This window comes from Dipodomys merriami, unplaced genomic scaffold (assembly GCF_024711535.1).
Source record: "Dipodomys merriami isolate MVZ:Mamm:240054 unplaced genomic scaffold, mDipMer1.0.p SCAF_32, whole genome shotgun sequence".
Taxonomy (NCBI): Eukaryota; Metazoa; Chordata; class Mammalia; order Rodentia; family Heteromyidae; genus Dipodomys; species Dipodomys merriami.
In genome coordinates, this window is record NW_027204715.1 from 6,682,142 (window position 1) to 7,835,574 (window position 1,153,433).

Consider the following 1,153,433-nt stretch of genomic DNA (forward strand, 5'->3'; position numbering starts at 1 on the left):
GGTCCCTCCCATGGGAGGGTGACACCCCTCTAGAATGTTCTGGGAAACAGATAAGAGCACTCTGAGTTACAGTGTGAACCCTGCAGAGTTGAGCACAAATCTGCTGGAAGAACATTGAACAATGAACTTCCAACACATGGCAAAGTCACGGATGCTCTAGAACAGTCTGAGCTGGCCCTGGGCTATAGGGGAGGGAGGGAGGAGTGACAGTTGAGCAGGGTTTCTGGCCAGTAGCCAGGACTTGGGCCTCGCCCTGACAGCCTGACAGGATGGGGTGCAGGGAAATCATCTTATGTGGCAGAATCGCAGAAGAGAGAGGTGGAGACAGGAGACGGCAGAGCACATCCTCAGCAAACTTGGTCTGAGGGTGCCGTGAGCCTGGGCAGGTAGCGGAAGTCCTGCCCTTGGTCTAGCTGAAGAGCAGACAGCCAAGTCCTCTTATTTCTGCTTGTAGTCTCTTCCATAGCGTGTCACATAGCCACTGGAACCCATAAAGTAGGAAAGAGCAAGTCCCGTGTATTTTAGTAATATCACAAACGCAGTTTTACCCACACCCCCTCCCCTTTGAGGGGTCTAGGGGACCCCCAGGTTCTCCAGGACACACTTTGAGAACCACTGTTCTGGTTCACCCCTTAAACACTTACTAATCAAAGATCCAGAAGCAGAAAGCAGTGGATGCGTACTGTGGTGAGCACACCGCACACCGCAGATGGTGGCGCTGGGGACCAGCATCTCAGCGGGACTGAGGTCGCTCCCAGGTCCCCGTCAGCAGGTGGACTCGGGGCTCCCTCCTTGGTCCAGCTAATGGGCTCAGGACAGCCACTTTGCGTTGGCAAGAGGGACAGACAGCCGTTGTCCCTGCAACTCCAGGGCCACGTCTGTGCTTCTGAGAGCCACAGCTGTTTCTCAGTCCACACAGCCTTGGTAGCATGCTGGTTGGCTGGTGATCTCAGATCCTGGACAGTGTTAAGGACCCCATTTCCCCAAAGCGCTGTTCTGCACACAGTTTCCTCTCATACTTGGACTCCTTTCAGGGAAGAACATTGTATGAGCCCATTTTTCTGGTATTTAGTATGTCTGCTTTAGTTCTTAGAAATGAGATGTATATCTTAAGTGAATTGTTTTTTTTTTTTTTTGAACCATGTAATTTAGCACTGGCTAGTTACATTCTCCTCTTCCCTAGAAGGTTCTTTCTCACTCATGGAGATGATCATCCCTTTTTCTTTTGATTCAAACATTGATGTTCTGTCGTCTGTATTTCCAAAGTATTGCCTTCATTTACCCTTGAGTCCTGAACTTACTCCTAAAAAATGCAAAAGCAATATACCTTGGAAAGCATGAAAAATGGAGTCATGTCTAAAGAGCAAAGCCTACCCCCACTGCTCAACAACTCTCATGTGGCCTCTTGTAGCATTCCATGGTGTGTTCTTTAGACTTCATTCTGCACACTACCCTGAGTCTGGCCTCATGGTGAAACAGAGCCATAGGTTTTTGAAAGGAAGGCCATTTTGATAATAAAATGTGGCTATTTTGGAAGACTTAGCTGCATTGGTTGCTGAGTTCAGCTTCTTGTCATTGTGTATGGATACCATGCCAATGGCCCCAAGGCTGGCTGACGTGTCATCCCCACTGAGACTGAGGATAGAAATTCTGTCTGATTATAGCATGCAGGGATGGTATGCATCAGGGCATGACATCTGTGACTGGATCCTGGTGGCCTATACGAAGAGGGACAGACCAGACTGCCAGCCAGACTGCCACATGAGCCGTCTGGATCTTGTACTTCCAGAACTGTGAGCCAAAACAAACCTTTTCTCTTAATAAAGTAGCCTATTTCTGGCATTTCACTTTGGCAGTGAAAAAATAGACTAATAACGTTTCCTAGCCAATTGCCAGGAGTCCGTCTATATTAGTAGGCTGGACAGGGTCAGAGAGATATCTCTGTGCTCTTCCTACCTCAGTTTTATTGTCGATCTCTGTTCTATTTTTCTTGTTGAAATTATTTATGTTTCTTTCAAAGCATAGCCCATACTCCAATCCTGTCTTTACCATCAGGAATGGAAGCCTTGAACCTCATACCATGTGAAACTTCCATACATGTCAGAGTCTGTGCCGGGTCCTAAGCCTACCTCAGCAGGGGGCAGTTAGTTTATAAATGGTGTCTGTTGTTCATGACTGAAGCTGAAAAAGGACCTTTCTGGCCTTAGTTAATTCACCAGTAGATTGTGGGTGTAGTAGATTCTCTTGCTATTAAGAAGATTCTCAGGCCTCAAAGTCTAGATTTTCTCCTTGCTAACTTGTGAAGTACAAGCAATTAAAAAACAATCTGATGGGTTGTGTGTATGTGGTGTATGTGCATGCATGCACACATGCATGTATGTCAGAACCGGGGCTTTTGCTCAGGGCTTGAGTGCTGTCCCTTAGATTTTTTCACTCAAGGCTGATGCTCTACCATGTGAGTCACAGTGCCACTTCCAGCTTTTTGGTGGTTAGTTGGAGATAAGAGTCTGCACAGCTCAGTATAGTCCCTGAACCATCAGTGTTGGGAGGTGGAGCCTAATGCCAGGGATGAGGAAAGCAACGAATACCACTGTTATGCACCTGACTCATCATGGTGGGAAAAGAATGCGTTCACACTCTCAACTCATTTCCTCTTCCTTGTGGTAGGAAGGATCTTAACAGATGCTGGCCTCTTGATCCTGAACTTCCCAGCCTCCAGAACTGTAAGCCAATACAAGACATGTAGGATCATTGTAAGTCACCCAGTCTGTGTTAGCTGCACAAAACAGACTAAAACACGGTGAAAGAGGCATTGGAATACAGACCAAGCATTGCAGTGGCTACACGGGTGGTCTTGGAGGCATGTCCCCCAACCCAGGCTGAGCCTTCAAGTGAGGCTACATCCCTGATGGACAATTTGGCCCAGACCCATGAGAGACTCTGAGTCAATGGCATTGACCAAGCCACATCCTGACTCCACACTGAGAGGCTGTAAGATGAAAAACGTGCGCTGTTTTAAGTGACTGACGCTGGGGGGTAATTTGTTAGGCTGTTATAGACTATTACCAAGGGCCAGAAGGACCTAGAGACATAGGGAGTAAAGTAGCTTTCAGGCTGACATAACTTGTTCAGTCTCCCTTCTTCAGGTTAAAATAAATGGAGAGATGTTACAGGGACAGGAAATTCATCACTCTTTCAGATTATCGTCACCCCTTGGTACCTGGGGATTGGATCCAGGAACCCTGACAGATACATATATCATGGATGCTCAAGTCTCTTACATAAAAATGTGACACAGTATTTGCATATAACCTATGCACTCAAAAAGTTCTATTAAAAAATTAAATTCTTAAAAAATATCTTCACCCTGTGGTGTTTGAATCCACAGATGTGAGGTCTGACCATGTTAGCCCATATGCGTTCACAAGTCTACACCTATTCTTGGACACCTCCACATGTGTCTCTTCCCTCCCAGCTTGCCTATATCTCCGTCCTGGGCAGAGACCTCCGGTGAGACTTCACGTCTTCTTATGTCCAGACATTCTATCGTAGCTCCTGGGGCAAGGGCTTTTATATATAAGCATGGCCTGCATTGGGCCCAAGAGCTCTTTCTCCCCTGGAGAACAGAGCTATGGTGCATCACAGATGATGCCCACAACTGGACTTTGTACCAACCCAGCTTTGGCCTTTTTCCAGCCCATGGCCAGCACTGGGCTCCAGCAGCTCCAGCACCTGCAGTGGCTGGCGGAGTTGCTATGGGCAACCAGGCCTGAGCAGCTGCCACTATGGGAGTCCCCAAGCCGCCTGCAGAGGCCCCTGACAGCTGTGGCCGGAGGAGCTGGTAAGCTCTGTGGACTCAGCTGGAGCTGTGAGGGCTGGGAAAGCAGGCCTGGCTGGCTGCCAGAGGGTCTGGGTGGATGGAGGCTGGTTTGATCTGATACACACAAATCAAGCTGTGTCTTCTGGTAATGTTGGAGACAGTTTCTGCACACGAAATTGTGCTGAGGACAGTACAGACACCCAGGCACACAGACGCTGCTTCCTTCCCAGGCTCTGCTTCCTGTGGACAGCAGAGCGCTGAGAAATGCGTTCACTCTCATCCATCCAGCAGCTCACAACCAACCACTCCCATTCTGCAAACTGTGGCTGTTTGAAAAGTGCAGATAGTGGCCTCGTCTGGAGCTGGCATGAGAGAGCTCAGGATCTGTGTTTGATAGGTCCTAGTTCCATAATGACTTAGCCTTGGGATCATCTAGACCATTTCCATCATCCCTAGAGGAGGGGCTGAAACAGCATGAATATATGCTCTCACAGTTCTGAAGGTTGAAAGTCTGACTGCAAGGTATGTGATCAGCTCTCTACACTATGAAAAATGGCTTACTCTTAGGAAGAAGGCTTCTTTTGTCTGTGGTCGATAGCCCTTGGCCTCCTGCTTTGGGCCTGTGCAGCACAATTCATCATGGTGGGAGCCGTAGTGGAGAAGGCGGATTTTCCTCATGGCAGCTGGGAGGCCAAGGAGACAGACAGAAGGGGCCAAGGTCCCAAATCCCCTTCAAATCCACGCCCCATGCCGCCTCCCAGTGGTCCCGCTGGTTGGTGGACAAGCCTTTAACACAAGAGCTTTGGGGCGGGGGGAAGGAGGGTATTCAAGCCTCAGACACCAGCAGCAGGTTGGTTCTCTCTGAACCTGATCCGAGTCGTTCTCCATCATTTGTGGATGGTTATCTTCTCCCTATGTTTATTCTTACTGCCTTCCTCTATGCTGCATCTGAATTTCCCTGTTTTATGAGAACATCAGTCATGCTGAATGGGACTTCCTCCTCAATAACCAAGTTCAAGGTCTGACTGCCTCTATAAAAACCCTTGACAAATAAGCTCACATTCTGAGGTCCTGGGAGTCAGGACTCCAACCAACTCGGGGAGGGTAGGCACAAGAAAGCTCACACACAGGCCTTCACCTAGCAGGCATTAGAGTATTCTGTAATCATGCAATCCTCCTAGCTAATGTTGGTTGGGTGCTGATGAGCTATGTTAGGTACTTTATGCACATTATTTAATTTTAAACCTCCATACCTTTGAAGAATTTGCTATCATATATCCCAAATGAAAAGAAAATAAAATGGAGGTTACAGAAATGAGATAACTTGTCCAGGCAGCACGTGGCAGCCTGAGACTCCAGACCAGGCAGAAATGGTTCTCATATTTTTTCAGGAAACAGAAGTCCTCTTGTCATTTCACCGGTATCACCAGTGGTATCACAGCTGGTATCACCAGTCTAATCTTGTCTACTTTTGTACCCAGAGCAATAGCTTCGTCCTCCCTCTTAGTGGCTTCTAGAAGGTTCTTGGGAGACCTTGTTCTTCCTTGGGTGCCCTTACGTGTATCTTCGGTCTGCATGGGAGTGTGGTTTTCCACACCTCCCACTTTGCTGCTGTTCATCTTAAAAAGCGACGTTCCCAGGGCAGACCAGAACTGTGTTTTGGAGGCCATTTTGTTCCAAATGGCTGGCCAAGTATATTTTTGGTGCACAAAAGCTCTCATTTCTTGGACATGGGGGCTCACTGAGCCAGGTCACACACGGGTTCTCTTCCTCCCCTGGAAATCTTCCTTGTATTGTCTAAACACACATGATTTGAACCCGAGTAACGTGTTTCCTCTCTCTCAATGTAAAGAGAAAGTTTTCCATGGCCCAGGAGGAGTGAGGGCCGCGCCAGGGGTCCCTGCCCTGGGCTTCCGGCTGTGTCAGAACCACAGCGTGACCATCTCTGCTGCTTGCAGCAAACATGGCTCCTGGGCAGCTAGCAGCTGGGTTTTGTTGGTGGCGAGTGTTTGGCTCCTCCCTTGGGTGACTGTGTAAAGCTCCTCTGTCTGAAAGTAGGACCCGATGTCTCTCCAGTCTCCTCCTTCCTTTAGTCTCTGCAATTGATCTTCTGATGATTCCATAATCAGAGGGTAATTCTCCCAAATCCGTGGCTTTAAGCTAAGAGGCCTGCTACACTGCTGGGGGCCAACAGGAAGAGGCTGGTTGCTTGGGCTCCTCTTAGGGGTAAGTGACCAGCTGTCTCTTCACATGTAGTCCTGGGCCCTGGTTCCGGAAGGCTCCAGATCCTGGGGACTCCAGGGTGGAAGGAAGCGAAGTTCTTACTCTCAGGGACATGCTAGTGTCCAGAGACACACAAAGAAATCAGTCAGCAGACCCAGGAGAGTGGTTCAGGTTTGGCAATAATGACAGTGGAAATAGACCAGGAGAAATGTGTGCACCTGTGCGCATGTGCATGCAGGTGTGTGTGTGTGTGCATGTGCATGTGCATGCATCCGTGTGTGTGAGCAGCACAGCCCGGCTTCAGGTCTAGGCAGCGGAGGTGCGCTGTGTATAGTCTCTTGGACTTTGGGTTGATGGTTTTCCTGTGAAGCATCCAGTACATTTGATTCATTTTTATTTTTGGTGCTGGTCCTGGGGCTATCCCTGAGCCTTCTTGCTCAAGGCTAGTGCTCTGTCCCTTGAAATGCAGCTCCACTTCCTGCTTTTTGGTGGTTTACTGAAGGTAAGAGTCTCATGGGGTTTCCTGCCTAAGCTGGCCCTGAACTATGATTCTAAGATCTCAGCCACCTGAGTAGCTAGAATTATAGGTGTAAGCCATTGGTGCCTGGCTATTTTGTTCATTGGCTGGAGCACTCTCTCTTTCTTTTCTTGTTGTCTTGCTATGTGATTAGACCTGATGTTCTGATTTTCCTACTTCAGCCTCCTGAGAGCTGAGATTACAGGAATGTGCAACCAAGCCTGACAGAGGGAACTTTCTCAATAGTACAGAGACAATCTACTGTGTAGTTTACATTGGAAGTAAGAATTTCACCTCCCTCAAGAATATTATAATCTCTACTCATTGTTTGAGGCTCCATTGCTTTTGGATAAATACAGAATGTGTTTTCTCTTCCTCTATTCCAGTGGGCAGCTTTGCAAATGGACTGTAACCCAGGCTTTCTCTGTTTGCATCGAGAGTCATCTCGGTTTTACATCTAGAAAACCTCATAGAAATATGAGCCATGAGCAACAGGCTGGAAGCAGAGGAATAAACAAAGCATCGTCATGAGAATTTTACAGAATAACACACATGGCTGGCATTGCAGCCTGCTTCTCGTATGCCTTAGTTTGCTTCTTCTGTTTGCTCAGTCAGTCATTTGCGAGGGTTCGCATGGCCAGCAACCCTTCCCACGGCCTCAGCCTTTGCACACGACAGGGACAGTCCTTCCAAGATCTCTCCAAGTGGGGATGTGTTTCTAGTAAGAGCTCCTTTTTGCCCAATTCAGTGTGATATAAAGTTATTGTAAACAAAACAAAAACAAAGCAAACAAAAATGTCATGAGAGAGAACACCTCCCATAGCTTATCCAGTCCTGTGGATCATTTTGCCAGTTTCTGCCTGGAACAAATTCCATGTCTACATGGTGCCAAAAACCAGAGAGAGGAGAACCTCTTTCCTAAGGTTTTGCCGTTGTTTGGGACAGATATTTCTGAATGGACAAATAAGTTGGGGCCGGCAGATGGAAAGGTGTGTCTTCTCTGTTTCTGGCTGGCTTTTGCCATCCTAGGTTTTGACTTGGGAAGCCATTCCTTCTGTCCCCTTGATGTGTCCGTCGTTCTTTAGTATTGGAGCCAGCTGACTCCTGCTGACTCAGCTCGCATGGGCTGGGGTGTGGCCCAGTGGTAGAGCACTTCCGTAGCTGGGCAAAGGCCCAAGACCAGCTCCACATGGGCAGCTTGAACCCGACCACGAGGCAGTATTTCCAGCACAGAAATGCGCAAGCCCCATGCACACAGTGCCTTGCCCTCCCTCCAAGAGGGCCGACTCCTAAATGTTCACAGCCTTCCAGTGCCCTGGCTTCCAAACCTGAGAAGACAGGCGACAAATAGCGGACCGAAAGTCACTGTAGGGCTCCTCAGCCAGTGAGGATGAGGACTGCCATGGTGGCAGCTTTGGTCCGTGCCGCCGGCTGGGAGTTGTAGTTGTGCCTGTGTGTGCTTACCGTGTGGAGCCTGTAGACCCGTGTCTGACTCCATTTGTGTATGAAACCATACATGCACCTGTGCGTGCCCGCAGGAGGAACACACCATGTGTGTGCATGCGTGTCCTCACACCTAGGTGTGAATGTGCACAAGCACGCCTGTCTCAGTGTATGTGACAGACCACGCGTACCCATTGTAGACCCATATATGTATAAGCACATGTGTGTACCCGTGTACACACCCATGATTATATGGTGGATGTGCACGTGAAGGTGCATGGGTGTGTGCGGGTATACATGAATGTACAAGTGACACAAGGTTGCTACTGTGCATGCATGTACCCATGTGGGGCACATGTGTGCGTGAGCATGTCTGTGTCCTTATGTATGCACAAGTGTACGTGTGTGTGTGTGTGTGTGCACATGTGCTGTGGCTTCTGAAAGGAGGCTCCTGGCCTGTGTCCTCCCATGCAATCTGGTGTCCCTCCCCTCAGCCTGCCACGAGCACCGGGCTGAGGACTGGGAAGGCCTGGGCCATTCCTCTCGCATTCTCTCTCCTGTCTACCATTCCTCCTCACCATTCAAGCTCATGCTCAGCAACTTACAGGGAAAGAACACTGGGAGGAGGTGGGAGGGAGGGAGGAGGAAGAGTCAACACCGCCCGTCTACCCGGCACTGGAAAGGAGACTGAAGGGAATGGCTGCAGGTGCTTCTTTATGATCTTCCAAAAAGCCACTGGCTCACCAGCCCTCTCCCCCCCCCCCAGGTTTTATCTAGCTCTTACTTTCTATCTGGCCTCTGCAGCTACTGCAAGAGGTGGAGGCCTGAATCAACACTCAAAATTAGAGGTAAAGGCTGGAGCCCTGTTCTCCTCTTTGTGCGCCGAGGCTGGCCTGCTCTGTCCCTGACATGTGCCACTGTGCACTAATCTACAGTCTTTGTACATAATGGTCTCATTTGACCCCACTAGGGCCCACTGAGGAAAGCTACTGGTGTTTCCATTTCACTCTTCAGAAGACTGAGATCCCAAGAGGGGAACTTGCAAAATACCTCCTAACAAGCCAGTGGTAGAAGCAGGAAGTTCTAGGCTACGGGCTGAATCTCCCTCGAGGGCCAGACGTGACCTTCTGGCTTTTTGCTGAAGTCTGCCATCCCTCCAGTTGTGAAACTCATGTGTACACCCAGGCGAAGCTGAGGGCTTGACGCAGAATTGATGGTCATGGCGCTGTTACCCACCATCTTGTACGCCTGGCCTCCCGCCTCCCGGGTGAAGCCTAGGGCTTGAGACAGAGTGGATAATCATGGCGTTATTCATGATGGTGGTGTCTGACTGTGCTGGACTCAGAGCCAGACCCCTACGTGTGAGCCAGACCTGACAGTGTGAGGTCCAGCAGTGTCCGCCTGCTGACCCAGCCCCTTGCTCCCCGCCGGGGAAACGGAAGCCTAGAGATGGACCCAAATCAGAGGCCAGGCTTGCGCTTGGCCTCTGCGTGCTCCTCTCCGCCCTCCCCTCCTCGCCTGGCGTCTGCCTGCTGGGCGGTGGCACTGGCGTCCTCCCTGAGTGCAGTGTCTTCTTGCAGTGCCTCCCAGAACGGCATGGATGTGGCCGGGGTGCAGGCCTGGCCTGCGAGACCCAGTGCACACATCCCCACATCTCCTCCCTGGCTTCCCCACCAAGGATAAAGCCAGCCCCAAGCTGTCCCAGCCGGAGCCTGCCTCCCTGCCAGTGACACAAGCAGCTGAGAGCACCAGGCCTGGCCCTCAGCAGGACCCGTGCACCTGCCGCTCGGAAATGACAAAGGGCTGTGGCTCGTACACCCCAGACTTTGGATCACATTATTACTTACCAATAGAGGAAGGGAGGCACCCAGAGCATGGCAGCCATGCTGTGTATGTGGCTGGTTTTAGTTTCCCGTTCAGCTCACCAAATCAGTGCCCATTCCGCCATTGCCATTGTGCCCCCTCCCCCTCCCCTTCTCCCCCCTCCCCCTTCTGGAATCCCCCTTCTCCATCCCGTGCAGGACTCCTCCATGAGTGCTCCCCACCTTGTGCTGCAGGTGGGGCTCCCGACACGGCTTCCACTTTCTTCTCATTCCCGTTGTTCAAGGAACAACAGCAAAACTTGATAGAAGAAAGAGCGGATGATAGTACAGTGTGTAGAATGACCTTAAATCCACACAAATGAACACTAGTGTCAAGCCGCTGGCCGTTCCCTGTCCTGGGGAGACAGCCACCGTGTCCTCGCAGGGCTCCGGGTTAAATGTGTGTGGAGCACAGCTGAGCGAGATGGAGAGCGCCTTTGGTTCGTTCTGACCTCGGTTTCTACGGTGCCAGCCCTCTGCTATTTCACCTTGGCCATCCAGTTACCTACCGTAAGGTGTTTCTTCTTCTGTAAAACAGCAATCGTGTCTGCTCTCTTTATCCCACACATCACTGTGAGGATGGAGGAAACAAACCACAAAGAACTGTGCAGCACCATGTACGATTCTGTAACAACCATTCATATTTGGGCCCTCGGTAGGAGATGGGGCCTGGAAGAATGGCACACAGCCCAGAGAGGTGGCAAGGGAGGCCCACTTGCTTGTTTTAGCCGTAGGAAAAGCATTCTGGCACATATCAAAAAACAAGACTAGTACACATCAAGAAAATTGTGTGGAGAAAGCTGCTGAGCCTCAGCTGGCATTTGGACTCGGGGTTCAGAATCAAAGCACCAGGATGCTGGAAGGGCTGAGGGGTCTGGGAGAAGCAGCGTAACAGAAGGCCCAGCTGGGGAGAAGGCCTGGCTCCCAGGAAATGGCGGCTGTTTGCATGGGTTCTTATGTATCCAAACACAGTGGTTCGTGTCTTGCTGAGTGCAAAGCTGGAAAGTATAGCCAGATGATAAAAGAATGGAGAAAGCTTCGTTATTTGCAGCAAGTGAAAAGACCGTAGAGATCATTCTCAGTGTGGTACATTCTTGAACAAAGAAAGTACTAGATGGACTTTATGGGGAACCCTTACATCCACACAGTGAAAGACCCCTGCACATTGCTGCAGTTGCTCAAATTAAAGTCAGGCACAACATGTTTTGCTTTTCAGATGGACTAAACTAGTCCTAGTAGCGCATGACTGCAATCCCCGCGCTCAGGAGGCTGGGACGGGTGGATTACTGAGCTTTCCGCCACCCCTGACATATCTCAACAAAACAAAACAAGACAAAAAACAAAACAGGTGGACCTGACAACCTCCACGCGGAGAATTAAGTGCTATAAACGGACCAAGTTTACTCTAAGTTATTTGAATTGAGTGACTCAGAAGTTTTGGCTAATGAGTTTCTCTGGAGGGCCTTAGCAGAAACAGAAATAAAACAAAGCATGCTTTGAAGTAGAGTTAACAGCACTTCAAGGGGAAGAAGATTCCCTCCCTGCCCCTCCCCACCCCCAACCACCACCATGGAAGTTGGGCTGTGTCCCACCGAGTCCACTGGAGGGAGCAGCCGCTTCAGCCCACCCATCTTGCTTGCTGCAAGTAAACAACCATCTATAATCCTAGCTGCCCCAGAGGCTGAGATCTGAGGATCACCCTTCAAAGCCAGGCCAGACAGGAAAGTCTGTGAGGCTCTTCTCTCCCATTAACCACCAGAAAACTGGAAGTGGTGCTGTGGCTCAAGTGGTAGAGCTGAAGAGCTCAAGGACAGCGCCCAGGCTCAGAGTTCAAGCCCCAAGACGGACAAATAAACATAAAACAGCCATCTGTCTAGCACAAGGCTCAAGGTGGACTGATAGCTTATTTACATGAATGAAAGCTTCCCACCTGTGAACTTAAACCAAATCAGGACCGCCTAGACATGTGACTGCAGGAACCCCAGACCCCAGACTGGGGCCATGAACATCTCCCTCTCCCCACACACACATCAGAGCTGGAATGGTGTGGTTGCCACACTGATTGGTTTTGGAAGTCCTTTCAACTCTGCAGTTCAACTTGCTGATCAGACACCTGCGTGGAGGGCGGGCAGAGAGTGGGCTTGGAAACCGTCCGCTGTTAGTGCACTGTGTGGGTTTGCTCAGACCTCCTGCAAGCCAACCAAGCCCCCGAGGCTCCCACAACCTCACCCTTCCCATTTGTCCTATGGGCTGCTGTTAGGGTGAGGATCCTGATCAGAGGGAAAAATGAAAAAAACAAAACTAACTCCCCCACCCCCGCCCTACACAAACGCTACTTCACCAAACCTGCAAACTCAGTTAAAAAAGAAATGCTCTTCTCATTTCTGCCGGAGAAAAATGCAGTCTGATCCTCTGAGTTGTATACAGCCCAGGGACATGGGGGGCCTTTTGTTTTTCTTTTTTTGCCCAGCGACTCTTAGAAGCAGCGAGGCGTTCTTGTCTTTTCTTTTTCCTTCTTTCTCCTGGGTCGCATGGCTTGAGTGAGGTCTGTTGGAGCATAAGCTCCAGCTCTCCGCCGCCCCCCTCCCCACACACGGTGACATACTAAACTGGCTGGAGAAGTTGTCTGGGCTGGCAAAGTTGCTGTCCTATAAAATGCTCTGGGAGTGGCAGAGGGCTGGCGTCCCTGGGGAACAGTGGTTGGAATCCTGTCCCCAGTGCCTGCTGGACAGCATTTCCGGTTCCCTGGTTTCTGGGGCTTCCCAGGTGTCTCTGCTGTCAAAGCCACGTGCTTTCTGTGCTTTGTGGGCGGGAGGAGGTCAAGCTGTAGACAGGAGGAGGCTGGACCTGCTGAGTAGCAGGAGGAAGCAGATTGGCACGCTTTCCCAGAAGTCAGTGCTGGGGACAGGGAGTTATGAAGAAGAAGGGAGGAGACTCAGGAAAGGCCCTGCTGGGGCCAGAGGCTAGCGAAGGCAGGCTGTCCCCAGGGAGCCCCGCAGTGTGGCAGGGACCACAGGGGAGGGCCCTCTGTGCCTCGGTAGCAGGTCCTTCACTGGCCACGGTAGTCTGAAGGGTAACTGCTTCCAGACAGGAAGACAAGGAAGTCATGAAGGGTTGTTAGTTCTATTTGCCAGCTCAAGACCTTTGCTTTATTCGATCATATGTTTTTGTTCATTGTCCATAGGTAACAAATGAATGAAGCGTGGTTAAGACCAAGAAGAAAAAAAATGAATCCAAGGCATGTGTTTAGAACTGTATAAAAGCAGTGTGTGGCAGTTCATACCTGTAATCCATCCTGCTTAGGAGGCAGAGGAGATTGGGAGGATCCCAGTGCCAGGCCAGCCCAGGCAAAAAGTTCTTGAGACTCTATCTCAACCAATAAAAAGCCGGATGTAGTAGCATGTACTTCTCAGCCCAGCTATGTGAGAAGCATAAATGAGAAGATCACAGTTCAGCCTGCTGATCCAGGCAAGCAGAGAGAAATGAAAACCAAAAGGACTAGGGGAATGGTTCAAGTGGTAAAGCACATGCTTAGCAAGTTTGAGGTCCTGAGTTCAAGTTCTAGTATTAAAAAAAAGAAAGAACATTATATAAGAATGTTTCATATTACCTTTTTTATTGTGAAAATACCATGCAGAGGGGTTAAATTTACATGGGCAAACCTTTTTGTTTTATTCCTTTAAAAAAAAGCAATGTAGTCCACAGCATAGCTTATCCCAAAGATCATAGAATGTATGAAAAATGGTGCAAGTCTCCACTTAGTGGGCAGATCCAAAGTTGGATGAACAAGGTATGAACTCCTGAACCCCTGCCCTCCCTTCTCCTCCCCTCCCCTCCTTTCCCTTCCCTTCCCGAAGAGCCATCTGTGAGAACTGGAAGCAGACACAATGTAAGATTTCCCTTTTGGATTTTCTGGCATCTGACTTCCAGCTTGACTATTCAGTAACGCAGTAAAAGATGACTCCTCCTCCCCCATCCTCCTTACCCGTCCTCCCCGCCAGCCCCAGCCCAGCAGCCTTACAAACCCAACCTGTGATCAGAAAATCCAGCTGTGGCAGTTGCTATTTCTTACCTTATTGCCAAGAATAAGGATCCAGGATCCCTGCCAATGTGGTAATGCTGCCTGTGACACCCGAAGCCGAGCACAGACCAGCTCGGCAGTTCTGCCCAGGCTGAGCAGCTGTGGTGCAGCATTAGTTGGGCTAGGCCCTCGAGGCTGCTCCTCTTCCACCCGTGCTGCAGTGGCTGCTGGGTGGGGGCGGCATCCGGGCTCTCCCTGCGGTGAGTGTGGTCTCCTTTCAGCCCAACTATCCGGAGGCTGAGGCAGGCAGGTAGATAGCCAAGTTCAAGGTCAGCCTGCACTACCCAAGGGGTTCAAGACCAGCCTGGGCAACTTAACAACACCCTGTCTCAAAAGAAAATGTGAAAATGGCTGTGAACATGGCTCAGTGGGAGAATATTTGCCTAGAGTTCAGTTCCCAGTATTGCCTGATAATAAAAATACATTTCCTTTCAACAAGTCTCAGTTATTCCCAAGATTTAAGTCCTACAGTGATGCCCCTGCCCTGTTTGCAAACTGTGAAAGACACCCTTGTAGCCCCAGAAAAGAAGGCAGGACACACGGTCCCTGAGCGCACACAGCCCCTGGCTGTGCACTGTCCAAGAAAGGAGCTGAAGTCAGGTGCCAGTGGCATATACCTATAATCCTAGCTTTTCAGGAGGCTGAGATCTGAGGGTTGCAGTTCAAGGCCAGTTGGAGCAGGAAAGTCTGAGACTCATATCTCCAGTTAACTGTTAAAAAAAAAAAAAAGAAAGCCAAAAATGGGGCTGTGGCTCAAGTGGTAGAGTGCTAATCTTGAGCAAGTAAACTCAAGGCCCAGTCCCTGCCGCTGAGAAGTCTTGTAAGTTTATGTACTTCAAGTGAGCTTGGCTTGAATTTTGTGGAGTCCACAATGGAAACCAGCAGGACTGTACAACTCCTACATTACCAAGTCCGAGGTGTTCTGCTTGAGCTTGCATCCCTGATCTGTATGAGCACCCACAATTCCTCTGGCTCTACAGGTTAGAATAAACTTATCCGTAACCCATCCAGAAATATACAATGATTTCATTTTAGACACTTGGCTCTCAGCAAATGTGTTCTTCTAGCCATTGGAACTCAATTTCTTACTGCTATTTCTACAATCTGGGCACTGTTACCCACTGCTTTCCATGGCTTCTTCTTCACATGGCTATAAGTGCATGTGACTCAGTCACTTGTGCATTGATCCAATGAATACACAGATTTATCAGCTTACTGAAGGCCAGGTGCTAAAGAACCCAGCCTGGCCCACTCAGGCTGGGTCAAGGCACTTTGTTTCTATGTCTCTTGCTTTCCTAGTCGAGTGTCTTTGCTGTGATGAATTCAGTGTCTTTGAGAAGTCATTATAATTAGGAAATTCTTGCCTCTTTGTATGCATAATCCTACTTAGTAACCATGAATTCTTTTTCCCGTAGGGCACCAAAAAGAAAGAGAAATGAAATTATTTTGAATTTCTTTCTCTTTTTGAATATGTTGTTTGAGCAAGTTCCTCTGGGCTACAAAAACAGAAGGAATACTGGTAACAGTTTCTGAAGCAAAATTCAGGGCATGACTGCGGTATTAACAAGTTGGAAATTTCTACCCAGAATGAAACACACTTGGAACATGCAGCATTTAATCTGCTACGCAGATTTCACTTTTTAAAAAATCTATCCATCTCTTCACACATAACAGTTGAATTTACATATGTGCCTACCAAATAGGATGTAAAAGGAGGAATCGAGTTTTGGCCATTCTCATATCAATTCATTTTGTTAGTAAACATAGAATTTCTACAGTTCAAATTTTAAGCATTTATTTTGTGTGTAAAGTGTTTAGTCCAATGAAAACGATCATTTAGCTTGAAGTTGATTGATGTGAGATTTGGGAAGAGGAACTAAAGGGGTTGAAGACACTAGTACCTGCCCTGGTGAGAACAGTTGACTTAGACCTTCACACACCCTTCCTAACCCATCTTGAACCATCACACCTCTTCGGAGTCCTTATCTCATTTTCATCCGAGAGTCCCAGAGCAGAGCCAAGCATAGGGAGAGCTAACTATACTGTGTTTCACGTCTGTCATCTCTTAAACAAGGAGGCACCGAACCACGACAAGATGTTTTAGACTTGAACAAATAGTCTTACTGAGCTGGAGTGCCGAAGTCTTAATGCTGAGCAGCAGTCAGGCTGATCATGTCTCTTTCAGACTGGATTTCCCACAATTCCCCTGTTACAACACATTGTCTCCTCTAACAGTTGCTGGTGAAGGAAAACATTGGAGAAATCTTGAGTGACTAATCCCATATGACTGGTAACGTTAGAGAACACTGTCCAAACAACTTTCTAATGAGGAAGATGGAGACCGTCAGTCTAGATTAGATTAACAGGCTCATTTGAAGACATATTTTTGCACAGCCGTTCATCCATTACCATATATGACTTGTGCGTTGAGCACTGAAATCTGTGTATCCATTAAGATGTTTCTCAGTATTCTTAGAGCTGGTCTTGGGGGTAATTACCCGTGGGCTCTCAGGTCATTCCCAGGTACAGAACTCCTTTGCAGCTAGTTGATTTCTAGGAGCATCAGCCAGGATAACAACATTACATTCCATCAGATCCAGGACAAAGTCGACCCCTAGAGGTCTCAGCAGTCTCTCCTTTGCATCTCACTTGAGTGCTTTCTGAGTACACAGAAGATACAGGGGTGAGCAGGGAGCTGGGGACACTGCCCTTGAAGATGATGCCGGGTCACAGCACGTCCAGTCCCCAGTGCCGTACCCCACACCCAATAGGAGGGCCAGATGTGGTAGTTCCCATTTTCTTCAGCTCAAGATCACAACTAGAAATGACAAGAGGCCCATCTTTTCTTCCACACTCATGACTGGCTCTTCAAACCCCTGGTGCTGTTTTCTTGAGGCAAAACTTCTGCTTCGGTCCACTGGGAGAGACGTGTGGATGCTACCTACAGGAGCCTGGCTGGAAGAAGCCACAGCAGACGTCTGCACACATTAGTGTTTAAGAAAGAGCTCCCGGTCCTTTAAGAAAACCATTACTTGGCTCACTGCAGGCTAATTGCATTTGTTCAGTCATTGTGAAAACGGGCGCAGATGGGATGAGGTGCGGAATACCCTACTGTTAAATCACGAAATAAAGCTGCTTGTTCAGGAGATGCTGTGGCCCACGATGAGGCTGTTTTCACCAAGAAGTGGGAAATAGCTTGGTAGAAAAAAATCTCTTTTCTTGCTTCAGTAATTCTTTTAATTAATTTTTACTGACCTATTCCTCCTTCCACATAACAGGTGTAGCACAGATAAAGAACTGTTCTTGCAGGCCTTCTAACGCCGGGACTTGAGGCCAAAGGTGATGGATTTGCTCTCTTTCAGCTTGGACCAGGGTTTGCTGTGTCAGGGTCTGCAACTCCGATAATCAGCCCCAGCCCTGATTTCTAATTCTGTGTGCTCACAACTTATGTACAGATAAAACGCTGCACATGATGTGCATGATGTGAGTAATAACTAAGCTAATAAAACCCATATTTTAATGGGAACATGTGCAAACTAGCAGCTTGAAAACTGGGACATTGCTGTTCGAAGGAGATGGTTGAAACTAGAGTTTTTTCTAAGACAAGCTGCCTTGGCTTCATTAGATGCTGCTGTGTCTTCATCTTTTCATTAAGATTAAGTAGAAAGGTGTGGTGCCATTCAGTAACTTGCTTTCTTTCAGGTGGTGGAAATTCTAGTTGGTTCCAAAGTTTGGGAAAGACCGTGACTGCCGACAGTATGTTCTAGAACATGGCTGCTCAGTAAGTGTTTCATCCTCGTACACTCTCAGCTGGAAAGAAAATGTCCCATTGACTTTGTCTTGTTGTTGCATCCTTTTCAATGGTGGTGGAGAAAAATACACAAGACTATGAACTAGTGATTAGACACTTCAATGTAACGAGTCATTTATCTTATAAGTAATACTATAACTTTAAATCATCTGGATTTAACTGTGACACTGACCTCAGTATTAATCTAGATTTTGCATTCGTAAATAATACTTATCAGCATGCAGAACTCCCCCCAACCCCCAGTCAGGAAGCACACAGGTAATAAGCTGCTGGCAACCATGTTAATATATGAACAGGGCTCACCGCATGCAGCTCCGTGGGGGACAGTCCCGTCCTGGGAAGAGACTCTAATTGCAGCCTTCCCATTGGCTGACCAACCACAGAGTAAAGTGCTTTCTCAAAGCCAGACAACTGGCCAAAGCTGAAAAAAGAAAAGAAGCCAGAACTTCTCCAGAACCTCTCAGGGCTGTCCCCTCCCCCCTCATAGCTTTGCAGGGGGTGGGGCAGTGCCCCCAGCCTCCTCTATACTCACGTTTATGTGCAGAAATATGCATGTGCGTACACCGGTAGGCATATGTGAGTTTATGGAAAGAGAGCTGATTCAGAGACCTGATGTTGCAATGTCAGTTACCTTGTTGATTAGCCTGATGAAAGTATTTGATCACAAAAGGAGGAAAGGACTGTTAAAGATAAAAAGATTGTACTCTGGAAACACCTCTCTTCAATCTTTTGTTGCTCTTGTGTATCCTAACATGAGTCTGATGATGGTTTGGTACTGTGGACGGAGTTTGACACATAGCACTGACATATCTGAATGCAACAAGACACTTGGCCATTTTGGATGCTTTTAAGAATCCAGGAAAGAGAAAACCCATCTGTTTTTAACCAATGCGGGAGCGGCAGGTGCTCTCTTAAGCTGTTGCTTTACTTCAGCTGCAGCTGTGTGGGGAGTGTGGCATCCTTGCCAGCCCGCCTTCCCAACTGCTTCGCAGGAACTGTACCTGCTTCTTACTTGTGAAGTTGCTCGTGGCCCTCCCTCCACCTGATGAGTTTAGGGAGTCCATTTTTCTGCTCTATTTGAAAGCACCACAGTGGCTTGCTTTCTTGGATCTCACGTGTTCTGCTTCTCTCTTCCTCTCTCTCTGATGTAGGAGCAGATACACGGAATATTTGATTTCCAGCAAGGGGCAGCCAGTCTTGTTGAGAGGATGTCTTCTCTTTTCTTTTCTCTTTTCTCTTTCTTTCTGTGGGTCACCACTTGCAGTATCCATGTTGCTGTGGCCAAAATGAGGTCAAACAAGAGACTCGCAGACTCAGTGACTCGCCTGCTTTGTAAGGAAGCCTTTGCGGCGTCATTTCTGACTTGGTTCCCCGCCCTCCCTCCCCCCCACCCCCCAGGATCCCTATTCATTGACCTGGGCTGTGAGCCTGAGTGCACGCCTCACGGATGGAGGTAAACATTTTGTGGACCATGAGAGGCTCTTCACCTGTCACAGCATGGCTGGACCGAAAAGTAACAGCTCGAAATAAGGATACAGGTTGACCCATTGTAACAATGAGATGTCCAAGTCCCTATGTTGAAAATGAACTTTACAACTGCGGCGGAGGGGGAGGGGGATGGGGAGAGGAGGTGGGAGGGAAGGGATGGTAGGGGAACATCAAAGGAGGGGGTAACAATGCTCCATAGGAAATGGACTCATTACCTTACTCACGTAACTGTAACCCCTCTGTGCAGTATTTTTACAACAAAAAAATATACTAAAAAAATAGAAGCTTCTGCAATAGAAAAAAAAAAAGAAACATAAGAGCTCTTCAAGGAGAGATTCCGGATACATCCCAGAGCTTGAGCCTCATCCCGTGCTTTCCATCCAAATTTCCATACAAATGTGTTTGTCTTTTATGGACAGATGTTCTCAGTCAACACTCAGCTATGGTCTTCAGAAGAAAGAGTGAGCAACATTAGTAAACTGAGCATAACCAAAGAGCCTTGGAACTAAAGAAGATAGACACGTTACCTGCAAAGGCTGGTGCCTTCCCTTCTCTCCCTCCCCCGTGCCTCTTATTCCCTTCCTATCTGTCTGCTGGTTCCTTCCACTGTGGCGAGCTGGGGCAGAGCCCCCCATGCCTGAGGGGGATCAGGCAGTCTTCAGGAAAGAGGATAAGTGTGCTCGAGAGAAGACAAGGCAGAGCCCCGCCATGTCCCTAAACATGGATTTAGGGAAGCTCTCCTGAAACGGGCTGAAATCCCTTGTGTGTCTGGGGATGTAGGCACGCACGTGAACGAGATGCTGGAATTAAGCAGTGTAAGGTCCGCTCCCGAATGCCTAGCGGACTCCACCCTCCTCACAGCAAAGTCTCCACCCAGTACCTGTGTTACCCAGGCAACTGGGACACCTGGAAGAGGTCACATCTGAATTTGATGTGGCCACACCTTTCTCCTCCCATACCCTAGATAAGGCCTAGCCCAGGCCCAGGTGCCCGCTCTCTGCTCTCTCTCTCTCTCTCTGCTCTTTTCTAGCTCTTTTCTCTCTCTTTCCCAGCTCTCTTTCCCAGGCCTTTCCCCACCGCGTGGAGGACCAAGATGGCCTGGTGCCAGCCGGAACGATGAATAAACCTACCCCTTACCTGAATACCACGTGCGTGGTGCTGTTCTTACTCGGCCACCTCTTTTTAAAAACCTAACAAGCAGTGAAAAAGAGCAAGAGAAATTGTCTGCTGGAGATAACAGAGCACCAGGGCTACAAAAAGACAAATAATCACAACTTGCCCATGGATGGTTTAGCGTTTGCTCCTAATTATCAGGAAACCCAAATCACTTTTAGGTATGTTGATTCCCAACCGCCTTACAAGATGTGCATTCTGCCGTATCCGGCCTCTGTGCAGTGAGGCTGCAGTCTCCCCGACGTGTGGACGCCATTGGGATGGACCTGGCTGAATCACACACTCTGGGCCCTGGAACTCTGCGTGTGAATCCTGTCCCTGTGGGGCCTGTATTTGGGAAGAAGCAGTTCAGAGAGGAGAAGGATGGGAAATGGGAGTGGAGGCGGTCCTCGTCCACCTTTGTCCTCTGATTCAGCCCCACGGACTTCCCCCAAAATGGTCCTAGCAGGTGATTCCCAGGACAGAATCGGCCATCAGAAATCTGATTTGGTGAGCAATTGCATTCAGCCTTGTCTTCATTGTTTTATTTTAATTTTCTCTCTAAGATATTTTCAGCTTTAGATAAAATCCATTGCTTTTGAGCTTCTCTGCCTCATCTCTGTTGAATGGCAGAAATCTACAAAAAAGAAAACAAAAAAGGAGACGCACCACTGGGTGCCAGGAAGTGCAGGAAGATTCCCTCTTGGGTCAACGAGCAGTCTTTGTAGCACGGTAGACACCCCCGTAATGAGAACGCAAGCCTCGGCTTAAGCTCTCCATGCCTAAATCCTTTCATTTTAGGGTGATGATAGCTCGGATCGCTCTGCTTAACACACAGCCTGGAGAAAATAAAATGCAGAATCAAAAGGCATTGGCAGGTTTAAAAGTGCTGTACAAATATTAGATAGAATCGGACACTACATGTCTGTCAAAAATTTGTTAAATCGAGCACCAGCTTTATTGTGAAAGCAAGTTATTATTATTATTAAAAATGAATGATGATAGAAAACAAGAACAGAAAACAAGAACACTAGCTAATCATTTCAAGCAAAGGAGAATGGTTGAGACTTAGACTTCTCTAGGCATTGTCTGCCCTCTTGGAGTGTAATTGAGTGCTATACAACTATTCATTGCTCCCGATTGCTCTGGGTGCGGAGGGAGCTGACAGAGGGTTAGGGAGCCGCTGGTCATTGGAGGGGCACACTGTTCTCTCACCTCTACTGACCAAGATCTCCACCCAGGATTCCCACCATTTCCATGACTTGAACTCAGGACATGGTGGGATTGGTAGCTGTGGGGTGGCTGTAGGCATGTACACTTCTGAAATGTGTAGCTTATACCCCCCCAAGACACTTCATGCATGTAGGAACCTTGGGTTTCTAGAGCTGACTGAATCCTCAGATTGGATGGGTGGAATCTGAAATCCCGAAGGTCCCAACACAGGTCCAGTTGTTACTGGCTGGGCCGTCAGCTTGGTGCTATCAGAAGGTGGAGGAGCCAGGAAGAGGTGCCAAATTATAAATTAAGAACATTTCCCCTGGACTGTTGGGAGTTTGATGCCTTCAGGACAGAAATAACAACCTTCAGACTATTTAAAAATATTAACATCATCCTTCCAGTTTCCCACTTCTTATTTTTTTAAGCCTGATGTAATTTCAAACCTTCTATGATAATGTCATATTATACCATGCTGTGTAGTGTTATATTACATTATGTTTTCTATGTGCAAGGTTTTTCCTGATCATCTAAACTTGATTAATATTTCTGCAAATTTCAACAGTATTATTTCCTCTTTGAGCCTTGAAACACAAACAGGGATTGTGAGTGGGGAAGAAAAAGTAAACATTTCCTGAAGACAGATCTTTTTCAAGTGTCACCAAGTCTATCTTTTGTCCTGGTTTAGCAATCCTAAACTAAGGGGTCAGGGTAGAAAGGATTCCTGCAGGGATCCAAGAAGATGGAAACTCCTCAAGTCAAATGCAAAACTTAGAATGCTGAGCTAGCACTGCAAGGTGAACAGGTGCTTAGAAAGGGAGGGTGCAGTAAGAGAAAGAAAGAAAGACACAATGGCAATCTCAGGAACCAAAGCCAGGGAAACCAAGAGCCCTCATCTCAAGGACAAAGGCCCCTCGTTCACCTCCCAGGAGGTTTTTATTATCCAGCATGATGTAGTAGGAAAGGCAGAATAAACTTTATATGTAACTAGTGCTGAGTAAGTTTCTTCTCTAACACCAAGCGAGCATCATTCTGGTAGAAAACTAACTCTGAGCTAAACATGCTCTTCAACTAATATCCTTGAGCAAAGTAGTTACTTTTGCATCTTGGTCTGGGAGAAGGGTCAGGGAGCCAAGCCCAGCATAAATTCTTAAGCTAACGTTCTTTTTATTTATTTATTTTTTGTCAGTTGTGGGGCTTGAACTCTGGGCTTAGGTGCTGTTCCTCAGCTCTTCAGCTCAAGGTGAGCGCTCTACTGCTTGAGCCACAGCGCCACTTCCGGTTTTCTAGTGGTTTATTGGAGATAAGAGTCTCAAGGACTTTCCTGCCCAGGCTGGCTAAGAACAGTGATCCTCAGATCTCAGCCTCCTGAGTAGCTAGGATTACAGGCGTGAGCCACCGGCACCTGGCTTAAGCAAATGTTCTTGAGTCAACTAGCTAGCTCTATCTTGGTTTGGAAGGAGGGTCACTGGGGGGAGGGTGGCCCAGGCCACGGTTCTCCTGTGCCTGCCTCTGCCCAAGTGATCCTTGCCACTGGGCATGCCTGGCAAGGGGCCTTTGCCCGTCGCCAAGTGTACCGTCAGCCTTTATGAGGGAGATCAGGGGCGCCAACCATCTACGATGTTTCCATGCTTTATCTTGCTTGAAACTCAGTGTCTGAACAACATGCATTTCAGAGAACTGCAGACTTTGAAAATACTCTTTCTTCCCCCATTTTCAGCAGCTTTGTGGAGCTCTGTTGGGCCTTTCCATGTTCTTCTGTGTACCCCTTAGTGGTTTTATGTATGTGTGTACAGGTAGTCCCCAGTTTATGATGGGGTAAGTTGCCAACAATCAACCAGAAATCGAGACTATTGTAAGGTGTAGATACATTTGGTCCAGCTGACCTGCAGAACATTGTGCTTTAGTGACGCAGTACGCTGCGAGTGTGCTGGTCTCCCCTTGTGATCCCAGGTCGCCTGGGAGTTGACATGCTCAGCTGTCCAGCCTCATGAGAGAGGATCCTAATGTATATCACTACCCCTGGGAACAGTCATAATTCAAAGTAAGCTTTCTACTGAATACCTATTACTCTGGTGTCACCGTCAAGTTGACAAATCCTAAATGGAACCATCATGAGTCAGAGGTGCTGTGTGTGTGTGTGCGCGCGCACATGTGTGCACAGACTTGTACACCGTGTGTGTGTGATGTGCATGTAGTTGTGTCTATGCATATATACACATAATTTTGGCTTGATTTATTTATTTAGTGTTGGTTATACTGGGGTTTGAACTGGCATCCTCATGTTTGCTAGGCAAATGCTCCAGCATTCAAATCATGCCCTCAGCCTCTCTTGCTTTAGTTATTTTTATGGTGAGTCTCTCATTTTTACCTGGATTGTGATCCTCCTATTTGTGCTTCCTATGCAGCTAGGATGCGATTGGTTGAGATGTGATTTCACTGAATTGTTGTCTGGACCGCACTTATCTTTAATCTTCTTGATCTTTGTCTCATGCGTAGCTGGGATTTCAGGCATGCCTCTTGGCATGCCATCTCCATGCAAACCTCTTAGTTCCTGGGCACAAGGCAGAGGAGAAAGACCTACCTCTCCCTGAGTCCTGGGGCAGGAGTTAAGCATTGCTAGAACACTATTAAACACTGTCAAGCAACTGAAGTCATCACTAATGTTAATGATAACCTTTTGTTGTAAGTATCCCTTTAAATATTTATCTTTCCCTTAAATAAACTAAGATACTTGGAGTAGGGAGCAATTTAACTCCTTGACTGACAGCTATTAGCCCCTTCCCTGATGTCTTGGTTACCTTGAGCAAACTACAGTCAGCCAGCAGTCAGCTAGCTTGCTTCCTGCCAGGCCACCTCTTTGAACACTCCAGACTTGCCTTGGGGTCTCTGCAAGGCCATCACGGCTGCTGAGGCTGGAGCGCAGCTCTGGCTTCTGGAAGCCGCAGTATTCCAGCCACCACCGTCTCTAACAGCTTCAGCCAGACCTGTTCCATCACACCCTCCATCAACTCTAGTAGCTGTTTTTTTTACCCAGGCCAGACGGGGAGGATTGCCCCTGCAGATCTAGCAAAGAGCTTGTGATTGGTGCAAGGACTGTTTTACTTCCATGAAGGTGTGTTGTCATCCATCCTAAGACCTTTGTCATACCCGCTCTGACTGCTTAAGTGGGTTGGGCAGCTGGCTTGTGGAGCCAGCCAGAAGACACCTCCTGTATCGCTCCTTAGTGTTTCAACATAAGACTCCTCCTCCACTGTCATCTTTTGATCCTGATCGCTAGCAGACCTTCATCATTAGATGGCAGAAGTGGTGTCAGTGGTGAAGGCAGAAGCAGCGGAGGGGGTGGCAGCAAGGAGGGGCATCTGGAGAGTTCTGAGAACAGCTGGGGCAGAAGCAATGGGAGCAGAGACCACCGGGAATGGCAGAAAATCGACGACAAGAGAGATCACAGAGCCAAGCTGAAGAAAGAAGGCTCTGGAGAGCCGGAGGAGAGGCCCTGTATGCTCTGGTGACTGGAAAAGGTCTAGGAAGCTGACATGTCTTAAGAGCTCAGGTCTCAGACGTCGTAGGCCCAAGCACTGGAATGCTAGCCACCGTCTGGGCTGAAGGCCCTGCCACTGTGGGCTTGAGTGCGGGGACACGTGTGCTGTAGGACCGAGGGTTCCACCAATGGAGTGTGTGTGGGGGGGCGGTTTAGGGCTGCAGGTGTCCTTCAGGCTGCTGCCTACTACTTTCTGCTGTTCCTCATGCTGCTGGAAGCTGAGGATTACAGTAGCCCTGGCTACTGGCAGTTAAAGCCCAGAGCTATAACCTCCAACCTGAGCACCCTTCGCTCTCGGAGGTTCTGAGTGTGAAGCCCTGGGTCTGCCAGCCCAACCCTCAGCCCTGGGAACTCACCGGCTGGAACTGCCCGGCTGGGGAGAGTGTCCTCTCATCCACTCGCGTTATCTATTCAGATAGAGTGAATGGACGCCAGCCCACACATCGATACCAGCAGCACCTGAAGATTTCACTTGCTTTCGAGCTTAATGGCCTCTTAACTAGTATGCATATCTTTCCCAGGGTTTCTGTGTATCTTAGGGAGACGTAGGTGTTTCCCAACAGCTTGTTCTCCTTGTTGCCAAAATTAAAGTTGAGCAGAAGGCTCTGGACACAGAATAATTAAAAATCAAGAAGTCTCTGTATTTTAATTCTCAATGTTGGAACAAATTGATCTTTACCAGTTTGTTAAAAGGCAAAAACTCTAGTTCATAATCGAAGGGATCCCTCCAGGATGGGTACATTAGGACAATCTGGTGGCTTAATTGCTTCCTCCCCAATGACTTATGATTTGGAGCAGATAGAAAAGTAGGGTATCAAAACAAATACTTGAAGCCCAAAGACAAAAAATGTTAATAATTAGTAACAGCTAGAAGGAAAGTTAATTCTCAGTGGGCTCATGATGCCAGCTAATTAATGCAAATTAACAAATGACATTTTAATGTAAAGGACTTGGAAGCTAATATTCTAATTTTCCAAGTAAGATCAATAACTCAACAGACAATAATGTGTTCTAGAAAGGAATTTAGAAACAAGCCATAACTTTATGTGAGCTGATAAGTGAAATGCTACATAAGTTTATATTTGCAGATCCAAAATTAGACTAAATTAGAGTTAGGTGCCACGTGCAGGGGAAGATAGACCTCATAAAAATGAAAAGTGCAAGCAATAGCTGATTGCGGAGTGATAAAACTGGTCATATAACACGGGATAATGAGACAATCTCTTACTTCTTTGAAGGATTATGAAGGGTAATTCTGAATTAAAATGGTGTGATTTTTCAAGCCTTGATCTTGTGTTTTAAATAAAAGTTTAGAAAAGAATAGGGAGATGACATTCCAATTTCTGGTGCTAGGTGGCTTTACAAAAGACACACCCCAGCATTCAGACCGGAAGCTGTCTGGGACCAGGGGCAGCATGAATGTTTCATCTAGTTTGTACAAAGCAGTTAGCACCATCACACAAAGCCAATACCTCTGTGTCTATGGTCCCTCACAGTTGAGCATGCGTCTTACCTCATTCTGTCCTTATGTCAGGCCTGCATAGGCAGGTGATAGATGAGGTACTGAGCTAAGGTTGTGCAATTTGCAAGTGCAGGATTCTACTGAGTGTCTGCAGAGCCCCACTCTACTGGAGGGGCTGTGCTGCCCTTTCCTGCCTGTCCTTCAGTTCTGACTACATTCCTGATTTCTGTCATGGTTGGCAAAGCCAAATGAATTGTCTCCTTAATCAGTCTTCATTGTTCAAAGTGTGTGGGTTCTCTAGCATGTGTTTATAGTCTTTTGCTTTTAATTGGTCTGTCCCCTTCCTTCCTTCTTTCCTTCTTTCCTTCTTTCCTTCTTTCCTTCTTTCCTTCCTTCCTTCTTTCCTTCCTTCCTTCCTTCCTTCCTTCCTTCCTTCCTTCCTTCCTTCCTTCCTTCCTTCCTTCCTTCCTTCTCTCTTTCTTTTCTTTCTAGAAGATCTGACAATGTTGCTCAGGTTGCTCTTGAACTCCAGAACTCAAACCACCCTTCTGGCCTAATCTCCTGCTTAGATGGCACTGCAGGTATGCGTTGTGGCATTCAGCTTGAAGTTTGAAACCACATAAGGAGTGTACTTTTACATCTATGTATTAAGTGAATAATCAAAATCATGTTTTCTGGGAAGTTGACATCTCTGAAGATAAGCATGCCTCATTTGTTTCCGCTTCGTCCGTTTCAGGCTTGTGATAATTCACACTGGAACTGAACTGAAATCCTTTCTTTGTGCCCTGCCCACTGCTCTCTTTTTTCTTGGCTTTTGCTCAGGGCTGGCCCTCTACCACTTGAGCCGCACTTCCTCCGTGATGTTTGCTGGCTAATTGCAGAGGCAATCTCCCAGGCTTTTCTTTCTGGGCTGGCTTCAAACTGAGATCCTCACATCTCAGCCTCCTGAGTTGCTAGGATGACAGGCCTGAGCCACCAACCCCTGGCTAAATAATCTTTTCTATATTTTAAACATGTTAAGCTCCAAGAAAGAGGGACAAGAGGTGGGGTGAGGCCAAAGTGAGATGGGGAGAAAAATGAAGGGGACAAAGGGTGTATAAACCACAAAACTAAGGAAAGGAAGGGAAGGGTGGGCCGGAGAGCGGGAATGTTGAAGGGGGTGACATTGATCAAGATAGAGTGTACTCATAAACTGCTTTGTTAAATGACACTTCCTCTGCACAACTACTTAAAGATACTAAAATATTTCTAAAAGGCTGTTATCATTTGAGTATGAGGGGGCTATTTCAAATTCATCCAACATTTTACAAATTATCTGTATCTCTCACTATGTATCTACTATTTACTAGTTATAACTCATTGGATAATTATACTTAGGTCTCCTATAAAAATGCAAACAAGATACCTAAGGAAGTAGGTATGAACTTATTTTTAATATGTCTGAGTTGGCCATATGTAAATATAATAGACAATTTTATTCGTGACAACACATTCTGTCATTTCGAATCATCTGGCTTTCTACCTGCCCCTGGCCTTGGCATTACCTTAGCCGCACATAGCACGGGGTGTTCTCAGCAACTGGAGCTTTTCCCTCGGTTAATCAGGACATGGTGACATTAAGGAAATGCTAACTGTGTTCAGAGGTTCTGTGTGTGTGTGTGTGTGTGTGTGTGTGTGTGTGTGTGTGTGTGTGTGGTGGTGGTGGTGCCTAAACTCTGGGCCTGGGCACTGTCCCTCAGCTCTTCAGCTCAAAGCTAGCACTCTACCACTTGAGCCACAGCGCACTGCTGGCTTTTTCTGCTTATGTGGTGCTGAGGAATTGAATCCAGGGCCTCATGCCTGAGAGGTAAGCACTCTACCACTGAGCCTCCTTCCCAGCCCAGAGTTTCTTTAAACACTTTGTTCAAGGAGTCCTGGTGTAATCTGGAAAGTTCTCTGGTGGGGCTGTTTATACACGATGGTGCCAGTCAGGTCCTCTCCCTTCCCCACCTCATTCTTTTCTCAGTGCTTCTGCAAACACGGAGTTTGGTTATTTCCAACCTTCACTCACAAACCACACCCTTCCCCTTTGTTTAGTTTTCAGTTCTGGGCTGAGTCATTGCTCATGGGTTAAGCCAGCTTCTCACGTCCAAGGAACTCTCCTGTTGGCTGGGAGTGGAAGGACATCTGGGAGAATTGTTGCGGAAAAAGCGCTCTTTAGCCAAGGGCCGTACCCCTGGCATGCCCAGGGTATGGACGTGGTAGGGATTGGCTAGCTGGTGAGTTTGGGACAGGTGGAGGCAAAGTTAGGAAAGAGCTGGACTGGGCTCGGGACACAGGGCCTGCCTGGCAGAGCTTGTCAGAGTCATGCTGCACAGCCGCTGCCTGTACAATCCCAGCGCTGTGCTCCACTGAGTGCTTGTGGCTCACGCATCCGAGGAGTGCGGAGAGCAGGAGACACAGATTCACAGAGGGAACCAGCATCTTATAACCCAGGTGCACCTGAGAATGCAAACCCCAGGGGCAGGGCAGGGTCGGAGCCCAGAAGCAACGTCCACACCTGTTCAAGGGCCTCCTACGTGGTGCTTGGTCTCGGGCAAGGTAGCCACGCGCATCTTCATTTGTCAAGTGGAAAGAGTAGCAACACACAGCTCATACAGCCATCCTGAAGATAACTAACGTTCTGCTGAAAAAGCTAGACTCTGCATGGTCCCTAGCATGTAGCAAAGGTGAGGTGAATTAGTGAAACTTTTTTTTTTTTTTTTTTGTCCATCATGGGACTTGAACTCTGGGCCTGGGTGCTATCCCTGAGCTTTTTGGCTCAAGGCTAGTGCTCTACCACTTGAGCTACAGCACCACTTCCAAGAGTGAAACTCTTAATTGTACTTTATTAAGTTTTTCTCAAAGTTCCTTCCAAAAATTGGTCATTTAGAGCAAGGCTGATGTCTTAAAACGTTCAGGCAGAATTCTGTTTGCTGAAGGGCTTAATACATAGACATTTACACTCACAGCTCTGGAGACAAGAAGTCTGAGACCAGGGAGACAGCATGATTAGTTTTTCTGATGAGCATTTGCTTTCCGGTTATGCAATCAAAATGCATTTTCTTTATGTATGTGGAGAAAAAGAGAGAAAAGAAAAGAGGGAAGGAAAGGAGGGTGGGAAGAAGGGACAGAAGGATGGCGGGAAGGAAGGAGGGGGAGAGAGAATGAGAGAGATCGCCTGTCTTTAAAAAATATATTACTTTTTTTTAAGAAGTTGTACAAAAGTGTTGCCACTCAGCAGAGCAGTTTATAAATACAGTATATCTTTTTTTTTTGGGGGGGGTCAGTTGTAGGGCTTGAACCCTGGGCCTGGGTGCTATCCCTGTGCTCTTCAGCTCAAGGCGAGCGTTCTACCACTTGAGCCACAGCGCCACTTCTGTTTTTCTAGTGGTTTATTGGAGATGAGAGTCTGACGGAGTTTCCTGCCCGGGCTGGCTTTGAACCGTGATCCTCAGATCTCAGCTTCCTGAGTAGCTAGGATTATAGACATGAGCCACCAGCGCCTGGCTACAGTACAGCTTGACCAATGTCATGCCTTTGAACGTTCTCACCCATCTTCCCACTCTCCCTTCCCTCCCTCTTCTTGATTTTTGGGGTATCTGTTTAATGTTTTGCCATTTAACAGCAGCTTATGTATCCAGTGCCTCTTGATTGGTGCATTCCTCAGCATCTTCACTCCCCTCTGCCTTCCCCTCACTTCCCTCCGTTCTGTGGCATATACAGTGCATCTTGCCTGCATCTCATTCATTCCCCCTATTCCTTCTTCCCCCCTTTTTATAAAGATATTTATTTATTAAATCTTCATCGCCCCATTGGAGGACAAAAACCTGAATATAGCAACTGAGGACTTCAAACAGTACATTGAAATTCATCAAAGGCTCTCCTATGCTTCTTTAACCAGCACAATCATTTGGGTGGAACATAGGGATGAGGAAATGGAGGTTCAGAAATGTTCAAAGTTTCAAGCAAGGCTCCTCAGCCAGTTTGCCTCGCAGATGAACCTGTGTGCTGGCTGGAATGGAATCTCATTGGAGTTTAGAGGGTCGGGCTCCAGAGAGCCACAGGCCAACCTTTCCTTCAAACTCCACACAGCAGCGCCTCTGACAACCTGACCTCCCCTTTCTAACTGCGGGAGCCCGCGGGAGACACATGGCGAACCCTTTGTGCATCGTAATGGACCACGTGTATCAGCTGTGGACTGTGGCTCCGAGTTGTTGTGTGGTCTTAGGCAGCCAGTGAGCTTGGTTCACGCAGTGACTGTCAACTCCTTCAAGGTTTTTTTCTTTTTCTTCTTCAAGGTTCACAATGATATTTCAAAATGTCCTTCCTTCCTTCCTTCCTTCCTTCCTTCCTTCCTTCCTTCCTTCCTTCCTTCCTTCCTTCCTTCCCTCCCTCCCTCCTCTCTCTCTTCTTTCCTTCCTTCCTTCCTTCCTTCCTTCCTTCCTTCCTTCCTTCCTTCCTTCCTTCCTTCCTTCCTTCCTTCCTTCTTTCTTTCTTTCTTTCTTTCTTTCTTTCTTTCTTTCTTTCTTTCTTTCTTTCTTTCTTTCTTTCTTCCTTTCTTTTTCTTTCTGTCCTTCTGTCCTTCGGGTTGTATTCTGGGTCAGGGCACTGTCCCTCAGCTCTTCAGCTCAAGGCAAGTGCTCTACCACTTGAGCCACAATGCCACTTCTTGTTTTCTGAGTGGTTTATTGGAGATGAGATTTTCATGGACTTTCCTATTCTGGCTGGTTTTGAACCGCAATCCTCAGACCTCAGCCTCCTGAGTAGCTAGGATGTAATCCTAGCTGTAAGGTGTGAGCCACCAGTGCCCAGCTCAAAGTATCATAGGTAGAGAAAGGCAGATGTCATTAATAACACAAGTCACAAACATTTGGAGTAAATTGTATTTCTGGTTTTCAGGGCCCTTGATTGGTTTACTCATAACAAGCATTTGTCAAGGTACTTTGTGTTGTCTCTTTGAGTTGGAATAGGGTTGGACGAGTTAAATCTTCACTTTCTTTCTGGAGACAGGATCCCACTCTGTAGTCCAGGGTGTCTTCAAATGGATGATCTCTTTGTCTCAGCCTCTCAGTTGCTGGGATTATAGGTGCACACAGCCTCATCTAGCGAGACTTACATTTTAATAGACAATTTCCATACTTGCCTAAACTATGGGTGGAGAATGAGTTAGAGTGTATGTAAATGTGTGTTCATGAATAATAATGAATAATGAATAATGTGTGCGGATGTGTGTCCTGGGTTGCAGGAACATAGAGGCACGAGGAAGAGGCCTGCTGTTCATTTCACGTCTTCCATACCTGCCCTTCCTAGGTGGGCTGCTTTCATCGCTGTGACAAATATCTAAGAGAAACAGCATGGCGGAAGAAGGATTGTTCTGGCCTCTGCTTTCAGAGGTGCAGTCTTCTGAGAGCTCAGCCGACAAGGCTGAGCCAACATGGTAGCCAGGAAGCAGAGAGGAAGTGGCCAGGATGTACATTTCTAGGGCATTCAGTTGTGCATATTTATGGGCTATGTGCAATAGTCCCATCTCTGTGTACATATATGTGTGTTTATATAGGTAACATGGAGGGTTCAAATCAGAGTAATCAGTATATCCATCTCCTCAAAGCAGCCAAAGGCAAGCCATTTGCTGTGTTTTGTATTGACTAGGCTGAGCCACATTTTCCAGAATCTGCCCCTCTCTCACGTATTTTGGTCAGGGTGGAGCTCGAGGGAGATTGTTCCAGGAGCTTTGGTGGTCATCTGTAGCTTCCATGCGTCGCTCATCTGTTTGCTCATCGGCTTAGAAGCAGCAACCGGGCCTCCACAGCTCCCCTGGGCTAGAGGGTGTTCAGCTTCACGACAAAGGGGCAGATTTCTTCAGGACCCTGTGCATCAAGGCGAGATAAGATCCCGCTTGTGCCGGGATACAGTTTGTCTTGGGGCTCCTGCCAAGTTTATAGCCAGCTGCTCAGTGCTGTGTTTATAACCAGTTTCCCCAGTGCCGGCTCTGTAGACTTCAAGCTCTGTCAGCTACACAAAGTCTACGTGACTCCCACAATGGTGGGAGGTCAAATCCCTGTTGGTAATGTGATCTATTTACAGCCCATTTAATGTCATATTTATTCTATGTGTATTGTATTTATGAACTGTGTATTATTACTGAGGATATAATACACAGTTCAAAATGTATGCACTATTATATATGAATACAGTATGTTAGCTAAAACGTAACATGACATGTTATATATACATATACACTCATATACATATATATATATATATATATATATATATATACACATGTGTATGTGTGTACAACTCCTAGGTTGTGCTTCTTTGATGGGAACCTGAGAGATACACTTGCTAATTGCACCTGTCTGTATATCACTCAGTAGTGAGGCTTTCCTGCTTCTCTTCCTCCTCTCCCCTTTGTCAGTCACTCAGCGTCATTCTGCCTGGATATATCTAGATATATCTCTCAATAACGAGGCCTCCCCTGCTTCTCTTTTGCCTCCCGCATTTGTCAGCCACTCAGCATCGCTCAGCCTCTCACGTCTGGTTATCACGCGCAGCATCCTGCACACCTGTTCCCTGTTTACATGAGTGCGGCCGCAGTTCTCGCTGATTTGCAAATCTGAATACATTTCGATGATTTAAATAACCTTTGAATACAAGCTGTGAACAACCTTCACTAGTATATGGGAGTGGATTTCTATCTACACTAGGCCTGAAAATATTCACATTAAGACAACAGTTTGCTTCTTCTTTCTCATTCCTGAACAACTCTTCATCCAACTTTTTTTTTTTTTTTTTTGTTGGTCATGGGGCCTGAACTCTGGGCCTGGGCACTGTCCCTCAGCTCTTCACCTCAAGGCTAGCGCTCTACCACTTGAGCTACAACACCACTTCTGGCTTTTTCTGCTTATGTGGTGCTGAAGAATTCAACCGAGGGCCTCATGCATGCAAGGCAAGCACTCTACCACTGAGCCACCTTCCCAGCCTCTTCATCCAACTGTTTAAAGCGAGATATCTTCGCTTCTTCCTGCTGCTGTAACAAAATGCCATAGAATGGATGGCTTAAGGAATAGACCTTTATTTCTTAGAGTTATGCAGGCCAAAAGTCCCAAGTCAGGGGTGTCAGCATAGTTGGTTCCTGGTGAGGGTGTTTGTTTTGGTTTCTAGATAGCCCCTTTTCGTGTGTGTGTGTGTGTGTGTGTGTGTGTGTGTGTGTGTGTGTGTGTGTGTGTGTGTGTGTGTGTGTGTGTGGACATCTTTGCAATTAGGGATGTTCTAGAAGTAGACTTGAGGGACACTGTTTATAGTCATTGCAGAAGACGGAAAGCCCCCATGTGAACTGTGAAGCTTCCTCATCAAGACGGAGACTGTAAGTCAGGCTGTACTCTTAACTAGCTTGGAGAGGGAGATTTGAGGATCCTGGTTCAAAGTCAGCTCAGGCACAAAAGTCTGTGAGACTCCATTTCTAATTAACCAGAAAAATTTTGGACTGTAGGAAGCAAGAGGAAGAAGAGGAGGAGGAGGTGGACTACTGTAGCTAGGAACACTGGTGGAGACCATGTTGATAGTTTAGAATAAAACATGACAACTGTATTAAAAAATCAGTAACTCTATTCTCTGCTACTGTGAAGTCATAAGAAGACACTAGTCTTCCAGTTATCTATGGTTTTGTTTCCTATAGTTCAGTTCCTCACAATCACATATGAACCAAAAATATAGTGCAAGATAGTTTGAGGAGAACCAACATCGACATAACTTCTGTTACAGTGTATTATAGCTGTTCTATTTTATTAGCATTGATCTCTTACTGTGCCTAATTTGTACATTGAACTTTGCTATAGGTGTGGACAAAGAAAAATCATAATTGTTTTGTAGGGTTGTGTACTATCTGAAGTTTTAAGCATTCACTGGTGTCTCAGGGAAAATTCCATTAGCGAGACTCATCAGTGCAGCTCATCAGAACACAGAAATCAAGTGGGCAGACTCACTCTATCCCAGATAAAGAAGGGGCATCTAATTATAGAACATACTGGAATAAATGACATGTAAAGTAGGTCTTCCTAGATTCTAATAGTGCTTGCTCTCTTCTGTTGGGGCTTCTGTTGGGAAGCCCCATATCTGTAGTAGCAGTGTAAACCATTGGCCAAAGTTGGATGGACAAGTTGATGGACAACTCCTAACTCAGCAGTCCCTTCCCTTCCCTTTCCTTCCCTTTCCTTCCCCACCCTTCCCTTCCCTTCCCTTTCTTTTTCCTCCCCTTCCCTTTCTCTTTCCTCCCCTTCCCTTTCTCTTTCCTTTCCTTCCCTTCCTCTTTCCTCCCCTTCCCTCTCTGTCACTCCCCTCCTCTTCCCTTCATTTTCTCCCACCTGAGTAGTGTTTTGGTTTGCATTCCTTGAAGACAATGACACTGACCAATGCAAGGAGCCTTCAGAGCAATGGGGGTGGGATGGGGGAGGAGGGAGATGGGGTAGGGGTCTATCTGCCTGGGAAGGAAAAGCAATGGATCTATATATTGTAAACTGAGCAGCACACCAGAGACTTGCTCTTGCTACCAGTATCTTCTCCTCCTGGGATCCATTGCTCCATCATTCTCCAATGATGCATTCTGGGTAAAATGACTTATATTTAAGCCAATCAGCATGGTCTATCCTTCTGACTACTATGATTGGCTTCCTGGTGGTTACCTGACACAAATCCCACCACAGGAGCTAAGGAGAATAAATTTCTAGGTCCTGGTTGGAACTCTTAGGGAAACATACTTCAAGAGGACATAGCAGAGCTGGCAGAAGTTAAGCTAGGAGCGCCATTCCACCGGCTCTACTTGGTTTGAATCGGAAAGGATCGTATGGCTAGAATTGTGGCAGATGTTTAGTAAGCACATGGGTCTAGGGCATGGCCTAAGCCCAGAAAAGCTGGGCTAAGAAATCCTGAGATAGAAGATCCATCCTTCTGACATGATGTGAGTTCTGGATCAAGCTATACCTGAAACAATGGGCCCTCTGGACTCTTGAGTTGTATGAACAAAGAAATTTCTTGTACTTTTCTTAACTGAATTGAGTTAGGACTTTTGTCACTTTCAATGGGAAGAATCATAATAAAGTCACGAGAAGTTGGGTTTGTGGAAAGGAGTCAGGTAATCTATAAACCAGAGAGGTTGAGCTAGCAACAAAGCCAGATTTGGAAATTCAACTGGGCACACTTTCTCCCTCTCCAGAATTTATCAATCACAGTAGATAGGGCCTCGATCACATGTCTCCTTGAATTACAATTACAGTTCTCGCATGGTAGGTACAAATTTCACAACCATAAAACTCCGGTGTGCGGAAAACCTACTTTCTTTATTGTTTTATAATTGAGCTTAATTTAGCTCACCAACTCTCGTTTCTGCGAGTGGCAGAGAAGTTCATTTTGCCGCTTCTGGGCAGGGCTGGCAGCAGCTTACCCGTCTGCTTAGGCTCGGGAACTGGTTTCTCTCCCCGAGAGAGCGTGTGTGGCCTGGAGGGGAGGTGGCCTCTGGTGCCGGCCCAGGCAGGCAGGGAGCCGGTGGCACGCAGGCTCTGCCAGGTCTTCTTGCAGTCTCCAGCTTGGGTTGCCCAGTGCTTCCTGGGCTCATGGTAAACAAAGTCCCTTCACCCCAACTTCCCTCAGCACCCCAATCCAACATATGGTTCTCCTAGGGGCGGGAGTGATTGGATCACTTCAGCACTGCATCTGACCAGCCGAGTTCTGCTCCCCTTTCTCTGCTTTGGGAAGCCCCAGGCCGCTCAATTTTATGCGGCAACTGGACTGGACCAAAGGATGCTCAGATATCCAGTTGCGTATTGCTTCTGGGTGATGAGGGCATAGATTAGTGGAGCGTGTGAAGCAGATGCCTCTCCTCCATGCTGCGTGGGACAGGAGGTGCACCCCTCAGGGGCCGAGGGTTTTAACAGGACCAGAAAGGTGGGGGAAGAGAAGATCCTGCACTTGCTCCATCTCTCTGTCTCTTTACTCTTTCTCTGTCTCTCCTCCTCTCTCCTTCTGTCCCTCATTGCTTGAGCTGGGGCACTCAGCCTGTCAGATTGGATTGGAGTTTATTCCATCAGCTCTCTGGCTCTAAGATCTTTAAGCTTTCCTGGTTCTCTGCTGTGCAGACTGCTGATCCTGGGGCTTCTCGCCTCTGTAAATGATGACATTCAGGGCTGCTTTACTCTATCTATCTATCTATCTATCTATCTATCTATCTATCTATCTATCTATCTATCTATCTATCTATCTATCTATCGACTGTGCACTCAAACCTCTGGGTTCTGTTCTGTTTTAGTGCTGAGCGCTGGGCCTACATCCTCATGAAGCTCAAGACCCCGGGAGTCAGCTTCCTCCCAGATGTTCACACAGATCTACTCTGCTTTGGGGTCTTTGAACCTCAACCATCTGTGTTTGATATTTGCTGTGTCTGATTTGAAGCCTTCCCCCAGGAAGATTTTTCTTATCTTTCCCAGGTACTGTGGACTGAATTCTTGGCTCTGAGCCCTTGCTCTTGGCTTTATTTCGGATACATCAGGAAAATCTTTTCCCTCTCCCCATGTGGAACTTATAGTGGAGACCCCAGTTTATCAGACCATGACTGTTCTTGATTTCTAGAAGTTGTTTTCACAGCTCTCTCTCTCTCTAGCTCTGCTGGGTAAGGCATTGCTGGGTGATTCTGGAACTTTCCCTGCACACAGGTGACACACACCCAGAGGGCTTGCTTACACACAGCTCCCCAGGCTCAACATCAGAGTCTGGCTTTGAGCCTGAGGACTGGCATTTCTGAGCATCACACCCGAGCGCCTGGGCAGAGGGCACCTCACTGGGTTGGGTTGAGTCCCAACAGGACTTGAGGGGGTTAATGTGTGTTGGAAGAAGCTTTCAGCAATTAATTTGCATGTAGGGTTTATGAGGTTGGGCAAAGAGCATAGGGGACTCTGTGTGGCAGGCTGAGGAGTTGGCAAAATAGAAGCCAGGCTGATGTGGTTGCCAAGGTTGATACCTAAGCTCAGCCTTTCTGTCTATGTCTCAGCCCAAGGAACTGCTTCCAGAGGTCTCTCTGACCCAGAGAACTCCCCATGCATTCTGCCAGCAGTGGAGACAAAGCTTGATTCAGAAGATGAGAGAGCACGCTCACATGTGTATGTATGCATGTATGCATGCATGCACACACATGTACACAGGACACATTTCCACACATGGACACACACATGCGTGTCCATGTACAGGTGTGCACACACAGGGGTGATCACAGTCTTGTTACGTGCTTTACTTGGGCAAGACACTGCCAGCACCAGCATCAGCTTGCAATGCAAAGGCCTGGATACCCTGCCAGACCCTCTGCATGCCGCCATTTCTACCTCGATTCTTCCCTCCATTCTGCTGCGGTGTCCTTTTGTATGACAGCTCCCACCTGCTCGTTTGTGGGTCTAGAAAATTTCAGATCAGCTGCTCTCCACCTAGACCTCCGGCCAGTCTTGGAGCCCCCTCTCCCTGTTCTGCGAGAGTCGCTGTGGCTGTGCGGCTCAGCTCTGCTGGGCGCTGGCTTCGAGGCCTCAGATCCACAGATCCGCTGCCTTTGTGCACAAAGCTGAGCTCAGAGCCCCGGCCTGTGTGGGCTGTCGGCCAGCAGGTGGCGGTGTCCGCCCTGATGGGGTTTTATGCCAGATGCTGGTGCCTCCCCAGCCACCTCCATGGCTTAGCCCTGTGTCAGGGTGGAGGCTTGGGTTCCAAGGCTGAGTCCTGCTCCGGTGCTGTCGCATTGCCTTTCATTCTGTCCCGTCTCCCCAGCCCCCCTCCCGGATCCCATCCTACCTAGGACAGTGACAGCTGCGCCCAGAGACCAGTGCCCTGGGGACCAGAGACACCACACCCACATCCCTGCCACATTCCCTCCCGTGTTCTGTTCTGCTACACACACACACACACACACACACACACACTGGGATGCTCCCTCAGGACCTCACAGACACTCGAATCTTCTCTCGGGCTTTGCCTCTATAGAAGTGGTGTGTGTGTGTGTGTGTGTGTGTGTGTGTGTGTGTGTGTGTGTGTGTGTGTGTGTGTGTGTGTGTGTGTGTGTGTGTTGAGACTACTCAAATAGCATCTTTCCACGAAGCCACGCTGTCCTGGGTCCTTCAAGCACTCCTGTAGTACCTGCCGCCGGGGTGCTCCTGCGGTAGGTGAGCAGCCACTTCCCCAGCCTTGCACACGGCCCCCTGGTGGTGTGAGTGCACAGAGCGAGGCCCTTCACCAGGTCTGGCGGACGCCTGCCCCAGGGCTGTGCGGGTTTGCACGCGCAGTGCAGCGCACGCGTCTCTGCACGAGCCACGCTGTCACCTTTGCGAACAGCTCCGGTGTGTAACGTCACTGGAAGAACGTGGTTAGTTTGTCTCGACTTGCCGTTCGCTGCAGGACAGTGGATCAGGTCCTCCGCGGCTCCTGGCCTCCGGGTCCTCCCCGGTGGAAATCCGCAGGCGGCATGGCACGTGGCGAGTTCGATGAGACTTAGTTTAGATGCTTGGCATTTGGTGTGGCTTTGTGTGGCAGTCTCCCAGCCAGGACGGCGGTGGGGAGCCACGCCAACCTTTCTCACGGGTCCAGACGATGCCACGTCTGCACCTGGCCCTCTCCTTTGTGACTGAGAGGTCATTCCTGGAGCTTTCCAGATCCTCACTTGGAGATTCTGGGAACCAGGCCAGCCCCTGGCACCCTGGAGGCAACTGAGCTGCACAGAAAACACGCGTGAGCGCGCTGAGCCGCTCCCCACGCTGCCATAGGAAGCGCAGGGCGTGACCCCTCAGCACCGCCTTCTTCCTTCTACCTCCAGCACCCACCACCCCCGCCGCTCGCTGGGAAACTAGCAGCACCGGTGAGGGGCTGGGCAGCAAGGCCTGCGGAGAGGAGGCTGGGTGATTTTTAGTGGGTCCCCTGATGGGCCCCCACTGACTGCTAGGCACCCTGGGAGAACCCTCTCAGACAAAGAAGAGTTGGGGGACACCTACAGGGGAGGGCCGTCCATCCGCCTGGTCACCAAGGCTGGGGTTCAGGTGGGATGGTTGTAGCTGGGAGGGTCAGGAATCAGCCAGTTCACTCCAGTTCACTCCACAGAGAGCCTGATAGGAGCAAGTTAGGTTTGGCTGTCACGTAGTCTCTGTCACAGCGACTACACTGTCCGTGTAGAACAAAAGCAGCCACACGTCAAGTGCTGGTACTGTACATACACAATCTTAGCTACTCAGGAGGCTGAGATCTGAGGATCGCAGTTCAAAGCCAGCCTGGGGCAGAAAAGTCTATAAGACTAATAAATCACCCAAAAGCCAGAAACAGAGCTGTGCCTCAAGTCATACAGTGCTAACATGAAGTAAAAAAAAAGCCCAGGGACAGTGCCCAGGTCCTGAGTTCAAGCCCCAAGACCAGAACAAAAACAAACAAAACAAAACAAAAACTCAACAAAGCCCAAATTCCCAGCCGCAGACATTAGGTGAGTGGGTGAGAGGGCGGCATTCCAATAAAACTTTATTTACAAAGCCAGGCCAGCTTTGATCAGTAGGATGTAATTGGCCACACCTTGGCCTGTGCTAAGAAAAATGCCTACAGCGGGACCTGATGCTTTCAAAGGCGGTGAGCTGTGCTAGCTTCGCACACAAAAGCTAGGTGCTGAGGGTACTGGCAACGTGGTCATATTTATGATGCAGTCATTGCGCCTACTACATAATGAAGCACACGGGGCAAGACTGAGATGGGAAGGAGTGGGAACAAATCCCAGAATGGCAGCGAAGTGCATGTCTGTACTCCAGAGATAGGCCAGCGCTGCCTCTTCCCACAGCACACCCACGCTGCGTGATCTCATTCCTCCCCACTCCTCTCCTCCCTTGGGTCGCTGACCTGTGGAATTCTGGAGGGTCGACCTGGCCCACAACGCTGGTTAACACATTGACACCATATTCCTGGTACATTGTGGCCAAGTGGGCACCAGCGTGTGTCTGCTTTAGAAGTGCCGCGTGGGACTGTCTGAATGAAGGCGGATGTTGGATGGTCTGTGTGAGGGTCAGGTTTGACTGACACCTCCCAAGGCACGTCTAGGGGTCACTCTCTCTAATGGCATGGCCATTCTGACTTAACATGGACAAAAGATACTCCTGCAGTAATGTGACACTCCGAGGAGTTGCAAGCAGCCTTCTAGTAGTGTGAGCGTGTTTGAAGGTTTTCTCAACGTGAATAGGATATTCCCCGCACCCATCAGCTTTGCCACTCCTGGGGGTAGTCACGAGTCCCGGTCAGTTCAGGCTGCTCTAACATGGTGCTGTGGGCTGGGTGGTTTATAAAGAATAGAAGGTTCTCACAGTTCTGGAAGTCCGGGATGAAAGTACTGGTGGATTTGGCATCTGGTAAGAGCAGCTTCCTAGTCACATGACATCTTCTCGCTGTATCCCAGCTCTTCCCCATCATGGAAGGCTCAAGAGGCTCTCCCGGGCCCTTTTACAGGGACACTGATCCCGACAGCGACGGCTCTTAGTTTCCTCTCAAGGCCTCATTGATACCACGGCCCCTCCCATACCAGCTCCTTGGGGGGGTTGTAAGGATTTGAAGTGTGACATTGTGGGGGAATACAAACAGACCATCTATTATGACCGATAGGGATGCTTTCTTTTCACAATTATCCTGATTCTTTTATTTTTTTCCCCCCACTTTCCCAGTTGTGGGAAACTGACTTGTCATCTTGGCAGATAAGATTAATTTATATAGTGAAGAACCCAGGTTATCACGGTAGTTACAAACCATGGCCACCAGAGGGCGCACCAAGATGCAGACTCTCAGGTGCTCAGGATGCTGAGCTGGGGGTGATGGAGATCACACATCAGGCATTTTTCATAGATTGCTTCATTTACCCACCCTGCATGGGAGGCATCTCTAACTTTATGTTATAGGCATGGCAAGTAAGATTTTGCTCGTGAGCCGTCTCAAATCCTAGGTGCTTGTAAGAGATAAAAGAAAATTTCAAATCTGTATCTGTCTATGTACAAGGCTTTAAGGGGAGAAAGTTGACAGGAGAGCAGAGAAAGAAGCAGCCGCTTTGCTCTTAGGCAGGAAGAAGTTTTAGGGCCAACCTGGTTGCTAAGGGACAGCTTTGTTTCAGCTCCCGAGAGCCCGAAGAGTTCCTGTTCCTCAGCGAGAACCTTGTTTATAGTCGCATTGGCCCCGAGAGGCTTGGTTAGCTGCTGTAACAAGCATCCTCCAGAACCTAGGTGGCGTGAAATTGGAAAAGCTGATCCCTGCTCGTGTGTCGCATGGGCTTGTCGAGAACTTCTTCTTGACTTAGTCATTCAGGGTCCCTCACTGCGATGCCGAAATTGTGTCACTGATGGTAGAAGAGAGAAAAGGAGCTCTCAGGTCTTGAACTAGGAGCCACAGGTCACCCGGAGGTGGCACTTGTCCCTGTCTGGAGCACACCGGTCACCAGGGAGCGGGAAGCGCAAGGCTATCATGTTCTGAGTGCTGGTGATTCTCTAAGGAGCTGCAGGCCCCCACCAGGGCTGAGATAATACCATTTTGCTATTTTATTTATCATGGGGTTCTTTTCTTCACATTCATTTTACTTTTGAAAAGCATTGCCTTAAGATATTATTTATCTTGATTACTGTGGTCTTGTTTTTTTTTTTCTCTTTTGGCATGCTCATACATTTTGCACCCAGGTCCTGTTCTTGTTACCAAGAAAGGGTGGATTAAAAAAACAATCAGAGTTTTGATTGAACCTTTGTTTATATGTTTGGGCCCTGCAGAAAAGCAATACTTACAGAGAACGGAAAAAGCAAGAAGCCTACGCTAATAGAGAAGAGAAGACAAGGAGCCAATTTGAGATGGAGATTTCTGAGGTGTGGCTACCAGGATCTTTATTGAGTCAGCAAATCCTACAGGAAAGCTTCTGTGTGCAATTCCCCAGTGACTTTCCAAGTGCATTAGGGAGACAATTAAACCCCGGATCCCAGAACCACAAAGTTTCCTGCGATTGGGCCAAGGTTAATCAGGGTGAATTGAATGCTACAACTTGTTCAAGTCACATCGATTGGAATCTTGATGAGCAAAAGGAAAGATTTTTTTTTTTTACCATGGTTTTGCTTCTTACCTTAGGTTGTATAATATTTTTTTCTCACTACACTGCTGGAATTCTACAGAAGCTTCTATAAGAGACTGATGTTGGTAAAGACTTGGGATATTTTCCATTTATGGATCAGCAAACATATAGCAATTTAACTTATTGTGATACTTAGTGTGACTTTTCTTTTAAAAATGTCTCCCCTGTTTTGTACTTCTGTGGATTTCCTGTGGGTATGAATCTATGAAATTGACCTAGATCGTCTCTCAGCGGTAGAATTGATCTCTTTTTCTTTCCTTTTGGTCTGGGTACCTTATGAAATACTTCTCTGAACTCACCTGATACAAAGAGAACTTCTTTTCAGAAGAAACATTTGCTAAATGTGTCTCTGCTTTGAACAGGAGTGAATTGTGGGGTGGAGGGGAGAGAATCCTGACCGTGATGTCATTTCCATCTCTAGTGTTCCACGTTCTGTAGTGAGCCCTAACATCCTTGCACAACACCCCCCAAGAATCAATCATCCCTGCGCACCTCCCCCCACAATCGCCATCATTCCTTAATCATGAAAATTAAGATAGCTCGGCATTTTGAGAAACTTTCTTCAGAAAGCTTGTTGCTGTGGCTGGGAGTTATCTGGTATTTTATTAGTTAATTCACCGCTAGTAGACTCTCCCGCATCATCTCCGTGGGGATAATTGTGGTCTTGGTTTTTTTTTTGGGGGGGGGGGGGTCCAGTCATGAGGCTGAACTCTGGGCCTGGGCGCTGTCCCTCAGCTCTTCAGCTCAAGGCTAGTGCTCTACCACTTGAGCCACAGCACCACTTCCGGCTTTTTTCTTTTTGCTTATGTGGTGCTGAGGAATCCAACCCAGGGCCTCAGGCATGAAAGGCAAGCGCTCTACCATTGAGCCACCTTCGGAGTAGCAACTTAATGTCTGTTCCCTGGGATCCGTCTCACTCGCAAAGACACCCTGCTGGCCCTTGGGAATAGACTTACTATACCCATCACGGTAGCAATATAGTCTAGGGAAAGAAAGATTGTTAAAGGACAAGAGTCTGCACTTGGATCACCAACAACAAAGAATGTGTTGCGAACACCTGGGCAGTTTTGGAAGATGAGCAAGTGTTTAGCAGGATGACAAAGTGTGCTGGGAGTGGGGGGTGGGGAACAAAGGCGTGTGGGCTGTGGGAAGATGTGGAGCTACCCCGCCCCGCCCCGTGCTCCCCCCGGCTGGCTCGGCCTGCTTGGCCCCGCAGGCCCCCGGCTCTCCCAGCCCGGCCTCAGCTCTCTCCCACGGCCCCGGCTGCTGTTACCTGAACCTTGAGAGGATTTCTCTAGCATCCTCCCCTCTGGCCCAGGAACAAAGGGAGGTGCTGAATGTTTAGTTACCCACACTGCCCACAGGGGCAGCGCATACAGAGCTTGATTTGATGGTGGTTCTTCCACTTTGCTGGAATCCGTTTGCTCCAGGCTCAGTCAGTCATAAAAAGAAAAAAAAACAGATCTTGGGATAGCTGGAGAGCCCCTGTGTGCACACAGACATAATAAAGCCAGCGGGAAGAAAACCTAACTGATAAAACTCTCCCTATATCCAGCTAATTTCAGAATCATCATCAAAATTTAGTGATTTATTTTAGGGGGAGGAGGAGGGCAGACACTCAGCCCATTTATAACCCCTCTCCCCCGACTTACAAAACGACTATTATCCTAAAACTTCCCTCTCTTTTCTCCCTTTTTCCTGTCCTTCCCTTTTCCTTCTTTCTTTTGCTGTCTACTGTCTATTTTGTGTGAGGTTCCGGTATGAATTCAGAAGTAAATGTGCAAATTCTGTAAACAAACAATCACAACAATAAAAAATGGAATTAGCACAGCAAATAGAATTAGCAGGATGACGGTAAAGCTCTCCCGTAAGAGCGCGCTCTGCTCCTCGCTTTAGTTAATGCACGGGGTCGTGCTAATGGCCCTTGGTATCAAGGAGAGATTGAGTGTGATCCTTCCATGACAAGCCCAGCTCACTCAACTCTCTGAATCTCAGTTTGCTCAGGAGCAAACTGGAGGTAATTATGCCTTCCATGCTGGATGGAGGAGAGGAAGGAGATAATCCCCTAGCTGTGTATAAAGAGAGCTGAATAAAGAAGGGCGGGCCATCACTGCCACTGTGAATTTGGATAAACAAAGAGGTTAAGATGGGGAGCAGGAAAGCAAAGAGAAAGCTTTGGGGGGGAAATGGGACTTAAAAAACGACGTATTTACTTGTAAGTTTATAAGCTAAATCTAACTTCCACATATGAGGGAAAACATGCTTTTTTGGTCTCTCTGGGCCTGACTTATTTCACGTAACAAATTCTTTTCAGGTATTTCCTTTTTCTTTTTTTTCCCAAATGGTACAATATCATTCTTTCTAATGGATGAGTAAAATTCTATTGTGTATATATGCTACATTTTCTTGATCCATTTGTTCACTGAGGGGCATGTGGGTTGATTCTATACCTTGGCTATTACAAATAGTGTTGGCATAAACATGGTTGTGCTGGTGTCTTTACCCTGGTTTGTAATCTTTTGGGTAAATGCCCAGGAGTGGAATTGGATCATGGGGTAGTTCTATGTTTAATTTTTTTTTTTTTTTTTGGTCATGGGGCTTGAACTCAGGGCCTGGGTGCTGTCCCTGAGCTCTTTTGCTCAAGGCTAGCACTCTACTACTACTTGAGCCATGACTCCACTTCTGGTTTTTAGGAAATAAGACTCACAGACTTTCCTGCCCAGGCTGGCTTTGAACTGCAATTCTCAGATCTCAGCCTCTTGAGTAGCTAGGATTACAGATGTAAGCCACCACGCCCAGCTCTTAATTTTTTGGTGCTCCTCAACACTGCTTTCCAGAGTGGTTGATGAAGTTTACACCCCCCAGCAGCATATTGACTTTTATACCCCCCCCCCAGTCGCATCCTTGTCAGCATCTATCATTTGTTTTCTCGATAATGGCCATTTCTACTGGGGTGAGGTGGAATCTCAATGTTGTTTTGATTTGTATTAACTGAAGTATGGTTCATTCAAGGGCGATCTCAAATAGTGTAATTCCCTAGAAAGGTAAAATCGAAGTTCAGCACTCTAATGTCAGGAAGTGGGTAGGGTGGGGTCAAGGGAAAGGCTCATATAAAGGAAGAAGAGACGAGAGGAAGAAGGCAGTGAAGAACTCAATGCACATCCTACAGAATTAAGAAGAGCCAGGGAAGGCGTGGGGGAGTGGGTAGGGGAGGGGTGGGTGAGACTGTGGAAAGAGATGACATTGGTCATCATCATCATAACTAATAAATGATATAAATAATAAAAATCAAAAAGTAGTTTGTGAAGAACCATTGAAACTATTTCCTTGAGATTGCTGCTGAGAGAAAACAGCATAGAAGAGGGATTTGGGGGAACGACAGTGTTGAGACATGGAGGGAACTCCCCTGGGGTAGACATGAGACTTCACAGGGTAGCCATGCCGGGGCACTGGGCCCAAAGGCAGGAGCTCCTGAGAGCAGCAGGTGCTGTCCTCTCAGACACAGCTTTCTTCCCAGTTCCGTTCCTTCTCCCCTCTTCCTGCTTCTTCCTTCTGTCCTCTCTAGCTCTATCTCTCTCTACTTTGGGAGGCTATTTTAAGTAGATTTCCTTCTGGAAATCAACTGGGGTTGAGGAAGCTGCTCTGTTCTCTGCTGGGTGAGGTGGAGACACAGTGGAAAGAAAGCAGCCTCTAGACACAAATCTTCAGATACCTCTAGACTCCAAAACACCGCGGAACAAATTGCTGCTATTTATAAATTATGATGTTGTATTATGGCAGCATGAAGTGACGAGCACAGATTTGTGCCTTGAAAATTCTCTCTCTCTCTCTTTCCCTCTCTCTCTGTCTCTCTCTCTCTCCCTCTCCCCCCTCCTTGTCTGGGCTCCCATTCACAGTCTGAACAATGTGTGGTAATGAACAGTGAGTTTTAATTTCAATTGTCTCTAGCTTATCAGTGATTTTCTTTGTATCTGATGTACTTAGAGGCCCTGTGGGGTCCTTTAATGAAAGCATTGCGTGTGCCCAGAGCAGATGTGAGTTCTCCTGAGCCAGCTGCTACGCGGCCCTGGCCATTTGAGAAGGTAACTCACTCTTCACAGCCCTCTGCCGGGTCACCCAGGCCACAGGAGAAGCGAAGGCACTGCTGGGCTGAAGTTTTTCTTCTATGTTATTGGCTGTCACTTGGTTAAAAATTGTGGCATTGTAATCTTTTGTGCATCTACATACTTAGAGCAAATTTACACCTTAGAATCTCTCTTCTCCTCTTCCTCCTCTCCTCTCCTCCCCTCCTCTTCCTTTCCCCTCCCCCTTCTCTCCTTCCTTCCTTTTTCCTCTTCCCTTCCCTCTTCTTCCTCCTCTCCTCTCCTCTCCTGTTCCCCTCCTCCCCTCTCCCCTTTCCTCTCCTCCCCTCTCTTCTCCTCCCCTCCTCTTTCTCTCTCTCCTCATCTGTCTTCCTTTCCCTTTTCTTTTTCATTTCCATTCCCCTTCCCCTCCCCCTTCTGTCTCCTTCCCCTCCCTTCCCCTTCCCTGCCCTCCCTTCTCCTCCTTTTTCCTCCCTCCATCTCCCCCATTTCTCTCGGTGGTGTGAATCCAAGGGCTTCGGACCTGCTGGGTTAGTGTCTGATCACTGAGCTGCCCCCAGCCAGAGAACTTTGTTTTAGTGGCACCTGGCCAGTATTTCGAGTGCTGTAACTTGTTCCCTTCAAGAGAGGAAGGGCTCAGCTCATCCTGATTATTCCCCTGTCCTGTTTTCCAGGCCCAGGAGGAGATCAGGCAGCAATAGGTTGGGTGCTCACCGGAGAGCTCTGCAGGGGGGAGGCCTGGCTGGGCGGTGCAGGGCGGAGTCCGAGGCCTCAGCGGTGCAGGGGGGAGGCCTGGCTGGGCGGTGCAGGGGGAGGCCTCGGGGGCGGTGCAGGGGGAGGCCTGGCTGGGCGGTGCAGGGGGAGGCCTGGCTGGGCGGTGCAGGGGGAGGCCGGGCTGGGCGGTGCAGGGGGAGGCCGGGCTGGGCGGTGCAGGGGGAGGCCTGGCTGGGCGGTGCAGGGGGAGGCCGGGCTGGGCGGTGCAGGGGGAGGCCTGGCTGGGCGGTGCAGGGGGAGGCCGGGCTGGGCGGTGCAGGGGGAGGCCGGGCTGGGCGGTGCAGGGGGAGGCCGGGCTGGGCGGAGTCCGAGGCCTCGGGGGCGGTGGGCGCTGCTTCTGCAGTTGCTTCTCTGCCTCTGTTTCCTGCCCTGTCCTCTCCGCCCTCTTCCGAGCCGCACCCGCCCCTCTCCCGCTTGCTCCCTTCTGGAAGCCTCTCGGGTCGGGGTGGTGCCCGCCCTCGCCCTCGCCCTCGCCCTCGCCCTCGCCCTCGCCCTCGCCCTCGCCCTCGCCCTCGCCCTCGCCCTCGCCCTCGCCCTCGCCCTCGCCCTCGCCCTCGCCCTCGCCCTCGCCCTCGCCCTCGCCCTCGCCCTCGCCCTCGCCCTCGCCCTCGCCCTCGCCCTCGCCCTCGCCCTCGCCCTCGCCCTCGCCCTCGCCCTCGCCCTCGCCCTCGCCCTCGCCCTCGCCCTCGCGGCTCTCTGAGCCGCCTGAACCCGGAGCGGCCTTGCGTCTGACTCTCGCGCTGGCCTTCCTGCCGCCATTAAACAGCTCACGGGGCTGCTCTGCCTCCGTGCGGGAGCGCAGCGCCCTCGCCGACCGCACACGGCGGCCCTACACACGCGCGCGCGCACGCACACACACGCACGCACACACGCGCGCACGCACACACACGCACACACGCGCGCGCACACGCACACACGCGCGCACACACGCGCACACGCACACACACGCACACACAGCGGCCCACGCGCGCGCACACACACACGCACGCACACACACGTGCACACACACGTGCACACACGCGCGCACACACATGCACACACGCGCACACACGTACACACGCGCACACGCACGCACACACATGCACACACGCACACACGTACACACACGTATGTGCACGCACACGCGCACACGCACACGCACACGCACACGCACACGCGTACACACACGCGCGTGCGCACACACAGCTGCCCTACACACGCACACACACGTGCACATACACACACGCACACACGTGCACGTACACACGCGCGCACACACATGCACACATGCACTCACACACGCACGCACACACATGCGCACACACACGAACACACACGCACGTACACACACTTACACACACACATGCATGTACACACACGCACACACACGCATGCATACACACAGCTGCCCTACACACACGCACACGCGCACACACAGCTGCCCTACACACGCAGGCACACATGCACACATACACAGCTGTCCTACACACACGCACGTACATGCACGTACACACACGCGTGCAATGCACACACATGCACACATGCACACACACTCACACACACAGCTGCCCTACACACACACAGCTGCCCTACACACGCGCGCACGCACACACGCACACACACGCGCACAATACACACAGCTGCCCTACACACGCGCGCGCACACACACAGCTGCCCTACACTCACACACTCACACACTCACACACACACACTCTCACACACACTCACACACTCACACACACACTCACACACACACTCACACACACACTCACACACTCACACTCACTCACACACACACTCACACTCACACACTCACACACACGGAGGAAGGAAAGGCGTGCTGAGCAGCAGGGTGGCGTGGAGGGGTCTGGAGCACGTGCTGGGGGGCCGGGAAGCAGAGGAAGGGGTTCAGACCCCACCTGCCTTCCCGGCCGCACTGGAGGTCCGCTGATTTTGTGCCCCAGGACCTTGGTGCTGGCTCACTACACATCTTCGATTCGCGTTTCCATGGATCTGAGTCAGAAGTGTCGCCTTACACAGGCAGCTGGGGGAGAGCAGTTGACTGACTTATTTTTAGGAAAAGAAGGAAGCAATGGCGGCTCTGCTCCCTTCGTCCCCACGCTGCCAGGGAGCTGTGGGGAAGGGGGCAGGCGCCCCGCGGCCCCGGCTGCTCACGGACGGCCGTCCGCGTGGATGAACCGTGAGCCCAGAGCGGTGCGCAGACGCCCAGCGGGCCGGGAGCGGGGACGCGCAGCGGGCCGGGAGCGGGGACGCGCAGCGGGCCGGGAGCGGGGACGCCCAGCGGGCCGGGAGCGGGGACGCGCAGCGGGCCGGGAGCGGGGACGCGCAGCGGGCCGGGAGCGGGGACGCGCAGCGGGCCGGGAGCGGGGACGCGCAGCGGGCCGGGAGCGCGGACGCGCAGCGGGCCGGGAGCGGGGACGCGCAGCGGGCCGGGAGCGCGCAGCGGGCCGGGAGCGGGGACGCGCAGCGGGCCGGGAGCGCGCAGCGGGCCGGGAGCGGGGACGCGCAGCGGGCCGGGAGCGCGCAGCGGGCCGGGAGCGCGCAGCGGGCCGGGAGCGGGGACGCGCAGCGGGCCGGGAGCGGGGACGCGCTCAGCGGGCCGGGAGCGGGGACGCGCAGCGGGCCGGGAGCGCGCAGCGGGCCGGGAGCGCGCAGCGGGCCGGGAGCGCGGACGCGCAGCGGGCCGGGAGCGGGGACGCGCAGCGGGCCGGGAGCGGGGACGCGCAGCGGGCCGGGAGCGCGCAGCGGGCCGGGAGCGGGGACGCGCAGAGGCGGTCTTGGTGCTGGGGAGCTAGGTCACTTGCCCCAGCCGGATGACTCGGTGCGTCTGTCCCGGGGTCTCCACAGATGCTCTCGAGTCAGCCCCAGCCTGGCTCGTCAGGACGGAAGAAGGATTTCTGGTGTGTTTTCCCATTGAAGAGGCGTTTCCCCATACTTGAAAAGTGGAGGACATAAATATGGCCAGCCTGGGCTTCTCTCTTCTGGCAATTTCTAGCAAGGGCTCAGGGCAGGCATAGGACTTGCGTTCTGGTCTTGGGTTGCCTTGAGTCCTGCACCGATGCCCGTCAGCTGCTGATGGTGCTCCTTTCTGTGGTACTGTGTACCGGGAGCTTGCTACCACCATCTGCCGCTGCTGGCGTTGCTGTTTGCGGTGGTGCTGTGTACCAGGAACTCGCTACTCCTTCTCTCCCGAATCTCCCTTGAGTTCTAAATCCGAGAGGAATGGAAATAAAATGAGACGGCATAATACATTTCTGACAACAAAACTCAAGATCCCACAGCCCAAGTGTGTAAGTTCCTCTGGTGTTCTGAGTTCGAGTTCTGCCCGTGTTCCGAGAGCAGGAATGTTCTGTCCCACGAGAAGCACACTGGGCATACAAACCTTCTTCCTCATCTCAGACAGTGTGCCTTGCTCATCAAGGATTGCTGTGGGCAGGACTTTCGGGACCAAGGCTGGGTTTGGAGTATCTGTGTATACATGATGAGAAACCCTGGGGCTAGGCCCGTCCATGCTGCCCGGGCGCTGCGCAGCCGGGGAGGAGCTGTCTGTCGGCAGCACACCTTTGGTCTGGCCTCCATGTCATGTCAGCTCACACAGTTCCAGGTTTGGGGGCGTTTCTGATGTCAGATTGGGGGTATCACCGTGTGCAGCACATGTTGAAGCAGATCTAGTTGTTTATGGCTTTCCAGCATAATCAAAGCCGGGGCTCTCTGAAGGGTTCCTCAGCAACTTCATTGAACTGAAAATCCACAGCATGCCAGGTTACCCACTTTTTTAAGTTGGGAGAGGCTGCCACTTCTGGGATAACCTGGTGACCGAATAAAGCCTTGTGCGGTGGCCAGCTCACAAGCACAGCGGCAGTACTGCCTCAAAGGAGGGCCAAGGGAAACGCACATTATTTGTAAAGGTTTCGGGGTCAGTTTAAGACAATTCTGTTCATCCAGGGAAGGGAGACACTAATTGGGGCGGGCAGCATTTGTGACGGATGAGTTCAGGTACAGTGCACAGAGCGAGGCAAGTGTTGAAGCAGACTGAGGAGTCCGTAGAGGTATGGAGAGCTGAGAAATGGGTTACGACTTGGGCAGGGCTGGCTGAATAGTTCATCATTTGGATAAATACATTTTCATGAAATTCCTGAAACAAATGCTAACATCACCTCTTGCTAGGCAAGAATTCTCTGGAAGAGAAAACTTGTTACTTTGAACAGCCAAAACAGGAAAAAAATCTCTCGCTCGTAAAGTTACATTAATAGTTGGGTCCTGGTGGTTCACAGCTGAACCGTAGCTATGCTGAGATACTGAGGATCCGAGGGAATGAGAGCAATCCAGCCTGTGTGAAGGTCACACCACGGTGTGTATGGCTTTACATGAAGATTTCTTCTAAGCAATGGAAAAGTAAATGAATAGTCAAGCCAATGGACATAGGAAAGGCAGGCAAAATGGCAACATGAATGGATGGAAATTGGAAAAAATTACACAATTACCTTGTTAAGGCAACAGACAGGCCTTCATTCTGTCTGGCTGCAGGAAATACAGACACAGAAGACTTTAAGACAGGGCCTTTAAATGTGGTCAGAAGGAGAACGGATAGCTGGAAGGTTCGGAGCTTTTGAAGGAGGGGAGCTGGCGAGAGAGAGGCAGAGTTCAAGGTCACACAAGGACACTGGGTAGTCTGGGGTGGCAGAGGGGAGGCGGGCTTCTGTGGAAAGTGTGGTTTATAAGCCCCTGCTCCCACTTCTTGATGAGTTTTGTATTTCTTTAATTCTCAGCACACAGTGCATGCATGTATGTAAGCCTATGTATTTTTTTTTTTAATTTCCAAATACAACAAAAGAGAATCCAGGCATTCTAGGTGCTGTATCTCCCGACATGGAAAACAGCCAAGGTAAGTGCTGTAGAATGAAGAACCGGACGATCCGAGGGCTGGTGGCAGGTTGTGTGGAGTTCAAGAGTGTGGGAAAGGGGCTGAATTATATTCCTATCATCCCTATCTTCACCTCCCCGCCCCCATTTCTTTTCAGTGGTCTTAAGAGCTGAAAGACTGTTAAAAGGGAATGAGGGGAGGAGCTGACAAAGTGGAGGACCCAAAGTGGAGGACCAATAATCAGGCACAGGAAAAACAACCCTGGCATGTGGACATTTCTAACCAATGATTCTCCCCGCACCCAGGCCTTTGGTTGTGGGCACAGAGAGCGTGTGATGCGGCCCCAGACTCTGCTTTTCTGTTTTCCTTGCAGGAGGGCTTCCGTTCCAACAGCAGCGGCCACCCCTCAAAACCTTCTGTTCACAAAGTACTCACTTGGCTCCTGTCAACACCTGTCAGACCCAGAACATCCGGTCCTAAAAAGCAGAGCAGGAGACGCCTCCTGTTCCTGCCTGGCCCCCTGCGGGGAGGAGATTCTGTGGCTGTTGTACATGAAAGGCCCATCTTTGGAGCAGCAATTTCAGCTTGGATTGGTAGTTATCTGCCTTTCCCCTCAGAGGCTGGTGTTTTTATTTGTGGGAGCATGGGGCTCCTCTCAGCTCTGGCACCCCTCATGTATGGGCTGCAAACCCAGGGTGTGTAGCTCGTTTTCCCGCCCCCACCGAGTTGATTTGCCCCACTATTGCATTGTTGAGGTGCAGAGCGAGGGGGGAGAAGAGCTCATTTGCTTTGTAGCTGCTGTCTCAGTTCCTCTCTCTTGGTCTGAAGAGAGCCTTCTATCGTCACATTTTCAGACGAGTGCTTTCCATCGAGCTGATTCTTGAATGCTTTTAAATGGAGAGAGAGAGAGAGAGAGAGAGAGAGAGAGAGAGAGAGAGAGAGAGAGAGAGAGAGAGAGAGAGAGAGAGAGAGAGAGAGAGAGCAGAAAACAGGCCACTGTTGGGGCGATTTGCAAGTCCTCCGAAATTAGTGTTTTTCTGCTTCGCAGGCATGGTGACTGACAGCCCAGAGCCCAGCTCGGCCTCCAGGGCTGGTGCTCTTCACAACGACTTCAGTGGGGGTTTTTTCTTTTCATTCTTCGCTTAAATGTCACTTGCCACTGAATGAAAAGCATTAATTTTTTTCGTGGCTAATAGTTTTGCATGCCTACTGCATAGCTGTTGAGTTTATGGGTTGCAAACAATAGTTCGTCTCTCGCTTTGTCTTGGTCTCTCTCTGTTTCTGTCTGTCTCTCTTTGTTTTTCTGTCTCTCTTTCCTCTGTCTCTCTCCTGTCTGTCAGTCCCTTCTTTCTGTCTTCCCTCTCCCTAGTCTCTCTGCATGTTAATTTCCCATGGTTTTACCCCTCCCTGATATCTGGCTCCTTCTGATCAGAGCTGAGAAACCACCCAGTGCAAAGTCTGAGAAAATTCTCGCCCATGGAGTCTGGCAGCTGCTGGGAGTCAGGCACTGCACAGGACTGCTAAGTCTTTGCACGGCCCCCTCTGCCCCTCACTGTGGCTGGCTGAGAAGGCACCGGGCTCAGGCCACTGTGGTGCATTTTCCACTCTGTAGGACAGACCTGGACTTCCAGGCCTTTGTTGTGGGTTCTTTCCTGCGCTTTCTTGGCTATGCGACTGGAAGCCTGTTCTTAGGCCAGAGATGGGTGTACGGAAGAACACGTCAGCGGGAGGAAGCCGAAGGAGTGGAGGTGCAGAACATGAGGCTCAGGTTTGTGACAGTGTTGTCATTGTTGCCACAAATACATAGGTTCAAGGAGGGAAGGTTTAACTTTGCTCAGTGTTTCATAGGTTCCAGTCATTGTTGGCTGGCTCTCTTGCTTTGGGGCTAGGGTGAGCAGAATGTTATGGCGACGGGACTGTTGGACATAGAGGCTCTTCACATCAAGGCGACCAAAAAGCAGATGGTAGGAGCACAGAGTGGGAAGGGCGTTCCCAAGCACACGCCCACAACAACTTGCTTCCCCCAATGCTGGCCTTCCAAAGAGACACCACTGCCCAGTCCTACATTGAAATCCTGAGTCCTTCAATCGATGGCAGAGCCCTGCTGAGCCATTCACTTCCTCAAAGAAGCCCCCACCTCCCACACGCCTGCGCCAGGGACGGGCACATCCCGTCTGTAAGAGGTCTTGACACTTGGGCTGGTTCCTCTTCTGTCTGCACAGAAGGATTTCTGGGGAAGGGACGGACAGTCACGTTTCTTTGTCCCTTGTGTTTTAGTGAGAGGACAGCCACCTCAAATGATGCAAACAGATACAAAATGACAGACTTTGTGAGTCTTCACCACTCTGAGAGCTTTAGAGAGCTGGCAACAGATACTCAGGAAAGATGGTCTGAAAGGCCTAATTTGGCAAAAGGGTCCTTGGTTCTGTAATTACTAAAATAACACACTTCCTGTGCATATTGCCCTTTCCCTAGGGGCATAGGACAGGCAGCGATTTTCTCAAGGCTTTTGTTTTGTTTTCTTCTCACTTTCAAAAAAATATTTTCTGGGAACTTAACATGGGCCAGCCACATTGCATTAGGATCTAGGATGTTCTGTTTATTCATTTAAAAAACTCCATTGCTGTGATGATGATGATGATTGCTGTTGTTGTTGTTTTTATATACCTAGTAACATATTATTTCACTTGGAGGAAGACTAAGGCTTTGACAGGTCAAGTAACTCTTTTAACATTGTGCCAAGAGAAACAGAGATCTGAAGTTCGATGTCCTGTCTGGGTAAATTCTGTATTCAACTATTATCTGATAATCTGCCGTTTATCAGGAGGGCATCCTGACTTAGCACTTTGGATACATACATTCTAACAACAATATTAGTAGGTGATTTAGTCCCAAACTGAGGCTTAGAGAGTAATAGAGACTTTGCTATAATTGGGTGAGTGTGTCAGCGCCTTTGTGGTGATGGGGGTGGCACTAGACTTTGAGTCTGTCTGATTTTCTAAGCACATGTCAGTATTGGAAGGGAATTCTTGCCACACCTCTCTGGCTTTTCACTTAAGGTTTTTTTTTAAAAACAGTTGCTATGCATGTTATGTTTAATCCATGAAGTAGGGTGTTCTTCTCATTCCAAACAATAGAAATTTAAGATTCAGAGCTGCAAAGATTTTTTTTTTAAAACCAGGGTCATTTGCTAGTATAATGGATAGGATTTTAGAATCCAAGTGTGTCCAGTGCTACATATTGCTTTGTATAACCCTCCAGTGTTCATTGAGAATGCTTCCCTCTGTGTAGAAATTCCCACAGGCTTTCTGGGAGGAAGAGCTGGTCCGGCAGCCTGGCTGCTGCCCTAGGCACTCCCAAGCCCTGCTCAGAGACTACCTTCGCCTCTCTCTGATAGCTGTTCTATGGTGCTCATGTTTAATGGACTACGCAGTGGTGTTTTTAAAACTCCAATAAATTTAGTTTAAAGATGTAAGTGGTTTTTATTAGCAAGCCATGAATCTGTAGCATCTCATCTAAAAATAGACAGGTATTCAGCTGCACATGGAGACATGGTAGGGTTTTATTCGGTAGCTTGAGCAGCAACAAGACAAGAGTGTAATACAAAAAATAAACTGGCAAATACCAGTTTATTTTCCTTATAACATAAAAGCAGAGAGAGCTTCTTATTGTATCCTCTGTAACGGGCCTTTGGCTCTCATCATTCTCTGGGTTTCTCAGAAAGTCCAATCGACAACTTTGTGTAGGTTGGATGATGTCAAATTATAACGTAAGTGCATCCATTTCGGTGTGAGCTACTCAGGCCTCGTGCAGAAGCTCAGTTCAAATAATGGCTTTGCTGTAACTTTTCTTCAACCATGAGTAAAATAATCAAATTTAAAATTGTAGCAGTTTACTTGTGGGAAAATGTTTATTACATAATGTTGAGTTGGAAAAGCAGATGACGGAAAGTTCCTAATAAACATTCAGATGATGAATTTACCCAGAATCTGAAATGCAGCACCCAGGACTGGCTCAGGAAGAAGATGGGGTGATAGGTCATTGAAAATCCATTTTCTAAATTGTCTTTAGAATGTTGTTTTTCACCAAATACATTTTTTGGGGGGCGGGGGGAGGTTTGTTACCAAAGTATTATAATATACTAACACTGCATAAATCTTAGTGTCCAGATCTCTGAGTTCTCACAAACTTAACACCCTGTGGGATAAAGAAACAGATGAAGAAATAGATCATTGCCAGGGCCTCCAGATTCCTTCTTGTGACCCTTATCCCATCTTGTCCCGTGTTTTTAAATGCAAAGTTAGAAAAAGCCTGTAATGCGACCTCTCTGAGGACAGAAGGGACGACACTGATCTACACGATGCATAAGAGATGGGTTGTCAGTCAGACCCGCAAGGCTTGGGTGTTCTTGCGGTTGTGTATCCATTGGTCATCCTGAGTCTGGAAGTAACAGAGATAATTGAGGCCATTCCAGTTTTACCTTTAATGTTTATAGATGGGCTAGGTGAGCTGTCCCTCCCTTTATCTACTCAGGAAACACTCAATGAGAAGATAAGACAAGCCAAGGCCTCAAGAGAAATCAGCTTGCCAACATCTTGACCTGGCCGTTCAACTTCCCAGACTGTGAGTAAACAAATCTGTTATTTATTTATCTATCTGCTTTGTTATAGCAGTCACATCTGACTAATACAGGAGCCAAACATATTTCATTGTGCTTTCTAGGAGACCATATTGTTGATCTTTGTTTTGTTTTTGCTTTTACCAAGTACAGATGATGATGCCAATCCAGGGATACTATTAATTTTCGTGTTATAATTCTTTTATCCTACCTCTTCAGAAATTGAAAAAGAGTAGGCTTTAGTTTTCAACAGAAGCTTTGCCAATGCCACAGTATGGTCGTTTATTCTAGTGGTGTCAGGCAGAGAGACTTGTATAGACTTGTAATTTGGACATTGGGTTATTTTTTTTCTTAATTGAATAATTGATTCATTGATCTTGAGCAAAACTCATAACTAAACTAGACAATTCAAAATTGTTTTAGAATGACAAATGCATTTCTGTCTCAGCACTTGAAAAGAGCCTACTTTATTGGAATGCTGCAAGATCTAAACTCATTATTGGTTATGTGATTTAGGAGGGCTGGGAAGGTGGCTCAGTGGTAGAGTGCTTGCCTTGCATTCATGAGGCCCTGGGTTCAATTCCTCAGCACCACATAAGCAGAAAAAGCCGGAAGTGGAGCTATGACTCTAGTGGTAGAACGCTATCCTTGAGCTGAAGAGCCAAGAGACAGTGCCCAGGCCAGAGTTCAGGCTCCACAACCGACAAAAAAAATAAATAAAGATTTGGGAAAGAGGGCACTCTGAATTTCAGAGTTCTTTTCTCCCTCTCCCTCCCCCTCTGTGTCTCTGCCTCTGTTTGTCTATGTGTCCGTCTGTCTGTCTGTCTGTCTGTCTGTCTGCTCTCTCTCTCTCTCTCTCTCTCTCTCTCTCTCTCTCTCTCTCTCTCTCTCTCTCTCTCTCTGCTGGAGCTTGACCCAGAGCCTCATACAAGGCCTCTGAAATTCACTTTCCTTAGCTATGAAATGACACATATCTTACAAGGTTGGCATCAATGATGCCTGTAGAATGTTGGAGAGAGAAACTGTCAGCGCAGGACCCAGGCTGAAGAACCAGCAGTCATCTTGGTGGAGGCGTTTTCCCATCCTTGAAATGCATCTGATCTGCCTGTACACATTGGCACGGAGCTAGAAAAGCAAAACACAGGTGTTGGCTGGAAAAACTTCTGGTGAAATTTCCATGAGGTCTTTGGCCAGACTTAAGAACCAGAGACCAAGAACTCAGCTATTCATGCACCCAGTAGTAAAAGCAAGGCTGACAGGAGGCAGAAGAGGCAGGCTTCAAACGCCGTACGCCACGGCAACATTTCCAGAAAAGATGTGGGCATTTTGATAGGACTGCATCTGTGCTGACTTTATCTGCTCCAGAAACGAAGGCAGCTTGTACAGGGAGCTTCTAAGGCGGGTCAAGGGAAGAGTGGCCAGCCATCCCTGCGTGTGGATTCTCCGTGAGACCCCAGACCTCTTCTCTGATGTCCTTTCACTGACTCCCGTCTGGGCTCCTGTCCTGCCACCTCTTGCTGCATCATCTGCTTCATACAAGCATCATCCTTCGAACAAATGTGCTCTGGGCTGCAGTTGCCAGCCCCAGCCACACAGTGGATTTCCCGGGAGCTCAATGAAATGGCAGTACCTTTCCCTGGGCCACAGGTCTCCCCCAGGAGACCCTGTGCCTGAGGTCTGGAAGGTGGGCTGGGACCCCGTATTTCCACCAATACTCCTAGTCAGGTCTGGGATCCACAGGCCTAGGTAGCTAGAAGATAATGAGCTCTGATGAGGTCAAGCAGCCCCAGAGATGCCTTCACTGACTCCTCCAACCTTCCCATTGAGGGGCCCCTGGGAAGTGGGGTCACTCGGAGATGTCAGCTTCTCAGCGTCAGCTTTCTCGTGCCATGTTGTTGGAAGGGTTTGCTTGTGGAGTTTAGATGGAGACCCCGTGGAGACCCCGTGGCCTCGCAGGGAACCTGATGTGTGTGGGATCAGATTCGAGGTTAGTAACATTTTAAATGATTCATTTTGGGTGACTATGGGAGATCGGAGACATTCTTTAAAGAATAACTTGGGGAAAGCCTAATCATCATCATCATCATTGCCACCACCACCACCACCACCACCATCGTCCCGACCCTCTTCCTCCTCAAACAACTTTGCGTCTGTTATTGAACTGTGTGTTCTGAGCAAGTTAACTCATGAAGGAGGGAGTGAAACATGCTCTGGCAAAGGCAGGCTGTCTTCTGCACCCTGGCTCATCTCCTGGCTTCACACTCGCCTTTACTAGACACCAACTACTTTAATTGGTGTCTTTTCTTGCCAGTGCCTGTGGCATGCCTTAGTTTCCCCATCAATGCAAACCTTAGAAACATCTGGAGCATCCCAGAGAGTGAGAATTCAAGCTCTATCTTCCAGCTTCCTCCTGGCATCTCGTAACAGCCCAGATGTGACCATCAACAAAGTGACAGAGAACAGGACAGAGCAGGTGTTTTCAGACTACTTCCTGTCACAAAATGAGTACTTGCAAAGAGGTCTCTGAGGGTTGTCTGTCTGACAGGCGGAGGTGGGAATCCTGCTCCCTCTCTGATTTATGTTTTCAGGAGGCTGATGTAGTTTTATTTCTTGTAACATGATGACACTCTCCCTCCTTAACTGGATGTTTCATACTTCCCACACACTCTCTCCTTACTTATTTATTTCAGCCCCAAAGAACACCATGTTCCCTGCTCTGTCTTGTTTGTATTGGAGGAAAAGCCTCCTGCTGTTGGACAGAGGTGGCTAATAATAAATTTTGGATAACAAGCACAGAACTCAAACCCAAGGCTCCCTTGGGGAAATAGAATGGATGGCAGAAATAATGCCATCTTGGGGAGATGCGAGAGAGATATCTCAACTAGCCCAGCTATAAACATTAAAAAATAAAATTAAAAGAGATACTCAGTAAGCTCCTCAGCTCAAGAAGTAAAAAAAAAAAAAGAAAAGAAAAAGAAAAAGAAAGAAAGAGAAACTATCTGTAATTCCTAGCTGCTAGCTTGGCTCCAAAGACCGGCATCTTCCCTTTCATCCAGTTCAGCGTCCTTCCCAAACGTCACCCTCCTGACCCCAGCAGTCATGATGTGTGGGGTCTCAGGTCTCTTATCCCAGGTCAGCCAGGGCTGTGACATCAGCAGGAAGGGTCTACCCCAAGTTCTTGTGGGTCAGTGATGCAGGTCAGTTCCCAAGGCTCATCCTGGAAATTCATGCTGAGAATTCTCAAATAAGTAGGATGATTTGATCTTTCAGCTGAGATGTTGTGATCGTTTGTCCTCAAAAAGCAGTGTGAGGATTAATCCCCAGTGCAGCCTCGTTGGAAGCCATGTGGGGTCTAATGAAAGATGGTAGGGAATGGGGGCAAGGTGTATGTGTGAAGTGATTGTCACAGAGAGGGTTCTCCATAGAGAGAATGCCGTCCAGGGGAATGAGAGAGAGACATTTTCTACTCTCTTTCCCTCCACCACCACACCTCATAGCAAGAAACCCTTACCAGATGCTGTCACTTGGATTTTGTACTTCCCAGCCTCAGTACTATCAGAAAGCTAATTTTTTGTCTTTATAAATTACTCAATGTATGACAGCATGTTGTAGTAGCACGGATCAGACTAAGAGATATCTAGTATCGAGTTGGCTGTTAGTACAGTCTGCTTGCCCAGTTTCAAAGTTTGGGAGTATAATTTATTAACGGTTAGGAGTTCTATAATCTCTTTGGGCCCTGCTATGGTTTGGCTATGAAATACCCCCCCTCACCCCACAAAGGGCTCAGGCATGTCAAATCTTGCTTCCCAGTAGAAGCAGTGTTCAGAGGTGGGGCTTTGGGGAAGAGGTCCGATCATGGAGGTTCTGACTTCATGAATAAATCAATCCACGGATGGACTATAGGGAGACAATGGAAATGTTTGGAAGTGAGGGCTGGTGATGAAAAGGGTCGCTGACCATCTACCTCTGAAGGATGATCTGTTCCCTGACCCTTCCTCTCCATCTCTCTTTGCTGACTGTCAGGCATGGGGTGGCTGCTTTGGTGTTTCCTCTGCTTCCTGGCCACCATGAGTTGAGCCGCTCTGTTCTCTGATATTCATGGTGTTCCGCTTCATCTCGGTTACACAACAACGAAGTGAGTGAGCTGCACTGAAACCTCTGAAGTTGTGAATCAAAACCTTTTTTCCTCCCTTTCAGTGTTTCTCTCCGGTATTTGTCATAGCAACAAAAAGTCAGACCAACACAGCACCTCAATTTGCTCATCGACTCTACAGATGTGTGGAGAGGCTTACTGGCAGTCAGAGCTTATAAGTATCTTAGTTTTAAGCACAGATACCTGATTATATTGGGTATTTCAGACTCTGCATCTTGTTTTACTAGGAAGTATCATGATTGGATAGGAAGGAGGGTTTAGCCCAGATCCACTCTGCCCCAGAGTTCTGTGTGATCCAGTGGGTTTCCAGTCTTTTAGACCTCACATTGTTGACCTGTGAACTGGCAGACAAGGATGGTGGGCTCGTGTATGGATTCCCTCGGGTTGCCGTGAAGATAACGTTAGATGCTAAATGCTCACAGCTCAAAGCAGATGTTTGTGAGTTATAATTTTTCTGTTCTCAATCTCTGATTCATCTTTTTTCCTTCCTGCCAAGTGAATTACATCTAATTTTGTTATTCAGATATCAGACTGGATTGCTGAAGCCCAGACACTGAGCTATTAGTTCTTTGCGCTCACCATGACCCAGTCTACCAAACTCCATGTTCTTGGGATTGTTAGGAATCTCTCATGCTTATTATTCAATCTCATTTTACATGGACATGTTTGACTTTGCATTTCTGAGGAGGCAGTTGTCAAATAGCAAATGTGTGATACTGTGTCAGGTGGTGAACATGGGCGTGGGGGAGGGAGGAGTTTCTTGCTTTGTGGCCATATTGTCTCCTCTTTTGCTCTGTTCTGGAAACATCATGTGTTCCAAGGACTGGTTTAGCTCACTGCTGGGTCTCTAGTGCCCAGCAGGCACCCAGACACAATAGCTATTGTGTAGCTATTGAATGAATAGATGACTCCCAGCTCAGTGACATAATTGAAAGTCAGGGGCAAAGCTTGCATCAACAAAGTTTTAAGGAAGAGAAAACAAGACTTATGGCTTTAGTTGGGAGCACTGGACAGCGGTCACCTTACATGTTTGTGAGAAGTGGGGGACACAAGAAGGTTTAGAAACTTTGGTCCTGCTCATGTAGAGCTGAATATTGGGATGACAAGAAAACACAAGACTTAAAATCAGAGCTCCATGTACAAATCAGAACTCCATCTTGGCACTGGTTAAGAGGCAAAGAAGATAGAAGAGGAAGGGGCAGATTGGACAAAGGCAGACTAGGGAGGATATGTCAGTGGGATGGATTCCTGTCCTTGAAGAATGCATGGAATCAACGGGAACAAGGAGCCAAGCATCCTGGAAGGGAGAACATGGAGAGCCTTTGGCCTGTCTGAGCAGATCATGCCACTTGATGGACGCAAGCCTCACTCTGAGGAGTGAACAAAGGGGGAGGTGTGACTGGAGGGCAGCTCAGAGAGAGTCTGCACAGGCTGGCAGAGTTGTCTGGGCCGTGGTCAGTGTGGTTGTATGAATGTCTCAAAAATGCAAAAATAAAAAGCAACAGAACAAAACCCAAAACTCTGGACACTATTCCAGCCATCAGCCAGCACCTCTAGGATTCTGTAGCCAGATTTGGGATGCACACGGGACAGATAGACATGCCATGTTTCAGAAAGACTAAGAGAGGATTAATTTGTAGAGGAGCCTGGAGACTGGTTGGGAGAATGTTGGGGGAACTCTAGTACGTAGGAATTGGCTGGAACCACATATACAGCAGTAGGACTAGCAGTAGAACTAACATTCACAAGACAGAGTGAAGAAGACTTAACTTGGAGCAGCCAACGGGTGAGACCAGACAGAGGAGGGAGAGGAAGCCACAATGTTGTTGTTCACAATGGAACAAGTACCAGGAATGATGGAACCGTTTACAGGAAGTATAAAATCCAGGCAGGAGATGACTTCTCCAGCGAGGAGATGATGTTGGTCAGGGAGACAATGCATTTCTGATAATGGTGGATGTTTCCATGGAGTTGAATTTGTGGGGTTGGGGTGTAGGGGACAGTCAGGCCCGGAGATTTGAGGGGGCCCTCCTGGAGATGAGGGTTGGGTAGGATGCTGCCAGAAGAGCAGGTGGCCAAGCCAAACAAAGTACAGCAGAGCCAGAGGTCAGATTGTGCCCAGAATTTACTGGACACTCAGCCTGCTCAGGAAGGAAAGCATCTGAAGTTGCCAGTGTAGCCCAGTGTGCACTGTGTGTGCATGGTGCAGACAGCGTGTGGATTTATTTAGAGGCAGGTCGGTGTAGTTCATCTGGCCAGGATTTCATCCCCCGGCTGGCGTCCACATTCTGCCTTTCCTCTCCCATTCATCAGCGAATTCTCTCCAGGATCTGTGTCTTGGGCTTGTGTGTTCAAAATACATCTTTTTCCCTCCCTTCAGCAAAATAGGGCAGGGTTGACAAGAAATCCTGATAATTACTCCCTGAACAATAAATCACTCCCCGGCAGAGCCGTGTTACCGCCGCGTGGGGCTCCTGTCCCTCGGAAGGGGAATCCTTCGAAGACAAATGTGGCCCGGGCTGTGAGTACAGCTCCCAGACTCCCAGGCAGGGCTGTTTCCAGCTGGCACCCACTGCCCGGCTGGCAGCAGCTTTTGGGAACAGCCACCACGAGATAGCTGGAGACACAGAGTAGGAATCTGCTCCGTGCTCTGCTGCCATTTATCCTTGGGAGACATGGAGGAAAGGAGGTGTTTTCATCTTCCTCCCTCTCCTCTCCTTTATCCATCCATCCATCCATCCATCCATCCATCCATCCGTCTGTCCATCCATTCACTTTATCCACCCATTCATTTGTTCACCAGCTTCAGGCAGACATTTGGCTGACACAAGACTGTGTAGGTTACCAGTGTTCCCAGGCAGAATGTACTCTGCCACTGTCCTGTTGAATTGGATGAGGATGAATGGTCGCTCTGCCAGTCAAATTTAATGCAGTGAAAAGTTTCTGCTATTCTCGAAGCATAGTGGAGACACTAGAAATACACAAATAAATGCCCTGGTGCCTGACCTCAAGGGCTCTATAAACTAGGGTGGAAGGTATTGCTACTTAAAGGAAAAAAAAACAAAACAAACTCCTGCCCTTAGTATGCTGGAACAGATGAAGTACTAGAGTGGACTGTGGGAAGGTTTTCTAGAGCAGGGCTTAGTGAGAGAGGCTGGGAGGGGGTCACAGAGTTGTGAAGGGACTGGGCCTTTGTGAAAGGGTTTGGGTCTCAGTGTAGCCTGAGCTGTGCAGGAGAGATGCACACAGCTCATGGCAGGAGGCACACAGCATGCAGCACACGGCACATGAGTTTCAATGGATTCTTGCAGTTCCCCTGCTAAAATTCTTGTGTTTTTCTTTCCTGTGGGTCATACAGCTTGACTTCTGGGCTTTGAGCTTTTTGTTGGCTTTCTTGCTTGTGGCTGGTGCCTACCACTTAAGCCATGCCTCCAGTTCCAGCTTTTTAGTAGTTGATAGGAGATGAGAATCTCTTGGGCTTTTCTGCCTTGTTTGGCTTTGGACCTTGATCCTCTGATCTCAGCCTCCAGAGTAGATGGGATTACAGGGTTGAGCCACTGGTGCTGGTTCTTGCTAAAGTTCTTACGCTGCAGAGGCATGGGATCTTATCTGCAATTTAGCAAGACTTTCTGAGCTTGTGGGTGAAAAATATGTTAGAAGAGTTCCTCAAAGATAGACCATTAGAAAACACTATTTGTCCACTCATTCCTTCAAGAAATACTTTGAGCTTGATACCTGTAATGCTAATGACTTAGGAAGCTGCAATCCATAAGATCACAGCTTGAAACCAGCCCAAACAGAAACATCCAAGAGACCCATTATCCAAAATAACCAATGAAAAGCAGGACCAGAGGCATGGCTCAAATGGCAGAGCACCAGCTAAGTGGGCAAGCAAACAACCACAAAGCCCTGAAATCAAATCCTATAAACAAGCCAAGCCAAACCAAACAAATGAAGAAAAACATTGAAGTTGTGCCTAGTGGCAAGGCTAGGTGCTGGGGATACAGTACTGACTCACACAGCTTGCACTTTAATGAGAGAACTGAGAATTGGGTTTAAATAAATAGCTATCAAGGTCAACATACATTCATAAACAGCTAGGAATGGAATTCCACTTGTGCAACAAACCTGAGTGGAAGGAGGCTTTCCATTTTAACAAGCAAGAAGGTCAAGGCCTCTTTAAGGAGTTGGCATTTCTTCTGAGACTTACTTTGGCTACTGTGCAGAGAGCCCGTGGGCACGGGCCGTCTCACGGGAAGCTGGCTCCTCGGCTAGGGAGAGGCAGTGACATTGGAAGCGTGGAAGACAGCTACTGGAGATGTCTCTTTGGAGAGAGCATTGGCAGAGCTGCCAACAAGGCAATGAAACAACTCATTGGAAGGATGCATAGGCTTGGAAAAGAGTCATAGGACTTGAGGGGTGTACGTTGTGGGGGGGGGCATGGAGCTCACAGTGGGCTCTGGTTTTCTGACTCAGCGACTCAGGTAGGCAGAGGCAAGATGAGCCTCAAGTGCAGAAGAGGTGCTGGGGAGTGACTTAGATCTGAGCTGTGTCTGACAGGCCATGGTATGTCCTGGGAGATCTGGCTGCCTTGTGTGTAGACAGGGCTTGATCCAGGAACTGTTGACTGCAGGAACCAACATACAAAAGTGGTGGATGAGTTCATTCAGAATCTTCTTAAGATTTGAGTAAAACCATTGGCAAGTCTAATGTGTGACATGTGACCTAACCCTAAAGCAGTGAACATCATTCTGGCATCAAGCTCCATGACAAGAGACAGAAAGACATGGCAGCGTGTTAGCAACAGGATCTTGACATATTTCTTTGCCCCCAAATGACCCAGCGTTTACAGGTAACCTCAGATCAATGCCATGCTAGTTTTTCACTGGAATCTTATTCATTACCAAGATGTGGTTATCTCTGAGGAATGGGATGAGGGAAAGATTTTACTTTTTGCAGGGCTCTGGTGGCTCACGCCTGTAATCTAGCTACTCAGGAGGCTGAGGATCATGGTTTGCAACCTGCCTGGGCAATAAAGTCTGTGAGACCCTTACCTCTGATTAACCACCAGAAAATCAGAAATGGTGCTCAAAGTGGTAGAGTGCTAGCCTTGAGCACAAAATCTCAGGGACAACACCCAGGCCCTGAGTTCAAGCTCAATGACTGGCCAAAAAAATATTATTTTTTCTTCCTTTTAAAAATTTTTATCATGAAAATACTGTACAGCATAGTTACAATTACATTGGCAAGATAATGAGTACATTTCTTACCAAGCATTGTAGCCTCCTCCTTTGAAAAAAATTATTTTTAAGTGTTTTCTCTGCAGCCTCCCAATATGCCTTATTCTTCCATAACTGTACCATTACAATAAAATTAGGTTCCCCTCATATGTTAAATAAACTCAAAAGCATCTTATCTAGGTGACTAATTTCACATGTTGATTTGGCTACCCCAGAGGCCAGTGAAGTATCATTTCTGGGTGAGGTGTGAGGGTATTTGCAGGTGAGACTTGCATTTACCTTAGTGAATGAGGAAGGGAGGCTGCCCTCATCTGAGGTGGGTGGGCATCCTCTAATCAGAATAATGAGTTCTCTCGATTCTCTGGTGCTGGGAAATCTCCAGCCCTTGATATCATTGTGCCAGGTTCTTTAAGTTTGGAATCTGGAGCCTGAGCTGGAAGCCATCCAAGATTCTCACGTCTTTGGTTCTGAGGTCTGGACTTTGCTTGAGCTATACCACTGCTGAAAACACATGGTGGACAACTTAGCTTCCTGAACCTCATGAGCTAATTCTCCCCTTATTAATCTATCTATCTACCTACCTACCTATCTTCTATCCTCTCTTTTTACTTTATATTTATCATCTGTCTACCTTCATATCTATGATCTATATTTATGTATATATCTAAGTATATCACATCTATATATATCTATCTGTATCTATATATCTATCTATGTATGAGTATTTATGTGTCTGTCTCTATATATGTATGCATCTATCTTCCTCTCTGCTCTCTCAGTCTCTATCAAATGATGACCAGTAATGAGATCCCATCTGTGCCAACCTCCCCCCCCCAACATGGATGCATATTTATGGCATCTTTGCAAATAACACGTCACTGCAGTTAGCATGTATTTAAGTGAACCGTGAAAAGGTCCATGACGGTGTACATGTGCAGTGAAACCAGGAGAACATTCCAGGCCCTTCTTCTGTGGTGACTCATCTCTCTGTGGTGACTCAGGGCACCTTGGCCATCAGACTCACCTTCTGGTTCTGCTCAGAATTGCTGCTGGCTTTCCGGAGTCAAGGAATTGTTCTGAGGATCTCATTTCTTCAACTAACCAGAGGGGAATATGAAAAGATGGTGTCTGATTACAAAATTACTTTGTTATGGCTCAAACTCAGTAACATTCCCATGGAAAGACAAAATGTGCTAATGAGATTTAACAACAACATAAAAAGAGAAACCAGGATAAAAGAATGGTTTGCAGAACGGAGGTGAGGTGCGGGTTGGTTTGGAATGAGGAAGGGGGGTGCAGGTGTGAGCAGCCCCGGGTTCCACCCAAGCTGCGAGTCTCAGACGTGACTGCTCGTGGCTGAGTTCAATTGCACATTTTATTCTTAAACAAAGAAAAATGGTTAAAGAAGCTCAGGGTAAGGAAAAGGCATTAATTCCCACAAAAGCAGCCTTTTCTCTTTGGAACTTCACGGTGTTTTGTGGCATCTTGCTGGTGTGGGTGGAACATTCAGTGAATTACACAGACAAAAGAAAAAAAGAAACAACCAGGCAACTGGGTGCCTAGTGCCTTCGTGAATGTGATCTTCAGCCGTCCGATTTGTCAGGCCTTAGATGTATGTTAATAAAGTAGCAAACCTCTGCTATCGGTGAGACATTTCTCTGAGAAACAAGAGGAGCGAGAGAAATAAATCAATGCAAGATATTTCCTTCATTCACTAGAGAGATAAATTCTCTGAAAATGACTTTTAGACATTTCTAAAACTATGTCAAATGAAGTGGGCTGCTTAGGAATTGAAGCAGACAAATTTAAAAGACCAAGAAAGGGGTAAACTTAGCGTCTTTTTATTTCGGATTTAAACATAGGAGTTAAAGACTGACTCTTGAAAGATGGAATGTTGAATGAGGTCAACTATGAAGGGAAACCACTGATTGTTTCTACTCACCCTGAATTAGTGCCATCTTGCAAGGCTCTGAAGTCACAAAAGCTTGAGTAGGCACTGAGCTGGCTCAGTAACTCCTAGTCTAGGCCTCACGATCATGGTTTTGGCAGCCTGGGAAGTTCATGTCCATCCAGGAGTCTGGCAGCTTCCTGTCTACCAAGAAAGCTGGCAGATACTGCAGATTCACATTTGTTCCTAGAAGAGGTCTCTTGGGGCCACATGAACTTCCTCCACTATAATCCCTTTAGCCCTTATTTTGCATGGCTGCAGGAAAATCTATCCCATTGGCCAAGGTTGGAGAAAGCTTCAGGGATTGGGGGGCGGGGGGGGGGACGGGGATGATTCCCAGTCTCTTTTTAGTTATGAGCTAGCCGGCTACCACCAGGCTCAAGACCACACTCAGTCGGCCGTGTGCATGGTCTGGTCTGTGCTGCGGCTCCTGCAGCGTGAGGGCTCCCTCTGCTCGCTGCCATGTCCCCCTCTCCCTCGGTGTCACATGGGGCATGAGGCTGCAGTCCTCCGCTGTGCTGCCCGGAGCCTCCTCTGGAGCCCCTTCTGTAGTTCTTTAGAGAACGTTGAAGCTGAGGCCCCGGAGGTCATGGACACGGCTTGACTTTGACAGGAGATCATGTTGTCTTTCTCTTGCTAGCACGTGGCCTCCCTCCCCACTGCCACCAGCCCTGCTATCGCTGCCGCTGTCCCCCTCCCCCTCCCCAGCGTGGCCACTCACACTGACCCGTCAAGGCAGCCCCTCGCCTAGCTCAAGATGTTCTTTGATTCTTCCACCAGAAGTTGCAAAAGCAGGTTGTCCTCCACCTTTTCAGTTTGCCCACTTGACCTCCAAAGACAAGAGAGAGGAGAGAGAGAGAGAGAGAGAGAGAGAGAGAGAGGCAGAGGCAGAGGCAGAGACAGAGAGACAGACAGAGACAGAGACAGAGAGAAACAGGAAAACAGACAGACACAGATACAAACAGGCTGGGAGACAGACACAGACAGACACAGACACAGACAGACAATCAGATACAGACAGAGAGACAGACACAGAGACAGAGAGAGACAGAAAGACAGCCACAGAAAGACAGAGAGAGGGAGCTGATGTTCTGAATCGGAGTGGAATCTCTCGCCTGCTCTTGGAAGGCGTCGCGACATGTGTTTAGAGAATTAGGGGAGATGCCAGCACAGAGCGCGTGGCAGTTCAGGCTGTTCCCGTGTTGTCTGCCTCACGAGCCAAGATGCCAATTGCTGCCTCTCTCAGAGCATATTGTGGCATTCCATTTCTGGCAAGAATCTCTCCAGCGTCCTGTAGCATAGCCAAACTGTCATGCATCACCTTGGGGCTTTACCACACAGAACAGCACAGCTCATCGCCGTTTTCTGTAACGGGGTATGGTATCCGGGTATTTAGCCTATGTTTACTGGTTCCAGAGTCATTCATGCATGTACTTATTCATCCATTCAAGACATGCTTCTTGTGACTCTACTAGGACTAGACCGAGAGGTAAGGAAGGTGACAGTGAACTTGCGACATGGGTTGTTTCTTCTAGAAGCTTGCAACCTCCAGGGTCAAGTTCATGATTGAAACACTTGAAACTATTTCTTCTTCTAGCCTCACTGGGTTTGGGGGAGGCTTTAGGGAAATGTTTTATATCTTTAGGGTCTCAGTTTCCTCATGGGAAAATGGAGATTTAAAACGCTGTTCTACCTGTCTCCCTGTGTGCACAGACAAGGCGGGGTTCTGACTGGGCAGCACCAGGAAGCAGAATTGGACACAGTGGTGTCCATGGCGGATTCCAGGACAGTCTCAAGAGTGGCGAACTCCCCAGATATACCCGTCCCAGCATGCTTGCCTGCGCTCCAGGGAGCCGCCCACCTCTGCGGCCTGCACGCTGACCAGGCAGGGGCCTGGCAGACATGCTCAATCCAGCAGGACACAGTGACATGCATCACAGACAGGTTGACAGGTCAGGTAGCCAAGAGTCTTCTGATTGAACAGATGTAAAATCTGTGTTGGTGGTTGGGCACCTACTGCATGCGGAGCTCTGTGTGTCCTGTCCAGAGACAGACAGCAAAGAAGCCCTGGCCTCTCAGAGGCAAATACTTGATGGATAACATGGACTCACACAGGGATGAAGGATGAGTCTGGAAGGTTCTGAGTGACTGAGTGAGACTACCTAAGCCTCAGAAAGGTTTCTAGTGGGCTGAGGTGCAGGAGGCCACACGGATTTGATAAGAAACATCGCCCCATTATATTCTTAAGCATGAAATATATTGACCATGCCTAAATTCAACCTTAAAGGTTGGCTTAGATATTTATTTTATTATGAAGCTATTTAAAAGCTGATGTTAAACTAAGTATAAATTTCTTAGAATGGTAGTACAGCCTATTTGCAAAATGTGCAAACCACGAAACCAGTAATATTCACCAATCATATTCACAGTGTTTTCTATGTAACTCAGACTGGCCTCAAACTTGTGACCCTCAGCCCTAACCTCCCACATGCTGGGATTACAGGTGTGTACCATTATGCCTGACTGTCATTCACTTTTGACTGGGTCTGACTTGATGGATAGGCCTTTTCTTTTAAAAATCTATATTGCCTACAATGGTTCTTTTTTTGTGACGGTCCTAAGCCTTTCCCTGAGGACACCCATCATTGGAGTGACTGTCATCGTGAAAGTCCACCCCAGGGCCAGGAAAGTCACCGAATTCACACCTGAGGCTGCCCCCCAGGAGCTCTGTGGCTGGGGGATGTCACTTCATTTCTCTGTCCTTGACTTTCCTTGCCTGTAAAATGAAAATGAAACTACAGGACTTCCCTCTTAGAATCCAGTATGACTTAAAGGAGGTGTGTATGCATACATCATGTATCTAAAGCACTTAGTAGGGAGCTTAGAACCCAATATAACAGAGCAGTTGTGTGTGTGTGTGTGTTTCCAGTATCGGTTATAATTTTTAAGTGCGTTATTTTTGTTGTTGTTGTTGGTCGTGGGGCTTGAACTCTGTGCTTAGGCACCATCCCTCAGCTCTTCAGCTCAAGGCTAGCACTCTACCACTTGAGCCACAGTGTCACTTCCGGTTTTCTGGTGGTTTATTGGAGATAAGAATCTCTTGGACTTTTCCTGCCTGGGCTGGCTTTGAACCTCGAGTCTCAGATCTTAGCCTCCCGAGTAGCTAGGATTAATAGGCGTGAGTCATCGGCACCTGGAAAAATGCTTCTTTTAATTGTTGTCTCCTTTTAAATCTATGATTTAGTTTGATGATCAAATTAATGTAAAAGTGGTCCCCGGAACTGATAGTGAAATGGCTAATTACTATGCATTGAAGAGCATCATCACCATGCATTTCCCATATACCGTGCCAAGGAACAAGTACGGGGCGGTGGGGAGGGGGTGGGCCTGATTTGTTCCCCAACCTGAGGCTCAAGTAAGGGACCGGTGTCGACACCCCCGTTGAAGGAGCTCAATGCGGTTTGTTTACACTCCTAGGGGCTGGTTGGTGACTCCGTGCACCATCCATTTCTCTACCCAGTGCTGTGGGCCTCACCGTCCATAGAGATAAATGCACAGCATTTGCATGGTGTCTCAGTCTGTTATAACAAGATGCCATAGACCGTGTTGCTTATAAACAATAGAAATTTAGCTTTGTTATTCTGGAGGCTAGGAAGTCCAAGATCAAGGCTAGGGCCCCATCTTGATTTATAAATAGTGTCTTCTAGCAGAAAAGTCAACTGAGCAATCTGGAGTGTGTGTGTGTGTGTGTGTGTGTGTGTGTGTGTGTGTGTGTGTGTGTGTGTGTGTGTGTGTGTGTGTGTGTGTGTGTGTTTTCCAGCATTGGGGTCTGAATTCAAGGACTCTGGTTTTCTTGGCTTGCTCACTCAGGTGGTACCCTACCACTTGAGTCACACCTCCATCCCTAGTTGTTTTGCTAGTCATTTTGGAGACAGAATCTTAAAGACTTTTCTGCTCAAGTTTGCTTCACATTGTGACTCTGTGAACCCTAACCTCACTGCAAGGACTAGAGGTGTGAGCTCCTGGGGCCCAGTTCCAGTGTCTTTTTGAGAAGGGCACTGTCTTTCATGGGGGCTCTGCCTGCCTACAAAAGACCCCAACTCCTTGGAGGCTAGGATTTCAGCACGTGGGTTTTGGGGAGTAGAAACATTCTAGCTGTAGTCCATGGCCTACGAGTTTCTGGTCTTAGGTCATTATTATGACCCAAATCATGACTTTGTAAAAAAGATTCTAACTGTTACAGGAATAAAATATTCCTGTTGAACTCGACGCACATGAAATTCAGGAATTCAAGAAAAAAAGCAAATGACCTTCTTTGGAGCAATTAGTCAAGGCTTTTGAAATCATGGCAAAGAACCCTTTAAGATGCCAAATATACAAATAAACATTTTATAAATGGTATCTTGTCTAATCCTTAGAACTGAGCTATGCCGGGGAACATTTTCATGATACTGAAGTGTAGAAATCAATCTGCTCAGTCATTTAAGCAAATAGAAGAACCACTTTGATGAGTCCCTGGGAAGGACCGGAGGATTGTGAGAATGATCTTGGTTTGAACCTGTGGCCTCTGCCATGCTTGGCATTTACTAACTGGGAGGTGATAAGCATGGTGACCCTACAGCGTGGGTCAGATAAAAGCCACATAGCCCCCAAGTGGGGAGGAAAACCCAGGGAGTGTAATACAATTATGAACACATCCGATATTAATTCAGATCACATGGCAGAAACATATATTGAAAATACAATGAACGTTCAGTTACATGTAGTTAGAGGCTTAGGTATGGCTTTTTTTTTTTTTTGTCAGTCATGGGGCTTGAACTCTGGGCCTGGGTGCTGTCCTTGAGCTCTTCAGCTCAAAGTGAGCGCTCTACCACTTGAGCCCCACAGTGCCACTTCCAGTTTTCTGGTGGTTTATTGGTGATAAGAGTCTCATAGACGTTCCTGCCAGGGCTGGCTTCAAACCAAGATCCTCAGATCTCAGCCTCCTGAGTAGCTAGGATTACAGGCATGAGCCACTGTCACCCGGCATTATTGGCATTTTTTTTGCAACCACTAAAATAGATAAGGATTGTTGATACAGATTGACTGTAGGTAGATACTTATAAGTGATAACAAACTTTAGCTAGTGAATGCTGTGCTAAATCAATTGAAAACCATCTAAGAAGACTTAAAAAATTAAAAGTTGTCCAGGTACTGGCAGTTCATTCCTATAATCCTGGCTACTCAGAAGTCTGAGATCTGAGAATTTCAGTTTAAAGACAGCCCAGGCAGAAAAGTCTGTGAGACTCTTATCTCCAACTAACCACCCAAAAGTCAGAAGTGAAGCTGTGGCTCAAAATGGTAAAGTGCCAGCAAAAAATCAGTACGTAGGCCCTGAGTTCAAACTCCAAGACCAGCATGCATACGTGTGTGTGTGAGTGTGTGTGTGTGTTCATGTGCACAACTGTACATACACACATGCACACACACAAAAGTTAGAAGTTATTTTCTGCTAGGGTACAGAAAGACATTGTTCGGAATTACTTGTAAGCTGACTTTCACCCTGATACTATAACTAAGATATTGGGTTTTTTACTTCTTTGCCTAAAACTTTTCCAACCAATTTTAGTTGACCTCTAGTGTCTGCCTCATAACAGGAACATGTTAACATTAAGAAAGAAATACAGGGGATGGGAAGGTGGCTCAGTGCTTGCCTCACATGCCTGAGGCCCTGAGTTTGATTCCTCAGCACCACATAAGCAGAAAAAGCCAGAAGTGGCACTGTGACCCAAGTGGTAGAGTGCTAGCCTTGAGCTGAAGAGCTGAGGGACAGCGCCCAGACCCAGAGTTCAGGCCCCACGACCGACAAAAAAAAAAAAAAAAAAGGAAGAAAGAAAGGAAGAAAAAAGAAAGAAAGAAAGGAAAGAAAGGAAAGAAGGAAGGAAGGAAGGAAGAGGCATTGTTATAATTGTTCTCTTAAAATCCTGCTGTAAAGGAGACTATTTTCACTTTGTCTTTTATTTCCTGCCCCAGATCTTATTTGTGGTTTGGGCCGCCTGAGAGGGTCTCTCTCACTGAGGACATCTGGCCGGGGTCAGCACTGTTACACGTTGCTGAGAAGGTAAGTTTTTGTTTTTGTATTTGTTTTGGCTATCCTTTCTTTAAGTCTTCATTACAAGCATCCTTCCGCGGTTTGTTTTGTTTGTGTTTTCTGTGAATGAGTGGAACTGTTGGGAGTGGGCCATTTTATCTCTTCAATGAGGCCTGTGGACTCTTCTCTTGTGCCCAGAAATCCTGGATGAGTAACTGGCAACCAAGCAGCTCCTTCCTTGGCCTGCCCTTAGAGCAAGCCTCTTAGCAATCACCCTGAGAACACTCCAGGAGGAGAGGTGACACTACTCCAACCACAGGAGGCCTTGTTCCAGTCCCGACTTCTGCAGACAGCTTCGGAAGACACCACCCTCAAGTAAGCCTGGGTGAACTGTAGCTCAGCTGATGGCCCTGCCGCCATTCTCACTCAGCTGATGGGGAAACACTTCCCCCAGTGACCGCAGAAAGTGTGTAAGAACTTCAATGCCATGTCAGTAACTGAGCCCGTGACTGGTGGAACTAAGATGATTAGCGCAAATTGCAGTGCCATGTTTGCACCTCACACTCTTCCAGTCCCCTGTTCTCATTATGTAACCAGGCGATTTGGTGCACTTTTCAAGTTGGCTAGAGACGCCCTCCTTAGTTTTGCAACACCGAGCCAGGTAAAAGTTTTTCCTTACCTACTTGTGATTGTTGCCACGGGAGACTAGGCCAACCGGGGGACACGAAGAGCAGCTGGTGGCAGCGGTGGTAGCAGTAATGAAGCGTTCCGGAGAGGGCAGTGGGAACAAAGGATGATGGAGATATAGAACATGCACTGGAAGGCAGACAGCCAGACTGGTAGGATATAGGAGTCTGTGAAGAGCTAAAAATGAAGAAATGATGTTGGTCATTACAAGTTTCGGGGAGCTTGGGAAGCCTTGGGATCCTGAACTATAACACTATCTACTGCAATGGTCAAAGTTCTGATTCTCCATTTTCAGGAGCTATAACACTAGCCACTGTTTAGAAGCCATGGGTCTCAACCCACAGTCTTTGGGAACTGTACTGCTAGCTGGTGCTGAGTGTTGCTACCATTAGCTGCTGCTTGGAGCAGCTGATTTCACCAGTTTCCTGGTGCCAAGACACTGGCAGTTAGAGCCCAGAGCAGAAACCTCTAACCTGATCGCCTAGACTTATGACTCTCTGGCTGCTAGGGCCCAGTGCCATGAATATGTCGCTCTCAGACCTTCTGTTAACTCAGCTAGTCCTAAGGACCCAGGACTACCAATACTAGGATGAGCTTCTCCTAGCCTTGGATTTCCATGCAAGTAGAATAGAACGATCCCAGTAAGCACACTGCTAACAGGCTTTCCTTTCTAAATAAGGAGGTACTAGTCACTGTGATTTTTCTATGCCTGGTGGAAAGCGTACTATCTGCAATATTGAAGTTGTCTCAGATAAGAGATTGGCAATTTCTCCCTACCCCACTATCTTTCCCTTGGATAATCACATCAAGAAAGACCAAGAAAAGTGATTTACTTTTATTTGGAAGAGAAATCTGAAATGTAAGAAAAAGAAAATAAAAAAAAAACCCCAACCCACCCTAGTTCCTGCTCATCAAAGCCTCATTGTGCAGGTGGTGGCCGAATATGTCTCAGGCCACACAAGCATCCTCTCCTGTGCAGGGGGAAACATGTAAGATCATCTGATCTTGTCACTACAGTGGCTGAATTTCATTTCTAAAGATGGAAAAAATTAATAAAATGGTTAAGAAAGGGGTCCTTACATATCCTATCTCAAAATTCATGCTTTTCCTCGGAAAATTCTTTCATGTCATCAATAAACTAATAAATCCTGGGCTCTTCCTCCTGCACAGAAATAATGAAGCTCCCCTCTTGTTTCCACATGTCATTTCAACCCTGTTTCCTACAGGGCTGCACACAAATGAGAAAACTGTCCAATTCAATCCACCTCCGGTAGAAGCAATGTTCTCAATACAGCGGCACCAGATAAAGCACAAGTGAGCAGTTTTAAAAAGCAATGCCCAGAGGTGAGGCACCAGCAATATGAGGGTGGTTTCATATAAGAAAACTTGCTAATTTGGTATACTCCTTAATAGGTCAAATAATGAAAAAAATTATATAACTGTCTTTACATAAAAAACCTATGATTTTAACATATAATAGCCAACAATTCTCATGAAAATGGATAGAAAGTGGCCTTATAGGAAGATAGGAAATAAAATCCACAAAGATGCATCGTATATGCATACACATGACCACCACACATACGCATGCATTTATCTATACATTACACATGTTCTATCTCCTCTCTTTGCATTGGAGCATTACTTAGCATCATAGTTGATGATGAACAATAAAATAAACTCCTCTTATGAATATCCTCTTAAATTATTCTGAAAATGTTATAATAAATTTAGGGAAAAAGTACAATCAGAATTCTATACTTGGCTAAAACAGAGTATTTTCAGATGATGTTGATTAGTTTCCTGAAAAAACTAACTACATCCAATAAAAAACACTCTGAGAAAAAACAGGAAAATGAAATAAGCTCTCTGGTTATAATATTCACTTATAAAATTATAGAGCTTTACTTGTGAATTAGTATAAAGTATTTTTGACATACTGGACAATTAGAAAAGTCATGTAAATGGCCTGGGACTCACCATCTACAAAGAAGCCAAACGCTGCTAATGTGGTTGAAGCCCTGCGCGTTTCGTCCGGATCACATGCCTCCTTCAGCGGTCATCTTCATTGCCCCTGGCATTGACCATTTTCGTGCAGTTGCCTCTTAGTAGCACACCAGACCAATTCTTAGAAATACACTTTAAAGCCAGAGTGATACATCCAGGGAGTGCTAGTGTGCAGGAAATAAGCATTATCACCACATAGCATATTTTTGAGGGAAATTTGCATGTGTTTTCTTTTTTATTTATTGAAGGGTTCCAATTCCATCAGTCAGGTTATGAGTCTGATGCTTCTGGACAATGTCACTCCTTCCTTCCTTTCTTTTTCCCCATTTTCCTCCTCCCATCTCTAGCCACCAGTTACACAGTTCATCTTTTTTTTTTTGTCAGTATGGGGCTTGAATTCTGGGCTTGGGCGCTGTTCCTGAGCTCTTCAGCACAAGGCGAACGCTCTACCACTTGAGCCACTTCCGGTTTTCTGGTAATTAATTGGAGATAAGAGTCTCATGGACTTTCCTGCCAGGACTAGCTTTGAACCTCAATCCTCAGATCTCAGCCTCCTGAGTAGCTAGTATTACCGGTGTGAGCCACCGGCACCAGGCATAGTTCATTTTTTACAGTGTACACTGGGTACAATCACTGTATTTGTTCACCCCTTCTTGTGTACATTTGCAAAAGCCAGATTGTGAACACCCTGTGGCGCAGAAATGCTAGCATTAGAAATGTGTCAGGGCAATACAGACAGGAATGGGTGTATGGGGACAAAGTGTGTACATAAGGACATACCAGGAACCACATGGAATCACATCTGAACCTTTCTGAGCTGGGCCTTCCTGCAGATGGACTGATTGCAATTAATCAAGCCTCTGAAAGGACTAAATGAAGCAGCACAGTGAAGCACTTAGCACAACACCCCATGTGTTTACTGTAAGTGCTCTATAAATTTTTGCTACTATAATTGCTGTTACTATTTAGGTCTATTTGTTTCGTGTGGCCCTTCAGTCACTAAAATGACACTGCTAGAATTATATTTTTTGACAGAGTAAAATGCCTAAGGATGCAGCATTAGTAGAAAGTATAATTTGTTGATGATATTTGTCATATAAATATATATATATATATATACATATGAATCATATATATATAAAATCTCAGATAAGGAAGAGCAACCACTTAATATGAGTGGCCACTTCACATGCAAAGTCACCACTTAGCATGAATCTGCCTAAGTACTCTTTAGCTTCCTTTTAAGAATTACCCTTAATATGAAAACAGAGCCATTTACTATGGACCACAAAGTGGACACAAACATTTTTTTTTTTGTCAGTTGTGGGACCTGAACTCTGGGCTGTCCCTGAGCTCTTCAGCTCAAGGCAAGTGCTCTACCACTTGAGCCACAGTGCCACTTTTGGTTTTCTGGTGGCTAATTGGAGATAAGAGTCTCACAGACTTTCCTACCTGGCTGGCTTTGAATTATGATCGTCAGATCTCAGCTTCCTGTGCAGCTAGGATTACAGGTGTGAGCCATCAGGGCCTGGCCAGCATAAACATTTTATAGTAAAAGTAAGTAGGAGAAAGAAATGTACTTTGTGACTTTAGCTTAAAGATCAACACGGACCCTTATGGGAATGTTTGCATTTTATTCTTATCAAAATTTAAGATATAATGGCGATCAATAATTTTTCTTAAAAAGTGACTATTTTAAATGATTTTTTGACACGTACTTTCTTACCTGAAATGTGCATGACAGCAGGTGTAGGACACTGGCTGGTGCAGACACACCGCAGACAGAGGCCCCCGGCACACAGGACAGACCGAGGGCTGGCTTTGGGGTCTCGCTTTTAGAGGGGAGGCCAACTGGAAGGAAGAACAAAAGCCGAGGCCCATGCTTGAGGACTGACATGTCTCTGGGAGTGGAAGGAAGGGGAAAGCCCGGGAAGGAGGCTGCACGGCGGAGTGAGGGCAGCTGTGAACAGAGGGAGCATCAGGTACAAAGGTGAACAGGTGTGGCCCACATGCTTGAGAAGATGGAGCCAGTGCAGGTCTGAAGTGGAGGAGCCTGTGAGGGAGGAAAACCCAACAGCAGTCACAAGGATGCGGATCCAAGCGAGAAAAATGCTTCAGGAAGGTGACAGAAATGACCAGCACCAGAGATGAAAGAGTAAAGGATTAACAGGGAGGAGGAGGGAGGGGAAGAAGGAGAGAGGAGGGAGGAAAGGAAAGACGAAAGAAAGGAAGGAAAGAGAGGAAAGGGAAGGAAAGGAGGTGGGAGGGAGGGAAGGAAGGAAGGATGAAGGGGGAAAGAAAGGAAAGGAAAGGGGAGGGAAGGGAGAGAGAGGGAAGGCTCAGAGGAAGGGCGGGTAGGCGTGAAGGAGGGAAGACAGGAAGAGGGGGAGCTTCAGGGAGAGCTTCAGGCTGAGCGGGCATTGGGATCGGACTCGCTCACTGTGCCCTGAAAGACACAGTTACAGCTCTGTGCGTCTAAGACATGTTTAAATTCTTTCCCCATATTAGAAAAAATTCAATTAATGAAAAGGGTTCTAACATGATGTATAGCCGATATTTAGAGTTTAGACCAAGAGGGCTACAAGAATCCCACATGAATATGTTTTAAAATTTTGGCTGGCTCCGACAGAGGTAAAGATGGATTTTTGGGGTTCATTTTCAGTGTAATTTATTTTTTCTAGTCTCTGGTGTACAGTATGATTCATTTCAAACAGGCTCTATTTTAGGGAATGTGGCTTTAAGCAGAACTTACATGAAATAAAGTTGCTTCCTCTAATTCATCACCCAGGAATCCAAACTTTGTAATTATGCAGCAGCCGTTTCCAATCGTAAGTCAGCTGTGAGTCTATAAAGACTGGTTCGCCCGCTACAGTTACTGAAAGTCCCTCTTCTTGGGAAGGTCGGAATGACTTTGCCTGTCCCGAGCGTTGGCTCTGTCGGCATGCAGAGGGTCCCTCTGTCTGAGATGCACAGACACACGTCCAGCTCCACGATCTACTTGCTGATCCCACCAAGGCAGTGCAGGGCACCCCAGGACCCCAACCAGAAAGGCCCTCCTTGCCTGGTAGTGAGAAAGGGGCTCTGGCTTACACCTTCCATTGTGGTTCTTGAAGTATAGCCATCTTTCAGCTGATGCCCTTTGGTTTCAAGAGACCACATTTGCCATGGGCTACATATCTGAATTTTTATAGTGGCCAGTTTCAAGTGTGTCTCCTTTTTCTTTTCGTGCTGGTCCTGAGCTTAGACTCATGTCCTGGAGGCTGTCTCTGAGCTTCTGTTACTCAAGGTTAGCGCTGTACCTGGAGTTCTACTTGCAGCTTTTTTTGCTGCTTACTTGGAGATAAGAGTCTCTGGACTTCCCTTCCCTGGACTGGCTTTCAACCCATCCTCAGACCTCAGCTTCCTGAGTGGTTAGGTTATAGGCAGCGCCCAGCTAAGTCTGTCTACTTTGGTAAACATTATAGTTTCACATTTTTTAAAGTCAGTATTGGAACTTCAAAAGCAACACATGCTTCTGGCAAAAATTTGAGTACTGCAGAAGATTCTGAAATCCAGTTTAACATATTCCCCTTCCTCCTTCTTACTATACCTCTGTGTAACAATTTGTATGGTTTCCTCTGTCCTCTTGTACTTGTTCAACAAATGCATATATGTGTGCAGGTGTGCCTCTGCATGCATATATATATATATATATATATATATATATATATATAGAGAGAGAGAGAGAGAGAGAGAGAGAGAGAGAGAGTGTGAGTGTGTGTGTGTGTGTGTGTGTGTGTGTGTGAGGGTTGATTCCTTTTATGTGAAACATTTGGGTGCTGATGTGGATGTGAGCACACGTGTTTGTACTTGTGGGGTGATGATCAGGTTTTACCCCCTGAGCCTCTGAGCAAGCATCAGGATAGATAGATGATAAAACAAACATGATGGCACCAGATTGTACAGTAGACCTCCTGAGCTTATTTTTCTAAGTGAAATTGTCTATCCTTTGAGAACCATCTCGTCCTCTTCCTCCCTCTCTCCTCCCCCTTCTCCCTTTTCTCTGTCAACCACCATTTCACCATTTCCATGAAGTCAATATTTGCAGAGAATAACTTTTGAGATTGTAAAGGCAGTATTGATGGACTGTATTATTTCACAAATGAGTGATTTTAATCATGTTTATGTGTATGTGCTTTTAATTAAATACAAGGGCAAATGAATCTTTTATCTGAGAAAATTCTTATCCATTACCCAAAGGGAGAAGTCTTCCTAGGTTTAGTGGAAGCAAACTAAAGATTTCTCACATGGGGAGTCTATAGCTTGGCTCTCAGCCCCTAGCTCATCAGCAGGGTCTTAATAGCAGCTGACAAGGCGTCTTAACTCTCTCTTCTTACCCTGGGGCCTGGCCCGGTGGAAGAAAACAGACTGAGAGAATTCCCAGCAGCTTGGGGACCTAGGATAGAAGCCACTGGGGCCTAGTTTGCCCAATGGCTCCCTTGTCCATTTTCGTAACATTTTATGGAGAATCAAATGTGTTCAGTATTATTTGCGATGTGCTATTCAAATGTCAAGGATTATTACTTAGCGACTCCAGGATTATCTCATTTACCTCCCAAACCCTCTCCTTCCCACTTGATTAGCACCTTAGTTTACAAAAGAACATGGTAAATGATGACCTGCCTAGCAGAGGTCATACGGAAGAAGAAACCAGATCAAAAACAAAGAAGACCCTGGTAATTAGAAGCACAAAGCTGCTGTTTGAGCGGCAGAAGGATAAGAAGCCTGAGATACATTTATTTTCTTATTTTATTTTTTCTGAGATACATTTATGATGTCAAGAATCTGGATTTTGGAATCTGAAGTGACTTTACTATTTCTTTTCTTTTCTTTTTTCTTTCTGTCTCTTTCTTTTCATTGATTCCTTTCCTCCTTCCTTTCTCCCTCCCTCTTTCTCTTTCCCTCCCTCCCTTCCTCACTCTCTTTTCCTCTTTCTCTCTTTTTCTTTCATCTTGGAGATTGAATTCAGGGCCTCTGCTTGAACCACACCCTAAGTCTTTTTGCTTTTAGTTTATTTTTCAGGTAGAGTCTCATACTTTTGTCCAGAGACATGACCAGAATCCTCCAACCCCAACCTCTTGAGCTATGTACCACATACTCAACTTACTTTTGAAGAAGGATTTCACAAATTGTGCCTTGAACCACAATCTTCCTATCTTCGTCTCCTGAATAGCTGGCTTACAAGCATTTACTCCCATGCCCAATAATTCAGACAAGGAAGAAGAGTATTGGTAGAAGACACAGTGGCTCACCCATCACATCCCTGAAACACCAACTATGACCTTTAGCAGCCAAAAGTGCTTCAAAGAAAAGGAGCCAGAGGAAAGGGGGCAAGATGAAGGGAGACACAAGCAAAGAGCTACGGAAGTCAACGCTTGGTAAATGATCAGAGGGGCTGGAGAGTTTTTCTTTAGGTGGCTACTACTGGTTGTTTTACTCAGTCTCTCTGCCTGAAGTGTTTGAGTATCTGTCCTCCTACCAGATTCTCTTCAATGCGACAGATTCCAAGAATCCATGAGAAAAGCCTGGGAAAAGCATCTCCCTTCCTTAACTTCAGGGAAGATGGAAAACTAGTGAGAGGGTGTGGAAAGTAAATGACTTCACAGGGTAAAAGCTCCCTACATCTCTTCACAGCACAGATCTCCTATCTATCTATCTATCTATCTATCTATCTATCTATCTATCTATCTATCTATCTATCTATCTATCTATCTATCTATCTATCTATCTATCTCTATCTCTATATCTATCTATATTATATGTATGTATACGTGTGTGTATGTGTGCATGTATATAACGTGTATGTATGTGTGTGTCTGTATCTTGGACATCTGCTTGGATGTTTCCACCCTAATTTGTGTGCAAATGTGATAACAAAGCAAAGGCTAGCATAGAAAAGAAACCTCAGTCAAGTGTGGGGAACGGCATCCAGGTGTCCCCTTGGTTTTCCTGTGAACTCGAAGCCTTCGAGTTATAGGTGCGCCTTGCAGTCCAGGAACAAGAGAAATCGTGGATTCTCTGAGAGGAGCTCTTCCTGCCTGGGGGTCATCTGACCTTGTGTTCCACTACTTCAGTTCCCAAGGACTAGAGGTCCCGAGGAAGGATCAAATGCTATGTGAAATACACTTGCAAAAACACCTCACTTCTTTGATTTGGGTTGAATAATTTATAGCTGCCATATTTTAGTTTACTTTTTCTTTTCTTTTTTTTTTTGTCAGTTTTTGGGGCTTGAACTCTGGTTTGGGGCACCGCCCCTGAGCAGCTTTTGCTCAAGGCTAGTGTTGTACCACTTGGACCATAGCACCATTTCCAGCTTTTTCTATGATCAATTGGAAATAAGAGTCTCGTGAACTTTCCTACCTGGGCTGGTTTTGATCCCCAGATCTCAGCCTCTTGAAAAGCTAGCTGTGAGCTACCTGTGCCTGGCTTTTAGTTTACTTCGTGTGCAGTACTGGTGGCTCCTTGCTTTGGAGAAAATTCCAGGTGTGGCCCTCAGTCATTGGATGGACTTCCTTCCTTTTTTTGAACTCCTCTATTTTTTCCTTTGCATTCTGTATGTGTTTCCTGGGAACTCTTTCTGTTTTAAATGCTTGTACATAGAGGCTCTTTACAAACACCAACTTAATACATGACAACGTAACACCAGTCATCTATTCCCATCTGGGGGCCTTGAGCTTGTTAATATATCATGAAACTTTCCAGGGCTGTGGTACAGCTTGCCACACAGACTGACAATTTTTGCTGACTCAAGACGGCGTATAATTACAATTTTCAATGGGCATCAATATGGGACACACATAATATCATTAAGTGGTAAAAATCTGGAGCATAAAATTCTTTAGCTGATGTGAAAAATAACCCAGCTTTATCATGCTTTACCCATTTGTGACAGAAAGGCTGACATGAAGAGTGGCCAGGACTTTTCACAGGTGTCTCCTGCATTAAGGAGAACCTGACTGTGGCCGAGGTGAGAGGTCACCTTGCGGAGGGAGAGCGTCCTTACACCAGCTCCAAGATGCTCACTGGAAACGGACAGGCCACCGGGCTCAATTTCCTCTTCTGGTACCACACATCCCGTTTGTTGGCATGTTACTTCCTGGAAATACCAAGGAGACTGCCCTGCTCACTCTGACGCTCACACCCTTCCCTAGAATAAGGGGGATAAACACAAACAACACTTGTAATTGCCTTTGGAGGGGACCAAGGGGGTGTTGTGTTCTTCTGAGGACAACAGAGGCAATCATGGGAGTACCGAAGAGACAGAACTCTCCAGATACCATGTTGCAGGACTGTTCATCTTTCAATGTTCTCATTGGGGGAGATTGATCAGAGAGAGAGAGAATTGGGACTGTTTGTCTTTCAAAGTTCTCATTGTGGGAGATGAATCAGAGAGAGAAACTTTCTGCACAGCTGAAATTGAGTAGAGGAGACCGGCATGAAGCTACTTCTGTCGATAAACAAGAAAGAGGTGTGTGGCTTGACCAGCTGCAGGAGCTGGCTGCCAACAGGCCCGTTCATGTTGTGGACACCAGCTGGCCAGGCTCAGACCTGTGACACCCTACCTGCCTGGGTCCCTCCTGCCAAATAGTGGCTGCCAGTCCTGGCCTGACTTTAGAGTCACTGTGTAAGAATATGTATTTTTAAAGTAGGGATACCTAGGCCCTACTCCAGGTTTACTAAGTCAGAATATCCATGGATGGAGGCTTAGGCTTTGGATAATTTAAAAAAGTATCTCTGGGAGAGCCAAGAAAGAGTACTAACGTGAGTGGGCGTGATCACAGCACATTTTGTGCGTATATGGAAATGCCACAATGAAACTTTCCCCTAACCTTTTCCATTCCGTGGCGTGTCTTCCGGCAGAAGGAACGATTTGTCATTAGCCCCTTAGACATCCTCCAATAGGATACCAGTCTAGGGTCAGACGGGTGCGTTGACCTTGATGACACTTGAGGAAAATGCTGGTGATTTTAGGATGTCAGAGCTCCATAGACATAAAGGTGAAAGCCAGGGCTGAAACAGAGAAGGCTGCAAAAAAGGTCAAGAAGAGACACATGGAGGGAAAAAAAAATCTACTTCATAGTTTCCCAGAGTCAATGGATGACTGGCATTCTCAGGAAAGTAAAGGGAAGGGGAGCAGGCGGGGACAATTCACCCTGTGGAGTCAGGGGTTAGGATTCACCATGGTGGCTGAGGATCTGGGAAAAGAGTATCTCTAGAGATTAGTCTGTGGCAGGCCACCTGGGCAGAAACCTCCTGGTTTTCCAAGGGAATAACTAGCTGTTGTTAGTGCATTAAAATCTGGTGGCAAGGAAAAAATTTCCTTTCACCTAAAATACAGGCTTGATGAAAAATTCCCTCTGCAATACAGTCCTTGCAAGTCCCAAGCTCTGCATCGTGGAATTAACCCCTCTGGAGTCATTGAGAGCAGGTTGGTCATTTATTTTGTAAACGTTAACAGGCGGATGGAAATGTCTCTGGGGCATGCTAACATGGGAGGAGCAGTCGTCAACATTGACGAAGCAACAAGCTAAAATGAAGACGTTCTACTCTCCTGGTGAGAAGTTTCAGGTTGTCAGCAGATACGTTTTCCTTTTGTCTATTTGTTTTTCTCAAGTGCATAGGCCAGGCCACTCCTAGAGTGACATGAAAATACATGAAAAACAAACAAGGAGACTCCATGTCTAAGATAGGAATGTCTTCTATTAGGAGAAATACGGCTGCCCTCCCATGCTTCCAGTCGCCAAGGCCTTCCTGGTTCAGGATCCATTTTTACCCCAAACTGTCTGGAGGTGGCATGGACCTTGACCTCCAAGCTCAGAGAGCAGCAGCTCTCTCCTCGGGTGCTTTGCTCCTGTCCTTTGTCTGGTACAACTTGTCAAACCATCTTTATTCCACGTGCCAGGGAGAGCAGCCCCAGGTCCCGGCAGGGAGGGAGCTGGTGGGGTCTGGGTGGAAGGGCTCCTGGAGCACCCTGCTGACCTCCTTTTTCTATTTCAGAAGCATGCCTGCTCACTTCAGTTTAGAAGCTTCAGATTCTGTTAACCTTAGCCATCGAGATGGAACTGGCTTATGGGGGAAATGGGGAAAGTCCTCCCCCAGCGTCTGCAGCCATTGGCTTCTGCATGGGCACCACAATAGAGACCTCCCCTCCTTCCCCCTCTTTCCCCCTCTGTATCCTCCTTCCCCCTCCCTTCCCTTCCTCTCCTTCCCTTTCCTCCTCTTCTTCTCCATTCCTCTCCCTTTCCCTCTCTTCCCCCCCCTTCATCTCTCTTCCCCTCTCTCCCCCTTCCTCTCCCTCCCTTTCCATCCTCCTTCCCCCTTCCTCCCCCTCCCTTCCCTTCTCTCCATTTCCCTCTCTCCCCCTCCCTTCCTCTCCCTTCCCTTCCCTCCTCTTCCTCTCAACTCCTCTCCCTTCTTCCTTCCCCTCCCTCCTCCTCCCTTTTCTTCCCTCTCCCCTCTCCTCTTTTCTCTTCCCTTTCCTTCCCCTCTCTCCCTTTCTCTCCCTCCTTCCCCCTCTGTTTGTATTTCTCTCTCTATCTCGTCATCATCTCTCTTTCATGGTTACTTGGGAAGTGTTTCAGACAAGATGTGCTTGAGGCTAGACTAGGCAGCATTGTTAAGTTTGCAGTCCCCGGCAGGCCCTTGTTCCCGTGGTAACCGCTGGGGTGGCATTCAGGCCCCTGTGTGGTCTGACAACAGGGACCCAGCCCTTGAGGCCTTGTGAGCATTCTCAGGTCATCAGTTTTATTTCTCACTTCCTGTCATGCGTGCCAGCTCCTGTGTCTCCCACCACTGACCGGGCGCCATCTTGTACTCCTCTGCCCCCAGGCAGGGCCTTCATGGCTTCACGTGCTTCTGGTTTGGCGCTTTCTTTCATCTGCAAAGCACAACAGCTTGCAAAAGCAGCAGTATTTAAAATACCTGTGTGAGGTGGCGTCTGGCTGCTCATGCTCCCCTCCCTCTCGCCTTGCAGTGTATCTCAGGGCTCAGCTCTCCTGTGTCCACTCCATTTCATTCTCAACTCTTCTCCCTGAGTCCCAGGGGCCCCAGACACCCAGGGCGGTTCTCCTCCTTCCTCCATTGTAAGCGTCTCTCAAGATGCTTATGATCAAGTCTTTTATATCAACAAGATGAACGTCTCTTCAGTTCGAAGCATTAGCACTTGAAATACTCCCCAAAGATCAAGAAGAACAGAAGGAAAACAAATAAGAATTTCATGTAAAGCTTCCGGGATAAAATGATAAAAGTGAGACCTTCTTTTCCCATGGCAAATCCGCCCTGTACCCTTCAAGGTGCAGGCCACATATTTCCGCCATGCCGACCGGCCGCTGTGTGTTCCCGTTGCAGCTGTAAAAGGTGCCAACGCAGAGCTCCAGCATGGAAGCCCTCCACAACAGCACAGGCTACACGTGTGGAATGTACAGACTGCGCGGGAATATCATAAGATTTATGCTATGTGTGTACAGGTGCTGAGAGAAAATAATCACAGGAAAGAAATGCTCTTCTGTCCTGGGGAAATTTGGAGTGCATTTAAATAATGTATAAACGTTACGTATTCAATTTAATGTATTCAATTCAATTTATTCAATGCAAAGGAAATGTTGTAGTTTAGTCTGAAATCTGCTTTTCAGCATTTACCCCCTTAGCTTCTAGTGTTAGTCTATGGAATTAGGAATAGAATACACCAACACTTCCACGATCCTCTGTTCCACATTCAGACGTGTCAAATGGGCTTTCATCTCTCCAAGCCTCTTCTCCGAGAGAGTCAGCCTCAGTTGGTGAAACAGGCTAGGCCTTGTGAGGTGCTCCCCTACAGTGCTCAATTGTGTCTCCTCCATGTCTCAATTCAGCATGAGGCCCTCATTGGAAGCTGAGAAGATAAACCATAAGTTAAATAACCTCTTCTCTTTATAAGTTACCCGGACTCAGGTGTTTTGCTATAGTAATAGAAAATAGACTAAGAATCATTTGAGTCCCTATGGATGTTAGGATCCCATATGCTTCTACCACCTGGAAAATTATTTTATCTCATTCTTAAGTTCTGTCTGGAGGTGACCAATGCATGGCCCCCAGTCTACCAATCAGCATGCCAGGGAAATGGATGAACTGTTTCTAGTGATGACACTGTAGCCTGAGCGTGCACTGATCTTCTCAGCACATTAGTGATTGGATAGATGAGTGAAAGCCTTTCCCCTGCTTACAAAGCCTAATGCTTCATTAATAAATACAACGAAGGGCTGGGAAGGTGGCTCAGTGGTACAGTGCTTGCCTTGCATGCCTGAGGCCCTGGGTTTGATTCCTCAGCACCACATAAGCAAAAAGAAAAAAGCCAGAAGTGGCGCTGTGGCTCAAGTGGTAGAGCGCTAGCCTTGAGTTGAAGAGCTGAGGGACAGTGCCCAGGCCCAGAGTTCAGGCCCCATGACTGGACCCCCCCAAAATACAACGAAATAGCAGAAGATTGTAGATTAAAGGAATGTCATAGTTCCTAGCCATTCAGGCTTGAGGGCAGACAATCCATGCATTTCTTACATTTCCAAACGACTGCTGTGCTGACTGTCCTCGAGAGAGATCCCTGAATGGGACAGCAGAGAGGCCCAGCCTTATATTTCATAAGAATGTTTTGCTTACATGCCTCGACTCTCTAACAGATGTCCAAAGCATGACAAACCACAGAACAAAGTCCCTAGCTTTTCCATTTGGACAGAAGACTATACGTTTTTCCTCTTCTCAACATCGCTTTGAAATTTCCAGCTCCTGAGTACATGAAGACATAAATACATGATTTCCCATGTTAAGGACGGAGTTTGTTCCGGTCTTGACAACAGCTAACCATCTGCTAATGTTCGTATTTTCCCTGCGGTGATCAATCAAGGTTTGAATCAACAGTTGTTTCCACTGCTTAGTATTTAAGGGGAAAAACCCTCATAATGTCAATTTCCCCCGCTGTCACTCAAGCTTGGCAGAAGGGTAGCTAAGAGACTGCTATGAAATTCAGGCTTGGGCCTGTGGGAGGTCACAGCCTGTGAGCCATCACCAAGTGAAGCATGCCAAGGCTGAGAGATCTGAGGAGAGCACAGGGACCGGGATGCACTCCTGGGGGGGGGCAGGCCTGCCCCCTAGTGGCCAAGCTGGGCAGAGGCCTTCTGCAGGAGGCTCCTGCTTCTCTACAAGGCCAGCTTGGCCTCAACCCCAGGAGACCAGGCTGAACAGAGCTCTGTCTCTCTGTGCTCCATTCCACTTCCATCTAGATAACAAGGCCTTATTACTTCAGTGCAACGTAGTCTTGATGTATTCAGTGGCTCACAGGTCCCCCTCAGTCCTTACAGCTCAGCTTCCCACCACATCTAACTGGGGCTTGAACGCAGGGTCCCAAAATCTGGCACAGCTTTTTGCTCAAGGCTGGTGCTCTAACCACTTGACCTACACTCCACCTCAAGATTTTTGTGCTGGTTAATTGAAGATTAGAGTGTCTTGGATTTGTCTGCCTCCTGAGTAGCTAGGATTGTAAGCCTGGGGGTACTAGCACCAGGATAGCTTTGCATCATGACTTTTTTTTGTCGGTCATGGGGCTTGAACTCAAGGCCTAGGCACTGTCCCTGAGCTCTTTAGCTGAAGGCTAGCATGCTACCTCTTGAGCCACACCTCCACTTCTGGTTTGCAGGTGGGTTCACTGGAGATAAGAGTCTCATGGACTTTCTTACCCAGGCTGGCTTTGAACTGAGATCCTCAGATGTTAGCCTCCTGAGTAGCTAGGGTTACCGGCGTGAGCCGCTAGCGCCCGGCTCTGCATCACGGCTTTTAGGCTGACTTTGCCCTTTGGTCCATTCCCTCTGGCTGTAGGTTTGTTACATCCCACATTGAGCCTGGAAGTCTCATTTCCTGCTCGGGCCACGCCGAGGGTGAGTCGCGTGGCTCTGCAGGAGCGCGGCCTCTGCTCGCAGCGTGCTCTGTGCTGGCCGCGGTGGGGCAAGCCAGGCCAGGCCAGGCCACGCCAGCGGCCTCGCCTGGGAAGAGCCGGCCCCGCGGAGCGCGGAGCAGAGTCACCGGCTGCGCTGGCGGACACAGCACTCTGGTTCTCTAGCTTTGCGTTAGGACTGGGAGGTTTACTTTTTAAGACAGGTTCCCAGGTGGATTCTGCAGATCCGAGGGCCAGACGAGAATTGAGGTTCAAAGCCAGCCTGGCCAGATAAATCCCTGAGACTCTTATTTCCAACTAACCAGTGGAAAGCTGGAAGTGGAGCTGTGGCTCAAGTGGTAGGACAGCAGCCCTTGGCTCTGAGTTCAAGCCCCAGTACTGGTGAGTGCACACACATGTGTATACACAAGCAACAACAAAACCCGTGCATTTGGGAAGCAGCTTGTTCCTATGTCCATGGTTTAAAAATGGACATGTTCTGCATTCTGATACAGCTGGGGCAGTGTGAGAAGAGGAAATGAAACTGTATTTGGGCAAATGTGAGGGCAGAGGGAGCACTGTGCAGCCGCGAGGCTGAGGAATGACTCTTGGCAGTCAGTTCTAAGAAGCGTTTTCGGGGAGCAGCGACCTCCTTGGGCTTCCCGCAGCAGCCTGGGGCTTCCTTCATCCGTGGGAAGGCTTTGTGGGTGCGGAAGGGGGCCCTCTCCCCGCAGTGCCTCCATGCCTGGTGAAGACTGTCTCGGATTTGCTCTTTGGTTGGATGGCAAGCGGTGCAACCTCTTGCTCAACTGTGCTGAGCACAGATGGACGATCTCCCGTCCGCCGCCGCCACCTGCCAGGCACTGCACCTTTCAGACGGAGTCATTCCCGGATGCGGTGGATGAAGTGGCTGACGAAATGACGAGCCCTGGAGACCCGGCTCAGGGTGCTCTGATGCTCTCAGCCTCCCCATGAGACCCTTGGGAAGATCCCATCTGTTTGTTGCAGCAACATTTCTGGGAGAATTCGAACCCTGAACACAGCTGTAGGTTGGCCCCATTTGAGCCCAGATCGAGCATGTATTATGCCGTGCATAAGCGCCCGACTTCAGGTGCCCACTTTGGCATAAGACCAGCGCCGTGGAGCTGGGGGCCTCGGTGCTGCGCTTTCTTATCAATGTTGTAGCATGCTCCCGTTGTCTTTCCCACGCTGAAATGTATTTGTCAGGCATGTACGAGTCCTCAGTATGCGTTAAGCACAGAAAAGCAAATAGGTGGTGACTGGTGATATTCTTCCTAGGAACGTCAAAATGCGGTGGCATTCGTCTACCAGTCTCGTGTGTGATATGAAATTATGGATGCATCAGGTAAATGCAGGTGCTTGAGCAAAACAAAATGATGAGATCAGGATTTCAAAGGAGGTAATTCTGCAAAATGGAGAAGGTAAGACTTAATAAAGGCATTTTATTCCAAATGAGTGGTCATGTAAGCCCAGAAAAAAAAATATATTTTTTGGGTTCGGTCTTAGGGCCTGAACTCTTGGCCTGGGTGCTGTCCCTCAGCTCTTCAGCTCAAGGCTAGCACTCTACCACTTGAGCCACAGTGCCACTCCCGGCTTTTTTTTCTTCTGCTTATGTGGTGCTGAGGAATCGAACCCAGGGCTTCATGCATGCAAGCGAAGCGCTCTACCACTGAGCCACCTTCCCAGCCCCCAGAAAAAATATAGTCAGAAATGGGGAACATACCCAGGCCTTGAGTTCAAGCCCCATGACCACCACCAACCACGAAGAAAGCCAACAAAGAAAAGAAAGAAAGCAAAGAAGAGGAATGGGGAAGGAACCATGAGGGATTGCACCGATGGACAGTGTCCCTCTCCGGCTTTTCCTGTTCGGTCTTCATTTCCACCTTTGTGGAGAGAGAGGTGGCGATGGCAGTCCACACAAGGGACCGTGCTTGGGACCGAGTAGTTCTGCCGTGGAGAAGCCAGGAAAGCTCTGGTTTGAATTTGCACCATGGTACGTGTAATTTTAGCTCTGAAGAGTAGTCAGTTGCAGGTAAGTTAACGTACCTACATGCTTTTGGAACAAATTCTTCCTCTGGGTTTTGCTGTCTACTTGTCCCTGGGTAGCGTGAAACTGCCCCAGAGCCCTTGACAGGGGCTCTTCAGTTCAACGTCTCGGGAAAGACGATGGCAGGAGTCTCGCTAAGTACCCTGCTGCTCAGTGCTAGGAGAGGAGCCCGCGCTGGGTGACTGTGGTGAGGAGCGTGCCATGCTGACGGTCTGTGGTGCGTCCACGTCTCCGCTGTCAGATGGGACACGGAGCTGGTGGCAGGCTCTGACGCAGAAGCAGGTGCACAGGATAGTTCAAAAGAGTTGAAATTGCTTAATTGTCTTATAGTCGGAGAGAAGTTTCCACTCCCGTCAGTTTTATTCTTCCGTTTATAGATGATTCCTCAAACTCAGAGAGCGTTATTTAACCTGTAGAATATACAAAAGGGGGAGAGTAAAACAGATTTCTTCTGGGGGGAGGGGGAAGGGTGTCTCATTTCCACAGTGTAAAGGCACTGCTCTTTGTGTGTGATACTGACATTTAATTTCTTCCAGCTCCAAGTTACCAGCAAGGGAGTGGATGGGTTTGTAGGCAATCATTGAGGAGATCAGCCTTACTGATTTTTCCCTTCTTGACACACATGTGAACAGCTTGGGACAGGAATGGCCTGGGGTCTCAGTGAGTGGCCATGTCCGCTCAGGCCAGCACAGCATCGGACATTCACTCACCGAGCGCCACCTGCACGGAGCTGGTGTCCCTGTGGCACCTGGCGTTACAGACTCCATGGGAGGATTCTGCCGTTCGTGCCTGTGCGGGGTGCCTGGACCCGGGGTGGGGGTCGGTCCTCTGTGGCCCAAGGAGCCGCGGGTGGCCTCTGGCTCACCTCAACCCATTGCTTTCTTGATATCACTCAAATATTATCTTTTCTCTGGCTGTCATTACGAAAAGCCGTGTGGTGAAAGAGGTTCTAGCAGAAGACAATCGCTAATCTGAGGCCTCAAGTTCAGGAAAGATCATCCTAGCAGGAGACAGTGGCATAGGACAACATCAACATGGCGGCTTATGGACTGGATCAGAGGTGATCAATACTGTAGCCCTCAGGGCACTGCTTAGTGCTAGATGCAGCTGGAGCGGGAGGGAGCGGAGGAGCAAAGGGATGAAGAACTCGTAAAGCGCCTGCATTTTCTCCAACGATCTGAGCAGAGCCACTGAAAGCTCGCAGGCCGCGACAGGGGGCTGGAGGCCAGGAGCGGCTTGGCCTGTGAACTGACCAGCAGCTTCAACAATGAATCCAAGAGACTTGACAGAGATCTCAGACAGAATAATAACAATTATTAGTTGAAATAAACGTTTTCAAATTTCAGGAAACTGCACATGCTGATTATATATATATTATTTATATTACATATAAATTTATATATATATATATATACATACACACACACACACATTCAGATTACCTTTATGAATTGAAGATGAGATCTGTAATTATCTGCTAGGGCAATTGAACAACTCTCTTGATTCTTTAATTTCAGGCTATATGACTACATCATTACATGAAGTTATGAGAGTTTAGATGATATTTACAGATTAAAAAATTATCAAGGTAAATTTTGCTTGCAGGAAGAGAATTCTATCTCAGAGCCACTTGCAAGTGTGTTGTATGGACTTCCCTAGAAGTGACTGAAATGCAGGCTTGAGAAAGAGGAGGAGCTGCCTGGTGGGTGCTGGGTAATCTGTCTGGGAGCTTGAACGTGGCTGGTGATTCTGGCACGGTGCACTGACGTCCGTGCATCTCCACCCGCACCTTGAGCACTGCTGATGTGTGGATGTAAGCAGCCGCGCTCCCTGGGACTGTCCCGGAATGACCACAGTTCGGAAGTTTTAGGTCTTGGGCTACAATTCTGCCTATTCTGACCCCCGCTGTAGTGCAATCACTGAGTCTTGAGGAATGTCTCGACCACACCATCGTCAGTGTTTCTGGTGAGGTAGCGGCAGTTTCCTTGAGTGTGATCAGCTATGGTGTCCAAACCAAAGGGGGCCCTTGCAAGAAGGGGAGACGGCATGTGCTTCGGGGAGCCGTGCGGCAGGAGTGTCGGCAGCCTCGCAGGGAGCAGTGGCACGCTCTCCTAATGGGTCTCAGGAACAAGCTGAGGCCCAGCCCTTAGCGCAGAAGTGTTTTCCTCGAAGGAAAGGAAGTGGCCATGACCTCTGGAGTATGTTCCAGCCTTGCGGTTTTATCTTTCTGACTCTTATTCAGCTTACCACAGCCTTTTGTCTTCATCTTTTTTTTTTCTGCTACCATAAAGAAATGAGGTTTCACTGGATCAGTTCTAGAGGCTCGGCTGCAGAGCGCTGGCATCGCTCAGCTCTGCTGAGGGAGCGTCTTGTGGCAGGCGGCATGCACAATGGCGTGAGTGTGTGTGGAAGAAACTCTGGGAAGGTGCCCACTCCCTATTACAACCCATCATGCGGAACTCTTCAGGTCCCCCGAGACCGGCAGACTCCCCTCCGAAGGGGGTTCCCCATGACCTCACCACCATCCACCAGATTCCACCCATGAACAGGTCCCCCATTTTCCAATGTGGCCACATTGGACAGTGGGGAGCCCACTGAAACCAGATCCAAATGATAGAAGCCTCCCGCAGCACACGGCTTTCGAGAATGAAAACGTGAAATTGTGACGTTGGGATATTGCTAGAAGCTCTTTTGAGTCGTGACATTTTTAACTACCAAAGCCAGGAGTGAGACATCCACGGACACGCAACTGCCCGGCGGAGCCACGGCTCCTCCGTCGACGTGACGCTGCTGGTAGTTTAATGGCAGTTTTGGCCATGGGCTAATTAGTGGGTGGAAGTGGAGACTTGTCACTTTCATTATTCTTCTGGCATGCATTGTTCATTAACTTCTGACATTTTGCATCGGTATAAAGGGCACTTCAGTCAAGGCTTTGAAAAGAGGGCACGTCTTGGAGGTAGATTAAATTGAGGGGTTGCCTCTTTGCTGGGTAGAGATACGTATCATCTTCAAATGAAGATCATGCCTAGGGTTGGGGTTTATAATCATCTCTGAGTCAGGAGAACGAAGCATGGGAATAAGCCAATGCTGAAAGCTCTTGGAAGAGCTGATAATTAATTCTGCCCTGGAGTTAACTCAGAGCAACTTTTGATGTGGGCTTTGGAAAATGACAGAATGGAGCAAGAGATGGAGTCTGGGAGGGTAGACCAAGAGAGGAAAGGCCAGGGAATGTGAGGTGGTTTGATTTATTCCTTCTATGAATGTGTTATGTTCTACTGTAGGCCAGAGATGGTTTAAAGCTTTGGGCAGATTAGCAAACGCAATGGGCAGGTTCCTCCATGCCTGGTGCTCCTGTCCAGGCCGCCATGTTTTGTGAGCGTAGGAAGTAGCTTGATGACATTGGCACTGGACAGGTGATTGGACCCTAGGTGCAACAGTGCAAGGCCATTCCACACTGGGTCAGGGAACCTTGGCTCTGGTCTCTGGCCTCCTGGCAGCTGGGACTTGCAGATTACTGCTCTTCTACTTGGCTCTATGGACTGGCTCTTGAAGTCCTACTGTCTCACAGGATCTTAGTCCTTAGATAGCCCTGGTTATTGCTGGTAGCCAGCTCACTGGAGTGGCTGTCTCAGGTCTGCAGGTTTCCATCAGTGATTCCCTTGCTGTCTTCACCTGCCTTGGCCTTCGGGCTGCCCAGGCCTGGCCCACCAAGTGGGGAAAGACACACTCTGTCTCAGACCCTGTCAGGATGGGATAGGGGACTAAGCGGGTGGACATGGAGGAACTCTGAGCACTATAGAAGTTTCCACTCATTGGGGCATGAACACAGGGCTGGTTTCCCCGGGGGGCAGCTGTGCCCTCAGGACCATCTGTGGCGTGTGTGTGTGCGTGCGTGTGTGTGTGTGTGTGTGTGTGTGTGTGTGTGTGTGTGTGTGTGTGTGTGTGTGAAGTGTGGGGTCTGGTGAGGGCAGCCTGCAGCGAACGATGCTGGAGCTGGGGCAGGCAATGCAGCTGCTTCACCGTGCAGCAGTTTTGCTCTGGAGATTCCAACTGCTTGGCCTGTCTGAACTCTAACCTTGATCTTCTTCCTCCTTCCCCACCTTCTGTTTAGGAAGAATACACAGGATTGCGAAAGGGTTTTCGATCGTTTAAACCTCTTCAGGTATTGCAATATTTCCAGTATCAGCAATTCTGAGTACATTTTGCTTTTCTCACCAGAAGCTATTTTTAATTAAGTTACAGTTGTCTACTCTCTCAATGTTGATGTTCGTGTTTTTTTAATCGTGCAAGACCTTCCTGTAAGCAACTTTAGACTCCTCTCTTCTCACATTTAAGGCAGCAATAATTAGACCCAGTTTTGCTGAGCATGTGGGAAGCTTACCACCAAAGTGTTCCTAATGGTGTTTTAATGTCCGAACTCTTCTGCTCTGATGTGTGAGGTCACGGACTGAATGAAGGAAATGGCTTTGACATCCTGGTGTTTATTGATGTTTGGAAAATGCCCCTTACAAGTGGGAGGCTTGTGAATTTTTCCTTGCTAACTGAGAAACAGTGTGAGTACCCACAATGCATTTGGGGTTCTTTAGTTTCTTCCCACCTCAGGTACACTGAGACATTTGATAGAAAGTCTGTGTCAGGAGACAGTGAACGAATGGAAATGGTTCAAGGTCCATCCAGGCAGGTTGTTCTGTCTTTGCATCCTCCAATACGGTTGTATTGGGCACTGGTTTTAGAAGATGTTTCACCCATTTTATTACATTTTATTTTACTGTTTTATTGATTTTATCTTATTACCTTATAGTCTCATAAAATATCTACTTCATAGAATAGAGGACCCTGTTTTATTGTTATTACCTCCTGATTTCTGGTAGGTAGTCTAAGTAGATGGAGACAGAGCAAAATAAATAGTTACAGCTTCCATTTTAGGGACCCAAGAACCATCCCTTGGTCTTTCCCTTGGGAACTCTCTTTGTTAAACACCACTTCAGTCTCCAAACCTTGCGTTCTTCTCTTTCAATGCAATAATAAAAACCCTTCATCAGTTAGTTTCCTTGATGTGCCCGTCTTTTGGAAATGTGAGAAATTCTCTGAGTTCACTCTTACCTCATTATTATTGTGTAAACAGTTAATTCTCTTAGTAACTTTCCCTCTGACAGTGACCCACACATGATTAGGCCATCACATTTATTGATCACTCATTATTTGACAGGCGTGGTGACAAGAAGATGCCCAGGATACTAGAGGCATGAAGGAGGGGCAAGAAGAGGAATCTAGATCAGATCACAGACCCAGAGAACCTGCCAAGAGTTTACAACATCTGGCTGATGCCTTTAGGCATGTGTAGGAGTTCAAAGGGTCAATGGTGGCAGTACCGATTCCAGACGGAGAGACCAGAGGGTTAGTTATTTTTGAGATTGGTTTTAGTTTATGTCCAGGCTAACCTGGACTGCAAGTCTCCTGTTTGTGCTTCCTTGCATTGCTTTGATGACAGGTATGCATCACTGTGCACAGCAATTGGTTGAGAAGGTGTCTCATGGATTTTCTCTTTTGGTTTGTTACGGCCTTGATCTCTCAATTGCCACCTCCTGAGTAGCGAGGATTATAGTCTTGAGCCGCTGCACCTCGCTGAAATCCGATGTTTTTATCTGCAGAGATGACAAGGCTGGGTTGGGAGGCTTCTTACTTTTGAGACAGCTCCATTGATTTCAGAAAACTTCTCCTTTAAAGATATTTAACTAAAAGAAGACAATACGAAATAGACACAGAAACACAATCCCCACAATTCCTTAGTGTGTTTAAATATCCTCTACATGATGAGCTATTCATGTGCATAGGCATGCACCAGAGACCGAAGGCAGAATGGTGTCTGTACGAGTTTCCTCTTGCTGCTATGACAGTTACCACAGATTGTCTGAAAAAAGCAAAATCAACCTCCCCCCCAAACCTTTACATTTCCTTTCCTACAGTTTGGGAGGTCAGAAGTCTACTGTAAGTTCTTACCAGGGGTGCAGTGTGTCAGAGGGACCGCATTTCTTTTGTAGGCTCTAGACTCCATTTCCCCCCTCCTCTTGCTTCTAGAGGTGAGCTATATTCCTGCGCCCATGAGTCCATCTGGCCAGCAATTGCAGCCTTCCAAACTCGGGTTCCTTGATCTCTTCCTCTGCCGATCCTCCTGCTTTCACCTTTTGGAGACACGTGTGACCACATTTGGCCTGTAAGATCTGGACAACCTCCCCATCTCAAGATCCCTCACTGAAAGTCCTCTGTCATGAAAGGTCACACAGAGTCAAAGGTTCTGGGGACTAGGAAGTGGGCATCTGGAGGGGCAGCTCTCCATTTAACGGAGTCATGAGGACACCCCCTGGAACGAGGTCCCTGGGGGCCTGTGACTGAGCCTGGACAGGGCTGATTCCTCCTCAGTCTCTCTACCTTCCCCATATTCTTCATTTCCCCATCTCCGTGCTTTCAATTGTCCTCGGCTCTGCATCATCTGAAAAGGAACCAAGCAGGAGTAATGAATATGCACCTTAATACATCAAGGGAATATACAGCTTGTGCGCGATATCGCAAGCTCTGAGTTATGCATGAGTGATGGGAGGAGACAGGAGAGGATGCCGGGATGCTGGCAGCCTGAGAAATGCCCCACCGTGGGCCAGGTGGCAGCAGGACCGGCCGCTCCGTACCTCCGCTGCACCTGCGGCCCTGAACAAGGCATTGCATTGAGTTTTATGTTTAAAAATCACCATCTGCCCAAATAGCATATTTAATGCTTCAAGTACAGCCAAAATAAGCTAAGACTCCAACAGGCCAAGCCAGTCCTCCAGTGTATAGAGAACACTGTGGCAAATGGCGTAGCGATCTGCAGATTTATTTCTATACATATTGACTTCTCCGTTATCCTTTGTATCTCCCCTGGCTCTCAGTAAATAACATAAGTACTCTCATTCGATTTAAGGATGGTGGCTCTCAAAATCAGGCAAAAGCTTGTGCTGGGGGAATTCCTTCTCAGAATGATTATTGGAAGTTGTCAGAGTTTCTACCTGAAAGAGAAAGGCCATTGTTAAGCAATTGTTAAACATCATTTCAATCCACACCAGCAATGCTTGCCCTGTTTCTAGTAATTTCTATAAAGCAAGTGGACCTCAGCGATGATGGTGCAGATAGTTCTGAGCACGCTTGTGTGGGATTCCCCGGGCTGCCCTTCCCTGTCTTCCTGCCTCTTCTCTCTAGCTCCCTGGCCAGGTGCCCAGTGGTAGTTTCAGGCAGTTTGCAAACTGTCACCTGGACTCCTCTTTCCTGCTCTTCTGCTCTCTTCTGGCATCTTCCACGAAGCTTCAAAGAGGATCTTTGCATCAGATTCCTGCCAGTTACCCCACATATGATAACTCAGATCTTGAAAAGGTTCTTCACTTTACTTGTCTCTCTGGGGTTGCTGGGAAGGCAGTGTCTTAGCTAGAATTACCCAAAGTATTTTCTTTTTTTTTTTGTTCCCAAAATATTTCTCTCTCTCTCTCTCTCTCTCTCTCTCTCTCTCTCTCTCTCTCTCTCTCTCTCTCTCTCTCTCTCTCTCTCTCTCTTTCATTCCTTCCTTGCTTCTTTCTTTCTTTCCTTCTTTCTCCTTCTTTTCTTCCTTTCTTTTTCCGTCTTTTCTTTCTTTCGCTCTCCTTCCTTCCTTCCTTTTTTCCTTCCTTCCTTCTCTCCTTCCTTCTTTCCTTCTTTCCTTCCTTCCTTCTCTCCTTCCTTCCTTCCTTCTTTCCTTCATTTTAAAACTGGTCCTGGGGCTTGAACTCAGGGCCTAGATGCTGACCCTGAACTCCTTTCTGCTCAAGGCTAGTGCTCTACAACTTGAGCTGTAGTGCCACTTCTGGTTTTTTTTTTTTTCTTCTGAGAAGTTTATTGGAGATAAGAGTCTTACGAACTTTCCTGCCCAGGCTGGCTTCGAACTGAGATCCTCAGATCTCAATCTTCTGAGTAGCTAGGATTACAGATGTGAGCCACCAGCCCAAAGTAAATTCTTTCAACACAAATTTGCTACCATGTTAATAAAGCTCTACATGAAAGATGTCCCCTTGCCAATTATATCCATAATGTGTATCAGTATGTGTGAATGTGTCCAGTGTCATTGACATAGTATTTCCCATCATGTAGTCCACAGCAATGGGGGCTCTGGGACTACATTCAGAAGAAAGGGCTACAGATGAGCTATCTTTGTCAATTGATAAGCATTTTGGGGGTGATCAATGCCACGTGAAGCAGAGAAGGTATAGCTGGTGTCTGACTCAGAAGCCTTTCCCATAATAAGGCTTAGAAACTGAAGAAGAAGGGGAGTTATTGATTCTTTTCTTGAAACTGTTAGCTTTGCTTCAGATTCTTGGGGTGTGTATTTTGTCCAGTTTTCTAGATATTTAAGGTGGAGGGTAAATCAGTGATTCAGTAACAGGAGTTTAAAAAAGTCAGCTCAGATTTAAATAGAAAAAAGTATTTCATTGGCTCATTTACTAAAACTCCTAAGGTAAAGGTGACTACATTATTCTGATGTAACCATCGGAGCTGGGCACCTGTCTGTCTCCAGGAGTGGTGTCTGTCCTCTCCTGTCTCTGGCCTCTGCCTTGGTTTTATTCTCAGTGTGCTTCTTGTGACTTCTGACTTCTGTGCTTCTTGCTTCTTACCACTAGGGGACAGTCATATAGGTTTCCTGGCATTGCACTGGTTCTGATTGAATGAACTCATCTTAGTGACCGTCCTGATTGGTCAGGTCTGAGTCCTAATTCCAGGGGAAAGGCCAATACCACTTAATACACGGCAGGGGAAACTGTGGCACTGTCACTAGGAGCATAGTGAACAGGTGTTTAGTGGTCAGAATACAACAAAAATCTCCTGCAGAAGAGGCAGACATTGGCCATTGAATTGTGTGGATGAGGACAGTTATTAAGCCCAGTTCCCCATGTGGGTGTAGGTTAGGATGGGAACAGCCAATGAGATCTCCCGTCTGAAGGAACTGGTTGGGTGTGGGGGAAGACACTGCTCTCCCTGCGATGTGGAGCCCCGGCCCCCTTGGACCCCAAGGCTAGGCCTGGGTAAACAGAATCCTGCGTTCTGCAGGATCTTAAACACATAACTAAATCCCAAAGGGGCTGGGGGCCTGTCTCAAGCGCTGATGTGCCAGTACCAGGCCCTGAGTTCAAACCTCCACACTGCTCCCCACAAATGCTCCGGAAAGAAGCCAAGCCAGAGCGTGAAGATTCCTGTCTGACAGCGTGACCGCTGCAAGTGCACCTCCCAAAGGCTCAGAGCTTTGTTCATCGCTGGTGTCATAAGCCTCAGGGCTTTGTCTCAACCTCTCTCACCCTTAGCAATGCCGCTGACTAGATCACCATAGACTCCATCATTTAATCAACTTGTAGAAGTAACACAGACCGTCCAGCCCTGGGTCCTGAGGCTCTTGAGGTGCACTGTCCAGTCAAAAGATGAACATATTTTGTCATTGTTGTTGGTTGTGGGGCTTGAATTCTGGGCCTGGGCACTGTCCCTCAGCTCTTCAGCTCAAGGTTAGAGCTCTACCACTTGAGCCACAGTGCTAATTCTGGTTTTTTGAGTGGTTTATTGGGGATAAGAGTCTCACCGGGCTGGCTTTGAACTGAGATCCTCAGATCTCAGCCTCCTGAGTAGCTAGGATTACAGGCGTGAGCCACCAACGCCCTGCTTAAGATGAACATTTTTGAGGACCGTTCTGTGTTAAAAGAGGAACTCTGTCACTCCTAGATTGTTCCTTCCGTTGTGTGAAATGTAGGTAATGGTTCAGCAATCTAGGAAGGGAGGACAAAAGGGAACTTTTCAGGATCAAAGAGGAATCTTGTCCAAAGTCGACTTGGGCTGATACAACCGATGACTTTGGGCTGATGTCATAAACAACACTAGTTCTGCCTCTGTTTCTAGAGGCAGAAGCTAGACATCAGAGTGCAGCCTGCTGTGCTTCTGACAAGGGTTTTCTTCCGTGTCGCGGACCTCGCTTCCCCCGTGACTGCACACGGTGGAAGGAGCTGCGTCTCGCTGTGGGAACACAATCAGGTGAGGGCTCCATCTTCATGACCAGGTCACCAACCAAAGCTCCCACCTCTCAGCACTTGGAATCTCAGCCTGTGAATTTGGGCTGATCACAAACATAAGCATATCTGTCACACAAACTCATGCCCCTCAGTCGCCCCAGACTTTGTGCTTTCTCTTTCCTCAACTCAGGCAGTATGGGGCAGTATTGATTCCCAGGGGATTATCTGGGCCTTTCCTTGCCCTTGGGGACTATGATCCTGTTCAGGACTTCGTCCGGATTCTTAGGGTGTGTATTTTGTCCAGTTTTCCAGATAGTTAAGGTGGAGGCTAAAGCAGATCCTGCCACTCCATCTTGGCCCTTGGCTTTGTCCGGGAGTGAGGACTAGGGGATGCATGGAATGGATGCGAGAGGCTGATGGCGCTGGCTGGCTATGGAGTTCTTTATCAGATGACTGGGAGTATTTTCATAGCTTCTGGTCCTCTGATGAAATGTCAGAGGGTGTGATTTCCTCTGCCACTGAAAGGGGGCGCATCAGCAGCCCAGTTCCTGGTCTCTCCCTAGAACCTACCCATTCTGTTCCACCAGCCCTTCCAACAGTCCTGTAACACCTCCTCCCCTCCCCCCCCCCGCCCACAATGGTAAGCCAGAGTCAGCCACACTTATTTGAAAGAACCATTGTCTTTGTTGTGTTATCATTGTCTAAGGAATAAATTATCACCAAAGATGTGGCTGGGAAAAAGTGGGTATTACTTACATAAAGAAAGGTTCCATTTAAACAGCTGCTTCAAGTAGATCAAAGTCTTCACTTCACGCCATCTGTGTGTCACAAAATGAATATGTAGTGAAACCATTAATTATCCCAGGTCTCATTTCTTCCTACATTCAACTGTAATGCCTTTTCTTTCTGAAATAAAATCTTCATTAGCCTAGTGATCAATAGTGTCAGTACTATAGAAATCATATTTCTGCCCAGTTCTCTTCCTTACTTCCTTCCTTCCTTCCTTCCTTCCTTCCTTCCTTCCTTCCTTCCTTCTTTCCTTCCTTCCTTCCTTCTTTCCTTCCTTCCTTCCTTTCTTCCATTTGTTCGCTCCTTCCTTCTTTCCTTCTTTTTGTCTTATGGTACTTAGATTTGAACTTAGTATCTTGGCAGACACTCTACACCTGTGCCACATCCCCAACCCCTTCTGTTTGGGTTAGTTTTAACATAGGGTCCAGTCTCCCTTTAACCTCCCATTGGCTTTGGATTGTGATCCTCCTACTTACATCTCCTCATAGTTAGGAAATAACTGTGTACTACATGTCCAAGGATTATTGTTGTTGTGAGTTGAGGTGGAAATCTTATTTAATTTTTGCCCTCTCTGGTCTGGAACCATTATCCCTCCAATCTCTTCCTCCCTCATGGCTAGGATTGCAGGTGTGAATTACTGTGCCTGGCTACCAGAACCTTTTTTTTTTTAATGGATAAATGCACATTCTTTTAAAGCAGTGTAGGGAGTTCTGGCTTTACATGAACATCCTGTGGGTTCCAAGGTTAGTGCCAACTGTGTTATACCATGGAAAAGCCTCTCTGGGGAATCCAATTGGATAAGATCTGGGAACAGAAGTCAGGAAGTTTTAAGTCCCATTACCTCCCTAACAGAAAGTAACCCCTTTCTTTTTTTTTATTTAATTTAATTTTATTTGTGAACATACTGTACAGAGGGGTTACAATTACATGGGCAGGATAATGCGTACATTTCTTACCAAGCATTGCAGCCTCCTCCTTTGGTTTACCCTTCACATCCCTTCCCAGCCTCCCCCCTCCCCCCCAATCCCAATCCTTCTCCTTCCCCCCCTTCCCCCCCCCCCCCCCGCACTGACGTTGTAAAGCTCGTTTTGGACATGACAACTTGTACTTCTCATTGTTGCAACAGGTCCACCTGTATCCTTAAACAACTGGTTTTTCCCCCTCTCCTCCACAAGTTATACTGACATCAAATATAGTGAAAGCAGGGGTTATAATGTAACCCCTTTCTAACAGAAAGTAATCCCACTGCAGTCTGTCATGGCTAGCTCATCATGTTAGTTTCTGGGGGTGTTGCTCAGAGTAGAAGTGTGCATTTCTGGATGGTCCACTTCTTTCATCATCAAGAACTACTTGGTGAGATTGTTTTTAATAGGCCAGGCTACATAAACTTTGAAACAGGGTGAGGGAATGAAGACAAAAGCAAATAAGTAGATGGCTATGAACATGACAGAGAAAACATTGAGTTAGCTGTTGTCTATCCTTGCAAGAATGTTGAGTGTCTTACAAATAGTGTCTACATTGAGCTGGGTTGTAGCTCAGTGGCAAAGCACTTGTCTAGCAAGCACAACATCCCGGGTTCAATCCCCAGGAAAAGAAAAGACAAAAAGGACAGTAAAAAGTAGTGTTTACAATCTGACTTGGAACAATTACTTAAAAAATAGTGTTTAATTTCTGAGGCTTTATAGAAATAAGTTGAAACATCACTGAACTTTTTTTTTAATGTGTAAGAAATCGAACAGTAGCTATGAGGCTGGGTGCACTGGCTCACACTTGTAATTCTAGACACCCAGGAGGCTGAAGTTTGAGGACTGTGCTTCAAACCCAGCCCAGGCAGAAAAGTCTTGGAGAATGTATCTCCACAAAAACCAGCAAAACCCCAGACTGGAGGTATGGCTCAGAATGCACAGGAGTGTCATGTGCACATTGAATATACTGAAAGAAAACTTCAGCAAAATCAATGAGGCCCGACAACGGGAACGTGCAGAGGGATATAGATCAGGTTGAGCTAAAGAGGGAACTCTCTCGTTCCTCGTTGTGTTGGTTGAGCTGAAGGTCGTGAGTGGCTGGGTGAATGTCTGTTAAGGGTGCTGTGTGTTGGCTCTGCTCTGGACCCAGGGGTCCCACAGCTCTGCACTAACTCAACTGCCCACCAAGTCCTACTACTTGCTGTGGAACCTCCCAGATCCTCTCGTTCCTGGCTGGAAGATCAAGAAGATCAAAATGAATTTCCTAGGAATTTTAAACAAAAATTAATTTAAGAAATACAAAGCAAAGCCCCTAGTGCGGTACTTGTTACAAAAGAATTATTTTAAAAAGTGTTTATGTGATTGGGGTTTTCCATTCTCACATCTACAATGGAGCATTTGGGGTGAGCCTGAGACTCTGTAACAGCTAATGAGATACCCTGAGACTTTGCCGAGGCTTCCTGGAGTTATCCCTGCTTAATGCATTCAAGGCCGAGAGGACACACCTCCTGGAGATCTTATTACATCTTAACTCAGAGAGCACAACCAGGGGACAGGTGAGGGCTCGAGAGAAACAAGCCCAGCATGGCACCCCCGGAAGCCTAATGACGTCTCAACTTTTCATTTCCTGTGTCCGTTAACTCCGCGTTGCTTCCTGCTCTAGGTCAGAGTTTCAGTCACCTGCCACAAAAGAATCGTGAGCGATGAAGTGTTGAGAGACACCTTGCATCCTGACGGGCTTGCTGTCACGTGGATTCCCAGCCTGGCCACCTCTCCTCCTTTCTTTCACGCATGGAGCCGGGGACGCAGCTTTCCCTAATCATCACTGCTCTCAGCATCCCGAGCAGCCGGCCTGCAGACCTCAAACTGACCTGAAAAATCTACTTGATAGCTTTCCGGCGGCTCTCATCTAGGGGTGGTACCTTTAAAACCAAAGCTGCATCTTTTATGGTGTCCATTTTGGGTGCCCAAAGCCTCATCAATCATTAATGCCTAAAAAAAGTCTTCAAACTGACACGAGAAGATGGCCTGAGTGAGTGACCACCAAGTGCAGGTCTCAGGGTCAGCCGGAGTTGGAGCAGAAGCAGGAATGTTGGGATATGCCTGGGGCAGACTCACTGGACTTTTCCATTTTTAAACGTTCACTGCGCCACTGGCTGCTGCCAATGAAAAACCCTATCGAAGCCTGCTTAAGAAATTGGGCTAACGCCCTCCTTTTTGTTTTTGTTTTTCCTACTATGTTTGACAACAAATGTGCTCATTACCTTACTCATGCAACTGTAACCCCTCTGTACAGCATCTTTACAACAAAATAAAAGTTATAACAACAACAACAGCAAAAGAGAAATTGGGTTCAGGCTGTTGTGAGATAAACACTGAGGCTATGGTGCATCATGGAGAAAAGTTGTTGTAGGCCGTGCTCTGGCTCTTTCTGATACCAGATTCTCTTAAAGACCTCTAGAGAGAGGCTGGGAAGGTGGCTCAGTGGTAGAGCGCTTGCCTTACATGCCTGAGGCCCTGGGTTCGATTCCTCAGCACCACTAAGCAAAAAGAAAAAAGCGGGAAGTGGCGCTGTGGCTCAAGTGGTAGAGTGCTAGCCTTGAGCTGAAGAGCTGAGGGACAGCGCCCAGGCCCAGAGTTCAGGCCCCACGACTGGACCCCCCCAAAAAAGATTAAAAAAAAGACCTCTGGAGATTCTTCTGATGAGCTCTGAGGATGCACCTGGGTCTGACGGTGAACTTGAACGTGAAGGCTGATAGTCAAGATGCTAAGGGAACAGCTCCAAGGTTCTGTTGTTTTCCATGAATGTCAGTCATTCGAGGCTGGTGTTCTTTCCAGAGGTGCTTCCTTTTCTGAGTGTTGTACAGGTCCCTGAAAAAGCAGAAGGGACCCCATGCCCAGAATGTGGTTTGAGTATTGAGGTTCATGATCTCTGTTGTGAAAATTGACAGAGTTAAGATGGATTCACTAACAACATAAACCAATGTGCTTCAGGAGGGAAATCTCCTGCATGCATGCCTACAAATAGGAATAATCACAGAACTAAACATTTAACAACTATCACAAACGACTTAGCCAGAACCACAAATCCACAGTAATACCCACAATACACCTCTGCAAGTTTGCATGACCAGCAGCTGTTGTTCAACCTCACTCTCATGACACGCCGCCATCTTTGTAGACAAGAATAATTGTTTGAAAACAACATATATACTCTCTTTTTGTTTGAGCTACATCACTCTTGTCTTTCTCTACCTCCTCGCATAGGCCCATGTGTATTCTAGAACACATCAGTCTTCCTTGGGGAATGTCTCTCTGCTATGTAGGTTGACAGCACACATGAAGCTTTTAGAAGGTTTTTTACTTACTCATGGTCGCCTCAGCCGAGAGGAAGGGTTTGGGTCTAAGAGGTGGGACTAGGAAAAATTCCTGTTGGTGTTTCAACTTTCCTGAAAGTACTAAAAGACCATGTGAGCTCTGGGCCTTATTGCCAACTCCACACGTGGGAGAAGGAAGGGAGGGGGAGGCCCGGAAAGAAGTCAGTGCTGAAATAAGGGCTGACTCTTTAGCATGGTCAGATATAATCTTATCTAAACAAAGCACTTTATCCTCCAGGACAGCCATAGCACGTTGCCAGATGCTTAGTGGCCTAAATCAACAGAAATAGGTCCAGCCACTGCTCTGGGGGCTAGAAGCCAGAAACCAAAGCACGGCCGGGCTGGGTCCTTCTGGGAGATCTGAGGAAGAACCTCCTGTGCTGTCCAGGTGTCCCTTCGCCCTAGCCCCCGCCCCGTCTGCTTTCTTCTTGTCTCTGTCTTCTCTCTCCTCAAGCTCTTTGGATTTAAGTCCCACCCTCACTTAATATGACCTTTTCCCATCTACAGAAATTTGTTTTTAAATAAGATCACACCTGGAATCCAGGTGCTGGTGGCTCACGCCTGTGATCCTAGCTACTCCAGAGGCTGAGCTCTGAGGATCACAGTTTGAAGCCAGTCCAGGCAGGAAAGTCTGTGAGACTCTTCAATAAATTACAAAGAAGGAGCTGGAAATGCGCTGTGATTTAAGTGGTAGAGTGCTAGCCTTGAGAGAAAGCAGCTTAGGGACAGAGCCCAGGTCCTGAGGTCAAGCCCCAGGACTGGCAAAAACAAAGAAGAAAAAAGATCACATCTGGGCTTGTGGTGAGACATTAATCTGGGGATAAATTATTCAACTCACTATGCAAAGTGGATGCATTCCATCACAGCATTGAAGAATAGCATCGGCACCACATCCCCCATGTTATTGAGGTTTTGTTTGCCCCATGGGACTGCCCCGAACCTTGACGGGACCATGGGCTTCTCAGTATGCATGAGCCTTGAGGAGCACTGAGACCTCAGGAAAGGGCTCGCCTAAAGATGGCGCTGAAGGGCACGGAGAGGGAGCCCATGGAGGGCAGCTGTGGCTGGGGCGAAGAGCATGAGTGACCTGCCTTGGATGTTTTTGGGAGCAGAAACGCTGGCTGAGTCAGGAGTCCTGTGCCATTTGGTGAAGTGTCATGGCCACATGGTGAGCTCTTGCTAGAGTTTTAGTGGCTGGCGGCCCCTCTGGTGCTAGGGGTATAGGGTGGGATCCAGTGGCATCACCCCTGTGAGCGCTGGTTTGGGTTGCCATAGTGAAGTCACATAGTGCATGAACAACTGACATGCAGTTCCTGGTAGCGCTGCAGTTAGAAGTCCAAGGTCAGGATTCCGTCAGGGTTGGCTCCACTTGTGCACCCTTGAGCAGTATTCTGTGGGTCCTCGGCTTCCCTTGTCCCTGAATATGTCCAAATTTCATTTTCATAGAAGGACCCCAGCCTATCCTATTGAATTAGAGTGTACTTACTGATCTCATTTTAACTGGACTGAATCTCTTGTGAGGTCACTTAATAGGGTCACATTCTGGAGTCATGGGGTTAGAATTTGGGGGTGGTGAGGAACAAAAGTCAGCCCATATCCCTTTCACGTTTTTGTGCCAAGTCAACAAAATGCATTCCCTTCTTTGTTCATCCATTTCTGCTTCTCTGAGCTATGTGATTGTCTTCCAGGGAAATTTTAGACTTGTTTTAGGCCTTGCTATGTAGCTAAGACTGGACTCAAATCTGTCACCCTCATACCTCAGCTTTCAGGCAGAAGAACACTAAACCTTGGGGGTGGAGGTGTAGCTCAGTTGGTAGAGTGCTAGCCAGTGAGAAAAAGTGTCCGATACTGAGTTCCAGTCTTAGTGTAGGACCTAAAAAAAAGAAGGCGAACTATTTCAAACCTTTACCACAATGTGAAGTTTCAGACTTCATATGGCAGAGCCTTGAGGCAAAGCCAGGCTGGGGCCACAGCAGTCTCTTTCTCACCATGGCCTCTGAAACAGAGTGACTTGTACAGTTGTGTTGACTGATGGAATGCATCCTGACTGGCATGTCAGGTCTTTGTCTTGAGGAGTAGATGTGGGGAGGTTTGAAACAGCACATAAGAAGTTTGGCCCTCAGAGCATCCTTGCTGGAGAGGCCATGCTGGTGGGGACCTTAAGGATGCCTGAGGAATCTCAGCTGTTCCTGCCTCAGTTGTCCCGGTGTCCAACTTGTAAGTGACCAAGGCTCAGAACAAGTTGGTTCTAAGAGTACAGAGGTCAGTGGTTCCAAAGGAGCCCAGTCCAGATTGCAGTAAACAATGCTGGGAGTTGTTTGTTTCTGAGCAATTGAGTATCAGGATGAATCTAGTTAGAAGAAATGTATATGGGTTGGGAGGTGGTGGTGATTTTCAACTCTGTCTTTAGGACTGATTTGGTTGTGTAGACCAATAATCAGTGAATCATAAACAGTTTTTCTATTGATGGCAGGTGAGCTCAGCTAGTTTATAAGTAGAGTTTCCATAGGGCTAGTGATTTGCATTTCTGAAGGTCATATGAAAGCCCGCTCATGTTCCTCTGCTCTGTGACTTTGCTGTGTGATTGCCTCAGAGATGTCTGCTCTCAATTTTGAGAGCATGAAGATCTTTTTTTTTTTTTTTTTTTTTGCCAGTCCTGGGGTCTGAACTCAGGGCTAGAGCACTGTCCCTGAACTTCTTTAGCTCAAGGCTAGCGCTCTACCACTTGAGCCACAGTGCCACTTCTGGCTTTTTCTGCTTATGTGGTTCTGAGGAATTGAACCCAGGACTTCATGCATATTAGGCAAAGCACTCTATCACTGAGCCACATTTCCAGTCCAGAGAGCATGAAGGTTCTTGGCAGCCATTAAGAAATGGATGTCTGTTTTCCCGCAGAATGTGTGACCAGAGGAAGCTGTGGTGAAGATGTGGACATGCTCCACAAACTTCCTGAACACACAATGTGGTGTTTGCTCTGCCAGGGGAGAGGCTTTCTGGTTGACCACACCTGAGATGAATGAGACGTTGCCTGGAGAAACGGGATGAGCTGGGTACTCAGGTAAGAGATCTCCAAGAAAACTGTGGCACACATGTTTGAATGACAGGCATGCTGTGCAGGACGCAGGATGAACAGATGCTCGAGGAACACACAGCTAACCTGACCAAGACTAGGAGCAAACTCCTTCCCTGCTGCTCTACCTGGGCAGCAGGGCCCCGGGGAAGTGGTGGGCCAGGGGAAGTCATCCTTCTTTCTCCCGTGGTTCTCTGCTGGGAAGCCTCCTAACCAGGTCTCAAGCCGAAGAGCCTCGACTTTATGTCACAACTGCATTACCTTCTATTATTTAAAAAGAATTAGGTGTCCATCTATAGAAAGCAGAACAGAGAAGGAGTGATAAGGCGTGACAAAGGCTAGCTGGTGCCAGGCAAATCGAAGGGTCTGTCTTTGAATTTTTGTGGGTATGCACTTGAACCTCATTTGAGCCACTGGGTTTTTCCTGAGCTTGGGCCTCGTTCCCCGGGCGTGGGGGTAAGCTGACCCCGATGCTCACAGCATTCTTCACTCCGTGATACCAAGGCCAGGGCTCGTCTCCGGTGGCAGCCCAGTGCCAGCCTCCGCCTCACCTCCGCACTCACCTCACCTGCTGCGGGGTCCATGGATGACCAGCCCCGAAGACTGCTTCTCATGCTCTTCCTCCTTGTCACCCGCTGAGCGTACCGGTGACAACTGCTGTTCTCCTCACATGGAAGTCCCTCCTTGCCTGTCTGCGCATCTCGCTTTGCTTTCTGCCTCAGTCTCCTTGCCTGCATCTTGCTGCTCCTCCCGGGATCTGCCCCGTACCAGGTCTCTCTTTTCTTCATCTCTTCTCCATGCATGTGCTATCCCAGCTCACCGTTCAACTTCAACACAAGGGGATGTGTGTGACTCTCCATCTCTACTTCATGGTCTTCTTCTCCCAAGAAAGCAACCTGGCACCTCCCAGATTCTCCTGGCACTTCATTTCTAGCAGTTACAAAGACACGTTGCATGGGATTCTCTCCATGCGACACCGCCCTGCAGACCAGGGCCTGCAATGCACCATGGGAAGGGACTTGCTACTAAGATCTGATCTTTAGCTCTGGGACCCCTAATAAGAACTCATAGACTAGTTGACTTGAATTCAAGACAACGGAAAATCTGAGGGACTTGGAGATTTCTTGACGCACCCTGACATGCATCCTACATCTCCTGCACCCCAGCAGGTCCTGTCCTGTGAGGCCCAATCCACAAAGTGACATGGGGTCTGGCCCCTTGGCAAGTTGTGAAATAATTGTTGGTCTTTGAGATCTGGGGAGGGTAGAAGCTGGGGTAGATTCGCTGGGGAGCTGCTGTGGATTTCATCCTAATGCTGTTCTGACACTCGGGAAAGGCAGTGTACAGGCGCCCAGAGGAGCTGGGGCCAGCAGGCAGATTTCCCCAGAATCCCCTGTGGGGTGTTGGCCGGCAGATCGCTGAAGCACAGGGTCACTTGACTTGCTTTCTTCTCTGTGTCATTCAGAGTGCAGAGTGGCCTTGGGTTCAGAAGTAAAGCAAGCAGGCCGGGGGAGTTGCCTGCCACTAGACTAATCGCACAGCTTTCTCAGGTAGAGAGGTGCGGGGTTGTCTGCACTTTCCCTGGTCGGCCAGTGAGAAAGCTCCGCGGCCTTGGAGGAGCACCTGTGAAAGCGTTCACGCAGGTGTGAACAGGGTGCACCCAGGCGAGAGCTCCATCAGTCCCCCACGCCGGTGTGAGAACTCTGCAGCCCAGACCCTTAGTGTCGGGGCCTGAGTCCCTGGGAACGGGGGTCAGCGTCAGACAGTGAGGAGAGCTGAAGTCAGAGAAACAAGACAGGACAAATACAATGAAGTTTTGGGGGTTTTACTCTTGTTTTGTTACCAAGTCAAAAACACTTTTTCCTTAAAACGTAGCTTTTCCTAATGTGTGTCTTACTCATGCCTCCACCAAAGTTAGCACCAAGTGTGACGTGGCGTCTGAAGTCAATTGGCCTAATTCTAATGCATATTTTATTGTCATATTTCATTGTCTAACCTATGATTGTTAGCAAGGATCCAAGTATTCTTGTGTGGGAACAAGCCAGGTAGGGATGTACACCCCCGCAATTACAGCCACCTGAGAGACAGAGGTCGGAGAATCATGAGTTGGAGGCCAGCTAGAAAAGTTACAAAATGCCGATTGGAAAGATAGACTAAAAACAAGAGGATTGGCACATAGTTCAACTGATTCAGTGCTTGCGAAATGGGTGTAAACGGTGTTCAAGCCCAAGCACTACAAAAAGTAAAACACTGTAATTGAATTAATATGAAAAGATCTTATTTAAAATGTTAATATTATTCAAAATGACAATAGTTCATGTGTCCCTTAACTTGGTGAGCAGCACCCTTGAGTATATTGTCTATTTTTGTATGCAGAATGTCTGGATTTTTGTTTCCTATTAAATGCATGTATGTATGTTCTCTACCATAAAGAACAAGACATTTTCTTGTTTTCCCTTCTTATTTTAAGAATGCCATTCTCATCTCAGTAGGATGACCAAGGATCTGAAGACTTCTGAAGCCCAGGAGAGTCTTAGTTGGTCAGCAGCACAATGAAGGGAAAAATCAAAGATTTATCCCTGTTACAAATAAGCTAGCTACCGATCAACCTTCTTTGCCAAGGGAGCCTAGGGGTCATTCAGTTTGCGTAAAACTTCTGCCCATGTATGCATGCATATCCATCCATCCATCCATCCATCCATCCATCCATCCATCCATCCATCCATCCATCCATCCCTTTCCTTTTCCTTCCTCCCCCTTCCTTCTCCTCTCCCTCCATTCCCTTCTCTTTCTTCTCTCCCTCCCTTTCTTTTCTCCTCCCATTTTCTTCCTCCTTCCTTCCCCTTTTCCTTCTGCCTTCCCTCCCTCCTTCCCTAACCTTTTCTTCTTTTTCTCTCACCATGTATGGATGAAAACAAGATAAGCCAATTGGCATGAACAACTCTGATTTTTTTTCCTTTTGTAGCTCTGAAGCTGGAGGCTTGTAGATGGATGAGTTACTCACAGCCTGCCTCCAAAGGGTCCCAGAGGTCAAGGACAACCTTGGTCATTCAAGCTGCTGATGTGAACCATGAAGATCAAAATCATAAAGAAGCAAGTAAGTTCCTGCTAGGAAGGTGTGCACAGCAAGACATCCATCTCCCCTCAGCACACAGCGATTGCTGAGTGTTTGGAAAGGTAAAAACAGTTATTAGGTTACACAAAGGTAATGTCTATACTGCACTCTCTACTGTTACTTGATTATTTCATTCTACAAAAATCAATATGGCATTGACACTGTCCTCAACTCCATGTTTTTCTCTCTAGAAGGGTGGAAGCATTTCTTTGAGGAAATCCAAAAACACAAATCTTTTGGTAACGAAAACCAGGTCCAACGTGTACATGGAATTTGTAGGACAATTCAAATATAAACTTCTGCCTACTGCTCCGTGCTAGAAAGGAACCTTCCACTTTTAAAAATCTGCACGAATCAAGTACATTTTGATTGTTGTCAAACTTGAAGCAAGCACCGCTGTGTTTAGACTTGGAGCTGAGTTAAACTTTGGAGAGAGACAGGGAGCAAGTTTTAAAGGAAGATGGCAGCCAATTTCTTTCATGATTTATTATTTTTTATTTTTTCCAAGAACAGTTAACATTTACTAGGCACCTATTGGCCTTAGTCACTTGCATCTAAAGAGCAAAGCTAATTAACCCACAGCCCACGTTCTTTGAAATGGTTAGCCTCATTTCCTAGCTCTTTTCACCACTAGTCTAGCATTAGCTTCAAGGTCGTTTATTATCTACTGCTCCCTGTCAGATGAACAGAAAAGTCAGGGGGTGATAGGATCAGGTGAGCAGTTTACATCTTCTGTAGATACTTCAAGTAATTGGCCCCAAGGGGAAACTACTGAGTTGGCCATGGTTTCTCGTGTTCTGAGGACATAAAATGTGGAAGGAAATTGACCTGTAGAAAGAGTTAATATCCAAGAATGTGTGAACGTGTGAAAATCCTATAACTTCATCTCAGCTGGCCTAATATCCTGAGTCACTAGATGATCAGAAGAATACAGTACAAAAGGAATGGACTGATGTACATTGATTCTAAAACCCCCAAAACAGAAGTTTGTACAAGATGAACAAGTGAAATGAAGTCACTTCTACCGAAACAAAAATCTCACACAGGTCATTTCTGTTTTTTGTTTTTGTTTTTTTGTTATACGTACGTGGACATACACACACCCACACACGCACAGACACACAAGCAAGAATGTGTATTTTGTAAGATAAGATCCTTGGAAATAGACATTCTTAGCAAATGTGGATGACAGATCAATTGGAATTTATTTTCTTTTAACACTGGATCATCATAAAGAAAACTGGTATAAATGAAAAAAAATCTATCTCAAATATCTACATCTAAAATTTTTAGGCAGTGACAAAGCACTTCTTTGACGAGGAGGAGGGTGGAATGATGGATGTTAATTGTCCCAAAATGCTGGGTGCCGTGGTTAGTTTTCACAAATTCACATATCAGAACGAACAATACTGCTAAATATTCCTTTTTTTTTTTTTGCTTTTTGTTTTTGTTTTTGTTAAAACATACTGGGAGAAAGAAAAGAAAAGGAAAAAAACCTGGAAATCCATACATCTTTCAAAAGTCTGAAATTGAAGCAATATTTAGAACCATAGATGAGGGAACAGGGGAGCATTGGTGTAATATACACAATGCGCTTTTTTCTTCTTTTAATCTGTAATGTACATCAAATACTTTACAACAATGCTTTAACAAAAGGCAAGAGAACATCTTGCTGTACAGAGGAACCCGATGCAGCTTGTAGCCTAGAGTCACACGGATGAAGGGAGTAAAGAAAGTGTGAGCAGCCGTCCCCCATCAAGTGTGGAACCTCGTCTGCCCTGTGCTTGGAACCGCCCCAGGCCCTCTCCCCACCCTCCCCTCTCCTTCCTCCTCCACCTCCAGAATAAAGCACTTGTAAGACTCTACAGCTCACACTAGGTCGGTGCAGGGACACTGCCCTATTTAGGATTGCCTTAGCGTTCTACCGATTTCCAAGTTAGCCTTCCATTCAGTTTAGCTTTCTAAAATAGCTCTGGCTATCTCCTTATTGGTTATCACAGCCTTCCTACGGAACAGGCTTGAACAAACTAAAGTGGCAGGGAAAGAAGAAAAGAAACAGAAGTGTGTCGTGGTATGCATGCACATGCACTGTTCCGCAGCGCCTCCTGCCGCCTGGCCTCACACCCACGAGTCGGGCGAGGCCGGGTAGTGGCTCGTTTCATAGTTCAGTTCGCTGTAGGGGCGGGCGGCGGAGTAGAAGTCTACGTAGTTGCCGGTGGACTTGAGGCCCAGGTGCATGGTGTACTCGCTGGCCGGGGGGCGGTGGTGGACCTGGTCCTCGAAGAAAGACTCGTCGTAGTTTCTCGTGGAATTCTGAAATGGCTGGTAGGTCTCGTAGTCTTTCCTGCTGGGCTCCTGGGGGGCGGGCTGTGCTGAAACCTGCGGGGAACACAGGAGCCCCCAGTGAGCGAGTTCCACCTGCCGCCCTCCCTCTCCCTCTGGAAAGACACGGAACCCCCCAGGCGCTCTCCACAGCTGACCCACTGCGGTTGCCTTTCCCGAGTGTTTTCTGGTTCTGGTTGTGCATATTATGGGGTGTGTGTGTATGTGTGTTGGTTACTTGATTACCCCATGTGCACTCAGTGAGTGTGATGTGATCAGGGTAATTAGCACCTTACTGTTTCCTAGAGTTCGGGAATCTTCAACGTCCTTGTAGCTCTTCACGAAACCCAATAAAAACCATTGTGAAGAAGTTGCCCTGTTGTACTGTAGAACGTGGAGGCTTATTGGACCACAGTGGATGCTTCTTGGACCATTCTGGCACCCTTAGCTGACCTCTCTATAAAGCCTTCCCCCCTCCCCCCACCTCCTCTCCCCCTGTCCTAGGCTCTACTGACCACTGTTCTGCTCTCTACCTCCATGGAACCAACTTCTTCAGCTTCTACGTTTGAGGACACGCTGTATTTGCCCTTCAGGGCCAGGGTTAGTTCACTGAGTGGACTGTCCTCCAGAGCCTTCTCATGTTGTGACAGATGATAAGATTTCACTAAGAAACACGGCTGGCTAGTATCCTCCGTTGTGTATATCTGCCACATCTTCAAAAGTGCTCCTTCCTGGTCCATAGTTATCATTCCATGTAACCTTCTGCTTTATTATTAATAATAATCTTCTTATTATTTGACTGTATTTAATGTAAAACTGACTGTTTAAAAGCATTTCATTCGATGGTATTAGTGTCATACACACACCCACACATATGTACATAGCATCACCCAATTGTCACAACTTTTTGCCATCCTAAACAGAAACTCTGCGCCCATTAAACTTCCCTCCCTGTTGAGTACTCTGCTCCCGGCCCCTCCATTCCACTTGGAATCTCTATGACTTCGCCTCTTCTAGAAGGTTCATCTGACTGGCGTCATCCTTTTGTCCTTGGGGTCTGGTGTCTTTCATGGAACATAATGTGTTCACGGTTCAGCCATGTTCTTTGTTCTTTGAGACTCAATATCTGCTGTTCCCCTGTGGGGGCAGGACTGCATTTATTTATCCATCTAGGTGCTGAACTCTCTACCTTTGCTGGCTGATTTGAATCGCTGCTTTTGCTTCTTTCTGGTAGAGTCAGCAGTGAGTCAGGGAGAATTCTATGTTTAACCTTCCAGAGAACCACCAAATGATTTGCTCGAGCAGCGATACTATTTTACTGTTAGTGATCACAGTGTGTGTGTGTGTGTGTGTGTGTGTGTGTGTGTGTGTGTGTGTGTGTGTGTGTGTGTGTGTGTGTGTGTTTGCTCTGGGGGCCAAGGCTGCCCTGAGGTCAGGCCTCTCCCCCACACCAGCCTAAATGACTGTGACCCTGGATGGATAACATACACCACATATTTTGCCTTCTGGAGGACTGAAATACAGCCAAACTTGATGCCATCAAGGATAGATTAAGGGGGAGACTGGTGAAAGGGGTGATGCTGATTAAGATGCGTTATACTCACCACACAAACTACTGATTAAGATGCATTATACTCACACACACTGACATGTTGAATTGATATGCCATTGTACAACTACTTAAGGATAATAACAATAAGGATAACAGCAATAAGATTGGATCTGAGACTGCTGTGATAGTTTGAAGCCTCTGGTTAAAGAGAGGGCTGGAGCCCCGTCCCCCTCGGCTCTCCCCAGACTTGTGCGGTTGGATGGCAGGGCCGCGAAGCCCTCACAGGAGCCCTCAGGCACCAGGGGGAGTAAGGCGTGGGGCTTTGCTTGGCTCTGTGTGTTAGCGTGGAGGGGAGGCCGAGTGCTTCCTTTCCTTTTGGAGTCCTCTGAGATTTCTCTCCAGGTGCCTGCCCTCTAGACCCCTCAGGATGAGGTCGGGGTGGGGGTGGGAGGTTGGCTAGTGCCTAGATCTGGACGCACAGACCTCTGCGCCCATGCGACTCGGAAGGAGGTCTTGGGGTAAATGATAAAGCACTCTTCCAGAAATAGCATTTGATCACTTTCCAGAAGATTCCGAGATTCCCTATTAATTTAACTAAGGTTCCACATGGAAGCATCCTCGAGAAATCGGTCTTAGCTAATAGGTAATGATTTGTAATTAGCAAGTTGTGTGTAAATGAATGCCACGAATGGCCTGCACACAATTCTTCTCCCAAGCAAGTGAAAGTTCCTCTTTTATACGTAATTGATTTATACCAGTAATCGACCTGCTCGTCAAAGAATAGTGACCTTCTTCACACCGACTGTCCCATATGCTCACGTGTCCAGTTAGTGCTGGCTGAATGGGAGTTTTTGTCTACCTGTCAAAGTCCAAATGGGCATAGAAGTACCTTTGGATCGTCTTACAGCCTGCAGTATGGGGCATTGGGATTCTCGTGGAAGATGAGCTAAGGACAGATGTTCCTGGCTGCAGGCATGAGAAGGCGGTCCTTGTTCTTGTAATTGCTGTGTGCTCTGTGGAACTTTTCCTACCAGTGTCGGGCTACTGTTCAAGGGCAGTCCCCCCGACACACAGAAACTTACAGTCAGGAGGACTCTACATTCAACAATGAACACATTCTCTTGTCTATTGCTCAAAGGGAAATAAATAAAATTTTGAGTGTATGCTTATGTCTGTCAATAGCTGTACCTTCTGTCCATTCATCCATCCATCCATCCATCATCCATCCATCCATCCATGATCCATCCATGAGCCATCCATCCAGTCAGCCAGCCAGCCAAACAGCCATCCAGCCAGCCATCATCTCAATCTCGGTTCTCACAGTATTTTGTATCATCTCAGGAACCCATTTGAAACTCTTTTCCCTTGGTGGATCTCTTCCTCTTTTAAGGTTGACCACTGTCCGGCCTCCTCTTTGGAGCTTACAAGGTCCTGCTGGTGGGTGACATCCAGAAGGCTACGGGGCAGAGCTTGGCTGCTGAAACAAAATGATACCAGAACCTCCTTCTCTGGTAAGCAATCTGAGTTGCAAGTTGTGAGGTCACTTTTGTCCTAGAAAAGCATCCCCTGAGGAATGTCCGGTCCTGTCTGCCAGAGACATCAATCATGGGTGAATTCACATCACAAGGTCATCTCTAGAATCTTCTCTTGTAATGACTAAGAGGGTTTTACTTCATTGAGTCTCCAAGATGTAAAACGAAGACCAATTTTATTGCAACATAGCTGACTCCAAGTAAAACATTCTTTTTTCCTTATCTCCCAGTGACTGCAGTGTTACGGTTCCTTCTCTTCAGTGGATATTTTAAATGTAGCTTGCTGTTAAAACAGGATGAGCAGGAAGTGGCACTATGGCTGAAGTGGTAGAGTGCCAGCCTTGAGCTGAAGAGCTGAGGGACAGCGCCCAGGCCCAGAGTTCAAGCCCCATGACCAAAAAAATAAAAGAATAGGGTACGCAGTGTAGTCGCCTTTGCTGTTTCACTGGAAAAACAACCATGGCACCAGTGGTGCCCACAGCCTGCTGCTCTGCCGGAGCGCGCCTGGCATGGACCGAGCTCAGCGTGGGCTCTCACCTGCTATTTCACCCAGAGCCTAGGTGTCACACTGATCTTTTAGCTCTAGCGTTCACCTATGAGTAGTGCGTTGGTTCTAATTTGTGAACCTGCTCAGGTTATTCCCGGCATTGTGGCCACTGGGACTGTGTGGACTGTGTGCTCTGTATTTCGATAGCAGGCACTTCAGGCAGGCACTGTGTTCTCACGGTGTGATGCCACGGGCCTCTGGGCCCTTCAGGGCATGTCTTCATTGCCAGACAGGGGACTCCAGGGAGGAGTCTGGTGGGGAGCGTCTCTCTACCAGAGGAACCGAAGGCTAATCTGACGCTATGGATGCAAGCAGCTTGCTCACCGTACCCATAGGATTTCAGGGCATTTGCTCTAAGAAAAGGGGTTGATTTTTGTAAGTGGAGCCAGGTTCCTGAGCACATCCTACTCTATCCCCTTTCTGTTTGGGCAGGTGTGCTGGCGTGGGAATTCCGCTGGAGATGCGCTGGTAGTCTCTCTAGTGCTCCTGACCCAGGGCATTTATTCATTGCTATCTCTGCTTAGCAAAGACCACGCTAAGGGAAATCTGGTTAGCTGCTAGCAAGGTGTCAGGCAGGCATTTACAGAGCATTTACCGGGGGTCACGAACAATGCTGGATGGGTGTGAAGTAAAGTCTGAGATCAGGAGCCTTCGTGTCTCCTGGGTGAGTAGAGAGAAGAGATAAGTTCAGGTGCAGGAGAGATTCCGTGTTGTCTCTCCCTTCCTTGGAAATGTCCGCAGAGGACTCTGTCACCCGCTGGAGGGGAGATGCTGTCCCCGATGGGTGAGAAAATGTCCTGAAGCAGCACAGCTCCTCTCCAGGGTGTTGTTTTTTCCTTTCCGATTCGATTACTGTAATTCAGTAGCCAGCTTTGGAGTCTATCTTCTCTGCCCATGTTAGTGTGACAGGAGTGGAAGCCATCAGCACAGACGAGTCTGGGCCTCAGTACTCTGCTACGAGGGCCCACGCTGCTCTGGTGTCCACCAGGGAGAAGGAGGGGGAGCTGCTGGAGCACTGAGCATCAGCGAGGAGGCAGAGGCCTGGCTCTGTTCCCACAGAAACACAGAGGGGAAGAGCCTTCAGAGAATGCTTGCTGAATAATACACACGTGTGTAGGCCTGCACACACACGTACATACCTATGCACACACACTCTCTGACAAAAGTACACTCACATACATGCACACGGCTCCCACACATACACAAAGGCTCTCTATGTGCCCACATTCAGAGTTCCTCAAACCTGAGCATGTGCATGAAGCATTGGGACCTCCCCTTAAGGTGCCGCTCTGGTGCAGAAGAGCTGGGCTGCGTGAGGCAGAATCCAGAGAAGAGTCTCTTGCACTTGTAAACAAACTCCCAGGTGCTTCCTTGAGGGGACTTGGAGTAACCAGACACACTCAGTGCACACTATGCAGTTGTTTTCTCTGGAGTTGGTGTTTCTATGTAACTGAGAAGTACTGTGTATGATGGAAAAATTCTTCCTAGTGCGTGAGAGTGGGCTGGGATCCAGGAGCTGCTAATCCCTACCCAGTCATTAGTAACTGACATCTTAGACTTGCGATTGGGGAGCTTTCTTTTAGCTTTTAATCTATATTATGTTGTGTTCATTACTGTCAGGAAATACCTGATGCTGGATTACCTTATAAAGAAAAGAGGTTCATTTTTGTCATAGTTCTAGAGGCCCAAAGGCAATGTGTCCCAGTGTTAGCTGTGGTCAGGACATTATGGTAGATGGTGTGACAAAGCTCAGAGAGATAGAGATAAAAGGAGACAGGAAGAGAGAGGGGAAGGAAAGAAGGGAGAGTAGAGATGGAAGAGGAAGAAAGAGACTGTCAGGGAGAGGAGATACTGTAAGACAGGCAGAAAGAGGGAGGGAGAATGAAAGAGAGGGACAGAGAGACACAAACGGAATACAGAAAGAGAGACAGGGAGAAACAGATAGAGGCAGACAGAGAGACAGACAGGGAGGGGATATATTTCATCTAGAGACAGGGCACTAAAGAGAGAGGAGAGTCCTATGTTTATAACAACTCCCACTTGAAGGCAGTAACTCCAGGTCCTGTGAAAAGGGCCTTCATTTCTTTAGAGGACAACAGCTCTGGCATCTTTCCATTGGGTTCCTGGTTACAGGCCCCATCTCTTAAACATGGCCACACCGGGGACCCAGCCTCCAGCACAAGAACTGAGGAGGACACACATTAACATCAGAGCAGCAGTAACACAGGAAACTTCCACCCTCCTGTGGAATCAGGCCGCAGTAACCGGAGGATCAAGGGCTGTCTTGGAATTTCAGCTGTCCTGAGGACACACCCATGTGTGCCTTGACAGGTGCAGGGAGAAGACCTTGCACACCAGGGAGCATTTATTTCCAGTTCTTGATGAGTGTGAGACAAAAGTTAATCTTTTAAATTCTAAGTTATTTCATATGAGTCGAATGGAAAAATGATGACAGCAAACAAGCTGTGTCTACTTTACCTGGTTGTGTTTGATGTCTTCAGCGGGTGCACCGTAGGAATTCCTATACAAAGTTGAAATACCAGTGTTCTGAGCTACAAGCAAAAGGAGAGCACATGTATTAGCAGAAAAGCCTGATTCCAAGTGTGGAGTTGTAATGACTGTTAGAGCAAACACTCGCCCAGCAAAGCTTGGTTGTTCGGGGACCATTCCAAACAGAAGGAATTCTTTGGGCCCTGAGCACCCTTTTATATGCAGCGATTCAGGGGGAAGAACAGTTATTTTATAAAGTCTGCACAGCCTGCCAGGCTCTTCCAATAATTGCTCACATCCCAGACAGGGTCAGGGCAGGTATGACGCACACAGATGGTCATCTTGCAAGTTTTATTGCCTTCCTTTCTGGTGAAAACGGGCGGATAATAAAAGCTTGTCGGTTGCACTGAAGCATGCCCTCGTCTGTATCAGCAGCTTAGTTTTTTAGCTGGAGAATGACAAGAATAACACTTCTCATTTGAGCTCACAGAAGTGCTTGATCAGGGTTCAGACAGTTCATTTCTCGGAGGTCTACGGGCCTGGCAGAGGGCGCCACGGGAACGTCCCCTGCAGCTTTCAAGCTTAGAGGGGGCAGAGACAGAAGCCCCACTCTATCTTTCTGGCCTGCCTGGAGTCTGGATGAATGGAAAGAAAGCCTCTTCTACCTACCAGAAGCTTCCTTATTTTCCTATTGCAGGTGGGGGCCCTTTTTCCTGCCAAGGGCCATTTGAATATTCATCACCTCATACGTGGGTCATTTAAAATGATCATGGGCCATGGCAGCCAATGAGAAGCACACTGAAGACATCCATGTTTATCCTGTTGTGTACCAAATGATTTTGTGGGCCTGACAGCTCCCAGCCCTGGCTACTGGCTCTTCTGGGGCCCTGGAGGCCCATGCCAGCTACCAGGCTGCCTCCTTGCTACTGGTCAGGTGACAGCTCGGATGTCCCCTCCTTACCCCCAGCAGGCGAAGGCATCTTTCCTACCTGGCCTCCCAGCCTCCCAGAACTCTGCTGAGTCTTTTCATCTCACCCAACATAGTGGGGGCACTTATTCTATCAGAGAAGCCCCATGAAGACAGACATCTGCCCTGTCACAGAGGCTGGTCTCGGTGGCCACTTCATTTGATGGGTCTATCAATGACAGCATAAGCCTTAGAAAAACCTGCTTTCAGAGCTATAACTTACTGCTGAAAAATGTCACTTCAAGGACAAGATGGAATTTTGATCTTTCAGTGGTTTAGAATAATTTTTTTTCAGGGGGTAGGTGGGTAATAGAATAGTTGAACTTTTAGAGTCTTGGCTCTTAGAGTCACTCCATATGTTTGTAGCCTCTGAGCGAAAGATATTTCTCTTGGATGTTCTCTTTGGCCCAGTAACCTGTTTAAAGGAGACTGGTCGACATTGAACTACTTTCACAGCAGGTGTCGTCTTCAAGCATATTCTGCCCATGTGTCTGCTAAGAACAGGTTTACAGAGAAACACTTTCCCTTCTTCTGCATCATCCCACAAACATCTACTTTCCAACTGAATCAATATATTAAGATTCAAATGGCTTTAAGAAGGCATGAGAGGCTATGGGAAAAACACAGAGACCATCTGGTGAAAAGGCATTGGAGAAAGCCTAGAGGGGGTAAAGACCCTAGGGAAGACTTAAAAGTCAGCGCACGCAGGCAGGGACCCGAGGTCTGCCCTGAGCTTCTGCACACTAGAGACTCTGACATAGTCACAAGCACGAGGGTCAGCTGTTGAAGTTCAGCATGCCCAGGAAACAGCAGACATCGGCTTTCCAAGGCCACTCAGAAACAGACACTGAGGGGAGAAGGCACCTCAAGAAACGTCATCTAGGCTAGACAATGAATCCAGAAAAGGAAGGAAGTGGGGGTGGGATGAAAAGCAGGAGTTGAATTTCCCTATTTTTATCCTCCCTCCCCTTCTTCCATCCCTAGCGAGCAAAGCCTAGTTATAGTGTGTCCATCATCTTGGAATCTCTTCTACTATGAGTAGTGTCAGGAAATGAAGTCTGGGGTGAGTCCTTTCTAATTTGAAGCAATACGTAAGCTGGTCACATGAAAAGGAAAGATTAAAATAAATTGTGTGCAGACTATATTTTCTCTTGGCTGCTTCAAAGACTAAGATGCTGTTTTTAGACCTGTACCTGAAAGTCCTCATTTCCAGTTCCTGGGCTTGATGGCTCTGAGGATCCCAAGTGATCCAACGGCTAAGTCCTCCTGAGCCCCAAAGCATGGCTTACAGCTTGAGGCCCCAGCCCTTGGCCCCATCCCAGGTCAAGGAGGAAGTGCGGAACGGTGCTCACCTGTCATGGTGTCTTTCCTGGATGTGTGTTCGCCTTTAGTTCCGTGGTAAGTGGCATTGCTGCCGGTGGACTCATAGTCTGTTTTCCTTTCTTTGAGGCTGATCATTTCCCGAGGTGAAGCTGGGGCACTTGCTATGTAAAGCAATGAAAAGGATGATTTTCACATTCCATGGTATATATACACCTTTTCACACCAATGGTTAATGTCATAGATTCACACGGTCCCTTAATACATAGGCATGGTCTCCTGAGACTCTTTGTATGGGTGGGGGTATTCTTCTTCTTTTTCTTTGTCATTTTCCCTCACTCTGTGACACTGGTGTTTTGTAGTAGTGAGGATGTGTGTGTCTTAGAGAGAGAAATAAGGATTACATCCCAGGTTCCTCTTCCTTAGAGAGAAATCTTGGTAGGGGTAGGACCTGCCTAAGGTTTAGCTGGCAGTGTTAAAAATGAGAATGGTTTTTCTTTCTGTCTTTCTCTCTCTCCTTTCTTTCCCCTTTCCTTCCTTCCTTCCTTCCTTTCTTCCTCCCTCCTTCCCTTCCTTCCTTTCTTCCTGTCTCTCTCCGTCTCTGTCTCCCTTCTTTCTATTTAAAACAGAACCACTTCAGAGGACCCATTATGACTTTAAGCAGCACAAATCTGAGAAATCCAAATCTAGATGCTTCAAAAGCTGAAACTTTTTGAGTATGGGCATGACGCCAAAGTTAGAAACCTCTACACCATTTCTCCTGGGATGAGTTTCAGATTAAACACACAAAATGATTTGAAAATTGTATAAAGTTATCCTCAGGGTGTGTGTATAAGGTGTGTATGAAACATAAATGAACTTCAGGTTTTGACCTGGAAGCCATCCTCAATACAGCTTATTATGTATATGGAACTATTCCAAAATCTACAATTTATAAAAGGGAAAAAAGTCAGAAATACAAAATGCTTCTGGTCCCAAGCACTTTGAATAAAGGCTAATTACCTGTATTCATAATTAAATAATCCTTAATTTAAATGGGTACAACTTGGCTTAAGAAGTCACCCAGAAACTGCCTGAAGGAAGGCAGAGAACACAACTCTTCTGAAGAAGGATTCACGGGGCTGAAATGGTCAAGGCTACCATGCTTTGCTCCAGGGTGGCGAAGGGGCAGGCACGAAGACCTCTCCTTGTCCCTTGTAGATGATCACCCCGGCCATTCTCCATGCCTTACATTTTAGTCCCCTACTGCCTGCTGGACACAAGGAATGAGTTCTATCATCTCTGAGTCCCCAGTTCTAAAAAGATGTATCTAAGCCTGGGACAGCTCCCAGGAGTTCTAATGAGGGGAACCTGGGAGGTGTGGGTTGTTTTCTGGGAGACAGCAAACCCAGCCTGCCAGTGCAAGGGGTGGGAGGAGGGGAGAAACAGCAGTGCCCTGGGGCTGGGCTGGCGAGGGGTTTCACGATGGCCCTAGGGTGGCATCCGGCTCAGTAAGAGCTCAGCCATGATGCTGTTCTGGCTCTTGCCTTCCCCCATCTTCCTGCATCCTAAGGCAGTGCTGCATCAACCTGCTTAACCCAAAGACCCAGCTAAGATTTCAGGTACTGTCAGACCATCCCCTAGGCCACTGGAGTCTGAATTTGCAGTGGAGGGGCTTCGGGATCCCTGTTTAATGAGGATAATTAAGGCTAGGGCTCCCGTGGGAACTCTGATGTTTAGCATAAGGCCTTCCTTCCTTTGCTAGTGTCCTATCCCTTTCATCTGTGCCTCAGTTTACTGATCAGTGCATTATCTACATACTGTGTAGGGATCCTCAGCCCCAGAACTGGGCCTGCTTGTACCCAGAACATACCTCTTTTTCCACTGTTTGAGTCCCTGGATTCTTTTTGTCAGACTTAGTATCCTCTATTTGCAAATCCCTGTGCTAGGCAGTGAGGCAGACAGAGATGTGAATTCTGCTGCACTTCCTGGAGGGAAGTAGGGCTCTCAAGAGAAGTAGTGCAGAAGGAAGCACAAGCAATGTCATGCCAAGTGCTGGGAAAGGTCGCCAGCCTGAAAGGCCTGCAGCCCACTTCCCAAACTTATCAAAATCAGATCAAGACTCATTGCTCCAGCATTTGTAACCCTGGTTGCCCATTCAAATGAGGTACCCAGACTTCTTCTGAAACATTGATGCTTGAGCCCCATCCAACATCAGTTGTGTGGGAAGCTCTAAAGGGGAGAGAGGAAAGAAAACCACAGCAGCTGGCAACAGCCCACAGGGCCTGTGTCACTCCTGAGCATGCCTATAACTGTGATCAAACCCAGTGCCACAGCTCCCTGCTATACAGGAGCCTGGGCAGGCAGGGGAGAGAATGCCCCAGGTCTGTGGCAAGCGGGGAGAGGCTGGCAGGACAAAAGCCACTTCTGCTCCAGTGGGTAGAGCAGGGGGACATATGGCACATTACAGTGACTCTTGGGGTTCTAGAGATTGAAGAGGAACCTCTGTAAGGAAATTGGGGCCCATAGCAAGTCCCTGACTGTTCTTGGCTGTGTCTAGCTTCCGCCTGCTCTCAGAGCACTGCTTGCTGGTCTCGCTCACTTCCTTCATCCTGTGTCTCTCCTCCTCTCTGAGCGTCCTCTTTTACAGGAAGCCTCCCTCTCTCCTTGCCCCTTTGCTGCTGGGCCTTCCTGCACCGAGAATGGCCTCTTAGGTGTCACTGCCAGGTAATCACAAAGGCACAGTATTCTGAAGACTCTTGACCAAAGCTTTGAAAATTAGAGCCTAATATTGCACAGATGGCGATGTTTATTAAAGCACATCAAGTGTGTAATTATCTCCGGAGACCTCACACAGCGGTGCTCTGAATCTCCAATAAATCAGGATAAGCTCTGGCAAAGAAAAAAAAATCAAATCATGCAAACAGGCGTTTATTAGTGTCTGGATGTGACTGGCCTAGGAAGCACCTGGTCCTTCCTGAATCGCAGCTCACACCCGGCCCCGCCTGCCCTGGAGGGGGCTGCACCTTCCAAAGGAAGGTCAAGGATTGGCTCTCTGTAGTTCTTCATAATTAGACTCTCGTGGAATGGGGTAGTCAAACGGGAGAGGCCCGCCTGTGTGCTCCACTCACGGGAGGGTCTTGATTCTCCCCTGTCTAACCCGGGACACATAAGCTTCCCGGAGCCCAGGGAGGCCCAGCTATTCCAGCCCGGTGTTTCCCACCCACTCAGGCTGACAGGAAAGTCTGGGGTGAAATTTTAAGACAATCGTTCGCTCAGTGCCTGCTGCCAGAGGTGCTAGGATGACGTTCCAGAAAATACAAAATTTCCTCAGCAAGTGGAGGGCAGGGCAGGGAAGAAAGGTTGGCATAAATAAATGCCTAAGTGACTAGGTAGGTGTGGGTGCATAGAATTCATGTATTCTTCCTCCAGTCTCTGAACAGATATAAAATGCAGAAACCAAAAGAAAGGTTTTAAACACTTACATGTTGACTTAAACAACAGTGACATCCTGCCATGTCTCTTACTGAATTACGTGTTCATATTCAATTTACCTTTCGTCTTGCCTTAATCTTTGGTATTACTGAAAATGGCTGAAAAAGGATATAAAATAATGTTTTCTTTTAACAAATAAAAAATTCAGCTCAAAATTTAAGCAGTAGGAATATGACAGAATTAAAAACAAAGCCAGGCACTAGTGGGTCACATCAGTAATCTTAGCTACTCACGAGGCTAAGATCTGAGGATCACAGTTCCAAACTATCCTGGACAGAAGAGCCCTTGTGATTCTTATCTCTAAATAATCAGTAAAAAGCCAGAAATAGAGGTATGGCCCAAGTGGTAGAGTGCCAGCCTTCAGTGAAAAAGCCAAGGAGAATAGGAGGTCCTGAGTCGAATCCCCAGTACTGGGGCTTATATGGGAAAACTTGTAGTAATGGGATAATGGGATAATTGTAGTAGCAATTAATAATTAATTAAACCGAATATAAGTAGTTACGGAGCCTTCAATGGTATATGTCAAATTTATAATCACACCAGAGGAAGAAGCAAAACATCTTGTCTCCTCTGCTATAGTTTAATTTTCCAACTGCAAAGAAAATACAATTCAAACTCAGTCTTACAAGTTGCTCCATAGAGAACTCTAATGTGCAAGTTCTTCAGAGATTTTTCTTATACTTGCTCCTTGCTGACTACAGGTTCATGGTAGGCCTTCCCCACCCGGGAAGCCTGCTTCAGAGAGCCTTTCTCTGAATGCGTGTGTACGTTTTATCGAGTTACCACCATGATCAAAAGAAAGTAGAAGATGGCTCTGTGTCTCATGCTTATCATCACACCTACTTAAAAGGCTGAGTTCTGAGGATGGAGGTTTGAAGCCAGCTTGGGCAGGAAAGTCTGTGAGACTATTATCACCAATTAAGCACCAAAATGCCACAAGTGGAGTTCAGTGGTAGAGCACTAGAGATAACACCTAATCCCTGAGTTCAAGCCCTAGGACTGGTGCACACACACACCCACACACCCTCATTCATACTCTGCCCACAGGCCACATCTGGGCGGGTGTGTGGATGTGCTCAGGGGGAAGCTGAGGCCTGGGCGGGCCCTGGGCCATCTCTTACCTGAGCGGTTGTTGGGAGACACGCGCACAGGGGAGATGGAGGGTGTGCGGGAGGAGGAGTAGGGCCTTTGCCGATCCCTCTCGATGGTTGAAGATGAGGCTACAAAGTGATACTGTGACCATCCATCCTGCAAAGAGAGTGTGTGCCCATTAAACCAGCAAGGCCGGGCATTGCTGGCCTCCTGACACCACAGGGGGCCAAGCACCTGCATCCGCAGCACATTTCTGGAGGGTGTCGGGCACGTGTGGAGCCGTGCAGCTCATCAAAGGGGAAATGGAGACACCGCCTCCTCCTCAGACAGCCCATTCAGGAGGGTCTGCTCTTAGTGCTGCCTTTCTTTCCCACATGTTGATCAAATGGTCTCTTGGCCTAACTTGCTTTGCCAGAGGTTTCTATTAAATGCAAATGAGATGCTCAGACTGTCAGATGATCCTGAAACCGCCTGTCCTCCGCCTGCCCGCCTGCCTGCCTTCAGTTCTGCTTCCTCTCTGAAAGCCTCGGAGGCTCCTCAAGTGTGAAGCGTTTATTACTCTCCCTGTTTAGGAACGACCTGTGAGCTACTGGAGGCCAACCCCTCCCTTCCCGTTGATCTCCCTGTTGTGAATTCCTTCTTCTCAGCCACAAATGCCCAACCCCCCTCGTTCAGGGCCTTCGCAGGGCTGCTAAGCATTCTCACCTCCACCCTCTGGTGGCCCCAGGAAACACCCTGTCCATGAGCAAGGGCACAATGCACCTGGCCAATTCTTTAGCCTGCCCGTATCTAGCCCATGTGTGGAAAGCATAGGAACTGTTTTTATGGAGAAAACATGCAACAGACATCACGGATCAGTTTGTGAGTTTAGAAAGCATGAATATTAATGAAAACATCTCATGAGACCATACCCCCAGCCCAGAGATCTCCCATGAACAATACAACAGTCTTTCCTTCCAGTCTTCCTTTTAAACTTCAATTCTGTTTCTTTTTTTAAGTTTAAAAATATTATCTGTAAGTAGTTGTCCAAAGAGGTGGCCAGTGAATGAAGCCGTTCATGAACATATACCTGTCGATCCATGTCACCCTTTAACATTCTCACCCACTGCTCCCTCACAAGTCTCTTTCCATCAGAGCAACGAGTCAGTGCTGCGCGGAGCGTGACGGCCTGTGATGAATAGCCCACTGCCTGGAGAGCCATGGCAGGAGGACCAGGGGTTCGAGGTCAGCAAAACTATAGTGAGATTCTGTCTCAAAAAAGTCAAAGAGAAGCCCCAGTGTGGTGGCATCCATCAGGAAGTCTAGTGAATTGGAAGACACAGATCAAGAGGACGTGGTTCTAAGTCAGCGTGGGTCCAAAGTTTGTGGGTTCTAGTCACACAAACAAGGCAGGTGTGGCGGTGTGAAGGTCAAGTGACAGCAGGAGGAGCATCGCTGTCTGGCTGGCTGAGGAAAATGGTGTGAGATTCTGTCTGAATATTAACCTAAGAGAAAATAAAGCCTGAAGGTGTGGCTGCTGAAGTGCTTGGCCCCGAGTTCCAACATGGAAAACAGAAACTGCACCAAACTTCCCCACAAGTAAGTCGTATGTCTGGATGACAGCAGAAGAAGCACAGGCACTGACTTCCCGTATCTGCTTCATGGAAACATTTATTTCCAATTTTTTGAGGAGGGAGAGTGGATGATTTTTAAGGGTTTCAATGCACTGTAAAGCATGATCACAAATATTAATAGGAGAAAATGAATAAGGAACACAATTCATACGTATTTCTGCATTTACGTCTCTCGTTTATCTCATATTCATTAATCCTGCAGGTGACTGGCAGGACAAAGCCGAGCCTAGAAGCAGGTAACTTTAGAGGAGCTGGCAAATATTGGTGTTTACTATGTGACGAGAGCTGAGCTGTGTTACAATCTCGCTTTGCCCAGGAAGAGCCTGACCTTGTAAGTACAGGGGTCTCCACAGTCAGGACGGTCAGTGAGCAGAAACGCTGGGCTGGACACAGTGGGAGGTACCATCCACTCCTCAGAAGCAGGGGAGGGCAGGGAGCACAGCGCTGCTGTGGTCACTGAAGGGCTCTGAAGAGTGAGTGCTATAGTCTGGGCTATGGCAGGGGGCCATCAGGAGCCAGCAGGAAGGGCAGAGGAGTAAGAGAAGTGACAAGAGGGGCCGTGGGAGAGGATGATGGAGGGGTGACATGGACCAGGAAGCTCTCTGCTCCCAAGCTGACATGTCCCACTGAATCTCCTTTGTACAACTACCGAAGGATAGTGATAGTAATAGTAATTACTAATAATAACCAAAGGATTATGTGATTGAGGGGTGAGCAAGGGGACAGGCGTGGGGGCTGGAGTCCTCACGTGTCCAGGCAGCTGAGCAATGGGCAGGCGGTGAGTGTCTGGGAGAGGGAAGAGTGTGCAGAGACTCAGATGGGGCTGTGAGGACAGCACACGGGCTGAGGAGTTCAAGTCTTACCCCCAACTTCTGAGGTAGAACAAAGGGCGTGGAGGTGTCTCTCTCTACCCAGGCAGCCAAAGGGCAAGAAGCAATTTAGGAGATGGAAACCAAGACTGCCTTTGGGGCTTGTTAGGGCAGAGACACTCATAAGGCTTGGAAGAGAGGTGGAGAATTGAGCAGAATCTGCAGATCAGATCTCAGGAGCAAGGCCTGGGCCAAATAAAGGAAATCAGAAGATAGGGAGTCCAGGGCAAGCCAGCAGGTAGAGGGTGCCCAGAGTTAGAGACCTTCCAAGGAGGCGGAGAAGGAACATTAAGCTGGGGGTGGGAAGGGCAGCCTAGGTAGGGGTGACAACAGTAAGACTAGGAGAGCTGATGAATAAAGAAGACCAGCCAAATGAAGAGGACCTAGCACCTCCTTGGGTCCTGGGAAGATGGAAATCATGTGATGGGCAGGCACAAAGGTTCCTTATTTGGAGACACTGTGAAGGCTACTTCTCCACAGCTCGTAAGAATGGGAACCAGTGAGGAGGAGGCAGTCTTTGCCAGAGCTCCACATGAAGGGCAGTGGAGTCGTGGAGCCAGATGAGAGCGAGGATCCGAGATGTTTCAACAGACGCCCTGGAGGATACTGCAGTTCTACTGATGGAATGACTCAACATCAGGAGGAAAAACCTGGTGATTTCCCAGAGAGGAGAACAGTGGAGAGGCACAAAGGCTGACAGGATTCAGCGAGCAACGAGGTTCCTGGCCCCAGGACAGGAGGGAGGAGGGACAGGCTGTCTAGCTCCAGACACAGTGAGGAGGACCCTGACACAGGAGACCGAGGACATTCTCTCTTGTCATTTCATGTTTTCTCACAGAAGAGAAGTGAGGCCATCTACTACAAGTAAGCAGGGACTAGAGTTTAGAGAATAAGACAGAGGAGGAGGAGGCAGGAGAGAGGGGGCACGTAGAGTGATTCTGGAGACCAGCGGGGTTTACAAGTTGGCTGTGGCCAGGTGGTTGGGTGGCTCGGGGGAGGGGCCAGGTTGGGGGGTGGGATGCTGGGGTGGGACTTGGGGTACGTGGCAATGGATTTAAAGTGAGGTGACTAAGCAGCAGAATAGTTTGCATTTCTCCAGCCACCTCCAGCTGCTCTGTGGAGGAGCAGAGTGGGTAACACTGGATGGAAGTTGTCAGGTAGTAACTTCAAGAGGGACAGGGAGTAGGGAAAGTCATGGGGACCCACACCAGCTATGCAGAGGAGAGGAAAATAGGAAGGATGTGAGGGAGGAAACAGAGAGAAAAGGAGTCAGTGGACTGGAGATCCTACAAGAGTCAGAGACTGCTGGAGTGGGGGTACTTCACAGATTCTATGACTTTCCTGAGTCATAGAAGGAATAGTTCCTTCCTTCCTTCCTTCCTTGCTTCCTTCTTTTCTTCCTTGCTTGCTTGCTTCCTTCCTTCCTTCCTTTCTCCTTCCTCCTCCTTCTTCCTCCTCCTCTTCCTCTTTCTTCTTAAGGCTCTACCACTAGAGCCACAGTTTTTTGCTGGTTCATTGCAAATAAATGTCTCACAGACCTTCCTTTCTCAGCTGGCTTCAAAGCTCAGTTCTCAGGTCTCAGCCTTTTCAGTGGCTAGGATTACAAGTGTGAGCTGCCAATGCACAGTGAAAAGAAACTTCTTGAAAATACTGTGGCATGAAGAGGACATCTACTCTATCTGCAGGGCCAGTGACATGGGAAATGAGACAGCTCTTCTTGGAGAAGGCGTGAGGGAGCGTGTCCCCAGGGCCATGGAGTGCCGTTGGGATGCAGGGGACTTCACTGCCAACAGACCATGGGGTACCGAAGGAAAGGAGTGGGAAGGACGCTGCTGGGTGTCTGTGCGGAGTACGGCCTATTGAAGGCCTTTGAGGAGGGAGTCTAGGAAATGGTGGACAATCTGAAGAGCTTGGACACTGGTGGCAACGGAGGTAATGAAGAAAGAAGAGGCCAGGCTGCGAATGACTCCTGGGGCAGAGTGGGCATGTGTTGTGACGAAGGACAGGAATCAAGGTAGGAGCAGGAAATGTCCACATCGATTTTTTCTCAGTACTTTAGAGGGGAATGACATGTATATAATATAAGAGAACGAAGGGGTTTCAGTTCAGCACGTTGGTTTTTGAGTACAAGGTGTCTCGATTAATGTCACCCCTTCCATTAGTTCTCCCCATCTCTCCCAACTCCATCTACTCCCTCAGCTCCATTTTCACATCTGTACACTGGAGACGATGACTGCGTCCACCTACCCTTCCTCTCTCCATAGGGGAAGGGCGTTTGCAGGGTGGAACATGCTTCCAAGTTGTATACACCAATTACTCAGCCTGGGAATGACAGAAGACTGCTTAAAAATACTTCCATTGGTGTTGACAGCGAAATTCCTACAGACGACGAAACCCAGGCAGGCCATCTCGTCTCTGTCTCATCCATGACACTTCGCTGTTCTAAGTGGTGGCTGGGGACACAGTTCTGATCATAAACCTTGGCTACTTGGGGCATGAATCAATGACGGTATTCTGTATATCATTTAAGGTAAGCAAGGTATTTTACAGTAACAATGCTGGTTAATATTTGATATGTTCTAAGACCTGTAACTAGGCTACCATATAGTACCATGTATGGTCATGCCAGGAAAAGTGAATATGAAAGCAAAACTACATAGGAAGGAATTCTTACAAGGACATAAAGCTTCCAGATCCTTCAGCGCAGCCAATGCTGAGCATGTGACTGTGTGACAGCAGGGCGATTTGACATCCTTTGTCTGTGGATGAGGGAGTTAGACGGTACCTACGGATGTTGAGAGGGGAGTGTGGGTACTGAACATCTGTGCTACAGGTGATTACATGCCCCAGGAGTAGGCATTACGGATGAAGAGGGAGAGAGGAAGCCTGAGGACTGGTGCTAGCAGGACCCGATTCAGTCTCCTGATTTGAGCTGTTTCCTGAGCCACAGTAAAGACCCCCCCATTTGAAGAGTCAATAAAATGCACAGCTCTAGATCTCAAACTTCTGGGCACTCCAGAATGCCTGGGAGGGACCTTAAATTTCTGAGGAGGTATCTGTTGGAAGTTCATGGAAGGCAGAGGGATATCAGATGCTAGAGACAAGGGGCGGGCCCCAGGTACGGCTCAGTCACCCTCCCTGAAACCCAGGGTGCTGGATAAGGGGGTTACGTTGGGAGTATAAACCTCACGGCGTGCTTCATCTTTACTGAAGGAACGTTCTGGTCATTCCAGTGGAAAAAATGCTTTGTTTTCTTACGTAAGAAGGGAAATGAAGATAGACTTTCTCTGGGAATGCTATTGCTAAACTAATATTCCTTCTCTCCCACTAGCCACACACGGTATTCATTATCTAGCCAGTGAGCGATCAATTTATTATTCATTTACTTCCTGGTGTCACTCAGAAAGACTTGAAAATAGTTGACATAAATGTGTGCAACTCAAGCAAATATCTTCTCAAGCATTATTTGCTTCCTTGAGTGCTATTTTTTCCTTCTAATTTTAACTCATTGTTGGCGAGATACTTGTATGTGTGTGTGTGTGTGTGTATTCTATTATAGCGTGTATTTAAGCACCCTCTCTATGGCTTGGAGTGGTGAGATAAGAAAGCTCAAGGAAGAAGAACGAGAGTGAGGGACAGCCACAAGACCAGGATGGAAGTTAATCCTCAATATTGATGATAAGGAACTTTTTAAATGCTGGTGGCCCTGCAGCCCTCTGGCATCATGACCCTGAAAATGTGCCCTTCAGCTCCAGACCTGGCTAGGCTGTCAAAAACGTGATATGATATCTGCGCCTCAAATTGGTTTTTATTTTTAACACATTAAACTTAAAACTGGAGGCTGTTAAAGGTTTCCAAGTAGATAGAGATAGAAATCCAAAGAGAAGAGAAGTTCAAAGTCATTGAACTTTAAATTGCTACCAGGAGTCATCTGATTGTCTTTATCATCCCCTCTTACTGTCCTTCCACAAGTTTGGGCTCTTGTGCTAAAGCTTCTGATGTGTTTCATTGTGAACTTTATTATTCTCCTGAGGCCATAATCTCCCACATCAGCAGTTCTAAGGGTTCAAAGTACAGGGAGCCATGGGAAGGTCGTCACTGCCGTGGAACAAGGGCAGGCTTACTGTTCAGTTCCTGCAGAACTCAAGGATGCCGAACTTCTTACAATACTCTACACTTTGTCCTTTTGAATCTCCAGTAAACACGTGCAGTTTGAATGGTATTACTGGAGAGGCGTCTACTAACTGCTTGTGTGAAGGGAAGAGTGGCTTGCTCTCAAGTTGGCTACTACACCCCCTGCCCTCAGAGTGTCTTCCTGCAGTGGCATGAAGGGAACAGTTCTGTAAGGTGTGTGTGCACAGGAGCAGACAGAGACGGTGTCATGGCCTCGTCTACTCTCAGGACTTTGAAACTGTGGTTCTGACCAGACACCCTTCCAAATGTCAGGGAAAGCGGACAGATATTAGAGACAAGGGGACAGCTGGCTCCTGGTACAGCTCAATCACCCCCTACTGCTACCAAGTTACAGTGGGTAACTGGTCAGCTGGAGGATGCATCTCATGGCTTCTCCCCACTCTGCCTCTGGAGACTCAGGTGGGACTAGAAAGCTGCAAGGAATCAGCTTCTGCCTTCCAGCAGCCAAACTCTCCGTCTAGCTTCTATTTTTTTTTCCCTCCACAAATGAAGGAAAACCGAATTCGTGGGCATCATTGTAGTGAAAGGTCTCTGCACAGGCAGAGGTGAGCCATGATTAGAATATGTATGCTTGATCAATGCTAGCTCCCAGGAAGCGTGTAGGGCTTGGCTCCATTTGGGTTTGCCAGACAGGCACTTCTCAATGTTGACTTCTACAGCAATGAAAATATGTCACGACCTCAGGACAGAGAGATGCCATACTCACTCAAGGCCCCAATCACACCCGATCACCCAGCAGTCACTGAGTGTGTGATGTGACTGCACACGCATGTATCTTGGTATACAGCATGGAGATGCCTTTGCCTATTTACCTGTCTGGCTCGGCTCTGTGCCAGGCAAAGAGGAGGCAGACTTTGTGAGTCAGAGCACGGCTGCTAAATGCATGATCCCTCGAAGGTTCGGGGAACTGACAGTAATTCCCTAGTTTGCTTTTCCTAGCACTGTGTTCACCTCACTGTTGCTGGCTACTCTGTCTCTGGCTGGGAGGCAAGGATGGCGCCAGGTTTGTCTCTGAGCCCTTGGTGGAGAGGGTGACAGCTAAACACAGAAAGTGCCTAATGTATGCTGTTAATGATGGCATTAATAATTATAACATGGCCAAAGCCATCCCCAGCAGGAAAGTCCTCAAGACTCTGATCCCCAATTAATCACAGAAAAAGCTGGAAGTGACGCTATGTCTCAAGTGGTAGGATGTTAGCCTTGAGCTAAACCCCGGGACAGCACCCACCCCAGAGTTTGATCCTCCAGGACTGGCAAAAATAAACATTAAAACCTGAAAAATAATTATAACAATTATTATGTAATCAGTTCCATAGGTGTTACTGTAAGTTTCTACTGTTTTATGAAAAAGTCATCATTATTGTTTATTTTATTTTAGCATAGAGCAATCTCATCAGAATCTTTTGCTGTTGGTCTGTCCTTTATGACATACATATGGCTGAGCTCTGTGTGTGTGTGTGTGTGTGTGTGTGTGTGTGTGTGTGTGTGTGTGTGTGTGTGTGTGTGTGTGTGAATGAGTGTGCGGTAGGGGTGGACTCAGCTTGCCTGCTCCATTTTAATCTCTGTCAGCTGCCTATGTTTCAGTGCGTAGGAACATTGTCTCCTCTTTATTCAGTCTTGGGGATCATTTCAAAGCATCATTCCATCTGCACCTATGCTCCTGGATGGGTGCAGAGTCTGTGCACATCTCAGAGCACGTACCCTGGCCTCCTCCCTCCACTGCTTCTTGCATCCTGTGGCTCAGGACACACAAGTTCCTGCTGGTGGGAGAGCAGAGCACATTTGGTTTCCTCATTGTCTGTGCTCCAATTTCTTTCAGGATGGGCTATAACCACCCACATCTACTGCCAGAAGTGCCCAAGACATGGAGTGGGTTCATTCTGGAATGGGTCACTTTGTGAGAGAAAACAGACCAGTCATGTTCCAGAGAGCATGCTTAACAGAAAGCAGAGCTTGACAGTAAGAGGTGTGGAGAGGATTTAGGTGTGGTGGGATGAGATCTACTGTGTGGCACTGTGCCCAGGCTCCCGTCTGCCTGCCCTACCAGAAAATGTGTGACCGCTGCCCGTCGGGTAAGTGGTGTGCCCTCTGACCTGTGGAGCCAGAGACAGGATGGAGGAGACTATGAGAGGGAGAGGAGAAAAGCCTGCAGCAAAGACTTTACAAAGAAGGTAGGAAGGAAGAATGAACAACTCAAGGGCTTGGGAGATTGGTGATCAGGGACAGAGAAAATCAGTCAGATGCCAAACCTCCATTAATGAGATCAGGTCTAGCAGGCATTGTGATTTTGAGTTCCTGGTGGCAACTGGTGACCTCTGACCTCCACACCCGGAGTAAGCCACACTTTAGGGAGTAGCTCAGGGTGACGAAGGGTGGCATAGTCAGTAATCAGCAACAGTACAGCCAGTTCCACCAAAGATGTCTTCTCCACTTAAAAATTAGAGTTAGCATTTTGCAGTGTGTGTGTGTGTGTGTGTGTGTGTGTGTGTGTGTGTGTGTGTGTGTGTGTGTGTGTGTGTGTGTGTGTGTGTGTGTATGTGTGTGTGTGTGTGTGTGTGTGTGTGTGTGTGTGTACTGGTCCTGGAACTTGAATGCAGGGCCTAGGTGCTGTCCCTTAGCTTTGTTTTTTTTTTTTCCCTCAAAGCTGGTGTTCTACCCATTGAGTCACATCTCCACTCTTTTTTTTTGGTTAACTGGACTTAAGAATCTCATGGACTTTTCTGACCAGGCTGGCTCTGACTTGAGATCTTCAGATCTCAGCCTCTTGAGTAGGTAGGACTATCGGCATGACTTACCAGAGCCAACCACCAAGCATGGAACCAGTCTTTTCTTATGAAAAAGGACATCTCCCCTATGGCTAACACAGAAGTTTCAGTAAATAGCTAGCATTGACAACAAACAATGGTGGTTTATTTCCACTGGGGTATTACTTAGACCTCACCATAAATGGTAGGACGTGGGTGGGTGGGTAATGGATGGGCACTGGCCTTTTTCCTCCTTTTTTTTTTTTTTTTTAAACAGCTTTGGAATGTCTCTAATCCGTTAAGACTTACTTAGCCTTAAAACAAGGGTTTCCCAGTGAGCATACAGAAACTACTTGGGGCTGAAGTAACAAATACATGTTTTTTTTGGCCTCCTCTGTCCTTGAAGGCTCTGCAGCCCACAAAGCCTGTCAATTCTCATTTTCTCTGAGTGACCTGAGATATAAAGCAAAGTGTGGTGAAATCCTTTGGGCTTTTTGTCTTCTAAGCTCATCCACTCATCAACTGCAAGTCCTTAGAGCTCCTCCCATCCACCCACAAGACCACTTTCTTCAGGAACCTATTTTCCAGATGAAAATGAAAACAACACTGTCACCACCCTCTTCAAAAGGTAACTAGCTAAGTTATTCTCACCACATATAAAAAATGTAATCGTTCCACGTGGTGGCAGTTTCCCAGTCATTTCTAAGTAGAACAGATCCATTAATGTAATCACATTTGGAGGAGAAAGAAAATATTCCAAATGAGTGTGGTTAAATTTCTTCCTTATTTCTTATTCTGTAAAAGGCTTCAAATTGAAAAAAAAAAATAGCAGAATATTCCCATGCATGGTTTATGTGATATAAGACCATATCAGATTCTGCATATCAATGAAAACTGCAACTTTTTTTGCTATAATAAAACAAGCTTCCATCTATTTTTAAAGGTAAACTGTTAAAGATTCATTTAAGCTAATTCTACCAACAATTCTAAAAGCTATTAGAGTTAAATATTTAAACTGAAATTTAAGGGCCAAAAGGGAGTATTTGCAGTTTAATGTAGAAATAAATACCACCTGACATAACAGTTGCTTTCACGAGTTTGTTTCACTGCTGTTGCTTCTAATGAAGTTTAATTAAATTGATTTGGATACTTAAAGGTACAGTATGCATGAGAATAAAGATATTTTGCAGCACTGTGTTCAGAAGCAAATGCTATGTCAATGCATTTTACAAATTCAATTTAATTCACTTGGCCTCAAGAACCAACAGCACCAGGATGATTTAGCCAGTTTGAAAGAAATGTACATAATTTAGTTGAAGAAAGTAATATCGTTGTTAGTTGCCAGGAGTAAACTGCTACTAACAGAATGGATAAAAAAATAACAAACCAAGAATGACTCCAACACACACACACACACACACACACACACACACACACACACACACACACACACACACACACACACACACACACACACACACACACACACACACACACACACACACACACACACAGCTTGGGAAATGAAAATGAGACCAAATTTTTTTTCCTCAATGGCACTTTGAAACTTTAAGTCAAAACATCTAACTCAGAACATCTTTAGCCATGTCTTCTTTATTCTAATTAATACTGCACAATTAAATTTGGGATGAAATTGAACATGGTCTAGTCTTTTAAGTATACAAATCCAGAAGTCTGGCTTTTAGTACTTACATCATTTTGATGCTGTACAAATAATGTACATACATGCTCCCAAAGGGTCAGTAAGTTCAAAGTACCCCCCCCCCCCCCGGTCTATTGTCTGAGACCTCTGTATCCACTTACTGTAGAATGTTTCACACACTAGAAATGGAGGCAGCCCCTGAACACAGCTCTGCTGAGCCTAAATTTGGAAACAGTGACATAGGTACTTATAGTCAATATGTGCCGTGCTATGTGAAACTAGACCAAGAGGCAGGCATGGCTCCTGACAGAGATGGAGGAAGGAATGGGCATTTCAAGAAGGCTACAGCAAGTTGCTTGCAATCAGAACCAGGCAGGAAAAGTCCAGGTTATTGGAAGGCTTATGATTAGCCTTGTAGAGAAAGTCAGCAAAGCTTCCTGGTGGAAGTAACAACTCAACTGAGGCAGAGTGAACAACCTGATAGCCAGGCTGCAGGGAGAGGAGGAAGGCTGGGGAATTCACCTGGGCACTGGCCACGGGAAGGCCTTGGGGTGAACACAGATTAGTGCAGCAGAGCTAGAACAAGGAAGAGCGGGGCCGATAAGGGATGGTGATGGAAGGAGATGAGCTTCCAGAGGCCAGTGGGGACTTTGTCCTGAGAGAAATTAGGGTTCCGAGTGGTTTACGAGAAGACTGGCAAGGTCAGAAGTGGATTTTAAAATGTGTGTTCTGAAGGTTTAACTGAAATGAGAAGGAAGACGGTACAACCGACAAAACCAGAGGCAGCCTGTGCCAGGACCGTGGATCGTAGGAATGAAATTGGGAAATGCGGCTGCAGTTCGGAGATGCTGAGGGAACCAGACGAATTGGCGTGTGTATGCAGCAAAGATCACTCCACTCTGCACAGCTTGCAGCTTTCTGAAAACTGGTAGTTTACCACATGGACTAGAAGAGAGGAAAGATAGCTTTGGGGGAGGTAGGTATTCAATGTGTGGACAATTAGGGGCCTGTGCCTACCCACAGAGAGAAGTCTCACTGGTGGCTCTACAGTGGAGCTTTAACATGCAGTTAGCATACAGGCGTGAGGAGCAGACAGAAATTAATGTAGATACCAGTGGCATTCAGATGTATTTAGAAATGCTTGGAACAGATTCAACCGCATACATGCTGGGCTACGGGGGTGCAAAGCAAGGTGCCTTGGGGAAGATCAGGGTCTGCCTAAGATTCTGAGCAGGAATAATATGCAAGAAAGAGAAAAATGAGGGGAGGAGTGACAGAAAGCCCAGGAGGGAGCTGTTTACTGAGCAAGTATGTGGCAGAAACTGATCTCCCTCATCTGGTTTTCTTAATAGGTGGCCCACATGTGGTGGCTTTTTATGGCCACGTGACAGAGACCTGGAAGTGAGGCCCAGGCATTGCCACTGCCAGGTATGTTGTAGGCCTGGCAGCACCTGAGGGAGAAGTGGAAGGGTAAGTGTGTTGTTAGTGCTCACGGGGAGAGGAGCTGACTGGCTATTCAACCTTCCGGTTGCGCGCTAACCGATTGCGCCACAGAGACATTTGACTGGCTATTCAGACTGGCTACATGAGCAGAAGAGCACACTTCTCTAGAGTTTGAACATTAGATGTGGAAGTTCTCAAGTGGCAGCTGGACGCTTTCTCTGACTCACACTGGCCCCAGGACCAGCAGAAAGCTGCAATGAGGAGCAATTCCAGTGGGAAGTGAAAGTGTCTGCCAGGCAGAAGTGGGAAGCATGAAACGGAAGGTGAAGAAGGCACAGAGACTGAAGGTGGACACCTGCCCTTCCAAGTGGGAGGGGAAAGAAACTTGCAGGCCTCCTTTGCCCACCACACTGGCCTCTGCACAACACTACAGAACCAGTGACGTGAGCTGGTTTTCAAAGTCAAAGCCAACTTGGAATTAGAGAAGGAGCATGCTCCGTGATGTGGAAGCACTGTGGATCTCTCAAGTGTGAAAAAAAAAAAATTGGGACATGTTCAAAAGAGGTACTGGTGTTAGTGTGCACCTAATGTGTCTTTCTTAGTAGCCTTCTTGTTTAATTCTCCCACCTTGAACCACAGATGCTGCTTTTTGGTTAGGCTCCCAAGCAGGGATGTCTGGTCACATGATTAAGAGCTGGAAGCCAACTCTCCAAAAGGAAAAGGGACGTCCTCCTGCTCTTTCCTTTCCATGTATCCAGCACATGGACTAACTGGGTACAGCAGGCCAGACATGCTCTGTACATCATCTTTATAATAACAATAAAAAGAGCAAATACAGAGGGTAATAAACTTTGAGCTGTCCTTATAGGTTTCTAGACATAATGTACAGTGGGGCATAATATCTAATGTTTCAGAATTGTGGGAAACTTACAGATGTTAATGTTAATGTGATTTCCCACAGTGTCCCTATCCTCATAGGCAGTGTGTGTGTATGTGTGAAAGCGTGCGCGTGTGTGCATTGGGACATCCTAGCAAGCCATACTTTTGTCTCCATGAGAGCAGAAGCTAGTGTGTAGACATCTCTCACAGATATACTCACACTGGACAAGTCCAGTCTCCTCACCCCTTTCCATCTCTGCATACTATGGCTGTGGCACTAGAATGGGCAAGGGTGAAGCTGATGAAAGGGAGAGAAGATAGAGTTGGAAACTGAGACAAAACTCAACATGGCATCTCCTGAGATTGATTCTCACAGGTACACCATCATCCAATCTACTTGATCCATGGAAAAATAACTGAGTACACAGGCAGATAATAGCCCAACATGATCCACAAAAGTGTATATAAACTTACGTTCAACAATCCGAAGTTTTCTAGTTTGTGATTTAATCCTTTTTTGCCTGCTTCTGTGTCTTGGTATTTTTTTGTAGGCTCTGACTCTGGGTGTTGTGACATGGTGGACTTAATCACAAAGGAAATGTTCAGTTTGGGCTCTGTGCTGCATGCTACCCCTCACGTGAGGATCTACTCCAGCAACAGCTATAACTTAGTCACTTCTTGTTTAGCAGCAGTCACGTGCATCGATTTCCACTTTTGCACAATTGATTTTTTGCTTCTGTTCCCATTTGTGCATTTGTTTTTGGACAGATATCATATGATGAGTGTCTGGGAATTGTCTCTAAGAGAGGTCAGGGGAGTTGGTGAAGAAAGATCTTCTTCGTCAATAAGAACATCAACGGGCAAATGGCCAGATTTATGGAGAAGGAAGTGCTATGGCCGAGTTTAACCTCAGCCTTTACATTATTTACTCTAACTTGACATCAAGTGATTTGGACAGAAAACATTTGAGGAAATACAATGGTAAACTTTGAGGACACTAGCTTTGGTTATGTTGTTTTTCATTTAGTGAAAAGTCTTTGTGGTTTTGCAAGCATCTCTTGGTTAAATTTTTTTCCCCACATAGTAGAAAGATGAATAAATTCCTGTTGAACTAGTTCCTTGTTAAAATAACAGCTCTACACTTAGTAGTTTATTTCTATAGAGGATGTACTGTTTTTTTCAACATGACCTTAGTACCCAGCAAATAAAATGTATTAACTCCCCAAATGTCAGCATACTAAGTATTGAGCTGCTGCTTCATCTTCCTGTTCTGCTTTCTCCTCCTCCTCCTCCTGATTCATTTTCCTCTTCTTTCAGCAAGGATAAAAGATCAAAAATTTGAATCTTGGTCTCATTGTGGTTTTTCTCCTTAGAATGCTTCAAAAATGGATTTCTAATCCTTAGTGGAACCTAGCAGTCCTTGAACACCCACACCCAGCAGGTGATCATGATAAGAAGTGCAGGTGCATAAGGGCAGTTTACAAGGACCAGAGCTACTGGCTCATATGTGTATGGTAGTCTCCCACAGGCAGAGGCAGACATACAGGGCTAGCATGTATCACTTTATATACATCATAGCACATGACAAGGGTCTGAGAATGGTCTGAGAGCGGTCAGGGGATCTTGTGAAGAAAGACCTTCTTGTCAATAAAAAACATAAAGTCTTTCACCCACTACTGTTTGGATGGTGGAGGAAATCCGCAGCCATTCCCTTGCCTGTCCATAATTACTTATTGATTTCTTGTTTTGTCAGAGCAATGGTGGTCAGAACCAATGAAATGAATACAATGGCAGGAAGAAAAGAGGGCCGTGTGTGAGACAGGCTGTGAAGGGCGTGACTCCCCTCCTATCAACACTCATTATTCACTAGCTGAATGATGTCTGCAACCTGAGAGCCTATCTTCCCTGATAATAAAGGAAAGGACATCTAAAGATTACTTTTATGTTTTGTTTCTCACATCAAAATGTCAACAGTGCACATACGATATCATTATTCTGAGAAACATGACCTTAGTTTCTAGCACAGGCAGTCTGGCTTCTGGAAGACAAGAGCTCCTTGTGTAAGATACCAGTGATCTGTGTGGAGAGGCGAACAGTCCTAAAAGCATGAGGCCAAGAGTATTAGTGGGGGAAGAATCAGATTTCTAACCCCATTCATTGTCCACAAGAATTTGATTCCTGCGCTGGATCTTCGTATTGGTCCTTGCACATGTGAGCTAAGGGCTTTAATCCTCATAATGAGTGATGCTGTTTTCTCTGGAACTTTGAGCCTCAGTAGTATAATGCCCAATGTTAGGGGGAAAAACACTTCTCTAAAAATATAAAGGCTGTAAAAAGATTTAAGAGAACAGAGGCAAACTTCTGAAATTAACATCAGCAAAAAAAAATATCCACGTCTAAATGATAAGCTTGTTATAGTAACTGTAATAAACTATTATTTTAACTGCTATGTAAATACTTCTTTACTAGCAAAATGGACCATGTCAAATTTAAAACCAAATCCTGTTGCTGAATTTGTGTTCAGGATGGCCTGCTAAATTGTTCATGGATGCAATGCCCCAGGAAGACCCACAAACCAGAGCACCATACTGGTTAGAGATGAGATAAGCTTCAATTTTGCATTTTATTAAGCAGAAGGTTCTATCTTTATAGACCCTGGTATCCAAAAGTGGAAGCATGAATTCTGGGAAACTGAGGAATTGAAGTAGTTCAGATAAACTAGGAATGATGACTTAAAAAGTATCAAGTTGAAAAAGCATCTTTTTAATTTTTGCCAATGACACAGGTATGGATTCAGTTATTTAGTCTACCGAGTTCCTTTTTTCTAGCAAAAATGAATGACGTCTCTTTCAGGCATCATCTCTCATTCTGCCTGATACTCCTTGCACTGCTGATTAGGAATGGATACTAATTATGTCAGAGCTGCAGACAGGTGGTGTAGCAGTTTTTAATGCAAAAATAACTTGCAGGGCTGGGAAGGTGGCTCAGTGGTAGAGCGCTTGCCTTTCATGCCTGAGGCCCTGGGTTCGATTCCTCAGCAACACATAAGCAAAAAGAAAAAAGCCAGAAGTGGCGCTGTGGCTCAAGTGGTAGAGCGCTAGCCTTGAGCTGAAGAGCTGAGGGACAATGCCCAGACCCAGAGTTCAGGCTCCACGACCAGACCCCCCCCCCCAAAAAAAAATAACTTGCAATGTTGGCTCACAGTGCGATTTCTCCCACAATAAATATTTAAATCAGGAAAGGAAATTGTATTCCAATAAAAATGTAAATATATCTTACATATTCCTGAGCCATACTATTGCAATTCTTAGCTGTAGGTTTCAAGTATTTATAGTGCTATTCTTTCAAAACATGAATTAAATTTTTTTTGATTCATTCAAAGTCTATTTCAGATAAATGAGGAGTATAACTTAGTTCAGATGAAGGAGATAAGTGATTTTTGGTGATGGTAGAGATGTCAGTGGAATGGTGAGATGGAGGTAGAACGTAGGTAGAATGTGGGTGGAATGAAGATTGGGATGAGCTACCTGGCGGAGTGCAGACTTGAAAGGAAGGCTTTGTGAGGAAGGAGGAGCGTAAATGGAGGCACAGGGCAGATACGGCAGTGCTGGAGGAAGCAAGTGAGCAAGAAAGCAGGGCTGAGGCTGCTCTAGAAAGGATTCATGAGCTGTGCTAGGATGTTCCAACTGTGTTCTGAGGACAACAGAAGTCACTGGAAGGTGTGTCTTGAAGTAACCCATGTGTGCTCTTTAGAAGGTTTCCCTGGCTGTCCTCTGGGGAAGAGGTAGTGAGGAACAAATGCGAAGATGAGAAGTGCGTAAGGAGCCTGGAACAATGATCTAGCTATTCATGGCCAAGAATGTAGAAGGAAAGGGGTAGAGGCAGGTGTCTGTGGCTTTCTGGTGAACTGGAGTCACATATATGAAGGAGAGGCAGGAGCCTGGGGAGGCACCTGGGCACTCCTTGGCAACCTGTGCCGGGTCTCTGAGGTCCAGAAGATGAAGGAAGAGGAGCCGAATCTAGGAGAAAGCCTGTTTGGGATCTGATTTTGGTGAGATGTTTCAGATACTGTATTTGAACAGTCTGGGTAGCAGGTGGCTAAAGATAGGAGGATTGGCTGGGGCTAGGGAAATGGATAGGAGAGACAAGCACATTTGCTTGTTGACTGATGTAGGGGAAGATTTATGGTCACCCGAAGTAGGTGTGCCTGGAACGACCAAGTTCTGAGAATCAAGTCCTCATGGATGCCAAAACATAAGGAATGAGCAGGAAGATGAGCAGATGAAAGAGAAGGAGAGCAGAGAGCTTAAGGTAACAAGGGAAGAGCTCTGTCATGGGTGCTGGGAAAGACTTTTTGTGAACGAGGCTATTTTGACACATAATGTTTTCAAACTGGAAGCATACAGGGTCATAGCAGGAACTCTTTGGGGAAATAGGTCTTGCTTGATCTCACAGCATATTGTAACCCTAGGCCTCAGTACCATCCTCAATATAATGAATCTTTCACACATCTGGCTTGCTATACACACAGGCTCAGCACTGACATGAAAAGGAAGCAAATGACTTCTGAAACCAAGAGTGGGTTTCACTGCTCTGTATAAACCCTGCCTTTATGGTTTGGTTCATCATTCTCATTAGCACGCTATCTGATTGGCAGGCAGAGAGACACTTGCATAGAGATGAGAGGAGACAGGAGAGGAACGCAAGGGAAATGGAGCTGTTAAAATATTGGTGGAAGTGAACAGCCACAGGAGATGACAAGATGGAATCCTCAGCTCCAATCCTCTAGTGGCCTTGGAAAGGATGGAACAGGATGGCAGGGACAGTGTTTGTCAGGCAAATGGCGAGAGAAGCTGTTTTGAATGAGCTTTAGAACTCCTGTGGGTGTTTTTGCTTTCCGGCATACAAGGCATCTTGATGACTGCCGGTCCATTTGAGACCATCAGCAGCGTGGTGAGGCAGGTGTTACGGCGGTTACCTCCCACAGGAGAGCCTGCAGCACCGGGGTGGGGATGAGGGAGGACTCATGAGCTGTGCCAGTGATTCTCCACCAGAGCCCATAGAGGTTCTGTGATGCAAGGTTAAGGAACATTACCAACTCTGATAGAAGAATCACAGAGAGACATCAGTTGTGGAAACCCTGGCCTCCAATCCAGGACCCTGTGCCTGGAGAGTCCAGCTGCCTACAGAGAAGACTCTTCAGGTATAAGCACGGCCATAGACTATCCGCAAGGCTGCTGAAATCCTGGATGCCGTCATGAATGGATGAACAGCCAGCAGAGGGAACTGGATACAAAACAGCCTAGTAAACTGCTGAGTCTTAGCTATGAAACCTGGTCCATCCAAGGTCTATCACTGTTTCTCGTGACACCATTCAAAAAGAAATACACTCTTTGCCTGACTTATGAAACTGTGATAGTATGTACATCACCATTATAATAACAATAAAAAATAAAAGCATCACATGAAATATATGCTCCTTCTCCAGTTGTCTATTTTTTCTCCTTAGGACAAACATCAGAAGGGCACGCCTCCCTCAAGTTACAGGTTTAGATACCATGTGTGTTTGGTCTCAGATATGTCATGATCAACCATGGCTTTGTTGTGATCAGAACAGCCAACTAGAAGAAAGGTCCAGTGAATTAAATGTGTCTAAGTAAAATAAAGGAGCTATTATGCTGAGGATAGGGGTCCCTGGGTCCCTGTCCTCAGTTCCTGGCTGTAGTAGAAAAGAATCCAGTGACTGATGGCGCTGGTTCTGTCAAGTCACAAGCAGCTGCCTTTCCCAGGCCAGCCCCCGCCCCAGCTGTCCTCAAACTTCCCGTGTTCTCTAGGATTTGCTCTGTAGTTTTCCTTCCCTTACTTAATACTTTCAAACCTAAGCCATGTAATTCAGAATCCAATAAAGTCGCAATACTTGCTCCATCTTTCACTTTGGCCCATGTCTGAGATTTTTCATTGGAACTCTCTTCATTTGTTAAGCCTATAATAAGCTATTGCTGCTTAATAACTAGATTGGAAATGTGGATAATTAAAAGATATTGATCAGACAATTTTCCATGGTTAAAATTGTCAATGAAGAACAAAATAGAAATCTATTTCCTCACTGGTTAAAAATAATTCATGAAGATGAATGAAAGAGTTTTCTCATGGAAGGACTTTTCAGATGGGAAACTTTTTTTTTTTTTTGCATTTTGAGCTTGGCGATGAGCAGTCCTATGACACAGAGTACAAAGATGCTTCAGTTCACAAATTTGGAAATGATTAAGAACAGCTCTTTCTGAACATTTTAAAATCATGGGTCAACTCAAAACATCACCTTGATTTCTCCAGGTCATCCTTAGATCTCCTTATATGAAACACACTTCCAACCATCATTAGTTCTTGAATCTTAGTTCCATTAAATTCCTGTCAACACATTCTTATTTTCATGGAAATACAAAGACAATTATACTTTCTGAATTCTACTACCAACATAAAAAAGCAGAGAAAGTGGAAAATTCAGACTACTACTCAACAGACATCTTTCAGGGTCTCCAATGCACCTAAGTATGAGCAGAGGTATGCCAGCAAGGCGGTAGCTTTCGGGACACAGTGAAAGGGCTGTTTTCTAAGCAGTTCTATTTCTTGGAGCTTCTGGAGCTGCTGACTCAGAACCAGCAGCTCATGTCTAATTTACAGCATGATCTTCATGGCTGACTGTCAGTTTAGCCAAAGGATTCGTTCCTGGGAGAAGCTCCACTTGGCTTCCAAAGGAGTCTAAGAGGGAGCTCTGCAGGGATGCTGGGATAGAACTATTGTGCAAAACAGAATAGAACCCCAAAGCACTTGCTCATTGCAAAACACGAAAGACTTAGATGCAATTAATTGAGAACACTCTGCTAACATTTACGATGTGTTTCAACTCAGGCGTAGCACCTTTTTGGGAAGAAATGGCTAAGTTAAACTCTATAAACTCAGATAGAAAGCAGTGAATGCCAATGGGAAGTAGAAAGGCCTTGGGGAAATCTGGAAATAGATTATAAGTTAGTTGAGCCAGTTATTAAATATTTACTTTTTCCCACTGGCTGAGAAAAGACAAAGCTTCCCTGTGGCAAGACGGGTCTCCCTCCCTACCTTATGTGACCGACTATGGCCCCTCGTTCCTGCCCAGCGAGTCAGTTGGACACAGAGGGTGGTAATTGGGAACAAATGCATCACATACAATGACCTTGGTTCCTTCCTTCTCCACTGGAAGCCAGGATGCTCTTCAGTTAGTGGCTGATGGAAGCCCAGGTGCCTGTCCCCAGCCCTGGTTTTGCTCCCTGAGTCCTGATACTTCTCACTGTCCTCCATCTTGTTGTGTACCCCTGTTCATGAACGCTTGCTGTACTGCCAACAACAAAACAATGGCTTCTGGGAGATATCACTAGAACTATTTCCCACCCTTACCTATACCCCCTCCAAAAAAGTTGCGAATTCTTTATACAACAGCATTGGAAATGAAGTATGGAATCAAATCTCTATACATGCATTTGTCACGTTTTATTTTTGAGCCACTCCGGGAGGGATGCCTTCTTAGACGCACCGCTCCTGTCTGCCTGAAGTCGCATCGAGGAAAATGTCAGGGTCCCAGATGGCCTTTGGTGGTCAGTGGGACTGTCTTCTTTCCCAGCGCACAGCAAAGTGCTGAGGATTCAGGGGCTAACCCTGGCTCAGGTGTCTGTGTCTTCCAGCTACTCCTCTGAGCTGTGGTGATTCTTTGACTTCCTCAACTGTGTTTTATCATTTTCCTGATTCCTTTCTAAAATTACTTGTCAAAACTTGTTCTTGATTTTGTTTCCCCAGGATTCCTGAGCTCATTACCTTTTAGTCTATCATGGAGTTCAGAAGCTCAGAACAGGCCTAGATGATGTACTATCGTTTACAACATTGCTTCACTTAGTTAAAAAGAGCTAGAAGAATCTTGAGTATTTTCACCACAATAAAATAATAAATATCCAGAGCTGATTATTATACCATATATATTTTATACATCATACTGTAAATATGTAGAGCTATTATGTACCTATTCAAAACAAAAGAAATCATAAACTCTTAGCAAAAATAACTTGGGATAGGATTCCATGACTGTGGGTCTGTGGCCTAGAGACAGAGGCTCATGCATCTTAGAAGACATTAGAGACAAGGCCTAGGTCTCTTTCTGCTTCCTCACTGATTCCCTTGTTTCTGGGAATGGGAAGCTGGGGCTGTGGGACAAGTGGCCTCTGTACCTGAGATGCTTCTTGTTATGGCCAGAGGCTGGGCCGTGGGCCCGGGGCTGCGTGCAGCTCATGGCCAGCAGGGTGAGAAGACCTTACCTTCTTGTACAGGCTCCTCAGATCTCGGTACTGCCACATGCTGTTTAGGACCTGAGATGCAGCCTTGACCACTTTTGGAGAGTGTCTGATGAAGAAAAGACAGGAAACGCAGATGGTGAGTGACAGCTGGGCTTGGACCCAATTCCTTGTCAGGAAGCATCAAGATCTATATCCCCCTGGCTTTTCTGACTCTTTCTTGCCTCCAGGAGAGTACAAGGAACTGTCTATCTGTCCCCAACTGTTGTCATCCTCACCCACACATCCACAAGCCTGAGACACAGGAAGGCATTACAGTTTGGCAAAGAATCTTCTCATTGCAAATAGTACAGTAGTGACATTTTTGTGAGAATGCAGATTTGGGATTTGTCCGGCAAAGAAAGTAGAAAGAAGAAACACACTCAGGGTCATAGGTATTCATGCTCATGGAATATGTAAGCTCTATAATAGATGGTATATATAAGCTATGCAATATATGGCATAGGAGAGCCATGTAGTATGAGTTTTGTGTAAGATTAACACATAGTTTATCAAAATGAACACCAGGAAGCGGGAACATGTCATGGCAGGGGGCGGGGTAATGGATTGGTGTGTAAATACAGCCACAATAATCCATGTCTATATGTGGAAACAGAAGTGGGAACTCAAGGAGATGGTTGGGATGAGATAGATGAAGGACAGAACGATGGAAGGGATACTCTGGTCAAGACCAGTGTCCACACTAGTGGACATGCTTTAACAAAAAGAGGAAAAAACCTCCACGCAAGAAGTAGCGCTTAGAAAGGGCTGGATTCTGGGGACTGGGTAGTAGTGTAGGATGGCAGACCACACCTGCGTCATAAGGAAAAGACGGTCCCGGTCCCCACGAGGCCTAGGAGCACACGCTGCCTGCTCTGTGCACCTGTGCCCTCTGCCAGGGGCTCTCCTCTTCCCGCGGACGCCGTGCACAAACCTGGCTGGGAAGCCCCATCCGTGCAGGGCAGGTGCTCTTGAGCGTGCATTCAATAGGCCCATGCCAGGGCAGGCCTCTAGAAATAAAGCCCTGCATGCCCTGAAAGTGCTGTCCTCTGCACCACGGTGCACAGGGAGAAGTCAAGATCATAGGAACTTCTGGAAAGGGCTTCTTCATCTTCAAAAGCAGGTAGTAGGCTGGGCAGGGCCTATGGGGCATTTTGTGTGGACACCAGTGGTCCACAAGAATGGTCACTGTTTATAGCTCCCAGGTGATGACCCAGACTGAGCTGACTGGTGCTGCGTGGCTGACAGAACTGCTGGACACAAGATCTAAATTCTAACCAAAGGTGCCTTTGACATAAAATAGCTTTTGAAATAGAAAGTGGGCAGATGGAAGACGGGTCAGTTGAGGTTGGAGCGGAGAGGCATTTCAAGGACATGCCTTTTGTAATCAAATTATCACATGTTGGTCCACAGCTGACACAACGACTGCTTTTATTGTGGGCCTTCCTATTTAAAATTAGATAAATTTTAAGGTCTCTTCACCCATTGGCTGGAGGACAACAGAAACAGTCATCTATTATTTCTGAATTGGAGTTCAACTTGGGCTGCATGATATCAAGCATTTTAAACAAAACATACAGCTTTTATACAAATCCACATTGTTTTCTCTGACAGATTAGCCATATTAAGGTAACATTTATTTTATTTTTCTAAGATGAACCATTACAAAATTATTACCCAATTTATGACAGTATCATCATCTCAATGTAAGTTTAAATTCCTCTGACTTAATGACAGGGAATTTTAGGCCATTTTGTGGAGACAGATAAAGGTACACTTATTACTAGATAATCAATGAGAAACAAAATATGAACTGTTCTGCTTTGTTGTATTTAATCACTGTTAGGCAGAGATTTGTCTGTGACAGAGTTCGCTCAACCCTAGAAGAACATCTATTAGCATCTGGCTAGCGATAGTGTGGTGGAAACATTCAGTATGAAAAATTCCTCTGACAGAGGGCAATATTTTATTTCTACTCATTGTGTAGCTACAAAATAGACACTGTGAGTGTGTAATGAAGAAAAGAGTTCTCAATTTAAACACCAATGTGTATCAGTGTTACAATGACAGACAAAGGTCAAAGAAACATTGCTTTCTTTTTAGGCTTACGTTTGTGGTCCATCCACTAGATTGGTATTATAGAAATATCCACTTGAGAAACTGTAACTATTGATTGAAGGACTTGAAGAATTGAATCTTTCTAATGTGACAAGTGATTATAAGTTAAGCCACAACGTACTGACAAGGAACAGTTGAGACTGTTAATAGCTTTTCTGTCTCATGACAAAATACAATGACACATTCAGCACTATTTCCTATACAACTGTTAAAATTAGAAAAAAACATGTAGTTTTGAAGTGGATGAACACAATAGAGTGACCTTACTTGGTTTTAAAATTATGTGAAAAGAATAAGTTATCAAGATTTCAAATGACGAGTATGAGATTTGGGTTAATAACAATTATACTGTGCCTGATCTTCACTAGACTGTCCAATCACAGCTGCCCGGGGAACTCACGCATTGTATTTCCTTACGTCTGTCCAGTCCAGTCATGCCAGCAGTAGGGCCCCAGATTACCAGTCCCCTTGTCTGTGTGTCCTATACACTCTGAGAGGTGCAGCCCCACCAATAATGCCTGTAACTTGCTAGTTTGATTCATTCACGTCATTACACATTTAAGCATGTTCATATTTAGAAATAAAATAAATACATAAAATGGAGAGTCACAACTAAGCATTTTTTCCCCTTCTTGTGTTTCCCCACACTAGCTCAATCCCAAAGCAGCTTGACCTGATTCCCTGAAGTAAGTTTTCAAGAGCAATTCAGGGTGAGAATTCTATCAGTCAACCACATCGAATTGATAGCCCTGTCATGTCCAGTTATTGAATCAACTGCAATTCCAAGAATTCCATTTCCAATAAGGAGTTTTTATTTTATTAAAACATGTCTAGAGCTCGTGGAATCTCAATATCTGAAGTAATTATAGAATCATGACAAATGGTGAGTCTTGGATTTGTTTCCTTTTGACAACAGTATAATGTAATTACCAAATTGAAGAGGGGGTAGGGAAAGAGAAGTTATTTTTTTTAACTCATTTTGATTCTTGCATTAGTTAGTAGATACATAAAAAAAAGAGGAAAACGACGGGGGAAAAAATGTAAGTCTGAGTAAGCTGGATGCCTATAATTGGAAAGATACTGACCCAACTCAATTCAACAACACTTCCAGTCAGGTTTGACTTTTATTATTAAATGAACAAATCCAGCCTGCTGATACTGAAAAATATCTCCCCTTGTAATCAAATGTGGACCAGATCTAACTAGGTGATTTTCTGCATTAGCAAAAAGGGTATATACTATTTCATAGATAATTCCTCCCAATCACTTTTAAATAGTTTCACTAATAGTTTTCTTTGACCATAGGTCTGATGAAAGCAAGTTTTCTATCTTCGGCTCATTGGATGGTACCACTATATGAATGCTCAGATTGTTAAAGGAAGTTAATAAATGTCAAACCACTCCCCAAAAGTCAAATTTCAATGTACTTTAATATTTGAATGATTCATGACAATAAATAATGTAGTTTTTGTTCAGCATACTTTGTTTCTCATGTATATTCTTCAAAAACATTAATATATTAACCTCTCAATGCTCAAAACAAGCAAGCACTTTAATTCAAGATAATAAAGATCTACTAAGATCTATGAAGAAGAGCACTGCATAGCTTCCTGCCTGTGTGGTATAGTATTTTATTATAACACATCCTAAGACAAGCATAATTCAAGCCAACAATTTAAATCCCCAAATACTGCATAAATCCAATCAAGTTTCTCTACTTGATATACAGTGGGACCCATTTGGAAGTCTCAGGGTGCTTAAACAAAAATGCCTATTTTTAATACCCTGATAAAATACTGAGTTAAATAAAATAAAAGTGTATTTCTCAGTCTCTAATAACAAAAGAGAAATTACTTAGAATTCGAGATAAAAGAATGAGAGGCAGGGAATGAGAAGTCAAGAAGTAGGCAGGCACTTGTTAACAAAAGGTTTACCCTTTTAATCTTCTTTGATTACACTGAAGGATTTGTGAAAGGCAAAATTTAATTAAGGTGAGTGAAGGTTTCTGTAGGAATTGACAACCCAGCAATAGACTAACAATTTGGCTGGAGAAGATATTTTTCAGTTGCATGCAGTAAAATTCCCTGGATTCTTAAGTCACCCTGGAAGACTTCCATCTGGTGGTATGTTGCATTCATTTCTACTCCTACCTTTTCATTCCACTTCTCTGCAAGCTCCCCTTCATAACTTTCCTTGGACATTTCTATATGTTCTTTCAAATTTCATTAGTATTCCAGGACATATATTATATATGAAAGTTTTTAGTTTTCAGTTAGAAAACATGACCCCAGTGACTTGTTAAATTAAATGGTTTGCCCTAAATCTCACAGTATGAGAAGGTACTGGATTCTAACTGAATTCTCTCTGACCTCTTCCTGTCCTCTTGTCTTCCCTTATCCTTCCTGTTGCTAGGCAGAGGTGAAGAGGCACAGAACCAAAGAGCATTCCTCCATCCACACAGATTTGCAACTACACAGAGGGTCACTGCCAACAGAGGGATGCTCTCATGCACCCAGATGAGCTGGTTGTCTGCTCTGCCAGAGGAACATCGCACTGTGCCGGTTGGGAGTCACGTCTACTCTACTGATACTTCCAAACCAAGACTCGGAATCAAAATAGCTAGTGGGATAAGTTTGCTGTTTCCTTCCCTTGATTATCACTAACAGATATTTTCCAATGGCAGTATGCTACATGAAATCACTCATTGTGCTAATAATGCATGCCTGTAATCCCAGCTCTGAGACAGTAGGAGGGGATCATGAGTACGAGGCCAATACTGGTAAAGTTAGCAGGTCCTTGTCTTAAAACAAAATGCAATAACAGGGTGGAGATGTGGCTGAAGGAGTAGCAAGAATGCCTGGGGTTTAGATCCTACTACCACAAAATAGTTTAAATAATAAATAGTTAATGAACACATAAATAAATACAGGCATGCATGCATACATGCACACATACATGCACACACACATGCATGCACACATAATATAACAAAACCAAAAGAACTAGTCCTACCAACACATAGATATGAAGTCACCAGCTAACGTACTTATCTCCTTTGCTTTTGGAAATGCCAACCAACTTCTCGATGCCGCCGGCATCGCGTAAGGCTTTGGCGTTCTCCATGTTCTTGGTGATCACTTCGTGCAGGGTGCAACACACAGCTGTCACGGTGTCATCCGACATGGCCTTGCTCGCTGCGTTGTTGCTGTTGTTCCCGCCTGGGAGCCTGTGCACCAGGTCTCGCATGGCGTATTTGCCTTTGGAAAAGAAAACGAAGGGAAGAGGTGAGACGTGGTCAAGTGGAGGAAGGGGGTGGAGGGAGAAAGCCAAGAGGCCATGCCAATACTGTTCTGTCTGTTCCCCAGTTTCCCATCATTGAATGTTCTTCTGGGTGATTTCAAACACACACACACACACACACGCGCACACACACACACACACACACACACACACACACACACACACACACACACACACACACACACACACACACACACACACACACACACACACACACACACACACACACACACACACACACACACCTCATGCTTCCCAGTCCACAGGAGACTTATCCCACACATACTGCTCCAAAATCTATGGATGCTCAAGTCTCTGTATAAAACAGCATATGTACTTCTTTCCTCACACTTTTTCATCTGTGGATTACTTTCAATGCAGAATGCAAAAACATACTATTTAAATATTATACTACATTGTTTAGGGACTATAAGAAGAAAAAGAGTACATGATCAATATGATCAATACAGATGTAAATTATATATATGTACATATATCTGCAGTTGGTTGAATTCAAAGATGAGGGACCTATAGATATGGTGAGCCAACGCCATATCCTCATGGGAAGTCATTTTATGCCTCAAAGCTTCAGGTGTGTCCAAACTATACAGCAAGATGAATAATGGTACCTAACTTACAAGATTACTTTAAAGATTTAATGAGTAAGTGTATAGAAAGGATTTAACCCATTACTGAAAAGGACACAGACTCAGGAGACACTAGCTGTTGAATTTCTCTTGAAGTTCATGTACGTCAAGAAAATGTATAGCAATTTTTTTTTGTATAGCAATTGTAAGACAGCCCTCAAAAGTACCTTAATGGGAGCAACGTTGGGACCTATATTATTTTTATCAAGAGTCAAACTACAAATATGTGACCACACGATCACATTTGTGAGTTCTGACCCCTGTGAAGCAAAGGGAGACACTGAAAGCAAGAAGAGAACCGAGAAGAATGATCTAACTAAATACCCAGCATGCGAGCAAGCTTGCCCCCCTGCTGAAAATGTTATTGAACTCCTCTATAATACAACATTCACAGATTTGGCAAATTTTTCTTTATGTGAAAAATAAAAAAAATCCAACTCTACCTCTTTAATTCACTTTATTGCTCTTAATCTCACCATTCCTGGTAATTAAAGGTACTTAGCATGACATATTTATAGAGTACTTTCATTTAGTTTCCAAAGCATTACCAATAACCCAGCAGAACAATTAACTGATCCTACCTATAACCTCCAATTCTGTTTCTTTACTTGTGGAAGTGAGTGCCTATAGCACAACTGGATGTTCTTATTTTTTTTTTTTTTTGTTGTTGGTCATGGGGCTTGAACTCTGGGCTTGGGCACTGTCCCTGAGCTCTTCAGCTCAAGGCAAGCGCTCTACCACTTAAGCCACAACGGCACTTTCGGTTTTCTAGTGGTTTAATGGAGATGAGTCTCATGGACTTTCCTGCCCGGGCTGGCTTTGTACCATGATCCTCAGATCTCAGCCTTCTGAGTAGCTACAGGCATAAGCCACTGGTGCCCGGCTTGTTCTTAATTTTTTTGGTACAATTGTCAAGTATCTACTTGTTAGTTTATTTACTTATTAGTTCTTCATGAGACATAGGGCACTAGCTCCTCAAAGCTGTCTGAAAGATTTTACCTTCCATGTATCTCTAAATGCTACCTGCACTTGCTGCTAAGTCCTCTAGTGCTGGAGTCTGGGGGTAGAACAAAGAACCCTACCTGAGTAGGCAGAATCTTAATTTCAGATAGTAATACATAAAACACAGGCCCACTGATTTTGGTTTCTGCTTTTACCCACATTCAGATGACTTGTTTTAGCTTGGACAGAAAATGTTGATGTTGAAATGACTGAAATAAAAGTGTCTTCATTCACTTGATGAGCAGAGGACGTCTCTTGGGAAACTGGCTTGCCTGAAACCCCAAGTGTGGGGTATTTATTTTCTAACGACAGCACTCAGAACTGTTTGGAGAAAATGCTCAGTATACGCAGTCTTTGGAACAACATGCTCCATCTGTTTGTCATGAAGTCAGACTTGACTTTGGCTAGGAGTCCACTCCTGCCTCACTTAGCCATTACAAAACAAATGTGAGAGCCACAGAAATGAGAAGGTGAACTTGTTCTCTTTTCTCTGGAAGGAAAGTGATGGAGGAAGATCATCTTCTCTGTGCCCACAGGATAGAGTATGGGAGACCAAAGATATTCGCCAAGGTAGACAGCAAAGAGGACAGGGAGACTGGTGACAGTGTTCCTTGGTTTTGATTGATATTATGGCTAGTGATGTCAGATATTTTCACATGTGTGGTTTCATTCTGTCTCCTCAGGGAGTGAGAAGAGAGAGACCAGAGTGTTGCTGTCATGTTCAGGAAATGGGGACCCCTTTCCCCACTGAGTAGCCTCTCCACGTGCCTCAGCGTGCTGCGAAAACACCATGTGTAAAAGGTCAGGGGTCACATGCTCTGTGTGGCCTTGAGCAACTCAGCCGTGGGGGAGGCTCAGCGCATGGCGCCGTTCCCACAGGGGTGAACAGACCTGCTTGGCGTTGGAGACTTTTCATGTAGTGTACACTCACCAGGAGATACACTAAGGCTTGGACACGGTTGAACAAACAAGTCAGATAAAATCACTGAGTAAAGGGAAGACCTCTGGCAAAGTTTGCTAATTCCTTCAAAGACAAACATTCTTGTTTGTTTTATTTTTTAATGTATTTTTTTAATCTAATGAACGGAAATCTGTCTTTTTACATTGGAATCAGAATCCTGCCTTCTCTTCACAGGAAACTTTGAGCAGCAAGGAAAGCGTTGAGCCTTTTCTGGCATTTAGACTCTTTAAGGCTAACTGTGGTGGGGGTGGAGGGGTGAGTGGGGGGAGAAAAGGAAATGCAAGCAGAGAATGAATACAGGCACAAGGGATGTGGTATTGTGTGCCTGTAATACCACCGCGGGAAAGCGAGAAATCCGATTGGACTAGGGCTGTGTCAGAAGGCTTCACTATGAGGTGTTGAAGCCAGGATTGCTCTGCTGGTCAGGAAAGCAACAGAACCAAGTTGATTGTGACAGAATTCTGATATGTTCAACGGAAGGTTCCAGCATAGTAAGACTGAAGGGTGAGAAGTGTGGTCTTTTTCTAATCAATGAAGCTGTCTAGTCTGCACCTCTGGATCTATCAGCATTGTAACTCCAGTAGTGCTCGTGCCTTATAACCATTCCTTGTCCCCCAGATTCTTTTATCTCCAAGTTCCTAACACTAGAAAAAAATCTACAAAATGTTTCTTCCCTTTTTTTTAATCTCCAGCCCTCAGTCAGACTTGGGTCCCTGAAGGGTAAAGAGTTAATTCTTTTCTCCCCACACAGTGGCAATAAGGAGACTTTGTAAGGCTCAAAAATTTAATTTTTAACAGCTCAACACCACCAAGCTGATCAAGTTATTGATTTTCTTTTTTTTTAAGAGAGAAATGGATGGAGCTGTCTTGTATGTCTCCGAAGGGGCGGGGGAGGGGGACTGGGCCAGCCTCTCTAGGACCCAGGATGGGGAACAAGTGGGAAGTTCAGCAGCAGTCCCAATGGAGCTTGCGATGCTCTATGCAATCAGAGGAAACAGGAGCTTGGGGCTCACTGGGGCTGAGCCTGGCATGAGGCAGAGGAGAGTGAATTACTCTGGCCTGAAAAAAGAGACAGTAGCATCAGCAATCTGAAGACCAGAGTCTTCTGGTTTTAATTTGATCAAACAATCAGAGAAAGGGCTGGCACCAATTGAAAGTGATGGAGGGACTTATTCTGATATCACCATATGGAATATCCTGGGACACAAACAATGGAATTGGAGACTACAAAGAGGTCCCATGGGCTGTAGGAAGACAAGAGAGCAGCCATGATGGAATTCCGGCTTGAAGACCAGTGAAGTGCAGAAGTCATGCATGGCTCAGAAACTTCTAGCTGGACAGATGAAATAGGCAGAGAAGCAAATTTGGGCTTTCTTTGTTTGTAAAACAAAGAAAAAATACTCCAAACTGGGTATGTCATGGCTTTTTCCCAGCGCCATTCATGCTGAGACTGGATTCCCAACAGAATGGTCTTGAGGTGATGAGATCTCCATCTCTCGCGTTGTGTCTCTTTGCACAAGACCCTTTTCCTTTCTATACCTTCTCCTTTCTCCACCAAGAGTTACAGCATATTGCGCCTCACTACTTATCATGAGTTCAAGGCTACCACGGGTCAAAGTAATCAAACACTGTCTCATAAATAGAATAAAAATGAGAGGACTACATTTGTAACTCAAGGGTAGAGCAGTACATGAAGTATTGGAGTTCAATCCTGAGTACCACTCAAAGGATTACATTCATTCTATGAGAGAGTCACATGGGAAGGTCCATGGCAGAGGTAAACTGGTCACTGACGTTCATGGACTCGAGAGGTGTGAGGAAAAGCAGGTAGCTAACCTGGCCTTCCAGTGTGTGCATATGTGACTCCCACCTTAAAAGAAGAAAGGCTCGCTCAGAGGGAAGCAGAACTCAACACAGTACTGCACACTGCATTCCTCGGTCTCAGGAGAGTCCCTTGGGTCCTTTCTTCTAAGTTAGTTTTTATGAAAAGGACTTTATCTCTGACTTTTGCTATCCTAGGAGATGCCTGTTAGAAAGCTAATAATTATGTATAATAACTAATAATTGTGTGTAAAAGTTAATAACTATGCACAAACAACCATGTTTTATTTATACCCATAACAGATTAAATGCAGTCTTGTAACATTGCTGCCTTTTTCTCTGTTGGATATTTATCATAAACACTAAAGTACTTAGAGAACTCTTTTTTTATGTTCAGATTCTTTTTTATTTTTATTTTTTATTTATTTTTTGGGTCCGGTTGTGGGGCCTGAACTCTGGGCCTGGACGCTGTCCCTCAGCTCTTCAGCTCAAGGCTAGTGCTCTAGCACTTGAGCCACAGTGCCACCTCGGGCTTTTTTTTCTTTTTGCTTATGTGGTGCTGAGGAATTGAACCCAGGACCTCAGGCATGCAAGGCAAGCGCTCTACCACTGAGCCACCTTCCCAGCCCCTATTTTTATTTTTATTTAATTAATTAATTTATTTTATTTTTTATTGTGATTAAGTGATTACATAATTTCCCAAATTTCACAGTATTGTGGGATAGTGATGCTCAGTTAAAGTCACAAATACATTCTAACTTTGCTGGAGCAAATTGTCTATCACAGTCTATAACATTTATGACTTCTATGAGCTTTGCGATACAGTTATTTCTTCCACATTGGGTGATATGTACATTTCTTTTATTTTGCATAGCATCAGATGTTCCCTCTTTCCCATTTGTTCCCTCCCTCCCATCGCTGCCATTAAGTTGCTTAGTTCATTTTGGTCAATGTCCTGTGCAGCTAATGGGTCCTGCTGTTGTATGTTTTTCCCTAATTCCCTCTAGTTCTGTGTCATCTTCCTGGTTCCCCTCTGGTGTACACATATATACCATACATGTGATCAGCAGCATGGGGTTATTTAGTAGTAGTTCGACCAGATGAGTGGAAGTTCTTTGTTTCTTAAGTCCTGTTAATTTTGTCGTATCACCTATATGTTCAGATTCTTATTAAAATTTGCAAGTAAAATTAGTTTCTCTTTATCATGTTTCTTTCTTGGAGTCTTCTAATAAGAGGTGCCAGACACACCCATGTACTTGGATGGGCTCATGTAGGAGACCTCACAAACCATGGCACCCCGAGATGGTACTTGAGCCCAGAAGTCCACTGTGTATGCAAGGGTTGGAGGCTTGTTCTTGCTGATTACTTCTGTTGCCATGTTGGGTCTGTTGAATTATTTGTGGCTGTTTCTATTTCTCTTCTAAGTTTACTTCTGGTAAAACTGTGCACAGTGCCACTTAGTTTTCCCCCCTGGTGGCATCTGTGAGGTATGGATTACAGGGAAGACACTCCAGTCATTCCTCCATGGCAAGGCATTTCTTCTGATCACGGATAAAGTCCTCTCTGTCACTGCTTTTTCTTGTGCACTACTATAAACCCAAATGTCTCGAACTACAGGGGTGGAAAACCTCTGGCCTGGGGGCTGCAAAAGGCCCAGGGAATGGCTTAGTCTGGCCCTGCCAAGGCACCACAGGGAGCACTCAAAAATTCAATAGTACCAGCTAACATCACTGGATGGCCTTTGAAGCAAAAGGGTTCCCACCCCTGGATTAGGGAAAGGATTTTAAATATTGGAATCGGGCAGAACAGAACAACTGGACTGGAGAAGTCCACCAGGCTCTTGTCTTGGAGGTCTTAATACATCTTTGGCTTTCCTCTTCCTAGATGTTGAATCTGATCTATGAGTTTTTGCTGAGATGCTCTGAAATTATTTTCTCTTAACTTTCAAAAATTATGATAAAAAACACAAAAATAAGATGTGTTAATTTTAAGTGTATGGTTCAGCGATGTCAAGGCATCTATGTACTTATAAAACCACCACTGCCATCTTTCCAGAACTCTTTTCATCTTGAAAAACTAAAGTTTTAGAGCCAGTCAACAATTCCCAGTTCCCCTTCCCCGGCCCGTCAACCCAGTCTACTTGCTGTAACTTTGTGTTTTTGTAACTGGATCATTTCATGTAGAATGAAGTCCTTAAGGTCTATGTTCTAGCATGTTTTAGCACTGGACATTGGATTGGCTCTTTATTTTAGCCACTTTGAACAGCGTTGCTAGAACTGTGGGTGTACAAATATCCAGTCAGTTTCAGTGTATTTGGACCTTTGGATGCAGTTAGTCTCTACAGACAGTATGTAGTTGTCAATTTCTGTCTTTAATTGGAGGGTGTAATGCATCATACTTGCTGGTAAGGAAGGACTTCTGCCATTTCTTGATTTTTTTTTCCCTATGTGGCTTACTTCTTGCACTACTGAATGGCACCTGATGCTTTTGTGTTTGTTTGTGTTGTTTTGTATTGGAATGTCTTAATTCTATTCTCATCTTCTTTATGTATGTTTTTAAATTATTTTCTTATATGGTTACCATGGAGATTACTTTTAATATCATAAAACTATCACACTTTACTCTGAATTCATATTGGTTTTCTTCACCAACACAAAAAATTGCTCCTAGTTCCACCTTGTTACGATTTCACAGAATTACACCTTTGTACATTAAGTGCTAAAAATAAACTGATTATCACTTTTAAAATGCATCAGATTGTTCAGAGAACAAGATGTGGAGTTATAAGCCAAAGTCACCATACAATTATAGCTTATAGACTAATACTTGTTTCTTTTTAAAGTGTATTAATCTTTTAACTTAGTAGAAACTGAAAAAAAGTGGAGTTATAAATCCTTGTTACAATACTATTAGCGTTTAGAATTACCTATAAAAGCAGTTATGGGAAAGAATAAAAAGGAAATTTAAGGGATACAGAGAAAGAAGGAAGCCAAGTCAAAGGAAAATTATATAACCCACAGAAACTGTTCCTGAGCAAAGGCAGATGGCTGACCTATTGGATAAAGACTTTAAACAACTGTCAGAAAGATGCGCAAAGAGTAAAAGGAAGGCAAAAATCAAGCCGTGGTTTTCCATGTCAATCTACAGGGTACCATTCCAGGTCCCTTACAGGGCAGCTCTAGGAGTAAAGAACATTCTCCACCTTAAAAATTTTTTCTTTTAAAATCTTACTTTAAAAAATCTTAACTGTTTCCTCCCTCTGGAGACCATTTTTCCTGAATACAGGATTTTGGGATGATTTTTTTTGGTAGCATTGTGAATATATTGATACTTTGCTTTTTAGCCTCCAAATTTTTTTGGGAAATCTGTCGATAATCTCAGTGAGGATCTCTTGTATATGAAGAGTAACTGGTTTCTTCTTGTTTTCAAGATTCTCTCTTGAATCCTTTCTTTTGGCAATTTGATTAGGATGTGTTTTGTCATGGGTTTCTTGAAGTTTATCTTATGTGGATTACTTTCGCTGGATTTTGAGGTGACTTATTCCATGCCGTCCATCAGCTCGGGTGAGTGTTCAGCCATGATTTGCTCTGACAATCTCTAACCTTTGCTCTCTTTGTACGTCTCTCACAGTGCAAATGCAGGCCTTTTCAACGGTGTCACACAGGCCCTTCAGCCTCTCTGCCTTTCCTTCCGTCTGCTTTCATTCTATTCTTAGGATTTTGTGATTTTCACTTCAATGATTTTTATTATCTTCATGTTTGTTGGGTTTTTTTCCTTCCACCAGGTCAATTTTGCCTTTGAATCCCTGAAGTAATTTCTTTTTCATTTTTTGTTTCTTTTTAGTTCTCTAGTTTCTGTAATTACATTTCCCTTTGCTCAAGGATTGTTCTCTTGCCTCTTGTCTTCCTTTAATTCTTTAAGCATCTTTACACATTCAGCCATCTAGATTGTGTGTGTGTGTGTGTGTGTGTGTGTGTGTGTGTGTGTGTGTGTGTGTGTGTGTGTGTGTGTGTGTGTGTGTGTGTGACTAGTTTGGTTATTTTTTTCTACCCTTCTAATTCTCCAAACTGTGCTGTTTGTCTGAATCCACTGACTTTTGTTGTTATTGAAAACAGGAATTTTAATCTAATAATATAATAACTGTGGAAATAAGATGCTTCCCTCTCCCAGAGCTTATTACTTGTTGCTGCTTTTGTTGTTTTTGATTATTGTAGGCTGTCTCTGAACTGAAGAAACTTGAAATGAAAATGGAAAGTATTCACAGACTGCTTTTGAGACCGTGGTTATGCACAATGACTCTTTAATTTTCTCCACACATACAGCTGCACTGAAACACTCTAGTCTTTCATGAATGGCCTTCAAAAGAAACAAAAAAAATTGGGGGAAGGTAAATATCATCCCTTCAATCCTCTTGAGAATTACTTCAGTTAAAGAGAAGCTTGAGCCCAGTGTGTGTGTGTGTGTGTGTGTGTGTGTGTGTGTGTGTGTGTGTGTGTGTGTACATGTGCACACATGTACAGAATGGCAGGTGCCCATCTCTGTCTGTGTCTCTGTGATGAGAAGCAGTGATCAGCAGAAAGCACACCTTCCTGACCGTGGAAGGAAGGGTCCTTTGTGCTGGTCCTGGGTTCTTCGGTTGCACGTGCAGAGCTTCCTGGCCAAGTGGGATTCCAGATGTGTAGCCACCACTGTGCTAAGATCTGACCAGACTTACTGGTTGCAAACCTTTTGAAGTTGCAAACCTTTGATGCACTCCAGAGTTTGAAAATAGTGATCTGAGACAATTCTGTCAGTGTCACCGTGGTTCAGGTAGGGAGAGATTCCAGGAGTTTCCTCCTCCTCCTCTGTTAGGTCCAAAACGCTTCCCAACAATTCAAGTTTCCTTTTCCCTGTGGCCAAGGATATAATGGCAAAGGGGCGATTTCTGTGTGACTGGATATCTGGGTCACCATGTAAAGCATTTCTCCTCTTGCAGTAGAAGGCTGTTGCTTTTTTACAATGTTCTGTAGGTGAATATAACGCTATTTGTAATGCTGGCAGTACCTCTCATCTCTCCTCTTTGGTGGTGCTTATCATAATTTATCATAAAAATCAAACATTTGTACACTGCTAGGATATGCTACACAGATAAACCCTCTATCATTGAAAGGAAGCAATTGCATGTAAAATACCTGTATTTTAAGAATGGATTATACAGCTCACATACCAAATTGAAAAGCACTCAATATGGTATTTGTTGTGGTATGTAGATACAATGGAATTCTATGGCTCCATCAGAAAGAATGACACTGCCCCATTTGTTAGGAAATGGAAAGACTTGGAAAAAAATTATATTAAGTGAAGTAAGCCAGGCCCAAAGAAACATAGGTCCCATGGTTTCCCTTATTTGCAATAACTAGTATATGTCTGAGACAAGAACAAGAGGTCAAAAGTAATGTACATATGACCATATAAGATGACGTTAAGTGAAATGAACCCCAAGATATGGACACAGTGGTTTTTTCTTTCTTGCTATTGTTTTTAACGTATTTATAATGTACTGTGTGATTTTTTTGTTTCTCTTGTATGTTCTTCCCCCATGGTATAACCCCTGTTTTCACTGTATTTGATGCTGGTGCCCTGCATCTTATATATACATTTTTCTAATTTGAGGAGGGGAAATAACAAAATGCTGAAATAATGATACAGGTTGACCCATTGTAACAATGAGATGTATAAGACAGTATGTTGAAAACAAACTTTACAACTCTGCATGGCGGGGGTGAGTGGGAAAGAGGAAGGAGGAGTTGGGGAGGTCCGGAGGGAAGGGATGGTAGGGGAAATATAAAGGAGGGTGTAACAATGCTCAATAGGAAATGGACTCATTACCTTGCTCATATAACTGTAACCCCTCTGTACAGTATCTTTATAATAAAAATATATATTAAAAACAAAAAAGATGGTATTTGTTTGAAAAACATGAATGCTGTCAACATGAGAAAACTCTCATCTGGCTTCTGTAGAGATTTCTGACTTATGGGAATGCTTGGATTCAAGTACATGACTTTCTCCATTTCAACATAAAATAGATGGAATACTACTCAGCAATGAAATACATGCCACAACCCAAACTGACCTCCACAGCCTTGTGTATAACACAATGTCCCCCCCTCCTCATAGCCTTTAAGGGGTATATATTGTAAGATCCAATCTGTATAGCATTCTTGCAATAGCAGAAGTACAGAATTAGAGAAGCCAGAAGTCTGGGGAATGACTGTGCAGGGTGGGGCCACAAACACTGTTAAGTGGACAGAACAGATGTGTACATTGACGGCAGTGATACGAATGTGCGTGTGAAAGGATGCTTTTGTCGTACAGGTGCCATTATGATGTTAGTTTCCTGATTTTAGTATTGTATTATAACTGTGTGAGACGTGACCACTGAGCCAACAATACAGGGGGCATGGATACACTACCTTTGCAATTTCCCGAACACACATACTTAGTTCAAAATGAAAGTTGAAAAATGTAAGAACTCCAAGTAATTTTTAAGAACTGTGCCAAGTGAACATAAGGACAATAAAAAAATGTTATGTACTGACAACAAGGTATGCATAAATCCTAAAACTGATCAGTGGTTTCAAGCCACATTGGTCCTGAAAACACTAGCATGCTTTCAAGGAGGAAATTCAGTTGTAAATTCACTCTGAATTCTCCAGATGGTCCAAGACTTTGATAGAATTCTTTTATAAGTGTGTATAAACATTTTCTGTGTTGAGCAATTGGTGTAACTTTTATGTTCTCTGGATAAGGTTGTTAAGTGGGGCCTCTGATTTAATTGGCTTAGGTAAACAAATCCTTAAATGTAAAGTTATAATACGAGAACTGAAATATTACAGTAAAAGCATTGTTTCAGAGGGCTGTCAGTTGCTGGTTGTTTAAAAAAATAAACCATCCCTCTGAAAAGTTTTTGCAAAGTGAATCACAAAGGAGTTTAGCAATGAGTTAAGTTAAATTAATGTCTGTTTGCATGGTTAAAAATGTGAAGCAAAGGCTTATAAAGCTGTCAGATTGCCAAAGACAAAGAGAAAAATAATACTGGGACACTTAGGATCTTTAGGGAAATATGATGAGATCACCTTACTTGGTACCTAAAGTAGAAAGAGTTTGTGCTGTATTTTTAGGTAAGACAAATCCTTGTGAAAACTAGACTGATACATTTAGAGAAAAACCAGAGATATGACTTCACCATAATTTTATCTTCCTGTAAGTCTTTGGTTAACATGATTGGTTTTATACAAGACTATATTTTTCATCACTAATGAGTTAATATGAACTATGTAACTTTATAATTCTGGTTTGACTAGATGGCTTAGCTAATATTATTTATTTAAAATGATACAAGTAAACAGGTGTTTAAATGTGTTACATTTTCATAATTGATGTTAGCTAAGGATTTGGTCTTCTTAATAATATAATTCTACAGAACTGAGATATTCTACTTAAGTCTTCTGAGTTAAAATTTTTCTTTTGTTTTCTTTTTCTTTTTTGTGAACATACTGTACAGAGGGGTTACAATTACATGGGCAAGATAATGAGTACATTTCTTATCAAGCATTGCAGCCTCCTCCTTTGTTTACCCTTCACATCCCTTCCCAGCCTCCCCCCGCGCCCCCCCCCCCAGGTTAAAATTTTTCTAAAATGCTGGTCATGAAACCTATGTGCACATGTATATGGATAGACTCCAAAGGCCTGCAGACAGCAGTGGTCTTGCCTTATTAGTATGTACATCCATGATGCCACTTGCAAAGTACAAAATAAGAAGATGGGAGGAAGAAGCTGGGCACCAGTGGCTCACGCCTGTAATCCTAGCTACTCAGGAGGCTGAGATCTGAGGACTGCGGTTCAAAGCCAGACCGGGCAGGAAAGTCCGTGAGACTCTTGTCTCCCATTAACGACCAGAAAACTGTAAATGGCACAGTGAGCTCAAGTGGTAGAGCACTCGCCTTGAGCTGAAGAGCTGAGGCCCAGAGTTCAAGTTCCACAGCCAACAAAATAAAAAAAAGTTGGGAAGAAGCACAGTGAGGGATTGTGAGTCACACACCAATTTCCTCAATCTGGCTTCTAACAGAGTTTCCAGGTACTTTTCTTTGAGCCTTCTCTACTCACCTGAGGAAACAGAGCTCTGCTACTTAGTTTGAAAGTCATAACAAATATCAGTAGTATTAGTTTTCTACAACTGATCTATAACAAATCACCACACGCCGTGCTGAGGTACGCTTACAGCTCTCACTGAGCTGTTTTAGCAGGGCTGTATTTTGGAAATTGTGTAAGAACCTTTTCTTCCTCTTCTACCTCCAGCAGCCTCTGAAGGCCTCAGCATGTACCCTCCTCCCCAGACTAAAACCGAGGTCACAGCTCACGGGAGCCGAGTCCCTCTCTCAATGCCCTGCTGCTGCACCCTTTCCCTGCTCTCCCCTCACCCTCTTTGCGTCTACTGGGATGACCCGAGTCCTTCTCCTGAACTCAGGACTGGTTGCTAAGCAACCTTCATTTTCCTATGCCACCTGAGGCCACCTATTTCCAGGGCTTGGGGACTAGATGTTGGGCATTTTAGGGTATGGTTACTTTCTTTGCTCACCATCCTATCGTGCAAAGTAGTAAGAACGTGTTTAGGGACTAACAGGATGCATTCCTGTTTACAAGGAAGAGAACCTAAGGTAAAAATGACTATCTGAATACTCTGTTCTTACAGAGCAAAAACTTTTCTTATCACCAAAATACTTCCACTTGAGATCCTGTTACATTTTAGGTATTTTTGTTCATCTCCTCACTTCAGCAAAATTTCCTTACTTGTAAAAATGCTACACTTAGATATTTTAAATAAACATTTAGTTTGTAGTTCCTAATAAATGATGCTAGGCTTTGCTATCATTTATTTTTAATATCCTCACTCGGAACCAGATTACAAGTGACAACCTGTCTTTAGCAGTCAGATCCATTGGGGTCTCATCTCATGTTCCCCAAGAACCATTCAAAATCAGGCCTCTGCAAATCCACACCACATACCCAAACTAATACAACTTTAAAAAACCCAAAACCTTTTACTTGTAAAACATCTTTAGGGTTTTCAAACAGTAAAGATTTTTCTTATTTACCATATGCAATAAGGAATGTAAAACCAATCAGACAGGCATAGTATTCTCATTTTAAAAAATATGGCTCAATACTACAGAGAGAGCTGTTCCAGATATTGAGGATCCAACACAAAACCACCTGACAAAGGCAAGAAAGAGAACTCAATTTCCACGTGGGTGTGACGCCGTCATTATAATTATGTATCAAGGCGATGAGTCTTTCCCTTTGGATAGAAGCACACTCCCTTTCAGTAAAGAATGGACCATAATGACCACGATGGTCAATGGCTTGTTGTTTGTTTGTTTGTGTTTTACGGAGTCATTTTGGTTGGTGGTGATCCTCCCATGCACTGGGTAGAGCAAAGCTCTGGACTCTCAAGACTCCCTCCACGTGCCAGCTCTTGCTCTCACTGGTGGTAGCCATTCATCATGATGGGACACTCGCCTTGGCTTTGACCCCATTGTGAAGAGTGTGGGGCCACAGCTATTCAGCCCTATCTCCTACCTCACAGGCAGCTCCCGAATTTCTCTCAGGCCTGCAGAAGGAACCCCTATTAAGGCCACAGCTTAGCCATTCATGCTTGCTACAACAGCCAACGGGCTGTACAGGCATCCCTGGCTAAGCTGACAGCATGATCACTAATGAACATCTCTCACACTGTCAAGGATTGGGTCAGAATTTCCAGAACTCACCTACACCAGAATCAGATGGCTCGAGAAACCACATTGCTTACTAACGCAAGATCAACAAAACAAGGATTGATTTATGTAAATGAATCACATTTAATAGTGGTTAACACTATACTTTGAATTGGGCTTGTTACAAAAGTCTTCTTTCAAATACATGTATTTGAAGAACTATATATACATTTGAAGAATGTATATATAATATATATTATATAGGCTTCATACATTAATATTGGCTGTTTAACATGTTATACTTGTAAAAATTAGAGTGAAGCGTTCATCAAATTTTCTTCTAATTAATCTTCCAGAATTCATCAAAAAGATCCCAGATAATATGATAATACATTTTCAGGAAAAGCTAAGACTAATAATAGCCCTGTAAATATAAGGACGTCTACCAAATATTTACTGATCCTGTTAACAGAACTACACCCAGACTTCCTAGCTTAATGCAATATTTAAAGCATGTATAAGGAATTTTTATGGACCTGTGAACTTTCCTTAATCATAGATTGTCATGTTACAAAATGGACAAGATTCTGCCCTCCTTCTGACACCAATGTCATTGAATAAATCCAACCTGTAACCACGTCCATGGCAGAAATGCTACACTGGAAGGCAAATATAATTGAATTAGACATGACAAGCCCATTAAAGAACCAGTACATTTCATAGCAGAAACTAATATCTATTTATCCTCCTTGGCTCATGCCAAAAGGCCTAGAGACTCCCAGCCCTTCCAGTAGAATGGCCAGGACCCTGAAAATGTCAGGGCTCAGCTGGCGCACATAAGAAGAGGAAACTCTTACACCTCAGTGTTCGGGGTCCCTGATAGCCACAGAGCAGGAGACAGAAAATATTTCTACCGGGGAGGTGAGGGAAGGGGAAATGAGAAGGGATGGGAAGGAGAAACAAAGGAGGAGGCAACAATGCTTGATAAGAAACGTACGTATTACCTTGCCCATGTAATTGTAACCCCTCTGTACAGTATTTTCACAATAGAAAATAAAAAAAGAAAATATTTCTACCACATGAAAATGACCACAAAACTAAAGTTCACTCAAGATTTACTGATAAAAAGATACTGTTCTGACAACCACACGAAGAGGTCTTTGTGAATGAATCAGCGGAGATGGAGATCGCTTTGTCTAGACCATCTGATGAGAGAAACCATCAGATTAATGTTCACATAGAAACCTGCTAAATACACATCTGTGCTCGATCGGCATTTAGGGGCAGAACTTCAGCCCTGGAAAGAATTATTAGGGGAAACTTCATATCATGTTCATCAAGAAGATGGAACAAAACACAACACAGGGGAACAAAGCCAGAAAAAGAAAAGAGAAAGGAAAATCACACTGGAAAATGGCATCTGCAAATCCAGTTCTCTGTTGTGGTGACAGCAGCCCTCCCCACTATGCCCCCCTCCCTCCACCCCCACCCCAAACTGGAGTCCACTCAGCTCCATGTCAGCAGCGCCTTGTGGCAGCAGGACTAGAATACATATTTCATAAAATGAACCATTTTGAAAAACATGAACTTTCTTTTATGCACCTGCCCATTGCTTTAATTGATTAGAGATTTATTGAGGGGAGGGGACAGGGAGGGGAGAGATCACTTGGAGCCAGGAAATCCAATCGCAAATTCTAGACGATACGCCAAAGTTCTTTATGCTCCCCCCCCCCAATAACTATGATTTTAAAAAAGCAAGTAGTGACTTATAGATAAGAATCTATTTCACATGCCAGAATTGGCAAGCAGCTGGCCTAAGGAAGTGATTTAAAATCTAATTCAGCCTTCTGAAAAGTAACCAGTATTGAATGTAGCAGACTCTTAGAGGATGCATCGTGTATAGCATGCAGGTCTTTCAAGAGTTATTATCCACCAATAAATAACCTTTTTCATTCCTTTGGCAGACAAAAGGATGGTGGGTTTTGGCACCTCAAGGACTCACCTACAGGAATTCACTGAATTAGATTCTGAGAAATTCTTACACCGTTGAAGTGTCAAGAACTGTAAGAAAACGAGTAGAAATGCCAGCAAGAAAGCTGTTCAGATGTGCATACTTAACTAGCCTAAGAATGATTCTAAAAATAAAGATGGCAGTTAATTAACGAGAAGTTTGCTGAAACACCATTTTGAACTAGAAATAAATTGATTTTTGAGAAATATTGAAAGTGAGACAAGCAACTGATAAGACTAAAATTTTTTATTAAATATTAAGTATAATAGCAAAAAATCATCTCAACTTATCACCTAATTTTAGCTGAAATGAAGTAAAGATAATGTAAACTTAACTGGCTCTAGCTTCAGGGGAGAAAACCTAGGAAAGGATTTACATTTTTGAGTCAAGATTGCTATCTATCAAAGACTCAAGAATTTTCCTAAGACAAAAACATTGGAAAACAATTGTCAGCCTGAGACAGAATGAGGTCCAATATTTCCCTCAGAAAACCCTTTGCCTTTCCTTTTCATTTTTTTTTCAGAAATAGAAACTAGAAGTCAATTTCTGAGCTGAGCACACTGAGAAAATATACTGCATACTGCAGGTGGCCTAATGAAGAATTATAAAATACATCTCTTCATTCTTGATTTTTCAAACTGATTTACAAGCATGCTGAAATTTAAAAAAAAAGCAGTCTCAATTAACCAAGAGAGAATGTGTCTACTGTGCTTCCTTCCAATGCTACTTTTCATAGGTCTCCTTGTATAGTGGTCAAATACTTTCAAGAATTGACACCTGTCCTTTCCAGTTTTGTTTCACCTTGTCCTAAAGGTATAAGGAAGGGTGTAATTTCTAGTTTCCATGGCAGACCATTGTAGTCCAGATAGATTAGTGATGTGTGCCAATGCAGACTCGTCTCCCAAGCCTTGGTACCTGCAGGTCTCTTGGGCAGAAATTCCCCTGTATGTCCTGACCTTCTTCACTCCTTCCTCTGAGCTCTTTTTGTAGAATTGCTCACCTGGGACACACACCTGGGACACACAGCTCCTGCTGTCCACCTACTCAAGCCAGGCTTTCTACAAGCATCCTTCAAAGCTGCACCTTGAGAATGGGTAAACAAATCAGAGCTGTGTAACAATTTAATGTTTCTAAAAACTGGAATGGAATCAATCACTCTCACTATGAAAAAGTGATGGCAAGAGACAATGTAATGTATAGATAATCAATGCACTGATCAGGAGCAGTTCATCCTAAGCATGTCTGTCTTATTCTGATTTCATAGACGCACCTTTTTCTCTGATGTTACACATCTTGTTCACAGAGGACTTCAGAAACTACAGAGATAAAGAGCATGAAAGAAGGACATATCATCTGCCTAAAATTTTACCTTCCTAATTCAGCAGTAATATGTTTGCAGAATTCCCAAGAAGAGCTGTTCAAGTACTGAAAGCTCACTATTGCCGAAACTCAAAAGGCTGATTTTTGCCTAGTACACCAAACATCTCTAATTCTACTTTTAATTACTAAGCTATGAGTCCCAGGACGTCTTAAGTATAAAACTGTCATTTGAGGGCCAACTGTAGTGGCTCATACCTATAAATACCACTTACTTGGTGGGAGGGAGGGACAGAGAGGATCACAGTTCAGAACCCGCCTGGGGAAAAAGTCAGCAAGACCTATCTCAAAAAAGTAAGCTGGATAGTGGGCACAAAGGCCCATGCCTGAAATTCTACATAATTTGGAGGCCAAGTTAGGGAGGCTTGAGATTAAAGGCCAGCCAGGCTGGACGTGGTGGGGAAGAAAGCTCATGAGATCTCTTCTGGGCGAATAGCTAGGTGTGGTGGCACATGCTGGTCACAGGAGATGTATTGTGAAGTGTGTCTCAGGCTAGTGCCTAGACAGGAAACAAGCATATCTCAGAAATAGCCCATCAAAAAAGGGTAGGAGGCATGGCTCAGAGGTAGACCACCTTCTTAGCAGGCATGATGCTGTGAGTTCAAATCCCGGTAACACCAAAAAGAAGAGCCCAGCTGGCATTCTCATAAAAATTCTTTCCTCCCTTGGTCTCAGGGGGATGATCTCTTACTCTTGGTATAAGAGGATTTAGAGCAAAGTAAAATACTTGATCTTTTCCTTAACAAAATCTTCCTGTCATTCACCCTCAGTGTAAGATTGTTTTTTTTTTATTTATTATTATTATTTTTAATATTATTTTATTTTATTTGAGAACATACTGTACAGAGGGGCTACAATTACATGGGCAGGATAATGCATACATTTTGTAAGATTGTTTTTTAATGTTGTTAGTTTATAAAAGTCTAGGCCTATCTTTTTTTGGGGGGGGCCTATCTTATTGTATAGTTTCTGTCCACGGATATATTAACTGTCTTTTTTTCAGAATAAAAAGGGTTGCTATCTTCTGTATTCTGTGTTGTTCCAAAGAAACAACACCCAACTCCAAAGATATTGACAAATTATTTTAATAACAGTTGCTGTGTGGTTTAGCATTTTCCCCAAATCCCTAAGTAGTTGAAATAGTGCTCGCATGAACTGTAAAAACACCCTGAGCTATAAAATATTGCTTGCTTCTCTGTTAATTAATACAGTGGGTGCTTTCAATGGGTCCAGAATTCAAACTTTTTTTTGGTGGTTATGATATGTGTATAAAACTAAACCTGATACTATACTTGAAATAATCCACAGCCATTATAATTACACAAACTATACGAACTGGATTAATAGGAAAAAAAAGATAACGATGGAAAAATAAAGAATAAAAAGCAATCAGGTTGATATAAAAGCAGAAGCAACACATGAGCTTAGGAGACTAACATAATATGGATCAACATATATTTCCATCAATCCCTCGAAATCAAAATGGCTACATATTAGATCTGAACCCAGCTGATAGCCCGCTTATTATAAGAAATATTTAACCGTGAACAATCTAGGAAAAGAAATCAGGCAGTCCTGTGGCAATTTCATGATTGTGGTGGGACTTTGCTGGCTGCAAAGGAGAAAGGTATGATGACTAGAAGAAATTATATGAAAGATTAAAATGAGCAAGGAAATATTAGAAACTGGTTTCTGTAGATCAACTGCCCTGGACCTGCAAGATGATTAGTGTTTGAGTTTTCTTATCTGAACAGTCACAGCTTTTGAAAACCCTAAGTATGTATTTGTCTTGTTTACTGGGAGCTCAAGCAAGGGAGAGAAACTGCTCCTCGCAGAAGTGGCCGAGGAGGCATCAGTCTGGGGGTTTGTTTGGGGGCACTGGCCTCTGCTCCGCAGGACCGCCCGTGTCCTGGCTGGCTACTAAGGCTATACTGAGGGATTGTGACATATTGTACAATCTCTTGTTGAGCTGGTGACCCAGTGACACACCCTCTGACATATACACGCCCTGGGTGCAGTGCACAGTGTGTGTCACCGTAAGCCTACGGTATACAGCAGGGTTAGCAAGGTTAGCTGATGACTAGTTACAAACAGCTCAGTTAATATTATGTGGTGATTTGGGTTAGCACCATTAAATCGAAACCAAACTGTCCAAGTCCAAAACACTCAAAGCAAAAAGGCAAGTGTGTGTGTGTGTGTGTGTGTGTGTGTGTGTGTTATACATTTGACTTACATTTTATAATTCAATATGAGCAGCCCTGACCATCTTGTTTTTTTTTTTTTTTTATGAAAGTCATTAGAAACTCCAAGTGTTTGTTTGAAAGTCTGTAGGTTCAGGACTTTTGCTTGATCTGGCATGATTCTATAATTCCACTCACTAAGCGGGAGTTCAGGAAGCAACTGCCACCTTCTAATGACAAATTGCTAAGGTCGTATTCTGATGAGCATGTGCCTGACTGCAGATATGGGAGCTCAGGTGGATGGAAATGAGATAAATGCTGATATTGGAAAGAAAGAGCTGCTTGGGGAAACAGAACAGGACTGCTGCCCTCAAAGAAATGGGCAAGAGTCCAGGTGAGAGAAATGTGGGGGTTTAGGATACATCCCTAAGCTACATCGGGACTTACGAGGGCAATGCAAATGATAATTCTCTCATTCCTTCTGCATTGGTTTCCTGTAACTGTTCCAACAAATGACCAGAAGCTGGGTGGTCTAAGAAGTTAGAAGTAGCAGAGAAAACCCAAAGGCTCCTATGATTCTTTCTATCCTTATACACAGTAGTGAGAACAGCATTTCCTTCTCATGAGACTTGGGAAAAATGAGAAAGTGGGAAAACGGGGACAAATAAGGGTTCATCATTCACTTAGGATCAAAGTCTATGAGTCCTGAAGAACTATGACCTTTAAAGTCTTTAGAAAAAGAAAGGAGGCTGGAGGTATAGCTGGATACTAGCAAGCATGAAGCCCTGGAGTTCAAACTCCAGTACTGCTAAAAGAAAGAAAGGAAGGGAGAGAAGATGGAAGAAAGAGGAAGGAAATGAGAGAGGGAGGGAGGAAGAAAAAGAGGGAGGGAGTAAGAAAGGGAGGGAAGGAGGAAGGAGGAGGAAGGAGAGAGAAAATCTTGACCATGACCTTGCACTAATGCATTATGGCCCCTGGAAAGTTAGGTTGAGAGCATAGCTACATAAAATCTGAACCCCTGAGCCAGTCACAGTCCTTAGCACCAGCCTTTGTGCATAGCCAGGTGCATAAGCCAGGCCAAAGCCCAGCGAAGATAAGAAAAGAAACTAAAAAGAGAGAGAGAGATCAGAAGTACCCATGCACTAATGGTTCACACCTGTACTCTTCACTACTCAGGAGGCTGAGATGTGAGGATGATAATTCCAAGCCCTGGGCCTGTCACACAATTTACCACCAAGAGCAGTGACAGTAATTTGCATAAAAAGCATTGTTCTGGGTTGGTGTGGAGGGTTATCATTACTGTTATTGTTATTTTTGTGCCAGTCTCGTGGGGCTTGAACTCAAGGCCTTGGGGATATCTTCTTTTGCTCAAGGTCAGCACTCTACCAGTTGAGCCACAGCTCCACTTAGAATCTCATAGACTTTCCTGCCTGGGCTGGCTCTGAACTGTGATCCTCAGATCTCAGTCTCCTGAGAAGCTAAAATTGTAGGCATGAGTTACTGAGGTACCCACCTCTGGGCTGTGGGGTTTTACCAAGACAAACAACTATAAATTACAAGAGGTTTACCGTCTGTGTGAGGAGGGACAGAATATATATATATATATACACATACATATATATGTATATATACATATATACATGTATATATATACACACATATATACGTATGTATATATATGTGTATATATATATGTATGTATGTGTGTATATATATATATATATATATATGCTAACTATATGGAAAGAGTGGTGGGCTGGTGTGTGTTCGCTCTGTCTCTATCTCTCTCCACATCTGATACATATAAGATAGACACACACATGCTGTGACTTTGTTCATTGGGCAGCCAATACAAACATAGATCTATGTAGTTCACTACTTGCTCTGTAGAATGGGTCCAGAAATGTCTTTGTAAGCACAATTACTGGAATAAAACTGAGTGCAAGGGAGACAAGCATGTCACTCCTCTGCTTCCCGTGGGGGGCGCGCCTTTGCTTTGCCAGGTAAACAGCAGCTCTCTGAGATGTGGAGACGGACCACCTGGACCTATGGGGTTGGAGCCTTCCTCTCGTCCTCCTGCAGCGGGTCCTGCTCACTGGAGGCTGGGGGTGCTCAGGTGGAGCTCCCAATAGTCTCGCTTCTTCTCACCTTGGCCTGATTAAAGTTGATTTCTTCAGGCTCAGTCCTGGGAACCCACCATTTAGGAAGGGCTTCCTAAATCTCCTCATCACAAAGTTACTTCACCACCCCAGATCCAGGATTGTCACCAGCAGAGCTGGGTGGGGGGTCTGTGGTCTCAGAGGTGAGGGGCGCCAGCTTGCACCAATACTGATCATCCTCACACGAGGCCCTTATACATGCAGCTATCTAGCCACAGACATGCCAACCAGAGCCCCACCCAAACCAGAGCAAGGCAAGTGCCAGACAGGATCCTCGTAGTTTCTGAGACTCTTGAAGAGTAAGCTACTTTCCCATTGCCGGAAGCTGCCTTCAGAGATTTAAATGATCCTAGATACTAGTCAGAACTACATTTAATGTTATATTCATTTTCTCCATGGAAGTCTTGCATGCATGTATTTTTTGGGAATACGGTTCATTGCCTGGGAAAACAAAAGTGTTTTACAGAGAGAGTTAAGCACAGAAATGTGCCTAGAATAGTCTCTTGCAGTGCAATCTGCCCTACAACTGTGCGACAGCCACACCTGAGCTCCCGGGACGCCGCGTGCTGCACAGCTCCCATGGTGCACTGCAGGTGGAACATCTTTGTGCTGTGAACACAGGCTTGCAGGCAATCACCCCGCGGCTGTTTCTAGAGAATGTCACTGGACTCAATTACACAGTGAATGTCCATGGAGTTTCTAAGTGTGGCCATTTCCAGCTCTCTGTGGGCACACTTTCTGGACATGACTTTGGTGCTGAGGAGGTGTGGGATTGTCTAGGTTTTGCAGGCTCGTTAGGACATTTCTGGATATGATCTGGAGCTGGTTCCCTCAGCCTTGGCACTGGTGGTATTTTGGGCTGGGTCACGCTCTGGGGTGGGGACTGTCCTAGGTGCTGCAGGATGGTGACAGCACCCCCGGCCTCCACCCACTAGGTGGCAGTAGCAACTCTCCCATTTGGAGGCGCTATGCCCCTCCCCCCAGAAATGGGGACAGGCAAGTCCTGGGAAAAAGCCACAGGAGGAGTGCTAAAGGGAACCCAAGGGAGGATCTGGAGAAGCACGATGCCCTGATGTCTGCTCTGTACTTCTCACACCACCTCAGACACAAGCTTCACAGCTGGTGGGGTTCTGGAAGCTTCTGTGTGATTAGAGGGCAGACAGAGGATGTGATTTGGTATAACTGACATAAATACAAATTGCTTGTCAAATTCCTCTCTCACTTGTCTGCAGAGTGTAATTCTGGGAGCAGGTACATAGAGAAAAATAAATGTCTAAACATGCAATGGCACAGACAGCACACTCGCTCTGAACCTGACAAATGAAAATATAAGACTTGTCAAGTGTGCAGTGCTAACTCCCCATGGCTTCACCAGCCGGCTCCCGAATTCCCTGCTCATGGCAGACTGACCAACGCCCACACCATGGATTCTTGTGTTTCTCCCTCATCAGCCACGATTCCTGAAATTCCTTCACATCTAGAAAAATGTTGTCTATTCTTCCTGCTCCTCAATCAACATACAAATGAGTTCTATCCACTTGTATAAAAGTAACATAAAAAGCTTTTCCCCCGTTTCTTAAGAGGAGTATACTCATCAGTTTACACGTTGGTAGGTCATCATTCCATTTGAATAATAAATTTGCTCCCCACCAACAATCCACTGTATTTAATGAGGACACATTATGTTTTTGCTGCAGACCACAATTAACTCATCATAATGGAGAAATTTCTAGGGCCAGGCTAGTAGTAGGACCCAACAAATGTTCAGTGAAAAAAATCTAGCAGGTTGAGTAAAGAGTCTCTTCTTTAAACATGTCAGCAAGTTGCTTTAAGATGCTTTAGAACATAGGAATCTGTATGCATTTTTAGCCTAAGGAGTGTGAGTGTGTGTGTGTGTGTGTGTGTGTGTGTGTGTGTGCGCGCGCATGTGCGCGCACATGTGCACCTGCACATGAATGTTTGCACATCAGGACTGGGCTTAAACTCAGGGCTGTGTTGGCTTTTTCACTCAAGGCTGATGCTCTACTACTTGAGCCACATCTCACTTCTGGTTTTGTGCTGGTTAATGGGAGATAGGAGTCTCACTCACTTTTTTTTTTGAACTGGGGTCCTCAGGTCTCAGCTTCCTGAGTAGCTAGGATTACAGATATGAGCTATCAGGGCCTAGGTAGCCCATGGAATTTTAACTCTGGTTTTCCTTTTTCTTCCCCTACCAATCTGTGATATATTTCTTTCTTCTTGTAAGCCATATTCTGTGTCTACCAATGTCTATGGATCTACAGACTATGAACCAAGAGATCATGAATGCTTCTTTATAAGAGAACACTCAAAAGTATCCACCAAGTCAGGTTTCAAGATAAAATATATTCTGAAGTAGTCACTGAATTAGTTAAATATGCCACATTAGTTATCTCTGGTTCCTGTGTTTTCACAATGCTTTCCGTATTACACTGATTCCTATTCCTACAAACACATAACATATATATGTATATATTTTCAAGATTACTTTAATATGCTTAGTTTCATTACAATTATCTCTAAAAACTAATATATGATACAACGTTGCACTCAGAGCTCCGTTGAACTGAACATCTCACACCTATCTGGCCTGAAAGACTAACATACAAGCAGACAATGGCTAGACCTTGCAGAAAACCAAAACTTTGACCTACAGCCTGCAGCCTCATGACCAGGGAACTGTCACTGCATCTGTAATGAACAACAAGAGAGACCAGTCTGCTAAAAGTCAGTCTTGCAGAAAACCAGAATGCTATTCCTAGTGACAATTTCAGAACTTCTATTAATAACCGGCTTCAAATGACCAAGACTTGGTAAATAATTGACATCTTTATTTTCATCCCAAGAAAACCAAACAAATATACATGTGTAAATACTCCCAAGGATAGCCTGCTTTACTTTGGCCTTCTTCGGGTTCTGTAGACATGCATGAACGTTCAGTCAGGGCACAACTGAGCCTTCCTTGTTCTTCCACTGAAGTCTTCTCCACTCCTCTGCCTTTCAGTCTCTGGCACAGCCTGCTGTGTCTCACTGCCCTGCTCTAGCAAGCTCAGAATAGAGAACCTTTACTGTTCTCTACTCCTTGCTGTCCTCTTCCACAACACCTAGCTTAGTAACGTGAAAATGGATGCATTCTTTAGTATATGGTCAGACTGTCTGACAACTTTCCTTAATGGCCAGACTGACAGGAGCACCCATGAAGGGTAAAACATGCAGAGGGTGTCATGGCTACTGGAAATTGAAGAGAATTTTGGGTGGGAATAGGCAATTAGCTAGATGAAGTTGGCCAGGGCCATGAGCGTAGAAAAATACAACATGCCATGACTACTTGGTCAGTTTGACTAATCTTGGTAGGTATTTGAGATGAACTGACAAGAAGGTAGGCCTTCATAGTCAAAGACTTTAAACTACACTGTCTGTCACTATTCACTCTTGTGCATTTCTACTTGAGCATGTCTACAGCTCTTAGAAAAGATGAGAAGAATAGAAATACATAAATTGGATAGTGATAATTAAGTTTCTGTAATATGAGTGTCTTTACTGTAACTGGACAATCAGAATTGTAGAAGACTTTTGTAAGGGAATGGAGTCATTTCTCCCTTTTTTTCATCAGTAGATGTTTGTTTTTAGCTCTAGATACTTTTGAGCTTGCTTTCTATTAACTTAAAGCATAAACATCAACTACTTGCTCATTTAAAACATTATAAATCAACAGTCTGATATTTTGTTGGCTTTGGACTTATTCAAAAGGCAAATTGTAGCAACTTGATCAGACTTCATGTGGCAGAACAGCTAAGAAGAAATGCCAAAAATAAGTTGTACTTCCAAAATACTCAATTGTTATTTATTATTTCTTCACAACTTAAAGGTCTGCCTTTAATAGGCGCTGTCACCATGTTACATTTATCTTCTGTGAACTTCCACAGTACTTCAAACTGACATCATAATCCCTAAGTCTATGAATAGGGAAGTGTGGTTTCAAAGAGGCTCAGGATACTGTGAGTGACCCACTCCCTGACAGCGGAGATCCCAGCTCACTTTTCATGCCAAATTAGGAGGGAAGAACTAAGTGAGGGTGTAGAGGGGGTGACAAGGAGTCCATGCAATTGTTTACATTAAATGGGAATGAATTTTCGATGAGCAATTGCTTTGCATCATCCCTTCTGATTCCTCTCAATGTCATCTGGGCATTTATCTATCATGACACACAGTGTTTTTTGAGCAGTCTGTATGTTTTCATTCTGTGGAGAACTAACCAGTTCTACTTCCTCCCTCTACCCCAAAGGAAGCACGCAGGACAAGGAATAGGACTAGTTTAGACAGGTGGAGAGAGACATCAACCCGTCAATGGGAAGAATCAAAGGGCTCTGATGTAAGACTCTTAGAATTGCTTTTACCAATGCTGAGCAATGTGCAGTCCCAGAATGGAAAGATCTGCTTGTAAACCAGGCTTCAGACTCTCAAGCAAACCTTGGCTATTCTTCACAATGCTGCCTGAGCTCCTGTGAATGATGTCCTCCTCGACACATCGATAAGAAATTCAGCTTTGTTTTAGAAGCAACTTGTTCTGATGGTACTAGGGTATCCACCTTGGGTACTATTGGGGACTTAAAAAAAGTAATGTTGAAAACGAACTTTACAATTTCGGGCGGGGTGGGGGGAGGGAGGAGTTGGGGAGGTGGGGAGGGAAGTGATGGTAGGGGAAAATCAAAAAAGGAAGTAACAATGCTCGATAGGAAATGGACTCATTACCCTACTCATGTAACTGTAACCCCCGTACAGTATTTTTACAATAGAAAATATATTTTAAAAACAAAATCATAAATAGGTATAATTAAGTGAAAAAAATAATTCAAGCAGATATGGATATGTGAGACAGTTTTTATATTGGACCTTCATTATAGACTATAGAAATTATTGGATAACATGTAAAGTTTGTACATTTTCATTAGTAAGACATTTAATACTTTAATTCCCATACTTTAATTCTAATTTTTTTTCTTTTTGCGATAATGGGCTTGAACTCAGGGATTCAGCCGGGAAGGCTGATGATAGGCCAATCAAGTCGCACTTGTAGTCCTTTCTGCTGGTTAGCGAAATTTTTGTTCAAGCTGACTTCCTCCAGATCTCTTTTTCTGAGAAGATTACAGGCATGAGCTACTGGTGTCTGCTCTGGGTTGATGTACTAGTTAAGAGTTAGAATCTTTATGACCTAATATAGAAAAGTTAATTTTCAAAGAGAAATTTAGAATAAGATAAAGAATGATATTCAGGTCTTGCTCTAAGCTTACTGCCAAGACCAAGTTGATCTCAGATCACAAATCAATTTGGTCTTTTCTTTTTGTTTTCTACTATTTTTTTCCTTCCCAGGCTTAGAGGGTAAGTGGTGGTGAGTCTGTCAAGAGAAGTTTGAGAGGGAGGGGGGAAGCTTAATGAGTGAGTGAAACAGTTGGATTTCAACATCTCCAGGAAGAAGCTGAACTGTTGGTTTAGTGTATTTAGTGGTATTGACTGTTTAATCAATACCAGAGAAGGAACTCAAGTACATCAGATAACACACTCAAATCCACCCTGACAAATCTCATTTCAAAGGACTGGCCTAGAAATCATGCTTTTTACCTGAGGTTTTGCCTAATTCACTGGAGATACCCAGATATGTCTCTCTTCTTGGTGGGTACCATTAAACATCCCATTGTACAACAAAAGTATATTATAAAAAAGACAGCAGACCTCTACTCAAAAGACAGTCCCAGGGTCAGTGTGCATATTCCAGGCCTCAAAATGCATTTGAGGTTCTATTTGTGTTCCCATGTTTGAATTTGGTTAGGGCAAGCTCTTTGATTATTAAACCCTTGAGTTGTTGGCAGTTTTTTTCTTATTAAGATGAAGGAGCTGCCATTCCTCCAAGCCCTGCACATGTGCAGGCAAATATCATTGTAGGTACTTGAGATTCTGGCCACTCATGTCACTGTGGAATCCTTTTTATTGTCCACACTTGGCTTCATTCTTTCATTTATCACTGGTGGCTTCTTGGAAGAATAGAAATGTGATATCAAAATATAAAACCTTGGTGAAAGGAGCTAAGTTTTTTTTGCCCGGGGTGGGGGGAGGAGGTGGGAAATATAAGCACCTTCATAAAACAGATTTATGCTTACCATAAAACGAAAATAAAAATGTACACTGGAGAAAAAAGGCTTCGTCACAATGGACTGGAAGTAACTAAATATACTGGGCAAAATAAAACTCTCCCTCTTTGCAGATGACATGATCTTGTATTTAAAGAATCCCATGGACTCCACTCCCAAATTACTCAAGCTGATTCAAAACTTTGGCAAAGTAGCAGGTTATAAAATTAACCCCCAAAAATCAATGGCTTTTCTATATGCCAACAATGAGAAAAGTGTGGCTGAAATTAGGAAAGCAACTCCATTTGTAATAGCCCCACAAAAAATAAAATACCTAGGAATTAACTTAACCAAAGAAGTGAAGGACCTCTATGATGAAAACTTTAAAATCTTGAAAAAGGAAATCAACACAGAACTTAAAAAATGGCAAAACCTCCCATGCTCCTGGATTGGCAAGATTAACATCGTGAAAATGGCAATACTTCCCAAGGCTATCTACAAATTCAACGCGATACCTATCAAAATTCCACCCTCATTCTTCAAGGAAATAGAGGAGGCAATCCAAAAATTCATATGGAACAATAAAAGACCCCGAATAGCAAAAACACGCCTCAACGGAAAGAACACTGCTGGAGGAATATCAATACCAAATTTCAAACTCTACTATAAAGCCATAGTAATCAAAACAGCTTGGTATTGGCATAAGAACAGACCTCAGGACCAATGGAATAGAATTGAAAACCCAGAAATGAACCTACAGACCTATAGCCATCTAATCTTCGATAAGGAAGCTAAAACAATAGAATGGAAGAAAGACAGCCTCTTCAGTAAATGGTGCTGGCAAAATTGGTTAACTACATGTAGAAAACTAAAGCTAGATCCTTATATATCACCCGGCACCAGAATCAACTCCAAATGGATCAAAGACCTTGAACTCAAAGCAGACACTCTGAAAACATTACAGGATGGAATAGGAGAAACCTTAGGTCTCCTTGGCTCAGGTCGAAATTTTCTGAATAGAGACCCAGAAGCACAACAAATCAAAGAAAGGTTGGACAAATGGGATTGCATACGGTTGCAGAGCTTCTGCAGGGCAAATGACATAGCTAGCAAGATCAATAGAAAGCCCACCAATTGGGAGAAGATCTTTACTAGCCATACAACGGACAAGGGTCTCATATCTAAAATATACTTGGAACTCAAAAAATTAAACCACCCAACAACAAATCCTCAAAGAAACAACTGCCCAATAAATAAGTGGGCGAAAGACTTAAAGAGAAGCTTCTCTGAAGAAGAAAGAAGGATGGCCAATAGACACATGAAGAAATGTTCAACATCCCTAGCCATAAAAGAAATGCAAATCAAAACAACATTGAGATATCACCTCACTCCAGTTAGAACAGCAAAAATCAAGAACTCTAACAACAACAGATGCTGGAGGGGATGTGGACAGAAAGGAACCTTACTTCATTGTTGGTGGGAATGTAAACTTGTTCAACCACTTTGGAAAGCAGTATGGAGGTTCCTCAAAAGACTTCCACATAGATCTCCCCTATGATCCAGCAATCCCACTTTTGGGCATTTACCCAAATGTTTACAAACAAGACCACACTAAAGCTACCAGCACAACTATGTTTATTGCAGCATTATTTACCATAGCTAAGATATGGAACCAACCCAGATGCCCCTCAGTAGATGAATGGATCAAGAAAATGTGGTATATATACACAATGGAATTCTATGCCTCCATCAGAAAGAATGACATTTCCCCATTTGTTAGGAAATGGAAAGGCTTGGAAAAAATTATATTAAGTGAAGTAAGCCAGGCCCAAAGAAGCATAGGTCCCATGGTTTCCCTTATTTGCAATATCTAGTATAGGTATGAGTCAAGCAGAAAAGGTCAGATAATGTGATGTTAGGAAAATGAACCCTTAAATATGTATTTTAATGTTTTCGTTTCTTTCATGCATATGTTTCTAACGCATTTATAAGATTATTTCTTTGTTGCTTTGTATGTCCCTCCCCCACAGTGTAACCCCCGCTTTCACTATATTTGATGTCAGTATAACATGTGGAGGAGATGGGGGCAAACAAGTCGTTTAAGGATTCAGGTGGACCTGTTGCAACAATGAGAAGTACAAAATGTCATGTCAAAACCAGCTTTACAATGTCGGTGGGGGGGGGGAGGGGGGTATAATTGGGTGGGGGGAGGGGGGAGGCTGGGAAGGGAGGTGAAGGGTAAACAAAGGAGGAGGCTGCAATGCTTGGTAAGAAATGTATGCATTATCTTGCCCATGTAATTGTAGCCCCTCTGTACAGTATGTTCTCAAATAAAATAAAATAATATTAAAAAAAAAGAAAGAAAGAAAGAAAAGAAAAGAATAAACAGTGTTTCTTGAAAATGCAATAAAAAAAATAAATATACTGGGCAATTCTAATCTCATTTTTTACAGAACAGAGGTGCTGGTCAGCTTTGCCTGGAAGCCTCTGTGGAGCTTCCAGAAACCCATGGAAGTCTGCCACATGAGCAGTTGCTGTGAATGACCTTAAAGTGCCTTCTTTCTCAAATGGTTCTAGAAGGACACTCTACCATTCTCTCCATTTTAAAGAAGACACAAAGGTACAGAGAGAACAACTATTCTGTCCAAGGGATTCATGCTGTGAAACACACAATAATGCCCAACACTGAACCAGAAATACGAAGCAAAGGGGAAAAGCAGTGGAAGGAGATTCCTGATTTCCAGGGAGAGAGGGGAAAGCACGTGACCATGTTTGCAGCTTGTCCTGGTGGCTCACCCATCCTGCCCTGCTGACAGCTGCCTGGCCTCCACACGACGCATTTCTGGTTCTCCTTCAAGAGTAGGGTTTGCTTTCTGCCTGGCACTACTGTCACTGGACACTCTCGAACACTTTCTCTACAATCGCTGGTGATATAGTAGACAATATTTTCTAGATCGGTCAGCCTCTCTATGGGAGCATAGTTGATTTTTTTCTAGATTATAATCATATTCTCATCAAGAGTTCTGGTCTCACACCAACTGGTATCGGGCAGTTCGATGTTTAGATTTATATGAACTGTCATTACAATTCTGCCCTCTCCTTGGGCCTGCATGGTTTATTATTCTCAGCGCAAAAAAAATCTTGAGATACTTTCTGAGAGCAATGTACATTTTTATGAGAACTATGTGCTTGACTGAAACTTATCAATGTCGAGGGTCCTATTTTCTACCCGTCATGCATATGGTTGCTTGAAGTTTGGCAAGACTTATTAGCTTATTTCTTTGCATCCTAGGCTTCATGGAGGAATGAAAAAGGTCCATGAAGAGAGAGTTAAAAATGTAAGAACTGAAGGGCAGGGCTCTGTATACAATTCTTCTGAGTCTTGGAAAGACACAACAGAATAGCATAAAGATTAGACTTAGAATTCTGCCTCTTCTGAGCTTCTGTTTTGGAGTAAAGGCAGAACTTTTTGAGAAGAAGCTGTTTTAGTTCCCTTTGGGGAGCTCCCAGCCAAGAAGGAAACTGACCCTTAGCACTGGGAGGAAAAACTGAATGAGCTTTGTAAGAAGTACCCATGACTCTGTTTCATTCTTTCAAGCCCATTTGTTTGCAGAAAGAGCCTCACATACTTTTCCTACCCTTCCCTGTTTTGCTGGTTTAGAAATCATTATCACTAGCTAGCCAGCGAGTTTCTCATTACTGAGTTTACCTGCATGCATGTGAACAAACCTTGTTCCTTGTTCTGATAATCTGCCTACTGTCTGATAATTTTCAGTCCACTTAGTCCTCTCACCACCCACTATTGAGACAAGTTGGCAAAGGAAAACTTTCATTGTGAACAATCTGAATTCTGGAGTTGGGTGTCCAGAGGCCTAACTCACTCACAGCTGAGTTGCCATGCGTTAATTTGTGCTTGTGGGCACTGAGCAAAGTGGTCTTTGGCTTTAAGGAGAGAATTCACAGGCAGGGAGAAGCAAGAGACAGAGTTAATGAACTGCTATCAGCCTACAATGGAGATTACTGTGGATGGTAATGGAAGCAGAGCAGGGACTTCCCAGATGCACAGAAAGTCTTGGATCATGGCGGAATATCTGATGTACTGAAGGCAGGGAGGCCATCCTGAAATACTGAGTTAGGGTATGAACTTTTTTCTTGCTTGCAGAAAGAGGTCGTTTCTATGGTCACAGTGCATACGGCTATCAAGATTCTCAGTTACCCTCATGAATGAATGAGCAGAATTACAGCTGTTTCTTCAACCCTGGACTGTGGAGATAGTGTGGGGCATCTGCCACCACTGGGCTTTTCCTAAGCACACGTGTGAATCGGAATGACATGTTTGAACAATGACTTTCATGTCCAAGAATAAGTCTTTCATATCACTATTTGTGATCTTTTATTATTCATTTATTTATGGGAATTATGCTGACTGGCAGGAACTCTACCCTTTGAGCCTGTGTTAGTTTTTGGATATGATCTTGCATGTATGCCTGACTAGGCTAGACTAAATATGCCATGCTACATGCTTCCCATGTAGCATGGATGACAGATGCATGTCACCAAATGTAGCTACTGAGTGACAGTGTGACTCAAGTTTCTGTTGCCTGTCCTAGAATCACAATCCTTCTGATATTTCCCTCCTGAGGAGCTTGGGTATAGGTATGAGCCACCAGTGCTCAGCTGAAGAACACCTTTTGAATTAGGAATCTGAACAAGTGCCTGACATTTGCTCACAGCACCTAGCACAATGTTTTGAATACACTAATCACCCAGTTAACATTCGCTGAATTAACTTAGATTATTACTAAGGAAAAATTGCAGAATGAGATGCAGAATACATAAGGCGAAGTGAATCTTGAAGGTATTTTTAGCTTCATTCCTGAGTTCAGTGTATAACAAAAGTTGATACAACTCACATAACTTATTTCAAAATAATAACATAGATGTACCTCCATGTGGGTTAAGTATTTTAAGAGCATGAGTTCACTGAAAAGTGTCCTCCTCTAACCCGCTTTGGCAATATTGAGGTTTGAACTCAGGGCCTTGTGCTTGCTAAGCAGGCATTCGACTGTTGAGCCACACCCCCAACCCTTTGTTGCACAGCCATAATGACACTTGATCTGAGAATTTTGTGAAGACAGAAAACACCTCTGTAAACATTTTTGTGCTCAGTAGCAGTAGCCCCATAAGAGGGAGAAGGTCAGCATCACACAGAGGAGCCCCTGACCAAGTGTGGACTCACACTCCACGTAGATGCTGGATGCTCAGTCTATACCATGCTTTAGAACCACATGAAGCTTCTGCAGTGTCACCAGTGCTCAGGATCCTTGACAGAGACTCAGAGTTAAGAGGTCTGGCGTCAGGTCAGGGCATGTGTTAGTCTAGCTATTTCTGAAGGTGTTGAGTAATTTTTACTTAATCACTGTGTACAGAATCTTGCCGCATGCCATCCCGCTGTGACATCTGCTCTGTCTATGCATACATGTGGCTGCCTCTTGATCTCACATGCCTTTAACACCTTCTCTCCTGCCCCCATCTCTAAGTACACTACAGTTGTCCTGAGACAGACATCCTGTACTGTCTAGACCAGGGATGACCTCCAGTGGTACAACAGCTAGGCAGCAAGTGGGTGTGAAGGGGAGCAGATGGATTTGTTTAATGGGGTGCACTGTGTAGATCATCAGTGGCACAGAGCTGGCTCTCAGCTATGAGCGGACAACTGACAAATTCTGTTGGGAATATGAAGGCAAAACTAACATGGTTTCCCACTTTTTGTGAGTCACATTAATCTCTGAAAAAAAAAAAAGCTGGGGACAAAAATTCAGTTGCTTATAAAAACTCCTGTAGCATACAAAGGTATATGTCTGTCTGCCTGTCATATATGAATGATTAAGAAAATCATTCAGCCATAGGAAATACAAATGAATGAGATGCTGGAGGCTCACGCCTGTAATCTTAGCTATTCAGGAGGCTGAGATCTGAGGATCATAGTTCAAAGCCAGCCCGGGCAGGAAAGTCTGTGAGACTCCTACCTCCAATAAACCACCAGAAAACTGGAAGTGACACTGTGGCTCAAGTGGTAGAGTGCTCGCCTTGAGCTGAAGAACTCAGGGACAGCGCCCTGGCCCAGAGTTCAAGCCCCATGACTGACAACAAAAAAGAAAAAAAAAAAGAAAAAAGAATAACCTAGAAATTGTTTTGCATATGGTAATTTCGTTGTTCAAGACTTTCCTGGAATTGATAAAGACAGAAGGATTCAAATACAGTTTTCCCATAGAAAGTAAGGCAAGCTTGATGACCAGGTTGTCTCTGATGGTTCTCTATCAATTAGATTTATGTCTTCTAGATGCCTTTGCCTCTCTGCAGGCTATTCACACTTCTAAATGGCTGACAGAGTCTCCTGCCAAGGCCTGCACAGAGCTGAAAAATGGAAGCGAAGTTCACAGCCATGCATTTCATAGGGAGTCTGTGGAGGGGAGGTCACTACCCCCGCTGCATTTACAGAGGTACCAGCAGAAAGCATCTCCCTTTATTCTCATTACAATATACTCTACAAATAAAATAACCTGGTCATTCATGTATGGGCTACTAAAATACTTTCTGCCACTGGGAAAACTCATCAAGACAGTGTGACCAAGTTTACAGGGATGCAAGTCCCTGAAACAACAGAAGGATGACTCTATACACACACACACACACACACACACACACACACACACACACACACACACAAACATTCATGCATGGGCACACATACACACACTCACACATGTTGCTTGATAGATGAATATTATAAGTAAAATGTTACCATCCAGAATAATGAGTCTGAAATATAAAAATGAAACAAAATAGGTTCAACAAATAGTCAAGATGAATGGATGGAAATCCAGACTTCTCATTAGTCTCAGTTGACTGGCCATTGCTATCTCCATCTTTTCTCCAGGGATGAATAACAAGCCAGGGTGCTGTTACTTCTGCACACGCACAGACTCATGACTAAATGCTGTCCTTAAACAAAATACTTCACAATAAAACCTAGAGTCCATCTTAAAATGGTGCAATAGCATCTGCCCTCAGATTTTTCTCAAAGAATCAATCTCTCTTCTTTTTTACTCGTAAGGTAAAAAAGAAGAAGAAATTATGTAAGAAACCTGTCTTTGGTTAATGAGTCATGAAATGCTTGTCTACATATGCCTAGGCATTTTATTTTAAGATGAGGTTTCTTATAGATTTTTTTTTGGTATCTAGAGAATTTAGCTAATTGGCCCATGACTTTATCTTTTCCTTATTTCAATGATGTTTAATATCTCAGTCCTGAGTGCTACATTAATATGTTTGGTTTTCTATTTGGTTTACCCTTTCATGTCTAATAGTTATTTCAAACTTTCAGTCTACAACTTCTGCTTCTACCAACTCCTGCCCTCCTTTACCCTTTTCCTATGTACCAGGTTTTGTTCATGTATCAAGTATGTCCTACTAGTCTGACTCTCAAAAGTTCTGCCTCCTCCATCCTCTACTACTGTCTCTGTCCAACCCCTTTTTCCTAGGTTCAGAAATCCAGCCTCACTGGCTCCCTCCTTCTTTACATCCTTCCTGAATCCTTCCTCCCTAGATGCTAGTGTCAGTGTCAAGACAGCAGCCAGAGAAGAGCTTCGTGTCGGTCTAGCCATGGTCTCTAGCCAAAATGCTCAGAGGAAAATCACAATTCTTTTATAATTCTGGAATTTTGTCCAATGCATTTCATTTTTCTTTTTTATTAGCATGCATTAATTGTACACAAGGGCTTCATGATGATATTTCCATGCATGCACATAATGTTACTTGATTGAATCCACTCCATCTACTGCTCTGTCTTGAACCCATTCCAATCAATTTTAATAGGTTTCATTATTTTGTTTTCTTATGTACACAGAAAGTATTTCTATCATAGTCATCTTACCCTCCCCCTCTGCCAACACCCTCTCTTTTGTCTTCCTTTGTCCTACTGGTTCATTTCTCCAACTCTGGTCTAGATTCTGCACATGAGACATCATGTACAGAGCAGAAAAACCTGAATTCTTAACTGGGCTTAAACATCTTCCTTCTCATTTTCAGCATCCCAGGTTCCCTGTTGTACCAAAGTTGACTATATCCCTATGTTTGATGCATGCAAGTTCTGTGCTGCGATTTATTCCTCCTTGTTGTTTGTTTGCCCAGAAAGCTCTCTCCAAAATGGCTTAAGATTCCTCCTGACTACTGCTTGGAGCCTTCTCTTTCCTTGATGACTGCAGTCAAAGTTCTCTTCCCTTTGTCACACTGTATTATCTTCTCTTATTTCATGTTTGAAAGAAAAAGGTAAACATTGTTTCTTTACTTTGAGCATTCCTTCACCTCTAGACTATAACCTCTATGGAATGGAGATTTTGAGGTTGTATTGTGATTTTGAGGTTGTATTATAAGTGGCACACAGAATGCATCAATAAATATTAACTAAGTGAATGAATGAATGAGGGAAGTAAGTGAATGAGGTGAGTGAGTGAATAAAGAATTAAATGAATTCCATAATTTAGATGAGAAGATGTGTTATCAAACCCTTGAAACATTCAACCTATTCTTATTATAGTATCTTGGCAACTGTATTAAGCAACAGCACTAGACTTTCCTGATATAAGAACTGATTTGTGGTATTCCAACCTGAAAGCCAGACTTCTTTATATTGAATTGATCCCTAGGAAATTTTAAATACTATGCTCATTGTCCTAATAATGATCTTCCATGTGTAGATAAGAAATTATGATCTAGTATAAAATGCATACTCTAGTCTTAATTAGCACCCAGTGTAATCCTTAAATCGCACCTCCATGTAGGTGGCTGCTCTCTTTTGTGGTGAGCTCCCCCCTGGAGATCTGCAGCCCATAGATGGCACATGCGGACATGGCTTGTGAAAAGTCAGGGCTCTGTAGGAAAAACCTCAAGGACATAACTGACCTGTCAAGGTCAGGTTGCCCTAAGCCAGTGGTCTCCAAATGGAGCCTGTGTGCCCTGGGAAGCTTGTCAGGGGTGTTCATGACTTAAAGACGTACAGAACCTCCTCCTCATCTTTAGCTTTCCTCTGCATGGATAACAGCAAGACGATCTGCAGGAAAACATTTTGTGTTTGCTATTTCCTGCTTTCCCTTTCCCTACATGACAGAACAAAGCCAGTCTCTATCCTGCTCCTCTGAGATGTAAATAGCCTATTGCAGAAGGCCCATTGGTTGCTAAGGAAACACCACTGAAGATGGACCATTTGTCTTCCTTCCCAATAACGTACTTTCTAATTCTTTACTTTCCACAAACTTGAAGGGAGCCTAAATCAAGTTGTAAGTTAATAGATGATTAAAAATAACTTCTGGTTACTGATCCCAATGGAACTTTGGATACTTATTGTAAGAGAAGTTCAAAGAATCAAGTGGCATTGTTGTAAGGAAAAGCCTGTATTCTTTTCACCGTAGACTCCTGCATGTTTATCAGTATATAAATCTATACAAAAAATGAGAACAGAATGAATCTAACCTTTGTTTATTCAAGCAGGAGGTAATTTTCATTTTTTGAATATATAAATTGATTAATAAAAGAAGGCTCATCTGTCTAAAGGAAGCATTTCTAATACAATTTTACTTTGTGTATTTAATATTTTTAATCAAGATTGATGACATGCAGGTTATCCTGATCAATTTTGTTCTGTTAATATCTGTTAAGTGAGAACTTCATCCATAAGACAAATTTAAACCTAAAACCTGCCTGCTGTGAGAAGGATCAAACATTGAATTTGTGTGTATTTTGCAGGGAAAAAAGATTATGAAAACCCTTTAGAGCATAAGATACATTAATCAGAATAAGATTTATGGAGAATGTGAAAAGGTCATGTGTTAAAGAGGCAAAAGGACTGATGGAGACTTCTAACATTAAAAAGCTGCTCACATATCATCAAAGAAGAGGATGGATATGCGAACCTGAAGGGTCCTGATGATTGCTTGTATATAGTTAAAAAAAAGTGTCATGGCAGTTTTATTTTTAAAGTGCCACACAGGAAACTATACTCTTGGGAAAGAGTAAAATTTAAAATGCAAAGTGTGTGTGTATATTTAATAGTGTTGTAACAGTCTTTAGAAAGTTAATCAAGGCAAATTGGAATCCTCTGCTCTCATAATTCTGTTAATAATTCACAATCACTGATTGTATCAGTAAACTGATATATGCCCCAATCTACCTATGTAAGTCAGGCTATACTGTGTAAGAATGTGAATATTTCTCCCAAGGATATTAACAGGGAAGGGATACAGACCCAAGAGACACCAACAACAGTGCAAAATTTTCTCAGAACTAGAAGAAACAAGGTGGGGAGGAGAAATGGAATTCCTCAGCAGGCATTTCAAGAAGGCCTGGCTGTGTTTTCCTCCATTTTGTCTACTTCCTTCTTCCAAGTGAAGTTACCCAAACACTTCAGCCCTGTAATGGGGCTCTTCTTATGAAAGAAGAGCCTCTTTTTTGTGTTGAAAGCAAGGAATGTCATAGCTTTTGAATTTACAAGAAACTGAGTTTACAAGAAACTGAGCAGAGACTAGATAACAAATGTAGAGTGTGAAAACCTCTGAACCTGAAGATTCAGAATACACACAAGCTCACCGCATCACCTGTGGTGAGCAGAGCAGGATGAGAAGAGAGAGATGTCATCATGAGCTGTGTGCTAGGGTAGACAAGTGCATCTCCCACACCTGCTCACTTTTCTCCCCTACCATGCAATCCTGGGGACCTGACATTGTTCATCTATTCTCTGGGAGAATGAATCCTCTATCCAAAGGCTGTCTGCCTACCTCTGTCAGCTGAAAACTATCATTCTCTGTCTTACCAATGCAAAACAGAAATTCAGAGGATCAATTCCCGATAATTCAGAAGGTTATTCAAGGAAATGTCATGATTTCTAGCAAATGACTGAATGTCTTGGTAGTCTAGTTAGTGATTTGTTTTTCTGCATTCAGTTCAAGCAGGTCCCTCGATTTCCTTAAGGGTCCTGGGTAGTTCAGATTAACCAGTAGGAGGGAGCATTATGGCTGTCACTGTTGCTATCTCTGATGTGCAGATTGCTCTTGAAGCATCCGTCCCCTTCCAGCCAGGGTCTCAGTATGGCACTCATTAAGGTGACTTTTAGATCCATAGGGGAAAATGAAAAGCAGAGTAGCTAGAGGTATTGCCTGAAGCCAAAGTAGAAAGAAGACAAATGCTGATTTCCTCTGTTCTTTCTTATTGGGTCTAATTACTGAGTTGGAAATTACCGTTATACCAAGGAGGTCACTTGTGCATTTAAGAAGAGCTTTGTTACAAATTGGACTTAATTGCCCAATACGCCACACTTGTGGATTGCCACTCAGAAATTGTTACAATCCAATCCAGAGGAGTAGAATCACATACTTATAATTAAAATATTGACCTAGAGGAACTCCTCTGCTTTTGTAATTCAAATGTTTCCCACCAATTCTCATCCTTTAGCTAAAAGAATACAGAATACTTCTATTTTTCCCGATGAACATGCTTTAGAAACACCTTCCTCTTTCTTCATCCAACAAATGTCTCTGCCAATGTTCACCACCTACTGAAAGCGCCAGCCCAGAAAACCACGTAGATACACAGTCACGTACAGCAAAAGGATTTTATTGTCAGCAGGGGCTGACAAGGACACTTCTCTCACAGGAGATGGAGAAATGGTGTCCATCCTTTGTTCAGAGGCAATTTTATAGTCAGGGAACTAGTGGCGGGGTTTTCTGATTGTAACAGTTACAGTTAGGCAGCATTCTCTGGGGGCTAAGGATACCATGTGGTTGGTTGCAGGAAGTAAAGGGGGAGGAACAGCCAGGGCTGAAGGCCAGTTGTGGTTAGGCCTGGCTAGATCAACTGCTTTGGGGGAGGAGCTGAGGACCTGAGATAGAGAGCATGCTAACACCTACCCGTCTTGTTTTAAAATAGATTACCTCTTCTCGCTTATCCTTGACTGACAGTAAAAATCAGTGAGAAAGCAGAATTATTCTGGGTTTCCTGAATGTCTCTCATTGTGTGTGTGTGTGTGCGCGCGTGTGTTCATGCGCGCGCGCTCGCACACACACACACACACACACACACACACACACACACACACACACACACACACACACACACACACACGAGTATGTGAAACACATCAGTCCTGGGGCTTGAACTATGGGCCTGGGCATTGACTATGAGTTTTTTTGCTCAAGGCAAGCACTTTACCACTTGAGCCACAGCTCCACTTCCAGCTTTTTGGTGGCTAATTGGACATAAGAATCTCACAGACGTTCCTGCCCAAGCTGGCTTTGAGCTATGACTCTCAGAATTTAGCTTCCTCAGTATCTAGGACTACAGGCGTGAACCACTGGCATCTGGCTCTGTCCTTCTTTAATTTAACAGTCTCTTAACCTTCTAAAAAAGCAAGGTCTAATTAGCTAATTAAACTAATTAGCTTCTTTCAGTGTCTGAGTCAGCCTCCACACCAAACCCCCAAGATGTCTTGAATACAACATATGCCCTTATATCAGGAGATGGGAGAGAGGACAAGATGAAATAGCCTCAAAGGTTGAAAGACAACTAACTCACAAATACATGCAATCCATCTCTTTTGTATACCAGAGCAAACCATTCAGGTATAAGATGTAAGGGAGAATAGTAAACATGCACAGATTCAGAACCAAGAACTGAAAATATTAGGAAAAATACTACATTTGTACTGAATATAAGAAGATGTGTTCTCCAGGTGTTTTCATGTTTTGGTATTACTGGAGTTTGAACTCAGGACTCATGTCTGCTAGGCAAGCAATCTAGTCACGTAGGCCTTTTGTTTCCTATCATTATCACCTAAACAATACAATAGAATAATTAAGCACATAGCATTTGCATAGTATTAGTTATGATAAGTAATCCTGACAGGATTTGAAGTTTTACAGGGATGTATAGAGATTATATGTGAATGCTTTACTGGTTTCCTGGAGGCACTGGAGCGACCACAGATTGTAGTATCTATGTGGTCCTGGTACCAATCTCCTCCATATAGCAGGGACCACTGCACTGCAGAAGTGATGGGAAGCTTTGATTACATAAAGTAGCTCACAGATAGGTAAGGTCAATATTCTAGCAGCTTTGGAAAATGGTGGAGGCAGGGTTATACCTCAAAATACACATACAGATTACTTTTCTGGTTACCTTTCTTACTTTTCCTTGCTCACTGGAACCCTGAGAGCACCCTTCCCTTCTTTAACCACATTCAAGACACATCAAAGGAGCCATAAGTCAAAATATCAGAGGAAATACCTGGATGCTCTGTGAAGGACGACAGTTTCATTCCAGGGATGAGCTAAGACTGGAGCTGGGGGGGGAGGGGGACGGGGGAAGGGATTCAGGACTAGCCCAGCCATGCAGGCTTGCCATGCTGTCACCTGTGAACTCCTGAATGGGAAGAACTCGTCTGCATGGAAGGATTCAGATGTTTCCTGCCACCTTTCCATCTTTGCAAACTATTGTCAGTGACACCTTTGCACTTAATATTTTCAAAAAGCCCTTTTAGCCTGGCCTCTTGATTAAATGGATCTTTGAACACACAGAACTTTTATTAAGTGGAAAGGTAAAGTCATAATCCTTTGCTAACGTGAAGAGGCTCATGATATCTTTCTCTAGGTATGTATCATGAAAAATTACACTAAAATGAGGATATTGCCCACTTGATATGCTTACTTTATATATGCAACAAATTAAATAATGTTTGGACTTTCGGTATTAGTAATGCTGGCAGTTCGTTTGGACAAATTATCAATTACATACAATAATTAAGGTAGTTTGGATCATTTAAATTTCTGGAGAGAAAAGTTTGTCTTTTTTTCAAAGAAATGAAATTTTGTTACTTTGAAGTTTATATAAAATTTTACATACATCTGATCTCAGCTTTTTTGTCAAATTATTTTTAAATTTTTTTATTATCTTTAAGTAATTGTACAAAGAAGTTCTCATTCTACAAAAAAGTTTATCTTTTCCAACAAATGTCTCAGAGAAAAATACTTAAATTTAAACTTCAATCATTAAAAAAGATCCAAAATTGGAAGAAGACAGTTTCTACAAGATGAGTAGGCTGTTTTCAATCCATGATGGGTTTTTACAGACTCTAAATCAGTAGTTCTCAACCTTGAATATTTTAGAAGCCCTTAGGGAGTCTTAAAATAAGTCCTAATATCTAAGCATCTCTGGGGATGAACTCAGGTGATTCCAAGGTACAACCAAGGTTAAGAACCATGTTCTACAAAAAGCACAGTTAGTCTGCCCTGGTTTGCATAATAAAAATTAGGCAGTAGATCTATTTTTAGGGGTGGGTGGCAGTGGTGTGTTCAAGGTAAGGCAGGAGGGTAAAGATCAGCAGGTAGCAATTGTAAAATAAGCTGTGTGTGGTCATAATTGCAAAGTGATTTAAAAAATTAGAAAAATCTACAGATGACAATTAAAAACTTGGCTTGTGAACTCACAATATTATGATTTCATCTTATAATGTATCCACACAATATTTAGGAAGTATCTCTTGGATTCCAAAAGGGCCATGTGTGAGGGGCTGTAGTAGAATAAGAGCAAGTTACTGTGCGTGTTCACTCTGAGCTTATGTTCAAGCAGAGACTCTGCAACATGTGCCGTCATCATCATATTGCACAATGCCAGGTAGAGTCACAACTCTTAATGAAGTCTAAAAGGTTAAAAAAAAAAAAGAATGATATTCTTCCTTTTCTTAGAGAGTTACTAACTTTGCTGAGGAGATGACCTCAGCACAACTGAATCACATGGACTGATCAGTCTTGAAGTGCTAAATATACAGTCCACAGAGATAAAAGTGACAGTTCAGGGGCTGGGAAGGTGGCTCAGTGGTAGAGTGCTTACCTTGCATGCATGAGGGCCTGGGTTTGATTCCTCAGCACCACATAAGCAGAAAAAGCTGGAAGTGGGGCTGAGGCTCAAGTGGTAGAGCACTAGCTTTGAGCTGAAGAGCTGAGGGACAGCGCTCAGGCCAGGGGTTCAGGCCTCATGACCGACAAAAAAAAAAGTGACAGTTCAAAAAGGGCAAAAATTAGGGCAAAGGAGGACACTCTTAGGAGAGGAACTGAAAGTCACAATGTCTATGTGCATCTGATCATCCAAAATATTTATCAAGATAAACTCCAGGAAATGGATAAAAGGATTTTTCTTTTTGTTGGTTTTCTTTTCTTTTTGTCTTGTTTGTCTATGTTTTTGGAAATGTAAAGGGAGGCACAGAAATGGAAAGACAAAGGGCAAACAAATGCAAAATGGTACTTACTGGACACCACTTTGAAAACTATACCATTTTCTTGATCAATTCATCTACTGAGGGGCATCTGGGTTGGTTCCATATCTTAGCTATGGTAAATAACGCTGCATTAAACATAATTGTGCTGATAGCTTTAGTATAGTCTTTATGATGGTTTGGGTAAATGCCCCAAAGTGGGATTGCTGAGTCATAGGGGAGCTCTATGTGGAGTCTTTTGAGGAACCTCCATACTGCTTTCCAAAGTGGTTGAACAAGTTTACACTCCCACCAACAATGCAGTAGGGTTCCCTTTTGGCCACATTGATGCCAGCATCTACTGTTATTAGATTTCTTGATTATGGCTATTCTAACTGGGGTGAGGTGGAATCTCAATGTTGTTTTGATTTGCATTTCTTTTCAGGCTAGAGAAGTTAAGCCTTTCTTCATGTGTTTATTGGCCATTCTTATTTCCTTTTCAGAGCAGTTTCTCTTTAAGTCTTTAAGAAAATTACAAATACATGTGTATATATGAACATATATATATACATATATATATATATATATATATATATATATAAATGGAATTCTATGCCTCCATCAGAAAGAATGGCATTGCCCTATTTGTTAGGAAATGGAAAGACTTGGAAAAAAATTATATTAAGTGAAGTAAGCCAGACCCGAAGAAACACAGGTACCATGGCTTCCCTTATTTGCAATAAATAGTATATGTCTAGGACAAGCAGAAAAGGTCAAAAGCTATGTACTTATGAACATATAAGATGATGTTAATGGAAATGAACCCCAGGATAGGGACACAAGTGGGTTTTTTTTTGCTATTGTTTTTAATGTATTCATAATGTAGTATGTGATTTTTTTCTTTCTTTTGTATGTTTTTCCCCCATGGTATAATCTCTGTTTTCACTGTATTTGATTCAGGTGCCCTGCATCTTGTATATACAGTTTTCTGATTTGGGAAGGGGAAGGGAAATAACAAAATGCTTAAATAAGGATACAGGTTGACACATTGTAACAATAAGATATACAAGAACTATGTTGAAAATGAACTTTACAACTTTGTTGGTCTGAGGGGCTGGGAGGGAGGAGTTGGGGAGGTAAGGGATGGTAGGGGAAAAACAAAGGAGCAGGTAACAATGTCTGATAGGAAATGTATTCATTATCTTATTCATGTAACTGTAAACCCTCTGGACAGTATTTTTACAACAAAAACAAAAAAGAAAATGAACTATACAACCTGTGGATAGAATGGCAGAATGGGGAAGGAAAGCTGGAGAGAGCAAGGGAAGGTGTGACATTGTCTAAAGGGAAATGTACTTTTTGCCCAGGCTTATATGACTGTAACCTTTCTTTTTTTTTTTTTTGAACATTTTCAAATAAAAATAATAATAAAGGGTAATAATTACAGTCCTTGGTGAGTGAATAGAGCCTGGAATTCTCTTAGAAAATGGATACAGAGATGATAGGGAAGGAAGAGAAGGAGAAACTAGCATAGAGGAGATAGCTGAAATAGAATTCAATTGAGAATGGTGTCATCAAGGGTAGAGTGGACAGTGTCTAGTTATGTAGAAAGCTGTGAGGATAGATAAAGATGGTGGAACCAGCATTATTTAAAGCTTGAAAAAAAAATGTTACTGATGCACTGACCCAGAAGAGCTCACAGCTGAATTTCATCATATAGAAAGAAAGAGAGAAGGCAAGAGATTAGGGATGGGGAGATCTCCTAAGGTTCAGAAAAGTGTATTTGGTACAGAGACATCTTTGGAATCCGTAGGCCTTTAGTTTTCAAGCACAACCATACATTAAATACTGATCCTATATTTAAAACTGCTGAACTCAGTAGTAAACTAAATTTAACTGAAGTTCAAACTAGATTTAATTTAAATAATGCCAAGAATGAGCTAAAATCTTTATTTGAACATTCCAACCATCCACCTTTCTAAGCCAATAGAGAACATGAAGGAAGTGAACATTTAATTTAGTCTATTATATCCTTAAAACACCAACTACTTGGCCTACAATGGTAAGACATGCCAACAGGTAAAAATAGGACCACATTTAAGAGGGCAGATAGTCATAATAAGCAGATCCACAAGAACGCAGGTGTTAGAGCTGGAAGGACTTTATCTACAAATTGCACTTTGTAGGTAAACTAGTTGATTGTGGAAATCCACCAAAATGGACACAATTCGCAGAACAATGAAAACCGTAAGGACCAAATGGAAATTTTATTGCCAGAAAGTAAAATACCTGTAAAGAAAGATTTATACAATGACCTTTACAGAAGAGTGAGACTAATTCTTGAGAGGATAAGTGACTATAAAGATGGAGCAATGGAAATTATCCAAACTAAAGTACAGTATGGAAAAATCTTTAATGGAGTCACTAAGATTTATGTGATGGTGTTGTGCAATGAAACACAGAGGTAGCTAGAGTCCCAGAAAGAGAGAAAAGTAAGAATGGAGTAGAAGAAACACTAAAGTAAGCAATGACCATGTATCTTAAATCCAGAGACAGAATAAACACACACATTCAAGGGGACAACAACAAGAACAACTGACTTCTTAGCAAAAGCAACGGACACCAAAAGACAATAGAAAGTTGTATTTCTAGTAATGGAAAGATTCTCAACTAAGAATCCCACAGAAAAAGAGATAAACTTAAAGACCGAAAGAAAAAGAGATACTTTTTAACAAAAATAACAGGGGGGATGGGTATTTTCAGAAAGCTACATTATATAGGAGTAGTGAAGGACTTTCTTCGGGAAGAAGGGAAATTATACCACATTGATGAGAATTATTCTGAATTGACAGGAAGAAATTAAGAGCACGAGAAGCAAAATAGAGGTGACATCTTAGATGCGTTGAATAAGTGAAGAAAAGAGGATAGAAAGGAGGGGAGAGGGAAAGGGAAGGGAGCAAAAAGAAAAGCAGGGAAGAAAAGAGAGTGACAGAGAAAGGATAAGAAGGGAGGGCAGAGAAGAGAGAGAAAACTAGCAAATCTGTATCTTTGAAACCAAGATATATGATATATCAAATACTGCTGGAAGGTTCAAACAAGATAACAACTTTGGCGGGGGGGGGGGGTGAGGAGGAGGGAACTGGGGGGCAGGAGGGGGCGAGATGAGAAGGGATGGGAAGGGGAAACAAAGGAGGAGGCAACAATGCTTGATAAGAAATGTACTTATTATCTTGCCCATCTAATTGTAACCCCTCTGTACGGTATTTTCACAATAAAAAATAAATAAAAATAAAAAACCAAAACACAAAAACAACAACAAAAAGAAATGTACTCATTATCTTGCCCATGTAATTGTAACCCCTCTGTACGGTATTTTCACACTAAAAAAAAAAAATAGAGGAAAAGGAAAAAAATAAATGAATAAGTAAATAAATACATACATAAATACATACGCTTCTCAAAACAAAAAGATGAGAAGTATGACTACTGCACTAAGAAGCATGGAGGATTTTAGGGGAAACCCCAGATTTGTTGAATAAAAAAAGCAGTAGGGTTCATTTTTGAATCATCCACATCAGAAACCCCAATTTCTCATATCCTGGACCTCTTTACAAAGGGGATGGTGGCCCTGGTTCGTGGGAAATGGGAACGTGGGAAGATTTAGAAGGGCTTGAGGCAGGACTCCAGTGCTGTGTAGTGTGAACAATTCATTTGTTACTGGAAGATGAGAGCAGGCAGGAAACTAGGGTTTGCATTAGAATTTGAAATGCAAAATTAATAATGACTTGAGAGTTAAAATTACTGAGCTTCTAACATAATTTGGAGTAAAAAGGTCACTTTCACAATGGACTCAACTCACACAGACATTAAGTATATTGGTCTGTGAACTTAATATTGAATTAAAAATTTAATACCACTGGTTTCTATTTCATGGCTATAACTTTTCTTTCTGACAAGTAAGTTGAACTGTTCAAGTCTCAAGGTGAAGACCACAGGGATTTTTATCTTTTGCTCTACTTGACCATCATCAGTGTGGAAGTAGCAATATTACGGATTCCTAATTAAAGTGAGTATATTGCCCATTAGCATATGTCCACATGTGTCTGGTCCTCTTCTGTATTCCATGTTCAGGGCAAGAAAGATAAAGTTTGGAACTGTGCAGTGCACTTGGAAACAAGCCAGTTTTTAAATCATTGCACTCTTCAATATGTTCATTTGACCTGACACTGTTTAAAGATACTATAATCCATAAAATCAAACAGGAAAATTTTACTTTGAGTTAAAACTTAAAAAAAAAAAAAGGCAACTTTTCAGATAGACAGTAAGCCTTCATGACCGTTCTAGAGGACGAGAGAAAAAAATCTCTGAACTTCACCTAAGTTTTGTGAAGGGCCTCTGGACAGAAGCTGTTGCTCAATTCTTTGCCTCTCTTCTCTGCATATTCACTGTTACTATCTGTCCTCTCCACTCGCTTAATGTTCCTTTGACTCCTATCTGGTAGGATAAGAGGAATCTTTTCTTCAAGACCCATAGGTTTAGGAGCCAGTTCTGCACTTGCTGCTGGTGCCATTCATAGACAAGGATCTTGTCATGGTTGCAGACACCATGACACTGCATGGCTGCCTCTCTAAAATTCCAGCCTGGAGGACAGGTCATGGGTCATGCCCTACTATGCTCACTTCTCTAATGTCTGCTTCCTTATGTATTCTCCATGGTACGGCCACTGAGTTAGGTCACTGGCCTTCGACTTTCTTTTTATCTGAATATCCAGTAATAGCTGCCTGTCTTACTCAAATTCATTTCTCAAGATCAATTGATGAAAACTACAACCAACCATGTGCCAGGAAGCATTCAGATCTATACTTTAAACTGTGGTATTCTTAGTGAGCAAATAAAAATAACAAATTTCCTGATATGGATTAGAAGGTTTGTGTGGGGAGTGGGGGGAGTGGGGGAGGAAGCTGACAGCCCACACTTTGAATAGAATACAGTTTAAATGTATTATCCTATGGAATCCTCTTTTCTATTTTTAAATTTCCAAGATTTGATTAGGGTTTTTGAGGAGAGACTTCATTCTCCTGCATCATCTTCTCTAAACATTTTTTTCTGAAAGGGCTTGACCAAACACAAAATGAATGCTTAAACAATCAAAATAAAGTTATAAAGCTACAGATGGCCTCTCTGCATCTTCCTCTGTCTGTCACTCTCTCTCCTTCTCTTTTTGTTGTTCAAGGTTTGCAAACTGAGGTCCTGAATTGCTTTTTGCTTTTCCCCCCTCATGGAGTATTTCCAAACGATGCATCATTAAAGTCTTACTTAATCAAGTAATTATTGGCCGTTTGATTTATTTACAATTCCTCTTCCAAGGAATTCTTATCTGCCAGACCCAGCTGCCAATACTCCCCAATAGGTGTCCAAAGTTAATTAAGAAGGAAGGAAACATTTGTGAGATTAGGTTCTGGGTTAAGAGATGAGCACTCTCTCCAGGCCTCCAAACCAAAGATGTAAAGCTTCGCCCAAAGTACAGAGCCTACCTTCTACTAGAATCTGGCTTGTGAAACCTGGTTATGAGAACAAGCCAGTGCAGAGTGCTCTGGTAAATCACCTTGACTAGGAAATCAAGCTTCTTCTTCAAATACTAATTGAAATTGTGCATGTTTTAATTAAAACAACATCTGTCCTGGGCTGAAGAGCATGTTTTGAAAAGCAGAGGAGGTGTGCTTCTAAAATTTCCTCCTATCTACTTAATAAAGTGAAGTTTATGCATTCCCAGGAATAAAAATACCATGCTGTTTTCCTGAGTTGCCTACAGGTTACTCTGGAGCCATGTTTTCCCCTGGGGACAGACAGAGTTCGTCAAGGTCAAGAACATAGGTGAAGGAGGTGCTCATGGTGCCAGGAAATGAGGGACGTTCGCGAAGTCTGCTCGGAGACTATGAAGGCCACACCCTGGGAGATTTTGCCACACGCATAGCCCTTTGGCATGGGACAATCCTAAAACACGTTAATGGATATGAATCTCTTAAGATTTGACATCCATCTGATTTCCAGTTTTGCAGTGCATGCCAAACATGATATTGCAAACACACAGGATGTAGCTAGGAAATGTTTCAATTGTTGGCTGCAGAACTTAGACAAAGCTTGAAGAATGATTTCCTGATGAACATTTAGTGACTGCTCACGGATGCAGAGTTACAGCTGGAAATGTCTGTTTATTCCTCAGAGAATATGTGTTAAGTGATTGATTTAAGCAAAAATACATTTCAGGGGTTGAGTGAAGAACTCCAAGCCTAACATTCCATAGGTACATTTACTTGTCAAAAATTCAGCCGTGGATCGCTAAATGAAGGGGAATCTTTGTGGAGCTAGGAAACACCCAGGACCGTACCAACATAAGGAAGACTTATCTCTAGCTCTCCAATCCAGTTCTCCAAAGGAAAATGTATTTCTCACTAAGAAAGGACCTGGCATGGGAGAAGGGTGTGCTGACGTTTTGTGGACAACATTCTTTTTTCCATTGATCATTGTATATCTACTTTTTTTCTTTTGTTGTATTTTAGTTAAATACAGCCCATTTTATGTTGTCCTTTAAATACTCCAGCATCTTTGTCTATAAACAGTCATTTAGAATGGTAGCTACAAATCTTTTATCCAATTAATACACATTGAGGCAAGAAAAGAAAGTTAGGAAGAATTATTCTTTCCTCACTTTCTTACTCCCCAGAAAGAATGAACAGAATGATCTGAATACTCGTTGGGGATGAGTGTAGGAAGGCATTTAATTAATTTACTGCTTACAAAGTAATGAACCCTCAAATAGGAAGCAGCCTTTACTCTGTCCATAAATTCACTAGTATAATGGATTCATACTGCTAGGCACACAAGGAGAATTTGGGCTCCTTTCTCTTCCATCTTTTCATGAACCTATGGTAGGAAATAGCTCCATCCTGATCCCCAGAAAATGTCAGTATTTCCTGTTCCCCTTTGAGGTTGGGTCAGGGAGGGAAGGCAATGTCTGGAAAGAAATTACCTTTATTGATAAACTATATTAAAAAACAGCCTTTATAGTATTATCCCCACCTTTGGTCCTCAGCTGCACCCAGGCCTGAGCTCCTCTCTGCTCTAGGGTTCCCATCCTACATCTGGCCACTCCCTCTCTCCACCCAGGCCAGCACTTACCTCGCTTCCACCCTCACATCCACCCCAGACCGACTTGCAACTTGGATAGGGATGGATTCCATTCGTTCCCTCTCCTGGGAGATATGGGCCCTCTATTAAACCTTACATTAATGTTTCTCCTGTGCCTGCCTGCCTCTGCGTGGTCCCCTATATTTGTGAAGGATTCCTATATTTGGTGCTCGAAACCCAGGATAGGCTCTCTGGTGGATTTGCTCCCCCCTCAAGTTTGGACAGGGGTCTGACTAGGTGCCCCTGGACCTAGTCTGTGGTCCTACAATACTATCGCCAGAGGACCTCCAAGGTAACTTTCTCCTGACCAAGTGCTCTACCTCCTGTCCACCCAACACTAGGTAATTTGTTCCTACTCCTGGATAAGTGACCAGTAGACGGGAGATCTGGGCTTCCACCATATTAAGGCCACCTGAGCCTTTGTGGGCTACCTAGACCCCACCAAAAGAAAATCTTCCATCCAAGTGTTCAGATCTCACATCAAGGGCCTCTTATGGCCAAAGGAACCAGGGATCGGGGGACGGCTCAATCACCTGTTGATTTCCCTTTTTAGGAACCAAACTGCACTGCTGAAGATGTTCAGACACACACTCTGGTTCCAAAGGTCACTTACCATTGGAAGGACACAACTAAAATTCTTTGCAATCAAATTTGGCCCCAAATTTAAAACTCCACTTCTGTGAGTGCTCGGGCAAGTGAAACTTTCTCTCTTCCTCTCCTATTTGCCCCCTCCTCTTCTTCGCTCTCCTCCCTGGCTCTCTTCTTTCTCTCTCTCTTGGCCTTCCTAAACTGCCTGGCTGCCAGGTAAATGGCTGAGCTTAGTTTCAGGTACCCTCTCCCTTCTTCCAACTAAAGGTACTGGGTGGGATGAATTTAACTCCTGCATTCTCCAACAAAAGGTATTTGATATGCTAATATACCTGCTAGCAAGCAAGCCCTGGGAAATGTTGCCCAACTGAAGTAATTTGTTTAAAAGTTTGTCTTAGTAAGAGTGGCAAAAATAAATTATGCCACTAAAAATTCTGGAAAATGTAGGCTGGTATTCATTTTGCACACTTTAAGATCTTTGTGCACAAGAATGTTATATGTATGTAAACTCATTAAGATAAAACTGTCCCCACCTTTGGTCCTTAGCTCCACCCAGATCTGAGCTCCTTTCTGCCCCGGAGTTCCCACAGCTGGCCATTCCCTCTTTCTGCCCAGACCCCGCTGCACATGCATTTGCCTCACTTCCACCCTCACTTCTGCTCCAGACCTACTTGTGACTTGGAGAGTTCACGTGTGTTTTAAGTTTTTGTTTCATTGAACTTCCTTAGTTTGTTGTCAGCAATCCCACTCCTGTGCACTTATCCAAATGACCAAAACACACTAAAGCCACCAGTACAACCATGTTCACTGCAGAAATGTTGACCATAGTGAAGATATGGAATCAACCCAGATGGCTCTCAGCGGATGAGTGAATAAAAAAAAAAGTGGTATATAGACAGAATGAAATTCTATGCTTCCATCCAAGGGTAGGAATTTGGTAAAATTCCTAGCTAGCTCCAACAGGAACTGTCCAAGTGCTGAAAGGGATAGTATTTCACTAAACTTTAGAAGTGATGCAATATTCTCGGCTCTATTCACTGAAGCTAATTATTGCTGTCTTTAAAAATCCTTCCCTACTCAGAAGGATAATTAAGATTTTTGAAGGTTGCAAAGAAATGTATGGATGTGCAATAATCCCAGCCACTGTGCCCCATCATAAGGAAGAATGCAGTATCTATCTATAGCATGGTTATCACCAGTTTGCAGAGACACACACATAACCATGGAAACAGCACAAAAGAGAAGATAAGCGGATGGCTGAGTGTGCTCTTTTCCAGTTAGTGCCACTGTATGCTTCTCCTTTAAACCGAATGGCCAGCGTGACTATTCTTCAATAGTGTCTTTTGAGTTTCCTCAGAAGAGAAACCATCCCTAGGCTCAGCCATCCTCAGCCCCTAACTGAAAGATAATCTAAGGAGATGTGGAATTTAAACTGAAACCCCAAAGCTACCAGATGGAAAGAGCTAGATTGGTTCTGAAATTCTGAGGGTTTGCATGCATCTAATGCATTTAAGAAGGAAATAAACTGAATCATTTTTATTCATTAACATAAAACATCTCTTTCATTAGCATCTCTGTCTACTTCCATGTTGTCTTGAAGTGTTTTGCTTGTTTTTGGCAGCACTTGGTTTTGAACTCAAGGCCTTGTGCTTGTGAAGCAAGAACCCTACTGCTACTCTGTTGCTGAGTCACACCTCCAGCCCTGCTTTTATTGGCTGCTTTTAAGTTAGGGTCTCAGTTCCTGCCTGGATCTTGATCCCCCTATTTTAGGCTTTCTGTCATTGCTGTGGTGACAAATGTGTGTCACTGTTTCCAGCTTGGAGTTTGTTTTAAGATGATAGTTGGACAGGATAAGCCTATTTGAGTCATCCATACCTATCCTAGATTGCACAGTATTCAGGGTATATAAGATGTACCAGCAAACAAACACAAAAGAGCTCTGGCCCTTGTGGCTTTACATTCCAGTTGGGAGAAAGGATGAGAAATAAGATTGTTATAGTTGTACAGAGGTGCTCCCCCAACTGATCATGGGTTACATCCTGACAAACTATCACTAAGTTGAAACTATAAGTAGGTAGGTACCAGTGAGTCATTCTGTCAATCCTAGCTACTCAGGAAGCTGAGATCTGGAGGACTGAAGTTCAAAGCCATACAAATCTGGCTTAGAAAAGTCTGTGAGACCATACTTCCAACTAATCAGCCCTGGTTTAAGTGGTAGAGTATTGACCCTGAGCAAGAAAGATGAGCCAGTGTGTGAGATCTTGAGTTCTAATCGCAGTACTGGCAAAAAAGGGAGAAAACACTGTAAGTCAAAACTGCACTTATTACACTCAGCCTAAAGAGTATTACTGAGCTTAGCTATGCAAGACACTTGAGAATAAAGGTTCTTTCTATGACTGACTGAGCTGCTAGTTTCTGTTATTTCCCAGCATTCAGAATCATGTTATGCTGGGTTTATCTGTAGTAGATGCTGATCAATACTGTGGAGAAAATCAAGCAGGGAAGGTAGGTGAGGGGAATTTTAAGAATGGTATCCAGCTGACTTCTCTTGGATGAAGACCCTGAATAAGGGGAAGGTAGTGTTCTTGGATAGCTCAAGGAAGATTGATGGCAAAAGTCATGGGAATTAGATGAAACATAAGACACAAGACCAGATGAGGGCACTACAGCTTACAAGGAGAGCTTCAAGAGAGCCTAAGAGCTCTACCTTTAACCTTGTTCTTGGTTCCAAATCACTACATTTTTTTTTAATGCATAAAGTCTGCCATGGCATTTTTCTACAAAAATCACTACCTTGATACAATATTTAAAGTAAATGTAATTATAATATTGTTCTAAATATAATGCTTACATTTCAAGCTACTCAGGAGGCTGTGATATGAAAATCACAGTTCAAAGCCAGCCCCGAAAAACAAATCTGTGAGACTCTTATTTCTACTGGCAAAAAGCCAGACTCAAGGAATGGTTCAGGTGGTAGAGCACCAGCTGTGAGTGGAAAATCGCAGTGAGTGTGAAAAGCCCTGAGTTCAAGTTTTTGTTTTACTTTAAAATAAAATAAGACAAGTGTCAGTAAAATTTAATTTCTTCTAAATGAAATCTAAGGTTTTATGAAGTTCTTGGTCTTTTCATTCAACTAAAAAAAAAAAAAAAGAAAAAAGACTGCTTCTGTAAAGCCTGTGCTTAGGTATTTCTACTCTTGTTTCTAAGTAACTGGCTCCATTTCCTGTGTGGTGGCATTGGATACTAAAGGCTTCATTTAACATGGGCACTATGGAGATCTAAATATTCCTGCCTCAGTCAGAGTACTATATAAGTGGCTTTGGAGAAAGAAGAGATGCCCAGAAGCTATAAAGCCAATCAATAGCTCACTGTTTGTTATATTTTAATCCACCAAAAGAAATAAAACACACAAACACACAATACCTAGTACTTAGCATCCAGGCAGTAGACTGATTAACTATTGATTTTTTCCCTCCTGGTTACAGAGGAAAGATAGGCTTTTATTGAAATCCCCGTGTTGTCCTGTTTGATAGGACTGTGTGAGGAAAAGAAAAGTGTATATGGAAAGGGGAGTTTGACCCTTTGAGCTAATGACTTAGTTTAAATAGTTTCACAAATCAAAATTGCAAGTTTATTTCCTCCCTTATTATGAATGGTAAGTATTTATGAGACACAGATTTGAAGTCTGATCGCCAAGAAAATTACTTGAGTTTTCATTGGAAGATCTGAGAGATGTTGTGAAGTGGGAGGAAAAAAATATGCCTGCTTCCTGCATCATGAAAGTTTCAGTATATCCCTCCTGGTCTTCCATCTGCCTCCAGAGGGAGTCTTGTCCCTTTGTTCACTCATTTCTCTCTGTCCCTTAGAGATGCAGAAGAGCTATGCCTTTGCCCCATGGTTGTGCCAGCTTCCCGTTGCTCAGCTCCAGATGCTGTATATTGACACCTGTTGCATGTGGTCAGGCTGTGGACTCTGTACCCTGCTTAGCAACCATACAGGAATGAACTCCTGGATTCCAGACGCCTACCCATGGGGACAGTAGTTAGTAGGGGCTTAGGCCATTTCACAGGAGGTCTCTGTGCAGGAATCCCTCTCCAAGAATCAATCAGCTTGGGCCCAAGTGTCTTCCTGCCTACAGAGAGGGGCCCTTATCATTTGATCTTCCAGACTCAGGAGGCCTCTTGAAGGTTCGAGTCCACTGGCTCACATATAGTTCCCATTCCAGGGGGCCATCTGCAGAGGTTTCCTTGACTCCTTTCCCTGGGTTCTCTGCCTCCCGCTCTCCCCTCTCCGTAAATACCTGTGTACAACATCTTCATTGCCTGTTAAGTCTTGGCTCAAGGGTTGCCTTCCCAACCCCTCCTACCATGGCCTTCCACTTAAAGTCAGAACCTTAAAATGGATATCAATATGGAGAACCAAAAGAAACCCTTATCTCATATGCTATATATAAAATCCAACACAAATGCATTGAATACTTAATCATAAAACCTGACACTATATAACTTCTTGAAGAAAAATAAAGGAATAGCTATATAACATTTTTTGTGGAAATGATTTTCTAAATTCGACTCTAAAACTAATAGACAAAAATAGGCAGATGGAGCGACATCAGACTAAAAAGGCTTCTGCACAGCAAGGGAAATAATTAAATGAATAAGGAGGCCACCTATGGAGTAGAAGAAAATATTTTCAAGGCATTGATCTGACACTAGGTCCAAAATATATAAAGAAACAAGAAGCTAACCTGTTTTAAAAGATATGATAATTTCTCAAAGAGGACATATAAATAGCCAATGGGCATATAAAAAAATTCAAATTACTAATCATTAAAGGAATGTAAATCAAACCACAATATTATCTCACTGGTCAGAATAGCCTGATATAACAATGATAGAAGATAAATATTGACAACAATATGCAGAAAAGGGACACAGACAGCTTGTACACTGACTGTGGGAATGTAAATCAGTGCACTCATTATGGAAAACTGTATGAAGAGACTAAGAATAGAATTGCCTGTGTGATCCAGCAGTCCCACTCCATAGATGCAAAGTGTTGAAATAAGTCTTCGCAAACACATGTGCACCAGGCCTATGTTCCTAGCACTATTCACAGAAGACCAGACATGGTTCAACCCAAGTGTCCATCAAGGAAGGATAGATACAATCATGGTACAAAACAGCATACTATTGACAAACGGAAATGACATCATCTATGATAACATGGAAGGAACTGGAGGAGGGAATGCTATGAAATGAACCAGGCAGAAAGGGACAAATTATGTAGGATCTCATTTATATGTAAAAGCTAAAACAAAAGAACTCTTAGAGGGCTGGGAAGTTGGCTCAGTGGTAGAGCGCTTGCCTTGCATGCCTGAGGCCCTAAGTTCGATTCCTCAGCACCACATAAGCAAAAAGAAAAAAGCCGGAAGTGGCGCTGTGGCTCAAGTGGTAGAGTGCTAGCCTTGAGCTGAAGAGCTGAGGGACAGCGCCCAGGCCCAGAGTTCAGGCCCCACGACTGGACCCAAAAAAAAAAAAAAAAAAGAACTCTTAGAATCAGTAGAATAACAGCAGTTGGGGGATGGGGGTTGGGAGAAATGGGCACACATTTACAGTAGGAGGGAGGAGGTAGGTGAGATTTATTGCACAGCATTCTGCGTTTTACATTTCAAAATTGCAAAGAGAATAAAGTTTCAAATGTTCTCAAGCCAATAGTGGTAAGCATTGAGCTGGGTGTGGTGGCACAGGTTTATAATCCTAGCATTTGAGCGCATGTCAAGTTTAAAGCAAGTGATACAGAGCTACAGAGTGAGACTACCTCAAAAACAAACAACATGTGGGTGTTGGTGGTGCTCACACCTGTAATCCCAGCTACTCAGGAGGGAGAGGTCTGAGAAGCACAAGTCAAAGCCAGCCCAGGCTGAAGAATCTGTAAGACTCCTATCTCCAGTTAACCAGCAAAAAAGTCAAAAGTGGAGGTAGAGGTAGAGCACTAGCCTCTGAGCAAAAACACTAAGGGACTGTGCCCTGGCCCCGAGTTCAAGCCCCCGTACTGGCACAAATAAACCCCAAACCAAACAACAAGCAACAACAACAACAGAAAAGAGTTAGGTATTTGCAGTATTTAAGGATTGGCTGATTAGAGAAATTTAATTATTCCATATTGTATAATATTATATCATTTTCCACCTCATGAATACATACAATTATGACTTAGTAATATCTAACAAAAATAAAGTTATGGCTTTTTTTTTTATCGGTTGTGGGGCCTGAACTCTGGGTCTGGGAGCTGTCCCTCAGCTTTTCAGATCAAGGCTAGAGTTCTACCACTTGAGCCTCAGCCCCACTTCTGGGTTTTTCTGCTTTTGTGGTGCTGAGGATTCGAACCTAGGGCCTCATGTATGCAAGACAAGCACTCTACCACTGAGCCACCTTCCCAGCCCCAAAGTCATGGCTTTTTAATACTACGTGAATCACAAAATGTCATATTCTATGGGTCATACATGTACATTTATACATATATGTGTATGTATATACATACATACATACATATACATATATAAAAAGCCCAAAGAAGGGGATCCATAGGCAAAAATCAGCTTATTGGCTGTCAGAGGCTGGAAGGAGGAGGACAGAAACACATTAGTTAGTAGATATGAGGGTCTATTCCTTTGGAATAGTGAAAAGTTTTGGAATTGACAGGTGGTGACTAAATGACAGTAGAAATACATTAGATGCCATTGAATTTGTGCATTTTAGAATGACTGATCTTATGTGAATTTCACCTCAGTTTAAAAATGTCCAACTTCTTCATTACAGCCTCCTTTATCAGTTCCATTTTCCTCTCAGATCCTTCTAACAGGTATCATAGGATTATTTATTGTAGGTCTTTGCTCTCTCCAATATAAACTCCACAAACACAGGGGATAGCTATCTGTTTCACTCATTGGTGGAAATATCAGCACGAGTGGAACAAAGCTGGCTATGGATAAATATTTGCTGAATGAATCTGAGAAGACGTTACCTGTTCGGTACTTCATTAACAAAAGATCCTCAGTATTTGTTGGGACAATTTTTTAAGAAATTAGGGCTAAGGATCTGGTATGATCTCATCTAAAATAATTGAACTAGAGAGGAAGGAAAGAAGCAGACTTCCTAGAGGAGTTCTTGGTTCACCACCTGGTAAGCAAACAAACAACTTGACAAAGATCCAGAAGGCTGGGACAATAGGAATAAGTGCTGGGCCCTGTGGTTATTTTTAATTTGTGAGGATAGGAATTGTCAATAAACTTTCCTTTTCTCTAAATTCTAAAAGATCAGTTAATGCACTGGATTTAGGACTGAAGGAGAGATGGACAACACCACTTTCCTATAACTACACTGTTTTCTGCACACACTCATGCTCAGCATGCAGAATCAATGACATTCTCCCAGGAGAAAATGCTTTCACTGAAGACAACTTACCTATGAGTTCTTTATTTCTGACGTCCAAGGCCATGTTCCGGAGTGCTGTGGCCACTGCACATACCACACGGTCATTATCTATCCGGAGCAGCTCCACGAGAATAGGCAGGCCTTTTTCCTTTCGGACAGCGGCTCGGATATATACTGACCACTGCCAAAAGAGGGAAGGCAAAGGACATTAGGAACAGAGGTGGAAACCTCTATTGGCAAAACATATGGGAGGGTTGTCGGACGGCAGCTCGCAGGAGCCAAAATGGTTGGATTATCAAGACCTAGTTGTAGAACAGTTGAATATGTTAGACATGCATGAAACATTTTAACATTATTAATATTTTTTGATAGAGGTTTTAGGGTTAATCCATGAACCACACTTCGTTTCTCTTCTGACTGTGTTATGGGTACTTGTGTTTGAAAGACCTGGTGGGATGGGTGGATAGGGCACTTTAAGATGTGGAAGCTGGGACAGAAGAGTTTTCCACTGATATTAAGAGGAGGTAAAAATGTACCACCAATTGCAGAAAGTGACTTTATACAAGAGCTTTGAAGATGGTGGTTGGGCACTGCCATCATCTGCCAAAGAGGCGAAGGGTATATCCTTTGCCTAACAAGAAAGAGTGAATATAACCACCATGGGCGAACCTTATAGTCTTTCGAAAAAAATAATTTATGAATGTATTATATCCAGGACCCCAATTCAATGCCTTATTTGTAAAGTAAGACACACAGTGTGTTTTGATTTTGTGGTTCCTGACCACACTGCACACAGCTAATGCTTCATATTAAAATTTAGGCAGGTTAAGCACTCAGGTTCAGAATGAGGCTAGGTCCAGTTCCTCCAGCACACACACATGGTTTACTTAGGTTATATTATTCCACAGTGTCCCCAATTTTGCCACTGAAAAATGGACAAATGTTAAGGGTTTGATCTGAAAAAAAAAAAGATTCACGGAATGCGGTTTCTGGATTTGGAGGGAGAGTTCTCATGGGGACCAGTCCTTCCCGCCCTCCCCCACCAGGCCCGCTCCACCCCCTCCCCCACGGGGGCAGGCACCCCAGAGCTGGCTCTCACCTGTGGCAGGCAGGGAGCCCCCTCTGGCAGTGAACGTAGGGCATACGCCATGCCTGCCACATCCTCAGCCCAGCCCTGCATGAAATATGAGATTAAAAAAAAACAAACAACTTCATCCCATCCTAGTCAGAAGTCACATTTACATAGCTTCTTATCACCATCATCCCATAACACACACTTTTTTTCTCCTGCTCCCTTTTGTGCCTCAAGCTCAGGAAGTCTGAGGGAAGGGCTGACTGATCTGAACTCACTGAGGTATGCCTGGGCCGCGGGAACAGTCTGACAGCCCCCGAGGACTGAGTTGAGTCTTAGATGTGGGAAAGCATGGAGGTCAGCATTCAGAGCACAGGCACTGTCTCCTGGTGGTGCACACGCCTACTTCTGAGACCCAACTTGTGCCCTTCAGGGTTTCCAGACCCCAACCCAGAACAGATAGGAAACCTGAGCTTATGCAGCCTGCCCATACATGGGTTTGTCTCTAAAACTAATGGGGAAAGCTAGAAAAATGGAAAGGATGGAAATCAGTGTGGAGGGATAATGTGGACATATCGTAAGGTGCACATAACAGTACATTTTAACACCAGGGAGACCGTCTTGACCTTCTGAGACACGGCAGGGACTATTCCCGAGAAATTCAGTAGAATCTCTGGATCACCTCCTGTCCTCGGCTACTTCCTTCCCTGGCCCATGCTTTGGGCCTATGTGCTATGGTTTCTTTTAATTCTGCAAAGCTCAAAGAGGTCAGTTTTTAGTTTCTCTTTAAATGATATGGAAATTAAGACACAGTGATGTTAAATAACCATGCCATCGGAGTCACTTAAACCTGGATCCTGTTTCTTCATTTCTGCCTCTCTTTATGATGTTGGTCCCACTACCCATATGCTCTCTCTTAGGGACTTTCCTCCATTCTCACACTCAGGGAGAACTACCTGTAGCTGAAAATGATCCAAGAAGGAGACAGATATGACCCTGTCCTCCGTGGAAGTCCATCTTCATATCCCTCATGTTGGATGGAAAAATGCTCTGGCATTTGGAGAATGAGAATCCTTCAGCTTTGGTTTGAGAGTAAGTGAAAAACGAAGCCAGGTACATAAGGCCCCCAACATACACAGTTTTGATACGAAAAAATGACCAACATTGTAATTTCTCCCAAGATGGAAGCTGACAGGCAGACAGTAGATCTGATCATTAACTATTGAGCTATAAAATGATAACTTTGGTTTGAAGTTTATTTTAGTTTTGGGTGTGTTTCTGTTTGTATGGGAGATTTCCAACACTATCATAGCATATAGGATAGCATTACATTGTGGTCAAACAGAGTTCTAAACTTGCCTAACTTTCTTTTACATTCAGAGGCAGGTGATTATAATGTGCTTAAGATATCATTAACCTATCACTTCTGGAGGAAGATAAGTAGACCATGAGCAAGGTGATAAAGGAGAGGCAGGTATGCTACAGACAAATGTTTCACAGGTCCAAGTGTCATAGAAATGCAAAGTTCACAAAGAGAGCTTCTAAAAAGAGAAGGGCACTGCCTCAGGGAGCATGCTGGGCCCTGTTCTAGAAAGGTACGTCGGCTGCCAAGAGTGTTAGTTGAAACTACAGTAGTCGGTTCACATAAATAGAGTAACAGAGAAAAGTGTACCCAGTTCAGAGTGGCTCCAGTGGACACCCTGCGAGAGAACCTGGATGCAGTGCAGGTGGCATGCGCTGCGCAGAGAGGAGGGATGTGTCAGGTGTGGACCAGGAAGCCCTTGAGAAGATGAGTCCATGAGCTCAAGATAGGAGCTTGAAGATTCCAAAGAAGAAGAAGGAAGGGGAGAAGCAGGAAGAAGGCAGCAAAAATGAAGTAGAGGAGGACAAAGAAGAAGAGGAGGGGAAGAGGAGGAGGAGGAGCAGGATTTGACCCAGGAGAAACTAGACTTGCCTGCAGTCAGCCTGAAGATGCTCATGGTCCCCCACTCTGGCCTAGCAGTTAATCATTCACCGGGCACGGTTCTCAGCCCTTGTGTTTTAATCTTAATAGTACCCGTGTGGCAGGTACAATTGTGGTCCCTCCTCTACAAATGAGAAAAGAGAAGCCCAGCTAGGGCTTGCATCCGGCACATGCTTAACCAGGTCTTGAGTCCAGGAAGCATCTCCTGAGTCCTTGGGCTGGAGCTCCATTCTCTGCCTCCATAAAGTCAGCATCCGTTAAAGACATCTCTACTCATCGTTGATGGAATTCTTTACAAAATAACCCATTACCATCCGCCTTCTTGGTGTTTTGACCTCCATTCATCTGTTGGCATTCCTCTGAACTGAGTTAAAGATTCAGTGAGCACTATGAATGGAGATGACGGAGATTCCGATACAGTCCTGAGAACTGCTTCTTGCTGAGATTCAGTGGGTCTGACACTAGAAGCCAGATGTAGCCAGGAGTTTCTTGTCTGTGTCAGGAAAGGGTCTTGTGTTCACAGGTGATGGGGCAGTGCCTGGAAACATCACGGCTACATTTGTGCTTTTCTTCCTTGTCCAGGAATCCTCCTGGAGGGCTGCTTGGCTCACCATTTGGCCCCACAGGTATTGTCAGAGAAGAAAGAGAAGAACTCAGATTAGCATTCAAAACTAAAGGGCACAGATGCAGGTAGAAGCTGGGATATATTTGGAAGGGGATTAACAGAGGCAGGAAGTAATTTACCCTTCTCATGCAGAGCCTCTGAACTGGAGTTGGGGAGCAGAGTGGGGAGGAAGGAAGAGAAATGACACAGTGAGCAGGCTGCCACCTAAGTCCTGGACTCTGGACACGTCTCTGCTTGGGGTGAGGGGCTGATGAGCAAATGGTAGAGCGGAGAACGGTCAGAAAATCTTCTTTTCTTCCACTCTGGCAGTGGCCAAGTGAGATTCAGCAAGGTTCTGGAGTGGGGAGCAGAGAGCAGGGACAGCACAGTGTGCTTTGCAGGCTGCCGAGGGTGCCTGGCCCCAGCATAGCCCCGAGGGCTTTTGTGAGCTGCAGTGCACAAGTCCACTGTGGAATAGCGAAGGATGTGGAGCTGCAGAGAAGTTGCCCCACCAGAAGGCAGGTGACACATGGTGGAGGTGGAGAGCCACAAGGAGAGAGTCAGGAGCGGACCAGAGATGACCCTGTCACTGACCATCACACCCGTGTGTGTTCTGGACAGGAGGCAGCATAGGGTCCATGTATCTCCAACTGAGAAATGGAACCAATTCATAATGTAGTTCCACCTCTCTGCAGGAATATCTTGGACAATCCCAAGTTGAACATCAATTGTGGAGGTCAGGAGAGGGTGAGGGCTGGCACCATCCGTGCAGCCAGGCTCCACGCCAAGTTGAATTTGTCTAGAAATGATTCGACTGGTGTTCCCTCCCAACTTTTTTTTTTTTTTTTTTTTTTTTTTTTTTTTTTTTTACTAAAACCAGGCAAAGCTAGGGCTGAAATGTAACCTGAAGTGTAAACCAAAGGCACTTGAATATGCGTTTGGGTCTAACACTTGCCTTCGTGGCACTGAAGGCTTGCTGATGAAGTGAAGTCAGGAACCTTTGAATCCTCTAAAGCCAGGCTGCTTTACTGGGTTTCCAGAAGCCTAGCTTTTAACAGTCTCAGCCTGACTATAAACAAAACCAATGGCTATAATTTTTTTTCAAAAGTTTCTCCCCTATATACAGTGTGGTTATCTGTTAAAGATTATTCATATTTTAAAGGATGTGTAATTTAAAAAGATTTCCTCCTCTTGGAATCCTAGTAATTGGCTAAATGGCTAAAGATAATGTTCTCCACTAAATGCAAAAAGTCTCTTCTGAGGCTAAACCCAGAATAATGCTAAAATTCTGAATCTGACTACTGATTTTATTGAAAGTAGAGTGCAATTAAATGTTTTTCTGTTAGATGCCCGTCTTCCCACCGACATTATGACATTAGCCATTCCCCTTTTTCCTTTAAACATGATAAAGGTTATATTTTAAATACCTAACTCTTCCAAATATAATTTAATTTATAATTAATTAATTTATAATTATACTTCTGAGGCACTGTAGGAACATGTCACACAGCCACCTGTGTGTAAAGTCCCATCTCACACAATGAGGAATAGATACAGTGAATGTGGTAACAAGCGGGTGAGATTCTGAATTTATCTATAATACTGTGCGATTTACATGGTATCTGGTTCTCATGATGAGGGTGAATTGTATCTCTCTTCCCGAATTATTTGTTCAGCCTTGCTTTACTGGAAGGGAACCGTGTCTACTCCAGGATTTATGGCAATGGGCATGGTCAGTGCAAGGTGTTCCTCATGCAGGCTGTGTCTCTAACAGACTCAGCACTCAGATGTCAGCTTTTCAAATTCCATCATGTCCTAAGATCATACTTTTTTATTCTTCAGAGTTCCAAGATTTATTTTGAAAAACAAACAAACAAACAATGGTGTCTCCATTGGAGAATATTGTTGAAAAATTTCCTTATGTCACCAAAACAATCAAAAGTAAAAATGTGGATTAAGGTCATGGTAGCTATTATGTGTACGTTCTATTTTTTTTCTTGTCTGCCTGTAGGTTTTAAATGTAAGTCTGGTTATTGCAAAGACTGAATTTGGCTGCATGTATTCATACAGTTCTGAAAATCTTAACATTCAATCAGCAGAATTTCCTGGGGAGAGGGAAGGGAAACCATTTTGATGTGCTTTCAAGGTCAGAACAAGTGAAGAAGGTCAGGCTGAGGTGAAATGTGCTCCTTTCTTCACTAAATAAATGAACACACATTAGGTATTCTCCCAGCCCTTAAGCGATCTCAAGGACCAGTAATTTTCAATTAAAAATACCTGCCTTTGTGGACACAGGAAGGGTTGTGAATGTTATACTGGAGGTCTCATTTCTGTATGTGACTGGCAATTAGAAAAGCCTCTAAGGGAATTAAATGAGACCCTGTTGAGATGACGGGCCTCACAGAGAAGGCAATGAAGCCTTTCCTGGTTTTGCTCTCAGCCTTTTGCACTTCCGTAGTGGTGCTGCAGGACACGCCACTGACTTGGGGAGTCACTGACAGGATGGAGCTTCTGAATGGACCTGGCGACAGTTCTGGCCTCAATGCAGTGGGACCCTGATGGAAAGGCAGGCTCCCTCCTGGCCATGGGGCTAAGAGCAGCTCCAGTGGTATTTATATTTGGGACAAGACAGTAAGACTCATGCAGTTATTTAATCTCCTCACATCTTCTGACATCAAGTCAGGAAACTTTTCTATATCTACACTTATTTTCTTCTGGAATATGGTGCCTTATCAAAAGAGGAAATTACATGATTTCTTGTTGTTTTAGAGGGAGCATACATCCCATTTTGGAAATGTCACATGGTTTTTTTTTTCTGTAGGGTGATGAGATGGAGAAAATTTAAAATTTGTCCTAAGGGCACAGGCTGCAGCAACTGTGCTGACAGGGCATTCCGCCTTACAAGTGCACAGCACAGTTCCTGTGGAAACCATAGGAAGTAGGCTAACTCAAAGGCAAGTGCTTTTTTACTAAGATGTGTTTTGCAACACAGATGTATTAGAGAACCTTTGTCTTGTTAGTACAGAGTACAGAACTTTACTTTTCTTGAATCTGGGTTTAGGTTAACCTTATGACAGGCTCTTACTGTTGGCAGAGTCTGAACTCTCTGGCTCATTTGTCTCCTGAGAACCAGAAGAGGAGCTCAGACTATAAGCAGGGACCAGAGCTGTGATCTTGATCTTCCCAGGGAAACATCACTTGCTGTGGACTTGAGTTTTGGTTTGATTCTTGCTTGGTGCTCCCAAGAACAGCCTTGCTGAGTTGCATGCTGAAGAGGGCCCAACATCTCTCAGTTGAGGTGGGGAGGGGAGCTCCGTGTCCTTAACCCCTGCCCTTTACGGCCACAGCAGGCGAGAAGAAAAGAACTCTGTCTTCTTTCCTGCTCCACCTCTTGGGTATTTGGGGGTCTCTTTGTTATTGCAGCTGCCATTTCTTGAACATACAGTCTCCACTTAATGCATTCAAAGGAATTCTCCATCGTGAGTTCTGAAGATACTGGGAAATGAGCTCCTCCACCCCACTCCCTTACCACTTTCTGGTACGGACATCCTCCTATCACAGCATTAATAAGGACTTCTTGAACTTTTTATTTCCATGTTCATTACATTGCAAGCAAAGAGACCAACTCCTGTGTGCCTCTTCACTTCCATTGTCTTCTCCTTTTTGGCCCACAGTGGGAGATTTAAACATGTTTAATTGATGAGTGGAAAGGTCAGGCTGATTTGCAGCACTAAGGGCTTATTATTTAAATAAAGCATTCTCCAATGAATGGCTCTATGCAGAAAAGATCAAAGCCACGGCAATCGCTAATGCAGCCAGAGAATTCTAACCACTTCCACAAAAGTACCAGGAAGGTTTGAAGTGGCTCCTTGCTCCCCTAGGAGTCTTTTCAAAAGCCAAATGAATCCCTTAATCCTGGGGCCCCTCTGCCTGGTATTAGAGCCTTTGACTGGAGGATTTTGAGCATTTGTTTTCCTCTAGGAAGAGAAGAACCAAGGAAGTATATCTGAGCTGCCTTCACTCTAAACATGGCTTCAGCAATTTAACGAAAAATTTTATGATGCAATTCCTTTCTGGCCTGGCTGTTCAAGAGCAATGGCTCTTTCTTGAATAGTCCATGTCTTAAACAAGGCTCAGAAGGAGTTTCATAACAGATTCACAACTACCTATGCCTAAGGTTAAGTGTACATAGTTAAGTGTAACTGGTGGCCCAGAAGTTTTCTTTAGGGTCTTGTGTGTTTGCCTGATACCAAACTAAAATCAGTTAGTATGGGATGAAGCCAGGAGGGCCAGGGTTTCCTTAGTGCTTGACTTATGTCCTATGTCCTCTGTCCTCTCCGGGGCTGGTGTTGATGGGGAGAGGTGCTGCCCACTGTGCTGAGGAGAACACTAAGTCTTGCTTTGTGGGGAACATGTCTTCTCCCTCTCTAGCTGCTTTGAAGATAGACTCTTTATCACTGATTTTGAAAGATTTGGTTGAGGCAACCAGGCTGTACTTCCTTCCTTTTTCCTGTGCTTGGGCTTATTTGGGCTTCTTGCATCTGTGAGTTTATGGTTTCCTTCAAATTTGAAAAAAACTTGAATTATTATTCCTTCAATGATTTTTTTTTTGGTTTTCTTTTGCCTTTTCCTCTCCTTTACTTGGGAGATGGCACCTGGGCATATTTTAGGACACTGGGTGATCATAGAAGATCTGCATTTCTTTTTCTTTCCTGTTTTTCATTTTGCTAGTTTCTGATATTATCCTCTGGTCTACTAATCTTGTTGATTGTGGTTTAATCTACTGTTGAATCCCATATATTGTTTTTTTAAAACATTATACTTTCAACTCTAGATATTTTGTTGTTTTTTAAAATATTTTGTTTCCATAGAACTTTCTGAACATGTAGGAAACAATTATAATAATCTCCTCTTTGATCATTTTAACATCTGTGTCAGTTCTGAGCTGATTTAATACTCATTGTGAATGACTGTTTCCTTTTTATTTGCTTTTGGGCAATTTTCAACTTTATATCAGATATTCTTAATATGAATTTGTTGGGTGCTGGGTATACTTTCATTCTCACAGGCATTTTAAATCTTTGTTTTTAAATGCAGTGAATTTCCTTCAGACTTGAGCCTTACTTTTAAGATGTACCCCTTATAGGACTGACCCCCCCCCCCCGCTTCCTGTCTTTGGGGATCACTGTTCTTCTCTGACTAATGCTGAAGTCTTCCCTGAATCTGTTCCATACATTTCTTTTCTGCATTATGTGTGTGTATGTATGTATATGTGTGCGTGTGTGCATGTATATGTTTGCAGCAAAGGAAGGTAAATGTGGACTTTGTCTCAACATGTTGGCATCTTAACTGGAAGTGGAAATCTCTAGTTCAGTATTTCTACTCCATCCGAGTGGAGTTCTGAAATTCTGTAGACTTCAGAAGTCAAATTACCCAACAGTGATGAAATCAAAGCTATAAAAAAAATAAGACTATAAAATATAGATCTTTTCTACAGTTGATTTGTATGTTTAAGGAGTTTACAGTTCAGCCACAGTCTTGAGTTAGTACTATATTCTGGGTTTTGTGGGAAGAAACTTTCTAAGTCATGTGTACAAGGGCTACACCCTGTGGATGTCTTTCTTGCTACACCTGTTCCTTACCTGGCCTCTCCCAGTGCACTTGGCCTCATAGCCAGGACACACACATTTCTGTGGTCCTCATTTCCTTGGAGTGTACTGTTTCTCAGAGACTGCTGACTGATGCAGTTCTCAGCCCTCCAGGGGAAAGGTGGCGGGGGAGGTGCCCAATGTTTATTCTGGCCCAGTTACTAATTTGTGAGGCATGATGCTTCATGTTCCATTTTCATCATAGTCTTTCAAAACTCTGTTTTTCTGCATTTAAAACTTATGCTTTGTCTCACACCGTTAACAGGGACAAAGCCAATTTGCTTACTCTTAGATGCCAAATTATAATTCTTATTTTTATTTGTTGCATTCTACCAATTTACCCTGGTTTCCTCTTATGTGACATGGTAGCTGCTCAACTGTGCCAAATTCAGTGTCCTTCTCGTGGTCGGTCTCTAAAGCAAGTCTCTGATTTCCCAGTTCTCTTACATTTTTTTATTCAATTGGACTATATAAGCTAGAGATTCTTCTTCCTTCTTTATTACATATTGCTATGTTTGCTCATTAAATATTACTTGATCACTTTGTAGTTATCTTCACCGCATCTTGTTTTTAAAATAAAGAGGCAAACAACCCTCTGAAAATATTCATGTATTAGGGAGAAATTAAATATGAAGGATATCCAAACCATTTGGCCTTACAGCTAGTAGAGGATATTTCTACAGTTCAAATTGTGGATTTTCATGAAGCTCAGGTACACTAGAAACATTCCACAACGGGAGCTGAAGGATTATTCATCCAGATTTTGGAAATCTTCAAACTATTCTATTCAATCGTTTTAATATTCTGCAACACCCACAATCACTGTACTGCACATAAGAAGAATGTAACTGGAATCCATGTTGGTCAGGAGAAACATTCATCACTTTACTTTTGCCACAATGGCATTAGGTTTTTCTGATGCTCATAACCAAGTAATGACTGTTTTAAAGTTTAAAAAGTGTTTAGGGCTATTATGAAGATCTGGTTTTCTAGTCAATTTGTTACAGGAAAAGAGTGTGTATGCTCTCCCCATAAACAGAAGTTATTGTTTCAGAAGATGAGGTCCATAAAAAGCAATCTCCATGCAAAATTCTGTTTTTGTGGGCTCATAAAAAGTTAAGGACTACTAAAGAAATATACTGAATTTCCAGAGTTGCTTTAAAACACATTGTGAGATGCCTAGATTTCAGACAGTAGCATTGTGTGTATGAAAGTCAATGCAACTCTATATCCTCAGTCAGTATTTTAATTATCCCAAATTGTTTCTGTGAAACTGTCTTTTTAAAGTAAGAATTTTTCTACCCAGTTTCTATAAAAGTCATTTTGAATCTTCCTGGAATTGTGATAATTCATCAGCATTTGGTTTGGTGATAATCTCTACTCTTACCTCAGAATCATCTCCCTCCCTTTCTATGTCATGTAGTAAATGAAAAAAAAGTATCTATTTCTACCTCTATATATCTTTGTCATTTTTATATCTCTTCCATCTAACTAACTGATGGTGATTACATGGTTGATTTTGACAAGGATACTCTTGTAGACATGCATCTATTTATCACTATACAGAAATACTCCTTTGCAACCCCCCTTGTGTGCCTGAAGGTCTTCTCTTTTCTCTAGGAGTGCTAGGGAACTAAGACTTGAAAATACCACTGATACCCTAAGAATCAAAATTAGCCATTGCGATAGAAATGGTGCTAAAATACTTTCTATCTTCTAAATTGCTAGTAATAACTTGGCATTCTCTTGGCCACAGACGACCAGCTTTATGCCCGTCACTTACTAGAAGACAGGGAAGAGCCGAGACATTCAATGACCTCTGATAGCTTTACTTTCTTGCAGCCTCATATTTACTCTTTCTAACTCTTTTTCTATTCTCTATTTATGTTTTACCTTCGCTTTCTCTATTCTCACATCTTGGTCATGTCTGCTTATGAGAATTATTCCCTGAATTTTCTAACTTGTGGCCTATAGTCCAATATGGATGGATGTCCACTGGTCATAGTGTTTAGCTGTTGTCTAAAACACAGAACAGCTTCTCTTCTGTACCTCTGACCCTCAGGTCTTCCAAGCTTTTCTGCCTTATTCTCAATAGTCTGTTTCACTGGCAATAGAAAAATGTAGCAAATAAGTGTCCTTGGATATATGGAGAGAGATGTCACCCTGGGGATAACTGGGCCAAACTAATATATGTTTCTGCTGAAACAGCACTATGGCATTGCTGGAAAACATCCAATAACTAGTAGCACATAGCCAAAGTAGGAGAGAACTTAAACATATAAAAATAGCAAAGATCTATCAATTTCTTATTCCAATGACTTAAGTTTACATGCTCAGACATATGCTGAACACTGTTGAACTGACATGGGAAGACAACAGTCTTCTGTAACTCCTATGAATTTTACTTATTGCTCTCTGAATCACAGAGCCAAATAAAGGGTTATAGAATGCGTCTATCTGAGGATGCTCTGGCCCACAATATGAGCTAGGAAATCCTGAACAACTGAAAGACGTTTATAAGCAAAGAAGACTGTCATCTGCAGGAAAGACATGTGAACAGATACTGTTTGAATTAAACATGACCATTTTTGCTTAGCCAAGCACAGACCCGGCAGCAGGGTGTGAAGAGAGGTAGGGAGTAGCTTTGGCCCTTGGGGCTTACCAATCAGATGTGCTTCTCAAGGACAGCCAGTAGCTCAGCAGGAAGAAGGAATGGATGACTGGTGACATCATCTTGAATGTGGCATTTAAATAGAGTGCAATTCTCTTTTGTAACAAGTCTTATTCCTCTGCTTGCCTTGGTGATTTTCTCTTTATTATTAGTTCTGAGCACTTTGTAGTGATATCCTTTGTTCTGTCTCTTCTTGTCTGTTGTGTTGGTCTGGCCTTCCTCCAACTGCTTCTATCTTATAAACTGATGGTTTTCATTAAACGTGGAGAAACGCTCACCGTTATTACTTTACGTATTTTCTTTCCGTTCTCTCTGGTGGATCCGCACTACATTATATCACATGTAATGCTTGCACAGACAAGCTCTACATTTCTTCTTCTTTCTTCCCTGTATTTCACTCTTCTTGCTGTCTTCAAGTTCACTGATATTTTTCTTTTCTTTTCTTTACGGCAGTATTGGCTTTTGAATTTAGGCTCCTGTGCTTGTTAGACAGGTACTCTACAAGGTAAGCCACACTCCCCGTTTTTGTCTTAGTTGTTTTTCAGAAAGGATATTGTGGTTGTGCCTAGGGTTGCCTCAAACTGGGGATCCTACTACCTATGCTCCCCATGTAGCTAGGATTATAGATGTGAAAGAAACACCCAGCTTGTTGGTTCAGATGATCTCACTAACTTTTTGGCAAGGCTGACCTCAAACAGTGATCTTGCTGATCTCTGCTTTCTGAGTAGCTGGTGTTATAGGTATTACTCACTGTGCATAGCTCTATGAATTACTTTTTCACAGTATTTAATGTGCTTTTAATCCCATCCCCTGTAGTTTTTGCTTGAGACACTATATTTATGACTCCAGAAGTTTCACTTGAGCCTTCCACATATTTTTCCTTTCTTCTTTTTCTAGTACAGAGAGAATATGTAAAAGTTGAAATCCTACATTCATAATTGTCTATAATCCAAATATGTTTTACCATATTGCCATAGTAAGGACCTAAGATAACAGGTAAAATAGGAACACCCTATATTAAGATGTCATACTTTATTGTGTCCTTAATGGTGTCTAGATCTTTGTGCCTCTGTTCAAATCCAGTCAGGTAGGGCAGTGAGGTGAGGGGGCTGGCTGGAGATTTGCAGTACAGGAATACCTCCGGACACACCGGTGACACTCCTTGGGGTTTGATATCTTACTTCTGCATTTGCATTCAGCATTGAGATGGATCTGTGTTCAGGTGCGTGAGGCAGCTGTGATCTTCTATTTAAGGATGAGGCACCTCAGACACAGGAGGTGCTGTAATTTGCTCAGGTTCCCATGTGCAGAAAGGCGGGGGCCTAGGATTGGGGCCTCTCAAAGCTTTCAAGAGTGGGCTAAAATTCTTAAACTTTTTAAAATATTTTTTTTTTGGGTCAGGTCGTGGGGCCTGAACTCTGGCCCTGGGTTCTGTCCCTCAGCTCTTCAGCTCAAGGCTAGAGCTCTACCACTTGAGCCACAGAACCACTTCCGGCTTTTTTCTTTTTGCTTATGTGGTGCTAAGGAATCGAACCCAGGGCCTCATGCATGCAAGGCAAGCGCTCTACCTCTGAGCCACCTTCCCAGCTCTTAAACTTTTCTATGTCCTTCTAAACTTAAAAAAATTGTATTATAAAAAGGGTTTTCAGATCAGTTATCAGTTCCTTTCTAATTATATAAAATGACTCCAACTTTCTGCTTGGTGGAACTTGCTTTAGAAACTTTTCTCCATCCATTTCTGATTGAAAGTGAGGCATTATTACTTCCTGCCCAGCCCTACCTCAAATCTTTAAGTGGAAACATTGGTCAGGGAACAAAAGGGAGAATTGTGTCCATTCCTAAGACTCTGAAGAGAAAACATGTGAGCCTGAGTCACCTCACCTGGACGTCCCAGCTGAGGAAGAAGGGAATGCCGAAGGTCAGACTGTGGCAATGGGGAGGAGGAGGGAGGGTGGGGGAGTCACAGGAAGGCAGACACCATGAGGTATAAGCAAAGATGAGGGAACAGTTGCTTAGGAGGGTGTGTACACCTCGATGGTTCTGACCTGGAAATTATCTGTAGCCATGTGTCAGTGTTCAGATCATTTTGAAGAGAAAGAAACTCAAAGAAAAGATTGATTGATGACTATCCCAAATACCAGGCTTGGTTTTCAATAAATGATGATAACAGAAAAAAAAGAAAAAAAAACCCACTTCCTTGATTTTTCTCTGTCATTCTCCCCACCTATCTTCATTCTGCACATATTTATGGAACAAGTTACATGAGCACGTGTTACTATTAGCAACCAAAGTAATTCCTTCCTAAGGCAAACCCCTGTCTACCTCCTATGAAGGTCACGATGGTTTTTGTTGAGAATCAGCAGGAACAGTGTCAGTTTATAAGGACTTGGAGGGGAAGGGCCTGCTAATCTCCTAATGGCCACATCTACACTTCAGTATTACTCCCCCTCCTACCATAGCAATAGAACTTCCCTGTCAGTCTATACTACAATTTAAAAATTCACAGGTATCTTTTCTTTAGGAACTGATGCAACATTTTATGCATTTATGTACGTTTTTAGACAAGGTGTCTGGGGATTAGATCCCATCATGATCCGAGACAGTGCTGTGAAAACACCATGTCACTCCTTCCTGGAAAGCTTCGTAGCTCAGCTGTATGCAAGGAGGGGAGCCTCTTACAGCACTTTCTAGGACTGTACTCGCCTCTCGTGTTGCAGTGGTCTTCTAGAATCCTTGAGCCATTAAGAAGAAATTAGTTTTAAACCAACATCTTTCCAAGTCCAATAGCTCAATATATTTTTTCATCTCTAACATCCTAAAAAACAAACTTTCTTAAATTGTATTTCTCAAAACTACACTTGTATTGTTTTCCTAAATACTTGCTCATAATTCCAGATTGTTTTATGATAATGAACTAGCCATACCTTCCAGCTCCCCGCAGCCAGGTTCTGCAGGGCGCCTGCCGCCCCTTCCAGCGTGTCTGGATTTGAGCACTCAGAGAGCAGTGTGAGGTAGGGTTTGACTATGGATGGGTGCCACAGCATCTGGATCCCCTTGGGAGGTTCCGCACAGTCGGGAAGAGGTCCTACTCCATCCCACTGGTGGAAGAGAAACGAGACAGTCAACATCTGTAACATCTGCAACATCTGCATGATTCTTGATGCTACCTTTTATCATCGTCACCAACAAAGAACAAAAGCCAGGGTCATAACACTTGGTGTAGGGGACCCAGAAAATGGGAGAACCATTTCTGTCATCATGAGATGGAAGTTGGAGGAAGCTGGGATATATGCAGAAGGGGCTGTAGCTGGTAACAGAGGGGACAGGCTTTTTGAGAACAAGTCTAACACAACTGCTCTAAGGAGGGCGGAACAGAGCTGGGTACATTTTGACTGAGCACAGTGGAAGACGACTATATGTTTCATAGCTCTTACATCAGCTGTTGTATATCAGTATGAATATCCAATGCTTTCACTTCTTATGCATAATCATGATAACATATGAACAACTATGATACCTCCCTATATAACTGGTAAAAATATACCTTTATTTGCTTTTGGGTACCATCACTGCCTCTAACAAACAAATAACAAAATGAATGAAAGGGAAAAGATCATATGGTTTATGATATGTACTGATATGAGCTACATGCAACTGTAGCTCTTATACAATCTTGATAGTTTGCCTTGAATTAAATATTATGAATAACAGGACAATGTGTAGTTAAAATTAATTGTACAGAATTTTTATAGCTCATATTCACAAAGGAATATGAATCCACTATTAAAAACAGTAGTTATGAAGTCTTTATACCAGCTTGGACAAATGATAACAATAAAAGTTAAATGAACAAAGATGCAAAGCATCATGGGATTTGTGCAGTATCCCAAGTAAAGTGTATCATAAAACCTCTAATTATTATAACATGCATTAATAAAATGCTCGTGTTTCATTTTCTTTTCTACATTTTAAACCTTATTCTGACTCTAAAAATCATTAAAATTGAAATAATGATTCTAATCTTTGTTGCAAATAGCTTCTATATTTATTTAATACAAGAAAAAAAAGAAGCTGGGTACTGGTGGCTCACTTGTAATCCTAGCTATTCAGGAGGCTGAGATCTGAAGATCCTGATAACGTTAGCTCAGGCAGGAAAGTCAATGAGAATCTCGTCTCCAATTAACCACTAAAAAACTAGAAGTAGAGATGTGGCCCACGTCATAAAGTACTGGTCTTGAGCAAAAGAGCTGAGGGACAATGCCCAGGTGCAGAGATCAAGCTCTAGGACTGGCATAAAAACAACAACAACAAAAACCAAACAAAACCTAGAACTGTTGCTAGAGATTCCAATGAAGTTTTTGCTGTCACAATTTCAATATTGATTTTCCAGAAAAAAAATTAAAATCTCATGTCTTCCTTCTTCTCCATTATGATAAGCTTAGTTTTAGTTAGGGCTCTAAAGGTTAGAGATGAATGATAACCTATGGATGGCTGCTGGACTTCTGTTAAGAATCATTTTCAGTTCGTCACTGGATCGCAGTTGTGTGTGTGTGTGTGTGTGTGTGTGTGTGTGTGTGTGTGTGTGTGTGTGTGTGTGTGTGTGTGTGTGTGTGTGTGTGTGTGTGTGTGTGTGTGTGTGTGTGTCCGTCCTGAGGCTTGAACTCAGGTCCTATACACTATCCCTCAGCTTTTTTTCCTCAAGGCTAGCATTCTATCACTTGAGCTATAGCTTTACTTCAGCTTTTTGCTGCTTAGTTGCAGGCTGGCTTCAAACTTAGTCTTCAGATATCAGCCTCCTGAGTAGCTAGGTTTATAAGTGTGAGCACCAGCACGCAGTTGGACTGTATAACACTTTTAAGAAGAATGGTCAGAGCATGGAGCTTGATTTTTTTTTTTTTTTGGTAAAAATACCATACAGAGGAGTTACAATTACATGGGCAAGGTAACGAGTACATTTCATATCAAGCATTGATGGCTCCTCCTTTGTTTCCCCTTCCCATCTCCTCTCTCCCTGCTTGCCCCCGGCCAAAGTTGTAAAGTTCATTTTTCAACATAACATCTTGTACATCTCATTGTTGCAATGGGTCCACCTGTATCCCTATTTAAACAATGTTTTTTCCTTTCCCTCCACAAATTATACCAACCTCAAATACAGTGAAAACGTGGGTTATACCATGGGGGAGGGACATAAAATGACTCTTCTTTCTTGCGATTGTTTCATTTTTGTTTTAAAAAATTTATTTTGTGCTTGTTATCTTTCAGTAGTTGTACCAAAAGGTTTCACTCCAGTATGTCAGTTTGTGAGTGCAATGCGTGGGGATACATGCCATCCCTTCCTCACTCTCTCATCTCTCCCAACCCCCCTTCTTCCCAGTTCACCAGGTTCCATTTTCACATACGTATGTTGAATATTATCACTGCATTCTCACACCTCCCTCCTCCATTTGCCTGCCCCCCCCTCCCTTGCCCCACACTTGATCTCACCCCATACAACATACATTCCAGCTTCCTGGTATTCATTATGTTAAACTCATAGTTGTTTAAAGGAGTTACACCATTGGAATCCTTCCCTGAATATGTTTGCAGATTTATTCACAAGACGCTGTGTATGTTTATATATACATATATATATATATATATATATATATATATATATATATATATATATAATTTAGATGTAACTTCCACATATGAGAGAAAATGTGTCCTTTGTCTCTGAGCCTGACTTTAGGCAGGTGCTCAACCACTTGTGCCTTGCCCCTAGCCAGAAGTTCTTGTTCTTTTAACTAGAGCTGTTTCTTAATCATTCAGCGATGTTTCTGCGTCAGTAAAAGGCTTACCCATGAAACAAGCACATCTTATTTAAACATTCTGAAAAGCATGGAATGAGAGTCAGCGCTGCTATACTGCTTGGCAATGGCTTTGCAGTGATGGGAGGCCGCACTAGGGAAGAGCACCTTCTGATCAGGCAGGAGTCATATCGGCTCTGAAAGGAAAGGTGCCTACGGTAGCGACTATATCAATTTGTTGTTTTTTTCACTTTCTACTTTGTCATCTCCTTAAGCATGTTAAGCTATCATTTTCATACAAAGATCTAATAATATCCAAAAAATCAGAAGGCGAAATTTCAGCTCAACCTGGCCGAGACTGTCTCCTCCTGGAGGAGTTGGGCAGATGGCAGCAGGTACGCAGAAGCGACATTTCCTGATCGTCATACACTGCGACAGCATGAGTGGGCAGGAGGGAAACTCAGCTACCTTCTCTCTTGCTGGCTTTCATTTTACTCTTTCTTTAATTTCTTCACTATAAAGCAAGATACATGATTAAATCGGTCGATAATTTCCTTCTGCTCTGACAGATCTATGTAACTCTGAAATACTTTTTATTAGAATTTTTTTTGAAAAAACAACTACAGAGAGAACCTGGAGGAAATAAAAGGAGAACTGATGTGGAAGATAGATCTCCTTTGACGACAGCGAATGATGGGCTCAAAGGGGACTTTTGCTCCTCAGAACATGGATGGCAACCCGGAACCTGCACACTGCAGAACTATTTCAAAGTCAGACAATGTAGCTGACCTTTATCTCGGGACTTTATCCAAACTTTTATCGGGGAATTATCCATTAAAAAGAAGGTTTCTCCCACAAAATGATTTGAAATATTCTTTAAGGGTGATGTTAATATACTTGAAACTGTTATTAACCAATATCAATAAGACCATGGAGCAAAGTACGGCTAGGACTAGACTAAAGTAGGAGAACTCTTCTTTACATGCTCATTTCTTGTATAGATGAAGAGCCACGAGAAACTGTGTGATATGTAAGTTTTATCAAAACTTACTTATTCCACATCTATAAATTAAATATAGGATCCTTCTACCCTAATGTCTTTATAAAACTAGAACATAGGAAAGCAACAGCTAAATTGTTTTTTTTTAGGAAAAAAGGCATCCCAAGGTGGCTTTGAAGTTGTGATCCCTCTGCTTAGCTTAACACATCTCCAGTGAGAGATTTGGGAAAGCCTTGTCTGGTAGTCCAAGACAGAGAACAATGGTGTTAATACCAAGTGATGAAAGGGGTGGTGCTGATCAAGATGCACTGTACCCAGAAACAATATGTTGAGTTGAAACCCCTTCGTACAACCACTTAGAGATAATAATACTAAAAATAAAGAGTTTTAAGTCTGTGAAGTCACTTAAAGAGCAGCAATGTCAGGTACCATTGGAGGTGGGGAAGGAAATAGGAGAAGGATCTCATGCTGCTCTTCCTCAGTCTGTGCAATTTCATGCTTCCAGGACATGAAATATCATGTCATGAATCAAGCACCTATCATATGGAGGGGCAACGGCAGGGTGAGCTGAGGCTGGAACCAGCCGGGGGAGTGAGTGGCAGCTGAAGGAAGCAGATGGCTAGACAGGAAATGGTAAGAAGCAGCCAAAGAAAAAAGTGTGCTTATTAATAAGGAAAACTATATTTGGAAAAAAAACCCACATCTGTGATGTTAGGAAATGAAAACTTATGACTATCAATAGCATTGTGAAGGGCAGATTCATAAAGTGATTATTAAAAAAAAAAAATCAAATCCATGTACGTAGTTTTCACTAGCAAGGGTGATACAGATAAATAATGGTTTATGTAGCCAAAGCTTTAAAACATTAACTTGGTCTACATACTTCACTTTGAAGAAAATGTTCTTAAGCAGATCTGATGAAGGAAGGAGGTGAGTCTGACTATACAGATGTGTACTACAGTCTAGGTTAGTAACAAAAAGGGAGGGGAAGAACAAGGAAATTTTCTTTAAAAAGAGTTCTGGGTCACTGCGACAAGCCTGGCCCTAAAATGGGCATATTCCAGCCACTGGGCTATTCTCTTGCCTGCCAAGAAGAAAATCATGTTGTACAAGTGATAAAGTGCCACAGGCCTATCGACTTTCTCCATACCTGCTTCTGCTTTAGACGTGAGCCAAGCAGGCAGGGGTGTAGGTAAGAAGGGGCTGCACTGTTTGGATAGAAGGCACAGTGGAATGAATTTCAGTGATGAGGTAATTCAGAGACAGAAGACTCCTGATGTACTCCCTTAACAAACCTGACACCTCTTCTTTGGCAGTACTACACTTGCTAGGCAAGCCTTCTACCACCTGAGCCATCCTCTCTAGCCTTTTTATTTTTCAGATAGAGTGTCATTTTTGCTTAGGGCTTCCCTCAGACCTACATTCTCCTACCTCTACCTCCTGTGTAGCTACTAGCTGGGATTTACAGATGTGTGCCACCACTCCTGGCTTCCCTTCCCCACCATCCCCCCCCCCCCCTTTATCTAGATCATAGAAATCCTGACTGTCCCAGGAAAGGCTATAGCTATTCTTTGCAGACTCCCTTGCAGCTCAGATGCTACTAGGAGCCAGCGAAGTCTGCCTGGATATGATGGGTGCATATATTGGGTGGAGCTCTAACCAGAAGGTCTTCTTCTTTCCCTCATTTTTTACCACAGAACTGGAATGTGAAGAGCCACCTAGGAGGAGAAGGGCAGCATCTTTAAGAGAAAGCACCAGTCATGCAATAGCTCACACTTGTAATCCTACCTACTCAGGGGGCTGAGATCTTAGAATCCCAGTTTAAGGTCACATCTTCAATTAGCCACCAGAAAGTTGGAAGTAGAAGTATGCCTCAAGACGTAGAGCACCAGTCTTGAGTGAAAGCTCAGGAGCAGCACCATGAAGGCACCACTGACACAGCATCAGCATCATAACGTACGGAGTGAACCTATTTCTATGGATGTGGAGCAAATTTCTGCATCAGAAGGAAACATACTCTTACTAAAAGACTGTGCAAATTCAGCCAATGGAGTCTGTTCTCTGAATTGTTAAATGATTATAAACATATACTGAAACGATCTGAAAGGTTACCAATTGTGTCAACTTTCTACACAAAGGGAACAGTGAAGAATATATATTATCTTCTTGTAGCTCACTATTTTATGCATGAATTATTTACAAATTGAGTCATCCCTGGCTATCTTTAGGGTATGGGTTCCAGGACCCCAGTTGATGCCAAAATCCATATAAGGTCAAAGTCCCTCATAAAAAATCGTTTGGTATTTGCATATACATCATCTCTAAATCTCTTTAAATCGGACTGTTTTGGTAAATCCTGTGTAAACAGCTGTCCTACTCCATCACAGGAAATGGCGATGAGGAAAGCGTCTACAATGCCTAGTGTGGAATAGTGCATTCTTAAGTGTGACAAGTGTGAAAGGAGAAAAACAGGCACTGGATGCAAAACTGGAGGCTGGGAAGCACCTTGGGCGGCGCCAGCGCCCAGCGCGGGGCCGGGACCACAGCTGGGATTGGCTCCCGGGGTGCGGGGGCCGCAGGAGGCCGCAGGAGGCCCCAGGAGGCCGCAGGAGGCCGCGGGGCCGGCAGGTGCGGATGTGGAGAGAGGCTGCGCACGCAGACACTCCCACCAGGCCCTTCCCCACGCGGCTTGCCCTCCCTTGTCGCGGCAGGCGCACCTGGGCAGCACAGGCCCGAGCCCACCGTGCCGACCCGACCTTGGTGCCTGGGCGCCAGCCCCGCCCTATCGACGCGCGGCCATCCGGCCTGGGCCGCACAGCCCTGGTCGGCAGGAGGTCCCCGGGGAAGGAAAGTCCCGGGGTCCGGGAGGCGGGAACTTCAGTGAGGGGAGGTGGACACGTGACCGCGGTGTGAGGGGGGGGGAGTGTACACGTGACCGCGGTGTGGTGTGAGGGGAGATCTCAGACACGTGACTACGGTGTGAGGGGACGAGGGCACGTGACCGTGGTATATGTGTGTGGGGTTGAGGTGAGCACGTGACCGCGCTGTGGGGGGTGGAGGAGTGTACACGTGACCGCGGTATATGTGTGGGGGGGGTGAGGTGAGGCAAGTGTACACATGACCGCGGGGTGGCGGTGGGGTGTGAGGTGAGCACGTGACCGCGCTGGGGGGGAGGTGGACACCTGCCCGCGGTGAAGTAGGCACATGGACGCAACTGCGCTCGTGTGCGCACGCGCGATGGCTGGCGGGTCTCGTGGCCGCAGGCGGCGCCCCCTTCCCGTCTCCCCAGGGCGGGTCAGGTGGAGACCCGGCCGCACCCGCTGCCCGCGGGCTCTGCATTGACGCACAGAGCTGCTGACCCCCTAAAGCCGTCCAGTGGCGCTCCCCGCTTCTCCACAGCACCCGGATTACCCCACCATCCCCGCAGTGCTCCCCGCCGCCCCGTCCTTGCTCCCCACTCCTCCCCGCCACCCCTGAGTGCTCCCCGCCGCCCCGTGCTCCCCTCAGTGCTCCCCGCCGCCCCGTGCTCCCCTCAGTGCTCCCTGCCGCCTCAGTGCTCCCCTCAATGCTCCCTGCCGCCTCAATGCTCCCTGCCGCCCCGTGCTCCCCTCAGTGCTCCCTGCGCTCCCCTTAGTGCTCCCTGCCGCCTCAGTGCTCCCCGCCGCCCCGTGCTCCCCTTAGTGCTCCCTGCCGCCTCAGTGCCCCCGCCGCCCCATCCTTGCTCCCCGCCACCCCTCAGTGCTCCCGCCGCCCCCATCAATGCTCCCCGCAGTGCTCCCGCTGCCCCCGCAGTGCTCCCGCCGCCCCCGCAGTGCTCCCCGCAGTGCTCCCCGCAGTGCTCCCGCTGCCCCCGCAGTGCTCCCGCCGCCCCCGCAGTGCTCCCCGCAGTGCTCCCCGCAGTGCTCCCGCTGCCCCCGCAGTGCTCCCCGTCGTCCCCACGTTTAGGGACAAGAGCAAGACTGCAGAGCCGAATGCAGGGACACCGGCGGCCCCCACGCGGGACTCCCTGCCCTCTTCCGTGCCTCCCGCACGGCCGCGGCCCGGCCTGACCAGGCCCTCACACACTGGAGTCCACGCAGGACGCCGGCCCGGCCGCGCCTCCTAGAGCACGCCGGGCCTCGCGTGGCTTCTGCCTTGATTTGCCACTTCCTACCTTGGCTCAGCGGCCACACACGGCAGAGACCAGTTACCTTCCACCCGCTCAGCCACGCAACCCCCGCGAGAGAACTGCACGGGCGCGCTCGGCTCTCTGTGCCCCCCAGCACGCAGGCGCGATCACGCACTCACCACGCTCCCCTGCACGCAGGTGGTCCATAGGCTCACAGCACCTCGGCACACAGGCGCATGTGCGGCCTCACCGCGCCCCCTGCACGCAGGCGCAGGCGCGGCCTCACCGGGCCCCCTGCACGCAGGCGCAGGCGGGGCCTCACCGGGCCCCCTGCACGCAGGCGCAGGTGGGGCCTCACCGCGCCCTCTGCACACAGGCGCATGCGCAGCCTCACCGCGCCTTCTGCACCCAGGTGCGTCTCACCAGCGGAGGGGGGGAGGGCAATCGCATGCAGGTGAGCGCCCGCATCACCTGATCCTGGGACTTCTTCTTCTTCTTCTTCTTGCCCCAGCAGCCGGAGCTCTCGGCGTCCTTGCCGTTGGCCTCGCCGCAGAGCAGCCCATCCAGCTCATCCGTACCCATGTGCTGTCCCTGAGACGTCTCTGCCGCCAGCCGGTAGGAGAGGTTCCTTAAGATGCACACACAGTTTTCAACGGTCTGCAGGACCCCGAGACAAAATGGGAGACAGGAGGGGAATGAGCACACGCTGCACGGGGCGCGCCCGTCCGGGAAAGGCCTTCACCCCCGCGCGCTGGGCCTCTACAGCGGGCTGTAGAACGAGGTTCCCACTTAGCACGGCTACTTACGTGTCCAGTGCTTCTCGACCGCACCCGCCCTTTCTACCATTCTCCCCACCTTCCTCCCTTTCCTCCACCAGTCCAATCGTTTGTCACACTTCGTGTTTACACATTTCAGCCTCCTGATACTCACTGTTCCACCCTGTCTGTTAATTGTACAAAGGATGTCAGTGTTGCACAAACTATCCTCGAGTCAGCTTGGTCATGCATAAATCCGTGACCACTGTGTTTTGGGTCCAAGAGCCACATTGGGAAGAATCTAGAGAAGTTTTAAGGTCTTCCGGTTGGGTCTCTCAGCTAAGAAATGAATCATCATCACATCTATAAACATTGGCTATTATGGACTGAAATTCATATGTGAGGAGAAAGGCAAGTTCCAAAACTCATCTGTTTGTAGGAGCACAGATAATGGATTTCAGTTAGTGTCGGCAGTGACACCAACATGCACTGTTTGCCTAGCCCGGGTATCAAAAGGAGCAACAGGTGCAAAGCAGGGTTGTCCTGGACAAAGGAGGCACTGTAGAGTACTTGATTTTTTTTCAAGATGGCTTCCATCCTGATTTTCCTAGCAAAGGGTTAAGCAGAGATAAGGGTTCATGTGGAGGTGGACATCCGTGGAACCCTATCCTATCAATATTTCTTATATGGTTTTGGCAATGTACTTATCTCCACAACTCAGTATCTCCTAATATGATCACAACAGGAGCCCATAGTTGGCTGCAGCATGGATCAGTTGAGCTAATGTAGTACCTGGAAGGTAGAATAACACCTCCACATAGAGTAAGTGTCCCCACCTTCAGTACTTGCCCTATGAGTGAGTTAAATTCTGCCGACAAAGTGGAGATTAAGGCTGCAGTTGGAAATAAGGTTGATTATTGGCTGAATGTCTTGAGTGGAGATTATCTGGATTATCCATGCAGCCCATGAAATCACAAAAACCCTGTAAGTGAAAAAGGGAAGCAGAAGTGCCAAGTTCGGAGGGTGTGACAAGGGAAGCATGTAACTTTGAAGATGTAGAAGTGGCTACAAGCCAAGGGACGTGGCAGCCTTCAGGACTTGGGACAGAGAAGGAAATGAATTCTCTCCAGAAGTCCTGATGACACTTGGATTTTAACCTAATGAGACCAATTTCAGATTCCTGATCTCTACATTTGTAGGCTAATATGTGCATGAGGTTTTTTTTTTTTAAGTCACCAAATTTGTGTCATTTGTTCCAGCAGCAATAGGATATGAATACAGCATGTAAGCATTATAAAAGAGTGCCTGGGGCACAGCAAACACTACCCAGTCATTAACAAGGCTGGGAACCCGCCCAGTCTGGAGATCTGGGCATGAGATGCACTGTGGTTGCCTTGGCTTGGGTTTGAGTTCCAGCTCTGCTGTTGAGTGAGCTATGTACTTCATCTCTCTGTGCTTCTGTGTCCTCATTTGGGAACTGGAGGTGAAGAGAAAGCACTGGCTTCACAGGACTACCACGAGGGTTACGAGAGTTTACAGGCACAGTTCCTGCTAAATGGTGCCTGTTCAGAAAGTGTCTGCTGCTGTTATGGGAAGTGGAGTGTGGAATTCTGGAAACACGCCTTCCGGTAACTTCCCCCAGTGAGATGGGGGCTTGGTAAACTGCAGACAGCAAGCCAAAGCCAATGTATAGCTTGTAGTATGTAATGTGTTCTTGGTGAACGTGTGCCCCTTGTGTGTACGATCATCTCTGACATAGGTCTGCCAGCACTGACACAATGGGAGGGCTAGGACAGAAGCCACCCCTCTGTGCAGATCCAAGCACTTAGCCTCTGACCTGCAGAAAAGTTGTCTGCCCTTTCCACCTTCAGTAACCAGGGGAACAAGGAGACCAGATAATTTTATAAAGAGGCAAACCAATGAGAGGAAAAACTACTTAACAGAGCTAAGTTTTACTATGCCAATTTGACCACCACCATAGTTTTAATTTTTCTATGTGGCTACCACCACCGGAGGCAGATGACCCCATTGCACCTCACAGAGGCAGGAAAAAGGAGCCCCAGTCCAGGGTCAGGGCAGACACCAGGCTACCCAAATCCTGCATCTGGAAAAAGGCAGTCGCAGCCTGTGCCCTTTATCTCACGGAGGAGGAGAGGGATGGAAGTTGTGAAAAATCAACCAGGAAAACCAATTCTCAGGATCTATCTCCAGAGCCTTTGCCATTCTAGACCTTTCTTGTTGGCTTTTCAAGGTTTCAGGGCTGCTAATCCCATAGGCTTTGAGTCAACTTGATTTTCTATTTCAAGCTTCAAAAAGGGAACCCGGCATGAAAGCAGGTAAACACGGGCAGACGCATGAAAGACAGAAAAGTCTCTCATTGAAAGGAAAATGTTATGGCACAAGTCAGAACGATTTTCAAATCAGCTCAAACTGATTTTTCTTACATCAAAGACCTGGGAGAATAAACTTCTTTCTCATCCTGCTGTTCATCCTCCTGGGGGCTTTGCCGTTCCTCTGTTTAACAGATGACTACTGGGGAGTAAATCTGCAGTTTTGAGAAATGCTTTATAATCTCCCTGTGTCTGAGAGATGATCTGGGAAGAAGGTGGGAGGGGAGAGAGAAGAGAGAGGAGCAAGAAGAGAGAGAGGGGAAGGGAGGGAGAGAGGGAGAAAAAAGGAAGAGGGGAAGAGAGAGGAAGAGAAGAGAGGAGGAGAGGGAAAAAGGACAGGGAGAAAGAAAGTGTGTGTGTGGGGAGAGACAGAAAGAGAGAGAGAGACAGAGAGAGAGAGAGACAGAGAGAGAGAGAGACAGAGAGAGAGAGAGACTAGGACTGGGTGGGAGGGGAGAGAGGCCTTGGGATCAAACTCATATCTCTCATTAAGCTTCCTGGAGTGTTACAGTCTGGCTTGGTTTATGTAAGGTACTAGTTCAAGTGCTTTTCTCTCAAGGAATGGAGGAGAGGAAAAGAAAAAAAATAGACCAGGACACCAGCAGAAGGCAAGTGGCAGCCGGTGGCTTTGCTGGTAACACCCACTGCTGTCAACAACACTCTCAGCCATTCTTCTTGGTCACCAGGGTCATTTGGAGTCCTTCTTTTCTATTAGAAAGGGCCAATTCGGAAGTCATCTACAGAGTCTCTACCATATGTTACCCATTCAACACACTGTGCCAATTATAGCAGCAGAGCGGCAAGCCTGTGCGGAATCCAGACTCTTTTATTCATTAACTTCTCTAGCCTTAAGGAGCGTATGTTCGCGTGTTCCCTCCCCGTTCTGCCGTTGTTGTGAGAGCTCTGAAGTGGCTGAGCAGAGGGGCTGAGTGGAAAAGGGTGGCACAATAATGCCACGTTCAAACTCGATAGCCCTGGCTGGCCAGCAGGGACACGCATCCCATCTGATCACAGACGTGTTCTCAGCCAGGGCAAGGCTCTGTGTCAGGAGTTCAGGCCAGACATGGCATATCCCTCTAGCTGGTTGGGAAGGAAACGGGTACTGTCTGGGGCCCGTCTTGATGCCCTGACCATCTGGTCTTCTGAGTCTAGCCAGGGAAACTCCCGTTCATTACCTATTCTTTTTCTGGGAAAATGTGGATGCTAAAATAGATGCTCACCAAGGTCCCCTAAGAGCGTGGCAAGTCGGATCATCTCAAACAACAGAAAATGGTGCACAAACCGAGTTCCTGAAGACGGGTGAAATGTCAGAGGTAATGGCAGAGGAACTTGCCTGAGGCCCTGGCCTACCGGCTGGATTGTTCAGATAGCAGTATAGCTCCTTTGTATCCCCTCTGCGGTAGGCAGCAGGCGTTGCCTTCGGTGCCCTGGCCTCTCACTGCGGTGAATAGTAACATGCTCAGCCTTGCTGTGGCAGTGAACTTGTGTCTATTGTGTTAACCTGCCTCCGTAAATACTCTAGACATCTTGACTAGTCACTTTCTTAGGGATTCAATTTTCTTGTCAATGATTCTGAAAGGTTTAAAATGGTTACTAGGGCTTTTTACAACAGCGGCATGTTAAATCTTCACTGCATTGTGGTTTGTCTTTGGAGTTAATAACATATGGCCAGGGAATGGATGCAAGCCCAGCAAGCTGAGGGATGGGACAACAAGCAGCGCTCCAAGATCTGGGGTCCCGGGGGCCAGGACCCCAGGTATTGGGCTCCAATCTCCAGGAAGTCTCAGAGATCAGTAATTAAAAAAGAAATTCTTGGTAACTTTAATTTGTAGTCCAAGTTAATAAGTGCTATGCTTACCCACAGAGATTGTTAACAGAATCACTTATTACTTATCTTGTTAATCTAACTTTCCAACATTATATTCTGCCAGATTGCCAACTAGTGTACTGCATAGCTCCATCTGTTTAGGCAGGTACTTAATCCAAGATGCACACGGCGTCACCTGACCCCTGTGTCCAGGACAAGCCCTGGAGGTCGGGGTGGGCTACTCCCATTTAGATGATGGGAATGCCGGTAGGTCAGGGGCCACTGTGAGGAAGAGGAGGCAATCAGAAGCTGGGCATCCAGGCAGTGACCCACTGCCAGGGCTGAGTCTGCCCCCCACTGGACACATGGGGAGTCACGTCTGGGGTCATTTTTGTTCTGTAGAACTGGGGTGCCGTGTTACTGACATTTAGCCAGTGGAGGCCAACAATGCCACTCACCACCCCCAACGCCCAGTGCACAGCGCCTCACAACGAAGCCCCAGATGGCAGTCGGGGTGAGTGTGAAGAGGCCCATCAATCCCACCTGCCACTTAAAACCTCTGGTGACGTCTGTGTCCATATCAAGATAGTCAGTAACTTCTGTTGAGTATGAGGTGGAAACGAGGGAATCAAGACAAATGGGACAACAACAGCTACAACAACAGCGAAATAAAGCAGTTGCAATTTAACATGTTAACGGATTCACTGATTTAGCCTTTTGCCATTTTAAAAAAATCTTTTAGGCATTTAAAAATGGCAATGAAGGGCTGGGAAGGTGGCGCAGTGGTAGAGTGCTTGCCTAGCATGCAGGAGGCCCTGGGTTTGACTTCTCAGTACTACATAAGCAGAAAAAGCCAGAAGTGGCACTATGGCTCATGTCATAGAATGCTGGCCTTCAGCAAAAGAAGCTCAGGGACAGTGCCCAGGCCCTGAATTCAAGCCCCAGGACTGGCAAAAAAGAAAAACGAAAAAGAAAAAATGGCAATGAATACAGTTAGTTATTAAAAAGAGATTTTAGGAGAATATGTAATTATTCATATAGATTTGTTTTGGGGTTTTGTTTTGCCAGTCTTGGGGTTTGAACTCAGGGCCTGGGTTCTCTCCCTGATCCTCTTTGTGCTCAAGCTAGCGCTTTGCCACTTGATCCACAACGTCACTTTCAGCTTGTTCTTGGTAGTTTATTGGAGATAAGAGTCTCACCAACTTTCCTGCCCCAGATGGCTTTGAACTGTGATCCTTAGATCTCAGCCTCCTGGGTAGGTAGGATTACAGGTGCCAGCGGCTGGCACCTGGCTCATATAGATAGTTTTTAATATATATCTTTTGTAAAAGTTGATATTATAAAACTAGAAGACTCTGGGTACTGTGATGGGCAAAATTTACAAACCCACCTGGAACACTTGTGGTTTGAGTAACAAAACGCTGTCTAGATAAAACGTGGAGTTAGGACAGAGCTATGGTTTTTAGCTACGATTCAGTCTCATGGTTGCCTTTATTCTCTAACACACATAATCACCCGGACACTACAAACCTTGCTATCGATCTCACTGCTCCCCAACGCAGACTGAATCACATACAGCAAGGCATCGGTCAGCCCCTCACACTCCCGCATCCTCCGGCGGGCCTCTTCTCCGGCTGAACTCACATTCCTGCAACGTGAAAGGGACAGCAGTGACTTCCTCCGTGCTCACCAAGACACCTGTAAGAAATCCGCTTTCCTTTTTAGAAAGTTCACCAAGAATATTGCTTTAGTGAGTGGTTATAGCTTCAACAAGAATTAGGCAAGTCACAGATACCTGTGTTACAATTTGTGAAACAATGCAGAGGGATTTTTAGTTGTTGTTTGTTTTGTTGTTGTTTTCTTTCTTTTGGTGCTGGTCCTGGGGCTTAAACTCAGTGCTCAGGCACTGTCCTCAAGCTTTTGTGCTTAAGATAGCACTCTACCTCTTGAGCACGGCTTCACTCTGGCTGGCTTTGGTGGTTAATTGGAGATAAGAGTTTACAAACTTTTCCCAGGCTACCCTGGAACTGCGACCCTCATATTTGAGCCTCCTGGGTAGCTAAACTTAAAGGTGTGAGCCACCAGCACCTGGATAGGTTTCTAATTCAAGCAATTACTCCTAGATGCATGAAACATATCTTAAGAGGACCTTTGTATTTTTCTTGAAGTCAAGGAGGCTTTCTTACTCTCAGCTTCACCCTGTTCAACAGAAGAGGCACATTTTCATTCTGATAATCAGCTTTTTATCATTGTTAAAACTTTTGACCAAAGTAAGTCTGAGTTATGTTAGCTTATGATTAAGAGAAAATGATGTAAACAATAATACATGTTTAAGCTTCAAACATCACAGTCTTAACACAGCTCAAAGTTTTGTTCATGTTTATTATGAATCTTGAGGGCAGTCTTCACTGTTTAAAAATTAAGATCCTGAAAATGTTTTGCATCAGCCAAACATTGAGTGGCTAGTTGTAGCTGTGGTCTTAAGTAAGTATTTGACAGTGAACCAATGTCCAACCTAATTTTCTTCACTGTCATGATCCTGATGCCATCTTCTGCCCATCACATGGAAGACAACTTTCGTGTCTGGTTAGAAAATTAGTACATCAAATTTCTATGGAAAAGCAGCATTGGAACAATACTTGTAGACTATTCAAACTACAAATAAAGAGTAAAATAGATTGGTAGATTTGACTAAACTATATTATATGTTGCAAATTTCATAGTCAACACCCTTTCTGCAATTAATTTGCACTAGTTAGCTTTTTAAGCACTAATAGGTATATACTAGCTAAAAATCCTCTTTATAAAGATCTTGATTGCCTTTTCAGTTGAGAGAGGTCATCTGAAAGTTTCTCCTTATGGAGGATTCTGTACTCATTTTTTTAATCTAGTAGATGCAAAATGAAACCATTTCTACATTTTCCAATTAAAAGAACAATCTCTTCTATTCCAAGGCAGCCGGGTAAGCTGGACATCTCATTACTCTGAGCCTCCGTCACTCAGTGAGCTTATTTAAATTAAACTGAACACACAGTGCTCTCCAAGGATCCACAGTGGAACTTAACACCATATGTTCAATTGAACGACTATAATTTCACAGGAAAGATGTGTCTGTTGCAGATGGCCAGCATATGGGAGATCAAACCACAGGGAAAAAAATCCAGGGATGGGATTTCTGGGGACTCAATTTATTTGTGATTAGCTGTTCTCTTCGTACTCCCTTAGCTCTTGAAACTTCCATCATTGATCACTCACCATTGATTTTGTATTGGAGTTACACTGTAAACCTTATTACTCCAGAGGTACCTTCCCGGGCAGGGTGGGGGTGGAGTGGGAAACTGGTCTGCTGAGTGCCTGGCATGTCCATTTAGGTGCTCCATAAAAGTTGGCTGTTACAAGTATATGCAGTTCTTCCTTGGGATTAGAATTCAGGAAGCTGGGAGCCTGTCCACAACTTGTCTAGTCCGCCAGTAATTCTCTGTGCCAGATGCTTACTATATATAAGAGAGCTTTTAATCCATCAGAATAGAAGCTTCTTAGCTTTAGTTTGTATCTGACACAACAATCCCAATCCGGTATGATTCAGAGCAGGTGCAATATTCAAAGAAGCAAAAAGCATTTGAAGACTGCATGTAACACTGAGAGGATCATCATTCAGCTGGAGAAAGGTACTTTCTCCTGGTTGTTCATACTATTGATTGAATTCTGTGAGTGCTGGAGACAGTCAGGTAATCCCATTTCACACCATCTCCAGTCCTAAGTGGAGGAAGAGGTTTTACACTCAGGCCTGAGGCTAGTTTCCCGTCTCCAGACTCTGTTAGCTCCTTTCCTTCTACCTGACTCGTGTTTTGGCCTTTACAGTCTAGCTTCCCCTGTAATCAGTGCATAAGCACTCTCTGGAGGCCAGGTTCCATCGCTTCATGTTCATTCTTATGGTGTCTCAGCTGGGCCAACCCTGCACAGCCCTGGGCTGCTGCTCACGGAGCCCCTTTGTCTCATTTCCCAATTGATAATCGGCAGAGACCAGCCATGGGATCTCTGTGGGACCTGGGCCTGGTTTCTGAAGCCATGCACTAGATTTAGGGGTGGAGCTGTGCTTGCTCAGAGTGTGGCAAAGAGCAAAGCTGAGGTTATATCTAGAAGTACCAGTGATTTCCACAACAAAGCAGAAATAGGCAGCCATGTTTTTGTACAGTCTTGATAACAGCCTAGCAAGGCAGGCAGAAGGGGAGGCAGAAATCACCAGATGACCAGGGGTGCCAGACCTAAATGAGGAGGTGGCTCAGGATGCATGGGGAGGAGCTAAAAGCCTCTTGACTCTCAACCATGGCCACAGAAAGGTTGTCAGCTATTCCAAGGCTGTGATGACCCTTCCACCTGAAATCTCCTCTTTCTACATCCAATATATTAATTTGGTCTTCAGGACTTAATCAGATGTCTGGTGTGCACACCTTCCAGGCCTTGTTATTTCAGTTAGCGTTGTATTACTATGACAGAGTAACTGGAAACAACTTCAGGCAGGAAGGATTTATTTATCTCACCATTTTACAGGTTTCAGCCCATGGTCACTTGGCCTGTTTTTCAGGCCTGATACAAGGTATTCTATTAGGAATGGCAGAAGAAAATTGCTTACTTCATGGCAGCCAGGAAGCTGGGAGGGGCAGAAAGAGGAAGGGGAAGGGCTAAGATACACCCTTTGAAAGGATGCCGCTAGTGACCTGCTTCCTCCAATTACGCCCCCTCTCCTCATCTGCCACTCAGCTATGACCTCATCAATGGAGCTCATGAGCTTAGCACCCTCACCATATAGCCCCCTCTCAACAGGGCCACCAGCTGAGACCACACCTTTGACGCACAATCCATTTGGAGAGGACTCCATATTCAGTCATAAAACCTGGTGAGCCCTTCCATCCCCTCCTGCTTCCTAGCTTCAGGTGTCCTCAGTGTTCCATCTGGTTGCTCATCTGGGAGGACAGGTGGAGAACATCAGCTGACCTCACTGTTTGACCCTTCTACCCATGTCCTTGCTTAGTGCATAGTAAAAACTCATGGAGAGACCATCAAATGAAAGAGCACATGACTCCCCTCAAGCCCATCCCTTTCTGGATCGGGGATCTTAACTCGTGCAATACCCCCCCTCCCTGGGAACATGTGGCAATGTCAGTGTATTGAATGTTGAGAGGAGTAATGGCATCTAGTGGGTGGAGATGGCCAGGGTTGCTGCTAATCTTCCTGAAATACTTAGGAAAGGCATCGCAACCCAGATGCCAGCAGTGTGGTGGCCAAAGAGCGTGCTCTCCATGGCTAGGACCTCAGAGTATCTTATTTACATGTCCTGCTTCAACCTGTAAGGCATGTGTAGATCAGTGGTCCTTTGAACTCACCTCTATCATAATCAGTTTGAGTTTGATACAAAAATAGAGAGGCCCAGGTGCTCTCTGATCTCACTGCACCCTGTCCTCATGTTCTGCTGTCCAGATGTCCACATATGCATCACGAGAGAACTGTTGTCTGAGCCACAGCAGTAGATGCACATTAAGATATTTATTGACTGGCCAGAAGTCATATAACGGTCTGTTGTGTGTGAGAGACAATTTGTAGGCTGACCAGTACTGGGAAGCTCTGCCTAATAGGACTGGATACAGGGGACCCCCACCTCATTAACTTAGACAGCATTGAGACCACCCCCACCCACTATGGCAGCATGGAGACCAGTAGAAGGCTTCCAGAATGAATGTCTAGAAACAACAGTACATTTGTGAAGGGAGATCTGAGTACAATATAAGCATGGATCACCTTAATTATTTGGCCATGTAATTAACTTCTCAGCCACTAATGAATTTATCAGCAATTATCTGATGTGAGTGTGTGTGTAAATTGGAAATTACACCCAGCAGGGCTCTCAACCATGAAGTGTGCTTGGTTTTGCTGCAGTGAAAACCACTACATTTTAAAGAGACTTACATTGGGATCAGAAACTTTCCCTATAGTGGGCTGAGAGAAGATATTTTTGCTCTTGGAGCTACATAGGGGCTCTGTCAACTAAACTTACTTTGCTTTACTTGTCACTATATCCAGATAGTTTGTTAACTCGGAATCTTATCTGAAGGACTCAGAAGTGGCTTTTTTTTTGTCGGTTGTGGGGCTTGAACTCTGGGCCTGGGCACTGTCCCTGAGCTCTTCAGCTCAAGGCTAGTGCTCTACCACTTGAGCCACAGGGCCACTTCCTTGACTCAGAACTTAATTATGACTGCTAGTTATCCTATGTTGTTCCCATCACTGTATGTTGAAGACAGGAAACTTGGGTCTTCGTTCATCACAGATACAGAAGGACATGCCCCCAGAAACTGTGTTTAATTGATTTTTCATTCACACCTGATTTTAAGTGATTCAGATTTTGGACTTTTGGGCTGAAGAGATTGAGGATTCTGAATTAATGTTTCAATGGGATGGAATTTCATAGAGAGCTCTGGGTGAGATGAAAGTATATGGGATATAAGGGTCAAAAGGTCAAGTGCTGCTGGCCAAACACTGGCCTCTGGCCTATCGGTGGGAATCTGTGAAGAGGCAGCCTTCCACGGACTGTGGAGTTTTGCAGATGGGTTTAAGATTGTGGAACTTAGAATATCAAGATTTTCCTGGATTATTACTGTGGGCAGTAATTCTATTCACCTTGAAGTGGCTGAGATCAGAGCTATTACAAACATGATGGTACCACTCCTGTTACTGCTTCTGACAGGCAGGGGGTGGTGGGGGTTACATGTGCTGAGAGAGAAGGAGCCAAGAGCCATGGGAAAGAAGCGCTCAGCCAACAGCCAGACAGGAAACATTCAGACCCACATTCCCACAGACACAAGGAACTGGATTCTGCCAACAATGTAAAATAGCCAGCAGCCAGCACATTTCCCCGCCCCCCAGAGCCTCCAGAGGGAAACACAGCCCGTTGACACCTTGATCTCTACCTGTGAAACCAGAATCGGGACTTCTGACTCACAGACACTGTGAGATAATAAACTCAAGCTGGCTAGAGTACCAAGCTTGGGCTCACTTGCTGGCAGCAATGGGAAACAAATACAGAGCCTGTAGCTGGCGAAACTCAGGGGTGAATGGAAGTCTTCTTGTCAACATTCCCAGTGTTTTACATCTTATCTCCTTCTGGGAAGACAGCTTACTGACAGTACAGTCATGCAGGAGGGATCTCTGGACAGTTAGGTAAATATCTATACACAGATATATGTATATAGATGTGAATATGAATATGTATATGTATGCATATACAAAGTCAAGCCCAGTGTGTTCCATATGTCTGAATGAACATGCTTCTTAGGGATGTGTGTATAGAGGGGAGGTGGTGTCACATAAAGCACTTGGGTGCAGAGCCAGGCTCGAGGCGATGTAACCCAGAGCGTGCCAAGAACCTGTTGGCATAAGAGAGGTGGATGTGTTGTGAAAAGGTACTTTTTGAGGCAAAAGTCTATCACTTTAACATTTCTGTCCCTTCCCTCATCATATTAGTCTCAAGACATCCCCTAAACCTGCAGGCATCTGCCTGGTCTTAACTGCTCTCCCATTTAGTCAATACCTCCTACTTGTGCCAAAGCAGACCTCCGGAAACCTGTCTAAAGAGCATCTAGTGAACAGAAAGAGCTGTGGCTGAGAGGCTATACCTGCCTGAGCAATGGGTGCAGTGGTTACCAGCGGAGGAAAGTTGAGGCAGGGTCCTTGGCCTATTTGAGCCTGCACTGCAGCTTCAGTCATTGTAGGCATATTCCCAGAACATGAGCAATTATGACAGCCATAGGTGCCCAGCAGTGTTCACCACACCCCTGCATACTTCTTTCGGGCACAAATTGACTTGAAGAGCTCTTGACTTGTCTCTGCATTGCGTACAGAGCTGGTACCTCATTGCAGCCAAGTTAGAACTATTTCTAAAGAAATGCTTCCCTCTTTTTTGTGTGTGAAGATTAGCAGGGACTTGCTGTGTGGACTAGGAGGCACCTGACTGTCCTCTCCCAAGGAAGGCAATTTCTTTATAAATGAGATGATGACAATCATTTGGTAATTGCTCTGGTTGCTGCAGAGACTGAATGTTTTAGTGGCCGAAGACCAGCTACCTACTGTGGCTAGGAGCGGACCCTCAGTACATTCACTGCTGTGTTCATTCCTTGACCTCCCTCACACATGTAAGCTATCAGAAAGAAATAGCTGAGCGTCTCCTTCATTGACTACTAAACACTGTACCCTTTTTGAGTCTGCCTGAGTCCGGGTCTTTTGGTATTAGCCATGCATCAGGGAGCATTGCTCAAGAGAAGCCCCGAGCAGAGCCAGAAATACCTGAGTTGCAAGACACCCTCTTGCTGTCAAGTACTACCTGGGGCTTTAGCTACATGATTCCAATTAAAATTGATGGTCGCCACAGAGTTAACTGCTCTATGAAATGTCTGCTAAAAGTTTCCCATTGGGCTAAATTACAAGGAAGTAAGAGGGATAAAAAGAGTGAATGCTGAGTGGCTCAAACTACTGAGAACCTAATTGTGCATGTGGTCCTTTGTGTTCCACTAACGCTCACCTGCCGCTCACAGTTGCTGTTACCTGACAAGTATCTAAGGAAGGAGCTGCATCACTGGACTTCCATCTTTTCTTGACTGTTTCTGGAACTCCAAGTGGTGCCGTGTGCCCAGCATATGGCCAAACCCACTCACCCCCTACTTCCTAAAGCCCCCACGGTTTTCCTCTTGCCTATGTGAAGTACTCTGAAACTTGGGTGGGATGCATACACATCAGAAGCATCCAGGATTCAAACCCTGCACCCAGCACCTTGGCTCTGCCTCAGGCATATCAACCATGGCCATGGCTGCAGCTTTGCTGGGTCTGCGAAAGGAGTTGTGAACCGTGCTCCAACCATGAATGCAAAGACAACGGCATAAGACTAGCATGGGTGGGGTGGACAAATACAGCAGTGCTACTTACTAGACACTGTGTTGAAAAGGAACTACACAAATTGTGGGTGGGAAAAACTGGGAGAGTGAGGGAAGGAAGGGGTGAAACCACCCAAAAAGAAATGTACTCATGACCTGGCTTATGTAGCTGTATGTGACCTTTATAATAACAATAAAAAATAAGAATTACAAAGAGAATAGCATGGGTCAAAAGCAAATTTAGTTAAAAAAGGAAACACCCCCACCCCAGTATTTACTTTTCTTGTTTGCCAATTCAGATTGTTCATTAACAAAAATCTGATGTGTGTCTATGCACACACACATATGTAAAATTAATATGCTAGGAAATATTGCAAAAAAAGGAGTGAAATATTCAGTTCACTACACAGGAAGCTTCCAGAAAAACAAGCATTGCACGGTTTGACAAATCAATGCTGACAAGATCCAATTCTCTGCGTGTGGAGCCCTCCAGCCTGCGAGCAGTAGAGGAGCAAAACTGACTACTAAGGGACTATCAGTACCTGGCCACCTGCCTTCAAATGTCACATTGGAGCCTTGACAACCTTCAAGACTTGGCATCATGCTCTGCATTATTAATACTGATTAACACAATCTCCCTAGCTTTTACTTCAGTTCACCACCTAATTTTCCACAGGCAGTCAGGTAATCTTTCCATTTATTTACGTGTAGGGATTTTTAACAAACCATACTTCAAAGACTTATTAAAGCATAGAATCCAAGTGGTTTTTAAGAGCTTGCTTATAGCTAGATGGTAAAGATTTCCTTGAGGCATATTTGTTGTTCTCATGATTGCTTTGATCACTTACTGATAGCTTATCGAGCAGCAATAAACGACCCCCAAACTTAAAGTATATTTAGAAGCAAAGAATTACCATATACTCTTGTGTCTTATGTTTTCCTTCCATACAAATGCCTAATCTTTGCAACTATTGTTACACTCTGGAATTCTTAGTCTATGGCTGCAGCATTTCCCTGACAATTTCAGGTAGCGATGGAAGAACACAGGCTTCAGGGCTTGCTGATGTCCATCCCTCTTAGCACTTTCGCTCTTTATGATGCCCTCAGTCCATATGCTGAAATCCTCCCAATGAGATGGAATCAGGAGGTATGGGGAACTCATTAGGTCACAAGGGTGAGACCTTCATGAATGGAATTAGTGCCTTTATAAAAGATACCCCAGAGAGCTAGCTAGCTCTCTTTCTGCTGTGTGAAGACCCAGGAATGGTCATCTGTCTGGACTAGAAGAGAGCTTTCACAAGAGCCCATCCATGCTGGTCCTCTCATCTCAGACTTCATGTCTGGAAGAGCTGTGAGGAATACATTCCTGTGGTTTATAAGCTATTATTCAATTGGTCTGGGCTCCGGTGGCACAAAATGACTACAATGGACTTCTTAGATGTCTCTGAAAACAACGCTTCTGAAGTTTTTGTAGTGAAAAAAAATCAAAAACAAACAGTCCTGGCATCAAAATAACTTAAACTCTGTGTCCAAATTGGAAAGAATTCAAAATAAAAATAAAAAACCCTTTGGTTCATTCTCTTAGATATTTACTCCTCTCTACGTTGCTATCTCATAAACTTTAAAGTTTTAAAAACTCACTTTAAGGTCTTATTTGAGCTAAAGACATGATGAATAGTAGAAAAATATTGTTTCCAGAAGCTAGGCAAGAGATGAAAGTGTCGTTCTGATTGGTAAACTAACAGACTATTTGGTCAATGATTACTTAGAACTATGGAGAATGACCATGGTCCACTCTTGGAGGAGGGAAAGAAACTCCAGTCTGTAGATGGTGGGGTTGGAAAAAAGAAAAAAAGAAATTAAGACTACATCTATATTTCATGTAAGAGAAACACAAAAATAATAAAAGATGACCTTCTTTTCTGAAAAAAGTATCTGTATTTCATCTTAATTAAAGAAATATGTTTTAAAATTTCTGGATGGCTTATTGAAATAAAACAGGAGGTAACTTTTGTGAAGAAAGATCATAAATGGGTCTGAATTACTACTTTTGAAAACAGTTGGAAAAGCACAGTGACATCAGCTCAGCCCATGCTCAATCCAGGCTGCCCTGTGTGGTAAGTCTGTGTGTATAAGTCATGAGAATCTAGATGCAGAGGTAAAAGGGCTTTGAGGTGATATTGAGGTAACTCATCAGCTGACGCTAAGAGAGGGAGATATGGTCTCAAACGTTCCCACTAGGCTCAATGTACTCACACGAACTCTTGAAAGCAGAAAAGAAAGTCAGAAGAGCCAACTGAGTTTTGTGGCTGAAAAGGGAGGAGAGATGGGCAGCAATGAAGGAGAACCACCATTGTTTCTTGCAGGCTGAAGGAAGGAGACCAGGACCAGAGAACTTGATAACAACTCCTGGCCAACAGCCAACAAAGATAAGGAGTTCTCAGCCTGTGACTGTGTGGAATTCAATTCCGCCAACAATTAGAATATAGCTAGAAGTAGGATCTTCACAGATATTCTTCGTAGGAGCCCCGTGTCTCCATGATTTCAGATATGAGAGACTCCAAGAAGAGAAACCAAACCACCCCCTGAACTTCTAGCATACAGAATGCTGAGGTAATAATATTGTACATAGCCTAATTTGCAGTAATTTGTTATTGAAGCAATGGAAAATTACTATATTCACATAAAACCAAAACATGTTTTTTAAAAAAATAAATTGCTGTTCACAGTTCTGCCATTCGTTTCACAAACATTAGACAAACTTTCTGCTTCTTTCTATTCAGGCATTTTAGATGCTTTGAATAACGATATGAGATGTAGTCGGAAAGTAGGACTGTTAGGTGTCTCCTGCAGCAGGAATGGTAATCTAAATAAGGTTCTCACCAACTCCAGGTTATACCAAAGGGTGACATTTCCTGGTTTACTGCCAACAGATGGCTTTTCCCTTTGCTTGTGTGCTAGATAATGGCACCACTGGGTGTACAATTTCCTTTTACTGCTTCAATGGTGAGGGGGGTGATGTTTCAAAACCCAAGGATTATAAACCAGCATAGAAAGGGCAAACTTCAAAGGCACTTTAAGGAGCCACCAAATATCATTAAAAACAACCTCCCAGATATGGACCCAAGAAGTTTTCCTTTGTTGTGGTTGTTTTTAATGGACTATGTGAATTTTTTTGTTTCTTTTGTATGTTCTTCCCTCTATGGTATATCCCCTGTTGTCACCGTATTTGATTTTGGTACTTTGCATCTCGTATATACATTTATCTAATTTGGGGATGGGAAAGGGAATAACAAAATGCTGAAACAAGGACACAGGATGACCCATTGCAACAATGATACTCACAAGACACCATGTTGGAAATGAACTTTACAACTTCTGGGGGGAGGAAGTAGGGGAGGTGAGGGAGGGAAGGGATATTGGGAGAAAAACAAAGGAGGGGATAATAATGCTTGATAACAAATATATTCATTACTTTACTCATGTAACTATTACCCCTCTATACAACATCTTTACAATACAATAACATTAAAAACAACAACAAAGAAAACCCAGAATATGTTGGTAATGAACTTACATGTTGGAAATGAACTTTACAACTTGGGGGAGGGGAATTCGGGGGGAGGGAAAGTTGGAAAAAAATAAGGAGAGGTAACAATGTTTGAGAAGAAATGTACTGTCACCTTGACAATAAAATTAAAAAAAAACAAATGAACAAACCCAGGTCACAGGACAGCCATGAGGAGCTGAGGTTTCCCACCCCCCCCCCCCCCCCCCCCCGCACTGAGTTCAATGCCTCTGTCAAAGGGCTTTTAGTCCCTGAAGTACTTGTGTCACTCCTGGCTTTGAGCAGGTGTTGAGGATCATTTAAAAATTCTACCCTTAGCCAGTGCAGTGGCCATCCCGAATATAACTAGGAAACAGAAGACATCTGCCCTCCACTCTACGTCTGCCCAGACTCTGCTGTCACTGAGGTTTGATTGCTCTTTGCAAATGGTAGTAGAGCAGACTATATAAAACAACTTTATAGGAAACAGAAATGAAGGTATCATTACCTCAGAGAAACAATCTAAAAGATGGAAGCTAGTCACTCAAGATTTTTCTAAAGCTCATCTTAATGTAATTATGTAACTGGCCTTATGGCTAATCCTTTTATATATATATATATATATATATATATGTACTGAAATGGAAGAGATATAGAGATCTGTTCATCAGTACAGAAAAGACAGTCACAGAAAAGACAAGGGTAGATTCAACTTCTTGTTTAAAATACACTCAGAAAGCTATATGTACATATATGTACAAGTGAGACTAACAGATCTAGTGATCTAATGACTTCATTTAATCTGATAATAGACTAAAATTCTCCAGGAAACACAGTGTCATTTTAATGTTAAGTACAAGTACTCAGCAGGGAAAAATTTTATAGCATGTATAAAAAGAACCCAAATATATAAAGTTATTCCATGTTCAAGGACATCTTGAATTGCTGCAGTCTCAAAGCAGTGGTTGTCTGTCTCTTTTCCACATGGACATAGCTCAAGGGCAGCAGGACCATGACTGATGGTCCACAGCAGCCCTGGCCACATGCGAGGTGACTTATGGTGGGTTGGGGGTCACGTGCAGTGACAAGCAGGCCTGTCACTGTCATATCCCGTACTGTTAAACCTGGAACCCCCCTCCCACATCACCCCCTCTCCCTGTCCAATAAGTCAGCACCTCAAGCCAGCTCTACTTCCAAAGCATATCTGGAATTTTCGTTCATGGCCACACCATCAATCATGTCCCCACCATCTCGTCTCTTAAAAGACTCTCTCTTCTCTTTTCTCCCACCTATCATGGCTTACATGCAATGAGGGGATTTTTGAGAATGGACATTTGGAGCACAAGTCCTCTCTAGGACCTTCCATTTTGTTCTTAGTCAAATTCAAGACCTTATAATAGCATGGGATATTATTTCCTTCTTACACATTTGTAGAAACAGAGAGTGTGACCTTCCCGTCTACCGGCATCCAACACAGTGCCTTCCAGAGAGTGGGCACTTGTTAAACACTTATGGAATTGAAAATCCTGTATCTCTAGTCAAATCCAGAAATAATATATCTACTCCAGGGTTGTTGGAAGGAGAGGGCTGGATGACAGAGAAAGTGTGTGAGGAATGTATCCCCTCATGACTTGCATGTTATTGGTGAAATGTTGCTTGAAAGACAGGAACAGTACTAGCTTTGGTGCATACCAAATGCACAAATGTACAAATCTGGCTTTTTTGTTATACCAGTGTAGTCAAGATGTTGTATTACCTAATCTAATGTATGATTTGGGAAAGATAGTAAAGACTATACAAACTCCAAATTGTGCAGAGATTGCACTGATTTTTCTTGTTTATTCTATCTTTTAATGTCCAGGAACAATACTAAAGCAAATAAACTTACTAGAGTAATACTCTAAGCCCTGCATGACTCTTTATGAGGAGTTTAGAACAAGAAGAAGAGCAATAGGCCTGTGATTCATTCGCTGACTTTGGGCTAAGAGTGATGAACCAGAGCTGCTGTTAAGGATGCTGAAGACAGATCTTCTTACAGACATTGTCTATTGGATGGCTTTTTTTTACCCCTCAGATTATTCCTGATGTTTAGGATTATCTGTGGAAAATATCAGCACAATTAGGAACCTGTCCAGAGAAGAAATGGAAACTACTTAATGACCAGAACAGTTTTCTGTCTACTGCTGCCATGATCAGATTAGCGCAGAATGTTTCAGTTTACAACCTACATCTTTCTTCTTATGATTCTCTTTCCTCACAGATCAGAAGCCCAGTAGAGGTCTTCAAGGCTCATGGCCATGACTCAGAAAGACTAAATTCCATCTTAGAGGCCTTGGGGGAAAAGGCATGGCTCCCCTATCCCAGTAACTGGCAGTATTCACTTCCCTGTGGACTGACGCCCCATTTCTGGGCTGGCTGTGAGCTGAGGCCATCTCCCAGTGGCTGCTGGCAGTCCTCAGTCCTTAGCTTGTGGAATGACTCCTTCAGTACCAACAATGGCATAGTGAATACTTCATGCTTCAGATCTCTCTGAAGAATTCTCCAGAGAAAGTTAATGGGATTAAACATCCCAGGCAGATTAACATGCAATAATCTCCTACCTCTAGTCCCTGACTGCATCTGCAAAATCACTTTTCCAGTAAGGTGATGTACTTTCAGATTGCTGGGCAGAATACCTTTAGGGATTATTTTTCTGTAAGTAATGTAAGTGCTGCAAATGTGCTGAGTTCTTCGAGTTCACTTGTTACAATGGTTCAGTGGATATCTTAGCAGAACAATCCTAAGAGCTTCATCTGAGTTATAGGCATGGCCAGCCCTGTCCAGGGCCTGAGAATGGAGGGACTGTAGATCTCTGGCTGTTACTAATTGAATTAACCTTCTAATCTTTTAATTCTAATGATTGTGTTTACAAACCATATACTGATACTGTCTTACAACGTTGTATGTGCCAAAAAATTAAAGTTTACAGTTGCTTATAAATCTAAATACCAAGGGGAGATCTGTAACTGTATCTGCCAAGACTTCTAGTTCTTGGGAATGCCCTGGAAAGAAGGAGAGGAGGAAAACATATTCTCTCTTCATCACAAAACATGTTTTCATGACATGGATGGAAGGATCTGGAACTATAGTTATGCACTAGAAGGAAGGATCTGGAACTGTAGTCATTACTCGAAGTTCCTACAATGTACAAGGCAATCTATCACTGTACAGTGTTGAAAAGAATGTTTACTCAGATTTAAATTGATGCATACTCTGGGGCTGGGAAGGTGGCTCAGTGGTAGAGTGATTGCCTTGTATACATAAGGCCCTGGGTTTGATTCCTCAGCACCACATAAGCAGAAAAAAGCCAGAAGTAGTGCTATGGCTCAAGTGATAGGGCACTAGCCTTGAGCTGAAGAGCTGAGGGACAGCGCCCAGGCCCAGAGTTCAGGTCCCACAACTGGCAAAAATAAATAAATAAATAAATTGATGCATACTCAAATTACTTACTAAAAGAAAGGAAAGGAAAGGAAGCCTCAACAACAACAAAACACACCACACACACACACACACACACACACACACACACACACACACACACACACAAAAACACACATTGCACCCATGCACAATGGAATATACACAATGAGTAGTTAGCTTGTTTACCTCTCTAGGTTAGGATGAGGGAAGGAAGACAGACTCATTTGATTCCTTTTGTGTTGTTTGATTGTTTTAAAAGCACACACTCGGAAGACAGTTATTTTTTCATTTTGTTGAGTGCTAGTGGATACAATAATAGAAAAGGTCACAGTAATTAACTATAATTACATGTTGATATGACTGACTCGACCTCTTTCCTAAGGGCTCTGAGTTCCTTCTTGAAGATTCATGGTAAATAAAAGAGTAAACGCTGGAAGTCAGTGCAAGCTGAAAAAGTAAAGATGAACTCTCACTAGGGAAAAGAGAAACCAGGCCGGTGCCCTAGGCTGGCTGTGTCTGCAGCCAGGTGTCCAGAAGGCAGCAGGCAGTGTCAATGGGAACACGTTTTCCTCCACGGGTAACTCCCGTCAAGGAATTAATATGCATGGCTACTTGGTGTTTGACTGCTTCACAACGTGGTGATTGACTTCAGGTCAGCAAACACAATTCTTTTTTTGCTGTTGTTGTTGGTCGTGGGGCTTGAACTCCGGGCTTGGGTGCTGTCCCTGTGCTCTTCAGCTTAAGGCAAGCGCTCTACCACTTGAGCCACAGTGCCACTTCCAGTTTTCTGAGTGGTTTATTGGAGATAAGAGTCTCCTGGCCTTTCCTGTCTGGGCTGGCTTTGAATCATAATCCTCAGATCTCAGCCTCCTGAGTAGCTAGGATTATAGGCGTGAGCCACTGGCGCCCGGCTAGCAAACTCAATTCTTATCTCCTAATCATTACAGAAGAAAGGAAGTCTGGAGCTGAATGTTAGAGGGGAATGCACCAAGCGCACATCCATAAGCTACAGTGGACACATCCTGATCTTATGTAATGAATGCTTATTTCTATTGATAGCCACTTGTAAGGGATCAAAGTAGTGTTTACTCCCTAGGACAGCTAGGGGAGTGAACAGCTTTCGCATATGGTTTTGGACAGTACAAAACTTCACTGATCCTTTCTCTCTGGATCTGCAATGAGCAGAAGATTAGAGAGAAAGTTTGTAATGCAATCCATGGCTGACTCCTCCCATCTCTTCCCCCCTTAATTTCTGCTCATTCAAGGCCTATATTGCCACCTACATATCATTCAATATTTTATCTGGAGCTTAATGAGTAAACTCTTTTTCTACAAAGTCGAAAACCAATTCCAAGAAGATGAAGAAACCAAGGATAGAAAAGGGATCTGGAATTGGTAGTTCATACCTGTAACCCTAGAGACTGAGATGTGAGGATCACAGTTCAAGGCCAGCCAGGGCTAGAAAGTCTGTGAGACTCTTATCTCCAAGAAAGCATAAAATAGTTGGAAGTTGGGGCCCAAGTGGTAGGGTGTCAGCCTTATGTGAAAAAGCTAAGAAATAGCACTCGAGCCCCAGTAACAGAACAAAAACAGCAAGGAAGGAAGGAAGGAAGGAAGGAAGGAAGGAAGGAAGGAAGGAAGGAAGGAAGGAAGGAAGGAAGGAAGGAAGGAAAGAAGGAAGGAAGGAAGGAAGGAAGGAAGGAAGGAAGGAAGGAAGGAATGAGATGCCTAGGAAATGGGTGGCTGTGATAGTCACTAAGGCGTCCCCTCGGGTAGAGATCTCATTCTGCTTCCTGTTGGTCTCACTTTCAGAGAGATGGGATGAATGGGATCTCCATCATCTGTGCTCCATGGTATTTGACTTGTCCTGAATAAAATTCTTCACAGCTCAGTCAGGTTCCTAGAGGAAGAAGTCTGGAGGCTAACAGCGAGGGGACCTTCTTTCCTCCCATAGCATCCTTGCTCCGGGGAGGGCAGGGGGAGAGCTTGGCCACTGCCATCCTGAACAGATGCCACTCGAGTCCCAAGGGAGGTGCTAAGAGGGATTGTCACCCAGAGTCTGGCTGCTGGCTTGAGTGGAGGCAGGGGGATAAGCAGGCTCAATGATCTCCCTTCAAATAGGAGTAAGCCCTGGAAAATCCTAATAAACTCCAGCATCAGTTCCTCTGTAAGCTTATTACTGTGTCAGGACGTTGGGCTCCATCAGATTTGGGATGTGTTGTTTCCTTTTATCTATTTCAGCTCCTTAGGAGCGACAGGGGTCAAGGACAAATGACATTTAATCATGTTTGCTAGCCCTGATGACAGTGCTGCCGTAGAAGAAAAACAAGGACAGTTCCTTTCTGTTCTAGAAAGAAACTGATCTGCGCTGCTTTCCTGAATGCTAAGGGCAGAGTCTGCCCTTCAGCTCCTGTCAGCAAAGGATGGACTCAAGACCCCACACACCACGCCTCCTGGCAGCCCGCACAAGATCACATTGCTTTTTTTCTTTCTTACTCCATTTGTTCCAACTCAAGCAAACCAGACAGCTATCAGAACATGAAGTACCCAGTCCTGAGGGCTGGGCTTGGAGTGCCACCCAAACTCGTGCAGAACAAACAGCGATCAGAACATGCAGTACCCAGTCCTGAGGTCTGTGCTTTCATTTCACAGGACCCTTGTTTTGTTTATATAAATTAGGCTGCAATTAGCAATTACATGGTTGGTCCAAAATGAGGTCAGGTAAAATGTAACCCCAAAGAAAAACACTGATCTGTAGACAGGGAAGTCCAGATAGGATGATTATGAAGACTTACAAGGGATGATTTAGCAGCTTGCCCCTTCCTGGGCATTGCCATTCTCACGCAGAACCTTTGTGCTAACACAGCTACTTTCTGGCCATAAGTTACCTTAAGAGAAATGTAATTAGCTGTAAGAATTCATTAGCTCCAGTCAGTGTATCCTCCTTGCTGGTGCAGAGCTAATTAATGGGAATAATGATGCATTTGTACCGCTGTGGAACAATCTTGAAGGACGAGAGGTTATTCTGAAGTCCTGGGGAGTCTGTCCTGTTACGTAGCAGACAGAACCACTGACAGATGCATTCAGGGCACAGATAGAAAAAGCTGTGTCCCCACCATCCAGTGTGGAAGTGTGCCATGCCGTTCCCACCCATTATGACTAAAGGTTGCTTCTTTGTAAAAAAATCTTTCAGACACAAGAACATGAAACCTGTCCGGGGCTGCCTGTTGGCTCTTTTCTACTTTAGGAAAACTTTTTAATTGGTGCTTCTAGAAGCTTTTGTCAGCTCAGAAGAGGGACTTTCTGGTTAGAATTGAGTAAAAATGAGCTTTGCTTTCAGGAGAGCTTCCCAATTTGGTTACTAGATGAGTAACATGTTATGCAAAGATGACAATGCCATCACCTGCATGGTGCCTGGAGGGCAATCTCACAAGTCCCCTCACATGCCTCTGTGTACCCCTTGCTTCCCCTGTCACCCCAACAATCCGGACTCAGAGAGCCCACACCTCAGCCCTCCATATCACAGCTCCAAGGAACAATGTGAAGGAGGCCAGGGAATTAAGACTCCTCAGCAGCTTTTGCCTTAAAAAATGCAAAAGAACTCATGTGGAGTGTTCTACACTGACACATTGACACACGGGAAGGTCTTTAGTCCAGGGATGAGGGCCCCGGAGAATGAAATGGCTTCTGGAGGCTTTTTCTTCTTTGAATCCAAATGTACTTGGCTAACCAAGGAAAAATGTTCTTGGTGAGACTCTGGGAAGAGGAGGAGGGATAATAGAATCAAGAGACATGGCTACAGTGTGGGTACTGAGCAACTAGGTTTTCTCTCTAAAGTCACAAGATGGCAGCTAGGAGTCTGACCTCTGAACGGAGTGTTTTGTGGCTAGCATTGGTTGTATCGCCCTCCCTGAGAACCTTCATTTGGCATTATTAAGAGGTTCAGAGCCACAGATACAGAGCTCCTCTGGAAGGTGTGCCCATCACCTTGGATGTTTTGTCCGGATTCATAAGATGCTGACTTTAAAAAATGAACATAATGTTACTTTAACAAGGGAGGGAGAGGTGGTGTGCAGACATATGTGTTAAAATACTGCAAATGTATAGCGTGTAAGGGATATGGGAAAAATGTTTGGTGAGCTCTTTCTTCAATTTATGCTGAATAGACTCCTTTGATTCATCAGGGAACCTGGTCTTTCTGCAGTGTCATGTAATTTGGGAGACAGCAGGAAGAAAACTTATATTTTTAATATCTGCAAGTTATGAAGGATTTTAAGGATGGACTACTATTTTACTTATCAAGCAGCTAACATCCTGTAATCCAGTGTTACATAAGAATAAATATTAAACATCATGGCACAATAATTGGGCATTAGCTAATGCTCTTCACTGAATTTTTTAAAAGGAAGTAATTTGTTCATACTAACAGGAAGATCTGCATATTCATACTCTAATAGGAATAATGGTTGATTGCACAGAAAATATAAAATTTAATATTTGTCCTCTTAATAGAAGCCAATATTTACAGCCAAATTATAAAATATGTAATTTAAAACAAGATTTACTTCCAGCCTATAAATTTTCATAATTAAATAGATGAAAATGTGCAGAAATAAGTAGCAGGAACTTTAATATGAATAACATGATGGGGTAATTTATATTAATCATTTATAGTTAAGGTGAAATCATTAGATTCTCATTTTTCCAAGTCAAGGAAAACAGCAAGAGCGCATTGGAAGAAATGATTGACATGACTACTTCATGACATGGAAATGCTGGGGAAACGTTGCACAATTCTATTTAGTCCCTTTGGGGGTCAGAAAGGTCTTCTGAAATAATTGAAAAATAAAGCTGTCTGGGGCTTTTACTAATAGAAAAGATAAGAAAATGCAAAATCCCTTTTAAAATAAAAGTACAAAGAAAGAATGTATCAGTTAGAGGGAGCGGATCAGCCGTGAAAATGTGTCTGTGCTTATTTCTAAAAGATTGTTTTTTTAGTCATTAATCAAGAAAACGTCCCAGCTTATACACCCAGTGCAGCTAGGTCCAGTGTATCAGACTGTCTTATGCTAATGATGTCATGCTTCTCTTTGCTAGCCCATACCTACTACAGAGCTCCGCACAGGATAGATAGAACAAAACTTTCAGTTGCTATAACTCCCTGCTCTTGTTTGGATTTCACCCAGCAACTTCCTCATTATAAATGGTATCCTGTGCTATATGCTGAGGAGGGTTAGACTTCTGTTCCACGATGGGATTGTCCACTCTGATTACTTATTGTAAGACGCTCATTGACTGATGGAACCTGGCTGTTGTGTCCCCAAATCCATCTCTGCGTTTGCCTTGATGCTAACGCTTCATTTCCCATGTATGCTACCAGCCAGGAGCACTGGTAAAACACTATATATGGACTACTTTAACGGATGACTGGGCTCCAGAACTCCAGTGGTCTTATGAAATTCTGTGAAGAGTCTAAGGTACAGACCCACTTTCTTCCCTGCCTTCTTTCCTTCCTTCCTTCCCTACTTCTTCCCTTTCCTTCCTTCCTCCCTTTCTTTATTTCCTTCCTTCCTTCCTCACTAATTTCCTCCCTTGATCCCACTCCCTCTTTTTCCTCCCTTTCTCCCTGCCTCCTGTCTGTTACTTTCTTCCATCTCTTTTCCTTCCTACCATCTTTTTCTCTCCCCCAACTCCCGTTTTCCTCCTTCCCTTCCTCTGTCCTTTCCTCTCTCCCTCTCTTCTTCCTTCACTCCAAGTAAGAATGGGAAAGTGGCAACCTGTATGCAGGGCATTCTTTATCAGTTGATTTTATGACCATTTCCACTTGGAAATAGACTAAAAGCTAATGTTAGTCTTTTGTGTAGAATACCTATAATTTTTATTTATATTATAAAAATGAATCTGTTTCATACAAGTCATCATGCCCTTGTTATGAGAATGCTGATTTATTAAAAATTATTTCCCAATGTGAGAACAAACAGTGCAAGTGAACTATGACAGTACTACACTAGGCTGACTTATGTCTCCTTAAAATTCATACTGCAAGTCCTAACCCTGTCACTCAGGGATGTGACTAGATATGAAGGGTCTTTGAAAAGTAATCAAACTATATGTATTATATTTATAAATTGAATTATGTACTGTACTTTCGTAGAGCCATGCACAACGGCCTTGTTGAAGATCCACCTGATTGATGTCATTATAATAGGAGAAAATTTGGGCAGAGATGCCCTGAGGTAAGACCATGTGAAGACACAGGGGAAGGCAGCCAAGTCCACAGCCTGGGATTCTCTGAGGGGCCTCAGAGAATTGGCCCTGCAGACACCTGGCTGTCAGACTTCTGGCTTCACATTTGGGAGGACATAAATCTCTGATTTTGAAACTATGCAGTCCATGGTGCTATTTGTCATAGCAGACAAACAAGTTCAAACACTATCTCCTCCTGACTGAGTTGCTGGTAAAAGTGTTGGGACGCACTGTGGTTGGCTTGAGCCTTGCCACCTGCAGGGTTGCTGAGATGGACTTCAACTGCTAAGACTCCCTGTTTCTGCCTCCTCCCCCCGCCCCACCCTGCCTCGGGCCCTGATGTGTATTCCCTCTCATTTTAGCAGACTTTCACTGCTGAGGCATGACTCAAGAAAGCCATGTCACACCCACCCGAGACACACAGGCCAGGAGTGAATGACTGCTCAATGAGAGGCTCTCTGCTTTAGAAGCCAAGGTGTGGGAAGAGGAGAGTAACAAGTTTAAGTTGAGCACTAATGCTGTTTACACTCAAAGATGAAGTCCTTTTCTTGTCCAGAAACACAGATAATGAATACACGACGCAGTTCAGACCTGCGGTTCATATAGTAGAGGCAAGGGTAAGGCCAGTTCAGAGCTCCCCATACAATATTTAAACATTATTCTTTAATGGGCTACATACAATATTTAAACATTACTCTTTAATGGGCTTGCATCAGTGGTTCAGTATTATAATGTTAGTTACTTGGGAGGTGGAAATGAGCAAGATCACAGTTCTAGGCTAGCCTGGGCATTAAAATTCCAGAGACCACATCTTTGATAGGAAAAGCTACGTTTGATGGTGGTACATACACCTGTCATCCCAGCTGCAGTGGGAAGAGAAAATAGGGGATGGTGATCTAAGCCAGTCCAGGCAAACAAGACCTTGCTTAAAAAATAAGCAGAAGGCTAGGAAGGTGGCTCAGTGGTAGAGTGCTTGCCTTGCATGCATGAGGCCCTGGGTTGAATCCTCAGCACCACATAAGCAGAAAAAGCTGGAAGTAGCACTGTGGCTTAAGTGGTAGAGCACTAGCCTTGAGCTAAGAGCTGAGGGACAGTGCCCAGGCCTAGAGTTCAGGCCCCAGGACCGGAAAAAAAAAAATAAGCAGAGCAAAATGGGCTGGAGGTATGACTCAAAAACATTACCTAGGCTGGGCACTGGTGACTCATGCTGTAATCCTAGCTACTCAGGAGGCTCAAATCTGAAAATCATGGTTTGAAACCAGCCCAGGCAGGAAATTCTGTGAGATTTATCTTCAATTAATTACTAGAGTGCCAGCCTTGAGCAAAAAAAGTTCAGAAACAGAGCCCAGGCCCTAAGTCCAAGGCCCAGGACCAGTACAATATTAAAAACAGAACAAAACAAAAAGAACCTATCTAGCAAGTAGTTCAATCTCTAATTCTGTAAAAAAAAAAAAAAAAAAAAAAAGTCTTTAAGAAAGATTATTTTAAATAGGCGAAGAATAGTAGCACAACCTTCACATAAAGATAGCAATAATTTCTCTTCTTACTGGTGGCTAATATGCAAACTAGTTAATAAATGTCCTGAGAGTTTTCCAGCCACTGTGTGATGATCACTTGCTGCATTTTGTGACACATTTTCTCAAGGTCACTGTGGAACCAGTGGCTCTGTGGGACCAAGCACGCATCCATTAGATGGGTTAAAATGACTAATTGAGGGTCTGAGTTTAATTATACTCATAAGCACAGGCACAGTGCAGTTCCTTTGACAGGCTTAATAACATTCTGTGTACACAAAGATAGATGGAAAAATTAGAGTTGTATATTGTTGTCCTTCAGGACAAGATGCTGAAGTGGGAACAGAATAATAAAAATAAATAAACCACTCGGCAGGCCTGGGAAATGAGCTGTGGAGGTTACAAAGCCAGAGTTACGCCCATGCTTCAGCTAGAGATAAAGTCCTGAAAAAGACTCATGACTAAATGGAATGCAGCAATGTGGAGCAGAGTCAGCTGTCTTCCTGAGCTAGTTGCTAGATTAAAAGGAGAATAAGTTGACTCGGTAAGGCCTTCCCTAAAGTTCATTCTGAAAGGATGATAATGGCCATGATAGGGAGTTTTAGGATATTGATTTGTGATATTATAAATGGAAACACTATTGTGTTTCACAGTAAAGCCAAAAGTCAGTCATTCTTGTACTTGGCTGCTGGAAATAACTTCCAGAAAAAAACAAAACAAAACACTATTTTTAACCATTCAGCAAATCAGTTAATACATGTAATGTACCTGATCAATGTCACCTTTTTCATCATTCTTCCTCATCTCTCCCCACCCCACCCCTTCCTTCAATTTTCTGAATTTCGTAGGCTATGCATTGAATTTTATGACTTCATTTCCCCCACTCCTCTTTTCATTCTTTTTTTTTTCTTTTTTCGGTTGTGGGGGCTGAACTCTGGGCCTGAGCACTGTCCCTCAGCTCTTCAGCTCAAAGCTAGTGCCCTACCACTTGAGCCACAGTGCCACTTCCAGCTTTTTTCTGCTTATGTGGTGCTGAGGAATCGAACCCAGGGCCTCATGTATGCGAGGCAAGCGCTCTACCACTGAGCCACTTTCCCAGCCCCTCTCTTCATTCTTCTACCCTGCTCCCCTTCTCCTCTCCCTGATCCTACCCCTACCTTCCCAGAACCCATTTCCTGGTAATCATTTTGCTGGACTGTGAGTTAGCCTTTCTAAGGAATTACATCACTTGAATTCTCCTTTGAAAACACCCTATCTCCATTTATGCACTTGTGTACACTTGCATGCAAACCCAAAGTGTCTACTTGTACATGTATAAATTGATTCTAGCTTCCACATATGAGAAAAAAATTCATCTTTGGTCTCTCTGGGCTGACTTATTTCACTTAACATGATTTTTTTCAGGCCCATCCATTTCTTTGTAAATGATGTAATATCATTCTTCCAGATGGTTGAGTAAAATTCCATTGTGGATATATACCAAGAAATGGTGTTTTCGTCATGTTATGCTCCCTGTGTGGAAGTAGAATGACTTCTGACTGTCCTTAATGTGAGATAAATCCAAGCCATATGTGGAAGCTGGCTCAGCATCAGGAGAGCCCGTGAAGTGCACTCAGCAGTGAGCATTGCAGGAATCAGATCCACGTACAGGGAACCGCCATTTAACAACAGGGTTACAGCCGCATTTTCAAAGGCCAGCTCTGAACAGTCGCTGGTTTTCTATCTATGGAGGGAGTGGCCATTTGCACAGATAAAAGCAGATGCCTACCTGGGTTGTCTGTGCCATGGTGTGGGCCCCTCTTGGCGACAGGCAGCCTGCCTTGAGCTATTTACTAACTGTCCTCCCTACCCCGTGTCCTCAGATGGCACCCTGGCCTTGCACTCCCTGTCTGTTTCTCACCAGGGTGACTGCTTCATTTTCTGGGGCTGTCACAAAAAGCATTAGAAAATGTGTGGCTGAGAACAACAGAAATGTATTTTCTCATTATTCTGGAGGCTAGAAGTCTGCCCTTACGGTGTCAGCAGGGCTGAGCTCACTCTGAAGGTTCTAGAACCCATACCCCCTTTCCCAGCTGGTGGCGGTTCCAGCAGTTCCCCACATTAATGGTTTGAGGCTGTATCACTCTCTCATGTCTGCCTGTGTTGGTGTGGTCTTCACTGTGTATCACCTGACAGTCTCTCTGCTTACAAGAACATTATTCATTGGAGTTAGGGCCCACCCTAAATCCGGCATGACTTCACCTTAACTCATCATGACTCCAAAGACCTTATTTCCAATTAAGTTCCCATTCGGAGGTAATGAGTGGACATGAATTTAGGTCACACTGAGAGGTAATGAGTGGACATGAATTAAGGTCCCATTCAGAGGTAATGGGTGGACGTGAATTTTGAGGAGGTGCTTCTATAACACATCCCACAGACCTTGGCCATGAGCTGGTCCACAGTCTGGTCAATCTGACTTCTCACCTCAGTCTTCAGGTTGTTTCAGTTCAACGTGAAGGATACATTGGCCAAAGATTAAGGAATGAACATAATGACCCAGGGTGTAGCAAAACAGTCACAGGAACAAAACTGAATTCATTTAGAGTGCTGAACAGGTGGAGGCAGGCTATCTGAAGTCATTTTACTTATTACCAAGAAGGAAAAGATTAATGAATAACTCACTCATACTAATGTTCTCAACATTTCTAGCATTTTGACACTTTCGTTTTAGATCATACTTTAACTGACTTTTAATTTTAAAAATAGCTTGAATGTGGCCGAACTGGAGCAAGATATTTTAGAAGAAAAAAAAGAAAGGAGAGCATGAATATGTGGACAGGGAAGAGGGGCAGAGGAAGAGGAAGGGGCGGGGCAAGATGTATGAAGCAGAGAGCAAAGGGGTGGGACAGAAAGGGATGGGACAGGAAGGGGTGGAACAGGAAGGGGTGGGTCAGTGAAAGGCAGAGCTTAGACCTAGGAAGTCCTTCTCTGTTGTAGGTCCTGATGGTTCACATCTCTAACAACCACTGTCCTATCCTACGGTCTAGACCCCAGCATTCTTAGCAATGGGCTCATCCAACAAAAGAGATGCCCCTTCCCCCATTTCTAGTCTCTTTCTTCAGTGACAGATAGGTATTTCAGGAACAAATAGATAGATCTGATTGAGAAGAATTCTATTTCCTCAGCCAAAGTGAATTTTAAATGGAAAAGGACTAAAGGCATTAACTTTTCATTTCCTATTTCACATGTGCTTAACTTTTGACTATGTCAACATGCTCTGATTCTTTTCATGAAGGTTTACCCTGCCTGTCTGGGGAAAGGCACTGGGTGACCCCATGAGGCTGGCCCCATGCTGAGCCAGGGTCAAAGCTCTACAGTGTCCACTGCTGAAGGAAGCATGAAAGAAATGAAGAATCTCATAAGACTGTATAGTTTCCTAAAGCCTGATTTTGGTTTCCTAAAGCACAGACTTCTTTTACTCAAATTTCTCTCTGCTGAACTTCAGGATATTTAAGAGCAATACAATTTGCATTTAGAAAATGACTTTCTTTTCCGAAAAATAAAAAAGGCAATCTTTTTTAGAATAGTAATTTCTTAAATTCTAAATCTCAGCTTCTCATCCTGAAATGAAACAAACAAGTCTGCATTCCGCCAAGAGCAAATATCAAGAGTAATGATTTCCAATGATATGACAAATTTACTTTAACCTGCCATTTGCTTCTTTTATGGACTGATAAGCCACAGTAGTTTAGAAAATAGTCTCCTAGGAAGAGAGTTTTATTTTATATTCTATCTTCTATATATAATACTAAAATATAAAATACTAAAATATTATGGGAAAAACCTCAAAAATACAAGCTCATCTTAAAGTGATCAAGCAAAGAACGGGGAAGTCTCAGTATTGGGAAAAAAATCAATGTTATTTTCTAGGATATTTTTAAAATTACAGTCTTAAGTTTAAAGAAATGGCATCCATAGCTCTGACTGTGTAACTAAAGATTTAGGGTGGGGATAAGTGACTTTGTTCAAATCGTTTGACCATCTATTTTGTCCCATGTTAATCTGGCTTTTTTTTTGATGTTGTTGAAATCACAAAATACCTGATTGTTGGTACTTTATACAGAAAAAAAGACTACTGTCAAACAGATGGGAAGTGCTACCGATTTGTCCTTTGGTGATGGCCTCATGACAGATGGTCAGTGGAAGTGGTAACATGGAGAGAAAAGAAGCCAGAAGGATTCGGAGACCAGGATTACTGTTTGTGTAAGACAATCTCAAGAGAACGATCAAGGGGCCCTGCTGGAGGCATGTCCTGCGAATCGAAGTTCCCAATGAGGCTTCACCGCTTAAAGGTGCCAGCTCCTCTCCATCACCACAGAGTTTCCAGCATGTGAAATGCTGGGGAATAAATCACATCCAAGCTACAGCAAGGCCTCAGGAAAGGATGATGGGAAAAGAGGGGAGTTCAAAGGCAAATAAAAATGCCAATCAAGTGGAGAGCACTCAGTAAATGTCAAGAAACAAGGTGTTTGGTTGTTGCTGTGTGTGTGTGTGTGTGTGTGTGTGTGTGTGTGTGTGTGTGTGTGTGTGTGTATGCACGTACTGGTCCTAGGGCTTGAACTCAAGGCTTGGGTGCTGTCACTGAGCATTTTTCCTCATGGCTAGCACTCTAGCACTTGAGCCACAGCTCCACCTCTGGCTTTTTGGTAGTTAACTAGACATAAGAGTCCCATGGTCTTGCTTGCCTGGGCTGGCTTCTAAGATCTTAGCATCCTGAGTAGCTAGGATTACAAGTGTGAGCCATGGGTACCTGACTTGTTGTATATTGTTGTAAGCACAGCTCTGTTAAGGATTTCATATCACATAATTCTGTATGTTTTCTTTATGTGGTAGAATGGGGATGATCTGGACCAGTTTGTGATTCCTTTCCCAGATTTCCTCCTTCCTGCTCAACAGGATGAACGTGGCAGAGGTATTATGCCAGGGCTAATATTGGGGCATCACTTCTGAAGGGCAGAAGCCGTAGTCTGGTCTTTTGCCTTTTCCCCTCTGGCTCACCGTTCTCAGTCAACAAATGCTACCAGGACAAAGGTGTTCAAAGGCAGAAGCAAGCTAGGAAGCAGTTTCTTTAATGTAAATGAAGATCTAGGGGTCACTGCACAAACCAAGAATGGAAATGAACTCATATACTAACAGGTAACACCTTCAATCATGATGTAGGCACATGTGACTAGAGTGTCCCTGGGAGAAAAATGAAAGGCCTTGAAATCCCTTGAGTCTTTAATTCACAAATTTATTTCTGCCATTTTCAGGCCTGTTTTCTTCCTCTCCCAGTCAACCTTGTATATGGAGGTGAAATGATCATACATGCATTCAAATAAGGAAGGAAGACCTGTCTTTCCTTCTGTGGAAAGGAAGAAGTTGAGTAAATTAAAGAAGTTAAAGTGGGGCTGGGAAGGTGGCTCAGTGGTAGAGCACTTGCCTTGCGTGCATGAGGCCCTGGGTTCGATTCCTCAGCACCACATAAGCAAAAAGAAAAAAGCCGGAAATGGCGCTGTGGCTCAAGTGGTAGAGTGCTAGCCTTGAGCTGAAGAGCTGAGGGACAGCACCCAGGCCCAGAGTTCAGGACCCACAACCGGACCCCCCATACACAAAAAAAAAGGAGTTAAAGTTTCATTCGCTATTGAAGGTTTTGCTTTGTCACTCACATGATAAACACAGAAAGGAGCGAAGTTACTGGCCCTGCTTGTGTCTCTGCTGAAGAAACCTGACTGGTGACAATCAATTCTTTCTAAAGTAGATGTCTTATTTTATTTGCTTATTTTTTGCTTCCTGAGCTGTAGTGAGCTCTAGCCGGCATCACGAGGTCACTAGCAAGGGGGGAGTTTGTCCGTGGGTGAATAGAGAATGGACGAGGTTCACCTGCCCTGATCTCACCTGGCTCTATGTCCCACTCCAGACCTCAAACTCAGCCACAGGACTGACAAAGGGGTTGTGACAGACAGTCGCTGAGCTCTCCATCCATCATGCTGAATATATGTACATCGTGGCTGTGCCCTACATCCTGAAGGCAAACCTCAAGGCACAGCATGCTACTACGCAGTTCATGGAGAATGTCATCTGAGGAGCTGCCCAGGTCCTCCCGGACTCTCCTTACTACTGACAAAGAGGCACTGCCGCCATAGCCATTTGTTAGGAAAGATGACAGATGCTCTGAAGGTGGGGGACTACTGACAGTAGACGGAAAGACCTTCAACAAACAAATCAGGCAGCAAAAATCAGAAATGCCTACAGGGTTTCTTTTTTGCTTTGGAAGAGTTATATTCTTGTGGAAAGACGTTTCTGTAGGATAACAGAATTTAAGAAGTCATAAAATGGATGCTACAATACGGTCGTTTGGAGACCTATAAATTTGGCTTATGGTAGAGACTGTCCAGAGAAATTATGTAACAAGTTTATTATTTCGTGACCCGGAGGAAACACAAAATTCTCAGCGCATTCCCCTCTCTCCGGTGAATGCGTGCAGGGACGCATGGGGCTGATCCTCTGTTGCGCTCTGAGCACAGAGGTTTGTGCACCCACAGATGTCCTGAAGAGTGGAGGCTGAAAACATCGTTATGCATATTCATGAGACCGTTATTATTAATATCACCGAGGTGATTTTGGTCATTCTCAGCAGAGACTCATTTTTATACCTAGAAACTAATCAACCACAGGAGAAATGGCAACTTGAGCCAGCCTACCTAAAGCAATTCTGGACATTTAAGCTTTGAAATACAGATGACTTGCCTAGGCATTTTAAATAAACCCTTTCTGACCTCCAATGTGGCATGTGCTTCATCCAGTAGATTATTTCCAACTTTATTTCCAAAACAAAATGTCCTTGGGAGCAGAGGCCCTAGAGAACACTATTTTGATTATTACTTCCTTTCCGAAGAGTAAAAATTAAACATGTCATAAAGATGATTCTAAGATGATTCTCAATAGACTTCCTTCTAGGAGATGGTTTTGTAAAATGCTTTAGGAAAGAATTACCATTTATTTAGCACTTTTATTATTTTAAAAATATTTAACACAACGGGCCCATTGAAGACTCATTTCTAAAAAAACATAGACTCTGGCAGTCACATGGTGAATTAATAAAAAACACACAATGAAAGTAGCAAGTGATGTAAGCTGCCTATATCTCTACATGCATGTTACGGATTCTCCCCAAAGCAACTAGACCACAGGCTGTTAATTGTTTTCAAATGATCTTTAAGTAGTTAGGGTTTCACTTCAACATGTCAGTGTAAGAGTACAATGCGATTCGATCAATGTCACCCCTCCATCATTTTCCCTCACCTCTCCTAACCCAACCCATCCTTTCAATCGACCTGATTCCATTCAGTCATGTGAATTCCATTCCGCATTCATTGAATACTATGGTGATACTTGCCCACCCTTCCTTTCTCCATTCATCTGCCTTCCTTCCCTCCTCTTGACCTTACTCCATCCCTGACATGTTTCCGCTTCCTCCACATGACTATTTTCCCTGTGTGACAGCACACCAAATTACTATGAACTACTCTTTTCAATGAAAAGAAGTGGCTTTGGGGGCTGGAATTTTTCTTCTTGCCCTAGACCAAAGAAATCAGGTTAAATACGTAGGCACTGGTGAAGGTATAGGGTGGTGGAAGATACCTATAGCTCATAAATATGTAATTACAAATGTTTATACCCGATAACTCCATGAATATCAGAGTTGAGTTAACAAACACAGCATTAACCTTTGCAGAACAGCGTGATCTTCTAGAGCACCACAATTAAAGAGTCCTAGGAAGGAAGAGCCCCAGGGTGATGGGGGTGGGAGGAGGGTGTGGGGGGAGAGGGCAAGGGAGGAGGCCCTGGGGCCACAGACTGACCTTAGGCACCCAGTGGCATTGCGCAGCACCTGTGATGAATGCAGCTGTATTTTCCGATCATCCTGAAGAGGGGAATTCTCCCAGCCAGAGTGCGGGATGATCACCGCATTGGTCAACACTGCCAGGGCATCCTGGATGATTGGCATTTTGAGGGCATCACAGGACGAGAGGTTCCAGAGGACTCCTGCAAGAGACACACAAGGAGACTGTTGGATGGCCACCGGTTCTTTTCCATCTCCAATTATTTGCCCTTACTGGAGCTAAGGCACCGGCAGAAAGGAGTGAGACCATGTGGAAGAGGGAGTCCCACTGCTTTCACTTTAGAACTTCTGTAGCATATGACCGAGCTGTGAAAGTCTAATCAGTAAGCAGAGGAACTGTGCCATGATCATCAATTCTCTTCATTGTAACCACAGAGAATTCATTGAAGTTGCTTACCAGGTTTCATGGTGTGTGTGTGTGTGTGTGTGTGTGTGTGTGTGTGTGTGTGTGTACACATGCGTGCACATGCATGTGTGTGCTGGTAGTGAGGCTTGAACTCATGGCCTCACACTTTCACCTGACTTTTTCATTCAAGATGGGCACTCTTCTACTTGAGCCGTACCTATTCTGCTATCTTTTTGCTGGTTAATTGGAGGTAAGTGTCTCACATGCTTTTCTGTCCTGGCTGACTTCAAACTGTGATTCTCAGACTTCAGCCTCTTGAGTAGCTAGGATTACAGGTATGAGCCACTGCAGCCTGGCTAAATTCCTGTTCCTTTAAGACACTATTCAGTATTAATACAATATGCCCGAATTCTAGCCAAAATCAAAGGATATTGACTGAGGACTGCAGTCTACCTGTGTGGGCTTTGCCTCCACTTGTCTTCTGTTCACAAACCACCCTTATGAGACACCAGCATCAGACCTGATGACAAAGGCTCCTGAAGCAACTTAAACACTGACAGTGTTTCTCTAAAGTAATGCTCATGGAAGACCTACAGAATGCTCTCCCTTGAGGGATCACAAAGGGAACAGAACAGTGTGGAAGGCACCCTTGCAATGGATGAGGGGTGACAGTAATTTGTGTAGACAGAGCAAAAGCAAACATTTTGGTATACATTTTCTAAACAAGTCTAACTCTAGAAAAGGTCATGGTACTTACTGCAGGTATACTATGTTGTCATTTGAAAATGCTTGTAAAGTAATTGTTATGAGTTTCCTTCTTGAAAGTCTCTGAATTCCTTCCACATAAAGAAGGACTATCCACAGATACTAGGAATAAAGTTGTCCGTTTAGCTTCAGAAAACTGACTTCTAGCTTATTTAACAAGGTTTCGATCTATTTTAATCAATTGAAATTTTGTTTTATTTATTGTATGATAAATAAAATGCGTGGAGCAGACTTGCTTAATTTTTTAACTAGTTCCCTATCTTGCACACGGTAAACTAAACAAAGACATTCATAATACAATTCGGATTGCTAATGACAATAAATATCTAACAGAGTGGCTATAAAGTTCTATAAAATGTGACTTTGGAGATAAACTCTTTCAACTATCTTTTGGAGGAACATTTACAGAGAATTTTATTTGAGTGCAATAAACATATAAATGACAGTGCCTAGTATATATAAAAGTAGCCTTTCGTGCAGAGAGTTAACTTGAGAGTAAATCTAGTCTATTTGTTTTACAGATAAAGCTTTATTGGAACACAGCCATGCCTGGTCATTCGTATATTTTCTATGTCTGCTTTTGTCTATAAAGAACTATCTGATTGTTTGCGATAGTCTATATGCTCCAAAAAGTCTAAACCATTTGCTATCTGGCCCTTGACAGAAGCTTACCCAGCCCTTCTCAGTACTGACCATTTTCCATGTACTTTGTGTACATGCTTGCATTTAGAACTCTAAAATGAATGAACAAATACACTCATTGGCACAATAAGGTGTTCAGAATATATTCTGATTTGGATTGACCTACAACAATAGGAAAATTAAAACTATATTTATCTGCCAGGTGCTCATCGCTTCTGTCTATAATCCTACCTACATAGGAGGCTGAAGTCTGAGGATGGTGGTTCAAAGCCAGCTCTGGCAGGAAGCATGTGAGACTCTTATCGCCAATTATGATTGGTGATATGACTGAGGTAGTAAAGTGCCAGTCTTGAGTGGACAATGTTAACAAGAACCACGAAGCTCTGAGTTCAAGCCCTAGTATCAGTACATACACACTAGAGATAGATTTTATCTTCTTAAAAATGAGATATGAAAGTGTTGTGTTTATTCATCTTGGAAGATGTGTCACTAAGTTTTTGTGGGGGGGGGGCGGGGGGAGATGCTAATCCTGGGGATTGAATTCAGAGCCTGGGTACTGTCACTGAGTTATTGCTCAAAGCTAGAGAGGGATCTACCACTTGAGATACAGCCCCACCTACAGGTTCCCGGTAACTAATTGGAGATGAGAATCTCATGAACTTTCCTGCCTGGGATGGCTCTAAACTGTGATCCTCAGATTGCAGACTCCAGAGTAGCTAGGATTGCAGGTATGTGTCATAGGTGCCAGGTAACTTTATTGAATTTTTTTAAAGGTCAAAACAGTTACCCTCATTCATTTGCATTGCATTGTAGCCCCTCTGTACAGTATGTTCTCAAATAAAATAAAATAATATTAAAAAATATTATTTGGTATAGCAGAAATAATTCATCTTTTAGTTTAAAAAGCACATAATAAATAAAGTAGGCCTGGTTATTTTTTTTTAAAAAATTATTGTTATTTTAAGGAGTTGTACAAAAGGGTTACAATTGTGTAAGTCGCATTGTAAGTACAGTGCCGCTGGGGCAATGTCACCCTTTGCCTCGTTTTCCCATCTTCCCCCCCTTCCATCCCTGCCCAAAAGTTACATAGTCCATTTCAACGTTGTGTGTACTGAATACAATAAAAAGGTAGTAAGTTAAGATAGCGAATTTTATATTAAAAAAGTAGTTTCTAGCTTGCATCAGGATAACTTTGAAGAATATCACGTCAATGTATTTCTGTGTGTTCTTCTGAGTATTTCATACAGAAACAAAACATGTTTTTTTTCATTTTCAAATCCTGATTTTTCATATTCATATGCTGATTAGAAAATACTAGTATATGAAAACTGATGTTTGAAAATCACTGTTTTAAAATGTGAGTACTATGCTTTGGTGAAAGATGCCTAAGTTATAAAGGTATCCTTATACATACAATTACCTTAAAGAATCTGAAGTTAGTCTATGATAATAAAACATTTTTTGTTGTTCTCTATGAACAGAAAAGACGGTGAGAAAGGAAGAGATGAAAATCAAAGAAAAACAAAAGGATGAATCTGCCACTGGACAGGTGGTGAGAGGAGGAAAGAAGACTCTTCACTGGATGTCTGCCTCCCTTGCTTTCCCACAACTCCTATTAATAAGAGTTAATTAACTAATAGAGTTAATATAGTTAATTAACTGTATGGTTTTTGCCTCATTATTCAGAGCATGGAGAGAAGCTTTTGAGTTCACATTCATTCATTGATTCTGTGTGTGTGTGTGTGTGTGTGTGTGTGTGTGTGTGTGTGTAACATTTTAATGAACGTACTGCCTGTGACCATATCTCTGGGTCCTCTCTTTCAATGCACCTGTAGCCCAACATAGCTCCGTTTCCAGAGCTGTTGGAACTGCAGTGACAATGTTCTTACCTCCTGATGAAGAGTTGGCGAAATGGCTATGACATGGTGGAATGCTTTTTAGAGCAATTTGGCAACTCATATGAGGGAAAAAACTCAGAGTTTGAGTCTGGGGGAAAGGGGGCTGGGGATGTGACTTAGTGGTAGAATGCTTGCCTAGCATGCATGAAACCCTGGGTTTGATTCCTCAGTACCACATACACAGAAAAAGCCAGAAGTGGCACTGTGGCTCAAGTGGTAGAGTGCTAGCCTTGAGCAAAAGAAGCTCAGGGACCCTGAGTTCAAGTCCCAGGACTGGCAAAAAAAAAGTTAGTCTGGTGAGATTATTTGCATACAAGGACAGTCTTGAAGTAGAGTCAGTAGTTTCTGGGGACAGAACTGAGAAACAGCTGGGAACTCTGCATCTTTTCTGTCTCTCTCTCTGTCTGTCTCTCTGTCTCTCTGTCTGTCTCTGTCTCTGTCTGTCTCTGTCTCTCTCTTTCTCTCTCTCTCCCTCTCTCTCTCTCACACACACACACAAACATGTGTGGCCCACAGAGCTGCACCCCTGCTGGAGACTGGAGCAGGGATGTGTTTCCTTCTCTTGACAAACTTTTGGTGACTGGCTGCACTCCTGGGCTTGAGGTCTGGCAGCCATCTGACCTTGACTACTAGGCCACATTTCCTGAAATTCTGCTCTCTTCCCCAGCATTCTTGGGATTATACTGAACCCCAATCAAGCCAACCCTGCAAGGATTCCTGAAGCCTACTCCCACCTAGTCCCACCATTGAGGATAACATGTAGAGGCTCTGAGAATTAGGACCTGGAATCTTGGGGGAATCATTCTTCACTTCAACACAAATTACCTTAAAATATGATTATGATCATTTCCCCCTGAATTGCGGATTCGCTTATCCATTTAGTTATTCTCTCCAACATACTAAAGACCTACTATGCCCTGGGTGTAGATCTATCAGTCCATCATCTGGCATGCCCATTTCAAGAGCTCTAGTCACACTTGTTACAGGGGCCTTCATTCCTCAACTCGGCCCCGCAGCTGGTTGGCACACAAGCCCTTCCCTCTTGTTGGAGCCTCAATCGGAAGCACTCTCCCCAGACCTTCCCATGGTTAATTCTTCTGTCATCCACATGGCTCCTTAACTGCTATACTCAGAAAAGCTTTGCCCACACACTGGATGTCAGCTTTCCCATTTGAATTTTCAGCAGAGACCTTTATCTCCAACTCAGGTTGTCCACTACTGGTTGATTTTTTTTTTTGTCACTACACATTGCTCCTTCCCAATGCAGGGCCACAGCATGGAGAGGGCATTGGACCCATGTCCGTGTGCTCACGGCACACAGAAAAACTCAGCACACAGCACCTGCTGCTTACAGAATATTCTCTGATTCTCCACGTTGGTGCTGCATTAAAACAGGAATTAACTTTGTGGTGGAATGCCACAATCTCCAAGCATGGAGCATTTTCTGTGTTACAGGGAAGTGAGAGGGTATAATGACTAGACAGAATAAATAGAAGATGCACAATGTCCTCTTACAAATAACAAACCCAAGTAAGAATGTAAAAATGCTACTTCACTGGTATGCTATACCTTTCATCTACACAAATTCTACTTGTAGCTAAGGTGGAAAAGCGACACTGCTGAGAAACATTCATCAATTTACCATTAGACAGTTGATCTCTAGTATTTTGCTTGGTAAATTTCATTATATTAAGTCTGATAATTCTAAATTAGCAAAGGTAATACTAAACTCTCAACTAGTAGAAAACTAAGGAATAGACTCACTTCACCATAGTATTTAGCATCTGTAGCAAGCTACTCATTCTTACTTGAAGGTAGCATAAAAATGTTTTTGTAAGGTGGTTGATGGTCATTAGCAAATTTTAATTTACCCAATGAAGATATGCTAATTTCTTTCAGATTATAATCTGCAATAAAATTGCTTTATAGTATCTTTCCTTTAATTACATGAATTCAATAGCTTCCCTTTATCAGCATAAAATTATTCCTGTTCCAAATATAATTTTGACAGTAAGTTTAGTTGAAAAGACATTTAAATAACTAATTATGTATACTAAATATATTTAAAGATAGTTTATTTTTATTTCATACTAGCATGGCTCTTTTGCTTGAGACTATCCATATTCATGAGCAGTAATTGGTTTATTAAAATTTCTTTAATAAAATCTTAATTACTTTCATTTGAACCTTTATTTTGTCTTAATAGAGGGTAATTGTAGTTTCTTTTTCCTGAAGGAGATGAAGACTATCTCAGTTTAAAAAAAGGCGAACAAAAACCATACATTAATAATAGCAAGTCTAAATTATAGCATAATCAGACATTGCTTCTGGGCTTTGTAAGATTTTATTACAGTCTCCATTTGCTTTTAGCTATGTCTTTTCCATGCTTTGACCTAAAGCACAAACCTCTAACAAAGGGACTTTCAAATCAAAGTCCACAGGATGATTAGGCTTACTTCATATAAAATAAATATTGTAATTTTTTTATTTTAAATCATTAATTACTGATTGATATGACATAATTCCTTATTTAAAAGCACTGATATATTTATAAGAATTTATTTTAAGCAAGTACCTCATTTATCTAATGTAAGAGAGAAAGTTTTTGTATTTGAGAAAAGGGAGAGAAAAAAGACAAATGCAGGAAAAACGACCAAGTCAAGAGTTAGGCTTCACTGCAGGTCAGAAAGAGGGGGACAAGGGGACACCCACCATTCTATGCTAACCTCATTCATTCAGGCCTTTAGTCTGGGAGTGGGTTAGTTCCAGGAGCCTACAACCCCTTGTATTGAATGAGTATGAGCATGTGTTGTGCCCTGAACATTTATCATGTGTGCTTTCAGGGACACACACACACACACACACACACACACACACACACACACACACACACACACACACACACACACACACACACACACACACACACACACACACACACACACACACACACACACACACACACACACACACACACACCACTTACATAACCTTGGGAAGTAACCGCCCTTCAGCTAGGCCTGTGTTTGGACACTGTCTTGAGAGTTCTGCCAGATAGAAAAGATTCCTGCATAACATGCAGGCAGTGTTTTTTTTCTTTTTGTAATTGTAAAAATACTATATGGAGGGGTTATAGTTACATGAGTAAGGTAATGAGTACCTTTCCGGGCGAGCATTGTTACCCCCTCCTTTGTTTTTCTCCTACCATCCCTTTCCTCCCCACCTCCCCTCCCCACAAAGTTGTAAAATTTATTTTCAACATAGTGTCTTGTACATCTTGTTGTTACAATGGGTCATCCTGTATCCTTATTTCAGCATTTTGTTATTTCCCTTCCCCTCTCCAAATTAGAAAAATGTACATACAAGATGTAGGACATCGGAACCAAATATGGTGACAACAAGGGATATACAATGAGGGACGAAAATACAAAGAAACACAAAAAAATCACATAGGACATTATAAGTACATTAACAAGAACAGCAAGAAAGATAAAATCTCTTGTGTCCCTATCTTGGGGGTTTATTTCACCTAGCATCAGCTTATATGGTCATATGTACATAGGAAAGCACTTATCTTGATCTACGTTAATAAAGTTTACCACAATGTCATTCTCCTCATGGGTAATTCCTTAAGTCAATACCACCTCCTCAAACTTTCTCTTAAGTGTCACGGGGTTTGACCACTCAGAACCAATGACCTCCCTGTCTCCATCCTCAACATTGGGAAGAATAAACTCAGGGAGCATGCAGAGGGGTTTGGGTGACGTTGATGCTTTTGGATTTCAACTCACAGTTTTTCTTAATGGAGAATCTCACAGAACAAATGAGGAGATGAGGCTTAAAATTGTGGAGGAGGAGAAGGAGAAGAATATGTCATCTCTCAGATTGTAGATTCTCATTTGATTCTTGCCATAAAGCTGGCTACTGATCCACATACAGAACTGTTTTGAAACCATCACATGCAAAGCTGAGATACAAGCAGAATTGTGCTGTGTGTGTGTGTGTGTGTGTGTGTGTGTGTGTGTGTGTGTTTAACTGCAGAATGGATGAAGAGTGAATTGCTCTTTGCATTTGAAAGTAATGCAGACCTTTGTTATTACACAGTAGGCAGATTCTGGTTTAAGCTGACTAAATCTCCGAAGTTCCCATGAGATATTTTAATTGGTGAAGTTCTAAAGCAACTTTGTAGAACGACACAGCCATTGATATTGAAACTTCTTTGTTCTAAAGCCAAAACGGATCCACCAGCACTCAAATTTTGGCACTTCTAGAATCTATTCAAGTTTAGAGCAAGGTGGCATTAAGGTGAACTTTGGCAAGAGGCCCACAGTCATCGAAATTTCTGATTATTTCTTTGGAAAGTTATCTTCAATGTTGTTTTCATAGCCTGAATTAATTTAACCTAAAGTATTCTTTTTGTGTTAGTACTGGGCTTGAACTCAGGGCTTGGGTGCTATCCTTTAGCTATTTTGCTCAAGGCTGATGCTCTACATTTGAGCCACAGCTCTATTTCCCACTTTCTCATAGTTAATTGGAGGTAAGGGTTTCATGGAATTTCCTGCCTGGGCTATCTTCAAACCTTGATCCTCAGACCTCAGTGTTCTGGGTGGCTGGGATTACAGGTTCTCTAGAGTCAGTGGTGCCTGGCTATTAATTAATTTTTTTTAATGACTTCACTTGAATACAATTTGGATGTCAGTATCTGGTAGCAGCCACCTGTGAAAGTCATAAATTCATGTTTAATCACCGCATTTTATAAACAAGCCCCAGAATTTCATATTTCTCAAATCCCAAAGGGTTAGAAGGCTTCAGTTAGCTTTGCTTAAACTATCACCTTCCTTGATAACCCCCTGGGTCATGGTCAGCCACAATGCTGGCAAAATGTCACCAAAGTACCCTGAACTTTTGTAATCTTTGGAAAGTGGTTTTGTGACTTTTTTTCAGCTACAGCAAAGATTTTTGTCCTTTTAGCCAATCCATTTTATATCCATATATGTGCTGATTTATATCCGTAAGCGATATCTAATACACTGGTTGTGTTTGTTGGTAGTTTCAGGCCTCCAAACGAAGGAAAATCACTTAAGCCTTTTCCTTTCATAGGGGCATGGTAGAGGGAGAGAGAGGCAGAGAGAAAATGAAAAGGAGGTACACAGAAGAAGGCTGGAGCAGATGGAGAAGAGGAGAAGGAAACGGGGAGGTGGAGGAGGAAGAGGAAGAAATTGATTCGAAGACAATGTTCTTATGGTTAGAAGTCATGATCATTTCAACCCTCATTTGACACAGGGACAGATAGACTTTGCCATCCCTATGATGAACAAAGCTAAGACTAATTAAAAAACAAAAAAGAACCTCCTGTGTGCTTGAGGAAATCTCTGCCATGAACTAACAAAGGATTTCAGGAAGTAAATAGCTGGCTTCTCAAGAGTTCATAGAGATTCTGTGTTAAGACCTTCACCTAGTAACAGAGCTACTGATAGAGCTGTGCCCAACCACAATGTAATACCCACCTTAAAATTCCCCAGCAGGAGTCCTATTGATACCTTTGCAAATTCATCCCCTTGACACTCTTTTAGGATAAAGACCAAAGCCATATGGCTATATGTTTAATAAACTTAGCTTTGTTGGCCAACAGCTTTTTCCTATTCACCTTTGTGACAACTGACAAACCATACCAATGACTGAAAGCAGGTGGATAGATAACTTGTTAAACACAGAGCCTGGAGACTTCCTGAACGTGCGGGAGATCCACTTAACCACACAGTCAAGATCTCATTTGGAGGTGAGATTATAGGTGTCTGCAGCTCTACTGATTGTTGTAATCAAGAAGTTATATAGCTCACCTCCCACACACTGTGGCAATGCCCCAGGTGACCCCTCAGACTCTCTCTGCTAGAGTGAGAAGGTAAATATTAAATTATACACCCTTATGAAAAACGGGACGGATATCACCTTGAGGGGTGGTTTTTTAATACTCTGAATAGAATATCCACCCCAGTTATCCTGTTGATGTTGCCATGAAACTTGGGCTGAATGTATTGGCGCTTTCTTAGCTATGAATTCCTGTGCTATGGTTTGGATGTGCTTTGTTTCCCAATGGTTCCTGTGTTGGAACCTTGGTCCTCTGTGAGGTGGCTGCATCACTAAGTGAGAAAATCTGGTGGGAGGTCTTGCAGGCATCAGAAGCTTGACCTGGAAGAAATTGTGTGACCCTCAGGGACTTAACCTGGGAAGGAATTGTGCGACCCTGACCTCTCTGGCTTCCTGCCTTATGTGATTTCCGACATGCAAGCTCATCATGATGCTGGCCACTGTGAGTTCCTCTCTAGAGGCCTTCCCCACAAGTGGGTAAGTCTGGTGAGCTGTTTTCTTTGTAAACTTACTGTGCCTTGGGCATTTTGCTAAGATAATGAATAATGAACTAATACATCACTGGAAAGAGGAGAATTACACACAGTCTTGTGTACTGGGACCATGTTTCACAGTATCTTTGGTTACTATGGCTCTCAAAGAAAAGCAACTTAGATGAAGGTGACAGAATAAAACAACAGGTGTGAGTCAAAAACTGAAGTTTAAATTTTGGTTCTTACATAGACAGGATTTAAAAAAAAATCTAATTTTTAGTATGTCCTCAATTGGTGCCTACTGATTAGATATAATTAAATGGATGAAAGAACTGTTGGGTCATCTTCCTGCGAAAGTACAAGGTTTTCAAATGATCGCTGCAGATGGGTGATTAAAGTGTCCAAAATAAGATCATAATGAAAATGTTTAAAATAGCCCCAAATACCTATTTCCTTTTAGTTCTCTTTATATATCCTAGGCCGTGTTAATTGCGTTGTACGTAGTGATTCATGTGAACTCTCAACCAGTTACTCTTGAGAGATGAGGAAACTGAGAGAAGTTGAGTCACTTGCCTAAAGTCATTCAACTTGTAGGTGAAAATGAAGGTCAGATAAGAGATTGACTGTGATTCATATGAGCAATCAGACAAATGTCAGGCACATACATTTGCTGTTTGAAATTGGAAGGAGGTGATGGGGTCTGCCATCTTTTGAAGCAGAAGGCATGGGCGCAAGGGAATGCTCTGCTTTTCATCTCTTGCCAGTTTCTTTTTAGCCTCAGGTCATGGAACTTGAGAAATTTCAAGATGTCATTTGAGTTCATGAAATGAGGGACATTCAGGTTTGAAAAGGCCTTTACAAATAATTTTTCCTGGAAATATTTAATTATCCCTATGTCTACTGAAAATGAAACCAAACAATGACATCCCCTCCCACAAACACACACACACACACACACACACACACACACACACACACACACACACACACACACACACACACACACACACAACCCCTACTTATAACTTTCCATAGAGGAGAAAACCTGAACAAATACAAGACTGCATGAGAAATAACTTTAAAACTAAACCCTGCCTCCACCATCCACCAAACTAACTTCAGAATTAGATTTTATTTTCAGATACAGTTGTGTCAACATAAAAATTCCAGTGATGGTTGTAAGCAGTCATTCACTGAGCCATTACTATTTTATAATTCTGGCCACAAACATAGGAGAGATGCACAGCTAGAGATTTCATCTTGCAGATTTATAACCAGAGATTAAGGATTTTACAAAAACCTCCCAAGGACAGGTAACAAGTAGAAAGACAGAGCTGGGATGTAAACATAGGCTGTCACACTCCAAACTATATAGCCTCCTGAAGATACTCTTGGAGGTTATTTAGTGGAAAATATATGACACTGGATGAGAACATTAGCGCTCGACTATAATCTCTGCTGATCATCCTCAAAGTTATAATTCTCATCATTTCTATAACCACAAATATGAACCCCTCTTGCTATAAATAATCCTTCCAATTTATTTTTCTTCCTTCTTAGATGTTTTAAGCTAACATTCAAATCAGAAATACTTCCATTTTGCAGATACTCCATTCCTTGTGCCAATTCTTATGGTTTTACAATTTTAGCAGATAATTCGTGAATACCTACAAAACTACCAAACAAGATATTGCTAGTCTCTTGGATGAATTCTATCATAAATGAAGCAGAGGCCACCCAGGGAGATAGACTAGTAGTAAGCAAACTCACCAAGTGAAAAGTGGAATTTGCTCTGTCAGGTGTGAACAATAAAATCCATGAACTTTTAGAGCTGGCAAGCCATGAAAATACAGGTAACAAAAGATCTCGAGGGGAAGGAATCATAGAACATTCTATGGCAGGGCTTCACCTTGAGCTAATCCTGGAGGGCTGAGCAGGATTAGTCAAAGAACGAGAGACAGACATTCAGAAGTAACAAAGGAGAATGCAAAGGCTTACAGCTAATAATGTGTAATGGACAACTGTCTTGATGTCTATGGGCCTAATTGTACAGTAGATATCAACTAAAATGCTGAGTAAAAGAGTACATCCCTCACCAATCAAAGAGCTACCTATCATTTGGGCAATCATGGCCTCACACTAGAACACTGATTATCTTCTTTGCCACCAGGAAATTAAGGAAAACACTAGCTCAGTTTCTATCTGAGGAAATTCTGGTATACACTTAAGGGCCGAGTGTTTGGTACCATTTTTGTTTCTTTAGTAGCCACAGTGAAGAACCACTGGAATTGCAGTTGATTATATCTCAATCCTGGTTAAGTTAGTGCAGTGCTTTAACATCATCATGACCCAGTGACTCCATTCATTCATGTATTTGTTCGTTTGTTTCACTATTCACCCATCAGAAAATTCACTGGCTAACAGAACTGTCTGAAGCCAATGAGAAGCTGTTCAATAACTGAGCTCATAGACATTCAGTGATGTTGGGGCAGTTGTTCAATAGTACTTGGGGGCAGATGGGAGAAGACAAAAGAGGTGACCTCAAGGAGCTTTAGTGGAGCAGACAGAATAAGAGACTGAATGCATGCCGGCATAGTGAAAGACAAGAGGGCAGCCTGGAAGGGAGTCCACAGGGCAGGAGGCTTCTTCGGAAGGAGGATCCAGGCCCTGCTAGGGCTGGGATGTGAAAAGGGCGTTGTAAGTGGATCAGGCTCAGAGAAGGTGTGCAAGACAAGGCAGTGTCTATTGGCTGCTTCTCCCATGTGGTTAGATTTTTTTTTAATAAGAACTAGCTAGTTCATGTTAGGTAGCTACTCTGTGTGGGGTGCTCCAGAGAAATCCCGGTGCTTTGGTTTCTTGGAGTCTAGGTAGGAGAATAGTATTGGAGGCATAGGATTTCCAGTCTACTGTGCTTCAGTCCATGTGACTATGATGTCCTCTGTCTATAGTCCGGATTCTTACAGTTCTACTATATCGCCATGTCCTCATGAGAAACCACACCCTCATGTCCTCTGTTTATAGTGGGGTCCAGCCAATGGAAGGAGCTGAGGGCAGCCAGAGGGCATGCTGGGAGGGCGGAGATGGTCAGGCATGAGGGGAGGGCGGGGTTGAGGACCTTTGTGGTTACAGCCCCTTCTCCATGGCACCCGGTGTCCAAGGTCCTGAAGACTCTGTCTCTTTCCAGCATGAGCCCCTAGCTGCCTGGCTGCCCCAGGGCAGTCCCTCAGTTCTGCTTATACCTTTGAAAGGGGCCATCCCCCCTTGTGATTCTCTGGAGAATTCCAGTGAGTGGCACCTTTTATGTCCTGCTGGGATGTGTATCGTAGCCTTGAGTGTGGGTATATCCTACGAAAGGTCTTGGAAGTGTTTTCTTCAACTGGGACATCATTAATTAGCCAGATGTCGTGACTGGGTTTTTGTTTTTGTTTTCTAATGTTTCCTCCCTTCCTGGTGTGCATTGATCACAATAAATATAGGGTCAATATTGGATAAGGAGAGGCTAAATTCCCCAGTGATTACCTAGATCTTAGCTTCTGTAAAAACAAAAAACAAACAAACAAAAACCACATTTCTTTTTATCAAGATGCAATTTATACAACACACAACCACATCAAGGTGTGTAACCCAGAGGCATTGAGCATATTCACAGTGATGGGTAAGCATTACTTAGATCTTGTTTTAAGATGTGTTCAATCACCATGAAACGACAGTTGGTTTACAAAGAGCATTTCAAAAGCATTAAGCAGATCCGGGGCTGAAACAAGGTTAGCAGTGAGCAGAGCTGCCACATTAGAGATGGCAGAGATGGAAGTGGTTGAGTCTGAGACATAATTTGGATGTCTCACTGTCTAGCTGCTGGCTGAATGGGATGTGGGAAAGGACAGAAATAAGACATTTGGGCCTTGGGCTCAGCGGGGAGGAAAATAGGAAGAAGTGATCTGGCAGGAAACTGTGGGTTCCAGTTTGGGATGTGTTAAATCTGAGAGGCCAATTAGACGTCCAGCGGCGCTATCAGGAGGCAGCTGGATAGACAAGTTGGAAGCACAGTGCTAAAGATAGAAACGCACAGCCCTCAGCATTTAGGTGGTATTTAAAACCTCAGGCTGGATGAAGTCACAGAAATAGAGTTCAGTCACACTGCCAACAGCTGAGGGATGGTCCTATGTACATTTAAGACTGTGGTGGTGAAAGCAGTTTCACAAAATCAAAGCACTATAATTTTTTTTTTTCATTTCAGAAACCATTAACCTTAGGATGGCTTGTAACACTCGATTCTCAGCTGACACCTCCTATTAGTTGCTTAGATTTTTTTTTTAATTTTAATATCACAGGTAATTGAAAGCCCATGTTCTTCTATTGTGCACATTCGCCAAACATGGGAGCTGTGGTTTTCCATCGCAAATCATCTGTTTGAAGTTCATCAGTGGGTTGATTGAGGACAAAAGGAAACAAGTTAGCAGTCGGTCATTACCATGGGAATGCAGTGACTATAAGCAGAACAAATGACAGGCGGGGATAAAATCACTTATTTTTAGTCATTTCCCAAAGTAGAAGCAACATAACCAGAGCATGGCTGGGCAAAGAGAATGATGAAGCTCCTGTTATGATTGGAATGTAAAATGTAGTAGGATTTTCAGAAAACAATTTAAGAAGAGTGACAATCTTGCTTATTTAAATGCTAGGTGACATTTGACATTACTTCTCCAAGTAAAGTCACTGAACTGATAAAATGACTTCTAAAGATATTACTGAATATACCGAACACATGTAATACATTTATCTGTTGACTAACCCTTAGGTGAGCATTTAAAAACAAAACAAAAAAAAACCCTCATCTTTTTCCTGAGAATTGAAGGTAGCTTTTATTGAGTCATTACAATAAAATTTTTGAAGTTCTACAATGTCTATTTTACAATGCTGCTAGTTATTGACAAAAATAATCTCTTTGTATGGATGCATAAAGTATATAAAAATCCCATTTTACATTAGAATTTATCAAATTCCAAGTGTGCAAAAAGTGCATGGATTTGGTATGTATTGAACCTCTTTTAGGGTATCAAGTGTTATTTTTTCTCTTCTTTATAAGTTTAATACATGGTAACTTTTAATTCTCTAGGTTGGTAAAATTTGAATGCAGGTCAAAGTAAAACAAAAATAAGCCCGCAGATTTGGGGGCTCCTATTCATACTCAGTGTGTCATTATGCACAGGCTATTTCCAGAGAGAACTGTAGCATTCTATTCATGGTGCTCCTATGTAGCTTGTGTTTCTTTTGCAATTCACTGATCAACAATACATATTTATAGCAATAAATATCTAACCAAAATTTATGATTTACTGTCTAGTTAAGGACTACTTGGACCATTTGTACTGATGTGTATCGATGTTCATTTACATTGCTTCTAAAACTCTGGGAGACATTTTGTCTTTGGTAATTTTCATTGAACTGATTCTTTTATCTTGATCCTGGGTAGGAGCAAGATTCAGCATCTATAACCATAACAGCCACTGGGCAGAGAGAAGCATTGTTAATGACAGGAAGGTTCACTTACAAGTCAATAGCAAACCCCTCTGTCGTCAGCCTAAGCCTTGCAGAAATAGGGCAGCTTCTGTGCTTAAGAGTCCATTTGTATATTTATGACATCATTCACAGGGCATACAAAATTATACATACAGGCAGATGTCCATAAGCAGCCAACAAGAAACACAGAAGCATATGTGTCTTTCCTGTCATGTACCCAATGATTCTGCAGCCTTTGTATGGCTTGAGAGATGTGGCTTCACACCATTAGCTGGTATAAGTGTGTCTGATGGACTGTGTTGGGAGATTGGAGGAGGTAACAGTGTAATGACTGAAACTCCTAACAATGGGATAAGGTCCATCATGCAATGGGCTCTTCTTGCTCTAGCCAGTTCTTCCTGTTTGTCTCTTCACGCCACCCTATCCAGTAAAGATCAGGTTCTTTATCCTAACTTACCCACTGTGTCCCTGACTCCACTCCTTTGCCAAGACTGTGATTCATCCTTCCTAGTGTAAAATACCACAATCACCACACTGTTCTCATCATTTATTCCAATCCATCACGCCACCGCTGTCAGATGGATGCCCCTCACCTGCAGGAGGGAGCAGGTCACTACCCACTCCTCTGCCATCTGTTGGTCCCCATCATCTACAGATTGAAGACCAAATAGCACAGTAGAAGAGCATCTAGAAGAACGCATTCTGAGAATTTTCTGATGTGCTTTTCATATAATCTCGCATATAAACTGCTGGTGAGAGCAAGGGTAATGACATTAAAATATAACCTCTCCGGGAGCTAAGATAATGAGGTACAAGTACCCAGTCCTGTGATTATAAATGATAGAAACAGATGGAATCTGTGTAAACACCTGCCAAGATAGGTAAGTATTCGATCCCTTAGCTAAATACAACAAATGTCAATGTGTCTCAATTTTCAGCAGAAGACTATAGAAGTTGAAGCTGAGTCTTCAAGAGGACAGAGAGATGGAGACATTCTGGCTTTATACTTCAAGAATTGTGAGTATCATTTATAAGATTATTTCTTTACTGCTTTGATGTCCCTCCCCCACAGTATAACCCCTGCTTTCACTGTATTTGATGTTGGTATAATTTGTGGAGGGGAAGGGGAAAAACAAATCGTTTAAATAGGGATACAGGTGGACCCATTGCAACAATGAGATGTACAAGTTGTTATGTTGAAAACCAACTTTACAACTTTGGTGGGGAGAGGGGATGGAAAGGAATGGGAAGGGGAAACAAAGGAGGAGGCTACAATGCTTGATAAGAAATGTACTCATTATCTTGACCATGTAATTGTAACCCCTCTGTACAGTATTTTCACAATAAAAAAGAATTGTGAGTATATATACATTTATACAAATATATTTACATAAATATATATATATATATATATATACATATATAAATACACTGAGCATTGTAGATACAATGATGGTATGGAACTGATTTTGCCCTTAAGGAGCTCATCAATAATGGTCACAACACAGACACATGATATCAAATATCTGCAACATATCCTACATATCCTATCAACCTCAGTGGGAGGAGTATAATTAACAGTATCTCCTAGTGACATTGTCTCCTAGCACAAGGCAGTACTAACAAAATGAAGACAGGGGTAGCTGAAAAAAGCCTGAAATATTTGAAAAGAGAAAAGACAGTAAATTTCATAAAACTTTATTTTAAGGTATATATATATAAATTGCAATCAATGGCAGGTAGATTTTTGTTATTCAAATTAATTAGACCAGGAGGGTTCACAACATTTAATCATTTCAGGGTAGTGGTTGTTATCTGTTAATTATTTAAAAAGATGACAAAAAGAAATTTTTTTGGGGGGGAATAAACTCATGGCTTTGAACTTGCATGGCTGGGGCTCTACCACTTGAGCCATACCTTCACTTCTGTTTTTTTGTTGGCCAAGTGGGTACATTTCTGCCTGGGTGGGCTCCAAACTTTGATTCTTTGGCTCTAAACCTCCTAAGTAGCTAAGATTACAGTCATGAGTCTGGCTCAAAATCAGTTCCTGACCTTATATTTAAACATAGCCTTTATGATTTATTTAAGCATAGCTATTAGAAAGATCCAAGTCTTATTGATATTGTTGAGGCTTGAAGGACTATAATAGCTCATAACTGAAATGTTCTCATTAAAAATTTCCCCTATTGAGATGAGCTGTAAGCCCACATACCTTACAGCTACTAGTTGAGGAGATGGTATGTACAGAAATAACTAGACAATTTTTACAGCTCGAGTGAATTCTCTCCATTTCAGTTAGTTTTATTCTTCTCTATGGACACCTTTTAAGATAAGTAATATGGACATCTATTCTGAAAAATAAAATGGGCATTTCATTATATTTCTAAAGCAAGGTTATTATTAAAAATATGGATTATCCTTCAAAAAGTATATACATGTACTTAACGCTAAATTTGCAATACATCCAATTGTCAATTATATTTACTATAGAATTATTTGTTACCATAAAATATTTTATTATTGTAAATATGATCTTATAAAAGTTATGTTCTGATCTCCATCTGTGAAAATTAGAAAGTTGGGAGTGTGATAAAATATTGAATTTACACCTCTCATCAAAAGCTTAAATTATTTCTAGAACAGATAATTTTGGATAATATCTGATACCTAAATACACACACACATATATAATTTTCTAGAAGAATATTCTCAAATATTCTGTGTGTTGTAGCATGCACTTGCATTACAAAATGATCCTCTGTAAACCAGGAGGAATTTTTACTTTGAGACAGATGAAGATAAGTTTGTAAGTCTCTTTATCTTGTCACGGGAAAAATAACAATGGTACACTTTTTCTTTTCTAGAAATGATGAACTAAGTTCTCCATTCTTAGAGGAAATTCTCTACAGTACCATCTTTATTGAAGATAGAATAGAAATTCTGTAGCCAGCAAAGAAAGAGTCACGTAGTCTTAAAACACATTTTGGCAATGTAATGCCAAATAAATATATATTCTATATGTGTGTGCTTTTAGTATTATATGTATTAAATAATATAATAAATATCATTCATAGTTAACATTGATGTTGAGTTCAGAACTCCCTTTAAAATGTTAGCATTGAAGCAGAATGATACCTATGTGTTTTCCATGGTTAGAATTCAGGGTCATGATGCCTTCAAGGACACAGAATGGTCTGTTAATGCTGTATCCAGGCAGATGCGGGACAGGGAGGAACTGCCCTGGCCTGCAAGATGGGGCTAGTATGAAGGCCTTCTCTTGGTGCAGCCGCTTCCTAACCAACATTGGAACTATGACCTCGAGCCTTCGGAAAATATATGCTCTTGTAACAACCCAAGCTGGCAGCCTCCTGACGGGAAGCCTCGGCCCAAATGCAGAGATGACACTGCACACTGCTCCTGACAGACTCAAGACGTGGTGGGTAGCAGCGTGCACTGGGCCTCCGCAGGGTGAGCATACCCAGTACAAAATGCTCCAAAAATCTGAGGGTCAACTTGATGTCCCAAGAGACAAATTCCACACCTGATCTGCTGAAGCTGGTTGTGGTGAGCAGGTCTATAGCACAGTGCATTCAATGGCCCAGGGGAAAAATGACCACCCAAGTCCCCTTAGCTTTTATGTACAAACTTTGTATCGTGCACAAAATTATTACAAGTGTTGCATAGTGTATCTTCAGACTGTGTACATATATGCATTTATATTATATACATGTTTATATATAATGTATATTTAAAATCTTCAGGCTATATATAATACGTATATATGAAACATAAATGAATTCCATGTTTATATCTCTAAGATGCAACTATTCCAAAATCCAAAATATTTACAGTCAAAGGTGCTTCTTATCCCAGGCATTCCATATAATATATACCTCTCTCATTCTATGGGTCCACGGGCTCTGTACAAGAATGCAGCTATGAGACCAGGTCTTACCTGGGAAGTCAGGAAGCCTGGGTGTGGTATGCTGGGTTGGGGACTAGGCCATAACTGATCCTGAAGGAAATCAACTACCAAGGAGCAGAAGCAGGAAGCAGGAATGAGAAGGGTAGTTTCGAGGACCAGAACTGAATCTGTCCCAGCCTAGAACCAGGACACATGGCTCCATCTTTGGGACATGTACTGAGGAGGTGGGAAAGATTATTTCTGCATTGCCTAGAATGGGGGGGGGGGCTAAGAAGCACCTTTCAGTGATCCTAGCACAAACTGTAGGGTAAAGGGCAGTAGAGTATTCCTTCTGGGTCACACACTCCCTCACAGCTATAGCCCACCACCACTGGGGCTGCACAGTAGATCTGTGCAGACAGAGAGCAGCAGGTAAGACTATGACAGCACACAGAGCAGCATCAGCCATGCCCTGGGGAGGAAGAGGTATCAGCAAGGAGCAGCTCTTTGGGACACTAGAGGTTCTACCAGGCCTGGGGTATGATACGGATGCACAACTGAAAGTAAAAACCTAGGGGCATATGTTGTCTATGTGTGTGCATATGAGTGCATGCATACCCTACACACACACTAGGGCATACACCTGTGGCTTGGATGTATGCTTGGCCCCTGCACATGTACACCTGTGTTTTGTGTGTGTGTGTGTGTGTGTGTGTGTGTGTGTGTGTGTGTGTGTGTGTGTGTGTGTGTGTGTGTGTGTGTGTGTGTGTGAGCAAGCCAGGCATTTATTTTTGGAAGAGAGATACTGAGGTATTAAGTAGGTGATTGCCTTAGCTTCAGCCTCTTTCTTTATCCATGTCTAGATGTCCTTCCACAATCCACTGCCCCCTCCCCCCAAAAATACTGCCTGTTGTAGGAGATGGCCTTCAACATCCTGTCTTCAATTCTTACTGCTGGTGGTCTCCCCAATGTTATCTTTGTATAAAGCTTATGGGAAAAGCAACTATGGACAGTGTGTGTGTGGGAGTGGGGGGTATGTGTGTGTGGAGAAATACCCAGTTGTCTTTAGGCTGGAGTCCCTGGAAATGTCATTAATTTTAGTGACTTAAAGATTTGTTTTTTAAAAGTATTTTGCATAGATATAGCTAATTCCACAGCAACTTGAGTAGTGGAACACTTTGTCCCAGCACCGATGGGTTACCAAGTGATGGCGAGGGAACTTCCTGAAACTCTGAACATTTAGAGACTGATCAGCCAATGTCAGAGGAATCCCTGCCCCTCTACACTCCCTCTTCCCCCTCCCCCCGCCCCCAGCCACCAACTGTGTGGCTGATCTGATCAGTGTTAGTGCTTACTCCGGGAGTTTTCATTCTGGGATGATATTACGGGACTTTTATTTTTCCCATTCATAGTTTCATTAGTTTCAAGTTATAAATACTCCATCCAGGCTCAATGTGAAGTTTTTCCATGACAAGAAAAATCTCGCATCTGGGTTGACACACTCCAATAACTAAGTTAATATCCAAGACAGTTTTATAGAAAGTTATTAAATTGATGAACTGCTTGAAAGCCTAAATCATGCATGCTCATCTCAGAAGCCATGTATTAACTACAAAGACAGCTCTTCTTCCCCCTAATGGGATCAAGCATGAAGAGGTGTCCTGAAGACACACAGAAGGTAAAAGTTCCTACCACAATTGTCCTTAAGGGAGGATGGATGTGATCAGGTGTGTGTCACAAGGCAGAAAATAGCCCAGGTTCAAGTGCGGAGAGAAGGGCATCCATACTCACTGACTAGCTGGGGACACATGGCCCCCCTCCACCCGGTCCCTCCCCAGAGCTCCAGGTCTGTCACCAAAGAGGAGGAAACGAATAGATGTGGCCTGGTCTTCTCTCCCTCCTTCATTTCCAAAGTCTTTTTCTTCCTGAGCATGCTTGGACTGAATACAAAACTAAACATCTGGTACCTCAAGACGATAAGATCACATCAAAGCAAAAAAGAAAACAAAAGTAAATCTGCCAGACTTAATGTCCCTTTGCATTAAGAATGTCTTCTGAATGCTCTGGAATTGATAGTTCTGTCATAGAGTTCCGAGCGCATCATTGTCTCTTGCTAACTACAAAAGAAAAGAATTTTGATTCAAACTTTCAAGGTGAGAGGTTGATTATTTTATTTTTGAGACAAGGTCTCATGATGTAGCTCAGGCTGGCCTGGAACTCATGATCATGCTCAGCCACCTACGTGCTGGGATTACAGCCTTGCATCACCACACCTAGCAAAGATGCTATTTTTGTTTTCCATCTAAAACAAGTTCTCTTAATATAAAATGTGAGAAATGGAAGTAGACATTTTTTTTTACTACTGATACTTGTGAATGCAAAATGTGGTTCGCAATTAAGAATATCTGGAAGCCAGATTAGAGTGCATACTCATGTTTGCTTTTAATTAACTGCAGATAAGCTGTGGGAACTATTTGTGAACAGAGCAGAGAATGCCGCTGGAAAATAAAATCGAGCTGATAAATTAACATGTATTCTCTCCCCCTCCCCAATGCACGAAATCAAGTAAACCATAAGACATGTGAGTTTTGTTTTTTGTGCTAATGTATATCAACATTTTCCATCCTAAATTTGTTTGCGCTGGGATAATATAGTTGATGCACGAGATACTTGTATGCTGCGATGTTCCATGCCTTTTAAATTGTTTGAAAAACTTCCAAACTTTTCCATTGGACTACTTTCATTTACACAGTAGATTAATCCTTTTAAATTAATTAATCTTCCTTAATTAATTCACATATTTCTGCAAGTAAGCAGGGTTTTTTTTCCCCTTATTGAAGGAGACACTGCAGATGTTGAGACTACTCCTGGTAGTACCTGTGTAAATGTGTTACAGTGACAAGAGTTTTATATAGTTCCCTCCTACTTATTCTTTTTATCCAAAGGTGCGTGGAGTGTATCAGGTTCAAAGGAAAATATGGATGTCGAGAGCAAAGCAGACTAGACCAAGAGGGCAGTATCACTCCTTGATGCAATGAAGGTGTTATCATGGAGGAGGGACTGATATTTACTAGGAGTGCTTGTGCGTGTGTGTGAGTGCGTGTGACAGAAGGCACATATTCAGGCAGGCAAGACTCTGTTTAAACCCAATTTTGTTCAAGGAGTATGTTAGGGGGAGGGATTATAGCCACAGCGTTCTTGACTTCCGTTTCCTTCCCCTTCTCCTATGACCTCCAAATCTATGCTCATCTTCATTATCCTTTTCAACTCTTGCTTTGTTGGCCTTTCAATGGGAGATTCTTCCTCTAACCACCTCAGGTCTTTTCTCAGTGCTGTCTTGTGGAGCCACAATATCCTCTCTCCTACCCCCTCCCCCCGCCCCCCCTCCCCCGGCTACTCTTAGGACAGAGCTCACATCTGCACCATTTCTACAGCATCCTCTGCACCCCAACAGCAGTGTTGCTCAGACAAGCACAATTGCCAGACTTTTCTAGGATTCTAGGGTTCTGTGCTGAGAAACCACAGTGTATGTTTGGGACAACGGAAGCAGGTGAACTGAAGGGATGGGCGGGGCTGGGAGAGAGGAGCAGCACCATCCATCAAGATGCATTGTAGTCTCAACCCAACACCTCGAATGGAAACCCCTTTGTACAACTACTTAAAGCTAATTAAAAAGAGAGAGAGATCTCAGTGTGAAAAATGAACAATTTAAACTTAAGCAGCATTGAAAAGATCATTTCTGAGACTCTTCCCCTGGAGGCAACACTGGTGGAGGCCACAACTTCCATGATAGGAAATACACCATCAGGGAGGAAGGCAGTGGGCTGCAAGAGCGACTCCACCAGCAAAGCATTTTAGAATGCAGGAAATGAAAACTTCTCCCCTGCCAGGCTAGTCTCACACTCCAGGGAACAACTAAGAAGGAAGTTTATCCAGGATACTTTATCGGGAATAACAAACACAAGCAGCTGTTGGAAAGGAAGCCAGGTGTTCGGCTGCAGATAGACATTTGGTAATTTCCCCCTCACCTCCAGGATCCAGGAGGGATTCTGATGCTGTATTCGTTAACACTAGTTAATGTAATTTTTGTGATAATTGTAGAGCAAATAGAGCAAACTCTCAAATATAATTAGGGAAAAGTGTTTCTAATTAACTTGTAACTCATGAGTCGCAAAGTAGAGCCACAAATCAGTTATGCATTGTCAGACTTAACAAGTGAACACGTACTGTGCATTTCAATCTTGGCAAGCATACAAAAGCCAAAAGGGCCTTCACCACTACTTTCCGTGGGAACCTTTCTAAAATTATGTCAAGCTGTGAAACACAGACGTCGATGACAGTGGTTCTGTCTCATGACTCCACTGTCATGTCGCCAGCACCAGTGAGCAGAAAGAAGAGGAATGAAGGCATCTCAGATGGCTCAGGGAATCCAATATTTTGTCACGGTGGCCTGTCACATGAGTGATGCTCATACACTATTTTCTAATGGGGTGCATAAAGGGTTTTGATGAAACACCACGTATGCCACTGTTTTCTTCAAACAGTTGTACAAAGGAGTCTAGATTTAACATAGTCACTGATGTATTCAATGCAATCTTGATCAAGTCACCTCTTCCAAAATTATTCTCCTTTAATCCCATCCCCACACATTTACTCAATTTTCCTAGTTAAGTTTTCACATATGTTCATTGGAAACTCCAAGTTCTGTTGGGAGGTAGGAAACCATTAGAACTGTAATCCCCCTTTCAGAAAATATAATATTACCAGTAACATTTGCTTACTGTTAGTTGTATTCTAGGAATAGCAGACAAGTTCAGCCATATTCATTATAAGTTATTTCATTTTCTTCTCTTTCACTCAAAGAAAATAAACGATAAAACATAATCTTGAATTCATTCTAATTTGCAAAGGAAAAAAATGATACATGTGCTAAATATTTCCATTGGATAATTTAGTTACTATTAGCAACAAATTGTTCTGGCATCATTAAAACCACATCTATATCTCCCCACCCCCTGTCACTCTGCACCTACTGTACTTGCTTGGTGTGTTGGTGTCATAAGGGTAGAATATGGTGTTTCCCAGATGAGTATGGTCCTAAGAATCACCAGATGATTCTATTAAATGTGTGGATTCCCAGGCTATTTCCATAGAGATCCGAGATCCAGAAATCTCTATTTGGACCTGAGATCCAAAAATCTCCTTGCATCAAGTGTTTAAAAAAAATCTCTTATGACCTGTTTCAGAATGGAGAACTAGGAATGTTCACAGACCAGCTGTGATGTGAGCAAGCCCCAGACATCTGACCTCAGGGGCAATCATGTGTTTATGAAACATGAACAGTCATGAAGGCTAATGGGGTAATAATTGGTAAGTGTGGGTGTCCAGAAATGTTTGTTCATTCCTTACATTATTTTGTAGTTAGGCACACTGAAGAGAACGAGGAATGGAAAGCTCAGGAAAAAATGTGACACCTAGGTTCTACAAACATACACCATGCCACTCTTTTTCGGAGATACAACTGGCACACCCAGACATAGATGTCAATAGTCTAATCTTACCTTAGCATAAACTTGCACATACTTAACAGTTCATATCAACCTGTCTTGCTCATAATTAAAAAAAGAGTGATACTTAGGGAAAGACATGCGATGGATGGAAGGAATGTAGGTTCCTGGAGATTCATGGAATACAGTTTACTGCCCTAGAGCAATAACCACCAGACTTCCTGTATGGCAGAGGAACTCACATTTACTTTAACATGTCATTACATTAGTTGGGTTTTTCCATTTCTTCAAGCAGATTTTCATTCCAAGTAGGAAATTGCCATTCCTCTCTAATCTCAGACAAATAGCTTGCTTTCTTTTACATCAGAGCATTTGCCCCTCATTTAGTCTACAAATGTATTTTTGCCTTAGTTTCATTATTTTATTTTTTTTGGTCCATCATACAACACAAGCTCCATGAAAGTAGAGCTCTGATTTTTAAATCTCCCACAATGGTTCTGTTAACTGATTATGAAATACTACTTATAGTCTTGATATAGTCCTTGTCATTGTATTTGAATCTACTTAAATATCAACATTTCTTTCTACTCTTCTTTTCTCAGCCTTCTTGCATCTGGCTTGTGAAAGTAAGCCTCATGATTCTGGTCATTAAGAAGGAAACAAAACCCTAGCTGAGGCTGGCCTATGTCTAGAAAGTGCCTGATATTCTTTCCATGTACTTCTCATTTCCATACAGTAGATGCTCAACTGTTGACAGACTGACTGACTACAATGAGATCCATAGTCTTCAGCACTTCTATCACAAGGATTGAGGGGGTGGGGTTGAGCAGAAAGCTGATGGTGAGATCCTATTTTGATTAGACTCAGCCTGGTTGGGGAGGTAATTATAACTCAGAATATTGCGAAGGGTTCTAAGCTTTTGTCCCTTTTGCATATGAGTATATCTAGGTTAGCCATTGTAGAGAAACAACCCTAAAATGGTCACAGTGATAGTGAATAAGGATAGACAACGTTTCTATAAGTAATGTGTGAGCTGTTAGAAGATGGATTTCTTTCAAGAACAGACATCCGAATTTACCTTTCACCCCCCTTCAATGGTCCCCTGGAATTAATACAGTGTGTTAGTCAGGAGCGACTCTTCCCCAGGCCTGCTGTTTCCTTCCGCTGAGTGGAGACACTGGGCCTCTGACTTGGGCCTCTCCCAGTCCTTTGCACATTTATTTTCTGAGAGTAGAGGAATTTATCGTAGTCATCAGTATACTTGCTTAGCTGGGACCAGCTCTCACTTACTCCTTTTATGAGTAATTGGCCATAGGGAACTCTAGTTGTCTGGTCTCCTTAAGAGGTGCTCTAGGAGCTGGTAGGGGCGTAGGCGCCCTGCCCTAACTGCAGCCTGTGATATGTCATGGTGGAAAAACCTACCTCATTCTAGATATATGAGCAAACCTCCTGGCTAACGGCTCCACAACCTGATCTCCGGCAGGGATAAGTTGGTTGCATGTCTTCTACTTTACCAGAACTTTAGCTGTGCAAGAGAAGGTATAAGAGGCAGTTCTGATAAAGTGTGTCTGAGGGCCCGTAGCCTGCTTCTATAAATAAAGCTTTACTAACATATAGCCAAGCTCATTTCATTTATGTATTATATATGATGACTTTTCCCCAGTATAGGTAGAATTGAGTCATTCTGACACAGCCCTAAGGCCCACAAGGTAAATTATTCTCTATCTGTCCCTTTACAGAAAGAGTTGCCCAATTTCTCCTTTGGTACTTATGGGGATATTTTAGAAAAGCATTTTGCTTTTAGAACAACGTTGGTTTAAGAGCAAAAGCAAAGTAAAAAGCAGGCAGGACTCACTGCTCTACCTACACAGACTAGAAAGCAGAGTCCACACGTATCTGTGCCTTTCCGAGAGCTGTGGGGGAAGAGTGGAGGGAGCGCAGTCACGGCGCACTGTGGTCCTGGAGTAGGAGCTGCTTCTGGTGAGTCAGGATTCTCAGATTCTGGGACAGGAGCAATCAGAGACCAGGAGCTCTGGGCAGGGTGTGGTGAGGAGCCAGATGCCCACACATCTGCAGCATCAGGAGCAAGCTGACGGCAGCCTGAGAGGCCAGGAGAGCTGGTCAATCCCACAGGAAGCAGAAAGAACAGCTGCTGTGGCTCAGGGTGGAGGAGGCCTGCTAACAAGCGGTGCGACCCCGTGAGGCCTACCACCCAACAGGGCTCACTGGGGCCAAGATGCCTGACTTGAAAGAGTAAGTTCAAATCCCAAGATTTCAAATGCCAAGAAGGGAAAGACACTATTTCCTATAGGGACTGTTTTGGTAGATTCATCACAGTAGCTGCACTGGGCTGCACTGGAACTACACTTTCCAGAATGTTCTTTCCTGCTTGGCTCAAGTTGGGTCTGTCTGCAGAGAAATCCTCTGCTTCCGTGCGCATTCACTGCTCCTCTGCTTCACCTTCTGGGTGGGAGGTGGCTGGTGGCCGGCAGCTCCTCCTTCAGCTTCCCCAGGTCCAGGTCCAGCTGCCATCTGCTGTGCATCACTTCTGTGGCCCAAATGCAAACAGGAAGTGCAGAAGCAGTGGGTCCTTGCTTTGCCATGCTTCACATCCAGATTCCCTCCCTAACTGCAGCCATGTGGCCAGTGTAGACTACCAGTCTATCAGCACACACAGAGGCAAGGCCTTCCACAGCCTTCTGCTCCAGCTCCCGTGGCTGTGTCAGGTCTAAAGCCTGATAAGGAATCCCCAAGTCCAGGCCATTCATAGTGCTTCTGCCTCCCAGTCCAAACATGGCTGACACAGTGACAGGACCCCCATTGCCCATGTCTAATGCTGCAAGATAGCCGTGGCATTCAGAGTTCTGCTTTTCCAAACAGACACTGTGCAAAGATGAACCTTCAATGGGTAAATGCTTCAGGCCAAAACTAATCAATGTCTGGCCTTGGGCTTGAATTCACAGATTACAGACGCTTGAAAGCAGGCTATACCCAGACTTCGTATCATTCAACTAAAACTCACCGACTCATCGTTCAGGTATGATGGGAAACCCAAGGGTCATCCTACAGATGTCCACATCCTACAGATGTCGCACATTTCTCAACCTGTGAGTCTGCTCCTCTACATGACTAAAGAGTCTCTGTAGGTGATTTTCAGTTACACATCTTTTTTTTTAATAATTTTTTTTGTGAACATACTGTATAGAGGGGTTACAATTACATGGGCAGGATAATGCACACATTTCTTAGTTACACATCTTGAGACTGGAAGATTACCATGGATGGAAATCATTCAGTTTAATCTAGTGGGCCTAACCTATCACACAAGTCCTTAAAGGCAGAGAATCATTCCTTCAGTGGGAACAGGATAATGTGACTATGAAACCACTGGCAGAGATGTATGGTGGTGTCTTAGAAAAGGGGCCACAAGCCAAGGAATGCAGACAGTAGCTAGAAGATAGACAAGGCAAGGAAATGGCTGGTCCACAGGATCCTCTGTGCTATCTTTTAGATCTAGACACTGTCCCTCAGGGGCTTTTGTGTTGAAGACTTGGTTGCCAGTCAGTGGCTCTGTTGGGATGGGTAGAACCTTAGGAATTGGGAGCCTACAAGAAAACCATTGGGGGCATACCACAGAAGGGGAAACTGCTACTCCACACTCTTCTCTTCTTTCTTACTTTCTATCCCACCCCCTCTTTCTTCACTGTGGCTGGCGTGAGGTAGGTGTGTTTCCTTTGCCCATTAACTCCCGACCAAGATGCTCTGCCTCATCCCAGGCTCAAATGCGAAGGAGTCAAGTGACCATGGACTGAAACCTCTGAAACCATGAGCCCAAATGAGCGTTTCTTCCTCCTGGCAAGCTCTCTAGCCCAGGGATTCTGTCGCAGACATGGAAAGCTGACTGGCACATTCCAAAACGAAATCTAAGAAGCATCATTTTATTTTCACTCAGCGAGAGCTGTCTCAGACTGCAAGGTAGTAGTGGTGCATTGGTTTACATTGTGGCATTTGTGGTGATGGGCTACAGAAGCAAGTAGCTGGCTTCTGGGATGTGCTGGGATCGTCTCTCAGAGCTTATGATGGCCCATCTTCTAAACCCAACAAAGGGCGAGGGTGCTCCTGACTGATGAAATGAGTCCTACTTGAAATGAAATAACAAATCTTCTCAGGCCATGGAAGTGAGCAGCCAGTTCCAGAGGAAAGCAGCCCAGGCCTCTAGTATTGAAGGCCTGTACCCCACAGGGCACCAGAACCCCACTGGCTGAGCTGTGCCAAAGAAGAAAGTGGGGGAGAATGGCTTTACATTTAGTTAGCTTAGGATTGTAGACTTTGAACTTTAACACACAATGGCAAGAGATATTGATTTTTTTGCCTTTAATTCCTTTGAACTTTAATGTCTTTGGACTTCAACATGAAAGGGGATTTAAACTTGGATTTTTAATTTCTCCCAGGGAATTTGCTATTTGAAAGAGTTTATATTAACATTCAAGGCATCTCCACATGGCTGGCCTTTCATTATCAGACTGTCTCCACTTGGTTTTTTATTTTTTTTATCTTTGTGATGTTTAATCTTGCTCTAGAGATACTAACATGCATTAGACAACATGGTTGGATATAATTTTGGATAAGAAATGAGATTGAGATTTAATGTTAAATCTTGAGAAAATAGTGATCTTGAATTTTATTAAGAAATTTATTCCTAAATCATTTCAGTGATTCCTGGTATGATATATATATATATATATATATATATATATGATATGTATGTATACGACACATATAATATATTGTATATTCCTAGTATATATCATATTTATTATATATCATATATTCATAGTATGCATATGTGTTATATATATATATATATTATATAGGGAATTCTAGCTTCTCACAGGAAGCCCTACAAAGATGGAAGAATGACTATCTTGACCAACTACCTAGCTTCTCCTTTGGGAGGAACAGACATGCCTCTGTATGATCACCAAAGATAGAATAAAAAGAAACTAGGCCAGGGAAGAAAAGAGTGTGCTGGGAGTATTGGTGAGAAAATGTTTCTCCTCTGTGCTAATGGCTCCTTCCATGCAGGCATTCAACTAATGTTCTATCCAGGCTTCTCTTGAATTAGCAAGCTCACTTGGCTGGCAGACATCAAGTAGTGCCTCCATCCTGGCTTCCATCAGGAAAGGAGAGGATATTTGGTAACATTTACTGTTTGTTTTAGCTATCAAACTGTTCAGAACTCATGTAGGGCTGAAGAAACCTTCTACTGGGGAACAGAAGAAATCACGTAATGGAATAAGGTAGAGAAAGGAAGGGCAGGCTCAGCAGAGGAGACACAGTGGCACATTTCTGCAGCATGCTAACAGATGGAGGCCCCTCAGCCCGCGGGCCCGAGGGGAGCCTGGGGTATACACCGTGGGGCTCCATCGCAGCGCTGGCTCCTGTCTAGGTGGAGCCCTCAGAAAGATTCTAACTCAGAGAAGATGGGAGCAGGAGAAGAGAGGGGGTTAAGGGTTTGAATGGAAGCAGCGGCCTCGCCTTTCCACCTCCACTGCCACTGAAATGATTCTTTTTTATTCTTTTGTATGTTCTTCCCCCTATGGTATATCCCTGCTGTCACTGCATTTGGTTTTGGTGCCCTGCATCCACTATATACATTTATCTAATTTGGGGAGGGGAAGGGGAATAACAAAATGCTGAAACAAGAACACAGGATGACCTATCGCAATAAAGATACCCACAAGACACTATGTTGGAAATGAACTTTACAACTTGGGGGTGGGGGAAGAGAGGAGGGGGAGAGGTGGGAAGGGAAGGGATAGTAGAAACAAACAAAAAGGGGTAACAATGCTCAACAAGAAATGTACTCATTACCTTACTCATGTAACTGTAACCCCTTGGTACAACATCTTTACAATAAAATAAAATTTAAAAAACAAAAACAGAATACTTGTTGGCCAGGCAAGTTTTAGCTTCTCCTCCCAAGCCAGAGACAAACAAATGGCACAAATAAATACCTAAGAAGAATCTCCACATAGGAATTAATTGTGCAGTAAGGAGAACTAAAAAGCTTCCCTGATAGCAGATGCCGGAAGCAAAGTCCTAACTAAGGCACTTAAAAGAAATGTCAACCCCAAAGCTTACCTGGAAGTAAGGTTTTACTTCACCTGTGTGCATAGAGAGCAACTAATCTCATGCCCCCTCTGTCTCAGGGCACCAGTAGCTTGTGACCGTGATTCTAGCTGCTCAGGAGGCTGAGATCTGAGGACTGGGGTTTGAAGCCAGTCTGGGCAGAAAAGTCCATGAGACTCTTATCTCCAATAAAGTACTCAGAAAAGCCAGAAGTGGCTCTGTGGCTCAAGTGGTAGAGCACTCACCTTGAGCAAGAAAAAAGCTCAAGGATAGTTTCTAGGCTCAGAGTTCAAGCCCCAGGACTGGAAAAAAAAAAAAAAGAAGAAGAAGACGCATACATTTAAGTATTGCCACACAAGGTTCCCTTGTAGAACCAATGAGAAAGGTTCCTATAGAAGAAGTGAAACTAGGGCTGGGAAGGTGGCTCAGTGGTAGAGCGCTTGCCTTGTATGCATGAGGCCCTGGGTTCGATTCCTCAGCATCACATAAGAAAAAAGAAAAAAGCCGGAAGTGGCGCTGTGGCTCAAGTGGTAGAGCGCTAGCCTTGAGCTGAAGAGCTGAGGGACAGCGCCCAGGCCCAGAGTTCAGGCCCCACAACCGCCCCCCCCCCAAAAAAAAAAAAAAGAAGAAGAAGAAGTGAAACTAGAGAAAAGTGAGATCATCGATTTCAAGTACTGGCTGGTGCTACACAGAAATAACTGAGTATTTTGTATTCATAAAAAAAACAGAGGGTAGAAAAACATGAAAGGAAGTCCTTAGAATTAAAAAAATTAATTTTGCTGTTTTTTTGGTTTTTGTTTTTTTGCTGGTCCTAGGGCTTGAACTCAGGGCCTGGATGTTGACCCTGAGCCTCTTTGTGCTCAAGGCTAGGACTATAACACTTGAGCCACACAGTCATTTCCTGTGTTTTCTGAGTAGTTTGTTGGAGATAAGAGTCTCACAGACCTTCCTGCCTGGGCTGGCTCCAAACTGCTGTCCTCAGATCTCAGCCCAGAGTAGCTAGGATTACAGGCATGAGCTATGGGGTGCTCGGCTTAGGCTTATTTTTGCTTTTATGAGATAGGATCTCACTATATAGCTATATATGCCTGGAATTCATTCAGTTCATAGTCCAGGCTGTCTGCAAACTTGTAATTTACTTGCCTCCTCCTCCTCCTGTGTTTTGGCTTGTACTATAACATGTGGCTTGAGTTCTTAGAATTGCAGGGTCCCACTCTAGACCCCTGCTACATCCCTAACAATGATATTATCATATATCATCATAGAATTTTATAACATCAAGGATAAAATTCAATTCTAGAAAACACTCCTGAGAAAAGTAATTTTCTATTCAAAATTCTATAGCTTATACATATATGAGAACATAAACATAAATTGACTTTCCAAATTTTATCTTCTGGGACTGAAGTGGAAAGCACAGACAGAAGGGTCGGGCGTCCTGGAGACAAACACTCTAAGTGCAGATCTGCTGTGTCCAGATGGCTCTTACCCTCTCCCTTGCATCTAGCTAGAGAGAGGAGACAGAGGACACCGGGTCGCAACCTACGGAGGAGGGATCAATGACGACAGAAATCGAGAACAACTCTGGACTGGTGGCCTGTCTTTATAGTTTAAAGGAAAAAAAATCTGGGTATGCAAAGCACACTCTTAGAACAGTAAAGCTCTCAAAAACACCTGCTTTGAATCCAAAGGACATGCAACATTTCTCCTCGGTTTACTTGCTTAGGAGCATCTCAAGTAATGGCTAGCACAGAAGAGTTTCAACTGGGTTTAAATAAAATTCTGATCATCATCTCCCAGTAATTATTGCACGGGAAGAAAATTATTTATTGCGAAGCCAACAGGCACTGGCAAAACACATTGTGCTGTGAACAGATACTGCAGCGCAAATAGGCAGCTGGCTTTTTCAGCATGCATGTTTATGTGTGCAATGGAAATGTATGCAAATGCCTCAATTTTAACATTTTATTACTGTTCAAACAGTTTGCCAAGAACTATTCGATAAATTATTTATAGCTTGGCAAGATCATTTCTTTCTATTAGCCTTCAATTATTCATAATTTGGCATTCTGGATATCTTAAGACCTTATAGACCTTCAATGTCTCATCTAAAATTTAATTTACAAAACTTAAAAAAATCTCTAAAATTGTTCATTTTAAATTAAGCATTTGTTTCCAACATTTTGTGGAAAGAATGTTTCTCCAGTGGATACATATTACCATGCTGGAGCTAAGAGGCGGAAGGGAATGTGACAAGCTGGGTGCTGGTGGCTCACACCTGTAATCTCAACTGCTCAGGAAACTGAGCTCTGAGGAGCATGGTTCAAAGCCAGCCTGTTCAGGAAAATCTGTCGGACTCTTATTTCTCATTAACCATTAAAAAGTAAGTAGTAGAGCTGTGGCTCAAGTGGTAGAGTGCTAGCTTTGTGCAAAAAGGCTCAGTATTCAGGCCCTGAGTTCAAACTCCAGTAATGGCACACAAAAAAAAAGCAAAAGCAAACAAACAAAAGGAGAGACTGGATGGAAGTACTGGCCTGTCCCACCGCAGTGAGGCTGAATTCTGAATGAGGTCTGGCAGAGACGCACAGATGGAGTTACTATACTTCATCATGGCGTTAGTTAATTTATACGTGGATGTTGAACCTCATTCCTAGGGTATTTGTGGTGACTCTTTTGGACAAAAGAAGTAAAGCAAGTCTTTTTGCTTACATTCCATTCTGTTCCACCCCTCAGAGCCACTGGCTCCTTCCTTGTTCATGCAGTATGTTTCTAAAATACAGGCACATTTGTTGAGGATGTCTCTAAATATTCTGAGCAGCCAGTAACACGTAAGTGTTGACCATTCAGAGCTGGGCTTGACTGTGGTGGTGAGCCTGACCAAAGTATTCACAGGGCTTGGCACAGCACCTGAGGTCTATAGAAATTCAGGAATGTCTGAGGGGTGCATGACTTTGGAATGCATGAGGCGTCTGCATTCCCACAGGAAGACAGGCTCACTATTCTACTCTTGTCAAATATGCACCAAGACCAGAGTCCCAGGGGAGGGGTGGCAAGAGAATAAAGACAGGAGAAATGGAGGCTTTGCCGACCTTGTGGCTGAACCTAGTTAGTTGAACGAAAATACAGGATTCCCAGTGCGCTGCGATGAATGCCGACCCATAGAAGATGAAAAGGTTCTGAACTGCATTCACTCCGCCTCGTTTTTTTTCCCTTTCAGTCAGGTGGTGAAGTAAGCCTTGGCTAAATTTGTATCATTTCTGTAAAATCTAAACAGGTATCTGGGACCTGCTGATTCCTGGCTCTCTCAGACTTCTTTCACTACAGAAAGTTCGAAGGCACTGGCGCTACAGACTGGCTCCCAGCAGACATCCCTTCTGCCCCGGCATGTCTTCATGCCACACGTGAGCTCTGCCAATTGCTTTCTCTTGAGTGGCGGCTTAGCCCATGTACTTGCTACTGGGTTTTTGTTCATACCACAAGTCCTATCTTTTATTTCAGGTTAACATTCACAGAGGTAAATTGAAGGTCTGTTTGGCTTTTTCTTAATGAAGGACATACATAGGAAGTGTTGTGTTCATACATGAGGACATTTTGCCACATTTAATTCAGTAAACACCACCATGAAATAACTATGGGTGATTCAGACATGAGAGGAAGGAAGTAGGAAAGAATTTCAATAGGTGTTTCCATTTCTTTACAAAGCGTACAATATCATTCTTTCTAATACCACATCTTCTTGATGGAGCATGTCAACCACAAAGAGACAAAGGATGCATGATTTCCCTTATATGTGGAAGCTAGATTCAGCTTACAAATTCACAAGTGCATAGGTTGAGTGATATGCAAGTATATAGGAATGTATTAACTGAAATATGGCATCTACCCATCTCATGGAGATCTCAAGTAGTGTAGTTCCTTAGAAAGCCAAAATCAAAGTTCAGCAAATGGAAACTCCAGGAAGCAGGTATTTGAAGTGGATGGGGGTAGAGTCAGGGGAAAAGGGTAGATGAATGAAGAGAAGGTAGACAGTGCTAAACAGAATCCAATATATATATTCTACAAAATTAAGAAGAGCGAGGGAAGAGGTGGGGAGGGGAGGGAAGGGTGAGAATGTTGGAAAAGATGATGGAGAGAGCCTGGGCTACTGCATACACTGCTAATAAAACTATGGGCTAAGACCTGACCATGGGGGCAAACCTCCGTCCCTTCCATGACACGCAGCATGGACACTGTCTGTCTGCTCGCTGTGCATCGTGCTAACATGCTTCCTGCAGCCTAAGCTTCCCCAGGAACAGAATCTCCTGGAGCTTTGGGACAGACTGTTTGCCTTTGATGTGTCCAAATAGGGCTCACTTAGAACTTCTGGCCATTGCCCCAGTGTAGAATGGGTGGGGGGAGGAGGCTCAGGATCTGGTAGGTGACTGTGGCGTGGCATAACTGACATCACATCCTTTGCAGCCACCCCCGATGCAAACGGCAGCGGAGTCCAGTGTGTGCTGGACACTGGGACGCAGGACGCACCAGAGTGTTCTGCAGGATGTCACTGGGGGCAGGACCCCCATGTTACACCATCAAGCTTCTCCACATGGCTGAGTCTGACAACGAGATGAACCGCCAGGGAGCCTTCCACATGAGGCGAATGTGTGGAGCAAATACAAGGTTTAGTATAAATCCAGTCCTTTCCCAAGCATGAAATGAATGACAGTCGTGGATATAGAAGGTGCTCTGCAGGCCCGCACTTCTGCGGGCTTCAGGCATCCAGTACTGAGGTGTTCACACACACAAGTGCTTTGTTTCCAGCATACACATTAGGTCCTTTCCCACATACCGTCCATGAAGGAAAGGGTGCGTTTTCAAAACCAACTGACAAGGAATATCTTCAGTTATGTAACTTACCTCAGAATGATCTGTGAGACAGCACATTACTGGGATAATAATCATTTTACTTGCTGGATCTATGCTAACTTAGTATGAAATATTACTTTAATAACACGATAACCTTTAACAATTACTCTTTCAACAACAAAGACAATTCTCCACTTACATAAAGAGGAAAAAAGGATTTGTGTTTAGTCTGAACTCAGTTAAAATAGAGAAAGAGATGCAACAGTAATCTCTTTTCTCTTTCCTTCTTTTTTTCTAGTTGTGTGTGTGTGTGTGGGGGGGGGGGGATCCTGGGGCTTGAACTCAGGGCCTGGGTACTGTTCCTTAGGTTTTTTTCACTCAAGGCTGGTACTCTACCAGTTGAGCCAGAGCTCCTTAAGTAAGAATGTCCCAGACTTTTCTTCTCAGGCTGGCTTTGATTTATGATCCTTAGATCTCGGTCTCCTGAGTAGTTAGGATTATAAGTGTGAGCCACCTGCACTGGCTGCAACCATGATCATAAAAGATGAAAACATAAGGAAATATATTGATACTAGGAGGCTTGACTTGGGACTGGATAAATATTTATGATTGCCTGGTTTGAGTAATGTGTTATTTTAAATAAACACTTTTTTTAATATATGCTATCAGCATATTTAAAAGGACATTTTAGTCAGGACAGAAGGTCAGTGAGATCATGAAAAACTAAAAGAAAGTTTGGAGGAGCCACTTTGGTAATTCATTTGTCAAATTCTCACTTAAAGGGGTACTTGGATGAACCAGAATCAGAAACACCACCTAGTAAACATTAACATGTAACATCAAGACCGGGAAGCCCCGGTCTGTCCTTAGCAGTCTGTCCTTAGCACTTCAACAAGCAAACGGGCATGCTTAACAAGGAAGGGCTACGCCTGGCAAGGCGCCTCATGCCTGCCATCTTAGCTACTCGGGAGGCTGCGATTAGGAAAATCATGGTCCAGAGGGGTAGGGAATAAAGTAGGACCCTATAAAGCAAAAAGAACTGGAGGTGTGGTTCAAGCTACCTAGCAAGTATAAGTCTCTGAGTTCAAATCCCAGTGCTACATCCTACCCAAAGTGAGGCACGGTAGCTAATAACTGATGTTTACAGAGTCCATATTTATTCCAAGAAAGAAAGGTATACTGAGTTTTATACATGTTCTCATTTGTTCAATATTCATCATTATATCTTCATTTATGATCCTGGAAAGGCTTTTTCTCATTGTAGCTTTCAAAAATTTCCATAATGTGCAGTTATGTAACACTGAGTCTTTGAGTAGGCATAAGTATTTTAATCAGTAAATTAACTGTAAAGGTTAATAAACTCTGATTTTAACCACACTAAAACCTAGAATGGGTACCCTACTACCAATGACTCAATAGCATCATCTTTCTACCATTTTTTTTTAATGTTCTAATGGTGGCTTCTGGGTATGCTAAGATACTCAACTTCAACAACTTCTTCTGCTGCTGCTTTTGCTTCTCCTTTTTTTTTTTTTTTGGCCAGTCTTGGGGCTTGAACCCAGGACCTGGGTACTGTCCTTGAGCTTCTTTTGCTCAAGGCTAGCATTTACCACTTGAGCCACAGCACCCCTTCTGGCTTTTTCTGTTTATGTGGTACCAAAGAATCGAACCCAGAGCTTCATGCATGCTAGGCAAGCACTCTACCCCTAAGCCACCTTCCCAGACTCAACTTTTCTTAAGTCACCTGCCAAAGACTGACATATGATCACAGAAGTTAAATGAGGGTTCCCTTTGGATTCTAATCATTTAATATGATCAACCCACACCTGTTACACTTAATATTATTTTATTCACTTAAGTGAAAACAGAAATTGAGATGACCTGTTATCAGTGCTCAGTGAGGCACTGTATCTTGTTCATAATACCTTGTTCACACATTTGCTACTGGGCTGGATAATGGAACACAATGATTTAGGAATGACACTAACCTGTGACCAGCTCCCGGATCTCAAGGTCCGTGGTCTTGCGAAGCAGCCTCACCAGCGCTGGAATGCCACCGCAGTTCTTCAGAGCAATTTTGTTATCATCATTGGCTTTCCCGTACACCAAATTCCGCAGAGCTCCGCAGGCACTACGGTGAACTTCGGTCATCCGGTGATCGAGCAGGTCCACCAGGAGCTGGATGCCTCCTTGTCTCCTTATCTGAAAGAACAAAGGACAGGGCTGTGGCCTTAGAGAATGAGGTTCCACTAGTGAAGCTGAAACATGGTTTTCATAGGAAGAATCTGCTACGCGACTGTGCAGGCTGAATGAAAGTACCGAAGAGGAGGGAAGGCAATGAAGTGTTCTCTTTAGAGTGCATTGCCTTATTTACTTCAACATCTTACTAATAAAAGCCTAAATGTATTTCTTTCGGGTTACAGAATTGTGGAAAGGTGATTTTAACCTCAAAATGAGTGTTGGGACGTTTCTTTTTAAATTTACCATGTGTTGTTGGGAAGAGGAAGGCTGAGGGGAGGGGTGGGCAGAAAAATAGAGAGCAGAAGGGTGGGGGCCTAATTCAGTCATAATAGTGAATGTATTGTGAAAATGGGGTCAGGTAACTTAGGAGGGGTTGGAAGAGATGGGGGAGAGAGATGGAAGGGTGACATTGTTCAAGACGCACTATACTCATAAATCATTATGTTGAATTGAAATCCCTTAGTACAAAGACTTCAGGATAATGTGTTTTTTAAGAAAAAAAATCTAGAGCTGGATATCAGTGGCTCACACGTGAAATCCCAATGATGTAGGAGGCGGCTTTGCAGTTTGAAGCCAGTCTGAGCAGGAAAGCCAATGAGACTTTTTTCTCCAATTAACCACCAAAACGCCAGAAGTAGAGCTATGGCTCCAACCTTGAGTAATAAAAGCAAAGGACAACACTCAGGCCCTGAGTTCAAGCCTCAATCTATATTCTCTCTCTCTCTCTCTCTCTCTCTCTCTCTCTCTCTCTCTCTCTCTCTCTCTCACACACACACACACACACACACACACACACACATACATACACACACACATAATCTAGAGATAAATACTCGAGTATTTGAAAGAATGGGGTCAAAAGGAAAGGAGTAGATGAATAAAGAGGAGAATTCAGTCAAGAATCGAATATATATCCTACAAAATTAAGAAGAGTGAAGGAAGAGGTGGATAGGGAAGAGATGAGTAAGAAGGTTGGAATGGGTGACACTGATAAAGATGCATTGTATTCACAAATACATTGCTTTGTTAAACGGCAACTCCCTTGTACAATTACTTCATGATAAGAAAATAAATAAATACTGGCAAAATTAAAAAAATAAACTAAGAATTGATCAGCTACTCAGAGCATGAAGCTGCTGGGTAGCAAGGCATTGGAGCGACCCCACTCTGTAGACTTATAAATGTAACCATTGTCTTAAGGGTGGAAGAATTGGTGTGTGAAAGCTTAAAACTGCACTCTTTGTTTTTGTTTTCGTTTTTTGGGTCAGTTGTGGGACTTAAACTCTGCGGTCCCTGAGCTCTTCAGCTCAAGGTGAGAACTCTACCACATGAGTCACAGCACCACTTCCGGTTTTCTGGTGGTTAATTGGAGATAAGAGTTTCACGGACGTTCCTGCCTGGGCTGCCTTTGAACCGTGATCCTCAGATCTCAGCCTCCCGAGTAGCTAGGATTACAGGTGTGAGCCATTGGTGCCCAGCTTGCACTCTTTAGTAGGGACATACTGCAAATACTTCAAAGAAGCCCAAAGGTGAGTGAGGTAGAGGCACGGAGGTTTTCCCTGGGGACAGGTAGGAGCACAGGAATGTCACTCACCCTCCCGGTGAGGTCCAGGACATCACAAGCCTGCCATGCTCCGCTCAGATGTTTGATGAACAACAAAACCACATGACCTTTCCGTGCTGCTTACATTCAAAAACGAATTTTAATCTTCTACAGGAAAATGCAAAAGCTATTCTTGCAATGTGTTTCTAGATGCAGCTATTCAGTACTGCCCTTTGGTGCTGGGAGCAATTTGGAATTTTAAACTGGAGCCAAATGGAAGTGGCTAGCTCACACATGGACTGTTTCACAGAATGCTCCTAGAAAAGTTGCATGAGACTCACTTAACAATGCTCTCCTCTTTTTCTTAAAACCTCAGGGCTCTTTAGGGACCGGAGGATTGGGACCTTCTTTAACTTAGTTTTGCTATTAAAGAAAACTCATTCAATCCACACATGTGCCAAGACAAACAGCCCAGTGGTATTCAGGTGTGCCTTCTCTACACACCGCAATGCTTTGAACCATGTCACCTCTGCAGTCCAGCATTCCTGCAATGCCTTTGCCCAGTTTGTGTGTTGTAGCTTATTTTTTAATTTATTGTTATTGTATCATATTCTAATATTCTTGGAAGAGATGTCTCTTTTGCATAGTTTATAGCCTTACCTTTATCTCAATGCCAAGTACATAGTATAGGTTTATGAAATGTTTGCTGAATTAATGAGGAGTTAATGTATTACATGCTACCTTAAAGTTTCTGAGGTTTGCTTAGAAATGTGAAAACATGCCCCTTCAGAGAGAAGGAAACCTTTGTGCACAGCCAAGCATGCATGCATTCAGGATACAGGGGCAACACCGATGCCAGCTTGTGAACAGAACAACCTGTCTTTGCACCCAGGATGGACCGCCGACGATTCCCCATCTGCCCAGGGAAGTTATGTTCATTCATTAAAATTTTAAAAGCAAAAAGTGAAGAGGAAGAGGAAGAAGAGGAGGAGGAAAAGGAAAGAAGAAAGCAGAGGAGGAGGAAGAAGAAAAACAAAGAAGGAAAGGATGAAGAAGAAGAGGAGGAAGAGCAGGAAGGAATGAGGAAGAGGAAGAAGAACAAAGAAGGAAAGGAGGGAAAAGAAGAGAAAGAGGGGAAAGGAAGGAAAAACAAAGAGGAGGAAGGAATAAGGAGGCAGAAGAAGAATGAAGAAGGGAATGAGGAAGAGAAGGAGGTGAAGGAGCAAATGAGGAAGAAGAAGAAAGAAGAGAAGGAGAAATAGGAGGAAGGTGGCCTCACAGAACTCAAACACTGAAGACTTTACTTAGGAAAACATGGGTGGAGTGCTCTATGCATCCTGCCTCCCACCGGCCAGGCACCAGGGAAGGAAGGGAGGACTCAGGCACAGCACTGCCCATCAGGGTACTTGCTTCCCTGTGCTCCCTGCACTCCTGCAGGTTGGGGCCCTGGGACAGGTAGTTCAAGGGATCACTGGATCAAGTTACAAAAAGGAAAGAAGCTAGAAAAAACTTGGTCCAGATGTCAGCTGAATCCAGGGCTTCCCTGATCCACACAAGGGAGATGGAGCTTGTACTGTGATAAATCAGACACAACTAGATGTGTGCCTTCCACACATGAGTTAAGTCCACAGTGACTGCATTGTGATGTCTCAGGAGGGATGGTCCATTTGTTTGGAAACGTTAAATTGTGAAGGTCAGTTTTTGGTGTTGGTGTGTGTGTGTGTGTGTGTGTGTGTGCGCGTGTGTGTGTGCGTGTGTGCGTGTGTGTGTGTGTGTGTGTGTGTTACTTCAAAGTTATCTGGGTCTAATTTTTTGAATAACAAGGTAAATCTAATGTTACATTCTACTTTTGAATATCAATAGGTAAGTCTATTCTTCCAGTGAACCTATCACTTATGTATTAGAATCAAGAATAAATCTGCCAATTAATTTAGTCAAGATCTGTATATTTTAGCTATACTGGGTATTATAATTAATATTCTCAATTTATGATAACGTATTTTCCATTTACTGACTATATAAGTTAATATAAATATTATCTCAACTCATTAAAAGGGGAAATAATTTAAAAACAAATGTAACAAATTGTTGTGTAATGAGAATACAATATTTTCCAGGATGATGAAAATTAATGCCCCATAGCCACATTTGTAAGAAGTAACTTCTAATTTAATATAGAGAAACATGTTTTTTTCATTTTGATGTTATTTGGGACTCATCAGATCATCAAAATGACAAACGTTCATTTCCTTGAGGTTAGATTTGTCCAAGAATGTAAGAATCCTGTTTCTGTTTCTTGAAATATCATATGATACATGACAGCTCAGTGGTTCCTGCACTTCCTGGTTTCTTGTTATTTACCTCATGGAATGCGCTCTTCTGTTTATTTCCCTTAACTCTGGGCTAATCTGAACCTTTAAAAGTGGAGGTTTGGCGGAGACCTCTTTGGTTTTAACCATATCTGTCGGTCAACCCATTCCTTGACCCATGACGTTATTAAAAGATTATGAGGTATCACTTCATGGGCATAGTCTTCCTCTATCACCCCTGAATCTGCTGGTCAGAGTGGCCAAACAAGATGAATTCCATATTTGTTTCAATTGTGTATTACAGATGGGGTATTAAAATCATTGAAGGGCTGGCTTCAGAACCAAGGCTCCTGGGTCCAAATCATAGCTCCTCTTAAAATCTGTGTGCCCGCCAGCAAGCTTCTAAAATGTCTATAAAACCTGAACAAAATGTAAATCTATTTCATAGGGTTATTTGCAGGATTAAATGAGATCTCAAATGTGACTTGTTTCACAAAATGTTCAATAAAATATTATCTATCAAGAAAGGACCCACTGTAATAACTTGTTAAAGGATATTTTTAATTAACTTATTACCTGGTCAATATGTGAATTAATTTAATATGTTGGTGTAACATATGGCAGTCAGGGAAAGGAATATAATTCAGGGTTATACCTTCATAAATTGGATTTAGTGTGAAACTGTATATTATCTAATAGATCCTGGCTCCCATCTGGCATATGGCTAATGAGAATAAATAGGGGATGTGTTTATCCTAGAATAACTGTACAGATTTTATTGGCATTTGAGAAGTGATTTCAAAGAATGCTGCATTAATATTATAGCAGTGAGATGTATTTCTAAGGTAAGTACACTAATGTCACTTAGTTTTGAAATGGAGTTTATTTTTATTTCTTGTTATGATTACTTACTAAAAACTTAAAGTTTTTATTCATTTTTTATTGTAGAGGTGATGTACTTCTTCTGAGAAGTCTCTCTTTAGGTCTTTAGCCCATTTACTAACTAGGTTGCTGTTTCTTTGAGGATTTGTTTTGGGGGGTAATTTTTTTGAGCTTGAAGTATATTTTAGACATGAAGCCCTTGTCTGATGCATAGCTAATAAAGTTCTCCCACTCTGTGGGCTACTTATCTTGCTAGATATGTCCTTTTGCAATGCAGAAACTCTTCAGTTTGACACAATCCCAGTTATCCTGTCTTTCTTTGATTTCTTTGTGATTCTGGATCTTAGGAAGTTTTGACCTGTTCTAAGGAGCTCTAGTGTTTCCTTATCCCTACCTGTACTTCTTCCTTCCCTATGTGGATTCCTTTATGTTTTCCTCTTGCCTTTATGTTTTGCCTCTTGCTGGGAATTCTAGTACTATACTGAAGAACAGTGAAGAGTATACATCCTTGTCTTGTTCCTGATTTTAAAGAAATGTTTTTAACTTACCATCATTAATTACAATGCTAGCTGCAGATTTGTCTGATAAAGCCTTTATTATATTGAGGAATGTTCCATGGATTCCTAGCTTCTCCAAAGCTGTTTATCATACAGAGGTATTAGATCTTATCAAATGCTTTTTCTGCATTTATTGAGATGATCATATGGTTCTTCCCCTTGCTCCTGTTGATGTGCTCAATTACACTGATTTGTGTATAGGGAACCAGCTTTGCAACCATGGAATGAATCTCATTCGATCACAGTGTATATTTTTCTTTTTATTAGTTGGTGAAGTTGGTTGGCCAGAATTTTATTGAGAAGTTTTGTATCAATGTTCATCAAAGAGATCGGTCCATAGTTCTCTTTGATGAGTCCAGATCTTGTTTTGGGATGAGGGTTATGCTGGCTTCACAGAATGAGTTTGGTAGTGATCTTTCCCTTTCAATTTCATTGGAGAGTTTGTGAAGTATTGGAGGGAGTTCTGCTGTGAAACAGTATTTGGCTGTGAATCCATCTAGTCCTGGGCTTTTCTTGGATGGGAGGTCTTTAATTGCCATTTCTATTTCACAACTTGTTACAGGTCTATTTTGTTGACTTAAATCGTCATGGTTTAGTTTGGGAATATCAATAGTCTCTAGAAATTCTTCCATTTCTCCCAGATTCTCCAATTTGTTAGCATAAAGGTTTGCAAAGTATTCCCTTATAATGTTCCAAATCTTTCTTGTTTCTGTCATGATGTTCTCATTCTCATCTCTAATTTTCTTTATTTGGGTGCGTTCCCTTCTTCTTTTTTTTTTTTTTTTGGTCAATTTTCTTAATTTTTTTTTTTGTTTTGTTGATTCTCTTTTTTAAGTCTCTAATTTATTTATTTATAATTTAATTTTGATTTTTGCTTCCATCTACTGGCTTGGGTTTTGGCTTGTTCCTCTTTTTCAAGAAAGTTAAGGTACATCATTACATTTTTTATTTGATAGTTCTCCAATTTGTTGATGTAGGCACTCAGAGCTATAAATTTTCCTCTGAGTACTGTGTTTGCCATATACCAGAGGAGCTGGCATTTTGTGTGCTCATTTTTCTTAAATTCCATAAACGTTTGAATTTCCATTCTGATCTCTTCAATGACCCACTGATGACTCAACAACATGTTGTTCAGTCTCCATGACTTAGAAAACTTTCTGTGGTAGCTTTCAGTGTTGAATTCTAATTTCATTCTGTTGTGGTCTGACAGAATGCAGGGAATAATTGCACTTTTTCTGAATTTGTACAGGTTTGTTTTGTAATGTAAAAATGTGATCTATTTTGGAGAATGTTCAATGAGCTGCTGAGAAGAATGTATATTCTGATGCTGTTGGGAAAAGTATTCTGTAGATGTCTGTTAAATCTAATCGGTCAATGAAATTATCTGCAGTTTCTCTGCTGTATTTTTACCAGGATGATCTATCCCAGATGCAAGAGTGAGGAGTTGCTGTCATAATTTTGAAGTAATATTAGTTCCTAGAAAAAGATTTTTTAATATATAGAGAGTATTATCAGGTGAAAAGGAGAGAGTGCTTCTCTTTTCAGTTAACAAAGTAGCTTCTAAAAAGCAGATGAAAAAACTAAATTTACATTAGAGGATATAGATTTTCCCAGTGGACACTCAGGTGCTCCAGTGTGGGATGTGGAGGGTTTGGCTGCATCTCCCTGTGTCTAGCAGAAAGCTGTTTCACAAAACTCCGTGTTTTTGTCTGCCTACTTCAGACACTTGTCAGGTAAGGCAAGTGGGATGACATACAGGAGTGCAATTGGCAAAGGAAAACAAGCCTACAAATATATTATCATATAATTTTTCTTATTCTTTCCACATGAATATCTAGTCTAAAGTTCTCTACAATCTCTGGAAACTCTCATTCAGGATAGATTTCAAAACCCATGTGTGCATTTCTTCTTCCCCATCACCTATTGTATACCTATTGAAATATTAAAAGAAAATGTTTGGGGGCTGGTAAGGTGGCTCAGTGGTAGACTGCTTGCCTTGCATTCATGAGGCCCTGGGTTCGATTCCTCAGCACCACATAAGCAAAAAGAAAAAAAGCCGGAAGTGGCTCTGTAGCTCAAGTGGTAGAGCGCTAGCCTTGAGCTGAAGAGCTGAGGGACAGCGCCCAGGCCCAGAGTTCAGGCCCCAACACCGGACCAAAAAAAGAAAAGAAAAGAAAAGAAAAAACAAAGAAAATGTTTGGACAGCAAGTTGCTAGGGATTCTCATGCTTATTATCCTTAGGAGGCTGAAACAGGGAGGATCTCAATTCTAAGCTAACCCAAGCAGAAATGTCTGTGAGATTTCATCTCCAATTTACCAACAAAATTCCACACTGGAGTCATAATTCCAAACAGTAGAGTGCCAACCATGAACAAGAAAGTGAGTGAGAATGTGAGGCCCTGAGTTCAAGCTTCAGTACTAGCACAAGGAGAAGGAAAGAAACAAAGACAGGAAAATAATTAGGAGCCATTTCTACAATTAATCTTTGCTAATAAAGAGTAACAAATCAGAGAGAAAAAAGTGAATGGACCGTCATGGTAGTAACTTCAGAAATATGAAACAAAAGGAATATCTTACTGAGAATAATAGGTCATTTTTAATCTTTATAAACTAGCTTTTATGTCAGAGAAATAACTGAGACTGTAGTAAATATAAATATTAGTAAAAAATCATTTATAACTCTGGTTAGAGGAAACCATTTCTCATGGAAATCCCTGAAACGATCTATTTTGCTGCAGCTAGAACTTGAAAGTTCTTTTTACACTCACAGTTTCATCATTTAAGGAGATAAAAGAAAGTGAAAGAGGCCTCTTATTTTGGAGTGAACACGAATCATTATTTTCCCATATGATGCATTTTACCAGACAAACTCACAAAGCCTCTGCAACAGCACAAGCAAGCCACACACACCACAGTCCTTGGCCATTCCGTTCTCTGTTGCCAGTGGTGGTCATGAGGAGTGAAATGGTGTAGAAATTCTAATCATCTGAGAATGATGCCATCAGAACACCATCAGAAGGAATGAATACCATCAGAATAAATACAAGATTTTTTTTTTACTGAAAACCCAGCAGCCAGTCAGTGAAGTCATAGACACAGAGATCAAAGGCAACGCAAAGCCATTTTTGTGGGTCAATGAGGTCACAGACATAGGGGTCAGAGGCAACTCAAAACCACTTCCTGTGGGCCAAAGAAGCAGGCATAGGGATCACAGGCATAGGGATCACAGCTACTTTATGTACACAGAGAGACAATATCCTCTTGTAAACAGCACTCACAACTGCTGAATCCTCTTTTAAGAAGTTCCAGTGATCCCACAAGTTCCTAGGCCCAAGGCACCACGGAGGAAATGGAATCTGGGTAAGTATAACTGCATCTGTTTGCACTGGCCTCGTAGATGTTGAATACAAAAAAATCACAAAGCAATAATAATGATAGAAAATGCCTAGAGTCAGCCTCCCTCCCTTACTGCGTTCCAAACTCAACTCAGCTGACTCCTTCCTATTTCCATATTAGATGTTGTGTGATAGGGAAATCACATGGCTTTTCACTAAGTTACACAATGCTGCTGAAACCAGGCATTCAGGGCCTTGAGGGACTTGAAGACAGTTGAGCACTGGGAATGGGTGGGAGGGTTCCTCCTCCCCGGGCCATGTGCCTAGGTTCAAAGGCTATCCATGATTTCTCTCTAGTCCATACTGAAACCCCGTTTTCTGCAGATCAGCTCACACAATATATTCAGCATGGGATATGGATACATGTGTGTATTTTAGCATAAGACATTTTATCTCTTGCAAGCTGTATAACAATCAATGCAAGGCCTCATATTATTTCAGTAATTTATAGAAATGATCCATACCTAGTACTATTGTCTAAAGCCAATAGTCACGATCTATAAAAGGTGAATATTGATTAAAATATTTGAGGAGACCTCTCAATAGTCAAGATTGATAACACATTCGTTGTTTCAATTCCTTTGATCCCTTCAGCTTGTTTGGAAAGTTGCTTATCCTACCCAAACAAGCAAGCATCAGTCTCTCCTGTGGGGCCCTGATTGGATTCTTCCTCGGGACTTCAAATCTATATCCAATGCACATACTCGCTGAAGTACAAAGGAACAGATGAAGCACCAAATCTGCATTTCTTCATACTGCAAAGACTTCTCTTCGATTCCTGACACAGTTAAAAAACTGATATCAAGCTGAGTGCCAGCGGCTCATAACTGCAAGCCTAGCTACTCAGAAGGCTGAGATCCAAGGATTGTGGTTCAAAAATCTGGGCAGTGTGTGAGGCTCTTATCTCCAATTAAGCACCCAAAAGCTGGAAGTGGCTGTTCAGTTCAAGAGGGAGAGTATAAGGGGAGGTACAGAAACAGAAGGACTAACGGTGAACAAATGAAAATGAACTATAATGCAGCAATGCACTCACTGGATAACATGTTGAAAATGAACTATACAACCTATGGATGAGATGGGAGAGAGCAAGGGAAAGGGTGACATTGTCCAAAAGGAAACGTTATCTTTGCATGACTTATATAACTGTAACCCTTCTGTTTAATAAAGATTTTTTCAATTAAAAAAAAAAGAGGGAGAGTGCCAGCCTTGAGCAAAGCTAAAGGACAGCACCTAGGCCTTGAGTTTACCCGTTTCAACACAAAAAACAAAGACAAAAACAAACAAAACCCTGAAGCCATTCTAAAACCCAATGTTTTCATTTTGGATATGATGTCACACTGTTTTAGACATGTCTGAAATAGGACGCGGGTTTGTCTAGGAGAATGAACATAATGCAAAGAATTATAGGAGAAATGAGGACTTATGGAAAGATGAACATACTCTAAAGCACCAATAAATAGTACAATAATCCATGGACAACAAAGAGAAGAAAATCCTTCAAATTCAAACACTTGCAACATCTAGGAATCGAAGAGGTAGAATTATGACAACAGGCTCATGGGACTGGAGAAATTATTTGCTGTGTACAAGACAGAAAAAATGTTTATATCCCTCCAGGTGCCAGTGGTACAGGCCTGTAATCCTAGCTACTCTGGAGGCTGAGAACAGGAGATGTTATTCAAGGCCAGCCTAGGAAGTAAAGTTTGAAAGACGCCAGTCCACAGAGGGAGGTGAACACAGTGGCCCATGCCTGGCATTCCAGCAATGGTGGGAAGCCTGATGTAGGCAGTTTGTGGCTCAAGTGGTAAGCTTTGGCCTTTTGTAGCTTTTCAAATGCAAGCCCTGCATTAAAATATCACAGCCAAAAATTTTCACATGCTTCCTTGAGAGATGAGGAAACTGAGTGGTCGGCAGGACCAAGCCTTAACATCCTCCCTTCTGCACTACTGAGCCACATCCAGGGCTGCATCTACCACGTGCCCAGAGCTGCGTGCACACTTCTAAAATACGATGTAGATGGTATTTGCTGTACGTATGTCTCTCCATTTGCTTTATCACAACATTGTATTCATGATATTTTTCAAAATAGATAAATAATATTTATTCCCAAACCAAGTAAACTTACTCCTTCGAGGGCTGGGAAGGTGGCTCAGTGGTAGAGCGCTTGCCTTGCATGCCTGAGGCCCTGGGTTCGATTCCTCAGCACCACATAAGCAAAAAGAAAAAAAGCCGGAAGTGACGCTGTGGCTCAAGAGGTAGAGCGCTAGCCTTGAGCTGAAGAGCTGAGGGACAGCGCCCAGGCCCAGAGTTCAGGCCCCACGACCGGACCCAAAAACAAAACAAAAAACAAAAAAAAAAACTTACTCCTTCGCATTTCCTTGGAGGCCGTATTCCTCAGAGGAGCCCGGTATGTTCTTTTATGTACTTTCATTTGCATAGATCCTTGCTTGCCTCCATTATGATAGGAGCAGCAATGGAACTAGGTAACTTCTCATGCATGCAGTGAAAAATGTTTCTCTGGGATAAACACGTAGGATTGGTGTATTCAAGTACATGGTGCAGTTCAAAAAATGAAAATAATTTGCATTCCACTAACAGTGAGTAAAAGCCATTCTGCAGACAGGACACAATGTTAAATTCTTCTTTTAATTGAACTGGTCTATTACATGCAAAATGATCTCTCTTTTTAGATTTCAATTTGCATTTTCCTTTTTTTTTTTTTCTGAAGAGGTTGAGTCTGAAAAAACTCTTCACCAAAGAGGTGCCTAATCTACATAGATGAAAGTCAAGGGCTTTACTGGGCAATAGAAACCAACCTCCTAATAAATGGAGGGAGGTGCCCTGTTCATGAATGGAAGGATTGTATTGTGAAAAGGCTGTACAACCACTTACACTTAAAGATTTGAATCCACAGTCACAAACAGATACTTTTTTGACCATGACAAAATGATTCTTTTATCTATAATCTTAAGGCATGAATAAAAACAAAGAAAGTTTCATGAAGAAGGGGCAAGTCTGTCTCATATGTAAATACTACAGAGACCACATTCATTTTGGTACTGCTGAGTACAGATTCATAGTGGGAGAGAAGGAATGACCAAGGAAAAGATCCCATTGCACCGAAGACCTACTGTGTGGTAAAGGAGGCGCATTGCAAGGAAGACTGAAGAGCTATAGGCTATAAAGCTCACAAACCAGTTAATTAAATGTTCCAAATGAAGGCAAAATTAATTTTTATGATTATCAAGGTTGGATGAGGTACCCTGCCAAGAATGGAAACAAGTTATTCCTCCCAAATAATAATTGCACATGAAGCAGAGAGCTTGTAATCCTAAAGATTGCAGTTTGAAGTCAGCACAGGCAAGAAAGTCTGTGAGGCTCTTATTGCCAAATAATCACTAAAAAGCTGGACATAAATCTGTGTCTCAGGTGGTAGAGCAGTAGCTGCAAGCAAAAAAGCTTAGGGACAAAGCCTAGGCCCAGGCCTTGAGTTCAAGCCCCAGGGCCAGCGCACACATATACAAAATTATTATACATGGACCCAAGATTTTGTTCCAACGTCGGCATCCTAGTTACTCTTGATTTGAAAAGTCTGAACATGATTCTAATAACCCCCAAGGAGATCACAGGGAGCTGCTCAAGCTAGCATGCCTCTTCATCTCAGGGCTGGTTCAGATCCTCACTTCCTCGTCTGTCTTTCTCTTTTGCCTCCAACCCTCCTCACACCAGTGCAGCCTGTGGACATCGCCCAGGTTCACAGAGGGGATTCAGAGGAAGACGCAAGGTCGCCTGAAAACAATTGTTCTTCAGATTCTGGTCTGACTTTAAAAAATAATTTATGACTCATCCCCTTGAGTCTAAACATGTGTCCTTTTAGATGAATAATTACTAACCTAATATTTTATTCCTTTATTTGGAAAGGGTCTAATCTAACATTTATGTGTGGTAAAGCTAAATCCACGTTGCTCAACATCTAAAAGAGATTTTTGGATGAGCTCACATTAAATTTGAAAGCACAAATCCCACAGGGCAGGGGTATCGTATGAGAATTTGAGAATCATTCTGACATCTTGGCATGTGACTAAAGCAGGCCAACAACATTACTGTCCCAGAACTTCCAATCGAGTCACTCATGTAACAAATGTTTGTCCTGGGCCCTTGGAGGAGGCTGAAATGAGGAGTCCTCATACCTGTGCTAGAGGAGACAGTGCAAGTAAAGCAATCACCAAACAGTCACATTCTTTTCCCAGTTGAATCTACCGTATTTCAGTGAATACGTTTGTATATACTTGCAGACCACTCAATGCATTTACTCATATGTTTATAAATGAATGCTAGCTTCCACATTTGAGGGAAAATATGTGTGACCTCTGTCTCTTGGGGCCTGACTTCACATAACATGATTTTTTTTCTAGGTCCTTACATTTCTTTGCAAATGATACCACATCATCCTGTCTAATGAATGAGTATAATTCCATATTTAAACTCAAAGTTCAACAATATAAACATCAGGAAGGGGAGACTTGAAAGGGATAGGGTGGAACCAATGGGAGAAGGATAGACACATGAAGAGGAGAAGAGGTGTGAATGCAGCCAAAATTCAGCATACATCCTACGAAATTAAGAACAGCAAGAGAAGGATAGGTTGGGAGAAATGTGTGAAAATGTTGAAGGAGGTGACACCGATCAAGATGCATTGCACTCCTAAACTGTTTTGTTCAATGGCAATTCCTTTGAACAACTACTTAAAGACAATAACAATAGTAACAACAATAGCAACAACAATGATAAGAGAAACCACCAAAGGAGCTAATACCACTGTATCAATAGTGGAAACTAGAGGCAGTTTTATCTGGAAGAAGAGTAGCAATTTTCTAGTCATCATTTTGGATCCTTCTTAAAGAAAATCCATCAGATTATAAATAGACATAGATGAGGATATAGATACAGATATAGATTTCCTTATGCTTCTCTCAACACCTGTGGGATAGTGTCGCCAAAGGCTGCGTGAGGGGACGTGAGCTGGGAACCAATGACACCAGCTGTGGTAGAGGGTCCCAAGGAGACAGAAGTGATGTCCAGATGGTCACAGGTTGGATCAGGGGAAAGGTGTGTGGGAAGGAAGGACAGAGGTGGGAAGAGACAGGGAAGGAGAGCTTCAGAGCTGGACCTTAGGGCTTTGGCTATCAAATGACCCTGGGCTTACTGCAGGGATCCAGGAATCCAGTGTCTGCTGGGGTCACTAAAGTCTGCTGATGTGTAGTCTACAGAAGACAAAAGCTCCAGGCAGAGCCACTGAGGCTGGCTACCTGGGTGAGAGGCACTGGACTGACAGGAAGACAATGATCAAATTCCAGATCTGCTTTGCAGGCAGAGGGGGAAAAATGAGATCTGACCCGAAGAATGAATTCATGAATGATGGCGATTCTTGGGCTTTCACTCTTCATAAACACGTCTGTTGGTAACCACCACCACAGTAGTTTTTAGTTGACTGACAGATGGCCAAGCATTTATGAAAGATTCAGCACCTCATTTAAATGTCTATTTTATTGGCATTCCAAAAGCACAATAAAAAATGCTATTCTTTCATTCATACAAAATGAAAACATAGCATTTTTTGAAAATACCAAATTATGCTAAGTATAGACAGGGAAATAATAGAGAAGTTGTTTTACGTTTCCACTGTCCCACGATTGCAACAAATGATAACTATTAAAGTAAAAGTAACATATTTCCCTAATGGGACCCATAACAGATATGTAGAGAAAAAATTCCTATGCATTTATTTTATTTTAAAATTACATATCTGAAAAATTGTCACTTCAAGTAAGGCTTCTATTAAGCCAATAGAAATTGTACAGGATCTAATCCATGCTTTATTATATGAATTATGGGGTTGAAAGCGTCTTTATCTTGTCTTCCTGTTTTAGGCTATGAAGTGTCCTGCAAGCAATGAAGGCATCCTTCCTTTCATTGTAGTAATAACCAATACTTAGCAGACTAAACTCTGGCTGAGGGACAGAATCAGTCATTTTGTTCACTTGAAATGATATTTATTAAGCGTAAGTCATGTTTTCGAAGATTCTACAGGTTTTTGACAGAAGAAATAGATCCTACCAATCGCACAAAGAAAATGTCCTCCTTAGGAAACAGGGTGAATCAATACTTTAGAAAAAATAATAGTTGAACAGGAGACCTACATAAATAATGTAGCAAAAGATAAAGGGTACATTTTTAGAGTGCCCACTTTATTTTTCGTGTGTGTGTGTGTGTGTGTGTGTGTGTGTGTGTGTGTGTGTGTGCGCTGGTACTGGGACCTGGGTACTGCTCAAGGCTTGCGTTCTACTCCTTGAACCACAGCTTTGAGATAAGAATCTCACAGACTTTGAACTACAGTCCTCAGATTTCAGATGTCAGTGGTTAGGATTACAAGTGTGAGCCACTAACACTCAGCACTTAGGTGCACACTGGTAGAACTGGAAACAAACATTGGAATCACTGTTAGGCACTGCTATGTATACTGGGCCCTTAAGCCTTCCCCAAGATGAGGGATTTGTTTTGAACATTCAAATCTGGACACTTTATGGAGTAAAATACAAGATTCATGGGAACGATAAAGGAAAAGCATGGCCTTAAGGGTGCCATGTTTGGCAGCTGACACTCAGAAGGGTTGTTTGGAAGGAGGGAGAAGAATGGAAGGTGGGAGAAGGCGGGGAGTGTGGAGGACGTCTGCCTGTACAGAGTGGTTTCTAGAGGCAGAATCATGGAGCATCTGTGTGGAGATTCTGGACATGATAGAATGGCAGACCTACACCAGGTTTGTGTGCACAGGAATGACATGAGGAATTGGTATCACTGGCAAGAGAATGATTTTGAGGTGGGGTGGGGGAAAGCATTATGGATTTGTGAAAAAACATAAGCACATCCCAGATATCAAGTATATGTTACCTTTTGACATCTGGGATTTTACAGATCTTATTTTATGGAAGTGGAGATTTCTATATCTCTCAGTTGCTTACTTAAATTCACTTTGTTTAATTCTCTCAACGGTGGGCTCTGAGCTGTAGAATGTAACACTGCTGGGAACTTGAGGGTGGGGTTGGCAGAGAATCCCCAAGGCTGAGCACAAAGAAAAACCAGAGATCAAGCCACCCAATTTCCTCTGCGATTGGGAGCTGTGATGAGGGAGATGCAGCTGCAACTTGACATCCTGAAACATGGGGATTTCAATGGTGTTGCTCAACAGGCTCAATATTACTCATGTGACGCTTATATTTTGGTATAAATTGGCACTCTGATGGCTTTGGATGGACAGGGATCCTATGCCTATAATCCTACCTACTTAGGAGGCTGAGATCGGAGAACCCTGATTTGAAGCCAGCACAAGCAAGAAAGACCCTGAGACCCTTATCTTTAATAAACTACTAAAATAAAGCTGGAGGTGGAGCTCTGGCTAGGGTGGTAGACCACTAGCCTTGAGCAAAAGATGCTTGGAAATCAAGGACATGTCTAGGTGTTGTCAGGTGTCAGGACCGGCACCAAAAATTAAAAAAAAAAAAACATTATATATGAAATTCTGTTTTTTAAAAATAATTTTTAAAATCTCTTTCCCATTAGGTATTTGAAGGAATATGTTCGTAATAGTGACTTAGTTTATGTCTTAACTCCTTAAGTGTCTTCCCCTGACTTCTGTGTGCTAATGCATGAACTCTTCCCAGACTAGTAGTAGGAAACTGTTATGAGTTTGAACAGGTGGGTAGACTCGGAGGAGCCATAGCACAGCACAGCTGCAGGAAAGGAGTTACCGTGTTACTCTTAAATTCTGCATATGCAGTAATTGAGTTCTTCTTTTTTAAAAACAAACAAACAAACATAAATGGACTCATCAATTGCTGCTAGGTCCTTCAGTGATTCTATCAGGTTTAAAGCCAAGCATCACTCATCTTGGCCTTTGGTCCAAGGTTTTGTTGCTTCATCTGTCATCTCTCCCTTTCTGATTCACTTTTAGCTCTGTGGACTGGGCATCAGGGAGCTACTGAGCACCTGGTGTGTTCTCCTGAGTCTCCTAAGTAGCTTCCTTTGTATCAGACAGGCATCCCGACGGCAGATCAGCCATGGAGAAGCACACACCCAACGTTATACCTCTTCCCTCTGTTCTACAGCCATCTCCCACCCTTAAGTCCCATTTACCTCTTGAAACAGATGGTGGGCTTATGTACTAACCTTCTACTCCATGCACACTCTGAGGGATACGAGCACTGTCCCTGCCTAAATCTTGCCTGATTTGTTCAGCATGGATTTCCCGAGGGATGAGAGAAATATTGGATTAGTCTTACAACATTCTATGCCACATGTGACAAATGTAGCTCTGATTCTGAAATGTTACAGTAAGTCCAGTTTGTACAGTTCACTCTTTAGGAGATGTCATATGCCAAGAAAATCAGGAGTTAAGAATAGAACCTTCTGGTGCCTGAGGATATCTCAAAAACCTTAGAATATTATACAGTCATGAATATAATAATATTACACCAGGCAAACATTCTGCACATGTAGAAGATGTTTGTCTTAGAACCACCTTTGCATTTCATGAGGTAACAGAATTTTTCCCACAAGGAAAAGCCAATCTTCTGTATAAAATGCTGGGGCACCATGTACACCTGCAACTTGTTTATAGAAGGTGATGCTGAATATATTAGCTAATTATAGATATGCAGATGTCTTGTTTTCCTCCATGCAAGAATATATAAATGCATGTGAAATAGTGGAGCACTCAGGCCTATGGCTGAATATCCAATTTCCATTAGGTGTACTTGGGTTAAAAGGTAGAGACAGATAAAAGTCGGAACAATAAAGGGGATTATTCATAATTCAAACTCTTCACATTTTGCTGTCACTCTTCTGGGAGGAAGACATTAAAATAGAAAAATTTGAATTGCAAAACAAATTATCATCTATTGATTCATTTCTTAGGGCATTTGTTGCAGAAAAATTAAATACAGAGCTTGAAAGAGTATCAAAAGGTGGAAAAACATTAATTTTGGTTTCCCAGAGAGATGATATGAAAAACTGAGAGGTATTTATTTATTAATGTGGATGTGCTCACCATGGTGGAAAGAGGAAGATTTGAATGAAAAAAAATTAAGAAAATTGTAATTTACACTGAGAATTTTTGGAGGGGGATATTTGCAATACGAGATGGATCAATGCCCCTACGTTCAGGAGACTACAGGGTCCTGGGGATGGAATGGACTGATCATAACAATCACCTAGTTAGGGAATTGAATGTTCTTTGTTAGTGGAAGTAATGTGGAAGGGTGTCTGAAGGAAGATAACTTCCCAAAGGAGGGAAAATGTAGCTCCTGTTATCACGAATCTAGCTTTGCAGGATTCCTATGTCCTGGGAGGAACAGCTCCTCATTCTAATAGGTTGTGCTAGGAAGAATAATGTTCTCCACCTACAACAACTCCATGAGGTGCCCAGGTCCTGATTCCTGAGCGCTGTGAATGTAGAAATGGACCTAGGCAATGGAAAAATTCAGGTCGCAGAGGGAATGAAGGCTAACCTTAAAGTGAAGACATTTTATCCTAGATGATTATTTTGATGGTCCAAGGGAATCTCAAAGCCCCTTTCAATGTGAAAAGAGGGGAACAGACAATCAGAAAGATGTCAGTGCAGGGCAGATGCAAACGTGCCATTGCTGGCTAGGACAGGAAGCTCCATGGACTAGAGCACAGACAGCTGAAAAAGACAGTAAGTAGATTCTACTCTGTAACCTTCAAAAAGGAACACAATCCTGCTAACAGCTGGGTTTTTTTTTTTGGGGGGGGGTCCAGTTGTGGGGCCTGAACTCTGGGCCTGGGCGCTGTCCCTCAGCTCTTCAGCTCAAGGATAGCGCTCTACCACTTGAGCCACAGCGTCACTTCCGGCTTTTTTCTTTTTGCTTATGTGGTGCTGAGGAATCAAACTCGGGGCCTCATGCATGCAAGGCAAGCGCTCTACCACTGAGCCACCTTCCCAGCCCCTAACAGCTGGATTTTAACCCAATGACACCAACCTTAAACTTCTGAACTCCTCAGGTATAAGAGAGTATGTTTATGTGGCTGGCTTTGTGGTTATTTGTTTAAGCAACAATAAGAAACTGATACATGGGAAGTTAACCAAGTGTCAGGTTATGTCTCCAGGAACAGCACATTGGCCTTCACCAGGTAACAAGGAAGCTGTCTCTGTCAGCCCAGACGTGGACCCTATCTGAACACGTGATGAGTGACTTCCTAGAACTGACATTTTCCAGACAATTTAGGCAAAAGAATACAAAGCAGACATGTCTGGAGGTGGGCTCCACTGTTCCCGTTTTGCCTTTTGTCCTCCTATCAGCAAGTCGCCAGCCCCTCAGGAGGGAGGTAACTCTGAAAGCCTTCCTTCCATTTGTGCTTTGACCCATAGACTTGCTATTCTGGTAAGGTTGGGCCAATGCCTTCCCCAGAGACCAAGGAAAACATCAGAAAGGCTCAAGGGGGGCAAGGGTGTGGAGGTTTCCTGTGCATGTATTTAGTGGAAATCTCTGGTGAAATCGCATCGAACAAGTTCTTGAGAAAATCCTTGTATTTAATCAGAGAGCTTTAAGGAAGATTTGTTTTGATATCAAAATATTTCCAGATATTCCTCCAAGGCCAAACGTGGATTTCAGGGATTGCTAACAACGTCTTCCAGGGCACAAGAGTGGACAGTGAGGCACTGATCATCTTCCAGAAGGTAAGCAGGTGACGGGAAGTACATCGGTACTTGAAAGCCTTAAGGTTGCTACTTTCTTGTCCTTCCTGGCTTGGATCATGAACTATAATCTCGCTGGTATTTGTTACTGTTTAGATTTTTAAAAAAAACTGTAGATTTATACATCCAAGAATATGGCTGATATTCTTATCCACAAAAGATCCTGATGCCTTGTTCTTTGTGACCACTTTCAAATCCCCTCCTTCCCTCTTTCCATCCCTCCTTCCCAATCCCTCTCTCTCTCCTTCCCTCTTTTCTTCCTTCTTCTTTTCCCTTCTCCATTCTCCCTTCTCTTTCTTGTTCCTTTCACTTTATTTCTAGTAACATTTTTCGTAACATCCCCAGTCATACAATATGATTTCTGTAGAATCCAGAGTTGTACCAATTGTTATGATTTTTATCCATCGCAGGGTCATATTGGGTTGATTCTATTTCACTAGTTGAGAATTATTTTTTATTCTTTCAACTTTTCTTCTGTGGGTCAGTCCTCATAATTATTCAGAAAAGACAAGGTAGGCTTGTTGGTCACCTCGGTCAGGCTAATTCCCATTTTGTCAGACATGTCTTTTATAAGCCAGGTAATCGTTGTGTCATTGAAGCTGTATCTTGGTGTGTCTTTTATCACTAGTAAATTAGGGTTACCTCACAAAAGTGTTGGCCACCAGTTAAAAAATAACACATTCTTGTGTAAAAACTGTTTTTAAAAACAGATGAAATGGTCTTTCTATTGAAGACAAAGTTAAAATTGGCTTTTTTCTCTCCACAAACTAGAAATTAAAAAAAAAAAAGCAAAAGGAATTTTCCAGATTGATGACAGCCCTATAAACCCCTGGGGCCTATTGAGTTTCTTTATTAGCTTGAACATTATTGGAGATTGTTAAGAGTCACAGGGAGCTCCAGTCTAGTTAGAGCTTAATAGTCTATAAAGTCAAGCCGGATGAGCCGACTGGTCTAGTCAACTATGTCATTTGTAGTTAGGGAAGTGCTGTGGACCAGGGGACCAGCTTCTGCTGCTGTTGCTGTCAGCACTGTCCCAGAAAACATACCTTGCTTTTGTTTCAGGACTGTTGGATCCCAGCTGACTGGGGCCTCTTGCTTTGAGTACATAATCCTTGTGGCTGTACATTCTAGTCTCGGCCAGCTGGACGTCACAAAGAAACTATTCTTTTTGAAGAGTCCACTTGCCATTTTCTCTCCAAGTGATCTCTGATTCTTTCAGTGGAATGACACTGATGAAACCAAGGAAAGTAACTGCTCCATCAATTGGCACAAAACTGACCTCAGCACGTGACCTTCAATTATCTACAGTGAGTGATGGGTAAGGAGCAACTCCACCTTGTAAGCACTGGGGTCCTCTGGCTGCACAGCTCTACCTGTTTACAGTCCACTTTCTTCAACCTCTGTCTGCTCCTTCCAACATTACATAAACGGAATTAAAATCGGTCTCCAAGATCACCATGTTTCATCCTTTTTGAATCAGCAAACTCTAGCATCACTTCATTCAAATGTTCTAGAACTTTGTTGAGGGAGAGAAATCAATTCTGATTTCTTCCAAAGTATCTTTAGCTTTCCTCATCAGCCAACAAGAACTCGTGGTAATTCTCTTCCCCTAAAGATGTTCATGTCCTAATTCTGAAACCTGTGAACATAGACCCTTATATAGCATAGGAGATTTTTCTGCAGAGAGTAAGCTAAGGAACTATGAAATGGGAACATGATTCTGGATGATCTAGCTGGGTCCAGTGTCACCACACGAGTCTGCCTAAGAATTCAGAGAGGAGACATCTGTAGTGGAGCTGAGTTTTGAGGATGAACTCTCAAGATGAAGGACATCAAGGATGAGTCAGGAATAACATCCACCCTGGACAGGCCAGAGAACAAGCTCTCCAGAGCCTCCAGGAGGAATGGCTCTGATGATCCCATGACTGCAGCCAGTGAACTGACTTCTAATGAGAATCTATGAGATAAATAAAATACAAAGTCACTGGTGTTGGTCATTCATTCCAGCACAATAGAAAATTAATGAAAACCATCGTCAGTGTCCTCTGAGAAAGCACATTACTATTTCTTCTTTTTTAGAAAAAATTAATGATCATACATACTCCTCCCTAATCTGTCCTAGGCTGTCCTGTCCCATTTTTGGCTTAGCTTCTTTATCAGTAACTGAACTCTTCATTTGCTAATGGCTACAAGATTTAAACCAGTCTAAAGTATAAGGCAAAAAAGGTCTTAGTTTCCCCTTGGACATCTTATGGATAATTTTCACATTCAGAAATAATGAGGGTCTGCTCACAGGGTACTATGCAATTGCCATATTAACTGTTGCTTTAGTCTCTGTCTCTGGGTCTCTCGGTCTCTCTGTCTCTGTTTCTATCTATCTATCTATCTATCTATCTATCTATCTATCTATCTATCTATCTATCTATCTATCTATCTATCTATCTGTTTCCACTCAATTTAGGCATGATCACAGATCAATATAAATTGGCTTTGTTGAGCACTGCTGCCACTCTTTAAAAATAACGAAAGAGTTAAAGGCAGACTAACTAAGCCTCACATACCCGACTGTTCCCCAGGACAGAGGAACACAGACTTAGGTCAGATAAAAGTATCAGGCTACATAGTTACTTCCTGGAAGTTAGTAATTCATATTCCACAAAAAACCCAAAACATTCCGTGGTCTCCATTCATTGGAGAATAAAGGATTATTATAGTCTGTTTCCCTCAAGATATAGTAGTAGTATCAGTAGATATACTAGTACTTTACTGATAGCCTGGAATCCAGGAGCAAGCCACCATTGAGTAGTACCATCATTCCACCTGCTTCTTCCCAGCCTAGCCTGTCAAGTACATTGGACTCTTCACTGTATCAGAGATGTTCCTTTAGTACTTAAGGGTAATGCAAATAGGAGCTGGCATTCATTCTTCCTTTTCTTTATAGAGTTAACATAGAGTCTCAAAGATCACCAACATACCTCTTTATGGTACTTCTACCAAACTCTTGTTCCTTTTCATCTGTCTCCACTGCTCTCAAGCCCCTTCCTTAGACAATGGATTGCCTGTCTCCTGGGGTTCATAGAAAGCAATGATCCCTGCTCTCACTGCAAAGCCCATAAATAAGTCTTGAGGACATATGCCTTCATGAAGAAGCATGCTGGAGTTGGGTTCCCAGGATTCCTGTGCAAACCGTTTGACTATCCCCATGGAAGACAGAGAGTAGACGTTATGCTATTGGTCATGTGCTGCTAGAATTCAGAAGAATCTTGCACTGGGAATCTTTTCTTATATATGACTATTAACAAAGAAAATACATCTCAATTATTTTCAGGCCCAGAAATTGGAGATAGCCTGTACAGAACCATAGAAAACACAGAATACATCCAACATATGTAATTTTTTAAATACAAATAACAAAAGTTGATGTTTTACTTGTCATGTAAGATACAAATTAATTAAAGAGGATTGGACTGGGAAGGTGGATCAGTGTAGAGTGCTTGTCTTGCATGCATAAAGCCCTGGGTTCGATTCCTCAGCACCACATGAGCAGAAAAAGCCAGAAGTGGCTCTGTGGCTAAAGTGGTAGAGCACTAGCCTTGAGCTGAAGAGCTGAGGGACAGCGCCCAGGCCCAGAGTTCAGGCCCTACGAAGGTCAACATGTCAGTTGAACATGTCAACATGTCAACATTTCAGTGAACATGTCAACCAAATAATAAATAAATAAAAATAAAAAGGATCGTAAGTGCTGAAGAACTTTGAATTTTGAAGAGCTCTTAGGAATTAGATTTTATTTTCCTTTGCTTATATTCAGGGTTTGGTGAAGAAATGCACAAAGATTCCCTATCTGAAGAGTCATAGTATAATGACCAGCTATAGCTTTTCTTGAAATATTTGAAAACATTTAGATTGATGAGGCAGGTGTACCTATTAGAAGAGATGATATGACAAAACATTTGTGGGATACTTTGGGTACCAAGACACATTTCTTCCAGTCAGAATCTGATATTCAACAACTAATAAGGTTAATCCAGAAATTTGCCTGTACTTAAAATAGGTTAATTGAGAATCTCAGGCAACTCAGGGTAGCTCTTTGCCTCTGTGAGATCTGGCTTCAGAATTGATCAATATTTCCAAGATGGCCCATGCAGAGCCGATCTACAAGGCTACTAGGTTGACATCTAGTCTTTGGATTTACAATTCAAGTGAATAATAACATTGGTGGGATTGAAAGCATGGCCACAGGCTCAAGTAAAAGCTAGATGGAGACAATTGTTTAGAATGGATTAGTGACAACAGATGCTGACCTAACAAGTGAGCAGAGGAGTGAACTGAAACCACACACAGAAGCATACATTGTAATCTACGCGCGGATGTCCACGAGACACAGCCCTCTTACACTGCTGCCATCAGGGTTTTCACAAAATGTGCTCTCTAGCTCTGTGCACCAGGAAAATCTGGCAAAGCTCTGGAAGGTAGAAAAATAAAGAAAGATAACAGACTTTCAAGATGCTCCTCCCTTTGTTCAATGATTCTGAGACTGCTCACTTGGAAACAAGAGCTAAGGGTGGGTAGTGAACAGTAATAAAAATCAGAAGTGTTTCTAGGTGGAGCTGGGTTTATTTGTTCCTGCTACTTCTCCTAAATACTGAAGAAAAGAAATGATTGAAATGTTCACTGAAATGTTACCCTTGTGTTTAAAGTTGGACCATGTTCCTGACAGACAAGGTAGGTTTTCGGGCCCACGTCTTTTCTACAATAAGGAATTAGGTGTCTTCTAAAATGTACCAAGGAAACAAAGCATGGTGAGAAATCTCTACATTGCCACTAGGGATGCACATGTGAATGAACTGACATTTAGACAGGTCATTTATATACCTTGCCCTAGGTGGTCAAGACTTACATCCATTTCAGGAAGAGGTAACAATGATCAAGATGCACTGTATTCATAAACTGCTTTGTTGAATGGAAAATCCTTTGTACGACTACCTAAAAGTAATAAAAATGCGTTTTTAAAATTAAAGAAAAAGAAAAAAGATTTACAAGGCAGAAAGGGGCAGATTGCCAGGTTGAGGAAGTCAGAATCTTTGAATTTAGAATGAAAGAGGGAAGAGGAGAAGAGAGAGGAGAAAAGGCAGTCAAGAATCCGATGGGCATTCTACAAAACTAAGAAGAGTATGAGATGGATGGAATGTTGAAAGAGTGGCATTGATCAAGATGCACTGTATTCATAAACTGCTTTGTGAAATGGCAGCTCCTTTGGATAGCCACTTAAAGGTAATAAAAGTAAAGAAAGTAACAATTTTAAGGCAGGCACCAACCCAGAGCTCCATAGCTGCACAGACTTTGGAGGTTCACAATCAAAGATAAGTGATTTCACTGTTTCTCGCCTTTTTTGGAAATGAAAGTGTATCCACTTCCACACCAGAGCATAATTTTAAGACAAGCACCAACCCAGAGCCCTGTGGTTGTCTTAGGAGGTTCACAATCAAAGATAAGTATTTTCACTCTACCTCTCTTTTGGGGGATTGAAAGTCCCCCCCCAATTCCACACTAGAACACAATTTTAAGAAAAGCACCAATCCAGAGTCCTGTAGTTGCACAGACTTTGGAGGTTCACAATTGAAGATAAGTATTTTTTCATTCTATACGTCCTTTTTTGGACATGTAAGTAGGTCCAGTAACACCCCAGAGCACAGTTTTAAGACAAAATCCAACCCTGGGCCATGTGTTTGCAGCAATTTTAGAGGTTCAAAATCATGGCTAAGTATTCACCTATCTTTCTTTGCTTTTCTTTGATGTGGGGGCAGGCAATGGGGATTATATACAGTTGTAACCAGCGATCCAATCTATCATGAGGTTTGAATTAATCTGTACCAGAAGGATAACTCAATGGGCCACATTAACCCAGTCAAAATGAGTACAGATAGAGTCTAGCTCAACAACAAACCACTAGGGATCAGTGGACTAAGAAAATCGAAGGAGCAGAGGACCAGAAATTCAGAGGTATAAGGAGAATCATGGAAGCAACCCAGATGCCCCTCAGTAGATGAATGGATCAAGAAAATGTGATTGATATATATATTGTGTGTGTGTGTGTGTGTGGAATTTTATGCCTCCATCAGAAAGAATGACACTGCTCCATTTGTTAGGAAATTGAAAGACTTGGAAAAAATCATATTACTATTTGTAATAGTTAGTATACATCTAGGATAATCTTATCAGATGAGCAGAATAGCCCAACAGCTATGTACATATGACCATATAAGATGATGCTAAGCAAAATGAACTCCAAGATGGATATGAGGTTTTTTTCTTCATTGTTGTTGTTCTCAATATACTATGTGATTTTTTTTCTTTTGTGTTTTTCCCCTTATGGTTTATCCCTTGTCACTGTGTTCGACTTTGGTACCATGGGTAATATATATACATATTTACCTGAACTAGGGAAGGGAAAGGGAACAACAATGATGAGACAAAGGACAAAGGGGGACCCTATGCAACAGCGATACCCACAGGAGAATATGTTGGAAATTATCTGTACAACTTGAGGGGACAGATGGAAGGGAGGGGAAGGAGAAAAATGAGGGAAGGGGTAACAAATTAGACAAGAAATGTAATCACTACCCTACTTATGTAACTGTTTCCCCTCTGTGCATCACCCTGACAATAATTTTTCCCCCCAGGGCTGAGGACCGAACTCAGGGCCTTGTGCTTGCTAGGTGGGTGCTCTTCCGCTGAGCTAAACCCCCAGCCCCCAATAAATTTTTTTTTTAAAAAGAGAGCAACATATAATGAATATCCATGAATATCGACAGTGATTGTTTACATGGTAGATATTCTTATCATATAGTTAGTTCATGAGAATCTGAAACAGTAGAATCAACAACTGAAGACGTAAGCACACCTTCCTGCTGCCGTCAATAACCTTTGAGTCCTATGGTCTTAAATTCAATGAACTATCCAATACTGAGAAAACTATGTCTACCTAGCTAAACAAATGGGTTTCCTTTTACTCAAGGAAAAATCTCTCCCTGTACTTGAAGAGGCTGGGACTCCAGACACCCCTCCTGGGATGGACACTTCTTCTTGAATGTGAAGCTGTGCCCCTCACCCTCAGGCTGTGTCCCTGGGCTTCTCTCCCGCACATGCTTTTCCAGCTCATGACTTCTCTTTCAGCTCCCTAATGGGATCCTACGGCCACACATTTTTCTACATGTTTCTAGGGGAAATAGAACATATGCTCATAATTAAATACTGCCAGTGTGGAAAAAACAATAGAATGGAAAGGAACAATACGTTGGGGTTGTGAAAAGGGCCAAAAGAGTAAGAGGAAAAAATCAGGTATTTAGGATGAATGCATGAACATGGACACTGCAGAAATAACAGGTTAACACAGAAGAATGTGTACTGAGGGATGGCTGACCATGCATCCCTCAGTATACACTTGATGTAAAAACCACCACCCTAAAAGCTTGTGCGGTGCCTCTGTCTCTGCTGCTTTCTCTGTCTTGGAGAAGACAGTGATTCTGACATCCCTCCATGCTGATTTATACGTGACTGGAGCCACATTGGCCCTCTTTACTGTAATTCTGCCCCAGCCCATCAGCAATACTGCCTACCCATTATCTCCTCCACTGAAGGTGACTCACAGTCCTTTCTGCCTGAAGCATTGGCCTCATAACTCTCTTTTGCCTCCTCCATCTTCCCTCATGTGTGAAGGACCAAGCATTCAGGAAGAGAAAAGACATAGATGAGCCGTTCATTTATTCTGAGTTAGCTCTGGCTGTCATGGTGCTTGCTGGAGACCACCCACTCTATCCCTAACGCTGTGGTCTCTGGGCAGCTTCAACCTCTCCACAGAGCCGATGCCTCCTCTGACATTCAGCTCTCCAGCCCTTGCCTCAGTGCCACTTCCTTCCCCCTCCTGGTGTGATTACCTTTAAGCAAGAGCACAGATCTCCTTGGAAACAGGACTTGTAGCTCTATTTGTTAACGTCACTGCCTTTCTTTCAGCCTCTCTGAGCTGACACCAACAGATCTCAAGTGGCAAGCAAATAAGTAAAGTAGAATACCTCCAAGTGCTCTGGTTTGATAACCTACCTATTCGAAAGAGATTTCCCTAATTCATATTTGCAACAGGGACCAACAGTCACGCGTGTCCCTTAATCACTTGCTCAGCACAGCAGATCCCACGCGCTGTCCATGGGGACATGATGCTTCTCCTCTAAGGGCCTGAGTCTTGGGGAAAGAATGCAATTCTCTCAAGATCCCAGAGCCAGACAACAGGACAGCAGCCAGGATTCAAATGCAGGCAGCCTGGCTTCAGAGTCCTTGCTAAGGCACACTGTCTACTAATACAGCAGCTAAATACAGGCTCCTTAAAAAATATGTGATACAATCTACAGGGAAGGAAGAGAGGACATGATTCAGAGGCAATCAGCTGAGAAGATGGATAGCAGCTTCTCTCAAACTATATGAGGTGGAAAGAATCTAGAGTAAAATAGAAAATTATGAAGCACTTTAAGTGTAGTAGATGGGAACAAGTCTCAATTTTTTAACATATAAAATATTCTAAATGTGTATGAATAAAACCAAAATTATGGGTGAGGGGAAATATGCATATTTTAGGCAGAGAAATCGATTTCTATTTCTTATGAAAGATGATGCCAACTTGGAAATCTTCTGCTAGAAATGATGAAAATATATTAATACTTTATGGACACATGCACACACACACACACACGCACACGCACACACACACACACACACACACACACACACACACACACACACACACACACACACACACAAATATGCAACCATAGCCAGACCTGGTGACATACAAATGTATTTCCAACACTCTACAGGCTGAGGTATTGTGAGATTTTTGTGTCAAAAAAGGAAAAAAAATAAACCAAATAGGACACATGCACTGACACACATAAATAGAAAAAAAAAGACAGATACTTTAAACCTATGTCCTACTTCACCCATTCTAAAAAGGTTGTATGTTTTCTGAGAACTTCTGACTTTCCAAACTCAGTGTTGTGAGCACTGTGGGAAGCAGGCAGCTTTCCCTGTGCTTTCAGGGAGTTATTTTTTATCTTTTGTCTGTCCAGTAAGTTGTAGATATCTTAAAAGTTGGATCTGTACATTAGTAATGCTCAGATTCCCTACTAACACAGACCAAGCCACCAATAACCTCTCCTTATTCCCATTAGAACTGAAGATATTGTTTCTCTCATAAAGAAAAACATCCTCTAGGAGGTGGTAGGATTGTGAAGAGGTTTGTTGGAGGTAGGAAAATCCAATGGGGGTTGGCTTTCTAGAGCCGAAGTTTACTATATAATAGCTTCAGCTATTTCTGGTCCATATTTGATAATAAAGTGAAATTTTCAAATAACAAGAAGAAATCAGGTCAAAACCCTAAAGTAAATCTTCATCCCGGATGGTCACTTGCCATTTATGACACGAAAATGACAAGGAGTCAGTCCTTCCTTCAGGCAATGTTGTACAATATTTTCAAAGGATATTATTTAAGTGAATAGGCCTACACTTAAAATGAAAACATCTTTCCTAACTCCTCAAGAGGTTGAGATCTGAGATAGTGGTTTGAAGCCAGCCTGTGCAGGAAAGTCAGTGAGAGTCTCATCTCCAGTAAACCACCAAAAAGCCAGAAGTGGAACTATGGCTCAAGTGATCAAGTGCTAGCCTTAAGTTAAAAAAGCTCAGGGGCAGTGTTCAGATCCTGAGGTTCAAGCTCATTGTATATTGAACTGATCTACTAATGACTAATAGAATAATTCTGTTTTATAACTTAAAAATGTAAAAATTTTGGGGCTGGGAAGGTGGCTCAGTGGTAGAGCCTTGCATGTCTGAGGCCCTGGGTTCGATTCCTCAGCACCACATAAGCAAAAAGAAAAAAGCCAGAAGTGGCGCTGTGGCTCAAATGGTAGAGCGCTAGCCTTGAGCTGAAGAGCTGAGGGACAGCGCCCAGGCCCAGAGTTCAGGCCCCACGACCAGACCCCCCCCCCCCAAAATGTAAAAATTTTGTCACTCGAAAACAAAGAATTTCATTTGTATGTCTAGGAGATATATGTCTGTCAAGCCAGCATGCAGTACTAATGCCCATACATGTTCCTATTGTGGGGATGTGAGTGCAGTTCTATTACCTACTCTAGGGTGTGTGTAAAGAAGACATGGGGAGAAATGCAGTCATGAACAGCATTAATAACCTGAAATCTCACAGCCCAAGAAGGGCATTTATCCTATCCCTAAATCAATGAGACATTCTTAGCATTCTTAACTGAGAAGGACTTCCCAGAAAGAATGAGGATTTATGAAAAACACTTACGAGCTATCAATTTGGAGGCTTAAAACATGTCTGCAGTTCACACTTGTGAGAAAGTTTTCCCATTCCTCCAACGACAACTCAATTTACGAAGACATTTCAACAAGTTAGTAGACAGCATAGATGGCAGGCATCATTCAAATTTACCAACATCTGTCTTCGTTGTTCATGCTTCTGCCCATTAAACCATGACCCACTTACATATCTCTAGATACTCATTAGCTCATGCAAATAAGCCCCATAAACTCAGTGTGTTTGTGGCCATAAATTAGGCTCTCTCTCTGTATATATCTTTTCTGCTTCCTGTCCTCTCTTTAATTTCAGCTATTTTCTTCTGCTCACATCTTGGTCAGGCTCTGAACACTTGTGTGTTCCACTGTCATCTCTTCCAATTTTTAGGTACCATATAAGTAAATGTCCTGTCCTGGACACTCAGCATAATGATCAGTGCACCTTAGTCCCTGGAGATGGTCCAGCAGGCTTCCCTAGTCTCCCAAGTTCACCTCACTAGGAGGGAGTGTGTCAGCAAATTCCTCAAACCCAAGTGCATTAGACTGGCGGGAAATGTTAAGGAGAGGGCTTTTCCCTGTTGATTCATGGAAATGAATTCTTGACTTTGTACCATTATGATCCACCACTGGTTTGAACAACACTGAATTTCTTGGCTTTCTTATATGAAAACTATACCAAGCACCGTAATAAGGATTGCAAGAGGCATGATTTATAGCTCTCTGCATATACAAGATTTAATTCTGCCATTTGTGCAATGGGCTGTCCATTGTGTGAGCAAAGTCAATACCAATAATGAAATGTAGACTGAAGGGCTAAATCAATTCAATAAAAAGCAATAGAACGACTAGGGACTGAGTAAATTTGGAAAAGCTAGAACCTGCAAGATTAGTATTTGGACAACAGGTAATTACAAAAATCAATACCTGTGTATGAAAACATGACAGGCAGCCATCCATCACAAAGGGAGGACCAATTCCTAATAGTTTGTGCTCTGAGTTAGGAGGAGAGAACCAAGCAGGTTTGTGCAGAATCCTTATTGTAAGTGTGTGTGCACTTACAAGCATTTGTGACTTCAGTGGGCACAGCAAAGCCATCTCTGCACTCTTGATTCTGGGCTTTATTGTAGCTTTTGCCCTTCCTGTGTCCACGTGGCTAACCTGACCTCAATCCCCTGTTCTTAGCTCTGTGTCAGGCACACCTTGAGTCCTATACCACTTCTGCCTTCAGGCCCCAGGGATGTCCGTCGTGGGGTACCACTGGAGGGCGACAGGGGAGTGCTACAGATAATAGAAACCATCGACCGCTCAAGGACCAGCTGTCTGAGGACCCTTCAAACAGTAAAAGGCAATACAGACAACCTGGAGAGCATCTGCACCAAAGCAAAGCAAAATGAACTAAAACAAGCTCTCCCTCTCACACGGACATACAGGCACACAACACACATGTATGCATACACAGTGACGCATCTGTCTATTCATGAAACAGTAACTTAAGCGTCTCAACTGAGTTTCTGTCTAGAAAGACTATCAATGAGTCGATATTCTACCATTACACAGTCTGCATGCATTAGCTGTAGGGACTCTATCAGCATATCCGTTTTAAAGATAAGAACAGAGGCTCTGACAGACAACAGGCTAGGTCCAGAACACAGGCTGGGGTGCCGGGAGGCAGCACCGGAAGTGGCCTGGCTGCATAATGCATGTGGTGATCATCACTGTCCATTGCCTATGCAGTGTCTGTCCAGCAGAGAACAGAGAACAGAGAGAGACTGGTACCACGCCACAAGCTCTTAGCCAGCCTGGTGACTGAATGGCCTGAAGGCCGGAGTATGGAGCACAGGTACAGCTAGTTAGACAAGTGCTTTCAGACTTCCTCTGGCTGTGCTGCCTATACAGCCTGACTCCGTGACTCTCCAAAGTAAAGCCTGGTTCCATTTCTCTGATATCTGGTTTCTGACCATTGAATGGGTGTCACCTCCTTTTGCTCTTTCTTCCCCTCCTCTGAGCCACCCGTCCGAAGCTCAGTGTGTAGATGAGAACCTGCTACCTCACAAAATCCTAAGCTAGAATTCCCTATGGAGTGATTTTTGAGCTGCCTGGGAGCGACTCCAGTCCTTCCTGCAGGCTTAGCCGTGTTTGTCCCTGCCTCTTCCCACCCTCCAGGAGGGTGACATATGCCAGCCACTCCAATACCACACCACGTTTGGGGGGAAGATCATATTTCACTTTGGGGGCTCAGGGGACCAAAGTCAGCTTACATCAAGAGTGGAATGAAATGCTGTCATGGTCCTTGGAGAAACTCTCAAATTTGTCATTAAGACATTATATATTGGCAAAAGACTCCTGCATCAGGAATCAGTTTTCTATTTTACATGGTCATTTGATTTCCATTAAAAATGAAGAAATTGTATGATGGCTTCCATTTAGGAAATAAGTCACTTACTGTCATTCCATGTCTTTTTAGCTCATTTTAACAATCTGTTTATAGATAGATGCATCTATAGATAGATATGTATATAGTCTTTATATATGTCTATAGTCTATCTGTCTGTCTGTCTATCTGTCTGTCTGTCTGTCTGAACATCTGAAATTTACTCTCACTGGCTGATGTTTTTCTTTATCCAAATTCAGCACTATTGGCATTTGAAGATGAATAGTTCCAGGTTTTAGGGCGGCCCTGTCCATATCATGGGCAACACTCCTGAGCTCTATTTGCTAGATACCAGTGCCCTCACCATAAGTCCCTCTGATTGCAACAAATCAAAACATTCTCATGCCTCAAATGTGACTTAGGGACAAAAAGCATGCCTGGCTGAAAACCACGGATCTCTATTTTTTCCACAAAGAAACATGACTTTTCTGAGAACAGGTAGAAAGGAAAATCTTTGTAGTTCCAGTGTATGAAATACATCTTTTTTTGTTTTTTTGTCGGTCAGGGGGCTTGAACTCTGGGCTTGGGCACTGTCCCTCAGCTCTTCAGCTCAAAGCGAGTGCTCTACTGCTTGAGCCACAGTGCCACTTCTGGTTTTCTAGTGTTTGATTGGAGATAAGAGTCTCACAGACTTTCCTTGCCCTGGCTGACTTTGAACCATGATCCTCAGATCTCAGCCTCCTGAGTAGCTAGGATTACAGACCTGAGCCACTGGCACCTGGCCATCTTTTTTTTTTTTAAACAGAAAAGATGAAAAGTTTCTAGGCTAAACTCAGCCCAATGCAAGCAAGCAAAAGCTATAATAAATTGCAATTAGAGCCCTCAATCTCTTCTTTCTACTCTTAATTTAGACTTATCCTCAAAATAGCCATATGCTATGGAGATGACTCGTCAGAGTTTATAAAATCTTCTTTAAAAATGTGATAACTCTGCTGCTTGCATGCGAATGCTCGGCCCTTACATGAACAAATCCTGAGCTAGCTTTACTGACCACAGTGATTTGCCAGCCATATCAGACATCACAGTGCATTAGGTACTTTTCCAATAGCAGAACATGTTAAAATTTCTTTATGCGACGAACATAAATAATGGTCATATGAATGGATCACACATATGCACATCATATCCACAACTACTTTTGTAAATTACTCACTAGGCTTTGTTCGAAGGCAAAGCTAGTAACTGTCTAATATTCCCATCTTAGCAGTGAGTTCTCCAAGAAAAGACAAGCCCTCATAAACACTGACCAAAACTGGAGAAGATAACAAATGATGCTTTGCATTGTTTATAATATTTAGGAGCAGGAGTGCAATAGGGAAGAGGAAGACAAATGACAGCAAGGCACTGATACTGGAACACATCTCTGGTCTTGGAAGGGTGCATGTGCAGGCATGATGATTAATGAGATAAATGTACTGTGCTTCAGTCTCCAATACAGAACTAAGTGTTAACACTATGATTTAAGTTTCCCTAAATCTTTGCTTTTCAACACTCCTCTAAAAATAGCAACAACCCTCCAAGTGGTTATAAACCAACACCATTCATTTGATAATCTGAGTAACACTTACCTCAGCTTTAATTTTGTTGTCTCCAAAACAGAGGTGCTGTAGATAGGCTGCAGCGTTGGACTGGACAGACGGAAACTGATGTTGCAACATCTGGATCACTTCGGGCAGTTCCGGGTCTCTCCATCCAAATTCTCTGAACAAAAAGGAAAATAAAAGCACATGAGGAATAAACAAACAAATAAATAAACAAGTAAGTAAACTGTAGCAGACTGCCAGCACCTGGCAAGTCATTCATCAAGCACATGCAACACTTTATAAAGAAAAGGTCCCAGTATTTTCAAGCATGGCCCATTTAAGAGGATGTTGAAAAGATCTCCTTTCACATATCATTTTTAAGGGCATACACACATACATTCACATTTACTGATTATGCAGATTATATATAAGTGCATCAAAGTTCCATGCTTCTGAAGATTATGACAAACAACTGACACATGACTTTAATGATATGTACACTTTTCATTCAGGCTTAAATGGACAATTAAGAAGCCATGTTTTTCTAGTATATTATTTCAACTGACAGACTAACATGTACCATTTAGACTAATTATCAAATAGGAAAAATGAAACTAGATTGGAACAATCCAAAGTGTTGCAAGAGCCTGTGATGTTGGTGTTATTATTATTATTATTGTTATTGCTACTGTTATTTCCATATGCTCTGCTGACATAGATCAAGATGCATTATGTTCATAAACTGCTTTGTTAAATGGTGACTTCGTACAACTACTTCAAGATAATACTTTTTTAAAATAAAACTTATGTAAAGGTAAGATAATACTAATTTAAAAACCAACACAGACCAAACCCAACATTGCAATAAATAAATAAATAAAAAAGAACATATTTTTTAAAAGACAAGTGAATAAAACCACAAAAGAATAAATAGATTTCCTCAATGATTCTCTGGGGATAAAAGCAAAGCAGTAAGATACCTTTCTTTCTAAAAGGAAAATATTTATTGAACGAGCAGGCTTGTTCATATAATGTGCACAAACTTTATGTAAGGTACCTTCTTCTGTATCTCACTTTTCCACCTGAGCTACTGTAAAGAAGATACATATTAATAAATATGGCATAAAAATTTAAGTCTAATTGAAACAATAGTTTGGTCATAGCATCATGTTCATGACAACACTTCAATGCAATCCCCTAGCTCAACAGGACCAATTCTCAGTTCTATTCTTGTAACAGAGAAATAAAAAAAAAAGCAGCTTTTAACAGAGAAATAAAAAAAGCAGCTTCTGGGGCCACAGATAAAAACCTGACCCCACTAGCCACAAAGGGTGCTATTTATCTGAAAAATAGGCTAGGGTAGAAACGAAATGGCTTCTCAGAAACCACTCCTACTCCTTGTGAAATTACGCCGAAGCATAGATCCTACTGTTGCAGGTCAATACTGTCAGGTGGGCAGAGGAGCCATGAAGAATTGGGTGGACAAGGCCCAGTCAAAGGTTAAAAGTTTCCTCGTAGATTCTAACCTGTTCTCTTTATCTTCCCTTTATCACATCCGGTGTGGTTGTCAAGAAAATCCTGCAACATCTTCGTGCTCTGCAAAAGCAGTCGAGGATGATATGAAATAGGATAGCTCTTGAAGTGGCTTAGTTTTTATTGGAAAGATAAAGCATTCGACTTCATGTGCAGAAAGCATTTAATAAATTTACATGCCACCTTACACTATCACATATACATTTTTCCAAAAGACGTATAGCGCAATAACACACTTGCTCGAAACATAGTTAAGTGACTGCTGATATGGAATCCTTCTTGCCTATGTAATCTCAGTAGAAACCAATTAAGCAATAAAAAAGTAACAAGCAGGTCTTCTTTGTAATTTAATTTCCTTTGGTTACGTGATTTCAAACCTCAGCAACACAGAGGTAGTATAGTTCTTCTCAGAGTAGCAACCTCTAGAATTCTTTTCTTTCAACAAAGTAAATCATAATCTACAGATATCTATAAATTAAACTTGAAGGTTCCACACAATGACAGTGAATGGTTAGGAGAAATGTGGGTAAGCTTATGTTTCTGGAACACAATTAGGACAGAACTCACTTCTGACTATTTTATTGACCAGATAGAGAGTTATTGACCAGTCAGGTAATGACATAGGGCGAAGACCAAGAGCATCTTTTGAACAAGAGTTTAAGGACCCTTTGCACATATGTATGATCACACATAGACACCAAACTCATATAGGGCAGATGGACATTCCAAAGAATCCTGAGTCCAGATGTCAGCCAAGCATCGCAATGACCATTCAAGAGAGTGGCTGTTTCCAGTTACCTTTTCCTCTGCAAAGCCCTGCCCCCTCCATCCCCACTTCTGCCTTCACAGACCTACAACCTCATCTTCACTCCAATGACTGATCCCCAGTCTCTCTCACCTTACTGCTTTCCCCATACGGTTCCAAGAGGAACCGCATCCCTGCTCAAAGCCTCAGTGGATTCCACTGTCTTAGGACAGAGACCAAGATGGCCTCTAGTGCCTTGCTGGACCTGATCACTCCTGCCTGACTTGTGATGGAACTCACATTGGCTGGCACAGAGGCGTTTGCTTAGTGGATGCACACTGAGGTAATGGTGGCTAGAAATAACAGATACAGCTGGCACACAGTATAGACCTGCTAGAAATGTCAGATCCTAACTTGATGGAGAAGAGAACAATGAGAAATAAGAAACACGTGGAATTTCCCAAGCAAGCTGAACTCATAACTCTGGTTTCTTATTGGGCTTCCCTTCAGAAATGTAAATGGATCTGGGGAATATGCAAATGTAACCTTTTCTCCATTAAAACTTGTCGCATAGACCAACAATATTGTGACTGAACCTTCACTCATGTGTGGACTGTCTGTGTCCTTAAAACCACAATGCTCAGCACAGGGCTCAACAGCAAGCAGTTTGCAGTTCTTTGCTATGTGGCGCTGGCATGAAAGGCATTGGGAGCGTGGACTGTCCTAAGAGTCATAACCAGGTTTTCCTAAGGAAGACGGCCAAAGAAAACCCAGGGGCCTCTTGAATTTAACATGCCTTGTTCAGCAATGCCTCATTCAATGGGCTACTGTGCTGTTAGAACACACTCGACAGTTTCCGTTGGGGAACTATCCAGACATATTGTAAGTTTATGGAGATTCCGATTGCTATAAACGCCAGACTCCATAAAAAAGTTTTAAAGACTCTACTGACTGCTTTTTAGATCAAGGGTAATAAGGCAGACTTTTTTTTTAAAATTTTATGGTAAAGGTGATGTACAGATGGTTGCAGTTACGTAAGGTAGTGAATACATTTCTTTTCCATCAGTGTTACCCTTCCCTTGTTTTCTCCCACTTTCCTCCCTCCCCCATTCCCCTCTCCATCCAGTTGTAAGTTCCAAACCTAGTGTCTGTGAGTACCACTGCTGTATTGGTTTACCGGTTGTCCTTTGTCTCACCATTGCATTTTATTAATGAGTTTGAGAGGGACTGAGAGATGGTGGGTGTAGAAAGGTAATTACAGCAATGTCGTTAAAATGAAAAGGTGATATTGCAGTTTTTACTAAATGAGGAAACCTATTCAATGATTAAAAAAGAAAGAAAAGCACTGATGTCTTTAAGCCTATTCCTAGGTAGTGTTTAACCTCACCAAAACCTTCCCTAAGCTAGTAATCACACTTAAAAAAAAATCTTTTCTCCTCCTCCTCCACTTCCTCCTCTTCCTCTTCTGCCTCTTCCTCCTCATTATTATTATTATTTCCATGTATAAAATGCTCCCTCGATTTAGTCTAATGCTAGGTCAAGTAAGTATTTTTTTCTATTATGATTGCCTTCTTCCTTCACATCAAGACTTCTGTAATTAAAATGCAGTAGTCACTCATACAGTGACCTTTTATATTTCTGACTTTTATAAAGCAACAACACTGCTTACAAACAAACATAACCACTTACTGGAGCCCAGGAATAGAGGCCAGGGCACAAAATAAAGGTCCAGCCTGGGGAAGGGTCATACTGTCAACTAATTCTTTGACATCACTCCTTCCTCTTCTTTCATGGTCCTGTTTCAGAGTTGAACATGGGTCCACAGGAGGGCTATTTCTCTAAAGTCTTTCCTAATTTATCTTTTACATTTCTCTGGCTTTTGTAAGCCACTTGTGTTTCATTTAATTCATGACTTGGCATGCAAATAAGGTAGATTGTTTAGACATCTATTTCAATGAAAAGTTATGCAATTTCTTTTTATTTTTTTTCAGTCGTGGGCCTCGAATTCTGGGCCTGGGCGCTGTCCTTGAGCTCTTCAGCTCAAGGTGAAAGTTCTATCACTTGATCCACAGCACCACATCTAGTTTTCTAGTGATAAATTGGTGATCAGAGTCTTGCAGACGTTCCTGCCTGGGCTGGCTTTGAACAGAGATTGTCAGATCTCAGCCTCCTAAGTAGCTAGGATTACAGGCATGAGCCACCTGTGCCTGGCTGCAATTTCCTATTGTGGTAAATAAAATCTTCCAGGTAGAATACCTTTCCAGAATCTGTCACATTTACTAATTTAGTGTTTAAAGTCTTTCAAAAAGGATGTACTAATGCAGTTAGAACCTGCTGCTTTAATTTAACATGGATATTTTACTTCACATGACCTGTTATTAAACATCTTTCTCTACATCTGGTATATTAATTTATTTCCAGCTATTTATCTGGTATAATCTACTACCTTATCCTCAAACTAGATTTTTAAAAAAATTAATGTCTGCTGTGATAATCAGAGCAGACATTTAGGAAAGGACAGAGGTCTAGTCCCCATCTCCAGCAAACAACAAGTGAACTGGATTTTAATTGCTCAGATCACCCAACTTTTATGTGCTTGGCCTTAGAAGTTGCTGTGTAAGATTAGCAGTGAATTCACGTGTCTTCCTGATGTGCGGTGAGTCAGGTTCTGTGATTACTTCTACAGACAGACAGATGAAGAGCCTAAGCTTCAGAGAGAGCCACCCAGGTAGGAAGAAGCCCAGAGCTCAGGAAGCACGTCCTCCGGGCCCTGCTGGATCCCGCCCTCTGCTCCGCCAGGCGCAGCTGTGGCTTTCAGAAGGAGAGGAGAACCTGGACTCTGAGATTAAGGTCAGCCACACACACAACGGACTGACTGAGCCTCAGGCTGAGGCCAGAGCTCTGCCCCTGTGAGCCACACAGTAGCATTTCTCCATGCTCTTTACGAGTGTGTGGACAGCCATTTGACCAAGGATCTGATATGCAGATGGTACTTGGTGGCAGGATCTCAGAGAAAGCCTTCTGTACTGGAGCAGAGGAGAAGCGCGCTGTCCATTTAGAATACTCACATTCGCTCTACGGCTGTGGATATAAAAATGACAACGAAGATTCAACTAGAATTTGTTTTGTTTGTTTTTTTTTTTTTTTTTGGTCGGTCGTGGGGCTTGAACTCTGGGCCTGGGCGCTATCCTTCAGCTCTTCAGCTCAAGACGAGCGCTCTACCACTTGAGCTACAGCGCCACTTCCAATTTGTTTTGTTTTGGTGCAGGTCCTGGGGCTTAAACTTGGGGGGGGCGTTGGGTGTTGTCCCTGAGCTTTTGTGCTCAAGGCTAGAACTCTACCACAGCTCCACTTCTGGCTTTATTATGTATAATAGGAGAAAAGAGTCTCACAGCCTTTCCTGCCCAGACTGGCTGCAAACCACAATCCTCAGATCTCTGCTTCCTGAGTAGCTAGGATGACAGGTGTGAGCCACAGGTCCCTGTCTTCAATCTAGAACTTAAAAAAATCAATGAAGAATGTGAAATCTATAAAAAAAAATGTATCTGAGTAAGGGAAAGCAAATACTACATTGAAAATAGATACTGCATTGAAAATATTTGATTCATTAAAATATTGTCCTCATTTTGATAGCCTAGAACATCAACCATAAGGAGGTACTACATTAGGCCAGATAGTTCAAGACATCTTTTTCTCTGAGTACTAAGTCATTTGGGCAATTGTTGTTTTGCAAATTTGTATTCTGAATGAGGCCAGAACTAAAAGTTAGGGGTACATTTAAAACCACCATCCCTGCCTCTACTGTTATGTATGAAATGTGTCATCTGGGAGTTGTTTTCTCAATAGCCCTTGACCTATTTATGTTGAAGTCTTTAAATGCTGGGGATTTTCTGTTTCCTGCCTATCGTATGTGTTAATACTTAAAGAGAAGGGAAAGAGGTTTGCATTAATAACACAAAGGGAAAAATCTAAATCTCATTTCAAGATAAGTGTGGGTACACTGGGTTGAAGTGACAGCCTGCCATATCTGAGCTCCACTGGGGCTCAGAAAACGATGCCCCCAAAGTGAAGAGATCAGATGCAGGCTCAGAAGTACAAAGCAGGGTTTTGCAGACTCAGCACTGCTGACATCTTGAGTCAGATACTTCTGGGTTAGCGATGAGAGGCTGCTCTGCACTGTAACGTGTTCAGCAGCAACACTGGCGTTTACCAACCAGTTGCCAAAAGCATCCCCTGCTTATGTAGTGCCATACCTCTTCTGAGTATCAGGGCTGGGCATCCCAAGCTGAGAACCACTGAGGTGATGTTGTATTTTTGAAACAGCAAAAGATAAGTCCAGTGCCCATCACTGGGGACTGGATACAAAGCTGCCCAACAGAAATGCTCTCTCCTCCTTCCTTGACCTTACCATAGCACATAAGTTAATCATGAGGAAGAGTAAAATCATGTGGTTTGCAGGAAAATGGATGGGACTGGTGATCATCCTTTGAAGGAAAATAAACCAGGTTCAGAAAGATAAATATTACACATGTTCTCTCATCTATGAAGTTTAGAACTACAAAAACTACACATATATGTATGTATATATGTGTATACATTTATATGTACAGATAGATATATATGTGTATAAACATGTAAACATGTGTGTATATATGTGTGTGGGTATATATGGGGTAATAATGAGAAGGGAAGAGGGAAAGAAGAGAATGATGGGGAATAAATACAACCTATGTATAAAAACAAAATATTAAAAGCCACTAAAATGTAGATGCAGATGACAAATCAGAAAGAGTAACAGAGGGGATAAATTTGATTAAAGTAACAATCTGCATGTATGGAAATATAATGACGAACCTTTTTGTATAATTAATATATACAACAAGACAAAGAGAGAGAAGTCTAGAAACGAATCACCCTGGTTGTGTTACATAGGCCTCTGCTGAATCATAGTACTGCTAAATGGTAGCATAGATGTATTCTGATGGGTTTCAGTGAATTTGGGTTTAGAACCGAGGGCATGTGGGAGAGTGGGAGAGGGTGTGTAGAACTGACTTCTTGTTACCTTTGTCTTATGGACCCTGAGTCAGTGATCACCATGAGTCTGAGCATGGGGCTCAGCAAAGCAAAAGTGGAGATGTTTCTGGAGCTCGCCAGTCATCCTAACAGCAGCCTGATGGCTGAGGGGGCTTCTCAGAGCTCAGTGAGCCTTGTTCGGAGAATGAATGATTGATTATTTCATGCTTTCTTCTTACAGGGAGCTCTGCAGTACATGCACAGATCTGTAAGAAAAGGTACCTGGGAGACCCTGTGCTACATGACTCTTCTCACGCATCTCAGCATTGTTGTTATCGCCTGATTACCCCGTCAGATTCTCTTCCTCCAAGGAACTTGGCCTTGTAGAGCAGTCGTTACATTCCTGGGGTGAATAACGTGTCTCAATCAAATGTAGACTTCTCTGGAAGTCAGATCGTTTCAGCACAGTGTCTAGGAGCTCCTTGTTGGCAGGAAGCCAGTCTGGTGCCCTGGGCTTAATGGATTTCCTCTAATAAACCACAGACACCAGAGTGGCACAAACCTTTTCCCGCCAGGGAATCCGGTGCATGCTGCTTCCATGACAACACCTATGGAGGGGGGTGGAGGTGGGGTGGGGAGGCCTGGCAGGACTGGAAAGCCGGAAAAGTCTTCCCTTGGAGGAGCTGGCTTGGCCACACTCTCCCTTAGCTTTTCTCCCCAGTAGCATAATGGCTCCCAGCATTTGCCCAAATCCATTACCAAAAATCCAAGCGTCAACACTGCAAAGACTCTCCACCAGGGTTTGCTCAGGCACAATCGGAACAGCGAATTATTCAAGGTGACACAGAAAAATCTCACAAAAGAAAAATAGAAGTGGTCAGGACTTGATCTTTAATTACAGTATAATGACCCCATCCTTAAAGTTTCATGTTATCTATTCAATTTCACAAAATGTGTTTTCTTTTAAATTCAATAAAGCTATGAAAACCATGAAGAACTAATGTCTTAAAATCTTCTAGACTAGAAGAAAGGGGTTGCTAAAGTGGCAACCATTTAAAGCATTTCTGTAGTTTGATTTAAGAAAAAAAAAGTCTTGTCCAAGAAGCATTAAACAGAAAAGTTCTGAACAGTCTTATTTGTTTTTCTTCCTTTCAATTTTCTGATTTCTTCTTGCCTCCAAAAGATCAGCTAATTAAGAGCGTCTTGTCTCTCTCTCCTATTCTTCGTCTCTGCCCTGTGTATGAATCAGCATGTCCCTTTTTTAGAAGGTTCTGTTTCATGTGTCAACTTGACTAGGCTACAGTACGTGGTTATTTCATCAAACTCGAGTGTAGGTGTTGCCCTGAAGGTATTTATCCCCCTGAAGTGGGGACACCTATAATCAACTGACTCGGACAAAGAAGAGGCCTCAGGAATGGGGTAGGATTCATCCAATCAGTAAAAGAAAAACGGAGCTTCGGTGAAGAAAAATCATGCTTCCACAAAACTGCAGAGTCAATTTCTTCCTGAGTGTCTAGCCTACCAGCCTTCTCTACAGATTTCAGAATTATTAAACACAGAATTTAGTCATTCAACTCCTTAAAGCCTATCTCTATGCATATATCCATACCCACACATACATACGTATACAGACCTATATGCGTATGCGCACATACATGTATACATTCATCAATATGTGCACACACATATACACACATAGCTATATACATATATACAAAATACCTCCTATTTCTTTGATGTCTCTGGAAACATTAAGGAAAAAAATAGAAATCCTTTATCACAAATTTCAACAAATATTTCTGCTGCTGGTGGGTGTGTCTGGAGTAGGGAGAAGGCAGTGGCCCCTGGTCTGGCCTCACAACTGTTCCTCATATCAGGGCTGTTTTATGACCACAGCCCTGGCCATATTGCTTTGTCCTCATGAGGTTACTCAGGAGAGGGGTCTCCAGCTAAGCTCAGTCTACACAACTGAGCACTGAACAATTGTTCTCTCAAGTCACTAGGTCTGGGCTGGCTCATCATGCTGCAAAGGATGATCAGGACATGCACGGAGAGCTTTGGTTGATTATTCCTTAGCCATTTTTGCATTTGTTGCAATGTAGGATATTATTCACAGGCTTCAACAGGAAAAAATGTGTTCCTGAAATGATTTCATGAAGAAAATGCAATGTCTTCAAATAGCACAATTGTCTTAAATTTTTCCCATCTGGTAGGAAAAAATAAGGTCAGAAAATATCTACCTGGAGACCATCATTTATTTATTTATTTATTATTTTTGTTAAAAAGAAAACCCTAATACGAGTGTTGAATGGGTCCTGAAGCATGGACAATGGGCCCCCGGGCAATTCATCCTGTATGCTTGCACACTAACATTTACATTGGACCAAATGCACGTTAACCACTTGAAAAGCGTCCTAAAAAATGGAGCTGTTGAAAATACCTCATAATTTTCTGCCCCATCTGTGACTTTACTTAGGGAGTTTTGCATATTGAGAACAAACTATACCAATCAGGCTGTTTGCATTGTAGCTCTCCTGAGCCTTCAGTGAAAGCCAGGTTCAGGTCTCATGAACCGCCTTGAAAGGATGCAGGTTGGAATAAACAGCACACTAGCCAACAAGAGTACAAAGGAACTGCGGAGGTGACAGATGTGTTTTAGATAGAGAGGTAATAAAGATTCTTGCAGAGAGGTGAAAAGTACAAAACAGTATTTCTTCTGCTTAGTTCTTTGAAAGGCCTGGTTCATAAAGTGCTATTAAATGACAAGTTGTCCCTGTGAAGTACAAAATAATGAAACATTTCACATTTTTTACTTCTTCTCATGGACTAACTTACATACAGAAAAAGCAACCAAAACGCAGACTTAAAAAACACACTATCTCACATAAAATTAAGTGAAAAACACAATAAAATCAATTTTATAAAATTAAACCATTAAAATGTTGTGTCATATGTATTTCAATGTGTAAAAAAGTGGACAATCTACAACCTGAATAAAAAAGCAAGAGTAGCTGGGTGCTGGTAGTTCATGGCTATAATCCTAGATATTTAGGAGACAGATCTGAGAATCAAGGTTTGAAGCCAGTCTGGGCAAGAAAGTCTGGAGGCTCTTAGCTCCAATTACCTACCCCCGAACTGTGAGTACAGATATGGCTCAAGTGGTAGTGTACCAGACTTACGCAAAAAAAGCTAAGGGATTGTACACAGGCCCTGAGTTCAAAACTTAGTACTGGCGTGCACGTGCGCATGCACACACGCACACATACACAGTCAATATGACAAAGATGACCATTTTATTGACAATTATTCAAAAAAGGAACATAAAATTGAGTATTATTGGGAAGTAGATAAACTAATGGGTAAGGAATTAATCTGTCCAAACATTACTAAATTAATTCTGACACATTTGTAATTATAGTGCCCACAGCAAAGTTCTGAGGGTCTTAACTGTCACTAGCTTATACATCTTCAAGTGATGGTCCGGCTCTACATGTGCAGAACGCTGCTGGAAAGGGGTGGGATCTTTAACATGCGTACGCCTATGTGTGCTCATACTTGACCTGGGCCAGGAAAGGATTTCAAGGTGGTTCTTCCTTTAATAAACAATTAGTGATTAAAATATGGCCCTTGGTTACAGAGGCAAAATGCTACAGTGAGTATCAGAGACTGACCCTAGGCCAGCCCTCGCTTTTTGCAGCTCTAGGATGTATCTCTTGGTATTACATCAAAGTTAGAGCAGGAGATAGGCCTGGGCCTCTTTCTGAGAGTTCCTTCTTCTAGAACCTGCTGGCCGAATACTTGTTATTTGTCGCCTGCTGGCACCGTGCTTGGGATCTGGCGGGCTAGCCCATGTCCTCTTGGTGCTTTGTAATCAAGACTGACAAATACCCAGTTACAAAACGCACTAGCTGAAGCAGGCAGTCAGCTCTCCAATGGACAGGGTCCCTTCCCCGCAGCACCTGGCCTCCATTCAGACACAGCTGCTCAGCATCTGCTGAACGTTTCGAGCTCTGGCTGCTGGTGGGACATCCTGTGGGCGACAGCTCTGTGATTCCCATCTTCCCTGAGGCTGATGTTGGCTGAGAGGGGCAAGCTGCCGAGGCAACACTTGGTCTCTGCGACTCACAGCTAGTGCTGATGAGAGAGAAAGAAAAGGAATGCATGGGGGGGGGGAGGGGGCGGGGAGGGGGCGGGAAGGGCCATGGATCCCGGCTTTGTGTGCGAGTGATTGGGCGCATGATGTTTTCCATCATGGGAGTCAACTTGGAGCTAAAGTCAGGGATTGTCAGAGTAAACAACAGCTGGATTGCTGCCCAGCCCAACAATGTGAGATGATTATTGAAAGTTAAAATCTCATGTAAAAGGTATCATTGAATCAAGAAATTAAAGTGTTTAAAACATATCCATGCATTAGTGATGCCAGCCACAATTGGCTATGAATGATGTCAAGGGTTTCGTAGACGTTGTTAAAGAAAAGAGAGCTGGACCTAAATGAAGTCAGTCATGCTAAAGAGCCATATCATGGCTGGGTGCGGTGGTGTGTGCTGCCTGTAATTCCAGCCACTCAGGAAGTCGAGGCAGGAGAATCATGAGTTCAAAGCAAGCCCAGAAAACTTAGTATGGCCTAGCTCAAAAAACAAGGTAGGAAACGGATGCTAAAGAACTTAACTGATAAAGAGAGCTAAGTGGAAAAAGGAGAAGGGGGAAAGAAAGAGGAAAGAAGGAAGGGAGAAAGAGAGATTCAAGAAGCCCATCAAAAAGGCGCCAGTCAGGGAGCGCCTGCTGCTGGAATCCCCACGAATGATCCAGCGATAGCCAAGCCTCGGGCCAGGCTGCCTCCTGGTCTCAGCTGAAGCTGTCTTCCCAGTGCCGCTCCTGCTGCCAGCACAGCTCCCGGCTCTTTCCCCAAGTGGAGGTTTCCTGGTCCAAGAATTGATGCTAACTGCCAATTCGATCTCCTAAGTCAAACTTCCATTTCTTATTTTTTTGTGGAGACATTTCCTACATTCACAAGCTGAACTACTGATCTCATCGATTTCCTCCCGACTCCTGTGAGTCACACATGTTTTGAGAGTCCCTTAACGTACTCGCAGGTCCCCTGCCATGCCCGGGAGGAATCCCAGGTGACTCGGCATGGGAGGTGAAAGGAAACCGGATGTTCTCTCGATCACAAGGCTGTGTCCACATCATGGGCTATCTTCTAGCTGCTCCACTCCCTTACCAGTACGAGTCTACCTTAAAGTTCCTTCTTCCATTGACCCCACTTCCATGTTTCACCTTTTTATTTTTTCCCCTGACTTCTCAAACCTGTTGCAATATCTAACATCTCCAATCTCGGATACACCTCAGAACTCAATTGAGATTTGTATTTTAAATATGGCCATCAAGAAGGATAATTTAAAGGTGCTATATCTATACAGCACTTAAGACCAACATAAGTGATGCTTTGAGCTGGGTATTGGTGGGTCATGTCTGTAATCCTAGTGACTTAGAACGGAGGAACAGGGTTAGAAGTCAGCCTGGAAAGAAAAAACAATAAAGTTCCATCTCTAAAATAGACACTAAAAGGCCAGACTGGAGGTCTGTCTCAAGTGGTTAAGCATCAGCTACACAAACCAAGCAAGTATGAGGCCCTGAGTTCAAATGCTGATACCAGAAAGGTTAGAAATTGTGTTTGATAATATGAGGACAGTCTTGAGAATTAAAAAAATAAACATCTATGAGTGATAGAAGATGGCTGAAGAAAGAACGAACAAGAAAACTAGGAAAGGTGAAAAGACTGGGAGAATGAATGGGAGCACGAACAGTTTATTGGCGGCGCCACCGTGAGTCACTGTTTAAACATCCTTTCACTCTTGTCCAATATGTTCCTTGAGTTCATACCTTTATATTTACCCCCATGTTTTTTCTGTGTCCACATGTGCTCCACACTCTGCTCCTCCCTGGTGTGCTGGGGAGTGTTTGGCTCTTTCCTCTGAACACCACTTGGCATGTGCGTACACACGTCAGGAGCTGCCAGCGACTACGTACAGTGCCCAGATGTGATGTCAGCGGGTGACACTCTACCCTTCTGTCCATGTATTCCTTGTATTCCTCTGGCAGCACCTCAACTGTAACCACCTGTTCATCTTAGAATCAGCCCCATAGGAACGGTGACAAATAGAGAGGAAAAGCAGGCGAACACAGTCATAATACGCAATATGCCCATGTGAAAATGAAACTGGGTAGTTTGAGGAGCTGGGTAGGGTTGGGAGAGATGGGGGGAGAAAGATGGAAAGGGTGACATAGATCAAGATGCATCATACTTGTGTATTGACAGGTTGAATTGCAACCCGTTTGTATAACTACTTAAAGACAATTTAAAAAAGAAAAAAACAATCTTGTGCAAATGTCACCATGAAGATGGAGGCTAGTGCAAGGCAGACGCTGTAGCACCCAGTGTCATTGTTCCATGGAGTTATCTTACAGGCAAGAACATTTGTACATTCACTAAAGGGTATTGATTCAGGGGCTGGAGAAGTGGCTCAGTGGTAGAGCGCTTGCCTCACATGCATGAGGCTCTGGGTTCGATTCCTCAGCATGACATCAGCAAAAAAAAAAAAAAAGCTGGAAGTGGTGCTGTGGCTCAAGTGGTAGAGCGCTAGCCTTGAGCTGAAGAGCTGAGGGACAGCGCCCAGGCCCAGAGTGCAGGCCCTATGACCAACAACAACAACAAAGAGCGGTATAGACTAAGTAATGAGCTTTCAAAAACTCTGATATCTTTAAGGGTCTGGGCAAAAAGCAAATGTAATGGTGTGGGAAAGGCAAGGCAAAGGTAGCCCAAATGTGATTAAGTCAAAAGAGAAATGGCTGAAGTGTTGTAAGGAATTTGCATATATGTCAGGAAAGATTTAGGAAACTGAAATTAAAATTCAGAGTTATTGTGAGGGTTTTCAATATTCTTTGTATCAGACAGAGCAACGATATATTAAGAGAAGGAAGAAAGGCTCATGGGCAGCTCCATTTCCATGGGTTATTTAGCGGAGCAAACAGCGATTTCTTTCTAGTTCCTCAGAAACAAGGGTAATGTCCCACGGCATAGCTTGTCCAGCCACAGGGTAGTATATTAGTGAAGCTCCTCAATGCATTGTGGGTATGGCCTTCCCTCCTGGCCAAAGCAAATCCTTAGACCACTTGTATGCTTTGCTGGATCCTGACCGACTCAAGAAAATGTTCTCCAAACTCTGTTGCTATTTGACTGGATACCAAACCACCCTAAGAAAACATGTGAGTACTACATTTTCCAAAATTATCTGAAACTCATTTTGCGTCACCTTTACATGTTCTGGGTTTTTTTTTGGGGGGGGGGGTCCAGTCGTGGGGCCTGAACTCTGGGCTTGGGCGCTGTCCCTCAGTTCTTCAGCTCAAGGCCAGCACTCTACCACTTGAACCACAGCACCACTTGCGGCTTTTTTCTTTTTGCTTATGTGATGCTGAGGAATCGAACCCAGGGCCTCATGCATGCAAGGCAAGCGCTCTACCACTGAGCCACCTTCCCAGCCCCATGTGTTCTGTTTTTGATAAGTATCTTTCCTTTACTTGACTCTGTTGACTTTGACAGAAAACACAGGAAATCCACCTTCTAGACAGATATTAGAAATTGTTAAGTGACAGGCTTAAATAACTATCTCTGCCTTCACATGACCATCATAAGCACGATGATGATCCTTTGAATCTGTAATTTACCCAAAAGGATATGCAACTACCACTTAGGCTTGCTTTAATTCTAGGTAAATATAATTTATTTCCCAGAATACAGTTTTCATTGAACATGCAAAATCACACTGGGATGGATGGATCCCTACTTCATTTTCATAATTATTACAAATATACACAAAACCTAAAGTATAAGGAAATAACGTCACAAATCTACTTAGAATAGGACATAAAACGGCAGTGCGCCACAGCTTTTAGCTCTCTGCTGTAATAAACGCCACTGACTAACAGAGTTAAATGGGTTAATTAGTCAGCGGTGGCTATTTTTACTGCAGTACTGAGAATCGGACAGAAATGGAAGAATTTGCCTCGATAGATTACCTGGGCCTGAACGGTGGAGTTCACTGCAGAAGGCGGCATTTCTCAAACATCCTGTAACTGATTACAGCTCTTCCTCCCCTTTACCTTTCATAATTAGCTGCACACTATTAAGTTAATGCACATTTATCTACAACAATTCAAGTCAGACTGTGAGAGAATCTTCCTAGCCTATAATTACCCTCCAGCTTAATTAGCATAATTTCCATTGCACATATTTAATAAAGAAGCTGCCATTATGGGTTGGCTTCCCATATGGAAACTTCCAGAAAACATCAGGGGGAGACAAATGTCTCCTTGTCAGTGGCCACCACTGCACTCAGACAATCTGGCTTTTGGTGCTGGTGATCTGATGGAATCTCCAATCCACCATTGTCCACCAAGGCAGGGACAGTGGGAGAGCACCCCTCCATCAGTTACGATGACTGATGGGAGGTTTGACAGTGGCTCCAAGTGGTGCTGGTACATGACCATATCCATCCACAAATGTTTGACTGGTGAAGACATGTCTACTACGGCTTCTTCAGGCTCTGCCTCTTCAGGGGAGAGCCAACTGAGTGCCTGAAACAGAGCCACCACTAGATGTCACCAGTCATTAGCTGAGACACAGAGACGATGATTATTTTTCACATAAAAGACCCTAAAAACCTGGTCTGTTTTCTGACACTCCCTTGTGGATGCCCAACGAACAAGAGAGGGGAACCTATTTGTTCAGATCTGAAATGGCAAATCGGGAACACATGGTTTCATAAGACTGCAAGCATTTTGTGTATGTGGCAGACATATCCTGAAAAAAAAATCATCTGATAGGAAGCAAAGTCTTCCAGGTAGTAGTATATTGTATTTTGTAAGAATATGTAACCATTAAAACAGCATCACAAAAGGAGGTTCAATCAGGGGTTTGGTGGCTAACATTTAACTTCTACCAAAGTGTTAGTCATAGTAAAGAACAAAAGGTGTTTGCCTCCTTTGAGTTTGCCATGCTGATGGGAAAGTCAACAATGGCCCCTCACCCTGGAGGACAGGTCAGGTTAAAGGAACAGGAAAACACTGCTGGGTGCTGGTAGCTCCTGCCTGATCTCAGCTACTTAGGAGGCTGAGATCTGAGAAGCACAGTTCAAAGCTAATTTGGGGCAAAAAGTCTACAATACTCTTATGGTTAATTAACCAGCGAACAGGAAGACATGGAACTGTGGCTCAAGTGGTAGAGAAATAGCCTTGAGCAAAAATGCTAAGGAACAGGGCTCAGGCTTTGAGTTCATGCCCAGTACTGCCACAAAAAAATAAAGGAGACCTCAACTCCACCAGCCAGGAAAACTACTAAGGCATCATATGAATGAAACGAATTACAAAGTACCAGAAAATGCTGTATTGAAAATGAAAGTGGCCTTGCACCTTGGGAGACTCAGAGGCCCTGTGTGAAGTGCAGGCTTTTAAAGATGTCTGCCCCCAACATCAGTTCTGCAAAAGCCAAGCAGGTGCAGTGAGACACAGGACTCATGTCAAGCATTTCCCTTTCCTGATTATCTTGCAAATTTAAGTCAATGTGTATGAAGACAGGATAATGAAATCTGTAAACCATTGTTTTTTTTAAAAAAGGGGGGAGCCAAGAGAAAGAGTAATAAAGGGGTGAATTTGATCAAGGATGTTATATGTATATACGGAATTCTTACAATGAAGCTGCTGATTAGCAGTATGTAGCATATGCATGTATAGAAATGCCTAGATGAAGTCATTACTTTCTTCAACTAAATGTGAGCGTAATTACAATAAAAGAGCATGCTGAGTAATTTGAAGATTAATTTTAGTCAGGTATCCCATTTGCTTTCTCAATTTTAAAGGTATGACTTAAAACAGGGTAGGAGATGCATGGGATCTTCCTATCTACACTACAGTGTAAGACTGGCTTATGTGCTCTGGAGCTGTATTATCTTTCCACTGGAATCCTTTCAACCATGAGCCTCTGAACACTTACATTGGTGCTTTTGGCTTCAAAAGTACTGGTAAAATTTTTTTTTTCAAAATAAGACAGCTATCTTGGTGAGCAATTTACACTTTCACCAAGTTTTTCAAAAATATTTTCTTTCTTTCTTTTTTGGCCCATTTGAGTATAGTTTATGTGTGTGGTATAATCTTATTTATTTCTCCCAAAGAAGTTATATGGCATCCTACAATATTGAAGATGAGCTCCTATTTCAGTGGTATGAGATTTATTATTTTCACTAGAACAAAATAATCATAGAAGAAAGACAAAATAAATAACTACAGAAATATGACAGCACATTGAAATCTGTCCATTAGTACTTAGTACTATTATAGGTGGTTAAAGGAACCCGGGAAGTTAGTTAACAAAGCTGAACTCTCTTCACTGATAAAATGAATACTTGGTCTGTTTTGTATCTGTATTTCGGAAAAACTTTTCATCAAACAAAGATCTATCTATATCATAAAATAATCTATACGTATGTTTATATATAACTATATATAATATGTAATTTATAAATAATTATAAATATATGATGCTATATAATTATATCTATGCACGCACACATATTGTATAATTGGCTAAGGCTGTGGTCTATGGAAGCAGCCTGGCTGGAGTGGATCCTATCTCCTCTATTGATTGGCCGTAAGCTCAGGGATGGTGTTGGAGCTGCACAGAGTGGGTGAGAAGATGCCGAGCAGCAAGAGGGAGGCTGCATGCTTAGGGCAATCCCTCCTCAAGACAGCAGTACTGAGGATTCATTGCCTCTTACCTCTCAAAAATGTACAACACCTGTCTGACCCTTTGGGGGTCCTAGACTATGAGTAAGATCCGCATACCTCTCATTTGAAATCTCTTCTAATATCTTATGGCAATATTAACTTTCTCTGATTTGTTTGACTTGACCAAAATAGCTAGAGCTATCAGCTGAAAAGCAACCCATCATCTCCTTACTTTGAAAAAAAAAAAAGACAATTTCACACTGTGTCCGAACCTCATATTTAATCATCCAGTAGCACATTAGGAGCCCATGGTTCTGTGATACCGCGCGTGACACGGTGGTGCGTCTGGTGTCAGGGAATGAGAGCTGCTGGCCCCACGAATAGTACACGGAGGTGAAGGTGGCATCAACATAGACACTTACAAAAAAGGTGCCTCTTTCTGAGTTTGCTGCCAGAGTTCCTCTCTAGACTTGCCCTTTGGATGCCTGCAGAATGATTTGTACGGGAGTAAGCCCTCCCCCTCAAACAGGCAGGCTAGAATCAATATTTACACTGCCACGACATAAACCAAGCCACAAGCGTGCTCATAGACTGGACGTTTATCCATACATGCTAAGTGCCAAAAATTATACTCCTGACTGGAAATGATGGTAAATCATGGGCCTCGAGTGGCATAAGGTAAGCCTTGAGAACATTAATCACATGATAATTATTTCTCGAAACATTTTTCAATTCTAAACTCCAAGACAGAAAGCAAACTTTCTCAGTGAACTTGCATTGCATCTGTATCTTTCTATGCTCTGTTTTGATAAAACTTTCCATGCATGTTGGAATTTACTAGAATTAGTTCCTTCTAAAACCTCCTCCAAAGCAAGGCTTTCTTTTTTACTTTTGTGTTGCTCACAAACAAAATGTCTGAGTATGGTAACCCTTTCTCTTGCCCATGATTTCTAAGTTCTAACATTTAAATGCCAAGTTACATTGTCAGAGACCCACACATGAAGCAGTAAATTATATAATTAATATACAGTCACTAATAACACCTGGTGAAATACTTCATATAATAACATTGCAACTTGTAAGGTAGATGATCTTATTTCTGTAAGCCTATTAGTATACATTCACAGGCAAACAAGATAGTAAAAAAGAAAAAGCAAAAAAAATCCAGTCACTGTAATACTCAATCAGTGAGAATTCTCACAGTTTCCCAGTGTTGGATTTCTGGCTGAATTGATTTTAACTCAGCAGGGAGACAATAGAGAATGCAATACTCATAAAAAAAACACAGGATCCTTGTTTCATCACATGGTACCTCAGAAGCTGTAATAGAAAGGATCAAGCTTGGTTCTCCCTAAATTAGTGCTCAACCTTATACTTTGGGGCTGTGTTTCTTAATACATTCTTTGTTTGCCATTGCAGGATTACTGCAACCCAATCCCTAGCCTTCTTGTTGCAAGAAAACTTCAAGTCGCAGATAAGAAACCTAATCACAAGCAGATAGGGAAAGCTAACTAAATAATAGTTGGTGTGAAGGTCATGTGGAACCAAAGAGAAAAATATTTATTGAAATTAAATTGTATGGCATAGCTTGTTAATTCTGCCTTAACAATTGACCATAAGGTTCAAAGTATGTAGGAGCCTAATTCTCTTAGAGTATGTGGACCAGATGAATCACTCCTGCAATAATCACTTCCCAAGTCATACTGCTATGTTTCAAAATTTTAAGACAAGCTCCAATATGAAATAGTTGCAGTGCTATCCATCTCACACATATCCAATCAAATGCATATCTATGCACATAATTAAGTGTAAAAACTAATTATCCTTACTAAGGGAGATGCATTTTGATAGGTTCTGTCCTGTTAAATTTCATTTCTTTACTTCTAAAACACTTTATGATAAAAATCATCCTATTACCCGCTAACAGACTGAAAAAAATGACTATACACATATATATATATGTGTGTACATGTATGCATACATCCATAAGAATTAGATAACCATGCCTATCTCCACTTCAGATATAAAGTATGTGGCATACTGCTTGTCAAGTTATTGAGTAATAATTAGCTTTAAAAATTACAGTAAGATCGAGGCAGAAATGTGCCTTCTTTGATGATTTTAATTCATTTAAATTCCTGATTTGCTGAGCAGTTATTTTCCTTCTTCCTCTTCTCCACACACAGGTGAATATGATAAACAATGTCAGTGATCCTATTGTCTTCTTTCATCTGGACATTAATCTCAGTTCTAGGGAGGGGTCCAGTGTGTTTGTGAAATACTTTATATTCAATTGGAAACAGTATTGGGCTGAGAGAAAGAATCGGGATCATGCAATCCTTTTCAGTGTCTCATATTGTTTACATACTTGGCTCTACTTATGACAGAGAGAGAAGAGAGAATGGGAGGGGAGGAAGGAAAGGACAGGATGACAATTATTTTGTCCATATTTTCTGCTGAGACCCACAATAAAAATATATGAGTCCCACATATACAATCTGACACCCTACTTTCCAAATACCAAACCAAAATTTCCAGCCTGTGGATTTAAGAATCTATTCCATTCTAGCCAATCTTTTAAATAGTGGGAAAGCCATTGTACAACAATGGAACTAACTACTCAGTAAGGAGCAGTCGTCAGATAGAACTGTACTCATCTCATCAGTTCTGGGCACCTGAACCACCCTGCAACTGTCTTGTAATATTGTCCTCCAACTGACTTTCATGCCTTACTGAAACATCTCAGGGGAAAGTTCTTACTTTTCTAATTCAGAGATAAATACCAGAATTATACCCAGATTACATAAAATTAGTAGAAAAGGAAGGCTGGCCCCTGGGCCAAAGTGGTCATGCTCTCTTTTAAAATGGCCTGTGAGCTAAAAATAGCTTGGACAGACAAACACCGGTAATCTGTTTGATGGTTAAAAAAAAGCTTCTTTGAAGCTTGGTCAGGCAAAATATTCCCATACACTTTATCCCCTTTTCATGAGTAGGCCTGCATTACAAGTCACAATCATCTACTAACACTGCTACTTTTGTCAACTCCATCAATAATCACTCTGCGGAAATTTGCTTCCCTTCATGTTCCATAAGCAGCTTACATCAAATTGCCAATACTGCCTTTTGGCCCACAAAGTCTGAAGTATTTGCTATGGGCTCCTTCACAGAGAGTGTGCTGACTTGGATATTTGGGTGCCATTTGTCATGGTCATGCTTCTCATCCACACTTGTCAACTCAGCAGTGAGCTGACAAACCCACGCACTCAGAAGCTGAGGCAGCCAATGCGCACAGTAGGTGCTCGGCTGGCTAATGGCAGCTCCCCCCAAGAGGTTCCCCATGGCAAATTCTCCTCAGCTCCAGGGAAAACTCCTCTGAACAGGAGTCCTTCTCTTTAGCGAAGTGAATGCAGGAGTCTTTAAAAAAAAACAACCAGTAACTTTGCATTCATTTTATAAAGGGAAATTGGCCTTCCTCTTAATTTCCTTGATGCCAGGGGAAGGCATGTCTGCAATGGAGCCCACTGCACTAACCAGCATCTCAGCAACGTGAGGGATGCTGCCTTCCTGTTGACAACAGCTACAATTGGAAGAACTGCAACTTACAGACCCACGTACAAGCATGGTTACCGCACTGAAGACAGGCCACGTACATGCATGGTTACCGCACTGAAGACAGGCCACGTACAAGCATGGTTACCGCACTGAACACAGGCCACGTACATGCTTGGTTACCGCACTGAAGACAGGCCACGTACAAGCATGGTTACCGCACTGAACACAGGCCACGTACATGCTTGGTTACCGCACTGAAGACAGGCCACGTACATGCATAGTTACCGCACTGAAGACAGGCCACGTACAAGCATGGTTACTGCACTGAAGACAGGCCACGTACAAGCATGGTTACCGCACTGAAGACAGGCCACGTACAAGCATGGTTACCGCACTGAACACAGGCCACGTACATGCTTGGTTACCGCACTGAAGACAGGCCACGTACATGCATAGTTACCGCACTGAAGACAGGCCACGTACAAGCATGGTTACTGCACTGAAGACAGGCCACGTACAAGCATGGTTACCGCACTGAAGACAGGCCATGTACATGCATGGTTACCGCACTGAAGACAGGCCACGTACATGCATGGTTACCGCACTGAGGACAGGCCACGTACATGCATGGTTACCACACTGAAGACAGGCCACATACATACATGGTTACCGCACTGAAGACAGGCCACGTACATGCATGGTTACCACACTGAAGACAGGCCACGTACATACATGGTTACCGCACTGAAGACAGGCCACGTACATGCATGGTTACCGCACTGAAGACAGGCCACGTACATGCATGGTTACCGCACTGAGGACAGGCCACGTACATGCATGGTTACCGCACTGAAGACAGGCCACTGTGTTTTTATGTTGACATGAAACAGCATGGTTTAGCTACCCTGATACATATTTTCTACCAGAAAAAAATTTTTTTTGCTAGATCCTGATACACTTTTCTGTTTTTTCTTTTTTTAAATTGTTGTTGTTGTCTGCTTGTTTTGCTAGTCTTGGGGCTTGAACTCTGGGCCTGGGCGCTATCCCTGACCTTCATTGGCTTAAAGCTAGTGCTCTACACCACTGGAGCCACAACCATCATTTCTAGATTTGTCTGAGTAGTTTATTGGAGATAAGAGTCTCAAGGAGTTTCCTGCATGGGCTAGCTTCAAACCCAGATCCTCAGATCTCAGCCTCCCGAGTAGCTAGGATTACAAGTGTGAGTCATCAGCGCCTGGCTGACTTTTTTATTTTTATTTTTTATTGTGAAAATACTGTACAGAGGGGTTACAATTACATGGGCAAGATAATGAGTACATTTCTTATCAAGCATTGTAGCCTCCAAATTTTCCTAAGAAAGATGGTTTTCTCTTTTGAGTATTAAAATTTTGGAATTTAGTACAAGGGAAAAAACATAATTTGAATGAATATGTAGATTTCCTAGGGAAGATTTTCCCTGCCTTTTAATTTTTAGTATTTTTACCTGGAGAGTGCTTCCCTGAAACCTTCCTTAGACAGCAATCCAGACCTGTAAGTCATATTGGGCAAGTTTGTGAAAATGTAACTTTCATGGCATATGTCAAGTCTTGTTTCCTAATGCCTTTGGGTACATGTGTACACAGAGATTATTATGACTCTCTATATGCCTGTTGACTGTATGATTATTGTAGCAAATCGAAAACCATTTTCATGTGAAGCTACCATTGTATTAAATCTCCACTGTATTAAATTTCCACTTCATGTGATCTCCATTTCACATATAGTAAGTAACCTACCAAAAAAAGTTAAGACAAGCCTGAGGCAGGAAGAGAGGAAAACCTACATTTGCTATCACAGTAAGAATATTCTTTGGAGGGATGGGTGAGAATGTTGAAAGGGGTGTCGCTGATCAAGATGCAGTGTATTCGTAAGCTGCTTTGTTAAATGCAAATCCTTCCTATGACCATTTAAAGATAACAGTAAAAAAGAGAATAATTAGAAACCAAACCAAACCAGACAAGACAATTTCTGCACACCAGAAAAAGATAGTTGATCCAAAATGAGAAAATAAAAAGAAACCAATGCCAGAACACAATACATTAATAGGATAGGATTTTCAAGGCTGATTCAAATGGAGTTTTGTCATACAAATTAACTTAAATATGATCTAGCTGGAAACAGATAATAAATCCAAATAATCAAGAATAATAATTACCGATTCTCTTCTGTATGCATGAAATGGTAAAGCTCACTTTTGCTGTTAAACCCCCAATGAAAATAATGGCTTTTAATCTCCAGTAAAAGGTATTTATTGAAACAAAAATGTGCCTTTCAAGGACAAAGAAAAAGGCAGGCCAGAACTACAGATCTAAAAAGGAACTTCTAAAAATATTATGTTACAAAGGCATTAAATGTTATCTTTATCATTGGCTACTGGGCATTCCAATTTATTTTTTTCAGTTGGAAGCAAAACCGTGAGCCTGGGGCTTAACTCTGACTCTCTCAATAACTTTAACAATGTCATTGTGAGTGTCGGGTGGGTGGGAAGCTATAAGCGTTGACTCTCATAAATAGCCCTGTAGTGTCCAAGATGGTGGTAGCATCAGGTGTCCTTAACATGTTTGGCTGAGTGCAGAGCCCAATACAGGGACTGCATCTATGAATCACTTTGTTCAATTCACTCAGTGCTACAGGGAAGGTGCTACCACTGTCTTTGTTTCATAGATAGGGAAACTGAGGTGGGAAGATACCAAGTCATACAGCTGTGCAATCGTAGAGGCTTGCCATCTGTCAGCTGAAGTCCCAACATGGCAGGTTCAAATCTTGCCCTGTGGATTCCTAACCAGGTGGCTTCTATCTGGTGGTGGTTTCCATGCTAGAAAGGAAGAGAAGACTGGAGGTACCTCGATGGGCTGTACTGATTATGAGGAGATCCCAGAGCTGGAGGGCTTTTAATCAACCAGATGCTTCATGAACACCAGTTCCCTCCCACATAGCACCCACTTATAACCCTCCTGGGTTCCCTGTTATTTTGTAAACTCTGCAGCTCCACATTCAAAGGGAACTGTATTTTGAAACAGCTAGAATTAAAGACTGACATGACTTGAAATGAATCAGGATTGTCTTTTGTGCCAATCCATGGGGGAATGGCATTGAGCAACACGTATTTCTCCAACAGACATTTTAGTAATTGTGTTTTCTAGACAATTTAATGGCAGCAAGAGAAACATACAACTTGTAGATTGCTGAATATCTGCTTTGAATTCCCATGCCATCTAATTTTGGCATATGGCTTAGAAAATACAATTAAAACATGGTCTTAGTTGTTTCTCTGAAACCGAAAACAAGTTTATTTACATGCTTGTTTTAAATGGTGTCACTTTTCCAGAACACAAAACTACGATGTGTTGATTTAAAACAAATAATGTGCGTATGTGTGTGCACATGTGCGTGCGCGCGCGCGCGCACACACACACACACACACACACACACACTACGACTGTGTCATCCAGCCCAACTCCTCTTGCAGACTCCTCATGGCATCTTCCACTGTCAGGCGCAAGGAACGATGGAAAGGAAGGAATGTGACTGGTATATGGAAGTAGTCCTGGGGAGGAAATAAAACCTCACTCTAACCAAGACAGGAACAAGTGCAATTGGTTCATAGGGCCTAGAGTTAGGGACACCGAAGAAAAAGAAAAAGAAAAGACAGAAGACCAGAACTGATCTTCTTTGAGTTAGTGTGGAATGTAAATCTATGACTATGCAGTGAGTGTAATGCAGAAGATAATGTTAGCAATCGTTTTATCTCGGAATCTTTAATGAAAATGGTTGCTCCCTGGGATAAATAAATGTTTACTTTTTGGAAATAACTATAAAACCCTATAAAATTGGAAGGAGATAGGGTCAGCCAGGGAAAAAGAAGGCCAGATGTATTGGCATTACATGAGTTTTCCTGAACTGTTCCTTTACCTGACTGCAATTGAGGTAACAAGTCATTTGATACCGAAAGCAAACAATTTTAGGAATTGGTCGTAGCCAACAGCACAAACTTGACAGAATGCCAACTCTTGTGGACTAAATGAGTTTTGCTCTGGTGTGTATGAGTTTGTGAGGGCTGCCACAACTAAAATGCCACAGTAGGGAGGAAGGAAACAACAGGTATTTATGTTCTCACATTTCGGGAAGCCAGGAGTCTGATCCATGCCTCAGCAGGAGTGTTTTCTCTGTGGCATCTCTCGGGCTTGCAGATGGCTGCCTCCTTTCTCTTCCGGCCCCTGGCCTTCCTTCTGAGTGGGGACACTGCCTGATGTCTTTCTGTGACCAAATTCCCTTCTCACAAGGACATAAATCTGACTGGGGCCAGGTCAACTCCAACACATTCATTCTAACTTAGTCGCCTCCTTAAAGTCCTCATTTCCAAATACAATCTTATTCTGATGTGCTAGGGTTGGGGCTTACTGCAGCAATCTTGCAAAGACACAGTTTAGCCCATATATAATGTATTACTTAGCAATAGTAGTTAGTAACTACTCATAATACAAAGTTAATAGTTTGAAACAACAATGACTTGGCTGGAAAATCTACTTTGGGTAAGGCTAAGCAAGAACAGTTCAGCTCTGCCTAACAATGTAAGGAAACTCCAGTATCTCAGGAATCTTCTGCCATATCAGAATGGAACTAGCTCATTTCTGCAGCTAGAAAGCTGGTGATGGCTAGTAGTCAGCTAGGCACTAGAAAAAGAAGAATAGGGAGGTGTGGCTGGGTTCTATGCTCCTATCATTCTGAGCAGTCAGCATGATTGGGTTTTCAGAAGGAGGCAATTCACAGGTGATCTTCCTCACTTCCTCTCTATTTCTATCTTAGAACCCAGTAGGGTAAGAGGCATGAAAAGGGAATTCCACAATTACTGATTGAGACATGACCAAAGGGAGCTCTTCTGTACGGGAGATTCCCAAGAAGGCTGAGATTTGTAGCACTCTCCCTCCTACAAGAAAGCCTCTGATTCAGACATGGAATAGGAACGATGGACAAGTCTTGCTACTCTGAAAAAAAATCACCCCAAAATGGTTCTTCAGTGCTCCAAACCCCTTCATGATGGACGCAATGGCGTTGGCTTACGAAGACCGGACACTGCAGCCTAGGACCCCCATTCTGTTCGACACTGAAGGAAAGGCTGCTTTGTCACTACAGCCACTAGGTCACTAACATTGACTCCCAGCTTCCCAAGGGATGATGCCTACACTTTACACTGAATTGCTTAACTGTGATAATGATTAGATTTTAGATGTCCTGTATTTAATTTTTACAGAGTAGTGAACCGTGAGTGAACTCAAGACTTCTACATTCTTACTCTGTCCTCTTCAATTATTTAAGACAGGATTGGCTGCAATCAACTTAAATGACAACAAGTAACATTTTGGTTCTCACACTGTCCATCTACTGATAAATCTTTGACAGAAGACTTTGACTGCAGACTCAGGAAATCCAAAGGCATCTTGTCCCAACACAACATTCCCTCAGGTCTTGTTAAAATACAAAGATGGCAGATAAAGACCCTATCTCTACTAGATAGTCCAAAGTTACAGTTCCAGCCTGATTGTCTGCTCAGTAGCTGATTTACAGCCTTTCAAAATTGCTTCTATATATATTTTTTTAATTTTTTTTTTGTTAGTCGTGGGGCCTGGGCAGTGCCCTCAGCTCTTCAGCTCAAGGCAAGCGCTCTACCACTTGAGCCATAGCGCCACTTCTGGTTTTCCAATCATTTATTGGAGATAAGAGTCTCATGGACTTTCCTGACTGGGCTGGCTTTGAACCATGATCCTCAGGTCTCAGTCTCCTGAGTAGCTAGGATTACAGGTGTGAGCCATTGGCGCCGGGCCACTTCAATATTTTTGGTATTATTTCTGGTTTTTCACTGCTACCTCGATTCTTTAGCATATTTACTTGAGAAATTCTGGGTACTTTCTATTCAGACTGCTTAACCAATTAGTCAACTCAAAAAATGGAAATCCTTGAATTTTTGTAAGATAAGGAATTGTTTCTTCCAGTGATGGAACTGAAATCAGTTGGCCATGCCTAGAGTTCAAATAAACTTCTGTGACCTTCTAAGGTATAAGCAGTGTTATTAATCCAAGGAGGACATTGATTTTTTTTTTGCCACCATCAACATGGGAAGAAGGCTTCCAAAAAAGAAATAGGAATCAATATATTAGGAATTTTAGATGAAAAAACCAAGTTAAATAAATGCATGTTAGATTATGTGGACATTTCTAGAAGCCATAAAATATACTGATCACACATAAAAAATGCAATTCCTACAAAACTTAGAAACAACCCTCTCTTCAGCCATAGTAACTGTGCATTCTGGGTGGTACAACACAGGGTAAGGTTCTGTGGGTGTCCTCTGATTTGTATGGCACTTCTCATCTATGGAAGTTTCCAGAGGCTGGCTATAAACCCATTCCTCTAACACTGAGTTGCTTACGTTCCTGAACCTCCCAGGCACAGCTATGCGTCACTGTGGGGCACTGCCTCTCGTTGACTTGACTGAGCCTGAAAGTGAGTGGGCAGCAGAAATAAAAAATGAGCTTCTTCTATAGCACAAGGGTCTGGTGGCTTGATGAAGATCCTGTCCTTGACCAAAATTTGGTCAGGCACCTCTGAGCCTTCTCCTCAACTAAGCTTTGACCTCAGTCCTATCGTGTTGAACTCAGTGTTGACAAGAATCCTGTAAATCAATTTAGAAAAGACTCCCCCACCTTCCTGATCTTACCTCTCTGAATGTGTGACCAAATTCCTCCTCCTTCCCCCATCCCAGGTGGTGTCTCATCACCTCAGCCCATCTTCAGCAAGATTCGTGCAAGGTCAGTGCTGCGAACAGTAGATCTTAAGTATTCCGGGTTCATTTTCCATGTATGGGAAATCCCATATCCATTGAACTTATCAGGACACAACCCATTCATAAGTCAAGAAGCAACACTATTGGAAAAAAGGCACTTAAGAGATTTCAGAGAAGCACCTGCAGAATAGTGTTCCATGACAACTGACAACCTGTTAGAGGTTGCAGAACAGAATTTTTGGGAGTGTCCAAAAAGAAGATGCTAGTCAATAGTTGAAATGTCTTTTTTGGAAAATCTGATAATCTGATCAAATGCTTTTGGAATTCTAAACACCATTCTGATTCTACATATCAAGCACTTAGGAAACAGAACCACAGGGCTGAAGGGACAAATCGACACCATGTCATGGGTCAGCAACACTCCGGATCAAGGGCATGAGGTTCTAGAAAAGACCAGAAGAAAACTACAAAAGCATATGGATCTTGGTGTGAGATGCTGGTCCATATCTTCTGCTCTCTTATGTTCAAAGATCCAAAAGGCAAATGAAAGACAATTTCCTTCTCTTCCTCCCAGGTGTGGGCAGGTAAGCACCATGCATCAGTCTAGCCACACTAGAGAGGACAGAAGAAGAAAAGCAAAGGTGGGCAGAGGATCTGAGATAGGAGTCCCAGCTCCCCTCCCAATCCTTCTCTGGCTTTCCTTCCTCCCGTGGGGATAAAGGAGGGAAATAGTTGAGAATTGAAAAGCAAGGGTATATTTCTAGCTGGAAATGGAGCAAGAGACACCAAGGGTATTCAACCTAATGGGAATCTAAAATTCCTTAGCATATACATGATAATGAGCTAATAATACAGCACAGGAGGGTGTATATAAATAACAGGGCCACAGATGAAGACAAGAGCAACAGTACAAATCTGAGAGGTAAAAACAGTGCAAATTGGGATTGTCCCAACAATTGATAGGCATAGTTGAAATTCACAAGAATAATCCTTGAGAAAATAATGAAGAAAATAAAGAAGAATGGTAATGAAGGCTTCTGTACCATAAGGAAGACTTCTTTACATATGAAAAACAACTTGAATGTATTAAAATTTGAAAGTTAAAAATGGACAGAAAGTTAAAAGATACTCTGAGGGGGGGTGAGTGGAGAGGGTGAAAGAAAGCCACTCTGCATGCACATGCGTGTGTGTGTGTGTGTGTGTGTGTGTGTGTGTGTGTGTGTGTGTGTGTGTGTGCGTGTAAACAGAACAATGGGATCCACTGGAACTGTTTTAAGAAGTGGGAAGGGAGATGGAGGAGAGAGAGTGAGAAGGGTTTGGTCAATTTGGTCACTCATTGTATGAATGCATGGAGATATCACAATAAAACCTCATTGTACCACTAATATATACTAATAAAAATGCCTTTAAAATTTTTCCATGTTGTTGAACTAAAATCTAAGTACAATTTAAGATAGAAGTTTTGAAAGTAAAACTAAAACATTCACACAAAAAAATACATGTCCCAGATTGAGAGAATCTTTTAGGATCTAGATAACTTTCAGAATGCATATACATTCTATATATATGGAACATAAATGGCCTTCACTTGTAGCGCCAACCCCACTGAAAATTTTGCATGGATGAATTTATTATGAACTTAGAACAACTCAACAAAGCAGGCACTTTAAAGACTTTAGAAGACAAGCTAAAAAGAAAAATTATATTTGTGCAAGATAACATGACCAGTAGGTCTGGACCACAGATCTGAGTGTCCTGGTTCTAACACTGCCATGTCCAGTAATGACAACAGAGGGTAACACAGTCACAGCTCTTCCAAACACAAGCTAAACTCTACAGGTAAAAGGGGAAGTGCAAATCGAACCAAACAACCCATTAAATTGGCACCGTTTAAAGGCTAGAAAGAGTTTACAAAAAGAGTGAAGCTGGGCGCCGGTGGCTCACGCCTGTAATCCTAGCTACTCAGGAGGTTGAGATCTGAGGATCGCAGTTAAAAGCCAGCCCAGGAAAGTCTGTGAGACTCTTATCTCCAATAAACCACTCAGAAAACCAGAAGTGGCGCAGAGTACTAGCCTTGAGCTGAAGAGCTGAGGGACAGCGCTCAGGCCCAGAGTTCAAGCCCTATGACTGACAAAAAAAAAAAAAAAAAGTGAAACAGGAGCTATCAATTAATAGTGACAGTATCCATGAGATAACCATTTAGATGGATGGATGGTAACTCTTCAATTTCCATACTCTCCCAAGTCATATGCCCCAGTGCAGCTATTAACTGCCAAATATCCATCAGAAGACATGGAAATCACTAAAATATCTATCACCCAAAAGATAAATGAATTGTAGTCTATCCAGGTGACAAAGTATCATAAAGCAGAGAAAATGGAATGCCCTGTGTGGATGAAGCTCACAAATAAAGTCCAGTCAAAAGAGCGAGTTTTAGAAGAAGTGCTATGTCTCTATATGTAGTGGTTGCTAAGTTTATATATTATCTGGTGTAGGCTAAGATATACAGATATTTGGATATACAGATGTTGTGTGAGGCTATTGTTCAGATGAGAATAATATTGTAGATGGGTGAGTAAAACAGCTTACCCTGAACGTAGGTGAGCATTGACTAAAGCAGATGAAAGGCTCAATGAGAAAAGACGGCTCTGCTTAGCAGGAGGGGCACCTGAAGGTTTGGACTTGCTGATTGTCCCATAACCGCATGAGCCAATTCAAAAATGAAACGAAACGAAGCAGAACTATGACGACAACAACAACAAAACCCAAAAACCCGTCATTAATTCTAAGTGGTTCTGCTTGTTTGAAGACACTGACTAATGGATACAGATGATGTTAAGAGTTTCAAAAACAGCCCCTGGCTTGTGGGCAAATACATATAAGGACAAGCAAGAGCTGTCCTTCTAACTCTTGCTTTTGCAGAAGTCTGGAGCTGATCTACCGGCTCGGTGGGGATGGTTTAAACACCAGATTAACATGCAAGCGGGAGGGGGGGGGGAGGTTTAGACATTTCTGAGATTCACATTTCAACTGCATGCCATTTTCCAGGGAAGTGAATCTGCCTCATCTTCTAGCACAGGAAGATGAGTTGATTTTCTCCAATTACAATTTGAATCACTGGACCAGTTCTGAAAACTATATAGAAGTATTACATCAGAATAAAACTCCACATCAATCAGCCAGTTCCCACAAAGAGGGAAAATTGTGCATTTTTCTGAGCTGTAGTTCTTTAACTTTTATTTTGTAACATTATTTTTACAATTTTTGTTTGTTATGAATTAGAGAAAAATATGCTGTCCTGATTTCTGGACTATGTCAGACATCATTCAGATATGGAGAGGAATTCAGTGCCTTCTAAGTTATCACACTACTGTACATAGAGCCCTTGCTATGGGTTTTCTCTCTCTCTCTTTTTTTTTTTTTGCAGGTCTTGGGGCCTGACCTCTGGGCCTGCGCACTGTCCCTCAGCTCTTCAGCTCAAGGCTAGCACTCTACCACTTGAGCCATAGCACCACTTCTGGCTTTTTCTGCTCATATGGTGCTGAGGAATCGAACCCAGGGCCTCATGAATGCAAGGCAAGCACTCTACCACTGAACCACCTTGTCAGCCCGGTTTTCTCTTTTGCATGTGATACTAAAAGGTTACATTAATTAGTATAATACATCATTAAGTTGTATAGCATGGGAACCACCACTATACATTCAAAGTACTCTGGGACTAGAATTCCCCAGCATTAAATGGCATTGATATACTGAAAATGCATGTATATCTTCCTTTGGCACAGAAACAGCTCAGAAAATTTCTACTGTACTTTCTAGTAATGTCTTTATATAAGACTTGAGAAAAAACAGTTGCTAATTAATTTTAACACCATGTCAATTTTGCTAATGAAATACTAATTAAAACCCTTGTGATGTAAATCAGTCTTTTTGTGAGCCATTGTAGGGTTATAATCATTATAGAGATACCAGATCTGTATTAACTCAAGAACCTATACAGTGGGCTTGTTGTCTATGTCTTTTCATAGATCTGGCTCCATCTTCCAGAGTGCTGACAACAGTACTTAAGACAACACTTATGTAAACTAAAGGATGCCAGGTACTGAAACGAAACAAACAAGAAGGCAGGAAGGACTGAGGATTAAGGGCCATTTTTCTAAAGGGGATAAAGGCTATGACCCAGCAATCCCACTTTTGGGCATGTACCCAAATGTTCACAAACAAGACCACACTAAAGCTACCAGCACAACTATGTTTATTGCAGCATTATTTACCATAGCCAAGATATGGAACCAACCTAGATGCCCCTCAGTAGATGAATGGATCAAGAAAATGTGGTATATATACACAATGGAATTCTGTGCTTCCATCAGGAAGAAAGAAATTGCCCCATTTGTTAGGAAATGGAAAGACTTGGAAAAAATTATATTCAGTGAAGTAAGCCAGGCCCAAAGAAACTTAGGTTCATGGTTTCCCTTATTTGCAATAATTAGTATATGTCTGAGTCAAGCAGAAAAGGTCAGATAAGTTGATGTTAGGGAAATGAACCCCAAGATAAGTATTCAAATGGTTTTTTTTCTTTCATGCGATTGTTTCTAACATATTTATAAGATGATTTCTTTGTTGCCTTGCATGTCCTTCCCCCACGGTATAACCCCTGCTTTCACTGTATTTGATGTTGGTATAATTTGTGGAGGGGAAGGGAAAAAACAAATTGTTTAAATAGGGATACAGGGGGACCCATTGCAACAATGAGATGTACAAGTCGTTATGTCAAAAAATGAACTTTACAACTTTGGTGTGGGGGGGGGAGGATGATGGGGGGCGGTGGGGTATGGAAAGGGATGGGAAGGGGAAACAAAGGAGGCGGCAACAATGCTTGATAAGAAATGTACTCATTATTTTGCCCATATAATTGTAACCCCTCTGTACAGTATTTTCACAATAAAAGATAATAATAAATAAAAAATAAAGGGGATAATGGAATGGTGGATGGGCAATTGTGACATGATTGATTCTACAATAAACCAGTATGCTAAGAGTTTGTTGCCAAATGTGCAAACCATGCTGTGCTGGTCAGCTTCTGTCTCTGTGACAGTGGAAGGGTTGGTATTAGCTACATTTACTAGCGATTTACATTAGTTTACCTCCGATTTCGGAGGTCTCCATTCATGGCTGCCTGGTCCTGTTGCTTTGAGTTTATGGGGAGGCAGGACATCATGGTTGGGAAGAAGTGTCAGAGTAGAACCATTTACCTCAGGCTAGCAGGAGAAGTGATACAGGGAGAGAGGGAGGGAGAGAGAGAGAGAGAGAGAGAGAGAGAGAGAGAGAGAGAGAGACAGACAGACAGACAGACAGACAGACAGACAGACAGACAGACAGACAGACAGACAGACAGACAGACAGACAGACAGAGACAGCAAGGAACTGGTGTGCCAATATATCCTTTAAGGGCACATTTCCAATATCCTAACTTCCTTTCACTAAGCCTTTTCTCCAGAAGGTTCTATTATCTCTCAACAGAACCATCACCTGGGCTCGAAGCCATCACTATGAGCTACTGGAGAACATTAAGACCCAACTCAAAACAAGCAGTAAAGTAACGACGTCTGCTTCAGGCCCTCCTACATGCCAAGCTCTGTGCCAGGTCCTGGGCACCACAAGACAAGTCCCAGATTCCACTGGAGCTGGCAGGCTGCCTGGCAGGACACCAGTTCACAGACTAAAGAGTATGTGGAGCTGTGACAGGGCAACTCACCCATCACAGAGTGAGAATCAAGGATGACCTCCTGGTGGAGGTGGCATTTGAACATAATCCTAAAATGAAGGCTAGAAAGAGAAGCAGAAACAGAACTTGAGGTCAGCTTAGTTGCCTCCTGTAGAGAATGAAAATGTATACTGAAATTCCCTTTTACTTGCCAAGGAATTTTCTGGCAGTTTTGCCCTTGGTTACAGACACATAACCTTTGGAGTCAGACTTCTGAGTCCCCACTTCACCCTGCAGGGGGAGGATAGGACCCTGGCCAATCTACCTTGCATCTCCCAACACAACCCCAGACTTCAACACTCAGCAGTCCGAAGGGACTGTGGTAAACGCACCCGTGTTTCTATGAAGAGCAGAAATCAGCATAAGACGTGTGCTTGCCGTGAGTCCCACAAGATGCAGGGGTTAATAAGGATAACGGAAACCCCCAGATCCTCCGTTCCGTGTGTGCAATTAGTGAGCCCATCTATGTCTCCAAAAGGGAGCTCTGAGAAACCAAGACCCTCAGCATGCACTTGCTTATAAATGTGAGAAGTCTATAATTAGGATCTCGTCACTTCAAAACCCCACTGAGGAAAGAAGAAATCTCAGAAACCTAATCAAAGACAGACACAGAGCCGTGGCATTCAATCTTCTCCACATTTGTGAAGACACTTGCGTGTGACTCTTCCTTTCAGAACCCGGCAGGGCTGACGGATGAATGCTCCAGCGAGGCCGCGCTGAACCCTGGCTGGCCTCCTCGGTGTGCGGTGGAGGGCAGGCAGTGCTGGGCTCCCGGGAAGTTATTTTTCCTTCTGTCCTCAGCAAGCATCCTTCCTGGGGCACCTGCACTATTGGATTCCTGACCTGATTGGTGAGGAGCCTGGGACGTCAGTGAACCCTGATGTTCCCCGGTCTTCAAAGAAAAAGAACTAATTCAAACGAAAACAGAAGGCATGGTGCAGGGGAGGAACGCAAATCATTTTCATGAGTAAACACCGTTTTCTATACCGTGAGATGGGGATACTCAGGGGACTAGCTGACAGAGGAGTGTAACAAAAGAGGCAGCAGCAGAATGGGGCCATGTGTAAAGGAGATGGGACTGCGGCCTGTGGAGCGGTGAGGGGAGGGGGCGGTATTTCAGGATTCCCTGCCTTCTACTTCTGGCTTCATCTGCTCAACTGACAGAAAGCACTCAAATGCCCCTTTGTGACACAGACATACCCTAATCTGCTACTAGTGAGGTATGGCACAGGGCTTTTTGTCTACCACTACTGCCAGCCCCTGTCTACGGGGCCATCTCTCTGTAGACTCAGAGGGACACCTGTAAGCTCATGTCCTGTGGCTTCACCAAAGCCACGGGAACTCTGTGAGTAAGCGCCAAGTTCAGGGGTGTCCACGCCCCAGGGACACCCGCCTGGAGCTGGTGGGCACAAGCCAGCCTCCTTGGACCACCAGTTGTCAATCCACCTGCTTCTTTCAAGGGCTAACAGAGCCAGCTGGTTATGGGGTGTCTCCGGTGATATACCTCGGTTGATTTCTCCCTCCTTTTCTGCCCTGCCTTGCCCTGTCCTGTCCATTCGCTGAGATCACTTCCTAAACACACATGACCTGCACTCAAGTCTCAGGGTCCGTTGCTGAGGATCCCAAATCAGGACACAGAAGATCAAGTGATCACCCACACAGCTACCAAGCTGCGCTGTGAAAGCAGGGCTGCCAGAGAGGAGAAGGGAGACGGACCACAGCAAAGGCAGGATGGAGGGGAGGGAGGAAGAAGAGACGGTGTCGTGTGCAGGAGACACAGGTGTAGCTGCTCACAGTCAGGATTCCCGTGGCCCATGTCTCCAGGACACCCGAGGATGGTGGGGTTTCTACAGTCTCCTAGTGACTGCTGGGACAAAGGTCTGCTGGCTCTGGGCTCATGAATACCATAGCTCAATTTTCCTTGTAAGCTACAGGAAGAAATGTATCTTACTTAGAGCTGGAATGCATATCTAGATACACTTGTTTGCATGTGTAGCTATCCTTGCCTGTTGTTTACAGGCTACACAAACGAAATGGCCAGCCATGCGTGTTAACACATGCCATGCAACTGGTCATTCTCCACCCAGCCCTGGGGTCTTTCTCTCTCCTCTGTTTGACAGAGTTGACTTCAAAATTCTTACTACCAGGGCACAGCCCACAGTTTGAAATCATTATTCTATACTCATTTTCCTCAGAACTTGAGTGTATCATTCATCCCCTGTCTCACAGTCTAGTTTGGCAAAGTACTAAAGAAAAGATGAAATGGTAATGTTTGTTCCTTCTGTATTTCCAAGATTTTTACAGTCCTATACTAAATCGATTATGGACTATCAGGCCATTTACTCCACATTTCATTAATTCTAATAATCTACAGATAATACAATGTAGGTTAGAAACTATAGTGTTATATGTTTACTAAAATCCATGGTCTTTTAGTAATATACTTCTATAGTCAAAATTAAAATATGAAGAAAGCACCACAATTAGTTATAAAAGTATCTTTACCTAATTTCTTTCTTTCTCTTTTGTTTCCTTTTTGTTTGATATAAAGATTGAAGTCAGAACCTCAATCAGTTGTTTCCTTGTTGGAAAAAACCCAACAGTTCTACCACTGAGTCATGCTCCCCAAGTCCTTTTGCTATTAGTTTGCTTTTCAGATAGGGTTTTGTGGTTTTGCCTGAGTGGGTATAGAACAGCGATCCTCCTATCTCGGCCTCCTGAGTAGCTGAGGGTACAGGCATATACTACCATACCTGATCCTTACCTCGTTATTATTTATTCCTCTTTAACTCTTCTTCATTCTAAGCCTTTCTTCCCAACAAGATCATCAATTCTGTTTCTTATGCCACCTTCTTCTTGCTCTTCTACAAGTAAACGCCTACATGTCTTTGTCCTTATGGTCCCAACCTAGAATGCCCTCTTTCTGTAGACATCCTGCCATCCTCAGCTGCATATCCCTTTCCTGTAAGCCTTCTACAACCTTCCTGTGTCCCCATATCACAGCCTGAAGACCTCTGCATGGGTCTCATCAGGCTGCAGTGCTGGGTTGCACATGTGGAGCTGTTTCATTCACCTGAGTGTCCAGAACACGGATGCACAGTAGATGAGAGAAACATGAAACAAAGCCCGTCTTTCCGATTTTTGTGGGGATGATCCTGGGTATTTCTACTGTCATCTTTGCCAACACAGAGCAACCATTGAGCACACAAGTGAAAACCTTCATTCTTTCCAAACACAACACACAGGCAGCTTTTCTCTCCCCCTTACATCTTCAAAACGTTGTACAAGCGGATTTCATTGAAGATGCCCATTTCTGTGTACACGATGCTTCTTGATCGGCGTTCCCTTGCCTTTCCACCCTTTTGCCCACTGACCAGGCTCACCCTACTTCCATTTCCATACATGTACCTTGAGTATTATGTCTGCATCTGTCCAACATTCCTTTCCATTAGTCCAACTCTCACCAATTAACACCCCTCAGTCAAAACACATCTCAGCTTTTGGACATTCCTGTTCATTCTTCAAAGGGGTTACACTGTAGAATCTCATTCCTGCACATACCATACTTGTCAGTTTGACCATATGTGTGTGTCTATGTAAATGCATACATATGCAGTGTTTAAGAACCTGATCAATATTTAGAAGATCTGCAAGAAACTGTGTCTGAAATGTTTCAATATCCATTTAAGATGTTCCAGGTCCATGCAACACAGAGCAATCAATTTTAAGTAACACAGGCAAACAAGCTCATTCTTATATTTCAAAATTCTATATTTCAAGTAACCTTTAAAAACTATAACTTGTTACTGTGCGTGGTGGCATATGCCTGTAATCTCAGCACTTGAGAAATAAGGTGATCAGTACTTTGAGACCAGTTTGGGCTATTACAGCAAGACCTTGTCTCAAGAGGAAAAAAAACACAAATGTGTAGGATTTTTAAAGTCAAATAACATCTACAATGACTTTTAGAAGTTCTGAAAATATTCCTCTCTTTTCCAGTAATATGTGTGTATACCTCTGTTTGCTACAACAGACTAAGTACAGATACAGATATAGGAAAATAGCTGTGTTCTATTTAGCTAGACATTCTGGATATATGACACATTATAAAATAAAGCCAACATTCCTATCTATTGAAAAAAAAGGTATTTTATATAAAGTATTTTATCAACATATGATGAGTTAAAATTATAATTTAAAAGAGTAGTTAGATTAAAATGCAAGTTAAATAGATAAAGTCACTTTAAGATATCCCCTAGTTCTGAAAGATTAAAGAGAGCTCAAATGATCAAAAAGTCTGGGAACCAGATTCACAGATTATCAGTGGCTCATGTCTGTAATCTTAGCTACTGAGGAGGCTGAGATCTGAGGATCAAGGTTTGAGGCCAGCCCGAATAGCAAAGTCCGTGAGACTCACACGTCCAAGTAAACACCAAAAAGCCATGAGTGGAGCTGTGGCTGAAGAGGTAGACGGCTAGCCTTGAACAAAAAGGTAGGGGACAGTTCTCAGGGCCTGAGTTCAAGCCCAAGGACTGGCAAACACACACACACACACACACACACACACACATCGATGGGTTTTTGTGGGTTTTCTATGATTAAATCATAGACCATCATATTTGTCAGTCAGGATTTTGTCCCAGCATGTTGAAATTGTTCTATCCATCATTGTGCAAGAAATCTGAAGAGTTCGCATTTTTAATTATTTGCACTTCAGAATTCACAGTGGTAATGAGACAAAATGGAAACATTACCACCGTCATGTTAATATGTCACGAAGCATATTCAACATTGCAGGCAAGCAGTGTTGGTGATCACAGCCTTGCAACATCCAGCTCTGCTTTCTCCAAGTGCTAGAACGTTTCAAAGCTAGGAATCATGTAGCTGTAATTGCATCAAGACACAAAACTCCATGCCGCATGAAGACTATCACAGTTGTTCAGTTAAAACAAAATCTCCGGGAAGTGAATGGCTGTCTTTTGTTCAGTAATTATGCTGGAGATTGGAAATAAATACGTTCATTTGAATAGTAAAATTCCTTTACTCTGAAACTCTTTGTGTCTCACTCTTACAATGCCTACATAAGTACATTCACTTTTGGTTCTATCTCTCTAGGAGCTAGTTCTATCAACTCTATGATCGTGGTCTCTGGTGATGATATCTACAAACAAGCTCCTTAAGGGAAAAGTGTAATTGCTTACTCATTGCTTATTTACACAGCTAGTACTTTAGCATGTGCTAGAACCATGAACCCAAAGCCCATTGTTTCCAGTCTGGGTGATGTTGAGCAGGTTGCTTATGTCTATGTGCCTCAGTTTCTTCAACTATGAAATGGGATCAGAGGGCGCCAGGGGATTTTGCAAGAAATGAAGTGAGTTCTCTTTGGCAAACACTTTAGAGCAGACCTGAGGTACTTTGCAATAATTGATAAATATATTCACTTGGGCCACAAACACACCCTGCTCAGGCTGGATGTGAGGAGAACTGTTTGTTTGGTGAATTACCGTATTCCAGGAAGAAATGAAGGTGATGCTTGCCATTTCAGTTTGCCTATTTGTCTTCACTTCAATAACTCCTTTATCAGTTCTTAAGACTTGGAATGACTTTGATGTACTATATACTGGTGTTTGAATTCAGGATCTCGTATTTGTTATGTAGGCACTCTACCACTTGAGTCACATCTCCAGCATCTTCTTGCTTGTTATTTCCTCTTTCCACTCCCTTCTTTCTTTTCTCTTCCTTCCCCTCTCTTGTTCTTCCTTTCACTCCCTCTCTCCTTCCCTCCCTCATTGTTTCTTTTTTTCCTTTCTGTTGTGCGGTTTTAGCAAGGAATTATTTTAGTATAACAAGATTAAATAGGAAGAAATGGAAACGCAAAATTTTCTACTCTCAATGCAGAAAACAGGAGTTAAATACTTATCACCTTGGTTATGTTCAAGACAGGGTCTTGCTTTATGCCTGGGATGGCCTGGACTGTGATCCTCCTATTTGTACTCCTTTTGCTACTGAGTTGACATGTGTACCCCACTGTGACCAGCCACTGCAGTTCTCTTACAGCTGAGCTAACAGGCTGAAGCCACTGTGCCAGTCTGTTGGCTAAGATGGAGTCTCATGGGCCATGGAACTTTCTTTTTTGCCCAAATTGGCTTAATTCCCTCATCTCTACTTTCCAAGTAGCTAGGATTACAGGTGTGAGAGAACACAACTGGCTAAGTTTATGCTTTCAATATTCAACTTGGGGAGGTTTAGCTACTCTTTGTGTATTTATGATAGGAAGAAAGGTACCCGGCTCCTTTTATGTATTATCTGTTACCAGCTGTTACCTTCCCATTGCCATCTTCACCCAGAAATGGGGGCTGGGCAAGGTGAAAGTACCTTGCTGGAAAACACAAAGCTTACGTAGCAGAGTGGAGACAGGCCTTGAACTGCTTGCCTCCCACCTGCATACAAGCCATGGATGCGGTTGGAGGTGGTGCTGTCCATGGTGAGCATCCACCATTCCTACCCACGCCTCCCCCAGTCCTTCAGATGTTTCCATTCTGTGTCTCATCAGCTTAAGAAGCTATCACAATCAGTTGGCAGGACCAGTGGGACATTTACTAGGAAGAAACATCTTTAATGGCCATGATTTCCCTTTCTTCTGGGGTATCTCCTTATGATTATGTGTTTGGTTCTATAATGAGAGAACTTCTAGACTAAGACCCTTAACAATTGTGATGCCATGACAGAATGCCAGACACTTAGCAAGCCACCAAGAGATCTTGGAATCTGCAGGTGCAAATCCATGAATCTTTGGATTCCATGGATTCTTAAATTAGAGAATCATGGGACCATGTTCTAGTGGCTATATGATCTTTATTTCCTCACTGGTCATCTCAGAAATGTCCTCCGTGCCTGCCTTCCCGGTACAGGGCTGGGTTTGTCTAGCCCCAGGAGGGGCTGCAGGCCTTGGAGCTTCTGCTATGCCCACCTCCGGTTATTAAGATCAAGCTCAGGTCTCTACCGATAGCAAACACCCCATCTTCCTGAATTCCTCTCCCCTTGTTTCCAGACTTACCATATAAAAAATGACTCCTGGTTAAATCTCTTATATCTAAACCACAATTTTCAATGAAAGTATGTCCCATGTGATATTTTCTCCTTTAAGTCTCATTACTGAGAGAGAAGAAATTACATTTTTAAGTTCTTAAGCTTTATGCAGCCCTGCAACAAGTTTCTAGGTAGCTAGCTTACCAGCTTACAAGCAGCCCAGAAGAGGGTAAAAACATATTTTTTGTTGTTTTAATCCCTGTGTGTGTGTGTGTGTGTGTGTGTGTATGTGTGTGTGCACATTAAAGTCATGCTACACTACATGTTCATTTCAAGTACTAGAAACTATGAAAAAAACCATTTCTCAGTTTGGCTACTGAGAATAGAACTGTAATAACCATAGCTATAGATGTATCTCTCCCTTAAACTGATTTACCTTCCTACAGGTATTTGTCTAACTGGAGTATGTTTTCAGTGTTTTGAGGAACCTCCATACTGTATTCCACAGTGGCTAGACAACTTTACATTCCTACTGACAGGGTATAAGAGTTCATTTGCCTAGCATCCTTGCTAGCATTTGCAGTTGTTCATTTTCTCGATGATTGTCATTCTTATTGGGGTGAGATGGAATTTTACTGTATTCTTGATTCCCATTTCCTGCATGGCTATGGATATTGAACACTCCTTCAAGTATGCCTTAGTCATTTGTCATTAGTCATTTCAAACTACAGAATCAGCCAAGATACCCAACAATTGGTGAATGGATAAGAAATATGTATCACTATGTCTATCTATCTACTATCTACCTACCTACAATGGAGTATTACTCATCCATAGTGAAAAGATGAAATTATGTCATTTGGAGGAAAATTACTGATCTGGAGATCAAGATCATCACATTGAGCAAGATAAACCAAGCTCAAAAAGCCAAATGCTGCACGTTCTCACTCATTTGCGGCACACAGACCTAAGATGACAATGACAATGATGACAATGCTGATGATGATATTAACTGCAGCAGGACACAAATGAGGGGGCTGTCTAGGAGAGGGTCTGTGGGGGTAAAAGGAAAGGATATCCAAAGGTAAAGAGAATCGAATGACATAATACACCCACACATGCACAAACACATGCGTGCGTGCACACACCCACCCACACACACACACACACACACACACCTCAACCAATGTCCCCTTGAGGCGTAGGAAGAACTGCTGTACCAGAAGATCCAAAAAGAAACATGCACAGTCAGGCTTGCCTGGGTTTCCCTAGTCGATCATCATTTTGTCCAATTACATTTCTACATGATTATCCTTGCTTCGCTGAACCTAAGCTTAAAAACTGAGACGTGTTCACCATGGGTCATCGGGTCTTCAGTGTGAAGGTTCCCATAGGACATAAAATACTGAGCAAATGATTATGTTATACTGTTCTCCGCTTACCCTGTCAGCATGGCCCTTTAAGATGCATGGAAAGGGGATCACTTTCTTTCTACCTCCACATATCCATCCATTCTCTCCTCTGGTGGATGGCTTGTGTTCCCAACTAGGCTGAGCTCAATGAGCCTGAGATTATGAATTGCTGTTTCTCATGTTTCCTGAAGCTCTGTTTGCTGAATGAATGAACGAATGAATGAATGAATGAGCTACTGCAGCCCATCTACTCAGCCCCTGGTAAGCATTTCTGGGAATAGCAATTGCTCTTCCCATCTCCCTGGTGATCCTCAGAGCTGGTGATTTAGCCCACATGGATAAAGCTTGAGTGCACAGAAGACATGGTTCTGGAAACTTTCAACCATGCTTCTCTTCATGACAACCTGGAGTGGTGAGCATTACTCTCAGTGTTTCCACATGCCAGAGGAGGACACGAACACACAGATGGTTGCAGTAGTTTTCCCAGGATCACCCAGCAGAGCAGTGTGGCCGTTTCTGACTCCAGGCCCTGGCCTTCCATCCCCGGCGTGGTCCCTGCTCTGTTCTTCCTGGTCACATCGAGTGCCATTCAAGCTTCAAGTGTAGCATTGGCTACACCTTTCATGTGACACCTTCCTGCAGCTGCTTCCCTAGGCGGGGCTCCAAGTGTGCTGTCATTGTTGCTCATGGCTGCTACTTTCCATTGGATAATTTGTCTCTGCATCCTGCCTTCCTATACTCTGTCCCTCCCATGCCAGGTTCTGATTTAAGTGATGAACTGTAGAAAATCAGAGTCAATGGGGAACACACACATCTCCATGCACAGTGACAAATGATTGTGTCAGAAAGGCCAGGGGAAGGGCACCAAGAGGAGGCATGCCCTTAGAAGGGTGGTAAGTACGGGACTCTAAGCATTCACACACAGTGAGACCAAGGGAGGACACTCTTTGGAAGGAACACAGAGACAATGCCTGTGTGCCTCTGATTATACCAGGTAATAGCTATCTAAATGAGCTCCAAGAAATGGAAATGAGGTTTTCTTCTTTATTGTTGTTTTGGTTTTCTTTTAGCCATGTTCGATTGTTTATCTGCCTTTAAGAGGGTAAGAGGGAGACAGAAATGCAGGGACAAAAGGTGAGCCAATGCAGCAGAGCTACTTGCTAGACACTGTGTTGAAAATAGGCTGTACGACTTGTGGGTGGGGATGGGAGGGGAAAACTGGGAAAAAGAGAGGCAAGGGGTGACAGTGTCCAAAAAGAAACGTACTTGTTATCTGACTTACGTAACAGTAATCCTTGTACATCACTTTTGAAATAAAAATAGAAAAAAAACTAAAAACAAGAAGGGTGGTGAGGACTGGGAAAATGCTTTTCTTCAGCACTTTGGGGCCTGGATGACCAAGCGAGAGGGCAAGGAACTGTCTGAGGCAGAAGGATGGCCTCACAGCAGACACTGAAGTAAAAATGAGGTCAGTCCACTTGGTATGAGACAAAGGTCATCAGTAGCTGGTCTACAATGTAAAGATGAAGGGTGTTGGAAGTAAGAGGACAGCTAGGTAGGAGCTAGGTTAGATCATCCATAATCTTAGAGTAAATTCTTGAAGGAGAAGATGATAATGTAAGCAGGAGAGTGTGGCATGCTCATTTCCACCTGTGAAAAATGCTGCATTCTCTCCACTGTGAGAGGCTGCAGGGAAGACAGCAAGACAGAAAGTGTGCAGAAGCCAGCTGGGAACTTTGGCAACAGCAGGGAAAAGACGATGCCAACCTGGAGTAGTGACTCAGAGGACCCGCTGAAGACAAGCGAACAGATGCTAGATGTGAGCAAAATGTGTTCTCAGTACCTATCATCTATGTTCTCAAGGGTTTTTTGTTTTGTTTTTTTGTCAGTCGTGGGGCTTGAACTCTGGGGCTGGGCACTGTCCCTCAGCTCTTCAGCTCAAGGCCAGTGCTTTACCACTTGAGCCACAGCTCCACTTCCAGTTTTCTGGTGGCTTACTGGAGTAAGAGTCTTACAGACTTTCTTGCCCAGGCTGACTTTGAACCTCCATCCTCAGATCTCAGCCTCCTGAGTAGCTAGGATTACAGGCATGAGCCTTCGGTGCCTGGCTTGTTCTCAAGTCTGAGTGCTTAGACTATCCCAAACTTACTCTAGATTTTCGTTTCCATTATAACAGGCTTAAGAAAGGGTCGAGTTAAGAGGTGTTGAAGCTATAAGGGTTCTCCTCTCATCAGAGGAACACACTTCTTCTCCTAAGAGTGGGTTCATTATGAAAAGGTGGGTTTGGGCCCCTCAATTTACCTCTCACATTTCCACCTGAGGACACAAGACCCTCACCACATGCCTGCCCCTTCCATCTCGATTTGCTAGGCTCCAGAACCAGGAGCCAGTACCTTCCTGTTCCTTAGAAACAAGTGACAGGCATTCCGTCACACTAACACACGAGGGTCCAATGTATTGTGTGAATTGAAGAATGACCTCTGTGCCTCATCTCAACTTCTTTTTATCCCGTCTGCTCCTCGATTTCTGTTCAGTCAGATGTGATCACTGCTCCTGGCCTGTACCAGTCATGTTTCATGAAGAAATAATGTCTAAAATCTCATTCATCTCCTTGACACTACCTGACTTCCTTTCCCGCTGATTACCAACTAGTTAGTGATGGCACATTCCCCCAGACAGATGCCTCACTACCAGTGCTTCACCCATATCTGCCAGCCCCTCTGCATCTGCCTCCGAGTTCTGCTCATTCTTTAGGGCCAGGTTGAAGTGTCTGACCTGTTGCCTTCTTGATTCTCCAGTGTGAACTGATTTCTCTCCTCTTTTCTTCTCTCCTTCATCTCCTCTCTTCCCCTCCCCTCTATTTTCAAGGTTTTATAAACCAATTAAATAAGGCATTGGAACCAGTCCTTTGCAATTAATAAGATAGTATACAGCCATATTTCAGATTGTTATCCTAGTATGTCTACATTTTATTACTCTTCCATCAGATGAGACAATGGAAGCTATTCCATCAACATTGGTTTGCATCTTTGGGAACCAGTATTAGGAAAATGGCCCGAGTCTGCAGAGGGAGGATCTTGGGATGTTTGTTTCTGTGTAACCATTTTCCATTTCAATTGAAGAGGCGCTGGCTGGAACCATCACACTGCCCGCTGCATTAAGAATCAAGTGATTTGCAATTCTGTTGCCTTGGAAACAGACTTTTGCTTTCCTTGATCTACCTTTTCAGAACTCACAGGCTGACCCTGGGCCCTGTTATGCAAGGCCCAGCTGCCTTTACAACGTACGGCCTGCTTCTTCCCACATCTATACATGGAGTGTTTGATGCTATAACCGTTTACCATGTTGCTCAGCTAAATGTCAAAATGCCTCCAAGGTTTGCTTTGCATTGTGCTCAAAAGACAAAGCACAAAGAACAGAGCCTGGTCAGAAATGCATATAGTCCGAATCTCTCTGTTTAGAAACAGCCCCCATATCCGTCTCCTGAACGAGGACAGTCCCCTTCTGAGTGCCCCAGGGGAGCTTGTGTCTGGATGCAAGGTGCCCCCAGAAGTGACTGCTTTCCTTCAGAGCAGGCCGCCAGCTTGCTTCAGTGAGGCGCGCTTGCTCAAAGCATGACCCTTGCTGTTCTCTTGAGTTGCTTCTCAGGCATTCATTGGGGACCAGTGAGTCCACATGGCTATGGTAACTCTTTCCACATCTCCTGATCAAGAATGTTTTTATTCCTTTCTATTCCTTCTTCCTCTGTTCTTGAGTGGGTAATTAAACAAAGAGAGAGCTCCTGAGGTCACACCCAAACACAAAGGTGTGTGTGTGTGTGTGTGTGTGTGTGTGTGTGTGTGTGTGTGTGTGTTCATTCACACATCAGCCCAGGCTGTAAAGCATAGGAGCCAAGAGGAAAAGTCAAGCTGTTTCATAATTTGCACTCTAATAATTCCTTACCACAGGAGATCATTTTATGGTCTTTTTTGGGGGGGTTGGGGGGTTCAGTCGTGGGGCCTGAACTCTGGGCCTGGGTGCTGTCCCTCAGCTCTTCAGCTCAAGGCTAGCGCTCTATCACTTGAGCCACAGCGCCACTTCCGGCTTTTTTCTTTTTGCTTATGTGGTGCTGAGGAATCGAATCCAGGGCCTCATGCATGCAAGACAAGTGCTCTACTACTGAGCCACCTTCCCAGCCCTCTATGTTCATTTTTTTACTAGTGTTCCACACACAAAAATATTTCCAGAAAAAAAAATCTTGGTTCCAGAAGACAACAGAAGTCTAGTGGGTGAAAAACTGTATAGACCATAGATGATTTTGGGATAAAATGAAAGTTACTATCAAGTATAAAAGTTCACCATATTAAAGTTGTGGTGTTGCCTAATGAAAGTTCTGCTATACAGAGTTCTACTAATTATGCTAATTACACAACAGTGTAATTAGCTGCTACTGTATGAATGTCTGTGCCTCTCTCCTGTTCATATGGTGAATTCCCAGTCCCAAGGTCAGAGGGTGGAGGTGATTGGGTCATGGTTGTCAGAGGATGGGTGGTGCAAGCCACTGTCGTTAGGCCCTAATGACACAACATGAACCACTATCTCAGTCCTGACCACAGTCTTTATTTGGACTCTACCATGATGGCACCTTCATTTTGGACTTCTCATTCTCCAGGACTGGGAAAAATAAATTTCTCTTGTTTATAAGCCACGCAGGTATGGTGTTTTGTCACAGCAGCCTGAACTAAGATATTATTTAAGATCATATGTCTAGAAGTATTTTATGTCCTGCTTAGATCACAATTACTTTTCTCTTCTGTTTCTTGGGAGTTAGGAAAAGAAGCTCTTCGTGTATCATACAGTGTTTTAAGCTGGGCACCGGTGGGTCACGCCTGTAATCCTAGCTACTTAGGAGGCTAAGATCTGAGAATCGCAGTTCAAAGCCAGCCCGGGCAGGAAAGTGCGTGAAACTCTAATCTCCAATAAACCACCAGAAAACTGGAAGTGGCACTGTAGCTCAAGTGGTAGAGTGCTAGTCTTCTGCTGAAGTGTACAGGGACACTGCCCAGGCCCAGATTTCAAGCCCCACGACTGACAAAATATAAAAAACAAAAAACAGTGTTTTAGAAGCAAGGGCCAGCAAACTTTATCTGTGTGGCCGGACAGTAAAGAGGTTAAGCTTTTCACGACAAACTATCAACTCGTCAGGTCTGCTGTTGGAGCCACAGACAATACTTCAATAGATGCACGTTACAATAAAACTTCATTGAAAATAACAACCTGGAAGCCGATCTGATCCAAAGACTATATCTTTGTCAACCCTGATTCACAGTAGAAGGTGTTCACACTTTTCTTACCGCCATTCATTCCAGACTCAAAAATCAGAAGTGGATCACATGGAAAGTAGAGAAGGTGAGAATGCTTTAAATGTCTTCTGCGCTTTTCTTTTAAATAAGTTTCAGCTTCAATCAAAACAAGAGTCACCGGAAGCAATGAATATTGACAGAAACTCAGGTACTATATTTCATTGCTTAGACCATTCCAATTAGATGTACAAGAGGCGGTCTGCCTTTGTTTGTATGAATCTTTCCCGGGAGCTGGGCCTGAGGCGCAGCAATAAATGAACTCGCTCCTGGCAGCACCCCTGCCCTGTGAAGCGGTGCTTTATCTTCCCACTCCACTGGGATGATAAGGCTCTGGACACAGTGCTACCACCCAGGAGGGGCAGTTCAAACCGTCTGATGACCGAGGGGCCTGTCACCTCCTATCTGACACACCACAGCCAATCCTCAGCTTCCCCTCAAACTTTGTTTCTCCTCTGTCTTTTTCTCTTCTATTTATAACACTGTTTTCTAAGGCTTAAAACTCCAAAGTCATCTTTTGTGACAGCTTGTGGATCCATCCTTCACTCCAGCCTACACTCTAGAAATCGCTGCAACCTTCCAGCAGCTCAGCTCTGATTCTGTCAATCTCCCCAGAGACTTGGGAACTGTTGACTTGCAGAAACGGCCCCGGGCCACAGCCTCTTCATGTGCAGACGATGCAGGGGCCTGGGTCTCAGGCCAGAAGCTCCCCTCCTTCACGAACTTTGTGTCTGGGAAATACAGCTCCACTAATGCCCAAGCCCTCCATAATCACACATACCCATGCATCTCAACCTCTTACACACTCAGTTCACACACAAGCGCTCTCCCACACACCGCAGTGTCAGTCCCGTGCCCACATATGCTCATTCCCTTGTACACTTAGTCACATTCCAAACACCCTCTCACACATCAATGCTCATACTTTCCACACACACACATACACACATACACACTCATACACAGTCAAAGCTAGCCATACTGTCCTGGACAACTGGTCTTTTCACACTCTTTGTGTGGATTTTCCACCTGAGATTTTGCTGTGTTTGTGACATTTATCCCTACAGAATATCATACCTCTATTTCAAAATGCTTTAACATCTGTTTCGGTTCCACTTTCTCCATGGAGAATGAGGGTGTCCTTGGTGTGGAGAAGTGATCTCTCTCTGTTTCTCTCTCTCTCTCTCTCTCTCTCTCTCTCTCTCTCTCTCTCTCTCTCTCTCTCTCTCTCTCTCTCTCTCTCTCTCACCAAACTCCCACTTGTCCTAGGGTTGGCTGTATTTGATAGCAGGTGAGGCTTTCCTCCATTCCCGTTGGCCCCTGTGGTCCTGCAGATCTACTTTCATCCATGTTAAGTACTGGCATAAGAGGAAACCCACATGCTGTTCAGCATCCCCTGTGTAGGATGCGGGTCATCAGCAGCAAGCATCTTGGGCCTCCCCCTATCCCCACACCTTCCAGGGAGCTCTGGGCTGAGGACTGTCCAAGGCAACACACTCTCAGATCTGGTGCTGAGTTCCTCTTCCAAGTGCCTGATGTAGTTTTTCTGAAGGACCCCATCCCACAGAAACATCTGGAATTCTTGCCACACTGCCTTCCTGCCAAGGCATCAGGTGCTAGTTCCTCAGGGGCATGGGGTCCTCCCAGAATGGCACCTGACTGGGGTTCTGATCTCCAGCCCTCATCAGCTCCAGGTGAGCCCCGGGAGCTGGGGTCTGAGGACAGGCTCCTGGGCTGAGCATGGGCTGCTCTCCTCTGAATTTCCTTCTAGTTCCTGCTTGATTCTAATCTAGTCAATAGTACAGGCTGGCTTTTTAAAGGTAAAGAATCATACCTTCCTACCTAAATTTTGCCAATCATCTAGAAAACACATCTGAGCAGAGCAGTGAGCTCGTGGTTAGTCCCCTTCCCTTCCACACCATGCTGTGGCCGCCAAGAGGGAAGAGGCGGGCAGAAGGGACAGCCGATGGCCCAGCGATTTGAATTTAAGATAAATCATGATTTCTCTTTTGTGTGGGCCGGATTAAAGATTCTACCTATACCTGGGGTCTTTTTAGGCCCTGCTAGGTCTGTGTTCTACCACTTTCTTTGGAGATAAGGTCTCCCTGGCATAGGCAGCCCTCCTTTCTCTGCCTCTTCAGTAGCTGGGCTTACACACAAGTATCACCATGCCCAGCGCAATGAACACTTACTTATTTTTAGTACAAGTACCTCTACAATATTTCCAGAAAAGTATTACACTATCATAATTAACTGGGCGTCATGTATTTCATTAACAAAATGACTATTAGCTATGAATTCCCAGTGCTCCTGTGATGTTGTATAAACAGTAAGATTTCTAAAAACAAGAGCAGCCACCCATAGTAGCTAAGGATTCCCTAGGAATGAGCCACATCTATGTAATGTTCGCAAAATAATACGCTTTAAATTACCTTGTATTAAAAAAGCTGAGTGGAATAAGGAAGAATTCAATACAGCAAACAACGTAACAGGCCATATAGCTTTTTGTGATCAATTCATTACTTTAAAGATGATGTAATTATTAGAGATTGCAGGGATCGTAAATTATTTTTATCTTCCATCTTTGAAAAACATTAAAGTAATTTATAAATAATTCTGTACTTATTGATCTCGTTGTTTCATCCACTTCTCAACTTTTCGCCAATAAACACTGATTTTAAGACAACTACTTTTGAATTTTCATTGGCGACACAAGACAGCAGAATAACTGAGGAACTGCAGGCAAATCGTTTTCTTTGAAACAAATCACTCATATAGGAATACATGTGGACATTTATTTATGTTGGTAGTTGTGGGATTGAAATGTACAACTCTTCAACTTAGTAAATTTTTCCCCCATTATTAAGGTTTGAACTCCAGACTTTAAGCTCTTGCTTGGCTTTTCTGCTCAAGGCTGGTATTCTACCACCTGAAGCACACTTCCTTTTCTGGTGTTTGGTTATCCAGTGAAGATGAATCTCATGGACTTCTTTGAGTGGGCTGGTTTTGAACCATGATTCTCAGACCTAAGTCCCCCCAGAGTAGCTAGGATTCCAAGTGTGAGCTACCTGTGCCTGGCTCAGGTCAGTAAGTCTGAGAGTAAATGAAGCTGGTAACCATGTGAGTCTTCCCTTAGGAAGACTCTGGTTTGGGTGCTTTGATTCAGTGGCAACGTCTCTGGTCTCCACTGGAAGGCTTGCCTTGGCTGCAAAAATAAATGGCTAAACATCATCCCACACCGCCAGCCTGACAGCACAGTTTGAGTTGCACGAAAATATAAATGACATTGGGTTGTAATACTCAGATGTCTTATTGCCAGTAGGTATAAATCAATTTTATATCATGCTCCAAATAGGTACTAACAAAGCTAACTTTGGGCCATTATCCACCAGCCTGTACTACGGTGCTTACAGAGCTCCAGATACAGAAGATACCTTTCCTCTATAGTTCTTCTTTGGAGGGGCAGTACTAAGGACTGAACCCAGGGCCTTGTGCTGGCTAAATAAACACTGTGCCTCTGGAAGGAACCCCCCCACATACACAGTTGTTGGGTTTTTAAAAAATTATCTTTTACTGGTACTGGAGTTTGACCTCAGGGCCTTATTCTCAATCTGTTTGCTTGCTCACTTGGCTGGGTCTTTACTCTACTTGAACCATGTTCTCAGCTTGGCTTTTTGTTGTTTATTTTTAAGATGGAAAGCTGTGGAATTTTTTTTGCTGTGGCTGGTTTGGTTTTGTACACTGGTCTCCAGATCTCAGCCTCCTGAGTAGCTAGAATTATAGCTGTGAGCACCTAGCTTACAGTACTTTTTATTTACAAGATTCTAGACATTGATCAAGTGGTTACACATAAAGGAAGGAACTCTCTGGAATGTATGAGTAGAATTTTTTTCCAGTCCTGGGGCTTGAACTCAAGGCCTGGGTATCTTAGCGATGTCACTCAGGGCCAGCACTCTTATCACTTGAGCCACACACAGCTCCACTCTGGCTTTTTGGTGGTTAGTTGGAGATAAGAATCTCACCAAATTTGCTGCCCAAGACAGCTCTGAACCATGATCTTCAATCTCAGCCTCCTCAGAAGCTAGGAGTACAGACAGGGGGCACCAGGGCCCAGCTAGAATCATTTCTTTTTAATATTAACAATCAGGATTATTAAGCTCCTCTGCCTGATATATCTTAAACAACATAGCTACATTTCCTCCTTAATCTTTAAATGTGCTCCATGAGTTGGATACTATTGTTTGATCCCTAGTTTACTAGTTAAGAAACAGCCTCGCTTGGTTTTGTTACCTTGCTAGTTAGTAGAAATCTAAGATTTGCATTCTATCTTCTGACAGACCACAAAATTTTAACTGCCCTACACCACACACAATACTCCCTCTTCACTGGCAATAGCATTTTGGTGGTTAGGGTAGCATAACTAGCAAGATGAAAAAGGCTTTATTACCCCGAGAACTATATCCATGGGGGAATTCTTGCTCACTTTGTAAATTTCCATAGTTTCCACTTTGCTTTTTCTTTATCCACATTGTGCTTAATTTTGAAAACACTCTGTGCAACCCTGGGTATTGTACTTTCTCCACTTAAAAGTATCTTTTTGATTAGTATGTTTAAAAGTTATCTTATAGACCAGTGCTAGTGGCTCACACCTGTAATCTTAGCTACTCAGGAGACTGAAATCTGAGTTTCATGGTTTGAAGCCAGCCTGGGTGGGAAAATTCATGAGACTCTTTTTTTTTTGGGGGGGGGGTGGCGGTCCGGTCATGGGGCTTGAACTCTGGGCCTGGGCACTGACCCTCAGCTCTTCAGCTCAAGGCGAGTGCTCTACCACTTGAGCCACAGCGCCACTTCCGGCTTTTTTTTTTTTTGCTTATGTGGTGCTGAGGAATCGAACCAGGGCCTCAAACATGCAACACGAGTGCTCTACCACTGAGCTACCTTCCCAGCTCATGAGACTCTTATCTCCAATTAACCACCAGAAAACTGGAAGTGGTACCGTGGCTAGAAGTGGTAAACTGCTAGCTTTGAGCTAAGGAACAGAATCCAGGCCCTGAGTTTAAGCCCCCAAACTGAGCCTAAGTATATAAATAAATAAATAAATAATAAAAGTGAACTTATAATTTTGAGCAGCTCCTTTTAGAGGAAAGAGTATTTTTTAGAGAAGGTTATTTTCATGTTCTAATATGACTGATCCTTTAATTCAAATGATTATTATCTATGTGCAATGCAGCATTTTAAAGCACAGGTTTTTAGCCCAGCCTTCCTAGATCCACACAGGATCGTGGTCAGTACTATTCAGAGCAAACCTCACACTGCACACGCATTCTACAGAGAGAAAAATCTATAAAAAGGTAGACGTGTAGATGTGCACGGTTTTCATTAGAATTTGAGGCATCTAAGATCTCAGACACAGGAGTAAATAGATCCATGATTACTGTGGTGCTGAAGTGTTACCTAGATTTTGCTGTTTCTTTGAATGAGACCTTCTGCGGAGGCTGAGCAGACTCCAAGGGATAGGACTGGGCCGGGCTTCTGCGCACAAGCCAGGGTGGGTGTGAGGAAGGCTTGGAGGGCCCCAAAGGGGCATGCAAAGCACGCTGTCCCCTCTGGTAGAGCTTCTGAGCACATTACTCCTGAAAGTGCTAGACTCAGGGAATCTGAGTTGTTTCTTTGTGAATTAAAAGCAACAACAACCACCACAAAAAAAACCCTTCAACATCCTGACCTTGTTCCTCAGGTCTTGACATGCCTTCCCTTGGCTTGGGATCAGAGACAGCTGACGCCACGCTCTGGTTTCTTTGTCACTCCTCACACTTATCTGGCAAGCCTCCATCTAGCCTGGTAACTAACACCTGACTCACTGCCTCCTCTGCCTGGGTCTGAGACATGACCAAAACCAACATAAAACTATGCTACTGGGTCCTATTTTCATCTACGGTCACATGACCACTGACCTCAAGTGGCTCTAGGCACTGCTATGACCTCACTTCACTGTCCAGCCATGGCCCTGGTCTCTCTACAGGACAGTGTCCCCTCCTGGTCCCCAGCGTCCCCTCAAAATCATCCTAGCCAAGACTCTGGCTTCTTTTCTCCATGAGAAAACAGGAGTCCCCCTCTCCTCAGAACATTCAACTCAACCGAGCCAGTCCTCATCTATGCTGCCCCTCCTTTCACTAAAATAGATTAAATGGACCTCTTTCCCTCAGACACCACTAAACCCATTCCTTCTGCAAGACCCTCGCTTACAGCCAGGAGTCTGGAGCTCATGCTCGTCATCCTAGATACTCACAAAGCTGAGATCTGAAAATTGTGGTTTGAGACCAGATTGGGCATGAAAGTCCATGAGACTTTTGTCTCCAATTAACCAGAAAAAAGGCCCAAGTGGTATTGTAGCTCAAGTGATAGAGTGGTAGCCTTGAGTGAAAAAAACAAGGGACAGTATCCTGGTCCTGAGCTCAAGCCACAGTATTGGCACAAAAACACAATAGAATAAAAACAATCATTCTGATCATGATGCTCTCCCTTTTACCTACCACCAGTTTTACCCTTCTTTTATGTATTCTGGCCAACATAATAACATGCTGGAAATTCTTTCATTGGAAAAGAAACACACACACACACACACACACACACACACACACACATGCATATAATTCCTTTTCTTTCTTCTGCTATCTTTTAGAAAAACATTTACAGAGCAGCTCATGCCAATGCCAGCCATGATGTATTGACACAATGATTATCAACATAATGTTAGGTACTGTCTTAATTTTTTTTCACAAGTCAACACAACAACTGCAAAACTGTTAATAAAGTAAGGACTGTTATTATCCCTATATTACATGTGAGCAAATGGAGTCATAAAGAGGTTAGGTGACTAGTCTAAAGTCACACCATCCAAGCCCTGAATGAGCAGATTTAAAGCAGGGTAGACTGTATTTCTGGCTGTACAGTGCTATCTCTGATTTTGTCTACACTCGGTGTATACATTCCTTTGTCCTCATATTCTGGTTAGTACATTAAATCTACCTGCATCAGTCATTTTATCTTCCTTTACGTCAGTGTAATGTCTCTTACAGGGTTTGCCCCCAACCTGTCTCCACACATCTATTTTCTCTGGAAGCCACACTGATCCTTTAAAAACTAAATCTGACTAAGAGTTCCTATATTCCCCCAAACCTTTAGTACATCCCTTGTCACATCAAAAATTCAGAATCTACAGAGTGGGCCCCAAGTCTGTTTTTTTCCAATGTCACCTGTCTACTTCCTGTCCTGGACTCCAGACCTAGCTACGTTTATTCACAACGACATCCTCATCAAGCAGGCTTGGACCTCAAGGCCCTGGACGTCCATCCCTCCAGTCCCAAGCCTCTCCTCAGGTTTCTTCTGGATTACATCACCTCTTATTCAGTGACACCACTACCAAAAAGATTTCCTTGATTACCTTGTGTTAAGAAGCACCACTCTTCATTTTTAGTCTCCTTTCACTTTCTTCCTTTATTATCATTCTCTTATAAATATATTTATTTGCTTAATATTTCCTTCCTATGACCAACCCAGATGCCCCTCAGTAGAGGAATGGATCAAGAAAATGTGGTATATATACACAATGGAATTCTATGCCTCCATCAGAAAGAATGACATTGCCCCATTTGTTAGGAAATGGAAAGGCTTGGAAAAATTATATTAAGTGAAGTAAGCCAAGCCCAAAGAAACATAGGTCCCATGGTTTCCCTTATTTGCAATATCTAGTATAGGTATGAGTCAAGTGGAAAAGGTCAGATAATGTGATGTTAGGAAAATGAACCATTAGATATGTATTTTAATGTTTTTTTCTTTCATGCATTTGTTTCTAACACATTTATAAGATTATTTCTTTGTTGCTTTGTATGTCCCTCCCCCATAGTATAACCCCTGCTTTCACTATATTTGATGTCCGTATAATTTGTGGAGGAGATGGGGAAAAATAAGTCATTTAAGGATACAGGTGGACCTGTTGCAACAATGAGGAGTACAAGTTGTCATGTCTAAAATGAACTTTACAACTTTGGTGTGGCAGGGGGGGTGGTGGTGGTGGTTGGGGGGATTAGATGGGGGGAGCATGGGGGGGAGGCTGGGAAGGGATGTGAAGGGTAAACAAAGGAGGCTGCAATGCTTGATAAGAAATGTACTCATTATCTTGCCCATGTAATTGTAACCCCTCTGTACAGTATGTTCACAAAAAAATAAAAATTAAAAAAAAATATTGCCTTCCTATGGTTACAATGTAGTCTCCAAGTGAAAAGAACTTGTATCTATTTTTAAAGTATGTATAAAATATTTGTATTAAATAGTTGAAATATTTGTTTTAAAATATTCATCATTGTATATGTATATATTTACAAATTATGTATTCAAATATATATTATATCACTTATATATAAAAACATAAAAATTATAATTACATATGAATATATAATTATGAGCATATAATTATATATCAGAGTTATATATTGAAATGTAATTCTCCTGGGGCTGGGAAGGTGGCTCAGTGGTAGAGTGCTTGCCTTGCATGCCTGAGGCCCTGGGTTCGATTCCTCAGCACCATATAAGCAAAAAGAAAAAAGCCAGAAGTGGGCTATAGCTCAAGTGGTAGAGCGCTAGCCTTGAGCTGAAGAGCTGAGGGACAGCACCTAGGCCGAGTTCAGGCCCCACAACCGGACCCAAAAAAATAAAAAATAAAAAATAAATGTAATTCTCTAGCATATAAATATGATTATATAAATTATATACCTTATCATTGAAACCATATAAATATATGGATTATTTAATAGATATTATATGGAGAGAGAGAGAGAGAGAGAGGTGGGGGGAGAGAATATACATATTATGTAGAGAGCCCGGCCACATCACTTGCTAAATTTTAAGTGTAACAAACAGGAAAGGCCCACAGTGACATGAAAATGCTCTCATGTTCACGTGGGGGATTTTCTGCAGCTGATGATGAGAGTGTTTTAGGGTGTCACGCTACGTGCTGCAGTGGACAATGTGGTTCTTACTTCCCTGGCTGTCAGGGCTGGGGGGCTGGGCTCCCGGATGGGTGCCCGAGCCACTGGCTGACCCGGCCCTTGAGACTGCTCAGAGAATCCACAGGGGAATGGTCCCGGGCCCTGGCTGGTGCACTGCCACGTGCTGCTTGTCAGATGCGCATCAATTAAGCTGATTGTCAACGGGGACATTTTTATGTAACTCATTTTTCTAAATGTGGCTGACAGGTGTTGGCAGGGAAGGTGCTCTTCCTCAGAAATATTAATATCTTTCCGTCTCGCTCAAATCAGAACCTTTGCTTCAGTTTCTTCCTCCCATTAGGTTTCCTGTGTATCTAAATACTGGTGTTCTGAGACAAGCCAGCTACTCTGCCAGGTTCTCAACACAGCTCCGTGGGTGAGGAAGCCCTGCGGAATACGAAACACTTCATCAGCTGAACAACCGAAAAGGGAAGAGGATCTGAAAGCAAAACTCTAAAAAGAAGTGCTGTTTAATATTCACTAACGTAGAAGTTGACAGCAGTTTCTAAGACGGAAGAAATAGAACTTAATGTAGGTTTATGTAATGTGTTTGTTTTTAGTTTGACAAACAGGATGGTACCTTATTTTCAAAACCTTTCCTCCTCAGAACAGAGCTCTCAACAGTGCCTTCAAAACATCAGTTTAATCATCTGTCTAAAAACATACAACCAGACTGGTAATGGGCACATCCTAAGACAAAGAAGAATGGAAACATCTGTAATCCTAGCTACTCAGGAGGCTGAGAACTAAGGATCATAGTTCAAAGCCAGCTAAGACAGGACAGTCCATGAGAATTTTATTTCCAATTAACCACTGAAAAAATGGAAGCAGAGCTGTGGCTCAAGTGGTATAGCACAAGCTTTGAGCAAAAATGCTCAGGATAGATAGCACCCAGGCCCTGAGTTCAAGCCCCAAAGCAAAACAACTTGAGCTATGTGCCCAAACTGACATACAAATGAGTACTATTTTATCAAACAAATATTTTATGAAACAACAACACATATTGCTATGTGAATATTAATTTCAATATCTTTTTTGGTCACAGGTAGCAGTTACATTGCTAGGAAAGATTAGTCTGTCAAAGCAATATTATATACCAAAGAACAAATCACTGTACCCCACATGGTGTGCAGTGGTCCTGCGCTTTGGCGCCTTCTTCTCTGCCCAGGTGCTGATGGAAGCCCCCAAAGGTTCAAAATCCAAACAGCCACCGGGCCAGCGGTAGACAGCTGTGACCTACTGCTGGCACACAACCTTCCTTGTCATTTCAGAAACCCCCATAATCACGGCAAGATTGCCATCCTAAATTATGGCCTTATCAGCACAAGACATTTTGATAATGACGTACTAAAGATATGAAGTTGCAATTGCGAGGAGCTCATAAAAATGCAAAGGCATACAATTGAAAGAGAAAAATGGAAACTGTGAGATAACAGGTTGACTCGTTTCAGAGAAATGGGAGAAATAAAGACCACTCGGGCAAACACACACACACACACACACACACACACACACACACACACACACACACACACACACACACACACACACACACACACACACAGAGTTCCTGTTACTTCTTCCCTAGAGATTTTGAATATACAATCTGGCTCTCTATTTTATCTATGGTGAATAATTCTGCGATAAACATAGTTATGCTGGGAGCTTTAATGGCCTTGTTTCTGAGTAAATGTTCAAGAGTGGGATTGCTGGGTCATAGGGGAGCTCTATGTGGAGTCTTTTGGGGAACCTCCATACTGCTTTCCAGAGTGGTTGAATTATTCACCATATGTAAGATATTGAACCAACCCAGATGCCCCTCAGTAGATGAATGGATCAAGAAAATGTGGTATATATATATCTATAGATATATATCTATAGATATATATATACCACATATATACCACATCTATCTATCTATCTATCTATCTATCTATCTATCTATCTATCTATCTATCTATCTATCTATCTATCTATGTATCTAATAGAATTCTATGCCTCCATCAGAAAGAATGACACTGCTCCATTTGTTAGGAAATGGAAAGACCGGGAAAAAATTCAAGCCAGGCGCAAAGAAACATAGGTCCCATGGTTTCCCTTATCTGCAATAACTAGTATATGTCTAGGACAAATAGAAAAGGTCAAAAGCTATGCATATATGTCCATGTAAGATGATGCTAAGCGAAATGAACCGCAAGATAGGGACACAAGAGGTTTTATCTTTATTGTTGTTGTTTTTAATGTACTTATAATGTACTATGTGATTTCTTTTGCTTCTTTAGTATGTTCTTCCCCCACGGTATAACCCCTGTTTTCACTGTATTTGATTCCAGTGCCCTGCATCTTGTATATAGATTTTTCTAATTTGGGAGGAGAAGGGAAATAACAAAGTACTGAAATTAGGATACAGGTTGACCCATTGTAGCAATGAGATGTACGCGACAGTATGTTGAAAATGAACTTTACAACTTTGGGGGTGGGGAGGGAGGAGGTGGCGAAGGGAAGGGATGGTAGGGGAAAAACAAAGGAGGAGGTAACAATGCTCTATAGGAAATGTACTCATTACTCATGTAACTGTAACCCCTTTGTACAGTATTTTTACAATAAAAGTCTGGCTCTCACCAAGGCCCACCCATGTCAGATTGGATTCTAAAGCAGAGGTGATCATCTTAAATTCCAGCCCCACTACCTCGCCCCTGTGACCATAACTGGAAAATGATGAAGGAATTTCATGAAGCCAGCACCCTGCTCAAAATCTGTTACTTCTGCATCCAGTGCCCTCTGATGGTGTCTGCTTCTGCCCTTCCACACACCTGAGTCTTCCATATCAGGTAGCTGCTGACTCCCTGCATGCTAGCCACTTCCCCCTTCGTGTGAAATTCAATTAGCAGCTGCCTCTTTTCCAACCATCCCTTGTAATTGTTCCAGAGTCTCTGGACTTTCTACCTACACTAAACACTCTCCTGTCCTCAGGGTCTTCTGACATTTTACTCCCCATATTCCAGCACTGTCCCAACCGACTCACCCTTCTCCCATACACATCCAGAGTCTCCTGCAGATGTCAACGCTCTTACTCATCTCATAAGACTTTTAATATATCCTCCCCTCTCTCTGTGGTACTATTCCTAAAGCTTGAACTCAGGGCCTGAGTATCATTCTCCTTTTGCTTATTTATTCAAGGCTAATGCTTTACCACTTCAGCTAGCATTTTCCTGGTTAATTAGAGATAAGAGTCTCATGGACTTTTCTGCTCAGGCTGGCTTTAGCCTGTGATCCTCAGATCTCAACCTTCTGAATAGCCAGGATTACAGATGTGAGCCACCAGTGCCAGGCTCATCTTGTAATTTTAATGTTCTTTCACCTTTTGCTGTACAATGTCTACTGAGATAATGACATCACCATTGCCTACTAACTTTATGTAACAAGTATCCATGAGTTGTCTCCAAAAAGATTTGTGACATAAATGCATTATTCCACACCAGGGCTTCATTATGGTGTCCTTTCTGTGTACACAAATCAAAAAGGCTACCCTGGGTGGATTCCTATTTTCAATAATTTATGGAACTATATATATGATATTTGCCCAGGTGGTAATGGGAGCGCCTCAAAGCGAGCTCTTCATATTTTGACAGTGATAGGATAAAAAAGCGCTTTATACAAGTCAAAGACATAACCGCAGAATCTATATTCCTAATCAAAATGAATTTCTACTGAAGTATAGGTATTCTCCTTTGGAAAGATATATTTCAGCAAAAAACCTGAAGTGGAGGTGTGGCTAAAGTGGTAGATTACTAGCCTTGTGTGAAAAACCTAAGAGACAGCATCTAGGCCCTGAGTTCAAGCTCCGGTACCATGTATATGCACACATATGTGTGCATGGGAGCACATCTACACACACACACACAATAATGGTAAATTCCACATGCAATCCAGTCTGCACGCATTCTTTAGACTGAACTCAGCCAAACACTGTCCTGGTTAGTCTTGGATTACATTCTCCAAGCATTCCCATCTGAAATCGTCAAGGGAAACCTTAAAGCACAAAGCAACTTTTCCCATGACTGCACAAAACATCGAAACACACAAACACGCCCTCCACCTGTGTGAAGAATCTGAGAGGTATTTGAAAATATCTCCCGTGGCTTCTCTTAGCAAATAATTATGGAGAATCTCAAGTCTCTATCTTATCAAGGCTGGAAGCCCTCAGGTTAGTGGCAGGGGAGAATTCTGGCTTTCTTGAGAAGATGAAATGCCCAAGTCTTCTCCGTCTGAGGGGCAGCCTGCCATTGCTGCCACAGAGCGCCATTGAATCTCAAGAGTACAGGATGGGGAAATGGATAGTCGGCCATTGTTCCAGAGCCACCCTGGCTGGCCCGGGCTGCTGCACGTTAATTGAAAGGGACCATTTGTTTTGAGGAGAAAATAGTTTGCTTCTGAAATCTGCAAAGGAATCGGTGCTCATTTCTCAGAAAACTCCTGGCCAAGTTCAATTTTTTTTTCAGCTTTTGGTCTAACACATTCTTCTTCTTTTTTTCTTCTAAAGAATGAAAGCCTTAAATGAAAAATCAAAGTGTGCTGCCGAAAAACTGACCCTCTTTTGCCTGAACTGGAGTTGAAGGAGAGCTGAGACTCTGAATTTCCTTTCTCATTTCGGAGAATCTGGTTCAGAGGTGAGACCTAATGGAAATCATCAAAAGTCTTATTTTTTCTTTGTAAGCTTAATGAGTAGCTCAGAAGTTGACCCAATAAAGTGGAGATTATGAAGCAGCCTCACTTATTAAAGGTACTCCCATGGTTTTTCTCTTTAAAATGATCATATATAGATCACAAGACAGTGCCCGGTACTTCATGAACACACACACACACACACACACACACACACACACACACACACACACACACACACACACACACACAAGTATATGTATATATTATCATTTCACTGACAATAAAGCTCTAATTGTTCATTTTCATTTTGGATTGAGTAATCAAGTGGTTATTAATAGTATATACAGATCAAAAGTATGTATGGCTATTAAGACATAGAAATTTCAACATGCAATTATAAAACACAACATATAATTTTATTGAAAATGCATTTTTTAATGACATGGATATGGACATTTAAAAATCTCATTTGTTTCCACAAATAAATGTTATTGATTGCTAGAATGAGAAAGATTGGTAGCAATCCATACCTGTTTTTGGTTTCTACACATGTAAGTTTTCTTAAACTCTGCCCATTTCAACACGCAGTAAAATTCAAGAGTGGAAGATTGTCAGTTGGTTATGAAGAGGCCTCAGAGAAATGGTGAAAGAGATGTGGAAAGAACTTTTGGCAGATCAAAGATGAGTCAGTCCCTCAGCACCACTACACTATCTCAGCCTGAATGCTGCTGGCTTAGAACTTAAGGAATACAACCATTGCAAATAACAGAGTTCCTTCCCTGCTGTATTCTGGGTATGTCTGCATTTTTTCTCTTCTCCTGTACAAGGGCTCTAAGTTCAGCTGTGTACCTCAGACAGAGCAGCCACAGAGAAGATACATTCATCTCTAATCATTCATAAGAACTGGGGTAAGGCTTGCTGTTAACAAGACAGAAGATAAGAGGGCTGAGTGACACCTGCCTTAGGACCAGTGTCGCAAACTTGAATGTAAATGGAATCATTACTAGAGACTCTGTTAACATGCAGATTCTAATCTCTAGGCCTGTAGGGTTACTCTGGAGATCTGTTCATCTCAGAGCTGGGCATCAGTTTGGACGCACTGGGGCAGTACAGAATGGTCTTGAACCTATGTCTGTGCTGACAAGATAGGTATGTGGCTTAATGTGCTGAGTGTTATCCGCAGATGCAAAGGAGCATGCCCAGTGCTCTATCCAAATCACAATGGCAATAGCAATGTAATTCAAAGCACCAGGCCCATGACAAACGATGATGCCGCGGACCGGGTTCTGTCGGGACGACGAAGGATACCTAGGGGAGGAACCTGGAATAGGACGGGGAGATGGCAAACAGACAACTCACACACATTAGGAGTGGATGCTGAGTGCTGAGTGCTGAGTGCTGAGTGCGATTTAATGCAGAGGATAACAAACTTTTATAGCAAAAAGTCTCCATAAGAAAGGGCAAAAGGTTACATAATCTTGCTGCAGGGCTTCATTCTTGGGCGGTCACCAGCTGGTCGCCTGATAAGCACTTGTTTCCGGCTTCACCTCTATTTTTAAGAAATACAATTGGTTTCGATGATTGTCACCAATTAACCACTACTTTTTTCTATAGAGGCCTTAACTGTCCCATTAAGATCTTTCCTGTTCCTTCTTTAATAGTAAGGTCAGGGAGGCCTAGATCTATACTTTTTTCTATAGAGGCCTTAACTGTCCCATTAAGATCTTTCCTGTTCCTTCTTTAATAGTAAGCACCAAGGAGACTTAGATTTAGCAAGTCTCTTAGTAAATGAGGAAGTTCTTTCTCCTAAGTAGTTATCTCAGCAATTGCCATACATTCTTTCTGTTCTAGCCGCGCCTACAACTTTTTGTAAATCTCTTACAATTCCTTCTGGAGTGACTTTGTGAAACCCCCAATACTTTTATATTTACTTATAACTTGTCTACTAGCCTCCATAAGAGGGGTTTCAGGGTAGCACTTAACTCTGGTGAGTTAGTCATATTTTTAAGACACTCATCAGATATTGGAGTCGTCAACACTCTTAAGAAAGAGCTTTGAATAAGGGAACGTTGACAATGAGTAAGTACAATGAGCAGTAGAAACAGTAAAAGATTAATAGGCACTCTTATGAGGAAAAGATAGGCAGAAACACATCTTTTCCAGGGGTTTTTGCCAGCCTTTTCCCAGGAGTAGGCCTCTTAGAAGCCCTATTCTCCAAGGTAGACTTCGGTGAAGTCCCAAAACTTGGAGATAGGTTTCTGTAAAGCCCCATTCTCTGAGGTAGACTTCGGTGAAGTCCCAAAACTCAGAGATAGGTCTCGAGGCCCAAAAAGAAAAAAGGGCTGGGAAGGTGGCTCAGTGGTAGAGCGCTTGCCTTGCATGCCTGAGGCCCTGGGTTCGATTCCTCAGCACCACATAAGAAAAAAGAAAAAATGCCGGGCGCCGGTGGCTCACGCCTGTAATCCTAGCTACTCAGGAGGCTGAGATCTGAGGATCGCAGTTCAAAGCCAGCCCGGGCAGGAGAGACTGTGAGACTCCTACCTCCAATAAACCACCAGAAAACAGGAAGTGGCGCTGTAGCTCAAGTGGTAGAGCGCTCGCCTTGAGCTGAAGAGCTGAGGGACAGCGCCCAGGCCCAGAGTTCAAGCCCCACGTTGGGCGCCACCTGCCGCGGACCGGGTTCTGTCGGGACGACGAAGGATACCTAGGGGAGGAACCTGGAATAGGACGGGGAGATGGCAAACAGACAACTCACACACATTAGGAGTGGATGCTGAGTGCTGAGTGCTGAGTGCTGAGTGCGATTTAATGCAGAGGATAACAAACTTTTATAGCAAAAAGTCTCCATAAGAAAGGGCAAAAGGTTACATAATCTTGCTGCAGGGCTTCATTCTTGGGCGGTCACCAGCTGGTCGCCTGATAAGCACTTGTTTCCGGCTTCACCTCTATTTTTAAGAAATACAATTGGTTTCGATGATTGTCACCAATTAACCACTACTTTTTTCTATAGAGGCCTTAACTGTCCCATTAAGATCTTTCCTGTTCCTTCTTTAATAGTAAGGTCAGGGAGGCCTAGATCTATACTTTTTTCTATAGAGGCCTTAACTGTCCCATTAAGATCTTTCCTGTTCCTTCTTTAATAGTAAGCACCAAGGAGACTTAGATTTAGCAAGTCTCTTAGTAAATGAGGAAGTTCTTTCTCCTAAGTAGTTATCTCAGCAATTGCCATACATTCTTTCTGTTCTAGCCGCGCCTACAACTTTTTGTAAATCTCTTACAATTCCTTCTGGAGTGACTTTGTGAAACCCCCAATACTTTTATATTTACTTATAACTTGTCTACTAGCCTCCATAAGAGGGGTTTCAGGGTAGCACTTAACTCTGGTGAGTTAGTCATATTTTTAAGACACTCATCAGATATTGGAGTCGTCAACACTCTTAAGAAAGAGCTTTGAATAAGGGAACGTTGACAATGAGTAAGTACAATGAGCAGTAGAAACAGTAAAAGATTAATAGGCACTCTTATGAGGAAAAGATAGGCAGAAACACATCTTTTCCAGGGGTTTTTGCCAGCCTTTTCCCAGGAGTAGGCCTCTTAGAAGCCCTATTCTCCAAGGTAGACTTCGGTGAAGTCCCAAAACTTGGAGATAGGTTTCTGTAAAGCCCCATTCTCTGAGGTAGACTTCGGTGAAGTCCCAAAACTCAGAGATAGGTCTCGAGGCCCAAAAAGAAAAAAGGGCTGGGAAGGTGGCTCAGTGGTAGAGCGCTTGCCTTGCATGCCTGAGGCCCTGGGTTCGATTCCTCAGCACCACATAAGAAAAAAGAAAAAATGCCGGGCGCCGGTGGCTCACGCCTGTAATCCTAGCTACTCAGGAGGCTGAGATCTGAGGATCGCAGTTCAAAGCCAGCCCGGGCAGGAGAGACTGTGAGACTCCTACCTCCAATAAACCACCAGAAAACAGGAAGTGGCGCTGTAGCTCAAGTGGTAGAGCGCTCGCCTTGAGCTGAAGAGCTGAGGGACAGCGCCCAGGCCCAGAGTTCAAGCCCCACGTTGGGCGCCACCTGCCGCGGACCGGGTTCTGTCGGGACGACGAAGGATACCTAGGGGAGGAACCTGGAATAGGACGGGGAGATGGCAAACAGACAACTCACACACATTAGGAGTGGATGCTGAGTGCTGAGTGCTGAGTGCTGAGTGCTGAGTGCGATTTAATGCAGAGGATAACAAACTTTTATAGCAAAAAGTCTCCATAAGAAAGGGCAAAAGGTTACATAATCTTGCTGCAGGGCTTCATTCTTGGGCGGTCACCAGCTGGTCGCCTGATAAGCACTTGTTTCCGGCTTCACCTCTATTTTTAAGAAATACAATTGGTTTCGATGATTGTCACCAATTAACCACTACTTTTTTCTATAGAGGCCTTAACTGTCCCATTAAGATCTTTCCTGTTCCTTCTTTAATAGTAAGGTCAGGGAGGCCTAGATCTATACTTTTTTCTATAGAGGCCTTAACTGTCCCATTAAGATCTTTCCTGTTCCTTCTTTAATAGTAAGCACCAAGGAGACTTAGATTTAGCAAGTCTCTTAGTAAATGAGGAAGTTCTTTCTCCTAAGTAGTTATCTCAGCAATTGCCATACATTCTTTCTGTTCTAGCCGCGCCTACAACTTTTTGTAAATCTCTTACAATTCCTTCTGGAGTGACTTTGTGAAACCCCCAATACTTTTATATTTACTTATAACTTGTCTACTAGCCTCCATAAGAGGGGTTTCAGGGTAGCACTTAACTCTGGTGAGTTAGTCATATTTTTAAGACACTCATCAGATATTGGAGTCGTCAACACTCTTAAGAAAGAGCTTTGAATAAGGGAACGTTGACAATGAGTAAGTACAATGAGCAGTAGAAACAGTAAAAGATTAATAGGCACTCTTATGAGGAAAAGATAGGCAGAAACACATCTTTTCCAGGGGTTTTTGCCAGCCTTTTCCCAGGAGTAGGCCTCTTAGAAGCCCTATTCTCCAAGGTAGACTTCGGTGAAGTCCCAAAACTTGGAGATAGGTTTCTGTAAAGCCCCATTCTCTGAGGTAGACTTCGGTGAAGTCCCAAAACTCAGAGATAGGTCTCGAGGCCCCTATCATGGTCTGATAGATGGTTTCCCATGCTAAGCAGACTCTACTGGGGTCGGCGTGGCACGATGACAGGCTAGACAAAGATGCTCTTGGTTTGGCTTAATCAGAGATGACTAGAGGCTGCAAAGACACTGGCTTCAAGGGGGGCCAAGGGTAGGCGGGTGGGGGTAATGAATCAGGAAAGGCATTATAACAAGGGAAAGAGTAAGGGTTTGGGCAAGTGTGGACGATTTGGGATGAAGACTTCAGAACCCCTCAGCAAGCTGAGAAAAATCTCAATAGGAGAAAAAAAAAGACATTACAGGGATTTGGCTGGGGAGAAGTGGGAGGGAATTATTTTAAAACCTTTGAAAGGTAAATTGAAAACTTTCGCTTTTCAAGGAACCATCATGGGAGAATGTAAACATAAATTATGTCTTCAAAAATCTACACTGTGATTCTTTGAAAGGTGAGTCCACATTCTGTTGATCATATTATCAACTATACGAAATGCATGGATTATCCAATTCAGACTTTCAGTCAAATAAGAGAAAAACTCTAAAACCATAAAAGCCAAATGACTCTAGCACCTTATTATGAAACTGATAGCGCAGGATTTCTCACCTGTCATTGCTTGATTTCCAACCTCACAAAAACTCTGCTGTGTAAGCTGAGAATGTCTGATTGTAGAACCAGTCATTGGGGCTTTCCCTGGGGAGAACTTATCATTGGATCAATTAAAATGCAGTAATGGGGTGGGGCCTGCAGGGCTGCGTGGATTCCAGTCTCAGGTCCATGCATGGGAGCAAAAGGCTGTGGAAAAGGTGTTAGCTGCTTATATTTTGGTCAGTCTAGTGTTGATTTTTTAAAGTACAATCATAAATATATTTAATGCAAAATTCAAACTGTGGTGAAGTATTTTAATGGTTTTAGAACTGAACGAATAAAATGGAAAAAGCGATGAGTATTTTATAGGAACCATTTCATTCTCAGAATGATCATGTTCGATCTTCTAATGCACTAGGGACTTTTAATCAGTGATTTTTTCCGTCATATGTGCATATAGTGATAGTATATAATATGTGTATATATGCAAACTTATGAATCTTTTTTAAATCTGATTTTCTATACCCTATACAAATCTTTTCAAATTTAGAGCAGATAAACGGATATGCGTTGACTTGCATACTGTATTTTAAATGCTATATGAAATTTGTCTTCATTCACGCTAGCAGAATGTTGAACCAGCTAATCCGGCTTCCCTCTGGGCCTTCTCTGAGAAGCCATCACACTCCTGCTGGCCCCATTGGAGGACGCACAGGAAGGAGTACAACCTTGCAGAATCACTAAATATTCTTAAGATCTACCCTGGGACGCAGGCAGCAAGCTCTGGGCTTGACATTCACCCCAAACCCAGCCTCGTGAGGAAGCCCACAAGGACCACCATCACGAAACACTCAGGTTGGGTGGTTTTAACAGCACATCTTTATTTTCTCACACTGTGGGGCTGTGAGTCCAAGATCAAGGTGCTGGCAGGTTTCTCCCAAGCTCTCTGGGCTTGGCTTGCAGCTGGTCACTTTGCACTGTTTTCATGGGCTGTCTGGTCTGCGAGATGTATCCATGGCATCTCTTGCTGCCAGCAGAGTCTCACTCATCCTAATGACTTCACTTCACCTTAACCACCTTTTTAAGGACCTTATCTCCAGGTTTTATCATATTTTGAGTACTGGGGGTGTAGACTTCAACAAAGGAATTTGCAGGACACACCTGAACCCACAGTACTATTCTTGAGCAAGCTGGGGCTATTTATTGGGTGAGAGACAGAGACAGAGAACCAGAGAGAGAACCAGAGAGAGAGAGAGAGAGAGAGAGAACCAGAGAGAGAGAGAGAGAACCAGAGCAGGGTCTAAGCCTGTGCCACAGCAGCTAGGCAGGCAGAGACAAGGAGAAGGGTAAAATGTCAGAGGGTAAAAGCAAAGGGTCCCAGATCCCGTCAACACTGCAGGCCCTGCAGGAAGGCTGAGCACACATTCATGGCTCGGCATCATGTTCAGTTCCTGCTCAAGCCCTCAGAGCCACTCTGGTACCCAAGCTCGTGAACTGGTTTTCAATGAACCCTGCCTGGCTGGGGCTGCTGAACTGGCTTCCGTCTCTTTCATAGCCTTCTGGAAACTTACAAGGAGCTTCTATTGACTGAGCCAGCCAGAGTGCATTCTCATTCCTGGCCACTTGTAAGGGCTCCCTGCAGGGAGTGAGCTAATGCCACATGCTACACACAGCCAACTCAGTTCAGCTGAGGGCCTGGGCAGGAATGACAGATGCACAGAGAAGGTGCTCAGACCTAAGGTCACCATGGGGCTTTGCCTTTACTTGTTCTTAGAGCAGTAAGTAATCCAACAGAAACTACGGCCTTGGGATGGATGAAAACGTCTGTTTATTGAGGGTTTAAAGTTATTTGTGCAGAAGCAGGTCCAATCTGTGACTGTGTCTGTATGTGTATGCCTCTGCATGTATCCATGTGTAACTGCATGAGTATGCTTGTGTATGTGTTTATATGTGTGTATGTGTTTATATGTGTGTGTGTGCACACATGCGTACATGCACAGCGATCAGCAGACACACAGTGTTTGATGTTCTTCAAGGTCCCACTTCCTGTATTAGCAAGACTGTCTGTTACTGCCAATCTGGTTTCTGGTAAGTATAAATTTGCTAATATTGCAGGCATCCTGACCACAAAGGACAGTAAGCACATGACAGGGCCCCCTGCAGAACATGTCACTTTATCTAAAATAAAAAAGCCTACTCTTAATATTTCCCTTTTTAATGTCACAACACTTTACTGCTATTACAGATGTTAATTGCCACTTACCCTAATGAGTTCTTTTCTAATGTAATCAGGCCTGGCTGGAAATAGAGCAGGGCTGGTTGTAAAGAGGAGACAGGAAGAGAATCCCATGGGTTCTTGGGAGGAGATGCTGTTTCTGTTAGCTGTCTTGGCATTGGCTGAAAGCCTTTTGATTTAGGACCTGCACAGTGAGTTAATGCCTTCTGTGTGGAGGGAAAGAATCTGAGTAGCAGTCATGAAACAGAACTTTCTCTCTAAATGCAACAGGTATGGTGGGAACAAGATGAGGTTATTAAATAGAATTATGGGATGGCCGGCATAAGCAGTTACCATGGGTAATATTAAACAAAAATGCTGCTGATAGTTTTTATTTAAATTCAAGATATTTTTAAGTTGATATGATTTTTAAACATGATTATTTCCTAGTGAATATTATCACCTCATTTCAGTATCCAAAACTGCGCCTGGCAATTCATCCTCACTAAATATTTGTTGACTAAATGAATAAAAGTATGTAAAATTGATCACCATCAGGCAGTATTTCTGGAGTAATATGAATAAATATTTTAGTCTGTAGGATAATATTATGCCATCTAATTTTTTAAAAAGCTACTTTACATTCATTCTTTTACCTGGGTCTTAGATTTAATATAATCAGGCCATCTGTTACTGCAATGTATTATTATTACTGAACCATGAGAATCCTGGAGAAGGAGGTTAAGAAATTTACTTAGATCACACGGTTGGTAAGTAATAAACAGTGGACAGTTCTGCAGTGCTCTCTCTACAAGTGGGCTCTGGAACATCCAAGAGGGCTGTGGGTGATACAGCTTAAAAGCTCAGGTCTATTGGCCCACTTGATTTTACTTTCCTCCTTGGGGCTTCCTTCTGTCCATAGTAAGTGGTGTCTTCTTAAGTGCTGGCTCATAGCTTTTCCTCATGATAAAATATACATGGCATATATCTTACCATAACTATTTCTAGGTATACAGTCAGGAATATGAAGTTCCATTACAGCATCACACAAAGATCACTATCATCCCCAGAATACATTCGTGATTCAAAATAGAAAGTCTGTATGCTTTCAACGCTCACTCCTCATTCTCCCTCCACCACTGGCAACCACACCGCCATTCTACTTTCTGTCTATGAATTTGATATTGTAAGTATCCTAGACAAACAGACCTATAATATCTGTCCTCTAGGCCTGGCTTATTTCACTTAGCATGTTGTCTTTGAGATTCGCTATGTGTTTCACTGTTTTAAAGTGTTAGTGTTTCACTCCTCTTTAAGATGAAAAGTCCCCATTTTCTGTGTGTATGTATGTGTGTACTGTTTTATGTTTTATTATTCATTAGTTGGTAAATATTTGGATTTTGTTGACCTTTTAACTTTTGCTTTTCCATGAAAACAAGATAAAGGAAGTTCCATAGCAAATAACAAAGAGGGAGGTTGACAGTTGGGTGAGATAATCACTCAGATTAGGTAAAATGAAGCTTCCAGAAGGATTCAATGCCTGGAGAGTATCATTATAAACTATGGTTTCTTTACACAGGAATCCAGGACAGACGAGCAGGGATAACGGCTCTGCTCTGTGAAGTCTGGGAATTAACCTGGAAGACCAAAGACTTGACTGGTATGGGGGTGATATGGTTCAAACTTGACATGCTCACATGGTGGGCAAATGGGCTTCACCACCGGGCTAACGTGTCCTGCAGATGTGGACCTGGCCTCCCTGCCGTTGGAAGCGATACACTGGCACTTGTATAGGCACACCAGCCAGCCCAATAAGAAGTGGGAATGGATGCCCTGGATGGGACCCCTGGGGCCATCTTGGAAGCTTCTTATTAGCTCAAACTTTAAACTTACTAGCTTCAAACTTATTAGCTCAAACTTTAAAACTTAATTATACACAGTCTGCTATGCTTTGGGAGATTTTTTTTCCAGAAATAATTAAGATTCTGAATATTGCTGTTACTTGGAAGAATTTGAAAATATTCAGAAGAAGTACTATGATTCTAATAATGAATTAATTGATCAACTACTCAAGATAGTTGTAACACGTACATATATACATCTGAAGACATGCATACACATATGCATAAATATGTCTATGCATGTACATACATACATGTGTAGATACATGAGCATATCTTTTATATACATATACACTGCCAGGGTTTCTTCTCCATCCTCAATGGGACATATGAGTATCACAAGCTAATTCTACACGCACGGCTCACTTGTTCAAAGAAGTGATTGCTCCCTCACTGGAGCTTTGAAGTTAGTGGTTTCCCAACATCTGACTTCAAATCAACTTGGATTTTATTTTTTCCATGAAGCCCCTTTCATTCAATTGAAAAGTCTGTCCTACATTCAAGCCTGTTTCCTGTCTGCTTTGCCTGTGTTTTAAATGGCTGGAGATCCGTGTCTGCAAAGCAAGGGCGAGGGCGGGGGGAGGGAGGGACACCTTCTGTCTTTGGAAGAGGTCTGAATTCAAAAACGCTAGAAACAACTGACTGGGTTTCAAAACGGGGAAAAGCACTCTGGGTCTTCATGGAGCATCCTTCAGCACTGAGCAGCCGTGTGGGGTAGACTGAGGCCCTGATTTTAGGGGTTTCTTGCAAATGGTGCCGTCATCAAACTCAGGCTTAACTTCCTCTCCCTTTCCTTCTCTATTTCTTCTTCTCACCCTCTTCCTTATTTGCCTTCTCCTCCGTTTCTTTATCTTCTTAAAAGAAATTTCCTTGCTGGTTCAACACCCAGTTAAGAGTAGTTGAACTTGATCTTCAATAGGGGAAAAAATGAAGTCATGAGACTTGTCAAACTATAAGAGACCAGTCATGATGGAATTTCAGGTTTAAATACATTTTCCCTCTGCACAACAAAATGCTAATTTTCTTTCTGTCGATGTCACTACCTCCAAATTAATGAGCGCTATTAGCTGCAAAACTTCTCAAGAAGCAATGGGAATTAATTTCCATGACTTAATATCTGACAGGCAACTACGATCTGCCTTGCAAGACAGTACATGTTTTGAATGCTCCATTTTGCCCACAAATGTTCAAAGCCAATGGGGAAGAGAAGGGACTCGTGATGTGAAGCCAAGTATCAAAACTGGTTTGTACATGGTCAAAGGGGACCTTGCGTTTTCACTGTGGTGGGATGAACAGATTAGTTGAAACATATTGAAAGAAAAGGTTTTCCATAGTATGGTAAGTGGAGAACAAAAAAGGAGAAAGAGTCTTTTAATTAGAAACTGGCCAAGCTATAAAAGGGTTTAGCATTTAAATAACAAATAATTTCAAAAGGTAGAATACAGCCATGGATACCTCTTACATGTGGAAGCCCACACCTAAAAATGTGCCTTTCAGAAATCTAGTAACTGTGGCCACTCTATATTTCTATATAGGACACAATTCTGTGTTTTTCTGACTGTATGATACTGTATTTTTAGTTTGGAATGTTCTATCACTATTATTTAAAAAGTTAGACAGTAATACTTCATACTTTGTTAATATTTTGTTATTGTTTATATTTTATAACAATAACTGTGTTCATATAAATTTCATAGTTCTTTGCTTCTATAAATATGTGCAGAATCAATAAAAAAGTATATATAAATACCTATGTATACTTATAATTGTTTATACCTAATGTTTTCTATATGTCAAACTGATGAGGGCCTGTACATGAATATGTGTACTTACATACTTACATAATATATCTGCACAAATATTTACATAATCTATAGATATACACATATTTGTATGCATGTGATACATATCTGCATGATCTATCATATAAAGATAATTGTATGTGTGTGTGTGCATGTGCGTGCACATGTGTATGTGTGTGCATTTAAGTCTAGGACTAAAACTCTCCAGCGATGATGATCCCTGAGGGGTCACTGTGTAAACGATGAGGTTCTGTCCTATCTTCTTGGATGCTATTCATAATGAGGGCTTGTACTCATGGGAATCAACCCAGGGTGGCAGGGCACTGCCCTGCAGTTTTAGAGTCTCATTGAAGTGAGAACCCACACAACTTCCCTTTGATTCCTTTTGAGGCACAGAACCTTCTTTTGATTCCTTCAAGGCCACATTTCAGAACTCTGAAAGGTGTCAGATGGAAACTGAGTGGAAATGCACAGATTTTACATAAAAGAGTGGAGTGTTTAGGTTTTATCGCTTCCTGGCTTAGTCTCCACAGGATTCCAGAGAAAGAGGTTCTTGCAGTTCAGGGCATTAGCTACTTTCAGAGAAGCATCCTTCATAATATTCATATTCCTCCTGTGTCTTAAACCTCTCGCTCCACTCTTTCAACTGAAGATGGAGATCTATCACCCTCGTCTATAGAGGGGCTTGCTGTGCACACGTGCACTCTGATACCCGAATAATCACAAAACGGTTCAAGGAATGACTTCATTTGCAAGACTAATGCTTCTTCCCATCCTCAGGATGTCATGCACGAGGTCTCTGTGATGGTTAATCTCGACGTTCAACTTGACTGGATGGAGAGATTCCTGGGAGTCAGTGAAGCACACTCTGCTATGTGTGGAAGGACAAAACAGAGACAATGGGCATGTGAGAACTGCCGGGGGGTGCGGGGGGGACCCCGAACGTGGGCAGCACCATAGGCCGGGGTCTGGATGGAGCAGAGACGGAAGAGGAAGCGAGCGTGGCAAGGGCCTCCCTCCCTGCTGCCACCCCAGCTTCGTAGGCTCTCAACTTGGACTCACTCCAGGGACTCCCCAGGGAGCTTCCCGGCATCAGCCTCAGAATGGGGCTGCTCCAGGGTCCCCCTTGTGCTGAGGCTTCTGTTTCCCTGATTGGAGCAACTACAAGATTCTCCGCTCCCCAGCGTGCAGATGGCCATAGTGAGAATACCCAGCCTTGAGAGGGCAAGCTAACCCAATAAGTCCCATTTTAATATATATATATATATATATATATAATTATGTAACATACATTGATAGTATGTAGAATTATAAAGGGATTTATATCAATATATAACAAGTTAGACAAGAAATGTACTTATTACCTTATTGATATAACTGTAACCCCTCTGTATATCACCTTGACAATACTAAATAAATAATAAATAAATAAAATAGTTGTATAAAGGGTTTTCAATTAAACAGGTCAACTTATGTGTGCAATGCAAATACATAAAATCTACATAAGTAAAATATATACACATATGTACACATTGTGTTAAATCTGCTCCTACAGCTCACTGTATTTCGTCAACCTGAACATAAGATGATGGGCAGTAACTATGAAACCGAAAGTAAGATAAACTACTAACTACAGTGACACTACCAACAACTTTTGTTTATATGGGCTATCTCTGTAGTTGGCAGTGTAAGTACCATGCTTGGACTTTCAGTGTTCTGACTGCTCTTTGTCCAAGGTCTCTCTGCAAGCGGACGGTATCACAGATGTAGCCTCTTCCATAAACCTGGTAAGGACTGCATGATAGTTTCATGATGGCAAGGGAATTCTCATTTGTTTCCAGTTAAGGAAAAGACACTATCTCTGTACTGAAACAGAGTCCGGTAGGCCTAAGTCCCAAAGGACACATGTTTTTCCTTACATGTGAAAGCTAGATTATGAATTTATAAGAAAATGCATTGGGTGGCACGCAAGTGTATACAAATGTATTAAATAAAACATTGTAGCTTCAGGGGAAAACTCAAATAGTGTAATGCCTTAGAAAGGCAAAGGCAAAGAAAACACCGGGAAGCAGGTGATCAAAAGGGGGTGGGATGGGGTCAAAGGAAAAGGGGAGAAAAGCGAGGGGGGGTGCAGACAACACCCGACAAAATTAAGAAGAGGAACAAGGTGGCAGAGCAGGGGTGGGTGAGAATATTGAAAGGGGTGACACAGATCAAGATGCCCACGGTATCTATCTATCAACTGCCTTATCAACTGGCAAGTCCTATTGCTTAAAGACAATGTAAAAAAATGGAAAAGAAACCTCCAAGGAAAGTTCTGAAAAGATGACAGTCCTGGATCATGAGAGATTCACTTGGAGGTTGTTAAACACAAGTTAAGTGAGAGAGGCCACCTTAGTTAGTGATGGAAACTGAGCATAAGATGATCATTGGCCCTCAGTAGAAGACAGCCAGGGGACAAGGTGCTGCACTACTGTGTTAGGTACAAGGTGTTATTGTGTGTGTCAGGTGCTACTGTGTTAGGAAGGACCTACAGAGCAACGTTGGCTCCTCCATGGTCAGCTCTAGATATTTTGGATTTGGGGATTGGCCGCAAATGATCCTGTGATATCCAGAATTCTTGCTGCCAATTTTTATAAGCCACAAACTCTTTCCCAGATATGGTCAGCCCCTGACCTTGAACAGAAAATGCTTTAGTGACACTCCATGGACTGGAGAGAGCCAAGATACAGCATCCTTACAGGAGAAGTCTTCACTAGGGCAGCTCAGAGACCATGATGCCACCATCAGAGCCGTGGGTTTCTTCTGAGGATTACTACCCAACCGGCCATCACCCTGGGTAGACAGGTTCATCAGACATGACCACCCATACTTCATCACCCCAAGTCCCATGTCAGGGAGGCCCTCATACCAAAGTCTTCAGCAAAATGATGGGGTGGCATGACTCTAGAAATGAATTAGTGTTTTAGAAATGTGAATGTTTACTCCCCTGTGTGGTTTTGAAGACAAGGAGGCAAAATAGCTTTCTAGGTATGAAAACAAAAATCAATATTGGCACAGATGAGGATTGTGTGTGGACGTAATTTTCCCTTAAACAGACAAAAGGAATCTGGAAAGGGATTTGTACAACAAACACAGATCATTTTGTAGCGAAGTGTTTTCTTGCATCTTCCAACTCTCTCTCCTTCTTGGCTGTTGGCGCTGAGCTCTTCCCTCTTCCCCCTGGCTTGAGCCCTCCTATCTCTTGCCAATACTGGCTTCCAGTGGGAGATGCTCTGGACATCTGCTCTGGAATCTCTTTCTTCCTTCCAGCTCAGAGGCTCTAGATCTTCCTGCATGTCTTCTGTGCCTTTGACTCCCAAGCAGCATTTTAAACGTAAACCTAGGAGCTCTTTAGGGCGGGAGGTGACAAATTTATCACCAACATGGGGGTGCAGATGACAGCAACAGTTCACACATGTCCTCCTTGTGTGAGGAAGCATCTCCTGGACATTAAGGTCTTCGTGTACCCCATCATCACTTGCACTCCACCTCATGGACAATGAGGTCATTGCAGATAAGACCATGCTTCAAATTATACTCAGGCAAGAATTCTCCACCTTTGAGTGTGAAGTCCTTCACAAGACAGGTCCCAGCCACTATTCACCCACATAGGGGACATAGTGTACCTCACGGCTGAGCAAAGAGGTGAGTGGAGAGAACACCAGCATGTAGACTCCTCTATTTAAATAAACAAAATAAGGAAACGGAAGCCTCCCCTCCCCCCGAGCATCACCCAACCCTTTGGGTTGGCCATGACGCTCTCATTGGCCCACATTTTGGACAGTGGTAAGCCTTAATAGGGAGAAATGTGCCAGAACACTCTTGACTGTCCTCCAGCCTTGCACGAGGCACCCTATCACTGACGTGTATTGGTCCATGTGAGGTTCAAATTGTACTTACCTGCTTTAAATTCATGCTCATCAGAAACAATGGCAGCTGGCTCGAGAGCTGATGCAATGTCTAGCCCACCATCGATCTAAGCCGGGAGCCGCGTGCGCCAGCTTTGGTAACCAGTAACGAAGGTGCCAACCACCTAATTCTCTGTTGTGCTTTCTCATCAGACCACATGACTCTTTACAAAGAAGGTTATTGTGATTACAATGTACCGTGAAGTAGGGCATCTAAGCATGTTTTATCTTTAACACACCTGCTTTGAGGTTTGTTTTCAGTGTGTATGTGTTTTACAGTGCCCATAGTATCTTTGTGTTATGGTAAGCCTGGGTAAGTCAGCTGAATGCTATCCCCTCAAATGAATTACTCAGGAGCTCATAATATGCCTCTAGAAACAAGGTCTTTTCAGATGTAATTAAATGAAGCCACAGGGGATTAGAGGAGATCGTGAACCCGATGCCTGGTATCCTCTGAAGAGAAGAGAGAAAGAAAAAGAGAGAGAGAGAGAGAGAGAGAGAGAGAGAGAGAGAGAGAGAGAGAGAGAGATGAGACTAATAAGACTAGACCAATGCAGCCACAAGCCAAGGCATGTCAGAGCCACCAGAAGCTAGAATAAGCAAGGCTTTGCTTTGAACCTTTGGAAGGAAATAGGACTTCTGACATTCCAAATTTCCGGCCTGTAGAACTATGAGAAGAAATGTCTGTAAGTGAGGGCCAGCCAGTGTGTGATAATTTGCTAGGATAGCTGTTATGATTTGAGGGTGTGCCCTCAACAAATGCATATGCTGAAATACAATCATCAGAGCAATAGTACACATCAGGGAGCATTTCTGGAGAGGTGATTAAGGCTAAGAGCAATGCCCTGATTAGTTCCTTTTTAAAGAGACTCCCAAGAATGGCTTTGCCCCCTCCACATGAAGAGACAGAGTAAGAAGATGCAATCGTTGAGCAAAGGACGCTGCTAGACATGCAACCAAGCTTCTGCCATGTGCACCTTGCACTTCCAAGACTGAAACCATGAAGAAGCCAACGTCTCTTGTCTATAAGTTGCTCTGCCTGGAGTATTTTTGTTGTGGTAGCAAACAGATTAAGACAACACCCCCTGAAAATTTTGTGCCCTGGGAACATAGTTTATTACCAAACACACTCCTGGGTGCGGTGCGGGATGATGGGGAGTCGGAGGTGCTGCCCTCCGCCTGCTCTGTGTCCTTGCAGAGCCGAGGCCTAGAATTTCAAAGGGGTCTCCTCACCCGACCTCCAGCTATTTCCTCTCTACCTGAGATCTTCACTCAAAAAGTTTTCTCTCTTTTCATCATGTGTAAATACTGTCTACCGCTCCTGGCTTGTGTTCACAGGCTGGTGATCTTCAATGCTTCCTTATCATACCTGTGTGACCGCACTGTACTGTTCAGACACGTGGAAGTGTGCCTTTCTCACACCGATTTGTGTCACTCCTGTAGGGTTGCCTAGAACTTTCCATGTTAAAGTTATACACACCATATCTAGTGTCTTCAGCTGGATCTGGAGGGAAGGGACCAGAAAAATGAGGGCTGTACCCTTGGGATCGCTCTGGTTATGTCGCTAAGAAACTATGGAACACATATTAGGACTCTCAAATTTCTAAGGGACGTGAAAAGGCTGAGAATAATTACACTGAAAAAATCCCTGGGACCCAGAAAAGACTTTTGTAGTGTCAAATAACGGAAGTCCTTTCACAAGGAGTGCGTAGGAAGTCTCTTACCTCACTTGAAAATAAAACTTTAAAACTGAGGTTAGGTATAATTCACCCATAGCTTTGTAGTAGGCTAATGAGAAAAAGATTTGGTATTATACTTGATTGTATAGTGAATATTGTTACTATGGTCACAGTAGTCAGAAATAGAGAATCTGTCAGTCAGCTGGTCATAGCAGCTCTCACCTATAATCCCAGGTAATTACATGGTAGAGATGACAGAATGGAAGTTCAAGACCAGTCCAAGCCAAAAGTCAGCAAGACTCTATTGCAGAAATAGGCCATGCCTGGTGGTTGATACCTATAATCACTTCTTGGGGAGGCAGAGATTGGAGGACTATAGGGCAGGGATAGTTTAGGAAAAAGCACAAGACCCTGGTTTTAAAGCAAAGTAAAAAAAAAAAAAAAGCAGAAGACAAGGAAATTGCTTATGTAATAAGTAACAGAGTGCTTGATTAGCAAATCTGAGGCCCCAAATTCTATCCCCAGTACCTCAAAAAAAAAAGTCAGATTTGGGTTATACTTTTAGCTCTCCAAGATTCAGTTGGCCTATATGTAAAACAGGTATTGCAAAAAGTCATGTTCCTTTTTAATGTTTTAAAGCAACCTGGAAAGGTTTCAGTTAAATAATAAATATAAAATATTTCATGCTGAATATGAGTCATACTAACTAATTGATTTTAATTATCATTATTATTAAAACAGTAATGGACCATTGTAAATGTAATCATCATCTTATTATGAGGAAAACCCATAATAAACCCAGGCTGGACAAAGTCACACTTGCTCTCTTTCTCAATTTGTTGTTGAGAAATGAGACATAGGAGAGGAACTGTCCACTGGGGTCCACCCAGAGGCTGCTGACAGTGAGCACAGGGACAGGAGTCCTGGACACAAAGGGTGGGAATGCAGTCATTCTCTTCCAAGCCCAGTCTTTGTAGAGGGAACGGGCGCATGCTTGGTACAAGGTCAGGGAATAAATAAATAAGCACAGAGATTTTGTATCAAAATAAATGAGTGTGCATGGTTTGGGTAATATAGAAAAATGAGAGAAAGCAGAAGGCCTGAAGAGATGGGGAGGGGCTGATGCTGGAGGTACTAAGGTAGAGGTGGTGTGGGCGTGCGGCTGACTTAAGTAAATAAATTTAAAACTCTCAGGAGCTCTTCCAACTCGGAGAGTCTCATGAAGTGAATGCTGGATAGCACTCTTCTGACATTTCAAGGTAAATAAATGATTAATACACATTTGAAAACTAAAAATCCTTCTATTGGAGAAAAAGGTTATTTTCATGAGTGGTACATGCCTGTAATCCTTGCCCTACGGAATCTAAGATAGGAGGATCATGAATTATGTAGCCAGCCTGGGCTACAAAGCAAGACCCTGATTCAAAATAAAAAGTACTCTCAACTTCAATACACAATGTTAAATACGAGTATTGCCAATTCAATGATACATTTTTCTAGTTTAGCATTGCTTAATAGTTGACTGTTGTTCAATTTCTATGCATTTTCAGTTGAGCATTAGGAATAAAAATATTTAAAATAGTGGTGAGTTATAATCTGAAGAATATTCTAAACAAGAATACTTAAAATTAAGGCCGGGCTTCAGTATCAAGACTTCAGAAGAAAGTTCTATTGACTCTGAAATCTAGAAAACCAGCACCCTGAACATGCCTCTCATTTCTCAGAGTAAGCAGTGAGCACTTATTAAAATCCAATTTTATAATGGAGGTTGTACCCAATACAGTATTTAGTAAGGACCTTCCAAGTGGATTTGATTTGTACTACATTGGCTTTCTTAAAGAATACCGTAAGTTCGCTCTGCCCTTCACACTGGTATTAGTATTTCTTTTTGTAAAGGAGTCTATGGATACTTCTCAATACAGCACACAGGAATCCATAAGCTCAGTCAGTGAAAATTCATCAAGACGGATTTTAAATTTATCACCACAATCAGACGACATGCCCTACCGTACGGAAACACCAGAAATCTGATGTATCTGTAGCATTCAGAGATACAGAGTATATGTGTGTGTATATAAATATTATATGTAAAATATATATACAATTTATATACAATATATAATATTTATGGGGCTCTATCTGCCCAAATCCAGTGTCTATGAATAAAATATTATTTACCCCTACAGGGAATCAATTCCAACTTGAGAAATAGAGCATTGCTTAATCCTCTCCATTGTTGGAGAAACGAAAGAGAAAAAGAAATACCCAAAAGTAAGTTTCTTTAATCAACTATTCCACATTTTTTGGTTATCAATTCCCAAACAATTTTATTCTAATGTTTATTTGCAGACAGAGAGAAATGAAGGTAATATGGAACTTGTAAAGCTTTTAGACTATTCAGGAAGAATGCCTTGGCATTCTGATAAATAGAAGAATACACAATGAGAGAGTATGCTTCCAATGATACCGTAAAGCACCTGACTGAGATAATCACTCATCTCCTGGCCTCTTGTTTGCTTCCACTGTAAGAAAGATAACTCCAGATCTCATGAAATGACCTACAAATGACACCCATGGCAATTGTCATCTCTGTTTCTTTACCTATCTTGGTACTGAACCACAGAAGAAAACAGGAATACCCACATTAGAGGCCCAAGCCCAGAGCATAAACCCTAAGAAAAGACAACGCTTTCACATTTAGACAGTGTCACAAATGTAACTGGGATTTGTTTTTGACGATAACGGCATTCAAAATACTCTATGGTAAAGCATCTTTGAACATCTCAGGGAGACAAAGAGTTCACCCACCTGGGATCTTTCTGAATGCTGTCGATGGACGGGGACCTGGCCAAGGTGCCTTCGGGCGGGAGGGCAGGGCCGGACTTGCTGTATGGAGACTCCACAGAGGGACAATACTGCAGCTGTCGGTAGGGGTCAGCGTAGTTGGAAGCCGGGCCCGCGGCGTAGCTGGCCCGCTGGAAGGTGGCTGTGGCTGCGCTCTGTGGCCCATGCTGGCTTCCTGTGCGCTGCAAGGGGACGGAGTCGACACCAGGAGAAGAAGGGGCTAGGACAGGAAAGTAGGGACAAAGTAAAAAACTGAGGACCTGCTCACAGAAACGGTTAACCAGGTCTAGGCAGGGGGGAAATCACACACATATAAAAAAAAGGGGGGGGGTTTGAAAGAATAAAAAGAAATCAATCTGTTATATAACCCCATCTATTCAATGCTAGCCCATCAAGTGATAATTAATACACTTCTTCAAATACAAGTCTTACAGTTGGTTTGATCATGGGCACAACACATCTAGGGTATGCCTACTAACAGCCAAGGAGAGGTGTCTTCACCTGAAATGTGAACTCTATAAAATGGAAACCCAGTGCTGGTGGCTTATGCCTGTTATCCTAGCTACTGAGGAGGCTGAGATCTGAGGATCGTGGTTCAAAGCCAACCCAGGAAGGAAAGTCTGTGAGACTCTTATCACCAATTAACTACCAAAAAGCTACAAGTGGAGCTGTGGCTCAAATAGTAGATGGCTAACCATGAGTGGAAAAGCTTAGTGACAGCATCCAGGCCCCGAGTTCAAGCCCCATGACAACAGAACAACAATAGCAACTAAAACACCCCAAAACCAAAAACGACAACCCAACACCAATGCTGAGACCCAAGCTGCCAATGTAGCTTGTGGTCCAGCGCTTGCTTGCAAGTATGCAAGGAATTAGGCTTGATTTTCCCTCACCATTTAAAAGTAAAATCCAGAAGCAGCACAGAATATTTTGTAAGGAAGCATGGATGATTTTGTTGTTCAAGTTTAGAAATTTCTGGCTGTGTTTCATCAGCTTCGTAAGTATATATATATATATATATATATATATATATATATATATATATATATACACACACACACACATATATATATATATATATATAATTTAGGAAAGAAGTAATTTTCCTGAATAGGAGACTCCATAGGAAAGAAGTGTAGGTCGGGTGTGGGTTTCCATAATTACTACCACCTCTGACCATGCAAGGCTGCTCTCCTTTCTGTAAAGAAACTCCCCAAAGATTGTGAAGTGACTATATTTCAAGTAAAGCTGTCATAAAAACAAATGCATTTGGTGAAAGGCAGACCTGTGGGAGGAGGAGAAAACCAGCCCAACTGCAAGGCAGACAAAATAACAAGCTGACTTAGCTTTTCCCAAAGTGTGTGCCTTTCTTTACTATGTCGAAGTTGTTCTGAGAAGGTGCTCACACAAGTTACTAGAAATCAGGTTGACAATTTCCAAACTGAATCTCTATCTTTGTTTCCTTCCATGATTCTTTTTAGACCACTTCATGTAATTACTTTGATCTGGTTCTCAGAAATATTTATCATACTTTAGTTGTCATAGACGATAAAAAGATCATTTTTTATATGCATTAACTGTAACTGGTTCTTTAATGCTCACAACTGTGAGTCATGACTAGTATTAGACAATATAGTCATCACTATAGATCAGAATATACCAGAATTATAGCTATTGGGTAGATTCAACTTCTGAGACCATCAGTGCTTCCCTGGATTAGATTCCAAGTATAAATCACACACCAAAACTCTCGATTTCTGGAGTATTACTTAAAGTTTATTTTACCTTCCCTAACATCAGAGGCCTATGTGAAATCAGACACACACACACACACACACACACACACACACACACACACACACACACACATACACACACACACACACACAAATTATGCTACATTGAGAAAAAATGTTAAGAGTTGTGCTATATTCTTATGGTGAAAAACAACTTTTAATAAGGATTTCAGGGCTTCTCTTTTCCAATAAACGTCATATCTTATAGTAAAAATTTGGAGAGTATTCAACACAATTATAATGAAAACTGCAAAATAGTTAAGACAAATTTTCTAAACAAATATGCACATATTCCCATATAAGTGGAATTTTGAAATGATGAGGATTGTCCTGATCTGTATGTTTCAAGAACAATCAAATGGGGATAATAAACATAAAACACATAAGCAGAAAAACAGCTTTAAGGCATACAATTGTTAGGATTTATGTTTTCTTCAAAACATTGCTAGGATGTCTAACTAAAACTTACATGTTAAAATTTATAAACAATGCAATTTATATTATGCTTAAAGGAGTTTAAAATCTAGGCAGGTCAACAGAGGTAAACAAAATTTCATTTTCTGCAAGAGTTGTTATAAACCAGCCAGAAAACCAAGAGCAAAAAAAGAAAGAAAGAAAAGAAAAGAAAGAAAGAAAGAAAACTAATCATACCTGACATTTTTTCATAGAAATCCATTTTTTTTTCCACTCAGGAAATTCAATACCAAAGCTTAATCTTGCTAAAAACAGACTGTAGAAAAGCTCTTTTTTTTTTTTTTTTGGTAACTATACTTACTTCCAGGAATGGAACCCAAGTCGGGGATGGGTAACAATCCTGAAATCCAATGCAGCCTGTTTTATCACATACCCCAAGGGTAGTGAAGAGGAACAATCTGACCTCTGCCACACAGAATGGCTTGAAGTTATACCCGATTATAACAAGAGGGGAGGAGTCTGGGGAAAACACTGCCAAGGAGGAGACCAAAATTCGTGAAGAGTACAAGGGAATTGGGTGGACATGTGAAATTAAATGTGAGATTCACTTTTGCAGAGACAGAAAAGCTCCCTCTATATATCAGGAGGGAGGAGACCAATGGGTCTTTGACTTTGGCCCCTTTCCTCAGAAGTCATTCGGAGCTGGGTTTATCAAGTCAGACAACTGAGTTCCTGCTTTGGACGTGGTAACTGCACTTCTCAGCTAGAGTTTCAAAGTTGGTGAAGAAACAGAATGGTAGCATGGTATTGCTGTTTGAGTTTAATGGGGAAAAGCCTTAAATACTTAATGTGGAGAAAGTATCACATACATGAGCCATTCTTACCGCTGCTATTGTCAGAACCGGTGACATCAGCCACATTGGATGGTGTGTACTATGTCCTGGGATCCGGCCTATTGCCATGAGTGGGAGGTGACTCCTCTGGCCCCTGGCGCTGATCTAAGTGCCTTCCTCACTGGGACTCACAGCTCATGCACCAGTCCTGCAGGAGGGTCAGCTTGGCATTTTCTACTTACACCTGAGGCTCTGCAGCCTACAGTGCAGAAGCCACTGGGCAGGCTGGTCTCCAGTAGACAAAGAACTCAAGTTATTCAGTCTCCAGAGAAGTGTACTACATTATGGTAATGGTCCTTTTTCATTTGTTTGTTTGTTTTGTGTGTGTATTGGTTAGTCCTAGGGCTTGAACTCAGGGCCTGGGCACTGTAACTGAGCCCTGAGCTTTTTGCTAAAGGCTAGTGATCTACCACCCAAGCCACAGCTCCATTTCTGGCTCACAGACTTTTCTGCCTAGGTTGGTTAAGAACCATGATCCTCAGGTGCCAGCCAAAATGAGTAGGTAGGATTACAGCTGTGAGCCATGGTGTCCTGTGGTAATGGTCCCTTTTAAAACAGCATAAATGACTATGATTGAATTACCTAACATGACAAGAAAAGTTGGAAAACTAGAGGAAGAGAAATGTCTAGTGAAGGGAGAGAGAGAAGTCAGAGGAATTAACTGTCTGTAGATCATATTGTAATAAAAACAATGCAGAATGGCATATAAATTAATTTATTCTTCTAATTAAATTGCATGTATTGAAACATTATATGTCTATAATTATCTAATACATGAGATGTGTGAAAGAATGCTAAAAATCTGATTTTGCTCATTTTCAGAAAAAAAATCAAAGAATGGTATTACATATAACTGTCTTGCTTTTACTTTACAGAATGTTAAATCTGAGTTCAGTGATATTATGTTAGGAAAAGGGGGATTGGGATACAGAAAAATTTTCAGAAAACTCGTAAGAACTCAAAATCGTTCCTGTAGTTTTGGCTTTGGAAATGGTCACCTCTGCAGGAGTATTCTTCCTGATATTCAGGTGAAGGGAGCTTTTCAGAACTGCAACAGTGAAAATCAGAAATCAAATCTGAACTGTTCAATTAAAATATACCTATGAATCTGAGAGAAATGTACAATATCAATGCAAAGAGGGAGAAAAAGAAATACATTAAAAACAGGTTCTGTAATAATACAGAACAAAGCGTGTGAAAACCTAATGGCTCTCAGACAAACCATTCATGATGCGACTATGTCATCTTTATTTTTTTTAATATTCATTAAAAAGCTATCCTATGACTTTTGGGGGTCGTTGTTTACTGTAAGTGAATGAAAAGTGTTAAATATATGTTGATCGTTATTGGTGGAACAGGCCTGTAATCCTAGCACTAAGGAGGCTGATACAGGAGGATCTGAAATGGGGGGCATCTGTGCTATATAGCGAGTTACTGTCTCACAAAATAATGTTGATCATTTAGGGCACTGCACCTGCGGCATTAAAATGAGACATTATAGAAATTCAGGGCTCTGATTCTCTCCCGATGATTTTGGCCTTGGTGAACAGTATGCGAATTAGGACTAGACATCCATATGGCGAAATGGATTCCACTGTCCATTTACTCATACACTGACACCGTTCCTACATTTTCCCCCTTAATAGCAACTCAGTTAAACATTTTCTCTTATCTGAGTTGCTCAGTTCCACTCAGCTCTTGGTAGTCTGGCTCCTCAGCTAAACCTCTCCATGGCAAACCTCTGAAGGTAAGGGCTTTATCAGCTGTGTAAACACTTCCCGCCTCTGCCCTGCTCTGCAAACAACCCTTCCCCCTTCCACAAGCTCCTAGAACTCAGTGAACTATGTCCCTGATCTCTTAGGCAGATTTAACAAGCAGCCTCTTCTGCAGTGGCCTTGATTCTTCAACAGATTCCTTCAAGCTCATGAAAGTACCTGTTTGTTTTCTGGAGGGCTACACAAACAAAGCCCACTTTATCAGAGCATAGAGGCGTGCTTTATGCACTACATCTGAAACAGTTGAGGGGCAGTGAATTCTTTTCAATAAAATAAAAATGCTTTAGGAGTGATGGTACTATTTACTGCAAAGGGACAGACTGAAATATAGTAATCTGGAAAGTTCTTGGGAGAAGGAAAAAGAAGGAAAAAGAAACTGTGAAAACACAGCATGCATTTACCTGTGTTATCTAGATAAATACATTATAAACAGATAATAAAGTATTTTAAAATGCCCTTTCTGAAAGTTCAGAGAATGAGGATACCAGGCCAGTGGCTCACACCAGGAATCCTAGAAACTCAGAAGGCTGAGATCTGGGCATCACAGATTGAAGTTAGCCCCAGGCAGAATAATCTGAAAGATTCTTTTCTCTAATTAACTGGCAAAAAGCCAGAAGTGCTAGTTTTAAGCAGAAAAGCTAGGCAAGAATGCAAGACCCTGAGTTCAAGTCCCACTATTGACATTAAGTGACATGGATGTAGTAATCTGACCTCTGCTCTCTTCCTGTCATGGAGAAGGAGCCTCTAGCCCAAATTTGGGATATTCCCTACCGTTTCTCACCTCAAAAATCTAACTATAAACAGCTCCCGAATTTCAGCACTTGTCACATCCAGGCTGATCCATACAAAAATCAAAGGAAACTATTCAGGAGAGAAGTTAACACATGTTTTAAACTTCATACATTATTATTTTCTCAAGGGGTAGCACGTGACACATGTTTATTGGTGGCAATGAAACTGTATGTCATTGGTGTTGGTGCTGCTTTCTTTGATAAAGACAACACTGAAAATGTTGGCAGAGGGCAAACACAGCCTTGAAGGTGGAGCTCAACGCTGGACGGAGTATGCGTCCATCGACTGAGGATGTATTGGAAAAAGAAAGACATGTGAAATCCTATCCTAAAGAAGTTTCCTCCATTTCTTCTTGTCTTATTCTCAAAGAATTGGGAATGCGAGGCTTTCATTAAGTAATATAAATGAACAACAGCAACAAAAATAATTGTTACAATAAGAATTGTTACTTTTTTTATTAATAACCCGACTATCTATACACTGTAACAGTCATGCAGATTAGTAGAATCTGGCTCAAAAATTTAAGTGTGAAGAAATGTATAAAACAGAACACAGAAAAATACACATATTTAGTTCTACACATGTATTCTTCTATACATATTTATATGTATAGTCAATGCTGCCCATCCTGATTGCCTTTGATCTAGTATGTGTGTGAGTTTGCTGTGGGTAAGGACGTGGGCTTCCAACATCGTCTATTCATTTTTCAGTTCTGAAAGGGAGAGCCTACATTACCTAGATAGATGGAAAGAATGAATAACAATGGACTTCAGCACGGCCATCCTGTGAAGAGCTTTTGCGTACAATGTCATTTCATGACTCCATGGCAGGGACTGTACCTCTTTCACCAGCAGAAGAGTTTTACCAATGAGCAGGGAGGAAAAACTGGGTAGCCCCAGCCAGGAGGAAACAGCCCTGTTGGGTGCTGGTGGCTCATGTCTGTAATTACAGCTACTTGGGAGGAAGAGGTTGGGAGCATTAGAGTTTCACATCAGCCTGGCAAAAAGGTTGGAAAGACTCCATTTCAACAGAAAAAACAATACTGAGCATGGTGGTGCATGCCTGTCATCTTAGCTATGACAGGAAACATAAATACGAGGATCAAAGTCCGGGATGGCTCTGAAAAAAAAAAAAGTGAGACCCTATCTCAAAAATAATTAGAGCAAAAAGATCTGAAGGTGTGACTCAAGGAGTAGAGCAACTGCTTAGCAGGTGTGAAGCACTGAATTCAAACCCCAGTACCAAAACAACAATCAACCCACCACCCAAGTGACAGACCCCAGCCGGCGCCCAGCCTCAACCTATTTTACCTCATTTCTTCTTCTGTGAACACTCAACTTGAGAGCATGCTTAGTAAATACAGTCCACACACTTTGAAGTGTACTGTTCGGCATGGAAGATTAAAAATTAATGTGGTATATCAGGGCTGGGAAGGTGGCTCAGTGGTAGAGCGCTTGCCTTGCATGCATGAGACCCTGGGTTTGATTCCTCAGCACCACATAAACAGAAAAAAAAAAAGCTGGAAGTGGCGCTGTGGCTCAAGTGGTAGAGCACTAGCCTTGAGCTGAAGTACTCAAGCGCCCAGGCCCACAATTCAGGCTCCACAACCAACAATAACAAAAATAATAATGTAATATAAGTGACTGGTTAAATCCATTATAAGTAGATAATTTGCTAGATATGTGTATATATTCATGTATATATATGAATATATATGAATAACAAATTATCTACTTATTTTATATATATGTAATATATATAAAATGTATATATAAAATATATATTTTATATATATATAAAATAAGTAGATTTTATATGTATATATATATATGTATATATATATATATATATATATATATATATATATATATATTCTTCAGAGTCTGTACCATCATTCTCTTTGGCTTTTTCCTCTCAAAAGATGTGTAGCAAAAGCGCCTTCAATTAAAACCCCAATGGAGCTAGATGAAAAGCCCTTGAAAGCATTTTCCACCAAAAATGGAAATAGGATGGGTGTGTGGAGGCGCTACTGTATCCATGGCAGACTCACTTCTGCTACCTGGGCTGCAATAAGGGACCAGAGCAAATGTCATACATAGGCAAGCAGGAAGGCCGTCCAGCATCACATGAGCAGGCTTCCTGGTTGCCCAGCCCTTGTAAAGTGTGAACTGGGATGCAGCACTCCCGTAGCTTTTCAGGAAGCTCAAACAGGTGGCCAGAGAACTGGGTGTAAGAGCCAGTTGTTTGCAGAACAGAAATGACTGCTGGAAAAAAAAATTCTGCACCATCTTTCTGAATAGTAAATGACTTTATACCAAGGATGTGACAGTATGTGGTTATGGGGTATATGATGTGGCATATTATATTCTTTATGAGTTCAAAAATCTACCTGCTAAAAAACAAAATCCCAAAAGAAAGCTAAACTGTTCAAACAAGTACCTGACCTGGGAAAGGCCCCTAGAGTCGTGAGCACAGCCTGGAATCATTGGTGCTTCTTATTCTAGAAAACAGGCATTCCAGGTGGTGGCAGTAGCTCATTTCTATCATCCTAGCCACTTGGGAGTCAAAACTTGGGAGGATATCGGTTCAAAACCAGCCTGTAAAATACACTGTGAGATCCCCGTCTCAGTGAAGAGCTGGACAAGATGGCTGGTTCCTGCTATCCTCTCTACACTGGAAGCCTCAGACAGGTGTGTGTCCAGGTGTGCATCGGCACAGGAGATAAGCCCCTATCTCAGAAATAACCAGCAAAAGACAGGACTGGGGGTGTGGCTCAGCAGTGCTTGCCTAACAAGTGTGAGTTCAAACCCCAGTACTGCCTGCTCCCTATTAGAAAAGAAAAAGAAAGAAGTGTTAAGGGGCAACCCGCTAATCACTGATAATGGCTCTATAGTAGTATTATCTCCTGTTAGCATATTATTTTTTATTATTTTCTCAACCACTTCAGCCATATGCCAGTCCTTTTTGTTTCTCATTCTTTTTTTCAGAGAAAGTCTCACACTAACTTTGTTCAGGTTGGCCTTCAACCTTAATCCTGCTACCTGCATATACAGAATAGCTGGGATTATAGTACACACCACCATACCCAGCTCTGACATCTTCAGTGTTCTTAAATTCTAACTTTTGGTATTTCACTAAACCCTTCTGTGGTAAAACCTATGAGCAAGTTATATAAACTACAACCTATTCAGTATTCAGTTGACTTCTAATCCTTGGCCATTATACTTTTCAAGATAGCTCTTCTTCTTGATGTGATACAAAGCAGAAGGTTAGATATCATCAGGGAATCATAGAATATGTTCCAAGACAAAGCTAATTGCATCATTGATAAGGCTATGCTTACCGAATAGATATTAATGAACACTGTCCTCATTACTCATTTGCACAGCACTATGAGTTCTTACAATTTTGAACCTTATCAATGGACTATTCTGTTATTGAGCACTATTCCTGAGCACTGTTTAAACAAACATATTCAAGGTCAAGCGTAGACTTCAAGCTCCCTTGGGTCTTCCAGTGTGTCTCACACATACTGTTTCTGCAGCAGATGTGTGATGTACAAAGCCATCCCACTCCACAGGTGAAAGTAGATGATAGCTACAAAGAAAGAGTCCAACAAGTCCAGGAACTAGGGCAAAACTGTCAATTGTTCAAGCCGGGTTCCATACAACTGTGACTCTGCGCAGATCATTCATTACCTCTGGGCCATGGTTTTCTGATCTATAAAACAAGCTTCACAGTAGTGTCTTGGCCGTAAGGTAGTTCTGGGATTAGTAAATCATCTCAGAGTACTTAATATGGTCCCTAAGAGTGCTGCATGCTTTTGCTATTGTTTCAAAAGCCTCAACCTCAGTCATAAGCTTGATTCTCTGCAACAAGCACCCATCTGACATCTGTCTTCATTCCCATAAGGGGATCCGCTGATGGGACATAATGGGCTTCCGATCTCCCTGCAGCGTTGTCTGAAATGTTTTGGGAACTGAATGGAAGTTGGTCCAGCTGGTGGCCTATCACTCAGAGGCAGAACAATAATGAGAGTGTCCCGGACCACCTCAGCCACCAGTAGGCTGAAAGCCAGTGGCCCTGAGCACCGCAAGTCTCGGGTCCTGGTTAAAACCTGTCCTCTTCTTCTAAGAGATTAGAATGCCTATTTTAAGCCTGGATGTGTCTTCAAGGTGTGAATGGCAGCTTCCTCAGCCCTTCTTTCTCCATCAGGCTGGCTCTGGTAGAGTTAGTTTTTGGGCTTAGGAGGTGGTGTGAGGACAGGAAGTGAGTCAGGTGTGGACAGGTGCAGGGGAGAGAGCTATGGCTTATGCTTAGCAGCTGGAATGAGGTGGCGTTTCCTACACCATCTGTTTTCCTGATAGACAATCCATTGAAGTTTTAGAAATTTCCATTGTATTATAGAAACCATAGTTCCTCAAAACTGCCTCCAGTTCAAAGGTGCAGGGTGGCCTGGGTCTTACACCTTTGGAAGTCACAGCTTTGGCGGATTCCCGTGGCAGCTACTACTGAATCGCACTCTCAGGGAGAAAGAAGACACCTGTTTGCTTGGGATGAGTAGTGATGGACAGCATGGGGTAGGGGCTGGCAAACTTCAGCAGAGGGCCAGACAAGAAACACTCCTGGTTTTGCCAACCATATGGTCTCTGTCATAGCCTCTCATCTCTGCCGCTGCAGAGCAAAGCAGCTCCGGGTACAAATATGAACCCAAAGTCGGCTGAGGCTGTTATTCACAGATAGTGACGTTTGAATTTTATCGTTGCCTTGTACCCTGACACAGGATTCCTCTCTTCATCTTACAACCAATCTTAGTTCTCAAGTCACACAACAACAGGTACCAGTTGGCTTTGGTCAGTATGCTACTGTTTGCTGACCCAGGCTTAGATTTTCTCCTTGTGTTCTGCTTATAAAGTGGGAATGCCTTCTGCTGGGCTTCATCTGACATAGATAAATTAAGGTTTCTTTCTTATGATGAATAACTTTTCATCAAACCCCTAGAAGTTTATTAAGCCATAATCCTAACGGCATATGAATATGGAACAGAGAATCAATTAATCCCTTTTGTTCTCATTGTCACTCAAATTAGGTTTGAAATGTCACTGGGGTTTTACCTCTTTCCCTTACAAGGGGTTCCTATAAAGAAAATTCAGTGTTCAGTGGTGTCCAACTCCAGAGCAGAGTGTGTCTGGTCTAGGAGGACGAAGGTGAGAGAAAGCTGACTAGACTAAGCAGGTTCTGTTTTTATTATCTAAGCCCAGATAAACAAGCCATGTCTTCTTAACACGGCATGATATTTATGAGGTTAAAAAATCATGTTTCGTGCCTTCCTTCTCCTGAAGGAGGGAAATACTGACCCGTAAATATCAATAAGCAACTATAAATGTATAAATCAGCTTGTTTTGATTCAGTCATGTAATTTAGTTATCATAATGCATTTTAACCACGTTGTTCCTGCACTTAGTGATCAGGACAAGTTACAATATCGTGAGGTGGCAGAGCTCTGGGCCAAGCAGCGTGTGCTGTTCCAGATCTCATCCCTGCCAGGGGCAGGTGCTTCAGAAGGAAAGAAGAAGCAACACACACCACCTTAAAACAGAAATACCACCTGTGCCATCAGCAGCCTGAGGCTTTGTCCTAAACGCACCTCCCAGCATGCCTTTACTGTATTTTCATATCTAAGAGAGCTACAGAGGGCAGAAACAGCTGTCTTTCTTCTTGAGACTCCTGGATGTGTAGAATTCAAAGTACAGGAGAGCCAGACAGTGACTAAATCACAAGCAACTGCCAGCATCTGAGCCGAGCATCAACTGGAAACATCCTGATTCAACCTACAAATATGTATGCGGCTAATTCTAAGTGTGCCTTTCAAAATATGCTACACTTTTATTCCTCCTACCCCAAGCTCACGAAATGGGTAACTACACCATTAAAATGCACTTACCATGATCAGAAATTTGCATTTTTGGTCATATATAATGACTTTTCTTAAGAGTGTGTATAGTCACTAAATAAATTAATAAGGATGTATAAAACATTAGTTGATCTTCATTTGTACTTTCCTGTGTAACAAAACCACCTCACAACCCTCTGTTTAACTCTACACTTCATAATATCTCCAGCTAGGGAAACTAGAGTACCACTGTGCTCTTCCAGCATCGATGGTCATTGGCACTAGAAGCATCATGGGAAGAGTGGACGTGGACATGGGGACACACATACTCACACACACACACACACACACACACATATACACACGCACTCACGCACACACACCTTCACTGGATCCTCAAGCCCCGCGCCCTGTGGAAGGCCAGGGAGGCATTGGCTACACACCTGTGCTCGTGCGGTAGGTGCCGGTGTGTGCTGGCGGCAGAGGGTCTCCCTGGCTCTGGCTGAGGCTCCTCATAGGGGGCTTCTGGTAGACTCGGTCTTCATAGATGGGGTCTATGTGGTGCTCCGGGGACTGCAGGGCCCGCAACTCGGGGCCCAGGTGTCCATGCTGGCTGCTGTAGGAGGCTCGGGACCCAGCTGCAATAAATGAAGGAGAGGGACATGAAGGCTCCACCAACATTCAAACGCGGTTTATCCAAGACGCTTCGAAGTCAGAGAAGAGAGGGTCGGGTTGATTGACATTCACAGAAAACCAGGTGAATATCCCCAACGGTGGCCATGATCTGGCTAATCAGTTTATCAGCACATCCAGCTGCCTGGTTTTGCTCCCCAAGGTGATGTCACGACGGAATGACAATGGTGCTGAAAGAAATCCCCGCAGCAGAAGACCACAGCAGAATGAGTGCGACTGGCCTCTTCACCAAAGGAGTCGGCGGACAAACGATCCTAAAAGCCTCTTACAACATCGACCTCACACCACAAACTGTACTACCGGGATTATTTTAAGTGACGAATCAATGAAGAGGACACAATGGCAAAGCCATCTTCAGGTTGACTGCTGGGCAGTGGGCTGGAAATTCTTCCTTTTAGCCGTTTCCCGCCCCCTTCCCCCCCAGGACAACAGATAAGTCAAAATGCTTGAGCATCTAACAAGCTAAACCTCTGAGGGAAACAGAAGCTAAAGATCAAGACTTCTGGGCCATAGTTTCCTTTATTCTCACTCTCCAAATCCAAGTATGTGCACTCATCTCTCCCCCTCTGGAAAATGTACCAGTAGACGTCACTAATGGGCTTACTGTTGGCTGGGGGATTGAAATCAGACAGATTTCCAGCCTTTGTGGACCCTGACTTGGGACACTTCATTGCACATCATGGGAAAAGGGTGGTTGGAGATGACCACTGGAATGCTCCTTAAAGAAACATAGACAGGGGCATTTGTATCTGTACACAAACACCTCCACTAAAGTATGCGCTACACTGGGTAGGCACAGCATCTCCCTGACACCTCTGAATGACTAACAATTGAACACAAGGAATCAATACCAGAAAGATGGACCGTGCATTATGTATGGAGGGTCAAGGGCAGCAGAAGAATGGAGAAGGACGGGTGGGTGAATACAGTCATTTTATTCGATGTATGTATGTGAAAACAGAACCGGGTAGATGGAAGGGGTGGGTGGGGTTGGAGCCATGGCAGTGAATGATGAAAACATCAACACAAAGGCATGATAATCAGAAACTGACCCACCAAATCGAAACTCCTTTGGGCAATTACTTAATACTGTTTTTTGGGGGTTTTTTGGTCCATCGTGGGGCTTGAACTCTGGGCTTGGGCGCTGTCCCTAAGCTCTTCAGCTCAAGGCTAATGCTCTACCACTTGAGCTAAAGCACTACTTCCTGTTTTTTAGTGGTTTATTGGAGATAAGAGTCTCATAGACTTTCTTGCCCCGGCTGGCTTTGAACTGCGATCCTCAGATCTCAGCCTCCTGAGTAGCTAGGATTACAGGCGTGAGCCACTGGTGCCTGGCATCCCCCTTTTTCTTTTGATGCCAGTATTGGGACTTGAACTCAGGGCTTCTCACTTTCCCTTAGCTTTGGGGCTTTTTGGTTGTTAAATTTTGCTGTTTTGGGGGGATAGGAATCTCATGGACTTCTCTGTCCAGGCTGGCTTTAAACCACAATCCTCAGAGCTCAGCCTCCTGAGAGCAAGGAAAACAGGTATGAACCACCAGCACCAGTAGCACAGGCTTCTTCGAATGTAACTCAGCCAAGAGCAGCACTGATGAGTGGTGGGAACAGCGTGAGAGCTCTACGAATTTACTCTCACTCAAACACACTGCCCGTGGTGAGGGAAGGAAGAAGTGCGCAGCCGAGATCCCCACCTTCCCTTTGCTGGTAATGAAATAATCTCTGATTTATATAGCATTGTGATGAATGATCGCTTCCAAATACCTGTTTTGCATAATTAGGTTCATTGCAGCTGATTTATCAAATGTCAACATCACTGGTTATTATCTCAAGCTTAGATTTTCCCAGGCATCTACTCTATGCCTTGAGGTCTTGCTGTCAATTTTTTAGGCCTGAAGGTTTTGAGAATATTGTTAAGGATTCAAAAGAGTAGAAAGAAGGAGACAGTGATTGCGTTCAAATGTCAAATAGTTAAATAAAAGTTAAGCATAATGGTAACCGCAGGAACTTTATCATCATTCCTTTATTCTAAGTTTTGATAAATATCCAATGGTAAGCAAAGAACAGACCAGATTGAACTTTTAATTTAAGCAGTGATATGTGAAGATCCTCCTGTTACAAGCATTCAATTTGTATTAGAAAATTTTCAGTAATACTAGTCATAAAATTAATAACCAAGAGTCAGAGGCAAGGAGCAAGAATCTTAAAGTCAAGTCTATCTTTGTGAATATCATACTTTCAAGATGTTGAGACTGATTTTAAACAATATATGATCATAGCAAGGCTCAGGTGCTCAAGCCTGTATCCTAGCTCCTTGTGAGGCAGTGATTCGGGTATCACTTGGAGAACAGCTTGGGTATGAAAGGTTAAGAGAGGAAGTGGCGCTGTAGCTCAAGTGGTAGAGCGCTCGCCTTGAGCTGAAGAGCTGAGGGACAGCGCTCAGGCCCAGAGTTCAAGCCCCACGACCGACAAAAAAAAAAAAAAAAAAAAAAAAAAAAGAAAGGTTAAGAGACTCCTTCTCTAACAATGGTGAGGTGTGGTGTTCTGTGTCTGTTATTCCCACTATGGGGGTTGCAAAGTGGCTGTGTACAGTGGTACATGCCCATCATCTCCAGTGAAGCAAGGAAGCAAAATTTGGAGAATTGCAGCTCAGGCCACTATGGCACAAAGTAAGACCTACCTTCAATGACCAATGCAAAGAAATGGCCTGGACTCAAGTGATAGACCCTGAGATCTGTCTCTAGCACCAACACCATATGTTGTGCATTAACATATATATGTGTGTGTACATACATGAATACACACATGTGTATGTGGTATATATTTATATGCATGTTATACACACATATACTTATATGTGTGTTACATATAAATAGAAATGTAGTTTATATGTTTTATATATGTATTTGGAATGAGAAGACATAGATACATATACATATATACAAAGTGTATAAACATACATATGTGTGCATATGTATGTGTGTGTGTGTGTGTGTGTCTTCTCATTCCAAGAAAATGACTGCTTTTTAGTAGGATTTTTCTCTCAACATTATGTTCTGTTTGCTGACAAATCCCTAAGTTCCTTACAAGAACTCAGCGATAAACTGTGCATGACAGCACATATTTCTAACTCCAGTCATGTGGGTATTCTCAGCAGGGCAAAGAGCAGAAGAGCCTATCTGAAAAGTAACATCAGCGCGAAAGGGCTAGGGGGTGTGGCTCAAGTAACAGAGCACCTGCCTCACATGTACAAGACCTGAGTTCTGACCCTAGAATTTCCTTACAGAAAAAGAAAGTTGTGGAAGTGGAGCTATAGCTCCTATGACTGAGCACTAGAATTGAGCAAAAGAAGCTCAAGGACAGCACCCCAGGCCCTGAGTTCAAGCCCCAGGACTGATACAAAACAACAACAAAAATGCTTGGGCCATTCAGTCCATCCTTGGTTAGACAGCAGTTACAGTTACTTTTTGATCAAAAAAAATACTAGGTTCAACCAAGATTTTTCATAATTTAAACTAAAATCCTTCCATGTGTTCCCTGGGCAGTCCACAGATCGCAGCAGTCCAGCAGCTCAGGGGCACAGTCTACACGCTAATCTACAACCGGGATGGAGCAGCTGCTGTATCCAGGAGACTATTAGCAGCCAGCCATCCCCACCCTGCCCTCCCCCTCTGCTGTGGCTGGTTTGGAAAGATGCTAGGCTGGCTCAGAATGGAAGCAGCTCCTAAATGCTCTGCTGTGGTGGTGTGGAGAAAGACAGAGAGGGAGCAAGAGATCTGACAGGCTCAGAATGTTGTGTAGACTAAAAAACAGAGCCCTCAGACCACCCTGACTTCTGTGTTGGGGCCATTCCTCTTCCCTGGGTGTCATGGACATATGCAAATGCCATGTAGAAGCATGATATCAGGGTTTGACGCCAAAGGTAGTATCGCAGGTTCTTTGTAATTTTACTTGTGTGTGTGTGTGTGTGTGTGTGTGTGTGTGTGTGTGTGTGTGTGTGTGTGTGTGTGTGTGAATTTTGCTCTGTGAACTTGAAATAAAGACACCTGACTTTTACCCCAGATCTGTCTCTAGTCAGATGGGTAAACTAAGACAAATTTTTTGATCCCTAGTTTTCTCAAGTATAAAAAACAAAAGATGACAATCTAAGCATTTGTATAATCTGGGATATTTTTGGAGGACAGAGATAAGAGTGATCACATGTAAAAGTCCTTTGCAGTTGATAAAACAACATAAAAATAGGTGTTCCTGTGTCACTGTAGTTTAGACTCAAGAAATGATATCATCTCATGCACATATACCCTTCATTTTAAAAAAATAATCAAATTCTTCCTAATGTTGACTATTCAAATGGCAAAAAGAACTTTGAGATTTCATTTTGATTTATTCTCACTGGTAAAAAGTTTTCTGATGATTCTGTGAAATATGATTGCAAAATGTTATGATTCCCCTCCCTCCCCCTCCCTCCCTCCCTCCCTCCCTCCCTCCCTCCCTTCCTTCCTTCCTTCCTTCCTTCCTTCCCTCATTTGTTTCTTTACTTGCTTGCCTGCTTGCTTGCTTGCGAAACAACTGAAGCCAGGCACCACTGGCTTGTGCTTGTAATACTAGTTACTCAGGAGGCTGAGATACGAGTATCACTGTTCAAAGCCAGCCAGGGAAATCTGTGAGACTCTATCTTCAATCCGCTACCAGAAAACTAGAATTGGAGCTGTGGCTCAAAGTGATAGACCACTAGCCTTTAGCAAAAGAACTCAGAGATAGTGTTCAGGCCTTGAGTTCAAGCCCCACCAATGGCAGAAAAAAAAATCTCACATGCGGGTTTAACAAAAAAAAAAAGACAGAGAGAGAGAGAAGAAATCTTTTTAACGAATAACTGCAAAGAATACAGGAATGAAGTAAGTCCAAAAGAAAAGAAAATACTGAGGATAACCATGAAGAACATGGACTCAATTTTAGACCAGGATAGGGCCTAAATTAAGCCTTCACATTTAGATAGCAAACTCTTGTCAACGAGCAGGAAGCCAGGCGTAGGCATGCCGGACATTCTAAAACAGAAAAAACAAAGCAGAAAGGGCTAAAAAGTGTCTCTAGGCTTGTCTGCCGTCTTCCACCCTATATTTTTACTGAGTCAGAGAATCCAAAATGCCTTGTTTACCTTTGACTAACAAAATGTAACACTGTGTATTTGGGGAGGGTTGCAGTTAAATTTCTATGTACCAGATTTTATCGCTTGGTTCATATGGACCAACAAAACTCTGTTGATAGACAATAGATACATTCATTAATTCATTCAACACATTTCCTGAATGGGCAGTTAACTTCTAGCAGCTGAGGACCCTGGATGCTCAGGACAAAGAACTTGACCTTGAAAAATCTGAACATGCTCACATTCAGGCAGCTGGAGATAAAGGACAGTAAACAAAAATGAGGGGAGAGAATATGTGTGTGGGGTGGGGGATGGGGTGCTGGACATTTTAGTTAAGAGAAATGCTTGAGGTGAGACTGGCCATACCAGAGGAAGAAATTATGTCATATGTTCTCACAGAGAATCAGCAGCTATAGCAAAGGGCTTCCATAAGAGACTTATTTCAGAATAGTTATAAAGGAGAGTTTATTAGTGCCCACTTAATCCATGCTGTCTTTCAAAAGAGACACCATTAGTCACAGGAATATCGTCATGGATTCATTTCAACTCTTCAGTTGATTGCAAGGACTGAATATTATTTCAACTCAACATCTCACAATCACAGCAATCCTAATTTTCTTGAAGGGTCCTGAAACATTCAGTAGGTGATCTGCTCTCTTACAACTACCTGGTGAGAGTAGAAGGGCTGGCGATTTATCTCCCACTAATCACTTTGGTTTTGCATTACAACCGTATTGCTGCTGGCCAAATCTTAGTTCCCTCCCCCAGTGAACCAGGAATGTGTGAAAGCACAGATTTCTAGATTCAACCTCAAAGGATCCCATTGGTCAGCCAGGGTAGGGTACACTCTGCGTGGTTTAAGGGGACCCCAGGTTTCCTGATGCTCAGGCAGGGTCCTAGTCAAAGCCGCTCTCCTTGAGGTCAAGTAGATTGAGAAAAATATAAGATCTGGTGTTACAACCTTAGTTATTATTTCTTGCTTTATTTAAACAACATTTGCTACCACATCGTGCGGATTATTTTATTAAACAGAACAAAGCAGCCCCATGTGCTTCTCTTGCAGACACATCTGTACTTCTTATTTTGATTTTTTATGATCTATGACTTTCTAATGCAAATTTTAACTGTGTTTTATTTTACAAATGTTTGCCTGCTCTCATTTTAAAATATCACTATTAGGCAAAGGTTCTTTCCATTTAATTAATCTCTTCACAGTTTCCATTTGTATCAAGTGCTCCTTTGCAGAGCAGCAGAAAGAGAAAAAGAAAGAGTCTCCAGGCAGCAAGCAGACAACACACCATGGAACAGGAAGCAAAGAAAGATCATCTCATTTCTGAGACGAAGAAGTATGTTCAGAAGAAAATAAAAAGCTGGAGACTTCCTGTGCCGTGCAGTCCAAAGTAGGATCTAGAAATTCAAACTGCACAATAAAAGTATGCAACGATTCTTATTGATGCAATGATTGTATCTGTGAAGGGTCAAAGCAAATGTTGATAGAGAAGAGCATGCCCGGGATGGACACAGGATTTCCCCATGCGGTCTGCTTGGCTGGAACCCTCATTTCAGTGGGAGCATCACTGAGCACGTGGTTGGGAGGCGTGGACTGTGCGCGTAGTGTAGTCAGCAGCCTCATAGCTGACTGCTACTCTGTTCACTTTGATCACCTTAAAAGTCTGGCTTGATGTCTTTTTTTAAGCTCCTGGGTAGAGTAGGGTGGGAATGTGGTATCTGCATGAAACATTCTTAACAATAAAGCTTGGTATTATTTCTTAAATATATACTACATTAATAGATGAGAAAAATAAATATTATATTTAGAGCTGAGAAAAGTCTCATCAAGTGAAACAGAACTAAAAAGAACATGCATTAATAGAGGGGGCAAGGGTAGGTGAACGCAGTCATAATATTCAATGTGTAGATGTGCGAATGGTGGGGTGGGGTTGGGGGGAGGATGACTCAAGGGGTGATACGGATGAAGATGCACTGTGCTCATAAACTGTGATACTGGATTTAAATCTCTGTACAACTACTTAAAGATACTTTTTAAAAACCTATGCCATACTTATTTTATTTTTTTAAAGGCATTAAGAAAGCTGCACTGCATGCTGCTGTTCTGGGAACACAGAAAGGGACAGAAGTTCACTGGGCCTCCTCTGCCTCCTTTTCCTTTTCCTTCTCCTTCTCCTCCTCCTCTTCCTCCTCCTCTTCCTCCTCCTCCTCCTCCTCCTCCTCCTCCATGTTCTCGTCCTTCCTCCCCTTCCCCTTCCTTCTCTGTCTGTACACTGTAATTTATTCTTGATTTATTTTGCTCTAGACTTACATTAAAGTCCCAAATCTACTTCCTATTCTTAGGCTAATTCAAAAGTTAATCTTAGTATTTAAAGGACTCCATAATATTTCTGTGTCTTCCCAGTCAAGTTTATGAGTTGGATTTCATTTGCAAATGAGCACGGATTCATTGGATTTGTTCGACATCATATTTCATGTGGTTAGAAATGTGGAGAACTATAGGGATACATTTTTATACATAGGCGGAGAGCTGTATTTCATACTGATGTTTGCAAGGGCAATTATGAACTTGTATGCATTTGGTGACAAAATTGCATCCTAACCTAATAATGCCACCATGATGATGGAAAATTATTGCATGATCACTCTGCTTCTGGAAACAAAAAATACCCTTTCCTTTCATCTATTTCATAAACCCTCGATTTTCATATTTTATCCTAACTCAGGACAGCTTTGCTGCTAAAACACTCGCTATGCATATCATCTCTGACGGAGAACTAAACACAGGATTTCTTCCTTGAGTTTTCTTGAAAGGGTTGGTAATATAATTTTCTATAATTATTAAACCTTGTTTTAAACCTTATTTTCCAAATGAATACTGCCATCTACTGTGATTCAAATACTTTCTTTGGAGAGAATTATTGAATGGCCAAATCACAGGTGAGGATCCTACAACAGGAAGTGGCCCATAGGACCTCATCCTGCAAAAAGGATGGCCTTGTGCATCTCTTCCCAGTCTTTTAGGAAACCTAAGACTTCTTTTCTTCAGTTCTTTCTGTGACAGGATTGGCCATGGAACGCCAAGTCCATGGACCCTGCTATCTTTCATGTTGAGAATGGATGGTTTCTTCACAGAAGACCACAGTTGCCACCTTGGCTATGATGCAACAGGCTATGGATTATGTCCAGCTCACTCCCAGCTCCGAGAGAATGAAGAGCCTGTGGGAGCTATCTGTCTGGTGAAACACCGGGTGGAGTGGTGGATGGCCCATCCCGTGCCCGTCAGGTGTCTCTGAGACAGGTAGAGGAGAGGTGTTATTCAAAATGCCAGGTGCATATGAATGGTCTGACTGTGAAGACAACCTCTGGCTATGAATACCTCCCTGGTGATTGGGGCACTTCTATGTGGGCACCCCTCTGGATGGCTGGTGACTGACATTTCAGTGCCACAGCCTCTCCTGCCTTACTGAGCAAACAGTGCTCTCCACAAAGGCCTGGGCGGAGTTTCTAGCTGGATGCTGGCTATGCAGCTGAGGCCGCAGTAGGTGCCCGAGCCTGTGCCCGGCACACACAGACAGTGCTGGCAATGCTGACTTTCCAGCCTTGTGTGGCTACCACAGAGTCTGACCTCAGCTCTGCATGGCCAGGTAAAGGATTGCTGAGCAGGCAAGGTGGACGAGAGTCCCTGCCAGGGAGACACAGGTGGGCTGGCACAACTGTGCGATGATTACGTGTTTCTGGGAGATTCTGCAGAAGCAGGTTCTCACTTAGTTCCCCGCCTGGCCAGTGCACCTACCTGCAAAAGCAGCTCAGTGCTTCTCCACCCGAGGGAAATGCATTTGGAAGACAACCTTTAAGATTGCCAATGTAAAGGGACACTGCAGCCTAAGATCTCAAGGAAAGGTAGGAGAATAAAGTAGTTCAATCATTCGTTGCACCTCTAAGAAGCCACTTGGCTTGGATGGTCAGGACCAAAGGTGACAAGATGTGTGACAAGATGCAGGACGTTGAGGAACTCATGCCAAGGTTTATACTTCAGTAGGCTTCAGCGCACCCCCACAGACATCCCCTCCTGAGTGTAGGTGGGGAGGGGGAGGGCAGGGAAAGGGAGGCTGGAGGGAGATTTTAATATTTGCAAGAAAAGGTGGCAATATCCTTGATGGCAAGGAAGGGAAGAGACTGCTTTGGCAGCAAGCATCCATACTCTGTCAGGTCTGCAATTAGTCCTTTGCTGGGAAATCCTGGGCCCAGGGGTGGGGGAGGGGCAGCGTCACTGGATGTGGCCATGCTTAGACTTCAGCATGTTTTCTGCCTGCCCCTGGTCCCTTCCCTTCTGGAAGTTTCAGGAAAAGGTCTTCGGGCTGCATTCAGGGTGATGTCTGTAAGGGGAGTAGCTGCTCTGGAGCTGGGGAGGGTCCCCAGATTTCCCACATTGGGTGTTCGGGGACCCAGCAGTCACAAGTGTGCATCCTTTTCTAAAACAGTGTTAGGCTGATGAAGACATCAAGAATTTACAGACACTGAACTCTCCTCAGTGAAAGCAGGCACAAGGAAACAAGGAAGGATACAGAATTTGACTAGCAATGCCTTTGACTAGAGGGTGACATAATGGGATTTCACACTTGTAATTAAGTCTTTCAGCATCTGAATGTAATGAAGCTTAATCCAGGAAGGCTAAATTTTACCTGGGAGGGCATTTTCTTTTTTGTTGGTACTGGGGTTTTGAACTAGGGGCGCTTGCTAGTCAAGCCCTCTACCATGTAAGCTATATTCCCAATATTGAGAAGGGAACAGCATTTATAGTTTGCTTTAAAACAGCTCTCCTTCCAAGCTGCAGCGATCAAGAGTTTGGCTCACTGCTATCTTCTTATGTCCCTAATTAACGACTCATGCAAGGGAATCTATAATTTGGCACTTTATTAATTAGGCACTTCCCAGAATTTTTAATGGCAAGCCTCACATTCACACAGATATCCTTCTGTATCAACATGGGATAAAATCCAAGGAGGGTCATTTTATTTCTGGACAGCTGCTTTGCCAGACACCATCCCTGCAATACTTGAACAGGGCATCTGCAGTCTGTTCCAGACCTAATTATGATGATGATGAGGGGGATTTCCAGGAAAAGAATAGAGACCTAGGTCATCCTTGTAGTTGCTGTAGAAAGGCAAGTAAGATGAGATCTTCAAATTCACTGGAAAAGTTAACTTTTGCAGTTGGGTGACTGGTTTCTGCCCTAAGAGAATGGGCAGTAGTAAGTGAAATTCTCAGTGTATGGACAGGGAAGGGTTTTAACCCAACAAAAACAGGCTTCAGCGAGCAGTTTTCCTCTAAAGTTGGTTGTGATTTTCTGAAATTTATGTGAAGGAAGATGCTTTGCTAATTAGCATCCTAATCACAGTCTTTACTCAGGTTGTTTTACATAAATCACACATTGGCTGCACAAACTCTAAAATCAGCCATTTAGCTTCTAAAATGAAAACTTAAAAAATGCATATCTCTGTGTTATTTTCCTTCAGCTTTCTGGGCCCCTACCAACACCTACAGTGACCTTTGTGAGGATTCCAGGAAGAAAGGACACCATTAACTCCCCACAAAAGTTATAGAGAGAAAATGACCAATAAAGTGTGTTATAGATCAAGGCTATTTCTACATTTATAAGACTTCTCCCTGTGTCAACATATTAATTTTTACTATTTGGCTTAGCATAAAATTTGTCATATATTAAGAAAAGTTTGAGAAAAGAGGGGTTATTTTATACGATACACTGAGGGAAGTTTAATTTATCCCTTGATTCTTTCCTTTTCAATACTTTAAAATACAGGTGTGCACACGTATATTTTAAAGCTTGAATCATTACTGGTTATGTGTATATAAATATATATATATATATAATTATCATTTGGATGTCAGCTTATGCATTAATATTCAATTTCCCAATGAGGTATAAGATCGAGGAGACCAAACTACTGCTACCATTCTCCTTTCCCCTTTCTCAAATGTTGTTATCCTAGGAAGATCCGACTAAACTGCCAATCTGGGCTGGTACATAGAATGTGGGATCCATGATTTTTCTCTTACAATGACCTGACTGATACAGAGCACATGGGACATGTGAAAGGACACAGTATTGATGGCTGCATCTGTGTCTCTCTCTGTGTCTGTGGTCATGTCATTCTCGATGGGATATGGAAGTAGTTCGCAGCCACGTGGGAGGCTGAGATTGGGAGGATCACTGTTCCAAGCAAACCAAGGCAAAAAAACTAATTAGATCATATCTCCACAGACACAGCTGGGCATGGTGATGCAGTCCTGTCAGAAAGCAGAAATAGGGCACTGCTGTAGAGGCTTTACAAACAGAACAAAAAGGGCTGGAGGTGTGGCTCAAGTGGTAGAGGGCCTGCCTCACAATTGCAATGCAAATGTGGAGTCCTGCGTTCAAATTCTAGCACCACCAAAAAGAAAAAAAAAATTAAACGCAGTTCCACTGGGAGGCCTGCCTGTAAAGGAGGCGAATGCAGCTCCTCTGAGACCTCAGTCATCCTGGAGAGAAAAGGTCTGCTAGGCTTCCTCTCTCACTTTGTAATAGCTTCATCCCCCCCCCATCCCTCTTGGCTATCTGTCTAGAGGCCCCTTTCAGTCTCGAAAACTATGAGATTAATATACTTTTCTTTGTAAGTAGTCAGTTTCGGATATCCTGTCATAGCAACAGAAAACAGACTCACACAGATAAAATTATTTGCTTGGGAAATCTCAGTGCCTCCCAAATAACAGCCATGCCTCCTTGACATCAGTACCTTGTATTAGAGGTCTCTCGCTCTTCCTTTCTACTAAGTGTACGAGACACAAGGGTGTTTATTAAGCCCAGCTTGGGACACTGCCTCCTTGAACAACCCTTCCCAGATGCTCCCCCACCTGGAAGTACCTCTCCTTCTCAGAATTCCTCCAACTCTCAACCCTCTCTTCTATCCAGAAGTATCTCAGGCTACTTCTAGACTAATGCCACTCCTACTCTCCTTCTAAAAAGAGCCATCTGGGTTCCATCTTATAAGCTTGAATTCTCAGAAGAGCGAAGGTACTTGTGCTAGAATTCAGGGAAATGTGCTTGCTAGACAGATACTCTACCACTTGAACCAGGCCCATGGCCTTTCTGCTCTAGGTATTTTTCAAAGACTCTCATATTTTTGCCCATAGAAACTTGGACTGTGCTTCCCGCATAGCTGTGCTGACAGGCACGTCTCCAGGCCTAGCTCTTTTGCAACACTGATCATGATGAGAGTCTTGTGAACTTCCATCCTACTGACCTTATCTCTGCCTCCTGAATAACTAAGAATAGGAGCATAAGTCACTGTACCCAGCCCGTGGAGTCAGCACTGACATGCCAGCATGGTAATCATTAATAATACCATCTTTGCAACAACTCTGGAACATTGTCATGACGTTGCTATCTCCACCGAAGAACAAGGAAACCATCTCAGAGAAGTATAACTGTGTTTCCTCAATAGACCATGTGCCTCAGGAACCCTTCCAAAGTCACATGCACTCCTCTCTCCTTCCTGGTCTAATTACTTGTTCAAGTGACATGTTACCACTGAGAGTGTGTGGCTATTCTACTCCTCAGACGTCCCCATCTGCTGTGTCTTTTCCCCCCCATCTCTTCTCTCTACCTAACATCTTTGCCCTGTTAGAACATTAGATCAAGGAAACCAAGGCTGTAGCTTTTGGCCTGATGTGAAGCAGATGTTAGTATGTGTTGAGTGAATGGAGTCGTTGCAGAGCGAGGAAGTCACAGAGCACAGATAGTTTATCATATCTGTGCAGGCCGTAACGCTCAGTTGATGAACCTTGATGAAGTGTAACAATTCTGTCTGAAACTTAAGCTCAGAATTCTTGCACTTTTTCTATCCTTCAATACTGAAATTTCCTATATCTCATGGACTTGTGCCAAGATTCACACCACAACCTGTATCCACTTCATTTATGCCAAGATTCCTAGCCTGGTGCCTTGCAGGCTTTGCTCCTGGTCTCTTGCATCACTGCCAGTTAATACACAGTATTTCCTGGGTAACACTTCTTATTTAGTTGCGATAGTGTCTCCAACTCTGCAGCTCTCTAGAACAGTATGCAAAGAAGGTGGATTGTTTCAGAGCACTTACAAGAAGTCTGAAAATATGTGACCCTCCCTTTACAAAGGATCACTGGTTTTGTATAGATTTTTAGGTTGAGGATTACTTCCCTGTGGAGTTCCATGTATTCTCCACCATCCGGGAGGATGTCTACTAAGTCAGGGAAGCTCTGCTTTATTTCTCTCCGGAGACTTAAGGGTCTTCTTTTATCTCAGTGCTTTGAAATTTCATGATGTGGAATAAAGAATTTTATTATTATTATTATTCCACAGAAGGCAGGTGCCCCTCAGCTCTGCTTCTCTGTGTTCTATTTCTGAGACTCCTGTAACAAGTGAAATCCCAGGAATGCGTCCTTTATGGTTACTCCTGCATTATTCTCCAATTTTCTGTCATGTGTCCTTTATGCTCTCCCTTCTGGGTGACTTCCTTCACAATTTTTTCATCATCCTATCTGGCTTTTAGCTTTGGTAGTTTTATTTTTACAGCCTAGAAAGCTTCTCTTGTTCTTTTATCCTTCTACATACCATTCAGTTTTTATTTAATAAAATAAAGATCTTCCCAAATCCTTCTCAATAACCAAACTGAAAGTTTTGCTTATTTCTTTTAATCTCTTCTATCCCTTAAACTATGTTTCTTCCCAGAGACAATTTGCTTTTCTATTTTTAATGTCTTTTTTTTTATGCCACTAATTCTTTCTCATTCCTTGGAAATCCTTGTTCGTTGATCATATTTGAGGAAGAAAATCCTGGTGGCAGTTGTAGTTTTTTTTCAGTGTGAATATAAACTGCTTTCTTCTAGGCATAATCCCCAAGTTAGAATTGGTAACAGGGAAGAGGGCCAGGTGTGCAGACTGACCACATTCTCTCTTGCTTCAGGGTGAGTAGGGGGCGGGACAGTTCCAGCCTTCTCCTGCCCCACTCCCACCCATGCCCACAGCGCTTCAACCCTATCCAGGCTGCCATCATTCAAATCAAAAGTGTAACTTGCTTGCGGTTTCTTCAAGAGAGCATTCTTCACCTCAAGATTGTGCCCTGGCTGCAAACTTCCATGTTTGCAGGAATGAGGGCATTTTCCAGGAGTGAGGGCATGAATGAGAGGAGGGGCCAAGGTAGAATTGTCTCATACTAGCTTTTGGTTCATTCCTGTAGATCTGTATCATCCCACAACTCGGAAGCCTCCTGCTCAGCTCTCCCTGACAGCTTCACTGCGTGGAACATTCTCATTGTAGGAACACTCAGCCCCCAGTCTCTCTTCACCCTCTGTTGTGTTCCTGCACGTTCAGTTCGGGATGGTGTCTGAGCAGCAAAGGTGTCAGAGGAGATGGCGTCACCTTAACCCACTGTCTAGGATATGTACACATCTCTTTTTACCCACACTTATATCTTCCCAGTTAAATTAGAGCATGCTGAAAAATCATCCAGGTATCTGTCCTCTTGGATAGAATTCTACATAAAGACACCACTCCCCCATCCAACAAGGTCTGTTTATCTCCTTTTAATTGACACCGTTGCTACTCGATAGGAAGAAAGTGTAGGTACAGAGGTATTAATTTCTGTGAACCAAACCGAAAGATACCAGGAAGGTCCCAAGGGCCACCCAGCCATCTAAATTCTTAGCTGTAGACTCCAGCCACTAACTTACTGTAAGAGGATATTAAAAGTGACACTCTCCCCATTACAGTTTGACCTAGACTCCAATTGCATAGAAATTAGATACCAAGGTAAAATGTGATGCACATAAAGTGAATTACAGCGGAAATGCTTGATTACTGCTCTGCGAGCTCGGGGCTGCCAGGCGGATAAAGGCGATTAGACGCGCACAGGATTTGCCTTCCTGGGTGGAGGGGGACCCAAAGACAGGAGCTGACATAAAACAACTCCAACTGCACTGGAATTGAGAGCAGACTCCCAGAGAGTAGATGGCTGGCAGAATAAGCGTTTCGCTGGTGAAGGTGAAGGAGATGAAAAGACCTACACCTCACACGTGTCAGAGCAGATCATGAGGACAGAGACCTAGTCGACATGGGTTCAGAACAGGACCTGGACTTTGTCTCAGGCCAAGGTGAGGTGAGAACTTGCGCCTCTGGGCCCAGCAGTGGGAAGGCAGCTGACGTGTGTCCCTAGGAGAAATCCCCAGTGAGGGCTGATTCCAAAGGACTTCTGGAAGGTGCATTTAAGGAGTGAGTTTCAACCACCTTTGGGAGGGAGTTAAGGTTTTGATCAAGATCCTTGGCTGATCACACTACAATTTGTAAATCTAAACTGGGATATCATTCTTGAGAAAGACTAAGTCAAAGTCGAACAAAGAAGTACTAGGAAATGGGTACTTGCAAGGGGGAGAGGTCAAGAGGAGAAGGGCAGAAGAATGAACAGATGACACACGTAGAATGCAGGCAAGGATGCATCGCTTATGCCACAGAACTGAGGGGGAGTGGGGGGGTTGAAGATGTTGAAGGATGACACAGATCAAGATGCATATGTACACATGCTGCTGTGTGGAATGGCAAAACATTCAATGCATGGACCTAAAAATTAAGAAAAGTGAGGGAAGGGGTGGGGTGGAACGGGAAGGGTGGGTGAGAACGTTGAAAGGGGCCATATTGATCAAGAGGCACTGTACTCATAGCTCTGCTGAGCGGCAACTCCTTTGTACATCTAACTAAAGAAAAGAAAAATATCTTTTAGAAAGTGTTGGTGGAATGCCTATTGCTCGGGTGACAGAACTGACCAAGTGTTTGTCTTCCAGCGGGGAATGCTCGACTTCAGGAAATGAAATGGAAGGGAGCAGAGGGAGCTGGCACCACACTGCCTTTAAGAACACACTGCCTTTAAGCATCTGTGTGTTTAGCAGACTAGCTCATCATGGGAGCTAGGGATCCACTCAGAAACCATGCAGCAGAGACTGCAAAGATTTCACCCTGGATCAGGCTCCTTCCCTTTCCTTTCCACTGTGGGTTCACTACTTGAAAGCCCTATGAAGTAAGGGAATGGACCTGAAATCTCCAAATAGAATTCAGAGACTATACAGCAAGATGCACTCTATATCACCAGGGTATAGGTTCTGTTGGCAAGAGCCTGGGGCAGACATGCCTTGACCAACTAGCTCTCCATCTTAGGTCAATTTTAATTGAAATCATTGGTCAAGAATTTACATTTCATTGGGGACTCACAGTAAGCTTCCGATGTTTGACAACTTTAATACATATTTACAACTCAGATTTCTAACAGGATTCTTTGTGTTCTAAACTCGGAAAATGAGAGGGTCATAGTATTATTTTCTTTATCAAAGGAAACCGGAATTGGTCCTGGCATAATCACACTCAACAGACTGTCAATGCACTATTCAGATTCTTAATTTTTTTTTGTTTTCAAAATTATCAGTCATTTAAATAAGTTAAAATTTTTCACTACATTTCAATATTCTTGCTATTTTTCTTCACAAATACAAAAATAGGCTCCTTCTATTCATGCATCACATATATATTTTTGTTTTGTTTTGTTTTGTTGGTGGTGGTGGTACTGGTTGTGGGGCTTGATCTCTGGGCCTGGGCACTGTCCCTCAGCTCTTCAGCTCAAGGCAAGTACTCTACCACTTGAGCTACAGTGCAACTTCCGGTTTTCTGGTGGTAAGTTGGAGATAAAAGTCTCACACACATTCCTACCTGGGCTGGTGATCCTCAGATCTCAGCCTCCTGAGTAGCTAGAATTACAGGCGTGAGCCACCAGCGGCTGGCTATATCACATATACATAAGACACTTTTCTAAGGATCTAAGTTCAAGTCACATCCCTGTCAACTCTAGACAAGGCACAATAGGCAAGGAGTGTAGAAGTGCTGAGCCTCAGCTTTCAGGTCTGCAGGATGGGGGTGAAATCTGCACCTCCATCATCGAGCTGCTGGAGATCACATAATGGAGAGATTGTCCAGTGCAAAATTTTCATAGTGTAAAATTTTCTGAACGTATTGGAAGACTAATGTATAAAGTAGGTAGTATTATTTACTCTTCCTTCTTCCTCTACTATTTGTAAGTGATCATTGTTGATTCTCTGGGAGAGATTTGAAATCATCACAGCTGGGAGTATGAATGACTCCTGTTTCTCCACTCATGTTTTTTTGTAAATCCACCTTCCATACGGCTCCCAGAACAGTTTTGACCATACAGCTACGACCACGTGAGTCAGGCGCTCCATGTGTCATGTGGTATTGTTGTCTGCGTATGAACCAACCTCTGTACTCTGGGTTTAACATTGAAACCAGGTCTTTTTGAGCACAGAGATGACATCTCTTATATAAACCTATTTTATGTCTACAGTAAAACCAGATGACTTCTAAGCATCCAAAGTCACATGATTAGTATTGTTAAACAACACATCACCTTCTACTGAGCCACAAAAGTGCAAGGACTTTATATATGTTCCATATTTATGTCTAAAATATTACCCTATTTACATCAAGCTAGTGTATGATAGCTGACATCTCCCTCCCTAGATAGGAAGAGTTTTAAGCAGATAAGTGACACACTGGATACCGAGGAGCTCCAACAAGACAGAGTAGTTCCCCACTCAGAAAGGCTGCACAATGAGAAGAAATACTATTAAAGGAGAAAAAGAAAACTGTGAGGAGATTGTTAGACTCCCATGACTGAACATCTAGAAATCACCCTTTTAATTTGGATTGTAGTGTGAAGTTAGAATTCTGAAAGCTGTCTACCATGTAGACCTAGTAGAAAGCATGGGCATGATTCTGTGTATGTGTGCGTGTGTGTGTGTGTGTTTGTGTGTGTGTGTGTGAGTGTGCGTGTGTGTGTGTGTGTGTGTGTGTGTGTGCTGGTACAGGTTCTTAAACTCAGGGCTTCAACTTTCACTTGGTTTTCTTGCTCATAGCCAGTGCTGTACCACTTGAGCTATACCTCTAGTCCTACATTTTGTTGATTACCTGAAGATTGAATCTCACAGACTTTTCTGCCTGAGATGGCTCTGAACAACCTTCCTGGTCTCAGCCTCCTGAAAAGCTAGTATTACAGGCACGAGCCATTGGTTCCAGGCCACAGATATGAATAGGACATAGATATGTATATGTATTTACTAACCAAGTATCTTCTGCAATTGGTAACCTGAAGCCCTCTGGCAGAACTTTTAATTTCCAGAAATTAAAATGAAAATGCGGCTCAACAAAGGAGCCTTCTTGAAAAATTCTAACCTGTATGTTTACCTTTCGACTTTGTACAGTTTCATTCCCATAGCCTGACACATGTCCTAAATCCAAGTCTTAGAATTTATTAGCATTCCTCATCCACGCAATTCATTAGCAGCCTGCCTGCCTCAGTCATGACTCTGTAATCCTGGCAGTAGGTTGGGATGCTGGAGTTCTCATTCTCTTACCATCATCACCAATGAGAAAATCCCAATGGCCAAACCACAGACACACATCTAGAATTCTATAGATTTTTATCATCCTGGATGCAAGACTCTTGGTCCACAATCCCCTCTTGCTTAAGATTATTATAATCACATTCTTGCTTTTGCCTTTGATCCTAAGCCTACTCCTACTATGGAAGCCATAGAAATCCTGTCATGATTTAAGTCCGCTTGTGTCATTCTCCCTCCACTCCTATAGGAAAGGCAGCACTTTAAGTCCTCATCAAGACTTAACCATCTGGCTTTCCTTACCTGGCCTTCAACTGCATCTCAACTGCCAATGCACTGAAATCCCACCACGGTCTTGTCTTTGCCCCTGGTCCCTTTGGCCTCCTTGCTGTGTTGCAAACTTATCAGACACACACTCAAGAATACAGGACAAATAATTGTGAAATGTGGCATTAGGAAAAGTCCTTATCTCCCTTGTAGTCACGTGTTTTAGTTGCCAATGATAGATATCCCAAATCCCAACTCTCCAAATCCAAAAGCTATTCTGCAATCTGGACATGTAACTGTGTTCTCGCTATTGGCAAACCAGTTGGTTGCCAACCTTAGGGTGCCTGGAATGGTATCAAGCACACAGGACGAGGCAAGGAATCTGAAAGTTCTCCAGAAAGAATCAATCATCTATCTTCCATATCTCTTCTGGGCCACAGTGTGCTGATTTCTAAGTGGGATGGAACAATCTTACACAAAGCAAGTGCATGAAATGTCATTATAAACTCAGATACATGATCGTAACTCAAACCACCACCAGCAATCTGCATAAGTCTTTACATGAATATTTAAGAAATATTCATGTTAAACTAATAAATGTGGGCATCTTAACTCTTTGATGGTACATGAATTATTTTCCACACAAGTAGCACAAAGATAGGGCCAGAAAAGCTGTAAAACCATTGAAAAAGGAAAATGAAGACACGTGGAAATGTGCTGGTCAGCTAGAGCTCACTTTCAGGTGAGAAAAGTCTTCTTATTTCCAACCAACCACACACACATATACACAAATATGCACATGCACACATACACACATGCATATATCAAATCCTTTGAAATGTCCACACAAGCTACTTGCACAATGCAGCCCCTCCCTAGTCAATGAAATGAGGAGTTACATGGCACTTGGCTACTCTACCCCTCCCTCAACCTCTCCTCCAGACCCAAACATGTTCAACCCCACACCATGCTCTACAATTTGAAGGTAGTGCAATACAACACACACACACACACACACACACACACACACACACACACACACACACACACACACACGTAACTAATGCCTACAATCATTGGGAAGAAAGTATGTAGAATCTCAGACACTTGATTGATTTCTCCCACCAGGAAATGAATGGTCTTTTAGTATAAAGTCATTCCCAGAACCAGTTTCTCCTTTTCTCAAGGGTACTTGGGGTGGCTGACAGGGTGACAGAAGTCTTAAATCCATCACAGTGACACCATGTCCCTCTTCTCTGACCTGATATTTTGTAAGCACATACAAAGTTTTGGTGCCCAGGTTCTTGCTGGTTCTGAATACCTACAGTCAAGATATTTTGGGCTGGGTGCTGGTGGCTCACACCTGTAATCCTAGCTACTCAGGAGGCTGAGATCTGAGGATTGAGGTTCAAAGCCAGCCCAGGCAAGAAAGTCCGTGACACTCTTATCTCCAATAAGCCACCAGAAAACCGGAAGTAGTGTTGTGGCTCAAGTGGTAGAGTGCTAGCCTTGAGCTGAAGAACTGAGGGACCGCGCCCAAGCCCAGAGTTCAGGCCCCATGACCCACCAAAAAAAAAAAAAAAAAAGATATTTTAGTGCTTACACTAGCTTGGTATGATTGTCCCCTTCCAAAATTCAATTCTACAGAGAGGCACAGGTGAGAGGTGGTTTTCAGCTCAGTAAACACATCTAGTATCATTTTACGGGTAGCCAGTCCCAGCCTGCGGCCAGCGAGACCAGACCAGCCCATGCTGATTCCTGTGCTGAATTAGAGCCCCCTTGGCCACCTGCCTCGTGCCGGCAACAAGTTCCTTTTTTATCCTATTTATCTTCACAGTCATCTATTTGTGTCAAGAAAGGAAACATATGAACACAGCATCTGTTACTCGAGCGACACAATTACCAAATACTTCTATAAGGAAAAAAAACCGGCCATAAATTCCCATTCCTTGTCAGGTGTTTCAGGGGACAAAGCATTAGTCTTGCGATCACAGTGCCTGGTGTAAACCGGGCATATGGTGCCTCACAGCAGAGTCTCTGTGGCTCAGTCTGGCGTTTGATGGGCACAGCCACCAAAGGAATGTCACCTTGTGTGTGTGTGTGTGTGTGTGTGTGTGTGTGTGTGTGTGCAAACGGCTGGGAAAAGCAGTTTTCCTTTCCCCAGGCAACTCCCTCCCTCCTTACAATAAAACTGCCGACAAACTCGCCAGAGGTTACTTTTCCAAAGCTACAGAAATGTCCTCCAGCTGAGGGTGGGATGGGAGCACATCCCTCTCTGTCTGTCTGTCTGGACAACTCAAGATGATCTTTCTACAGACACAACTGTGGCTACCGTCGGCTCTGCTTGGGGGAGGCAAAGCAACAGGTGCATGCGACTCTATGGCATTCGATTTGTCCCGGTGTTTAGTCTTGCGAGAGGGAAAGAGAGAAGAAGAGAAGGGAGAGAAGAGGGAGAGGGAGAAGGGGAGGGAGGGAGACAGACAGGTGTCGACAGGCAGAGAGATCTGATTACAGCCAAAGAGAACCAAGTGGTGGACACCTGGGCCCAAAGACAGGCACGGCCATTTAAGGAAGTCCTGACTTTCTCCAATGTCCTGGTCCTGCAAAGACGAACACGCTACACACGCCCGTCTGTCCGTCCGGGCTGCCGGGGCCCGCCCCGCGCGCCCCCCCCGCGCGCCCCCTTGCGCGTCCCGCGTCCCGCGCGCCCCTCACCTGCCAGGCTGCCCGGCCTCTGGAGGGTGGCGGTGGCGTACAGCTCCTGCGAGTGCTTGCCGTACGGCTCGGACGCGTGCACCAGGCGCTTGGTGGGCGACAGGGTGGCGTAGGTGCCGATGGTGGAGCTGAGCTGGTGGATGGGCGAGGAGGACAGGGCGGACTGCACGGTGGGGGGCGAGGTCACGCGCAGCGGGGACAGGCCGGCCGAGGACACGACGATGTTGATGGGCGAGCTGGTGCTGTAGGACTTGGCCAGGCGGCTGGGCGACTGCTTGGGCGAGGAGCCGCGCGGGGCGGCGTAGGCGGCGGCGCCCTCGGGGGCCGAGCCCCCGCGCTGCAGCTTGGTGGGCGAGCCGCCGGGGGGCGCGGCCAGCGGGGAGCCGCCGCGCGGGGGCGCGGGCAGCGTGGAGCTCGAGTAGTAGAGCGCGGCGGCGGCGGCGGGCGGCGCGTCCGGCAGGTGGAAGGCGCTGCCCAGGCTGGGCGCGAACGGCTCCCGCGGCGGCGGCGGCGGCGGCGGCGGCGCGGGCTCGGCGCCCGCCAGGTGCCCGGCGCGGCTCGTCGTGCCCTGTGTCCGGAGGGGGCGAGGGGAGAAGGACACGCGCGCTTAGCGGGCCTGGGGGGGCGGGGGGATTCGAACCCGCGCCGACCTCCCCCCCCCGTCATCCTCCCGGGACACCGGGGTGGGGGGGAGTCGAACCCGAGCCGACCTCCCCTCCCCGCACCCGCCCCCCGTCATCCTCCCGGGACGCCGGGAACCCCCTGAACCCCCGGCCGGCTTGGAGACACGGGGAAGGACGATGCCTTCGCTAATTTAGAAGGTGTTTCCGGGACTTGCAAAGAATAGTTTTACAAGACCGCCCTGCGGGGTCCTCAGGGCTGTCTGGGCGTTGTCCAGATCTAGGAAAGACAACATACACACACACACACACACACACACACACACACACACACACACACACACACACACACACACACACACACACACACACACACACACACACACACACACACACACACACACACACACACACGGCACGCCCGGGATTTTACCAGACACACCCACAACCTCCCCAAGTGGCCAAGCTACAGACTTAGCCAGACGATGTCAAGAATAATTAATTACACGTCTTAGAATTGATTCTGCTATTGCTGTGTGGATTCTTCTAGAACAAGGAAAGTTTAAACAGGAGGGGGGGATGAAGGAGAGAAGTAAGCTTGCTTTACCCCCCCCCCCCCCCATTCTAGAAGAATGAGCGAAAATCACAAGTTTTAGCAGAAGGCCTCCCTTTCTAGATTTTTAAGCCTGGCCTCCTAGTCTTTCGGTGTCTGTCTGTCCTTCCCCTCTCTAGCTCATTTGCAAGACCCCCCCCCCCAGCTGTGTCTCTCCACTCTAAGCCTGTTGGCCTCTCATTTATTTACAAGATCACAAAAGACCACGGGAGGGGGGGGAGATTCCAGAGACAGTTTGCATTCAAATGCACCACAGCTTTGGCCAGCTCTTCTGGGCAGGAGTTGTCCAGTGTTCCTGGATCTCCCCGGGGAGCAAGAGGATTTTCTCCATGTGAAGGGGAAGGGAATGGAGTTGTAAGTACACCCACTGAGAGAGAAGCTGCTTAAAAAAGGCTGGAAAGGAGGCTGCAGGTGGGGGTCAGGGAGCGCGGGAGCTGCTGGAAAGGAGGGGTGGGGAGCTCAGTCAGCTCTCCCAAGTTTCATTCTGCCTCCCCACCCCTTGAGGATGGCAGGAAGCCCGTGCTAGGCTGGGCGCTCTCATCTGTGGGTCCACACACATTCACCTTGTCTCTGGGATCTCAAGCTCAAGCTGGGATCTCAGCATCTTCGGTTAGAACAGCTTGGTGGGAGGGAGAGAAATGCTTTGTGAAGAGACACTGTCCTACGCATGTGTGTTTATCTGTATGGCATATACTATTTATATATGACGGGGGTATATTTAATCTACTTTCACACGAACAGGATACATTTTAATCCACACTGCCACTATGTGCTCTGCAGGGGTAGTGAAAAGGAAAACGTCCTTCAATGCTGCCCTTCAGTGATGAGTCTCCAGGAACGAGAGCAGGGTTTGATTCATAGACGAGACCGCAGGAATAGGTGTGGAATGAAAGAAGGCCTGGCTAATAAAGCTGGATCAGCAGAGGAGCTGTGGTTCAAGTGGTGGAGCACCAGACTTGAGCAAAAGACCCAACCAAGAATGCAAAGCCCTGAGTTCAAACTAAACAAAAATACCACTGGCTCAGAATACCAGTAGCTACTCAGGAGACTATGATCTGAGAATCACTGTTGGTAACCAGCCTGAGACTCTTATTATCAAATAACCACCAAAGAGCCAGAAGTGAAGCTATGGCTCAAGTGGTAGAAAACCAGCCAGAGTGAAAAAACTGAGGGACATGCTCAGACCCTGAGTTCAAGCTCTGGGACCAACACAAAAACCCAAAACCAACACCAAAAAGCTGGACTCCAGGCTTTGGCAATGTGTGTGTGTGTGTGAGAGAGAGAGAGTGTGTATGTATGTTTGTGTGTGTAAGTTTCTAGACAAACTGTAGAAAACTCCTGTATCTCCCTGATCCCCAGGGAGACAGTCAACTTCCATCCAAAGAAGCTCAGAGCTTCTTGCCCAGCAACTGTTCTGGGCTTTCTAAACCTAAATGCATGGTAAAATGCCAGGAAAAAAAAATATATATGACTATATATGACTAATGTGAGTCCTCACCAGCTGGTATGCCTCTCAGCAAACGTTCCTTAGTGTCCATTCCTTAGTGTCTAACAAACTAGATACTTATTTGTATGCAAGTTTTAGATGAGTCAGGTTTGAAATACAGTACAGTTGTATATTTTATATTGTGTGTGTGTGTGTATGTGTGTGTGTGTGTGTGTACTTGGTGGTACCTTGTGTATAACTGTGGAATGCATTTATACTTATTTTATAAACCTGTTTAAGGGGAGGGCATGTTTCCCAGGTGTGGTAGAAATACAATGAATTGGGAAGTTGGACATAAAATACATCATTCCCAGCATTATTCCCACTGCCTAGCCAAGCTCCATGCACCAGTTCCCTGGCTAACTCCACAACCAGCTGTTTTCCATGCAGGAATGAGGCATGCGCTCTGGAGGGGGACGCAGCAGTTCTCTTCAATGAAGTGTTTTACTCTGGACATTTCTTTGGAGCGCTATCACTGTTGTCTTTGTGTTTGTGCAGCATACTCTCTGGCTCACAAATACCACTGTTCTTTCTGGGAAGAAGGAGCCTCAGAATATAGCGCTCTTGACCAGAAGGTACTACACACAGCTGCTTCCTGGTCTTTGTCCTAGATCTTCTACCTAGGTCACTGGATGGTAGGGAAGGCATGGGGGGAAATTCTAGGCATCTGATAAATTAGTTAATGCACATTCTTTGGGGATTTGGAGGTACAAACCAAACCAAACCAAGCAAAAAGGGGAAGAACCAGTAATGCTTACAGTCAGATAACAAGAGACTTGAGAGCCAGCCACACTCAGGAATCATGGCTGTGGTCACAGTTGCGTAAGCCATGTCACTAAGCAAAAGCAGATCCTTTAGAGCAGGTCTGTGATCTCTGGGAAGTCCTAGGAAAGCCTTTCAGACTTGCCAAGATTCCTGCACTAGTCAGCAAGGCCCTCCGCTGTGAGATAGAAGGGAGATTTGTCCTGCACGCTGGGCAACCAGGCCAATGACCTCAGGAATGGAGAACTGGAGCCGCTGGCTGGTGGCTTTCCAAAAGGTGATCTTAGTGGCTGGCGGTCAGCAGCGGTCTGGTCTCCCCTTCATTGCTCCTCCCCTCCCCTTCTCCTGTGGTTACAACCCAACGCTAATAATGTCCCCCTTTGAAGACAGTGGTAGCCAGTGGTGGCTCAAGTCCATGGATCCCAGAAGTGCTTCTGAGCAAGTATAGGGCCATAAAAGAAAAAGCTAGAGAGCACATTGCAAAGACAGGCAGTGTCTACCGGGGCAGGGCCTCAGAAGAACGTGGCCCTGAATTGAGTGAGGGGGGAGTTGGGCTGGTGTTTGAAGAAATCCTCTCTCAACACGACAGGCTAATGTGGTGACACAGTGTTGAGAAAGTTCAAGCAATTATGGACACATGGGTAAGAGGGGGCCAGGATGGAAGGCAGGGCATTCTGATGACCTCTTGGAAGAAGGAGATTTCTAATATGACAAATCAGAGATGTGATTTTATAATGGCATCTCTGTGCTGTTATAATTATGATTTTTGAGAAATTGTTTTCCTTCCTTAGTAGAAGTTTCTTTAAAGTTTTCAAACGGAGTACAAATATAGTTCAGGCCATTTACTCTCATGACTTTGAAATGAGAACTCACCAGTTCCATAAATGTGAACCATCATATTCAGGCATCAGCTACAATGTTCCTATTTGGAAACCTACATTCTCAAAGAAATTGTAGCTCCTTTATTTATTCTCTGCAATGGAATGATTTTGTTTTTGCAAAACTACTATTGCTCACAGGATCTGGATAATTTCTCTTTTGTAATTGTCTTCAGAAGGAGTAACACTATTTCACAGGAAACAACTGTTGGCTACTGTGAGAAAGATTTGATTGTGGAAATAGAGAAATAAAAGCATCAAGTGCTGGTCTAGTGATCTCCTTGAGGGCTTTGATTTTGGCAAAAAACAAAAAAGCAAAAACAACCCAAACTAATCTATAAATCAAGGGAAGAGTCAGCGTCTGCATGCAGCTACCACTTTGTCTCCGAAGCCTTCATGGCTAGGATGGCTACTCTCAAGGAGGAAATGAAGGCCGGGTTCGCTACTGGTGCCATCCCACTGACACTGAAAGGTGGTGCCCTTAACTCACTGAAAAACTGAGCACTTGGAAAGGATTCCTTTTCTCTCATGAGAATATCTCAAAAAGCTATAAGGACAACTTCCACACTGTAGATAACAATGAAGATCATCCTCAATGCTCCCTCTTTGCCCAAGGTTGGGAGGGAGGGAGGAAAGAAAAGGAGGGAAGGGGGAAGAGTAAGAGAGCAATGACTCAAGAGAGGGTAAGAGAGAGTCATCCTTGCCTTTGAAACAGGAGGTACATTGTGTTCATTTTCCCAGTCTTCAAAGTCATTAGTGCAAATATGGCATGCTCTATATTTGCAATTTTGGATGTGGATTTGTCCTTTCTCTTTAGCCTCCTTTTAATAAAAATGCGATTAGACTCATCACCTATAACCACTCTCTTAATTATTTTATATGGGAACATTTCTGTAATTTCCCCATAGGAAAAAATGAGATTAGAAAATGAAAATCCATGGTATAAGCAATTTACACACATTTAGCTTAAAGTATATAGAGTCTTCCCTTCCATCTTCCCTCCTTTCCCTTCTTTCCTTCCTTCCTTTCCATCCATTCTCTCCCTTCTCCTTTTTTATTCTCCCCCCCCCCAGTGCTGGTTGAAGACAGTACTTTGCACTTGATCTATACCCTTGCCATTTTGGTTTTCAGATAAGATCTCATTAATTTTTCCTGGTCTGGCTCAAGACCCTCATAAGTAGCCAGGATTCCAGGTCTGTGCTCTGTCAGGAGGGCTTTCTTGGTGGCAACTCTTAAATAAGTCCTGGAAAAAACACTCTACGTATGTCTTTTGTCATAGCCTAGAGCTAACTTGGTATAATTTTAATAATCTAAACATTTGCACAGAAGGTGAAATGTTACAGTGTAACACAAACATACTTTCTCTGCAACAAGAAATGCTCAATTGTTGGAGCTAAGTTAAATATGCTTATAGTAAAAAGATAAAATAGACGGAGAAGATTTTAAAGCAAAGCAAGGCATAAGGATTTACAATAGGCAATCATCTTAAAGCACTCTGAAAAACAGGTTCTGCCATTTTCCCACAAACATGCCAAGGAAAACACATAAACTGACATAATTTCTTCTCTGAATGATGCATGATACATGCACTCTACCCTAAATTTATCCCTGTGATTTTGTGGTTTCACTGGAAAATGTTTTCCTAAAGGCAACTTCTTTCACAATCAAACAGGAGTGGCATCAGAGTACTTATCCTTATAGTCCTTTGTATTCTAAGATCAATACAGCAGGGATCAATGCAATCACTATGGATCAATACAACAGAGGTGAACACAATAAGAATCAAATCCAACTGGGATCTTGCTCTTCTTTTGTACCTCATGCAGGTGCTAGCACCATGCACAGAGCACCCAGCTCCTTGTCCTTTGCATCTAACAGACATGGACAACAGGCATTCTCCAATAAAGCAACGATCCAGTGTCAAGGAACACATTGGCCTCTGGCACAAGCAAGCAGATGCTTATGTTATGATATAACATAAATGAGGAGTTGTAAGACTTACAAGTTAGTGCAACATTAACTAGATAAGCCAAATCAAAAAGAATTGGCTATTTTGCTTCTCAAAAAAGCGTAGTGCTTTCCCAGAATCTCCACTACTAGTTCCGAGAACTAGCAGGTGATTCTGTTTCCTGCAGCTGGTGGCCCAGGCCATTTCCTTAGGATGGCATTTCTGCCCACCCTTCATTTCTACGGCACGACATGCAAATGCCGTTCACCTCTTTTGGCTCCTGCACTACTTTCTGAACATTGTGTCTACAGATGTCTTCTTGAATACTTCTCAGATATTCTGTTTCTTTGAGCTGCTGGTGACAGAATATTTTATGTTTAGACATGGGGAGAGACTCACCTTTCAAAAGTGATTCCTCAAAACTAGAGGGTTTTTATTTGACACTTTATATAATCTGATGATTTTACATGAGTGAAAGCAGGCGAAGCCTAGAGGAGAGCTAATGCTCTTCATCTCTACCCTACCTACCCACCTAAGCATATTATTAAAGAGGAGTTAGATGGTGTTGGAGGAGCTTGACGACATTGGATGAACGCTGGGCCATTTACTGGGCATAGAGACATTAATTTTGCATGGCTATAGCTGTTGCACTGACACAACCTAAGGGAAGAAAGGAATGTACATGCAACTATAGGACGTGTGGGACATGGTACGACCGAGCAGGTATGAACATGTAAGGCAGGCTGCGTGTTTTTATTCTATTCAGGATTCTTCACTAGCTTCTCATTTCACTGAGTGAAGATAAGAACCTAACGGTGACCAACTTGGTGTCCCATCACTTTGCAAAAGCCCAGTTCTGTTCTAGCCACCCTCTCCTCCTTGGCACTAGGTGAACATGCTAGGCTGCCTTGTCAGGGGGCACTGTATTTACCAGCTCTCTCCTTCTTCTGTCTTTGTCTGCTCACCTAATGTCCCTCAGTGAGGTCCTGAAACATGCGATATCATGTATTTTCTGCTGACGCCCTTGCTTTCCCTATTCTGTGTCTATTTCCTTCCCAGAGAAACCATCACCTTCTAATATGGCATACCATTTCACAGCATTGATTTTTTTTTGAGTCTCTATCTCTGTTGCTAGATAGAACCTAAGTTCCCTGTGGACAGGGATTATGTCTATATAAATTCAATGTCCAGCACATAGGCCTCTGACACCAATGGACAGACAATAAATAGCTAGAATGCATTGAAAAATTGCCCAGAGGTACACAAAGTAATTGGAAGAGTAACTCCACTTTGAGCCAAACCAACATAGAGGTCAATGCTGACTTGGAGGAAGATGCAAGGGACGTAGCAGTATCTACAGAGAGACTTTGATAGGAGTGTGTGGCTTGGATGACCCTAGTTCTCAGGCTAGAGGAAAGGATTTAACTGCATATCAACTCATGGCACTTCCTGGGCAACAATGACTTGTTGGTCTGGTGACACGGGGTGCACACTTGCTCTTCTCAAACTCGTCTTCATGAACTCAGCTTAGGGTCTGGGGAGATTTTTTTTAAGAATCCTTGCTAAGGAATATGGTACCAACTTCTGTGGCTTGTAGGTTTACCCCTGGATTGAGACAAGCAGGCAGTGCAGGTTTATATCCCAGGCCTGTCTTAGAACTGGCCTATGGGCACTCCATCAACACTTATTAATTTGGATAAACTAGAGGGTTTTTAAAATTGGGATTAAGATCTTAAGTTTTTATAATGCTTCTCTATAATTGCAATCACACATGATTTCCGAGCTCCATAGAAAATTGTTTGCTTTACTTGAGAATTATGTGTTTTAGACAAAACAAGTATTTTTTTTTTCTGTTGAGTGATGATTGAACTTACTTAATTGGTTTGGCATCTGTTAGCCATAATTTGATCTCCCCAGCTCCTATAGTACATTATAGCCATAAGAAAATCTAAAAAAATTGAATCCGGTCTTGAAGGAGAGATTTACTTATCATTCAAAATGTTTCCGAGTCTATGTCACCTGGGCTCTAGCTTGCTGAGGGGGCCAGGGGGGCTACTGCAGGGGCTGTGCACCCTCCACTTCCACGGACATGGCAAAGAATGGAGAGAAATGAGTGGAGACAGGAATGCTGGGTTCCTGCCCTCAGCCTTCTCTGTCACCACTTTGAAGTCACAGGTCCTACAGGTGTTCAGTAGAACAGGTCATTCAAGTTACAGCACAGCTGCAGGTGATCATGGTATCAGTAACCAATAGCCACCAAACTAAAGAGTTCAGATATCCACCAGTGATCTGTCTACCAGCTGAGTGCATCAGCACAGCACAGCACCTCCTGGTTTCCGCCCTGAGATCCATCCATCTATACATGCACAGAGGGCACCCGAATAGCTCTCCTCTAAGGAAGATGCTGTCCTGGATGTTCACTGTGATTGATGCCTCCAACCCTCAACGCTAACAACTCCCTCTGAAAGCTTGGAGAGCTATACGACTAGCAGAACTTTCTGATTTTAATGTGACACCTGGAAAGGCCCTTTCTTCCAATGGGATGCTTTGTCATTCCCTTTCATACACTATCCTACAGTGCAGTGTCACAAAAGGTGAACATCACAGGGCCACTAGTGGACAAGGCTGTTGTTGCCTGAAGAAAGCAGACATACTTTAAAAAAATACTGCTAGAACAATGATTTCACTTTAATAATTGAAATGGAATGTTTCAGCTGATTCTTCAGTGATAATATCATATATTATCACATAATAGTATCACATGTTATATTATTATATAATATTCATATTATTATCACAGGTCATAGTGACTTCCCCAGGCCATTCTAACTGTCCCTCACAGGCATTTTTGGGTGCCATGTAGCTTGCTAGGTTCTACTCATAAAAACTTGAGATTCTGCCTTTAAGCAATTTTGCTGGAAAAACTTACTGATGAAGAGCAATAGGAAATTAGTGATGGTGTGGGGACTGGCAGCTCATGCCTGTAAAGCCTAGATTCTCAGGATTGAGAGCTGAGGATCACAGTTCAAAGCTGGCCTGGGCAGAAAAGCTTCCAATAGTCTTCTCTCCAATTAACTACCAGAAAGCGAAAAGTGGAGCTGTGGCTCAAGTGGTACAGCATCTGCCTTGAACAAGAAAAAGCTCAGAAGAAAGCGCTTGGGCCATGAGTTCAAGCCCCAGTACCAGTATAGACAGTAACAAAACCCAGGCACAGGTTGTGGGCTGGGTAAGGGTTCCTGGAGGAGACAGTGCCTGATAAAGGCATAAAAAATCAAACAAAGCTCATTGGCTAAAAGGGGGACTTGGTGGTTAATGGCTTCCTTTCCAGGAGCAAAAGCAAAAGCAGAGAGATTAAAAATTATTTATACCACTAAAAATAAGTTTAAAATAGCATTGAACAAGATACATAGCTATTCAACATATTAACTCTTGTGGACTGATTGACTATATCTTGCAACCCCAAATAATCAAAATCAAAATATTATATATACATATATATGTATGTGTGTATTATTTTACACACACACCTGACAGGTATATTTTCATTCTCTTCTCTCTGCTGCTGTCTCTGTCTCTCTGTTAGCTTTGGCTCCTTTTCACCATGGGCTGATGTTAACTGAATCTAATGAATTTGTGCAGTAGTAGGGAAGCTGTAAGAACAATCACAAGCCTTAGAGAAACAATTAAGGACACATTTCAAAATCAGACTTGACAAAGTGCAACTATTGCTAAACCAAACACAGTTATGTACAGAACAGTTTTGCATACTTGATTATGTATTTCTACCGTGTTCCCTGATAGGATTAACCCCAAAGAATAATTGCAGAATTTCTTAGGAGGAAGAATGGTAATTTTCCAAGGTGCATACACACACACACACACACACACACACACACACACACACACACACACACACACACACACACACACACACACACACAGAATGGCTGTTCCAATGACATCACACCTAGACACAGATATGATAAGTAGCTGTCCGCTTGCATATTCAGGCAGGTAAATACATACAATATAGATATAACATGAGCGACCAACTCAGAGATTCCTAAACAGAATTTACTGTCCAGTGTTACTCTACAATCATAGTTAATGTTTCTTCCCTTCATTCACAGGACGAAAGAGGGGCTCCTGTAAGTTCAAGGACGCACCCACACAAAGGCAGGTAGGATCGGCCCTGTCCTTTAGACATCCCTGCTCCCCACCTGTTCCCATGGTGACCGCCAGCACCACCCAGCAAATGGTACATACCTGGCTGAAGCTCTGACTGGCAGCCCGAGCCTGAGTGCTGCGGCCTGGGAGCTGTGAAGGGGCCGTGTCACCCAGGGCCAGGGTTTGGTTGCTATGGTAGCTGGCCGGATACTGGAAAGACCCTTCAGGTTTGGAATTGAGCTGAAGTGCACTCTGGGAGAGAAGGCTGGGCCCTGCGTTAAAAGTCATTTAGAGCAGTCAGTGACAGACTAGTGAAGCAGAAATGACATGTATTATTTATTGAGAGTAGCCTAGAATTATCACATGCACGTGATCCCAGCCAGCCATGCTTTGAATTCTGAGAACTAAAATGACCATATAATTTCACTTCCAACTCTTTTAAATGAGACTCTGTGTGTGTGTGTGTGTGTGTGTGTGTGTGTGTGTGTGTGTGTGTGTGTGTGGTAGTTTCAAAGTTCTCAAAGGAGTAGATTTTTCAAATGATCTCATCGTGACCTACATAGAGACTTTTCTTATGAGACAAATTGGTTAATCAAGTAGTTATTTTGGGATCAGACAATATCTAAAACATATGAAATAATGTAAAAAAGTCTACTTTTTTGTATATGTTAATTGTCCTCATAAAATCTTATCTCCTTCTCCATGATTGGAATACTAAAACATTTGAACCTTTCCAATCAGTGACAAATTCTATTGTATAAACAGTGATGTAATACCTCACTGCCAGAAGGGTAGACAGTGTTTAAAATATTAATAGCTCTTCATACAATGTAGAATCTGCCTTGATCTCACTTGGTCTCCGATGACTAGTTATCTATGGCATTTCAGCACTACTCAATAAGAGGACAAAGAGGAGACACTGTATAAAAATCAGTGTTAGTTATGTTAGGTGAACTAAGTTAGGCTCAAAGAGACGAAGGATGCATGATCTCTCTCATATATGGAAAGTAGATGTAAATTGTAAACATACATGAAAACATGCACAGGGTCATAAGACATATATACAGAAACAAATTGGCTAAAGTGTGAATATACAGAAGGGAATTTCAATGGCATAACTCTAAAAACTTATAGTTTAACAACATGAATACCAGGAATTTAAAAAAAAAATGTAAGCTGGGCACCGGTGGCTCACACCTGTAATCCTAGCTACTCAGGAGGCTGAGATCTGAGGATCACAGTTCAAAGCCAGCCTGGGCAGGAAAGTCTGTGAAACTCTTATCTCCAATAAACACTCAGAAAACCATAAATGGTGTTGTAGCTCAAGTGGTAGAGCGCTCGTCTTGAGCTGAAGAGCCGAGGGACAAAGAGTGTCAGGGACTTTCCTGCCCAGGCTGACTTCAAACCACCATCCTTAGATCTCAGCTTCCTGAGTAGCTAGGATTACAGATGTGAGCCAGTGACACCTGACGGACTGCTCTTTTTTTAAAAAAATTTTTATGCAAAAATTTAAGAAGCACTTAGGGCATTAAAAGAAGCACAGAAGAGAGCAACTGTCATTGCAAGTTGGTATTTTACCTGGTTGAGAGGTAACTGGGGCAAGAATGTGTTTGAAGGTAAAATCTTGACCATACACATTTTCTCTTATTTCCTTGTATCATGGTACAAAATAACTTTTTTTTAACTTTCTTATTCTTTATTAATTACTTTCTTTTCCTTAAATCTTACTCATCCAATATAAGAACTTTCATGGATTTCTGCTATAATTTTTCAGAATATCACTAAATATTTCTGCCTGTATTATAATTTCCAAAATAACTTCTTTTGTGCTAGAGCTAATAAAGGAGTTCAGGTGAGCCACAAACCACATCTAGCACCCTTCTTTGGCTTGGTTAGAGGGCAGAAATATTTAGAGGGTGAGACATATTGAGATCCTTATCACTTCTTTCTTTTTTTGGGGGGGTACATTAATGGGGCCTGAACTCTGGGCCTGGGCACTGTCCCTCAGCTCTTCAGCTCAAGGTTAGCGCTCTACCACTTGAGCCACAGCGCCACTTCTGGCTTGTTTCTTTTTGCTTATGTGGTGCTGGGGAATCGAACCCAGGGCCTCAGGCATGCACGGCAAGCGCTCTACCACTGAGCCACCTTCCCAGCCCCCTTATCAATTATTTCTTGCAAAGAATAAAACAGATGGGTACTAGTGGCTTACTCCTATCATCCTAGCTACTGAAGAAGTTGAGATCTGTGGGTCATGGCCCAAATCCAGCCTGGGTGGACACAGCCATGAGACTCTTATCTCCAATAAACCAGAAAACAAAAGCCAGAAATGGAGGTGGAGGTGTGCATCAAGTGGTAGATGTCAAGCTTGGACACAAAGAGCTAAGGGAGCTCTACAAGACTGTGGATCCCAGTCCCAGTACTGGCACATGTGTGTTCATGCATGTGCATACATACACAGAATGAAATATGACTTTATATTTCAAGTAGCACCCTAGATGTGATGTGGCTTAGACCACTCTTCCAGAAAAATAATGTGTCCTCTTTGTTTAAGCATCAGTTCCCAAGATCTTTGCATTTTTTAATATTTATTTCTATTTATTTATTTATTTTGTCAGTCATGGGGCTTTAACTCTGGGCCTGGGCACTGTCCCTCAGCTCTTCAGCTCAAGGCAAGCAGTCTACTACTTGAGCCACAGCGCCACTTCTGGTTTCCTAGTGATTTATTGGCGATAAGAGTCTCACAGACTTTCCTGCCTGGGCTGGCTTTGAACCGTGATCCTCAGATCTCAACCTCCTGAGTAGCTAGGATGACAGGCTTGAGCCACTGGCGCCCAGCAAGAACTTTGCATTTTTAAGACCTTTTCCTTTCCTCAGTTCCCTGACAGAACTTTTAAACATCATGAAGAAAAATTTCAAAAGCACTGGATACTTAATGATGAACCAATTAACTGACACAATTACAATTTCATATTTTGGAAAAAGAGACATTCTAAAAAAAATCAGACAATGAAATACAGCTTTTCCCATCTAGCTACAACTTCATCATGAAAGGCATATCAAAAGTACAAGTATAATTTTTTTAAAAACCAAAAAATCCCCACAAATCCACCTTAAAATATATAGTCCCAGGAAAGCAGTATCTACCACCTGCTCTAAGTACATCACATTGATGATATCATAGGCCTAATCTTTGGTAATACTGTCCCTGATTGGAGAGATTCGTTCAGAGTCTTATTTTGGTTACCCAAAGAATATTGTCCTTATTAAATTGTGGTGGAAACTCCAGGGTACGGCAGAGTCAAGGGTTGTCTCTGAGTTCCAGGCAATAGATGCACAGGCTACAAAAGCCTGCAGAAGGCAGAGAGAACTCTGTTGTGAACATGGGACTAACCATAGGGAGAAGCAGACAGAGGTCAGCACTGGGAAGGATATAATAAATTGTGCCCAAGAGCTTTATCCTTGGTCCTTAGTGAAGGTCACTTCTTGATGAAGGAGAGTGAGCTATGGAAGGAGAGGAGCGGCCTTTCACATGAGTGGTAACCATTCTACTGGACAATGGGCAGCATCTCGCTGTGCCTAGCTTTGCTATTTCTTTTAGGACAGTCCACTGGGACATGATGACCTACAATTGTGACAGTCTCCTTTTCCTGATAATGCATCTCAAGAATAGCAAAGGTTACAGCAGGCTTTAGCAATGTCCACAGAATGAAATGAAATCTTTAATTTCACATAGTTTATCATGATCTGCAAAGCCAAAGAATCGCATGTCCTAATTATTTGCCTTTCAAAGAGAATTTGCTCTGATGAACTTTCTTGAGTATGTAGCTACGAAGTTAAAGAATCTTGTATATTTTAAATTGATTCATACAATTACCTCCACAAACTTACAAATGCTCTTTATGCAATGACAATGCAATGTCCTTTCTCAAAATAATTGCAATTAAAATGATTTATTTCCCCCTGAAAAAATTATCATGGAATAATCAAATCTGCTTATCTTTTATAGAATCAGTCATGTATTTGATCAATACTCAAGGAAAACAAACAAGAGGCTCTATCTCATTATTTTATTGAGACATCTCAAGCACTGAAACCTAGATGCACTCTGACAACAGTAATTGCAGAAATGAGTAATGTATCATAATACTACAGCATTGACATATCACCTAGCAAACACAGCAAAACAATAGCCAAAACCCTGTGCACATTTTACAATGGCTTTTTCCATTGCTCACTAGGTCTCACATCAAAATCATTTACTTATGCCAATTTTGAAGAGCACAGATACATGAAAATATGAAAAAGTTTAAAGTGAGAAGATGGCCCTTTATAAGGAAAGGGAATTTTTATACAATTGATTTTTATTAGTCTTATTAACATTACGGTGCATTGAGGGAAAAAGGCCAATTTGCCACAGATTTAAAGAGCATGTAATAATTTAAGATATGCTTTTTTTCCCCCTTGAAAACTTTTGGATTGACTTCTTGTCTTGCTTGAGTTAGACGTAAACTATGGTGATAATCTTGAAGATGGCCATTATATAAACTGGGGGATAGGATGTGGTAGTGGATGAGAGAGAGGCTGTGGCCTAAAATTCCACCAAAGGAAGGGGAGCATTGTCTTGACTGTAAATAAAAGTACCTGCAAGAGACAGTGAATCAAAATTCCCTGTTTGGCCATAGAAAGAAGAGCCTTGCTCTGGTATTTGTGTCTTCTGAACAATGTCCTGAATGGTCACAGTGGTTTCTTAGATTACTCTAGACCTTGCACATCATGCAACAGTTCTCAAAACTGAGGCAACGGAATTTCTCAAAAGGACGCACCATGCAGACCAGAGAGAGGAGGTGAAACCATTTCCTGATCAATTCATAATGCTCATAATGGTCTGATCAAAATTCTCTAGTCACAATGGTATAGAGAGAGGAAAGCCCAAGACAATGCCATAGTTGTGTCTATTAATCCTAAGATGCATGAAACATGGTATCTTGAGTACAGTAGCAATGTCTCAATACATTTTCAAATCTTTGGACTGATTAGAAACCATGTGGTAACTTGTAGGAAAAAAACATGCACTTGGCTCATTTTTCATCAATACCAACAGACTACATTAAGAACCAGTGTTATGCGTCTGGTAATTTGAAGACAAGACTCAGATCTTTGTTTTCTATCGCCAACTCCAGGAGTACTTATCATTTAACCTCAAAGCATTATTTACTTAAGTCCTATGCAAACATCAACTTTAAAGTCAAAAAGTCAAAATAGGTAAATGTACTCATTATCTTTCTCATGTAACCTCTCTGTACAATATCTTTACAAAAATTCTTCTGTAACTAAAGGTCTCTTTGCTTGTAGGAGGAATCCTTACAAGTCAGATTCTGGCATTTCCCCAGTGAACTGGGCTGGGCAAGGGGAAGCTAGGTATCTATTATTAATGGGATAGAGTAAACCTCAGTGAACACAGAAGGTGAAAGGTGTGTTTTGGTTTTTCTTCAGAAAACTATAGACTCACCATCCATATCCAAATAGCCACTGACCCACTCATTTTTTATTATTTATTTATTTATTTGTTTATTTATTTATTGTTGGTCGTGGGGCTTGAACTCTGGGTTTGGGCACTTCCCTCAGCTCTTCAGCTCAAGGCTAGTGCTCTACCACTTGAGCAACAGCACCATTTCTGGTTTTCTGGTGGTTAATTGGAGATACGTGTCTCAAGAACTATCCTGCCTGGGCTAGCTTTGAACCACGATCCTCATTTCTCAGCCTCCTGAGTAGCTAGGCTTACAGGCATGAGCCACCAGGGCCCAGCTTGAACCACTCAATTTAACTGAATATTTTAGAAATGCTGTAATTATGTGTACTTATTCTGTTCACACAGGTTCATAACAGACTATCTGGAATTGCTAAAACTTATTGCTGTAGTTGATCATTTGTTTCATGATACGGGAAACTTTAATTTATCTACATACTATGCAATAATACAGAAAAGGCCAGAGGCCTTGTGACATTCTCAAGTCTTTCCTTAAGTTACTACCAGGTTCATGGATGGGGAAGGTGGGTGTTGGAGGAAAATATGCAGGAGTTGAAGTCAACATCCTTTATATCCATGTAGCCAAGGAAGATGATGATGGTGGTGATGATGATGATGGTAGTGATGAGGAGGAGGTGGTGGAGGAGGAGGATAAGACCAGCTTGGTTTTTCTGAGTGTGGATTAGGTTGCAGGGACAATTCTGAGTTGCTGAATTTTATCAGCATCTCAATAAAGACGTCAAGCCACACACTTAGAGGAAGAAGGAAGCTGAGCTCCCAGTGGTAGTACTGGAAAGCATTCACTACAGTCTGGATTCATGGTGAATGTCCTTAACCACACTTCACTTTATTCTGTCTTCATACAACTTAATCCCTCCAAATTCAAGACCTAAATAAAATAATGACTGAAAATGCTGGCAAAAATATAAACTTCTACATGGGTGTCAGTTTTCATTTTCCCTTCCAAGTACATGGCCACATCATCTGATAGTAACAAAAGTTAGACAGAGTTGTTTGTCCTGAAAACCTCCTAATGCTGTTCTCTACATCACTTATTGTTTCTCTCAACACCCTGTTAAGTTTTCATTTGCAAGGGAGACATCTAATGTGTTGTTCCTGACAAAGGCCAGCTTACAGTAAAAAAATAAAATTAAATACAAACAAGTGTCACAGCCAAGCGATGACAAGTTAAAATCTTTGGCATTGAGAGAAAGCTTTTCCTCATCTCTCAGCCTGAAGTTCCTTTTTTTCTGCCAACCTCAACACTCACTGTCAAAAGTTGAAATGTTCCCTCCTCCGGGGAGCCTGCCCTGATGTCTGATTGCCTGGGGAATATTAACCCACTCCACCACACCATGCTTCCTCGACTCTCTGAGGACCCGATGGAGAACTTTCTAGTCATTTAGCATAGGAGTATGCGCAGTACTGTCTACAGGCAGGTTCTTTGGAAGGAAGGAAAAAAAGCAAGTGAGACAAGACTGTGGACATTTGAGGGGATGGTGTTGCAGGACTGCGTCAAGGCCGGACAGAGGGGAGACTAGCAATGTTTTGCAGTATCAGAAAAGGAAACTGGTTGTGATTGAAAGAAGTCATAACGGGAGTCCAGAGAGCATTAGGACACATTAAAAGAACTCATGGGTGGTTAAGTAGAAGTATGAGGGCATCCTACAGGTGAGGGGAAAGGCAGGCTTATTCTTTCAATCAATAGGTTCAAAGAGTTGATAGGAAAGGATGCATAGTAGTTAGAAACAGCATTTGGGGTTCATTTTAGTGCTGGCTCTAATCGAATCTGACGAAGTTAATCTCCCTTAGTTCTTTAATAATTTTACAGATCAAATTTTGATTACAGCCAGGTGCCAGTGGCTCATGTCTGTAGTCCTAGTTGCTTGGGACTGCAGAGATTGGAAGGATGGGGGCTCTTTGTCCGCATGGGCAATGAAGTTCATGGACCGATGTCCACAGGAGAATGCTAGGCATGGTACATGCTTGCCATTCCAGCTGTGACAGCACGTGTAAACAGAACTGTAAACCAGGCACACCCCAGGGGAAACGTGAGACTGGCCAAACATACCCAGAGCTGGCCAGGCCCTGGTGGCTCAAACCTATAATCCCAGCTACTCAGGAGGCTGAGATCTGAGACTTGTAGTCTGAAGTTAGCTCAGACAAGAAAATCTGAGACATCTCCAATTAACCAGCAAAAGAAAACAAAACAAACAAACGACAACAACAACACCCAAAGGAACCAGGAGTAGAGCTGTGGCTCAAGTGGGTGAGTGCCAGCCTTGAGCAAAAAGTTCAAGAGGGGGGGAAGGGAGGGAAGGAGGGAGAGGGAGAGAGAAAGACAGGGAGGGAAGGAGGGAGGGGGAGGGAGAGAGGGAGGGAAGGAGATTGATTGAAAGAGGGAGGGAGAGCAGGAATGGTTCAAGAAGCTTAGTGCCTTCATAACAACACTGATTCAAATTCCAGTTCCAGAAAAAGATTTTTTTTGACTATGTATAAATGAAAATTTAGGATGGGGTATAACTATAAAAGTAGTCAGAGTAGGGGGCAGAAGTCACAAGAAAAAGAAATGGTCTCAAAAGGGTAGTGTTTGTGAACTTAATTTCAAAGAGTTATTTTACACGAAAAAGAATGCACTGAGTGGCAAAGCTAACAGGATCAGGCAATGTTTTGGAAAGCCCAGGGGATGTTTTGTGAGGCCATTAATCAGGACACTCAGAAGAATAATAAATACACAAAATGTGGTGCGCGTGTCCAGAACTGGAGACCTCCCAGTGACAGCTGTGCTTCAATTTATGTCTGTCTGGAAGAGTGGAAACATTATTCACCTGCAGGCTAGAATAAGCCTTTCAAAATGATTTAAAAACTTTTTATGTAGTCTACGAAAAGTAATCACACCATATCCACACATACCTAAAATTCATGGGCAATTTGTATTTATTTCTATCTTCTTAAGACTTGATCTTTCTGGAAGATTGTACTTAATTTTAAGAATAATTCCAAGGTTCTGTCTTATTTTATTGAAATGAAAGTAAAATTATCTTTGAACATAATCAAATACAAACAAAGGGAAAGTATTTTAAAAGCCAGGTGAGCATGGTAGTTCATGCCTATAATCCTGGCTGGCCTAGAGGCTAAGATCTGAGGATCCTGGTTTGAAGCCAGCCCAGGTAGGAAAAGTCTGTGAGACTTTTATCTCCAGTTAATCAGCAAAAACTGGGGAATGGAGCCGTGGCTCAAGTGCTAGCTTTCAGCAAAAAGAAGACCTGAATTCAAGCCTGAGTACTACTTCCCCGCCAACCCCCCCCCCCAAAAAAAAACAGAAAAAGGATTTCCACAGAAAATACTACACTATATGCAAAGGGGTTTTGAAGTTATAAAATCAAAGAGACAATTTGTTGATTATTTAACTGACTTAAATCAGAGAATGTTAGTCAGATCTAACTACAAATTCCTCTGTAGAATATATAGATGTGTGTGTATATATATATATTATACATACATATATATATGCTAACTTTATTTAAACCACATTGCTCATCAGTTCTATTTATGGCACCACATTCTTCTTCACGGGTTCTGGAAGAATGTGGCACTTTGGAGACTTACTTAGAGTAAGAGTTACGAGGTGGATAAACTGGGTCTTTTCTCCTGAGCTCCCCTCGAGGACGGAAGCACCTCCCTGAAATGAGGGGCTCCTCTCATCTGCTGTCTCCAAAATGAACCCCGGCACAAAGCTCAAGGGGCTTCTCAGCAGATGCTCATTTACAGTTCGTTTTTGTCTCGGCCTCCACAATATCTATTTCATCTGGTCAGTTGCTTCCAACGTAGAACACTGTATGTGAACATAAGAAACTTCGGTGGTCTGAGGACTAGTGAACTACACATCTAGATTTTAAATTGGTTGAGATTTGACCAATGTAATTGTCTCAGTATGCTTTCCAAGACTGATGATTAGAGATGTAAAACATCTGTTGGGGAAAATGTTCACACTAGGCAAGAACTTACTGTTTCTTTAGATCTGTACATAATGGAGGTACTGGGAAATACAAGTTATTTAAACTAGAGTATACATAATGCACATGTCAAATGTATACTTAGGCTTAAATGTATAACTAAAGTATGACTATAATCACAGAATGATTTTTTGTAGATCTTCTGCGCTCCCAAGTATTTCCTCATAATGGTTTGTTTTCAGATTATTTACCATTGAAATTTGATGTAAATTAGATAAAAAGTGTTTTATACACACATACATACATAGTTCCTAAAAATTAATAATCTAACGAGGGGTAGATTCCTGTTTCTCAATATCAATAATTGTGAAAAGACATGGAATGTGCAATCTGCTTCCTGAGGGGTGAGCCGGAGCACTGACAGATCTGTGCCTTGTGTGAAAGACACCAGGGAACAGTGTGTGAACTAGCAACAGCCTCCCAGGGCTATGCAGACATCCTCGTGGGAGGATCTCCCACAAGCTCCCAGGAGCCCTGGTGATCCTCAATTACCCTGGGAGAAACAGAGACGCCTGTGGAGCCTCTGAAATTCCTGAATCAGATTCTATATTTTGTGCTTGATCTCAGAAGACTAGGATTAGATACAAGAGTGTGATGTACTTAATGTAAGTTTAACTGCTCTCCTCTGCTTAGGGATGGGTATGAAGCTCTTCCTGCTTTATTCCTTTGCTTACCCCTTCATTCTGAGGGCAGTCCTGGGCAGGTGGCTTCTTTGGAGAAGCTACCAAACATTTCTTACCTGTCTGTGATAGAAGGAAATCTCAGTGAATCCGGTAAAAGAAACTGAGCATTAGCTGAGATTCGGCCACGTGGAGGGGAAGATAGTTAAACTTCCTGAAACATCTCCCTGGAAGCCATCTGGGTGTTTGTCTAGACTTCTGCTAACGCCAATTTTGTCATCGCTAACTTCCCACTGGCACCCCAAATCACAGGAAATAGAGAAATGGATTCCAAAAGGCATTGGTTGGATGTAGGTAGACTCTGGCAATATTGGACTTGGAAGCCTGGAGAAACTGTTGGAAGGGAGACTGCCTTGTATGGATCTTAACAACTTGGACTGAAGGGCAGCCATATGAGGAATGAGCAATGGAACGAGCCCCATGGAATGAGCCATAATCTGAGGAATGAACAAGTAACTCAAATAGATGGAAATCTGGGTGGTAGGGTCTCTAGAGATGAGGTGACAATTCTTGGCCACTGGAGGGGCAGGGTGAACTTGAATCCTAAGTTGCTGCCCATATCCAATGGGTGGTAGACCGCATTTCTGCTGGCATGTGTTATTAGTGAGATACATGACATCTATCATATGTATTATATATATATATATATATATGTATTCTGTATTCTATAACACACACACACACACACACACACACACACACACACACACACACACACACACACACACACAGAGCAGGGGCTGGTGGCTTTCACTTGTAATCCTAGCTACTCTGGTGGCTGAGATCTGAAGATTTTGGTTCAAAGCCAGCCCGGGCAGGAAAGTCCCTGACATTCTTATCTCGAGTTAACCAAAAAAGTGCCGGAAGTGGTGCTGTGGCTCACGTGGTAGAGTAATACCCTTGAGCACAAAAAGCTCAGGGACAATGCCCAGACCCTTAGTTCAAGCCCCAGGACCAGCACACACACACACACACACACACACACACACACATACACACACACACACACACACACACACACAAAATATCAGTCCCTTTTCCCTGATCATAACTTTCATATGTGGAAGCAATTTAATACATATATTGCATTTGTAGAAAGGAAAGCATTTTAATTAGTATAAGTTAATTGCACAAATGACTTTCCTTTTGATTGCTATAACTTTAATGAAATGTTATAGAGGTACAGCACTTCTGCTTCTTCTAGTCTTGAACTTTTTAAGAATTATGAAAACAGCCACTTCATCCTCTCACTTTTAACATTATTATTGCATATTAATATATGGAGTTATACTCTATGACACCACTTAAAGATCTCCCATGAATTAAATATATTTACAGTAATAAAATGAAAATGATAGACTACAAATGCATAGTGAATAATGTATTCACTTGCACGAAACTCCTAGGATTTGGATTCTACATGTTCCAAATAGTTATCTATTGGTTGGTCCTTATTTTTTTTAATACACAGTGATTTGAAAGCTCAGAATAATATGTATGTTCTTTACATTGAGAATGTGTCAACTATTAACATTTTCTTCCTACTGAGTGATGGAATTACCTAAAATATGGCTGAATTTCAAGTCATCAATATGTGCCTTTGAGAACTAATTATTACTGTAAAATGGAATATTAAACAACTTAATTTCTAGTTAAAGATATGTCATTTTCTTCCAACCCATCTTTCCTATTTCAGATTTGTCTCCTCCGCATTTCTGATGTCTACTATTTTTCTTTATTACTCACCCTTACTTCTGGGCTTATATATCCAGGCACATATGGATCCTTGGCCGTTCAGGCCAAGCTGTTGTGTTGTTTTGTTTCAGTAAAGGCCCACAAATTTCTGAAGCAATTCTCCTAGTGACTCCTAGTGACATATATTTGTTTGAGTTGAAATCACAAAGCGGGCAGCCATGAGAAAATGTCAGCGCTACAAAGGTGGTACAGGTAGTTTGCATACTGTTTAGGACAGCACTATGGAAAGAACAAAGTGCTGGAAAGCGTTTACACGGATGTGACACCACTGCATCCACAGGGCTGCTTGCCTTAGGATGCGGAAGATGAGGTTACTAGGATTTAAAATTTATTTGGGTGGGACCCCGGGAAGAAAAACCTCCAGACCTTTAAATACAACACATGAAGTACTCTGTGCCGAGGGACTGAGATGGCTTTTTATTTTGGTATTATTTGCAGGTTGGATGTACACTTACTTAGTGTTATTTTAGCTTCTTTTGAGTGAGACTGGTTCTCAAGGGCAGGGTACCAGGTTCAATTTAGCTTTAGCTAGTTCACGGCTATTGTAGCTAATGAAGTCACTGATTGAATAATCACCAGGGACTGGAAAAGTCTGAAGTATTTTCCCTATTGGGATGGACAGAATCAAAGAGATGTGGCGTATCTATCGGTTACATTCCCACATGAAGGACCCACACATGGTAGAGGGCTGTAGCACTTAGCATGAAGCGGTGCTGTGCCGTCTTCTTGCTCCCTACAGTCACTGTTTGTCCTCTCCTTCACTTACCCAAGGGTCCCTTCTGCTCTGGTCCATGGAGTTTAGCCAGTTGCTGGCAAGGGAGGGCGAGTAAAGATAGAAATGAGGACGTTTATTCCTGAGACTCCCCAGCTGCTTGGTGCCAGCTCCATCAGGTGTAAGGGTGGGGAGAGAGTCTTTTTGTCCCCTAATGTTCCCTGAATAGCTCTGAGTGCACTGTGCATTCCCTTAATCTTTCCCACTCCTGTATCAACAATTCCTTAATTACATTTTCCTCAGTTAACCTTTTTTGTGTAAGATCAATACACTGTCTAGACCCTAACTGATAACACATAATTTTTTATATCCTGGCACTTTGAACACTTAAAATTACAAATATAAACGATACTTTCCTACCCAATAATTTTCTAAAATTTACTCAGTGACTTTAGTCCCAAAACAATTCTGAACACATTAAGAGCAAATATTTCTTAAGAAGAATAATGCTATTCCCTATGTCACTGTGATTCAGAATCTTTGGCACAAAACTTTTGGCTGAAACTTCCATCATTGGTAGCTTCTTTGCATTTGTATGGACCAATTTGCTTTATTTTCTTTCCTTTGATAAAAACAGGAGTGCAGGAGCTTATAAAAAGAATAATTACCTAAATTCCAGAACTATTCCATCAGATGTAAGTATACAATACTGGCTAACTGATCTTTCTGAAAAAAAACACCAGAATAATTATTCAAATATAAATAAATATTAAAAATTATGACTTGAGTATTTAACTTCTCTACAATAAAGATATACCATTTGTAGGTGACTTTTAAACACATATGATTGCTAGGCTCCAGTGGCTCACACTTTAATCCTATCTACTCAGCAGGCTGAGATCTGAGGATCCTGGTTCAAAGCCAGCCCAGGCAAGGAAAGTCCATGAGACTCTTATCTCCAGTTAATCACCGGAAAACCAGAAGTGGCACTGTGGCTCAAGTATTAGTGTGCTAGCCTTGAGATGAAAAGCTGAGAGACAGAGCCCAGGTCCAGGGTTCAAGCCTCACAACCGACAAAAAAAAAAAAAAAAAAAAAAAAAAAGGCAAGGAAAGAAAGCACTTGACATTTTTACCATCTCCTTTACCTATTCCAGAGCTTTCCAACTATGAAAGCTCATGGTTAACATTTCTCTTACAGGAAAGAATCACATTTATCTCTTTTGTATATTTTAATTACTTATCTTCTTTGGCACTATTGTTCCTCTATTGTTGTATTTATCATTTCCATTCTACTTCCTGTGGAGTTGTTTAGTTCTTTAAAGATTTCTCCCAAATAAATAGTTACTTACTTTGTCTTTTAAAAAATAATAAAGGGCTGGGAAGGTGGCTCAGTGGTAGAGCGCTTGCCTTGCATGCTCGAGGCCCTGGGTTCGATTCCTCAGCACCACATAAGCAAAAAAAGAAAAAAGCCGGAAGTGGCGCTCTGGCTCAAGTGGTAGAGCGCTAGCCTTGAGCTGAAGAGCTGAGGGACAGCGCCCAGGTCGAGTTCAGGCCCCACGACTGGACCAATAAAAATAATAATAAATAATAAATATTTATTCTGAATAAAATTGTATTATAAAATGTTGCTTTCTATTTGCCCTTTAAATAATATAATGCTCCTTATTATTTTCCTTCTGATTTTATAGATCTGAAACAGTATCTTACCTACTTTTACTGTCATTACATTTCTTACTATTATTTGATGTATTTTTAATTTTAGTGAGCTATGATGAAAGAATGTGACCTTTTTATTTGTTGTAATGTTTTGGGTTTTTTTTTGCTTTAGTACTCCTAGGGACTGAATTCAGGTTGTACTTGCTAGGCAGACACTTTACCACTTGATCCATGCCTCTACACCCAAAAGAATATGACAATCTATATGACTGTTTTCACCTTCCAGCATCCCATAATGTTTTGTCAAAAAATTCTGTGCATATATATATAGTAAGTTTATAATGTTATTTGATAGATAAAACTTGAACATTTACTTAGCACATGGATTTGTTATTATTTTATTATCATTTTGGGGCTTGTGCAGTCCCCTGGGCTTTTGTGCTCAAGGCTACATCTATACCACTTGACCCGCAGTGTCATTTCTATATTTTTTGTGGTTATTGGAGGAGATTAGAGTCTCAGGGACTTTTCTGCCTGGGCTGGCTTCCAACTCTGAGCCTCAGATCTCAGCCTCCTAAGTAGCTAGGGTTACAGCAGTGAGCCATTGGTGCCCAGTCTTATTTGCTAATTTTTAAATTCCAACATTTCTTTCTCTTCTAGCATCTCATCTATCTGGATTTAAATGTCTACAGTCATATTTTTCATCAACTTTTTGAATTAATAGCTAGCCTTTCAGTTCATGAGTTCATTTATACTTAGTAGATTTTTCACATTTTTGTAAGCAAAGGTAGTGTCACCAGATAATCCTTGTGTTTGACCTTGATGATCACTTCTGTATCAAATTCTAGTTTATTTCACACTCTGCATCCTATTATATTTGCTAACACAATTTTTGTGTGTGCCAGTCCTGGGGCAGGGAGCTGTCCCTGGGCCTCTTCGGCTGAAGGTGAGTGCTCTGAAGTTTGAGCCATGACTTCACTTCCTGCTTTGTGGTAGTTTATTGGAGATTGGGGTCTCATGAACTTCAATCTATTATCCTCAGATCTCAGCCTCCTGAGCAGCTAGGATTACAGGCATGAGCCACTGGTGCCTGGCTTGCTGACACGATTTTATGTAACACTTCCATTTTGACACTGATTTCATTGTTTGTTTCTTCTACACACCACATGGTTATTTTGACACTTTTACATATAAATTTTCATTCTTATTCTCCTTTTGTTGCTGCTACTGAGGTTTATACTCAAAGCTTTAGGCTTTTAGGCAGGTGCTCCACCGCTGAGCCATGACTCCAGCCCATTTCCGTGTAGGCTGTTTTTCAGTAGGATGTCATATAGGACAGGTATCTTTCATGGATCTTCCTTTATGCTTTCTGCTGAAGCTGGAAGACAAGTCATGACACCAGCCCAGCTTTTTCTGTTGAGAGGGAGACATCTGACCTTTGCTGCCTGCCTGACACCAAGATCCTGTGGTATCAGCCTTTCTGTCTAGCTAGAATGAGAAGGAGCTCAATCATCTGTGCCCAGCTAGTTATTGTGAACTTTTTGCTGAGGCTGCCTTCAGATGTGATCCTACCATTTTCAGCCTCCTGAATAACTAATTTGACAGGAATGAGCTATTGGGATCTGGCCTGTATTTTAATTCCTTTTAGATAAGTGTACTTATTTCTTGTTTATATATTATTTTATTCTTTCTTCTTTTCTCTGTACTAACGTAATTAAAGTTCTCTCTACTCCTAATTGTAATTAACCATTTTTTCTATTATTATATGAAAAATGAGGTATCTACTACCCTCCCTGTCTGGAAGGTATACTATTTAATCTTTGATTTGCTTACTTTCTAGTAAGGTGGGTGCATATGTTTCAAATATTAATTAAATAGGTTTTAACTGTGGTTACTGCTCAAAAAGAAACATAAATAATGATCTGGAGGGAGAAGTTCCAGTTGTGGGGCCTGAACTCTGGGCCTGGGAGCTGTCCCTCAGCTCTTCAGCTCAAGGCTAGTGCTCTTCCACAGCGCCACTTCCAGCTTTTTCTGCTTATGTGGTGCTGAGGAATTGAACTCATGCATGCAAGTCGAGCACTCTACTACTGAGCTACCTTCCCAGTCCTGAAAAAAAAATTAAGTTAAGGAATAAAATGCTTCAGTGAGTGTTGACGTAAAAATTACCAGGGTAAAGTATGCTTTATAATTTATATTTTAGCCATTTGTAGAATCTTTTAAAAATAAGATCAGAGAATTTTATGGTTTATGAAATGAGAAAGGTCTCAAATCATTCCCTATACTGTTTATTTCTAAGCTTCTTCTTAGCTTCTTAGCTTCTTCTAAGCTTCTTCTTTCTAACCACTGCATTTAAAAATGCATAATTAAGTGTATTCAAAGAAATTTTTAAATATTCTATTGTAATTAACATTAAGCTGGTACTGCAAGGTTAAAATTCAGAAATGTGAAGAGTTTCGGAATACTCCTTTATTACAATACTAATTATTTAGTAGGTATATACATTATAGACTTCTTTTTCAGTTTTGTTATGCAACTGCAGATTTCAAAGATCTCTTCCAACAATTGTTGGTAGCAGTAAAAGAGTGATAGTGGAATTTTAAGGCAGACATTGTGTTGATGAAACAAATATATGTGAGTGCTTAAAATGTGATAGCCTAGAGGCGGAAAATGTGGTGAGAGAGAGGGGCTGTGGCGTCAGAGAAGTGTAATCTACTGAGAGCTGAGTGGGCAGGAACAGCTGCGAGTGGAGTGAAATGAGCCAAACAGAGGGAAATGTGCCTTCCATACTCCTAAGTCTGAGCTGCCTTCCATGAAAAAGATGTAGCCTTACATACAAGCAACATTTAAGTACAAAGTTCAACCCTTCACATAGAAATGTAATAATCAAGTCAGCATTGTAAAATTTCTAAGACAGATGAGTGAATGGCCGTAAGTAGAAACCTGGTCATTGGCACTTGACTTACGTTCGCTTGTGGAGTAATCCTGGGGGTCCAGGATTCCCGACTCCTGCAGGGATCGAATGCAGGAGTCCACCAGCTCCAGGCCTGTCGTAAGTTCATCTTCGATATCTTTTTGACCATCTGAAATAAGATAGTTTACAGTGATGAACAGAGAGATGGGATGTTACTACTCAGTTTCAGTTATCATGTAGTAATTAAAAGCATTCTAACTCAATCTACTCCTTCTGTGAGGGGTCCTGACCAAGTACACCCCCCTCTGCAGCCCTGTGTGGGCAGGAGGGGTCCTAACCAAATACACCTCCCTCCGCAGGCCCCGTGTGGGCAGGAAGAACAGGGGGATGCAATCTGAGAACATGCAGTGACCAGTGAAGTCCCCACGAATACCTTCGCTCACATCACTTTTACCATCGGGTTTCTCTCTGTTCACTTTTCTAAGTCTCCTAAAGAAAGATGGCGAACAGGGACACACAGAGCAGCAAATGTGGCCCTGGGTGGCAGCCCCTTACCTTGTGACTGCCAGTGAAACTGTTCTTCTGCTGAGCTGTAAAAGAGAGGACACATGCTGTAACGCATTGATTGCACAAGGAAACCAGGCTCATAGACCCTAGACCACAAGACACAAAGACACAGGAGCGGAGCAGCACGGGGCACACAGCATATCCCTTTTAATTCCTAACTGAAAAACAAGAACTCATAATGATATAACCTTGATGTTCATGCATTTGTCACATCTCCCCTTTAATTCACAGGTATATAGTAACAGAGATGGACAATGTGCAGTGATTTTCAGGATAGCTTGTTTTTGAAAACAAATCCCATCCCACTGATTTTTTTCTCCTGACAATAGCATCTCCATGCATGCATTTGTAAGTGAATAATCTGAGTAATAATAAAGTAACTGAATGATCCGTTGTGCAGATTCTCTGAGGTGGCCCAATGAGGAAATAACTGTGCTTTATACTACAAAGAAGATAAAATGACTTTGCCTTCACTTTGACATTTCCTAAGAATATTTCCTTTCAGTTGATTGTTATGGTTTAAATCATGTAATTTAAAAAAATAATATTATCACCAACTGAATGTACACTCTGAAATTCTTACCATCTACGAAATGAAGCAGCCAGAAAGTTATTCATACACATGACATTCCAACAACATCATACAAACTGGATCTGTGAGGCAACCTAGATTTATTCTGAATCATTCATTAAATATAAAAAAGGTAGATTTGAGGTCCATAAATGTGAACAACTTCCACTGTACATGCAGCTCATCCCCGCATGCTGGCTTTTATGTCAATAATTGAGGCCTAGATGGAAATTCCTGACAAATATCATTTAGAGACTGATTTTCTACACTTAATTCCCCAGATCTTTTTCTCAGTTCAAGCAGTTCCTATGAATAACCCATCAGTTCCTCAAAAGCAACTGCATTTTAGATCTTTAATCTGTACCTTGAAGGTGGTTTTTGAATACATTTGTGGGGGAAAATTATTGATATAAATCAATGCTCAAAAACACCAAGATGGATGTAAATGAATACAGAATTGTCCCTTAAGATATACATGGCTTTTATGCGGTGTCTTTCCTTTTGTGCCAATCCACTTAGCAAACTGGAAAAGAGCTCTCTTAATGGTAAGATCTATAGACAGAATTGATAGATGACATATTAACTCTACAAATTTGGCCATATGTAACTGTCTTGCATGAAAAAAGATGTAACCTTATATACAAGCAACATTTAAGTACAAAGCTCAACCCTTCACATAGCAATGCAGTAACAAAACCAGCATTTAAAAATTTCAAGATAGATGCGCCTAAGTAAGGGGCATTGAGTATGAGACAATCCCATCTTAAAATTTAAGAATGACCCTAGGAATTCTGAATCCCAGTAATTGTGACGCATATGCATCATACTGATTTTAGTCCTCTAAGGTTATTATGTATAATTTTTCAAGGGTGTGATATCTCGTGTGATTCTAGTGTCTAAATATCAATCTCGTTGCTCATTTTCAGAAGCCAGACTAGAGCACAAGAATACTGATTCTGAGAAATTCCTAGAGCTTGCTTACGTCACTATCATCCATAGCTCATAAATGTATGCATGTTAGGCCCCCACAGAACCTGACAAGATCAGAAAATCTACAGGGTAGGCTGGGAATCTGTAGGGAATACCAACCTTCCAATATGGTCCTTGTGTGCTGATAACACTACATGTGATTTTCATTAATGATCTGCCATGAATTTCAAACAGCCTGAACATTATTCTTCCATTTCTTAAAGCAGGACACCTTCTAAGGTGGCCTGACACTCCAAGTGGGTATCTGCCATGCATTATTTTTGAGGGCAGGAAATATTTCACACTGTAGTAGACTGAAGAGTGTTCTGGCCTCAAGAAATGAGTCTATATCCCAGGCTTGAAACCAGCTGTTAGCTGGTAGGTTGAGATTCAGATTTTGGTGGTCTCAGGCCAAGCGTGGTGGAAAAGTCCAGCAGTCTATCTCCATGGAGAAAGGCTGGATGCCTGGTGAACATGTGATCCCAGCATTGACAGCAAACACATGCTCAGGGACAAAGTCATGTCCAACTCAAAAGTCACTTGAAAAACAGGGCTGGAGGTCTGACTCTGAGGCTGAGCACCTAACAAGCAAGCATGAGGAGGAGGGCCTAAGTTCGAACCTCTGGATCATATAAACAGAAGAAAAAACCTACAACAAAGAGCTACAACTTTGAACCTGTGCAAAGTAACCTTTACAGATCTAAGTAAGTTAACAGTCTTCAGATGAGCTCACTGGAGTTTCTAAATGCAAAGGCGAATGTTTTTACAAGAGATCAAAAAGAGGTCAAAGACACAGGAGGGATGCCTGTGAAGAGATGGAGGCAGAATTAAACCAGGGCTTGCTAGGAGCCATCAAAACCTGCAGGAGATACAGACGGGGGCTCCCTTGAACCTTCAAACCTAATGTCTCCTTCATTTGTAACAGCTGGCCTCTAAAACTGTAAGAGAATAAAATTGTATTGTTTTCAGCCACTCAAATGTATTCCATGTGTCAGTTCCAGGAAACTAAAATAGTGGGTTTTTTTTTCCTGGTGCAATAAAAAAAATACTTTGCCAGGTACAGGCTCACACCTGTACTACTAGCTACTCAGGAGGCTGAGTTCCAGGGATCAAGGTTTCAAAGCCAGCTTGAGCAAGAAAGTCTCTTATCTCCAATTAACCACCAAAAACCTGGAAGTGGAGCTGATATGAAAGTATGAGACACATACGTCTTGTACATCTCATTGTTGCAATGGGTCCACCTGTATCCCTATTTAAACAATTTGTTTTTTCCCTTCCCCTCCACAAATTATACCAACATCAAATACAGGGGGGAAGGGAGGAAGAGGAGGGAGTAGGGAACGGGAGGGGAGATGGGAAGGATGGGAAGGGGAAACAAAGGAGGAGGCAACAATGCTTGATAAGAAATGTACTCATTACCTTGCTCATGTAATTATAACCCCTCTGTATGGTATTCTTTTTTGGTTCCGGTCATGGGGCCTGAACTCTGGGACTGGGCGCTGTCCCTCAGCTCTTCAGCTCAAGGCTAGTGCTCTACCACTTGAGCCACAGCACCACTTCTAGCTTTTTTTTCTGCTTATGTGGTGTTGAGGAATTGAACCCAGGGCCTCATGCATTCAAGGCAAGCGCTCTACCACTGAGCAACCTTCCCAGCCCCTCTGTATGGTATTTTCACAATAAAAAAAAGAAAGTATCTGAGACATAGGTGTGATCCATATTTATTAAATGAATACATAATTGCCTTTCTTTAAAGCATGTATCCTACAGAAATTTTAAGAAAAGAAATCAACTGAACAAAATGTGAAAATTCATGGATTCCCTTAATAGGGAACAGAAAGTGAACATGTAAAAAATATAAACTCAAAACCAGCTTTCTTCGAGGACTTCTGTTCCCTATGATCAGTTTTTTTTAGTGCATTTTTAACTTGCAGAAAGAATCAAACAAACAAACGATTAGTGCTTCTATCTGCCCCAAAAGAAGATGCATCAGCTCTAAGAGGAGGGTTTTATGTTCAGTCAATGGTGTTATTTTAGTTGTGATATAAAATGTTTCTTGTTTCTGTTCAATTATAAAATAAAATACTCTTGAAAGAGATGAAGAGAAAAATAAATAGTATGTAATAGGGCAATCTGGAAGCCTATACATGAATAATCACCTGTCCTGATAGATGAAGAGAGAAATCCCAATGGAGACAGAGAGAGACAGAGAGAGAGAGAGAGAGAGAGAGAGAGAGAGAGAGAGAGAGAGAGAGAGAGAGAGACAGAGACAGAGACAGAGACAGAGACAGAGACAGAGAGACAGAGACAGAGACAGAGACAGAGAGAGACAGAGACAGAGACAGAGACAGAGACAGAGACAGAGAGACAGAGACAGAGACAGAGACAGAGAGACAGAGAAAGGAGAGAGGTAAAGAGAGAAGAGAAAAGTGCCTAAAGACTGAGTGCAGAACGTCATGCATGCTAACCAGATGCTCTACTGAACTCTGTCTCCATCCCACATGACCAAACATTTGAGGTGCCAAGGAGGTTACTGGATGCCCTTGGCAGAGGAGCTGTAGAGCTGGCATTATGATTGGGCTTCGGGTTCTAAAAATCCAAACTTTAAACTTTTCTAATCACATGTTTAGCTGCATCAAAATTAAACATCTATATAACTTAAAAAATAACAATATAAACCAAGTTGAAAAGCAAGCCATGTTCTGAGATATGTGTTATGCATATAATTTACAAGAGGATAATTTCTAGAACATAAAAATAACTTGAAAATCCTTAATTATAGAGACTTAAAATACCAATCAAAAGAGAGGTCAATGAATGTGCATAGCTAACACATAATAGGAAAATCAATAATCTATGGTCGCTAAGCACATGAAAAGAACTGGAATAAAAATCAAACACAACATACGTTGCTGTACATTTCAGACAGTCATAGTTTTAAAGTCTGAAAGGACTAAGTTGCTGGGAAGATATAGGAAAATAATTCTCATGTAGTGCTTCAGGAAGGGAAGTTAATTAGAGAAACACCTGAGCAAACTATGATGCAGTCTGGTAAAGCTATACATGTGAACATTATTTGGAAGAAAGACAAATTGGGCATATCCTGATGTAGTTCTCAAAAACCAACTACACAGTGAAACAATTCTAGTTTCATTTAGATCATATGTTGCAAGGTCTTTATTATGTATATTTAATTAATTTGTTATTAGTATTTTCTTGTTGGTCATGGGGCTTGAACTCAGAGCCTGGGCATTGTTTGTTCCTGACCTCTTTTGCTCAAGGCTAACACTCTACCACTTTGAGACATAGCACCAATTCCCAACTATGTGAATTTTAATAACATAAACTGGGTTATGTTACACATAAAAATACATACATAAGTTACATTACAGATAGGAATGAGGAAACAGAGAGGAAGAGAGAGCATATACCAAATTGCACTGGTGCTGGACTGGTTTAAGAAAAGGAATGAGCTAGGGGAAGGGTTATAAAGGGAATTCACTTTGATTGGAATGTCTTTTATGAAAACAGACAGATGAAAGACCCAAAGTTAGTAATCCAAACCATTAACATTAATTTAATAATATCTTTGCTATTAGAGGGAAAACATAATTCTTGTATTTACAAATATTCTTTAGTTACATGCTCTATTAAATCTTCGTAATTCATTGGCTCAAGTGGCAGAGCAACTGCCGAGCAAGCCATCATCTTGCTAGGCCTTCCAAGATAAAGAGAAGCTTCCTTGTAATTCCCTTCTCTATAAAATTCTTCCCATTATTAGAATCACCCACAGTGTAAGTCTCATGATGCCAAACCATTTTCACATAGAGAAGCATAAAGAATGGAAACTGAGCATGACTAGAGAGATACAGACAGAGATTTCATTTCATATGCGACAAAAACAGACAGAATCACTTTTACAGTGTTGAGGTTGTTGGAGCACTTCTAGTGAATAACCAGTAATTTTCACATTCTGAAAACATGGAGTTAGGTGGGAGAAACTGCTTTAAAGCAAATAATTGCCTGAGTTCCTTGAGAAGTGATTTTTTTTGAATCCTCCCAATTTCCAGCCTGACAGTCTTACTATCTACCTCCAGGGCATTTTTTTCTTTGAAGGAGGCTTTTATTATGGTTTCAATTTTATACAATTTATTGTTTTAATTCATATGTCTTCCTATTTCAACTATTGAAGTCTCCATGTCATTTCTTCTCCTTGATCAAACTTATTCCAGGGCATTTTTGATACACAGACACACACAGATGCACAAAGAATTTTCTTAATATCAGGAAAAAGCACAGCAAACCATTACTACCGTTACTGTCTCTTATGAGCCTCTCTCTCTCTCTCTCTCTCTCTCTCTCTCTCTCTCTCTCTCTCTCTCTCTCTCACACACACACACACACACACACACACACACACACACACACACACTGTCTAAAGCATCAATCCCACACGGTATGAGTGGAACATTACCACTCTAGATATCTTCCAAAATGAAATAAAGCTAAAGAACAGTGAGTTTTTGTTAGTTGTCTTTCAAGTCAAGCAATGTACTCAAAATATAAGACAGAGCCACTATTGCAAAAGAAATTGCTTTCCAACTAATGCTTGACTCTAGCCTACAGGAACAAAGATCCTTATATTGATGATGTCCCTATGATTTGACCTTGAATTCTATCAGAAAATATTTTTAGAAGGCCTTTTTGTATGTAGCACCAGCAGGAATAGGCAGCAATTAGAAAAGAAAAAGGCCTTAGAAATGTAATACGTGTGCTAAAAACTGTTGAGAATTTGATCAGAGGGAGCTTTGCTTTAGGCCACAGTTGCCTTTTACAAGTGTGCTGTGTTCAGCACTTGCATGTTTGGGTGGAGAGTTAGCCTGTTTCTCTTACAACTTTTAGTGGAACTGATTCCCACTAAAATCAGTTAGTATCTCCTGGTCCTTTTACCTGCCTGTAAAATATTCCCCGATGAATGTCATACTATCTGCCATGCAAATAGCTTTTTCTTTCTTAGACTGTATATTTTTTTGCTTTATTTCCATAAAAATGTAATTTTATAGGTATGATAAACATTTTAACTGGCCAATAATAGATGGTGATAAACTCACAGTGCTCCTAAACCAGGTAATGACATGGATAATGGTGGCGAGTGAAAGCCAGAAGCCAGATCCTGAGTCTGGAGCCTAACTCTGATCTCTCATTCCACACAACATTGGGGAAGACTGTACCTCTCAATGGAGATGTGGTGAGCAGCTAGGTGATCGTATGTCAGATGATCAATTGTTTATAAATTATGATTGGTTGTGATTATTGTCAATTATCCTATCTCCTACCCATGTTGACGGTCATGAATTGATTGATTCTGGCTTACTGTAATCTATTTCCTAACTGGACGGACATTGAGATTTGTGATGGGAGGGTCAAAAACAGGGGCAGAGATGGAGAGGTAAGACAGAACACACAGAGGAAGGGATTTCTGGACCTGAGCTCTTGGTCATCCCCAACAGGACCAGAGAAAATAGAACAGCCAAGCCTCTGAAGAATCTTCATGAACACCGTGGCTTCAGGGACAGAGAAGTGAGAGGTCACCGGCTTTCCACTCCTTTTGCTGTAGTTTGGAGGCTGAATGCCCAAGAAGGCTCATGTCTTAAGGCACATTGAAGTGTCCTAGAGTGAAGCTTTTGAAAGGTACTAGAACTCTTGGTACATAGGATCTAGTGAGAGGTTTTTAGGTTATTGGATGTGGGCCCTAAGTAAGGACCATGAGCCTTTGCTCCTAGCATGGGAGGTTAGTGGCTCCTCCCCCACCGTGACACATGGCCTTTCCACAAGGACAGAGAAATCAATCAAACAGATGGTTTTCTGAGGCCATAAAACCTCTAAGCCCAGATCAACCTTTCTTCCTCCCGTGTTCAATATCTCATACATTTTGTCATACTTTCTGGAAGCTAACTAACATGATTTTGTAGGCAGGTAGAAGCATTGGGAGAGGGGCGCAACTAACCGGTGACTTTCTGCACAGACAGCTGTTTTCAGTGTGATTTATAGCTGGGTCTGTGTGACCTTTGGCAAGTCACTTACTGTCCTGAAGACCCAATGTCCTCATTTGTAAAGTAGAGATGTTGCTTACTAATTTTTTCCCATGGGACCTCAGGAGAGCTGAGTGCGTTCTGTACATAAAATCCATAGAACAATGCCAGACACATAGGACATATTCACAAAAGTGAAATAATGTCCACTCTCATGATCACATGGGAAGGGCCAAGGCCTGAGAAATAACAGCCAGTTCCCAGAACTGGATGAAGTCCAATAGGCCAGTCATGGAATTCATCTCATCAATATGTGGGAACCAATACATTCAAGTGACACAAACAAGTCACAGGCTCTGTGAAATTTATGTTGTCTACCTTTTTCCCACCCCCCTAAAATCAGCACTCAGGCACAGAGTTCAAGCCCCACAACCTGTCCCCCCCAAACAAAAAAGAAAAAAGAAAAAGCAGGATGGAGCTTATAAGGAAAGACAGTGTCCTTTTAGCCCCCAAGGTTCCCAAGCACTTTCATACAGGACTCGTGGCTCAGGAATGTGTTTGCTTTAGTGAAAGCCTCAAGAATCACTCACTGTTTTCCAAACCATACAAGTAAATATGCCAGACTCAAATAGTTTTTATTAATTTCTCCTTAGTTTGAAGCAAAGGAAATCCACATTTTCCTAAGCTGATTTTGCTGGCATTAGCGACTGACAAATTGCTCAAGCAACTGATACAGCCAAGTGGTGATGTTTCCCTGTCCACAGCTTGGTTATACCGCACTCCCTGATTATCACGAGGGGCACAGTGCCCGCCGGTGAATTTGGGAACTAGCCAGCTAGACAGAACAAGGCAGAGAGAACATGCATTCGGTTTTGTTGTAATTTCTTCAAAATAAATACTCCAGTCTAATAAACACGCAAGTCTAACAACCACACCCACCCACCCACCCACACACACACACGCATACACACATACACACACACGCAGAGTTAGCCTGAACCCCCATTGTTGAAAACACACTGTATATACAAAAGCCAACCTGTTATCATGGGAAAGAAAAAAAAATCTCATCTTCACATTCATTTTATAGTTTTAGAGTTGATATGCAGCTGTGTCACAGAGACGTTATGCACAAAATTCGATATCAGAAGCAGAAACAAACGGTGTATTATGAAGGAGAAATTTCTCATGTTGCATCTCCTTTCAAAGATCCCTGTGAAACTTCTCGTGCATGAATTAGGAATTGGTTTTAAAGTGATTATACCAAACACACAGGACATTGACTGTAGTTGAAGCAGCATTTCTAACCATGTTAGAAAATAAAAATATCATTATGTCTTTGCTGGTGGGCATTTCATAAATTGGAATATAGCGAGTTGTAATTCTAGATGACTACAGTTACGGTTCATCATTCTGTAGATCTTATAACATTTCAAGTGCTTTCTAGAGCATTAAATTGGATAGTCTATATGGTTTATGTGCTAATGATATCACAATGTACACTGTCACACTGGTAATTCTACTTGGGCATTCTTTAGAATTCCCAGTGAGACGTGGAGCAGGGAGTGAAAAGAGACAGAGGAGTCTCTAGCCTGTGCAGCTACAATGTCCCTGACTGATATTTTGGAGGGAGAAGAAAGGTCAGGGTGTTTGAAGACAGAGGTGGCGTTGCTCCTGGACATTCTTCGTACAAGACCTTGCTTTTTGTTGTTGGCCTGTGTTAATGATGGGGAGGTGGAGGGGATTTCATTGTTACATCTGCATATATTTATCCTGTATTCCAATCAGCCACCCCTCCTTTACACTCACAAAATCTTCTTCGGATTACCCTTGTCAGATCATCTTGGCTAACGAAGCAAACTAACTGTAGGGATATCTTTGGGCAAAAAGTCAAGCTTATTCCTTGTTGCTTTATGTGGTGGTGTGAATGTGAGTGTGTACGGGTGAATGCATGGGTGTGTCTACACACGTAGAAGTGGTTGTGTTCCTCTAAGTCCCTCTGATCTTTTCTCAGCTTTTCTTTCACTCATTCTTCCTTCCTGAACACCCTGTCTGTGACAAGAATATCATACTGTGGACACTGAATTTCACCAGATTAGCTGAGAGTTTATTAACATAAGCCAAGCTAATCCAGCTTATTTTATGGAAATAAAATAATTTTACATAGAAATAAATATCCACTGTCTCTTGGGAAAGAGAAAAATGTTTTGTTTGATTTCCTTTTGTGTACTACTGATGGTTTGTAAAAGTAAATTTCAATTGCAGTTCCTTTCTAAGGTAAAAATCATGCGATATCCATGTACCACGGTCATGGTAGTGCTGACCTGAAGAGCAGCAGTGGTCTTCTGACTACACGAGCCGTCAGATTTACCTGAAGGTTTAGTTAGGATATTTAATGAACCACCATTCATGGCGGGTTTACTCATAATCACCAAAGGCTGTAAATCATCAACTATCCTTTAACAACCAAGTGCTCAAAGCAAGATGATAAGTCCAGAGCAAGGAAACATACTTACCAGGTAAAAGGAATGGTTTCTTGATACACACTAAATGGCCACTCTCAAAAGAATTATACTAAATGAAAATGAATAATATTCTTAATATATACAATTAGAGAAGGGGAAAGAGCAGGATTTGCCAGGGCTAGGGACATGGCAGAGTATGTCTAGCCATCAAAGTGAAGACTGGCAGAGTCTTGCAGGGACAGAGCTGGAAGTTTTGATGGTACATACCCAAAGTCATTTATGTACTACCTTTGCATAGAACTAAACACACATGCATATGCCTACAAAATTGAGTGTGCATAAAACTGGGGAAAAGTGTGGAATATACTAATGTCAACTTCCTGGTTTATTTAAACTGTGACCCTGGCAGGCAAACAAGAAAAAAAATGAATTTTCAAGCAACCCACATGTTTAGTTTCTTTTACATCTTCCTATGAATTTTTTAATGCACTCCCTCCCTACATTAGTTTTTCTGTAGACAAAATAGTTAAACTAGAATGAAATAAACATTGTGAGTAATGCAGTAGCTAGAGAAAGGAGGAAAGAGAAAGAATGAAAAAATACCCAGAAGCCATTGCTCACTTGTATAGATTCCTTTGTTCTTCATTCTCATTATGGCTTTGTCTGGAGATGGATGGAGCTATCCTTGTGACATCATACACCTGTCACTCCCACTGCCAATCAGGTGTGAGGATCTGGGACACTCTTCCATCCCATCCCACCTCCCCGCTCACCAGAACCAACACTAATTTCATTTCGATGGGTTTTCAAGGAGATTTTATATGGAGAAAAAAACACAGGTCTTAATGCACACTCTGTGAGTCCAGTTCGTGTCATGCAGTCCAACTCACTGGCTGGCTGGGAACAGTCATTTAGGTTGGGCCCCAGCAGAGGATCAGGGGATGGGCTTCTGTCCTTCCTGTTGATCTGCAGGGGAGATCTGCGGCAGGGCCAGCGGCCCGTGTGCCCTCCCATCCATTATCCCAGCTCCTGGAAACTGTGCTCCCGGATTGATTACATTTGTCTGGTGCTTTCCAGATTTACTGTGGTGAAAAAAATTCCACACATTAAAAATTACTGTCCATGGAGAAAGGAAGGCTGGGCGAATAGAACCATTGTCATCCATGCACATGTGTGATGTGAGGTGACGTGAGGGGAACCAGTAGGGTTGGGAGAGATGGTGAGAATGATGGAAGGGGTGACACTGATCAAGAAAGCACACACACACACACACACACACACAATACACACACAGACACACACACAGACACACACCACACACACACACCACACACACACACACAACACAACACACAGACACACACAGACATAGACACACACACAACACACACACAACACACATACAACACACACACCACACACACCACACACACACACAACACAACACACAGACACACACAGACACAGACACACACACAACACACACAACACACACACAACACACACACCACACACACACCACACACACAACACACATACAACATACACACAGACACACACACACAGACACACACAGACACACAGATACACACACACACTTCCCACCATTTCACATCTGATATTTGAAATTAAAAGACTAGATCAGCACTGTGCCGCAGCTGCTGGGCCCTGCAATTCTCCTGTAAAGTTCATTTTCTTCGTTGCAGTTGGAGTTGAGTCCTAGCATTGAACACCATTTTAAGAGCCCCTCCCACTCCGAAGACTGTCTGGCCAAGACATCTTTAATGCTGAAATAAGGATACAGGTTGACCCATTGTAACAATGAGATGTACAAGACACTATGTTGAAAACGAACTTTATAACTTCTTCTGGGGGGGAGAGGAGTTGGAGAGGTGGGGAGGGAAGGGATGGAAGGGGAAGAACAAAGGAGCGGGTAACAATGCCCCATAGGAAATGGACGCATTACCTTACTTATGTAGCTATAACCCCTCTGTACAGTACCTTTACAATAAAAATATATATTAAAAAAGTGTCCCTTCATATATGTTTGTAACACCACCATGGTCCCCTCTGCCTGAGAGGGACGTGGAGGAAGTCCCGCCTCCTGGCTGAGGAGGCCTCAGGGATGGCTCTGGCCTAAGGCCTGTGTGGGTGAACAGAGCCTCAGCTCACAGGGCCTCCGCTGAGGTCAGCCCAGCCCTCTTCAACGTCCCAAGAAATCTGCATTTGAAAAGTACTTTGGGAGTGAGGTCTGATGAGCAGTGGTCCAGGCGGACACGTGTGAAGGAGCTCTGGGCGTCGATGCCCTCTGATTCTTGTGTTGTGCACAATAGGGAGTGAACAAGGAACAGTGATGGCTCCAGAGCCCAGGCTTTCTCTACGAACCAGAAAAAGTTATGAATGGAGCAGGCCGGGTCTTCTGTGAAGCATGAATGATCCAGGAGCTCCTGCATAGGCTGTGCTACCTACTCACGTTCCTCCGCTAAGTCCACCAAGCACTCCAGCTGAAATGATGGCATGGAAGGAAAGAGAAAGTTCCAGCATGTACAGCCGAGTTTCCTTACTCAATAATAAGAATGGGTGTGCATAGCAGGGAGGGGAGCAAAAGTAGTATGGGCCATTTTGTGCAGTGCTATCATGGTCCCCGCAGGAAGGAAATACACACACGATGGATGGGTTATGATATATAAACTCTACAATCTTACTGGCTCTCCTTATAACTTTTTCTTATGTCTGCATTTGAAGCTGAATTAGTACAACACCAAGATGAATAGCACCATTCACGTTCATTATTTAAGATCTTGAATGTTCTTGGAATTAGATAAAATAGTAAGTTGAAGGAGAAACCAAGGAAGGAAGGAAAAAAAAAACTTTCGTATTTTCAAATTCCCCTAATGATCTATCTTCTCTTCTTTTTTACATAGCAGGCATCATATTTGCACTGGGGAGGATGAATTAGCTAAACCTGATTATCTCAGAGAGCCACTGTGCTAAGTGATAATGTACAGGAAAATCCCAGGCATACACATGTTCCCCACCACCCTTCAGCTTCACTCCACCCACCTGCTCTCTCCTGTTGTTCTCACTTGCTCTAATCAATTATCCCCAGTGCCACCAAAATGATATCCTAAAGCAGAAGGCTAATCAAAGCAACCCCAGTTCCAAAGCCACCTCAATCCTGACCCAAACTCTGTGACAAGTACTCAGAAAAGTGTTCCCCAGATGCAGGTCAGCACCTTTAGTGCAATAAAGGCTTTTGGATATCATACCTGTCTCCTTTAGATGGTTAGATCGTCTCTTCTGTGGTTTGCCATCCGGACTATGATGTCCTAGTATACTCTGTCATAAAGTAACAGCGAAGTAAGGCAGTGTTCTCCTGAGGGAATATTTTGACTTGTGGATCTGGAGTAAAAGTATTTATCAACCAGCTGGTGAGCTCGTTAGCAGGCTTGCTACTTCACAACCAGGGCACTACTTATTTATACATATCAAAGGAAAAGGCTTTTATGAAAACAGGTCACCCTAGTATATATATTTTTTCAGATCTAAATTCACATGTGAGTATTTTCCCTTAAATCAAGGTATCTATTTTGATTCACACGAATTCCACACTAAGCAGAATCGTTCCTCCGCAGGGGAAGGGCTGGGTTTGCTCCAGCCCAGCCTCAGGCCTACCAGTCATGCACTGCATTTCTCAGTTGTTTTATTCATACAGAACAACTGCCCACTCTATATAAGACGTGTGCGAACCAACTTTCCTCTCTCTAATTAAGCCCTTCTCAATATTTCATTCACTAGAGCTTGCTGTTAAATGAAACATTATTTTTGCTTGGGAACGTTCTATGATGTTTTCCCAGTGGCTTCTAATTGGGGACAATGACAGGAGATGAATCAAAGTGCACCAGTGACGGCTGTCGCTAGCACGTTCACCCCGTCCCTGTGTCTCCTGCGGCTGCCATGTTTGTTTAGGGCAACAGGGCAAGGCAGGGCCTGGAGTGAGGCTTGATGAGGCAGCTCGGCAAATCCACAACCAGCCAAGACATCCTTCATTTTTAATTTGTTGGTTTAATCTGGCTGGAGAGGGACTGACAAAACCTTCATCACCAAACATGCTTAATGGCCTGAATGAAATGAACTGGGGGTGTTGACTTCCCCTTGGACCCATTTCCAAGTCTTGAATGAAACCTTCTCTGTTAAACAGTACCACGGATGAGGGGACAGGGACTTCAGGCCACACGGTGAAGCAATGCATCTCTCCGGGGGAGGGGGGGAGGGATGCTTTTCCTTTGCCAAACACAAAGCACTGTCCTTCTAGCAGAAAGTGATGCCCAACCACAGGGGAGGTTTCCTTCATTTCTTTTTTTTTCTGTTTGAAGAGAGACAACTAGGGAAGCAGAAATAATTCTTGTGTGTGTGTGTGTTTTTTTTGTGTGTGTGTCAGTTCTAACAGGTAGGGTTAATCTGCCTCTACTGGAAAATAAAGTACCTTTCTTAGAGCAAGGGAGGTATTTGGCACAAGCCGAAATTTTCTTAATAGAGACCCAGAAACAAAACAAATCCAAGAAAGGTTGGACAAATGGGATTGCATGAAACTGCAGAGCTTTTGCAAGGCAAAGGACATAGCTAGCAAGATCAACAGAAAGCCCATGGACTGGGAGAAGATCTTCACTAGCCATACAATGGACAAGGGTCTCATATCTAAAATGTACTTAGAACTCAAAAAACTAAATTCCATAACAACAAATCCTCAAAGAAACAACTTCCCGATAAATAAGTGGGCTAAAGACTTAAAGAGAAACTTCTCTGAAGAGGAAATAAGAACAGCCTATAGACATATGAAGAAATGCTCAACTTTTCTAGCCATAAAAGAAATGCAAATCAAGACAACATTGAGATTCCACCTCACCCAAGTCAGAATGGCTATAATCAAGAAATCTAGTAATAACAAGTGCTCGAGTGGATGTAGGCAGAAGGGAACCCTACTGCATTGCTGGTGGGAGTGTAAACTTGTTCAGCCACTTTGGAAAGTAGTATGGAGGTTCCTCAAAAGACTCCACATAGAGCTCCCCTATGACCCAGCAATCCCACTTTTAGGCAGTTACTCACATGATCACAAACAAGGCCATACTAAAGCTACCAGCACAACTATGTTTATTGCAGCATTATTTACCATAGCTAAGACATGGAACCAACCTAGATGCCCCTCAGTAGACGAATGGATCAAGAAAGTATTATATATACACACACACACACACACACACACACACACACACACACACACACACACACACACACACACACACACACAATGGAATTCTATGCCTCCATCAGAAAGAATGACATTGTCCCATTTGTTAGGAAATGTTAAGACTTGGAAAAATTCTATTAAGTGAAGTAAGCCAGGCCCAAAGAAACATAGGTCCCATGGTTTCCCTTGCAATGTGTAGTACATGTCTATGACAGAGAAGATCAAAGGCTATGTACATATGACCATATGAGATCATGTGGAGCGAGATGTGCCCCAAGATAGGGACACAAGGCATTTTTTTCTTTCTTGCTATTGTTTTTAATGTACTTATAATGCACTATGTGACTCTTCTGTTTCTTTTGTAAGTTCTTCCCTCATGGTATAGCCCCTGTTTTCACTGTATTTGATTCTGGTGTTCTGCATCTTGTATATATATATTTGGAATCTGGGGAGGGGAAGGGTATAGTGGAATGCTTAAATGGGGATGCAGGACAACCTATTGTGACAATGAGATATACAGGACACTATGTTGAAAATGAACTTTACAATGTTGAGGGGGGGAGGTGAGGAGGTGGGGAGGGAAGGAAGGGTGAGGGAAAATCAAAGGAGGAGGTAACAATGCTTGATAGGAAATGTACTCATTACCCCACTCATGTAACTGTAACCCCTCTGTACAGTATCTTTACAATAAAAAACATAAAAAGGAAGTAAAATTTTGATATGAAACTCCATCCAAATTAATATGCTCATGCATATGGATATATGTGCAATCATACTATGTACACACACACACCTTCTCACACACATCAACAGAAATAAAAACATGTCCATTTTTGTCCTTCGTTAGAGTTTGGGATAGGATTTTGCATTAGGAAGTTGAGAATAGAAATGTCAGTATTTAACCTTAGGGTTAGTATATGGAAAATGCAATTTTAGGTTATTTGAATAAAATAAACTATGCATAAGAGTCACACTTTACATTTTCCTGTTTTTTTCTCCTTTTCACAGATTCAATCACAAAACCATCATGCTGTGAATGTGAAATGTGTATGTTCTAAGGATGAGCAGGTTAATGGGTCTGCCTCTCTGAAAGAGAGCAACACTGCAGGCAAGTCTGAAATGTCTTTCTATAAAATAAGATAGACTCCAGAAAGTAGCCACAAAGGTTTATTGCACCAGCCCTGCTCACAATGTACAAATTACCTCTTTGCATATCAGACAATTCACATATTGTATATGGCAGCTTTTGTAGCATAGTACAATACAGAATGGTTTATATCCCAGAGGCCCAAACACCCATTAGCCTAAAATAATTACTCTTGGGTCCAGGTGAGAAAAAAGTTTGTCCTTCACCTACATGACAGGTGACAGTGTTCGTAAAGTGGCTGGTGCAATTGGTCCCCAAGTTGCCCACAGCATGAGGTCATGGACAGGGTGATCTGTCCACGCCCTTCTCCGAGGACATGGCTACAGTTAGTTCTACAAGCCCACCAACTCAATCCCATGGAGCCAGGGAGCCAGGAGGAAGCCCCACAATTCCAGAAGGTTCTCCATCAGGCTCAGCAGTGGGGCTAATCCTATAATACTGCCTCCCCAAACCAGAACAACTCTAAGCATTTGTAGTTTGAAAGAGAAATGCTGCATAAACTATAAATGAATAGTTGGCAGTAGAAAACATATTGAGAGTTTACGTAGATCAAGTATATGAGGATGGGACTAAAGATTAAAAAAAACTCAAATAACCCAAATGAGGCATTGGCGCTGGGGAAAACTGGGAAGAAATGTAACTGGAGCTGGATGACAATGGGGGAGGAATAATGGGGCAAGACTAGAGAGCAGGGCAGAGAGGAACTCCATGAGGGGGGTGATAAGGCCAATTTCTATTAGAAAGAAAGGAGAGAAAAAAGTTTAAAAAGTCAATAACTTCTGTAAGTTATGTTTAACAGTCTCCAGACACCAGCACAGATGGATGGGTGGTGGGCAGACTATCATTTCAGCCTGGGAAATGTCTTCTGGCCATGCAGTGGTGGAGGGGAGGGGGGGTGACTCAACTGCACAGTAATGCCGGGAATATTCCAGTTGGCAAGGTCCTCTGTCGAAGGAATCGCAAGTGAAATCATAAACAAAGCAAAATACAGACAGAGAAGAAACAAGGCAACTAGATAGAGACCTTGTTTTAGATTTATTACTGCAATTCTCTATGTAGTATATATATATATATTTTTCCCCAGTAGTATATATATATATATATATATATATATATATATATATTTTTTTTTTTTTTTTCCCCAAGAGTTCTAGAAAGAACATGATTGAAATTCCATGTGAAATTTTACAGGGATAAAATTTCTATAGAGACAACACAAAGTATGCGTATTTGTTTCAAGTTATCTTTTGTCACAGGACACTGATATGATGAGCCATAGATGTTAATTTACAGAAACATAAGTATGCTCAATTGTCATTGGTCATTACAGAGATGCAAAACTGAGATACTGCTTCATCTCTTCAATAGCTCTTTTCATAAGGACTGACCTCCAGGCTATGAAGTCCCTCAGTAAGCATGCACGAACACCGGGGGAAAGGCCAGTCAGGGTTTGTGAAAACTACACACTGTAAACTAGCGATTTCAAGTCAAGACGCTTTCCCAACAAATACAATACACACAGCTTCTGCATAATTCATAATTGCTTTATTCATAATTGCCCACACTGTGAAAGTCAAGAGTGCTCACCAGTAGGTAATGGATGAATTATGGGCAGTGTATTTGTGCCAAAAAATGCTATTCCACAAGGCAAAGACTGAACAGCAGATGCATGGATAAACGATGCAAATGTTGTATTCAGTGGAAGAAGCTTGGTCAAAATAATATAACCTAGTCTTCCATTTAATATGTAATTCTCAAGCAGGCAAAACCGATCTTGGCTGGAAAAGCCCACCTTAGCTGTGTGGGCTACCTCTGAGAATGTAAGATGAGGAATTACTGAGAAGGGGTGATGGTTCACTTCCTGGGGTGGAGGGAGCACTGGCATAATCTTATATCCAGATAGAGATTTTATTTATACTTTTCTACACATTTGTTAAAATTTGATTCATGGTACCTTTTAAGATTTGTGCATTTCCTTGGATGAAAATTGTACTTCAAAGAAAAAAAATAGAACTGAAAATATATTAAACTCTACCAGCCAGATTGGTGAAGTATTTAGGAGACATGGCTGGACGTATCTGACTGTACAAAATGGAGCAACAAACAGAATGGATAAGCAACTGGAGAGTGATGGACAGGTGAGCAGATATGTGGTTATCAAGTACAGTGTACTGTTAATAGTAAATGTGGGTAAAGATAATATGTTTGGTTCTTTTTTTTTTTTTTTTAAGTTTTCATTGTCTTTAACTAGTTCTCCAAAGGGGTTCCAATTCAACAAATCAATTCCATGGTACAATGCACCTTGATCAATTTCACCCCTTTTGCCATTTTCCTATCTCTCCCATCCCAACCCCTCTCCTCAATTTCTCTAGTTTCATGGGATATGAGTGGCTGTTTCTTGTTAAATGTTTTCTATCTTTCTGAATGTTAACTTTAAAAGTGGTTAAAAAATAATTATCTGGTTATTAAAATATACCAAAATAATGAATTCTATAGTCCTGGCTCAAATGTTATATAATATATCTGAATGAAAAGGAGCAAATTCCTCCAAGTAACCAGATTGTGTAATCAGATCTCACTGAACAAGTGCACAGAAAATGTAGCATGCACATGCATGCTGCAACACAAATGAAAATTTGCAGAATGTTTGGTTATTTCTCCTAGTAATAATTCAAACCAAGAATTATATTCTAACAGGAAAAAATCAGATATTCAGTATCTTTCAGAGGAATGACTATTTGGGTGAAATTCTATTTAGGAATGAGCAAACTCTGGGAAGGGCTGGGTCTTTTAGCTGTGTGGGACATAGCTGTGTCCCACAAAAGCTGAGCTTTTGTGCTCAATGCTAGCATTCTACTACTCTACCACTTCTCAAATACACTTCTTAAATATTAAGTGAGAAAGATGAGGAAGGAGGACTTAAGGTTAGGATAACTGACAGAAATCACAACTGTTCTGAAAAAAACAAACTAGGAATTGAGTCCATTCTCTGTCAATAAACAGAAATCCAGACCCCACTCAAAATGTTATTTAGATGATCATTGCCCAATCTAATGTATTTCCTTCCATCTCTATTCTTTCATAGACTTTAATGTATATCAAACAGCACCTCTGTGACTACTCCAGCTGATGGATGAACTTGTTCACAGCCTCCACATTCTCTGTGATCAATTTTTCATGTTATCTTACACTTAAAAGGAAATTATGTATGCTTTTGTTCTCTTTGGGCTCAATTGCTATGTTCCTAGTAACTGTCTGCACAGGGATTTAGCTATGATATGCCATGATCCTAGTGTATGGTTTTTTTTTAATTAGTAAGATAGACAATTTATTTTTTAAAATATTGGAATGCCTATGAAAAGCTCTGAGGAACTACAACATCTCCACATACCTATGTACTATTATGGGATGATAACAAAATGCCTGAGGAGACTTCCCAAATAAGAAATATTAGGAACTAAGCTAGCCTTGTATTCAGAAATTAAGAAGATTAAAATGGATTTTGGTTTCCAATTTTATTTGAAATTCTCATAATACCAGAATTATAAAATGTATTACCAAAGTTAGTGCTAGAATGACTGTAGACACACACACACTCTCTCAATATATTTTCTTGCATATATATGTTAACTATATATTCTTGCATATTTATGTTAAAGTAAATATATGTTAGAAAATATGGTATAGGCATTTCCAGAGGATAGATACAATCATTCTTCCAGTCCTGTAATCTATAAAATTGTAAAATTAAATTTTAGTGTTTATATGCTATGCTTAAATATAATCTGAACATATTTTGGGAGAGATAGAGTCTATCTGGTCAATGTCTGTCTTTCATAAAAACATGTAAAGTACATAAAATAAGAGTTTTCAGAAAGACATTCTGGGTTCAGAAGATTGAACTTTTTGTTGATCTAAAGAGCTGAACATAGTGTCATTCTTGAATTGAGTTTTTTACGTTAAAGACTATTATTTCAAGGTTATGTTAGGTAATCATTGAAATATATGTCATAGCATTAACACAGAACTTATACCCATATTTAAGAATCTTTCTTACAACGGTAGATACAATGCCTAATCTTACTTGCACTAAGAGATGATAGAAATGTGAAAAATGCTCATCATATTGAGCTTGTTATGTTTACAACTGAAAAAGATGAAAAGTGTTGAAATCTGCACAGCCGGTGGAAATCTTTCCTCCCCAAGCAGGGGAAGCTGGTGGGCAATCTCAGCAATCTCAGCCCTGTTACCGTGCCTGGGAGGAAGTGAATCCATCAGCCTGTCTCCTACCTCCATCATGAGGTAATGTAACTATTAACAAGGTATTTTTTTTCCAGTATGTGCTAGCATTAGCATAATTCTAGGCTCTAATTACCTCAGGCATTTTTCATCTTTAACTGATGTAAAAATTGCAGTAGTGAATAGGCCTGTGTGGGTTCCAAATCTAGTATTTCCTCCCATACTTTTCCGAGATGCTATTTTTCATGTGTATCTTAATCCAGTTTAGTTCTTAATATTCTTTTTTAAAAAGTCATACAATAATAAAAATACAGAAATTAGCAGCATTTTATTCTATTGTCATTATATATTTATATTATTATTTTATAAATATAAAAGCATGCTACTTTCCCCTTACAAGCCACTGTTTTGATGATATTTTTCTTGTCTTTATTCTTTGAATAAACAATTTACAATAATTGTCAAGCCATTATGAATATAATATTTTAAAGTAACTTTATTTAAAGTATTTCTTATTTAACTGAATTATGCATTTTTGAACATAGCAGATTATATGTGTATTTATATGTATACTTTTCTATAATAAGTATGTTGGTGAGGCTTTATTTTCTCTGAACTAATTATTAGAGGTGGCACAGAAATTATGTTATGTTCTTAATAAATTGTACATTTTCCCCCCAAATGACAGTTTACAGGTATATTGGCAAGCAGTTAATTCGTAAGATTTTTAAACAAATTAATATTAGGATTAAGTATAAGTCAAATAATACTTTATAGTCCTTATTATATCTCAAATGTATATTTGAGTTGTAAGTGATTAAAACTTTACCAATTTATTTTATTCAATTTATTTTATTTTATTTATTTTTTGCTGGCCTTGGGGCTTGAACTCTGGGCCTGGGCACTGTCTCTGAGCTGCGTTTGCTCAAGCATTCTACCACTTGAGCCACACTACCACTTCCAGCTTTTTTGAGTAGTTTATTGGATATAAGAATCTCACAAACTTTCCTGCCTGGGTTGGCTTAGAAATGTGATCCTCAGATCTCAGCCTCCTGAGTAGCTAGGATTAACAGATGTGAGCCACCGGTGCCCAGCTCTAATTTATTTGAAAAACAGTTCTTTTTTAGGTCAATGTTGATTTGAAACATTTTATAGGAACCAAAAAATTATTCATTTGCTTTTGGTGGAAGGGAGAAGTGTACTTTGAATCTACTTTAAGTTTTCCTTTCTGTAAAGACACAAAGTACCATGAGTCTCTATGTGGAAGGCTCTTGGTGTTCAAGGGGTGAATGTAAGGTAGAAGTTTGATGTGTTACATTCTGGTTATGAAATGAAATCATTTCTGAGGTTTTAGAGGAATACATCATAACCTTGAAAGGCAAATGCACTGCATCTTAAGATACTGTAATTAGGTGTATGTGTGTGTGTGTGTAGGTATAAGTTCACATGTATACATGAGTGCATATACATACATTCATACATACATACATATGCACCCTGAAGAGTAAAGTCAAAGAATGCTCCCTTCATTTCCCACCAGCAGAAGAGGAAGAAACAGAAACAGTAAAGGATAGAGTTTAAAAAGAGTATGTGAGATTGACATTTTATCACAAGAACATATAAAGAAAGTCCATTGCTGTGACTGAATGAAAAGCAGTGATACAGAACTGGTATCAAAACAGGGTGCTTGTTTATAACAACAGATCTGGACTGTGTGTGTGTGTGTGTGTGTGTGTGTGTGTGTGTGGTGTGTGTGTGTGAGAGAGACAGACAGACAGAGAGAAAGAGTGTATGTGTCTGTGTATATGTCTATAAGCACACACACATTATTATTACAACAAATAATATAGGTTAGGCAAATTCACTAGTTAAAATTTCTCCTCCACAATTTTATCATTATTTTCTTTGATGTTTTTCTGTTCTATTTTCCTGCTTGTCTATGTGTGTCCTTCGATTATATACTATAACTCTAGGAAGTAAAAGCAAGCACTCTCAATGGTAGGAGAAAACCAGGATAAAATTAGATAGCATGTAAAAGCAGATTGAAACTCAATGTCTGCTATTTCTTAACTGCTAAGTTAACAGTTTGTTCTCCAAGATGACATAGTATCAGCATTCCTGGGTGGACATAAGAACCACTAGTCACTGGATAAACATCTGTTTCCCTCTACTCAATCCATTCATTCCATGCTGGCTCCACCTGTTTATTGGCTGTTTAACAATGGCATGATTTCATTTATTCATATGGATAGGTAAAGTGATTAATTACCCTTCATCAATAGTGAAGACAGCTGGCTTTGCTTAACTCAGTTCAGCTGCAGCAAGATGGAAAGATGCTACTGGGCTAACTGGGCCTGACTTAATGCCAGGATTGGGGGACACTGAGATACTTAGAGGGGATTCACAACCAGTAACCGACCAAATGCACTGTGTAATGGATACGGTCCTAAATAAATACTGTGTCACCTGATCTCTTGTGTGACTTACATGGAGAATGCACAAAGCACTTTCTTCTCCTCATTTTCTCTTTTTGCAGTAGTAGTGGGTTTTAAACTTAGGGCCTTTAGCTTGCCGGGCAGCTTCTCTACCACTTGAGTCATGTCTCTAGCCTGTGTGCTTTTAGTTAGTTTTTCAGATAGAGTCTGTAGTTTTTGTTTGGTGGACTCCAGTTCTATCAGATGAATGTCCACCTTAACCAGGGTGACTTCATCCTAGCTGGAGCTCATCTGCAAAGACCCTCTATGGGAGTGACATCAAACTTATCAGGGGAGTTAGGATTTCAATGCACTGCTTCAGGGGGTACAGTTCATCCCACAACTGGAAATCAGCAGCAGCCTGGATCTTCCTTCCCTTGTGGCTATGACCAGGAAAATATCCCTAGTCCCCAAACCAGAGACTTCTCTTGGTTTTCTCCACAGGAATTGGTGGCCTGGCTTTCCTACCCTGCTCTAGATCTTCTTCTTCATCCCTTGATAGTATTCCCAAGTGATAGCACACAAATCACAAAATGTAACTGCTGAGCCAACAGAAAAAGAAGAGGAGTCACAGAAATCCACCCATGGGAACCTTACGTGAGAGAAGGGAGTTTTGACATAATGATTGAAACACTGTTATTGCTAGAAGATTCCATAAATGTCAACAGGCCCAACTTCACGAAGGGAAATTCCAGTCACTCTCAGCAACCAAATGCTCCCCTCAACATGCTGATATCCTTTCTTTCTTGTTGTGGCCACTTCAATCACACACACACACACACACACACACACACACACACACACACACACACACACACACACACACACACAAACAAAAACTTGTGGCTGCGTATGCATACAACCATACACAGATATCCCTGAAAGTGTCTAGGCAAGTCACATTTTCTGGTGGGAAGGTGAATAGTTATAAATTTAAGTAACTGGAAGCTTTGTGTATTATGTGGGGGTAGGAACTGAGATTATGTTAAAGACAAGTAGCTTTAAAACATAGTTATTACTCAAATATTAAAAAGGGTTAATATCCAGTGTAGCCTGTACTCCACTAAAAGGACACCAGCAATGTTGGAGATAGCCCAGGCAGTAACCTATTGGGTCTTTTTTTGTGTTAGTCCTGGGGCTTGAACTCTGGGCACTGTCCCTGAGCATTTTTTTTGCTCAGAACTAGCATGCTATCATTGGGTCCACAGTTCCAGTTCCGACCTCTCATGTGTTTTAACTGCTGAAACAAGGAGAGTCAGGGCGAGGTCACAGGAGATGCTGGCAGGGCCTGGCACAGGGGTGGCAGGATCTACCCAAATAAAGATGTGTGGATACTTTTCACAAGATAATTAATTGTCATAGGCTGCATTTCACACTCTGGTGCCAGGGAAAAAGTTCTCTCAGTGGATTCTTTAGAAGGTTAGTGGAAGATGGAGGACACTTCATTCGAATTGCAGCCCACAGATAGTGCTTGGTCAAGACACTAGGTGCATACATGCATTGACTAGCACTGAGGCACTTAAGAGAGAAATCTGGTAGAGAGTCATCACAGGCAGTTTTCCTAAGGAGTGGTCCCCAAATGAAGCCTTGAGTGAATGTCCTGGAAAGCAAGAGCCTGAGAGAGAGGCAGAAGGTTCTGGGTGGAGGTGGAAAAGCTAACAACTCAGTCACCACACAGAATCCTGGAGTGTACAGCACATGGGCAGCAAAGATGGCGCTGACAAGGAGTTACTTTATGTTCAGTGCGTAACCAGCCCGTGGAAGCTTAGACGCATGATAGGGTGTGACCTTGACAATGATTGGTTCCTCTTCCTCCCCTAACATGCCACCAGCTCTTTTTTGCTTTAAAAAGAGCTTGCTCTGTGTTAATAAATGAGTTTTTTCCTGCTTGACTTGACTCCCTGCTGCCTCTGATTGTCTCCCGGGCTCTTCAGCTCAAGGCAAACACTCTACCGCTTGAGCCATAGTGCCACTTCTAGATTTCTGGTGGTTTATTAGAGTTAAGAATGTTACAGACTTTCTTGCCTGAGCTGGCTTTGAACTGCCATCCTCAGATCTCAGCCTCCTGAGTAGCTAGGATTACAGGCATGAGTCACCTGGCTGTGGTCTCATTCTTTTCTTGAAACATGTTTCTTTAAATTCTAGAATTTAGACTCAGTGGCCAATGAAACTCAAATAAACCCCCAATTGTTTAGTTATTTCAGTTTTTCCATTTGAAAGCCATTGTAACTAGAACACAGGTTAGTTTTCTTGCTTAGTACATGATCCTAGAAATAGATGTTCCTAATGTGGATAGAAAGAAACAATGTATTTCCAACTCCTGTGCAGATATAATATGACTGGATATAAAAGCAACCTGTTCCTTTGTCTGAGTAGTCGCTTGTTATCCCTGTAGTAGAGAACAAATTAATTGCTAAACTGTTCCAAATGAATTGTGACTTTATAGTGGAGTTCAGCATCCTTATGCTTTGACAACAAGCGCTTGTGGCTGTGTGAGCCTGGATAAAAGCTGCACTGATTTTGGTTGTTCTGATTTCCAACAGTATTTGGATCAACCCTTCAACAAGAAGCTATGCTGTCCTACCTACCATGCACAAGTGGCAGATCTACCACAGATACTGGGGGCTCTGTGAGAGCCAGAGGGTTGGACATGAGGATCACACATCATAGGATAAAGATCACATAGAGAAGTCTTTAAAAACAAGGGTCCAGCTGACCCAAATCAGCCCTGATTCTTTACCTGAAAAGAAGCAACAGACTAAATTGCTCAGTTGGCTGAGGCATGCTTCCCTGACACAGGGAGCCGAAAGCACCCTGGAACGGAATTATTCCTCACTTTTGGATGTCCCTTATTTCTATATAAAATTGTATTCTTTATTGCTCAAATATCTGTTATCCATCCCTGTCATTAGAACATTCTCTTCCTGAGAGTGAAGACAGTTTCTATCTCCCTCACCGCGCCCCACCAACGTTTCTATCACAGGCAACTAACACACGTTCCTGCACGGAAGCTAGCTGTTGCTGGATCTTCCGACGATAATGTCAGTCCAGGAAATTCTCCTTAGTTACACATGCCAGTTAGGATGATTTGCTACATTTTGTTCCAAAGATGTTGAAAGAGCCTTTTCATTTTTAGGATCAAGTGTGAGAAAAGCCCCGTGCACACTCAGCAAAAAGTGGTTTTCTGTACTGAGTGGCACACTGCCTGTCCACACTCAGCCTTCTGTCCAACCAGATTCCCTGCACCCTCCCAGCTCTGCCAGCCTGCAACCACTGGTGTAAAAATGCCTTGCTTCTTGTACTTCTATGTGATGTAGTAAATCTCATGGGTGTGCTACGTATCAAATCTGGAGGAGTCACAAGTGCTTTTAGTTACATTCCGTCACAGAATCTGTGAGAGATGCAATGCCACAAGTCACCCTCAAAATTCCCAGGCCTACAGTGTTCAGCTGATAGTCACATCCTGCAGGGAAACACTTGTTCCTCCAATGATGGTGTCAGTGGAAAGCTGTGGAGGGAGTTAGTGTTATTAACTACATCCATTCAATGTTTAGCACGTAGAAACATGAACCAGCAAACCTCATGCCACAGCCAACTTCACTGCAGGACTGTAACTATAGTTCAAGACAAAACACGAGGTTCTGGAACGAAATTGACTTTCATTGTCAAAATTACTTTGAAAGCAATCATTTTATAGACAGGTCCATTTATATTTTTTGGACAAAAATGTTCAATTGTTTATCAATACCAGAAAATGAACTTTGTGCAAGCAGCCTTCTTGTTTCAGACTATCAAATCATGACATGCTCTTATTGAAACTTTATGAACAATATAATAACATATAAGACTATAAATGTGTTTATATAGTCTTATTTCATAACTCCTAGATAGAAAAATAAAATCATATAAAAAAAATTAACTAGAGATAACCTGTTTTTCATGTATGTATCTTAATCAGTATCAGTGGTATTATCTCTAAAATTACTGTCAATGTTTTTCTAAGTCATCATATTTAAAGGGCCATGTTAGAATGAGGTAAATCGAGGTATAATATTTCCCTACATCACCCAATTTTATAGCTAGAAACAGGAGCTATAAAACCATATAAACTATAGCTCAATACTTTTTCTTCAATTATGCATGGCAAAGACATGACACATGGCTATTTGTCATCACAATGGTGATATCACTGTAGCCTGAGACTAAAATATATAATATCCTATGTGCAATCATCATGGATGATACATTACTAAAGCATTGGACAAAAATGACAAATCCTAATAGTGTGTTAGAGATCATACTATGATATCCGCAAACATTTTGGTTTGCTGAGATTTTTCTTTCCTTTTCTTTTTTCTTTTTTTTTACTAAGCAAGTTGGAAAGCCTCAGAAGCAAAGTCTCCAACTTTCTCCTTCCCACCATTCTGCTGTTATTCTACTCTTTCTTCCTGGAAAAGCCAAAGAAAGCAGGATTCCTCTTCCCCCGGGCAGCCGATAGAAACTCCAGCGCACCCCATATGACTGGGAGAGATCACCAACTCTCTTCCTCCTTCTCCTGTACAACCCCATTCCAGAGAGGTCCTCCCTCAACTAGAGAGGAAGGAAGTCTTAAAGGTGGAGAAAATTTCAGTGTGTCTTGTTTGGATTCCTCTGTCTGCTGTTACAAACTCACCATTGTTCAATCCCATTTCTATACCATTGTACTAGAACTTACACAAACAAATGAACAATCAATGTATTCGGATCATTTCTGGTATAGATTTCTTATGCCTTTCTCTTATTAACCTATTGTGTTGTTTTCTTTTCTAGCAGTCCACTAGGGATTAAACCCAAGGCCTTCTACATGCTTGGCAAGAAGCAAGTGTTCTATCACTGAGCTCCATCCCCAACCTTAACATGGCTTTTTTTTTTTTTTTTGAATAGAAGTGTTGTCATGATTTAATATGAGTGACAGGAAGCCTTTTAAATTTCCACTTCAATAGCATATTATGTATTGTGAAAGGCAGGGTCAACATTGTTTTACTAATACATTATGTTTAAGCAATTGTATAAAGGGGTCTCACTTGGACATGTGACTTTGTGAATACAAACTATCTTGATCAATGTTACCTCTTCTATTGTTCCCTCCCATCTCTCCCAATCTCAATTTCCCTAGTTCCATTTTCACATATATACACTGAATATTACAACTACATTTCCCACCCTTCCTTTCTCCATTCATCTGCCCCCTTTATTTTATTTTATAAGGTCCATATTCAAGATCTAATACATTTGTCTAAGCCTAATGATATGCCTGGTTTTTAAAAAATTGAAACAGAAAAGAATTAAGGCTTATTTGATTTGAATAACACATGTAAGTAACACACTTTTTTCATTAAGAACAAAATAAATGCATTGGCATTCTTTCTGCTTAGCATGATGTTTTACTCATGTATAGATTAATACGTACACATAATCCCAGAATTACTCTTTCTATTGTTTCTTTCAGTAACAATACATTTCATGGTGATTACAGGGAAATTCTAGACATAATTTTAATTTTTCAGGCTAAACACGCTTTAAGAAATGGATTAGATTACTCTAATGATGTCACATGTTTTCATGGATAAGAGTTATTACATCCCTCTGGGCTAAATACCCAATGCTAGAGACAGGATAAAAGTCAGGCTACGGAACACCAATAAAAAAAGGGCAAATGGATTTCAGTAAACTGCTGTTATGTGTTTAGCCTAGTCCTTCAACTATTATGGCTGATACAGTTTGATTTCAGTGTCTGAATTAATAAAAAAGAGTATATTAACAAATGGAAATGTATTCCAAGCTCCACAAAGAGAAAATGAGTTGCTAGGGAAAAGTATATCCACAAATAAATAAAAGCTGGATTTTCTTCAAGTAATACACAGTATTAATGAAATCTGTAAGTTATATTGAACTGTCAGTCTCAGCATTTTCAGAAATTCAAGCATTTTAGTTCCTAGAATATAATTAAAAGGCATGAGTGGGGGAAAAGGGGGCTTAACAAAAACCTGGAAAACACTTGATTCTTTCCACAGGAATTTAATTTTCTGAAATTAGTTAACACAAAAAGGATATTGCTTGGGATTTCAAATATCATTGTTTTACCACATCTGCTTGATTGCTCTATCTATCTATCTATCTATCTATCTATCTATCTATCTATCTATCTATCTATCTATCTATCTATCTGTCTGTCTGTCTGTCTGTCTGTCTGTCTGTCTGTCTGTCTGTCTGTCTGTCTGTCCGTCTATCTCTCTGTCTCTCTATCTAGTTGTACTAGGGTTTGAACTTGGAGCCTTGGGCTTGTTGGGTTAGTGTTTACTGGCCGAGCCACCCCTGTAATCCATTCTATTTGCTGGTTATTTTGGAGATGAAGTCTAGTAAACTTTTCTTTCCAAGTTGGCCTCAAACCAGGATCCTCTAAACCTCAACCTCCCAAATAGCTAAGATTACAGGCATGACTACATGTATACTTATAGATTATATTTTGTAACTTTAAATTAGGCAATATTCAGAAAAATGCTACTTGACCTTAGGGCCACTCAAAGATCTATCATTCTATCAGTTCAAGCAGCACATCTACCAACAAATAATCCAACTTGTGTCCAGTACTATGTATAATATCAGATATTTTGGAAATAGAAGAAACAAGTCTCACCAGGCACCAGTGGCTCATATCTGTAATCCTAGGAACTCAAGGGGCTGAGATCTGAGGATTTCAGTGCAAAGCCAGCCTGGGCAGGAAAATTTGTACAACTCTTATCTCCAATTAAACCTTACCCCACCCTTCTACTTCCCAAAAGAAAGCTGGAAGTGGAGCTGTGGTTGAAATGGCATAACATTAGTCTTGATCACCAAAGTTCAGGGACAATACCCAGGCTCTGACTTCAAGCCCCAGAACTGACACCAAAACCAAACCAAATGAAACAAAAAAGCAAGTCTCAGACAAGGAACCAAAATTCTTCGGAAATAGCTAATTTGAATTTGAAGAGTTTGGAGCGTGAAATAGACATAAAATGTTCAAAAACTTGTTCAAAGTGCCAGTTCTTGAAATGAATCCTAATTTTGTATATTACACACTCAAGTTTTTTGTTGTCAGTCCTAGGTATTGAACCCAGGGCGTAGGCGCTGTCCCTGAGCCTCTGTGCTCCAGGCTTGGTGTCTATCACTTGAGCCACAGTGGCACATCTGGCTTTTTCTGGGAGATAAGCGTCTCTCTGGCCTGGGCAGCTTTGAACCGATGTCAGATCTCAGTTTCCTGAGTCTCTCTGGCCTGGGCAGCTTTGAACCGATGTCGGATCTCAGCTTCCTGAGTAGGTAGGATTCCAGGTAGGAACCCACAGCACACTCATCAACTTGAAGAACAAAAACTTGTAGGACAAATCTTGCATCCTATCCTGTGTGTCTCTCCTCAGGACTCACAGAGCTGAGCGGCTGCTGCTTCAGATGCTCAGCCTGCATCTCAGAGCCATCGTCCACCTGCACAGCTGCTGCCCTACTCTCCACTCCACACTCGGCCTCTCACCAAAGCCCACAGACAGAGGTACAGGCAGCTGGAGCTGACATCCAGACATCGCAAGCTGCAAATCCTGCATTTCTGCCTCTTTCTTATTCTAACAAACACATTGTTCCAGTACCACATCACAGTACCATCCCCAGTGAACATGCACAAGGCAGTGTTGGCTAATAGCAGAGGCTGAGTCCTTCACTAAACATGTCACCCACAGTGTCATCTCCAGTGACAGCACGGTGCACTAAGTCAATGATTTCCTGTTCACTCTTTTTGGATAAAGGACCCTTTAAGGATGTGAAATTATACCATTTCTGGATTTATTGATATCTAACCAACAATTTCTTTCCCATTCTTCCATAATGCCCAATCACTGAAAACTTTGTCATGGCTTATTATAACCATAAGTGTTTTATATCAGACCAGCAAGGAGCTAGAAATCACTTATGAAAAATAAAAGTAGAGTGCAGCCTGCAAGACCATGCTCTGGTTGTACTACATGCAAAGAATACATAATCAAGTACAATGGTAGAACCCTTTACCAAAAAGCAACCCCAAACCTGTATTTAGAACAATTTCAGTACTAGGGATGCTGCTCAGTGGCTGAGCCTTTGCCTGGCATGCAGAAGGGCCTGGGTTCAATCCCAGCATATCTCTCTCTCTCTCTCTGTCTCTCTGTCTCTCTCTCTGTCTCTCTGTCTCTCTCTCTGTCTCTCTCTCTGTCTCTCTCTCTCTCTCTCTCTCTCTCACACACACACACACACATACACAGACAAAGATACAAAATTTCAGTTGGGCAATTCAGGCATTTTATTTTTCACTAGGTTGTTAAAGATAAAATGTGAATCTCTTTCTTTTTCTACATTATTTTTCAATCTTTCTGCTGGAAAATGTTCCACTGGTTTCTCTTGCATTTACACTGTTCCATGTAAGAGTCTTATTTATTTTATTTTATTTATTTATTTTGTTGGTTGTGGGGCTTAAACTCTGGGCCTGGGCACTGTCCCTGACCTCTTCAGCTCCAGGCTAGCACTCTAACACTTGAGCCACAGCACCACTTCCAGTTTTCTGGTGGTTAATTGGAGATAAGAGTTTCACGGACTTTCCTGCCTGGGCTGGCTTTGAACTGTGATCCTCAGATCTCAGCCTTCTAAGTAGGTAGGATTACAGGCGTGAGCCACTGGTGCCCCACAAGAGTCATTTATTATATGATGCAAAACTTTTTTTTAATTTTTAATTTTTTATTGTGAGAATACTGTACAGAGGGGTTACAATTACATGGGCAAGATAATGAGTACATTTCTTATCAAGCATTGTAGCCTCCTCCTTTGTTTCCCCTTCCCATCCCTTCCCATCCTCCCCCCCCACGAGCAAAACTTCTTTAAATTATCTTTTTATTATCTTTAATTGTACAAAGGTGTAATTATCTTTTTATTATCTTTAATTGTACAAAGGTGTTACCATTCAACAAATCAATTTATGAGGATAGTGCATCTTGATTGACCTTTCCCTCATCCTTCCAGGTCCATCTTCTGTCCTCAATTTTCTTGTTTCATGCCTTGAATATTATGACTCCAGTCTCCCCTTTTCCTACCTTATTCCTCTAGTCCACTTCCCTTGAGTTTTCAATGACCAGTTTCCTGGTATTCATTTTGTTAGACTATGCGTTAGTTTCCCCTGAAATTAAAAGTAAATGAAGCTATGTTTGCTCTATGGAGAATGGAGACTTATTTCCTAATCATAAAAAATTTATCCTGTCAATATTCACACTGTATAAAGGAACAACAGGTAAAATTAATTGTTCTTAGTAGCAAATTATTGTTCATTCACATATGGGTTTTCCCATATTTTCTGTCTTTTTTCTTTCTTCCTTCTTTGTTTCTCTCTCTCTCTCTGTAGATGTTTAAGTATGTATGTATGTATGTATGTGTACTGAGAAATAACACCATTTCTCTGGAGCCTCTCCTAATGTTTTTCTCACTTAACCACAGGTGTATGTGCTATGATCAGTACAGCCCCATCATTAGTGGACATAGTGTAGAAGCCATGTGTATCTGTCTGAAACCCAGTGCCAGGTGCAGCATTGAATATCCCCCTTCTCGCTCACGACAAAGCTGATCCAAGTACACACAGGAATTTCAGACTAAATGTCAGGAGGTGACTTTTAATGTCACTTTCTCAAGTCAGTTTGGAAACTTCTCTGGGAATCAGACCCTCTTCCTCCTTCTTCATGTCTATTTTTAAGTTTTGATGTGTTGGTTTAAACCAATCATTTTGTGATTCAAGCAATGACCATTGATTCCTAACAGGAGAGAGAGAAAGGGCATGAGAAAAGATGACTTTCTACTTTAAATAATGGGAACTAATGCTTATCAAGGAAGGTTTGTTCTGCTCAGAATAAAAGTGATCATAGATAATAAGAGTCTAGCATTTTGCTTTCCATCCAAACCAAGAATGCTTGCTCAGGCGCTGTGAGAAATAACACAAGATAACTCGTGCCATTGGACACTGTCAGCATAAATCTTTCCTATTGGCAAGGGGAATATAGTTATTTATTTGGGAAAAAAGGACACCTTTCATATGTCAGGTGAGTGAATACTTCTGAATGAATACAATAAAAGCCAGTGAAAATTTGGTCCAATATTATGCATTAGTCTTTGCAAGATATCACAGACAGCAAATTATACTTGTCTTTACCCACTTGGGCAAATAAGCACGTATTACCATCACTCAGTTATGATTTAATTCAATCATCTGAGCAATAATTTTTAATGGGTTCTGCTACTTCTTGATATGGCTCAAGGGAAAAGAATTGTGTCTGGTTTTTCTCCTTGTGTCAATGAGACAAGGCTGGGCTGCCCCATGAGGAAATGTTCTCAGCTTTGCTCGTTTGCTGTGAGAAGCGGGCATGATGGAGACAGAAGAGAGACCGGGTTAAGGAACAGCCATCAGATTAATCTGATGCTCTGTTTAGCGTACTATAAACGAAGCACAGACTTATGGTCCCACACCTGTGATTAGACACCAATGTTGTGTCCCACCAGAAAGGGGTATCACAGGTGTGTCAAGATGATTCTTATGCAAGAACTTGCACCCTTCATCTCAATGTCATCGCCTGGGAAGTCAAGTCTAAATATATTCCAGTATTTCAATACTTTGTCTGGAATCACCATTTCCTAAAATGTTATAAGATAAAGGTCTAGGAACTATTCTGTACAACTATCATAAATTGGAAATGTCCTAGAAACAATATATATATTTATATTATATATGTATGTAATTTTTGTGTGTAAAATCTCAGCTACTTACTAAACTATTAATGGACTATATTATGAATGATGTAAGTCATCATATTACATCATTAGACACACTCCTGTTGTAGCATCATTTACATTTTAAGATTAGGAGAAGGCATTATTGTTCAAGGTCACAAAGCTAGTCAGTCAATCAGTAGAGGTAGAAGGACTCTTGATTCCAGAGTTGGTATTCTGTTTTATCTTCCTAAGAAATCCGAGTATTCTTTGATTCTTTATTCATCAAGCAGAGACTACCTGTAGGTTAAGGTCACATTGGGTTAATCTCAAAATGTAGGGGTGCATTTTGGGGTCACCTCTCTTCTCGTGCACACAACACTGTTGCATCACATCTCCCAGAGCAGATTTCTGTCCCTATTGAGGGTGAGTCAGGATGAGGCCTTCTGCATGGCCTCCCAGCCCAGTGCCTGCCTCCACTTCCATTCCATTCCACTGGAGCGCCGGGTCTGTCTTCTGACTGGGACCCCTTACATTCAAAGCCCAATTACCTTGGAAACTCAATAACCATGACAGCTAATGAGGGCCTGACCAACACTATGTTACCAGTCTGGGCCCTGAACTCCAAACCTTAGACACATTCTTTACTGGCTCAGCATGTTTTCATGTGACAATGACAGTATCAACCAAAGAAGCTATCTCAAGAGGCTGGGATCTAAGGATCAAGGTTCCAAGCCTGCCTGGACAAGATAAATTTACAAGACTCTTATCTCCAATCAAACACCAAAGAGCTGGAATGGAAGCATGGCTCAAGTAGAAGAGCACCAGCCACAAATGGTAAGCCAAGTGAGACAGTAAAGCTCTCAGCTCAAGCTCAAGGATCAGCACACATTAAAAAAGTTAGAACTGATAAAACTGATTAAATGGGCTTATGATGACAGAATTACAGTAACCCTATAAGGAACCAAAACAGTCCTCAGCATTAATTAGTCCTTAATAAATAACATCATATTAAGTCTTTCAACCCTTGACCCCTTCATTTCTCTCCAGTCTTCACTAGTTGTATACTCAGGAAAATTGGTTGGCTTTCGGGCTCAAAAATGGGACTATAGATACATAAAAGGAAGACAGTAATGGTGAAAACTTTTTAGGTAACATTCTGAGAGTCATTATATAAGCTAATAAAGAGCAGAAAGTGGCATTTATATATTCAGGGAGGGGAACGGAGTCTAAAATAACTGAGGGTTTGAGTGTCACATAAGAGGACAGGAACCCCAGGGCCTCGGGAAACAGAAGCAGAGTTGTCCTAGCACACACATTTCCACACGAGCTTCCTGGCTGGGCATCTTCCATAGACACTTCTCAAAGCAATCCTGACTTCCACAGGCATTTCTCCATGTGAAACTCATGGAATGAAAGACAAAGGAGTTTGCTGTCAGAGCAGACACAGTGAGTGAGGCCGAGAGGAAAAGCACCTCACCCCCTCCTTGAATGGGAACCCGACTGCTTCTCACCCCTTCTTGGGGGGTGACAGGGCACAAATGGAGCAGAGATTATGACTGGTTTAACTCTACCATTTGTGCTAGCTAAGGAGGAAATGAGTGAGGTAGCAATCAAATGAGATAATGCACAGGACTTGTTCAGCAGGGGACTTCACAGAGAGAGGAAGTGTTTTTACATGTTTTCGTTCTTATTAGTGTTGTTAATTCAATATGCAGTTTACAGTTAAGAAGTTTAGATGGTTTGAAACAGCAGAGTCTTATATTTTCATGTAAATCTTCCTTACAAACATGAGGCAGTCTGATACTTGCCACTTTGTGTAGAAAATGAAGTAGTCTTACTAGTAAAGTCCACTATAGTAACTTGTACCTGGCAGCGTTCAATAGGAATATTTTGCTTTATTTAATACAGTTGTTATAAGATGAAGATGATCAAACTAAAGCTGCCTGATTTTCAAAGTCTTCATCAGCACACACTCCTAAATATCTCTGGTCTATGAATGGACATTCTTCTATTTGTCTCTCAGATAAAGAAAATAGCTCTTTTCCACATATTATGAATTCCCAAAGGAGTGATATTGATCAAATATCCTGGTACTCATAAACTAACATGAATTAAAACTTCTTTGTACAACTACTTAAAGATAATAATAATAATAATAATAATAAGAAGAATAAGAATAAGAAGAAGAAGAAGAAGAAGAAGAAGAAGAAGAAGAAGAAGAAGAAGAAGAAGAAGAAGAAGTAGAAATCCCAAATTGTGCCAAAAGCTATTACATGATGCTTCATGTAAAACTTCAAAGCTAGTGACAATACAACTTTTGTAAATATTTTCATGGGAGGAGCTGAAGGTACATTTGGCAAATTATATTAGCTAATATTGTAGTCCTATTTATTATTTTATGATTTTAAAACCACATTTAAGTCAATGTCATATTCCAAGTACTTGAAAATGAATTCAGGTCCTAACTTCTTATATCTTAAAAACCTGGGGTCAATGCCTTGATGAAGGTTAGTACCTCAGATCATCTAAATAAGTCAACCATGTTTTACATTGGATAAATCATGCTTATGGCTTTGATAAAGTAAAAGACTTAGGGAACCATAATATTTACCCATCATTTTGACAAGCTGACCTGTAAGTGTTCTTGACCCCTTCAAAAACAGATTTAGATGTCTTGTGTGTTTAGTCCCAAACAGTTCATTGTACAGACAGACAGACAGATCCTTCCAGGAGGTTAAGGTCATGGCAAGGTACTAAATCTCACGATCTTTTTCACAAAATGTGTCTCCAGATAGAATTCAAACTAACTTGGGAAACAGTTTGCTAGGAAACAATATGAAAATGGGTTACTATGGCAGAAATTTAGTAGAAGAAATATATGAGACAAAGTATAGAAATCATATCTAATACTTTCCATCTGCTTCCTTAATTGTCTGGTCAATTTCTTTTTTTTAATATATTTTTTATTGTAAAAATACTGTACAGAGGGGTTACAGTTACATGAGTAAGGCAATGAGTTCATTTCCTGTTGAGCATTATTGCCTCCTCCTTTGTTTTTCCCTTACCATCCCTTCCCTCCCCACCTAAACTCCTCCCTACCTGCGTCCCCCTCCCCCCCCCCCCCCCCGGCCACCCGAAGTTGTGCAGTTGTAAAGTTCATTTTCAACATAGTTGTTGAAACCATTTTGGAAAGCAATATAGAGGTTCCTCAAAAGACTCCACATAGAGCTCCCCTATGACCCAGTAATCCCACTTTTGGGTATTTACCCAAATGATCACAAACAAGATCATACTAAATCTACCAGCACAAGGAATATCAATACCAAATTTCAAACTCTACTACAAAGCCATAGTAATCAAAACAGCTTGGTACTGGCACAAGAACAGACCTCAGGACCAGCGGAATAGAATTGAAAACCCAGAAACGAACCCACAGACCTATAGCCATCAAATCTTTGATAAGGGAGCTAAAAACATAGAATGGAAGAAAGACAGCCTCTTCAGTAAATGGTGCTGGTAAAACTGGTTAATCACTTGTAGAAAACTAAAGCTAGATCCTTATATATCACCCTGCACTAAAATCAACTCCAAATGTATCAAAGACCTCGGGGTCAAAGCATACACTCTGAAAGTATTACAGGATGGAATAGGAGAAACCCTAGGTCTCCTTGGCACAGGCAGAAATTTTCTTAATAGAGATCCAGAACACAACAAATCCAAGAAAGATTGGACAAATGGGATTGCATGAAATTGCAGAGCTTCTGCATGGCAAAGGACATAGCTAGCAAGATCAACAGAAAGCCCACGGATTGGAAGAAGATCTTCACTAGCCATACAACGGACAAGGGTCTCATATCTATAATATGCCTGGAACTCAAAAAATTAAATCCCCCAACAACAAATCTTCAAAGAAACAACTGCCCAATAAGTAAGTAGGCTAAAGACTTACACAGAAACTTCTCTGAAGAGGAAAGAAGGATAGCCAATAGACACATGAAGAAATGTTCAACCTCCCTAGCCATAAAAGAAATGCAAATCAAAACAACATTGAGATACCACCTCACCCCAGTTAGAATAGCTATAATCAAGAATTCTAATAACAACAGATGCTGGAGGGGATGTGGACAGAAGGGAGCCCTTCTGCATTGTTGGTGGGAATGTAAACTTGTTCAACCATTTTGTAAAGTAGTATGGAGGTTCTTCAAAAGACTCCCCATAGAGCTCCCCTATGACCCAGCAATCCCACTTTTGGGCACTTACCTGAATGATCACAAATAAGACCATACTAAAGCTACCAGCACAACTATGTTTATTGCAGCATTATTTACCATAGCTAAGATGTGGAACCAACCCAGATGCCCCTCAGTAGATGAATGGATCAAGAAAATGTGGTATATATACACAATGGAATTCTATGCCTCCATCAGAAAGAATGACATTGCCCCATTTGTTAGGAAATGGAAAAATTTGGAAAAAATTATATTAAGTGAAGTAAGCCAGGCCCAAAGAAACACAGGTCCCATGGTTTCCCTTATTTGCAATATCTAGTATATGTATGAGTCAAGCGGAAAAAGTCAGATAATGTGATGTTAGGAAAATGAACCCTTAGATAGTTATTTTAATGTTTTCGTTTCTTTCATGCATGTGTTTCTAATGCATTTATAAGATTATTTCTTTGTTGCTTTGTATGTCCCTCCCCCACAGTATAACCCCCGCTTTCAATATATTTGATGTCGGTATAACTTGTGGAGGAGATGGGGAAAAACAAGTCGTTTAAGGATTCGGGTGGACCTGTTGCAACAATGAGAAGTACAAATTGTCATGTCCAAAACGAGCTTTACAATGTCGGTGAGGGGGTGGGGAGGGGGGGGAAGGATTGGGTGGGGGGGAGGGGGGAGGCTGGGAAGGGAGGTGAAGGGTAAACAAAGGAGGAGGCTGCAATGCTTGGTAAGAAATGTATGCATTATCCTGCCCATGTAATTGCAACCCCTCAGTACAGTATGTTCACAAATAAAATAAAACAAAACAAAAAAGAATGACATTGCCTCATTTGTTAGGAAATGGAAAGACTTGGAAAAAAATATATTAAGTGAAGTAAGCCAGGCCCAAAGAAACATAGGTCCCATGGTTTCCCTTATGAGTCTGGCCAATTTCTGACCTTGAAATAATCTAAATGTTGAGATCTAAGACACCACCCACATTCTCAAGTATATTTAAGAAGCTAGATGGGCAATGTAACCAAAAGCATGAGTTCTCTACTCTAATGGCAGCGGTACTCAACCTCCAAAAGTGGCTCCTTGCATTTTTCTGCCTGTTCCTGTGTCTGGCCCCGATTCCCGATTCTGTCTGCAGTGGTCAGGGAAGTCTCCATCCAGCACTAGAAGGCCTTTACTTCTGCCCCTTTTTCTTTTTTAAAATAGCGTTTACTGTTACTATAGAGATGACGTATAGAGGGTTATAGTTATGTGAGTCAGGTACATTTCTTTCTGAACTATGTCTCCCCTTCCCTCACTCTCTCCTAGTTCCCGTCCCTGTCCCCCCACCCCAAACTGTATAGTTCATTTCCACACAGTGTCCAGAGAGTACCACTGCTGTATTTATTCACCTTATGTCCCACCTTTTCGGTGCTCCTTATTACCCGCCCCCCAAGACAAACTAACGGAGTAGACAAAAGGAAAAGACAACAAAAACAGCAGCAGCAACAAGAAAAACCACCGATTTCCATTTCTTAGAGTTCATGTTGAGAAATACTTTATATGGTCCTATGCACATAGCTATTGCGCCTTTGAATACTTTCCTTCCTTTGCCCTCACTGTGTGAAAGTCTAGAGTCCTGTATCATTCATCATGCCCCAGAGTAATCCAGTAAGCTGGACCTAAAGAAATGGGCTGCATGTTTTCCCTCATTTGTAACTAGACTGTGCCTATAAATCCTGTCACTTTTTCTCAGTCACAGCTCAATCTCTCTCTTTTCGTTCCATAGGGCTCTCTTGAAAATAGTGCCCACCCCCCTTGTTAGCAGTATTTTCTCTTTTTTCCCCCTAATCCATTGTTCTTTATGGTCTTATGTACTTCTCTAACACTAGTTGTAATTTATTAAAGGCAGGGACTTTTGTTTACTGCTGAAATCGGTAGTCTATGGGTCAAAAGTTTCTTGCATTCAACAGATTCCCACAAACAAATACAAGTGTCCAGAAGAGAAAGGCATCTCCCGTCTTCTCTGTACATAGACTTGCACATGCACACAGACGTGCAGAGAGCCACGGCTCCAGCCTCGGTTCACACGGTGTCCTTCCCTCAGTCCACCATGTGATAACAGATACAAATGTAAACACTCGCAAGGAGAGCAGGCCAGCTGGAAGAAATTGCACTAAGATGAAATGAGGTCAAGAGATCATGCTTGAACTTCTCAGCTATTAGGGTGACAGGTATCATAACCAAACATAGTTTTGTGAACTGCAGTTGACTCTTACCAGCAGTGTGTAAGGTCCTAGGCACAAGGTGAACGTGAATTCGGGGTGTGTTACCTTGCTGATCAGTGTGGTTGACTCAAGGTATTTGGAGTATGGGTTAGCTCCCATGAACAAGCAGCATAAAACTGCTCACTTGCAAAGCAGTGTAGATTTTCTTTGTAGTTCAGCCAGAACTCCTCATGTATAGGGAAGTCATGGAAGGATATTTCAGTTTTTGGTGACACGGGATTTGAACTTGGGGCCTTCCACCAGTTGAGCCCATCCCAGCCCTTCTTCCTTGTTTTCTGGTTGTTTTGCAGATGGAGTCTGGCAGACTTTTCTGCCAGGTTGATCTCAAGCTATCATCTTAGGACTTCAGCCTCGTCCACAGTGCGGGTTACAGGCATGAGGCTGGTGTCCAGCACAGAACAGCATTAAACATAATTGTGTTCACATTCAAGGTTTGGTGAAACTCTTTTCCAAACATAATTTTAGATTAAAGAGAAATAAGGATAATGTTTATCTAGAATTTACATAAATGTTACACAGGACACCTTGTATAAATTATGGGTAAGGCTTAAAAAATACACAAAAATAAAGTGGTATTCTCTTTTGCATAACTCTGTGTGTGTGTGTGTGTGTGTGTGTGTGTGTGTGTGTGTGTGTGTGTGTGTGTGTGTGTGTGTGTGTTTGTGCCAGTGCCGGGCTTGCACCGAGGACATGGGTCAGGACTGACCCTTCGTGTTTGCCTCAAGGCTGGTGCTCTGCCACTTGAGCCACAGCTCTACTTGTATTTTTTGATGATTAATGGTAAAGAGTCTCACAGACTTTCCTGCCCAGGAGGTTGGCCTTGATTTGCAATCCTCAAATCTCAGCTTTGTGAGTTGTTAGAATAACAGGTGTGAGCCATAATTGTTAATATTATTTGTGTATGTATGTATGCATGTATGTAAGTCTATGTGTGTGTGTGCAAGACAGAGACAGAGAGAGACAGACAGACAGACAACAGTTAGATAGACAGTGCCTAAACCCTAAGTTCAAGCTCTTGGACTGTCTAGAGCTTTTTTGCTCAAGAGTAGCATTCTACCACTGGAGCCTGGGTGCTGTTTCTTAGTTTTTCCCTCAAGGCTAGCTCTCTACCACTTGAAATACATCTCTACTTCCGGCTTTTGGCTGGACAATTAGAGATAAGAGTCTCACACACTCTTCTGCCCTGGTTGGCTTTGAATCTCAATCTTTAGATCTCAGTCTCCTGAGCAGCTAGAATTACAGGCATGAGCCATTGCCACCTAATTATCTTACATGTTTCTTAATATTGTTCCACAGTAATTAAACAATCATAGCTTAAAGAAACAAAAGTGGACCACAGAATGAACCACCCAGAAATCATAGACAGCTGTTTATGAATTTCTGTTCTGCACAGACTTTGCATGGATGCTCTTCTTCCTGGCTTTTGTTTCATCCTCAATCTTGATACCCAATAGACTTTCCATCAATCTCAGCCTCACATTTAGAACTCATTAAACTCTGTTTTCCATTCCTCTTGAAGATTAATCGCACAAGCCCAATGTAATGGCTTTGCCAATTTAAATGCTCCGCTTTAACATTTCATTTCAAGTGTGCTGTAATTATATTATATTGCTTCTGGCCAAGTTAGAAAATATATTCAAATAATAATCCTATTTTTTTGGTATATGATACACTCTTAGTACAATTCTTCATGATAATTATGTGCAAAACTTGAACATGGACTTATGTCTTCAGAAGCAAGAATATAATCTATTCATCCATCCATCTGCCCATCTATATCTTAAATTGTATGTATACATAAATATGCAGAAATTCATAAAGGGAGATAATTGTTTATACTCTGGTTATTTGGACTCTTTGTGCTTTTCTGTCATTCACTTGTATTTTTAATAAAACCAAGAATACTGGAGACCTCAGCCATGCTTTCTCATGCACAGGATGGTTCATGGCTCTCAGTTAATTGATCGTTACCTATGACAATTATATGTGGTTATTTGATGCCAGCAAGTTAGAGATGAAAATGACATGTACCTACCAAAACTTTCCATTCCTTGATGTTGGCTATGTTAGGAGAGTTACAATAAAATCAAAACACAGATCTTTGGGAAGGCTGCTATACTAGATAATCAGATGTGCATAGAAAGAAATTAGGTTTTCAAGAAAAAAATCACTTATTTTTCAGCACCTTTTAACCCACATTGTGACAAAATAGCAAACATACTCACTCAGCCTCGTGTATTTAAAAATCAGTTGGTGAGCCTGGCGCTGGTGGCTCACACCTGTCATCCTAGCTACTCAGGAGGCTGAGATCTGAGGATGATGATTCAAAGCCAGCCCAGGCAGGAAAGTCCATGAGACTCTTATCTCCAATAAACTACTAGAAACCAGAAGTGGTGTAGTGGCTCAAGTGGTAGAGCACTCACTTTGAGCTGAAGAGCTGAGGGATAGCACTCAGGCCCAGAGTTCAAGCCCCAAGACCAACCAAAAAAAATGAGTTGGCAAATATATAGGAGCACAAAGGAGGCAGATGTCTATGAATGACAGCCCAGCAAGCTTTGGCAGCTCAGAAAATGTTCCTTATAAATAGGAGTCGTAATTTTCTCCAGCTTACCAACAGTGAGTATCATTGTTGCGTTAGATCATCCTTTGTCCTGCTGTTTCTGTGATTCCCTTTCCCTCCCACGGATCAGAAAAACTTATATACAAGACAAAAGGTACAGAAAACTAAGAAAAAAAATAGAAGTAACTGCATATAGGACATAAAAATAACCTCTTATTTCCAATTATTGGAGTTCATTTTGATATGCTTCATGAGGGAGGGAGTAAAAGGAAATGTACTCATTACTTTACTTTTGTAAGTTCATCACTTTTACAATAAATAAAAAAAGAAAACTAAATAAATAGAATTCCTAAATAGTAACAATAGATTTCCAGTTTACTTTGCCATTCTTACTGACAGGTGAAGTCTTAAAACAATTTTAATTGGTTATTTTGAGTTAGCTTTTTAAATTAGTGGTGACCTCAAATTGAAATTGGTTTCTGAGAGTATATTCAAAGATGAAATTAAAATTTAAATGATAAATGTTGGCAATTTTGTTCCTTCCTTGTTGGATATTTACTGATTTTCTTCAATATGCATCATCTTCTCCAAACATTGGAAAATTAAGCTGTGAACTAGACAAAAAAGTTCCTCAATTTATAATTTGAAAGAAAGAGAATAAAAGTGAATATCAATATACGCTATGTTAGAACATAATAAAAATAGTAGTGATAGTAGCGTCAAAGCTTCACTTCTAAATAAAGTATTGAGGAGGAAGTCTCTTGTGGGGAACAAATTTTGGGCGTAACTAAGGCAAGCTAATCAATACAGGGAAATGTTTGCAAATTCCCTATGGGGAGAGAATCCCACATCGCCCAACCTCAGTGAAAACACAGCTCAGTGACTGGTGATCAGGAGATAAACTCAGTGGTGCAACAGGGGTCCAAGGAAGTACAATGGTTCCCATGTTATTCCTAGAGCTCTTAAGCAACCCAAGACGCCTTGGCAAGCAAGCATTTTACCTAGGGATTAAAGAGATCCAGTTTATGTGTATTTTTCCCTCTAGTTTCTTTTGGCTGTTACTGGGGTTTGAACTCTGAGCCTGACACTTGTAGGCCAGTGTGATATTGCTGAGCCTTTCTTCCAGTCTTGCTTTACTCTGGTGGTTTTGGGGACAGTCTCGCTTCCCAGCCGCATGCACGCCTCAACGAAGATGCACCACCTTTAGGCTTCCCATCCTTGCTAGGATCCTGGGTTTGTGCCACCCCAACCAACTTCCCTCAGTGGAGATGGAGTTTCAGGGATTTTCACGGCCAGGATGGCCTCAATACATGATACTCCCAATCTTATTCTCTTGTACAGCTTGGAATGGCAGGCATATGCTACTGTCTACATCCATGGGTCTCACAAACATTTTTGCCTGGACTGACCTTGAACTGCAATTCTCTCTCAGTCTCCCAAGTAGCTAGAATTACAGCTACAAGCTATCCAACTTATATATTTAAACTCTGTGCGGATGCTTGTGCTGCTAGCCTTCTATCAGGAAGCTGAAGCGAACGGGCCAGTTGTGGAGTCAAGGGAATGACCTAGGTAACTACCAGGCAGGCAAGGAACAGGAAGAAGCAGTCAGTATTGGCTAGATTTGCGACAAGAAGGGTGACAAGATTGGCTGCTAAACAGAATATGAGGTTCAAAGTCTGAAAAAAGTCAAGCCTGACTCACATATTTTATTAACTGAAAGTCTAGAGACAGTCAACAATGAGGTTAATATGTGCATTCAGAAAGTATGACTCCATGTGTAATAGTCCTAACAACAGAATGGGAAATGCCATCTGCAGTTTCCTGGATTGCAAGTAGATATCTCCATATATCCTCTTCCAGGAAGCCGTATGTGTTCTAACAAATTCCGCCCCTTCTTATTATTTTCTTTAGTTTTCCTAATCATTGTGTTTTCTTCTTCAAGAGAGATACATTTTCTTAAATAATTTCCTAAATATTTTTTGTTCTCACATAGTTACTACTTAACCCATATAACGTTGTGCATTAAAAAGTAATGTTTTCAGAAATCAGCCTTGTACTATGCGATTCATTCAGTTATTCGTGAAATACTATGAAATACCCCAAACTGTACGCTTTTTGTTTCTCGATGGTGTTTCCTATTGTTATTGTCACAAATTTGAATAGAGTTAATGGGCTGTTCCCAATTATAGTGGATGGACATGTTTTGGCAAATGGTAATAATCAAAACATAATTAATGCAGGGACCATGCACCTGGGCTTTCTCACGTGATCGGTGTCCCAGTTTTCAAATTCAAGGATTAAGCAGACGGATGCAAGTGACACAGCTTTCCTGTCACCTTTATTTTTGCCAAACTGACTTAAATGAAGATCACTTTTGACTCTATGGTGCCTGATCTCTAATTATTTTAGCAGAAGTGACTGAAAAATCTCAGAACTGTAACTCAATATCTGTTTCCTTTTTCAAAACAGCTTAGACCCTGAAAAATATTAAAACCAATTAAGCCGATTAAATCAACTTAGCAGGTTGGTTTGGTTTAGACTTTCCAAAAATACTGGGAGAAAGATGACCAAATCCATCTGGAGCTTTCTGTCATTTCTTGGAATTTTATTACAAAAACGAAGCCCTGGCTTTCAGCAGAATGCAGTTGTACATGACAGGCAGGTTTAAGCTACAGGCACAGATGGCCATTTTTGGAAAGTCCAGTCCTCCCAGATGACAGATTTTCTAGAAACCAACTAGTGGTAAAACTAAGAATGAATCTAATGGAGCTTTTATGTTCCCATTTAAAAAGAGAAGTTTTAATCATCAGAATATAGTTTGCCCTATAGCTATTCTCCTGCCAGGAAGCTCATTTTGAAGAATTTCTGATCACCCTTGAATTATAACCCTTTGATCAGTATCCTAGGACTTAACTTGCTTTCTTGTTTAAAAATATATATTTAAGTAATTGTACAGAGGGATTTCTATTTAACAAAGCAGTTTATGAATACAATAACCCCTTTTAACATTCGCATCCCTTCCTTCCCTCCTCCTCCCCTCCCCTGACTTTTCTTAATTTTAAAGAATATACATTGAATTCTTCACTACATCTCCCTCACTCTTCTCGTCTTCATTCATCTAGATCTTTCTCCTTGATTCCACCCCACCCCCTCTCCCCCACCCCCGGGCAAGAACTCATTTCTTGGTGTTTGTTGTGTTGCTCTGTGCTTTTGCCTTTTTAAGGGATTACATTATTTGAGATCTCCTTTGAATTGACCATATTTCAGTTAATACATTTGTAACTTTTAATTCACTGAGATCTGCTCGATCTTTATAAGTGTCTTCCAGGTTTTATAACTGAATTAACACCAGACTGTGTTATAGGACACTTTAGGAAAAGTTAAAAACTGAAGTGTAAACACAACCCTTAAAAATCAAATGAAAAATTTTCTTTCCTTTTTCCTTTTCCAGTGGTTCGGTATTACCGTCATCTTCCATTTGATTTAAAGGACCTTGAAAAAATCATGCCTCCAAAGAGCCAACCAAAAAACAATTCTTTTGCTGAAAAGCATTCCTGTTGCCACCTCCAGAGATGCTCCTGAAGGTGCTGCAGTTCGAATAGGGCTGGGTCCCTCAACAAACCCAGGTGTGAGTTAATCACCACGTCCAGGTAATAAGTGGGAAACTAATTAATATCAGTGGATATTAATAGACGTGGCTTTTGGGAAGTGGCTGGGATTAGAGAAAGTCACCAGGTGGAGTGACTAGGAAGAGAGACCCCAGACACAGATAAACACATACCACACCACTACTGGATTCTGTGCTACTTCCGGATTTTATGCTACATCTGGATTCTGTGTTACTACCAGATTCTACGCTATTTCCGGATTCTAGGTTACTTCCAGATTCTATGCTACGTCTAGATTCTATGCTACTACTAGAGTCTATGCTATTACTAGATTCTAGGCTACTTCTGGATTCTATGTTACTACTAGAGTCTGTGCTACTACCAGATTCTACGCTACTTCAGGATTCTATGCTATTTCTAGATTCTTCTCAATTTGGACCAGAAGCATGAGCCACCAGAAGCTAGTTGTCTTTACAACTTGCCTTGTCTGCATCTCTAGTACTGTAGTGTATTGACAACAGAAAATGAGCTAAGACAGAGACAACACCGTATCCAAGACCCATGCCAGTGGTGCTTGAGCCCTTTGGGTAGGAAGTCAGTGAAGACTTTGCCTCCCCTCATCTCCTCTCCCTCCACCCCATATCATTTCCTTTTGAGGAACTCTCCTTGTGTGCTTGTCAGGTTCCTACACTTGCACAGTGTCATCTCAAAAGTATCCTATGTCCATCTTTCTAGTGGACCAGGCAACTGAGTGTGGCCTGGGATCGAGGGCTGATGCACACATCAAAGCCAGGACAGGAGATGTTTTCCTGGGTCCTAGGTGGATACTGTGCTCAGGGTGGTCCTACAGTAAGCTCCTTCAGAGGCCGACTTGCAAACCACCACCCCATCACTGTAGAGGATCCAGATGTGGTTCTGCATGCAGAAGATGTCTCAGAAGCCAGCACTTGCTGTGTGGACTGACATTCTTCCCAGGCTAGCCTGCCTGGCCCTAGTGTGCTGGGCCGGCTGGGCCGTTCCATTAGCTTGTTTCCCTCGTATTCTCCACCTGCCTCTCCCTGGGTGGAGTCCGCTTAGCTGGACTGGGAATGGAGATGCCCTTTCCTTCTTTTGTCCTGTTGGGTCGAGGCCTGCCCCACACATGAGGCTGGGCAGGGTCCTGGCACTTCTCAGTACCGCTGAGATGAATGGCTGAAGTGTAAGTAGCTGTACGTGACTTACTGAGAATTCCTTTGTATTTAATCTTATATCCAGTTGAAGTAGGGCCTGACCTTATGTCAAATATTCAATGAACATAAATCATCTGTGACAGTCTGCCCTCTGGAATAGGATTTTGTTTTCTCTGAATTTGTTTATGTGGGAGAAAGTAAATAAGTAGTCCATATAATACATACATTATGAATAGATTTTTTAATAGGTGATTTGGAATCTAGGAGATTATCTTTTTAGTATTATATAAGCACAGTTATTGGGGATTTATTCTTTGTGTTTAGGGAAGAAATCTGATGATGAGTTTTGACTAAATAGCCATATTGAACAACTAACATTCATTTTTCTCCTTAGACACACAGAACTATTTAAAATGTTACATGAATGTCTCTATGTATAGAACACATGCCCAGTCCTACTAGAGGGCATACATATGCAAAAGAAAATTCCTTGCCCTTAAATTTAGTTACAAAAAATAAAGTATAATTTAGCTTTGAGAGATACTGTGCTGTTGCTCTCCTTTTGATTAAAGCATTGCAATTTTCTTTTCATTCTTTATTTTTGTCTACCAATTCAAATTGGAGAGTCAAAAATGTATCCATGTGAAATACCACACTGGAATCACTGCATACAGAAATAGCAACAGCAGCAGGAAGAATGAGACTCCAGCACAATGAACAATAAAACTGCATCACTGTCTTCTTTTCAGGGTGCCAACCTCAGGCAAAAGCCGTTCCCACCCATGAACTATCGTCATGATACCTGGTATCAACCTTTGGCCAACTCAGACATTCCCTGCAGGCTAAAACAGAATGAGGATGCCTGTCTACCCCTCCTTGGTTGTAGCTGATCCCTCTTCACAAATTTCATTTGCTCATGTTATTGGTTCTTTCAAGCTTGTCCAAGTGACTCAAATCCCTGGCTTCCTAATCACTGTGTTTGTTGAAACTGATGACTTCTGCAATGTGACATATTCTTCTAAGCACATGAAAATGTTAACTCTGAGCTCATCTTCACCAGGCTTTCCTGTTCTTTTCTGTGTGACTCGTACTATTTGCTTTGAGGAAAAGTCCTTCAGAGAAGGGACACCTTTGCTTGGTCTACTGTGGCTCTAGAGGTTCTGGCTATGCCTTTAGTTTAACTTCCCAGCTTCTGTGGGACAAATTCCTTATAAATGCAGACTCTGTACTCCAGCAGGTTAGGAATCTGTGTTTCTCAGAGGAGTGAGGTTCATAAAAGGGCAGGATGGACCGCTGATTCCAAACAAGTCATCATCAGAGAGCTCTTGGCGCAGTCCATGGTCAGGCCGCCCTGTGTCTCTGAGCATTGCGGGGGTGCTGTCCCAGGTCCATTCATCCAGCCTAAGACCATGCGCTAGCGGCCCTGGGCCCCTCTTTTCTCTCCCTGCTGGATCATTTCCGAATCTCCAACCTTGAGTACCAGTGTGCAATCTTGGCATCATGGCTGCTGCCTGGCTGGAGATGGCTCTCTCTTTTTCCTTGAAGGTCAGCTATGTATTAATATTGGGGGTGGTCATCATTGATTGGCTTCATGCCTTTGGTCCTAACTCCTATTATTTAATACAAAGCCTACAATTTTAATGTGCTACCTGTAATTTTCTTATCATATCATTTCAATATTATATTTTCTGATCATAGTAGCAAAATTAAACACAATGGAATGTTTTCCTACTAAATTAAAAAGATTTTTTTTTCATTTCACAAAGGAAAACAGGACTGATTGTTCTCAGAAGTCCTTGCTCCCTACCATTTGAAAACCTCAGTGATGGTATCAGTATTTGTAAATAACAAATTCCAGGAAGAGAATATTGCTTTTGATAAAGCTATTTACTGACAGTAAATGCTAAACAAATCAGGAGGACATGTCACTAATTAGTGTGGCCCTCTCTATCTGACAGACACATATTGACTATGACTTTTAAAAACTCAGACAGTTCATTCTGTAAAGGCCAAAAAATGGTCTATTAAATATCAAGCCAAAATCATTCTGAGAAAAATTGACAGAGGAGTTTCCTATTATTGTCAAGAGTTAATTTCCAAGTAGGGCTTACCAGTGACAAAAAGAATAAATACCATTCTCAAAAAGAACAGAAAACAAGGTTTGTAGAGTCTTAAATCTCCAAATAAAGCCATGAGGTACTAGAACTTAGTACCACTTAAATGTTTCATCGTTGAAGTGAAATGCATCTGTTTCTGGTTCTAGTCTGCTCATAATATGGGCTGGCCTTTAATTTATTTTCAGAGGCAAACATTATCATAGTCAAAAGTATACTAAAGCCCAGCTTGGTTTCTTGCCTTTAAAATGAAAAGGAGCATGGGGTCACGTGGCGAGTCTTTTCTTCCATTTTATACGATTGCTTATCCCTCTTGTTTTTATTTCCCAGGCAGATTCTCATTTAACACACGTAATTGGATGACTTTAAATTTAATGATACGTTTCCTAATGTAGGTTCTTATTTTACAGCTGCAGGAATAACCACTACTATCTTCTAATAAAATTTGCTCTTTTTTGCCATAACTTTGCATAAGATTCTTAGCACCATCAAGGTGCAATTATTTTAGCATTTTGCTGTTATAGTGGAAGAGAAATTTTATTTCCCATAAACATTTTTCTAAAATCTTTTAGTTTCATTTATTCACTTTTCCTGATCAACTATGATTTTCCTCTCTAGGTTCTTGTCTCATTTCTTAAAAGATTGTTTTAAAATTCAAATTGTATTGTTGATACATGTATTTAGAAGGAACTTACATCATTTTAATAACTGGAATTTATATACATTCAGTTAATGACCCTATCTTTTATTTATTTTTGGTGTTACTGGGGTATTAACGCAGGGCTTTGTGATTGCTAAGCAGGCACTGTACTGATTGGGCCACACTTTCATCCTTTTTTGCTCTGATTTTTAAATTTTTATTATGAGTCTATTTAGTTAGGTTAAGTTATGCTTCTATCAGCTAGGTTATGCATACAATGCATCCGGATGTGTGTCACTCTGCTGTCCTTCAGCCCCAATTTCCCCTTCTTCATCTTTACCCTCAAGTTACATAGATGAAGTTTTATATAACGAACAATGAATATACTGACTAACTGCACTTGCTTTGGCTATTTTTGAGATAGTATCTAACTTGTAGGCCAAGCCAAATTGGACGATTATCCCCGATTTATGCTTCCTGAACAATAGGAATATTACTGTGCCCAGCTTTTTCTGTTGAGAGGTGATCTTGTAAACTTGCTCAGGCTGTCCTCTAAAACTTCAATACTCTCATCCTTAACTCCTGGGTAGCTAGGATTACAAGCATGAGCCACTATCACCAGCCTTATACTATCTTTCAAATCACTTCTTTAAATTTCTGAATTTAGATTTCAACTTATTAGTCTAAGAATGTCACAGTGTTGAGATTTTTACACTATTAATTTTTGCAATTATGTATGGTTGAACTTTGGTTTTCATAGCTAGAACTGCTACTGACTTTTACAGTATCATTTATTTTCTAATTTGAGAATCATGTACAGAATGGAAGAATTGGCCTGATCAGTAATTTTATGACATCTAGATTTACAGAAAAATGGATAAAATTTAAATGCTTCCCAGTCTTCTCTGAGAAGAGACAACTCTACTGATTGAATTTGACCAGTTTCATGTCTCAATATTTAAGTGGTAGGCCATTAATGGATTCATCCACTGATGAGTTCAGACTCAGTGGGTTATTAAAAGAACATATCTGGAGAAAAGTAGGTGTCTTTGAAGAAAATAGTTCGGTCTGCCCTCCTGTGGTTTCTGTTTCTCCTTCTCTCTCCCTATCTCCATTTGTCTCTTTCTCTCTTAATGCCATTCTCTTTTTTCTTTCTTTCTTCTGTTTGTTCCTTCTTCCCTCTTCCACCTCTTTCTCCCTCCCTTCTCCCCTCTCACCGGAAGTTATGACATCAACAGTTTGTTGTTGTTGCTGTTTTTTTTGTCAGTCATGGGGCTTGAACTGAGGGCCTGGTGCTGTCCCTGAGCTCTTTTGATCAAGGCCAGCACTTTACCACTTTGAGCCACAGCTCCACTTCTGCTTTTCTGGTGGTTAATTGGAGATAAGAGACTCATGGAGTTTCCTGCCTGGGCTGGCTTTGAACCCTGATCTTCAGATCTGAGCCTCCTGAGTAGCTAGGATTACTGATATGAGCCACCCACACCCAGCTAAGGGATGAGCGGTTTTCTTTCATTTTGATGTGGTTAGTTATGATGTTCTTGTCTTGACACATATCTAAGTGCAATGGAACCAGTCAATCTTGTACTGAACCCTCTGAAACCATAAGCCAAAACAAATCTTTCTGTTTTTCAGCTGATCTGTCAGGTATTTTCTGACAGCTAGATGACTAAGAGATACTCTACAGTGCCCTTGGCTAGTGCCTGGCACCTGCCTATGTGCACCTGCTGTCCAGGCGTGCCACACACTAGAACTGTATTTCCAGGACATCTTGTAGTCACCAGATTAGCATTTGCCAGAAAAGATCAGGTGCAAACAGTAAAGCAGCGTGGCCTCCATGGGGCTGCTACTCTTCAAACCAATCAGATGGCTGTTCAGTCCACCAGATAGGGAACATAAGGTGAGTCGGTCTCAGGTACTTTCACCATACTTTGCATACCGCCTCAAGCCAAGTTAGCTCAGGGGCTTTTTCCTCCCATGTATGGTCATAGTCCTGTAGCATATAGTGGCAGAAAGTGAAAAAAAACATAGAGTGGATAAGTAGTTCCCCTGGCGCAACCCCCCCTCCTCCGCCAGGAAGACTGAGAGCTTAATTGAGTTGTCAAAGCTTGCTCAAGTAGTCTATTGCTAAGAACTAGGTTTGGGGGCTGAGAATGTGGCTTAGTGGTAGAATGCTTGCCTAACATGCATGAAGCCCTAGGGTTGATTTCTCAGTAACACATACACAGAGAAAGCTGGAAGTGGCACTGTGGCTCATGGTAGAGCACTAGCCTTGAGCACAGAGAGACTCAGGCCCTGAATTCAAGCTCCAGGACTGGCAAATAAATAAATAAATGGATTAAGTTTTGGAATTCAGACACTCAAGAAGCAACGAATAATTCTTACTCTTCATTACCTACCAACTTGGTAAAAATCAGCAATTAATGACATAGGTTATTAAGAATGTCTTGTGTGGCATTTTTGGTCAGTTCGCATTCAGTGCTACTCAATATGTGACTGAATTTGAGTGTGCGAATTCTTCCTCTCAAGGAATTCGGGGACATACTTATATGAAGAGTTAATGCTAATCAAGATAAATTAATGTCAACCTTGGATGTGCTCAGATTCCTTCAGAACAGTGAAGCAAACTGTGAAACTCAGACACAGAGGAATGACCCTTGGTACTAAAATACAGTGTATATCTCAAAGTCAGTCAACTTACACAAGAAAGCGGAGGCTGCAAAATAAAATGTACATATTTCTCCATTTTCTTTATGTAAAAGTACTGTTTGCCTTAGGCATTGTATATCCTCTATTCATGTAAAGGAATAGATGACTTCATGTTGCTTAACCTAGCTGGCCTCAAACCAGACGATTCCGAGGATTAATTAACTTGAAAAATCCATTTAAGGACTTGTAAGTCTATCAATAATCCTGCATTATTAATGACTTTTTAGAATTCCAGAAGGTTTTCAATTCCCATTTGACCTTTCCATGCTTACCTATAATTTCCAGTGAGGGTCATTACTTGGACAATTTACTAGTTACCAGGCCATCTCCTCTCTAAGTTACATGCATAATTTCACTCAGCCCTCACAGAAGCAATGCAAAGCAGAGATTGTTATTCATACCTTCAGGTGAGGAGGCCTGCCTGTGTAGGCTAGGAACATTTCCAGGTGGAGATAAAGACAAAAGTGAACAGAAAACTTCACCTACAAAAAAACCTACACATCCACATAGTCAACCTTCTTTCCCACATGGCCCACTTCTGGAATAATAACATGTATTTTCCAGTCAGTGTGGGGCTGTGTTCAGAAGCCACTATTCATGGAGACAGCAAGAGATACACACGGAATTCACACAAAGATTGTTAGAATTACATTAACACTCAACTACAAACAGTTCAAAGTGCAAGGCGGAATATACATGCAAGGTATTTGAACGTTCATTGTAGGAAAAAATAATACTAGAGGGTTGTATACTAGTAAAGGAAGAGCTGTATTAGAACAATTTCCCTATTTGCCCTTTCTTTTCAACTTAAGAGTAGTAAATAGGAAGGGATTGTATCTTAGTTAATTTGGAATTGCCTAGAAGTAGACATCCTCCTTTTCATATATGGATCCATTTAAATATAAATGTAGGGATTCACTGTTAAGGAAAGAAAACACTAGACCTTTCACCACCTTTGTCTCTCTGTAAGTTAACTGGAATAGATGGAAAGTCAAGAAGAATGGGGCTGTGTTGAGTATTTTGTGGATCCAATCCCATAGTTTTACAAGCAAACCTTTCACGGCTCACTGTTTTATTAGCAGGCCATGATTTATACTGCACTTACCATGACAATTAAGTCCATGAACCATTATTAACTCTCAACTGTATAGTTCCTATTCTTAGAAAGGCACATTCTCTTTGTTGTTTTTCTTTTTCTCTTTTTATTGTTAACAATATTTATTAACATTGGTTTATTTATGTATTTTTTGTACAAAGGCTTTTACAACAACATTTCCGTACATGTATGAGGTCAAACTCATTGCTTTCATCACTCTCTTTCATCTCCCTGTCCTCTTCTTAAAAGAACATCAACAGATTTCATCGTTGCATTTTCATACACATATAGAGACGACTTCCACTCTGTTCACCCTCATTCACCTTCTCTAGTGCCTTTTCACCCTCCACGGGCACCTGCTTTCCTCTCATATTTTAGTGTACACTCATTCTACTTGCCAGGGTTTTCACAATGGTATTACACACCGGTATAATACATTTTAGCTGATGCACTCTCTTTATAGCTTTCTTCCTCTTGCTCTTATTTCACAGCCTCAGTGAGTTTCCTTATGCCACAGATACAATATATTTTTAAATAAGTTTTTTACTGTGAAAATACTGTTACAATTACATGAGCAAGGTAATGAGTACATTTCTTATCAAGCATTGTTGCCTCCTCCTTTGTTTTTCCTCTACCCTCTCTTCCCTCCCATCTCCACAACTATACTCCCCCACCACTGCTTAATTGTAAAGTTTATTTTTCGACATAGCGTCTTGTACATCTCATTGTTGCAATGGGTCAATCTATATCCCTATTTAAACAATTTGTTTTTTCCCTTCCCCTACCCAAATTATACCAACATCAAATATAGTGAAAGCAGGGGTTATACCGTGGGGGAGGGACATACAAAGCAAGAGAAAAATCACATGGTACCTTATACATACGTTAGAAACAATAGCAAGAAAGCCCCATTTGTTAGGAAATGGAAAGACTTGGAAAAAATTATATTAAGTGAAGTAAGCCAAGCCCAAAGAAACATAGGTCCCACGCTTTCCCTTATAGTATATGTCTGAGTCAAGCAGACAAGGTCAGATAAGTTGATGTTAAGCAAAATGAACCCCAAGATAAGGATACAATGTATTTTGATATTACTCATCCCCCATCACTCTTTCCCCTAACTGCCTTGTCTCCTCAGAGGAAATCTTGGCTAGAGCAAACACCCATCAGTGATTCAAGCAGACTCAACACAAGGAAAGGTTTTCTGAGTTAAGTTCATTTTAACTATCTTAACACTATCACAAAACCGCATGTTTTTTTGTTTTTTTGTTTTTTTTTGGATCCGGTCGTGGGGCCTGAACTCTGGGCCTGGGCGCTGTCCCTCAGCTCTTCAGCTCTAGGCTAGCGCTCTACCACTTGAGCCACAAGGCCACTTCCAGCTTTTTTTCTTTTTGCTTATGTGGTGCTAAGGAATCAAACCCAGGGCCTCAGGCATGCAAGGCAGTGTTCTACCACTGAGCCACCTTCCCAGCCCCAAACCGCATGTTTTACAAGTTTTTTCTTTCTACAGTTACAACGATCGATGAGAAATTGCTTCCAGGAACTCATAATATTCACTTCTGCTTTAAAAAAAAAAGGGACAATGCTTGATAAGAAATGTACTCGTTATCTTGCCCATGTAATTGTAACTCCTCTGTACAGTATTCTCACAATAAAATATTTTTTTAATAAATAAAATAAAATAGGGACTCCATGGTTTCCCTTATTTGCAATAACTAGCATATGTCTGAGTCAAGCAGGAAAGATCAGATAAGTTGATGTTAGGGGAATGAACCCCAAGATAAGTATTCAAATGTTTTTTCTTTCATGCAATTGTTTTTTTTTAACATATTTATAAGACGATTTCTTTGTTGCTTTGTATGTCCCTCACCCATAGTATAAGCCCTGCTTTCACTGTATTTGATGTCGGTGTAATTTGTGGAGGGGAAGGGGAAAAACAAATCGTTTAACTAGGGATAAAGGTGGACCCATTGCAACAATGAGATGTACAAGTCGTTATGTCGAAAAACGAACTTTACAACTTTGGTGTGTGTGGAGGGGAAGGACCGGGTGGAGGGTGGGAGGAGGCTGGGAAGGGATGGGAAGGGGAAACAAAGGAGGATGCTACAATGCTTGATAAGAAATGTACTCATTATCTTGCCCATGTAATTGTAACCCCTCTGTATGGTATTTTCACAATAAAAAAAATAAAAAAATAAAATAAAATGGGGACTAGGCTCTGGTGGCTCACACCTGTAATGCTAGCTACTCAGGAGGCTGAGATCAAATCAGCCTGGGCAAGAAAAGTCTGTGTGGCTCTTATCTCTAATCAATCACAGAAAAAACTGGAAGTGGAACTGTGGCTCAAAGTGATGGAGAGCTAACCTTTAGGAAAAAGAAGCCCAGAGACAGTGTCACAGCCCTGAGTTCAAGCCTCAGCAGTGATATAGAAAAGAAAACTAAAAATTAAACTAAATTGGGATAGGGCCTAAGAAGGTACTTGTGGTATAAATGGTACAACAATGATTGCCTCTTCCACTGTGTCACTGTCAGCTTTAACCTCAGGGATAAAAGAGCAAATAAATAAACAGACTGATGTCAAATAACAAGAAGGTGTCATAAGCTATCCAGGTTTGGGTGATAATTTTATACCATATTCATTCAAACTACATCATGACTTTGGTGTCTCTTATAAGTCAGTCAATTAGAAATACTTTTCACTACCTACTTATACTAAATTCCCACACTGGAGTTCCTATCTCGTGTGTGTGTGTGTGTGTGTGTGTGTGTGTGTGTGTGTGTGTGTGTGTGTGTGTGTGTGTGTGTGTGTGTGTGTGTGTGTGCGCGCGCGCATATGTGCATATTTTCTACCTATTTCACAGATGACTGCAATTGCTTTAAAATGTCCCCCACTGTATTTTATCAGTCCATATCTATTTTATCACAGGCCCACTTCCTTTGCTGTGCTTGAGGGACCCATGAACTTGATATCTATTTTATCAAAGTGGTTTTTATGACACAGGTGATTGAATGTGAAATCCCGCGTTTTACCCATGGTTCTGAAATTGCCTGTGTTCCTTGCTCTTCCATAAACTGCTTTCATTTCCTGCATGAGACCTGTGAAGTCTGGCAGCGTGGCTTTCTGGAGCAGCGGCGCTCCAGCCTTTCAAACACCATGACTTAGGAGCGCTCGGTCCTAACACATGGTACTGGCCACATCTGTCCATTTATTTTAACCAGAGCACACAGCTTTTCTTTGAAGATCGTCCTGAATCGCACATACGGCTGCTTGATGACTTCCCAGAGGTACATGCTGTTGCTCCTCTTGCAGCCTGAACTTAGAATTGACCTGTGATCATGGCATATTTTATTCCATAGTCCTGAGAAATTTCCACTGGTCATGGCCCAGAAGGAGCATTGCTCATCACCAACACAACTCCTTATGAACTTGGAACTGTTCTGACACAATTGGAAAAACCATAGATGCATGACCAGATAAATTCGGACGTTAGATGTAGACTATATGCCCTATGTTTATTTCATTTAAAATTACACTGTTGTCACCATACAAGCCGAACAATAAGACTTGGAAAAAAACTGCAAGAGGTAATTTGAAGCCAGATACAAGAGGGGAAAACACTTGGAATTTCAATGCACCAATGCCACTCTGAACAACTTAGGTAATCACTGCTACTTGATTTCAAGTTTCTACCAGTAAAACACAGACTGTGCTGAGTTTGTTATTTTATGTACCTGATTCTGGGACTTTTATCCTCTGTACATTGTAAGTTAAGTGCTTAAACAACATTAAAAAAAAAAAACCCTTCCAGACTCTCAGAGTTTACTTCCTAAAGGCCTATTAAGTACAAGCCCTTCCATTCTGATGAGATTACTTCAGTGTGTGTGTGTGTGTGTGTGTGTGTGTGTGTGTGTGTGTGTGTGTGTGTGTGTGTGTGTGTGTGTGTGTGATTAGCTAAGTCTGTGAAAGGAAAAACTCAGAAAAAGAGGAAGCCCCTAGAGTCCCCTTGAAGAGCATCTAGGAGGTTGGTGGGGAGACACGGTGGTCTCAGGTGAGATCACCTGAAACTCACAAGCAATATTTTAAAGAAAACAACTGATGTTTTAAAGAAAAAAAACCAGAATAAGTAAAGATTTAGAGCCTTGCTGACCCTACTGGAGATGAAAGAACCAATGTGTCTCTGTGTACATTCATCAAGTTACATCCTGATGCGGTAAACCAATCAGAAAAGATGCTAAAATCCTGTACTCAAGAGCCATTCCAAGGCTGGCACTGGTGGCTGATGCTTAGAAAACTCAGTATTCAGGAGGTAGAGATCTGAAAATCATTATCCTAAGCCAGCTGAGGCAGACAAACCTGATTATACTTATCTCTGATTAACCAGCAAAAATCTGGGAAGTAAAGCACCAGCATGCACACATGCACACATGCACACACACACACACACACACACACACACACACACACACACACACACACACATACACACACATCCCAAGAGCTATGACAACATTAAATACCATGTTGCCATGTTTCTTCTAATGGACTCCATACACTCACCTGTCTGGGGTCATGGATGAGAGTAAAGGTTGCAATGACAGGAAGGAATATAACAATGCAGGATCTCTGTGTGTTCAGCACACACAAACATGGCATTTCTCATAGATGGTCTTGTTTTTTTTTTTTATTTTGACACACATTGCTTTAGATATTATCGTGCCATTAGCTATATCTTTAGGATTCCCTTGTCTTGTGCCTTTGATAAGTTCTTCGTCACTTCACCTAAACCTGGCTCTATTGGCAGGAATCAAAGAGTAGAAAAAAATAAAAAGAAATCAAATAGGGATTATCTGGATGCTTCACACAAAGGAAGATGTATATGATTACTTACCATTGTTGTCTTTGTTTGAATTGGGTTGTGATAGGAAATGTAATCCTTTCTGTAGTTCCCAGAAAGCTGGAAACTACTGGCCAAGAGAGTCCAAAATCAGAATGGAGGAGTTACGAACACAAGCTGCCTTGCATGCTGTGGAATGGAAAGTTTGTACTTGCACTATTTCTTCTGAAGTTTCTTTGTCTGGTCTTTGACTGTAAGGCTTAATGAACAGAACACAGCCTGGAGGCTCGCAGGAAAGTGCCTGACCCCTCGCTATTGCTTCTCTGGTTTGGTCAAAAGGCATTGGGAAGTCACACTTTCCCATCATTGAAGTCCAGACTTGTGCGTGAACTTGGATACACTCTTGGACTCTGTGCTGTTGACCTTAAGAGCACAAGAATTGGGGTTTGGTGCTTTCCCAGAGTCCTTCCTAGGCATGCTGCCATCTCAGTGTTTTTCTGGCATCTCTGATTGGTCTTCATCCCCAATACATTATGGCTTCATGGATGGGAATGTGAACAATAAGGTTCCTGTGGAAACCACCCCCACTTACATATTCAACACTTGAATGAGACTCTTTTCAACACAGACCCCAAGAACATTCATCTGTGAACAGAGATCATCTTGGATCCATTTCTGTCTTCAACCACAAAGCACAGAAGTAGTGGGTGCTTTCCATGGCTCAGTCATTGTTCTAGGTGCTGGGAATGGAGCCATGAATAAAATCCCAAATTCCTCCTTTCCATGGGTGGCATCCACTGGGGGAAGGATGCCACCAGACAGATGTCAGGGGTCAGGGTGAGAGAGAACAGTAAGACTGCAATGGAGGACAGAGGTGGTCTAGGGCGAGAAGAATGTGGTTGATCATTATAAATGTCTGCTGAGAAGCAACATTGGACCAGGAGGGGTGAGGGAATGGGTGAAGTAGGGGAGCAGTTAGTAGATAACTGGAGGTGTTGGTGGAATATTCTCTTCTATGGGAGGTCCCTGATGCTACGCCTTGATTAGAATATTCAGAAACATCAAGGAGACCCACATTCTGAAAGAGAACTACAATCTGGGGGTGAGGGTGTGAATGTTGGATGGAGAGAAGGAGGCCGGAGGGTAATGAGAAGGAAGAGGAAGCAGAGTGTAAAGGTATTATAAGCCATTTTAAAGAGCAGGCTTTCTCTGAGACTGGAAATCACTGAGGACCAGTGATGAGAGGATGACTTCTGAGCCTGTGGGGTCACTGTGGAAGTGGACAGACAGCGATAAAGAGGGATAAAGGCGATGACTGACAGAGGAGTCAGAGGATTAGCTGTGCTCTGGATCCTCTTGATACCAGAACCAACGAGGCTCATGATCTGAAAAGACAGTGGGATAAAAAAGGATAGTCACATGAAGCCTGAGTTTCACTCAGAGCATCTGGAAGCACGAATGGCCATTTCTAGACCAAAAGATGGCTGGGACAGGAAGAGCAGATTTCAGGTGGGTGAGTCAAGCACCACTTTTGGGTGCTATGAATATAAAGTGCCCGTGAGACCTGATGGACACAGGAATTAGAAGCTGGGGAGAACTCTGGAAAATTCTGGGCTGGAGACAGTTATGTGGCAATTGGCAGGAAGCAAATGGCATTGGAAGCTGGCATGGGCCCAAGTGGTAGAACTGCTTCATTTTCACTGCCCAGGGTTTTCAAAAAAGAGGAGCTATGCACCTTTAGATAGCGCACATGGCCTCGCTTCCTATGCCATGTCCCTCTTTTGCTTTATTCCACGTTCTCCTTCACTCACAGATATGGTTCTCAAGCGGTGCAGGGGCCTTGGTTTTATGGGTCAGGGATGCATGCCCGTGGCAGAGTGTGTTCACAAGCTCTGGCAAATGTGTACGTTATTTCAGGAACAGACAGTGGAAGGTGCTCAGCACAGGTTAAAGACAAATCCACTTCCTGGAGCTAGACTAGATGATTATAAACTGAAACAGGAAGTAGAAGGAAGAAAGATTCTCAAGGGAGCTCCTGCTGCAGGAAAGGGAAACTGGATTGAGGATGCAATTGCCTTTAGGAGGAGAAATTGACAATGGTCACTTAACATAGGGACACAGAGATTAACACTCTGATGAGTCAACATGGTAGCACACATTGCTGGGTGTTCTATAGCAGCCCTTTTCAGACAGACTTTCCAGCTGCAATTCTGCCAGAGCCTCAAAGCAAGAGTAGCCAAACTGATGACTACTCAGTGTTCCACAGTACACCAAGTTATTTCCAACTCCTTGGCTTAAGTCCTCTTCCTTGTACCTTTTATATTTCATTCAGCCTTTGGACTCTGCCTTGAGATAGAAAGAGCTAACCAAGGGTTTCCTTCTGTAACCTCCAACTACAACTTCATCCAAGCTAAAGATTGAGTTATATTCCATTCCATACAGTTTGCTAGGACCAAATCTGCCCTATATATAGTTCACTTATAATCCAAGTCTTAGCCTGACACATACACAAGAGCTGAGTGCACGTCTATTACACTTGATGTCACACAATGTCTAAAAACAGAGAAATGACATATGAAAGGGTCGCTTTGTCATGGGCATGTGATGTACACAAAGGCAACCAGAATTCAGTCTCTTGGAAATGGGGCACCTATACACTCCAGACTGCAGACCACAGGGCACTAGGTCGACCAGAACACCTACTTTCACCCTTACGCTTGATTTGGTTTTGACTTTGATTTCATGTTCACAAAGCAATCTTTAGATTAAGAATTTAGTTTTTAATAACAAAGGCACTACATAATGAGTACTTTTTTTTTTTATTGAAGAGAGACCTTTAGTCACAGAATAGCCTGTCTAGTGCTCAAGAACATTTAAAACATGAGCTATGTTTTAAAAATTAAAATTAAAAAAGCTAAAAGCTAGTTTTTGCCTTTTGATTAGGATTCAACCACATTCAATTGCTATTTAGTAAGTGACTAAAATGAGCTTGACCAACCTTGTCTATCTTAGAATATTCCGACCGCTGCATACGAAACAGCAGGTCTGACTCCATTTGAGACTCTGTATAATCCAAGATGCACAAAAGAACACCTCAACAATGAGCATCCTCTAGAGGAATGAGAGAAGAGGGGCCATGGGCAAGGCTAGAATGATGGCCAATTCCAGGACGGGCAGGGCACAAATCATAGTGACAGCTAACTGTTTGCTGGATATAGGCAAATGACAGAGTCCCTATAGTTTTTATATATTATCCAATGTAATTCCCACAGAATCTATAAAAGACACACACATCTTTAACTGTGCTACAGAGAGCAAGAAATGGTCAGTCTGATAGGGTAAACAACATGGGCAAACTGGAGTCGAAGATGGATCTAAGATTTAAAGTCAGAACTGTCTCCCCACTGTGATTTTAACCATTACCTTGTCATTTACTGAGCAAATTCCATGGGTGAGCTACTTTAGCCTTCAAAAATAATGCTATCTGTTACATTCTATTATTTTAACTATTCCAAGGTAGAATGACAGAAGGTTTCCATCTGTATATGAGGTAAGGTTGAACTCACTCACAAGACAAATAAAACCCATTCTTTTTGTGAAAATGAAGCAGAGTCTAGTTAAAATGTCAGTAAACCAAATGGGGCAGTTGAAGAGCACCATGAATGGAATGTGGGAATGGGGCCTTACTAGCCTCCACTTAGACATCTAGTTCTGGCCCCAGAACTTACCTGAACCTTCTCTGTGAGGGGGAAGGGTGGAAACTGAAACACTCTCAACTTTTCTCCCCTTCCTGAGAGAGTAGAAAAAGTCAACTGGAACAATATTCAGGAATTACCCCCCCACCTCTGGAAATCATCCTAATAATAGGTTCGGTGGTAGATACCAAAAATCAGGAATGGTGGCAGAACATTCTAAAACATCAAAATTTCTCCACAGCATCAACTATTTCATGATTTCTAGAACTGATTTAACAAAAAACCATGAGAGAAATAAAAACATATTTAAAATTTTATTGGAGCAAAACTCAAAGTGAAATATCATATAACAGTTAGCACAAACCATCTTCCTCATAGTTGGAAAGATAGTATTTTTATTTAAAAATTTTCATTAGCATACGTTCATTATACAATGGTTTTCACACTGATATTACATATACACATATATTTATATAAATATATATTTATAAGTATATTTATACATTTATATGTAAATAAATATGTATATGTAGATATAAAACATAGATCAGATATACCACCTATTGCCTGTATTACTTTTGTTTGTGTGTGTTGTTACCGGGACTTGAACTCAGGGCCTGGGAATTGTCTCTGAGCTTTTTTCACTCAAGGCTAGCACTCTACCACTTGAGCCACACCTCCACTTCTGGCTTTTACCTGGCCAATTGGAGATAAGAGTTTCACAGATTTTCCTGATTGGGCTGGCTTCAGATCTCAGCCTTCTGAGTAATTAGGATTACAGGCATGAGGCACCAGCGCCTAGCAAAATTGCTCAATTCTGTTTACATCCAAATTTATGTCCACATAAAACAACTCTCATAACAATATGAAACAATTTAAATATCGTATTCAGTTTTACATACATCAGTAAGATTTTATTTTCCTTATTGAAATATCCATAATATTAAATAGAAGACATAAGTGGCAACGTTGGAAGTAAATAAAAATACATAAATGGATGTAGAGCATTTATTTGAATTTCTTCTTTACTATTTTTATTTTATAAAATGCAAAACTAGGACTCTCTTGCTTATTCTGCATTTCATTGTGCGATGTTCTAACATATCCACAAACACACAGTGAACACAGAAAGAATAGAAATTCTCTGTAAACATGTTCTATTTTAGAAACAAACTACTATTTTTACTGTAGTTGAAACATCTGATCATACCATCAGCTATGGTCTTATTATTTGCCTTTTCTATTGCACATGGTCTAAAAAGCTTATTAACTGGGAAAATACTGACCTAGTCAATAGTTCTTAAATTTTACTTGACTTTTCACCATCTTTGAATCACCAATTAATTATATTACTTTTTTTGGTGGCATAGGAGTTTGGATTTAAGGCCATGTAATTCCATGAACCTTCTTGCTTGAGGCCTTAGGTTTTTGTTTGAGACTGGCCTCAGATTGCAATATTACTATCTAGGGCTTCCTGGATAGTTGGGATCGCAGAAGGTAGAAAACACAGAAAGGTGATCTTTGTGCCACGGCTGGCCTAAAACTATAGGTCTCCCGATCTCTACCTCACAAGTAGATGGGATTATGGAAATCAGCTGATGCAACCAGCATTTCATACATTCTGAGAAAAATGTTTTAAAAGTAATACACATTTTTTTCATCTTGTCTACTTGTAAGCAACATTGTCGTTGAAATTATAGATCTATTATGTTTTTGTGGGTTTTTTTTGGGGGGGGGTTGTTTTTTTTGAAGGTCCTGGGGCTTGAACTCTGGGCCTGGATGCTATCCTTGAGCTTCTTTTTGCTCTAGGTTAGCACTCGACCACACGAGCCACAGCACCACTTCTGGCTTTTTCCGACTAGTCTATTGGAGATAAGAGTCTCACAGACTTTTCTGCCCAGGCTGGCTTTGAACCACAATCCTCAGATCTCAGTCTCCTGACTAGTTAGGATTACCTGTATGAGCCACCGGTGCCTGGCATATATGTTTTTTTTTAAATACCCACTAACATAAATACTTGTTAAAATGAAGATGTTCAACCAGGAACCCCGGGGCTACCTCCTGTTCTCGCATTGCATTGCCATTCCGGAGCCAAGTCTGCCTTGCTATGCCGAGTTCTCTTTTACAAAGCTGACCAAGAACAGGATGCCTCAACATGAGGTTTCATTTCATGCTTCCACTTTTTTGAATTGGCCATTAACTTGAACTTTTCCACGGTTAGCTTCTTAAGCAGCTTTGATGGAAATAAGGTTGATTTTTTTTAATATCATAGGATAAAATCGGTATTTTTTTGTGGTATAAAGTTTTGTGAATTTGATGCCTATGTGGTTCACATACCTAATAGTGTTCAAAGGATGGAAGACATTTCTATCACCTCAAACATCTCCTCCTGAGCTTCTGGTCCGTTCCACAGCTCTGTCAATCACCAATTGGCTACCGTTATTACAGTATGATCCTGAGAGAAGGTTATGGAAAAAGTCATATACTAATCTTCTCCAACTGGATTTTCCCTTTCGACTATTGATGATAAGATTCTCTGGAGTTGTGTGTGTCCATAGTTTATCCTCTCTTCTTGCTAAGCAGTATGGAAGCCTGCTGAGAAGCAGTTGGATTGTTTGCAGCTCTGAGATTGCACATGGAGTAAGTGCAGAGTTGGTGTGAACACACATGCTTATTTCTCTAGAATAAACACTCAGATGTCAGCTTCTGGGACACATAGTGAGTATTTGTTTATAAGACACAGCCACACTGTCTCTGGTTCTATAGAGCCTTGCTTTCCCTCCTGCAAAGAATCAGAGTTCTGGTTGCTTTGTAGTCATGCCAGAAGCTGGCATTGCTTTTTGCTGTTGTTGTTTTAAATTTGGTCCAGTGACCTCCTGGCAGGTGTATTGCTCCAGTACTCAATGAGAAGAAATGTCTTTCCCAGTGCTTACTGGCCATCTATATATCCTTTTTGGTGGAATGTCTGTTCAAATACTATGTCAAACCTTCCATTTTCAAGAGGTCCTTCTTGATTCTATTCCTAGATAACATTTACAGGACATAAAAATAGGCCTGGCTTTGATAGTTATATTGAATTCCTTACTCTTGTCACAGCAGTTTCCTTTCAGAAACGTAACAAATATGATGTGAGAATCATGGAATAGGAATAAACATGTGAATAGAGGAAGTTTTTTTTCAACACAGTTTTTACTTACTTAGAGTGAAAAGAATCAATGGGTTGAGAGAAGCATTAGGATAGTGGAACAGAATATGCCAAGATGAGCCAAGTTAATGAGTAAGAATGTGCTGATTGGCATACAGATGTCCATATCTCTTCTGCATTTGCATACGCTTATTCTCTGTGCTTGCTCATTGAGGTGTCCTAATGCACACTCGGCTGTCATTCATTTTATTTATAATCTTTTAAAAGCTAGATTTGTTATTAGGAAGGCATTTTTATCATCTGCAGGCACAGCTGTGTGTGAAATGAGAGCTTAGTGAATGCATACAAGGCAAATTTCGTTCTAGGTCTATTGTGTTTATTCCAACAACTCATGTTTCCACCTGCTCTGGTAATAGTTCAGATACATATTCTAGAAGGTCTGTGACTATCCCAGGATCAGATCCAGCCCTCAATGGAGGACTATGAAAGCCAGTGTGTATTCATGTAAGGGAAATCTCAAGATGAAGTACAATGTAAACTTCCCAGAATCTCTTTCGAGACTTTTGAACATTTTGAACATTTGACTTTTTTTTTTTGCTACTCAAATCTGTCAGCATTTTTCAGAACTCTGGTAAATGAAATTTTCAATGTTTTAAAATATGAAACAACAATTACATACACATTTTTGAAGCCAGCTATTAAGTCAAAGAATCAAAAAAAATGATTCCTGAGTATCTTATCTACCAGAAAAGATCATATATTTTTAGAAACATGTTTTTATCACTTACATGTTATGGATGAAAGACAAAACATTGACTGAAACACAAATTTACTTTCTATAACTTTAATTTGCCTCACAACATTTAAAAGTAAATGCAGATTTATTACACATTTAGTCTTTGGCAAACATGAGGTCGGCACTATGTTAAAGACCTAAATGATCTACAAAATGCCAGCCAGATTTAATGAGAATCAATTAAATAGTATTGGCCCATTTCGTTTTGAATTTTATATTCTAATTTTTGTACCAGACAACAAATATTGACTTTAGGAAGGCAACACACCAAAGGAATATCAATTATTCAGACAGACAGCAAAACAGACAGAAAGACTCACCCCTTTTAGGACAGAAAAACACACACACAAATACACACACAGCAGGACAGACACACATTTACACATACACACTTACATTGATACACACATGTGCACACCCAAGAACAGAAAGACAGAAACTTATATACTCATTAAAACAAACAGATACACATATACACACTCATCTGTACATACACACATGCACAGATACACAGACCCACATTCGCCTAGATTCACATCTGCACCAGATTAGACACACCTTCAGCAGGAAGGTAGACAAACAGACAGACACACACACGCACACACACACTCACACACATTCACTAGCACAGAAGCAAAAACATGGGAAAACACATAAATACATGGAGAGACAAACATACATTGTCCTAGACAGACACACAGACACACACACATACTCACTCACTCACTCACCTGTATACACACACACACACACACACACACACACACACACACACACACACAGAGGTTATATTTTAATTATGTTTTCATAATTGAATCTATATAATTTTCAAATGAAAATAAACACATCAGGATACATAACTATAGTTTGTCCAGAGCTTCAAATTTCTTCCTTGAATAACTGTCCTTGGAATAATATATGCAAAAAGTATTTGTTAAAATAAAATCTTGGGGCTATGACGGGAGCTGTAACTATACCAAGACATCAAAAAGTAAGATGAATACAACTTGCAAGTCCCAACTTTTTGAAAAGGTAGAAAGAGTGAACATTTAGGTCAAGGTGAAAAACCCCACAGCACCTACAATTTCCACCATGCTTATCAGCGCTGTCTAGGATCCAGCTTTCTTCCTCCAAGGCTGCTTCCCCCGGGGGACCCCTGGCCATTTTCGAACTCTCTTGGGGAGGCCTTCGTATGAGGTTAATGACAGGATTAAGGCTGATAAATGGAATGGCTCATTTGTGGTAAGAAGTGCACAGGTAACCAGCACGTGCTGGGCACTAGGCTCTGAGCTTCCCACACATCAGCCCACCATTCCCTTAAGTACACTAGAGGGCAGATGCCTTTGCCACATCTCCATTTTATGTTTGAGCAAATGAAAGCAAAAGTCAGTGATATCACACATTCAGTATCCAGAGCTAGGAGAGGGCAGACCTGGGGTTCCAAACTAGTATGTCTTCAGAGTCCAAAATCTCAATCGTAAAGCTTCCTGGGAAATCAGAAGCAGGGAGCACCGAGGCCTGGCCTGGATGATCTAGGAAGACCCGAGGCTCCCTAGTGCAGAGCACGCCCACCCCTCTGCAAACTACCCCGCCCCTGTCAGAGCGGGAGTCCTTGAAGCAGTTATTCATGCCAAAATGGAAGGATGCAAAAGTGACAAGTCTGCTTTCCAAACAGAACTCAGTCAGTGTAACATATTTGAGATAGAATCCAGCGACTCAGCAACTATGTGTGACGCTTCCCTTCTAATTACCATCGAACATTTGGTTCTGTAGACACTCTTGCTGTCACGAAACCACCACGATTTCATGCATGAAAACTCACTTAGTAAAAATATTTTCAAATAGAACAAGGACAGCTGTCAAAGATGATCATAACCTTTGCAGTGTGAAGTATCAGGAAGGAAGCTACTGGTGTTACCACGTGTGCCACGGAAATCTCGTGGAGATATCTGGATGCTTGTGTTAAAACTCGAAACGCATCTGCAGCCTTGCACACAGCCTGTGCATCTTGTACACGGCTGACACCCCACACGACCATGTGCTTTCACAGGTGGGACAGAAAAGTGGGATTGTTTAAAGTGGGATTTTTAATAGCCTTTTCTCAAGAAACATCATCAAAGCTTAAAGAGGTGAAAATCTTGGCCTGTATTACTGCCATGCAGTGAACAAGCTGTATAGCATGCTGTGTATGACTCACTGCTTGGGCATTGGTTCTAGGAAAGAGAGATTCAATGGTGTGGGTATGTTTTACACGTGTGTATATGTATGCATAAATATCAGAAAATGTATATATAGGAGGTGTTGTGTGTACATGTATATTTAGGCATCTATATCTGTGTGTATGTGTATGTGTATATATATATATATAAATATATACTTGTGCACACACACACACACATATATATGATCTGAGTTGATTTTCACATATCTATATGCCTATATGTATAATTATATCTAGATTTACTTTCTTCTACTACCCATTCTTCTTTGTGAAACAAGAAAGACACTAATATAAAGTTAGCAAAATAAGAATAAGTAAGTAAGTATATTATTCATACAGTTCCTCTTAGAATCATTGAGTGTGATTTAATGTAGGTGGTTGGTTCTAGAGCCTTGGACCAGTTGCTTCAATGATCACACTCCAGAAAACAGAGGGCCTGGGTTCAAACAGCACTGGCGGCTTTCAGGCCATCTGCAGAGTTCTTGGGCTTCTGCTCTCAGCAATGACGGAGGTGCAGGGGTGACGTGGGCTGGCTCCACATCATCAAGCAACCCCAGCCCCACTTTGCTAGGCTGCATGTTGGCTAGCCTACCCAGAAGAGTTCACTAGGAATTCAAGGTCAAAGCGGATAGGAAAACCTCTCATCGTTTTTTGGGGTTTTTTTGGCCATCTTGGGGTTTGAACTCTGAACTCCATTTGCTCAAGGCTAACACGTTCTGATCTTGAAGGTTCCATTATGCCGCTCATTTTTGTTATTTAATTCCTTAAAGGGACACATTAGCCTTTTAAACACATTGTGATCTTCTAGAGAATTGCCACTTAATTCAGTATACATCTGTGCAAAGCACTGGCAAGCACACTACTGCACAATGTGTAACTTATGTATTAAAGCAAATCTCTGACCAGAGTCACGGCCTTCCTTCCTTAGCTCCTACGTCGTTCCCTCAAAGCACTCACAGTAATGGAACGCCATTAAACAAAATTGTATGTTTTCAAAATTTATTTTATCAGAATCATTGCATTTTTACTTAGTGTTTTATTAAAGAAGGGCAAATCATTAAGAAATAATTTTAATTTCGCTCTACTCATTTTCAGCAAAGATATTCAGTATATAGAAATGTAAAGGACCTAAGAGAATTGAATCGGGGATAAATATAAATATGTAGTTGGGGTAATTTAAATTTATGAACGTGTCAACTAAAATGTAAATGTTATGTTTTAAATAATATTAAATTATATACCATAAATATACTTCAAATCTAAATTTTAATATAGATATCATTGAAGAGTTGTCAAGTATGCAGTTGTGAATAGCATTTTTGTGGAAAATATGGTAGAAGGTGGGCTTAAAGAAAATTATCTAATCAACGGATTATCAACTCAAAGCTTATACTTCAAGACAAAAACAAAAATCTGTTTGTGGTCCTTAGGAATATGTTTGTTTTCAGCAGGCTGTGGTTGGTCGAGCCTGTAATCCTAGATACCGGAGAGGAAGCCATAGATCGGGGTTGAGTGCAGTCAAGGCAAGACCGTTTGTGTGGCTCCTTCCCACACATGTCCAGTGTCCAGTGCAGAACTTGCTTCTGTCATCCGAGCAATGGGAGAAGCTCAAGTATAGTTAAGCCTAGTCCTGGCACAAAGCAAGACTCCACTTAAAAAGGAAAAAATCATATTAAGTAAAGCCAGACCCAAAGAAACATAGGTACCATGGTTTCCCTTATTTGCAATAATTAGTATACGTCTAGGATAATCGTATCAGATAAGCAGAACAGCTCAATAGCTATGTACATATAAGCATATAAGATGATGCTAAATGAAATGAACTCTGAGACATGGACCCAGAGGGTTTTCTTTGTTGTTGTTGTGTTTAATTTGGTACCCTGGCATTGTATATATGTTTATTCGAATTAGGGAAGGGAAGGGGAACAGCAGAAAGGTGAGACAAAGGACAAGGGGGAACCAATGCAACAGTGATACTCACAAGACAATATGTTGGCAATGATCTGTACAACTTGGGTAGTATAGGTTAGAGAGAAAGTAGGAGAAAAATGAGGGAAGGGGTAACAAGTTTGACAAGAAATGTACTTGTTATCTTACTTATGTAACTGTAACCCCTCTGTACATCACCTTGACAATAAAAAATACACACATACACACACACACACACACACACACACACACACAAAACAAAACAAAACCAATAGATCTCCTGCTCAGCAAGCACAAGGCTCTGAGTTCAATTCCTGGTAGGAAGTGGTAAATCTTCATAATATCCTGACAAACAAGATTCTACACCTTCTAGTAGATAATTCCCACAATTATTTTTAAAAGATTAAATAATGGGCTGGGAAGGTGGCTCAGTGGTAGAGTGCTTGCCTTGCATGCATGAGGCCCTGGGTTCGATTCCTCAGCACCACATAAGCAGAAAAAGCTGGAAGTGGCACTGTGGCTCAAGTGGTCCAGTGCTAGCCTTGAGCTGAAGAGCTGCGGGACAGCGACAGGCCCAGAGTTCAAGCCCCAAGACCAGCAAAAAAGAAAAAGAAAAAAAAAGATTTAATGACTATGACCATGAGAATATTTGACTTAAAATGGAGGTAGTGTGTTATCATATGGTTACAGAAACCTCTGGAAACAAACTCTTTTTTGAAACTCAGTTTTATTGGGAGACAGTAAGGGATTCCTTGTATTTTCAGAGACAGAAAAAAACGCTGGGATATAAATAGCTATTATTTTGTGGTTCACATCAAATATGTGCATGTGGTATTTAAAAGGAAAGAACTGACATGAAATAAACACAAATAATTTTCAAAGAGGTGCTGCCCCCTCTCGGCTGCCCTGGAAAAGCATGCGCTTACGTTGCAGTCAGCTACGCCAGTGAGATCCGCTGGACAGGGAGGAGAGGAGAATAATAAGCAATCCCATCACATTAGCATTTCTTACTTGGATGTCTCCCACCCTTCTCCATAGATTTCAGAAAAAGCTCAATGATAGGAAGTAATTTTTTCCAGTGTGAGTACAGCAATGGAAAAGATCCATTTCCGAAATGGGGAAAGGTTCCATGTTCTGTTGAAGTCAGAGATAGATACTAGTGCTATGCCTCACTTCAAGGAAGGCGATAAAAAGTAATTTTTACTGTATAGAAGGAAAGACCAGGAAAGATCCCTTATATGCTTTGCTCCCACATTCTCCAGTAGGACTCAAAGTTTCACTTCATCATTGATTATCCACATTCACGAACATCCCTTTGCCAACTCCACTCTCTCTACACGAGGGACCATGTTTCTCTTTCTCAGACTGACACACTTTTTGAACAATTCAATGCTATTGCTAATGCATCCGTTTGCTAGTGGGTTGAAGATCAGATGTCACCTAAGAAAATTTACTGACTGTAAATACTATAGTTTCTGTCAGAACAATAATTACAATAAAATTAGGTTCTACAACTCTGCCCCCCACCACTTATCTTGAAAGTGCCTATAAATCTAGAGATAAGCACACAGTTAACTGAAATATAATTGAATCTATGGTGAACACAAATTGCATAATCCTTTAGAAAGTAAGTCAAAGCCTAATCAAATGAGTACTAGGAAATGGGTACTTACAAGAGGGCTGGGGACCAGGAGAAGAAGGGTAGAAGAATAATCAGAGAGGTGAGTAGAATGTAAGCGAGCATGTGTTTATACGTGCCACAGAACTGAGACGAGAAGGGAAGGAGAGGGTGGAAGGAGGGTGAAGAAGCACTGAATACATAAATTGCTGTGTGAACTGGCAAAGTGTTCAATACATAACCTAAAAAGTAAGACAAGTGAGGGGGTTGGGGGGGGTTGGATGAGAATGTTGATCAAGAGGCGCTGTATTCATAAACCGCTCTGTCTCATAAACCGCTCCTTCATAATTACCTAAAGGAACTAAAAAAAACTATTTTTAAAGAAACATCTGACCCTTAACTGGAAATTCTTATCTAAGTTCGAACTCAGAAAAATTATTTAGAACTTAGGGTACATTTATGGCACATGAGACATCATGGTAACTTTGTGGCAAATTAGTTAAGAATTTAGGGTGAATTCACACGTGGTAAGTAGGAGTCCTACCGCTAGAACCGCCCATCGCCAGGTTCTGCTTGCCTTAGTCATTCTTCAGGTAGGCTCCATGTTTGTGTTGAAGGCTTCCCTAAGGATGCCACCCTCCTACCTAGGCCTTATGGAGCAAGGGCCACAGGTGTGTGCCACGGTGCTCAACTTGGTGGCTGAGATGGAGGGTCTCACCTTAAACTGCAATCCTCCTAGTCTCTGGCTTTAAGCTACGCAGGCCAGAGATGTGTAGCCCTTGCTATTCTTTTTTTTTTTTTTAGCATAATGATCAACATTCAGTGTTTATCAAAGAATGTAAAACACTAAACACAAATTACAAAAAAGTAATGATTTCACCTAAAAACCCTTCTTAGAGGATATTTCCTAGTATTTTTGAGATTCGCAGTCTTTTTTTCCCACTTCCTTAAAAGTTATCATTAATGTAGAAAACACGGATTTGGAGAGTGTCCAAAGTGCACCTGTGATGTAAAAGAATGGGACAGACGCAGGGAGCTGGAGGCGGGTTCCCAAGGACCCCAGCTCACAGCTTGAATGCAGCATCTTTGATGCACGGGTCACAGCGTAGTCCAGACATAGACAGAGCCAGCCCTCCCTGCCAGGTCAGCAAGACAGCACTTTTTGGACCTATTGGTCCTTTAAGAGAGGCCTCACAGCCAAGGGCAGGGAAGTCTGGGGGGGGAGGGGGAAAGGGAAGGGGGAGAGGGGGTGGAGGGGGGTGGGGGCAGGACTTACACCTCTGTGCTTCGGCTACTTCCATCCTGCCCCTGGCAGATCAAATCTTCAAGCTCAGCCCTTGAGACTTTCCCAACAGAAAGTCACTCCCGTCCTGACTCAAGCAGGAGAGGAGCTGCTAATCAGTGTGTGTGTGTGTGGGGGGGGCACATACCATGCCCATCTTCCCTCTACCCACCTCCCTTCCCCTCAATCTCCAGTCTTGTTCCAGTGAGCCTGAAGCTACTTTTCTCCCCCTCCCCACCCCCCAAAGAAACTGGACAGCCTGTAGCATCTTGTTGTTTTCTACCCTATTATCTCAAATTATTTCCCCGCCTCATATCCCTTCCTCATTTCCTCTTTTAATAGCTTCATCGTGGTTCTTCTGAATGGAACTACATTAAATACAGACGAACATAGTTCCTAAATAGAGTTGTCTTCTCGTTTACCAGGTCAACAATAGTGGCAACCAGGATTCTGCCAAGGCTACTTTTTAAGTTGATCGCTCTTGTGAGGCGTGCGGGTGAAGCTCAGGCCATTCAGGAATAAACAGGGAGGTGGATGGCGGGCCAGGTCCAGACCTCGCTGTGTTGCCAGGCTGACGGCACCGCCAGATCACAGTAGAGCTGCGGCACTCAGAAAACCTCAGGTTTCCATCCTAGGGAGGATTTGGGTCAAGAGCATTTACAAGATGTGTTCATGGGACTGGCACGGTGAAGCCTGCTGCAGGCAGAGTTCATACCAAGGACTGACCGTGACGCGCAGCACGGATTCAATCGTATTCCGTCAGAAAATGGATGCAGGGGTTTCACAGACTTTCCTCCTATGGTAGGAATTTGGATGAAATACTAGACAGTTTATGATAAACATGGAGAAGCTCATTGCCATCAGGAGAGGCAAAGAATTCTCTCCTGTTGTCAGTGAACTATGCCTCTATGCACAGACACATTCCCGGAGCCCTTTGTCTAGTGTTTGAGAGTTCAGAACTTATTTTCCCATAGAAATGGCAACATCCATGCCACGTTCTGCTCCTAAGATCACTGTGGTTTCTGAGAGCATTGTTTGGACCACACCCGTCAGTGATGTGACAAGGGTTGGGGACCGCTGATGACGCAGCTACACTAGAACCAAAGAGCAAAGCCATCCTGAAGTCCCGGGTCTTGACTGCTTCATGCAGGCTGAGAGTTGCGCCAGGAACTCTGCATCCCTATCTCATTTAGCCTTCGAAGTACAGTCAGGGTTACAGAGTGCAAAGTTAGTACACCAAGGCACAGAGAATTCTAGCCATTCGCTGAAGGACAGCGCCATTAGGATTTTGGGCTCACATACGTGCTGGTCTGGGAGTCTCCAAACTGGTAAAGCCAATGCCTTTGAAAAGAGCAAATCCACTCTCTGGAGCTCTAGTTGCATTCACTCATTTGAAATTCCATTTACTTTAGAATCTGGACCTGGGAACTTCCCATGCAAATGCAAACGACACTGCCCATTTCTGTATCAGTGACACTTCTGGGGGAAAAGGTGAGGTCTATTCACATGAAATTTATTCATTATGAAACTAAAAAGGTAGGAGACCTCTTAGGAGCTTTTTTTTTAGACAGTGATTCTTGATGCTTGAAGCCACCATAATTTTAATGTGTTTAAGAAATTTCCCATTTCCCAAATAAGAAAAATTAATGAGGTGACTGTATTAGCTTGTGGACAAGTGGGGGGTTTTTTGGTGATAAAATTCAATTATTTTTCAGCAAATCTGCACTCATCTTCCTCGTGGGGGTGGGCTTGTCTTTGGACGTGACCAGGTGACTTGATTCACCCAGCAGCAAGTAAGAGGATGCATGGTGGATCATCAGGTGTTTAGAAATCCATCCCCAGGAGAGCTAGAGTACCAATTCCAGCCCAGACAGCTGCCTGAATCAGCCATATCCAGCCAAGACCTGGTAAATCCAAGTTCATAAGAAATGCACACACAACTGTAAGTGTGCAAATAAATGCCTGGCAGGGTCCTTGCAGAGCTTTGGAGGTGGTTTCTCACACAATTCTGTTTCAGTGATAGATGACTAATACAAACGTTAACATTACAAATTGCCTCATTCTCTCCCTGCCTCCTCAAACACAGAGGCACGCGCCCATAAACAAGCAAACACACATCAGGGCTCCGCGTGGGCTCAGCCCTAGGCTTGACAACAAAACAGTAAAATGATGACTGGGAGCCCACACAGGCTGGGAACCACAGTCCCCAACTCTAATAATACCAGAGGATGTTTTGTTAGGCCTTGATTTGGTAATGGAATCAAATCTGGATTGTAACAAGCGACTACATGGCTCCCGGCTTCTGTCTAAGTCCATTGTTTGGAATAGTTGCGCTTTTCTTCAAAAAAGCTTCCATTGTAGCTGGGTGCTGGTGGCTCATGCCTGTATCCCCAGCTACTCAGACAGCTGAGACCTGAGGATCGTGGTTTGAAGCCAGCCTGGGCAGGAAAGTCAGTGTAACTTTCATCTCTATTTAACTACCAAAAAAGTCAGAAATGGACCTGTGGCTCAAGTGGTAGAACCCTAGTCTTGAGCACAAAAGCTCAGGGTCAGCACCCAGGCCCTAAGTTCAAGCCCCAGGACTGGCACACACACACAAAACACACTATGAATTGAAACACAATCGAAGAAAATTGCTTTCTGAAATAATGTAGGATGCCAGAAAATGGCAATCGCAAAGAGAACTTCTATGACCTTCTTCTGTGTAAGTGATCTCCCTGGAGTAAGGGACTCTGTCTTTTCTAGAAGCTTTCTTTCCTTTCAGCCAATGAGACACACACACACTTAATGCTATTACGGTGCCCTCTTGTATGTCAGAATGCTTTCCACTTCTTAAGGGTTTATTTATTTATCTAATTTTGAAACATATCTTCAACAGTGAGATGTTACTGCACAGACTTTGGATGTCTTAGAAGGACGAGAGAGAGGAAAATGAGTCCATACAGCTGGCCACTGTGTTAATAATGGCTGTGAACTGGTCAAAGACTTAACAGGATTTTTGTTGTTGTTGCTGTTGTTCAAATACAGTAGATGGCTCTTGAACACTCTCATCTCCTAAAAATTTGAATACATTAGGATGCAGGCTTCGTGAGATTCGGAGTCCTTCCCACAGCGCAGGCAGATCTTAAAACCCAACGATTATATTTCTTGTCTCGGATATAGAGATTTCCAGACTGCTAGAACTAGAAAAGGCTTCAGAAATCCTGTTACCCAGTACATCCTAAATTTTGTGAACTGTGAGTCCCTTTGAGGACTTACACAAATGGATGAAATAACTACCCAGACGATGTTTCAAGTCAAAAGTCAGTAAATACTTAAGGAGTTCAGACCCTCCTGAAACCCACTGATCCACGAACGCCTTTGACCTTCATGATCTCCACAACACGAGCTCTGACCTGGTCCACAATCTAGATGAGAACCCTGTCTCTTTTCTGTCTACTTTCCCACTGCTCTGCAGGTTATGATTACATGAAAGCACAGGCTGGATGTGAGACGGCTGCTGTTTATCGGCCTGCTTTGGGGGTTGTTTCAGAATCTTATCGAACTAAGAGAGAAGCTTACTGAACTTCAATGAGTCTATTACACGGATCCACAATGGTTCATATTTTGGTCACTTTGTATAATCCAGGAACTTCCCATCACCTTTCTGACTGAAGGACTTTAAAACAAATCCCAGGAGTAGCACTGTAGTATGGAGGACGCACCAGTAACCCTATGGATGAACACAAACCCCTCTCACCCTCCCCACCCACATTCAGAGTTTTTGCCTCAAAGGTTTTAATAAAATACTATGTTGGGATGAGAATCTTAAAGAAATCAGTATATTAATTTGTTTGCTACAACTCTTCAGGCTCTTTTATTTAATAGTACCCTCCTGAATTCTCTTTTAATTGATTAATTGTAAAAATAAGTTGTTTTTATTTCCTTCTTGAGGGATCTCCCACATTCTGAGTTTGGCTACTTAGTTCCTTCAGCTTCATCTTGTGGGTGCTCAAACATGTGACTGTTAGATGCAGGTGAAAATGACCAGGTGGCTCTATTCTGTTTTGTCTCAGAGGAGAGTAAGAACTGAGAATCACTTCACTCCATGGAGAGTTATATCAGTGGAAGGCAGGTTTTTATCTTCCAATCTGAAATCCCCCCTTCTTCTACAATATGAGTGTTTCCCCAGATTCCTTTCTCTACTGAGGCCTAGGCCTTTCCTGATAGATACTTGTCTCGGTGTATACGTTCCATTGCTGAAGAGCAGCATTGGAAAGAAATACATTCCAGACACTTCCCTGAAGATGATACAGGCAGAAGCATCTGGTGCAATCCCTAACCCACGGCCTGCTCTTAATTGTTAACAGAGAATTAAAATAGACCTCATTTTCCCCTCAAAATATCTGGATGCCAGTTATTAAATTACTAGGCCCTCAATCAAGACACCCAAACTATCTCATTACCTATCTCAATTTAAGCACAGGTGTGCTCTGTATGGTGAATGGAGTAAGATTACCTCTTCTAATTCATTGCTATAGATCGTGTCTGCTTCCATGGGGATTTTGCTTATTGGGTTCTCAGGAACAAATCAAGACAAATGAACAACTACAGCAAAAATACCGAGTTTAAGAGGAGGAGTACACTGAACACAATTTATCCAGGTAAAAATCATTATTTCAGGCAACTGAATAATTGTATGCATAGTACTTGGATTTGGACTCAGGACCTTATGTTTACTAGGTAGGTGCTCTGCCAGTTGAGCCATGCCTCCTGTCCCAATGAACACCTTATGATAAACCGAATATGTGGAAAGTGAACCTTTCACATATTAACTTTCAATATTTCCTATATTTGCATCTGGTGATAATGGATCACCAGTCTGCCATTATGTCATATGAGGTTATTACTCTAACAGTGCATATTCCAATACTAAACACAAGGCTGTGCATGATGTAGAAATATACATCATGTGGCTTGTATAAACCTGTAACTCAGAGTAGATTGCAACCTACTCTGAAGAACATACATAATTGACTTTTTAAAAAATTTTCTCAGGTACAATTTAAAAAACGCTGCTATTCAGAGCAAACTACAGAATATCATCCTTATTCTATAGACTCAACCATTGAACCTTCATAGACTTAATTACATTTGGCAGGACATAGGACATAGCTGACATGCCTATGTCAGCTGCCATCACTTCTTAATTTGGAATGAATCAGCAACCGCCTTCACATCGCTTTCACTGAATTTTCTTACTGTTTCACTTTTGTGCTTCTTGAATGTATTTCAAACCTTCTTGAAAACCGATACATCAATGGGATCACTTCATGTGGACAGAGCTTATCTGATGATTCATTTTTTCATTAAATGAATGCTAAAACAACATAGTTATTGTTTAGCAAATGCTAGAACACAAAGAAAAAGTGAAGAGGCAGTTCTTAACAGGCTCAAAAGTATCATTACTTCAAAATTTCCCCCATTCCTGGGAACTGCTCCAAATCAAGTCAGAAACTTTCAAGACTGACTCCCTCCTTACTGACCCAAGGAGAGTGAGAACACCTTTCTGGAACTATGTGTTCCTACAAGTCCATACCCCCTGCCATTGGACATGATTCTGTGGATTTGACCAATGACCACCCGAGCTGGCCCAGCAGACGCCACTAACGCTATGAGCTCTTCAGTCCCTGTAGCACAAACAAAAATCATCACTGGAGGCAAAATGCAACACGGGTACACGGCAATGGAACGAGCGCTTCTGGCCTCCCAGAATTCTTGCGTCTAAACTTTAATATTAATATGAAGATATGTGAGAAGTAGCAGATTACAAGGTAAGCCCCGTGAACAGGATGAATGCCTTATGGACCGAGGAAGCCACATTAGCCAACTCTCATGCGAGGATGAAGAAAGAAGGCAGCTGTCTATTAACCAGGAAGAGTTTACCAAGGGCCCAGCTGTGATTCACCCGACCCAGACTCCCAAGTCAAAACCCTAAGAAAGAAATGCCCTTTAAGCTACACAGATTAAATTTTGTTACCATTACCCAAACAATAACCATCATATTAATTATGTGATTCTATGCATTGGACACTTTTCCTCATTCCTGCTAGGGGCAAAATGTCTGTGCTAGTTCGTTGGTTTTGTTGTTGTTTGCTTGTGTTTTGTTTTTGTACTGGTCCTGGGACTAGAACTCAGAGCATAGGCTCTATCTATGAGCTTCTTCACACAAAGCTAGTGCTCTATCACTTTGAGCCACAGATCCACTTTGGGTTTTGGATGGTTTAACTGGAAACAGGAGTTTCATGGATTTGCCTGCCCTAGCTAGCTTTGAACTATGATCGTTAGATCTGCCTCCTGAGTAGCTAGAATTACAAGCACCTGGCTTGTCAGTGCTTTTTAATCCTTGTTCAAGAGATTAAGCTTTAGTCAATCATCCAACAGTCATTTTATCTTTGCTAGGCATTCAGATAATAGAGCATACTCTGTTAGATATAGCATAATCATGTCTCTTTGCAAAACCAGCAGCTCTGTGCAAGTTTATCAAGTTTAGATGAAGGTAGCTTTTGCCACAATGAGGCAAACTCTCTCTCTCTCTCTCTCTCTCTCTCTCTCTCTCTCTCTCTCTCTCTCTCTCTCTCTCTCTCTCTCTCTCTCTCTCTCTCTCTCTCTCTCTCTCTCTTTCTCTCTCTCTCCCCAAGCCAGAGAGGCCTGCAGGACATAATGAATTTCACAATTACAGTGGGCATTATCTTTTCTTTCTTATGCATGTTTGTACCTCCAAGATGTCTTGTACATAATCAGTGATTATTTATGGAACAGCTAAGAATACTACAAGGAAAAGGAGATCAAAAAACATCTAAACCTATATACTATCTCCTTACACCCTTTTCCTCTCTGGGTTTGGAGAGAGAACTGTTGAGAGAGTTGCACAGCACACTAATCATTCAGAGAAAAAAAAACCTCTTCCTGAATTATATGAAAGTGGTATTTCTATTTAAATAGATTTACTATTGCCTCATCCTAAAAGATAATTATAAAACCAGAGAAGATATAAACAAGGACATAGAAGAATCATTTTATTTAGAATAATGAACACTCTCTGGAAAGGAAACTAAATTTATAACTACTATTTTGTAACTTTTCCATGTGACTAAGAAGAAAGAAGACAGAGTCCTGAATTCTCCCAAGCTAGCCTCCACTTGCTCTGTGAGGTCAAATTCACTCTAGGACTGTGGGGGAAGTTCCACGAAGAACATAATGAGCGTGATTGAACTAATAGCGTTGCAAGTTCAATGGTAACTAATAATCACAAACACAAGAGAACTTATTTGTCTTAACACCTCCCAGGCTTCTCACTCCTTCAGGGTCACACCGACTGGGAATAAGGAACTCTTGCCCAATTGATGTACAGCTCTGCCTGTGCTCCGTGCTGAGGGTGGAGGATGGGTTTCCTCTTGTGGGTGCATTTCATAAATGCCTTAGAGGCTCTTCTGCAGAGTGCATCTATCTGGATGTCCAGTATCTAGCCATGCCACCTGGGAAACGCCTCTTTGTTGCCCCTGGATGCACCCACTAGCCAGCATTACCATGTACCAGCGATCCTACAGCCTTCTTTGCTGACGGTCCTGCTTTCTGCTGATATCTAGAGCAAACTCCTCTTCCAGAAAAACACAGAAGATGCCCACCCACTGGGCCCACACCTGGCTCCCGTTAACCCCTGTAGACTGAAGGAACATTTGCTCTCCTCTTACTCTCTGTTGCAACAGCCCACTTGAGCTAGCTCCCTGCCTGGAGGCTGGTATAGGCTGGAGAAATATTTCTGTGAAGAGTGGAGGCTTCTATAACAAACTAGGTCAGATGCTTTGGGAAGGCATCATGCAAACGCCTTAAATTACACATGAAACAAATGGCAAAGAAACAGTTAAGAAAACCTCTGTCTTCCAATGGCTTCCTAAGGAGCTCTACCTCCCTGCTCCCTTGGAAAACAAACAAAACTGGCATGGAGGCAGCTCAATGGCAGCTGCAGTTTGTAGAAAATAGACAGTGAGGGCATTTGGCGGCCATGGGCTCTGAGCAGCATGGTAAATCAATCCACTTAGAGACAGGGTCCTTAACAATAAACCAGCATGCTTGCTGTGTGCACACACACACCTATGGTTTTCTTTGGGAATCTTTTTTTTTTATCGTTTGATGGGACATCACTAGAGTGCTTCCTTTGTGTTGATCTCCTCTTTCCTCAAGTGCCAGTCAGAAAACAAGAGAAAAACAAAATGACACTGAGGCATGAAATAAAAAGCAAGAACTCTCTAAAATCTGGCCTCTCACACAAATTACCAGTCCACTTTTTTTCATGCATCTAAATGCTAGATGTATTATTCTACGTATCCACCTCATTTGCACTTCCATAATCTCCTGAAAAGTCATCTTAGGCCAGTTTCCAGGAAGGTGATTGATGAACTCAGAACAACACAGTCCACCAATTCTCGCCATCTTTCTGGAGTGCGGGTGCAAGGCTTTATCTTTCCTTGTTTCTGTATTGATTGGCTCTTCTTCCCATCTTCGTGGCTACTAAGTTTTCTTCTCCAGTGGTATCTCTTCATCGGCTCAACCCTAAGACCCATCGCTTCAGCTTCTTCCCTTCCTGGCCATGTGATGTCAGGTCACACAGCTCCAGGTGTAACAAAGGGATCTGTGTGACCACAGCCTCGGACACCGCATGTGGCTGCTGAAGGAGCTCAGTGGACAGGCTGATTTCTCTATGTACACAGTTGACTGGACTTGTCTGTAAAGGCCAAACCTGACTGGGGCCTTCACAAGGGAGAGCCAGTCAGGTGTATCAGTGAGTTGTAAGATGTATAAACACTACTCCAGTGAAGCTCTTTTCCTTGAATTCATGATATGAGGTGGGGGGGAGGGTAATATCAGAATATCAGAAATGACAAATCAGAAATGACAAGCATTGGAGAGCTTGGTTTGGTTTGTCTTTATGCCAGAAGACATATTACCTTTAATATTCACACAACCATCCAGGGGATATGAAGATGAAGAGACATGGAATGCATGTGCGATGTGAAGACTCTGGTTACTAAGATCATGATGCAGCGTTCCTGCTAAACCAGTAGATTTCAGGGGTTTCCCCCCACGTATCCACTTATGCAGATGTACTTATGTACACATGTATACACACACACAGGAACAGATGTGAGAGAGGATGCCTATGCCATGTGTTTGCTTACACGGATTATTTTACTATCTTTATTTATCCCCTAACATCATATACATGATCACAGTTATACATTTAAAGATGAAAAAGTGTTTTATAGACAAATAACTCAGATCAAGGGTTAACATGAGGCCAGCGCACCAAAAGCCCCCTGTGAAGGCAGCGTTGGTAATACCTTACCCGACAGGACTTCCTGAGACTACTCCAACAAGTCAAATTTTTCCCAAATACATTCCACAGCAGTGAACTTGGCTTCTGCCCCTTTGAGCATTACTTTAGCCAGCTCTGCTGTATCCACTGAGAGCACTGATAGTTCCCACTTCCTTCTCAACGCCCCCCAATCAGCAGTCAAGCACTGCCCCATTTCCACCATATAAAAACTATTAATTGACTCTGATTAGTTAATCAGTGGCCTTCTTTCTTCTCTCCCATCCCTGAACTACTCGGGGTCCTCGTCACTGTCCTTAGGGTTCATGCTGCAGGCTTCCACCTCACAGGGTGATTGCCTCATGCAGCTGCCAGTGATGTTCCTGTGTAATAAGGTCCTTCAGTGGCTCTGAAGCTTTTGATGCCACCTTGCTCCCTGATGAAGGCAGTTTGGGCTCCTGAGCAGGCAGTGACGGGAGCTCACCCCCCTCACGTTCTGCCTCCCACCTACAGGCAGCACCCATGGACTCCTCAGCTCTGTACTCTCCGTGACTGTGTGGTAATGGCCACAGCATGATGTCCACATGACACAGACACCTGTGTTTCTCCTTAGGAAAGGCCTAGCCGACTCCCAAGGATCCTGACTTTTCTAATGCGCTCCTTAATAAATTTTGGGCAGTAAAAGCTTCCCACTCTGTCTTTCCACAGGCCCAAAAACACCTGTTTTCAGTTGTTCAATAATCTTCTATTATATCTGCATTGAGAATTTCTGCTTCCTTGATATTACTTAACACAGTGGGCTCAAAGAAGGCATGACCAAATGCACAAACATGTCATGCTGTGCACCAATCTCATTATGAATTGGTGGGTATTCTAAATACGGTTATGAGTTAATGGGATAAAGCCACACATTTTCAAACTGATATGAAATGAATTGCGAAAGGTCTTCACCAATACTGACTTACTCACAATGTGTTACAACTATAGTTTGATCTAAATAAACTAGGTAGAAAAAAAAAACAACATCAGAATTCAAAGGAATTAGAATTCGGGTCATTTTGTGTTGTATCAGTCACATGTTCACAGTATGGTGGCATTAATCACGTAAAATATCCTGGTGCCTGGGAAAGCACCGTTCCTGGCGCTGCCTCCCCTCGGTTCTGAGCATTGCTGCTGTTTGGCCCCTCCTATTTCAGCCCTCCTGGGTTTCTGGCAGTATCCTTCTCTGACTTCTCTGTGCCTCCACCAGGTTGATGGCTTGGGGGGCCCTATGGCCCCTGGCCTTTCCTTCAGAAGTATCCCCTTCCCTCTAGGAGCCCCAGAACCGGGCAAACGATGCCAGCTAAAGCTTATCTGCTATGGCTCTCTGGTGACCGGCTCTGAAGATTAATATCTGGGAGTGATCTCTCATGCATCCATAAAGAGGAATGACTTTCTCAGAAAGCCACACTTCAAAGTTTAAAAAACAAGTAGATTTAACTTGCTAAATGTTTTGCTTAAGAAACAGAAAACAAGGCACCACTGCCCCATCAAAAAGGATCCCTGCTGAAGGAACGTCAAATTCGAGTTAATATGCAAGGTTAGTAAACATCTGCCACACTAAAGTACACAGAGGTCTATATTTGGATATTCGATGCCTCCCTGTTCTCACTGTGTCCCACCAACTTCAGAAGTGAATGTGGCATTGCACGGAAAACTCCCCTTTCCACATGCATTTCCAGCAGTTCACCAAGACCTCCCTTGCCTCACCTGAGCTTGCTTTCTTCCCGTGTTGGATTTCACACCTCTGTCCTAATCCTCATCACTTATCTGTGCATTACCTCCCTGAGCCAACCCACCACTGGCAGATCTGTATTCTCCCAGGTTAGAAACTGTTTTCATTATTATGTACATCTTCTACTCCTGTTAAAATCCCTGGTGTATAGTCTTCAGTATGTCAGAACTTACAGGACAACTGCTGGGAATAGAAAGGATTTGACACCACGTAAATGACTAGACTGGAAAGTAGCTGATGGTCTATCCTTCATCCTGACAATGGTTCCAGAACTCCAAAATAGTCGTCTCATAACATGGGCAATCAGTTACATTACCTCTGGAGAGTACAGTCATTTTCCCTCTCTGGCTAAGATCCTGGCTAATTTCAATGCTCAGCTTCCATCAAGCTGGGGGGTTGTGTGGAAGCAAAGATCTTGGAGCATATATAGCAGAAAGCCACCATTTGAAGTAGGCAGGTCCTGTGTTAATTGGAGGCTGTTCATTTTCCTACTGGGGACTCGGGAGATTACCAGGGTGAGCTCTCCCAGCGGTGGAGCAGATAGATGAGGAAAAACCGAACAGGTGCTTCACTCACCCACAGCTGGAAGAGCAGTGTCGTCACATGGATTGCCTTGGGTTAATTTTAGCCAGATTACATGTATGGAGAAGCATGGGAATGCTCTAAGCCTGAGATTACAATGGGTTTGAAAGATACTGCAATAATTTTAGATAGTTTTCTACAAAGCAGGGGTAGAGGCAGAGAGGGGCAAAGAGGTGCTAGAAATGGTTGCGACCTCTGGAAACCTGTGACTAGAAACCGGCATTGTCTTTAGTTAAGCATAATCTGAACTGCACTGTGGGAGAGCCTGAGGCTCAAGCCAAGAGTAAGACAGGCCTCGCGGCAAACTGTGCTACCTGCACTGGTCTTGACCAGGGTATAGGATACAGTGAGCACCATAAAGAAATGGCCAGGGCATTCCTTCAGAGAGAAGAAAGAACCCCCACCCACCCTCCCATCATTATCCTGTAGCAGAAAAAGCTTTTGAGTAAGGAAGGACTCTCCCCCTTCTTGATGTCACAGGACAGTGCTCAGGGGACCAAAGGTGGCAAGGCACAGTGGCGACTAGGCAAAGGATGCCACCCTGACCATGGCACTGTTGAGAAACCTGGAGTGGGCCGCCAGCCAGTGAGCTGCAGGCAGAGCTTCCTCTGTGGGCTTTCCCACGCTGTGGGAATTAGATAGCACAGGACCCCAGCACAGGTGGAGTTACAGAACAGTGACGTCAGCAGTAGGGGAACAGCTGTGCCCAGGCCACAGCAGTGGAGCAGATGCCTGGAGATCTGGGCAGATGCAGGGCAAGCCATGGAGTTGTGCTGTCTGCTCAGGAGGCCCGGGCGCAATGTTTAGCCACACTAATAGGGAGAGGTCAGTACCATGCCAGGATGTTTTAAACCCGTTAAGCTAGAGGATCTGCTGGGGAGGAAGGCGACTTACACTGACTGCCCCTGCCCATCCACCTTTGTCCTGCCAGCCGTAATTTTTTGTGACTTCTGTCAAGAGGCCGAATTACTGAAATAATATTCTACTGCCTCTAAGAAGTTATTCTAAGGAAATCATTCGACTATTGAAAATAGTGGGGATCTCCTCTGGCCAGAAGAATTTTGTTTCTGAACTATTTCCTTTCGTTAAGGACAATACCCTGAAACTTTCGTAAGGAAAGTTCTCTCTTCATCTAATGGATCTGAATAAAAACTGTGAGGTTTGTGCCAGGTTCTGGCTTTCCCTGTGCACACCATCCATGGTCCATGTGTCAAACAATTGCCAGGTCTTGTTCAAAACAACAGATATGGAGTAGAAGAGAGAAAAGGTTTCCTTCTGCTTCTAACTCTATACTGCCAACCCCACCCCCCAAAAGAACCCTGGTTTTTCTTGAATATTGCCCCAAACACCATATATCAACACATTATCAAGCAAAAGAATCTCTTTCATGTTGCACTCTGAAAAAAGTTTTAATATTCATGCGGAAATAAAAAAGATGCTTAATGTTAGGAAAAAGGATAACATCCCCCAAAACTTCCCCCAAGATGCAGCAGTTTCCAATTCATCATTAAAACTACGGAACAGGTAATATTAACATTTGAAAGGAAGAGAAAAACTACAAACGTAATTATGTGAGAGTGACTTTAAAGTGATTGGAACACAATGTGCCTCTTACATAAGTAACTTTCTGGTATCTTTTGACTCCTTTAAGATGGAAACTAATCAAAGGCTTTAAAATAGAGAAGAATACCAAGGAGACAAAATAACCAAGAGTTAATAAAATGGAACACACATCCAGAGACTCTAGTGTCTAGCATTTGGTTGCTTTCCCTAAGGTTTGCATCAGTGAACAGATTCGAGCTTTCCTGAAGAAAGGAAACAATTCTCTGAAAATACAGGCTTTTAGACTGGTACAAGGTGCTTATAAAACAGAGAGAAGATACTAGGAATTACACACACTGTGGGACTATTTAAAAAAACCTACGTAAGAAGTCATCCCACAGGATGCTTTATAGTATTTATCTAGTTCAAAATAACCTTATGGTTCCCTTGTTTATCCCACCTATTAGTGATACTTTATGGGGAGAAAGAGAAAAGAATGTAAATAATAGAAAATAAAAGTCAGAAAGTCACAAGGGTAAAAGGAGCTGCTCATGTAAATGAGGCTTGAAAGCAGGAGAATATAATTACAGTGTGAAGAAACTGAACACTGTGAAAAATAGGACTCAAAGAGTGTCAAAGTGAAATAAAAAAAGAAATAGAAGCAAAAGAAATAACATAATTAAAGAGGAAATCAGGATTTTCTTTACTTTTGAATGGAAAACTCATCTAGAATATCCAAGGTTTGAAAACTGTTACATCTAATACTTTACCTTTCTTCAGGTAGAAACGTACTTAAATTTTAGCAAGTGCTCTTCCAAATAGGTTTCACTAGAGAAAGTCTTCAAACCTCTCACCTTTTCGAGAGAGGATTCTCCTTCCCTATCAAAGCAGAGATACTTAACAAAATGAGTTTTTGAATGTTCTGTATTTTACCCCAATGCCTAAATAACTCTTTGGGCATCAACATGGGATCCAGGATCAGAGCGACATGTAGAATGTCGGTCCCCCATTGCAAACTCCTCTTTTGGGTCTGATAGTGTTGATCAAGTGGCAAACACCTTTCTACAAAGCTGAAGGTCCTGAGTTCAAACCCAAGTACCACTGAAAGTATTCAGAAAACTGCATCTCAACACACACCTGCTGTAAACATACAGAGTACTGCAAAGAATGCCTTTATCACTCACTTTCCTCCTGCCTATTCATTTATATGCCAGCAACTTGAACTTGAACTTGAGGCTTGCCTATTGGGAAGAAAACTCCAGTACAATCTTTCCCCAGTTTTGGATTCTGATGTTCCATAGGCACACATCCTCTTGCTCAGTATTCCGAAATCAATGACACATCACCAACACACAGCTATTTATTTCAGGTTCAGGGAGAGAGGAAGCATGGGGAAATGTGGTCGTGATATTCAATTTGTATATGTGAAAATGGAACTAGGAAAATTGAGGGGATGGGTGCGGTTGGGAGAAATTGGAGAGAATGATGAAAGGGTTGATACTGACCAAGATGTGCTGTACTCAAACTGATGTTTTGAATTGAAATCACCTTGAACAATTACTTAAAGATAACTCCTTTTATAAAAAAGGTTGTACAAGGGGTTGCAATTTAAACATTTACACTGAGTATTGTTGCTGTATTTTTTCCAATTTCTTTTTTTCATCCATTAACCTCCCCATACTTTCTACCAGTACCACCTTTTTTTCAGATTCCTGATATTCATTTTGTTAAACTGTCTGGTAACTGTTTGAAAGGTTTACTCCCTGGAGTTTCTCTCCTGCATATACGATGCTTTGTCAACTAAATATATGTATTAATATATGTATATGTATATATATACACTAATATATATAATGTATAAAATATATACTAAATGTATATAAGCAGATGTCACTGCTAGTGTGTGCTATATAAGAGGTTGTATTTTGGGGGCAAGATCCACAAGAGAGAAAAAGTTACTCCTTGTTTTTCTGAGCATGGTTTACTCAGTATATTTTCTAAATCCACTGATTTCCCTTCAATTACATAATTTTATTCTTTCTGATGGCTGCATAAAATTCAGAGAGAGAGAGAGAGAGAGAGAGAGAGAGAGAGAGAGAGAGAGAGAGAATCTTTTTGTGTGTGTGTGCCAATCCTGGGGCTTCAACTCAGGGCCTGAGCTTTTTTTTTTGCTCAAGGATAGTGATCTACCACTTGAACCACAGCTCCACTTCTGGCTAATTTGAGATAAGAGTCTCAAAGACTTTCCTGTTCAGGCTGGCTTTGAACCACAATCCTCAGATCTCAGTCTCCTGAGTAGTTAGGATTATACTGGTGCCTGAAGGTACTGCATGTTTCTGGTCTATTCATTGTTTTTGAGGCAACTGTGTTCTTGCCATAACTTGGCTGTCGTGAACTGTGCTGCAATGAACACGGGTGTGCAGGTGACCTGCTGTATCCTGACCTGCAGTTTCTCCACAAATGTCCAAATCTAGTATCATTGGATCACAGTGTAACTCTAGGGTTTTTTTTTCTTTCTATTGGTCATGAGGCTTGACCTCATGATAAGAGTCTCATGGGAGATAAGAGTCTCATGGACCTTCCTGCCCAGGCTGATTTCAAACCATGATCCTCAATATCACTCTCCTGGGTAGCTAGGATTACAGGTGTGAGTCACCAGTGCCAGCCAAAATGTTGTTTTGATTTGCCTTTCCTTTATGGGCAGGGGTGTTGAGCATTTGTTCAGGTATCTATTGGCCACCTGTACTTCTCATCCTGACAAGTGTATTTTTAGCTCCTTTGCTCATTTATTAGTTGGGTGAGTGGTTCTTTGGGGTTGTAATGTTTCTGAGCTCTCTGTGTATGCTGGTTATTTGACCACTGTCAGCTGCATCACTGGCTAACAGACTCCAGGGGAATGATGAATGGCTGACTGGCTCTGGGTGCAGGATTTCTTCTGGCAACGTATCTGATGAGCACAAGGTATGATTGCATGGTGCATTGATTACCCTGGCTTTGAAGAAACTCAGCAGGAAAACAGACAGATGCTTGCAAACCACACACTCTTTCCAGCACCTTCTTCCCTTTGTTTTTTATGCAAATCCCCTATACCTCCTCTCTGGATTTCATTCCTTCTCTGTGCACTCTTCCTCTTCAGGCACTAAGTCTCCCACCTAGAGCCATGACCAGCAACCTGTTCACAGCTGTTTTCCTTCCCAGTGCTGTCAGTCTTCCTGTTCAAATATGCAAGTATGCAGGTGTGCAGGCTGTGTCTGGAGCAGTTCAGCTTCCTCTTTCTGTGCACGAGTTAACCACACCCTTCCAGGGCTCGGCACTGTTCCTTGTCCACCATTACTTCTCCTTGTTTTTCTCTCTAATGAACCAGGGATGCGAATTCATGACTTACACCACTCATGTTCCAAAAATCGGATCCAACTAGTAATCAACAGTGACATCCTTGATAGCAGGCCAGGGCTGATCTTCCTGACACACCCCCAGATCTCTTTGTGATAGAGGAAGGCTGAGTATCTAATTAAATTCTTATGTTCCCAACTCACAATTACTCCCACTCAATTATTTTCCCTTTCACCACTGAACTTTAAAATTTGATATTTCACTCTTAAGTTGAAGATAACCTTTTCAGAGAAAAGTAACATGACAATGAAGACCTCCAGGTAGATACAAAAATTAAAATACCATTTCAAATGTGATTTTTTTTTTAGCTAATCAACTGTATGGTAGAGGACAAAGGGGGTGAACTAATGCAACAGCAATATTCACAAGACACTAAGCTAGAAATGAACTTTACTAATTAGGGGGGAGGAGAGTTATGGGGAGGGAAAGGGGGAGAAAATGATGGTGAGGGTAACAAATATTTGACAAGAAATGTACTCATTACCTCACCTTTGTAACTGTAACCCCTCTATATCACCCTTACTAAAATGAAAGAAAAACAAGAGAAAACACTCTTCAAATATGTCTTAATTTATAAAAATGACTAGATGTATGCTGAACCATTCATTTAGCAGACATTTATTATGTGCATGGTATATATTATGCAATGTGAACAGACACAGAGATCAATAATCTAATGAAAAGGAGCTATGTTAATAAATATATGACATTACAAAGCACATGCAAGTATCAACTATACTAGTGAAATATATGTGTGAGAGAAAGCCCACTGCCTTGGTACAGATACAAACAATCCAACCTTTAAGAACCAATCTTAAGACACATACCAGTGGTTCATGACTATAATCCTAGCCACTCAGGAGGCTGAGATATGAAGATCAAGATTTAAAACCAGCAAGGCAGGAAAGTCGGTGAAACTCTTATTTCCAGTGAAATGCAAGAAAGCCAGAAGTAGAGTTATGGCTGAAGGAACAGAAAACTAGCCTTCAGTGAAAAAGCTCAGAAATGGATTCTGGGCCCTGAGTTCAAGCCCTAGCAATGTTGAATGAATATACATCGTTTTACTCAGTCTAGTCCAAGGGATGGAGCCTGGAATATAGGTTGCAGTAATCTGATATCAAGCAGTTGACCAGAACAACAACAACAACAAAATAACCCTACAAAGGCCCTCAGGGCCCAGGCAGCCAGCCATGCTACATGCTGCTAAGATGTGGACGCTGAGTGCTGATTACAGCTGTTCAGTATGCTCACGCGGAAGCCATTGGTGACCTAGGAACACCAATGACCAGGAGGTAATAGAATGCAATTCTAATGAAAGCAAGCCAGTAATACTTGGCGAAGTAGAAGCTTCTGTAAGAAGAAATTGTGAAGGGCTGCCCTGAGGATGCACTGATTAAAGGGACAATCTTCCAATTGGGCTGTGCTCCTGCTATTGTGCTTTGGCTGGCCAGCTAAAGAAGGAACACTTGTCTGTCTCCTTCTCGGAATGAACTGAGTCTCCACTCATTATCTTGCTGTGGGGTCTCCATAATACCTAATAATGAAGAACACATGGAGAAGCATTTTACCTTTTGCTCTCCATATACTATAAATAAAGCTTTGTGCTTTTTAACTGTCTTCACCTCATCAACCCTCACCATCAACCCCTAGAAAACACCATTCTATTCACTGCTTCTCTTTGACTCTTAGATCCCATATACAAGTGGGATCCCTCATTGCTTGTTTTCCAAAACAATCTATGGTGGCCATAATCAGTAATCCTACAGTGTTTACTCAATTGTATGTTTGAAAATTGCTCAAAGCATAGATTTTAAGAGTCTCCATCACAATAGAAAGAAATAGAAATTTTTAGCTATATGAGGCAATGGATAGGTTAATGACCACGATTTGGTACTTCTTGCATTATAAATAAAAGAATGAATAAGCCAATGAGAGAAGAATTTTGATAATTATTTGAGTTTGATTCTATGTACAGTAACGTAGGTCTGGTGAGGATACACCTGCAGGAATCCACACTGTCGTCTAAAGGCTTGCATACCCAGGTTCATAGGAGCACTCAGTTCTCAACAGTCAAGTTACAGAACCAGTGTAGGTGGTCACCAACAGATGAATGGATAAAAAACGTGGAGCAGAGCTACACCATGGACTAGTACTCAGTCATATAGAGGAATGAAATTATGTCATTTTGCAGGAAAATGGGTGGAGCTATAAAAGAAGCTAGACTCAAAGACCATTATTAAATGTTGCTCTTATATGTGGAATCTAGATTAAACAAAAATAGGACCCAGAATAGAAGGGAGACTATTTGGAAAGTAGAAGGAACCAGTGGGGAGGTGGAAGAGGAAATGAAGGGAGACATTGGGGGTATGAATATGATGAAAATACATTATATTCACATATGAAAATGTTAAATTTTAAATAATTAAGATGATCTTTGTAATATATTTGCATAATGTATACCAGGTATGGAAGATTCATTGTAAGTAATAAAACCTTCATTAACTGTATCACGTTTTGAAATGAGTAGTTGTAAATTCTCCAAATCTAATACTGCTTTCAAGAATGAGTGGTTATTCTGTGTTATTATATTTCCACACAAATGATATGATCAACTTGTCAACTGCTTCAGAAACAGATATACCTGAAATATTGATAGAAATTCTGTCTGTAGATTAATTTGGTATTTCCAACTTAACAGTATTACATTTTCCAGTCTATAATACATGGGCTACTTTAATGTTTACTTATACATTCTTTTAATTTTTTCAAATATTTCTTTATTGAGATTGAGTGACTAAATAAATTTCACAATACTGTGGCATGGTTATACTTAGCTAAATCACAAACAAATTTTATCCTTACAATGATAATCATCATTATCTTAATCTACAAAGCTTTTGAACTCTACAAACTTTAACAATAAAACTATTTCTTACACAGTAGATGATATGGATATTTCTTTCCTTTTGCTTAGAATCAGCTGTTTATCAACATTAAAAAAAAAAGGGCTGGGAGCCAGTGGACCATACCTACAATCCTAGATACTCAGGAGAATGAGATCTGGGGGTCACAGTTCAAAGCCACCCCAGACAGGACAGTGCATGAGACCCCAATGAACCACCAAAAAGGCTGGAAATGGAGCTGTTGCTCAAATGGCTCAAGGGGTAGAGAGCACTGGCCCCAAGCAAAAAAGCTCAGACACAGCACCCAGGTCCTGAGTTCAAGCCCTAGGCCTGGCACTCACACAAAAGTGGTTGACTTGGCTCATGTTTTACACTTACTTTTAAAATTTCTTTCCAAATATTTTGAACCTATTACAAATGAAATTGTACTTTTATTTTATTTTTGGTGATTCTATTTCTAGTATGTAGGAATAAAAAGTATCATTTCTTTCTGTATTGACCTTGGGACCTACAACCTTCCTGAACTTGATCGCCAGTTCTAAAGCTTGCATTGTGGACTCTAAACATGATAGGCCTTGTTAGCTGTGCACAGACAGGCTACCTTCTTCTGGTCCTGTCTGGGGACTTTCTCTCTCCTGCCTACTTTGGACAAGACTTCCTTTTCACCTCACCCCAGTTAGAATGGCAAAAATCAAGAACTTTAACAACAACAGATGCTGGAGGGGATGTGGACAGAAGGGAATCTTACTTCATTGTTGGTGGGAGTGTAAACTTGTTCAACCACTTTGGAAAGCAGTATGGAGGTTCCTCAAAAGACTTCACATAGAGCTCCCCTATGACCCAGCAATCCCACTTTTGGGCATTTACCCAAATGTTTACAAACAAGACCACACTAAAGCTACCAGCACAACTATGTTTATTGCAGCATTATTTACCATAGATAAGATATGGAACCAACCCAAATGCCCCTCAGTAGATGAATGAATCAAGTAAATGTGGTATATATGCACAATGGAATTCTATGCCTCCATCAGAAAGAATGACATTGCCCCATTTGTTAGGAAATGGAAAGGCTTGGAAAAAATTATATTAAGTGAAATAAGCCAAGTCCCATGGTTTCCCTTATTTGCAATAACTAGTATAAGTATGAGTCAAGCAGAAAAGGTCAGATAATGTGATGTTAGGAAAATGAACCCTTAGATATGTATTTAAATGTTTTTTTCTTTCATGCATTTGTTTCTAAAGCATTTATAAGATTATTTCTTTGTTACTTTGTATGTCCCTCCCCCATAGTATAACTCCTGCTTTCACTTTATTTGATGTCGGTATAATTTGTGGAGGAGATGGGGAAAAACAAGTCTAAGGATACAGGTGGACCCATTGCAACAATGAGAAGTACAAGTTATCATGTCGAAAATGAACTTTACAACTTTGGTGGGGGGGGGGAGGATTGGGTTGGGGGGGTGGGGGGAGGCTGGGAAGGGATGTGAAGGGTAAACAAAGGAGGAGGCTGCAATGCTTGATAAGAAATGTACTCATTATCTTGCCCATGTAATTGTAACCCCTCTGTACAGTATGTTCACAAAAAATTAAAATTAAAATTAAAATAAAAAAAGACTTCCTTTTCCACATGGAGGGGAAGTGGTAAGAAGTCTCCCTGTCAGGCTTTTTTTTTTTTTTTTTTGTCTTTTCTTTTTTGGTACTGGGGATCGAACCCAGGATGTTGCACTTGCTAGGCAAGCGCTTTGCCACTGAGCTACATCCCAGCCCTCCCTGTCAGGCTCTTTAAGAGAAGATTACTCCTAATTAATGTGTAAGCAATTCCTGGTGACTCTAAAAAGCCACTTTCTCTTTTCCTCTTTGTTATTTAAAATATTGCAGTTCCTGGACTTTATAGAAGTCAAGTAACTATGTTATCTGAATAGAACTATTGACAATTTTTCTATTAACAGCATTAAGGGATTCTGTAACTGGATTTTTACAAATTCTGTGACTCTTTTAGAGCCTCTTAAAGAAGGCTTGGTACCTTTGGATATTTAGAATTTTCATATGTATAACACCTAGACTTCTGTAAAGTTTAAAATCTCAATGATCCCCATCTTCTAGTAATAGGCTTATTTGTAGTATTGTGAAAATTATGTAGCTGAAAATGGAACGGGTAAACAGAGGGAATGAGGGAGAATGATGAAAGGAGTGACATCCATCAAGGTGCATTTGTAGTCATGAATGGACTACAAACTGTTGAACTGAAACCAGTTTGTACAACTACTTAAGGATAATGAAAAATTTAAATTCTGAAGTTGCAAACTTATAGTTTGCTTTTAGGTCAGCGATTACCAAAATGAAGTAATCCAAATATGCATTATCATGTGAATAGAGAATAACTCAACCAAGTCTGCACCCTAAGTTATAAAGTCTTGAAGCCTCTTAGCCCTAAGTTAAATAAGTGTATGTGCTTCTACATGCTACCTGGTGAAGTGGAGTCCCTGTTGGGTAAAATGCACTATCAATGGAATTTCTACCCAAGACTCTGTTCCTCTCTTATTTTTCACATTCCATTACTAAGGTTTTGCCAGCAGGAGGAGGAGGGCAGTTTCATTCTGTTTGTGAGTTCACATCACTGACCTTCCAGTGTTGGCTTTGTATGAGGAAAAGAAATGGACTACTATTTGAGGAGAAGCACAACAGTATTCCTTGTGCTGAAAAAATACATTCAGCGTGTGACAGCCATGACACTCCAGCAAAGGGAAGCCCCTCTGTCTCATTAGGGAATTAACACAGTTGCTGTGCTTTAACAGGATGCCTGTTTCTAGTTGGCTTGTTTTCTTTGACGCTGAGGAGACTTAATTTGATTCTGTGGCCTGTTGAAGTTATGTGATACAAACATTAGACCACATTCTTTTCATTATAGTTATACTGCAAAATGTCTATCATAGTATTATTGTTTCAGACAGTAGAAAGGTGTGTGTGTGTGTGTGTGTGCGCGCGCGCGCGTGCATGCGCACGTACATGTATACATGTTTCTGTCTTAGGCAGAAGGAAATTCAGAGCAGAAGGCCATGGATATTTCAGAGACTTGTCTTTTGGCCATAAGTTCCAGCTCTGCCAAGGCCTGTACACCATCACCTCTAACAGTCACATTGACTGCTAAATATGTGAAACTTTTATTCTGTATACACTACTTAAAATAAACTTGACACCCAATCACCCTTGAAAGTGAGTTGCAAATCTATACAGAGAAGGTATTTCCTTTTTGGCAGGTTGAACTGAGTTTTAAGCACTCTACCACTTGAGCCACACCTCTAGCCTCTCTTGAGTTGCTTATTTTGAGATATAGTCTTACATTGTGCTTTCAGCCTTCACTTGTATTCTCCTGTTTATGTTTCCCACTCCAGATGGGATGATAGGTGACCACCACCACACCTGACTCTTACTTTGAGATGGGGTTGTAAGAACTCTTGGCCTGTGTTTGTCTTGTCATCTTTCTGAGTAGCAAGAGTTACAAGTATGAGCTAATGTGCCTAGCTGTGAGAAAATTATTTCAAAATACTTATATTTATGCTCATAAGCATACAAATAATCCAGAACTACTACCTTAGGCTATTCAGCTGTCGGAAAAAAAACACAAGTAACTAGTCTAAGTCCTAGTAGTTTCTCAAGCAGCATGCGCTCTATCTATTTTCCTTTTCATGTACTGGTTTGTTTAGCCGCCATATTTATTTAGTCTCTTTACACCAGTATGTAAAGAGAGCACATATGAGATTTATGTGAAGAGAACACACATGAGTTACCTCCCGGTTGGATGGCAGGATGGTTACATAGTGTGTATAAGCATGTATGTATGTATGTATGTTTGGATGGATGGATGGATGATGGATGGATGGATGATGGATGGAGGGATATTTTAATCCTTCCTTTCTAAGAAAATGGTGATCCTCTTGGTAAAGAGTAACAGTTTAAAATAATCATAGGTGTGAACACATGCATATACACACAGAAACATATATAAAAATAGAGAAGACAGAGCAAAAGAGAAAGAGAAAACTCATGATTCTTACTGAAGCTGTTTAGGGAATGGGAGGAGACATGGAATAAGGAATCGTAATGAAAGCTGTTGGAAAACAGGATGTAAGGAAAGAAGGCAATAGAAAGGGATATTTCAATTAAAATATAATATAGGCATGTCTGAAATACTATGGTGAAATCCCTTGGTATAATTAATACACAGTAAAAAAAGCAGTAATGGCTTAATTAATGGAAAGAAGGTTTCTGTAGAGGTTCTGTAGGGGGTAGGAATCAGCTGGGGAGGGGAGGGTGGCTGAGTGTGTGACAGGGATGGACATGGTAGAAGCACTTCATTTGTATATATGAAAATAGAACAATAAATCTGCTGACGTTGTTTTAAGAATAGAAGGGGAAAAGAGAGGGTGGAAGATGGAGTGAGTTTGATCTAGATACATTGTGTATACAAATGGACATGCCAAAATCAAATTTCCATTGTTCAATAAACGTGTGTTAATTTAAAAAATCATATAAAAAAGAACCCTTTGGCACCAGTGGCTCCTGCCTGTAATCCTAGTTACTCAGGGGGCCATCCCAGGCAAGAAAGTCCATGAGAATCTGATCTCCAAAACAGTTCTCCAAAAAAGCCAGAAGTGGTGCTGTGGCTCAAGTGGAAGAGTACCAGCCTTGAGCAAAGGAACCCAGAAACAGTGCCTAGGCCCAGAGTTCAAGTCCTGGGACCAGCAAATCAATCAATCTATCCATCCATCAATCTTCATTTCAGACAAAGCTGCTCAGATGTGCTTTGTCTGTAAAACAACCTAGATTAGAGGAACAGAGCAAGTGTTCCAGGGCTAGTTGCTATGTGTATATAGATCATTCATAGGGAACCCACATCATGCTGCACTTAACCACACGCACCTTGAACAGGAGTGAGGCAGAGTGACATTTTCATTATGACCAAAATGATTAAGCTTCCGGTAGCAGGATCTTTTATGGGTTTCCGAGAAGCCCGCACTTCAGTATAGGCCATGGATTTCCGTTCCAGCAACGTGTCACCATGGGACTCCCCATGACTGTGTTTGATCTTCTGTGATCCCCAGCGGAGGTTGTCATGATTGCTCTTGAACTCTGGCTCTCTGAGTCCCTGGTGCCTTCATCTAGCGCCAGCTCATCAACTGCCATGCCCCCCGCTTGCCCGTCAGATGGGCAGCTTTAGTCCCTCTGTAGCTTTGGTGGAGAAGCTGTGAGATTTCAACTACCATATGCCTGAGCTCGGCACCTAGCAGTTTGCTCTAAATAGACTTAATAAAATCTGGAGCTCTGTCTAGGAGAAATGCTAATGATGATAAAGGTTTACACTTCACAGTGACACAGTGTGATTATTGGAACCTAAAGAAACAGATGAAAATAAATTACTTGGTGGTATTTGGTTTATCCTGTACTTAATACAATTTTTATTGTTTTCTCATTTTCTATATTTGCTATTTTAAATCATAGAACAGTAAAGAGCCTAATCTAAATTTCAAGCAGATGATATACTTATTACCACCAGGAAATGCAACGAGCATTTATATCAAAGGGAGATTTAGCATTTCAGAAAACATGATAGAGTCAATGGCTTTTCAAAAATAAAATGGTCAGGCCAAGCATAGCTGTAATTCTAGCTCTCAGGTAGCGGAAGCAGGAGAGAATCTCAAGTTCAAGGTCAGCTGTGACTATGGGACAAGTATAGGATACACAGAAAGACCCTATCTCCCTATTGCAACAATGAGGTGTACAAGACGTTATGTCAAAAAACAAACTTTTTTTATTATTTTTATTTTATTTTTGTGAACATACTGTACAGAGGGGTTACAATTACATGGGCAGGATAATGAGTACATTTCTTATCAAGCATTGCAGCCTCCTCCTTTGTTTACCCTTTACATCCCTTCCCAGCCTCCCCCCCAATCCCCCCCCCCCCACACCAAAGTTGTAAAGCTCATTTTCGTCATGACAACTTGTATTTCTCATTGTTGCAACAGGTCCACCTGTATCCTTAAATGACTTGTTTTCCCCATCTCCTCCACAAATTATACTGACGTCAAATATAGTGAAAGCAGGGGTTATACTGTGGGGGAGGGACATACAAAGCAACAAAGAAATAATCTTATAAATGCTTTAGAAACAAATGCATGAAAGAAAAAAACATTTAAATACATATCACATTATCTGACCTTTTCTGCTTGACTCATACATATACTAGATATTGCAAACAAGGGAAACCATGGGACCTATGTTTCTTTGGGCCTGGCTTACTTCACTTACTATGATTTTTTCCAAGTTTTTCCATTTCCTAACAAATGGGACAATGTCATTCTTTCTGATGGAGGCATAGAATTCCATTGTGTATATATACCACATTTTCTTGATCTATTCATCTACTGAGGGGCATCTGGGTTGGTTCCATATCTTACCTCCCATGCTCCTGGATTAACATCGTGAAAATGGCAATACTTCCCAAGGCTATCTACAAATTCAACACAATACCTATCAAAATTCCAACCTCATTCTTCAAGGAAATAGAAGAGACAATCCAAAAAACGAACTTTACAACTTTGGCACGGGTTAGGGGGAGGACTGGCGGAGGGGGGGGGGACTGGCGGGTAGGGAAGGATGGGAAGGGATGGGAAGAGGAAACAAAGGAGGAGGCAATAATGCTCGATAAGAAATGTACTCATTACCTTGCCCATGTAATTGTAACCCATCTGTACGGTATTTTCACAATAAAAAAAGACCCTATCTCTAAACAATGAAAGGAATGAATGAACTAATTGATTAAATTGGCTACATATACTATTTATCTTTCAATAATGTCTTCTAGTTTGTCCTTTCCCGTGAACAATCATAATGTCAAAAAAAAATCCTATCTTCTTGTTTTTTGGCTATACTGGGGTTTGAACTCAGGGACTTACTTGACTACTACATGAGCACCTGAAGCTCTTCTTTTGCCTTTGGTTACTTTTCAGACAGGGCCTCACATTTTTGACTAGGTTGACATCAACAGCAATCTGTCTACTTAAGCCTCCTCCATAGCTAGATTATAAAACATGTTTTACCATGCTCTGCTTACCTGTGGAGAGGGGTATCTCCCCACCTTTTTGCATGGTCTGGCCTTAAACTTTAATCCTGTCCTTCTCTGCTTTTTAGTAGCTAGAATTACAGGCATGAACCAAGACTCCTTACTAAAATACCCTGTCTTATCATCAAGACACGTATTATGGGACTCTTCTCTCTAATGGAGCCTTCCTCGTTTTCCATGGACAATCTCTTGAATCTGTCTTAGCTATTCTATCCACCTTCCTGTTCTTATAAAGGGATAATAGTAGCTCTTGCCTTGCAGAGATGTTCTAAAGACCGAAGCAAAGAAGTTAGGCAAAATATTGAGCACTGTAAATGCTCAAAGAATGTCTGCCTGCCTCATCTTCAACATCACCGTCATTAAAAAAAAATAGTCGGAGGGAGGGAGGATGGGAAGGGGAAACAAAGGAGGAGGCTACAATGCTTGATAAGAAATGTACTCATTATCTTGCCCATGTAATTGTAACCCCTCTGTACCATATTTTCACAATAAAAAAATAAAATACAATACTCATCTATAGTATTTAGTTAAACATGAAAAATAAAAACAATTTATAGGTTGGGAAAAAAAGTCACTGTGCACTTAAATTTTATTAAGTCTTCACAAACGTATCACATACATGAATATTCTGATCCAAACACAGATTCTGGCAGAAACTAGAAATCTAGAAAAGGTGTTCCCTTTTGCAGTTTTGCTAGGCAAAGATCACACTGCACCTGTTCTGAGACTAGACATGTGACAGGCAGCAGGCACACTGGGACTCACCAAGTGTACAATGGGCAGTCCCGTGGAACACCCATTTTGTAAAGATGAAGGAACGATGTGTTCCATGATGATAACAAGAGATACCAGCTGTACTCTCAATAACAATAATTTACAAACTCTTTTTGCCTCTTACTGATAAGCAATTACATGTTGAAGAATGCTCCTGTAGCCTGGGGAGAATCTTTCCATCTCCACGAAGCCAACTTTGTGTGGCAAAAGTGAAAGATGGTCAGAAAGAGGTCAGCCCTTTATGGTTATTGATATCAAATCTGTCACAAGAAGTGTGAGAATTAATAATACTGAAGGCAATATAGATAAATGTTAAGGAGAATGGGATCTGCTTAACACTGTTACAAACAGATTTTTGTGTTGGAATAAAAACAAGATCAGAAATTTGAATGGCAGTCAAAACCAAAGTATAATTTATTAGTCACCCTTGGGGAAATGCCCTGCACTAGAATTCTAGGAATCAAATAATAGTCTTGGCTTTGTGATTTTTGCTTTTTGGACAAGTCACCTCCTATCCAGACCTTACTTTCCATCTGAAAGTTGTCAGCTCCTTTCCAGCTGTAGAAATCCTAAGTTTCTAATAATATACCATCATTACAATCTGGTGTTTTGTTCGCACCATTCTACTAAAGCACTGTCACAGACTACAATCAACTCTATTATCCATGTTAGAATTCAACGTTCTACCCAGGCTCTCATCCAGGAAGACAATGTCAAATCAGCACAGCACAGAGCACCTCCAGACAGCCGCCAGCCCCTGCCTGGTGTAAATGACACTCTCGACAAACTGGAAACTGCATCTAGTCCAGAGATTTCTAAAGCTAGGATTTCCCAATCATTCTAATCACAGCCTACTTGGTACAAAATGGCAGACAGGGCTAGAAGCAGGCATCAGGCTGCATTATTGAAGAATAAATACATCCTGCTATTTCATTTAGACCCAGGTACAATTCTTGGATGGTAAAGGAGCAAACAAATATTTGAATATGTATATATATATACATATATATGTGTGTGTATATAAGTAAATGTGACAAATTCTTTCTCTATAAGCTACAAATATTCATTGCAATGACTTATATGATCAAGTTTATGTAGAAACATTGTTTTTTTAAATATACATTGTCCAATATTTCTGGTAAAAAGGAATGAAAAATTATAATGAGACAATTGGGTATGGTTATATGTAATGGGCTATCTTTTCTATTTTATACGATATTGAATGTGTTATTTTTTCTAATCCCAAAAATGACAAGTGATATCATCCTTAATCTACAAATGCTGGTTGTGCTGAAAATTTACTATGTAACATAATCATGAAAGATTGAAAATACGCATTCCTTAGTGTTCTCACTCAAGCCATTCTGCAACATTTATTGTGGTATATTAGAAGTACAATGGCACTTTTTCAAATCACATGAGATTTGTGTGTGTGTGTGTGTGTGTGTATGTGTGTGTGTGTGTGCGCGTGTGTGTAAACTGGGGCTTTAACTCAGGGTCTTATGCTCTTGCTCAGCTCTTTCACTGACTGCCAGTGCTCTACTTCTTAAGATACTCTTCCATTTTGGCATTTTGCTAGTTAATTGGAGAGTTTTGTAGAGTTTTACCCAGGATGGATTTCAAGTAGACAGGAGTAGCTAGTTTCATGTTTTTAATATAAAAATAAAAATGTGACTAAGCACACATCAAATATAAATGCAGACAGTATGCATAGCAAGGCAGGGTGTGAAACACCATGTCCATCAGCAACTCATGTTTCTAAACTCCAGCACCCAGAATCAGAACTTTCAATGCTATCATCATATTTTATGTAAGATAATCACAAACCTACGAGAGGTGTTTCTTGGGTGTGTACAGGCTCAATGCAGAGGACACAGGGAGGACAATGGGAGGCCATGCTTCCCGAGGCAGGAATTTGCTTGGACATGGAAAAGAAACCATCCCAGGTCATGTCTAAGTGGAAGCTAATGAGAACAGACTGGTTTCTCCACTGGAGTCTGAAAAGATCAGATGCATGGTGGACTTCCTGCCTTGTTCTCAGTCTCTTTCTTCTCTCTGGCCAGATGGCCCTTCCTTGTGAACCAAATCCTGCCCAGCCTTCTCTGCTCACCCTGGCATGAAGTAAGCTATCCTGCTGTGACAGGGGGCAGACAGATCACCCAGACTGCTCACATCCCCTATCACTAGGCCATGGCTGAGCTCAGACTTACACCCACAGCCTGGGGTTGTGGCACTTTATCTATGTTATTGTCACAGTGATTCCCAAGTTAATTAATCCCCAGGCTGTGCAAATTCAGCCATGTTTCAAAAGTGATCCTCATAAATCACCTTGGTCAGAAATGCCTGTTCGCGTGAAAAAAAAAATCCCTTAAGGGCCAGCTCCCTTCAGAACCGCCTCAGGAATGGTGAGAGACAAACAGGAGGAGACTTAAAACTCTGTGCTGGCTGACAGTGGCCTGGCTACTCAGGAGGCTGAGATCTGAGGATCAAAGATCAAAGCCAGAAAAGTCTGTGAGACTCTTACCTCCAATTGACCACGAAACAGATGAGAGTAGATGCATGACTCAAGTGGTTGACAATAGCCTTGAGCAAAAAAGATTAGGGAGAGTGCCCAAGGCCTGAGTTCAAGTCCCAACACCTACACAGACACAGCAGATAGATTAGACAGATAGATAGATAGATAGATAGATAGATAGATAGATAGATAGATAGATAGATAGATAGATACAGCTGGTTGGATGGATAGATGAACAAACCCTTTGCTGGCATCTCAAACCCCTACTGACTGGCATCCCAACCTTCAAGTACCCCTGCCCTGGCCTAAACCTTCTCCTCTCTTCTCTAGCCAACTCCTTCCAATGCTGCCTTTTATCTGCTAACAAAACAGGGATTTTGGTTGTTTTCATGACTTACTGCAGCATGACTTAAACGAAGTGGCATTAAAGCACTTACATGTCAAAAAGGCAAGTTTGTTTCATTTTTTATCAGCATATCTTTTTTTTACAGTGCCAGTACTTGAACTCAGGGCCTGGGCACTGTTTCCCAGCTTCTTCCTCAAGGAGAATGCTCTACCATTTGAGCCACAGCTCTACTTCTGTCTCTTTGCTGGTTAATTCGAGATTAAGTCTCACAGACTTTATTGCCTGAACTAGCTTTGAGCTATCCTCAGATCTTAGCTTCTTGCTTAGCTAAGATTACAGGTGTGAGCCATTGGCACCTGACTTACTAGTATATCTTTATTGCAAAAAGTAATCCTGCAAGTTACAAAAAAAAGAAATGCATTTATCGTTGACTAAGGGGATATCAAACACTATTAATCAGGAAACTCTGCTTGTTCTTTTGGGTCTGGAGAAGTAGACAAGGAACTAAACAGTTCAGACCTCTTGGTTTTAAGGGAGGCTAGATGACAAGCTAGCTCCACTCTGATCATCTCTTTTTGAATAATCCCTCCCTCAGGACAAGGATTACAGGTAATATCCAAATTGCTGCTCAGGCAAACAGAAGGGGAATAGCTTTGTCTTCTCTCTAGAAAAGCCTACCTTCTCTCTCTTTTCCCCAAACAAAACACCTTCACACTTCAGCCTAATTATTGCTCCTAACAAAATAAATGTCCTACAGCTAATGTCATCCATCAAACTATGCACATACAGTCAATCCCTTTTGCAAACCTTAGTTCTTCCTCCTGCAGAAGAAGCAAATGTTTGTATTTTAAAGACTACAATGCCATCCCCTCACTGGGATCCCCGCTACACCGTGTTCCTTGAGCCATAGCTCTTGAGCAGCTTTCAGAATTACCTTGCATGATATTATTTGACGCAGGAACTTAAGTATACTATATTTAACTAATGTTAACTAATTCAGAAAAGCAGGTTGTCAAAAAAGGCTGAGAGTCACTTGCTGTTTATTGTGAGATGACCATTTCCCCCGTGGCAGGGAGAAAGAGCTTTCCACAGTTCCCACTGCCTCATAAAAAATAGACCACAGAGCATTTTGGGGCTTTCACCATGGTGAGGGACCCACGCTTGAGTTACATATCAAAGGAGATTTTTCATACTTAGCTCAGTCCACAGCACTTTGCGCACAGTGTGCTGAATTTTTAACAGGTGACTATCTCTCTGGACAGTCCTGTTCACCAGAAGGTTCTTGTCATCTTTCAGTGTGAGACGTAGGAGCTGTATAAACAAATATCCTGTCATTTTAGATGATGAGTAAAATTTCAGGCTAAAAGCATACTGTCATAATTCATTGCCTCAAAGAACTTAGGAAAGGTTTAAATTTAAACATGGTGATCTTAGACTCCAGCCTCTGTCGGCTATATTCGACTACGTACTATGTATGCGACAGTAGAATTATTGAGAGACGGAGGAAAGTCAGTGCATCGAAGAGCCCACAGCTCAGAGGGGAGAATGCTGAACTCTCCACAGAGCAGGCACATGCTGCTCTGTAGTGCGTACGCTCAAGTTGTCCCACCACAGGCCTTGACAAACACAACAGAAGGAAGGGCAGGCCTTCAGGCCCAGTTTGCACCAGCCAGCATTTAAGGAAAGCTTGCCCTCGGCCAGCAATTTTTCTATAATGTCTAAGCATTTCATTTATATTAATATTTAATCCTTACAATGTCATTGTCCAAATACAGAAGGATCAGTATCTTTACTGTATTCAGAGGATAGTGACAGAATTATTATGTCATCCTGCAATTCTCCTCCTATAAACATACACAAAAGAAATAGAAGCAGAGACTCAAGGTAGATACTTTATAGGAGAGCAGCATTCTTCAGGTAGCTTGAGTCTACAGCAAAGCGTGGGACTGGCATAAAAGGAAACATGATGTAACTTTACAAGGAAATGAGGTGGGCTTGGCAGTACTTACTGTAATAGTAGCACTTGGGAGCCTGAGATGGGAGGCTCTCCCACACAGTGAGACCCAGCCTCCAAAAGCAAAACAAGCAGAATGGAATACTGGTGAGTACTACAACGAGGTGAATCTTGCTGATTTCAGGCTAAAGGGGGGGAAAAATCTAGGTGTGAAGAATGCACCCTGTCTGATATTGTTCATATATTAGCACCTGGAATAGAGAAATGCATAGTTATAGAAAAGAGAGGGGGCGAGGGGAAGGGCGGTAGAGTTGCTGTGTGGTTGGCTGTTGGTGCACACTCGGTGGTGATGAGAGAGTAACTGTAGCCAGGTGATGGATGAAGCTCAGACGCTGCCTCGGGTGTGCTGGGAAGTCCGTGGAACAGTAAGGGCAATCCCAGTTTCAGTTCAAGTTGCAGAAGATGTGAACATAGTTCCAAAGGCAGCATGTCAGGCTCAACCTACCATGTCTCAAATTTGGCCTAGAATCCAGGCAGTCTAGGGTCATTTTTCTGTTTCCTATGAGACATGAGCCTCATCCTCAGTGAACTGACTGTCCATATCTACCATCCCTGCTGGTGTGTGCTTGAACCAAGAAATTCATACACACCACACTGTACCTCACCCTGGCATCCTTGCCAAATCATGAGTAGACCCCCACAAGGCCATCTGCCCAACAAGCCTCGGTTCCCGCCTTCCTTCACCTGTGATTCACACCCGTGCACATCCCCACTACCTCTCCTTCCAGCTTAAGCTGCTAAAGCTCACTGTTCATGTTTCATTTTGGATGGCCAGAAGCAGAGGTGAAGTCCTGGGCCGTTCCAGTGCCCCTCTGGGGCTCTTTTTTATTGTTTCTCTGGTTATAGATTTTTCTCCCAACAACTCTATCACGGGATGACACTCTTTGAAAGCTACAGTGTCACTATATTTAACATCTTATATAAACCTGTCTCCTAAACTTTACTGTACCCTCTTCATGAGAGGGGGTGGACTTATGTTTTATATTTCCCTGAGCACTTAATAGAGAAGAGTGGACACACAGTTGGGCAATAAACAAGGGTGTAATGAACGTCTCTGAACAGGTCCTCTGGGGAGTACTGAACTAAACAGCAGTGGTTTATGGCTTAGATACTGAGATGTATTAAAGGTCTAGAGTATTTCCTCTATACCAATTTAAACAGAACTCCTTTTTTTTCTAGAAAAGGAAATGAGGAATCATACTGTCACACGACACTCAAAAGAGAGTCCGTTTATTTATTTATTTATAAAATACAATTTTATTGTTCTTATTAAGGTGTCGTGCCAAGGGGTTACCATTTCATACGTCAGGTGGGAGTCAGCTTTGTTCAAAAGTGGTGCGTTTATACATGCGCAGGGAGAGAAGCACATGGGAAAGCTCCCAGGAGACAATGGATCCATCCGTGTCACTTTCAGCATCAGTCTCAGGGCCCAGGCATCTGGGACAGGTTTCCGAAAGAATGAATGCCTAGTTCTTCCTGCACTTGAACTTGGTGTCACATGACAGCGTCATCCATCAACAAAACGTCCTGGCAGCCTGAAACCAAGCTTGCCTGTCCTGCACGCGGGGCTGTGCTTCTTCCCAGTCTCCCAGCTCGCTGCCTCTTCCTTCGGAGGCTCCCTTAGAGTTTATGGATGTGAGGCAACAACTCATGAAATAAAGAGCTTTCCTTCCTCGTGGCTCACTTCAGAAATGAGCATTTCTTATTCTATATATTCAGGAATTCATCTTCTATTTTACAGAGATTTTGGAAAGTCAAAGTAATTGAAATATATCGGAGGGATTCTGACAGCTCTGACTTGAATGGGAGATAAGGTTTGTTGGAAATCAGAGTGGTTTCTGAGGGGAGTCCGGGCCTGGTGAAAAGAAACTTCAAGCAGTGGCCGGTGCTTCCAGGCAAGTCCCACGTGTCCAGCTGCAAGCAGCTGTGAAGCCTGGTGCAGCCCTGCCTGCAGCTGCAGCAGGGACCAGGGCGTGGTGGCCACTGCACACCCCGTATCTGGGGTACCTCAAAAGAGAGGTGAGGTAGGCCCTGGTCTCAGCCTCCTCTACCCAGCAGCAAGGTGGTCCCAGAGGCTGTGGGGATACAGCTTAGGTGCCCAGGGTTTGCAAATGGCTTCTAGGGACACACCTGAGTTCCATTTTTTTTTTCCTCATGGGTGTCTGTGTTTATATTACTGGGGTAATGAAAGTATTTGGGAAGAGAAATCCCAGGATATCATGGTGCTACCCTGTGAAGAGGGGGCCTGCAGTAAATGAGGATGTGGTTGTGTCTTATCATCCAGGAAAGAAAGAGTGCTTACCACTGAAGTCAAGTGCTTACACCTGAAGTCAAGGTTTGACTCCATGACAACACTGTTTTCATCCTATTTAGCAAAGATCTTCCATTAGTAGTGTAAAAAATAGGATATATATATATAGAGAGAGAGATACTACTATATTTGGGAATGTTACTAAACAGGCTAATTTCAGTTCCACCAAATAATCTGGGAAGGCTAAGCCTTGTAGCAAAGTATATTAAATTTGTAGGTATTCAGAAAGGAGACAAATAGCAATGACTAAGATTCAATGGTTCACAAAAGGAAAATATATACTATGGTTCTACATAATTCTAGTCATCTTGGATCTATTTTTAGCTCTGTTTTGGTGCTAAGAGAAAACTCCCAGGGGAAAAGATGAACTAAAAAGCGTTACTTTCATGGGAATGTAATCAAATAAAGCTTAGTCTGGAAGCTAGTTTTACAGATGCCTAAATACAAAGCATGCAATGGATTTACCAGATCTTTAGCATAACTCTAAATATGAATGCAGCCCCAGCATCACCCAAGATTATGTAGCTAGCTAAAGCTTTATTCAAAGAAGACAAAATTTCAGATAGAGTTAAAATATGTTCATGAAGAGAGCTGAAAAAGAGACTGATGGTATGTTCAAGCAATCTAAAATCCTGGATTTGAGAGATATTGCTTTGTTTTCTCATCTTTAAAATTATTCAGGACACTATGCATCTAGGTACTTAGAGGAGAATTATCAAAATCCTTTTGTTCAGTAACTCCATCATTCCCACATTACTTGGAAACAGTAATTTATTTAGAAAATTACATATCATTTGCCATAAGATTGCTTTTTAATCTGTAGTTATTCTGAACTTTAAGCCATTCTGTACCCTGCAATAAGCTCAGTTTCAGATGCCAAAATATTTCTAAAAAATTGGCAGCCTAGATTCTCCTTCATTGCACCACTTTTTTTTTTTTGTAATTTTGTGTGTGTGAGTTTGTGTGGAAGTGGGGTTTGTAGTTTTTTTCTTCTTTTCAAGTGTTCACCAAAAGTTGTCATGATTCAAGTATTCTCAATGGGGAGGCAGTGTGAGATGAAAACCCCAAAATTACACTTAATTCTAGCCACCATGTCTAAACACATAATGAATGTCCCAACAAGACAGAAAATTCGGTAAATCTCGGTACCTTCAGACTGATGGGAAATGACCTACTGGAAACACTCATCTCTTCCCTTGACAGCCACATCCTGAAACATGCCAGAACTGCCCCCATCTTCCCCCTCCCCCATCTCTTTCCAAACACACCTGGCCCTCACAATAACCTGGGAACTGAGGGCCATACTGTTTGTGGACAAGATGCTGTTAACCCCCCCTCTCCCTTTTCTATAACTCCAAGATAGAACTGCTCTCCCACCTGGACAAATAGCCTCTTCCTGAGTTACCATCATGCCCATCTCCCATGACACATGACCCCAGACCTGCCCCACATCACCTCACCCTCTCTGCCTAATAAAAAGAGACCTTAGTTGTAAGGAAGCTGCACTGTTTCCTCTCCTGACGGCTCAAGAAGACATGGATGCCCTTTTCGGGATGTTCAACCTGATAAAACCTGTCGGTCTGTGAGTTGATCTTTCTGATCTTTTCTTTATTCATACTCCTGGTACTCAAAGTATTTCCTTACATTCGGTGCCAAAACCCAGATTGGAAACCCAGGAATCGAAATGTTTCCTTACACAGATGGCTAGAAATAGGAATGGATAATCCTTAACTTGTCTCTGTGGCCATGATTTCCTTTAAATGAATTCTCTGGTTTCCATTGAGCCACAAAAATCCCTGTGAAGGCCCTGAAGGTCACTCCATATACAAGTCAGCTGCTTGGGGAACCACAATAACCTTTATTAGAAACCTAAGATAGCTCATCTCCAACTGTTAATAGAAAATCATTCTTTAGACAAACTTTAATCCCCAGAACTTTAAGGATGCCTTTAATCGAAGGATATTAAAGTACTTTGAAAAGCAGATGTTTATTAGGCTACAGGGCACCCAGCTTCTCAGGGGTAGAAAATAAATCGGTGAAACACAAGTAAACTTTGGTCTGTGGATTCTACAGTGCTACTTGTCAAACCACATGCAGAGGTGCTCTGTCTGCACGAGACTGTGGACGGTATGTGTGTGGAGAGGGATCATATTGTGAGGGTGTGTTATGACTGATGTATGATTGTAAGTTTAAAAAATTGGAAAAAAGTGTGTGTGTGTGTGTGAGAGAGTGAGTCTTGGAGTAGTTTGAATGGAGGACCTGGGTACTGTCTCTGAGCTTTTGTGCTCAAGGCTAGAGCTCTATCACTTGAGTCACAGAATCTTTTCTGGCTTTTTGGTAGTTAATTGGAGATAAGGTTCTCACAGACTTTCATGAATAGGCTGGCTTGGAGCTGTGATCCTCAGATCTCAGCTTCCTGAGTAGCTAGGATTACAGGAGACACCAGCACCTGGCTTGACTTGTGACTTTTGTACAGTTATGACTATTGTAAGTGTTGGTGTGGCATGCTATTTGTGTGTGTGTGTATGTGTGGATTGTGAATGTGCCTGTGGATACTGGAATGCATATGTTACACAGAGACTAGAATGATTTAAAATATGACATGATATTAAGTAGAACTGACAGGAAGAAAGCTTCTATGCATCAGATACTCTGTTCTGTCATTTTAAGTTGTTTCTCCACATTCAAAAATAGCAACATCCACACGGAGCCTGGGGAAAATGGATACTTGCTAGCTCAGGAAATAAACTCTAATTAATATTCATAGCATTAAATTTTATATTACCAAGAAAGAGTCCAGTGCTGTGGCCAGAGACTTCCTGTAGAGATGCAAGGAATCACACCAGCTATTTCTCCACTAGCAGGAAAAGCAAAGGAAACTGGGAAAGAATTCCTAGTAGCCCCTTTACATAAAAGTAGGCAATTTAGAGGAGAGGCAAAATTATGTGAGCAATTAATGCCTCTTTATGAAATAATAAAGCAATTAGTGGAAACTTTTAACACAGATATTGGTGCTTTCCTGAAGTGGAGGCCCCAGGGGTTTGAGAAGGGGAAGGTGGAAATGGAAAGTCTTCTGAAAGCCAAGCCAAGAGAATCTCACATCGGCCTGCAAAGGAGGTGAGCTACTGTTTTCAAGTTGAGTGAATTAACATTAACTCTTTTTTATTTTATTTATTTATTTATTTTTTGGGTCCAGTCATGGGGCCTGAACTCTGGGCCTGGGCACTGTCCCTCTGCTCTTCAGCTCAAGGCTAGCGCTCTACCACTTGAGCCACAGCGCCACTTCCGGCTTTTTTCTGTTTGCTTATGTGGTGCTGAGGAATCAAACCCAGGGCTTCATGCATGCAAGGCAAGCGCTCTAACACTGAGCCGCCTTCCTACCCCCATTAACTCTTTTTAAAAAAGTGTTTTTTAGAGGTGATATGCAGCGGGATTACCTTTACATGTATCAGGTAGTGTGTACATTTCTTTCCTTTTGCTTTGTATCAGCTGTTCCCTCCTTCTCTCCTATTCCCTCCCTCCCATTACCACTTTGAGTTGCTTAGTTCACTTTCTTCAATGTCCAGTGCAACTGATGGGCCCCTCTGTTGTATTTTTCACCCACTTTCTACTGATTCTGTGCCTTCCTCCCACATTCCCTCAGATGTAAGGATTCAAATACTCACATACAGAGAGTCTAAGAGAGGATAGTCTAGGAGAAATACCCCAAATTGTAAAGCACAAGCACCTCTTCATTTGTATATAAAATAATATACATACTGAAAAGAGCCCCAAAGATAAGAAAACAAAGGACCTCTTTTTAATGTCTTAACATTAGTGCTTGCATCACATGTAAACCCTTCAGTGAAAATATAATGGGATCTTTATCTAAGATACAACCTACTAGTCTGTGGTGTGTGTGTGTGTGTGTGTGTGTGTGTGTGTGTGTGTGTGTGTGTGTGTGTGTGTGTGTGTGTGTGTGTGTGTGTGTGTGTGTGTGTGTGTGTGTGTGTGTGTGTACATGCATTATTGGGGATTAACACAACATGCTAGGCATTTTAGCACCAAGCTTCACCCTTAGCTGTGCTCAGATTTCTGAGTCCAGCAGCAAATGGCTTCAACAACCCTAAACTGTCAATCACCTTCAGGAAGTTCCCTGAAGTCCTAGGAAAACGTGACCTCATGACTCCTTGCAAGTGGAGTTAACAGTGGAGCAACCCAAGGAGAAGATGTTTGTCAGCAGATCCACCAGGAATTAGGAGTAAAAGCCACATGCCCTCAGCCAGCGAGCACACTGACAAGACACAGAAGTCAGCAGAGGTGGGGTGGCGCTGGCTATCCAAACCCCACATCCGGTACCACCCATGTTTCCATGGCGACTCTCTCCTCAACATCAGCACCCTCTATGGCACTCCATCCCTTCAGTTTCCTGGAGGGATGGGATTTTACAGTTTTGGACTAGTCATGGTAGTCTGTCCCACTCCCTAATAAAAGCATTCAAATGACCCCAGCGTCTGGCTAAAAAGAAGACATTCAGTGAGGAGTTGGGGTGTGGCCTTGAGATCTGCATGTTATAAAGTTCCTGGGTGATGAGCTGTGTCCTGGGGTTTAGTGTCCCACTGTGAGAAGCCAAGGTTAGCACTCTAGGGGACATGCATTCACACTGAAGGCAACGTGTGGTATCATTCAAGCACGACTTTGTCTAGCAATGGACTTGACAGGAGCTTGCCTCCGATGCCTACTCTCCCGAATTAAAAACTAAAACACACACAATCAAACGTCTGTGTCTTCTCAGACAGCATGAATATAAAAGCAGCCATTCCCTTTCCACTTTCGTGTTGTTTCTATTTTATAAACCATCTCACCTTCTTCAGCTACATTGAAGAGTAGGAACATCTTGTGGAAAAATTGAAAACCCCAAGGTTATTGTAAAAATATGCCAACCCCACAGCTCCCTGGCTTGTTGGAAGCAGTAAAGGCCCACACTCTTTGTGGGAAACAGTACACTGGCTAGGGGAGGAGCCAGCGATACCCAGGCTGGTCCCTTGCCGTAGAGTTTGTGATCGCCAATTAAAATCTTAACCTCGGGCTTCCTGTCTTAACTTCAGTGTTGCCCCCTCCCGTGGTTTGACTGTGGCTATCACCCCCCACCTCTCTCTTTATGAGAATAAAATAAACGGACACATGGGGATCTGTGAGTCACACATTCTCAGAAACACACCAGGTAGTTTTGCCTCAAAGACTCTTCTGACAACCCTTTCTTCCTGTGCTGTCTTTTATTCTGAACTAAACCCTGAATGTGGATGAAAGAGTAACAAACTCCCTACTTCTTATATTTATCCATCTGCAAAATGGAAAAGGAGACCTAATAAAACAACCCACTTTCTCACTCAATCAACAAAACCACTCAGCCTGCCATATGGGAGAAAATATGCTTCAAAATACCCTCCAATAATGCAGAGCATATGGTTTATCTTCATCTCAAGTTTGCTTCTTATACATATTTTTTCTATAGGTAACATCATACTGAGTGCAAAATTTCCTAGCTTTCTGTCCTCTTTACTAGAACAAGAATATTTTTTCACAAGTGTAATGTTGTAAGACACAGATTTTTCCTTGCATATTTCTTGAATGTTTATAGACTGAAGAAAAACTGCAAATATTATAGTGTATTTGCCATCACAGAGAAGATTATTTTAAAATTGAGTATTTCCATGTCTGGTCAATGTCAAAAAGTAAAATTAGTGATGGCTGAAAAATGTGCACTGGGTAAACAGACAATTAATAAATATGTGAATGAACTGGCACACAGGGCATTTTTTTCTCCAGTAGGTTTGGACCCACAGAACTGGGTAAAAACCCATTGTCTGTTAATTTATTACCAATTAGGTGACTTAGTAAAGTTTCTTCAACAGTTTGACCTTCAACTCCACATCTAACAGACATGGTTAAGATCAGAGGCTACCTCCCGGACATGCTTCAGAATTAAATGTAATTCTCTATGGAGTATCTGCTCCGGCAATGATCCATAGGACATATTTATTGATTATATGTCATACCTACATATAAATTATTATTTTAATGCATTTGACTAATTACCAGTTTCCAGATTACTCTCAGATACTTAACAGTGTAAGTCCTAGTGCTCACTCCAAGACTATTGAATCAGAAATGAGAAGAATAGGAAAAGGGAGTAGTAATTCATAAGTAATTCATAATAATTTTCTAAGTCCTCCTAGATAGTCCTCAAGTTAGCTAACTACTGAGAAAAAACAGAATCATACTACTGATGTGTGTGTGTGTGTGTGTGTGTGTGTGTGTGTGTGTGAGAGAGAGAGAGAGAGAGAGAGAGAGAGAGAGAGAGAGAGAGAGAGAGAGAGAGAGAGAGAGAGAGAGAGAGAGAGATATTGGGGCTTGAGCTCAGAACTTTTACACCTTCCCTTAGCTTTTTCACTCAAGGCTGGTGCTCTACTACCTGAGCCACAGCTCCACCTCCAGCTTTCTGTTGGAGATAAGAAATACTTAGATGACATTGAACAATGACCTTCAGATATCAGCCTCCTCATAGGTAGGTTTACATGGTGCCCAACCAAGACTGAATCTTTAAAAAAAAGATTTGAATCTATAATAGTTTCTTTATCTATCAATTAAATTGATTAATTTGGCAAAACCAGCTGATAGCTATATGAAAGAAGATCAAAACATCTTTGACATTGGTTTAAGATCATTATCATATTAAGGTATTCTAAATAAATACTTTTCCTTTGATTATTAAATATGTAAAAAATGTTGAAATTATTTTTATTATAATGCATTCCCACACAAAATTAAGAGACAAAAGATTTCATGAGCTATTGTACAGAATGAGTGATGTAACAATTTGTTTAAATAGGGATACAGGCTGAACCATTGTAACAATGAGATGTACAAGATGTTATGTAGAAAAATGAACTTTACAACTTTGGGGGGGGGGTGACACCGGGATGGTGAGGGGAAACAAAGGAGGAGGCAACAATGCTTGATAAGATATGTACTCATTACCTTGCCCATGTAATTGTAACCCCTCTGTATGGTATTTTCACAATAAAAAAACTTATCAATAATTTAAGAAAAGTATTCTATATTTTCAAATTATTAAATGTACAATCTATTTTTTACCACAGAAAGATCATACGTATATGAGCTGATAAATGTATTCATTCACATTATAAGCGTAGCAAAATATCACATAACTATATATGTATGTGTGTGTGTGTGTGTGTGTGTGTGTGTGTGTTTGTGTGTGTGTGTGTGTAGTTTTTATCTATCAGGTAAAAAACAAAAGAATTTGAACATGTAAATGTCTATTACAGAAACTAGCACATGACGATCACTCAGTAAGTATGACTGTTCGTTCATTAAAAGTGGTGAATCCACCATTAGCATGATGCTGCAGTGTGCATGTGGCTGCCATCCCTCAAACACCCATCTGTAAAGGGCCTGTTTGCCAGGGTGGCACCATGAAAACCTTTGTTGGGGCAGGGGCACAGGCTGAAGGCCACAGGTCTTGGGGGGAATGCGGTACTGTGCCCTCCTCCACTCTTCTCTTGTTTGCTGGGTCACGATGGAGGAAATTTCTTCTGCCCCATGCTCCCCTACCCAGGTCTACTTCCCTTGTCAGTGGCCCAGAACAACGGGCTCACTTGATTTCCACTCGAACCTGCAGACTATGAGCCAAAATAGTTTTCCTTTATAAGCTAGTGACCTGAGGAAACTTTTTTGTAATACTGGCAGAAAGCTAATATTCATGAAATCAAGTTTATTTGCTGCCTCCCCCAAATTCTAACATCAAGGACATCTTCAAAAATTTTGGAGTTAGAATTTATAGACACTGCAGAATGTATAGATCTGTAAAATCTATCCATTTACAGATACTTCATGATTCTCTTTAGTTGGGTGCTAGTTTTCTACAGAAAGAGTAAATAGTTGCTTTAAAACTTTTCTTTTTCCTTACAACTTGGGAGGAGAAGCAAGTCAGAAGGGAGGAAAAGTGGAAGAAAATGAGGGAGGGGATAACACTGTTAGAAAAAAATTTTCTCATTACCTTAGTTACACAATGGTAATTTCTCTGCACATCACCCTTACAAAAAAAAAAAACTAAAAAGTAACTTTCCCTTTTCTCACATGGCAGAGAGAAAAAGCAATGAGAAAACAATAAAGACACACTGAGATTAGGGAATGAACACAGGTGGTACTCAGAACAGGGTCCTCTCCCGAGCGCAAGAAGGCCAGTGAGTGTGCTTAAACATGGTACACAAAACTTTAAAAATATATTCCAATATATGTAGGTGTACATGTATCTATTGTGTATATGTATATATAAAATACATACATAATTATATAGAATCATCTACATAATAATACATATATAATTATATAAAATATTTAGGTATTTTATAAGTTTATATAAATAGATAAAGGTACATCCCAAAGTATTTTCTAAATATATATGTATGTATAGATATAGATAATTCTAAAGTATTCTATACATTTTCTTCCTTATAATCTTCTGCAGAGTAATACAAAGTTTGGAATAATAAATGTCACTCTATTCCCAACAAGGAACCAGAGCTAATCAACTCCTTTCCTGGGACTGGGTGAGTGACCATGGCCTGGAATCCCACATGATTTAGGTAGACATAGTTAACACATTAGTAGAATAGTGTATAAGTTAGCATTTCTTAGAAGAGTAGAGGGAAGAGAACAAATATTTATGCGATCTTGGCAAGATACTCAGTAAAGTATGAACAACTCTTCCTACAGTACAACCTTTGGTCTGCAAGCTTTAAAAAAGCCTAATTCAAATGATGTTGATCGAAATGGACCCCAAAACAAGAGTTTGTGTGTGTGTGTGGTGTTATTTTGCTTTCTTTTCTTTTTTTTTTTTTTTTGCCTTTTTTTGCTGTTTTTGATTTCTGTAACATTGGTCTTGTATGTAAGTTTATCTGTTTTGGGGAGGTTAAGGGGGAGCACAGAAATCGTGGGGAAAAGGGTGATACTCATTAGACACTCTGTTGAAAATCAACTATACAACTTGTGGGGGAGGGGGTCAGGAGAGAAAAACTGTGGGAAAACTAGGGAAGAGGTGACACTGTTAAAAAAAAAAGTCCTGCCAGGCTCATGCCTGTAATCCAAGCTACTCAGGAGGCTGACATCTGAGGATTGTGGTTCAAAGCCAGCCCAGGCAGGAAAAGTCCGTGAGACTCTTATCTCCAATAAACCTCCAGAAAATTGGAAGTGGTGCTGTGGCTCACGTGCTAGAGTCCTAGCCTTGAGCTGAAGAGCTGAGAGACAGCACCCAGGCCCAGAATTCAAGCCCCATGACAACAAAAAGAAAAAAAAAGTCCTCATTACCTGACATATAACTGTAACCTCTCTGTATACACCCTTACAGGAAAAATTAAAAGAAAACCTAACTCCACATGCTTTTTATTAATCTGATAGTTTTCTTACTTCACCAATCAATAGCCTCTATCCTTAATAGTGCTTTTAGAATATTAAGGTATAAATGCAACACATACAGGATGACAACGAGGTTCAGTGTATTTTTTATCTGAATTCCAAAGATGAATTGTAACCCATCATATGGCCAGTGAACAGCTTTATTTATTGCATAGATTCAATCATTAGACAATGATGAAGAGAAATGTAAGTCATCTGTTGTTTTTTTTTTTAAGTGTCTTGTTAGCTATTTTTCTGTGAAGAGCTCTTCCCTAATCAGACTGGCTGGGAACATTTAGGTCAAAGTATTCTGTTTTCTAAAGATCTCTACTAATTCACAGGATGTTATTTTTAATGACACTGTTATCATAAACAATTCTCAATGTAGAATAACAAAAGTTTTCATCTGGATGTTTAGAATAAAAATAGATAAAAAGATATGTAACATCTATATCTTTAAAAAAATCTTAATGTTATTGGTATTAAGATTACAATTGCTATTAATTAATGATAGCTGTTGTTCCCCAGATGGGAGGTAAACACTTCAGGCCAATTTAACTGGAAAGTGTCCAGTGCTCATTGATGTTCTATGCTTTGGAAATCCACATTTGGGGAATGCCATGATGTGTCAGGACCCTACACTTCAGGTTCCTCCTGAGGCCAAGGCTAGGTGGGAGATGCCTCAAACATTGCAGTATGTAGAGAGTGTCCTTGAATTGATAGTTATTCTGCCAAACCATGAAACACATCCACATTTGAATTGTGAGCCCTTCCTGGTGACTGGTACCTAGAAAGAGACCTGCTTATGGTATGCTTTTGTGGCTCAGCCATCCACAACTTTCCCCGAACTCTCTAAAAATGATTAGCTCTTTCCTAAGCAAGTGTTATCTCTACCTAGCTCTGACAAGTGAATCATGCCCTACCTCATCACTGTCAAGGGCCAAGTAACAATGAGTCACTCTGGAGTTCTGCACCTTAGGGAAGCCGCAGTATAAATCCATAGTTTGATGAGCAAGTCACTCCATTGCCAGGATCATCATGGTTCAGCAAGTATGTAATCAGCAAGCCGGGGGTGATACCGAGGGCAGTGGAATGCTAAGTCCCCCTGCACGGGCTCTGGCCAGTCAATGGCACAGGGGCTCTCACGGATCATACTCCTCGCTCCAACGGACTCACCATTTCTCAGAGGGTGAAACGCATGGAATTACTACAGCCATGGACCACATATCTGGATAATAGCAATTTCCTTATTTTGTCTACTAGTTCCATGTAGGCACACTCTATAGAACCTCACTGCATTTTCAACTGAAAAGCACTGGAAGCCCCATCGTCTTGCTACTCAATTCAGCTAAGAAACCAATCTGGGTTTCCTCACTAGGGAAGTTGTAAGTTATCACCTCTGTTATTTGTGATGACCATGGGCCATAGAGAATGTGGAAAGGGCTCTGCCCACACATGCGCAGTTCCTGAGAGCCAAGTCTGCTCGCTTGACTGTGAACCTTACAGACTCTCTTGCTCCTTGTGTTTCATCATTATCTCCAAGAGTTGATGGGAAATGCAGAAAGAGTAAAATCAACTGTTAGATCTCAGACCTGGGTTTCCATTGCTTATATTGAAATGTCCACATAAAACTTTCCTCTGGTTTACCCACAGCCAAAAATAGAAAGAGTAATCATTTATATTTTTTAAATGACAGTTAAATAAACACTGTAAACAACCTTACACACAATAAATGTATTATTACTTGAAGGCAACAAATACTTTAGTCAGTTAAGGACTCAGACCCATGCTCTTTGCCAGGAATATCAAGTGCCAAGTTGCACAGAATCACACACAGTGGAGATCAGCACGAAGGGAAGAGGGTAGTTGAATACCTGGAGCAGTGGCTGAGCTGCCAGATGTGCTTTTCCTGCATCTGGGGTACTCTGCCACCCCTAGATCGATCTTGGCTTCTCCTAAGAACAGAATCATTCTCTGCAGCTAAGTCTAACGGTGTCAGACTGATCAAGACAGGACTAAGTGCTTTTAAAAGCTTTCTTGGTGACTTAAACAGAATAGTCAGCATGGGGAACCATTGATTCAGAACACTCTTAGGCCACACTTAAATATTAGATCTAACTGTTTGGCATCAGTTTTGTTGTTTTTTTTTGGAGGGGGGTTCGGTCGTGGGGCCTGAACTCTGGGCCTGGGCACTGTCCGTCAGCTCTTCAGCTCCAGGCTAGCACTCTACCACTCGAGCCACAGCGCCACTTCAAGCTTTTTTCTTTTTGCTTATGTGGTGCTGAGGAATTGAACCCAGGGCCTCGAGCATGCAAGGCAAGCGTTCTACCACTGAGCCACCTTCCCAGCCCTGGCATCAGTTTTTAAGATACAAGAAAATAATCACAAAGAAATTTATCCAAAGTTGTTATAATCAAAGTGAGGAAAAATATTCAATTTAAAAAAACTCCTCAGTCCATGGCCCACTACGCAATGTCTTCCAAGCTAAGAACATATTTACGTTAAACTGAAAGTTACTGATGAGAATTTAGCGATGGGAGTGTGTGGGGGGGGGAAGAGGCCAAACTTCTTATCTACACAAATCACAGACACACTTGACCTTGCATCTATCTATTTATGTATCATCTACACATGATACATGCACTGACAGATTACAATTTTAGATAAAGATACTAATGATATAGATATATAGGTATTTCCTCTAACTAAATGTTTATTAATAGAATCCAAGCTGATAAGGCGAGCATTACTTGTATAATTTATGTTTGTGAAAAGATAGTTTTAGAGTTTCTTTTTGATCTCTTGTGTTTTGTGATGTGTTGTTGAATCTGACCTATTAAATAATATAACAGAGGATATTTGATGCATAATTTTTTTGACAGTTGTGGGGCCTGAACTATGGGCCTGGGCACTGTCCCTCAGTTCTTCAGATCAAGGCTAGTGCTCTACCACTTGATCCATGGATTTTCCTGCCTGGGTTGGCTTTGACCAGCAATCCTCAGATGTCAGCCTCCTGGGTAGCCAGGATTACAGCTGTGAGTCATTGGTGCCTGGTTTGATGTATATTGAAGGACAATTATGAATAGGAGTCTTATTAGCAAAAGCTCTACTTTTCATAGGTCATTTGTCCAGCGTGATGGCTCAATGACATGTCTTCTGACCTACCATCAGAAGGCTAGTATTAGCCTAACACTAAATCATGATGCCTACATTATTCATCTCACTTCCTCTCATCACAGAGGCATTATTTCATCCAATATGCCCCAAAGCAGGCGAGACAATGGAAGAAGGAGCTGGACATGTAGCTCCAGTGGAAGAGTGCCTGCTCACCAAGCATGAGGTCCTGGGCTCACTCCTTAGTACCACCAGAAAAACAGTAACTTAATATAAGAAAACATTAGCCATGGATAATAATTAGAAAAATGCAAAGTCTCTAACAAGACATGTCTAAGTTTCATCAAAAGAAATTTTAAGAGAATGAAATGAAAGGACATCAAGCTCAGGAATCAGAAGATCTGCAATTATAAAGCTGCATTTGCCAGTTTTCTGGACATAGATCTCACAGCTGTGAACATTTGAGTGATAGAGATGCCACTGCAGTTTTTGTGAAAAATGATATCTATACTATGATTGCCACAGAGACAATCAGTTATTTGTATGAAAAAAAGAGTACCAAAATCTATCCATACGTCCTGACTTGACAAACAATTGCAGTCACAAACAATCAGATTTCAATATTAAAAGGCATCACTTTACAATAGGAGAAATTGTTTTAATGTGGCTTGTGCAACCGACAAAGTCATGTTTTAATAAGAGGCAGAGTCCATAATAAAGAGAAACAAGTTTTATACCAAACATGAATATGAAAATGGACTTAGTCACAATTATAGGACAAATTATATAAAAGTGTTAATGTTGGGCTGGGTAGGTGGCTCAGTGGTAGAGCACTTGCCTTGCATGCATGAGGCCCTGGGTTCGATTCCTCAGCACCACATAAGAAAAAAGAAAAAAGCTGGAAGTGGCGCTGTGGCTCAAGTGGTAGAGCGCTAGCCTTGAGCTGAAGAGCTGAGGGACAGCGCCCAGGCCAGAGTTCAGGCCCCACGACCAGAGTTCAGGCCCTAAAATTCAGGAACCCCCCCCCAAAAAAAGTGTTAATCTTAGTGAATTATATTTTTAGCCATAGGTCAGTCTTTGTTTTCACTTTTATTTTCAAATTAGTGTACATCTGTGATAAGACAGGGTTTTGCTGCGCTATTTCCACACATGCGCATACTTCCCTTTCAACATATTCCCTCCCGCCACCATGCTCACATTCCCTTATTCCTCCTTGCCTCTTTCTTCAGGCTTTGGTGGGTTTCACTATGTTGAAATCCCTTGATCTTCCCTCCCACTCTGCACTTAGTATGCATTCTTTCTTTTACCTCAGTTCCACTGACCTCCTAAAGGGCAGCCCTCTGTACCCTCACCCATGAGTATTACTAACTCCATCATCATCATTAGGTTTACATTCCAGAAATTATCAAGAACGTTCAATATTTGGCTTCTTGAGCTTATATCATCTCACTCAACATGATGTTATCCCATTCCAGCTATTTTTCTGTCAAAGTCACATTTCAGTTTTTCCTCATGCAAGAACACTGTTTCATGATAATTACATACCATAGTTTATCCATTCATGTTCACGGATTGCTGGGCAACTCATCTGATTCCATAGTTTGGCTAATGTGAACTGGCCTAAAATAAATGAGTTTGCCAGTATCTTCATTTACCTTTATTGATTTATTTTCCTTTGGATATAAAAGAGAAAAATTCTTTGGATATTCATTCTTAGAGACCAAGAATATTATGGCAGTGGGCTGGGAAGGTAGCTTAGGGGTAGACTGCTTACCTTGCATGCAGGAAGCCCTGGGTTCCATTCCTCAGTACCACATAAACAGAAAAAGCCAGAAGTGGTGCCGTGGCTCAAGGAGTAGAGTGCTAGCCTTGAGCAAAAGAAACCCAGGGAGCAGGCCCAGGCCCTGAGTTCAAGCCCCAGGACTGGCAAAATAATTAGTTAAATAAATAAATCTGTCAAAAAGAGAATGTTATGACAGTATCAAAATGCAGGACTATTTTTTGAGGGCTTTTTTTTTTTTTTTGCAGAGCCTCTATTCTGATTTCTGTACGGTTTATAGTTTCTGTAGTTTACATTCCCATCAACAATGTATGAGGACTAGGACTCCTCACCAGCAATTGTTGTTGCTTGTTTTCTTATTGATGTCCATTTTGACTGGAGTGAGATGAAATCCTACTAAGGACTTCAATCCTGGCTAAGGACTTCAAACATATCCTCCTGTTTTTATTATCCAATTGAATTTCTTCTAAGAACTTTCTTTCAATTCATTTGCCTATTTATTAATAGCTTGTTTTTTAATGTGTTTTTGTGCTTTGTATGATCTGGACATTAGTTCTTTTCCACTGAATAGCTGGTAAAGACATTCTCCCAGCTTGTGGGCTGTCTCTTTGTTTTTGTAATTGTGCTTTTGATATGAAGAAACTTTTTAATATAACACAGTTCCAGTTGTCAATTCTTACTGTTAATTAATGGGCATTTGTGAAATTATTCAGGAAATAATTACTTCTGCCCCCATATCTTCCAGTTTTCCTTATGTTTTCCTATGGTTAGTTCACAGATCCAGATCTTACATTAAGGTCTTTGATCATTTGGAGTTGAAATTTGCATGAGGTAAAAAGGTTTAGTTTCCATTTTCTGCATGTAGACAACCAGTTTTCCCAGCACCATTTGTTGAACAGCTATTTTTTTTTCTCCAGTGTATTTTTTCAGCAACTTTGTTGATGATCAGCTAACTATCACTGTATGGTTTATTTTTTATAACCTCTCTGTAAATCACCTTTATAATAATTACTTTTAAAAGCTGGAAATGGAAATAATCTAGTTGCAAAGTTTTATTTCTAGATCTGCTCCATTAATATTGTTGAATACTTAAATTCTTTGAGGATTTTTTTAAAATTTCAAAAGATTTAAAAAAAACCAACCAGCTAACCTATCAGTATTAATATAAACAATTCTGGGGCTGGAGCTGAAGTTCAGTAGAGAGCTAGCATCTTCTGAGTATGCAAAAAGCTTTGAAAATTCCCAAAAGTGAAATGAGGGAAGGAAAGGAGAGAGTGAAGGAAGGAAAGACAGAAGAAAGGAAAGAGGGGGAAGAAACTGAGTCACTTTTCCTCATCAAAAGAAAACATAGGAAGTGAAAAATAGTCACAGAATATGAGAACATTGTCATAATATATACAGGTAACAGGAAATTAGTATCTGAACATACTGAGAATTAAAATATCAACAAAACAACAGAACAAACCAATAGAAAACTGTCTAAAGGGCATATAAGTTTTTAAACAAAGGATATAGAAATATCTAATATACATATAAAATATTATTGCAGAAATTTTAAAAATGCACATTTTAAACCCACCAAATTTGGAAGAAAAATTATATCTTTGGTTAAGTGTAAGTTTTGCTAAAATTATCTAGTGAAAGGTACGGATTTCTGCTGGAGTGTAAATTTGTGTAATGATTACTTGAAGATTTCTACCATTGTTAAGAGAAGTTAGCCAGTAAGATAAATAGAAACCCATAGATTGAGAGATCTTCACAACAGATAAGGGTCTCATATAAAAAATGTAACTAAAGCTCAAAAATTAATACACTCTTCTAATAAAAATCCTCAAAGAAACAACCACCTCATTAATAAAGAATTAAAAAGAGACTTCTCTGGAGAGGAAATAAGAATAACCAAGAGACACATGAAGAAATGTTCAACATCTCTGGCCATAAAAGAAATGCAAATGGCTATTACTAAAAAAAAAAAAAGCAAATAATAACAGATGCTGGCAGGGATTTGGCCAAAAGAGAATGCTATTACACTGTTGGTGGGAATGTAAACTGGTTGAACCACTCTGGAAAGCAGTATAGAGGTTCCTCAAAAGTTAAACATAGGGGCTGGGAAGGTAGCTCAGCCTTGCATGCATGAGGCCCTCAGTTCAATTCCTCAGCACCCCATAAGCAGAAAAAGCCGGAAGTGGGGCTGAGGTTCAAGGGATAAAGCGCTAGTCTACAGCTGAAGAGCTGAGGGATGGTGCCTAGGCCCAGAGTTCAGGCCCCATGACCGACAAAAAAAAAAAAAGTTAAACATAGAACTACCCTATGATCCAGTAATCCCACTCCTGGGCATTTACCCAAATGATCCCAAACAAGGCTTCACTAAAGCTACCAGCACAAATATGTTCAGTGCAGCATTATTTACAATAGCTAAGACATAGAACCAACCCAGATGTCCCTCAGTAGATAAACTGATCAAGAAAATGTATATATGTGGTATATATAACAATGGAATTCTATGCTTCCTTCAGAAAGAATGGCATCACTATATTCATAAGGAAATAGAAAGCCTTGAAAAAAATCATATTAAGCAAAGTAAGCCAGACCCAAAGAAACATAGGCTCCATGGTTTCCCTCATTTGTAATAATTAGTATATGCCTAGTATATAGTCCTAGTAGAGGATCACCAGAGCTCAATATCTATGTACATATGACCATATAAATAATGTTAATTAAAATGAACTCCAAGATATGCAAACAAAAGCGATTTTTTTGCTTTTTTGCTTTTGTTTTTAGTATACTGTGTAAAATTGATTTCTTTTTCTTTCGTCTCCCCTTGTCCCCTTTGGTTTATCCCCTGTTGTCACTGTTTTTGGTTTTTTCTTATATATACATTTATTTAATTTGGGAAAGGGAAGGAGAATAACACAATGGTGAGACAAAGGACAAAAGGTGAGCCAACACAGCAGCGATACTCCTAAGACAGTATGTTGGAAAGATACCCATGCTTGACAAGAAATTCATCATTACCTTACTTATGTAACTGTAATCTCTCTGTACTCCCTCACCTTTACAATAAAATGCAATAAAGAAATGCCCAGTCTTATATACAGTTGTTGCTCTTCTGCACACAGCGGAACTGCTGCTTGCCCAGAGCTTGATTTTCAAAACCATGTCTCCAGGCACACACTGACAGAAGCAAAACATGCTCATATTCTCTGCAGAAGGGTATGTGTCTTGTAGTATGCTGACATGAATAAAGAAATATCCCTAAGCCCCAAGTCCCATGACCAAACTGGTAAATCTAAGAAATGTATTAAGTTTTAAAAAATGTTAAGAAGCCGGGTGCCGGTGGCTCACGCCTGTAATCCTAGCTACTCAGGAGGCTGAGATCTGAGGATCACAGTTCAAAACCAGCCAGGGCAGGAAAGTCTGTGAAACTCTTATCTCCAATAAACCACTAGAAAACCGGAAGTGGCGCTGTAGCTCAAGTGGTAGAGTGCTCGCCTTGAGCTGATAGAGCTGAGGAACAGCACTCAGGCCCAGAGTTCAAGCCCCATGACTGACAAAAAAACAAAAAAAGGTAAGAATTGAATAAAATGTATATGTCAGATTCAAATCAGGAACATCAAATATTTTGCAGATTATAATGCATGCATGTGCCCAAATATAAAGAATTTATAGGGAATAGATAAACATATTTTTTTTTAATTTGCCAATGTCAGATATAGTGAAAGAGAGACAACAAGGGAGTGACCAAGAAGAATTGCCTATAATTATTAGCCAGCAATCTTCAGACATTAAAAAAATGAATATAGAAATACTTCATAGTCTCAAATGTACATATTTTATTCATTTTTATGCATGTAATTCTCTTAAATGTAAGATTTGTTTCTGAAAATTCTATTTGTATAGCAATAATCTAATTCAAATTCTCCTCACTTTATAGCTAAAGCCCTATAATGAATGGTAACACTTAAACTAGCAATTTGTAAGAGAATATCTTTATTTGGAATGATCTTATCATTTGGTCCAATTAACATCTCTGAGATTCACTTTCTTATGTGTTTTTCTGACTTACAATGAATGACTTCTTCATAAGAATAAGAGTTAGATCCATGAAAAATGGCAAATATAATCATCTGACAGAACCGTCACTTTTACTTCATATTTTATTACCCCAAATTCCCTTCTTTTGAGGTTTTCATTGTTTATTTTAAATGATTCAGATATTTCGTGGACTTTTATTTATTCATTAGTTCGTTACTCCTTTATTCCAATCTAGGAGTTACACACTAAACTAGGTTGCGATTATTTTTCTCCCTGTGGAATATTAGTTCATTAGCCAACATAATAACTATTGGAAAAAGTCAAGAGTAAGCTTAATAAATACAACTTTTAATCCTTACCCCAAAGGGTAGCTTAAAAAGAATGGAGCTAATTTAATTCTCTTCTGTGAGTTTTGAGTTTTGCCTTTGTTGTTTTATCTTAGGAGAAAGTGGCCTACCATGCAATGAAGGTTAGCCTCAGGCATACATATTGTCAGATGTATGTAAGAAGGCAATTTAATGAGGGTATAATCTTGGTTGCATCCATACTAAGAAAGGTACTGTATTCCTAATGATTATTACATATTGTGACACAAATGATGTCCACGACTTATGTGTGCTTAATAAAGGAGTAATCAGACAGATGAGTGTCATAGCAGAGGCTATGAGGATCCATGCCATTCTAAAGTTGCTTTGAGGAAGTTGTCCCCAGCACCTACTCATTCACTTGTCTCTAGGCAGATGCATTTTTATACACAATTCCAGAGAAGGCCATTTACCTGCCACAGCCCTCAAGCGGTCTAAGGATTTCTTTTAGGTGACACTAAAGTTTATCTTTTGTCCCACATTAATCTTTCTGGCAAAATTCGTTGCAAGTACTATTTTACAAGAGAACAAAATTGAGCTTATTAATAGCAGAACATAGTTCTCAAAATTATAAAGGCATTGAACAACTATCCGCCTGAAGGAAAATGTAATTTTTATGGTTGTAAGACTTCATCCTGAATAGTACCTGGCTACAATATAATATACATATCACTCTTACATAAAATATCCCTTTACTAGTGGGTTTCTGGCAGAAATAGCAACAGTTGGAAGAATATTTTTTCTTTAGGAAATTTGTGATCATCATAATTACCCATCACATAAAATGAAACTCACTAAATAAATATATAATGGGCAAATGAATAAGTAAATCAGTAAATAAAGTATTTGTCAAATATTTTTGACATATCCGACTCATGCTCTGAAATATAAGGAATCAATTATAACTTTGGGATATATTAAATAACCCAGATGAAGAGAATCACTTGCTTATATTGGCATAGTGGAAATATTGTTGGATAACATACACTGTTCCCATAATCTAAACAAACCTCCACATTTAATCCCTGCCACGAACTTCTAAGACAAGTGGTATTTATCCAAATTCACAGACACGGTAAGTAGCATCTCAGATACTAGCATATTTCCACTGTGCTCCCATCCAGAACTCAGTGGTTCCGTGCTCCATGGCTTCCATACCCCCCTACACCCACTCCTGAAATTAGACTGCCTGTATTTGTTGGACATTTCTGAGGTACTGGGCAAGACACAAGCCCCCAAAGACACAATTCAATTATTTACATTAAATGAGGCATGTGACAATGACAATGAGATCTCAACAGGTGGGTATCATCATGGGCACATTATGGAGGGAAGGTTAATTGCTAAATTTTGAGTGAAGTTGGCAGTCAATTCCTTGGACAGAGATTTTCAATAAAATCTTGCTGAGCGTAACAATCTCACAGAAGGGCCTAAGACTAAGCAACAATGTGAGACAATTTTTAAACTTCCTCAGCTCTTGAGGTACTGAACAAACAGATGTTTGAGAAGACTGGAGTTTATGAATACCACTTTACTGTCAACAAATTAGGCAACATCTTTGCTGCCTGCTGCTAGCACAGCAATCTCTTAAATTTAAAATTCTATGATAGTTTCTCCTGTATAAAAGGGAATTAGAATGCATTCACACAGGATGAAGTAAAACAAATCAAAGGGTTCTTGTTGGAAAGGGGTAATGCTCGTGGTAAAAGCTAAGCTTACAGTATGGGGTTTTGCTCATCAAATGTTCAAATTTCCAAAAATATAATAATTTCCTGCTGCAGCTTTGTATCTTTTGACCCACGTGAGTTTGTAGAACTTCGCCACTTTATCTCGGAACTATTTGAAGATTCAGACTAATTTTGATTTAGTTGTATGCGTTAAACGCAACAAGCTTTCATCCAAACTGTTGGGTGTTTTCTTGTCTACCCATCAAAACTCAGAGCTATTTAGATTCACAGGTATGGCTGTCACAGAATGGGCAAATTTTAGTCTCTGTCAAGTCTACCCCATAGACTCTGCTCCATCCATGAACCCCAAACCGACTGTGTCTTTCTGACAGTGCACTCTCTCTCTGTGAGTAATTCTCCTACCACATTTCCAGAGCTTCACATCCTGACTCAGGCACTGTCCCCTGTGAAACTATCCCCAATTCCTTTTTATGCAATCTTCACAAAACTCATAGTTGATCATTCATATAATTCACTTTACACTTGAAGAATCGGTTAAGAAAATGTGGTGTGTGTGTGTGGGTGTGGGTGTGTATGTGTATGTGTTTGTGTGTACAAAATAAAGTTTTACCCATCTATCAGGAGGAATACTATTATGTCATATGCAGGTCAATGGATGGACCTAGAAGCAAATGTTACATGAAGTAACTCAGGCTCATAAAGACCAACAGTGCATGCTTCCCTTCATATTTGGAAGCTGGATATTGGAAAACACATACAAGGTTATATGCACATATACTCCAAAAAAGACTGACTAAAGAACAGCATGCCCAGGGAATGGTTCCAATAGTGTAACTCCTCTGAACAATTAATTTTAACAGAATGAATTACAGGAAGCTGAAGCAGGTATTTGCAGGAGGTAGGGTGGGCAGAAGAATGGAGAGAGGAAGAGGGGCAAATACAGTTATTAATTTACACTGTGCGAAAAGGAAACCACGTAACTTTGATGGTATGGATGGAGTTGGGAAAAATAGGGAGAATGACCAAGGAATGAAACATAATTTGATGTGTTGAGTTGAAGGCCCTTTATACAATTACTTACAATAAATAAACAATAAAACAAAAGCAGGGAGGCTAGCGTGGTAATCATGGGTGCTGGACCCTCAGAAGTATGTCATAAGCACAATCTTTTCTAAAAACATATTTTTATTCTCTTTATGTGGCTGTCCATAGGAGTTACTACTGGACACAGCAGTTTACACAGTTTATACAGCAATATGCTTGGATGAATGTCACGCTTTTCCACATTCTCATCCACCCCTCCCAACCCACCTCCTACCCTTACTTTTCTTAGTTTTATAGGCTATATTAAATTTTGACTCCATTCTTCTTACTTCTTCTCTTCATAAGCATACTTAAAAAAATGGAACAAAGCTGGGTACTGGAAGTTCATATCTGTAATCCTAGCAACTCAGAAGGCTCAGATTTGAGGATTGCAATTTGAAGTCAGCCTGGACAAGAAAGTCTGTGAAACTTTTTTTTCTCTCCTGTTAACCCCTCCACCCCAAACACACTAGCCACAAGGGGAGCTGAGCTGTGGCTCAAGTGGCAGAGCACCTTGAGGAAGAAAGCTCAGGGACAGTATCCTGACACTGAGTTCAAGCCCCAGGACCAGCACACACCCCCCAAAGGAGCTATTATTTTGAACAGATTCACTCCCAAGTGATCCCAGCAATAATTTCTCTATCTCCCTACCCTATTTTGACTTGCAGAGCTTAGCCAAATAGGAAACATCAAGACTAGCCGAGGTAGTTTTCAAAATACTTACAAATTCCTCTTGAGGCTATGTTTTCCTAAATAAAGCCTAAGGCTTGACCTAATGCAAGATGCCTGTAGTAAACATACAAATCAGATACAAAGATACCAACATCAGCTTTCCTTCCAAGAACCAAGTCACATGGCTTATTTCCTGCAGTCTGCCTTCCTGCTCAGGTATGTCCCCTGGCTACAATAGTCAGAGGCAACTGGCTACCTGGAACACAAGGTTCCAATGATACAAAGCAAGAGAGTGGGATACTGGAAGAAAGAAAAGCACATCGCATCCCCGCGGCCGTGTCCAGGGCTTCCCTTACCGTAAACCCCAGCCCCACATGACTTGTGCACAGCACTCTAATGTATTGTGTCTGAGATCAGAATGTTTCCACATTAACTACATCTTCTTACCCCCGCTTCAGTCTCATAATTCGAACACAGAGAATAATCTTTTCTATGTACAAAAAGTGGTTGTCTCCACAGTATCCCCTGACTGACTGTTTCTCTTGAGACAGAGCAAGCGCCCATTCTTAGTTTATTAGCTGAAATATCACTCATTAACCAACCTCTTTAACACAAACACACACACACACACACACACACACACACACAAAACACAAGCAATCCACAAAACTGGACAAAAACCTTTTAAGCCCTCAGCATCTGAATGAAGACCAAATTGATGTGCGAGGCACGCGAATGACTTCATCGAGAGACCCGGCTGGGCAATGAGCAGGCAGGCTTTGGTGATCACAGCCTTGTCGTCCATTGTTTGAACAACTCCTCAGAGTCTCCAGCTTCTATGTCTTATTTTCTTGTGTGTTTCTCCTCATGCACATGTTGTCACTATGTTAAAATTTTTAGGACCACACACAATCAGAGCTTCCCTGTGCAGCTGCAGATTGGGTCCTAAGTCAGATGATGTCCTTTGTGAAAAGAAACTTGGTTTAAGCGCTCTTCCATTTCATTTTGTGAGTTTCTGTGTTGTCTGGTTTATTTTGTGAAGGAGACTATCTTAGTGCTACCCCTAGAGTGAGAAGAGAGCTATTTTGTAATCTGTGGTAGAAAATCTTAGAAAGAAACTAAGATGAAAAAAATTAGCGATACAAGATATGTTGCAAATTGGGGAGGGGACTTGAAGAGAGGGAAAGTGGGAGAAAAATGAGGGGGGGACAAGTCAGACATGAAATGTACTTACTACTTTACCTATGTAACTGTAAAAAATTAGGAAAACTTTCCTGTACATGTACCAAGAATCAAAAATAGTATGACTTAACTAGTAATAGCTAATAGTGTGAAATTCTTTACATAATTTTCATAATTCTTTGCAAAATTACAAAGACCTTCTTCCCATTTATAGAGATGAAAAAAACCTGAAATTCAGAGAAGTTAAAAAATAATTCACAAGGCAAAGCTAGGAACACCACAGAAACACAATGGTGAGTCACCATTTTGTTTGTTTGTTTCTTTTTACAATACTAGGGTTGAACCTAAGTTCAATTACACTTCTGAGCCACATCGTTAAACCAGCAGTGCCTGGTTTAATTTAAAATTTGTGTAACTACAGAAATCTACATTTCATACCTAAGAGGAGAAATAGTTAAAAGACAGGGAAATATATAAATATTCTTCTAAACTTATCAAATGTTATGAAGATTTTCAATCACTATTTGATAAGGATGTTAAATTTCAAAATTCATTAGTTTTCCTTAAATGTCTGTTTTGTAACACAAAAACATTTAATGAAAGATGGTATACTGATTAGTTTTAGATGTAATATAGTTTTTAAGTGATTTTTTTTAAAGAAACTAGGCTTCAAAATTGATAGAAAGGTACTGAGATAAAAAGTTGTTTGTATAAGAAACATGTTAGTGCTGGGCACTGGTGGCTCATGCCTGTAATTCTAGCTACTCAGGAGGTGAGACCTGAGGATCACGATTCAAAGCCAGCCTGGGCAGAAAAGTCCATGAGACTCTGATCTTCAATAAAGCACTAGAAAACCATAAATGGTGCTGTGGCTCAAGCGGTAGAGTGCTTGCCTTGAGCTGAAGAGCCCAGGGACAGCACCCAGGCCCAGAGTTCAAGCCCCAGGACCAAAAAAAAAGAGAACATATTAAATGATGATAAGCATTAAGTATTTAAGTGTTTTAAGAATCTACATTAAATTCTTAGGACAGATGACTATTTCCTGTTCTTCTAGAAATTTACATAGATGTATTTAATATGATGACTAGCATTTATAGACATAAAACTATTAGAATGATCAACTGGCCATGAATAATTTACAATTGAATCAGAAATATGCTGGGGAATATTCAACAGATAATATGGATGTATATAATAATAATGATAAGCTATATTATTAACTTCCTTTTCTTACTTGAGAATAAATTTCAGAAACATATGAAGAATCTTATGGTAGTGTAATTATCAAGGTGGATAGAAAAGGAAAAATAACAGAAAATTAGTTAAAATATTTACATTTCTGGGGTGAAATTGAAAAGAGATAATATGGTATTTGCAGCATGATTTGAAGATACAAGTTAAGACTGAATGTTGGCACTGTGGCATTGTATTTTAACATGTGTGCTATACTCAAAGACTGGTGGGTTCAAAACTCAATGTCTAGATGTGATGGAGCTGGGACAGTGATTTTTTTCTTCTTTTCTTTCAAAGGTTTCAGTTACAAAGTAAAAGATCAAGCCTTAGCTCATGGAGTGCATGATATAATCTATGCAAATAATTCAATATTCTGCCTGGCCAATAGAAACACTGCAACTAATTACCATCAAAATCATTGTGATGATTTACATTTATCTTCACCATCTTTTGAAGAACACAGTGAAAGTCTAAGCTTAGATCATCCATAATTCTATACATGGAATTCAGCAAACTAACTCGCCCTATATTCAAGAGGGTCATTATAACAAGTATATATTTTCATAAAATATGACTGAAATGAATATTGAAATGTGACATTCTGATCTGGCAAAGTCTGAAAATTATATTGTGTTTACAACAGACAGTATATGTTGACTATATATAGTATATGCAATATAACAGTGTATTATATAATTATATATTATGTACTATATAAAACAATTACATATTATATATTATCTAAATATAAATGTAAGTTAGATATACATGACATATATATATATATGTAAAATCAAGCATTTAATAACCAGTACATGTTGCTAGATGATCGTTTTTTTGTCTCTAGAGGGGTTACTTAGAGACTAGTGGAGGTAACAGACTCCTACTTCTAATGGCTGACAAGCTTCAGTAAAGTCTTAATACAGATGAAGTGGAGGTGGCAGCCTTTATCCAGACTGTGATTTAGCTTCTGGATGAGGAGTCCAAAGACTCTGTGGAGATATCTCTGTACAGTGGTGCTAGACTCTAGGCTAGTTAAGATACCTACCAGAGGTTGGTAAGTCGGACAACAAAGAAGACACGAGGAGTGAATGCTGCCACATGAAATGAGCCGTAGGCTGTGAAAGTTCTTGCTGATTCTGGAAAAGCAAGATCTGACTGCAAATCTGAGCATATTTGTTGTGCTGGAAAGCATGGCCGTGAATCTTGAGCACCCAGGAAGTGTTCTAGAATATTCTTCTTAACTTATATAGAGAGAAGAAAAAAAATAGTAGAAAATTCTAAAGAAAGCGTCTCATACTCCTAGTATCGAAAGACAAGCTGTGAGAAGGCAGGAAAATGGCAGTGGTGAGAGAAAGCTGGGGTGGGAGGAGAGAAGTAGAGACAGAGGAGCAGAGAACGTAAGACAAGAGAAACGATAGTTCATAAGGGACCACAAGACAATTAGGAATGTTTTTCAGGGTGATTTCTTCTCTAAAGTATCAATTCAACAAATTTCTTTAATAAAGAGACCTTTGTTGGAGTAATCATTTATGATATTAAGAAATGCTTATTTGCTAGCATGGGAACTGCTAATGATTTTAATGCTTTTATACCACTCAAACATTTTTGCGTTGGGGCTCAATCATTAATACAAAGGTGATCGGAGTATTCACAGGAAGACTCTGCCTTCATCAATAGATTATTGGTGCTATAAGAAAGCTATTGAGAGTGTGTTTCCCCTTTCCTCTTCCATCCCATAAGAACAGGGAATGAAGATCCTTATTAGATGCATCATGACCTGAGACCTGCCAGCTTGCAGAACAATAAGAAATAATTTTCTGTTATGTATCAACATCCGGTCTGTGGTACTCTGTTACAGAAATGCATGAGAAACCACAACACAAATTAGCAACCAATGTTTTTCTAATTTAAAAATAAAGTCTGAATTTGATGGAAAAATAATGCTGTATAACACTTTAAATGATTAGAAGATCTCTCCTCTCTTTGGCTAGCCAATGTGAGGCTAAGTATATAAGATACAGCAGCTATATGGGTGATTTATGCATTTGCTTCAATGTAAAAATGACTGCGGTTGTAATAAGCTCCCTGTGTAGAAATAGCTATATTATAAGGAAAACCTTACTGGAACAAATTAAAAATCACTTAATATAGAAAAAATGACTGCATTCTAAAATGAAGCATTTTGGCAAATTTATACCTTCTTTATATGAAAAGAATATACATGTATGCATATACATGTATTTTCTCATAGCATAACCATTACCACAAACTCAGCAGCTTGTACTCAGTGTTGTAACTAATAGTCTAACAATTTTTTTCTTTCTTTCTTTCTTTCTTATATTTTTGCCAGTCCTGGGGCTTGAATCCAGGGCCTGGGCCTCTTTCCTGAGCTTCTTTTGCTCAAGGATATCACCTTACCACTTGAGCCACAGTGCCATTTCTGGCTTTTATTTGTTTGCTTATCTATGTGGTACTGAGGAATCGAACCCAGGGCTTCATGCATGCTAGGCAAGCACGCAACCACTAAGCCACATTCCCAGCCCAAGTCTCACAAGTTTTGTGGAGGTCATAGGTGGTGATGCTCACGGCTCAGGGGTTTATACAGCTCTTATGAAAAGTTCTGCAGGCACTTTTATTTTATTTCACTGGGGATAATCTCAACTCAAATTCATTCATGTTCTCAGAGGATATTAACTGCTTTGGGTCATGGGATTGAAGCCCTCATCTCCTTGCTAGTCTTCAGAATTTGGATGTCATCTGCATTGCTCTTCATAGCCCCATCTATCTCCAAATCCAGCAAAGAGGAAATTTTCCTTATGTAAAATATCTGTGGCTTTGACTGAATTTCTGACTTCCTCTGTCTCTGATCTGTAGGCCCAGATGCAACCACAAAGTGAGACGATGTGTAACATGTTCAGGAGAGTCCTGACTCCAGAAAAACATAGTAACCGTGTCATCAAGCCTCTGATAATTATTACTGTTGTCATAAATCATTACCACTACAATGTTCCTCATTACCCTGAGACTTTCAGAGTTAGGTGTGCTTTAGATGCACAGAAGAACAGACCCAACTATGATCTGAATTTTGTGTCCATCTGTTATTTTCCTTCTGCTAGACAAATGAAGAACTATGAATGGGCATCTATTTGGATGTCCTTACATTTTAAACAGCACTTGAGAAAAATCATCACACAGTCCTTGACTGAAGGTTAAAACATTCTGCAGCCGGGTATTTGTAGATGGTTCTGTGGTGTGTTCGTCCACACTTATCTCCAATGCCTTATTAGGTAATAATGATTTCCAAAGTAGACACATGGTCCACTTAGAAACATTTAGAAATGTTCAGAAAGACATGCAACCTCAAGTGGGTGACTGGAGCCAACAGTGAAGGAAGCCAGGATAAATAGATAGGAAGGCCTAGAAAGAAGGGATTGCACTTCATACGCATGGGGACAGGAAAGTAAGATATATTCATAAAATTGTGCAAGTGGGAAGTGTGTTCAGCAGATTTATGTATTATGCACATCCATCTCATGCCATGCAGGGGATAGATTTCAGATAATGGCAGGCAGCAGGATGTGTTCAAATACCTTACAGGGTCTCATGTAATATGACAAGGACATTGACTCAGGTAGGTCCCCGGGCCACAGAACATGCTAGAGCAACACAGTGTGCTGGGCCTGGACGAGGACAGGATAGCAGACCAAGACCTCACTGACTGGTCTAAAGCCTACAGAATGAGACCGGTCTTAGATAGCCAATGATTAGGGTTGGGATACCCAAAAGACAGACTCAGTTATGATACCAAATATAATGTTCTTGCCCCAGTGTGGATCATTATTGGCAGCCACAAAGAAGGTTAAGAAGCCATATTCTTTCGTTGTAGGAAAGAAGAAAGCCCCAGCAGGTTTTAAATACATGGTTTGACTAGGCTCCAGGTGAGAAAAACCGAAGCAGGGAGGAAGTGGAAGGTGAACCAGTCCTCGAGTGAAATGTACACTCATTCCTTTCCGGAAGGACTTTCACAACTACCCGCCTTACACAGCAACCATTTAATCAGCTCGCGTTCTGGAAACTCAATACACGTTTGGATGTTTAGAAAATCTCTGAAGAGTTTAAGAGAACACAGCATTCCTCTTTGAAGTTGCTTCTGACCTAGATAGAGGGATGCAGCAGCTGAAGCCCTGAAACAGTAAGCATCTCCAGACCCCCGCCCGTTCCCGGCTTCCAGTGTTCTCACTCATCCTTCAGTGGATTGCTACAGCATTCATTGTTACAAATGTGCTGTAATAACATTACCTTAAGAAGCTCAAATATTGATTTGACTACTCAGAAGAACGACTTTGAAATCAGTTGGAACAAGTTCCTATCAACAATACAGGCAGAAGGAAAATCAAATTGTATCTGTGTCATTCCTAGCGGTTTCTAAATACATTTTTTGAAAATATTACTTGGTTTTCTTTCAATTTCTCCTAGAAATTCTCTCAACTTTCTAGTGTTATCAGAGGCATGTATCAACATCAAAAATCAACATAGGCTACTTTAGCTCTCCTCCTTGGTAAAAACTGTTGTTTTTCTTTAAATAACCATCTTGATGTGCTAACTAGGTTGGGTTTTTTTCCCCATTAATGAAGACTTGAATTTCCAGAGGTTCATTTCTGAATTTGAATAAACAAGTAGGTTATGATTTAAAAAGTAACTATGATAGCCATTGGGGAGGGGGAGGAGGAGTTCTTCTCCTGCCCTATCAACAAAATGTCTGTATTATACAAATACAGATTCATGCATTAGAGATATCTAAAATGCAAAATAATGAGGCTTGATGAAAACGCATGGAAAGGGGAGATAATTAGGTAGTGTCATCTTTATCTTCACTTGTCCCGTGGTTGAATGCAAATTTAACACAGATCTGTGGCTCATGGACAATGGGTTCTAAGCCAGGGACAGAGGACACAGGATAAAAAACAAATGCTATCATGGAGGCTTTCTTCCATCTAATTAGGTATTTCAATTATTTGTTTCACTCAAGGCACTTTGGCTGGCCCTAAGAGAAGAAAGCAATTCAAGGAAACTCACATGGAGGAAGCAGAGAGGTGTTAGGGAGTTTGTAGGTGATCTCAGAGAGGCAGCGGGTGGAGTGAAGCCCGTTCTAATGAAAACTGACCTGCCGGGCTGGCTTTTGGGAGCCATCTACTTTCTCTCTGTTGGGCTGTCCTCTATCACCAGAGTCCTTCATGGCACATAAGTTACTATGGCCACCATCTTTTCTCCCATGCACCATGGAATAGCACAGATTTGGTTCACTATTTCCGATTTTTTTCACAGGCAGGTCATTAGATGAATTACTGTTGGGTCAAATGTCATTCCAGATAAGTCCAGGCTGCTTCCTAGATCTGCTCTTGACCAACACTTAGTAAAAGCTTCAGACTATGGAAAGATTTTGTCTGAACTGGTTACAGGTGAGAAAAGCAAAGCAGGAAGTAGGCCATGGAAAGCTTAGAAATGTGACTCAGGCAGTAAACAGACTAATAATAAAAAAGAAGGCTTCAAAGCCAAATAGATGTCCATTCAGTTCCACAGAAAAACCTGCACAATCTGACAGTGTTTGCCTCTGAAGAGGTGTGCGCTTTAACCAAAAGCTCTTCCAATACATACAACCACGTGGAGTAAGGCAAATGCGGGATTACAACTCTTGCTGCCCTTGACTCATCTTCTCTTCATTCTCACAAGATTAATTCACTAACCTTTTCCTCTCCATCTTCTCTAGCTAATTTGGATGCTTATAATTTGGACTCCTCTGTGATGAGTTTCAGAGAGCACAATACACTGAGCTGCAGCATACATGGCCCACGGTATCACATAGTCCACATGTGTGTAGAGACAGGTATGTTCCTGAATGTCTTCAATCAGATTTGGACTGGAAAATGATACACCATGCACACTGTGACTACAGCCTAACCATAGGGTGAACAGTTCCACAGGTCAACCTCATTCCACTGAGGAAAGAACAATGGGAACAATGTAATCACATTACATATGCTAACTCTTTACAACAGCAGGGAGCTACAAGTGAATCAAACTCACATTTTGGCTTGCAAAATTAAGTGGTTGGAAAGCTGAGAAACAAGAGTCATTGTCCACCTTCCAACTATGACAGGCCCCAGGGCTGCTTCTCACCTGTGGATGACTAATGCAGTTAACATGATTGACAGCAATGGGGGAGGGCAGATCCAGTAAGAGGAGGAGTATGAGTCCAAGTTACTGTGTTGAGAAGAAATAGCCCTGCCCTACCTGCTGGTCTCAGTGGTTTTCATGAGTGAAAAATTACTATGGTGCTAGTAAGTCACTGAAGTTTTGGAGTTTTTGTTTTGTTGTTTGTGTGGTTTTTTTCTACTTTTTTTTCTTTTTTTTTTTCCTACTACAGTGCTCTGTTTACTTAGCTAAAAATCTCCCTAAAAATCATAGAATGCCTCTAACAAAATGCTGCTGCCCAGCAATAACAGCTAAACCTTATGGAGCTTCGTGTATATTTCTTTCACATACTCAGATACTCACACACCCTTCCCAAATAGAGAAACGTGAGCAAAGAGATTTTAAAAATTATCATCTCAAGCAACCTCTAACTCGATAATCCTTCCACTCTTCATGGCTGGGTAAATATTTTCACACATTGGGAATTACATGTGTGGTTGAGATTCAAGAGGCAATTTTCTAATTTAGCATGAAATATTAACATAACAATGTAGGTTGCACGATTCTCACTCCTACATTTCAGGAACCTGCAGATCAGATCACTTCAGAAAGTACTGAGCCAAAGGGAAAGCTTGCGATCTGATCCTGCTTCTCCTGATTCCCAGCAAACAGGCTGAAAGCCAAGCCTCCCACTGTGCAAAAGTACACATCATTTGCATTCAGGGTAAGTGTTCATTTTGTTAAAAAGGCGTTTCAAGTATGAATCAGGCCATTCCGGACCCCTTCTGAACATCTTAAATCAGGTCAGTTGCCATTCCTTCCAACATCTGACTGAACATGATAACCCGCCACCTGGATTTTGTAAGGAGATCAACAACAACAACAACATCCACAAAAACCCACCACAATTTACTCTCACTGGCACCAGGAAGCACGCAGAAGGAAGGGAGAGAGGGGAGTGCGGTACCTGATGCTGCTCACGCTGCCCGTCTCTGATCCGAGCTTGCATCGCTCCAGCTGGCTAGCTACGATCTGACGTTCGGCCTCCAGCTCTCGGGTTAACCTTTCAAACTGTAATTCCTGAAAGAAACCCACCGAAAGAAACAAAAACAAACACGGAGTGAATCCTATCATCTATATGAAACCAGGGATTCAGACCCAAATCACATGATGTTTCCAAGGTTTGAGACTACTACAAAATATTGCTATAAAATATGACAGGGATATATGAGTTGGGTGCTGGTGGCTCGCTCCTGTAATCCTAGCTACTCAGGAGGCTGAGATCAGAGGATCTGTGGTTCAAAGTCAGCCCAGGCAGAAAAGTCTGTGAGACTCTTATCTCCAATGAATCACCAGAAAGCCCGAAGTGGCACTGTGGTTCAAAGTGGTAGAGCACTAGCCTTGAGCAAAAGAGCTTAGGGACAGTGCCTAGACCTTGAGATCAAGTCCCAGGACTAACCAAAAAAAGAAAAAAAAAGACAGGGATTTGAAAATCACACTGGTTTTAGGCCCACTGGCAGTGAGTTGCTGGATAAATTATTCAAGTTATTAAATTATTCAAGTTATTAAACTTGAAACTCATCTACGAAATGGGTTTAAAATATCAGTCCATAAAAATGAAGGTGAGGATTGAGATACTATCCATGCAAATTTAGCAGATGGTTTTGTTTCTTTATAATAACTTGGTTCTCATATTACTTATATATCATAAAAACCCATAGTTTATATACTTTCAATTCCAACAGAATGACACTAATATGGCATCTATACTGTCTAATTACTAAATGCATTATCTTTGAGATCTCTGATGTATCACCTTTAAAAAAAAAAGTCAATGCAATCAATGAAAAAGGCTTTCCAAAGCTGATTCTAAGCTTTGGATGGGCTTCAATGGAAACCGATTCGGTCAGAACTTCAAAATACCTCAGCCCTTACAATACTCTGTGTCATATTTTAGACTTTATGTTTTTTTTCCCATGTACTTTCACAAGCATAATTATAGTAAATCATTTATTTTCACTAAAAATCCAGGAAATCCATTTAAATCCAGTTAAATCCATCTGACTTCTTAGAAATCATGTAATATCTGCACAGCTGTATTTGAAGGGTAAAAGAACAAGCCTGGAATGTCTACTCCTACGGCAAAATAGGACAACAGGTTAGAGACTCATTTGGGAGAATTAAAATGCTAAAGCTGTATGATTTCTCTTTCCAAGTGAGTAGATTTGCCAATGCGAGTTAGCTCCGTTGTAATCCTAGCTAGGCTGATCTAGAGGATCATAGCTTGAGGCCAGCCTGAAAGCACAAAGTAATTAGACCATATCTGCCAAGCAGCTATCAGAAAGCAGGCCCAGCAACATGTCTGCTAGTGTGGATCCTGAGTTCAAACTCTATATCAACCCCCTTGAAAAAAGTAGGCTTTATTTATTAGCTATCCTCAAAGACTCTTGGATGAGATATCAAAAACAGTACATTTCATGTACTCTACATATTGAAAATACCCTGGCTCTTTTCCACATAAGTAGTTTGATTCTTTATGTTGATTTTATTTTGGGTTTGAAAAAAAGCTACTTTACAACCCTTTATATTACTAGACCTGAGGAGACATTATTGTTTAATGTTCAGAATTTTATTCCTACCTACTTTTAAGGGCACTGAGTATTATTGCAAAGACTTATAATACAAGATCTCTGCTGGACAAATCTTAGGCATTTAGCCTCCCTTTCTCTCTAATTATCCTCTTCTAGGAGATTTTTCATTTCCAGTCTATAAAATACATTGTATCCTATGGCAGTGTAACGTGTAACAGGAAACAAACTCATACCTTTGTATTGATAACACCTTTAAGCCACAAAACACAAGACCATATAAGGGCCCTAGTAGCTAGATGGAAATTGATAATTTGTGTTGTCCAAATAGGAATATTCAGATTACTGAATTCACCCCTCTATGTTAAAACAAAGTCATGGCCACATGGTAGAACAGTCTGAACCTGGGTTCATAAATCATAGCCTCCTCCTAGAATGCACACTAGCCTCTGTCCGGCTCTTCATGCTTTCTTGGTGTTCGTCTAAATTGTCAGAACTTCCAAACTAGCAAAAAGCTAGAAAGTTCTGCCTTCCTCTGTGCAGATCAATATATCCATGTGGCTTAGCATTTCTTCTGTCTGAAGGATTTTTTTGAACATCTCTTTTGTAGTATTAAGGCCAGTGAATATTTTACATTTGACATGATTTGAGAACATCATTTTGCTCTCAAATTTGAAAGACATTATTTTTTCTTCTGAGGTCCTCTTACTTGTATGACTTCTGACTAAAACATAAAAAGAATCTACAGTGATTTTTAATATGTACATACAGAATCCTATTTCTGTGCTTCTAGAATTTTCTCTCCACCACTGCTTCTGCCTAAACTGACTATAATTCTCCTTGGTGGAGCTTTCTTCCTATGCCTTGTGTTTGAGGTTTGCTGAGTTTTTCCCACTCATGGATTTATAGTTTCTGTCACATCTGAAACTTTGCAGCAATTGTTTCTTTGCCAATGTTTTCCTCCTCTCTCCTTTCCTTTAGCAATACACAGTGAGAATGTCTGCATTTCTTGTATATGTCCCTCAGCTCCCTGAGCCTCTATATGATTTTTTCCATTTTATGTAATTTCTATTGGTACTCTCAAGTTAAACAATCTTCAGCTTTGCCAATGCATCATCTACCATTAATCATCCTGTATATTTTTTATCTCAGAAATCAATGAATCAACTATCTCTTCAAGTTTCTTCCGAGTCTCTTTTGCATCTTCCATGTCTACTGGGATTTTTCACCTATGTGATACACTTAAAACTGCTTCAATGCCCTTATTTGCTCATTCTAACATCTGTGTGGCTTTCAGTTGATTGGTGTTTCTCAGTCCAAGTTTCTTTTCCAATTTTTCTCTGGATACTGGTGTGTTCCTAAGGCTTTTGCAGTTCTGTTTGGGGGTATTAGTGAATCACTCAGGGGCAGTTTAAATTCTTTTAACTCTTACTACAATTATTTGTTAGGGCAAACAGAGTATCACCTAATAGAGGGCTAATTATCCTTCCCTGTCCAGTCAAGTCTCTCCTGAGTGTCCTGCCCAGAGGTAAGACACAGGAACTATTTCCTCTCATCCTTTGAGGTGGTCCTGCTTCTGGCCTCCCCTCTGGCAGTCTTCTCTGCAGATTGCCTTTCTGAGACTTGGGCTCACGCATCACACTAACCTTCATCTACCTCCCTGGTATCTAAGCATTGTTTCCAAATTCCAGTTCCGTTTGGGTTGTGTCTGCTTTCCTTATCATGGGGAAAGTGTCTCGGGAAGTCATTGTCTAATTTCTTCCCAAACGAAAAGAGTCAAAGGCTTACATAAAGAGGGCTGTTTCAGGCACAACCCATCACCAGAGCTGAATTCTCCCAGAACATAATCACCATACTTGGCAAGGCATCATGTTTGGAATTAATGACTGAGCTTGTGACTGGGAACAAAAGGCACTGTAACGGTGCTTCTCAAACTTCAGAAGAGTAATTGATTTGTCACAGAGGATTGATTTTGCTCCTTGGCATGGACCACTGCTGGTGCCTACAGCATCCTAAAGTGGTTAGGTATCTTCCCAAGAATGGATGAGCGACATGCCCAGGGGATAGATATACTGTCTGCAGTGGGGTTGGAAAGATGGCACTCTCCTAGTCTCAAATCAGTCTGGTCTTTAGGGAGAAAAGTGATTACTTAGGACTGAATAAGACCCTATGTTTAGAGAATCTGAAGTGGAAAAGTATTTAAATAAAATGATGGTATTGATAATACCAGGAGAGTGAAAAGAAATCAACTGAAAGCAATATAACCAACTGTGCGTTAGGTCTGCTTAGCCAAAGTGCCTCCATCTTTAGGCCTCCACCTAGGATTTTGCTTGATATCAGTTCAAAGCAGAAAAGCCCCCCTCCCCAGAGCTACTTAGTCAACTTAATACCTAACCCAACCACAGTGACATATTGTGGCCCAAAGGATCATCAGGACATCCTTAGAAACCCCTAGAGCAACCCTGCCCCTGGGTACTCCTCTTCCCCTTTGTCATCACCCATGGGCAGTCTGTCTGCTCTTCCATGAACCTACTTGTTAGGAAACAGTAGTGGGATATAGATTTTTGCTGGAGATTCCCTCCTCAGACAATTTTCCCCAATTAACCTGCACTGGTGTTGAGCCATCTTTTTGCCTATTTTCCGTGCCTTTTGTCTTCTAACTGTGTGGATGGATATATGTAGTGAAACGTATGATACTGGTTGTACATGAAAATGCTGCACTGAATTAATTCATTGGAGGTAAGGCTTTCTTCAAGAAGAGCAAGGAAAGATATTTAGAGCTGTCTAGGTTAGGAGGGTAGAAGAAACTTTAGAAGACAGGAAATACAGAAAGACCAATGGGATGGCCTTTTCCTGGCCAGTCATAGCAGAGAAGTCATGGTGGAAGTCAGGTTAGGAAGAGGGTACATGGAGTCTCTCCAGAGATGCCTGGAAGGTCTGGAAATTGAGAGCAGGAGGAGGATGAGAGAGGTCATCTGCAGGAAGGAAAGATTTTTTTTTTTGGTCAGTTGTGGGACTTAAACTCTGGGCCTGGGCGCTGTCCCTCAGCTCTTCAGCTCCAGGTGAGCGCTCTACCACTTGAGCCACAGTGCTACTTCTGGTTTTCTGGTGGTTAATTGGAGATAAGAGTCTTACAGACTTTCCTGCCCAGGCTGGCTTTGAACAGTGATCCTCAGATCTCAGCCTCCTGAGTAGCTAGGTTTACAGGCATGAGCCACTGGCCTGGCCTACGAAGGAAAGCTTTAAGAAAAGATAAGGCAATGCTAGGCATCCTGCTTCTTCACGATGTGGAAATTATAATCTTATATCACAAATATTCATAAATGTATAAGATCTATAAGCCCCAAGTACATTAAAATTTATTAGAAGACAGAATAAGTAATTTCCTTCCTAGAATAGCACATCGCTGAGTCATATTAAGACATTAGGATTATTATGAGAAAAATTATCATATAGTTTTATATCTTGGTCCTAAAGAGCCTCGATTAATAATTTATTTGCCTTAATTAAATTCAGTTTATTAAATGTTTTCAAGTGGATAAAACATGTAAAGTCTCTTGAGGGGGGTTTAGCTAACTCAGTATGAAAACTGAAATCAGGAAACTGATAGTTTGACTAATCCCTCCACTAAATATTTCATTTAAATAGTGTAGTTAGCAGAGTGGTGTGGTTCAGTTGGGATGGTTACAAGCTGATTGGAGGAAGGTAAAAATGGGATGGAGTGTTGATTTAAGTAAATAAAAGGTTTTCAATAATCTTACTGATCTGGAAAGTTGAAAAATGACATGAAAAACAGAAAATAGAGAAAAAGAAGTAGGAAGGTAGCTCCAATAGCAAGCTCACATCCTGAACCCAGGTCTATGGACAAATCTGTTGGACATCTTCCTGTATTATAGACATAAAAATATTCTGTATCGGCCCCCAAAAAGTTAGCCAAGGTGCTGAGCCACGTCTTTCTGAGTGGTGGCAGACATGAGGGCTAAGAGCAGGAAGAGCCGTGGGTGTGATATATTCCACCATGCTGACGAAAGCTTGAGAATTCTCCCTGATACCTGAACATAAGCTGTTCCTCCCGGTGAGTCAGCTGAGCTGAGAAAGCAAACTGTTAGGTGGAAGGTATGTACAGTGAGACAATAGTCAGCCTTAAGGTAGAAAAATCTATCACTTGTGAAAATATGGGAAAAACTAAAGGATGTTTTATTAAGTGAATTAAACAAGGCACCAATTCACTAAGTATCTTGCGATGGTACCTTCCTGTGAAGTTGAAGATGTTGAACTCATGCAAGCAGAATGGAAAATGGTGGTTTGGGATGGGGAGAGCTTGGTCAAAGGACAAACATATCCACTTAGACTAAATTCAAGGGATCAAATGTATAACATGGAAAAGCTATTGAATGAAAATGGACTATTATATTACATGGCAACTGATGAGAATAGATTTAACTGCTTTCACCTGAATTTAATTTTTTAAATTCTTTTTACTTCTTACTTTTTCATTTTTCTTGTTATGATTGGCTTTCTTCCTTTAACTCCCATCATCGAGATGTTAAAATCTGCATTTGTGTGCAAACTTACATCTTTTAATCTTTTCTTCTTTACTTTCCACTCTGTCATCAACTCTTTACTTTCTGTAAAGTTTCCTCGATTCAATTATGTGTGAGTCTCTAATGAGATATTTGTTGTCACTGTTGGGCTTTTAATTTCTAAGAGCCAGATTTTGTTCTCCAAAGCTTACTTTTAATTAGCATCTGGAATTTGGAATCATCTCTCTTCTCTCCCCTTGACATGAAGGTTGCTGCTATTTTTCTTTCCTTCTCTCTGTACAGTTCTTATTGATATACTCAGTATATTTTAGAACTTATCGCTCACGGAGCGGCCTCTTTAAAAATATCTCCAGTTGTCCGGCCATCTCATAGTGAGGAGGGCGGATGCACCCTGGGAAGAGGGGGGCTTGCTGGCTGTTTGGTACAGGAACATTTCTGGGTATAACTGGAGACCACCTGAGGAGGACAGCTCTCAGCGACATCATCAAGCTGAAGTGTACTATGCTGGGAGAAGGTGGAAGAGCCTCACAATTGATCAAGTAGAGGGTTTGACGCTCATCCAGATGCATTCTACTCACACACTGACACGTTGAATCAAAATCCCTTTTACAAAACTACTCAAGGATAATAAAAATACAAGTTTGTCAGGTAGGTTTTGTTTATTCAGCATGCTACTCTTAAATCGCCACCCCCTTTCTTTTTTTGCCAGTCCTGAGGTTTGAACTCAGAGATTAGGTGTAGGGATTAGGAATTAGGGATTAGCCCTTTTGTACTCAAGGCTTGCATTTGGCCACTTGAGCCACAGCACCACTTCTGGCTTTTTCTGAATTGTTGGCAAGAGACAAGTGTCTCACAGACTTTTCTGCCCAGGCTGGCTTTGAACCGCCATCCTCAGATCCTTAGCTCTCAGCCTCCTGAGTAGCTAGGAGGTGCCCCAGCCACTCTTAAATCTTAAGTGTTTGGGTCAAGACATTTAATTTCCCACTCCCCAAAGAAGAAACATCTGGTCATTGCTGTGGTGAAGTCTAACTGGTATCAAAACAGGTTTTTGGCCAGTCTCTGGCCAGTGCTGTGCTGTACAATCTGCATCTTAACCCCACACACCTTCCACAAATCCACCTGTGATTCTACCTTTCCCACTACATAGAACTGCAGTTGTTGGGTGTGATGAGTCATTCAGCATTTTGCCCACCCACCCACCACAATTTTAAATTCTAGGACATAAATTTTCCACGTCAGTACCTCTAGGTACAGTTACATTTGATGACATACACTCATCTAGTTGAAAGTACTGTTGCTATCTTGCTTTCTTCATAGGAATTGAATTAGTTCTAATAATCAATACTGTTGCTTTCTTGCCTTCTTCATAGGAATTGAATTAGTTCTAATAACCAATAGCTTCTCAAACCAGGTGAAACATGATTCTATATTCACCTCTATCTCTGTTTATGGGCTTGGATCCCCTTCAAATCACCACACTGACATTTTGGCCAATATGAAGGGGTTAATAGAAGGATTCAAGCTACCTTCTTAGAGTTGAAGTGATTATCTAGAAGAACTTGGGATCCACAAAACAAAGGAAGTTACATTAGAGAAAGGAGACTAAAGTGTCCCCTGTTCTTTGTACTGTCTGCTGAGCCCTCGGAGCAAGACAACTCTAATTTGTACAAGTTGCTTCCTGTGCAATTTCCAAACATAAACATATCCTATTCAAGTGACTGAATATGTTCCTGGTTTAGAAGACTTAAAAAACATCTCAATAGTGATATTTCAAGATTTAGTCCACTTTTCAACTTATGCCCTCTGGAATTTGGGTTTATATATAAGCAAATCTGTGAATGAGAAACAAAGCTAGCAATTGTTCCTCAGGCCTACAATCTTCAGAAGAGCAAGGCAATAAATCATCCTATTGGGGATCGATGTCTTAACCTCTCTATATGATGTCTGAACCTGCTATTGGCTTCATTTGATTTTATGCCTATAATGTACGCATGCCTATGTTTCTAATATATAGTTTCTGGTGACATACATCCTGTCTTTCTCCTACCTATCCCCTCTTCCCTCCTATCCCCCTCTTCCCTCCTATCTCCTCCTCCCTGCCTGGGATTTGCCCATTGCCTCACGTTCCCCTCATCTACTGGATCTCAGTAGATTATCCACTGTCTCCTGGGATTCCCTAGAGTCTCCATACTTGCCCCCTACTCTTCTCCCCAACCCAAGCCCATTCTTTGGCCCTCCTGTCTGCAGATGAGAACTGGTTCTTGTGAACACAATCACATTAGCTATATGCAAAATGAGAGAAAATGAAAGGTATGTCCATTTCTCTTCAGGCTTTTGATATATTGATTTCAGGGTGACTGATGGCAACTGGCCTCCGGAGCACAGTGACTGCTCAAATGGACTGAGGTCAGTATTGCTGTCTAACCCTCATCCTTGGATGTCAGGCTAACCTTTCCCATCTGGGAAAGCTCTAGACCACAGGTCTATGTCTCTTCCAACCCAGATTTCCACTGCAGAACTCAGCCATTGCTCCCCCCATGTCCCTTATTTGTACCCATCAAGGCCTTGAACACAGAGCAGTCCTGGGTGACCTTGTACCTCACATCACTGTGAAGTCCTCTTTCACATGAATGAGCTCACTTCATAGCCACACCTCTTGGTGACGTTAATTTCATCCCATGAGACACATCCGCCAGCCAAGTCTGAAGGGAAGGTGGCAAGATGACAGGGTAATAATAGGAGGCCCACAGTAAAGTGTCCAACAAATCTGGGAAGAACAAGCCATAATGTCAAGATGGTATGGAACAAATCACTGTCAGCTGTGAAGTGGTGTAGACCTCATGGGTGAGTCAAAAAACTATGGCAAAGAGCTGCCCACGCAAGTTTACAAAACTGACAGATTAATGTTTTAAACAACCACAGTGTCATTCTGGGTCACCTAGCAAGACAGTAGATGACAGCAATCAGCAATACAAAGTAGACTCACAGGCACCTTTCCAGAAACAGTTTCAAGAAAATATAGCAAAACACCCTTTTATTACCAAGTCTTTCATTCGCCAACATCCACTGTACTTTGCTCTGTCACTTTATGTTGCCAAAGGACATGTTAGCCAACCAAAACATGTCACTTGATTCACTTGAAAGACAGGACACCCGGAAATTAAGAAAACCACATGGGTAATTTAGGATAATGTGGAATTCTATTAGGTTTGATTAAAAGCTTAAGAGTATTGCTATACTAGGGAGTCAACCACCTGAAAATAATCTCTAACACCAGTGCCACATAAAAATGTACATATGATAAATGTACATTTTCAAAAGTTTCTACTAATGAGTTTTATATACACCCATGCTTGGGAATGTCTATTATAATAACAATAGCTATATGCTATAATGACAGTCAATATTTTAAATATTTTAAGTATTTACTTGGCATCTTTTGGCTTCTTATGCCTAGTTCTAGAATCTCTAGAAAGACAGTGATCATAAGTAGTCCTAGAATTTGTTGAGTTTACTTAATTACTTGCCTATCTTCTCTCTTTCATTATATAGATCATTCTGGTGGAGTTCATGCTATAATTTATTATTTTCTTTTCAACTAGTATAACTTTTACTCAACAAACGTCAAATGTATGAGTGAGTGGATAGCCAAGAAACTACCTGACTTGAATAGGTGCTTTAAATACCTTGTTTATTGCACGTTAATCCAATAAGGCAGGGATTTTGTTGTCTAAATACTTCTACTATGAGAGCTATCTGGGGCTGGAAGTACAAATTCTAATCCTATAGCCTCAAACCTCTACTAGCAGCTACACAGAGAACCAAACACAACACAGAGTAATAAGCATACATTTATTTTTCTTCTTTTTCTTTTTTTTTTGTTGGTAGTGGGGCTTGAACTCTGGGCCTGGGTGCTGTCCCTGAGTTCTTCAGCTCAAGGCAAGCACTCTACCTCTTGAGCCCCAGCACCACTTCCAGTTTTCTGGTGGTTAATTGGAGATAAAGGTCTCATGGACTTTCCTGCCCAGGCTTGCTTTGAACCATGATTCTCAGATCTCTGCCTCTGAGTAGCTGGGATTACAGGCATGAGCCACTGGTGCCTGACTAAACAGACATTTCTTTATTGAGGATGAAGTAAGGCCCATCATTTTATGCTCTCTTTTCAGTCTTCCACACTGGCCTGGAAATAAAAGGCTAAAATTATGTCCAACCCTAGGATTATACTCATTGTAATGGTCAACTTCACAATACAATTGAAATGGGAAGCGTCCCTCCTAATGATGGCACTTAGCTTTTACCAGGCACTCTGTCAAGTGCAGGTACAGTAGACACAGGCAAGGAGGAACATGGTAAGGCATGCTCCAGTGCCCTTGCCTATGTTTACAGTACAGTGGAGAGAGCAGCCTACCAGTATCTACCAGCCAAAATCAATGCCTCCCATTCCTTCGAAAGGACTTTGTGCTTACTCTACATCCATTGCTTCACCCGATCTGTGTGAGCAACTCCTCATCCCACCACCACACTCTCACTGGGAAAAACTGACCACTACAATCACCACACTAATGATATTTTAGTGAATTTACTTAATTACATGCCTATCTTCATTTTTAGGACATATATATGACCCAGTAGTGAAGACCAGGCATTCTGCTTATCACTTTCTTCTCACCTACTACAGGAGGCATTCACTAAATGCCTGGACAGATGTGGATAGCCATGAAATATATGTAATAATTTCCAGAATGAGGAAGTTTGCTCTGACTTTGAGCAGAGCACCAGGAAATACTTACTTCTATTGACCCAAACTTTATACTCCCATTCTAAACTGGGAAGTCCACATGCAAACACTTTAACACAATTGTAAAATTGACATTTTTCAGTGACTATTAACCTACATCATTTCTAGGGCAGAAGAATTCATTTTTTACTATAATTTTCCCCCTTCTTGTCTGAAAGTTCTCTAATGAATTTTACTGGTAGTTGTTTGAAAGTTTCCTTAGTATTTTGTGACTAGGAAACCTTTGTCTTTTGGTGGCTACAGAATTTCCAAAGAGTGCACTCATTTCATCACACAAAATGAAAAAATTGTCTCCAAAATGTGGAGATGATGAAATTCTCTTCAGAGCAAGCATGTGAAGATTTTTTTATTACATAAATGAAACATCTAAGAAACCACTTTTTCTCTAACAGCAACCATACATGGGTTTGAACTTTTCATGGTTACTTGCTTGATAGCAAATGACAAGTTCCAATCATTTTTTGAATTATTATCACATTTTATTTTGAAGCAAAAATGATGCTAGCATCTTCATTCCATTCTCCAGCTTCTACATAAACTGGGAGCCAAATGGTGTCAGCTAAATGAATAAACCAATAGCAGGACAATAGATACTTATTTATGTAAGAAGTATTCAAGTTGCTGGATGATACAGGCAGAGAAGACATTAGTACCAAATTAATTCAGGTATAATCCTATTGACCTTTTTAAAGCAAGTGAGATTGTGAGATCGTGCAACACTGACTAGAATACAAAGTAACAAGCTGAACTGTGTTGCGAGAGACGCAAATCAATTCTAAAGACTATTTGTTACCAAAGAAGATGGAAGTAGGGAAAAAAGAGATTAAAAAAAGAGAGAGAGAAGGAAGTGATCAAAGGCCCTGCCCAGCACTAATGAAAGCACTGAAGAAACACAATGAGAAGTCACCATCTGACCATCCGAAAGGATGAAGAAAAGCATCAGCGATAGGAGAAATACTAGGAATTAGCATAGAGACGTGGGGCTGTGATTCAGAAAGTTATTAGAGCTCAGGTTAATTGGACCATAGACTCCAATTGACTGCCAAAGTGAGTGTTGGGGGAATTAGATTACAAGTTTGACTTAAGTAAAAGGTTAATATTCAACATTTATCCTGATTTTCCTCTTTATTGGATGTGATGTACCATTTCACCTACTTCTATATTACAAGGTTTAAACAATCCCCGGAAATTGTAGTGAACTCTTTTGTGTTACTGATAAAACTGTTCATATAATTGTTCACTTTCTGACAGCTCAAGATCAACAGTGAAAACGTGGGTCTCATACTACACTGCACCACAGAGGCATTAATTTACCTGTTCCTAGATGTCCCTGGTTCCTGCTGAGCTTCCTGATACTATGTCCAGATGGACCTAGTAAAATCCTCTTGCATGGTGAATGCAACAGAGAGCTATTGGATCTTAGAACAACAACAATAACAATAAATAATCTAATTACCTTCTGCTTTCCGTGTGCTGTTGACAATTCTTTTCCTCCATTTCTATGTCTGTGTTTCAGACACAGTTTGCCTTACTGACAATCAAGAGAGTTTAGTTGTTAGAGTCACAGGTGACATTCAATGGTTACCACAGGGCGACATCAGGAGTCACTATTATAACCACACCCTCATATTAAAACCAACACTATTTATATCATAACAACTATATATACAGTTACTCTAGTTTATCTTCACAATCACCAAGGGTTTCAAATATGCCATGTGATCCATTAGCCTAAAGAGGATTTGAATGAGCAATCTAGAAATTTCAGTCAATAATTTAAGATTACTCAGTCAGTGGTATAACGACAACAACAAAAAACCAATAGTGACAGTCGGCCCAGAGGTTTTCTCCTGTTCTTGGAAAGTGATTTAATAAGCATATATGTCTAGACTTTTGCATTTCATTTGGGAAATTTACTTTCCCACTGCTTGGATTGTAACAGTTAAAACATGAACAGTCTTATATGAGCATGTTGAAATCCAAATGGGACAAAGAAATCTGATTTATTGTTTATTTTCTACAATGTGGTGCATTTGATTTTTCCAAAGTCTCTTTACTAGAGTACCATCATAGTCTGAACATTTTAGTATGATCTATTCTCAGATCAACTTCAAAAGGCAGAATTTAAACCTATCTTCAAGCTGTGATGGTTTAGTCTCTTTTTCCTTTGATTACTTTTTTTTTTGTCTTTTGAAAATTCTTCTGCTGGGAATAAATTAGGCAGTCTAACTAGGAACACATCCGTAGTTGCTCCTTCCTAACCAAACAAGAACTTGTTGGAATGTAGGGCTGATGAATGTACCACTCTGAATAGTGGATGTGGGAGAAAAATGAACTGTGACCAATGGATTCTCTCCCTAGTCACCATCCTTCCACCTTACCCCCATGTACGAAGTGCCTTAATGGGCAGGCAGCATCAAGTCTGCAGGCTTATTTTAGTCATAAGGAGCAATGTAGCAGATGTTCCCAGTATACTGAATTTGTCACACTGTAGACAAGCTAATATCATTACATGAGACCACAGGGGAAAAAAATAAAAGATTCACATTCAATCCATATTAACTACCAGGAGACCCATCAAGGCAGTTGGGCCAGCTCATGATACAGCAGCTTCTAGCAAATTAGCATCCCATAACAACTTAGTTATAACGAACTGTAAGATCTCACACCATAAGCGCACCGCCATTAGAGTGAATTCACATCCATGAATTCATGTACAAAGTATAACCTTAGCATCTGTCTGTGCTTAGCCAATATTTTGTTTATGCCTTTTTAGGAATAGCCAAATTATCCTTGTGCTCTCTGGAAACAAGTACTAAAATTTCCAGCAAGTGAAATTTCACCTGATATTGAAGGCAGGACTGATGGGCATTAGCCACCCTGGGGCAAGGGGTGGGGGTAGAGTAGCAAATATAAGGCCAATGTTTTCCCAAACAGATCTCCCTTGCTAGTCTAGTGAAAAAAACAATATGCTACCCAGAAACTAAATGGTCAACAAGACATGTGCATCTAATAAATACAGCAAGATGTGTATGTGGTTAAGTCAAACGACTTAAGTCAAAACTTACTTCACTGAGAATGAAGAACCTTTCTAATTTAATCAGGCTACTTTTTTCCCTCCAGTTTTTCACCCATAAAAGCAATGTCCTCTTCCTTCCCAGGTCTCGTGTATAGTCTTTGGGGACTCAGGAAACACTTCACCTCTATGATAACTGCTTTACAGATAAGGAAGCAGAGGAACAGAGTATCAGCAGTTAACACATTACTTAATATATAAATATATCATTTTAGGGCTGTGAAGGTGGCTCAGTGGTAGAGTGCTTGCCTCGCATGCATGAGGCCCTGGGCTTGATTCTTCAGCACCACATAAACAGAAAAAGCCAGAAGTGGTGCTATGGCTCAAGTGGTAGAGTGCTAGCCTTGAACTGAAGAACTGAGGGACGGTGCCCAGGCCCAGAGTTCAGGACCCACAACCAGAAAATATATATATATATATATATATATATATATATATATATATATACATATATATATAACTTTATAGCTAAAGGTATTTTCTATAGAGTCTAACATACTGTATGAAAAAATAAATATTTAGGGTAATAATAATCTAACTCTCCTATTCTTTTTCTGCCTTATACTCATTACTTTAGTGAGAAAAAAGCATTTTTTTAGTTGTACAAAGGGATTTCAGTTGAACAAGTCAGCTTATGAATGTAATGCATCTTGATCAATGTCTCCTCTTCCACTTTTCTATTCCCATCCATAACCTCATATACATAGTACCATAATTACACATGTATATTGAATACAATGACCTTTCTTTTCTCTGTTCTCTCTGTGCATCTGACACCACTCCCTTTCCCCCCCACATCCCAGAAAAAATATGTTTCAGCTTCCTGGAATTCATTTATTAAGCTCCTCCTTAGTTCTTCAGGAGTTACCCCGTTAGAATGTTCCCTGAGTTGTTTTCAGCTCTTTGACACCTCCACATATGTTAGTATGCAGAAAAAGGGTGTAGCAAACATCCTTGCTGTTCTTTCAAAAGATTTTCACACAACCAAACTTCACCCCATACTAATCAATCAATCTAGACACTAAGCTGCCAACATCTCATAGAGTTGTGTTAAGGAACTCCAACAGTTCTTATCCTTGAGAGCCAGCTCCTCAGGCTGTGCCCAAGTGATACACGGCATAAACAGCACAACCAACTCATGGAATGGCATTCCATGAAAGGAGAAGTCAGATCATCAAAATAATATGTTTTCTTATAAAAAATAATTGATTCTGATTCTGAGTGCGTTGTAGTCTGTCATCTGCTTCATCAACGCATATCAGTGTCTCTTTCACTAGTTGAAAATACTATGTAAAATGTCCAGGCCACATCTCTTCTGTGATTTAAGCAGGGGACTTTGCCTGCGTGGTTATGTTAAGGGTCAGCTCCTTCTGACATCTTCATGCAGGCTGTGTGCTGACTTCCACCTCTTCCCCAAGTTCTAACACTCTCCACATATTAGTCACTACATGTTATTGAAAGTGTCAAGTATTTAACAACCATCACTTGTCATACACCTTTGAAACTGGATTTTCAGTAATGTAATAGAAGACTACATTTGCATTCTTAATTTTTCAAATACTTTCCTCAGACAAAATCTGAAGTCAATTAGTTGAAGTACTTTTTTGTTAGCCTGTTAACAAACCAGTCATCCTTAAACTATATATCTCTGTAATTGACACATTTGGACTAAAAACAAAAATGGACATAGCTGTCTAGGTTTAATCATTAATTTTGTGAGTCTGATCTGAACACAGGGCCTTGCTAAGTAGTGGACGGGCTTTCTCAATCCAGCTAAAGTTGTGATTCTCCTATTTATGCTTCCTTCACAACATCTAGCATCTTTATTTGTATTTCACATTTTTCTTAGTATCATGTGTTCTTGAAAAGTGAATGAAAAGTATGTGTATTTTCTTAGTGCTGTATAATATGAAAGTCCTACGAGTTTATTGTGAAGAAAATAATCCCATTATTTGATTTTAGTTAGAGTAGGAAATGCAGAGCTCAATGCTCATGGCACCTTTGCATATTGGTGACTCACCTCGCAGGGAATTCAATGGGATACATAAATACATGGGCCTCCAAGGGTCAGCACACACTATGGGTAGTTTTCTACAGCTATACTGTGCCGTCCACATTGTTATACAGGTTGTCTACCTGCACAAGGCCAGTGATCCTGCTCATTTGCAAATGATGGACCATCACTGACAACTATTTGGCTGCCTTCTTCAATGATCTTAAACTCAGGCTATAATTAAAGGAGAGTCTCACAAAAACAGCATCTAAGCTTCATAAATGATCTGCTTCCCATACTTCAGGTTTCACATTTCATTTGTTCCCTTTTCTGCAGTAGACTGAAATGTGCCATTTAGTAAGTCTGGGGAAGCAGTTGCCTCTGAAGTAGAAGGCACATGGGGTATGGAAGTAACGGTTGAGACAAATTAAATGCGTTCTCATCTTTTAAAAAATTACATTATTTAAACTGTCGAACAAGTAAGTTTTGGTACACTGCCACAGTTATCCTATGTGCGAACAAACAAGCATATGTTCTTGATCAAAAGTCTACTCTTGGGAACTGAAATAAACAATGTAGAGAGTGCTGGATGTGAGACACACGGGCTGACCAGCCACTCAGGTGGGGGCTCATCTTTGTCAGTCTGCTTCACACATACCCGCAAGCCCCTCAAGGAAAACCCTGTCACACACACAATACAATCCTATTCATTCATAGAGAATGATAGCATTTGAGTGTTTCATTCTGCTGTTATGGAAACTGACATGCAGGAGGCTTCAATGACTAGATGTATGATGCATCTTTAAAGCCATCTAGAACAAAAAAGAAAGAACACATGCCAGGTGCTGGTGGCTCACACCTGTAATCGGGGTTACTCAGGAGGCTGAGATCTGAGGATCTTGGTTTGAAACCAGACCCAGAGGCAAAGTCTATGAGACTTTTATTTCCAAATAACCACCAAAAAGGAAGGAAGAAGTGGAACTGTGGCTGAAGTGGCAGAGTGCTAACATTGAGCAAAATTATATCAGGGACAGTGCTCAAGCCCCAGGACTATCAAGACAGGAAAGGAAAAGAAAGGAAAGGAGAGGAGAGGAAAGGAGAGGAGAAGAGAGGAGAAGAGAGGAGAGGAGAGGGCAAGAGGGGATGGGAGAGGATGAGAGGGGAGGGGAGGGGAGGGGAGGGGAGGGGAGGGGAGAGGAGAGGGCAAGAGGGGAGGGGAGAGGATGAGAGGGGAGGGGAGGGGAGGGGAGGGGAGAGGAGAGGGAGAGGAAACAGGTGCATACCAGGGTTTTGCCTAATTCTAACTCATCACTTCTTCTCAAAATACATTAAGAAAAGCAAGAATCTAGAAATGCACATGTCCTGCCCCAGTTTTTGAGGGTGAATTAGAAAGCTGCACCATTGTAACTGCCCTGGGAAATCTGCTGTGGGTAGTTCCCCTAGCTTCAATCCCTGGGCATCAAGCCCCATAGGACTCCAAAATGAACTTACAGATGAGAGAACGGAGTCTGCAGTCATAGGAAAGACCTGGAATGCCTGAGCATGGGCAAAGGCGAAAGGAGGCACAGCAGGGTGCGTGTGGACAGGAAGCAGCCAGTGACAGGGAAACGGTGACAGCAGTGACGCTGGACAAGGTAAGACAGGGCGAGCTCAGCTGGTGAGCAGCTGGTTTCAAGATCTTGCACTACTTTATCCCTGTGATCTTGGAAACATCCTGCAATGAAATAATCGGCTAGAAGTCGTCTACCATGACACAGGATCAGATCTAACATACAGCCTTTGGAAGGTTAGTGAAAAATAGTAGCTCACCAGAACTGTAGGTACTCAGTAACCTTACCAATTTTATCAGAATAATAAGATCAAAACAGGGTCTGGAGCATGCACGTTTTTTGATGAAGGAAAAACATTATTTTTCCCTTCAGTTCTACATATGCAGAGGTAAGTTCCCAAATGGAAAAAATAATCAATGGCATCTTGCCAATGTACGTGCACTAGATCTGCCAAATGCATGCGCAAATGTACTTGAGCCTGCAAAGCAATGTCAGGTCTTAGACAGAACTAGGCCACAGCACTGGTGCCAGCAACCTGCACCAAAGCAGCGCCAAATTGAGATTCACCAGAGGACAGCAATTCCAGAGATGCAGCCCCACAGTTAACTCTGAGTCTCCCTGCTTTAATTCCTTCCAATCTCTTCCTCTGTATTTATGGTATCCAATGTTTGCCAGAAGTAGTCCATGATAATGTATATGCAGTTAATCCCCAAACTCAGCAAGCAAATTTAATTACACCTAACATTTCAACACTGAATATAGTATCTCTTGAAGAAATTCGATTAAAGCTAATGAAAATGACCAGAAATTGGTTTGGAAGGGTGTGGGGATTTGAAATGAAGTGAAGCACATGCTATTCATGAAGAAAAAAGCAGTAATGTCCATGGAGTCTGTGCAGTAAAGAAGCATGTTCTGTCCTTAAAGGAACATGTACTCCAGAATTATATCACATAAACAAAACAGCAGCTAAGGTTTTCAGGGCAGAATATGCTGCTAAAACCAGCTTCAAAAGAAAACAATCAGACAGAAGATCAACACTGAAAACTATCTTTCTTTCTTTCTTTCTTTCTTTCTTTCTTTCTTTCTTCTTTCTTTCTTTCTTTCTTTCTTTCTTTCTTTCTTTCTTTCTTTCTTTCTTTCTTTCTTTCTTTTGTTCAAAACAGAAGAGCTATGCTATCAGATGTCACACATTGACAATATTTTTTATTTTAAGAGAATGTAAGTCTTATAGTTAAAAAATACTTGCATGCTACAGAAGGGCATTATGTCTTGTCTATTAAATTCTTCAGTGTTACCAATTTGTTTTTAAAAGTCATTCTAGTGCTGGTGGCTCACTCCTGTAATCTTAGCTACTCTGACGATCCTGATTTCAAGCTAACCTGGGAAGAAAGTCCATGAGACTTTTAACTCCAATTAATCACCAAGTGATTAAGTGGTAGAGCACCAGCCTTGAACAATAAAGCTGAGACAGAGGTTAAGGTTTGGGTTTGAGCCCCAGATGGGCATACATACACACACACACAGACACACACACACCACACACACACACACACACACACACACACACACACACACACACACACACACACACATCACATGTGTGTATAACATCAAGTATGGACTTGTTGTTATAAAGTCAGATGAACTGGTCCACTAACTGCAAAAATGCAGCAATTATTATGCTTTCCAGGTATAGGCAGCTTAGATGAGAAAATCAATGGCACTACAGACAGGATGTCCAATGATCGATATATATTCCTAGGATCCAGAGGATTTTTCTTTAAGAAGAACTTAAAACAGAGCAGCTATGGGCACATGAACAATCCAGGCCATTATATCATTTTTCTGTTAGAGACACAAAGTTTAACTATGTGTGTTTTTCTCCCTGTGGTGGTAATGGGGCTTGAAATCGGGTCTCGCATTTGCTAGGCAGATGCTTTCCCATTCGAGCCAAGCCACCAGATCTTTTTATTATTTAGATAGGGCCACATGTCTTTACCCAAAGCCAGTCTTGGATCATGACTCTCCTACCTATTCCTCCCACACAGCTGGGATTAGTGAGATAAGTAATCATGATGTCTTGTTTGTAGAAGTGGAGTCTTGCTATATTTTGCACCATACTGGCTTTAAATTATGATCCTTCCAGTCTCCCTTCCAAGGAGCTGAGATTCCAGGCATGAACCATCATACCTAGTTGTGTGTATACTTTTAAGAAATGATTTTGGAGACTCCAAAGATAAATCACAGAGGCTTGTGATGGTGGCTTCCACATCTTACCCCAACTATGTGGGAGACAGATGTAGGAGGTTCTAGGTACAAGGCAGCCCTGGGCAAAAATGCACAAGAACCTATCCAAAAAAAAGTGTGTTATAACAAGTTCAATACCCTTAGTACAAATGATGGTATTACAAAAAAACAACCCAGAAATAAATCCCAATCTTTACAAAGGAGACCTGAGGTATCAGAGTTACAGCCACACATTTTAGAGTAGAAAAAGCAAACACGAGGAAACGTAACTTGAGATACCTTAGAAAGTAGCAAGGAGTCAGGACTCTCCATCTGACATCATAAAGCATGAAGGGAAATTCTCAGCTCCCATTCTGTGGTGATGTGGACACTAGACTCAGCCATCAATGCACAAGCCTATGAATCTGCTGCCCATAAGTGGCCATTGCTCTCTCTCTCTCAAGACAGAACCGTGGTGTACACAGGATCACCCTAGATCTTCACTGCTGTCTGTATTTTTTTCAAAAATCTAAAAGACAAAGCTGGGAATGCTTCCATGAACAAAATCTGACAGAAACCCCTTCCTTCACTGTGTCTATAGTCTAGTGAAAACAGGATGAATGGACAAAGGCAAAAAACAATTCAGGGTAAAAAGATGGTGAGGACATAGTTTAAATAGGATCACCAAGAACAAGCTTAGTCCATGGATGATGATAGTTTAGCGAAGATCAGAAAGGAGGAGGAAATGAGGTAGACATGTGTATAGATGAGCATGGGGTGTGAGAGCAAAGGTCAGCTTGGGAAGCTGCTTCAAGCCAAAGTGAGCAGCTAATGTGAGGCCTAGGGACTGTGGGTGTGTTCTCAGCAAGGCGTTTCCTGTGCTGGAGAAAGAGAGGACTGGGTCAGAATGTCAGCAGGTGTGGAAGAGGAGGACATGGAAAGTGGTAGGTCAGACACACATTATTGATCACTCGAAGGTCTCTGACTTTTATTTCTGATTGTAGTAGTTCCAACACAGAATTTGTATTATTGAAAGATTTCTTTGCCCTCTGTCTGGAAACAATGATTACTTCATGCAAATCTCTTATTTTTTCTTCATTTCAGCTAGGGATAGAGAATGGAAAAAACAGACTAGATCAAACCAAGGTCTCATGCAATATAGGCCCACAATGCTAGCTACTCAGATGGCTGAGATCTGAGGATTGCAGTTCAAAGCCAGTCCTGGTGGGAAAGTCCATGAGAGTCTTACCTTTAATTAAGCAGCAAAAAGCCAAATGTGGAACTGTGGTTCAAGTGGCAGAGTACCAGCCTTGAACAAAAGAGCTAAGGGCCAGTGTCTAGGTCCTCAGTTCAAGCTTTGTAACTATCATGAAAACAAACAAACAAATAAAAGCACTGGATCGACCACCACCGGTGGATGGTATTTTTAACCCTGTTGTCATGAGAGAAATCACTTTACTACATCAGTTTCTGTTCTCATGCCTGCATCTCTCCTAGATTGATTCATTCGGAACCTTAGGAACTAGGCTTCACAGTTTCGTTCTTGGGGCTTATGACTATATTTAGACCAGAGGACAGAGTCAAAAGACAAGATTTTGCAAAATACAAGGATTATAAGATAGCTCCAGATACCGCTCCCCACCTAAATCTACTTAGTGATCCACTATACAGAGAAACATTCCTAATGCAATCCATACCGAATTGTTTAGGTAGGATTGCCCAAGTCAGCAGAATTGCACCATATGAACCATATCTGGGTAAAACGATTTTTCCCTCTTTTTCTTAATTGTGTGGCTAACACTTAACAACTTGGCATTTAGAAAATAATGTATTTTCTTTTGAAGTCTCCTTTTGTTTAACCCTGCTTAGTCTAAAACCACTTTTTTAGTATCCACTTAGTTGTATCCACTTGATATAAACGCTTTGGATTTTTTTAACTTTAAAATGATTTCAAATTTCTTTTCATATAAAGTTATTTTGTGATGTAGGGTAACAATTACTACTAAAAATATTTGCAACACACACAGAGGCACACACACACACACACACACACACACACACACACACACACACACACACACACACACACACACACACACACACACACACACACACACACACACACTTTGTGTCCTAAAATCTGAAGATGTAAAATCATTTAAGTCTGTAATTTTTAAGTAAAAGTAGAAATATGTAAAAGTTAAAAGTTAAGTTTTAAGTTAAGATTTAAATGATATACTTATATATACTTTAGGTAATATTGAATAGAGGTAAGTCTGCAAACTAGTTCCAAAGGTCACAGTTTTCTTAACTCAGTGTTTTTAATCCATAAACTAAGCTTTAATTTCTTAAAAATCACAAAGAGTTCTTAGCCTTAATTTGTGACATGTATGTTAATTTTAAGTTCCTATAAATGAAATATTTAGTAGAAGAAGCTTAGAGTTGTTAAAGTCCTTTGATATGAAACCTATTTATAGAGAGGCAACTCAAAGACTAAACATGTGACAGTAGGTTTCTGTTGAAAAGCAACTTCTAAGTCACAGTAGTCATTATTCATACTAAGTACCTTAATTTAAAAAGGCATTGAATTTCAAACCATATTCATCAAGAAGAAGTTATACCTTATGATTGACAAAATTAAGTGAAAAATCATATTTTTATATTACTATAACCTCTTTGAAGTCACTTCAGTTTTAAAGTTTTGAAACCTTCCACAGTAAGCATACAGATCTGCACTAAGGATAAATAAGGAGAATATGAGTTTAAAAAAAGATTCTCAGAGCACTTCTACAATGGATATATTCTACACTATGCATTGGATAGATGATAATCAAATGCAGAACTCTCATGTATGGACTGCTGGTCATCTAGTTTCTTTTGTCATTGTTTTTGATTTCTGCACAGTTTGTCTTGTAAATAAGTTTATCTGATTTGGGGAGAGGAAGGGGAAGCACAGAAATGATGGGACAAAGGGTGAGCCAATTCTGCAGTGACACTCATTAGACACTATGTTGGAAATGAGCTATACAACTTAGGGGAAAGGAAAGGCAGGAGGGGACAAACTGAGAAAATGAGGGGGGGTGACACTGCTCAAAAATGAACCCATTACCTGACTTATGTAACTGTAATCCCTTTCTACATCACCTTGACAACAAAATTAAAAAAAAAACATTCAAGCCGAAGCTAAATAATAATAATAATAATTAATAATAAATTAGCTTGCTCTCTGCAATCATTTCTTTCTTAACCAGGGTACCACAGATATTTTCTTAGCTAAGTGTTGGCACAGGTGAACTCATACATCTAGGTTAATTATTTGGTAAGTTATCTAAATAAAAGATGGAGTTGGGTAGCAATGGATTTCTATAATAACAGGATACATATGTATCACATTTACTGCTGCACCATTTAGAGTGATGAAAACATTTAATTATAGTACTCTGGTAAAATTTACATTGGGAACCAAATCATCCTTGCAAGAAAAGGAACACAGAGCAACAAGTTAGCTGCCCAATATATCGGCTGTTTAGTTACTTTACATAGCAATGTTAGCTGGGCCATTCTGATGCCTTTATCATCTATGAATAATGTCTTTATGGGTGGGGTTAATTCATTTAAATCTAAATGGAAGGGAAAAAGAGAGTGGTTTCCAAATCTACTCTTACTTAATTCTTACTATATCTAGTAATTATTTGCACAAATAATCATAGCTTCAATTATACAGATCGTCTAAAATAGATGTATGACATACCAAGTTTTACTAAAAGCAGTTATTAATGAGAAACAGTGGTTAGTGAATAGGAACATGACATGCCAATCCATACAATTCCTTTCTGTGTAATTCCCCAACTCGGCTTTCACAGTTTCAATGTATACTGAACCAGCTAACAATCGTAAGATCAGAAATCAATCCTGACTATGTTTTCTAAACATCTCTCTCACCCTGCAGTTTTTAAACTTTAGCTAAAATCATCACAAAATGACATGAATAACGAAAGCATTGAACAACCACACAATGTTAGCTTTTACTTTGTTTCGTTTACCTTTGAAAATATAAGGTCCTTAAATACTTGAAAACTGTAGTCTAGGCAAACAGGTCGACTAGTCTCAGAGATGAAGAAGGGTTTCTTGGCCCTTCTTCCCCAGGGCGAGGTGCAGGCCGCTCCAGGCTTCCTGCCCACCTGCTTCTCCCTCCTAGAAACAAGGCTTAAAGCAAACTCAGAGGCACTCAAAAACCAAGAGAGGAGTCAAGAACAGCCTGGAAAAAGTCAGGATGCCGAATTATCATAGTTTAATTTCTGCCTTCACTTGAGAACTGTGTAGGAGAAAGCAAAGCAAGAAGCACCAGAGACACCACAAGCTTAGTGGTTGCCTTCTTTCAAGAGAAGAGTTCAGCCAGGCACAAAGGTCTCCATGGCAACAGTGAATTTAGACCCCCACCGGCATTATTTATGCAACATTTCATCACAAAAGGACCCTCCCACTAGCCGGCCAAGCAAATTCTAGTTTCCTCATCCTCCCTTCCTTTGCTCTGAGTTTCTATCTCTGATTCTTAGCTGTCCTTATTTCAACAGGGAAAACAAAACAAAACGAAAATGAAAACCACCCACAACAGAAAAATACAGATCTAAAATAATACTCAAACCAATCCTAAACTTTGGAATTGTGGTAACATGGCTTCAAAACTGTTTTGAGTTCATAGAAATGAACTTAAATGTTCAATCTCCTTCTGACATCAAAGATAAGACAATTATTTAGCAGACCCAAACTAATTCTAATTATGTTATATTTGAAGTGAGATTACAATTTAAAAGTAATACAGAATATAGCAATATCTAAGAAACTTTTCTGGCTCAAGAAAAGAGAACTTGCTTCATGCTGCTTTTGAAGCTATATTTTATCCCTGATAAAAACCCTCACCCCTCCTGGCTAGTAGAGGATCTCAAAAAATCTACTCCAGTTTTCTCTTGATAATCTCAGTTTTAGCCACTACTTAAAAAAACCAAATTTAGCAAAACAAGACACTGTGTACCAAGTGGACTGTAGGTAAGCAAAGATGAGGTAAGCAAAGAAAAAATATTTTTAAATAGAGATCATGCTCCAACTCAAATAGGTTGCTCTGAAGATTAATAAGATGGCTTCTACTCAGGTACTTTATTCTAAACAGTATACAATTACAAGTTGTTAGAATCATATTTGATCGTGCTATGAGGAAACACTACTAGTTCTTATTTGAAAAGTCTACTTGATAGCAGCTCAAACAAGAACCAAACATGGTGACTTTTCAAGATGAGGTTCTGGTTTTTAGAATAATACAAGCTTATTCTTTAAAATCCAATGAAGAGAATTTAAGCTCAGTCTTCGCATACTTGTCTAACTCACAGACCTGGGTTCCATCTCTAGCCCCCCCTAAAAAAATCCCAGAACTGCATACTTTTATAAATTCTCATTCCATACTCTCAACAGCAATCTCACTATCCTTTTACTACAACATGTCCAGCCTTAAGCGGATTGAGGATTTGATTGACTGTGTTGTTTCTTTAAAGATAATTTGGCAAGAAAGGTTCATACATGCCTCTATTTTATGTTAATACATGCTAATGAATGTTAAGATGATTTTCTGTTGCTTTCAAGGTGGGCAAAGTCCCTGTGATGCAAATCCTGGAGTCGTTACTGCCCCAGAATGGGCAGCCCTGGGTAACTCCAGAGACACCTGTCAATCTCCGGGCAGGTGTTCCTGAAATTCTATCCTCTTGAGAAAGGATGCAATTTAGAAGGTAGACGGATGTTTTTATAACATAGTTTTCTTCCCTCCTAATTCTGAAGAATTCATCCACATTCATTCTGACACCGAAAATGGCAGAAAATTGAAAAGCTAGATTAATATTTTCCTCATATGGAAATTATTTACCCAGGTGAGAACTGCTGTGGAAATAACGTGTGTTTATATCCAGTCCCCTCACTGATGTCTGTCACCTTTGGGTTTGCTTCATTGTCATTTTTTAAATCAATCATCTGTATATGGCGGTTGCATTCCTTTCTTCTCTATCTGATGTCTTCATTTTCTCCCCTTTATTGTATCAACACATTTATTTTTAAACCTATTGGTGTATTATGTACGTTTGAATTAGAGCAAACTTATCCAGGACTGTCCCTTACCAGCAGATTGGGAAAGGAAAGGTACTGAGGTCAATAGTGGAGAAATGAAGGCAGCTAATAGCTAACAATGACATTCTTATGTGTCTCCAACCCCAGTCCCTGATGCTATTTATTCTCTCACTGGAGTTTGGACTGAGGTTCCTTGCCTTTCTATGAGGTCCTTGCTTTCCTTCAGAACTTAGTGTTTCCCTTGAGGATTATGGTCAAGAGCCAAACTTCCTTCCTTCCCTTCTTCTCCCTCCCCTTTCCTCCTTCCTTCCTTCTCTTTTTCCTCCCATCCACTCTTTTCCCCTCCTCTCTCCTCCCCTCTCCTCCTTTCCTCCCTCCCTTCCCCTCCCTCCCTTCCCCTCCCTTCCCTCCCTTCCTCCCTCCCTTCCTTCCTTCCTTTCTTCCTTCCTTCCTTCCTTCCTTCCTTCCTTCCTTCCTTCCTTCCTTCCTTCCTTCCTTCCTTCCTCCCTTCCTTCCTTCCTCCTTCCCTCCTTCCCTCTCTCTCTTTCTTCCCTCCCTCCCTCCTGGCTTGCCTTCCTATCTTCCTTCTTATATTCCTTCTTTCTTACCATTTCCTTTCTCTTCCTCTTCTGCTTTTCTCTTTTCTTTTAAAATTCAATGATGTCTAGAAGGAGGTATCTAAACTCTACATACCTTCTTTGTACAAGTTTATGTCTTCATAAATTCCTGTTATTATTGCACATGCAATTTTAGCCTCATTTTTCTGTATTTCTGTTCATTTTAGTTACAAGAAATTAAGAGAATAAATTCAGTGCCAGATATCCATAATAAGGGTTAAGGTAACTCTTATTGCCATGGACAAAATTCAACATTATTTGTAAATGAAGCATAATCAGAATCAATTTTTAAACACAGGGGGTACTAGGTTCAATACTTTAGAACCAAAAATTTTAAAAAGTCTTTGCCAAATAAGAACAAGGAGAAAAACTTTCGATAATGATAAATAACTGCCTACAACATGATAAGGGAACTAACAGATCCACTTAATTTTAAATATTTGTTCCCGATCACTTTCATTTCTGGGAAAACCTCTTTATGTTTGACTGTTTCTCTAGATTAAATTAATTTAAAGGTCTATAATATATACCTGTGACATAAAATTATATATTAGAAAAGTAACTGCTTAAAGTTATAATTAGACAAAAATACTGAAAACTTACTTTTATACATGAATGAAACATGTCACTAACGGATATCTTTTCACTGGGTACCCATGCTTCATGCCTATAATCCTAGCTACTCAGGAGGTTTAGAGCTGTTGATCACAGTTCAATGTCAAGCCAGGCAGGAAAGTTCATATGACTCTTACCTCCAAGTAACCACCAAAATGACAAAAGTGGAGCAGCTATGACTTAAGTAGTAAAGTGAGCAAAAAAATGGTTCAACCCCAGGATAGCGCGCATGCACACATGTGTGTGCACATGTGCATGCGCGTGCACGCACACACACACACACACACACACAGTGTAATTTCCATGGGACTTTGTTAATGGAGATCTCAGGAAATGAATACAATGGCCACTGAAAAGACTGATGTATTTGGTTTGGTTTTTGTACAACAGGATAATTACAACAACAAATGTATTTATAATTGCATAGTAAACTATCTCCTACCTAGAAATAAGTCTATGAAATAAGATAAGACCTCCTCCATATCACCACAGTACATAATTCATATAAAATCAGACCTTAATTATTAGAGGCAGAGACATACCATGCTCACAGACAGGCATATTTAAAGTTAAAAAGATTTTGGTCTTCTGGGATTAATGAGCAGATTTTAACATTATTCCAATCAACAGGTCAACAGGCATTTTTCTTTTTTGATAGGAGAGGGCTGAGATGATGGATGCTAGATTCCCCAAGCACCAAGGAGAACGAATGTTCTTGAAGGAAGGAAACAAATCTGGATGACTAGCCTAGCAGATAGCAGGGTGAGTTATGAGCCATCCTCCACGTAAGGAGGATGGGAGAAGACCCAAACACCAATCTACACACGCACACTCGACTGCAGACAATCACCACAGTGCCGGGTAGAGGGGAAAATGACACCTGTGGATGAAAAGACACCTTGAACCTATGCCAAAAATACACACGAAAACATACTGCAGGACAGGCAGGTTTAGATGTGAAAGATGAAATGAAAAAGCTTGAAAGTAAAATATGCCTGGCTTTGAAGCAGCCAAGGTTTTCTTTTGAAGAACACAAAATGCCCTAACCATAGAAGGAATTAAAATACATAAATTGGGAAATTGGAAAAGTTATAGGTGCTGGCAAATTGTTGAAACTGGTAAATTCTGGTTTTCAAAGGTCCTATTAAGAAAGTCAAAGTGCATTAGTGGAATAAAACACTTTCCTCTTCTTTTGAGTATGGATGAAGTCTGAGATGCAACATCAGTGTGAGGCACAACAGCAATTTGAGATGTGAATGACAATCTGTTAAGAAAGCTCAGAAAGTAGACAGTCCACACGTCCATTAAGTACAAGGACAGGTGACCAACAATTGCAGCATCCTGTATCTATGTATGACCAGAATTATTTATTTTCAGCCATTTGTGGCATGGCATTGTCTGCCCTTCAGAATGAGCACTGTGGAAGACAGGGGAGAGGGAGATAAAGGGAGGGAGAGCATGTCAAATATTAGCAAGTGCCAGTGTTCTCAGAACTTTCATGAACCATGAGAACAAATGTAAAATGAAAAAGCCATTTTTATTTATCTATTTATCTATTCATTTTTCTTTCAATCCTGGAATTCACAAGACCTTGAGCTTGGGAAAGTAAATTTGACATCTGTCCATTTTCCCATTATTTTTCATGTATAATGTATTCCTCCATAATGAAATGACTGGGAATGCAAAGAAGAGAAATATGCACATATACAGAAGAAGACAGCTACTGGAACATACACATACAATGGCACCAATTAGGACAGATGGAGTATGGAATATACGCACAATGAAATATTACCTAGTAAAGTAAGTGAAGTTTATGTATTTTACTTAAAGATAAAGCCATAAATATCATTTTCAAACACAGATTTTTTGGAAGATATATCAGACATGAACATATTGAAAAAGGGATTACTATATGTTCTTAATTTTAAAAACTGACATTTCCAGCAGTTTCCTTGGCAGTTTATTATTTAAAAATATGCCAGGTACTGGTGCCTCATGCTTGTAATCCTAGTTATTCAGGAGGCTGAGATTTGAGGACCACAGTTCAAAGCCAGCCAGGGCAGGAAAGTCTATGAGACTCTTATCTCCAATTAATGACCTAAAATCTGGAAGTTGAGCTGTGGCTCCAAGTGGTAGAGTGTTAGCCATAAACCAAAAAAGCTCAGGGATAGCGCCCAAGTTCTGAGCTTAAGTCCCAGTACTTACCAAAAATAAAAAGAACTTTAAATTTTTTTGTATGAATCAATTTTATTTTTGTACATGTTTATTGTAAAAATACTGTACAGAGGGGTTACAGTTACATGAGCAAGTTAATAAGTCCATTTCCTATTGAGCATTGTTGCCTCCTCCTTTGTTTTCCCCCCTACCATCCCTTCCCTCCTACCTCCATAATTACCCCCTAATTTCCCCCCTGCCAAAGTTGTAAAGTTCGTTTTTCAACATAATGTTTTGTACATCTCATTGTCACAATGGATCAGCCTGTATACTTAGTTAAGCATTTTGTTTTTTCTATTCCCCTCCCCGAATTAGAGAAGTGTATATATAAGATGCAGGAGTGTGAAGGAATCACTATGTGATTTTACTTCCTACCCAGCCACTTCTATTTACTAACACCAACAGCAAGGTTTAATATTAAGTAGCATTAAAATAATAATAATAAAAAGTATCATAAACAACTGAATTTGTAGTGATTTACATATAGGTTTAACATCAATATGTAAAATGTCTATTTCAATAAAACCATGTTTGGAAGAGAGAGAGTTTAAAAAACTAGATTCATCTCCTGAATATTTGGCTTTTCATTTCATGAGAATCAGCATTTCAATGTAAGACTCTGTAATTCTATTTATTATCCTTCTAAACTCGAAGGTATAAAATTACTCATGATCGACAGCTAAATTACTGAGTCTGCTTTGCACGAGGCAGACCGAGTCCCCAGCCTAGACTCTGTGGCAATTAAACAGTCAAAAGGAGCCAGGGGCTTCAGGGCCAGCTCAGCATTTCATTTGTAGTCCAGTAGTTATCTCTGCTGTCCATGGCCAGAATAGCTCATAGGAGGCAGCAGACGAGAGGAGAAGAAAAGGGGGAGAGGAAGGAAGGAAGGAAGGAACCATGCTGGCCTTCTGCCGAGGGCCTCTGGTGACAGCTTCTCAGATAAACCTGAATCCCAATTCTGTCTCCTGCTGCCCCAAACTCTCAAAATCTCTCAGAATGGACTCCAAAGTCCATGATGATGCTAGAAATGATACCCTTGTACAGTCAGAATACACTTGAGCCCTGTCACTAAGGACATAGAGAGTACTAAATCTCACTAATAACAAAATTTCTGGTTATTATTTGCTCTGATTTGGGACCTTAGACTAGTCAAGTCACACACTTTCCTTTATCTCTAAAGGCTGTGAAGCTCACAGATGACAGTTAAAGACCAAATGGTTTCATCAGCAGCTCTCCATTCTAGCATGAAATTTATTTCACTGCCTTCAAAGAACCCTTGATTTCTCAGACAGGATGTGAACTGGACCATCCAGGTAATATTCTATAGACCTCTTGACTGTAAATGATCCATCCATGAAATTCATACAATTTTACATTTCTGGCATAAATAGAGCTTGAAAGCAGACAGGACTCCCTCAGTTACCAAGCCTATGATGGCTAGGATTGAATGGTAATGAAATTAGAGCACATTTTAAAGTATGTATTCATTGACAATGAAATAAGACTACATAGCAACTACATATATTCAAAAGTTGCTTATTTGGATTAGTCATTTGTAGGGTGTTTTTTTTGATGGTTCTGTTTTACCTCTGGTAATAGTTCTATCTGAATATATTCTTGCCCTATTCACAAATAAAAGATAAACATAATAATAAACACTAAAAGAAAAAATGTATTTATTGGGAGGAATACCATCAAGGGAGATTGTTGGCAACTATGAAAATAGAGTAACAAAACCTGTTGAAGTTGTTTGGGGAAGACGGGAGAGGGAAGGAAAAGGGAGAATGACAGAGGGGAGGGAGACTGATAAGAATCTAGTATAAATGTATGGAAATGTAACCATGAAATCCTCCCATAACTAATACAAGCCTATATAATAGAAATGGAAATTGATTAATAAAGTTCATACATCAATGAAAGAATCACATTACCCATAGACCCATTTTCTGTTGAAATATATGCTTTCCAAATCAGTACCACACAAAACTCTCATGTTTAAACTAGACTCTTTCCTTTCTTTCTCACTCCGATACACACATGAGTGAAAGTACATACGGGCACACATATACGGGCAGATTGCAGTCTTTTAAATCATTAAGGACAATTCATTTATGTAGAACTGGGACTATTTCCTGTTTATACCCAGATGGAGAGCATCAATCACCGCTCACCCTTTTCTATAAATTAAGCATATATTTAAAGAACTGTCTTTGGAGAAGTAATTACAACTGTGTGATTTATAAGTGTATCACATGTTAATCTCGCAGCATTATGGATGGCATTTGTTTCTAAATTTCCTGCGTAATTAGCTCATGTCTTTGTTAGATCTTCTTTTAACATTGATATAAATGGTGATCATGAATACTACTCTCCCAAGACAGAGTGGGTCCTGTTTCTTTGGCAGGGTTTAGGTATTACGTCATTGCCCTTGGCCGTGGCGCCTAAGGAATACCAATAAGCAAATGCACATGACTAAGCTTTTTAAATTCTTCCCACAGTGGGTCTGCTAAGACAGTGGCCAAAGAGACTCTTGAAAAAAAATGTATTCATGCACATAAGAAAGAAGAAACCACAATGAATACTGCAAGCAATCAGATGCCCTCTTGAAGGCACAGAAGAGCACCCTGAACTGGGGAATATTCTGAAGACAAGAGGTAGCATTTTATTTGTAGATAACTCATCACTTGGTTATAAGAGTGCCTTCCCATTCTGCTATAATTCCTTTTCCACACATCCATGTGACAAAAAAATTGCTATAGTCTTTATTGCATCAACAAAATTATGTTGGCATAGAACAGGGGATGGGTCATGGTTATTTTTTATGTCCCAGAAATGACCTGCAAGTTTTATCTCCTTTTATAGATGAGGGCTGAGCAATTAATGATTTTTTTTAGTATTAGAATCTGTGTTTGAACTTATGCAGATGACTTTGGAAATGAGTTCTTAACATAAGACCTGTAATGTATTGATGTGACTATGATTACCAGCAAAGGGCTCTTGCCCTGGTACCTGATACAAATAGCACACACTTCCCTCTTAACATACCTCATCTAGGAAGGTTGGCAAATTATGGGAAGAAAGGAAATGTCTTTTACTCACAGACTTTTTTAAATAAATTGATTGAACAGCTGAAAACAACCTTCAGTCCCAAGACCATTCACAAAAAGCCTGGGAGTTGGCCCAAACTAGTAAGTATAAATACAAAACTTTAATATTAGTAAAGTTAATATCCGTTAATGGTTTTCTCAACAAAGATCAAAATGAAGTACTGTTTGTAACAGCAACAATAATGTAAGGGGTCAATTGGCTTTTATAGGCCATCCTATATCTCTGAGAAAATTGAAAAAAAAATACGCGTGTGCGTGCATGTGTGTGTGTGCATGAATGTAGTAAGGAAAAAAATTATCTCATATATTTTACCCAAAATAGATTGTTAGGGACACTTCTGTCTTCTAGAACTTCTTCATAGGAGTATATTTGCATATCCAAGTTTAATAACAGAGCTGGAGTTTTCATTAATTCCTATGGGGCATGCACTCTTGAAAATGGCAGCAATTTTTCTTGCCATACATAGTAATTTTTTCTCAGAGATGACATCAGTGTTTATAAAACCTTTCAATTTCTATCCCACCTTTTGCTGTCTTATTGTTACTAATTTATAAAATCCAAAAAGCAGATGGATCCCCTACTTCTCTATGAGGTTAACATGGGCCAAAGTGAGACTCAGGCCTGCCAGTGTGATTCTGTTGCAGGCCAGGGACAGAAGACATTTTAGGCAAAATTTTACCATTTTGATAGTGAAGGCTGGCATATTGATCAAGCTGCCTTATTACTTGAGAATCATACCACATGCTTGGAACTTTGAAGATAAATATTTCTTCTTTTGATGGAATTCTGTTGTTAGTCTTGAATTGAATGCTGAGAAATCAGAGAATTAAGAGACGCTGCAAAGGACACCAGTTGGATCTACTTTCAGAATGTTCTAAAAATTGGGGCCATAGTTGTGTTTGATATGATTTTGAAACACAGACTTGAATACACATGTGAGTTTATAGGATCTGTGGTTAAAATATGCAACTCAATTTTCCACTTTTCCAACTTCCATCTGTGCTGGCCTAATGTTGGCTATCTAAGACCATCACTGAGGTATTTATCTGTATCTCAAGATTAGAGATAAACTTCAATACACTAACAGCATTCAGTATGTGAAAGCAGTTGATGACACCTAAATTCCTAAACGACATTTGAGATACACCTTAGCTTGACAATTTCTATGTATAATGTATACCAAATGTTTTCCATAGATTTATTAAGCACATCACACATGTGCTTTGTTCTTGAAAGTTAAAAAATTATGCCAACAATTGTACAGATACCCTCACACATTTCTTAAAACAAAGAATAGCAGAACACATTTAAACAGGAATGTTAGTAATGAAAGGTTTAATCTGGAAAGAAATGCCAGCAATTAGCACAGCAGTAACAGCATGGAAGTCAGAAGGAAAAGAGAATATTTATGGTAAAAATGCAACAGGAACAAAATGAATGCAGACATCATGAAGGAATCCCTACATGCTTTACTACGGAGAGACTAAAAGCTCACAAAGTGACCGAAAATACAAAGAACTTAAGGGACTGTAAATATAATAAAAACTGTAGCAGCTTGCTCAAAGAAGCAAGGACCTTTTTGTTTTTCGTCTAATTCATGAGATATATTTTAGCAATACTGTCGACACGTGTATTTAAAATACCTCATCTGTGAACTGCTGTAAAGAATTGTCCTCAATGTGTTTGGTTTCTCTGACCTCCTGGGAATGAACAGGTCTGTTTTCTTGTAGTCTGCCCTCTCTTCCTTTCATGACTTCAGAAAATGGTACATTGCTCTACATGAATCTTATTTTCTGTGGGGAAAAAAGTATTCCTGGAAAGTAGTACACACCATATTCAAAATTAGAGCAGACATAATTCAGGTTATTTAAGTTCAGATGTCTAAATTTTAATGTGCTCTGCTTAAAAATCCCTAATGGTTTTAAATTTATTTAAATTATTTCATTAGGCTTAATTGGTAACATTTCATTGTTCATGATCCACAACTCAAGATTCTTGAGAACTCAAAATTTTCTAAATGAGATTGTATGTCATAAAATGATAACACATAAATACATCAATTGCCTTATGGTCTACAAAATGGTTTTATAGGAATTGCCATTTTTAATCATCTTAATAATCATTCAAGTAGCTATTAATATCAAAAACAGGAAGATCTTCAGAATGTAGTAATAAGAGAATAATTTATCCCAACATTCTTACAGGGAAGCTTAAATTAGCAGCCCAATTATAGGAAGGTACTCAGGGACAGCTCACTAAACAATGCACTCAGTAGTGTATCTCTAATCCTTCAGCAGACTAGCTCCCTACAGAGAGTTTTGAACCCAGTCACCCCAGCTCTCTACAGAGTTTTCCAAATGGGGAAATGCAAGCACCTCACTATTACTTTGTGCTTCCAAGGACCAAACAGATAGAGACATCCCAGTAAGAGTGTAAAAATTAAATATACCTAAAACACGAGGGTATTCAATGTCTCTTTCTGTGGAAATTTATTTTTAAATTTATTTTATTACTGTAAAGTATCCTATCATGATCATTTAGCATTTAACCCTGAACATGATTCAGAGCAATGTGATAATAATACTACCTCCATATTAATATTGCCACTCTTAGGAACTTATAGATAGAAATATATTGGACTTATTTATTTTAACTTACAGGACCAGAATAAGCTCCACAGTTTTTGTCATCAGGGAAGAGCTGCAAATCCAAAGCAAAAGAAATGACTGTTTCTTCCCTAGCACGTTCCCTGTTTGCTAGCAAGTTCCCTGTGGACATGTGTCAGGGTGCATACTAAGCAGGGTGACATTGGATAACGCTCCTCAAACACTTTCTTGGCAGTCACAGAAAGAAACAAGGGCACTGCCCTTTGGTCCTGAAGATGGGGGCTTCTCATTCAGACAGAAGAGTGACACAAAGAGCTACCGGGGACACTCACACAATGGCCTTACACAAGCCAGGACCCCAGAAAAGACAAGCAATGACGGTTCCGCTTTCTCTTTAAATGTGAAGAAATTACAACCTAGAATGCTGCTTTTCACTTATCACGCTACTAATATAGATATGATAGACTGAAAACAATCCCAGAAGTCTCCTGTTTTCAGAACACCCTAAAGCCAACAAGGGGATAAGTCTAGAACATTGCAACATAGTACATATGACGGACTGATTAGTTATCTTGATCAACAACAAATAAATCACTCAGCACTTTTAGAGCAGAGCTACTTCTAGAATCCCCACTGTATTGTGAGGGAGAATACAGGAGCCACGGCTCTCAACATCTAAACAACTACAACAAAGTACTGACGATACCTTTCACCCCGCACCACAGCACAGACTCCTTATTTAGATGCAAGTCTACACAGAATGCTCTTTTAAATCTACCCAGCAAGTCTTCAACTGCTCTTAGCATTTTAAAAAGGCAGCCATACTGCTACCATGGTGTCAGTCCTACTTTCTAAACTAAGCCAGTGCAGGTCATATATGTCTGTATAAGCTAACACAAGCCATCCTGAGAAGCACACATCATCAGCTTGCCCATATTTTATGTGTTAATGTCATAGTTGCTGCAGGCAATAGTTTTTTTTTACCTCAATATCCCTTGTTTAACATTCTTTTCCAGGGCGTCCAGGACATTCAACTGAGATTACAGATCAACCTATTTGAATTGAACATGGAATAGACTAAGAGCTCTAAAGGAATCCAGAGTCAATTACTGTTTTTATTATCATATCATTATAATATAAGATGCAAAACTCAGGAAGATTATCTTCCCTAAAAATAAAATGCTAAGGATATGGACCGAGATTGAATTTATGATATAAATATCACAACTATCACATAGTCTAAGAAATAATTATCTTGAGAAACGGCTGCATTGTCTTTCATTCATTCATTCATTCATTCAAAAAACAGCAAGAAAGCTCTCATTCTGCTCTGGGTTCTGGTGTGAGGTGCCGTGAAATAGGCTGCTGGGACTCCACCCTCATTGCCGACAGTCCCGCTGCTTCACCTTCTTCAAGAAACTCAAGTCTAGCTTAGTTCAGCAAATCAATTTGATAATGGCCTAACAGATTAAATGAACATTTTCTTTTCAATGGACAAATATATGGTATTTAATTGTATCTCAAGAATCCAGCGTTGCAGCTTCCAGCCCATCATAACCGACATAAGAAGACACAGAATGGCTCTGGAGTGTCAGCAAGCTTCGTGGGCATGCAAGCTTTGTGGGCACCGCTAGCTCTCCTCTTACCTGCCATGTCTAGGCGGAGTGCCACTTTTGTGGGGATAAGATTTTCAATGAAAGATAGTTGTATTTATGCACCATTTAACTGAGTCAACTTGTAGCCCAAGACTTCACGGCCATCCAACTGGCCCAAACAATTTGCCAACTGTCTACCTGTTAGCATGAGTTGGGAAATATTTATGAATTAAGATTGTACAAACTTGGGTAGGTGAATCACCAGTATTTGTTACCACTGCAGAGAAAAGTACTCTTCCTCCCAAAGCCTCGAGAATAGGTAGGCGGCAAACAGATTTCTTCACCTCTGAGACCCAAGTCTGACTGGCGTTCATGTCTTTCCAATTCCACACTTCCTAGTCCCCAAAAGGACAAATGTATAAACAGATCTGAACACTCTAAAATGAAAGACTGACAAAATGGATACGGTAATTTAAAATTTCCCACTTAAAGTGATAAAAGTGAAGCAATTGTTTTAGTGAGATACTTCAGGTACCTTAGAACATAGGTGCTCATCAGTCCAGGTAATAATTGGACATGGAAAACACATGAAAGTAAGCAGCAAGCTTTCTTTGAGAGGAAAAAAAAGGTTTTGGACAGCCAGCAGAGAGCTAGGCAGGGTGTGGGTGAACATGGACTGCTGGGTACAGAAAGCAGAAACCCAGGGCTGGGAAGGTGGCTCAGTGGTAGAGCACTTGCCTTGCATGCCTGAGGCCCTGGATTCGATTCCTCAGCACCACATATGCAGAAAAAAAAAGCCAGAAGTGACACTGTGGCTCAAGTGGTACAGCGCTAGCCTTGAGCTGAAGAGCTGAGTTCAGGCCCCACGACCGGACCCCCATCCCAAAAAAAAGAAAGAAAGCAGAAACCCATGCTCCATAGACACTTTGGACAATCTAACACAAGTCAGTCCTGTTCTTGAACTCTTCTCTTCTTTCCTTGTGGGAAGAGTGCTAAGGAAGAAATGGAAACCTGTGTACTTGGAGCAGAGCCTATGATATGACTACAAGCATGGGTGTCCTCTGTCTGTAAGTCATGAATGGCAAAAAAAAAAAAATGCTATCAAAACACTACTGGTCTACCCAGGCACCAGTGGCTAGTGCTAGATGATCCATGACTGTAAATCCTAGCCACTCAGGAAGTAGAAATCTGAGAATCAAGACTTGAGACCAACCCAGGCATGCCAATCTGAGAGACTCTGAGATGGAGAGACCTGGAGATGGAGGTATGGATTGGGTGGTAGAGTACCAATCTTGAGCAAAAAAGCTAGGTGAGCATACAAGTCTCAATACCAGTACAGAAAAAAAACAACACCAGAAAAACCAAAAGCAAAGGCCAGAGAGAGCCACTGAACAGAATTTCCTGATAACCTCAGAAAGACACAGCCTTGCTGACACCTTAAACTTGGTCTTGTGTCTTCTATTCTGTGAGATATTAAACTGTTGTTTAAGTTAGTAATATTTCTTTTTAGCAACCCTAACAAACTAATTTATATACAATTATGTATTAACTGAGAAGCTGACTTGTGAAACAGCTACTCTGATGTATTTTGAGCCATGGTTTCCATATCTGGCAAATAACTAAGAACTAATCACTTCAAAATAAATTAGACGAAAATATGAATGAAAGGGAGTACTCTGTGAAGTAATTCTAATAGTAATCATACATTCTTAATTATTTAGTTCTTAAAGCAATAGCAAATATATACTCATTATCAAGTGTAACTTAGAAGTTTTTCTTTAGTACATGATCTTATTGTAATTTAATTGACCCAAATTACTGTTATTTGAATATTAATCTTCTAAGAAAAATCGCAGAAAGAAAAATAATCAACAGTCTGAATTCTGAACCTGTTAAGCATGATATTCTTTGAGTCAGTTCAAGGAGTGTTTTATTTAACTTAGAGCTGTTAAACATGTCAAACTGTCGACATGCCAAATTGCAAGAAATTCAGAACTTATGCTGAATGTCTGTGAACACGGCGGGGACCTAACCCCCTCGAACTATATGCAGAGCTCACCTTCTGCCAGCAGAATTGATACATAATTAAGTCTCACGCAAGGAAGGTGTTTGAGGCTGACACTAGGCATTATAACAAATTCTCCAGTTTATTATACACCACATAAAGGAACCTAGCAGAAGAGAAACTATTCATAGGAAGTAAAGCACCTCTGAATTTTATCAACAATTTGCAACAAGGTTAGAAATAGAAGCTGCCAACTTACTGCATTATGCTAAATGCAACAAGCATTGACCCAGAGCTATAGAAACTACAAAGAGTTCCCCTTACATTCTGAATTGCTAGGAGTCACAAAAACCCGGAAAACACCTTGCTGGACGTAGAGAATGAATGCCGTGCTATCTCAGCCAGGCCCAAGGCTGCAATCACCATCTCTATGCAGATGATTTCTGTGGCTTTCATGTTGGCCCTGTCTTCCCCTGATGAAGTTTTTAATATACGGAACTGCTTTAAGGTCATACAGCAGCAGCAGAGAATTGTGGTTTCTCCCATTTCTCCATCCCATCGCTCCTACTCCTCCTGAACTTTCTGAACACGATCACCAGTGCTGTAACTGTCAGAGTCAGGTCAGTATTAAATCATTGTCCTCAGATGACCCAGAAACACACCAACCACACAATGGGGTGCCACTCTCCTGAAAATTATATTTAGCAACTCTTCACATCAACTCTGCTCCTAGCAACTCATGGGCTATCTCCAGTCTACCCTTCTTATTCGGTGTGGTAAACACCTGTCATCCCAGCTACTGAGAGGAGGATCACTGGAGCCCATAGACTGAGGACTAGCCGGGGCAACATAGCAAGGCCTTATCTCCAATAAAATAAATAAAATAAAATTCCTTGGTTTCCCTGCCACTCTCCGTAATCTAATGACCACAGGGAACTCCGTACTTGTCAAATTCTTAATCTCCTGGTTTCATTTCTTTTGCTTAAAGTGTCCCTGCAAGTGATCTCCACCATTGCCCTCAGCATCATTATCATCATCACCATCATCACCATCATCATCATCATCATCATCACTATTACTATCATAAAGCTATTAAACATGAAAGGGCCCTGTCTATTTTTGTGACTTAATTTGCCTCTACATTTCCCTCTTCTTTTTCCCCTTCAACCCTAAAACGTGGTCATTTTTCTTCCTCAGATACATCAGTGTCTTCTGTCTGGCTCCACAGGTGACTTTCCTCCTGGCATTTCCTTCAGGTTTGAGCCAGGTGCACATCCGAGACGCTCTCTCCACAGCTAACACGGCCGCCTGTCTCTCCCTCCTGGCTCTATCTCTGCCCCTTGTTTTCTTTCTGTTAGCTACCTGTCACTTGATTCTATAGGCATTCTTCTTTTTCATCATTTCTGATTACATATTTATAATTTGCTTCCCACAGTAAGGCTTAGAAATAGGTCTTCCTAAAATTATATTAAGTGAAGTAAGCCAGGCCCAAAGAAACATAGGTCCCATGGTTTCCCTTATTTGCAATATCTAGTATATGTCTGAGTCAAGCAGAAAAGGTCAGATAATGTGATGTTAGGGAAATGAACCATAAGATATGTAATCAAATGTTGTTTTTTTTCTTTCATGTGATTGTAACACATTTATAAGATTATTTCTTTGTTGCTTTGTATGTCCCTCCCCCACAGTATAACCCCTGCTTTCACTGTATTTCATGTCGGTATAATTTGTGGAGGTGAAGGGGAAAAACTAATCGTTTAAATAGGGATACAGGTGGACCCATTGCAACAATGAGATGTACAAGTCCTTATGTCGAAAATGAACTTTACAACTTTGGTGGGGGGGGGCGTGGAGGTTTCGGTGGGGGGGAGGACGGGAGGAGGATAGGAAGGGATGGGAAGGGGAAACAAAGGAGGAGGCTACAATGCTTGATAAGAAATGTACTCATTATCATCAACTCCAAATGGATCAAAGACCTCGGAGTCAAAGCAGACACTCTGAAAACATTACAGGATGGAATAGGAGAAACCCTAGGTCTCCTTGGTGCAGGCCGAAATTTTCTTAATAGAGACCTGGAAACACAACAAATCAAAGAAAGGTTGGACAAATGGGATTGCATGAAGTTGCAGAGCTTCTGCATGGCAAAGGACATAACTAGCAAAATCAATAGAAAGCCCACAGATTGGGAGAAAATCTTCACTAGCCATACAACTGACAAGGGTCTCATATCTAAAATATACTTGGAACTCAAAAAATTAAATCCCCCAACAACAAATCCTCAAAGAAACAAATGCCCAATAAATAAGTGGGCAAATGACTTAAAGAGAAACTTCTCTGAAGAAGAAAGAAGGATGGCCAATAGATACATGAAGAAATGCTCAACCTCCCTAGCCATAAAAGAAATGCAAATCAAAACAACATTGAGATACCACCTCACCCCAGTTAGTATGGCAAAAATCAAGAACTTTAATAACAACAGATGCTGGAGGGGATGTGGACAGAAGGGAACCTTACTTCATTGTTGGTGGGAGTGTAAACTTGTTCAACCACTTAGGAAAGTAGTATGGAGGTTCCTCAAAAGACTCCACATAGAGCTCCCCTATGACCCAGCAATCCCACTTTTGGGCATTTACCCAAATGCTTACAAACAAAGTCATACTAAAGCTACCAGCACAACTATGTTTATTGCAGCATTATTTACCATAGCTAAGATATGGAACCAACCCAGATGCCCCTCAGTAGATGAATGGATCAAGAAAATGTGGTATATATACACAATGGAATTCTATGCCTCCATCAGAAAGAATGACATTGCCCCATTTGTAAGGAAATGGAAAGACTTGGGAAAAATTATATTAAGTGAAGTAAGCCAAGCCCAAAGAAACATAGGTCCCATGGTTTCCCTTATTTGTAATATCTAGTATTTATATATGAGTCAAGCAGAAAAGGTCAGATAAGGTGATGTTAGGAAAATGAACCCTAAGATATGTTTTTAAACGTTTTTTTTCTTTCATGCATTTGTTTCTAAAGCATTTATAAGATTATTTCTTTGTTTCTTTGTATGTCCTTCCTCCACAGTATAACCCCTGCTTTCACTATATTTGATGTTGGTATAATTTGTGGAGGGGAAGGGGAAAAACAACTCATTTAAATAAGGATACAGGTGGACCTGTTGCAACAATGAGAAGTACAAGTTGTCATGTTGAAAATGAACTTTACAACTTTGCTGGGGGGGGTGGGGAGGATTGAGTGGGGGCGGTGGGGGAGGCTGGGAAGGGATGGGAAGGGTAAACAAAGGAGGAGGCTACAATGCTTGATAAGAAATGTACTCATTATCTTGCCCATGTAATTGTAACTCCTCTGTACAGTATTTTCACAATAAAAAAAAAAAGAAATAGGTCTTCCTATTTACTCTCCAGAAAACCTGAGGGTGCTATTATTCTTATTTGTGAGTTATGACTAAATCTGAGTTTGCGATTATTTTCTTCTACGGAATTTTTTTTAAAAAATGTGTGTTCTTTAAGTGTATGGGTTTTCCACACTGGTGAATTTCTGAAAGTTTTTCTCTCTTTAGCACTTAACTGAGAGAGAACTATGAAAGACTCACTGACCCCTAGGGAGAGAATGGTATTTCTTGAATTCTAGGAAAGATAATGGTCTATTTTATAGATATATAAGAATGGATACAATTTCAATATGTGTTTTTTTGGCCCACTATAGACTGATAATGGCAACCCTGCCCAGTAAGGAAGCAGGACACAACATCATACTTACAGGCAGGAGTCTCCTGAGGTCCTATAACAATGTGCAGGGTTCTGGCCTGGCCTGGTCCCAGGCGGTTTGATGCTACCTGTCTGGTCAAGACTTGAACCTTAGAGGCCTCCTCCAACACACATGGAGATGTTGACTCACAGCCCAAAGATGATAAACTCCTTCCACTTGTTCAGGCTGGGTTAACCTTTTACCCTTAGAGTTTTGTGCTAACAAAATCACAGGAAGAATCCTTTAACCTACACAATGACCTACTTTAAACATGAGAAGAAAAGAGAACTGATTTATTTGACAGCAATTTGGTTTGAGTCCTAGTATTTGTTATGTTGATTTATGATAACAATATAAGTGCCCATGACAGAGTTTTATGACTTGTTCTGGACACAAAGTACCTCTTCAGCTCCCCATATGCAAGATTCTCTCTCTATTGCCAGACTAAAGTCACTGAACCATTCCACAGGATTCGACTTCAGTAAAACTTGGCCTGCCCAATGACAGTAATGACCTTCAGAAAAGAATCCAAAGCAAAAATGCAATGCTTATCTCAGTTTGGAAGGACAAACACTGGGCTTGTGTCAGCAAGAAAATGACATTAAGAAGATGTGTTTTGTCACAGGCATTATATGCTGCAAAAATTTTAAGCTACTTAAAATATGGTTGAATTTATTTACAAGAATAGCTTGTTTTGGCAAACATGGACAACTCACACCTATAATCCTATCTACTCAGAAGGCTGAGATCAGAGGAACATGGTTCAAAATCAGCCTGTAGAGAAAAATCCACGAATCTCTAATTAAAGAGCTGTATTGAGGACTCAAATGAGAGAGTGCCAGATTTGAGCAAAACGCCAACCAAGCAGTAAAGTCTTGAGTTCAAGCCCCAGTACCAACATCTGAAAAACACGAAAGGTCTGTTTTCTGTCTCACTACAACGACCCCAAAACATCTGCCCCTCTGACCACCAATCCCTTTCCCATATACTTAGTTCCCAGGTGGCAACTTTGTTTCTTAGTATGTAACTTATGCAAATAAATGATGAAGAAATATTTGCCATTCAAAACAAACCATGTTCTTGTGATTGACATAGAAATAAAAGTTATGTTATTCTGATTTCTGCTCATATCTGGCCACAAACCAGGTATGTGTCAAGGAAAAGTCACAAAAATGTAAAGTATATCACCTTAAAACATAACCATCCACACTTATAAACACATCTGATAGGAAAGTCCAAGTACCAGAAAGTGGGCTTTCCATTCTGTTACTAATGGTGTTGTTTTCAGGTATTTAGAAACATGACTTTACAAAAGAAACGTGAAAATGAGGTATCTTGTGTGCCTATCAATCTGTTGGGTTAGTAAACTATGACCCGTGCCTTCTGACTTGGATATTTGGTCTTGATACAGACCTCAAATTAGAAGTCATAGTTTCATTGCAATGGTGATGGAGAGGATGGAACCCAAACCCTTGAGCATGAGAGGCGAGTGCTAGACCCTTTTAATTAATTAACTAATTAACTAATTAATTGTGAAGCAAAGTTCTCACTGACTTTGCCCAGACTGACCCCATGTTCTTGATCCTTCTAGCTCTGTCTCTCTAGTTTATGGGCTTATAGATTTGTCCATAACAGTTAATATTTTCAACAAGTAACATTAAACAAGTTGGTACCTCTAAGAGAATCTGAAATGACTAACAAATAAGCTGATTTACAACAAAATACACTAAATCTCAGCTATGCACCCTCCTAGTTCTGCAAGAAACATACATTCAATACACTTAAATACAAAGGAAAGAAGATACATGCCTATGAGGAATTTAAACACAAGGGAAAAATGATGCAGCAAAAAGCCCAGGCACCTTAAGATATATTGCTTACTAGGACTAAAATGCATTTTCTCAAAATAAAGTAACAACTTCTGTAATTCTCTGAGGTCAATTAACAACAGCTGAAGTAAATTCCCATACTTCAACAAAGCCACCCCCTCCTCTTCTGGGGGTAGCATCCGTTTCTCCTGAATGTTCTCTCGGCTCGAGGCTGAATAATGTCATCAACGAGACACAGGCAGCATCGGCTTTGTGGTGACATTTCCTCAGAACTGTTTGACAATGTCAAGATTTCTTAATTAAAATTTATATTTGCTTTGGGTTGTTTTTATTTTAATGTCAAGATGCCATTTATACAGCAATTATTCTGTTTCAAGTAGCTTGTATAAGTAATGAAATTACGGGTCAATTTTCTTCTTTCCCTTGCTTTTATAGACATATATATGTATAGGCATATATATTACATTATATTATATTATATTACATACTATAGACATATATTATAGACATATATATGTATATGTGTTCCAATTAAGGTTAAATTAAATCTTTTGAAATTTTTCAGATGATAATCATTTATAGGAGGTATAGCCAGATGCTGGTGGCTAGGCCCAGTAATCCTAGCTACTCAGGTGGTTGAGATCTGAGCATTGAGGGTTGAAGCCAGCCTAGGCAGACAAATCTGTGACACTTTTATCTCCAATTAACCAACAAAAAGCTGGAAGGGAGGTGTGGATCCAGTGGTAAAACTCCAGCACTGAATAAATAGGTCAAGCAAGATCAAGATGTGCTAAGTCCAAGTCCTAGAGCTGCATAAAACCCAACAATAATGAGAGAGAGAGAGAGAGAGAGAGAGAGAGAGAGAGAGAGAGAGAGACAGACAGACAGACAGACAGACAGACAGACAGACAGACAGACAGACAGACAGACAGACAGACAGACCAAAAGAAACAGAAAGAGAAAGCAAGCCAGAGATAGAGATGGAGAGGGAGGCAGATAGATAAGCCCTGACAGTTCCTTCAAGATGATTGAAAAAGAAAAAGAGACCCCGAGAACCACCATTCTGATACTATTCTGAACTCAGGAATTAACCGCTGCTAGGAACTAAGGAACTAGATTACCCTGCAGTCCAGTCAGGCATTCAAAGTGACATTGACATGATCGGAGTTTAGGTTTTTTAACTTTAGCTTTCTGCTTCAGGCAGCTTACTGTTGTAGGTAGGCTTAGGTGATGGTGGGCATTCTTGAGCAGGAAGCACAGGTCTAAGGAGCCAGAGTCAGGCACTGTGACCCACTCACAGCCCAGCTCCAGCACAGCGTCCTTATTCTATATCATCAGCATTACAATTAGACCTTTCCATTTCTGTAATAGGTGGTGTGTAGCTCTCACTCCATTTCAACCAACCAGACTTTCATGCGTTTTGCTCTCTCTTGCTCTGACTACCAACTCCCCAATTTCCCCCTTGTCAGATTTATGAACTCCTTTGTCTTGGTCAGTTTTCTATTTGCAGTGACTTGGCAGGTCTGTATTTAAATGAGATGTATGGTAAAAACAAAAGGTACACTAATAAAAAATTTAAATATTTGGGCAGTTGGTTGCTTGACACTGGATTTGTTTTTTTTTTTTATAAAAGTAGTGAAATTATCTTAAAGGAAATTTCTTCTTATTGCATTTCTGTTTGTTTGAATGCAGACTTATTTTTACCATTTTGATTTAGCATACGTTGAAAATTTGACATCAAGGGACTCAATTACAGTAAAATACTGTAAATGATGACCATTATCTTTCAAAAGTCTGCTAAAACTTTACCCTCCTTTGGCCTATATATGTTAGCTTTCTGACCAGTTCTATGGCTTCATTATTCTGTGTCTGCCCTCTATCTAATGTTACCATGCTAACTCTATCAGAGCATTAGAAACATCATAAAACATACCCCTATGAAGGATAGGACAACTGCTTATGAAAAATGCTTAAACCTAGCTGTGTAGCTGTGTAACACAATCAGGAATTTGCGAATACAAATGCGTTTTCTACACATAAACCATCGGGACAGGTAGAAACACCTTGTCTCAAACACCTAGAATCAACATACTAAAGCTTCTGCGAAGGTCTGTGTGATACACACATGGTGTGATTAGTAACATAATTCTCAGCTTCATACAAGTTCAGATCAGCTGTAGACTCAGAAGACGAAAGGCCTTTGGTCACTTGAACACAATAGTAATTATTCCGGAAAAGCACCTTCACAACACTCTCTGCAAACCTGTACAAACACACACACACACACACACACACACACACACACACACACACACACACACACACATTACCGGGTGTAATAAGTACATTACAGTAGAATGATAAGTGTAATTTCCAGAAATACTGCTCAAGACTCTCATGTTTTCCACACAGTTGGTTATTTAACATATTTCCAGGTGCTGTGTAGTATCACTGTACAGTACAAATAGATGTTTTCTTTCTTCCTAGTCCCTTCCTATGAAAGGAAACAATTGGGAATAATAACAGAGCAGGAATAAGATGATACTCTACCCAAATTGGACACTGTATCTCATTTGATCAGTAAGCTGTTTCATCTCTAAGATATCCATTTCTAGCTAAAGTAAATTCTAGTAAACACATTATTGATCCACCAAGTAACTGGAAACTGTATTATATTTTTCCCAAATTGTTTTCTGTATAAATTATGTACCTTTTAGCATGGCATCAATCCAAGTGAGTATTTTCTGAAATGAATAGGCACTCATTTTGAAAAGTCAATATCTTCTTTCTGGAGTTTTGTACCATCTGACTTTTATTTATAGGCACTACAAACAGATGAACCCTAAAAATGAAAACAATTCAGAATTGATGCTCTATCTGTTTTTCTTCCTCTGCCTGGCTCCGAGTGGAGTCTCATAGTAGAGAGATGATCTGTGGCCCTGGCAGGTTATTCATTATGTAGTCTTTCTGTATCCATCATGCAAAAGTCTCTGCTGATCAGAAGCTATCTGTGCTCTCAACATGGGATGCAATTAATACATTTTAAATTGCTCCAATGTGGTTTTATGATGTCACAGAAAGAAATTTAACTACACCAAGCAGATGGTGCCCCATCTTGGCTTAGGTGACTATATAAAAAGCGCATTATCTAAAATATTCAAGTTTCTTAATGATGCACAAATCGCTGGGGATTTCTCCTCCTTTGTACTTAGCTGGAGTCACAACCTTACTCCATTAACTACTGGTGCCATCTGTTGGTACTAAAGGAATGGCATCCAAATTGGTGGGTGTTTGGATATTTCACAGAAGCAAAATCATGTGACTCACACTACTTACTATCTGAAGTTGGAAGCTACCGTCATACTCATCAGATGTTTAACATTTGTATATTCTTACAAATATGCAAATATACCAATTTCTTATTGGGATATTTTCTTTCAAGTTTTTTCAATTAGTAAACTTTTATTTAAATTTCTATAGCATAAGATATGATCATGATACAATTTGAGAACCCCAGACTAACAGAACTAAAACACTATTGTTGTTGTTTTTATTATAAAATACAGTTTCTTTCAAGTCACACTTAATGCCATGCTCCCTGAGAAAAAAGGAAAAATAATGAAACATAGCTATGTCTTTTTGTAGATTTACAAAATTACTTAACATACGTGTCTGGTAAGAAATTTATGTCCTTTAAAATTATGATTTTCTTTATAAACTTAATTAAATAAACTACCACCACCACCACCACTGCTGCTGCTGCTACTACTACTACTACTAATTATTATTATTACCATTATTAAGACTGGAAGTAAACTTAATTTTCCTTTTTTTTTTTTTGGTGGGTTCTGGGGCTTGAACTCTGGGCCTGAGTGCTGTCCCTCAGCTCTTCAGCTCAAGGCAAGCGGGCTACCACTTGAGCCACAGTGCCACTTCTGGTTTTCTGATAGCTTATTGGAGATAAGCATCTCATAGACTTTTCCTGCCTGCGCTGGCTTTGAACAGGGATCCTCAGATCTCAGCCTCCTGAGTAGCTAGGATTATAGGCATGAGCCACCAGCACCTGGCTAGTAAACTTATTTTCTTATCAACAAACTATATGATTAAAGTACCCCCAGATGGAGATATAAGTCAGTTTAATATAAAGCATAAATGAAAAAACATATCTTATGTATGATATATAATTATTATAGTGCACATATTCACATATGTACTACATAGATCCATATATGCATTTCTTTCTATACACACATGTGGATATACATATTTTTCTCTAAGCTTATATAGTAGTATAAACTAGGTTAGTCTGTTGTTTTTAAAAGAAGAGTCATTATCAGACAAATCTCAGATGGATACCCTAGGGTTCATAGCTGAGAGAGTTGATAAAGACATGCTGACTGGTGATTTTGGATGAGTCAGTTTTAGGCCAATCATCTGACCTAACTCAACTGATCATGCAGCTAAAATGACCAAAATGATCATCATGACAACTTTCTCTTTTTAGGACTCTGGAGTTTTAAAATTAAACATCATCTTACAGAGACCAAATTATAGCCACAAAAGTATGGCTCAGAAGTCTCTAATACCTTTTTAGAAAGCTCAACCCTAAACCTGCATTATATTTATTTATAATCTGACTGTTTTAACCAGTGCTGAGAAAGCTCCATTTTTCTCTCAAGGTAAAGTCCAAATGTAAACAAGCAAATAACATTATTTCTACTCACATTAACTACAGAGTGGTGGAAACAATTGTTTTGTCTCCAAAACACGGAAAACTTCAATGTCTCAACTGTTTTGGGCTCCAGAATGGTATCTCTTCACAGAAGAAGACATCAGAAGTATCTGTTCATGGATTTGCTTTAGGTTGTGGTCATATTCTCGTACAGGAAAAAAAAGGTAGAAATTAAGGACGCACAAGCTCCAATGCATTGAGATTTGCTGTGTATTAGATTTCATGGAAAGGGTTTTTAAGGTAGAATCTCTGTGTTTTTAAGATCAAGCTACTAAAGCTCAGTATGTTCATGTTTCTTGACCCAGTGATTGATCACATCTCTTGATCACGCAAGAACACAAAAACTCCCAGGCCATTTTCTTTATCCTAAGGAAAATATTCACATTGAATAACTTAATAAGAAAAAAGCAGCACAAGTGCAAAATCTGAGCCAAAGTATTGAAAAACTCTAGATATCACTTACATAAAGCAGCATAGTACTCAGTTAATACTTACCGACAATGGTGTTATGATCTTCCTTGACAATGATCAGTCAAAATATACTGTGGAGTGGCACTGTGGCTCAAAGTGGTAGAGCGCTTGCCTTGAACAAAAAGAGTTCAAGGGACAGGGTCCAGGTCCTGAGTTCAAGACACAGGACTGACAAAATATACCATGGGAAGTGGCGCTATGGCTTAAGTGGTACAACACTTGTCTTGACCACAAAGAGGCTCAAGGACAGTGCCCAGGCCCTGAGATCAAGCCCCAGGAATGACAAAAAAAAAACCCAAAACATAACAAAATATACTGTGTAGATAAAACTTTATTAAATGGAATTAATTTTACATTGAATTTTTTTTTGGTCAGTCGTGGGACACTGTCCCTCAGCTCTTCAGCTCAAGGCTAGCACTCTACCATGTGAGCCACAGTGCCACTTCTGTTTTATTCTGCTTATATGGTGCTGAGGAATCAAACCCAGGGCCTCATGCATTCAAGGGAAGCACTCTACCACTGAGCCACCTTCCTAGCCCCTGTACATTGAATTTTGATAAACATGTAATTTCAAACACAAAATTCTAAAGGGACTTGGAAAAAATGGAGTAGTGATATTTAGAAAAATTTACTTTTCTCAGGAATATATTCCTGAAAAGGAAGTAGCATTTGTGGTTTTGGAAGTTAGAGAAAGAAATGTATGCTGGCATATGTCTGTAATCCCAGATCCTTGGAAAGCTAGGACAGGAAGATCATCATCCAAGTCCCGCCTGGGCAAAGTGTGTAAGATAATAAGTGAAGAATAACTAAGGCATCAAAGTGTTGGAAGTGTGGCTTATGTCAAACACAAGGTGGTAAGTTCAAGTGTCAGTATTGTCAAATAAATAAATAAGCGTAATACTCTATGTAAGTAGAATCAATGGTTAGGACTGAAATAGCAATAGGTCCCTTCTCTCTACCAACATTGCAGGAGGAAAAAAAGTAACATATAGTCATGCTATAGTCATGTTATAACTACAATTCCTAAAACAAGCCATTAAAATATTCATTCAGCATGTATTCATTATGATTTTACTCTGTGTCAGAGTTTACCTTGCATGTAAAAGTGAAGGTAACACATTGAAACTTGTGATGTATGTTTTGGAAATGGTTTCCCTAACAGGAAGAACAGTGCTGCAGGAATATCAGTTGCAAATTTCAAACTCTACTACAAAGATATAGTAATCAAAACAGCTTGGTACTGGCACAAGAACAGACCTCAGGACCAATGGAATAGTATTGAGAACCCAGAAATGAACCCACAGACCTATAGCCATCTGATCTTCGATAAGGGAGCTAAAAAATAGAATGAAAGAAAAATAGCCTCTTCAGTAAATGGTGCTGGCAAAATTGGTTAACTACTTGTAGAAAACTAAAGCTAGATCCTTATATATCACCCTGCACCAGAATCAACTCCAAATGGATCAAAGACCTCGGAGTCAAAGCAGACACCCTGAAAACATTGCAGGACAAAATAGGAGAAACCATAGGTCTCCTTGGCACAGGCCAAAATTTTCTTAATAGAGACCCAGAACACAACAAATAAAAGAAAGATTGGATTGCATGAAATTGCAGAGCTTCTGCAGGGCAAAGGACATAGCTAGCAAGATCAATAGAAAGCCCACAGATTGGGAGAAAATCTTCACTAGCCATATAACGGACAAGGGTCTCATATCTAAAATATACCTAGAACTCAAAAAATTAAATCCCCAACAACAAATCCTCAAAGAAACAACTGCCCAATAAATAAATGGGTAAAGACATACAGGAAAGAAGGATGGCCAATAGACGAAGAAATGCTCAACCTCCCTAGCCATAAAAGAAATGCAAATAAAGACAACACTGAGACACCACATCATCCCAGTTAGAATGGCTATAAACAAGAACTCTAATAACAACAGATGCTTGAAGGGATGTGGACAGAAGGGAACCCTCCTGCATTGTTGGTGGGAGTGTAAACTTGTTCAACCACTTAGGAAAGTAGTATGGAGGTTCCTCAAAAGACTCCACATAGAGCTCCCCTATGACCCAGCAATCCTACTTTTGGGCACAAACAAATGATCACAAAAAAACCATACTAAAGCTACCAGCACAACTATGTTTATTGCAGCATTATTTACCATAGCTAAGATATGGAACCAACCCAGCTGTCCCTCGGTAGATAAACAGGTCAAGAAAATGTGGTATATATACACAATGGGAATTCTATGCCTACATCAGAAAGAATGGCATTGCCCCATTTGTTAGGAAATGGAAAGACTTGGAAAAAATTATATTAAGTGAAGTAAGCCAGGCCCAAAGAAATATAGGTCCCATGGTTTCCCTTATTTGCAATAACTAGTATATGTCTGAGACAAGCAAGAAATGGTCAGATAAGTTGATGTTAGGAGAAATGAACCCCAAGATAAGGACTCAAATGGATTTTCTTTCTTGCGATTGTTTCTAACATATTTATAAGATGATTTCTTTGTTGTTTTTATGTCCCTCCTCCACGGTATAACCCCTGTTTTCACTGTATTTGATGTCAGTATAATTTGGGGAGGAGAAGGGAAAAAACAAATTGTTTAAATAGGGATACAGGTGGACCCATTGCAACAATGAGATGCAGAAGATGTTATGTCAAAAAAAACAACTTTACAACTTCAGTGGGGGATGAAGAGGGGCATGGGCAGGGCAGGGATGGGAAGGGGAAACAAAGGAGGAGGCAACAATGCTTGATAAGAAATGGACTGATTACCTTGCTCATGTAATTATAACCCCTCTGTATGGTATTTTCACAATTGAAAAACTTATTAATTAAAAAAAGAAAGCTAAAATATCAAACAATAGGGAAAGAAAAAATAACTCCACGCTATTATTCAAAACTTAAGCCCACTTCAGTAATGTTACAGTTAATAGTATATGGAAAAATAGCCATATAGTTAAGATTATTGGAGGATAATGTAAGATAAAACTGATCAATCTTATTTCACAAAATATCATGATTTGGTATGCTCTTGGTAACTTCTAATCTTCACAGAAAAGCAACTTTGTCCTTCAAATTTCATTCTGTAATTCTTTCATTAGAACAATGGGAAAAACATTATGTTTAAAATGCATCAAATCTTATGCATAGACAATTAACTTACAAGTAGGTCAAAAATACAAGAAAGGATGATGTTTTCACCAAATGGCAACGGAACAAATGAGCATCATATTTAAAAATAAAATAAATAAATCTTTACCTGACCCTTATTTCACACCATTAACAAGAATTCACTTAAAATGAACCATTGAATTAAATGTGCGACCTAAAATTATTAATCTTCTATAAGAAAAAACTTATTTGCAATTATAGATTATATAAAGATTTCTTTAAAATGATACAAACCAGGAACCTATAATTTTTAAATGACACATTCTGTTTAATAAAAGTTACCAACTATTTCAAGAGGCACTGTTACAAGGTAAGGACTGGCAGCTCACACCTGGAATCTGAGATCTGAGGATCACCTTTTGAAGCCAGATCAGGCTGATCCAAGAAACTCTACTTTCCAATGAACCAACAAAAAGCTGGAAGTAGAGGTATCGATCAAGTAGAATAGCAAAGAGCAAGAAGATCTGAGTTTAAGGTCCAATATTGGTACATTCATACAAACAAACAAAAGACAAAAATGAAAAATGGAGCCACAGGCAAGAACAAAATATTTGCCAATAATGAAGCTGGACCTGTCTGGATATGAATTACTTTCACAACTCTATACTGTCAATAAGAACTCAATTACAAAGAGGCAAATTATTTGAATGAGTGCTTTGACAAATAAGACTAACAGATGGATATGAACATCTGAAAGGGCTCACAGCCTACTTACTCATTCAAAATATGCAAATTAAAACTACAATGAGAAAACACAAAAAAGAAACTCTAGAATAGCTAAAATGTAGAAGAGCCAAGAGGCCAGCCAAGGGCTTCTCAGCATTTGCAGTAACCTAAGCTCCTGTACCCTGCTGGCAGCAATGAAAAGAGGAAGGGACTCTTGAGAAGACTTGAAATGTTTCTTACAAATTAAACACTTAACAGGCAATCACAGAATTCAACCTCTATGTGTCTACCAAAGAAAAAGAAAAACACATGTCCACACAAGATCTTGGTTTTGCTTCCAGTGGCCAAAAAATAGTTATACAAGATGATCAAATAAACAAATATTCTTCCAACTTGAACATCAAGAAATGCACCATTGATACACCCATTGATACACATTTATACACTCAATGGATATAAGCCAAAACAAACTGTAATCAAACAACAAAGTCTAAATGCTTTTGAGGCCTATTCACAGGAAATGCTAGAAAAGCCACACTGAAGTAATGGCAACAAGGGAATGACCAAGTGTCAGAGGGGTGTGGTCACTCAAGAGTACTGGAGGCACTAAGGAGGATGGGATGTGTGCTACCAGTAAGTACTACATGACACTGAGAGGGGTACTGTGGTTGAACAAGTGTAGAATTCCCTGAATTGTACCCTTATAAATGATCTATTTTACCATTCGTAAGTTATATAATAAATAGTACAACCCATAGTTCTACAATGAAGGGGTTTACCACAGAGTTTTCCTGAGGATTGTAAATAAGTAAATTTAGCAGAAGCAAAAATCATGAGTATATTCTTTCCACTTCATGTATATAGCATTTCTGCTAACAACTGTACAAGGGTATCATCAAGTTCTTTCGAAGGCTGAGTATAAAAAATAGGATATCAGATACATAACATGAAATAAGAGGGACTAGCAGAAATTCCAGTCAATTAAATCATGAGGACTTGCTGTCATAGGACTTTCCACTGTAAGTTCAACAAAAAATACTTTTTTCTACTTCTATGCTTTCATTGCCTACTAAAGACAACTGGTCTACCTTCCTTAAAATATTCAGCAATGTTTGCCCCTTACTCCATTTGATTGTATACTTAAATGCTGATTGCTTATTGTGGACTACTGATTACTTCATTTAAAGATTTTTTAATTGCATTGTCTTAACAGTGAACAATATACTATGGGTGATATTTAGTGATGAGGTAAAAACTAAAACAAACTTCCAATAAAAGGAATTTGCATAATGCATGAAAAGTATATGAAGTGCTATCATATTAGAAAGGTACACATTGCTAATTACAAAATTATATTCCATTCGCCATCACGAATTGTAGAGTCACGGTGTTTAAGTCTCAACAAGGTAAGTATTTGAGTCTTGGAATTTATTTTCCTTTCTGCTAGACACACTGACTGGGTCTCTAGTGTCTGCCATTGTATAACTAATGTAAATATTTAGGGTAGCAAAGATGGTGAGAGGAAAAAGCTAAAATATAAACTTATTTATAAGCAAGGAGGAGTTTAGAAACATAGAGGAGGCCATGTCCTTCCGTGTACCAACTGAAGAAGTGCATCAATTCATACTTTTTCTAATGCCCTGTGATGATAAGTTACTAAACGTCACAATCGAATAGGGAAACTTAAGCATGAGAAGGCATTTACAATCTGATGTACAAACATATCTATGCAGAAAATACTGAAGAACCCATAGGGAATATAGTCTGCATTTTTAAAAAATGCGTTAAAATGTTCTTATTCTTTCTTTTCAGTAGGTGAGAGGCTCTTTCCCTATTTCTGCTAAGCTAGGAACCTGTTTCAATCTATTTTTAGCTGCTGAAATGATGAATAAAATTTGAGTTAATTTGCAGAGGTATTCAGAAAGCATTTGAAAAATTACTGATGATCACTAGCCTCCAAAATTGGGTTATGAAGAGCAAATCCCCAAAGGTAGATATTTTGTCTTTGAGATCGATTTATTAGAGCTGAAAAAGTACGGAATTCAGTGCAAACAATGATTCTGGACTTCAGCCCAGTTACGTGCCCTTCAGATGGTCATCATTTCTAATCACTTTTCCATTCCTATTCATGTCAACAGTTCTGCAAAGCTGACCCCCAAAAATCCAGGTAGAGACACCAGCAGCGCTTCCATAGTTAACAAAATACTCATCCTCTATTATGACCTTAATCAGCTATGTATCAAAATGGATTCTGGTTAAAAAGCTGAAAATCAGTGTCTATCAATTGTACAAAAGGGCTTCTCTATGTCATTTCCAGACATGCCTGTGACATATTTTGATCATATTCAGCCATTCCTACATTTCTCTATGCACAGGCTGGGCTCAAAATAATTTACTTAATACCAGCTTCTTACAGTAGAACACAATGCTATGATATAACACTGCAATTAGCCTGTAGTAAACTACCAATAAATGTTTCATGAACTATGCAGTTGGAAGTCCTATAGATGAACTGAAAATAATTACTCTGTGTAATGTTGACAGCTATGTAGTAAGTAATAATGTTAAGTAATAATGATACCAATACAGAACTGAATATGTCAAATGGGAAGGTCTTAGAGCTCCCTTTACGTTCTCATCAAATGTGTGATTGGGCCAGGAACAGTATCTGTATGACAGAAATAGTTAAAATTTTTCCAACTTTGTGGGAAAAATGGTTGAATTTGAAGAGATAAAATTTAATCAAAATAAGTAAAAGTCTTAATTCAATCAGGATAAGGAACATGGTCAGCTTAAAATATTTGACAGCCCAAGATCAAGAGAGTAAAGTTTAAAAATATAACACGCAATTAAGGCCATTAAAAATAAAGTCTAATACATTTACTCAGCACTTGTTCTGAAATGTTTAATCTTTACATGATGAGATACTTACAAATGTCAAATCACTACCAGGTAGCAACATCAGACTACACAATACCTTTAGGCAATGGAAACTCTTCTTAAGCAATCTTTTCAAAGTCACATAAAGAAAATAATATATGAAAACCAGCATGAATGGAATAGAATTGAAAACCCAGAAATGAACCTACAGACCTTTAGCCATCTAATCTTCGATAAGGGAGCTAAAACAATAGAATGGAAGAAAGACAACCTCTTCAGTAAATGGTGCTGGCAAAATTGGTTAACTACTTGTAGAAAACTTAAGCTAGATCCTTATATATCACCCTGCACCAGAATCAACTCCAAATGGATCAAAGACCTCGAAGTCAAAGCAGACACTCTGAAAACATTACAGGATGGAATAGGAGAAACCCTAGGTCTCCTTGGCTAAGGCTGAAATTTTCTGAATAGAGACCCGGAAACACAACAAATCAAAGAAAGGTTGGACAAATGGGATTGCATAAAGTTGCAGAGCTTCTGCAGGGCAAAAGACATAGCTAGCAAGATCAATAGAAAGCCCACCGATTGGGAGAAGATCTTTACTAGCCATACAACAGACAAGGGTCTCATATCTAAAATATACTTGGAACTCAAAAAATTAAACCCCCCAACAACAAATCCTCAAAGAAACAACTGCCCAATAAATAAGTGGGCTAAAGACTTAAAGAGAAGCTTCTCTGAAGAAGAAAGAAGGATGGCCAATAGACACATGAAGAAATGTTCAACATCCCTAGCCATAAAAGAAATGCACATCAAAACAATATTGAGATATCACCTCACTCCAGTTAGAACGGCAAAAATCAAGAACTCTAACAACAACAGATGCTGGAGGGGATGTAGACAGAAAGGAACCTTACTTCATTGTTGGTGGGAATGTAAACTTGTTCAACCACTTTGGAAAGCAGTAGGGAGGTTCCTCAAAAGACTTCACATAGATCTCCACTATGACCCAGCAATCCCACTTTTGGGCATTTACCCAAATGTTTACAAACAAGACCACACTAAAGCTACCAGCACAACTATGTTTATTGCAGCATTATTTACCATAGCTAAGATATGGAACGAACCAAGATGCCCCTCAGTAGATGAATGGATCAAGAAAATGTGGTATATATACACAATGGAATTCTATGCCTCCATCAGAAAGAATGACATTGCCCCATTTGTTTAGGAAATGGAAAATCTTGGAAAAAATTATATTAAGTGAAGTAAGCCAGGCCCAAAGAAACATAGGTCCCATGGTTTCCCTTATTTGTAGTATCTAGTATATGTATGAGTCAAGCGGAAAAGGTCAGATAATGTGATGTCAGGAAAATGAACCCTTAGATGTGTATTTTAATGTTTTTTTCTTTCATCCATGTGTTTCTAACGCATTTATAAGATTATCTCTTTGTTGCTTTGTATGTCCCTCCCCCACAGTATAACCCCTGCTTTCACTATATTTGATGTCAGTATAACTTGTGGAGGAGATGGGGAAAAACCAGTTGTTTAAGGATACAGGTGGACCTGTTGCAACAATGAGAAGTACAAGTTGTCATGTCCAAAACGAGCTTTACAACGTCGGTGCGGGGGGTGGGTGGGAGGCGGAAGGGGGGGAAGGAGGATTGGGATTGGGGTGGGGAGGGGGGAGGCTGGGAAGGGATGTGAAGGGTAAACATAGGAGGAGGCTGCAATGCTTGGTAAGAAATGTACTCATTATCCTGCCCATGTAATTGTAACTCCTCTGTACAGTATGTTCACAAATAAAATTAAATTAAATTTTTAAAAAAATCCCTAAAAAAAAGAAAAGAAAACCAGCATGCAATCCTAGCTACTCAGGAGGCTGAGATCTAAGGATCATGGTACGAAGCCAGCCTGGTCAGAAAAGTCCCCATGCCACTCTTATCTCCAATTAACCACTCAAAGCTCTGAAGTGGAACTGTGGCTCAAGTGGTAGAGCACTAGCCTTGAGTCCAAAGAGGCTCAGGGACAGACAGTGCTGCCCAGACTCTGAGTTCAAGTCCCACAACCAACAAAAAAAGTCCATGCTTTTGACCTATACTGTACTGATGGCTGTCAAGAATCTAACTAAGATGGCTTTCAAGAATCTAAATAAGACCTTGTGTTGCATTAGTAAATGTATTCTGTATCTTTTCTGAAGCAGTGACAGTTCTTCATTAGTGTTTAATTTATAAAATTATAGATATCCAACTCATAGCACATCTAGAATAGAAAAAGGTCCAAAAGGCATGATTAAGATTTATTACTGTGTCCCAGTCCTGGGGTTTGAACTCTGGGCCTGGGCACTGTCCCTGGGCTATTTTTGCATTTGACTACTTGAACCACATTTTGAGGTGTTTTTGGAAGTTAATTGGAAACAAGAGTCTCCTAGATTTTCTGCCTGGGCTAGATACTAGTCATGATCCTCAGATCTCAGCTTCCTGAGTAGCTAGGATTACAGGTGTGAGCCATGGGTGCCTGGCTTTGATTAAGACTTCTGAGAAGATTACAGAAAACATGATCACCAATTTGAAATGTCCTAAGAACTATCAAAGCAAACTAGATTTTCAAGTTTTGCTTTGTTACAAAAAGTTGGGACAAGAGCTGATAGGAAAACTTCTAAGTAATTTTAAGTCTCAAAGAGAAACTGAATAGACTAGTGTATGACATGGTCAATTCCTTTCTACAACACATCATCCAAGTGAAAGGTGAAAGTGAAAAGTAGACAGACCCACACTCAGGTGGCTGGATGGGGTCCAGCTGCTGGCCAAGAGATCTCAATCTCTTCTCCCATTCTAGTACCCCTATCTATTTGCCAATGACCTACTTAGCAGAACAAATGAAAATGTAGAAGCTACAGTTTCATAACTAAGTAAAATGTCAATGTTTTTTATTAACACACATCAAGCATTTCTTTGAGTTACTGAACATGAATGTTCCCACTGCCTAACCCAGAAAAGTAAAAATACCATACAAGAGTCAATAAGCCAGAAACCTATGAAGACAGAAGTAGATGGAGAAGATATTTCTGGTGCTCAAAATGACAGCTGTTATCCACAGGAGTTTCACAAAACACCCCTCCCCAACCCTCGGCAGGCATCTTAAAATGTTCCACAGTGCTGACATGAGTACAAATGATAATAGTTTTTGGCAAGAAGTGATATAATCATTTCCAACTCTAAACTCACAGTTTGAATATATCAAATTAAAACTACTAGCAAGTTGGGTGTAGATGGCTCATGTCTGTAATCCTAGCTACTCAAGAGGGTGAAATGCAGTTGATTGTGGATTGAAGTCACCCTGAACACCCTATCTCTAGTTAAGCAGGGAAACAACAGACTGGAGATGTGATTCAAGTGGTAGAGCAAACAAGCCAAGTGAGTATATCTATTATTACATCACATCTGCCAATTATTAAGAAGAGTATCCATCTTTAACTCTGGAAATGTGTTCAGTAACATGCTTTTCCCATTTTCATACCAGGACAAGTTTTCCCTTTTCTACTTTGTTTTGTTTCCTTGTTTATCTTAGGTAGCAAATAGTCATGTTTTCCCTCCCAGACAGAGATTTCATACATCTTTTACTTTTTCCTATGTCTTTTGCTAAATTGAGATATTAATACTGAATCAAATATATAATTTTACTTTTACCCTTAGCATTATTTCCTGTTAGGAAGGAATATGCAGAAAGCTTGTTCTATCCTCCTGCATGAAAAATTAGTCTCACTATGGATTGCATATCATTTGTTCTCTTAGAAATCAATGTGCTTCGCACTTTGTTCCTAGGCTGGTGCTCTGTGGAGGAGGTGGAGGAAGGGAGGGGCTGCTGGGAAGTCAACTGGAGAATTCACTCACAGGAGACAGGCATTTCTTCTTGGCTGCTGGCTGGTTCTGGTGAGAGGGCGATCACGCAGGGGAAGTGGGGGCCGGCAAGTTATCTCTGACTTCCTGTTTAGTGCTGAACACCTGCTCCCAAGCCTGTGCCTGCCATAACCAGTCCAAACTCTAACACAACGCCAGTGCCATGCCCTCAAACCAACCAAAGTGTGAGGACAACACATCTCTTTTGGTTCATAAGTGGCCAAGCTCAGGTGCTTTGTTAGAGGAACCACTGATTGACTTCCACAGTTAAGACTTTTAAAAAATTAGTTATTTTAGAAGATTATCCACAGTTAAGTCAAGTTTCTCTCAGGCCACTGTCATTACAATCTAAGGCAGACACACATATATTCAAGGGAATACTTTCTGGACGACTCTACAGAAATGATATATTTGTTTTTCCCTCAATGAGTATACACAGATTTTTTGCTATAACCATGTTCTTACTATTTTGTAAGGAAAGGGCCTCCTATTTTAATTATATGTGAAAGATAAAACACCTAAGTTCAAACATTGCATTCCATATTTTGCAACATCCAACAAAAGTTCCTGATAATATCCAAGCCATACTAAAGGACATTATTATTATTATTATTATTATTATTATTATTATTATTATTGAGTCATTTCTAAGGCATCCAAGTGTTATCATTGATAAAGCTTCCATTCACTAAGTCGGTTTCCACAAATCAACTTTTATTGTTAATATAGGGAAACAGTGATAAGACTCAAAGTTTCTTTTTTTAACCACTGAAACATAATGCTAAGACATAGCTTCTTTTTTTCTAAAATAAAATGGATTGACAAGATAATGCTGAAGGTCTGCTGAAGCTCTGAAATTTTTTATGAGACTATAAAAATCACCCAAATAGAAACTTCAGTGAAAAAAAGTAATTTCCTTGTCTCTATTTCTGGACAAATTTCCTAGAAGGAAAGCATCACCTGTGTATTCACCTTCATGCCTTGTCTCGAATATCATGTGTAGACCAACCACAGATACCAAGCAGCCTTCAGTGCAAGGTGAGTTAACTCAGATCTAAGAAGCAAACTTGGCACAACAGGATGTAAGGTGTGTTAATACATACAATGCTTCCAGATTGAAGATGAAGAAGTTAGCAAATCACCAACTAAAAACTATTGGCTCAACTACTCAAACAAAACTAGTATTTCTAAGCTGACAATGTCCTTTATTTATTTATGTTTTTTGCCAGTTATGGGGCCTGAACTCTGGGCCTGGGCACTGTCCCTCAGCTCTTTTAGCTCAAGGCGAGCACTCTACCACTAGAGCCACAGTGCCACTTCCAGCTTTTTCTGCTTATGTGGTGTTGAGGAATCGAACCCAGGGCCTCATGCATGCAAGGAAAGCACTCTACCACTGAGCCACCTTCCCAGCCCCGACAATGTCCTTTATAGTAATGTAGGAAACTCAATATTATCCATAATATCACTTAAGATAATGGTGATAACTTAAGAGTATACTAGTCTTGAGGCAAAAACGAATTATATATGTAATATATAGGTAGATAGATATAAATAGTTATATAAATCTAGATAGATATGCCCATGTTTTAGGGGAAAACTATTTTCAATTTGTAAGCTATACAAAATCTGGTTTATTAAAAATTAACCAACTATTCTCTTAGTACACTTGAAAGGAAAAAAGCTGATTATATCTGGAATGGCTACCTTATTGCCATAGGAAAAACAGGATATATTTCTACCAAGATAAAAAAGACTCTTTATTTACAAGGGAGTGCCAAAAAACTAACAATATACTTTTAACCAGAAACAATGGAGGAAGGAAGAAAGTGAAGTAAAATATTCAGAGCAAACAGACCTGCAATCAGTTCTCAAATTCATTAAACAAAAGTGGTTGGAATTGAAAGGCAGTACAGACAGTTCAGCAATATTGATTGGAGATTCCAAAAACCTACTAAAAATAATATCTAGAATAATGTGCTACCAATTTTGGTCAGTGGAAGAGAACAGAATTTCAAACAATAAATCAGTGTTTGTATATATTCTGAAATATTCTTTGGTATTTATTTATGTGGTATTCTACTCTATTCAGTATTCTTTTTATATATTCTAAAATACTCCTGTTTATTTATTTGGAGGTGTTGTCAAGATGCTGAGGGTTTTTTCTTCATTATTTTAATTTTATTTTTTGTACGTTTTTTATTGTAGAGGGGTTACAGTTACATGAGCAAGGTAATGAGTACATTTCCTATTGGACATTGTTGCCTCCTCCTTTGTTTTCCTACTACCATCCCTTCCCTCCACCTTCATAACTACCCCCGCCCTGCTGAAGTTGTAAAATTCATTTTAAACATAGTGTTTTGTACATCTCATTGTTACAATGGGTCAACCTGCTTATTTAAGTATTTTTTTTTCCCTTCCCTTCCCTGATTTAGAGAACTGTATATACAAGATGCAGGGAACCGACAACAAACACAGTGAAAATAGGGGTTATACTGAGGGAGAAACATACAAAGCAACAAAAAAAATCACATGGCACATTATAAATACATTCAAAACAATAGCAAGAAAGAAAAAAGGTATTTGTGTCCCTATCTTGGGGTTCATTTTGCTTAACACTATCTTATATGGTCATGCCTACATAGCTTTTGGACTTTTCTGCCTGTCCTACACATGTACTAGTTATTGGAAATAAGGGAAAGCATGGGACTTACGTGTCTTTGGTACTGGCTTACTTCACTTAATATTATTTTTTCCAGGTCTTTCCATTTCCTAACAAATGGGGCAATGTCAGTCTTTCTGATGGAGGCATAGAATTCCATTGTGTGTGTGTGTGTGTGTGTGTGTGTGTGTGTGTGTGTGTGTGTGTGTGTGTGTGTGTGTGTGTGTGTGTGTGTGTGTGTGTGTGTGTGTATATAAATGCACACATATATACACTAAATAATGCTGCAATAAATATGGTTGTGCTGGTTGTCTTAATATGGCCTTGTTGTGATCGTTTGGATAAATGCCCAAAAGTGGGATTGCTGGATCATAGGGGAGCTCTATGTGGAGTGTTTTGAGGAAGCTCCATACTGCTTTCCAAAGTGGTTGAACAAGTTTACACCCCCACCAACAATGCAGTAGGGTACCCTTCTGTCCACATCCCCTCCAGCATCTGTTGTTATTAGAGTTCTTGATTATAGCCATTCTAGCTGGGGTGAGGTGGAATCTCAATGTTGTTTTGATTTGCATTTCTTTTATGGCTAGAGAGATTGAGCATTTCTTCATGTGTCTATTGGCCAGTCTTCTTTCCTCTTCAGAGAAGTTTCTCTTTAAGTCTGTAGCCCATTTATTTATTGGACAGCTGTTTCTTTGAGGATTTGTTGTTGGGGATTAATTTTTGGAGTTCCAAGTATATTTTAGATATGAGACTCTTGTCCGTTATATGACTAGTGAAGATCTTCTCCCAGTCCGTGGGCTTTCTATTGATCTTGCTAGCGATGTCCTTTGTTATGCAGAAGCTCTGCAACTTCATGTAATCCCATTTGTCCAACCTTTCTTTGAGTTGTGTTTCTGGGTCTCTATTAAGAAAATTTTGGCCTATGCAAAGGAGACCAAACCTCCTATTCCTTCCTGTAATGTTTTCAGGGTGTCTGCTTTGACTCTGAGGTCTTTGATCCATTTGGAGTTGATTGTGGTGCAGAGTGATATATAAGGATTTAGCTTTAGTTTTTTAGAGGTGAATAACCAATTTTGCCAGCACCATTTACTGAAGAGGTTGTCTTTCTTCCATTCTATTGTTTTAGCTCCCTTATCAAAGATTAGGTGGCTCTAGGTCTGTGGGTTCATATCTGGGTCTTCAGTTCCATTCTATTGGTCCTTAGGTCTGTTCTTGTGCCAGTATGGTGCTGAGGTTTGAACCCTGTATTTCATACATGGTATCAACCTCGAGCTTTCTGATTAGGGTTGGAGGACACTGCAACACATTTTTCAACTCTGTTCTTCAGTCCTTGAGCAGGACAACTGACACACACATAGGCAAGGAGACATCTTTGCTTTTTCTCTTTTAAAAAAATGTATTGTTAAGGTGATATACAGAGGGGTTACAGATACATAAGTAAGGTAGTGAGTACATTTCAAAACTTCTTAATTATCTCTTCTAAGGATTTATAGTTCAGCACCATGGAGAGCAGTGTCCAGTTTAAACACCAGCTCTAACAGCATATAGTGGGAATGGAGTATTCTGATGACTTTCTTCTCAGACAGTTCACTTCAGCCTCCCATTCTTGAACTTGAGGAGAAATAAGTGACAAGCCAGCAGTCACTCATATAAAAAGAATTTGAATTCTCCATGCTGTTCTCTCTGTTGTAGCTCATACTGAAGACAGTAGTCAAACAAGATGAAATGTCTGAAAAACTATATGGAAAATGACAAGAGAATTCCAGGAAAGAAAATGGGGTCATATTTATAGAAAAGGTTCAAGAATATGGGCCAAAGATTAAAGTCAGAAGAATATTCAAAAGAAGAAATTAGGAAAAATGATCCTGGAGCTCAGGAAAGAGGAGCCTGGAGCAGGAGAACTGGAACTCACGGAAACAAGGACACAATTCCACAAGCACTAAAAGAGAGCAGTAAACATTGGGAAGGATGGAGATTCATCATTCCTGAAAGACTGTTACAATAGCCTGTGTTTGCTGTTGACTTTTACTGCTTTCCAATTTTCTCAAGTTCTTTCATGAAATCACCACGAATTCTCAATGAGACTTCGGCACACTAAATCAAATATGCATGTCTTTTTTTTAAAACACTCTAATATGCCTTGCGTCCCTTTCTTACTGGACTGACTGCAGAACCAATTCTGAGTAGATTGTATAAGAAAGATTATGTATTCTTTTTAATAGTATCTATCTTTTAACCTATTTTTAGCCTCCATTTCACCTTGCCTTACTGCCCCAGCTGCCCAGGTCACCTGGAGTTCCCATGAATGGGTCCTACCTGTGATTCACTCCTGAACTTACTCCACTGAGCCGCCACCTTTCCTCTTTCTACATGCATGATGGGTCTCCTTTTTTACCTCATGTGCCAAAATTCTATTAACTTGCAGTCTTGCAGAAATCTGTTCAAATTGCTCATCATCTGAGGTCCTTGAAGCAGCAGTGACTGGCTGCCCTGCCTCGATCGCCGATTCTACTATCACATTTATGGATCTTCAAGGAAAAGAAAATGATAAAGAAACTTTTGCTTTAAGCAACACAAATGAACCTTTGAAACAAAGCCTATTCATTATGCATACTAAGTATCATGCATAGTACATCTTGCTGAGAGAAATTAAACATCATGCACATTCACACTGATGCGGAATCTCTTCACCTTACACTTGTCCCAGAAAAACTGAAGAGACATTGCAAAGTGCACAAAGCTGATGGAAATATCATTGTCTTCTTGCTTCCACTGCATGGTAAAGTATCTCTTGGAGTAAGAAGTAGTTCGGCAAGGTAGTACAGTGCTTCTCTCATGGCATTCAGACCTGGGCTGGAACAGAGACTTCATGTTCTCAATAATTATAGAGATAAACTTTTAGGTGGTACAAAATGCAGAATTATGTTAGGGGAATCTGTGCAACTGGCTGACACAGTAACCGCAGTACAGTCAGGACAGCACAGATAACCTTCAGTGAGCATTTCTATCCCGGGACTCTTCCACTCTCCAGAACAACTTGGCAAGCTCACTCAGCTGCCAGGAAAAGTAGAATGCTGTTAATCAAGGGGTATTGGGTTCAATGTACACGCCTGGAAGATACTTCTAAAATGTTATAAAGTGTGTCATCTTGGCATCCAGCTAGAGCGCAACCATGTAGAGCAGATCTATTTATCAACATGTGCAGAGAGAAAGTTTAAGACTTGCATATTGGTGTTGAATGGAGCATGAAGAAGGGGTAGTGCAGATCACATAAATATTAAGCAATGACCTTCCATTTGGAAGTTAGAGGCAATTCCTCACACGGGCTTTTATGCATTTAGAATTTATTTCTCTTGGTTCCAAGGTGCAGGCAGATTGTAGTAGGAATAAATAATACCATGATCCCCAAAGCTATGAAAACAAAACCAAATTTACAAAACAGGCTTACCAGCAGAAAGCATAGCTACTACCTGGAGTAGATAAAGATTTCCAAATAACAAGGGAGCCATTTCATTTAACGGTTGGTCTTTTTATTGAAGCATTAAAAATAACACCTTCAAAATACAATCGTGACCTTAAAAATATTTACTTTATTTTTTCAAGTTTTCCTGCCTACTGACTGTGTGTATAAGTGTGTATACTGCCACATATGCGGAGTTCCTCCCATGAACCTTTATAACAGAGCAGCGCCCCCCACCCCCACCCCGGAGATATGGCAACAGCTTAGATGAAGGTGTTGCTAACAGCTAAGTAAAATGCTTTAGAACCAATACAGCGCTGAGACCCCAGCCTTACCTCCAGCAAAATGCACACAAGGCACGTTTCTATTGTGCAAATATGAAAACACATGCCTCTCACCTAACTTATTTCCAATTACCTCAGCTGCAAAATTGTATATGTTCAATTTGTTATATGAATTCCTTGTTATTTTTTTATCAGAATTGCTTAGTATAGTGTTCTACTCTTTTAAGCTCAGAACACTGAAACTTCAATCTCAGGTTAACACACCAACCTTCTGCAGTATCCATTTCTAGTCATTAAAAAATTACAATGACTTCTATCTGCTATAATAAGGTAGAACTTAAAAAATTATCCATAGAGATTTTCATCAAAATGTAACTCTGTCAAATATAAAAATCCGTGTTTCTTTTTCAAGCCAAATTTGATTCCTCCATCATTCCCCAAACCTATTTCAGGATAAGTGAATCATGTTATATGGAACTAGAGGAGGCCTTTGAGATCACCTGAGATTCACTTAATATGTGAGCAAGTGAGGATCGGGCAGGTGATATAAATTTGTACTGGTTCCATGTGCTTAGGAAAAATATATCTTATAACAAGTCAACAGAAAAGTCTAATGGATAAAGCTGGTTTTGATGACTACTTTCATGGAAAAAGAATGACTCTCTTTTTTCACTCAAATAAGTAAGTTGAAGAGTTAAATTTTTTATTGTATTCTTATAACTCAAGGTTGGTTGTGCCAGGTGTAGGGGTCACGTTTTCCTGTACCTCAGGGAGAATGGAGCTCAAGTCCACGAGTGTTATCTCCCAGCTCTTCTCTATGGATCTCTAAGATATTTGCCTCAAGATTGAGTTCTCTGCTCTCAAACATTCTTCATTCACAACATTCTGTCCATGGCAATCTGACTAGAGAATTCAGCTCCTCAGAAGCAAAAGACATTTATATTTCAGTATTTACTCTTATGCTCGTGAACTTTAGGGATTCAACTAGTTATAGTTTCATTTTATATTAAATCAAGACACATTGGATTCAAAACTGCTTTGCTGAAGGGCATTTCCATTGTACAACTACTTAAAGATATTTTTTTTTAAAAAAGAATAAACAAAGTTGCAAAAGGAAAATATAATGGTACAATGCACCAGCATTGGTATAGGGAATTATTGCTACTCAGTAACAGACTGGATATTTTAATTTTCTTGTTCCCTTTACAGGGGTCCTTAATTTTGACAGTTTTGACAAGAACTTACATCTCTGGTTATCGAAAGTCATCTTTCATCATAAATATTTACCCTAATGTCAATCAGTGCAAATCAGCTCTTGCTGAACACCTCCAGCAGAACAGCTGGCTCACACCCTCCATTTTCATTCTCGCAATCCAAATATAAAATAAGTGTAGTTTCTTATTTTCTTTCTTTTACTTCCACCACTTCTTCCCTCCTTCAGTTATCCTTTCCTTTTCTCCTTTCTTGCATCTTTCTTCTTATTCCTCCCATGCTAGAGATCAAACTTAACTCATTCATGCTAGGCCAGAGTTCTACCACTGAGCTACAGCCACCAGTGATTTTCTTTCTTTAGAAAGAAAAATTGGGGGCTGGGAAGTGGCTCAGTGGTAGAATGCTTGCCTTGCATGCATGAGGCCCTGGGTTTGATTCCTCAGCACCACATAAACAGAAAAAGCCAGAGGTGGTCCTATGGCTCCAATAGTAGAGCTCTAGCCTTGAGCTGAAGTGCTGAGGGACAGCGCCCAGGCCCAGAGTTCAGCCTCCATGACCGACAAAGAAAGAAAAAAAGAAAAAAAAATATTTCACAGTCTCTACCAACTTAATGGACTTCTGGTTTGGAGTCAGTGAAGTCAAGAGATGGGACAGTTCAGTGCCAGCCATGTAAATTAGCAGTTTCCATACTAGGGTAGATTTGCTCTCACCTCAGTCAGTGTTTCACTATGTTTGGACACTTTTGGTTGTCAATATTTGGGTGAGATGGTAGATATTCAATCAGTAGGGGCAATCAGAAATGCTATTCAATATTGTATGATGCACAGAACATCAAAGAGTTAGCTAGTCCATGACTCCAAGAGAGCTAAGGGTAAAAAGTCTGATTAAATTATTGCTATATTCAAAGTACTATGTTCAAACAGTAATGTCTGGCTTATGTTTAACTTTGGCTTTTTTTCAGGAGCTTGTTAGAAACTTGGGTCCACTATAGACTTGCTAAACGAATCTAAATTTATGAAGATCTCAAAGTCATTCATATGGTTAGTGAAGCATGAGAAGTACTGATTATATAACATTTGGGAAATCCTTACATGTTTTAAAAAAAGAAACAGTATGCCTCTTATAGACTTAAAAATATCTTTCAGCTAGAGATGTGCCTCAAGTGATAGTGCACCTCTCTAACAGCTGTAAGGCCCTACTACTACTTAAAAAATTAAAAAATACCTTTATTTGAATAATATACTCACTGTATTTCTAATATAGTCTGTCCTTTGGTTGATAGTTTCACATAAACAATATCCATTGCTCAATCAATATGAAAAACTTTATGCAGGGCAAATGTAAGTATTGCAATACTGAAGAGTCTAACATACTTTAAGAATTTCAAGGTAGGGAGATTCCCTAATGCTAACTCTACTACTTTTTTCTCAGAGCATTAAGTAAGCCTAAGATTTCACATAAGGCATTTTCTTTTCTCAGCATGGAAGTAAAACAGAAACTGAACAAAGTTCTTATCTCTTTCAACAGGGATGGAATTAATGGTCCCAAAGATGCATGTTGCTTCCACAAAGAACAGCACCCAACTCCTGCCTTGACAGAGAGTCTGGCAAGAATCTCAACAGAGCAAACCTTTATGGAGGAGTGTTCACCACACCCGATTAGAACTACAGTGGGAAATTTTAAAAAGTCGATGAGAAAAATATCCTTGATAGTTTAGTACATTGAAAGATGAATCAAGACTTGGGGCCAGAGATGGATTCGCCTTATTTAAAATAATTCATACTAAAAAGACACATGCTTTCTTCTTGCTTCCTGATAGCTTTAGTGATAGAACACTGTTTTTAAAGTCCTTTTGGTTAGAGAGTAAAAAAACAAAAACATTTTCTAATAAACAACTGTTGAGAACAACTGCAACACAAAAGGAAAAAAAACAAATAACTCAATGTCAATGGTGACTTTATTATGCACATAAATTACACGAAGTCAGACTGTCTCTTTACCACTAATTATAGTAAGAGTTGTTGAAGGTTCACTTAATGAAAGGATTGTCTTAGTGTGGACAGTTTTGGAAAACCATGAACATTTCTTTAGCAATTAATAATTCCTCCGGGTTGCGACATGAACTGGGTTTGTCTTCTGGCATTTCGTGTTGATAGGTAGTTATCTATAAATAGATGTGGTGTCACACTAGCAAGAAACAAGCAACAACAGAAAGTGTACCTGTGACTGATTAATGAATAAACTGACAAGATTAGAGTCATGAATGTCTCAGCTGAAATCTGCAGAGTGCCTGTGCCAGCCAGCAAAAGGAAAGGCTATATGCTTTCCTCCTAGCCAAAGGACCAGAACATGACAAGAGCTGCATGATAGGACAAAAACCCAGAATGAGTTCTGCATATATTCCATTAGCAATTACTACTGTGTTATATGTAAGTGGCTGCATAAGCTACTCAGACACTTTGGGGTATAAGAGTCATTTTAGTCAACCAAAGTAATTCTCTTGGACACAGCTTTTGAAGGAATACTGAGCCCAATCAATTCTGCTGATCAATGGAGCAATAAATGCCAGGGTGACATAGAGTATACTTTAAAAGTATTTGAGTTTTATGGAACGTGCATTCACTGAACATAATTACTCCCAAAAAAGTTTCCACAAGCACCATGGATCATTCAATTCAACAGTGATAAGCTTTCTTTAAAGGCAGTGGAATGAATAGATAGATAGATAGATAGATAGATAGATAGATAGATAGATAGATAGATAGATAGATAGATGATAGATAGATAGATAGATAGATAGATAGATGATAGATAGATAGATAGATAGATAGATAGATAGATAGATAGATAGATAGATAGATAGATAACAAAAAATCATATTAAGTGAAGTAAGCCAGACCCAAAGAAATATAGGTCCCATGGTTTCCCTTATTTGCAATAATTAGTATACGTCTAAGATAATCTTATCAGATGTACAGAATAGCTCAAAAACTATGTATATATGACCATAGAACGTGATGCTAAGGGAAATGAACCCCAAGATAGAGACACAAGAAGTTTTCTTTGTTGTTGTTTTTAATGTGCAATGTGATTTTTATTTGTTTCTTTTATATGCTCTTCCCCCTATGGTATATCCCTTGTTATCACTGTATTTGATTTTGGTACCCTGCATCTTGTATATACATTTATCTAATTTGGGAAGGGGAAGAGGAATAACAAAATGCTGAAACAAGAGCACAGGATGACCCATTGCAACAATGATACTCACATGACACTATGTCAGAAATGAACTTTACAACTGGCTGGTGCGGGGGTGGGGGGGGAGGAGTGGGAGAGATGGGGAGGGAAGGATAGTAGAAAAAAAAAAGGAGGGGGTAACAATGCTCGACAACAAATGTATTCATCACCTTGCTCATGTAACTGTAACCCCTCTGCACAGCATCTTTACAATAAAATAGGAATATAAAAAAATAAAGGCAGCTGTTGCTGAATTCAAGGTCACTGAGTAGAGGATTTTGGAAGGCACAAGCCATCCTCCCCTGGAGTCCATTTGAAATGAATAAAAAGCTTGGTTTACTTAAGAGTACAGAATCTTCAGATACACACGTGCAGATTTTCTCAGGCATTTTTGTTCTAACATGCTCAATGGAAGAGTGAAGTGAATATACTGTACTAAGAATCGGATAAAGTTCAATCCAAATTCACCTTGGCTGTCTGAATCCACTTCCAATTGGAAGGAATATTAAATCTCTTTTCAATTCTCTTTCCATCTCAGTATAAGAACAAGTGGAATGTTCCTGACTCATAAGGCACTCAAAAGGTCTCAATTAGGTAATACAAAGCAATTTATATATTTAAAGATGATAAAGCTGCACACTGATTCCATTACATTCCCAATTGCCTTTGTGAAGCTGTGTAACATAATCACTTTTGTGATGCTGTGTAACATAATCACCTTTTATCCCACACAGTTAGGGTAATTGCTGTTTGTTTTTCCTAGGGAATACTAAATTATAAAAACTTGACAAGTAAAATTAATGAAACTCTTTCTTAAATGTTAAAAAAAGACCAAGTTTTGAAAAATGTCTTTTTCTTTTTGGGGGTAGGGGACGGGGTGGGTTGTGAGACTTGAATTCTGGGTCTGGGTGTTGTCCCTCAACTCTTCAGCTCAAGGCTAGCACTCTGCCACTTGAGCCACAGTGCCACTTCCAGTTTTCTGGTTGTTAATTGGAGATATACGTCTCACAGGCTTTCCTTCCAGTCTGGCTTTGAATGTGATCCTCAGATCTCAGTCTCCTGAGTAGCTGGTGGTGGGAGCCACCAGTGCCCAGCAAAACATGTTTCTTTACTCCAAAAGATCTATGTCCATTGAGGAAAGGACATTCTTTAACAAATGGTACTGGGAAAACTGGATTACATGCATACAAAAGATCAAAACTCAACCCAACCTCTCACCTTGCACAAAACTAACTCAAAATGGATCAGACATGCTATGTTAATGAAAGTCCTGAAATTCTAAGAAATTCTAAGAACACAAAACCAGGAAACATTTAAGGATATTACATTTAAAAATATGACAATGACTTTTTCAATAAGACCTCAAAAACACAGGAAACAAAAGCAAATTGACAAGTGAGATTTCAGCAAGCTAAAAAGCTGTAGAGGAAAGAAAACAATGAATAGAATGAAGAGAATGGGAGACAATACCAGTTAGCTTCTCATAAGAGGGCTACTGACCACAATACACAAACAACAACAAAAATAATAAGAAATTAATATATAAAAATAATATCATTAGATATCATGGAAATAAAAATCAAAACCACAATAAGATACCAACTCACTCTAGACAGAATAGTCGTTATTCAGAAAAATAAACTCAATAAAATAATAAATGTTTACAAAGTAGAGATATGGGATTCCATATATATGTATATATATTATATATTAAATGTTATATATAATATAAGCATATATACACACATATATGGTTAGAAATGAAAATTGTTGCAGCCACTATGGAAACCAGTATGTGGGTTCCTCAAGAAAACACAAAGAAGAGCTAACATGTGATCCTGCTTTCCTACCTCTGGGTATATATTTGAAGGAAATAAAGTCAACATAGTAGGGATATCTGCATGCCCCTATATATTGCAACACTATGATTCATAATACCTAAGATAATATATCAGCCAAGGGGTCCATCAACAGGTAAAGAAAATGGATACATTCATATGTGAAGTATTATTCATTTGTAAATAATACAGTGAATCTTGTTTTTGTTGCTAAACAGATAGAATTACAGGACATTATATTAAGTGAAATAAGCTAGACAGAAAGACCAGTATTCATCTTACCTAATATATTACTGATACTACTGCTAATAATAATAATAATAATAATTTTTTGATTTTCATGGAGAATAAGAAGGAGTTCTGGCAACAGAGAATGTAAGGATAGAAGAGTAGATGGGTAGGAGCAGTGCATGATAAAACCATTACAGAAGTATCACAGTAATTCCCATTAATTCGTACAATTAATAAAGATTAATAATATCTAGGAAGTACCTACATGTGCCAGATACTTCCTACATGTTTGAAATGTATCATTCTGGACATACTTAAAGACCTCTGTCCTCATGGAGCTTAAATACTAGCAGCAAGGTGCAGAAACCCAATGAAAGACAATTTTATTTCCTTCCAGGGACATTACTGGTATTCATTTGATGTCATGATTATTATTGAAATTAGATGTTTCAATAGAGAAGAAAATGTTTAGGAAAAAAGTGCTACATTTGTCCAATACAAAAAAAATAAGTAGGTCACTGTTTAGAAGCAATCCCTCCATTTTCTCTCTTAATATTCAGTGCACAGAATACAGTAAGATCACTTAGTCTATAGGCGGATTTTATGACTTCTGGCTGGCCTTCTCAACAATGGGAAAGCTTCATTAATAGGTGAATCAATATATGGATTGATAGGAAAAAGTATCTGAAAGGTTCAGAGGGACATTGCAGGCCAGGCCTGGACCCAGATGACCAAGGTGGCAGGTCATAGAATATGCTTCACAAGCAATTCACTTCTCTTCTTGCACCACACATCTGTAAGGATGGTGTTAAGAAACAATAATGTTCCAACAGGTAACCTCTTCAACAGTACCCAGCAGTATACATTTTAATTCTGCTACTACTATAACAGCACAAGAAGTACTGGATTTGTCCTTTCATGCATAAAATTAAATAATTGGTGCTTCTTTCCTAGCAATCACATTGAACATAAAGATGAAAATAAACTCATCATTATAGATACTTGTGCCAAGTAGAGATATAAAAGAAGTAACTTGATTTTGTGGCAGAATCCTACTAGATGCAGTCTAGTAAAATCCTAAATAACTTTTTGAGATACAATGATGAACTTTAAGCGATTCAATTCATATTTTGTTATAAAATGTCTGAAAAGAATATCATATCGTTTATTTTGTTTTACATATTTTAAAATTTTAAATCTTACCTGTCCCAATGGCCCTTGTGAAATATATATAGAACATAACATGATTCTAGTGCTATATTTCTGTTTCACCTAATCAATAAACTATATTTATCTCATCAAATATTTCAGAGTGGTAGTTTTAACTCCACCCTCCCCTCCCCCTTTTTCTTCCCCTTCCATTTCCTACCTGTACCTTCTTCCTCTCTCCTTTTTCTCCCTCCCTCCCTTCCTTCTTCCTCCTTCCTTTTTAGAATCAGAGGGAGAGACAAAGAAAGACAGACAGAGAATGAGACAGAGAGACTTGCCGGTTTCCATATCTTAGTTATTATTAATAAAGCTATAATGAACACAAGACTCCAAATATATCTTCATGGCACTGATTTAAAATTTTTGGATATATGCCCAGAATTTGGATTGTGATGCCATATGGTACTCCGAATTTTAGTCTCCCAAGCAATCTACATACTGGTTTCTTCAATGGCTCTACCAATGTACACTCCTACCAAAATTACACAAGGATTGCCTTTTCCTGACCTCCTGGCCAATACCTACCATTTCATCTTGGATAACACCCAACAGAACAGGTATGAGGAGACATCTCTCAGTGGTTTTATTTTGTACATTTCTGATGACTAGTGATACTTTTTGTATTCCTGTTGGTAGTGGTTTGTGTGTTTTCTAAGACATACACACACACACACACACACACACACACATATACACACATGTACATATATACTCATTTAAAAGAAAATATTGTATTCTGTGCTTCTTTGTATGTTTGGATATTATCCACTCACTGGAAATATGGTTTACTAAGTATCCTCCCCTTCTCATAGATGCCATTTCATTTAGTTATCTTCCTTTTGCTTTGCAGAAACATTTTGTTTGAAGTAGCCTTGTTTGCTTTTGTTGTCTGGGCTTTTGAGGACATTTCCATAAGACCATTTCCATAGCCAGTGTCAAGGAACTTATCTCCTATAGATTCTTGATTTGGTTTCTTTGTTTAAGAGTTTACTCCTTTGAGTTGATTCCTGTGCACAAGGTAAAATGAGAGTTCACTTTGTTCCTTCACATATGGATAGCCAGCTTTTATATCATTTATTAAACAAAATGTCCTTTATTGCATATTCTTGGCTTTATTTTGGGGCTCTCCTTCCTATTCCATCAGTGGATGAATTTGTTTTAATGCCACTGGGATAGTGGTTTTGGCTACTCTTGCTGTCTAATATACTACAAATAAAGTACAATGAAACTTCTTGCTTTCTTTTCTTGTATAATTTGCTTTGACTCTTCAAGGTCTTCCGCAGTTGTGTAAAAAAAAAATCTTGGGATGTTGAGTTGTACATAATAATAAAAATATAAATAGCATCCAATTTCTGAAGAATAATTTTCTGACTTGGAAATTCTGGTAAGAGTAATACAGAACACTGCTGTGCCTCTGAAAGAGTTGGGCAAAGCCTACTCATTGGCAATAGTTGGCTGAGAAAAAATTGCAAGGCAATTTCAGCCTCACTCTAACAAAACTTATTCTTCAATTCCATGGACCCCAGTAGTCATCTACTTGTGTTATCTTCCATTCTTCATCAGTGTTTTTATACTTTTTGTATACCACTCTCTCCCTTAGTTAAAATTATTCCTAAATATTCTTATACTCTTATTGTAAATGATATGTTAAAGTTCTTTTAAAAAATTTCACTGTTAGGGGCTGAAGATGTGGCTCAGGTGGTAGAATGCCAATCATGAGCAGAAAAGCCAAAGAGAATGCAAGGCCCTGAGTGAAAACCTCAGTACCAGTAGGCATACACGTACACACACACACAAACACACACACACACACACACACACACACACACACACACACACACACACACAGAGCTAATACATTATTAGTATACAAAAATTCAATTGATCCTAATATGCTACCTTTTTTTTAAATCCAGCAACTTCACTAAATCTATTAGTTACTTGTAACTTATTTTTAATGGAATCTTTAGAATTTGCTACCTACAATATCAGATTATCAGTGAATAGAAGCATTGTCACGTATTTCTTTCTCAATGGGATGATTACTCTTTGTTTCTGGTCCATAATTGCTCTGGCTGGGACTTCTTGTATATTTTTTTTAATAGAAATAATGGACAGAATTAGGCTTTTTCAACAATGAATGTGCTTTCAACTGTGAGCTTACCAGATGGTCCTTATTGAGTTGAGGTTCAATCTTTCTATGTCTAACTGGCCGAGAGGGTTTTAGTTTTGCTTTTTTTTTATCTTCAAGGAGTTATACAAAGGTGGTGTATACAGCAAAGCAGTTTGTGAAAATAATTCATCTTGATTAGTGTCATCCTTCAACATTCTCACCACCCTTTGGCTCACCCTTTCCATATTTTTATTAATGTTGTGATATATAAAATGAATTCTAGACTGCATTTTCCTCCCTTCCCCCCTTCATTCATCTATTCCTCTCCTTCTGTACCCATCCTTGTCCCTGCTTGCATATATGCATTCCCTGATGTTGATTTTGTTGGGCTTTGAATTCATCTTTCTAAAAGATTATAACATGTGATCTCTCCATAGACGCTATTATACTTCAGTTAATTCATTTGTAACCAATTAGGTACCTTCACATGTCTACTGCTAGATTTATAGGTACATTCTACCTATGACAAAGCAAAGAAACCATGACAAGAAAAGTTTGTTGTTTGTTTCTTTTGCACGTGTAGGAGATCACTGGTTACTTGCTGCTTCATGGAACACTGTTCATTTCAACTGTTGCTCAGTCATTTAGCAAGGTAATTAAAGATCACCAAAATAGTTCTAATTTTTGTGTCTCAGTTATTCAAAACGGGTCATATAATATTGTTTAAGGAGTGTTTTGACTAGTATTTTCTAAACCATTTTAAACAAAGAGACCTTTCATTAGTGTGTTATTTATCTTATACCACCCTTCAGTGGGAATCATTCACATTTTGTCACTAATGAAAGAGATTTTTGCTAATTTTTTAATATGGACACTGTCTATAGTTTTATTAGGAAGCATGGAACTCCAGGTTCTTATGTCTAGTTGGTTATTGATTTCCAATTCCTGCATCTTTCATTATTACAGGTCCCAAAGCTCACTCCCTACCTGGGAAACAGGGCTACATGCTCCACAGAGGAGATAAGCTATCACAAGCAGGAGCCTGCTGTCCACAATATGAACAGACAACACTGTTATTTGTGAAAGAAAAGAACAGGAGGAGGACATTATTCTTCTTCCTGTCATAATGAACATTTCTCATACTTCTTATCATTCCATAAAAATTATATTGATGAGCATATTTTTGGTCAGTCGTGGGGCTTGAACTCTGGGCTTGGGCGCTGTCCCTGAGCTCTTCAGCTCAAGGCAAGTGCTCTACCACTTGCACCACAGCATCACTTCTGGTATTCTAGTGGTTTATTGGAGATCAGAGTCTCATGGACTTTCCTGCCCGAGCTACGTTTGAATCACGATCCTCAGATCTCAGCCTCTTGAATAGCTAGGATTACAGACGTGAGCCACCGGCGCCCGGCTGATAAGCATATTTTTTAAACAATAGATGCATTCTTTGGCTCAAGGTCAAGTGTTCAAAACTGAAAAAAAAATCTCATAATAAAAATGACAGGAAATGTTACCTGTATTGATTTATTATTTTTATTCCGGGTTTAGGAAGGAAATAAACTCCATTCAAATGTGCCAGAAAGAACCCTCAAGCAATTTTTGCACATTTCATGTATGGTTACCCAGGAGGTAAACATCCCACACACTTGTGGTTCCAGTCATTGAAATGACCACTAATGTGGCTCACAGTTTCCCAAAACACTAATACATGTTCTTTTCCTTTCATTGATGACATACTCTCATTTGGCTGCTAAGAAAGAGGTATTTAATCAAGACTGTCAGCCAGGAAGCAGTGGCTCACACCTACAATCCCAGCTACTCAGGAGGCTTGGAATTGTGGTTCAAAAGCCAGTTTGGGAAGGAAAGGCAGAGAGACTTTATTTCCAAGACACAACACACGAAAAAACAACAGAAGTAAAGCTCTGCTCAAGTGGTAGAGATCTAGTCTTGAGCCAAACAAAACAAAACAAACAAAAAACCTCAGGGACAGTGCCCAGGCCCTGAGTGCAAACCCCAGGATTAGCATGTGTGTGTGCATACTCGGGCAGGCACGCACACACGGGTGCACACAGGGGCACACATACGGGCGCGTGCATGCACGTGCCCGCGCACACACACACACACACACACACACACACACACACACACACACACACACACACACACACACACACACACACACACACTCTCCAGGGCTCTGACAGTTATAACCACTGCTGGTTATATTCCTTGATTTAGGCTTAAAAATGAAGTCATTAATTCTATTAGTTCCATTCTAAATCCTTTCTCAGGATTTTAGGACTCAGACACCATTACACAAAATGAGAATACTTAGAAATTTGCAAGAGGCTGTAAAGCGTAGTCAAAGAAGACTGAGCTATCAACAAACAAGATGAATCTAGACCTGTTAAGTCTATTTATATATGCTTTTTTTCCCCACTTTAATCCACATGTATGTCACTTAGAGATAAAATCGATAGGTATTTTTTATATCTCAGCACATTCCATAATTCTGTTGGCAATGTAACTTTTTGTAGAGGTTCTGTAAAATACTCAAGACAGTAAGAACCATGGGGGCTGGTAGAGACTTGCTCTATAAAGCATCCACCTTGGAACAGTCAAATCTTATACTCCATCCCTGCTTCTAAACCCTCTGCTGAAGCCACCAGGGAAACATGGCACAGCCATGTGGCGATGTCATTTTGTCCCTCTGAGTATTTGTGGAATGTTCTTTCTCTTCCTGATTCTTCATCCAGGACGGTAGCTATTCCTGCTTGCACCCGACTGTCACTAACATCTAACACCCTGCTCTCCATTTACAGCAAAAGGTAACTTTCTAACTTTGGCTCCTACTGCCCAGGCTCCTCTGGAGACCCAAATAGAACTTTAGCCTCTTCTGTGGTGCAGATGAGGTTTTTGTTGTTATTGTTGTTGGTGGTGGTGGTTGTGGGGCTTGAATTCTGGGCCTGGGCACTGTCCCTCAGCTCTTCAGCTCAAGGCTAGCACTCTACCACTTGAGTTACAGCACCATTTCCAGTTTTCTGGTGGTTTATTGGAGATAAGAGTCTCACGGACTTTCCTGCCCGAGCTGGCTTTGAACCACAATCCTCAGATCTCAGCTTCCTGAGTAACTAGGATTACAGGCTTGAGCCACCTTTGCCCAGTTGCAGATGAGTTTTAAAGCAGAGTTCCCTAAGAGACTTAATTAGCCTCTTGGAATTTAAGTACGCAGCTCAAGAACGGTTAACAAAAGAAGTGAATAGTAAACTGTACATTCCAACGAAGGATACCTGATTTTTGAATTTTCATGTTTCTGAAGTCAGCATGGATCTGACGGCCATCTTTTGTTAAATCCCTTTGGCTTTCAGATTTCTCATGTTCAGGAATGTGCAGACCTGGCTCTCTGTGGGCCCTGAAAGGAAGACTTGAAGGACTTTGGGAAGGAAGTATGTTACGCCCCTGCGAGATGAAGAAATCAAAGCATGCAGAATGTGTCTGCTTGCTGGGAAAGAAGCACAGAAGCAGCTATAACAACACCCCTGCGTCGTCCTGTGCTTTCCTGTCACTGGAAATGACAACATGTTGTATAGCACCAAGGTGCATGAAACATCAGAGCGAATGGAAGAGAAAGACTGGGGGAAGGCTCTGAAAATACGAAATTATTAAATTCCAATTTCCATTTTAAAGAATATACAATAATAATATATAAAAAGGAAACTTTGCTTCCGTAAGACCATGAGATCATCATCAATACATAAAATAGAACTCATGAGTAATAACAAGTGTTATGCCCCAGCTTATTCCCTAAATTATTTGAGCCATCATTCTGTCATGTTCCTCTCTCTATCCCTCCCTCCCTCCATTCTCAGCCCTCTCACCCTCCCCTCTTTTCTCCCCTCCCTCCTTCCTTCTCTCTCTCCCTCTCTCCCTCCCTTCCTTCCTTCCTCCAATCTTTCTTCTACTTTCTTTAATTCATACATAGCAGAGCACTGTGTCTTAACTTTAAAATGTCCCAGATGAATAGAGAGGCATGCTAGATAAATGCAGTCATACTATTCAATGTGCATATGTGAAAATGGAAATGGTAAACTAAGGGGATTTGGATGGATGGGGGATGGAGAGGCGACACTGATCAAGATGCTCTGTTCTCATGAATGGAATTGCTGATTTGAGACCCTTTGCATCATTTCTCAAAGATAATAAAAAATAAGTGAAGAAGAAAAAAGTATCCCAGGCACTTGGGCAATAATTTAAAATCTTCCTAATAATTCGGACCATATGCCAAACAATTAATCATGACACTTCATATAAAGACTTTTTAGATTAATATATTTCATACTATATTTTGAATATTATCTAAATTGTCACATTTAAATATCGTAAAATAAATAAGCCTGCCTTATATAAATTCAAATACTCATGAACTGTTTTACTTGTGACATAAAAAACCATATTATTTCTTATTCACTTTTTATTTTTATTATAAATATTTATACTCAGCTTTATGGTAATTGAAAACTTCTCAAAACTATCAAATAGGAAAATACTTCTTACTTTTATTAATTAATTCAAAGTTCTAGTTTAAACAAGTAATTATTAGTACATATTCATCATCATCTCTATTAATTACACATCAAATATTTTCTAAAGACCTATGTCCAGGGATTATATTGATCTTCCTCACTGAATTTTATAAAGATTGTGAAAATTCCTTTATTAAATATTTTTAAGCAAATAACAAATATTCCCTGGAAATATGTTATATGTATTATACATGTGTGTGCCTATGGACTCTTTTCACTACATGAGCAAAGATATGAAGAATATAATGACTAGAACATGAGAAGCAAGAGCAAAAAAGAATAAACATGTATCAAGAACATATTCCTTGGGCTGCAAACGTGGCTTAGTGGTAGATTGCTTGCTAACATGCATAAAGACCTGGATTCAATTCCTTAGTATCACATAAACAGTAAAAAAACAGAAGTAGTGTGTGGCTTAAGTGGTAGAGTGGTAACCTTGAGGAAAAAGAAGCTCAGGGACAGTGGCCAGGCCCTGAGTTCAAGCCCCAGGACTGGGAAGGAAAGAAAGAAAGAAAGAAAGAAAGAAAGAAAGAAAGAAAGAAAGAAAGAAAGAAAGAAAGAAAGAAAGAAAGAAAGAAAGAAAGAAAGAAAGAAAGAAAGAAAGAAAGAAAGAAAGAGAGGGGGAGGGAGGGAGGGAGGGAGGAAAGAAGGAAGGAAGGAAGGAAGGAAGGAAGGAAGGAAGGAAGGAAGGAAGGAAGGAAGGAAGGAAGGAAAGACAAAAAGAAAGAAAATTCTCCTACACATCAGGTATTGTGGTGACAAAGTTGGATTCTGAACCTTTTGCTCTCTAGAACAGATCAGATGCAGCCAAGTCAAATTACTGACAGGCAACAAATAAGCTGAATCCATTATTGGAAAGCTGTTAGTTCCTGGCTTCCTGTGCTATCTGCATTGCCATATTCAGTGAGAAACTCAATTGAAAAAAAGATCCTGACATCTCTCATCTTTGTCAAAGCCCTAAAAACGGTGCAGTTAATGTCTTGAAGTCACTTAAGCCCTCCAGCTCCATGCACTCAGCTAGTAAGCTCTGCATAAGTGACAGTTGATTGTTGATGGGAAGAAGTGACAAATTATAAATTAAAAATTTACACAGTACTCAATGAATACATTTCCTGGCAATCAGCATTATTGCCTGCTAAAACAAGTTTCACAAAAGGGTATGAACTTGGAATTTCAAAAATTACAATGTTGTCTTCTAAAAATCTCCTCTCCTCATATTTTACCAAAAAGAAGCAGTGAAAAGCTGCTGTGGATCTACTATGAACTAAATATTATCATAAAATGGATTATAATTAGAGAGCACTTAGAAATCATTTAACAGTTTAATAAATTTTAAAAATTCATTTCAGTAGATTGAGCAGTAGCAGCAGTCAGTTCCTCGCAAATAGTCTTCACATAATATATGCTATGCAGATGGATCCTTAATTCCTACAGAAGAGTAGGCTTCAGCAGTGAGCTGTAAGCCCTAGGTGTAAAGCTCCTATGTGTCTGCTGCCTCACAGCTTTCAAGTGTTAGCAAGGACATATATGCACAGCATGTATGCATACACATAGCATAACATGCACATACCCAGTTGGTATGCTTCTCTGCATACAAAACTGGAGGACAAGAGGACAAGGTGTTAGCTGCTCAGTGAACTTTCTTGCACAGATGCACTGGTCCATCTATACGTCAAATGCTGCTATTCTCACAGCCGTCATTTCCCGTATTGAGGCTTGGTGTTTGATTGTTTCTTGTTGTTGTTGTTTTCCACCCCTCTCCCTCTCTTTTCCATGTTGTTTTCTTCTCATGGTTATACCGATATGATTGTGAACCTCTTTGAGTCCACAATTTGGACTCTGAATGTCGGTCCATTTTCAACTTTAATCCCAAAGATTACTGGAATTGAATTAAATCATTCAGTCTTGTGAAGATTTTCATACTCTCAACATATTGCCTTGGTGTTCCTTTTCTTATTTCAATTGTTTGTAAAGGTAGATTGCTCCTCAACTCCATTTTGTCTTGTTGAAAGACTGAATTATGACACCAACACCACAATGATAGTTCAAATCTACACATTACTTATTCATTTATTTATTGTATCAGTTGCTGAGAAAGAAATCTTGGATTCTCCATTGAATTATGCTTTAAATGCTTTAAATCCATCAACTTTCACTTCATATAATCTGTAGTTCTGTTATTAGTACAAATGTTATAAATGATGTCTTTCTGTTTCTACATAAGGAAATTCTTACTCTTTAACTCTTATTTCCTCCAAGTGTACTTTGTTCAGAAATAGTCATTTAAAATAATAGTCTGACATTTTCTCTTTATCCTGACTATAGGCATAAAAGAATGCTTTCAACTTGTTTTCCAAATAGCTATTGCTTGGTATTTCAAATTCAACTCCTGAAACATCATATAAGAGGGTTATCTTTTTAATCAATGTGATAGTTTTTACTCTTTAAATGGAATGTGTAGTCTATTTACATTCAACATGCTTGCTAGTAAAGTTGGGTTAATTTCCATCTTCCTACATTTATCATCGTTTGCTGATGTATCATGCGAAGAACACGTTATAGTGCCAACATACTACCTAACAACTAGCTGCATTACAGGCAGAACATTTGTATTGTGTCAGGCCTCACGTTGTGCTTTCCAATGGTCAGTGTATTGTTTTCTGCTGCTTAGTACCAGGAGATAACTGTCATTGAAGGCTGTGGTTTTTTTGAAGTATGTGGTTTTTTTGAGATCTCAGTGGAATTTCCAAGTTAATCAATAAAAGTACTCCACTCTGGGTCTATCAGAGACATCGCTCATCAACATATCAACTCTGATAGCTCCATTCAACTCTCAGTCCCACTGCTGTGTCCAAAACCTTCTTAAGTCTCATTCCGTGAATGAGCAATCGACCCTCAGCCAAGGACCAAGGAGATATCCCATGCAGACTCAGTATTTACCTCTTGTTCAAAGCCTCCAGCTTTTCAATAGCACCAAACTGAGACCTCTGCTTTTTAACAGTCTGTAATTTGATCTATTTTGGTTGTCACTTCTGAAGCAAGTTGGAAAACAGCCCACAGCTGGAGCTAAAACTAATGCGAGGCTTGCCTCCTATGTGTACTTTCTCTCAAGAATCAAATCCTCTCCAACCTGTGGTCCAAACACAGAACATAATAGTCTCATGTGTATGTCCAATTTTCAAGTTTTTACCTAATGACCATAGGTCTGCTAAATTTTCAAGTTTTATATAATGACTATAGGTCTGCTATCATGTCTTTTTTGCTGCTAAGAAGCAGAATTCCTTACTGTGACAATACATACATGGTAGGAAGCATTGTCATACTGCAGTAACAGAAGGTGATTACAGTACACAGCTAACTTTATTGTATACTCTCAGGCCAGTAGCAATCACTGAGCAACACTGAGTATTTTTACTCAAGCACTGGGAAGATGGAAAGATGGATGTGTTCAGATTTTAGATATTAGCTGCTATTATAGAGATGAGAAGGTGAGGAGCAGTAAAGTGAGCAGATGTTATAACACTTTGTCCTGAAAAGAAGTTTCAGGACTAAAACTTCATTTCCCAGGTTGTTAATCTACCTCTGGAACTTTTAGGGACCTAGTTCCCTTATTTATTAAACTGAGGCTGGATTGACAGATGGGGAAATATTATATTAATTTTAAATAAAATATAGAAGTTCAAACTGGGAAATAAGCTGAGCTTATTTCCTTAAGCTCTCCTACCCCAATGCTTCTTCTGGATGTTAAATTACAAGATTAGGAGATTTGGGAAGGCTAACAAAACCTTCCTTCTTCTTTGAAATAAAATCATGCAAGTTTTCAAGAAAACAAGGAAGGCACATTTGATAGCAGGAAATCCTAAAGGTTACCCCAATATTGGATAGGTCTCACATACTTTTTCCAATCAGAGCCATTTTCTCCATGGATTAGGATTGCCAGATGGCCATCAGTATTCTCCCAGCTCAAAAAGCATGAAAGCCTCAGATACGAGCTGCAATTCTGAGTCTTTACTATTCTCTCTCTCTCTTTGCCAGGACTTTCTATGCTAATCCTGTTACACTAAAATAAATCTGTGGGAAAACTTTCACCTTTTGAGAATCTACTTTTTCGGGAAATAACTTAAATGCTAATCATGAATACCTCTCTATCACCTGTAATTTTGCACAGAAACTGAAATGCTGAGCAATGACCTTACCTGTCATCCCTCCACAAAATGAGGGACCACCTCTTGTGAAATCCACTGTCACTGCAGGTCTTGAATGTCAAGGTTTGTGTGTGTGTGTGTGTGTGTGTGTGTGTGTGTGTGTGTGTGTGTGTGTGTGTGTGTGTGTATAAATCTTGTGATGTTCTTTAATGTGGTCTCTTTATAAGCTTATATATTGAAATTTGACTGAACCTAACTTAAGCAAATTATTGTAATACAATGTTAAAGGAACATAGACGAGAGATTTACAGATTCACATATACAATGTTCTTTCTCAATGAAACAGTTATGTTACTGTTAGCTACTGTTAGTAATGTTTATTATAGATTCTAAAAATGGAAAGAGTGATTTCTTCCTCCTTCAGAATTCAATTACTTCTTTTTTTGGTTAGACACATACAAAACAAGAAACATATTAATGTTCATTTTCTAGTTCAGACATGGAAATACGTACTTCTTCTTTTCCTTTTACCCTCACCAGACATAAATTATGGTTCAGAGTAAGGAGTATATCCTTCTAAATGATACACATAATAAGGAAAACAAATTAAGGCTCCCATTTTAATTCATTTTAAATGCTTAAGTATGGTTAGTAAATAATTATTTAGATAAAAGCTATCAGTAAACAAGTAAAATAGTCAAAATATTTCCTATCTGCACTCTCTGGGAAAGAGCTGGAGCATGGTATCCAGACTAAAATTATATTAAGTTGTGATTTAAAGAGAGTTGATAGGACAGAAAAAATTACCCAATAGTCTCCAGATCTTTACAATTTTCATTTGATAGAGATATCTACAATAGCTGAGTGCTGGTTGCTCATGTCTGTAGTCCTACTGACCCGGGAGGCTGAGATCTGAGGATCAAAGCCTGCCTGGACAGGAAGGTCCCGAATACCCTTTTCTCCAATTAACCACCATAAAACTGGAATTGACATTATGGCTCAAATTAGTAGAGTGCCATTCTTGAGCAAAAGAGATCAGGACGGTGCCTAGGCCTCAAGTTCAAACCCCACTAACAACAACAAAAAGAAATGCATCTAAGAAATGTGCATCTAAGCAAAGGCAATGCACAAACACAGTGACACCCACAATACTGAGTACCTGCATGGGTTTCCATTCATGTGAATAGCTGACATTATTTGATAAAAGCTAACTATAATGTTCTACACTCGGGGCTGGGAAGGTGCCTCAGTGGTAGAGTGCTTGCCTTGCATGCATGAGGCCCTGGGTTTGATTCCTCAGCATCCCATAAGCAGAAAAGGCCAGAAGTGATACTGTGGCTCAAGTAGTAGAGCGCTAGCCTGGAGCTGAAGAGCTGGGGGACAGCACCCAGGCCTAGAGGCCCCATGACTGGCCAAAAAAAAAGCCTAAACAAAAAAACAAATAAACATTTTACACTTGCTGTGGATTGACCTACAGTGGAAACAGAATCAAATATTATCATGAATGAAAGGAAATCTAGCCATGAACATTTACATCTGCAGATATTTCAATAGATATGATGCATTATGGATAACAGAGTTACAAAGATGTTTAACAAAGAAGTGCAGAATTCTTAGAAGAGTACTTTTCCTCAAAATGACTTTTTCTTTATGTAAGAATCAGCTCAACCATTAAAATACAATAGACTCCTAATATCACAAATCAAATTAGTATGTGCTTACAATTAAAACTAAACTTTTTCATAACCACTATTCTAAAATACTGTACTGTAGTGTAGCTTTTAGAAGAATAATAAGGCCAAAATTTCAACCTTCACAAAGCCTTAAGCAGACCTATACAGTTCAACAAAGCCTGTATAAATAAAAGATTATGGTTAATAAATTAATCCAGAAAGAGATTATGAATTAACTTAGAAAGAATTAGAAGATCAGGCTGGGAAGGTGGCTCAGTGGTAGAGCGCTTGCTCTACCATGCTTGAGACCCTGGGTTCCATTGCTCAGCACCACATAAACAGAAAAAAAAAAAAAGAGCCGGAAGTGGTGCTGTGGCTCAAGTGGTAGAGTGCTAGCCTTGAGCTGAAGAGCTGAGGGACAGCGCCCAGGCCCAGAGTTCAGGCTCCACGACCAACCCCCACCCCCTCAAAAAAAAGTATTAGAAGATAGTTATAAGATGGAGTTACATAAAAATATTAAATTATTTTACTACACATTCATGGTTAACAGGTTTAAGTAACATCAATTTCTATGTTTCTACATTAAATTAATTTGTAGATTTAGTTTTAATGGTATCAGAAAGGATGTGATTGTCTATACTCCAAAACAGAACGTCTCAGTGAGCCAGGCTGGTAGAAGTCATCTCAGGCCCGCTGGTTTTCAGCATATCTGAAACTACAGAGACGTTAACTAAAACTGCTTAGTCTAGGATTCATCCAGATCTAAATTCCTCAATTGAAGCCGCTAATGAAAATGCTACTCTAGTTAATATAATTTGACTGACTGGTATCTTCACTCATAGTGTCCTATATCTGTCAACTATGTGTGCATTTCTATGTTACGATCAAATAGCTCCTAAACAAACATCGTTTCTATGTCATACCTAGGAAAAATAAAGAGGTTCTTAGGCTGACCATATGAAGCAAACTTAAAAATTATAACTAACAATTTATTTAAATGTTATAACACTGACCTATAAAGTGTCAAAATAACTTACCTCATTATTACACCCATTTCTTGTGTCTCTGATGGCTAAAAATTGGGCCTGTGACCATGTTAATCAACTCAGGAGCTTCAGTTCATTTGATTTCGTATTCCTTCCTCAAGCCACATGAATACTTCACTCAGAAAAGAAAAGCTAGGACTAACCACTTAATCTTCCCTTCTCCACAGAATGAACTGCTTGCTCTAGCACATCTTATGCAGAGAATGAAGTATGAAATATCTCCACTATCAGCTGAGAAATGTAATCGTGAAATGCATTGTAAAATCAACTGCATTGTAAAAATCACTGCTTTGAAGCAAAGACCCAAGTAAAGTAGAAGACTTCTTGGGATGGGAGATCACCAACATTCATTTACTTGTTTGTTTGTTTCTTTCTTTTCTTGGTTTTCTTCTTTGGTTTTACTAGGGTGTGAACTCAAGGCCTCACATTGCCTAGGCAGGTGCTCTATGACTTGAGCCATGCTTCCAACCTTTTACACTTTCATAATTTTTCAAGAAGGGTCTTACATTCATTTCCCAGCTGGTTTAGACAACAAACTTTCTATTTATACTTCCTATGAAGCTGGCACTAAACATGCACACCTACAAGACCTAGTTTTTGTCTGTTTGTTTGTTTGTTTGCTCCAACTGGTCTAGAATCACAGTGCTTCTAGTCTCTGCCTCCTGAGTAATTAAGATTCTAGGCATGAGTCACAGTGCCCCAGCTGATTTTATTTAAGTCTCTGGTGACATCTGCAAATCTAGACTCAAGATGAATTGAAAATTAATTTCCTTGACCAGATTTTTTATGAATAAAATTAAAATCCCAATTCAGTTGATAGAAAAACTGGGTTATTGTGTGTAACTGTTGCAGGACGTATCTCTGGCCACAACTCCCAAGTAAAATCACGTAACTCATAGAGCTTCTGGGAGTCTGGTGTGCCTGATTACTCCACCTGTTAATCTCAGCTCTGTTACTTAGCAGCTCTGAGAATGTGAGCAAGTTATACATCAGTCAGTTGCTTCGGCATAGGAACATGGACACAGCTGGTTACTTGTACTCCAGCTTTGAAATAGTGCATGTAGAACAATCTGAATGGCACCTACAGGTTATAAATAAACACATAACTACTTCTAGTATAGGTACGTCTTACCATTTTTCCACAGCCCAAAGTCTCTATCTTTAGGGATTTCACAAAAGGAGAAAATAGAGTGAGGGTAGAGATTTCTCTTCCATAACTCTGCTATAGTACAATGATGCATGGAAAACGATATTCTAGCTTCCTTAGTATGGGTAGTTTTAACATCCCAGAATGACAGATTTCTATAATTGTTCACATATTAAATGAAAGATATCAATCCACCTTTTCTTTGTTGATCTTAATATGGCTGTGCAGGAACTGAGGACAGAGACTGGTGTGTATTTGGCCACCAGCTGAGTGACAAGAAAAGGCCTTTCATGTCTCATCACATTTTACCAATAAGGGGTTATATTTTAACATGACAGCTGAATACGTTAGAGGAAAACAAAATGCATGGTATTTTTTCATATGCAATCACCAAATCAGGAAGCAGATGTATTATGAACAAAGAAATCATTTCCAAAGCTCCAGCACTCCACTGGACTTGCAGGGAGTAACCATTTGGTTCTTTTTTTTTTTTCAAGCAGGAAGAAAACTCGGCTGAGCTGTGTACTTCAGTCTACCACTCTGTCTTCTTAGGAGAAGAAAGGTCAGCAGGACCAGATTGGCCCTGAGGAATAAATACTTGAGAAAATAAATGCCCAAGAAAGAATTCTTTCTCTTAACAGTTCAATGTGCTCTTCATCGGGAAAGCTTCAAAGACTTCATAGACAGATCAATTCAATGGCCAGAAATGACAAGATTTTAAAAAGTGATTCTCAGGCTAGGTAGAAGGAATATATTTGGCTAAAACCAAGGTGTTCTGTAATGCAATCACAAAGTGGAATTAATTGTGTCTTGAGATTGGAATTGCTCTCACTTTGCATGTGAGCAGCAGAGCCTGAGCTAGTGGATGAACCCTTTCCTCTGGGATTGGAGAGAAGGCTAGTACTTGAGAATCTTAACTACTCTTTTGTAATGTAAAGGTAATTTATTATCTTACCATGCAAACAGAGGGAATGTAATTTCCTAGGGCTTGATAGCAGCTCCACAAACTTGCCAATTAAGAAAGTCAGAAATATTCGAATATTCCAGTTGATAATTCCAGTAATTACAGGTTCTACATTAGGAAATCCAGGCCATTCATTTCGAAAACACAGCAAACCTGAATTTTCCAGAGTCTGGAACTTATGGGGTTCTTATATGCAATTCATCGAATTTTCCAACCCAACCACTGAGCAGTAAAGAAAACAGAAAGTATTTCCAGTTGATTTTTTTTTTTGCTGCTTTAAAAGTCTTTTTTTCCCCTTCTCTTTGAAAAGCTGTTTCAAATGTCAACCAAAGGCTTATTTGAAATTGCAGCAAATAATTGCGCAGATGCTTTGGTTTCTAGGAGTTAAAATTAACTTGGGTGTTATTGCTTTACATTTGGGATTTCAGTATAATCTTCCTTTTCTCATGTTTTAAAATCATCTCTGAGCACTGCATTTTATTGTTTATGAAATTCTGTAGTGGCCTCAGGCCAAAAGCACCAGGGACCTCAGGGCCTTAGCACACTGATTTATTTCTCGAATATTAGGGAGCTAGCTGACTATTACATTACAATGTAAGTGACAACTTAGGCACTTATTTGTCACTTCAGATAAAAGAGGAAGCAAGACAAACACACACAATGTGAGTTTGAATGCAGCATCCCAATTATTGGCTTAGAGAGGAAGATTTTTTTAAATTTATTTGTCCTTTCAAGATCATAGTTATGACTGGGTAAGTTCAAAATCTGAGGAAGATCAATTCAAATAAACTCATGTTGTGACCATGGGAAGAGTCTAAATCACTTTCCAGCCAAAGCACCAAATATGTTACCAGATTGTTTGGAGCAGCTCAACACCCTAGCTTAGTCCCTGCATCTGACCAGAGAGAAATTCATATAAAATGAGAATATAAGCGCAGGTGAAAGTTTATTAGAATAGAAATATGGTAGAGAAAGTGCATGTAACAAACACAAGCCACAGGAAGACATCAATGCAGCCCATCTTTGAAAAGCTATCTCTATCTCCACCTATCTATGTGTATGTATATCTACCTCTATATTTTTAGGAAGAGCTTTTCTTAAAGGAATAAACCATTAAAACAGAAATTAGAATTCCACGTGTTCAGCCTGGGTATAGCTTAGTGGTAGAGAGCTTGCCTATGATGAAGAGAGTTAGGGGTTTCATCTTTAGCACTACAGAGACAAAAAAGAAAGAAAGGAAAAAAAGAATACTGTGCTTTCCAAAGTCCTTGAAGGCTGACAAAAGTTAAAGTAAACAAAGTGCACTTCTGTCTGAGCTACATAGTCAGGAGCTGAAGAAAGCCTTTAATTCCATATCAGTCTGCACCACATTTTATCTCTCTACAGTTCTGATCTCAAGGTCAGAAGGCTTTGAGCCATTACTTATAGGCAGACAAATTGTATTTTAATTTCTCTGCCCATTTTCTCCCCATTTTTCTGAGCTTCTGCTGCTAAAGCTTAGAAAGTTTCCTAGGAAATGTTTGAAAGTTCAACTGATACAAACCTGTTCCCCTTGTTATTCATTACTATATTACCAATAAATAATATCAAGCTTCTGTCCTTTCCCAGTTAATTGGAAATTAGAGTCTCTTGGAATTTTCTGTCAGGTTGGCTTTGAGCCAGAGTTCTCGGATCGTAGTCTCACGAACAGCTAGGATTACAGGTGTGAGCCGCCAGAGTCTGCCTCTTGATTTGCTTCCTTAACCAGACTTGATCTTGCTACTTAATCTGCTTCTATTGTGCACCTGCTGCAGAACTCTCTGAGCATTCCCGGCCCTTGAGGAAACAAAGCACTCTGTATTTACAATAGGGAAAGTTAACAAAGTGATAATAAACTACAAATCATGAATCAACACTACTAGATAAGGCAACAGTTTTTGTAAGTGCACAGTAACCTTAACGACAGAGCCATATCTCACAACGTAATCACCACCAGCCAGATCGCATACAGACAGGTTAGAATTGTGTGCATAATTCCTTAAAGCAAATTGGTTTACACCTGTCAGAAAAGCTGAGCTTGCCAGCTACCTGTGAGTTTATTAAATTACCTGGTAGAAATCTACTGACCTAGCAGGAAAGGGTTAATGTTTCTCAGCAGCAATCCTGCAATTACCATGCGAAGTAATTATCACAATGCAGTAAGAAACAGACAAGCTGTCCAAAAAGGAGATGATTGGAGCAGCACGCTGACCTCCTGGGCAGGTCTACCAGCTTATGCTCCCACGAGTACTGGGGAGCCACAACTAGCCTCTCTGTAACTTCCTGTCGTACAGTCACAGCACAAAGTCACATAACACTTGAAGTATCACTAGCTTATGCAACAGTGATGTGCACAGCCTACACTCTTTTGATTATTTTTGAACTATTTTAATTATCTTTAAGTACTTGTACAAAGGGGTTTCGATTCAAGGAGCCCGCTTATAAGGACGTTGCATCTTGAACAATGTCATCCCTTCCACCACTCCCCCCATCTCACCTACAATGCTTAGGTTACATGGCTCTGCTGCCATGTATGTATACTGAATAGAATGACTATAGTTAGTTCACCCTTCTTCTCTCCACTCATCTGCCCTCCTCCCTAGGGTCTGTTTTAATGTAAGGCAGTTTGATAATCTATTATTAGACAATCAAATCTTTGTATCAAAGTTAGTCTCTATCACTGAAGTCCTGGGCTCCTCAACTGGGTGAGAAATGATATTTACTAGAAGCCAACAGACGAACGCCAGATGACAGCCCCAGGTTTCTCAAAGTTATCCTGAGAAATTAACATGTGATATTCCATAGGTGATTGAACACAATTTACTCAGAATCCCTTCTGCACTACACGGCTGGAGAGTCCATAAACCTGTGAGGATATCCACCCTGGGTGGTGAGTATGTTCAAAAGATCACTATTCCATCCAACTTGTACTGGAAGGATGATACCTTGAGTAAATTGAGAGGAAAAAAATATGCATCCCCCTTCAACTTCACTTCATGTTCTGTGCTTATAAAGATGTGACATGTTCATGGCTAAGTCATGGAACACATTTTCCCTTGTAGATTGTGGGACACAGAGTTACCATGTTAGCTTTCTGTCACAATTTGTGGGACACAGAGTCACTATGTTAGCTTTTTGTCATGATAACAACTTCCCATGATGATCCATTTCCTCAGAGAAAAGGTTTCATTTATCTCACAGTGGTGGAGGTCTGGGCCCATAATCAGCTGGCTCCACTTCTCTTCGGGCACATTCTGGTGACAGTGCATGGTGGAGCAAATCCACCAGCCTCAGAGTGAGGAAGAGGAGGCCAGATGCCATTGTCCCTTCAAGGGCACAGGGCTAAAAACATATGTTTCTTCTTCAGGTCCCCACATTCTAACAGATGCCACCGATCTTGACGGCATCAAGGGCTAGCTCCACACCCTTAGCACAGGTGTCTAAGGGAGATACTGAAGACGCAAACTACAGCCAAGCTTAGAAATGACTAACTCCCCCAAATACCATGCATGAGAGTAGGAAATATAAAAGGATCCTTCCCCTTGGGTAGAAATGGACCAAATAACTAAAGATTCATATGCTGGCAAATACAGTCTGCTGTGAAGAAACTATCACCAAGATCTATAAACTTGTCACCTAAAATATCACAGAATTAAGGTATAGGAAACTAGAATTTCCAATCTGGATGTGTGGAAATATAATAATTAAGTAAAAATAATTGTTAAAAATTTTCAAACAAACTACATAGCCCCACAAGACAACTTAACTCATATTTATCACACTAACTTCTTGGTCAGTCAATAGTTCATTGATTTGTGATGGCTCCTTGTTTTCTCATGGTTCGCTCAGGGTGTGCTGGTAACTTATAATACACTTACGATTTATTTCGTTAGCTTTCACTTAAGACATTCACAGATGCATAATGGAAACTCATGGCGTTTCAATATTCTCTCATAAGCAATGCAAAGTAGAATATTTAATTTCCAATTCAGGATGAAAAGTCAAATAAAAAAAGTAGAATCAAAAGGATTTTGTGACATTGACCAAAAGACAAAGTATTCACAAGTTTTTGTTATATGGCAATTCCTTTGTACAACTACGTAAAGATAATTAAAAATTAAGACAAAAATATTCAAATAACAAAAGAATTTTAAGTATGCTGAGTATTAGGCATGCTAGTTTTCAAACAGCATCTAAAAGTAAACATTTACCATCTGTTAAATCACACATTTAAACCTCAACTCAGCCCATGAGAAAACCATCAGTAGTATCTAGTGTTAAGACAATGATTATTTCCAATTCAAATATAGCATTTTCATGGATTCATGGTCCTGTAATTGTTTCTTTTACATCTTCCTGGTTCTTTGCCACTAATTAGTATTCTTGGTGTCTTTTGTTTTTTAATATATGACAACACTGTTCTTCATAAAGTGCTGAGAGAAAGAAGAACTGTGTATCTCCTTAAAGTTTCATTGAAGGTAAATAAACAGTGGAGAGTGAGCTAATTTTTCGGTTCATCTCCTTCAAAAAGCCACTTGGAGTCATAGAGTGTCAACTGGAAATCCATGCAAACCCCACAGGGAAACAGCACACACATCACAGCATGGAGAGTGAGTTCCCCACCAAGGCTGAGAGACAGACCAAGGTCAAAGCCCTGGGCCACAGTATTCCTCAACCTCTCTTTCTTCATTACAACATGAAGGCTTTGGAGGAAATGAACGTGGAGCTCTCAATACTTCTAAAATATTATGACAGTAACAGTGCTAGGGTTTGATGACTCGGGCAGAATAAAATGGCACTGATACAAAAATGTGCCATTATAATTATTCCTACCCACTTTTAACCAAGAAAGAGAACCACTGTCACATTTTGATGGACTGCTTTAATAGAAGAGGAATATTTCAAAAATATTTAATGAGAATTTTCCATTCTCTCTCTCTCTCTCTCTCACTCTCTCTCTCTCTCTCTCTCTCTCTCTCTCTCTCTCTTTCTCTCTCTCTCTCTCTCTCTCTCTCTCTCTCTCTCTCTCTCTCTCTCTCTCTCTCTCTCTCTCTCTCTCTCTCTATCTCTCTCTCTCTCTCTCTCTCTCTCTCTCTCTGCCAGTCCTGGGCTTGAATGATTCTGGAGCTACTGCTAAGCTTTTATTCAAGGCTCACATTCTACCACTTATGCCACAGCTCCACTTCTGGCTATTCTGAGATAGCTTATAGAACATTAGAGTCTCGTGGACTTTCCTGCCAGGCTGTGGTCTTAGAAGAGATCCTGAGAGCAAGGCCACATCTGGTGCTGATGCCCCTAGTAGACACAGATGCTGAGACCTCCAAACTCCTCAGTCAAAGTAACATTGCTCACCCACCCACTGATTTCCATTTTTCTGACTAGTTGTCAGGGTGGTGCACGATTTCTCCTTCAGCCAGGCTGAAGGAGACTTGGTTGCCTTTCTAAGGCTTCACTCCCGAATAAAGCCTATTGAGTTTGCCCTTTCTGCTCTTTGCCTTTTCTTACCCTGGCTTTGAACCATGACCCTCAGGTCTCAACCTCTTGAGTAGCTAGGGCCACTGAGTAGCATGAGCCACTGAGAAACATTTGAATAAAAGGACAAATGAAACTTGAGACCTGCTGCTAAAGACAGATAAAACTACCCCCAGACAGGAAAGGAGGCTGGAAGGCATTACTCACAGTCTCCAGTTAGACCACAAAATGGGCTGCAAAGATTGTAACCTGCTCGCGGCAGTGCTTTTTCTGGGGTAGTTCCATGTTATGTTCTCCACCTGTCATGCCTATAATTACTGCATGCTCTAGTCTGTTTCTTTGGTAATCCTCTCACCTCTACTTTAAAAAAATATGTAAATCAGCTCCTCTTCAGCTGCTAAATTTACAACAGGAGGAATCCCTCTACTTGGGAACACTTAGAGCGCATTCTTGGTATTTCCCACCAGCAGTTATCAAACAAGAAGGAAGAAATAAAATGGACCGTGCCCTCTTACCTCTACCTCTCTCCATGTTGATCTATTCACCTTCCTCCTGAAACCAAGAGATGGCTGATTCACAACTTACCACTTGATTCCATGAGTCATAGAAGCTGACGAAATTGCCATCTTTGATACTAAAACAATAGTTTTACTGAGCGGTTTTTACTTTTTAGAAACAGCTTTTCACTATGGAATGCCAAAGCTGTGCTATACCTGAGACTTCTTTTCTTTTTTTTTTTTTTTCTTTTTTGTTGGTCGTGGGGCTTGAACTCTGGGCCTGGGTACTGTCCCTCAGCTCTACATCTGAAGACTAGCACTCTACCACTTGAGCCACAATGCCACTTCTAGCCTTTTCTATTTACGTGGTGCTGAGGAATTGAACCCAGGGCCTCATGCATGCAAAGCAAGCATTCTACCACTGAGACACCTTCCCAGTTCCTGAGACTTATTTTCTTTAGCTCTACCTGGCATTGTAAAGATCAACTGAGAGGCAGCCAAGGCAGTGTGTGTGCAAAATGGCTGAGCAAAAGAACTGTGGAGAAATCGAGGAGAAGACAGGAAAGTATGAACTGCCGAAAATTGTTCCATTTTTTAAATGACAGCAAGATGACAGCCCTCTTCCCAAACCTATTAGCAGTTTGCAGACTCACCCTTCATGAGTTTCACTCAAAGTACATAAAATTACTGTATAATTATTTGAAGTTTTTCTTAGTTGACTGCTCAGTCCTATCTGAATGCAAGCTAAACTCACAATGGCATACTATTCGCTACAATACAGATTTAGAGTTTTAGATGATAAGTACTGACTGAAATAATGCAAGTTTTTTGAACTGTGAATAGCTTTTCCATGTATCAAGATTATATTCTTAAACTCAACCCAGTATTTCTTAATGCAGAAACTTTGACAGCAGGTATACACAGAAGCCTTTCTAGGTTAGATAACATTAATAAATAATACAGAAATTATTTTAACAATGACTCCAATCCTAACTGCCATGACTTGCAATTTTACTAATCTCTGCCAAAAAAACTATGAAACCCTATCTCATGTCATTCATTCCCGTGAATCCTGCTTGAAAGTTATTTTTCAAAAACCTGCTTGAAAGTAATTGTCCAAGAGTAATGATGAGGAAACAGCCAGATATAGTAGTATATTCTTATCATCCTGACTCCAATAAGTATGAGGCCGGAAGTGATAAGCTAGAAGCCAGCGTAGGCTCCATAGTAGGAACCTACTTTTAATAAAGAGGGAGAGAGTGAAGGGAGGAGGGGAAAAAAAAGGGAGGGAGGGAACTTATATTCTCACATTCTCTTAATAGAAGTTCCACTTGTCCTCAAATGCACAGCATAAACAAGCATAAAGATTTAAGAAAACTCCTGTATAAAACCCAATACTTTGGAAAAGTTTTCTTTAGCCCAGAGAGAAGGTGTGTCCCGTTAGAGCACAGATACGTTTGCTAGACACAGTCAGAGAGCTCTCATTACCAGATCATTTCATTTGCTATTAGCAGCTCCTGCCTGTGCCTCAAACACCAAATTCTTCCTCATGTCTTGATTCCAGGGCTTCAGCAGTAGCTACAGCTGGAGTTCTGGACTCAGCATCCACCTCCCTCACTCCACAGCTGTAGCTGAGAAAGCTGACATACATACCTACACTGACTGCTGTTTCTGCCCCTTTGTCTCTGCCACTGGCCACCTGGTACCTCTCCAGCAGCAATTACTGTCTCAGCTCTCCCAACTCCCCAACTCCCCAAAATCAAAGGCACAGTTATCTGTCTAACTATCTTTGAGTGTTCAACACATGGGCGCTGCCCCCCCCAAAAAACAAATGAAGACTCATAAGAACACACAGAAAATAAACATGCACTTTGCAAAGACCAACAGAATGCCCCGTGCACTGAGCTTCCTCTGTAACTTTCAGCAACAGGAAAAAAAAAAAGCATAAGCCTTCTACCAATACCAGGATTGGACTTTTCAGCAATGTCAGCAATAAGCCATTCCAGACTACATCATCAGAATTATTTCACTTCATGATTTCTGAAAATCTTGCATGTGCTTTCTGAATCTTTCAAAAATAACTGTGTGCATGTAAGTAGTTCCATTTTCCAAATAAGGAAGTTGGGGATGAACTGTTGGCAAACGCCTAACAGAAATGTCAGTCCTGTCATTCAGGACCTGCTGCTGCTCAGATAGGAGAGGGCTGCTCCATAGAGCACAGAGAGTAACCAGCAAAACGCTGCAGCCCAGTGAGCCCAGGGGAAGCTAGAAAACAAAATAAAGCAAACCTCGGACAAAGAGAAGAGGACAGAAGCAGGGAGAATTCCATTCGTCATTTGCTGATCACAGATGGAATTGTACTTTTCATGAATGAGACAGCTAGGGCCACAAAAGTGCCAAGAGATGGGTAGAGTTGAATTGAACAGTTCTGACATTCAGTTATGACTGATGGCATTTCTTCTGTTTTATTATGTTGTGTTTTGTCAAACGGAACTCTTCAGTTAGCAGTGCAGTTAGAGTATCAAGCCAAACACTAATACATGCCAGACACCAGGGGCTCACATCTGTAATCCTAGCTACTCAGGAGGCTAAGAGCTAAGGATCACAGGTTCACAACCAGCCAGAGCAGAAAAGCCTGTGAAATGTAGCTCCAATTAACTAGCCAAAAGCCAGAAGCAAAGATGTAGCTCAACTAGTAGAGCACCATCCTGGAGAAAACTCCTGAGAGTGCAAAGCCCTTATTTTAAGGCGTGCACGCGTGCGCACACCCGCATACGCACATACACAGACCTACTTAATTCACTTGGACCCAGGAAAGACTACATTCACTCCATAAAAGTTTTAAGACATTCTATAATTTTTAATTCAAGGATTTGTTTTATAATCTTTAAAATGGATAATATTTACTTTTAACAATATATTTCAGGATGCATAATGTGGTAGAATATAAGAAATGATGAAGTTCTATGAAGGTAAAAAAGTTCAGTCCCTTTCTTGCATACATAGTTGTGCTGTCTGAAAATTAAGTGATTCTTTATTCTAGTTATAAACAATCTATGACGTTTTTTCTGCCATTTAAGTAATTGTTAACATTTACACACACATACAAGCACACACACACAAACACATACATAATGATTTTAATCCTGAGAATGTTTGAGAGCTCTAGAGGAGTTGGGGAGGAAAAGAGAATGCTATAGGGAGTCAGTGGAGAACACAGATGAATCGCTGTTCTCCTCCCTCCCAGACAAAACTGTGAAGATCATTTTGGCACCAAACAACAGAAGAAAGCTGACCTGTTCTTTTCAAGGGCAATAACTCATGTGTAAATTTTAAAAGATTACCATTCCAAGTTTAGAGACTTTCACATTATGGCCACTGTAAAATGACTTCAATGAAAATGACAAAGTCAAATAAAATTGCACTTTGATGGGGAAATAAAATCTGAGCTGGAAGTGAGCTGGAAGAGAATGGAATTCAAAATAGGAAGCCACAGACAAATATTTAAACTGCAGCAGATCAGTTTTAAATGTATAATTAAAAATAAAAGCAAAACAAATCTAGTTGGGAAAAGTCACAACCAATGTAAGTTGGTTATTGAAATTTGCGAGGCCTAAGAATGCCTGTTTATTTTGATAGTAACATGGGTGCATATAATAACAGTGAAAACCACACCACCCTACTTTCCAGTTCCTGAAGCAAGCAGGCATTTGACTTGGGAATCTACAATTTCATTCGTTTCCACTACAGAAGGCTTGACTGCTTCTAACTCTATAAAAGCTTGCTGCATGTACTTCAGCTTCAGTATGATATTAGCCTAAGATGATGAACTTCAGAATTTTAACATCAATTTGTTGAAAAGGAGTACAATTTTACTTATCAAAATGTAAGAATTTTGACCATAATAACAGCTACAACATTTTGAGTTTTTAAATCCATCAGACCTTGATTGTCTATGAAATAAGGAGAATGGAATGAGAATAAAGCACATACCTTGAACAGAAAGGATAGGTTTGGAGAAACTTACTTCTGTAAGAAATATCTTTAAAATTGATTTGCTCTATTCAATTGCTTGAATAACTACCACATATACACAAGATGACACGACAGTAGAGTCTCTGTCTCACTGTCTTATTTAGCTTCTATTGGACTGAAAATCCTCAAAATATAAACTAATTTTCCTTAGCAGCAAACACTGATAGAACTTTACAGCTGGAAAAGAAATCTACTTACAATAGTATTAAATAGAGAAAGGAATGAGAGATATGCAGAAGTAGAAAGTCTTACAGAAATACTGCATATGATCTATTAGATAAACAATCAATCCTCTTGCTAATAAAGCCACAAGTTGTGGCTATCCCTAAAGTAGTATTCGTGAAAAAAAAAAATCAGTGTTTTGAAAATGACATTCATTGTAAAGCTGCCCAGTTTGGATTTAAACTGTAATTGTTTCTAAGGTAACTTTTAAAAATACAATAAAAAGTTAGGAAGTGGAGCTGTGGCTCAAGTGGTAGAACGTTAATCTTAAGCAAAAGTTCTTAGGCAGAGCACTCAGGCCGAGTTCGAGCCTGAGGATAGGCATAAACAAAAAAAAATGAACTTACTACTTTACTGATGTAACTGTAACCTCTCTGTACAGAATCTTTAAAAGAAAATAAAATTTTAAAAAATAAATAATTAAGTCCCCCCAAAAAAAGAAAAAAGGAAGGGCGGGAAATAGGGAGGGAGGGAGGGAGGAAGGGAAAGAAGGAAGAAATGAGGGAAGAAGAGAAGGAAGGAAGGAAGGAAGGAAGGAAGGAAAGAAGGAAGGAAGGAAGGAAGGAAGGAAGAAAGGAAGGAAGGAAGCCAGACAATTTTTGGTTCCCAATTATCTAATAAGCATTTTATTTTCTCAGTACTTTTTCAATAGTGCACGCTAGCAAGCATTAATATGACATTAAGTTTATATATCTAATAACAACAAAGAAATATGAGTGAAAGCTGAGCAAAAAGTTACCTAATACTGGAGAAATGTCATGAATAAATCTTTCTGCAATACAATAAATAAATAAAGCATTATTTTCTAGTAGATGGATACTAAGTTACTTGAAAGCACAATGGTGAGTATGAATTCACAGTGGTGAAATTTAATTCTATTTCACTACTGTACTTTATAATCTCAGAATTTTAATTGGACCCTGCAGCTATTAGACTTATTTTTCAATTTTCTCCATTTTATCTTGCCTTGTTAAAGATTATTCCTTTTAAATTTTATTAATAAGTAGTTGTACAAAGAGGTTATAATTCCATAAGCAATGTTACAAGTACAATGCATCTTGATCAATGCCATCATTCTTCCCAACTCCCCCCTCCCATTCTTACCCTTGAATTATGTAGTTCATTCTCACATAATATACATTGGCTATAATGACTACATTTGCCCACATGACCTCCCTCTACTTGTGTAACCCCCATAGCCTTCCCCGTCTTTCTAACTCTGCATACCTTTCCACTCCTTTGTCTAACACTAACATAAATATCAAATTTTTTCAAGCAGTAAAAGCCTTATCAGTGTTTGGTGATAAGGAAAATTAGTTTATATTTTGAGCACTGTCAGTCCAATGCAGGCTTAATACACAATAAGTCAGAGAAATCGACCATTGTGTCATCTTGAATATATGCAGTAGTGACTCAAAATACTGCATAGAGCAGATCACTTTTAAAGCTATTTCTTACAGTTATGACTTTGAATGTTACTGTATAACAAAACAGAAGAAACCAAAATATGTTAGATGAGATTAACTAAATATGAATCAGGAAGCTACCAGCCTTAAGCATTATAGCACGTTAAATAGTAGTCACCCTGTCCACCTACCACCACCTTTATCAGCCAACAGTTAACCAAGGCCAGAATGTACTCTTAGAAGTTGTAAATTGCATGTTTTATTGAGTAGTGTAATTAAAAAATCCATCTTCTGTGGACATGAATCGTGCCCACATTCAGAGTATCCATGTAGTACATACAGTAGTACATACATGTAGTACCAGAGCCTAAAACCTGGAAGGCCAGATGAACCACAGTATTATGACGCAATACTACAGGCTACAAGGGAAAAATATAGTATATAGAAGATTAGAGGTACTTGTGGTTCTAAGCACCCACAAGGGTTCTTGGAATGTAGCCCATGGGTAAGGCGGCCTATGGACATCCCAAAAAATCAGTACAGGAAGAGACATACTATAAGATCACACAATGGAAGGCATTGGTTTATAGTCTGTTATTAAAAATGCCAATTGTCATACTGGGTCATATTGCTTTTTGTTCAAGAGAAATATCTGGCAACTGGCCTTATAGGAAATTAATACCCTATCAAAATCTATCCAATCTATTGTTCAGGGCGAGCAATGAGGAAACATTTTTTTTTCTTGACAGCTCTCTGGCCTGTATATTGGTTTATTACTTCTTGTTCTGTGGAAGCTCAAGAGCCAAATTATTCTCTATATAATCATTAAGAACTAGGGACAGAATGTCCTTCCTACCATTTCCTTTTTCTTCTGCTACAATGAGATGAATAAATAACAAGCTATTCAGAGATGTTTTCCTATTTATGTATTATAACAATGCATTCAAAACTCTTGAGAATAAATGGATATTTTTATTCTATAACAATGGGACATTCATGTTTACTGCACTAATGAAGGAGACATTGCAAATGTCCTTTTACTCTGCTTTGGCATGAGTTTGATACTCTACAATATTAACTGGCCTTATTATTTTTAAATGGATGAAGGCTTATTTAGAATTGTTAGGCAATAAATAAAATGACTGTTATCCAAAACTCTCATAATCTGCTCCATTTATTCTCACCATAAACTCATTTAATAGTATATAACCATACTTTAAACACAAAATTATAGTCATGTCAAATATTGGGTCTTATGAAGTGTCTAGTCATTTGACAAACACCAAGATTTGTCCATCTGAATTAAATAATCTTCATTTGGCTCACTTTAGGCTCACATTGTCTACAGTGGTTGATGTAGTTGTCACATTTTTAATAAATATTTTATACTGTATATGAATATTGAAAATGAATATAAAGCATTTCACATTGACATTGCCTATGTAGTAGTTTAATCCAAGAGATACAAGCTCCATGAAGAACCAAATTGATTATACATGGGAGTTGTGGGTAATGAGATGTCTTCTGAAACTACTCAATGTTGCTCTAATGGTTTTAATTTAATTTAATTTTATGTGTGTGTATGTGCTGGAACTAGGGCTTGAACTCATGGCCCCCAAGTTTTAGTTGGGTTTTTGTGCAAGACTGGCACTCTACTACTTAAGCCACATACCTCCACTTCTGGCTTTTTACTGGTTGATTGGAACCAAGAGTCTCACATGCTTTTCTTCTCTGAGGTGCTTCAAGCTGTGATCTCCAGATCTCAGCCTCCTGAGTAGCTAGGATCATAGGTGTGAGCCTGTCCTGATATGGTAGTGTTAAAACAGTGATAAAGTGCCTTCTTGCACAAGTGTGCTTGCTTGGGTAACATTACTCATAAACACCAAAGTTTGGATTCCCCATAACTTTTTACATGCTTTTACATGCTTTTACATCCAATTACTTGAAAGTGTGGAAGTCATTTTGACCTTACAGGTCACAGAGAAACAGGCAGCATGCTGTATTTCAGCTCTAGCTATTGTTTGTAGATCCTCAGTTTACCTAACAGTTGAGTCAACTATCCTACAGAGAAAGTGCTTCAGGGAAAGCCAGCTTCCTCCTCAGCTCCTCCAGGAAGTACTTTCCTCCAGGAAGGAACTGCTGCCAGGGATTTGGCTTTCTCTAAATCTGATCATCTGCAAATACTTTTTAATAATTTGTATTTGAATTCATTTTCATTGGTGAAATTAATGTCTCATTATCATGACAGATATGAGAAATGAGCTCTCATGGCTGAAATCCATGGTCTTCAGAGCCAGTTTCACCCTCTTTGGAGGGTGTTTAGGTTGACCACCTATAGTTCCTAAGAAAGTCAGAGACACTTTGGAATGCAGACTAATTATATGTCAACAAGGGCAAAAAATACTAACATCTGACATGGTTGTGCCAGTGCAATAGAACCAATCACAGCCCAGCCTGATCTCACAATGGGTTCAACTGTTTTTATTGCTTGACAGGCATTCACGTACCTGTCTACAGGCTGGTAGGATGTGGTCTGAGGCTTGTTCCTATTTTGCCCAGCTATGGAGGTTTGTGAGGATGGAGGTTTTTGGGGGGTATATAAGTTTCCTCCAGTTCCAACCATTAGCTACACTACTCTATTACCTATGAAAAGTGATTTGCCTCAACTATGCGGTTAATTTAATTTATAAAAGATTGACTTCAATTTTCATTTCTTTACTAGTTTCTGTGCACAGTTTCTCTTCTGTGCAGGGTATAGCTGTGGGGACACAAGGCAAGTTCTTTCCTTAGCCTAACATGGATATTATAGGAAAGAGAGGGGGAAACAATCAATACCCATGAAACATTATTTTATATTTTATAAGTTAAGAACAATGTAATACAAAATTCAACAATTTATATGTGCCAGCCATAGCTCTAATTACAGGACATATTTATATCTAGATTCTAAGATAGGCCATGGTAGAAAAATCTCTAAGACTTTTATATACCATTAACCACGAAAAAGCAGGAAATGGAGGTGTAGCTGAAGTAGTAGAGCACCAGCCTTGAGCCAAAAGCCTGTAACTCTAACCCCAGTACCAGCATGCCCACACTGGGATGCGTGCACGTGCAAACACACACACACACACATACACACACACACACACACACACACACACACGCATGCGCACGCATGCACGCGCGCAAAAGCTTCCAAAGAACTGTGAAAGCATAAGGTATTATGCAGATTATTTTTGGAAAATTAGACCTTCAGAAAATATGTATTTGATCATTTATTCTATTAGAACTATTAGAACTATTTAACCATAATTAATATCAATCAGCACATTACTCATCTTTGACACATTGCTATAATATTCTATGCTATTAAGAAACTAAAATGAATTATAATTCATGTTTAGTTGAGTTAGATACATAACATACATATGTGCAAATATATGTGAGTTCTATCTCTCTGTCCATCTAATTGTCAGTTTTGAAAGATGATACCTTTTTAGAAAACAATTTCCATTAACTATACCACTTTTAGCTGGGCTCAAAGTTCAAACTCTATCATGAATATTAAGACCTGAGATAAAGAGTTACAGGTATAAACGTTGAAAATAGTATTGGGTCATCACATGGATGGGTTAGAACCAGGCCAAGGAGGCTGAGAAGTGGAGTGGAGAGCGGACATAATGAGAGAATGACAGTGTGGGGGAAAAGATGGAGGGAAACAAATACTGAAGCATGCTAGAAGAATCAGGGCTTGACAATGACTGTGAGCACAGGGAAGAAGGAAGGGTCACGCCACAGTCCTACGCCTAACTCACATTGCTGAGGACAAGAGGAAGGGAAAGTTTGGAGTCCATTGGCATCCAAGCTCAATGGTGTCCATGAGGAACAAGTAATTGAACCAAAAAACTCTCTAAAGAGAGTACCAGGGAACAAACACTTTTGGAGTTTTTCTGCATCTAAATGCAACTAAGAGAGGGATAATTATCATCAGGATATAGTGAGGGGGAAAAGGGACTAGCATGAAAGGAATCGCTAAAGGAGACTGGAAGAGAAAGGGGAGCGACCAAGGGTCTCAGCCCCACCTCTCTTCCTTCCTAATACCAGCAACCTAAATCGACTTGTACACACATATAGTCCATAGGCTTTTCCAAAATAAAAGTATATGTTTAGTCACTCTCATTTGTGCCTAGCTATGAAGGTCCTTATGAAGTCAGAAATTACAAAAGGGAGCATGAAATGAGGACGATGCACCAGAGTGTGAATGTAATGAAATCTTCTGAGGCGGTTTCCGTCTTTGGCCCAAACTCATTCATTTGCAGCAGAGGATCTCAAGTGCTTTGTTGACATCAAAGTTATTGATCCTGAAGCCTTCATCCAAATCCCTTGCATACTGGAATTTGTGTGTGTGTGTGTGTGTGTGTGTGTGTGTGTGTGTGTGTGTGTGTGTGTGTGTGTGTGTGTGTGTGTGTGTATGTGTGTGTGTGTGTGTTTGTGTGTGTGTGCGCGCGCGCGTGCGCACATGTGTCGGTGTGTGATTTTTCAATACCTAGTAAAGATAACTTTTGGATTAAGAGCAATTAACTCTAGTATTCAAGAGCTTTGGGTTTAACATGGAAGTAAAGGCCTACAGAATAAAACTTTCATTTGGGTTTATAAGGTGCATTTGGACAATTCTATACGCTGAACATTTGCCACACAGTGACCCACCTGAGAGGAGCCATCCTCTTTGACACCTGTTTCCTGTTCATTTGTGAAGACTAAAAGTCAATGGAGACATCACTTGTTTAAGAGATTATAACATAAAACATTCTTGCAGCTCTTGGAAAATGTATAAAAGATATGGATTATGACACACAGATTAAAAAATAGAGTTAAGTTCCACAAGTAAGGGTCTGATTGAACAACTGAGCTAACAAAGCAAGTGGTCACTTGGAATTTGAGGACAGAGGCGACAATACCTCTTTGCTCCTGTACTGGGAGAATACGTAAAAGGTTAGCGAAAATAGGTTCATGCTGATTCTGAACCGCTCTAAAAAAGATTATCTTTGCTTCATTGACATTGTCATACAGGATCAAAAGACAATTATTTTATTAAACCAATGCTCATTTTGGTTAAATAATCTGTACTTAACCAAGAGCCATCTGAGGAGAACAAGCTCATGGTATTTAAATGAACTGTCAAAATTCTGAAAGTGGGCTTTGAAGATAATCGTGAACCATAGGTGGCAATTTTCCCATCCTATTTGAAGATACATTAGGCTTTCTGAGCATGTATTTCTGTTCCTTTGGGATTTGAACCCATCCCGGAATTCCCCTAAGAATACCCCCAGCAGTGTATCATCAGCAAAAATCTCCCATCATTGGATGTCAGAGCAATGATTGCATCAAAACCAGGTAACTTCAGAGTCTAGGTATTTCCAAGCTAAGCAGGAAACATCTTGTACTAAGTGGTTATCAAAACCACAAAATAGATATACATTCAATATTTAGATTCATTCTACTTTGAACTGGACTGCTGGGATTATTAAATATGGAGTTGTCATTGCTGAGTTTTATGTGTGATTATATATGTATTGAAAAAAGTATGAGGATGAAATATGAAATTTTACTCTTCAGTCTATTCTAATTTATGCATTAAAACTCAAGAAGAACATATATATGTGTATATATACATATATTATTATTACAAAATACTTCTGAATTTCACAATCCTCCCTGTGGCACAAATGTATAATCTGTTATGAAGTTTTACAAAATAGGAGGCAAGAAGTACTTGTTTGTTTAATCTCTTTATATTGGATGTGACACAAACAATGCAGAGAAAACATTCAAGGATTCATTACAGGTCAACGTTAGTCTGGTTTATGCTTCAGTAACAGTGCCTTAAAATTCTCAGTGGCTTAAGTCATAATAGTTCAATGAGAATTAATTTTGCAGTGCTATCCCATTCTCTGGGGACTCAGCCACCTGCACATGGCTGGGGAAAACAGGATGTAAGCAATGGCATGTACACCTGCGCAGTTGGGACTGTCCCCTCCCTCCTGACCCACCAGTGCTTCAGAACACAGGACAGGCCTCGAGTAGGATGACATGTACTGAGAAGAGCCCAGCTGTCTGGCTACCCTAGCTGATATGTAGTTGGTCCCCTGATAGAGGACCAAGTCCAGCCAAACTCAGCAGAATAGGGCTGTATACTCTCATTCTGAGAATACCAAGTTGTTTAATTTTCTTTCTTTCATTTTTCTTTTCAAGCAGTGCTGCAGTTTGAACTCAGAGCTTTGAGCTTACTTGGAGATGCACGCAATTGCTAAGCCGTTCCTCCACCCATTTTAATATTAGCTATTTTGAGTTAGGATATTATTTTTCCCCCAACTTGTATCTATATCACTATCTTCCTAGCATACATTTTCTACTGTAGCTGAGATGACAGGCAGAGGTCTTCCACTGAGATAGAGTCTCATAGACATTTCATCAGGCTGGTCTAGAATTATGATCCTTCCAATCTCAACTTTCCATGTAATAGAAATGAAAGGGAACAACCGTGATCAGGTATGGTTGATAAGAGGTCTAATGATCTTTTTGCCCACACTGGCCTCCAACAGCAGTCTTTCTGATCTCAACTTGCCAAGTACCCACAATTACAGGCTTTACCCATCATGCTTGGCTTCATTCAGTAATTCTTATTCTACATCAGTTTGATTTCATGGCTGTTTGTTACATAACACATGCCTACAACATGCCACCATCGGCAAGCTAACCTTCTATCGTGATCTGCTAGGACTGCTGATTAAGATCCTAAAAGTAGAAATCCTGGATGAAGATCTTATCTGTCTATCTAGTCCTTCATATATAGAGGACTCCCTGTGGGTCCTCTTCCAAAACACAAGGTTTATTCATGAAATTTCTATTTCTCTATTCAGAGGATGAGCCTACTCCTTCCCTTTGCCCTTGCCTGGACACATGCTTCCATTTCCTCTTGCTCTAATCTCTTCAAGGGGCAAACCAGACCTGACTCTCAGAAACCCCATAGGCAGAACAAAACAAGACAAGTTCCCTGATGTTCAGAGGCATTGAGGATACTACCCAAAACGTAGCCCAGGCAAATTGTGTCACAAGCAAATGTTAGGGTAAAGCAACCAGAGACCACAATCCCTAAAGGATCAGACAGACAGATGGAACAGAATTTCAATGGGTTGGCTAGAGATAGAGCTCACTAAACTCTGAAAGTTCCATCCACAGGAGCTAATAGCAAGTCAACTTCAGTCACATTTTCTCTCACCAAGAATGGTTTTAGTCTTTGAAACTTTCTAAAGAATTAAAATGCTTATATATGTCAACTACTCTTAGAAATAAACCTTAATGTGATCCAAACCAACCATCGTTTAACTCCACACACAGGTGTGAATCATCTCCTTGATGACTCTGGCAGGAAATGTGCCATCACAATTAGGAGGACAGCACTGGCGCCACGTTACTTACTAGGAGCTGCACACTCTCCTGTCACCTTCAGTTAGGCTTTGAGCTCCAGCACGTCACAGAGAGTAGGGTCATACAAGCAAATCTGCATCCATACTGGATGCTACATCTGTTGCCAACTTTAAGATAATTCAAGGAAGTTCTTAGCCACCTTCCTCCTTACAACGCTTATTCAGAGAATGTCATGCTCAGGGAGTTAGACTGGAGAGAGATACTATCTCTGCCCTCAGACAGATCCTTTCACAGAAGCAATTAGTGTAAATGAACAAATGACTGTCTTCTGGATCTGAACAAAAAAAGAGTAATTCATTTTTAAAAAGACCTAGATTTGAATGATTTCTCTAGATAACTTTTATATATGCCAAATAATTAGTGTTTGGAACAAAGGTAAAAATAAAAACGGATCTGTTAGTAATAAGTAACTAAAATGATTAAGAAGGCTCAAAAGATATTTTTTGTAGAGGGAGAATATTAAAATAATTTTGTTTTGTTTGAGAGATTGTGGTGGCATCCTGTCTAATAGTGTCTTAATACATTACCTGGAATCCTTATCTGAAAGCTTTATTAGCCCCAAATTCTACAGTCTGAATAGGAAAGAAGGAAGGGAATGGCTTCTTTGATCAAAACACTGAACATGCTGTTTTAAGAGCAATGACTACAAGACTAGATGTCATCAAACCTGTTTGAAATTAATCATCTAAGAAACCTCAATAGTGCTCATCAATCTTGTTTGGGGACTGACCTCAAAGGACTACCTGCAAAGGTGTGAACGCAGTTCCCACTTAACACATAGTGGAGCATGGCCTTGCCTGACATTCACTCCATGATGATTAATTAGTCAGATTCCCACAATAGAAGCTGGCGACATAATGAGATTTGAAGTGACATGGAACATTTTTCACTTAGGTCATGAAACATGACCGAGGATAGCAGATGTTTAACTTCAACATGAACCTGTTGAAAGTAAGAACGAATATCTCTCAGTCCCCTCGGGTTGCAGCTCAGTCCCACAGATGCATCTGGACCAAGCCCTCAGCTCATATTCTGGCTTTCAGAGGAGAGTAAACACTGGCAGGGATCAGGCCCATTTAGGTTTAGTACTGTAGGGGGTTGTTCTAGAGGAGTCCATTTATATTGGCCTTCACAAATTTAACCCAACCCCCAACTTGTAGTAGTAAACAAATGTACTTCAGCTCACATGCACATGGATGCGCATTTAGCTTGTTCCTTTAGAGACCCAATTGTAATGTGTAAATCCAGGGCAGTTGTGGATTACAGATGAGAAAAGGAAGAAAAACTGCCTCCATCAAGTATCCTTACCTGGTCATTGACCCTGACATCCACTGGACTGGAGGGAAAATAATAAAATCACGTGTGGCAAAAATGAAAAAAAGAAATATCAACAATGTGACTGTAACCCGCGGGAACTGCACTGAGGATACACAAAGCCAGCTAATCCTCCACAGAACTTGACGAGAAGGCAGTAGGGGAAAGAGAACATTTTGTGTGTCTCTACCAATGATCTTACGAACAAGAGACAACTTTCTGACAATTCCACTAAAGAAACTGTCTGAAGACAAAGCCAGAGAGAAAAGAGAGAAAGTACCCATGAGCTTGCGAAAAAACAGTATTGATAAGTGGTACAGGAAAAGAAAATCACCTCCAAATAGCAAGTCAATGCCTGTAAGGTACAATTACCAGACTGACCCTAGACTAAGGCTACATTCCTCTGCCCAGAGATACCTCTTCTAACAATGAATGCTACAGGTCACATAATGGAGAAATTGAGTGCACCTGTGCCATATACTTGTCAAAATTACAACCATACCCATACCTGCAAGTGTGAACAAATCCATTATGACCTCTATTCAAAGGGTAATAAGAAGATGTGGATATGTGGGTGAGTGGATGAGGCATAAGGAAACACAAATAGTAGTGTTTATCTGACTAGTGAGGGTGGGTGAGTGGCCTATGCTCATATGGTTACATGTGCATTCTCTTGAGATATTTTTATAAAGGATCTAAGCTGAACTTGGCCTCTACAAAGAGCAGGCACACCTCCAGAGAAGTATTGCGTTGCTGTCACAAACTTGAGCAAAACCTCATCCTCTTCCGATTCTGGCTCAGCTTCCACTCCTGCCTCCCTTCTTTTTGCAGGCTCCAATCATGTTTGACTTCCTCTCCTAAAGCAACCAACAAAATCTACTCCACCCTTCTTTAGACCATGGTACACAGTTGAGGGTGCCCTCATGATATTGACTGGCAGCCTCATTTAGCTCCTCTCCTGCTGAGTGTGGACAAGAACTGTGACTTGCTGTTATTCAAGAGAAAAAGAACAAGTCTGGGGCATCACGTGAATGAACACACTGCACGGTATTCACTGCACTGGAGGAGTTTGTCTCACAGTCGAATGGTTCTCAGTTCTCTCCCAGCTAGATGGAAATATGCAACCCGCTGTAGAATAACAAACTATGAGAACCTTCCAGGTACCAGGACAGCCTTGACTCTTCCACCAACAAGCAGCCTGGGCCCTATGATCCAGCGGTCTGAATGAATTTTCCCAACAACTTTTTAAAACTTGGAAGCAGATTCTTTTCCAGTTGACCCCAATTGAAGTCCAACTCAGCTTGCACCTTGACTGCTAGTATGATCCCAGGACGTCTGACTTACAACCCAGAAATGATACATGTGTGCTGTGGTAGGCCAAGCTCTACACAAAATAAATCCTGATTCCATATGCACTGGTGTGACATCTGAATTGTGGTGGTAAAATGTTAGAAGGATGGGCGATTAGGGATGAAGAGACCTTCCCAGCACCTGTGTTCCCCAAGTATTTTACAAGAGTTTATTGATGAAGGATTTTCACTCAGTAAAACTTATCCTACTTAGAAACTTTCACACAATTTGGCAAACGCACACAGATGCGTAAATGCTGCCCAGTCAAGATACAGGTGTCAATCACACACACAAAGATCTCCTTTACTTGATTACCAGCTTCACCTCCTGACTCTACTCATCCACTGAAAAAGATTCCTGTCAATGCATTCATTTTCCAGTACATGACATAAACATGGAACTATGTATCTGCTTACATCTGTTTCTTTTCCATTAACCCATGCAAGTATCAACGATGAGGTTTTTGTTTCTGAACTTTCCTTTCAGGGAAAGTACTACCATACAAAAGTGAAAATGAAGGGTTCCACACTGTGGCCTTTGACAACTGACTGACTTCAGAAACGGAAGCAGGCCTGCTAGACCCATGCTCCTTCCAATGACACAGACCTAAGGCTACTCCTGCTCAATCCCCACCCACGTCTACCACCAGGCAAGTGATGACCCCCATGGCCCTTCTGTCCTTTAAATAATCCTGTATAATAATAATAGTAATAAGAATAATAAAAAATAATTCGTCTCCTGTAAATAATCCAACTGGTGAAATCTCAAAAAGATCCAGAAGTCTACATGAAATCTTGGAGATGTATTTTCATTATTCTTGACCCTTGAGACCATTTAAATAGCCCATAAAACTCCAGTGGATGACCAATGTTATTCATCATTCCCCAAAAGACAAACACAACCTACAATATCCCAGCACATAGAAAGTGGTAAAGTTCAGTTATGTTCTGCATGGTAAAGACATTAAAGAGATTCAAGTATTTCTAATGATTATGACTCAAGGAATGACTTTAGGATTTGTATATTCCTCTGTCTGCTTGGGTGCATCCATCTGTACAACCCAAGTCACAGTGTCTAATACAGAGGCGTAAGTTTCTGCCATGTAACCATGGAGGTCTGTGGTCCAGGACTTCCGTAGGTCATTCAAGGAGCCTGAAGACCCCGGCTAAATCTTTGTAAACACCTGTGGACTCTGGGAGTGTTGCTCCCACCACACAGCCAGCTGCTGATGCAGATCCAGACTATAATCGGGACAGCAGGGTCTGTGAGGACCGGCAGTGAACGGACCATTACCTGAAAGCAAGAATGGTCCCAAAATACAGCAATGCTCTGCTTGCGTGTCTCAGCACTGCACCTCCTGATTGAGTTGGAAAATAAGTCATCATCCGTATTTTTACAGTCACAGGCAGCAAGGGTGAAGGTGGTTCCTAAACTTGGCCAGTCAACAGGGGTTGTGACCAAAGCTGGCTCCAACCCAGGGATGCACAGGTGTTAAAGGTCATGGATCCAAAGACTCCAGACTCGTAGGAAGACCCTGGCTACACTTTCATATGTGTGACTTAGTGTAATTTAACCACAGAAGAGCATCTCTTTTCTCCACTGTATTGAGATGTGTCAAAATGTCACACAGAACAAGATGATGCACTAGTAACATATTCTAAAATGATATACAACAATGCCAAACACTTTTGGTTATTTTCATTTATGTTTTTTCCTGCCTGCTAAGAACACACAGTTATCTGCAAAAAACAACATGAAAAAAATATTATGCAAAAAGCAAAAAAGAGGAGTACAACAGGAACTGCTTTCTTCCTTTAAAAAGGGAAGACAAAAGCTTCATACAAGTTAAAAAGCATGCAAATGGCACTGTCAGTAAGAATAAAGTTGGTCTCCCTTTAACAGGGAGAGGCTGTATACTGGATGTTGCTAATATTAAAATCATGTTTTGTTAGATGAAACATGTTATGGTGAAACTGTCACTGAAGTACATTTTCAAGAATAGAAAACATGCCCACTTGATTAAATCAAAGATGCTAAAAAAATTGTATTTGTAGATTATTGCCAAAAGGTAGTTATTCTATAAAATGCCTGCAATGCTTCACTCGATATCCATGAATGCTACACATCTGCGATGTTGAGAACCTAAATGCATTTCTATTGCAATAGCTTTCCCCAAACCCGTGAGATCTTTACAGAGAGACTAAACATAACCCCACCCCCACACCCTCACAAATACACACACACACACACACACACACACACACACACACACACACACACACACACACACACACACACACACACACACACACACACACACACACACACACACACACACACACACACACACACACACACACACACACACACACAAAGGACTCACCGCTACCAGTCAGAAAGGATCTCCAAGGAAGAATGGTTGCTCCTTGCCTTCTTGGCTGAAGACCCAAGAACCTAATTTTGATCTTGACCTGATTGCTTTTTCTCTCCATTTCCTAAAAGCAAATGGAGGTACCAGAAACAAGGAACCTCTCAATCATTCAGGGTAGAAGCTCATGTTGATGGCTCCCCCATGCCTGTCAGCATCTGGCAAATTGTCTGGACCATTCAAGTTATCTAGAGTTTTTTCCTACCCTGCTCCATACTACCGGGGTAAGTATCTCCTTGGGGTGGGCTATTGCTGTGTCTTTCCTGGTTTTGCAATAACTATTCACCACTGCATCAAGTGCTGCACAAGGCTGCTGACGGATGCGCCAATCTCCCAGGATGTCCTTGGAGACAACCTGAGGATAGCATCTCACCTCACTCTCCTCTTCAAAACCACCAGCACCACCAAGAACTCTTACTTTGTTTTCACTGTCTACAGAACAAAATAAAAATTTCCACGTTCTAGCATAGTATCTTTCACTATCACATGGAAAAAGGACTTATCCTCAAGTAAGAGGAGTACATTGTTTTTAAAAAGATGACTCAGAAAACCAAGAGGCAGAAAAGGGGTAGACAGTTCGTCCAATCCTCTATTTCCATCAGAGCAAAGTCATCTCCCAGGTCCCCATGCCTGTGTTTGCTTCCACAAAATGATACGGTGGCATTTCTTGGTCACAAAACACTTTAGTACTCTGCATTTCATCTTTCCCTTGAACTTCAAGGCTACAAACCACCACAACAGCATTTGTAACAGATAGTTACGGTTGAGGTCTCTATCTGTTCGAACTTTGCTGATGTACTCTTATTCTCTCATGAGAAAACAAAATACCCTATACTCTGATTCTTTGCCTATAAAAACAAAGTTTGGATCGCTTACTATTCCAAATACCGGTGTAGCTATTCCTTTTCATTTTTATTTTGTTATGATTATAATTGTCTTCAATTAGTTGTACAAAAGAGTGGCCATTTTACAAAGAGTGGCCATTTTCCAAAGTCGTTTATGAATGCACTACATCTTGATTAATGCCACCTCTTTAACATTCTTACCCATCCCTCCTCTACCCAGCTCTTAGTCATAATTTTCTAGAATATACATTGGGTTCTTTGTCTGCATTTTCCATCTCTTCTCCTCTTCATTTAGCTATTCTTTACTCCTTGACCCCACCCTACCCTTTCAAGTACTTGCTATGTAATGTTTCATTTTGCTTAACTTTGATTTTGGCTTTCTAAAGAATTACACTATTTGAGATCTCTCCTGAATCTACTATAGTTTAATTAATATATATTTGAATACATGTGCATACCAGCCATTGCATTTACTAATGAGTTTGTAAGCTGAAACTACCTTCCACATATAAGGGAAATCATGGATCCTATTGTTTAACTGCCTTCTAAATTGTCTTATGAAATTTGTTCTCAAAAAGATCCACATTCTTCTTGCTAATGACTATTATATGACATCATTTTTTGGTTTAATAAGCAGAGTTCTAATCCTCACATATAAGACCCTGCCATTTCATGCAGTTTTCATATTGAAATGCATATGTGTCCATTTCAATTGGTTTAATATCAAGCTATGGTATATAAATGTTCAGGTATCTTCAGTGCCTTTTATACAAAATAGTTGATGACATAATAACAGAACCTAATACTTACTGTGGTTTTATTTTATATCATAAGCAACATTAAGCTTTTAGGATATATTAACTTTGAAATTCTCACGAATACTCTTTCTAATCTAATTTTAACAGACAAGAAAAGTAAGGCATAAAAAAGGTCAAATGATTTTATCAAATATTTTCTAACACTCCACTTCCAATTTAAACGTTCATGACTAGCACAGTCTTCAAAAATCCTCTTATCTTTTCTTCCCAGCATGAATCAATAGTACAAAGGGAATTCATTATGATATATCCATCCATACATACATACATACATGTAATGTAGCTTGATCAGATTCGCCATCTATTACTCTTTTTTGTCTTCCCTTTCTACTTTTAACAGTTGTTAATGGGTTTCATTAGGCTATTTTCATACAAATATAATGTACTTGGATCAACCTATCATCTCTTTCCCCACTCCTACCAGTCCCCATCTCCCAAAACATCCCCTTTCACAATCATGTAAATATCTCTATATATACATATATATGTCAATACATGTTGATATATAGAGACATGATTATTGACAATGATGTCATTGACAGTCATCCCTTCTCTCTCTCTCTCTCTCTCTCTCTCTCTCTCTCTCTCTCTCTCTCTCTCTCTCTCTCTCTCTCTCTTTCTCTCGTCTAGATTCTGCAAGAGAGAAACATGTAATATTTGTCTTTCGCAGCAGGGCTCATTTCCCTCAACATTATGATCTTCAGTTTCTTACATTCTTTTGCAAATGACTTAATTCAATCTTCTTTGTGGCTGATTTATACTCCACTGTGGATGTATCATGTTTTCTTTATCCATTCATTGATATTGGGTATGAAGTCTGACTTAATAGCTTGGCTATTGTGAGCAGTGCTTTAGTAAATGGGTATAGATGTATCTCTATGGTGGGTTGACTCTGGGCATAAATCACAGAGAAGTGGATCATGTGGTGCTTCTATTTCCAGTTTGGTGAGGAACCTCCACAATGACTTCTACAGTGGCTACATAAGTTTACATTCCCACCATGATGAGGCTGAATTAGAGAAGTTAAATCACAGATGGCGTTGCAGCCAGGAATTTACGGTGCATATTCAAGAACTGGGGTTTATTTTTCTTAAGATTGCTTGGCCAATTCCTAGTCACAGGGCCTTTGTTAATGTAACTTTTTTGAGTTCAGCCTCTGTGGAATGCTCTGTTGGGTAGGCCTTGTGCCTACACTACGTAGGAGGAAATGTGTGAGCCATGATGCCCAGATCCAGGTAAGTCCTCAATGATCATTAGTTAGTATCATAAGGATTCTGAAACACTGGTTTATGATCTTGAGCTGAGTGTTTATAAGTTGTGTCAAGAGAGCCTTAAAACCTTTCTTCTCTCTTCAAGCCTGCGGAGTGAGATTAACTAAATGTCTCCTGTGGACTAGATTATGGGTTGCAAGGTCAGCCAAGCAGTGTTTGTGGAAGTACTTGGCAAACTGTAAAACTATACACACACAACCTATTACTTTTATTAAATCAACAGGGAGAAAATTGCCTTGACCTCTTATCCCACAGTTACCATTCCACAAAGTTCAGGGTCCCTGAACTCATACAGATAAGAGTTCCCACTATTTTTTATGGCCAAGTACAAGTGATTTTTTTTGATAGAGGAGCATTTGAGGCACAGATGTGGCCCTCTGAAGTTTAACAGCCCTTGCTTCTAAAATTGTGGGTAATGTAAAATAAAGTTGTATTTCCACAAGTAACATTAAGGCATCAAAAAACGATTGAACGATTTTCAGTGTTTTCTTTATAACTGACTGAAAGATGTTGAACAAGGTTAAGAGAAAATGATTATATACACACAGTAAATATACAATAGCATTTATACAAGTCAAACTCTAACTTCTGAGTTCATTCAAAACTTGTTTTCTAACTGGGTTTTATTTAAGGAATTTTATGAATCTGGGGATGTTAGGCTTCCTTTTGGGTATAGCAAATAGGATAAAACAACACTAAAGAGTTATTTGTTGTAAAAATTGGAGTTTCATAATTTACTATAGTTATCATTCTTGATTGCCTAAAATAGGTTTAAAATAAGACAAGTATGAGAGAGTTGAGTTAATGTAAGGCTGAGTTTGTGATGAAGTATAGTAAAAATGAGGGTTATGTCTTGAGAAGATCATAAGGTATTCTGCATGAGCCTGAATGTCCTGCTGCAAATGAATGAAAATTAACTTATAATGCCATCTTTTACAGACTTCATCTGCACAAAGGGTAGCAAAAGTAGAGGAAGAAATGAGAATTTAAGATCTTATATAAAAATTACTGGCTACGGATGGAGAGAAATAGTAAATATGAGTCGAATTTTTATTTTCTTATTTTGGTATAAAAGAAATGCCTGCAAATGGAAAATTACACCAATATCATTGGGCTTTTGGGTTGGTAGTAATATCATGATTATTATGCTCATAAGAGTAGATTAAATGCTATTTCACACCTACCATGGAGGAAATGCAAATATGCATATGCATAGAAGAGTGCTTCTCTATGTTCATTCTTTCTCTCTTCCTCCTCTCCCTTTCCCTCTTTCTCTCCCCTTCCCTCTCTTCTTCCACTCCCTTCTCCTCTCTTCTTCATTCCTCTCTTCTCCATCCTTCCCCTTTCCTTCTCTCTTTCTCACTCAATGTCTATCATCTCTATCCCTATCTCTATCCATCTGTCTTGAAACTCATATGCAGCCCAAGCTAGCGTCATACTTTTGGGATCCTCCTTCAGCCATCTCAGTACTAAGGTAACAAGTATGTGCTTATCCAAACATTTCTTTTGTGAATGGAAGACTCTATACCAACAATCTCAGTATCCTTAGAAAATTTAAAAATCAACTCCACTGAGTTCAGTAGGTAGAAATAACATTCACCATAAAGCTATAATTCTTCATGAGACTTACGTTGCAAATAACGATAAACTGTGACACCTCCATTAATTAAATTCAATCTTGCCAATATTAGTGATCAAGGCTTTGTGACCTCATCTCCTGGAGGTGTCCAAAGAGAGATAAGGGAGGGAAGAAGCACCCTGAGGGCTCCAAAGTCCCAGCCATTCAAATATGGCAGGTCTATAACAAGACTGTAGCTCTGACAGCAAGTTCAATATTAGTTTAATTGTAAATTATACTCTACACTTAATTTCCTTGCATAGGGAGTATATGTTTGCCATGAGTGATGGCTTAATTTATTTTTAAAGAGAACTTGAAAGATTTTTCTTGTGATTGTATCTAAAAACCAGCAGAATGAATCTGATAGAGGAAGGTTCCTGCAGAGCTAAAATTAGTAGAAAATGAAAAGGGGAAACTCCAACAAAAAATTGACTGCAGTTGATCTTCTAGCCAGAGAAACAAACCTCACAACAAACCTGTAAAGGGTTTTCTCTTCCTGGGGATAATGATATGTTTTTATGAGCAACTCTTGGTTTTTCCTACAAAGTATTGCCTGAATTCCCTCTCTCCTTTAAGCTTCTTTATTCAGGTAGAATTACAAAACAAAACGTTGGTTGCTTTGATCTGCTGCTTCATTTGCATACATTTAGAGCAGAGTAAAGAAGTGAATTCAATTTCATACTACAGAAACTCAAGATCAACTTCCACTGGGAAATGCAATAGTCTTGACAAGCTGTGAAATCTCTCTTGACTTCATGCTCTTCATGTTACCAAGGGCACAATTCAACTCCCACTTAAATGGAAGTTCTATGCAGTCAGAAAGATAAGAGAGTGAAAACCTGTTTGTATTGATAAACAACATTAGCTATCACTATTATCATTGCTAAGGACAACACCATGCAAAACTGAAATAAGCATTAGGGAGATGGACTTCCTGAGATTCTATCTTATCTTTCTATCCTATTTCAATCTTTTTCTACCTTTCAGAACCTGTAAGTCTACATAGTGAGTAGTGACTGAAACAAAAATAGTGTTGAGCTTAATATAGGAGTCTCTCTAGACAAGAGTTTAATTTACAGCCAGAAAAGGTGTGAATGTCTTCTCATAGGTCAATCCTATATTTACTTAGTTTACACTGTACACAAGTAATTTACCCTTTCTTATCACCACTTAGCCTGAATAATAATCCATTGAAGTGGGAGAGGGGGAAAGCAAGACAAAAGAAAACCCAGGTACTTCTTAGAAGCTCCTTTTCAGTCTGTCTCGTTGTTTATGATAATTACTTGATTTTAAATTTTTTGTTATTACTGAGTATTTGTACCTAGGGGTTACAATTCAACAGATCAGTTTATCAGTACAGAGCACCTTGATCAGTACCACCATTCCATCATTCTCATCCATAATTCTTTCTTGATAATGTCTTCACAAATAACTTACTTGATGCTAGAGCTGTCACCTGTGATTTAACCAAACATTTTGTGAAAGGAAATGTCCTTTAACCAGTTATAAAATGCTGTTCAAATCACACACACAGAGATATAAAGCAGATTTCTCTACTTGATCTTCACTGGGAATTAAGATCTAGTAGGCCCTGCCAGGAATCAATACTTTGGAATACTCAAACTCATTAATAGCATTTTAAAAGCCTCCATGTGCATCTCGAGAAAGGAAAGGACATGTCCTGAGTCTGACTTCCAAGGGATGACCCATTCAGTCTTCTTTATTTAAAGGGGAATACTCATCAAGTCACAAATGTATGATTTAGCTAGAGTTCATCTGATTTTAACAGAAACCTAACATGAATTAGCTTAAGTAAAAAATATCAAAAATTAAAAAAAAGAAAAACCATCCCCCACATACACAAATTAAAAAAAAATAAAGATGACCAGCACTTAGACAAACAGGCTCCTTAACCCCTAGGGCTAGGGAACAAAAGGACATGAAGGAATAGACGATATGTTCACACCAGTGCCAATGACCCCACCCCAGGATATCAATCCCTTGGCCAGCACGGGCACTGGGCATTGTGTGGTCATTAGGAAGCATTTGGCAGTCAGCCGAATGTGTCTTAGTGTAACCTGGTTTCCTATCAGCCAGGCTTGATATGATACCACACTATAATGTCAGGGCAAGCAAAACAGTCAGATAAGTTGGTGTTAGGCGAAATGAACCCCAAATAAGGACTCAAATGGTTTTTCTTTCTTGCGATTGTTTCTAACATATTTATAAGATGATTTCTTTGTTGCTTTGTATGTCCCTCCCCCACGGTGTAACCCTTGTTCTCACTGTATCTGATATAGGTATAATTTGTAGAGGGGAAGGTGGACCCATTGCAACAATGAAATGTACAAGACACATTATGTCGAAAAACAAACTTTACAACTTTGGCGCGGGAAGGGGGAGAGGAAGGGGAGGGCTCAGGTGGAGATGGGAAGGGATGGGAAGGGATGGGAAGGGGAAACAAAGGAGGAGGCAACAATGTTTGATAAGAATGTACTCATTACTTTGCCCATGTAATTGTAACCTCTCTGTATGGTATTTTCACAATAAAAGAAAGAAGAAGAACTGCAACTCAGTTACACACACTAAATATTTCCAATAATGAAATAAATAAAGGACATTAACCAAGGGAAAATATAATATCTCATTCATTTAGTTATTGGCAAATATCCATAAAGTTGCATTCAAGAACACATACCCAGCTTTAGCACATAATATGAATAAGAATAATGATGATTTACTTGGGTTAAATTATTTTACAGTTAAAGATGAGGTATTGTTACTATTGAATATTCACCTCACAACCTTGTAATCTTTGAATCTATCTAAATATATTAAATGTCATTTATTCATTTCTTCTGTATTTGATCAACTCCTAGCAGAAATCATTTATTTAATTATTCGCGCATTCACTCATTCCAAAGAATGTTGAATCACCATCCATGAGCAAACTGTAATGTACCAGGACTGATAGAATGAATTTGATTACCAAACACAGTTTTGAAAAGGCAGAAAATTAGTGACTCCAACAGTTTCTTAAATATTCTATCACGTTAAAGGAAATAGATGGATCTCCTCACATACATAAAATTCTCTAATGGCAATATAATCTCAGGACATAGGGAATGGGTTTCACACCTTCTATTCAACTTCACTGGATAAGTATGAAGTGTATTATTACTATTATTGATCTTTTGTTGATTAACAGAATAATTCCAATTTCCCTAATTGAAACTGTTATACAAAGTATAGCTTCTACATTTCAATGATGATGCTAGGTCCATTCCAAAGTTTGTAAAAGAAGACAAAGCGGTATACAAATACTTTCCATAGCAAAATTGAAATAATGGCTCAATTCCTTGAGTTTTAATTAAGATTCCCTAAAATCTCTTATCTCACATTTAATGACATTCTCAGTTTTCACAAGGGTTCTGTCAACCCCAGACCTCCATGTTTTTGTGGTCATCTTTGTCTCTCCTTCTTTGGTCTCAGATGACAATTACTCCCTGGACAGATCAAGATGAGGAAGGAAATTCGTTTTCTTTGATTTCTTTCGAACTTTAACTGCTACCACCAGCTTATGCACAGTATGTTTCCAAAGGACTCTTAAGGCAGAGCAACACTCAGGGCCCTATTATTGAGATTTCTACACACCTGTGCTCCTTTATTGCTTTAGGAAGGCTCCTCTCTAACCCCCAGATTGGGTGCTTTTTATCTCCCACGTGCTGGGATTACAGGTGTGTGCCACCCAACCTCGTTTAGGAAAGGTTTAATTTTGAAAAAAAAGTGGCACAAAGGATGATCTACATATTACTCTGTTCACTGAAATGTAATATAATTAACTGTAATCAAAGGAAATTTGAAATAACCTCTTTTACTCTCTCTCTATCTAGAATTATACCATCTCATGAAATTACATCATTTCATTAGACCATCCCATGAAATATTCAAAGGAAGAGGAAAGAGCAGTCGGCTCTGTAAGTGGGTGGGGACTGGAGAGTGGGAGCTGTGCTGGTGGAGAGGATAAGGTTGAATACTGTTAAAAAAGATTATTTTCAATTATGAAAATGGAACAAGGAAACCTGTTGGCGGTGCTGTTCCTACAGGTGGGCAGGGAGAGATAGAGGGGGTGAAACGTAAACATACGAAGATGTAAACAATGAAATTCTCTCTTTATAAGGGATAGACTTCCAATTTAAAAAGGCAATAAAAATTTAAAGCTAAATTACTAGAGAAACCCCAGATACTCTTTAAGGTTTTAAAATTTCATCCAAAGGGATGGGAAAATAGCTCAGTGGTAGAGTGCTTGCCTCACATGCATGAGGCCCTGGATTCCATTCCTCAGCACCACATAAACAGAACGAGCCGGAAGTGGTGCTGTGGCTCCAGTGGTAGAGTGCTAGCCTTGAGCTGAAGAGCACAGGGACAGGCGCCCAGACCCAGAGTTCAAGCCCCACGACCGACAAAAAAAATCCAAAGTTTAATATTGCATAAATATTTACTTATGCAGAAGACTAAATCAGCAAACTAAATCTAAAGTAAGAAGTACAAATTCACAGTCATCTTAATATATTGTTTGACATAAGTTATGTTACAATTTTTTCTAATTTTGTAATAACTCTGAGATGTGATTATATGCATTTTAGTACAAACACCAACATCAGTCTCAGAAACTTCATAGCATTTGTCTAAGTCCACAAAAGATAAATAAATCACTTTTTCCACTATCCAAATTCCATATCCACTTATAAATAAATCCTTTGAAATATGTTGATGCATGTTATTGCCAGGAGTCACTAGTAGTTCACTCTGTCACACCAAAAGTTCTGAAATTTAATTTGTCTCTGAAAGTGGAAGAAATATTTATGGTATACTAGACTCATGATAAGACAATAGTTGTTTTTGTGTGTGTGTGTGTGTGTGTGTGTGTGTGTGTGTGTGTGCGCGTGCGCGCGCGTGTGCATGTGCTGGTCCTGAGATCTGAGTTCAAGCCCCAGAACTAGTACCCCCTCCCCCAAAAAAGTGGATGTTAGGCTTCAAAAATATCTAAATTTTGGAAAAATGCTAAAATTTGGAGAAAACTTTAGATCATTTCCTTAAACCTTCTATGGAGTATGAATCCTTGACAAGTGTTTATTCAGATTCTGTTTGCTTATCCCCAGTGCTGACCAGCTCACCAGTCCTTTCTTTCAGTTTGTGGGCATTTTGATTGTTAGGTAATGCTGTAGGATACAGTTTTTAAATATATGGTCTTGGAGGCTTGTCTTAATGTCCTTATACCTTGTGCTACTTCATGCTCTTCTCAGGAAAGGTTTTGTTTTGAGCACCCTATGCAAAATCAACACATAAGATTGGGAGCAGTGGCCCCAACCAGGGCGGAACACAGCACATGCCAGAGCATTTATAGGTTAGCAATAGTATCTCCCTGTTCTGCTACCAATCACAGTTACTGAACTTCATCAAGGAATAGCCAGATCTAGCTGTAGCATTTTTATAGTCACTAAAACTTGGATTTACCAGAATCCTGGAAAACTTTTCTTTCACTATTAAAAATACCCATCTATGAACATATCCTTAACATAGGTCTATTGGACAGTCATCCACCATAACCAACAATGCAGGCCACAACCCACCTGCCCCTTACACTCTGTGGATTTCTGAGATGATACAAATTTAAAGTGTTTTAAAATTAGTCCAGAGTGACTGATGGTTACAAGCCTCAGTAAATATACTGAAAGGACTGAACTAGGATAATTGTAGGGCCATCTGAGTTACACTTCAATACGCTTTTCTAAATTTTTTAATTATCTTAGGGTATATAGAATGGAGAGACATAAAAGTATAAAAGTGTTTAGAGACAGACTAACAGCACGGATTTGATTTGTTTGCAAACATGGGGAATGAGGGTCTTGGTGCTGTTCTTCTATGTAACAGCCACTCCAAAACATACTGGCTCATAAGTATGACTGTTCCCTTAGCCCTTCCATTTCCTAATACTAGCTAGGAAGATGGACCATCTGCTTCCCTCAGCCTCTGCTGGGTCTGATCTGGACTTCACCATAGAGAGATCATTGGAAAGGCCAGCAAGTTGGCACTGCAGTTCAGAGGTCACCATTGGGTCAGGGACTAAGCACCTGTCTGCATGGCTTCCTTCCCAGGTGTGGAGCTCCTTCACCCATGGTGGCTGGTCTCTTGAGCATGGATACCCTAGAAGAGGAGGAGGAGGTATCCCTCTTTCCAACTCTGTCACATGGTAGCATTTTCACCAGTGTAAAGGGAAAGTGTCCAAGGCAAATGTCAAGGAAAACATGACAAAATAATATTGTGGCCATTTTGAAATATTATAATCTTACCCTGTGAGCTCTAGGATTAGTATGGCATCAAGACTCCCTGCTTAGTTCCCTGTGCTGTAATCCTTCCATGACAAGACCTACATTTCCAACAAAATCAATCTATTCACTTCTTGTGTGAGCAAAAAACTGTATTGGTATTTTACATTTTAATGAGGTGGTTTTCAATAATAGGCTTCACTTTGTAGAATTTTCTCCTAAAACTACTGAAAAAATGAGCTGAGGATATTACAAGGGATTTGCTGCCATAATGCTTACAACTTCCTACCAGAAATCCTTGAGCCTTTTCTTCTACGAAGATTTTATTTTCTCAGCAAGTATACTAGCAAAAGACTCAAAGTATTCTGGTACACAGCTGCAGAGAAGTAAGCTTTCCATCAGTCCCACAATCTACACCGTGCATATAAAACTCACCTTGCACTGATGAATTACAATGACTTAAAGATAATAAAAATTTTAAATGTAACAATAAAAAGTCCACACATCTACAAAACACACTACCACCATGAAGCATACAAATACATAGTAAATGGAGAAATCCTCCTTCAAAATCTGTGGTCACTGAATATTTTAATGTCAGAATGATACACAAATATGTAGAGGAAAAAGCACTCAAGCAGCAGGAAGACATTTAAGATGAGTATTAAGCTAACTATTGGAATGTTCTTAAGACTTTGGGAGGATTGACATTCTAAAGAGCAGGTAGAAATCATTGGAATTATGTCCTTTGCAGGAACTGGGACTAGAACTAAGCAAGACAAGCCCAGCTCAGAAAGACGAGTATCACATTGTCTGTTATATAGAGGACCCAGGTATGCAGAATACTAAGGGGGAACCTATGGTGTGAGAGAAAACAAGAAGAGGGGAAAGGGAAAATGAGAAAATGAGGACAGGGTAAATACGATGGGAGATGAATATATGTAAATAAAAATAGCATAATGAAATTAAAACTTTTTTAAAGGGTGGGGAGAGTTTTGAGGATAAGAGCAACAATGAAAGGCATACATTTGATGAAATCACATGATACATACATATGGAAATACCATATTAAAACTTCTGTACAATTACTACCTACTACTAAAAAAGAATATATATGCATAAATATCAAAATTACAGAATGAGATAGTCAATAAATTTGCTAAACTTGACATGTTTACATATAAACAATACCTTTGAGTCTGTTTGTGTGTATAATATATTAATATGTAGAGTTGCTGACTCATGTACCAACATGGTACAGACGTTTTGCTTTCAATAAAACAAGGTGGACTAGATGAAGGGGAAAAAATCCCTATATTTTATTAATGAGGGACGTTTAAGTTAATGAGCTTTACTTTAAATTGCAAATACCTCATTCTGCCTGATTAAATGAGTTTCCACTGAGATTGTTTATAGAGGAAATTGTAATTTGGGGGCCTGGGAGTCATCAAAATAAAGGAGCTAATTCTGAAAGGACACAAGTAGAGTCCTAGTCCAACACAACCATGAAAATAACGGGGAAAGCACACGGTGCGAATAAACATGCCAAAGAGACAGGAGTACTCCAAAACTAAACCTGGGATTTACATTGCAATTAAGCTTACAAAGCATTTGCTTTGAGCTAAAATAGAATGGGAAACACCAAATGGCTTTGGCAACCACACTAGAGAGGGGTACACCTGGCCACAGCCCTCTCCCTAAAGAAACGAACAAATCCCAGTGTCTGTGAGAGTATTCCTAACCTTGTGAATATTTCCAGCAATGCTGCCTGTCCATGTGTGAGCAATCCTAAATCAATAGCAAGGGTTTTCAGTACAAGCCTTCAGGACCCTCCAGGAGAGCTCCCAGTGGAGTCACACCTTACCTTGTGTCTCCACTTTCACTGCAGTGTTATTAAAGCTGAGCCCTTAGAGGGTGCTCCATGCAGGGCTGAGGTGCTGCTCCCATATGAGCAGGGTTCCCCAAAGAGAGAGTATTTTCACACTCAATTTTTAATTTTAAGAATAAATTGCCTGTGGCTTTTGACATGAGATGGATAGCAGGCAATTTCAGGTCTCTGACATGTACTTGGAGAATACAGTATTTTTATTATTATTAAAAGTGTTTCCTTGGTTAATAGGTGGGCTGGGTGTTGAGCTAATTTTTCTTGGGTACAGGGCTTCTTCTCTCCTAGAATATGGTTACAATTGTACCCAACAAAAACTTTGATCAACTCCAACTTGAAAACATTCAGATTCTTCTCAGCATAGCAAGAAGACAAGGTCAAAATGTACACAGCATTGTTTGTATTCAAACTCTCGCATCAGGTTAGATTGACTTTTACAGAGTTTCAATTTTTAATTTGAGCCTAACTTCTCTAGCCAGTACACCTTCCAGGATGCAGGCCCTGCAGAATGCATCTCCAGATGACCACAGCTATTGACTCAGTGAATGGAGCCATTTAGCATTGTCTAAATGCTGGAGATCACCTGTCAAAAGACATTGCTTTTGCCTTGTTGACATTGAGGGTTTTCATTTTGTTCTTCTCTCACAGTAATTAGGCAAGCAAGCGGTATGGCCAGTTCATTCCTGAGGCCAGGAACTGAGGGTGAGTCAGACCTTGTCATTAGTGAAAAAGGAAAATGCTGATCCTTCACTTTCCCATGGCAGCAGGCCACCGAGAGAAGGCTCACGGAGAGCCCAGGGCAGGAACCTGCACCAGCCTTTTATGACTGCAGCCAAAACACAGCAACCTGAACATGATCGATGGTGAGCCTCCGGCATGTTTACCGATGCCACTGATGCATGCTGGAGACATAACTGCACTTCCAGCCACCGCTCCCAGCATGCATACAAAAGGAAAAACAGCTGTGTTTAACCCACACTCATCTATGGCCCTAACCTCACACTTTCTCCATAGACATTAGTAACTAGCAATGAACTGTAGAAGCTCTCCAGTCGGAGGGGAAGGAAAGTATAAAATGCTGAAATAAGGATACAGGTTGACCCATTGTAACAATGAGATATACAAGACACTAAGTTGAAAACAAACTTTACAATTTCAGGGGTGGGGGAGGGGAGGCGGGGAGGAGTTGGGGAGGTGGGAAGGGAAGGGATGGTAGGGGAAAAACAAAGGAGGGGTAACAATGCTCCATAGAAAATGTACTCATTACCTTACTCAAGTAACTATAACCCCTCTGTACAGTATTTTTACAATAAAAATATATATTCCAAAATAAAAGTGTAGAAGCTCTCAACGATTCTTATTTATCTCATTATGATTTTCTCTTATTTCAAAGACCAAATGGATGTTCCTCCTCTATTTTCCTACTTTGATAGGACTAAGGTAGGGAGGACTTTTTTTTTTGACCACAACAAAACCTTAGTGGGAGAAAAATTTATTCTCTTGGGAACAATATTAGACAACATATTGTCAGTGTATTATCACATCTACCCATGAGATTGAACAGGTCTCTTTTAAAGTAAAACAACCTTAGGTCTTACTTCTCAGTTTAATTTTTCAGCAATTTCCTATATAGCTTTCAGTAGGTACATTCAATATAGATGTAAGTCTCAAGTATTTTTCTGGTCAGAAATAGAAATACTGAACAAAACTATCACTAAAGGCAAGACCTATTTAGTTATATACATGATAAAGTTTTTCACAAGTAAATGCAAATAAATACATATTTTACAAAATCTACAATTTATTATCATTATTAGTTGTACAGAGGGCTTTCAATTCAACCTGTCAGTGTATGAGTACAATGTATCTTGATCAATATCACCACTTCCATTCCTCTCTCCCACCTTTTAGAACCCTATCCATCCCCTCAATTTACTTAATTCCATTTTCACTTATATACATTGAATATTTGAACTGTATTTGCCCATTTTTTCCCTTTCTCCATTCTCCTAAAATCATGTTCGAAATATATAAAACATAAAGTATGTTTTTGAAAAGATTTTTTGCCAAACTATTTAATATTTAATACATTTTTGTTCTGTAATACTATGTAATATTGTTTCATTGTTCTGTAATAATTTCTGTGGTTATGTTGACTATTCTTGTATTGGTATAATTATTTGGTATATAAGACCTTCCAAGTTTGGAATATTTTGGTTCCATTTTCTAACATTTTTTCCCATTTTCTTCCTAGATTGCCTAAGGTGTTCATTTTCTACTCTTTGTAAACCCTGCTCAAGGCTTTGACTACTGCACTTCAAGAACTCCTGAGCCCTTATCAGTAATTAATTGTGACATATTTTCCCAGTGAGTTTGTAAGGGTCGTTAAACTCTTTTTCAAAACTTTGCTCCAGGCAGCCCCTGTCAAAGCAGACCAGTGATTTATTACAAGGAAGTGCAAGGCACCATCTTTATTTCATCCTAAGGGAATTAAATCAGCCTAAGAGATCAACAAAAGTAGGAAAGTTAAATAAAATTATAATATCAAATAATGCGGAGTGAGTCTGTATCTCATGCTCATTAAAAATGTCTACTATGTTCTTTAACCATATGAAAAAGTCTTCCTGATAAAATGTTAAATGGGCAGAGAGGAACAAAATAGTTGTAAAACAAAATGAACATTGTATCCAAATGATCTCATATTTACATAATAATCTAGACAGGAAATCTCCATTAAATATGTGTACCTACCTCTGCTTACAAAATATTCTCAAACAAAAATTTCACTATTTTTCCTTTTCTAGCATTTTATCTTACCTACAATGTTCTATCAATAGTTACATAAATATGTTTAACAATATATTCCAAAAATCTGAGGATGGCATGAGGCTATGTTACAAAATTCCACATGCTAATCGCTCACCTTCCTGCTTAGCACACACAGCTTAACCTAGTTACAATTTCTTCAACTCTAAACTCCACCACTAACACAGTGAAAGACACCAGAAAAGACTGATTTAATTATTAGGATCTAGTTTGAGGTTGCCAAACTCATGAAACAGAGAATTAATATGCCTTGAAGAGTGTGACATTATGAAATGTTAAGGTAAAAAACAAGTCAGGGGACAGGGATAAGAAGTCAAAAGAGGAGAGGTCCACATTTGTTAAAACTTCCCTCTCAGGAAGCAGAGATTAGGAGGATCACAGAGTGAGGCCAGCTGAGTTGAAAAATTGATGAGACTCCATCTCAACTAATACAAATCTGTGTCATGATACATGTCTGTCCTCCCTAGCTATACGAGCCACGAATAGAAGGGTCATGGCCCAGGCTGTCTTGAACATCAATGTGAGACCCTATTGAAAAAGGACCTCAACAGTTGGGTGCCAGTGACTCATGTCTATAATCCTAGCTACTCAGCTACTCAGGAAGCTGAGACGTGAGGATTGCAGTTCAAAGTCAGCCCTGGCAGGAAAGTCTATGAGACTTTTATCTCCAATTAACCACCAGAAAACCAGAACTGGAGCTGTGGCTCAACGTGGTAGAGCCTCAAGAGAATTAGCTCAGGAACAGCACCTAGACCCTGAGCTCAAACCCCATGATCAACAAAAAAGAAAAAGTACCTAAAGCAGAAAGGGTTTTTGGAGTCTGACTCAAGTGTTAGAACTCCTGTCTGGCAAGCACAAGTCCTGGCAAACTCAGTACCACCTCCTTTCAGGAAATTAATAGACCAGCTATTATGTGATTTGAGATAGGGTGGGAAAGAAAAGTGATACATTAACATTTCTGGAGTTTTTCTCCCAAATGTAGAACTCTTAGCACTAACTCAAAATAGCTTGGCACATTTTTTTTTTGGTTTCCAGAGTTGACCTTTACTTTTCTGGTCCATGAACCTACCAAGGAAACAATCTCATCAAAACCAACAGATCCCCCCATCCATCTCTTCCCTTCCAACATGGAACTCCAACCCCCACCCTCCTCATCCCCAGTTTTAGGCTTTCATATATGGCTTGCTGGCCCTGAGCTTCTGCCTCTTTCTTGCTATTAAACTATGTCAAATATGAAGACCCAGTTCTACAGATGCCAAGCTGTATCTTCACATCCCAATATATAGCCTGAAGCTCACGATCACTGCCCAAAACATTGATGTTCTAGAATGAAAATAGGGGAGGGAAATTGTGTTTCTTAAAATTCTTTCGTTATCAACTCATATATAGCTTGAAATAAGCTTTTTATTGCCAGTCTTGGGGCTTGAACTCAGGGCCTAGATGCTGTCCCTGAGGCTCTTTGTGTTCAAGGCTAGCTCTCTACCACCTGAGCTACGTGCCACCTCTGGCTTTTTCTGAGTACTTTATTGGAAATAAGAGTCTCATGGACTTTTCTGCACAGGCTGACTTCAAACCACAATCCTCAAATCTCAGCCTCCTGAATAACAGATTACAGGCATGAGCCACCACCAGCACCTGGCTAAGAAATGAACTTTTAAAGTAGCAATGAAGTAATTCTCTTTTTAAATCGTGACATTACAGAAAAGATTCAATGGGTAGAACCTTCTCTGGGGCAACGTGGAATTCTTAGCTTTTCTGAACAAGTGAATTTAAAGTTCACTGCCCTTGGCTGATAAATACTGTATCTTCTTGACCTTTCCCAGAGATGTTTTGATTTCCTCTTTTTCATGGATAATAGTTCTGTCATTATTTTCAAAAAGTCCTTTGTTAAATTCCTATCTAAAGCTGATTAAGAGATATAGGTCATGTACCACATTGTGTTATCAGAAACGATGGTCATGCATTACAGTAACACTAACAACGTTGAAAGACTTTGCAATAATACCATTGTAAGAATAGTAAAAGAACATCAAATACTATTCTAGCTACACAGAGCTGCGTTACTCAGATGCTTATGCTGCTGGAACAAAAACCTGACAGAAGCAATAGAGGGAGGGAGAACGAAATGCAGCTCCCAATTCAGTGAGTACCGTGCAGGCTTGCTGGAATCTCAGGGCAGGGGGAGCGTGTGGAGGATGAGGCTGTCCTACTGGACAGGAAGCAGAGAAAAGGGGACACAGGAAAGTCCAAGAAACATGTCGCCACCACAGACAATCCCAATGACCCATTTCCTTCAACCAGGCAGGAAGATCCACCACCTCCCCCAAAGCTGCTAAACTTCAGAATCTATCCATTGATTAAACCATCCAAGAATTGGGCTCTCTGACCATTGCACCGAGGTATGCTTAACTAATCTCCTAGGCACTTCCTAATCCAAACAAGCTGGCAATTGAAATTCGGTTTCACAAGAGGAAAGGTAATTCCAAATTACCAGTGGAGAGGCTAGCAAAGCAAGAAGGTATGCTTCATGCACAGGAGTGGATAGAAAGATCAAGATTTCTTTTTTTTTTTCAGCGTAAGATTCTTCTTTTATTATTATTGTGAAAATTCCATACAGAGGAGTTACAATTACATGGGCAAGATAACGAGAACATTTCTTATCAAGCATTGTTGCCTGCTCCTTTGTTTCCCCTTCCCATCCCTTCCCATACCCCCTACCCCCACTTGATCCTTCTCCCCCCCACCAAAGTTGAAAAGTTCGTTTTTTTGACATAACGACTTGTACATCTCATTGTTGCAATGGGTCCACCTGTATCCCTATTTAAACGATTTGTTTTTTCCCTTCCCCTCCACAAATTATACCAACATCAATTACAGTGAAAGCAGGGGTTCTTTACAACTAGGCATCAGTTTTAATTGTAGCTACTCAAGAGATCAAGGCTGGAAGGAATCCAGGCTGAATTGTTCACTAGACTGCATCTACAAATCGATCAACAAAAAGCAGAATTAGAGGCCTGGTTCAAGTGATAGAGTACTAGACAAGCAAGAGCAAGGCCGTCAGTTAAAAAGCCAGCACCACAAATTAATAACATCAATAACAATAATAGCTTTCTTTTGATTTTACATGAACCTCAAAAAATGCTGTTCAGTGTCTTTTTAAGACTCAACCTGTGTAAAATGCTTAATGATTTTGCCTATAGCAGAAGTGCAAAAGGTCATTTTTCCTACATTAAATACCATAAATGACTAAAAGCAAGAAAACTTGCTTTTGCCATTTAGTAATCAACAATACACAAAAATAATACTACTTTAAAATTCCTGTAAGTGCACAATATGATGTAGAATATGTGTAGAATTTAATGAGCAAGAACAACTAGTCTAGCAATAGAAGATTTGGGCTTTTACAAATATTCACCATTTCAAGTAATGTAAACCACTTGAACTTTTTCAATACATAAAATTTCCTCTACAAACTTCTATATTTTAAAACTCTTTGCTGGTTACAGTGGCTCACACCTGTAATTCCTCCTACACTGGTACAAAGGATACTAGTTCAAAGCTAGGCAATTCAAAACCGTTAATAAGACCTTGTCTCAAACAATAATTAGCAATCTGCTGTTTATCCAAATGATCTATCTTCCTTGGGTCATTTCATGTCTAATGTTCACCTCCTATTCCCTCTGCTTCTACTGAGGGACAATAGGTATAAGAGAAGAAAGGAAGATTCACCACCTCTCTCTTAAATTCTCATCTAAATCTTGTCTAAGTTTCTGCTCCTAAGAGACTTGTTAGGAAATAGGACAGGTATGTCTGAAATAGATAGCTTTGCTAGAGAATGAAGCACAGACCCTGGATTTATTTATGTCAATAAAAAAGCATACGATTCACTAATCAGAAAGCAATTGAGATGGGAAAGTAGAAAAAAAAAGTCAATGAACACTTATTCACTACTGAACAAAACATGACTACTGTATTCAAGAATTCATCTGATAAATATTTCTGTTCTGCTAGCTTGTAAGGTGGGATATTGTTCATGGCTTAAAAGTGTGTTATGACTTAGATTTTTAGTCTACACATATAAGCTAGGATTTATTTCCATTCAATGTTAGCCACCAGCCTAAGAATTTGTATTCTTAACCTCATTAACAACTTCCTCAAATTAACTCTGTTAGATTGCATTCTCTTTGAATGTGCATGGACCTTTATATTTTGCTTTGACTATGTAAGATTCCTCATATGTTTATGGAACGAGTAAATAAATGATAAAACTTACTATTTTACAGCTCATAACACATGTATAGTATATGAAAGAAAGGTTTCCCTCCTGCAGACTAGACAGGACTAGATAGTGTATGGGGAGCTAATACCAGATTTCTTACTTGAAATTCCTTAAGAACTCAATGAGAGTTCAGTTCTGGAAAGCTAGAGAAAAGAGAGAATAGTATTCTTCTAATGAATGGATTGATAGGCATAGTATACATATGATTATTAAGAATCATGTTGGGCACTGTGGGTTAAGCCTACTCAGGAGGCTGAGACTTGAGGATGATGGTTCGAAGCAAGGCCAGGCAAGAAATTCTTATCTTGAATAATTACAAAAAAAATCTAGAAGAGGAGCTGTATCTCAATTAGTAGAGTGCTACCCTTCAGCAAAAGAAGCTCAGGACAGTGCCCAGGCCCTGGGTTCAAGCTCCAGGATTGGCACATGCACACATGCATGTGTGAACACACACATACACACACACACACACAGGGAATAATGGTTTTTTGTAATTTTGCAGTGAATATCCCAGCCTTCTAGAAACATCTCTAATTTAGCACTAACTATGACAGCATACTAGATATTTGAGAAAAAGAGAAGAAACTTAAGAATAATGTAGGAAATAAAGGCAGTTGCCCACACCTGAATTCCTTCTTGGGAGGCTAAGATCAGGAGGGTCATGCTTTGGTGTGAACCCCAGATATAATGTTCACAAGGCCACTTCTCAACCAATGGCTGGGTGTGGTAGGGCATGCTCATAACCCCAGCTACACCAGAGGCTGAGATCGGGAGGATCCTCTCGCTCTCCAGGCCTGGCCATTAGAAACTGTCGGTATGTCTCCACTGGAGGACACTGGGTGTGGCAGAGCCCATCTGCCACCCCAACTTCTGGGGGAAGGATAAAACAGTAGGATCTCCATCCAGGCACAGGCTGGAGCAAAGCCAAGTAAGAACTGGTTACCTCACAGTAACCAGTACAAAACAGGTGCTGGAGACATGGCTCACCAGTAGAGAGCCCACCTGGCAGACTGGATGTCAAGTTCAAACTCAAGTAGAAAGACAGACAGACAGACAGACAGACAGACAGATAGATAGACAGATAGATAGATAGATAGATAGATAGATAGATAGATAGATAGATAGATAGATAGATAGATAGATAGATAGATAGATAGATAGATAGATAGATGGATGAAATGAATTATCTGTGCAAAGCAAGACAGTTCCTGAAGTTTCCTACTTGCTGATTTCTGCTTATTTCACTTGGCATCTGACTCCCTGTGGCTCACTGGACTGTCTCAGCTGCTCTGTCTCAGGTACACAGGACAGGGTTTCCCTTCCTTCTCACCTCAGGGACATGTAACCACAATCACAGTTTTGGTTCCCCCCCAAAAAAAACAATGAATTGTTTTAAATGACTTAGAAAGATACCATTACTTCTTTTTAAAAAATTAAATTGGGGCTAGGAAGATGGCTCAGTGGTAGAGCGCTTGCCTCGCATGCATGAGGCCCTGGGTTCGATTCCTCATACCACATAAGCAGAAAAAGCCAGAAGTGGCGCTGTGGCTCAAGCAGTAGAGCGATAGCCTTGAGCTGAAGAGCTGAGGGGCAGTGCCCAGGCCCAGAGTTCGGGCCCCACAACTGATAAATAAATAAATTATCACCAAGAATTCAGAGGGCTGAGGATATAACTCAATGGTAGAGCACCAGCCTACCATGTGCAGGACCCTGAAGTAAGGCCCAGAAACAAAAAATAAAAGAAGTTTGAAAGGCATTATTTACAGTAATGGAGTTTACCTCAGGCATTTCATCTACACTCAATACTGAAACAACCAGGTTCAATTGTAGAAGTAATTATGACTGTCCAAACCCAGCTCAGATTTGACTTAGCTCCAATTCCTTCTATCATTTTGCTTGTCTTCTTAGTTCTCATCATCAGGCCGTTCCCACCTCTTTGTAAGTAAACAGATAGGGGTCGCCATATAGCACCAGTTTTATTTCTTTCCTTCTAATTTTTCTAGATAATCCTAAACATGCACAAACAAGAATAAATCCAGTCTACTATTTGGTTTTTAAAGTATAGGGCAATAGTATCCTATGTCATTTACTTCCCAAATTCATGTGACTTCACAAATGCTAAATCATAGCATAATTCATTTTTGCTAATAATTACATGATCTATTTGGGGAAGGATTAATCATTTTTTCAACTCTTCATCAAGTAATATTTATCAAGTAATATTTTCTTTTTCTTTCTTTATCTCCAGTAAAGTTTTTAACACATTTTCATATGTACAAAATCTCAGGTTGTAGGTCACTCAAGTGTATAGAACATAATCCCAGCCAGACTAGATCATAGGCTATTGTGAGACATTTTAAATGTTACTTTGTAGAAAACATTACGAAATTAAGACAAAATACAACTTCACATTCTCATTTGGAACAGAAAAGAATGCGAACTGTCTCCCATCTTAACATTTAACTAGCATATAAAACACATCATTTTTTTTAACATTTTCATATTTGGTAGATTGAAATGAAGTTCTGTGTGTGTGTGTGTGTGTGTGTGTGTGTGTGTGTGTGTGTGTGTGTGTGTGTGTGTGTGTGTGTGTGTGTGTGTGTGTGTGTGTGTTATGTGTAGGGTAAGTACTGGGCCTTAAACTCATAGCCTCATACACTTTTGCTCAGATTTTTTTCTCAACACTAGTGCTGTAGTTCTTGAACCATACTTCTACTTCATGCTTTTACTGGTTAACTGTAGAAAAAAATGTCTCTTGGATTTGTCTGCCTGATTTGAACTGTGATTTCCAGAGCTCAGCCTCCTGAAGAGCTAGGATTATAGGCAAAAGCCACCAATGCCCAGTTTAGAATCCTTTATTTTAACTTTAATGTCCATGATGAGTCCATTCAAGTGAAAAGTATATTTCCATATAAGGTATATTCTATTAACTTTCCTTGAATTCTTCAATAGCTATGCTTCCTTATGACCTTTAAACAAACAACCAGCCACAGAAACACTGGTAGACTAATTTTCTTTGTCCTAATGTGATATTAGCTCACTGTCAACATAGAATAATATTTTATCCTCAGCATCCTGGATAGATGTTGACAGTTTATTAGACTTTACATTTTCTAAAGAGCAACATTTGGACTCAAATATTTAATAGTACTAAGCATTAGGTTCATCAACAAATCTGTCAAACTGTCACCTGTAGGGGAATATTTTCCCCCCTGTGAATTTTTTTTCAAGAAAACTGCCTAAATCATGAATAATATCATGAAGTCAAAAGCAATTGTAACCATATTTTAATATTATTTCTATAATGAATAGCAACATTCTGCTAGAAAATTATTATTTTTCTTCCAACACAATTTAATCATCCTTGTTTATCTGGAAAAGCAATTTTTCAATGTCCCCCATAATCCATCAAAGAAATGGAAATGTTTCTACCTGTTCTTTCACCGAAGCAAGGATGGCAGAGGTGGTCTCTGTTTCGGAGCCGTCCCCATTGGAGGTGTTTAAGCCAGGGCTCAGGGAGCTGGTCTTTTCAGAGGTTGACTGGGGCTGGTCTGGGACAGGCATAGCTCCTGCAATGGAAGAAGACAAGCTCAGTGGGAGGAGATACCATCACTACAATCAGATGTAACTATCAGACAACCTGAGGACATTTCAGGAAGCAAAGGGCTGCAGAGTCAGAATGTGACATAATTATAGAATTAGAAACAACGGGACTTTAGAGACTGATTTCACCTTCTGTCCACATAGCACTCACACCTTTGTGTTTTATCTTTGAGATAAGTGGGACAGGTGAGATGAGACTAATAAGACAATATAGGACCTAACAGGCACTAGATCAAATCATAGGAACTTGACAACTTTACCCACATAGACTAAGGAACACAGACCTGATCATCCACCTCTTTTCTTCAATCTTTCTCCTACAGCATTGAATATGGAAAATAGAAATCATCAGAGCTGCTGTTCCCAAAGACAATCCCCATGCCTAGATACTAACGACCTAGAATAATTTCCATGGTTAATATTTTTTAACATCTAGATCCAAATTAACCATTGGTCACTACATAATATTGGACAGCAGAGATTGTCAACTTCAGTTCCCAATGGTCTTACCTCAGACGTTACAGAACAGACTAGGAAATGTGGAAAAGATCCTCAAGAACCAAGCCCTGAACTGTCTCAAGGAAGTACTGAAAACTTCAAGCTTCTGGATTTTGCAGTGAATGGTATGCCCGTGTGTTTTTATATTAGTCAGAGGTAATCCACCAAAAATCAGTACTTAATCAGTACAATACTTAATCAGTATTCTATAGAATGACTTTTCCAGAATGGATGGCGTATTATTTCTGAAAAGGAAGTTTTTACTAACTACCAACACCTCATGAGCAATTTCTGAAATCAACTAAATTATTCAATAGTATAATTATGTAATGATTAGTGTTGAATCTCCTTTCTATATTATATATATATCCAAATTTATCTGATATAATTTCATCACACTTTTAAAATTCATAACATTTCTAACCGACATATTCCTAGAGACAGAATAAGTAGAACATAATGTGTGTGACTTTCAAGACTTTTCATAGCTAAAGACAAGTATTGGCTTGCTGTCACTCCTATCCTTGTTTCCTCTCCCATGAAGATCACAAAACATCTTCCTATTCACCAGGGACCCCTCCCTGCTCTTGATCCTATGCTCTAAAACACAAAAATATTGTCACTATAGACTCTATTTGGCTCTATTTCCTGCACTAGGCATCACCTTAATAATTTTCCATCACCTTATACTAATTTAATAATAAATAGACCAATAGAAACTACAAATTTTGCCCTTAAAATAGATATAAATCCAAGCAGTTTACAGTCATAAAATTTTAATATTTTTAACATACTTGAATAACCAATCTTCCATTCCACTGTGTAAGAATAAGCAAAAACATTTTTAATTAAAATTAGGCTCCAAAAGACGCATGAATTAATGACACAAACACTAATACTGAACATGTCATTTGTATAATCACTTGGCCTGCCCAAAGTAGAAGCCTGAATTTGGAACTAACATCTACACACCAAAATTATTCTTGCGCTCTGTACCCAGAAAAAGGTGCATGCACCCTAGCTTCTTGCTTTCAAAAGAGAAATTTAAAATTAATCCCTGTCATAATATAAGCGATGCAATAATTAATCACTGTCAATGTTAAATATAATTGGGGCAGAAACTCAATCTGTCCTGATCTAGGTTCAATTTAGCACACCTAGCTCAGTATCTGATCTGCAGCCGGCAGTTATTTGTTGAGTTAATGCATGAACTATTAGAGTAAAATCGATAATGGTTGCTTACTAGAGCATATAACATAAGCAAAATGAGCTTTGCGTTAGGAGCTTTTCTCTCTGTGGTATTTGAATGATGTATTTCTGACTCAAGAAAGCTGCTTTTCAGAAATCCTGATGAGTCTAAGGTTTTTTGCCGCCATCAGCTGCCGGCCATGGGATGCCCTGGGTATTTGGATTCTCACATACAGCCATCAATCACGCAGGCTTCTGGGAGCTGAAACTTACAACCAGCAACCTGCCAACAGAATTGGGAGAAAATAGATGCAAGAAACAGCATTGAACTGTATGCTCGGCATTCAACCAGGGCACAGAATCCAAGACCAGTGAGTAGAGAATGACAAATCCTGGCTGAGAACTTAAGGGTGAGGTGTCAGTTACCAGTCATGGCCTCTGAGGCTCTGGCCTCACTTGTAGATAGGAGGGCAGCACAGAGCGATGTTGGCATCTGAGTGTCAGAGATGATGGCTCTGCCATCCTCTGTGGAAAGAGTGGGAAAGGCTGAACATCTCTCGGGGCTTGGATGTCCAGTCCTGTCACTGCATGACCACTGACAAGGATACGACCGTGACACAATTATCACCACAGAGCTAAGGTCTACCTGCACTGTGATCCTTAGTGACATGAAGACTGATGGGAGGTAAAAGGAATATTCTGGGGAGGCTACTACAGAGGGAGTATGATAAGCTCTGCTCACACTTGCGAGAGACCCAGAGGCAGCCAGGTCCTAGCAGGATGCTGTCGGTGAGGACTGGGGACAGCCTTCCTCTGTCTATACTCTGAGTGTCTTTAAGTCCTGTTTCCTAATGCATGAACTCAGTGATTTTCACTACTCCTAATAAAGATGATCTCAATAGTTCACATGTAAGAATATTATTGATAGGTACCTACAAAGACTTAGAAATCAGGAAGATGGAAGTTCAAAGTGAACCTTGGTTAAAAATAAATAGGCTAGCTAGATACTTGTCAACAAACAAACCAGGGATGGCAGGGACATACTTTTAATCCAGGCTACATGGGAAGCCCATGTTGGAGAATGGGTCATCATGGGCTGGGGCCAGACCAGGAAGAAGCATGAGACTTTATCTGAAAAATAACCAGAGCAAAAGGTACTAGAGGGGTAGGTGAATTGCTTACCTAGCAGGTGTGAGGCCCTGGGCTCAAACTCACTACCGCTTAAAAAGAAAGGAAGAAAAGGAGGGAGGGAGAATGAAATGGAAGGAGGATCGAAAGTAAGGTGGTAGGAAGGAAGGGAGGAGGGAAGGTGGGTTGCTAGGTAAAGTTGTGATGGTAAAGGCCCATGGATTTAGCTGTACTCAGGCAACTCACTAGGTCAAGGGGAAGAGCCAAAGGATGGCAAGAATTTTAAGGACTGGCAGCAGAAAGACTGAGCAGAAAGGACCAGAATCCTATGTGAGGTAAGCTGGGAGGCAAAAAGGAGAGTTGGTTTTCGGAAAGCAGCAGTCGGGTTCTGAAAATACCGAGGAAGAAAACTGGGAAATCTCAGAAGAGGATTTTCAGAAGTGTGATGATGACCTTGAGTCTGTGAATGACCTGAGCTTTGACTGGCCAATCTGCAAAAATAACCAATTCTTGAAACATGCAGTGTGTTGTTACAGGGTAGGGTGAGGTATTCTATGCTACTGAAGAATGCCAATGGCCAGCCCAGCACAATGAGAATTTCCAAACATCCACAACTTGCATTTCATGTCACTGAACATTGCCTGCGCTGGTTGTGCAAATTATGACTCTGATATTTATCATTAATGAAAATCTCACAATTGAGCTCCATATAGGTAATTACATCTCAAATAGCTACATATGAACTCCACAAATACCAAATTCAGAATGGCCCTTTGTCTTCTTCCAGATACCCATAAAACCTCTCTAACCTAATCCCATCTTCCAGCTATACTGTCTCCTCAAATCACTTATCTATAAAACACATTAGGAGAGTCGACATCTTTGATTGCAACACCCTCTAATGCCCTATTTCAGCGATTCTCAGCACCTTGGACAGAGGCTTTGAAACTGAGGTCGGAAATGCATTTTGTATAGACACATTGTAATCAGAAACCAAAAAATAGTTAACAAGTGGAAGCTTTCAATGAAGGGTACATATTTCCTGTTCTGTTTTAGACAGTTACATGAGACAGGATAATGGATAAACTAATAGAAGCTAAGCAGTTTAGAAACTATCCATAGAAAAGGTGAAATCTGGTTGGCTTTGCATGTTGGGAGAATCGGCTTTCCCATTCAGAACCGCTGTTAAATCTTAAATCTTGTCCTACCTTTCCCTTCACCCATCTGTCTTTACAATAGATACAACAGGGGTCTCGTAGTTCCCAGTACTGCTTACTGAATTGAATTTTGTACACATGGAATTCTCTCTCCCTCTTGCTTTCATCATCTGTCCTTAAAATGCCCTTCCTTTTCTCTCCTCCTGTTTATGCATTCTTTCTATCTGTACCCTTTCTGGAAAACTCTTAACAATGTGAACCTCTTCCTTGCTTCTACCTTGGTAGCTACACCTCCCTCAGACATGGCATTTATCTCTAAGAGTTGCATTTATCACCGTGGGCTGTAGTGATTTTATCTCTTCTGTGACTAAAAATATCACTTTAAATATGACTTTCTTGTTATTATTAAGGAGTTGAACAGAGAGGTAAACAATTGCCTAAGTCATGCAATGAGTCCAATTCTTCTTGGACAATGTCACCCTTTCCTTAAAATATCTTTTAATCCTTTTGTAATTAGGAAACTTTTGATATAACTGTGGTTCCCTTTCCTTCAGCTGTTTAGGATGGATTTTCTGTCAGCTGGAACTAAAAAGTGTTATTAGACAGTGCTATATTTAAATTTATGGAAACACCATAAATTTACATTTCATGTCTCCTAATTAGGTCATGAATTCTTTGAGCTCAAAAACTATGTCTTATTCATATTCATGACCTCCGTGCCTAGAATAGTGCCCTACAAAGAACTGACATCATTAATGCTTATTGAGTAAGTTAAAACAGAGAAGACTTACACTTCATCATCAGCCCTATTTTAAAATGGCAAAGAGGGTTATACTGACAATATTGATTGGTGTATAAATGTCTTATATACTTTCTCTGATGAACAAAAGAAAAATGTTCAAATTGATGAATTTGGACAATAGATAATAGTAAAACAGTCAGTGTGTATTTTTGCACATCACACCTATGTCCATCTTTATAATGAGAATGTCTGAGCAACATAAATGATGACAGTAAGACAGTTCTAGGGCTCATACTTCGTCGATATTGGACGCTGACCCACTTCTGGAGTGAATGAACTGTCCGTGCTCCCCCAAACATCACAAAGATGTCTTTATGGGTTTGCTTAGCTGTACAACACTTCCCCTCATGCCAGAGAAACAAGGTCTCAGGTTGCAGAATTCCAAACTCATCACAAGAACAGTGATTTCAACAGAGGTTGCTATAGGTACCACACTTTACATTTTGACTCTCCCTATCCATGAAGAAGGGTTCTGATGTACTCCATAATGAAGAGGCTCAGGATACCTAAAATGTTCCCATTATCTAAAATAAACATCCAGTGTAATATGCTCATCACCCAGAGACACCCAAACACCATACAATTGTCAGCATCGGGAGTTCCTTTGTAAAGAGATTCCCTCTCCAACTGGAATCTGTGCGGGCAACCCACAGTAGCTAAGATCCTAACTGGAAATCAACTTGTCTTCCCTAATAATATTTCAAACAAATATGTAGTCTTTCATTTTACATATCCCTAACTCAATCACAGATCTACAAGGAAAAATAGTCTACCAGTAAAACAAAGCATGCTCTGTAGCCAGCCCACAATTTCCCCACTGTGAATTACCAACGGTGTCACTGTCTATTAAACAGAAAGTCCCCAAATGCCAGCCACACACTGGTCCGCAACATGTTCTTACTGCATAGTAGTTGAAAGTGTCCACTCAAATTATGGCAATTTACCCTTCATATTGATTGCAAGCATGTATCTGACATTTAACAATTTCTCAAGAAATAAGGGCTCAATCTCTCCCCTGTCCAGAATGCATACCAGTGGGCAGTCAGGGAAAAGCATCCCACAGTGTAAATAAATATCTGCATACAGTGTGTTTAACTCACTGCAACAAGGAAATTGCTGCTTTTAATTTAATTACAGGCCACCAAGTTTTGACTGTTCTTACACCATTTCCCTTGTGATCTTTGGCCTGGGAAATTCTGCAGAGAAAAGAGTGTTTCCTCTGACCTTAAAAGAAAATAAAACAAAAACTACATTGCAGTGACCATAGTTTTCATAGCTATAAGATATGCTTCCCTTTTTTAACCTGAAGACAAGAAATTCTGATATCATGTAGTCGATTCACATATGACCTCAAGAGGAGAGCTTATTACAATGTGACTTCAAAAAGTAGGAGAAAATTGAGGGAGGAAGTAACAAATTTACTCATCAACTTATATGTAACTGAAACCCCTCATACATCACCTTGACAATAAAAAAAAGAATAAACCTTTGTTTTGGAGTGTTAAATTCAAACTATATGTGCACAGTAATTTTTGTTGTACTAGTAAAGGTCATGCAAAAACGTGTCATCTGTGTGTGTGTGTGTGTGTGTGTATGAACTTTCTCAATCATAAGTGCTAGAATTTAGTTTAAATGTTCCAGTACATGATCAATAGATCACTTAAAATGGACAAATAATTAGATGTGCCAAAAAGGTGATCATCAATCTATAATCCTACCTTTGTAGGTTTGTTTTTACTTCCCACAAATCAGAATATCACTTTTGTCAAACAATAAGCATTTCCTTATTGCCAATCTCCTTTCCCTCAGGCTAAGACTCTCAGATATTGTTCTGCTCTTCAGCTCTCTCTTCATGAAAATATTCTCTCATCAGTACATGCATCATATCTGTTTATTAATTATAACAATCTAGCATAGGGTTAATGTGGGAGAGCATGATTTTAAATGTGTCCTCACATTCTTACTTTTGTCTTCCAAGGTCAGAGTTTAATTCCCTTTCCTTTATAGGAGCTGGACCTTTTTCTTGTCTCTTTTCAAGGGTGGGGGATGGTGAAGGTGATGGTGTGTGATTTCTAAGACTATATCAGAAATGGCATTGTGACTTCCATGTTGATCTCCTGTGTCATTCATTCTGGAGAAACATCTGCTATGTTATGAAGACATGCCATCCACCCCATGAAGAGAAACCACAGCTTCCTTCCCACAGAGGGACACAGACTGGACTGACACATACAGGCCACCACCAGGAGGGAACTACGGGGAAGGGCAGATCTGCCCACTCCAGGCGGGACTTCAGGAAACACAGCCTCACCTGTACCCAAAAACATCTACTTGCTCTGGAATTCCTGGTCCCAGAAACCATGAGATAAGTATTAGTGTAAGAGGCTGTATTCTAGAGCAGTGTGTTCTACAGCAGTAGAAAATGGAGTGCTCTTTTAGGATTCATTTCCTAATGTGGACATTACAGCAATGGTAGTTTAGACAGAGCAGAATAAACCACACGTAAGCTAGAGCAGAACACTGCTCCCATCCCCATGAGGAATTCTAAACCAACATAAACTGAAACTCCTGGTTGCTTCCCTGCAACCATCGCAAGAAAAGTTCAAGGCTAATGAGAAATCACAAATATGAATAGGTTAACGATTTAGCATGAGGGAAACTATCATTTGAAATACATTTTTACACTAATCTGTTAAAAGATTTCCCTGATTAGTGCACACAGATATTTGAGAAGTATGCCTTTCATAGTATTTCTGAAATCGATGATACTATTTTTTGATATCCTATTAACTTGGATGAATTCTATCTATAGTTCTCATAAAATATGCATAAAACAATAGTCTCTTCTCTGTGAATGGTGATGAGGACAAATGTTTTAATATCATAAGATGATCTAATCTTATTCATACTCTGCACCTCATTTAAAAATTAGATCTTCATACATTCAGAGCATAGAGAATGCCTATAAAAATAATCATTTTTCTAGCTATGGCTGGTGATAAGTTTCCAATGACTCACTGTCTGGCAGTACTTTTGCAAGGTTCTCTTGGCAAGTCCTGCTCATTTCTGGTTTTGTCTTCATGTTCAGGCACTGGAGATCATCTCCATTGTTTCCTAGGACCCTTCTGATTGGATATGAACCATAGTCTATTCTCCCCCCAATTCAAGGGGGTGAGTTAGTTCTATCTTAGTAAATATTGTCATGGTTCACTAGTTTTCCATTTTTCCTCTTCTATTTAGGAAATATTTATTTTTTATGAAATTTTTTGGGGGTTGGTCGTGGGGCTTGAACTCTGGGCTTGGCACTGTCCCTGCACTCTTCAGCTCAAGGCAAGCACTCTACTGCTTGAGCCACAGTGCCACTTCTAGTTTTCTAGTGGTTTATTGGAGATAAGAGTCTCACAGACTTTCTTGCCTGGGCTGGCTTTGAACCGCTATCCTCAGATCTCAGCCTCCTGAACAGCTAGGATTATAGGTATAAGCCACTCGCACCCAGCAAAATTTTAAATATTATTTTGTTGTAAAGGTGCTGTACAGGGGAGTTACAATTACATAAGGTAATGAATACATTTTCTTTTTTTTGTTGGTCAGGGGACTTGAACTCTGGGCCTAGGCACTGTTCCTTAGCTCTTCAGCTCCAGGCGAGAGCTCTACCACTTGAGCCACAGCACTACTTCCAGTTTTCTGGTGGTTACTTGTAGATCAGACTTTCCTGCCCAGGCTGGCTTTGAGCTGTGATCCTCAAATCTCAGTGTCCTGAGTAGCTGGGATTACAGGTATGAGCCACCAGCTCCCAGCTTGAATACTTTTCTTTGTTGAACATTGTTACCCGTTCCTTCGTTTTTTCCCCACTATCCCTCTCTTCCCCTCCCTCCTCCCTCCCCTTACTTATTGCAACATTATTTGCCATAGCTAAGATATGGAACCAATCCAGACATCCCTCAATAGATGAATGGATCAAGAAAATGTGGCATATTATTTTTAGAAAATGTGGCATATATACACAATGGAGTCCTAGGCCTCCATCAGAAAGAATGACATTGCCCCATTTGTAAGCAAATGGAAAGACTTGGAAAAAAATCATATTAAGTAAAGTAAGCCAGGCCCAAAGAAACATAGGTCCCATGGTTTCCCTCATTTCTAATAATTAGTATATGTCTAGGATAGTCCGAGCAGAGCATTACAATAGCTCAATAACTATGTACATATGGCCATACAAAATGATACTAATCGAAATGAACCCCTAGATATGGAAACAAGAGGGTTTTTTGTTGTTATTGTTGACATCATTGTCATCAATGTACTGTATCAAATTTTCTTTTTATTTTTTTTTCCTTTGGTTTATTCCAGTTAGTCACTGTTTTTGATTCTGGTACACTGTGTCTTGTATATATGTTTATCTGATTTGGGGAAGGGAAGAGAATAACAAAATGGTGAAACAAAAAGAAAGGGTGAACCAATATAACAGTGATACGTACAAAATACTAGGTTGGAAAAGAAATATTTAATGAAGACTAGTCTTGCTATTACAATTTATTTTGTACATAGTCACAGATGAATACACACATTTAAAAGCAAGTGTGCCAGTCTTCATTCTCTGATTTTCCTTTCATTAGAAAGCCTGTTCATTGTATTAGGTAGGCCAGGCATAAGAAATCATGGGCTCTGAAGCAGCAGCAGTATTACACAACTGTACCAGCTGTGTTCCTTGAGTAATTAAATAGAGTACCTAGTAAAGTCACTAAGATTTTGACATTATTTGTTACTTGACCAAATCATCCTGATTGATACATCATCCACTGTGTATGATGAGGCATACTTCACAAGTTTCTTAGTTAAAAAAATATTTAGAATTTCTCTAAGCAAACAAGTTGTGAGAATAAAAGACTCTGAAAGAAATCCACAGACCTAGAGCCATCTAATATTCAATAAGGGAACAAAAAAAAAGAGGTTGGAAAAAAGACAGCCTCTTCAAAAAATAGCACTTAAAAAACTGAATATCCATATGCAAAAAAAAACAAAACTGGAGCCTTATATACTACCTGACACCAATATTAATTCAAAAGTGGAATGAAGATCTCAATGTAAGACCCGAAACCCTGAAAGCATCAGAAGAAAGAAACATGGGCAATAGGGGTAATAGACACATGATAAAATGTTCAACACTGCTAAGTGGGAGACACACTAGGGCTCCTTGCCACAGGAGAGAACTTTCTAAGTAAAGATCCAGAAGCACAGTAAATGAGAGGAAGACTTGACAAATGGGACTGTATCAAACTAAAAAGTTCCTGCAGGGTAAAGAATACAGCCTGAGAAGGGGAAAAACAAATCGTTTAAATGGGATACAGGTGGACCCATTGCAACAATGAGATGTACAAGTCGTTATGTCGAAAACGAACTTTACAACTTTGGTGGAGGGTGGGGGGGCACGGGGAGGATTGGGTGGGGGTAGGGGGAGGATGGGATGGGAAGGGGAAACAAAGGAGGAGGCTACAATGTTGATAAGAAATGTACTCATTATCTTGCCCATGTAATTGTAACCCCTCTGTACAGTATTTTCACAAAGAAAAAAAAAAAAAGAATACAGCCTGAAGCGAAAAAGACAGCCTACAAAATGGGAGAATACTAAAAACAGGCTCAAAATGGGAGAATACTTCCACCGGCTACGCCTCAAACAACTGCCTAATACCCAGAATGTCAGAAAACTTAAAAAAGTAAACCCTCAAAAAAACCCAGTAACTTGATTAATAAATGGACTAGTGAGCTAAGAGAGTCTTCTCAGGAGAAGGAAACATGGGCAATAGGGGTAACAGACACATGATAAAATGTTCAACACTGCTAAGCAACTGGAAATGCAAATCAAAACAGCACTGTGATTTCACCTCACCACAGTTAGAATGGCCATTATGAAGAAAACAATCAATCCCAAATCCTGGCAAAGATCTGACCAAAAGGTAACACTAATACACTGCTTGTGGGAAAGTAAACTTGTTTAACCACTCTAGAAAGCAGTAGAATTACCCACTCCAAGGCATTTACCCAAAAGATTAAAAACCAGGATACAGTAAAGCCACACTGAAAACCATATTCATTGCAGCACTGTTCACCATAGCCAAAGTATGGAATCATCCCAGATGCCTTCAATGGACAAATAGATCAAGAAAATGTGGTATATGCACACTAGAATTTCACTCATCCGTTATAAAGAAATGGAAGGACTGGGGAATAATTCGTGGTAAGTGAAGAAAGTCAGACCCAGGGAGACAAAGGCTGCACATTTTCTCTCATATGTAGGAGTCAGAATTAATTTATAAATATGTAAGTAGTATTTCAGGTGGTCTGCAAGGGTACATACATGAATTAATTAAAATACAGAAGATTTAGGGGAGAACTCAGATTAATTCTTTAGAAAAGACAAATTGGGTTCAATAAAATAAGAAAATGGGTACTTGAAAGGGGTGAGGTGGAGTCAAGGGGAAAGAGGTAAACAAATGAAGATGAGAAGAGGGGGAGAATGAAGTCAAGAATTCAATGGATATCCTACAAAATGAAGAAGTGTGAGGAAGGGGTTGATAGGGAAGAGATAGGCGAGAATCTTGAAAGGGCTGGCATTGATCAGAATACATTGTATTCATAAAATGTTTTGTTAAATGGCAACTTTGTTCAAAGGAAGAAAGAGAGAAAAGAAAGAGAAAGGAAGGAAAGAAGGAAGGAAGATAGAAAGACAAAACAAACACAAAAAAAGAAAAAGGAAAGAAGGAAGGAAGGAAGGAAGGCAGAAGGAAGGGAGGGAGGGAGGGAGGAAGGGAGGGAGGGAGGGAGGGAAAACAAGTTCCATGTTGTCACTATTATTTTTGGTTTTGTTTTCTTTTCTATGAGCTTCCTAGTAGCCAAGTTGGTTCAGCCTTAATAAATATTCTATTGGGAAAATACTGTTTTATGTCTCTGAGCCCCCATTATGGGAGCATTCTCTGTTTAAGGCTTGCATCTGACACAAAGCCATTCATTGTGATTGTTGTAACTGTTAAAATATATATGCTTGGAAAATTGTATTAAAATGATTATCAGTTGCAGGAGAAGCAGTTCTGAGGTCCGAACTCCATGCCTGTGCTAAGCAGGCAGATATTCTAGCACTTGAGCCATGGCTCCATTCCGTTTTGCTTTGGGTTCCTTTTACAGACAAGGTCTATGGTTTTTGTCATGGCTGGACCATGATTCCCCTCCTTAAGCCTCATGTGGAGCTGAGATTACAGGCTACCCCATGCACCACCAGGCTGCCCTATTTGAGACAATATTTGGTTAATTATTTTCCCCAACTGACCTCAACCCCAGTCATACTAATCTCTGCCCCATAATGTCTGTCCTGAAGGCACAAGCTACCAAACATGACTATAAATTGACTTTTAATTTAAAAATAATCCTTTGTTAAATATCTTTTAAATTATCTGACACATTCAGATACAATCAATGGCTATTGATAAATGAACTACAATCACATAGACTTATATTACACTGCAGTGCAACTTGTGGTTTAAGCCATGTAGCTGTAAAAGTTGGGATGTATGTAACATCTTTACATGATAAAATTCTGATCACAATGACATTCACCTGTTCAGGGTAAAATTTCAGCAAACTGATCTTATCGTATACAAGCAATTAAAGCACATCACTTAAATATAAACCTAAAAACTCTACTTGGGGAAATGATGAAAGAGTAATTCAACAGTGATTTCCCCTTCCTGGTGATGAGCTTAGAGTTTACCCCAAACTAATTATCTCCAACATGCATTCTCAAATTTCTCAAGGATAAACTAAAAGGAAAGCTTGTTTTTTAGGTATCTGCACATAAAAACACACAACACACACACACACACACACACACACACACACACACACACAGAAAAGTAAAGTCAGTAAATGAAGTTTAAAACCCATGTTCTATAATCATTAAAAAATATTGACAACCTGATGGAAAGGTACAGAAAAGAAAACACAGCTTCTATATAATCTGAGATGTTCATACAATATTCAAAACTTGAAAACTGGGTAAAACACAGCATTGATTTATTTGCTATATATAAAAAAGGTCCACTACGTGTGGGCAGAGGGCAGTATGTACCAGTACTGGGGCATGAATTCAAGCCTGCTATCTTTTAGCTTTTTCCACTCAAAGCTGGCACTCTACCGTTTGAACCACAGCTCAAGCTGTAGCTTCTTGGGTGCTTCATTGGAAATAAGAGTGACACAGACTTTCTTGCTCGGGATGGCTCTGAACTGCAGTCCTCAAATTTTAGTCCTCAAATTTCAGGTATAAGCCACTGTCACCTGGCTTAAAATAAGTATTTTAAGAACAATATATTCCAAGTAAGTTACAGAAAATGTAGGTACAATAAAACTCTATTGGTATTCTAACATCATTGTTAAATATATACTAACATATTTTATATATAGTAAAATATATACTAACATATAGATATATATGAAAATAATATACAGTATCAGTTAAATAAATGCACAGACAAATTATGGGTATGCTGCTACTTTTCTTCTACCATTTATATTACATTTCCTAGGGTATTGCTATTAGAAACGATCTCCTGTGTATCTATAGAGGTAACAAAAGTGGGTTTGTTCCATACATGGGGTTCTGTCACATTTCTTTCTTCTCACTGTGTCTCAGAGATCATTTTACATCAGCTTTGGATTTAATATTATTTCTTGTCTTTACATATATACTTTTGCACAGAGTTACCCTATTTGACCCTCTCCATAAATGTTATCTTCTTTTCTTTGTCTTCTTACATTTCATCATACATAAATGTTGAAACAGGACCACATTTTGATCCTGTCTAGGGTGTGTGTGTGTGTGTGTGTGTGTGTGTGTGTGTGTGTGTGTGTGTGTGTGTGTGTGTGTGTGTGTGTATGTGTGTGTGTGTGTGTGTACACATTATTTTAGAATATATTTCTAGAAATGATTTAAGAATACAAACACTTCAGGAAAGATGTCATAGATATCACAAATATAGAGAACTGTCAGACCCACAGACCAACACAGCCTTTCCAAAGGACCCTCTGCCACTCATGGGAGGAATCATGGGAAGGAAAGTAAGCCAGACTCAGAGACAAAAGGCACACATTTTCTCTCCTGTGTAGAAGCTAGACCTAAAATACAAGTATGCATAGTAACATACACAGGGCTCTATGCATTTACACACAAACAAGGAAGCAGATAATTAGGGGAGATATCCAAACAAGTAACTCTTTTGGACAACCAAAGTTCTGTTTATCAAAACGAATACCAGGAAATGGAAACTTTTTGGGGGGGAGGGAGGAATGGAAAAGCACAGGAATGGAGGGCTGAAGGGCCAACAAATGCAGTCATTGTGTTTAGTATAGTATGTATAAAAAGAACTATGTAACTTGTGGGAAGGGAAGATGGGGGGGAATGAAGCAGAGCAAAGGAGGGGTGACACTGACCAAGAAGCATTGTACTCATAACCTCATGGAATTGGAACCACTTTGAACAACTACTTCATAATAACAACAACAAAGAAAGAAAGCCAACTGACATGCACTATATCATGCATAGGTGAGTGACCCTTAAACCTTGAATAGGATAAAAGTTGAAATATATAATTTTGTTCTGTAAAAAAGTGACATTTTACAATAGAAACACATTAGGTAAAAAGCTGACTCCATCCACTGAGGACATATGCCAGTACTCACTGACTTGTCACATGGCCACCATGTTTTCTTCTCCAGTACTACATGTATTTCTCTGCAATCACAGAGGAAAACCTTTTGACCCTCACATCAACCATACAAAACAACTACTAATAACGTCATCTCCTAAATGGAGAAAAATGAGACTCAGAAAAAATAAATAGCATGTCTCCCTTTCACAAGAGTAGCCAGAGTCGTCAGGGGGCTTCAGCTCAATTTCCGACATCTTGTGATAAAGCATTCAGATTAGACCCCTGGATTATCCATGTGTGAATGCAGCCATTGTTATTTTTCTACCATGAACACAGAACATGGTTCATTAATTCATACACTATCTGCTGACCTTAAACAATGCCAGGTTCAGAACCAGGCATTGAGTGCTGACACAAAAAGATACCTATGAAAAGTTTTCTTCCTGCTCAAGAGGAGATCTTGGTTGAAATACAAGAACTGTGGAAATCAACAGGGCTGTGTCTAAAGTATGAAAATCTGTCAAGAAGAGAGAAGGTATATGGACCAAGACGCATCCTGAAGGCTTCTCATCTGTGCTCTGGTACCCAACAGGAAATTCAGCAGGAATTCCAACAGCTCCTATAACTGGCTCCATCCAGTAACTCCTGCTGACCAAAGTGCCCCAGAATGACCCCCCTGGCTAAGGGCAGATTATCAGGAGCTACCTGGATTGCTTTCCAGATGCTTTTGTCCTAGTTTAGGTAACAATTCTATTAATTAACTAAACACATACAAACTACTAAGATAGAATTTCATAAAAAATAAGAGTTTTTCTGTCTGTGTTTATTTGTTTTAGTCTATTGCATTGAAAAGAACTGTTTCAGAGCAGCTGCTTTAAGAAAAGTCACTGAAGTGCTGTGAAATTATTTATAAATAGGACTATAACAAGGGGAAAACTATAAACATCTAGATGATTCTTCAGAGTGTTTCACACATGTCTTAGGTTGTTCACTCACCATAATGAAACAAACAAACAAAAAGTTTAGGCAAGCACTAGTGGCTTATGCCTATAAGCCTAGATACTCAGGAGACTGAGATCTGAGGAAGAGATCTATCCTGAGTAGGATGAGACTTACCTTATCTGATCTTTCCTTATATTATTTCCAATTTAACCATCCAAAAGCCAGAAATGGAATTGTGGCTCAAGTGGTAAAGTACTAGTCTTTAGCATAAAAGCTCAGGGACAATGCCCACATCCAGGCTCTGAGTTCAAACCCCTGTACCAGCACCACAAAAAATCCATGATCATAAAAGATATAAAAAGGGCAGAAGGGATATCTAAAGACTAGATAAACCAAGTCATTTAAGATTAGTGAGTACAGGTATAATTAAATTAAAAGTGTGCTCATTACCTGACTTATGTGACTGTATATCACCTTTACAATAATAAAGTTTAAAATAAAGAAATTAAAATAAAACTGCAATTAGGTAGCTTGTAAGTTAATATTTTAAATAACTCTTCTTCTACTACTGTTCCAAATCTCAATGTATTTTACCAACCAGTGTCTCAATAATGATTTGCTAGGTGAATAACTGAATGAAAGATGGCAAGAATGAGTAATAAGTTAATTGATTGTGTTTAAACATACTTGCTCGTCAATGTGATTGTTAAGTTGCTCTGTCCATTGTTTGAGCATTTGTTTTATCTGGAATCATTTACTTACTGGATCAATTAGTCATTTATTAACTTAATTAAGAAACAAGTGGCTACAGATATATGATGATGTGAGTGTCAGTGGCTCAATACAGGGAATGCTGGTGTTCTGAAGGGCCTTTTGTTTTTCAGGGACCAGGCCTAGGTTCCCCAGGGACTGTGTCTGTGCAAGGCATCCCCAGGAGGCTGTGCTGGCAGAGAGACTGAGTTTAGAGAACAGTAATTACTCTGCCAGAGCGGCTAAATTTAAATTGTGTAAGCAACTGAATTTCAATTTAGAATAACCAATCTACACATCATCTCATTGGAAAATCATTATCTAATTTCTGTGTGCAGCATCTATAATTTGCACAATTGAGAAAAAATGCCTCTCAATTAGCCATTTTTAAGAACAGAGCAGGTTTCTGAACTTTGAACACAGTTCCATTGATATATTGAAGAAATGGAACAAAAGAGGACAACAATGTTCATCAGAAATGGATGGTATGCTTGAAGTCTTGAATAAGTCACACTCTAATCATTACATACCTAGAAAAATGTGAGCAATAGATTGTTGACATTCATACATTTAAATTTGTGTCATACTGGATAGACACCTCAGGAAATTCAAGTTGTTAAGACTTCCTACCTAATAACTTGAGAGGAAACACTGTAGTGCAAACAGTCAGTCTGTTCTGAGCAAAACAAGCCCACTGGGTAGCAAGGCACCATTCATAGACCTAAGCTTCTTATCCTTGACAGCAAAAAATATGTTTAGGAGCCATGCACCAGTAGCTCACATCTGTAGTCCTTAGCAATTCAGGAGGCTGAGTTCAAAGCCAGCCCAGGAAGGAAAGCCCATTAGACTCTTATCTTCAAATAATCACCAGAAAACCGAAAGTGGTGCTATGGCTCAAAGTGGTAAACAGCTAGCCTTGAGTGAAAAAGCTCAGGGACAGTGCACTCAGGCCTTGAGTTCAAGCCTCATGACTGTTTAGGTTATACTGCTCACCAAAAAAGGTTTAATTTAAAAGTCACACTGATGGATTACAATTATGTACACAAAGTTTGAGCAAATTTGGAAAAAGGATTCTATCATTTTAGAAAATTTTGGGAAGTGAAACGGGGATATGGCCACATATTGATTAAGTGAGCACTGGAGTCCAGTAGTAGGCAAACCATGTTAGATACATGCATACATGGCTTTTTGGTTTGTTTGCCTGTTTAAGTCTCTCTATAGTATCCCAGGCTTTCTTAAAACTTGAAATTCCCTTACCTTTACTTCCTGATAACTGTGATTATAGGCATATGCTACTACCCTGGATGCATCTGTGACTTCTAATACATTTAATTTTTTATTACATGTGATATGAAACTGAATGTGAACAATATATTTATCAGTATAAGAGAGTGAAATTTCATTTCTTTGTCACTCCTAGAGTCCTTTAAAATCATAAGAGCCTTTATACATTTCTTCTTGGCTTAGAACAAGAAGTACAGCAGCACATGAGTAGCCCTGGAACAGCCCAAGAGAGAACAAGGACTCTTCCCTAAGAAGCTGTATAAATGGGAGGGTAATGAGGCATAAAGGAATTAAGGAACACTTTCAAGGTCATCCTCTGAGTCTGTAATAGAGCAGAGAATAAAGCCATACGTTTTGGCTATTAGGTAGATACTGCGATGTCTAGAGCACACTTGCAATCTTAGACTCTCGCACAGCAAGCCAGAATGAAGGGCTTGGCGCTGCACAAGCCTCCAATGTGTAATATGAAACACTTGCTTATCCAAGATGCCAAATGATCCAAATGACTATTATTCTCAGGAGTAAACTAGTGTCAAAAACGAAGATTCAACACAGTCTCTAAATGCAAGTTCAAGACAGGTCACCGCTGCACCCACACATATTTATCCTTCACTTGCTTTTATTTGTGTATCTTGCAGTGACCTTGTGAGTTGCATGCAGGCCTTCTTAAATGACAAGTGTAGCAGTCTTGGAGTTGCCTGGAGTGACTCCATATGGGAGTGATTTCTGCATCCGCCAGACAAAGGCAAACATTTCCTTCTGTCTTGCTTGCTCCTGCTTATGTGTGGGTTTGAGTCTGCAAAGCTCAGAGAATACAAAAAGAAGATGATTCCTCAATCAAATCTTGCCTGGCTCATTGTTTTTAATCTAAGATACTGAGCCCTTTTCCAGGTACTGCTAAGAAATGCTCCAAAAAGGCAATGGAAATAGGAGAAGAGCCAGTACCTGTTCTCCCTTACCTAAGGCAACACAAACCCTAAGAAAATATCCTTTAGGTTATTTTTGTTTAGTATGGTAACCTAGTTATTTGACTTATTAGCATCCTGCATATCTATAGTCCCTCTAACTGAGGAAACTTTATAGAATCACTGATATAATTGTCTGCTAAACTTGGCAGTATTATAAATGTCTCTAAATTAGGCAAGGGAGAACCATGAGGAAATGGCATACCTGACTGCTGTTTCAGACAATCCCTTGTGGCATACATAAAAACCTTTAAGATTCTCTATTTAGGGCCACAAATTGACAAAATGAACATCCATTGTATGCCACACAAATTTCAGAGGGCTGCTCATCAAGAGCTCCTTGAGGGAAGGCAGACCAATGCCCCTCCTCTCCTATCTGTGCCCCAGTCCCCAGACCCGGATGTATTAAATGACAAGGGCAATCAGTGCAGATAGAAGGAGGTTAGCATTAGTTCACTGTAAGATGATGGCTGAACTACCTGGGCAGGCCCAGTGGAATCACAAAGGTCCTCAAAAGTGGAAGAAATAATCCTGGGAGTGACTTAGAGGAGACAGGACAACAGAAGGAGAGATTGGGATGATGTAATGATGGCTTTCCAGAAAGGGGCCCTGATCCAAGGAACATGGCAGGCTCTGGATATTGGAAAAGGCAGGAAAATGGGTTTTACTCTATAGCTTCTAGGAGCTGGGAAACCTGTACATTGCTGGGCAATGTACAGAGGGGTTACAGTTACATGGGTCAGGTAATGAGTACATTTCCTTTTGAGTGCTGTCACCCCTCCCCTCATTCTCTCCCAGGTTTTCCCTTCCTGACTTCCTCCCCCTCAAGTTGTGTAATTCATTTCCAACATAGCATCTAGTGAATATCACTGGTGAGTTTGTTAACTCTTTAACCCATTGTTTCTGTGCTTCCTCTCCTCTTCCCCAAATCAGGTAATTTTATATAGAGGACAAAAGGTACAGAAATCAAAATCAGGGATAGAGGAGAATAAATCAAAGAAGAAAGAAAAGAGGAAAGAACAAAAAAGGAACCCTCTTACTTACACCTTAATTTTTTCCCTAGTCACACATTTGAGATTCCTGACCTCAAAGAATATGAAATAACTGGTGCTGTTTTAAGTCACTCTATTTATGACAAATAAAGGGTGTATTTATTATGGCAGTCACAGAACCTAATACAGAATCTTTCCCTGGCTGGTGGCAGGCGCTGTCTCTACTCCAGTGGCCAACTCCTCTTTGGATCTTGTTTCTAATATTCCTAGAATCCTCCTGAGCCGCACCCTTCCAAAACTCTGACTCCTGAATGCTTCATTTTCCCCTTATGAGCAACTCATAGAGTGCCCACAAATGACTTCTCTTCTCCCCCATAAGCAAATGTGTAGTTTCTTTCATTTGTGATCAAAGACCTAAAATGATGTAGTTAATTCAGACAGGTACTTAACCTGATTGTAGCCATGCCCTTGATTGATTGTGCTATTAAAAATGTATTTTCTCCAGCCCAGGTGGCTGTGGGATCAAGAAGTCAAGAACAAAAGCAGTTTTAACTGCAAAGTTATAATCTACTAGCAGAAACTGCAGACCCACGATGCATAAACACAGCAGATTTTACAAATCCAGATAAAAAGAATGTTATCCTACTAACTCCAACTCAGACTGCAAAATTTTCAAGACTCATGAAATGAATTGCTAATTACCTCATGATGCGGGGCCCTTCCTTCTTTCAGACTACTCATGAAGCCTTCTTTTTTGGGTGGGTGGGTGGGCAATGAGTACTGCAAGGCCAGCACAGTGCAGGCAGAGACTCTTAAGTTATAGGACTTTGCAGTCCTGGGTGAGACAGTCGCTGTAATGAGACACATGTCCTCAGGGCTAATTGAGATGGCAAGTTTAGAAACAAGACTCAACAAGTGAGCAAATGCTCAGGACAGACAGAAATGGGTCGGCAAGAATGGAAAGAGGAGACGGTACTAGGCACAGCTGGAAGCTGGACTTGGCAGTTATGCATAGAGCAAGATTCCAAAAAAGTTAGTGGCTACTTGAAAATAAACTTAGAAGATGTGAATGGAAAGCAAGTCACATCCAGGCCTTGTGCCTACATTTGCATATTAGGATGCCTTAAACATCTTAAAAGCCTTGCAATAAATGAAGTAAAAGACTATGACACGGAGCAATAACCTTCAGGAAGCTTAAAAACAAATGTTTTCAAGGAATACTATTCAAAATGCAATCTGAAAAATTACTTTGAGAAAGAAGAATGAGTCAGGCAGAGCCCAGCTTTTAGGCTCTTAAGGACCTGCGTATGCAGAGAGCTCCAATAAGGTGATGGAGAGAAGGAAGAAAAAGAAAGCTGTCAGGAATCAAGAGGGAGAAATGAGCAGAAGATCCTCAAAATGACTCAAAGCTGCTTAGGGTCAGAGCACTATTAAAATAATCCGTTAATAACTATTATTAATGCATTAACTAATGCATTAATTAACTATTATTAATGCATCGAAATCATCATCCCGTTATCTTTCTATTAGAACAGATCCATTATAACATAATGAAATCCACGAAAAAATAAAATGGGACTTGGGGCAGTTGAGGGGTTGAGGAAGAATGTACCATAAATGGGGCAAGTTTAATCAACCATATTAGATGCATGTGTTTAAACATCATAATAAAACCCTTTGGCACAATTAAGTTACTTTAATCAAAAAGCTAAAGTATCCTCATTTCAGCATTTTGTTCTTTCCCTTTCCCTCCCCAAATTAGAAAAATGTATATACAAGATGAAGAGCACCGGAATCAAATTCAGTGAAAGCAGGGGTTAAACCATGTGGGAAGAACATACAAAATACTAAAAAAAATCACAAGTACATTATAAGTACATTAAAAACAACAGCAACAAAGATAAAACCTCTTGTGTCCCTATCTTGGGATTCATTTCGCTTAGCATCATCTTATCTGGTCATATGTCTATAGCTTTTGACCTTTTCAGCTTGTCTTAGACATATACTAGTTATTGCAAATAAGGGAAACCATCGGACCTATGTTTCTTTGGGCCTGGCTTACTTCACTTAATATAATTTTTTCCAAATAAGTAATTATCATTACCATAAAAACAGAAACGGAGACTTGGGTTTTCTATAGGATATATCATGAACTCATAACTTTAATATTCAACTTGGGGAAAATTCTGTGGTATTTGTCATGCCAGGCACCTGAATTCTCTGACTCCTCCAAGGAGAACTTACCTACTTAAGTAATTCACACCGAATGATATGTTCTGCTACTTGCATATTCAGCATCTCCTCAGCTGACAATGAAGGCAGATCCCATGGGACAGTGAGCAAGAGGCCTTTGTCAAGGATGACTGGGCAAGCTACCCTGGGATTTGTGTGGGGGGCTCAGCATGGAAAATCACAGTGGGTGGCCGGAGAGGGACTCAACCCTCAGTTTAGACCAGGGGACACTTGGGAGCTCCATAGGGGCCGTGCAGCAGTCACAGTGCTGTGGTCTGGCTAGGTCTGAGTGTGTCTCAACACATTAAAATTTCATGTCCATTGTGAGATAGTCAAAAGATGGAAATGTAATGTGATTATTGTGTGTAGAAGTGACTCCTCTGGGAGGTAAAGTCAAGTGGATGGAGAGGGACCATTTGATTTAGATCCTGGTGAATTTGTAAGTTGACAGTGAGACCAGAAGAGACACTGATGCCTACACTACCATGAGACTCTGCCAGCAAGAAGGCCGCCACCACCTGGGCTTCCAGAAAGGGAGCAAAGTAGACCTTTTTATTCATAAGTTACTCAGTCTGTGGTATTTGGCTATTGGAACAGACAGTGTAGTAATACATACAGATGGGTGTGCTCTGAATTCTATTCATCCTCTCCTGACATGAATTTTAAATTATGGTAACATAAAGTGCCAGGGTGAATGTATCCTTCAGAGCAACATTTGTGAGTCAGAAGTCTTCAAAGCAACATACACCATAGGGTAAGAAAAGAAGGAAACTGAGCCACGGCTCTCTCAGGAGGTGTATGTGGCCGGGCATGCTCGTGCCCTGGCACACAGCTCTGAAGAAAGCCATGAACCTCGTCCTGGGTCCTCACTGCTAGAAGGCCTTACACTGGCAACATGGCTGATCACCTGACAGCTCACTCAGAGCCTCACATCTCACCTCTCCCCAGGCCGACTGCATCGAATTGGCATGGTACCACAACTGTATGCCCACGTGAGGAGCAGAGAGGATTGGTGGAGTCGTGCGGTGCACAACTCTGCAGTGCACATTTTCTGCAGCTTAAGTGGAGGCTCATAGACCCTCACTGCTTCAATACTGCTTCCAGGCAGGAAAAGACTTGGCTGCACCAGCCAGGTAATTCCTGCTGTGCCCTGTGCCTCCAGCTGGGAGGCACTGGGAGGGTCTGTGTCTGCATCTCTATGTGTTCACATTCACCACCCTGGTCTCCACAATTCCACTTCCAAAACTGCAGAGCTCAATGCCTGAGCATCACTCTCAAGAATAAAAAGACCAACGTGTCCATATTCCACTCAAGAGATGATTTAGAAATGAACACGAATTGCATCCTCTCTGAGGATCCTGTGAGATAAATGTGGATTCTGCCCTGCTGTCTCTTAGCAACTATCCCATATGATTTTTTAGTTTCCCTTTAAATATGATCAGAGTAGATTCCAGAAGATGCACATCAAGGCAGACTGCCAAGAGGCACGATCATCCGCGTCTGCGCTGGCTTTCCATGGACCACTTTGGAGGGCGTGGCGAACGTGGGTGAAGTCAGCTTGCTGTTTGGCGACTGTCTAATAACTAGCCCTGGGATGTCTGCTGACTGAGCCTTCCTCATAAACAGCCCTGGGATGTCAGCTGACTGAGCCTTCCTCATAAACAGCCCTGGGACGTCAGCTGACTGAGCCTTCCTCGCTGCTCCCCATGGCCACTTCATCCCACTTTCTTCCGTAAAGACTTGTCAGATTCAATAAAAATAGAAACGAGCAGCAGAGACAAACATTATGCACACTATCTCACAGCTTTACTTGTCAACCCAGAGAACAATTCCACTGAATTTCTAACTGCAACCTGAAAATTCTGTCCTGACATGACAGACTCCCGATTCTATTAATAACCTGAAATAAGGATGAGCTCGCCTTATCATGCTGTTTTATTTTTCTAATTACAGTATTAAGCATGAAATAGCTCTTGCACTGGAGTGTCACAAAATGAAATGAAGCAGAGTTTCTGAGACTTTTCCTTAGGCTGCTGACTTTCTGACTACTACTATAGCATTGCAAATCAGGGGCAGTGAGGGCCTCCTTCCCATTGCAAAGAGAACAGACACAGGGCTTCTGAGCTCCTAACAGGAGACAGCCCACTTTTTTTTTCCTGGTTGGTTGTGGGGCTTGAAATGAGGCCCTGGGCACTGTCCCAGAGCTCTTTTGCTCAAGGCTAGCACTTTACCACTTCAAGTCACCATGCCACTCCCAGGTTAATTGGAGATAAGAGTCTCAGACTGTTATGCACAGGCTGGCTCTGAACCATGATCCTCAGATCTCAGCCTCCTGAGTAGTTAAGATGACAGGCATGAGCCACTGGTGCCCAGCAAGCCTACATTCTCCACCCCCACCCCCACCCCAGAGAACAGTTAAGTCTGAACCAGAACCCACACAGCCTGGTTCAGCCGTAGATTCTCAGCAACACAACACCCTGCATCCTGACAAGTCATAATATTCCAAGCTCACTGACAAAAGTGTCTACAATTATTTCTAGAGCCAGAAATGAATGCTCCCAAGAAAATCAGCCTGTCCCTCCAGACCTAAGATCCTTCAGAGTGTGTACTGGGTGATGGAACGCTGCGTGCAGCTGCCCATCTCTGACTTGCACTGTTGTTCAAAAGTGCTCTCTCCACTAACATAAGAAAGTCAGTTTCTCTGCATGAAGAGAAAGGTTTGTTCAACTTCCTCTCAGAATTACCTCAGTGGTTCTCAAACTTCTATGTTCATTCAAATCTCCTGAGAACCTTGTGAAAAATGTAGACCTCTCGGCACAACACCCAGAAAATCTGATTGTTAAGTTCTAGAATTCCTGTAGGAATGTATTCCTGGGTCTCTTTAGGGACCACCTGGCCTGCACTTCCCTTAAAACCCAGGCAGAGGCATTGCAGGGAAGCTGAGTCTCCAAGGGCCCTTTTGCGGGGTACTGCGGTAGTATGGCCTGCAGCAGCCTAAGGAAAGCCCATGCCAATAAGTACCTAGTGGTGTCAACAGAAAGTGAACTGGGATCTTGCCCATGTAATTGTAACCTGTCTTTACAGTATTTTCACAATAAAAAAAAAAAGAAAATGAACTGGGCTGGGTGCTGGTGGCTCACATTTGGGACCCTAGCTATTCAGAAGGCTGAGAGATCGTGGTTCATAGCCAGCCGAGGCAGACAAAACAGAATCTAATCTCTCACTAACCAGCAAGACAAAAGTGGAGGTATAGATAAATGGTAGAGCATCAGCATTGAGAAGAAAAAGCCAAGCAAGAATTCAAGGCCCTGGGTTCAAGCCCCAGTCCTGCCATACTCAAAATATATGGTAGGATGAGCCAGTGTTTTCTTCTGTGAGGTGAGTATGCAATTGTCTGATTCTGGCCTTCGATTCAGGAAGTAGATGTGAAGCTGATTTTGCATTCATTGCCATCATTTGTTGAGAAAGATTTTTGATTTGCTGAGGACAGAAAATGTCCTGGATAATGCACTTGTGTTTATAATGAACTACAATAATATATTGATAGAAGCCAATCATTTCACATTTACTATCCCAACACTTGTACCTTATAGGAACTTAGAGATGATCTTTCTAGGAGGTACTATGATCTTCCCACAATGCACTTAAAGTATACATTGTATATATACTTATTAAACTATTGAAAACCCAGCATTTTTTAGCTCTTAAACTGGTGATTTCTTTTATTAATCATTTTATGTAGCATCCATTTGTCTGTTGCACTGAATTAGACACTCTATTCACTAGCATCTGAATTATAGTAATAAAGGTTTAAAGATCTCAAGAGATGGTAACTAGAGATCATCACCAAGTCAGCAGTATAAATGTGCAAATTTACACACACATAAAATACAGGCCTTCGGGTACGGCATTCAATTGAAGTCATTACATTATAAATGGTTAATAATTATATTTTCAAATCCCAGTAATAAGATGATTTGGCCATTCATAAATATGTATAATCTTTCTGTACCAACACTGTTGACATATAATTTGTTTTCTAACCCCACTGATTTTCTCCAGGCAGATGTATCATTTTCCAATTATGAAATTAAACATTCGATTTGAAAATATGTTGGCAATCCCATTCCAGGTTTAATAACTTTCTGTGTTTTCTTCAGGAATATATTTTACTGATATTAAAAAATTCAAAATGGTTAGTGACTTTTAAAGAATACACTGAGCCTCTGGATTTGATGACCCCCACAGGGTAATTTTTTAGGGCCAGAATAAATTTTGAGGACTGGAACCCACAGCTATAAACAAAGCTAAAGGCACAGAGACTCCCTGGAGTTCAGCGGACCTTATCAGCAGCAAGATTGGGGGATAGATGGAAGAAATATTGAATTCTTGTGTGTTTAAAATGATAAAACAGTACCCATAGAATTTACTCATAGAATTTGAACATAATTTATTATTAGGTCAGTACTGATTTAACACTACATAGTAAAGATATTAGAATATGTATGGATTTTGAAATAGCATTGAGGATCCAGACTTTGTTATTCAAAGAAAATGAGAATGAATGTGTAATATGGTGGTTATATTTTTAATTTGATTAAATACACCCAAATATTTAAAGAACCACTCACATGGACACTGTTCCAGATAACAGGAGGAGAAAGCTTGCCAGGCTTCTCAAACCATCTGCACCTCCACAGTGCCACCTCCCTGGCCCAGGGCATCTGACATACACACGCTGGAGCAAACAGGACCAGCTCTGGGATTGCTGCATTTGGAGCCTAGATCAGTAACTGAATCCTTCTCCAATAAACAGAGCTGGCTGTAAGATGTCAAGTTTAAATGTAGGAAGCATCTCCTACATTTAAAGGCAAAGTCAAAATTCATGAAAATAAACAAGAGGAAACAGGTACTCAAGATGGGTGGGGTGGAATCAAGGGGAAAGGTATACGCAAATGAAGAGGAGAAGAGGGGAAGACAACTGTCAAGGATCCAATGTATATCTTACTAAATTAAGAAGAGCAAAGAGTGAGAAAAGGGGCGGGTAGGGGAGGTATTGGTGGGAATGTTAAAAGGGGTGACATTGATCAAGACATATTGTACTCATAAGCTGCTTTGTTAAATGGCAACTTCTTTATACAGCTACTTAAAAAAAATTCAATAAAAAAGAGAGAAAAAAAGAAAAGGAAATAGGGAGCACTTGAGCTTCTCCCCAGGTTAAGAATAAGAGAAAGAACGGTAGGATGAAGAGGAACATGAGAAGACAGACACAAGAATAGATGGAGGAAGAAGAAAAGAGAGACAGAAATAAGGGAAGGAAGAAGTGAAACAGGGAGACAGAGACAGAGAAAGAGACAGAGAGAGAGAGAGAGACCAAGGGAGATACAGCAAGACGAGGGCCTCAATTCACTTGCAGTTGTGGCTACACCTGTAGTTATAATACAGGTGGTCCCAGTGAGTGAGTTCCTTAGCTGGAGACCACCTGTTTCCACAGCACTTCTTGCTTATACTACCTTGGTTATAAGCCAAGCCAACATTTGTTGATGTATAAAAGGCAAACGGTTCTATTTCTCTCTAGTAACTACTTCCTGCGGTGATTTGTCAAACTTCCCTTTCCTGCTGGGTGGCTGCTTTCCTTAATGATAGGTCTTTCCAATTTATTACTTATCTTCCATGACTCTGGTTCCTAAAACACCATTGTTTCATGAACAATTTAAGACCCCACCATCACTCTCCATTCACTCTCCCCCACTTTCCCTGGTCAGGCCAAGGCCCCACCCCTGCCACCTCCTAATCCCACTCCAGGTTTGGGAACTGGATGAAGGAGGGGAAAAAGATGGACTTTCAGGTGATTCTGTTGAGCAGAGATCCCATTCTGATGGACTCTGCGTACCTGGCTCCTGGGAAGACAACAGTCGTCCCACCCCACCCCTGCTGCCGGGGTAAGGAGCCCAGACTTTGGCATCTCCCATGGGCATCAGAGCAGACTTTGCAGCTGTCTCCGAGACTTGCATAACACATGCAGAGCTCACCCTACCAGTGCCTACTCACACGTGCTCCACTCACTTGCCCCTCTGCTGTCAAAGCCGAAGCCCCAGGCACAAGTTGGCCCCATCTTTCTCTCATCTCTCTGAAGTCAGGTGGCCAACACATTGCTGGTCAGCCATCCATCACCTCATAGGTATCCATGGCTGGCTTCGGCAAGCAACCCCTCCCTACCCCCCAATGGCATCTCTCAGCTTCCCAAGCGGTTGTTGTGATCCTAGGAAAGAAACAGCCGCCATTCTTCCTGCAGTCTCTCCTCTGCCTGGAAAAGACAGGTGATGCCTGCTTACTGTGAAGTCTTCACAGCCCTTGACCACCCCACCCCCACCCCCCGTCCCCACCCACTGTCTTCTACTGCAAAGGCTCTGGACACCTGTGTGTGACACAGCCTCTCTCACCACCCTTCAGCTAGATCACAAGCCTGGAAAGCTCTGACGTTAGACTGTCACTGCATCAAGGGCCCAATTCTCAGGAACAGAAAATTGAAGATGTCACCTAATAACTTATCCTGAGTGCAGATACCTCTACCCAGGTAACCCATCATCCAAAGAGGCCACCCCCACATGGTGAGGGGATCCAGGGCTGGGTGGAGCAAGCAATGTGGCAGAGCCCAGGGATCTCTATGCGAACTGCTTTATCCAGTGAAGAACTGAAAGAATGTCATCTCCCTTGACTTTTATTTCCTCTGCATAGGCCCTGCTTGAATAAATGAAGGGATGGACTGTATCCATACTAATCATAGAAGAAAACTGATACAAACACACACCTACCTGCCTGGCCCTGGCAGTTGGTGGGGTTTAGTGAGCATCATGTCACTAAGCCTTCCCAGCAGCAAGTACAGAGAGCCCATCTCCTTACATAGAAGGGAACCCCAGGGTACTAGATGGGACTGCATTTGAGCCCCAGTCCTGCTACGCTGTGCTGAAATGAACAAAAAAGCCTATGATTTTCCAATCTCATGCTGGATTTTTATTACAGAATGTTGTTAATTAATAGAGTCTCTAATAAAGAAAAAAAAGCTTGGCAAATACCAAGTTAAACAAAGTCACAGAGAACTAGATGATTCTGAAGAACCCGACTTCTGTGGGGCTGAGAATGACATGTCACAAGTCTTGCTCTCGCTTTTTACTGTATTCCAGCGAGCGCTTTGTAGTCAATCTTTTAATCTGAAGGTTTTCAAGGTATGCTCTAAACAGGACCTCAATGGAGGTATGTTACTGAAAGCAGTCTAGGATGGAAAAGCAAACCCTGCTTTTCACTGGAAGATATGAAACAGATAGCATAAATAATTCATACATACAAAAAATACATACATACAAAAAATACATACATACAAAAAATACATACATACATAAAATAGAGATTAATCTGTGATCCTGCTCCCTTTGAATTTCTTCATACTGAATTATATTCATAGTGTTTCACAATGATCCCATTTGATTTTTCACTCTGTATGTGTTTCCCACCATCTCTAATTATTATAACTCAATGTAATCACACTTCTTTCATACCATGACTACAATGGCTTGTAACATGACTATATTTGGGGATCATTGAATTTCTAAAAGTATGTTGAGGACTGAGATCATAATGCAGTATAGTTAGGGAGGTAGTAATAAAAGCATTATGCTATGAAAAATTGAATACAAAAAGCTTAGTGCATTTAGTCCTTTCCTTAAAGAAACAAGATTGAAAACTAACTGTCCAGCATTTGAACATTTAGCCACGGGAGGGCAAGGAAGGTTTGAGATTAGCCACAGGAGGGCAAGGAAGGTTTGAGAGAAGAACATGATAGACACTTGACCAAAACTCCATCCAAGAGAACCCTATGTCTACACAGAGGCCATAAAGACTAGCCTACATAGTTGTGTGTTTTCTTGAAACATGTCACCCTCATCAGCTGTGACAATATTCTCATAGTTATATAATACTTCCACAAATTTATTTCAATCTACATCCTCCAAAATCCTGTTCATCAGGCTTCATTACACCCTTCGTCTTGCCTGTGTTTGAACCTGGTTCTTCCAGGAGAAGCTTGGTGTCTTCCACATGAACCATACCCACAGCCCATTAGGACATTCTGATTTCATTTGTCTTTCACCTATCTGACTATAATCAGTTCCCTGACATCAGTGACATGAGTATTTCCGGGAACCAAGTCAACTGCCCACTCATGTTCAATGCCTGAACTTAAAGTCAAGTAAGAGACTGAGGAAGTATTCAAGCCGAAGGATACCATACAACTTGGGGGGAAGAGGAGTCGGGGGAGAAAAAAACAGAGAAAATGAGGGACGCGGTAACACTGCTCAAACAGAAATGAACTCATAACCTGATTTATGAACCTGTAACCCCTGTGTATATCATGTTTACAATATTTTTTAAAAGGTCACTTTTTATTTTAGTTTTCCAGGGAATGGAGCTTAGAGGTATTGCCCAGCAAGAACCCTAACAGGGAGCCCAAGTGCAATCTGTCCTCATGACTGCCTTTGGTTAACTTAATGCATGAGGGAATGAAGAATAGACAGTCAGAGCCCAAAGAGATGAAAAAAGAAACAGATGGAATTTTCAAGCTCCTTCTCCCAATCACCCTAAGAAGAGATGGGCAGAGTCCAAGAGAATACAGGAACATTTCCTCATAAGTGTGCTTCTAAGTGGAAAGAAAGTCTAGGCAAAAGAAGTTTCTGTCCCCGTCCCCCCCCCACACACATATTTAGGACCCTGCAGGCCTGCTCACAGTCTCTACGTTAATAGTCAAAGGTGCTATTAACTCATCCTGGCAGCTCCTCACATGTGCTGCCTGCTGTGATGTCATCTGCTGTATTAAAAAAAAAAAAAAAAGAAACAAAAAGGAAATCATTACCCTATCCTACTGCTTAAAGTTTCCTTCACAGAGCCATCACAGAGTAGATGAGGCTCTGACCATGAGTGCTGCATGACCCCCTGTCTCAAAGGATGCAGCAGGGCGTATCCATGATGCCCTGGGTGTGAGAACACTGGCAGGGAAGCCAGGTCAGAGTAAGCCTGCCCATAGGCAGCAGATGGACCACACAGGAGATCTGCATAGCTTCTGCCGGAAGACGGGGCAGGATGAAAAGAAAAATGGCCCATGCAACTTCCTAGAGAATAAGCAGACTATGAAACTCACAAGCACAGACTGGCCCGGTAGAGAAGTCACAGATACCATGTGAAAGATGGCCATGTAATGGGAGAACCCTAATCCTGGGAGCCACACTGGAGAAGCACAGATGACACCGAAGAAATAAATGGTCAGAAATGGACAAAGAGAAAACACAAGAGAAACTGAAAATAGATCTTTTTTCCCTTCTGTATTGATGCTTTATTATCTTTAAGGAGTTGTGCAAAGGAGTTACCAGTAAACAAAGTGGTTTATGAATACTACACATCTTGATCAATGTCACTCCTTTCAACAATCTCACCCATCCCTCCCCAACCCACCCCTTCCTTCACACTTCTAATTTTGAAATATATGCATCAGATTCCTGACTGTATTTTCCCCTCTTCTAGTCCTCATTCATCTATTCCTCACCTGTTTCCTGGTGCTTATCTTTTTTAAAAAATAATTTGTTTCATTATTTTGAAAAATCATTTCAATAACCTGCTATGTTGAAAACAATAGCACAATGTTAAAGGTGAGCAGTTAAAGTAATGTAGGATCTATCACATTCTAGAAACTCAAAAGCGACTGATGGTAACTGATTCCTTGGTGAGCAGAATGTGAAAGATACAATCTAAAATTATCTCCAATGACCCATACCCTTTTCATTTCCTTTCCTCTTTAGGCATGGAAAAAAAGGCTGGAAATATAGTAGATATTATCTCCAGGATTAAGTTATGTTAAATAGCAAAGGCAAAAGGACTTTTTTTTTTTCAAATAGAATTAAGATCCTTAAGTCATTGACTTCCAGCAGATCAAAAGGAAGGCCATCATGGTGGACCTGGCTCAATCAGGTGACTTTACTGCTATTTTAGTTAGGTGTGTGGGCTTAGTGACTTTTTTCTAATACAGACAGGACAAGGTACATAAAAGCCCTTATTCAATGGTTATGTCTGAGAGCAAGCCTTGTGTCTGCCCCCACAGGATGTAGGTACACTGTAAAGACAATGTCTTTGCCCTCTCTGGAAAGTGGCCAACTCATCTAATTAATTAATTTACATTCCACAAATGTTTTATTAGGGCCCATGCCCATAGGTTGTATTCTTTCAAAGATTCTTCCCAAAGTAAGAGCTTTTTATTCAAATACAAAGAAATGAATTTGCTTTATTGCCATAAGAAGCCATTGAGCATACAGAAAATAAGCTGAAGTCATTGCCAAATAGCAAAGTAAAATAATATATATGTTGAAGGATTTAGAAAAGACCTGGGGCCAATCATGGGGTGATCCTACAGAGCTGTCAGAGCTGGGAAGGAGAAGTGAGTCTTGAAAACCCAAGAGTTGTTTGTTTTGGGGATTTTTTGTTGTTTTTTTTAAAGTGTCCACAAATGAGTGACTTGGAATGGAGAAGGTTCTGCACTGCTGACTTAAAACAAGCCTTAGGAATCTAAGTGCCCACAGCCTAAGAGTATTTGGAAGTGAATGGTTCTGTAGTAGAGCCTGCAGATAAAAGTGCAGCCTGGTCAACATACCATCAGCCACTGACACCAGCGCAGGTCCATCCTGCTGCCATCCACGGCCACTGTGAGATAAAATGCGTGGGTGCTGTTATAAGCCATGAATTTTGTGGAACCTTGCCACATAACAACAGACAGCTAATACTGGAACAAGCTGTTCCCCCATTTTATTTTCCCATTGTCTGTGAAAATTAGGTTAGTAAAGTATTCCCACCTTGCTTTCCTGTGTGTGAATAAAAAGATCATGTTGCCAATAACTGGCTATCTCATTGCAAAGCCTTACAACATCGTGTATCACCTCAGTGACACATGCTGAGAAGTGTGACTATGTTAACAGACACAGAATAAACTTGTACTAACCAACGGTACTACAGTACTATGAAGTAGCACAATGCCATGGGACCACCCTCATACACAGTCCAGACACAACTGACAAGTTATTATATGGAGAAAGATGGGAGACAGATGTTTACCTAACAATAAAGTACAAATTATTGCAGCAGAAGTAAAAATTCAAGCATACATAATATATTCAAAAATTGCATTATTCGCATACACCTAGAAGATGAATATAATAAAAGCTTAGCCAAGAATAGTCACAACTTATTTTCCAAGCTAACTCTTTGGAAGTAGGACATGGAGAGATTTTTAAAGGAAATATCATAAATAGTAATGGCTGAAGTATAGAAACAGTAATGTGACGTTATGAAATAAGCACTTTAAATACTGTTCAGTCTCTTGAACATCAAATATAAAAATCTGTTTCAAAAAGTTAAATTCTAATTTAAAGTGAATAAAATATGAACTGGTTGCATAATGGATGTTCTATCAAAATAATTCTGTACTATTTAACACAGTAGAAAGAAATAGATGGAAAGATGTTGCTAACATATTCGGGGGATGGAGGGTAAAGGAAAAAGCATCCCCACTTGAAGGTTAAACAGTATAAAAAGTGTTGGTAAATGGTATCAGGATTCACCTGGCAGACACATCAAGAAAGTGAGGACTAAGTTGGACTTTCCCCCCACTTTCTCAGGGGGAAGAATCTCTTCCCCACTTTTCTTCTCCACAAGTGCAGAAAAGAAGTGACAAGTCAGGGAGGCAGTGTCTGAACTGGAGCCTGTTCAGACTCCTGGTGCCAGTCTTGGAGAGCAGGCTGCTGCTCCCCTCATGCAGATTCCTCCTCAGTTTGTCTCAGGCCGGACCGAGAGCTGAGGACAGGGCCTCAGGTGGCAGTTCTGTAGCTGTTATCAACTGCACTGCCTAGAACACTTCCTGGGTGTTCAGTTCAGTGTTGGCATAGGGCACAATTCACTCTGCCTAAACGGTACTTCTATTCTGCCAGCGTGGGTATACAGCAGGCCAGTGCCAATGCCAAGCTGCAAGTGCTGGGCTACCTCCCCCTACTCCTCCCTGAGCTCAAAGTACCAGATCCACTCTGGGAAGGCAGACCCGGCTTCTTTCTTGATAATCATGATTCAGCTGTCACCGTTCCATTTTAGCAAAGCAAAGTGGAAGCTCGCCCTCTCAGAAGGGAATTCTCCAATTTGCATAGTTCCTGGAGACTTCTGGTACTCTATTAATTTATTAACACTTTTAAAAGTGAGGCAGCTTCCCAAAATGCTCTCTGTCAGATAAATCATTGAGGCGGTTATAAATAAAGCATTACACCTTAAGTCCCTTGATACCTAACCCAGAAAACTAAATGCTGCTGATTTTCCAGAGAGATGTTATGAAAATTAATTGAGGTTGATAATTCAGTTCTTTCCTGAAGTTAAGAAATGCTGGCACGAGATGGATAAGAAAATGCCAATTCTAGACAGAACAAAAGCAACCATTTGGAACCATGCTAGGTTCATCAAAGCCAACCAGGAGCTTATTTTGGTTGGAATTAACTTCATCCAAGTAGAAACCAATAAACTTTGCACCAGGACTTATCTTCTGTAGTCTGAGGTGCACATTTTCCCTACTACTTTTCATTGCTAAGCAATTACCCAAAAGGCACACTAATTAGCAAACTGAACTTGTTAGTTCAGAGATGTCTTTGTTTTATTGTACGGGAGTTACAGCACTTTCTCCAGCATTCCTATATGATGCAGGTGGGGAACAGGAGGAAGAAAAGTTGTCAAGAAGGTGCTCTGCCGTCTGCTCCAACCCAGTCTCCAGAAAGATCCAACTAGAAGAATCCTCTTGTGCCAAGTCAACAGCATGGACTCCCTGCAGAGCCGAAGGCAGCCAAGTTTCTGCGATCGGTTATGGAAAGAAGGCTCCCTTGATTCCAACCTAGAGATTTAGACTATGCAACAATGGACAAGTTCTTAAAACCCTGAAAGGGAGCTGAGGATGGGGGTAGAGAGAACAATCTTTTATTATTATCTCCAAATTTTCTAAAACACTGGTATCTTTTACTCAATATCCCGAATAAGCACAGCCAAGAATGTTAACAGTATTATTAAACAATACTCTAGTTAAGTAGAGCTAAGCAAAATTTCCATGCATGTGTAAACTTAGGTGCATAACCAGGAGACACTAAATGTCTCCCAGTATATTACCAGCTCAGCAAAAGATTTGAGGATGAACATAAATCATAGTTAAAATAACAGCGATTGCAGTCACAGTTGTAATTCATGATTTATTAAGCACTCTATTTCAGCCATGTTTCTAGGCAATAGATCGCATGCCAATACAAGCAGACACCATAGCCACACCATGAGCTTGGCTCTCTTCATGACTGCTACCACATCTACACCTACCGTTCCTATCATTGACAGCCATGTTGATGTTTACTTTTTATTCCTCTAAAGGCTGGATATGGAGCCCTTAAGCTTTTCAATGAACAAAAACAACGCTCAGAATTGTGTTTGAAATATTTGAAATATTTAGCTGGTTATACTGGAAAACAGTGGCATTTATGCCAACTTCTGTACCTGCATGAAGAACTCAATGGAAATGACACATTTGCTTCTTCTATGTTCGTGCATGTGTGCATCCCTGAGCAATACAGATTCAAGATTTAAGATGCCTTAGGATGGATTCATTCTAGCAAAAATTATATGATACAGTTGTAATTTCACAATAGAAATATGCAGTACAGTTGCACCCTGTTGGGGGAACATTTCTATTTCCTATGCAAAATGTGTTCAAATATTTTACTTGGAAGTAAAATAAGTAAGCACAGGATTGGCTAGGCCCTATCAATTAATGAGATTATCCGTAAATACAGAAACTATCCATGTACAGAACATTGCCTCTTTCATGTTTACTGTTCTGGTAGATGATACACTGAAAAACCCAATGATGCTCTTCTTATAAGAATAATATTCAAAAGATATTTTCTAAATTTCAAAGCAGAAATCATTTGTATCACCCACATATGTATATATCATATATAAGAGCTTGATACCTAGCTATTAAAGTCATTCCTACACATTAACCTTACATCAGCCTAAAACAACCTAAGAACTGCATGTTCAATGAATGTGGGGCTAAAGAACCTTAAGTCCATGCCAGATGCCAGTGGCTCATGCCTGTAATCCCAGCTATTCAGGAGGCTGAGATCTGAGGATCACAGTTTGAAGCCGGCCTGGGCAGAAAAGTCCCATGAGACTCTTATCTCCAATTAACCACTCAAAACCTCAGCATGAGCTGTGGCCCAAACTGGCAGAATGGTAGCCTTGAGCAAAAGAACTCATGAACAGTGCTCAGGCCCTGAGTTCAAGTCCCATGACTGACCAAAGAAAGAAAAACCTTAAGTCCCATTTTGAAATCTGTAAGAAGGCATCCACCATCGACCCCAGTGAAGACCCAACTACCCAACTTACTGTAAACTTATTTAATATTTTCCTCTCATTAATATAGAATTTATGTTTATGATATGAAGAGAAAAATATAATTTTACCTTAAGAAAAAATAATTTTACTTTTTTTCCATATATGTATAGATATATGTACATATGCTTAATGCTTCCACCTTGAAATAGCAACACTGATTGAAAAAGTCTTATTTTTCTCCCTCCCACACATGTAATTCTCATCATGTATGAGTCTAGTTCTAATCTATTTCTGTTTTGAAGACTCAAGAAGTAATTCATTCAAGTGAAAACCAGTACCTGTGCAGACTCTGCCTCATGAACACTGATGCTATTTGGGAAGTACTGGGTTATTTGGTTCATTTTCATTTTTATGTGCAAGATTTTTTTCTAATTTTTTTCACTGCTCCTGAAAATCTGGTCAAGGATTTTGAGTGGGAGAGTGTTATTTGTAAGGATTAATTCCCCTTTATGGTATGATTCTCTAGTCAGTCTTGCTATCCATGAATCTGATGTTTGGTTTCCTATTATTTTCAATTTCTTTACACCTTCCATAAAATATTTTACTTTTGTCGGGAATGGTTTTCTTAATTTAAATTTGATTGGGATCTTACCATTACTACTACTAATAATATATGGTGGATAATGTTTTCTTGTCATTTTATTTCTTCTTGTCATTTTATATTTCTTCTTGTCATTTTATTCCTTCTTGTCATTTTATTCTTCTCTAAATGTGATGACACTGTATGTTTCCTAGTTGTTCCTGGTTACTCTACAGAAAGACTACTGGTTGTCACATTTTGAAATAGCATTTAAATGTTAGTGGATATTGTGTTAGAGTACTTTGCTATATATTTCCTTGAGTCTTCTATAGACATATGAATCCTACAAATATTGGCATGCTTCTTGCTTCTCCATTCTTTTACATTTGATGCTTAGAATTAGTATCTTAAAAACCAAGTTCCAGATGATGGAAACCGTATCATTCTAGAATTTACTACAAGTATTCTTAATCCATACTATTACTAATAATACAATGAATAATTTCTTAACAAGGTTTTAAAAAGCTACAAACATCCTTTCCTTGGTATTCTGTAAGTCATGGTTGGATATTAATTTTTATCAAAATATTTCTGACATCTGTTGAGATGACCATAAATTTTTTCTTCTGATAAATATTAATGAACTATACACTCATTCACTAGGATTCTATTATTAAGTCATTTTTTTCAAGTCTGAAATAAAATTCAGTTTGTTCAGACAATGGCCCTACATCAAAAATATGCCCAAAAAATCCTCAAAGAAATAACCACCCCATTAATAAGTAGGCTAAAGAATTAAAAAGAGACTTCTCTTGAGAATGGCCAATAGACACGTGAAGAAATGTTCAACATCTCTGGCCATAAAAGAAATGCAAATAGAAACTACATTGAGATTTCACCTAACCCCAAATAGAATGGCCATCATGAAAAAAAAAGCAAATAATAACAGATGCTGGCAGGGATGTGGCCAAAAGGGAATGCTATTACACTATTGGTGGGAATGTAAACTGGTTCAACCACTCTGAAAAGCTGTATGGAGGCTCCTCAAAAGTTAAACATAGAACTACCCTATGACCCAGCAATACCCTATGACCCAGCAATCCCACTCCTGGGCATTTACTCAACTGACCATAAACAAGGCCACACTAAAGCTACTAGCACAACTATGTTCACTTCAGCATGATTTACCATAGCTAAGATATGGAACCAACCCAGATGCCCCTCAGTAGATGAATGGATCAAGAAAAGGTGGCACATATACACAATGGAATTTTATGCTTCCATCAGAATGAAAGACATCATCCCATTGATAAGGAAATGGAAACACTTGGAAAAAATTCATATTAAGTGAAGTAAGCCAGAACCAAAGAAACACAGGCTCCATGGTTCCCTTCATTTGAAATAATTAGTATATGTCTAGGATGGTCCTAGCAGAGGATTGCAACAGCTCAATATCTATGTACATAGCACCATATAAAATGATACTAATCAAAATGAACTCCAAGAAATGGAAACAGAGGTTTTGTTTTAATGTATTGTGTGAAATTCTTTTTTTAACCTTTTTAAAAATTATTATTATGAAAATACTGTACAGAGGAGTTACAATTACATGGGCAAGATAGTGAGTACATTTCTTATCAAGCATTGTAGCCTCCTCCTTTGTTTCCCCTTCCCATCCCTTCCTATCTCCCCCCACCCCCCACTAGCCTCCCCATCTCCACACCCGCCCCCCGCCAAAGTTGTAAAGTTCGTTTTTCAACATAACGACGTGTACAACTCATTGTTGCAATGGGTCCACCTGTATCCCTATTTAAACGATTTGTTTTTTCCCTTCCCCTCCACACAAATTATACCAACATCAAATACAGTGAAAGAAGGAGTTATATCGTGGGGGAGGGACATACATCTTATAATCATCTTATAAATATGTTAGAAAGAATCCCATGAAAGAAAAAACATTTGAATACTTATCTTGGGGTTCATTTCACCTAACATCAACTTATCTGACCTTTTCTGCTTGTCTCAGACATATACTAGTTATTGCAAATAAGGGAAACCATGGGGCTTCATTTATCCCCTGTTGTCACTGATTTTGATTTTGGTACCCTGTGTCTTATGTCATTTGGGGAAGGAAAGGAGAATCAAAAATGGTGAGACAAAGGACAAGAGATGAACCAATGCAACAGTGATACTATATCAATACCAAATTTCAAACTCTACTGTAAAGCCATAGTAATCAAAACAGCTTGGTATTGGCATAAGAACAGACCTCAGGACCAATGGAATAGAATTGAAAACCCAAAAATGAAGCTACAGACCTATAGCCATCTAATCTTCGATAAGGGAGCTAAAACAATAGAATGGAAGAAAGACAACCTCTTCAGTAAATGGTGCTGGCAAAATTGGTTAACTACTAGTAGAAAACTAAAGCTAGATCCTTATATATCACCCTGTACCAGAATCAACTCCAAATGGGTCAAAGACCTCGAAGTCAAAGCAGACACTCTGAAAACATTACAGGATGGAATAGGAGAAACCCTAGGTCACCTTGGCTCAGGCCGAAATTTTCTGAATAGAAACCCGGAAACACAACAAATCAAAGAAAGGTTGGACAAATGGGATTGCATAAAGTTGCAGAGCTTCTGCAGGGCAAATGACATACCTAGCAAGATCAATAGAAAGCCCACGGATTGGGAGATCTTTACTAGCCATACAACAGACAAGGGTCTCATATCTAAAATATACTTGGAACTCAAAAAATTAAACCCCCCAACAACAAATCCTCAAAGAAACAACTGCCTGATTAATAAGTGGGCAAAAGGCTTAAAGAGAAACTTCTCTGAAGAAGAAAGAAGGATGGCCAATAGACACATGAAGAAATGTTCAACATCGTTAGCCATAAAAGAAATGCAAATCAAAACAACATTGAGATACCACCTCATTCCAGTTAGAATGGCAAAAATCAAGAACTCTAACAACAACAGATGCTGGAGGGGATGTGGACAGAAGGGAACCTTACTTCACTGTTGGTGGGAATGTAAACTTGTTCAACCACTTTGGAAAGCAGTATGGAGGTTCCTCAAAAGACTTCACATAGAACTCCCCTATGACCCAGCAATCCCACTTTTGGGCATTTACCCAAATGTTTACAAACAAGACCACACTAAAGCTACCAGCACAACTATGTTTATTGCAGCATTATTTACCTTAGCTAAGATATGGAACCAACCCAGATGCCCCTCAGTAGATGAATGGATCAAGAAAATGTGGTATATATACACAATGGAATTCTATGCCTCCATCAGAAAGAATGACATTGCCCCATTTGTTAGGAAATGGAAAAACTTGGAAAAAATTATATTAAGTGAAGTAAGCCAGGCCCAAAGAAACATAGGTCCCATGGTTTCCCTTATTTGCAATATCTCGTATATGTATGAGTCAAGCGGAAAAGGTCAGATAATGTGATGTTAGGAAAATGAACCCTTAGATATGTATTTTAATGTTTTTTTTCTTTCATGCATGTGTTTCTAACGCATTTGTTGCTTTGTATGTCCCTCCCCCATAGTATAACCCCTGCTTTCACTATATTTGATGTCAGTATAACTTGTGGAGGAGATGGGGAAAAACAAGTCATTTAAGGATACAGGTGGACCTGTTGCAACAATGAGAAGTACAAGTTGTCATGTCCAAAATGAGCTTTACAACGTCGGTGGGGGGTGGAAGGAGAAGGATTGGGATTGAAGAGGAGGGGGGAGGCTGGGAAGGGATGTGAAGGGTAAACAAAGGAAGAGGCTGCAATGCTTGGTAAGAAATGTACGCATTATCCTGCCCATGTAATTGTAACCCCTCTGTACAGTATGTTCACAAATAAAATAAAATAAAATTTAAAAAAAAGACACTATGTTGGAAATGAACTGTACAATTTGGGAGGGAAGGAAGTTGGGGGGGGGAAGAAGTGGGAGAAAATTGAGGGAGGGGGTAAAAGTGTTTGACAAGAAATGTACTCATACCTTCTGTATGTAACTGTAACCCCTCTGTACATCACCATTACAATAAAAATTAACTTTTTAAAAATAACCAGAAAAAAATTAGTTTGTTTTATTTAACACTTAGCTTTTCATTTGGCATCTTTGATCTCCTTGGAGTTTTTAAAAATGAAGTTGATTTATAATTTTAGTCACTATGTTTAACATTTAGACTTTTATTTGGAGTAGTTGCTGCAGTGATTTTTCAAAGTATTTACAATTTCATTTCTTCTTTTTTCGTAGTGGCATTGGAATCCTGTAGTATGTAAAAATAGAATTTAATAAAGAATACATTTCTCTAAAATGACTTTTTTTGGGTTATTTTATTTGACTTTCTTCATTTCACTGACTTGTCTTTCCATTACAAATAAAACATGCCCTAACCCTTCAGGTGACCTGAAAGTAATTTTTGCTCTTGGTCAGGGTAAATTCTCCACTGAACATGGCTATATAATGATAAATGTGAAACTGAGCATGCGCAAGAATGGGCCCAACTCCTGAGGTGATGAGGATCATCTGATTACATGCGGATGGGTTTCTCCAGTAAAAGCCTTGCACTTTGTTTGCCCAGGGACACATAGCTTTGGGAATGATTCCCAAGGCTCTCCTTATTTGCTACAAGTAATAAACCTGTATCAAGGCTGTGCTATCAGCTATACACTCACCATGATTGAGTTACACTGTCACTGGCAGTCTTGTGGAAATAAACTGGTGCCAGAAGTTTGATAGGGATACTGGAACAATCTGAAAGGGGAAGTAATTAAAACCCTGTGGGCAGGACTAGGGATCCAGTCAGGAAGGTGTTAAGATTTGAACTGTGACCCCGCACCTGTGGCTCAAGCCTTTAATCCTAGCTACCCAGGAGTCTAAGATCAAAGGACTAAGGTTCAAAGTCAGCCTGGGCAGGAAAGTCTGAGATTCCTACCTCCAATTAACTTCTGAAAAGACTGAAGTGGGGCTGTGGCTCAAGTGGTAGAGCTCCAGCTTTGAGCAACAATGCTCAGGCACAGGGATCAGCATCACACACACACACACACACACACACACACACACACACACACACACACACACACACACACACACACACACACACACACACTAAAAGAAAAAGAAAAAAAAAGTTTAACTGTGTTCCCTCAAAAAGATAAGGGCCTAAATACTTGGCACCAATAACAAAGCAGGATTTTAATACATGCAAAGAGAGTTAGGTGAGTCATACCAGAGCAAGACAGGACGAAAAGAAGTCTTTGTAAGACTCTGACACACAACAACGCATGAAAATGCCCCATGGAGACAGGCAAATTGTCAAGTGAGGCACCTCAAAACAAAGATCACCTCAGGCTGACAGGCACAGAACAAGGCACAGGGAACAGTGTTCTTCATGCTTCCCAGGCACTGGCTCTGCCAACACCTTGATTCTAGACTGGCAGCGTCCAGAAGGCTAAGATAATGAATATGTGCTGTTTAGAAACACCCAGTTGGTCTTACTTTGTTCCAGCAGCCTTGGGGAGGCCAATATCATGGATCAGAGCCAGGAAAGGGCTTATTGGTCAGGCTGTTGATGATAGAAACAAAGAACAAGATAATAGAGTGCCATCAACAAGAAAATGTTGATATTAGGTCAAATATTATCTGAGCTAGGATGTAAACAGGAATATGTTCTGAACTGCACAGTAGCCAGAGAAAATGGGAGGGAATGGCTGTAAGAGAGCAAAAACACACAGCCATTTGTGCCATGATAGCAAACTGTGGTGAAGACTTATTGATACTATATCAGGGACTCAACATTTCACTGGGGAATGGATACTATTTTAACTGTTAAGTAAGTCTGGTTGTAGCAAATGCTGTTATAGAAACACAGGAGCAGAGGAGCATCAACACAAGCTCCAACTGAATTCTGCTGTGCACTGCTCATGAAAATACACCACAGGCACCAGGAATTGTTCTTTCCTTGTCATTGATACTTTGCCTGATCAGTCATAACTGCCAAACTTTGGGATCACTTTTCTGTCACCTTTATTGAATACAGTAGTGCCAACCCACCCTTTGGAATAACTCCCTGCTTCTGATTGCTGAAGAATGCAAACTCACTGGCTACCATACAGATCAAGCAAAGGCCACTCAAGGTGCTTTTGCTTTGGTCAAACAGCATCAAAGTCGCGGGTGCTGTGCCAAGGGAGCGGTGACTGCTTCTAACATTCCACAAATAGAATTAATTGACTTGTTCTCCGAGTCATATGATGGAGCTATTCTAAATCTGGGAAAGAAACCAGAATTTCTCCCCATCAATTCGCTTTTCTCTTCTCTCGACCATGCAGCCTCAAAGTTTTTATTCTCCCATGATAATCAGTTTAAAAGAGGGAACTCCTGCCAACCCAATGCTCTAATTACATAGTTAGGGAGGGTTGGTAATAATTATTGCAATGTTCTACTCTGTCAGAAGATACAGATGGATTTACATACAAAGATGCAATTTTCTTTAGGCACACACATATATTCAAGTGGTTGAAATGTAGATACTTAAAGATCCAGCATTGAGACTGGTGAGCACCAATTCTATCAAAATTAGCTCTGAGATTTATGCTGGGCTTCTAGTTTTTAAATAATTCAAAGAGTGGGTTAAACCAGTGAATGTGAGAATTATGACCACATGGTTTGCTAGTGTACAAAAAGAAAAGTCTTGAGGCTCTTGCCCATATCTTTTCTGTGCAGGCCTAGAAGCTTTCAGACATGTAAATATGCCCACGGCAGCGGTCCTCTCAAAGGAAGCGCAAGGCCCAATGAATTGAGTGTTCAAGGTATTATTCATGCTTGACATGGCTTTTTGTAGAATTCTCGCTTCTCATCGCCCAGAATTCTGCTAATTCTTTCTTTTAATGATCAAATCCCATGGTTACTTTCACCAATAAAACAGCAATGTCCTCTTAAAAGAAAAATATTCTAGCTGCACACAATACTTCTATTCTCCATCCATTTCCTCTTTCCTACAGAAAACTTCCCAGCCAGATCCCATTCACAAGCAGTACTCATTTGCCAAAAAACAAAAAAAAAATGTTCAAAATGACAAACTAACACCGGGATAAAAAAAAAACACGCCTACACAATATTTATTTGGGGTTGAGTACACATTTGTAAAACACTGTAATACTCTCTAATGATTTACCAGTGCTACATTTGAGGTCAAATTATAATCAGTTCAGATAGATAAGATTTAAGCAATTTCATAATTCTTTTCACACATTAAACATTGACTTCCTGATATAAATTTCAAAAGACAGGGAATAAATATTTGTAGGGTTTTTTTGTTGTTTGGTTGGTTGGTTTACACTGTCCATAAACATAGAGCGTGTCTCTGTGGTCAGTTTTCTTGGTGCCTTCATCTGATCAAATTCATTTATTTGCTCCATCACTGCTCTTTTCCTCAGTTAATGGAAATTCCATTTATCTAGATGCTCAGTTGAAACAATTTATGTTCATCTTTACTCCTTAGAGTCAGGCACAGTATTGGTTATGGCTTTAATGATATTCACTCCCCAAATGCGTATGTTAAAATCCTTACCCCTTAGAATGGCAACCTTATTTGGAAAATAACTTGTGGATATATTGAGAAGCTTAGGAGCCCCAAAAACAAAGTGACTTATGAAAGGGGGTGAATCTGGAAACAGACACACAGAAAAAACACCAGGAGAACATTGTATCTCTGCCCCTAACCAGGAAATGAGAATTGAAACTAGTCTAAGATTAGAGTGACATTCCATCCAAGCATCCTCTAGCCAGCACCAAAAGAGGGCCCAGCACCCTGACCTAGGCCTTCACCTTGAACTTCTGGCCTCTGGAGCAGTGAGAAGTCAATTTCTGTTTACCTAAGCCACTCATGTTTGATAAAGCATCCTAATAAACTTCAATAGTATTCAATCCATCCACCAATACTTTGGCTTTAGGTGTCTATGATATTTGCAAATTTTACTTATACGACAAGTGTTATTCCAAGACTTTTACCCCCCTCAGGAGACAATCTTCTGAAAAAAAATAATATAAACTGCTGGATGCCCGTGGCTCATGCCTGTAATCCTAGCTACTCAGGAGGCTGAGATCTGAGGATCACCTTTCAAAGCCAGCCCAGAAAGGAAAGGCTGTGAGACTCTTAACTCCAATAAACCACTCAGAAAACCAGAAGTGTTGCTGTGGCTCAAGTGGTAGACTACTAGCCTTGAGCTGAAGAGCTGAGGGATAGCGCCCAGGCCCAGAGTTCAAGTCCTATAACCAACAACAACAAAAAAAAAACAGTACTAACTTCACTTGGACTCTATACAAACATGCCATGTAATTATTACAAATTTATTGATAACTGTTGCAAGGTTTGAGGCACGCTGTTTTATGGTTCTCTGACGTATCTCTGACCTGTGACAAAATTGCCCAACCACCTATCACTCTAGGCCAGCGCACCCCCTCATCCCACTTTGGGAAGTTGTTCTCCATATCACTCACTGATCCTACAACTAATATTCTTTATTCACAGGCAGTCTTTCTATATAAGTGTTCTCTTGCTTTACTTCTGGAATGTGGTGGAGCAAATGAGCCAAATGAAGTACTCAGTATCCATTAGACTAATACGTAATTTTTTTCTAATCATTGGTTGAAAATTCAGTAACCAAACTAAACTTAGGAAAAAAGTACCTTGTGAGCCTGAAATGCAATAGCTACTTAGACAAGATGCTATGTAATTAGGTGCTAAATTGTGCACACAGATATTACATGCTGGAGAGATCAGAGCAGTCTTAGATCAATGAGTTGCTGGCCAGAGAACTGGAGTCTTGCTGCGTGCATTTGTGTTTCTATCTTTGGTTTGCTTTGTCATCCATAGCTCTTCTCTGTTTGGGATATTAAACGCTAAGAATTAATTTAAAATTTGAAAGCATACTTAAACATCTTTGTCCACAAGGAATGCTGACTTTTCAACAGGATTGAAAGATGAGAACTTGCAAATCAGTAGGGAACAAGAATTATGAACATCGGGGTCATTCACTGAATTAGATCTGACACCATCTTTCCTCCAGTGGATGAGTGACTGACAGGATATAAAATAAATTTTTAGGACTCCAGGACATGAGTTTTCCACATTTACCAGACAAGAAATATCTACTTGGATGACCCTAGCTATTTATAATGGTTTAAGCCCTGCTATTAATTTTTAGTTGGCTCAATGAAGGTAAACTCATGTTATTAACTCCATAGAAAATTAATTTACTACTATTCCCTTTCTAAACATTGCTGGATTTGTACTTATTAGTCTCATATTTCTTCCTATGTTCTTGACTTATTATCATAACCTTATAAATCGTAGAGGAAAAAAATAAAGTTACAATATCCTTCAGGGATCATAAGCATTTACTCATTTTTAACTAATTCAATTTTGAAACAAGTTTGTGTGGTGTTACCATTATATATAATGTCCCAGGTGGTTCCCCTCAGTGCCTGCCAGTGTGAGAAATTAGAGGCAATGAATGGCAAGTGTTTCTTCAAAATCATGTCAGTTATCTATGGAGGACTTATTCTAGCATCTCCCACAGATGCCTGAAACAGTGGGACATCCCAGGCCCTACAGATGCTACATATATTCCTATACATAAAAAATTCAGAATAAATTTAACCCATGCATTAAACAGAGCAAGAGATTAGCAGTAACTAACAACAATATACAATAATGAAACAATATAGACTGATGAAATTGACAGTGACGAAAGTACTTTCATTATTTCTGAAATTTTCCATTTTCATATACTGGCATCACAGTTGTCTGTGAGTCAATCATGTAAACTGCAGAAAGGCAAACTGTAGGTGAGTGGGACCACCATATTTAGAAAAACAGGACTGAAATCTAGAAGAAGCAACGGCTCAGCTGACCACTGAGATAAGAGGAGGAGGTGCTAAACTGTCAGGGAAGGTTATAAACCATTGCTGTGCAACCTCTCACATTAACTGGACACAAAGGTTAGCACGACACCAAATTTGGAGGGCATTCTTCTAACCAACAAGACCTGGGCAAAGCTTACAGCTACACATCCTAGTCTACTTGCAGTCTGATTATTTCCTAGAAATTATTTTTTACACTATAGAGAACAACTTGGTCTATACACGTCCCTTGGGTCTTTGTTGAAAGGGTAATACGTAGGCACATTTCTTACCAAGAATAATTTCCAGCAACTGGCACTTTGTCCTTTTGTACCTACAACACTGTTAAAGCATTGTCTCATTTGATGAGCTAATTTATTCTTATAGCTTTCCTTCATGGCAACATAATATTTTCAAGTATTTACCAGTTTCAAGGTAAGAGGTCTGATGTATTTTTTTAAGAAATAAAGTATGCTTAAAATCATGTGTAATAGGGTTCTTTCTGGGATGTCTTCATTCTGCTAATGGTTAATTTCACAGAAATCTATACAAAACTAAATATATCAATTCATACAACACCTTTTCTTTTGTATTCTGAGCAAAATATTCAGTAGAAAAACCTCTAAAAAATGATGGAGATCACTTAAAGTTCTTTGCACAAAAAAGAACAGATTTAGTACCACTTCTGAGCATAAAACATAATAATCTATCACAGAATAGTACATAATCATTATTACTTCTTGTATTTGACTTAGGAGTATACTTTTAGAGACGCAACATCCATGAAAAACCAAGAAAAGGATCACTTTAGGATGGTGAAAATGGGGAACTCAAGGGGAAAATGCCTTTTTTTCATTTAGATTTTACAGATGTAAATGTTACTTTCATTCACCATAATTGCCTGGATGATGGTTGACCATGTTCCGGTGAGCAGCAGAGTGCAGGCCCAAGGCATGACTCTGCCTTCCTCGTATCTCCACACCTGACCTGCATTAGTCTCCCCAGGGCCTCAGGACCCACCACCTCCAGCCTGCCCTTTCAAACTGGGGCAGAGATAAAGAGAGATTAATGCTTCAAGTCTGCATATATTCCATGAAGTGGGGTCCACTGACACCATTCTATAAGATAAAATTACAAAAATCAAAAGGCATGTACAAATGTTTAATTTAACCAACTGTAAATATATACTAACCCCAAACAAAATAATTCATCATCTCTAGACTGATGTCTTCCTTATTATTTACCTAAATAATTTAAGTAAACATGTACTTCATTATATTTCTGTATGTGGAATTTTTATAGAGGCACAATTATGAAAACAAATTCTTTTCAAGAAGCCTTAGCAATAAATTTTTGCTAGCATCTGAAGATTTAAGATTGTGTAATATGGGAGGTCCAGTTTAATTATTTTCTCCCAGCTACACATTTAATACTTTAAATTTATAACAGAGTTGCTAACTTTCCTTACTGAAAGTTAATCTCATAAATTTCCCTTTACCCTCAGACATGATGAAATAATGTAGTATATCTTGTACTAATATTCAACTTTTTCATGAAAATGATTGGATATATTCTTAAATGGACCACTGAACAAAGTGAGTAGACAAAGTATTTCAATAACTTGTATTTGTTATCGTTGACTATTTAAAATTGTTCTTTCAGTGGCAACTTTTTTTATTGTATGTTAGACTCCTACAACCATTGTAGTACCTACCAACATTATACATACACATGTCTGTGGTGATGTCACATAACTTAAAGACATTTTCTAAAAAAAAAGATTTGTAAACGTCTTTTTGGAATCAATATTCAGCAGAAACATGTTCTAAAAAGTTTTGTATTAAAACATACTGTAACAGGGCACTGGTGACTCATGCCTGTAATCCTACCTACTCAGGAGGCTGAGATCTGAGGATTACAGTTCAAAGCTAGACCGGGCAGGAAGGTCCATGAGAATCTTGCTTCCAATAAACCACCAGAAAACTACAAGTGGTCTGTGGCTCAATTGACAGAGTACAAGCCTTGAGCTAAAGAGCTCAGGGACAGTGCTCAGGCCCGGGGTTCAAGCCCCACCAGTGACAAAAAAGACAACAACAAGCCATTTCCTCTAAGCTCAGGAACGAGACAAGGATGTCCACTCTCTCCACTTAGTATTGGAGTGCCTAGCTACAGCAAGAAGACAAGATGCAAACATAAAGGGGATCCAAATAGGGAAAGAAGAACTAAAACTCTCCCTCTTTACAGACTACATGATCTTGTATTTAAAGAATCCCACAGAATCCACTCCCAAATTACTCAAGCTGATTCAAAACTTTGGAAAAGTAGCATGGTATAAAATTAACCCCTCAAAAATCAATGGTTTTTCTGTATGCCAACAATAAGAAGAGCCCGGCTGAAATCAAAAAAGCAACTCTTTTTGTAACAGCCTCACAAAAAATAAAATACTGAGGAATTAACTTAACTGAAGAAGTGAAGGACCTCTACGAGGAAAACTTTAAAAACATGAAAAAGGAAATCAAAGAAGAACTCAGGAAGTAGAAAAACCTTCCATGCTCCTGGATAGGAAGGATAAACATTATGAAAATGGCAATACTTCCCAAGGCTAAATACAAATTCAATGCAATACCTATCAATATTCCAACCTCATTCTTGAAGGAAATAGAAGAGCCAATCCAAAAATTCATATGGAACAATAAAAGACCCCGAATAGCAAAAAACGACTCAACAGAAAGAACAGTGCTGGAGGAATATCAATACCAAATTTCAAACTCTACTACAAGCCACAGTAATGAAAACAGCATGGTACTGGCTGTTTTGACTATACTGTTTTGACTGGCTGTACTGACTGGTACAAGAACAGACCTCAAAACCAATGGAATAAATTGAAAACCCAGAAATGAACCCATAGACCTACACCCATATAATCTTTAATAAGGGAGCTAAAAAAAAATAGAATGGAAGAAAGACAGCCTCTTCAGTAAATGGTGCTGGCAAAATTGGTTAATCACCTTTAGAAAACTAAAGCTAGATCCTTATCTATCACCCTGCACCAGAATCAATTCCAAATGGATCAAAGATCTCGGACTCAAAGCAGATACAGAAAAGTTTAGAGGAAGGAATAGGACAAACCCTAGGACTCCTTGGCACAGGCCAAGGTCTCATATATAAAATATACTTATAACTCAAAACATTTAATCCCCCAAAAAACAAATCCTCAAAGAAACAACTGCCCAATAAATAAGTGGGCTAAAGACTTAAAGAAAAACTCTAATAACAACAGATGCTGGAGGGGATGTGGACAGAAGGGAACCCTACTGCATTGTTGGTGGGAGTGTAAACTTGTTCAACCACTTTGGAAAGCAGTATGGAGGTTCCTCCAAAGACTCCACATAGAGCTCCCCTATAACCCAGCAATCCCACTTTTGGGCATTTACCCAAAGGATCACAAACAAGGCCAGGCTAAAGCTACCAGCACAACTATGTGTATTGCAGCATTATTTACCTTAGCTAAGATATGGAACCAACCCAGATGGCCCTCAGTAGATGAACGGGTCAAGAAAATGTGGTATATATATACAATGGAATTCTATGCCTCCATCAGATAGAATGACATTGCCCATTTGTTAGGAAATGGAAAGACTTGGAAAAAATTATATTAAGTGAAGTAAGTCAGGAAAGAAACATAGGTCCCATGGTTTCCCTTATTTGCAATACGTAGTATATGTCTGGGACCAGCAGAAAAGGTAAAAATCTATGTACATATGACCAGATAAGATGATGTTAAGTGAAATGAACTCCAAGATAGGGGCACAAGTGTTTTTTCTTTCTTACTATTGTTTCTAATGTATTTATGTACCATGTGATTTTTTTTTGTTTCTTTACAATTTGGGGGAGGGGTTAGTTGTGGAGGTGGAAGGGAAGGGATGATAAGGGGAAAACAAAGGAGAAGGTAACAATGCTTGATAGGAAATGTACCCATTACCTTGCTTATGTAAATGTAACCCCTCTGTACAGATTTTACAATAAAAGAATAGGTAATAAAACAGATTAGGTAACAAACAGTCTCATTCACAGGAAAGAGTGCCATCAGAGATTGGAAATACATAAACCTGAACCCTTCACCTTCAAAATTCTTTTTCTTTCTTGAGTTTATCTTGAGTAACTTGACTTCTATTGGCCTCAATTTATTTATTTGTGACATCTATAATAAAATACTTTTTATTTGTTAATCTGAGTAATATATGACTATTTCAAGAGAGCGTTAATAAGTAACATGTATTATGAAATACACTTTCCTGATACATTGAGTTGAAAAGAAAAATGTTTATACTTCAGTATTTTCATTTAATAATATATCTTACTTATATAAGTAGAATCACACTAATAAATATGAACCACAGAACTTTTCATATAGAGCAAAGTGGCAGACGAGTAGGTTAGAATATATTTTACTGACCCACATCTGATTATTTTAATGCATAGTATTTTAGGGAATAATTCAGAAGTATAGAGCAAATTGAAGTAGATACTCTTCTTCAATAAAACCTCACAAGAACTCAGTTCTTAATTCATGACAGATATTTCTGAACAATTGGTCAACACATCTACAACTTTGATTATGTTTTAGAAGTGCAGTACCATAGAAAAAGAATTGTAACTTCAGAAAAGTTAAAGCCAATACATTTTAAACCATTAAAAACTGTCTCATCAAACATTAATGGGGGCATTCAAACATAAGTATGTTAGCTTTCTTCCTCCACTTCATTACTGATCACCAAGGAACTAAGCACTTTACATACGAAAATGTCTACTGCATATTTCAAGTTGATTGCTTAGGAGCAGAGATGCAAGTCTTACCTAAGAGATGAGGATCCACGTCGCTACAGATAATACATTTTTAAATTTTAAATATTGAAGAACCTCATTTTGGATCACTATCCTAATCAAAAGTGCCAACAAGTTTAATCATCATGGTGAATGAGGACAATTCACTAGCAGAAACAATAACCCGTTTCTGAATGAACTAAAAGTGTACACGCATTCCAACAATAGATGAAGGACATACTCATATCATCTGGGGTCAAAATGGGATCCACAGGGGAGAAAGGATTGGGAGGTTTCATTCTATCCTTCAGACATTGTTCTGGAGCACAGTATTCTATGCTTTGTCTAACACACATGAAAATATTGTAGCGTTTATTATTTGTCAGTACAAGCACAAATGTTGTAGACCAGCTGAAAATGACGCTGCAGAAAAAAAACATGCAAACAATTGCCCATTAGCATTCCTGATTTCCTCTATGAAGAATACATGTCTAAGGACATGAACGTTCCTGACAAATCACTTCCTCCCGGGTGGATATTATGAATGAGTGGTCTTCTTTACAGAAAATGTCTCTCCTGAGTCATGGTATGGAACAGACTCTGGAAAAGATGTTTATCTTCTACCAATACCAATTCCCTTTGGCTACAAACTGAATGTTCACCTTTTGTTTTTCTTATGTTAATAGTGAATTACTGACAAGCATTGATAGTTGAAGACAGTCCTAAAATACATTTTTTTAAAAAAGTATCTCATCTGCTCCCCTAGGTCCTTACAGATAGAATAGTACCTTAATTGAGATGCCTGACACACAAATATTCATCATGCATATATTTCCACAGGCTCCCTCAGACTTCCACTCAAGAAGAAAAGGCACTGAGTGCCTTTAGAATCATTGAAGTGAATTTTTGATTTTCAATTACATTCCTTTCAGTGAAATACTAGAATATGCTTATAAATATGCAACTTATATAAATTAGAGCTCTCTCTATATATATTCCTTGGTGATATACTTCTATGTATATGTTTCTATCATCCTTTGTTATTCAAGAAACCATCCAAAATAATTAATTTTTCATATGTGGTCCATTTTTCAATTTATACTTTATTTTACCAATTCCCTTGTTTATACACTTAGGAATAATTCTCTTTGTGCTGGTTTGTTGTTGATTTTTTTTTGAAGTACTGTGTAATGCTCTCACGGCAAATTCTAAATTACTTGTTCCATCATGGCTACTGAGTTTGTGACCTATGTTCTTTCATGGTGAAAAATATTATACCCAGTGCAGACTTCAGTTCCTCATTTTGGTCCTAAATCATCTCTCATATATTTCTTCTTTCTCATAAGTTTTTGTACCAACTGTAGTTGATCCATAACTGTATTTTCTATTTCACAGATTTAATTTCCTATCCTGGGACTCAATTTTTTACAGTAATTTCATGTCATTGTTGATTAAAACTCAGTCTTTAAAAGCCTATGCTGCTTTTCTTTTTTACAATGTTTTTCTTTTTTATCTCTTGGCTTGACAACCTGGTTCTTTGTATCTATGTCTATATTTTATGATAGAAGTTCTACGGCTTAATTTTCAAACTTCCATTGCTCTATCTCTTGGCAATATGTTTTCAAATCATTTAGTTAGTCAGGTGCTAGTGGCTCATGCCTGTAATCCTTGCCACTCAGGAAAGTGAAATCTGAGCATCATGGTTCAAAGCTAGCCCAAGCAACAAGAAAGTCCACAAGACTTATCTCCAATTAACCACCAAAAAGCCAGAAGTGAAGCTGTGGCTCAAGTGGTAGAACACCAACCATAAGCACAAAAAAGCTCAAAGACAGTATCTCAGGCCCTGAGTTCAAATCCCAGGACCAGCACAACACACACACACACACACACACACACACACACACACACACACACACACACACACACACACACACACACACACACACACACACAATTAGTCATCTCCTACAACTTTTTTTTTAAAAAATCCTCACCTTTTTATTTGTTGCATTGTTTTCAATAAACTTATTTTCTTTGGAACAACATAGAACTATTTATATAGGATTTAATATGCTAGACATTATTAGCATAATCTTATTACCCAGATTTCTCTATCCAGATCTCTACAATGCTCACATCGCAGAACCAGGTTGAGACTCATGTCAACACTATCCTCCTTCATGACTGTTTCAAGAAGAAATAAACTAGGATGGTGAAGGTGGGCATTTCAGAATTCTAGACTGTACATTCAGTTAGTTATGGGTTTTCAGCAAATGCTTTGACTTCCCTGCGTGGCAGCTGACTTTTTCTGAAGTGTGACATGTCACCTTCATAGGTCATCCGTTGATGAGGTAAAATAAAGCATGGGAACATATCTTATGAATCACAGATTTCAGTAATTGTTCTTTAAATACATAGAATTACTTACATGATCAGTTTTGTCTTCACCAATGTTTAGTCACCGAATAGCAAGTGGGTAGTGTTCTTGTAGTTGATACTGGGATTTGAATTCAGGGCTTCACATAAGTTAGGTGCTTAACTGCTATGGGAGCCATACCTCCAATTCTTAGTGCTCCAGTTATTTAAGAGATAAGATCTCACTTTTTTGTTTTTTTTTAAAAACGGGGGGGGGGTGGCGGGGACTGGACTGTGAGCCTCCTGTTTTATGCTTCCTGCCACAAATGGGATGTTAGGCATATACCACTCTACCCAGCTACTGGCTGAGATGAAGGCCTCATGAACTTTTTGTCTGGGCTGCCCCTGAACCACACTCTCATCTACTTAGCTCTGCTTCCTGAGTAGCTCTGATTGATAGGAATGAACACATCACTGAGCCTGGCTTAGATAGGTAATTTTTTAAGAAGAGCTCAGAGCAAAGATGATTCGATTCACTGCAGATTAACGATACCAATGTTCCTAGTATGGGATAGAGACTATGGATGAAGTCCAAACTATTTAAAGACATAAAACACCAAGAGTCCAAATTTCAATATGAACATAACATCTTTAGTATTGTGGGCATGGAGTCCAATAATAGATATTAAGGACATAAGGTGACAGTAGAGAAAACAGTATGACCACTATAGAAGCTTTTAGAGCAATATTTTCACTTGACGCTTCTGAAATATCTGGGATAATGACTGATAAAATTGCAATCAGCCGAGACAATTAGGCAGACACAGTTCCTCTTACCAGAAGAATAACATTTCCTCATAATACTCTTAGCTATTGGGAATAACATTTACTCACAATAGTCTTAGCTATTGAGAAATCTGATTATATTCAATTAAAAATTTAGTATTGTACCTGAAGATCAAAGATAAAGTAGAAGACGCTTCCTAAGTCACATTCTTAAGTGAAAAAAATACTTGAAGAGTCCCTTTTCCTACTTTTAGTACTTCTAGAAGCCAGTGCTGCTAACGAGTTGTAGCATGCTAATTTCCTAATGAGAAACTGCAGACAGTGCTTCTTGACTGTTTTCCAAGGATGTTCTTTTCATGTATCGCTGATAAAATGAGAGAAATTTAAGAAGCTAATCTCCTACAGGAATAATGTAAGGTTTAGACACTTTCAAGGCTGCTCTTCCCTAATTATCTTTTACAATTTTATCTTCCAAAATGAACACATTCTTTGGATGTTGTTGTTATTCCTTGTCTTAAATAGCATGCTGGCAAAATGTCATAGAAGCTGATAGGTACCAGTTAAGCATGGTGCTTTTGTGTGAGTGCCGAGAGGTTTAATTTTCTGAGCCAATATAAAACAAACTCAATAATGAGTAAATTCTTACTCACCTTGGGCAAGTAACAGCGATAGCTACATTTAACAACAAAATCTGGGCTTTTCCTTCGTGGTGAACATCCTAACTTGAGTAGGGAGAAAGATGAGAGGGGAGAGCCGGCTGCTGTCATTATCTGTGACAATTCTACCATTATGGCTGCCACTTGTGCAAAGCTTCCGGAAGAGAGGGGGGAACCCCATGGCTCAGAGAGACTACAATGAGAATGCTGGCATGCTCAGTAAAGATAACTGGCACACTTCATAGGTAGTGACCAAGTATTTTCTTCTGCATATACACACTTAGCTTTTTTTTTTTTTTTTGGGTCCAGTCATGTGGCCTGAACTCTGAGCCTGGGCGCTGTCCCTCAGCTCTTCAGCTCAAGGCTAGTGCTCTACCACTTGAGCCACAGTGCCACTTCCGGCTTTTTTCTTTTTGCTTATGTGGTGCTGAGGAATCGAACCCAGGGCCTCAGGCATGCAAGGCAAGCGCTCTACCACTGAGCCACCTTCCCAGCCCCACACTTAGCTTTTTGTTGTGTAAAACTAGAAGGTTTATTGATGAGCAGAAGTATAACGGCAGTACATTTTATAGCCAAACTAAAAATGCAATACTGCAACATCAAATAACTAGACTCTAACCAGTGGATTTTCTTTATGGCTCATCTTGGGACTTGAACTTGAAGCCTGCGTGCTTGTCCCCGATCTTCTTCCTCAAGATTAGCACTCTGTCACTTCAGCCATAACTCCACTTCCAGCTTTCTGGCAGTTTATGGGAGGTAAGAGTCTCACAGACTTTCCTGTCCAGGTTAGCTTCAAACAATGATCCTCAGATCTCAACCTCCTGAGTAGCTAGGATTACAGGTATGAACCTGCCACCCAGCTATAAACAGTAACTTAGTTGAATTTAGTGGTCTAAAACCAAATATAGGGAGAGAGAAGAAGAGAGGGGGAGGGGTAACTTCTAAAATTATGAACTCTATGAGCAATCATTTAAGACTTGGAAAATGCCAAAAAAAAGTATAAAAAGGGAAATGCCCTGCAACTCAGAGTTTGAAATATTTTCTTCAATTTTTTCTGTAGGTCTACAAGCTTATATATTAATAATCTGAGGTCATGCTATGTAAATATTTTGTTTTAAGGTAGATGTTGTAAAGGACACATTTACCAAAGCATGTATAATCAAACTATGATCTCAATTGCTCTCTATGTAGTTTACCATATGGCTCAATAATGACCAATTAAACAATTATCTATTACTATTTTTTGTTTCTACTATTATGTATTTCATTGTAATGAACACCATTACAGGAATCATATAATTTTATACAAGTTTTTCCAGAATTCCATATCTTATTTCTCAGGTCAACCTTGGCCACATATGTGATTGTCAAGGATTGCTTCTTTTTATTAAATCCATTTCTTCTGCTCCAATCTAACAAATAATGTATAGATGTGCATATATATATATAAAGTATATAGGAATGTAATTATATGTAATTGCTGATACATAATCAGCAATATACATATATGTATATATTATATGTATTCACACATACGTGTACTGAGTATATATGTGTATAAACATATATACATATATGTGTATAAGTATGCATGCTTGTATATGAATGTATCTATGTCTATACACACACATACTCACTCCAGATTCTTAGTTCTTATTTATACTCTGAAGACTCATATAAGTTTCTCACTTTTTTTAGGTCTTCATGCTCTCTTGGACTTCTTTTAGGTCTTCATGTTCTCTGGGACAGACCTCTGGTGTCCATATCTTGGGGTTCAATTCATTTAGCATCATCTTATATGGTCATATGTACATAGTTTTTTACCTTTTCTGCCCATCTGATAAAATTATCCTAGACATATACTAATGTAAATGAGGGAAACCATGGAACCTATATTTCTTTGGTTCTGGTTTACTTCACTTAATATGATTTTTCCAAGTCTTTCCATTTCCTAACAAATGGGGTGGTGTCATTCTTTCCAATGGAAGCATAGAATTCCATTATATATATATATATATATATATATATATATGTACATATATATACATGTACATATATATATATCACATTTTCTTGATCCATTCATCTACTGAGGGGCATCTGGGTTGGTTCCATATCTTAACTTTGGTGAATAATGCTGCAATAACCATAGTTGTGCTGGTAGCTTTAGTATGGCCTGGATTTACAAAGACTTGACTCACAGTCAATCAAAGAAATCTTATTTCAAGCAGCAGTTGTAATTTATGTTTGACAATATATTGCACACTAAAACAACAATGAGAACCCCTGCAAACCAATGAGATTGGCTAAATCTTTTAAAGAACTATGACAGAAACTGTTTTGAGAATACAGAATGAGAATTTCCGTGCACTTCAGAGGGGAACATACAATAGCAGCCCTGCTTTGGAAGACTGTGGGTAAGGGCTGGTGAAGCTCATGGTGTGGTCTTTCCATGATGGTCCTAATTCTACTTCCAGGTATTTATCCAACTGGTTTAGAAACATGTTAACACAACAAACAACATATGAATGCTTATAATGGTTTCATTCATTTTTGTTTCCATCGTGGAAACAACCAAGCTTGCCTTTCAAAAAGTGAATGCACACATATTCTCTATAAATCATACAACAGCATATTCTTCAGTGCTTAAAGAAATGAGTTTGATAAACCAAGAAAGGACCAAGAAGAAAGTTTAGTGCATATAATGCATATTACTAAGTGATAAAAGCCCATCTGAAAAGTTGCCTATGATAGGACTCCAATTACATAAGATTTGGGGAAAGGCAAAATTATAAATGAAGACCAACAGATCCCTGGGGACTGGAGCAAGGTGGTCAGGACTGACAAGGTGAAGCATGGAGTACTATTTAGGGGGTGGAGCCACGCTGCTGTAGGAAGCTATAATGACAACTCATGGCATGATGCACAATAAAGCTTGATGTATGTCAATGGAAGTTTGATTTGAGATATCAAGCAATGGGAATACAGAAGGATAAATGAGACCTAACTATCTAAAAACTATGCAAGAGAAACTTAATAATGGCACAGGACAACTGGACATCATGTGGTGTCCATACAGAATAATGGAATTGGAAAAAGGCATTTGTCAAACACTGAAACACATCTAAATAAAATGTGAGCTTTAGCTAATAATAGTGCTTTAATACTGATCTATCATTATAATAAATGTGTCACAATAATGTCAGGCATTGATAATAGGGGTTGGCAGGCACATAGGAACTATGTGTACTGTCTTCTAAACTTTTCTGCAAAACTAAAATTGCTCAAAATCTCTTTAAATTGCTAAAAACTTAGGGCCTGGGTATTGCTCTTGAGCTTTTTTGCTCATGCCTAGAGCTTTATCACTTGAACCACAGCTTTACTTTCAGCTTTTTGGTAGCTAAATGGAGATAAGAGTCTCCTAGACATTCCTGCTGAGGCTGGCTTTGAACTGTGATCCTCAGATCTCAGCCTTCTGAGTAGCTAGGATTACAAGCATGAGCCACCAGTGCCTGGCTACTAAAATATTTTTTTAAGATGCATTACACCTCTAACAATTAAAAGCAAATAAAATTAGTAGGGATGGATAACCAGAGCCCATATGACTTTGAATATAGAGTACCTGAGGCACATTAAAGTAATCAAAGATTTAACACTTAGTAAGACAAAACACATTCAATCCACATTCAGTTGACAATCTTGTTACTTTGATTCATTCCTCTCCAGGATTCACTTCCTGAGTCTGCCAGCTCTGGTAATTAGTCTTGGACAAGTAAGTATAAGACTCTGGAACTTGGTTAACTCCCTGCTACATGGGGTTGTAAAAGTATGGAGTTGTTGAGGAACTAAGTTGATGTACATAACCACTGAGGTGTAGGCCTATCATAAAGAACACAAATTTTAGCTATCAATATGATTAGATTTATGATAATTAAGACAATATCCTATAAGAAAATGTGATCAAGGATACCAACTAATTCTGCTTTTATTAAGTAAACTGTATTGGGGAGGAGCAGAGTAAGTTAATTATTTCATTTGCCTGGACAAGGTCAGCTGGGATTTTCTTCTTTATGTTCATAAGTTATTTGCACCTTGCTAATGGACATGAAGACAATTTTTAAATCCTAAACCAATTTACTATATACCACATCAAGGCTTATAGCCCACCTAACTAAAATGTTCCTATTACTAAAAACAATGCACGCGCATATTTAAATGCTAAATAGTTGAAGAAGTTTTGTTTCTTCGTTTCCTTGGTTTTGTTTTTGCAGTACTGGGGACTGAACCCAGGGTGCTGAGTTAGGTTCTACCACTAGACGCAGCCCACCCTGAAGAATGTCCTATAGACAAACAACTCTTCCCTTCGTGCCTTCCTTCTATACATCCCACCAGCAAACCAAAGACTTTCTCTGCTTGTATGCTTTCTATAATTACCTCCATCCCTATATATAACACACTTACATCATGAATATTCATTGCATACTACATGTAGACATTCTCCTTTGACTTCCTACTTGAACAAATGAAAATTCACCTTATCCTCCTACCATCTTCCACTCAAGCTGTAGTACTTAAACGTAACTTTAAGTCTCTATATTCATTCATTTTTTTAAATAAGCAGTATTCACAACCCTTCATTTCTTGTGCCACCTCTGTCCCCCAGTATCTCTCCAGAAAATTGTAGTACATTGCCCCCAAGTTGACAGAGACCACAAGAATGAGGGTATACGATGTTAATTTGAGAGCTGTGATCTAAATAGATCTAGACCTAAGTTAGATCCAGGTTTGGGGACATATGTGTTTACTCTCTGATATTACATAAGAATGTGTGGCAGCATGGCCATGGGGGAGGAGAGTCCCAGTGCTGACTCAGCACACCACTCACCCTCATAGTGCTGTCTGCCATTTGTTAAGGCCAACCCCCTCAAAGGAGAGGCTCATCTCTGCAGCAGTCCTCAAAGCAGCGTCCTATCAGAGCTCCTAGCCTATAAGTCACTTTCAGGACTCACGAGTTTCTTTATGTAAATTAGTCACTCTGGAACAGTGCTTCTCCCTCTCTCTCTTCTTTTTATTTTTGCTTTACACAAAAGTTAGAGCGAGGGAAAGGATGTCAGTACCCCAAAAGAAATGTACTCTTTACCTGACTTAGGGAAGTGGAACCTCTTGGTATCTCACCTTTATAATAACAGTAAAAAACTGAATTAATAAAAACAAGAAGAAATAGTCCACAGGAGAGAACAGGGAGAAGGGCAGTGGTCTTCATCACGTGGGGTCAGCCCTGACGTAGCAGAGGTGAGATGCCGGGTGTGGAGCAACTATGAAATGAATGCCACTCCTCTGTCTAAAAGACGTGGGTTACAACTTCTAGGTGCACATGGCCACTTCCTTCCCTTCCCCCAAGTGCACCACACCACATGAAACACCATAAATTCAAAACATAATGTACAGACTGGGAGCCAGTGGACCATAACTAACCACAGTTCATTCACATAGTGCCAGATAGTTAATGACTAACCACCACCTGGCAGAAGATGCCTACGGGCAAGCCTCCCCCTCAACAGCACACACAGAAACTGAGGCCGATGGAGTCTAGAGGAGCAGTGACATATACAGGCAACTGCAATCCAGTGCAATCTGCACCAAGCAGGCATTTAAATGAGTTCCAACTTTCCCAGAAACTCCATTCTCTTTCATTCAGCTTCTTCTCAGGGCTTTTCTATGGCTCCGTGTCTTCAAGTAGTGTCAAGCCAACTGTTCTGGTGTTTTTCAGAGCTGCTAGAAGTTGATTTCTGTTATGACTAGATGGTTTCTATTTTAATATTTTCCATGCCAGCTGGTCTGCCCACCACCCTGGGGTTCACCTGTCTCTGTTTCCTTTCATCTATCCACCACTGGCAGAACATCGCAAAAATAAAAATCGCAGTCAATCAGTAGAATTAGCCACATGAATCAAGAATTCTGCGTTTTCCTAACTGGTAACATTTCTCTATGCCTGATTAGAACCTGCACTTTTTTTCTTTCTAAAACCAGCTGTTTGTTTCCATCATTTATAGCCTTCATTCTCCCCCACCCCGCACGGGATATCTGAGTCTTTGGAATTACACACAGAATAACAAGCTCTTTTTCTTTTAGACTTAGAAAATGTGACTGCTGTTTTTATGTAACACTCTCAACAGAGTCTGTGGCTGCACTTGAAGACAAATATGTTGATAACTTCTGAGTCAAAAATATGAATGTGCACATTAGATATGATAAGCAATCAATATAAATAACTGTGCATCAGTATAGGTTAGACCTTCCCTTAAATCACTTCTGGAAACACAAAGAAGCTTCTCTGGCTTTCAGATCTTTTGCATCTCCAAAGCACAGGAAAGACGAAAAGATGCAGTGTGCACAGGAACTGCCCATTACCCATCACTCATCAGTCACATCTAATCTGTTGGGATTTCTTAGAATTCTTTGTTTGGTTGGTTTTTGTTGGTCATGGGACTTGAATGTAGGACCTGGGCACTGTCTCTGAGCTTTTTTGCTCAAGGCTAACACTCTACCAATGTGAGCCACAGCCCCACTGCTTTTTTTCTGCTGGTTAACTGGAAATAAGAGTCTCACAGACTTTCCCACCTGGGCTAGCTTTGACCTGTAATCCTCAGATATCAGCCTGCTAAGCAGCAGAATTATAGGTGTGAGTCACCAGCGCCTGACCTTGTCCTCTTTCTCTTTTTTAACTTTATATCCTCATCATTTTTTATTTAAGGTCATTAGAACATGGATCCATCAGAACATAATTTTAAAATGTTGATGAACTCATTAATACAGCAATTCAAAGCAAATATTAATCACACAAGATTCCTGTGATGAGAAGCTCAATGGTTAAAAAGAACCTTCATTAGACTATATCTTAGCAAGAAAGGTGTTGAAAGTGGAAATGAGAACACTAACGACCACAAATAAAACATGCCATCCAAAAAGTTACAATGGAAATGAACTTGAGCCACTAATGGCAAGAGTGTAATGGGGGCAAGGTGATGAAAATGATCATCAGCCAAGGGTAGGTAAGGGTGCTTCAGTCTCTGGGGATACTGGAAAGAGGCCTCCGGGGACAAAAATCACTGGAGGTGACACACTGAGCAGTGTGCTAAATGCTAAGTGATTGTGTAAATGCAAAAGCTCAAGTTTTACTTTGAAATGGATGAGGAAACTGGATGTTTCATAATCAGATTTTAAATTATGCTTTGTTTATCTGAAAGCCACTTCCAGGGACAATGGCAAGTCAGGTTATAAATGGGATATCGGTTTATTCCAGTGTATAGCAACATCACAGCACTGACTGTCGATGTGATTGAAAGCCATACATAATCTGGCAGTACAGCAAAGGTGAATTTGGAGGGACTTTTACAATCTCAATTGTAAATCTTGGCTTTAATGACTGGGAAAACGTCTCACAGAAAGGCTCAGTCCCTGAAACAAGAGTATGGGATCTGGCAATATAGTACATTTGGTTTTAGGTTTTTATAAAGTTACCATTAATTAGTTATCCTGAGATTTTATTGTGATATTTCCATACATGCAAACAATATACTTTGATCAATTTATCCTCTTGGTTATTTTTCCTTGTTTGAAAGACAGGTCCCTAAAAGTACTGAAATTTAGTGTTGACTAATTGATATTAGGATTTTAAGGTTACATTTAAAGTGATATGCAATGCTTACTTAGCTAATTTAAGAGGTTACCCTAAATTTCTTCCTCAAAAGTCTCTCTTTTACAACTTTGTCATATTACTGTTTTGTTTTATCTTAAGTCTAAAGTTTTAATTTGAACAGAATTCTTGAAATAACTGTCTTTCTGAGATTGGCTTCACATTTTAAATACTGAGAAAAACAAAAACATTCTATGAAATTTTTGGAATCTTTTTTTTTTTGGGGGGGGTCCGGTTGTGGGGCCTGAACTATGGGCCTGGACGCTGTTCCTCAGCTCTTCAGCTCAAGGCTAGCACTCTACCACTTGAGCCACAGCGCCACTTCTGGATTTTTTTCTTTTTGCTTATGTGGTGCTGAGGAATCGAACCCAGGGCCTCATGCATGCAAGGCAATGGCTCTACCACTGAGCCACCTTCCCAGCCTGAAATTTTTGGAATCTTAAATGTGAGAATTTAAATGTAGTGAGGCACCAGTGACTCGTGCCTATAATCCAGATACCCAGGAGTCTGGGTCCTAAAGGATCACAGTTTGAAGGCCTCCTGGGAGAAAAGTCTACATGACTCCTCTACAATTAACCAGCAAAAGTTGGGCTGGGGGTATGGTTCAAGTGGAAGAGCACCAGTCCCGAAGAAAAAAGCCAAGGAAAAAGACAAAGCCCTGAATTCAAGGCTCTATACCACCAAAATAACTACAATAAATAGAACTGAGTAGAAATGTAAGATCACAAGCCTCCAACTTGAACTTCATATTGTTTAATATATTAAATATTTGCCCACAACATGCTATTTTTAGAGAGAAGCCCATACCTAGCATCTACTGCAGTAGTTTTCAATGATGTTGAATGTATTTCCTGCACATTGGCTAATGTTGCCATCTGAGCCATTATGTTCATTTGAGTTAAACTGCTAAGATTATGACAAAGCTTAAATGTAATTAACAATAACTATGGTACTGGCAGTAAAAAAGACGACAGGCCTCTAGTAAGAATGGTAGTCAAGTTCCTAATTTTTTTCAAGTATTTACTGCAAATTAATTTTTACCTTAATCCTGAAAAACAATCTGATAAATTATAAGAAAATGTCAAACCACTGCCTGAAGGAATGTGTTGAAAATTAAATGTGCATGGCATTAGGTGTTTAAATGTGGATTACTACTTTTTAACAAATGTTGATTTCTAAATTAAAAATGAGTATATTTTGCATTCACTATAAAACATAATTTGCAATTACATCAATTGTGTCATGTCAGAAAAATCATTAACTTGAAAAACAACTCTGCTACTAATGCTTGTTATAGGCACAATTGTAATTTGGAAAGCAACCAAATTGCTGATGTGTGTAGGTGGGTGGATGTGTATGCACAGGTATTCTATTGATTAAGAAGAAAAGCAATGAACCTCCCAAATTAGTTAATTAAGCTTTGTCATCCCACCTTAATGGAAAGCTTAAAATCCCCAAGTAAATTTGCCAACTCTTAAGAACTTATCTTTGAAAAAAGACACGTTATATGACACGTAATGGAGAAAATGTTTATATGTGTGTGTGGACTGTTCCTATATGCACATATATGCTTTATATGAATGACAATAGTGTGTGTTGTGAGTTGTATATGTTTATCATACTTTAAACCATAAGAAGTCATTTAAAAATGAAATGCACATGTTTAAAAATGACTACTCCTTCATATTCAGCCAACTATATATATTTTGTCCTTTTTAGGAATGAGTCACTTGTGGGAATCCATAAGACACTGAGGAAACTGAACCTTTTGCCAGGACAGAATATGTCCTATCAACCTCCTCCCACCTGATCTTGGACTTGCAAACTCCAAACATTACGCTGCCTACTGTGACAGCATCCTCCGAGACTAGAGAGCTGGCCGACTATGAACTACAGTGGAGGACCTTACATATCCCTCTGAGAACTTCAAACACCAGTTCCAGAGTTGGGCTCAGTGACCGTGAGTCTGCTGTTGGGATGTGGCTCTTTCACTCCAGTTTCCCTGACTATGTACTCATAACACAACTTACCCACCCTACATGAGATATTTCTACAAGTTGTTAGGACCTAAGATGGTATATCAACATAAATGATGGAAACAGGCTATCTAAAATTCTCTCATATACACAAAAATGTTGCAAAGACAGTAGATGTTTCCATTTTGAAAACCTAGATCCACTCCTTGCCAATTTATGTAAGATGGGATTCAACTGCTGGCCACATTTTATGTTAAATGCTAAAGAGGACTCAGCTTCTGATCTGTTTTCATGTTGGGATTTAAAGGTAGACTTGCGTAACATCCATAAATCCCTTCCCTCTGCATGAAAGAATGGGAAACAAAATCACAGCACACTTGATTCTACTGTCACCCTGTGTAATTTACAGCATGCTATTCCAGACCCTTTCGCAGCCCAGTCAGTAGATAAGCTGTCTTTAGCCGAACAGCAGGAGTGGGCACTTGGTTTCAGATGAGAAGCCACATCAGGTGGCATCTTCAGAAAGATGTGGGGGTGCTTTGGTATCAAACGATCTTCTTTAAAGATCTATATTGAACTGTCACCTCTAAGTCAGGAGTCCTTGCTACTCAGGAGGCTGAGATGTGAGTACTGCGGTTCAAAGCCAGGCACGCAAATCCAAGAGACTATCGTCCTCAATAGTCAGCAAAAGCCAGAAATGATTCAAGAAGCAGAGCTCCAGCCATAAGCAAATAAACCAAGTAAGGAATGAGTTCAAGCACAAAATAAAATAAACGAACGAATGAATGAATGAATGAATAATGGCAAGGGCACCCCTCTAAACTTCGATGCTACTATAATGTAATAAAATGGCACATGATAACAGTATCTTAGTTAACTCACTATCCCCCTAATGCCTCAAATAGTTAAACATCCCAGTGCAGTTTATCTTCTTATGTAGGGGAATGAAATTTTAAAAACACAGAAAGCAATATTAATACATATACACATCTTTTGGGAAATGAAAAAGAGAAAGTTAACAGGAATTGCTGGGAAAGTATTTCCATTTTAAGTGAGATAGTGCAAGTTGGCCTCACTTTGAACAATGCTCCATTAATAGACTTGATGGCACTTGAGTGATGGAATCCAAAAAGTTACATTCATTACAATTTCGTGTTATTATCATTATTCTTCCTTTGAAACTGGGGCTATTTGAGCCCTCTTTGAAAACTCCCTTGGGAAAAAGACTAATTATTTGGTTCTTAGACAGTGTGGAAATATGGCCTCTTAGACAACTGCAAGGTTGGCTGCTATCCTAATGTGGACAGGACATAGCCCCGCTGCACGTCTCTGCTCCCACTGTATGCCTCCCCTACCAGACACTATGGAGTTCTCTAGCACCCAGTTATCAGTGGCCACGGCTTACAGTGAGATGACCTGGTCAACCCCATCTTGAGTTTGCACAGGGAGGTATCCCGAGTCAACGTGAATTCAATCAAAGTACTTGATTGACCTGCATGAACAGCTCAGAAGTAAGAATATTAAAGTTGAACACAGGTTTGATGTTCAAGAAACAAAATGCCCTTTTCTTTGCATGATCTATTTGCAAGTACCTGGACCCAGAACTGTGACAGACCCGAGTTTATAATAATGGAAATTCCCCAAGTATCAACTGACTCTTTGAAAAAGAGACAAAGTGAAATGAATCACAGAAAAGTTCTTGGGAGTCCTTACCAAACCATGTCTGAAGTCCACAAAGCCAGCAGACTTTTCAGAAAAGTCAACCAATGAATTTCAACAATTAACCCCCGCTGAGGGTTCTTTTCCTGGAATAAAAAGTCAGTCTGAACTAGTCTCATACAAACTCAAAATATATAACAATATGCAGCCAATCACGTTTCTTATAGACTGTCATTTGCATTATGTATGTCCAGAACAGGGAAAAATAAATAGTAGGTTCTTCCTCAGCCATTTATCTAAACCCTAGACTGTTTTTGCAATCTGTAATTATCTCTTTTAAGTGTTCGTTTTAGAACACCTCTTCTTGTTACAGCAACACATTCAATGATTCCTGCTTTTGATTGGCCTTGCATAAACTAGAATGCATATCCTCATATCTCCATAGCAACTGACACAGGGTATAGAAAAACTTATATTTCATTCTATGTCAACAATCACTTTTTAAAATAGTCCACATCTGTTTTAGAACAAACATTTTATTAAGCATTTTAACTGAAAAATTAACAAGGCTTTAAATGAAGTTGTAATGTGTACACTTCAGTGCAAATCACTGAGGGGCACACTCACTGATCCGGGTCAATCTTGTAAGAGCATGCATGATTATTTGGAAAGCATAATACATTATAGCTACTATAAAATTCTCAGTCAAATAGGATATTATTTTCATTTTAGATGTTCTTCTTTCAGAATGGCTGATATATCTGCCATGTATTTTAGCTTTGATTATCGACATTTTTTCTTTAATTTCTCTTTATACTATTTCCAGCATAGGCTATTTTATCAAGGATAGAAATCAAACTTCAGTTCAGTTCTTTGAAGTTCTGACAATGAAGAATTTCAAATCAGTACCAAGCAAATCTGGATTTTGAAGCTGAAATCCCTTTTTGCCTTTCTAATTTCCTTAGTTTTTATTATCTTTAGGTAGTTCTCCACAGGTGTTGCAATTCAACAAAGCAGCGAGCAAAGACAATGCCTCTTGATCAATGTCACCACTTTAACAATTCCCCACCAACCCCACCCCTTCCTTCAATTTCCTTAATTTTGTAGGATATACATTGAATTTTATGACTGCATTCCCCCACCCCCTCTTCATTTGTCTACTCCTTTCCTCCTGAACCTACCCCTCCTTTCACGGATGAACCTTTTATGTAACTACAGAAAACCATCAGATATTTCATGTTATGAATGTAAACACGTCTTGACATTACACAGAAGTGATTTCCAGTGGACATTCATTCACTTAAAGATCTAGGAAATGATGGCAGTCCTAATTACTGGGAGTAGCTGCTCACCTGTAGCTGGACTAGCACTGTAATGGCTTGCTCATTTAAAAAGACCTATGATAGGAAGGCAGATATTCTAAAATTGATCTTCAAGCTTGCAAGTGATTATAATAACATGCAGGTCGACAGGCATGGAGAGCTCCATAGCCCATTTAAGAAAGCAAAATGAGTGTCACTGGCCAAGTAAAAAAGGAAGCCATCTAGTAAGTCATGAGCCCCTGTTGTTCAGGGCAAAGCTATATAGAATTATATCCTAGATGCAGCTTTTAATGGACAAAGGTCAAAGACTTTGCTAGACATCTCTAGCTCTCACTGTGAACAAACTATGCAATGTCACCCAAGTATAAACCTTCTCCAAATGACAAAATAAAAATGCTAAATAAAAATGTGTCACAAACAATACCATGGATTGGCTGTGTAGCTAAAATATAGATTCTATGTAAGATTTCTAAACACGATAATGGAGGCGATATTTCCTTTATTATGATCAATGGGAGCTTAGTTATAATTGAACACAGCAGATTGGGGTTTTAGAAGTAAACATTATTTGAAGAATTTGTTTTAAAGCCCTTCTCTCATTTATAAGATTTTCATTAATGACAATTTTGCAGAGGTCAGGATTGTACTTGCTAAAGGAATTACATCTACAAATTATATCTAAAACCTAAATCCCTACAAAATGTAAATGGCATACAGCCAGATGTAGAAATTACATGAAGATAGCCATGAAAGAAATGAATTCAAAACCACGGAGTAATGTCAGTTTTCTGTACCAGTAAACTAGTATTAGCATTAATCATTAATTAAAATTAATGAGCCAGGCACTGATGGCTCATGCCTGTAATCCTAGCTATTCAGGAGGCTGAGATCTGAGGATCACTGTTCAAAGCCAGCCCGAGCAGGAAAGTCTGTGTGACTCTTATCTCCAATAAACCACTAGAAAACCGGAAGTGGCATTTACCTCAAGCGGTAGAGCATTTGCCTTGAGCTGCAGAGCTGAGGGATAGTGCTCAAGCCCAGAGTTTAAGCCCCATAACCAACAACAACAAAAAAATAATGTTAGTATAGAATTTTTACCCACTTTTATTGACTTTGCATTTTGCACTGGAAGGACAAACGGACCCTTTCTGCCTATTTTACTAAGTATAATATTAAAAGCAAATGCTTATCTGGAAGATGAGCCTCTACAAATTCTGTTTGAACTGACAGACAGCTATAAAGAACTAGATGATCACATGTGTGACCATAGCTCAGAAGGAACAGGTGCAACAGCTAACAGCTAAGAATAAATACAGCGGGTAACAGCTACTAGTTTTGAGTTAGTATCTCCCATTTCCTACATAGGGAGCATGAACTCTCTCTCTCCTCCTCTCACTCTCTGAAACTCTTTGTTTTGCCATGTATATATGTGTGCCTGTCCTGGAACTTGAACTCGGGACATGGGCATTGTCCCTGAGATGTTTTTACTCTATCACATGAACCAGATGTCATGGTTGGGTAGAGGGATGTCTTTGTGCTAGATGTGGTTTGGGAGAGAGAATCCAAGGCTATTACTGTTTGAGTACATCCTTCATGAAACTACATGGATTGGGTTCCATGCAGAACCTGAGAAAAACATTTCAGCATCGGGAATGTGATGCTAATGGATAGTTTGCGGCCAGCTGGGATTCATATATACATCAGCTTTTCTTGATGGCCTTCTCCCCTTACCCTGCACAGGAGGTAGAAGAGAGAAGGGAGTCAGAGAATGATGAATAGCACCAACACAGTCCCACCAAGTCATGCTCAGGCCACAAAACAGTAAAAAGGGAAGTGGGGGATAGGGTGGAGGCTTTGGTGAATAGCTAGAGTAGAAATTCTAAATCAGATTAACCTTACTGTGTGAAAGCTGTGTGTGGTTATGAAGAGCAGACAGAAGTTATATTACAAAGGGAGGCTTTGTGCTGTCACTAATGATAAGGGAAGGAGCCTGGGAGAGTCTACAAGGCCTACAGAAAGTGAGGTTGGAGAGAGGCTGAGCCAGAGGAAAACATTGAGTTACGTGGATGCAATCAATCAGGGTTAGCAACTATGTCCAGCAAGAACCAATGTCACACTTAAAGAAAACACAGTTAGTAAGTAAATAAGAGGAAGAATGAGAGGAAGGATGTAATCTGAAAACAGAAATGGAGAACATAGCTAAACTACAATTTCAGCAGATGTCCCCCGGGAGCTTTTATCTTTGATTTAGACAAGATACATATTATGGGTGAGGCTGTGTTTCATTTCTCTTCCATCTGACATCAGCCCTCCCCTTATGTTTCCTTTCAGATCATAGAGGGGCCATTAATTTGGAGGCAATGATGGCTCTTTAACCCATGCATACTAATTAAACTGCATGGAAATCAATTAGCAATTATTAAAGTAGGAGGGAAGGAAGGATGGACAGATGGAAAGAGGATAATTTATAGATTATCATGTGTCTAGATACTGCAAGGTGCTTTACATTAATATCTGGAAGCTGGGAATACATTAACTAAATGCATGAATGAACTGAAGAGTATTTAGGTCACACAGCTGGCTAGTGTGGGAATTTGATCTGAACTGGGACAAGGAGGCTCCAGCCCTGCATTCTTAACCTCTAAACCCCAGTGACAGCAAAGCAACAGCAGGGAAGGTCTCACCTGGGTATTGATAAGAACTGGCCTTGGAATGAGGAACAGATATCAAGCAAAGAATGCAAAACAGATGCCCTGCTTTTTCAGGGACTTTGGATGTATATACTTAAAAAATGCTACAGTTTTTATAGCAATATGCTACATTTTAAAAATGTGACCAACAAATGGAAAACAAACCACTAGAAGGTCTCAGATATGCTATTTACATGCCAAGAAAATAAATAAATAAATATATATATATAATATACATTAGGTATATATTCTGTTTTTATCTACATTAATAACTAACATGTTTTTGTAGTAATATGCAAGGTGTAATATTGTGTTATTATATATTACTCTATTAACCTGCATTCATATAATTATACACATACATGTCATTTCTGCATAAGGATTGATTCTCTGAGGCAGGCCGTGGAGTTGGCAATAGGAAATCAAATTATACTGCAGTGCAGTGAGGTAAACTACAAGAAATGATTTAAACTGTCCAGAGCAGACTCTGCCTCTGCACTTGCAATTAATTACTGCTCATAGTTCTTCCTCTGTTCTGGCCCAATTTGGTGCCCACCATTTTTGTGACCAGAATGCAACAACAGGAATGTGGATTCTCTAAATTCTGATTTTCTCTATTCTGAACTGTTGGCCACCTGGTGACTTTCCCCAGCCTCCTGTCAGCTTTTGCTGAGAAGCAGGAGGCTGATGAGTCTGAACCGCATCTCCCATCATCAAATCATCCCTTGCACACAGGGTGACTCAATAGATTTATGAATCCACGTAAGTGTGAGTGAATCCAGGACAAAACAGTATTTTATGCATCTGAGATGACATGTTCCCTTTTGCCAGGGTCATAGCAACATTCCAGGGATCATCTGAGAAGATTGCAAACCCTATCTGCCCAGTGCATGTCATTTCTTGCTGAACAGATCTCAAGGTGCCATCGGACAGTGACATTCAGACCTGTGTTCTGTCACATTAAAAAGAAAAGTCTTACCAATTTCCTTGCTGAGTCTTCTTCCTTGATGGTCACTGGTTTTCTCCCAATCCACACTTCTTCTGGGAAAGGGGTCACACCAACGGACTGTTCTCCTACTTCTGCCTTCTCTCTTTCTAACCCGCACTAAATGTGAGCTCCTGCTACTTCTCATCTGACTCAGACTCAGATACGAAACCCTATACCTCCTTCTCTTCCAGTGTTGGTTACTGGAAGTGTCATGGGAGCTAAAAGAATATGGAAAACCCTGTGTTGACTATCGACTTCCAAGGTATTCGTGACTCCATCATGTGAAAATGTTGAGAACGTCAACCTGAGATCCACAGTCACCTCTTCCCTCCTATGGATGGGGAAACTTTCTATTTCCAGGAGCCAGATAGATATTTCTTTATTTTTATTTTATTCATTTATTTTCTTTTTGTTGGTAGTTGGGCTTGAACTCTGGGCCTGGGCACTGTCCCTGAGCTCTTCAGCTCAAGGCTAGCACTCTACCACTTGAGCCACAGTGCTACTTCTGGTTTACTAGTGGTTTATTGGAGATAAGATAAGAGTTTCCCATAGTTTCCTGCCCAGGCTGGCTTTGAACTGCGATCCTCAGATCTCTGCCTCCTAGGATTATAGGTGTGAGCCACTGGCACCTGGCCCAGATATCCTCACTTGAGGGAGGATAAAAAATTAAATATGCATATGGCTATGTAGCTAGTGAGAAGTATAGAAGAAACATCTGTGTTTGTTCTGTTTAACAAATGATTTCACAGGCCACATTACCAGTCCTGCTAGACAACTGAAACATCTCTTTCCATGGGACAGTAATCATGAAGACCCACACACAGAATGACAACAGTGAAAGAGAGAGCATGCCTGAACAGAGAAATTAAAATTTAATACTTTAATATTTACATTATCCATATTACATTGGTTTCTGCTCTGAAATTAATAGCTGAGCTTTGTTCACAATGCATAGTTAACTCCACAGTAAATTAGTATAATTGCACTAGCCTGAACTCTTTAAGTAGGATGTGCTAAGAGAGAACTTTAAACATTCAAATGAAATTCTCTCAGACATACCCTGTCTAAAGTATTTCCTTTCTAGTAGTTTAAAGAATTGTTACAAATCATTTTGGTTTGTCACACATGTGCAGCTTTGTCCATATGCCACTCACTAATACTCTATTTCTATTCAAAGAGGTGAATAAATACTTTGAAACTCAGGTACTGAAGAATGTGGGTCTCATGGGTGATCAGTTCTGCACCTGAAGTAACACAACATGTGGAACATCCCACAGGATAATCAACAGCAAGCTGATAGTCCTGGGATCACCTACAGTAAGAGAAATGGTCCTTAAAGGGAAAGAAGGCTTTCAGAAGGATGTATAATTCACAGCCTAGACATCATTGATCAAGATACCAAGTCTGTGGTGTTTTCTGATAACACTTGCCACATTTTATGAAATAGGCCTATTTACATCTGTTATTTTTGGAGCAAATACAGTTGCCTACAAATGATGGCCAGTTCTCAAAATACCACTCTCTGTTGTTGTTGTCTGTAGGGTTTTTTTGGGGGAAAAGGGAGTTTCTACGCTGATTTTTTACCTATAGGACACTGCATGAAAACTTAGGACATTTCATGAAAACTTCTGATTTTTCTTTCTATAAACATTGTTAGTGGCGTTAGTTATTATATTATATTAGTTTATATTATATTATATTAATTGTTATATGTTATTTATTATATTATATTAGTTATACAATGGGGTTTCCCTGTGGTATTTCCTCCCAGGCACCCTGGTCACACTCATCGCCTATATCATTCTCCCTCATCCACTCTCCCCACTTCTTACAACAATTTCAGCAGATTGCCTGGTTCTATTTTCATTCATGCATATAAAGTATTTCAACTATATTCACCTTCTTTCACACTCCCTCTAGCTCCTATCCCCAAAAGAGTCCACTGCACTTTCTGGTCATTCATTTTTTTGAGCATTTATAATTGTACAAAGGGTTATTTATGCCAGTTTATACAACTTTATACCTCTTAAAATACCATAGAGGAATACTGAGTTTAAAATATCCATGACTAGAGTATTTCATGTCCACAACATTGAAAATTCACTGATGGAGACCTAAAGAAATGGTAACATACATTGATGTGTGAACAAAAAAGATAAGATAGTAAATAATTGCTTGTAGAATCTAGGTGAGGGCAGGATTGTTCACTATGTAATTCAACATTTCCACTGCTTTTAATTTTCACACTAAAATGCTGATTTTTTTTCAAATTGATCATAAAATGGTAAACCAAGTTTTCCCGACAAACTGAGCTTTGTAATCTCTTCAAATTACTGGTTTCTCCTTATGTCAGTGTTCCATTGTTTCCTTGCTAACTTTCTATACATGAAGCTATATCACATCCCCAATTATAAAGCACTTTCTGAAACTATGACTGAGAAAAGTGCCAATGGCAAGGCCATCACTCAATATGAGTGATGCTTAAATTCACATTATTGTATCAAATATACCTACGGGCATTTCTAATTAGTTGAGAAGAACTAAAGCAATTCTCAATTCATTTAGCAACGTGTTAAGAGTTTAGTAACGGGCTGGGAAGGTGGCTCAGTGGTAGAGCGCTCGACTTGCATGCTCAAAGCCCTGGGTTCGATTCCTCAGCACCACATAAGCAAAAAGAAAAAAGCCAGAAGTGGCGCTGTGGCTCAAGTGGTAGAGCGCTAGCCTTGAGCTGAAGAGCTCAGGGACAGCGCCCAGGCCTTGAGTTCAGGCCCCATGACCGGACCCAAAAAAAAAAAAAAAGAATTGTGAATGTGAACACTTAGTCTATAATAAATTCTTTAAGTTAAAAAAAAAAGAGTTTAGTAACACGGCATAGGCTGAAACCATTTCCTGACAAAACATAACATCAGAAAGATCTTCACATAAGCAACTATCACATCCACCTTACTAAGAAACAGTGACTAGAATACGAGCTTGCCATAGGAAGACTATTACAGCCCATCAAAACTTTTATTGACTTATGTTTTGACTGAAATATTTTCAAAGAAAATGTCTCAATATCTATATTTTTAGCTGATCCTGAAAATAATTCATCCTCAATCACAGACACATGCTAGAGCTACCCAAATCATTAGAAGCGAAGATATTTTCATGGCCAATGGTGATCCTATGGCTGGCAGTATGACAGTGCATAACAGTGTAACATTATTTCCACCAAGGAGAAGTCATTCAGAGATGGTCAGTCAGAACTCCAGCCAAAAGGTAAAAGATTCATCACTTCTCTTCAGACTATTTTTATGGAAAGCAACGGCCTTAAATACCATTGACAAATACGTGTGCTCCAGGGCTCTAGGATTTATGTGAGTGGTTATAACATGAGAAAAGCAAAAAACTGATGAGTTAAGAAGAGAGGAGAGGAACCCCTCAATCCAGCACCAGGAAGCAGAAAATTTTCCACTTCTTCTGACGACCCATACAAGGCACAGCAATCTGTCTCTAGTGGAAGGTTAGGGAAAATCTAGATTCTGGCTTAGTCACTGGCAATTGGTACTACAGATTTAAGAAGTAGAAATCGCTAATATACACAGTATTTTCTAAAATAAAGAGCAGTGTTTCCTAAATCATGAGACAATCCTTACTCTAACACTAAAATACAGATAGACAAGAAAACTAGAGTGCAATCGTATAAATTATGATAGACAAATAAACTTTAACAAGTTATTAACATATTGAATCCAGAAAAACATATGCAAGATAAATACTATAAGAATAACTGGGGGTTTTCCCAGTATGCACTAACTCTCTAATATCCCCAAATCCATTATTTCATTGGGAACAAAAATAAAGTAATATCATAACAAATATAAAGTACATGAAACACTATAAATTCAGTAAGAATAAAAAAGAAAGTTCTGTTAGAAAAAAATAGCTCAAATCACATTTGTTGATCAATGGTAGAGTGGAAGGCTTAATATAGTTTATTCATCAAGTCCTTCAAAATTACTGATCGTAGCATTCAACATAATACTGAACAAAATTCCAGCAAGCTGGTACTAAATTTTGCAAAGAGAAGAAACAATGACATTTTTTAAAGGAAGGATCATATTGAAAGTTAAAAAAGCAAAGATGAAGAACCTACAATGTCTTACACAAAAGCATCACAATGTGAGGCTACAGTAATCAACCCAGTTTCTTTTCAGTTTAAGAAAAATGGGCAGAATAGGATACAAAGGGAGTTCAGAAATATGTCCTTTCACATGAAAGGCAGTTGCTTTTTGATCGGTGTACCAACCTAATTCACTAAACACAGGGAAGCCTTCCCAACAACTAATAATAGAAAAACTGGACATATTTTAAGATATGTAGATAAAAGCATTATACAGTACAAATAACAAAAATGACTTCAAAGATCAAAGATTTAATATAATTTCTAGAAGAAACCAAAGAAATTAGGCAGAAATCTAATGCATGCAATACAAAAGACATGGGTCCTCAGAGGAAAAAAATAAAACGAAACATCATTAAAATACAAAAATTCTGCTCTTTAAAATGTACTATCATAAGCCAGGTGCCTGTGGTTTATGCCTGTAATCCTAGTTATGTCAGAGGCTGAGATCTGAGGATCATGGTTCAAAGCCAGCCTGGGCAGGAAAGTATGTGAGACTATATCTCCAATAAACCACTCAGAAAACCAGAAGCAGCACTGTGGCTCAAGTGGTAGAGCACTGGCCTTGAGCTGAAGAGCTAAGGGAAAGCGCCCAGGCCCAGAGTTCAAGCCCCATGACTGATAATATATATATATATATATATATATATATGTATATATATGTATATATATACATGTATATGTATATATATATTCAATATATTTACAACAGGTGTTACATATATATGTACATATGTATATATATATATGTATATACATGTATATACATATATATAGAGAGAGAGAGAGCACCTATTGTAAAAAAGAGAACCCTCAGATGGGGGAAGATATCTCCAAAATACCCATCTGATAATGGAGCTAGGGGGAAAAAATCATCCATTACTCTAAGAAAACTTCAATGAAAAGAAATTGTCAAAGGATTTCAACAGATACTTTGCAGAACAAAAGATAAAAATGACAAAAGTACATAGGTGTTTGGTATCAATCACTGTTAGAAATACAAAAGGAAACCACAATGAAATACCACAATCCATCTACTAGATTCAAGAATATAAAAATTTTATGAACTACACAGTACTGAGGAGGACTGGAGAAACCAAAACACTCAAACACTGGTGGTAAGAAGGAAACACGTGCAGATTTTGGAAGAACTGGCTGGATTTGTTTTCTTTAAGTAGTACATCTAAGACTACAGACTCCATTCCTAGCAGTTACCAGACATGGGCTTGAACTCAGGGCCTAGGTGCTGACCCTGAGCTCTTTGGCTCAAGACCAGTGCTCTACCACTTTCAGCCACAGCTCCACTTCCAGTTTTTGAGTGGTTAATTAGAGATGAGTCTCGGGATTTTTCTGCCTGGGCTGGCCTTGAACTGTGATCCTCAGATCTCAGCCTCCTGAGTAGCCAGGATTATAGGTGTGAGCCACTGGCCCCCAGCTTATGCAAGTATTTATAACAAATTTATTCAAAATAGCTAAAAGCCAGAAGTGATGTAAAAGTCCATTAACTGGTGAATGGATATATAGGAAGGTGAGATACAATGACAACCACTCCATACATTTTTATGCTTTAACTGATGTATGATACAACACAGCTGAACTTCAAATGCATCGTGGTGAAGGTAGCCAGGCACAAAAGCCAACCCAGAGTGATTACCACTTAAGACATTCTAGAAAAGACAAATAGAGATGGAAATCAGATCCGGCGACCAAGGTGGGTAGAGGGAAGCAGCAGCTTCGGGGGATGGTGGCAATATTTCATCTCACCCCTTTGGCGACGGTTACAGGGTAATACGCATTTGGTCCAAGCTCATAACACCCCCCCCCCAAAAAAAAGACAGCATTGTTTCCAGGTATGGTGGCACCTGCCTCTCATTCTGGCATTTGTGTGGCTCATCAGTTCAAAAGAAGCCTGAGCTGTTACATAGATAGAGTCTATCTCCAAAACATCAAAACCCTAATATACACATCATACATGAATTCTCCAATGTATCATGAAACAAACGATAGATGTAAATATACATGTATGTAGATGTATATGTATGTGTGTTTCTTTTTGGTGGCACTGAGGCTGCTATGCAGCTAGCTGCAGTATCACATGAGCCACCCTCCAAACCAAGCTTGACTTCAAAAAAAAAAAAAACATTAACCTCTTGGTGGAGACAACAGGGGCCAATGTCATGATAATCATTTGTAGAAGCGGCACATGAGACTGCTGGAGGAGGTGGAGGGGATTGTTCACTAAGGATGCAGGGAGTTGTGTGTTACATAACTTTTTAAGTAAAAAAAAAGACTTTGGAAACATAAAATGGAAACACACAATCAACAAGAAAAACATAACCACACTGTTGATGACTGCACCATGAGCATGCCTGCAGTGTTAAACTAATCCCCCCCAATACACCTATACATGTAAATTAATTTACAAATTAACACAGTGCCCTGTAACCCCCATTCCAGAGATACCCATGAATCTAGAACACTTGTAACCACGTGGGACCAAGAGACTTTTCCTATTTGTTCTAATATTTCTTCCTTGGATAAAATAAGAAGCTAATGCATGTCAGTGTGCTGTGATGATTTCTGAATGTAAATATTAAAGCTCTTTCTACAAAAGCCAGTTAAGTATGTAGAGGTCTGGGTTTATTATGTTTGATCAAATCATACTATATACATACCATATACATTTATCATTTTGCAGTCTCCCCAGCTAGAATGTATATTTCAAGTTAAATAGCATGTTAAAAAATAGAGTTGTCTGAAAGCAGTTAAACCAAATACATAAACCCTGAATCCTGCAAAGCCTTGAGTCATCTATAATTGTGAATGTGACATATCATCATTTCATAGGCCAGGTCATAAATTCTGACTCTCCTAATGAAGTAAAGAACTACCCGAACAGGAGCATTCCATTCCAAAACTCCTACCACGCAGGTCTCTTACCTGGTCTCCTAGCAGGGTAAGAATCCTTGGGGAAACAGGACTAGAGAATATTCTATATTGACATGTGAAGAAAAGAAGGGATGGAAAATGTAGTAAACACTTCTTCTATGCTCTATGCTATCAGACTTAATTGTAAGGGACCTTCCAAGCTATCTACTATCAAATGAATCTACAATGTTTACAAAATATACAACGTATATATAAACACTATAAATGGGAATTTAATAATGGCAATTGTTACTAATAAAAGTACATCAATGCTGTATGATAACTTAATTTGCCTTTTAAAGACAATTCATTTCAAACAAACTTTTCTGACACATTATTTAATAATGGTTTGTTTAAATTAAATTAAGTTAATCAAATATTTAAGTTAGAAATCAGTGAAGAGTTTCTTGTGCATTTATACTGAAGTCAAATCTCAAAACCAATTGTTATTATCTCTACAGTATTTCCTACCTCAGGCCACAAGCAGGTTCTGAGAAAATAGCACGTGAGCTAGATCTACTTGTGGAATATCAATATGTCGAAAGTACTATGATAGATTTCTGCAGATGATGCTGAGCATAAAGCTTTTAAACTTTCAAATTGTATACCACCTCCACCAACTTTAATTTAACTACAAATACCTAAACAAACATAATCAAGACACAGAACGTATTCACTCCCCAAATCCCCTTTCCAGTACATTCATCTCCCACAGGCAAACCTCGCTCTGATCTGTCACCTGTTGTTTTTCCTCCTTTCAGGAAAACCATGCAAATAAAGTCACACCTGTAATTTCTTTCGGATTGTCTTCTTTCATTCAGTATAAGGCCGCTGAGATTCAAGTGATTGTGTTCATTCCTTTTTATTGCTGATAAATACCCCACTGTTAAACTTGGGGTCCACTGTGAATTGCATTTTTGCATTTACATCTATGATGCATTTTAAATTAGTTTTGTATAAAACATGAAACATTTATTTCTAAGCTTCCATTTAAATATGAATTTATAATCCTATAAGGTAAAAACATCTACTCGGTGGACTGATGGGTCAGATGTAACTATGTATTAAACTACAGTTTGGTTTAAACAATAACAACAATGAAAAACAACCCAAAACTGTTATCCAGAGTGGCTAAAAGCATTTTCCATTATACCAGAAAAACGTAAGACATCTATTTTCTCTTTGTCCTCTTCAGCTTATAGAATTTATGGTTATCATCAATATTTACCAGCACAAAGGTTTGAACTCAGGACCTTCTGCACTCTTGGCTTGCACTCTACCACTTGAGCCATGCCTCCAGGAAGGCTTTTTGATGGTCATTTTGGAAATGGAGTCTAGCAAACTTTTCTGCCCAGGCAGGTTTGGAATCTGTTCTCCAGATCTGGGCTTTCTCAAGAGCTAGAATTATAAGTGAGATACTGGCACCTGGTTGTTAGTGTTATTCATTTTTAATTACTGTTATCTTTACGTACTTTTACAAAGGAATTTTCATTTAACAAAGCAATTCATGAATTTTTTAAGATATATAGTTGTAAGTCATTAGGTTTAATTTCCATTTAGTATCAAAGGGGTTTTAAACATCCTTCTATGCTTGTGATTCACTTGGTTTATGTGCCATCATAAATCCTCTGTGGTTAAATGATTTTTTAAACTTCGTGCCTGTTATTTAATGCATTGTTCTATTTTTGACAGCTTTTCACATGGAATGGGAACAATTTCTTTGTTGAGTAAGTGAATAACAAACAGTTCTATCACTGTCTGTAGCTTGTCTCATTCTTTTACCATTGTCTTTCAAAGGGAAAAGTTCATTTCAACTGATTTTATTGAAGATTCACATTAGTAACATATCTGTATCTTTTAAATTAAACTCAGATGATAAAGAATTTTATTTTGTACCGTGTTCATCAATTGCACTTTGTATTTACATCTATGACACATTTTATTTTAGATTTGTACAAAATGTGAAACTTAAAGTGAGGTGCTGCTTTCATTTGTAACACAAAGGTATCAATTTGTTCCAATACCATTTGTTCTTTCTCCATTTAATTCATTTGCAACTTCATGAAAGTGAACCGGACATTTTTGTGTGGACTGATTTCTAGACACTTTCTTCTACATGATGGAACTATTTGACCCTTCAGAAAAATCTTCATTGTTTATATATTTTTTTGTCTGTCCTGGGGCTTGAACTCAGGGCCTGGGCACTGTCCTGAGCTTTTCTGCTCAAGGCTAGTACTCTATCACAGTGCCACTTCCAGTTTTCTGGTGGTTAATTGTAGAGAAGAGTCCCACAGACTTTCCTGTGCAGACTGGCTTTGAACCATGATCCTCAGATCTCAGCCTCCTGAATATCTAGGATTATATGTGTGAGTCACTGGTACCTAGCTATACTTACTTTAATTCACGTATTTCGCTAAGAAGCTTAAAGTTAGGGAGACTGTTTAACCTTAATTTTCTTTCCATACTTAAGAATTAACTTGCTTTACCATTTACTGTATAATTTAGGGCTGCCATCTATAAATATTCCTACTGCAATTTGACCAGAAATTGCAGCAGACCCACTGGATCAATCTGGGAGAACTGTCTTCATTATGTTGAGTCTTCTACTTTACAAAGGTTGGTCTGTCTCTCTGTATGGGGCTTTATGAACTTCTCCTATAGGTAATCCCAAATTTTAGCATGAAAATGGAATATGCATTTTTCTCAATTTTCACCTAAATATTTATTTTACAAATGACTGAATTTTTAAAATGGTATTTCTAATTGACTTCATTGTATATAAGCACCTAACTAATTTGTCATATGTTCACCTTATATCAAATGGCTTTAACATTTTTTTTTGTAATTTGTCTTCCTATCCAATCTCCTTGGCTTTTGCTAATTTTTTTTCTTGTCATATTGCAATAGGTACAACTTCAGCACAATACTGAAGAACATGATGAGAGTAAACTTTCTCTCTTTATCTTAACCTGATGGGGGAAGACTTTAGTCCTTCTCTGTGAAGCAAAATAACAGTATGATTTTTGTGTTCTTTTTGTCTGTAGTACATTTTCAAATTTGATTCTGTTCATGATTTTTAAAAAATAATGAGTGAGCACTGGATTTTCACAAGTATATTTTCCTATTTCAATTGGTCGATTATTTAAATTTTCTTCATTAGAACACTAGAAGAATGCTAAGAGAATAATGACTCACCTGGCTTCTACAAGAAAGTCCCTATGGGAATGTGGAGAATATGTTTATCTAGTGAATCTAAGAATTGAAAATCATGCAACCAGTCTTTGATGGAGACTAGTAAATCATAATATCTAGTGTGGGTTTGTTTGTTTGTTTGTTGTTGTTGTTGTTGTTTTGTCGATCACAGAGCCTGAACTCTAGGCCTGGGTGCTGTTCCTAAGCTTTTCATTTCAATCCTAGCACTCTAACATTTGAGCCATAGCACCACTTCCGGCTTTTTAAAAAAAAAAAAATCAGCCATGGGGCTTGAATTCTGGGCTTGGTTGCTATCCTTCAGCTCTTCAGCTCAAGACAAGCCCTCTACTGCTTGAGCCATAGCACCACTTCCAGTTTTCTAGTGGTTTATTGGAGATAAGGCTCTCACAGACTTTTCTGCCCGGGCTGGCTTTGAACCATGATCCTCAGATCTCAGCCTCCTGAATAGCTAGGATTACAGGCATGAGCCACCAGTGCCTAGCTCACATCCAGCTTTTTCTGCTTTTGTGCAGTGCTAAGTAATCGAACCCAGACCTCATACACACAAGGCAAGCACTCTACCACTGAGCCACCTTCCCAGCCCATAAAAGCTAGTTTTCAAGAACAAGAACTTTCTATCTCCTACCAGATTCAGACTTCATAACTGATCTAATTCTGCAGAATCTCACTCTGCTTTTATTTTAAGAAATGAGATAATACCACTAAAGAGAGCCAAAGCAAGCTAACCAAAATTTTTCACTTAAATTTAAAATACCACGAAGCAAACATTACACAATTTAAAATCCAAACAAACAAAATACCCATGAGGAAATTTTCTGCACTTAAAACATTGCTTGCTGATTTGAGGTAAAAAAAAAAGAAAGAAAAGAAAAGAAAACAGAAAAGAAACCTGCTATAAATTCTATAATAGCATCAAATTTAAAGTTTTGAGATACATGTATCTTGAATCAACATAAATTTCATTGCTACCCTGCAAATAGCTAATACTAAGTCAAAGAAGGGAGGGGAGTATTGAGGCCCAGAGAGGAGGGGTAAACAAATGAAGGGGGAAAGGGTAGAATACATTGTATATACCAAAAAATTAAGAATATGGGAAGGGGTGGGTCCCAGGGGGATGAAAATGTTGAAGGGGTGACACACATAAACTGTTTGGCTCAATGGGCAAAAAATCAATACATATCCTAAAAAATTAAGAAAAGGAAGGGGAGAAGTGGGTTGTAAGAGTGGGTGAGAATGTTGATCATAATGCAGTATAGTCATAAACTGCTTTGTTGAGTGGCAACTCCTTTGTACAACTACTTACAGATAATAAACATTTAAAAATCAATACATGATTTTATATTTTTTATTTTAAAAAAGATATACTGGCAAAGGAACTACAGGAGAGCGAACTCCAAAGAGCTTACACGCTATGGCATTTCTGCTCCTATATTTCACAAGAATGGGAAGAAATGAATCCAAGGAGACAATATCCATGGTAGCGGTGGGGTAATCTTAAAGGTCCATGGCTCCGTGCAAGGAAGCACCAGGAAGGGTGAGAGGAGCAATGGGTGAGACTGGCACTGGACTTAATTACCTGCATAGAATTTAATTGCCAGCGTAGGAAATGCATGAGGTTTTGTCTTAGGGAAGAAGCAGAGGATTGTAGCAGATATACTTGTTCACTTGTATTTATGATTTTGGTTCAACTACTTCACTCACGGGGTACCCATTTTTCTAGCACTGAGGCAAAAAAAGAAGGGAACATACATCTATAACATCTCTTCCAGATGAAAATTCTGATAACATAATCAAAGAATATGAAAATACTGGGTGAGAAAGGAAGTCGCAAAGTATGGCAATCAAAACATCTGGGATCACAACAAAGTAAGGGTTAGAGAGGACAGATAATCTAAGTCTCCTGGTTGCACGTTAGATCGTGTGTAAAAGCTGCAGAACATCACACTGTACCCCATAAAGCTGTGCAATTATGACCTGTCAGAATAAGAACAAAACCTTAGGATCAGACTCCGCCCTGCTACACTTTACATTTTCTTATGCGGCTTCAGCAAGTCCTTAGGAAACTTGAAATTTGTCATGCGAACTTTGAAGAATAGTTTGAAAAGAAAATGTGATTTGGAAAAAACACAAAAGGCTATGATGTTGCTAGTGGTCAATTTCTGAAAGAAGAATTGGTAAGCCCTCGGAGCAAAAAGTAGAGAAGACTAACCACCATAAAAATCAACAATCTTGATTATCAATTCAGAGCCTGACAGTTCCAAGGCTGCTCTAACTATTGAGTTACTTATTTATATTTTAAAAAAACTGTTAAATGTTTCTCAGATTTATCAACATGATTGTTGTTGGGAACTTATCAGATTTTTTTTATAGCAAGTGTAATGGTTCTTTCTATTTTCCTCCAAATTCAAAGAATGTTGAATATATTTGGTTTTTAGGACAAAAATGAGTCTTTTTTGTTTTTGTTTTTATTTTTACACAGCTCAGACTTGAACACCATCCAGAGAATGAAACTCTAATGTGCAGATCTTTGATCATGAACATCCATATTATAGTTGGTAACTGGAACGTTAGGTCATCTTTTGAGAAGAAATCAATTCTGAAGACAATGAAATGTATATACTCAGCCTTTGCAGGGCCTTCCCAGTTCCAATTTCAACCATCACCACCTACGACAAGCTCTTGACAATCACCAGCCCCACAGGACTGGTTTTCCTGACTAGTCTCTCACTGTGCTAAGGACAACCAATTTACACACAGCTCCCTTTTAATAATTCCAAACAGTCTCTGAAGTTCCTCTCCTTGGTATCCTCATGCTCTCTTCCTAGAGATGTCCTCTTTCCAAAATCCCCAAAGATTCTATTGACACCATACTCACTAAAGAAATGGGCTATTCTCCATATTTCGGTACTTCCACTTTCCCCCAAACAGGGATTTTTTTTTCAGTATTTTTAAAGTTTTTAAATTTTATTGTTTAAATAGGGATACAAGTGGAGATGTACAAGACACTATGTCAAAACACGAACTTTACAGCTTTGGTGGGGAGTGGCGGGATAGGGGTGGGTGGGAAGAGTGTAGTCGTAGAGATGGGAGGGTAGGGATGGTAGGGGAAAAATAAAGGAGGCGGCAACAATGCGTGAAAAGAAATGTACTCATTACCTTGCTCATGTAACTGTAACCCCTCTGTATGGTATTTTCACAATAAAAACCTTATTTTAAAAATTATTATTTTAAAGTAATTATACAAAGTTTTACCATTCAACATATCAGTTTATAAATACAATGCATCTTGATCTATATCAACCCTTTCATCATTCTCCCCCATCCCTTCCCATTCCTCCCTTCTCCTCAACTTTTCTAGTTTTACAGGATATGTTTTGAACATTTTGACATGCACTAAATGTTATGAATATTACCCTTCCCCACCCCTCTTAAATTCTGACTTCTACTGGATAATGCTATTTTAGGAAATCCAAGAGCATGTATGATAGCTCTTTACATACACATAGTAGAGTGCTGCTTTGGAGGAGAACTGTTAACTAGACTAAGTACAGAAGGAGGGATTTGAGCCAGGAATATTAGTATACAAATGAAGGTAGGAAAGGAATTGATTTTTGTCCCCCACATCCTTAGTATGGTATTGAATCACTAAGAGAGATTCATCCTTGAATCTGACAGTCAGTCTTGAAGAAGTTGTATTTCTTGTCATATTGGGGAAAAAATTCTAAAATAGGGCAATGAACATGAAATAAGAAAACCTAACTACTTAGCCCAAAGCAATGTGTTAGGAACAGTTGCCAGAGCCTGTTCTCTTTTCCTCTGGAGAAGAGTTACGGCTCATTTAATTTTGTCATTAGAGAGTGGTGGACGGGTGGGTAGACAGGTAGGCACTCACACCACGAGAGAAGCACTCTTCCACAGATGCTTGCGCAGGCTAATCTTCCTGCTGGTAAAATTCCAGCTCATCTACTGGAACGAATACCTGCTTGGTTGAGATGATCCTGCTTCCCTGCAGCCTGCTGTCAACAAAATATTGCGATGACATCAGAGTTTAACAAGAAATACCTTTTGTACCGTTATGATGCTGAAAGTAATATTCAAGAAAACAACCATTGTGCTACAAGTTAAACTTATTGTAAGTATATTTTGGTCCATATTTCTTTTTTTCCTTTTTAAAATTATTTATTGTAAAGTACATAGGGGTCACAGTTACACAAGTCAGGTAATGACTACTTTTTCATGACACCAAAGGACTTTACCTTCAAGATGCACATTAGAAATGCCAGATGACTAATTTTATGGTGATAGGACACTCACTCTTTGACCTTATTGGCATCAACTAAATTTGAAGGAAAAAGAAACTAACCTTTTTCATCGTTATTGGTCTGATTTTATTGCCTAAAATCATTCTTTTAAAAGGTAAGATACACTTATATTATTTTTTTCAGGCCTGGAAAATCTTGAAGGTAATTTTGTTGTTGCTGGTTTGGGGCCTTTTTACTTGTACTAAACATTTTATACATTCATTCATGTGTTTAACATGTCATTTTAATTATACATACTAATGAGATTTAGTATGGTCTTCCATACAGCATGCTGTGATCATATAAACCTCTTCCTTTTCCCAAGTCTTTCTCAATCCCTAAGAATTAGATTATTATGAATCAGATTTCTAATTATGAATTGGATTTCAAGTTAATTATTTTAATTTTTCAAATGAGTGAGAACACATGATCATTATAACTCAACCTACTTCCAGATTATTAATTATTAGTAGTTTGAAGTGATTCAAACTCTACTCTTGGTTTAAGGGAGTTCAGCTTAAATCCCTGCTCTCACCACGCACGATCTGTTTCTGAGATTCCCTATGCACACTGCTTACTGAGGGCACTGGAGTCAGTACTGATTTTTCTAGGTTCTTATTTCCCTTGTCCCACATTTCCATTTCAATGGAAGGGGAAGAAAGTACCTCTTCATAACCAAATAAAGCCTTTATCTGCCCAAATAAGCCTAGGTGATATTTAAGAATGAACAGCCTTACAGAATTTTTTTATACTTATTTCTAGGAAGGTTGTGTAATAGTTCCCCAGAGACCATTTAAAATTTATAAAGCCATTTATCTTGAAAGCATGATGAATGCCCCTAGGTAAGCAATGGATAGAAGGAAATACACAGCCACGCAAACATTCCTTGCCAGATTTTGAAGTCTAATAATACAACTCCCGAAGCCAAACTGGGATTTGCATTTGGAGATTCCTATTAAAACGAAAGCAATCTCTAGCTATAATTATTTCACGCATTCTACAAATTGGAAAGTCTGTTACAGTGTGAAGTAGCAGAGCCTAGAAAATCTATATCACTTTGCTTTTAATTGTACAATTAATGGATTCCTGGAGCACCTGTTGTTTACTTTATTCTGGACTCACATAGACCCTATTGCCAGATTTGTGAATTGATGATATAGACATACATACCCATACACACCTTCTTTATGTAGACTTCTTAGCCAGCTCCCTTTTCTAATGGACCACTATTTTTTGCCTAGGAAATTACTTTTTACTGGTAACCATTATAAGTGGTAGGCCTTGTCAGGTTAACTCCTCAGAAGCCTGTGAGTTGGGGAAGGGGCACTTCAGGTGTTTGTTTGCAGGTAAGAACAGGAAGGACATCATCAGAGAACTTCCTGTTGCTGGAGAGTAGCCAAGGAGCCATCCTCCAACTGGAGTCATTTCATATCACATGGCAAGGAATAAGGCCTTCCAGGGACTCTGAAGCTAAAGACAGACAAGAAGACCATCTCTGTGATAGAAGATCACACTCAAAGTGGGAAATGGTTTTTACAAACAATTTCAAGGACCTGGGATCACCGAGACATCTGTGTTCCATCCTGAATGTCACCTGCCCTCATCATCAGCTTCGTGAAGGCCTTAACAGATCTTTTCTTTTGAAAAAAACATACCTGCAGTATCTCTCATCCCTAGTATAGTACTCAGTAAGTAGATAGTGTTTGTTTCGTGAAATCAATCCCATCCTTTGAATGATAGCTTCTATGAACTGAGTTATGTCCACTCTCCCAATTCCCATGCTCATGTCCTCACTAACAGTACCTCATTTGGAAACAAGATGATCACCTCAGTGTAACCATGGAGGGTGGGGTCACACTGGCACAGAGCTAGCCTCTCACCCAGCAGGACTGAATGAGAAGAAGTTAAAGGCAGAGATCAGGTGATGCTAAGGGAGACAATCAACACAGCCCCTCACAACCTTCACAAGGTCACCTTGACCTGGGAGTCATCTGCACCAACCATAATGCACCAAGTTCCTGTGAATAGAACAGTCTGGACAATCTAGGGCTTGATGTTTATAAGCAAATAAGGGAAAATTTAAATCCAAATATAACTAATAAGCTCTCAAAGCTATGAAAAGACTTTCATATTACTGCACTTAATGTTTAGTTTCCTAATAAGTTGTTCCTACTTTACATTTACAAAAGCATACACAGATCAACTACATTAAATCAGGACATTTGAAACATAAGCCCTTGGAAAGAAGAAACCAATTTGTATAGTGACCTATTACTAGAACCTAAGTTTGCACATGACTGTCATGAACTATAATGATGTGTCTAACAAAGAATAGCTAACACAGAGAAATAAAAATCAAAACACAGAGAAAGAGGAGGCGTAGTAGCATATAACTGTGATCCCACCTACTCAGGAGTGGAGGCTGAAGAATCCAGAGCTTGATTCCATCCCAGCCAAAAGTTAAAAAAACCCTGACTCAGAAACAAAATAATAATAAAAAATAATGATGATGATGATGATGATGATGATGATGATGCCTGAAGATATAGTTCAATCTAAGTTGTAAAATGCTAGAGTGAATACTGGTATCAATATCTAGCATTGAGAAAAAAAGAGGGAAGGAATAAAATTTCAGACCAGAAATCAATACAAAACAATAGGTGTTTTCTCACCATTTCTACTTTAAGAAGTTATATGGTTTGTTTTAAATAAATATATGTCAGTCACTAAAATAGGAATCCTACAGAAAAATTAGAAATAAGCCATATGTTGTCAAATTGAAAAAAAATATAAGCACAATTGACTTTTTTCAAATTTCACAAGACCAATCTATTCAATTTCTACCTGTGTGCAGATAACAGAGATTCTGTGTTCTTAGGGGTGATTAGGTTAGAAGTAAAGAATGTGAACATAAAAGTAACACCAGTTTTGTGCTAGAACACTATTTTAAAGCAAGCATCAACCAAAGTCCTGTAGTTGCACAGTCAAAAGTTCAGATACAATCTAGTTCAACAGATACAATCTATTCAACATCAAACAACTAGGTATTAATAGGCCACAATCAGCAAAGAGGAATTTGGCAAACCAGAAATTATTAGGATTAGGGAGAAATGTGGGGAAAAATAGCATTAGAGGGATGTGGAAAGGTAAAAGGAGAGTGAAATTAACCAAGTCCTAATCTCAAAGAGGGAAATGGGTTGGACAGAATAGTAGGAGAGAGAGAGAGAGAGAAAAAAAAGAGATAAGAAAAAAATGGAAGAACAAAAATTTAAATTTAAAAAGTGAAAGACTTAAAAATTATGCAAGTTTAAAGAAGTAATATTGAGAGAAGAACTGGGATAGGATGAGAGGAGGGGAGGGATAGAAAGGAAACATGAAAAAATAAAAAATAAAAATACTTAAAATATTATATAGCTATAAAGAGATAGTACTGCTATTAAGGAATTTAAGCCTAAGAGTTTTTAAGTGAAGTAAGCCAGGCCAAAGAAACATAGGGCCCATGGTTTCCCTTATTTGCAATAACTAGTATATGTCTGAGACAAGCAGAAAAGATCAGATAAGTTGATGTTAGGTGAAATGAACCCCAAGCTAAGGATTCAAATGTTTTTTCTTTCATGCAATTGTTTCTAACGTATTTATAAGATGATTTCTTTGTTGCTTTGTATGTTCCTCCCCCACAGTATAACCCCTGCTTTCACTGTATTTGATGTTGGTATAATTTGTGAAGGGGAAGGGAAAAAACAAATCATTTAAATAGGGATACAGGTGGACCCGTTGCAACAATGAGATGTACAAGACGTTATGTCAAAAAATGAACTTTACAACTTTGGTGGGGTTGGGAGGGTCTGGGGGTGTGGAGGGGGTGAAATGGGAAGGGAAAACAAAGGAGGCAACAATGCTTGATAAGAAATGTACTCATTATCTTGCCCATGTAATTGTAACCCCTCTGTAAGGTATTTTCACAATAAAAAGAAAGAAAGAAAGAAAAAAGAATGTGAATATAGAAAGCAGTATTCTCAATGAGAGTAATATATCTAAATACATTCTTTATTCCCTCATTCCTCTCTCTCTCTTTTTTTTGGGGGGGTGGTCATGGCGCCCATCGGAGAGACTGAACTCAAGACTTGGACACTATCCCTCAGCTTTTGTGATCAAAGCTAGTGCTCTACCACTTGAAATACACCTCCACTTACGCCTTTTTGGGTAGTTAATTGGAGATTAGCTTCTCACAGACTTTTCTACTTGAGCTGGCTTTAAACTTTGATCTTCATATATCATCCTCCTAAGTAGCTAGGATTACAGGAATGAGCCACTGGTATCTGGCTGTACATTTCTTAATGAATTACTCATAGATTGCTTTACCCAAGGGCATCTAGAAAAATCTTATAATAACATCATAATTATGTTAAAAACTGGTTGCTTTTTAGAGCTCTATAAATTATTTAATGCTTAACTTTAGTATGTTTTGATAACAATGGACTTCAAGAACATGTTATAATGTTGGAACTTTTCTACATTTCTTTGCATAATTTTCAGAAAACTCATCGTTTTCAAATTAAAATCACACATTCTACTTCTACTTTAATTATTTGATTTTTAATTATTTTATTATTTATTTTTATTTCTTATTTAAAATTAAGAAAACTATAAATACTGTATTGTATAGTCTACTTGATGATACTGTTTACAGAAAATAAGTTACCATACATGACCCAATTTTCTTTATTCATTACTTTTTATTCATCATGTGACTATTTCCTTCAGGTTGGTGCTCACTTTGAATAAATCTTTCCACAGTTCTTGGCTGATCCTTGTTTTTTTCTTGTAAGAAATAACATCGCATCAATGCTTACAAACAAATACATTCATAAACGAGTCTCCACTCAGCAATTCTCCCATCTGACCTCCCCACAGTGTATCAGACTGTCCTGCTAAGGACTCTGGTCAGCATCAGGCCTCTAATGACCCCCCACATACACACATACATGTACACACCTACATATGTATATGCACACATGTATGTGTATATATACACATACGCATACACACACGTATACTTTTGCACATATACACCTACATATACAGATACACACATATACACATACACATACACATATACACACACACACACACACACACACACACACACACATACGAAAGCAGCTTTAGCTGTCCTTGTGACACTCACAACATTCCCCTTTGGACATAGGGGCCCAGCCCCCCTTTCTGGGTCTCCTCCTCTTTCTTCTCTGGCTCTACTTTCATTTTCTTTACTAGCTTCTCCACCCCATCTGATTTCTGAGTACTGAAATATCTTAGCCCACACTACACTGAGCTCTGAGCTCTTTGCTCAGGCCAAGCCACCATTATGAAGACTTCCACACACAGGATTCCAACTAAGACCAGTCCAGATGCTCTGAGAAGAGGTGAGACGTATGAGTAGAACTGGAAGCCACATTCACCCATCCAGAATATTTCCTCCTCACCCATCAGGGAGCTCAATGGAGGCAGTCCCTCAGGGAAGTCTGTACACACAGTCTGGATACACACGAGGAAGCACCCCTTCCTGGGGGATGTCACTCCTTGGTGATAAAGTTGCAGCAGCCCCTGGCATACTAAGAACTTGTGGAGATAAAGTCAGAAGAGAAGAAAGCAATATTAAGAGATGGAAAAAGAAAAATGAGTTCTGATCAATAAAGCAAGGGACCACTTGGGACCTTCAAGATTTTTACTTGCATGACTCAACAAATTACATATTTTTCCATTACATCAGACTAAGACGGTTTTCCATGGTTTGCAAAATAAGTCTCAACGAATCAGAAAAGTTCCTCTGACAGTCAGACCAATGCCAATGCCAGACATATAGATCTGGCTGATTTTCGGGAGTGGGAATTAGGTTAGCCCATGGTTTGCAGAGCATCTATTAACCTACGTGTGTCTGATGAACTGCTGGTTCAGAGCACGGATGGGACGTGCTGGCAGCTGCTCATGGTCCCTAGTAAACTCTTCCAAAGAACAAGCAGGTTTGTGTCCAGGCTGGCAAACTAACAGAGAGGTTTTTTAAAAAGTGCTCAGGGCCAGCCACTGAAAGTGAGAGGATCTAAAAAGCACAAGCATTGCAGAACTCATGAACAGGGAAATCCAGTCTAGTATCGCCTCGCTTTCTCTCCAGCAGCAATACAGACACAAGGCATACAGTGCACCAGGCAGCTGAGAGGAAGGGACTTGGGAACAAAGGTCCTCAGGTGCTAACAGAACTTTGGTCTTTGTGCTTTCTACCCCAAAGCAGGGAAGACCACTGTGGAAAGAGGCCTCCCTCTTTCTCCCAACACCACCATGGGGGTGAGGAGTGTAAGTGAAAAAGTGTGCTCAGATGGTGTGGCAAATTAAAAGTGAAAAATGCATGTAATCTTATAAAAATATTCCCTAATGGATACAGGTGGACCCATTGCAACAATGAGATGTACAAGTCGTTATGTTGAAAACGAACTTTACAACTTTGGTGCGGGAACTAACTTTGGTGCGGGAACTTTACAACTCTGGTGGGGGGGGGGAGCGGGAAAGGATTGGGAGGGATGGGAAGGGGAAACAAAGGAGGAGGCTACAATGCTTGATAAGAAATGTACTCATTATCTTGCCCATGTAATTGTAACCCCTCTGTACAGTATTTTCACAATAAAAATAAAATAAAATAAAATAAATATTCCCTAAGGACAGCAATCTAAGATAATAGGGTTTTTTTTGACATAATAGCTATGAGCAATCAGCTTTACACTGATACAGAAAGCACAGACTCATTGCATTATTTATGGCAAATAAAAAGTATTAGATCCTTTGTGAGTATTGGTATTATTCCTTCTATAAGGCTTTAATAAATGATTAAACTGGCAGAGCACACTTCATAAGGGAACAAGAAAGAGGGCAAACATCATTAATGCAGAATGTATATGCATACATACATAAATATATAGGAATAATGCTGTTCATTTATTTTCAAATTCAATATGATACATAACCCAGAGTATCAACCCAAGATTGCTGCATGTCACACATACATTTGCATCTCATTAGTGCAAAGCAAAAGTTCTATTTGAGTATAATTGTATTGATCCAAGACAGACTTCCTTATTGTTCAAACATAGTCCTTACTTATGAAGTGAACAACTATCCCAAATATTCACATTTGCTGGGATAGGTAATTCTGTGCCAACTTGGCTGGATAGCTGTACCCAATTTTTGGTAAAGCACCCATTAAGATGTTGCTGTGAGATTTGGTAAATTTGATTGGCATTTAAAGTACCTAACTTTAAGTCAAGTCGCCCTACATAATGTGGTGACTTCATCCAATCCTTTGAAAAGAAAAAGTGCAGACTTCCCACAGAAGCAGGAATTCTGTCTCAAGTTTGCAAAATAAACACTACCTCACAGGCATGCTCTGCAGATCCTGTACTCCAGACTGCAAAATCAACTCCTACCCAAATTTCTAATCTATATCTTACCATCCAGATTTTGGGTTTGCCAGTGCCCATAAACATGTCAGCCAGTTTCTTAAAAATCATATTCATTCTCAATTAGGATAGACAGGGAGAGGGATGGACAGACAGATGGAAAGATGGACAGATGAATGGATGAAGATGGAGGTGTGGAATACATGCACATTCAAGTATGTGTGTATGTGTATTCTTATGCGGAGTAGATTCCTCCTGTAAGAATGGCATTTGAATACCATCAGAAAGACCTTGACTTAATTGTATCTTTCAAGAGAAGAAAATCCATTGCATGAGTGAAAGAAGCAATCACCTAGAGCAAAGGAACCCCAAGTCTGCGTCTTCCGTCCTAGTTATTTCTTAGAGGAATTTCCTGACCTCTCTCTGGAACCTGTCAATAGCTGACTTCTTCTCTCCCAAAGCAGCCAGGAGCTGTTGGCTTTCTGTTGCTTTTCTCATCAGCTCAAGCCTGTTGGGCAATGCTACATGTGAAGTGATTAGCCCAGGCCCACCCAGGACCTGCTCATAGTCCTGCCATCTTCAGCTTGTGGCACGGAGTCAGCTGTCAGTAGTGTTTGTATTGCTGGGTGTTTGCTTGGCCTAAGTGCGGCTGCCAAGTCTCTACTTTGGCAACATGTAACTCCATTTGTGATTCTGGTAAACACAATATGTTTCATAAGGTGCTGATGGAATTCCCAAAACTGCGTCTTGATAGTCAAAATCCTGGCTGGAACAAGCTATTTAATTTTTAATTAGCAGAAGACAACTTGGTTAGGACAGAGGTCAGCTGAATGCCTTCCATGCTTTCCAGAGAGCAATAAAAGATGTGAGTGTGGTTTCTAGTCAGCTAGTCATGGAATATTGTCTTCTCCCATCTCGAATCAGCCATGACTTCCTCTCTCTCTCTCTGTCCTCTGCTCCATCTACTTAGAATCGGGTTACATTTCTCAGCTATCCCTGCTCCTTTACTGTACCCAAAGGTCTTCATTGCTTCTTTCTCCAGGTTTATCTCATTGGTTTTTTTTCCCCCAACTTAATTTGTGTGCCTCATATTTTTCAGGGCTCCTCATGGGCCATGATACTCTGTGTAACCCCAAGAAAGCTTCAAGAAGGTCCTGGAGAGAACAACCTCAATCCACTCACAGAGAAGCCATTTCTTATAACCCAAGGTGATTATAAAGATCCCAAAGGGGATTTTCCAAAGTCCACACTTAAAATACAGAAACACAGTAACACGATTTTTGTTTAAGGCAGTTCTTTAGAATTCAAATTTCCTACTTTGACCCTAATTGATGGTCAAGTATCCATAAAAAATATAAGAATTGAAAGATCACTGAGAAAGATACCATGAGAAAACTTACTGCTGTGCACACAACACACTTCTGTCTGTCTGCACAGTAGAACAAAAAGGAAACTGAGACTGTGACAACATCATTGGTCATAAAATACACACAAGACCTCATGCAAAAAATATTTATCTTCTAAATATACTTAGATATATCTACCACATATCTTAAAAGTTCTTAGCTAATTTTAAAGCCAGGCACTGGTAGCTCATGCCTTTATTACTAGCTACTCAGGAGGCTGAGATCAGGAGGATCCTGGCTAGAGACCAGTGTGGGATCCCATCACAAGGGAAAAGGCTGGGTGAGTGGCATGTGTCTGTCATTCCAACTGTGTGCAAAGTGCAAATGGAAGGTTCCCAATCCAGGCCAGCCCACACAAAGAGTGAGACTTTGAAAAGTAATGAAACCAATAGTGCTGTTGGCAGGGCTCAAGGAGCAGAATGCCTGCCTACCAATCATGAGGCCCTGAGCTCAAACTTCAGTGCTGTACCACACACACACACACACACACACACACACACACACACACACACACACACACACACACACACACACTTCAAACTTCCAATACACTTGCAGTGGGAAATAACTTGCTGGACCTTGAAATTATAGTGACTTAGGATTCACACTTAAAAAAAATAAGCAAAGAAAAAACGTAAATGGGGGACCTAAAGGTACATATTGGAGTTACTTGTTTACAGAATACTCAACTAAATATTCATCAGAAAGAGAAGCAGCAACTGGCAATGAGCAATAGGAAACCAACTGGAGAATGCACTTGACCTTGATCTGTGTGCTTTAACAAAGATAAACCTCACCATCTCGCTGAGAAGCATTCTTTTGTCTCTCAAGTATCTTTTCCTTACCTGCTTCTCCATGTCTCTCTCAGAGTGTTCATTCTTCTCTTCCTGAGCCTGTCCCAAATAAGTGAATCACAATCAGATCCACAGAGCTGAAAACCCCTCAACATGAGAAATTGGATACATTTCTGTGAAGAATGCACCTCGATTAAGCATGCCTCTGCATCTCTCCCAGAGTGTTGGAGCTCTCCGTCCCATTTCTCCTCCCATCATTCTTCAAAACTGCATTCACCTGAGTCCCCAAAGGCTCTGGCCCTGAGAAGCTGTTATCTCTGACACACTGACAACGCTTAGCTGTAATGAGACTCTTGACTCATCTTCTGTGTTTGCATTCACAGACAGCTATCTCCATTTAACATCCTCTATTTTGCTGACCACCCCTTCTTGTCCATTGCTTCCTTCTCTCTCTGATGTTCAGATCAGTGCCCGGGCTGAGTGGTATGTGCACATTCACATCCATATAGGCTGCATGCAGCCAGGTGGCTTTACATGTCACACACACACACACACACACACACACACACAGATCCCCCAGTTATGTCACTGTCTCCAGTTGGACCCACGGTTGTCTTGAGGCTTACTGGAACTCTAGAACACATGGTAACATGGTACACCTTTAGTTGAATCTTACTTCCAGATACTTCCAACATGTGGTCACATCTTGCCACCTTTAATGCCCTCTTGTCCCCAATCTCAGCCTCTCTCATTCACTTGAACCGATGACACAATCACTCAACAGGTCTCCCTGGGTCCACCCTAGCACCTACAGTTTACAGAACATCTGCCTGATCACACATGCTTTCCTCAAAACCTTCCATGGGCTGCCATGCCCTACAAAACCCTGATGTCCACCAGTTCCCACAGCATCCTCCTTGCTAGTCCTAAAGCACTGTGAGCATTCTCCCCCAGGTGTCCTGTTCTCTGCACAGAGGCTTGTCTGCCCCAGACCGAACCTACTTCCTCCTTCCCTTTACTTCTTGTTCAAGTGTCATTTCTATCTAACTACCTGGTGCCAAATTCCAGCCACCATCCTCACACCAGAACAACCTTCTCCTCGACCTAGCTCCATCTTTTTTTTCTTTGTTTTCCAGAGTATACAATAGTTTCTAACACACAGCCTCGTTTTTCCATTTCTGTTTACTTACTGCCACTTTGGTATCATTACACTGAAAATGCCACAGCTCAGGGATCTCTGTATGGTGTTCCCTCCTGTCTTCCAGGCACTCAGAAGAGCATCTGGCTTGATGAAGGATACAGCACACATCTGCAAGTCGAGGAAGATTCGATGGCTGGAGTCGATACTTTACAAATTTCACATGACAGATATAAAAGGAATATGGTCCATCTTCATTCAAATATCTATTATGTAGGGAAAACAACAATGAACTACGATTTTTAACTATATTCCATTTAGGTACTTTTGTTCCAGTTTGGCTGAGAAGATTTCAGTCCCCTGTAGGACTCAGTTATTTATCCGCCCAATCAAGCAGGCCTTTCCCAGTGTTTTGTTGTTGGTCTGTTTGGAGGAGTAACATGGAAATGTGTGCACAGCCATGCCTTCAGAAGGGCCAGAGACTAAGAGAAGAGGATACACTATTTCTCGCTATATGGGGTCATTTGTGAAGAGCTGTCACTATCCATAAAGCAAGTGATTTTTTAAAGTATACTGTAATTGTCATGTTCAGCGGCACTGAAAGACGTAAATAAACCTGATTAAGATACACTTCCTTAAAGAGTGATGGTTTCTAGGGCTTTCCCATTCATGCATTCAAATTCGGTGGTTTCCAGAGGGCAGTCTTCAACTAGGGATTAACTAGAGATGCCAAAAAAATTAGTGGAAAAGGCATCAAGCCCCAGGTTGAAACAAGGATAGACACAGCTTATCTAACACCACGGGTGGTCAGAATACAGTGGTTCCAGGCAAGGGCCACAAACTCAGACTTCCTGGCTGTGAATCCTGGCACCTCTGACCTTCCCTTCCCAGTGACCTAAGCTCTCCATATATGACAAAGAGAAACCACCCACAGGATCATTATGGGGTAAAGGTGAAAAGATCAGAAGATGCAAGTTCAACAGCAATTCTCAGCAATTCTTTTGCACCACCAAGCATAGGGAGACAAACAAAAGCAATGTTTAATGTACACATTCAACTGGTTAAAGGATTTTCTCTTCTAATTAAATAAAGATCAGTAGAAAGGGAGTCTATACAGCCTCTTCAGTAAATGGTGCTGGCAAAATTGGTTAACTACTTGTAGAAAATTAAAGCTAGATCCTTACATATCACCCTGCACCAGAATCTACTCCAAATGGATCAAAGACCTCGAAGTCAAAACAGACACTCTGAAAATATTACAGGATGGAATAGGAGAAACCCTAGGTCTCCTTGGCACAGGCTGAAATTTTCTTAATAGAGACCCAGAAACACAAGAGATCAAAGAAAAGTTGGACAAATGGGATTGCATGAAATTGCAGAGCTTCTGCATGGCAAAGGACATAGCTAGCAAGATCAATAGAATGCCCATAGATTGGGAGACGATCTTCACTAGCCATACAACAGACAAGGGTCTCATATCTAAAATATACCTGGAACTCAAAAAATGAAATCCCCAACAACAAATCTTCAAAGAAACAACTGCCCAATAAATAAGTGGGCGAAAGACTTAAAGAGAAACTTCTCTGAAGAGGAAAGAAGGATGGCCAATAGACACATGAAGAAATGTTCAACCTCCCTAGCCATAAAAGAAATGCAAATCAAAACAACATTGAGATACCACCTCACCCCAGTTAGAATGGCTAAAATCAAGAACTCTAATAACAACAGATGTTGGAGGGGATGTGGACAAAAGGGAACCTTACTGCATTGTTGGTGGGAGTGTAAACTTGTTCAACCACTTTGGAAAGCAGTATGGAGGTTCCTCAAAAGACTCCACATAGATCTCCCCTATGACCCAGCAATCCCACTTTTGGGCATTTACCCAAATATTTACAAACAAGACCACACTAAAGCTACCAGCATGACTATTTTATTGCAGCATTATTTACTATAGCTAAGATAATGGAAGCAACCCAGAAGCCCCTCAGTAGATGAATGGATCAAGAAAATGTGGTATATATACACAATGGAATTCTATGCCTCCATCAGAAAGAATGGCATTGCCCCATTTGTTAGGAAATGGAAAGGCATGGAAAAAATTATATTAAGTGAAGTAAGCCAGGCCCAAAGAAACTTAGGTCCCATGGTTATTTGCAATATCTAGTATATGTCTGAGTCAAGCAGAAAAGGTCAGATAAGTTGATGTTAGGGAAATGAACTCTAAGATATGTATTCAAATGTTTTTTTCTTTCATGGGATTGTTTCTAACACATTTATAAGATTATTTCTTTGTTGCTTTGTATGTCCCTCCCCCACAGTATAACCCGTGCTTTCACTGTATTTGATGTCGGTATAATTTGTGGAGGGGAAGGGGAAAAACAAATCGGTTAAATAGGGATACAGGTGGACCCATTGCAACAATGAGATGTACAAGTTGTTATGTCGAAAAATGAACTTTACAACTTTGGTGGGGGGGGGGTTGAGGGGAGGATTGGGTGGAGGGGTTGGGGGAGGATCGGAAGGGATGGGAAGGGGAAACAAAGGAGGAGGCTACAATGCTTGATACCAAATGTACTCATTATCTTGCCCATGTAATTGTAACCCTCTGTACAGTATTTTCACAATAAAAAAAAATGTAATGATAAAAAAAAGAAAAACGAACTTTACAACTTTGGTGCAGGGGGGGCGCGGGGAGAGGATTGGGTGGGAGGGCTGGGGGCTGGGGGGGGAGGATGGGATGGGAAGAGGAAACAAAGGAGGAGGCTACAATGCTTGATACCAAATGTACTCATTATCTTGCCCATGTAATTGTAACCCCTCTGTTCAGTATTTTCACAATAAAAATAAAATAAAAAAAGGGAGTTGATAAGCACCTTTTTAGTAGGTAGAGAAAAAAAGAAAATCTAAAGCCAAGTAGATATATAAAATACAGAGCTCTAGATTGTTTGGTTTTGTTTTTTAGTTTTTGTTTATTTTGTCAGTCAGGGCGCTTGAACTCAGGGCCTGGGCGCTGTCCCCGAATCTTTTCACTCAAGGCTAGTGCTCTACCATGTTGAGCCACAGAACTACTTCCAGTTTTCTGGTGGTTCATTGGAGATAAGAGTTTCAAGGTCTCCCGCGCAGGTTGGCTTCAAACTGAGATTCTCAGATCTCAGCCTCCTGAGTAGCTAGGATTACTGGTGTGAGCCACTGGCACCCAGCTTAAAGGGTTTTGCTTTTGTTTTCTGTTTTTCTATTTTTGGTTTGTTTTGTTTTAACCCCTTTTCTTCATCCACAGTGAATACTTGGACTAGAACTTTAGGAAGGGTCCTAGTGACTACTGAATGAGGTGTTGGGGTGGGTACTCCAGCACATTCTGCCACGTCACCCAGCGACTTTTCTTTCCATTGTTTAAAGGTTTAAGCTTGTTCTATTATCTGCAGAGTCCTTCCCCCAGACTTTCCATAAGCATCAATAAGTTGTACAAGGGTGTTACATTTTGACACATCCATACGACATACCTTAGTCAGACTCATCCTTTCCCTTCTCCAAACCCCGCTCACCAAGTTTCATGGTCCTACATTCATTCTTGTACATAAGTTGTTTTTGTTTGTGTTTTTGTTTACTATATTCACCATCCTTCATCCTCTTTGTTACCTTGTGAAGCTTCATTCTTAACAAATAAGAAACTCTAGGACTGAGACACAGATGAGAGGAGGCAGGCCCAAATCCAGGAGGTGCCATGCTCAGCCATCATCTCCAAGGAAGTGAAAGATAATGACAGACAGCCTCCAGGCACAGCAACTTATGTCTGTAATCCTAGCCACACAGGAGGCTGAGATCTGAATCCTAGCTGCTCAGGAGGCTGAAATCTGAAGATCGTGATTCCAAACCAGCTCAAGCAGAAAAGTCTGTGAGATTCTCATCACCAATTAACAAGAAAATAAAGCCAGAGTGAAGGTGTGGTGCATGTGGTAGAGCACCAGCCTTGAGCAACAAATCCAAGTGAGAGCGCAAGATCGAGTTCAAGCCCTAGCAATGGCCAAAAAAAGTATTCTAGAAAGATAATGATGGACAACTGAATTTGATTTTTCACTGCCTTACCTAAATTGCTCATTATAACATTTGGCTTGCAAGAAAATATATTTGGAAAACTCTGAGTGAATAAAATATCCACTTTGACATTGTATTGGTTTGGAAGGGTACATAGTCTTCCATGCACAAAAATTTATCCAGCAATGCCTACATATAAATCACCATGCCATAAACTGGCAGAGACAATGATATAAATGAAATCTTGTCCTTATCCCTAAGAGTTTATAATATTATGAGATAGACACAGAAAGAACTAGCAAAACCACAGAGACCAAATAGGCCCAATATAGCTCTCTTGCTTTAACAACTAAGAAATTCATCAAAGCTCAGGAAGAAGGCACATACAAGGCAGGCTGAAACAGCTCGACTGGCAGGCCAAGAACAAGGGGCCGAAACTAATGTGCAGCAAAGGGTGGGCGTGTCCTGACACTTGAGTGCCATTCTGAGCTTCAGCTTTAGCAGACTGTGTTTCTCTATCTCCAACAATCTCAGCTCAGATGTTAGTTTAACAGCCAACTGTGTCTCAGCAAAGAGAGTGGAAATAGGAAGAACTGGCAACTGTCCAGTAAAGGAAAGTAGGGATATGAAACAAAAGTTGCAAAACCTAGCTAGCCATCAGTGGCTCATGCCTAGAATCCTAGCTACCCAAGATGCTGAGATATGAGGATTATGGTCTGAAAGCAGCTCTGGCAGACATGTTCAAGAGGAAAAACTCAGAAGTGGAGGCATGGCTGAAAGTGGCAGAGCACCACTAAAAGCAAAGTAGCCCAATAAGAGTTCAAAGTCCTGAGCGCAAGCCCTAATAAGCATGCACATATGTTGCCAAGCCTGCTTATAATGAGATACAAAGAGGAATCCATGACTAGAAGCCCATAGTAAATGCCTGGGTAATTACAACATGATGTAGGTTTAAAGATTAAAAGAAACAAAATGTTTATCTCTTCAACACAAGTAATCTATGTTATTTGCTGATAATTTGGTTAAATTGGAGCTATATATCATATGATTAAATATGATATGGAATAAAGTTCTATTTGTATTTGAATTACTGGCCCAAGAAATTATACCAAAACTCACATCAGTTTAGAACATCAAACTATGATGATAAAAATCCCTTCCATACTAACACTGTTACTTCTCAAATCCCCACAAAACCTCTGATGAAACTGACATGGAACAACATAACAATTAGTTGGTTTAAAAACATAACTTTTAAAAAAAATGTTCACATCCTTGTATTATATCTGTATCTAAATATTCATTCTATGACACAACCTAGTTTTTTTCTTCTTCATGTTTATACTAAAAGAAAAGCTAATAAGTCTAGTTTTAATTAGAATAATAAATGAAAAGTATTCTAACACTAAGTATTATCAAGAAATAGTATCAGATTTGTGAAGTTTACACTAAGGATTGAAAGGCTTGGTTTTTATAGTCCCACTGTCTGCACTTTGACATAGCTAAGTTAAATCTGTATGGAAAGATGTTCTTTGTGGAGGAGGTCCTGGGACAGATGTACCATAAGAGTGAGGCAGACACATCAGTGAATAAGTTCTCCCAAAGATGTCTGCTCCAGAGATGGCGCACACAACGGCACTGAAGCAGGAATCTACCTGGTTTGCAATGTGGGTGGGCACAGCGGTGGATGAGGCCATGTGGAGAAGGATATTATGAGCAGATTACACACTGCCAAGGAGTGCTAATGAGAATTTAAATCTTGTCCTCTGGACTCACAGTAATATAAAGGTCTTGGCTCTTAAGGATGACTATGACTTTGGGGTCAGTTGCAAAAGAGCTTATATATAGTAACTATGGGTTAACCAATTTAGTCTCCTATTTAATAAACTGGAGCTGAACTACAAGTGTGCAGATGTGAGCAGGGAAAAAAAATCTGTCTAAGGGAAAACTTGCATCTGTTCTGTGATGTGTTTTTAGATACCATATGAAGCATAGGGAGATAACAGAAGAAACTATACTATAACCTATTCAACAATGATTGTAACTTCAACCCTTCAGCCAAGAATCTATGAAAAACTGACAAAGTCTACTCACAGCCGGCACTATCCTGAAGTGGTACAAAGGTTTTATTTCATACTTCCTTATACCTACATGCACAGAAATGCTCACAATGTAAAAAATACATTTCCAGTTGGTAGAACTGGGGTGAGGAGGTAGAAGGTTGAATGACCGAGAGAACTTGAAGAAGAGAAAACCCACAATTGCTGTCTCCACGTGTAAAGTTAGAATACAAGAAACAAAATATCAGTGTCTGTCCTACTCTAATCTTGCCTGCCAACATTGTTCTCCACGAACGTTCATAGTTTACTGATCTAAAAATCCTATGACAGATGCCATATCTTACCTTCAAAGCATTAAACAACTTGTTCCCCGCACATGTTTTGCTATCCATATAACCCAATAACAAAAATGGTTGGGGCAACAAGAATGGTTTCTATTTTGCCAAGCCTCTACGTATTTTCCATGGGTTAAAGGCTTTATGCTTATTATCTCATGAATTTGAAAAATATTGTCCATGGATTAAATGCTTTATGTTTATTATATCATTAATTTGAAAAAAATATCATGAGGTGAATGATGGTCAAGTCACAAGGGTAATCACTGCATCATGACTGATCCAAGGAGTAATTCCTAGCCTGCTTCCACAGTACTTCCTTCTAGCTGTCCACCAGGACTCGGACCAAGGCCCAGCCCTAAATGAAGTCTTCTCTCCCCTTCAGTGCTGATGTCACATTCCTATGAATGTGTGAGGCATTCATTTCACTGCCAGAATATGATACTCCCAACAGACCACACCTTTTATGGTAACCAGCCCTATTTCTTCAGTCCTACCTATTATAATGAATCGAGGGAAACCAAAGAAAATACGATATCACCTACCATAATAATTAAATATCAACTGTAATCATTAAAATGTCTTTCCATCAACCACCAGAGATCATGGAAACCATTGGAGGAAAGGCTAAGTCTCTAGTCTTAAAAAGAAACAAGGTCTTACATGATCTGCTCTTCCTAGATCCCTACACAGAACTGAGGGGAGGAGATCTCTGTCAATCTTCAACCCGCTTCCCACCAACCTTCTTTCACTTCCAGGAAGGGTCCAAAGTTTTGGCTCTACAGACTTTTTACACATACCTTCCCTGAACTTGCTTCTGGACCTGTTTACATGCTTTTCATGTACATATACCTAAAGGGACATGAGACTTTTTCCCTGTTCTCTGTCCCTAACCCTACTTTCTTTCCACATTTTTGTTTCCTACGTAGCAACACTTATTCGTGCTTCTTGATCAACCTGAGCTCCACAAGACAGGTGCTGTAACTATTTTCTGTTCAGATATGTATCTAAGCTGTACCCACACCCATAATCTTAGCTACTCAAGAGGCTGAGATCTAAGGATCATGGTTAGAAGCTAACCCAGGAAAGTCCCTGAGACTCCTATCTCTAATTAACCACCAAAAAAGAAAAAACAGAAATGGAACATTGGTTTAAGTGGTAAAGAACAACAAAGCTCACAGAAAGTGCACAGGACCTGAGTTCAAGCCGCAGGACTGGCATAAAAAAAAGACATATAGTTTGACCAGTCTATTATGTGCTGGTTCACCATATAGAATCACAGTCAATTTAAATCTCTAACATATTTATGGCACAATTGGATTATGCTACAATAAAACATGTGGAAGTTGAACAACGTTATTGGATAGTAAATTTGAGGTGCAAAGTCATTCAAACACTGGACTGGGCTTTGTAAATTGTGTCATTTTCAGTTGCCAGCCAAGTAGAGGAAGGGCAATGCCATCATAATTTTAAAACTTCAACTTCCATGCAGAGAAACTGCAGAAGTACCAAGAGTAAAAATGTTCTACTTCTTGCAACCAACTTCTTGCAACTAAGATGAATTTTCTGAAGCAGTCATCTGGCTCTATTGTATTTGTTCATTCGCTCTCAAATTAACTAGCAGGTGATTTTACTAAATATTATACAAAGTTTTAAGACTTCTGAACCCTTACCAAATATGATTATATAATTGGTACATTTAAAATAATAGACAATTATTTTTTATCTGATGTTTTGTAAGTCAGACTTACTGGCCATAACAATATTTTAATTTCATTTTTAATTCTGCTACTGAGAGCTATTTTAATAAAAATAGTATACTTCCGACATACTACTATTTTGCATATTTATTTCTGCTTGAGCCTCAGAACAACACTGTATTCAGATCAGCTGGTCACCCCCCATTTAGTAAAGTTTCATTGTGAATTAATACAACAGTGCATTAATGATAGTGCTTTAGTGATATCATATCTTGGAACATGTCAAAAGATACATGATCTGTAGCTATTAACACAAAGATTTTTAACAAGTTCTCTACTTGAGCTAAGTGCTTTTAAGTTCATCTGTAAATTTTACTGGTTTGACAATTTGATCGGATTTGGGATAATTATAGCTAAAATCCTATCTTGTTCATCAGAAGTATTCCAATTACAAAACTGATGGGAAAAAAGGGAGAAAGTATAAACATGCCCTCACTGTTTGTAACAATTACATCCTATGGAAACCAGAGGTTGGTTGGATGGTTGTTTTTATACAAATGCTATAATTTACCTTCCAACATGTGTATAAAGAAGCTAAACTAGGTAATTTAGATACCAATTAGAACCTGTAATTTACTTTTATTCAAGCAGTGGCCTCAACTAGTGTGATGTAGCATTTAAATACAATAGTCCTTGAAGACAGCTGGCAAGTCTCCATTACTCTGAGCTCTTGCGTAAAACATTCCAACCCCATAAATATAGTAACTATACAGCATCAGCCAGCGCCCACCTAAGTGGCAGTCCACTTCCTCGAAAAAAGGAGAGTTTCCTTTTTATACAGAAAGATATAGACCATGTCTTCAGAAATCCCCAATTGTTTGTGACAGACTTTAAAACAAAGGTATCTAATGCTGTTCTTGTCCCTGTCCTGTACTTTGTAAACAGAGAATAATCCCTGGAGACACTCGACAAACATAGTCCACTCCTATTTCTACATATGATCACTCTTCATAATTTTATTTATTTATTTCCTTATCCTAAGTATTCATACTAAGGGGTTTTAATTCAACATGTCAGTTTATGAGACAGTGTATCTTGATCAACATCACTGTCCCCTTCCAACATGCTCCCCCATCTCTGCCCACACCCCCTATCCCCTCCAGTTACCACTGGAGTATGCGAGAATCCTCCTCCGCCTTTGCTGCTGCTTAACTCCATATTTACATAATCTGCCGCCTGTTGGACAACTGCCCTCAGACAACTAGTAAACCACTGCAACATAACCCAAAAACATGAGAATGGCACAGGAACTTCTCTCCGCCAACACATCACTGCTTCCCCTCTCTGTGCTGGCCTCTCTCTCCTTCCATTTGTTATGCCTTATCCTGCCATTTCTTAAACCACATTCAACCTGTCTACCCATCATCCGACCTTCAGAATATATCTAGGTGACCATCACTTCCATCATGCAAACTGACTGGTTTCTTGCTGGATGATCTCCGCACAGGCCTCTTTGCTGAGGTCTTACCCACACCCTCACACAAGCAAGCAGAACCACCAGTAGAATCCTAGGAAAACAAGAACTGGACCACAGCACTTCTAAACACCTGGCAGTAAAAGCCCTGATGCCTTCACAGTGATGGTCAACATGTTCTTAGTAACTCTACCATCATGTCTGCACTTCCTATCATTAGTCCAGCAGTACACATGCTCCTTGGTGTTCTGTTTTTGACACTCAACATTCTCACACTTCTAGGACCTGATCTTCTGTTTCTTTCCTCTTACTGCAGATATTCAACATTATAATACCAGCTTCATAAAATTCTATCTCAAATGACCTCTTCTCAATGTACTTTGCCTGACTGCTCTATTTAGAGTTTCAAACAATGTGTACCCAAGCGTATTCCCCTAAACTTGCCCTGTGTTTTTCCATTATACTTTCCACCAACTAAAATATTCTGCACATAAATTGAATGGAATCAAATTAAAACACTCAACATCACTTAATTTCTCATTTAACCATATTACCAGATGTGTTACACAAGCATAAGATACGTGGATAGAAAACTTTCCACAGGTGCTGTCCTGCTATGTTCAATAGAACGCAAGTAGTTTTCACTTAAATTTTACAGGTAGTTGCTACCATAATTTAAGTTTTTATTTCCTGAACAGTGGGAATCCCTTTTTAGCCTGGAAAGTTTCCAAGTATGCACTTCCAACATGATCTGCTTCTACATCAAAGCAACAATAGTTCTGAGGAGAACACACACACACAAACATACAAGCCAGTCGCTGGTGGCTCACACCTATAATCCTAGCTAGACAGGAGGCTGAGATCCCAGGATCACAATCCAAAGCCAGCCCAAGAAGGAAAGTCCATGAGACTCTTATCCCCAATTAGCCACCGCAAAACCAGAGGTAGCTCTGTGGCTCAAAGTGAAAGAACTTAGGGACAGTGCCTAGGCCCTGAATTCAAGCCCCATAACCAACAAAAAATAAAAATGAAAATAAAAATAAGCCACTCTATATCCCATCTACAAGGGCTGGCCAGAGAAAATAACACAATTGTAGGGAAATATTACAGTGAAACTTCTTTGTACAATTAATTGACACTAATTAGAAAGTAACTCACCCCAAATGTACATTATTAGAATACAGTGATAGGAAACTGAAAATTTTGGTGTACTGTTTATCATTAGGATAAAAATAAACATTTTAGCACTGTATCCTAAATTCTAAGAATATGCTGAAAAATTATTCAGGAAATAATTGCACTACTGCCATATACTAAACCTTTGTTTTTATTCTCCTGCTCTTTGCTCCAAGCAGTCTTCCGCTTCTGGGTTATAGTCCAATCTATTTCCTTTGGCACATGAGCCAACTCCTCCATACTTAGTCTCCTGACAGTTCTCAAATTGCTTTATAGTTATTGTAAATCCATTTTGAATACATTTAAGATGATACAAACAAGAGCTATATTAAATTGAACATGAATGAAAGAGAGTGAATATCATTTGAAGATACAAGCTTAAAATAAAACATCTTTGATACTCCATTCAGTAGAAAAATTAGGAGTAAAATAATTTATAAAGATGAGCTACATTTCAATTATAGAGATACAGAGCTCAAAATTAGATTTGGATATTCTGTTCCATGTTCCGTTTAGCAATATAGCTTCATCTCATCTTTTTTTTTTTTTTGGTGCCAGTACTGGGGTTTGAATTCAGAACCTGGACACTATCTTTAACATTTTTGCTCAAAGCTAGAGCTTTACCACTTGGCTCACAGCTCTACTTCCAGTTTTAGGTGCTGATTACAGATTAGTCCAAATGATTATCTTGTCCAGGCTGGCCTTTAACTATTTTTCTTAGATTTAGGCCCCTGAGTAACTAGGATTACAGGAGTAACCTATTGGTGCTCAGTTCCTCTACTTGAGAGATAGATAGATAGATAGATAGATAGATAGATAGATAGATAGATAGATAGATAGATAGATCTATATATCTCCTTTAACCTTCAAACGAATATGAGAAATACCATGTGCTTAAAATATGTCTCTTAATAAAGCTGAAATCGTTCTCTTTAAGAAGATAAGTTATATACTGATGTTTATCTACATTCTCCATTGGTATCTAGCACATGGGTACACAAATAGATTGTTTGGATTGCCAAACAACTGCTATTTCTTAGCATAAATGTTATATCTTGAAAATATTCTGTTTCAGAATTTGAGGGTTTTAAGTCTCCAAGGATTTTACTCAATGGGAATAAATCAAATTATGGGACCAGAAATATCACACCAGGACCTCATGCACAATAGCTTCCCTAGCTAAGAAACCAATTATTTTTGATTGGTGTAATCATTATATAGACAGATGCTACCAGAACAATAAAATTATTAATAACTTCCAGCACTAAATTCAATTATTAAGATAATAGGTGTTTGCATGCACACTACATGGGCAGAACAAGAAGAACATTCTTCCTTTTTAATGCTGTTTTTTAAATAAAAATAATCAAATCTGAGTCCAGGACGCCTAACTTAACAATCACTAGGCAAATACTAATGTGTTCCAAGTGCATAATCAGTGTAAAATTACAAAGCCTGGATGAAGTATTTCTTCAAAGCGCCATTTCTGTCCTAGCTAAATTTGAGAATAATATAATCATATATTTGAAGGCAAACATAGCAAACAGAAGATAAGATACAATTTAAGGAAAGTACAAAATAGGATTGGCTTGAGAATCCTAGAATTCCCTTCAACAATTCCCTGTGAACGAATAGCAGATTAAAGTAGTAAATTCTGCCCCTAATACCAACTAAAGAACAAGGGTTCGCTATGTAATTGTTTTTCCCCAGGGGGTGGAAGGAGAGGATTAAGGTGTTGTTTTGTTCTGTTTTGATTGTTGCTTTTTTTTTTTTTCTGACACAAGGTCTGGAACACAAAAAAAAAACGTAATAAAAATTAATAGTTATATGTAAAAAGAAATAAAAGCAGAGCAGGAATCTGCAATTCGGCGCAAGTACAGTATGGCCACTGTGTATGTACAGTTTGGTTGAGGGCCCACTTAGATTAGAACTCCAATTTCTGTCCACAGATTAGGCCTACTCTACTGGCCCGCTACACCCATATCCTACAAGATGACAGGCATGAACTGGTCACAAATACTGCTTCCACTGCAGTGCTCAGATGGGCTTTTTCAAGTGATTTGTCTTCACCAAGCACAGGGAGCCACTCCCCTCAAATTAAGTAAGGGCCCAAGATCCTAGCCAAGATATGCCACTGGCAATGGCCTTTATACACTTCCGAGTCCCTAAGTAAGATTCTCTGCAGAGGCAGTCATTTCGAGTACAAATGTTGCTGCTTTTCTGAGAAATGTCTATGGAATTTATGTAGCAAAAATCATTAATGTAGTGCCACGAAATATAGAAGGTACGAAAGCAGAGAGATAAAACACGGCATTTTTGATTACTTACCAATCCTCTCTGACAATGACCCAAGAAAGGAATATAATACAGCTGGTCAACACCCAATTTAGACCTGACTTGGACATCTAACCTACAGAATTTTAAGAAATAATTTTGTACTGCTTAAGTCACTAAATTTATGATTTTTATACAGCAGCAACAGGAAATGAATGTGATCAGATCTAGCATGAGAGTGCACAGGGCGGAGCTAACACAAAATTCCCCGAGGAAGGAGCTGTCCAGTATAGGATGGCAAAATCTCAGTGGCCATATAAAGAGGAATATGGGCCAGTGTGACCTATATGAAATTAAGACATCCTAGATGTCATCTGTGACCCAGGAAGCTGAAAACCAGTTCTTCATATATTCTGGATAATTACCTTTCATCTGTTAGATCATTGGTGAGGATTTTTTCCCATTTGGTGAGTTACCACTTGGGACTGGTAATGATTTCTTTTTGGATGTTTTAATTTGATACAGACCCAGTAGTCATTCTTGCTCTTATTTCCTGGGAAATCAGAGTCTTATGCAGGAAACAGTTACCTATGTTTACATCTTCAAGAGTTTGGCCTATATTTTCCTGTAGGCGTTTCAGAGTTTGGGTCTTACAGTAAGGTCTCCATTGGGTCATGAGGGCAAAAGGGGGGCATTCTAGGAGGGGATCTGTAGAATGTGATGGGGGGAAGAGATATTGAGGAGTAAAGAGGATCCATAGGTGGGTATCATACACCAGTGCACATACACACACACACGTATACACACACACATACAGTAAAATACATCAAGTGTTACTTGGAATGTAGGGAAGGTAAGGGAGAAAGGAATAAGAACATCAAAGTGCACATGCACACAGATATCAGAGTGAAACCCCTTTACATTAATATATAGAATAATTCAAAATTTATAAAAAGAAATTCACTCAGAGACCCATTGGGAGATTTTTAAGGAGATTTTTGTATCTAAAGTGTACGAAGCAGTGCCTAGCATATCCCAAGTGTTACATAAATGTTTACTGTAGATATTCAACTGCATTTTCCCTGTAGACAGGAAAGCTTCTGTGTCTTCCTGTCCTGGTCTAATCACAACTAAACTAGTGGTCATCCAAAATGCACACAGAGAGAGGGAAGTCACCTACAATCACGCCTCTTTTAGAATACTTAGAATGATCGATGCCTGTGTGCAGCTCTGTGTGGTCCCAATCAATACGTGATTCCAGTCTTCACACGTTCACTCCAAGCCTCTGCTCTGTGACACCTTATCAGGAGTAGAAGATAAGCTGTAACAATTTTCCCAGCTATCTGCAAGCACATCGATCACTGTGACAAATGCATGACATGGCATTATACTTTCTCTTCCCAACCACCTTTTAATACCATGAGACTGTAGGTAAATGCTACATGATTTGGATCCAAGCTTACGTCTTAGTGCTCTATGAACTTCCAAAGCAAAATGACCTTGCCTTGGATGTCCAGCTGGACGGCTGATGCTAAATACATGGAAACCAGGAACATTTTCAACAAATGGAGCTATTCCAGTGAAGCAAGAATCTGTGAGAGGCTGGCATTGCTAATTTTATATCAAGTTAACTCTAGCCAGGAAAAGTGCCCTTTGCTCAGACTTTGGACTCATTTCAGAAAAAAAGTCCAATAATTATTTGAGGCAAGAAATAATTGCTGTTTTTTGTTTTTATTTGGTGGAAGAAAATACAAAATCACAGCAAACATTGCAGGAAGAGAAGAACAACTCCAATTATAATAATCAGCCAATCAGGACATTAGTGAGTTGTTGAAGATTTTCTCTCTCCCTTCCATGTGGAGATGGTGGCAGTTCTAGAAGGGTGAAGGAGGAGGTGAGTCTGACCAAAACACATTGTATGCATACACAGACATCAAAATGAAGCCCACTTCTATAAAAAGTTGATGCTTATTTTGAAATATGAGAGTAAAGAAAACATCTATTGTTAGAGCTGAAAGTGACCCAAAGGACTAATCACTTTTTGCTGTTATTGAATAAAAAACTTCACTCGTGAATCCTGCAAACAGTAACATTCATGTTTTATGAGGTCAACTAAACAGACATTGAAACCTGGATGGCCCAGAAAAACTACAGCAAAGCTGTGATCCTGAACTAAGAGTTTTGATAGATCACTGTCATCAATATATCTATATAAATGTCAATGTTAATTCATATTGTGACAATAAAAAATAATGCAACTTGAAGGTAGGGATTGAACGAGTAAAGAAGGTGAATGGTGGACAGGGTGACATTGACCAAAATGTGTTGTATTCATAATGTGACTCCTGAAATGGAAACCCCTCTGTAACCTACTTCATAGTAAATAAATATGAAAAATAATATTAATGTATGGCATAGCACCAGTGGCTCAGGATATTATTAGCTACCCAGGAGACTGAGATCTCAGATCTGAGATCAAGGTTCAAAGTCAGTTCAGGTAGACAAACCCAAGAGACTCTTACCTCTAACCATAAAGCTAGAAGTGGAGATGTCGTTCAAGTGGTAAGAATGCCAACCTAGAGCCAAAAAGCTAAGGGGGAGTAAAAGTTCAAGACCCAGTTCTGGCAATAATAACAATGACAATGACGATGATGGTGGTGGTGGTGGTGATCAACCATTTGGACATTTTAAGAACCTGTTTAAAATCAACATGTGTTTTAAGTAGAATATCTAACATGCCTTCTGACATCTTGATCTATGTACATTCAAATGTCCTCCCTGGAAACATGAAGCTATGTCTCCACACTCAGCCCTAGAGCCATCTTTCATTACCCAAGAGAAGCCAGTAATGGAGAAGAAGGAAAAGAAACACAGAGTGCCCACACAGAGCACTGGCTCTTGTGTTTTGGCCTCTGGCAGGTCCTTTAACTGTAGGCTCAGCTGCAGCATGGCAGCCATCACTGGCCACAGAGACAGCACCACCCACACAGTGGTCCCTGACCAGCCTGGCACAGAAAGGACTTGGCTGGATGATTCCTCCCACACTACAGATGTCCCAGTATGGGCTGACCTTGCTGCCCATTGCCACCTCAAAGTATTCACATATGGAAATCCTTAAGGACTGGTCTGAGAATTATCCTACCTTCAAACAAAGAATAAAACCCACATAACCTAAGTGAATTAGTTTCACAGCTTTGGATACTAAGTGACTAGACATTTATAACTGAGAATTACCTGCAGTTCATTGGTACTTAGCTCAACGGCAACAATAAAAAGTGAGCAAAGGACTTGAATAGATATTATGCCAAAGAAGACACACAAATGGCCAATAAGCACATGAGAAAGTACTCACAAGCACGAGTCATTACAGAGATGAGAATCAAAACCACTTCAGATCCATTAGGATGGTTGTAATTTTACAAATGGAAAGTAAGTGTTGGTCTTAAAGTGGAGAAATGTTTACTCTTATGCCTTTTTGATAGGAGTAGAAAATGGTATTTCTGAAACAGAAAACAGTCTGGTGGTTACCCAAAAAGTGAAACAGAATTATCACAGATGTGCTAATCCCATTCTCAGGTATTCCTCATAAGAACTGAAATAGGGACTCAAGCAGATACACCAATGTTCGTAGAAGCATTGCTCATAATAAGCAAAAGGAGGAAGCAACTCAAATGCCAATTGATGGATAGATGAATAAACAAGATGTTTTACACACACACACACACACACACACACACACACACACACACATCTGTATAATTATAGATTGGAATATTATTAACCATAACAGGGACCAAATTCTGATGCATACCATAAGAGGATGAGCCAAGTTAAATAATCCCCTATTTCTACTTATCTACTCATGAAAAGTACAGAGAATACTTAAATTCACACATAGTGAACAGAATGATATCTTCCTGAAAGTAGGAAGACTAGGGAATGAGAACTTATTGCTTAACAAATACTAAGCTTCTGTTTGGAAGGAAGAAAAGGCTCTAGAAATAGATAATGGAAATGGTTATAGATTACTGCAAGTGTGCTTAATGCCACTGAATTACACTTAAATGGACAGAATCAATGAGTTTCATGTTATACTATACTGTAACAAAATTTAAAAAGCATTTGTGTTTCACAATCATTCTTCCAAAGAGGTGCATAAGGAGGTGAGCAGATAAAACAGAATAGGCAAATTTAGTGCCTGGATTTTTCCAGTGCCAGGTTCCAGTCACTGAAATGTTAGGGAGAAAAATAAAGAAAAACTAAGGAAAAAAGAAATAGTCAAGTTCCATCGAAACCTCAGCTAGCTTGTACTGGAGTGAAACCTCCAGAATGTGTCAACCTGGAGAAGACTTGCTATAGGCCTTGATGGGCTGTGATGGCCACTTGAAAATACTCACATGCAGCGTCGCTGGATGGGGTGGCGGGGAAGGAAAGCGCTGGGAAGATTGTGTCCACTGCCATGCACTCATAATCTACATCACTGGTCCTGTCCCTATCCAGAGACGCCGTTGACTGCAGTGATTTGGTACAACCATAGTGCGGTGGGCAGAAGCTGGGAAGGCTGCTAAAAAGTCTACAATGTAGAAGACAGCCCAGAACAACAAGGTTGAGGTTGAGAAACCTAAGTGGAGGCTGGACTGTCCCTTAAAATTCAGGGTCTCTCATGACCAGGCCTTGAATCTGCCTGTCAGAAACAGGTTTTGCAAAATTCCCCCATTTAAATATGCTTGATCATACACCGCTCGATTCCCTGTTTAAAAAAGAAAATAAGTGCTAGGTTGACTTGAACAGGCAGAGCAGAAAATACCCCCTTCATCTCCACAGCTCTGGAAGAGCAGAGGATGTTTTCCCTTCCTGCTGTGATCATGTCTGCCCTCTCTTGTTATGGACAAATGGCCCCAGAGCTTGCTGGTACCAGACGTGGTAGGAAATATGGAGCTCAGTGTGTGCAGCAAACATCCAGCGATTCATGATTAAACATAAATGTGTAACACTACACTGCGGAAAGTGTAGCTTCTTCAATAGGCTACACACTCATCATGGCCACACGCCTACTTGCTGATGCTAAACTCCTAACAGAATGGCATTTAGGGATGGAAATAGTGCACAATCAGCTGACTCTTTTTTCCCTCTCCGGAACACAGCTGCGCAAGCCTCCCAACTTCCAGCCTCCACAACCGTGGACACTACCGCTCACTATTTATAAACTACCTCACCTAAGGGGTTTTGTGCTCAAACTAAGATTCCGTCTGAGCCACCGATCTTTTTTTACACAGCAAGCTCTGAGAATATCACACCAAAGCAGACATGTTTCTTCTCAATGCCTCGTTTCCTCATCTGTAAACATGAGATAAAATGGTACGGAACTCACAGGATGATGAGGGGGACTTGGGAGTTAGTATTTGTAAAGGACTCAGAATAATACCTGACACATAAAAAGGAATGTGAACATATTTATAAAATTAAGCCTGTAGTTAGCCCTTAAATTCATTTTAGACAAAGGAACCTGAAGTCCAGATTAGTTGAATGTGATACCCAAGTTCCTGGAGATGATAGGCCACTATCATCTGAGCATGCCCATCCAGATGCTGAGCCTCCAGAAAATGGCCTCCAGTGTCACAAAGTGTGTCTGATAAGGAGCAGTACATTGGGAAAATTGAGGTGAGGACCGTTTGTTGGCAGTCAATGTCAATATCACATGTAGTATTTCTAACTTGAACCAGGAAATTTAAAATAATGAGCTAAGATTTATCAATGTCAAACAATGTCAAATTTATGGCCAAACAATAGTCCCTTCTTAAGCCCATAAGATAAGTGGATGTATTGAGCCAAGGCTGAGTCATAGCTTTGGTAAAATTTGTATTAAAATTTGAAGAAGGCTAGAGATATGTTTCAAGCAATAGAGTTTCTGCCTAGCAAACACAAAACTCTGAATCTAAATTCCAGTACGGCAGGCACACATACACACACACACTCACACAGCATTAACATTCATTTCCTCATAACTTTGAAACAAACCTGCTAAATACATTCAGTGAGGATGCTTTTCACCAATCTCCTTTCTGTGTACCACCTAATTACTTCCTGAACTACAACATTGATAATACTCTGCGTTTTATATCAGGACCCTGGTAGCTCATGCCTGTAATCCTAGCAATTGAGGAGGGTAAGGATTCCAGCTTTGAAACCAATCCAAGCAGAAATATCCTCGTCTCCATCTCCAAAATGGAAGCAAAAAGCCAAACTAGAGATGTGGCTCAAGTAGTACAGTACCAACTGTACAAGAAAGCAGAGTAAGAGTATGAGGTACTCAGTTCAAGACCAGTACTGACAATTTTTTAAAGAGTTATGTATTTTATTAAAAAAAAAAGAAAAAGAAAATGGTAGCCAGGCACCTATGGCTCATGCCTGTAATACTAGCTACCTGGGAGGTTGAGATCTGAGGATTGTGGTTAGAAGCCAGCCCAGGTAAGAAAGTCTGTGAAATGCTTATCTCTAATTAAATCACAGAAAAATCTGGAAGTGGAGCTATAGCTCAAGTGGTAAAGTGCTAGCCTTGATTGAGCAAAGGAAACTCAGGGTACAGACCCAGAGTGCAAGCCTCAGGGCTGGCAAAAAGAAGGAGAGAGAGAGAGAGAGAGAGAGAGAGAGAGAGAGAGAGAGAGAGAGAGAGAGAGAGAGAGAGAGAGAGAGAGAGAGAGAGAGAGAGAGAGAATGGTGAAATATTTTGAAGTTTGAATAACATTTTTCCAGAGTTATCACTAGTGTGCACTAAAGACCAGACAGTACACAGATAGTAAAGGCTCCCTTGCAGACCAAAGGCCACCACAGATCCTCTGCATTAATCTCCAAAGTGAACTGAGTCACAAAGAGATTGTACTGACAGTATGTGAGCCTGCCACTTTTGACCATTTTAAAACCAATACATGTTGAATATGTCATATCTCCATTCCTAATTAGAAAAATAGCAATAGCCGCCGCCTCATTCCTCACAGAGCTGCATTTTTAGCTATGCTTGAAAGCCAAAAGCAGGAATCCCGCATCTTCCATTCTGAATAGAAGCCTCCAACAATCATGGGGCTTGTACCAATGCCAGCTATTTAATTTTTAATTAGCAATAGACAACTTGGTTGGACCCTGACAACCAGGCGGTACAAAGAAGGAAAGTATGAGAGTCCGAGAGCCACCTGGTATAGAGAACGAAGCTTCAACACAGACACTGGGAGCAAAGCAAGAAACCTGGAAGGCCTGCCTCCTCTTCTGTAGTTTCTTCTACTGAGCTATCAGTTCCCTAAGAGTCAACCAACATAAGAAAACATGAAGCAGACAATTCCAAATTAGGCAGCGCATGAGTTTTGAATCACACATTTATCTGGGTAGTGTGATTCAAACTCATGCTGTTCTTCTTCACCCCACTTAGGATGGATCTTGTCTTTGTCCAGAGTGTCCACAATGGTTATGTCACCCATCCCATACTCCCTCTGTGGCCATCTCAACCATTAGGTACATCGCTTTGGTACTAGCTGCAGGTTCAGACAAGGTAGCCTAGAATATGTCCTGTAGATAAGAGCTGTCTACTGTAAAGGCAACAGACAGAGAGGGAACTAGGAAAAGAAAATATGACATTGCTCCCTGGGGGAGGGGGGGCACGGTACTCTCTCCCAACATGCACTTAGAGCCCTGAGAGTTGGTGGAAAGTAGAATGCTGAGCACATTTCCATACTTGCTTTAAGAGAAAAGGGGGGGGGGGCAGTGGGGAGCAGAAATTTTAGAAATCGTTAGCCTTATCTATTTTCTATTATTAAGGTAAAATGGCAAGTTTCCAATTTTAATGATAAGATACCCTCATTCTTATCACCTAAGAGAAACATTTCATAATTTTCACACATGGCATAAAAAGCACAGCAGCAGTATTAAATATCACCAAGCCAGAAAGAATGTAAAAATGTTTAACCCAGAAAATTAGCACTACAATCCATCAGCCAGATAGCCTGTTCGAAAGCCAGATAAATCCCATCATTAATTTTCAAAGGAAAATATAACCCAAGGACCTTTGAAGCTAGCTATTGCTGAATGTATATGCAATAGTAATTAATCTGATACTTCAAATGATGGAGTAAATATAAATTAATCTAAATTGGTCTGCACAGGTAAAAAAAATAAATACAATTCTTGACCTCATAAAATGTTCAGAGCTCTTAGATAGATAACTTCAAAATAATTCTTTTATGAAAGTTCAACACCCTTATTGTTCAACAAGTAAAGGTTTCCAGTTTGTTAAATCATGCTGGTACAAACTGGTCTTTTCAGTTTTAAACTATAGATTCAGAATAGCTATCTACTACTGCATTCAGTTCATCAGCTCTTGAATTCTCTCCCTTACCCCACATCCTCAATTTCTGCTTCCCAAACTCCTAATCCACTATCAGGTCTGCTCAAGTACTCTATTTCTCCTAGTTGCTACTATACACATACATAACTCATCCTAAAACCTTTGTACTCTGGGTGGGGGGCGTCCCCAAAGTACTTTAGGCTCTGAGAGTAAAGGCTCAAATGGCCTAACATTTGTTCTCACCCCAAATTCATGTGTCTAAACTTGTAATGCCTAATGCGGCCATGTGTGCAGCAGAGACGCTGGGTAGAAATTAGATTAAAGGAGGTTGTCAAAGTGGAAATGTCAGGGGCGATCAGTGCCCCTCTATGGAAAGGAAGTTAGTTACCCAAGAATGCTCTCCTTGTTCTTCTTCATCCCCTAAACACTGATTATGAGCCCCACAGCTTATTATATATTGCCATAGCAGCTCAAACAAACAGTAATCTCTCTTGAATGGATTCTGGATTTTACTATACATATGCAATACACATACAGTTTCTAATCTGCCAACATGGGCATAGAAAGCAATCAAGGTTCACTGAGCAAATGTTAGTATACAATTGAGGTTTTTGCTCCTTTCTTTCCTTTGTTGCTTCCATAAAGTATTTCACAAGATATTCATGACCAGGCACTAAATAGACAAAATTGTGCACCATAACATCCATATCATAATTGAAGAACACTACTGAATGATAAGCATTTATATACTCTTTAACCAGGACTTAGTTCTTCCACATATGTGGAAGACACATATGTTCCCTTCCCTAATTCACTGAGCACATGTTGTTATAATTTTAGTCAGAGATGACAAAGAGCTGATGGATGGACAGATAATTGATTGTACATGTAATTTTCAAAGACTGACTTTAGTTACACGGACATTGTTTTCCAGAATTCTTTCTAAACATCCACAAGTTTAACAGTGACTCAAAAAGTCACTATATAGCTATCTTTGCAATAAACTGGGTGTATATTCATACACACAGTCATATAATATAAAAGTCTGTGAACAAAAGGGAAGAAACTTCAGGAGAAAACTGGAGCTGAGAAGAATAGTCCAATGTCCTGATTTACATATAATATTATTAAAAGATAATACCACATTGTTTTGAGCACCACATAATGTTATGGGTTGAATGTTCAAAATCAGCTACGTCATGCTTCGTGCTCTAGGTTAATTGACATTGAGTGATAAACATTTCCTGAAATTCATTATGATGTAAACTTTGAAAAATAAAACCAATCAAGCATGAATTTGCTAGGTTTTCTTTTGGGTTCTCAGAGATCATCTTCCCTAAGATTCCATTCAGACTTTCCAAGTAAACATTTCTGCTGAAGTTTCTATCCCTTTCAATCCCATACTATTTAAGTCTTCAGCATGATGGCTGAATGGCTGAGGCTAAGAAAGCTGAGGGGTTTGTTGTTTTATTTCTCTCTCTTTCTCTCTCTCTTTTTATGACTGAAATGGTATTAAGCGCTTATGATTTAAGTATTATTTGAGTTAAGAATATTTGTATAGCTCATGAAGAGTTATTATGATTTGTATTAGAATTTATCACTTTTCAGACAATGAGATGATCGTTGCTGTTTCTCCTTCAAGTTAATACAATGTATTACAACATTTGTTGCTGGCTTTCCCCTGCTTGTCTAGCATGATGGAGCTGGCCTGAAGGCAGATTTCTGTGCAAGTGTATCAGTGGGGTTCTAATTGAGTTTACCTCCCGGGAGGCACTGGCTAGGGCAGAAGGAAGGAACCTGAGCATTACCTCCCCTTCCTTTCTCTCTCCTTCAGCCTCCCCTCACAACTGCTCCTTTCCCACCATGAGTCAACGTCCTATTGGACAGGCCTCTCTCTCTGGTAAGCAAGGCCCAAGGTTAGGTGCTACTGCCTTCTCTTACCTTTCTAGGCCCTGGTTTCTCCATCTTTAAAAAAAAAATTCTCTTTACATAGTTGCACAAAGGAGTTGCTATTCAACAAAGCAGTTTACATTCTCACCCATCCCTCCCCTCGCGTTTCGTCATTTTATAGGATCAGCTGAGTTTCTGACTGCATCCTCCCCTTCTTCATCTTAGCACTACTAACATCTTTGCTGTGCTATGCCCTGTAGGAGGTTTAGCCACATCCCTGGCCTCTGTAAACTGAAAACTATAAACAAACACTGCCCATTCCCCATCATCAAAAACGTCTCCTGGGCACTGAGATGGGGCTAAGGGTGGCGGGAGTACTAATGCAAGTCTGGTTGAGAATCCCTGCTCTAGGCTGAAGGGGTAATGGCTTCCTGAGAACAGTCCCCTTGGGATTTCTCTGTCCTCTTCTAAACTGTCAGATTTACTCTTGACTGCACGTAGTCTCCCACGTTAAATTGTTGGAAAGCCTGCAATGGTTTGTGGCTGACACAATACTCAATTAGTAAATCATACCTGCATTCTTAGAGGCAACCGCGGTATACAATTTCTAACAGCTGGTGATCATCCACTATTTCTCATCTTTCTCCAATCTTTCTTTCCCATTTCTTTGGAAAATCATGTGGCTCATCAGTCATCCCTCTTTTCCAATACATGCATTAGACAGTATAAAGATTTGTCTATGTATACATGAGCTGTATTCTTTGAGTTCTGCTATTTGTTGCTCAATGGAAATTGAGTTATAGAGTCTCAGTATTTTTTTAATTAGCATTCTAAATTGGGCTGAAAGAAATATATTTAATTCCTTAAGGAAGCATCATATTTTTACAAATAAATCATTTTTAAACTATTGGTGTTACAGTATTTGGAGGTACTTGGAGATGATGGTTAAGTTATCAGCAATTGGGAAGCTTTTATTCCATGTTATTATCCAGACTATAGCCTGAGAACAGCAATTTAGGGAGAAAATTTCTCAATTTCAATAATGATCATTGTTAATTCCTGGTCATCATCAAAATTATCAGAAGAAGATGGTGGTTGAGTATGCCAATTATCTTTAAGACAAAGTCATAAATACCAGATTTTGAAATTTAAGGACTAATCCTTTACTTCACTTTGGAAAAGGTATAAGAATAAGAAATATTCAATTTTAAGTTAGAATATCAAATTCCATATTATATATAAATTCAACTAATAAATTTAATGTTTATGCATCAAAGAGTATCATGGAAAATTTTCAGACTTTCCTTATGACATAACTAAGTAAATAACTCCTATGATAAATGCAAAAGACAATTATCTTTGTAATTTTATTTCTTTTGTGTTTTTCTTTTGTCTATGTGGTACCAAGGACTCAAACCCAAGGCTTCATGCATGCTTGGCAAGTACTCTACCATAAAGCCCCAGCTTCTTTTAAAAGTGCAATGTAGAGTTCTTATATAACAATTACACACACACACACACACACACACACACACACACACACACACACAAAATCAGAGACATACATACAATGCAATTACATGGTTTCTGAATTGTTTTCCATTTTATACTTAAAAACATAAGAACTATGTATTATCTAATATGTATAGAAAGTTTATAGGGGTTATATGCTTAACAAAACTCATTATACATTGTACTTTCTCCTTGGTCCTGGTTCCTACAGAATTTCCTCTGTCTATTCTTTCTCTCCCTCCCTCTTCCTCTCCCTCTCCCTCTCCCTCTCCCTCTTCCTCTCCCTCTCTCTCCCTCTCTCCCTCCCTCGCTCTCTCTCTCTCTCTCTCTCTCTCTCTCTCTCTCTCTCTCTCTCTCTCTCTCTCTCTCTCTCTCTCTCTCTCTCTCTCTCTCTTTCTCTCCCTCTGCCTCTGCCTCTGCCTCTCCCTCTCCCTCTTCCTCTCCCTCTCCTCACTTCCATGTGTTATTTCTTGTATAAGTTTGCTAGCTTGTCTCTGGGTTGAGATCCCAAGAGAAAAGATCAGGCAGGTAAGGCAAGGTTCAGAGGAGCCTTAGAAACAAAGGTCATTTTTGCTTCCGTTACATTGTATCCACAGGAAGGAGCAATCTTAGACAACACAGGATGAACAAATGTTTGGCTGTGTTCTGCACCCCAGATCTCAAACTGTGCACAAGTGAATCAGAAAACCTTCAAAGCCAGTGGGACTGGAAAGTGACCACTCATTATTTATAGAACCAAGAGCCGATGTGTGTAGCTTAAGATTCAGTGACCTTGAAAGGCAGTAACTATACCTTTTCTGTTTAGTATTTCCTAAGAGTCCTTGCTGCTTCATGCACCTGGGCAGTCGCTCAATGCAGAAACTTGTGCTTGCCCCGCTGCCAATCTGCCCAGCCCACATCTCCTCAGACACCAACAGAGCCAAGCCTCGAGGGACCACAGGAAGCACAGGGGCACAGAAGTACCATCACCATAGCAAGGTGCACAGGAGAGACCGGGGCCTCCTGGGAGGCCTACCACCAGCCTGGATATCCCAAATTAATAACATTTTTCATTTCTGTCTCTGCAATGACACTGGACCCGTTTTTCCAGGGCTCTTCAAGGCCTCCTCGCTCTTTGATTGCCTCTGCCAGCTCCAGTCACCCCACATGGCAGAGCTGCCTGCAGAGCAGCCTGGGGTTGCCATGGCGACGGCGCTGGCCTGGAAGAAGAAGGGAGAGGCAGCTACCAAGTGGAGCAGGGGAACATGACTGCAGCACCGCCACTCCCCAGGCCTGTGGGAAGGGCCAGGGTGTTGGGGGTGTTGGGGGGGGGGGGTTTACAGGGCAGCAGGGTGTCAGGGAAGGCAAAGTGAGAGGGAAATGAGAGACATTCAAAATTGGCAAGCATCTCCAGATATGATTCAATGTACTAAAATGAAAGAAAAACCAGGATTTCAAGTGTAGCCCAATTACCTATTTGTATCTGATGTGTGTGATGTGTGTGCATGTATGCATGCAAACCTGTGTATGTGTGAGAATTCTGTGTGTGTAAGCATAAGAACTCTAGAACAAACACATGTATATGTATACATACATCTTCATACATAAAGACATGCTTATCTACCTGTGTATCTTCATGCATACTGTGCATATACGATCACATGCAAAGATATGAAAAGGATGGTCTGTGTTCTCTTATTTCCTGGGAAGAGCAATTCTTGAAAAACAGCAAGATGGATTTGGAGTGTGCCACCAGCTGGTCTGAGCACATTACCACCACGCTGGCTCTCACCATCATTTGCACACTAGTCTGCTCCTAATGAAGTGCTGACATGATTTTTTTTCTTACATTTATACACAAAAAAGTAAGATTGTAGTTCATGTACAAGTAACTGAAACAAGATTTGCTTTATCAGTAAAAAACAATAGGCTCAACAAAGAGAAATTCCTAAAGTTAAGGAATATCTAAGCTACCCAACTTGCCAAACCTCACAGGTTTTTCCTTCTCTTTCTTTTTAAAAAAATGTACTTTGTGGTTTTTGTAGAGGTGCTAGACAGAGGGGTTACAGTTACATGAGTCAGATAATGAGTACATTTCTTTTGGAACCATGTCTCCCCTTCCCTCACTCTCTCCAGTTTTACCCTCCCGTCCCTACCCACAAGACATACAATACATTTTCCACATAGTGCCTAGTGAGCACCCCTACTGTATTTGTTCAACTTTTGTTTCACCTTTCTGTCGCCCCCCCCCTTACCCTGCCAAAGACAAATAAACTAACAAACAAGACAAAAGGAAAACACAATGAAGTCTGGGCAGGAGGAGGAAAGCACACATCCCTATCCCTCTCAAACTGGCCATGGCTACAGAGCAGGCTCTGCGTGATGCCGTATGACTGAGTAGCTCAGGGTTCAGCTCTCCTCTTCCTTGTCCCACCTCAGCCGTCATGGAAGACTGTGCCAGCTGCATGGAGGGGCCTGCTTTGCATCTCACGTCTCAGGCTGAAAAGCACTATCCAAGACTCCATTCCCACCTCGTGACAACCCATGATGAATAGGTGCCAACTTTTATTCTTCACTTACTTTTTTCCTCTTATCCTTTTTTTAAAAACTTTACCTAACTTTTGCTCTCTAGTAATTGGTAAGGGGTTGCTTGCTAAAGCAGCTGAGTTTATCCTATTATACAATATCCTCATTAAAGTATTTTAAATTTATTTTTTATTTTTTTATTGTGAACATACTGTACAGAGGGGTTACAATTACGTGGGCAAGGTAACGAGTATATTTCTTTTTTTTTTGGGGGGGGGGAGGGTCCAGTCGTGGGGCCTGAACTCTGGGCCTGGGCGCTGTCCCTCAGCTCTTCAGCTCAAGGCTAGCACTCAACCACTTGAGCCACAGTGCCACTTCCGGCTTTTTCCTTTTTGCTTATGTGGTGCTGAGGAATTGAACCGAGGGCCTCAGGTATGCAAGGCAAGCACTCTACCACTGAGCCACCTTCCCAGCCCACCAAGTACATTTCTTATCAAGCATTGTTGCCTCCTCCTCCTTTGTTTCCCCTTCCCATCCCTTCCCATCTACAACCCACCCTCCCTCCCACCCCACTCCCCCCTTCCCCTGCCCCCAGCCAAAGATGTAAAGTTCGTTTTTCGACATAATGACTTGTACATCTCATTGTTGCAATGGGTCCACCTGTATCCCTATTTAAACGATTTGTTTTAATCATGACAGCAAGGTCATTTGTATTAGAAGCCCAGGGAATTTTGACAGGTTATGTCTTCAAGCTCTTCCAAGTTAACACATAATAATATTAATAACAACATATGAGGTATTGTATAATGACCATTGTTTATTTAACTTGCTCAAAGACTTCATTCTTTCTAGCAAGGTCAGCCTTAATCCATTACATGGTTTTACCCATGGCCCTTGTACCTTAGTATCTAAAAACACAAGAGAATTCTAATCTCTATTTGTTAAGTCATTAAATGGGGAATTTCAGTGGAGCTTAAATGTAAATTTTCAAGTATTAATCAGTTTCCCAATGAAGAAAAATGACAACGAATCCTGGGCTGGTGGTATAGCTTAAGGGGCAGAATACTTGCCCAGCAATTGTAAGGCCCTGAGCTCAAACTCTAGTTTAAAAGAAGTGGGAAAAGGAAAAGGAGAAAAGGAAGGAAAAGATTGTCATTTGTGTAGATCCAAGATGGCTGCCAATCAGGTATTTTCCAGGTATGGATTTTTCAAATTCCCAGAATGACACTCAAAGAGAAAACTCTTCAAAGCACAGACTTCATTTAGAAAGCAATCATGGGAGGGACCCTTTCTCCTCCTTCTGTAAGACTGACAGGTGACAGGTGAAAACAATAAGGCAGCAGATAGGGTGTCACCAGCCTCTGGGCACAACTACCAGTAGCCTATACTGAATTACAAACCCCCAAGCATCAAAGACAGAATTCAGTCAGTAGTTTTAAGAAATGTTTCACAGATGCATTCAAATGCTAAAATGCACAATTTGGGGGCCAATATACCACTCCAAGAGAAAATAAGCTAAATTATTGTTTGAGTGGATAGCACAATATAAACACGGAGGAAAACCACCTTAAAGACACTACTAAGACAGGAGGACTCTTCCGCACCCAGCACCCCACTTAATAACAAAGCATTCTCAGAGTGCAGGTTTTATACTGCAAAAAAAAAAATCACTAAAGCCAAAGCTAATTTAAATAAAGATGGGAGTCTGTAATACTAGCCTCCAAAAGAAAAGAGATACTGAATTTTACAAAAGCAAATAGTTCACCTTATATTAATACTAACTCTGAGCCAGACATTCCATTTATGAGATGAAATAAAAGTAAACGTGAAATTACTACAATTCTACTCTTTAAGTCACATAATTAGGTCCTAACATTTTATTATGTTGCAGTTAAGGAAAGCTCAATATCCCAAACCCACTTCAGTACTTGGAATTGAACACAGGAACTTTAAGGAAGAACAAACTGAATCACATCCCCAGTTCTTTTGCTTTAAGTTTGTGTCTCAGATAGGGTTATCCTAACTTTCCTTAGGCTGGCCTCAAACTTACAAATCCTTTTCCTTTTTCTCCGGAGTAAGACAGCAAGCTAGTACCACCAAGCCTAGCTGGCGTTCATTCCTTGCATTTTGTAAAACACTTTTTAAAAATCATGTTTCTTTTTTCATTTCCATTGGTTTTCATTGTTTTATTATCTTTAAAGTAGTTGTACACACTGGTTTCAACTTACTGTGTCAATTAATGAGTACAAGGCATTTTGAACAATGTCACCCCATCCATCAGTCTTCTTCCCATCTATCCATATGGCAGCCAACATAAAAATTACCACTTGGATGATTTTATAGCAGTTTAAAATAATTTGCTTAACTTACAGTTGACAATATTACAAATTATAGATGGTAACTTCAATTTAAATACAACAAGAAATGTATGTTCACTTTTAAGAAAATGAATCTACTCTGGTGATTATAGGCTAATCACTGCCAAGATTTCTATTACTCATCTCTACTTTCTCAAGATAATGTCTTGAAAAGAGAGCCTGAAATTTCTCTAACTCAAGATTTCCCTTGGGCTCATGATCCACTACTTTTCCTGAGATGGGAGATATCATCCCATGAAAACATAAACCTGATACAGTTCTAAGTCTTGCATCTGAAAGTATGTCTGATATTACCCTGCAGCAAAATAGCTGCCATATTTATATTCTATTTACTGTGAGGTAATCTGGCTTTGAGAGATGACCTACAATTAATGACTAGGTCAGGAATACATGCCAGCTGACAACAGGCAAAGCATTGGAAGGTGTGCACAGGGAAATTCCAGAAACTCTTGCTAATGAACCATTATACTGATCTATCATATCCATTCAGTGATAAATTATCTTGTCTTATACATGGTCTTCTCATTTCATCATGTACCTGGGTTATGATTCAATTATAATTATTTATTCAAAATATATCCTCCATAAAACATGCCCCTAGGAGCCACACATGCATGCATGCTCACATTGTACTATTATCGATACCCGGTCCATTTTCAAGTCACCTTAATGACCAGCTTTCAAGGAGGTTGTGTCAGAGAAAAGACACATGAAAACTGGCAGATGAGATGACTCGTAGTTCACACGTGTATACAGGGACTAAACAGGTCACTGATGAGAAGGGCAGATGAGACAAAAGGACAATCAAAGTAGCTTCAGCCTACTCAACCAGGGAGACAGAGCGGGGACAGGAGATGAAACAGACAAGGGGTGGATTTTTTCTGCTTGTCATTAGGGTCAGACGCAAGGGTGAGATGTAAGGTCCTGAGAAGACCTCTGTCAGCCCTGGGATTGAGTTCCAGGGAGAGAGAATAAAGGCAGGCAACCTCCCATCTGTAACCTGAAGTGGAAATCCAGGTGAGAGATGAGGCAGCCAACCTGAGCACTTCAGGAGTAAAGGCAACAGAAGCTGGGAGGCCCCGCCATGATGAGAAGCATCCATGCACATCTGAAGCAAAAATAATAATCATGCCGCGAAAGGGAATACGTGCTCTCGGGAGCACATTGTTCAGTGTCACCTTCGATATTTTATAAATCAAAGTGAAATACTTAAAGTAAACTCAAGGATCATCTTAAATCATCCGAAGAATGACTCCGATTATCCATTGGAAATTCTCACTCAGTCCAAATGCTCAAAATGTGTCACAGAGGTTGGCTTCCTGGGGGTTCCAATCTCCATTACAGACTGCAGTTCCCCATAGCAGAAATTTTGCTGATGGAACCCTAACTTTTGGTAGTAGGATATGTATAAATTGAATCCTTTCAGTGATAATAATTAGGATTGGACGAGGACATGATGGTGGGACCCTTAGCATGGAATCCATGACCTTAGAAGACAAAAGACAGTGAGAAATCAGAAAAGGCCATGTGAAGAAGCCAGAAGGCAGCAGTCTAGGAGCTAGGGAAAATGAGAGGGCTCCTCCAAGGAAAGAAATCTGCTGACAATATGAGGTGAAGATTTTGCCAGAACTGTGCGAAAGAAATGCCTGTCATCTAAGCCACCCATCCCACGGGATTTTGTTAAGACAGCTTGAGCTAAGTCACAGTGTTTTGATTTAATGAAGTCTCAAAGCCAGGTTGGACTATCCCAACATGAATGCTTTGATATGTTTCCTTTACCTTCTGTAATGTTCAGAAATGTGGTGTGTGCTTATCACTAGATTTTAGTATAGCTGTGCCATTTAATATGGTGCTCAATTATCCCCTCAATGCTACTATCCATCTGTGGTCACAATGTTCCGTCATCTTCCCCAGGTGAACATGTAGACCTTCTCAAGTTCTTCTGCCATTACAATGTTCTGTACAACAACCATTACCACACCGTGTAGCACCTGAAATTTAGACTATCCTATATGTATGTGCAGCTTCATTTCTGGACACGGTGGCAGCACAGCTTTCCAGAAGCTAACGGTATCCTCGTGAAATGGGGAGACGCACAGGCACCTCAGGCTGACCAGCCCGCCCTGATGCCCTTCAGAGGCAACTCTCACTTTGGCAAATTATCCGTACTGTCTATCCTCCAAGATACATCAGCAATAAGTAGGGAGCGGACAATGCCCTACTTCCATGAAAACTATCCAACAGAAAACCTGAATTCACTCCTCCAGTGCCTGATGTGAACAGCCAGGAGATAAAAGCTGTGGTGATATGTGCATTGAATATTAAGAAACTATAGAACACAAGAAATAAACATTTTCCACCACATCCAAAAAGGAAGAGGAAAAGATACAGGCAAAGAAACACAACAGGGAAAAGAGGCCTGTGTAGACAGCACTTCTTTAGATCAGAGCTGAAAAATTCATGGACCCACTAAGTCCTGGTCCAGAAGGAGCAACATGCCATTTGCAGTCAGGTGAATATCACCTGAGAGAATTCTGAGAGAAAGTGAACATCCCAAAACCTATTGGTCCCCAAACCAATCATATTGTTTTGAGAATTCTTGAGATAATAGGAGAAAGCATGCATAAAGACTAATACGCTCCCAAACCCAAAGGAATAACTTTGCTGAGGTCTCCTCCCACACCTTCAACTCAAGACAGCACATTCTTTGGCTCTGTTACCTCGGCGCCCGCTTATAAGCTCACCGCCACCTGTTATTCTGCAGGTATAATTGAGCTGTTGTAAAAGCAGTTTTTCAGGCCACAAAGAAGCCACATACACTCATCTACTATACTGAAAAAGCATAAAGTATTTCTATTTAATACTGAAGGATCAGGAGTCCTGATGGTGATTAATGCATTATAAGAGAACTTGCATATAAGAAACAGAAGGATGTTAGAGAGCAGATGGGAAATAAGAGGCTGTATGTAGCATCACTTGAGTTTGAGAAAGAGAGTAGTACTACCCCTTAACTGGAAGGAAGGGTAAACCAAAGGGGTGGGTGGGGTTAGGAGAGATGGGGGAGAATGATGAAAGGAGTGACACTAATCAAGATGCTTTCTGCTCACAAACTGACACGTTGAATTGAAACTCCTTTGTACAATTACTTAAAAATAATTTTAAAAAGTTAATGAAAGAGAGAAAGGCAAAAAGAAAAGAAGTGAGTAGAGAGGAAAGGAGGGGGAGGAAGGGAGGGCAAGGAGGGGGGAGGGAGGGAGAGAGGGAAGGAAGGAAGGGGGAAGGAAGGAAGGAAGGAAAGAAGGGAGGGAGGGAGGGCAAGGAGGGGGGAGGGAGGGAGAGGGGGAAGGAAGGAAGGGGGAAGGAAGGAAGGAAGGAAGGAAGGAAGGAAGGAAGGAAGGAAGGAAGGAAGGACATCTCAGAGGAGACATTATCTGGCTCCCAAGGAACACAGGTAGAGCACCTCGTTTGCTATTCTTTTTGACTTTTGCTTTTTCAAAATATATATTCTGTTCAGATTATTCAATGAATTAACAAACCATTGAGCATCTCATTATATATTTAAAAAAATAAAACCTTTGTTCCCAAAAGTAGTTTAAGTTTCCTGCCCCTTTCTACTTTTTTTAAATTCCTACACTTTTTTAAACCAAGTATTGTCAAACCAAATCCCTCGATCAGTCTGAAGTGTCCATAAAAATGAACAGAATAGATGTCACCTGAGTGTCAGCTTCCTCCAGCTATTACAAAGGCAAAGAAAAGCAAACAACAAGCAAAACCGTGATTATTATATCTTCTCTAAAACCTAAAAACCTTGCCACTGATTCAACAGCATATTTAATCAGAAACTTAAAAGTTCCCTTCTTTACTTTCTTCAGAAGTTAGGACAATATGGACCAAATTAAATTTTTAAATTAAATTTACACTTGATTTTTTTTCTCCTGGCAGACTACAGTTGGAAAGATAAGAATTGTCTGCATTTTTTATTCAAAGTATTTAAGGAAATATGCTTAAATATGGAAGCCAATCGTGGCTCGCACTTCTAAAACTGTTCTGATAAAGCCTCCCAGGCGCCAGACTCTGCAGCCCACCAGGACAGAAAATAATTTTCTAGAGACAGCTTGGCAGATTTCACTCTTGAGGTGCAATAGGCTCCACTCTACCCTCTTCTCTCCACTGCAATTATCTGCACAAGGAGAACGGTATGCAAGAAATTTTCTCAAACCCATTTAGTCTAACAATGCTTGAAGTGACACAAGAAAGAACAAGAATTACTTCCATCATTGAGTACAGGGAAAGTTCTTCCTTTAAGCAATGCCCAGTGATGTAGGGTGTGACACTGCCCTCACAACCATTAGGGAAGTACGCACACAACGCTGTGTGTTACACAGGGAGAAAACTTTTTTTTAATTCCACCTCATACCAACTGAAAAAAAATCTTAGCCTTTGTGAAGTACATCAAGAGTTCCCATGGTTGTATTTTATCCTTGAATGTTGTCTATGATTGTGCTTTCTGTTGAATGATATTGAAGAAAAAAAAAAAAAAAAGCACTATGCTGTTCTGAATGAGCAAATGATGTGTTAAACACAGATGCAAGAAAAAGCAAAGGCCAGCCCGTTTTGGGTCTCAGAGCTCAGGTTCTAACCCTAACCCTAACCTTGCTTCACAGGGTCCAGTACCCAAAAAGAACACAAAGCCAGCAAAAGAGCTTTCATTTATAAGTCACTCAACTGTATGTATAGATGAGTGATTAAATGAGTGTTTCCTATGTGTCTACTGCTATCCTAAGACGTGAAGATCAATGGTTTTAATGAGCAGATTGCCAGCGTGGGTGAGGCTGCAGAAAGCAGAGCCTTAGGTGAGAAGAGCAAGAGGTGAGGTGCCCGTCCCTGGGAACAAGAGAGACTGTGGAAGAGTACAACTGTCCTCAGATTGGTTGTCTACCTTTCTCTTCCCACACCACTGACAAGCACATAGCGAAGTACCAGTAGCGGACCAAAACCATGTGCGCCTGCCACCCCAGACTGCGGCAAACACCTCACCTTTCCCACAGAGGTCTCTGAGGTCCCTGTGCAGTTGCCTAACTGTGCCTCATGTGAGAAAAGCAAAAGCCAGAACTAGAAGGAATCATGTTTGTTTGTTTGTTTGTTTGTGTAGTGTCAGTACGAGGAATTCACCTCAGGGTCTAGGGGCTCTCCCTTAGCTTCTCTGTTCAAGGCTGGTGTTCTACCACTTGAGCCACAGTTCCACTTTCAGCTTTTTACTGGTTAACTGAAGATAAGAGTCACTCACACTTTCCTTTCCAGGCTGGCTTTGAACCACAATCCTCAGATATCAGTCTCTTGAGTCATTGGGACTACAGGCATGAGCCACAAAATGCCCACTTGCTCACTCTCTCTAAAACCACTGAGTACTCTGCTGTGTGATTTAAGTATATAGTCTCTCAATTGGCCCTTTTAATACAACTGGAAGAACCATGAAATATTATTTCTCCTGAATCAACAATGTCACCTTAGTAACATGCTTTCTTACTTAAAAATTGCTAAGTCAAATTATGAAGTCAGTCAACTGTAGTCTAACTTTAAGCTGCTCTCTTAACTCTCTGCTCTATTAGCTATATCTACTTAAGGAACCCTAAGTCACTGCACAAGCAAATATTTCCTTAAATGACGAATCCTTATAGAAAAAATAGAGTTGATTTCAAGAATTAAAACCATACTTCACAAAAAAGGCCTATACTGTGAAGGTATGACAGTGATGTAATTACTATGGACAAACAACATATATCCATTTAAAAGTGGAAAATAAGGCAAATAAGAAATACAGTTCACAATAGAAGTACTAGTGAACAGATCAATGACAGGTTTACCCTGAGAAATATTCCAAAAGCAGTAAACTACATCACCAACTGCAATTTTTCCCTAACTGAAAGCTTTTAAAAAATATAATTGCAAAATGAACTTTACAACATCGGTGGGGGGGAGCAGAGAGGGTAGAGGGGTAGTTGTAGAGGTGGGGAGGGAAGGGATGGTAGGGGGAAAACAAAGGAGGAGGCAACAATGCTCAATAGGAAATGTACTCATTACCTTGCTCATGTAACTGTAACCTCTCTGTACAGCATTTTTACAATTAAAAAAAACATACCGAAAATATAATTGCAATACCCAGTGTTGTCAAAATCCTGGGAAATTTGCCTCATTTATTCCATGCTGACAGAAATGTGAATTATAAAACGTTTTTGGAAGACACCTGGATGGCATTATTAGCAACCCCGAAAATACCCAGTTTTAAGAAGTACATGTAAATGCCTGGCTGAAAAGTATTTAGCTATCAGAACTGCAATCACAGCATCACATGCACTGCCAAAAAATGAAAACGCCATCAATCTCCAAAAATAGAGCTAAGTAAACACTGTTATGTAAATTGGAGACAGACACTTAAAATGAAAGTTGACTTGCCTTACATGTTAAAAGGTAACAAAATAAAATATGAACAATCTTCTAAGTGGAAAAAATGTACACTAGCTGAGTGCCAGTGGCTCACTCCTGCAATGCTAACTACTTAGGAAACAGATCTGAGGATCATGGTTCAAAGCTAGTCTGGAGATGAGATTCATCTCCAATTAACCAGCAAAATAATTACCAGAAGTAAAGATATATAGCTTAGGTGGTAGAATACCAGTCTTGAGTGGAAAAGCTAAGTGATATTGTGAGACCCTGAGTTCAAACCCTGGTATACAAACACACACACACACACACACACACACACACACACACACACACACACACACACACACACACACACACACACACACACACACTTATGAGATAGGTACTTCTGCTAAAATTAGGGTCATTCACTGGGGAGGAATTTACAAAAGATTGTATTATTTTTATATTTCCAGTGTTTTAATGAACAATCATTATTTTGAAAAAAATAATTGAAAAGGAGAAAAATGTTGCACTAATGTGCTTTAGAATTTGTAAGAAGATATCTCCAGTAATCTTACTCAATATTCAAATTTAAAATGGACAAACTCATAGCATGACTGAATATGTGTGATATATATTTATTTCTTCAGCTAACCTAAAGTCATGCATTCAACCAATTAATATAACCAAATAACACTATTTTTTTTTCAAAAATGAGGGAGGGGTAACACTGTTTGATGAGAAATGTACTCACCACCTTACTAATGTAACTGTAACCCCTCTGTATATCACCTTTACAATAAAAGAAATTATTTTAAAAAACAATTTAACACAAGATTTTTTTCTGTTTACTAATGTGATATATAATAAACCATGCTATATTTAGTGGGAAAATACTACCTAAAAATAAAATACTCAAAACACTGCCATGAACATTGAGTTCTTGGGTTTGTGTGAGTTAGTGGATAGAGGTTCTGGGTATCATATTCTGTATAGATTTTTGCTTTTGTTTTCTTTTTAGCCTTAGGAATCATGACTCTTTAGTAAATTACATATATTGTTGAAAATACAATTCATTCCTATATATTCCTTAATTAGAAGTGACATAACACAACAATGCATATACTGTAGATTGTAGAATATTACTCATGCATAAACCAACTCAACCTGCATGAACAGCCTGAATAAAACCTTACCAGCCCCAGCCTTCCTGTACTACCCCCGGGGTGTAGGGATAGGTGGCATGATCTCTATTGTCTCTAAAACATTTTAACCTTTAACCCCATTTAACCTTGAGGGTAAATCCTCTTCATCCTTACCCATTCTCCACATGATTCAAGAATCATGCTCTGCTCAAGAAAGTATTGTATTAAAAAATGGAAGACTGAAGTGTGACTCTTTTATATTTGGACAGCTTGGTTTGCTGCCAAAGAGGTTGTTTTTCCTGGAAAGTTGTGGAAGGTGATGACTGCTGTGTTACTCTACTATCTGCAAGACTAAGTAAAATATTTCATAAAAAGGAGTAAAATTTATCAGAAGAAGCAGACATTTTTACATTGCGTAGTCATGCTCAAGAGGCAGAGCATAGTGAGTATTTGGAAATGCAATTTTTTTCTTCCTCCTGAACTATGGCCATGACTACTTCTATTAATACTGAAGCACTAACATCAGCCGAACCATAATTACCTATACTGAGGTTCAGATCAGGCCACAGGTAACAACTAGACTGGATACATATACACACATACACACACACACACACACACACACACACACACACACACAGTTTGGGAAATCAAGATTTATATATATTATACATAATATATAATGTTACATATACTATATATAATATTATATCTACATGTGGTTTGGGAAGTCAGATATTAATACCAACTTTTCATACTCAATTCTCAATATTTACAAGGTCGTGCAATTATTGGCAGTTAGAAACTACTGGGGAGTAGGAAAAAGACACTAGGGCAAGTTATTTTAAAGTCAGCTATACATATAAATCGGTTGGATTTCGTGGATCACCCCGACTATAAATCAGCCAGGGCATTAGATACTCTCTTGATAATTCCTGAGATAGTGTCAAAATAGCATGAAATATTTAAAGGACATAACCACTAAGGAAAGTTCTGTGAAAGCTACCATAGCCAGAATTCTATCAACAAGAATTCTTTATAAGCCATGCCAATGGGGAACACTTCTTCCTTACTTCTGATAGTTCCTTCCAGATGAAGGAGCTTAATTAAAGGAACACTCCTGGCCTCACTCCAATCCTTCACTTTCTCTGCCTCTGAAGAATAAAGGAGCAACTTGTCTTGTTTCTTCATGCTATCTCTGGAGATCTCCTGCTCTACAGAGAACAAAGGCTCTCTCTGGTCTCTACCAGCTCAGAGGCAGCTCTCCATTCTTTTGGAGAGGGACTAGAGAAGGAAGGCCAAGGACCTGGGCTACCTTCCAGTTGGCAATCCCACATTGGAAAACTGCTCAAAACCTGAAGGCAGGAGCAGTGGAATGGATACTTCCTTGGTTCTTTAAAACCATTAAAAATTCACATTTCCGCTCATCCCATGACTTTTAAGTAAATATATACATTTGTATGATTTCTGTGGTTTCATATTTAAACAAGAAGTTGTAATAAGCATTATAAGACTATGAAAAGGTTCTTAAACCCAAAGAATGGATTATATGAAATAGTAGAAAAGGCATTTTAACTAATGTGTATCTTTTCAATTGAAGTAATAACCAAATCTATTGAACAGGATTTACTAATAAGAAAATTCCAATCCTTAACTAAGCAGTAAAATGTATTTGCTAATTTCAATGACAGAGTTAACTGTCCCATTAACTAACCATTTTAGTAGATACCTTGTTTATATCATTCAAAATTTGCAGAGAAGATGGCATTTTGGCATTTCTATATATTCACAAAACATAACTGTCTCACCTGTTTACTTCATTCCCCAAAGTAACAGAAATATATTCTGTGATAACATCTATTTTTACTCTGACACCATAATTGGCAGTTCCCACAACAAAACATAAATTTGATTATAAATAACCAAGTGATTGTCAAAATGTTTTCTGACTAAAGATAAATTAGTCCTGTCACACAGGTCAGATCCTGCAACAAATTCTAAGGAATACCAATGCATGATTATTCTGAAAGTGGTGTTGTTCCACTTCAAATTCCTCTTGGTCTGGTGATGCCACATCTTCAAACCTAGAGGAGTGGGCACTTCAGTATCTTCCCTGCAGATCTCAGGAGGTGAAGAGACAAGTGACAGAAACCACGGATTTCCAAAAACAGAGAGACTAGTGCACATACTTGACTGTAACCGGGGTGTGGGTGTGTCTCCTCCTTATACAATGGCTTTTGTTGCCTACGTTTTCTTTTTATCCCTGCCACATTGATATTGGGTTGTGATGCATGCTCTAGGCTTCAAAACTGGACAGATGTTTATTACTGGCCTAAAACAATGATGCTTACTGAACAGTCTATCATACTCTGCACAACATTAACTTTTGTAGAAAACTGGCTCATAATCAAGTGAAAATATAACCCTAATGAAAACTAAAACTTTTGCTGGGCGCTGGTGGCTCACGCCTGTAATCCTAGCTACTCAGGAGGCTGACACCTGAGGGTTGAGGTTCAAAGCCAGCCCAGGCAGGAAAGTGCATGTGCCTCTTATCTCCAATTTACCACCAGAAAACCAGAAGTGGCACTGTGGCTCAAGTGGTAGAGTGCTGGCCTTGAGCTTAAGAGCTGAGGGACATCACCCAAGCCCAGAGTTCAAGTCCCACGACTGCCCCCACTCAAGAAAAAAGAAAAGGAAAGAAAAGTTTTACAATTTCTGACTATTAAGGGAAAGCTTTTTTAAATAATGGTGCTAGGGTATAATTTACTTAATATATTTTAATATATAAAATATTACTATGTCTGTCTCAAAATTGAAAAAATGGCATTCTAGATGCAAATCCACATAATAAAACAATATAATAGGAAGAGACTATACCTCTGTTAGAGTGTTAACTTATTTAATAACACGTAAGAACAGTTACCTTTCTTAATAAGGATGTTTTCAACTTACGTAAGTGTTTACAGTTAGCGTGACACTTTTCCCTTTACTTTCTTATTTTATCTTCAAACCAATAGCTGGAGACATTCTGTCATACTGTACCAATTTTGCTGATGCAGAAACCAATTCAATGTCTGAGGATCATATAAATGGTCATATATACAGGTACTATAGTATACGGTTATAAGCATAACATTTTATAGATACTATGCTAAGGAACAAAGGTGAGTATTTGTCTTGGGCAGCTTCTTTGAAGCACTGTTTCTCTTACTTAGCCATTATTTCCAATTTGTCAAAAAAATAATTGATACAAAGTATTACTTCAATAACCTAATATGACTAAGACGTTTCCTACAAATCAATTAACCAGCACATGAAGCTTGAAATTAAAACTAACTGCTATGTGATCCACGGATAAACAACTGAAAAGGTTGTAACTACATTATTTTTTGTTAGGAGTCTTAACATTTAATGGACTAGAGTCACAGTATGATAAAATCTTCCTGCAAGTTTCTTGTGTTGGAGGTACTGTTTGTGAATATAATTGGATTCATTAAATCCAACCAGGCAGTTTATTAATCAGGAGGCTGGGTTGGCAGACAATGGATGGAAACTATTTATCTATGACATGTTTCATATTTTATAGTATCATAAAAAGCTGTTGCTTTGGCATACAATCAGATAAACTTGGAGCTAGCAACAAGTATCATGAACTCTTCTATCCAGATTAACTTTTCACATACAGCAACATAACCCATCACACAGCTATCCAAGTACTGTGATCTTGGAAACACAAAGATGATGGAAACCATCTGAGAAGCCAACAGAAGTATTCTGTTTGAAAACCCAGGTCTTACTAAACCTAATAGAAACCCACTGTATCTACAATAACAACACTACAATCAGAACATTCAACTTTAACTGTACTCATTACTTTATATATGTAAATAAGTCCCCTGACCATCACCTTTACAATAAATAAAATTAAAAAAAAACTGACAATTTGTGCTTGGTTGTGTCAACCATCTGAGTTTTAGAAGTTCAACACTCCCAAGGATGTAGTACCTTTTTAAAAATGAAAACCGTGGTGTATGTGCTGATACTGAGGCTTGAACTCAAGGCCTTGGCATGGTCCTTTAGCCACTTTGCTCAAGGCTGGCAGTCTTCCACTTTGGCTACAACTCCACATCTGGCTTCTTTGCTATTTAATTGGAGGTAAGTATCAAAGACTTTCTTGCCTGAGGCTGGCTTCGAACCACCAATCCTTAGATCCCAGCCTCCTGGGTAGCTAGGATTACAGGCATGAGCCACTTGCGACCTAAAATGTAAAGGCCTTGTAAACCTTGCCCAAATGTCACATAGCTTCTCAGTAGAATTTATGATTTACTGATGTTTTAAATAAACACCATTTTTATTCAGAAAAAAATGAAACCTGTGTTAGGAAGAGCACAGTGCCCCTCTAAAGAAAATAATGTACACAAGGAAAAACAACAAAAGAAGTTACTTCAGGAAGTTAAAAATGCAATGCTTTGATTTTAGTCAAGAATGTGAGAATGTTGATCAAGATATATTATATTAGTAATCTGCTTAGCTAAGTGGCAACTCCTTTATGCAACTGCTTAAAGAAAATAATAATAAAAAAGAAATAAAATTTAAATTTAAAAACTGGTTTGTTGTAACTAGGTATTGATAAATACCCAAGTATATCTGATCTTATGAAAATGAGTCACTATAAATTATTCCAAATATAAGTTCAGTGGGGCCACCTTATGAAATTATTCTAAAACTTTTCAACAGTTCCACCTAAGTACATGACATATAAAAGAGAGGTTTACTAAAAACACAACAGGAAGAAGTAGACTCTATAACATTTCCAGGAAAGACACTACGTGTCTTTGACACTATGTGTCAAAAATGATATTGTACTTGAGAAATATGTAAACTAATTTTTAATTTTACAGTGCATTATGAAAACATTACCCTTAGAAATTATTTAACAAAACTATAAATTGTATTTTCCCATAAAATCATTCAATTTCATTTTTTCCCCTCTCTAACAAACCATTTCACGAAAAAGAATTGGCTTCTATTCTGGAAGATGTGAAGTGGAGAGAAATACTGTCATTTGACAGTGCATGACTTTTATTACCAACAATGAGAACATTAGTGACATCTGCAATGGCTGGATTATACAACTACACAAACACACACCAAATTAAATAACTCCTTTCCACAAGACTATGCCAATTTTATTAGAGCAACAACCTCATGCAGTTATGACAATTGCCATTTAATCAGGTACGATCACTTTCCATCCGGAAGATAACATAAAAGCCATATATATGATGCGTGCAGATTTTCTCACGCCTGTCGGCAACTCACTGAAATCAAACACAGGCAAGAGAGCAAGGTCCACTGGTTTCCTTTAAGAATACACTAGACTCCGAAGGAGAAAGGAAGGCAAGGAAGGAGAAATTGCTATCTATTTCATCGAATGCTTCTTTCTGAAAGAAATGTGGTAAGATCCACAGCACATGCAACATGCTCTGGGTAAGTTCTCTGAATCTAAGGTTTAAAAATTAATAAAATAATAATAATAAAGCATTATTGGCCCAACGAATCAGTCCTGGTATAACGTGAGCCCCCTGACTCTTGTAGTCCTTCTGCAAAGCTGACTTCTCTTTAGAATGAGCACCTCCCAGATTTTCACATGTAACTGACTGTCATCATCTTCGTTGGAGGCCTGGGACAGTCAACCCACACACCAGTGAGGCGACCACTGAACTTTTTCTTTTTCTTCCCATAGCAACAGGACACTGGGATCTGCGTGGGGCAGAGACATGCTAAGGAAAGTCCGCCACCCGAGGGAAGCCGGGGGCGTCTGCTGGGTGTGTGAGGATGCAAGCCCCAGGTGCCACACTTCCCGTGCAGAGAACCCCTCCCCTCAGGCACGGGTGGATCTCTGGACTTCAGCCTGAGCCCCGGGAAACGCTCCGTCCGTGGGAAGTTGGGAGCCTGGCCACGATCTCGGTTGGGTGGGGATGTGCACAGGCCGGGTCACCTGAAGCTCCCCTGGGGTGAAGAAGCTGAACACGCGGAGGGAACTCCTGCAGCCTTGCAGCCCAGCCTTGCCACCAACTCAGGCCAGAGGAAAATCCTGCCCAGCCTGGGAAATACTGCCCGTCCGACGCCAAAGTCCTGATATTTTTGGCGGATAGGGCGATGCTTTTCTGAGCCAACCCCGAAAGCCTGGGATCGGCACGCTACCTTTCAGACCGTTTCCAGGAAGGAAACGCCAACACCTAGCAAGCAACCACAGCCTGTCTCCCCTCCACCCCCGCCTCCCCAACACACACACACACACGGGCGCGGGTGCGCGCATGCACACACACACACACGCACACACACACTCATCACCCCGCGTTGACTGCGAAACACAACAACTTTGGGCATCTGGGAAGTCACTGCTCTTCGTGGGGAGCTCACATACACACACACAAACACACACGCCCCCGAAATCTCGGAGTCCCTTCCCCTCCCACCCACCCCCCGCCCCTTCCCAGGGCTCAAACCCGCCGAGCAGCCACGGATGACAACCACCTTCCCTCGGGAGGGAGAGCGGGGTCGGGCTGGGAGGGGGCGGGGAGGAGGGGAGGGGCTGCGCGCCGCACGGCTCGCAGCCATTAATTTACCAATCGCCCAGCGGCGGCCCGCGCCTCCCGGCCGGGCACTCACGCGCCGCTCCGCTCCCCGCGCCCGCTGTCGGGCGGCGCTCTCCGGAGCCTCCCGGGTCTATTGTCAGCGCGCGGAGCCCCCCCCCCCCCCCGAGCCCCGCGATCCGGCCGAACCGCGTCCTCGGAAATGGCTAAATATAGACCCACAGGGGATCTGGGGAGGGGTCTGGCGGGGCGCGGGGAGCCCCGAGACCCAGCCCCGGGCGCCTATGACTAAGTCTTTCCGTTTGGTTCCCCGCACACGTCGTGATGACATTGAGCATAAGGGCGAGCGACCGGAGGAGGGCCGCCCCGCCCCCACCCCGCGCCCCAGGGCGGCGGGAGCGGCCCGGCGACGCGTGCCCCCCACCCCCCGCCCCGGGCAGCGGCGCCCTCCGGGGCACGGGCCGGCCGGCGGGCTCGCGGCGCCCGCAGCGGCTCGGTCACCGCGCCGGGCTGGGCGATCGCGGTCCCCCCCTCCCGGCCCCTCCCCACACACACACTCGGCCGCCGGGGACCGACCCCCACCGGCGGCCGGGAGGACGCGCCCGCCACCCCCCCACACACACCCCCTCCTCCCGCAACCCGGCCGCGGCCACTCACCGAGCGGCGCGGCGCCCGCCGGCTTCCTGGCGAACATGCGCCCGCCCGCGGCGCCGGCAGCTCCTGGGCCCGGGAACGGGCGTGCGCGCCGCCGCCCGGCTTCAGGGCAAGGTCAGGACCTCGCCCGACTGCAGCATCCCCGGGCTTTTGTTGTCCGGAGCGCGGGGCCGCGGGACCGGCGAAGGCGGCGGCTCCCGACGCGAGTGCGCAGCGCCCGGCCCGGCGGCCCCCCGAGCGGTCGCGGCGCGGCGCGGCGCGGCGGCGGCGGCGGCGAGCGCAGCGCCCCCTGCCCGGCTCCGCGCGCGCTCCGCGGGGCCGCCCCGGGCTCCCCGGCGCCTCAGTGGCAGCCGCCCCGCCGGCCGGGCGCGAGCCTGGGGCCGCCGGAGCGCCCCGTGCCGCCGAGCGCCTCGGAGCCGCGCCCCGCCCGCGCCCCGCGCCACCTGTGCCGCCGCCGCCGCCGAGGGCGAGGCTCCTCCCGCGGCGCGCCGCTGCCTCAGCCTCCACCTATGCCTCGGCCGCCGGCTCCCGCGCCGGGCTGGTGAGGCGGCGTCCTCCCCACCGCCGAAACCTGCCCGGGGTGCGGAGCATGCCCAGTGCCGCCGAGCGGGCGCGCGGCGCCTCGCCACGCGCACTCCACTTCTCCTGGTTTTCGCGGCAGCAGCGGCGGCGGCGGCGGCGGCGGAGGGGAGGAGGAGGAGGCCGCGCGCCGGGAGAGCGCCCGGCAGCCCCGGGAACGGCCGCCCCGTCCAGTCCGGACTCGGGCTGGGACGCCCCGGGCCGGGATGGAACCCCGTCCCGAAGAGGACCGCCGCTTCCCGGCATGGGTGCCTTCTTCACGTGGCCAGATGCCGCCGACCGTGCATTCCGGTGGGGGCAGATCGCGGGCCGCCCACGGGGCAGGGGTGCGGGCGTGAGCGGGTGTGAGTGGGTGAGGGGTGCGGGGACAGGCCGGCTGTGCGTGCTGGAGGGTGGGGAGGCGGAGGGAAGAAGCCACCCCCCCCAGCCCCCTTTCCACGCAGCCCGCCCTGGCTGGACTCACCTCCAGTGTTGTGATCGCGTAGTTCACCCCGGGACTTGGTCCCCCACACCCAGGTCTTTTCTGGAATGTAGGAAACCTTCCTGCGAGAAGCCCCTGGTACGCCCTGGAACTGGAAAGACTCGGGAGGGTCCTCCTCCTCCTCTTCCTCCTGGGTCACCACTTTCCTGCTTGTCTTCTCCTCACTTCTGCCACTTTATCCTGTGCCTGTCCCCCATTTCCCAAGCTACATTGAAACTCTTGTTCTCACACACACAGACGCGCACACACAGACACACAGATGCACACACACAGACACACACAGACGCTCACACAAACACACACTCACAGGCCTTCCAACACAGCTGCATTGTTTTGTTTTGGGTGTCCTGTTCAGATGGGTTTTTCACATACCCTCCTGGTTAGACAACCATGGACTGAACTGGACCTCGTGTTTGGTTTCTTGCTGTGCACTCGGGCAAGTGCAGTGAGTCTATTGAAAGTCACTGTAGAGTAGAAGACCCCTGCCCTGCCCGTGTCTGTCCCTGTCCCCGTGTTTCCACAGGGCTCACCCCTTATGTATAAGACGCAGGGTGCCCAGGAGCTAGGACAAATACTTCTCATTACCATCCCACACTCACGATCCCAGACCTTCGCCACTCCACCCTCTCCAGAGCTGCTCTCTGAACACAGACAAAGCGTGACAGCGGGTAACTGACCCAAGGAGACTTCTGAAGCCCAGTGGCAATGTGCTTCTAGTTCATGTTAGAGATGATCCAACCAAGTCAAGTTGACTGGGTTTGCTCTCCATTGTGCATTGGAGTAAGTTAAAATATAAGTTGAGAAGAATAGAGAAGAAAAGGGTTAGGCCGATTAAATAGGTAAAATAAATAAATAAATAAAATTAAATGAGCTGAATTGTAGGTTAAGCATGGACTACTATTGACCACAAGGCAAAATTACACTTATCCCTCCAGCTCTAAGGAAGAATGCCGACAAATATTTGATCTCACTTGCCAAAGTAGCTCTCCAGTGCAGGTCTGTGCGTGCTTTAATTTGATAATTAAATATCTAGATTCTGTGAGGAAGGACATGAAGGCCATTTGCAGCACAGATTGGACCATATTTTGTGCTTTAGCTCTCAGAAAGACAGGTCAATTATGTTGAGCACTTGGTAGGCAACAAATTAGAAGCACCATGGCCATTGTGCCACGATAAACTTGCAAAAGATCCTCTTTGTTCTCTGTTTGTTGTTGGGGGTAGTTGTTCTTTTTATTAGGGTTTTTTTTTGTCTGTATCTTTTATCTTAGGAGAGGGGGGGAGCGGGGAAGGAGGAAGTAGTTGAAAGAAGAGTTACTCGCTATGAAAATGAGGACAGGTGCTTAGACACCATCCCTACACAGTGCATGTCTCTTTTATACTCATCTTGATCCAAGAGAAGGAAGTAATTTTGTAAATTTACTTAGACATTTTGGTTTTTGTCGGTCGTGGGGCTTGAACGCTGGGCCTGGGCACTGTCCCTGAGCTCTTCAGCTCAAGGTGAGTGCTCTATCACTTGAGCCACAGCACCACATCCAGTCTTCTGGTGGTTTATTGGAGATAAGAGTCTCATGGACTTTCCTGCCAGGGCTGGCTTTGAACCGTGATCCTCAGGTCTCAGCCTGCTGAGTAGCTAGGGTTACGGATGTGAGCCACCAGCGCCCGGCTCTTAGACATTTTTTAACGTTGACCCATAGACAGTCCCTACAAGCCTTTCTTAGGATGGATGTGGGGTACTTAGTTTGCGAAGCAATAACAATGATCTGGACTCCTTTGATTTAATTTTCTCTGTGACCCATTTCATTGAAACATTTATGATTTCCATTCTTCAGAATAATTTGTAACTTGAGCTATTATTAAACCCACAACGAGATAATATTGAAAAATAAAATAATCATATGTGTGTGATGTTCGATCTTGGAGCGACTCACTGCTGCCATCTTTTGCCTCTTGCTTCTGATAGTTTCAGTAAAAAGGGAATGTTCCGACTCCACTAATTTACTATGACTTCAGAAAGTTAGCTTATTATTTTCAAATTGTAGCGACCAACGCTAATGGGAGAGTCTTTATTGTGTTTCTTTTCTTTGTGCAGTACTAGAGTGAGGCAGCTCAAAAATCATATTCAACTGTTAACTGCTGTAGCTCTTGATCTTTCAAATAACTTAAGAGTTGGAGGTAAACATGTTTGCATATGGAAGCTTTGCTTAATTTTTAGAACTATAGCCTAATCCAAGGCAGTTCTGTAAACTATCATATTTTATAGTTCAAATAGGTCAGTTTTAGAATAGCATTCTCATGTGCATCAAAGCTATTTAAATAAAAAAGAAAACCATTTAAATATAGTATTCTGTTTTACTGTTGATGTTCAAAACGAAGATCATATTTTTGTCATTTTAAAAGCCTAGTGCCTATTGTTAAAGAAATTTTTCCAACTAGGATATATAGCTATATGAGAAATTTGTTTTGCTGTATGTAAATAGAAATGGTAATTATAATTCAGTTTAAAATTTAAATCAGATTAACTGCAAAGGTTACCCCAGAGTGTTAACAACGATGATATACACATAGGCATTTACTAGTTTAATAAACACCACTGGCTGTTGATCAGAAAAGATACTACATTTATTCCATTAAAATGTTCCTATTTGTTGAAGATTTACAGAGAGGTTAGCTAGTTTGTATGAGCCATTTTGTTAAGATCAGTGCATGGGTCATCTCAAGAAGTCAGAACTTCACATTTCATACAGTCTGCCTATTTTTACCATTAAAATCATATGGGGAGTCATGTCAAGCAGATGTTTGTTGAGAATCTATTGTTGTTCTTTACAGGGATAAATTTGGAGAACTATTATAGAAGACTACAGAAGAGGATAGATTCCTTATTCTCACAGAGTTTAATTGGGGTCATTAGCTAAGAGAAGAAAAGGTAACACCCAAGGGAAGTAACAAAACCTAGGATACAAAAGTTCTTATTTCTTTCTAATTGTGTTTGTGCTTGGGAATACTGGTGATACATTTATTAAAACCATTTTAAAAGATACTACAAATCAAACTCAGGGCCTTCAGCATGCGAGGCAAGTGACAAATGTTGCTCTATTTCCTTCCCTTTCCCAGTTATTTCCCAATTGGTTATTCTATTGTTGGAATTTTTGGCATGTATTGAGTGTACATAATAAGTGGTTTCATTATGACATTTCCATTCATTGGCATTAGAAGAATGTTTTTCTTATTAGTTATATGTTTATTATCTTTACATAGTTGTGCAAATGGGTTACCAATCAGCAAATCAGTTTATAGGTAAGACGCATCTCTATCAAGACCAACACTTTCCTTAATCTCCCTCATCCCTCCCCACCCAACTTCTCCCCTCAGTTTTGCTAGTTTCATAGAACATGCATTGAGTGTTATGATTGCATTCTCCCTCCCTCTTTGTCTTTCTTCCTCTAAGCTGCTAGACTTGGTTTTCTTTATTGTTCTAGGAATCAAATCCAGGGCTTCCTGCATGCAAGGTAAGTGCTTTACCACTGAGCCATATTTCCAGACCAAGAATCTTTATTTTTTTATGCCATTCGTAGCATAGTGAGGAAACAGACCTCCAGCAAAGCCAAGGGAGAGCACATTTGGTAAGGCCTAATGTTTGTAAATACAGAAAGAAGCTAGAAGTTAAACCGAGTGGAGGACTCAGAGATAAGTAAGGTGTTTTTTTTAAGTACTCTGCAGATTAAATTCAATGTAGCCCGAACAAATGTAGAGAAGGAAAAACTTCCTCCATCCAAAATGATGGATGGATCAGAAGTCTAGGTCAATAGACATGGATGAGTTGGTTGCCTATGCAAAAAGAAGGCACCACTCTGTCGTGTGTGAGACAGGACACAGAAACTAAGGTGTGATTTAACTTATCAATGATACTTGTCAATGCAATGGACTATCAGAGGGTAAAGGAATAGATGTCCCTCTTGGCTGACTTGAGACCACACACGGGAAGAAGAAATTGCCAGGAGGTACACCAAATGATACTCAGGAATTAAAGAGTGGAATTCTTATTAAGGTATCCTGACTTCTAGCAGAACCAGAGTTGAAGAAACAAAAGAATTTTATCAGAGGAAGTTCTGTTTTTAACCATATATCTAGATCAGTGGTTTCTTAATGGAAGCTTACTAACCATTTCAAGACATCCTTTGGAAATATGTGAGGAGATATTTTGATTGTCCCTAGCATTTAGTGGTCAGAAACTACAAAATCCTAATTTGCAATGATTCTCTGCCAGAATGATTGGCATCCATATAGAGTTTTTAAGGTGTAAATCAGCAATTAATAGTTGTTAAACTATTCACAAATATCTAACCCTGTACTACTTTATATATCAACATGAAACATTTACTTTCACAATGATATAACTTTTGGAACACTCATATTTTTTTCAGAAATAGACAAAAGTTGTTCATAGGATTAAGAACTAGTAGTAACAACACAATAAGAAGTGATCCCACAGTACTGAATTTATGTTGATTTAACATGAATAGGCAAATATCTGGGTATTTGGTTAGCTGTTCTAATGGAGTTGTACCATGTATGGGAAACAGGAGCTTCAATTCAGGCCTGGGTGCTGTCTTTTGAGTTCTTTTCTCAAGGCTGGTGTTCCATCACTTGAGCCACAGATCTACTTTTAACTTTCTGTTGGTTAATTGGAGTTACAAGTCTCATGGACTGTCCTGCCCAGGCTGGCTTCAAACTACAATCCTCTGATCTCCACCTCCTGAATAGTTAGGATTTCAGATGATAGCCACCAGAACTCAGCTAATATTATTGTTTCCATAAATTTCCTCTTCTTCTCAACATCTATGCTATGACATTGTATCAAAAGCTGGTTAATACCTGTGAAATTCTGTTCAGGATAGTAATGTGAGCATTATACAGCATTAATTTTGTTCCATTGAGTTTCACTATGTTGAAAACCAAAACAACTAAATGTTCATAAGAAAACCATGGGCTGGGAAGGTGGCTCAGTGGTAGAGCACTAGCCTCATCAAGAGCTGAGGAACAGTGCCCAGGCCCAGAGTTCAGGCCCCATGACCAACCCCCCCCCAAAAAAAAGAAAGAAAAAGAAAACCAGTAGCATACACTACACTATGTTATAGTCATATAGTCATATTTACTGTGGCTCCATAAGATAGTTTATAGTCACCATAATTAATCATTCACAGTTAATGAAGTATGAATGCCTCAAAATGACAATCTGCATTCCTAGGAAGAAATTTCAAATCAATGGATTTTCCTCAAGCTTGGCTTGCACCTGTAATCTTAAATATTTGTTGATATTGCCAGCACATTGATTTATTTTCTAGAACTTCTAGAACTTAGTAGCTGACCAAACCCAAGCCTAAAAGTCACAGCTCTTTGCCTTCCCAGTATCTCTCTAATGCTACTTCCTGTCTCACACAATAAAAATGTGGTTCCCAGTGTTATGTGGACAGCTAGAAGGACCTACCAATGCAGCAAATATAAGAGCCAGCCGTGGTATTTGGGGAACATTTTGCTCTCTGAAAGGTGTTTCTGGCTGTTTCTTCCTTCTTCTCACTTTGAATCGCAAACCTCAGGTTGTTTGTGAGTTGTCAGTTAAAATGAGAGACTTTGACCAAAGGTGTCTGCACCTAAAAGAGAAAGAGCCTTGAAACCAGTGGGGTTTTGTCATTTGTTCCTGAGTACTGTCTTATGTTAAAAAGAAAAGAAAAAAAGTTGTCTTTAATGTACTATGTGATTTTTTGTTGTTTTTTTTTTTTTATTGTGAGAATACCATACACAGAGGGGTTACAATTACATGGGCCAGATAACCAGTACATTTCTTATCAAGCATTGTTGCCTCCTCTTTGTTTCCCCTTCCCATGCCTTCCCATACTCCCCCTCCTATCCCCAACATGTCCTCCCCCCAATAAAGTGGTAAAGCTTGTTTTTAACCACTTGTGCATCTCATTGTTGCAGTGGGTCTACCTGTATCCCTAAATGATTTGGTTTTTTTCCCTTACCCTCCACAAATTATACCAACATCAAATACAGTGAAAGCATGGGTTATGCCCTGGGGGAGGGACATACAAAGCAACAAAGAAATCATCTTATAAATATGTTACAAACAATTGCATGAAAGGAAAAAACATTTGAATACTTATCTTGGGGTTCATTCCCCTAAAATCAACTTATCTGACCTTTTCTGCTTGACTCAGACATATACTAGTTTTTGCAAATAAGGGAAACCATGGGATCTATGTTTCTTTGGGCCTGGCTTATGTCACTTAATATAATTTTTTCCATGCCTTTCCATTTCCTAACAAATGGGCAATGTCATTCTTTCTGGTGGAGGCATAGAATTCCATTGTGTATATATACCACATTTTCTTGACCCATTCATCTACTGAGGGACATCTGGGTTGGTTCCATATCTTAGCTATGGTAAATAATGCTGCAATAAACATAGTTGTGCTGGTAGCTTTACAATGTCTTGTTTGTGAACATTTGGGTAAATGTCCAAAAGTGAGATTGCTGGGTCACAGGGGAGCTCTATGTGGAGTCTTTTGAGGAACCTCCATACTGCTTTCCAAAGTGGTTGAACAAGTTTACACTCCCACCAACAATGCAGTAGGGTTCCCTTCTGTCCACATCCCCTCCAGCATCTGTTGTTATTAGAGTTCTTTATTTTTGCCATTCTAACTGGGGTGAGGTGGTATCTCAATGTTGTTTTGATTTACATTTCTTTTATGGCTAGGGAGGTTAAGCATTTCTTCATGTGTCTATTGGCCATCCTTCTTTCCTCTTCAGAGAAGTTTCTCTTTAAGTCTTTAGCCCATTTATTTATAGGGCAGTTGTTTCTTTGAAGATTTGTTGTTGGGGGATTTAATTTTTTGAGTTCTAAGTATATTTTAGAAATGAGACCCTTGTCCATTGTATGACTAGTGAAGATCTTCTCCCAATCAATGGGCTTTCTATTGATCTTGCTAGCTATATCCTTTGCCATGCAGAAGCTCTGCAATTTCATGCAATCCCATTTGTCCAACCTTTCTTTGATCTCTTGTGTTTCTGGGTCTCTATTAAGAAAATTTCAGCCTGTGCCAAGGAGACCTAGGGTTTCTCCTATTCCATCCTGTAATGTTTTCAGAGTGTCTGCTTTGACTCTGAGGTCTTTGATCCATGTGGAGTTGATTCTGGTGCAGGGTGATATATAAGGATCTAGCTTTAATTTTCTACAAGTAGTTAACCAATTTTGCCAGCACCATTTACTGAAGAGGCTCTCTTTTTTCCATTCTATCTTTTTTAGCTCCCTTATCGAAGATTTGATGGCTATACGTCTGTGGGTTCATTTCTCAGTTTTCAATTCTATTCCATTGGTCCTGGGATCTGTTCTTGTGCCAGTACCAAGCTGTTTTGATTACTATGGCTTTGTAGTAGAGTTTGAAATTTGGTATTGATTTTGTTTCTTTTGTATGTTCTTCCCCCTATGTACATCCCCTGTTGTCCCTGTATTTGATTTTGGAACCCTGCATCTTATATATACATTTATCTAATTTGGGGAGGGTAAGGGGAATAACAAAATGCTGAAACAGGACATAAGATGACCCATTAAAACAATGAAACTCACAAGACACTAAGTTGGAAATGAATTTTACAACTTGGGGGGGTTGGGGGAGGGATGAGATAAGGGAAAAGCAAAGGAGGACGTAAACAATGCTTGACAAGAAATATACTCATTGCCTTACTCATGTACTTGTAACCCCTCTGTACAGCATCTTTACAATAAAATAATTTCTTAAATATATAAATGAAAAAAGAAAAGATAAAAGGAAGGAAGGAAGGAAGGAAGGAAGGAAGGAAGGAAGGAGGGAAGGAAGGAAAGGAGGGCCAGGTACTGGTGGCTCTCACCTATAATCGTAGCTACTCAGGAGGCTGAGATCACAATTCAAAGTCAGCCCAGGCAGAAAAGTGTGTGAGACTCTTATCTCCAATGCATCACAGAAAGTGGCACAGTGGCTCAAAGTTGTAGCCTTAAGCAAAGAGTCCAGGGACACTGCTCAGACCATGATTCCAAGCCTCATAACTCACACACACAAAATCTTTATTTTGCCAAATTGTTTAAATAGGGATACAGGTGGACCCATTGCAACAATGAGATGTGCAAATCGTTATGTCCAAAAACTAACTTTACAACGAGGAGGCAACAATGCTTGATAAGAAATGTACTTGTTATCTTGCCCATGTAATTGTAACTCCTCTGTACGGCATTCTCACAATTAAAAAAAAAAAAAGAAAAACTAACTTTACAACTTTGGTGGGGGGAGGGAATAGGAAGGGATGGGAAGGAGAAACAAAGGAGGAGGCAACAACGTTTGATAAGAAATGTACTCATTATCTTGCCCAAGTAATTGTAACCCCTCTGTATGGTATTTTCACAATAATAAAAATAAATAAATAAATCTTTATTTTGCTAAACTAATTGGTGCTTGGTTTCTGTTTCTGTTATCGACAATCAAATGCAATTTCATGGAAATTTATGTCATTCATTAAGGGCCAAAACTCTAAAGAAGGAAATCAAAGAACCAAGTAAGTAGATGTACTACTTTCATGTATTAGATGACTCTGTTTCGTTAACATTTTAAATCTTCCCAGATTCATCTACAGAGTTAATGAAATCCCCAGCAGGGATTTTTATTTTTGTATATTTGGGCTAGATACAGGCATAATGTCCATATATATGCATATGTGTGGACATACATGCATATACATAGAAAGTGAATGTCAACCTTTGAGGATTTGGGTAGTGTATGTACTCGTCTTAGAAGTCTGTCACTCCAGGATGTTTTTAAAGATTGGGGAAACTCCATCATCTGTAATCCCTCCTTTCTGTTTATTATGAATATATTACTAAATGTTTCCTAATATCACATATGCTAAAACTTAAACTTCTTCCAATGAAATGAATAAATGAATGTGGTTCTAAATCACATGGATGAGAAGACAGTAACAGACAGTAAACAGACAGTAAACAGTTATGCTCAAGTTCTACATAGTGCACATTCTGAGGTAAATGTGCTTGCTAAACTAAAATCTGTGAGATGTCATTTCATTAACTATAAGCAAAACCTGATGTGTTGCGAGCATAATGTGAATGAATCAAACCATGATAAGCAACTGGCTCCATGCTAGCACAGAGTGAGCAATGAATACATGATGGCCAATACGAGTAATGACATTAAAATGCCCTTTAATTTTTGTGGTCTTAGTCTCATTTTTCTATCAAATCACACTCATTCTCTGATTGTGAATATGTTATTCTGTCATCAAGACACAGACGAGGCACAACTTTTAATGGAGTCTTTTTCGTATCCATTATTTTCAAGTAAGCATTAACTGAATTTCTCCTCACACAGGTAATTATATCGCAGAGAGTAACGATGGGAGTTCACACTGAGCTCCATTTGGGGAACTGGTTGTTTAATGCTTTGACTGAAATCTAACGAATTTAAAAATAGGCAGTTTCAAACCAGAGTCAGGTAGATCAACTATTATGTTTCATGATGATACATAGTTTTATATGTTTGTGACTGTTATGTACAATTTATCATATTTATCTACCTATTGATAAGAATGCTAGCTCCTGATCTGAATAGACAAAGTACACAGGCTATACAGAAGCCAGTTAGATTTTATGCTTCTTTACATAATGATTGCAAGCAATACATATTGTATTAAAAATTGGTTCTGTTGATGAAAAAGAATAAATCCCCATCTTATAAATTGGAAATTTGAGAAAATTATGTGGGAAAAATCCTAATTAAACACCTGAAGTTACAACAGTTTGGTTTAATTTGAGTAAGAAACAAAAACATGACCTTAAATTATCAAAATTGTGCTGAAGCAATAAAAAAAAACATAATAAAGGAGCCAGGATCCCAGTCTGGGGGAGTGTGGCTGCACGGCTGATATACGATATACAGTGCCTCCAGGAACCTTTGCCACTCAGGATGAAGCAAAGGAGCTGAATTTGGAGGCTGATCCTGGGTAAAGGCACTGCTTGAAATGGGTGCTGACAGAGGATTTGTAGGTCTGAGAAGACTTCAGATTGAACCCTGAAAAATCTGGATGCCTGGGTGAGAAAGAGACTAGAACTGAAGTTGAAACATGACTTTTGCTAGCTTCTGAAGCTGCCCAGAGCCAAGCAGCCAAGAAAGAGAAGAATATAATTATAACAATCTAGAGCAGAGGAGAAAAATGTTCACAATCAGGGCCTGGGATAATGGCCCTGGGAGACGTATCAGGTTCTCAATTAAAGTGCCCAGAAGACTGCACCCAAAGAGCTGGGAGAACAGAGATAGATGGACACTTACGGATATTATAGCTCAACCCCCTTTAGAGAAGTGAAGTCCATGATTGAATTAGAGTTGAATATGTCATCTATTTGTCCAGTAGAGGAAAAAAGAGAACTCTTTTAGACAAACCTTTATGATGTTTCCAATGTTTACATTATGCAGCATGTAATAACACTTTATATTTAGGGATAGAAATAACCTCTAGATAATAATGACAAACAACTAAATAACAAATTATGCTAGAAATAGATCCATAAGTGATCCTAACATTGGGATTAGGGCATAACTGTTAAAATGAAAATATTTAACATGTTCAGAATAATACAGGGGTATAAGAAAATGCTAGAAGATATAGTCCCTAAAAATTTGGAATCTGTGAGATTAGTCTACTGGGACTGTAAAATTTATAAAATATAAGGTTGAAATGAATTTGTAATTGATTTTACTTAATGTCTCATGTTAATGTAACTGTTAATGTGCATATAACATTTAACAAAATCCATGTGCTGAATTATGGGACAAATATAATAAAAAAAGTTGAGGTGGTTGAACTTATTGACAGTATCTTCTTAGTCAACAATGTGATTAAGCCAGAATTCAAAAAAATAGCTAAATAAAAATAGAAAAATCTTAATCTTTAGAATTTAATTCTACTTCAAAGTAAATTTCCAAAAAATGATTGAATTATTTTCACATTAGTCAAATTCAACAACTATTTAACAAAACCTGGAGATGTAGCAAAAACAGTCTTTATATTTTCTATAACATCTATTATATCAAGTAGCAGACATTGGACAGCAGTTAATGAAGGCAAGTACCCCTGAGAATGGGGAAACATTCAAAGAATGCTCTACTTTGACACAAAATTCCCCAGGCTCTCTCCTGAGGACAATTTTCTGGAGTGAGATGAATTTATATAGAACACAAGCAAGAGCTACATGTCCACTGAACTGAGAAGGCATGACTTAATGTTTTTGTTTACTAAGTGGATTTGAACTCATGAAAAAAGTTGCTAGGGAAGGGAGAGGCTATGGAGAAGGAAATCTAGTAGTTTATGTAAGATCTTTCAATATTTGTCCAAATCCTGGATTTATGAGTATGAAACAAGACTCCAAGAACTTACATAGAGAGTAAATGCAGGCTGCTGGGAGGAAAGGCAGCTGGGGAATGCAGGAATTCCTTCAGGGATCTGGATAATTTGGTGGTGAACCCTAACTGAAGAAAAATATAATGGAAGTTAAATGGTGTCACAAGGATGGAGACATAATCCAGTGGAACGTCTGTCCTTACAAGAATAGAAGAGACACCTTCCTATCAAGGTGCATGGGCACAGAGAGAGAACCATGGGAAGATGAAGAGTGGGTAAGTGTCCCATTATTGTAGAACCAACAAATTGATAGAGTAAAGGTGAAGCTATAATGCTTGATAAGAAATGTACTCAGGGGCTAGGAAGGTAGCTCAGTGGTAGAGTGCTTGCCCTTGCATGCATGAGGCCCTGGGTTCGATTCCTCATCACCACATAAGCAGAAAAAGCTGGAAGTGGTGCTGTGGCTCAAGTGGTAGAGCGCTAGCCTTGAGCTGAAAAGCTGAGGGACAGTGCCCAGGCCCAGAGTTCAGGCACCATGACTGGCAAAAAAAAACAAAAAAAGAAATGTACTCATTATCTTGCCCATGTAATTGTAACCCCTCTGTACAGTATTTTCACAATAAAAATAAATAAAATTTTTTTTAAAAGGTGGAATACAATTTAGACTTGAGAGCTACAAGCTAGAAATATGCGGGTGGGGAGAAACTGATACAGAACTCTGAGTAAAGACTAAAACCAGAGGCTAACAGATGAGTGGATTCTATTAGTTTCTTAACTGTGTGCCCATATAACACAAAATACTTTTTTTTTTAAATATCATTTAATCTAGGGTCTGTGTAATTTAAAAAGAATACAAAATAAATACCTTAGGTATGGAAAGAGGAATGACTAATAATCATACAAAGAAAGAAAGAAGATTTTTCACCAAAATGAGCTTATTTAAAACAATCAAAGATCAAAAATAAATCTTAAAAGTAGCTAAATAAAAGGAACAAATTATACACAGGAAAACAGCAAATGATATGCCCAATGAGTCTTCAAAAGAAGTTATGGAAACCAAAATACAATGGAAAAAAATCTTAAAAATCCACTAAAATAAATAGAATAAGCTAAACCCAGTAAAAAGATAGTTTGGAAACGATGATAAACTAAAGACAGCCTCAAATGACAGAAACAATTGGAGTTAAACGAAAATTGAAATATTAGGAACTAAGGAAAAGCAACAGAAATAGAGAATACCATCACAATGAGACTCTATACAGTTCATGTATTCTAATTAAAAATTTCAAAAGAAATACAAAAATATTAACATCATTAACATCTATACACATTTTTTTTTTGATTGGTCATGGAACTTGAACTCTGGGCCTGAGGGCTGTCCCTCAGCTCTTTATCTCAAGACTAGCACTCTACCACTTGAGCTACAGCAGCACTTCCGGTTTTCTGGTGGTTGATTGGAGATAAGAGTTTCACGGACTTTCCTGCCCAGGCTGGCTTTGAACCGTGATCCTCAGATCTCAGCCTCCTGAGTAGCTAGGATTACAGGCGTGAGCCACCGGCGCCTGGCTTCTATGTACATTTTGATGCATAGATAGGACATATTTAGAATTATAAGATTTGTCAGTTGACAGGGGGTAAATAAACTTATAGGCTTACAGAGATTTCATGACTTAATCAAAGTGTTATATTATCAAATCTAGCAACCAGCTACAAAAGTAACTCTATATTTAAAGAGATATACACAAGCAATAGACAAAATTGAATTTTTAAAATATCAAATGATCTCAAAATAAGGGAAACAAGAAGAAACAAAGAAACACATAAAGATGGGAAAAATAGAAAAATAAAATGATAGATTTTAAGTTAATCAGATTAATAATTGTATTAAATGTTAATAGCTTAAATAATTCAATTAAAAGGCATATATTTTGCTGGAATATAGCTAAACAAACACTACATAAAGCCCTGGGTTTGGTTTCATAAAAGGAAAAGGTAAATACTGATAGACTAACTAAAAAAATGAATATATTAGAGGCTAAGTATAATAAGCATATATCTATTGAAAGCAAAGGATGGAAAAATATTTGTCATGAAAAGCGAGCAGAAGGAAGTTCAACAGTCTATACAAATGCTACAGTATATAAGTTCTCTATCTTATAGTACATATACAATCTATATGAATGTTAACTAAAGTAAGAACTCAAGAAACAGAGTGTGCAGAAAATAGAGATATCATAATGATAAACAGGCAAATGATCAGGAAGAAATAACCATTTGTAATGTACAATCCAAAGCTTCAAAGTGCATGAAGTAAAAAAAAGTGGAATGAAGGAGACATAGACAAATGTTATTCAATAATGTCATAATGTCTAGACAGAAGTCCAAATGATCTTCACTTCCTATATTCATAGTTTTGTGTTCTTTCCTTCATACCAATGTAGACTGATCCTAGTAACCTGTTTTCACTGAATAAAATATGAAGTAAGCATTAACATCTAAGGTTGGTTTACAAAAGATTATTGCACCTACCTTGCTTAAGTTGTTCCCTTTCAAATCCTCCTAGCTTGCTGGTGCTGATGCAAATACTACATGTGATCTGCTTATGAAGAGGAACTAATGTTAGCTTCAGTTCATAGCCACAGAGACAGTGAAGCTGGTAGTACACACATGGTGCAGAATCTTGCTCACAACTACAGGAGAGAGCTAGGAGTACACCTTCCAAAATCAACACACTAGATAATATATCCTAACATCCTGATCTCTAGATGCAGCCACTATAAAAGGCACTGGGTTTCACCTTACAAGACAGGTGGAATGGATAGATGGAAGGGTCAAAATTCAAACTGTAACAGCTATCATCTATTGGTAACTGAGGGGTTAGTTCTCTGTCACCCTGGAATCGATGAATTTATCATTCATGCATTAATTAGCTCATCAAATGCTAAATGTCTCTTCAGTGGTCCTGGGTACTGAGAAAACAAACTGACATTCTGGAAGAGGAGAAAGACAGTGAACCCAGAAACCCACTTTTTCACATGGAAGCTTCAAATGGCAAATAATAAGACCTCTAAAGAAAACTGGAAGAACAACGAGAAAGAAATAGCTCTATTTTGGATGGTGTGTTTAGGAGACATATCTGTAAGTAGATGACAATCAATATGTATTTCAGTAAAATGATCAAAAGTTTTAGGACTCAGAATATATGATTTCTAGCCAGAGGGCAGAACAATGCCGAAAGCTAAAGATTCTTCTGGCAAATATAAAAAGCATAGCAGTCATGGACCACATGATGTACAGTTTAGAGCACAGAAAGGTTTTGACATTGAGAAGCTGTCATGGTGTCAGCCATTGTAAGATTTTGAGTCTTATGGGTTGGTTTAGAGCCTTTGTAGAGTATAGTAGGGTAGCCTCCTACTGAGAGGGACAAAGATGGCATTAGCATGGGTGAGACTCTATTGTGTAGAGAGAGGAAAAGCAAGAATTGCCACAGCCAGATCCTCTAGGGAAAGCTAGCCATGTTCGGTGGAGTCATGATTGTCAGTGTCAGATTTCTGCCATCAGATTGTGCACCATGGGACCCCCAACTTGGGCTTCCTTTTCATGATTTTTTCTGTGTGCAATGCCCTTCCTCACCTCATTCTCTCTTTTTTATTTGTTCTGGGCTGTTTTGGGCAACACAAATAGCTTCTATCACATTCAGGCCAAATTTCCTCCCTCTTTGTGCAAAGGGGGCTTTTTGTATGTTTTTAGAAAACTCTTGCATTTTAACCCTTGATAATGCAACATGCTCTTCTTTGCTTATGGAGTAAAATGGAATTTGTGAACAGCATTGAACATTCAGAGTAAAGGGATTCACATTTCACCCCATGAAATAAGCATGGGGCAAGAGAACACCACTGGGTATAGTATTGCTTGCTTGAGAGAGTAGCTGCTCAAAAGACTGGCAGGTAAATCAGGCCTGTACAAAGCACTGGAAACATTTTTCTGAAAACCACACTGAGAAACAATTCCCACAATATAAGCCAACACCTCAGTCATCTGACCACTGACAGCGTATATTCTATTATTTTGAAGAAAGTTTTCCCTGAACAAGGTCAGGCAACTTACTGACAAGGCTAGTGTTTGTGAGCGAAGAGGTGGTTGGGGGGGGGTGCTATTTATTGCATCAGTCCTCACAGCTGGGTTAATCTATGAGGAAGAACTCGTAATACTATCATTTATCTTCGTAGAATTATTACTGGAATGCCTGACCCATGTGTGGATGCAATTTTTAATCTCAGTTCCCTGTAATTTGGAACATGGCTTTCTCAGACATCACCAATGTAAAATATGAGCCTTTGCCTTGCGGTGTCATGCGCCACTAGGGTAAACACCATATGGGTCACCGCGATGATTTAGAAGCAGAGAGTCAGCTTTCTCTTAAATAACACTGGAAGCTGCTTTGCTTTGAGCTAACAAATTTTCCAGCAAATTTGTCAAAACTCATAGACCTCTATGCCCAAATTAACCATGCTGTGGATAAATTGTATCTCAGGAGAAACAAAATACAGATTTGGATATGTTTGAAAAAGTATTGATACTAACAACTTGTTTGCAATAATCATTTATTTAGGCATTTCTTCAGTCATGTTTTCTCTTCTGTGTTATCATCATGTTACAATATGATGATAGCCACCCATCTAGCCTCAGTCTATTACCCCTGCCAGGATAGTAACACCTTGCAATGAGTCAGTGTACCCTTGTCAGGGTACACTGTTAGCCTGGGATCTGCAGAGACCAGCACAACACATCACACACACACACACACACACACACACACACACACATGTTCCTTGGGTAACGGGGGTTTCATTGGGATGAAACCACTGTAAGTTGAAAATACCATTAGATTGAAAATCATAGTCCATCACCAGGCAAAAATCACCTAATCCAAAGCCTATTTTATTAAGTATAAAATAGTACACATAATTTTTCAAATACTGCACTGCAAGTAAAAACAAGGATGATTGCGTGGGTGTGCTTTCATACCACTGTGAAGTTGAAGTAGAGTCATTATAATTTAAATCTGTATGTAGGCATATTATTGTTCCTGTATCTATGATTAAATTATGTATTATGTATTATATGCATAATATTAATGTTTCTTATAGAGCAAACATTAACAATACAATACCAATATAGTGATACAGATTATATAATAAATGTTAATAAAAACTTTTGGTATAGAATATATAATATGTATTTTATATGTGCACAGTGCTATAATAACACAATTGCCACAATATGATTATTATAATATAGTTATAATATGTACAGTTATAATTATTATTAATCTCTGAAGGCCTGAGAGCCAATATAGGTGATGACATCACTCGGAACTGAGGGCAAAAGATACTCTCCTACACACCCAATTTGAAATATGTTTATTGGGATAACCAATGACTAACCATGTGACATATAGAATGATCACAAATACTGAACATTCATTTCTATCTGGAGTCTCAGAAAAATCACCTTATTGAGAAATAGGATGTATTCAAATATAAGTAAAGAAGTTTAAATAAACTCCTATTGGATTGAATCCCATGACTGATGTTCTCCTAGAAGACAAAGGCCAGTGGAGGCAAAGACTGGAGTCCTGGGGTTGGAATTCTAGGAGCATCAGGATTGGGTGGAGCCCGCAGGACTGGCAAACACCACAAGAGATTCTCCCACGAGACCCTTGGGGGCCATGGCCCTGCCAGTTCTTGGTGTCACACTCTGGACTCCAGAACTGCATGTTCCAGTCGCGTTGTGTTGCAACCAGTCTTGGAGTAATTTCTTGGAGCTTCTTCTTGAAACTTGTTCACTCCTGCTTTTGCCCAATGGACCCAGGCAACCATGGTAATGAGACCTATCCTGATTAGAGTGTTCTCCCTTTGGGTATCATGGCTCCTTCCAGTGCCACAAATCTGTATTGACCCTTTGATATTTGTATCCATGAATGCTTCTCCCAAGGTGAGGACACACACACACACACACACACACACACACACACACACACACACACACACACACACACACACACACACACACACACACACAGCTGTTTTTGACTCAAGGTTTATAAAGTCATACTTGATAACTGTAGGCAATGAGTTCTAGACTGTTCTCACCACTGATTCCAATGTCCTTTCTAGTCCTACATGTAAACGGACATAGTATTTGTGCAAACCCATGCATATCCCTTCCACCCTCGAAGGCATCTCTAGATCATTCACAATAGTTAATGTGCTGCGTTATGGCTGGAATTGAAGAGGCACAGTGGAGACTTAGGAGGCAGGGTCTGGTAGCAGAGAGCAAGTCTCCAGGGGAAGTATCACGGCCCCCACCTCTAGGGAATGTATCCTGGCCCCAGCCAAGACCTGTCTCCAGTCTGCCTCACTCTGTTTCAGGCTATCGCTAGGTGAGGAACTTTGCTCCATCACTTGCTCTTGCTGTCGTGATGTTCTGCATGTATTAATGCACACAGAAATGAAGCCAGTTAGCCATGAACTGAAAATATGAACCAAAATAATTTTTATTGCCCTTCATTTTCTCTAGTATTCGTCACAGTGATGGGAAAATTGACTAACACACAATGTGAGTTCCCGAGTAGCCTTGACCCTGATCCTTCTATCTTTTATTTCTTCTGGTAGGGATGACAGACATGTATGATCAAGCCCAGATTTTCATTTTTGCTGTTGTTGAGATGAAGATTTTAATAACTTATTTTCCTAAGCTACCCATAATTCTCCTGATCTCTGCTTTTTCAGTAGCTGTGATTACAGGTTTGCCCCCCCCCCTTAATCATATTTCTCTTTGACTCCTTATAGCACTTCAAAGAGACAAGTACTGAGAGATCTTTCTTTTTCATCTTTTGCATTTCACTAAGCAGAATTGTCCAGAAAATATAATGGAGGTTTCAGGGGCCCCTCTCACCCCTTTCCAGTTTCTTTTCACCATGTAAGGAGGAAAGAGATGGGCGTGGCTAGCGGGTACAACCAAAGACAACTTCTCATTGTAGACTGCCACTGTTAGCAGGTTCTGTGTGTTGCATATATGATGATTACATGTGTTCATTATGCTTTCTGAAAGAGAGAGGGAATGAATTAAAAAATCACATTTTTGTTAGGGATGCCATTAAACTGAAGTCTTTTTAGATGAGTCTGATTAAATTTTTTTGTTGCCTGAAGGAAATTAGCTTTTAATTCCACAAGATTATTATAAACTGTCTTATCTAAAAAGGATGCTATAAATCCTTGGAATAAACTCCCATATTTTGCATCTACATCATAAAGTGGTCTAGTTATTTGTCCAAGGTTTTAGGAGCTGGGATGAGACTTCAGATCCCAAATTCCACATTAATTATAAATATACTACACATTATAAATTATAAATTTAAATACACATTTTTAGATAAATGCATGTACTCTCAAGAAACCAACCTGGCATTGACATACCTTGCATTACTAAAACTAGTGTATACAAAGATAAGGAATTAATGAATAATCTTATCTGCCTTCAGTCAAAAGGCTTCTATAAAAGTTTAAAGTGACAGAAGCAAGAGTTTACCATGAAAATGATGAGAGATTGCTGTTTGTTCTATAGGTTGCAGCATGCAACATCAGGAAGGTACATGGTTTTTCAAACCTGGAACAGTTAGCAATACACCTGCATTTTCTGAAAAGAAGGAAGCACACATAACACAGACATTTATATAAAGTCAGGCAGTTGGCAATGTTGAGAAGCATAACTGGACATCTTCATCTTTGGGTCAGAAATCTTCATTGCAACTGTAATATCTCCCAGAAGACACAGAAAGCTCCATGGGTAACTTTTGCTGCTCCAAATTTTTAAGAAAAACGAGTGAAATAAGAAAACATGAGCCTAGCTACAGCAATAAGACAAGATGCAGACATAAAGGGGATCTAAATAGGGAAAGAAGAAATAAAACTCTCCCTCTTTGCAGATGACATGATCTTGTATTTAAAGAATCCCATAGACTCCACTCCCAAATTACTCAAGCTGATTCAAAACTTTGGCAAAGTAGCAGGTTATAAAATTAACCCCCAAAAATCAATGGCTTTTCTATATGCCAACAATGAGAAAAGTGTGGCTGAAATTAGGAAAGCAACTCCATTTGTAATAGCCCCCCCAAAAATAAAATACCTAGGAATTAACTTAACTAAAGAAGTGAAGGACCTCTATGATGAAAACTTTAAAATCTTAAAAAAGGAAATCAACACAGAACTTAAAAAATGGCAAAACCTCCCATGCTCCTGGATTGGAAAGATTAACATCATGAAAATGGCAATACTTCCCAAGGCTATCTACAAATTCAACGCAATACCTATCAAAATTCCAACCTCATTCTTCAAGGAAATAGAAGAGGCAATCCAAAAATTCATATGGAACAATAAAAGACCCCGAATAGCAAAAACGCGCCTCAACGGAAAGAACACTGCTGGAGGAATATCAATACCAAACTTCAAACTCTACTATAAAGCCATAGTAATCAAAACAGCTTGGTATTGGCATAAGAACAGACCTCAGGACCAATGGAATAGAATTGAAAACCCAGAAATGAACCTACAGACCTATAGCCATCTAATCTTCCATAAGGGATCTAAAACAATAGAATGGAAGAAATGCTGGGAGCCGGGGCGAACGCAATTAGACTCCGCCCACTCCCTTGCAGCTTTGAGGTAAACAACTCCATATTAGGCAGTGCTTGGAGGGACGGTGGGTCCTGGGCTTTGCGCATGCGCGAGCCACGTAGAGTCCCCAGCCAATCCCGTGGCACCTGGTGACGGTGAAAGGCAGACGACCAATGATAGAACGCCAGTGTCCCTATTCCCTATATAAGCTGCCATGTTTTTTTGTGCACGCTCTCTCGCGCTCAAGCTCTCCAGAAGGCTCTCCAATAAAGTGTGATCTGAGAAGACTCCTGGTGTGGTAGTCTTTCTTCCTCGCTGGCAGAGAAGGCGTTCGCCGCAAGTGGTGCCGAAACCCGGGACCCACGCGAGAGGCTGAACAGGAGCCAGAACTCAACACACGGAGAGTGTGGTGCACCGGTAAGTCCCCAGGAAAAGGGGGAATCCGCGACAAGAGCGGGGGTAAGTTCCCAGGTAAGAGGGGATCCGCGATAAAAGCAGGAGGGATTTTTTGCTTGTCTCGGTAGATAAAAGAGAGAGCGGAAACCCGGGAAGAAATAAAACACAGGCCTAAAGTGAAAGTAACAACAACAACAAAAAAAAAACAACTAAGATGGGCGCTGCCATGTCACATCCAATTTTTCTGGCCCTGGAAGAGCTGCTTTGCTCAAAAGGACTAAAGTTAAAAAAGGATACTTTACGGAGGTTCCTTGAGGAATGCAACATTGTAGCTCCTTGGTTCATAGTGTCCCGGAGCCCTACCTCAAAGGAAATGATGTTACAAATGGGCTACTGCCCAGGGCAAGGACTAGGAAAAAACTTGCAAGGCTGTAAAGAGCCTATTGATGCCCACCGAAAACTTGATAGACATGGGCTGGGTTTTTCATAGGGGCCGCTGAGAATCATATTTGAAAGAGCTATATTTTACTGCTCATCATTGTCATACCTTGTAACTAGCATTTAGATATTTAAAGGATCTATTAAATTAGCATTGTATTTGGACAAAACATAACCAAACTGCAGGCCTATTTTCTTTCATACCTAATTAGAAATAAAAGCTAGAAGTTCTTTAAATTCAGTAGGCCAGTAATAGCTTATAATTCCCTTTCTTAAATTGACTCTTCTGCTGTGAGCTTTCTAATGACTTTATTTTCGAAGTTCCTGCTCAGGAACTTGAGGAAAAAATGCTTGGATTCAGGTTGATTTTGAATGTAAGTTTCCTATAACTCAAACACAAATTTTGATTAGTTTAAATTGGATCCTAAGTGTTTTGAATTTCTTGATTGATATAGTAAGATAGTAGAAAGATTCAAGTTTCATAGACTCACAAACAAAAGTTAGACAAACAGGGACTGGGTTTTTCATAGCGGCCACTGGGGCGGGCATTCCCATAGTTTGGAAGACGGGGGATCCAGTATGGGTGCCTCAGTGGCCACTGCCCTCAGAAAAGCTTGCTGCTGCTCAAACTCTAGTACAAGAACAGGTAGAACTGGGGCATCTTAAGCCTTCTGTTTCTCCTTGGAATATTCCTATTTTTGTAATAAAAAGGAAATCCGGAAAGTGGAGATTGCTACATGACTTGCGTGCAATCAATGGACAAATGCAAATTATGGGTCCAGTTCAGAGGGGCATTAATTCTCAGTTGCGAGGAGGGTTAATGGTGGTCAACCAAAGGATTGATCTCGTCCAGGAACAAGTGGACACCCTTTGGCAAATTGCTCAGCTTGGCTGTCAGTGGAAGTATGAGGGGTTATGTGTGACAAGCATTCAGTATGATAACCTTACCCGAGCTGCAAACTTATCTAAACAGTTGTCGAGTTATCTTCTAGGTAACTGGACTGGTGAGTTTGATGAAATGCTGGATCAGCTGCGGATTGCCATTGTGACCGTGAATTCAACTCGAGTGGACCCTGGATTGGTGGAGGGACTCCAGTCTTGGATCTCCTCTGCAGTCTCCTGGTTTAAAGAGTGGGTGGGAGTCGGAATGTTTTTAGCCTGCTGCCTGGGAGGATGCGTGGTCTGCCTATGGTTGGTCTGTCGCCTTCGAGCCCAAACCAGAAGGGACAAAGTTGTTATCTCGCAAGCATTAGCCACTTTGGAGAGTGGATCCTCACCCCAGATCTGGCTGTCGGCCCTGAGAGGCAATTAAGCCTTACCATTCTGCATAGCCTTAGCACCCCAAGGGATCAAGGGATCCCATTGCACCGGGACAGGTATGCAACTTGCAATTTGGGACAGGGTGCGAGGCAAGTGCACTGCACTTGAGGAGGACCATCTCCTCAAGAAGAGCATGTTGGGTTGCATGTGGGTTGATACCCAAGATCCCACCTCTGCAAAAAAGGCATCGGACGGGCCTGGTCATCACTGGGGAAGGCGCCCCTCAGGCGAAGGCCAGTGCAAGGTCCTCTCATTAATGTTTTAGACAGAGGCCCAACCTCTACTCTTACCTGTTCCCAAAAAACAAAAAGGGGGAACTGCGGGGAGCCGGGGCGAACGCAATTAGACTCCGAACACTCCCTTGCAGCTTTGAGGTAAACAACTCCATATTAGGCAGTGCTTGGCGGGACGGTGGGTCCTGGGCTTTGCGCATGCGCGAGCCACGTAGAGTCCCCGGCCAATCCCTTGGCACCTGGTGACGGTGAAAGGCAGACGACCAATGATAGAATGACACGTGTCCCTATTCCCTATATAAGCGGCCATGTTTTTTGTGCACGCTCTCTCGCGCTCAAGCTCTCCTACAAGTAAGAAGGCTCTCCAATAAAGTGTGATCTGAGAAGACTCCTGGTGTGGTGGTCGTTCTTCCTCGCTGGCCAAGAAGGCATTCGCCGCAAAGAAAGACAACCTCTTCAGTAAATGGTGCTGGCAAAATTGGTTAACTACATGTAGAAAACTTAAGCTAGATCCTTATATATCACCCTGCACCAGAATCAACTCCAAATGGATCAAAGACCTCGAAGTCAAAGCAGACACTCTGAAAACATTACAGGATGGAATAGGAGAAACCCTAGGTCTCCTTGGCTCAGGCCGAAATTTTCTGAATAGAGATCCGGAAACACAACAAATCAAAGAAAGGTTGGACAAATGGGATTGCATAAAGTTGCAGAGCTTCTGCAGGGCAAAAGACATAGCTAGCAAGATCAATAGAAAGCCCACAGATTGGGAGAAGATCTTTACTAGCCATACAACAGACGAGGGTCTCATATCTAAAATATACTTGGAACTCAAAAAATTAAACCCCCCAACAACAAATCCTCAAAGAAACAACTGCCCAATAAATAAGTGGGCGAAAGACTTAAAGAGAAACTTCTCTGAAGAAGAAAGAAGGATGGCCAATAGACACATGAAGAAATGTTCAACATCCCTAGCCATAAAAGAAATGCAAATCAAAACAATATTGAGATATCACCTCACTCCAGTTAGAACAGCAAAAATCAAGAACTCTAACAACAACAGATGCTGGAGGGGATGTAGACAGAAAGCAACCTTACTTCATTGTTGGTGGGAATGTAAACTTGTTCAACCACTTTGGAAAGCAGTATGGAGGTTCCTCAAAAGACTTCACATAGAACTCCCCTATGACCCAGCAATCCCACTTTTGGGCATTTACCCAAATGTTTACAAACAAGACCACACTAAAGCTACCAGCACAACTATGTTTATTGCAGCATTATTTACCATAGCTAAGATATGGAACCAACCCAGATGCCCCTCAGTAGATGAATGGGTCAAGAAAATGTGGTATATATACACAATGGAATTCTATGCCTCCATCAGAAAGAATGGCATTGCCCCATTTGTAAAGAAATGGAAAGACTTGGGAAAAATTATATTAAGTGAAGTAAGCCAGGCCCAAAGAAACATAGGTCCCATGGTTTCCCTTATTTGTAGTATCTAGTATATGTATGAGTCAAGCGGAAAAGGTCAGATAATGTGATGTCAGGAAAATGAACCCTTAGATGTGTATTTTAATGTTTTTTTCTTTCATGCATGTGTTTCTAACGCATTTATAAGATTATCTCTTTGTTGCTTTGTATGTCCCTCCCCCACAGTATAACCCCTGCTTTCACTATATTTGATGTCAGTATAACTTGTGGAGGAGATGGGGAAAAACCAGTTGTTTAAGGATACAGGTGGACCTGTTGCAACAATGAGAAGTACAAGTTGTCATGTCCAAAACGAGCTTTACAACGTCGGTGCGGGGGGGGGGGGGGGGAAGGGGCGGAAGGAGAAGGATTGAGATTGGGGGGGAGGGGGGAGGCTGGGAAGGGATGTGAAGGGTAAAGAAAGGAGGAGGCTGCAATGCTTGGTAAGAAATGTACGCATTATCCTGCCCACATAATTGTAACTCCTCTGTACAGTATGTTCACAAATAAAGTTAAATTAAATTTTAAAAAAAAGAAAACATGAATGATGATTCTGCAAAATAAATAGCATATAAACATACAAGGGTACATGTAGATACACATACATATATAATTACACAGAAGCATTATTATGGCCAACCGGGAGAGATTTTTTGACTTGATCAAATAGTAATCTTGCAAGACTAACATATTTTGTTACTTTAAATATTCAAAATTATTATCAATCATACAATACCTTTTCCCTTAAAGCAATTCAAATATATCTGAACACAATGGTACAAAAAGAGATTTAAGTTTTTTCTCATAGGATCCATTAGAAATCAGTTTATTTTAATTAAACTATGAATATTGATTTCACGTTTTGAGTAGATTGTCAGGAAATGCTAATGTTGGTTTATACATATTAATATGCCAACATGTGTGGGCTTGTCATTAATCAGATAACCAGCATAGTTAAACTGTGTAGCTAGCACATGGTTGGAATGAGATAACTAAGGGTGAAAACTCACAATAGGAGTTCTGTTATAGATTGAATGAAGCCTTCCCAAAACACTCGTATTGCAAACCTTCAACCCACAGCGTAATAGTATTTGGAAGAAATGACCTGACGGAAGGCCATTAAGGATAAATGGGATGATAAGAGTAGGGCTTGGTATACAGGGCTGGAAATTTGGCTCATGTGGTAGAGCACCAGCCAGTGAGCTGAAGTGTCAGCCACTGAGTCCAAATCCTGATCCTGGGGGGTAAAAAAGAAAGACGATGGATGAGACATCAGAGCATTCTCTTTCTTGCTAGCTTCCTTTGTGTCTCTCTTACACACATGCACACGCACACATGTGTGCACACAGAGGACAGGCAGTGTGAGGACTGGGGGGAACAAGAGCCTTCACTTGAAACTTCCTGAACTGGGCCTAGGGCTCGGACTTCAGTGTTCAGAACTGTGACAAAATACATGTCTGTGGCATGAGCCACCAGCCAATGATAGTTCATGATTGCAACTTGAAAAGACTAGGACAGGTTTCTTCACAGGTGAACCTCGAAAACCAGACACTCAGAGCAGCATATTCTCAAGTATGAAAGAAATAAAACTATTTTTTCAAGTATACACTTTTATCCTTAGAGCCCATGAATTCCACTAAAATAATAGATAACAAGATCTGCAGACTATGAACTGAAGCCAGAGACAGGAAAATGGAATGGCTCTCTCCACAGAGAGTGGAAAGGAAGCTGAATCTAAGACACCAGAGAGACCACTGCAGAAAGATGGCAGGACAGGGATCTTCACCTCTGCTTCTCCCAGAGAAACACCAATTTAACCATGGACCATGGGCCAAGCGGCTTTTCAAGAGGGTCAGAATCCAGATCAGAAATTGCAGTTCCCTGGATGTGCACAAAGCTGAACAGCTGCGCTAAGCCAGGTAACAACTATCAGACTTTACAAGTGTCAGGTCCACTTCCAAGCTAGCGCAACTCAGCACCAGGAGAGATAACCTGAGCCCATAAAAATCTCTCTCACAGGAGAAAAGAGTGGCAGGTGCCTTGAACATCCCTGCCTTTCATTTCACTGCCTGAGGGGCTGGATCCTATTGAGCCTCACAGGAGACAGTGACAGAGCTGACATAGTTGAGATGCCTGCAGACAGTTAAGAACAAAGGGAAGAGGGCTGGAGGCTCCTCACGGCTGACATGGCTCCATGAGATGGAGAGAAGGCACAGAACGAGGGACTTCTCCTCCAGGAGCAAAGATAAGATTAGAGAGGAGCTCCCACATCCCTGGGCTTTTGAATTATTTCTCAAAAGGATGCCTTCTGCTTCTTCCACCACAGAGCATCGTTTATTGTCATAGCAAAGAATAAAAGAAAACAAGTGGGAGACCTCCTGGACATGTGGCCTGTTCAGGGACAAGACTTCTCCATGGGATGGAGGGATTGGAGAACAGTATGCCTCTCCCATACCTATGGTCTAGCAGTTGGAGATCAGAGACAGCAAGAGACTTTATGCTCCTGGTCTGATAGCCCAACCCAAGTAAAGCTCTCTGTTTAGGAATTTACATGCCATAGAGAAATATGAGGAGGTTCCAGAATCTCTATCCAGAGTAACCAATAAAGATCTCTTCCTTTCAAAACTAATTTTGATAAACTAGGAAAGGTGACCATTCTTCTGTTACATAGAAGCCAACAAAGGAACACCAATAATCAGGAAACAATGGCTCAATCCAAACAAGAAAATAAATCTTTGGTAACTGACTCTAAGGAAATGGAGACCTATGAGTTGTGTATGTTTACTATAAATACCTTGAATAGAGCTTGACAGTTTACTATTTTTTTTTCTTTTGTTGGTCATGGGGCTTGAACTCTGGGCTTGAGCACTGTCCCTCAGCTCTTTAGCTCAAGGCTAGAGCTTGACAGTTTACTACAAATACCTTGAATCTCAGCGAGAATGCAGACAGACTAACCAAGAGCAGGAATATAATACACACCCCAAATGAGAATATTAACAAAGAGCTAGAAACTATAAAAATGAGCACATCAAAATTCTTAATCTGAAGATTATAACAGAACTGAAAGTATTCTATGAAAACCTACAGTAGATTGATGAATCAAGCTGAAGAAAGAATCAGAAAAAGCAAAGGTGTCACCTGATATGACCTCAGTGAAAGAGGAAAGCAAAAGTGAAGACAAGTAAGTAAAGCTAAGAAATTCATGGAATACAGTCAAGTGAAATCGTACAGACAGCAGGGCAGTCTGAGACAAGTCAGAAAGAAGGGAAGAATGTTTATTTAAAGAAATAATTGCCACGAGGCTTCTCAGATTTGGAAAGGAAAAGAACATTTCAATTTTCAAAGGTCAAAGGTTCAAAAGCAGCAAGCCCAAAGAAACATAACCCTAATGAACACAGATGACAGTCTTCAAAAAAATACCAAGAATTCTGCATCCAGTAAAATAGTCATACATTGGAATCAAGAGGGTTGATAGCCATGGTGAAATACATGAAAATTAATGAATACATATACTACATTAATAGAAGAAAATATAAGAATAATATGGTCATTCATACACATCAGTTACCTGACAATCTTCACATAAAAGTCTGTCTATAAAAAGATCATAGCTAAAATCACATATACAATGGTAAAAACCTGAAAGGTTTTTGTTTTTGTTTTTGTCAGTTGTGGGACTTGAACTCTGGGCCTGGGCACTGTCCCTCAGCTCTTCAGCTCAAGGCAAGTGCTCTACCACTTATGCCACAATACTACTTCAGTTTTCTGGTGGTTTGTTGGAACTAAGAGTTTCACAGACTTTCCTGCCTGGGCTGGCTTTGAACCTCAATCTTCATATCTCAGCCTCTTGAGTAGCTAGGATTGTAGGTATGAGCCACCAGTGCCCAGCTTAAAGACTGAACATTTTTTACTAAAATCAGTAACAAGGTAACTATGCTCACTGTATCTTGTTTTCAGTGTTGGAGGTCCTAACTACTGCAATGAGATAAGGAAAATATAAAGAAAGAAAGAAGTATATTAATTCTTTGTAAGTGGCGTGATTTTACATGTAGAAAGCCCAATGATTCCATAAAGAAAGAAAGAAGTATATTAATTCTTTGTAAGTGGCGTGATTTTACATGTAGAAAGCCCAATGATTCCACAAGAAACTTGGAATTTGCATGAATTCAGTAAAACTGTAGGGTAAAATGTCAACTTAAAAAAATCAGTCCTTGTAATCATAAAGAACTATTTGAAAGAAAATTTAGAACACAACCTAATTTTAAATAGCATCCAAAAAATAAATAACATTTTATTTCATGGGGCATCAGTGGCTAAGCTTATATCCTAACTACTTGGGAGGCTGAGACTCGGAAGAGATTGGTTGGGGGCCAGCTTGGGCAGAAAAGTCTGTGAGATTCTGTTTTCAGAATAATGTAGGGTTGGGGATGTGACTGAAGGAGTACTGCACTACCCGCGCAAGCCAGTTGAGTAAAAGCCATGTCCTGAATTCCAACACAGTACCACTACATTAATAAATTTGAAAACAAAACATTAAACTTTAAATGAACTAGTTGATAAATGACATATTTGAATTCTTTAAGCACCTAATGACAGTGAGCCACAACCATATTGAAACAAATCTAGCCTTCCTAATTTTATAACGTTTTACAGAATTCATATGGTTTTTGTGATGCTGTGTCAAAATTGTACAGATAAACTGCTTAGCAATAGATCCACCAGGCATTGCTCTTCCCTCTATTAAACAGGTTGAGTTGAGCCCTACTACCCAACACAGCTATACCTGATGTGCCTCAGTTTCCTCACTTTCAACAAAGGATAAAAATGGTGTCTATCTCATAGCTTCGCTCTATACTTCGATGACAGTGGGTTGTAAAAGTGCTTCAAAGGCAATCTGGGCATGGAGGTATACACCTGTAATGCCAGCACTTGGGAGGCTGAAGCAGGAGAATAGTGAATTAAGCCAGTCAGAGCTACCTAGGGAGATCTTGTATATTAAAAAAATAATAACAGCAGCAACAATAGCACCCCAGCTAAAGAACCACAAAATTCAAAAAGGCTTTGAATAATACTGGATACTAAGAGCCTTCTAAGTTGTTTACAATGACAAGTCATCATTCTTAATCATCATCATCACCATCATCACGGAATTACTCACCAAATGTTATCATGCTTATTTGCATCTCTCTCTCTCTCTCTCTCTCTCTCATTGGTCATGGGGCTTGAACTCTGGGCCTGGGCTCTTCAGCTCAAGGCAAGCACGCTATCACTTGAGCCACAGACCACTTCCGGTTTTCTGATGGTTAATTGGAGATAAGAGTCTCAGGGACTTTCCTGCCCCGGCTGGCTTTGAACTGTGATCCTCAGATCTCAGCCTCCTGGGTAGGTAGGATTACAGGCGTGAGTCACTGGGGCCCAGCATCTCTCTTTTCTAACGTGTCTAAAGAATAGAATTTCAAGATCATCAGAATCCTATGGCAAATGTTCATATTTTGTATGCATATATTTGCAATTGATATGAAATGAACAGGAAGTTAGATCATAGCTGGGAATTTAAAAAAATATTGTGAAAGGAAAAAATTTTTTCCAATTGATTTCAATATGCCTTGGGGTGAGATAAAAAAGAATCCGATCAGTAAACAAAAAGCTGTTGGATTTCAGCTTTAGTTTTATTAGTGTAATTACTAAAGAAAGCAACATAATCAAAAGAAACATTTGGAACAAATTGTAACTGAGTTAGTATTATACTTTAGCCCTCAGTTCTATAGCAAATGTGATTACTAAAACAACGGAAATATTTGACACAGGATCTTGTCATTAACATGGATACTAAACAGACCTTTTGTAACAATCACAATTTTTTAAAGTGGATTTCCACATAAAATTAATTTACATTTTTACTCAGTTTTATGCTTCCAATAAAACATGGGTAAAAATCATGGTGACTATAATTTACAAATAAAATATTTTATAATCACTCAAAATGACTGAACAATAAGCGGTAAAATATCTACATTTATGTAATCCCCGCAGTAGAGTTATCAAGCCATAAGCTTATTTTAGTAAATAAAATTTCAGTATTAATATGATTATATTCTAAGTCCATACTTAAAGTTAACCTTTAAGTGCAAATAAAATAGCATTTAAATATTACAAGCCAAACTTACTTGGCAAGAATGTGCATAATTCCAGCTTAAGTTATGTATCTAATAAATGTGCACCAAAGTTGATTTTCCTCTCTAAGAGCTTTCTATGCTGATGAAAACCCTATCTCCTGCTAGCCCTAGTTTCTCAGGCCTGTAATCCTAGCAACTTGTGAGACTGAGATCTGAGAATCAAGGTTCAAGGCCAGCCTGAGTAGAGAAGACCGTGAAACTCTTATCTCCAGTTAACCAGCAAAAAGCCTGAAATAGAATATGGCTCAAGTGACAGCATCCCAGCCATGACCCAAAAAGCGGAGCAAGAACTGAGGTCCTCAGTTCAAGCCCCATTCCAGCACAAAATAAACAAACAAATAAAACACCAGTTCTTGTGAAGTCCTTGGTGTTAAGTGTCATTATTACCTACTGTGTAAGCCAAGAAGGTTGTGCGAGTTGCTGAATGGGTCTGCAGTGAGGCAGAGGTAGCTTGCTAGTGATGGGCGGCCTGTGAGAAACCGTGCCGCAAGTGTGGTGTGATCCTGGTGGTGGCCTGGGCAGGGCTCCACTCTTGGGCTTTGAGCTCATTTAGTGGACCTTTCTCATTTAACAGATGAGTAACATGAAAAATGGAGCTCAGGGAAGGGAGGTATTTTTCTCCAAGCTCTCAAGTAATTAATCAGAGAACTGTTCTTTCTACTAGAAGAAATTGTGCACAAGTACAGAGAGGTCAAATCACTGGCAGTTTAACTCTTAATTGGATAAGTATTATTAAATCAAGGATGCCACTGTGGCATGCATAATCAAATAATCTGAGGGATTAAACAAAAACAAAGACTCTGTGTGTGTGTGTGTGTGTGTGTGTGTGTTTGTGTGTGTGTGTGTGTGTGTGTGTGTGTGTATCTAGAGGTTTGAACTCAGGGCCTGGGTGTTGTCCCTGAGCTATTGTGCTCAAGGCTAGTGCTTTGCTACTTGAGCCACAGCTCCACTTCTGGCAGTCTCTTTCCCTCCTTTTCCCTCTCCCTCTCCCTCTTCCTCTCTCTGTCTCTGTCTCTGTCTCTGTCTCTGTCTCTCTCCCACTCTCTCTGTTTAATTGGAGATAAGAGTCTCACAGACTTTCCTGCTAGGGCTGGCTTTGAACTGCGATCCTTGGATCTCAGCCTCCTACATCGTCAGGATTACGGACATGAGCCACCAGTGGCCAATACAGAGACTTCTTGAATAGGACAAGCTATTAGTGAATATCACTAATGTGGGCATATAGATTAGCATGGAAGTCAGAAAAATTGAACTTGTAAATCAAACATTAAAATTACAATTTTTTTCACACTGCTAAAAATGTCTTGAAGAGGGAATCATTCATTTACTATTTATATTAATATTTTTTCCAAAGAAATCATTGTGGAACAAAATAATGAATATTTGCAGAAGCATAAATTTATAAGAAGGAGATAATTCTAAAATTCAGATCTAATACGGTGTAATGCCTCATGGTTCTTAGGACCCTGGGTATGGAATTTCCAGGTAAAACCTTGCCTTCACTACTTGTGGACAAATGTCAATTATGTTTACATCAACAAATGAGGAGAATAATCAAGCTTATCTCCATCCATGAAGATGAAATGAATCTATATACATACAAATACTGACTCTACAGTGTCACCGCAGTCCCGACAAAGGGCTATGTATTAGATTTTCATTGCCGTCCTAACAGAATACCACTGACTACAGCATTTAAAGAACAGGCATTTACACTCACCGTGAAGGAAGCTGGGTGTCCCAGGTCAGTGAGTTGGTCTGTCTGCTTTCAGATGATCCCCTTCATGCTGTGTTCTCACAGGGTCTTTCCCTTGAGTGTGCTTCTTTCTCTTCTTGTAAGGGCACTCATCGTGTTGGATGAGGGTCTCACCGTAATGCTTTCATTCTAATTTAGTAATCTCTTTAAAGATCTTACATTTAGTTATTGGTCACATTCTCAAATTGTTGGGATTGGGACTTTAGCAGCTAAAATCTGAGGGATACCATTCAGCCCATAGCAAACCTCTTGTCTCGTGATGTATAACTGGCTGCAGGCCCAAGCTGCACTCCCAAGTCCAAAAATGTATTGACTTTGAGGCCACACATCCCACAAATGAGCTGCTCCTTGCCAACGGCTGCACAAGGCCAGAATACTTGGGATAGAGCATTTCTGCAAGACTTAAGGACTCCCCCAGCTGTGGGGAACGTTTTCTGAGAATGGTACTGTCTTATAACTGTCCTTCCTCCTTTCTATTTTTTCTCCCTTTCCTCCTTCCTTGCCTGCCTCTTTTCCCTTCTTCCTTCTTTCCTTCAATTACATAAATTCTCAAGGTCCGATTCAATCAATATTACTGTCTTAGGCCTTCTGCAGCTGTGGGTGCTCATTTTTCCACACACTTTGTTTCTTTCCCCTGAGTAAATCGTTCCGCATAGTTCACCCCAACTGCCTCAGGCCTCTCAGAGTTAACAATGGTTAACTCCAGGGTGTGTACTTTTCATTTGGTAGAGAATCAGAGCCCAGTAGGAGGGTGGCAAAAAGGGGAAATTTCAGAGATTCTGCATGGAGGATTCTGGTTAACTAGAAGTGATTGGTCCTGAGTTAGGAATCAGAGAATGTGGTGGGCTTCCTAAACTTGAGGGGATGTGAATGAAAGAACCCATCCAATGCATGGTCTGATGTGTGTTTTAATTTCAGCCCTCCTTTTGTTGTTACCCTCTTGTTTGGGAGCAGCTGACTGCGTCAGGAAGGTTAGACATCTAGACCTTTGCTCTGAGCTTGACTGTGTGAGTCTTTGGCCAACCTGTTGCAGAGGACTTCTTGACCTCTTTGATGTTGTACCATTATGGTGATCATCTGAAGAGAGCTTCAGGACAGAAGAATTTCAGGATTCTGACACAGAATGAAATGCACCAGCCTCCTGATGACATTGCCTAACTGAAAACAAATTCCCAATAGGTTTTTTGGAAGTAATAACTCCACTTTTCCAGCCCATGCCAAGGAAACAAGTGTCATAGGCTTGAGAGAGAGCCACTTAGCATTTTCCTTCAAGCTACATAGAGCTGATTTCACCTTGCCTGTTTCCTTGATCCAACTATATCAAACATATGAGCCTTGGCCCAGACCAAACTGGGGCAAACTAACCATAAACAAAGCAGTGTTAGGTTTGTTCATCATAATTTTCTGACAAACAGACCAATGTAGGTCCTATTAAGAGCGAAAATTTTATTATTAATAAGGTTTGTTGGTGTTGCTGATATTTCTTATTATTCTCCCTATTTGTCTGATTCTTACCATTGAGAACATCGCTCTCAAGCTGTTGCAAAAATGGGTCAGGATTTCCCTCAAAGCTGCCTCCACAAATCAAGAATGTCCTTGTCTTGACTTGACATTTGAACTGAAATCTCCAGCCTGGGCTGTTTATAGAATTACTGTCTCTGTATATGAAATAAAACTTACAATTTCATCCTAAAGTTTAAGAATCAAATAGGTCTAGGTTTACTGGACACAAAGAAATTAGTAATATATTACAAACCTAGAGGGGGAAAAAAGCCTAACGTTCATTATACTAGGTGTAATGTGTTAACCGGAGGACATATCTGAATATCTTTAAGATTCTTCTAGGTGACAGGCACTGAGCTTAACCTCCTATGAATGTTGTCAAAATAGAATTTAGCATAATAAATAAATAAATTATAAAACATCTGTTCTGATTGTGTATTGATTTAAAGTCATTTGTCCAAAGAACTACAGTAGAAATTTCATCAACTTGCTTTATTTGATGAGGCCAGAAATTTCCCAGAGGCAATTTTATTATAGGAGTCTGCTAATGAATGGATCTACCCTGCAGCCTGTCACAATGAGGACAGTGCTACGTTAGGGATTACCTAAGAATGGTGCTGCAATGTCTATACTTCAGTTAACAATTATAGTAAGGAACAAAAGAGAAAAGCGGACTTTTATCAGCGGATGTAACGGAGATCTATATAAATGAGAAACATGACTATATACAAATGAAAACCAAAAAAGGAACCTCTGTTTGACTATTTACTATTTTTTGGCCACTTTTTTTCCCCTGCAGTTCTTGGCAGCTTCTTTGGAGTATTTTGTGCAGAATCCACTATGGGAGCATCTTATATGTGAGGGCCTTCAAATCGTGCTGAATTCTGAATTGGCTGTTTTGAAATTTTGTAATTTTTTTTTGGTCAGTCATGGGGTTTGAACTCAGGGCCTGGGCGCTTTCCCTGAGCCCTCTGCTCAAGGCTAGCACTCTACCACTTGAGCTACAGCGCCACTTTCTAGTTTTGAAATTTGACTAGTGATTGGTTGCTTGGAATTTTGCTGCTGTAAGAAAAGGTATAATAATTGAAACATACTCAAATCCAAAGGCAAACAGAAGCTGAATAAAGTCCATCTAAAGGGGTAGAAAGCTGAATTCAGGGATCCTTTTTTCCCCTAACTAACTAACTAACTATATATATAACACTCCATTTGGAAGGTTATGAACAGGCTATGGGAAGATGCCATTGATTTGTTGGTGACAGGACTAGGCAGAACATATAATCCCTAGAGTATGGTGTCTGCTATATCAGTAAAGAGTCTAAGTCTCTTGTAGTCACCGATTCATAGAAGGCAAATTGATATGAGCCCAAAAGTGTAAAACATATGTCCAGGACACAGTGATAGTCCCTTTGGATAAAGAAGCTGCCAGGCTTCTGACAGCTTTGCTGATTGCAGGTATGGGTACCATTCATACTTTCAACTTCTCCAGAAGATTAAGGACATAGAAGTAAAGTAACTTTTGAGTAAGTGATTATTCTTTGTGGTTCTCTTATAATTCTTGTTCTAAAGGACACGCTGTGGTTTCATGACATTACAGTGAGTATGTCCCAAGTTGGAGGCAACGTCAAGCACCTCCTTACCAACTGCAGTCCTTAGAGCTCCCCAGCCAGAAACCGCTAAAGCATATTCTGCAATGCATGGTAATGAGAGCATATTTGACTTCCATGGGGAATGGAATCTGGAGAAAAATCAAAAACTGAAGTTGTTCAAAAGGATCCGAAAGTGATGGCTCCTGGCCATATGCTACCTTTACAGTTGAAAGATGCCACATGCTATGAGAGCGACCCCTACTCTCTTTCTAAAGATTCTTCACCACTGTGGGTTTAAAGTAGCAGCCAATTTATACCATAATGAGTAGTTTTATGAAGAAATTTATCAACTATTTGAAATCTTCTGGTGCCCTGTGAGGCTAGGCTGGGGGTATCAGAGATTTTGTGGGAAGGGACAGGTACTACCTAGTTGTTTTCACTCTTTCTTTCCAAATACATAGGCTAACCAATTTCAATTTCATGATGGCCTCTGAAACTTAATCTTTTATGGGTTTAGATAAGATCACATTCTTGCTTGAGACTAATGGGTTGGCATAGTGATCTGCTAAAGGATTTCTTTCTACATCCATATGGTCTCTTTTTTTTCATGGATCTAAATTTCTGAAATCTGCATCTCTCCAGTAGAGATGCACATAAATGCTCCTTAATTACAGCTCACATTTTAAAATGGAGAGTTCTCGCTGATGAGAAATTCCCATGTTTCTAATGCATGTCTCAAATCTTGTCTGGTCTAAAGCAAATCCTCTATTAGCATATCTTGGTCTCTGGACATTGGTTACTCTTGAAAGCTTTGCAAGTCCCAGTAAATTCTACATTTTGGGCTGATCATACCTCAGGTGAAAGCTTATAGTCCAGTGTTTGATAAGTTTCAGTTTCAAGTGTGATCCATCACCAAGGACTAAATTAAAATTCTCAAGGAGAGTCTAATATGCCTAAGTAAGGTCCTGAAAATCCCCTCACTGAAGTCATCAGGCAATCCTGAAGTCTTCCTTACTCTGATAGGGATAGGAGAATCCCTTAATTTAGGGACTTGTAGGACTCAGTGGTCTGACCAAGAAACATGGAGCCTGGAACTAATTCAATGAATTAGTTTCAGACATTGCCCGAGACTAGACAGGCCCTTCAAACTGGGTCGAAGTCACGCTATTGTACTGATGGGTAGTTAATGATTCTCATGAATCATAAATGGGTTCCAGAGTTGCTCAAATCACTGCATCACTACAGTAACAGATAAGAGAGCTGTAGTCTTTGACCAAATTCCTTTGTTTTTATTTTATTGCTGTTTGGCATCCAAAGTTGCTGTTGCCAAGGTTGTGAGCCAGAGTTCTCTTGTCACTGATATCTAGTTGTGGTCCACTCCTACATCAGGTCTTTACATCATCCTTAATAATAGCACTATGAACATGAAATTATGTCTCCAGTCTTGTTGCAAAGAAAGACAAACATTAGAACAGAAACATCTACAGCACAGACCAACTCCTTGAAATTGCTCCAGAAGAGCAGACATAAACCAAACAACACTATAAATACATTTTGAAAATCTGCCTTTCAAAAATCTCTCAAAAGTCATTACTATTGATCAAGAAGCATTGTACTCACACCTGACTTTTGAAATTGTAAACTCTTTGTAAAACTAAGTTATAATAATAATGATGATGATGATGATGATGATGATGATGATGATGATGATGATGATGATGATGATGATGTCATTGCTATTTGCTTTTGTCATCCAGGAATTCAATACAGGGGGAAACATAATTTTCATGCTAAAATTCCCCTTAAAGGAAGAGTGTCTTTGGATTTCCTTCTGTACATCTCCATTTTAAGCTCATTGTGTTTTCTTTGCATGCATTTGAAATCAGTCTTTGCTTTTTTGGATGAAATTGCATAAGTGTCTCTTACAATTCAGGTATGTGTCTTGCTAACTTTTATTCACATGTGTCCTATTTGAAGGTGTCATATTTCCCAGGATTTTGTACTATTTCCAATTCTTTTTCTCATAAACCATTCAGGACTCAGTTCTCAGACTTGGATCCAATACCTACTCCATGAGACAAGAACTCTCATGGGCATCTCCAATGCTGCTAAATCTGCCTCTCTAATCTATCTCATATCCTTTCCTTCCTCTTCAGTTCCACTGACAGCTCCCTAATTTAGGTTCTCATTAGATTCACCTAGGATAATGTGCTCCTATTCCCATTCTGAATTAGCATAATCCTTGCTGTCCCATTAATTTTCCTGAAGGCTAGACCAAGACCATTTCACTTTCCAGTTACAACAGCAAGGACAAACATTATTACTTCTTTTTTAATGCAAAATAAAGCTCAAGTTACTTAGCCCTAGATCATTATTCGAACTTCCCTATTTAAGTTACTGAGCCCTTTGAAAGTTTACTCTGAGCCTACTTTGAATGTTGACCTCCACATCAAAGAGATCTATGCTTATGTCTAATTTTTATATGAAACAAAAAGGGTTGTAGATAGCATATCTATGTCTAACTCATGTTATTCTCTTTATTGCACTAAGAATAATCAATCACGTTTGTTAATAAAATTGGATAATGGATCAAAAACACATGGATGTGTGGAAATCAGGAAGGACAGCAAGAGTGGAAGTTGAGAAAACAAAGAGCTCTAGAATTATGGCACCTGACTTCTGTAGTGATGGTATTTGAGTCTGGATTTGAAGTAGATTTTAATAAATTATAGAATATTCTATAAGGAGAAGAAGTAGTCACAGAGATTTTTAAAAATATGCGATTATCATGGGCATCTTGGTCTAGGCCAACAACAGCGAATCTTGTCTATGATTGGAATTAATCCTTATTTTTATTTCTTTTTCTTCTTCCTTTTTGAAGTATAGATCAGTGTATAGGAAAATATCAACATATTGAAAATAAACTACAAACTAATTATTTGATAATTTGAAAACTCAACTTAAACTTAAATATTTGCACAAAATGTAATATGCCGCTGTGGTTAACAACTGAATTTGAAAATGAACTGTGGATTAGGGAAAGAGAGTAAAGGATCTAAGAAATATTCTTCCTTTTCATCTTAGCTAAAGAAACATGGTTACAGTGGATAGCTAGTTCATGTTGCACAGCATTGTAAGGGAGAGTTTAAGTGAATCACTTTAGTCTTTTGATGGGACCCACATTTTAGCAGACATCATCTTATAGAACAATATCATCATCTTATTTCTTTAATAGGAAGAAAGTGCTCAGGATGAGTTTTTTTAAGCAACCTTAACTTGAATATTTCTTTGCAAAACAGTAGAGAAGCTTGAAATTACCCTGAGATCAAGAGAATTGTCAGCCCTCCTACCAATGCTGGCTTTTTCTCTTGGAAACTAGAAACTCTACCATGTGCTGTGCAAAATGATTTTGAACCCTGCTGGCCCAGAGGATGGATGAGAAGCCAATTGGATCAATATCTGGAGCGGAAGATCTTGGGTAAAACTAAATGCTCAGCTCTGATATTCAGGATTGTTTTTCCTCCTGGGAATTTTTAACCAGTGGAGTCATGTTCCAGGAAATGTGGCAATGGCTAATGACACAAACAAATGCAGCCAACACTGACCAAGCTTGCTCCATTAATTGGAAGGGAATGTGGACACTTTTCTTAGCAAAAAGAAACTTTATATCAATGGAACTTATGCTTACTTCTCCCCACCCCCGCACTCCCAGAAGCATCCACTATCTATGGCTTATCAGGGTCCAAAACAATTTTTGTCCTTTGTTACTCATTTGATGTAACATCATTACACCTATTAGATTGAAATTTGTTGTTATGCTTCCTTCTTAAGATTGATATCTCTATACTTTTTCATAATAGCCTGGAGCAAAGAGCTCTTTAGGTTTCAGGAATTTCACAATATGCAAACCTGGAACAAAAGATACACTATTAAACATAAAGGGATCCCAATAGGGAAAGATGAAGTAAAACTCTCCCTCTTTGCAGGTGACATGATCTTGTATTTAAAGAATCCCATGGACTCCACATCCAAATTACTCAAGCTGATTCAAAACTTTGGTAAAGTAGCAGGGTATAAAATTAACCCTCAAAAATCAATGGCTTTTCTGTATGCCAACAATGAGAAAAGCGTGGCTGAAATCAGGAAAACAACTCCATTCATAATAGCCCCAGAAAAAAATAAAATACCTAGGAATTAACTTAACAAACGAAGTGAAGGACCTCTATGAAGAAAATTTTAGAAACCTGAAAAAGGAAATCAAAACAGAAATTAGAAAGTGGAAAAAAACTCCCATGCTCCTGGATTGGAAGGATCAACATCATGAAAACAGCAATACTTCCCAAGGCTATCTACAAATTCAATGCGATACCTATCAATATTCCAACCTCATTCTTCAAGGAAATAGATGAGGCAATCCAAAAATTCATATGGAACAATGAAAGACCTCCAATAGCAAAAAACAATCCTTAACAGAAAGAACAGTGCTGGAGGAATATCAATACCAAATTTCAAACTCTACTACAAAGACATAGTAATCAAAACAGCTTGGTACTGACACAAGGACAGACCCCAGGACCAATGGAATAGAATTGAAAACCCAGAAATCAACCCACATACCTATAGCCATCAAATCTTTGATAAGGGAGCTAAAAAAATAGAATGGAAGAAAGACAGTCTCTTTAGTAAACTAAAGCTAGATCCTTATATATCACCCTGCACCAGAAACAATTCCAAATGGATCAAAGACCTCGGAGTCAAAGCAGACACTCTGAAAACATTACAGGATGGAATAGGAGAAACCCTAGGTCTCCTTGGCACAGGCTGAAATTTTCTTAATAGAGACCCAGAAACACAAGAGATCAAAGAAAGGTTGGACAAATGGGATTGCATGAAATTGCAGAGCTTCTGCATGGCAAAGGACATAGCTAGCAAGATCAATAGAATGCCCATGGATTGGGAGAAGATCTTCACTAGCCATACAATGGAAGAGGGTCTCATATCTAAAATATACTTAGAACTCAAAAAATTAAATCCCCCAACAACAAATCTTCAAAGGAACAACTGCATAATAAATAAGTGGGCTAAAGACTTACAGAGAAATTTCTCTGAAGAGGCAAGAAGAATGGCCAGTAGACACATGAAGAAATGCTCAACCTCCCTAGCCATAAAAGAAATGCAAATCAAAACAACATTGAGATACCACTTCACCCCAGTTAGAATGGCTAAAATCAAGAACTCTAATAACAACAGATGCTGGAGGGGATGTGGATAGAAGGGAACCCTACTGCATTGTTGGTGGGAGTGTAAACTTCTTCAACCACTTTGCAAAGTAATATGGAGTTTCCTCAAAAGACTACACATAGAGCTCCCCTATGACCCAGCAATCCCACTTTTGGACATTTATTGGAATGATCACAAACAAGACCATACTAAATCTACCAACACAACTATGTTTATTGCAGCATTATTTACCATAGCTAAGATATAGAACTAACCCAGATGCCCCTCAATAGATGAATGGATCAAGAAAATGTGGTATATATACACAATGGAGTTATATGCCTCCATCAGAAAGAATGACATTGCCCCATTTGTTAGAAAATGGAAAGACTTGGAAAAAATTATATTAAGTGAAGTCCCAAAGAAACATAGGTCCCATGGTTTCCCTTATTTGCAATAACTAGTACATGTCTGAGACAAGCAGAAAAAGTCAGATAAGTTGATGTTAGGCGAAATGAATTGCAAGATAAGAACTCAAATGCTTTTTCTTTCTTGCTATGGCTTCTAGCATATTTATAAGGTACCAGGTGATTTCTTTGTTGCTTTGTATGTCCCCCCCCCCCACAGTATAACTCCTGTTTTCACTGTATTTGGTGTTGGTATAATTTGTGGAGGGGAAGGGAAAAAACAAATTGTTTAAATAGGGATAAAGGTGGACCCATTGCAACAATGAGATGTTCAAGATGCTACGTTGAAAAATGAACTTTGAACTTTAAAACTTTGGGGGTTAATGGGGGTGAGACAGAGGTGGGGGGAGATGGGAAGGGATGGGAAGGGGAAACAAAGGAGGAGGCAACAATGCTGGATAAGAAATGTATTCATTATCTTGCCCATGTAATTGTAACCTCTCTGTACGGTATTTTCACAATAAAAAAAAAAGAAAAATGTACTCATTACTGGCCCATGTATTGTAACCCCTCTGTACAGTATTTTCACAAAAAGATATACTATTATAAATTTAAGTTTTCCAGGTGATCTATGAGATTCATCCAGAAAAATATAAATTCATATGAGCTGTTCCCTGGCTACTCCAGCCCGGACAGATTGAAGTGACTGTGGTCTTCCAGCGTGGTTTGCCCTGCCTATCACCTGTCAATCAAAGCTCATCTTGAAGTCACTACCTGTCTGACATTCTCCTCACCAAATCCCTTTCCAGAGTTCTGCTTTTCGCTTTGAGGCTACAGTACTACCAATGTTATACCTTGTAAGTGTTCTTGTGGATTCTTTCAAAATGCCATGGAGTCATGACACCAGTGTCTGCTTGCTCGATTGTTTTTGGTGTACATTCTTAGAATGGTTTCCATTTTAGATTACTTATTACTTGAATATTCCATGGCAAACTTTCTTAAGTACTCTGTTCTTATTTGGCACAGCCATTGTTGAGCCTTGCTTGCTGTGCATTGTGTTGCTCTTCCCTTGTGGCTTACGTGTTGGGATCTCAGTGTACTGAAGGAGGCCCAAGATGATGAACAATCCTCAGAGGAAAAATGGGATAATAGACCAATTATTGAAGCTGATTATGAAAATAGACTTTCACCCTTTTATGGCACAAGGGGAGGTGTTGTTTAATTGCTGTAAGTGTGTCTTATTCCTTCAGGGATTAGATTGTATGCTTTACCACTAGGAGTCAAAATATGATTTTGTGCTGATTACTGATCATTCTTTTTAGGTTTCTATAATCTCCTGAATACTCTGATAATGCTACCAAACAATTCTATTAAAATTATGTAAATATTTTCAGCTGAGTCAATGTATTTGGTGAATTTAAGCTTTTATTTGAAAGAAAGGGTACATAGTTTTTCATGCATAACAAAAATGAATTTTTGGCTATTTTGATGAGACAGACACAGTAATTCTTTTAGTCTCTTTTATTATCATATCAAACTTAAAACAACAACTACTCCACCAAAACCAAGTCTAACAAATTAAGTACATGCATAATAAAGATATTAAATTATTATTATGAATATTGACATCTGATAGGTAGGTTAGGATTATATTTACTTTTAATAGATTAAGTCAAAATCTTATTTAAATTCTTACTATTGATTTTTCTCTTCCTTTCTTTTTTTTCTTAGTTATACTGAATTTGTACTCAAGACTTCATGCTTGGTAAACTGATGTTCTCTCACTTGAGCCATATGTCTACCCCTGCTTTTTGCTGATTGCGTTGGAGATGGAGTCTAGTCAACTGTTCTGCCCAAGCTAGCCTCAAATTTGGATCCTCAAGATCTCAGTCTCTTCAGTGGTGAGGATTTAAATTTAAGCCACTGGCTTGTGGCTCTGCTATTTTTCTTTCTTATTTCTCCTATATCTGGCATTAGACAAATCCATATTTTCATTAAAAGTCTGCTTGTGAACTACTCTGAAGAAAAACAAACACAAAAGCAGAGAACAAATCACTATGACTATTCTCAATATTTATCAACCAAAACAAAAATGACAATAATTTCATTGATAGTGTATCCTTTATCATCAAACAATAAAGTACACATCACACTAGAAATTCATTATTCTAATTTTTGTCAGTAGCTACCTGGTCTCATATTCAAACAATCTCACTTTATTTTCCTATACTTCAATATTTCTATCAATAACGTGAGTGGTATCTTTTCTATGAATATGTATATATGATGTTTATGTGAATACAACTGTGTGTTTTAATAAAAAATAAAAGCAAATAATAAATAACTGTGATATCATTAGTCAAAGAGTTTTTCTAAGGAAGTTCAATGATCTTTAGGAATTAAAAAGTAAAATATTTTTAAAACAATAGAAGAAACTGTGTCATTAGAGATAAAGATAATTTGCTGATTAATGAAAATATTTAAAATATCAGAAAGATTACATTGTAAGTCCTTTTTGGAAAGTAATTTAAATACTTCATATATGACACTGAGTCCATTTCCATTTGTTAATTACTATTCACAGAGTTTTTAAGATTTAAACTTTTGCAAATATTATCAAAGATGAATTTCAAAAACTTTTCTGTAAAGGAACAAATTGGGACATAGTCCATTCATAAAAAATATAAAACTAGACAGTCCAAAGCTATGATGTGAATAAATGGTATTAATTCTGTGAAATATGGAAGTGTAAGTAACATAAAATTTAGACCTGAAATGTATCTTCCCATAAAAAAGAGAGAATTCGTGTTTTATGCGGATGGTTTCACCATTAGGATCTAATTGGGTTGGGAAATGATTCTCGTTCACTTCCCATCCTTTCTCAGTAAGAAAATACGTGGACTTGGATGCCAAATTTCAGTGACAGGAAAACAAGCAATTGCTGGACTATCGCCCTGGGGCAGAACTGTAAGCCCGAGCCCCTCTGGTACACACCTGCATTAAGATGGGCTCTGTCTTGGATAGCTTTCCTTCTACTGCTTCTGCTCAATGGAAAGAAACAAGTATGAATAATAAACATTAGGGAAAACCCTAAAAAAAACCCTATCTTTGTGCTTGTGCATTCATCACCCGGTTCTTCCTTCAAAGTGTCACTTTATAATACCGCATAAGAAGACTATTATTGCAGCTCTGGGTTTGAATAAAATTATCAAGAAAATTAACCTGTGTGCTTGAAATGATGGCAGCGTTTACAAAGTATTTTTTTTTTTTTTTTTTTTTTAGAAAATAGGCTTAAACCATGAACGTCCAAAGAGAGAAGATTTCTCATTATAGCATCCTTAGAGAAAACCATGGATTTAGCCTGGTTTTTCACAGAGGGAAAAGATCAATTAACTTGTAATCATTGAAGCAGCTTAAGTTTTGGAAAGCTAAAGAAGGCTCTGCATACTGTGTTTCAAAAAAATTGATTTCTGTTCTTGAGTTATAACAAAAGAACCTCCTGACTTCCGGAGGAACACACCAGTCACTTAGAGATTTTCCGGCCCAGGAAGACCACAAAGAAATGGATTTGAAGCCTGATTTCTATACTGCTATCATGCAAAATGGCTCTTGTTATTAAAACAATAATAATAATACATGTTTCTAGGCTTAGTATGTCATTTTAGTTTAGCTAAGATGAAGTATAACATGTCATATAATTAGAAATTTTTAATGTTTCTCTATACAGTATTAGGCAATTGCTTTCACTTCTTGAATTTTATAATTCAAAGCTGATTTTAATGTAATCTTAGATAGCCTTGTCATGATTAATGAATAATCTGTACTATAGTAGATTATTGAATCAAATCTCCAGTTACATACTGTGAATGAAACTTTTAGAATTTTCCAGCTGATTGAATTTTCTGTAATTAATTCTAATTAATTAAGTATAATTGTTTTAAATGAAGTTTGTGAAACCTCTAAACATTCCTTTGAATATCAAACTTAGAAGGGGTCATTATTTTTAAATTTCTGGGGTACAAGTACAGTGGTTTATAAGACTTCTAATGTAGAACACTTTGCTTCTAATGTATAATGAGACTAAATAACAAACAGAATAAAATACATCATAAGTATCCTCTCTCTTTTCTCTCTTTTTGCATTTTCTTGAGGAAATCAAAGTTTTCTGTAAGTTAAAAATCAAGCCCAAGTAGTAAGAAAAAAAATCACAAAAACATAAATTGGCCTAAACTAGTTTTTTTTTGTTAGTACTACTTGAATTCATGGTCTCTCAATTCTCAGCTCATTTGCTCATAGCTGGTACTCTACGACTTGAACTACTCCTCTTGCCAAGGTTTTTACAAGTTAACTGGGAATGGAGTCTTGCAGATTCTTCTGCCAGGGCTGATTTCAAACAGTGATCCTCTGGAGTTAGGATTACAGAATTACAAGCATGAGACACCACTGTCAATTTAGTAGTATTTTTTTAATGTATATTTAGTCCTCACTATTATTTTAGATTATTTAAGGAACTTTGCTTTCACATTATTGGGATAACTAAAGGGAACATATTACAATGCCATCAAATTGTTGGTAAGTTTCTGAGCAAAGCATTTGAGACAAATGAATTTCTGAACAAAGTGGCATAAATGTATTATTAATGTAGAACCCCCAGAGGCACTATCAGAAGACAAAAAGGGTTTTGAAAAATCACTTACGGCCCCAGAGGGCAATCACCCAAACGCTTGCACTTTCTCCATTTCCAAACATTTTTGAAAGAGTTGTTTTGAGAAATTTCCTTGCAGTAGTGATGCAGAGCAAATTTTTGTCTCTTTTTACAGTGAAAAAATATTAACTCTAGACATGCATGAGTATTTTACGGATTCAGGATTGATTTGAGATCACTTGAAAATAGCCTGACTTACCACACATTAATTTTTCATGGTCCCTTACTCCAGGGAGCTGCATCAGCCTCTGTGTGTGTGAGTAAAGACATGTGCACATGAATTTTGTTTTCTAGTTTATGTTGTAGTTTGCATTAAAATTCCTTAGTTTCATATTTGACAGAATGTAAAGCATATAAAATTTCCATTTCCAATGAAATGAATTTTTATCTACACAGATAAATGGAACAGTTAAAAACAGGAAGCGCACTAGCCAAACAACGGGCAAGGGTCACATATCTAAAATATATTTAGAGGGGCTGGGAAGGTGGCTCAGTGGTAGAGTGCTTGCCTTGCATGCATGAGGCCCTGGGTTCGATTCCTCAGCACCACATAAGCAAAAAGGAAAAACCTGAAAGTGGTGCTGTGGCTCAAGTGGTAGAGTGCTAGCTTTGAGCTGAAGAGCTGAGGGACAGAGCCCAGGCCCAGAATTCAGGCCTCATGACTGGACCAAAATAAAAAAAATAAAAATAAAATAAAATATACTTAGAACTCAAAAAATTATATCCCCCAACAACAAATCCTCAAAGAAACAATTACCCTGTAAATAAGTGGGTTAAAGACTTACAAAGAAACTTCTCTGAAGAGGAAAGAAGGATAGCCAATTGACACATGAAGAAATGCTCAACTTCTTTAGCTAGAAAAGAAATGCAAATCAAAACAACATTGAGATTCCACCTCACCCCTGTTAGAATGGCTATAATCAAGAACTCTAATAATAACAGATGCTGAAGGTGATGTGGCCAAATGAGAACCATACTGCATTGTTGGTGGGAGTGCAAACTTGTTCAACCACTTTGGAAAGTAGTATGGAGGTGCCTCAAAAGACTCCACATAGAGCTCCCCTGTGACCCAGCACTCCCATTTTTGGGCATTTACCCAAATGATCACAAACAAGACCATACTAAAGCTATCAGCACAACTATGTTTATCACAGCATTATTTACCATAGCTAAGATACGGAACCAACCTAGATGATCTCAGTAGATGAATGGGTCAAGAAATCACCCCATTTCAGAAGTGGCGCTGTGGCTCAAGTGATAGCCCGCTTGCCTTGAGTTGAAGAGCTGAGGGACAGCACTCAGGCCCAGAGTTCAAGCCCCACAACTGACAAAAAAAAGGAGGTCAAATAAAATAGAAGCCACAAGGCTTGACTACCAAAGAAATCACCCCCATTTGTTAGGAAATGGAAAGACATGGAAAAAATAATATTAAGTGAAGTAAGCCAGACCCAAAGAAACATAGGTCCCATGGTTTCCCTTATTTGCAATAACTAGTATATGTCTAGGACAAGCAGAAAGGTCAAAAGCTATGTACATGTGACCATATAAGATGTTGTTAAGTGAAATGAACCCCAAGATAGGGATACAAGTGGTTTTTATTTCTTTTTTGCTATTTTTAACCATATTTACAATGTACCATGTGATTTTTTTTCCTTTGGTATGTTCCTCCCCCATGGTATAACCCCTGTTTTCACTGTATTTGATGTTGGTGCCCTGCATCTTGTATATACATTTTCTAATTTGGGAAGGGGAAGGGAAAAAACAAAATGCTTAAATTGGGATACAGGTTGATCCATTGTAACAATGAGATGTACAAGACACTAAGCTGAAAATGAATTTTACAAGTTCTGGCGGGGGAGGGAGGGTGGTGAGGGATGGGGAGGAGGAGTTGGAGAGATGGGGAGCGAAGGGATGGCAGGGGAAAAACAAAGGAGGGGGTAACAATGCTCGATGGGAAATATACTCATTAACTTACTCATGTAATTGTAACCCCTCTGTACAGTATCTTTACAATAAAAATATGTATTAAAAAAAACTAGAAGCATCTCTATAAAAGCACATACTTAGGCTTTTTATAGTTCCTTTATTTCTGTACAATGCAAGCATTTTGCAATTCTACTATAATATTTTATTTATTTGTTATTGATTTGAGACAAAGATCTTACAGAGTGAGAACTGGTGATTTTCTTGTCTCTGCCTCCTGAGAGCTGGTATTACCTGAGTGCACTACCATACATGCCTGGGATGTGACTAGTTGGCCAACTAGATCATCTATTTCTTCTTGGCACATGTGGATAAATGAGCAGAGTAGTTTTTCTCATTAAACTCTAGGTAAATGCCTTTCAGAGCTCAAAAGAGCCTGTTGTTTGAGGAGTCTCCCAGGTTTATATTTACCTTCTGCTGCTTCCAAAGCTTTCTCTTAGCTGAAGTCATTATTTGAAATATGCCAATTATCCACAGGGATTAATGCTAATATTGAGGAGAATTTAGGGATTGATTTTATAATACAGATTATATGTTATACTTTATATATTTATGTAATTAAGATGATTTATATATGATATATAATGTTTAATATTATATATTTAATATATAATTTATTATATACAATATATTCTGTATATATAATAATGCATCATACACTACATATGTATATATATTCTAGTTGAATAGAGATCTAAAAATGTCACAGTTCTACATGCAGTTACATGAATTCTTCATGCAGGAAAATGAAATTTTACAAATAAGCCCATCTCAATTTCAATTAAAAAAATAGTCCAGCCAATCATACAAACAATCTCATGCTACACTGGGCTACGAAAATATTCTCAAAATACTTTAGCCCACAAAACGAATTCTCCATGAATGGTTCTTGGCCATAATAATGATCACTGTGGAATTTATAAAACTGAATTCTCTCTATCAGGATTGTACTTTCAAATTTCAGTCCTCTCTCAAAACAACCACCAGAACACAAAAGATCTGAATCTGGGAATCTTATTGGAGAAGAGATTTGGTTGACTTGACAAATCTATGTCAGCTGCAAAGTCATATTTCAGTGTGAATAAGGATTATGGCTTAGATTTTATATGGAAAGGTTGGTGACTGACCCATGGTACTGTGGGAAGGCGGTCATTAGGGGTGGGTACAAGGAGGACCTGTCACTGAAAGAGCCTGGAGTAGGTTCCTGGGACTGGGGGCCCTTCCTGCCTTTCTCTGTATATCCAGGGCCTGCATGGACTAAGAGGCTTCCCACCACGACGTGCCTCCCTCCCCACTGCCCAAGGCCATTGGGCCAAGTCCCAGTGGACTATCTGTGAAACTGTGAGCCAAAATGAACCCATCCCCTTTATAAACAGATCATCCCAGGTACTGTGTTACTGAGACAGAAAAGCTGGCTTCCTAAGTATACCTCCAAAACTTGATGTATTATTTCCAAGTTACCCTCAAAGGAGTGGGTTTTCAAAAATCTCCCTCATTAAGGGAAGAGTGGTGTTAATGATTTTATAATCTATAATCATTTGGGCTGTTATATATGGCTTGCAGATTACTTTCCAATTTAAGTATTGAATTTATAAACTCTTTTTTTTAATTTCTGGTACTAGGGTTTGATCTCAGTTCACTCACCTGCTTGCCTAGCTGGTGCTCGATCATTTGAGCCGTAACTGCAGCCCAGTTTTCTCTCTGCTTTATTTGGAGAAGGAATTTCATGAGCTTTTCTGCCTTTGCTGGCTTCAAACTTCAACCTTCCAGATCTAAGCCTCCCGAGTAAGGAAGACTGCAGGCCTGCACCATGACATCCTACTCTGAATTCGCAAACCCTTAAGGAAAAATACTGTGTTTTCTTTCTTCCACCTTATAAGTAGGTGGAGAAATCACAGATACTTCATGCTCTGAAAATCCACTGTTCAAACATGCCAAGCATTTCCTCTTGTATCAACAATAGACTGTTAGAATAAGAAAGTTACAGGCTTTTGGATCTGTTGTCTGTGTAATTTGCTTTTGCTTTATTGGCTTAAGAAATCTGCTAGGCAGAAATTGCCAGTTTCAAGTCTAATTATTTGTCAGAACAAGTTTGCAAAAGTACTATTTTTGAGAAAAAAAATCTTCTATTTCAAAGACATTTCCCTTAACATTTAACTGATATGCAAGACAAATATGGGTACATTTTTCAGAATATTATTCAAAGACAAAGACAATGAGATACTTAGTTTGGTGAAGTAGAATAAGCAATTGACAGCAGTACAGGATTTTATTAAAAATATTCACCCAATCCTCTTTTCTATAGTATTTTCTTAAGTCTCCAAGTCAAGGGATCTGTTGATTATTACAATACTTGTATGGCACCTTGTGTGTGTGTGTGTGTGTGTGTGTGTGTGTGTGTGTGTGTGTGTGTGTGTGTGTGTGTGTGTGTGTGTGTGTGTGTGCTGGTTCTGGGGCTTGATTTCAGGGCATGGATAATGTCCCTGAGCTATTCTGCTAAAGGCTGGCCCTCTGCCACTTGAGCCACAGTCCATCTGTGGCATGTTTTTTGCTGGTTCATTGGAGATAAGAATTCCATGTACATTACTGCCCCAGTTAGTTGAACCAGAATTCTCAGATCTCAGCCTTGTGAGTAGCTGGTATTACAGACCTGAACCGCTGGGATCCGGTTTATATGACACCATTGATTATCATCTTAAAGTAATGTATGCTTGAACCACTTTGGGAAAATTATCCTTATACCCTTATAACTGAATGGATTAATATTCTGAACTGCTGTTAATTTTTTGGATGGGAACTTGGAACACAATGCTTTTCTCCCTGAGGTTCATTGTGGACCTGCGGTGTAAATGAGACATAATGTTTCATGTGTTAAATGATTGATATTTGCTTTGAGATTTCTTTGTTGTAAAAATAGTCTTAGTTTACTTTGATTAACACAGCTACAACAGCTCTCATTTTGATTTTTATGCAATGTATAGACATACATGCACACCCATTTGTAGTAATATAGCTTGCACTCATGGCCTCATGTTTGCTAGTGAGCCATGACTCCAGTCTTTCTTACACCCTATATTTTTGAGATGGGGTCTTGCTTCCTGGACAGTGATCCACCTTTTCTCAGACTTTCTGTTGATAAGCCACCATGTCCAGCTTATTTTAGTGGGGTGGTTTTTGTCTGGAGACACCATCTCTCTGACCTAACCCTTACCCAGTTAGAATGACAGGTATGTGGCCCTGTCACCTAGCAGTACTTAATATCTTTATTCTGCTTGGGATTGTATCAAAGGTAGGCAAACTTCTATACATTGCAAGCATACTTTCAAACAAAACTGGTAAATATTTAGGGTCACAAAACCACTAGTTAAATATAAACTGTGTTTGTTTCATACATGAATGATCTACTGAAAGGGTAAGATTTAGATTAGTTCTATATTTTGTTTTATTTTAGTACTGGGACTTGAATTCCAGGCCTGGTACTTTCCCTTTGCTTTTTTCACTCAAAGATGGTGCTCTACGACTTGAGCCACAGGTCCATTGCCAAGACTTCTCTAATGTTTTAATCTCAGCATTAATCTACATTCTTAACCAATACTGAGAATGCAAACATTCCTTTTGTGAAAATGGCTGGTGTCTGTTCATATTTATCCTAGAAGCAATTAATACTGAGAAGTCATAAAAATCATTATGCAGGTGTAAGTCTATTTCATGTTACAGTAATAAAAATCATGGGATTGATGGCCCTGAACACCTCTGTGCTGGCTCTTTTGGCATCTTTAACCGAGGGAGGATACTGACCAAGGGCGCATTGATGAACCAGGAAGCGGCTCTACTCCACACCGGAAATCCCCTGGCGTCTCCATGCTGTTTTTCCTAGTCTTGGGAACGATGAGTAAATAAATCTCACATGTTTATAATCCATTTAGTCTATTAGTCTGTTTGAGCTACTAAAGGAAAAATATCGGAAATGGAGACTGAATCACTTTTGAAACCACTTCTTACCGATTTGGGGATTCATCCTAGGATATTATCCCAGGATAAATAAGAAGTCCCCAGAGATTAATAAAAAATATTTTTATTTATAGAAAATATTGGGGTAGGGACTGGGAAGGTGGCTCAGTGGTAGAGCGCTTGCCTTTCATGCCTGAGGCCTTGGGTTCGATTCCTCAGCACCACATAAACAAAAAGAAAAAAGCCGGAAGTGGCGCTGCGGCTCAAGTGGTAGAGCGCTAGCCTTGAGCTGAAGAGCTGAGGGACAGCGCCCTGGCCCAGAGTTCAGGCCCCACGACTGGACCCCCCCAAAAAAAGAAAATGTTGGGGTAACAAGTTGACAAGAAATGTACTTAGCACCTTACTTAAGTAACTGTAACCCCTTGATGATAAAAAATACAACTAAAAATAAAAAAAGAAAATATTGTCTAGGTTGTCCTATATGTGTATGCGTGTAGACATGCATGCATATGTGTGCTATTGAAAAACATTTCCCTGACCAAAAGAATCCCCAAACAAGATGTTATCCTTGGACAGAATAGTCTTAATGTGGAAGACCCCATTTGTCTTAGGATGTTAATATTGGATGAAATATTTATTGGGGCACAATGTATGACCACCTCAGTAGCTTACCAGGGTAGCTCTTTATTACCCCAGTGTTTCGTGTGAAGTCCAGCACCGTGTGTGGATTTTCTGCAGTGGACATCACAAAGTTGAAATCCAGGCTGAATTACCTTCTGGTCTGGAGCCCTGGCGGCGGATCTGCTGGCGCGCTCGTCCTGGCTGCCAGTGGAGCTGTGCTCCTGCCTTCCCGCCGTCCCTTCCCCTGCCAAGGACCACAGCGACCCCGTTCCTCGCTGGGAATGCTCCAGACCCACCCTCCCTGCCCTCCTCTTCTGTGCCCAGATGAAGAAAGCATCCGTTCCGACAGGGCTCGTGCAAACCGGGTCCGTCCATGCAGAGGATCTCCTTTCGTGCCAGTCTGCTTGGCCACTCACGCAGCCTCAGACCCGGACTGCTATCTCGTGGCATCTGCAGGTTCCATCGCGTATTCAGATGGAGAAAGGCCACGGAGCCATCTCTGAGCTTACCTTCCACGGTCCTCTCCACGGGGTCAGCGTCTCTGCTGACCTCTGAGCTCCACGGAGTCAGGAGAGTCCTTCCCCCAGGGAGCTGCTGAGACCGCACCCGCGAATGCCGAATACGCATTTCTACGAGGATGCCCAGGTGACAAGGACAAAGCTCGCGGGAAGCCCTCACCCGGTGGAGGGCGCTGGGTGTCTGGGCTGAGGGAGTGGAGATACTGGCCGCTCTCCCGCGGTCGGGGTGGACGCTGGGGACCACGACCTCACCGCGCCCAGCGCAGAGCACCGCACCGAGAGGAGCCCAGCTGCCACCCAGAGAAGAAATGCAGCCAGAGCAGAAATGCACTTGTCAGGAAAGAAAAGAACAACACGCCCAAATGCATGTAGAGGCAGGGGTGCGATCTGGAGGTTTCCATGGAGTGTCAATCTTACCGATTGGCAGTGTGAAATTATTGATGATTTTTGTTTTATTGTACTGAAGGTTTGAACACTTAAGAGGCCTCAGTCCTGCTAGGCTGACACTCTACTGTTGATTCATGCTGCCAGCTCGTTTTCACCACTTATATCTTCGGAGAGGGTCTTATTTCCCTCCCTGGCATGCTCAGACTGTAATCCATCCACCCTAGGCTTCCTGGCTGCGGTTGCTGGGATCATAGGCATGCACCACTACATCCTGCTGCCCTCTGTTGGGATGGGGTCTCGCCGATTTTTCTGCCTGGGTTAGCCTTGAATCATGAATCTCCCAAACTCAGCCTCCCATCTAGTTGAGATGTCAGGCTTGCGCCACCCTGTCCAGCTCTCTATTGAGAAGAGGGGTCTGGGGGTCGCTAAAGTTTTCTGCCACGGTTGGGTTCTTATTAAGCTTCTTCCATTCTTAGTGTCTCATGTAGGATTTAAGTGTGAGTCTTTGGTGTCCAGGGTTCATGCTTTATCAAGAATGTTTGCAAGGTGTCTTTCCTGAAGAAAACTGGTTAATAGTCATGAATTTCTCTTTGATTTCATCAACATTAAATTTATCATAAAGCCACACAGTGCTTTTGTGCACATTTCCTCAGGCCTCTCGAAAATGTGTAAAGGAGTGTGTTGCTTTAAAAATTTATATTATGTAGTGAAATCTAAAATTACACTCCTGATTTAAGATTAGATTTAATAAAAAAAAAAGCAAGAGTGGTGGGTTTTCAAATATACTTGATTGTGTGTAAAAAAATCTACTTTACTTTCTCCTGTGCATCCTGCCTTATGAAACTTGACTTTTAAAATATTAAACGATGAGATTGCCAACTATGAGACTATACACAGTCTATTTCCTTGCTTTGCTTCTTTGCTTCTATTACTCCCTAGGGACATCTTTGTCTCTTCCCCAGTAAACCAGCTTCCACGATGGCCAAGATTTGATGCATCAAAATTTACCATCTTTCTGTGTTATTGCTTAGCTTCATTGCTCTATTCATTTTTACAAGCTTTCATCAAACCCTCCCCTTCTTATACTTTAATACTTGGCTTCTCCTGAGGCTACTTTTTTCTTTTATGTCTTGTACTGAGTTTTTATTTTGATAAAAAAATATATCCTATCTTTTTCTCAATCAAGACAAAGATGAACTTTAATACACAGCCTCCAGGGTTGCCAAATGATTGTACTGGTCTCTAAAAACCATTTGTTGTTGTCAGTTCTATATTACTGTGTCCTGGACAGTGTGAGAGTGGGCCAGTGTGATCATGGACCAATGGTTTTCCTGAGAACAATAGGCTCTGCTTTAATCCAATTCTAGCTTTCTTCTTGTGAGTCTTGAAGGAAGTAGCTAAATCTTTCCTCTTGGTTTCAGATATTTAGCGTTATAACGTCCTTGGATGTTCATCCATTGGAATTGGATACATTGAGTGTTTTCTTATCTACAGTCAATGCAACAATGGTTTCCCATATATTCTTATTTATTCATTAATGCTTTTTAATATTCCCGATATTTTTTTTGTAGGATCAGTGCAATGCTACTATTCAAGAGATTTGATGGTTTTTAGAAAAGAGGGTGTTCTGCAATATCTGTTAGGTGTCTGGAACAAATTTTGATGATTGAAATAAAAAAAATCATTAAAATCTAAGAGATACTAAGAAATTCGGAGAGATATTTCCAGGACAAAGGAGAAAAGTTGCAGAAGACAGACACTTGAAATGGAGGATTGGTCATGTCCATAGGTTTATTTTTAAATGTGCTTCATTATACAGGTTTTGGATATCCTTTGGGCAAAGATACCGTCAGACCATTGGTTTAATTTCCTTTCCTGGAGGTAACTCAGCGCTCTACTGGGACTGAAAAAAAAAGCATCATGGAAAGAAGTCACTTTCTGCCTAGTGGGCTGTAAAAAGCCGGTATGTAAAACCTTACAGTTGCTCTAAGCCATGAATTAATGTAGAATATTTGGATTTTCATGGCAGTTTTCCTCTTTTTATTGGGATCAACCACTGGTTCCCACTCTTGATGCTGCTGATATAATTTAGACTTGCGAGTGAGTGATTCAGATTGGAGGAAGTTGATTATACTGCAAATGTTCTGATGGATATGTGTTAATACAGAGAAATGATACCATATTACAGAAGGCAACTGGAAAATAATACATGACAAGCTTAATAACAAAATTGTAATGCCACCATGCATAATAAGCCTTGGGAAGTAAAAGGGAGCAGTGTGACAGTTGACAGAGAGGTTGTGTGTGTGTATCATTTGTTTGTTATATATATGATACATGTATACATAAGCTTACAAAGAATATATACAGAAAAGAAAAATCAAGGTAGTATGTATATGGATGTGTTTTATATATATAGAATGTTGTAAGAACATAATGATTCCTATGGAAAACAGTGAAAATAAAATTAAAAACAATAAAAATGTACAATGGATAATTGGAGTAAAATTCACTATTAAATAGTTCATGAGCTACTAGATTGGAAATATGACTTTTCAAGAGGTCAACCATGGATAACTTAGAATAAAAGAGGTAAACTAAGCAAAAGAAACTGCTTCTGGGGAAAAAGACACCAAAATCTTCTGGGATTTGTCAAAGGATAATGCATTCTTGGTTGTGGAGAAGCATGGATTTTGATTTGGGTTGTCATGAAAACAATTAGAAAAGTGTTTCTGAAAAACAAGTATGATATAGTAGGGAACAAGTTTTATACATCCCATGCAAGTGAGCACACAATGTAGGAAAAGACTCTGGCAATGAAAATACTATACAACAGAAAGAAGTGGTTGAACGCTTATTTGTGTGCAATTATTTGTATATTTAGTAGCCACGTCCTAAAGTCAAAAGCCAAGTCAAATATTCAGTCTCAAATACCAGAGGAGAAGCAGGTCATATGTTTGCATAGATGATGCTTGTCATCCATGATGGTGCATAGATATGCATATTTGTGACACACAATGTCATCAATAATGCTTTACAATAACTGTGAATATAGAAGCATTTTTTCACATAATTATACTTCCCTGAGGAAAGATTAACAGCAATTTATTATCAATACTATAAGAAACAATGTTCAAATAATACTAACGAATTGGTGGAATTGAAGTTCCCAATATGCTGTTGATAACTTTAGGCAATATGAAAGCAAGTATGTATGGAATTGTAGTTTTGTGCCAATAATTTCAGAAAATTCATGTCTATAGAACAGGCCATACTGTATAGAATATTCCCTATCATTGGTTCTGCATAAGGGGAAGAGTAAAGATTACCAGTGAAAAGACTCATCTCTATGTGCATGTTAAAACAGCCCATGAGTGAAATGTTGAGAAAGGACATAAACCTCAGTGAAACTAGAGGAGTATAGGGACATATGAAACTACATAAAAATTTAACTTTCTCTCAAACATAATCACTGCATTGCCCTGGTATGAGTGGAAAGTTAAATTAATCCAGTGTTAGTTTGTATCTTAGTTATATTTGTATATGAATTTATATTTGAACTACAGTAGCATTTATATGTTCAACTTTTCTGTATTTTTTTCTTTTTAATATTTAGGGAAACTGTAAAGCCCTGGGCCTATAAGGAATGGCTGCTTTTCTGATCAAAAAAGAATTTCATGCTTTTCTTATTTTCAGGTAACATCATGTAGGAATGTTCTACACAAGTAGGAAGAAAGAAAAAAGAAATCCTTAAGAAGTTCAACAATACTTAGATTGTGGCTCAAGTGGTTGCATGGTTCAAGTGGTTCAGCCCTCAGTATCTCTGTCTTCCCATTCCTCCCCCTCAAAACCCAATAGTTCAATTCCATTTTAAGCTATTGTTTCAGTATCTCTTTTGTAAGCATGAAAATAAAATACCTGGATAATACCTAGTAATAAAAGTTGAGACATTGCTGAAGATTGTTGATGAAAATGGCAAATACAATATCCACACTAGGGGCATGAAAAGAAGGGGAACTGAAAGGCAAATCTGAGCTAGAGACAGATCAATACTGTAGATGAATTATGAATCTACAAGAATGAGCCTTCATAGATAAATATCAAAGAGAGGAAATAAAACCAACATGCTGGGACAAAGTTTTCAGAATACCCATTAGTTTTGGATAGAAGCAATAAGAGGCTGGGTGCTAGTAGTGAAAATGTCCAAGTATTTTACATGCCTAAAAATGGCATGGTGAAACCCCTTCATCATACAATTGATAAATGTTTATAAATAAGCTTATATAAAAGATACGAGGGAAAGTGGAAAGATATGTAAAAATAAAAATAATGGACAAAGATATGAGAAAATTGAAGAGATATGTAGAAATGTATATAATGAGTGGTGATTAAAGGTAAAAAAATTACATCAAAGTGATAGGTCTATAGTTCTCTTATTTATTGATGGGTCCCTTTGTGGTTTGAGGATGAGTCTAATGCTTGCTTCATAGAATGAGTTGGTAGTGATCTTTCCCTTTCTATTTTATTGACAAGTTTCAAGAGTATTAGTGTCAGTTCTCCTTTGAAGACCTTATCTGTAAATCCATCAGACCTTGGGATTTTCTTGGAGGGGAGTTCTTTTACTGCCATTTCAATTTCATTGCTTTCATGGGTCTCTTTAATTGGTTTTCTTCTTGGTTCCATTTAGGCATGTTGATGTTCTCTAGGAATGCATCCACTTCTGCCAGGGTCTCCAATTTGTTGGCATAAAGGATTGCAAAGTATTCCCTTAATTTTACTTCTTTCTGTTGTGATGTTCTCTTTTTTCATACCTAATTTTATTTATTTGGGTGCTTTCTCTTCTCTTAATCCAGTTTGCTAATGCTCTCTTAATTATATTATGTTTTCAAAGAATCAATGTTTTGTTTTGTTGATTTTGTGAGAGCCAAAATGTGGAAACAGTCCAAATGACCTACAATGGATCAGTGCATCTAGAAAATATGGTCTATGTGTACATGGAATTTTACTCAGCTATTAAAAAGAATGATATTATGCCATTTGTAAAGATGAACCTAGAAAAAATTATGGTAAGCAAAATAAATCATGCTCAGAGAGACAAATGATGCATGTTTTCTCTCATATGTGGAAGTTAGATCTACAATACAAACATACATGATAACATATATGCATATGTAAATATGTAAATATATACGTATACACTCAACAAATATACTAAAGGATGATATACTTAAGAGAGGAGTCCAATGGTGTAACTCTTTTGAACATTAATCAACTACTTAATAAAATGAATACCAGGAGCATGAAACATGTCCTGTGGGGGACTCAAAATGGAGAGAGGAAGGGTGAGCAAATGACAACTGAACCACATAACTTGAGGGTAGGGATGGGTTAGGGAAAGATAGGGAAGTTCAATGGGAGGGGTAACAATTGATCAAGCTGTACTATACTCAACCTGATTTCTGTAATTAAAACTCCTCTGTACAACTACTTAATAACAATGAATGAATATTAAAAATGACATGTAGAAAACAGTATTTTAAACTCTAGATTTCCATTGTAAGGTGAAACATTAACAGGTGAATTTATTGAATCAGAATGTATGTTCTAAAGGAGATGGTACCACGATGTGAGAAGCAAAATTTAAGAGAAAGGGAGACCTTGGATTTAAGATCAAGGTATAGCAGAGTAATTTCTAGAATGGAAGATTTCCATTTTCACTCATGATGGCATCATGGGCAATGTGCAGATGGGAAGAGAAAGTTTCAGTCTTTAAAGCTCATCTTCCAGTCTGATAGTAGCAACTAAGGATGCCATGACATTGAAGACATTGAAGACTTGAGCATACATTTTAAAGTCATTTAAAGCACAGTCATTCCTAATACCCATCGAGTGTTGGTTCCAGGATCCTCTGAGAATACCAACACCCATGGATGCCTAAGTCCCTTAATGAAATGACATAGCATTTACATATGTTCAAGATGCATCCTTCTGTGAACTTTAAATCATCCTCAGGTAACTTAGCATATTTATGCCGTGCTGTTTCTATCTAACTAGTTATACCATATTGTTTGGAGAATAACAACTGAGGAAAATAATCTGTATATATTTATTACAGAACCAAGTTTTTCAGATAGTTATGTATGGTCTGTAGTTGTTTTAATGTGTAGATGTAGAAGGAGATGTAGATGTAGATGTAGATGCAGATTATTGAGAGCTAGCCCCACTTCACTCTATCTTCTGTCTTTTCTACGTGACCTCCCTGCTTCTCTCATTATAGGTGGAGATCACTTTATATTTTAGACACTCTCTGCCAGGAACAAGTTTTCCAATGTGCTTGCAGCATGTTGGCTTTCTCTCTTGAACTTTGGCAATGGTAATGTGGAAAACACAGTCTGGGTGGTTCACTGGTCACACAGTGATGAGAGATTCTGGGAGCTGACCTAACCCCCACCTAGAGCTTAGACTCAAAGCTTGAGGAGATGATCCCAAACCAACCAAACTCCAAACAATTTTGCACACATGGATGAGAACATTATTATTTAACTCAGTTTTATTTAGCTTGAATACTGCTTTATTATGGCAACACATGACTGGCATAGTAGGTAGAATTGGCTTCCTGTGTAATTTTGGCTGGATTCAAATGAGAAAAGCATTAGACTTTAAAATGTACAAGGCACATATTTTCCAAGGGAGATATTTGATTGACAACTTGTCCTAGAGCATTTGACATCTGCCCTTACATAGTAGATGTTCAGATATTCCTCACTTTAGGATGGAGACATTTCTCAAGAATTGCATCATATGTCAATGTGATTCTTAGTGAACCTGAGTTTAATACGCCTCACCTACTGAAGCTGGTAGCTGGGCAGCAGAGTCTGCTATAATGCAGAATGTGGATGGATCCTCTAGATGACATGGCTGAGTGATAACTGTGTCTTGATGCCACTTCTTGGTACTGCAAGAAAAGATCTCACTGAATATTGCTAGCCAGGGGAAATAGCACAATCCCAATATCACAGTACGAGTTTTACTTAGTAAGTGCTTTTAGCACCATCATAAAGCTTAGAAATCACAGAAGCATACATACACACCTACACATTCACTCACATACAAACACATATATGCACATGTACTTTGTATATTTTAAAAGGTAGAGAATGGGAGCTTTGGAATATCTTTAGAAGAAGTTGTGGCCTGTTCCTAGTCCCCTGCTCCTTGGTGATGTCCCTCCTCCAATTCCATGTGGGAGCTTTTCATGGAGCTAATAGGAGCTAACAGAAGAGCTCTGGTGATATCTTAGGTAAGTATGGTAGACTTTATCTGAACTGGACAGAGATATGAGAATTCTGACATCACTCTCAGGCTACAAAGTATGAGAAAGTTCTAGACATGGAATAGAAGTGCTGCAACCAGGCCAAGGGGTCTTCAGGGATCAGACTGGAACAGGAGCGATAGGTTGGTATGAAGAACAGCACAAGAAATTGATATCAGACACAACCTGCATCTCTTCCTTTCTCAAGAACTGCAGGTTACACTGGGTTTATTCTGGAGGAGGGAGCTGATTTAATGGTTTCGTGTGTATATTCATAGTTTGGAGCCTGCAGGGATGACTGACAGACTATAGAATGATGGTCCCTTACAACACAATACATATTATCACCATAGGATTGTGAATTGCCACATACCATAGGTATAGCTGAATTTTTTTCCACTAGCAAGTGAAACACTTAACTATGTTGTAAGTGGGCACTGGAAAGTAAAAAGTAATGTCAAAGTCAAAGTGCCATTAAACAAAAATGCATACTTTTATGACTATTTCAGCTTTTTTACATCTTAAATCTGGCTACTTGTCAGTGGATGAATGTCACAACTCCAGCTCAAATATGAATTATCATAATCACATTGGACAGAATTTTCATACAATTAGCTTGAGATTGCTTCTTTCTCCCTAAAATGCATCTTCAAAACTATCTTGAATATGTTTCATATTAATTTTAATGCACTTTTTAAAACCTGGTAGCAGATAAGACCCCTTTCATGAATGTTAAATATTCTCTTTAAGTGAAAAGTACTTTAAGAACCAAGTAAACTGAACATAATTCTATCTCTAAATTATTCAAGAATAATAATTTAAAGGCCTGAGATATACTTTCCTATAAAATAAAATAACCACAATATAGTTTATCTCATTTTTCTGCGATTAAGAGGAATTGTGACACTGCCAAGTTAAAATGATATTGTGTTTGACTAATTCAATGAATTGCTTCATTTCTTTTGCCATACAAATGCAAATATCTCACCCTTTTACATTGCTCATAGCATTTAAAAATGCTCAAGGCAGGCTTTGTTCAAAACCATCAGCTGAACATCTTTGTGATAGTCAAGTGTCTTCAGTCAGTTCTAGATGTGCAGCTTATGTTACTCTTTTCAAGGATATTTTATGACTTAGAGAACATTGGTTGACTCACATTAGCTACCGTGCTTTACAAATACTGAATGGAAAGTTATGTGGATAGTGTAGAGTAGCAATGAATTCCTATTGTTTGGTCATACAAATGTGTGCATATAAGAATAAAAGTAGTATTATGTTTTTACAATGAGAAAATATTCCATTTACCTGGGGTATTTTTCTCCCAAGAGCTATCTCCATACAGACATATCATTTAACAAGGTGAATACAAATTTGCTGAATTTTACATATTTTATTTATAAACCCCAAACCAATAGATATTAAGACTGTGTTAAAATGAGGCAAAGAAATGACATCTTTAGAAGAGACTTGTGAGTGTAGGGCCTATTTAGTTCATTTTAACATTTAATTTGTATTATTAAAAATATTCAGGCACTCAAAGCAGCAAAGAGATATTTTTAGGTCATGTTGAGTGCTTCTGTATGTGACATTTAGCCTTTTAGCTTTTGTGTCTTTTTACTTTATTAAGTGCATTGTTCAGCTTACAAATTATTAATAATTTGTAAACAATGTTTTGTTGGTTTCAATGGCAGCTTATAATGCTCTGAAATGAACTCAAACATATGAACAATTTACTGTGAGTAAAATAGTTAAATAGGTAAAGTTTGAAATAACAACACTTCAAAATATCTTTTGTACTTCAATTATATTATTTAAATAAAGATATACATGTAAAGTATATTTAAATATACACATAAATATATGGTAATATACATTTTAACTCATTTTGTGCAAAAGCATAATTCAGTATTAAAACCTCAATAGCTATTTAAGTTCATCACTAAATACCATTAACAGATTCACAAGTTATTAAAAACACAATGTTAATTTCTCTTTATATTAGTAACAAATATAACATTTCTGAGAGAAGTAATGTCTGTAATTTTGGTGTTGTGATTGACAATTTTTTCCAGTTTTGTCATTGATACTTTGTAATAGACTAAAGGGAAAGACTGAAAAATATAAGCTCAAAGACTGTGAGGCAGCTTCACTATGTAAGAATTGGGGTGGGAAAGGAGATTTGGGTCCAATTTGGTATACACAAATTTTCTAGGAATCTTGTTCTTATGACTCTCCTAAACACTATATAATTGGATCAAGAATTAAAATCAGTAGAGTTCACTGGGGCATGGAAAGAAAGACAGATAAGGAATATCTTTTTTCCATCAATAGTGTAAGTAAGTTTAGGCTAAGAAAAAAAAGATCTGATTTAAAATTTTAAACTGAGTGGAAAATGAAGTACAGTTATTTGCTAATGTCAATTTTCCTTCAGAAAGTTCTTTTATCTCTCATTTTTCATTTCACCATCTTAAATGCAAAACAAAAAGTACAACAATCTGGAGCAATTTGTCTTTTCATGATAAATGTATTTTTATAGATTTGAAAATTCAAAATAGAAACAAAAATTATGATGTACTTACTTGGCAATTCCAACTTATACCATTTGAAATCATGAAAAATTATTTATTTCATAGATTTACTCTAACAAGTAAGTCCCTTAGTCTAATTGAACTAAAGATGTCCATTGTCAGTAATAAAGTTGATATTGAAATTTTTTCTCTTTTTTTGTTTAACTGGTAAAACATAATATTTTAACATTAAAACAGCTACTGGTAAATCAGCTGTTTAGATAAGGCTATAGAAAGGATATAGATATGCATACATTTCTATACAAAATCAATTAAAATAATACATTTAAAACTTTCCTTATCTCAAAATGCTGTTTTTGAATATAGATTCTTGTTTAGTAGGGTTTTGTTGTTTGTTTTGTCAGTAGTAGGGCTTGAAGTTGGAGCCTAGGCACTGTCCCTGTGACCTTTTGCTCAAGGCGCATGCTCTACCTCTTTAAGCCACAGCACCACTTCTGGTTTTCTGATGGTTAATTGAAGATAAGAGTCTCATGGATTTTTCTTTGTGTGCATTGTTTATTCCTTTGACAGGCATATGAAGCCCAAATAGTACAACAAAATCATAAAATAAATTAGGAAATAAGAACTATAACAATACCAATGTAAGACATAAAAAATGTTAAAAGTGTCAAAGAACTGTTATTATAGAGTAGTGTGTGCTTTTTACTATTAAGAAGAGATAAGACATAAGGAAGGATCTATTATTTCTGTAATTTAAAAAGTTGTATTGTTAAATTTCTATAACATCTGGCAGTCTTTATTGGTATGCTTAGACATTGAAGATGTAAAAGAAAGAGCATTCAATTCTTTTGGATTCAGTCATTTTTGACAGCCCTCATCCCCTCTGTAGGGAGTCTTACTTTTTGGTCATTTGCCAGTTATGAGAACAGACTGAGAGGGACATCTTATCCTAAGGGACCAGGGTGTAGACTCCTCACTTCCTATCTGAGAGTTGTTCTCTGCCAAGAAAAATGCACCTATGCAGGGACAATGGAGCCCACAAGAGACAGCGGAGGTGAAGCCCAGGTCAGGGAACTATAACAGCTCCAGAACGCCTACCCGTTCAGGATAGAGAGAACAGCACTGGCTACCAAACAAAAACAAAAATAAAAACAAAAACCCAACAATTGTACTGTTATTACGAAGGTGATGAACAGATGGATTAAAGTTACATAAGTCAGGTGAAGAGTACATTTCTTTTTGTACAATGTCGCTCCAACTTCTGTCATTTTGATAGTTGGAGACATCTAAAATAAGTACAGTAGGATTAAAGTGTACCTGTGATTATGTTTGTGAAGAAATCGGCTGGCACTCTAGTTTGCTGCCCACACTGGTAATAGAAGGAGATGACGTATTTTAGTTAGTGATAAATGAAAATAAAGCTGTTAGCATCTTGTAAACGAGTACTCTGAGTTCCTTTGAGCAGTCAAGAAGTCTCATGAGTCGGAACTAACACAAACAGCTAATTCTCAACATAAAACCCATGAATTACCACACACTCAGGGAAAGCTCACCCACGTTCCACTGTAGCCTTTGCAATGTCTTTTTGTAAATGTTTATTGAATGCCAAACTATGTAGTTTTAAAGAACAGAAATATCACAGATGCAAAATCATTGAGGAATCAAAAAACATTTGACAGTTTAAAAAAGTATGTTTTTTAGTTTACTTCTGTGAATTTTTTGTTTTGTTTTTGCTTTTCCCCTTTGGGTCACTGTTTTTGATTTCTGTACTTTTGTTTTTAGAAAGCAATTAACAGAAGTTTAGTGGTTGAAATGGTGGGGAGCAGAAGGGGTGAACTAATTCAGCGGTGATACTCACTAGATACTATGTTGAAAGTGAACTAGACAACTTGGGGGGAAGCGTTTCGGGAGGGAAAAAATTGGGATAAAATGAGAGAGTAGGTGACACTCTTCAAAAGAAATGTACTCATTGGGCTAGGAAGGTGGCTCAGTGGTAGAGTGCTTGCTTTGCATGCATGAGGCCCTGGGTTTGATTCCTCAGCACCACATAAGCAGAAAACATCAGAAGTGGTTCTGTGGCTCAAGTGGTAGAGCACTTACCTTGAGATGAAGAGCTCAGAGTTTAGGCCCCATGACTGACCAAAACAAAAACAAAAAAAATGTACTCCTTATCTGACCTAAGTAACTGTAACCCTTCTGTACATCACCTTTACAATAAAAATAACTTTAGCTGGGCGCTGGTGGCTCATGCCTGTAATCCTAGCTACTCAGGAGGCTGAGATTTGAGGATCAAGGTTCAAAGCCAGCCCAGGCAGGAAAGGCCGTGAGACTCTTATCTCCAAGAAACCACTAGAAAACCAGAAGTGGTGCTGTGGCTTAAGCGGTAGAGTGCTCATCTTGAGCTGAAGAGCTGAGGGATAGTGCCTAAGCCCAGGGTTCAAGCCCCCACGACTGACAAAAAAATTAAATTAATTTTAAAAAAGCTTAGTGGAGGTTATTCATTTCAAAGTTAATTTATAAATCTAGCTCTATGTCTCAATGATTTTTAAGTGAATTTTTTTGTTCTTGAGTATATATTATTAATAACAATGAAATCAATGACAATAAGTCTGTAGAACAGATTAAAGTGGTCACAACAGATTATAGAATGTGGCTGGCCATTGACAAAACACCTTCATGCATGGCCTCTAGATTTCTGCACTAATCTGCACAGGAGGAAGAGTAGTGTCATTGATACTATCTCCTTAAAGAAGAGAATTCAAGTTTGTATATTTGGTAATTAGCTCACGTCTCCTTGGGAGGTCAGAGTTTAAAGGTAAAGCACTTTTCTATGTGGAGTTAGCTTTATTTCTTGCTATACAATACAGTAGTACAAATACATTCTTGTCCTTATAGACACACACATATATAAGGTGTTTTATCCTAGGCTAATTCTTTCTTTCTTTTTTCTTTTCTTTTCTTTTTTTTTTTTGTTGGTTGTGGGGCTTGAACTCTGGGCTTGGGCGCTGTCCCTCAGCTCTTCCACTCAAGGCTAGTGCTCTACCACTTGAGCCACAGCAACACTTCCAATTTTCTGAGTGGTTTATTGGAGATAAGACTCTCACAACCTTTCCTGCCTGGGCTGGCTTTGAACCATGATCCTCATATCTCAGTCTCCTGAGTAGCTAGGATTACAGGCATGAGCCACAGATGGTTGGCCAGGCTAGTTTTTTAAATCAACTAGGATGGTGGGGCTGGTGTTTTGAGAGTAAATGAGTTAATATTTTAAAATCATATTGCGCTAGCTTGATTTAGTCTGTGCTTTCTTTCTGTTTTTTTTGTTAGTTTCCTCCATTCAGGAATAAACAACTTTTTAGTATTCTTGAACAAAATGTCATAGCATGAAAATCAGTCCCAAATATCCTAGAGTTAAAATGAGCCCCAGGATTGGGAATTCAAAGACATTCATTGATTTATGTGCAGAATAAACAGATTCAAGAAACAAGCTTTGTATCTGAGTCTTTCTTAATGTCATTTGAATGAGTTTTGTAACTTACCCAGCAGAATTATATTTTATTAAAGTTGTGCTTAACGTCTTTCTTTCTGTTATTAAGTTTAATATGTGGTAGTCTTTTATTTTTTTAATGAGTTGGGTAGTTTCTAGTTTCTAACATTTTAGTTTTTCTTTGCTTTGTCTTTCATCATAAAAAGAATAGCTACTCAGCAAATTTCTATGTGATAAGTTAAAGGAGAAATGATTAAAATTGAGAGGGAAAGAAAGTATGATGCACCCTCCCAATATCTTATCTAGCCAACACAAAAATAAAGATAAACCATATTATTTTCATCCAAGCCATTAGTCAACAACAATATAGACAGAAATAGATGCTTTAAAACATAAACTTAGGCTATTGCTAAATCTTCCTTGGCATAACATAGAAGACCAAAAATAGAAAACAACAATAATGATAAAGAAGAAAAACCCCACTACAGATCTATCCTAACATCCACCGATTAAAAGGTGCTTTGGCAAACCTAATCAATAAGGTACAGTGGGAGCATTGTGGTCCACCTTAGCTTCTATATACTGTGCCACTTATTAGCAACACAAACGTGCATCTCATAGTGTGTGCCCAAGTCGTAGGACCCCACCAAGAAGACCACCAAGAGTCAGACATTCCAAAATGCAAAAGCGAGGTTTTATTTAGATGGACTGCAGCTTGGGCCTCATCCTACACTCCGGAGCCTAGGAGGAGAGCCCCAAGCTAAGGATTTGCAGGGCTTATAAAGGCACACAACCAGGTGTTTGGATCATAACCACGTGTTGCTCTGCTAGCTGAGATAAACAAGCAACAAATGGTCACTGCCTCAAGAATGGAATTACTTTAACCCTTCATTCCCCCTCTTGACTTATGGTCCTGAGACACAATCTTGTGGCTCCGGCCCAAAATTAAACTCCAACAGATCTTGATCTTGAATGAGTTCTTTTCTTTTCTAGTCTCTCTCTGACCTTAGCCATAAACAATAATACCAATAACAATCAGTCCATTTTTCTTTTCTTGAGGCGTATGCGGAGTGGTTGGGTAGGATGCTTGGAGACTTCCCATGTTTCTCCACTGTCGTCCAAAGCAAAGGGGTCAGCCAGTCTGGTGTGGGAGCAGTGGATCCAAGCAGCAATGCAGTCCACCCTAAGGGCAGTGGGTGTAGCCAGTAGCACCATGTAAGGTCCCTTCCACCGTGGTTCCAGAGATCTCAGGTTGTGCCTTCGAACAAGCACCCAGTCCTCTGGTTTAAACAGATAGGGGGTAGGAACAGAAGCAGAGTTATATAATGCTTTTAGTTGAGGCCACATACTCTTATGCACCAGCTGTAAATACTCAAGCTTACACAGAAATTCAGTATCATCCAAACCAGCAAGCAATTCAGTTTGGAGGCTAGGGATAATGGGTGGAGGGTGTCCATACATTATTTCAAAAGGAGTAAAGCCAAGCTGATAGGGTGAATTTCTTACTCTAAACAGGGCAAAAGGAAGGAACAATACCCAGTCTGTGCCAGTCTCCAAGGCCAATTTAGTTAAGGTCTCTTTTAGAGTCCGATTCATTCTTTCTACCTGCCCTGAACTCTGGGGTCTATAAGCACAGTGCAATTTCCAATCCATCCACAGTGCCGCGGCTATTCCCTGACTTACTTTTGAAACGAAGGCCGGTCCATTCTCCGACCTCATGGTAGATGGGAAGCCATACCTGGGTAGGATTTCTTCCAGGATCTTCTTAGCCATGATGTCTGCGGTCTCATGCTTTGTTGGGTAGGCTTCAACCCATCCTGAAAAGGTGTCTACAAAAACTAGCAAATATTTATATCCAAATTTTCCAGTTTTAATTTCTGTGAAGTATACTTCCCAATACACACCTGGCCTATCTCCACAGAAGTGGGCTCCTTTTGTAATCGGTTGATTGGGGGCATTGGTAAGCTGACAGGCTTTACAATTTTTAACAATGTCCTCAATGAGTTGATTTCCTTGCCTAATTTTTACTTGAGTGTCGGAGCAAGCCATGCAGTCTTCGGGGTCCCATATGAAAGGCCCCATGGATTTTCTTAAGTATTCCCTTGCCCAATCTTTGTGGCAGTTTTCCCTCAGTCTTTTCCTTCTCTGTCTGGGGGTTTGTAGACCATGGGAATTTTCTTTATCCACTCCAAGTCTTCTTGGGAGTACTGAGGCTCAGGAGGCAAAGCTCGTGGCCCTGGGTCTACTAGGGTCAGTACTTCTGCTCTGGGCTGGAGGGCCGCCTCCTTAGCTGCCTGATCGGCCAAGTTATTTTCTTTGGTTATAGAATCAGTTCCCTTTTGATGGCCAGGGCAGTGCATAATGGCAATATTTTGCTGGTTCCCATAAGGTCCAGATGAGGCTTAAGTTTTCTTGTTTGTTTTTAATAGCCTTTCCCTCAGCTGTCAGCAGCCCCCTCTCTTGGTAAATGGCTCCATGGACATGCACGGTGGCAAAAGCATACTGACTGTCCGTGTAAATGTTTAGTCTCTTCCCTTTTCCCATTTGTAGGGCTTTTGTTAGTTCCACTAGTTCTGCTCTTTGTGCAGACGTTCCCTGGGGGAGTGTTTCTGCACACACTATCTCAGTGTCTGTGGTGACTGCTGTGCCCACGTACCTTTTTCCATCTTGAATGAAACTGCTGCCATCTGTGAACCAGGTATGCTCGGCATGTGATAGTGGCAAGTCCAACAAGTCTGGCCTGAGACTATATACTTGGGCCAGGATCTACACACAGTCATGCAGGGGAGCTTCCAGATCCAGATCCAGCAGCAGAGTAGCTGGGTTTAATGTTATAGGTACGCAAAAGCTGATCCGCATGGGGTTAAGTAACAAGGTCTGGTAATGGACCATGCGGGCATTGCTCATCCCCAGTCGGGAGGTTGTTTTAGCACCCCCTCTAGAGTGTGTGGAGCCTTGGCCCGGTCTCTCTTTTCATGCTCAATTTCATGTTCTCTGTCCTTCCTTTTCTGTCTTTGCTCCTCCGTCTCTCTCTTATTGTAAACACCTTTTCTGCTGCAGCTACTAAATCCCTAATAGACTTTTCATCAAGTCTGTCTAGAGCCTGCAACTTTCGCTTTATGTCTGGTGCAGCTTGATTTATATAGGCAAACATAATCATCTGAGCCGACTCCTGGATCTCAAGACCATACGGGGTATGTTGACTAAAAGCTTCCATGAGCCGCTCAAGATATGCTGCCGGACTTTCACTTCCTCCTTGTCTAACATCATAAACTTTGGCCATATTAGTAGGTTGGCAAGCCACCACCTTGAGACCTGCCTGGCGGTAGATGAGGAGTCACTCCCTACCTTCAACCGTATTGTAGTCCCAAGTTGGTTGGATCTCAGGAAAATAGGCAGCAATTAGGGCAGGATCGGTGATGGGTGCTCCTGTGGGGGCAGGGATATGTTTCCAGGCCACCTCTCAGATACGGTCTCTCTCTTCGGTGGTAAAAAGGACCTGTAAAAGCTGACTGCAATCATCCCAAGTGGGCTGATGAGTAAAGAGAATAGTTTCAAGCAAACGAATTAAATCCTGGGGTTTCTCAGAAAAGGGGGCATTTTGGGTGTGCCAATTGTATAGATCACTGGTAGAAAATGGTCAATATTGGAATTGCTGTTGACCATCTGCATCCACAGGACCTTCGGTGTGTAAGGGAAAAACAGCTGTATTAGATGGGGGGTTGATCCCATGGCGGCGTGGAGTGACTGGCTCCTCAGAAACTTTCAGGGCAGGTGCCGAGGGTTCCATAGCTCCCTCCTCCTCTTGATCATTCTCAGGCTCTGTAGAAGGAACCTGGGAAGAGGAGTAGGGGGGAGGAAACATTTCTTCTTCCAAGTTATCTCCCTGAAAAACTGGGGGTTACAATTTCTTAGTTTCTTTTGGTAAGTCTAGGGGGCTAGATGGAGTGTTGCCCATGGTTTTCAGTCCCGTCAGTAGTACAGTCCAAAAAACAATAAACAGTACAAACAAAACACACGCAGGCCTGACAGTTTAAAAAAAAAGCTTACAAAGTGGAGATCTCCCAAATTGGTCCGCTGACTCCTGTAACGGGGAAGCAGAAGGAGTGGACCCACAGTGGGTGAGTTGGGCCTTGGTTAGGAGGCCCTTTTGGTCAGTTCCGGCCCAACACTGAACCCACCCATGCCCCACAATTCTCACGGCAGGGTTCCAAGGACCACCCCCCCCCCAAGAGGATCTGGGACGTCTCCCAGTTCCTCCAGGGTTGTTGTGCAAGCGCGTCTGCTTCGACAACCCTTTACACAATATGAATCGGAGCATGGCCGTCCTCACAAAGGAAAATGAAAGTAAAACAGACAAACGGATAAACAACAGGACAAGACAAATTAACAAAGACGAATTGACAGCGCTGTTTTCTTACCTTCGAAGTCTGAGGTCTCAGGGGTCTTTGGGGGATCCCGGACGAGCCCCCTCTAATATGTTGTGTCCAAGTCGCAGGACCCCACCAAGAAGACCACCGAGAGTCAGACGTTCTGAAATGCAAAAGCAAGGTTTTATTTAGACGGGTTGCAGCTCGGATCTCGTCCTACACTCTGACACAGGGGAGCCTGGGAGAAGAGCCCCAAACTAAGGATTTGCAGGGATTATAAAGGCACACAACCAGGTGTTTGGATTACCACCATGTGTTGCTCTGCTAGCTGAGATAAATAAGCAACAAATGGTCACTGCCTCAAGAATGGAATTACTTTAAGTCTTCAATAGTTTTGGAGGCTGACACGTTTAGACCAAAGCCATCAGCAGGTTTGTTGTCTATAGAAGGTCTACTTTTGGAGTCATAAATGTCATGTCTGGCTGGGTCCTAACATGTTTGGAGAGAAAGACAGAGACAGAGAGACAGAGATGGACACAGAGAGAAGGAGAGAGAGCCCTTTTTAGGGCCCTATCCCCATGATTTCATCACCTCCCGAACTCCTCATCTTATAGGAGAATTTTAACATGTGATGGCTAGGGTGATAAAAATACTTAGATCAGAAGACTAATTTATTAAAGTGTGCATTAAAGAATATGAAAAGTATGATGGCAATAGTGATTTCATTTTAATAGTATTTTTTCAGATAATATTTATTAAGTTATTAGATAGGTTGCAAGTGCTTTACAGGTTGGCTCACAGTATAAAAGAATTCATACTGGTTAACACACGTTCAGGAAAACTGTCCTCAGATGGCCGTGTCCATGGAGAAAGGCACTCTTGAAGAAGGGCGTTTTCTGGCCAGGTAACTCGGGATGGGATGTCCTTCCTGAGTACCACACCAACTGAGAAAATGCTAATGTTTTAAAGCTGAGTTGTTGAATGCAGTCTAAAGCCTGCTCAGTGATCTTTGTGTGTGTTGTTACCATTGATCTATTCTTAATCCATCTTGCATGATTTTGAAATACCTTGCCTTGATCATTTGGAAAATGTTGATTTGTATTGATGTAAGCAGGTTGTTAAATGTTTTAAGGAATGGGAAAACATTTGTTGTAGATTGTCAAAAACATATTGCTTTCACTGTTAATCTCGTTAGGAAAGCCTTATTTATTGTGGATACAAGCTTTCCATTTCATTTGAAAACTTTTAATATGGACAAAAAATAAAAATACTATTGGTTATTTTTCTTGAAACAACATGCTTGTGTCATTCTTTTTTTTTTTTTTTTTTCTTTTTGGTTAGTCGTGAGGCTTGAACTCTCAGCCTGGGCACTGTCCCTCAGCTCTTCAGCTCAATGCTAGCACTCTACCACTTGAGCCACAGTGCCACTTCTGGTTTTCTGGTGGTTTATTGGAGATAAGAGTCTCACAGTCTTTGTTGCCCAAGCTGTCTTTGAACCACGATCCTCAGATCTCACCCTCCTGAGTAGCTAGGAATGCAGGCGTGAGCTACCAGTGCCCGGTTTATGTCATTTTTTTCTTTTTCTTTTTTGTTTAGCTCACTGTTGAGTTTATTTGATTTTTAAAAATTATTGTGAAAATACCATACAGAGGGGTTACATTACAATTACAATTACATGGGCAAAATAGTGAGTATATGTCATTCATTTTTTTAAGATAATATCTTCCAGATACATAAAACTAATTAACTACTAGTGGCCAGCCTGCATCTATTATCTCAGAATGATTATACTGAGGATTGTTTTCAAATCAAACCAAATAAAACAAAATATAACAATAAAAGTACAATAACAAAGTTTGGGTGAAATTGGAATAGGGGTTTAAGAAGAAAATAATGTAACCCTAATCTAATTTCATATAGGGATTATGATGTGCAGTATTTGTGCACTCTGGAAGGTAATCTTAATCATTTACTTTTGTGAAAATGATCAACCCTGAGAGAATGTCTGGCCTTTCTGTTTTCTTTTTTTGTTGTGATACAAGTTGAAATTGCCTTTCTTTTTTAAAATGTAGCCAAATATATTGTGAATTTAAATTTATTATTAATGCATGTTCCATATTAGTCAAGTAATCTTAGTCTAATCTATGAACCTAAAGTATTTTTTCTATATTCTCCTCTATAAAAGTCTACCTCTTCAGTCTTTCGACTTTAGATCCGACTGAGAGGGATTGCTATACAGGAAGGAGGCCTAGGCTGACTTTTCCCACAGGGAGTCAGTGACCTCAGCTCTCCATTTATGCTATGTCATGGCTTTGTCTCTTGGCTGCTGGACAGATACCTCCTACTGGCACTTCCATACTTCTGTTTTATTTGTAAATTGCATCAGAGCTCTGTAGCACATCTCATTGCCTGACAGTTACCTAACTCAGCTTCCTGTGGAATATCAAGAGCCTTTGTGATCATACTTTCTACATATATTTTACAACTTTTGGAAAGAGAAAATCAAACTTCAGACTTCAGTTGAAATTGCTTTTAATGCATGCATCAGGATGACAAATCCGTTTTCAGTCATATTTTTACAATTCTCAATCTAACCCCTAATCATAAAGACTTTTTTCCTCTATCTTTTAAAAAGTTATTACACTGAATTTTTAGCCAGCTTCTGTTTTACATTTTCCTTAGGTCACCATATTTTGTTGCTATGGCAAAAGGGCATACTTAATTAGATTTTTTCCTGATTGCTTTGTAGAAAAAGATCATTTTTTCTATTGATATTCTATGCAGCAAGTATTTTTTTCCATAATGCTTTGTAGTTAGATTCTATTAGATTGTCTATGTAGGGAGTTATTTTATCTGCCAATAAGACAGTTTTGTTTTTCCTTTTACAATTCTTGTCTCTTTATATTTTTTTCTTCAGTTGGAAAAAAATCAGATGATTTACACTTTGTTGCTGTATTGATTCATCTTGGAAGTTGTATAGCTAAAATTTCCATTTCTTGGATTTCCTGTCACTACATAACTAAATTAGATCTGCCACTTATTCAGGTTTTATTTTCTTATCTTCCTCTCTCGCTCCCTCCCTCCCTCCCTTTCTTCTTTTCCTTCCCTCCCTCCCTCCCTTCCTCCCTCTCCCTCTTTCCCTTTTTCTCCCTCCCTCCATCCCTTTTTCTCCCTCCCTACCTTAATTTCCTCAGTAGCTGGGATTATAAATCTATATAACCACACCCATCCCTAATTTCTTCTACTTTTTGAGATAGTAGTTGGATCATCACTGTCTACAAGTATTTGGTAGAATTCAAAAATGGCTACAGCCTACTTCCCTCACTAAGATATGGGATTTTCTTCCCTGTCTCTTAATTTAAACTGTGTTTTGATCTACCTTTATGCACCTAAAGCAGTGTTATCATGGAGTGAGTTTAAGCTTTCCTGAAGCCCTGGAGTTGCTAGTTGAAAAAGTTCAGTGTAGAGAGGGTGACTGAGCTGAGAGTCAATATCAAATGATAGATGTGTTTCTCCAGTTTCCCCTAGATGAAGTTGTTTTTAAACCCATGTGTGAAATCAAGGTGAAACCAGAACTCACCTTGCTGAGAATTGCCTGACCAAAGCATTGTAAGCAACACAAGACTATTTTAAGTAACCACGCTTTGCTTTGGGAAAATGTGTTACACAAAGTTAGATGGATGATGGCAGTCTCTTAGTTCATTACGGATCACTAAGTGATTATTTCTTGATTCTATCAGCTAGTATATGGAATATTTCTGTAATAAAGGCCTATCATCAATGAGTTGGTTATTTTAAGACATAGTTCTTATAGGAAAACATGGGGAGGTATGGAAAAATAAATTCTCCTCCTATGTATGTTTTGAAATTAGTTGGTTTTTAAATAGATTTTAAAATTTTTCCATGAATTCTTATTCTATGAACCCATGTAATTGAATATATTTGACACATTTGTACTTGAAGAGATAGCTTGACATTTATTTCATTAATTAAATTTGATTATTATTTACCCATAACTTATACCCACACAAAATTTCATAGTATAGCCAATGCATTTAGGTTGCAAACATATGCATTTTATTATGTTTTATTTTATCATAGAAACTATGTATTCTATTATACTTTTTGTATTATATTATACTTTTCTGTGTTTTTAGCTATATTTTTGAATATATTTTCAAATGTTTAAAATTTTTTTAAGAATTACTTTTTACAGAATTATGTTTTTGGCATTTTGATATTTCAAGACTCGACTTTAGGGTTTTGCAATTTAGAACTTTGGTATTTGGGATCATAAGCTATGGTCTTCAGTTTTTGGAATGACAACCAAAATTCAGCTACACATACTGGAATATTAATTTCATGAGATGTTAGCCACCTTGGACCTAAGTGGCTTAAAGCAGACCATTTAACTTTTATGAGCTTCTCTTTAGTAATCTACAAAGTGGGTCCAAATTACACTTAGTAACATATATCTAATAACATATTTAAAAATTAAGTTAAGCCTTATTAGAAAAGTACTTCTTTGGAGTGCTTGGGCCACTCAAGAAGATATAACAAGCTTTTATTTTGTTATCTTTTGTATTCTCTATCCTGTGGTAGGAATTCTCTCAGTTTTTATAGTATTGCATTCATTGATTTGATCAACCTTCAATACTAGTCTAGAGGAGAGGAGGGAAATATATATATATATATATATATATTTTTTCTTACTGGTACTGAAGTTTGAACTCGTGTGCGTGCAGTCTGGCAAATGGTACACATCGAGCCCCACTGCACCACCAGCCTCACTAGCGCCACATTCCTACCCCCGTGCTGTTGTCTTGCTTACTGCTTTCAGTGCAGGGCACCCAGGCAGCCCCTGCTGGCCCTCTCTGTCTTCCAGCTCCTCCCTGGCTTCCGGCTCCGTGCTTGGTCTCCACCAATCCACACATCACAGGTCTGAGCTCGCCCCCTTCCAGGACTCAATCATGGCCTGGGCTCCTCTTTCCTCTGCCTGCCTTCAGCCAGCTTCATTTCCTCCATTGGAGTCCAGAGCAGCTTCTTTTCAGTACAGCCACTTGAGAAAAGCCAGCACTATCTTGCATTCAAGAATAAAAAGGTCCCTCCCAACAAGAACCCCGATGCAGACGTATCTATGCTCAAACCCCAGGGCAGGGGACGCAGGCATTGCAAACGTGACAGATGTTTCCAGAAGCCTCCTGTGTAAAGTCAGTCTAGAAACTGTTGGACATTTACCAAAAGAAAATGATAATTTTTTTAAACAAATTACATTCTGTTCAGCAGAATAAAAGGTGATTAAGACAAGATGTTAATTTTGGGTCTTATGCACATGGAGAACTACAACAACTCTGACATATATTTTTATTTCTTAGGCAGTGGACTTCATTTTCCAGTGCCTATGTGAAAACTGACATTTTAATTCAAATTTCATGTGTATGCATACATACATACATACATGTACATACATCAGTGGAGCTTCCTAGTGCTCGCGGTAACATGTGCTTTGCCTTTTTCAACTATACTTACTCCACTGACTCCTTTATAACTTCCTGGCATCTTGCCGTCTTTCAAATTCTTAAAATTAGCTAGAAGCCTCACGGTGACTTTTACCAGCACCTAAGTACCTCATTAATTGGATTTGAGAAATTGTATCTAGACTGGACATTGAAATCATTCAATTAAAATTAATGAGTATCCATGGGGCTACTGACTCAGAGTTGAGGTCTTGCCAATACTTTCTCACCAAAAGCAAAATGTGCTTGCTTGCTTAGGAAGTCCCATCAGAAAATGATAGGTGAGGTCTTCATTGCTTTTGCAACACCCTCCTCTCGCTTTTTCTAAAGCATCTCCTGACCCCTCAGATTTGGTGAAGAGAAATAACTATGTCTTGGCCAGGCGGACACTAGCATGGCCTATTTCATGGTTCCACATTGCCTGTCCCTTTGGCAAATGACAACTTACTCCTGTGCTGGCTGGAAAGATCCATTTGTAATTGTGCAAAAATAGATGCTTGAAAACAAATGTCTAAAATGTTTACAGAACAGACTTTAGTAATAGTTAATGTGTCTTTTCGATGTTCTTTAGAACAGAACCCACACACTTAGAAGCTATTTCTAGGGTTCTGATGAAAGACATTCAGTTTAAATAATTGCATCGACTGAGATTGTGTTGAAAGGAAACAACTGACTCCTGAATATTAATTAAACATAATTGCAACATTATTTCAATTCTTAGCTGCCTAAGTAGTAAGGATTTTCTCCTCTTATTTGTGATAGGAACAATGTTAAGGTGCATTTGAAGACATTATAAATTAATTTAAAAGACAGGAGAAATGTTTACAATGACATTTCCCCCTCCTGGAACTGGAAGACAATTTGGATATCAGGTTTGTGTACTATAAATGTTTCATTTTTTGCTATGCTATTTCAATATTTTGCACATCAACTTGAGTGTTCAGATAAATGAAATAAAAGAAATGGTTTGTAATTCATGATTGTACCTGTGGATTAAAGGACATTGTGCAAATGTACCTCATCACTGAATTTCTGAATGTCACACACTTCAAAGTGTGTGGAGACAGACACTGTGATTTCTAGCTAGACTTGGGGCTGACTCTGTAACCAAATTGGAATAGTTATGGGTGCAATGTGTGTATGAGTGTGTGTCTGTGGGGAGTGAATCCATTTGTCACATTAGTCTAGAATCCCTTCTGTTCAGAAACAAGTACCCAGACATTATTTTTAGCTTCTATTATGCATAACTTGCAGAGAGCTGTACTTGGATAGTTTCCAAATGGAAAAATGTAAGGATAGCAATATCCTCTCTCATTTTGAAGTAAAAAAAAAGAAAGAGGGGATAACATCCAAATTAAATACAGCCACATGGGTTTAATGAATTATGATTTAATTAGTGGGAACAGTAGCTGTGGAATCATGGTGTGAAATTTGGTGACATATCCGGGTGCCGCCATTTCGAGGGTGCTTGTATCCTTAGAACCAAGTGAACAGGGCTGTGTTCTTATTGTAGTAAGCGGACGTGGAGCTCAGCGTTTTTCGGTTCTCTCGGGTACAATCACAGCGTGATTTCCCAGTGGGCAGGTCCCACTGGGAAGGCAGTGATGTAGGTAGGTGCACCTGCGCTTAGCTGTGGAGCACTTGCCTCTGGTCGGAAGCACCTCCTATCCCTCCTTCTCTCTTCCTGCCTCCTCCTCCACCTTCTCGATTAGGGACCATTCAATGGTACCAAGTCATCTCTCACCCTTTTAAACAATTATATTTTATTTTATTTTTATATCTTTGTTGTAAACGTGGGGGCGCTTACCGTTTACATAAGTAGATAATGGTGCATTTGTTTTTACACCTTCTGTCCTCCCCTCTCGGCCTGCTTCCTGTTTACTTTGTCTTCTATCATGTTTTTTGTTCTCGTTAGTTGAGGAACTCCGGTGATGTGTGATGCACCCTCCTCTCATTCCTCAGTTTACCCCATTCCCACTTCCTTCTCCTGAATCCAGCCCGGAGCACGACTTTGCTTCCTCAAGGGTGATGTGATGGCCTACAGCTTTCTCCATGGCGAATTCCTGCTTCTCTGCTTAGGAGGCTGGTGTGCTTCAGTGCTGCAAGGTTGACGCCTGCAAGGCTGTCCACACACGGTCACGATCACGAGTGATCGGACCGCAGCTCTCCCTGCCTACGCTTCCTGACCAGAGCACAGTCACACCTCGGTTTCCAGGCAGGTACCCCTGGGGTGCGAGTCAGGACAGCCCCCTGCACTCCCAACGGAGCTGGGCCAGGGGAGGGAGACCTTGCACCCCAATCTCAATGAGCCTGTGGGAAGGAACAGGCGGGGTGGACAGAAGTCGGCTGTGATTGAGGAAGCGAAAGATACGTCTTGGTGGGGACCAAAGAGGGAACATTGTATCTTGTTTATTAGATGGTGATCTGTGTGTGTGTGTGTGTGTGTGTGCGCGCGCGCGCGCGCGCGCACGCACGCGCGCGTTGCCTTCTCCAGAGACAACACGTTTGTGGCATCCGTGATCCCCGCTTTTCAAAGAATTCCCACGTGTGACGCAGCCGTGCACACCCACAGAAACTGGGCGTAAATCCCTGCCCTCCCAGCCAGTCCTTCAAGTTTTCTTATAAGCCAATGGCTGGGGAAATTTCCTTTGGGAGTAACAGTGTTGAAGCTTACCCATTAAAAAATAAAATACAGGTGGGACCCGGTGACTCATGCCTCTAATCCTAGCTACTCAAGAGGCTGAGATCTGAGGATCATGGTTCAAAGCCAGCCCAGGCAAGAAAAGTCTATGAGACTCTTATCTCCAATAAATCACCAGAAAACCAGAAGTGGTGCTGTGGCTCAAGCAGTAGAGCGCTGGCCTTGAGCTGAGGGACAGCGCCCAGGCCCCTAGTTCAAGACCCACGACAGACCAAAAAAAAAAAAAAAAAACATCTCAGAGAGAACGACACACAGGTCACCGTGAGGGCCTTGCGCCCTTCCCACGCGGTCACTGTGCGGGCCTTGCGCCCTTCCCAGCGGTCACCGTGAGGGCCTTGGGCCCTTCCCACGCAGTCACCGTGAGGACCTTGTGCCCTTCCCACGCAGTCACCGTGCGGGCCTGGCGCCCTTCCCACGCGGTCACTGTGCGGGCCTTGCGCCCTTCCCACACGGTCACCGTGAGGACCTTGCGCCCTTCCCATGCGGTCACCGTGAGGGCCTGGCGCCCTTCCCACGCAGTCACCGTGAGGGCCTGGCGCCCTTCCCACGTGGTCACCGTGCGGGCCTGGCGCCCTTCCCACACGGTCACCGTGAGGGCCTTGCGCCCTTCCCACGCAGTCACCGTGCGGGCCTAGTGCCCTTCCCACGCGGTCACCGTGATGGCCTGGTGCCCTTCCTACGCACAGCCTCGACAGTATTAGTTCAGATCCACGAAGCCAATCCATCCGCGTGCAGAGAAATCTGCAAAGATGGAAACGTATGAAAACAGCGTCCACAACACAGATGCAAATTCACAACGCCGTTGTAAATAACGATCTCTCTAGAAGCCGTAGTAAACTTCTAATCCTTTGTAAATAATGCTCCCGGCTGGTAGAACATGAAACAGAGCCTCTCTTATGCCAGTTTTAGTGTCTGTGTATCTTCTCCAGTTAATTAATAAATAAATTAATTAATATGGGGATATGTAAATATCCACATATAACTATTTCCAGGTATATACAGTATTGTTTTCACTTGCAAAGTGCCTGTATCTTTTCATTTTTTACTACCTCATTTCGAATTAAAACACTCTTTGGGAAGATAGGTGGGTATTACAAATCTAAGGCGTCAGGGAAAAAGAAAAGATTCAAACACGTTAACAATGGGCCCAATATCAAATATAAAGTGATCGGCAGAGCAAACAATGATCATTATGTCACCAGGCAGCAATAACTACATCCTAATGCTTTTCATTGTCATGGTTGCATCCATTTCCCCCAGGAAAGTAATGCTGACCCCAAGAAATGGATTCTGTGACTGAAGCCCAGGAAAGCAAATGAAGTAAATGAACAACATTGCATTATGGGTCTGAAAATATTTTTCCTGATTTCAGAATATCCATTTTTTCCCTCTTTGTTTAATAGTTTATATTAATAATTGTTGATGTTAGCAGAAGAATATGAGTTTATATTACTTCAGGCTAAATGATTAAGTGTAAAATAATTTCTAGTTGGTTCCTGGAGATACTGGAAGACAACATGATGTTAAAAGTAACTATTTTGAATGGCAATTTTCAGCCAAATTACAAATTTCTTCTCTGCCCTACAGTGTGTGGTAATAGGCGATCCTACGCATGGATGTGCTGATTTAGGTCCTGCAAAATAAACTTGTAGGGAATGTATAACTCAGGCTCATATTTGTCTAAGCTTTTATTCCAGACATTTATCTTAGTCACCACCACCACCACCACCACCACCACCATCATCATCATCAAATGTTTGTTCTTACCACTAAACAACAACATAGTTTCTTCTTTGTAAATCTTAAATCTGAAAAAAATTCTGAAGAATGAGCATCCGGACTTGCCACTGGCTTGCTCACACCTGCAAATCTTAGTTCACTTTGGAGTCTGAGGTCTAGAAGATCGAAGTTATCTTAGTTACTTTGGAGTCTGAGATCTAGAAGATCAAAGTTTGAAGTCAGCCGGAGCAGGAAAGTCTGCAAAATTCAAAATCATATTATCTAGCAAAATGACTGACAGGAGGCCTTGTTTGGGTCACAGAGCACCAGCCATGAGTAAGGAGCTGAGGGAGCGTGAGGCTAAGAGTTCAAGCACCAGGACCACCACCACAACAAAAAAGCGGAGGAGAGAAAGAATAAATATCCATTAAGGAGGTCTTTCTGCAAATAATTACTTTTATTATTTCCATGTAAAAGTATCAAATAGGTCATAGAAGAATAAAGGTAAGAAATACTAGAGAAACACATGCAGGTAAATATTCTATCTGAGATGAAGAATGTCAGAGTTACAGGTCTGAGAGTTTGGGGAGAACATTCTAGGAGCTGGTGTGATAGGTTTTAGGAGCTGGTGTGATAGGTTTGTGGACTGAAATAAAATGAAACCACGTGTCCCAGAAAAGATGCGATGTGTTTTTCTCCAAGCATGACTTTTTAAGAAGTTATCTTTAAGTAGTTGTACAAAGGAGTTGACATGTACCAAAGCAGTTATCTTGATTAATGTTGGTCAATGTCCTCCTTTCAACTGTCTAAGATTTGCAGAAGTTGAAAATAGCTGCAATTGTTTACCTATCTTGGGAATGGAAGTTCATTGGGAACTATTCTGTTAAAGTTTAGCAACAGGATACTGATATTATCATAAAGTATAGTGTGTCAAACACGAGATCATTCATTTGATATTATTTGATGGAAAAGAATGAGTCAATTGCCATAGAAATACAAATGGAATAAAACTTTCCATCACTAGAAGTTCCATCATCCCAAGTCATCATGCCTTCTTTGTTACTAGTTTTCTAGAGTTTTACATATTTTTAGCAACCAGGAATAAAATAAAATTAAAAATGGTTTATCATGTAATCTAACATCATTCCTAATTATTAATTTTAAAGAACAATCAAATTTCTTTTTTAATGGAGTCTGAACAGTTGGCCATAAAAAAATTGCACTATGTTCTTTCATCCTGTTCATTCATGATGTCCCACCGAGTCTAGTATCTGACTTCATTCCTCTAATTATCAGTTTTTACTTATTTATTCATTCAATTTTGGAGGTACTCGGGTCTAATATCAGGCCTCATGCTTGTTAGGTCTTGCTCTATGAATGGAGCCCCAACTCCAGCCTTCTTTTTGCTGGATATTCTTCTAAGATCTCACACCCTTTTCTCCTCCACTTGGCCGCCAGTGTCAGTCTGTCCACCTCCATGCTGTTAAGTTTAAGCTCGATTTCAGCTGAGCTAGACTCTGGGCTGGCTCATGATTTATGACAAAATTAGTAACGCACATCCAATGGCAGTATCCACACCACTGCTGTCCAGATTTGTAGCTATTGGTTATTGATGTGCATATTTTACATCCCCATATATCTACTGATGCTTACTGCCTTTATCACTTTCTATTTTCAGGTATCAAACTGGTTATTTTCAATACTGTGGTGAAAGGGGCCATTCATTCACCAGCCCGTGGAAAATCAAACCTGTTGGTTTCCATGTGTAACACTGCCCTCTGCTGGACCAAGAAAAATCTGATGTTATTAATGAGATTTTTTTTTTTTTTTAATTACTTAAGGGAGCTCTGTAGAGAATATATGAAATGATAATTCCAGTTCAATGATTGGATATTTTTTAAGATGAAAAAGTTGGGGTTTATCACAGTAGAATATAAGAATCTTTATTTGTCAAGACTTTTTACTTCTGTTCTTGTTTTGAATAAATCAGTTCTTTGAACATGAAGAGTCCTATATTTGACCTTAGATTCTTTTGAAGTTTAAACTGCCTGAGAAGTAACTGACATATTTTATAATTAACTATTTAATTGACAGTAAAATGACAGTAATTTGCATTAGTTTCATGGACTTATATTTGAGTTGATGCTTGAGGGGGAGGAAAGAAACATATTGCGGTTCTATGCATAGCATTATTTTGTGTATAGTTTTAATTGTATGTGGGGTTACATTGTTTGTGTGAATAACAATAGTGTGTTGTTTGCCTCTTGGCTTATTTTCTGTAGGAATTTTAGGAGAGAAGGTTTGGTAGCTGTCATTATCTTTTTTGTTACTGTGTGGGGCCTGGAGTTTGGAAACTATAACCAGGCTGTGTAATGGCTTCTTAATGCAAAAGGCTTCCACAAAAATTTCAGGTTGTGCATAAACATTAGATCTAAGTAACATCATGACTGAAACATAGGATTCCGTACATCAGTGGGTACATGGTGCAGGCTGGGTCACACCGCGTTGCGTGTCAGAACCTCAAGCCTGTAAAAAGCACTGCTGAGCAAATGTTCTGTAACGTGTCCTTGATCTGAAGCCTAACGATGCCTACATCTTTCTGATTCTTTGTTTTCATATGGACCATTGTTTCTGGCAACCAAAATGTTATAAAGTACAGAGTAAGGTATCCTTACTTTTTTAAATGGGTTCCTATGCTGTTAATGCAAATACTTGTTCTGTAGGAAACAATTTTTAAAAATAGTATTGGAACTAAGATCAATTAATGTTCTCCTGTGCAAATGGAAGACACAACAAGGATTTTGCACCAAGAGAGGGAGGGGTCCAGAGATACTGCACACACAGCTTATGTTTTGTTGGCTTCTTTTCTTCATTTGGCAGTACTGTGGATTGAACCCACAACCTTGTGCTGTACTGGGAATTGAACCCAAGGCCTTGTGCATGATAGATGACCATTCTACCACTTGAGCGACACCTTCAGCCTTTTGGCTTACGATTCATTCTAGAAGTAGGGTTTTACTTACATTTCCTAGGCTAACCTTGAACTCCAGATTCTCTTACCTCCACTCCTGAGTAGCTGGGGTTATAGGCTTGTGTTACGGTAACTCTCTGACATTTTTAATTAAGGAAATATTCTTCACTAACAAGTGAAAGCTCATAGATCCCTTTCAATGAGGATATTTTTCCCTGCAACATTTGTCACAAGTTGTTTTCATTAATGGCAATCTAACAAGGCCAAACCCTGTAGAGGTACCTTGTGAGAATTCCAATGGGGTTGGATGGAAGATCGTAACCATTAATTTTAAGAGACTGATAGGGTTGCATCAGAATGCTTTGTATGTTTGGGAACTTACCTGGGTCTACCATGTACACTCCTCTTTCTTTCAGCAAACATGCTAGCAAAGAACAACACACACACAACCTAGGCTTACCCACTCTCCTATGATGGGTAGTCATCACGTGATGGTTACAGTCAAATGTCCACACCATTGGTATAGGTCCCTTGCCTTTCTTGTCTCCCCGAGGTTGGAATTCACCATGAAAGCACAACACAGATGCCTGCAGACAATCACTCAATCGATGCTTGTATCGCTGTGAGCATTCCTCTAGGTCTTTAAAAAAGGGTTTCTCATTTCAGGCAAACAGAAGAACACAGAAAAGATTTTAGTTGATCTAAAGTGCACATAAACTTTTTAAAAACAATATTTAAGTGAAATTTAGCCCTTTATTTATAAATGTAAGCAATAACTACAAGAAGCACCTGAGATCTTCTAATGAACAGAAAAAAATCTCAATTTTTTCGGTCCTATTAGACTTGTTGCAGAGGCTTAAATTGTTGCCAACTCATAATTACTTCAAAATTACAGCTATTATCAGAACTAATACTAGGTTTTCTTATGTAATGCATTAGTAATAAGGCATATGGTACATCTATAGTGATTCCATTACTGTTTATAACTGATTTTTCTTTGTCATTTATTTTACCATCACACCTTTATAAGTATTAACTCTCTGTTATATTTGCAGGTGGGAATGGCAGCTCACATTGACACAATATTTACATCAAAAGGAAGTTTAGCTGGTGGCTCACGCCTGTAACCTTAGCTACTCAGGAGGCTGAGATCTGAGGATCAAGATTGAAGCAAACCAGCCATGAAAGTCTGTAAGACACTTCTGTCCAAACAAGGGGCAAAAAACTCAAAGTGGAATATGGCTCAAGTGGTAGCCATCCTTGGGCAAAAGAGCCAAGGGACAGTGCCCAGGCCCTCAGTTCAAGCCCAACAGAGAAGAAATTTGTATGCACACACAGTTTTAGGTATAGCTGCAGTCCTCCTGCTGACCTGTTACCAGTAAAATGTCTACAGAAATGCTGCACACAGCCATGAGCAAAGAGCCAGGATGATGGGGGTCAAAGAAATTCTTGAGTGAGATTAAGGAAATTACCATCTAGAGAAACTGGAAGACTAGGTATGAATTGACACACGTAAAATTTAACATAAAAATAATTGAAGCCATGTGTTGGTGGCTCATGCCTGTAATTCTAGCTACTCAAGAGGCTGAGATCTAAGGATTATGGTTCAAAGCCAGCCTGGAGAGGAAAGCCCATAAGACTCTTATCTCCCCCAAAACATTACCAGAAAACCAGAAGTGGTGCTGTGGCTCAAGTGGTAAAGCATTAACCTTGAGCTGAAGAGCTGAAGGACAGTGCCCAGGCCCAGAATTCAAGACCCACAACCGACAAAAAAAAAGAAAAAAACAAAACAATGAGATTTTAGGATGCCAATAGTGAAATGACTCTGAGTGACACCTGCAATCTCCATGAGTTAAATAAATGCATAAATGATCTTCAATTTGAAAATGACCTCAAAATGAAACCTTGCAGGTAGAAACAAACTCAGATGAAGGCTAACATTTATTCAGGCAACAATTGGAAATCATGAACACTGCCAAAGGAATTTCTACAACAGTATTAAAATGCTATGGAGATAAAATAAGAAGCAGTTGTTTCATTTGCAACAGTTGCTAAGCAAAAACCTACTCCTTACACATAATGTTCCAAGCTAGTCATATGTTTAGGTCATGGTTTTAAGAGTTCAAAATAAGGGAAGAGTTCAAGGTGGGCAATGTTTGTCTTTTGCCAGTACTGGGGGCTGTATTTGGGTACCCCTGAGTCTGGTCTGGTGTGTCTAAGTTGTTGTGGCTGAGCCTCTGTCCGTGGTACTGAAAACTTTATCTTCCAGGCTGAAGAGCAGTCGCTCTCTCAAGAAGCTTTCGAGAGCAAGCTCTCCCAGTGGGTGTCCCAAAAATACAGCCTGCTGCAGCTTTCGAGACAGAAGATTCTACACAGAAACAACAACAACAACAACCGAGAACTTATGAAGACTGTGAAGATGTTTGTAGACATGTGGAGAATGATCATGGCGACCCCCTCTGCTGTTAATGTAGGCTAATGAAAAAGTTTTCAGAAAGTGTGGAGTACAAGCACACAGAGTTAGAAAACATGAAAGTTAAAAATAAAACGTTAGAGAAAAGTACAGCAGAGGAGAAAAGTATTGCTTTACATCATGGGAATACCAGAAAGGGCATAAAAATTTCAGGAAATACTCAGGGGATTAAGTTTCACTTCTCTTGAAATGTGAGAAAAGACTTGATTTTTTCTTTTTTCTATTTTAAGACATTTATTTAGATAGTTACAGTAATGGAGTGCTTTTTTCTTGCGTCGCCTTTCTTTTTTACATGATTATTTTTAAGTAGTTGTACAAAGGAGTTGCCATTTAGCAAAACAGCTTATTAATACAATGCATCTTGATCAATGCCACCCCTTTCAACATTCATTCTCACCACCCTCTCCCCTACCCACCCCTGCTCTCACTCTTCTTAATTTCATAAGATATGCATTGGACTCTTAACTGCATTTGCCCCTTCTCTTAATTTGTCCACCCCTTTCCGTTGACCCCAATGCACCCCTTTCAAGTACCCACTTCTTGGTGGGTTTCTGTTGTTGTCATTAAACTCCAGTTGTCTTGATCCAAGGAATGCTTTGAATACTGAGACATTCAAACCTAGGCAGATGGGTGAAACTGTGAAGCTGTTCATTAAATAAATACAACCATAAATTATCAGTGATAAAAAGAGACATCTAATTTTATTTCCAGGAAACCCCAAACACCTATAAATAAATGACAATATAGTGAATATCATGGTTGTCAGAGGAATTAGAGAGTCTTTGCAGCTGGATTACCCACAATAGGTTTCTTTGCAAACCTGGAAGCAGATCCTCCCATTCTTTAAAGTATCAGATTTGCAGAGTGGTTAAAAAAGTAGTCTTTGCCTGGGCACCCTAAGTGTCTGATTAGAACACAACAGAATATAGTGTGATCTTTAGTTAATAATACTATTACTTAATAAGTATTTAGTGACTACAAGACCAAGAAGACTTCTAAGGGAGTATCTCATTCATTACCACATTTAATCCTTAAAATAATATAAGGAGTTGGTTATTTCTCTTCATTTATACACAAGAAAACAATTCAATCACCAGAGGTAGTTGATAGTGAGTAGAAAAATCCACATCAACATTACTGCTTTTCTGATGTCTCAGAGGCCCTAAAAAATCCTGTAAAGAGATCAGGAGTTGGACTTTTGTTGTTGTTGTTGTTGTTGCTATGTTTACAGTCTGCCTGCTTTGCCCAGAGTTAGCTGTAATTTACAGTCTATGTCTTTGCATACAGGGATTACAATCTCTCCTAAATACAACTGGGCCTATGGAACAGCAAGAGCTTTTGTAATGAGGGTGGTGGTGAGGTTCTGTTTTCATTCTTGCTTCTCTAATAAGAGTGATCCTCTAAAAAAGAATAAATCTTAGTTGAAATTTTCTATATAGAACAGCAGGTACTTTGTCTTACTCCATTAAAGCTGATGGAAGATGAATGATTTTGCCTGTTACTTTTATTCACTCTTCCTTGTATGACTGCTTAAAATATAATAGATATCAAAAATGGCTTGAACACTGAAGCCAAAGCTATCCCAGATTTTTGTAGCTCATTGCCAGCCCTTCTTTCTCACCATCACATGTGGCCTTGAACATTTTTCAATTATGGTATGTCTCCCACATTAACAATTTATACATACTTTACACTATACATATATAAATACATACATACATACATACATATTTTGCAATAGTCAACTAGGATGTTGAATGGATTTTTGACTCTTAAGTAAAGGCATTGATGGGCTTTGTAAAGTATGTTCATCTTTTGGAAAAACAAGTCCTGTTGTGGAAAGTGACAGAGGAGACTTGTACCCATGTTCTGAAACCCCACACAGGCTGGATAGGTATTTGAGTGTAGCATTGTCAAAATTTCCCTTGAGTTAGTCAGAGCTGGTCAGAATTGCTTTAAATATTATATTCTTTAGTCTTCTGACTGGCATGCAGGTCACATAAAATCAGATCCAAACAGAGCCTCAAAGGCTTAAAACTGATTTCTTCATCCTTACGCTTTTGCTTTTGTGGGACTTAAATATACTGTCTCTATTCTTTTGGTTGAAATCAGAAAGTCACTTTCTATGTTTCTGGAAAAGGCTGTGTCTTCATGACAGAAGGGTTGAATGGGTTCACTTGACACTCTAGAATAGATCACCCATGAGACACACTGACCGGCCACGCCTCCTGCAGCACTGGCTTCTCCCAGCATGCTTCACCTGTGCATGAGTCACTGCTAAAGCTCCTTTCTCTGTGATCACTTGTCACCTCCTCCTCCCAGCTCAGTGGAATGAAAGTACTGGCATGTAGAATGTACATGTGTGCACTCACACACATGTACATATGTATGAAAATACTGGCATGTAGAATGTACATCTTACACATATATGCACATACATACATGTCCATATGTAGAGTGGTTGGATGGAGGTAAAGGAATCAGGATTCTGGGGGAAAACATTAGAGTGTGAAGAAAAGGAGTAGATTTTGATCCTAATTCACTGACTGATTTTCTGGCTATGCAAAGGTGGCCATTGGAAGTCATTTGAAATTTCATCTATGTTTATGAAAATAAAATTAATAACAAAGTAGCCAATCTCACTGGCCATTTACCCTGTTTTGGGCCTGTGAAGACAGTGGTATGCCCAGTTAGATTTAGTTGTGATCAGTTATCTGGGGGTGGGGTGGGACACATGGGACACATTTTCTTTTGATAAGCCTGAGGGAAGTGGATTACTTTCTGAGCTACACAGCATGGGAAACAGATGTGAAACAGGTAGTCCAGCCTGGAGTCAGAACACAGAATCTTTTTCTGGAAATGATAGGAGTGGAAGATATAACTTCCCAATCTTTAGTTTTCTTTTGGTTTTAACATGATGTAATTCTTAATTCCCTTAAATGTCAGTTAGTAGAATAATTGTGTGGAAAGCTGGATCTGTAGAAAATCAAATGCTTAAAATAGCATGAAGTCTGGCCAGGAAAAATCTGAAATAAATATCTTGTAGGATAACACCTTCTTCAAAATAAGAGCTATTTAATTAAGACATTGAAGCAATACCTACAGTCTCAGCAGTCTGACCTTCAATTTCCTTCATTCAAGTAATATTGATCTCCTAACATTCTTTTTTTTTTAAACAGCATTTTTTAATTGTCCTTGGAGGCCAGGGATAATTAGGGAGTATAAATGAGTCTTGAGATAACAAACTATATTTCCTGTGGGATAAACTTTAATCTAATGGTGAGTGAGTTTGAATTTTCTCTAGGTCCTCAATAAGTAATGAATCTTCTTTGACCTTAATACGGTATTTTCTATCTCCAGTCATGACACCATGTATGTTTTTATTCAGGAAGGTATACTGGAGTCATTCATCAAGCACTGATTTCCGCCTTAAACACATCTGAACAGCCAGGCTCTACCTTATCTCCTAAACACCCATCCTGCCCATTCCTCTAAGTGTCTCCTTCCCATCCTAGGACCGATGACCTCATATGCTTGGCTGATTTCCCTACAGGTTTTCTTAAGCTCACTCTTAATCCTCTCTTAGAAATCAGAGATTTTAATTTAATTTTACTTTTTTTGTTGGTTCTGGGGTTTGAACTCAGTGCCTTATGCTCACTGAGCCAGTGATATTTTAATACTGAATTTCTTTCAACCTCATTAAAAGGATATAGAAAACTGGAAGGAAGGCATGCTCTAGATATAGAGATGCAGGATGTTAAAATTTCTTAATTGGAAGTGTTTAGTATTGGTGGAACAATGGGAAATTTGATCAAGAGAGAATATGGAGAGAGAGAGAGAGAGAGAGAGAGAGACAGAGAGAGAGAGAGACAGAGAGAGACAGAGAGAGACAGAGACAGAGAGAGACAGAGAGAGAGAGAGAGAGAGAGAGAGAGAGAGAGAGAGAGAGAGAGAGAGAGAGAGAGAGAGAGAGAGAGAGAGAGAGAGAGAGAGAGAGAGAGATCAGCCTGAGATGTGGCTGATTGGGGTCAGGCAGGTCAGATGACAAAGGAGAGGTTCCTCAGTGAAGAAAAGCATGGGAATAATTACAAAGTATAAAATACAAAAGAAAATAGAAAATCAGAAGATGTAAAATTTCCAGCTAATTTCCAGAGAAAGTATGAAAATGTCCAATGTACAAATGAAAGATTCTCAAATTCACAAGTGGTCATGGAGATATGAACTGAGTGAGGACTCACTGCTCATGCTTAGTGAGCATGTAGCGAGATCAATTTACTCTTGAAAATAGAAAATGTGAGGATTTGGAATTGGGCAGGTCTACACACGGATGATAATTAGGATACTTCCTTTGGAAAATAATTTTCCAAAACCTAACAAGTGTGAAATTATCCATTGCTTCAATTACATTCCTAAACACCTTACCTCTAGGAGTGACAGAAACAGGGCAGGTGCACACGACGGTCTTAAATCACTGTCACTAACCAGGAAAGAAGTACCGAGCTACAGCCTTGCCCTCTCCCATGTAGTATTTTGTTCAGAAGCAAATCTTTCATGGATACCACAAAACAGGCATGCCCCACCCCCCATTTATGAACATAATGACTTCAGACATTTTCGCTTTCTTACCATTACAAGAACACTCAATGTTTTACTTACTTGGCTGATTGCTTAGTAATTTGTTCTGACTCCCTATGTAGTAAGGTCATAGTGGTCAAAATTCTCATTGAGAAATTTGCCTTGTATGTTAGAGAAAAATCAAGCCACTAACATGTTTTGCAGTTTAAATCACTATTTCCACAGAGTTGTTATTTTATTAAATATAGTCTGTTCCTTCCCCAAAGCACTTACAATAGCTTTAGGACCTAGTATACTCCAGAGAAAACAGGAATTATTGACTTTGCTGTGCTTAATTTAGAAGAAAAATAAATTATTCAGGTAAAACTGACTGATGAATAGCCAGAAGAAAGCATTCAGCTCCCCTAGCTATTAGATAATAGGAGGACTGTGATTTGAGACCAGCATAAGCAAAAAAAAAATTACCAAGTCTCTCTCAATGGACAATCTGACTATCGCGGCATAGGTCTCTAATCCCTGCTATGTGGGAAATAAAAAAAGCAGGATCACTGTCCAAGACAATGATATCCAGATGGATATTCCTAGAAGGTATCTTTGTGCTTACAAAATATTCAGTCATATTCAGGAATAAATGAGTACCTACAATTTCCACAATGATTGTTGAATTACATGAGGAAAAAAATACTGATTCAGTCTTAACAAACAAGTTCCTAGATACACTTGTAATCCATGATATTTAGCTCTATCCAATTAAATTATACTTATGTGAACTATTATCATCTGAAATTCTAAAACTAATTATTTCACTTCTTCTTAAAAGAGAAATATCATTATTGTTGATTTTCTTGAAATTATATCTGCTGAAATTTCTTTATATTTTAATTTGTTATATAAATAAATGCTAGACAACTTCATTCTATCCTTTGGGAGTTGAGAAATAATGTGAGTTCAATAAACTGTGATGATCTAGAGAATTTCTGAAAGAATTCTTAAAGAACTCAGAAGTGAGAAAATTTAGATTCCAAACCTGGAATATATATTAACTATGCAACATAAAACAAGCAAACAAACTTCTCAACCTTCAGTTTCCCACTTGAAAAAGAAAAACAAAGCAATAATAATATTGCCTGCTTCACAGGGTCATTGTGAATTTGAATGTTAAATCCTTAGCATAGAAGCTACCATGAAGGCATGTGCTAGGTGTGTTAATAATGATAACACCATTATCAGTGGATGTGTAGCACAAGGCCTGGCCAGTGTTGGCAAGGTGAAATTAAGTAGAATGATTGACATTGTACATACTCAGACAAATAGATGTTATCTCTGTGATATAAATGACAACTTATGTAGTATTACTACTCTAAGTGTAAGTTATGAAGAATGTGTCAACCAGTTTTGCTTGAAATCATCCACAATTCTAATAGAAGAAAGTTGTTTTGTTACTTTGCAAAATACTGTCAAGCATCTCAACTTTTACCCATTTATTTAGTTATTTTTAATAAACATGTTCAGTTCATTGAAGGTTTCTGAACTCTTAAGTGATATAGGACTGAAATTGTACAGAGCAGGCCAGAGAATCTTGAAGTAAGGACTCCTTCTTTTCTGCTGTTAATGTGTTTTTAAGAAGGAAAATCTCCCACAAAGTTGTGATGTACAATTCAGTTAGACTGAAGTAATGTTAAATATAGACTTTGACACTAATTGGAGAACATGAAGTTTTAAAACTTGACGTTGTATAAAGAATTCACCTAAAGCCAAGTCAAATTATATTTATTCAAAACTTAATAGCATTATCAAATTGGATTTTTCTTTAAAAAATACTAGCCTAGTCCTTTCGAATAGAGATTTCATTTGAATAGAAATTGAGTGATCAGATTTTCCCCTCAGATTTTCTTAAGATAATATTTTGAAAAAAATGGAGAAAAGAGTTCTATTAGCATGTGCCTTTAATAGTAATAATGCATCACTATTTTTTATACCTCTTTCTGCATCTAGATTATGAGTCTTCAAACAGAGATTTGGTTGTCTACAATTTTCTGTCCCTATTGTGTTTCAGTCATTTGTATGTCAAAGCTTGAATAAAAATGTAAAGACACCTTTCACTTTTTTATGGTGCTATATTATAACTATCAAATATATGCAGAAAATTCCATAAAGCTTCTTTGCAGTGATCTTTTAATAGTAGTTCCTTGTAAATATACTGAGAACTTGAATTATTTAGGGGTGTGTGTGTGTGTGTGTGTGTGTGTGTGTGTGTGTGTGTGTGTGTGTGTGTGTGTGTGTGTGTGTGTGTTTAACCAGAAGGGCCAAAGAAATGCAAAGCAACGTTATCATCAATCAACATGAAAATGGAACAAAACACAGCAAAGCCTGAAGACCTTCCAGTTTCCCCACAGGCATGAGATTATGTTTCTTCCAAATACAGTTGTGAAACAGCCAGGAAATGGACGGCATGGGATCTCTTGCCCCAGAGCTGCTGCCTGGGCTGACCAGGATTTCTCATGGTGCCAAGCCCTTCATGGCAAAAGGAGACTGGAAGACCCGGAGAGAGCCGGGTAGGGCCAGCGCCTGCCGTTGTGTCAGGACAGGGGATAGCGGGGAGCACTTTAAGGAAGCCTGAGTGGGAAGCCTGGGAGGGTCTTAGGCCTTGGGAGGTTGGTCACTACCACCCAGCAGAAGGGCTGGGAGAGACGAGTCCCCCTTTCCTGGGCATGCAGGATCTCGGCAGCACACCATGTACAGAGCACCCCATGGATCCCCTCTCAGACAGTGGGGGGCTCAGAGTCCTGCTCGTTTCTGCAGGGATGCCAAAGGTAGGCCTTCCCTGGGAGGACCCCAGGTGTGCGCCTCCGCTGTGCCTCTCGGTGCGCCTCTGGGAGCTGTGATGGGTGGACAAGAACGTGCCCCCTGAGCCGTCATGCATGCTGGGTCCTCAGGGCACAGAGGGACACCACGACTTGCCTTGCCCGGGGCAGGGGAAGGGTCTGGAGAAAGACCTTGCATGGAATGTCCATATGGGGTCTGCCGTAGGCTGAGAACACGCTACGCATAGAGGGCGCAGACCGAACCTGCAGGTGTTTTCAGCCTGCAGGGAACCCGGCTACATCTAAAGCGACATTGCATTTTGGAAATACAAAGGATTTCAAGACATTTTTTCTCCATCTCCTCTGTCTCTCTGTCTCTATCTGTCTCTGTGTCTCTGTCTCTCCCTCTCCCTCTCTCTTTGTCTCTGTATCTTTCTTTCTCTTACTAATTTTCCCTCACTTTCCTTTTCTTATTCTTTCTCCTCCTCTTCCCTTTCCTCTTCTTTCTCTCCACTCCTCCTTCCATACCAGGGAATTGAACTCCGGGCCTTGTGCTTGCTCTTCCTTGAACTACTTTCATTGTTTATTGCCTTTTGTTTGTTTTTTTAGTTTGGATAGGGTCTTCTGGTTTTGTCTGAGACTAGCCCTGGAGTGTAATGGTCTTCTGTTCCTCCCTAGAGCTGGGACTAGTGTTATGCCTGCCTTAGTTTTTTTTTTTTAATTGTGAAAATACTGTACAGAGGGGTTACAATTACAAGGGCAAGATAATGAGTACGTTTCCTATCAAGTAATGTAGCCTCCTCCTTTGTTTCCTCTTCCCATCCCCTCCCATCCTCCTCCCCCTCCCCCACCCTATCCTCCCTCCAACCAAAGTTGTAAAGTTCGTTTTCGACATAACTTGTACATCTCATTGTTGCAATGGGTCCAACTGTATCCCTATTTAAACGATTTGTTTTTTCCCTTCCCCTCCACAAATTATACCAACATCAAATACAGTGAAAGCAGGGGTTATACTGTGGGGGAGGGACATACAAAGCAACAAAGAAATAATCTTATAAATGTGTTAGAAACAATCACATGAAAGAAAAAAAACCATTTGAATACATATCTTAGGGTTCATTTCCCTAACATCACCTTATTTGACCTTTTCTGCTTGACTCAGACATATACTAGATATTGCAAATAAGGGAAACCATGGGACCTATGTTTCTTTGGGCCTGGCTTACTTCACTTAATATAATTTTTTTCCCAAGTCTTTCCATTTCCTAACAAATGGAGCAATGTCATTCTTTCTGATGGAGGCATAGAATTCCATTGTGTATATATACCACATTTTCTTGATTCAATCATTAACTGAGGGGCATCTGAGTTGGTTCCATATCTTAGCTATAGTAAAGAGTGCTGCAATAAACATAGTCGTGCTGGTAGCTTTAGTGTGTTCTTGTTTGTAAACATTTAGGTAAATGCCCAAGAGTGGGATTGCTGGGTCATAGGGGAGCTCTATGTGGAGTCTTTTGAGGAACCTCCATACTACTTTCCAAAGTGGTTAAAAACGTTTACACTCCCACCAACAATGAAGTAAGGTTCCCTTCTGTCCACATCCCCTCCAGCATCTGTTGTTATTAGAGTTCTTGATTTTAGCCATTCTAACTGGGGAGAAGTGGTATTTCAATGTTGTTTTGATTTGCATTTCTTTTATGGCTGGGAGGTTGAGCATTTCTTCATGTGTCTATTGGCCATCCTTCTTTCCTCTTCAGAGAAGTTTCTCTTTAAGTCTTTAGCCCACTTATTTATTGGGCTGTTGTTTCTTTGACGATTTGTTATTGGGGGATTTCATTTTTTGAGTTCCAAGTATATTTTCAATATGAGACCCTTGTCTGTTGTATGGCTACTGAAGATCTTCTCCCAATCCATGGGCTTTCTATTGATTTTGCTAGCTATGTCTTTTGCCATGCAGAAGCTCTGCAATTTCATGCAATCCCATTTGTCCAACCTTTCTTTGGTTTCTGGTGTTTCTGGGTCTCTATTAAGAAAATTTTCAGCCTGTTCCAAGGAGACCTAGGGTTTCTCCTATTCTGTCCTGTAATGTTTTCAGAGTGTCTGTTTTGACTCCGAGGTCTTGGATCCATTTAGAATTGATTCTGGTGCAGGGTGATATTTAAGGATCTAGCTTTAGTTTTCTACAAGTAGTTAACAATTTTGCCAGCACCACTCACTGAAGAGGCTATCTTTCTTCCATTGTATTTTTTAGCTTTCTTATCGAAAATTAGATACCTATAGATCTGTATTTTCATTTTTGGGTTTTCAATTCTATTCCATTGGTCCTGAGGACTGTTCTTGTGCCAGTACCAAGCTGTTTTGATTACTATGGCTTTGTAGTAGAGTTTGAAATTTGGTATTCATATTCCTCCAGCACTGTGCTTTCTGTTGAGGATCATTTTTGCTATTCGGGGTCTTTTATTGTTCCATATGAATTTTGGTCTGCCTCTTCTATTTCCTTAAAGAATGAAGTTGGAATATTGATAGGTATTGCATTGAATTTGTAGATAGCATTGGGAAGTATTGCCATTTTCATGATGCTGATCTTTCCAATCCAGGAGCATGGGAGTTTTTGCCACTTTCTAAGTTCTGTTTTGATTTCTTTTTTCACGTTTTTAAAGTTTTCATCATAGAGGTCCTTCACTTCTTTGGTTAAGTTAATTCCTAGGGCTATTATGAATGGAGTTGCTTTCCTAATTTCAGCCACACTTTTCTCATTGTTGGCTTATAGAAAAGCCATGGATTTTTGAGGGTTAATATTATACCCTGCTACTTTGCCAAAGTTTTGAATCAGCTTGAGTAATTTAGGAGTGGAGTCCATGGGATTCTTTAAATACAAAATCATGTCATCTGCAAAGAGGGAGAGTCTTACTTCTTTTTTCCCTATTTGGATGCCCTTTATGTTTGCATCTTGCTTTATTGCTTTAGCTAAGCATTCTAATACTAGATTGAAGAAAAGTGGAGAGAGTGGACATCCTTGTCTCATTTCTGAGTTATGAGGAAATGGCTTTAGTTTTTCACCATTAATGCTGGCTGTGGTTTTGTCATATATAGCCTTTATGGTATTGAGGAATGTGCATGGATTCCTAATTTTTCCAGAACCTTCATCATAAAGGGTGTTGGATCTTGTCAAATGCTTTTTCTGCATCTATTGAGATAATCATGTGGGTCTTATCCTTGCTCCTGTTGAGTGATGAATTATATTAATTGATTTTCGTATATTGAACTAGCTTTACATCTCTGAAATGAATTGTGTTTGATTGTGGTGTATGATTTTTTGGATGAATTGTTGAAGTTGATTGGCCAAAATTTTGTTGAGACGTTTTTCATCAGTGTTCATCAAAAAAATGGGTTTATAGTTCTCTTTCTTTGATGAGTCCTTGCCTGGTTTTGGGATTAGGGTTATGATGGCTTCATAGAATGAATTCAGTAGTGACCTTTCTCTTTCAATTTCATTGAAGAGTTGGAGGAGTCTTGGTGTGAGCTCTGCTTTGAAGGCCTTGTAGAATTCCACTGTAAAACCATCTGGTCCTGGGCTTTTCTTAGATGGGAGGCTCTTATTGCTGTTTCTATTTCAATGCTTGTTATGTGTTTAAGTCATAACAAGATGGTTTAACTCATCTTGGTTTAGTTTTGGCATGTCAATATTTGCTAAGAAAAGGTCCATTTCTGTCAAGTTCTCAAACTTATTAGCATAAAGTTTTGAGAAGTATTCCCTTATAATGTTCTGAATCTTGGTTGTTTCTGTGGTGATGTTTCCATTCTCATCTCTGAGTTTATTTATTTGGGTTTGTTCTCTTCTTTTTCTGATAAGATTTGCTAAGGGTCTGTCAATTTTGTTAATTTTTTTGAAGAACCAACTCTTTGTTTTGTTGATTCTTTCTATAATTTTTATTCTAATTCATTTAATTCTGACTTAATTTTGATGATTTCTTTCCATCTAATGGAATGGGGTTTATCTTGCTGCTCTTTTTCAGGGAGTCTCAGATGTCTCATTAAATTATTGGTTCCAGATCTCTCCAATTTGTTGATGTAGGAACTCAGAGCTATAAACTTGGCTCTGTGTATTGCCTTTGCTGTGTCCCAGAGGAGCTGGTAATTTGTGTGTTCATTTTTGTTGAATATCATGAACATTTGAATTTCCTTTCTAAACTCTTCCATGACCCACTCGTGATTCAGCAGTGTGTTGTTCAGCCTCCATGTGTTACAGGACTTTCTTTGGTGGCTTTTGGTGTTGAGTTCTAATTTTATTCCCTTATGGTTTGAGAGAATGCAAGGTATAACTTCAGTGTTTTTGAATTTGGACGTTTGTGTTGTGGCCTAAACTGTGGTCTATTTTGGAAAATGTTCCATGTACTGCTGAGAAAAACGTGTATCCTGATGCTGCTGGGGGAAATATTTGGTAGATGTCTGTTAAATCTAGTTGATCTATGCAGTTGTTTAGACCTGCAGTTTCTCTGTTGAGTTTTTGCTGAGTTGATCTATCTAGTGGGGAAAGTCATGTGTTAAAGTCCCCAACAATTAATGTCTTTGGATCTATGTGGGATTTGAGGGAAAGTAGTGTTTCTTGGATAAATATGGCTGCTCCATTGTTTGGCGAATAGATATTTAGAATTGTAATATCCTCCTGAAGGAGAGGATAATTAGAGGATAATTAGGATAATTAGCTCTTCTCACTAATTTTAATTTGAAGTCTATTTTATCTGATATTAGGATTGCAACTCATGCCTGTTTATGGGGGCCTTTTGCTTAGTAGATTTTGTTTCCGCATTTCACAATTGAAAATGTGTTTGTTTTATGGGCAAGATGTGACTCCTGAAGGCAGCAGGTAGAAGGATTTTGCTTTTTAATCTAACTAGACAGTCTATGTCGATTTCTTGGAGAGTTAAGTCCGTTAATGTTGAGAGATAGAACTGAGAGGTATTTGGGAGTTCCTGTCATTTTATACACCTTCTTGGGGGTTGCGACAACTGGGTTCTTCCTATGGTTCTTGGATTCTCAGTTTGGATGCCAATGTTTCTTGGCCTTTATTGTGGTCTTGTTGGTTTTCTATGTGTAGGACATCTTTAAGAATCTTTTGTAGGGCTGGTTTGGTGGAGATATATTGTTTCAATTTTTCTTTGCTATGGAAGGTTTTTATTTGACCTTTGGTTATGAAGGAGAGTTTAGTAGGGTACAGTATTCTTGGTTGATAGTTGCTTTCTCTTTAGGGCATGGCATACATCATTCCAGGCTCTTCTTGCTTTCATTGTCTCAGCTGAGAAATCTGAGATGATTCTACTTGGTTTCCGTTTATGGGTGATTGATCTTTTCTCCTTGACAGCTTTAAGGATCTTTTCCTTGGTCTGAATTGATCCTGTGCGGATTATAATGTGATGGTGGGATGTTCTGTTCTGGTCTGGTCTATTTGGAGATCTAAATGCTTCTTGTATCTGAATAGGCCTGTCTTTTTGCATGTTTGGGAAGGTCTCTGCTAGGATCCTGATAAACAAATTTCCTAGACCATTAACTTCTGTCTCTAGGTGCTCCTACACACCCATTATCCTCAGATTAGGCCTTCCAAGTGTTAAATAGATCTATCATATTTCTTGGATTTGTCTTGGGTGATTGTATGTTCTTTCTCTATAATATCTAGGCTGTCTTCAATCCCTGAAATTCAATCTTCTGCATTGTCTAACCTACTATCAAGACTTTCTACTTTGTTTTTTATTTCTTTTCCTTCTAGTTGGTTGGCTTTGATGGCTTCAAATTCTTTGTTGGAGCTTTGTTTTAGATCTTGTATGAACATTTTTACTTCCTTAATTTGGTGGTCAGTGTTTATTCTCATACACTTAGTTGATTTGTTATGGTTTCTTTGGACTCTCTTTCTTCTGTTGGGTTCCATTCAGCATTCCATTTGTGGACTCCCTGACTTCTTTTAGTTCTCTGTTTATGGATTCCATGAAAGCCTTTCGTGATCTTTGTCTATTCTCATCCTGCTCTCTCAATTCCTGTATTACTCTTTGATTAGCTTCCTCACGTTCATGCAATTCCTGTAGTTCTCTTTGAGTGTTCTCAGCCTGCTCACACCATTCCTGACTTTCTCTTTTTCTGTTCTTGGCCAGCTCCCACAATTCTTGTGTAGCTCTTTGACTGATCTCAGCCTGCTCATGCCATTCCTTTATTTCTCTTTGAGTGTTCTCAAGCTGCTCATGCAATCTTTGAGTAGCTTTCTCACGCTCATGATATTCCAGTATTGACTTTTGGTTTGCCTCCTCTCTCTCTTTATCACACTCTCACAGAGTCCTTTGCAGGTTTTCTATCTTTTTATTTACCAGGTTTACCAGTAGTGTTTGTAGAGCTTTTTGGGAATTCTCCTCTGGATTATTCATTGTCTGTTCTGTCCCCTGATTATCATGAGTGGGAGTTGAGATACCTGGACTTGCTATTTTTCTTGTTTTTTTTCCCCCAGCTTACTCTGCCCATTTGGGATGAAAGTAACACCAGTTTTGTGCTAGAACACTATCTTAAGGCAAGCATCAATCAAAGTCTGTAGATTGCACAGTCAAAAGTCTGCAGATACAATCTAGTTCAACAGATATATCTATTCAACATCAAACAACTATATATTAATGGGCTACGAACCACAAAGAAGAATTTGGCAATCCAGAAATTATTGGGTTTAGGGAGAGGTGTGGGTAAAAATAGGAATAGAAGTATATGGAAAGGTAGAGGGAGAGTTAACTAAGTCTTAATCTCAAAGTGGGTAATAGATTGGATAGAATGATAGTAGAGAGAGAAAAAAGGAGAAAGAGAAAGGCAAAGTCTCTCAGTCTATTGGATGTTTTTGTACCAAGACTATTTTTTTGCTGCTGTTGCCTCCAAATGGAGTAATAAGGAATGGAGTAATTCTTCATTTGCTTCTTAACTTTCCATGATAATGTACTTTTTCTCTGAAGGATAAGTAGTAAGCATGGGCTCAGATTTGAGGCCACCAACTCCAGAATTTTGGAGATAAAGAGGCCAATTGTGTGGGTCTGAAGAAGAACAACAACAAAAAAAATGTGTCAGCAGTTGAAAAGGGAGCAAAGGTGAGTTCTGGAGTGTATGTTTCCAGCTCCCCTTGTGTAACATTATCTACCTTTGCTTGAGAAACCAGCACATCCTCTCTGTGTGTGTGTGTATGTGTGTGCATGCGCACGCGCGGGCACGTGTGCAGGTGCACTCGCGTGTTCTAGGCCTCACACTGTTGCTTGGATTTTTCTTTTGCTCATGACTAGTGTTCTACTACTTGAGAGTAGATTTCTACAACTTGCTTGAAAATAAGAGTCTTTGATTTTGTCTGCCTGTGCTGACTTCAAGTTGTGATTCTCAGATCTCAATCTCCTGAGCAGCTCTGATTATTTGAACCACCATTGTCTGGACTCTAGTAGATTCTCTCTCTGAACACTTATTTTACAGTATTTCTTGCTTTCAGGTTTTTATTTTTATGTTTTCACTATTTTTTTATGAGCATATATTAAGATTACAGAGAATTTCATTGTGATGATTGCATAGACACCTGCAGCATACTTTGAACAAGTTTACCCATCCTGTTTCACTGCTCTAAATATGTCTTAGTTGATGTAATCTTCTTCTATCAACTGTATGATCTTTTTGCTCTTGTTTCATTGTGTCATTCCCTTCACCTCCAGCCCTTCCCCCTCACCTGTAATGCAGGCTGTGCTGTGCATAGCTGCTTTACAATTTTTTTTTTCTTGCAACCATTTTTCTCATTAAAGAAAACTCCAACAGTCTACTTTCATCTTTCCAGCAAGATGAGTCTTGTTTTGGCTTCATCCCAACACACACAGTTACCATGAAGTCATTCTGATTCTATAGTCAGAATAAAAATCTTTTATATTACTACAGATAGCATTCTGGTATCCTGTATCTGTTTGTCCTGTTGGACTTCATGTTTCTTGATAGGAAATTATACTTTCATTTTTTATTTTTCCTAGTTTCTAAAAGTATAGATTAAAAATACTTTCTGTGTTTCCTTTATCTGCAAAAATCAAAGAAAAACCTAGGCCCTCTTCAGAACAAAGGATATCTTATTTGAAAGTGGGAAATAAACATGTGTTTTGTGAAGTTTTGCAAAATTATTGTTACTAAATTGAATAGAGCAACTAAAGTCATAGTCTCCAAGCAATTGGACAATAATTTCCAAACTCTGTTATTTTTTTCCAAGCAATCCTCCACTACATAAAATTGAAAAGCCTGAAAAAATTTGGGTCAATTTACCTTCTGCTCAGCAGGAATGAAACTGCAAATTTCAGTAACTTGTAGAACAAAAAAACCCCAACAACTCATATTTTCTTTAGAAATCTTAGAATATCAAGTTTTATATATTCCAGTCTATGCTTGGAATCTCTTTTTATTTGGCATGGTTTAACTATTTCCTTTGTAGTCATGTTTACTTAAATATTTTTGGAAACAAAATTTATGTACAATTTTATAAGTGATTCCAGTGTGTGTGTGTGTGTGTGTGTGTGTGTGTGTGTGTGTGTGTGTGTGTGTGTGTGTGTGTGTGTGTGTGTGTGTCTTGAACTGATAGCCTAAGCCGGGCACCGGTGGCTCACACCTGTAATCCTAGCTACTCAGGAGGCTGAGATCTGAGGATTGTGGTTCAAAGCCAGCCTGGGCAGGAAAGTCTGTGAGACTCTTATCTCCAATAAACAACTAGAAAACTGGAAGTGGCAATGTGGTTCACGGGGTAGAGTGCTCACCTTGAGCTGAAGAGCGCAAGGACAGCACCTAAGCCCAGAGTTCAAGCCCTATGACGGGGGTGGGGAGGGTGGGGGTGGGGGGGAGGGGGAGGGGGAAAGAACCAAGAGCCTAGGTGCTGGCCTTTAGCTTTTTAGCTCAAGTCTGGAGCTTTGCTACACCTCCACTTCAGACTTTTTGGTAGGTAATGGAAGAGAAGTGTGTAATGGACTTTTTTGCTTTGTTAGCTTTGAACCAGGACCCACAGATCTCAGTCTTATTTGTAGCTAGGATTACAGATGTGAACTACCAGTTGACATTATCCATTTTATCTAATCCAGTAGCTGAAACTTGAAAAAAATCATACAATTAATATAAGTTCCATCTAGCAGTTTTGGCCTTCAATGCTAGTTCCTAAGTATTCTAGCAACAGAAGAGTCATGGTTCCTTCTATCTTATAGAAAGAATCTATAAGATTCTATCTCTAGAATGATGAATCAAAAACTAGAATGAAGATGTGGCTCAAGTGGTAGAGTGATAGTCTATCAAATATGAGGCACTGAGTTCAAACCCTACTATTGCAAACAAAGTGTAAGCAAAATTAGTATTTACAACAATCATTTCATCACTTTCACTCACTTAGATGTCTCACATTTTCATTTAGCTACTTCTTCTACAAAGGCTTTATTTTTGATCATCAGAATTATAGAAAAAAACCATTTTTCTAGCTCAACGAAGGAAACGTGACATATTTCAGTGACTTGAAACACAACTAATATTATCAGTAAGAAGAATAAATACCACTTCAAATCCAAACTTTACATGCTGACATGTGAATCTGATTTGTTTTTCCCAATAACAAAAGGCAGATATTTGGCAAGTCTTTCATGAATAATGTTAACGATTTTACCTTGAGCACATTTTTCTCTTATGAAAAATAAAAGCAGATTAGATTAATAATAAACTACTACCAGTATGAGATGATTCCTGAACAACACAAAATGGTGACATGGGTGGCTACATGGAACTGGAGTGCACATTTCTCTTTGACACATTGATTTTACTTCCTAAGGATTGATATCCAGAAGTAGGGTTGCTGTATCCTATGTTGTTCTGTTTAAACTGTTTTTGAAATCCCTCCAGACTGCTATCCACAGTGGTTGCGGTAATTTAAATTCTAACCAACAGTGTACAAGGATTCCCTTGTCTTTACATCTTCACCAACACTTTTCTTCTATCTTTTTGGTCATAGCCATTTGACAAAGTGTTAAGTGACATGTAATCATGGCTTTGATTTACATTTTCCTGACAATTGGTCTTGTCAATTATTTGTCATGTACCTCTTGGCTATTTCTAAGACTCTTTTTTATTTTTAAAAGAAATGTCTCTTCAGGATTTTGCACATTAATAAAAATGAAGTTATTGGGTCTGGGAATGTGGCTTAGTGGTAGAGTGCTTGCCTAGCATGCATGAAACCATGAGTTCCATTCCTCAGCACCACATAAACAGAAAAAGTTGGAAGTGGCCCTGTGGCTCAAGTGGTAGAGTGCTAGCTTTGAGCAAAAGAAGCTCTGGGCCAGTGCCAAGCCCCAAGTTCAAGCCCCAGGACTGGCAAAAATAAAAAGTAAAAATAAGTAAAAAATGAAGTTATTGTCATTAATTTTTCTACTGAATTGGTACAACCTCAAGTTTTGAATAGGAATTCCAATTCTCAGATATGTGATTTATGATTTGCAACTAGTCTCTCCTATTCTGTATACCATCTTTTCATTCTGTGGGTTATTAGGTGTGCAGAAGCTTTTAGGTTTGATGTTATCCCAATTTTCTGGTTTGGGCAGGCACTAAAAGTAAAATATTGTTGCTAGACCCAAGTACAAAAAAAGTTTTTCATTGATTTTCTTCCACTAGCTTTAAAATAAGAGACTGTCCTTTCCTCATTTTGTACTCTTGGGATTTGTTGGCTGAAAGTGTTTGGACTGAACTTCAGGATCTCTATTGTGCTTGAATGGTCTATTTTATCAGTCATTTTAATGTATGAAAATGCTAATTTGATCACTGTAGCTTAAGATATTTTCTTTTCTTTTATCTTTTCTTTTTTGGTACTGGGGACTGAATTCAGGACATCGCACTTGCCAGGCAAATGCCTTGCCACTGAGATACATCCCAGTCCCAGATTAAGATATTTTAAATAAACATAATACATGATTCAAACTCTTTGTGGCCTTGAAAGTGTTTATAAAATAAACACATATTTAGCAATAGTCATGATATGGTGAATGTGTGGTTTTAATTAACATCTTTTAACCTTTATTTTAATAAAATATAGTTAGTAGTTTTGAATAATTTAAAGTAAACCTAGGTGGAATGAAATTTTAGATTTTACAGGTGAAGAAAAGAAAAGATTGCTTGTAAGAATGCTTCTTCTCAAAAGTTTGGGTAAGCTTTTCAACTATTATTTTAATTAAGTTCACTCATATTCTTCTTAGACCTAATTCTTCCATGTTAAGCAAGATTACTAGTATAAAGGTAAGCTATGAAGATCTGGGCAAGATTTTAACTGGGCTCCTTTAAATCAATAAAAGCTCTTTACCAATAGCTGGAAATTGCATAGCTGAATTAAGAAATTCCAAATTATGGCATTTAATATACTTCTTTTATTCTAGACATTTTTCTTTAAGTCTAAGGTGACAGTGAGACTTATTTTAAAATAGAGGCCTTTTTTGAACTAAATCTTCACGTGTATGGAAATAGTAATGAGATAGTCACATAAAACTCTTCAAAGGGCATTCACTATTAGGACAGATAAGGACAGGAAATGTGAAAACTTTTTCATTAACATATAAGATTAGAAAATTTCAGCTTAATTAGTGGAATTTTGCTTATAATTAGAGAAACTAGCTAAATTATTGAAAGCATGTTAACAAGGGAAAGTCATTTTAATGAATATAAAGTGGTGTGAAATATGCATAGAATATTAGATATAATCTTTCTTTTATACTTATTATTCATACAGATTAGTGATTAAACCATTGAAATATAACAATTATTGTTTTAAAATAATCTTTACCACCTGTAGGAAGGTTAAAATTCACTATGTGTGTGGCAGGGCAGGTCCAAGGCAACACATTAAAAGACAAAATGATATTTCATGAAAATAACTGCAATACACAGCACAAAAGAAGGGAACATTTTCAACTGAGAGAAAGCAAAGGAACAGGTAATATTATCCAAAAAGAAATGTACTTATTACCTGACTTACAAAATTGTAACTCTTCTGTACATCACCTTTTTAATAACAATAACATATTTAATAATAATAAAAAAGAAAGGAGCATCTTGAATATCAATGAAAGGAACTTTGCACACAAGCCCAGGCCTCTAGCCTTGTTCACTTTCTTCCTGAGGCTGGCACTTTACAACTTAAGCCATACCTCTAGCCTGGCTTTTTGGAGTAGTATAGACTCTTCTATTTAGCTTGACTTCAAACATCGAACCTCAAGGAATCAGCCTCCTGGATATCTAGGATGATAGTCACAAGCCATCAGTGCTTGTAACACAAAAACAGTTAAAAAGTGAAATTCTTTGGAGGAAGAAAGTGAAGGGAATGTGATTGTAAAGGTGAAGGAAGCCTTTCGGAACATCAAAGGAGAATTGTTCCAGTCAATAGAGAAAGGCCAGGAAAGACAGGTAGAGGACAGAAAGGGTTAGTGGGTTAAAGTCTGCACAGGATGCAATTTCATTTACTAGTACTGTATGAAATCATTGAGCCATGGAGCGTTTGTTGACATTTTTATTTTTTGGTGATCATGGGGCTTGAACTCTGGGCCCGAACGCTGTCCCTCAGCTCTTCAGCTCAAGGCGAGCTCTCTACCACTTGAGCCACTGCACCACTTCTGGTTTTCTGGTGGTTTATTGGAGATAAGAGTCTCACGAATTTTCCTGCCGAGGCTGGCTTTGAGCCATGATCCTCAGATCTCAGCCTCCTGAGTAGCTAGGATTATAGGTGTGAGCCACCGGCGCCCAGCTTTTGTTGACATTTTCCACATTGATTTATTATGACATTTGGAGATGATAGCTAGATGACATGAAATTCAAAAAAGTAGTCAAGTTTTGAAAGAGGTAGAAGTTGATATAGCTCAGTAAAAGTAGTTGATACTAGGGAGGCTCACACATCTGAGAACAGTTCTACTGCAAGAGCTGTCATGAATGTAGTCACCACTTAGCGGCAGCCACCTTCATTCATAAGGCAGACATGACTCCACAATAGCCTACAGACTACCTGAGACCAAAATCTACCTTTGAAGTTTACATGGTTCTGGTTTCTTAGGAAAGTGATAGTGTTGCTGCATACATGAAAATATCATTAATTTGGAACTGAATATGTATAGAGTATGCTGAAAAATTAAATTCCAATGTGACTACATTGGAGGGGTTTTCTCCCCCCAGGATCATCTGTGCTAGAGCTTGGGCTCTGCTCTTTCTAGAACTCATTCTTTCCTGATTACCTCTCCTGTAGCTCTGAGGAGAAGCCATGCCTGCCATCCTTGCACCAGGCAGTGATCATTACTGGACAAACCCCAATGCCCCACTCCTGCTCACTGACTGCACAGTGCTCCTTCCTTCCAGTGGCCAGGCAGTGCAGAGGTGGCACCAGAATTGCTAAATGCTGCAATGCACAATGCAGATGAAATCAAAGCCAAAGCCTTTGAGAAGCTTTCAAATACTTAGGAGGAATTAAGTGGTTAGACGATCTCATGCGATTCTGTGTGATCCATGTACATGAATTTCTGGAATAGAAACTGGAAAGAAAGCCCATGGTATTTGGGCAACTGACTTGCAATGGATGCATAGAGGAAAAAGGCTCACATAGCAAGGCTGAGCCTCTAATCCCTAGGAAATCCCGCCAGCGAGGCTGGTCCTGATCCCTGAGCATTTATTCTTCAAGAAGGTTCCCACCCCTCTCTGAGAAGCAGGCTGTGCAGTTCCAAACGGTTTTTGTTCACAGTTGATCTGTGCTGGATACCCGGTTCTCTCCTTGGAGTCTGAAATGTGTAAACATATCGAATCCCTGGGCCTGAACTTCTTAAGCCTTTCATACTTTTCTGCTGGAGGGAGGACCGTCTGGGGGGATCCCAGGCCGCACACCTTCAGACGCAGGCACTGGCTCCTCCCCACTCGTGGCCATCTGCACTGTTCCTGTTGCTGATTTTGCTTTCTGTCCTTTCACTGTAATAAATCATGGCTGTGCTCTGACGATCTGCTGAGCAGGGAGTCCTGGCACATCACCAGACCTGAGGTGGGCTCACTATCTCTGCTAATGCAAGAAGAGGCATTCGTCTTAATAAGGAGTGTGGTTAACGTGGCTGTCGTTGTTTGTCAAAACTGGGTGAATGGTGCATTTCAGATCCGTGTCTCATACATAATGGAGCAGTCGTGAGGCAAAAATAGCAGGGAAACACTCAAAGCAGCAAATGTTGTGGAGTGTTATTCTTTGCTTGCGTGTGTTAGCGGAAGGCTTGTGGTGGTACAAAGCGAAGGGTGTGCATTGTCACACACAGTTGCCTGCACCCGCTGTTCCAATCATCTACAGAAGGAAGTCACTGTGCAAACGCACAGAAGCAACAAACCCTCCTTCTGATAATTTGTGGCTCCTCTTGGTCCAGTGTACCCTTAGAAACATGCTTACTTAGCATTGCATCCAAATACAATGCATCTCCAACTTCGCTTTAGGTGTGGGAAGCAACCGGTTAAGAAATGATGGGTATGACAATATTTGATTGACACTTTCATCCGCGTTTTCTAGTTTTGAGAGGAGGGAGGTTTTCCACACTTCCTCACCCACAGGAATTTGTCAGCCAGATCACTGCTCAGCTTTTCTACATCAGCTTTTCTTCTTTGCACATCCTAGACAAAGTTCAGATCAGTGAATATTCTAGGGTAGTTTGTGCTAGAGTTTGTTCTTTTAGTACATATCTGCTAAAAAAAGAAGTTACTTTAATCAAAAGCAGGAATCTAAGTGGTCTGTTGAATTGAAATCTCTTTGTACAACTACTTAAGGATAAAAATTATTTGAAAAGGAAAATGTATTTACTGTAAATTTTTAATCTATCTATCTATCTATCATCTATCTATCTATCTATCTATCTATCTATCTATCTATCTATCTATCTATCTATCTATCTATCTATCTATCTATCTATCTATATATCCATCTATTTTTTGGGTTGTGAGACTTGAACTCTGGGCCTAGGCACTGTCCCTCAGATCTTCAGCTCAAGGCTAGCACTCTACCACTTGAGCCATAATGCTACTTCCAGCTTTTATCTGCCTATGTGGTACTGAGGAATCAAATCCAGGGTCTTATGCATGCAAGGCAAGTACTCTATCACTGAGCGACCTTCCAAGCCCATCAGACAATATACTTTTAAAAGAAAATATGAATTAATGTTTAATAAATCCCATTTGCAAATGAAACACTTTTCAAAGTTGAGTGTCAGTGCCTTCCTGCCTGTAATCCTAGCTTCTCAGGAGAGTTAGCTACTCTGAGGATTATGGTTCAAAACCAACCAAGGCAGGGAAGTTGGTGGGACTCTTATTTCCACTGAGCTACCAACCCCCCCCAAAACCTTCACAAGTGGCACTGTGGCTTCAGTGGTAGAGTGCTACTCTTGAGCAAGAAGAAGCTTAAGGATGGAGCCCAGGCCCTGAGTTCAAGCCCCTGAACTGCATCTTAAAAAAAACAAAAACAAAAACAAAATAGCTGGGTGCTGGCAGCTCACACCTGTAATCCTAGCTACTCACTGGGCTGAGACCTGAGGATTGTGGTTTGAAACCAGCCTGGGTAGAAAAGTCCCTGTGAGATTCTTATCTCCAACTAACCACTCAAAAAAGCAGAAGTGGCATTGTGGGTCAACTGGTAAGGCACTAGCCTTGAGCACAAAGAGGCTCAGGGCTGGCACCTCAACTGGCAAAAAAAATAGACAAAACAAAACAAAACAAAGCTTCAGAAATTATTTTCTCATGTATAGAAGTATGTGAGGTCTCTTTTGGAACAATTTACTTAAAGAAGAGATAAAACATTATAAAAGGGAAAATAATAATAATTGGTTTTATTAAAATGAAATTCAAATAAAAATTGGTAGACTGAATTGGAATTAGCTATATGGTGAAATGTGCTTCAAGGGACACACACCAGATGACCAGATAAATACCTGCGCTACATAGTTGAATATCAGATGACCAGATAAATATCTGCGCTACATAGTTGAATATCAGATGACCAGATAAATATCTGCGATACACAGTTGAATATATTGGTGATATATATTTGAATACATGATTTAGTTCACTAAATTGTATTATGTACAGGAGAAAAACTCCATGGATTAACCTTTCAAAGACACTTCAACAGAGTGAATATTAAGAGGCTGAATTGAGAAAATGGATTGTAGGGAGAGTAGGAGGGTAGATATGGGTAGATGAATGAAAACATGGGCTTAGGGAATAAATACAGTCAGAATGTTCAATGTGATAAAGGAAGTGGGAAATGGAGATGAATCTGGGGGCAGGAAACAGATAGAGATGGGAGAGTGCTAGAACACTGACTCCAAACAGGAAGCACTAGACACTTTAAGGGACAGGTAACCCACCTGTACAAACTTTTAAGTTCCAAAGCAAATATAATGATTAAAGAAATGAAGAAGGCGGAATGCTATTCATGCACTAGAAACAATGATATAGCACTATTTGAAAAAAAGGAAAGACCTGGTAAATACCGTGTAAAGTGAAGTAAGAGAAGCCCAGAAAGACAAAGCATGCTCATTTTCTCTCATATGTGGAACATGGAATACATGTATAAAATATATAAGTAAACACTTTGTGGTGCTATCCAAGTGTATGTAAGTGTGTTAAGTGAAATACTGTAGATTGAGGGGAGAACTCAAATGGTGTCAATGTTTAGAAAGGCAAAGTCACAGTTCAATAAAAATAGACATCAGAAAATGGGTGCTCAAAATGGGGTGTGGTAAAGGGCAAGGGGTAGATGAATAAAGAGAAGAAGGAGAGAGAATGTAGCCATAACATTTAATGTATATCCTACAAAATAGAAAACACTAAAGGAAGTGGATGGGAAGAGGAGGCGAATGATGGAAGGGTGACACTGATTGGAATGCATTGTCTTATAAACTGCTTTGTTAAGTGACAACTCTTCCATAGAAGTGTTTAGTTTAAACACGGATTTCTCACTCCTTGGACTTTCCCTGGATTTAGGATCCAAGGGTGGATGGAGGCTATTTTTTTAAAAATAAGGGATGTAGGCTTTGCTACTGTTGAAATCTTCTTTTCATTGGTATGCTTAGTTTAATGAGGAGCTTGCAGGTGTCAGATGGGTTAGCAAAAAGAAGATCTGTCCTGCTGTGTTTGCTTAATTAGAGTTGGTATGGCCAGATGTTATCTGCTGGTTGTAAGAAGTTTCACACAGCACTGAGGGCAAACCCGAATCTTACACCATTCTTTGACTCATGTATTTAATTTAAATCACTTCCCGTAGTATCTCCCTCCCCCCCGACCAAATTGTTATACACAATGCTGTGTTTCAATATAAAACAGTAAGAAACAAATGAAAAAAATCTCTGGCATCCAATATTTTTGGGTAAAGCTCAGAAAGAATTTACTCATCTAAAAACTAGCCCATCATCCACTCTAGCAATGGATGCTTGAGAGAACCATCATAAAAATTCAGTGTGATGGCTGTGTATTAGACAGACAGTATAAATCTAGAAGAAAAAAATGCCCTCAGAACGCATCATCAGAAGTCAGTGAGAAATGACAGATTTGATTAGAAATGTAAGAACCTGCTGCTGTCCTGCAAATAATGGTTATAAGCTGTCGTGTCAAAACATCATATTTTTTTAGTCTTAGGAACTTCTGGGATCCCATGATAAAGGGAATGGACTACATTACTTTTAAGTAAATCATTTATTTTATGATGCAGTATATATTTGGGGCATAGTGATACTATAAATCTATTTTAGTAATCATTTCTAAAATCTCTAAAATTTCAAAGATGTATAGGTTCTATGATTTATTACTAGCTTTGAACTTCTGAAGGATAAGTTTACATGAATTTTTACCAGGCAAAGGCTCCAGATTTCCAGGGATTTGCAGTTCAGTGGGTTTTAATGGTTGTGAAAGGAGGAAATGATGTGTAAAATAACCAAAAAATGTACCAATTTGGACCTTACGGAAAACCATGTAATCTATTCTATAATACAGAGAGATATCATGCTTCCCTTTCAATTTACTAATTCTGTCTGGAAACATGTGGCTGTCTGTGTGGCACAGCCGCTGGCCTCCTTTTCAAGGCATTGAAATGCTGGAACTGATAATCCAGATGCTTTGTCCCTGCAGGGCTTGACTCTATGTAATCATTATGCATTGAGAAGCGATTATGTAATCTCACAATTATGGAAATTAAGCTATCTTCATGATGAGACAGATGATGGAGGCTTGGGGTGACAGAATCATTTTATGACTGCCTATTTTATCCCTACCTGAAGACAGGCAGAAATTCTCGAGGAGACACCTGTCAACTCCCTTTGTTTAAGCAATGAAATTTGCAATATACTTTTGTAGTGGTTTAGTAACAGATTGAAGCCCATGCATGGACGTAGACAGACTCTCTTCTTGAATATTCAATGTGGAAATTAGATTGTATTGATTTTACTTCCCACTAGAAGTACAAATCCTAAAGGTAATCATTGCATTGTCCAACACATACCATCATAAATCCCACAATAACCAAACCAAAATTGTATTTTGGATGGTTATTGGGATCTATTCTGGGTATGAATTCAGTCAGAAGCTCCTGCCCTAAGGAATAGGATTTATATTTGTAATTACTTCATATCATGTTAATTAGCTTTACTATGTGATTATGAATGCACAGAAACGTCTTTAAAGGAAAATGTACTTAGATGTGTGTATCCAAAAGTGATTTCAGACAATTTACCTATCCCTCAATACCAGTGATTGTGTCATATTGTTGACAGGCTATGCTTCTCAAATCCACATTAATCAGGTACAACAATGCACAGATTAACTGATGAAGGCTCTTGTGCACATGCATATATATCTAGAGGAAACTTGAGGCTCGTTCATGGTCAACTGTGTGTGAAGGTGCATTTTACCTGTGCTCTCATTTTATGAGCTGGCCACAAAGCATGACACTTGGCACAACAAATTTGGACTCTTGGTTTGTGTTCCTTCACAACTATTGAAAAAGTATTCAAGAGAAAGACATCAAGTTTTCCACCTCTCTCACTTTTCTTCCTGCTCTTCCTCTCTCCTTCCCTCTGTCATTCTTTCTTTTCCTCCCTTCTTTCTTCTTCCTTCTTTTCCTTCATTCTTTCCTCCCTTGCTTCATTTCTTTCTATTTCATTGCATCACTAGTACAGTCCTTAGAATAGAGAAAAAAAGCTGCTTAAATTGCACAGCAACTCTCTGTAAGCAAACATGTACTACAATGTATGGCTGAATCAATATCATCAATACAATCAATATATTCAATAAAATACTCATCAAAAACCCCAATATCATTTTTCACAGAAGTAGGAAAAGATGTCCTAAAACTTATATGGAAGAACAAAAGGCCTTTCATAGACAAAACAATCTCAACCAAAAAACCCTAATGCTGCAGGTATCACAAAATGACTTCAAATTATATCATATTATATTATATTATATTATATATCTATAATAAAAAAGAGCCTGAAAGTGGCACAAAAACAGATACAAAGACCAACAGATCAGAACAGAAAACCCAGAAATAAGACCTCATGTTACAGTCAGCTAATTTTTACAAGGATGCCAAAACCACTGGAGGTCATGATCATTGTATTCACACACATGTATATGTGTGAAGCACACACACACACATGCACACGCACACACACACATATACAATATTTACATAATGTATGTGGTTATTTGTATGCGTATAAATATATATATATATATATACAATGAATAATTCATATATTTCTTTGAAAAAGGTTTTCAATTAAAAATTTTATTTCTAAAGCTGACTTATTTTTCTTCTGCATTATGAATTTGCAGAGGAATAACTTACTTCTTTAACTTAAAATGGATTGTTCTGAATTTCTTCACCTATTCTTTTTTTTTCTTTTTGTTGGTTGTGGGGCCTGAACTCTGGGCCTGGGCACTGTCCCTGAGCTCTTCAGCTCAAGGCTAGCGCTCCACCACTTGAGCCACAGTGCCACTTCCAGCTTTTTCTGCTTAATGTGGTGCTGACGAATTGAACTCAGGGCCTCATGCATGCAAGGCAAGCATTCTACCACTGAGCTATCTCCCCAGTCCCTCACCTAGTATTTTAATATAATAATAATCGATTATCATTTTATTTGCTACACTACACATGAATAAAATTAGATATGTGTATATAAAATTTGCCTAATCAAACATGGGTAGTGAAATATCAAGCCGATTTTATTTAAAAAATTTTTTTTATTGTAAAAATACTGTACAGAAGGGTTACAATTACATGGGCAAGATAATGAGTACATTTCTTATCAAGCATTGTAGCCTCCTCCTTTGTTTCCCCTTCCCATCCCTTCACATCCTCCCCCCCCCCCACCCAATCCTCCCCGGCTCCCCCCCCCCACTCCCTGCACCAAAGTTGTAAAGTTCATTTTCAGCATAACAACTTGTATATCTCATTGTTGCAATGGGTCCAACTGTATCCTTATTTAAACAATTTGTTTTTCCCCTTCCCCTCCACAAATTATACCAACATCAAATACAGTGAAAGCAGAGGTTATACTGTGGGGGAGGGATATACAAAGCAACAAAGAAATAATCTTGTAAATGTGTTAGAAAAAATTGCATGAAAGAAAAAAATATTTGAATACATATCTTAGGGTTCATTTCCCTAACATCACCTTATCTGACCTTTTCTGCTTGACTCAGACATATACTAGATATTGAAAATAAGGGAGACCATGGGACCTATGTTTCTTTGGGCCTGGCTTACTTCACTTAATATAATTTTTTCCAAGTCTTTCCATTTCCTAACAAATGGGGCAATGCCATTCTTTCTGATGGAGGCATAGAATTCCATTGTGTATATATGCCACATTTTCTTGATCCATTCATCTACTGAGGGGCATCTGGGTTGGTGGGAAAGCAGTATGGAGGTTCCTCAAAAGACTCCACATAGAGCTCCTCTATGACCCAGCAATCCCACTTTTGGGCATTTACTCAAATGTTTACAAACAGGACCGCACTAAAGCTACCAGCACAACTATGTTTATTGCAGCATTATTTACTATAGCTAAGATATGGAACCAACCCAGGCAGATTTTAAAACACAGAGATTTTCTTGATCTAAAAAAATTCTATCTGTATGGCAGAAGACACTTTCTTTCTGTTGAACCCAATGTGTTAGTTATCAACATATTATCAAAATCATTTTAATGTATAGTCTCTTAAAAATGAACTATTATTAACAAGTAGGTGAGTTGCTTGCACATGTTGGTGGCTACTTTGTGAAAGTTATAAAGGACATTAATGGAATTTTAAACATCTGAGGCTATAGTACAAAGGTGCACTAACATAAAAAATGATTACAGCATGAAGTTTAGGCTTAGATTGCAGACAGGTCTTCTATACATGTGTGATCTATTATTCACCGACATCGCATGCTGTGTGCCAACTCTTAGGGAGGAAAGAGCATTAAGATGCTGTGTTAATTTTGTATGGCTCCTGTAAGAACTTACTACAAACTTAGTGTCTTAAAAGAAGTCTGATGTGTTTTCTTACAGTTCCAAAGGCCGGAAATCTCTAATCAGTTTGTGTGGTAAAAGCTGGCAGTGCCTGGCAATGGTGGCTCATGCCTGTCATCCTAGCTACTTAGGAGGCTGAGATCTGAGGATCACGGTTCAAAGCCAGCCAGGGCAGGAAAGTCCATGAGACTCTTATCTCCAATAGACCATAGAAAACTGGAAGTGGTGCTATGGCTCAAGCAGTAGAGTGCTCACCTTGAGCTGAATAGCTGAGGGACAGCACTCAGGCCCAGAGTTCAAGCCCCACGACTGCCAAAAAAAAAAAAAAACTGGTTGTCACCAGGGATACTTAATTCTGTTTCTAAGGCACCCTTGTTCCTTGACTCTTGAGAGTGTCACTTAGTTAATTGCATTTTCCTTTTTTTCAGGGGGGCGGCAGGGTGTCAATCTCCACCATTTGTAAGAACATGTGTGGTTACATTCAGGGTCTACCTGGACAATTTAAGATACTCAAAAATCTATAGAGTCTCTGATCACAGAAGGCAACAGTTATATATTCCATAGATTGAGACCTGGAGAGCCTAGTGTCCTCATTCAGCCTGACACCAGGAACACTAGGACTATTCCAAATGAACTGGACAGAAAATGCTCCCGCAGTAAAAAATTGTATGTCTGTTTTCATCAACAACTACCATTGTCAATGTTGAAAAATGATTCCTTGGGTGTATGTCAATATTTATTGAACTCATCCCATCATTAGAAAAAGCAGAACAGTTACTCAAAATGTTTTCCTAGGCAAGCTCTTGGGAGGGATTTTCAAACCACATTAGGAGAACATAAATATTGATTTTTGGAAGCTATTAATTAGCAAACACTTTATTGACGTGTAACGATCTCCTCACGGAAACAGTAAAACCTAAACATCAAAAAGTAAAGAAATTATAACAAGGACGGCACCCCCTTTTTAATAAATAGAGCAAGGGTAGAAATAATTATTACTAAATCTTGTGCTTTTTTTAAAGCTTCGAGTCACTCAACTATTTTGTTGTTTAGGTAAATGAGAAAAAAAATGTCTATCCACATATTTTAAAGTGAAGCAAGGATTAACACCATGAAAATGGCAATACTGCCCCAAGCTGTTTACAAATGCAATGCAAAACCCATCAAAATCCCAACAACATTCTTCAAAGAATGTTAGAGATAGAGATACAGAAACAGAGATGGAGATAAGCAATAGCGATATAGACAGAGATGGAGAAATTCCTATGGAATTATAAAAGACCCAGAATAGCAAAAACAATCTTTAGCACAAGAACAGTATTGGAGGACCATCAATACTAAACTTCAAACTCTATTACAAAGCCATAGTATTATTATATCATTAAAAAAGACAACAAAACATCTTGGTACTGGAACAAGAGTAGGTCTGTTGGAAGAAAGAGCCTCTACAACAAATGATGTTGGCGAAATTGGCTATGCACATGCAGAAAACTGCATCTAGATCCTCACATATCACCTTCCACCAGGATCAATTCTAAGTGAATCAAAGATCTGAAGTAAGACCAGATGCCATAACAATATTACAGGGATAGTAAAGGGAAACAAAGGAGGAGGCAATAATGCTTTATAAGAAATGTACTCATTACCTTGCTCATATAATTGTAACCCCTCTGTACGGTATTTTAAATATTACAGGAAGGGATAGGGAAAACAGTAAGGCTCGTAGGCACAGGTTGAAATTTCAGAATCAAAGATCCAGGATCAAAGCAAATCACCAAAGGACTGGAAGATAGGGCTGCAACAAACTGAAGAATTTAAGCATGGCAAAGGACATAGCTAACAATATAAATAGAAAGCTCACAAAAGGAGATTTTAACTAGCTATGCATCAGACAAGGGCCTCATATCTAAAGTATACTTAGAGTTTAAAAATTAACTCCTTCCAAAATAAACCCTCAAAGAAACAGCAACCCAATTAATAAATGGGCTAAAGAGAGCATTCTCAAGAAGAAACAAGAAAGGCCATAGATGCAGGATAAATGTTCAACATCTGTGTGCATGAAAGAAATACAAAGCAAACTGAGTGCCGGTGGCTCATGCCTGTAATCCTAGCTACTCAGGAGGCTGAGATCTGAGGATCACGGTTCAAAGCCAGCCCAGGCAGAAAAAGCTGTGAAATGCTTACCTCCAATAAACCACCAGAAAACCAGAAGTGACACTGTTGCTCAAGTGTTAGAGCGCTAGCCTTGAGCTGAAGAGTGGAGGGACAGTGTTTTTTTCTCTCTCTCTCTCTCTTTCTTTCTTTCTTTCTTTCTTTCTTTCTTTCTTTCTTTCTTTCTTCCTTTCTTCCTTCCTTCCTTCCTTCCTTCCTTCCTTCCTTCCTTCCTTCCTCCCTCCCTCTCTTTCTTTCTTTCTTTCTTTCTTTCTTTCTTTCTTTCTTTCTTTCTTTCTTTCTTTCTTTCTTTCTTTCTTTCTTTCTTCCTTCCTTTCAAAAGAAAGGAAGGAAGGAAGGAAGGAAGGAAGAAGAAAGAAGGAGAATAAGAAATCAAAACAACATTGAAATTCCACCTCACCCCAGTTAGAATTGCCATTAGCAAGAAAACTCACAAGCTGTTTTGAGTACTATTGCTTTGTAGTAGAGTTTGAAATTTGGTATTGATATTCCTCCAGCACTGTTCTTTCTGCTAAGGATTGTTTTTGCTATTTGGAGTCTTTTATTGTCCCATATGAATTTTTGTGTGTGTCTTCTATTTTATTGAAGAATGAGGTTGGGATATTGATAGGTATCACATTGTATTTGTAAATAGCCTTTGTCAGTATTGCCATTTTTACAATGTTAATCCTCCCAATCCAGGAGCATGGGAGTTTTTTTCCAGTTCCTTAGTTTTGCTTTAATTTACTTTTTCAGGCTTTAAAAGTTTTCGTCATGGGAGTCCTTCACTTCTTTAGTTAACTCCTAGGTATTTTATTTTTTTGTGGGGCTATTACAAAAGGAGTTGCTTTCCTGATTCAGCCATGCTCTTCTCCGTTATTGGCATACAGAAAAGCCATTGATTTTTGAGGGTTAATTTTATACACTGATACTTTGCCAAAGTTTCGGATCAGCTTGTGTATCTTGGGATATGTTAAATTAAACAGCACTTTAAATGCTTACACAGTGAGACTAATGGGGGATATTCCTAAGGAAGGATAATAAAGGCTGGACAGCTATGTGTATTTGATCATATAAAATAATATATATCAAAATGAACTCCAAGAAAGGAAATGAAAGGAATGGAAAAGAGGATTATTTTGGTAGAAATCAACAACTTCACAGGAAAAAACAAGTAAATATATTCAACTTTCTCTTTTATTTTCTTTATCTATTATTAATGAATTTAGCAAATATCTATGAGGACATAACTAGATTTAAGTTCTTTCAAGAAAATCATGTCACCTTCCTCTTATCATACGGAAGTTGGAGAGTCTATGGTTCTTGAGGAAATTATATTAATTGTTGATAATGTACTTATAGTATAAAAGGCCCATAAGTGATAAGTATTAATTAGTATACGACCTGTAAGTATGAGCTTGAAAGATAAAAATTGTAGCTCACACAACTAAATATTGATTATACTTTGTACCTATACTCAGTGAAGAATCCGAGCTCAGATTGAACTAAGAACAAAAAAGTTCTTTCAATAGATTCCATGTCAACCCCAAGAGGAAGTAATCTATCTTATATCTATGATATATTCATGATACATGTGTATGCAGACATAATTTCAGCCATCATGAATAGTATTTCCTTATTTGTATAAAGGCAGACAGGTTAGCCTAATGATGTACAATGAATGCCTAACAAAAGTAAAGGAGAAAATATCCTATACTTCAGCAGATATAAATATCAATTCACAAACCCTTCTCTACAAAAATGTTATTTCAGTTAGTTCCAGCAACTCACACCTGTAATCATAGCTACTTAGGAGCCTGCGGTCCACAACAGAAAGGCCCAAATATATGAAATATTTCTGTAAAGTTTATTCTTTATAATAAAACCTTTTTCAGCCTTGAGATAGAAACAAAAATCTCACATGTTTTTCCCAGGGTTATTTAATTGTCACATAAAGCTGGACATGTTTATAGGGTTATTTGTGATCACTGTGTGATGTTCAAATCAGGGGAATTCTATTTTTCTCTTCAAATGTTTATAATACCCATTGAGAGCTGTCAAGGTCCATTCTTCTAGTGGTTTTGAAGTGTAGAATAAATTATTGTTGCCTGTACTCGCCCTATCAAGCAGTAGGATATCAACACACATTTCTTTGCATTGTAGCATATGACCCACTGAAATGCTAGATGTTAATTCAGTTTGAACCTTTGTGTGTGTCTGAATAAGTGAAAAACCAATCAGGTTTAAAATTTTCCCATGTACATAGCGAATTGACCAGCTGTTGATTAGATGATCCTCCCCCACTGATTTACAAGGCTGCATCTGCTGCAGGCAAACTTCGCACACATGTGATATTTGTTCTCCAGTTTCCATTTGATGGATGCATGTGTCTGAAGCCTGCTTTTGTTCAGCCAGTGTGGTTTTAGGGTCTGCCTTGACACTGGACATGACCACTCCCATTCACTAAACAAACAACATTCTCCTGACAATCCCCAACAATGTTGAAATCAGATTTTCAAGACTCACAGAATATGCTACTAGAATTTAAGATGTGGCTTATATTTGCGTGGATTCTACAGGCTCAATTGTAGAGAATGTATGTCTATAAAGGGATTCATCTTTTGCTTGTGTAAAGAAGGGTATTATACATCCTCGGCATAAAGCGTGTGTGTGTGTGTAACACACAGAATCACAGTATTGTTTTCTGTGGGGGACAGAGTTTCAACTGTATAAATTTCCTAATTAGTTATTTCTTCTATAAAAATAATAAGAGATTTGATTTATTATCCTGTAGTCATCTATTTCCTAAATCCTCTTATTAGTAAGGTATTATAGTATTTTCCCGATTTTCTTGGTTTTATATCACTCCTAATTTTACCACTGTATTTACTTTTAAGCTTACTGCATTGCCTGTAATCCCAGAAATGTTGTAAAATGATAGCCAGGGTATCAGGTGTGATTGTGTTTTTGGACTCAGGAAAAACATTATTTTTTCTGTATAGCAATAGCAACTGGGTTATTAAATTGAATTAAAGTACATACTTTTTGCTGTAGAATATTGTTACCTCAAGAATATCCTTCCAATATTTGTTTGAAAAACTATCAGAATTACCTATAATCTTTATTTTGGGGGTACTTAAAAGCAGCAGGGCTTTATTGATATTTAAATAATGAGGCTTAATCAAAGATTCTAAGTATTTCGGTGATTTTTTTTTACGTTTTTATAGGTGACTTCTGAAAGTAAATATTCACACAACTAAACATTCATGCCAGTATCAATTTAATACATCACACTGATTTAGTCTCGTTGTAAGTTTTCCCTGAGGTGTTGTGCCATAGGCTTTGTTCCAGCTTCATAGAAGATTTGATGTGTAAACACATATACTCTCTATCTAACATTCTGTGCTGATTTTGCCATTGTGTTTCCATTGGCCTAGTTATCAAACTGCAGTAATAATAACAGATGAAAAGAGCCTCTTGAGTCTTAAAAATGTTCTTATCAATGCTCTCAACTGTGTAGTGCAAGAACGAGAATGTGACAGCTTCTGAATTCTGATAATTCCTTCCATAAATATATATTAGCAACTTACAAAAATAGACTTACATTAGAGTTGCACTAAAAGGCACAATGTGTAAGGATTTCATAAAAGTGACACATATATCAATGTTAAACAATGAATAACTAGCAAAATGTATCTTATTTTGTGTTAAAAACATCAGGCATCCTAAACATGCTAAATTGCTTTTGAGATGCTTCAGTGATCTTGAGAATATTATTTTCCATGTTAAACCAATTGATCTCTCAGGAATAAAACTATTCACAAAAGTTCTCCTTTGAATGTAAATGTGACCATGCTGGCCAAAATAAGATTTCTTTTTCTGTGGATTTATGTTCTAATTCACTTCCAAGATTTTTGAACAGTGATATTAAAATCAAAATGAATAGCGTGCTTGAAAAGATTTTTCTACTCCTACTTGTGAAGCGGTGTCTAAATTAACTACCAAGCTAAATTATGTCATTATTTAAATTTGTCATAAGTCGTAAAAATCTTTACAAATTACAAAGTTCAAGTCACATTGTTTTTTCCATTTTCTTTTTTATTTGTGTCTCTTATTTTCTCTTTTTGTGTATTCTAGCAACCCTAAAGTCAAAATATTAATCACTCCAGGAAGATTTCTTAAAATGGCCTGCCCATATTTATTTGCTGCTAATTTTCCCTCCGCCAGGAATAGCTTGCTCTTTCCCGGCGTTTGCCAGACAGGCTGTCCCCACACGTCAAGTCATCGTCTGGATGCGTTCATGAAGTATGGATGGAAGCCAACCCCTGCACTCGTTCCCCTTCAGCTACTTCTCAGCAGAATTTAGTAAATGGTAGTGGCGTGTTTAAAATTTTATTTTCGACGATAGTAATATTTGTTCAGCTTTCTGTCTCCTGAAGATATGTAGGGTTCTCTTTGTGATAGAACATATCATTCAACCTTCTCTTTTCTATCGCTGCAGTCTGCTGGGAGTCTCAGATTCTCACGCAGTCCATTTCCATAAATCGTGCTGCAGGCTCCCACAGCCTTGGGTCCACGGATCATCAGGGCCTAGCACGAACACCACCATAAAGTTGTGAAAACACCACCAGCTTAACAAGGTTAAGTTCAAATTTGCTTTCTTTTAACCATGTGATTGCTAAAGTTGGGGGTGGGAGTGGGGAGTAAACACCTTGCTCTTAGTAACCAAAGCCCAAATCATGGAAGCCATTCAACATACTACCATGTTTCTAACTTTATACATTTAATACTGTATGGCCTAAATACTTGTGTTTTCATGTTGGAACCCTACTCCCACATGGAAGGGTATCCACATAGCCTTTGCAGAGTGAGGAGGTTGGTTAGCTTAGGTGTGCCCACTAGACTGCAGCCTCCATGGTGGGATTAGACCTTTACACCCTGTGAAGATGGTTCAAAGGTCAGTTGGTTATGGACAATGCAGAATAGGGTCCTGCCCAGCACACAACCATGCTATATTCTGATCTCTGACAAAGTCCAGAACTTTGAAAACTAGATTTCTGTTGTTTCTAATCAACCTGCCAAGGTAATTTGTGATAGTATCCCCATCTGACTGGGACTTCACCCAGGCTATTGGACTTTGCTTCTTGTCTGCTCATCTTTCATTTGTGTGTTCTTTGCATTCCACATTGTGCTGTTCCACTCAGGCTCACACACGTGCCTCTTAGAGGACCGCAGGGATAGGCTCTCGTCATTTCTATTCCAGTTCACTCCACTCGAATCCATCCTCCAAATTTCTTTCATTTCAGTCTGTTTTAAGTCTCCATGCTGTCATTTAAGAGCCCTGCTTCAAATCACTCTTCACCCTCTATTGTTTTCAGAAAACACTAAGCTGATGACTGAGCACTGCTCATAATAATCCAACTTCTTCCTCTTGGTATGAAGAACAGAAACTAGAACTAAAATGAATGACAAGAAAATGAGAGAGATGGGCTCTGTTGGGGATGAGAGTGTGAGCAGGAGGGAATTTGGTTAATAAGAAGGTTACAGAAGATTAACATCTTCTGTCAAATGCTTGGCATGTGTGGAAATAGAACAATGAAACCAGGTGACACTGATTTTAGAAGGGAGAGGGGAAGGGATTGTTGATGGAGGAGTGTGGAAGGGAGAGTTGGTGGATGGGATGAGGTTGACCTGGATTCATTGTATTTATGTGTGAAAATGTCGCAGTGAACTCATTATGACTAATGTATGTTAATAAAAAATAATCTGATTTCTGGTGTGTATTTCAGATACCACCCAGATTCACACAGAAACAATTTTCTCAACTTATAAAGTATATACTATTATAATGTAGAATAACAAGGCTTCTTTCCAGGGTCTCATGCAAAGCTCACCTGTGTTGCTTATAAGGATGATTCCTCCTCTCTGAAATGTCACAAAAGAGCACCGTTAATGAGACTGGAATTATTTCACCAATGCATAAAACTCTAACCAGCACTTTTCAGATAGGAAGATGATCCTGCACTTTTCTCAAGTGGTGGAGGATATACAGTTGAGTCTTCCAAGTCCAGGCAAACTGCACAAATAGAATCCCCGCAGTTTCACACCTGACATCACAACTGAGTGCTTTGGGGTCTGGAAAATTCTTACCTGTCATGGCACCCAATTCTGAGAGAATTTCATTAATGAACTTAAGTTCTGACTTTCCTCCCTGTACCTTGGGAGGTTAGTCACTGAAATTCACTTGCAAACACTCACATCAATGGAGCCTACCCAGAAAATTGGTAATATGTGACAATTTCACAATGCTGTTACCTTGGGATTTATCCATTTTGATTCTTGCTGAGAATATTTAGAAGCAGTCATTTTATTGAGGTTTTTCCACTACTATAAGCATATACAATAGTGTTTGTTATTCTAGTCCTATAGAATGAGGACATACAGAGTTCAAGTAACTAATGCAACCAAGGCTCTCAAGTGATTTTAAAATTGTGAAGATACATACTAGAAAGAATGTGGAATAGAGAAGAGATATTACATCTTTCATATAATTAAGAAAATATTGTGACTGGAGTATAGCTTAGTGGCAGAACATGTGCTTAGCCTATAAAAGACGTAGGCTTCCATCCCAAGAGCACCATTAAAATAGAATGAGAGCATTATTAAGCCATAGAACTACTGGACATGTATCTTGTGGAGTGTGAATTTGGATACAATAGAGACCCTTGTATATTCATGTTTATTGTAACAATATCCACAATAGGCAAATTTTGGAATTGGATTAAGAGTCCAGCAAGTGGTAAATAGATAAATAAATATATCTACACAATGGTGTGTTATTCATTCATAAAAAAGAATAAAATTAATAAAATTTTTCAGTAAAATGTGTCACACTGGGAGATCATCATGTTAAGTGACATAAACTACGTTAAGAAGGACAAAAGTTGTCTATTTTCTCTTATATGTACAATCTAGATCTAAAACATAATGAGTATATGTGAATATAAATAATAAGGATGAGTAGAGTGGAAAAGAATTATGGTAATGAATTAATCACAAAATAATGTATCTCTGAGTGAAATGAAATGCTGAAAAATGGGAAGCAAAAGGGTAAGGAACAGAGTGAGTAACAGTGAGGTTCACTTGGTCAATGAACAACACATGCCAGTATGAAATACCATGGTGAAACTTATTTACATAATTAATATGTATTAGAAGAGGAAGAATAAGAAATGTATCTATTTCATCTTCTCTTGACCACAACCAATAAAATCTGTAGTAGGAATTGAAAAGTATCTTAAAGTAACTGGGGAGATGAAGATAAGAGTGTGTTTTCTTGTGTTTCTATGGCTTGTTCTGCCCATTTGGTATGCAAGTAACACCAATTTTGTGCTAGAACACTATTTTAAGGTAAGCATCAACCAGAGTCCTGTAGTTGCACAGTCAAAATGGCTGCAGATACAATCTAGTTCAGCAGATACTATCTATTCAACATCAAACAACTATGGATTAATGGTCTAAGAACAGCAAAGAAGGATTTGGAAAACCAGAAATTATTAGGTTTAGGGAGAAATGTGGGGGAAAAATAGGATTAGAGGAATGTGGAGAGGTAAAAGGAGAGTGAATTTAACCAAGTCCTAATCTCAGAGAGGGAAATTGATTGGACAGAATGATAGGAGAGAGATTAAAAAAAAAGAAACAAGAAAAAATGGAAAAACAAAAATTTAAATTTAAAAAGTGAAACATTTAAAAATTATGTAAGTATAAAGAAATGATATTGAGAGAAGAAAATGATAGGATGAAAGGAGGGGCACAATAGAAAGGAAAAATGAAAAATTAAAAAATAAAAATTCTTAAAATTGGTTACTTGAAAATTATATAGGTATAAAGAGATAATACTGCTATTAAAGAAGTTAAGCCTAAGAGGTTGTGAATTGAGTAATAAATTTCTGGATTAAGTATGTACACAATGGGGGATAAGGTCTAATAATCAATAATGGGTATATATCTGGGGATGAGCACAACAGAAATTAAGTCACGCAAAAAAGAGAGAAAAAAGTGAAAAGAATAATAATAAAAAAGGACCAAATGTCAAAAGAGACAAGTTGATATTAGGTGAAATGAACCCCAAAATAAGGACTCAAATGGTTTATCTTTCTTGCTATTGTTTCTAACATATGTAAAAGATGATTTTTTTTTGTTGCTTTGTATGTCCCTCCCCCATGGTATTACTCCTGTTTTCATGGTATTTGATGTTGGTATAATTTGTGGAGGGGAATGGAAAAACAAATTGTTTAAATTGGGATACAGGTGGATCCATTCAACAATGAGATGTACAAGACCTTATGTCAAAAAATGAACTTTACAACTTTGGTGCAGGGTCGGGGGGATGAAGTGGGGGGAAGATGGGAGGGAAGGGATGGTAAGGGGAAACAAAGGAGGAGGCAGCAATGCTTGATAAGAAATGTACTCATTACCTTGCTCATGTAATTGTAACCCCTCTGTGTACTGTGTTTTCACAATTAAGAAAACTTATTAATAAAAAAAGAGTGTGTTTATCAACAATCAAGGACAATATTCTTCAGCAAAGGAACAGGTGGAAATGTGTTCTCATAGAAGTTGTGCTAAATTCAATTCTTTGCCTGAATGACAGAAGAATTATAGAGAATTAGAATATGAAATGTATGCATTATAAACTAGGAAATAGTTTAATAACTTGACTAAATAATTTTGCAAGGGCAAAAGTAACAGTTTGAGAAAGTTGTTCAAGATTATGGCTTTCTGGTATGAAAAAACAAACAAAAGCAAAACACATAATCCAAACTTACATTAAGACTAACTTACATTAACACTACCAAGTAACAATTGTCCACCTTGTCCCTTATATTCTAGAAATATCTATGGATCTTTAAAATTAAAAAGACAGAATTTTTTAATATTTTATGTATCTGTAACTTTACACATATATGACTCTTTTTTTTGGAATATTGGGTCTAGCTTTTTTTTTTTATTGGTTGTGGGTCTTGAACTCAGGGCTCAGGCACTGTCCTTGCGCTCTTTTGCTCAAGGTTAGCACTCCACCACTTTGAGCCACAGCTCCATTTCCAGTATTTTTGGCAGTTAATTGTAGAGAAGAGTCTCACAGATGTTCCAGCTAGTATTGTCTTTGAACCACTATTCTCAAATCTCATCCTCCTGAGTAGCTAGGATGACAAGTATGAGCAACTGGTACTTAGCATGTCTAACATAGTAGTGTTCCTTTTCCAACTTCATCACCAGCATTTGTTGTTCATATTCTTGATGATGGTCATTTTTACTACAATGTGAGGAATCTCGATGCTGTTTTGATTGACATTTCCTTTGTAGTCAGGCATTTATGATAAGTTCTGATATATGTTTATCTAGCCTCTTTGCTCATTTGTTAATTGGTTTATTGATTCTTTGGGGTTTGAATTTTAAGCTATATATTTTTATTATTCCATCATAATCTTGTCTTGAACCAGCTTTTGCAAGTTTTATTTCCTTACTCTCCTTAAAAATGACATTAGTCATTATTTCCTTTCTAAAAGTAGTGTGCCAGTGCTTTCCATATTGTGTTGTATTCGGTTAGACACTCGTCTCACACTTGGCACATCATTTCTTCTCTGAAGGTCACTGGCCCCCATGCTATGGTAGGTCCACAAAGAGTCAGGGTCCCTGTCCCCTGAAACTCAAATTGCAATGATGACAATCCCTGCAGGAGAACCATATGATGTCCTCTCAGCACCTATAACAGTTGCTCATTCATGAGAGACAATGACAAAAGATGGGAATGTGAAAATACTGTACAGAGGGGTTACAGTTACATGAGCAAGGTAATAAGTACATTTCTTATCAAGCATTGTTGCCTCTTCCTTTGTTTTTCCCCTACCATCCTTTCCTTCCACCTCCTTAACTACACTACACTTCCCCCTCCCCCGCCTAAATTGTAAAGTTTGTTTTTCAACATAGCATCTTGTACATCTCATTGTTGCAATGAGGCTACAGGTCAACCTGTAGCCCTATTTAAACAATTTTTTTATTCCTTCCCCTCCCCAAATTATACCATCATCTATAGTGAAAACAGGGGTTATACCGTGGGGGAGGGACATACAAAGCAACAAAAAATCACATGGTACCTTATAAATATGTTAGAAACAATAGCAAGGAAGAAAAAAAACCACTTGTGTCCCTATCTTGAGGTTCATTTTGCTTATCATCTTATCTGACCTTTTCTGCTTGTCCCAGACATAAAAAACTTATTAAAAAAAATAGAATGTTACTAGAAAATTAGTTTAATTAAGGTAACCTAAATTTTAAAGTCATACAATTAATGGGGATTTTGCAGTATAATATGGTATAATTAGCAACACATATTAGACTTAACAGGGTTTCTATAATCCACATTTTTAGATTATACAACTATTATTAGAATTCATTTTAGTTTTCAATATTAATAGAAAGTCTCTCTTAAAAAAAGATGTGAATGCAGGGAGTCCTATCTTCTAACACAAAAACCAATTTTTGTTCATCAAGAATTGTTTTGTGGGTTGGGAAGGTGGCTCAGTGGTAGAGTGCTTGCCTTACATGCATGAGGCCCTGGGTTCAATTCCTCAGCACCACATACAGGGCCACTTCTGGCTTTTTTTTCACATAAGCAAAAAGAAAAAAGACAGATGTGGAGCTGTGTCTCAAGTGGTAGAGCGTTAGCCTTGAGCTGAAGAGCTGAGGGACAGTGCCCAGGCCCAGAGTTCAGGCCCCATGACTGGACCCCCCCCAAAAAAAATTGTTTTGTGTGCTTAGAACACAGAGCATGGTTTACGGAGTATTTATCACCCACATCTCTGTTGCATGTTTACCACAATCATATTATATGCTGTAGATGACATTCTGTATGTCATGGTATATGATTAGAGGAGATTTATATTTGCTTTCCAAAATAACTGCAGCATAACTGAGTAGAAAATAACTAGGTGTGAGCACTTTACAGGATGGAAGCCTGAGGTCAGCTGCTAAGTACTGGGCAGACAGCACACTGGAACATATTTTTTTCTAGCATGAATTTTTCATTCAATTGCATATTTAATTATTTAGGGATTTTCTGAGGATCAGCAGTGCCCTTTATTATACTCTTCCCCTCATTGCTATTTAGAAATTTCAGAGTGTTTAGTTCCTCCAAGGTATAAAGGACCAAAGAGGTGGGTGAATCTCCTTGTTTGCAGAAGCTCTAGCTAACCATAAGCAGGAGGAGTAATTTAATTTTCTGTTCAAAGTTGACAGAAGAATTAGTCATGAGCTTCAATTCATTCTCACATCTTGCATCATTATCTTGGATATTTGAAGTTAGCTATATGTGTTTATGATTCAAAAAGAGATTTGGGTATTTTTATTGGCAAACTTAGGATTCAGCAAGAGGTACATAAAGTGGAGTTTGATATTTTGCACATATAGTCATTGTTTATTAATTTCTACAAACTAATTTTTATGTATAGTTTCTCATTTTCCAATCTTGCTTAATCTTCCATATTATGTTATAGTCAATATATGATATATTATATTCTATATATGGTATTTCATATTTTATTAATTCAGAAAGTAGAGTTGAGAATAATAAATTATTCATGGAAAAGAAAAAGTTAGAATCCTGATTTATTATAGTAAATAGTATAATAGCGATTTAATAGGTCGTGGTAGTGTGTATCTGTAATCTCAGTTATCTGGGAGACAGAGTAGAAGGATGGTAGCTTGAGGTCAAACAAACCATAAAAATTAGGTAGATCTTACCTCAGCAAGCAATCCTGATATGGTGGCACACATGTAGAATCCCAGCTTATGTGGAAGGCAGAGTTAACAGTATTGCAGTCTGAAGCTGGCTTGAGCAAAAAGTAATCTGAATAATACCTCAGCACAAAGATTGGGGATATAGCTGTGGTACATTGCCTGGCTAACAAGCAGGAGGCAATGAGTTTAATCCCCAGTAATTAAAAATATGTGCAGGGCAAATATAGTCAAAGTTATGATGAAAAATTAATGAATTTAGAAAACGAAATACCCACCACCTGAAAGGAACAAATGACTCAGAGTGGCTTCAAATATTCTTAAGCCAGCATCCTGAGAAGTCAGAAGGAAGCTTCTGCTTGTATGGAAAAGGTTAAAAATGTAAGGGTTGGATTTTGAAACCGTATGAGAAAGAAGGGCCTAGATGGCTCAGACAAGATGAGAAAAGACCAAGACCGGAGCTGCGCATGTCCAGTGGATGGGTGGCAGGGAAAGAGGCCCCCACAGCAGCTTCTGTTTGCCTCGTAGTGACGTCACAGAATTCAGCACCAAGGACAGCAACCAATGTCCAGCCTAGAAATCCACAGCAGGAAGGAGTCAAGCACTGATTCTTTTTCTCTCTCTCTTTCTTTAAAAAAAAAAAAAAAGAACAGGTGATGAGCCAGGGGGGTTACAGTTACATAAGTAAGGTAATGCGTAATTTTTTTAAATCGTTGTTACCCCATCCTTCATTATCTCCCACTTACCTCTCCCTATTTCCCTCTCCCCTCCCCCAAGTTGTAAGGTTCTTATCCCACATATTATCGAGTGAGTATCAATGTTGTTTGGCTCAACCTTTGTTTTCTTTCTGTGATTTCCTTTCCCTTCCTTATGTATGGTTCTGTGCACAAGACAATTGTGTTACTGTTAAGAATATTGTAGACACTTGATAAGAAATGTACGTATTATCCTGCCCATGTAATTGTAACCCCTCTGTACATTGTGTTCACAAAAAAATATATAAAAAAAAGAATATTGTAGACATTTTCTAGTTCTTACAAATGAGGGATATCATGTAGCCTACTTTTCTTTGCATTTGGCTTACTTCACTTAGTGTAATTTTTTTCCATTGCCTAATGAGTGGGGCAATGTCATTCTTTGATGTTCCATTGTGAAGGGCACTGATACTCAATGTTGTCTTTCAACAAGAGTGATCCAAGACTTGAGTTACAGAAATGCGTAGAACTAACATTTGGTGGCAGGAGGTCCTGAAAAGTGAGACATCCTGAATGTGTGTGCTTTCCTCCTATACAGGTGTGCTTTCCTCCTATACAGAGGTCAGGGTAAGGCTGGGTGAACCAGGCAAAGCTCACAGTGTTCTATGGAGAAAAACTGGACATGGATAGCCGCTTTCTGTGGAGAAAAGGAAACCTGAGAAACAGGACGAAGTTAAAACAAAGTTTAAAACTCTCAAGGTAGGGAAGGTAGTTTATTTTATTTTAGATCACTACAATGGGATAGAAGGTACTGGGCACCAAAGCCACAGGAATGGGCTCTGTATCACAGTGATTCATGGCCATAAGTCCAGGAGCAGATGGCCTGCACTTTTTTAAGTTGTAGGATTTTGGAGGCAAATAGCCACAACATTTATTCAGATGTATGTGTGTGTGTGTGTGTGTGTGTGTGTGTGTGTGTGTGTGTGTGTGTGTGTGTGTGTGTGTGTGTGTGTGTGTGTGGTGTCAGTACCGGAGCTTCAATTCATGGACTTGCACTCTTGCTAGGCTTTTCCACTCAAGGTTGGCGCTTTACACCTTGAGCCACAGATCCTCTTCCAATTTTTGCTGGTTAATTGGAGATATGAGTCTAGTGGGCTCTTCTGTGTGGGTTGGTATGGAACCTTTGTCCTCAGATCTCAGTCTCATCAGTTGCTAGGATTACAGGAATGAGCCGATCAATGTTTGGCTTCAGATTTTCTTTTGGGGGGGGGGGTCTGGTCGTGGGGCCTGAACTCTGGGCCTGGGCACTGTCCCTCAGCTCTTCAGCTCATGGCTAGTCCTCTACCACTTGAGCCACAGCACCACTTCCAGCTTTTTTGTTTTTGCTTATGTGGTGCTGAGGAATCGAACCCAGGGCCTCAAGCATGCAAGGCAAGCGCTCTACCACTGAGCCACCTTCCCAGCCCTGGCTTCAGATTTTTAATCTATAAAGAACATAGCAATGTCTACATCAAAAAGCTGATAAGCAAGTTTTTTTTCAATTGAGAAATACTTAGAAAAGTCTTTTTAGTAACCATAAGTAAATCACAAATTGGGAAAAGTAGTCCAAATTTAGGTCTGTTTTGGTGTAAAGAGTCAAACCTCTCCTCAACATCAGTCTCTAATGCTCTCCAGAATCAGGTGAGCATCTCATCTTTCTCTCTTTATGGTTACAGAAACCAGAGGAATCAGGATGGCATAGTCGAAGACTATGAGTCTCTTTGGTTAACTCCAGTATTTCCATGATCCTTAACATGACACCAGGAGCATTCCACTTCTGACTAAACAAAAGGAAGGAGAACTCAGAAGGAATCACAAAGAGAAAATAGAAAATGAAATTATTTTTATGTGAACAGTACCATTATTTCTGTTCCTCTCAGTTATTTCCATACCTCCATTTCACTTGCGGTGAAGATTTCATTCTAAATTGGTTCCTGAGGGTTAACCAAAATCAATAAAGAGCTTCAGAGTGTGGAGAACTTAACTACCAATCTTCTCTGGGACCATGAAAGTTATCACTGTCTATCATAGACAGGAATTTGCTTGCTTAGAGATGATCAGAAACATAAATTATGAAGATCCATCCATAGAGGTTTATATTGATTTCATCTTCAAAAACTTTTAATGATTTTTGGAGGTAAAATATTCACAAAATACAGACATGAGAGGAGCGATGGTGATCTTGAGAAGGCATATTATTTTGCAGATGTTAAGGTCATATATCTCTTCAGTGATAATATTAAAATTACAGTCACTAAGTAAGATATATGATGTGCTCATATGCTTGGGTTTTCCCCAGTGTTTTTGCATTGGGTACAATTACAAATATGTTTTTGATCCAACCTCAGGAATCACTGCTTATGATTGCATACATCTGTTGGTCTTATTTGTTAGTATGACACGAACAAGTTTTATGATCCTAAGTTTATTATGAGGGAAAATGATTTTCGAGTTAATTATTCCTAAATGTAATATATGTGCTGACCACACCTCCAAGGAAACATATAATGCATGGGGGAGGTGGAGTGAGCAAACAAGGCAAACTAGATGGTACTAAATCACCATGACATGGAGATGTCTTACTTCATGCCTGTGTAAATTGAATGAATCTACCCGTATAGCTGCAGACTGCTTTACTGAGATCTGTTCAATTTTCCGATTCTTTCAGGTGGTTACATTTGACCAATCGCAAGTTAATATTAATAAGCTATTAACTGTAGCATGGTAAAAGTTTGCATTCTAGAAAACTCTGCATTTCCATTGTCAAAGCTGAACTATGCCAGTTCCCTTAACACATCATACAGTATTTTTCTCCTTAACATAATATACTTTAGGTTTACCTGTGTAATTATAAATGACACAATTCCTTCCATTTTCAAAAATTTAAGTAGTTGTACAAAGGAGCTGCCATTAAAGAAAGTGATTCCTTCTTTCTAAACTGTGTATAATTCATTTTATTGAGTACTTCTCCAACATTTAAAAATCCATTCACCCATGGGTAAACATGCAAGTTCACCAATAAATATGGGAATGTAGATGAGTTTTCATCATATTGATTTAAATTGCTTTGGTGTATATGCACTAGTTAAATTTGTGATAATTTTACTCTTAGTTTTATCAAGAACCTCCATAGGTGTTTTCAAAGTGGTTTTAGTGTAAAAAGTTTTACTGACCTCCACACCCTCACCAGGATTTGCTATGTTTGCTTTCTGATAATCACAAGTCATTGGAGAGAAGTGATGTCCTATTGTGGTTTGACATGCATTTTTATGATGAGCAATAATTTTGCTGTTGGCCATTTGTTTGTTTTCTTTTTGAGAAATGACTTTTTGACACCTTTTCCTATCTGTGTGTGTGTGTGTGTGTGTGTGTGTGTGTGTGTGCACACGTGATGTATACCCATGCTCACACATGCACTATCACTTGCCACAGTTCCATTTCCAGCTTTGTGGTGAATAATTAGAGATTAGAGTCTTCTGGACTTTCCTACCCAGTTTGACTTCAAGCTATGATTCTCAGATTTCAGTCTACTGAGTAGACAGGATTACAGGTATGTGCCACCAGCACCACACTTCATATCTTTATTTTATTTTAGTAGTCATGCAAAGGAGTTGCCACTTAAGAAAACAGTTTATGAGTATAAGGTGTGTGATCACTGCCACACCTCTCCTTCCCACCACCTTTCCTCAAATTTTCTAGTATATACATTGCATTCCCAATACCCTTTTCAAATGCCTGTTTCATGTTGTTTAATTTGTTGAACTTTGCCTTTGCCTTTCTGAAGAACGACACTATTTGAGGATGGTCTTCTCATTATTGAGTAGGTGGTGTTCTTTGTACAGTTTGAATGCGATTCTCCTACTGGTAAGTCTTGCAAATCAAAAGTGTACCACGTTGATTTGCATGTTTGAAAAATGTAGATATTTTGAAAAAGGTACATTTTGAGGTTTTCTTGAGCAAAGTAGCAAAGTTGAAAAATATTCTGTCCTCTAAAATCTGTAAACAAAGTTAATAATAGATTTTATTTGGAAATGAGCTATATAGCTTGGGGGATCTGGGTGGAGAAGGGGGAAAACTGGGATAAAATATGACACTGTTCAAAAAAATACTCATTACCTGTCTTATGTAACTATAACCCCTCTGCATGTCACCTCTACAATAAAATTTAAATAGAAAAGGAAACACATGGATTTCAATGAATAGTGTATCAGTCTCTGCACAAGCCCTAAAATCTTGATGTTTTGTTAGCATTTTCCTTCATTAAATCAAAAGACAGATTATACAGGAGATATAGATAAGAATTATTTGTTCCAGCAATTATCAACAGGAAATCAGTAAGTAAATCTAAATTAGCAAAATACCTTTTAAATAGGAAATTCTTACAATCCAATTTTTCTAGGCAAAGACTAAATTTTATTTATTTATTTATTTATTTTTTGGGTCCGGTCGTGGGGCCTGAACTCTGGGCCTGGGAGCTATCCCTCAGCTCTTCAGCTCAAGGCTAGCACTCTACCACTTGAGCCACAGTGCCACTTCTGGCTTTTTCTTTTTTCTTTTTGCTTATGTGGTGCTGAGGAATTGAACCCAGGGCCTCATGCATGCAAAGCAAGCACTCTACCACTGAGCCACCTTCCCAGCCCCAGAGTAAATTTATTTAGCCAACCTTGGTACTATGAAGTTAACACATGAATCACCTGATCAGTCATTTGTTAGACAACAATCAAGCATGCTACAAGAATATAGATTCTCAATTGGATCACCAACATTATCCAATCATCATTTCTTGCAGATTTTCAAGTTACTATGTCCATAAGACAAACATGTATAAAATCTCTGTCAATATGTCATTTTCTCTTTCTGTAACAATCCTAACTTTTAGTCCTAGTGTAAGAATACTAGGCATCTGTCTTTCTGTCTGTCTATCTAACACCCATCTATCTACCATCTACCAACCTATTTATCTCATGATGATAAGGAGGATGAGGATGAGGAAGATAGGGTGTGTGTGTGTGTGTGTGTGTGTGTGTGTGTGTGTATAGAGTTGTACTTATTTTGTTTTTCTGATTGATTCATCAGTCAAAATCCTACTTTCTTTGTAGAGATTTGAACTGGCAGTCTATAACAGATTTTTTTTATACATAAGGCATATAGACATTTTGGATAATTTCTTTCTTCTTAAGAAATTTCAGGACTTGTGCAATGCCCTATTTGCATTACTTTAAAAGGTATCATGAATGTTGATTAATTTTCTGGGTAAGAAACACCTCAAGAGAACAAAATGAGATACAGTGGAAGGCAGGCTTTCTCTCTTCTTGTTATGGAGAAGAATATGGGATCTTCATATATTCAAATAAAGGGTACACTAATGTGCCCCCTTTTATGACTATATTTTTCCTATCCTCATTTGGGGAAGGCTTTGTTAATCACAGGAATGCTTGAGCATGGAAAATCAGGTGAGTTAGGGGTAGCTTCCTAAAGGGAGGCGCAGGCGGCCTGCTGCACTCCTTAATTAAAAGGCAAGAAAGCATTGGTTTTGGTGTCTGACCCTGGGTAGTTCAGGGAGGAAGTCTCTGCTGGATACTTGCTAGCAGCAGTGCCTTTCCCCAGTCTGTTCCTTTCACAAGTATCCCGCTGCATGGCTCAAGCATCCTCTTCACTGCTGCTGACTCACATGGGTGGCACTTTGATTCTTTTCATGCAAAATGTCAGCTGTTTGACATATCTAGATAACTGGAAGTGAACCTTTAAATTATTAAATTATCCAAGTATAGGAATGGAAAGTTCTCAAATTACCAACTGCTCTAAATATTTTTTTCTACTAAAAGGAGCCATACACATTTAAAGGTTATTCTAGTACTCACAGTGCCAACCTCAGAAGGTCCTTGTCCAGACCGTGTCCAGAAGAGCCTTTGTGAGCCCAAGATTCCAGCAACACCTGTACATCTGTAAATCCAAGCCTGCATCCAAAGAGCTGGCACAGTCACAGTAGCCCTCCCTTGGGAATCTGGTGTCCCACAATGGAAATAGTGATAATTATTCGATAAGACCATTCCTATTATCCCGAAAAAATTGCACCACCACAGGGACACCTTTGGCATCCTGAGACTGCTACCATTCTAATTTTACAAATTACTGAACCATCTGCATAACAAAATGCAATGATAGGGAATAAAATTACTAACTGGAAAATTAAAAGAATTTAACATGTCTTATTTGTTCCAAATAGATTTTTAAATCAATTTTAAATCCAGATTTTTTAAACCCACATGGTTATGGCTCTGATTCATTATATATTTTATATGTACACATTTCTAATCTTATAAAATTTAAAGAAGAACATGAAAGGGTTTGTTTTTTCCCAAAACAAATAAGACAAGGGTTAAAAGAGTCCGATTTTCTTTAGAATGTACTTACAAATCATATTTTAAAGTCTGATAGTGCATTATCCTGAGTATAAAGAATGTTTTATAGTCTATAATACATACTTCAAATAGAATACAGTTAGTTAATGCAAAATCCATAATTTCTTCTGTGTCAATGTAACTGATTAGTACTTTTATCTGGGGACTAAGACCATAAAAGTTACATGTCCTTATTGAAATAGCCCAGTCCTTGCCTGGTAAGGAGGAAGGTGAGCATGCTTGCATAAGCTGTAGAAGATCTGCGGTTATACTTGTGCCACACTCTAGGCTAGAGATGGTTTCACATGTTGGAGGCTTGGCCAGCAATGTGGAGATTTCAGAGGTGGTGAAACCTTCAAGACCTGGGTCTTAGTGGGAGGGGTTATGCCACTGAGACTACTGCTTGCAGAAAGCACTAGATACCCTGGAACCCTGGTTAGTCCCTCTACCCCATGCTGGGGCAGTCCTGATAAAAAGAGCAAGGCTGGCCTCTAATTTCCTGGCTCATTCTGGGACTTCTGCCCCACAGGGTCTCACAACTGGTAGGCATCTGCCATGACTTCCTTACCAGAAGCCGAGGCCAGGCGTAAATATCCAGAACTATGGTCATTTACCCAGATATTTGTCATGTATCCATTAAAAGAACGCATTTCCCAATATTTGTGGCATATGATAAAGATCTTTCACAGAATACTACTTTCAAGTACATTACAGCTCAGCAGAGATAAGAATATCTCTCTGTTCACATTTTGGGTAAGCTTAATAATTGACCATATAACAGGTGAAACTCCAGAACCAGGTGAGAAGATAAGATCTTTCTCTTGATTTTTATCTAAGAGTCCTGGGTCTCAACGCTGCTCCCCAGAGACCCTGGACGATACCCAGGGGTTTACCAAGTGACACACAGGGAGAGGACGCTGCTGATATCTGGTGTGTGGATGAGGAAGATCTGGTCCTTAGTTCAGCCCAGTCTCAGTTACACATGTCCCCTGCCTGAGGTTCTGTTGGCCGGTCTGTTCTAGATCTGAGCATTCACTGTAATCCTTCTGAGACACAAGGAAGCTCTTAACATTTAGATAAGATATCCAGCAATTACTGGAGGGTGACAGGAACCATACTGAATATTTTTGACTCTGATTGATTTGCTGATCAATGGTTTTTACATAATCCAAGTACACACATTCCCCTGAGTTTAATGTTAATTAGTAATTCTGCTGAAGTCTTTGAAAAATGTTTACATCCATGAACTCCTTTGTCTTTCTATAATACTCATACAAATTCCTAGTAATGAAGTTCAAGTGCATGCATTTATTAATACTTCCCAAACCGAGGCTCGAAAACCAAAATATTTATTGAGTTTGATAATTGATGTAATTTAATTATGTGATTGAACTAGACACACATGATTTGAAGATTATACGTGTAGATAAGGAAAAGTAAATTTCTAATTAATGAGTGAATTTTACCCTAAACAATGGTATTTATTACTTAGACTGAAAATACCACCTGTCAGGCCCATAAGTTTGGAGGAAAGGTTTACAATTTTATGCTCACTTGAAAGGAATATTTAGTACATGATTGACAGGTCTTCAAATAACCCTGCTATTTTCCTTTTAAGACTGTGTTAGCCAGCTTTCCATTACTGCAACAAACACTGGAGGTTGTCACATTGTATAGAGAGAAAGGTTTACCTTCGGTCACAGTTTTGGAGGTTTCAGTCCATAGCTGTTTGGCTCTGCTGCTTTTGAGCCTGTATTGAGATAGAGAAAAAAAAGAGGGAGGGGGGAGAGGAGAGAGAGAGAGAGAGGAGAGAGAGAGGGAGTGGGAGAGAGAGGAAGAGGGAGAGAGAGGAAGAGGGAGAGCAGAGAGAGCACGAGAGAGAGGGAGAGAGAGGGAGTGAGCGAGAGCAAGAGCTCAATAAGTCCGAAAAGACATGTTGAAAAGAACTTCTCAATTCACGGGTGGGAAGGGAAATAAAAAATGGCATCCAAAGCCCCTGAAGGGTGTGGTTGAATGTAATGGAGAACTCTCCCTAGACCTAACTAGAAATCCTTTTTAAGGATTCTAGTACATATGAATAGGGTCCAACACTGATAACCAAAACTTTAATCCATGGGCTTTTGAGGAATGCTTATTTAAGCCACAGCAAAGATGTAATTTCTTACTCTGCTGAGTATTTGTATCACTAATTTTTGGTAGAACTTTCTTGTAACTTAAATGGTAAAGTGATGGTCCATAAAAAAATTCTCTGGTAAATGTGGTAAACTAAGAAGCATAGACCAGAAAAACAAAGTTATATAAATTTAGAATGTGCCCTTATAATGACAGAAATGATGCGAGGTAATGCCTTTGTAGAAGAGCTGTGAGAAAATCAGAGTGGCCAGCTGTCAGCTGGAGACTGATATAAGAAATATGGTAATTCTGTTGCTGTAGTGAAATCGATGGCTAGGAAAGAACCACATGTGGGAAAATAATGGATACTGTCATGAAGGTACAGCAAGTGACAGCAGGAGTTAGAACTTTAAAAGAAGGTATATGATAATGATTTTGGTATTATTTAATGGCCTAACATATGCTAACTTGAACCTATTATTCATTGTACAAGAAAGTCAAGCATTGAATATTATTGGTAACTATTGGACCTTTGAATTATTTCTCTTTCCTTATTGTATATTAATTGTAAAAACAAAATTCCCAAAGCATTCCATACTTGAATATATTGTATTTTGATCAAATTAACCTTATTTCTTCAATTGTCCCCTCTCCTTAGTTTTCAAATCTTCAGTAGTTTACCTTGTGTCATCTTTGTACATCAACATTATGTATTTTAACATTATTTGTCCCTCATTATTATCTTTCATTTTCTCCTTCTCCTCATTCTCTAGACAATTACTATTACTATTATAGTCCTATCTATCTATCTATCTATCTATCTATCTATCTATCTATCTATCTATCTATCTATCTATCTATCTATCTATCTATCATTTTATGTCTAGATTCTGCATATGAGAGGAAAAAGATATGACATTCGTCTTAGTGAACCTATCTTACATTACTTACCATGGCAATACAGCTTTATCCATTTTCTTGCTAATATCATAATTTTATTCTTTGTAGATGAATAATACTCCATTGGGTACATTTGACACATTTTCTTCTTTATTCATTGAACAGATGAAGAGCATTTGGCTGATTCTATAGCTTGGCTATTGTGTGTAGACCTTCAACAAATGGTGTGCAGATAGCTCTTTTATTGCTGATTCATATTCTTTCATGTATATGCCAAATGATGGTATTGTCAGAAGATATGATAGGTGTTATTTTTAATTTTTTGAGGAATTTTCATATTGCTTCCTATCATGATTGCACTAATTGGTATTCCCACAAATAGTGTATTTGTATTTCTTTTTCCTAAGACATTTATCAGAATTTTTTCTTTTTCTTTTTCTTTTTGGTGTGTTCTTCATGATTGTAAATTCTTCCTGAAGTGAGATGAAATCTGTATTGCATTGATGTATATTTCTTCTATGACCAAGATGTTAAGGATTTCTTCATATATTCATTAGCCACTTGTACTTCTTCTGAGAACATCAGTTCAATTCACTTGCTTATTTAAAATAAAAATATTTTATTTTCTTCAGTTGCACAAAGGAGTTGCTGTTCAACAAAGCAGTTCACGAATACAGCACTTTGTGACCAGTGTCACCCCTTCCAATGCTCTCATCCCCCTTGGATCCACCCCTTCCCTCATTTTTCTTAATTTTGTGGGGTAAGCAATGGATACTTGACTGCATTCTTTCCCTTCCCCTTCATTCCTCTACCCATTTCCCCTTAGCCCCATCCACGTTTTGCAAGCACCCATTCCCTGATGATGATTTTGCCGTGCTTTGACTTAGTCTTTCTAAAGAATTATACTATTTGAACTGTCAATACAGTCTATCATATTTTCATTTGTAACCACTTGTTTACCACCTAGTGTGTTTCCTTATAGAGATTTATATGCATATTCTAACTCCTACAAATGAAGAAAATCATTCAACCTGTGGTTGTCTTACTTCATTTAGTATGTTTTTTTCCATGTCTTTCCATTTCCTTACAAATGGTATATTATTCTTTCTGATGGATGAGTAGAATTTCATTGTGTATATGTACCATATTTTCCTGATCCATCTGTCTAATGAGGGCAGTATGGGTTGATTCCATATGTAACTATGGTAAATAAAGCTGCAATAAACATGGTTGTGCTGGTGGCTTTAGTGTGGCATTATTTGTGCTCTATTGGATAAATGCCCAGCTGTAGGATTGCTGGGTCATGAGGAAGCTTGATGTTTAATTTTTTGAGAAACCTCCTTACTGCTTTCCAGAGTGGTTGAACAAGTTTGCATTCCCACCAGTAATGTATGTAATAAAGTTTCCTTTTAGTCACATCCCTGCCAGCAACTCTTACTTTTAGTTTTTTTTGTGTGTGAAAATACCGTACAGAAGGGTTACAATTACATGGGCGAGATAATGAGTACATTTCTTATCAAGCATTGTTGCTTCCTCCTTTGTTTCCCCTTCCTATCCCTTCCCATCTCTCCCCCTCTTCCCCTCATATCCCTCCGCCCAAAGTTGTAAAGTTCATTTTCAACATAACGACTTGCACATCTCTTTGTTGCAATGGGTCCACCTGTATCCCTATTTAAATGATTTGTTTTTTCCCTTCCCCTCCACAAATTATACCAACATCAAATACAGTAAAAGCAGAGGTTATATCGTGAGGGAGGAACATACAAAGCAACAAACATATCATTTTATAAAAATGTTAGAAACAATCACATGAAAGAAAAAACATTTGAATACTTATCTTGGGGTTCATTTCACTTTACATCAATTTCTCTGACCTTTTCTGCTTGTCTCAGACATATGCTAGTTATTGCAAATAAGGGAAACCATGGGGCCTGTGTTTCTTTGGGCCTGGCTTACTTCACTGAATAGAATTTTTTCCAAGTCTTTTCATTTCCTAACAAATGGGGCAATGTCGTTCTTTCTGATGGAGGCATAGAATTCCATTGTGTATATATACCACATTTTCTTGATCCATTCATTTACTGAGGGGCATCTGGGTTGGTTCCATATCTTAGCTATGGTAAATAATGCTGCAATAAACATAGTTGTGCTGGTAGCTTTAGTGTGGTCTTGTTTGTGATCATGTGGGTAAATGCCCAAAAGTGGGCTTGCTGGGTCATTGGTGAGCTCTATGTGGAGTATTTTGAGGAACCTCCATACTGCTTTCCAAAGTAGTTGAACAAGTTTACACTCCCACCAACAATGCAGTATGGTTCCCTCTGTCCACATCCCCTCCAGCATCTGTTGCTATTAGAGTTCTTGATTATAGCCATTCTAACCAGAGTGAGGTGGTATCTCAATGTTGTTTTGATTTGCATTTCTTTTATGGCTAGGGAGGTTGAACATCTGTACATCACATTTACAATACAAATAAATTAAAAATATACATTTCAGCTTAAATTCTCCTATAAGTGAGATAAATTAGGGAAAATGAGACACAATTGATGGCCTAGGCCGCAGAATAGTGGCCTGGGCTGACGTGCTGCTAGGATTCAGGTTTATAGGCCAAGTTGCCTTCATTATTATTCATGTTTTTTTTATTTATTTGGAATATTTTGTGTATTTGTTAGCATGTCAAAACCACAGCTGCTCTGATTTGTTGGTAGCAGGTCAGAGACTTGCTAGACTTAACTAAATAGTCTTCATTTTTCACTCTCTCCCAAGTGAACTACTAAGCAGAAAGTATATTACCAAGGTTGTAAAAGCATGTTTACTTTAAGAAATACTAAAATAAGCCAAAGAACAAAAGACACAGTAGTCAGGAGGCACAGCAGGATGTGCCCGGACTCTCCTCCCCAAACAGACCAGGTTCAGACTACAAGAGGACATCTTAGAAGGTTGGAAAGTGGAAAACTGAAAACTCAGGATGCTAAACCCATCAAAATACCATCCAAAACAAAAAGAAGATTGAAGGGGCTTTGCCATTAAAAACAGGAAGTTACTCTTTAGGAAGAAGTGATTGGATACCAGATACAAGCTTGCAGAAGCCAATTTGAAAGCAGAAGTAAATTTAAAAAATGAATGAATGCTGTCTGTAGAAACTATGCAGCTCATGCTGAGAGGTTTACAATAGGGAGAATCAAATCATGCAACAGGTGGGATCTAAGTTGGGAGGAAATCAAAAGATATCAAGGAGATCCTTTAAAAGTAAAAGTGTTGTTCTTTGGTCCTCAAGGAATGTGGTATAATTTCTGGTAATTGTTAATACTTGCAGTAAAAGAATTGAGTAGTAAATACACTAAGTTAATAAGAGTAACATAAAGTCATGAAAAAAATCAACCTAAGTGAAGATTTTCTTTTAAATGATAAAGAGAAGGAAGATCAAAAGACAAAATTGAGAGATGGGGGAAGTGGATGGACAATCACTTAAATAAGTTAATTACAAATGGATCAAAGGTTCTTATTAGTCATCTTATCAGACTGAAAACCCACATTTACAATGCAAGGAATAAGAAATTTCAAAATACTGAAGAATGCAGATCCAGCCTTACAAGGCATAGTTACAATGATAGAATCAATTAAATCCTATAACTAGAATGTATAGAAATTGTTTTAGGATTTGTTCTGATGTGTTTTGGAAGTTCTTACTACACACACTTCCTAAACGTGTATTGACAACTAGCTGTCAGTCACAGTTTACCAGAAGTCTCAAATGTAGTTTCCAATTAAACTCAAGAGTTCTAGGCAAAATCATTCATTCCTCGCAATTTCTGATTGTAGTCTCTATATGATGCAATGGCACCTTTCACTCAGTTACCAAGACTAGAACTTGAGTGTTGTAAGGAAGGTTTCCTTTTCTCTCCATTCTGGATACTTCATTAAAACTCTTACAAAGGAAACCTGGCCTCTTCATCAAACTGGACACTATTTGAATTAACAAATGTCCTAGTTAGTTTGAATCTCCGGAGGAAAAACATCATTGTATCTGTGCTACTATAGCACATTACTTGAGATTGGGTATTTTACAAGTAATAGCAATTTATTTCTTGTAGTTCTCTAGGCAGAGAAATTCAACTTCAGTGGCTGCAGGTTTGGTGTCTCGTGAGGGCTGGTTACTCCTAGATGGCTTCATAGAGTGTCCTGTGGAGAGGCACAAAGTGCAAAAAGGGTAAACCCTTTTTCCTCCATTTTTGCTGAGTAGGCAAAGGAAACCTCATCCCCAATGCCTTTATACAAAGCCTAATTGCATCCACAACAGCTCTGTCTTCATGACTTCATCACCACGTCTTACAGGCTCTGCTTCCTAATGCTGTTCTTTGCCGATCCAGTTCAACCCTGAACTCAGAGCCATACAACTCCCACCTGCCTGTTCCCCTGGCCATCCCTCCAACTCTGTCTGTGATTTGTGAATTCCACCTGCCTTGATGTTGGCAGAGAATGGGATTGCCTACCTAAGAACCTGTTCCCAAATGTTTGACTTGGAGACCTGTGGTTATTTTCTTTGGATGATTTAAAATTTAAAAAAATCCTTAATTTTACCATGACATCAATAATAAGATACTCTTCATGTGTGTTCACATAAGGGCATGGATGAACGTATGTACAAGGCATGTAAAAGAGCAGCTTTGTCAAGCTGAACAGAGATGAGTCACAGATCATAGAATGGGTCTGGCACACCAGTGCCACCCCTTAACACAGGAGCCACAGCGAAGAAATTTTATGGGAAACAAGCCCTCTTGGAGCAAGTCAACTTTGATTATTTGCTAGAGTGTTCAGCAGATGTGACATCTGGTGGAGAATTTTACCTGAGTCTCTTCCCTCTGCTGGGAGTTGTCTGAATGATAATCCCACCTCATCATTTGGCAGATGTAAATAAATTGAACCACTCGAACAACAAATTACTATTTTCAATTTACCAAGCTAGTTCCACGTCCAGGTTGATTCTTGGGCCTATCAACACTGCTACATTCCCCCACTCACACACATTACAAAGATCCATTTCCTTTCATTCTCGTGGCACAGGTTAACTGGTTCTGGGGAACACGGCTACATTCCACCTTCTTTGCCCCCATCAAATGGTATGCCTGAGAAGCTGGCGAAAACAATGTAGATGCATGAAAGGCACACGAGAGGTTATTGAAGCAGATTGAATAAAATTGTAATATATGAAATGCAATTTTCAGACAATAAATAAAAATGGTCATTTTATGGATGCACCATAAAACTACTCTGTGCTGCTGTCATTTTCAGACCTGATATCAAATCTTAAGCTACAAAAAGATGGGATATAATATGTGAAATGATTCTTTTATTGTATTGGTCCCATTCTTTTAGCATTCAACATTGAAGTCAATTTTTTTTCTTTTGGTGTCTCTCCATTCTGCTTTCTCTCTTTACTTGTTTTGCTAACTTTTGTTCTAACAGAGCACATACAAACAGATGTAGTTGTCCAAACACACACAGAGAGAGAGAGAGAGAGAGAGAGAGAGAGAGAGACAGAGACAGAGACAGAGACAGAGACAGAGACAGAGACAGAGACAGAGACAGAGACAGAGACAGAGACAGAGAGGGAGGGAGAAAGAGAGAGAAAGGGGAGGGAGGAAGGAAGGGAAAAAGAGAGAAGAAAGAGAATAAGGCATGTGAATGATACTCAAGTAGCTGTAGCATAGCTCTCAAAGCAATTAATGGGGGGGATACTAAACAATAAAAGTCTAGGAAACAGAAAACAAAGAAAGTCAAATACTACCTTTTTTAAATCTCCCTCCCTTTGTTCTATGCTCTTCCCAACCCTCCTTCCTATATCCTTAATTTCCTCTACTTTTTTGCCTCTTTTCTTTGCAATTATAAGCAGGAATGCCTATTAGATTGATCAACTTGGTTTAATAAACTAGATAACCTTTAATTTTAGAGAAACAATTATGGCATGAATACCAAACTCTATATATTATATAATACTATTTTGTGCTTGTTAATACAGAATTAATTTCCTTTCCTGATACTAATAGTAAAAAGGAGTGTCAGAATTTCAACTCTAATTGTTTCAATATTGTTATTGTAGCCATTAGATTAACATTTCTAACTTGACTGAATATATTTCTTGCTTAATTAAAAAAAGTTCTATAAGCTGGAGGCCAGTGGCTCACGGCTGTAATCCTAGCTACTCAGGAGGCTGAGATCTGAGGATTGTGGTTCAGAGCAAGGCTGTGCAAGAAAGTCCGAGACACTCTTATCTCTATTCAACCACCAGAAAATCAGAAGTGGCATTGTGGCTCAAGTGGTAGAGCGCTCACTTTGAGCTGACGAGCTGAGGGACAGCGCCCAGGCCCAGAGTTCAGGTCCTACCACTGACAAAAACAAAACAAAAGTCTATATAAAAAAGAAACTGTACAGAAAGGACTTAAACTTTCATGCTTTCTTTCTCTTTCAACTTTGTTGCGTAAAACATGAAGGCCTTTTCTGTCTTAGGATTGTGCAGCACTAGTGCCTTGGTGAATTAATTTCTATATATGGTTCTCGTGTAAGCAGAAATAAGCATAGAAATCCTTGGGAAAACTGTGTGTCTTCTTGGCAAACAAAATAAATAATATTATAAATATGCTACAAACAAGCACAGCAAGAGAATATATGAAATAGTTGTCTCCAGTATAAGTCACTAAATAGAAAGGCAATCTAAAAAGAAAGTGCTAATAAATGAATATATTACATGTGACAATCAGTCCACCATATAATGTGTATAGCCAATCAAAACTGCTAAAACAGTTTTCAGACTGAAATATAGTTTCCCCAGAAGTAAAAGTGGGTCAAAATTTGATACAACTCTTGCAAGGGGAAGAGCAAGTCTCTCTAGCTTTGGAAATTACTGCTACAGTTCAGTTACTATGACTTACCTTCTCCAGTGAGCACTGGGAAAACCAGTTGTACTCCCAGACAAATCCTTTGCTTTTGAGAAACAGAAAAGGAAATGATTTGTCAATCCCTATTAAAAATGGGCTCTCCTAAAGTTCCCAGTCAATTTCTTCTGTAAAAACAGCAACACATTTAGGAATGCTTTATAAGCTGGGCACCAGTAACTCATGCAAGTAACCCTAGCTCCTTAGGAGGTTGAGATATAGAGATTGAAGTTAGAAGCTGGGCATGGCAGGAAAGTCTATGAGACTCTTATCTCCAATAAACGATCAAAAAACCAGAAGTAGAGGTAAGCAGAGGTATACTAGATTTGAGTAAAAATATTTCAAGGATAGCACCCAGGGCCTGAGTTCAAGCCCCAAGACTAGTATCCCTCCCCCCAAAAAAAGACAGAATGCTTTGTAAATATCAGTGGACACTGGCTGTATTTTATTGTAGTTGCTATAATTATTGCTCAAAATTTGCAACATGAGAAATTTCTACTACTAATGAAAATTCTGTAATGGTATAGAGAAACATAAAGTGATATCAAAAAAGTCATTATGACCAATGTTGGCTTTGCTTTAATGGTGAATATATATTATTTTGCTTTTCCCTGATCAAGTAATTATGTATAACTTTGGATTCTATGTTAGAATTTTATGTGGTAAGTTTTACAGCTATAAAAACATTCATAGAATATGATATGTTGTACATTGAAATTTCTCGTAAGATTCATTAGGGGAAACTCATTTCCCATGAGGTTGGTTGGGACCATTTTCATCTTGACACTAGAAAATTCAAATTAACCAACTTTTGTAATTAAGGTGATTTTTTCCACATATTGTCTTGAAATATTTATAGTCTCTCCTGTAATACTGCCTTGTACCCAGAAATGTTGCCTTCTTAAGTTAGTTGGGATTTTTCTACCTTCACAATCACAAAGAAAAGATAACATAGAAGAATATGAACTATTATTATTTGCATTTATTAATAAAATCCCTAATGATGAGGCTAGAGAATATTGGGGCCCGCATTCTAGGCTTGTATAATAGAGTTTATGTAATACATATTGAAGGCTCCTTGCTCCTGTATAAGAGAAGATGCTAGAGTGTCAGGATTAAGAGCTCTGTGATGAAGTGGTAATACTGAAAAATATCTGTGGCATCCAGAGTGGGGAAAAAGACACAGACACCAACTCCCTATCTCCACAGGAACTGTGAAATGCTGGGACATGTTTAGAGAACTGAGAAGAGGAAAGTGCTCCTCCTGTCCATGGAAGTTTACCTATGTAATAAAATAAATAGAAAAAAGCATGCACACCTGCACACACACACACACACACACACACACACACACACACACACAAAACAGCAATACAAGTAAATTTACATAATATCAATGGATCCAATAAATGTAAGTATAATGGTTTTAATATTGCCCTTCTACAAGGAGGTTTCATTGGGGAAACTTGATACAGGGAACAGGAGAGCTCTTCTGACTGTAACATAATTGCATGTGATTCTGCTCTTGAAACTTTGGTGCACTCACGTATGAATTTGTAAGAGCATCTCGCTTACATTATTAATCCATATTCAAAAACTTGCTTGGCTTTTAAGTAAAAGCGGCCTATTATACCTTGAAAACCTTGGGGTCTTCTAGGAATAACTAAATGCCCTATCAAGGATTAAACATAAAGAGAATTCTCGTTGCTTTTAATGTTTATGAGGAAGGAAAACATCTCTTAACGACCTGATCAGTTTTAATAGAGGGCATTTATTACAACTGAGGTTTGATTAAAATGTGGTAGCTTAGAAATATTTAGTATTTTTAAATTGCTTTCATAAGAACACAGGTGCTTATATTGACCTATTATAATGTCTCCAGTAGAAGCTTCCATGGGCCACTCCCACTGGGGGAGAGGTACCGTATCCGGGAGGGTCACATACTTCCTTGTTTTTGGCCCAGAGACTGGATTGGTCTAATGTAAAAACTCTGTTTTCTGCCTCAGAAACTAGTTAAGCATGTAAGTGAAATAGGAACTGTACACTCAATGCACTTTAATTTTAAGGATCTAATTCATTTGGGATCATTTGAGATAACCTAGTATTTGAAGAACTTAAAAATAAACAAAACAATTCTGAATGATCCAGCAGTTTCTCCTCTTAACAGAGTAAGATGAGGCCTGTTGTACTTTTCTGCAAAAGCATCCTCACCATAGGTCATACCTTGCCCACAAAGTTTGCATTGGTCCACATCACTTCCAACTGCTTCCTGTACCTCTGTTACCTTGACCTCTACCTCGGCCTTATGTAGCCTGTCTCAATAAATTCAGAACACAGGCATTTACCTGCGGCAAACGCGAATGCTTCTCCTGGAAATATAGTATGCTATAAAAACGAAAGCCCAGGGAAATAGAAAGGTGAGTCAGGTATAATTTTCTCATCACAGCTTCCCTCACCTTTTCTTTTTAGGCTCAGACACTAGGTTGACCTCTGTCTGTTTTTATGGCTAGATTAATTCTGTTATTTCAATGAGTCTGAATGTTCCAAGTCACGTGCTTAGGATGACCTTAAGAAGTGCTGACCTCTAAATAGATGATAAGGACAAAATGATAGAGGAAGAAAGTCAGGAGACGTGCAGACTAAGATCTCCTGCACATAACAGATTCCATTCCACTTTGGATTTTCCTCTTTGTCAGGAGGAAGGGGAGGAAAGGGTGGTGCAATGAAGGTGTGTGAAGTCTGCTGTCAGCTCCTCCTGCTTTCCTTTCACAAAACTGCAGGTGGAAAGCCGGCCTAACCCCAGGCTGGAGAAGTGAGAGGAGGCCCAGGCTAAGGGATGAATGACCCAAAGTGAAATCAGCGGACTCATGGCCCTAGTTTATGCACTGCTGTTGCCTCTGATTAGATGACGTTTGCTCTCTTTCTCAAGTCTTGTCTTATTTCCCCAAATAATGTCTTGTAGGACATGGGTTTGACTGTCCCTCCTTGACGCTCAGACTTCGCCTGGCCTGTACACATCCCCAGGATGCTCACTCCCAGTGGGTGCAGGGCAGGCTTGTCCCCAGATGGATAGATGGCTGCTGTACGGACTAAGAACACTTGGGCAGAATTCTTCAAAAGAATTTTTTCTCCTCACACAAGGAAGGATAGAAGGCCAGGACTGGACATTGGACATGGCCTCGGGCATTCTATAAAAATTTGTCTTTGTCTTTCATACTGGAGAAGTATTTTCTATGATTATCTAACTTAGTAAATTCCCTTCTGACCAAATCTAGGGCTAAATTTCCCTACTCCATCTTTCTTGGGGAATTCTCTTGGAGGAGAGGCTAGGGAATGAGGAAAGCAAGTATGTCAGAGTGACACGTTGAAAATAGAGTTAAAAGTCTTTATGAAAAAAAATGAAAGCTATTATATTCTCCCAATTTTATCACTATCATCTATTCCTCTCTTCCAGGGGTATCTGAGCCATTTGGCTTTCAAAACTACATTTCTTAAGCATAATAACTGTCATATGATTTTTTATGATTGTTATTGTTTACTTGTTTAAAAATAACACACTGAAAAAATAATATCTGTTGTTAGTTTTGAAAAAGACACATAAGAGGCACTTAATTACCTTTTCTGAGTTTTATAGACTATAAATAGAAAAAATGCTTTATTATCTCTCAAGCAGCACACGAATATAAGATGTAGAAATTCCTTATAATAAAGAGAATCAACACAGTGCAAACCAAGCCATGCTACAAATTTGAAATGTAATTATTTTGGTTACAGCAATTTTCAGATTGACTGTGAAGTGGTTTAACATAGATTTTCAATTTTTCTTTTCATGCTACATTTTCTTATATAATTCTCACTAGGTAATCAAAACAGCAGCAGAAGGACATTGTAAGAAAATAATGGCACACAGTAGCAAAGGAAATAAGTTTTAGTTTTTGGTTTAAAACATCATTTGGAAGATATATTCATAAAATCACAAAGAATACTTAGACAAACTAAAATACATCACAAAACCTCCTATCTTGACCTTTTAGGGAAATGATTTAAATAAATGCACACTATGAATCATTTAAAAAACAAAATGGTTCATACTGTGTGTTTGTAAATATTGAAGGCCCCAAATAGTACAATTAGATAGATGTGATCTCAGTAGAGTAAGGGATAGAAAGAATAACCGGAGTCTTCACTGAGTCAAATGTGTATGTGGGTGACATTTGTATATAAAACAAAATTTTACACTTTCACTTATAGAAAGTATTATTTTAAGTAAAGGATTATTAGTCTTTGAACATTTCAATACTTTAGATAATGAAATAGCATTATAAATCCTAGCTATTGATCTAAGTTGCTCACTGAAGCTATTAAAAATGACAAAATAGACTATGGTAGGGGACTAAGACTAATGTTTTAGTTTTGCACTTTTAATGATGGCAAAGCTAGACAATCCTGGGAGGAGATACATTTTCAATCATTTTGTGAGTCTAAACACAACTTGACAAGAAAATCAGATGACAGACAAAAATATAAAAATAGAATATTGACATGAAGTGTTTGTATTCATCCATGGAAGTTCTTTTGGTGTGACACATAATTATCTCACATAAATATAAAACATGGATATGGAAAAAATTACTGCCATTCTAATGATAACCATTTTTTAACAAAAAATTTGATAACCTGAAAAAATATAATAAAATGTTATCTGAGTTCATTCTCATTTATATAATGACTTATACTGACTCATATTTTCTACTCTATGATTTTTATAATTGCTATTTTAGCTGCATTTGTCTGGTCTCTAGGGTAAAAGGGTATTTTTTTGTTCTGCTTTTTAAAATCAGTCTTAAGTGTTGTCAGTTAAATATTGTTGAATAGTGAGCCACTGAAAACTTAGTGACTTCATACCATAAGGAGTTGTTATTCTCATGTGTATATGAGCTTACTGGTTTTATAGATTATCAGGACTTGGCTGGCTTTGTCTGGGCGTGTTATCCTTAATTTGTCTATGGTGAGATACTGAGATAGTTTGGAGCTGGTTGGTCTGGGAAGCCCAGGCTGATGAAACTCAGTTCTGCTTCCCCTCACATGGTCCCCAGGGCACAGATGCTTCCCTGGGTATCCTCCCAAGGCAAGCTCTGATCTGTTGGACAAGTGGCCGGCTCAGGTTGGATGCAAAGAGAACTGCAGAGGGTAGGATGGCACAGGACAGTTGAAGGACAGGAAACCTTTGCTTCCCATTGACTTCACACATACTGCACGCTTTATTTATTTGAAGCAAGTCACTCTTTCATAACGAAGGCAACCATTTGTATTGAAGAAGAGTTAAGGTATTATTTATTAAATGTTCTCTCTACTATTGATTCTTCTTGGCCAACACAAATTAGTTAATAGCTTAAGTATCCCTCTCAAATTATTTTAAAACTCAGGCTGGGAAGGTGGCTCAGTGGTAGAGTGCTTGCCTTGCATGCATGAGGCCCTGAATTCAATTCCTCAGTACCACATAAGCAGAAAACGCTGGAAGTATCACTGTGGCTCAAGTGGTAGAGCACTAGCCTTGAACTGAAGAGCTGAGGGACAGTGCCCAAACCCATGACCGGCAAAAAAAAAAAAATTAAACTGTCTATGACTCTTTACTATCATGAATAATTCGATATTCTTCTAATCTTGGTTAGTCATGTGATTTATATTTTAGTTTTTCTCCCAGGCTTTAAGTAACCCTTAAAAAAATGTCAATATAATATAATTATCTCTTTGCATTTTTCACATCTGGACTATTTTCATTCTAGATTAAAAACAAAGCCCTTCATGGAAACCAGGAAATATATGCAACTACCTTAGGAAGTCATCTCTTTTCTTGAGAGAAAGGGTATTTGAACTCAGGATCCTGTGCTTGCTAGGCAAGTGTTCTACCTCTTGAGCCAAGTCCAGCCCCATTTGCCTTTTTATTTTTATTTTCATTTTCTCCTGTAGCCTCATACTGTGATCTTCCTACTTTGCTCTCCGTGTCACTAGAATTACAGATATGCTTTGCCTCACCCAGCCAAGTTTTGGAGACAGAGGATTGTGGTTGGCTTTGATGTGTGGCCAGCTGCAACTCTCTCAGATTCCCCACGAGTAGCTAGGGTTACAGATGGGCTCCATCATGCCTGGCTCAGTGATTTCTTTTCTACCCTGAACCTAATTTTAGTGGAGAAATTAGTAATGATTCCCCAACGACACTCAGGCAGCCACATTTCCCATCGCATTTCTCTTTTATCTTCTTTCTTGGTGGTAAGTAGCCCTTTAAATAAGAAGTAAAATGTTGACCCAAAGAATTCAGACTGTTAATTATAATGAGAATCTTCTTGGGTTTACTCCAATTTGAAGTAGAAACTGGCGTCTAGGCAAGGGTATGTGATATGTGGAATTGGAGTGGTGATTCATATGGAAAGCAACCATGGATGATAGGACGTGGGAAAGCCATTGGGCAGCACAGAAAACAATTCAACAAGTTTGTGTTTGGGCAGATGCCGCAGAATGCATTGAACATGCAGTGAGAGGCAGGCATGGGAAGAAGAAACGGGTTTTCTTTCTGACTTCCCAATTCTATTTCCAAATGCTTAGCATGGACATTTTTCCTGGGTCCACAGATTTCCTAAGAGAATCTGTGCTGTGACAGAAACATAATCCTGGATGTATGTCAGCCTGGGTATCTACCAACTCTTACCAATAATGCCTTCCTCATTTGACCAGTGGCGTTACCTTGAGAATTTCCTGCTCTGAGTTATTTTGCAATGCTTTCTCTGTTCTTTAGCAGCTAGATTAATCTCTTTTCCATCTTGTCACACCACCTTCGGTTGGAAAGGGCGCTGGCTCCATTTGACTGAAATATTGACACAAGCCCTGTCTGCCCAGGGAAGCACTGGCTCAGCCAGGCCAGTGTTGGAAAGCAGACGTCTTGCTCAATTTTCCATCCTGCAAATGTGTTTTGGCTTTAAAGGTCAGGGTTGGCACCACAGGGACTTTTGATTGCATTATCCTCATTTCTCAACTATGAATCACTTTCTTTTCCAAGCTATCGAATCAGGGGCTCTCAAATGAATCTAGTCATTACCCCCGATGACACTCTCGTCTCTTCTTTCACCTGTCTGAAAAGAAAAAAAAAAGAAACCTCTCACACTGGCTAGAAAAGAGCCTTTCAGTTCTGCCTTGGAAGAAAAGTGGCAGAAAAAAGTAAATAAAGGATCGTTTCACAATTTCCCTTCCACTGTTTTCCAATGACTGATTTTTAGAATATAGATTACACCTACTTTAAAAGGTCAAATCATAGCTCTTAAGCAACATACTCTTATGAGGAAACAATAACCTATACATTTATTAAGGAACATAGAGACTTTTAATATTTTGTTACTTCTACACCATAAATCACTTCATTGCTTATGTATAAACCTATCCTGAAATCAACAAAATGCAGGCTTACATGTCTGCTGGTGTATGATACATTATTTAAATGGTAAGTGTCATTAGTATGCTTTTTAGGAAAAAGTAACATTGATAACTGTGGTTACAGTGTGAGTAATTTTTCATCATTAATTCACAAAAATGTATGTACCGTTTTGTGTTGGCTTCCCTCATACAAAATATATATCTTTGATTAGCTCTGAACAATTTGTCTATTCACTCTTTAGTCTAAGTTTTTTGTATGTATGTTCAGGTCCTAAGGCTTGAAGTCAGGGTCTCAATGCTGTCCATGAGCATTTTTCCTCAAGGTTAGTGCTCTACCAGTTGAGCCACAGTTCCACTTCTGGTGTTTTGATGGTTAATTGGAGAAAAGAATCTCATGGACATTTTCCCTCTGGGCTGGCTTTGAATCATGATCCTCAGAGTTCAGCCTCCTCAGTAGCTGGGATTATACAGTGGGTCACTAGTGCCTGGCTCTATTTTTTTATGTTAAAAGAGTAACATAATTTTTTATGTTCAAAGATCAACCCCTACAATATTGTCTGTCTATGTGAGCTTCCCTTTGCCAGCATATCAATCACTTTTACACTTTTCTAGAAGTCTCTTGGTATAATACAACCTTTGCTATTTTTCTCCCATATCCTGTAAATTGTAAACTTCAGTGCATTCTGCTGTGGTCTTGCATAGCTCTCATCCCCAGTTTTCCCACTTTACCAGATACAACCGTTCCCTTACAGAAACTCACATCTTCTTTGTGGAAAAATAACTGAAGATACTTCCCGCTCACTTGACCAAGTGATAAAAATCTAGGGCAAGTTAAGTCATTGCGTAAGCCTGAATTTTTAATGGACTTCAAGAAACCAAATGATAGAAGAAGAAGAAAGTTGGTTGGCTCAACCTCAAAGATTTGGGTTACATCCATTAGGAACCTTCTTTCCATTTCTGACTGACTTTTGGACTTACATTTCTATATTTATTAATTAGGATTTTTATTATCATTGTCATGTAGTTATACAAAGGAATTTCCATTTACCAGTTCATGGATACACTATATCTTGACCAAGTTTACCCCTTTCAAAACTCTTTCCCATCCCTCCCTGACCCACCTCTTCCCTTGACTTATTTTCACTCAGCCTCATTCACTCTCAGTTTTCTGAGGTGATGCTGAGGTTGCTGGGAATGTTGAGGTGAATGCCTGGGTGGGGTTTTGCTCAGAGTTGTGGAGGTGGACATGTCCTCTTCACAGATGTCCTTTTGCTCTGGCATCCTCCTAAGGATGTATTTTTAAACAACTAGAGCCAGGACCAAACAAATGATAGTATGTAGCCCTCCAATAAATGAGGGAACAAGGGATTTCACTTGACTAAATGAAACAACTGTGGATGGCCAGAGCCTGGGGACCAGGACTCAGGGGATTGCCACTGGTCTGGCTGACAGCACAGACATGAAGAGGTCCCCAGAGAGCTGCCAGCTACTTCGGCTGGCTGTATGGAAGAGAATGGAAGCCAATTAACACCGTAGAACTCCGCCGTTACCACTTGCTGGTAATTCAGGAGAGCAAAATGACTTACATTACTATCCTCCAACACTAATTGGAAAGGCATAGAGATCACCTTGGGAAGGGATTTTGGGTGGGCGAGGGCAGGGTAAAAAGGATGAATAACAGCTCAGGCGGATCTGCTGTGAAGTTGAGTCTCTGAATTAAACAACTTTTTATCTTCAACTTTCATGTGAACTTTCTTATAAAATGTGAAGACTGATTTTTTTTTGGTTGAAAACCACTTCCTATTATAATGGTGTGTAACACTAGGGGTATTCTCTATATGATATACAAAATAAAATTTAATGAATTTTATTCTATTATACAAGTGAAACATGCTTAAAACTTCACAGACCACTTATAGTGTGTTTCAATATTGTTTCCTAGAAATAAAGGAATATTATCTAAGAGGAATGTGCTCAGAATTTTTTCTTGCTTGATACATTACTATTTCAAAATGTAGATTATCTGATGCCAATAAAAATTTAAAAGAAATATTAAAAATACAAAATATTTCTTTTTCTCAAATATTTAGAATTTGAATGTAATTCCCTTCCCCAAGAAACCCTTCTAGATTTTATTTAATGAACACATGATACTATATTCAATAAAATGAACTTAGAAAACTGCCCTTTAATATTTATTTGTTTTTGTAGACAGGTGACATTAGTTGATTAGATAATGAAAAAGCTACTTTATAATTTAAGAATTTAATCAAAGTAATTTGAGTAGTGAGCCGTTCAGTTATTTGACTTGATTACTCTGATGCATTATAATATTGTATTTGGATAAATCAAAAAATTAGATGAAACTGTCATAGTAACAATATGATAAAATATGTAACAATATGATAAAAATAAAAAGAGAGCTTTTAGTTATATTTTAATTTTGTATCAAAATATAATGGGTCTCATAGAGTATTCTATAATGTTTAGAAAGACAATCACTTTCATTTTCCAGTCTTTTTGAAATGTGACCAAATGTGTGTATAGTTCTTGTGCAAATGATTTATGTATATTTATGTATATTTCTCCCTCCGCTGGGGCTGCCTTGAGTCTTTTATCTGAGTAATCATGCTGTTCAGGATTTCAGTGCTATATGGAGCAGAGCAGGTGAGAGAGGGTGTTCCTGTCTTCCTGATTGGAGATGAGAAGTCAGCCTTTTGCTGTTGGCTACCATGCATTTGTGGTATACTATGGCTTTTGTTATTTGAGCAACATTCCTTCTTTTTTACATAAATCATGAACTAGTTCTACCTTGAAAGAGCATTGAATTTTGTTGAATACTTTTTCAGTATCTGCTTAGAAGTCATATGATTTTTACACTTTAATCAGTTAATGTCCTGTGTCTGGTTTACTGATTTGCATACATTGAAGTGTGCTTGGGTCTCAGGGCAAAGTCTGACTGGTTGCTGTGGATGATCATTTTGCTGTTGACTGCAGCTTGCCAGTGCTTTGTTGTAACTTGCATCTATATTTTCACCATGGAACTGGACTTGTAATTTTTGTCTCTGAAGCATCTTTGTTTAGTCTTGTAAAATGAGGTGGGAAGTTCCCTAATTTTCCATGTTTTTTAAAGAATAAATTAAGATGGGTTGGTGTTAATGTTTTTAACAATATTTACTAGTGTTTATCAGCAAAGCCATCTGATGCTGAGTTTCCTTAGTTGAACGACTTCTTATTTCTCTTTGCAGGCAAGAGTTTCCCCTTTTTAATCCTCCTAAAAATGGTTGCAAAAAATCTTTCAGTTTTAGTTCTTTAGGGCCATATTTAGGATTAAACTCGGGGCTTTATGTTTGTTAGGAAAACATTCTACCACTTGAACCAAGCATTAAATCAGTTGTAATGTTTAATCTTGGTGGGAAGATAGATCACAAAAGTCCTCCAATTCTTGTTTTCCTGCAGTTCTGATCTAAGACATCAAGAAGCTCTTCATGCTTCTGCCATCAGTCTCCTGTCAAATAATGAGAAAACTGGAGTTGTTGGTCTACATTAAAGAGATTCAGCCCAGGGAGGACACCCTTGACCATCCATCATTCCCAGATGCTTTGCCCTGACTAGCAATGCATGAACAAGAGCACAGGAGCACAACACACTTTGCCAAGCAGCAGGAGAGTCCAGCTAACCCAGAGATGCATGAACAAAACAAATGCTGATTGTTGCACTTACCGGATAGATAGAAAGAAATCACTTATATATTTAACATCGGTTGAATTGAGTTCACGTGTCAACTTGAATAGTGTACTGAAAGTATGAAATCTCAGTAGTCAAGTGTTTCAGAAAGGGAAATAAGATAAACAAGTATATATATATTTCAATAAATAGGAGATGAGATTTAATTTTTATCATTAACATAGAATAAGGGGAAGAAAATTTTATCTTTAACAGGACAGAGAGTAAATGAATTGTGTAGACCCTAAAGTCTTTATCATACTACTCAGTTCTGGCAAGATAGTATGGAAGCATGTGAAAATGATGTATGTGAAAATGAATTGGTATGCATACATTCTAGTAAAATCAACTTGCCAAAACAAGCACAACATTTAGGTTGCTGACCCCCTGACACAGATGTGAATCTCTTTTTTAATGTGTATACCTCTGATGTTCTATACAATAGCATTTTAAAGAAGACTCCGACGCTTGGCATATAAATGCAGTGGAATGGATGGACACTAGAATGTAAATAGGAAATGTTTCCAACATTCTTGGTGAGAAGCACAAGTCATTTTATTTTGTTTTTCTCTATCTTTCACATTTTAACTTATCTGAATTCTAGGTGGTTATCATGATTGTAGAAGAAATTTGTTACCTAGAATATAGAATGGGTTGTTGATACTTACTGCCCTTGTATGAGCTAATTTAGTCATAAAATAAATTGTTGATAAACATATATTCCTATGATCTCTCTCAGATAAATTATTTCCATGGGTAGCATCACTCCTGTATTAAATATTTGCCTAATTATGAATCTTGAATTGTATTTAAAATATTTGAAAATAATGTGAATCAGGCTTGGATTGTGTAAATATTTATATCATATGTCAAATTGCATTCTTTCTTAGTTGAAAATATTTTCACAATGAAGATAATGATAAAAGCTGCCTTTTCCTTTGTCTTATCTGTTTGACTTTCATGAACATATAGTGAAACTTTTAGACTATATTCTACGTCTTCTTTCTGACACAAGTCACAAATAAGAGTTTTCTGGAAGGTTGAATAAAAGAGCATCTTTAAGGCTATGAATTCTGTACTAAACCATCATAAATAATAAGAACTGGCTTTGACTAAGACATTAGCACATCACATAGTTATGTAATGTGAAATATAAATAATGCCTCTTTCTTTTATTTAGGATGGCAGGAGCTAGAAACATTATTCCCAGTAGAATTTTTACTTCTTGTTAAACTTTGGTTTTCTTTGATAGATAAGAAGTTTGGGAAGCCTGAGAAGTCTGACTAAGACTGCTTACATAGAAATCCAGATTTGGGCTAGGAAGGTAGCTCAGTGGTTGAGCGCTTGCCTTGCATGCTTGAGGCATGGGTTCTATTCCTCAGCACCACATAAGCAGAAAAAGCTGGAAGTGGCTCTGTGGCTCAAGTGGTAGAGCACTAGCCTTGAGCTGAAGAGCTGAGGGACAGCACCCAGGCCCAGAGTTCAGGCCTGACAACTGACAAAAATAAACAAAAATAAATAAAATCCAGATTCTCGGCCTGTTCAAAATGCTGTGCTTAAAAAAACCCTCCTTAAGAGTTCCTGCTCTGCTTTGCTGTAGGAGTCTGATGTATGTCAGTATTCTTTTCTCTTGCTGGTGCTGTTCTGTTTGTTTGGGGAATACTATTGACTGGTTGCATGATTTATATCAGGTTCCAACCATGCTGGAGGCTAGTTAGTGCCCTCTGCCAATTATAAATATTGAGAATGTAGAATGTGTTGCTCAGGTTACATAACTGGAGGATCCCAGAAAATACTACTATACATGGATAAGATAGATCAGCAAGCTAAATGTGTGGAAATCTAGGCCCTTTCAATGAAGCAACTTATATTCAACTCTGGTGCTATGAGGTAAATCTTCTATTGCTTCAGAGATGTTATGTTTTTTATTTTTGTCTATACTTGTGGGTATTTTTGATTGTATTGGTGTTATCCTAATGTTGAATCTTGGCTTCTTCATTTAGGATTAAAGTGGAAACTTGACTTTTGATTCTTGGCCATCTCTAGTAGCTCTCAAACGGATCATGATTCCAGATCACGATCAAAAACTTACTCAGATGCCAATTTAACAGAATAAATCCTGTATGATGGTGAGCAGATCAGCTGTGATAGGGACAGGAATCTCCAGACTGAGGCTAGCCCTAGGAAATGATGTGGCATTGTACATGAAGAATAAAGTAAAAGGCTTTGTATATGACTCAGGTGTTAAAAAGGAAATGTGAGGCCCTGAATACAAGTCCCAGGATCACAAAATATAATTGATTGTCTTTATGCTTGTCCCAATCCTCTTTCTTATTGTAGGTTGCCAACCAGTTACTGTGAAAGATCTGCTCTTAAAGATCTGCTTTTCTTTGCTATGAACCATTCTTTGAGGACTTCATGATGCCATGTGCTCCTTTTAGAACTCTCCAACAGTCATATTAGTGACTGAACAACAGGGCACCCAACAGGAAGAAGAAACATAGGCAAAGGTGCAAAGCACAAAGCAGTTTATACTTGCTTATGCATGCTGAGGGCTCAGAGTTCTGAAGGGGCTTTCTGGCTCGTGAGACAATTTTACTAAATATCTTGAACACACATTTTAGTATAGGAGTGACAGAGTGGGATAATCCATGGTTTCTATATGATGATACCCTCTCATTGCCAACCTGGAGTAGCATGAGTTACATTCTTTCCTTGTCTTTTCGAAGAACTAAGGAAGTCCAAAATGAATATCCAGTACAAATTAGACAATACAAACTGGAAAATATCAGCAGCTTGGGAGGTGATGCATCATGCTAGAATTAAGACCTGCACCCTCATCCGATAGCCTAGCTCCTGCACATATGGAGAAAGGAGAACTCCAAAGGATGTCCGCTCCTCAGAGATTCCTTAACTTGTTCCTTTCTCTAAAAGGAATTTGCATAATGACTAATAATATCTGTAATGTAGAACTGATTTTGGAATATTTCAAGACTTGAGGGACAGAGTTAATGCATTTTGTGTGAAAAAGGACATGAATTTTAATGCCCAGAATATGTGTGTGTGTGTGTGTGCTTGCATGCGTATGTGCATATGTGTGTGCCAGTCCTGGGGCTTGAACTCAGGTCCTGGGCACTGTTGCTGAGCTTCTTCTGCTGAAATGCTGGAGTTCTATCATTTGAATGACAACTCCACTTCCAGTTTTTTTTTCTAGTAGTTTATTGGACATGAGTGTTTCATGGACTTTTCTTCTCAGGCTGGCTTCAAACTTCCATCTTCAGTTCTCAGCCTCCTGAGCAGCTAGGATTGCAAATGTGAGCCACAAAAGACCAGGTTAGTTCCCAGAATCTTTAAGAGCAAGTTGTGTTTCTCACATTGGTAGACTGAATCACTGATATTCAATGTGATGCTAGTTAAATGAGGCTCTGGGAGGAAATTTACATTAGGTGGGGTAATAAAGTTGACATCCTAGTAATGGAATTAGCATATTCAGTAAGAGAAATAAAAGCAAATCGTCAATCTTCTACCATAGGAGGACAAGCAAGAACGCAGTTGGGGGGCATGCCTGGAAGAGGACGTCCACATTGGAACAAACCAGCAGGACACTGCCTGGGCTTTCCAGTGCTCAGGACTGGGAGAAGGAAATGCCCACTTATAAATCTGTTACAGTAGCCCCAGCAGGCTAGTGAAATTCCAATAGTTAAAGTTATCTTAAGGGGGGAATGCATTGTGTTTCAGCTATATTCTCGTTTGCAACTTCACCTTCTATTCACCATATTGTATCTATAAATTGTAGCAAAGATTTTTTGGTAATTTTTAAAAAAAGAAATGTTGTTTTCTACCAGTTGAAAGTCTTAACACATGTTTCATAAAATAAATTAGAATGTCAGGTCTGGAAAACTGGCAAAGGACCTCAGTACCATAAATGTCATTTTTTCCTCAAGGGAATTGCTGGCCCACTCCGTGATATAGTGGTTCACACCACAGTTCAAGATTCTATTTCCCTCTCTCCTGACCCTGAATTACTGGTCAGCATTATTCTCTTATTGCTCAAAAGCTTCTGCTACAAGTTACAAAGCAGAGGTTGGTTCTCCTAGGAGTAGGAAGAAGTAAAGCTAGTTTGTCAGAGCCTTGGCCAGATGTACAGACACGTGTCGTCCTGTTTGCAGGTACCGGATGTAGAGTCAGACATCCAGGTGGAGAGCCACAGACGTGAGCTCCTGGGCAGGTATTTGTCAGATGAGGATTCAATAGGATTCCCAGGCCTATTGATGAAGCAAATGATTTCATGATGAGCTGTTGGCTCATGAGCAGAACCATAATCAGTTAGGTAGGTGTGAATGAAATGGAGGGAGAGAGCATAACTGCTGTTATTTGTCTTGACATGTTGTTGAAGTCACCTTGAAATATTACTGCAATGCTCTATTTTCCATGAGCCTGTGAGGAAATATCTCTTTTCACCCTTTCCATTCATTAATTTAAAAGGATGTAGTGTGATAAACTGGAAGAACAACTTTCGAGAGGTAAACACGGTCAGTTATTGATCCACGTGATTTTATTTTTTGCACTCTTTAATTTTGTCCAAAGGAGTTTTGGGGTAGGTTAAATGAAACAAAGCAAAGCTCTAACAGCAATAGCAAAAACTGTTCACCATACCCACACCACAGATGTGGAATTTAAAAGTTAATATATGATTAGATATGACAACTCACAATTAGGGACATAGCAGCTATATTCTACATGTGGAGAGGTTTTTTTAAAACTCTAAATTGTGCTCCCATTAAATAAATCCATCACTTCTTCAAGGCTTAAAGACTTTGGCCTCTTGGTAGTGTAAAATTCCATTTCTTGGTGAGTACATTCGTGAGCAAGAGATTCTGATTTAGAGACTTGGAACAGATGATAAAGAGAAGAAGACATTGAGGTTAGATTTCACATAAGATATATGGCAAGCAAATGATTGAGGTACTTAAAAGCTTCTGCATTGAGACCTCCAGTCTGGTTAAACATACCACAGGGATTTCATTAAACCAAAAACATCATTGGTTGCCTCCAAAGTCTGCAAAATTGAACAGATTATCAAATGGGTAATCCTGAATCAGTAAGTTTCTATTTAATCAAACCCATGCTTCAGAGGATGTGGGCTCTTGGAGGATTGGGAAAATGAATGCAATATCTTGCTCTGAGTCTTTTGACACAGTTTGGCTATGTGAGCACAACCAGTAGGTCTGAAAGAACGCACCTTTCTTGGTGAAGTTTGAGCAGGTCCTTTCTGACGGCCATGAAAACTAGAAATTGGCCTGGTAAAACAGAAATGCTTTACTTCATTACAATTGACTCAAGTATATCCAACATGAATTATTGATGGTATATTTTGAGATATAAACATTGCTTCCTGGGAATTTATTGTGCTGAAAGCTGATTCTATTAAAACTTTAAGCAAATACAAAAGGGAGTAAGGGCAGATGCAGAGAGCTTTCCAGACAATTAAAGTAATCAAAGTGTTGAAAATTGTAAAATGAATTATGAACTATAATAGCATTGGAAGTAATATAAAATATTCTTTCAAATATGGAACATTGTAATTCATATAAATATTCCATGTGATTCTGAACAAGTCAAGATTAAAAAAATTAAGCTTTAGAAATACTTTCTCATAGGACCAAGTTTATAAATGCAGTGAGTATCTAGTCACCCATAAAAATCTGGGGCTCAGAGCACTGTATTGAAGAAGTAAAGCACAGATCAGATAATTCTTATGCAACATAAGCTATCCCGTAAATTAGACAAACAAAGAAAATATCACTATTTTATTTATGATAAAAAATGTGGATCTGAAGCCAAAGATTGCATCGACAGAAAACTACATTCTCAATCACAAATATTAATGTAAAATATCGAGTAAAATATATTGAACAAAATTTAACTGATTACTTAAAAGGAAAAGACATAATCAAAATGGAATTTAGTCTAGGATTATTAAGACTTTCAGTATTTGCAAATGTACAGTTCTAATTTTTGCATTGTTAGTTCTAAGTAAAAAAATAGTACAGAATCACCTTTGATGCAAAAAAGGCATGAGGCAAAGTCCAGCAGTTTTTCATGATTAAGTAAATAAAACATATTTTCTTAATATAAAGTACATGTATAGCGATCAGAGGGGAAGGATAAATCCAAGCTAAGGAAATAATATGTAGCTTGTATACCTGGCATTTAAGAAAGAAATGAGAAGAAATGAGATGAGGTAAATAGGCAGGGGAAAATTAGGAGGATTCCCGCAATGTGTGGGAAGCACTTTATTTTATCTTGATGGTATTAACAAGCCATAATATATGGTCCCAGGTTATATGAGATTCAATTTTAGATTTGTAAGGAACCTTGTTGCACATATGTGTAGAGAGGACACAAGGGAGAGATATAGATTGAGACAGAGATGGTTGAGCAACTATCGTGACTTGGACAATTGCTATCTGTGTGCAGTGGGCTGTGGGGAGAATTCCTGACCATGTAAAAAATCTTTGATAAACACAGCACTTATTTCTTAGGCATAAGATTATTATTATTATTATTATTATTATTATTATTATTATTATTATTATTATTACTTTTCAGGAGTGCTCAGACTTAAATTCAGGGCCTCTTGTTCTTCCTTGGCTATTTCTGTTCAAGGTAAGTGCTCTTCTACTTAGCCACATCTCTACTTCTGGCCTTTTGCTGGTTAATTAGAGATAGCATACTGTCAGATTATCTATGGGCTAGCTCTGAACTATGATCCTCAGATCTCAGTCTCCTGATTAGCTAGGATTATAGGTGTGAACCACCAGCATCCAACTTATTTTAAATTATTTAACAAAATCTCTATAATCTTACAATAACTTAGGGTAAATGTTACTGGTTCAAAATATATCATAATTAAAGATAAGAAGAGAATGTTAAGTGATGTTTTTCTTCTGTTTCTGCCTTCAGTTTTATTGAGAGTGTACTATGTGTTTACCTGATGATGAAGTCTGTATTTCCATAATAACCCATAACGACCCACCAAATTAATGCTTACCATAACAGTTTCTGTAGACTGTGAATTTATTGTAAAGGTGATGTATAGAGAGGTTACGGTTACACATCAGGTAATGAGTAAATTTTGTATTGAACAGTGTCACCTCTTCATTTTCTTCCAGTTTTTCCCTCCTGACCTCCCCCTCCATTACAAGTTGGATAGTGCATTTTCAACATAGTGTCTGGTGAGTATCACTACTGCACTAATTCACCTTTTTTCTTCCCATTTCTGTGCTTCCCTGTACCCTCCCCAAATCAGATAAAATTACATATAAGACTAAAGGTTCAGAAATCAAAAACAGCAACAAAGGTGAAAGAAAAAGCAAAATAACAAAAAACCTCTTGTTTTCATTTCTTGAAATTAATTTCAGTAATCATCATTTTATATGATTATATGCACATAGCTATTGAGCCTTTGTAATCCTCTTCTAAAAATATCCTCCTGTGATCTCACAGTGTGAATGTTTAAAGTGCTGTTTATTTGTCATGTCCAAGTGTAAATTTTTGTCTTTTACCATCCAATATATTTACTCATAGATATATAGGTGCTTTCTAGGTACAACAAATGAGGGAAACTATGTAACTTTTGGGTCTGGCTTACTTCTCTTAATATGATTTTTTCCAAGTCTTTCCATTTCTTTATGCATGGGTCAATACCATTCTTTCCGATGGAAGCATAGAATTCCATTGTGTATAAATACCATATGTTTTTGATCCATTCATCAATTGAAGGGCATCTGGGCTGATTCCATATCTTGGCTATTGTAAACAATGCTGCAATGAACATGGTTGTGCTGGTAGCTTTAGTATGACCTTGCTTGTGGTCTATAGTATAAATGCCCAGAAATGAAATTGCTGGGTCTTAGGGAAGCTCTAATTTTAGTCTTTTGAGGAACTTCCATACTGCTTTCTAGAGTGGTTGAACAAGTTTTTATGTCCACCAACAGTGTAGTAGCACTCCCTGTTGGCTACATCACTGCCAGCATCTGTTAGGCCATTCAAACTGGGATGAGGTGGAATCTCAATGTAGTTTTGATTTGTAGTTCTTTTATAGCCAGAGATGTTGAACATTTCTTCACATGTCCTCTGGCCATTCTTACTTCGAGAATTCTCTGTTTAAGTCCATTTATTAATTGGGTTGTTTCTTTCAGGGTTTATTTTTGGTGGGTTGAATTTTTTGAGCTGTAAATATATTTTAGATAAGAAGCCCTTTTATGATGCATAGCTAGTGAAGGTATCCAATCTGGTGGGCTTTCTATTTATCTTACTAGCTATGGTCTTTGCCCTGCAGAAGCTTTTCAGTTTGATGCCATCCCATTTATCCACTCTTTGATTTGTTGTAATACTGGATCTTTACATATGAAGTTTTGATCCTTGCCTAAGAGCCCTAGTGTTTCCCCTACCCCTTCCTGTAATATTTTCATGCTATCTGGTCTTACATTGAGGTCTTTGAGCCATTTGGAATTGATTCTGGTGCAGGGTGATACATGAGGGTCTAACTTCAGTTTTGCACATGTGTATAGCCAATTATAAAATGTTAGTTTTGATGTTTTATATATAAATATATGTATGTGTGTGTAGAGAAAGCATATGAAAAGGCTCTGTTAATGAAAGAAATTAATGAAGAATGTTGGTAGTGCATTTAGGTATGCAGACCGTGTAATCTATAAAATAAATGGAGAGAGTCTCAGGAACACAGACAGTGTGATTTTTCTCTTGCTTCTGCAGTGTAATTTTCTACATCCTGTGTTTAATGACATGACAGAATGGAATCACATTTGCAGCTGCATATATTTACATTTTAAACTGTCCTCCCAAGAGTTAGAATGTTGTCACTCTACACTAAATTAGCTTGATTTCCTTTGACTACAAACAATGTGACTTAAACTACAGTAATTCTTGTCCTCTCAGTGGTTTTGATATCATCAAAATCTTCAAGGGAAATCATTAGATATGAATATAAGAAACCATCCAGTTAATCTGCAAATATTAAGTACACTAGAATTATAAGTGAAAAATTTTGCATTTATAAAAGTGAGACGCTTATAGCCTGCCTAGAAAGATGTGAAGAATTTGTATTAGCAGATGACTGAATTCTAATCATGTAGTTGAAGTCTAATCTAAAATATTCTAAATAGGAAAAAGATTTATTTTAAATTCTCAAATGCTAGACATGATCCCATTTTCTATTTTATGTTACTGATACTGAATGTTTTATTACTCTTGTAATCCTAGCTCCAAAAGATTAACTGCTTACTTTTTTATTAATTTATATTGAACGTTTGGGACTTGTTACTGCATTTTCATTCTATGCATAGAGGCATATTTTCTTATCACCATTCCTTTCCAGGCATTAAAGAATAAAATTTGAGCTCTGCCAAAGTACAATCATCTTTTAGTAAATCTAGCTCTAGGTCTGAACAAGGGAGCCCAAAGTTGTAGTTGTGGATGAGAGTTGAGTTGAAGCCTAACGAGGCAAGCTGCCTCTCTGTTCTCACCTGTAAGTCTTAGTTCTGATCTGGTCCTCCATTTACGTAGGCCTTTGGAATTTCAAAAAACTGAACAAAGCTTTCAAAGGAGTCTACCTAAATGATGGCTGATAATGTTGAAAGAATTGACACAGACTGAGATGCTGCTTTGTTAAATAGCAATCCAATTGTACAACTACTTAAAGATAATAAAAATAAGACACAATAAAGTAACATACAAACATGGCTTTTTCTAATTTGGTATATTGTTAGCATCCTACTTTGACACTTAGGGCATTGTAAATTTTAAGTATGCCTTTGTGGTAGATTTTATTTTTTAATTTTTTATCATTGGATTTTTATTTTTATTGTGAAAATACCATACAGAAGGGTTACAATTACACGAGCAAGGTAATGAGTACATTTCTTATCAAGCATTGTTGCTTCCTTCTTTGTTTCTCCTTCCCATCCCTTACCTCCCGCCCACCACCTGCCAAAGGTGTAAAGTTCATTTTTCGACATAACCTCTTGTACATCTCATTGTTGCAATGCGGTAGTTTTGTTTGATGGCATATTCTCTAACAGGAAAACTGAGGTATGAGTTCAAACAAAACTAATGAATCTCCTGTCTATTTTTTGAGTAGTTAGCATTACAGGTGTATGCCCCTGTGTCCCTACTCATATAACTTTTAAGGTAGAGTTATTGAGCCTTGACATTTCCTATAATACAAATATTATTAAGCTTCATTTTTAAAGAGAAATAAATTGATGCCAGAGAAATTATATAAATTACCAAGAACATATCTACTATGGGTAGGCCAAATTCTTTTTTTTTTTTTTTTTTTGTCGGTCGTGGGGCTTGAACTCTGGGCTTGGGCACTGTCCCTGTGCTCTTCAGCTCAAGGCGAGAGCCCTACTGCTTGAGCCACAGCACCACTTCCAGTTTTCTGGTGGTTTATTGGAGATAAGAGTTTCACAGACTTTCCTGCCCGGGCTGGCTTTGAACGATGATCCTCAGATCTCAGCATCCTCAGTAGCTAGGATTACAGGCGTGAGCCACTGGCAACTGGCTTGGTAGGCCAAATTCTAAATACAGATTGAGACTCTCAGTGAACACGGTCCCCATTAATAAACTAGGTTATTTTAAATGATACATTCTCCAATTTCCATGTAAAAGAAATAGAAGACATTGCATTTCTTGATGGAAATGAGGAAAAGTTCCTGTAATTCTGCTTGAAAGAAAGAGTGTTGCTTTAATTACTGAATTACAGTTCATTTTGGTAGTAAGGTATTTGCATTTTCAGACTTTTCAGTTGAGTTTTTCCTATAGATTCAAAGTATGAACTCAGCACCATTTTACTAACAACAATATTTGAGACATTTTCAAAGTGACAAAGATTATAAACATTTCCAGTTCTCTCTAGAAACCATCTGTATGTAAAAATAGTATGGCCCATGATTTTATATATGAAGCTGAAAATTCATTTAGATGTGAAATAGCTTGGTGAGTCACAGAGAGTAGAGATTCCTTTCCTCAGCCAAATGCTGACAAGTCTTATTCCATCAATGGTTTGTAGTTGAGATCCAACTACAATTTCAAAAACTCTCCAACTCTATAGCACCTGACAGCTAAAGAGCTCTTCCCCCGTAGATTTCACCTTCCTCATTCCTCCAAGCAGCTTTGGGATTTAATATAGAGTAGTATATACAGTTCACAGGAAAACTTCTGAAAATAATAAATCACTTATCTCTCATCTTTTCATTCACAAAGAGTTTTCCCTGTTTTGTGCCCATGGTGTAATTCAGTTTTGTCTTTATACTGTGATGAAAGGCAGTAACTTAAAGATTATCTTTTTCAATCTAGTTCTCTTTATAGCTCCTCTATACCTATCCAAATGTTCTTCTACAGATGTCCATTGGATGAAAAGATAAGGAAGTTAGTTCTGAAGTAATATCTTGTGAAAGGTGTGTGGAGAGGGAGTTAATGTTCATGGTTATGGTTTACGTGCTATCAAGAACTCAATCCTTTATGTATTTAAAAGGTGAGTACACTGGAGATCTACAACATTAAAGTGTGCTGTCATTTATACAATAACAAAGTTCAGTTTTACCTATCTCCAGTGTCCCTGCTATTTTTTTTGCCTGATATACAATTCAGTCATGAGCAAGGGGGTACATTGCATTTCCGGTTATAACTGTGGCGATGTAGAAACTGTGTTACCCAGTTTCTTTGTTGATATAGTTTTCCATTTGGGAATTTCTTTAAAGGAATACAGGAACAAAGATTAAATTAGGGAAGACAAAATGGAAAGAAAAAAAAGAGGAAGGATGGAAGAAAGGATGAAAGGGAAGAAGGAAAGGTGGAACAGAGGAAAGGTGGAATGAAGGAAAGGTAGGACAAAGGAAAGTTGTTTGCGATTGATTTGGAAAAGTATCATGTTAAAATTAACCCTCTTCTGACCAAATAATGGAGCTGAACACTAGCTAACACTTCCAATTTTGAAATAAGAAAATACTGACTGTCATGGTTCTACTATGGGAACCATCAGAAGTCAGACAATATTCATTTTTGTGTGAAAATTACATGATAGTTTATGTCTACATCTGTACCTGTCAGAGTAGGATGTCTTCTTGTATTAAAGCCTACCTTCTGAAAGACTGAATAGACAGACACTCAGAAATATTGCTCTTTTTATCAAATGCCTTTAGTACCTTAGTTCTTTCTCTGATACAAAGGTATATCAGCAGAACAGAACACTAGGTCCAAACACAAAGACACATTCTCCATGTGTGTTAATGTTTTCTTTTTGTTGTTGTTCTTAGATTTTTATTTTTATTCAGGCAAGAGAACCCAACTCTTTATAACTGATAGAAAACAATAAAATGTATCAGGATAAGTATAAACACATTGGAACAATCAAAGGATGGAGGAAAGTCAGCATACCTATTGATGTTGGACCTTCTTACTCTATTTGTTGCTGTCTTATCTGATAATTCATCTTTGTATGAGCCAGGAATCTGAATACTTGTCATATTTCACATCCTCAGCAGATAATCCAGTGGTTGGTCCAGTGTTGGTAATAAATCGCTCAGATGTCTCTAACTAGGGGCAAGCAGGGAACTCAGGACAGACCACTGAGGAAGCAATGCACTGTGTGACATCTTTTTTTTGGGGGGGGGGTCATGGGGCCTGAACTCTGGGCCTGGGTGCTATCCCCCAGCTCTTCAGCTCAAGGCAAGCACTCTACCACTGAGCCACCTGCCCAGTCCCTGTGTATCACCTTCTAACTAATCCAGGTTATCTGCAATTAGGCATACTTGATCAAAATATTGTTTTTACAATATTTGACGTTGTTTAATTTAGGTATCAATATTTGGAAATTAGAAGTTTCGTTGCAAGCAGTGGGACATCGATTTGAAAATGAAATAAACAAGCAACACTGAAATGTTTATTTCCACATATCCATCCACAAGTGACTGAAGGCACGAGGTATAGCCTTTTGATGAGGTGCTGCTTGTTTTCTTCCAGATAATGAGGTCAACTAGCTGGCCCTGGCCTGCATCTGGGCCTGTGACTTCCTTTATGTGAGTGAGGGGCTTGGTACCTCTGTTCTTCCTGGATGAACAACAGTATGCTCCACATTTCATGGAAGGAGCCATTTAACTTAAGGCAAGTTGGAACTCTGTGTAAAATGTACAGAATATGCAGCTTTAATCTTTCTATATGACCGTTATTTCCCTGGAAAGGAAAAAGGGATAACAATCTAAGGAGTTCTAAATGGAGGACAAAAAGGGACGTACACGGCTTTCAAGGAACCGCCATCTGCTATTTCTGATGGCTTTTACAAAGCAAGGGAGTTTCTGGAATGTGCTTTGGGAAAGTTCTCTTTTGCTCATTTGCTATTTTGCACAAAGCCTCACAAGAGGCCTCGTGAGGTAATTAATTCATTAGAGAACTGATTGCATCTTCATCCTCACCCCTTGTACTCTCAGATGCATATTCATTCCTCATGAAAATGTCTTCACTTTTCTACTTTCCTTTTTAATTTTATTTTAAACCAACATACTCTTTTCATCCTTTTAGGCCCATTTACTCAAAGCAGGAAAGTAGAATCATTTTTGCTATTTTTCCAGTTTTTTAGTCACTTGAAAACAGTTGATAGAAGTATTTCTCTTAACAAAGAGAGCAACTTGTCTTTTGCTATTTCCATTTTTTAAATAAATAGAACAGTTTATTGTAAATTTTATTTTTATCTTTAAGTACTTGTATGAAGGTAATTGGCATTCAACAAAGTACTATATAAATATAATGAATCTTGGTCAATGTCATCATTCTCGGTATCCTGAAATTGAAAAGAATTGATGTGATATCTCTACAATATTTTTTGTTGTTGTTCTTGGATGTGGGGCTTGAACTCAGGGCCTGGGTGCTGTCCCTGAGTTCTTTTGCTCAAGAATAGTGTTCTACCACTTTGAGCCTCAGCTCCACTTCCTGTTTTCTGGTGGTTAACTGGAGAGTAGAATCTCATGGACTGCCCGGGCTGGCTTTGAACCATGATCCTCATAGCCCAGCCTCCTAAGTGGCTAGGATTACAGGTGTGAGCCACCAGTCCCTGGCTTCTGCCATTTAAAAATACTGAGATTTAGCAAAAGTTTCCTCAAAGATAGAATGGCTGCATCCATTTTGTTATGAAATAAATATTACCACTAGGGATGGTAATAAATTTATTGTCTAAGTTTGATACATTGTTCCACATGTTATGACTAGGTTCACCATATAAACATTGTTCAATATGGAGACATCAAAATGAAACTCTATTGTGTTATCAGTACACACCACTTCAAGATAAGGGAGAAGAGATAAAAGATTGATGCTAAGAACTAGTGTACTGTCTCAGAATGAATGCTTAGTTATCAGATCACAGAGAAGTGGTAGAAATTTTCAAGAGGTGTGACTTAACTTTCTCTGAAATGTATTTCCACAGGTCCTTGAAGTACAGTGATAGGACCATCAGCCATAGAGGGCACAAGTTGCTGGGTGATCCAGGTCCTGTAAGTTGTGGTAATGTGAACATCATGTGCACAATAATTATTACTGCACTACTGCAAAATGGAGTGCTAATTCTAGCATTTACCTTAGGAAGAGTAGAGAGTCAGTGGTGGTATTGCAAACATGGCTGCCTTAGTCCTGACCTCTCTCACCTTTCTGACCCAGTAAGACCCACCTTAGTCAGAATGTTTTTTCTGTTAAGTACTAGTAGTTTTTTCTAATGAAATATAAAGATAATGTATTATGGTAACCTAGTATTCCTTTGGGGGAGTAGGTTAATTTGGCAAATCAAATGTGTTTTTGTACAGTGAAATTTAAAATGGCAACTAAAAAAGAAGTGAGGGAATTGAGCTGTTTTATCATATACAGTGAAAGATTATTGAAGGGTGAATCTGGAAAGGGGATGAACATGCAAAATCCATACAGTTTATTGGAAGTTTCAGCAATGATTTATTCTAGTATAACACGATAAAGAAGAGAGAAATGTAAAAAGAGGAGACACATTTGCTGTTCTTCCGGCAGTAAATAGTAGTGAAGGATGCCTCAAAACACTCTCTTTTATTATAATCATAAACTTGTAAATACACATCTTCCTTCACTTGAAAAAAATATACCAGTAGGTTGTATGGTGGGATATATGAACACAGCTGCCCTCTCTGTGATATCTGTTGTCTTTCAGTATGACTGGAGTTCAGTCCTTTAGATCCACTTGAACCTGACAAAAGTGAGGACTGAGAGATGGGCATGTAATGGAATGATTTTTTTCTGCTTTCTCTTTTTCATTAGTCAAAAATTATATTAAGTAGTTCTACAAAGGAGTTGCAAGTTAACAAAGCATGTGGTGAATGAATCCTGATCGATGTCACCAACACACCATTCTCTCCCATCTCTCCCACCATACTCCTTACTTCACTTTTCTAAATTTTGTAGAGCATACATGGAATTTTGACTGCATCTCCCTCACATACCCTGCTTTTGTCTAGCCCTGTCCCCTTGACCCTACCCCACTCCTTTAGTGTACATACTTCTTCATGTTAATTTTGTTGAACTTTGACTTTGCCTCTCTAAGGAATTGCTCTGAGTTCTCCCTACCATGTTTCAGTAAATACATTTGCATGGCAACCAGTGTATTTACATATCAGTTCATAACCTAAGTCTACCCTCCATGTATAAGGGAAAATAGGCTTCCTTTTTCTCTCTGTGCCTGACTTGCCTCACTTAACATCATTTTTTCCAGGTCTTTCCATCTCTTTCCAAATGGCACATTATCATTCTTTCTAGTGAATGAGTAAAATACATTGTGTATACATACTATGTTTTCTCGATTCATTTGTCCATTGTGGGGCATCTGGGCTGATTTTTTTTTTAACCAGTCTAAGTTTCCTGTATTATTGTCCAAAGAAGATTTTAAATATACAGTGGTTAAAGACAGAGACAAAATTGCTTTTCTTACCTAGTGAATTTTAAATAGCACCTTAAGATATTCTTGTTATTTTGGAAGAAGAAAATCATTCCAAGCAGTGTCATAAACTCCAGGCTTTACATAGAAACTCAAATCACCAGGTGATATTTAATTAAACTGAAGATTGAATCAGAGGTGGGAAGGCCATGGATATTCCAGGGAAGTTTCATATCAATATGTGGCTGTCAACTGATTCTTCAACTTCGACTATTAATTCATCTTATGTATATGGAAAAGATGAACAAATTCATCTTTTAAATATGCCTCATTGTAAGAATTCTGGTCTAAATATTATGTGAAATGTTTTAAATGAATTTTGACTAATTAGAAAATTTATATTATGTTAGCAATATAATGATGTACTTTAATGAAAACTGGAATTCTTCCCTCCCTCCCTCCCTCCCTCCCTCTTTCTCTCCCTTCCTTCCCTCCTTCCCTCCTTCCCTCCCTTCCTCCCTCCCTCCCTCCCTCCCCCCCCCTCTCTCTCTCTCTCTTTGTGCTGTTTTGGGTCTCAAACTCAGAGCCTGGGCACTGTCTTTGAGTTTTGGTGCTACCACTACCACTTGAGCCACAGCTGCACTTTGGATTTTTTGATGATAAGAGTGTAATAGACTTTCCTGCCTGAGCTGGGCTCCCACTGAGATCTTGGATTTCAGCCTTCTGATTAGTGTGAACCATCAACACCAGGCTTTTTCATCATTTTTGTGAAATCACTGATGATTATTATTTGGACTTCAATTTGTAGTCTGCAAAGCATCTGGAGAGCTGCACAGTGACATTTATATTTTTAATAATTGAAAATAAACATTACACAGAAGGAGCCTTTCACTTCTGCATATCCTTAGCAATGGAATTACAGTTTAAGCAGAATGTATGATGTTAATTTTATGAATTTTGTAAGCTATATATTGACTGAAATGTGTCTGATATATACAAGGTAACACTTTTGGTAAAGTCAGGCTTGGGGTAAGTCTGAAATAAATTCTTATTCTTAAGCATACATAACTCAACTTCATTGCATTTAATAATCAATATATATTTTCAGAATAATGCTTTCCACTTCTAATTCAGTTTATGGTGCTAAGATATGAATGCCTACAGTTCAGCTCATATATATTTCCTATTTCAAGACCAATTTGTGTGCTCCCAAAAATATCGCACATATTCAGTTGCCGAAGATCAGTGCAATATTCATTCAAGCTGAAAAATGCAGTTAAAGAAAAATCAGATTAAGACAGTGCTACTTAACCCATCACTATTCTGGTTCAGCTTTGAAACATTAATCAAAGCACATTAAATGTTGGATTTAAATTGTGTAAAAGAACAAAAGAAATTGATGGAAATGAAAAAGAGTCTAGCACTAGAGTCTATAACCAAGGAGGCTGGTGCTCATCACCATAGCAACAGACAGTGTTTTGTTCCATCACAGAAATCTAGTACATGTGAGTGACAAGTGCAACATCCCATGGAGAGAAAGCACAGAACCACTATGGGAAGGGGTGACAGGTAGTGGTAGGTAAAGAAGAGCATTTTGCAAAGGGTAAGAACAAAATCATGCAAAGGTAAATGAACAGTTCATGAGAATTCATGTCTATTTTTATCAGTAAGGTTGATCATTTGTAATCATTCTTAATCTTTGTTATCACCAGCTTATTTTCTTTCCTCTTTTATTATAAGAAACAATGGGAAATTTCATAAAGTTCACATTTTGTGTGTTTACTGAGACACTCTGTTTCGTACCAGTGTCAACTCAAAGAAATACCTATCATTAACTTTCATATTTTGTCAATTTAATACTTTGATCAAATAGGCTGAATGTAATGGGGAGAAATATTTGCCACATATTGTATGTAAATGTTCAAGTATGTGTCCTTGCCCACCATTATCCTGAAGTATATTGACTTAAATGTGTTTACATATTATTAGGTAAAGTATTTATTCATGCGAGAAACTCATATTTTTTAAATTAGTATATTCAGAACTGCATTTCCTATAGTATCAGGATGCAAGAGGATGAAGAAAAACATTATTTACAGGAAATATACTCAGTTTCTTAGTCTTAGTATTTATCATATCTAACCTACAGTCAAAAATGACTTTCACAAAAGTTAAAAGCATAACCTTCACACAGATAAAAATGATCACATGCAAAACATTTTATTCTGTGCACTTATTGGACCAGACAGCTATTCTTAGTGCTTCAAAAGACATATTGGGAATATTGAAAGGAATTCTGGAACAGGGTCAAATTTCCATCCCATTCCAATTGGCCTTTTACCAGGAAGAGCCAATATTTCAGATCTGCAAGTTTCCTACAACTTACCCAGCTGTAAAATTTCTTGAAGGCGATGAAGGCTGGTGGTCAGGAAGCCTGATACTGCTCTCTAGACATACCTGTTTTCCATTGAATACTTTTTTTCATAAACACAATTCCAACTTTCATAACATCAAGAGAAAAATTTAGCTGGAAAGTATTCTAAATAGAAAATACATATGAAATCAACTTTGAGATGTTCCAGAGGTTTAAGATCCATGGTAAATGTTCTTTGAGATACAAGGGAACATTAGAATTCATTTTAAAATAGGAAGTCTCATCAGAAAACTGGAAAGATGTGATAGGCCTACATTCATTGTTTTAATCTACCAAACGGTCCTGCCCATACCTTAATTACTCCCAAAGACAACACCTCTTATTACTGTGGTGGTGGAAATCACGTTTTGACCTAGCTTTAGAAGGTACACCATTGTTCAAACAATACCAGTGAGAGATGGAAAGAAATGTTTGGTTTGGGATAAAGTACAGACATGTTGGGAGGAGCAAACAGGGGCTTGTGGATCTTTAGACAGTCTTTCCAAATAAAGGAATCAAACAGTGCCAAAAATAATGATAACAACAAAACCACTTCCCAAGCATAATGGGAAATTACTATTATGATATAAAGAACAAAATATCAAAAAAAAATGAAGTCAACTTTACTAAAATTACCATTTGCTTTTTCAGGAAACAAAACCAAAGATCAAGAATATATTTATACAACATACCTAATGTGTACTACATAACAACAATTGTACAAACACTTCCATCTCTGTGCTGGGACCACAATCCACCCTATTATGGACATTTCACACAGTGAGAGATACAAGTTAAAAATCCAACAAAAGGTGCTCAATATTGCCATTCATTAAGAAATATTCTCAGTGGCTACAATTGAAAACCTTTTAGTTCCAAGTATCATCATGAATATGGAATGACTCTCTTACTTTAAACATAGAAATGCATTGTGGCTTACTTCACTTAATATAATTTTTTCCAAGTCCTTCCATTTCCTAACAAACGGGGCGATGTCATTCTTTCTGATGGAGGCATAGAATGTGATATATATATATATATGTATATATATATCATATATATATGTATATATATCATATATGATATATATATATATACATATATATATATATATCACATTTTCTTGATCCATTCATCTACTGAGGGACATCCGGCTTGTTTCAACATCTTAGCTATGGTAAATAATGATATTAAGTAAAGTAAGCCTGGTCCAAAGAAACATAGGTCCCATGGTTTCCCTTATTTGCAATAACCAGTACATGTGTAGGACAAGCAGAAAAGGCCAAAAGCTATGTACATATGATCAGATAAGATGATGTTAAGTGAAATGAACCCTAAGATAGTGACACAAATATCTTTTTTTCTTTCTTACTATTGGTTCTAATGTATTTATAATGTACCATGTGTGGTTTTTTTTTGTTGCTTTGTATGCTCTTCCCCCATGGAATAACCCCTGCTTTCACTGTATTTGATGTTGGCGCCCTGCATCTTGTATATACACTTCTCTAATTCGGGGAGGGGAAGGGAAAAACAAAATGTTTAAATAAGGATACAGGTTGACCCACTTTAACAATGAGATGTACAAAACATTATGCTGAAAATGAACTTTACAACTTCGGCTGGGGCAGGGTTGGGGTGGGGTAGTTGTGGAGGTGGGAGGGAAGGTACCGTAGGGGGAGACAAAGGAGGAGACAACAATGCTCAATAGGAAAGGTACTCATTACCTAGCTCATGTAAATGTAACCCCTCTGTACAACATTTTTACAATAAAAAAGTACAAAAAACACAAAAAACAAACAGTGGAGGTCAGAAGTCCAAAAAGAAAGAAAGAAAGAACAAAAGAAAGAAAGAAAGAAAGAAAGAAAGGCATTGTGGTTTAGTCAATTTGGAGAGAAGCTTGAAAACTTCCTATTAAATTAATATACACTTAAAAATAAGACCCATCTTTGCACCTTGAGCTTTTTCCTAAAAAAATCCCGACATATAAACAAATTTGGTATATTCGTAGCAGTTTTATAATATTCTAAAACTATAGAGTAACTGACCATGCACTAACTAGTCAATAAGTTAACCAAATCGTGGTATATTTACACATGGGGATTCAACTCAGCAATGAAATTAGGAACTGCTGACATATGAAGCAGAATGAATGAATCTCAAAAGAATTTTGTTACATGAAAGAAATCTGGCACAAAACATTTTATAGTACACAATGCCATTTGTGATAAACTCTATGAAAATAATAATAAATAACACACTTTCTTAAGGGTGCTCTTTGACATAAATGTATAATGTGTGTATTCTCTGCAACAATGAAACCATAAAACAGTTGCATCTGCCCAAAGGGATCTCTGTTGTACTTTTCTTTGAGTGCCTTACCACCTTCAAATCTTGGCAACACTAGTCAGTTTACCATGGTCCAATTTTATTTTTTATTTATGTAACTATGTATAGCACTTTTACAACAAAATAAAATTGTTTTCAAAAGTGTATTATTTCTAAAGGTAAACTTGTTTAAACAGAGATACAGCTTGGCCCATTGCAACAATGAGATGTACAAGATGCTCTGTCTAAAGGTAAACTGTACATCAGTACTTGGCATTTTAGGTTGTTGACTTTAAAATACAAGTAAATGTCAACATCACATACACATGCATATATGAACATACATATACATACACACCGGTATTTATGTATATATACATATACCTATAAATTTGTGGATCATATTCATGGAACTTACTAAGAGAGTTGAATCTGCGCTGAGTATAAAATAAATGATCTAAAATTTACTTTAAAGAGGATATGTCCTATATAAAAATTGTTTTCACATTCCTTTAGTCATTTTAATGATGTTTATCTGAAACTAAATATATAAATTATTTAGCAAGGAAATAAAAAATGATACCAATGTATTTAATGGGTAACACCTAGAGATAATTGAATCAAATATATTACCAAGATACTCATGCATATTAATCATTGAAATGTATCCAAATTCACTTAATACCCTCTATTTTACTTGAAATGAGAAAAGTAATGCCTAAAACATCTTCTAGTCCAAATGCATAGTCCAGTGTTGGTGCAATTTTCTTGAGATAATGACTGCCATAATTTAACATTAGGCTTATTACCAGGGGAAAAAAATCTCATTTTGTATACTTAAATATTTCTATACGAACTAAAAAATACTACTTAATTATAGAAAAACCCACTCCAAAGTGCAGTTAAATCTAAAAATTCTTAACAATGTATTATTTTCTTATTATTTATGTGACAAATTATGTTTGTGTGGAGGTCAGGAATTTAAAATCTGCCTTGCTGAACTGTGGAGAATGGTCCACAGTAACTTCTTTTGGAAACTCCAGGGGAGAAAACATTGGCTGTGTTTCCCAACTCCAAAGCCAGCAGAGCAGTAGATTTGGGTCTCTTTTTTCTTCCCTCTTGTTAGAACCCTGTGATGACGCCCCCCTAGAGAATGCAGGATAAATTCCCTACATCCAAATCCTTATTTGAATCAGATCTTTATTGTTTTCTTTTCTTGTCACATAATGTAACATGTTCAGTGGTTCTTAGAGTAAGGTATGAAAATTGGGGGCTGTACTGCCGGTCTAGCAGAGCTGACTACTCTGAACTGTGGGAATCACTGGGCCTTTGATGGAGACAGAGAGAGATGCCGCGCTGCCCTCATGGAATTTTAGCTGAGTGAGAATCTGTTCTTCCTTTCTGCCTGCCTGCCTGCCTGCCTGCCTGCCTGCCTGCCTGCCTCTCTCCCTCCCTCCCTCCCTCCCTCCCTCCCTCCCTCCCTCCCTCCCTCCCTCCCTCCCTTCCTTCCTTCCTTCCTTCCTTCCTTCCTTCCTTCCTTCCTTCCTTCCTTCCTTCCTTCCTTCCTTCCTTCCTTCCTCTGTCTCTCCTCCTTTCCCTTTCCCTCTCTTCTTCCTCTATCACTTCCTTCTTCTTCCCCATCTACTTCTTAGTTTAATTTTTCCTTTAAACAACTTTCAAGGAGCCAAAAAAGACCAGTGAGGGCCCAAGAATTATGTGTAGAAAATGATGGTTACAAAACCTTATCAAATAGTTGTTAATATCTCAAAAGAGAAGGCAAAATGAAAAATGAAAATATTGATGCACAGTACAATGAATATGTACTAAATAACAAAGTAATAATAGTATAAAATTAAGAAGCCACTAAGAAAATATTTCTGTATAAATTAGTTCAACACACAATCCACAGAACAGTATACCATTCCAGCGGTAAGTTTCATGCTTTTTTGAAATTTTTCTAATTAAGATGAAAGCAAAAAGACTGCTGTTTCTGCATAATACAAGTAACTTCATTTGGTAGGCTTTTTGTTTGTTTGTTTTTATAGTATTAAGCTTAAAACCAGGGCATTGCATTGCTAGATTGTTGCTCTATCATATAGGCTATGCTACCAGTCTTTTTATACTTTGTTTTTGTCATTCGTTTTTAAACCAACCAATGCAACAGTGATACTCACCAGAGACTGTGTTGGAAACGAACTTTATAACTTGGGAGGGAGGGGAGTCAGGGGGAAGGAAAGTGTGAAACAAGGGTGGTAAATATGATCGACAAGAAATGCACGCATTACCTTACTAACTGTAATCCATCGGTACATGACCTTCACAATAAAATATTATTTTAAAAAGAACAAATGAGGTTTTATCTAAAAAATTTGGCACCAATTAATTGTTCAAGGGGGTTTTGTTGCGATCATCAGAGTGCGCACAGCATGCATTAGGATCCGATTCACTGTGGTGTTCTTCCTCACCACCCTCCTTTCGCTGTACTTGTTTTCGAGTGCATGCCCGAGGGTTGTTTGTGATCTGGATGGCCCACACTCGGTCTTCCGATCTCTGCCTCCCGCACAGCTGCGCAGCTGGCCAGGAGCTCAGCGCTCAGCTTTTGTTGATTGATGGGAGGGCTGGATATCTTTTTGTCGGGGCTGGCCTGGAACCTTGATCCTCCCAATGTCTACTTCCTGGATTCCTGAGGTGACAGGCCTGAGCCGCTGCCCAGCCAGCTTTGAGAGTCTTCTAGGCCTTTCCAGTCCCTTTGTATTTTCCCTACACAGTTAAGCCATTGATGAGGACCCGAGTCCTGGAAGCCGGGACATTGATCTTTTAAGAGTAACAGAGGTTCGTGATGCTCTGGAAGAAGACCACGGAAGATAATGTTAAAACCCAGTGGAATAGCAATTAGCTGGAAGGGACAAGTAATTGGGGTTGCCATGGTGATGGCGCTGGGTACAGGGCCGAGGCGCTCCCAGGAAGGTCCCTTCTAGGCCACATGGTTGTGGGCCCAGCTGAGCGAGGCTGGTATAGGGACGCTCCTCTGGGCGCTCTCTCTGTCTCTGTGTCTGTCTCTGTCTCCGTCCGTCTCTCTGATTCTCTGTCTCTGTCTTTCTCTCTCAAATAAACCTGCAATTTAATTTAACTAATGAAAAATATCCATAATTACAGTTGAGCCTATTTTCGTTTACATTGTTCTTTTATAAAAGTAAGTTCAGGGGTGAATTCACTGCCCTTAAGTTTCATCATTTAAATGGCTTTTCAAATTATTTCTCTTAACATTTTGTTTACCTAACCAATCTATAATTTAACAAATATCACTTTGGAAATTTTGGTGGTATGTAGATTTTTAATATGGTTTCTGTTTGCTGATTGGTGTTAATAGGTTAATATTAACCCAAGCTGTCACATAGCCCTGGTAGGAATTCAATCAATATATACTATATCTATGTATAAATATATACATGTATATATATATATGTTTGAATATATATGTATGTATATACACACATGTACGGAAACAGACACACATATATGATGTTATATATATATATATATATATATATATATATATATATATATACTAGATAAAACCTCTATTTTATTAAGAATTTCAAACCTGCAGAAATATGTTAATGATTAATTTCACATGAAGCCTTTATCACAATTGCTTACATTTTTTATGTTTTTAATCTTTCTAGATGAATATAAACCATCCATTTTCTTTGGTGAGCTATTTGTGATTAAGTTTTGAGCATAAGGACACCTCACTCACTGGAGTACCCAGAGTGCATTTTCTAACCACAACAACTTTCCTCCTATAATCCTGCTGTGTAATTGCACAATGAAGTTTCATGTTGATAACATAATCATGTTTTCCCAATTTTCTAATAAAGCCTATCTTAACATTCTTGATACGTAATCTAACTAATGATTGTGCATGATATTTTGTTGTTATATTTAATTCACTTCCATCAGTCTAAAATAATTCTCCAGGCTTGTTCCCCCTTGTACCATATTGCTAATATGGCAGGAAATGTATTTAGCAATTAGATTTACGCTTTCCTCCTGGTTCGATTATAGGATCTGAGTTTGTGCCATTCGTGATATCTGATGGCCTTCGGTCTTCTTCAGAAGGTAAGGGACAGGATGCCACTTGGAGGTTTTCTTGTTTCCCAGTTGTACTTTACTGAAGATTTACTATTCATGGATCCATGTCTCAGTCATTCATTGTGTGGATTTGCCATTCATCTTGTGACATACTTTGCAAAACATCATCAAAAAATAAAAGAAATCATCTTTTCTCTTTATCTTATTCTTTATTGTAATTACATTGTTGTCTCATGGGGAGAGTAAAACAAGAGTTTAACAAGAGTTAGTCAGTGGGAACTCAATTAAGTGAGTCAGTTTGCCCTATTGAAATGTCTATATAACTTCTTATCTATTCCCTTATGTTCTCTACAAGCAATTTTAAGCCCAACATACATTTTTCTCTGTTGTCAGACTGGGACTCACGTTTTCTCCAATGAACATCTGTTTTTAGTGGGAAATCTTATTACAACCTAACACATGGACGTTGTCTCTGGGCTGTCATTACTTTCAGGTCACTTCTATGGACTTATCTAGAAAAAATATGAACAAAAGTTGAGTTCACTTTGATGCTTTCCCAGTCAGTTTACCAGTATATCATTTACCTCTCTTTTCCCTTCAATATCATGCTGTATTTTATGCAATAATAACTATTTTTTGTCCAAAAATTATGTGTTCACTAATTTATTCAACATTATAACACTAAAAAATATACAATGTAGTCCTACAACCATTAAATAGTTTGCCAACACCAATTTTAAATCCAGCTGTTGGTTTGGGGTTTATTATTGCTTAATTCCTCTAGCAGCTCTGGGTGGATAGTTTGTTCTCTAGACAGGAGGAGTGGATGAATTCCATATGTGATAGGCTAGTGTTTGAACTCTTTTCTTTCTTGAGGCATTATTATTGAAATATAGCTTTATTGAAAACATAACCCTTGGTTCACCTTTTCATTATTCAGTATCATGAGAAAGTCTGCTCCTTGTCAACTGTGCTTGTTCTATTGCTCTCACAATGACTGATACCAAGTTGATTTTCATTTCTGTCTCCTAACTTCTTGCCCTTCCCCTCTCTCTTCCCCCTTTCTTCCTCTCTGTCTGTCTGTCTCTGTCTCTCTCTCTCTGTCTGTCTTTAAGATAGACTCCAAGATATGGCTCAACTTGCAGAGTGTTAATTAAGGGGTTCCCCTATGGTCAACATTGTAGAAGCAGTAGAACAACATGGTTGTAGGTAAGCTGCTTTATGGCTGGAGAACAGCATCCTGTCTCCATTGGAAATTTTGGAGCTTCAGTGATTTCTCAAAGTTGTCTCTAGTGAGGACTGGTAATTTTACACTCCTATGGAATCTTACCATGAGTCACTTTCAAAAACAATATCAACTCTGATGGGGCAACGCTTGGAGGCCGGACACTTCAATCTATCTGCCAGTAACATTGACACAGTCAAGGAGAGTTGTTTATTTGATTGCCTCACGCTCAATCTGCTTGCATGTTTGCTTTCTCAGCTGGCACTCTTCTCTTAAGCCATGCCTCCAACCCTACTTTTGACTTTTTTTTTTGGTGGTCAGTTATGGTGCTTGAATTCGGGCCTGGATGGCATACTGGGCTCTTTTGCTCAAGGCTAGCACCTGACTTTTTTTTTTTTTTTTGGTGGTCAGTTATGGTGCTTGAATTCGGGCCTGGATGGCATAGTGGGCTCTTTTGCTCAAGGCTAGCACCATCACTTTAAGCCACAGCTACCCTTTCAGTTTTCTGGTTAATTGGAGATAAGACTCTCATGGCCTTTCCTAACCAGGCTGGCTTCCAATGGTGATCCTCAGATCTGTGTCCTCCTGAGCAGCTAGGATCACAGGTGTGAGCCACCAGCACCCCACTTGCTCGTTACTTTTGAAGATGGAGTCACACAGACTTGTCTGTCCAGGCTAACTTTAAACTCCAGTCCCCTAGACCTCAGCCTTCTGAATAGCTAGTGTTACAGGTACCAGCCACAGGTACTTCAAGGAGAGTTTTTATTCATGGATTCTGGTCACTGGGGAAAGGGAGCAGGGTTTAGCAATCCCTGCTGATTCCTAAAGACTTTTGTCTTCCTCCGTTTCCCCCCTTCTTTGCTTTCAGCACTAAGTCTCCGAAGAGCTTCTCAGTAGCCATTCCACCCTTCACCCTTCACCTGTCTTTGAATTTATCAAGTACCAATTTTCTTTCAGCTTCTCAGAAACTGGTTGTCTTGGCTTAGGTTCTCTAGGAATTTTTTTTTAATGTTCACAAGTGAATCTGGCAAGGAAGTTTAGAAAGCAGGAGAGAAAGGGAAGGAAGCCAGAGAAGCTGGTGATATTTGGAAGACCTTGCCTCCAACCTCACAACCGTCCAGATGATCAGCCAGGCTTGGTGTGTCATGGCCAGAGCTCGGGTCCCTGATGAGGGTCTCCTCTACCCTTCAGGCCAGCACTGGAAGCCCCCGCTGTATGGGGGGTGGACTTTGCCATGGCAGAAGGGTCAGAGGGAATGGTTGGGGTGGGGGGTGCAGTGCGGATTGCATCTGCACCCTATGAATTCTGGGCCACACAGAGAGCCTGGCAATGTCCCTGACTTTGCCGCATTCCTGTCACTTTCGGTAACTAGCTTGGGAAGGATTCCCCATTCCTGTGTGATTGCAAGTTTGGGATTTTTCTCGATCTCCTAATTAAGCTTTTCATCTTGGTTAGAAGTGTTTCTTTTTCTTTTTTAAATTTTGTTGTTTTGTTGCATAGGTGTATATTTTATTTGTGTCTTTATGGAATCTGTGTCCTCTTCTGGAAATTTGAGCGTAAAGATTAAGTTTTGGCTGTGATCACCATCTTAGAAGTGCTTGGGAGTAGAATTTGCTCCTAACACCTCATTCAAAAGTGTTATAATTATGTTCTATATATGTTTTGTGTCTTATATAATACCTAAATGGTTTTAAGTTATGATACTCATTAAAACATTTGATGGTTTTATTAACATTACTGATTTTTAGGTGAGCAGCTATGGCTCAGTGAGCTTAAATGACTTTCTTATACATAGTACACACAATAATTATGGTCTATGGAATTATAATTATACCTGTAGGCAAACTCATGTCATTCATCTATGAGGTTAACCATTCCAATTAGTGGCTCCAGTTTAAGCCAACATAAGTAAAATATTTAGCTTAAAACACTAGATTTTAGTAACTTCATTGGTTTAACAATTCATTTAGTTTTTGTAATGGAATTAATCACTTTTTTGATATTACTTAATATTTTAATAAGCTCTCTTTGAAATACTTTTAGATTTGATAAAAATGACTTCTACTAAATTTGATTTTGTTTTAATGCAATTGGAATTCTTATTATACTATTTCTTCCTATAGGGTTCTTGATTAAACTTTCAAAAATGTGTTACTTCCAAGAAATATTGATTTTTTTCTAAATACAATTTCTTTATGTAATCCATCATGGGAATTGCTGGTATTATTAATCAAAATCTATAGCCATTTTATTTGTATAACATATTCTTATGATTTTTTATGGTAAGCAAGAGATTTTTATTATCACCCTAAAACCATTAATTCGGTAAACATTATGATTATTGTAGATAAAATTTGGATTCATCTTTGTATATAATCTTGGTTAAGTTGAAGTTGGCAATTACTGTACTGGCTTATAAATCTTAAAACCCACATTTCTTAAGTTACACATAGATTTTGGCAGAGTAGACTTCATGCAATTGCAGAAAAAAGTAATGGTTATTTTTCACAGTTATTAAGTAATTTATAAAGAAACAAAAAATTCTGGTGGGTATTTTTTGGCAGGGTGACTATAGATAGCATTAATGTACTCTTCTTTCCAAAGCCAGAAGAAATGGCTGACAAGTTTTTCTCATAAAGAGATTTAAAATGCTTGAGAAAATTAAATTTCACCTGATTTAAACATTACAAAACTCATGCTAGTATAAATAATCACTTTTCACCCATGAATATGTAGATTTATTTTGTGTTTTTAAGTATCATTTCAAAGATACTCTTTAAAATTTTAAAGCTATCTGAGGCTGATACTCACTTTAGACTGCACATTTGATGGACTACAATGACAAAATGCAGATGTGAAGCCATCTGGTGCAACAGAAAAAAAGTCCTTTCAAAACAGTGATTGAAAGGATCATTAATAAATGAATAAAATGGAAATGGAATCATTACTATTAATTTATGTTTAACTTAACATGATAAATTGGCAGTTTTCAGATCTCATTAATATTATTGAGACTGCTTTAAAAAGAAAATATCAGCTTCTCATGAAACATTAGAACTCAATAAAGGGCAGGCTAGATTAATGGGCTGATATATTTAATAAATTTATTCAACCTCCCAATAGGCCCTATTAGTCAGAGGTCTGTGCAGAACTGGAAATTTTTATCACTATACTTCAGACATCCATACCATTTTTAGTTATTGTACAAAATAATGAACTTCATTAGGACACACACATATACATGTACATGCACACACATATATATGTACATGTATATATGTGCATGTTTATAGATATAAACCATATATATATGTATATATATAAAACCATTGCATATATATAAACCATTATATACATATACCATGCAATGGTTTTTGAGTCACTATACCCTAAGCATGCTCTGTTCAAAATCCTCCTCCCATTGTTTCATTCCTACCAAATCAGTTTAGGACCCTGGGTTTATGTCTATTTGTTTATTTTTAAAATGTTTATGTGCGGGTCAAGTTTCCACATATGAAGTATTTGACTTTCTGAGTTTGGCTCGTTTTAATAGGATGACGTGCAGATCCATGTGTTTTCTGCAGAGGGTATGATTTCATTCTTTATTACTAATACTCAATGTGTATATATACCAGCTTGTATTGAACTCACTTCTTAGCTGCTTATGTTGATCATCTAGCTGTTCACACAGCTTAGTTATTGTGCAAAGTGCCTTAATAACCATGATGTTTAAGTATCTGTATTATATCCTGACTCTTTTTGCATATATGCCCAAGAGTGGTATGGTATTGCTGGTAATTACGCATGCATGCATGCATACACAATATATTATGTATGTATTATGCACATGTATATTTTGTATGTATGTATGTATGTATGTATGTATGTATGTATATATGTATGTATGCATACATGCATGTAATTTGTGCTGTTACTGAGGTTTGAACACAGAGCCTTGAGCTCTTGCTCAGTTTTTCCTCTTGAGCACTTGAGTCATGCCTCCAGTTATAGCTTTCTGTTTTGATCAAAGATTTGTCTTCCGAGGCTGACTGTGAACCTGGATCATCACATCTCAGCCTCCCAAACAGCTAATATTATAGGAATGAGCCACTGGTGCCCGATTACCCTTCCTTCCTTCCTTCCTTCCTTTTCTTTCTTTCTTGTCAGTTTTTGGGCTTGAACTCAGGGCCTAGGCAGTGTCCCTGAGCCTCTTCCTGCTCAACGCTAGTGCTCTACCACTTGAGCCACAGTACCACTTCTGGTTTTTGAAGCATTAACTGGAGATAAGAGTTTCAACAGGGACTTTTCTGCCTACGCAAGCTTCGAACCACAATCTTCAGATCTCAACCTCCTGAATAACTAGTATAACTGGCACCTGCCCCATTGATATTTCTATAGTTAGTTTCTGGAGGAACCACCAAACTGATTTTCACAGTGGTTACACTAGTTTACATTTCTACCACAGTAGTCTGGCTTCTGTTTTCCTTGAATCTTTATCTACCATTACTGTTTGTGTTCTTTTTATTCCAAGATAACTTTTCATTCTTATTTTATATCAAAGTTGTATTATTCCAATACCCTAAGGTAGTCATTTGAATTAAATTCTCTTTTCTTAAATGTATTGTTATTGTAGAGGTGATGTACAGAGGGGTTAAGTTACATTAGTCAGGTAGTGAGTACATTTCTTTTTTGATTATATCATCCCTTCCCTCACTCTCTCCCAGTTTTTCTCTCACATCCCCACCCACAAATTGTATAGTTCATTTTCCACATAGTGTCTAGTGAGTACCACCATCTTATTTATTAGCCCTTTGTCCCACCTATTCTGTGCCCCCCGTCGCCCTCCCAAAGACAAATAAATGAACAAACAAGACAAAAGGAAAAGACAATGAAAGAGCAGCAACAAAAATCTCTTCTCATTTCTTGGAGTTCATTTCATAAAATATATTTTATATGATTATATGCACATAGCTATTGAGCTTTTGTGATCTGTTCTTGTGAGTGTCCTCCTTTGTTCTCACTGTTTAGAGGCCTGTATAAAGTATCATATCCAAGTGTATTTTTTTCATCCAGTGTGTTTACTTGTAGATTTACAGGCACCTTCTAGTTACCACAAATGAGCGAACTTATGCAACCTATGTTTCTTTGGGAATGGCTTACTTCACTTAATGCACTTAGTGCTCAAAAAAATTAAACTCCCCCAAAATAAACCTTCAAAAATTCAACAACCCAATTAATAAATTGGCTAAAGATTTAAAGAGAGACTTCTCAAAGGAAGAACTCAGAATGGCTACTAGACACATGAAGACATGTTCAATAACTCTAGCCATAAAAGAAAACAACAGTGAGGTGGAATGGCTCCAGAATAGCCATTATCAAGAAAACTGACAATAACAGATGTTGGCAGGGATGTAGCCAAAAGGAAATGCTACTATATTGTTGGTGGGAATATGAACTTGTTCAACTACTCTAGAAAGCAGTATGGAGGTTCCTCTAAAGACTAAAGACTAAATATAGAGCTTCACTATGACCCAGCAATCCCATTCCTGGACATTTATCCAATAGACCACAAACCAGACCATAGTAAAGCTACCAACACAACCATGTTCACTGCAGCATTGTTTACCATAACTAAGATATGGATTTAAGCCAGATGCCCCTCAGGGGATGAATGGATCAAGAAAAGATGGTATATATACTCAATGGAATTTTATTCCTCCATCAGAAAGACTGATATTGTACCATTTGTAAGGAAATAGAAAGATTGTGTTCTGGATGAAGTCCATCCTCACTGAGGTGAGATGGAATCTCAGTGTGGCTTTCATTCACATTTCCTCAAAGGAAATGCAATAAAGATGTTAAAATTTTGTGTGCTCATTGGACATTTTTACATCTTTTAAAGCTTTTGTCTCTTCATGTATTCTGCATATTAATTCCTTATAAAATGAGTACCTACTAAAGATTTTTATATATTTTTTAATTGAGGTATAAAATTTTCTTTATAATTATACGCACATCACTCAATAGCCACATTTTTATGGTAAAGATACTGTACCGAGGGGTTACAGTTACATGAATAAGGTAATGAGTACATTTCCTAAGGAGCATTGTTAACCCCTCCTTTATTTTTCCCCTACCATACTTTTCCTTCCCACCTCTACAACTCATCCCTCACCCCCCCCCCACCAAAGTTGTAACCTTCATTTTCAACATAGTGTCTTGTACATGTCATTGTTACAATGGGTCATCCTGTATCCTTATGTCAGCATTTTATAACCACTTGATTGATGTTTCATCTTTCATGTATTTCATTGATAAACACTTTAAACTACCTTTATCTAATATAAATTATTCCACATACAGAGTAAAATAGGACTAAACATTTAGTTAAAGATGTTTTTGTTAACACAAGAGAAAAAATTAAGTTGTGAGTTTAAAATTATATGACCTCATAATATGATGTATATTTTCATTGCTTTAACATTATTGTGAGAAAATTCTCTTGTCTTAAATAAAATTAGTGAACAGAACCCTACAATTATTAATAAAAATATTAATCTAACTCAGATGTAGACAATACAAAATAAATGAGGTTACAGAAAATATGCCTGTCTCACTTTAAATTAAAAATAGTCATAAAATATCCACTTTGTAGTTTTGGAAACAATAGTTTTGAATTAAAAATATTTCCTCATATAAACTTAAATTCAGATTAATTAAATCTGTTAGTCTGCAGTAGAATTTTTCACAAAAGAATCAGGCAAAGGATTTTTGTGATTATTTTGATTATCAATTATCATTATTATCTATTATTTTGAAACAATGCTACTTATTGTGACATAAAACTACTGTGTCAATATATTAGTCTGTTCCCCCCAGAGACACAGGCCCACAGGATGTACATATCTCTTAAGAGATTTATTTAAAAGAATTAGTACATAATAATTATGTAGACTGTAATTCTAAACTCTGTAGGGCAAATTCACATGCTAAACCAAGAGCCCATTTTTCATTTTATCATTGTACTTAGCTGTTGTCCAGTTGCAGTATCTTCATGTCTGTGTGGCATTCAAGATTCAGGTTAGAACTGGAGTGGTAGTGAAAGCTGGAAACTTGCGGCATTTCTATACTGTAATAGAGAGGTAGAATTTTGTTCTCTTTTTGGAAACTTCAGTTGCTGCTGTGAAGGCCTTCAATTGATTGAATACGATAGAGAGGAGATGCCTTCTCCCTAAATATAAGTATACCATTACATCACATATAAAATATATGTAATCTGTGTATATATATATGTATATCTGCACATTCATATTCATATCTACATAGATGTCAGTACCAGGATTTTAGCTCAGAACTTTGCCCTTGCTCAGTGGGCGCTGTACCACTTGAGAGTCATACCTTCAGTCTTCCCTTTTCTTAGTCCTGTGTAGTTTTTTTGACTGCCTTTTAGCTGCGAATCTTGTGGATCTCAGCCTCCTGAGTTACTAAGGATTACAGGTGCGAGCAACTGGCATTGGGTTATCTATATGTTCTTATCACTCAACATAGTCACTAAACTTGTAACTAATAGCTACAACTCCTCCATAATAACAAGTTCTTCCAGAACCTAGCACTATCATACCATAATTTTCAGCCCCAAAGGAAATTTCCTTTCTAAAAATTGTCAGACCTCTTTATTTGTGGATAGTAGTGACTCTATCCAAAGATAGAGTCACTTTGTGCTGAATTTTCACAGGACTCTTCCACTTTGCTTTAAGAATTCCTCAATTCTTTACTGTGACAAGGTATTTTTTTCCTCATTTGGAGCCTGGGAGCATTCTGAGGGCGGTGATAATAATGAAATCTAAACTCCAGAGTCTGGATAGTGCATGTCACATGGGTGATGCATAGTTAGGGCCTGAGAATAAATACTCGAGATTAGGTTTAGTGAAACGTATCATGATTAGCTTTGGTGATACTACCTGGATTTATACATTGCAAAATAAACGTGCTGGATTGTCATACCCACATAATACGATTATCGTTGGAAAACACTAAGGGTAAAGTCCATTATAATGGAGTGAGTGCCTGTGGTAGTAATTTTGTTCCTCGCACTTTCCTTGGACATGTTGGTGGGTGAATAACTCTTCCTTGTCTCAATGCCATACTGTAAGACACCACAAAAGTGCTGGCTCTTTTCTTACTCCTGCTCTGATCTGTTTGTACCTTGGTTTTCTAATTACAAATACCAATTACGTAAAAATTTAAAAGCATGCTGAATGCATGTATTCATTCAGCTGCAGTTTGCCATAAATATTTTATTTTGTGGTTATTCTGTTTTCTGCGGGAACAGGTCCAGATTACCACCTAATTTAAGTGAAACAAATATCATCTTGTTGGAACTGGAAGACACTTTACTTCATTAATTTTTTTATTCTTTGTACTCCTTCTGCTCCATACATAAAAATAGGTTTCTATCTTACCACTGAGATTATTGAAAACTGAGGACTTCTCTGTGGCTGTTGTGCATTGGCACATGTGGGCATGCATCCTGAATGTTATATCAGGAAACATACCTGTTTTACTACCAGAAATAATAAGAAAAACTCCAACTATTTTAAAATAAGAGCTGAACAAATTTTGAAAATTATCATACAAACACATGAATAAATGCTACTTAAGAAACAATCTGGGAATGAACATTTTTATAGCATCCATAACTTCTTCCACTTTGAAAGCTGTCATCTTGCATCCTGGAAATGATGAGATTTTCCTCTTTAGATACAAATCTTTTTGGATAATCTTAAAGATAAATGTTTTTTAATGACTTGGAGAAAGTTGTTTGAAAGATTATGCCTTTCCTTATGTATTGAAAACTCACAGAAAACAAAATTGAAATGGATCTAGAATACAATTATTAAGGAAACAGTAAAACTACATTTCGTTTATTTTACTCAGTCTTTAGTAATAGGGACAATGAGACATATTAAACAAGATAGTTGTCTAGTCAATGAAATCTGCTCTGTTAGGTAAATGTACACACACCCTTGGCACTCACAAATGCAAGGCTTGAAAATGTGTATGTTTTCTGTGATGTGTGAAGTAGTAAGCCATATCATAAAGTTACTATAATCAAAAATTAAACTAAGTAAATAAAAAATTTGATTTTAGTTTCAAAACGCTATTTTGGAATTTGATCTGAGGTTTCATAAACTGAAACTTTTCAGTTGCCTTTCCCTGCCCCAAATTTTCTAAACACAATTACTTAATCACCATGGGCCTTTTCATCTCCCAAGAAACATTTCCCAAGGTGAAAAGAAAGAAGAAGAGGAAGAGGAAGAAGAAGAGAAAAAGAAAGATCAGAGTTCCTCCTTGGAAGTCAGGGAAGGAGACTTTCCATGGCTTTCTGCTCTCATTATGCTAAGGTGAGGCTGACCTCTGACCCTGCTTTTATTTCTTCTTCCGGATTCAAACTATGTGGGCTCATGGTTGGCAAAGGAATTCAGTGCCGCTTAGACAAGTTCTCCTTTCATTTTATCTCCTTTGGCTGCATGAAAGGAAACAAGAACCTAGGGAACTGCTAAAATCACATCAGTAACAAGTTCATCCATACCTGGACAGGTCAAAGAAAGACACGGAATATTCATCCGTCAGCCTTGCAGTATGGGGCTGGGGCTCCTCGTGATACTGTAGGTTTTTTTTTTAGAAGGATTTGACCACATCCTACATGCGACTTACTCCACATGGAGTCTGCTCTGTAGGAAAAGGCATTCATTTCCTGGATGACTTCAGGATCAGGAAATGAACATGAACTCCTTTTCTCTTGAGTCCACTTTCAACACAATGACACTCTTGACCATACTGTGAATTGGTGAAACTCTTAACAGTACTCTGAGATACTGGAAAAGAAGATTGCTTCAGGGAATGTGAAGAACATTGAAAACACCGAGTGTTATTGTGAAGATAAGAAGCAGTGGAAATGTTCTTCCCCCTATGGTATATCCCCCTGTTGTCACTCTTATTTGATTTTGGTACCCTGGTATTGTATATATGTTTATTTGATTAGGGAAGGGAAGGGGAACAACAGAATAGTAAGACAAAGAACCAATGCAACAGTGATATACACAAGACAATATGTTGGAAATGGTCTGTACAATTTGGGGGGTGGGGTAGGGGTAGAAAAATGAGGGAAGGGGTAACAAGTTACTTATGTAACCCCTCTGTACACCACTTAGACAATAAAAAAAAAAGAAGCAGTGGAAAGACAGGATTCTGCATTGAGCCATGCAGGTGGTGTTTCTTCTGTAAACAAAGGCAAAAACCATTCTTGACCTTCAAGTAATCATTCAGAGCATGCAGTGTTCATTCCTGCTTTGCCATTGTTGTTTTCCTTTACACATTTTTTTTTTACCCAGAATGCCTAAGCCAGTGACTTGTGCCCAACAGGCGGCTTTTACAATGTCTCAATGACATGTGCTTGCTTTTTTTTTTTAAAGGCAGACAAAGCAAGTAGGTCTTTAAGCCAATAGCAGGAAACTTGCTGTGTAAAATAATCCTGAGCTTCCAGGAACTTTAGTTGACTGAAGGTCTTTTTTGGTTGTAGATAAACAACATATCCATCAATCTTTGAGTATACAGAAATGAACTGTGAGGGTTTTATTAAAACTCTGTAGTAAACAAGGCTTTAATTTGCAGACATAGCTGAAGTAATGATTCACTTAACGCAATAAGGCAATCAACCAAAAATGACAAGACAAAATAAAAACAACCCAACAACACGAAGAGGATGAAAAACATGTTCAAGAAACTATGCTGAGCCAGCCTCACATGCTGGAATTCTCAGATAGGAATTAAAATGCCTTTGATTTCCATGCTAAATATCTATTAGAAAAGATGGGCAATTTGTATGACTAGATGTACAAATTCAGTTCAGAAATGCATATGGTAAAGTGCCAAAAGAAAGTGCTAGGACCATGTCATATTTGAAAATTTATATAATTATATATCGAGTAATGAGCATGTGACTTGGTTGAGGTTAGGTCATGCAAACATTTTTGCCTAGGCTGAGCAGGAATAAGACACACTCCTTCCAATCTCTTCATTTTAGGAGCTGAGATTACCCTGGATGGGTCACTGCGCTAGTTTGTTTTTGGGTTCTGAAGAACCTCCCTACTGATTTCCACAGCTGCAGCACCAATTTACACTCCCACCAGCAGGGCACACAGGGGAAAGAGCAAGCACTGTTTTTTTCTCAGGCATTACTAACTTCTCATACTTTCATGCAGGGTGGGAAAAGCTGCTGAGGATCCATAGAGAAGCCGGATAGAGAGAGATCAGCCTCTGTCTCTCTCTTGCTCTTGTAGCCATGTAGTCTGCTGCTGTTCTGAGGATGAAGTTTTATTAAGATGCAGATTTCAACGTCAGGGCCTTTGCTTGTCCACCCAGAGAACTGAAAATATAGCACAACTTTAGGAAGCCTGGAGGTAATCGTCAGCCAAGCCATGACCCTGCAAATGCTTTCATACTCCCCCAGACCCTGCCGTTTTACTTTGTTCTTTTCATTTTATTAGCTGTACAAAGGGGTTTCACCGTGGCTTCTCCATGTGTGCGTTCCATGTATCCCTGTCAAGGACTGATTGAGCCAGGCTTTGTCGCTGGTGTTCCATTTTCATACATGAGTACTTCAACCAAATCCACTCCTCCACAGGCTCTGCTTCCTTCCGGTCTCCTTCTGCTGGTTCCCCAAACAGCACCTGTCTTACATTCCTGTCATTCTTTTTGTTCTCCACAGTACTGAGACTGGAACTCAGGGCTTTCTGTGTTCAAGGCAGGAATCATATCTTTGAGCTATACCTTCAGTACTTTACATCTTGATGATGGTTTAGATAATCTCTCCCTTTCGATGTGGGCTGTCCGGGACCACAATTCTCTTATTTACACCTCTTGCAACACATGGGACAACAGGCATACCTACCATGCCCATCCTTTTCTGCTGAGATGGTGGTTTCACGATTTGGGGGGGGCGTGGCTAGCCTAAAACTGTAATTCTCCCAAGCTAGCTTCCTATGTGTCTTGCATGGCAAAGGTGTGCAAACATGCTCAGCTATTGTTTGAGATGGGAGTCCCCAAAACTTTCCCATAGACCCAAATCGCAATCCTCAATCCACCTCTAGACTAGCTAGTATTATAGGTGTGAACTACCAGTTCCCTGGGTCTGACAGTCATTATTAAGGATTTGATTCTTTATATGAGAGAGAATATGCACTATTTGACTTTCTCCATCTGGCTTTAATTTTCACCTGGTTCACATATTAAGATGTGGGCAATAAGGGGTATTCATTAATTTCTTTTACAATCATTATTTTTCCCTCGGTGAGCCTTCTATTCATGACCAGGATATGGAAAAACTTAACTTCAGTCTTCAAAAGTCATAATAACATGATTCAAAAAGCAATTAATTTATTATTAAATAGAACATTTTGAAATATGTATTAAAGGAATACATGTTTGTTTAGCATTTAATTGTTATTATGTGATTAAAATTCAGTAGGAATCCTATATACTTTGGGATAAAAACTTTACATAATTATTAGAACAATTACTATGCATTAACATTTTATTTTGTTATATTCTGTTGTCAAGGCAACTTTTAATTCCCCACACAATTTACTTAGCGGAAGAAAAAAATTTCTTAGACCCATTTAAATAATTGGAATTATAATACATATTCTTCCACTTCTACTTTATAGTCTTTATTAATCAAAATTACTACACTCTGAAGGGACATAATAAGAGTACCAGAAGTGGAGCTGTAGCTTAATGGTAGAGTGCTAGCCTTAAACAAAAAAGAAGCTCAGCACTATCCTATGATTCAGCATTTACCCCAATATTTGGCATTTACCCCAAATATTACAAACCAGAATGCAGTAAAACCACTGGCACAACTATGTTTATTGAAGTACTATTCATGATAGCCAAGCTATGGAATCAACCCAGAAGCCCTTCAGAGGATGAATGGATCAAGAAATTGTGGTATATATACTCAGTGGAATTTTACCAATCCATTGAAAAGAATGACATTGTACTAATTATAAGGAAATGGAACAACCTGGAAAAATTTATGTTTAAGTGCAGTAAGTCAGGCACACAGAGAGAAAGGATACAAGTAAATGTAAACGTCAGAATTAGCTTATAAACTTTTAAGTAAATATGTTAGGTGCTATGCAAATGTATATAAATGTATTAGCTGAAATGTGGTAGATTTCAAGGAAGAACTCAAAGAGTGTAAGTTTTTAGAAAGGTAAAAATCAGAGTTCAATAAAATAAAACCCTAGGAATCAGGTCTGAAAAGGGTGGGATAGGGTCAAGAGGAAAGAGGTATACAAAAAGAAAAGTGTGAAAAAGCAATCAAGAGTCCAATGTGTATCCTACAAAATTAAGACGAGTATAGAAGGAGTGGGCATAGGAGGGATGGGAGCGAATGTTGAAACAGGCAACAGTGATCATGATATATCATACTCATAAACAGCTTTATAAATGGAAACTGTACAACTACTTAAATAAAATAAAAAAGGAATACCACCAAACATTCAAACATTTTTGTGAGAAAAATTTTTTAAAATATGTACGTTGTATATTTTGTAGCTTTAATAGAAGTGGTGTAAAAGATAAAATGGCATGTCTATATGTATAGTACTAACAGGATGGTCTTTCTTTATGTGGAAGAATCTTACACATGGCTGAGCGCTGTTCTGACTTTTCTACCAGGCTGGTTCAAAGTTCATTCTTCTGCTGGGTGGGCTCTCAGATATTCATTTATTAAATAATTATGGGTTTAATTAATTAATACATGCACTTATTTGTGAAGTACTTGTACAGACACTCTATTGATATGTATTGAGCTAGAGCTCAGCAGAATAGGAAATGTTTTCTTCCTGACCCTGGAGTTAGGATCACCTCCCACTCCTAAAGATTAAATACAATTCATTCAGAGAGAGGGAAAGCATTGACAGGATTATGAAAATTGGTATCAGGTGCTCCTCTTGGTACTTTATTACTTTGGAATATTTTACAGAGAAGTATCTTATTACCTTTCTGATAAGACCCTCAAAATACAAAAAGCTACATGGCTTTAAAATTTCTTATTAAACAATCCACAATGTGTTTTTATCCTAATAAGGATTTAAAGATGAAGAAAACATACATTTGGTATTTGTCATCCTTAGAGAAAGTGTTCATTTTCTTCTAATGAATATCGACACATGTCTTAGGGCATTGTCCCTAAGACATTCTTACCACCTATCTCGGACTGCTTGTAGAGCATCTTCTCATACACCCGTTGGCCATTAATATTTCACCAATAATGTACTTTCTTATTCCTTGCTCCTGTTTATTTAGAATAGTTATTTATAATTCTGTGCAGTAATAATCACCATAAAAAGAGTTAGAATCAAGAAGGAATATTAATTGACTTTCTCTTATATGCAGAATGTACACCTAAAAATAATGAATGAGAATAAAATGGGACCAGTTGGGCGGGCTGTAGGAAAGAGCAAGGCAGAGCTGGTGTGCATATCAGCGAGGTTCTTCTTCATGAATGATAACATCATGATTGTAACTACTTCTTATATGAAATTGCAATAATGAAACTCATTTAAAGTTGTTAAAAATGGGGCAATAAAAGAGAGTAATGGAGGGGGAACATTGATCAAAGGAGATTATAGTCTTGTGTAGAAACATTATAATGAATCCCCTTTGCACAGTTAATATATACTAATAAAATACCTCAGGGGAAAAAATAGAAAAGAAATAGAGCACTGGAAAAACACTGCTTTTTGTGATAAAAATACTATTGTAGGAAAAAAATACTTCAATTTGCGCATATTGTTTCCAAAGGATCTCCAACCTCGTTTAAGTGCATTTTACTTTTTTGCTATGAATGGGAGATGTGTACAAGGCACTTTGTTGAAAAATGAATTTGCAATTTGGGTGGGGGTGGGGGAGTGTAGTTGTGGAGGTGGGAGGGAAGGGATGGTAGAGGAAAAACAAAGGAGGAGGCAGCAATGCTTGATAAGAAATGTACTCATTACCTTGCTCTTGTAACTGTAACCCCTCTGTACAGTATTTTTACAATAAAAAACATTAAAAAATAAAGATCATTTGTATAAATGATTCTAAAAGGCTCTCAGGATTATAACAAAATTTAAATCCGAAATAAAAAGAAAATACTGTGTTATTGTCAAGTTTTCCTTCATGCTCTTAAAATACAGATACCCAAGAGAGGTGTGGCATCTTTCATTCAGCGAGCTAGACTACGACGGTCCATGCTAGTAAGGACTTAACCCTTGTCAGGGACTGTGCATCTCTCCCTTTCTTTCCACAGCATCACTAATTGTGCTAGTGTTGATGGAAAATACTCTGAGCAGGAGATGGCTATCAATGTTTACCTGTAGTTCATTCAGCCTGTTGAGGGCCCTGCAGATAGCATGTATGGAAGGAGACACTGAGAGGAATGGAGAGCCATGACAATTACCCCATTGGCTGTTTTCTCAGATTCACCCACCTGATTTTGGCGAGTATTTGGACTGTTATGCCACCTGTCCTGTCTTGAGTTTTTCCCTTGTGTGTTCAGGAGTACTCACAAAAGACAGAGTTTTATATCACAGTGCTTCAGTTTTCCAGAATCATTGGGAAACTGTGTTGAGACTCTTTGTATTTCCCAGAGCTCCTGTGTTGGCTCCTGGTGCTCTGCATTCTCTCCTCCACTGGGCCACATGGGCGGTCGCAGTGCTTATCAAAAGCATGCTTCTGTTTACCTGCATTGAGCCCTGGAGAATGGCTTTATTAACACCTCCTCCCGCCCATCTTTTTAGCTGAAAACTAAGTCATAAAAGAGTTTTTAACTCTATACAAAACTACCGAGAAAACATGTCCAGTCTAGCATGTGATTTTTTCCTTGAAGAAATTGACACATCAGTCAAGGAAGTACATTTTCAAGAATTTCCTATTTTTCACTTTCAGTGAAGTAAATTCCTCATTTCTGTTGTTTGGTGAGTATGATGTAATAGGATAGACTTTGACCTTTAAGAAATACTCACTGAGGAATGAGTCTTATCACTAAGCTCTGGAACTGATCTAAAATTATTATACAGGCTTAGGCACGAGGAGAGGGAGGACAGAAACAGTGTGAAAGAATTGTCTCTTCCTTTCTCCTCCGAAGACTTGTTGAGTGGAATTTTGTTTTTTAATGCTTGGTGCATATCCATTTACCCTTGATATTATGAATTAGTTTGAGTTATAATCATTTGCTTTATTACAGATCAAGTGACCACAACTGATAGTTTTATTTGCCTCAACATTATACTAGATCAGAAAACTTGAATCCTGAAAAAAAAAAAAGTACCATAAACTTGAAAACAATTGGGGCTGGGAATATGGCTTAGTGGTTGAGTGCTTGCCTAGCATGCACAAAGTCCTGGGTTCAATTCCTCAGTACCTCATAAGCAGAAAAAAAAGCCAGAAGTGGCACTGGGCTCAAGTGATAGAGTGCTAGCCTTGAGCAAAAGAAACTAAGGGATAGTGCCCAGGCCCTGAGTTCAAGCCTCAGCATTTGCAAAAAAAAAAAAAAAAACCCAAACCAAACCAAAAAACCCAACAACTTGGAAAAATGTTGAATTAACGGAAGTAAACCAGACCCAGAGAAACACAGGTTGAATAGTTTCCTTTATTTGTAGTAGCTGGAAGGTACCTATAAATTTACAAGTAAGCATACTGAGTTGTAAGCAAGTGGTAACACATGACTCAATGGAAGGGTAATAGACTCTATGAAGACTGCAAATAACAAAATGCTGAAATAAGGACACAGGTTGACCCACTATGTTGAAAACGAACTTTATAACTTTTGGGAGGAAGGAGGGAGGACTTGGGGAGGTGGGGAAGGGATGGTAGGGAAAAAGCAAAGGAGGGATGAAATGCTCAATAGGAAATGGACTCATTACCTTACTCATGTAACTGTAACCCCACCATACAGTATCTTTACAATAAAAATATATATATATATACTAAAATTATAACTATGATGAACTAAATTAAACAACCAGAAAAAAAGGTTATGTCTAAGCCCAACAAAATAAGTACCAGGAAGTGAGAAGGGAGGGTGGGATCCAGGGGAGAGTGGTAGAAAAATGGAGGGAGGAAAGGAGAAGAATGCAATAAAAAGGTCATTGTATATACCACAGAACTGAGAAAAATAGGGGATGGGAGGGGTCGAAGGGGGTAAAGCTGTTGAAGGGATGACACAGATCAAGATGCATTGTGTACATGACCTGCTTTGTTAAATGGCAAAACAAATTCATTAAGTAGCCTAAAAATTGAGAAAAGTAAAAATTGAGAAAAGTAAGGGGAAGTGTAGGATGAGAGAGGTGGGTGAGAATGTTGGAAGGGGTAGCAATGAGGCACTGTATTCATCAAATTCTCTGGTGAAGGGCAAGTCCTTTGTACAATTACTTAAAATAATAAAAAATATTCTTAAAAAGAAATGATAAACCCATGTTTAACTTACCATGTTCGAAATTCGGAAACCGAAAATCTATTTCCTACTCATGGTGATATAAAAAATTACTCTCTAATATATAGTAATAGTAACTGTAGTAAATAATAATTGTTGTATATTAATAGGTATAATTTCTTCTACCTGCATAGTAGTATATATAATATACATAATATAAAAACATACTAAACAAAAATATCTATACTACCAATAATTACTATCAATGTTAAATCTATGGTATTGGAGAATTTATTTCATGGCCCAGACCAGATTTATCTTTTCAACAAAACATGAACATGAAACTTGGAATTCCTTACAAGAATGATGAAAATAGTCATAAATCAGTCAATCTAAGAAATAATTCCATAAATCAGTGAATAATCTTGATGACATTGCAATAGCCTAGTTAGATAAGTTATTTGAATTTCTGGGGATTTTTATTACTTAACAAACAGTTGAATCTGAAAGAAAGACTTCAATTCCACTTTAATTATAATTAGCAGTTGCTCCAAGTGTTGATCAGTTTTGTGTGCTAAATCTTACCTCATGCAGTTTTGGGCATTTTGTTCTTTAGCCCTTATAGTAGCCCTGTGATTACCTTGATTTTGGTTCTACTGTATCCTCGTTGACTAAGATGAGTACTTTAGGGGTTTCAGAATCTGAGAAGATTCTCGCATACAGCTGGGATGCCCTGGATGTCTGGCTCTGAGCCGGAGGGTCTGGAGAAGTGGCCTCTCTTCCTGTCCTTTCTGCACCTTTTCCTGTGCACTGCATGCTTTCAGCATTGAAGATGCTTTTAGCTTTTTCTTCTTGTTGACTTTGCTGCCATGAGCCAGAATGCCCCATTTGTTAGGACCATGGTTTCCCTTATTTGCAATAACTAGTATATGTCTGAGACAAGCAGAAAAGATCTGACAAGATGATGTTAAGAGAAATGAACCCAAGATAGGGACACAAGTGGTTTTTTCTTTCTTGCTATTGTTTCTAACGTATTTATAAGGTACCATGTGATTTTTTTTATTGCTTTGTATGTCCTTCCCCCATGGTATAACCCCTGCTTTCACTGTATTTGATGTTGGTATAATTTGTGGAGGGGAAGGGCAAAAACAAATTGTTTAAATAGGGATACAAGTGGACCCATTGCAACAATGCGATGTACAAGTCATTATGTCGAAAAATAAGCTTCACAACTTTGGCCGGGAGGGGGGGAGGGAGGGGGCGAGGGTGGGGAGGGAGATGGGAAGGGATGGGAAGGGGAAACAAAGGAGGAGGCAACAATGCTTGATAGGAAATGTCCTCGTTACCTTGCCCATGTAATGGTAACCCCTCTGTACGGTATTTTCACAATAAAAAAAATAAAAGAAGAATGCCTCCGGGGTATTTGGATGGGGTGGAAAGGCAGCCGGGAAGGGCTGGAGGCCAGGCTTTCCCACCGCCAATCACTGCCCTGCCACTTGCTGAGAGGCGGGTGGATGAATTTCTTCCCCTTCGGGATGAGTTCCTAGTGGACCACACTCAGCTGCAACCCAGGCTTTGTCATGAAGCCTGAAACAAAATGACGGGAGAAAAGGAACAACAGACAGAAATAATTAGAAAGTGGCCATTTTATAATAGTAATTATTATGTGATAATAGTAATTATTATATGAGAGTTATTATTGTTCATATGTTTCTGTATTATATATTATATATACTACTATACAGGTAGAAGAAATTATACCTATATTTAATATACAACAATTACTATTTACTACAATTACTATAATATATATATAAGAGAGTAATTTTTATTAGAGAAACTATAACAATACTTAAGTTAAACATGGTAAATAGGTAGATGATAGACAGACCTGACAGATAGATAGATGGATAGATAGATAGATAGATAGATAGATAGATAGATAGATAGATAGATAGATAGATAGATAGATTTTGGCAGAGTGGTGTTGGGATTTGAACCCACAGCCTTGCAATTTTCTGAGCTCCCTACAACTTAAGCTCAAGTTGAGCTCAATGCTAGCCCTTTTTGCTTCAGTAATTTTTAGATAGAGTCATGTCTTTCCCTGCCCTGGACCACCATCCTTCCTTTGTCTGCTGAACAGATGTGATTATAGGAATGAGGCACAATGCCTGGCTCTGGGAGATTTTCAAAAGTAAGATGATATGACTTGAAAGTTTTTTTTTGTTTTGTTTTTTTAGTGAAAAAGATATTTCATCAAAGGCTAAATAGAAGACTAGTAGAAATGAAGCCACAGAGTGCCATGAATTTTACTTCATTTTAAATTACTCAGTTATCTACCCATTGCATTGGCATACTAAGTGTGTTTAGAGATTAAAACCCGTCTTTCCATACTTAATACATTATCAGGACATAAATGCTATCACAAAATAACCAGCTTATTTTAAAATATTACATCTTGTAACGCACACCCTTGTCTACTAGCAGCTTAGTGAGGAATTTCCAGAGCTTTTCTTGAGTAGGAATCTAATTCCTTCTAACAAAAGCTAGTCTTCTACCTGAGGATTCACAAAGGGGCTATAAGATTGAGATTCTGCCCGTGAGAACCTTTTGACTTGCTGTGGAAGGAGAATGAATTTCTTGGCTGAGACAGTCTTTCTCAGGAACTCTCAGTTTTCTTAGCTTTTGAAATACCTGATTTGTGTCGCCCAGTGTAAGCCATCTAAAGCCATAACAAAGACCCCTGTGCGTGGCATGGTTGATTGGAGCTATTATGTTCCCTGTCTGGGGAACATGTCATAAAGGTACCTTGTTCCTGTGCTATTTTTAGCAAGCCCTGGTGCCAGCCTTACACACTCTGAATAAGGTCACAGGATTTCATCCTATTTTATTCTTTTGTACTTTCAGCTGAATCAGATTTTGCTTCCTAAATGGTGGCACTCATGGATGTTACTCAAAAGGGCATTTTAGACCTTTTTTCCCCTGTAGTGCTTCATCCAGATGCTTTGTAATCTATGGTGTTGCTTCCATTTATAGTGCAGCCTTCAGATAACAGAACTATTATTTTATAGGCAGTATTAATATATGTCTGCATTTGCTGTCATATTGATTCTTATTTGTGGGGGTGAGATTGGCTAATTTACACAATAGTTATTTCAAGCCTAATTATGCACCCAATATGGTTAAACATTCTCCTAGTTTCTAATAATATAGGCAACTATGTTGTTAAACGTCTTCATGCTATGACCTAAGTTATCATACAGCTAAAATAGTAAGGAAGTCACCCCAGATATTGTATGTGAATATATTGTCAAAGTTCTGACTTTTCAACAAAATGTGAAAACACACACACAAAAACCCAAAATATTAGTAAAAGAAAACAAACAAATCCAGTGATCTACTTCCTGAAATTATTGTCAAATATTTGTTCAACATTCCAAGGGTAATTAGCAAGAAATGTCCATGTATTAGTCATGTCATGAGAGACATGACGGTGAGGAGCTGGGCCTGTAGGATATGGTGACTAGACACGGCTGCTCTGATAGGGAGCTGCACTCTTACGTATTGTCAATATGCTTTCCTTGATCAGAGGCATATACTTTAAAAAATGAGCTGGTTCACATTCTGGAGAGAATCTTAAAAAGGATTGAATCACACACTAATACTACAGATGTTATCAAAACAGTGACCTTGTATATACAAATTAATTTTAGTTCAGATGAGTTTAAGTCATGTGTGGAAGAACTGTTTTTCTTCCACATTTTTATTAGCAGATATTAATTGTAAGAGAAAGTTTCAGCACAATATTTTCAGATATGCACACAATGTACCTTTATCAAATCCACCCCCTCTATTCCTCCCCACTTTATCATACCTCCTTTAACTCATCTCAACAAACTTATTCTTCTGCTTTTCAGATGTGTGCATATACATTCTCTTTAACCCTTTCCACTCCCCCAGCCCCTTCAGATGTTACCTACCCTTTTTTGAAAGTTACAAATAAAATGGAGGCAAATGAGGGATGTTGAAATAATCTTCAATGGTTTTACCTCCCAGTAACCATATTTAGCTCACAAACCCTCCATATTATGGTAAGATACAAAGATGTGTCTTTCTCTAGGATGAAGTGGTTCCTAATCACAGTATCAACTGTGTGGAGCATGTACGTGATCCTCAGTTTACCCATTTGGAATACACCTGAGTATATTCAGTTAAGATGACTAGGTTTGATAATAGAGTCAAATATCTACTGGGTACAAGAACTACATACAATTAGACTCAAATGACAGGTTATTATATATAATATATATATATATCCGATATATAATATATATAACATATTGTATATATATATTTTTTTCTAGTAAGAGTCTAAGGAAATGGATGTTGTAGTGAAAAAGCCTCTCTTAGAACCAATGAAGTTTTCTGCAGTGGTTGTGGGGGTGGAGCTTGGAGTACAGGCCTGATAGTTTATAAGCCCTTGTGAACCAACAGCATTTGGGGGTTTTCTCTGTCTTCTTGTATCTTGCTTATTGTATAAATTTTGTTTAAACCACACAAAACTCACCAGCAATTTCACACCAAGAATCAATGTTTACAGATGTGCCCAGAACCTATGTTTTCCAATGTTCTGAATTTATCCCTGTTAATGAAATGTGTAAAATTAACCATCAATGAAGGGCAAACACAAGCCAAGGAAAGCTTGTGAACACAGTCCTCTGATTTAATCCTATCCCAGGATGAACTCTCACTAGAACAAGTTCTGATACTCCCAATACATCAGTTTGATAAATAGTTTTAATGCATACCAAGAACAAACCAGCAATTGATTTGCTTTTGTCACTTTTATGGAGATGATGATTTTGATTAAAAAATATTGTACTTACTTTACAATTGAGCAGGGGGTAACTAAATATAAAACATGTGCAGAAGGTGATAGTAAAATTTTGAGATGAGAAAAGGCAACAATCAAGGACATTTTCAGGTTGGTTAAAATTGGAAAACTTTGCATATAAACTGTATATTTCAGAATGTTACATTAATATTAATTTTCTGGCTTCTGCTGTTGATATTTGGGTAATGTGTATTTTGAAGTATTTAATGATGAATTGTCATGGTGTTTGTCTAAACCTTCAGATTGATGAGGGAGACAGGGAGGAAGAGAGAGCATGTAAATTGGAAAAATTTAATAACTAAGTCGTTAAATGTGACTTGAACTTCCTTCTGTTTCCTAATCAAACTGGAATTTTTTAATATTGGAAGTAGGAGAGTAGCTCTTTTTCTCAGTAACATACCAAATTCACTGTAGACAAAACTGCCGAAATAATTATTTTTAAAAGTGAAATGATAAAACATTCAATACACAAAGACTATTATTCACCATTTGGCAAAACACAGAAACAACAAAAAAATCAAATTACAGTCTTTGAGTTGCAAAGTAAGTTATTAAAATTCACAGGGGAACAATGGCCTTAAAGAAAGGATTTCTCTTGCTTGAGAGAAGGCTTGATTTCTTGCAAAGTAAGCTTTGTGTTTCCTTTGAAGACCCCCCTGCCACACATATGCATTGAACAGCACGTGTCTAATTTTGAGTCACTGGATTTTATTAATGCTTGGAGCACTGGCACCTGTGTAGCTACACACACATGTGAACTTTATCCTTACAGCTTCATCCTAACGTATCATATATGTTAGACATTTCAAATCATACAATGGCGGAGAGGATGAAAGACAGGAGAAGCCACCCTAGACCTGTGCTTTGTGCTTTGGGAAACACCCTGTATAGCAACTGCTGAGAACATTGTGCACAATCCAGGGGTCTGGCTCAACAAAGAATGACAGGAATAAGGGCCTGAGTAGCATTTGATTAATTTACAGATGCAAGTTTCTTGCATTCCTCAAGACAGAGCTTTGATGGGGTCCATGGGGATACACCTGGTAGGATTTTGGAAGAGCCTTTGAGCAGCAGGTCCTGTGCCCGGATTTCAAAAGGATGGCCAAGGTGGCCATGGTGGACCACTTCTTGAAGGTGCATGTCCCTGATTAGAAGGCAGCATGCTGGGGTCTCAGTAGATCCAGACAGGAATAAAATGGGGAGCTGCATGTGGCAGCCAATGGACTGGTACCTGGACAGACGGTCAGGAGAGCAAGAGACAAATATGAGTAATAGAGTTGTGTCGCCACTTCTCTTGCTGTTGTTAGGCTTGGGATCCACCCTGTGTATCATGCCTTTAATTTTGTTTTTCTGTTATTTTGGAGATAGGCTCTCGCATCACCTCCGGTATATGCCAGAGACTTAACCTGCCTGCTTTGGGCTTCTGGTCACTGTTGGGATTATGGGTGTGTGCACTCAGTCCCACTTCCTTTCCCGGAGATGGAGTCATGCAGCCCTCCCTGGATATTCTTAGGAGAAGAACGCAAAGGCTCAATAGCTATGTACATAAGATCATATAAAATGATGCTTATCGAAATGAACTCCAAGAAAAGAAAACAAGATTTTTTTTTTATTGTGCTGTTTGCAGGTTTTTCCCCCCTTTCTTCTATGGTTATTTTCCTTTTGTCACTGTTTTTTTTAATTTCTGTTCCTTTTGTCTTGTATATAAGTTTGTCTAATCTGTGGAGGGGAAGGGGAATCACAGAAAAGGTGGGACAAAGGGTGAGCTAATTCAGCATGAACTCCACTAGACACTATGTTGGAACGAACTATACAATTTGGGGGAGGGGAGAAGGGAAGAAAAAACCTGGGAGGGGTGATTATTCAAAAGGAAATGTATACGTTACCTTACTTGTGTAACTATAACCCCTCTGTATATCAAATTTATAGTAAAATTTTATAAAAGAAGATTCTACCAAGCTCAGCCTCACAATTAGCTTGAAGGACAGGCATATAGGACTGTTACTAGCTTCTGTCTGTTTGATTTTCTTCTCAATTTCAGCCTCCTAAGTGGCTCAGATTAGAGATGTGAGCAAATTTCATTCTTTAAGTGAATTTGGGGGAAAACTGAATTTACTGTTTTCTTGCAACAAAAAAAGAATTATTTTCTACTATCAAGTAGAATGAGATTCGAAGTCAAAATTAAATTGTATTTTTAAAAAAATAACACTTTTGCAAGCTTAAAATTAAGACAATCTTTTTTGCTGCTACTCAAAAAATTTATCAACCATCTTACCACCAGAAATAATCACTACTACTTCTACAAGAACTTCTTTTCATGTTTTGAACAGAAAAAAACATAAAAGTTTTCCATACAAACATCCAATAATTAATGTTGGCAAAATGTGCATTGAGTTCCCTTTTGTTTAAATATTGGGAGATTCTGTGGCAGGACAAGAAGCCAAAAGTCTCTGTGTTATATTCTGGCAGATAACCTTTGAGATGCTACTTTACTTAAGGCCAATTGGTAAATACGTGGTGGCAATGGAAGGGCAGAGTGTACTTACAAGTGATGCGATTTTCTCAGTCTTAGGAAATTTCTTGTTAATACAGGGGCTCTATTGCTTTTCCTGAAGTAACAGAGCAGTGCACCAGTGTTTCTTCTGAAGTTCTGGCATGTAACTGGCTGGTTAAACCTTAGGCTTTTCTGGTGAATTTTTGTCAATTAAATATCATCTTCAAGAAAACTATTATCTTGGTTATTCAAGTACTTGGAAAGACTTGATGTGTTTTAAATTTTAATTTACTTTATTCATTTTTTAATATACTTTAAAAAATATTTCCTGATTTTTCTCCCTGCGGCTAAGCTTATGTTAAAAACAATGGAACAATAATAGTGAACAGAAAAAATTCTAGAAGTACCTGGTTATTAGGAAAAGAATATTTAATGGGAGGAGTCTTTTTGAAAGTTCTCTATTAAAGCTTCTGATTTTTACAAGAAAGCTTCTGACTTCTGCAAAATGAAATTGAAGAATCTGATTAAAATACATTTACATAAAGCTAGCATTGTGTAGCAAAGCAAAAATTCACTTGTATTTGTGTAAATGGGCCACCTTGGAAACTTCATATAAGGTTTCTTGAAGATATTCAGATAATCTACAAAAGAGACTACATCTTCTGCTTGTTCTTGTGAAGAAATCAAGTTATCTTGTATAATAGACTAAGTTCTAAATGTCAGTCGATTCTGGGCAGAAATTATGCCATCTGCCAACAGTCCTTTGTGGATTTGTCAAATGGATTCAAAGCAGTTTTTATATTGTACCAGAATCAGATTCTTTTCAAATTGGTATATTTTGTTCCTTGCTGGTTCTCATCTATTTTACATATTCTTTTTTCTTTCTTTTCTTGTTTTTGTTTTTTGTTTTTGTTTTGGTTGGTCGTGGGGCTTGAACTCTGGGCCTCGCCGCTGTTCTTGAGCTCTTCAGCTCAAGGCGAGTGCTCTACCATTTGAGCCACAGTGCTACTTTCTGTTTTCCGGTGGTTTATTTGAGAACAGAGTCTCATGGACTTTGCTGGCTTTGAACCATGATCCTCAGATCTCAGCCTCCTGAGTAGCTAGGATTACAGGGTGAGCCACTGATGCCCAGCTATTTTACATATTCTTAATGTAAATTAAATCTTTTTTTAAATTGGAAAATCATTTTCCTTTTGCTCATGTTCTAGTGTTATAATTTCAAGCTATAGGTTTATTGATATAATTGTTCACACTTATATTGATTTCTACTTAGAAAAAGATGAAGGAAACTTTCTCCTGCCTCTTGGAGTATCTTTTTTCCTCTCTTGTTTCTTATCACACATTGACATTCTTTCTTCTATTTAAAAAGTACACCTACTTTGTTCATTTCAGAATGTGATCAGAGGCATTTGATACTGTGTGTGCCTAGCACTGTGTTTGGATTCAGGAGATGTGGTGGACATTGATGCTGAAAAATCCTTGATGTCATTGAATTTAGTTTGTTGATAAGGCAAACACAACCAGATAAACTAAGTACATAATATATCAAGGCATGAAAAGACCCAGGGAGGAAGATGAAGCAAAGTGAGATCCAATCTAGTCTACATGGTGTAGGAAAAGGTTCCTCAGGAATTACACATAGAACTGTCATAGAATTCAGCAATAAAACTACTGGATACACACCCACCAGACATGCAATCGGAACATGGAAGGCATATATGTATATGTCCATGTCCACTGCAACATCATCTTAAATGGCCGAGAGGGCATAAATGGATAAAGCAAAGGAGGCATGAACACAGTAGAAGACCAATGAGCCTTTCCAAAGGGGCAGTCTTGTCACTGAGGTGGCACAGATAAACCTGGAGGAAATTACGCCACCTGACACACACAGAAAGAAGAATGCTATATGCTCTACCACATAGATGCAATCTCAAAATACTTGAACTGTAGAAGGAGAGGGCATATGCAGGTGCTGAAGGTAGAGATGGAAGGGTTAGGGAGATGTAGTCAAAGGATAGACACTTTCACTTAGAAAGACCGAGAGACTGATTATACAATATGGTGATTAGGGCTCATTCTGGTGTTTTGAATTCTAGAACACAAGGAATAGATCTGAAGAGTTCTCACCACAAAGAGGAGAGAGTAATGTAACCCGAAGTATGGTAATTAGCCAAGGGGGCTGTGAGTCTCCATGTGTTTCAAAACATTGTGCTGTTCCTGATAAAAGCATATTCAAGTTTTATTTGTCAAGTTTAGAAAAAGCAAAAAAAAGTGTAAGAGATACAGCTGAAATTTTAGAGGATCCTGTTATAGGTGACTTTTGAATCCGTACCTTTGGCTTCTCAGACATAGTGGGCTGGACAGAAATAGCAAACAGTTTCTCATCATGTGATGCTCAGCAGAGGTCAGACAATCCTGTGTGAGAAATGGGCTTGATTCTGTATTTGGGGACCCCAAATATTGACCTAGGTGAAGGCCTCTGCCCATGCTAGTGAATTACCACTAAGGAAGTTTAATCCACTCCTCTCTGTCCCTTAACACAGAACTCTTATTGAGAAACTCATCCTAGTAGATTATATATTACAGATTTTCCCTGTGGTGTTACTTGCCTTAGGTGATTTTCTTTTCCTCATTTAAATGTAAATCTTCATCCACCTGGGACTCAGTTTCATTCAAGGGAGCAGAACCAAGCTACATCATTTTTTCAACTGTACTAACATGAAGGGAAAAAGTTCTTGAATAGGAAAAACAAATCTTTAACAACTAAAATCAATCTTAGGGAGAAGAATTCACAAGTATCATTAGAGAAAAATGTTTTTCTTAGGCCATGTAAAGAATTACTCACATCTGCATAAAAAGAGTAAAAGGGGGGAACCAAATATATAGTAAAGTAGTAAAATAAGTATTCATGAACAAACAGCTCACAGAGAAGGAAATATGTATCAAATTGAAATTGGCATAAAGATGTTAAAATTCGATCACTGGTGGCAGAGACTTTGAGCTGACTCTCTTGATGGCTCCTTCCTGGCTGTCAGGTCTGGAGTTGTCTCAGTGAGTACGGGAGAAATCTTTAACTTCCTTCTATTCGAGAGGATGTGACTGAGGGTGTGACTGAGTCTATGTGTTGATCACATCCCATAAGATATAACTCCCCTATTTCTGAGAGATTACCTTGCTTGCAGGACCACACCAGCAGACATGCTGAGAGGCACAAACCTGAGCTTCACTTCTAGTATCTGAAGATGGCCTTTAGCCAAGGGTCTGCAAGGCCCTCAGTCCTTAAGATAATGCATTCTGCCAATACCTTCGGTGATCATAGAAGGAAATCTTTCTTCTGCAGAGTACTCAGATGAGCCTTCAGTCAAGTCTTGACCAAACATCCTTATAGGCAACTCAGATGGAACCATAGTGGAATTCTGTTTCATGGAAACTGTGAGAAAATAAATCACATTATTTTAAGCTTGTAAGTTGGTGCTATTTGGGATGCAGCAGTAGAGAGTCAATACAGTATCTATGCAGGGACTCTGGTGATGGTAATTACAAAAATAAGCATTAGCATCTATTTTTGATTCAGCAATCCTTGCTTAAAGGATTCATTCTGTTTTACGGCACATATATGCAAAGATTTTTGTGCAAAAATGTTTCATTGTAGCAGGTTTCTAGATGTAGAACAAACTGGAAAAATATTATTCATTCCATTGATGTGGCAGTCATGCCTGTGATGTGGTCAGTTGGGGGCATTATGGACAATGATAATGGCATGATTGTTGCAACTTCAGAGATGAATTTCCAGTGGAACTACAGAATGGTATGTGTACACATTCTAACTTCTGAAAAGAGCAAAACAATATAGAGAACAGAGCTTATGCACATGTAGGCTATCTCTGGACCAATGTTTGGGATTGTTGAAATGGATTGCTGTTTTTTTTTTTTTTTTTAAAGAAATAGTCTAGAGGGTAGGGTTGAAAAGCTGTTTTCATTTTTATCTTATTTTCTACCTCTTCACTTTTTATCTTGTGTATTTCATGAACAAGTGGTTTTATGGGTAGGTCCTACAAACAGATTTCACAAATAATGAGCTGATTTATTTTTGTGTTTTTGTATTTAAATAAATTATTTTAATGATATGGACTAGGAACAGATTTTGCAAATAATGAATCAATTTATTTAACTTCTTTAAACACTATGGCCCATTAATATTTTCCAGAATGTTTACTGCAGGGATAGTAAATGCTTTGATGGTTAATGTATTTGTGAGAGTCTTGATGTTATTTCCTTCACTTTTTATGTACTTGTTACATTATTCATTGCTTCAACAAATAAATATTTGAGTGCTTGCAAGATGTTCTGCCACTTTACCACGGTTTCAGGTCCTGTGGGGAATTTAAAGATGAGTGAGATAAACCCTCTTCCTACCATCTTTAAATCTAGCAAATTTAGGGAGGCTGCAATTAACCATTGAAAGTGATAGCTGGGTCAGTATGGGAGAAAGGTAGATATGGATAAACAGTGGTGGCTATAACGTGTCCTGTTATGGCTCTTGTTCCCATAGTACCTCCGGCTCCTGCTCAAATGTTTGTTTTTCCTATGATGCCTTAGATGCCCATTCATCCCATGAAAAGAGTCAGGGCAGTACCTCCCAGCCATCAAACAACCAGTGCAAAGCCAGGGAAGGAGGCATCAGAGGAGTCCTGTACTAAAAAACATGCCCTCCAATAGGATTCCGGTGAACTCATCTTTCAGGGAGTCTCTCTCCTGACAGCCTTGTCCCCTTCCACTGAACTTTCAAATCAACTTGCTCTGCCTGCTTTAAATACTTCCCTGCCTTTTGGCTCTTCAATAGGTGGACAAAATGAGTCTGTATACGAAGGTGGCATGGAACCGCTTCAATGACACAGGAGAGGTCTATGGCTCTTACAGAAAGTTCTGCCTCCTTCAGAACCCAGGAAGAGGGGCACATTTGACGTGATGATAATGTATAGGTAAGATATAAAAAATTAGGTGTTATTCAGGCAGGCATCTGAAGTAGATGACTCATGCCAGAGACCTGTGGAAAACTGTTAGATATCCTCATGTAAAAGCATAGGAGAGAGAGAGAGATAGAGGAGAGAGCGAGAGAGTGAGAAAGGGAGAGAGAAAGAGAGAAAGAAGAGGGGATAGGTTCTTGGAGGAAATCGGATTTTAGGAGTGAGTTATGAAATTCTTCCAAAAGTAAGAAACTTTAATGAACTTTAATACAAAGAAGTGGTGACCAGTGAAAAAGTAGCCAGTGGAACAACTGGACAGTCAGATTGACGAGTTGGAAATAGCATGACAGTGTGGAGAAGCGCAGAGAGATCACTGTGATCAGAGAGACCACTTCTCCTTGGGTTGAGTTTGGCGTTATATTATTACTACTGAGGTACACTTCAGCAGTTGTATGGAAACACTACGGTGGAACTGAGTAGAAAATTTGGGTGGCTAGAGCTATAAAAGGGTTTGATCAGCCGAGCAATGGTGGCTCATGCCTGTAATCCTAGTTACTCAGGGGTTTGAGATCTGAGGATCGAGGTTCAAAGCCAGCAGGAAAGTCTGTGAGACTCTTATCTCCAATAAACCACTACAAAACCGGAAGTGGTGCTGTAGCTCAAGTGGTAGAGAGCTTGCCTGGAGCTGAAGAGCTGAGGGTCAGTGTCCAGGCCCAGAGTTCAATCCCCACGACCGACCAAAAAAAAAAAAAAAAAAGGGTTTGATCAGATATGACCATTGAGAATTATGCAAAAAGACCACCTCATAAGTACTCAGGTATTTGTTAGGTAAATGAATAATGCAAGCCGGTACATGAAAGGGCGAAGAAAAGAAGAGGGAATTGCACTTGTGAAACTCCCATTTGAGGGACAGAGTGAGTCAGTGAGCCTTGTGGGAGATGGGAAATGAAGAATTCACACAGAAACATGTCATATGAATTAGCACAGTACAGTAAAATTTTATCGCCCAATGGAGACAAAAACCATACTTTAAAAAAATGTCATTTAGTTCAATGAAAGAAACATACATAATTGCTGCTATTTGGTTTTAAAACATTTCTACAGCATTTAGGAAATATCTAATAGCTGTCTCTTATTTGAAAATTATTATTTTGGCACATGGTTTACAGTGTATGAATACAATTCTGAATGTATTTATCTTATGGAAGGAAAATTTTTAAAAATTCAAAATGTAAGACATGACAACTTCACTAATCTGTGATTTGAAATACAATTAAAATAACAGGAAAGTTTTATTAGTCATATGGTAAGGAAAATGAAGTAGAGGAATGTGAACTGGTAGTTAATACAGGTTTTTTTTTTGACAGTATATGTGGAAAAGAGAACGCTAAGCAATCTGAATTAACATTCAAAATAGACTCTCAATGCCTGTAGTACCTTCATTTGCATGTCAGGTTCTCCCAGCATGGGATAACTGCTCTTTTAACAAAGATCACCAGTGCTTCAACTTTTATGACTGTTATTAGTGTGTCCTTTCATGGAACTTATGCTTGCTTTCAGAGAAAAATGACAAATTCTCAATTAGAGCTTATTTCCTAACAAGTCAGCTTTGAAGGCGTAGATGCCTACAATGGCAAAGGAACTATTTGTTATTTATTCAGCAAAGTACCAACATAGTGTCTATTAATACCAGGCCATCTGACTGCACGTTGGAGCTGTACAGACAGGAAAGTAGATATTCTTGCTTTTGAAAAATGCGTTTTGGTAAACAAACTTTTTTTTTTCCCCGAAGCAATACGCATTATAAGAATTAAAGGTAGCCTGGTACTCATGCTTGTAATTCTAGCTTCTCAGAAGGCAGAGATCAGAGAATCATGGTTCCAAGCCAGCCCAGGCAGAAAAATTGGTGAGGCTCTTATCACCAATAAACTACTCCAAAAAGCTGGAAGTGATGCTGTGGCTCAAGTGTCGGCTCAAGTGTCGGCTCAAGTGTCGAGTACTCCCCTTGAGCAAAAGACGCTCAACAACAGTGCCCAGAACCAGCTCAAGGACTGGTTCTGTTTAAAGAGATAAAATAAAACATGAAAGCAGAATATGAGCTTGGGACTGTGGAATGAAGAATGATGGCCCTAGCCTTCCAAGCACACAGTTAAGGAATTATAGAATAGAAACATTCCTGAAAGTCAGGGGAACAACTGAACCATCAGACCTGTGAGTCAGAAATATGTAGTCAGACCAGATAAAAGTGCTCCTATTACAAGTTGTGTATAGTTCATGTATGATAATCAAGTTCAAACAAAGAGAAGGACGTAAGATTGTTGCAAGGTGACTCAACCCAGAAGCCACCTACAGCTGGATGGAATGCTGGCGTCTTTATTACAGTTAGCAGGCTGCAGGCAGCCAGTGGTTACAGAGGCCTGCAGCCCCCAAATACACTCAACATGGTAAGGAAACGGGCCAGAGAGGAAAGAACAGAAACAATACCAACAAACCAGCTCCGATGAGAGCTGAATTGGGATGCCTAATGACGAGAGACCAGCCAGGAGACAGGACACCATCATGCAGACACAGGGTATGGCATAACAGCTGCACGGCTGGTCCAGGCCTAGACAGGGTCTGAGCAGGGGGCGGATCCACAGGAAATTCCCAGTCCCAGACACTGGACTGACAGGTTCAGTAACCTATCAGCCGAGTGCCCGCCCCTGCTTCCGGGCACGCCCATCACCTGGGAGGCGGGGCATTTCCGTCCCCCAGCATGAAGACAAGATGCCAACCCCTGCCGTCCACCTGTGGCCAATATGGCGCCGGCCCGACCCGACCTCCTTAACTTCAAGAGAAGTGGACAACCTTAGCATTTCAGCACAAAGAGAAGGAAGGACCATCATACAGGAGGAAGACTGAGTGATGCCACGGTTTTTAAGTCCTGAATCTCTGGGATGCATCTGTTTTCCCGCGGTGGTGTGATTGTAAGGGACAGAACTGGAGCGTGAACGAGGGAGCTGCACAGCCCAGGGACACGCCGGCCTGGGTATGGATCCGCTCCGTCCGCCGTGCCTATCAAAGGCCAATGCGCTTTGAATTTCATCTCGGCTTCTTGGTCGATAACATGACCCAAAGAACACGAAACTGGTCAGTTTGGGGATCACAGTGCTGTGTTTCCATAGGTTGGCGTGATCTAGAATTGATATTCTGGTCTTCAGAAATGATTAATAATGCCTTTTTATTTCCACGATTGATAATTCTCTCTCTAGCTAGGAATTTTATAGATAAATCTTATTTTTTGAAGGATTTGTTTCAATTTACAGTTTCCCCACTGTTCATTTCTATTTTATTAATTCCTGACCAATGTTACTGTGTGGAGTATTAACCAAAAAGCCAGAAAAAATATTCCAAATGATTCTACCATAAAAAGACAATGAATATTTGAGTTGGCAATGAATATGTGATAGATACATTTGACCTGAGCACAAAACTTACACATCTATCTAAACAAAATATAATATATAAAATTAAGATGCAGTCTTTACTAAAATACATTCAGCAAAATAAATTTAGTAAAATAAGTTTAACAAAAATATACTTGTCTAAATATATCTCTTCAAAGATGAATACAGACAAAAATGTCTGTGTGCCGTAAATAATGATTGCATTTCATTGGGTTTCTCTTGCTATAAAAAATCCTTAAATATCTAAAAGACAACAATTCTAATTGTGTGTAACTTTGTCTCTCTATATATGTAATACTTTGTTTATATATTTTTTATGGTTCTTTTTTCTTTTTATTATCATCTTAAGTTGTTGAACAAAGGAGTTGCCATTTAACGAAGCAGTTTATGAAATGTAATATATCTTGATCAATGTCACCCCTTTCAACAATCTCACCCATCTTGGGTACAATTTATTTTTATCACTCAGTAAGAATATTGAGTTCACAATGCTAAGTCTATTTAGTAATGTTCTTTGTTAAGGTAGATAGTAGATTTTTAAAAGCTGTGGAATGGCTGTTGGAGCTTATTTTTGCTTGGTGCTTGCATATTTGAGTGTTACCCCAAATGAGACATTCACTTATCATAAAGCTCTCTTTTAGTTAACATAACTCTTCTTTATTGAGAAAAAGAATGTTATCAAAGTCCTATACAATGACAATCAAATATATTTGAGGTGCAATTAGCAGTGTCTAATGCAGGTTCATATTGTGTGTTGTCTTTTCCTTCATCTGTCTCATGGCTAACAGTAACACATTCACATTCACCAGGGAAAACACACAGAGAACACAAAAGGAGGAAATTGTGCTCTGTGTATCCTTTCTTCCAAGAGATTAAACTATGAACAGATGTTTGCTGAGTTGTTCTCTCTATTTTACTATAAAACTCCCGTTGCACAGGACATCTATTTATCTCCGGCCATTGTGAAGCTGAGTGTATTTGAATGCTTTAAAATATATAGTTTTTCTTTTTTTGTAACATTAAAAAATATTTGGCCCATTTTTATTTAAACTGTACAAAACTATAATTCTGGTAAAACAATGAATTTATATAAAATAATTTGTGCATTCTAATAACAGTAAAGTCAAAATTTTCCTTCTTAGTAGAACATTGCATATATTATACTAAAAATGATCAGATTCTTTAGATAAAAAATCACATTCTTACAGAACATTCTATTCTTGAATAGCATCATATTTTTTCTACAGTAATTTTGAGTGTTGTTGCTGCATTTGTGTGGCTACCTCCCTGGGATAATTTTCATATGATTTTGAAGAGCCATATAAATCTCTAATTATGTGAGGTTTTATTTTAATCTCTCATTTTATAAATGTGTATTTTTGAACTTTTTAATTGATAAAATTATGATGACTGTGTGTGGATATTGCCTAGATAATTATTAATTTGAATCTCCTGGAAAAAATTATAAGCTTAGTGATAAATAATGTTGAATTTCTAGAAATTTCACCTTTTGTGTTCATATCATCATTAAAAATACAGATAATGATGGCTAATGGACAAGTTATTTGGATTTATTATAGGTAATAGAAACTACATTTGCAAGACCCAACAACTATTTTATCATGATTCCCATACTTTAACCAAAAGATACCTGTAAGCACACTGCAAAATATAAACAGTATTTTGAGTTAAAATATTACATTAGGATGAAAAATTGGAAGTGCAAGATTACATGCATTTATATGTAAAGGTACAGGATAAACAGGGAAGTGGAAAGCCCCCATTTCTGTCTTTAATTTCCTTTCATCTTCCTTGAAGCTTTTGTCTTGATCAGCACTCTTTATGAAAAGTATCATTAATGTCTCATGGAAGACAATTTTATTTCATCTGTCAACTGTTAATCTCACAATCACCGTAGAGACACAATCAAAATCAGTGTTTCAATGAGACTCCACACAACCAGGCAAGCTGACAGACTAGCCACCACATTTGTCCTCATAACTTCAGCCCTCAGTAAAAGTCCCTGGGTCCAGACATTCCCTAAAAGTTAGCTTATTTTATACAAGCCTGCTCAAACTCACATTACTAGCATATAGTTTCCTGACAAGTCTCTAAATTATTAACCTACAAATTGCACCATTTTAGTTTTCTAAAAAATAAAATACTTGCAATCACCTCACATATACTGTATGAATTTGCTTATTTAGTCTCTGTCCCTATATACTGAGATATAAGCTTCTGCTAAGTCAAGCTTTTACTAGTTTCTGCTCCATCAGAGCATCCTTAGGACAAGGTTAGGTGGACAGTAAATACTTGCTGAATGAATGAATGAATCTGTAATTGAGTGAAGCATATCATTATTTTCTTACCCATGCCCTAATTATCTTTCTACTTGACTAACCTCTAGGTGCAACTCCAGCCTTTCTAAGGATGTAGTGAGGATAGAAAAGATTAAGTAACCTCAAGCAGTTGACAAGTGGTTAATTGAATCTAACTGCTATTCTTTATGCTAGTAAAAACCTTCTGTGCCCTCTTCCTGTAGTTCATTCAACCAACTCAAACAGGAATGTCTCAGCCCTGCAGAGCTCATAACTTAGCAGTTTGTTAGATGAGCCAGGAGAAATGATGCATGCATACTGAACACTCAGGCACAGGTAAGAAGTGACATCCACTTCTCCACCATGAGAAAACAAAAAGAAAAGAAAATAATTTAGAGCATCTACCAAGGTTATTTTGTTTCTTTTGAGGAGCCTGGCTGCCTTGCCTCTTATATGCTCTGTTTTGCACATCTATGTTTCTTCCGACTGGATGCATTCTATCATCCTGGCTGGATTGGAAACTTTTGAGAAGCTGGAAAAAAAATCTAAGGAACGTAAACATTTCAAATTGAGGTAGTGAGCAAAGGGAATGCATTCATTCTGAATATTTGCCATCAGTGAGCAGATTTTCAGCAAAACCTTGGCTTTCTTTGCTCTTGGCAAAACTGCTTGCATCACAATAAGGAAGTTTGGCAAACTAGTGCTTTGATGATATTACTGAAGAAATGTACCAATGAATAAATGTATGTTTCCTTTGTTAGGCACAATATATTTGGGCTTAAGGCAAAATTGTATCATTAAAAACAAAATCATCATGGCAACATTCATAAAATAGATATGTTTTAAAGCAATGGTATAAAATCGTGGGATATCTATGAAAATGTAAGGCTAGCAATTTGATTAAAATAAAAGGAATAGTTTAGATTCAAGATCTTTTAATTGGCTTACATATTGATAAATACTTATCCCTAATGATTCTAAAAGTAACTTTTCAAAATGTTGAACAACTTATGTCTTGACAAAATTGATATTAGTAAATATATCTAACTGCTTAAACTATTCAATTAACTTTATTATTATTTATACTTTTTTCAGAATATGCATCAATTTAAATGTTAGAGCTACTTCACCTCATTTGACTCATGGTCTAAGAGGTTGTAAATTCAACAAGCTACTTTTTCATTTATTACCATGATTTTGGTTATATTGCACATAAAAATACAAAAGGGTGTGGGAGGAGGGCAAGTGGGAGAAAATGAGGGAGGGGGTAACAAGTTTGACAAGAAATGTACTCACTACCTATCTGTAACTATAATCCCTCTGTACATCACCTTGACAATAAAATTAAATGAAAAAATACAAAAATACTATAAAATATAACTAAATTCTAAATACTTGAATTGTAATGGAAGAGCTCTACAGAAAGCTAAATGAAGAAAATAGATGTGAGTATATGTTATGTACTCGTGATATACTCATGATAATCTCTGCTTTAAATGAAGTGTGTTCTTGAATTAAGTATAGTTGTAAAAATGACACATACACTGATGGAACAGAAATGAGAGCCTAGAACCCATTCCACGTCTAGAGAGCATTACTTTAGGAAAAAAAGTGTCAAGAACTCCAATGGGGAAAAATAGACCTTGGAGAACAAAGCAAAAACAAACAAACAGAAAAAACTCTAGATATCCATATAAATAAAAGTGATATTGAACACCACATGCTATCTTACACTATACACAAAAGTCAGCTAAAATGCACTGAAGGAAGACCAGACTCAAACCATGAAAATCCCAGAGGAAACCACGGAGGGAAAGCTTATAGATACTTGTGCCAGCAGTAATTTGGCTATGACTCCCAGACATAGCCAGCAATAGCAAAAACATATGGGATGGTATTGTACTAAAATGTCTGGGTTTAATGAAATAAATACCCAACAAGATGAAAAAGGAAACTTGTGGCTTGGGAGATATATTTGCAAATAATTTACATGACAAAAGGTTGATATACAAAATAAGAATATTTCAAAAATAGACAAAGTAGCAAATAGACATTTTTTTTTCTACGAAGATACACAGATGACCAACCCATATATACTAAAAACACTCAGTATAACTGGTACTCAAGGGACTACAGATAAAAGAAACAATAAGAAAATTATATCACACCTGTTAAATACCTTTCATAGAAAAGTTAATATATGTTGGGACTCTGTTGGTGGAAATGCAAAAAAAAAGCTACATGAAAGATACTTAAAAATTTAAAGATGAGCCACTCTAGGAATCAGTAAGGTTCCTTATGGGTGTATATATACAGGAAAATGAAATCTATATCATGCATAGATATCTTCACTCTCAATTTGTTTTGTCCATAGGTATATGTTTGTGTGTGCACACAAGTGTTCATGCATGAACACATGCATGCATGCACACACATATGTATATACATATAAGTGTATTTACACATATAAACGTGTATGTACATGTACATATATGGATATATAAACCATATTCAGTCTAAAATGGAAGGAAGTCATTCTATTTGTGAACAGTGTATGAACTTACAGGACATTTTAAGTGATTTTAAACCAGACACAGAAAGTATTCTCTGACCTCACGTATACATGGAAGCTATAAAAGTGAAATTGTTAGGAGCAGAGTGTAGAATGGTGATAATAAAGAATTAGATGAGGAAAGATGGGAAGGTACTAGTGAAAGTAATATTAGATTTCAGTTATATAGAATAACCAGTACCAGAGCTCTACTGTACACTGTGTACCTAAAATGTGAGAAGTAAGTTAAATGTACTTACCAGACACAAAAAAGCCACAATGTAAGAAAATAGATGCACTAATTAGTCACCTCATAATGTGTATGTGTGCAAGAATAGCATATACTACACCTTAAATAAAGTTACATTCCATTACAAAAAAAAATAAATTGTGTGTTTGGCTTGCAGGTATTTCTGAACTCATATCTGAGTCAAGCAGAAAAGGTCAGATAAGGTGATGTTAGGGAAATGAACCCTAAGATATGTATTGAAATGATTTTTTTTCTTTCATGCGATTGTTTCTAACACTTTATAAGATTATTTCTTTGTTGCTTTGTATGTCCCTCCCCCACAGTATAACCCCTGCTTTCACTGTATTTGATGTCAGTATAATTTGTGGAGGGGGAGGGGAAAAACAAATAGTTTAAATAGGGATACAGGTGGATCCATTGCAACAATGAGATGTACAAGTCCTTATGTCGAAAATGAACTTTACAACTTTGGTTGGGGGGGGGTGGGGGCGGGGAAGATTGGGTGGGGGGGCCGGGGTGAGGATGGGAAGGGATGGGAAAGGGAAACAAAGGAGGAGGCTACAATGCTTGATAAGAAATGTACTCATTATCTTGCCCATGTAATTATAACTCCTCTCTACAGTATTTTCACAATTAAAAAAAAACCTTTGGAAAAAGAACTTTGAATGGGCTGTGTGTAAGCTGGAGGTCTTATAGAGACTATTCTACAACATCAAATTGCAGGAAGTATTGAGTACTACAATTTCTATCTATCTAAAGATTTAATTTCAAACCTATGATTGTAGAGGATTCAAAGAATAAGTTTTATTCAGGTGAAAGCAAGTCAAGAATGTAACTACTCAGAGACATTCACTGTCCCTATCTGGAGAAAAGGTTGAGAGACCCAGTTTTGCACAACTTTGGACCAAACTCTCACGGCTTGAGAGTGTGGTACAGGAGAGTTCATTGAAGCAAATTCTCTGCAGAAAATCATCCTCACGCTGTCAAATAATGAGGTGATAAATTAATGGAGGTAGCTGCTGTTTTGTGGAAAAAATTGTGCAGAAGCTGTAAATAGGAAAAATGATGGAAGCTCCATTCTAGGGAGAAAGCGAAATTAAATAGTGAAGGTATTTGACAAAATGAATGAAATTATGACTTTTCTTTTGGAAAGTGGTGAATATTAGAATGTTCTATATCTTCTGTGCCACTAGTATATGGCTGACCATGGCTGTACACTATATATTAAGTTCTATGTGAATTAATTTGCAATGTTGACCCATAATTTCTGTTCACAGACCTCCAAAGGCTTTTCAACCTTTCCTAAAGAACTGTCAAACAGATTCAGTTCCACCAGCATTCAGTAAAAACACTGGAGAAAATGTATTATTTTTCGGTGTGATTTTATCCCAATAATGCTATATACCATTATTATTAATGATACCATATTTTTTGTCAGTTGTGGGGCTTGAACTCAGAATCTGGGCACTGTCCCTGAGCTCTTTTGCTCAAGGCTAGTGCTCTACCATGTTGAGCCAAAGCACTGCTTCCTATTTTCTAGTGGTTAGTTGGAGATAAGAGTCTTATGGATTTTCTTGGCTCGGTTGGCTTCAAAGAGCAATTCCTCAGATCTCAGCCTCCTGAGTAAGTAGGATTACAGGCATGAGCCACTGGTGCTTGATAACAGTTACTTTTGGGTATTACTAATAATGCTACAGAGTATGTTTGTTTAAAAAAACCTGAAAGTTGAGCTTAAATGATTTTTCTGCTAAGTAGTAAGCTATGCAAGATTGTTCAGTGTGATTAGCTTTGGTTGTGTTCACACAGAACATCCCAAAAGTATGTCCTTAAAGTATACTGTGTTGAATTCTGAATAATGAGGATGTTTGTCCATTCTACATTTATTTTCTTTACATGCATTTTGTAATTGTTTTACAGAAACATCCATTACAATGGTTGGTCAGAGTAGAAATAATAACATAAACAACTTGAACATTAGTTCTCCTTTGATACTTTTTCTCCTGGCCTAGTCTCTTTCAAATGAGAAAATCTACCACTGTTTAACAGCAAGATGCCATTTATGTAGCAATCAATGGACTCTTAATGTAGCCATTTCAAAATAATGCATAGGAATAGTAGCTTTTCCCTTCAGCCCTGGTACTGCTCTTTGCACCACCACCCTTTCCATCCTCACAAGCAGAGGCTAAATCCTACTCCTGATGCTAAGTCATATTCACAAGGCACCGAACAGACTGTGAGGAGCTGTGGTATGAAATCATTGCTGCCCCATTTTTTGCCATCACCTGGTGGTAATTGTGCAGTTAGCAGTGTACAGGTGTCTCTGGGTTTGGTGTACATATCACTTGATAAGAAAGATGCTAAAGTACTTCAACAAATACTTCATTTATCTTAGGAGAAAGTGAAATTCAGAAACCAAGCTAAAATATAGTACAGTAAAAGTGAGATTCTTTGTGGTGTTAAAAACTAATGTAAACACAGAGATAGTGCATCTGTTTCATTTGATTTAATTACATTCATTTAAACATTATTTTCAATGGCACTAACATTATTGAGCGTAAGGATAAAACTCCTATGTTTAGAAAAGATTCTTGGTTTTTGAAGATACTAATATTTTGAGTTTTCATAGTGACCCTTTGTAACATTTTCTTCTAAAAAATAAAGTTATCCATGTCTACCACTGACTTAGAGCTTATAGAAAAATGTAAAATCTCAGAGGTAACAGAAAAGCACAATAGATAACCTGGAGCTGCATCTTAGATAATGTTTTTTTCCACTGAAGCAAAGATTCTTGGAGAATATCAAAGTCAAGTTGAAAGAGTTCCTTCAGAATCAGAGTCCAGAACTGAGCGACCAAATTTCTCTGGGGAGAACATTGCTAGACCAAAGTCTGATCATACCTCAGTGGTCTCCAGTGACATCACAAAGTTCAGCTTGTCACAAAGGAGGTACTTGGATGTAAACCTGGTCATTTGAGAGGTCCCGATGAGCAGAAACATCGCCTAAGCTAACAAGAACACATAGCAAACATCATGGCTAGAACTAAAAGAAGTGAGAACACGCCTAAGTCTAGGAGAAATCCTGTAACCCGCTCTGCAAGAGCAGAGCTCCAATTTCCTGTTAGCCGTGTGGACCGGTTCCTGCGTGAGGGTAACTATGCCCAGCGACTGAGCTCCTCAACACCTGTATTCTTGAGTGGCGTCCTCGAGTATCTGGTGTCCAACATCCTAGACCTGGCTGGCAACGAAGCCCGCAGAAACGGCAGGACACGCATCACCCCAGATCACGTGAAGATGGTGATAGAAAACCAGAAGCAATTCCATTATAACATCAGAACTCTAGGTGGTGAGAAGAACAAGCCCAAAGAGTGAGACTGCATGGCGCATTGGTGGGACTTCAACACCCTCATCTCTCCTCTGAAATGTCCACACACCACGGACGCTTATTAAACCACAGGACCACCGAAAAATAATGAGTTATGCTTCTTTTTTTCCAAAACATGAATGCTTCCTAACCCATAACTTAGGAAGCTGTTTCTGAGAAGACAAATGATGTCATTTTTGTCTAATTAAATCCTTATGTAAACCTCTTCTTGATATTCATGGGGAAGTCTCAGACAACAAATTTTCTTCCACTAGGCTGTGGTGACACTTGAAGTATCTTGCTGATCGGAAATTTTCATGAATACTGTAGTGATGGGGAAAGGCGTGGAGATTAAGGTCAACAGCCTTTGTGGTCTTCTCATTTGTTCCATCTATAAAAGGGTTAAAGTATACTTGGGTGAATAGCTGATGCTCTTTTACATGAAATTGTACATGCAGTCTCCTTAACTATATGAAAGGTATGCATTATTTATTTAATCCTTTTTTTTTACTGTCTTGGAGTTTGAAATCGAGTTTTCAGCCTCCTAGGTACACACTCTGCCACTTGAGCCATACCTCCAGTCTTTAATGTCACATTGATTTCTTTAATATGTTAGCTAATTAAATCATGCACATAGCACTGAATATTGCAGAATCCACCCGACATAATCATACTTTCCATTTAATAAGTTTGATTAGACTTTTGGCTTAGGTTTCAATTGGTATTTCATTGTGTCATCCATGAGTGAAATGGGATTTGGTGAAATTAATTCATGTGCAATTTTGCACATAAAAACTGACATTGCGGCTCAGATCATTGTAGTTTTGACTCTGTTCATTTTGCCCCTTCTCAACATGACCTATTTGAACTTTCTAGAAAATTCAATCTTTTCATCTTAGAATATAAAATATTGCAAAGACATCAATGAACTCTTAGTAAAATGTTGAAAGTGAGATTAAAAAATATTCCTGATTGAAATTCAAAAAAGCTTTCCTACATTTAGAATACAAGTATTCATCTGTTTCTTCTATTTTTATGCTATGTATATACATTTAAATTTCATTCATGGCCAATGCCTTTAGCCCACAGCAGAAGAAACACACACACACACACACACACACACACACACACACACACACACACACACACACACACACACACACACACTCACACACTTTTTCATCTATGAACTTGACTACTTAGGAATGTGTTTCTACTTGACAGGCAATGACACGGACAGATGACTACAAATAGTACCTTCTTTCCTTTTTGCCTGTACTCGGCTTCAACCCAAGGGCCTATCACTCTCTGGGCTTGCTTGCTCTACCATTGGAGCCACACCTCCACACCAGCTTTTTACTGCTTAACTGTACACAGTATCTTTGGGAATTTTCTACATGGGCTGGCTTTGAACTGTGATCCCAAAGGTCTCAACCTCCTGAGTAGTGGGATTACAGGAATGAGTCACAAGCACCCTGCTAGCTTCTTAAACAGAAGTAATGGTGACTTTTGTTAAAGATGTCATTACCTAGGCTCAGTGGGTACAGCTCATCTATAACCCTGCACAGTGTGTCAGGTAAGGTAGCTTTATGGGGTAATTGGGGAGCCAAGTCCAAGATGGCAGGAAATGGAGTGTTGAACTGGGGTTAGCCAAGTAGATCAAGCTCCACTAAGGCTTCTTTGACATGTAGTGACTTGTTTTCAAGTATGGGCATCCCAAGAAATCTAGGAAGAAGTCTCCTAGTGTTGTAGTTATTCTGTGATTCTAAGACCACCCAGATTTCAAAGGAAGGCAGGGCAAGTCCACTGCCCTAAAGGATAATGTCATAATCAATGCGCTGGAAGAATACAAGTGATAGCTATGAGTGCACATTTAGAAATATTTTCCATCACTGCTGTTAACATATGTATTTCTCAAGAGAGGAGAGCATTTGATTTTTATTGGAAATGGTGATATGGTTAGGAAATCAGGAAGCACACACAGGCAAAATTACAAAAGAGCTTTTTCATCCACTGGACTAAGATCTAAATGAGGAAATGATGCTGCTGTTGCCGGGCCTGACTCAATGATCACCCTGCGCTCTTGGGTGTGCCTCTCACAATGTATACATATCTGAGAGGTGTCCAGTTGAAGGCTGCCTGTTTTTGCATGCTCCACAGTTCATGTGGTGTTCTTTGAGGGATTTGTGGGGTGGGTTTGCAAAATTTTTTCAATAAGTGTTGCTGGAAATTTTAATTTTTATTTTAGGACACCACTAAACTGATTTCCAGTTGATTGTTTGATTATGCAGTGCCTTGCTGCTCCTGGAGCTCCAGAATGAGATTCACTGATGGATTCCTATTACAGATCTTCCTGGAATTCGTAATCTTGTAGCATATGATTTAAGCTACAGAACTGGAATGAAGTCCTCTTTCTCTGTTATTCACTTAATAAATATTTGTTGAGGATTCCCAAGGTCATAGATTTTAATTATGGCTTTTGACAACAGAATAGAGATAACCTAATAAATTGGAAATTATTTATTTGAAATGATGGATTTAATTTGCTCATTCATTTATTTGTAGTTGAGTAAGGGAAGATGAGGAAACTTAAAATCTATTTGTTCAACTTAAATATGTACACAGCTATGAATAAGGCTCATGCCCTTGCCCTTTAAGAGAAGGGACAATACATGTATGTCACAATTGGGACCTAAGACAATGGTCAGTTCAGCAAGTACCTCTCCACAGATAGCCATGTGTCCCCCATCAGTGTGCTCTGCCTCTTATCTCATGGAGATGCTTCTGTTATTCTGGTCATAGCCATATCTTCTGTGGTATTCTTAAGTTCTGTAAAACATTGTTACAGTATACAATTATTGTGATAACTTGGAAAACTTTAATTTTTTTCTTTTCATTATCTACTAAAATGGACTTGGGCAGTGAACTGAAGCTAGGATTATTTATAAGTGTACTTAAATAATCGCTTTCCTCACGATTTTCTGTGTCTATTTTCCCACATATCCCATGAAGCCAGTCCTTCTTGGATTACTGAAGTGACAGGATGGTTGTTCACTGATGTTCTTCTATCTTCAGTCGATGCTCTCTATGACACATACCTGGTTTAGGTGCTTGTGTATTTAAATACATGAAGAAATGGTTGATCCCTATTTTTCTGCTACAAGGTAACACATTAAGTGATTTTGAAGAACAGAGACTGATTTGTCATAGTTCTATTGGTCAGGACACCTGTGTTTAGCAGCTAATGTCTTCTTGTGATGTTTTTTTTCCTGGAAGGGGGTGGATACTCCCTCCCTGTCTCCAGTGTGTGATAGAGAAGAGGAGAAAGAGTGGAGCATTAACAGAGGTCTGGATTTGTTTTCAAACACACTTGCATAGTAACACACCCACTGTACTTTAAATTTGTGTTTCTAAATTATATACTATAGTGAAATACATTCTACTTATTCAGGCTACACAGGTTCTATTGCAGTACAATTAAATTCTATGTTCTCTATAAATCGTGCATTGCTTTACAAGGGTCTGTCATTCTTTTACTGGAAGAACTTTTAGGAAATGGGGGTTAAATGAGATTATTAGTCCTTTTCTAGGGCTGTAAAAACTTCTATTAATCCATATATATGTATATATATATATATATATATTTACCCTCTCTAGTCATTTAAATTGCTCTTCACATAAGAGTAAAGTTAAATGTTGTTTGATTTTGTAATGATTCACTCCAACCCAAAATGATTGGATTTCTGCATGGATTTTATAGTTTAATTAATTTGTTCATAAAAGGTGTTAGTTACAGGAACTTGTGTGTGGTTGCTGTGTGTTTAGTGAATACTGGTTAGCATGAGCTTCAAGTTCGCCTGTCTCTGGATGTAGGGTGTTGCTTCTGGAGATATGAAGCAGTATAAGGGGAAGGCTTTTTTGGTTGATGATTAAATTGGGCAAAATGAATGTATTGATATTTACGATGTAAGAAAATGGAGTGTTTTGTAAAGATTTTTTTCCTTGCATTTAATAAACTATCATTATGCAAAACATTACTTGTAAGTTGGATACTGTTCATTGTATTCTTCCTTTCTATCTCTCCCGATCTCTTAGTCGATAATCTAAGGCTCCTATTTATTTAACCCTTTCTTGTTCTGTAGGTGTAGCAGAATAGTGAGTGGAGACCAGGGTGTCACCAGCCACGCCATAATGCTTCAGACAGCCACTGACCATTAAAAACCACCCATTCTAAATGTCCATAGTGCTAATGGTAAAAACCAATGTTCTTATGCCATAGGCAGACTAGATTTTGTGACCATAGTAGAATGACCCTTTGACACAGTTCAGATGTCTCCAGACAGAAGGTTTCTTTGGTGTTCTTTGTCCTGCACAAATTAGGTGCACTGGCGCCCCTACAGGTGATCTAGAGCAGTCTCCTTGAGTTGTCTCTCTTCCTAATCCCCAGAGACCCGGTTCATGTGGTGATTCTGTCTTTATGTTGGGGGTGTCAGGACAGCAGTAGGGGAGTCTTTCTGAGGTAAACAGGTTCATCCCAAAGCATCTACCTCTTCTCCCCTGTCTTCTTCCTCCTCTTCTTTCCACATGTACATGTCATTATTTGAGGTATTGGCCCAGCATCTGCCTGACAACATGGCATCCGGCCTTTGTCATTTCTTATCTTGCACAACATGGTGATTTCTACTTCTACACAATTTTCTTTATGGATATAAACCATTCCATTGCAAGTGACATGGTGGCTCAAGTAGTAGAGTGCTCACCTTGAGTTGAACAGCTGAGAAACAGTGTCCACGCTCAGAGTTCAAGCCCCACAACCAACAAAACTAAACAAAAAATCATTCCATTGTGTAGATATAAGGGATATTCTTATCATATATGTGGCATAATATATATGCACACACATATAGACATAATAAATCAGCACAACAGAATCATACAGATGTGAATGTAATAGAAACACATATTTGTACATACAGATATATACTTTATATGCTTATAGGTGCTTATCTCTTTCTCCCTCTCTGTATAATTGTATGCATGTGTTTTTTCTTGATAAAATTATTATTACTAAAATAATTCTGCTATGGAAATTTGATCCTAAGGTTTATAGGCTGCAGTCTTTCACTTCTATGCTACTTCCTTCCTGTTTTGTAGTTTTCGGTTATTTCCTTGTCAGAGGGGAACCTGTGTTGTTTTGCTACTTTGTTGTCCATGCAAATTTGTGTTTCTGTCCTTAGTTTTGATAGACTTATGAATCCCTTATGACTAATGATGCACAACGATGGGACTAACTGAGTAAATGCAATCATTCTTTTAAAAACCTTCTCCTGGAGAATCACAGGAGTATCCGGAGGACATTTCATTTGGATGCAAGTGGCAAAGCTGGGAATAGATGCTACTGGGTGTCAGGCATTCTCCAAAGGATGCCTACAGGAAGTCAAAACATAAAAATGACTATTTTTCCAAGAAAGTATTCACCAACACTGATAGGGCACTCCTTGGTGAAGATATTTTGTGAGTTAGGGCATCACTATCTCATATATTTATTTTAACAAGTTAACTAGTTCACGGTCTATGGGGCAGCAGAATTAAAGGAAGGAAAATCTTAATGAACAGAGAGAATGCCATAGCAGGGAGCTCTTCTTTATAGCTGGTAAAATCAGAACTGAAAAGAAAACCCAGGAAATGGCTGGCAGGCGTTCACAGTGGGATGTGGTCTGGGGCGTGATGTCTGCCTGGTCTTCATGGTGTTTGTGCACCTGTCTCCATTGCCTTTGCTGCTGGACAACCATCAGGGGTTTATCAGTAAATACACCTACTGACTGCAAACAGAGCTGCAGACATCTGTGAAGATAATTTACAGTTTCGCGTCCTGACCTTGATAGTTTAGCCTTTGAATGTCTCCCAGGGTCCCTTACGTTCATGGCTGGGATACCATTGGGAGATGGTGGAGGGCAGGTCCTAGTGCAGGTCAGGACATGCTAGTGATGCCTATGTGGAACTCTTGGCCCTGCCTCTCTCCTTTTTCTTCCCTGCCAGCGTGGAGTGCACTCATGTGCTCCTGCCATGTTGACCACCTTTCCCCAGGCTCCACAACACTAGGGACAATGGACTATGGATTGAGCCTTTGAAGAGATGAGCCAAATTCCACTCATTTGCTTCAGCCATTTTGTTATAGTCACAAAAAGCAGACAAATGTACTCAGAAAGAAAAGCTTCTGAATGTAATATTTTTAATCAAAATAATAAAAATCTTCAAAGTTCATGTGAGTATCGCTGTTGCATTGGTTCACCCTTTGTCCTTTGTCTGAACTTTACAACTTGTGTGTGTGGGGGGAGTTGGGAGGGGAGGGAAAGTGGGAGAAAGACGAGGAATGGGGTGACAATGTTTGACAAGAAATGTACTCATTACCTTGTAGCTGTAATCCCTCTGTACATCATGTTGACAACAAAATTAAATTTTAAAAAAATCTTGAAAAACTTATACATGCTGTGAAACATCTTCAATCATAGAATAACTCAAAGAATAAATCTCTAGGAATTTACATAATAAATTCATGGGATTTGCTCCATTTTGGTTCATAAAAAATAGTATGTAGTACAGGAGCTTTGGAGACCACTGAAAGACCCAAATCCAGACACTGCTCATGGATTTTAAGTGTCAAGTGCATAAGCATACTTTGTGAGAGAGCTTTGTTTCCTCAACAAGAAAAAAGATCAGTGCTCAACTGAATACAGAAGTGAAAGACATATAACTATACACACACACACACACACACACACACACACACACACATCACACAGCACCAAGGTGTACACCTGAGAGATGTGGAGTCATGAGACACATATGTGTCTAGAGTCTTAATTCGACTAAGCAAAAATGTATATCTTAGGTCATATTTGAGGGCCAAAAACCAAAGGAAGTCTCTGAACTGCAGTACTGAAGGCTGGGGACTGAGCACGGGAGATGGTGATGGGAGGAGGTTAGGTGATAGGAGTACATCACATATGCATATAAAATGTCATAATAAAACCCATTATTCTGGGCTGGGAAGGTGGCTCAGTGGTAGAGCGCCACATAAGCAAAAAAAGCTGGAAGTGGCACTGTAGCTCAAGTGGTAGAGCACTAGCCTTGAGCTGAAGAGCTGAGGGACAATGCCCAGGCCCAGAGTTCAAGTCCCACGATGGACAAAATTCTATTATTCTGTACAGTCAAAGAAGCAAAAATAAACCTTATAAATTCTCCTCATGCATACAAGTATACCAATAAAATCAAAAGAGGTTGAAGAGGTTGATCATGTACCTTGGAGTCACAAATCCAAGCTGAAGAAAAAAAGGCAAGATAATATTGGCAAGACAATTTTTCTTGAACTTCTTATTTTTTTAACACTCTGTTGATGACTTATGCAAATTTTGAGAGAAATCTCTGTGGCCCTTTGTAAAATGTTTCCAAGTTCTCCAATCTGAGGCATCTGTAAAGGTGCTCACCTCTCCACGTGGGTAATTAGCTCTCCATGTGCATCGAGACTGACAAGTCTCTTTCAGGATTCACAACCAAAGTTGGAAACTTAATTTGAAATGATATCAAAGCCTGTTCTGAAAGCACTTTGGTTTTCATTATAAATGGAATGCTTGGGATGTGGAAGCAAATTATCATGTTAAGTCAGAGGCTCCTGTCAGTGTTTCAGCCTCTAAAAATATTTTTTATTGCAAATCATTGAGGTTATAGTAGCTCTCTCTGCATTGCCATTTTGTATACTGTTTAAAAGAATAAAACTTAGAAGCACATTAAATAATGTTTTTAGATGTATTTCTGTATATCTGATGTACAGTAGTGTATATTCATTATACAGAGAGACACTTTTAGTATCAACCCCAACTCCGATTATGCTTTGGAATAAAATGTATTATGAACTCCATGAAAATACTGGCCTTGTATTTCCTATCATTCAGTCATGAGCCAGCAAAACACCATTGACACCAAGAATTGCAGACCAAGGTTCTCTGGGATACACTTATACAAAAAATACTTCATTGTTAATCTGATGTTTGAACTTATATTTTATTTACCATTTCTGTTTTGAATTCTAAACTCCCTTTTATTTATTAAATCTGACATCTCTCTACTGGTGGCAGAGATAGTTTAGAAGCCACACAGAAGATCAAAAATGGAATGTTGTTTTATATTGCAAAGAATTACACAGCAGTAAGCACATTTCTGACACCACTCTAACAATGTAAAAACTCTCCGGTGGATTTCTTGTATCTGTAATCTTATTTTGGTGTCTTCTCAGATGATCTATCTTCTCAGATAGATCTTGATCTATCCAGATGCTCTAAAGTCTTGCTAGTGACAGGTGTGATGTTAGCGGTCCTTCTAAAGTGGTGAATAGATTCTACTTCTTGGAGACTGATGGTGTTTCTTGTCCTTTATGCCTGCAATCCTAAATTCTTCACCTGGGAACTGAACTGAAATTAGCAATGCACATTTCTACTTAACTCCAGCAGTCAACCAGTGACATATCCATGAGATGCTTTCAAATTTGTGCTATGAGATTATATGCATGTCATCATCTGTCCAATCATCTCAGATGTAAAGTAAAAGGAAGTGAATTCCAACATCTGGTAGAGGCATAGCAACAGTCTGGTTTCTTGAACTGTTTGGGTAGCCACAGACTTCCAACACTAGGGGGCAGTAGGATGGTGTTATTCATTTCTGCACACATTTGGAACAATTCTAGGGGAGAGATTTCACCAGCAGATGGCCAAAAGAGCTACTTTGATGAAATTTGGCTTATTACTTGATGCTATCCAGTGTTATAAACATGAAAAAAAATTGGTGGATGTAAATGCACTCTTCTGTAATATCTCTGTCATCTGGAGTTCAGTTTCATTTGACAGTATAAATAATGTATAAATTGATTTGACTCATTGAAAGAGAAAATTTTCTTTGACATTGTTGACCAAAATATGTGTTTTAACACAAAATACATTTCTTCTTAAAAAGTAATAATAAAAAGTAGAAATTATATAAATTATATAATATTTAGATTCAAATTATAATTAAAATATCATTAAATAAACATTCCAGTTAGATAAAATTCTAAAGGGACATATTTTGGTTTTTACAGAATGCTATGAGAGGAAGATAACTTAAGGTAAGGTATGTATCTGTATTCTGGTTGAGGTGGTAAATAAAGAACAATATAGTATGTTAGTGCCTTGCACAATCTGTTTTACCAGGATAATTATACTGTTTAGATGTTAGCAATAAGTAGACACATACATGCTGCTTATTATCTGGACATTTTAATTTTAGTAAGTACTGACATGTTGCTACAATATCACTGAAAAAATTACTTATTGTTGAATCACAGTTAACAGGTGAATTGTGTGTAACAAAAATCATGGAGAATTTTGCATCTAAGAAACTCAGCTATCATAGAATGCTATGAGATGGAGTTTGAACTAAAACAATTATTTTTACAAAGGGAGATTATTAAGACATAAAAGACATGCTGGATATGTGGCCTAGGTGATAGAGCGGAGCTCTTGCTTTGCATACACAGGACTTGGAGTTCAATCCCCAGCACTAGCACAATAACAACCAAAGTAAAAAAAAAAAGAAAAAGAAAGAAAATGAGTAAACCCAAACAATAGTGAACCAACTTATTTATTCCAATTTATTTATTGGAAATAAATGCCCCAAATTTAAATAATTGGTTATTCTCTAGTCACTACATTCATTGCTGTGTCCTGAAATACAGCTACAAAATTACTGCAGTATTTTTAAAATATTTTAATTTATACTTTGTGGGCAACATATTATATAATAATTATTAAAAATACCGAATTTGTCTTGATAAGCTTATGGAATTGACCAGAAATCATTGCAAATTCTCAGCATGGGAGAATACATAAGTTAGAGAATTAAGATGAAAGGTAGCTCTTCTTGAATTTACGACCATTTATAACAGTACACAATGTGTTGGAAAAATCTAGAACCATGCATACACAAGATGACAACATTGGATATTTCATACCTCAGAAACAAGGCAGAATAACGTGAGAATGGCTTAAAGCCATTTAGGCATTATTTGTGTAAGAAAATATTATTATTAAACCAGCAATAAAATATTTGAAGTAAATAAAATTCATTGTGTTCATTAAATAATAAAGAAGTAACATTGTTGGGTTGAATTCACCTATGCAGAAATCATCCAAAGATATGCTAAAATATGAAGAGAAAAGTCTCATGGGAGTTTCAGTAAATTGCAAGGTAGTTAGAGAAGTTTCAAAATACACCCTGAAATCAATGATTCAAATTAATTCAAAATTAATCTGGTGTGTATTACTCACAGGAGTGTTAACTGTTCAGCTACTTTGCTTCCAAGGCCCTGGCAAGACTTGTTTCTGTTTCTTTCATTTTTTTTAATATATTGTCTTTATGTAGTTGTTTAAAGGAGTTACTATTTAACATTGCAATTTATGAAGACAATATATCTTGATCAATGATGCCCCTTTCAGCATTCTCGCCTCTCCCTCTCCTCACTGCTTTCATTCTTCACTTGAGAAATGCTGAGTTTTTATTTCCAGCTATGGGGAGCAAGATGCAAATCTGAGTTTGTTTCCACAGCAGCCTTGTAAACTTCCAAGCTATCCGAGGCTCATACAACTGTCCTCCTTAAGTGTGTCAAGAGCTGGCCCTCAACTTAGGTCTTTGTATGTCTGCTGATTCCTAAAGGGAAGACAAGAAACTGAACAGCGTTCTTGAGAATATCATGTATAAGGTCAGGCCAGAAAACGAGGGGAATCTTTATTAAACTCACCAAGTTTTCATTTGGAAATTGTATCATGTACCTTGCAAGACAAAGAGGAAGCAAAACCAGAACAATCTTCACAAAGATTGAATCCTAGATACCAATTAGTTCAATGTCTGATCTAATTAAAGTAACTTACCACAGCATTAATTGCCTGCCGAAAAAGTAATTTCTCTTTATAGGAAGGTAATTTCTATAAATCAAGTTAATTTTTTCCTCTTAGATCATTGTTTCATTTAAAGATATTTGTAGATTTTTCACGTACTTGTAAAACATAAGACAGAAAACTCCTTTGTATTTTCTACCCAGAGCCTTTGTAAACTCACTCTGCAATGTCACAACTTCAAAATTTCTGTCACCACCATGATTCTTTATATGTCCATCCTAACCATAAAAGTGTCCCTTTAGCCCTATTGATAGCTTAACTCAACATCTAGCCACTAACTCCTTGTCTGTTTCTTTAGTTCGGCATTCTAAGATGGTTATATCAATCGAGTCACACAGTGGTACCTGTGAGAATGAGTTCTGTCCCTTAATACCACTATTTTTGGCTATTCATACAGACTGCTCCTCTTTCTCTTCTTCTTCCTCCTCTCCCTACTCCATTTTTGTTTAGGATTCATCCATTTCCTGGCTATTCCACCATTTGTATACCAAACATCATGAAGAACAATTAGATTATTCACAGAGTTTGCCACTCTGGATAACAGTGCCATTCATATACAGAATGTTTCCTGAGCTGAAGTTCTAACTTTTCTACATCGTATGATAGACTGAGACCCAGAAATCAGACACATAGTCATTAGAAGTTGAGTCTGTCAGACCATTCTTTCCAGGAGCACTGCCATTGGCATTTTCATAAGTTATATATGGATTATTCAAGTGTTCACCTCATTGCCAGCATTTTGTATGGAGATAACGCATTGTTAACTGAAATTTGCATTTCCTTAGTGGCTGATGCTAATAAACATCTTCTTGTGTGTTTATTTTCCATCTGTAAAACCTCTCATGCAGAAATCCATGTTAACTCTATAAAAACAGGGTAACTTGTGAGAACATTTTGTTATTTAATAATTTTTAGAAAAAAGCATGGGAAGTATTCAGATAAAAGTGAAGACTTTTTATATAAATAAAGAATAACAGAATTTTAAATAGAAATGACATTTTTAATGTTAATTAATTTCCAAAACCAAAAAAAAAACTTTATACTGAGCTCTACTTACAGCAATCATTATTGAGCGTAAATAGGAATAACACCAAGAAAAACACAGGCAGACACCTTTTAGCTGATAGAAATCTAAGACAAAGGAAAAATTAAAAAGATACAAACTCAGGAATTCATTACTTCCAAAACAAGATGGGCACAAAAAATGATGGTGGGCTGACTTCTCAATACTGATTCAAGCTCAAGAAAGTACTGCATTGAAGGCAATAACTACTGACAACCTCAGATTCTAAACCCTTCAAAAGTCTTTCAAGAAATACTTTAAAGTTCAAAGACAAATATCTATAAAATAACCAAATCATAGATTTAAAATAAAAGACAAGGTTTGATTATTTTACACAAAAATAGCAAGAATCTGAGAAGAAATGCAACATACACAACTGGGAATAGGGGCTGGGATGGTGGCTCAGTGGTAGAGCACTTGCCTTGCATGCCTGAGGCCCTGGGTTTTATTCCTCAGCTCCACATAAACAAAAAGAAAAAAGCTGGAAGTGGCGCTGTGGCTCAAGTGGTAGAGCACTGGCCTTGAGCTGAAGAGCTGAGGGACAGTGCCCAGGCCCAGAGTTCAGGCCCCACGACCAGACACCCCCCCCCCCAAAAAAAATTCTAACACAATTGGTAATAATTTACACAATCTAATGTTAAATCTTCAAGAGGCTATAGTAGTAGTGAACGCAGGTCTCAAATATTTACATGGATCCATGCATGAGCACTTAGAAAAAGTCCCTAAGTCTCCTCCAATTCACAACTGGACTTTTGTCTTTAGCGGCCTGATTCAATGCCTAACTCTTACCCTGTTGAACTTACGGTAGAGAGAAAATCTTCATCTTCCTCTAATTATTCCCAAACTGCTTTTTCTCAATAACACAAAACTCATTTCTTATAAGCATAAATTTTTCAACAAATTTATTTCCCTTTGGGTTTGTTATGAGATGGGTGAATTTGAATCACAGAGGGCTAAATGCAAATCAGAGAAAAATGAAAAATTCATTAGTACAGAAATTAAGGTCATCTTTAAGACTACCAAAAAGCTCCTGTGTTTAATTGCTTAAATTAATCAAATAGACAAATTAGAAATTAATCGGGTAGAAAAAATTTAAAAAAATCTGTGAAAATTTGAAAATAATAATATAAAAGAATAAGTTTTGGGAAGTGGAACAAAAATAGAAGAAGGAGAAAGAAAAAATTATTGCAACAGAATGAAATCAAGACAGTAACAGAGGCACATTTTTATATAAGATAATCATAACTTTCTGTATAAATTTATTAAATGTGAAAATGAAAACATTTCTAGTATGTTCTAATTAAAACTACCTAGATCCAGACAAAAGATTAAACATGATTAGCCTACTAAACATCATATATTTATTATTACACAATTATTACAAATAATAATTATCATTCTTAAGACAGAAGGCCCACCTAATTTTTAGATACCTGGTTAGCTAAAATTTAAAAGTAAACAAAAAACCCAAATTATCAACAACTCTCCTCCAAAAATGAAGTCAAAGTGGCAATTCTCTTTAAATAGCACCAATAAAAAACCCATAAAATTAAAATTAAATGAAAATTAAATTTATGAGGCCTCATTGTTTTTGCTCATATTTATGAAGTTCTAAATGATCACCATGCCAGGCAAAAGAAATGTTAATTAGCTTGACTGTGTGTGTGGATTAATTTATCGTGTATATGTAGTTCAAAACATTAAGTTGTGTACCTCAAATATGTAGAAATTTTGTCTATTGTAACTTAATAAAGCAGGAAAATTTGAAATAAGATATGCATAAATCTACCTAGGAAAATCAACTGGATTCTTCCACCAAACTGAGTTCATAGCTTTGGAAGGTCTTCTGTGTTTGTTGCTGTGTAGAAACAAGGTGTCACTATATAGTCAGGCTGGCCTCCTACTCATGCTATAACTCAGGTTGTCCTCTAACTTATGCCTCCGCCTCCCAAGTACTGGAATTACGGGTCTGTGCCACCATGCCAGGCTTTGGAAGGCCTTTAGAGAGTAAACTTTTTATTGCTAGTACCATATCAATGATAAGTCACAACAAAACTCAGTCAACAAAAACTCTATAATGTAACGACAGGCAAATAGAAATTGAAATAGAAGCCATTTAATGTTCTCGAGAACTTCATTCTACTCAACCAGTTAGCCATGGAATTTTCTGGCCCTCAAAAAATCAGGCGTAGGATTTTAGAAGCTGTAGCAATTTGAGATTTTATATTTTATTTTGTCTATCAAAGTATCTTAATACATAAGTTTGAAAAATCAGAAAAAAATCATTAATTCATCTCATGTGTTTAAAGAAATATGGTTTATAGGACTATGAATATTAATTTAAAATAAAAATACAATCGAATTTTTTTTATTAGCTAACCACTTAGTAAAGTTGTATGGTGACTTATCTTATATTTAGCAATGTCAAAATTCTTGGGAATCCTGTTTGGAGAAATAGTGGGGGGAAAAAGCACTAGATATCAAGTAACCAAGTGAGAATTTATAGGACTTCCAAATTTCTTTTCAACTCCACCTTGCAGTGTCTTGAAAGGTCATATCTAGGTAGTATTCCCATTTATTTTTCTTGTATTCCTTCTCATATGATGTAATTTGGTTTAAGTTACTTCAATTTAGGGCTATGGTAAACTGCACAGGTAAGATTCAATGCCAGGGCATTTGTTTTAAAATCTCTTTCTGCCAGTAAGGATACTTGTGGTTTGATAATGTTTTTGAGTTCTCAATATCTTGACAAAATTGTTTTTCCCCTTTCTAAAGAGACCAAGCCCAGGTGAAAGCACTGGATTAGCATGATTTGTAGCATAAACACTGTGAACAAGGAACAATAACCCAACTGGGGTCAGGGAAGCAGCTCTTTCCCATTCTTCTTCAGAATGGTGGCACTGAGAATGTCTGACCTCTCATAAGGAGACCCAGTTCTAACCAGTGGGGGGAGGGAATAATTGGTGATAGGTCTCACTTTGGGCTTATTGGTTGCCAGGGGCTTCTATTTTCCCATTATATCCTGTTAATTTTATTTCGAATCACTCCTATTGCTTTAAGCTTGAATACATTTATTTTTCTTACAGTTTAAAAATGAATCAAGCTCAGTTCTTGCTCTCTGTACCGCAGATAATCATACAACATATAAACAGAACAGTGCTTTTTATCAACCCAGAGTCATTTCTTTGCTGGCTAAAAAAATGAAAGTAGCAAAAAAATCAGCTCCTTTTTAAGTGAAAATGATATTTTTTTTATTATCTTGAATCTTAGTTATAATGGTTAAATATGGCCATTATCATTATAAATGAGTTATTGAATTGCACGACGGTTGACAGGGCTAAAATCTTCTTCCATGTTCTGAGAAAGGTGAAATTTTACAACTAAAGTGATGTTTTTCTGGTGTGGATTTACACATGCATCTGTGGATCAACAAAGAAATAATAATGGACATTGGCTGTGTGCATGGAGCTGTGGAAGGTGCATAGAACATGGAAAGCATTAACGATGTCCCATACCACTCAGTTTGTTGAAAGGAAACACACTTTTTTTTCCTCACAAAGTGTGTTATGCAGGGAAATTTCCAGGAATGAGCACATTGGTTCTAAGAGTCTGTAGAAGGAAATTCCAGCAGGATAGTTAGGGTTTAAGACTTTACTTAACGAGTAAAATCTATCCAAAGGGGGGAAAAAAGATTTGTAGTCAAAGTGAACATTTGAATAGACCAAAGAGGAATTCTGAATTTAGGACAGAATAACCTGATGTATCATTGAAAAGCATACACAAGAGAGGTGCGGGAGATCCTAGGCTTCATTCAACTACTTGCTTTTACTGTATAGACAATGCCTCTTAAGTTCAAGAAAATACCTACAGATGAACACATGACCATCAAAACACATGCCTACAGTCTGACCTCACACAGCTTGAGACAGGAAAATCTTGAGTTTGAGGCCAGCTAGTGAAAAGTTAGGGAGATCCCGTCCCCCAAATAAGATAAAATTAAAAAGAATGAGGTTTTGGTTCAAGTGATAGAGTGTTTGTCCAGCATTTTAAATCTTCAGCGCTGCATTGAGAAAAGGGGGAACTGACAATAGAGGAGTCATATCCAGCTTTGGAAAAATCCACTTTTGTTGGGTCTTCCTCCATCCCAGGAAAGACGGACCCCAGTCCGAAGGAAGGTAAGTGTGCTGCTCGCCTGTTCCCCAGCCTCCCTTAGCCAGGGAGACAATCAGACGCAGCAGGGAGTCAAGATAAGCAGGAAGAAACTCATTTATTAACAGAGAGCAGCCCTTTTTAAAGCCAAAAAGAGTATTCTCAAGCTGTTCATGCAAATCCTGTATCAGTTTTTGAGTGGCTTCCTCATGCTCATGATATTCCTGTATAAACCTTTGGATTGTCTCCTCTCTCTCCCTATCACACTCATACAGAGTCCTTTGTATGTTTTCAATCTTTTCATTTATCATGTTTGCCAGCAGTGTTTGTATTTGGGAACTCTCCTCTGGATTATTCATGATCTGTTCTGTCCCCTGATTATCATGAGTGGGAGTTGAGCTACCTGGACTTGCCATTTTTCTTGTGTTTTTGCAGCTTACTCTGTCCATTTGGGATGAAAATAACACCAGTTTTGTGCTAGAACACTAACTTAAGGAAAGCATCAACCAAAGTCTGTATTTGCAAAGTCAATAGTCTGTAGATACAATCTAGTTCAACAGATACATCTATTCAACATCAAACAACTATATATTAATGGGCTACTAACTGCAAAGAAGAATTTGGTAAACCAGAAATTATTAGGTTTAGGGAGAGATGTGGGTAAAAAATAGGAATAGAGTGATGTGAGAAGGCACAGAGAGAGTCCTAATCTCAAAGCAGGAAATAGGTTGGATAGGATGAAAGTAGAGAGAGAGAATAAAAGAAGAAAGAGAAAGGGGGGAAAAAAGAGACCAGAAAAAATAGAAAAGTAATAATTAATAATATTATGTAGAAGCGAAAACAAAATATTCAGAGAGGAACGTGGATATAGTGAGAGATGGGGATGGATATAGAGGACATGTGAAAAACTTAAAAATAAAAAGACTTAAAATATTATATAGGTATAAAGAGGTAGTACTGCTATTAAGGAATTTAAGTCTAAGAGGTTTTGAATGAGTGATAAATTTGTGGATTAAATGTGTACACAATGGGGAAAAAGGCCTAATAATCGACTACAGGTTTATCTGAGGATGTGCAGAACAACAATTAAGTCACATGAAGAAGAACAAAAGAGAAGAAAAGGTGCAAAGAATACGAAAGAAAGAAAAACAGATCTCAAGTTCAGTAGAGCTAAACAAAAAACAAAAAAAATTTTTTGAAAAAGGAAAAAAGAAAGAAAGAAAGAAAAACGCACACACACATATAACCCTAAAATAAAAATTACAAGAGGAAAAAAAGTTACTAGAAAACAATTTTTTTCAAAAAAGATAAAAATTAAAAATTAAAAAAAAGTTTTAGAAAATTTTTTTTTATAAAAGGTACAAAAAAAAAAGAAAAATAGTTTTTGATTTTTTTGGGAGGGGTGGGAAAAATCTTGTATCTCCCTTGTGTCCGTAACCAGCCTCTTGTTAGAGTCTCTGGTCTGCTTGTGGTGTTTGATTTTCCTGTGGCTTGGTTGGTTTCTTAAGTCAGTTTGTTTGAACAGGCAGAAAAATGCTCTGCTTAACCCAGGATTTTGTGATCCTCTTCCCAGGCTAGTTCAATGGGAGGGAGATCTGAAATGCAAATAAAAACAATATTGAGATACCACCTCACCCCAAAAATCAAGAACTCTAATAACAACAGATGCTCGAGGGGATGTGGACAGAAGGGAACCTGACTTCATTGTTGGTGGGAGTGTAAACTTGTTCAACCACTTTGGAAAGTAGTATGGAGGTTCCTCAAAAGACTCCACATAGAGCTCCCCTATGACCCAGCAATCCCACTTTTGGGCATTTACCCAAATGTTTACAAACAAGACCACACTAAAGCTACCAGCATGACTATGTTTACTGCAGCATTATTTACCATAGCTAAGATCTGGAACCAACCCAGATGCCCCTCAGTAGATGGGTAAGTGTATATTTTTGTCTTTTACCATTCAGTGTGTTGACTTGGAGATTTATAGGCTATTTCTAGTTAGAACAAATGAAAGAAATCATGCAACCTATTTTTCTTTGGGCATGGCTGATTTCATTTAATATAATTTTTTCCAAGTCTTTCCATTTCCTTGTGAATGGTACAATATTATTCTTTCTGATGGGAGCATAGAATTGGATTTTGTATAAATACTTTATTTTCTTGATCCATTTGTCCACTGAGGTACATCTGGGTTGATTCTACATTTTGGCCATTGTAAACAATGCCACAATGAACA

At 40.7% G+C, this 1,153,433-nt stretch overlaps 2 protein-coding genes and 4 long non-coding RNA genes across 13 annotated transcripts; 5 read left to right on the forward strand and 1 right to left on the reverse strand.

The window, feature by feature from the left end:
* Positions 1–51,620: 51,620 nt before the first annotated feature.
* LOC138841412 (uncharacterized) lies at positions 51,621–75,144 on the forward strand. The gene is made up of 4 exons (XR_011376419.1): positions 51,621–51,682; positions 57,031–57,120; positions 74,469–74,556; positions 74,725–75,144. It is a non-coding gene; the product is annotated as an uncharacterized lncRNA (long non-coding RNA).
* A 39,626-nt stretch (positions 75,145–114,770) lies between these two features.
* Ctnnd2 (catenin delta 2) lies at positions 114,771–910,271 on the reverse strand. Of its 5 annotated transcripts, none has more exons than XM_070042191.1 (23): positions 910,207–910,271; positions 767,582–767,718; positions 630,155–630,267; positions 489,922–489,956; positions 489,419–489,535; positions 472,209–472,381; positions 461,636–462,203; positions 439,763–439,957; positions 427,721–427,976; positions 345,998–346,130; positions 311,930–312,143; positions 274,001–274,184; positions 243,961–244,078; positions 237,950–238,135; positions 229,506–229,679; positions 215,723–215,797; positions 214,654–214,804; positions 155,804–156,014; positions 150,625–150,709; positions 128,910–129,036; positions 124,347–124,478; positions 122,016–122,089; positions 114,771–115,963 (listed from the first exon to the last, which is right to left on the reverse strand). In XM_070042191.1, exons 2-23 carry the CDS (start codon positions 767,711–767,713, stop codon positions 115,703–115,705), a joined length of 3,714 nt encoding a protein of 1,237 aa, XP_069898292.1. In that variant the 5' UTR covers positions 767,714–767,718; positions 910,207–910,271; the 3' UTR covers positions 114,771–115,702. The 5 variants fall into 5 exon arrangements, with proteins under 5 accessions (XP_069898292.1, XP_069898291.1, XP_069898293.1 ...); XM_070042190.1 differs by lacking the exon at positions 910,207–910,271 and adding an exon at positions 909,168–909,331; XM_070042192.1 differs by lacking the exons at positions 215,723–215,797; positions 910,207–910,271 and adding an exon at positions 909,168–909,331.
* Positions 131,849–143,646, forward strand: LOC138841486 (uncharacterized). 3 transcript variants are annotated; one of them, XR_011376441.1, is made up of 6 exons: positions 131,849–132,226; positions 133,048–133,376; positions 133,734–133,892; positions 138,807–138,928; positions 140,699–140,939; positions 141,316–143,646. It is a non-coding gene; the product is annotated as an uncharacterized lncRNA (long non-coding RNA). The 3 variants fall into 3 exon arrangements; XR_011376439.1 differs by having other exon boundaries at positions 133,048–133,892; XR_011376440.1 differs by lacking the exon at positions 131,849–132,226 and having other exon boundaries at positions 132,422–133,892.
* LOC138841413 (uncharacterized) lies at positions 654,464–666,495 on the forward strand. 2 transcript variants are annotated; one of them, XR_011376420.1, is made up of 6 exons: positions 654,464–655,023; positions 657,961–658,064; positions 658,990–659,105; positions 660,700–660,832; positions 662,018–662,173; positions 666,250–666,495. It is a non-coding gene; the product is annotated as an uncharacterized lncRNA (long non-coding RNA). The 2 variants fall into 2 exon arrangements; XR_011376421.1 differs by having other exon boundaries at positions 654,464–655,008.
* Positions 910,272–1,039,549: 129,278 nt separating the features above from the next.
* Positions 1,039,550–1,041,666, forward strand: LOC138841414 (uncharacterized). Its single transcript, XR_011376422.1, has 3 exons — positions 1,039,550–1,039,666; positions 1,040,271–1,040,431; positions 1,041,388–1,041,666. It is a non-coding gene; the product is annotated as an uncharacterized lncRNA (long non-coding RNA).
* A 92,912-nt stretch (positions 1,041,667–1,134,578) lies between these two features.
* LOC138841415 (histone H2A-Bbd type 1-like) lies at positions 1,134,579–1,135,193 on the forward strand. The gene has a single exon (XM_070042073.1). The coding sequence runs from the start codon at positions 1,134,670–1,134,672 to the stop codon at positions 1,135,006–1,135,008; it is 339 nt and encodes a 112-aa protein (XP_069898174.1). The 5' UTR covers positions 1,134,579–1,134,669; the 3' UTR covers positions 1,135,009–1,135,193.
* Positions 1,135,194–1,153,433: the final 18,240 nt, after the last annotated feature.

Bases quoted from the DNA above. Each gene is read 5' to 3' on its own strand.
- Ctnnd2 (XM_070042190.1), bottom strand. From the start codon at position 909,204: ATGTTCGCCAGGAAGCCGGCGGGCGCCGCGCCGCTCG. The intron at 462,204-472,208 runs GTATGTACCATT...CTCCGGACACAG, and splicing joins CCAGTCAGAGCTTCAGCCAG to GGCACGACGAGCCGCGCCGG. The intron at 346,131-427,720 runs GTGGGTGAACTC...CTTTTTGTTCAG, and splicing joins AGCATTCAGAAAGATCCCAG to AGAATTTGGATGGAGAGACC.
- LOC138841415 (XM_070042073.1), top strand. From the start codon at position 1,134,670: ATGGCTAGAACTAAAAGAAGTGAGAACACGCCTAAGTCTAGGAGAAAT.